Genomic DNA, 1,095,612 nt, shown 5'->3' with positions numbered 1-1,095,612 from the left:
TCCCTGTCCACCCAGAGACCCAGAGCACCGCCCCCCACAGAGGTCGCGACAGCCGCAGCCCTGCACTGACCCTCCACGCAGCGGCAGCCGGCCTGCAGCACCCAGGCGTACATGTCCACCCGCGACTGGGACATGAGCTGGTCGCCCATGAGGTAGGTGTTATGGGACGAGGTGATGAAGTAATGGCTAAGAGGCCGCGTCATGTCCTGGTTCACCCTGTGGTGCTCAGGGTTGAAGATGTCGCCCGCGGGGCTCCGTGTGTAGTTGGTGAAGCCTACAGGGGATGCGGCATGGGGAGGGGTCACCCCGGCGTGCTGGGCCACCTCAGGACCGCTGCCACCCCGTGCCATGCAAAGCAAGAAGCGACCTGCTCAGGCTGCCCCTCAATGCCCCCATCCCCCCACCCCCAGCCCATCGGCTGCCTAGGACAGTGGGAGGGAGGTGGCTGCCCACTCACCATCAATGCCCAGCACCCCCTTGCTCTTGTTGTCTGGGCAGGGCTCAAACTGTTCGATGATGTCCTGACAGCTTTCCAGTGTCACACTTGTCATCTGGCCAGAGGAGGGGTATGAGTCCAGGCCTGCTGTGACCGACCTGGGCCAGCCCTGGGCACCTCCCCGTCCTCCGCCACTGTGGCCCCTGCCTTCAGCCCCTGATGGCCATGTCAAGGCTGACCGCAGTGGGGGTGAGGCTCTGGCCCCTGTCGTGTGCTCCCCCCCCCTGCCTGGGGACTCACCGGTCACCTCCAATGCCACATGATTTGGGACTGTGGCCAAAAGGCTACAGGGGAGCCACATGACTTTGGAAGTGTCAGCTCTAGCTGAGATCCTCCCAGCAGAGGCTGGGCCGCCCCCCACTGCTGTGCAGGGGTCCTGAGAGCTGTGGACTGGGGAGGACTCAACAAGGCAGAAGGGTGCATGTGCCAGAACGTGCAGCAGAGCCCGGACCACATGCCACCTGGGAGGAGCCTCCTCGTCACCCGGCCCCCTCCTGCTGCCGGGACACTGCCCACCACAGCCAAACCCAAGATGGCCCCTCGTGTCCGAGGCTGCGTTAGCTCCCAGGGCCCTGGGGCACAGCCCAGGCCAGGAGTCCCCAGTTCCCAGTAGCAGGTCCACCAGCGGGGCTTCCAGGAAGTCCCTGGGAATGTGGGGGTGGGTACGGGGGGTGGGCATGGACAAAAGGGCTCAGAGCTATGGCTGCGGACCTTAGAGGCCTAGAGTCCAGAGCAAGGGGCATGCAGCCCCTACCCAGGCTTGGAACAGGGGATTCAAACCCTTGAAGCTCTGGACACTGGGACACTGGTCAGAAGGGCAGTGCCCAGGGAGCACTGAGCCCCTCAGGATGGACAGGCCTGCCTGGGGTCAAGGGAAAAGGATGGGCATGTCCCACCAGCACCTGGAGGCATCTGGGCATCTGATGGACAAATGAGCAAATGGAGGTGGTAACGGCCCAGAGCTCGGGGGTGCAAGCCAGCCAGACCCATGTGGCGGGAACAGGTGGGAAGGCTGGACAAGGATCTCTAGTCCTACGAGATGTTGCACACTGATGATGGTGCTGTGGTCAAGTGTGGACGCCCCTCTGGAAGCTTGGTGTCTGTGGTCAGGGGCCCCACCCTTCCCCGGTTCCCTCACCTTCTGCTCCACCTCCAGGAAGCGCTGGAGGTCGGCGGCGTCCAGGTGGTCCTTGTGGTTGCTGTAGGTCAGCATGAGCAGGTAGAGGTCCCGGCGGGTGGACATCATCTTGTAGAAGGCACAGAACTCCTCAAAGCCCAGTGTGCCCTGGTGGTCATCCGTGTCCGCTTCCTGCAATGCAAGGCCTGTGGGTCCCCTTGCAGCTCCCCCCTGAGCCACACCCACAAGGGGTCCTCCAGGCCCACCCCAAGTCCCCAGTCACCCCTGCAAGTCCACCTTCTCCCTTCCTCCCTGCCATGTCATGTCACACTGTGTCTTTACCAGGTTCCCTCTCTGACTCTCCCACCAAGACCACTGAGCGACCCTTTAACACAGACCTGACCCACCCCCCCCCAGTCCAAGCCTTTCAAGGTTAACCTGCAGCTGGACCCAGCACAGTGACCCCACACTGAGAGCCAACACTCTCGCTGGGAGCCAACAGCTCCTCCCACCCGAAGTCAATGCCCAACCTGGGCTGTGAACCTGTCATTGCAAAGGCTGCCCATCGATCAGAAGGGCACCAGGACCCCCGGTGGGCAGGGGTTTCCTGGCTCCAGTCTCCACAGGAGCAATGAGAGGACCCTGGTCTTGGGCAGGCATCCTTTTGGACAGAGTGGCTCACACAACACCAATGGGTACCCCAGGAGCAAAGTCACCACGGTCCCAGCAAGACCATAGTCCCCTTCATGAACTCACTGGCTCAGGGAGCATCTCTGAGGTGTCCAACCCTGGGGATGCCAAGGGCTCCCAGCGACTGGGGGCTGAGCCCCCCAGAAACATGAAGGGCCGTGAAGCTGGGAATCCCCGGGGGTGAGCAGGATTTAGAACCTTAGAAGATGCAGCTCAAGACTGAGTGCTGAAGATGGTTCTCTGGCCTGGCAGGGTGCAGTTGTGGCCAGGTGCGGACATGACCAGCTTGAAGGTGACTCCGGGCGAGGAGAGACAGCAGGTCAGCACCACGGAGAGCAGTGCTCAGCAGACCCACGGGCCATCCCACTCCCCACTTGAGTTTCCTTATGTGGCCACATCATCTGGGGTGGGTGCCAGCTCCATGGGGCCCCTCTGAATCAGGAGCAACACCAATGAGCCAGGTGGCCACAACCACCCCCGTGGCCCCATCCCCAACGAGAGCAGGACTCTCAGGAAAGCTAGGTCCTGACTTGTCCTCCTTAGCTGCTGCCTTCCCCTGGCACTGTGGTTTGGCACTGAGGTGGGCACCCAGCAGGGCTACATGTCTCGCTCCAGGACCTGAGTGCCCATTCTGGGTGCCCATGCCAAGTCTGGGAAAGGGCCAGTGTGGTCTGAGGACCCCAGCCCAGAGCCACATATGCTGGTGCCTAGCAGATGTCGGACAAAGGCCCTGGGGTGCCTGGCACTGGGTTTGTGGGCAGCCCTGTGCCCGAGAGCTGGCAGAACAGACCACGTCAGGTCAAAGGACTACTTTGGGACAGAGTGGGTCTGGCAGTCCTCCCAGGGAGCATGGCCGGAGCTGGGCACGGATGCCCATTGTTTCCGGCCCATAGAGTGGTCTGGTCTCTGCTGGGCTCTGCTTGGGCAGCAGAACCAGGAGTCCAGGGTGGGGCAGCTGCCTGCTGGCCACCCAGCTGCCATCCCTGGCAGTGAATAAAAATGTTCTGTGACACCTGAAAGGACAAAGCTGACCCCCCCAGCCCCAGAAACACCTCCCCGTGTGGTCGGGCTTCTGCCCTTCTTCCCACAAACGGACCAGCAGCAGAGTCACGCCAGGCGTTGTCTGGGAGCTGGCCCAGCGTGCTCATTAGGCTGTGAGGCCCGAAGGCCATGCTGGACCTCGCCCACATACCCCTGTCATCTCAGAGTCGATGACATTATGTTCAAGCTACGCTCACACACCGCAAAGACCTGCCCTCTGATCAGGCAATTTCAGGGAGAGAACATGGTATTGAGATCTCTCCAAAACCAGGCTGCTGCAGCTCATCAAAGCAACCCTGCCCGGCCAGAGGTCAGTCTCCCTCTCTGAGCTCCTTGCAGGAGGGGCAGGTGGGGGTGGGCTGCCCAGAGCCTGGGCTTTCTCACACCCCACTCTCCACAGTGATGTCCTCTCCTCCCGTATCCGGGGCCGGCCTGGACCCCAGCTAGTCTCTGATCTCTGACACAGCCTTCCTGTTGTAGGAGGGCCTGCTGACCCCAGAGCTGTTCCTGGCAGCGGGGCAGGCAGAGAACAGAAGGGGGCTGGTCTGCAGGCCTGAGCCATCCACCAGCTCCTCACTGCCCAGGCAGGCTCTGTCCCTTCTGGGGCCGCGAGGAGGGACCCAGTGAGCCCCCCCACCCCCCAGTCCTCAGCCAGCAGCAGTCTGACAGCACCCTGCTCACCACCCCCATCACGCACAGACTCAGGGTTGGCCAGAGCCCCGGGCTCCAGCCAAGCGCAACCACCTGTCTATCTTGAGCGCCCCAGCGGAACGCCAGGGGCTGCGCCTGGCAGAGCAGTCAGACTGCATGTGTGTGTGCCTGTGTGTGCACGTCTCTGTGTACACTGTGTGTGTGTCTGTATGAGTCATTTGTGTGTACACTGTGTGTCTGTGTGTACACTGTGTGTGTGTCTGTATGAGTCATTTGTGTGTACACTGTGTGTGACTGTGTCTGTATGTACACTGTGTGTGTGTCTGTATGCACGTCTGTGTGTACACTCTGTGAGTGCATTTGTGTGTACATTGTGTGTGTCTGTGTGAGCGCATCTATGTGTACACTGTGTGTCTGTGTGTACACTGTGTATGTGTCTGTATGAGTCATTTGTGTGTACACTGTGTGTGACTGTGTCTGTATGTACACTGTGTGTGTGTTTGTTGCACGTCTGTGTGTACACTGTGTGTCTGTGTGTACACTGTGTGTGTCTATGTGCGTCTGTGTGTACACTGTGTATGTGTCTGTATGAGTCATTTGTGTGTACACTGTGTGTGACTGTGTCTGTATGTACACTGTGTGTGTCTGTATGCACATCTGTGTGTACACTCTGTGAGTGCATTTGTGTGTACATTGTGTGTGTCTGTGTGAGCTCATCTATGTGTACACTGTGTGTCTGTGTGTACACTGTGAGTGCGTCTGTGTGTATACTATGTGTGTCTATGTGCGTCTGTGTGTACACTGTGTACGTGTGTCTGTGTGAGTGCATCTGTGTGTACACTGTGTGTGTCTGTGTGAGCACATCTGTGTGTGCACTGTGTGTGTGCCTGAGTGCATCTGAATGTGCGCATCTGTGTGTACACTATGTATGTGTGTCTATGTGTGCGTGAGTGCAGTTGCCTGGTTCAGGCTTCTGGAACCCTCTTTGCTGGCTGCAGCAAGACAATGAGGTCCTAATTACAGACAATAAAGGCCTCTGTTCAGCGGAAGGATGAATTTTCATAATGTCCCACATCAAGGCGGTTGGGGAACCTGCAGCCCCTGAAGTGGCATGTGGGCACCCGGGACCCCACCATGGACAAATGCGCCTGATTAGGGCAGCAGAGTTACGGGGAGGGGTGGGAAAGAGGGTGTGGCCTCCTTTGGGTGGTTTTTCCTCACTGACCAACACCTGCCCCCGGGTGCACAGTCTGCCATCCTGGGGGAAGGCCCAGCTCAGCTGCAAAGAGACAGCAACTGGTCCCGGACAGCTGGCCAGACGGCAACGAGTAGGACCCCTTGCAGCTCGAGAGGGGCGGGCCTGCTCCCAGGCAGCCCACGGCCCCTGTGGGGACCCCGCTCAGGGTGCCGCCTCTGCCAGCTCCAATCCCCCATCCCGGGGGCCCATCCCGCCTCACCTTGAACATCTGCTTCACCCTCTGCCGGGGCAGGTTCACGTTCAGCTTATGCAGCAGCTGCAGGACCTCGCCGATGCTCAGGCTGCCGTCCCCGTTCTTGTCGGCCTCGTCAAACGTCTGCTTCAGCCACTTTGGGGCCGAGTTAGGGGCCAATACCACTCTAGCATGGTGGGTTCAGCACACCCACCTCCCGTTCCAAGCCCCGGGCCCCCTCTTTCTCCCCCTCCCCAAATGTGTCCCTCCCCCCCCCCAGGTAGACAGCCAGGTCCCTGGGGTCTGCCCTGTGCCCGGATATTGGTCCCTGGTGCGCTGGCGGCGGGCCAGGCTATCTTCATCGCTGATGCCAGCCATGAGGTAGCGCAGGCCCGTGACCCAGGTGCGTGCCTCATTGCCATTGGACGAGACCAGGTCCAGCGACTGGCGCTGGCTGCCATGATAGATGCTGAAGCAGCAGTTGGGGTCGAAGCTGCCGTCTGGGTAGCGCTGGAAGATCTCTGACAGCTGGCCCTCGCTCACCTCCTGGATGGAGTCGATGGAGACTGCGGGGCGAGGGGGGGGCACTGGTCACAGCCTTCCTCAGGGCAGGCATCCTCTGCCCCAGCCCACAGTGCTGCTCCCAACAACAGCTGAGGGCCCTTTCCATCTGAGGCTGGGGGTTGGTGGGGAGGGGACATTTCAAGGGACCATAATGAGGAGAGAAGGAAAAGAACAAATATGTGGAGGCAGGCGAGCCTGCTCCTGCTCAGCTCGGACGCTGAGGTCTGCTCACTTGACCTTTGAGTGTGAAAGAGGCACCCTCATCTAAAGAGAGAGAGGGGCCGCCTCCCCCCACTCGGTGAGCCCGGCATCTGGCCTCGGCACTGCTGAGTGAGGCAGCCCAAGGAGCCCTTCCCCTCGGTCACACTCCACCAGGTCCCCTTTCCTGTGCGGATTGGACGCTACGGTCCTGTGGCCACCTCTGTAATGAGCCCTGGCAGCAGCAGGTGGGGGGACCAAGGGTGCATGGGGTCCTGCTCTGCAGGAACCGGCTCAGGGTCCATCAAGGACTTCATTACTGGGCATAGTGCCCAGGCTCCATGGGGCCCCCGTTCCAAAGCTGAATTATCACCAGTGTGTGAGCTCAGAGGATGACTTCAGGGTCCGTTCCCATGCTCGTGACAGGGGGCTTCTCCCAGACACACCTGTGCCCCAAGCTCTGCACAGCCGGCCCCCCACCACCACAGCCTCCAAGGGCACCCGCCACCTCTCAGCACCATCGCTGCCCGCCTCCTGCTGTCCCCACACAAGCCCCGGCCCTTCTGGGGTCGTCTTGTGCAGAGTAATACGAAGGGCTTCCCATTCGTGCAGTATGAGGTGACTTCACTCCTCCACTCTCTGCCCCTCCCTTCCTGGGAGCTCCCCCCCCCCCACTCCCCCAGGTGTGCAGAGCCCACCTGCCTTCCCCAGTTCCCTGTGTGCATGTGGGGTGGTGGGCAGGGTGGTTCTGGGCTTCCAGACAAGGGGCGCTGACAGGCAGGGAACAGCGGTCTCCTATTCCTCCCTTCCGGGAACCCTCTCTAAACAGTCATCCTGGTCCCCTCCTCTGAGCCCCCAGGTCTCTGCCCTGTCACCTCTTCCTCAGAGGGGCCTCCATGAGCCCCATTCACCCCTCCCTTCTATTCTCATCCCGTGTTCTTCTCGTCACTCAGCAGGACATGAGGCTGTCCTACACTCGAAGGCCACCCCACACTTGAAGGCCAGTAAGTTCCCAGGATGCCAGGGCCAGGAACAGTGCCTGGAACAGAGCAAGCGCTCTGGACTGACTGCAGGGGCTCTTCCTGCCTGGAGGAACCCCAGGTCCAGAGGGCAATGCCAGCCCTCCCAGGGAGCTCCACAGTATGTCTCCCTCCTGGGCCCCAAGGTGGAGGCAACTGCTGAGCTGAGGGAGGCCTGCCCTGGCACATCTGCGTTGGACCCACTGGCAAGGCCGAGGAAGGGCAGTCAGGTCCCTCTCCTGGCCCATGGGGACTCTTCTCCCTTCCTGACCCTGGACCCGCAGCCCAGTTCCCACCTGCCCTGCTCAGAAATGAACTCTGCCCTGCCCCCTGCACAAACTCCTCCTCAGGACCCCTCCTCACTCCAGGAGACCCACAGTCTCCATACCCCGTGCCAGCTGCTCACGCCCCGGGGCTGCCTGGGCCAACATTTGGCACCAAAGTCCTACCCTCGGTGTGCCCAGCCAGGGTCTCTGTTCATGGGAGATTGTATCTGCCCTGCTAGACTGAATGTCCTTGGCCTTTCAGTCCATCCTCACATCCGGCACGGGGCTGGGCACGGGGGACTCTCGGTCTCCCCTGTGTCACAGAGGGCATGGGGCCCCGACAACCTCCCAATCCTGTGTCTGGAAGTTGCCTCAGAATCGTAAGGCCCACTGAGCCCAGGTCCCAGGCTTGGAGTGAGCTGAGACATCCTGGGGTCTGGCTGCCCCTCCCCGGGCCACTCTTGGGGGGGTCCCCCACTCACTCTTGGCTTTCTCGTTCTTGCGCGAGGGCCGCCAGCGGATGCAGGAACGGTGCTCGTCCAGGAAGTAGAAGCGCGCCAGGCCCTTGGAGCCGCCGCGGAGCTTAACCATCTGCGTCCCCGCCTGCATGGCGCTCATACATCGCTCCACTGGATGCCGCCGCCAGCCAGCGCGAGAAGAACCATGGGTGGGAACAGACAGACGCCGTGCTCGTAAGCACTGTGGCCTCCCCTCCCCGCCCCCCCCAGCCACGAGCTAAGGTAGTGCGGAGACGCCTGTCCACTTGCCACTTGCCCACAGGGGCCGAGTTCAACCCCCAGAGCTACCTGTGGCCCCAGTGCTGGCCCTACTGCCCTCCCCCATGGTCCTGGGGCACAGGGGTCAGCTGATGCCCCAGACAGGACTGGCCACCTGCCTATCCCACTACTCAACACCTGGACCATCCCCAATGACCACCATTACCTGCTCCAAAGCTACTACACAGGAGAGGACACCGGAACACAGTGGCTGAGCCCACTCCCAGGAGCCTTGGTGCCAGGCACAGAGTGGCGGCTGTCCCCGACCCCACGACATACAGCCTGGCTCCCAATCACCTGCACCCCCTGCCTGGCACATTCAGGAAAGCCACCAACCTGCATCTATGTAGCATAGCACATGTGGAAGCCACCACCCCATCTGAGCATGCAGGTGTGAGAAGAGGCTGCACAGATCGGAACTCCAAACCGAAATCCTCCCCTGACCTGGGCCCACCTGCCTCACCCCTGACCCTCTCCTCCGTGCATCCAGCCTGTTGTCGGCAGCTTGTGTCTCCCAGTTCCCAGGGAAGGACTGCCGGCCAGGACAGAGGCTCCGTGGGGCTGGGGAGGCTGCAGGCAGCGAGGTGGCACTCTAAGGACCATCATGTTCGGCACCAACATGCTGGGATGAAGGCACTGCTGCCCCCAAAGTGCCAGGGACCCCTCAGCCAAAGCTTCGGAGCTTCCTGAACGCCGGACCAGCCTGTCCACCAGGGGCATACCCTCAGCTCCACCTTCCCGCTGTCTGCCCATGGTTTAGCCTACAGGTCCCAAGCGAGGTCAGCAGAAGGGGATACTGTTGGAGGCATCACCCCCAGGGGGAGACCCGAAGGCACAAGAGGTTATTAAGCTTTCCGGGGCTGGGGTGGGCAAGCCCAGGCCTGTCACACCATCCTGGCTCCGCTGGGCCATGAGCTGGGCGGGGCTCTGGCCAGGGAGGAACAGGCAGTCCCTGCCCCCTTACCTAGTGGACCAAGCTGCCACCATGGGGACACAGCCACGCTCCCGCTGACCCAAAGGAGGGCCTCCGCCAGGCAGGCTACCGTTCGCTTCATCCGGCTGGAGGTGGATGGCCAGGGGATGGACATCCCCGGAGGATGGCCAGGGTGGGCTCACAGAGGCCAGAGTGGGGGGGTGCACCCCCAGAGCACCTCAGCAGCCAGTGAGGCAGTGATGGGCGGCACAGGGGTTCCTCAAGGCCCCCTTCTCTCTTCTGCTTCTTCCTCCTCCCCGCCAGAGCCCCTCACAGCCCCCGCAGGGCTGGCCTCAGGCCCCTCTGGCATTGGCTCGACGGTCACCTGCTGTCCTAGACGGTGCCCAGGCCAGCCCACCCCCCACCAGGACTATAGACAGGTCCCCAAAGAAGCGGGCGCCACCCGGTCTATGGGAGGAGGAGCCTGACGCCTCTGCCCGCCCCGCCCACTCTCTGTCCAATCCCCTGCGCTAATCCAAGCCAGGATCCAGCCCAGCTGGCCAGAGGATTTAGGCCAAGGGAACTCCTCCCTGGGAACCAGGAGAGGACTGGACAGGCAGCAATGTCATTCGAGATCCCAGACCATGAGCCCCTATGTCCCGGCTAGGTGATGACCCGGAGGACAGACAGGTGGCTGTCCTGGAAACCCAAAGGACGTAGCCATAAGGCCTGAGGTGACAAGTCCTTGTGGTACCGCCCTCTGGGGCGCAGACCCAGGCCCTGCTGGGAGTGCTCCCCACCACCTGCCCAACGCTAGATACCTAAGGCTGCTACACACTCTCCACCCTATTCTGAGCCTCCCACTGCCCCCCAACTCTGCCCTGCCCGCGGGGAGCTCTGGGGGACCTGAGGGTGAGCGGGGGCACCTTGTCCACCTGGCGCCCAGCCCTGTGGACAGAAGGCTGGAGCCAAGGAGGGCGGGGCCGCTGGCCCCAGCCTGTCTGGGGGACTAACCTGGGGTGCACTAGGCCCCTTGCAGCTGAGACTTCAGTGCTGGCTGGAGGGTGCGGGTCCCCTGAGCCTGGGTCTGGAGCTCCCTGCCTCCCTGGCCCAACCCAGGCCCCGAGGAACAGCGCCCCAGCTACACTCCCAGTGCAAGCCACCCAGGGCCCAGGGCATGGTCATCCTTGCACTCTGCACCCCCTTGAGCCTGCTGCTCTCCTCATGACTAACCTGGCCTGGAGGGGGGGTGCTGGCCCAGGGAGGACTCCAGGCCCCACTAGCTAAGACCCAGACAAGGGTGGTCCTGGGGCCACCCTGAAGCCAAGCCCTGAAGGAGCCAACAGCACCCTGGGCAGCTTTGGGGCACGAGGTGGAGTGGCAGAGAGCAGCGCATGCTCACCGCTCGTGGCCTAGGAGCCTCCAGGCACCACAGGCTGCCCGGGCAGCCCAGTGCGGCAGACAGGCGGCAGGAGGCCCAAGGGGCAGCACTTGCCCCACAGTCACAGTGCCGGGCGGCAGAGAGTACGGGGGCCTGATCTTGAGGACCCCAGGGTCCGTCCCCCTGTCACTGGGACCACACATCCCCAGCCCACCTGTGCCCCTTGTCCAGGCTCTACAGGGACAGCAAGGACAAGTGCCCCACCCTCGATGCCATCAATCTGAGCGCTCCTGGGCTGTGCTCAGACAGGGACAGTCACCCTTCCCGCACCGGCACAGAGCGAAGGAGCTGGGGCCGGGCCATAGGGACAGGGACAGGAGCTGTTGGAGGCCAGCAGCCTGGTCCAGGATCTGAGATTGGGAGAGGGGAGGCAGCAGGAGTGGAGAGATATGGACGGGGCATCCTGATCTGGCCACGGAGCACCAGAGCCCATCCGCCTGACCGAGGTGACCTTCTCAGAGCCAGGGCAGAACCTAATTAAGAGCCTTCACCAGAGAGGAGCTGGCACGGCCCCTCGCGGGCCTTTCCTGGTGCAACTGGATTAGGAGATATTAACCTCCGGAACGGGGAGGCAGAATGAAGCCCAGATGTCCTCGGGAAGACGGGGGCTTCCAGGCCCCTGGCAGGCAGCTTCTCCACCCACACTGAGGGTGCCGGGGGAGAGGAACCAGAAACCCCAGAGAGCATCACGGCCAGAGCAGGCCATTCCCCCCCCCCAAAAAAAAAGCCAATGGCTCCTCAAACCCAGGTCACACATGGTCACACCAGCTCTCTCTTTCTCCAGTCTGGGGTGCTCTCATCTCTCACCCCTCCCCCAGAGCTCCCGAACCCCTGCATCGCCCCCCCCCACCCAAGTCATGCTGGGCTGTCAGCCAGCAGCTGGCCAATGACCTCCTGCCATCAGGATGGTGCTTTGCCCACCTGGGCAGGGTTCTGGGCGGGGCTCAGACGGAGCAGCCCAGTCCCTGCACCCCACACTCCCTGAGGCCCCCTCGGCTGTCTCAGGCCGTAATCCTCCACTAACCAGACAAATGAAGGTCCAGCTAATCCAGCCTGATGCAGGGCTTTGCCAGCGAGGAGGGCCCAGGTGACCCCCACCCCACCTCTGACAGTGCATGAGACAGGGTGTGAAGCCAGGGTGCCCAGGGCCCCGGGACACCGCCGCGTAGTGTCTGTCCCCTTCACGGTGCAGTTGTATGTGCTGGGTGTGGACACACTGACCTCTGGGATGGAATATGTGCAAAGGCCACGTCTCAGGGGACTGCCAAGCTGGGCTCAACCTCAGATGGCTCAGTCCCCAACCAGGAGGCAAAAGGCCTCTCCCTTCCCCCTCCCCCAGCTCTCACCCCCACTCTGTCTGGCACAGCTACTGACAGCCCTGAGCCTCAACAAGGGGACAGGGCAGAGCGCCTGCTAGAGCTAAGGGTGGGGCACCCCTGCCTCCCTCCCCTGACCACCTCTCCAAAGGCCAAGGTGGGCAATGCCAGCCAGGACCTCACGTCCACACGTGGTCACCAGAGCGAGCCCCACCTACCGCTCCATCAGTGTCACACCCAGGACCCAGGTCCCAGGATATGAGAAGACCCCCCTGTCTTCCTCCGTACCCAGGTGCTACCTGAGAGCTGACCATGCCAATACCTGGAGGGAGAAGGGCCCAGCCCCCACTCCATGCTCATAGCATTGCAGAGGGGCCCTTGGGGTGCCTTTTACACCAGGGCTGGGCTCCCCACCCCCACCTGGTGTCCTCCACCCACTGCCCGGGGCCCACCCCTCACCCAGCCTGCCTGGCCCTGCACCAGCTGACAGAGTGTGGGCTCTCTGTCTCTCACAAGGGGTCCCAACCACGGTCAGCGTGTCCACACCCAACACATACACCTTCTGTCAGGCACCCCTGCTCCTGCTCAACCTGGAGCCCGGATACCTGACGCAGCTGCCTGGCCAGCTGCACTGCAAGGGTCCTGCAGGCCCTCTCACTGTTCCATACCTGAGCTAGAGGCCACGTGGGAGGCTAGCCTGCACTGTGACCACCATGTCCCCAGGCCAGCACAGGTGGGGCCAGCAGCCCTGGTCAGGAGATATAGGAGGGTCCATGGGGATAGGGATGCCCTAGCCCCATCAGCTGCCCACTCCCTTCCTTCTCACACCCACTGCACCCACCAGAGACACCACCTGCCAATATCCCCTAACTCCCTGCTCCTGGTCCTTAGCCCGTGACCCGCCTGATACCTTCAGTGCATCTTGGGGGCAGCCTCTTGGCTGCCTAACAGACTCACCCACATCTGTGTTCTGTGTGACCCCTGGGCACCCCAGGGTAAGGACCTCCCAGTCCTGTCCAGCTCGGCCCCTGCACAGCTGGCCTGGCCTTGGCAGTGCCCAGGATGGGAGTTCTTGGGCAGTTCTCACTTCCATTCCCCCACCTGCAAGAAGGCACCCCAGACTCTCAGTCTCTTCCTCCTCCCCAAGCCCTGCAGAGGACGGCAGCAGCCTCAGGACTTTTTGGGGAGGAAGACACCCCACCACCACCCCACCACCCCGCTGTCAGGAGCCTGGAGCATTGGTTTACTTTTGTTTTTATAGTGGAGATTGATCTTGTCCTAACATAGCAGGCGACAAGAGGCCAGCGGCAGCCAGCATCTCTGCCTCTCCGCCCGGTGAGGCCGGCCGGAAAATAAATTGAATCTTCCAACAAAACCCACAAAGTACACCCACAGGCTTCCCAGCAGAGGGAGCGCATGCTCACACTCCCTCGTGGGGGTAGACCCTCCCGTCCAGGGCGGGGGTGGGGTGTGCAGGCACGTGCACACACCCTGAGTCACTTGTGCCTTCATTCAGCAAGCACACTCAATGTGGCGTGGGGAGGGCGGGCGCGTGCTCGGGGCTGTGTGGGGGTGCACATCCCCGCCTCCCTGACTCCCCGCTGGCCCTTGTGCCCTGTCCTGCTCATTCATTTCCTTCTTCAAACTTCTCTGCCTTTTAAAGGACCTTTCGGCAGGCACTGCCGTGCGTGGACTCTACTCAGGCTGGTCAGCAGCAGCGGAGCACGCAGGGCTGAGGCTCCTTGGCCCTGCCCCTGACCCCCACGAGGCCCGAAGCTCCCTGTGCCTCCCTGTCGGCCCTGGGGTCGCTCCGTTCACTCCCTGCTGCTGGCCCAGCTCAGCGCCCAGCAGATGCCCAGGCTGCCCTTGGGTGGACAAGGGGAAGGAGGAAGGGGCCGCATAGGGACCAGCCTAGCCCTGGCCAGATCCTCTCAGGAGTTTAGGAGCGGGCCCACACACAGATGGCCAAGATTATTTAAGTGTCTGAGAAGCAGCTCCACTCCCCCCCCCCAGTGTCTGGGTGCCTCCTCCCCAACTATTTTTATTTTATCAGAGAGTGTGAGCTGGTGGCTCTTCATACCCTCCCCCACCCTGCGGGACCCCAAGGTGGCTGTGCTCAGTGCCCAGGGTCACGGGAAGCAGGACTGGCCTCAGGAGTCCACACCAGGGCAGTGGAGCCTGGGGCTCACTTGGCAGGTCAGCAAAGCCTCGGCTGGCCCCAGAGAAGCCTGATGCCAGGGGTGGGGCAGGGCTGGGGATGGGCGTGGGAGCAGCGGGTAGGGAGGGCCGCACTGGCCACGGCACTGGATGGGGATGTGCCCCTTTTTCTCCCACAGAGCCCTCTCTGATGGGGCAGGCGGCTCAGGATTATTGCAGGAGAGATGAGCACTCCATGGGCAGGGGCCTGGCCCCACCTCGCAACCTCAGCTTCGAGGAGGCCAGAGGAGGCGGCCGGACTTCACTCTGCCCTCCTGGGCTGCTCCTGGACACTTGTCCTTGCCCAGCCTGAGCACTAGACCCAGGGACCAGGAAGGTCGCATGTGCTAGAGGGTGGGAACAGTCTCAGATGGCCAACCACCCTCTTCCCCCACACCAAACGACCAGCCCAGGATTGGGCTGTCCCTTGCGCCTCCCCACAGAGGCACCTGGGCAGTGATGGCAGCCTAGACCCTTCCTAGTACCATGGTCGGCGCCAGGGAGGGCCAGAGGGACCCTGCTGTCTTGTCACACAGAAGCAGAAAAGCATTGCTGATGGACACAGCCATCTCCAGCTGACCCGGGCTCCTGCGGCACTGGGCACAAGTGCACAGGGTGTTCTCTAAGGCTGAAGCACTCAGTGCCTGGGCCTCTCTCCCGGGGAAGCCCCTTCTAATGCAGTGGGCCACCACGTTCTCACCCAGCCTGCTCAGTGTCATGGGGACCTGGGGTCCAGCACAGCAGACTCCCAGCACCTGGCCTTCCCCTGCCATCCCAGCAGAGCCTGGGACCTCCTTGCACCCAGCCAGGGTCAGTGCAACCTCAGCGAGGGTCCCTCCCAAGGCAGCTCCCCATCCCCCTTGCTGCGGCCGGGGGGGGGGGGGAGACAGTCCCCACCTCAGCTACTTCAGTGGCATTAATCACATTCGACAGTCCTGTGGAGAGGGCTCTATTAATAGCCGTCCACAGCCTCCTGCCCTCACAGGTGCCCTAGTTCATGTGTTCTGGGGGCTCCTGACAAGTGTGGATGCTGGGAGGGGCCTGGGGGCAGGCCCACATGCCCCCACAGTGGCCCAAGCTTCCTGGAGGGAGGCGCCCAGCCTGTGCGGGGAAGGGGCCCCAGGGAGCCCCTGGTAAGCAGCGAGAAAGGAAGAGAGGCTCGCAGCAGTGACCAGGAGTGGGGGCACTTTCCTGAAAAGTCACCAGATGGAGCCGGGCCTGCCTGTTGGGAGGAGAGGAAACTCCAGCAGGGTGAGGGAGGGGCCGTAGCTCCCAGGGAGGGGTCCTCAAGGCTTTGGTGGAGCCAGTCCTGCTTCCCACCGCAGACTCACAGTTGGGAAGGGGGCCAGGCAGCAGCTGGCAGGGCTGGAGGGCCACAGGGCAGAGCAGGCAAAGAGCCATCGAGGAGACAGAAACAGAAGAAGGCTGTCCTCAGCCTCCACTCCTCCTGCCAGGGCAGCTGTGCCTCACCCCTCAGAGGCAGCTTCCTCGAGAGCCCTGGGGCCTCCGTGTGGAGCGGACATGGCCAGGCCAGGCCTCCAAGTTTGACTCTGCACCTCAGGCAAGACCCCCACTTTGCTCCCCTGCCTGGGGGCTGGGCCAGCTGTCTGTCCCTTCCTCCTGTCCTGAGGTAGAGCCTCCCTGGGTCTCACCTGACTCTTTTCTGTGCTGTCCCCTCATGCATGCTGACCACTGACCAGGAGTGGTCAAGCCCCAACAGTGGACAACTCTCTGCCGTAGGGCTTGCGCACCGCGGAGAATGTCCGAGCAAACAGCAGCACAGCTGACGTGGCCAGGCCTGAGGGCCAGGCCGGCTCCTGACCAACGTGGACCAACCACCCTGGGTCATGTGGAGGTGCGTCTGCAGGTCCCCGGTCTGAGCGGGCTGAGGGACCCCAGGAGAGTGTGGCCTACCATCCCCAAGTCGGGGAGCCCATCGTGGCTCCTAAGGACAGGGCTGATACCACAGCCTTCCTTGGACATGCCGCCTGGGTCCCCACACTTGGACATGGAGCTTGAGGGTCCTTGGTCTGTGGGGGCTGCTGGAGCAGGTAGGTGGACTGTCAGAGCAGCTTACTTCTCTCTTTGGCCTGCCATCCAGCATGGCACAAGGTCATCCTGGAGTTTTTCAAGGGGTGCTGCCCCCGGCAGGTAGAAGCCCTGGGCCAGAGCTGGCCAGGTCAGTGACTTCCTCTCCCCCCCAGCTTCCCAGGGCCTGAGAAAACTTCCTGTCCCTGTCCTGGGGGGTGTCCAATGCCCCACCGGAGGCCCACAGCCACGCCCACGCCCACAGTGTTCCCACAGGAAGCCGGTCCAGCCAGCAGGAGCCCACATGCATGCACCATGCTGAAATCGAGGTCCCAGGAAGAAACAGACACTTCTGATTCCTCAGCCCCCCCCCGTGAGGCCCCTCCCTGGCAGCCGATGTGAACGCAGGGCGCTGGCACTGAGACTGCCCACCCCCCTGCATCTCCCTGACACACAGCCCACCCCAGGAGAGGAGCACTGGTCCTCAGGCTGTCCGGAAAGAAGGTGCCAGGAGCAGGGAGACCATCGTCATCAGCTCATTAGCTGTGCAGATGGAGGGCCGGACGAGACTCCAGCCATCTGCTCAGCTCTATGCTGCACATTTGAGATCTTTCTCTCCCTGGGAATAGGGCACCCGCATGCCCCTCCCAGCATGCAATCACGCCGGGAGTGTGTGCACCGCCAGCCCCACCTACACCTGCCACACTGTCCTCCATTCACAAAGGGCATCTCAGATGGGGGGGGGGGTGCGGGAGCGGGAGTGGGAGGGGACGGCCACATGGGCCAGGCACACTCACTTTGAAGGCTCACATCCACCCCGTGAAGGCCACCCGCCCATGCTGTCCCTCTCTTCCACAAGAGGCTCAGAAAGGGCTGGTGCCTTGCCTGAAGTCACACAGCTCATCAGAGGCACCGTCAGGAACACATAGAAGGCATCCTCGGTATGCCCGGCACCCTACACATGCTCCCCGAGTCTCCCCAGACACTCCCCTGTGCCCACGCCAAGCAGAGGGCAGCAGACGTCGAGTCCAGGACAGCCAGGATCCACACAAATCCACCAGAAGGCCAGCTCCTCCTTGGATCCCAGCCCTTAATCAGGAAGTTCTGCTGCTCTCTGACCCAAGTCATTCCTGCTGCAACTTGTGATCCTGGCCCCCAGGCCCTCACTGCCTCTCCTCACTCCTTGCCCAGGTCACTCCTGCTGCACTGGAGGCAGACGGAAACCCTGCCTCACAGAAGTTCTGTCCCATCGGGTCCCTGAAGGATAAGCCTTGACACCATATACCGGTCCCTCCTTGTGCCCAAGCTCCGTGGTGCCAGGTATCCCTGGGCAGCCACAGTGGGCTCCTGCCACCCCTGACGATCTGTGCTGTCTTCCCAAGGCAGTGCCCAGACCCCCAGGTCTGGGCAAAGGCAGAGTTGAGCAAGAAACCTCTCTCCCAGGTGCGAAGACCAGAGCCTGGAGCTCAGCCAATACAGTCCCCTCAGGGAAGGCGGCCACTGCCCTGTCCATGGTGCTGACCAAAGTCGGCCACCACGCTCCACACGCCCTGGACAAGGGGGAAGGTGGGGTTGAATTAGGCGAGCCCCCAGGGTCCCACAGACCAGGACACCCCAGCTATGACCTAACTGAGGCTGGTGTCTGCCGGGAGCAGGCTGGAGGTCAGGGACCCTGTGGGTTGACCTTGGGGACACTTCCTCCTGCCACCCATCAGGATTGCCTCCACCCTGCACTGGGAGATGCCAGCACAGCAGGGAATCGGGTATTCCCAGAGACCCCCAGAGAAGGGATCAAGCCCTGCTTGTGTGGGGGTCAGTGGGTCACCAACTGGCAGCTCAGCAGCTGCACTGGGCTCCCTGCAGGGGTGGCCACAGCCCGGTTCTTTGAGCCCCTCCTATCGCTCTTACCTTGGTCCTGGCTGAGTCCGCCAGGGTCCCCCGGCTCTCCCATGGCCTGTGGGCAGCACCCTGGCCACAGCTCGCACTGCCTGAGGGGGCCAGGGCAGCAGGCTGGCCCTGCGCGTCCCTGCGCCCATGCCAGTCAACATCCACAGCGCTGCCTGAGCTGCTTGCCGGACCGCCCCTCCCTCGGGAGCCCCGCCCGCCTTAACCCTTCGCAGCCTGGGAGCGAGCAGCCAGGTCCCACAGTGAGTGGGGGTGGCATTCAGCGGCCAGCCTGGGGCAGAGGGCTGTGCCACATTCTCCGTCCTCACTGGGGATCCCGGGACAAACCTAGCCCCCTGCCCTCCTGGCCTCCAGGTCCTGCTACCGGCTTCTGCCTCCCCAGGAGCTGAATGTGCCCCAGCTGGCAGCCCTCCCCCCCACCCCGTTCAACCATAGGGTCCCTCTATCATTCCACACAGCCTCCCCTCAAGCCCCATGGGCTGGATCCAGGACAAGCCCCCACAGAGGCCCAGCACTTTGGGTAGTTAGGGTGACAGCCCCCTGGCTGCCCTTGTCAGGGGTCTGTGCACAGAGAGTGGAAACGGGGCCCAGGAGCCCCAGCTCTCTGAGAGCCACATGCCTCCTGTGCGCCTGCCCCGCCACCCCCACGGGCCCCTCAGTGAGGGTCCCGCAGAAGCCCCTGGTGTCTGGGGAATGGTGGGGGTTGCTGGAGTGCAGGAGAAGAGTCCCCGCTTCAGCTCACTGTCTGGCCAGGCTGAGTGGAGGGGTTGATGTGTGCTGAGCAGCCCCCCCAACCCCCAAGCCTGCCTTGTTCAGGTTTGACCTGCTGCTCTAGCATCTGAGGGAAGCAACGTTTCCCAGATCAACCAGAGAGATCGCCCTTGGGGCCTGTTTTGAAAACTGACTGCTCTGCCTGCAGCCCAGAGGGTGGCCTGGGGAGGTTTGTGGGGACACAAGAGTCCAAGTTTGAGACAAGCAGGCAGGTGGCATTACCCCAAAGTATGGCCACCTCCAGCCAGGCAAGGCCCCCAGGTGTGGAGGGGGAAGGAAGCCAGGTCAGCCATCACCACCACCACCTGGATCCTGCCCAGGGACTGCCCTAGGGCCCTCTGCCCAGCTCCCTTAAAGGGGCAGCTGTCCTCCATTCACTACCACTCGTGGAGCCCTGGTCCCTTGGTCAGAGTGTCCACTGCCTGGGGCTCTGAGAGCCTGCCCTGGTGAGCTGACGCTGACTGTCTCTTGTTCACTCTGGTCACATATTCACTCAGCAGTCAGGGTCCCTAGGCCTGTGTCCACCGGGCTAGCAGAGATATCTGAAAGGAGACGCACCTCATGGGACTGACTTCCCCACCGGTTCTGGCCCTTGGGGGTCCTACAGCCAAGTAGGAAGGCTGAGGTGGGGTCTGCAGGCCAAGAGGGGGCCTGTCCAAGCAACAGCACCATGTGCAAATGTGCACGAGGTGGCCAGAGGCTGGGGAGCAACGGTGGGAGGGGGCTCCAAAAATCCCCTCAGACATCCCCCTCTGGGAGAAAGCCAGCAGCCCCAGATTCTCAGGAGAGGAGAAACTGAGGCAAGGAGCAAGGAGGGAGAGGAGATGTGAGGGGAAACTGGACAGACCCAGGAGAGTGGAGGTGACAGAGAGGGACATGCAGGCCACAGGGTCGGGGGGGGGGGCAGAGTGGAGCTCAGGGCCCAGCCTAGTGTCCTCAGAGTGGACAGAAGGCCACTGACCACTCCTCTGCAGTGAAGCTGAGACTGAAGTTCAAGTTCTGATGAATAATCCATGGTGTCGCCAGCCCCGCCCACCACCCTGCTGGCCCAGCGAGATGATTTCCGTTACCACCGCCTGCAATTAAATGCGGTGAGTAAAAGCCGCCTGCTGCGCCCGTTAATTTGCTTAAGATTCTCATCTCCTAAATCTCCTCTCTGGGCATTTAAGCAAAAATTCTGTCTTGGAGAGCACTTGGCCTCGCAGGCTGTGGGCGGGGCAGCAAGTCCCCACTGGGCACCAGAGGTTCAATTCCTTTCTTGTTTGAAAAGGGGTTGGAATAAACAGTTCCTGCCAGGTGACTGGGCAGCGAGGCTAGGGCCCCTGTCTGAGCCCCTGGGGGCGAAAGGAGGGGTGCCTGACACCCTGGAGCCCCCTTTCTGCCATCCCAAGCCCTGCTGCGCCCGCCCCGCAGGCCACACTGCCCCTCTGCAGCGGCTACCTCTCTCCCTTGCCTCCCTCCCAGGGGGCTTCGCCCCTACACTGGCTGCACTGACCAGATCTGTTTCCTGTGTCCTGCCCTGTGGCTGCGGGGCAGAGGCCTGGTGTGGCAAGGGAGGGGTGTCCTCATCCCCTGGAGACAGAGCCCAGGCCTGGACACCCAGCGCCATCACCCCTGCTTACCCCCTGCTCCTGGGACTGAGTCCTCACCTTCCAAGTCTAAGTAAGCGTCTGTGTCTGGGCAGGGAGTCAGCCTGAGGCTGCCTCTGGCCCTGAGCTCCAGCTTCTTGTCCCAAGTGTTGCCAGAAGAAGGCTGGAGGAAGCTGAGCCTTAAGACTTGGGACCAGCCCAAACCTCGAGCCCACCGCAGCTCTGGGTTCCTGGCCAGGCCCGCAATGGGGCAACGCCTGTCCCCCTCCGTGCCTCAGTGTGTTTGCCTGCGCAGTGGGAACACCGCTCCCAACGACCACGTCCGCGCTGGGGCCTGCCGAGCCCGTCCCTCCTCGCCCAGGGCTTCCCCACCCAGAGCGGACTCCGGGGGTCCAGCCCCTCGAACCTCATGTCTTTCCAGACCCACAGCATCTCCTCTGGTTCTGTCTCAGGGGAGGAGGGCTTGAGATAGGACAGAGGTCCCCAAGGGCGGAGGCTGCTCGGGGTCTCAGCGAGAGCAGAACGTGGGCCCCTGACCTCCACAGCCACCAGCACCCCGCCACGCCCTGCAGCCTGCTTTCCGCGGGCAGTTTCACGCTTGGGCCGGGTCAGCGGGGAACCCCACAAGGTGTCTGTGTGTGTGCACCTGTGTGTGCCTCTGTGTGTGCACCTGTGTGTGCCTAGGGGTTGGAGGGAGCGCCACCCTCTACAGCCTGCGTCAGAATTAACAACAAACACACTTGAAAAGGAAAAACAGCCCCAAAGAGACCCAGGGACAGAAGACTCTGGCGAAGACCCAGAAATGGGGCCACTAGTGCCAGGTGACCTGGGAATACAGCAAAGGTGCCCCGCCATGTCCCTCCTCCTACTCCTCTGAGGCCGCCTCAGAACGCTGCCCCGGAGGCCACCGCTGCCACCCTCCTCACTTTTCAGGTAGGGAAACTGAGGCACAGGGGTCTTGCCCAGGGTTCACAGACAGGCAAACGCAGAGCCATGACCAGGACCCAGACCCTGACCGCTGGCCACCCACACCGCAGCTCCCCCTCCAGGTGGGCCCCCCAGTGGTCACATGGGGCCCCTGCTGCCCCTCCCCTCCACGTCAGGCCACGGCACGGCACGTCCTGACCCCTCACAAAAGTGGTGAGCACTTGTTTAAAGATGGAAGGGCAGCCCCTCAAGTGACAAGATGGTACCGAGAACTCTACCCCCGCCACCAGGAGAGACATGGCCCAGAAGGCGTGTCTCTGGGAGTTCTGTAAATTATTCAACATCAAAGCCAATTCTGTGCTGCTTTCTTGCCCGGTGTCAGGGCTCTGTGATAGGTGGCTCCTGATAAGGAATTAAGCTGCCCTGAAGGACGTGGTTCCACACCCGCCACACTTACTCAACCCACCAGCACGGTCTGAGCAACCTCCTGCTTCAGGAAGCAGCTGGGAAGGCGGAGGTAAGTGGCACATGGAGGGCAAGGGACATAGCCCCAGGCCCAGATTCCCACATGGAGTCCCCTCTCCCCTAGTGATGAGCTAAACCCAGGGCTGGGTCCTGGGCATGAGGTACCTGAGGAGCACATGGCCTGGCCAGGAAGTAGGATAAACCAGGGGGAACCAGATTGATCACAACTGCTCCAGATGACCACAGCTGTGAGGGTGAGCTGTAAGGCCAGGAAGGATGGCACTGAGGTCCTACCACAGTGCAGCCAGCGCAGGTCGAGCTGCAGAGAGGGGGCGTCTGGAAAGACCCCTGCGAAAGTGGGACCTACGCAAGCCCAAGAAACTGGACAGACATAAGGTGCAGGGCAAACAGCCAAGGGAACCCAGTGGCAGAGGCCCTGCGCTGCTCTGGGCCTGGCGTTCCTGCCTGTCCGAGACTGTACTCACTACCCGTGCTAGCCTCAGACAGCGTGTGAACCTCCCTCCTGGTCTCCCCACACCCCGCACGGCCAGCAGACAGCTCCAAAAAAAACCACGGCTAACTTCTCGGCAGAAGAACGGAATAAATAAAGACATGACAACAAGGAACGGTTGGATCTGAGGTCCACAGTGTTGGTGGGCAGCAGGGGAGTTAGGGTGGTCATCATCCCCACAGCATCCCTGAGGGTTGCCCAGGGCCAGAGGGAAGCGGAGATCCCACCACTGGTGACCGACTCCAATCCCAGAGCCCAGGGGCCGCAGCCGGACTGCTGGAAGGACGCTGGGACAACGGGTGCTTCAGGTGCACAATGGGATGAGAGGGCAGCCAGTGGAGGCCACAGCCAGCCAGAGGGATGAGGGCTTCAGGAAGGTTCATCCTGACTGGTCACAGCTACGCCCACATGTCCAACCCCCTCGTGCCCAGGGGCCAGATCCCCATGGGGACAGACCCACGTGCCCTTGCCAGCGGCACCTGCAACCACAACACCCATCCACTCACCTCCCTCCTCACTGCCCACAGTGCACAGCTCTGCAGCCCCTGCTCAGGCCAAAGGGGCCTCGCCAACGTCATCGAGTCAGGGCCCTGCCTGGTCTGCCGTAACCCCATTGCCGGGAGCCCTTGGGATCAGGCCCTGCCCTCGCCGCCCTGCACCAGCCTGACCTAGATTCTGTGCCTGCAGGCGGCGGCCGAGCAGAGCCGCAGCCAGCCTGGCACTGACACAGGCAGGCCAGGTTCCAGGGCAAAGGCCACCCCCAGCCACCAGCCCAGCCCACCCAGGGACACCCTCCCCACAATGCCCCCGGCAAAGTCTCTTAGGAGCAAGCTGCCCATGACCTGCACCTACCCCTGCCCACAGCCTGGGCCCCACGGCAGGCCGAGCTGGCTCCCCAGGACCCGGGCCACCCCTGCAGCCGAGCTGACCATTTGCTGTGCCCCCTGGGTGTGGGCACACTGGGCCACCTGCCCTGATTAAAGATACATAAATCCCTGAAATGAGAAGCATACACATGAAAATGTATACAAATCCACCCCTGCCTCTGGCTCTAGGGAGCCCTGGGCAGGGTCAGGCCGGGAACGGGGTCCCTGGAGGGTCACCGCACCTGCAAAGCCCAGGAAAGACCAGACCACCCCACTGGAGGGCAGGGCCTCTTGGGGCTTGGGGCCTGGGGGGCAGAGCGCTTCCTCCGAGCTGGGCCCAGAGCAGGAGTTGAGGGGCTGAGGGCACCAAGGGGCCTGAGCAAGGTCAGTGCGTGCCGCCTGGGGCCTGTCGACGGGATCAGGATGGAGCCAGGGGAGAGAAGAGCGAGGGCTGGGAGCTGCCCGCCGGACCCCTCCCTGGACGTCAGCACGTCCCCTCTCGTCCCCTCTCACTGTGCCAACGACGGAAGGCACTGTCCCGCGGTGCTCACCTGACACCATCCTTCCTCCAAATGCCGCCTGCCCTGGTCTCTCGTGATGACACAATTTTGGGTAAAAATTATGCCTAAATACACTACACTGAGATACCACGTGTTTGGTGGTGTTCCCTGGCAGCATGGGAACCGTTTTAAAATCCTGAGTGGGAGCATATGAGTCCCCAAAGACAAACCGAACAAACGGTCCGATGGGACTCGTGGTTCACGTAGAATGTGTCACCAGAACTCGCACGTGGGACAGTCAGGTGGCCCTGGGGCAGGGGGGAATGCAGGGTATGGCCCATGGTTAGTCCCAGCGGGGTGTCTGGGGCTTGAAGGAGGCTGCTCTAACCAGCTGGCACCTGCCAGGTTCTGAAACTGTGCACTCAGGTGGGACCAGGTGCCCAGGCGGTGGTGCAACAAGCAGCCCAGACCCTCAGAGTGTCGTGTTATCCTGAAGCACAACTAGATGCAGTTGGCCCGGAAGAGGGGAGAGGCCCCCATGTGTGCGGGAGGGGCTGGCACACGCTGCGTACTGCCACACCCCCAGATTTAATCACTTTGCGCCACAGGAGCACTGGTTGCGTAAGCACAGATATTAAAAGCTAGCAAGACTCGAGCACACAAGAGGCTGATGAGGAGAATTAAACTCGGTCTCAAGATGGTCCACGCGAAGACAGGTCTGCGAGGACAGGTCCACGGGGACAGGTCTGAGCTGGGCACCTCTTTGGGCACAGGGCTGTACCGCCCACTGCCACCCCGGTGCCCAGGCTCCCGCCCGGCACACAGCTTGCTCTGGTTAAGTGCTCATTGAGCAGTCCCCCCCCCCCCCAGGATGCATATCCAGATAGGTGGGAGGGGCACTGTCCTGGTGACACCCCCACCTAAGCCATCTTCCCTGAGATTTGGCTGCGAACCCGGTCGAAACCAGAGTGAGCCACCTTCCGAGGGCACAAGGTCTGCCCATGAGGCAGCCAGCCTCCGACTTGGGGTGCCTGTCTGTCCACTCTCAGGCGTTGTAGTCAGACCTGGGTTCTGGTCCTTCTGTGACTTGGGCAACCAGCAGTAGGAGGCCGCGTCGGGGAGGCCGGGGTGAGAGCAGGAGCTCAGGGCACCTGGGAGACACGATCTCTCTCCTTCACAACCAAAGACCCCGAGACACCACTGGACCAGAGTGCCTGCCCTCTAGGCAGAGGTCTTCACGGTCTGTTGGGAGGCAGAGGAGAGACCCCTCCAGCCCCAATGCAGCACACAGCACAGTAGGCTCAGCATTGAGCAGGGCAGTGGGCACTGCCCACAGGGTGGTCACTCCTGGGTATCTCATTTCCATCAGCCCTCTGCTCAGCTTCTCCGAGGCCCCAACCTGGCTGGTCACCTTCCTTTGTGTCAGGGTTCCCATGGACAACGGAACCAGGGGTGGTGACTGGTCACGCTCCACAACACATAGTGACTTCCTCACGTGTCCCCCTGACCCACACCTTCACCCTCAGCCTGGGGTGAGTCAGCCCGGGACGGAGAATGTGGGGAGCCCGGGCACCATGCCCTTGGCCTGCCTGACCCTCTCCTTGCCCTCTGTCCTCCCAGCCCCCGCCCATGGACCATGTGGGCCCAGCCGCCATCCACTGCTGCACACTCAAATGTTTATTTTTTCTTTAGCGCCAAAAAAAGGAAAAGAAGGAAGGGGGTGAGTCACTGAGGATAGTCAAGCAAAGAGCAGAGGGTGCAGCTGCCTCACCAGAGGCAGGACCCGAACTGCCTGCCCCAGCCTCACCCCAGGTGCCAGGTCAGCCTGGGCTCAGAGTGAGTGCTGATCAGCCACCAGGAACATGACTCTCCTCCAGCCAGACGCCCGGAGGAAAGCTGCCTCTCTCAGGGAGCTCTCCCCAACCACCTGCATGCCCCCCCCAGGCATGGAAGGAGGCTGTCCAAGGAGCTGGGCCCTCCACACACCCCTGGGAGGAGGGGCACCTTTCTATCTTGGTTCCCAGAGCATCTGAGCCCCCCATTCATTTGGGGTGAGACTCAGGCGCCCAGAGAGCAGGCATTGGGGGCAGAGGCCAAGGCCAAGAATACAGTGACCCTGTGTCACAGTCCACAAGCTGCTGAGGGTACAGGTCTCCCAAAACCCTGGTCCCCCACAGCCCCCACCCACCCTCAGGTCCCCAACCTCAGAGAGCACAGGTGCAGGTGAAAGTCCCAGCGAGTCGGGGGCAGCCTGGCCCAGATCGGCCACTCAGGGCCAGATCTCGTTCTTGTCCCACAGGGATGAAGCCACCAGCTGGTCACTCCGGGCTGGCTCCCCAAGCACCCCACATCGTGACCCACCCTGAGTGCCCCAACCCCAGGCCACCCTTGCTAAGAGCTGGCCGGAATGGTGACTGACAGGACAGGACCGAAAGCCACTGCAGCCACGTGTAGATGCCGAGCACTGGAGAGCCCAGCCCTGGACACAGCTCCCTGCTCCTTAGGAAAGGGGATGGCCAGGCTGGGGCCCAGGCTGGACAGAGAGGACCTGAACCAAAGGCCTGCCAGGGAAGATGCCAACGGCCTTCGTGGCGACCCCGTCACGGGAGGGAATCTCGGGTCCCTTCCTGCTAGAGCCACACTGGCTCAGAGACCGGCTCTCTGCCGGCCACACACAGGCCCCTCCCCAGACCTGGAACGCAGAGGGCTGGTCCTCCCAAGACAGGGTGGGCTACAGACCTTGGAGTCCTGCCGGAGGAGCAGGCCCCCTCACTCCTCCCACCAAGACCTTTGGACAAACCAAAGTCACAGGAAGTCCCAACTCCCTAGTTGACGAAGGGGAAATTGAGTCAAGGGTGGGGAAGCACTGAGCCCAGGTCCCCAGAGTGGACCAGGACCCCTCCTTTCCATCCCCCCCTGCCCTGCAGGGGCTGTGAGCACAGGAAGCTGCCTGGGTCCCCAACCTGGCCAAGCCACCCCAGTGACCTCATGTGTCTCCAGAGCAGCACCCCAAGGTGACAGACGAGTTACCACCTGGGGCTTTTTAAGGCACAGCTGAGTGCAAGGGGGCAATTTCAGTGTTTCTGATAAGACAGGAGAGCCCAAGACCAGAGTGAGCGGGGCTTCGCTGCCTCCCCCCCCCCCCGGCCCCGTGATGTCCCAGGCACCTGTGGGGAGACAGCCGCAGTGTGTAGGGGCAGGTGGGGCAGGACGGTGGCCTGGTAGGATGGGGGTGGGCCCTTTTTGCTGCACAACTAGGGGCTGTTCTGTTCTGGCAGCCCCGTCCCCCTCCTGTCCTGTCCCCAGCAGCAGCTGGGGGAGGCACCAATCGGACCACGGCCAGGAGAGGTGTCTCGTGCCGGGAGCCAGAGCTCAGGGGAAAGTGTTTGACCTGACAGGTGGTCTGGCGACTTGGTGACCCCAACCGGAGATGGCCACAGGGTGTGAGAGGGGGATCCCTATGCTCAATGTCCCCACGTGCGTGTGCCTGACTCTCCCCCTGAGCGTCCGTCGGTCCCCATCATCTGTCCATCTGTCCCTCCACTCTCCTGAGAAAGCCCCCAGTGGCTGTCCCTGCCCAGTTCCTCGGCCACCCATCCAGCTCAAGCCGCCAGGTCTCTGCAGTAAACCCCTGCAAGCAGAACCAGGCAGGATGGGGGCAGCCCAGGGACAGACAGCACCTGGCACCCCGTCACTCCAGGCCCTGCATGCTCACTATGTGACCTGCCCCCAACTCACCCTGTCGATCCCGGGGGCCGGACGCCCTTGCTCACAGGCGCAGAACACACCAAGCCCAAAATAGCCCCACACTGTATGTGTGCCGGCGCCCACCGGGGAGCGTAACAGAGGCAGACACAGCTGCAGAGGCGCTTTAAAAATATACCAAACACACAAACACAGTCCACCCGCCCACCGGAAGGCCAGCCCCCGCTCACAGCTGCTCATAGGTACAGGTGAAGGTGGGGGCATGGGGGGTGCAGCAGGGGTAGAGGGTGCCCTGAGAACACTCAGGCTGCTGCCCTTTCCATCCCGCACCTCTGCAGAGGACAGGACCTTCCACCCCCACTCCCCAGACTTTAGGGAGGAATGGTCTCCCAGCAGGCTGGCCACAGTCAGCGCACCTCGGCAGGAGCAGGATCGCGGAGCTAGCTATGCAGGCTCTAACCCCGCCCCCCAAGACCAAGGCCTCCTCCAGGGGCCCTGGGGCCCCACCTGCTCTCCTGTGCTCCCCCCCAACTCTGCAGACATCCTGCAAACCACTGAGGCACGGAGACCCCTCCCCAGGGAGGCAAGATGAGCCTATCAGGCTCTGTGGAGGGAGGGCGTAGTAGAAGCCCTTTCTTAACAGCTCTGGGCCTCTACCAGACCAGAGCGCATGTCCAGCCTGGGCAGGTAGATGGGGCACCTGCTGGGCCTCTGGCAGCTGCTCCTCCAGGGAAGCCAGCACCCAGTCCAGATCCCACTGGCCTTGGCTCCCACTCTAGTGATCCTGGGGTAGGGCGGCCCCCTGCCCCACTACAGCAGGGGAGCACCTGAGAAATGGGGCCCAGTGGTTCTTCTTCAGAGGTGGCCTCCTGCCTACTGACAGCCCAGCAGGGCCCAGACACCACAAAAGTCAACCCAGCCCCCTGAACAGGAAGAGAAGCTCACAGGTGCTCACCGCTTCCCCTCCCCAAATTCAGGGGCCTCATCCAATGGGGGGCCCCATCACACCCAGCACACCTCAGGAAGCCTGGGCTCTGCCATCAGACCACCCTTTCCCAGCAGAGTCTGGGCCCACGCAGGGCAACACTGGTCTGCCTGCTGAATGGGAGGTCTGCAGCCTCGGACCCCCAGAGCCTCCTCCATGAGTCAACGCTCAGCGGACCCTTCGATTGCAGCCCCTCCCAGAGTGCAGCCATGCCACACTATGCCGGGCAGAACAGGCGGCCCGGGGAGGGCTGGATGGGTAAGGACGACCCCCTGAGGGGGCACAGGCTGGCTTTGCTCTTGGGGAGCAAACCCTTGTCTGCCCCTTTTTACCCCCAAACCCACCAAGGCAAACAGAGACCCTGTGGTTGGCCCCAGGCTGCCCTGGGATTACATGGTGGCCAGTGCCACTGCGGCCTGACACTGCGGCCCCACAGCCTGGCCTGGAAACCGCTGCTCAGAAACTTGCTCTTGTGTCACGGCCCTGCCTCTGCAGCAGGCAGGGTGCTGCCAGCCCAGGGCCCCTTCTTCAAGGCAACCTGGGGCAGGACTCCCACCACACTCTGCCCACCCTGGCGAAGCTCAGGCCTGGAGCCAGGTGAGATGTCTCCAAGCCTCGGGCCCTCAGGGCTCTCCCCTGGTGCTGGGGCTCCCCTCGCTGCCCCCACCCCCTGCTCCAATGTTGGCCACAATCCTGGGGAGAACAGGAGCCACAGCAGCTCACCAGCTGGGGGGGGGGACACATGGGAAACACACAGTCAGGCAGGACCCATGACTGGAATCTACAGGGGTGAGGAGAGGGCATTGAGGGCTGCCAGGGGGTTCTTGTACCCATGGGTAATATGCATGGGCATGCAGACCCCCAAAGGAGCCAAGGGATGTGGACGCTTGGGCCCGAGGACAGAGGACAGTGCAAAGGGTGGAGGGTGGCCCTGGCCTACCTGGGCAGCGTGCTCCCATGACCCCTCCTCAAGGGAGGAGCAGCCAGTGAACACCTACTGCGTGCACCTACACCGAGGACATCTACTGTGTGCACCAACGCCAAGGGCCTCGCCTGCTCACTGCCTGCTGGCCCTGGGCCCCCCACTGGTCACCCCCAACCTCAATATCCTCATCTTTAAAATGAGATAAAAGGACTGGAAATAACAGGTGTTGGGGGTCTCCCAAGACCCAGGCTGCCCAGGTGGGAGGCCAGCGACTGCCTCTGGCTGAGGTCACCTGTCCCCACTGCCCAGGAATGAGTTAAGTGCCTCGCCACACCCAGCAGGGCTCTCCTGAGCAGCTGGGTAGGGGCTGAGGGACCTGGGGGAGAGCTCCCCCTGACCTCTGGAGGGGAGTGTGGACCCTGCCTCAGCCCCAGCCTCCCACTGGTCACCGTGCGGGCTCCTGAATCAAGACAGCAATGTTGGGGCAGGGGGACAAGGGCAGCGGGCAGGACCGGGGCAGACAGGCAGCATCCAGGGTTCTGAGTCCCTGCCCTGGGCAGTCCCTCTCCCCAGCTCCCTCTAGGCCAGCGGCTGCAGCCTCGGAGCTGAGATCAAACGCGTCCACAGGGCTGCTCTCCTGCAGGCCAGGCGGGTGGACGGGCCACTGGGGGACAGGGCCCCGGAAGGAACTTCCTCAGGAGCCTCTGGTCTTCTCCCTGAAGGTCCTCGAACATGGTTCAGCACCTCGGTGACAGTTAGTGGCCTGCAAGGGCCTCAGCAGCCAGGGGCCAGAAATAACTGTGGGGGTAGGGAGGCGCCACTGTGCACACCCAGCTCTGGGCTCCAGACCCCTCAGTTAGGACCCAGGGCCAGCCCAGCACCCCCCGGGCCCTCAATCGGTGGTGGACATGAGACCTGGGGAGTCTGTGGGCGGCGCCTGGGAGGTTGGTGTGCAGCCAACGAGAGGCCTCGTTCCTGGAATATGGGGACCCGTCTATTCTAAACTGTTCCCTGAGTCCAGCTTGCAGAGGGCCAAGCAACAGGCCCCCGAAGGCGCCCCTGCTGTAGCAATTTCCCCTCACAACGGGGCGGGCAAGGAAACTCAGCTTCTCTGAGTGTCACCCCCTTCCCACACGTGGCTCATCCCTGTGGCTAACTCACTCCCTCCACCACCACCACCATCCCCACCGTCAGCTCAGGAAGGCTGGTCTCCCTGGTCCAGGACCACCTTGCCCAGGAAGTAGCAGGTGGGGATTTGAACCCAGGCAGCTTTGGCCCACACTTGGCCTCCAGGGAACCCTGCCCAGATCCCGGGAAGCAGAGCACACGGCAGCAGGTCCTGAGCAGAGGGCTCGGGGTAGCAGCAGGCCCATGAATTAGCTCCTTTCATGTTTCCTGAAGGCCTCCCCCTGCGGAGGGAGTGGAGGTGGCAAGGGAGGCACCAGAGACTCCTGGAAAAGTGGGATGTCTCCTGATCAGCTAATGAGGCGCCCAGGGGCCACCACTACACACACACACACACACACACACACACACACACACACACACACACACACTAAGGAACCAGCAGATAAGAAGGGAGCATTAGCACTTGCAATGTCCCAAGAATGAAGGAGGCCTCTGATCAGCATTTTGCAAATGAAGCTCCTCATGATGGGAGGGACTCCAGACCTCTGCTGCTGCCTGGAAGCTAAGCCACAGGAGGGGACAACTACCTCTGCCCCCAGGCAGGCTGTCCCTGACAAGTCTGGGGCACATGGCCCAGCTGGGTGGCGTACTGGGCTCCCCACTGTATTTCAAAGACCTGGGTGGAGGCTGAGGCTCAGGGTGCAGGGAAGCAAACCCACTCATTCCCGTCCCGAGGAGGTTGGGGTCCATGGGTTGAGTGTGGGGAGACACTGAGGCCCACCGCGCTAGCAGCTTCCCCAGCCCAATACCAGCCTCCTGCCTGCACACCAAAGGTCCCTGCACCCCAGCTCAGCTTGGGACACTCAGCAGGAGAAGCTGAGCGCTCAATGGAGCAGGCCAGGAGAATGGGCCAGCAGTGGTGGTCAGCAAAGGCAGCTGGGAGTCTGTTTCACAGGTGAACACATGTGGAGGCCCAGTCCTCTGCCAGGACCACACAGGAGCTGGGGGCAGGACTGGGAGCCAAGGGGAGTCAGCCTCCTTCTGGGGCGGGATCCCCCACCCCTGGAGCTCAGGGTGCTCTGAGTAGATCTGGGAACAGATGTCACTGGGGGAGAAGTGAGGCCTCCTCCAAGGCCTGCCTGACCTTCCACATCCCCCAGGAGGCCAGGACCTCCAGGGCACCCTCCCCACCTCCACCCGGAAGCCTCAGAAGCCGGAGCCAGTGCCCCAGTGCCGGAACCAGGAGACAGGCCAGTCAGGGGCTACCCCTCTGGGCAGCTCTGCTTACAGCCAGGACATCCTCAGCCCATGGGGCCCAGAGGGGTGAGATTTGGGCCCCTGCCTCTGGTTTGCAAGTGTTTGGGAAGAGGATGAGGTGAGTGGGCAACATGACCATTGTAGGGGACTGAGTAGTACCCCCCCCCAAAAAAAAGATGCGTCCACACCTGGAACTTGCAAAAGCGACCTCGTTTGGAAACAGGTCTTTGCAGATGTCACCAAGGATTTGGAAATGAGCTCCTCCTGGATTACTCAGGTGGGCCCTCGATCTATGACCAATGTTCCCTGTAAGAAGAGGGGTAGAGGGGACACAGGGGACCACGCCAGGTAAAGAGGAAGGCAGGCTTTGAAGTGGAGCAGCTGAAGGCCAGGGACACCTGGGGCCACCAGGAGCTGGAAGACTCCAGCAGGCTCCTACCCCACAGGTTTGGGGGAGAGGGGTGCCGGCCCTGCCCACCCTTTGATCTCAGGCTTCTGGCCTCCAGACTATAGACAATAAAGATCTGTAGTTTTAAGTGACTTAGCCTGACGTCATTTGTGCCATCAGCCCCAGGACACTGAGGCAGGGCTGGATGGCAGGCTGTGTGGGTTCAAGAAGTACGCCTTCCAGTGAAAGTGGGTACCTGCGCCTGCCCGGGACATGCTGCCCAGGGAGGCCGACCAGGACAAGGACCACAGTGCAGGAGCCTCCCGAAACCACAGGGAGTGACATGCTCTACTCCAACGACCTGGTCAGAACCCGAAAGAGGTGGGGGTCGACAGTGGTTTAGGGGCCAGCCCATGGTCCCACTGCCGCTAAGGGGAACAGGGGAGGTAACGGAGAACTGGGAGCTGAGGTCAGACCGGAGGCCTCTCAGCAGGTCCGAGAAGAGGGACATTTCAGACACTGGCCCTGTAAGTTCTCCCTGCTTTTCTGTCTCCTACGGGCGGCGCTTCAGATCCTCATGGACCATAAATGGAGCCCGTCACAGTCCCTCCCCGAAGCCTCCTCACGATGTCCCAGCTGCTGGTCCCCTCAGCCCCTCTGAGCACCGCAGGATCTCAGGAAGGAGACCAGAGGCCCCAGCCACCAGCCAGCTGGCCCCTTTTCCCGGGCTGAGAGCAGATACGTGTGCACGTGCACCCTGTGTGCACCTGTGCGTGGTCAGGTGTGCCTGTGAGTGCCCAAGAGTGCCATGTGTGCATCAAGGTGCATGAGTGCTGGGTCTAGGGGGTGGGGGCGGCAATGGACTGGGAGCTGGTCTTGCCGATGGAGGTGAGTGAGAGCTTCAGGGCCTTCCCCCCCCAGATCCCAGGCTGAGCAGAAGGCCCTGCCTGGCCTCTCCTCCCGGCCTCCCTGGACCCAGTGTGCTGGCCACCAGCCCAGCCTCCTGGAGCCACCCCCCACCCCAGGGTCTGATGCACAGCAGGAGCTGAGAAACACAGGTGTGAGGAGCTGCTCTGATCTGTGGGGGTGGAGACCCCGAATCCATGCTGGAGGCTGCTGTGAGCACAGAGAGGGTGTAAAGAAGGCAGGAAGGAGAGCAGTGGGGGGTGGGCAGGACAGGGCCACTGTGCCCAGAGGAGGAGACACACACCCCACTGCAGGAGCCAGAGGAGGCCAGGGGAGCCCCCTGTGATACACAGCCCCTAGGAGCCAGTGCCAGGACCCCCACTGGCCCCGGGCCCCACTCCACAGCCTGGGCTGGGCAGCTCTCTGCTGGACGAGGTGAACAGGCAGCCGTCTTTGTCCCTTTGTGCTGGGCAGCGGAAGGGACAAGAGCTCCACACCCGGCTGGCAGGCTGCTGTGCTAGAGACGCCTCCCGGGAGCCCTTCCTCCCTGCGCGGAGATGCGGGGCTGTTACACAACAGACCTAAGAATAATCCGAAGGCGGGCAGTAGAGGGGAGACAGGCATCCTGCCTCCTGGGACCCCCCAAGCTGGGCCTGGGACCAGCTCAGGACCAGAGGGGCACCTGGAAGACTGTTCGGCAAAGTCTGAATTCCCGCCCCTCACCCTGGCTCTCAGGGGCTGGCCTGGCAGCTGGGAGTGGAAGGCAGAACCCCAGAACATCCCGGGCCATCAGTGCCCCTTGGCCCCGGGGGTCAGAGGTCCTGGCTGGGCCTTGAATGGCTGGAGAGCAGGCAGCCACCGGAGCTGGATTTGCAGTGAGCACGTGATGCTGGAGCCCCCCAGTGTCTGCCCTTTCCCAGTGGTCACTGGCACAGGGGCCCCCAGCACACAGGGCCAGGGGCTGCCCGGACAAGGATGTAGGCCAGGGGGAGGTGAGGCCGGCTAGGCAGTAACAGGAGTGCACGCGGGCAACCCCCCCCCCCCAGACCCTGCCCGCCACTGGAGCAGGTGGCAGGCAGCCTATGTCTCCAGGCCAGACCCCCCCTCCCTTCTCAGGAGCAGGCGCCGGGGCGGGTGTGATAGTTACCAGCTAATGAAGTAGCCCTGTTAGACGCAGAGTAACAGAATATATACAAATTGGCCTATAGCATTTTATCTATCGTGGACATTAAAAATTAAAATCCAATTACAACTCGTATTGTCAGACCCGGCTGCTACCGCTTACGATAGCAATCCATGAGTGGGGCGGGGATTATGTAACCTGAACTCTCAGCTGCGGGGCCTGAGGGCCTCCTGCCCCTCAAAGCCTCCCCCCGCCCCCACTGCAGGGTCTACACTGGAGTGTCTCTCCCACCTGCAAGTCTCTCTGGCCCATGAGGACCCTATTGACCGGCCCCAGCCAACCTCAAAGGGGGGAGTCACCCACAGGAGGGACCAAGGTCGGCCTGCTGGACATCCTCCCGATGTCCCGACCATCCCCAACAGCAACCACTCTGAAGGTGGCTGGGTGACAGGCATGACCCCCTCTTCCCACAGACTCTGCTCTAGCATTATGCTCACTGCACACCTGGGATGGGCCGGGGTCCGGGATGTCAAGGCCACAAGACCCATGCCCTGGGAAGTTCCCTGTGTAGGGTCAGCTCCTACCTCCTGGGGGCAGGGCTCAGACCAGGTCAGGGCCGCCAGAGTTTGGACTCCAGGGAAGGGTCAGTGGGGACCGGTCAGGTGTGGCCAATCACACACACCACAATTTCCACACGCCTGCCTCCCTACCCTCTCTAAAGTCCCCAGACCTTCCAGTAGGGTCACACGGAGGACTTGGCTACAGAAAAGTATGATCGGGTGGGGGAACATGGAGGGTCTTTAGAGTCTACTTCTTCTATCTCAGGCAAGAGCTAAGACCCAGAGACATACAAGCTGACTGTACCCCACCAACCAGGAAAGGTGACAATGACTTCTGACCTCTGACCTGCTCCTCCCCCACCCCCAGTCCCACAGTTCCTGAACTCCCCTCTGTGGCTACAGCTCCCTGATTAAGCTTGTGGGCTCAGAGGACCCTGTCAGGACCCTCCATGACAGAAGTACTTGGGTGCCGTGGCCTAGGCACCAGGGCAGCTGAGTGTCACCTCTCAGACACCAGGGCATAAAGGACTAGAGAAAACACAAACCAGGTCCATTTTCGTGGTGAAAGGTAAAGAAGGTCACAAGAGAAAGGCCAGCCTCAGTGGGGAGTCAGTGGTCATTCTGTCCACCCCTGAGAAGGGTGGAGGGACGGGGAGGGCAGGGAACGGGGTGCATCCTGTTTCCATGGTGCCCCCCCTCCACCAGCTCCAGAAGTGCCCATGTCTCCTAAAGGATGCCCCTCAGCTGTGCTCACAGGCCCCGAGTCCCAGGGAGCAGTGCCCCCCACCACCAGCACCCTACAGAACCTGGCTGGGTTCTGCCTGCCCAGCAGTGCCCACCGCACCCCTGCCTGTTAGCGCTGCAAGACGCTGGCCCATGGCCAGAAATGGCACCTGCTGCCCAAGCAGATGTGCCCAGCTAGTCGGCTGCAGCATGCCCACCCAACACCTCCTCGCAGACCCACACGTCAGTGCCCCTTATGCACCATCTGCACCTAGCCAGAGGGAATGGGCATCCTGTCCTGGGCTCAGCAAGGCTCAGTCTCAGCACAGTCACAGCCTCAGTGGGAGCTGGACCCTCCACCAGGAGAGAAGAGTTGGCAAAAGGGTGCCCTTCAGATTCCTCACCCGTACCTGCGGCCTCCAAGAGCACCCAGGACCCCTCACCTGCCCGCGACCCTACACCCACACCCATGCTTCTCCTTCGAGATCCCGGCCCTCCCCTTCGGGTCTAGACCTCGGAAGCAGCTCAGCCCACAGGGTGGCCCAGGTAGCCAGGCGCGAGGGGAGCGGCGCGCGCCCCCTCCCCGAACCGCCTCGACACGCCGCCCAGGGCAGCGGCGCCCCCGCGCGTCCACCAGCCCCGGCGCAGCAACAGGAGCGGCGCGGCACCTACTGTGCTTCCGCGGGGCGGCTCCTGCGTCCATTGTCTCCGCAGCGGTAGCGGCAGCGGCGGGGGGCGGAGGGCAGCAGGGGTGAGGTCGGGGCGTCGTCAGCGGCTGGCCTCGGGCTCCGGCTCCCGCTCCGGTTCGGGCGCCATCGCCCCGCCGGCTCGGGCGGCTCGCGGCGGGCTGTGCGCGGCGGGCTCAGGCGCGCTGACACTGCGCTCCGTGCAGGCGCCGCGCGCGGAGAGCGCTGTCACTCGTACCGGCCGCACCACACCCCCTGCCCGCCCCGCGCGAGGAGGGGGCCAGGGGTGCCGGCTCCGTGACGGGCACAGAGCCTGAACACAGAGCGCAGATCAGGGCGCGGAGCCGGGGGCGCGGGGCGCACAGTGGGGCCAGCAGGCCCACCCCGCGCCTGCTGCGAACAAAGTACTTTCCCTGCAAAGATGCACGCGCGGCTTGCCTGTAGCCCCCACTTCCCCTCGGCCCCCGTTCCCCGTGGCCCCAAGCCGCAGGATGGGAAGGGGGCGGGGCTGAGAACCGAGGAGCAGGTGCGCTCCCACCCACAGCTACCCTGGTCCGAGTCCTAGAGAGCACCCAAAGCAGCCATAGAGACAGACACTGGATTCTGCAGACCCTCATAGGTGGGAGCCCCCTCCCCCACCCCCTTCTGCAGCAGGCAGCAGTGGAGGAGAGCTAGCCACAGGTGTTTAGAGATGTGCAGACTCCCACTCTGGCCCTGGTCTAGTGATGTAACAGGAGACACAGTGCATGCTCATGTCCCAGCTCCCTGCAGACTCTGGTGGTCTCAGCTGAGCCCTTCCCCTCTCTGGGCCTCAGTTTCCCCAGGTATAAAACCTGCTGATTTCTAAGGTTCTTTCCAGATTGCTGCAGCCCAGAGAGGTCTCTGACTTTTCCCAAGCCACAGAGCGGATTCCTTGGCTGTGCCATAGACCCCAGCACAGGTCTCAGGACCCCTACCCAAGCAAAAGCTGATCACCTCTAGAGATAGCATCTTGGCACCTGCTAGGGTCAGCTGAGCTCCTGAGGCTTCCCGCTTTCCCTTTCCAGGCTCACCAGATAAGGGCCCCGCCCCAAATCCCCAAATCCCAGCTCTGTGCCCAGCTGTGCTTTCTGGGGGATGCTCTGTCCCGCTGAGACTGGGCCTAGCTCCGACAGCCTCCACTCAGAGTAGCATTGGGTTTCCACCGGGCTTCCAGCTGGTGGTGAAGACCCACCCTCATTACTGTGAGGGACTGTCAGAACCATGTGACAATTAGAGCAGTCCCCTCCCATCCACTCAGGGCACTCGGTGCTGTCAGTCAGGGAAGGCTTCCTGGCTCCCTCTGCAGGAATGCTGTCTACCCCAAGGGCCAGAGCAGGGCCACCCACTTCTCTCTCCTCCTCACCCCCACCCTGAGAGCATGCACTAGTCCAGGACTCCCCAGGTGACTGAGAAAGTGGACATACATCAGAAGGATAGAGGTGGAGACGCCTGGAAACATGCAGGGTGGCCTATGAGGCAAGTGGAGGGTGGATGAAGTGAAGAAGTTTCCAGAAGGTGCTCGGGGCCGGCAGGAGCCAAGCCTAAGCCGGGACAGGATTCCAGCTCAGAAGTCCCATGGCATTTAGTGGTCACACAGCTTTGGAGATGTCACAGCCGGTGTCTGGTCAGGTGGGGGCTTCCTCTGCACATCCCCAGGCTTTCTGAGGCTTTCCTCGGAGACACCCTGAGGACTCCCATCCCTGCCTGCCTGAAATCCTGGGCTGGTGGGGAAACCTCCTAGGCACCCAAGTGGGCAGCACCCCAACCTTGCCCACCTGTATACCTTTCCCAGGCAACATGGGGCTCAGCTGAGGTTGGGGTGGGGGTGGCTCTTCTCGCAGGGATAGAGATGCCAGTTCTGGGAGCAGGGAGTGACACATGCTAGCAGTCCTTGGAGATGTAGCTCCAGGAAAAAGGCTCCTCTATGCCCAGGGGACATGGCCAAGAGCCCAAGACCCAAAGATACAGACAGAGACGGAGAGACCTAGAGACAAAGAATGACAGAAACAAGGGCAACCCCGAGACAGAGAAACCTGGGCTTCCTCCTGCAGGAAGCTACAACTGAAATGCAAACTGGAAACCACGAAAGAAATCTCCTTTCTGAGCCAGAAATTCCAAGAATCCAGGAGGTGAGCGGGAACCTCTGGGCAGACTGGCCAGCAGTGGGGTAAGAGACACCTGCATTGGGTGTGTGCTGCATGTGTACACCCACCATGACCACTGGCAGGGGCAACTTCAGCAGCCAGGGCAGACAGCCCACCATCACCCCACTGAGAGCCACTCCGGGCCTTGCCCTCAGCCCACCTCTGGCCTCCGGTCTCCCTCCAATACACCGGCCTGTGATGCAGGAGCACAAAACCTGACCAGACTGTTCCCAGGTCCAAATTCTCAGGGACTCCACACACTCCCACCATGAGACACCAGACCACTCAGCCTGGCACCCAGGAGGCCCCACCCATTGGCACCTCCCCCTGCTCCCCCTGCCTCCCCCCCCCCTGGTTTCCAAGGCCTGGAGTGAGGTGCCTCCTCTAGGAAGCCTTCCCTGGTTCCCTCCTCTCTCACACTCACTTCCTCTGAAACTGCAGCATGCAGGGTCTGAGCCACAGAATTCCACTCGAGATGTTGCAGCGGCCTTGCCCTTGTTTCCAGTCTGTGCTACCCAGCAAGATCACGAGGTCCTTGCACACAGCATACCATGCCTATGGCTCCCCCAAACACACCATTCAGACTGGCGTCAGGTGGCCTCAGGAGCGTGTCTGTGGCTTTGGCACACAGGAGTCCAGTCAGATTGACCTGCTGACCTGTATACCCTGAGACTGTCCCCAGGGGGCAGCGTTGCTCTGGGCATATTAGGCAGCCCTGGTGAGAACCCGGCGCAGCCAAGGTCACCAGTGGGGACACGCAGGCCCAGAGATGGCACAGAGGCAGCGAGAGGCAGAGCAGGGACCACACGCAAGCACACGCGCACACCGAATCAATAAGCCTAACTGGGTAAATGTGCAATCTCAACTGGCTAAATTTAGGAAGTGTGTGTTTCATGTTTCACAAGCATCTGGTCTTAAGACTTCCCGTTCTCAATCAGAACTCAAGACAACGTGCAGGATTGGCTCACAGCTCTGGCTTCCCACACACAGAGCACAGAGCCTGGGGCACTGGGGGAAGAAGGCAGCCCGTGCTGGCATGGACGGTGGCCAGGCACCTCCTGGAGAAACAGCATGACCTGGCCCCCACCCAGGGCAGGGCTGACCCACTTGCCTGAGACCCCCAGGCACTTTGCTGCACTAAGAAGGTGATGACCGGAGAAGGGGAAGGGACATATTGGGAGGGCTACCTCCAAAGGGCCAAAGGTCTCCACAGGTGTTGCCAGCCCTTAGGAGTCATGGATTCCTGACACCATTTTTTCTTTGAGGGGAAACTGAGGCATTTCCATCCAGGAGGCCTGGCAGGACAGGGCGGGGGCCTCTGAGCTGGGTCACAAGGCTGAGAGGGCCTGGTCAAGGCAAGGCCAGGTCGAATACACCATCCACAAGGCCAGAGCCTCAGCTCCTCTGGGCCAGCCCGGGCCCCTGGGTGAGGTGGACATGCTTAATGCCCCTTGAGCATGTGAACTGCCCAGCCACCCGAGGCAGAACCACTCGAGTCAAGGGAGGTGCCTGTGAGACAGGGCTTCTCACAGCCTTGTCAACCTGAGGCCAATGGGGAGTAAACAGTCATCTGGGTCCTGCAGTCAGCAGCCAGGGAGCGGGTAGTACTTCACCTGCTGGACCCAGAGGTGGATGAAGTGCCCTCGTCCTGGGCCTGGGATGCAGGTAGGAGGGGAAGGAAAAGTATAGCCCCCTCCCTGTCCTCCCTGTGGACACCCCAATCCCACACCCAGCACACAGCATGCCAGCACTAGGGTCATGTCTACACCTGGCCTGGGGGGAGCTCGAAAGACCTGGGTGACAGGGAGGGAGAAGAGGGGGAGGGGACAAGTGGGAGGGAGTGACCAGGGCACAAGGCAGGGGACCCTAGTAGACAGACCCTCCCACTGACTCCAGGTGCCTCAGCCCAGAGCTGCTCCTAGGGGTGGGTGTGGGGGCTCTTTGGACCCAGGGACATTGGGCTTTGCCCCCACCTCACACCCCACATCCGAGCTCTGGGCCTATTCTGCACACCTCCATTATGAACCAGCTGTGGCCCTCGCTAGTGGCCAGCACTCATTTGCCCCTACATTCCTGGAACTATTCACAAACACTCTTTGTGGGTCCCCAGGGCACCTGGCTGGGTGGCTAGGAATTCCATGTGACCCATCCCAAGACCCCTGCCCTAGAGGACTCCACTCACTGACCAGCAGGAGACAACCAACTTGCTATGCCATTGGCAAGAACTTCACAGTGGACATTAGACCAGCCTAGATTGGGGGCAGAGCTCTCTGCTCAGTGGGTGGGGGCAGGAGAGGGATGCAGGGGCAGGGGCCAGATCACAGAAGGTCTCAGAGATGAAAATGAGGAGTTGTTCTTGGGTAAGATATCAGGAGATTACTGAGATGTGGGGAGAAATGGGGAGAGAAGTGGGGATCATCAGGAGGCAGGCAATCTGGCTGCAGGCCCCCGTTAGCCAGCTGGCCGGGACATGGGACATAAAGGTGGTTAGAACAGGTGGGGGATGCAGAGGTCAAGAAAAGTGTGGAAACCAGAGACACTGAGGGGCAGGGTTTGGGCTCCAGGACCATGGTGGGGGAGGTGCTGTTTGCTCAGACTGGGGAAGCTGGGTGGAGGGTCTGAAGTTGAATTTTCATAGCTGCTGAGTTTAAGATTTGGGCAGGGCAGTCCAGCAGGCCTGAGGAGGTCCTAGGGGAGCTTGGGCAGCAGTGGGGGCTAGGCACCCCAAGGGAGTTATCCAGGCCCAGGGCATCAGCCCCACGCTCCCCTGGCCTCACTGAGGAAATGCCCCAAGACGAGGTTCCCCCTGTAGGACACCAGACCCAGGTCCACACACACAGTGCCTCAGCCTGTGCACTGGCCCTCCAGATGACCTGCAGACCACCTCCCAGCTCCGTTCCCTCTAACGAGAGATTTGAACTGGCCGGCAGACCTCCGGGCCACCTGTTAGAACTGTGTCTAAACTGTGAGTCCACAGGCTGAGCGTGAGCGCTAGGACCTGGTAGCTTCTACATGGTCTGCTCAGAGCCAGGCTGGATTCTGGTAAGTGAGGACCAGGACCCTCTGCAGAAGGACAACCCATCTCTGCCCTGGACCCAGTGGTGCCCAGGGAAGGAAGAATCCCAAAGCTCCCACAGTCCAGGAAACAGGGCCTTTCCCCAAGATCGTCCCTGAGGGGAGTCCGTTTGTCCTGCAGACCCTGCACCAAGCCGGGCTGATCCGGAAAGCCCGGGTGAACCTGTGAACTGGGTCCCAGCGTTCCCACCACCCCGCTGAGCACAGAAAGCACAGGACAGGAGCTTCAAAGAGCTTGGTGCCTCCACGGAAACCAGCAAAGGCCCAGTCTTTCCTGCGACATTATTTATAACAGGAGTGCTTGGAAGTTGCCTAGCCGCTTGGCAATGGCTGTGTTGCCACATTCATTGGCGTGTGAGGCAGCCATGAAAAATCAGGCCCCAAAAAGAAAGGCAGAGGTTATAGAAGAAAACCCCAGGGCTGGGCTGGAGCAGGACAGCGGTGAGGTGGCAGCTGGGCCACCTGGAGCACACAGCTAGACACCCGGCACAGAGGCTGGGTGGGGACAGGGGGGCGCGATCTCACGTCTTCCTCACATTTTGCTGTATTTTCAAAGCGCTTCCTCTGAGCTGATTTTGCTTCATGGTAAGGAGAAAAGAAAAACAAGCCAGGTTGATATAGAGATCCCAGGGAGAGTGATCTGAACACACTTTGATGTGGGAAATGCCCCGGGGTCTGCACATCCTGCCCTGTGGACCCACGCCTGCCAACCACTCCATGCCCCTAGCCTCATGGCCCAGAGGTGGCAGCCACCGAGGCCCCTCCAGCCTCAGCTCAGTGAGGGAATGAACTCACGCTCCAGCCTGGCAGGGACAGGAAGGCACTGGCCAGGACACCTGAGCCAGCCCATGCCTTGGCTCCAAGTCCAGCTGTGTCTCAGCAGCCCCCAGCCAGGCAGTACCCTGGCTACAGGCCCTGTCCATCCAGACAGGTGCCCAGGGAGGACTTGTCGGCCCTCAGAGGCTGGGAGACCCAGGCGGGCAGCTGTCCTGCTTGGGGAGATCAGCAGCCCCAGGTGCACACGCTGGCCACCTCAGCACCTCAGCTCAGGCTGGGCAGGGCATAGCAGAAGGTGGACTGCGTCAGCATCACAGGCTCAGCAGCGTGGGTGGGGCCATGAGGCTTCCCTGCCCCGGCCCTTGTGGCCGCAGGGAGACAGAGATCCCCAAGGCCTCCTGCCTCAGTCCTGTCTGTGCATCGGGAGGAGGAAGGAAGCCACTGCTCAGAGCCCCAAAGAGGGGGGAGCTGCCTCTGCCACGTGGCTCAGCTCAGGCCCTTGCCATGCCCAGAGTGGGCCCCTGCTACCTCAGAACTGTGGACATGGCTGGCCAGTACCACACCCCAACACTGGAGGCCCATGTGCCAGGTCCCCCAGCACTTGGTGAGGGGCCAGACCTAGCCCCAGCCCCTCCCAGACACCCTCACCCCTGTGATAGCGGGAACAGCTCATTTGCACTCCCCGCCTCCCATCTTTGAGCCTGTGGAAGGAGATTAGGTGGCTCTGACATCCCCTTCGTTACCATGGATACCAAGAACTGGGGGTAAGCAAGCCGGCACTGTGGTGGTGGGGGCTGTTGATGGGGCCCAGACCCTCCTCCAATGCTGCTCCACTGTCCCAACCCTGAGTCCGTCCACACTGTCCACTCCCCCAACCCCAGCCAGCGCTGGCTTCTCTTGGGCCAAGGTGTTCCCCGTGAGGACTCGAGGCCATGCTCACTGCCCTGTCTGGAGAATGGGGCCGCACCCCATTGAGAGTGGTGCCCACAAGTCTTAGGAGTGTTGGCACAGAGCGGGCACTGGGTAATGTCACTGGGCTCCCCGTGAGCCGCCTGACCTGGCTCCCAAGGCCTGAGAGTGAAGGGCCCCAGAGCAAGATGCCAGGCTCAACCCCTGGGCCCGATGTACCGCCCCCCACCCCATGCACCCTCTGGAGTCTGCCACAGGGGACCGGAGCTGGCCTCAGGCAGGGCAGCTGCTGCAGCGCAAAGGAGCTCAGACATACTTCAGCCCCCAGCAGGGAGGAGCTGCCTGACCATCAGGGAGACAGGCCATCTCCAGGCAGTCCAGGACACACTGACCGGCTTCCCAGGCTTTGGGCCCACCCCTCTCTTGGTTGGGAAATCTCCCACTGGTCAGTGGTGCTGTCCCTCAGAGCCTTCCAGAAGGACCTCCAGGGCCAGACCGGGTGCCCCTATCCCTGCCCTCAGTCCAGCACTCAGCAAAGGATCCAGCCGGACAACAGCAAGAGCCAGCCATTTATGGAGGTAGGCAGGGAGTAGGGGAAGGGCAGGGAACAGGGAGGCGACAGCAGTCTGAAGGAGGAGGCTCCCCCTCTTTGGCACCATCACGTCTGGAAACTGTCGTCTCCCCACACCCAGGACTGTGGGCTTCCTCTGCTGGCTGCCTCCTCCCATGGCTTGGGGTCTCCTGTCCATTGGCTCCCCTGCCCTGCTCCAGCCATCCTGTTCTCTGGGTGTTCCTTCCTGAGTGGAGCAGCAGGGCCCCAGAGCCCGTGCAGGGAGCTGCATGCCTCTAAGCAGGCATCGCCCCTGGGGCCAAGGAGACCCATCCGGACACATCTGGGGAATGTGGGAGGAACAAGCCCGGGCTGGCTGTGTGGGCACAGGGAGGAGTGCAGAGAGCGTGCACACGCACGCTCACACACAGACCCTGCGGCACACATGTGTACGCAGGCAAATGCTCACTTCCCCCACCGCTGTCCCGGGGAGCTGTCGCCTGGCAAGCAACAGGAAGTGCAGGCACTGTGTGCACACGCAGGCACATACAAGCACACGCTCACTGAGAGGCAGGCCAGTCGTCACACCCACGGAGGCCCACACCAGCACGCACACTTCGCCCCAGCACCCTCCCTCTTTGATCTCCTCCCACACCTCCCAGGACAGCTGAGTCAGTGTCCCCTGAGCTGCTGTGCCCTCCTTCCTGGAAGGAAACCCCTGTCCCCCACCCGTCCATACACTCCAGCAGCCAGAGGCAGCCCGTGCTCGGCAGAGGGGGACCAGAAGTCCAGACTCCCTGGGCTCTCCCACACCAGCCAGCCTCCCAGGCTAGACCCTAGAACCCACCCGCAATTGGGAGACAGTGCCCAGGCACCAGACCCAACAACCCATCAGAGAGGAAATCTCTCCTGAGATGCCCCACCAACCCTGGGCACCACAGTGCGCACACCCTCCCAGGAGGCTGAGCACCCCCCCCTTATCCCAGAGTGTGGCCCCTCAGTTAGAGGCTGGCAGGCAGGGCCGGTGGACAGAACACACAGCACACACCAGTGGGCTTCCTGTCGGCCCACCATGCTGGACACTCTAGACAGAAAGCATCTAACTGTCCTGGGCAAGAAGTGGACACCCCCTCCCTGGACCGCCCAGCCCAGCCTGAGGCTGGTCCACAGGGTATGGAATTCTGTGTTTCTCCCACCTGGGCAGATTCTACCTGGCTAGACACGGAGTTAATTACACGGCAGGAGAGAGACCGGAGCTGTCCACGGGAGGAGCCCATGCTGCCCGGGGTGGGGGGGGAACCACTGGGCTCCCACTCTCCCCCTGGGCCAGGGGCTGTCACACCTGCTCGTATTCACCTGTACATCTGCACCCCTATGCGGTTCTAAATGCTAGAAGCAGAAAGGCAGCCAGTGACTATAAGGTGACAGAAGTCAGAATCACGGTGACTCCTGGGGCTCCAGGGGCAGTCCCCGGTAGGGGCAGGCTGGGATGTCCCGTTTCCTGTTCTGGGTGGTGGCTGCACAACCTTACTCAGCTGTACACCTGAGGCCTGTGCACGCAGCAGGCCGTGCCTTATAATCCCATCTTTTTAAAGTTGAGAGAAGAGAACGTCGTCTAAGCCAGCATCACCGACTTTTCAGAGGTCAAAGGACAGAGGAATGGCACATATAGGATCAGGCCCAGAGACACCAAGCAGCTCCCTAGGATACACAGTCAGCAGCATCAAGACCCGTTGAGAACCCCAGAGTTGACTGAGGGACCCCAGCGGTCTGGCCAAGCTCAATGGAGCAGGAGAGGAGCTGGCAGCCCCAAAAAGCTGTCTTCCTAACAAACCTCTCTGTTCCACCTTCCCTCGAGCTGGGGATGGACAGGTGCACAGGGAACGCTCTTGGCGTTGAGTTCCCCATGGCAGCCCACCTGTCCCGGAGGAGCTCGGTGGGGGAGCTGAGCAGCCCAGATCCCCACGGTTGTCTGCCCGGAGGCTTCACTCACCCACAGGCAGAACGTTGATGCTCAGGAATGTCCGGTGGCTCCACAAGTGGGGCCCTGGATCCTCGGGCGGGGGAGCCATGCTGGGTTATCCGGGTGGTGGAGCCAGCTGGTGAGAGGTGGGACTGGCCCGAATTACCCGCTGGGGCGCACTGTCAGCAGGAGGCAGGAAAAGGTTGCTCTGAGGTCCCTCTGTCCCCAGGGTCCCTGCATTCCCTGCTGGGATGGAGTCTGCAGCTCATGGCACCTAGAGAGAGGGGGAAGAGGGGCTGGTGGGTGAAGCCTGTCTGTATCAATGGTCTCTTCACCAGTGTTGACTGTTTCTCCGTGCTGGGACTTGTTCTTCGTAGAGAAGCCTCCAGCCCTTTTGCGGTGATGGGGCTGGAAGCGCCTGCCAGCCCCGAGCTCCTGCCAACCCCAAGCTCCACTGGAGACCCCACAGGCCTCACGAGGAGTCGCAGCCTGGTAGGTACCCCCAGCCCTTCTCCAGCCCTCAGGGCCCACTGCACAGTCACTCCCAGGTGCACGGGCTCGGCCTGGTAGCCACCATTTGGTATGTACAGTGAATTGAGGCCACTTTGGCCTCCCAGGCCACCGTCTGACCCCTTGGTCACTTTGACGGGTTCTTAGCCCTCGGCTCTTACCTCCACCCTCAAGTGGGCCACAGGCTCCGCGTGGCCTCCTCCTGGTCCCCCCAGGGGCTCTGTCCCACCCCAGCCTTTGATCAGGCTCCTGTCCTACTGGGACACCCCCCCCCCTTTCATCTTCTCACCATCCATCCAACTCCTCCTGCCTTCCAGGCCACCCCCTTCCAGAGAGCCCCCTGGTGCCGACCTGCTCCCCCCTCCGAGGCTCCTCCCTGGGGCCACAGAGAGCCTGCAGAGGCCGGGTAGAGGCCCTGGCCACTGAGCTTTGGAGCCCTGACAGGCGCAGGGCAGAGGTCCCGGGACCTGGCCTTCAGATGAGCAACGGGACCCCCAGGCCCTCTGGGCTCTGGGAGCCATGCTGTGCCCGTGCAGGAAGAACACGGGTGTGGGTGGGAAGGCCCTGGCTCCGCGTGGTACACACTCTCCCAGGGGGCCCTTGGAGCAGCCCTACCTCAGGCCCAGCCCTCTCAGGACCCTCGGCAGTCTGTCCCTCCCCCACCCTGGCCTGCTTCAGCCCCAGGCCAGCACCCGGTGACTGCACCAAGGTCAACAGTAGACCTCGACTGAGCTACCAGGGGCCCTCTGGGGTCCTGCGCCTCAGAAGAGCATAGGTAGTGGACACCCAGCAGCCCAGGGTGTGGCCACCAGGACCAGTGGCTCATCCTCCAGAGGCGAGGCCTCGCCCGCCCAGGCCCGGCTGCACCTGCCCCAGCCCTCCACACCCGCCCTCCTCTCCTGGATGCTCCTTGCTGACTGACCCTCCCTAGCCTCACCCACAGCTGTGGGGTCTTCCGGCCCAGGCTTTTTCCAGGGCCAATGCTGGCTCCACCACCCGCCGTCCCAGCCTGACACCGCCGGGTTCCCGGGCGGCACTGCGGCTTCCTGGTGCAGTGGGAGCCCCGGAGCCGTGTCCAGACATGTCTGCTGAGCGCAGCCCAGGCGTGGGGCTCTGGCTGGGCTGGCACAGGCGAACCTAATTAGGCAAGAGCAGCACACCACAAGCCAAGGCGAGGCCGCCAGGGACCATGAGGTCAGCCATTGGCCTGGGCTCAGCTACACTGTGCTGCAGGCATCCATGAGCCCCTCGCCGCTGTCCCTGCTCCTCAAGCCATACCGGGCCCTGCCCAGTGCCTCTCACTTCCAGCCACACCAGGCCCCTATAGCTTCTGGGGCGGTGGGCTGCAACAGGGTGGGTGACCACGTGGGGTGGGGCCGTAGCTGACCAGGCTGCAGGTCTGTTCCTAGCTAGGTTCGATCCTTCTCTCGCTGGCTGACCCCCCAGGAGCCCAAGCCTCCAGGCAAAGGAGGGGGCACCTGCTGTCTCCTGCCTCTGGCCTCTGCTCAGACCCCGTCCCAGATGCCAAAGTCAAGCCATGGGAACTAGCCACTGCCCACATGTGACCGCTCATGGATGGCATCATTCAGTGCCAGGCGGGGCCAGGCAGGTGGGGCAGGACAGAGAGGTCCACTTGACCCATTTGCCCAGCAGCCAGTCCCATCTCATCAGGACACATGACCAGAGAGGCCAGAGGGTGGCCCAGCCCATGAAAGCCAGCCCAGCAGATCTGCTTCCATAAAATGACCAGCTCTCCACCCTCAAAGCCCCCAGGATGAAGCATCTGCCATCTGGCAGCCCTGTTAGTCCATCCTATTCTGCCCTTCTTGCTGCCCTTGCCTGTGGGGAGAGCCCACTGTACCCTCAAGGCCCTTTTCCTGCCCTGGAGGACATACTAGCTGCTTCCAACACCTAGCCAAGTTCCACGGAGTGGCCGCTCGCTGCAAGAGCACCAGAGGAGCCCCCTCTGCTAGGCCCCTCTGCAGGCCTTGACCTGCTCCCGGACGTCCTCTCCTCTTGCCCCCACCTTCTCTGTGGGCGCCCAGGAAACGGGAGGCTGCCACACCCACCTCTGGCATCCCCGGGCTCTGGAATACCCAGGCTCCAGCCTCTGGAGGAGTGAATGTTGGGGTGGGGTGTCCTCTCCCTCCCAGCCCCCACGAGCCACCCAGACCATAAAAACCCTACTCTCCGAAGGGTGAAACAGGCCCAGAGTGGGTAAGACTGCCCCCACACACACACACACACATGCACACCAACCCAGGTGGTGCAGCTGTGCCAGAACATGGCCAGCTCTCGCCAAAACTCCGCCTGACTCTCCCTAGACCCACTGACCAGTATCCCCCTAGGGTCCACCTCGGGGTTGGAGGCCTGGCCGGAGACTCAGAGGGCTGACACTGCCTGTCTCTCAGCCTCTTTCCTGTGCTGGGGCCCAGCAGCCAGGATCCCTGGCCCCACACAACCCCTCCATCTTCCCCAGGGCTGCCTGAGGAATCTCCTCTCCAGGTGGCCCCGCACTACTGGAGCGTAGTCTGCAGGTGGGAGTGGGATCCAAGGTGGAGGGATCCTGGTGACAGGGAGGCAGGTCAGGGCAGCCCTGTGGCCAGTGGGTGAGTGGAGCTTTACCCTCTCCTGGGACCCGCCAGCTGCCCAGAGCTCCTGCCCCTTCTACCCCAGACCAGAGGTGGCTTAAGGTTGGTTGAGGCCCCAGGCACAGAAGAAAATATTGGGCCCCTTAAAAAAAATAAGAGAGAGCCTGACCTGTGGTGGTGCAGTGGATAAAGCATCGACCTGGAATGCTGAGGTTGCCGGTTCAAAACCCTGGGCTTGCCTGGTCAAGGCTCATATAGCTGTTGATGCTTCCTGCTCCTCCCCTTGTTCTAGCTTTCTTCTCTCTTTCTCTCTCTCTCTCCAATGAAAATGGATAAATAAAACATCTTTAAAAAAAAAATAGACCTATTCTTTAAAAAAAAAAAAGTGAGAGACAGGAAAAATAAAAATACACGTAAACCATAGTTTTAAATAAATAAAAAATATTATGTACTATTCATGTTAACATTGCCTAAATGAAACCAAACTTGGTGTCATTAGAAAAAAGTATAAAATTGGGGTTTTGTGGGGCCCTCCAGAAGTCAGAGCCCAAGGCATGAGCCCAGTACACCCGCCATTAAATCCGCCTCCGCCCCAGACTTAGTGGACGAGAAGGCAAAGAATAAAGGCTGGCCATGGGGCCACCACCCCACACTGGCCGATCTGGGCCTGACTGCCCACACTGGCCCCAGGCTGTGGCGGTGGGGGTGGGGAGGATGTGGGGCCGTGGCTGGGCTCACCAGGGGTAGATGGCAGTGACCAGGTGATGTGGCACACGTCTGGGTCCACAGGCTGGCCCCACAGAGCATAAACCACGTGCAGGGACAAGAGGGAAGGGCTTTTGTTGAGGGCAAGTCCCAGATAAGAGTGGGTCATTTAGCCAGGGCACACGTGTTTATGTGTGGCCTGGGACCCAGAGCACTGCTCTGGAGAGAAAGACCCTCCAGGCCCCAGGGAATGGGGCAGATGTCAGGGCCACTTTGTCAGGCAGGAGGTGCTGGAGGCCCCCGGGGTTAGGGGACACACGTGGCATGGTACTCAGCATTCGGAGCGTGAAGAGAAAGGGGCTCCCGTGGAAAAGAACACACTTGGACAGCATTGCGCCATGTGAGGAACTCAGAGACCAGCATGAGGTGCACAGCCCCTTTTCCCCTAGATTGTCACACTAAAAAATGACATAGCCATCGCAACAACCCTCCATCAGAATGCCCTGTCTTAAACTGTAAATATATAAGTCGCCTAACAGTTACACCTTAATTGGTCATGTCGCATAATGAGGTCACGTCTGACTGGTTCATTCTTGGTACCCATAATCCTTGCATACAAGTATATCATAGGCACCTGATTTTTCTTTTTTTAAAAGTCACCCTGAAGCAAAAAGGGTAGGTAATTACTTTTTTATTTTTTAATCAAGCACCATTATTTTTTGTCAGATCAGCAAAAACTCGATTTTTTGGTGTGCTGCAGAATTTCAGTCATTAGCATCTGTGTGTCACGAGATGAAAAAGGTTGAAAACTGCTGCCTTAAGCGTTTTCACCCCAGCCTTCCTCAGGAAGACTGCTGACCTGTTGGCAAGGTGACCCCTGTCCCACAGACCCCTGTCCCACCATCTCTGCGCTGCCTCTCAAGAGACTTCCTGCCGGGAACCTCACTTCTTCCTCAGTCCTCCAAAACCACCAGGTCTTATTTCTGAAACCTGCGACCCTGTTGTCCCTGCCCCTGACATACACACCTCTTTCTCCTTTGTCCAAAAATGTCTGTGTGTCCAACGCTGCCTCACTTGCTTTGGCATCTTCATGGTTATGTGAATTCCCCCTGCATACGTATTATAATTTTGATTTTCTCCTGTTAATCTGTCTCTGTCCGTCAGCTAGAACCCAGAAGGTGGGAGGAAAAGTGCTCATTTTTTTAGCTCTCACACAGGGTGAGCAGTCACAAGGGGCGTGCACCCCCACTGGCAAGAGCCCTCGTCTCCCCTCTCCCCACCCCCAGTCCATCCCAGAATCCTGGGACTTGAGAACACTGTAGCCCAGGGGTCCCCAAACTACGGCCCCACGGGGCCCCCCGCCGCACTTCCGGAAGGGGCACTTCTTTCATTGGTGGTCAGTGAGAGGAGCATAGTTCTCATTGAAATACTGGTCAGTTTGTTGATTTAAATTTACTTGTTCTTTATTTTAAATATTGGATTTGTTCCTGTTTTGTTTTTTTACTTTTAAAATAAGATATGTGCAGTGTGCATAGGGATTTGTTCATAGTTTTTTTTATAGTCCGGCCCTCCAACAGTCTGAGGGAGAGTTAACTGGCCCCCTTGTGTAAAAAGTTTGGGGACCCTTGCTGTAGCCCATGGGGCTTCGGTTCAGTTCGTAGCCCCCAGGGAACATGAGAGCTGATTTATTGACCAGAAAGGCTTCCTGTCTGTAACTCCCACCCGGACTTTTCTCTTTAAACACACTGTCAGTCACTCCCCTCAGCCGCGTCCCTCTACTTTTACACTGAGGCTCGGTGGGCGGTCACTCAGCTTCCTCATTGGTTCAGATTCAAGTTCCCACTTGGAGGTGTTAACTCACTCCCAGATCCCTTAAAATTCTACCTGCTGACCTGGTAAGAGCAGATGAGCCGATGGCGACACCTGCTGGCCGTTCTGGAGTCTGACCATCCAAACCCTGGAGCACCAGAGGCACCCCAGCAAAAGGCAGCTACAAAACACCAGTAAAAAAACTGAGGAGATCTGAACCGGGGTGGATCCGAGGGCCCACCTCCAAAGAACAAGGCACTCGGGACATTGATTCTGGCCTTGCCCTGAACTGGTGGGCCAACCAGCTAGTGAAGGATGGTGCCCAGGGCAGGTGCGGCCCTCTCAGCCGTGACCCTGAGGAAGGGAGCACAACCAACTCTAAGTCCTACTTGGTGCCAAAGAACACTGTGCCCGTCTGCGCAAACCCAAAGGCCTGGGTGCCACTGAATCCAAGGAGGAGCATTACATGGCAGTTGGTGAGAAAATTGTGACGTGGGTCATACCTTTTGCCCTGTGTACCCTCCCCACTACCACCAAGGATCTGCTTCAGGCTGCTAACCAACGCAGCAGGCAGCCTCCAGGAAATGGGGTATACAGGCAGGGGCTCAGCTCCCAAGGGGCACAGGGGTAGAAGTGACTTCAAGACCACCCAGGTCATGGCCCCTACCCTCTCATCAGGGCCTGCTTGGCCAGTGGGGCCCCCACCAGCTCTGAGCCAGTCTCCATGGCCTGGCTGCTGCCTGGTTCCATTTCAGGGCTGGGCCAGGCTGGAGACCTTCCCACAACTGAGCCTCCGGTTATTGGATATCAGAGCAGAGGTGAGGCCAAGAGCTGCTGGTCCTTCCCCATGTCCTCCTGGCCCAGGTCCATGGGGTCTTGTGGCTCCCTAGGCCCCCCTGGGCTAAGCCCCATCCACTTTGTTTCAAGCAAGTCTGGGTCTCTCCTGACTGCCAACAGGGCAGGGTGCTTCTCCACTGGCAGGCTGCGCTGGGGTCACATAAGTCTGTCTGGAGAGCCCCCCTGCCCTCCCTCCACCAGGCAGCTGGGGCACAGATGCAGATTTGATCTGCTCCGGGACTCAAACTGTCCCCCATACATCACCCCTTCTCTCACTTTCCATCCCCGGTGCCTCTCCCAACCAGTGGTTCAAGTCCAGCTGTGGCCTGAGGCTGAGCATTGGGCTCTCCCAGCTCTGTCTCCTTTGGTGTGTGGCCTTGACAAGTCCCCTAGGCCTAATGGGTCCCTCTTCTGTGACAAAGTTGCTGGGAGGGGTCATGGGTCTGTGCTTGCGGAACTGGTGCGGGCAGACTGGTGGGTGAGTGGAGGTGCCTGTCTTGTAACCATGGCCGTGGTTCACATGATTCTGAGCCCTGACCCCCATCCTAGGTCCCCAGACATCTCTGGTGAGGCCACTGGGAAGGAGAGCTCCAGCCCACAGGAGGCTCCCGGTGAAGTCCGTTTGGATCAGAACGCGAGGTGGGTGACAAGAGCCCCACTGAGAGCAACGCAGAGAGGAGCCTGGCCTGGAGGGGGTGGGTGCACCCACCTCAGTCCCCTGGGCTCCCAGCCGGCTCCGAGGGTCAGAGGGCGGGCCGTGAGGTGACCTTCCCTCACGGGGGGTCAGCACCACCTCTGGCTTTGATGCCCCGCTCGCAGAACCTGGGCCGGTCCCACGCTCCGCTCGCCAGGAAGCAGCCAGACCAGCTTTGGGAGCCAGAAACCCCACCTCTTAGTCCCGCCCCGCCCAATCCGAGCCCGCGGGTCGTGACGTATAAGGTGTGCGTCGCCCGCGCATCCATGACGTCATCAGACACCGCCAGTGTGGGCGGGGACATTGGTCCCTGCGGCCATGGCTCCCGCGGCTGCCAGCCCCCCAGAGGTGGTGCGCGCGGCTCAAAAGGACGACTACTACCGCGGCGGGCTGCGGAGCGCGGCGGGCAGCGCCCTGCACAGCCTGGCGGGTGAGGCTGCGCGCGGGGCCCGGTCGCGGTGAGGCCCAGGGTGGGCGCTCCGGCCTCGCCCGCGGATGAGCGCTGGAGGCCGCTGCTGGCAGTGCGGCCCGTGGGTAGTTCTGGGCACCGCGCCGCCGGGCGCACGGACGAGCCCCCTACACCCGCCCATCTCAGCTCTCTGCCGCAACTCGGCCAGGCCTTTTGCATCCACCGAGACCTGCGCTAAAGGGAGAAGCGAGTGCCGCGGGCGCCCCAGCTGCCGGGCCGGGCCGGGTATTGAGAGAGGGGTGACAGTGAGGAGCGTGGGGAAGCCTCCCTACGGCAGTCGAAGCAGCGCGGGGCCGGAACACGGTCAGAACAAGCAGTGTATCTATTTGTATGACAAAACACTTTTGACTTAGGGTCAGGCGTTTCTGTCCGTGCTTTAAGAAATAATAACTCATTGAATCCTCAAAACAGCCCTACAGGGTCGGACTTGTCATGCTCAGTCTCACAGATCGGGAAATTGGGGTTCTTGAGAGAATGGGGAACTTGCCCGAGGTCAGAGCCAGCAGGGTGGGGAGCTGGGTTGGGATGCTGCTGGTCAGTGGTCTCCCTTGTGCTCCCAGTCACTCTACCATAGTCCGTCCTTGTGGGCCCTTCTGGGCACTAGGACACTTACCCAAGTGAGTCTAGGAGGGGGAGATGGGCTACAGGTGGGCAGGTACTCAGGAAACTCAAGTGGCCTGGGTGCAGATAGAGCAGCAGAGTGGGCGGCATCAGAGGCCAGGGGAGAGAGGACAGTGCGTTTAGGACCGAGGGCTGGGGACTGGGCTGGGCTGGGCTTAGGCAGCAGGAGGACCCCACCCCCACAGTAATAAGGCTGGTTTTGCTCTCAGGCGCGAAAAAATGGCTGGAGTGGAGGAAGGAGCTCGAGCTGCTGTCGGATATAGCCTACTTTTGTCTCACCACACTTGCAGGTACCACCCCCCTCCCTGTGGGATCTTGGGACTGAGGGGCCCACAACACATGCCAACCCCAGAGGACAGGAGGGGAGCTGACAGCAAAATGAGAAGCTGCTGGAGGTGCTTCGCAGTGTCTCTGAAGCTGGCCTGGGTACAGCCTCAGGGAAGGAGAGGACCCCAAGACCCTCCCCTAGAGGCAAGGCGAGGCCCTTAACCCCAGCCAGGATCACAGGAAGCTCTGATCTTTGTTCACCTGTCATGTTTGTGTCCTCCTTTCGTCCTTCTAGTGTCCTCAGGGACCTTTGTCCTGGACCTTGCCCCCAGTGCCACTGAGACTGTTTCTCCATGGCTGAACCCTATAGTCCAAGAGGGACCCTGGCAGTGGGCCTTGGCCAAGCGTCATCTTTTAGAAGGCAGGGACTTAGTTGAGGACAAAGTCTGCCTCAGCCTCTCATGTGGGTATTCCCCCGCCCCTAGGCTACCAGACCCTCGGGGAGGAGTACGTCGGGGTCATCCAAGTGGACCCATCCCAGAGCCGAGTACCCTCGAGGCTGCGCCGTGGTGTGCTGGTTGCACTGCACACTGTCCTGCCCTACTTGCTGGATAAGGCCCTGCTCCACCTGGAGCATGAGCTGCAGGCTGATGGCAACAGTGCCCGGCCCTCGCAGGGCAACCTGGCACCCAGCATGCGAGGCCGGTCGAGAATCAGGCGCTGGGTGCGCCGGCAGGTGGCTGCACTCACGGAGCAGCAGAGGAAGGCACTGCTGCGGGCCACACTCCTGTTCAGACAGGGCCTGGGCTGCCTGCAGCGGCTCCACATCGCCTGGTTTTACATTCACGGCGCCTTCTACCACCTGGCCAAGAGGCTCACAGGAGTCACCTATGTAAGTGCAGGTGTCTCTCCATCCTGGTCCATCTGCATAGAGCTGGCTCGCCAGTGCCAAAGTCCTCAACTGGGTGTTGTCAGTTCACATCTTGCCAAAAGAAAAAACCCCAAAGAAGCTCAGTTTCCACAAACCCTGAAAGTAGGGTGAGTCTGTCTTCTGCAGCTAACATGTGCAAGCCACCATGGGACCACCCCTTCCAGACTGTCCTGACGGAAGGTCAAGTGTAGGGACATCTTTCTGACGGTGACTCCACAGAGACCACGTGAGCCCCACTGCTGCCAGCACACCCCGAGTCTTCTCTGGTCTGCACCCACCCGCTCTTGGGGACAAGCACTCACACCCTTCTGTCCTGGTTTGCTTGCTCCCAGTTACACAGAAAGCTGCCCTCCAGCCGGCCCACCCACCGGAGGGTCTCTAGGCTTGCTCTGCTCTCCTGGGTTGCTCTCAGATTCATGCTCCCTTTAAGAAAGCCCCCTCCCCCCTCTTCGCTTCTCTCAGCAGCGTGGTCCTGATGCCTATGCCCGCCCCGTCAGTCCACTTGGTCCTCAACCTGCTTGCTGTCCCTCAGTGTGTTGCTGAGCTGCTGTAACACAGGGAAGGACCAGGCTCAGCCCATAGGGTTTTTCCTTGTTCCGGGGTGTTCAGAGTGCCATTGGCTCTTCTTTGTACAAGCAGCCAGGTCTGGTTGGCCTGCTGACTTGGCCAAGGGAAGGGAGACAGGAAGTGGACATGGCCAGAAGTTGCTGCACCCGTCGCTAGCTGCAGGAGAGGCTGACACACAGTGCCGCCTAAAGGCAGGGAGCTTCTGTTCCTGTGACGGTTGGCAGGGTCTGCCCTCTCTGCCCCACTGAGTGCTCCCTCTCAGGCTTCTCTGCAGGTTCTTTTTCTCTCTGAGATGAGGGTCCCTGGAGGTCCCCCACTCCTGAATTCTCACCTGCAGCCAGAGAGATCTGCACACTTTCAGCTCCATGCTCAACTTCCTGGTTCAGTGCATCGCTCCTGTTGGGAGTGAGGTCTGAGCTGTCCAACAGCATCCCCCAACTGCCTGTCCACCCGGTGCTCTGACCCTGGAAGGCTTGCCTTCCCTCCTTAGCTGAGAGGTCCCATGGTCATTCTCTGTCTCCCCTGTGCACCGGGAGGGCAGGGCACAGGAGTCCTGGGGTAAGCTAGCCTCCAGGCTGTTCATTCTTTGTGCCCGCTGATCATGTGACTGTCCCTTGGTGGTCCTCAACAGCTCCGCATCCACCACCTGCCTGCAGAGGATCTGAGGGCTCGCGCAAGCTACAGGCTGCTAGGACTCATCTCCCTGCTGCACCTGGCCCTGTCCGTGGGCCTGCAGCTCTACAGCTTCCGGCAGAGGCAGCGTGCCCGGCGGGAGTGGAAGCTGCACCGCTGCCTGTCTCACCGCAGGTGCGTGGGGTTGGCACCAGGGCACAGGGTCTCCACACAGGCAGGCAGCCAGCCTGTGGGGGCTGAGCACACCTGCACTCAGCAAGGACTCTAAGGCTCCATCCTCTCCACCCCATAGGAGCCACGTGGAAGAGAGAGCGGTGTCCAGAAACGCCCTGTGCACCCTGTGCCTGGAGGAACGCAGGCACTCGACAGCCACGCCCTGCGGCCACCTGTTCTGCTGGGAGTGCATCACCCAGTGGTGTGACACCAAGGTCGGTCAGCAGCCGCGGTTTTGACGCACAGGCTCTGGGCAGGGGTGCAAGGACAGCCCAGGTGGTTGCCAGTCAGCAGCCTGCCTCCAAAACCTTTCGGTGGTGGTGGTGGGCAGGCATCTTTAAAAGCCCCCAGGTAAGCCAGGTACAGGGCCGAATCGGGAGTCAAGGCCCCACAGTTGCCATGTGGACGCTTTGCCGAAAGCCAACTAGAGCAGCCCCAGCATCTGTAAACATCATTCCTGTGAGGCCATGGTGGGCGAAGTCTGCCCCTGCGCCATGTGTGGGAAGCCAGCCCTGCCCACACGTGCTGGACCTTTTTCACACAGACAGGTACCCACTATGACTAGTCATGTGGGAGTCCCCAGGACAGAACCACCTGCCCTGCCCTGCCCTGGCCTTTTGAGACCTCAGGGCACAGGTGTGTACTGTGCCAGTGGTCAGCACTGAATGCCTCTCATCGCTCATTGGGACTCCAGGGAGGGTCCCGTTCCTGGAACCCCACACACCTTTACTAGCAAGCTCGGCTCAAATCCAGCTGCTCTGGGGCCAAGCGGAGAGCGGGAGGGCTACCCAGCTGAGGCAAGTAAACAAAGGAAATGACACTTACCTTGTTTATCTGTGCACAGGCTGCTCAGGGTGTGACCCCAGTGGGTACCTGGCAGACTAGCAGCCAACCTTCTAAGACTAGAGGGAACATGACCTGGTTTTAGGCCAAGTGGTCCTTAAGGGCAAAACCCCGGGCCCAAGAAAATGAGACGGGATTGGCACGTCTATCCCAGAACCTCCCAGGAGGCTCAGGCAGCCAGTCACCCACCAGCCGTGAGGCTCCGTGGGTATCTCAACACAGCTGTCAGTGGTGACTGAGCCCTCAGCCATCCCAAGTCACCCCATGGATGGGCTGGCCAGCCCCTCAGCCGAGTCCCTGCTCTACCCAGGGTTAAGGCCTTGCAATCAGGTTTGCAGCTCCTGAAAAAACAGACTCGTTTTCCATTGACCTGAGGACACCTCGTGTTACTGGAGGTGCCAGTGGGGGCAGGCTGCAGTGGTCTTACTGGGACACAGCCCATGTGACCTCTCTCTTCCCCCACAGACGGAGTGTCCCCTGTGCAGGGAGAAGTTCCCTCCCCAGAAGCTCGTCTACCTGCGGCATTTCCGATGACTGAGGACGGAGGAACCCAGGGGTTACCTAGCATCAGGAAAAAACTTTGATTCTTAAAGATTACTTGCACAGAAATCATAAAATCCTCTAATTTTCTATTCCGGTCACATTAGATACTGTGCCACCAGCTCAGAAGGAAGACCAGCTGGACAGCTGGTCCAAGGCCTCCAAGGCCAGGTTGGGGTGGTGGCTCCACCCAGTGCAGTTACCCCTGGGCCTGCGGCAGTGACAAGACATGGCCAGGGCCCAGTGGTGCCCCCTGCAGTACAACTCAGTCTCTTGTGCAGGAAGTTCTTTCACTCGCTGGGACCAAATTCTAGGTTCCCTCCCTTCCCCAAATCATCCATTTTGAGAACTGATTTCAGAAACAGTCTGGGACATACTGCGTTTCTATGATGAAAAAAGGAGCCAACATCTGGTGGACAATAAGGGTTTGCCCTGAAAGAGCAAATGTGGAGTGAGCAGAGGCTCACTGCTTTCGGGGTGTGGTCAGTCCTCCAGCCCACCACCCACAAACCTTGCCGGTCACCAGAACTGGCTGAGTGGCCAGGCACATCTATTCACAGTAGAAACTAAGACGCTCTACCCCTAAAGTGTCCAATTAATGCACAGTGTGCCTTTTAATGCACATCGAGTTTGCTTCCCATTTAGAAAGTGGAAGTCTGCGTCCTGGGCCTTACAGATGCTAGGGGGAGGGGTCTCCTCCCACTCAGGGCTCCTGGGGGGGCAGAACCAGCTTGGGTGACAAGTTGTTTTCCTGACACCTAAGCCACAAAGCACCTCTCAGAGGCTGACAGGTGGGACAGCTGTCACCTCTATACCCAGCCTACTTCCCTCTACTTTTTTGTCATTTTCAAGTTTTTAAAACTGTATTTCACATGTACCAGAGACAGGACTTTGCTGCAGGCCTCGTTAAGAGATGAATTCTACAGAAGTGCCGGTCTGTTGAGAACACCCTAAGGGTGAAGGGACAACCACGTCACAGGCTGAGGAAGCATGCTCTCGCCTCACCGGGACCTCGTCCCATGTAACATCCCTGCTGGGAAGAGGCCTGCGCTGGCCACTTCTCAGTGTGACGTAGCTGTCATCCAGCGACAGAGACACCACCGTGACAGTGGGCAAGACTGAGAAGCAGGCCCCCAGATGAGGAGGGGTCTAGACCTGGCCACCGGTCCCGAAAGCCTTTACGTGTGCTCTGACCCAGTGCACCCAACCTCCGGTCATGTCAGGCCTGAGCATTTACTAGGAAAGTATTATGAAGTGTGAAGAGCTGCTACAGCTTGAACACCTCGACTGCTGTAGTTTCATGAAGGCCGACTTGGAACGTCATCTGAATGGAAAGTAAATACACCTCCAGGTGGACAAAGGTCTAAATGGCCTCTTAGAAGCAAGAGGAGCTCAACTTCAGATATGTAAAAATTGGCAAGAGACTATCAACACCGTAACCACATTTGAGGTCTAAACCCTAATGGTGGGGAACAGTGCTCAGTCACGAGTCTGAATGCCCAGACCCGGAGGAAAGACGGACTCCTGCATCAGCCTCTGCCCCAGGGAAACCCATGGTCCCTTTCTGTCCTGCTGCTCTTGGTAGTGGTTCCCCCACTGGGGTGTTTCTGATAAAGACTACGTGAGAAAGGGGACACTGTCTTTAATAAAGTTTGAATTAAAAAGTCAGTAAAAGATTTATGAGTGTTTTTATCACATCAAAAAGTCAACATGCAGGTGGAGCTGTGTTCCCAGGGAAGTGGAGGGCCGAGCAGACCCACAGAACTGGGCGCTCGCCTGCCGCTGCTGGGGCAGGGCCGCTGCAGGAAACAAATTTAAATTAATCAGAACTCTTTACGTATGAAAGAACTTTGTCCAAATAATCTCAAACAATTAAAATATAATATATATTTATAATTCCAGGCCCCCAAAGCAATCACGGTAGTGAGAACAGAGTTTCCAGTCATGACAGAGGCCGACAGAGACACCTCCACTGAGGTGAAGAGGGGCGCGGGGACTGGCTTCACTGGGGAAAGCCTTCCAACGCCGAGTTCCTTCCAGCAGGGGACTCCGGGCGGCCTCATCCTCCAGCTGGGCGGCAGGACCACGGCGTCCTCCGGAAGGTCCTTCCGTGACCCCCCAGACCCCCTCGACCGTCCGCCCAGCCTATGACTTACTAATTCTGTCCTTTTAAACACCCGATGTCACTGAAAAATAAATCAATGCAATTCCGTTTAAATGCCAGTTTGTCGAGAACCTGGTACCAGTTACAATAATTGAAGCTCCTTTTTAAAAAGAAAATCCGACTCCCTCGTCATCAACTACTTTATGTGAGGAGAGAAGGCGCCGTTACAGTGGCTCAGACCCGCCTTGGGCTCCGAGGGGCGGAGGGGCGGCCCGTCTAACTCGCGAACGTCTTGCCCATGTCCTCCTTCCCCTTGTACGTCCTCTTGCCGTGCGTGAACGGGATGTACCGGTACTTGATCATGTGCTGGGGACAAACAGACACACACACATCGGCCGTGAGACTGTGGCTCCAGCAGCAGCTTCTAGACCCATGCCACACTGCCCACTGGGCAGGCTGAACCTGGGGAAACACCTCGAGTCTAGGCAAGGTCCCAGGAGCAGGACGGGCTGGAACACGGGGTGCTCTGACGAGCGGCAGGGTCAGGTCTGGCCAGGCCTGTTTTCGGGTAACGTGGGCATAACCCACTGTCACCTTTTGGCAGGTCCTGACTAACAGACCCACAGAACACCATGCTCAGGAGGAGGGAGCAGCCTAGGGCCTTTCTTAAGCAGCCCCCCAGAGCTGTCCCCCAGTCCCGCTCCCCACCCAGGCCCGCACAGAGTTTCCAGCCTCCCCAAGTGCAGGCGTGAAGGCCTGCGCCGCGGTACCAGGCACCACAGTGCTGCCGGGCTCACCTTGATCTGCCTCTTCATCGTGATGCAGAAGAGCATGATGAAGTACATGACCAGGATGGGCCAGAACACCGGCACGTTGAATGCCTCAAAGAAGGTGCAGACCATGGCCACCAGAATGCCCTTGGTGGCCGCATGCCTTGAAGGAAGGAGGGAAAGTGAGTGCGCCTCTCCTGAGTGGTGTGGCTCTGCATCCACGCCAAGGTGATGCGCCATGGAAACCAAAGTGCGGCTCAAAGTGTCCTTCCCAAACCACACGCAGCTAAGACAGCGGGTAACAGTGCTGACGCCACTCCACTGAGGGACGACCGAGAGCCAGGCAACGCCCAGGCTCCCAGCATGCAGGGTCCAGCCCCTCGGGTCACACCCCACTGAGGACCCTCCTCGGTGCACCCCTCCCTACAGAGAAAGGCCAGCTTCCTTGGGGCTCCCAGGCCCCACTCCCAGCACTTCATGCTGGGACACTGGGTGCCCAGACTTGCCAAGGGCCGGCCAAGTCCCACACATGTACCCAGAGTCGAGTCAAGACGTAGCAGCTCGTCCCTTTCCATTTTTTGATCCAAATACCAGACAAATGGGGTCACCTCTGCCCACCTGTCACACTTTCATCACAGCACAGAGGTCGCCTCCCCCCAGGGGCTCTGGGGACCAGCACCACACTTCCCACGACAGCAGCCGTCCCCAAGTGGCCCCACCCTGGACAGCCAGCCCTGCATCTGTCAGACACCCTGCACAGACAAGCTGGTCCCTGTGCCTCTGCCGGAAGGGGCGCCATGCGTGGAGCAGGGCAGAGACTAGACTGTCACAAAGCCTGTCCCTTGCGAGACAAGTCTGCAACGTGCACAGGAGACTCCACCTGAAAGCAACCTCTTCTTTGCCAGCTTCAGAGAGCCTTGGCACTAACTAGCAGCTAGGAGAAGCCACTGGCCAGGGCTTCTCAGAGGCCTGTGGCCCACCATGCCAGCGAACACAGAACTCATATTTTGGGCGAACAAATGTTCAAAACAAAGACAATAAAACTCACTTCTTTAAAAAGTCTGACTGGCAGCTAACTAGAACCAAACGGGACTACTGTCAGTCTTATTAACCACACTCAAGGGTAAGTCTTTAGGAATTAACTCACCAAAACTTAAACTCGGGAAGCCTTCGGATGAACGGCCGGAACTCCTCGTTCTGTTTGGTGGGTAGTGAGGGGCCGTCATCTGAAAGGCAGAACATCAATCAGAAAAAGTGCACGTCTCGCCTCTTCATTTCCATGACAACACTGATATGTTTCTCCCTGACGCTCCTGAAGACAAAGATGAAAGGGGACTTTTCGCTGACTTAGAAATCAAGTCACTACTTCAGAAAACTCGTATTAGAATTTTTTTAGTAAAATGTGTATTTTTTTTATTTTTTACAGAGACAGAGAGTCAGAGAGAGGGATAGATAGGGACAGACAGGAATGGAGAGAGATGAGAAGCATCAATCATCAGTTTTTCGTTGCGACACCTTAGTTGTTCATTGATTGCTTTCTCATATGTGCCTTGACCACGGGCCTTCAGCAGACCAAGTGACCCCTTGCTCGAGCCAGCGACCTTGGGTCCAAGCTGGTGAGCTTTGCTCAAACCAGATGAGCCCATGCTCAAGCTGGCAACCTCGGGGTCTTGAACCTGGGTCCTCCGCATCCCGGTCTGACGCTCTATCCACTGCGCCACCGTCTGGTCAGGCAAAAACGTGTATGATTTTTTTAATGATTGCGCTTTACTAATTTTATGATTGCTTACAAATCCAACTACACGAGTTACACTCAGGAGCACACCAACCGCACCACAAAGGAGCGGAAGGAAAAGAGAGGGTCAGTGCACGCGAGCGGAATGCCTGCGCAGCCTTAGTGTGCTCCTGGCCGTGGCCACCAGGACACGTGCCTCCCATTAGAGAAACTGAGGTTACAGAAAAGGCCTTGTAGTGACTTCCTAATTCCCCCAAATGGCAACATTTCATGCAAGGGTTGTACTTCCTTTAATGTTTTGAAAACCTCAGGCTGCTGGTCACCACTGGGACAGGGCAGGGAAAATGCCCAGCACTCAGAAAGTGTGTCTCACCCTCAGAGAGAGCCTTCTATGGGCAGGAGCTGCAATCGGGGTTTTCCAACAGGGCCACAGAGGTGCTGCCACCAGTGACATGTCTGTTCATGCACCTCCCACCCTGCCCCTGCCTGGGTGGCCTGTCAGACGTGGACTTAGACCCCCACCTGCCTAGGTATGGCCAGGAACAGTGTGAGCCGAGACCCTGTCAACCAGTCGCCCTGGGAAGTCAGAGCACCACCCTCCGTGAAGCCACCATCAGCGCCCAGGGTCCTCAGTGGCCTCCGTCAGTCCCAGCAAGCTGCCCACTGGCTACGTGAGAAGAGGACCTAACTGACGAGTGTGGAGACGACTCCAAGACAGGCTGGTGGTTCAGGAAGGGGCACATCAGGGGGAACCCAGGTCTACTCCACTGCTCCACCCACTCTGCATGTGACCTTGACAACTTCCAGTTTCCTCATCTGCACAGCAGGGATGACATAAGGAACACCCACCTCCCACGTTGTTCAGCGTTTAATAAGTTATTCTACACACAAATTTATCATAATCACTGACATTCTAGGTACATCTGAAACCCCAGGAGAACAGCCTCTCCCAGTCGGGATTTTAGATGTTCTAGAGAAAATGGACCAACCCTGTGAAGTACACAAAATCACAGCTCTCCCCAAACCAAAAACAAGTGGACAGTTGTTCCCCTACCTGAATCTTCCATTAAGGAAGGGTCCACTTTTGGAGAGAGGAAAGCTATGAAAAGGTTCAGGTGGTAGATTCCCAAGGCATAGGTCACGATGTACCAGCCCTGCAAGAGAGGGAAGCAAGGTCAGCAGCGCCTCGAATGCCCGGCACCAGACCAAGCCCTGTGCTGACCACAGAACCTGTCCAGCACGGGACCAAGCCCTGTGCTGACCATCAGAACCTGCCCGGCACGGAACCAAACCCTGTGACGACCATCAGAACCTGCAGGCGCATGTGCACTAAACGGAAGAGCAGACACACAGCAGAAAGTCACGACAAGGGACAGCATAGTGCAGTTGAGCACCCATGGGAGTTTTCTCAAACTGCTTTGTGGGTCTTCACAGTGGACAAGCCATGGGGGCAGGGGATCTAGTTAGATGCACAGACTACCTGAAGACACCAGCTCCCACCAGGACTACAGCAAAGAGGGGGGTGTTCCTCAAAGCTGCATGCCCAGGCCCGGGCCGGCTAAATTGGAACACACTGCCCAATATATTCTGGCTGACACCCGACTGAGCCTCAGACCTGAGACCACACATTCTGCAGGAGTTGCTGTCATTTCTTCCAGAAGAAACCCAGAACCGGAAAATCAGGAAATAAAGAATGAGGTTAAAAATGTTCTGGAGCCCAACCTTCTCAGGAGACGTGGAGGAGGAGGAGCCTGCACGCGTGAACTCACCTGCGCCTGAACTGCTTTTCAAAAGCCCTAACATTTCCAAGTCAGAACGCGAAAACTGCATGTGACAGTGAGTTTCCTGCTGCAGCTCCACTCCGCGGGGCAGGTCCAGCCTGCGGGTGCCACCTCAGGTGCAGGTGGAGCAGTCACAGTGCCCACCTGGTTCTCTAAGCTGAGCTTCCTGGCTCAGTTTTTCCATTAGAGAATGGACCAAGTTCCAACTTAAAAACAACAACTAAAACCAGTGACAGTAAACTCAACATGAACTGTGGACATGCTGCAGACCGAGTCCTGCCACCCTGACCCACCGCCCGACGGAGCCACATGAGGGTTACTAGGAGGGATGAGACATCTAGCAATAACATCCAAGGCATGTTTCTACATTCAGTTTAAGTGAGGACACAGTTGTGGACACATCGTGGTGTCCAGTAAGTAAATGTACCATTGATGGACCGTGTCCTCCTTGATCCTGAGCAATACGTGGGAGGTGTTTGCATGAATGAGCAAACACCTTCCCAGCTCCAGAGGAAAAACCCCAGACGGGGCCTGACCCTGGGCACAGGAAATGACCTCCTCTCACGAGAACCTGTTCCCAAGAATCAGGTGGTCGCTGGAGAGCAAGCACACACCGAGGGCCAGGTCAGAGGGGCGGCACCTGGGCCACTGGGCTGGAGAAGAGCCCCTCATCACAAGCCCCTCCAGCCACAGCCTCACATTCAGGGGAAGACCCACACTCTCCTCCTCAGCCTTGCACAGGTACGGCTCCCACTGCTAAGCCCTCAGGAGCCACCGCCCATGGCACCCAGGGGATGAGGTGGCTGGTCCAGAAGGTTACCGCCCTGCCCCGTCTCAGTTCGGACACCCCAAGGCCCAGGCCGTGTGGAGACTCCCCTGGGAACAGCACGGCAGGTTCAGGAGGAACTATAAACGATCCGACTTGAAAACATGCTCACAGACATTGTTCTTATGTTTGGTGCTTAACTGGACTTAAGAGACTATTTCCCTCACCACAAACCCACTAATCCAGAGACAGAAAAAAACTAACACATTCGAAGACCGTGGAGGCAGCTGCGCCTTGCCCCAGCTGCACCTACCTGCAGCAGGTAGACCCGGATCATGTAGATGAAGCTCAGGCCCAGCGTTACCACCCATCGCACAGCTGTGTACGGGGTCGACTTGTCCAGCCAGGACTGATAGAGCTACAAAGACAAGAGTTTGTGTGCATCACACAGACCCGCAACGCCACCCGCAAAGTGTACCTTCCCCCAGGAACCTGTTTCAGGCCGCGTATCACTGCGCAACGCAGTGACGACAGCCAACCCCAAATCTACCTGCAATAATTCCTGAGGTAGGTCCAATGCCTAGGAAAAAACACTATGAAGAATCTTTCACAGCAAACAGTCCTATCGCATCAACCTGAGCCAGCACCAGCGACCTGACTTCAGCCCAAGGACTGCCCCGAGGCAGGAGAATGCACACCTTGGAGTTGCCACCTACATGCAGGACTCAGCCCACTTCCTGGTGGAGCCTTCCTGATCCCCGCAGTGTGGAGAGTTACCAGGGGGCACCACAACAGCTGTGAAGTGTGCTGTGGGACTCCTGAGTTTTACACGTACCCACGCACGTGTGTACATGGGCACACACATAATCAGTTTATGTGTCATCCAACTTATTTTTGAAATTGTTTAACTTTTAACTATAAAAATTTTTAACCAGTCATAAAAGTAGAGAAAACATGAGCCCAGACATACTCATCACCCAGCTTTAATAATTAACAAGGTTTTTTTTACTTTAAAAATTGGTATAGTACTCTATGCAACTGTTCACTAAGCTAGACCCCTTCCCCTAAGACTGAAACTCACACTCAGTGTCTGACTACCGTTTGATTTGCTGTGGCCGCTGCAGGCCTTGCCACAGCCCACAGGCCAGGTCCAACCACCGTGTCTAGACCTGGGCAAGAGGGGCCACATGGATATGGACATGAGTGGCCAGGACAGGACAGCAAGATTAGAGTAGAAGCTGCCACCATGTCGGTGTTGCTTGGGAGTTAAGAACGGTTTCATATCATTAAAGGTTGTATACACCCAGAAAACAAAGTGTGGTGGAAGGAAAAGGCCCCAAGGCCTAACCCCTCTGTCCGACCCCTCGCAGAACACACCACATGCTCCCGGAAGGGAAAGCCGTTCCTGAAAGCGTGAACGTAAAGCTCCACGCCTTATAGGAACATGGGCACACGCAGGCCCTGCGGAAACGTCCTGGGTCAACAGTTTCTTGTCCAAACATTTGCACAGTGCATCTACTGAAAACCAACCTGTCCAAGTCGTGTGAAGAATCTGTACACAACAGAAGGCTTCCCATGGACGGAGTCTCCAACACTGTCACCTTCAGACATTCTGTAACTGAGACAAACACAAAATACTTCTGAGTTAGAAAGTAGTCAAGGATTTGACCCCTGTCCACCAATACTATCAATATCAAGCAGATTTTCTCAGCACTCAGCATTTCGCCCACACCATCTTCTTCCAAGTGACTTTACTGTAAGTTGTCCTGTAAAAGGAAACAGGCAGGCGACATGCTTTGGTGGACAGCCAGAAAGGCACGTGACATGCAAAGCAACACCAAGGGGACTTTCATTTCTGCTACATCACCTGGATCGCACCCCTCTCGCTGGTCCCCAGGAACTTCCTGCTGCCTCTGGAGTCCTGTGGACAGTTTTATGTCCACCTCCCTTGGGCCGGTCCACAGCATGGGTTGCCGTGCCCACACTTGCCCCAACTCCTTAGACTCGCCTCTCTAGCACCTCCTCCTGTCACTTCTCTAGCCCAGCCCTAGTCACTGCCCAGGCTGCTCTCCACGGCACCAGCGGCCAGCCAGGCAGCTCCTGGTCCTTGCAGGGCCACATCCTCCACTCCACCAAGGGGAAAACGTCACATCTGACTCCCAGGCAGTCAGCTGTCTGTGCCCCAGTTCCTTATCGTAAGTGGAGGTAATCCTATCTGTTCATGACTATTTCAACATGTTGTTGTGATTCCCCAAGGAATTAACCTGTGAGAACCCAGATAACCCAGTGAAGGGGGAATCATCACCCCCATTTTACTAGGGAGGATCGAATCTTAAATAGATCGAGCCACTTGTCCAAAGTCAGAGGGACCTCCCCCAACTAAGCAGGCCACTGCCTGGTCTGCAGAATGAGAAGGAGGCTGAGGACTGAGGTGCTTGCAGTCCCTAAACTGCTGCCATGGCTAGGGCTGTTTCCAAAGGCCCCGGGCCGTCCAGCCACAAGGCCCTGGCTTCCTCACCTAGAAAATGGTATTCAATGACAGCAGCCCTTCCCACTCAAACAGAAAAAGGGCTCACAGCATCTGGGGGGACCCTGTGCCCTCCTGTTCACGTGGGGCAGAATCTGCCCCACTCTGCCAGAGCCCACACTCCCAATCCCGTCTAAGCTGCAAGCCCTCAGGACGCCCTCTTTTTGAAATGGAGGTCAGCAGGCTGCTGGTATGGTCCTGGGTCTCAAGTGGAAATACTTCCCAATTACAACTTCAATACGAAAATAACCTGAGCAGTCCCATTATGCCACATCACCGAGTCTGCATGGCTCCATGACACCACTTCCTGAGGCTGCCGTGTGCACGGGCAGAGTTCTAGGAAGTGTCAAGGAGGAGACCGAGAATGCCCTTTGCTCCCATGGAGGTGTGTAAGACAAAGACGAAGGACTGGACAGAGCAGGATGTGGTTCCCGGTTCTCCCGTCTTTACATCCTACTGTGGAGAATTGTTTCAAAAAGAGCTAAGTTAGAACTCATGACCAAGCATGGCCAGCCACCCAATACAGGCAAAGCCCTGCCGGCAGAAGCTACTTGTTCATCTCACAGTTCCTTACAGATTTTCCCCCATTTTATGTTTTTATGACCAAGGTGTTAACCATTAAAACGTTCACCATTTACTTGAAGTGAGGCAATAAGAGCGATGCTAAGGAGAGACACATAACTGTCCCTTTAAAGCAGGGGCTCAGGTAGAAACAACCTCAGACAGTTTCTGTACACCAAACACCACCCTGCGTCTTGAGCAAGTGCACCGTCAACAAAAACATCCACATGTGGACTTTGGAGTCAAACAGGCAACTTTCAGCGTCTGGTTCTGTCACTTCCTTGCAGAGGTGACCATTCCAGCTGACAGTCTGCAAGCAGGCACCAGCACCTCAGGGCCTCCTCCAGGGCTGTGGGGAGCCGCCCGCTGCCAGGCATCCTCCCTCCCACCCGCAGACTGGTCCTGCCTGTCCTGTCCTCTGCCCTCTGCTCAGACTGTCCTGCACCCAGGCCCTCGGCTCACAGCACCCTGTTTCTACTCTGTGTAATCACCTTTTTCTCATTTCTTTCTGGCTCACTTCTCCGTTTCCTCCTCTGCACTGCAGGATGCTTGAGGTGGACCTAGTCGGGTCGGTCCACTGCTGGGCCAGTCGCCCAGGACACGCTGTGAGACCAAGCCAGTGGTGGGTGACATCAGCTAAACTTGATCACTTTACTTTTTAGTCACAAAGAAGAGAGATCAGCTACCACGGTGAAATCGTGCATAGCCTGTCAGTGCCCACTTTCTGGAGGTCACCTCTTCCCCAAAGAGAGCAACAAACACAGGGTCCGTCCTCCGCCAGCCTGGCTCCCACTACCTTTCTGCTCACCTCCCTGTTCTCTCTTCCTCCTAGGCCCTGCGTGTTCCTGCGACGCTGTCAGCCTCTGGTGCTGTTCCCTCCGCCGAAATGCCCTTTCAGACCTCATTGGCTCATCTGGCACGGCCGCATTCCGCCAGCTCCTCCCTCCTCCAGGCGTGACCATCCTGGAGGTGCTCACCTGGCCCGCACCACGCTGCACCTGAGCGCGGTCACCGCCTGCGCTCGGCGGGAACGAGCCCCAGCCCCTAAGCACCCTCTCCTCCACGAGGTCCCCCCAGGACACTTCTGCGCGGCGACACTTCTGCGGCCGAACAGAACGCGCTTGCTCCGGGAAAACTTCCAGGGCCCCGTCCTGCACACACACGGAGGCCGACCGGAGGCGCTGCAGCCGAAGGTCTCCTGGAGAACCGGCGGCTCTGTGGCCCAAGTGTGCGCTGTTTCCAACATGTCACCTCGAGCTACCAGACTGTACCCTACGGACAAGCCCCGGACGCCAGCGAGGAAACGGAGAGGGCAGCGGCCGTGCCCACACCACCCGGCCAGGGCAGACGGCCCCTCCCAGACAGGCGCGCAACGGGACAGGCGGGGCCGATCACACCGCCGACTCTGCGGGGCCCGACTCGGCCCCGCCTATCCCGGCCCGAGTCCGCCGCGCGTCCCGGAGCCCCAGACACCCGCCGGCCCCTTCCTGTCCCGGCCTCCGTTCTCCCGCCGCCCGCCGGTACCTCGCGGCTCTGCAACGGCCGAGCGCGGTCTCCGACGGCCGCGGGAAGGAAGACGCGGGCAGGGGCCGCGCCGACGCTTCTCTCGGTCCGGGAAGGGGCAGCCGAGCACTTCCGCTCCGTACTGCGCGGCGCCGCCTCCGGCCCTCCAAGATGGACGCCGGGGCGGAGCCGAAAGCCTCCAACCATTTCCGCTTCCGGGGCGGGCGCTCCCCCTCGGCGGAAATGACGTAAGCGACGGAAATGCGCCGGCCGCGCAGGCGCAGGCGCAGACTTGTCCTTTGGCTCCGGGCTCGGACGGCGCCGCTCCAGAACTTGTTATCGCCCAAGGACTGACCCCCGTGGCCACGCCCTCAGCGACCAACGAGCCAATGGAGGGGGGCTTTAGTGGTTGCCAAGGGAAAGCTCGAGCGGCAAGATGGCTGCCGCCAGTCAAGGAAGCCGGAGCTTGCAGCGCCTGAAGCGTCGTGACCCGCCGGGGCGGCCGCCACAGGACGGTAATGGCTGCAGGCCCGGGCCGGGCCACAGGGACTCTGTTCTGAGTAGGAGGGAGGCGGGCAGGGACCCCCGCCGCCGGAGCCCTCGTGTCCTCTGGCCCTGTAAGGGACCGCGCCTCCACGTGTGCTGGTGTCCCGCGGAGAGGGTGGGGGGTCCGGGCACTGGAGACCGAGCCGGGAGTAACCCAAGCCTGAACGCGCGGTTCAGAGGTTTGACAAGAGCGGTTCTTAAGACTTGCAGAGGCCGCACGATTTGGGTCAGATATGCCCCATGTCAGTCATGCGGCCGGCATATTAATAAATCTTTTAATTAAAAAAGAAAAGTTGCGGAAAAGGGGCTGGAGTGACCTCCCAGTCCATGCCACTCTCTCTGGGTGGAACTTGACCCTCGTTTCTGGCAGATGCAGGAGTCTAGGAACGCCCACACTTCCCCAGAACCGCCCCTCCCAACTTGTACATCGTAAATGAGGGTGCTGCTGGGGACCGTGCGCTTAGCAGCAGAGTGGCGAGGATTTGTCCGGAGCAGCCTGGAGGTCACCGGAGGGGCACCGCAGAGAAGCCGCAGGGCCAGCTCTTTCCCACACTGCCCTCACCTTCCTCTGGCTAATGAGACTCAGCTCAAAAGCCCTCTGGGGGAGGCTCCCGACCCTCCCACAAACCAGCGTACCGCTGCCGCACCAGGGTCCCTGAAGGCCCTCCCACTGGGCCTGCCTTTTTGCACGGAGTAGGTGCTCATGCTGTTTGCTGCATAAGCGAATGAAGTAGGTGGATGGACAGAAAACAGGAAAAGTCCTGACCCCCAGACTAAAGCTTCCGTCGCATTGTTGAGGGATTCACAGGAGGTGACGTGCCCAGACACCCTGAGAGCTCCCTTAGCGCCCCAGACTGTCCCCACCTGAGCGTTTGTTGTTGGTCATCAGCCAAGTAGCCTGTGTCATGTGCTCACCTGTGCGCCTTCTTTTCAATGTTCAGGTTACGGTGTCTACACATACCCGAATTCTTTCTTTCGATATGAAGGGGAATGGAAAGGAGGGAAGACTCATGGTAAGAAACATCTGTGTTCCTCCTTTTTGAAACGCGTCGTTTGGTGTCACTCTGTATTCACAGACTCTCTACTTCTGCCCTTGCACTGACGGGTGAGGTGACTGGAGTGTCCCCGCTGAGGAGGTGTAAGGGATGGGGCCTCCTCGGCACTTTTGATGGCTCTGCAGTTACTCTAGCCAAGACAGCAGAGTGCTCAGTCTTGTGTCAAAACGTTTTCCTTATCAGTGTGTATGCGTGTGAGTTTGCAGAGTGCACATGCTGGATGTGAGAAGGAGCTGTGCATGTGCGGGCACCAGTGGTCGCTCCTGACTACTGTCTGACAATGTTGCATCTCGGTTTCTCTCACCAGGCCGTGGTAAGCTGCTGTTCAAGGATGGAAGTTATTACGAAGGCGAGTTTGTGAACGGGGAGATCATGGGAGAAGGCTGCCGTCTCTGGGCCACAACAGGTTAGCTCTGGAGACCCGGGGTGACGTGCTGACTCCTTTCTTGTAAACCATCTCCCTTCTGGATGTGGAAGGCACTTCTCTCTGTAAAGTGGGGACCCTGGTTTCCCTGAGGGGTCTCGTAAGAGCACGTGCCAGCCTGTAGCAAGGTGATGGTGTGCTGCCCACAGCTTGGCCAGGGGCTGTCTCCAGACCCTCAGACCCTCACAGGCAAGCATAGTGGTCAGTTTTCAGTGGAGAGAAGGCTCACCCCGTAGATCTGGGCACATCAGTGCTCACCAAGAGTCAGTGTGTGATAGACTCTTCAGGAACTGGGAGGGCAGGTCCAGACCCACCTGGTCCTATGTTCCCTCAACAACCAGAGTCAGTAATAAAATAAAGAGATCCTCTTGTCTATTATAAAATGACCCTGCAGCCACCATTGCTCAGAGGATGATCGGGAGACACTGGAACAGCTCTGGCCCTAAACGCTCGTTCTCCCCCTCCTTAACCACCCCAGGGAACATCTATTCCGGCCAATTTGTTTGGGGAGAGCCTCAAGGTTATGGCGTCATGAAGTACAAAGCCGGGGGATTTTACGAAGGGGAGCTGTCCCACGGTGTGAGAGAAGGTCTGATGTCCACTGGAACTCAGGGAGTGTTCGCCATGTCCAAGCACCCCTACCCAGCTTTTGGATTCATTGGGCTGGGTGGGCTCCCAGGGTCCTGAGCTTGACCAGGGAGCCTGGTGTCCCCTGAGGTCCAGGAACCCAGCCCCAGCATGACAGTGGAGGTGGGAGGTGAGAGTCCAGTCCTCTTTGGCTCCAGCTGTGTCTCAACTGTGTGACAACTCACCCCACACCTAGTGGCTCCAAACAACCACCATTTTGTTATTTGCTCGCAGTCCCGGAGTCGGCAGCCTGGCCTAGGCTCAGCTGGATGGGTCTGGCCTTGCATGGGGCGATCATAAAGCTATATAGTCACAGTGGCTTGACCAGGCCTAGTGGTCCCCAGGGTCCTCACCATGGCCTTGGAACTGCCAGGGGCCAGCAGTGCAAGCACTGTTGAGGCCTCAGTTCAGTCACGTCCTCCTCATCCTGCTGGACAGAGCGATACTGGAGGCCACACTTGGGGGTGGTGGGCGGACTACGCTCCAGGAAGGCCAGCAGGCGACGGGCACAACCCAAAGGCCAAAGACTCACGGTTCCTGGAAGTCCCAGCCACCGCCAGAGGCAAGCAGGGTAGCCACAAACATCCTCGTGTCGACTCAAGTTAGGCGTAGGAATGACCTCGCACTCCCAACTGTCCTGAACTGAAAACCCCAAATACATTACCACAGCCACAGTCTCACGAGCGTCTCCTCGGCCATTAGACTGAGGTCCCTACGGTGGGCCATTCAGGCCCCACCACATGGGTGCAGATTCCCTGTAAACCCACCCATCTGCAAACAGGGCTGGACTGCGTAGCAGCGTTGCCCCCAGAGCCACCACCACTGGCCTCGTGGCCGCTTGTACCACCCCAAATCAAGTCTCCCATTCTCCGGAAAGGCCGCCGGGCTCTTGGGACCGGGCTGCTGAGTCCTGTGGGTCCTGCCTTGTCCTGAAGTCACCACCTTCCTGCTCCAGGGGAGGTCCACCTGCAGCTGGCAGGAGGTGACATGGGCCTCCCGGCTCCTCCCCAGGACACGGGTGTCTGATGGACCAGGACGGGCACGTGTACCAGGGTTCGTTTCACAACAACAGGCGACATGGCCGGGGACGCATGGACTTTCAGTGAGTATGTGGCCCAGGGACTGTCCCCTAGCCCTTGCCCAGTTGTCATAGAACGGCTGTTTGTGGTGCGATTCCGTACTTTCTCCCTCAGTTACTGAAATTGGTTGCTTGTGTGTTTAGTAAGAGAACATCAACCCCTCTCCTGTAGAATACCTTGTGGGAAGACAGGAGGGTGGGGTGTGGCCACAGCTGGACATCAGGCTTCTTAAACTCCTGGGCAGTCTCTCATCCAAATTCCTGCCATCAGCGTTTGTGGGTTCACCTCTCCCTCCTCTCCCCGGTTGTCTTCTCCAATCCTGCACACCTGGGGGGCCGGCGGCCATGTGTTCTTCGGACCGGCGCCTGTCGTGAGACCCTGCCAAGTGCCTGGCCTCCTGCTCCTTAGCGGCCCAGCCCTGGCACCACAGCCACTCAGCCATCTGCTCAGGACCTATTTCTGCCTGGGTCCTGGCAGCAAGTGCCGAGCCCTGGTCTCAGGGGCTGGCCCTTGGCCTGAGAGCGGCCCTGCGTCTGTCCCTCAGGAACGGCGACTCGTACGACGGCGACTGGGTCCAGGACCAGCGTCAGGGACACGGGGCACTGCGCTGCGCTGATGGCTCCACCTACGAGGTACCAGGGGTTTCTGCAGGGTCCCGCGGCCCAGCCCCCCTGCAGGGTGCAGCTCATGCGCAGCTACAAGGTTGGGGACAGCGGCTATCCCACTTTCCTGGTGATAGAACTGAGGATCAGAGAGCTTATGGGCCCAGCTAATGCCTTCATCATCCGGTCTGATTGCTGAACCGCCCATGACCCACCACCGTCGCCTGTGTGGTGCGCTGCTCCTTCTACTCCTTTGGGTCCTGGCCACCTTGGCCCAGGTGCCCCAGGACGGCCTGGGAGGCAATGTGGTGCCCATCTGCTCCATGGGCAGACTCTGCACCCCCTCACTGCACAGGCGCCCCTCCCAGCTTTAGGGGCTGCACGTTGGTGAAAAGGTCCAAGCATGTCGGGAGCCCTCAGGCCCCCCCCCACTTTTTTTTTCACTGGACACTGGCTAGCGTGCTGGCCAGGAGCCAAATGAGCAGGACCCAGGGTGGGTGTCTCAGTATGCTCACACCTGTGCCTCGTCAGCTCAGGAGCACACGGGTGTGGACGAGGAGCCCTGCTGGCCCTGCCAAGCGCAGCTGGTGGCTAGCAAGCACTGGAGCCCTCCTCTCTGGGCATCGCCATGTGAGCTGAGGCACTGCAGGCAGCAGGAAGGGCAAGCACAGGGCTCTGAGAGAGGGCAGGCCCGGTAGCCGGAGCTGGGGCAGGAGGGAAACACGCTGGAGGCCCCAGCAGAGTGGCCCGTGGGCCCTGGAAACCCCCACGGGCTGGAGTGACCCTAAGTGTCATGAGAAGCGCTGGAAGAAGCTGGTGGTCTGACCTTTGTGCTGAAAGGTCCCTCTGGTTATTCGGAGGGTCCTGCAGACAGCAGGAGAGGTGACAGTGGCCTGCACATGGCGTGCAGCACTTTTGGGTGGTTTAGAGATAAAGACACTGGGCTCGTTGACGGATGTGGGACTTAGAGAATGTCAGATGTCAAGTCGACATAAGAATTGAAGTGATCCCTGAGCTTGGTACCGGCAGCGTCTGAGTCTCCTGCTGTGAGACATGAGCCCGGTGGGGGAACCCCCACCAGCTACTCCTGGGATGGCAGGACCCGCCCTGCACACCTGGGCAGGTGTGCATGGTGGTTTGCACCTGAACTTGTTTGCAAGTGTTACTGTGATCCACAAAAGCTCCATTTCCACTGTCTGAGGTGATTTCATCAGCCTCGGGACCAGCCTTGGGGCTCGCCATGGGCGCCACAAACCCTGGAGCTGCAAGGGCGTCGCAGGGAGACCTGGGCAGGACCTCCCTGCATCCTCCTCCCATCCCCGACTGTCTTGGAGTCACCCTGCAAGTGTCCATACCACTCGGCGGGCTGGGCTGGCTTGTGGGTCAAGGGTTGAGGGTGCACCTCTAGAGTCGGTCACATGTGGTGTCAGGCTTCACATCCTCAGCTCTCCATGCTGTCCAGGCACAAATCTCCCAGCTGCCCTGAAGGGGGCCCATCCCCAGTCTATAGACAAGGTAACTGAGGCACAGAGGAGACCTTGTAAAACAGAGTGAGTGGCAGAGCTGCCTGGAGCCCTGGCTCCCACCCCACCTCCAGGCCTGGGGCCATGGGCACAGCTGGGATGCAGTCAGGGTGGGGGTGCAGACCGGCAGCTCCTCGGGGCTTTGTCCTCAGAAGCTGGTCTGTCCCTCAGCCCCCAGCCTGCCCCAGGGCCTCACATGGGTCATGGACACCCACTGGGCATCCATGGTCTGGGAACTATTGGCACCCACTCGGGTCTCCCCTGCGAACCATGGCTCAGCCAAGAGGGGCTGGGACGAGGGACAGGCTGCTCCTGCACATGCCAGGGTTGCGGGGTGCCCGCCAGCTGCCCACTTGCCACCAGGGGGCAGTCCAGCCCCACTAGCTGCTAGCAGCTCCAAGCTCTGCAGGGACTGCATGTGGGCTGCAGCTTTGTCAGGAGGGTGAAGAAGAGGTATCTGCTTGGACAGTGGCTCCCTCGATGTCATTGGCCATGCTGGCCCAGCCCACAGACCCGGGATCCCACAGGCCCTCAAGGAACGTGGTGGTGTCATTAGCGAGCACCTTTTGGATGAGCACATGTCCCTCCAGATGCAGAAACCGGTCACATTCCCCCAGGATGCACACTGCCTGCCTGCATTCCTCACTGCTCAGCGACATCCCTGCCACTCGGAGCCTCATGGGCAGCGGGACACGGGCAGCCTGGCTACCACCAGAGGCCTGGGTCGTGTTGGGGGCCCAGCCAGTGTCCTGTGTGGGCAGCCCCAGGCCTCAGTCACAGGCACGCGGGTCCCCGTCAGCAAGCCATGGCGGGGACTGAAGCAGCTGCTGTTACCAGCAGCACACACAGTGACCAGGAGCTCCGAGCCTGGCACACAGGTCCAAAGGGAGGGCCGGCGCTGGGTCAGTCACTGAATTCATCAGGCCCCCAGTGCCTTTTAAGAATGAACTTAGGGCCCTGGCCGGTTGGCTCAGTGGTAGAGCATCGGCCTGGCGTGCAGAAGCCCCGGGTTTGATTCCTGGCCAAGGCACACAGGAGAGGTGCCCATCTGCTTCTCCACCCTTCCCCCTCTCCTTCCTCTCTGTCTCTCTCTTCCCCTCCCGCAGCCAAGGCTCCATTGGAGCAAAAATGGCCCGGGCGCGCTGGGGATGGCTCCTTGGCCTCTGCCCCAGGCACTAGAGTGGCTCTGGTCGCAACAGAGCAACACCCCGGAGGGGCAGAGCGTCGCCCCTGGTGGGCGTGCCGGGTGGATCCTGGTCGGGCGCATGCGGGAGTCTGTCTGACTGTCTCTCCCCGTTTCCAGCTTCAGAAAAATACAAAAAAAAGAATGAACTCAGGTAGCCCGGCACTGAGGAGAGCTCCATGGCCTCCACCTCAGGCACTAGAATGGCTTGGGTTGCAATGGAGCAACACCCCTGGTGAGCATGCTGGGTGGATCCCGGTCGGGTGCATGTAGGAGTCTGTCTGCCTCCCCACTTCTCAGTTCAGAAAAAATACAAAAAAAAAAAAAAGAATTAACTCAAGGCGAGTCAAGAAAGGCCGGCCCGGGACCGCTCACACATGCCCTGCCAGGTCCATTCCCAGGACATCGCTGTGCAGGAAAGCAATCCCCCGTCTGTTGCAGCCTGGTTGTGTGGTGGATCTTGAGCTCAGCTCCATGGGCTCAGGCGACAGCAGTCCCAGCACCAGCATCTTTGTGCTGTGGGGACACCTCCTAGGCCCAACCCTGAACTCCGGGCACGAAGTGTCCCCCAAGCCTGGAGTCACCAGAGGGAGTCGGCTGTTACACCCGAAGTGTGTGTCCCCGAGGAGGCAGCTGTCCCCAGGGCTTTCCGTACACAAACAGCCCTGTCTTAAAACTTTTATTGTAAAACACACGTCACATAACAGTTGCCGTTTGCATCATTGGGTGCACAGCTCAGTAGCCTTAAACCCTCAAGTTGTCGTACAGCCGTCACCTCTGCCATCTCTGCGACTTTCCATCTTCCTCAACTGACGCTAAGTTCCCAATAACTCCCCTCCCCCAACAACCCCTCTGCCAGCCCCACACCACTGTCTACTTCCTCTCTGTGAATCTGACCCCTCCAGGGATCCCTATGAGTGGGTCACACAGCACTCGTCCTTCTGTGTCTGGTTTATGTCACAGAGCATAATGTCCTCCAGGTCCATCCACGTAGCAGGTGTCAGAGCTTCTTTCCTTTTAAAGGATTAATAATATTCCTCTGTGTGTGTGTGTGTGACGTGTTTGTCCACCATCCACCCATGAACACTGGGTTGTTTTACCTCTGGGTGAGTGCAAGGTGCTGTGAACGTGGGTGAGCGGTTGTCCCTTTGAGACCCTGCTTCCAGTGCCTCTGGGGCGTGTGCTGTGTGGAGCCGCTGGACCCCGGGTCGCTCTGTGATTAAGTTCTGAGGCACCGCCGTGCAGTTCCTCCGGCAGCCGCACCATCCATCTCACCGTGCACACTGCTGGTGTCCCATGTGCTCACCGTGGTCAGCAGCGGGACCCTCCTGCGGGGCCCCCTGTGCTCCTTTGACATCTCCCTTGGCTGGGCCACCAGCACGCCTGCTGCTGTCCTCGGGTGCACGTGCTCATAGCGCATCACGGCCAGGCCATGTGGGATTCTTGCACCAGAGGGATGCGCTCCAAAGCGGGCTGGCAGCCTCCACCCGCACCCTCCTGCCCCACGAGTGCGCATACCACAGACACACCAGCGCTCTGCGTGTTCTTTACTGTCCAGATCATTTCACTTTGAAAAGTCCAAAGAACCGTCAGTGCGTGATGCTCCCTCAGCCACCACTGATGTGAGCACAGCCTGTAATAAGCCATTCCCGGAAAATGCTCAGGACACATGGAGCTGGGTGGCCCATTCTCCCAGCGACGGGCGGGCTGTTCCCAAACCACCTCTGCTGCCAGGTCGGTCACCAGGATTCCTCGACACAGAGCTTTTTAACGAACCTTCAGAAAACGAGTCCTCGAAAAGACTTATTTCTGAAAATAAACGTCGTATCATCTTCCGTCAGAAAATAAATCCAGCCTGACCGGGCACTGGCGCGGTGGATAGAACGTTGGACTGGGATGCGGAGGACCCAGGTTCGAGACCCCGAGGTTGCCAGCTTGAGTGCAGGTTTATCTGGTTTGAGCAAAAAGCTCACCAGCTTGGACCCAAGGTTGCTGGCTCGAGCAAGGGGTTACTCGGTTTGCTGAAGGCCCACGGTTAAGGCACATATAAGAAAGCAATCAATGAACAACTAAGGTGTCGCCACAAAAAACTGATGATTGATGCTTCTCATCTCTCTCCATTCCTGTCTGTCTATCCCTCTTTCTGACTCTCTCTTTGTCTCTGAAAAAAAAGAAAATCCAACGTGCTCCAAGTTGAGCGTCTCCCCTCCTCAACTGATAGGAACCACAGGGTCTGGCATGACGGCCCATGGCCTGGCCGTAACCCGTTTGTCTTGGGGCCCAAGAGTGCCCCCTGCCTCTGGCCCCCTGTGATGGTTAATGTACAAGTCAACCCCAGTTTGCTGGTGCACAGCACATGGGACCTCCCACCCTGCCTTCACCTCTGAGGGGCCAGGATGTGCATGCCTGGTGTTGCCCGTGGCAGCGAGCTCACCAGCTCCTCCTGAAGACATGGCTATAACTCAGTGACTCCCCCAGACACAGGGCAGCCTCTTGGCACAGTGGAGCTGGGAACTGATGTGTGCCTGCGGGGCCCACAGCCACCCGGTAGGGGAGGCAGGCTGAGGTGGGGAGAACCAGGAGCTGGTGTGGCTGCACTAGGGTCCCCGCTGGCAGCTGCTGGCTCCGTGTGCATGTACGTTGGCCACGTTTCCGCTTTGGCTTTTCTTAGAGGTAGGCCTGCTGGGTGGTGCACCTGCTCAGCGCTCCAAGCAGGTGGTGGCCTTCTGCGCGTCTTCACCTGCCCGGCCTCCCAGCCTCCTGCTCCTCACCTGCTTGGCCGCAGAAATGCCAGGGGCTTCTGTGTCCCCATGTCACCATCCTCGGGCCAGGAGGCCCCAGTCTAGGAATGTGGGGCCTTGTCCCAGGGGCACATTGAGCACAGGACTGAGAAGCATCTGGGCCAGTTTAAGCGTCCCTAGGAAGAGGGGTCTGGGCTGTACGGTCACCGTGGGACCAGTGCCCGACCCTGTTTTTCCTGTGGGGTTTGCCGTCAGTAAGGCCATGCCAGACGCATCACAGCAGCTTGTTTGCAACAAACAGCAAAACTCATCCGTTCGCACTCTGAAATCTAAGGGATGTAGAGCCAGGATCACGGACACACCACAGACACTGCTGATATCTGGGACATGCCTGTGGAAGTGGACGGGTAAGGGCCCCCACCTGTGCCACCAGCATGCTGCTCTGAAGCTGGAGACCCCAGCCCCTGGACAGTTGCAGGGCCTAGGCAGGTGACCAGGCCATGTCTTCACATGTGACCTGGCCTCAGGCCAGCCAACCTGCGAGCCCATGGCCTCAGAGAAAGTCCTCATCATCTCAGGCCAGGGAGTCGGGTGAGGCTGTGCGGTGGCCCTTGGGCCCAGGCCAAGGACTGAGCCACTGTGCTTTCTGCGTCCCAAGTCCCAGCACGAAACCCAAAGTCTCAGGAAAGAGCATGAACTTCTAGTGAAAGTTGGGGTGATGAGCTCACTTTGACTCACACGGGGCTGCATGTGACGGGCCGTGAGTCAAAGCTGACAACTTATCAGGTGCAGGATGGTGTCCGGAGGGCGTCCAGGATTCAGGAAAGTGTCCAGCAGCTTCTGCAGCAGTGAGAGTCACCCTCTCCTCCCAGCACACAAACAGGAACTTGGTGCCATGCCCGCCGAAGCCTGTCCCCACCCCAACTCAGGGACAGCCCCTGCCGCACCCACACACAGATGGGCACACATGGCCCCAGCGGGCACAGCACCCCGTCCTGGTTGTCCTGAGGACCCACAGATACTGCTGGAAGCTATGCTGGCACCAGGGACAGCAACTGGTGGTCCTGGGCCATCCTCCTGTGCCTGCTGGGTGGGTTCCCCTCCCCCTGCCGGCCATGAAGGGTAGCCCAGGACCCAGGGGGTTGGCTGCAGGTCTCGGGGTCTGAGTGACATACCACGGAGCCCCTCCTCCACCTTGGTCTGGCCTGTGGCCTACAGACATGAGCCTCGTCTTAGTGGACGTAGATGAACGCCCTGCGATGCCAGCGCATGTGGCACTGAGCATCCCAGACACAGCAGTGTGCGGGCTCAGGAGGTGCCAGGGCTGACCCTGCTCCCTGCCCCTCCAGGGCAGCCAGGCCTGCCGTGGGGGCAGCCATACCTCTGCCCATCTGGCACCCAAAACCGGCAGCCTGGACTCCACAGAAGCCATGAGCATGACCAGCAGGCTGCCAGCTGTCCGTGCCCAGCTTGGGGCCTGGGCTGGAGCTGGAGGTGCCTGTTCCCGTCTTCTCTTGACATGGTCTAGCTGCCCAGCCCCTCGTGTGCAGTAACAGCCTGTTTCAAACAGCCGTGGGAAGCACTTTTCCCAGGTTTGGGGGTGTCTGAGCTTCCCAGGGCTGCAACCTGCAGGGACCAGTCCCGCAGGCCCATTTGCACTAGCCCCTCCCAGACCGTGAGAGGAGTCGGGGTGCCAGGAGCCAGAGCCCAAGCTCAGCTGCACTCCCTCCCTTCATTTCCAACCGAGCCTGTGGCTCCCATGGAGACCTAGGGTGCCCTGTGGGCAGCGCCCCCAACTGGGTCTCTGACTGCCACCCTCCTCCCCAGGCTCAGCTGCCGGGTGTCCTGGGGCCCCCTTGAAGAGCAGGGTTGGAATCGGGGTGCAGTTAGCTTCTGCAGAAGAGTGAATAGAACCAAACATGCTGTTGGCTACATTTTCTCCTAATAGGAGTAATTCACAGTCAAATAAATACACCATTGTGATCTTGAAATTTTCCACAGAGATCATTTCCCCGCTATTCCACATGATTTCCTGCCTGGTTGTGTGTGCGGTCGAGAAAGAGGGGCTTATCACGGGGTGGGGGAGGCAGCAGCTCAGGGGGCGCCGCGAGCCAGTGTCTCGGGGCACCGGGCTCTGTCAGTTCACACTGTTTCTAATTGGCCTTTTCATTATTATCCGGGAACAAATGCTCTCAAGGCCGCAGCCCCACGCAGCTGCGTGGAGACGCAGTCTGCTTTGCTACGTTCGGCACGAGCGAGCGCAGCATCTTTTATTAAAAGGACTTTTGTGCTGAGAAGTGTGCCCTCCTGAGCCAGTGTTGTGCTTGCGCTTTCTGTGCACGCCATTGTTCCCAAACTTCCTGCCTCCGTAAAACTCAAAAGCAGCACGTCTTGCACAGCACACTGGACCGTGTGTTCAAACGCAGGGTAACTCCTCACCCTTGGGACAGCTTGTTTCCAGCGGCCTTTGGTCCCCTGGGGCCCCTGGGAACCCTGTGGAGAAAGGGACAGAGGCTGCCCCCTGGTGTCACCCACCCCAGACTGCTCGCAGAGCCTGCCCGAGCCTGAGCCGTTGCTCTCTCTGCAGGGACAGTGGCACAGCGATGTCTTCAGTGGCCTGGGCACTATGGCCCACTGCTCTGGGGTCGTCTACCGCGGGATGTGGATCAATGGCCACCCAATGGGTAGGTGTGCACCCCCCCGCCGCCTTTCCCTGGGCCTTGCAGGGTCACGTCTGGGCTTCCTGCGTTTTCTCAGGTAGCCCTGGGCCATCACACAGGAGGTGCTGGGCCAAGAGGTGCCGGGGGAGGGGCGGGGGGGCTAGGAAGACATGGAATCTAAAGGGCTTGTGACCTGCAGGAGCCCCAGTCAGACCTTGGACCCAAGGGGCCTGCTGTGGATGGGGCCTCCCAACATCAGCCTTTCCCAATCACGGGGGCTGCCATCCCTGGGGCCTGTGCATCTGCATCCCCTCACAGCCTCTGTCGGCCCCTGACCTGAGCTCGCCCATCCAAGTACTAACCAGGCCTGACCCTGCTTAGCTTCCGAGATTAGACGAGATTGGACATGTTCAGGGTGGTATGGCCGTAGACTGACCTGAGCTCTCTGCACTGTGACGTTAGCACAGGCAGCCAGAGGCCTTCAGGGGCTTTGTTTGGGGGGCTGGCTCCCCCTCCCATGTTGCTGCCTGAGCATTGAAGTGCCCCCCCTACCTTGTTAGACTCCAGGATGAGGGTGCCACCCTGAACCTTGGGGGTCCTGGAACCCTGGGCGGGGAGAGGCCAAAGGGTGCCAATGACAACTGTCTCAGCCCATGTGGGCGCCTGCTGAGCCAGGTGGGCTCCATAGCAAGGGCCACGGTCCTGGTACCCAGGGTACATCTCTGGGGCTGCAGGACCACCCCACAGCCAGGGTCAGGGGCTGAGCCCAGCACTCCTGCCTTAGGTGGAGCCTCCCAGAGGAGGTCCTGGATTCTTCCCAGCCCCCAGTCTCAGGCAGGGCCCTGGGTCCACCAGGAGCCTCTTAGTAACATCACCTTGAGAAGGAATCCAGGTCCCACCCACCCCAGATTTGGGGTCTTGTTGGAAGCCCTGGGTGTGGTGTGGCCTCACTTCTCCCTGAGGGTCTCAGGCTGGCCAGCCGCCGGCATTCCCAAGCCAGGGTGAGCTCTGGCATTATCTGACTGGGCGTGCCTGGAATCCCTCCAGAACAGAGCAGGGCTGCCCCACTGTCCAGGGAGGCCCAGCAGCCCCTGCGACCCTGTTCTGGCTCCGGCGGGGCCTCCTCCCGGCCAGCCTGGCGCTCACAGAGCTCTGCCAACTCTCAGCTGTACTCTGCCAGCTCTTGTCAGGAAAGCCCCACTGTGCTGTGAGTGAGGCCATCACTCTCTGGGGGCCTAGTGCAGGGGGCCGGCCCAGGCCGCTGACTCAGACTCAGGGGATGCAGGCCTGAATCTGACAGCAGGAGGGGGACATGCGGGACAGTCCAGCATGGGTGATCCTGACCGTGCAGCTGGCTAGCTCCTCCCCATTCCCCATCTCCCACTCAACCGTTGGCAGACACTCTGTGCCCCATGTAATGCATTCAGGTCAGTTCTGGAACCATCTTCCAACCCTCAGAACAGCATCACAGTCTTAGTCCTTGGTGGCTGCCTGGGTCACTTCTCAGGGAGGTGGCTGGTTGGGGGACGTTCAGCCGTTGCAACCCTGTGCCCCCTCCCAGGGGTGTCCCACTCACTAGGGAGAGGGCTTGTCCGGCTGCAGGACCCCCAGCTGTGGCTCTAGCCTTGGCGCAGGTGGGTGGGAAGCACCCAGTCCCAACACGGCGCCTCCACTCTCTCCCAGAACAAGCCGTAAAGACCGTGATTTTGGGCCCGGAGGTGATGGACGTGACCCATGGCTCTGCCTTCACGCTGAGCATTCAGCTGCAGCAGGACAACGGGGCAGTGGCCGAAAGTAAGTGTCCCCAGGTGACCTTTCCGGAAAGATGAACAGGTATCAGGTTCTCAAGCAAGAAGCCACGTGTGTGCAAGCATGTCTTGCGTGAGCGTACTGTGAGCACGTGTGCTCTGCAGGCCCCCATGCACACAAGTGCGCGTTTGTGTGCCCGTGGTCATCACACACCTCACAGACGAGGGGATGATGACTGCAGTGTTTTGTGGTCTGCAAAGGCCAGGCTCAGCCTGGCCAGGGGAGAGGTCCTCGTCCTCTGGGGTAATCAAACAAGGACAGAGCTCCATCTGTCTAGGCTGCTCTTGTAAAGGACCCAGTCAGCCTCAGTGACGCAGAGGAAGGACATCCCGACTTCCCACAGCCCTTCCCACCTGGAAGAGCCAGTGCCTCGCAGGGAGACCCCACCCATCACCAGAGACACCACTAGGGGCAGGACTGCCCATTCATAAACGCTCGCAATCCCTAAGTACATGGACTTGCTCAGCTCAACAAGTTCTAATTAGGACGCCACAATGCGTAGCACACCTCATATATATTTAGTCGCAATGGGTGTATTGTAACAACTTGATTCTGGTATCATTTACAGAACGTGAAATCTGCCTGTGTTAGTGAGTCCATGATTTTTAGTAAATTTGCAGTCGGACAGCCGTCGCCACACCAGTGCTGACTTAGGGCATTCCCTTCACCCAGAGAGACCCCTCCCATAGCTTGCAGCCCAGCCACCCTCAGTCCACGCATCCAGGAACCCATCCCCCTCTCTCCATGGATTTGCCCCTCTGGGCATTTCCTGTGAGTTGTGCGGGGTGTCTTCTGCTCTGCTGAGCTCAGGGGATCACCACATTGCCCGGCAGTCTTCACTGTGCCCGGTCACATTCACACAGCACACTGGCTACCCACCCCTCCCCTGTGATGGACCGCTGACTTACCCACACTATTTGGTGGCTGTGAGTGCTTCTGTCCAAGCCTGTGTGTGCATGTGTGCTTTCATTCACACACCTGTGGTAAGGGTCGCTGGAGTGCACAGTAGATTCTGGTTTAAACTTTGGAGAAACTGCCCAAGTGTTTTTCCTGAGTGGCCCAGGGTTTCCCGTCCCACAGACAGCACAAAGCTGACTCCGCGCCCCGCCTTGCTGTGTTCTCCAAAGGCGCTGTCCAGAGGATGTCGAGTGGCAGGCATCGCACGTGGTCTGTGACATTCAGGGCCATTCCGGTCATCTCTTTCTTCTTGAGTATTGTCCATTTCATCTAAGTTGCCAGACTTATTGCATAAGCCTGTTTATGCCCATTCTGCTTTTAACGCCATGATGTCATCTCTCTTGTTCCCAACGTGGATTACTGTGTCTTCTTTCTCCTTGTCCCAACTAGTTGGGCTAGAGAGGATAAGTTGCACTGATAAACAACCGACTCTGTGTTTTCTGTTGTCTACTTTATTAATTCCTATTTTGCTCTTATTAATTCTTTGCTTTTCCTTATTTTTGGTGTAATTGAATGTACTTTTCTAATTCTTAACGTAGAAAGAAACTAAAGACATTTCAGAGCTTTTCTCGTATAGGGGCTTGTTGCTATAAATTTCCCTCTGGGCACTGCTTTAGCTGCATCCTACAAGTTTCCTATTTTGTGCTTTCATTTTCATTCAATTCAAAATACTTTCTGATTTCTTTTTTTTCTTTTTTAATAGGAACAGAGAGAGAGTCAGAGAGGGGGATAGATAGGGACAGACAGACAGGAACAGAGAGAGATGAGAAGCATCAATCATCAGTTTTTTGTTGTGACACCTTAGTTGTTAATTGATTGCTTTCTCATATGTGCCTTGACCGCAGGCCTTCAGCAGACCGAGTAACCCCTTGCTCGAGCCAGCGACCTTGAGTCCAAGCTGGTGAGCTTTTTTTTTTTTATTACAGAGGCAGAGATAGACAGGGACAGACAGACAGGAACGGAGAGAGATGAGAAGCATCAATCATCAGTTTCTCGTTGCGCGTTGCGACTTCTTAGTTGTTCATTGATTGCTTTCTCACATGTGCCTTGACCGTGGGCCTTCAGCAGACTGAGTAACCCCCTGCTGGAGCCAGCGACCTTGGGTCCAAGCTGGTGAGCTCTTTGCTCAAGCCAGATGAGCCCGCGCTCAAGCTGGCGACCTCGGAGTCTCGAACCTGGGTCCTTCTGCATCCCAGTCCGACGCTCTATCCACTGCGCCACCACCTGGTCAGGCGCTGGTGAGCTTTTTGCTCAAGCCAGGTGAGCCAGTGCTCAAGCTGGCAACCTCCGGGTCTCAAACCTGGGTGCTCCGCATCCCAGTCCGACACTCTATTCACTGTGCCACCACCTAGTCAGGCTTACTTTCTGATTTCTTATTGGACCCAGTAGTCAGTTAGATTTTTATAGAATAAGTGTGTTGTGTCTAACCTGTGGTGGCACAGTGGATAAAGCATCGACCTGGGACACTGAGGTCACTAGTTCAAAAGCCTGGGCTTTCCCAGTCATGGGACATATGGGGGTTGATGCTTCCTGCTCCTCCCCCTCTTCTCTCTCTCTCGCTCTTTCTCCTCTCTCTCTCTCCTCTCTAAAAATAAATAAAATCTATAAATAAATAAATAAATAAATAAATAAAGTGTGCCACTTATAGGTGGCAAAGAGTTGGGTTTTGCTTTTTTTTTTTTTATCCAATCTAGCCATCTCTGTCTTTCACTGGATGTGTTTATACTGTTCGCATGTAATATAATTATTGGTAGGACAGATTCAAGCTTTTACCATTTTACTATTTGTTTTCCATCTCCCTCAGTGGTTTTTTCCCCTTTATACTTGATTCCTATCTTTTTTTTTATTGAGTACTTTTTATGATTTCATTTTATCTCCCCTGTAGTATCTTTCAGTATCGGCTAGTATCTTTCAGCCTTGGTTCTGTTCTTCTGGGGGCTTAGGTCTATAATACACGTCTTTAACCTACAGTCCCCTTCCAGGCAGTACCGCACTTCCTTGGCCGGGGAGCTACAACAGGACATTCCTTCCTGTTCACTCTCAGTCTCCATCCACACTGTTGTCTTCATACACTTGACGTTTGTGTATCTAATAAACTTCTTGACGCCATTGCTGTTATTCCTATTCAAACCGCTGTTCACCTTTTCAAGAGTGTTTAACTAGCAGAGAGGGAACTCTCACCTGTGTAGCCATGTCACTGCCCTTTCTGGTTCTGCCCGTCCCTTCCAGACTCCTGGTATGACAAGGACACTCCTTCTGCCTGAGGGGCTCAGCCTGTGACGTTTCTGGTCACACAGGTTTTCTGTGACAGATCCTTCCAGCTTTCGTTTGTTGGGAAATGTCTTGGGTTTACACATTCGCTTTCACTGTGTCCTCACCCGAGGGCGTCCTCACCCACGTGCCCCCTCAGCACCCACGTCCTCCGAGACAGTGGCCGGGCAGCACAAGCTGCGCAGTGCGCACCACACACTGCATGAGTTGCTGGCACCTCTCAGGGCCCGTGGCCCTGGCTGCTGCCCAGGACCTTGAGGCCGCCTCTCACTGTATTCCATCGGCTTTCTGGGCTGCTCGAAGCAGGAGGGCAAATGGGGTCCAGTGACCCCATCTGGACCCAAAACAGACACCAATGGAACCACAGCTGGCTTTACACCATGTGTGGCTCCACTTCTTTCCAAGTCAAAATCCATCCCGTGTTCACCTGGCTACGTCCCTTCCAGATCTTAGAGTCACAGGAGATTGGACAACAGGCCTTGCTGGCATTGGTCGGCAGCTGCCATGGTCTCTCCTCCATCAGAGCCTGAGCTCTCGAGTCCACGGGCCCTGTGCTGAGTGTCTTGGAGTGTGGACGCGTGGGACAGGCCACCCCAGGTCAGGGTGGGAGGTGGGTAACAAGGGGCGCATCCAGGCCATGTGTCTGCTCACACCCAGAACTGAGGTGGAGTGGGGGATAGTGTCGATGGCTCAGGAGAGGGCCATGAGGAGCAAAGACCAGGAGGTGAGCAGAGAGCTCAGGTCACACGTGGTGGTGGCCGTGGCCCGGGCTGTCCTGTGAATGCTCCTCCCCGGCGCCCATATCCTGAGCCCCAAGAGAGGAGATCAGCTCCCCGGGACTGCCCCTCCTGGGCCTGGCACAGCGTGCTTCTCTCTCCCTCCGGAAGGCGAGGATGGCCGGGTTTTGAAGATCTCAGCGGGCGTCAGGTACGTGCAGCTCCCAGCCTACTCAGAGGTCAGCTTCTTCAAGGTGGATGAGGACAGAAGGGAGGCGCCCATTCAGACCCCGTTGTGAGTAAGGATGATGACCATGGGCAACACCCATGGGGCAGAGGAGGGGTCCTTCCTCAGCTTCGAGGAGGAATGCCCTGAACTGCCTCAGTGGGGCCTCCACACATCACTCCCCCCCCCCCCCCCGCTCTCAGCGCTGGGGACATAGCAGTGACTGGCAGACACGATGGGCTTCGTCTAGTCTAGTGGGAGGGGAGTAGGCACATCCAGACACCCAGTGGGCACTGAGCTAGCAAGGAGGAAGGGGGGACCGGGGCTGCATGAACCCTCCGGGGGTCCCAGAGTGAAACCCCCTCCCTCCCCGCTCCTCCCACCACCTTGTCTCAGAGGGCAGCCGCGACCCCTCCTCCTCCCTGGGGTGGCTCCTGGACCTCGTTCCCCCGCAGACAGGTGTCACCCCACCCCCACCCCGGTGTCAGGCTGAGCCTGGCCTGCCGTTCCCTCCGCAGCGGGTTTGAGTGCATCACCTACCCATTGTCGATCCCCATCTCTGGGGGCCTGGAGCCCACAGCTGCCCTGCACAGTTCTGGAGCCACCTCGCTGCTCCCCACGGGAGACCTGAAGGCGATGCTGACATCAGATGCATTTCACGGCCAGGGCGACACCTCCAGCAGCCTGCCCGGTGAGTGGAGTTCACTAGGTGGTCAGTGGTGGGCAGTGCATTGGTGACAGCAGTGGACCTGGGAGATAGGACGTCCCAGGAGGACTGTGTCCAGGCCCAGCAGGCCTCAGCCGGAAAGCAGGCAGGACCCCGTCCACGGGCCAGTTGCCATGCAGTGGTGAGAAGGCAGCTGGGAACTGCCTACCCTGGGTATCTGGGCTCTGTGGTCAGCCCCTCACGGCTACAGCCCCAGTTCTGCGCTCCCCGCGGGTGGACCAGGCCATCACTGTGAATGCAGCGTGAGATCGTTTTGCTCATTTCCCATGAGCCTAGCAGGGAATGGAGCCCGTGGGCTGGCAGGCTCGGGGCTGCTCCCAGTCTGTCAGGAGGGGACCAGCTTGGAGGAGGCCTGTGGTCCGCCTGGCCAGGACACCATCACTCCTGCTGGTGGGCGCCCGCCTGAGGCCACGCCCAGGTCTCTGGTTTGCTGATACTCTCCTGCCTGGCCAGCATCTCATCTCCATGTGGGTGTGGCTCCCAGTTCCCCAGGAGATGCAGCTCAGCTGAGCAGAGCCCCTTACACCTCCCAGCCCAGCAGGGAAAAGTAGCTTCCCACGGATTGTTCCTGAATTAATCCCAAATGCCGGGTGCTGGAGCTGGGAGGTAAGGTGTGGTGGCCGTATTGTTGCACTGGGAATACTGAGCCCTCCATCGCCCCACGCACGCACACACAGCCCGTGTCTTAGTAGGAAGCATTTGAGTTGACGGAGGCATCCCAGCCAACATCGTTGTGGGGGTCCCGCCTGGTCCCCTGTGCCCTCCCAACAGAAACACAGCTACACCCCATCCTTCTGCACCCTGATGAGAGCAGGATGGCTCTGGGAGTGGGTGTCGGGTCCCCGCTGGGCAGTTCCACACACACTCCAGGTTTGGGGACCTTCACTCTCTCCTCAGCCCTTTGAAAACCCCCCTATCCCCACAGTTAAGACCCCACCCCTGGATGCGGGGGCTGGGTGCACAGGGTGGAACTGAAGGGGTGTGAGAGCACAGATATCCAGATGACCCTAATGGGTGGGGCATGGGGCCTGGTCCCTCCCTAGAAGCGCGCTCCAAGGGGGGCAGCAAGTCCAGGAGAACCTGGGGGGCCTGACCCGCAACCCTGTCATCTGCTAAGTTTATAGAAGCAATTTCAGCTGCCTCCTGCAGCAGGTCTCATATTTCTATGTAAAAACAGGCTGGAGCCCTGCCTCGGCCTGGAGGGCTTCAGCCTAACAAGGTCGATGGAGACTGGGCCCCAGGCCCTGAGGTGCGCAGTGTTCCTGTGCTCAGGCACTCGGGGTGCGGGCACCTCCTGATGGGACGGGGCCCTGGTTTTGCCAGGATGTGGTCTCTGGCCACAGAAAAACACTTCTGGGCGACGGGACCATGCTTCTGGTTTTTTGTCTTTTTAAAGATTTTATTAATTTTAGGGGGTTAGGGAGGAGCAAGAAGCATCAACTTGTAGTTGCTTCCCATAGGTGCCTTGACCCAGCAAGTCCATTTTTCGAACCAGTGCCCTCAGCGTCTCAGGTATATACTCTATCCACTGCACCACCACAGGCCAGGCCCCTGTTTCTGTTTTTGTGACCTGCTCGGTCTGAGCTCCTCAGAACTCATCTGCCTGTTAAAACACAGCCACGTGGAGGTTGCCTGGGGGTGGGGGGGCTAGGTCCCTCCCCAGTGAGTCTGGGCCATGGGGAAGACAGACCGGGCTCCTGTTTCGCCACTGTCTTCTACTTGGACCTCCCTGTGCCTCGGTTTCCCCCTTCTGTATGGTGTACATGCAGCAGCGCCTGCCGCCAGGACTGCTGACCAGGCGTTCCACGGAGCTGTCCCTCTAGTCCCCATCACAGGGGATGGAGAAGGGCCCCTTGCCGCTTTTTCTTCTCATAAAACTGGCATTTCCCACGTGGGATAGTTCACCCCTGAACACTCTGCAGGACTGACCCCTCCCGCCAAAGTGTCCCCTCCACACTGCGGCCTCCAGAGTGTCCCCGCATGACACCTGGCCCCTCGCCTGCCCATACCCGAGTGCTTCAGAGATGGGGGTGGGGTTTGCATCAGCTCTGGGTCAGAGCTTGTGGCCGTCGGGCTGTCCTGGTGCATTCCACAGAGAAAATGAAGTCACTGAGCGTTTTGGTTCTGCTGCCGGTAGATCAGTGGCCGGCAGCCGTAAGAGAGAACCCGAAACAACAACGGCCGCAACAAGGGGGCCCCTCCACCGGCATTTACTTCTCACCTTCCCGCCCAGAGGCGGAGGGGAGGCAGGCCCCTGGTCACCAGGGTGTCCCTGTGGCCCCTGCAGGGCCTCACAAGCACCAGCCATCACCACCCTGTTCCAGCTAGCAGGAGGGAGAGTTTGGGGTGCTCAGGAACGTCTGGGCGCCACACCTCGCCGGACCACGGGAGACAGGAAACGTGGCGTGCCAGCTAAAGCCTGGTTTTGTCCCTGAGGAGTAGGTTTGCCGTGTCAGGTGGCCATCTTTGCCAAATGGGAAGTTCAAATGGGAAACCCATCGTCGTCAACCCACAGGGGGCCGCGTGGGCAGGACGAACCCGGGTGGCTCCCTCTGCATCTCCTCTGACCCGTACCCGCCTGAGGAAGCCTGCCCTGCTTGTGACCCCACATGCCGCCACCCCTCTTTGGCCCCACTGTGGGGCCTCAGGCGGCGAGTGCTGTGAAACCCGGCTGGTGGTGAAGAAGTTCGTCTACCAGCTCAGCAAGTCCTGCTGATGGGGGCTCCAGCTCATGAGGTCCCACCAAACAGGCAGGCTGCCGTGCCAGGTGCTGCCGGTCAGGGGTTGGCGCCCCACACCCTGTCCCAGGCCCGCTCACAGACAACAGGGCCCTGCAGCAGAGGCACCCTGGTCCTGGATGGGTGAATCCAGGCTCTCACGCATCGGGTCCCCAGCAGGCGCCCTGATGGGCGGGGCAGAGCCACGGGTCTGTCCCCTGAGTAGCTGTCACAGCATCCCAGCTGGACTGCAGCGGTCAGCGGTGGGGGCACGGGCAGGGACCCCCGACTAGTGGTGATGTGTAGCCCACTGCTGTGAGCGCCACCCGGAAGGACGCCTCCATTCAACAGTGCTCTGGCTGACCTCTGACCTCTGGACTCAGCCTTTGAGCAGTCAGGGGTCCCCTCGTCTGCAGCCCAGCCCGGAAGAGAGGGGACAGGGAGGAGGCTCCGAGCCACCTGGAGCCGGCAGGGCCGGCACACCTCACAGCCGCATGTTTGAAATGATTACCCCTGTACCTACGTGTTCTCGACCTCACCTGCTGACAGCTGGGGATATAGGTGCTCAGGGTAGGAGGCCGGCGCAGCCCCAGGGTACCTGCCACACAGCACCCTGCCCCCCCATCTCTCCAGATGGAAGGAAGTGTGCTTCAGAACCTGGAACCCAACATCTTCATGCACAGAGGACAGGAACCCAGGGACCACCCACCTGCTGGGCAAGGCCACTGGGTCTCAGCCCCACCCCCACCATGCCAGGTCCACCCCACACCCACCCTGCAGCTGGCCCTCACCTCACGCCCACAGGGACCAGACTCTAGGCTCAAAGAAACTTTCTCCCCCATCCGACAGGCAATTAAGACAATAAACCCTCTAAAATCTCGGTTTCCAATTGTACAAGCGAGTATAAGGAAGAGAGGAAGCTCTTCCCAGAGGCCTGATGTCAGAAACATGTGACTGAAAACTGCATTTAATTATCTTGTTGATACAAACTAGTTCAGTTGTTTAATTGCTTCTAACTTTCGAGGAGAGGATTGCTTTTTGTCGAGAAGAAAAAGACAACGTCCTGGACGTGGACTATTGCCAGAAATTCTGAGCCTGGTGTTTGGTTTAATTCCAGCACCCGGATTTCAGTAACAAAGCACATTGATTTTACATTCAGAAAGGATTTTATATTTCGTCTCTTAACCTTTTGTAATTCCCACCCACGGCTCTGCACGGTGGAACCTTTTACGTTAATTGTTGTCAGTGGGGCATCCGCTGAGACCCCAGTAGTTTAGGCCCATTGAGTCCTAATGCAGGTGCCGATAATTGCTGGAGTGACCTGGCTGGCCAGCCGGGCCCCAGCGCTGACACACTCCTGTGGATTGGATGTGGGACACTGAGAGGCTGGGGCTGTGGAGAGACCTTCAGCTTGCTTTTCTTCTTCTCCTCTCCACGTGGGAGACCCTCCCAGGAAATGTTTCCAGTCGACCGATGATGCTGGAGGTTCTCTGTCATTTGTTGAAATGGTGTCGCATGTTTTATCCGATGGGACCTGAAAAGGATGCCCATAATTGCAAGACGGGTGTTTGAAATCAGGATGCCCTTTGCTGCCGCACCCGTCCTGCCAATAAAACTAACGATCTGTGTCGCAGAAACTCATGGGACTTCATGGCCTTGCGGGTGGCGCCATGTCTAGGTACTAATAGCCTATAGTTAATTATGGTAGAAGAGCATACAGGACCCATATTTTTTCAAGGAAAAGTTGTTCTTTAAATTCCTTGTCTTGGCCCTGGCCGGTTGGCTCAGCAGTAAAGCGTCGGCCTGGCATGTGGAAGTCTCAGGTTTGATTCCTAGCCAGGGCACACAGGAGAAGCACCCATCTGCTTCTTCACCCTTCCCCCGCTCTTTTCTCTGTCTCTCTCTTCCCCTCCCGCAGCCAAGGCTCCACTGGAGCAAAGTTGACCTGGGCACTGAGGATGGCTCCCTGGCTTCCACCTCAGGCGCTAGAATGGCTCTGGTTGCAATGGAGCAACTCCCCAGATTGGCAGAGCATCGCCCCCAGTGGGCATGCCGGGTGGATCCCAGTCAGGCACATGTGGGAGTCTGTCTCTCTGCCTCCCTGCTTCTCACTTCCGGGAAAAAAAAATTTACTCGTCTAAGAATTGGAGTGTACAGAGGGAATGTCCCAGAGAAGGACAGAAAGGACCACCTAGCTTCCAGGGCCAACAGGGCTGAGATGCAGGAAGTGAAGTCACAGGCTGAGGTGTTGGGTGCATTTGCCTGGAACCAGGCACCAGAGGAGGGGGCCGCAGAGACCTGAGACCACAGCACCTGGACTGCGTCCTTGCCCCCCCCCCTGGTCCAGGACACCAGGCTCCTTTCTGTGTGGCTGCATTCTGGGGGCTCTGGGAAGGTGGAGCCCATCCACAGGGCGGGCTGAGGAGCACTACCTGGGGTCTGATGGAGAACCTCGTTGTCTCCTCTCCCTGTTGCCCCTGGAGCCAGGCCGAAGACCAGAGCTGCCTCCCCATGTCCTGTGGCCATGTGGGTGCAGCCAGAGGGCAGGAACCTGGTGCCGCCCCGACGCCCCTGTGTTCAGCCCCAAACAGCACCTCTCTGGTGACCTTCGACCTTTGGGTAGGAAAGTTTCTGGATCCTGGGGAGAGATGAGGGAGTGGGCACACACTTGGAGCTCCATCTGGCTCTGCTGGTGGGAAGCCTTCAGGCGAGCCAGGGTCTTGGGTGGTAGTGATGGCGCCCATGTGAATGTGCCTTTCAGAAGGTCACTGCGCGCGTGCTGGGTACCAGTGCATCTCAAGAGGGACTGACACGGTGAGGACCCAGGTGTGCCTTCCAGCAGCACAGGGCCACCATGGTTTCTTCCTCCTGTTGGCCTGGTTGGGGGCCACGGAGGCCTGTGCTTGGTGGGGACATGGGGAAGCTCCCCAAGGTGGCCCAGAGCCTGGCCATCACACAGCACGAGGATGCCCTGCTTGGGGCCAGGTGGGCTCCCTCCCCTGTGTCCTTGGGGGTCTCAGCCATCTGCTGGACAGGCCTAGGCCACTTAGAACCACCAGACCAGCCAGGGATGGTGGCCTCATCTGTGTCCCAGTCTCCCTCAAGTCTAGACCCTGATGGTACGGCCATGACGGGGGCTGCTGGTAGCTTCCAGCGTCAGACAGTGCAGCTCCGGCCGGCCCTGTGCCTGAGGCCCCACGTTTACCCAGCAACTGCTTTCCTGGATGTTGCTGGGAGCTCCCTGCCTGCTGTGGCCTTGACCCAGGGTCAGTTTCTGCTTCCTGTGTCCATCACACGTCACAGCCGTGGTCCTCCTCTGTCAGCCACCTGCTGCCCGCGGGCCTGTCCCCTGGGAAGTGGACGCAGTGTTTGGGTTTGCCCCTGCTCTGGTGGAGAGGCTGCTGCTGGTCAGCGTGACCACGGCTGTCAGGCAGGTAAACGGATGGGGGTGGTACAGGTGATTCGGGGACCACTACAGGCTGGAGGGGAGGCACATCCCCATGGGGGGGGCAGAGTTGGGACAGGGGACAGAGTGACGTGGGTGTGGGGCTGGGTGGCGGAGGTGCCCAGGGCCAGCTGGACGCGAAGGTCTGGGGCTCAGCTGAGGAGAACGCGGTGTGTGCGCTGGGGTGGGGGTGAGTGTGACAGTGTGAGTGTATGCGGGCACTGCACAGGTGTTCCCTGTGTGCTGAGTTGTGTGCGAGTGAGAATGTGTGTGAGCCATGCGCAAACTCGTGTCAGTGTGACAATGGAGTGTGTATGCGTCACACTCACAGTCACGTCAGGGCACAGAGGTGACTGCTGGCCTCTGGTAGCAGTAGGGGGAGAGGGGAGACATGGAGACCCTCAGCCCATGGGCCCCCACGTGACATGGAGACCCCCTGCCTCTCCACGTCCCCATGTGACACGGAGACCCCACCCCGCGTGTCCCCACATGCAGACTGCTCTGTCGACTGCTTCCCTGAAGTCCCGGCGGGTTGAGTTCGCCCCAAAGACGTAGCTCGATGTCTGTCACCCCCACGGGAGACACTCTTGTCCCCCTCAGAGCCGATAACAGTGTTTTCTGACTCAAGTGAAGAAAACCCTTAGCCACCCACCCGGCAAGAACCCAGCCCTTCAAACCTTATTTATTCCGGTAGTTTCTCGGCCCGCTGCCTTCGTGTCCTACACAGGTGATTAGGGAGTCTAATCGAGTCAGCCATAAAAATATAATTAATAGACGTTTTCCTCCCGGAGAGGTCACGCTGCCCGATCCCCCTGGCCGGCTCGTCCTCCCGCCCAGAGCGCCCCCCCCCCCCGCCCCGCTGCTCCCAGAGGCAGCGCTGTGACCTTATCCTGCTGATATAGATGTAACTGTGTAATATGGACATCAGGGCTTCAGAAGTAGTTCCCAGGGTTGGAGTCAGCCGTTGGCCCCAGAAATGTACCGAAGCAGCTCAGGGCCCTGAGTCGAGGGGCGCATGGGACATCCCCTTCTCTCCAGCAGGCTGCTCGGGCCGCAGAGCCTCAGCACTGCGGAAACTGCGGCCGGCACAAGGGCAGGCCTGCCGCTTGGCCACCAGTGGGCAAGGGGTGCTCTGCACTGCCCGTGCCATCCTGTGTGCCCAAGGGCATCTCACAGCTCTGTCTTACTCCCTCAGGATGACACTGGCCGTCAGAACTCAGGCTTCTCTTTTCCATGGTTTGGCCCAATGGGACCAGGTTTGCCAACAGGTCAGACAGGGTGGGGAAGGGTGAGTGCTGAGGCCGGAGGGACCCAGTGTGACCAAGGAATGTGAGCAGGGTGGGGTGACTTGGTGCGGCCATGCTGGAGGCCTGCCCAAGGTGCAGGAGTGAGTCGGGGGCGGGGGTTGTGACTCCATGCTGGAGCGTGAAGTGCGGACACGCTGGAGCCAGGAGCCCAAGAGGCCTGGTGGTGGTTTGGACCCCAAGATGGTGCCTTGGAGAGAGCAGAGCAGGGGCAGAATGCAGGATGTCACCCCTGCTCCTGGCCGGGTAACCAGGGGAGGAGAGACAGAGCTGCAGGAGAGGTGGGAACAGGTCAGGGCACAGTGGCATCAGCAATGGGGGTGGGGGAGGGAGGCGGCGCCGCTGAGCCAGGGAGACGTGGGGGGCCCAGGGTGCTGACGTCAGGGGTGGGGCTCCAGGACATGGAACACAGGGACCTTCAGCAAATGCAGAAGCCTCGTGCTGACCATCCTCCTGCTCCCGGGCAGACAGTGCTCTGAGTGGACGCAGCTAGCCTCGACTGGGTTTTACACTGTGAGAGGCCCTGCTGCCACCCCCACTCCCGCTTCCCAAGAACTGTCACTTCCCTGGGGGACTGCAGGCTGTGCATGGGCCCCTCAGCCACTGTGCCATCCTCTTCAGGCCCCAGTGCCATGCCACCGTCCACACTCCTGCCAGCATCACACCTGCAGAGTGACCAATGGGACAGAGAAGCCAAGAAGTCCCAATCCAGCTGGACCAGGCGGCACCTGCAGGGGGCGTCCAAGTGGGGCAGTCAGAGTACAGGGCCTGAGGTGGCCTGAGCCTGGCGGTTGGTTGTGCCCTGGGGGCAGCAAGGGGTGGGCCTGACTCCAGGCGAGGGAGGACCCACCCGCCAAGGGCAGCACCTCATCAGGCAGAAGTGCTGCGGCAGCGAGGGTGCGGTGGGTGAGGGAGAGGGGCCACAGCCTCCCACTCGGGCCTGCGCGGCTGCAGCTGCAGAAACAGTGGGGGCGCCGGGAGAAGTGGTGAGAAGCAGGTGGGCCAACAGGACCTCAGGAAGGCGGCTAGGTGGGCAGGCCCCATGTGGGCAGTGTAGACACGTCTGTGAAAAATGTCTCCCAGGCCATTGAGAGCACGCCCGTGTTGGAAGAACCAAGCCCCAGGGAGGCGCCTGCTCCAGGGTAGTTTGGGGGGATAATGATTTGCACATCAGTGCCTTTTCTATCCCCCCAAACCCCTGGAAGTGATGTGTGACATATGTAGCTCTGAGGCTGCCGCAGTTGGGGGAGCTGGCAGCCTCAGCGCTCCATCCAGGGCCCACTTGTGCGGTTACCTTGGCCGAGGGGCCCTCGAACACAGAGCCAGGGTCTCTGTGCATCAGTGGAAGGCGGTCACAGCTAGCCCCTCTCAAGTCCCTGTGGAGGCTGGCGGAGCTCAGCTCCCCTCCTTGCCTAGGACGTAAACCGTGAGCGCACAGAAAAAGCTTGTGGATGGAGGACACTGAAGAGTGTCCTTGCAGAAGGAAAGACCTTCCTTTTACAATGCGCCATAATGACAAAATTAAGAGCTCTCCGAGAGAAGTAACTCCCCACCTGTAATCTGCAAACACTGCTGGGCCCTTCGCCACCTCTCCCTGCACAAGTGGGACTCCAGAGAAGGGACATTAATGCCTGTGGCCCGAGGGGCCCATCCGTGCATGGATGACAGGTGTCCGTCCACTCACCCAGAGCTCCCTGCAGACTGTTAGCTGGAGCGTCCAGCCCTGCATGACCCCATCCAGCCACCGCCCCAGGCCAGGCATGGCTGCTCCTGCTGGTGCCCCCCTCCCCCAGCAGTGCATGTGACCGGGACCCATGGAATAGAGGGGCAGGCAGCCCAGCCCCCATGGGGTGGTCCCTGCACCAACCTAACATCCCAGTTATCACCATCCAATCTAAGCCTCCGAGTCTCTGTGCAAAGAGCCGGAGCTGACGGTCACCTGTGGGGAGGTGCAGAAGTGGTTGGCACCAGGGATGGCACCAGAAGGAAAGGCCTTGGGACCCCCCAAGGGGGGTGCAGGGGTCACAGTGGGGTACCCACTACAGGGACAGCCAGGCCCAGCCCGGCCCTCCATGCTCTCGGGCACCTGAGGATGTCAGGGTCTCCTGGGGAGGCTGTTGCCTCTGTGGTTTCCGTGCTCCCACTTGCCATGGACCCTGCAGACCCCGGGGACCAGGCCCTGCTGGCGGCCCAGTGAGGGGCCCCAAACTACACCCACAGGGAGCCTGTCTGCACAGGGGACACCAGGAAACAGCAGGACCCAGGTGTACCCTTGTCTCGGCTCCGCCCCCTGGCCACTCACCTGGAGATGGCTCACGGCCTGTGCTCTGGGCTGCAGGGCCAGGGTCCACAGCCCCGGGCCCTGTGGCTGTCCACCCCAACCACCTGGGCCCCGGGAACGGTCCTCTCTGATCTGTGCTTTGTGATGATTGAAGGGCCTTTTCGTTCATTTTCCTGAAAAACCTCTTTCTCCTCAGCATGGGGACGTAAGCCCTGTTGTCCTGAGGACTATCGGCGGGTGGAGGGCGGCCGTGCCCAGTTCACAGACCTCCGCCTCGGGTCACCTCCGCCTGGGTACCACCCAGTCCTGTTCCTGGACAGCCAGCATGAGGTAGGAGCAGGGAGACCACAGGTGGCTGAGACCACACACTGTCTAGCATCCAGTGTGTCAGGGTGCTCAAAGGGGAGCTACTGGGGACCCCCCTGAATCCCTCTTTCTGCTTCCTGCAGAAGGGAAGTGGCAAGCCGAGAGGTGGCCTGGGTCCCAGTATGGAGACGCCCACCGTGCAGGGCCCACCTGGAGGCAGCAGGTAGGAGAGGCCGACCCACTCACGGGTGTTTAGGGGCTTGTCCTGTCGCCCCAGCAGCTGGGCCACAGGTGGGGCCACAGGAGGCCCTCCAGTATGCACATTCTCAGGCAGGGGCAGGGGCGCCCTTCTCCACACACCTGCCTCGGTTCCCCTTGCTGCCCCACCCTTTGACACTGCAGACACCATGGGCCTCAGTTGGCCCAGGGGTGCAAAGGCTCCTGTTGCCTGGAGAATAGGGATGCATGTTTGCTTCCTCTGCGGGAGCCCAGGGCTCCATCTAATCCCTGAGGGGACTTGCCAGGGGACAGGGACAGTGGAGGGTGGCCCCAGCTGTGTCTGCAGCTGTTGGTCCCTCCTCGGCGACTTACTCAGACAGGTCCAAGGAAGTCAAGCCACCAGCCTGCAGCCTTGCACCTAAGGGACACTCTGAGTGTAGGCGGGGCGGGGAGCGCCATGGCCTGGTGCTGTCACGGGGCATCCTCAGTCCTGCGGCGCCGCAGCTGCACACGCCAGGGGACGCACCAGCGCCTCCTGCAGGGGACAGGCTTGTCCAGCTTCAGTTTGGGCAAATTATGGGGCTGACGGTCACCTGTGGGGAGGTGCAGAGGCCCCTCTGTGCCTGTGGCCACTCCTCTGTGGTGCTCTCTGTCCCCGGGGAGGGGCCATCCTCAGAAACCTTTCCAGGCCTCCGTTTCCAGGAGCAGCTTGCCACCCCCATCCCTACCCACACGGGCTGGGAACTCTCAGGTGGGAATGGATCTGGCCTCCCGCCCCAGGGAATCCCAGCACCTGGGAGCCAGGGGAGCAAGATGCAGCTGCTACAGAGCACGGGCCAGTCCTGCAGGGCGGCCAGCACCCTCCACCTGCTGCCAGCAGCCTCCTCTGGGGGTGGGATTCTGTAAGGTGCGGCCCTGGGGCGCAGCTGGACACAGGGTGCCCCAGAAACACAGCCCCTAGGCCCCTGAGTGAAATCACTGCCTTATACGGACATGAATCCTCTGCCGGGTAACAGGACCCTAGGATGGCACAGAGGAGCCTTGGGGGCAGGCGGGGCGCCATACCTTCCAAGACACCAGCCCTGCAAAGTCAGCCTCTGACCCAGCGTGGGGGCTCGCCAGCCCATAGGAGCCAAAGTCAGCGTTCCAGACGCCAGCTGGGGGGGCACTGAGTCCCAAAGGAGCAGAAGCTTCGTGCACAGGCCCAGCACTCTGGGAATTGAGGAACCGGGCAGAAGTGGAACGCAGCCACAGTCCTCCGGTAGCTGCGCAGCTGCCAACGCTCCTGTAGTCGGAGGGATACCAGAGGCGTGGCCCACGCTGGGAACACATGGGCTGGGCGGTGTCACGAGCCACTGAGCCTCGAAGCCTGCACGCGGAGACATCAATGCTCTGAGTCATGGCGTGCGGGTTAACCACGGCGCTCGCTCCGCACAGTAACCGCAGAAGCACAGGGTGAAACAACAGCCCGGACCCTGCCACACAAAGGGGCCCCAGCGTACCTAGCGTCAGGGCTCTGGAGACACGTGAGCACCGGCAGGGGACACATGGAGTCCCAGGACCCGAGCTCGCAAGGCCTCTGCCTGAGGTTGTCACTATGGCAACTCGGACGCACACGGAAGGGGATGTGGAAACTTCTGGTTTCAGCAAAAACAAGGCTCTCACCATCTGATGGCCGGTGCAGAACGGAGGGAGGACAGCACACGCAACGGAGGGAGGACAGCTCATGCTCCGGCCCTGCCGGCGTCAGTCCGCTCGGGGCTGCCTCCAGCCCCAGCAGGTGCATGTGCGTTCTCGGACGCTCCCGTCTGTGAGAGGCAGCTTGTGGCCAGTGGCCACAACCCGTTTCTGCCCACATCTGTGCCACTCCCGGGGCCCGGGACTCGAGGGGCAGGGTGGTCAGCTGTGCGAGGCGGGCCTTTATCTAGGGGCAGCTGAGCTTACCATTTTCCACATACAAAAAACCTGGAGGCTTCACACCTGAGCTCCCCACTCAGGATCCCAGTGGTGGGGACAAGGGCCCACACAGAGCTCCCCACGGGGCACCCCAGCACCACTGGTCACGTGAACCTTGCCTGGCCACAGATCCCAAGCCCTTGCCCCCAGCTCAGGATGGTCCCTGGCCTCCCTCAGGTCCCACCACCCCACTGCCCAAACAGCTCCCTGCCCCATCCAGGTGTTATGTGGCCCCAGCCCCTATCCACACCCCCAGCGCCTCCCACCAGCTCTGCTGTGGGATGTCCCCCACCCACTGCCTCACTCTGGCTTGTGCACCAGCTCCCTGCACCAGCGTCCAAACCTGGTTCTTCTTGCCAAAAGCCTACTTCCTGCAACAGCAGGAACACCATCTTTTCTGGCCTCCATGCCCAGCTCTCAAAAATGAAAAGCACTCAGGCTTCCAGACGACTCGTCTGGTTCACATTAAGTCCTTGTGAGCCGAGGATGTGTGGCTCCCAGCTGGGACCCCCAGGGGGGCAGGGCGCTTGCAAGGGCTCACTCAGCCAGGCCGCACAAAGGGTAGAGGTGGGCTGGGGCCTGAGATGCGCCAGATGTTCTGCAGAGCCCCCCCACCTGGCAGCCAGGGCTCTGGTCTGTGAGTGACAAACCCACATGGGGGTGGAGAAGGGCACGTGGGCTCCTGCCTCCCGTGGGCCATTGGCACGTGCTGCCCGAATGTTCTCACCACCCCTCCCCCTCTTAGCACGTGGCCGCCTCCCTCCATCCCTCAGGGCCTTCTGGGCTCCGTGGGGAGGCCATCGCTGCAGACCCCTCTTCCTGTAATGGGGTGGGCCTGCTGGGCCTAACTGGGCCGCTGCAATGGGGTGTAGGGCTCCTTGAGGTCTCCCCAGCCCCCACCCCAGCCGGCTCAGGCAAACACGGAGACCACAGGGCCAGACCCCAGTCCAGCCAGGCCACCCCAAGTCACAACCACGATTCTTGGCTTCCTGGCAACCCTGGCCAGGCCTGGAGGGAGGGGCCGTGGGACTGGTCAGAGGAAGGTGACCGCCAGGCAAAGTCTTCAGGGGCCAGTATGGGAGCACCTGTAGGTCTCACCTGTGGCAACAAAGGGGCCGCATGCAGCATGGCCCCCAGGGATACAGACCAGTGGCCACTGGTCCCGCTGAAGACCAGTCTGACAACTACCACAGCCACACACACACCCCAGCTCTCAGCAGCCCCATGGTGCTCATGTCATAGGACACATGTGTCACCTCGCCCAGGATGCAGACACTGACATAGATAATTATAAACCGCTGCCGTGTCTTCCATGAACGCTGGATATTGGGCTAACTAGTGAGCACGCACTGCATCGACAGGGTTCCCGAGGTGTTAACAACTGTGGTCGGAGCCCCCACACTCGAACACCCGCCATGCCAGCGTCCCCCACCCCCACGCACTAACACCTGTCGGCAACGTGCAGCCATGTTGGAAACCCTTCCATCCCCTTATCCTCTCCCTGCGGCCTGGTCTGCGGGCGCCGGACATGGGGCAGTGCAGGGGCTGATGGAACATCAGGCACACGGACAGAGAGCTCCCACTGTGGGGCGATGGGGACCTCAGGCGGACACCAGTGTCCTGGCCATGGGCAGCTCTGGCCTCTAGGTGCTGGACCCCAAGGTCTGGGGAGGTGAGAGAAGCAGCTGACTGCAGATGACTGCCACCCCTCCAGGGAGAGGCGAGCACGGAACCAAGGCCAGAGCTGTCCCTCGCAGCTGCTGCTGCTGCCCCCCGCCGGCCACAGGCTGGGACACTGCCCTTCTCTCCCTCAACGCAGCAGCAGCTGGCAGCATCCTCCTGCCCCGAGTGACTGTGCCCTCTGCCTGGTGACCCCTCGAAGCCACAGCCAGCCTGGCACTGGGCTGTTCCCTCCTTCACTGGAATCAGTGTTGCTCCCGCCCCCATAGGGAAGCCCCGCCCCATGGGGGAAGCCGGCCAGCCAGGTCCCAGAGGCATGTGCCCATTTAATCCTGCCCCCTGGGAATGTAGGGCTCCACTTCTCCCTAAGGCAGGTCCCTATGTGGCCGCCTGACCACGGCCGGGAGAGCCTGCCCGGCCACCAGAGCCCCAGCGCCCGGCTAGCAAGCACGTGGGCCTGCTTCCCCGGGAGAGCCTGCTCCCATCGGCCCCGCGCATTCCTGCGGAGACATTCCTGGCCTGTGACGGAATTTCACAACATGACACAGACCCCGTCAGTTCCTGAGTGATGTGAAGTGCGTCAGCTGCAAAACATGGACTCGATTTCACAAATGTGGCCGAGAGCTGGCCAGCAGCGCGATGATTGTGTTGGAACAGGGTCGGGTGGGGGGGGAGGGCACACAGCCTGCCTGCCCCTTCCCTAATATGAGCTCCCCCCCCCAACCCTAAATGTGAGCTTTGGGACGGGAGCCCGGTGCCTGCAGCCCCCAGCTGAGCTCCCATGCCGCGTGGCGGGACCCACAGCACGACCTTGCCCATAATTGCTCACTGACAGATGAGCAAAGATGCCCGAGCCTGACACCCTGGCCACCGAGACCTCCTCCACTCTCTCGCTTGCAGAAAAATGGGTTTAATTAAGACTTCCATGATTAGTCATTTAATCAGTCATTAGGCCAACACAGATGGAGGCAATTAATTTTTGTGCTTGAATAGGTAGTTGGTGCTCACAGCCCCCACAGGTCTTAGTGACCGCTGAGCATCACGTCGAGGGCAGGCCTTTGTCCCCCTGCAGAGGCGCCCCTCCCAGTGGCTGAGCCAGCACCCTGGGCTCCTCACCCACCCCAGCCCAGCCGCAGGACACAGGATGACCTGTTGTCCCCTGGGGGCAGGGCAGAGCCCACCACTGCCTGGACCCGGAGAAGCTCTGGGCAAGAGCCACCAGGGTTACAGGGTCCTAGGGAACAAGCTTGGGTGGTGGCCTGTCCTTTCTCTGGTGCCAGCCCTGTGGTGCGTAAATGGCAGGTCCTGTGGCCACAGCCCAGGGGCTACCTGCCTCGCCCAAGGCCCCCAGGCACCCTGCCGCAGCTGTAGTCACCTCTGAGGACCAATTCTGGGCGTCTCTAGGTGTCCCACCACCTCCCGTTACTCTGTCCTGCACATGGCCCATCCCAGGGGACCGTGGACAAATGCTTTTAAATGGAATCTCAAAGGACTCCCAAGAAATCCCTCATGAGGTCCAGGATGAAGTCCAAGGTCCCTCTGCCTCCCAGCCTGCCTCCAGCTCCCCTGAGCCCCTGCCAGAGTTCTGTACATTGTGCCCCTTGGCTGGGAGGGCCACTACTGGGACTGTGCTCAGGGGACTCCTTTTATCTGTGGGCGGCCCTGCACCCGAGCCGTGTTCTGGCAAATTGTGGGGCTCAGAGGAGGCAGGCCTGGGAGTCAGGGGTCCCAGGACAACAGGAAGCCATGCAGAGGGCACAGAGGAGACAGGAGACAGCTGGGCCCTCATGTGGCTGGCCAAAGGGGCATGACATGGAGGAAGCCGCAGGGCGGCCAGGGCTGGGGGTCCGAGGGCCACATGGCCTCTGTCCCCTGGGCTCCCTCACCCAGCCAGGGGCCTGCACAGGGTGGCTCAGCCTCTGTCCTCTGGGTGGGCGTCCTGGGGAAACAGGAGAGAGGGGTGGTGGGTGCTTTACTTCTTCAGGAGCTTTTAAAGGTTAGGGAGTGAGCGGCGCGGCCGGGGCAGCAGTGAGCCGAGCAGGTGTGCGGCGGCCCGGGCAGCAGCTGGCCGCAACGCACAGGCTTTGGATGCCCTAATCCCGGCGCACAGTGGATGCCTTCCACCTGACGCAGGGCTGGAACAGGGACTGGGCAGATGGGGGTGGCAGGAGGGTGGGGCCGGTAAGCCGGCACACCCAGGCCAGAGAACACCCTGCAGGCTTTCCCAGGCTGGGGTCCACCGCCCACAGGGGACAGGGGCCCTAGACAGTTCCTCACCCCCAGGACAGGGTGGGTACGCAGAATGCCTCTCGCATGTCTGCACCTCCTGGCCCTGTGCAGGGGTGGGGTGGGGGGGGAGACCTCACTCGGAGGGCCATGTGGCAGTGTGACCCCTGAGATCCCTGAGACCCCTGGAGCCTGGGTAAGGAGAGGCTCCTATTCCTCAGGGATCCCAGGGAGGTGACAACAGTTTCCAGTGTGGTGGCCAGCCGTGCTCCTGTGCTAGCTGGGAGACTTAGCTGCAGGGCCTCCGTGAGGGCTGCAGAAGGCCCCGGTGCACATGGGCAGGTCGGGGGAGCCTGGGAAACTTCCCTGCAGCCTCCCACCCTCTGGGATGGTTCCCCTGTGTGTGTCCTCACTATGGCTTCCCGAGGCCAGCAAGTCCCGTCAGCACCCGAGGCTGCACGTGAGGACCACATGGCTGGGCAGAAGCTCCTGCCCCAGGATCCACGGCCTTGACCGACTCCCTGGGTGGGCCCCCTCCCCTGACCAGGCCGCAGGAGCAGGACCCCACACCCAGGTTGGTCTTGGAGGGTCGACTCCCCATGCTGAGCCTGTGTGCCCACTTCACAGACTAGGAAACTAATGACCAGGGCCAGAGCCAGGCCCTACTGCGCCCAGAGCCTGCAACCTCTGCCCCCTGTGTGGCCCCAGCAGCAGGTTTCTAAGTCTGGTCTGCAGCCACTGGACCTCTGTCTGACCACCGACAGGGCTGATGAGGTATGGACCGGGGATGGTCAGCACAGTGCTGAGACACACTGGTCCTGCCCTAGAAGAGGTGGTGTCAGGAGGGCCTGCTGAGGTCGTGTAGCTCTGCTGAGACACTGCCAGGGCCTTGGGGAAGGGGACAGCATAGCCATGGGGTCATGAGGACCCCAGGGCCACCCATGCTGAAGGGCAGCTGACTGGGCTGGTAGGTTACTCAGGCAGGCAGCTGAGCACCTGGTGGGACCGGTGGGGTGACCCTTGCCAGGGGGCTATCACGCTCCCCCACATAGAGGGCCCACCTCTCCCCTCACCGGCCTGGCCACATGTCCCACTGGCACTGTGGAAGGACAACCGCATGCTGTGGGCAGGGCAGGAGCAAGAGAATCCCTTCCACCAGGGAGCCTACCCCTCAGAACTGCTCACTGAAGGGTGAGTAGGTGCCATCTGGGCACCATGTCTCAGTTTGGTCTGTAAGATGGACTATAAGGGGCTGGATTTGCCCTCCCTCAGGTAAACAATAGAAAACTGGACAGCAGGTGACCAAGGATGGAGGGTTCCAAGAGACAGGAACAACTGTCGTGAGCCTTCTGACAGCCAAGCTCACTGCCTCAAGCGTTCCTGGTTGCGGCACGGGGAAGGCACCCAGATGGATTCAGGGTGTGCTCAGGGGGACAGGGAGTGGAGTCCCAGAAGCCAAGGTGGGTCGATTTCACAGATGGCACTCAAAGGGAGAGTCCTGGAGTCTGCACAGCATGGACCAGCATGTGTGTGCATGTGTGTGCACATGCGTGAGGAAAGAACCACCGAACAGACCAAGGGGGACCATGTCCAGAGCACACACGGGGCTGCAGAAACCAGCCCAGAGCCCACCAAGTTCAGACAGTGTCACTGGTAGAGCACGGCACGCCCCTCAGTCATGGGGAACATGTACCCTCTCTGAAGCCCACCTAACCACGCTGAACAGCAAGACCCAGAAGGACCAAACGATCTCTAAGTAACAGCACCAAGAATATAAGAACACAAAAATACCCAGCCCCAACAAGGTCAGATTCACAATGTTCGGCACCCAGTCACAGATTACCAGGCACATAAAACCCTCCAGAGCCCTGGCCGGATAGCTCGGTTGGCTGGAGCGTCATCCCAATACTCCAAGGTTGTGGGCTCCATCCCTAGTCAGGGCATGTACAGGAACAGGTGGACATTCCTGTCTCTCTCTCTCTCTCTCTCCCCCTTCCTCTCTCACTAAAATCAATAAGTAATTATTTTAAATGCCAGAAAGTATGAGCCATACAAGAAATAACAATCAACCAAAACCGACCCAGAAACAACGCAGCTGCAGGAATGAAGAGAAGGGGACGCTGACCAGTGACGAAGGGACTGCATGTGTCCGAGACATGGAAGGCGTGAGAAGAGGAACTGCCCGGTGACCACACACAGAAGGGTCAGCAGCAGAGCAGACATGCAGAGAGGGCGTGTGAACTTGAAGACAGACCACAGAGATGAAACTGAACATCGCCAGCTCAGCAGCTCCAGCCGTGAGGTGACTTCCGGCCGCCAGATGCCAAAGTGGGGGAGCGGAGGAGGAGAGACAAAGGATTCGAGGAAATAACCAAAATATTTTCAAATCTGACGAAAACCATACACCTGCCGACCCAAGGCACTTGGCAAACGCCAAGCACAGGGAACATGTGGCAAGAGCAGTGGGCCCAGATAGAGCGGAGGCCTCGGTTGCAGCCATGAAGGGTGGAGGGGCTAGCGCTCCCGTCATGTCTGCCCCACCCCTGCCTGTGGGTCCGTCCCCCGCCCAAGGATGATATGGGCTCAGTGTGGCTTCCAGAGGATGCCTGCCAGCCGGCCAGGCCCTGCTGCCCACCCGGTGGCTGGAGGGCCAGCCCGTGCTCAGTCAGGGACTCTGGGGTCACACCGCTGCCCAGGTCTCCACGGCTCCAGGCCGCCCCGTGGGTGTGTGGGAGCGTCAGCCGGCCGGGCGCCTCTGGCGTCTCCTTGCCCAGGGTCCCCAGCCCTGGCCTGGCTCCACCGTTTGCGCACAGCCCTGGGGGTTCTGTAAAAACGCTCCTGCTCCTCATAACCCCGTTTACGTCTCCTGAAGCTGGCAGCCCGGCCGGCTCTGGTTATTCTTAGCACTCAATTATTTATCTGCCTCCCTCCGCCCTGCACTCCAGAGTCCTTAACGTGGCTCTGGGGGCTGAGCCACAGCCCACTCCCCCCCACACACACACACTCGAAATGAAGTAATTTTAAAATCTTTTGTCTTTAAATTTTTATCACCCAAACCATGCATGTGGTATGTGAGCTTGGCAAGGGGTCGGAACCTGGCAGGTCGCCGAGCCCCAGCTAAGGAGCCCCTTGCTCCCGTTATGTAATAACAGGAAACCTCCAGCCATGGAGGGTGGGGGGCGGGGAACCCCGCTGCCCCCCCCCCAGTCCCTCTGGTTGCATAATTCAGTGCAAGCACAGCCCGTCACATCAGGGGCCTCTATGCCACCCAGAAAGACCTCCAGAGGCCAGAGGACTTGGGGCATCCACACCACGGTGGCTGCCTGGTCCCCCCCAAGGACGTGTGAAGGAGGCTGAGGGCTCGACACAGGGGCAGAGACCAAGCCAGGGGCTCCGGCACACGAGTCCTCATTGGGGACACAGCCAGGTTCTCCAGGGCAGGTGACCCTCCCTAGGGGCAGGAGGGTGGGCCCATCACTCTCTGTAGAGTGGAAACCCACATGGGTGGTGGCCTCCAGAACCCTCTGGTTGAGACAGAAATGCTGAGACTTGGGTCTGAAGCTTGCCCCCACCTCAGAAAGCCTGGGCTGCCGTGGCCTATGGTGAGAGTCTCCATCCCTAGGACGTGGGGCCTTGCTCCAGGACCCCACCCATTGTGTCTTCACCTGCTCCCTCTTCACCCCCGTCACGAGGTTAAAAGGACCTTTACTTCCCAGGAGGGGGACACAGTGTCCTGCGGCCCAGCCGCACTGAGTCCCATGCTCCCAGCCGCCTCCTGTCACTTCTTGCTGGAAAGTCACCATTGCTTCGTGTTCTGAACAAGCCCTGCTTCGCCTTGTGAGACCCAGCACCTTGACCCTGCTCGGACAGTACTGCTGGGGGCAGGAGTGGCTCTGCTCTAGACAGCAAGATGCAGGAGGGGGGCCGGGGGGGTCAGAGAGCGGGTCACGGCCTCACAGCCCTCCCCTCCAGGGCCAGGCTGACGGTCACACCCGTGTCCTCTGCTGTCCACCGGGCCCCAGTGCTGTGGGCCCAGGAGTGTGTGGGGGGGGAGGTTGTCGCACATGGAGGTGCCTGCAGGGCCATCTTTCTCTTCTCCCCGCAGGCCTGACAGGTCAGAGCCAGTGACGGTGGCCTTCCCAGGTAGGCAGCAGTGGGACGACACCACCAAGTGGGCCGTCTCAAGCTGTCGGATCCAAATAGATCATTTATGTCACCTTTGGAAGGCTGGCCTTGGGCTGGGGGCAGGCACCCTGCCCAATCTGGCCTGCCCCCAGCATAAACGCTCACACCGCCAGAGGCAGGACGGAGGGCCCTGGGCAGGTGCAGGGACGTCAGCTGGCCCAGGGTCCTCACCAGGGCTGTGGCCACCAGGTGGGGTACCCAGCGGAGGGGTGCACACCAGTGGGTACCTGTCTGTCCTCTCAGCCGAGGTGAATGTCCCTGGATCCTGGCTCCAGGGTTCTGATTGGAAGGCTTCCAGCTTCCAGGTCCGAGCCCCTCCCAACCCACCTGCTGCTGTTAGCAAAGCCCCGGAAGGTCCTTGAGCAGGGGGAGAACCAGGGTCTGGGTGGTACCCCATCCCCCTTTTGGGCTGACACTGCTGCCCCAACAGCAGCCACAACGCCTGCTGGCTGGCCAACAGGGCTGGCACCGTGGTCGTCCCCTCCCCTGACCCCTGTGTGAGTGAAGAGGAGTTGTTGTGGGTGGATGGAGGAGATGTGTCCCCTGCGCCAGTTGAAAGGGGCCAGTGGCCAGGTCCCCTAGACTGCACAGGGCTCTAAGGAGAAGCAAGTCCCATGCCATGAGAGGCGATGCCAGTGGGTAGCCAGGTCCCCGAGATGTGGGCTGGGCTCTGTGGGGACTCTGGGCACAAGGCCCCCGACGGGACCACGTGGCGGTTGGGACCAGGCCTTGGGTGGTTTCTGAGGCCAGCATGGTGGCCACCAGCCAGACTCCTTCCCATCCTCCTGGAGGCCACAGGACGAGGTCAGTCGAGGGCTGGCTGGGGCTGTGGCCGCTGCCCGCGGCAGAGCCCTCCCGGTCCCCGGCGGCGCCCTTGGCCATGGCTGGTGTGGCTGTGTTCTTGGGAACACCTAGAGACCAGCTGCTTGGAAACACGGGCGTTGCCATGTGTGGCTCCCCCCCACCCTGCCCCCAGCCGGCCAGGGAGGCCCAGTGCCCCAGGCTGCGGAATGTGGCCCCTCCCAGGTGCCCCAGCCCCCAAACCACGATTTTCTGAAGGCTCTGACTCAAGGCCCAGCCAGCCCAGTGCGACCCGTCCCCTCTGGTCCTGCCCCAGGAATGCAGCCCCTGGGCCGGGCGCTGAGGGTCAGCAAGTAGCCTGCCTTCCAGACCAGCGCTGGAATGTTCTCGCCGTGCAGCCGGCTCCCGCGCCCCCGTTCTGCTGCGGCTGCATTCCTGGTGTGAGCCTGGGCCAGCCCGCGAGCTTTTTCCACGCTCTGGTGCCAGCCCCAGCGGCTCCAGGGAGGGAGAGGGAGGTTTCTATGGCAACCTCACTTTCTGTTATTGCTTATTTTCTTCTTTTATGGTTGCTCCCAACTTTGAAGCTCTCCAGACAGTTTATAGACTGCGAAGAGGAAAGAAAGGGCTTTCCTCCCCACATGGGTCCCCAGCTGAGCAGCCCCCTGAAGCCCCCCACAATCCCCCACCCCTCTCACAGCAGGGCAGGCAGGGGCTTCAGAACAGGCAACCAGGTCTTCAGAGAAATGAATTATTTTTTCCCCTAAAAGATGAGGAAGTGTTTTCAAAAGGAGTCCCGCATCAGCCACAGGCACCTTAATTTGGGAAGGGGGTCTCTGCCTGGCTGGACGGACTCCTGAGGCCTTGCCCAGCCTACCCTACAGAGCTGGCTCCAACTCTGTCCCCAGGATCCCAGGAGGACTGTAGCTGGGTCCATGTCCTGAGTGTGAGATGGTTTACTCACCCAGAATCCAGGATTCACCTACATCGTGCCCCCGGCAGCTGGGGGAGAGGGGGGCCAGGGCCAGGGCAGGTAGGGGAGGGTGCCAGGTGGGGGTGGGCAGGAGTCCGGCAGGCAGAGGCCTCGGGAGGCGAGTCCAAGCATGCTCCCTCCCTTGCAGGGGAATACGTGATCATGATCCGAGACGTGACCACCCCTCCGTTCCTGGGCCGCACGCTGCCCACCGCCTTCAAACACCTTCGGGTGACTGCAAAGGGGACCAGCCAACAGCTCCAAATCCTTGGAGAAGGCCCCAAAGCCCAGAACTAGGAGGACCGCCAGCCCCTGGGGACAAGTGTCCCCTCGGGAGAACACCTCATTTTGAAAGGGACAGAAATGTTGCCTCTGCTTCCCGGGCTGCCACCTTCCGCCCTCTCTCCCCAGCCAGCCTGACTGGGGGCCAGGGGAGCCCCCCACGCACCCCAGAACTGCTGGTTTTAATAAAGTGCTCAGCTCTCACAACCGAGTCACGTCATAAACCCCCACCCTGCACGTAGCCCTTCCCCACACATCCAACACACATGGTGGCCCCTCCAGGTGCCCCCAGGTACCCTTCCGGGCTGGGGCGTGTCTGTACCACCCGTGTCCTTCTAAATCCAGCAGCAAAGCCATCCAGCTGACCCCTTGGACTCCTCCCAACAACCCCTACCCTGGCCGGGGGATGTGGGGCCCACAGGCAGCCTGGGAAGTCAGATCCCGTTCTCAATCGAGAAATCAAGGGGCAATGAGCCAGTGATAGGTTTTCCAAAGACGGGCTGTGTGTCTGCAGGAACAACTGCTCACCCTTGTGTATCTCACAGCGGCCTCTGAAATGCACCCAGGGCAACCGACGCCGGCGGGTTGGCCCATGGGCAGCCGGACACACGCTCAGCCCAGACAGGCTGGCCATGTGGCCACCCCTGGCCACTCCCACCTGCGGGCTCATACGTCCCAGAGACCCCAGATACAAGACCCCCACCTGGCCCCCTGGCTTCCCTGTGCCTTGAAGCCCGGACTCCTCCCCACCCCCTCAGCTGACCACCTGCTTCCTCCTGCACAGAGAAATGGGAATGGGGAGGGGCCACCCAGAGCCCCAGGCCCCTGGTCAGCACAGTCATCTCTGGGCCCAAGCGCGCCAGGCAAGCCCATCTACCGGAACACTCCTCCACGTGGCTCCAGAAACCACACACAGTGGTGGCCCCCCATCCCCCCTAACTGCCCAATGTTGGGGACCAGGGCTCAGTGCCCACCTCCCTGGGGTGCTCACCCATCTCCTGGTCCTTTCTGTGGCCCGGGCCTCTTCCCAGCTCCAGACCCAGACAGCCAACTGCGATGCACCAGGTACAGCAATGACGGTGCAGCCCCCCACAACCCTTGTCCCGGGGCATGAAGACACCTCAGACTAAACACACCCCAAAATAAGTTCCTGCTCGGCCCCCAGACCAGCTCAGGCCCGATGGCTGGCACCCGTCTGCCTTCTCACATGCTCTGTGGCTACCACGAGTCTGGTCCTGGCTTCACAGCTCATCCCCAGCCCCATGGCCTCTCACCGCACACACCCCTCCCCGGCCTACCCTGGCCCAGCAGGTCACACCCGTGTCATTACCAGGAGGACCTCAGGACCCCCAGAGCTGAGCCCTGCCCCTGCCGGGGTCTCTGCTGCTCCCCTTCTCTCCGAGGGAGCCACACGACCCCTGTGCTCCTGCCTCAGGCCTTCACGGTGCCTGTCTCTCTGCTGGAGCTGCCCGTCTCCCAGGGGTCTCCTTCTCAGGAGGCCTGCCTAGGCTGCCTCACCACCCCCAGCGACACTTTCTCCTCCCTCCCTGGTTCACCCTCCCTCTTGGGCACATGCCATGAGCTGGCATGCCACGCATTGCACCTACCCGTCCTGTTTGTTCGTGGTCTCTTGGAGGCGGGTGCCCGGCAGGCACGTCTGTGCTGGGTCTGCGTGCATCTGGAGCACCTGCCCCGCGTCGGGCAGGATGGGAGGCGCCAGGCCGAGGGTGGGGGCAGGAAGGTCTGATAGACGGGGAGCTGCAGGAGTGGTGGATGGGCCGGTGAACTGATGGAAGGATGGACAGACGGACAGATGGACGGTCAGGGGAGTGGGTGGGTGGATGTGATAACAGGTGGAGTAGAGGTCCGTCTGTCTCCAGAAGGTAGGTCCACAGGGAATGACTGTTCTCACTGGAAGGCCAGAGGCAGTGGAGAGGAAGGGCTCAACCCCAGAGCGTGCCTGATGCCCTCTGCCCCAACGAGCTCTCCCCAACGCACCCTGGCAGCCACCTGTCAACTTGCCCTTTGTGCTTTTCTGTTGGTCAGTTTCCCATCCCACTTTGTCCTCAATGCCAGTCGACAGCCAGTGGATGGGGCAGCTGGGATGCAGCCGATCCCCCAGCCCCTGCAGGGCTTGAGGAACTGAGCCCTGGGCACAGGGTTCCTCCACCAGCTCCACCTGGGGCCGTGAGGAGCTTTCATGAGAGCCAGAGAGGCAAAGGGGTCCGGAGCCTCCCTGACGGGAGATGGTGGGTTCTGAGCCTGAGGCGGGCTGGCAGCTGGGGCCACCTGGAGCAAGCCACGCCTGGCACCCACCCTTTGCTTCCACAAGCTCAAGTGGCCACAGACGCCACCGGCCTGGTTCCGCAGGACTTCTGCCTCTGACTCCATGAGGACAGGACAGGGCCAGTGTCCCCGCGTGTGTGAGAACCACTGACTCCTGGGTCAGAGTGCCTGGGCCCCGGGAGGCTCTCTGTTCTGCTGGAGGCAGAGAGGCCTGTGGGACCAAGCCCCCCTGCAAGGTGTGGCCGAGGAGTTTGGTGGCAGCTGTGTCTACACTGTGTCCACACCAGCTGCGGGCAGAGCCTGGGGCAGGAGCCCCGGGTGCATGGTCCACCGCATCTGCCCAGAGAGTCAGCACTGTGCTGTTTCCTCCAGACAAAACCACATTCTGTCGGAAAGAAAAACAATGGCAATGATGTTTCAATTTAGGAAGAAAAAAGTGCTGGGAACAGCAGCTGCTGCTGCATCTTCCAGTGTCAGGAGGGTCCTTGGGTATTGAATTCCAAATCCCAAAGCCCAGGGCAGGAAGCCCAGTGGTGGCCCCCATATGGGTGGCCACAGGGTGGGGGTCTGCCCATGGCAGGCTCCTATAGACATGGAACAAAGCTGGCTTCTTGGCAGTATAATCTCTGCAGACATGCGACGCAAAACTCCCTACTCTCCAGTCATCAAAGTGAACCAGTGGCTGGCCCTGGTGGCCATGGGGGCCCAATGAAGCCACAAGATGGGCCCCTGCAGCTGCCCTGGGGGCCGGGGCTGCTCAGTGAGGCCTGGGGTGGGGGACGGGTCTCAGCCCCCAGGGGGCTGTCAGGACCAGGTCCTGGGGTAAAGAAGGAGGCTGTCCCCTGCCCCACCCTCTGCCCAGCCACTGACAGGTTCCTGAGGGATGAATGGATGGGTGGGCAGATGAGCACATGGGAGGTTCCCCTGGCCAGTGCACCGCAGCTGATGGACAGCAGGGCTTTCCGGGGCCCCAGCCCCCGGACTCACCTGGACTTGTGCTGAAGGTATGGGGATTCAGACCTCAGAGGCAGCTGCTCCCACCCCCACTGGACCCCAGTCTTCACACTCTGTCTCATGGGCAAATCCGTACAAAAGCTTTTTTTTTTTTTTGCTGGAAACGGAGAGAGACAGTCAGACAGACTCCCGCATGCGCCCGACTGGGATCCACCCGGCACGCCCACCATGGGCGACGCTCTGCCCACCAGGGGGCGATGCTCTGCCCCTCCGGGGCGTCGCTCTGCCGCAACCAGAGCCACTCTAGCGCCTGGGGCAGAGGCCAAGGAGCCATCCCCAGCGCCCGGGCCATCTTTGCTCCAATGGAGCCTTGGCTGAGGGAGGGGAAGAGAGAGACAGAGAGGAAGAAGGGGGGGGGGTGGAGAAGCAAATGGGCACTTCTCCTATGTGCCCTGGCCGGGAATCGAACCCAGGTCCCCTGCACGCCAGGCCGACGCTCTACCGCTCAGCCAACCAGCCAGGGCCCGTACAAAAGCTTTTTGAGAATTGTTATGAGTTTATTTGAGCCAAAATGACAATATATGCCAGGCAGCAAGATCTCAAACATTACTCTGTACAAAATTTGAATTCTTAAATAAAGAAAAAAAAAAGGGAGATGGTCAGCAGAGGCCAAAGACCCTGTGCTGGCCATCAAGTCTGTCTGGCAGCATCCAGCTGTGAAAAGCCAGAGCAACAAGGTGGCTGCAGGCCAGGCCCCACACGCAAATAGTGCTCCCTAGGCTGCCCGTGGGACCACATGGTCCCCCGCAGTCCCCCATGTTCCCCTACCCTGGCTACTAGGTCCACTGCCACCACAGAGGCAGCAGGGCCCAGCCCCAGGCTAGCATATTCCCTATCTGCCAGTCCACAGAGCCAGCAGCCAGCCCAGAGTCCCAGGCAGGCACAGAGGGCAGTCCCACCTCTCTGAGGCACAACGGCGAGGCAGAGTGACCAGTCTGAGAGCCCCTCACTGTTGTGGGGTGGCATGGAGCCCTGGTGGTGGGCCAGGCAGGAGAGTGGAAGCCCAGGGCAGTTCTACAAATTCCCTCTGGGACTCTGAGCCCTTGTCCCCTCCACTCCCCTAACCCTCTGACCCCCCACCTCACCCCGAGAGAGTGACCTCGACTTTGTCACTGTTCCCAGAACCAGGGTGGGTCACCTCAATGCTGTCCCTCCTCCCAAGCTGGGCAGGGGGCCCAGCACGGCTGCCCTGGTGGGGGCTGCATCTTTCCCTGGCCTGGAGACCCCAAGGCCTTCTCCTCAGAGGAAGGTAAGTTTCCTGGAGTCTCCAGGGAACCAGCAGTCAGTAGTCCAGGTGGGGGTACAGGCCCCGGGTCCTGAGGCCCTAAAGCCACCCTTCCCCCTGCTGGGGTCAGGCCGGCAGGCAGGGGCTGGTAGAAGGGGTTGTATCAGTCTGCCCACACAAATCTTACACCCCAGAACGCTACACAGCCCCCAGGAGGCTCAGGAAGGGGCTTCAGGGTCTAGGCCCTGGCCAAAGCCAACCACAGCCCTTCTCCCCAGGCTGCAGTCTCCTGTGGGCCCTCCTCCTGCTCTCTGACCTCTGAAGGGGGAACACTGGCCCACATGGTCCACTGGACAGTCCACTCACTCAGCAGATATTTACTGAGTGGTATCCAAACGCAGAACACCTGGCAGGTACTGCCTTGAAGACAGACACCCTCATCTCTCATTTGGAGTCTGCATGCCAAAGACAGAGACAGAGAGAGAGAGACAGGGGGAGATAGAGACACAGACACAGAGAGACACAGCGGGAGACAGAGACAGGCAGAAAGACACAGAGAGACAAAGAGATGGAGCTGAGAGAGGTAGAGGCACCTGCCCCTCTCCGCCTGGCCCACCTCCCAGCAGGGCCTAGGCCTTAGCAAGCACAGCCTCTCAGACCACGGGGCCTGTAAGCAGCACAACACAGAGCCCTTCCTGTCTGTGCCCATCCTCCCTCCGGCCCACCTGGCCCAGGCAGCCCCTCCCGCCTCCTCCTGCTGGTTGGCGGGTCACCCAGGACACTCCCCAGGGTGGCCTCTCTTTCCTGCAGCCTGGGCAGGCTGCCTGGTCTCGGTGCCAGGTTGGGGGTAAGGCCAGCTGTGCGGAGCACCCCCCTCAGGCGGGACTTCCTAGAGGGTGCGCTGGTGCCAGTCCGCCAGACTGGTTCCTCTTTGACCTGGCCCCTGCCAGCTCACTGCTCGCCCCGGAGGCAGCCCTCAGCACCCTGGGAGCCCTCAGTCCTGGGGAAGTGTTAGCTAGAGTCACTGGGCCTGTCTTAGCAAGATCACCGCAGAGCTGACAGCTCTCAGCCCCAGTAACAAACACACACAGCCTGGGGCCCTCCCCTTCCAGCCCCTGTCCCCTCAGAGCAGGGGACAGTCACTGAGGGCCAGCCCAGGGCCTCTCTGATGGCAGAGATTGAGCCTGGGTAGGCTTAGGGGATCTTGGGAGCTAGATGGGGGCCCAGGCAGGTGCGAAGGGGCTGCCCTGAGTCCCCTGCCCATTGGCTCTGAATGTCCCTCAGCAAGTATGGGGGTGGCCAGGGGAGTGATCGGGCCAGGCAGTGACCCACACTGCAGCTCTTGGCTCGAGGCCCCAGGTCTCAAAGAGTGGGCAGGCCACCCCTCTGCCATAGACAAGGACATTTTCTGATGTAGACTATAAAGAGGGCTGTCATTGTCCAGCTGGGCAGCCTGACAGGACCCGCCAGATGTGTGGGGCTCAGCCACCAGGCCAGCCCCCCTACCCTTGTGACTCGGGACAGAAACATTCCCCAAAACTCTGGATACCTCTCCTCCCCGTAACTCCTCCCAGGGGTTCAGAAAACTCTCAGCCACTCCCACCCCACAACCAGGGATGGGAGGGGAGGGCCAGGACAAGTTGTCCCTACACATGCTGCTCCAGAACCCAGTGGGGTGGATTCCAGTCTGTGGGTCCCCCTTCTGGGCAGCCTGGTTCTCATCCTGGCTCCCAAACCTCAGTGAGACCCCTCTCAAGGACTCTACCAGGAAAGAGGGCAGAGGTAGGGCAGAGACGGGATGGGAGCCCCTGGGCGGGGCTGGGGATGCACCTAGTTGGCCACACAGGCCCTGACCAGGAAGACACTTGCTGGAGAGCCAGGGAGCAGAAGGGGGGCAGCCTAGGCAGCTGTAGGGTGGGGTGAGAGGAGCCAAAGCAGGGCCAGGCCTGAATGTGCGCTGGGGAGGGGCAGAAGATGGACAGCTAGCTAGTGAGGGTAAGGGGGCGGGGGTGTCAACACCCTGAAGACAGCCTGGAGGACAGGGGAGAGCATTTCTAAGGGAGGAGCAGTCACCACGTGGCATTCTGTGGTCCTGGGGTTTCCTTTGGTGGCATCCTGCAAAGCCCCTACCCCACCTCCCAACCAGGGCCCTGAGAGCATCCCCAAGACCCTGGCCAAGCCAGCCAGGGCAGAGGGGAATGGGGCTCAGAGGGGAGAGAGCAGCTGGGGCCCCATGAGACCACCTCAGAGGAGGTACCCCCCCCCCCCCCGCCCCGTGGCCTCGGTGACTAGGCTCAAGTCTGAGCCTGCTGGCCTGGAGGGGAGCACTAGGTACGGACTGACTGGGACCAGCGCCTCTATGGAACCAGGCAGGATCCCGTGCACAGGAGCACTGCTTGACACCTCCGGGAACATGCTTCTTAGAGCTGGGGGGGGGGGGGGGTGTCTCAAAGGAGGGGTCTTTTTTCCGGAAACGGCATAAAACCGGGGGCGGGACCCGAGAAAGGGCATCCAAGCAGGCCGAGTGGACCCACCCCCACCCCCACCCCATGCGCTTGGACTCCGAACACCTGGATACGTCAGCGTCCGCCCTACTCAAGGACAAAAAAGCACGTGAGGACCCCAGAACTCAGCCATAAGCGGGGGTGGGGACGGCGCCTCCAACTCAACTTGCCCCCAGACCTCTTCCCACCCCCAAGGGCCCCACTCCTCCAGCCTGCCCCACTTCCGCGCCGAGCTGCTGGGCTTCACAGAGCTCAGGCGCCCCCTCCCTGCCGAGTACCCTGGCTGGGCCCCCTCAGAGCCGCCCGGAGCCCCCCGCCGCGCGTACTAGCCCAGCCCAGCCCAGGCCCCGCCCCCAGGACCCCAGGCCCCGCCCCGCGCGCGGGAGGTGGAGAGCTGGGCCGCGCAGGCGTGGAGAGTACGGCCCGGCGGGGCGGGTGGGGCTGGCGCTCCCGAAGGGCCGCCCCCGGGTCCCCCCCAAAGGCCGCCCGGCCGGAATCCCCGGCCCCGGCCAACAGTCTGGGCGGCCGGGTGTTTGGAAGGAGCCCTGAGGGCGACACCGGGCGGGGGCGAGGAAGTGAAACCGGGCGGTGGGGGCGCGGAGCTGAGTCGTGATTTCGGAGGGGAGCGGACAGAACCCGAGGCCGCGGCAAGTCGGCAGCTGTGCGGCCCTCGCGCCCCCCCCTCCCCACCCCCTAGCGGGACCCTCCCCGCTCGCCCCGCGGACCCCGGCGGCCGCGTGGGAGGAGGGGCTGCCCTGCCCTTAGGGGGCGGGGCCTTCCTTAGAGGGCGGAGCCTCCGGTGACTCACGGTCCAGCTCTGCACCGCGACCGCGACCATGGGCACCTTTGCGGGCTCCGCGTGCTGGACGCCGCGGCCGGAGTGGGCGCCGTGTGGAAGGCGGCAGAGGGTTCAGGCTCCCCCGGGAAGCACTGCCAGGGGACCCCTCGGGCCTGGAGGGCTCGGAGAGGGACGAACGCACCCTCCCACCCCAGCCCACCGCTCCCAGCCCGGCTTCCGGCCAGGCCAGGCCAGAAAGAGCAGGAATTTGGAATGTTTTGAAATCAGCGTTGTAACTCCGGGGAGGTTCTCTGTCCCGCCCTTCCCCTAGGAATGGGGGGGGGGGGGTGAAGGGTGGAGCCTAGTCCGAATCGGGGGACTACTCCGGGTCTAACACGGGGTCTTATGTCCTAGGCACCCCTGCCTCCTGCCAACCCCAAGCATGGGGGTGCAGACTGGGGTGGGGGGACAGCCTGTCCTGACAAGGGTGCCTGGGGGGAGAGCACCACGCGGTCAAGGGGGAGACTGGACCCAGGGTCGCTTTGGTGGCCAAGGAGCCCTGACCCGCTGGGGCCCCCAGCACACACGCCTGTCCCAGCAAGCCACTGCCTTCCTGCCTGGGGAAGTAGATGTGGAGGGAAAATAGATAGTCCACCAATGAAGGGCTGGTGACATCAGCAGGCCACACCACCTGCAGCCCTCCTCTGGTCCCCTGTCCTCTCAATGCACCAACACCCCTCCCCAACCCACCTCAGCCCTCCTCAGGCCTGGGCAGGGAGTCTCCTCCCCAAACCACCAGATCCTTTTCTGCCACTGTTTTTACTTAGAAACAGGAAGTCAGGGTGTGGGCCACATGTCCACCAGGTCAAAGCCCCACCAAAGGCAGGGCAAGTGGGGGTTTAGACCCTTTAGCAACCCACCTCCCTACCTTGCCCCTGCAGCTTCCCCAGTAAGTACCAAAGCAGAGGGGAAGGGGGACACCCATCTGCCTCAGTGGGGCCAAGCCTGACCCGGCCTGGGCTGCCCAGGCTCTGCTGCCCACCTTGATGTCATCTCCAAGTCCAACACAGGAGCTCTGAGGAGCAGGTGCTATTGCTGTGGGTCTGAGCCTCCTACCAGTCCCCAGTCCTGCAGTCCAGGCATGCCTTTGCATGTGCACACACATACACACATGCACACATATGAGCATGTGTAGACACCAGCTTCCCAAGGCTGAGACTACTGCTGCCAAAGAGGTGCCCTTCCTGTTCCTGGGCTCCTCTGGCTCTGCCAGCCCCACCCCAGGACCTGGCCCCCCTCCCTGCTCCTTGTCACAGTCCCTTCCTCTTGTCCAGTGGAGCCCCTGGGCCCTGTGTCCACTTAACTGGGCAGGGAGGGGGTTTGTGACTCTTCTCAGCTCCTGCCCCTATCACACGCTTACAGGTTGGCAAGTGTCCTGTTGGTCCCTCTGAAGCCACTCTGGCTGGGTATCCCCTGGAGGGGCAGCATGGACACAGACTGGGATGTGAACTTGAGGCCCAGGAGCAGGGCCTGACCCAGCCCTCCAAGACCCCCCTGCCAGGCCCAGCGAGGGTGGTTCAACCACCCCACCTTACCTGCCTGGCCAGAACCTGAGAGGTTTGGCTTTGGAGGGTATGAGGTGCAGGTTTCCTTCTGGGGGTCTTCCGACAACTGCTCACCCCACTACCACCCCAACTGTGCACCTGGGGACCCTGTTGAGATGGAGAATGGAGCCCAGAGGACCTGTGGGGTAGGTCAGCCAGGGAGTTGGTGCCCACTGGAGTGGGCCTAGCCTGACACCATCTGCCTGAGGAGCCTGGCCAGGGCCCAAATAGGAAGCAGGGCCAGAGGGTTCTGAGTACGAGTAAGGGGGGCATGTAGGAGAGGGAAAGGGGACAGGAGGGGGACATAGTGGTGGGGAAACAGGAAGGCATCGGTAGGGGAGGAGGAGGGAAAGGGGGTGGGTATACCTATACTCCCAGGCTTGTGTGCAGACCAGCCTGGCTTTCCCATGCCCCGACATGTAGATGTTAGGGCCACCCCACAGCCCTCCAGGTGGACATGGAACCTGGACGCAGCCCCACCTCTCTGGGCCTATCCCTGGGGCTGCAGATCAGTGCCGAGCGGATGTTGCTGGGCAACAGGGCTGCCTCTCCTGTGTCCCCCTCTTTCTCAACCCTGCCTGGGCCTGGAGATGGACCTCAGGTGGCCCTGGACACATGTCTTCTGATGAGGGCCTTATGGGGACAGGAATTGAGCCCCAACCTCAAGCTGCCTCCTTTACAAGGTGGCCTGTCCCCGGAGGTTTCTGGAACAGGCCTCTGTGGCAGCAGGAGGGACCTGGGAGAGCTTGGGCCAAGCTTCCTGCCCATAAGGGCTGCCAGGCCAGGCACAGAGCGGGAAGGCCCCACCCCAGCCCAGCCGGACACCTGCCCAGAACAGGACGCTCCGAAGACAAGCCAGGCTGGCTCCACCTGCCTGTCCAGCCCCCTGCAGTGGGGCCACCTGCTCCAGAGCTGGGAGCCTCAGCTCCCGCAGCCCCAGCCCCTGGCACAGGCCTGGGCACAGATGGCTGTGTGTGTGGGCCTGTGGGGCATACGTCATCAATACGTGGGGGGCAGGGTTGGTGGGCATCCAGGCCCCAAAAGTTCTGTCCCCACCCCTTCCAGGGCCTGGTGGTGGGCGGGCAGACAGGAGGGTGCGGGCTGCTGCCCCCTGAGTGCAGTGGGCTTCTGTGGGGAAGTGTGGGGTCCCTTCCTGGTTTCACAGCCCCATCTTCATGAGGTCACAGACTGGAAGACAGGCTGGAGGGGTGGGCCAGCCTCCACTTTCCCTAATGGATCCCCACCTCTCTGCAGGTGGTGGTCACCCACGTCACCCACATGCAGCCAGGGCTGGGACCACCAGCCCCCTAAAGGCTTGGCGAGCAGTGTGGGTAGAGGGCCTGGGACTCTCTCACAACTGCTCTGATCTGCCTCAGGCCTGCCCGTGGGGCCCTCCTGCCTGGCTCTTCTTGGCCAGCAAGGAGGGGTGACCCAATGACAGGACAGGCAGATGCGAGGCAGAGGGGGTGTCTGGGTGTGGCTGGGGTAGAGGCTGAAGGCCGGCTTCAGGGGTGGGCTGTGCAGCTGCAGCTGAGTGGGCAGGGGGCTTCCTCTTTCCAGGAGGGTGCGCCTCCCCAGATAAGGGCCTGAGCTCAAGTTCTCAGCCTGTGGTTGGTCCCCTGACCACAGGGCAGGAGGTATGGTCCCAGGGGTGGAGGGGGAAAGACTGTGGCCTGGGGCAGACAGACAGACGTGCGGACGTGAGGGCGGAGCACGGAAGAGACAGGCAGGCACAGCTGAGAGCCAGGGGGAGGGCGGCCGCTGCTGGTGAAGGGCAGAAGTGAGAGCTTGGGGTGGGGGCAGGGGAGGATGAAGGACCCCAGTAGGCTCCCAAGACCAGCCCCTCCACACGAGGCTCACTTCACTCCCAGGCCTTGGGGGAAGGGGGAGGGGAGGCTGCCCCAGTGCCGCCGCCCACACAGGCAGCCTTGCTCAGGCCCAGGCTCCAGGCAGGCATGGCTAGGCTGCTGGATGTGCCAGTGGGTCCCCACAGAGGCCATAGCCCAGAATTAGGGGTGGGGGGCCATCTCTGTCTTCTCCAAACCTTTGCCTTCCTCCTGTCCTGGAGGCAGGAAGCTGCCAGAAACACAGAGAGGTTTCTCCTACGCCAACCTTCTCTCCCCTAAACCCACAGGGGGGCTCCCTGACCCCCTCAGAATGGCATTGGGAAGGGGTTTTTCCTGTCTCAGGAGCTGACACTGGGCAACCCCTTTCCTGTCTCCCTGGGTGGGGAGCATCAATCATCAGTTTTTCGTTGCAACACCTTAGTTGTTCATTGATTGCTTTCTCATATGTGCCTTGACCGTGGACCTTCAGCAGACCGAGTAACCCCTTGCTCGAGCCAGTGATCTTGGGTCCAAGCTGGTGAGCTTTTTGCTCAAACCAGATGAGCCCGCACTCAAGCTGGAGACCTCGAGGTCTCGAACCTGGGTCTTTTGCATCCCAGTCCAACGCTCTATCCACTGCGCCACCGCCTGGTCAGGCCAGAGCCTGCCTTTTTAATGCTGTAAGTTTACACCCAAAGTGAAGCCCTGGGCAGCCGGGACCCAGACAGCTGAGCCCGGAGCCAGGAAGCTGCCCTCAGCTCAGCTCCAACACCTGCACACTGGCCACAAGGACAGCACACACTGCCTGCCCACAATGTCCAGCAAGGCCAGTCTCCCCAGGGAAGCTTCTCTTCCAGAACCCAGAGGGCCACCTGTCCCAATCTCCCTTTCCATTCCCTGCTGTCCTGCCCTGTGGCCGGACCCGATTCTCCTGAAGGGGGAACCTTGTGGGCTGAGGGGGTGGAAACCAGGAGGGCTGAGGAGTCTGGGCGCTGGTGACAGGTACGCCGGGGAAGGATGAGCAAAGGCCCTCTCAGCAAGCCGCTCTGGCCACCCACCGGGCAGGCCCTGGGGTGCAAAGGGCAGCAGTGGGAACTGAGACCCGGCAACAACAGCAAGTCTGTACAAGCCCTGGAGATCGCCATGACTGTGCTGTGCTTCCTGGTGCACTCGAGCATGAGCAGGGCCGCCCTGCACACCCTGCAGCCCCTCTGCTCCCCTCAGGTCATACCTGTGGCTGTAGGGCGCCCAGGATCCCAGTGGGCTGCAGTGGACAACCGTCCACTCAGGAGACCCAGAAGACAGCAGTGAGGGCAGGAGCATGCTGGGCGGTGCCCCAGACACCCAGGCAAAAGCGCAGTCAGGCAGCAGAGCCCATGTGGCTCGGGTCCGGCTACGCGGCCTTTGTTCCCTCTCCGTCCTCTGCTGCGTGGGGTCTGTGCTTGCCCCACAGAGACGGCCAAGCCCAGGTGTACAGCCTTGCCCGGGCAGGGGGCTCTCAGATTGTGGCCCCACACCTCAGTGGGAAGCCACCCTGAGGACCAGGGAGCCAGGCCCAGGTGAGGTCTTGGCTGAGGGGCAGCTGATGTGGGCAGGTGAGTGTATCAGGGCCTCCACTGGGCCCCATGCAGGTAGGTTTGATGTCTGCACCTCGGGGCCCCAGGAGCCCGAGCAGAGCTCCCAGCTGAAGCACAGCAGAAAGGGGTCAGGCACCCATGCTCCATCCACCCAGCCTGCCTGTCTCCCAGCCTCAGGCCCTAGTTGGTACCCTACAGGGGCAGCTACTGAGAACCCAAGTTCTGGGCTTTGGCAAGGGCTGTAAATGGCCAAGGCCAGGTGAGTGGGAGCTTTCTCTCCTGGGCCCCACCGGCCACTCTCACTCGGCCTGGCCAGCCCTAAGGGGCATGGGCCTTTCCAGGCCACCTAGATGAGACCACCTGCACCTGGTGCCACTATTCAGGGGGTCCAGCAGCATTTCTGGGCCCATGTTTGGGGGTCTTCCCAAGGTTGCAGGTTGGTTGTCCTGGGCTAGGCTGTGCCTGAGTCCCCCTCGTCCCCTACCTGGTTCTCCAGATGACCAGCGATGGACTAGGGCCAGGTGGGGTTGGGCAGGGAGGCTGGATGTGGGCGGCCAAAGGAAGTCTAGGGCCCAGGGCCCAGCGCAGCGGCGTCTGGGGAAACCTGGGAAGTCATGCAGGTAGGTGTGTAAAGGGCTCTCTGCTTCTCCATCAGAATCACACTCAGGGGCAAGACATGGACTGGTTGTGCAGGGAACCAAGCCTCACAGACCCCATAGAGGCTACGCCAGGATGGGCACACCCAACCTGACTGGGCAGGGCCTCCACCGGACGTCCTCAGTGCCAGGAGGGGCCACAGCTCTGCTTGACCTAAGGGTCAGGTGGATTTGAGTGACAAGAGGCCGTCCTGTCCCTGGGCTCAGGCACAGCTGGCGGCTGAAGAAGGGGCAGGAGTGTGGGAGGGGGGGCTGTGGGGTGGCCCAAGCATGCCCGCCTTGTGTACTCTCAAAGTCCTTTATTATACAATGTCATGTTTGGGAGAGGGGCACCCAAAGACAGACGGGTACAGAGCGAAATAGATAAATATGCCAAGCTTTCTCTTTTTCTTTTTAAATCAGGCATTTATAAACAAGAGCGCATACATTAATTACATAAAAATAGTTTTCGAATAGTAGAGTAAGTCATCATATTGTCATTAGCAGCAGCAAAGGAGAAAACAGGGACGGCGATGCAGACGCTCCTGGCGGATACAAAGGTAGAGCTGTGTTTTTTTTTCCTTAGTTGAAAAAAAATGTCGTTTGTGACTCCTGACTTTAAGCAAGAACGAGCTTCCTCCGGAGCCCGTGAGCCTGGGGCCCTGGGCGAGCTTGGCGCCCACGGGGCAGGGGCTGCTGGGCAAGCCCTAGAAGGTGTCTCCGTCCCCCTCTGGCAGGGGAGCGTGTGTGGTTAAAACAACCCAGAAAACAAGACAACTACCAGGGAAGTAAAGGGTTTCTGGAAACCCCCCATGTACACGTATGATACAGCGTGAAGGGAGTATTTACAGGCGGCGTCTGTCACCGGCCGGTCTGGACGGGCGGTACCAGGTGGGTTAGCTGCCCCGTGGATGTGTTATTGCTGTTGTGTTTTCCCTTCAGGAAGTCTCTTCCAGCAAGAAAAATGAGTAATTCAACTGAAGACACAATCACCTGACAATAGGTGTCACACACGGGAGTCAACAGCCTACAAGACAGATTCCTCCTCTCCTCTGGAAGGACAGAGCCGTAGCTGCACCGCAGACGCAGGTTGGGGCCCGCACAGGAGCTGCACCCGAGGGCGGAACGGGTGGACACCCATTCCCGCCAGCCTCACCCAGGGATCTGCCCGGGAAGGTCAAGCTGCTGGTGAAGGGGAGCCCTCTCACCTCATCCGCCTCCCGCCCCGCGGGCCTGGGGGCGCAGGGCTCTCGGGGACAAGCTGCTGCTGCACATCTAGCTCTTCCCAACGTTTGAGAACAAAGCCAGCAGAGAGGCTCGGAGGGGACAGGTGGCACCCTCACCCTCACCTACAACTCAGAAAGTTCCTCTCCCTCCAGAGCCAGGAAACTCGGAAGCAACAGGAGTGCCCAGGGGGGCCCTGGGAGGGGCCCAAGGGCCTCAGTCTCCCGTGACTCCAACTGGGCGGCACAGCCACACAGAAGCACACCGACACATGTAAAGCTTTGCTCCAACTAAACCATTTAGTTTCCCTTGAAAAATGACCGGAAAAAACACAACTCTGGAAAAACAAGGCTGACACGGCATTCTGAGAGTTGCCTAACAACTGACCCTTTACACGACACGGTAATAATGCCCATTGAGGGGTATACGTATGGCAGAGGTTAAAATTCCATGCATACAGGTCTCATAACTGCAAAAGAAAACAAAGCAAAAAGAAAAACAAAACCCAAACACACACTGCGTATACATGATGTCCCTTTTGCATTGCACTTCAGAAGGGGGTCCAGCAGCACCTGGGCCCCCCAGTAAACCGAGGGCAAACCCTGTAGAGGATGTCGGCACCCACGTCTCCGCCCGGCCTGCACGCAGTTGCTGCGGTGTCAGAACGGAGTCAGGCGAAGAATTCCGGTAAGATCTTCCTCATGTAAATAAATACCATCATTTTCAGGTGGGTCGCGCCTCTTGTCTACTGGGAAATCATTTTCAAGCTTGGGTGTAAGAAACCTTATACAATTTGCATAAACAGTTGAGAGTAAACGAGATTATTTGGAATAAATGCAAGGAACTTATTTTGATAGTGGCAGATTTGCTCGCTACTGAAGACAGATAGCTGGGGGTAAGAAGACACGTCAGGACTCGCTGTACAAGATGCTGGAAGGCACAGAACTACCCCCCGAAGTTCAGTTTTTGCATTCGTTTTCTTGTGATTCCCTTGTTCAACCAAGCACCAGAGGGGTTTCTAAACGCTCGAGCACTTAGGATGTGACCTGCTCTAGAAATCGGTTTCAGTATTTGAAAAGTAAAAACCGTAGTTAACTGGGGAATAAAAAGAGAAGGAAGATGTTTGACAAAGTGCAGTTCTAAATACACGTTTAAATGAACAAACAAAAAGAAAAAGTGAAATAATGCTGTTTTGTTCCAATGCTGCAGCCTCAGTCCCAGGACGAAGGAGCGGTGCTTGCCCAGCTGAGAAGGGGTCACCGTGGTCATCTCCCGGCAAGTGACGGCCCTGGACGGTGTGGGAACACCTGCGGATGGCAACAGGGTGGCGGGCGGCGTAAGGCGGCAGTGTCAGCTCCGGCGCGGCACTCTCCTCCTCTTCCCGGCGGCAGCACAGGAGACCTGGGTCCTTGTCGCTGAAAAAATAGACTCTGGAGAAAAACCCTTCCTGTCCTCATGCAGCCGCGGGCACAGATGAGCTGTGATGGCTTTGCCAGGTGGGGCAGCTGCCACCCTGGCTCCCTTAGAAGGTCCTCAGATGGCGTCACGTGTTGGTGGGGCTTTTAAAAGTTAGTCATTAAAAAACGTGTTGATTTTTTCTGAATATCAAGTCTTATTGGTTTTAAATAGCTTATAACAAAAATGTAAATGTTAGAATGTTCCAGCAAGCAGAGGCCAGCGGCAGCCACGGAGCTGGCCTTGTTTTTGGCTGCAGGTGGGGACCCAGCTTGACTTGAACTTGGCCAGTAAAAAATTTTGCAGTGGATTCCAAAAGTATGTGGCTCCAAACACTCGCTTGGTTGTAGGCACAGTAAGACGTTGTGCTAGATGGGCTGGGAAGAGGGCAGGCCTGCCCACACGCAGTGCCCTATCCCTGTGGCATCCGGCCCAGGACAGCAGGCAGGAGGGTCCAGCTACGGCTCCAGCTCTGTTGCACTCTCGCTGCCCGCTGCCTCGGGTCGGGCCCGTGGCCACAGCTGCTCCTGCAGCTCCTTCACCACCTTCTCCAGGTGCTCCCGGGCCTCGCGCTCCCGCAGGAGGTCTGCCCGCAGCTGCTCGCGATCGGCCTCGGCGTGCTGCAGCTTCACCTGCAGGTCCTCGATCTGAAAGAGACCCCGAGTGTCAGCGGCACCCCCACCTCTCACCTCACGCTGCCCTGGCCCAAGCCCTGTCGCCAGGCCCGGAGAAAGCCTCGCCAGCCATGCCAGTCTAGACCCGCTCCTGCCAACAGCAGGCATGCAGAGTCTGAGATAGGGACTCCTCCAGTAGTGGCTTCGAGTTCCTGTTGCCTAGGACTGGCCTCTGGGGTATCAGATAGGCCAGAGGGACTGACCAGCTCACTGCCCGTCCCCAGACCTTGGGGGGCAACAGAGCCGAGCAGGACACGTGGAGACCTCCCGGACAGAGTTCAGCCCCACATGGGGTCCCTTGGCCTCGCTGCACGGGGTCCCACGCTTGTCTCCCACCTATGCCTGGCGTACCTGAGCGGAGTACTTGGCGCGCAGGCGGCCGGCCTCACAGCCCTTATCGCACACCCGCACCTGCCGCGCCTGCTCCAGCTCCCGCTTCAGGCGGAGGCGGGCCTCATTGGCCTCTTTCATCTTTTTCTCGTTCTCGGCGCGGAGGCGTTCGATCTCCTTCCGCAGGTTGCGCTTCGCCTCTGTGGCTTCTCGCAGCTTCTCCTTCTTGGCCACGCGCAAAAACTCAAGCTCCTGCAACAGCAAGATCAGGGTCACGGCCCTGCTTGGACATCACGGGCTCTGAGCTCTGCCCGCTGTGTCCCTCATAGGGGACAGTCCTGTGGCAAGTCAAGCTACACATACCTAACCCACCCTCTGGCCGCTCTGGCCGCTTCATGGCACGTGTGATCCTGGGAAGTAACCACTTCAGGATCCCTCTCCACCTCACAGCTTCCTGGCTTCTGGCACCCTGACCTGTCCACACAAGGTCCAGCGGCCTAGGCTCTCCCTCCACTCCACTTGCTAGGGCTCTGGCGCTCTCAGCAGCACCCACTCTGGGTCTGAGGTCTGGCAGGGAGGCTGCCACACTCATAAGCTGCTGCAGAACCTCCAACACCACCTCCCCGGAGTCCTCTCTGTGCCCACAGTGCCCAGCCCCCGGGACTTCCTTGCAGTCAGGGGGTTCACTCAGCTCTGTTGGCAGGTGGCATCGAGTCAGATGGAGACAACCCCCTTTGCTGCCTTCTCCAGCTGGTTATCAGTGACTCACCCCCTGCAAACATGCTTATAACTATGTGTGTGGGAAATCACACCTCCAACTAGAACCAGGACCTGGGAGGGGGGAGCGTTCTGAGCCTGATGCCTAAAATACACTGAAAAGAGGACGTTTGAAATCCTGGGGCTCTCAGGACCACAGGGTTGTGTTGTGCTAACAGCCCACGTGTGAAGCTGTCCCATGAGCTGCCAGACGCCAGCAGAGGTGTGAATTCAGCAAAGCTGGTGTGAAGGCCCCGCCCTCCCCCAGTGCTGGGAACTCTCAGCCTCCCCCATTTGTCAGAAAAGAAGCAAGCAAGCGTGGAAAGACAATGTTGGGGAGACTGGCTGAGCTCAATTAACTGCAAGTGGCCCCCCGTCTGCCCTGGTCCGGGGAGAGGAGGTGCAGGTGGGCCCAGGCGGCTTCCAGCCTCCAGCTCCATCTGCAAAGCAGTGACCTGTGTGGAGTCGTCTAGGACCTGGTATGCAGGGGGCAGAGGCAGTGTGTATAAGCATGTGTGTGTGTGCCTGCTACTGGAGGGCCGACGGCACCGCCACCTAGAACACCAAGCTTTAGGAAGAGACCCTCAGAGCTGTTCCCTACAGACAACGGGCACGGTGGCCATGGATGTCACCCCTGAGCACAGACCTGCCCTGGGCTCCTCACTGACAACAGCGTGGCCTCCATGGCCCGAGGCAGAGCCCCACACAGCAGCAGCTCACCTGGTGGAGGCTGCGCTTGGCCTGCAGGGCGGCACTCAGCTTCTCCTCCTGCTTCACTCGCATCTTTACCACCTCGTGCAAGAACTTCTCTTTGGCCTCCTTGGAGTCTAGGCCGCCCTCCAGCGCTTGCCGCAGGTGTTCCAACTCTGCCTCCAGCCCCCCGCTGAGGGTGTCGGCTGGGGCTGTGGTGTCCGGGGCAGCAGGTGGGGCGGGCGGGGCGTGTACACCCGGGGAGCTCAGGTCCTTGGCAGAGCTGGATGAGGTAAAGGACGGAGAAGAGAGCGAGGACAGGGAGGAGGTGACTGTAGAAACAGAGACAGAAGTGCCGGTCACAGGTGAGTCTGTGCACAGCCTCCCGGGAAGGGCCGCCCAGAGAACACAGCAAGGCCGGTACACACACGTACACTCCTCTCTGCTCTCCACCTCCACCTCGGCCTCCGAGTCCTTGTCGTCCTCCGGGGCGATGGCGGGTGCTTGTGCCTCTGTGGCCGCAGGTGTGTCCACCGTCAGCTTCCGCTTCCGCGGCTGGATGCAGGTGGCAAGGGGCTCGGGGGCCCGGGAGACGACGGTGGCACATGGCGGGCTACTTACAACCTTCTGCTGCGCTGGAGGGGCCAGGGCCACATTGGGGGCCACGCCAGTCTCGAAGCTCTTGTAGGAGTAGAAGCTGCAGGGCAGGCGGGTATTAGGTCTGCAGGCACTGGCCCGGTCCCATCCCCCACAGCCCCAGCCTGGCAGCCTACATATGGACGTTCACATGAAGGAGACACTAGCCGGGCCCCAGGAAGCCAAAACACAGAGGCTACAATACGTCCTCAGTGGGCTGCGGCCAACCCGACATCTCAGGAAGTTCTACGTGATCTCACCCTGATGTCCATCAACACGACCCACACTTGCAATGGCTAGGGAGATGGGCTCTGGACATGTAGCCTCTAAGCCACCAAACTACCCACATGCAGTGCACACAGAAGCCCGGGATAATTCAAACGTGAGGGTCCCACTGCCACATCGTCCACAGGGGTTCCAGTGGCAGCTGGGCTGCAGCAGCGTCTGTAACAGGCAATGACGCAGGCCATGCACACGCGTGGGAACATACCCGGCGTCTTGCCGTCCACACAGGCACTCAGGCTATCTGAGGAGAGCCTGGGTGCCCGCCCTCAGACTTGCACGGACGCTTACGAATTGCGTCAATTCTGTTTGAAAACACTGGTCTATTCAGTTCAGTAGGGAGCTGACCACCATGGAAACTGAGGCTGCAGAGTACAACCCCCACCCTGCTGTCCCTAAGACTGTGGTGACCACTGGCCACTGAGCACAGCAGGCCCTTACCTGTCTCGAATCAGGGCTGGGAGGTGTGGAGAGAGCTCTTTGTCACTCGTAGAAACGGCAGGGGACCAGGGTCGGAAGGCGGAGAGGCGCTGGCGAGGGTGAACACAGCCAAGGCTCTGTGGGCAAGAGGTGCCCGAGTCAGAGGCAGAGGGAGCGAGGGGCTGCCTGCCATGCCCACAAGACCCTCGGCCCCCTCAACCTGGCCCCATAAAGGCCCCGCCCATCGTCCTGCCCACAAGCCCCTGGCCCCAACCACCCGGCCTCATATAGGCCCCACCCCACCCTGCCTCCCCCGCAAACCTTGCTGGAGGAGCTGGCCAGGGTCCGCAACCAGCCGGACTGTTTGTCCTTCTCCGAAGAAGTGGGGTGCTGGGAGGGACCGTCGTCTGTTTTTCTAATGGAGACTGGGGGCTCAGAGGAGACCTGTGAGCGACACAAATGTTCTCACTGGCACCTCCGGTGATGTCCACACCCTGGGCAGGGTCTTCCTGCCAGCAGACTCAACTGTGCACAAGGCGGGTCCAGTGCTGCAGACTCTGACCTGCACATGGGGTCAGCCGGACACTGATGCTCATACATAGTCCTGGGAGAGCGCCAAAGACCCGACCAAGTCCTCAGCGGGACTGGCCCTCACTACAGCCGCGTGTGGCACAGGAACTTGTTGCTGAACAGCCAGCAGGAGCAAAGACCTTTTCAGTCTGTTCAGAATGGCCCCTGCCTCCCCGTGCCAGGTGGCCTGTCTAGCGTGCCCCCTGACTGACTGGGGGGCCCTCTGTTGGGCAGCCCGAAGCTTTCTAGGGGTATCACATGGGGTTTACAGAGTTAGATTTCACCAAATAGAACTAATTTCAAAAAGTGCTCCTGGGCCTGAGCAGCTACATAGTGGTGGTGGGAGGGCAAAGGCCTGCAGCAACAACTCCTCCAAGGAAACATTCTCAAAACAGGGGCACTGTTTACAACAGGTGAGCTGAGCCTGCACTGGCTCCCCGGCAGCATCTAAAGGAGAACCACCCCCCAGCCAGGGCGTGCAGGGCTTCTTTCTGGAAAACATGATGGTCTCTGGAAGAGGAACAGCGCCACCCCCAGCTGAGACCAAAGCAGAAAGCACAACGGGCTGGGCCGTGTCCAGGAGGCTCTTTGGGCACCTACGGCAGCTGTGCCAGGGTCCATGCCAGGGTCCACATCATGGACCAACACATAGCCACCCACTTAAGGCTAGGGGTACTGGGACAAGCCCTGACATGCTCCCAGACCTGACCTCAGGGGAGCGGAGGTCCTACCTCCAAAACACTTGAAGAAAATACTGCATCACAGAACTGGCCATGAGGAGGCATGGACTTGCAGGGGGTGGGAGGGAGACAAGTGGTCAGTCAGGGGGCCCTGCTCACCACCACTGTCACTATGAAGTAAGAGACTCGGGACAGACTGAACCCTGAGCAGGAGCCTGTGGACCAAGGGCTCCAGGGGACAGCCCTGCCCAGGCCCACAGAACGAATGAGCTAGCATCTGTGCACAGGGCCCACACTCCACCGCCACCCCCACCTCAGGGCAGCCAGGAGTCCTGCAGCCCCTCTCATGGGATAAGAGGGCAGGGCAGGAGGCCAGTCCAGAGCCACAGGGGCCTTTCCCTCACACAGAGGTAGCTGCCCTGATGGTCCGCTGCCCTGCAGCTGAGTCAGGTGCGTGCCCATCTCCTGGGAGACATTCCAGAGGTGAACCCACAGACCACCCTGCAAAAATCAGGAGACCCACTCAGTGTTGCTCTTTAGGGGAGACAAAGCCCAGTGACGGTGTCAGCTGCCTGGCCCGACCTCTGCCTGCACGTCTGGACGCCTCCCACCTGAGCACAGAGGGCGGGGGTCAGTTACATGGCAAGGGTGGGGCTTCCTGTCTGAGCAGATAGGACAGGGAAGAAACAAGCCGAGTTCTCACCAAGAGAAAAGCCACAGGCGCCGATTCTGAGAAACCTCAGGGAGACTTCCTAGGGTGTCAGACAACCGGGGCTGCAAGGCGGGCCACACCCACCTGCCTAGCACCCAGCACCCATCAGCCCAAGCCCTACCTACTAGGCAGGGTGCCGAGGGCACGTTTTCAGGTTGAGGGCAGCTTCCTATATAGGTCAGTGTGGACACTGAGTACTCAGACCTGCCCTGGAGAAAGGGCCCGAGGCCCCTCCAGCAAATGGGAACGTGTGCTGCCAAGTGCTACCCAGCGGGGCTGATGTCAACTGTCACCCAAGGATGCTTGGGCTCTCCTGCACCAGGTGCTCTGGCTGAGGACCAGGCGCTGGCCAAGGAACGGGGGAAGCCCACAGCCTCATTGCAGCTACCACGGGCCATGTGTCCGTGCCCAGAATGCCAGGTCCCCACTGACTACATCCCTATGGAAGAAACCACACTTGGTCCCTGAGCTCCCTGCGGAAGGGCCAGGCCCCAGATGCTGAAACAAGGCTGGCCCCACACCTGGGTGAGGGTCAAGCACAGCTCCTGGGGGGCTGACATGGCCAGGGACTGGGTCCCTCTCAGCGAGGAATCCCTCACAGAGCAAGCGACACCCACTGTCCAGCTGACAAACCCTGCTGTGAGACTATGCAAGGACATGAAGGCTGGACAGCAGGCCAAGTCTGGGTGGCAGCCAGGCCACAGTGCTGGTGTTCATGTTGACCAATGCTACAGAGCACCTGGGTGGGGAGGAGACGGTTAGGTGAGACCAGGGGAGGGGGGGAGGCCCCTGTGAGCTGATGGCAGAAGAACCTGGACCAAACTTCAGTCAGTTCCTCAGGGATTAGGAACAGGGACTTCAAAGTCACAGGTGGGACAGAGAGCAGAATCCCTCAGGACCCTGGCTCACCGTGAGCCAGACCCCCGGGGAATAAATAGGAAAAAATAACCAATGCCCCCGACGCAACACCCAGGAACGTGCCAACCCGTGAGAGACAGTGGGGCTGCCCTGGGGTGCCCGAGGGACCCATGGCAGGCTGGCCTGTCCACATGCCCTGTTGCCTCTGAGCCTTTGCCACCAGGTCCCTCACAGGTCAATTCAGAGATGCCAGGCAGGCGGGCACATGTAGACCCCAGGTGGTTCCCAGGCATGGACAGTCACTCCTTAAATGTCTAATTAATGACTGATTATTAATTAAAAGCTGAACAAAAAGCCCCAGACCACAGCTCTTTCCCTCTCGCTGCCTACCTGGTGCCGACGGTCCCTGCCTTGACCTTTCCAGACAAAGGTATCTGAGCCAACCTCTGTAGAGAGGGGTCGTGCATCCAAAGTCAGAACAAAATCCGCCACACAGAGCCCACACAAGTGCTGCGGCGGCCAGCAAAGGTGGCTCTGAGCAGGCAGTATGGTCCAGGCCTGCTTTGTTGACCAGGGGAAGTCAAGACTGGCTTCAGAGGAGTTCAGTTCCCTTGACAGTGGTGCTGCTGAGGGCGTGGGGCCCACATAGCTCTGGTAACCCCTACTCACACCTGAGGGAACAGGCAATTCCTACAAGCTCCGGGCGAGCTACCTGCTTCTGAACAGGAGTCTGGCCACCGGCCACATAGGGAGAAGCTGTCAGCGCTAAAGGAAAACAGGCCAGGGACCCCCAATCTGCTGCCCTGCAGAGAAGGGCCTCCAACTTAAAGGCAAGCACATACCTTCCCAGGAAGAGCAGGGACCACCCATGGGAAGCTCACAGAACTGGGTACCACTCGCATGCAGATGCTATGTAACACACCCACCCTGCACCCTCTCCATCACCCCTCCTGTCCCTGATCCAGCATACCCGCCCCTCAACCACCCCGCCAACACTATCTCCTACCAGATCTCAGCCGACAGGAGGGGGCATACCGTGGACAGCAGCCAGTCTCAGCTGTGACTGTGAGCAGCTGCTCACACGTAAGTCACCTGCATTGCACTGCAGGACACAAAATCAAACAATGGGAACAGAGTCCCCATCAAACGCATGGGCCGGCTGTGCTGGAAGCTGGCTGGGGAGAGTGTCCCAGGCCAGGTTGACATGGGAGGCAGCGCCCATGTGTCCTGCAGCCACATCCCTTCTAGATGGCACAACCCTGGAGACCAGCACGGCAAAAGTAGCAGGATCATCTACGTGCCCTGAGAACCTTCCCATGCTGACATCCCAAGAGCCACCAGTCACAGTCCTGCTCTGAGTGGACCCTTACTGATGGCACCTCCACTGTTATCACCTATTTCCAACTTGGCTGAAAGCAAATCCTTAAAAGGGGACACATCAAGCTTCATCTCTGGGTCTTGTTCACTGTGGGTGGTTTTGTGCAGCTTCTCTACGATGAATTGCTTCCCTAAACTCTCAGAGGAAACCCAGGGACCAAACTCTCTGCAGTCAAGGTTGCTGATGTGTGTGAAGGTTTCTGCTGAAAAAGCTATGCCCCCTATAAAACAGAATGGAGGTGGGTGTCAAAGTCAGAAACTCCTGCACTGCAAAGGATACCATCAAGACAATGGGAAGACAACCCAACCCCCTATTTGCAAATCAGATTATCCAATAAGGGCCCTTACTCAGAATACAAAGAAAAAAAGACAACTCAACAAGACACGCGTACAAAAATAATTAAAAGGCAAAGGATTTGAACAGACATTTCTTCAAACAAGACACACACATGTGGTCAACAAACACACGAAGAGCGGCTCAGCATCACTCATCACCAAGGAAACAAGAAATCAAACCACTGTGAGACCAACCCTCCCAGAAGCAGGGCCATCGGCGGAGATGCAACATGGTACACACGCTGCAGAAACCCTAGGCCACGTGACCCGAGACCCACTGCTCAGGAAACAGCCAGAGGACTGAGAAAAGGGACTAGAACCCTGGGAAGACTCTCGATGCAGCACATGGGGAACGTCTGTTATTTCTGATAACTGCACATGAAACTACGGTGACCGCAAAGAGCTGAACTGAAGAACACAATGAGGAGTCACAGACACTCACCAGATGGACAGTCCGAGTAGGGTGATGACATGGAGGAAGGAAACGTGCTATGGCCACTGTGAGACAGTGTGCTGGGTCCCCCCAAATCAAACAGAATCCCCATGTTATCTGGCAATGTCACTCCTGGGCAAGGACTCAAGGTTGTAGAAGACGCATGTCCACACAACACGTGTATGTGCGTGCTCAGAGCAGTACTGTTCACAACAGGCCACACATAGGGACCACCCAGCACCCACTAGGGCTGTCCATCCACACGAGCGTGACTCGGCCCGTGTCAGGAGTGGGTGCAGACACTAGCTACAACAGGAAGAACCCTGAAAATGATGCACAGTGAGAAGTCAGACCTGGGAGGCCACCATGCGTGATTCCATTCATGTGAAGGCCCGGAACAGGCATGTCCACAGACAGGAGGCAGGACCTGGGTGCCGAGGAGAGAGCCACTGGGCACTGGGTTTCTTTTTGGACTGATGAAAATGTTTTACAATTAGGTAACTGTGATGGCTGCTGAGACTAAAAACCACAGAACTGTCCTCTCAGAAAGGGTGAATTTTATGGTATTAAATTATCTCAATAAAGCTGTTATAAAAAAAAATCTATTTAAAAAAAGTGAAATTGTTGGTTGAAAACCAAAACCACTGAGGTAAGTGGTTTCCCCAACTTGCTGTCAAACCAGCAAAGGCCAGAGCAGCTGCCCAGAGGAGAAATGCTCACAGCAAAGCGGCCTGGGGACACCACGATGCCAAGCGCATTGACATGGCACGACATACTGTTCTCCAATACCAGCACCAAAGCACCTGTGGTGTCACCCCTATTGTCAGGATTCACAAAGCAAAACCACCAGGAAAGGAATGCCCCAGTCAGAGGGCAGGGAGTGCTCTAGTCCTCGTAATCAGGGGTAACCCATGTCTGTCAGGACATGTGGCATGTCCTTGCCTAAGCTGTGGTGGCGAGGACTCCACGGAGGGTGAGACCAGGCCTAGCACAGACCACAGCCTGCTCGCACTGTGCCAGGAGAATGGCTGATGGGTGAGGAACTGAGCCACCAGAGTGCAGGCAGCTCTCAGGAAGGGGACAAGCAGCTGGTCTAGGGGAGACATGGGCTCCTGAAAGCTGCTCACTGCCAGGTGGGCAACAGGAACCCTATGTTGTCCCTGAGTGAGACAAGGGGCGCCATCCACTCTGGATGACATGGCCTGGGCCAGGGTCTTGTAGGGGAAAGGTGGGCAGGACGCACAGGCAGGGGCTCAGGAGAAATGCCCGGCCGAGCCCAGCTGGCTCTCAAATCTAGCACCGGTTCACAGGTGGGCAGATGGCTAGAGACCACCCTCACACAGCTGGACCAGGAAAACTGTGCCTGGCCCCTTCACTGGACCAGAGACCCCTGTCCCGAGGCATAGGACTAGCATCCATGCACTGTCCCTTCCCGCTCTGTCCCCCTACCCTCAGTGCCTGAAGACCCAGGTCCCCTCGAAGTAACCTGGCCACATGCTTCCCCTAGCCCTGCATGTCCCAAGGGGCAGTGCATTCCCAAAATGTGACTCTGGCATCACCTGAGGTCCCATCAGCACTTGACGAGCTGCTCAGAAGACAGCAGCCCCAGCCCTAGCTCCAGGGACCCCACAGAGGTGAGCACCAGCCTGCACCTCAGACCCAGGCCTCAGAGCCAGCAGGTGACGAAACGTCCTTAATAAATTGGTCAAAATGCATCCACATATAACAGCACATTGCTAACATTACAGACGTCAGATGAAAACTCATCTAGGAATTTGCCGCCTGAATTAGAAGCAAAATTCGAAAGCAGTTCTTTCCCCAACAGGCAAATTTAACAAGGAGCTGGACTGTGAAGCGCGGTGTCCAGTCAGAAACGCACTGTGGATGGAGAAGGTCCACTAAACACTCGTGTAGCCCAGGCTCTCGGAGGAGGAGGAACACACTTGGGACTTTTCACATCAACCTATTGAGATGTCCCAGTCCGGGGACAGAAGCCCAGTGGGCCCAGGCAGGTGTGTGTAATGACCAGGACCCTGCAGGGAGAGCCAGGAGGCAGAGGTCTCTGTGAACACAGCCTGTCACTTTCCTGTCACTATGTGGTCAGCAGAAAAATAGCCAAGAGGACAAATGAAAACTTTTCATGGAAATTTCAGGCTGGACAGCATCAGGCCCTTGCTGCTGGCTCACCCTGGGGGTTGCTGTCACATGGGCCCAGTGCCATGCCCACCCCGACCCCTCTCACAGCACGTTCCAGCCATCGGGGACAATGACATGGCATCGCCCTACCAGGGTGCTAAACTCAGGAGCATATGCCCCAGTCCCAGGGGCCAGAATGAAGGAGAATGAAAACCATGCCCCGTGTCAGAGGGGAGGCCCCTGCCCGCTGGTGCCAGGAGGAACAGCACCCAGTGCCCACACCGCCTGGGAGAACCCGTCACTATGGCCTGCGGAGACCCAGGGAGGCAGGCACGCAGGCAGATGGTCCAGGCAGCGCTGTGCAGACAGCCGCTGGGACCAGCCCCGGCCCCTCCAAAGCGCAGCAGTGGGGACACTGACCCAGACATGGCTCAAAGCGCATCAACACCAAAGAAGAAAAGTGAGAAAGAACAAAAACATCGAACAGACCAGGCAGGCCCAAGAGGAGCAGAACTCTCTGGAACAGAAACAGTTCCAAGGCACCTGTGCAAACATGGTGAACAGTAAGGCGAAGCCTGGGAGCAGAAGGTGGATGGGCTCTGGGGCAGGGGGACCGTGATCTGGGGGGGGGGGTGTCGAGGGGTCCCTGCCACCCATGTGTCATAAGCCTCAGCTTCAGTCTGATGTGGTCCATTCCTACAAAGGTGCTGCCGTAATAAAGCACCCTGGGGCCCAGAGAAGGGAGTGTCTGGGGCAACAACTGCCCAGGACACACACCCCATCGTGGCAGCACAGCCCCTGGAAGTCCCTTCCTGCCACCGCGGGCAGGACCTACACACCTGGGAGCAGAGGCCACATGAGCACTAGACCACCTGCGAGCTTGAGGACAGGCAGCATGGGCACACCGTGACAGGGACACATCACCCAGGACCTGGGTGAGCACGGCCCATGGCCTACGGCCCCCACCAAGTACCCAAGGATGAGTCCCACAAGGCACTACCCTCTCTAAGGGGGTGCTGGATGCCCTGTGGCAAAGTGTCCTCTGTGGGTAAACTCCACCCAGTGCCCAGGATCTGCATGGTGGACCCTTCCTGCAGACCTCCCTGGTATAAAAACAGCAAAGCTATCTTTATAAGCACCAGCCATGCTGTCCACGTGATAATTGATGTTTCATATTATGCTTAGCTAAATTATCCTATTTTCTGATGACTGTGAATACAGAGAAAACATTAAATATGCAAGACAAGCCCAACTCTAAAATGCAATGGAAACAACAATTTTAAAGAGTCACTCTGATTTTCTTTAAAAATTTAAGTAGTGCATCTCTTCCGTTACTTCTCCACTTTTCTGAGGAAACCTCTTCTGACCTGCACAGGGCCACTCAGCACGTCCCCGTCCCAGGCTCCATGCAGGAGGGATGCCTCGGGCTGCAGCTCCCAGAAGTCCCCAGCCCCCCTCTGTCTGATAGGAAAGGAACCCCCAAATGTGGAGGGCAGGCGCCTGGGGCTGGAGGCACCATGCCACCCCACCCTGCAGACTCCTGAAGCAGGTGAAGTGCAAGCACACAATCTAGCAGCCTTGGGAGAAAAGGGGAGGCTCACCTGCTTGGGGTTGGAGCCCTGGGCTAGGTGGTCGCCAAGAGCCAAGACCAAGAATGGGTTTCCATGAAGAAAGTGGACATTTGGCCTGCCCTGTGGTGGCACAGTGGACAAAACAGTGATGTGCCCCCCTATCCACCTGTGGGGCTCGCCGATAGAAACCCTGGGCTTGCCGGGTCAAGGCACGTACTGGACAGTTGACACTTCCCGCTCCTTCCCCAACCCCAGCCCCCTTTTCCTTCTCTACTCCTCTAAAAATCAATTTAAAAAATTTTTTTAATGTGGATGGACTCGCCTGACCAGGTGGTGGCACGGTGGATAGAGTGTCGAACTGAGATGCGGAGGACACAGATTCAAGACCCCGAGGTCGCCAGCTTGAGTGCAGGCTCATCTGGTTTGAACAAAGCTCACCAGCTTGGACCCAAGGTTGTTGGCTTGAGCAAGGGGTTACTCAGTCTGCTGAAGGCCCACGGTCAAGGCACATGAACAACTAAGGTGTCGCGACGAAAAACTGATGATTGATGCTTCACATCTCTCTCTGTTCCTATCTGTCTGTCCCTATCTATCCCTCTCTCTCTCTGTCTCTGTAAAAAAAAAAAAAATGTGGATGGACTCTTGTCCTGACCCCCAGAGACCTCTGTGCTTCCACCCCCCTGACAGCAGAGCCACCCCCAATCCCTCACTTTTAGAAGCAGAGAACAGGTGGACAGGGGGTTGGTAGTGGTGGTATTCTTTTCCTTTGAGTCACTGGAAAGTAACTGCTACGAGGACTTTTAAAACAGACCTAGAACACCAGGACCAATCAAGCTGTTTTGAAAACCCAGAGTTCGTTCTGGGGGCTGGTGAGCAGGAGGATCTATTCCAGCACCAGGTCAGCGTGGCGAGTGGGGCTCATCCGGGACAAACGCCATCTCCACCCAGAGAGAGAGAGAAAGCTGTAGGTAGAGGGAGAGGGAGACAGCGATGCAGCGCAGGAGGCTGTGTCTGAGTTCCCCGGAAGGCTGTCTGACAGAATCGCCTTAACAAAGGAAGCTGCCCAGCCAGCAGGGACTGCGCCGGACACAGCCGTGCCGCCACGGCGCTCACCTGCCAAAGCCCAAAGGACGGCACCCTCTCGACAAGACCGACACAAAGGCCCACAGGCACCGGGGAAGGGGGCGCACGCTGGTCTCCAGAGAAAGGCCCCAAAAACACCAGGTGCACAGGCCAGGTCTGTGTGACAAGGAATTTTCCAGCAGATGCCGCCCATGGCTGACTGAGAGCCCCGGCCACAGAGGGTGGGGTGCTCTTACCTTGATGTCAGAAGCAGCAGAAACACGCATGGTCACCTGTGTCCCGCCCTACCTCCCACCGGGGCGCAGATCCTGGTCGTGTCCTGGGCCCTCCTCTCACACCCATGTCTGCTGCCAGCAGGTGCGTGAGCTCCCCCAGCACCGCCTTGCCCCTTCCACAGTGTCTCCCTGCCACCACGGGGACAGCCGCTGCCACATGACCCTCTAAGGGCCCACACCCAGGGCTCCTTCCTGCAAACTGGCCTTCTCCAAGTTGCCACACACTCTGCCTGAAGTGGGGACATGGGGGCACCCTCAGATGCTCTTCTCAACCTGACCCTGTGCCCAAAAGAAAAGGCCATGTTCCTGACTCACAGTGATATCCGCCACACTTGGGCACACAAAGATCTCTGTGCACGTCCATGTGTGCGCACACGTGAGGAGCATATGCACACATGTAATAGCACACACTGTGTTGTCTGTCAGAAGTTAAAGACCTCAGGAGAAACGCCAGGGAGGGCTGCTCCGGAACCAGCGTGAGGCGAGCACACAGTATGAACCGGATGTGGCCTAAAGAGGACCTCAAGGAGCGGGAGCTGTCAGCGCTGCCTCAACCTCGGGGTGCCTAACAAAGCCTTCCACAGACCTGACAGCAGAAAGGAACTTCTTTTGGCCTCAAATCTAGCCAGACTGGCAGGGTGGGCTCATGGGCAGTGCTGGGTCACATTGGCATGAGACATCAGCCAGGTGCAGGCCAAGGGGCTGAACCAAGGGCCTGCTGAACCCCAGATGTACCCAAGTGGATTTAAGTGGCCACAATTGGGGATCCTGGCACCCAATGGCTCCTGCCTCCTCCTCGCTCCTCCAAACACAGAATCAGATGCCAACCGAGAGTCCTAAGGCCAGGGACATCCCCAGGCCCTGGCTGAGAGTAGAATCATCAATGTTTCATTTCAGAGAGAGAAACTGGCAGGCAGACGGGGCCAGGTGAGCAGCCAGTGAGCCTGTGCTCAGTGTGCACCTGAGAACACCTGACCTGACCCAACACAGGCGCATCTCTGGCCATGGAGGCCCCGTGTGCTATCTCACCTACCACCCACGCCCGCAGGAGGAGCCCCGTTTGTCACCTCTTTCCCAGCACAAAGGCTCCGTTCACCCTGGGATGAATTATGTGCAACAGCTCACTTATAACAAGATACAGGGGCAGTGAGTGGGGAGCACAGGAGGGGTGAAGGAGGAGTCTGGTTGGTAGCTGGGGTCCTGGGAAGTGCTCCCACCCAGCAAGGAGGCCACTGCATGCCCAGCGTCTGACTGTGGGCAGGAAACAGACATATTCAGTTGGGTTGGGTGGTAGGTTTTTTGGAGGGGTCAAAGGACAAAGACCCACAAGCCTAGAATTAAGTCCCAAACTCCACCCACAAATCCTGCCCCAAGTCCCAGGGAACTGCCTGCCACACCCCCCAGCAGAGCCATTGCAGCCAACCTTCTGAGCCAGGCAAGCAGATTTCTAGCCTTCAGTTGGATGCACAGATCTGCCTCCATCAGAGAAACTCCACGAGAGGAGCTGCTGGGCCTGGGTAATGGCTGCCAAGGGTGCTGGAGTCCCCCGCTCCCCCTACTCTCAGAATCCAAGGGGAGGCACACAGGAAACAGGGACCCCAGCAGCTCCTCTCCCACTGGGCCTCCATTTCAGTGCCAACTTTGTAGGCAATTCACCAGGCAAAACCACGAGGGGGGCTTTGAAAAAGGCAGGAGGGAGGGAGGAGGCCCTAGTGCAGGAGTCAGGAACCTTTTTGGCTGAGAGCCATGAATGCCACATATTTTAAAGTGTAATTCCGTGAGAGCCATACAACGACCCGTGTACGTTATGCATTATCCAATAAAAACTTGGTGTTGTCCCAGAGGACAGCTGTGATTGGCTCCAGCCACCCGCAACTATGAACATGAACGGTAGGAAATGAATGGATTGTAATACAGGAGAACGTTTTATATTTTTAACGTTATTATTTTTTTATTATTAAAGATTTGTCTGCGAGCCAGATGCAGCCATCAAAAGAGCCACATCTGGCTCACGAGCCATAGGTTCCCAACCCCTGCCCTTACCAGATGCTGCCAGGATGCAGCCTGCAGCCCACACCTCGTCCCACTCAGGGAGACCTTGTGAGGGAAGGAGGACTCGAGTGGGAGCACTGCCGACTCCGAGCTCCACTCTCACTGGCTACTGCCCACCTGCCGTTTGAGTCCACCTGCCCACACTGGGTGGTCCCATTTCTCTCCAGCTCAGAACTTTTCCTGTGCATGTACAACACTTTCCCATCTTCAAATTCTAGATATAAATATCCCCAGTGGCACCTAGCTAGCAGAGGAAGGCGGCCCAGCCCACACAGCCCTAGACCCAGAAGGGGCCGAGTACCCCAGCGCTTATACCCTGTGGCCCCCAAAGGCAGGAGGGGGAAGGACCCCTGTACTGGGGGATCCAGGGTTCACTTTGGGGCAAGCAACCCACCCGTAGAGCTTAAGACACTGCTGCTGCAGCCCTGGGATCATTGACAACTTCAACTTCGTTTCTTTTTGAAAGACAGAGGCGAAGGGTGAGGGAGAAGGAGGGGGCGGGGAAGGGAGGGGGGGGGAGAGAGAGAGAGAGAGAGAGAGAGAGAGAGAGAGAGAAAGAGAAAGAAAGAGAGGCATCAACTCATTGTTCCACTTAGTTGTGCACCCATTGATTGCTTCTCCTATGTGCCCCAACTGGGGCTTGAGCAGGTGACTGCAGAATCGAGCCAGCGACCTCAGCACTCTGGGACAACACTCTATCCACTGCACCACAAATCAGGGCAATAAAGTCACCTTTGCTGAAATGATATTTTATAAAAGTCTGATGGGATAGCGGGGGGTGTGCAGAGCCAGCAAGACCTGAGACAGGTAAAGAGTGATGAGCCCCCAGCCCCAAGAGGCCAGAGCTGCCATCAGACAGAGCGAGGGGGGACATGGGGTAGGGGCAACCTGCCACAGCTGGCCTGTGCTGAAGACGAAGCTGAGGGAGGGAGGATGGACCCCCACCAGCCCTTCCTGTTCCTCAGTGAGGGCACATTGTCAGCACCAAGACATGAACAAGAAATGGTTGCGTGAATGAAACACAGACGTGAGTTCTGGGCAGAGTGGCCCGTGTGGTCTCAGGGAACTGGCACTGTTGTCAAATGCTCTCACACTTGCATTTTTAAAAGGGACTTTGTGCCTGACCAGGCGGTGGCGCAGTGGATAGAATGTCGGACTGGGATGCAGAGGACCCAGGTTCAAGAACCCGAGGTCGCCAGCTTGAGCGCGGGCTCATCTAGTTTGAGCAAAAGCTCACCAGCTTCAACCCAAGGTCGCTGGCTTGAGCAAGGGGTTACTTGGTCTGCTGAAGACCCGCGGTCAAGGCACATATGAGAAAGCAATCAATGAACAACTAAGGTGTTGCAATGCACAACGAAAAACTAATGATTGATGCTTCTCATCTCTCCTTTCCTGTCTGTCCCTGTCTGACTCTCTGTCTCTGTAAAAAAAAAAAAGATAAAAAGAAGGGCTTTGCACACCATGAAGGTAAACAGTGAGGCTTACTGCAGAAACTGAAACTTTTCATTTTCCTTTACTGGAAACAACCTTAAATAGCTACAAAACCCACACAAGTTGAGAGATGGCCGAAGAGAGGGAAAAGGTTTGCCCTTGAGTGAGGTGAGCACTGCTGTCCAGGACACCATGATGGCTGACACCCTTCCTCACACGGTCCATGGGGTCCTGCAGTAGGCACCTGTGAAGGCCCAGGGACGGGGGCAGACAGGGGTGAGGTGGGGAGAGACAGGGGGCGGGGTCAGAAGAGGGCTGGGAAGAGCCTAGGGCAAAGGGCTTCCCACACATGCCAAGCTCTGTCCACAGCAGTCCAGTATGCTGGCCACAGAGTCCACAGCACCTGTGAGCGTCAACTGGGTGGCCACACAGCCAGGCACCTCACACTGGAGACAGGAATGTGGAAACCACTCTCTAATGTGTTTACAAACAAAAGCTCCCAAAGGAAGTTTTAAGCCTACTCGTTAACCAATGCATGCACCATTCGGGCTGTGCAGGGCACAGACAAGCAAGAGACGTGGGCAGCTCTGGCACCAGGGAGCAGAAGCCAGGCCCAGCGCCAGCACCACGTGGCAAAGCCATGTTTCCGACCTATGGACCAGAGCTCCACCACACCACCTGCCACCACACTCAAGAATATTCTAGCAGGTCCAAAAACAAGAAAATAAAACTGTACTTCAGTGAAGGCAAAAAGTGTTTTCTGTGTTCTAACTCAAATTACAAAATAAAATATTTCTTTTTTATACCATCAAGGTCAAGCCTAGGGGTGCGTTTGTACAGCTGAGGAGACGTGTTGTCCCTAAACTGCTCCCTGCACCAGCCACAACGAGACGGCCTCCAGAGCCCCAGACTGGTGTGGCCTATGGGGTGAGGAGCAGAAGGGACAAGGAGGGGACACAACCAGGGGAGATCTCAGCAGCACAGGTTCCAGGGCACAGGAGCCCTGCTCAGCACTGGGCGACCTGGGGAACCTCCCCGAGGGCATGCTCTCTCAGGGCGCAGGTTCCCAGGAGGGACTTTCCAGAGGTTGTGCCCTCGGAGCTGGTGGCCAAGAGGAGGCAGCCTGCCCAAGCAGGGGGACGTGGCCTCAGCCCCTCACTTCTGCAGTGGCCACCACACCCACACCTGCAAATGGCCCTGAGAAAGCAGGGGCAGCCCGTGCCAAGCAAGGAGGCTGGAGCAAGGTGGGCATGGAGGTGGGCTCAGAGGGGGGCACGTGCAGAAAGGAAGGCCTGAACCCAGTCATCATGACAGCTGGCCTTCTGTGCCCAGCTGCCTACTCCCACAATCTGGATAGGGGCTCCCAAGTAGCTGTCCTCCACTCTGTGGCAGGTCTCCCCAGGGGCAGGCCCCACTCTTCCTGCAGGTCTGGTCCTGGCCTTCCAGGCAGCTCTAGTGTGGGACAGGACACTTTCACCAGTTCCCAGCCAGGAAGTGGAAACTGGTGGCCCGCCCCGCCCACACGTGCTCTGTTTTGCTTCCTGGCGCCTCCCCCTCCACTCCCCCCTCCCCCCTCCCAGCAGGGCAGACGCCCTGGTTGTTTTCTCTCCATAGAAACCGGCACAACACTGAGCGGAGCACTACAGCAGCCAGAGTGGAGGGGTGGCGCTGCCCAGCTGCAGGGCAGCTCAGAGCACAAGGCTGACAAGAGACAGAGAAGCCACCACTGCTGTGTCCCCAGGGCCTGGGCTAGAATATGGCTCACAGGTAAGGATGTGACTGGGAGACAGCTGCAGCCCAGAAACCACCGGCCTGTCACCAGCTCTAACCAGCACACAGGAAGGGAGCCACCAGAGTGGTTCCAGAATATTCCCCAGTAAACTTACAGAACATACTCCACAAAATGTCCGTCGCTTTCAAGCACTAACAAAGTGACAAACGAGACTGGCTAACCTCTCCTGTCTGAGGTTGTTACTGGCGCTGGGGTGTCTTGGGGGACAAAGGGCCCTGCCAGGCCCTGACCTGCGGCTGCAGAGGCAGAAGCCAGCCCTCAGAGACCCTGAGAAGAGCCAGGACTGAGTGCACAAGGGCCTGAGTGCGGATGGGGAAGAACTTGGGGCGCTTCACACCACACCTGATTTTCAGCTGGAGGGGGAATGACAGACATAGAAGAGCTGGGCCTGGGAGCAGCCCACAGCGGGGACCACGTGGTGCTCTTGGAATCGCTAACCCCAAACACAGCTGCCCTCCAACAGGAACCCTGTTGTTTAAAATAGGACATGTCTCCACGGTGCGGAACTCTTCACAACTAATGAAGTGGTCATCTGGCCCCACGGCCCCAGTGGTCCCGACGCTGGCAGGAGGCAAGTTGGAGGGTGAAGGCAGCCAGGGCTCAAGGCACTGAGGTTCTCACCAGGATTAAGGTTGGTTAAGCCCCTGAACCAACCTAGGACCTGACCCACCCCGTGCCTGTGCCAACACCAGCCCTGCACCGGTCCACTGGCTTTCACACACCCCACTGGGCCCCTTCCTTCACTGCCCAAAACCAAGGACCACGCGGGAAGGGTGGGGTCTTCCGGAGACGTCTTGGCAGAGCAGTAGCTCCCTTGGGGAGTGAGAACAGGCCCACTGCACCTTCTCTGAGCAGAGGAAGGGTGACTAGTAGCTTCTCCCCAGGCCCTGGGGGTGGACAGCTGGGGCTGGTGTTAGAGCAAGTGGGCTCGGAGACACGAGGGTTTCCATGGTTTTGGAAAGCCCCACCCACCACCGACAGCAACAGCGATGTGGCTGGCCCTGGCACTGGGTCTGGGCCTGCTCTGCTCACTAAGGATGAGATCACAGCAGGGATGGGCCCATATGTCCTCAACTTAGTTGCACATCAACTCTGACCCTCACTCTGAGACTGGGGTTCAGATAACCTAATCAGGATGGGTCCTCCTGTTCTATTTTTTAAATACCTGAACTATAGCTTGTCTCTCAGTTGTTTTCTAGACTGGGTTTATCTTTCTTAAAGGTGTAAATGTGAGGTGTCAGGTAACACGGACTCTCCAGAACAGTGGTCCCCAACTCCCAGGCCGTGGACTGGTACTGGTCTGTGGGCCATTTGGTACTGGTTCGCAGAGAAAGAATAAATAACTTACATTATTTCTGTTTTATTTATATTTAAGTCTGAATGATGTTTTATTTTTTTTAAATGACCAGATTCCCTCTGTTATATCCGTCTAAGACTCACTCTTGATGCTTGTCTCCGTCACGTGATACATTTATCCGTCCCACCCTAAAGGCCGGTCCATGAAAATATTTTCTGACATTAAACCGGTCCGTAGCCCAAAAATGGTTGGGGACCACTGCTCCAGAACACTTGTGGGAGAAGCCACCCAGGAGAAAGACCACGCCACTAGCAGGGCAAGGAGACAGGATGTACAGGCTCCTGCAATGCAGACGGACGCTGAGGGGGGCTTCCCGGCGAAGGGGCCGAGGTGAGCCCTTGTGGAGTGGTTCCTACGTGGCGAAGGGGGTCAGGGCACTACTTAGTCTGCTCTTGAAAACCCACTGCCTGAAAAGGCCCTCGACTTCCCCTCAGAGGACACTCACAATGGGCCAAACTTAGGGAGAAAGAGCCCTTCTGTCTGCAGGGCTGGGATGTGCGGGTTTGCCTTGGCGGGGGGACAACTTTCCGCAGGCCCGCCCCTCCCCCAACTCCCTCCACTTGCAGCTGGAGCTGTCCTTAGAGGGAAGGAGGCATTTCCTGTGTCCCCTCCCCCTAATTTCCCGGCATTCTTGGCAAGCCCAGAGAAGAGGCAGCAAGAACAGGGAGGGGGCTGGCTGCCAACCCCCTCACGGGTGCACAGCGCTTGGATGTGGGGGAAGGGAGCACACAGTGCCCAGAGAAGGCCACCAGGGAACAGGGGCTCTCCCTGTGGCTTTGCCCCCACTGGGGTATCTGCCAGGCCCACAGGCCACACAAAGGTGCCACAGGAAGAGACTGCCTCACAGGTATGCAGAGCGGGTGCCCTAAAGGCTGCACTCGCATCCTGATGAAGGGGTTTCAGGACCACAGCTGAAAAACATTATGGCCTGGCCTCGTGGCGGCCCCTCCAGGAAACAGAGGTGCCAGGTGGGCAGGAGTTCGGGTGACCGTCCAGTCATTGGCTACCAAGTTCCTGCGCAGATGTGACATGAGATGTGGGTGACAGCCCCGCACTGTTCAGGTGCAGCCCCAGGGCAGCCACTTGGCAGTCACCTGAGGAGCATCTGCAGTGCGTGAGGGTGGGAGGTGAGGTTGGGAAGGCTGGGCCACCAAGAGATGGGTGATAACTCCACAGCTGCTCTTCCCCTCACCTCCCAGGGGCTGTGGAAACACCTCCTCCAACAGGCCCTCCTGTCTGAACCTCACTGAGTCAGGGAAGACAGGACTTCCACCTGGCTCTGAACACTGTCGGGAACCAGCCTCGGGAGGGACCTGCCAATGTGGCCATGTCCCGGGGTACCGGGTCACTCGCAGGGGCACACACCCACGTAGCTCTGCAGGTGCAGCGAGGCCTGAGGGGAGTCCGTGGGTGTGCCCATTTGGCTGTCAGGAGGTCCTGGTCTTCTCAGGGATCTGGCACTCAGCCCCCAGGGCAAGTGCAAGACTCTAGCCAGACCTTCGCGATGGTGGAGGTGACGGCCACAACAGTGGTGACCATCTCCTAGCCCTGCACCCTTAGTTGCAGGGTGTTGGGAACACAACATGCCCAGGAAGCCTGGGGAGGCCTGGATGGTCTCCCTCCACCCACAAGAGTTGGGGCCACATCCAACCACAGTAACAGGAAGCCCAGTTCAGACTGGCTTAGACAAATGTGGGTGCCCACTCCGAGGCCAGGGCTGATCTCTACAGATAGCCTTGGGCTCAGCAGACCCCTCCCTGGACACACCCATGCCCTGTCAGCAGGCCCAGGAGAGGGGAACAGGAAAGGGCCATCCCACCCAACTCCCAGGTCAGCACGGGAACCAGCCCTGCACCCACCAACACCCAAATCCCACAGCAGCAGCCGACAGCCTGGACTTCTGGACAACATGGAAAACCTAGCTTGTCTCATGCTTGCTGACCTCCACGGCCCTCCCAGGACCCGGCCCCTACTCTAATCTGGAGTGGCCCAACAACCTTGGCGAGGCAAAGACCCCAGGACCCTCATCCTCAGAACAGGAAGGACAAAGCACAGGCTGGAGGGTCAGACAGGCAAGGGAAGAGGAACACATGGGCGACCTGTTTCGTCCTGGTGAATGCAGATGCGAACGTTTACCCACTAAGAGTTCTCTTCACTCAGGGTGAGGGACCTTTAGAGTGCATAGAGGGCCCCTAACCTAAAAGCCACTGGTCTGGCCCCATGGCCCGTCTCGAGGCTGAACTGCACAGCTTCTCAGCAAGGGCAGCCAAGGCCAGGCCTGGCTGGGCACTGAGTGGCGTGGCTGGACCTGCACTGGGCGCATCGCTGCTTACTTTAAAGGGCTTGCCTCCCAACCCTCCTGGCATCAGGTGCAGCCACGTGACTCCAGGCCTGTCCTGTGAGCTGAGAGCAGTACCCCACCCGCAACTGGTATGTTGGCTAGAACAGCCACTTGGGGCCATGAGGCAGGAAGCAAGAGTCACACGGAGACAGCAGGACAGCAGCATGTCAGCCTGCAAACGTCCCGCACAGGGGGAGACAGGAGGCCCCGCACACTGAAGCTGCTGGTGGGTGTGACATGTGTACGCATGTGCACATCACTGTCACGCGTTGCCACATCACATCCCAGCTGGAAGCACCGTGAAGCAGAGGGTGTGGTTGAGGACAGGAATGCAATCGAGGACAGGGACACACTGGCATGTGTGTCCTGAGTGACGAAACAATGGTCACACATTTAAAGAAGGTTCAAGCTTTGAGGGTTGAAAATAGTCTTTCTTTTATAAATTTTTTTTAAATTTCATTTATTTATTTATTTATTTATTTTTTATTTTAGAGAGGAGAAAGGGAGAAAGAGAGACAGAGAGGGCGAGAGAGAGGAGAGAGAGACAGAGAGAGAAGGTGGGGAGGAGCTAGAAGCATCAACTCCCATATGTGCCTTGACCAGGCAAGCCCAGGGTTTCGAACCGGCGACCTCAGCATTTCCAGGTCGACGCTTTATCCACTGCACCACCACAGGTCAGGCTATTTATTTATTTTTTATAGAGACAGAGAGAGAGAGTCAGAGAGAAGGATAGACAGGGACAGACAGACAGGAACGGAGAGAGATGAGAAGCATCAATCAGTTTTTCATTGCGCGTTGCAACACCTTAGTTGTTCATTGATTGCTTTCTTATATGTGCCTTGACCGCGGTCCTTCAACAGACCGAGTGACCCCTTGCTTGAGCCAGCCACCTTGGGTTCAAGCTGGGGGGCTTTTGCTCAAACCAGATGAGCCCGTGCTCAAACTGGTGACCTCGGGGTCTCGAACCTGGGTCCTCTGCATCCCAGTCCGACACTCTATCTACTGCGCCACCGCCTGGTAAGGCAAAAATAGTCTTTCTTTTAACCAAAATGATTTTCACCAGTCAGACCGAGACCCACCCTCCAAGCCTCTGAAGGAGAGAAACTGTGGCCCTGTGTTTGCGGTTGGGGTCTCCACTCTGGTCCCCTGGGGGGAGTCTCACTTTGTATAAACCATCCCAACAGCTGTCCCTGCTGGGGAGCAGCCAAAGGCAAAGGGCTCGAGCGCTCCTGGACACCATGACAGACACGTTAGGGGACATGGGCCCATGAATCCCCAAACGTCAGAACAAAAGAGAAAAACCCTCAAGGCCGGGGTCCTAAATATGTCAAGACCAAAGCTACACTAACAGGCTTTTCACCTTTCCCCATAAACTCAGCAGCACTAATGAGTCATTGAAAGAGAGTAACCAGGAATTCAAGTCACAGGCAGCTGACCCGCAGAGGACCTAGTGGGTCCCTGATCTGCTGCACCCCCCAGTGGGTTCCCTTTGGGCAGAGCTCCGGGAGGGAGGCAGGTGGGGTGCATCTCGCACCAGGACGACTGCGCAGAGCCGTCTCGCACACGTCTGCACCCCTGGGGGGGGGGGCAGGACGGCAGAGGCACAGAGTCCTGCCAGCCCTGGGGGCTACAGAAGTGGGAGAGCAGCAGGCACACAACCTGCCTGGTACTGCAACCTCGCCCTGGGGTCCCCCTCTTGGCCTAGAAATCCTCCTTTCTTCACCCCTGGTCTTAGTCCTTCCTTTGGGGATAAACACCAAGCACCAAGAAAATGACCATTGATTATCAGCAGCAGAGAAGGGGTACTGGTGTCCCTGGGGGTGCGTCCTGCGCCCAGCGCAGGGGCAGGTGGGTGGAGCAAGACCACGTACCCCTAGGATGCTCTGAAGGAACATGTAGACCCTTAGCCCGGGACCTGGTCTGTGGGCACAGTGCCTGAATGGCTCCATGGGGCAGACACCCCCTCCTGGAGCCAGGACAAGGGCTGCTTCCTCCCCACAGAGCCACCCCGCCCCCGCCCCACTCAGAAAGAGAGGAGAGCTGGGATGTGCAAGACACATCCCCTGAGTGCAGAGCTGCCCCAGCCCTCCCAGGCACACGGGGCCTGCAAGCCCCTGCCCAGGAGTCAGTGGGGGTGCCCTTGGGAGCCAGGGGTTGGGCCAGGGAGGCTGTGCGCAGGACTAGCCCGGAGCTGAGAGTGGAGAGTCTGGCTGTGGCTGCTCTGTCCCCATCCCCGCTGGGTCCCCTGCAACTTCCTTCTGGCAAACGTGTAAGATACAGTAGAATGTTTCTAAGCTTTTTTTCTTTAAATTGATTTTAGAGAGAGAAAAAGGGAGAGAGAGGACAGAAACATAAATCTGTTCCTGTATGTGCCCTGATCACAAATAAAACCTGCGAAGTTTGTGTCAGGATGACACTTAACCAACTGAGCTATCCAGCCAGGGCTTTAGTACGTTTCTAAAAAACAACACCTCCTACCTGCCTCCTGCCAGGAGGTGGGGGGAAAGGTTGAGACAAAAGGCAGAGCTACCCATGCGTCCTGGCCAGGCCCACCCAGCTCATGTCAGAGAAAACAGACACCCCCCATTTAAAAACACAAACTGAGACACCCCAGCCAAAATGCATGCCAAAGGGCTCCCGTGTCCTGACGGTAGCCCCCTGGCCCTGCCACCTCATCACAGCTCACCCCTCAGCTGCATCCACAAGATGCCAGAGGCATCCTCCTCAAGGGAAGACCAACCTGGAGCTGTGTGACTTCAGGAAACAACCTCACAAGTGAGGACTCACTGGAGCTGTCCACCTAAGGCCACGTCAGCAGCCTTCCCACTGTGTGCATACTGACTGGGTGGGGAGTCACCATCTCTCTCGGCCCTAGTCTCATAGGAGGGGCTTGAGAAGCCCTCAGTGCCCCACGTGGCTGCTCCTGCCCAAGAATGGGAGATACTGGGCCCAAGGGGGACCCTGAAAGATTGGAGAGCCAAGGGCAGCAAAGATGCCATGACCATGGTACCATGCCCCAGGAAGAGCAGGAGGCCAGGGAGCACTGTCATGTTCTAGCCAGAGGGAGAGGGCATCAAGGGCTGCGTCCCTGGCTCTCAGTCTTCGTCCCTCCTGTGATCCTGTCATTTCACCACTGTTGTCCTGGACCCCAACAATGCAGCCACTGCAAGTTTCACGGCCTGACTGCCACGGGGCCACAAGCTACATCTATCTCACCATCCATCACACTGTTGGGTCCTGAGCTGGAATCCCACTGCTAGGAACATATCATAGGGGGGTCCATGTGGCCAGGTGTGGCCTGGGCTGCTGCACTGGGGACAGGCTGGCTGCATGCCAAACACTTAACCATGGCGTGGACACGAAACTCAGGCTTTACTGAGAAAACTTTCTGGACATTCAAAAAAGGAGCCAGAACAGCTTTGGAGGTTTCCCCGAATACTACAGCACCCCAGCCTGTGAACACTGACCTGCTCCCAGCAAACAGGAGAGAAGGAGATGGCGGAAGCAGAGCTGTGAGAAGGATGGAGGGAGTGGAGAGCCATGTCCACCCTGCACTTTGAAAATACTCTTCTGACTCCACAAACCAGAGGGCTGCCTACCATCTCAGCCATGCCATCTCCATGGAGCGATGCCATGATGGTCCAAAGACAGAGGCCCCAGGGTGCAGCCATGCCCATCCCCAAGGTCACACGACAGCCTCATCCTTTGCCTCCTGCAGCCCTCATCTTCAGAGCCCAACCCACCCTGTACACCAGAACGGAGGTGCACACGAGGGTTTCATGGTCACAGTCACTCTGGGCTCCCCCAGCCAGAAACTGCCCCCCCCCCATCCTTATGCCATCCTCAGATGAGGAGCCTGAAACATCTCTTGGACTCCACACTCACGGGCACCCTGCTGGGCCCACTGGAAACAACACCCACTCCTCCAGGGCCCAGAGAGAGGTGCAGGCGGCCAGTGCTCTGACCCCTCCGGGGTTCCAGTCCCAGCACAGGCACAGAGCAAAGAGGAGCCGCACAGACTCCTCCTGCCTCCTGTCCAGGCACCTCGCATAAGAAGGGTCTGTGGGACGCCTTGGTAAGCCACAATCAGGCTCTGGGACACAGCACCACCGACCCTGCAGCCCAGCACACCCAGACTCTTCCTGGAGCCGGACTGGGCCTGAGTCCCAAGTGAGAGCCATGGGCCCCTCAATGGGTACAGGATAAAGGGCCAGATGGCCTCAGGGGTCATCTGGGAAGAGTGGGCCAGGGACAGACATCTGGCCCACAAGACGAATGTCTTCCTGGAGGTGGAGGCAGTGCCTGTGTTCGCAGGCAGTGTCAGGTCGCCCCGGCAGCCCCTCAAACAAAGACCAGGTGCTCCTGCCACCTGACCTACCCCCAGAAGCAGCTCAACAAAGGCTGGCTGAGCACCAGAGCCTGGGATAACACAAGTCACACAGGGCTGCTGGCTACGGGCATGCACTGTTTAAGAAGGGCCACCATCATCCTGTGAGCAGAAGACCTGACCTGCTGCAGGGTCAGAGACAACGGGCGACAACGGGGGATGAGGAGTGACACTCCAGCACGCAGACAAAATGCTGACCGGCATCAGGGAGTTCTGGTTTCGATACAATGTGTAGTTCCATCAGGGCAACGCTTATGAGACACAGCAGTATTTACTTTCAGGAATTTGGAGGCAATTTTGAGAGCAAAAACCCCTAATGCAATCTCCATTATTATAACGAAAGGCACCACGGCTCCCAACCTGTGCTGGTGAGCATGGTCCTGGCCCACCAGCCCGGGACCACAGACAGGGTGCCCTGCTCACGTGCGGACGGAGGGCCCAGGGAAAGCGCCGAGCCCCCAGCTTCAGGAGGGCGCCGCCTGCTTGCTCTGGTTTCTGTCCGCCCCAGAACTAGCTGTGTGTGCTTTCTCGTGATTTTTAACACCGTTTCTCAGCTATTGAAACATTTCACTTTGGTGACTTTCAATTCAGACCTCTCAGTGTGTTTTTCATCCCCTGAAAGGCCCTGTCAGAGAACCAGCCTGGCCAGTCTCTGTGGAGGGCGAGGGGTCGTGAGAACTCAAGGGAAGGCGATAAAAATCAGGGCAGTGACCTTTCGACCCCGCCTCCTAGCAGGGCCCGGGCCTGGGGCTCAGCAAGGGGCTGGGAGGCGGGCTGCCCCACTGGCCAGGCCAAGCCCCTTCCCAAGGCCCCTGGGTCCTGCTGGCCCTGCACCTGCTCATGAGGCCAGTGCCCCCTGCAGAAGAAGAAACAAGAAAACAGGACAAACACCGCCCTCCCCACAGCCCCCTTATTTCCCCACCCTCCCGTCTGGGGAACGCTGCCTGTTCCTGTTGTCTTAAGGACCAGGTCCTTTTTTAGGAAGGGCTTTCTAGAAATGTGGCCAGGTAGTCTTTGTCCCCTGCATCAACCTCTGCAGCTGGGGGAAAGGGAGCCCCAGGGTCCCCCAAGTCCCCATGGGTGGGGCAGATACCCAGGAGCCCCTCAGGGACAAGGGCTGAATCCCTGCCCCAGGGGCCTGTGGGGCCCACGAAGGCAAGGCACTGGCAGGATTGCTCAGCCCAGGGCAGGCAGCACCTAGCCAGGGCTTGTGTCCCCAGACCAGCTCTTCGTCCCCAAGGGAAACCAAGTGAAGGAACACTGAAGAAGTCCTCCTAAAGAAATGCCCCAAAGGGGCCTCAGGGCCCATGTGCAGCCCGGGTCCCACCCTGTGGGAAGGACACCATCTTCCTCCAGCTCCCCAAAGGCCACAGCAGATGGGGGGGGGGTTGCTGGGGGATGGGTGGGGTGGTGGCAGCCTTGGGCTGCTGACCACCAAGTGCAGGGAATGTCCCAGCAACCCTCCCGTCCCTCCTGTTTCCTGCCTTGATTACGGCGAGCCCACGATGCCCAGGCTGGGAGTGGGGGGCAGACATGAGGGGCTCCTGTGAACTTGTTAGTTCACCCAAGGCCCAGCCCCAGGCTGGCCCAACCGAGAGTCCTGCAAAGTGCACATTGGCCTTTTCTGTCCTCCGCGCTTGCTCGGGGATTTCTAACAATGAACCAGCCCTTCTCGGCCACCCCCAGAATCCAGGGACCCAAAGGAAAGAAAGAGTGTCTGCCCCACCCCCCAGCTCCCTCTGGAGAGGGGACAACCTGAACTTTTCACCTCAGCACAGACACCAGAGAAAAGGGCCACAGAGGTGTCTGCCTGGAGCAGAAGGGCATCCCCTGACGCGTCTGCACTTTGCTTCTCCACCATCCCCCTTCAAAATGTGTATTGCCCAGTTTTACAACCGCCAGATGGTGGCCCAGGGCCTGCAGGCCTCATCATCCACTGTGACCGCCTGACCTCTCGTAAATGGGGAGAGAGCCCTGGACCTGTGGCCACAACTCTGTCACAGGGCGGGGCCAGGGCAGGGAACCAGGCAGTATCCAGCATCTCCGAGGCCCACTCATGTGAGAACCAAAAAGAACCAAACCCGCTGGTGGGCACAAGGGCAACAGAGATGGCAACGACCCCAGCAGGTGCTGCCCGGCCTGCGACCCCAAGCCCAGCAGGCTCTTCTACAGTGAGAGTACGTTTGCCCCGCACTCTCAAGCAGTGACTGCAGGCCCAGCATGGGTCTGTGCAGAGACTGAGGACACCAATTCATAAACCCACCCAAAACACAGCTGCTCCCTCAGCCCAGCATGTGCCCAACAGGCCAGCAGCAAGGAGGCCTGGGACCACCAGGCTGCTCCCCCACCCCCATCCAACTATTCAATAGTTTCCATCAGCAAAGCAGTCACACTTTCCTGGCCTGCACCCCCACCCTATCCCTCGCCAGTGTCACAACAGAGGACTCTGCGGGAGCTCAGGGCCACCTAGGCTGCACAGAAAGGCCTCCAGCCTTCCTGACTCAGGTGCCTTCCGGCCAGTCCTCAGGACACACAAGTGTCTCCAGTCATCTGGGTAACCGCGCACAGCCGCACACAGCATCGTGGACCTGTGACCAAGAACCACTGAGAAGCACAAAGGCCACAACTCAACCTAGCATCTGAGTGCCCAGGCCCACTGTGTCTCTGAAATGTGCTCAGGAGCGCAGCTGAGCCGTCCAGAGCCCTGGGTACAGCCCTCATTGGAACAAGTCTTTCCTAGAGCTCTGGCCAGTGCTCGGCACCCACTTCTCAGGGCCAGCACCTCACAGATAGAAGAACGCAGTGCTGACCTGTATGGTCCCCAAAGCCCCTACACCAAGTGTCTGATGAGAACACAGCACTGCCCTCAGGCCTGGCCACATCCCAAAGCCATTGACCAGCCTTCCGCCTACAAGAGGCTCCAGACAAACAGGGTATTTGATGTTGCAATCCCCCACCGGAGAAGATGTGGCTGTGCTTGGACAGTGTCCCCAGTGTGCCTACCCCTCACTGTGAAGGGACCACACTGCCTGGGAATTCCAGCAAACCAAGGGCGTCAGCCCTGTCTCTGCTCAGGCCGAGTTCTCGGTGGCACTTGGTGACCCTTTCCCCAACCACTGGCTCCTCAGCTGTTCGCACTGCCCACACTTCCACACTTGCAGGCACCACCAGGAGCACTGGACCCGGGCCTGGGACGAAACCAGTTCAGTGCTGGCTCGGTGCAGCTGTTTGTGTGAATAGTCAAAATCACAGCACTTTGTTCATCATCAATTCTCACTCAAATTGAAAAGGCGGTAATGAAGATGTTAACAAAACGAATTTAACACAGCCAAATTTATTTCAAAAAGGAAAGCATATCCGCTCACAGGGACACTCCAGTCAGCACAATACACAGTTTCTGAAACCATCTACTTCAGGGCTGGGTTTGTTCACTGTCCATCCTAAAGCCACGACAACCCCCAACGACCTGTCACTCAAAGTCGGGAGTTATTTCTGCGTGGTGTGTGTGGTGCCCGGTCCCGGGACACGGAGCATGCTCACCCAGGGCCCCCGCCTCGCAGCTGTCTGTCAAGCAGCACGTCCTTGAGTTTCCATCTCATTTTCCAGGGTCGTGTCTGAGAAAGTGCCAGCTAGAGGAGCTCAAAGTGAGCACTGTGGGGGCCACAGCCACACTGCCACTGAGGACCCGCCTGAAGCATAGTGATGTACCAGGACCATGCAGCCCCACCTGGAGCAGCCCAAATCCACAGGAGGTACAGGAGGCAACTGAGGACAATGATCCTCAAGGAACAGAAACCATCAAAGCAAGCCCAACGGCTGTTGATAGTGCCAGGCTGTGGCCCAGGGAGGGAACCCAGGCGGGACCAAGTAGACCCCTGAGTAGGAAGGATGAAGCTGATGGTCCAGGGAGACCGTGGTGGCTGGAGTTCACAGGACACATAGCAGAAGGGAAGGCCAGGCCTGCAGAGCACTGGTCAGCGGCAGCATGAGAGGAAACTGCTTGAGGCAGAGAGTTAGAAGGAATGGACCTGGGGCTCACCCCACTGTTCCCACAGCACAAACTAGAAAACCCCTGAATTCATGGGGTGTGGGCTACTCGGAAAGATTTTGCCATCATAAGGGGGAATAATTAAGTCCCTGAAGGAGCACTGCTTTGGATCCATTTAAAAATCTCACGAGCAGCCCTGACCAGACAGCTCAGTTGGTTAGTTAGAGCACTGTCTTGATATGCAAAGGTTGTGGATTTGATTCCTGGTCCGGGCACATACAGGAACAGATTGTTGTTCTTGTCTCGGTCTTTGTCCCTTCTTCTCTAAAATCAGTAAATTTTTAAAAATTAAAAATAAAAAATCTCAAGAGCAAAACCTGAAAGGTTCAACTGTCTCCAGGTAACTCAAATGTTCCCAAAGCTTGAGAAGACTTATAGGAACACAGAAACATCCAGCACCTAAACAGGTAAATTTCAAAATGTCTCCAGCCAAAGAAGTGGGGAAATATGAACACAATGAGGAGAACCATCAGTCCACTGGAACTCACCAGAACTGACAGGCACGTGAGTTCGCAAAGGACATTAAAACATCACAAAGCTATACTCTACACCGGTGGTCCCCAACCTTTTTTGGGCCACGGACCAGTTTAATGTCAGAAAATATTTTCACGACCAGCCTTTAGGGTGGGACAGATAAATGCACAAAATAAATTATGCGACCGGCGTAAAAACTATGGTATTTTTAAATATAATTGTTGAACTTACGAGACAAGCGTCAAGAGTGAGTCTTAGATGGATGTAACAGAGGGAATCTGGTCATTTTTTAAAAATAAAACACCGTTCAGACTTAAATATAAATAAAACGGAAATAATGTAAGTTATTTATTCTTTCTCTGCAGACCGGTACCAAATGGCCCACAGACCGGTACTGGTCCGCAGCCCGGGGGTTGAGGACCACTGCTCTACACGGTCAGAAAGCTAAACAGAAATGCAGAAGACACGACAGAGTCCTGTCAAACCGCTGGAGGTGAAAACCAGGGCCAGGATAAAACTGCACTGGACGGACGGCAGCCTGGCGTGCAGTGGACAAGATGGTGAGCATGGACACGGTGGAACACAGACCAGCTGGATGGAGCAGAGAGAAAAAGAGTCCAAAGGACTGAGACATGCTCCTGTGCCAGGGCTGCTGACACTCTAGTGCATGGGTAACTGGAGGGACCACAGGAGGTGGGGGGGGGCGGGGCCAGGAAAAAGTCTCTAAAAAGAGTGGTCGAAATCTTCCAAACATAAAAGAAACCCACCAAACACATGTAATCTAAAGAAGACTACAGCAGAGTACACCGTAATCAAGGTGCTCAAAACCTGTGACAAAGCAACACTCTCAAAGACATCACATGCAGAGGAGCAGGAGGAACAGCCAACCAACACTTCTGAAGCAAACACCGTCACCCTGGCCAGGTAGCACAGTTGCTTAGCACATCATTCCAGTACACAAAGGCTGTGGGCTTGATCCCTGGGCAGGGCACATAAGGAACAGATAGATGTTTCTCTCTCTCTCAAATTAATAATGTTTTTAAAAAAATGAAGTTAAAAGAAAACATTAACCAGACTCCTATATCCATTGCAAATATCCTTCCCAAACAGGGAGAGACACCAACACTTCACACACAGAAAACACCTGGCAGGCCCACCCTGACAAGGAGTGCTACAAAAACCCTTCACGCAAATGAAAACACACGTCGAAAATTTCTATCTATACAAAAGAATAAACAGGACCAAAAATGATAACGACAAAAAAAGACAAAAATAACTACATCAAGTCTTTTCTTATTATTTAAGTGCCTTTAAAAAGCAAATGTTTAGTTATAAACAACAGATCTGTGGCTTATGATATGTGACAGTGTAGTGTACGATGACAAGCAGCTGAAGGGAAGACTCTTCCATGATGTTCTTACACCACAGCTGAAGCACTGGCCAATTACTGAAGGTAGACAGTGGGAAGAGAGTGGTGGGAAGTGAAAAGGTACACATCTAAAGCCCAGAGAAACCATTACAACAACGAGAATGAGTGTAGTGAATAAACCAACAAGAATATGATGGAATCATAAAAAGTATTTTGGTTAATCCAAAGAAAGCAGAAAACCACTAAAAAGGAAATTAAAAAAAAAAAAAAAACAGCAAAATGACTCAAACCTAATTTCGAGGATCACATTAAACGTTAATGGTGGCAGCATCCAATTAGAAGGCAGAGATTATCAGCCTGGTGAGATCACAAGAAGCCCACTGCAGATACAGACACAGCAGGTGAGAGGGAACAGACTGACAGACACATGTCACACAACAGCACAGAAAGCTGGAGCTTTAGTATCAGACATTAGTATCAGACATAGTGCATTTCAGAGCAAACATGAACCAGGAACTCATCAAATTGAAAGGGCCAAGTAATCAAAACAAAACAGAACAAAATTCACCCACAAAACCTATATATTTCATATCCCTAATAACAAAGCTACAAAGTATCTGAAGCAGAAACTGACATAACTGCACAGAGCCAAACCTGCAATTACAAAAGAATTTTAGTACTTCTGTTAGTGAGGGATGGAGGTGTGAACAGGTCAGCAAAGACACATATCTAACTTGCTGTGGCACATGACCTATGTTCACAGAAGACTCCACCCAACACAAGTTCTCAAGTACAGAGACATTTACCAAGATAGACTACATTCTGGACAGAAACAAGCCTCCATGCAATCAGAAAGTAATTGGAAAGTACAGCTGAACCTTGAGCAATGCAGGAGTGGGTGGGTGGGAGGGGCATAGGCAATGGGTACAATCCTGTGCACAGCCGAAAATCCATGTATAACTCTCACTCTCCCAATTCTGAACTCCTAATAGCCTACTGTTGACTAGAAGCCTTATCAATAACATGAACAGTGGGTTCACACACCCTGGACGTTGTTATATACTGTGTTCTTACAATAAAGTAAGCAAGAGAAAAGACAACATTAAGAAAATCATAACAAAAAAATACATTTACAGTAGTTACCGAAAAAAGCTGCGTATACATGAACCCAACATCTCAAAAATGTGTTGCTCAATGGTCAGCTATATTTTGGACTGAATGAAAATAAAAATACACGTTGGAATTTGTGGGGTGCCCCGAAAACAGCACTTAGGAGAAAATCAAATGTTTGTACTAGAAAAGAAGAACAATCTCAAATAAATAACTAGGCTTCTAACTGAAGAAACTAGAAAAAGGACAAAGCCAGCCTAACAGAAGCCAAATAAAGAAAAATATAAGATCAAAACAGGATTCTATGAAGTAGAAAACAAAAATAACAAGAAAAAAAAATCAGTGAAACCAAAACTGGTTCTTGAAGATCAGGAACATTGATGAACTCTTCCCAGACTGGTCAGGAAGAGGGAAACAGAAAGGGCTGAGAGCTGTCCTGCTGGCATCATCACAAGGACACTAGGGGAACAGGGTGAAGGGACGCATGCCAACCCATTGACAACGCAGGTGAATTAGGCAATCACTAGTGAAAACAAACAGTTCTCAATCAGCAACAGATAACCTGAACAGCCCAACGTAGTTAAAAATCATTCCCACAATAAAACCTCAAGACCTAGATGGGCTTCAACAGTAAGTGCTACCGAGTATTTTTTTTAAAAAATAATTCTTTCAGCAAATGTAAGAGGAGAGAATCCTCCCGAAATATTCTATGAAACCAACATTACTATGATACCAAAACCAGACACAGACATTATAAGAAAAAACAAAAAATAAAAACGAAAAAACCACAGACCAATACTCCTCACGAACATCAAAGCAAAAATTATAAACAAAATTTTAGTAAATCCAACTCGACAACATTCTAAAAGGATGAACACCATGACCGGAGGGGGTAGAGGGATTATTATTCCAGGAATGAAAGGGGAGTTGGCCTTCAAAGTCAGTAGATGTAACTCACCATATTAATAAACTAAAAAAGGAACGGTTCAATAAATGCAGAAGCATTTGACAATATATAACATGCACTCCTGATCAAAGCAAACTAGGTCTAGAACTGTCTGGGCTTCCTCAGTCCAACACACCATGCCTCCCCCAGGTCAGGGACAAGGGACGTCGGCTCTCACCACTCCTATTCAGTACAGACAGTCTAACCTCTTGCACTCAGGCAAGACAGAAAAAAGGCATCCAGACAGGACAGAAAGAAGTAAAACTGTCCCAATTCACAGATGACACCATCATCTATGTAGAAAATCTGTTCAAATCCACAAAAAAGCTACTAGAACTAATACCTGAATTGCAAGGTTACAGGGTGCAGAATCAATATAGTACACCAAAAATCAATAGTACTAGAAACTTTTCATCAGGGACTGAGAGTTTAAATATACTACCTGTAATGAACAGCAAAAGAGAAAAACCTTTTTTTTTTCTTTTTTCCTGAGAGAATCAGGGAGAAAAAGACAGGAACATGGAGCTGTTCCTGTGTGTGCACTGACTAGGGAATCGAACTGGCAACCTCCGTGCTCTGGGATGATGCTCCAACCATCAGAGCTATCCAGCCAGGGCTAATTATTTATTTTTTTGATCGAATGATTTTTAGAGAGACAGAGAGAGGAAGGAATAGAGAGGGCAGGAGGAAGGGAAGTATTCATTTGTTGTTCCACTCAGTCATGCATTCATTGCTTCCTATGAGTGCCCTGACCGGGGGTGGAAACCGCAATCTTGTCATTTTCAGTAGATGCTCCTAACCAAATGAGCTAACTGACCAGAATCAAGAAAACTTTTTTTTTAAAGATCAGTAAATCTGACAAAAGGCATCAAAGACCTGTGCACTGAAAACACTACAATGGAGAGATGTACAGGCACCAGCACAGGTGTACAGATGTACAGGAGACACTGGGTGTGGCTCCAGACCACAGCAAGTCCTGTCTTTGCTGGTAGAGGGTCTTGCCTCTAGGTTGTAAAAAACCACTATCTGGCCCTGGCCAGATAGCTCAGTTAGAGCATCGTCCCAAAGCACAGAGGTTGCTGGTTCAATCCCCAGTCAGGGAACATATAGGAGCATATCGATGTTCCTGTTTCTCTCTCTCCCTCTCTCTAAAATCAATAAAGAAAAATTAAAATAAGAAAAAAAGTCTGGGCCCTGGCCGGTTGGCTCAGCGGTAGAGCGTCGGCCTAGCGTGCGGAGGACCCGGGTTCGATTCCCGGCCAGGGCACATAGGAGAAGCGCCCATTTGCTTCTCCACCCCTCCGCCGCGCTTTCCTCTCTGTCTCTCTCTTCCCCTCCCGCAGCCAAGGCTCCATTGGAGCAAAGATGGCCCGGGCGCTGGGGATGGCTCTGTGGCCTCTGCCTCAGGCGCTAGAGTGGCTCTGGTCGCAATATGGCGACGCCCAGGATGGGCAGAGCATCGCCCCCTGGTGGGCAGAGCGTCGCCTCATGGTGGGCGTGCCGGGTGGATCCCGGTCGGGCGCATGCGGGAGTCTGTCTGACTGTCTCTCCCTGTTTCCAGCTTCAGAAAAATGAAAAAAAAAAAAAAAAAAAAAAAAAAAAAAAAAAAAAAAGAAAAAAAGTCTGACTGGTGATGGCACAATGGATAGAGCATCAACCTGGGATGCTGAAGTCCCAGGATTGAAACTCCGGGGTCGCCGCCTTGAGCGTGGGCTCACTGACATAATCCTATGGTCGCTGGTGTGAGCAAGGGGTCACTGGCTCAGCTGGAGCCCCCCAATCAAGGCACATATGAGAAGCAATCAGTGAACAACTAAAGTCACTCAACTACAAGTTTATGATCCTCATCTCTCTCCCTCTCGTTCACTCGCTAAAAAGAAATGTGTAAAATAATAATTGCAACTTAAAAAAAAAAACTCTTAAAACTCAACAGGACAATGACAATTTAATACAGGGGTCAGGAACCTATGGCTCGCGAGCCAGATGTAGCTCTTTTGATGGCTGCATCTGGCTCACAGACAAACCTTTAATAAAAAAAAAATAATAGCTTGACCTGTGGTGGCGCAGTGGATAAAGCGTTGACCTGGAATGCTGAGGTTGTTGGTTCAAAACCCTGGGCTTGCCCGGTCAAGGCACATATGGGAGTTGAAGCTTCCTGCTCCTCCCCCCTTCTCTCTCTCTCTCTCTCCTCTAAAATGAATAAATAAATAAAAATAATTTTAAAAAATGCCACTAGGTTTCTTTAAAAAAAATAATAATAATAATGTTAAAACAGGCATCCCCAAACTAAGGCCCGTGGGCCGCATGTGGCCCCCTGAGGCCATTTATCTGGCCCCACGCCGCACTTCCAGAAGGGGCACCTCTTTCATTGGTGGTCAGTGAGAGGAGCACTGTATGTGGCGGCCCTCCAACTGTCTGAGGGACAGTGAACTGGCCCCTTGTGTGAAAAGTTTGGGGTATAAAACATTCTCATGTATTACAATCCATTCATTTCCTACCACTCATGTTCATGGTTGCGGGTGGCTGGAGCCAATCACAGCTGTCCTCCGGGACACCACCAAATTTTTATTGGATAATGTGTAAGGTACACAGGTTGTTGTATGGCTCTCACGGAATTACATTTTAAAATATGTGGCGTTCATGGCTCTCTCAGCCAAAAAGGTTCCCGACTCCTGATTTAATTTAAAATAATGGGCAAAAATCTGAACAGGCACTGCACCACAGAAGATCTAGGGGTGACACAAAGGAACACCCACCTTGAGGAGTCAGAAGGGAAATGCACAGTGAGGGATCACCACTGCACAGCCATCAGAGGGCTAACACTAACATGACGCCCACACTAAGAGCCCCTGAGGACATGCAGGAACTGAAACTCTCGCACTGCGATGGAGATAAAAACACTGTAAGCACTTTGGAAGATACCTCGGCATCTCTAAAAGGTCAAACATACACATAAATACACAGTCAGGCCATTCTACAGCTAGGTATCTATCCAAGGCAATAAAACCTTTATGTCCCTACCAAAACTTGCAAATGAATGTTCAAAGCACTATTTCTGATAGCTAAGAACTGGAAATGATTCAAATCACCTCAACAGATGAATGAATAAACAGAATTGTGGGGAAAAGGGGGGAAAAAGGGGTGAAGTGGGGAATACACACAACCATGCGGAAGAATTTCAAAATATGTATGCTGAGTAGAAGAAACCAGAGCAGAAACAGACTTCACTTATACAAAGCTCTAGGGAAGGTAAAACGAGCTACGTTTGTGGTGACAGGAAGCTGATCAGTGGCAGCCTGAAGCTGGGGGTGGATAGGGGTCACTAGGGGACACCTGTGGGTGACAGACAGGCTCCTTATCTTGACTACAGTGACAGTTTCACATGTGTACACGTTTATCAAAGTTACCAACCCGCACACTTTAAGTGCGGCTTACTACGTCAATTATGCTTCTAAAAAGCTGTTTTTAAAATAACTATAAAGCCATGATCCTAACTGGACCCTTTATGTTCCAGGATTCATTTGTTCTACAGCTTTAAACAACACAAGCCCAATGACAAATGTCAACAAGCAGCATAAGGCCACCATTTCTTCAATGGTTGATCACAAATATATTCTTTTCCCTCCTAAAAAGATACACAGAGACTCAGCTGTGGTGGCGCAGTGAATGGTGTTGACCCGGAACGCTGGGCTCCCTGGTTCGAAACTCCAAGGTTGCTGTGAATGTGGGTTCATCAGCTTGAGCACCAGATCACATCATAAATCCATGGTCACTGGCTTGAGCCCAAGGTCACTGGCTTGAGCAAGGGGTCACTGGCTTGGCTGGAGCCCACCCAAGTCAAGGCACATATGAGAAGCAATCAATGAACAACTAAAGTGCTACAACTACAAGTTGATATTTATCTCTCTCCCTTCAACTCCCCACCTCTCACTAAAATAAATAAATAATAATCTGAAGCTCAAATTTAAGAACCAGTGGTCTAGAAAACTCAGCAAGAGTGATAGACTGACTCAGAGCCAAGAATGAACAAATCCAAAGCAAGCATTTAACAGAAAGCTGTGGACCACACTCCCTAGGAGGCACTGGACCTCTGGGTGTTCTTGGGTAAAATGTAAGTCTACTAAGAACCTCCACAGGAAACAGTTCAGAAGGAGAAAGGAAAATGATACTGCCCCTGATACACCTCTATCAGTAAAGGACTGGACTGGTTTCCTTCACTTCTGGACCAACAGCTTTCAACCCATTTTAAAAAACAATTCTAAAATGTTGCAGCTTCATTCTTCTTTGCCTCTGCATTTCACTCAACAGAATCTGGAACTCAGTCCTTCTTCAGGGATGATGAAGCCTTAGAATGAGGAGCCCGAGTCATTCCTCTCAACATCAATCAAGACCATGTTCTGCCATAGACACCACATGCTAAGACCTTCGATGACATGTACATGTATGATGCATGCACGTTAGCATGTATCATAAGACAGTCCAAGAAAATAAATCCTGTTTATCTGAGGGATACTTATGGTTAAAGTCACAAATAGCTGGCACTACCAGGGTTTCTTCTTTAAAGCAGCTCCTTATGCTCTTCCTTTTTCAATAAAATGTCATAAATTTTTGCAGATCCACAGAGAAATATCAGGAAGCTATAATAAAATGCATCACAAGAAAAGAAGAGCAGCCCTGGCCGGTTGGCTCAGAGGTAGAGCGTTGGCCTGGCGTGCGGGGGACCCGGGTTCGATTCCCGGCCAGGGCACATAGGAGAAGCGTCCATTTGCTTCTCCACCCCCCACCCCCTCCTTCCTCTCTGTCTCTCTCTTCCCCTCCCGCAGCCGGGGTTCCATTGGAGCAAGGATGGCCCGGGCGCTGGGGATGGCTCCTTGGCCCCTGCCCCAGGCGCTAGAGTGGCTCTGGTCGCGGCAGAGCGACGCCTCGGAGGGGCAGAGCATCGCCCTCTGGTGGGCAGAGCGTCCGTCCCTGGTGGGCGTGCCGGGTGGATCCCGGTCGGGCGCATGCGGGAGTCTGTCTGACTGTCTCTCCCTGTTTCCAGCTTCAGAAAAACACACACACACACACACAAAAAAAAAAACACACACACCAAAAAAAAAAAAGAAAAGAAAAAGAAAAAGAAGAGCAAAAATACTTCAACCCCATTCCTCTCTCAAAAATCGCCAAAACCCCTGCTACGCAACGAACAAGGAGCCATCAGCTTTTACACAAAAGCTGGGAGGTGGCTGGGGCCAAGCAGCTGCAGAGAAAGACCCCCAGGACCACGTGGAAAGGCTCAGGTGCGGGGTGCAGCCATGAAGGGGGGCAGAGGGGAGGTTTCGAAGGAGCGAGTCTGTATGAGGAACATGGTGCTGGACTTTCATGTGGTCCCGCTGCCCGCTGGTGCTTCCGCCTTGATGGGACCAGACAGTCAAGAATCAAAGTCCAAAACAAACCAAAGAACTTCAGGAAAACCAAAGAAACACTGTCAGCATCCCTGGGGACAGGGGACGAGGGACGAGACAAAAGCAGGTGCCTTTACAAAAGAAACAGGAGCAAAAGAGGAGGCCTTGAAATTAAAATTAAAACCACAGAAGCTAAAAGTAGACAGGTAAGAAGACAGTATTAGGTGCCAACGCTGAGGCAACCTAACCCAGGAACACTCGGAGACAGAGAGGAGGACCAAGGCAACGAGCGGCCCAGACATCCAAAAGGACCAGCCAGCCAGAAGGCCCTCCAGAGGGAAGGAGAACCAGACACCCCAGCATGCCCTACACAGGGAGCAGGAGCCTCATAGGACCAAGGCACTCAGGTGTCTAGCACAGGGCCAGTCACACACCTGTCCCACACCATGCCTTCATGGCTAAGGAGAGTACTGTGTGGGACCCAGGCCAGGAGTACAAAACCAAACCATGATCACGTCCGGGACACAGGTCAGAACTGCAGGACCCAGGACCAAACAGGCGGAAAGTGAGATCAGAACTTCAGGACCCACAGGGAACAGACAGGAAATGAGGTGAGAACTTCAGGACCCAAGGGGAACAGACAGGAAGTAAGGTCAGAACTGAGGGTCCCAGGGCAAGAGCAGACAGGAAGTGAGGACAGAACTGTGGGAAACAGGGCAAGAGCAGACAGATGGAGCAACAGGAAGTTGCCTGAGGAGCAGAGCCGTCAGTCCACATCTCCCACAGAATGACAGAGCATGTCTTGCTGGGTAGCACAGGGCTAAAGGCTGCCTGCACCCCACAGCTGGAAACAGGCATCTGGAGGAAGAGCCACCCCAGCTGTGCAGACCCAGAACATCCCAATCCTACCTGCAAATGCCAAAGTCACAGCCAGAATATCTTGGCCTGCACTGTGAGGACTTCGGAAGCAAAGAGAAGATTCCCTGAGCTCCTGTCCCTGGCCCCTTGAGCCCATCCCCCCCAAAGGGAGCAGTGACAGCCAGGCGTGCACAGGACAGTCCAACAGTGGGTGTGATTCCAACATGTCCAGACTGAGCATCAAGGAAATTAAAGTGAAAAACCATCAAATAAACATACACAGGGTCTGGAGCTTCCAGTGTGGCAATTCCTGGGATGCAGTGGCTTCACTGCAGGGCTGCTCAAAGGACAGAAAGGTATGAGATGACTGTGGTGGAGCAAGGGTCCCCCAAATACCAGGTAACAGGAGACACACAGGGAGGGGCAGTGCCGTGTGCTCCAGGGTGAGGCAGGAGGACCTGGGGCTGGCTCCTTCCATCAGCACCAACATGTGATGATTCTGTCATCAGGCTCACGGCCCAACAGCGCCTCAGCTAAGGGCAGAACAACCAATCGAGAGGGCAGGATCAGGGCACTCCAGCAGGCCCGCCCAGCCCCACTCCAAGCAAGTGCATCAGCTAGACCAGTGGTCCCCAACCCCCGGGCCGCGGACCGGTACTGGTCCATGGGCCATTTGGTACTGGTCTGTAGAGAAAGAATAAATAACTTACATTATTTCCGTTTTATTTATATTTAAGTCTGAACGATATTTTATTTTTAAAAAATGACCAGATCGTGCCCTGGCCAGTTGGCTCAGTGGTAGAGCATCGGCCTGGCGTGCAGGAGTCCCAGGTTCGATTCCCGGCCAGCGCACACAGGAGAAGCGCCCATCTGCTTCTCCACCCCTCCTTCTCCTCTCCTTCCTCTCTGTCTCTCTCTTCCCCTCCCACAGCCGAGGCTCCATTGGAGCAAAGATGGCCCGGGCGCTGAGGATGGCTCTGTGGCCTCTGCCTCAGGCACTAGAATGGCTCTGGATGCAACAGAGCGAGGCCCCAGAGGGGCAGAGCATCGCCCCCTGGTGGGCATGCCAGGTGGATCCCAGTCGGGCGCATGCAGGAGTCAGACTGCCTCCCCATTTCCAGCTTCGGAAAAATGCAAAAAAAAAAAAAAAAAAAGACCAGATTCCCTCTGTTACATCCGTCCAAGACTCACTCTTGACCAGGGGTCCCCAAACTACAGCCCGTGGGCCGCATGCAGCCCCCTGAGGCCATTTATCCAGCCCCTGCCGCACTTCCAGAAGGGTACCTTTTTCATTGGTGGTCAGTGAGAGGAGCATAGTTCCCATTGAAATACTGGTCAGTTTGTTGATTTAAATTTACTTGTTCTTTATTTTAAATATTGTTTTTGTTCTCGTTTTGTTTTTTTGCTTTAAAATAAGATATGTGCATAGACATTTGTTCATGTTTTTTTTTTTAATTTTATTTATTCATTTTTAGAGAGGAGAGACAGAGAGAGAGAGAGAGAGAGAGAGAGAAGGGGGAGGAGCTGGAAGCATCAACTCCCATATGTGCCTTGACTGGGTAAGCCCAGGGTTTCGAACCAGCGACCTCAGCATTTCCAGGTCGACGCTTTATCCACTGCGCCACCACAGGTCAGGCCTGTTCATAGTTTTTTTTTTATAGTCCGGCTCTTAAACGGTCTGAGGGACAGTGAACTGGCCCCCTGTGTAAAAAGTTTGGGGACTCCTGCTCTTGATGCTTGTCTCGGTCACATGATACATTTATCCGTCCCACCCTAAAGGCCAGTCCGTGAAAATATTTTCTGACATTAAACCGGTCTGTGGCCCAAAAAAGGTTGGGGACCACTGGGCTAGACTATGGCCTATCCATATGGTGAACCTTCTAGAATTTTTGCAATCTATAAGCAATCTCACATATATCAAAGTGGATCAGAGAAACAGAGCCACCCCCCCCTAGACCCACCCAGAGGCCACTTATGAATATGCCAGGGGCATCTGAAAAAGAAACACACAAGCACAGCCCAGGACAGCTCCAGGCCCAGGAAGGACCTCAAACACGAGGACCACAGCCCCAAAGGCTACACGGTGGCCTGCACCTCCTCCATCACAGCCGGGCCCTCCCAGCAGCCCTGAGAGGCTGGTATCCTCTGCTCTTGGCACCTCTGGGAGAGGACCTTCTTTCCCAACACTATGCTGACACCCCTGGGAGAGGAAAAGGCCAAGCCACTAAGGTGGCAGCCCATGGTTGGGCATATGTGGCGCCTGGGATGGCTTCTCAGCAAGAGTAAACCAGTCGGAGCTGACCACCAGGGCCGCTATGGCTCATGAGTGTAAGGTGTCCAGAAGAATGGAAGACCCTCCCATCTAGCAGTAAGCGCTGTCCACAACGTCCATGCTGCCCTACAACACACAGGGGCCACCAGTACTAAGCTGTCCAAGGCCTTTGCTGACCAGTCACCCCACCCCCCGGTGCCCCTCACTGAATCTGGCAGCTATGGGGCTCCTTCCCACATGGGCACAGGCTCCTGAGGCCAAATGCTCTCAAGAGTCCGAATGAAAGTGTCTGGTTCAACATGCACTACACAGAAACTGACCCTGAGTTAGGAGGGGGCAGCCAGTGACAGTATCAGGTCCTCAAGGTAGAAAGTACTGGTGGGCCAGGCTGACGCTCCATGTGCTCCCACTGCGCAGTCACCTACCATCCCTGGGCCCTGCAGACGGCCCATGAATGTGCACATGGCAGGCACACAGCAGCCACAGGAAAGCACCAGCCGTCTCATCTTCTCACCCTCCCTTTCTTTCTTTTTTTTCCCCCCTTAAGTGAGACGCAGGGAGGCAGAGAGACAGACTCCCGCATGCACCCTGACCAGGACCCACCCAGCAAGCCCCCTATGGGGTGATGCTCTGCCCATCTGAGGCTGTTGCTCTGTTGCTCAGCAACCGAGCTATTTTAGTGCCTGAAGCAAAGCCATGAAGCCATCCTCAACACCAGGGGCCAACTTGCTCCAACTGAGTCATGGCTATGGTAGGAGAATAGAGCGGGGGGGGGGGGGGGGGGGGGGGAGGAGAGAAGGGAGTGGGGGGAGCGGGGAGGGGAGGAGAAACAGACGATCACTTCTCCTGTGTTCCCTGACCGGGAACCGAATCCAGAATATCCATATGCTGGGCTGACGCTCTACCACTGAGCCAACTGGCCAGGGCCTTCTTATCCTTTCAAACAGCCTAGTCCTGCGTATCTCAGACCGCTGGACAGTGGAGCACATGGCTAGGTGATTAACAAATGCACACATGCTGGGGATGAGGCTGGTGTGTGCAGGATGGTTTGAGAGATTCTGGGTTCACATGTTGTTTCTTCAGTGTGTCGGTCCTAAGGACAGACCATGCTCACACAACCTCCCCCCACAGAAGGTCAGCCCAGGGATAAACGAACGAGGGGCATATCAAACCAAGCACAAACGCTGGGTGGCAGCTTCCTCCAGGGAGGACAAGTCCCCTGGCCCCATGGCATCCACTCTTGCTAAGCGTGGAGGCTAGGGTTGGAGACAATGGTCTCAGCCCATGTCCAAGTGCCATGGGCCCAGGTGGGTGAAGCTGTACGTGGTGCACTGAACCCAGCAGAGCAGCTGAAGCGACGCTAACCAAACCCTCACAAAACCTTCATTACTCTGTGGTCAGCAGCTCAAGCAGACAAAAGCCATCAGAAGGTACAAAGCATCATGACCCCAGGGAGCCAGCACAGTGCCAGGTGGGTCCAGGCCCCAGGCTGTTCCCTGGGATGCCGAGTGTGCCCAGCACAGGCCTTGGAACTGGGACAGCCACCTCCATGGCCACAGGGCACCTGTTGGGAGCCTCCCCACCCCTGCAGGGCCCAAAGGACCTTCAACAATCAGGCCATGCCAAGGGCACGCCCTCATCCTAAAACACCAGCCACTGCTCTCAAAACACTCCCATCTCTCCTGGGACAGCAACAGGCACAGACACAGGCTCTGAGCTCAGAGGCTGCAGTCCAGCCACTGTCAGGGACAGTGAAATGCCGATGGACACAACCGCGTGGGAGCCTCCAGAGACAGGAGCCAGAGGAAACCACGGACAGGAGGAAGAGGCTCAGTTTCTATAAATGGCCCATAACATTGAGACACTGAGCCAACTTCACGTGCAGAAAATACTTTGCCATCAGCTGCCTTCAGTGACTGCTGCCTGTTGCGCCCCAACCCCAGTCCCAGAAAGAAGGATGAGTCCATGTCTGGGGCTAGCAGATCAATCCGACAAAACCAACCTGGTGATCTGGTTCTCACACTGACCAGTTCAGGAACGAATGGGCCTCACATGCTGCCATGAGGTATGGGGGAGGGGAGGCTCCGGAATATTGCCACCACAATATCCGGAAAAAGATATCAGGAGGAATCAAGTCCTAGTAGGTGGCCAGAAGAAGGACTATTTAGGCATCAAAATGACAAGAACAAACTGTAACAATGTGGTGGACTGGGTTAGAAAACAATGGCATAAACTGCAGGACCAAGGAGGAAGGAGGAAAGTCAAGCACAGCAATGACTATCTAACTGGGTCAGGCAGGATCGTGAGGGACATTGAACCCACTGGGAGAAAGTTCATGGGGACAGGATGCTGACAGGGTCTAAAGTCTCCCCACAGATTTCTTATTAACCAGGAAGGAAAATGGCAGACCCCACCCATGACTGAGATCAAACTTACCAACTCCAAGGGGAGGCAATGACTTTGAGCCTCCTGCCCAGAGCTCTGGGGAGAATGTGGTGGCACTGTTGGGCTACCACCCAAAATGCCACCCGTGTCCTAGCAGGGGATGCGCCAGGCACCCCACCTGGAGGTCCAATCCACACGATGTCCCGCGCCCTCCAGATGCATCAGCGATGTGAAGGACCACAGGTGGTGAGGGACCCAGAAGAAAAGGGGCCCCAGAGCAAAGACAATCCAGCTGAGAGGCACATCTGCTGGGTCCTGGGCAGAAACACGGTGCTGTGAAAGGACTGAGTGGGACAATGGGCAAGCGGGCCTGGGCTGCCGAGGTCCCAGATGGTCCCCATATTGTAGCCACACACTGAGGCCCTCTATGGTGGCCACACACGCTGTCAGGTGTGGCCGGGCATCAGCAGCAGGACCTGGTGGACAGCACTCTCACAGCTGCACCGATGGTGTGAAGATGTTTCAGCATAACACCCTGAGCGGAGCAGAGGTGGCACCCGCCCTGGAGGAGCAGCAGTCGCCACCCCACACCATGGACACGTGGGATCGTACAAGAACATGTGCTAAGAATGCAGCCAGGTACTCGGAACAGCCCAGCAAGGGCCACAGCAAGCCCGGCTGTGTGGGAAAACAAGTCCCTCAGCGTGAGCCACACGCAGTGCCTTTGTAAAGCAGGCAGCCAGGTGCCACCACAATAAGCGAGCATGGCCCCACAACTAAAAATTCCAAACTTCCTCAACAGTAATTCACCATGGGCATCAAGACAGAGGTCAGATCCCACTTCCAATCTCTGGTACAGCGACCCAGGAACTCAAGATGTCTGCAGACCTGGACCAACGTGGGCAGGAGATGACAGGCCCCACCCTTGGTCTGGCCAGGGCTCGTGACAACCAGGAAAGCCAGGGTCATGAGCCTAGTGCACTGGCTCCTGTTCCTAAACTGCTTGCCTGTGCCCACCAACAGCAGGACAGAAACCAAGCCTCAACACTGGTTCTCCATGTGCTGGCTCTTTCTCCACTTCTGAAAAGCCTCCCTTTTCCTGGTAAGCACTGCCCCAGGCTGTTTCACCCCATTCAGGCTGTTGTTGAGGAGCCCCCCTCTGCTGGCTCATTTACCAAGATCACTGTTGTGAGGAATTATCAAAAGTTGTCCTACTTGAAAACATATCCCACCAGCCTTGCTCTGAAACAGAACACTGGCCATGTCTCTGGCCACAGCATTGTCTGAAGTTGGCAGAGAAGTGGCTCCCTAAGCCTGTCATGGGCACCGACTTACTGGCACAACCACTCACGTGCACTCACCCAGCCTGCACACAAGGCCAAGGAGCCTGTGACATCATCAGCCTGCACAGCAGGGTTGCGGGGACAGTGGTGGCTCTCAGAATCCCCAACGAGTGAGGCAGGGGCCATGTGGACCCACCCACAACAGGACCATATACAGAAGACCAGGTCAGACACACCATCATATACATTCCCCACTGTGGACGCTACCCAGGGAAAACTGACCAAGACCTTGGGGGGTTCCCATCAGGGGTGGCCAGTGTGGGGCACACCAACAGTGGACAGCACAGACCTCAGTTTGCTGACGTGCCTGCTGCTGGCACATCCTTTGTGTTCCACTCACAGCACCTGCTGGTGTCCATCCGACGGGCCTGGCAGGCTGTGGGGAGGGCTCCCGCATCAGCCTCCTATGCCCACACACGGCCCTGACGGGCTCCCGCTGGAAGATCCAGCTTTGCTGAGAGAGGGAGAGCTATGCACCAGGTACCTGCTACACTGCCATACCTCAACGCTACGCCTGCAGGGGTGGGCACTCTAATCACCCCCTTTTACAGGTGGGGAAACCAAGGCCAGATGCAACATGACCCATGACCCGAGAGGGAGGAAGTGGTAGAGCCAGGGCCCAGGCCCAGGGAGTCCACACACCTAATTACTAGGCTGTGGTGCCTCTCTCAAACTTCTATAAAATTCTCCTTGGCCAGAAATACCAAGAGTTACACCATCCACTTCGGTATCTGCACAGAGAAGATGGGGAAGGAAAGAGGAGGTCAAAACCAGAGCCTGAGCAGTGATTCCTCCGGAGGGCGGGGCGGCAAGTGGCTCTGAGCATGCGGTCTCTAACCCAAACACAGAGCCATCTCGGCCAGGCTCCCAGGGCTGGACCTTCCCTAGAGGACTAGCAGTGGAGACACCCCCACCCAGCAGGTGGGGCCCCAGCAGTTTTACAAAACAAAAATTGAGCCCCCCCCTGCAGGAGCCACTGGGAGGGAGGTGGGTAGTGCTGCCCTCACACTCTGGCCCCTCATTAATATTCAACAGCTAAAACAAAGCTGGACAAAAGAGCAGAGCTCACTGACCGGAGCCCACCCTCCTAGATCCAGGCCTGCACAAATGCAGGAGGCCAAGTTGGGGCGTTTGGAAACCAAGTAACGGAAATGGCTGCCATGGCTGAGTCATCAGCTCAATCAGTGCAGCCCGGGAAGGGGCCGCAGGCAGCATGGCCACCGCCTGTCCTGGCCAAGGCAACTGTTCAGGACCCAATACCCTGAGAGACAGCAGGCCATGCCCTTTAGGGCTCAGGGGAAGGGGCCACATGGCTACAGTCACTTGTGCAGGCTCGCCTCCTCATAAGGTACCAGGGCTCAACAGCACACAGCCCTCCTGGAAGGACCAGCACCAGCCAGGCCCCATTACCACTGCCTCCTGTAACCAACTCAGCCAAACTAGTACAAACTGTGGCCAAGAACAAGGCTGGACCTAAAACCCCACGTGAGCTGTGGTGTCCAGAGGCCAAGGAGAAAGAAAAACGGTGGGGGTCCCGGCACATGCTTCCCAAGCTCTCAGCTTCCCTAGAGCCATGCTGGGGTTGGGCTGCAGGACTGCCATGCACACCCCACACCAACCTTTGTCCTGCTGGCCAAAGGAGCAGTCCTGGGCTTCTCTCCTCCTACCCTCCAGGGAAAATCAGTTCCCCTTAGTCCGGGCCCAACACATTTGATGCTGAGATTGAAGAGAAAGGAATGTAGGCCTTGGCTGGGTAGCTCAATTGGTAGAGCATCTTCCTGACATGCTAAGGTTGTGGGGTGGGTCCCCGGTCAGGGCACATTCAAGAACCAACCAGTGACGGCATGAATAAGTAGAACAAATTAATGCTTCTTTCATTCTCTCTCTCTCCCTCTTCCTCTAAAAAAAAATCAGTAAGTATGCCTGACTTACTATGGTGGCGCAGTAGATAAAGCAACCTGGAATGCTGAAGTCACCAGTTCGAAACCCTGGGCTTGCCCAGTCAGGGCACACCCAACAATCAACCAATGAACAATTAAAGCGAAGCGACTAGGACTTGACACTTGTTGCTCCTCCCCTTCTCTTTGTAAAATCAATGCATAAAAGCTTCCAAAAAAAATAAAATAAGAAATATCAGTAAGTAAAAAACTTTAAAAAGGAACACAATCTCTACGGTGAGAAGCATCCCTCTCAGTGAGCCCACCCGTCTTTCCCTTTTAAAGAACTCTGGGACCCGGCAGGACAGAGAGAGGTGTGCACGGGAACTCACAAGCCGTCCCCCAGAGCCCGAGGCTGCTGCCCTGCCCCCTCCCCAGGTGGAGGCACACACGGACACGTACACACACACATGCACAACCACAACTCTTGCACAGACCTCTCCAGGAAGCAAAGGCAGCCTTCGGCCCACAAAGTGACCCTGCAGCCCTCCCCTGGTTCTCTCAGGGGGCCAGAGGCCAGGCACACAGAAGGGAGGGGTGCTCCATGGTCTGCCTGCTGCTGCATGCACGCACACCACTGCGACCCCACCACCCACCCAGATGGCCAGCAGCCCCTTGGCTCAGCAGGTCACTGCCACTTCTACAGGCAGAAGCCTGGGGTGCAGAGGTCTCTTGAAAAGATGAATGCCCAGCACAGAGATGCTCCTGTCTCCGACGTCCCGCAGCCTGATTTCTAGCAACAGACAGACGACTCAGCTGTGACATGCAATAGACAAAACATCAGACGGTCACTCACATGCGATGGGATTAATACCACAAAGCATAGAGAATTCCTGCAGCTGAACAAAAGAAAACAGCCCAACTCAAAAAGGGCAAAGGAAAAAAAAAAAAAAAAAGGGCAAAGGACTCGAACAGACACTTCTCCAAGAAAGACACACACGTGGCCAGGAAGCACAGGACAACACGCTCATCATCACTGATGACCAAGGAAATGCAACTCAGACCACAATGAGACAGTATCTCATGCCCACACCAGGGTGGCTACTATAAAAAAAAAAAAAACAACAACAACAAAACAGGTCTCAGTAAGAGGAAGAAATCAGAACCCTGTGCACTGCTGGTAGGGATGTATATTGGAGCAGACATGAGGAAAGATGGATGTGGTGACTCCTCGAAAAATTAAACACAGAAGCCTGACCAGGCGGTGGCACAGTGGATAGAGCATCGGACTGGGATGCTGAGGACCCAGGTTCGAGACCTCGAGGTCCCCAGCTTGAGCGCGGGCTCATCTGGTTTGAGCAGAGCTCACCAGCTTGGACCCAAGGTCGCTGGCTCGAGCAAGGGGTTACTCGGTCTGCTGAAGGCCCGCATCAAGGCACATATGAGAAAGCAATCAATGAACAACTAAGGTGTTGTAATGCGCAATGAGAAACTGATGATTGACTGCTTCTCATCTCTCCATTCCTGTCTGTCTGTCCCTGTCTATCCCTCTCTCTGTCTCTATAAAAATAAATAAACAAACAAACAAACAAACACAGAAGAATGACCGTAATCCCATTTCTGGGTACACCCCAATGTTCACAGTGGCACAACTCACAACAGCCAAACATGGAAGCAACCCAAGTGTCCACCAAGAATGAATGGACATAAAGTGTCTCTCACACCCACAGGAATATTATTCAGCCATTAACAGGAAAGAAGCTCTGACACCTGCTACAACACCGACGGACATAGAGGACACTGTGCTGAAAGAAATAAGCCAGACACAGAAGGACAAGTGCTGTGTGACCCACTCATAGGGGTCCCTGGAGGGGTCAGACTGACAGAGACAGAGAGTAGATGGTGGTGTGGGGGCTGGGGGGTGGGGTGGGTGTGCGTGTTTAATGGGGACAGAGTTTCAGATTGGGAAAATGGAAAGTTCTGGAGAGGACAGTGGTGACAGCTGCCCAACAATGTGAATGTGCTTTCAGAATGACAACAACCTAAGGTTGTGACGCAGCAGGAAAACAGGCAGCTTCTTAACCTTCTTGGTACTCTAGGCGTATAAACTGGACCAGCATTCAAAGAAAATATTGGTAACATAAAGTCAAGACACATTATGGGGATCAGAGTCTGCCAAGGAAATGGCCAGAAACGTGCGCAGTGGGTGTTGCAGGATCACATACTTGAATCTAATGTCAGTCACCAGTGTCCTCCCACTATAATAGAAGAAATGTGCACAGATTCTAGCAGTCACTCCACACGATTTAAGATGCAGAAGAAACACACACAGGCGCATAAATAAGAGGCAACAAGCTGACCTGCCCATCTTACACAAAAAACTCCCCCAAACAGGACATGTGTAGGAGACACCTTCGCAGCACCACCTAACCGAGCCAACGTGGGTCTCGGGCCCTGCCCTCCCTGCAGGCGAATGGCCAGCCAGCACAACCACTTCAAAACCAGTTCAGCGTGATCCCACCACCTCCCTCCTGTGGTCCAGACATGTACCCACACAAGAACAGGATGGGCCACAGCGTGAGGCCAGCACACTGAGGGCACAAAGATCCCAGGTGAGAGCCAGACACAGACAACTGCAGACCACGCCTCGACATCTGTGTTGGGACACAGGTCAAGACGTGAGGGGGACCTCTAGGAGGGCTCCCCTGGGGTGCAGTGAAAGGAGCAGGCGCATGGTATGCCTGACAGTCCCCATTATCAAGTGCTGCGCACTGGGGAGCCTGTGAAGCATCACTTGTAATAAAAAATGCAAATATCCTACATGTTAAATAAATCCCAGACCCTCAATACCACAGAACGCTCAGAAATGCTATATGCTGGACACATACACACAGACGTGAACATGCAAGTACACACATGTAAGCGCAGGCATGTGTGCACAGAAGGCCCCATACTCTGCAGAGTAACCACAGAAGAGCTGTTTCTAAGATGGTGGGGATCCGAACACGGGTCCAGCAGGCGCTAAGCAATCCCACTGGTTTTGTTGGGCACATTAATGGCACTGTGGTTATGGTTTTTCACAATTCCATACGTGTTAAACAGATATTGAAACACTCAAATATGAGGTAAGATGATGCCTGGGATTTGCTTTAAAAAAAAAAATCACAGATCCCTCACAAAAGAGAGGCAAGAGCTGGATGCAAACAAAATGAGCAGGACACTGTAATTGCTGAACTGGGCACAGGGCTCATTAACTAGACTGCTACAGTGCAAGCCTGCAGTGCCCATCACGGCCCCACACTGTACAGTTCACGGGCATGTCACAATGACACTAAGGAGCATGTGGCTCCTCAGGGGTGGGCGCAGGGGAACTCAGGCCATCAGTGCAGCTGTGACTGACAGGCAGGACCAGCCCTGCCCGCTGGCCCCCAGCTCCCTGGCTTTCTGCTACAGGACTCCCCCAGAGGGTAAGCCACCCGCCCACCCGGTAGAGGCCCAAACCTGCCGGCTCCACACCGGTGCCAGCCACCCTGCTGAGCCCCAGGCTGCTGTACCCCTGCCCCAATCCCCCAGACCCTGCTGCTTCCCTCCCACCCGCTTACAGAGCCAGCAGGGTCTCTGAAGCTGGGACCATGGGGACAGCAGACCATGTTGTGGGCCTGCCCCGCTGGCCCTGGCTGTCACCCTCAGCCTCCAGGGTTCCCAGAGGGAACCAAGACGGAAGCTTTGTCACGGAGAACACAGTGCAGCACAGTAATCACAATTCAGACATAAATGTTTAAATGAGAAAAACAGAACAGCACAGGCGGCCTCCAGCTCAGCCGGGCAATTACATCAGGGACTCTGAAACCAGGGATCCCAGACACGGGACCGCCCTGACAGGGCAGCGGTGACATTAAAGCACACTCTCCCCACACAAGAGATGGGAAAGCAGCACCCACCACCCCGGGCCCTGCACACACACTCACTTGCAGGAGGCAGCAGGGCCCCTCACGTCTGTGGCTGCTACTGCTTGATGGCCCACCCGTCAGCCCTTCCCGACCTCCATCCTGAGGCTCCTCTTGGCAACTTTCCAAGCCCAGCCAATGCCAGAGGCTGCCAGCCCCCAGCTAGAAGTCTCCTGTCCCCCACCCAGAGCCAACGGCCGCACCAGCCTCACTCTGGGAGACAGTGTGGCTTAATTCGCTGAGCCGCAGAGGCAGCCCACGGCTTACCTTGTTTTCACAGTTTAAAGACCTTTACAAATTGAGACAAAATCAACTAGGGTCAGGCAAGCTGGGCGACATTTACTGCATACAAGAATGTTAAAAAAAAATCACAGTTTTGATAGTTCTGCAAAAAAAAACTTAGCAAATTTACAACAAAACTGTCAAGTAATTAAGGCAAGGCACTTCACACATGAACTTAAACTGCTAATTAAAATCCCCTCGCTTAATTGACTACATTTGCATATCATTCAACTTGGGAGTATAATTTTTTTAATGGTTTGGGCAAATCAGTTGTAACCTCAGGAAGCGGGTGGCAGCAGGGAGAGCCAGGCAATTCTAGTGCGTCCCCGACCCCGGGGGGCACAGCTACTCCCCTCAGCCTGAAGATCCAGCCTTCGTGGCCCAGTACGACGACAGCTCCTCGCTGCTACCCAGCACACCTGCCTCGCCCTCTCCTGCAGAATCCATAACTGCATGGGGGACAGGCACAGGTGTCCTCCTCCAGGGAGGGCCCCCAGCTTCCCCAGCTCCCCTGTGGACTCCCCTAGCACCAGCCCTGCCACTGGAGAGACCCTCTCAACTCAACTGGTGGTGATGGGTCAGAGTGCAAACAACCTGGCTCCCCTTCTGCAGACCAGCTCTAGCCCCGACACATGGTCTTGCTCCCCAGGAAGGGGTCCAGCCAGCGGTCGGGCACAGGAGACAGAAGGTGCTCCTCAACACAGTAACCAGGGCTGCTCGGACCCGGCCTCGCCATTACCAACATTTCAGAGAGGGGCTTCTGCATTTCTCTCAGCGCAGTATCCACCGAGGGCTCCGCAACCCACTGCTCTCCGAATTGGTGTTTCCCCGTAGTGGACCTGTGCGCCCTGGTGTGAGGCACTCTCAGGCCTGCACAGGATGCTGCACGGCCACAGCCATGTCTTGTGCTCGTGGTCAAGTGCAGCAGTAAGCTGACATGGAGTCAGACGCTGGGCCGCCAGAAGCATGGCCTCAGGGATGGCAGACAGCTGTGGCTCTGTGGGCCCACCAGGACCACACAGAGGGCCTCGAGCAGAAGCACCAGTACTAGCAGGAGGGCCACATGTGCCACCACACGCTGCCATGCTCCCTCGGCCAACTCCAGCTCTGTGCAAGACAGAGAAACTGGGGTCTGAAAAGCGAGAACCCACAAGTGGGGGAGGAGATAGCCTGGCACTAGCCGCCATCGCTGCTGCTTCCACGTGGCTGCCTCACCGGCCCGCCAGGCCAGAGCCACAGAACAGTGCCACAGGGCTTGCACCTGTGGTGGCGCAGCGGATAAAGCGTCGACCTGGAACCCTGAGGTTGCCAGTTCAAAACCCTGGACTTGCTAGGTCAAGGCACATGTGGGAGTTGATGCTTCCTGCTCCTCCCCCTTCTCTCTCTCTCTCTCTCACTCACTCTTTCTTCTCTCTAAAATGAATAAATAAAAACTAAAAAAAAACAAAACAAAACAAAAACAGTGCATGGGGCTGGGACCACAGACAGAATGCTGAGGGGACAACAGGCAGACTGGGCCATGCCAAGAAAATTGGCACTGCTCCCCAGGGAAATGGAGTGCCAGACCCCCTCACAGGTCCTCGCAGCTCACTAGACACTGCTGGCCTCGCCTGGCACAGGGCCTTGCTGCCCGTCCATGCTTACCTGCAGGGATGTACGGGGTACTTTGGTACTGGGGTCGTTTCCCGAGCCAGGGCACTGCACACCAGGCCAGACAGACCCTTAGGCCTCTAGGAATGCGCTTCTAGGCCTAACAAGCTGCTCTCAGAGTGCAGGGGGCTGCAATGCCTGGGAGAGGCCTGGAGGAGCCCTACCTTGCTGGGAAGAGTGGGGGCAGAGGAGACCATGGCCCAGGCCACTCCCCAGATACCACATCACACCTGAGGACAGAGGGAGGCCAACGTGGGCACATAAGACAATCCAAAACCTGGTGGGTACCCCCAACATGCACCCATCACCCCCAGTCCCAATATGACTCCAACACATCAGCCCAGTTCCTTTATGCCACCCACACATGTGGGTTTGGACCCAGGGACTGGGGGTGCAGAGCTTGGATGTCACTGGTGATTGTCACTCCACTCACCACCTCACACGTGGGTTGAATTAGAAGGTAAAGGGCCACCCATGAGCTCTGTGGGCACCCGGGACCCTCAGACTACCTGTGCTCCAACAGCCTCTGGCTACACTAACCCTCAGGACAGAATGGACTCCTGACCAGGGTGCCGATTCTGTCACCTTCCCTGCCAGCAGCCCTGGAGCCAACCTCCCTGCCACTCCTGCCTGCCATCCTGTTTCTCTGCAATAAGCAAGAAACCCATTTTTGATGAAGGATGTGTCTTTCAAAGCAGCCAGCCAACATCCCAGTGGAAGCCAAGTCAAGGCAGGCACCATGGCAGGCTTGTCCAGATAGGGCCGCAGCGGGATGCCGTCACTAAGCAGGCAGCAGCCAAGAGGCAGCATGGACCCATTGGCATGGCCCCAGACCCAAAGTACCCCACACAGATCTGAGTGAGCCACCGTCTTCAAAACACAGAAGAAGGCAAGGACAAATGACACCTTTCCTTCTCTGGCCACCAGGAGCAAAGCTGACAACAAACCCTGACAACTAGGGATTCCACATCTCTGTGAGTCATTCATCAGGTATTTATTCGGGGCCCAGAATTAGGGACCCAGCTGTGACCAAACTCCCACCCTACAACCCCAGTGAGGCTCACAACACAACCACAAATACACCATCACTGGAGAACCCAGACCACCGTGGGCTGTGTGCCCAGAGTCACGCCGAGACTTCCTGAATTCTTATCAATAGCTACAAAATCAAGTCAGAGCTTTCTTTGAATCTAAGTCATATAAGTAAAATCAGAGAAGACACAAACACCAAACACCAATATAGAGTCGGGGCTCTCTTGGGCTCAGGCCAAGACCCCCATGCTCCAACACAAGTAACAGATACCACCTGCAGGCCCTGGACACCTAGTAGGCTCCCTCTGCCCAGCAAGTGCCCCATCCACTCTGGTCCCTGACATCTCATTTAAAATTCACGCTTGAGCCTGCTTCCTCCATTTCAGTCAATAAGCAGACACAAGTGGTGGTGGCTCCCAGAGCTGAGGGCCCCCTGGAATACCAACTCGGTCCCCCGCCAGGTGCTCTGGGAAGACAGGCAGCCGAGGTCCTGGCTGCTCTGAAAGCAGGGCCCTTGAAGAGCCACATCCTCTGTCCACAGAGAGTCAGTGTCAGAACTGCTGCTTACTCCAGCACCCGCCCTGGGGCTACACTGGGTGCTTCCTGTGTGGACTAAGTTGCCTTAAAAAGCCCCACCTTCTCTACCAGGGCCCAGCCTCCCAGAGGGCAGGCGGGTAGCGGACAGGAGACCTGGGCCCATTCTACTCCTATCAATGCCATTGGCGGCTCTAACCCAAGGCCCACCAAACCACTTCAGACCCTGTGTGGCCAAGGAAGAAGCCGCTGCCGGCCACAAGCCCCCCCACATACACACACACAAGCAATGACTTCCTGTTCCTTCCAAGACTCTGGCCCGCCCCCACGTCTGAGTCGATTCATAAATATAAGGCGGTTCATAAACACAAGGCGTGCCCAGCTCCACCATCTCATTGCCCAGCAGCCATCCCAATGTGCCCTGCCTGCCACCGCCCCATGACTGGCCAGGCGGGGGGCTGGCCCTCGGGAAGCAGGGAAGTAGGGAAGTGCCCTCCTCCTCCTGAAGCTCTCACAGACCTCATAGAATAATTCAGCCTCTGTATTTTGACTCAAAACAAAGGAACTTTTAAAAAACATTTCAGTTGAAACTTGCATAATTCTTTCAGTGGAGAAATCCTCCCCAACTTTCGCAATCCTTAGAAAGAGACACATTATTGCTGCTTGTGTAACAGTCTCCCAGCCACAGAGAGTCCGGCTGCCGGCCGCCGGCCGCCAGCCACGGACACCTCCCGCCAGATGGCCTGGAAGTGCCCGGTGGCCAGGGGTGTGAGGCAGGGCTGGGGTCACACTCCCCAGACTTCCTCACCTCCTGTCCTGTCTGCCCTCACCCGAGACCCCGCACAGACACGACAGCTGCTGCAGGTAGGCTGACAAACCCAGATGCCAAAGCAATGGCCCTACTCTCCTGTCCCACCCTAACTGCGGGACCCTGAGGGCCACTCAGAGACCCTGCTGCCCCCAAGCAAGACGCTCCCTTCAGGGAAACCCTGGAAAGCAAGGGGCCCAGCCCAGCTCCAAAGAACGATTCTGGAAATGGGCACAAAGACCATTCTTTGAGCAGCATCCAGACGTGGCTCTGCTCACTGCAGACAGAGGGCATCAAGCAGTCCACACCCTCCCTTGCTCGCATGGCTGACTACAGGGTGCAGGGCAGAAATCAGAGGCCTCTCTCCGGCTGCTGGTCCCCCATTTGAGAAGACACCCACCCCCAACCTTTGCTCTGGGCAAACAGAAGCACAGATTACATCCTTCTGTATGGGGTGGGGAGGAGCACCAAGGAGCCTCACCTTAGGGCATCACCCAAGATGGTACCTTATCTTCTCAGCCAAGCGTTTGGAACCAGGAAGTACCACAGAACCTCACCAAAACATACTGTGAGCTAAGTGGACAAAGAGATAGCTGACCTATAAATCTCTGCCCAGTCCTGATGGCCTTGGGTACACACAGCCATTAAAGAGGTAGCTTCCTGGAAGAAGCATGCTGGCCAGTCTATTCCAGCATGATGGAACGTTCCTCATGCCATTCCTTCCATGGGAATCTCAGTTTAAAAGAGCAGAACGCACCTCACTCAGAGAGAGTCCACGGCCAGGACCCCCCCACCCCACCTCGTCCTCTGCACCTAAAAGCCAGTCATTCCCCAGTAGGAATCATGACATTCAATGCTTCTCAATGTTAATGGCCTGCTCAGGCCTCTGCTTCAAGAAAACACTGCCCTCTGATCAGGGAAGAGTCTTCATCATGTGACACAGGGAAAACTATTTCAACATCAGGAATTCGGACAATCTAGTCATGGACACTCATGCTGCACACCATGGGCCATCGGGCCGCCTGCCCCTAACACTCATCAGCCACACGACAGAGCGCTGCTGCAGAAAAGAGCCTCCCAGAACTCCGATGTTGGAAGAACAGAGCAGGTTTTTCAGTCTAACAACCAGAACGCAGGACAACCAGCAGTACTTTCGAGGAGCCCGTTTCTTAAACACACAGAGCCAACCCTGCCTGGGCCCCAGGGAGGCGGAACATGGCGCTGTCATGCCCTGAAAGGGAAGCACCTGGTTACCCAGCAAGGCGAGACGAGCAGCCTTACCCTGGCAACACCCAAGCCTGCAGCGCCAGCATCTCCTGTGACTGACAGCAACCTGTGCTGCTAAATATCAGTCCAGCTCAGTCCAAACACCATTAGGCCCCCAAGAGGGAGGGGCAGAGCGCAGGCCTTCATCTTGCCATGCATTCCCAGCAGCAAACGACACATCTCCACCCACTTGTGACACCAACACCTAAACACCCGCAAGAAATAAAACGTCAATAGCCACTACTTACTACAGTCCCCATCTTACACACAAAGAAACTGAGGAACAGAGAAGTTATGCAGCATGCTCAAAGTCACACAGCCAGTAAGGGACAGAGTAAGGATATGGAAGCAACCCCATGTGGTTCCACACCCAGGCTACCCTCTGTGGATACCCACGGACAGCAGCCAGAGGGCCTATGAAGTGGCTCAAGATAGCCACAGCACTCACTCTGTGGCCCTATTCCATTAGTGGTGTCATCAAGGAAGGCCACATGAGACACATCACCTTCACATGGTTTCCAAGCTCAAAGCTGGCACCCACCCCACACTTGGTTCCACACTGGGGCAACCACAGTAACCACCAGCACACCGTGGCTGGGCCACCGGCTGGACCACAGGCGAAGCAGAGCAGCGAAGGTGATAGGGCATCAGGGACACCACGAAAATCAGCAACCCCTCCCACCATCAATGCTACAGAAGCGCTGACTCTCCCTCTGGTAGGAGACCTGGCAACACCTCGGCCACCAACACCAGGGACTCACTTCCATCTCCCAGAACCCTCTGCCCCAGGGGAGCCATGCCCCTTACAAAGAACAGTTCTAGCACATTCTTTGTTTCCACTTTCCTCATCCTCAATACATCAAAAATATTAAAATCAGCTATAAAGGAAATGAAGAAATCAGAACATATCCTATGAACACACTGTCAAGAGGCAAATGGGAGGAACAAACGGAGAAAGGCAGGGCACTGGGAGGGTCTTCCCAGGCAGCTCCTTCCACAACAAGCAGGGTCTGGGCAGCCGTGGGCACCCCCCAACCCAGAAGCTAAGACCCTCCTCCTCACATGGTACCTCTGGCAATGTAGACACACAAGCACACGGCTGCGCTGGTAAGATTAAAAGGGGACCATGCACCCCAAAACTCCCACCTGTGCCATCATAGCACAGGCAGCAGGACAAGGGAGTAGGGCTGGAAGGAAGAGCCTCAGAACCAGCAGAAGCGCAAACAGGAGCTTCCAGAGGTGCAGGCCCACAGACAGCTGGGGACAGAGGTCTGGGGACGCAAGAACAGAATTCAGACAGTGCTAAGGTTTGGCTATGCCAAACCACAGCCCCAGGCCACCACTGTGAGGACAGGACTGGGCTGCCACTTAGGCCTAGAGATCCTAGTCACTTGGGAAATTACTTTTAAATCAGTACATGAGGTATCTGAGCAGCTCTGAGAAGATCAATGAAGGAAAAGGGGCAGCACTGACCATCTGTTCAAATGACCAGAACAAAAATGTGCTCTGGCCAGTCACTTCTCTGTGACTGGCTTAGGGGACTGTCCTGCCCTAACCCCAGGCAGTGCCTGGGCCCGTGAGCTCAAGCCAGGCCTTCCCTGAGCCTAAAGATTCCTGTGCCCAGACCCACAGAGCCTGCTGAAAGGGAGCCTGAGCGGAGGTCTGCAGCTGTAACAGAAAGACAACCCCAGGAAGACAAGAGCCCACAAATACACACACGACCCAGATTTGGACACAAACACAGATGCAGACACACTCGGTCAGACAAGACCCTCTGCTGTCCACTCTGAAAACAAGTGACATGCCACGGCCTTGCCCAGCAGCTCCAGTCGGCCAGAACCCACCAGTCCTACACCCAGGGTTCCCTCAGGCCACGATGGCTGTCCAGAGTGCAGCCACACTAAACAGAAAGGACCCCAGTCCGCAGAGAGTGCCCATTGTGCCACCCAGAGTCAACTCCCTGTCTGAACTGAAGAGCCCAGCTCTTAACCTTCTCACCAGCATCCCCCTACCCCACCCTGCCCATCCACTCAATGGCAACCCCACAGTCAGCAGACAGCTGCCACCTGGGCACTGGCCTAGCCAAGGGCAGAAATGCCACCGAACACATGCACAGGCATGTACACGCACACAAGCGGTGGCCCCCTCCAAGCACAAGCGACAGGCCCTCATTTTCCCCAACCCCTCCTCCGCTCCTCGAGACTGACACTCCGCTGGAGGGGCGCCCAGAGAAAATCGGGCGGGAGCCACTATTCACAGATTCAGAAAAAGAAGTTTGATGCAATAGCTGAATTAATTAGGCCTCCCAAGAATAGCTGAGCCACTGCAGCATTCTGTGTGTGCAATTTAATAAGCCTGGATATTTAAAAGGAAAGTTGCAAATACTTGGGGAAGGAGCAGATGCTATGAGAAGTTGGTGAGGACCTCAGTGATTGGTTTCAGTGTCTACTGGCCTGGGAGCTGCCTGGATCACACACCTTCCCTGCCAGGCAAACAACAGAGCCTGGGCCAGGCCCTCCCTGCCCTCAGTGCCCTCCAGTGTTTCAAAGGGAGAAGGAAATGGGCACGTCCAAAACAAATCCAACTCAGGACCCTGGGTGCCCACTGATTAGGCCCGAGCACAGTGCCCAGTGGCCAGTGCCTTCAATATGGGAGGAGACTCTAAATTCACTCCCTCGAAGACTCAGGGAGAGGCACAGAGCTGGAGTTCCTAAGTCTCAGCCCCAAAGCCACCTCGCCCAGACACCTGGCTTTGTTTTTGAGTGTCTCTCAAGACTTCAAGGCACAAAAGACCGTGCCTGGCCAAGTACTGTCTGCTGGGAACCACAGGCAAGCACCCCTCTCTATGAGCTTGGGAGCTTCAGGGTGATGGCAGCGCCCTTTGCCCCCACCTGGTCTGGACACATCCATGAGGCTCTGACCTGGGCCCAGTTCAGATCTAACTTCCCAGGACACCAGACAGGAGTGTCTGAGGTCTGAGGCCTGCGTTTCCCAACCTATCTGGGCAATTGCTGTGGGCCTCAGGAAAGTATCTCCACTCACCAGGCCAGGCCCCACATCCCCCCAACCCTCCCAAGCCCAGCAAACTGGCTCATCTTAAGGATTGGGCAGGAGAAGAGCCTTCTTCCCAAGCTACAAAGCCATCGCTGGGGACTCTGAACTTATTCTGATTTTCCTTAAAACAAAGCAAAACCCTGAGACGCAGAGGGAGACAGAAGCACAAGTCCCAACCTGCAGAGACAGAGCCCCTGGTCGAAGATGGCCCCCACCCTCTCCCCAATCCCGCCCCTCCCACTCCCTCCTCCAAGACAGGTGGGGACACTCACCAGGGGCACCCGCCGCTTGTACTTGTTGCCGTAGTCAAACTTCTCCTTCACATCGTCCAGGCAGCGGCCGAGGCGCGCCTGCTCCTCCTTGCCCGTGTAGTCCTGGCTCAGCAGGATGTAGGCCCGCCAGTTGGCTGAGTCGAAGCCCCAGTGGCAGGTCCGGTTCTCAAGGGCCTTGTGCGAGTGCACCACGAACTTGTGCGGCGGGTACATGAGGCGGCAGTCGAGGCACTGGATGCAGGCGGCGCTCGGGCTGCTGTAGAGCTCCGGCACCAGCAGCCCCTTGCACTTGCCGAAGCACTCGTGGTACACGCGTACGCTGCGATCGCTGAGCTCCAGACCCAGCGCCAGGCTGGCGGCCAGCTCCTTTTTGCAGGGCGGCGGGTAGGCGCCTCCGTACAGCAGCGCGTTGCACAGGCGCTCCGCGTCCGTCTTGGTGATGAGCCCGCACGAGGGCGCCGAGAAGGGCAGGATGCCCATGACTTTGAGAATCTCCAGCTGGTCGGCCGTGCAACGCGAGCAGTAGATGTGCAGCTCGTCGCACACCGAGTTGATCTGCTGCAGCGAGAAGTCGCGCAGCACCGAGTTGAGGATCTGCGGCAGGCACAGGCGCTTCTCGCCACCCACCACGAAGCACGAGATGGTTTCGCCTTCCAGGACGGTCTCGCAGCGCTCCGTGGAGCGGTCGGACGGCATAAAGAAGGGCCCGGGCAAAACGGGCGGCGGCGGCTGGATGGCGGGCAGGTGCAGCACAGGCGGCGGCTCCGCAGCCGCGGGAACCGGCGCCGGCACCGCGGCCGCGCCCGCCTCCTTGACGCTCTCCTTCTTGTAGGCCTCCTGCGCCCAGCGCGCCGAGAAGGCGGCCGGGCCGCCCAGCGAGCTCATGGAGCTCAGGTGGAACTGCTCCAGCGTCTTCTGCAGCCCCGGATGCGGCTGGAAGCCGCCGCGACCGCCCGCCGCCGCCTCCATGGTGCGCTCCGACTCCCCGGACCGCTCCCGCTCCCGCGCGCCGGGGCCCCCGCGGCCCCCGCCGCCGCCCCGCGCGCCCCGGCGGCGGCCCCGGCCCCGACCCCGGCCGCCCCCCGCCGCCGCCGGCTCCCGGCCGATCACGGCCGCGGCCTCTGCCTCGCCCGGGGGCGCGAAGGGGAAGGCGGGCGGGGCGAAGGGGTCCCGCCGCTGGAGCCCGCCGCCGCCCGGGCCCGGCGCCACATCCACGCGCCCTGCGCCGCGCCCGCCGCCGCCCGGGCCCCCCGCGCGCCCCCCGCGCGTCCCCCGGGCCCTAGGCGCGGGGCATGCCCCGGCGCGCGCCGCCAACGCCAACGCCAACGCTCGCGGGCCCGGGGCTCGCGGGGGGCGCGCGGGCAGGTGCCGGCGCCGCGAGGCGCGAATCGCCGCGGTGGCCGAGGCCGAGGGGCCCGGGAGGAGCGGGGGCGCGGGCGCGGGGCCCGCCGGGCCGTCCTCGCGCGGCGCGCCGCCGCCGCCGCCCCGCTCCTCCCACCGCGCGGCGCCCGCCCGGCTCGTCCCGGTGGCGCTGGCCGGCCGCGTCGCGCCTGCCGCCGGCCGCCCCGGCCCGCGCCCACCCCGCCGCCCGCGTCGGCTCCGCGGCCCGCCTGTCCGCCCTTCGCGAGCGCGGCTTCCGGGGCAGCGGAGCGCCTATGCGGTGGCCCTCAGAGCGAAGCGGCGGCGGCAGCGGCGCGGGACTCGGCGTACATCCTCCCGGCGGCTCGCTCCGGCTCGGACTGAGCGCCGGGCGCTGAGCTCACGCCGCCGCCCCGCCCCACGCCCCGCCCCGCCCCGCGCCACTGCCCCGCCCCACGCGCCGTCTGGGCCGCGCGTCCGCCTCAGCCGAGCGCCGGCCAGGAATGCGACCGTCCCACCGCCGGCTCTTCCAGGAACGCGCGCTCCCCCCACCCGCCCTCGGGGCGCTCGGCCACGCTCGGCTTCGCTCGGGCCTCTCCGCCTGAGACTCGGCCCCGTCCGCTTGGGGTTCGGTTTCGCTCGGACCTGCCCGTCCTGGAACTCGGCTTCTCTCGGTTTCCTTTCGGCCCCGCTCGGCTCCGCTCGGCCTCCACCACCCCTCTGGTCTGGGACTCGGCCCCACTCGGCTCCACTCGGCCTCGCCCACCCGGGGCTCGGCCCTACTCGGCTTCTCTTGGCCCCGCCCGCCGGAAGGCCGCTCGGCGGGGGCGGCGGCGGCGGCGGCGGCGGCGGCGCCGCTGGGGGCCCCCTTTCCGGCCGAGGCCGCTTCCTGCGCGGCTGGGAGGGCTCTCCGTTCCGGCGCCGCCGCCGCCGCCGCCGCCGCCGCCGCCGGGGCCCAGAAACCCACACGCGGCCTCTCCACAACCGCAGACCAGCTGAGAAGCGGGCGAGACGCCTCCCGACCCCCTCAGTGACGGGGACGCTGCACATCGCGGGGCCCCACGCACGATGGCAATGTCACAGCACGACCCAGGTCCCCACACACGACGGGGACTCCGCGCAGTGTGGCCCCAGGACCCACATAGGACAAGGACGCCAGAATCACAATCAGGATTACTTACTAACACATTAGGGTAGAAACACCCCAAAGACACCCCCCACCACCACACACGCACACACACACGCACACACACACGCACACACGGGAGACAGATATGCAGCCTGGCCCCGGACCCCCACCTGATGCAGTGAGCGCGTGCACACACCCCAGGGACATTGGACAAGCAGCACCCCCCATCTCATGACCCTGCACCCTGGTCCCCACCTCACAGCCAGCAGGACCATTGGCCAGCGTCTTCAACTCCCAGCTGTCCAGGCGCAGGACTGCCGGCCGCAGGGGGCAGGGGCTGCGTGCCTGAGATGGATGGCCCTGCTTCCGGGGAACTGTGCCCCATCCCTGGCCAGGTCGCTGCCAGGCCCAGGCCCAAGGTGGGTCCTCAGGAACCTGGCCCCTGCCTGTCTGGAGAGGACTGGCATGACCCTTACCCTGCAACCTCCAGGGCCAGAGAGCCACATACTCATCTGCAAGACACCTGGGGTGTGGCCACAGAGAGACTCTGCCCGTCCTTCTGCCACACTGGCTGTGTCATGAGGGAGACACAGAAACTGCCTGCTAGGAAAAGAGCAGGGGACAGGCTTAGACAGGCGGGCTGGGTAGTCCCCACAGGAGGTAGAGTCTCTCAGAAACCTTAGGGTGGGGACTTGAAATCAGGGGAACATTCCTGGCTGTTTGCACCTAAGTGAGGACAGAAGGACAGGCCAGCCAAGCTAGGCAAGCAGTAATACCTTTTTCTCCAAAGAATAAGGGTACCCCACCTGGACACTGGGGGACACGGGGATGCCTACAGTGCTGGGCAGAGGCAATGGTACCACACCCACTCTAGCCTGGGTGACCTTCAGCTTGTCGCCTACTGCTGCTACCTCCCCAGTGGAGGCTGACCCCAAACCAGTGCTCCTGGTGGGCAGCGCCTGCCCAGGGAGCTGACCGGGCATCTCTGCTGGCCTTAGGTGCAGGCAAGTGTCCAGAGAGGCAGCTATGGTGGGCGGGTAACTGCACACCTCCAGGGCTGCGGACACGCAAGTACCCAGGGTGCGGTGGGGGTCTGAGATTAAGGGTGGAGTGGTCAGGGCACACCACCAAAGAATGTAAACCTTCCCCCTGCCCTCACCTGTGCCCTGGGTGTGGGCCATCCATCCTTGTCGCCCCTCCCATGCGAGGCTTCTCTGTGCATGAACATAAGAAGATTGGAAAAGGGTTATTTAAAAACCAAAGAAGAGAGACTTACTTGTTTTCAGAGATTGTTTCCGTGGCCCACACTTGGGCCAAAAATGTTTGTGTCGCATGGAGAGCGTCAGTTCCTTCCACGTGGATGTGAATCTCGTGCCGCCTAGACAACCTTGAATTAACAAAGGTGGTTGGCATTCAGAGGGCTGGCCAGGAAGGGTTTCCAGACAAGCCAGGAATCCTTCCTGCTCTTTCAGCCACTGGGTACTACCCACTCCTCAGTGGGCCATGCTGGTACCCCTGTTCCCTTTTCCTCTGCACCCCCTGGCTTTGCAGGGCTCAGGGAAGGGGTCACAGGAAGAGGCCCGCCGAGGACACTTTCACGCAGCCACAGAACCCAGAGTGAAGCTCCCATAGATGTGCAGGGGTGTGTGGTGGGAGACAGGCAAAGGAGGGACGAAGGTCCCTGAGATGCAGGAAGGGCAGTTGGATGGTCTCAAAAATGTACTTATTGATGGAAGTGGAGGCCTCCTCCTGGTGAGATGGTGGAGTTTCTGGGAACAGCCAAGCCCTTCCCACCCACCTAGATCCAGGGCAGCGTGTCTACATTGAGCCGGCCAGGCCCTGTCTTCCCAGCCTGGTGGGGGCACTCTGGCCAGTGACCCACTCCTTCCACTGTCCCACGAGCATGAGCCAGGCACCATGCTGGCAGGTAGAAGGTCCATCCTACAATCACAGCAACACTGAGGGTTGAGGCCAAGACCCGGCCCTGGCCCAGCTGTTGGGTGTCAGCAGCTGGTAACTCAGGTGTTTGGTCACTTGATAAGTACCTGTAGCTTACACTCTGCTGACATGAGCCAGGTTCTGGGACCAGTCAAGTTCCCTACACGTGGCTCCCATCTCCTACCGGGAGACTGGCCTAGGTTGGACAACACTGCAGGTGGTAAATGAGGTCCCAAGGAGACTTTGAGGGGCTGGGGGCTGGCCATAGAGCCAGCAGCACTGCAGGACCAAGGACATGAGGGTGGTGCTGGCAATGATGGAGGCTCCTTGCCTCGGGAGAATCTCAAAGTCCCAACTAGGGACTAGGCGGGGAGGCTCAAATCAGTAGGCCTCTTGGAGAGACCCCAACACTCAACTGGCCTTGGGTGGACAGCTCTGGCCTCCTGGCTCCCATCAGCCCCCACTCCCCACTCCTTGGGAAGCAGAAGGAAACACCTGGTTGCAGCCAAGCACAAACCACCATGATCAGGAAACGGCCACTAAGATAGTGTCTTAAAACTGTAAGATTCTCGAGTAACATGATCTTGATAAAAATTCAGAAGAGACTTTTGTCTTAATTTTGGTTCCACTAAAAGCAACCTCAACACAAAGATGGGTACCAACCTTCTACTTGGGAGGCAGTCCCAGGACACGCGGCCAGGGTCAGGGAGAGGGGAGGCCCTCAGGCTCCTCCTGGAGTTAGGTCCTGGGGGGTAGCAGGTAAGGAGACAGCCACTGGGGTGGGGAGACTGACTACAGACTGGGTTGGGCAAATAAGGGAGCACAGTACAGGTAAGGACAGTCGGGTTTCTCCGCGGCAGAGACAGGAATCCATAAACTGGTAGGGACAAGTGAACCATGTGGTCCCAGGGTAGGAATTCACGATTAAGGCGTTTCGATGTTTACCAGCACACAGAAAAGCTACAGGTTTGGATGTGTTCATACAAACCTCTGAAGCATCACCAGCTCAGTCCAGTGACAGGCCCCGGAGGGAGGTGATACCCCAGCATCGGTGAGCACACCGAGAACCCACGTCTTGGTTTCTAAATTTCTGTCCTCTGCGAAAAGGAACTAGAATTTTCTTCAGAGAGAATATGGCTGATCCCAGGGAGAGATCACGATGCTGTCTGGAACATCTCACTGGCCGGGAAGTATGGAAGGGCTCAAAGCAGGGACAGGTCAAAAGGACATGTAGCCACCCCTAGGGTTCCCCCTACCCCCTGCCGCCAGGAAATCAGAGATCACAGTGGTAGTCACTGATTATAACCATGGAATAAAATAGGAAACCACAAGTCCATGTGCATTTCATTATTTATTAAAATAAATGTATTTATTCTAAGTTGAAAGTTTGATGAGAAACGGACTATTTGCATAGTTTGACAGTTGTTCCCACAAGGTTCCCGTTAATCACAAAGGGAAGAAGAGCGAGCAGTCCTAGGGGAGACACTGGCTGGCACCATCATAACCGAGAGATCAAAGTGGACACCCTCGGTCACTGGATCAATCACAATCCTGTCCCACACGTCACTCCTGTGACTCTTCTGCCAAAGAGGCATAACCTGTGCTTTTATCTGACTGTGACGAAACCCCAGACACCCACAGGGAGGGACTTGGTCCAGGAAGGGCCCAGAACCCTCAAAAGTGTTAGGGAAAGGCTAGAAATGTTCTGGATCCATGGAGACTAAAGAGACAGGAAAGCTTTGTGCCCTGTGTGGTCCCAGGCTGGGTCTCGTTACTAAGAAGGTCGTTAATGGGACAACCCGAAAAAGCCTGAGCTGTGGTCTGAAGACCAGACAGCAGCAACCATGCCTGGGACGCGGTGCTGTGGTCATGTTGGAGAGAGTGTCCTTGGCTGGCAGTGTGGTAGGACACCATGTCAGCAATTACCTGTCAAATGCCTGGGGCGAAGGCAATTCCTGCACTCATCTTGCAACTTTTCTGAACGCTGGAGACTGTGAGAAAATACAAACTACGTCTTGAAGGATGTCCCGGGGAGGAGGCATGAAACATCTGTTTGACCTTGCTGAGATTGAGCAGCCCAGCAGAGGCCACGGGGAGGGGGGGGGGGGAGGAGGGGCCTAAGGGGACAGAGCAGGACACCTGGAGCATCTACTGCGGCTCCAGCCGCCACAGCGAGGAGCTGCTCCTCCCTGGCCCATCACAATGCCAGCCAGCAGAGAATACAGGTGCACTTTTTAAAATGTTCTGTGAAGATGCACCAGCAAAGGAAGCCCCACAGCACCGGAGACAGGATGGCACGTGAGCCCCAGGTGAGCAGAGGAGGAACAGGCATAGCCGTGGGTCTGGCCTCACACCTGCTGGGACGGAGTCCAGGTCACAAGCCCTCTCTGACACAGGGCTTCCGTCCAGACAAGACGCTCCGCTCCGAGAAGGGACTGTCCAGTCTACGAAGTGGGGGACGAAGGGGATATAGAGACTGCTCTCCGGCTTGGAGGTGCCCAGAGGGCAGCCAGCTGGTCCAGGACGGGAGGACAGAAGGTGCCAGGGGAAGACAAGGTATGTGCGTTCAACAAGGTAAAAAATGACATGAGAGCCTGTGGGACATGGGGGGTGGCGGGGAGCAAGCGGCAGGCACAGAGAAACACCAGCAGATGGAAAACTAAAGCAAGGCAGATAACTCCAGGAAAAACAAAGGGGAGATGGCAGCCGAGTTCACTGTTTGGCCTGGCGGCAAACAATATTTACATAGTTGGAATGACCTGTAAACAACCCAAATGATGAAATGCCTCATTTGGGAAGATGGATGAAGAGAGTAAGGGTGCGTGCTGGCCGAGGGTGCTGGGTGAGAGCCCCGGACGGCTCACTATGTCCAGAACTGGTCATCAGAGGGAATGTGACGAGAGAGCACATCCATCGTTCAGAAACACGGAGAAAAATCAGAGAACAAGCAGCTAGAAGAATCAATGGGGCTGTGGCCAGGATGCCGGGCCCATCGGGAGAGACGCGGGGACTGCTGCAGACTTGTCACAAGGATGCTCGCCCTCTAAGCTCTTTCTGTTTTTTGGTTGTTTTTTTTTTTTAAATCTGTGTATCTTTCTTTGGTAAGAACTAAAACAAACAAACCAGAACACTAAACTAAAAATAAATAACAAAGGGAAACAGGCCAATGTTCCCAGCACAACATGGCACAGTTTGGGATGTTCAAGAACATGCTCTGAACAAGTTCATCGATGAGAGGGAATTGAAATGGAACCGCAAAAGTGTTAGCATTGTATGATAACGAGAACACCTCCGATCAAAGCCCCGACACACTGTGCCACAGTGGTGCTTGAGTTTCTACAGCCCTGGCAGTTCCTGTGTCGGAAAACAAGAGAGCAGTTTTTGCCGAGTGAGGGAACTACAGATATTTTTAATTTCTCCTTTGTGCTGACCTGCATTTTCGACTTTTCTGAAAAAGCTGCTTTCGGTTTTGTTGTTGACCTTCACTGTGGTTTCTCATGGACCATTCTGGCCAAGAGAGACGCGCCCCCCCCCCCACCTCCTTCCCTCATGGAACCTTCTGTGGGGTCAGCTGTGGGGCCCATACAAGAGCTACTCGTCCGTCCCACGTGGCTGAGGGTGTGTGTGTGTGTGTCTGTCTCCCCGTTGGGTGGTCCAGGCTGGGGCCTCTGCAGGGTCACACGTGGGTCCCAGCCTACAGCACGCAGCCATGACCTGCCTCGTGGGGTCAAGAGAAGAAGCCAGTGATGCCTGGGGAGCTGGGCAGAGAGCCTGGCCCTGGGCATAGGAGTCCCACTGTTCTTACCCTTGGGAATGAGAGGGCAAGCCCAGCGTGCCACTGCGGGCACTAGTCCAAGAGGGGACAACTGCCTCCTAAACCCTCCCATAGCCCACTGCAGACAGCAGCCCACGGGCCTGTCCTCTGCCCAGGAGCTGCCCTTGTCTTCCTAGAGGTGAGAGGAGGGAGGAACAGGGGACCCCTTTCCCGTGCCATGCAGAGCTGTCCAAATGTCCACCCACGGCTCTGTGGCACTGTCCTCCAGACAAGCTTGGCATCAGCTGCCGGATGCAGTTGGGGCAACATCAGAGCCACCCAGCCTCTCGGGGCCTGGACAGGGCATTGACAGTCCTGCAAGCCAGATGATTGCTTGGCCAGCTTCTGGACCTGCACCTGGTGGGGGCTCAGCCCAGGTCCTGGGCCCCAGGCCCGGGAGGCAAGGCTGGCTCTGGAACCCCTTCTCCTGGTAAACCCCTGACTAGCCCCTGCTGGGCCAGCACAGGGCACTTTGTGGTTGAGGAGAAGCAGCAGGAACAAAGAGGAGGTGACACATGGGCTTCAACCTGTCTGGGGCTCTGAACCTAGGGGGGTCTGCTGGCCCGGCTCTGGGGACATGTTCTTTCCTCAGTTGGTGGGTCACAGCGCACAACAGAGAGCCTGCACCACGGTCCTGTGGCCCCGCCCCCACCCGCAGGCCCTGTCCTCTGAAGCGTCCTGTGCTGTTCTGAAACGTACACCGTGCTGGCCGTGGCCCGCCTGGGGCTCTGGCTGCACCCAGCCGATCAAAGGGTGGCCGCCTCATGCCTGTGCCCTATAGCCCTGGGCCTGCCGGGGCCCCAAGGCCAAATCTCTGGACCTACGTGTAAAGCACGAGTCAGGGGTGTGGGGACAGAGGAGGAGGAACTAGGCAACCTTCTGTCCCCTTGCCCCACAGACATTGCGGAATGCCACCAGGTGGACAAGGGTAGGTCCTCGCCTGCATGAAGTTTTCCACCTGCACCTTTCGAGGATGGCCTCCCAGGGCCTGAGCTATGGACACACACGAGCATCATGCTCTCAAGGCACTGCGGGGTGGGGGTACCATCTCCGGTTCCCTGTGGGGCACACCAAAGCTCGGGGTGGCCCCGACACCATGTGGCAAAGGGCCAGGAGCCTGGAAGAAGCCCAGCCACCGCTGCAGGGTGGGGATGGGTGGGCTCTGAAAATGGGCGGCGGTCAGAGGGTGCGCTGAGGACAGCTCTAGGAACCCCAGAGCCCCTTGCCTTCCAGGCACACACACTTGACCAGCCAGCAGCTGAGGGAAGCCCAAGGTCCACCTCCCAGTTAGATGGAGGGAGTCGCCTGGCCTAGCCCCCCAACCCTGCCATGGCTGTCCCCTCCCTCCCTCACATTTGTCCCTCTCCACAGCACTGGGACACGGCTGCGTTTCCCTGCGCATGGGCCCATGGCTCCTCCAGCTGCCTCCTCTCTGTCCATACGTCCTAGGAGCAAGGTCTGTGCCATTCTACTTTCCAGCACCATCCTTGGCCTTCCTGTGCCTCCTCCCCAGGCCCTGGTGTCATCGTCACTCAGCCCATCATCGCCCCTTCTCTGTCAGGGGTCTGAGCACTTCCCTGGCCCTCGAGTGAGTGGAAAGTGGTCTGACGGAGGTGAGGCCAGTGCCCCAAGCCCATCCCCTGCCGGTGGTCAGGTCCCCCCAGATGGCTACCATGTGGGTCGGGGGCACTGTCTTAAGGAGCCTCAGGCCTAAGGAGTCTCTTCTGGAGACGGGGTGGGCTAGGCTGGCCTTGGGGCTTGGGCTGGTCACAGAGGAAGTGAGGGGACACCACATCCCAGAAAGAAGGAGGCTTGCATGGGTGGGGGGCCGGTCTCTGGCAGGAAGGGAGAAAGGGGAGGCCTTTCTTAGAGCAGCATTCCCTCCCCACCCCCACTGAGTGGGTGGAGGTAGGGCGGGATGCAGGAGAGCAGAGGGCAGCTGGTCCCCACCCCTCCAAGGGTCCCTAAGCTGCACTTTGGAGGGTCTTGGGTGACTTAGAAGGGCCCCGGCTTTGACATTGTGGTCCTGCCAACGTTAGAGTAGCAGGGAGGGGAGAGGGGGGAAAAAGGGCCAGGCCCAGCAGCCCCCTCCAGCTCCATGAGCCCTGGGCCCCTCTCCCCTCCCCAGCAGGACCCCTCCCACCCTCCTGCCGTCATTCCTGGCAGGCAAGGCAGTGAGCTCACTCGTTACATAAGGCATGTGAGCTATTCCCCCTACACGGGGCTCCGTTTCCCCCTTTCCCTCTCTAAGCACCAACCACCACACACTCAGGGGGTCTGGGCCATGCTCAGAGAGCTCCCACCCAGCCCCCCATCCCATGTGTGTGTTGGGGGGGGAGGCTGCCTCCCCAGGTCCTAACCCCACTGCCCCTAGGAGAGGTGTCTGCAGAAATGATGTTCCTTCTAGGCGACAGAAGGGCCGTAGCCCCAGGGCCACACTGGTGTTTGTTGGTGACAGTCACTGTCTAGGATAGGGGTGATTTTCTTGTCTTGGGACTAAGCGGGGAGTCTCCCCCATTGGCAGCCCCCACCTGGTGCTCTGGCTCCTCTTCTGAGGGTGCCTGGTCCTCCGAGGGCCCCAAAGCTAGGACTGTCCTCTTGGTAGGAGCAGCAACCAGATATCACTTTGGTTGGAACAGAAGACCCTACTGAAGTGCCCCCTGGGGGAAGGAGAGGACAGCACTGTTTCTGGAGGTGGGCACCCCCTCCTGCAAGCTGCAAGGGGTGGAGGGGCCAGGACTGACTGCTCTGTCTGTCCTCAGCATCAGGGGAGAGGAGTTCAGGGACCTCCTGCCTCATTGCTATGGTCTGGGACCAAGGGTAACCTATGAGGACCCAGTAGACACCCAGAGGACGCAGCGGACAGGATGTGCAGGCAGCGTGTGCTGGCATTTCAAGGGGTCCTGGGAGGAGCAGGAAGGAAGGCCACCTCCTCGCCTGAAATGAAAGTCCCTGAGGGGCAGCAGGGAGGCCATCACTTCCAGCTTTTCTCATGAGCCAGGGGAAACAGGGTAGGGACCTATCGGAGGCTCAGAAGCCCTTCGACTGGCCTGGCCTGAGCCTTGCAGCCTTGCCTTCCTCTTTCTGCAGGAATTGGGGAGGAGAGTGGAGAATGCCTCCTGCGCTGACCTCTTCCAGCCCCGCCAAAGGAAGCCTGCGAGCTTGCTCGGGACTTCCAGACATCTACTGCCTGGAGCCTGTCACGCTAGCCACACCCTAGTTGGGGACAAAGCTCTCAGGCAGCAGGGGGACAGGGGAACCTCGTGCCAGCATGTGGCGGCAGAGCCAAGAAACCCTGAGGCTGCCCCGCTCCCCCCCCCCCCCCCCCCCCCCCCCGCGGTGGACTCGCTGCAGCCGCAGCCCCGGGGCCTCCAGCACTGCCAGAAACAAGCCCAAGCTTTCCTTTCTTTACAGAGACTTGCGTTCTTGGAACTTACACCCTCTTGGGTTTGCTATTTTTACCCACCCTGAGCCTTCCGGTCTCCATGGCGACGCCTCCAAACAGCAGATTCCAGGCAGCGATGACGTCACCTTTCCCTTTCCTGCCGCCCAGGCCTGGAGGCACTGCCATGGCCCCACTGCAGGCCGCCCTGGGCGCCTGCTCGTGCCTTTCAGCTCCCCGGGCCAGACCCAGGGTCTGCCGGCTGCCACCGGCCTCGCTGCCCTGTTGGCCCGGCGCTGCGGCATCCGTGGCAGCGCCCTCCTTTTCCATGCCCCTGAGAGCAGCTGTGCTGGATCCCCAGGCAGAGGGCACAGGCCCGGGAGCGGCCCCCTCCCGCTTGCTCTCTCGGAATCCCTGCCACCCAGCTGCCCTGTGGGAGCGGCCATGGGCCCCCGTGGTGCAGAGGCCGGAGCAGAAGGCACCAGGCCTTGCTGGGAAGCCCCTGCAGCGTCCACATCAGAAATGGTAGCAGTGGCAATGGCTTGAGGGGGCAGTGGTTGCACCAGGAAGGTCTGTGGCCTGATCTGTTCAGCTCCTGCCACGGTGCCCATGGCATCTGGTTGAGACTCTTGAACACCGAGACCAGGGCTGCTGCCCTCTTTCTGAGTGGTGGACACGTCCAGGCCTCCATCCCTCCCTCCTGATCAGGCAGCGGGATGAAAAGCCATAACCCCTCCTCCTGGGCCCAGGTCTCTTGCCGTGGTCACCAGGCTGTGTCTCTGGCTGGGCCACACTTGACTCAGCTGTCCTGGCAACACCCAGCCTGAGCTCTGCTCTCAGCCTCAACAGAGAACCGGGACACTCCAGGCTGGGGGGCCACCCCTGACCAAGATGGGAGGGTGGGCTACCTGCACCCTGGGTTCCCCCTCCTGGAGAAGCACCCCTAACCCTGGGTGCTTGCCCTGCTGTGGACTCATATTTGCTGAAATGGCTGAGAAGCCTTACAGAGCCCCACGGGGCAGGCGAGTACTGCTTGCAGAGCTGCATCCCCCGCCTGGTCAGAGAGCTTTCCCCTGTGGCCAAGGACCCCTGGGCTTGTGGGGGCCTGCCCCCACCTGTGGGGTGCTGGGGTCCCATCCCCAAGCAGGCCTACTCCTCCTATCACCCCATATGACTAAATAAACTCCAAACCCTCCCCCACCATCTTGGCCTGGAAGCAGACATGGTCTGGGGTCGAGGGAGGGGAGCCAGCCAGGCTGTCGGGTTTTTTTTTGGGGGGGGGGGCTAGAGCCCCTGGAACAGGCCAGGCTGAGGGGCAGGATCACGCTGTGTCCCGCTGGCATCCAGAAGGGCAAAGAAGACACCGAGCAGATGTCTCATTAGCAGCAGTCTCTGCTCCCAGAAGGTGGTTTTGAGCTCACATTCCTGCCTTTCTGATGGATTTCAGGTACGAAGTCCCAACTCGCCTCTGTCTGACAAGGGCGAGCACACTCGCAGGTCTGGGCACGAGGCCGGCAGGTGGGCGGCCCCATCTGCAGAACCCCACACAGACATGCTCACAGAGAGGTGTGCAGAGAACGTGGCAGGCTGGCACAGGTGGGCCTTTCGACCAGCCCTGCCTCCGGGAGCCTCCCTGTCCTAGGGCTGCGTCCCCCCTGCTGAGGGTGTGTGCAGGAAGGGGCTGTAGGAGAGAAGGCCCATGGCCGTGGTGGTGTAGACCAAAGCCTGCTCCCCGAGTGAAGGTGACTCTAGCAGGGAGGTAACCATGGCTTTTCCAATTAAACCCCTACTTCGACCAGCTTGGACATGGGGTCTGGCATCTCACTGTTACCCACGGGCAGCCCTGTCCGCCCTTTCTGGGCCTCTGTCCTCTCCAGCTTCTGTCCCTGTTCCTCCTCTAGACCCTTTGGGCCCCCTACAGGAGGCCCCTGGTCTGAGCTCAGGTTCCCCTGGGGACTCCGGCCTGAGGAGCAGTGTGAGTGGGACCAGTTGCCCGAGGGCTTCCCTGTGACCAGCAAGGGCCAGCAGAAAGGGTTCCTGCCCCAAGGGCTTGCAGACCCCAAGTTTTAGATTAGAGGGGAAATGCTTTAGGAAGAACAGGGCAGGCCAGGGCGAGACGGGTGGGGAGCCACGTCCAAGGGGGCATCTTGGGCAGCAGGGTCCATGCAGAGGGGTGGAGGACAGGGTTGTGAGAAGAGCCTGTTGTTCACGCCCAGGGGCTGGGGGCTTGAGAGCAGTGCTCTGAGCCCAGGAGGCCCGAGAGCTACGGCCATGCTGGCAGGCTGGGATGAAGCGCTGCCCTGGGGAGTCAGGGTTGGTGGAGGAGGCTACCCCGAGGTGGGGGGCACCCCGTGCCTCCACTTTCGTGCTGGGAAGACTGAGGCCAAATGAGGAATTGATTTGAAACAGATGAGGCTATTTTTCTGAACATTTTGTTCCCGGCCCTTCCCCCAGCCTGGCACGGGGTTGGAGTGATCAGCAGAGAGGATGGCCCCTTGCCCTGACCCAGCTCAAGCCCCTCTGTGGCCCTGAGGCGACCCCTCCCTGCCCGCTTCCCTGCCCACTCTGGCCGCAGTTGCAGGGGTTAAGTAAACAGGCAACTTCAAAGGCAGGACCAGAGGCTAGTGGGACCCGGGCACAGACAGGGCAAGGGCTGCCTGGCCTGCCACCCAGCCCCACACCCAGTGGCCCCACGGATGCCACAGGGAGGGTTCCTGAGGCTGAGGCCTGGCATTGGCCTCTACCCAGCATCTTCCACAGACCGGTCCACCTCCAGGCCGTGCGCTGCCCAGTGGGCGCTCGTCCCCATGAGTAATATTTAACTTGGAAGGGCTGACGGACAACTGCAGGGTGGAAGCTAACAACAGGTTTGGATTGCAGTGTGCCTGCCAGGAAGGGGGAGGGAGGGAGGGAGAGAGGAAGAAGGCAGGCAGGAGGCAAGCCTGGTGAACCAGCTGCTCCAGGGGACTGCTGGGGCCTGGACCCCAGCAAGGCCATGGAACCACCTACCCCTCTAGCCACAAGGTCCACACTGTGTGTGTGGCTGAGTCCTTGTAGCCTCAGTTACCCCTGTGGGAACCACCCTAGTCAGGAGGAGCCGTGGGCTCCAGCTCTGGGGCAGGGACCCAAGATACGCGCGTGCGTGTGCGCGCACACACACACACACACTGCATGAACATACACACATCCACCAACATGCCGATAAACCCCCATACACACATATCACGTGAACACACACATACACAAATGCACCCAGATGCATGTACACATACACACCCATGCACACACATAATGGAAACACACTCATGCACACACATGAATATACACACCTGCTCACAAAACACATAGTTGTGACCAGAAGGTCTGCTTGCAGCTCTGAGATGTCAACACGAGGACAGGAACACCTGGGAAGCAGGAGCAGAAGTGCAGCCCGAGCATTGGGGTAAGGGAGGGCAGGACGGCGGCCAGCGGCCAGGACAGGGCTGTCCCCAGATGAAGGTCTGAGCCCCCAGGGTTGACCACCAGTGGCCCTGGGGCAGGACACCTGCCAGCGTGCCCTCATTGGCTCTAGGGAGCTCGGGTGCCCTGTATCACCCATTCTCAAGGGCGCCATTCACCCATCAAGCCCAGGTTCATCCCCCACAATTTCCAAAAGCGTTGGGCAGCGCGGAGGGGCACAGGTGAAATTCACCCCCGTGGCCATGCTGCCTGCACCCACCAAGTCCTGGGCACGCTGGGCAGTTAGTGGGCCCTGGGGCAGTGGTCCTCAGAGAGGGAGATTGTGACAGGCACCTGGGGCCCCTCTTTATCGCCACAGGGTCCCTGTGGCTGCAGGGCCCTGCCTGAAGCCCTGGGAAGACCGAGACCTCAGCAGCATCCTTCCTGCACACCTGGTTGGTGGCTTTTCTCTGTGCCTGTGGCCAGAGGCTCTCATTCCATGGGGTAGACAAGCCACTGTTTGGGAGCCCTGGGCACCCCAGAGCTCGTCACAGTGGGGGGACAGCTCCCTCAAAGGAGGCTGCTGCCAAGGAGCTTCCCGGGCCGCTGATTAGTGCTACTCCTTTTCAGGGTCTTCCACAGTCAAAGATGCAGCAGGAGACAGGCACAGGCTAGTGACATGGGCAGGACGAGCCTCGAGGCCTGAGGACACCAGAGGGACGCAGCCCCAGTTGCCGGCAAGCCAGCGGAGCAGGTCAGTGGACCATGGGTGCTGCCCAGGGAGGCTGACCACAGTAGATGCAGAGAGGGCAGTTGGGCTGGGTGCGGTCAGCACGGGCAGTCCTCTCCCTCAGGCCTTGGGGGCAGCCAGTGGGGACACCTGGGCACCAGGGTTGGGAGGAGTCGGCCTCACCCTCTGCGCAGCACGTGGGAGAGGTGCCCTGGTGCTCGGTGTGCCCAGCACCTCCCTCACTCCCTGACCCTGACCTCTCAGATGCTCTAGGTCAGCAAGACCATTGGCTCGGGCAGCACAGCCCAGGAGACCTGGGTTCAAGTCCCAGCTTGCTGCGAACCGTCACATGGCCCATGACAAGAGCACGGAGGGCCCTGGGCCTCAGTAGGTCCATCTGCCCACAGGTGGGGGAGGAACACACCTCCATGGCAGGGCTGGATGCAGGTGAAGGGGCTGGTGCCCTGGAAGTGAGTGTGAGTGCAGAGTGTGGGCACCAGGGCTGCCCACAGGGCAGGGGTGTGGTGGAAATAGAGGGCAGGCCCAGCAGCTCACCTGCTCCGGCCTTCACATGGCCGCATGGTCTGGGTTCCAGTCTGGATCTGAGAAATGGGGGAGCTGCCCCCACCTACACCCCTGGCAGGGCCTTGTGGCGGGGGGTTTCCAGCCAGATTGATCTGGGCGTTAAGGGGCTGGTACACTCTCCCCTCCCTGAAGGGGCAAACAGTACCTGATCCAAGAGAGGAGGATGGCAGTAGGCTGACCCACAAGCGTGGTGGCTTCTAGGACTGCCTAGCTCAGCGGCATCCAGCCTGGGAGGTGTGGCCAGTGCAGGCCTGACCAGCACTGTGTGAGGGGCCTTGGGCCCCAGAGAAGCCTGGGTCTCCTGCAGAGACTGCAGAGAGGGAGGAGATGATGGCGGGGTGAGCATGGCGGGGCGAGCTGCTACTGGGATGTTCCAGCCCCCCCCCCGAGAGCCACTGTGGGGGCAGCTGGTTAGGGGAGTGCCACTGTCCTGGGAGGTGGCAGCCCAGGGAGGCGCCCACTGCCTGTGGTGGACTGTCCTCCAGAGGATGGCTCCACAATAAGTCATGTGTCCTCAACACCCAGCCGCCTCACCCTCCACTGCCCGAAGCCCAGCTCTTCCCACCCCCCATCTCCCTCACCTCTGGGGTTTCTCCAACTTCCTGTTACTCCTCCTCCCCAACCCTTCTCTGAGGGGCCAGATGGCCTGAAGGGGCCTCAGGGACTCTGAGAGGAGAGGCCAGCTCTGGTCCCAGGCTGCTGAACCAGCCGGGCCCTCCCTCCTTTCTGCCAAGTATCCCAGTGGGGCCGGCAGTGTGGCCAAGGGGTTGGAGGCCCCGGGGGGAGGAGGGAGACGGGAGGCAGTGAGCCCGCTCAGTGGCGGCTCAGTGGCCGGGGGGCTTCGAGCAGCTGGATAGGTGCCTGAGTGGGGGACATCATCCCCGCCCACCTCCTGCAGTCTGTCCTGGTTCCATCCCTGTCCTGGCCTCACCTTGGCGCCAAGTCACTGCTCTCACTGGCCAGACAGTCCCCTGCAGACCTCAAAGGGGACACTGGGGACTCTCCAGCCTGGAGGGTTGCCAGGCTGGGTAAGCAGGAGCAGCTCAGCACCCACCTCTGAGGCCCTGGCCCCAGGGTGGTAAGAGTGGGTGAGGTCTGGGGGTCCCGTCACTGCTTCTGCCTTCTGAATGGTCCCAGCTGTGAGGTCCATGGGCCTCTGGGCAGAGAGCTGTCTGCCCTCTCTTGCCACCCTGGACCAGACAATACAGTTAGGCCCTGACCAGCTGCCTACCTGGAACCTGGCAAGTGGAAGGGGAGACAGAGACCCTCTGCCAGGGGCTGGTGTCCCTCATTGTGTTATGGGCTAATGATCCCATGACCCCTGGTTGCTGCGGGGCCCTCGGGCCCAGTGAGACGCGGAGGCAGATGCTAAAGAGTTCTCGTCACAAGGAGAAAACTTCTTTTCTTTCCTTTTTTTTTTTTTTTTTTTTTGCATTTTCCTGAAGCTGGAAACAGGGAGAGACAGTCTGACAGACTCCCGCATGCGCCCAACCGGGATCCACCTGGCACGCCCACCATGGGGCGACGCTCTGCCCACCAGGGGGCGATGCTCTGCCCATCCTGGGCGTCGCCATGTTGCGACCAGAGCCACTCTAGCGCCTGAGGCAGAGGCCACAGAGCCATCCCCAGCGCCCGGGTCATCTTTGCTCCAATGGAGCCTTGGCTACGGGAGGGGAAGAGAGAGACAGAGAGGAAGGCGCGGCGGAGGGGTGGAGAAGCAAATGGGCGCTTCTCCTGTGTGCCCTGGCCGGGAATCGAACCCGGGTCCTCCGCACGCTAGGCCGACGCTCTACCGCTGAGCCAACCGGCCAGGGCTGCTTCTTTTCTTTTTATTGTATCCATAGGAGAACAAACAATAGCTAAAACCTATCCAATGCATGTGAACCAAAACATATGCCTTAGACAGCAATGGACGTCAATTATTTCTCAATAAATAATTGAGGTCGGCCCTGGCCGGTTTGCTCAGTGGTAGAGCGTCGGCCTGGCGTATGGGAGTCCCGAGTTCGATTCCCGGCCAGGGCACACAGGAGAAGCGCCCATCTGCTTCTCCACCCCTCCCCCTCTCCTTCCTCTCTGTCTCTCTCTTCCCCTCCCGTAGCCAAGGCTCCATTGGAGCAAAGATGGCCCGGGCGCTGGGGATGGTTCTGTGGCCTCTGCCTCAGGCACTGGAGTGGCTCTGGTTGCGGCAGAGCGATGCCCCAAGATGGGCGGAGTGTTGCCCCCTGGTGGGCGTGCCGGATGGATCCCGGTCAGGCGCATGTGGGAGTCTGTCTGACTGCCTCCCCGTTTCCAACTTCAGAGAAATACAAAAAAATAAAAATAAAAATAAAATAATTGAAGTGGGGTACAGGGGAATCACTCAGCAGAGATGCAGGTAAACTAACACCAGGAGCATGGCAGGGCCCCTGGGGGCGGTGAGGGTGGGTGGGAGGGAGGAGGCCCCTCTCCCTGCAGTACCCACTCACCCCTGCCCCACAGACCTTTAACCTTTACTGCCAGGGAGGTCAAATAGCCAACCGTCTGCTGACCCCTGCCCCAGCCTCTGTGTCTAGGCTGAGTGCTGGGGGGGGGGGGCCTCTGTGCCCTGGGGAGAGAGGAGGCCGGCAAAGTGGGAGGAGAAGAGGTAGAAGGTGTGGGGGGGGGGGGAGGAAGAAACCAGGGAGGACTGGAGGGACTGCCACAGCTGGGGCCCAGGGGCTCCTCCGCTGGACACCCCACAGGGTGGGTCACACCAGGAGCATGCCAGGCCAGCCCAGGGGATGAGGACAGCCCCTGCCGAAGCGCCCAGTGAAGGAGACAGAGCTTCCCATATCAAATCTCCCTCACGTAGAAGAAATGAAATGGGAGTGTCATGGAGGAGCTCAGAGCAGCCACGTGTTTGGGCTGACAAGGTGCACGGGACAGCGGTATCTCAGCCAGCACAGAGCTGGTGGATAAGGCAAGGCTGCTGCCCTGGGGCCGGGATGCGGGGCCCACTCTCTCTGCCCAGGAGGCACATGGGTGTGAAGCTGACTAGCCCTCTGTCTGCAGGGTCACCTCTCAGGTCCCCCTGCACTGGGGCATGGCTGACAGGACACAGAAACCAGAGAAGTGGGCTCAGGACCCCAAGCCATCCCTAACCTGACTATGCAGGGTTTTCAAGCAGCAGGTGGGGCAACGGCTTGGAGAGGCCCCCAAGAGCCTGTGCAAGTGTCCTGGGGCTGCTGCACATGTGGCCACCCACTGGGGCCATGAAAACAACAGTCCTGGCGCTAGAAGTCCAAACTCAAGGTGTTGGCAGGGCCAAGCTCCCTCTGGAAGGTCTACGCAACCTCCTCCCTGCCTCTCTCAGCTTCCAGTGATGGCCCCAGCCCTCCCTTGGCTGGTGGCCGCATCACCCTAATCTCTGCCTCTGTGTCCAGGCTTCCTTCTTCTGATACGGACCAGCCTTGGTAATACTGGATTGAGGACCCGCTCTTAGCCGGCATGGCCTCATCTTAAACTGGAGGTCCCATTCACAGGTTCCCAGTGGATGTGGATTGGGGGGAACACTGCTCAGTTTTCTTTTTTTTTTTCTTTTTGCATTTTTCTGAAGTTGGAAATGGGGAGTCAGTCAGACAGACTCCTGCATGCGCCCGACGGGGATCCACCTGGCACGCCCACCAGGGGGCAATGCTCTGCCCATCTGGGGCGTCGCTCTGTTGCAACCAGAGCCATTCTAGCGCCTGAGGCAGAGGCCACAGAGCCATCCTCAGCGCCCGGGCCAACTTTGCTCCAATAGAGCCTTGGCTGTGAGAGGGGAAGAGAGAGACAGAGAGGAAGGAGAGGGGGAGGGGTGAAGAAGCAGATGGGCGCTTCTCCTGTGTGCCCTGGCCGGGAATCAAGCCCGGGACTCCCACACGCCAGGCCGATGCCCTACCACTGAGCCAACCAGCCAGGGCTGCTCAGTTTTCTAACACTCTTAAAGCTCAATCTCTGCCAGACTCACATCCTCTAGAGGACGCTGCCTGCGATGGTCCCCTCCCACTCAGGATGTATGGACTGGTCCCCTGGCCAGGCACCCGCTGAGGTTCTGGGGACATGTAGGTGGGCAGAGTGTAGGCTTGTCCTCCTGGGAAGTCAGACAGCACCCCCAGCCCTACAATTCCCACTTGTGGGGCAGGAAAACCCAGGAGGGTGATGAGTGAGACAGTTGGGGGGGGGGGACAATGTGAACCTCATGGGAGTGACAAGGTTCACTATGAATGCTGGGAGAGGGTAGCTGTCCAGGAGACAGGTGGTGGCCAGGATAGGGGCTTGGAAATGACGCCACCGTCTTTCTTGCCAGCCCCTCAGCTGCCCCTTGACTTTCAGGCTCCTGGGGTAGGTGGGGGCTGGAGGCTATGACGGCCCTTGGCTTTAGCCTGCTGACCTCTGGCAGTCCTGGCCATCGATGCCCATGGCTCTGCAAAGTGAAGAGGTGTTTTGAGACCCTGTCCCTGTACCAGTGTGTATGTGTGGGGGCACCCTGCATTCTGGTTCTGCTGCCCTACGATCTGCCGATGTTTCCCAGGCAACTGATTCAATCCAGCCTGTCTGCCTGGCGCTCACACACCCACAAGTGCCACCGCCTGGCTCTAGGCAGGCTCGCCTGCTTGGCACACACAGGCTGGCAGGAAGGTGAGGCAGAAGGCCATCCTCGAGGCCATCCTCACCCAGCTATCAGGCATAGGCAGGGTGCCCTGGGTGGGTGCTGTGCCCTCCTGCTGTGGATAAGCTGACAGCACATGCCCGCTGGCTGCTGGTTTCATTTGAAAATTGGAAGGGGCTGATCCTATTGTTGCCTGAGCCATCTTAACCCCACCTGATGGCAGAAACGATTCCCAAATATCAAAGGAGGGTCTAGGGAAGTGACGTGTGGCTTGGATCACCCCAGCTGGCTCTGAGCTGGACCCCTGGGGTGTCAGGGGCAAGCCTGCCCCCTCCACCCCCATGAGAGCCAGGAGATCCTTCAAACCCTGGCTCTGAGGAAGCCAGGAGCTGAGACACCTGTTGGTAGCGGAAGGTGTCAGGAAGGGAAGGGTGCCTTGGAGGCGGTGAGGGGTGTAGTGGTCTTGTTTATCTCCCACCAACATGTCAGTGGTAGACGAGGCCAGAGGATACAGTGAGGGCCCAGCACTGGGCGGCTCCGTGTTGCAGGGTAGGCCCGACACCCCTGCCCCCTCCAGCACTTTCTATTTGGGGAGGAGGGCGTCTCCTGCGAAACGCTGAAGTATTCTCTGTAAACATGATTTTTAGCTCATAGAAACTTGTTTCCACAGCACCAGCCTCTGTCCCCAATCAGAAATTAGTTTCCAATAAGACTCCACTGCCTGTCCCCACAGAAAACGTGACTCTTTTCAACAAGTTCAACTTTTAAACTTCCTCCAGCCCCACCACGGCCATGGCATGCCCCCAGTGACACTGGAGTCATTGGGACAAGGTGGGGCTGTAGGGGTGCATGATACTCTTATTCCACCTCCCGAAGGTCTCCAGCGAGGCCCGGGGGGTAGAGGGGAGGTGGCAGCTGTCGGAAAGCAGTGGTAGGGGGTGGTGGTGGTGGGGCTTCCTGATGGGCTCCTGCACCTGCTGTGCCTGGCTCCGGGTGGCCCCAGCTCTGTTCTCCGAGGAAATGTGCCCGTCTGTCAGTCCCAGTGGTGATGGGGGCTGGAGGGTGCTAATCCTCAGCAGCCGGATGAAACCAGAGAGGAGAAGCCTCAGGATGACTTTTACACGTTGCTCTGGCTCTGCCTTCCCCAGAGCGCCAGGCCCCCAAGGTCCTCTGTCCCACCAGTGAGTGAAGGCCTGGCCTGGGGTCTGGGTCCCCTCCCCTTGTAGCCAAGGTAGAGGAGGCCCCTTGGCGTGGCTAAGGCCAAAGGAGACTGGGTGCCCTTCCCCTTTTTGTGCCAGACGCTGGAGCCAGGCTCATCCAGGCCCAGACAGCCCCTGGGGCCTGCACTGTATTGCACTGCCCGGGGCAGCTACCCCCTGGCCAGCCTAGCGTTTTGGGTCCATCTGAGGCCCCTCTCCACTCCTGTCTTGCTCTGCTTTTCAGGGATGGAGGCCATGTGAAGTCTGTAGAGGATGGGGCTGGAAGGGGCTGGAAGGGGCCGAGTGGCCAGGAGTGGCCGGGAGTGGCCTGGATGCTGAAGACAGCAGCACTCTTCAGGAACAGCAACTCCGCACCTAGCTGCTTCCTCGGCTTCCCAGCATGGCCTGAGAGCTGGGTACACATTGGCCATCTGAGGCCTGGCAAGGCCTTCCTTTGCCTCGGGGACGCCTGGCGCCACTCCTCTTGGACGTCCCTACGTCTGGTTTGCAGACGTATGGTGACACTTCCAGGAAAGGCTCTGAAGCTGGGCCAGCCAGGATCCGGTCAGGGAACCCCATACACAGCTGTTGGGGAGTCCTCAGTCAGCTGGCAGCTTGTATGTGCCAGGGCTGGGAGCCCCCACAATGGGAGCAGGCCCAGCCACGGGTCACCTCATCCAGGGGTCCTGAGAGCTCCTGCTACTGTAGTTCACTGGTCACTCACTAGAGGGCCTGCTTTTCAGCAGTTGGGAGGCTCTGGGGGGTGAGGACCCTGTCTCAATTTCCTGGGGTCTCCAGCATCCAGACCAGTCCCTGGTATGGGCAGGTACTCAGGGAACGCTTGGTTAGTGCCCTGCCTCCACTCTGAGGTCTGCATGAACAGCCGGATACAGGCCACCTGGGTGTCGTAGGAGGATGGCTGCTCACTAGAGTGGCCTGCACTCAGGGAAGTGGGTCCTGGCCTCGGGGTGTGTGTGCTCAAAACTTGGGGCTTGGAGGAGGTGGGACTGTGATGCAGAGAGGGGGTGAGTTGAGGAGGCTGGGTCAGCCCTGTGGGAGCCCATGCCCAAGCGGGTGCAGAGCAGAGCTCCCAAACTGGGCTGCGGAGAACAGAAACGGCTGAGTCCCAGCAACTCGAGTGACATCTGCTTGTGTCCACAGAGCAACTGCCCACCGCCCGCCACACTCCACACCCCAGCCTAGTTGAATCACACAGGGGCGCACCTCAGGGCAGGGGTTCTGCAAGGTCAAGAGTGACCCAGGGTCTGTGGGCCTCCGCTGCCACCAAGTGGCCAAGTGAGTGGTTGCTACGTAATTGTCCCGGGTTTGGGTAAACAGGGAAACCCCTCCAGGCCCCCGGCTGACAACTTGGGCTTTATCACTCACTTCTATTTTTCTTAATTAAGGAAACCAAGTTCCTCCCTTTTGTAAGGACACTGTGATGGTCCTGGGAAGGCCAGCTGGAGTCTACGTAGCCGGGAACCGAGGCTCAGGCTGTCTCAGCAGGGCAGTTGGAGGTGGCAGCTACGGATGGGCTCTAATCGGGGTGGGGTGGGGGACCCAGCGTGACTTCCTGCCCAGTTCCTCTTCCTCCTGCAAGGCCTCTGCAGACCCCAGGCCTGTGGGTGAAGGCAGAAGGAGGGTTCTCCCCCCGCCACGCCCTCCTCAGCTGGAAAATGGCTCCATGGGGCAAGTCGGCCTCCTCCGGAATCCAGCCTGTCTCCCCAAAGGTTGGAATCCACCTGCTCTGTTTGGACTGACACCTGCTCTGGTAAGTGTCACAAAGGGGAGGTCACCTCATGGCCTGAGAGCGGGCCGTGGGGTCCCCCGAGGGACGGGACCCAGCGCCCCGGTGTGGAAGGTCGGGTTAGGCTGAGGTGGGTGTCGAGGAACCCAGCGCCCCTCCGACGAGGGTCCGGGAGGGGGGCGACTCAGGTTCCCGGCGGGGGCGGAGCTCGAGGCCGCGACCTGCGCGGGTAGGGGCGGGGTCAGTAGCCGGGGCGGGGTCCCGGCGCCGCTCATTTCCGCCGGACGCGCGGGCTCAGGGCGGATGGAGCGGTCGCGGAGGCCTCGACTTCGGCTCAGTCGCCGGAGGCCGCCCGATGGGGGCGGGTGAGACCGGAGTCGGGGACCTCGGGGGCCGGGGAGTGGGGGACGGCCGGAGCGGGCGGCCCAGTGTCCCCTCGGCCGAGCTATGACTAGTGTCACTACCCCATGTGCTTTCCGGAGCGCGCCTCGGGCCCGCCCCTCCCGGGCCACACCCGCTGGGTCCCGCCCTCCCAGCCGGTGCCTCTGTGCTGCACCCTGTACCCCGAGCTGACCGCTCCCCGCTGGGTCGCTCACGCAGCTGATAGCTCACCCGCCGTCCCGGTGTCTCCCCAGGCCCCCGAGCCCCCGCCCTGTGCCCCTCCGCGACGGCGACGGCGAGAGTGCGCGGCTGTGGTCCGAGCTGCTGCGCACTGCGAGCGCGGACCTGAGTGTGGACGGCGAGCTGCCGCCGCTGCCCGCCTTTCCCGGCCAGGTGCTTGCCCCGGGGTTGGCAGAGGGAGGCCTGGGGCCTCCTGCCCAGGGTGCCGCTGATGCCGCCCGACCACTTCGTTTCGCAGGAGCCCACGTGCGACCCTGACCGCGCCGCGTCTCCCGAGGTCTTCACCGTGGGATCCAAGACCTTTACCTGGACGCCCTTGCCGCCGGCCCCGAGGGGAGGAGAGAGCCCAGGCCGCTTCTACTTGGGGTCCCCTACCCAGTCCCCGCAAGAATGCACCGCTCCAGAGCCCCGCGAGGTCCCCAGCACCCAAGAGCAGCCGGCGGTGGACGGGGTGCAGACTCTGCAGAGCTGCCCCATGTGCCAGGCCGACTTCGCCCCCGGGTGAGTGCACCTGCTCATCGCTTCTCCCCTCCGCTGCCACGCGAGACCCCAGACATTTTTAGAAGGCTAAGAAGTGCTTGCCTTTCAAAGTAACTTTTTCATGCATAGAAAGTTGGCAAAGGTAGTGACTATGGAGGTCAACAAGAGGGCACAGTGCTGTAGGTTTGGGGGTCCACCTGCTGATCTGCTGGCCTAGGGCCCTGAGGATAGGCTGCAGTCTGGCCACAATGGTTGCCCTGCCCTAAGGGACCTGGTGGGCTCTAAGCTTCCAGGGCAGGGCCAGGCTGCCGGTCCCTGAAAAGTTTTCAGTATAGCTCCATCATTACCCTCCTAGTGGTGGGTTGGAAGCTTTAAAAACAGACTGCCTTGTACCTATAAGGTGTTTTTTTTTTCTTTTTTTTTTTGTATTTTTCTGAAGCTGAAAACGGGGAGAGACAGTCAGACAGACTCCCGCATGCGCCCCACCGGGATCCACCCGGCACGCCCACCAGGGGGCGTTGCTCTGCCCCTCCGGGGCGTCGCTCTGTTGCGACCAGAGCCACGACCAGAGCCACTCTAGCGCCTGGGGCAGAGGCCAAGGAGCCATCCCCAGCACCCAGGCCATCTTTGCTCCAATGGAGCCTCGGCTGCGGGAGGGGAAGAGAGAGACAGAGAGGAAAGAGAGGGGGAGGGGTGGAGAAGCAGATGGGCGCTTCTCCTGTGTGCCCTGGCCGGGAATCGAACCCGGGACTTCTGCACGCCAGGCAGGTTTTTTTTTCTATTAAAAAAACCCCAATGTATATCTTTATGCCTTATTTTAAACTTTTTTTTTTCAATTTTAATTTATTTTTATTTATTCATTTTAGAGAGGAGAGAGAGAGGGAAATAGAGACAGAGAGAGAGAGAGAGAGAGAGAGAGAGAGAGAAGACAGAGAGAAGGGGGGGAGGAGCTGGAAGCATCAACTCCCATATGTGCCTTGACCAGGCAAGCCCAGGGTTTCGAACTGGCGACCTCAGCATTTCCAGGTCGACGCTTTATCCACTGCGCCACCACAGGTCAGGCTATGCCTTATCTTAAGTAAGGGGATAGAATCCACCTTGGCTAAGAAGTGAGACTCAAACTGCCCAGCATGTAGGCTGAGCATCACCCGGCCCAGGACACAGCTGTGGGAGTCCTGGGGTCCGGATGGTGGGGAGGAACTTGGCCAGGTGCCATGTGAATGGACAGCAGGTTTTGGAACTGGACCTGCTCTAGGTTTCTTGTGGCCAGGAGACCCTGTGTTTAGGAGCCATGCCCCTGGACTTCCGGGAAGCGAAAGCAGCCCTGGAGGCTGAAGAGAATGAGTTCCAGAATTAGCAGCTGATGAAAAAACAAACAAACAAAAAAACAACCTTCAAGCCAGTGACCCAAACACACAGAACAGAACCTGCACAGGGATCTTAGATGCATTTTCACACATGGTGTCAGCATCAAGGCTCCTTCATTGCGACTTTTTACCAGAACCAAGCCTTTGAGAGCCTGGTGTTGGGGGTGAGCCCAAATGGTACCCCTCTGGCACACCCTGCCCAGCCCCAGGCTTCATCCAGACAGCTTGGGGTATGGGAGATTAGAGAGGCTGTCCTCAGGTGGGGCCTGTGTGAAGCCACCTCCTGGTATCTGTCGGGCTTGGTGGAAGGGGTGATGAAGGGGCCCACGGGAGACGCCCTGGTAGCATCCACCGGAGAATGTGCAGGACAGTTCCAGACCCAGTGTCTCAGCATTCCTGCTCTCATCTATACTGGTGGTTCAGGATTGTTGTCAGCTGCAGTCCTGACTCACTCGCCGACTTGGGTGAAGTGGTGGACATGAAAGAGGGAAGTCTTCTTGGCTCAAACCCGTCGGGAGAATTGCAGGTGCAGAAGACACTCTTAGAAGGCCTGGAGGGGGATTCCTTTTCTTGGCCAAAGCCATCAAGATTGCCGGTGCCATCAGGGCACCAGCCTTTGTTCCTGCTGTGGAGCCCTTTGCCTTCTTTTCGGATCACTTGCATTTCTCCACAGTCTAAAACAAGGCCCCTGGACATCAGAGAGGGGAAAAGTCCCTGTGTTGAGCTTTAAAGCAGTTAGGTGAGGCTTGGCTTACATTTTTCCCAAGTGGGCATCTGTGCAGTTGGGTCGAGCTCTCAGCATGTTTGGAATACTTCTAGCACGTTCTTCAATGTAATTGTAAAGGAGAGAGAGGGAGGGAGAGCGAGGACTTGGGTCAGAGCACATTTTGAGCCTGCAGCCATGAGGGAGATGACCAGGAAATAAGGCCCCCTCCCCACCATGAGTGGATACTCAAGAGGCCTGGGACAAGGTGACAGGCTGGGCTGCAGGAGGGTCCAGTGTAGCCCTTGGACACAGGGACGGCACTGTCCTGCTGTCTCAGGACAAGTCCCAGAAAAACGCTGGTAGGGATTCCCAGAGCTGTGGACTCCCCTCTGGCTGAGGAAGGGATTGGGCACAGGAGGGTTTCCTCCAAGGCTCAGCGTTTTACAAACTGCTCAGAAAACTTGCATCCTCCAATGTGAGGGACTCAACAAACTGTGTGAAGTGCTGTCCCCTTGCTGCTGAACTGAGATACTTCATGGGTTTTCTGATGCCCGTTAAGTCATGTGGGTGGTTGTGAAGATTGGTTCCTGCAAACCAGGTAACGTGAAGAACCTGAATCGTGTTTGTGTCCCCACTTACAGGATCGGAGCAGCTCTAGGCCCCTCTGGCTGCAGGGCGCCCAGCTGCTCCGGCCCTGTTTGTGCTCAGAAGCTGCCTGGTGTCCCTCTACCCCACCCCTGCAAGCTGTGCCAGCCTTCCATGCCCATGCCCTGGGTGTCGGAGATGACTGCAAGGCAGGGCTGTTGTGACACAGGCCGAGGGTAGATCCAGCTGAGACAAAGCTCTGTCACTGCGGGAAGGTCTGAAGGAATCCCAGAGGCTGCCCTACCCCGAGAGACCCTGCCTGCAAACCTCTGGACAGGATGACGTAGGCCTGGTCCTGACAATGTTCTGTCAGCCTTGGAGACAGCATGTGGGGGGCCTGGTCCTGAGGACGGGCTGAGTGGCCCCAGGCACTTCAGAGCACATGGACAGGGGTCTGCAAATACTGAGAAGGCCGCTGAAGGCCATCGGAACTGGCTTTGGCCCCAGAAAGCAGCAGGGAGTTGGCTTGAGGGCCAGTCTGGTGAGAGGCCAGTGCCAACCTTCCTGGTGGTTTTGTGGCCCTCGGCCCATGCACTACAGCGAAAAGGGGTCATTTTGGGCTCAGCACTGTACCTCTATGGCTACAGGGATGGGCCTTTCTGTTCTGGGCCAGTGAACTTGGCCAGTTGATCAATAATGGCCCTAGCCCTGGCCGGCTGGCTCAGTGGTAGAGCATCGGCCTGGCGTGCAGGAGTCCCGGGTTCGATTCCCAGCCAGGGCACACAGGAGAAGCGCCCATTTGCTTCTCCACCCCTCCCCCTCTCCTTCCTCTCTGTCTCTCTCTTCCCCTCCCGCAGCCAAGGCTCCATTGGAGCAAAGTTGGCCCGGGCACTGAGGATGGCTCTGTGGCCTCTGCCTCAGGCGCTAGAATGGCTCTGGTTGCAACAGAGTGACGCCCCAGATGGGCAGAGCATCGCCCCCTGGTGGGCATGCTGAGTGGATCCCAGTCGGGCGCATGCGGGAGTCTGACTGCCTCCCCGTTTCCAACTTCAGAAAAATACAAAAAAGCCTGACCTGTGGTGGCGCAGTGGATAAAGCATCGACCTGGAAATGCTGAGGTCGCCGGTTTGAAACCCCGGGCTTGCCTGGTCAAGGCACATTATGGGAGTTGATGCCTCCAGCTCCTCCCCCTTTCTCTCTCTCCCTCTCTCTCTCCTCTCTAAAAATTAATAAATAAAATAAAAAAAAAAAAACCCTTAAAAAAATACAAAAAAACAAAACAAAACAAAAAAACGAAAAAAAAAATGGCCCTGGAAGTGCCTTGTCTGGGAGGTCCCTGCAGGCAGGGAGAAGGCGTTAGGGCTGGGCAGAAAACAACCTCCCCAGGCAAGGCCATACGGGGCATCTACAGGGACCCTATAGGGTTCCTGGTGTCTCACCAGCCCCTGGATGGTCCTGAGGTGCCTCTCCATGCAGCTGCTGGAAGAGACCCAGGTGCCTGATGGGAAAGCTATGGGGCCTCATTTCTGCCCGTTACCTTTGCTGATGGATTGGCCCTTTGGCGTGCCTTCGAGCAGTTCCCCGGGAGCCACGACACTTGTCAAGCTGAGCAGGCACCTGTCCCCCAGAGGCGCACTCAAACCAGGGTGCCCACATCCTTGGACACAGGAGCCTGAGAATGCATGTCCCCTACGGTCTCCCTGTGTCATGTGTCCAGGGTGCACTCAGAGCCTCTGACCCAAGAACAGGCTCCGGAAAAGCCGTTCCTGGTTGGTACGGTCCCTCCTCCCAGACCTCTGCTCGTTTCTGACCGGCCTCGGAGATCATCAGCATTTCCTCGACTGGTCCAGGGAAGGGCATGAGTGCCCAGCAGTGGCTCTGACCAGGCACTCTTCCATGCGGCAGCACGTCCCTCCCCGTGAGTGACCGTCTCTCCTCTTCCTCACAGGCTGGCCCAGCTGGACATCGACAGCCACCTTGCTCAGTGCCTGGCAGACAGCACGGAAGACATGGTGTGGTGAGCCTGCGCCATCCCAAGCCAGGGCCACTGCCCTGCACGCCACACATGAGAGAGCTGATGCTGCATATTAAACCGTGTCACCGTGACCTGCATGTGACTTAGCTCTTTCCATTGGGACCAGAACACCGGCTCCTCTTCCCTTGGCCTCTGCTCAGCGGTGGCCTGCTGCAGTCAGAACACTGTCCGGCCCCTTGGATGGGCCTGGGCTGGTGTGTGGACATTTTCACCAGCTGAACAGGGCACCTGTACCCAGGCGGCCCGCCTACACTCAGGTGACAGGCTGACTGCACGGTCACAGCCGCATCTCAACCCCCCAGAAGCACCCGTCCCTCCTGTGGCCGTGGTCACTCTCAGAGGGGAAGAAACGGTCACTGTTTGGTGCCCTGGGGCCCACCATTGACCATCAGGTGAGTCCGAGCAGCTTTCCCATGAACAGAATTTAAGGGAGGCCATTGGTCCGGTGCCGTGGGCAGTGGGCAGGCCAGCTGGCCACAACCTCAACCTCACTTAGGCTTTCAGTGTGGGGTTGGGACAAGGGGTTGGCCAGGTTTCGGAAAGCCAGGTGTTGACACCATCTCTGCCACAGCCACAGCGGCCGCTGAGCACTGCCAGCAGGTGGGCGTCCAATACAAAACCCCCAGACGAACTTGCAGAAGTCCTTGTTCTCTCACAAACAGCCTCACACCAGCCACAGAAACACACAGAAGACACATAAAAGCCCATTATCAAGTGAAAGATACCAGCCTAAAAGAGGCCAACTCCTGTGTTCCGATGGCACGAGGCTCTGGAAAAGGCAGAACTAGGGACACAGTAAAAAGGTCAGTGGCTGGGAGAGGGGAGACACCACAGATGTTTAGGGCAGGGACACTTCTCTGTGTCACCCATAACAGTGGACATGCGTCATCAAGTACCTTGTGCACCCCCATAGGATGTGCACCACCAAGGTGTCAACGGGGACCCTGGGTGATGGTGACGTGTCAGTTGGGACAAACGCACCCTCTGTGGGGACCGTGGGCAGCAAGCAGGGTAGGGTGGCTATATGTGGGTGGGGGACAGATGGGAGATCTCTGTACCTGCCCGTCAGTTTTTCTGTGAACCTAAAAGTGCTCAATCAATAAAACCTAATTTTAAAAAATGTTTTCCAACACCTGCTTCCTGGAAACACCTACTTTTAAAGAAAATAACGACAGTGTTTTCACGCAGGTCTTGAATAGACGTGCAGGAACAGAGGGGTCCTGTCTGGGCTGAGCGAGGGCTTTGCTAGTTGTACAAAATGGTGGGGGGACTCTTGATTCCAAACCTCCGTGCGGCATGTCCTTCCCTTCATCACTTCCTGAGACAGAAGGTAGCTGTCACCATGAGCCCAGTGTCACACACGTTCTGTATGCAAGCTACCAAACTGGTACTGGGGAGCTGCCCGGCAACAGCCACCACTAAAGTCAGTGCCTTCAGTGGACAAAGCCAGGGCCCTGTCCTGTTGAGGAAAGACGTCACCATGCCTGACCTGTGGTGGCGCAGTGGATAAAGCGTCGACCTGGAAATGCTGAGGTCGCCGGTTCGAAACCCTGGGCTTGCCTGGTCAAGCAAGGCACATATGGGAGTTGATGCTTCCAGCTCCTATGCCCCTTCTCTCTCTCTGTCTCTCCTCTCTCTTTCTCCCTTTCCTCTCTAAAAAATGAATAAATTTTAAAAAATGAAAAAAAAAAAAAAGAATAATGAAAGACGTCACCACACCCAGCGCAGTAGGCAACCCACCAGGTCAGAGGGCGCTCTCGAGGGCACTTCCTGCCACACAGGCTTCCTCCCTTCCCAGGCTATGTGGGGAGGTCACAGGGAGGGCCCTGCTTGCCAGTCACAGGTGACTCCCTCAGTTCAGGGCTCCGTGGCCAGATATCCCACCCAGACATCCCATTGGTGGGGGCACCCCAGGAGACCCAGCATCGGCTTAGACACTGCCCTGTGCTCCCTGGTCTTGGGCTTTGGAGACAAGTCTTCTCAATGACACGGGTCTGGTTAACATGAGTCTCCGTGATCCATAAAAGCTGGTGTGTAACCCAGGGTCCAGGGAGTGATGGTGGAGGGGAGGCAGAAGCCCCAGGGGCAGGGCCAGAGGGCCTTGGCATTCCTCTGCCAGCTCCCAAGTGTGCACCGCACTGAGTGTGTGGGCTGCCACCGACCCAGCGTGGCTGAATGGCTCTGTGGCAGAAGCTCCTTTGTTTTCACTGTTCTGACGATAACCTGCCCCAAACCGCCAGCCACATGGGGAGAAAGCAAGCCTTGCTGGCCACGGAGGCGCAGAGGGAACGTGGTGTTGCAGGCCATGGTTGCATGGCGGACATTCGGGACTCGGCCAAGGAGCGTTCCGCACGGGCTCACGCCTCAGCTAATGTGCTACTTAAAAACCCAGAAGACTCTCCTCTTTCTACGAAGCCTTCTGTTTGGCTTTTCAAGCTGTCCCTTCACCTGAGGAGGGTGACCGGGTGACGCATGCCCCCTGCTCAGGTTGTGCCGGGGACGCACAGTGTGTCTGCGGGTGTATAAGGCCAGGGCCCACTGGACACGCATCTTACACTTTCTAATTCTGAGCATCATTGTAACTGACATAAATACTCCCCCACCCAAGCTGACACATAATACAAGACATCATGTAGGCAACTGGTTAGTGTTTTCAGAAATATATTTGGAGCAGATTTAGTTTTCCATTTTCTTTTTTTTCTTCTTTTTTTTTTTTTTTTTTTGGTGTACTGGTGCTTTGGTAAGCAACACGTTAGAATCTCTACCATCCGATTTTCCTCATCCTGGTCCGGTGCATGGGCGGGGGCCATGGCACTCGTCGGGGGAAGGAGTGACATAAGCGTCAGACCACACGGCCACCAACATGCCCCGTATGAAAAATACTTGTTAAATGTTAACAACAGGAACTTACCGGGATTTAGAAAGTGTTCCGTATTTGTAAAAACTCTTCGTGGCAGGCACTTAGACTCCTGTCCCCAGCCCACTCTGCGCACACGCCATGCTCCTCTGCGCCGCCGCCGCCAGGTGCCCCGCAGAATAAAGGCAGCCAAGGGGAGCGTCTACACCATCGGCACATTTTATTCCTCGGGACATTACAGGTAAGTCTCCCGGTGGAGCGGGTCGGGTCTGTTTTCTGTGGAAAATGTGCACCTTCGAAATCGTGGGACTGTGTCTCCCTTGGACGTGTTCACCGCAGGACCTCCACGACACAGGCACAAGAAGCAAAGTCCTCCAGCATGAAGCCGCCGTGCGGGCGGAGGCGAGGCTGTTCAGCCCCAGCCGCGGTCTCGGTGGCAGGTCCCTCCCTGGCATGCATGCGCTGTGATGAAGGAGAGTGGGGGTCATTCAGACGTGTCCACGATACGGGATGCCTCACACGGACTCCTCGGTGGAGAGCAGTAGTGGGTTGATGTACTCGAACCCTTCGAACTCGGACTGGTCAATCCTCTTTATCACGTCCCTGCGGGCACAGGCAGAGGGCATGGCTGCAGGTGTGGCCCCTGACCTCCCATCACACCCGGCTGAGGACAGCATCCTCACACACCTTCCCCCCCCCCAGGGCTTACTCATCATCAGGGGTCAGCTGCACCGGCTCACTGGTGAACTGCGTGTCGAAGTTGTCCAGACCATAGTCGTCAGTGATCTGCGGCTGGAAGGGTGGCAGCGCCTGCTTCTTCTCCAGCTGGGGGACATGCGAGAGGTCACATCAGGGTCACACATCCTCTCCCTCATCTCCACAGACTGTGGCTGGGAGGCGTTTCTGTGTGCCTGAGACACAGGGGCCCCCGGACGCATCCGAGAAGGCACCAAGCCCGCAGATGCTCGCCCGCATGGGACCTCGATTTCCCGTCCGAGATGGAAGTGTCCCAAGGTCCCATGTGACGGGGATGGCAGCCACAGTCGGCATGAGACGACCCTGCTCGCAGCCCCTGTGCACTCTGGATACCAGAGTGCTCGGGAAGTACCAGTTCTAACAACAGAAACAAATGGGGCCGGGGGTGCTGAGGATGCCCGGGAAGCCACTGGGGCCTGTGAAGAATAAACACAGGTTCCACTATGAAGGTAGCAAAGGGCATAAGAACGCTGCAAAGACAGATGCGTCTCACACGTGGTGCCCGACAGGCATCGGGAATGTGGCCAGCATGGCAGCAGTGTCCATGACCAGGCCACGGACAGAGAGGCATGTCCATCTTCTGTCCCACAGAGGATGCCGGGAAAGTGAGTGCAGAGCCCAGGGGACAGGCTGTCCCTGCAGGCAGAGTGGGATCACCTCGCATTTGTGTATGTGTGTGTGAGTGCATGTCTGCACGTGTGTATGTGTGTGTGTGTGTGTGCGCGCGCGCTATGACCTGGCAGGGATGAACCGTTTTGCCTGCCTTGGGTCACAAGGTGCTTTAAAAAGATCTAAGTAGCAGAAGTCAGGACGGGGCAGGAAGCAGTGCAACTGGGTGCTCGCCGGTGTCCTGCGGGTCCCCTTTCCCCCCTCAGAGTGTCCCACATGCCCGTGTCTCTTCTTCCCTGCTCAGTCTAAAGCAGTGGACAGAGCCTTCCCTCCCAACCTGGGCCCGCAGAATGCCTCCCACATAGAATGATGTCAAGAGGAAGGGCTGTTCTCCCATCAGTGAGCTGGTGACCAGAGGCCACCATCGATGCTCACAAGTGTGTCTGTGGCATGGGCTTCAAGAAGTGTGCCTCTTGGACACTGAGAAAGATCCAATGATTTGCCAGGAAAGAGACGGGGATGCCGTATGTATGCGGTGACACCTGGCTCAGCAAAATCAGGACTTTCCCACACCGTGTCTGGGTGCAATTGTCCAGAACCCTCGGTGACAATGAGGAATCACCAAAGCAGCTCTATTGGACAGTCACCTACGCACCTGTCACCACTCTAACAGATCTACAACCAGTGAATGTGCTGTCGAATAAAGTTATAAAACGTTAAAATAAGAAAAGAAAAAAGCAGTGGATGGGAACAGTCACCCCTAGCGATGTTCCTGTGCTGGTCACGGTCAGCCAAGCTGGGGGGTCACCGGAAAGAGAATACTGGGAGGGGGGCTGGGGGGAGTCTGCTGTAGTGGCCGGGGCTCCAGCCACGCAGGGCCTGTTGGCAGAATGTGGCAGGTGTGCCGAGGCCCCGTGGGGGATGCAGGAGGGGTTGAGGGTGACTGCAGTGTCTCCAGCCAGAGCTGGGGGAAGGCCGGTGCTGCATGCTGGGGTGGGAGGGGCCATGGAGTCACAGTGTGACACAGAACACCCATGTCCAAAACCACCGCCCTGCCGAAGACAACTACAGAAATCTGGACAAAACAGGAAACTCCTTCCTGAAATCCCCCAAGCGCAGGCGGGCAGTAGGAACACAGTGGATGCGGAGCTAGAGGAGCTGGCAGTCGACTGGGGAAAAAATTCAGGCCATTGACCTGCTGGGGGACGGGGCCTCCCATGCCAGGGCTGGGCCCCTGGGGCGGCAGGGAGAGTACAAGGACGGGGACTGAGAACTGACAGGCCCTGCCCCTGGCCTTGGCGGGAGTGGAGCGGTTCTGGGTCTAGGACCGAGGTATGGGGACAAGACCATGGCCTCAAACGATTTAGACGCTGAGTTTTCAGGTGCAACACCGGGGACGGACCTGCATGGACCCGACACCCACGGGGAACCCACAGACAGCGGGAGCTGCCTGTCAGGTTATTCTCTGTGCTTGCCGAGAGAACACGGAGTATTCCAGCAAAGAGCCAGACACCGTGCACAACACCACTGCTGGTTGGCAAATGACCGACCACCTAGAAACCCTGAGCCTGAGGAGCGTGGTCCCTGGACCCCAGCCGGACAGCTCAGCATGGGGGCTCAGGCATGGGCAGGGGGCTGTGCGGCCCTTGGTGGTTCTGAGACAATAAGATGTGGACGCCAGGAAACCACACTGGTTTGGGGCTGCGTCAGGCACAAGGTGCTGCCCACACTCTGAGCAAGGGGCCCGGCCAGCGGGACGTCACCTCCCATGGGGACCCGTGAGGGCGGAGGGACTCCGGCTCCCTCTCTGTCAAAATACTCCTTCCCCTCCTCTGCCTCCATGCTGCTTACAGAAATCAATCCCTGTCAAGTCACCCTGGCACCATGCTCCAGCCTGCAACCCTCTTCACACACGCGCTCCCAGCCGACTGGCGCGGCTGCACCTGTGAACAGCGGCCCCCCAGCAGCCAGCTCGTGCGGCTCAGACACAAGCACTGCTCGTGGAAGAAGGTGCCCGTGTTCACGCCCAGGCCATCAGTTCTTACCCTGTGTTCCTGGAAGGCATTGGACAGGGATTGGGGACATGCTTGCAACCCGGCCACCCCAAGGACACAGTGGCCAGTGACCAGAGGATGCAGCGCTGCAGGCCAGCACAGCCCAAGACGATGGCAGCGCCAGAGCCACTTAGCAGAACCCTAAACCTGCTGGGTCAAGGGTCACAGGCCAGCATGGCCGCCAGGCTGAGGACCACCCTGGGGGCAGGGACATGGGCACTAAGCACAGCCTGGCCCTGACCACGTGTGCCTGAGCCGCTTGAATAAGGGTTAGCAACCAGCCAAGGTCCAGGTTCCTTCAGCCTTGTGCTTGCGGAACACAATTAAGTGAGGAAATTCAAAGTCAGTTTCTTAAAACGTGTCAGTGCTCTGAATACCCTGTCACGTTTGCACTAACTGCAGGGGGGGCTCAGATTCTGCTCAATCTAGCTGGGCCAGACAGTCACACAAGTCCCTCACTGGGCCGGGCAGCCTGCCCCGCCCTGCAAACAAGCCTGTGACAGGAGGGACACGCCCGCCCACCTTTAGAGCTGGCTTCCTGCCCATCTAGTTCAAGCAAACATTTGACACCAACTGCATTAGCTACGTAATCTTTTCTCCAAAATGGCATGTTTTCCATTTCCAAGGTTTTACTTCAGTAACTCGGCAACCATGTCTATATTGCAAACAAATAGGGTTCCGTTCTTCGTTAATACTGGGAACCATAGCGCTAAACTCGAACCTGCTTGGACACCGTGCTCCTTGGCTGCTTTGGGCGGGCAGAGAACACCAGGTTTTGGAAAACCAACCAACCAATAGGAAACCAAAGGAAATGCCTTTCTCTGAGTTGGCCCGCGCCGACCTGTGACCTGCACAGAATCACTAGGGTTATGGCTGCACACTAGGACGTCCCCCATGTGGCTCCGGGGGGCATGGCCAGGGTACACCAGGCAAGACTCCCCCAGGATCACCAAGAGGCTCCATCTCTGTTTTGTCATGTGAGTTTCCAGCCACCGCCCAACACCCCTAACAAGGCAGTGCTGACCAGTCACTGTGGGGGAGGGGACTGGGGTTCTGTGATGCTTTACCAGGTCCCAGTCTATGCTGCGGAAGAATGCGTGAGACTTGATGTCGGAAAATCCAGTCTGTAGCCGGCAGCCGAGCCTCTCTTTGGGGTCCTAGAGGTCAGAGTTCAAACAAGGGCATGTCAGCAAGGAGCAAAGAAGCCTGGATCGCAGCCTGTGCGTGGCAGGGGCTTGCCTGTTCCCCATTAGCCGGGAGGCTCAGCACTCCCTTGGGAAACAGTCCCTCCGGCACCCTCAGCCTCCTTACTCCATCTCTCTCTGGGGTTACTTCTCCTCATGCTGTCTTGTTGAGACTGAGTAAGAAGTGACAGCCCGCAGGACCCGCTGGAAAAGGAGGCAGAGTCCTGCTCACAGCGGGGCGTCCCCGAGCCACCACGGAGAGCAGCCAAGTGCGCCACGCATGCACAGACATCTGTCCCAGTGACCGCGCATGAACATACCTTGTTCAAGAATCCTTTCAGGACGTGGGAGGCCTTGACTGAGAGGAACCGGGGGATACGGATGGGCTTCTCCAGGATCACTGCAGAGGTGGGGGCCGTGGTGAGAAACCGCGCCCTTCGCTGTGCCCCTCCCCATGCCCGCTGTGCCCAGCAGCGAAGGAGCCCAGCACCCCTTCCTACAGCCCAATCTGGCACACGTGGTCATGTGCTCAGCATGCCCATGTACATGGCACAGCCGCACATGGCCACCAGAGGGTGCCATGGGGACAGACGCCCTGGATCCCAGGGCAGGTGCTACTACATGGTAGGGAGCCATGACAGAGCTGGAATGGGGCCACCAATGTCCTGCCTGAGCAAGTCCCCCTCCTCGCCCCCCAGGCCTCTGGGGTGTACCTGGCCGAGGCAGGAAGGAGTCTGAGCTAAGTCAAGACAGAAAAGAGCAGTGTCCCTCCCTAGCCTGTGGCAGGTCTCTGAAAACACGGGGGGGCCAGACCTAGTCCACAGGGGATGAGGATCCGCCTGGGGACCCTCCCAGCCACACTGTCACCTTGGAACAGATAGTCTTCGGTGTTCATGTCGGGGTTGTCGGTGATGATGTCGAAGGGGGAGCGCCCAGCCATCATCTCAAACATCAGGACCCCCAGCGCCCACCAGTCCACGCTGAACCCTGGAAGGAACACAGGCCCGTCACGCTGGGGTCCACCTCACGTGCTGGCTGCCCAACAAGCCTGTCACTGGGTTGTATGACACGTCCTCAACCTCTCTGGGTGTCCTGGCCTCCCCACCCACCATCTGCTGTCCTGGGGGCGCTGGTCTCTTCTAATTATTTGCAAAGCTCTTTCACTCTAGGGCAGTGCATCCCTGACCGGGTGGGCTCCCCACTGGTTTTCCAGGTGGTAACCTGGCCTTTTAATTCTGTGTGTGGCACCTTTGACCTCACAGACGCGTGAGACTGACCCCACCTGTGGGTCAACTGTCCTTCCTCGTTTCTGCTGTTACTTAGCCAAGCTTGGACATTCCCTTTCTCTAAGCCACTTTCCCGCATTTTTTTTCCTACATTCCTTGTTTCGGCCTCATGTGCAAGTGCAGCTGACCAGTCAGGAATGTGCTTTAAGCAAATGGAGGCGTGGGAGAGTCTGACTCAGTTTTGCTCATAGACAGCCCGCTTTCCCCAAGGCCTCGTCTCTTTGCGGTCCAGCAATCTGCTGTCTGCCCTCCTCCGGCTACTAAGTGACACCCATCATACTGACACCCTGGTGCCCGATTATCTGAGAGAGCAGGTCCTGCCCACCCTGCCTACCCCGCCCCCATTTTAACGGCAAAGAAGATGATGCTGAGAAGTAGTGGCTGGCACATCTGCAACAAGATTCACTGAAAACACCAGCACGTGCACATGCATTGGTCCCTTCTGTCTCACACCCTGAGGAAGAAGGGCACAGAGAGATCTGCAGGGTCCTCGGGGCGGTAGGGGATCTGCCATGGGGTACAGCGGTTTTTCCAGCAGCTGCTGGTGGCACTGCTAACCTGGGACAGCGAACCCTGGTTTGTCTTTGCTCTGTGAGTCTCCTCCTTCTCTCCTTGGGAAGAGGAATCCTGCCCAATGTCCTTTATCAGGACACCGGAGTAAACACACAGGATAAGAGAGGGGCTGCACGAGCTCAACTGAGCGTAGGGCCCAGATGGTGACACAGGCTGGGAACAGACTAAGGGCGTGCGTTCCAGGTGTAACCCCCTCATGGGTCAAGCCCCTCCCTCCCTCCCTCCTCTCTGCTCTGTGACCATATCGACCATATCCTCAGGAAGGGAAAACTTCCAGTGGTCAGGGGTCGCCTGCATCCATGCTGCCAGCCGCTGCCCCATGCTCACCGTACTCCTCTCCGCGCAGGATTTCTGGGGCAATGTAGTTCGGGGTTCCGCAGAAAGTGCTCGTGGTGTCACCGGGGCCCAGGCCTTCCTGTGGGGACAAGGTCTGTCACCAGGAGGAAGGGCAGCCCCCAGAGGCGCCCGTGCTGGGGGGATGCGGTCAGCATCTCTGCCCAGGACCACGTGGGGCATGCAGGTCAGGGCGTGGTGGGGACTGGGACCCGGGAGGCCGCTCGCCTTGCACATGCCGTAGTCCGTTAACTTGATGTGGCCGTCAGCATCGAGGAGGACGTTGTCCAGCTTCAGGTCCCGGTAGATGATCCCTCTCTCGTGTAAGAAGTTGAGAGCAATGCAGATCTCAGCAGCGTAGAACCTGGGGGTCCAGGGACAGCCTGGCATCAACGGAGGACCCCACGTGGAGCTGGGACAAGAGGCCTGGGCACAGAGCCGAGCTGGAGGGCCTGCTGGTGACCCTAACTTTTGCATCTGTGTCTCCGTGTCCCCAACTGCCGAGTGCATGGGCCAATGAGACCAAGAGAAACACTCAACCTCCCAGTCGTCAGAGAAACACAAATCAGAATCACAGTGAGACTCTACTTCACGGCCATCAGTGTTGAGGACGTTGAGAAACTGGACCCTGGGGTGCACCTTTCATGGGAATGTAAAATGGGGTGGCCACTGTGAACACAGTGGCATTGCCTCCAAAAATTAAGAAACTCAGTGTCCACTGATGGGTGATGGACAAACACAACATACCCCCCCCACACACACAGAGGAATATTATTCAGCCTTTAAAAAGAAAGAAGCTCTGACACCTGCTACGTTGGATGGACCTGGAGGACATTATGCTCCGTGACATAAACCAGACACAGAAGGACAAGTGCTGTGTGACCCACTCATAGGAGTCCCTGGAGGGGTCAGACTGACAGAGACAGAGAGTAGACAGTGGTGTGGGGGCTGGGGGGTGGGTTGGGTGTGCATGTTTAATGGGGACAAAGTTTCAGATTGGGAAGATGGAGAGTTCTGGAGAGGACAATGGTGGTGACAGCTACAGAACAATGATGCTTAATGCCAATTATGAGCTGCACAATGAACGATGGTTAACACGGTCCCTCTCGCGTTAATGTGTATTTTACCACAATTAGGAAAAGACAAAGTGAGTATGTGTGGGGGGTGCTGTCCTTGGTTTATTAACTGCCTTTGCCCAAAAGGGGATCGAAGGTGACTCTAAACTGCATGAAATGCCCTGGCCGGTTGGCTCAGTGGTAGAGCGTCGGCCTGGCGTGCGGGGGACCCGGGTTCGATTCCCGGCCAGGGCACACAGGAGAAGCGCCCATTTGCTTCTCCACCCTCCACCCCCTCTTTCCTCTCTGTCTCTCTCTTCCCCTCCCACAGCCAAGGATCCATTGGAGCAAAGATGGCCCAGGCGCTGGGGATGGCTCCTTGGCCTCTGCCCCAGGCACTAGAGTGGCTCTGGTCGTGGCAGAGCGACGCCCTTGGTGGGCGTGCCGGGTGGATCCCGGTTGGGCGCATGCGGGAGTCTGTCTGATTGTCTCTCCCTGTTTCCAGCTTCAGAAAGAAAAAAAAAAAAATCATAAACTGCATGAAATGTTTTCAAGTGAGGAAACGAGGAAAGAGAAAACTGGAAAACAGGAAAGAGTCAGGGTGTAGAAGCCACGCCCAGGGCTGTGGGGGTGGGGAGCCGATGACAGCTGAGGGGAGCAAGGAAGAGGTGGGTGTCCTTTAAAGCCATTTAAAAAGAGTGGTCAGCCCTGGCCGGGCAGCTCAGTTGGTTAGAGCATTGTTTGATATGCCAAGGTTGCGGATTTGATTTCCTGGTCAGGGCACAGTCGGGAAGCAACCAATGAGTACGTGAATAAGTGGAACACAAACCAATGCTTCCCTCACTCTATCTCCCCACCCTCTCTTCCTCTCTCTCTAAAATCAATCAATCAATAAAAAAAAAAAGAAAAAAAAAAGAAACAGTGACCATTTCTTCCTGATGCCCAGGAAACCCTGGCTCTGCATCCGTGTGACACAGGCCAGGAAGTGGGTGGCTATGTGGCTATGTCCACTTGGGACAGTTTAGTCAGAACCTGTCCCCTGATTTTGGCAATAATAAAGACAAAAGCCACGGCAGCGCCGTTTCACCAAACCCCCACTTCCCTGCCCCTGGAGGCAGGGTCGGGCTCTCCCAAGTTCATGGCTCCCGAGAGAGTGGCTCGGAAATTTGTCACTCACGGGAGAGAGCAGGACACACATTTTCCCCAAACCTGTTCTTAGTGCAGCTCACCACTGACCTCCCAGAAGGACCCTGTGCCCGTCCCTCCCCTGGGGCTAACCCACCTAGCCACCCCCTGGCTGGCACTCACCTGGCGTGCTCTTCCGGAAGCTTCCGCTGTCTCTGCATGTGGAACATGAGGTCCCCGCCGTTGACATACTCTATGACCAGGAACAACCTGTAAACAGGAGAAAGATGGCGATGGAGGCTGAGAGCAGTGGCGGCCAGCGTCACCTCATATTCGTTTAGCAGGAGGACACCCAGACTGAGAACCCTCCCAGGAGTTGTTCTTGCTGGTGACACAGACTCCTTATGCTGCCATGTCAACTCCCCTGACTGGCCAAAGAAAGAAGTGACCTGGGTTCCCGGGGTCAGCAGGGAAAGCAGCCCAGGCGGAAGACGCCCCAGGGGAGGCGGAGCCCTGTGCCCGTCTTGGAGGCATTGTCCTGGAGACACCTGGAGACCTGCTGTTGCCCAGCCTGAACCCCGATATAGTAATACTCAGAAACCCCAACTTGCACCCACTCACTCCTGTGATTCAACAGCCATTTGTTCTCTGAGTGGCACGAGGTCGGACCTCAGGGCAGAAAAGGTAAAAGTAAGGTGGGGCCCGGAGGTCCGTGGCGATGTCAGAGGAAAGGCCCTGAGAGCTAGGGGCCCAGTGGGGTTCCCGGGGTGGGATGACAGGCCTAGTGAGCGACAGCACTGACCACTGGGTCTGGATGGATCCTGGGAAGGGGAGAGCGGGCAGGTGGAGCAGGGAAGGAGGTGCCCTGTCGTTGGGGGGTGGTGGTGAGGAGGGGGCCGAGGCTGCTGGTAGGCAGGACGCAGGGAAGGGAGGAACCGGTGGGACGGAAGAAAAGGCCTCATTGATGATGGACACCGGAGAGGTAAGTACTCAGGACAAGAATTCACCCTTTGAGTAGTATGAACGTTCATGTTCATCCTCGTGCCCCTGACCATCCAGAGTACGATATATTTATTTTAAAAATGTGTAAGGCAACATTAAAAAAAGGCAAATGTATGTTCTTGTTTCCATAAATTGGTTATCAAACAAACAGGATTTTAAGTTAATAAACCTGGAACTGGAACTAATTTCATTTTTTGAAAAAACCACCTCACTCCCGAGGGGTCAGTGAGCATGAAAAAAACTCACTACTCGGCCCTGGCCGGTTGGCTCAGCAGTAGAGCGTCGGCCTGGCGTGCAGGGGACCCGGGTTCGATTCCCGACCAGGGCACATAGGAGAAGCACCCATTTCCTTCTCCACCACCCCCCCTCCTTCCTCTCTGTCTCTCTCTTCCCCTCCCGCAGCCAAGGCTCCATTGGAGCAAAGATGGCCCGGGCGCTGGGGATGGCTCCTTGGCCTCTGCCCCAGGCGCTAGAGTGGCTCTGGTCGCGGCAGAGCGACACCCCGGAGGGGCAGAGCATCGCCCCCTGGTGGGCAGAGCGTCGCCCCTGGTGGGCATGGCATGCGGGAGTCTGTCTGACTGTCTCTCCCCGTTTCCAGCTTCAGGAAAAAAAACCAAAAACAAAACCCACAAACAAACAAACAAACAAACAAAAAACAAACAAAACTCACTACTCAAAGGGTTAATTAAGCAAGGAAGTGAAAACACTGGATGAAGAAGACGGCTGACTGCCCCCTAGAGAGGATGTGAGCAGGTGAGAAGGTGGCTGCGTGCCCGGTGGGAGGGTGGCCCCATTACCACAGGGACGTCAGTGTTCCCTGGGGGTATCCATAAGCTCAATGCAACCCAATAATCATGCTGGCTTCTTTTTCTTTCTGAAACAAGACATACTGACTCTGAAGTTCAGATGAGGATATAAAAAACAAAAAAATAGACTCTGGCCGGTTGGCTCAGCAGTAGAGCGTTGGCCTGGTGTGTGGAAGTCCCGGGTTCGATTCCCAGCCAGGGCACACAGGAGAAGCAACCATCTGCTTCTCCACTCTTCCCCCTCTCCTTTCTCTGTCTCTCTTCCATTGGAGCGAAGTTGGCCCGGGCGCTGAGGATGGCTCCATGGCTTCTGCCTCAGGCACTAAATGGCTCCAGCTGCAACCAAGCAATGCCCCAGATGGGCAGAGCATCGTCCCCTGGTGGGCGTGCCTGGTGGATACAGGTCGGGTGCATGCGGGAGTCTCTATGCCTCCCTACTTCTCACTTCAGAAAAAAAAAAAAAACACCCCCAAACAAAAAAAACCCAAGCAGCACCAACATGGCCCAGACAGCACTGGTTAACTCAGGGAGCGGGTACCACAATGGTTTCCTGCTCTGCACTTTCCTGCATTTTAAATTGTGTAATGTTTTTAAAAGAAGCTATTATTTTATGTAGTTTCTGATGTTATTTAATAGTTGGTGAAAACACAGTTTCAGGTTTGGCTGTGACAAAAAGAGCCCTGACTCTGTCCTGTGGGTGGACACGGCTGGACAGGGCATATCCGGCTGGACAAGGAGGAGGTGGCACCAGGACCTCCACTGTATGCAGACGTCTGAGCTGGGCACCAAGGTCACCACATCTTTCTGTGGCTCACACTTGGGTTCTTCCGTTCCCAAGAACATGCCCCCAAAGCATCCTGTCCCAGAGCAGCCAGTTGCTGCTAAAAGCTACTATGAATCGCATTCCCTTGCATAGTGTGGGGTCCCCAATGGCAGGAGGAGGACTCAGTCGCCAGCCTCTGGGGCCAAGGCCGTGTGTCCGAGGGTCCCTGTCCAGGGCTTTGGGGGGACTCCCAATGGCCGCCAGTCTACCACAGTTAACACAGGAATAGAATAAACCCCGAAACTTCTCCCGGGGTCCTGTCTCCTGTGACGCTGTGCGGCTCGGCAGTCCACCAGCCTTGAGTGGTCCCTGCTCCAGAACCTGGACCACGTGGGCTGTGAGCTTTACCCATTTTAGGTGAAAAGTGAGCAAAATCACAGGGTTTTAAGCCGTGACTGTGTGTCAGGAGAACAAAGGCTGAGATGATGGTCCCCCACTCTCTCTGCCGTGTGTCACTCAACATCTGCTCTATTCTGGGTTTAAAGTGTGACAGTAGCAAACTTATCGCGTGTGGAAGGCGCAGTGACTCACGTTCCCGAGGAGGGTGGCACCCGCCTGTCAAGGTCTTGGGTGACTGCTGCCAAGGTCACGGCCCCTTCGCCCTGTCCCTGCTCCGCAGTTGTAACTTGTCCCGTCAGCACCTCCCGCCGTGGCCGGAGTGTGCTGGGGTTTGACGGGGCGGGCCCCACTTACCTGGCACATCTGCTTCCCTCCCTATCAACCTTCCCTGCCCACCGTGGCTGACCGCTCCCTGTCCACCCTCCTGGTTTCTCTACAGCACCTTCACAGCATCCCCCCCACCTTGGGCCGGAACACAGGCACACGGTCCTGCCCTGTCCTCACTAAAGGTGTGTCTCAGAGCCGGGTGTCAGCAGGTCACATAGAGTGGCGCTGGGCTGAGCATCCTGTGGGCACAGGGCCCACAAAGCTCTTCCATAAACACATAGGGTGTGGCAGGCACCTCTTTTTTAGAATTTTTCCATTGATCAGGGGAAGCGGGGGAGAGAGTGGGAGGCAGGGAGAGTGAAAGCATCAACTCACTGTTCCACTTCGTTGTTCCATCTAGCTGTGTGCTCACTGACTGTATCTCATAGGTTCCCTGACTGGGGACCAAACCCACAACCTCGGTGCACAGGGGCTGTTGCTCTATCCATGCAGCCAGCCAGCCACGGCCAGACACTTTTGTTTTTGTATTTTTTCTGAAGTAAGAAGCGGGGAGGCAGTCAGACTTCTGCATGCGCCTGAGGGAAATCCCGGCATGCCTACCAGGGGGCGATGCTCTGTCCATCTGGGCCGCTGCTCCGTTGCAACCGGAGCCATTCTAGCGTCTGAGGCGGAGGCCATGGAGCCATCCTCAGCGCCCGGGCCAACTTTGCTCCCATGGAGCTTTGGCTGCGGGAGGGGAAGAGAGAGAGACAAAGAGAAAGGAGAGGGGGAAGGATGGAGAAGCAGATGGTCGCTTCTCCTATGTGCCCTGGCTAGGAATTGAACCCGAGATTTCCATATGCCGGGCTGGCACTCTACCACTGAGCCAACTGGCCAGGGCCCAAACACCTTCATTTTTAGAGAACACATCCCATGTACGAAGTGAGTAGAGGTTCAACAGCCAATGTGAAGCAGCAACTGTGTGTCTCAGTGGTGGCCAGTCACCTGTGACCTGAGATGGTGCAGATGGGACAGAACTGTCCCCCAATGGCAATCTGATGTGGGAGTGGAGGGGCAGGCTAAGGTCGCTAAACACAGAGGTCCCAGCTACACCCTACACCCTTTGGGTAGCTCTCTTTCCTAAAACAGCTTAAACTGAAGCTCTTTCCCCTGTTTGGGTAATTCTGTAGTTAATTTCAACTTGGCAGCTATCTGGAGATGATGTGTCATTTTTCCTTAACACAGGTGTTTATTTTGTATTAAAAGCACCCTTGTGCTGTTGGTCCCATCTGTGTATACGTGGTGATATCAATGCTGACCTCACTCCACGTCACCCCAGGATTGGGGGAGATAATAAAGAAATGCCCATTTCTCCCCATTCAGAGACCCCAGTCTAACACCTAGGCTGTGCGCTAGCTTTCCTGTTTGTTACCACGTTTCTCCCGGATGGAGGCCACAGGAGCACCCGGCCCAGCTCCAGCTTTAATTGATGTCCTTTTGTGTCAACAGTGACACCCATGAGCGGAGGGAGAGCCCTCCCGACGCCTGCAGTGACCCCCAGCCACCCACCGCTGCCGTAGTCCCCACCGCTTCATCATATTCTATGACTTCACCCGCATGGGCATCCTGGTGGCTGTGCCCGCTAACAGCCACCCAGTGTCTGACCGAGTGAGCTGCTGGTTTTCATCACACAGGGGTTCAGACAAAGCTCCTGAAGACGGGTAACAACCAGAACAGGCCTCCCAGCAGCAAGTCTCTCCCCACTGACCACGCTGTAAACTTACACATCCCTGTCCCCAAAGGAGAGAGCTGAGGCACAGAGAGGTGACCCTGGGCAGGGCCGGCCGCACAGGTAGCAAGAGGAAGGGCTGAACGTGGAACCCGGAGCCTCCGCTGTACGGCCGTCAGGAAAGGCTGAGAAACAGACCAGCATGAGGCCTGGTGTCGGCAGGGGACGCAGGCACCGCCTGGCATGTGCTCTTCTGGGTTAGGTGCCTATGCCACCTCTCACCATCTGCAGCTACCTTCCAACTCCACCAGTCAGATACGCCAACAGACACACAAACGCAGCCTGTCCGGTAGAAGGGCCCCTACCCCACACCCGCCTCCCGGCGTGCACGCACCGCTTTGTAAACCCGCGTTTGTCCAGATGCATCCGGGACTTTGAACTCTACTTCGAGCTGGTTGTGATGTCGTACTGGTCCCTCATTAATTACTGAATCAGGAAATCTGACAAGTGTTCACTTTATATTTATACCAAGAACATGACTGTACCTTAAAAACAAAAATCATCCTCCAACACCAGGACTGCCTACGCAGTGTCAGGTATTAAAACATGCCGCGCAGCCCTGCCCGTGAGGAGCTCCCGGCTCCCGTGGTGCACGGGCCTGGACAGAAGTGAAAGTGGCCCAGAAAGACACCCTGTCCTGGCGTTTCCGGAGGTCACTGTCGGGCGTGGCACATGCACACTAATTATTCAGGACGCAGTCTCCCTGGTGTGACTGCTGTGTGTAGCCAACAAGTCTCTAGGACATCAGCTTGAAAAAGCAGTACAGGAACTGGGTATGTCAAACGGACCCCACAGAAACACCTGAAGGATGAAGTTCTTGGAGCTCTGACCCGACACACCAGGAACATGGGCTGCGGAGCAGAGAGGCGGCAGTGGGGGGGGGGGTGCAAGGCTGAAACACTCGCCCCTTTACGTGCACACCTCCAAGTTCACGCAGGAGAATCTAAGATGCGTTTCGGGAGTCCAGTGAGGAGGAAGGGGGCTGGGGTGGGCTGACGTCCCTGGGGGATGTGTCATCTTGGAGCTGTGGTCAGTGCTAAGCAGAGGCCCAGAGACAGCATGCTGAGCAAGACACAGGAATCCCTGAATGTTGAGCTCCGGGGCGGAGAGGCCACGAGCAAAGGACAGAGCCACCCCATCAGGCAGTGTGGCCGAGCCAGACTGACCAGGAACCAGGGGAACCCAGTCATCACAGCGTCCTGGACCACATGCCCAGGAGCCTGGATCGTAGCCCAGAAGCAATTCGGAAAGTAATCAGAGTAGCTCCGAAGCTGGAGAAAGATATCTCAGATCTGTGTTCTCAAATTGAGGCTTAGCGCCAACCGGGGGACTGACAGCCTGGGAGGCCCAGGACTGGGCACCCCAGGAGGCTGTGGTGGGGTTCAGGTGGGAGGAGAAGGGGGGAATCTGAAACACATTCAAAAGGTGCAAGGCAGTGAGATCCGGCATAGACAAAAGCGGATTTGGGGGGGAAGCCAGCCAGCACAGGTGGGAAACAGGGACTGATGGTCAGGGGCTGAAGAGGGTGTGAGCCGCTAGTCTGACACACAGCTGAGCACGGCAGAGGCGTTAAGATTGTGACAGGCCTGCTTGCGAGGTCCGTCCTTAGCCGGAGTCTGGGTCTTGAACGGTAAATGGTTTCCTGCGCTGACATAAAACCACTCGGAAAGAATCTTAGCCTTGAACACAACCAGGTGCTGAGTCCTGAGAGGTCCAGCAAACCATCGAAACTGGGGTGCTCTTGAGGACTCCCCAGCAGGATAGTTGGTAATTTTTCAAACAAACAAACTAGGTGAGTTCAGCTCAACTGGCCAAAACATTCTAAACAGAGGACAGATGAAATATCCTAGAGTCTCTCTAGACCAATACTTTCCCAACCTTTCCAAAGCAGTAGAATCCTGATTTATGTGAAGCTTATAGGCGAAGATGTTAATATTTATTGATTTACTTATTCCACGAATCAGCAGGAAACAGGAGCACAGACCCACCTCCTGTTCACAGGGGCACCCCGATACCTGAGCCAATGCATGCCCTCACGGGACAGTTTCAATAAATATTTTATCAATGAGGTTAAATCATTTACGTTCAGATGGATGAAGCTTACCAATTATATCATTGAGAACAACACTATCTGGACAAACCATAATGCTCCATACTTGCAACTAGGAGAAGCCTATGGTTTGTGCCAACTCGGCCTCCACATAGTTCAAACCAGAACCACCCTTTTTCTTACCGACTAGTCGTCTGGAAGCAGGAGTGTAAGCCGACCAGGAAGGGGTTGCTGGAGGCCTGCTCAAACACATGCTTCTCTGTCTGTACCCAGTCGATGTCCTGAAAAAGACCAGAGGGTGCTGACGAGGCTCCTGAGCACTCTTCCCGGGCATCCCGGAGAAGGGAGGATGCCTATAACCCCATTTGTGGAAGACAAAGCAGAGAAAAAAATAAAGCACCCATTTAGAAATATATCATCATCATCATCTCCACGACCATTATCTTTTATCATTCATCTGTCACCTTTACTGACCATCATCATCAACACCATCATCTAACCCATCACCATCATCATGATCATCATCACCATCATCTCCACCATCATCTAACCCAGTGGTAGTCAACCTGGTCCCTACCACCCACTAGTGGGCATTCTAGCTTTCATGGTGGGAGGTAGCAGAGCACTAAAGTATAAATAAAAAGATAGATTTAACTATAGTAAGTTGTTTTATAAAGATTTATTCTGCCAGACTTAGTGAAAATCTGACATAAAGTACTTGGTAAGTAATTATTATTATATGCTTTAACTTGCTGTAACTCTGCTTTATAAATTTTATAAAGTAAAGTTACTCCCCTACTTTATAAATCACCATTACTGTGGAACCGGTAGGTAGTTAGAAAATTTTACTACTAACAGAGATACAAAAGTGGGCAGTAGGTATAAAAAGGTTGACTACCCCTGGACTAACCCATCACCATCATCACCATTATCATCAATTATCACTATCATCATTGCCATCACCATCTTCACCACCATCATCATCATCACCATCATTACCACCATCATCATCATCATCATTGTAACCACCATCACTAACATCACCATCATCATCACCACCATCATTATCTCCATCACCTCCACCTCCACCATCACCATCACCACCATCACTCATCACTATCTCCACCATCATCATCATCATAATCCATCATCTATCACAATCATCACTTATCACCCTTTCTACCACTGTTGCCAGCACTGTGCTGGCCTCTAAGTTATGGACTCTCCATGCACTGCTATGTGCTCCCCAAGGCAGCCTGGGAAGGTTGGCACCGACCCCGCTGAAGACAAGAGGAAACAGAGGATGGAGTAGTTAAGCAGATTCTGCAGAGTCCCAGATCCATCTCCCCAGCACTGCTCCTCCCACAGGGCTATCCCCTTCCCAATCCATGCTGGAACTTAAAAAGCTCTTCTCTTCCCTCTGTCTGTCAGGAGACCCCTGGAGTGGAATGACTTCAACTCCATCTGTCCATGCAGAGTGCTCCTAGCTCCCCCCATCTCCGAGCTCCAGACTTGCTCAGGCAATGGCTGCTGGGCAATGCCACTTGGCATCTCACCCGGCAAGGCAGGTCTCCAACAGAGCTCCTGACCCGCCCCGCCATCTGTTCTCCAAAGGCAGCCAGCCACCCAGATGCTCAGGCAGAAACCCCTGCTGGTCACCAAGACTCCTCCTTCCCCTCAGGTGCAGATCAAGCCACCAGGTTCTTTCGCTTGACTGCAGCTGCCTCCTCCCAGCCTGCTACACTAGTCACAGGTTCCGGGGATTAGGATGTAAACATTTCTCTTGGTGGGGCCACCATCTGTAGTGGCCCCATAGCCTTATGTCCACGGCCCAGGCTCATGGCCGTGGGACACCTGTCTGTCTCTGTCTCTCTCTCTCTCTCTCTGTCTGTCTGTCTCTCTCTCTCTCTCTCTCTCTCTCTCTCTCTCTCTCACACACACACACACACACACACACACACACAAACACAAACTCAGCTCCCACCCACCAACTCTTAGACTCGCCTTACTCCCGCAAGATCGCCTAAGAGCCCCCACCTCCACACCTCAGCCACAGCAGACGGTGTGAAGATGCCCAAAGCAGCGACTCTTCCCAACGCCTTTTCTCTCAGGGTCCTATACCAGGGGTCCCCAAACTACGGCCCACGGGCCGCATGCGGCCCCCTGAGGCATTTATCCAGCCCCTGCCGCACTTCCAGAAGGGGCACCTCTTTCATTGGTGGTCAGTGAGAGGAGCATAGTTCCCATTGAAATACTGGTCAGTTTGTTGATTTAAATTTACTTGTTCTTTATTTTAAATATTGTATTTGTTTCCGTTTTGTTTTTTTTACTTTAAGATATGTGCAGTGTGCATAGGAATTTGTTCCTAGTTTTTTTTATAGTCCAGCCCTCCAACGGACTGAGGGACAGTGAACTGGTCCCCTGTGTAAAAAGTTTGGGGACCCCTGTCCTACACAGTCAACCTCACACATTCCATCAGTTTCCCAGCGGCCCACTGTGCTGAGAAAGGGTCTGGACCATCTAGTGGTGCAGATGACCAGCCACAAGGGCACTGGCAACACACCACACCTCCCAGGGCCTCAGTTTCCTCACCGGTAAGGCATGGACACCACCACTCACGTGTGAGCTCAGCGTTCAGGGCTGAGGGGCCAGCTGGACAGTGTGGCCTGGAAACACCCAGCCCAGCCCTAGCCCTGCCCTCTCACCCATGAGCCCAGGCCGGGGAGACCTACGAGCCAGCAGCAGCCTAACAACGACAGCATCAGTGCCCACTGAATGCCAGTCCCCCTCTCCTTCTAAGACACAGAACCTGCATCTGGATGCGAAAGACAAAGACCTAAATACACGAGGCGAGCAAGCCCCCCGGAAGGCGCTCAGTGTCACTAGTCACTATGGCCATGTAACCAAACCACAGTGAGATGCCACTTCATGCCCACCGGGCCAGCGCTAATCTAGACCCAGAAAACAGCAGGAACTGGGACCTCCACATGGGGTTGGCAGGACTTGGGGAAGGTAGTCTGGAAGCTTCTCAGACAGTTAAACATGAAGTTGCCCTAGAACCCAGCAATTCTGCTCCTGGGTAAAGACCCAAAATATCTAAAGACAGGGACTCCAACAGATACCTCTGCATATGTGTTCATGGCAGCTCTACTTACAACAGCCAAACATCTATCCACAGATGGCTGGATAAACTGGAAGTGGCCCACCTGCACACTGAAATATTACTCGGCCATGAAAAGGGGCGAGGCCCTGACACGGGTGTGGGGGAACCTTGAACACCTGATGCACCACGAGAGGAGCCAGCACACAAGGTCACAGTGTGATTCCGTGTATACGAGACACCCAGGACAGGTCACCCACAGAGACCGAAAGCACATTAGTGGTTGCCAGGAGCCCAGGGTGGGTGGTGGAGAGTGATGCTAATGGGGACAGGGCTCTCTGTTCAGGGGGATGAAAATGTCCTGGCACTGGGCAGCACAACACAGGGAATGTGCTCAGTGCCACTGGTGTACACACTTCACAATGGTCAATGTGGCAAATTTGGTGTGTATTTCACTCCAACAAAAGGACAAAGCCCATGGAGCCAGAACTAAGATCCACACAATACACTGTGATGTGTCCCCTGGTGGCAACCCCGTGGCATTCCCTCTTTGGATACTCATTTCTGTGGTGTCATCGTGGCACCTCCCTCCATGGTGCTCTGTGGCACCCCGAGGGGCTGGCTCACCTCATCGTCATGCACCAGCTCCTTCTTCACCACCTTCATGGCATAGATCTGGTCGTTCTTCTTGAGCCGCACCAGGAGGACCTTGGCGTAGCTCCCACGCCCAATGACCCTGATGAGGTCAAAGTCCTGCAGCCCCAGCCCCTGAGAAATTTTGATTCCGTCCATCCCGTCGATAACTGGCTTGAGGTCCTGAGGGAGGGCAGACAACAGAGAGTGGGAAGGGGGAAACATTTGAGACTCAGGATCCCTGTGTGCCCCAGACCTGAACCCCAACCTGCTCATGAGTCATGACCCCATACCCTATACAACCCCTGTGGTAGGCAGACAGACACGAGTAATGGCTACAGGCCAGGCACAGGAAGTCACTTGGGTGGAAAGCCCCGGGGACCTAGCAATAGGCAAAACCAGGAAGACAAGGATCTTGCCCACAGGGTACCCTTTCCTCCACATCATTGGTCATATGATTCAGACCCTCCCCTGACCTCTCCTCTCCTGGTGTGTTACTAGTCATACGAGTCAGACCCCTTAGCAGGGAAGTAAGCAAGGGGGCCAGAGAACAGCCCTTAAGCATTAACCCCTAGGAATGACATCTAGGCCTCAGTTGTGTCTCAGCTCCAGGCCCAGAAAAACAGCAAAACCAGACAAGTCATGACATGGGCTGACCTCAGGACCAGCTGCATTGACTAATGATCCCCGACCCTGGCACTGACCAATCATTGGAGACTACCACCCTAAAAGAACACATCTGGAGAGCTGATGAGTATTGATTGAGATGCTCCCCTGGGATCTCCCCTAAAATCTCCACCCTTAAAAGACCTTAGGACAGAGGACCCAGGGCACTGTCCCTCTGGGTACCCACCCACGCCTTTCCCTTCCCCCTTCCCCTCCTCCTCCCCCACAGGCATGGGTCTCCTAAACTCTGAGGTATCCCAGGAGACTTGTATCAGGGGAGCAGCGGGCAGCAGCAGCTTGTCCCAGACTAACCCCATGAACCTGTCTCCAAGGCCCCCTTTTCTCTGACTCCAGTGAGTTGACGGCAGCTCCACCCAGGCTCTCTTGCGGCTTCTTTTGTAGCCTAGGCCCTCCCTTGTGTCCCTGTCCCCAGCTTTAGTAAATGTATCCTCAAAATCACCTGGACTCGTGTTGTGAAGTTTTTCCAACACGATGTCAAGAACCCACAAAATACTACCGGTCCTAGGCGGACCCAAAGGGCCATGTCCTCTGATGATACCCCCACCCCACTGCTCAGGAAGTAAAGCCAAGAACAAGGACTGTGCAGCTTTTGCTGGAAGGAGCTTGAAACCCAAAAGCTATTCGTTTCCACAGAACACAGCCCCATCACCAGGCACCGGTGGCCCTGCCATGAGTGATGCAGAAGCTTGAGGACAGCATCATCGGATGAGCTGAAGAGGTGACCACAGGTTCCCATGCCCAGGGACATCAGGGCTGGGGCTCTGGAGCTGCCTGGACCTCCCAGGGCCTCACTGGCTCCTGTCTGCCAAAGCAAGTCTTACTGGAAATATATACATGATGAGTGAAAAAGGCAATCCGATTTAAGACATAATTTGCTTCCTGCCTGCGAATTATTTCTGGCGAGATTTGTGGTGGACAAAGGACGTCGGTAACTGAGTGGTCCTGACTTGTTGTGGACAGAACAGAACCAGCAGGGTGGCAAAATCAAGTGATGTTTGTCAGAGACTTTGAGAAAGGTATGGCTGCTCCCTGAGGTGCTGTGGACAGGGGAAGCTCTGCCGTGTGACCTCATTCATGAGTACAATGTGATTGTGCCTTCCTCCCATCACCTAGAGCTGCCACAGACAGAGGCCACACTGAGCCTCTCTTGCCCGAGGTAGGGAAGAACAGGACAGGGCACTGAGGTCTGCTGGCCAGAGGGACCACACTGTGACACTGATCTATGAGAACTCCACTGGGTCTCTAGCCAGGTCTTACTTAGAACGGAGCTCCCAGAACCCTTGGAATATCCTAAGTGCCAGGATGTGTCTTTTGTTATGCTAATAAGGCGACTTTTGGAAAGCCCCTAAATCACTTAAGATGGGGGCTAGTTGCCAGGGAAACCAACCACGTGATTGGAGGGTTGGCACTTTCAGCCCCACCCCCCGACCCCCAGGGAGGGCAGAAGGGCTGGGGATCGAGCTCCTTCTGTGGACTCCTTCTGTGGATGGCGACTGCATCAATCCCCGCCTGTGTTATGAAAGCCCCCACAAATTCCCAGAGAACAGCGTCCAGAGACCGTCCGGGTAGAAGAACACGAGAGATTTGGGGAGACTGACACCCAGAGAGGCTGTGGAATCTCCTCATTGAACCCCGCACACCTCGCCCCGTGCCCCTCTCCCACTAGGCTGGTCCTGAGTTCCGTCCTTCTAGAACAAACCAGTTGTCTATCTAGTAAGGGAACTGTTTCCCTGAGCTGTGTGAGCCGAGCTGCACTAGCAAACGAATCAAGCCCACGGAGGAAGGTCATGAGGTCGTCGCAACCTTCCACCTGCGGTTGACTGGGCAGAAGCGCCTGGACTTGTGACTGGCGGTGAAGGGTGGGGGGGTCTCCCGGGGCGGCGCCCTTCACCTGTGGGGCCTGACGCTGTCCCCAGGAAGACCGTGTTGGAACTGGGTTAGACTGTGGGGCACCTGGTCAGTGTCAGCTGAGCACTGGGGAATTACTTGGTAGTGTGGAAAATGAACAATGGAAAAAAAAAAGAATAATTTGACAAAATAAATGATTTGACAAATATTACAGCTTAAAACACAGCCCTCTGGGTGAGGCGGGTGCTGAGAGGCCTGCACCCACAGCGAACGACAGTGCCAGGGTCTGGAGCTGCTGGGATGGCAGCAGCTGGGGATTCGCAGAGGGTGTGCCCCACAGTGCCCGGCAGCAGTCCGTGGCGCTGGGTGCACCAGGTCCTGGGTGCCCCTCTCCTCCCAGCCCCTCACAGACTGAGCTTCACCACACTGTACATGGTCCCCAAAGACAGAGGGCCCCGTGCCCCATGTGAGAGGTGCCTGTGGATACCAAGGTTCCGGGCAGCGATCTTCCCTGCAATGGGGACACCTGTCCCAGGCTACAAAAGATGGTCATAGAAAATCTGAGAATTTGATCAGTGGGAGCGAGGAAACCAAACTACTTGTGAATGTGGTGACCATCTCAGTCTATCTAACCCTGTCTCTGGGCCCACAGACCATGCCAGTCCTGTAAGTGTGCCCAGAAGACACTAAGAAGTCCAGTGAGCCCAGCCCCCAGGAGCCAGCCTTCCCACCTTTCTCAAAGCATCTGAGCAGGGGTTTCCCGTGTGTGGGTCACCGGGAATGGCCACCAACGTCGTGCTGTGGAAGCTTCCCAGACACCAGGCACGGTGCTAAGTGTTTATCCTCATGGAAAGACGCCATCATTATCCAAATATATGACAGCGGAGAATCCTGAGGTCCGAGGGGTCCCCTAACCCAGGCTCAGCCTGGGCCTGGCCCCTGAGCCCCCGCAGATTCAGCCAACAACAGCTTGCCCCCATTCTGCGTGGCTGTGAGAAACACACACCAAGCACCATGTCCTCACCCTGAGATTAAGCGGCGGCTCACACTTTGCCACACTCACTCCCTCTCTGTGCATCTGGCCATTCAGAGATGACCATTGTGCTAAAACACTTGAAAGACTTCCTGGACTTCAGCCCTAAATGCTTCAGTGTGGACGCCTGGATGCCCACTGGACCACGCTCTCATTTTTTTTTAAAATATTTTATTTATTGATTTTTTAGAGAGAGAGGAGAGAGAGAGACAGAGAGAGAGAGAAGGGGGAGGAGCAGGAAGCATCAACTCCCATATGTGCCTTGACCAGGCAAGTCCAAGGTTTCGAACCGGCGACCTCAGTGTTCCAGGTCGACGCTTTAGCCCACTGCGCCACCACAGGTCAGGCCCCACGCTCTCATTTAAGTTGAGCAAAAATCCCCAAACACGTCTAGTTCATATTAAAATGCCCCAGAACTGCATCAATGAGCTTCTAAATAGGACCCTGGACACCCCAGAGAGCCCCTCTCAGTACACTCACCTCAGAATCATCTTTAATGCTGTCGTCTCGTTTCCGGGTTGAAGAAATATAAGGAACTGAGGAAGAGAAAGAAAGAAGGCTGTTGCAGGTGTTGTCGGGTCTATGTCCCTGGACACAAGGACTAAGCCAGCGGTGCTCAGGGCAAACACAGGCAGCAGCCACACCTCCGACTCAACAAGTCTTAAGAAAATGCAGCTTTCTGGGCTTCAACCAGACCTGCTGGCTCTGAACATCTGGAGACGGGGCTTGGGAACCTGCCATTGTGACAAGTTACTGGAGGGATTCACCTAGAAGAAATTAGTCATCGACGATTTCGGTGTCCACCCTTCCAGTCTTCTCAGTGGAGACAGATGGACAGGGAAGGGGGCGGTGGTGGATGAGTGGTTGGTGTTGGTGAATGGGTGGGTGAGTGGATGGACTTATGAATGGAGAGATAGATAGGTGGGTGGGTGGGTGGGTGGATGGATAAGTGGATAGATGGGTAAGTGGATGAATACATGTATAAATAGATGGATCAGGGTGGGTAGTGGTTGGTGGATAATAGATGGTGGATGGATGGGTGGGTAGATGGATGGTGTTTAGTAGATAAGTGGGTAAGTGGATAGATGGATAAGTGGATAAATACATGGATAGATGGATGGATCAGGGTGGGTGGTGGTTGGTGGATAATAGATGGTAGATGGGTGGGTGGCTGACAGATGGGTGACAGATGGGGGATGGATGGGTGTGGAGGTGGGAGGTGCTCTGGTCTCATTTCACCATTCGAGGGCTCCTGGGATGAAATCATATTTATCAAGTGAGGGCTAGAGCTCTCACACACCCTTGTGATAGTACACGGACTTTGGAAGTTCAGAGTTGGGCCATCACTCACAATGGTATTCAAAAATCTCTCCCCAAATGCTGCTCAGCATTAAAAAAAAAAAAAAAGATCTATCCCCACCAAAAAAAATCCTATAAAACCCCGGGAACCACGGCAGCATGCCATGTGCACAGTGGCTGCCCAGTGGGCCTTGCTCCTCACAGAGCTCAGCTCCGTGCTGCAGCTGATCTACAGGAGGGTCTGGCATGGCAGCTGCTACACTGGCTGCCTTCTAGAATGCCCCACGTAGGCACAGAGGGGAGACCTCGGGCCCGGACTCCGAAGGCAGCAAGTCATGGAGCCATGGGCCCCAGGGAAGGCCACCTGCTCTGCCCATCTTTGCTGGGGCTGAGAGGAGGCCCTGGAGAGCATGTCCCCAGTCCCACTTATGGCAGCCATGCTGGTTGACACCGACCCTCAGAGAGCAGACAGGGTTTAGAAAGGACTCGCGGTCAGAAAGGGGGAGGCCAGCAGGTGTGGCAGGGCGAGCAGAGCCTGGGCACCCCAGCAGGAAGGAAGAAACCCTTACTGCCATCGGTCTCCTCAGAGGGAAGGTCCACATCGCCGTCCTTGTCATCTGCTGCAGGTTCTTGGGAAGGCATGACAGAATCCTGCAGAGAGACAGGCCGTTACAAAGTGACTGGCCGGCATTACAGTGTAGCTTCTGGACACACTGCAGGACTTTTAAAAACCACCTATTAAGGCCCTAGCCAGTTAGCTCGGTGGCAGAGCATCGGCCTGGCGTGCAGGAGTCCCGGGTTCGATTCCTGGCCAGGGCACACAGGAGAAGCACCCATCTGCTTCTCCACCCCTCCCCCTCTCCTTCCTCTCTGTCTCTTCCCCTCCTGCAGCCGAGGCTCCATTGGAGCAAAAGTTTGCCCGGGTGCTGAGGGTGGCTCTGTGGCCTCTGCTTCAGGCGCTAGAATGGCTCTGATTGCGGCAGAGCAATGCCCCGATGGGCAGAGCATCGCCCCCTGGTGGGTGTGCTGGGTGGATCCCGGTCGGGCACATGCGGGAGTCTGTCTGACTGCCTCCCCATTTCCAACTTCAAAAAAATGCAAAAAAACCCACCTATTAAAATATATACATTGTTACACACGTTAAACATGTTTGATACAGACTGTTACCTTGTTGCCACAAAGTTACCTGGGATTCCACAGGGAGTAGTGCCCACTAAGGCACTAGCACCTAGGTGTTTTAATAAAACAGGGGTTTCCATATAATGCTCGGTCACCTCCCCACCCCGCAATGCCGCATCTGCACATGTGAGCAGCCAGGCAGGCACTGGGCTCCACTTCCTGGCACCCGGGGTTCCACAGTGTGGTGTCAGAATGGGGGCAGCTCCCTATTGGTGGTCGTCTAGGCACCAGCATGGGTGTTGCCCCCCCATGACTAGTCTTTGGGTTTGGCCTCATTTCTGAGGCTAATGTGGACCTAGGGGACCCCAGGGTATGTGCGCCTTGACAGTTTTCGGCAGCTACGAGTGAAATGGACCCCTACCTAGCACCAGTCTGTGCGGGGACCCCATGTCCCTGAGCTCAAGCAATATCAGGGTGAGACCTGGACTCAGGTATGTCCCATTCAGAGGGGTCTTTTGGTGAGGAAAAGTCTGTCAGCAGAGCCTTGAAGACTAGCCACCGTGCACAGTCCCAGGCTGGTGATGGGGGCACACAGCTCACGGGGCTGAGCCTCCGACTTGCTGAGCAGCAGGGGCTTTTGCCTTTGTAGCTCCCACGACTGGGTAGGATGAGCCACGGCTTATCCACCATGCCCAGCCCAGAGTAGTAAAGGGCACCGGGCCTCCAAGGGCATTGGGGGCCCTCAGGACTTGGGAAGAGAGGTCCCGTTCCAGATTGCTGGCCGGGGCCATCCCTCTGCCACCGACGGGTGCCCCCTTCTCTCGTCTCGTCAGTGGCACAGCGTCAGGACCCCACCAGACAGGACGACTCAGGGCCAGCAGGGAGTGTGGACACTCACCATATGCCTCCTGCAGGTCAGCGGGACGAGGACGTGGCAGCGTTTATGGACCAGCAGCTTGCAGTTGATGCACCTGTAGCCTTGCCTCGCGAGACCCCATATCCTTTCACTGCACTGACCGCAGTACGCTCTCTGCAGACAACAATGGTGGCTGTTACGCTGGGACCCCAGCGCTCTGCAGAGCCCACAGCCACAGGCACCTTCACTGATTTTCTCAAAAGATGACATGGAGCTGGGTTGTCACCTGGTCACATCCACGTACCAAGTCCTGCCTGGGCTCAGGTGCATCCCATGCTGGGGGAGGACCCTGCTTTGTGTGAGGGGCAGAGGGGAGGACCATTGGGCAAGGGCTCCCCTTGCCTGTAGGAAGGAGGGGTGGTTGTAGCTCCCGCTGGGCTGTGCATGGAACAGCGGTGGGGACCTGTCTGGGTGGAGGGACTCAGGCTGAGAAGAGCGTGGGGGAAGCCCCTCTCATCCAAACATCTCACCCCAATGGAGACGGAGAAACAGACTCTGCCAAGCATTCTGCTCTAGGGCAGCGGGCAGTCGCCGTGGTATTTTTTTTAGTGTATCTAGAGATTTTTAATGGTCCATCTTTGTTTTTCATGGTTCTAAACTACTTGAAACTGGTGGTGATCAACAGCTTGTCTACTGCTCCCGACTACATGTTTCATAGAGCGTGAGGATGAATGTTCAGCAGCCGTCAGGGCTGGCTTCTGCCACGTGGCACACGTGTGTGTCCGAGGTACCCAGGCTTACCACTTCCAGTTTTTTCCAACCATAACTCATTTACCTGTGTCAGTCCCTCTTGGTGGTCGTCTAGGCACCAGCATGGGTGTTGCCCCCCCATGACTAATCAGTCTTTGGGTTTGGCCCCATTTCTGAGGCTAACATGGACCTAGGGGGACCCCAGGGTATGTGCGCCTTGACAGTTTTCAGCAGCCACGAATGAAATGGAGAGACCCCGTATCCTTTCGCTGCACTGGCCGCAGTACGCTCTCTGCAGACGACAATGGTGGCTGTTACGCTGGGACCATTTCACCGTTTTAAATACATTTCTTTCTTTTGAGAGTGTCTCAAATTACTCCTAGAGATGAAGAACTAGTAGCTTAGCCTGAGTTCATTTTAGAAAACCGGTCAAATTCTACACCACGTGGTCCTGGGGGTCCCTGAGAAGCCCACTCCTCACCAGGGAGGGGACGGGCTGGAGCGGGTGCCCCTGCCAAGTCTCCAAGAAAATCTTTGCCCCACCGATTCTGGGGAGGGGGACAGAGGGGTAGACACAGGGGAAGGAGTCTGTAACCTGCAATCAGAGATAGGGACGACTTTTCTCCTCAAGCCTACAGAGTGGGAAAGGCCAGTCGTGCTGCTGGGCCCCGGCCGGCTTCCCTAGGTAGAAGAGCTTCATCGTGGGCCAGAGATGCAGGAAACTGAGCTTTGCTGAGAGCCAGTGTGTGTGGGGGGGTGGGGTTGGAGGGCCCTTGCTCCAACACCCTGAATGGATGGGAATTCAAGGGAGAGCCTGAGCTCTGAGCATGGGGGGGGGGGGGAGGGCAGGCCTGGCAGCAGAGTGCTGAGCACGTGTAAAGGCCCGCAGGTGAGCACCCAGATTGCTGTGCTGAGTTCAATGGTGTCCCCCAAATTCATGTCCGTCCAGAACGGCAGAATGCGGCCATATTTGGAGGAAGTATTCCTGTAGGTATAGTTAGCTAAAACGAGGTCAGACTGGATTGCGTGGGCCCTTAGTCGTGACTGGCGTCCTCATGGGAGCAGACACAGGCTAGAGAGAAACAGGGCAGGTAAGGAGAGGTAGAGATTGGGGCCCAGCTGTGGGCCTGGGAACACCAGGAGCACCAGCCGGCCACACCAGGAGGGAGAAAGTGGCAGGAAGGACCCTAGCATGGAGACGTCACGGGGAGCAGCCTTGCTCACAGCCTGGTTGGGACATCCAGCTTGTAGACCCTGAGAGAATGAGTCTCTGTTTTAAGTCCCCTGTTTGTGGAGCTTTCCCAGCAGCCCCAGGACATGAACCTTCCTTGGCTGCCAAGGTGCCTGTAGGCACCAGTCCCCCACCCCCGCTGAGAAATGGAACAGTCACAAGGCCACATGAGTCACTCGTTTCCAGAAAATATAAGACACACTGTAGACACTAGGCTGCAGGGCCCTTCAGGTGGGTGGGCGGGGGCTGCATGCGGCTTCCTGCCACAGGAATCCCTGGGCAGGACACCGAGCACCCTGGGGTCATTTGTCGACTCCACAGTCACTCCTGTGTGCATGCAGGCTGGGACTGCATGGCCACGTGCCCTGAGCAAGAACCATGTAACTGGGCAATCAGGGTGCCCGAGACACAGACTGCATTTATCACATAGCACCACCCAGAAAAACCTGAACTGGGACTTGCACGGGTTCAGGAAGCCTTGGAAAGGCTCGCTGACACAGAGAGTGTGTGCAACTGGATCTGGACGGTCTCTCCACTAGGAGCTGAACAGTACACCCAGTCCACTCACTTCCCCTCCCTGTCTTTGCTTTTAAAGCTGCACAGTGCATTCAGCACAGAGCACCCAGCACAGAGCCCTCAATATAGAGCACATAGCAGTGAGCACCCAGCACAGAGCACTCAGCACACAGCAGTGAGCACCCAGCACAGAGCACTCAGCACACAGCAGTGAGCACCCAGCACAGAGCACTCAGCACAGAGCACCCAGAAAAGCACTCAACCCTCAATACAGAACACTCAGCACAGAGCACTCATCCCTCAACACAGAGCACTCAGCACACAGCAGCCAGAACAGGGCACTCAGCACTCAGCACACAGCACAGAGCACTCAACCCTCAACACAGAGCACTTAGCACAAAGCATATCACTCAGCTTAGAGGACTCAGCCCTCAACACAGAGCACTTGACAGCCACAAGTCCACATCCCACAGGGCAGCACTCACCCTGTTAAAGCGCTTGGCTTGGAAGAGATGGCCGTTGGCGCGGTACAGCTTCCTCCATCTTCTGGCTCCGCGGCGGTAGATGGATTCTGGAACAGACATGAGAAAGGTGTAAAGAACCAGCACAGGGCCCGGGGCCCCACTCCACAAGCGAGGGGCCTTCGGGACAGGTTCCCCCGGAACGGGGCCTAAGGAGGCTGGCACTGAGGTGACAGCACCCACTGCTCTCTCTTTGCCTCTCCTCAGATGGTCCTCACGTCATGCCCCAGGTGGGGAGGATAGGGAAAGGCTCGCTGACACAGAGAGTATGTCAAGCAGCAGGGCCACTTGGACGGCCGCCCACCCACCGAGGGTTCAGCCTTGGGACCATCTGAGGACCATGTGTCCTGCCACTTGTCCTGTGTACCCTTCCCTCCAGGCATGGATGCCAAATGCCCCTGCACCCAGGGCCACGGTGCACATGAGCCACATGCTCAGATGATAGTAGTTATGCCTCAGTGTCTACCGAGGGCCACCGGCTGCTGCTTCAGTCCACATGTGACTGATCTGACCGCAGCTTCTGTCAGCCCTCCCCTTGGACATGAAAGCCCCTAAGGATCCCAGGCCCAGCAAATCTTGGGGCAGGAGAAAAGCCAACGAGCTGGACACTTATGCTGAATCCTGGTCACCCAATGCCGCTTTCACGACAGGTGTATAACAAATCGAGTCCCAGAAAGGTGACAAACCCTCTCCTGGAATCGCGGAGCTGAAGCCCAAGCCGGCACTGGCTGGTGTCAGTCTCAGAACGCCTCTAACTTCGTGCCTTTGAAACCCTCTGAAATGCGTATCTTCGGGACACAGGGCAGCTTTGTTGCTTTTACAAAGTCCCAGTGAAGGCGTCTCAGGAATCACGGAAGGGCCCAAAGACACTAATGTGGAAATTGTAACGAGATGTTTTTAAAACAAGCAAGGGACGGGCTTGGGCTGGAACTGGCCGAAATCAGGTCATGGCACTTAACAAAACCTGCTTCTCCCCCTTTCACAGGAGACCGAGTCAGGAACCGTGCTGTCTGGGCTCCTTGGCAGGAACCTCACAGCTGGCAGGTAGAGGCCGGTTGGCCTGGCGACCCCACGGGCAGGTTGCATGCCAGGCGAGAACAGGGCTAGGCTGGGGCCAGAGCCCACCACCTCCCTCCCCACCCACCTGGGGACTCACACCATGACCTCAGCCCTAGGGTCATGTGGGGCAAAGATCACTGATCTGTCCCTCAGCTCTAAGGAGTCCTAGTGACCCCCCAGGGCTTCTGCCCAGAGAACAGGGTGCAAGCCCTGGCTTGCTCTGGGGAAGCCTGGCCCACAGAGGGTCCCTGCTAATGTCCACAGGAGTGACTGTCCCCATGTGTAGCACGCATACCCCTCGACTGTCCCTACAGAGCAAGGGCGAAGGCATGGAGTGACAGAAAGACAGGGGACACAGAGACAGTGGTGACAGGGAGGGAACTGAGCTGTCACATGGGGACACACCAGCACCTATGCTCTGGCTCTCCCTTCAGCCCCAGAGCACGCAACATGTCAAACTCTAAAAATACCCCCACCGATACCGTTCAAATTTGATTACAGCTGCCGGGAACAGAAACCCAAAGCCATCCTGACAGAGGCTGAGGTGTGCCAGGGAGCCCACAGCAGGCTGGACAAAGCGAGAGGACAGGATAGCGAGCCCCGCGTGACCCCATGGGTGTAGAACACGAGTGACAGGACGGGCACCAAGGCGACACCCTAGCCTCCATGGCAAGGAAAAGTGATCCCTGCTATTAGGGCTGTATGTCCGTGTCCCCCAGGTTCACACAGGGAAGCCCTGAGCCCGAGTGCAGTCGAATGCAGAGACGGGGCCTCTAAGGAATAATAAGGGTTGAGTGAGGTCACGAGGACGGGGCCCATGACAGGGTAAGTGTCCCTGTAAGAATGGGAGGAGACACCGCATGCCCCAGCACCGAGGCAGAGCAGGAAGGTGGCGTCTGCATGTCAGAAGGGACCCGGACAGCATGCTGATCTCAGACATCACCTCCAGAACCGGGAGAAATACGTGCCTGCTGTTTTGCCAGGGAGTCCCGGCGTTGTTCTGGGGGCCCAAGATGCCTGGGATGCCGGCCTCACTCCATGAGCAGGTGTATCCCCTCCAAAAATTAGGGACTTAAACATGAGAAGCAAAATGAATACACGTTTTAGGAGGAAACATAGAAGATCTTCATCATCTGAGGGGGAGAGAAGTTCAGATGTTCTAACGTCTCCTACATTTTTGCTCCTGGAAACCTCAGTGAACAGATGGACAGTTACTGTATCTCGGGGTTCGTGGTCAGGGCCCCCTCGTTTTCCTCAGTAACAGCCCCACAGTACAGGAGTGTGGTGTTGGCCGTGCGGAGATGCCCAAGAGAAGCCAGCTGAAATCTACAGTGAGATTGAACCTTCTACCCATGAAATCGTGAGGAAGGAAAAAGAAATCCGTGCTGGTTGGCCGTCTCGCCTTGGACTGAGTGAGTTCCAGCCCCCGTGCGTGAGGAGTGCTCGGTTAGGACAGGAAAGGCGTTCATTTGTGGGTGGAAGACGGAGCGGGAAACGTGTTCCCATGGACAGCGACGTGTTTCCCAGAAAGCACAGAGCCTCTGCGGGGCCCTCAGCAGGGACCCCCGAGACAGTGACCACAGTCACGTCTCTATTACAGTATGTTGTCGTAGCCATTCTAGTTTATTACCAGTTGTTGTTAATCTCCTACTGGGCCTCACATGTAAGCTACACTCCATCACACGTGTGTGGGTACAGAAAAAACATAGCATTTGTGGGGTCCGGGTCTATCTGCAGTTCAGACATCCCAGAAGACCCTGAAACATGTCCCCTGTGGATAAAGGGGGAACGACTGTCCACAGTCCCCAAAGACCCCAGTTCCATCACCCCTACTGTTAGCTTCTAACAGGTGTCAAATATAGTTGTGATAAGTGAACTGATATTGACAGGTTATTGTCACCTAAGTCCAAGCTTTTTTCCCACATCCTTAGCTATCCCCTCATGTCCTCTCCCTGACCTATCTGCCACCCAGGATCTCAAATTGTTTAGTCGTCACATCTGCTTGGGCTCCTCTAGGCTGTGACTGTTTCTCAGAGGACCACGGCTCTGACAACCTCGGCAGTTTTCAGGATGTGGGTCAGCCGTGTGTCAGACATCCCATCCCTCTCCGGGTTTGCCTGGTGTTTTGCTCCGGACCGGACCCGGGTTACAGCCTCCCCATCTTCTGCATCAGCTGAGCACCATCCTGGAAAAACCCACATCCGCAAAGGCAGCTACCAAACCCCAAACCGGTCCGACTCTGGCATCTCTACTGGAAGATCTCCAAGGTGACCACCAAGTCCCCTCTCTTCAGCCAGTGCCATCAGCCTCCCGGGCTGTCGGCTCAATAACAGTCACATTTTTAGCATCTAGGTTTCTGCTCGGAAAGTCACATACCTAGTCTGGCTGGAAGGGACAGCCAGAGCAAAGAAGAAAGAAAAGGGCAGTGTCCCCAAAGAACATGTGTGTGGAGTGAGGGGCGGGTGCCCTGGGGACGACCTGCCGGGTGGCTGTGTCCACCTTCTCACTGGACTGATGTCTGTGGAGATGAGGTGGGAAATGGGCCAAAGACAAGCAGGCAAGCGGGAAAGACCTCTCGGGGACAGGGGACATGGGGACGGGCACAGGACACAGCCTGCTCAGCCTCAGCCCTGGGGGAAGCTCTGGCCACACCCTGCACACTTGTTCTGCTGGGACCATCTTGGCCCTGGGGGTCACTCTGGGGTGGAGCTGTTCATAGGCAGGCACCCACTGGCCCCTGGAGCTTACAAGGTCACCTAGCTGGCCCATGCTTTCTGCGAACAGGACCCACAGTGCATGGCAGAGAGGCCCGATGGCTGCCGCAGCCATCCGGCCTCCGGCTTCCCTCTCAGCCTCCACGCCTTCACCCTCAAAAGCGGCTCTTAGCTGGGCTGAAACTCTATAATTAGGACGCGGCAGGGAATTTTAACCAGCCGTTTCCATAGCAATCTGGCATTTTGACGGCTCCAACTAGGGGAAGAAAATACATTTTAAAAACTGAGCCGAGAGCAACAGGCTGAGAAGCCAACTGCGTGTCCCTCAGACGTGGGGATGCATGTGGCCGTGCCACTTCCCAGAGCAGGACAGGATGGCAGTCAAAGCCTCCCTTGTGCACTAGACACTGACCACTGCCGGGTGACCTGCCCAGCCCTGCAGGGCCTGGGCACAGTGCGCAGGAATAATGCCGAGCATGGCCATGAAGCCGGCCAGGAGCCTGGGACCATAGCGGCTGGAGCAGGTACAGCACACAGGGCCGGACATGCCTCCAGGCCAGCTTCCTCATGGGGAGCAGCAGCCACGAAGTCCGCAACCCAGGAGGGCACAGCCACCCGCCTTTGTCCCCCGGTGTCCCCTGGATGAGGTGCAATGCCAGTTCATCCTACGAGAATATTTGACCCAAAAAAACAATAATGAAGAAGGCCATGTTTCTGGGACCAAGATGTCCTTCCTGGTCACTGGGTCACTGAGACTGCCGGCGGGGATGTGGGTGGGAGGGGCAGAGGAGGACGGTGGCCGGCCTCCCAGGGGCTCCTCACCGATGTCCACTCGCCATCCAGTACCGTCAGGGACTGTTACAAAAAGCAATCCCACAAGATGTTTTCAGAGGGAGAACCTATCCATAATAGCCCGGCTTGTTCATGATGTTTATGGCCGAGAAACTAATTTGTCATGACGAGAGTTATGTACGTCCTAATGAAACGGTCGACCAATATTCTCACAAAGACTCCACGGAAAACGCAGTCCAACTCCCAAGTAATTCACCCTGAGCGCAACACATTCCCACATGGAGGCTTCCCTTCATGGACTCACACACATAGAAAGAAAAGCACCCTGAGCCGTGCACGGCCAGTACCACGTGCCCCCAACCATGAGCTGAAGAAACAGGCAGACCAGGACATCATGTGGGCACAGGCAGTCCAGTCTCACTGTGCTTCCAAGAACAATCACTGAACACTAGAAAGCCGCTGCAGAAAAAGCGTCTAGGCGTTACAGACCCGACAATAGCCAGCACAGGGAATGGACAAGGCAGGGAGGGACATGTCCCCAGGGCCCCCACATGGCCTTGGGTGTTTGCTGATTCCTTGGAGGCCAAACAGAAAAGAAGGCCCAGAATCTGTGGGGTCAGCACAGATAGAAACTGGGCTTCAGGGCAACTGAGACAGTCCAGAACTAAGGAACCATCTCAGCTCGGGCTGCTCCAGAGGGTCAATTACTTCCCACAGTTCACAGAGCTGGAGGCTGGAGGCCTGAGATCAGGGTGCTGAGACAGGCTGGGCTCCGTGAGCAGACGGGCACCATCTGTCACCACAGGGCAGAGAGCTGTCTGGGGTCTCTTTTTCTGAAGACACTAATCCCACCCTCACCACCTCATGACTTCCCAAAGGCCTCGCTTCCTAATACATCGCATTGGGGGTGACGGCTTCAACACAGGAACTTGGGGGACACAATCCGTGACCCTCAGCTCTGGTCCCCCCACTTCCGTGTCCGTCTCACATGCACAACACAGTCATTCGTCCCCACAGCCCCTGAAGTCCTCACTCTCAAAGTCCGTCAGCTATCGCGTCTCATCTAAACGTCACCCCAATGGAGAGGGAGAGACACAAGCTGTGTCCCTGAGGAGGCAAGTCCCACTCAAACCTGTGAAACCAGACAGGGGGTGTGCTTCCCAAACACGGTGCTGGGACAGACCTAGGTGCCACCCTGTCCCTTAAGGGAGAAATAGGGAAAAAACTGGAAAGGCCACACACCCACGGGCCCACAGCCCAGCTCCGAAACCGTGCTAGACCTGAAGGCCCAGGGACATCTGCCTGCTCTGATGCTCTGCCCCCATCCCCCCCCCCCCCCCCCCGTCCTTGGGCTCTCTCCAGATCCCAGAGGAAGGGAAACCGTGGAGGATGAACCAGAAATCAGATGTCTCTCCCTCTGAGGCACCTGCTGAGTCCTGGGCTTGCACGTGCTCAGGGCAAGAGGCCAGGAAACCCACTGGCGCAGCTGCTTGCTGGGCAGAGATGCCGTGGGATGCTCACGCTGGGAGACAAAAGCTGCAGATTGGCGGTCCCCGAGGACCCCCAGGTGCTTTTGCTCACGGAGAGGTTAAAACAAGATGAGAGACAGAACGGTGTTCGCGAATTGAGGTGATCTATCCATGCTCTGTCTGCCAGAATAAAATTAAGTCTCTTCATGAGGAAAATAACAGCACGCTGGCCCCAGCATTCAAAACACAGTCTCTGCTGTTCAATCAAAAACCACCAGGCACAGCCAAGAAACAGAAGCCAATGACTGGACAGGCCACAGAAACGGACTCCCAGGTGACTCAGATAGTTAATGTATTTTAAAAAGAGATAAACGAGAGAATGTTACCAGTGAACTGGATATATGAAATAAAAAAAAGAAATCGAATCCTAACATTCCTTAGGAGCTTATAAATCCTGAGTGTGAAAAAGTACAATAATTAAAATTAATAGGCCCTGGCCGGTTGGCTCAGTGGTAGAGTGTCGGCCTGGCGTGTGGACGTCCCAGATTCAATTACCAGTCAGGGCACACAGGAGAAGCAACCATCTGCTTCTCCCCCCTTCTCTCTCTTCCCTTCCCGCAGCCATGGCTCAAATGGTTCAAGCAAAGTTGGCCCCGGGGGCTGAGGATGGCTCCATGGCCTCGCCTCAGGCGCTAAAAAAAAAAAATGGCTCCCACCCAGACAGAGCATCGCCCCCTGGTGGACTTGCCGGGTGGTTCCTGGTCCAGGTGCACGCAGAAGTCTGTCTCTCTGCCTCCCCTCCTCTCACTTAATAAAAAAAAATTAATTAATGATTCAAGAGCAAGTTGGACAAAACAAGAGCAGGAAGGACCCAGGCTGAAGCACAGAGGGAAGAACCAAGGACCTGGGACATGTGGAGAAAGGACGGGGCCCTAGGCCTGGGAACAAAGGAGCACAAACGGGGCAATATTCAAAATGATCGCAGCTGATCTTTTGCAAAAGAGACAAGGATGTCACACCCCAGATCCCAAAGGCCCACAGACCCCAGTGAGGACAAACGCGGCACTTCCCTAGCTTCCACGGGGCTGCCCGAATGGATGGATAAAGACCATTGGTTTTTTTTTTTTGTACTTTTCTGAGGCTGGAAACGGGGAGAGACAGACAGACTCCCGCATGCACCCTACCGGGAACCACCCGGCACGCCCACCAAGGGGCGACGCTCTGCGCACCAGGGGGCGATGCTTTGCCCCTCCGGGGCGTCGCCTGGGGCAGAGGCCAAGGAGCCATCCCCAGCGCCCGGGCCATCTTTGCTCCAATGGAGCCTTGCTGCGGGAGGGGAAGAGAGAGACAGAGAGGAAGGAGAGGGGGAGGGGTGGAGAAGCAGATGGGCGCCTCTCCTGTGTGCCCTGGCCGGGAATCGAACCTGGGACCTCCGCACGCCAGGCTGACGCTCTACCACTGAGCCAACCGGCCAGGGCCTAAAGACCATTGTTAACGCAGCTAGAGGTCGCGCCCAATGTCCGAGGCCTCACGTGGACCACAGGCCCCGTCAGCTGCTCCTGCCTCTTCATGCCTCGGTACTGTCATATCACCGCCCTCAAAGAGTCAGGTCCCCCTCTCTGTCCTCAACATCCGTGACCCTGACCCTCCTCTTCGACCACATTGCTGACCTACTGTCCCTCGGAATCACCCCCCTAGCAAAGATTAGGCCACAACTACCTCCGTGTTTACACCCCACCCTTCCCTCAGTCCCTGATGCCAGCCCGCCTCGTGGGCATTTACAGAACACCCTTACTTTGTGCACCACTAAGAAAGGAGAAAACGCTGCCAATGAAACTGGGATGCAAAGGCGTACAGGGCACGCCGACCTCAGCGATATGAGAGTGAGTAGGAGGCCCGTCCAAAAATTGGTGGAATGAGGGCTCCCAGCTACACTGTGAGGAAGCCGTCCTGTCCTGAGCCCCACACATGTCTTTTCCACTTGGGTGGAAATCTGGGAACCTCCAGATAGACAGATGGCCAAACAGGGAGCTGGACACACACACGTGCCAAATGTTTGTAAATTCTGAGAATCAAATCCTAAGAAGCAAGGTTTGGGGAGAGGGTCTGGAAAGGGTGGGCTCTGCCCCGGGCAGGGCAGGGGCCAATGGTGAGTTCGGGGAGGGCAGGGCTAGAGGAGAGTATCCCAGAATCCAGGCCGGGGGCAGCCTGAGTGGCAGCACTGAGGGACAAGGAGGGAAGTCCTCTTGGATCAGCCGGTCCTTAGGAGGAGACCTGAACCCAGGTGACCAGTGGAGGGGCCCAGTAGCCTGGTCCTGCCTTGTCCAGCCCTGACTCAGGCGGTCATACCCCACCTCCCCTAAACCTCGTCATCACCCCCCCCCCTTTCCCCAAAACCCAGATCCTCCGCAAACCCCTGGTGGCACCAGCTCCCCGAGGCCCCCACGTCACATCCTGTGTCATCTGCCCAAGGCCTCGCGTCACACCCTGTGTGACTGCCTGACTGCCCGTGCTCCCCGGTTCTCGTCCCCACCCATGTTCTCAACTGTCCCCACCTCAGTGTGCTGGTGTTGGAGGGCGGCTTTGGGAGTGATAGGGTGTGATGAGGTCACTTGGGTGCCCCACCATGGGATCAGGGTCCTCATGAGAGAATACACAAGAACGTGGTGTCTGCACACTGAGCAGCCTCACCAGAACCCGAGGCCTTACCAGAACCCGGCCCTGCCAGCATCCTGATCTTGGACCCCTAGCCTCCAGGACCATGAGAAGAGACCCACTGTCTAAGCCGCCGGTCTGCGGGGTCTGCTACGATGGCCAAGCTCACAGCGATGGCCTCCTGGGACACAGCAACCTCAGCTGCTTCTTATCTGACAGCCAATACTTCCCCCATCCACCCATCCTGGCAGCTAGGCTCCAACAATGTAGGTGTTCCTGCCCACCCGACCTGGAGGCACGTGGATCCACCTCCCACTCTGACCATCAACCAGTACCCACAGATGCCAAGACCCTGCGGGTCACACCCTTGCTCCAACATCCCCATGCCGGCAAAGCTCCTCCCTCACGCACGTTTACAGCTGCCTGCTGCCCGCCCACCCAACCGATGAACCGGACTGTGATGACCGGCTCTGTCTGCACATAGCACTGGGACCCACCTGGGGTTGTCCGGAACCTTCCCGAATGTCCGCGCCATGCTGGTTCCCTCCCTCATCCACTCAGTGCCTGCCCACTGAAAACTACTTGTGCCCATACTGCCCTTGGGGAGTCCAGGGCTGGGGAAGTGGTCATCTCAAACCACGCTAGGATGACAGGCATGGCCCGCCCCACAGGGAAGACCCAGGAGGCCACATCTGCGCTTCTGAGACACCAGTCCAGTAGCCGCCAGGTCCTTCGTATCTCTCTCCATATAAGCCCCTACCCTCGGGGCGCTGCTGCTGGTGGTTTGAGAGTGGACAGTGACCAACAGCACTGAGGGGCAGATGGAACCCCAGTGCTAGGCCAGAGATGCTGCTGGCCCCACCCCTCAGGTGTGACCCAGCAGCAGTGGGACCACAAGGAGATGCCTGACTGAGAGTGGCCCTCCTCAAATAAGCCAGCGGGGCAGAGACAGAGATGGAGCCCAGGTGGGTGTATGGCAGGGGTCAGGGGGTGGGGTGGGGATAGGGGTGGGGGACCAAAAGGGAGGCCACAGGAGATGCTTGTTTGGATGGAACATGCCACACCTTAATTGGTTGCACATGTGACAAAATGATATGGAACCATTACACGCTCAATGGCTGCTCATGGGCTCAGATACTGTGCCCAGTTACACCAGTGGGGCCGCCGGGAGCCGGGCAAAGGGGGTGCCAGACTCTGCTATCCTGGCAACTGGCGACAGCAGGTATGTGACCTGTTTTAATCAATTCAAAAGCAAACCTTGCTTTAAAAACATTTTTTTTTTTTGAGACAGTTGGGGAAACCGGAATACTCGCTACCTATTTGGTGGTTTAACAAATGACAATAAATGTTTTCCTTCGTCTTGGTGAGATAGTGCTGTTATGAGATGCTTGTGTTTTAAAATCTCTGCTGCCTGACCAGGCGATGGCGCAGTGGATAGAGCGTCAGACTGGGATGTGGAGGACCCAGGTTCGAGACCCTGAGGTTGCTAGCTTGAGCGTGGGCTCATCTGGTTTGAGCAAAAAGCTCACCAGCTTGGACCCAAGGTCACTGGCTCAAGCAAGGGGTTACTTGGTCTGCTGAAGGCCCGCGGTCAAGGCACATATGAGAAAGCAATCAATGAACTAAGGTGTCGCAACGAAAAACTGATGATTGATGCTTCTCACGTCTCTCCATTCCTGTCTGTCTGTCCCTATCCTTCTCTCTGACTCTCTCTCTGTCCCTGTAAAAAAAAAAAAAAAAATCTCTGCTGAAATATGTACGGATGACACTCTGCCTGGGATTTGGGGTTGGGGTCAAGGGGTACAAGCTGACCAAAGATTAAGGTGAGAACAGGATGCGGCATGCGCAATTCTTTTCTGTTGTGGAGGCTCAGAATTGTCACAGGAAGAAATTTCTTTAAAATAGTAAGAACCTGATTTCTACTTGTTGGCTTTCCTGCCCCCCCTGAGCTAGGAAGCTAGCTAGCTCTGGAGGAGTGGGTAGCTCTGCCTTCATGAGCCCCTTAGATCCCTCGCCCAATGATACTGGAGAACCCACCTGGCCCTCTAACCTCAGATACAAGCCAAATGCAAATGAGACCAAGGAACCAGGTGATGTCTCCACGAGAGGTGACCGAAGAGATGACCAACGCAGGAATCTTTCCTCCTTTATTCTGCTACTATTCTGGGGCTGCGCTGCTGACCATGCAGAGTCCCCACCTCAGGATTCATCCTGGTAATCGGGGACAGCCAATATATACCCTCAAGGAAATCCTCCTGATGTCACTTGGTCATTGTCCCTGAAGCAGCACCCAGATGATCCAGGGGCCTGGCCAGCCCTGATCCTTGCAGCCCTCAGCCATGTGGCCACAAACCCCAAATCCATTCTGCTGGGACGTTCACGTAAAAAGACCTAACCAGACACTAGAACAACTGACCACCACACTTACTACACTCCTGGGAGGACCCGATGGACAAGCCCTGGGCACAGTCCTGACGCCTGCCCACATGCTCTGCGCCCTTGGGGTCCTGTCTGCATAGCCTGCAGGCTCTTTGTCTCTGGTCACCTGCCGGCTGAAGTGCCGTCCGCTTTTTCAGTATAGACCGGGCACCAGAGCCAGCTAGAAGGGCCATTCGCTCGCTACATACCTGGCCGTGCACGTTTGCTCCTGGGACCTTGAGTGAGGCGAAGGGGGGAGGGTGCAGTCTTAGACATTTTTTGTACAAAGTGAAAATAAAGAAAAAAGGATGTATAGGATGTTTCTAGGAATCTGTGGCTGCCTCAAACAAATAAAAACATAACAAAGAACTCAAAGCAAGGCCTCTAAAAGCCCATACCAGACCCCGAGGAAAAAATACAAATTGAAAAATAAAACCCAGGCAGACAAAGGGATGGGTGCAGGGAGGCCTGGAGTCAGGGTCACGGCGGGGGGAGTGGCGATGGGGCCCCCTGACGACAGAGCCCAGTACAGAATTTATGCTCCGCCACCCACGGGCAGGATAAAGTGCCTCTTCTGTGTGTGATCAAGAGGAAACAAGGGACAGAGGGAAAGGAAATCAGGCTGTTTTTCCAAATCCCCCATCCACAATCCTCCCTCGTGACAGAAGTCCCCACAGATAGTGACGTGATCCCAGGATACTGGTGATTGGTCACCAGCCAGTGTTGATCCTATTGTGTACCTACCATGTGTGTTGTATATTGGCTAAGTGTCCACTGTGTAACTATTACAGCTGCGTCTCCACCATGCATCTAGTCCACATCCACTATGTATCTCTGCTCTCTGTCATATCTATTTTTTTAATATTAGCTTCTTTTGTTTATTTATTTATTTATATTTTTCTTAAGTAAGAAGCAGGGAGGCAGAGAGACTCCCACATGTGTCCCGATTGTGATCCACCTGGGAAGTCCCCTATGGGGCGATGCTCTGCCCATCTGGGGCCGTTATTCTGCTGCTTGGCAACTAAGCTATTTTAGCTTCTGAGACGAGGCCATGGAGCCATGAGCAGCAGCTGGGGCCAACTTGCTCTAACCATTTGAGCCATGACTGCAAGAGGGAAAGAGAAAAAGAAAGAGAGAAAGAAAGAGGGAGAAGGGGAAGAGGTGGAGAAGCAAATGGTTGCTTGTCCTGTGTGCCCTGACCAGGAATCAAACCCAGGACATCAACACGCCAGGCTGATGCTCTACCACTGAACCAACCGGCCAGGGCCTATCATATCTGTCATTTGCTTTTCTGATGTTCTTGTTTAATTAAAAAAATTAATGATTCTTTTTTTATCGCTTCATATTCATTTTGAAATATCCCCTAATTTCTGTGAGCAGTACATTATTACACATCTATGTATCTATTCTCTTCCCACTGTGTACCTCTGTATCTGTGTATATTTCCACTGTCTGTTCCACATCTACTATGTGTGTTATGTGTACTATGTATCTATTCTATATCTACTATGTCTCTGCTATGTATGTAGTCCATATCTACAATGTATCTAGTCCACATCTACTATGTGTGTTACATGTCTACTATGCATCCATTCATATCTATTATGTGCCTGCTGTGTATCAGATGCTGTTCCAGACCAGGATACACTGAATCTTTTCATTCTCTAGGTCTCTTCAAGGAGGCAGCATGGCCACCTCCAGTTTACAGGCAGAGCTGCCCAGATGGTGAAATTGTGGCAATGTCTGGACTCTGGACTCCAGGACAATTCTGTCCTTCCAAAGCCTGCCTGATCCTTAACCTCCAAGTAACGGAGCTACAGTATGAGGGTAACAGTAGGTAGGACCACACACACACACACACACACACACACACACACACACACACAGTATGAGGGTAACAGTAGGTAGGAACACACACACACACACACACACACACACACACACACACACACACACACACACACACACACACCAAAAGTCCGATGGGCCTGGCTGAGGCTCAAGTTTGTGTCCCTGTGACAGTTTTCCCTTCCGTGGGCCACTGTTGTTGTGGGGCAAAGGACAAGCAGCTGTAGGGGCGCTGTGACCACTGCTGGGCAAAGAGTAGCCCAGAGCAGAGAAAGGGGCTCGCTCAGCCCACAAAGTAGGCACTGCTACAACCTTGTAGGGCTGGGGGCTGTCGCCATGGCCATGCAGGTTCACATCGCATTTGGGCAGATGGTGAAGGAATTGTGGGGCCAGAAAATGGTGGGCCATTTTGTTTATTAAAGTCTTGTAACGGCAGATGAGCAAACAGGCAGAGAAGGCTGATTCCCTCTCGCTCAGGGCTCCCAAAGCCCCAACTCATTCTCCAGACTCTTCTAGACTCACAGCCCCCACCCCCACCCGCTTCAGCAGGGCTCCTAAAGCCCCTCTGCACTGCCTCTCTCTCTCTCTCGGCACTCTCCCACAAACACAGGCTGGGGGAATAGAACCCTTCTCCAGCAAACAACAGCAAACAACCACTCCTCCCAAGCAGGAAGGTAATCTGCTACTTGCAATCTGCCATCCTGAGGACAAGCACCCACAGCCTTCCATAGACTGCACACACCTGGCGCTGTCCCAATACAAGTGAGCAAACCTAAAACACACTTGTTTACCCAATACACCTGGTTTCACAAGAAGGGGGAAACTGAGGCATGGGGAACCTTAAGTCTATTGTCCTGGGTCCCACAGCTGGTGACCCACACAGGCCAAAGCCAGCTGAAGCTGCTTGGCTCATGGTCTCAACAGCTGTGCTAGAATGAGTGAGTGATTGACATGTTTCACAACAAGTAAATCACTATCAGAGCCTCCCCACCAAGAGGCCATCCATCCCTGCGGTTTCAGGACAAGGTGCAAGGACGGTAGGGGGAGGGGCATCAGCATGTGCACAAGGACAGGGAGGGTGCCCACCAGCCACCCCCAGTCAGAGGACTCAGCTAAGTGTATGCTCTTCAGATTTCTCAAATCATGTTTCAGATCCAAAACAGCATTAGTAACTAAGCTTAAAAAAAGCAGCCTATTTCTCTTTGAAATTTAGCTTTTTTTTTTTAAAGTGAGAGGCAGGGAGATAGGAAGACAGACTCCTGCATGTGTCCCAACCAGGATCTACTCGACAACCCCCTTCTGGGGCCAATGCTCAAATCAAACAATGTATTTTCAGTGCCTGAGGCTGCCGCTCAGACCAACAAACTTTTCTCAGCACCCGGGGGCCACCGTTTGAATCAGTCGAGCCACTGGCTACGGGAGATGAAGAGAGAGAGAAGGGAGAGGGAGGAGGAGAGAAGCAGATGGTCACTTCTCCTGTGTGCCCTGACCCCAGGAATCAAATCTGAGACATCCATATACTGGAACAACACTCTATCCACTAAGCCAGCTAGCCAGGGCCTGAAATTAAAGCTTTTGGGAAGGTTTTAAGAATTCACTGGGGGAGGGGGGAAGCCCCTAGTTGTCACCACTAAATTCAGACTCAAGGGTTTACATGGTGGTAGAGCACATGTGGCCCCCTGAGGCCATTTATCCAGCCCCCCGCCGCACTTCTGGAAGGGGCACCTCTTTCATTGGTGGTCAGTGAGAGGAGCACTGTATGTGGCGGCCCTCCAACGATCTGAGGGACAGTGAACTGGCCCCCTGTGTAAAAAGTCTGGGGACCCCTGGTGGTAGAGACTTCAAGTCCAGGAAAGATGGTATTCTACCTGCGATGGAGCAGGGCAGGCCCCGGAGCGACTCAGGATGGCCCTAAAGAAGCACCGTTTTAATGTTCTTTACAAACAAAAGTGACATCCTCATTGTGACGCTCACCTTAGGAAGTCACACGTAAGGAAGAAAAGCACACTGTGGGAGCCCTTGGCCTCCAGGAGGCGGGATGGCACCTAGGGGAAGACATCTCTTGTCCCCTGCAAAGTGAGAGGAAGCCACGGGGAGCATGCCCCGACCATTCCCACGGTCAGCTAGTCCCTGGGGTCAGAGGAAAGGGAGATGCCGAGGGCAGAGTGCCTGTCCCTCCCCCTTCTCGACTTCTCTCCCTGGGATGCCCCACTTTTCACCCCCAGTGGTGTCCGGGCTCCAGAGCTGGGAGGACTGTCCACAGCATGTCCCCCCAGAGTGATGGCCTCGCTTTCTCTACTTAGTTTTCCGGAGGGAGCCTGGCTTACAAACCGCTGTGAGTCCCTGTCACCTACATCCTGGTCCACAGGGACTGACACGAGAAGCTGATGTCCGGACGAGGCTGTCCTCAGAGAGGACAGGATGTGGCATTTAAAGCTGGAGCAGAATGTGAACCTGCAGATCAGGGAAGCGGTCAGCAGGAGAGGGCAGCTGGTCGGGGCCCCAAGGGTAGGGACGGAGAGGACAGCTGGTGGCCGTCAGGTGAGCAGGCTGACGAAGCCACACGCCAGCACTGAGGCTGCTGCGGACAGTCCCCTGACATGCACATTCTCCATGTGGCACATTCTGCAATAATTTTAGCAAAACCACCTCTGCGACTGCAAAATAAAAGCTACACCAAGCAAAAGACAGCAAGCAGCCTCTGTTTGGGAGCAAAGTGTCAGCTGTGGGCCGAGGACATCTCCTCATCTGCCTTTGGGCCACAGTCAAGAACTATACTGCAGTGTTAGGGAGGCACCAGGGCGTTAATACCTGGCAGGGATTGGAGGCGCATTGAGAAGACAGTGGTTTTAACGAGCTGGATCAATCAGGGTGTCTGTGTCGTTCCCGGGGAGGAGAGGCAGCTCCTGTTGACCTGGGTGCAGGTGCCGAGTTGTGTCCTTTCCCACAACAGGGCATCTTAGCCCACATTCAGTGCTTTGAAAACATCCTCTAAGACACTGCTGCTCCTCATGTGAAAACCGACTGAACTAGACGTGGACAACTGACATTCAACTTAATGGGGACAGGAAACAGGTCACACCCAGGTTTAGTGTCACTGAGCTCAAAGACTCACAAAGTGCACACCTAATGGGTGATGGAGACTCCTGCACAGCCCCCCCCACAAGCCCCAACCTTGCCTCTGAAGGCTGTTCTGTCCGGTGAGGTCACCCTTGTTCCGCTAACCAGCCCCTGATCCTGCCCACCAGGGCCTTTGCCATCCTGGGCTCCACACCTAGAGACTCCCCCAGCCCGTGCCTCCCACGGGGCGGGTCACTGTCCTCTGAACTCCACCTCACAGGTCAGCCCTCTGGGGGACTGTAGGACCAGCCACACCTGCCCCAGCCAGTGTTTCAGTCTTGGCTCTGTTGTGACGGCCACTTAAGTTAATTACGACTTGGAACTTTAAATGACCTATCCGTGTGTATCTGCTAATGAACAAGGGGTCACTGCTCTCTCCGCTGCTGCCCAGCCCAGCCCAGCCCAGCATCCAGGGGCCGCCGGCCTTGTTCGTGGAACGAAGGAAAGGCGGGGCTCTAGGAAGGAGAACTTCTCAGAATGCCACACTGAGAAAAACCTCTTCCCCAGCTGCCTTATGCTGCAATGTTGCACCAGCTTCCTAATGTACTGTCCCAGCAACTTGTGTGTGTGTGTATGTGTGGGGGTAATCACTCCTTGTTCTGTGACGGGAGAGAAAGAAGTTTCCAGGTGGCCCCGAGCTGTGTGGCTCCAGAACTGGACCTCCTCCAACAGGGCCTCGCCCAGAGCCCCAATCACTACACAGATCAAGGTGGTATGTGATTAAGTTCAAAGCTGCAAACGTCTGTTATTTGGTCAATTAGGGAGCAGAGCTGTCTGAATCAGGAGTCTTTCTCGGAAGCCGGGGACGGGACATCTGCAGTTTCCATCACCGGCCTCAGCACTGGTTGTTTTGGTTTTGCTTGGATGGTTCAGGAGTTGAAAAACCTGATTTGGTAATAAACTGGCCAGAGGCTTGGGGGGGGGGGGGAGTTGGTTTCACAGGCTGAATCGCCAACCACCTCTCAGTCACGGCCCATCCCCCTTCTCCGAAAGGCTCAGAGGGCAGCACGGCTCCTACAGTCCTGACCACCACCGCTTGGAGCCTGTCCCACCGCACACACCTGTCCCGTGGTGCACACCCATCCCCTGCCGCGCACACAGAGCCAGGCCGGCACACTGCCCCCTCCCCACACAGACACAGTTCCAGAGGCTGCTCCAGTCTGAGGCAAGGGTGCTGCCCAAGCTGACCCTTAGCACACCTCACCTCACATTCATGTTTTCCCAGAACAGTTTTTCTTGAAATGAACCATCTCCCAAAAGATGGTTTCTTCTCAGTGGGACGTCCAGCTCCCCACCCCAGCGCAGAGAGCACCCCCCAGGTGGGACCAGCAGCCTCCCCTCCTTCCTGTAAGCTGGGGCTCCACCTGGTTCTACCACTGTTTGTTCTCAAGGGGATTTCCCCCCATAGGAAAACATAGGGTGGGGGTGTGACGCTAAAGTGACTGGGCAAACTGGGGGAGATTGGACACAGACAAGCGAGAAGTCACCAGGCGGCTGCTGCTAGGCAGAACTGCAGGACAGGTGCAGTTCTGGGGGTCGACATGACTGCAGCCAGTTCCTGCCGCTGACACTGCCAGGCGAGGAGGGGACCAACCAGCCTGCCTGCACAGAGTCGTCCTCGCCAAGTGCAAGTGCCGTCCAGGAAGCTGCTCCACACAAGTCCCTTCCTTCCCAGTGGGTTTTTGCAAATGACCCGACCACAGACTTGGACAACACTCACCGGAAATGGAAGAAGGAAAAGAACCGTCCCCACCCAACGCCCGACACCCATACCGACACCAGGATGACGCTCCTCACCCTCCGCCCCAGAGTCAACACCTCGGGCACCAGCTGCTTCCTCCCGCGGTCACCAGGGGTGCAGACGGAGCAGCTTAGAGCTTAGGTCAGTACACAGGGCACACAGCCTGTCACTAAAACCAGCCAGGACAACTCAACAACAGGACAGCCGGTGGCCAACCAGTTCTTCAGAGAAGACACCCACGTGGCCAGTGAGCACAGGACAAAACGCTCAGCATCACTGATCACCAGGGAAACATGGGCTCACATCCACCATGACAGTCACTGCTGAGACAACACTGCTGGCAGGAATGTAAAATGGTACAGACGGGATGGGAAACTGGTATTCCTCAAAAATCTGAGAACGGAACGACCACACAATCCAGCAACTCCACTTCTGGGCACATCCTCTCACGAGTTGAGAGCAGGGACTGAGGATGTGTGCCCCCCCATGTTCACAGCAGCACCAACCACAACAGCCAAGTATCCATTGATGGGTGGATGGATGGACACATACAGTGTGGTGTGTTTGCACATGGGAATATCACTCGGCCTTAAAAAGGAAGGAAATTCTGACAGATGTTGCCATGTGGATGGACCTGCAGGACATTGTGCTCTGTGACATGAGCCAGACACAGAGGACAAATGCTGCGGGACCCACTCACAGGGGTCTCTGGAGGGGTCAGGTCCATAGAGACAGAGATCAGACGGTGGTGCGGGGGCCAGGGGAGAAAGTCAAGGTTAGTATTTAACCAAGACAGTTCCAGTTTGGGAAGACAGAAAGTTCCAAACACTCAGCGCTCAGGCCACACCCCCTTTAAGTCGGTGAGGTCCTCTTTGGTCACACACCGTCCACTATGAATCCTAAGTTGAGAGGTGGGCTCAGGGGTTCGTGGGGTACCCTGTGTCCCAACAGACAAGTACCCCAGACCTACTGACGGGTCTCTCTATTTCAGATAGTTTTAAATGATAAAAAATGTATTTATTTCTTTGATCTGACAAAATTGTTCTTCTGGGAGTCTGCACCAAAAAAACAAAACAGGTCCAGGACTTCCTACTAGGGAAGGCTGTCCGCAGGATGTCGGCGAGGGGACACGCTGCCCCTGGGGGCGTGCGACAGGTCAGCCAGTTTAAGGACCCACCACCCAGGACAGAATCCTGAACCATTTGCTAGTACTCGGGAAGGATGTTCTATAACCCATGTTAGCATTTCTGTAGTGTTAACAAGCGCACAGGGCCAGCATTGATGTTAAACCGGGCCGCTCTCTAGGGAGCATCACAAAGGCCAATTAATATTTCTTTCCTAACGGTTTCCTGCTTGTCTCCAATTTCCCGTTGTCAACATGTGTTGCTTTTACAACCAGAAATGCTGCTTTAAATGCAAAATGCCAGGTCCTTTCTATCTGGTGCTGCCGTCACCTCCAGTCATCGTCACCCCTGTTCCTCCTGGGACCCTGAGCAACGATGCTTCTCGTGACACCCGGGGCTGGCCCGAGGCTCCGCAGCCCGACCCAGATAGCGGTGGCGGTGACTGACATCCACCCGGGCCTGCGCACGCTCGGCAAGGACCTCTAGAGGCATGCTGGTGTGAGGAGCCCTGCGCCACCACTTGTGACAAAGGGACACCTTCACTGAATGATGTCCAGGAAATGCCCAGCAAAAACACATCTGAGATCAAAGCAGATGGCCCCACCCTCACAGAGGCCCCTGTCGGGGTGGGGGTGGTCATACAGCCTGTGAGCTGGGGAGAGAATGAATGGGGGTGAGCCTTCATGTTAGGAGTGGCCCGTCCTGCAGAGGCTCCAGGGAAAGAGGGAGGAGGGAGAGGGAGGAAAGACATGGTGGGCAGTCCTCCTGGCCTGAGCTGTCCTGCAGAGGTAGGGTTCCAGCAGTGAGGGGCCTCCTGACCAGAGAGAAGCCAAGGGATGGGGGGGAGGGGCAGGAGCAGAGGTGATGGGAGGCACGGTGGGAGTCATGGCCCAGTGGGGCTGTTGACAGGCTCCTACAGCCTGCGGGGGGAGGGGGGGTCATCAGGTAAGGGAGGCGGAGCCTGGGCCAGGTGGCTGAAGAAGCTGCTAAGTGACCTTCCTGAGGTCACACGCCAGGGGAGCAACAGAAACGAAACTTGAACTCAGCTGCACCTAAGGCAGAGTCCCCCCCGTACCCCTCTACCTCCCCACCCCCGTCACCACCACAGTCACTGCAGTTGCCCCCGTGCAGAGTGGTTAGAGAAAGCCACTATTCACCATGGCCCGTAACTCTCAGAACAAAGGACTCCTTCACACCATGTGTCCAGGCAGCCAACACGTGCCAGTCACAACACAGCCTGTCCCTCAGGCCTGTGCTGGTGGCCCCCTCTAGGCCAGTCCTCCAGGCCACGGGTGCCTCAGCACCAAGGGGCCTGGGTGGAGTGGGGCTCCCCGCCCTGCTTCCAAGGGTCAGATGTGCTCCCTTACTAGGTCATTCCCAACCACCCTCTCCCATTGGTCAAAAGGCGGCAAAACCTCCCCCATCACCAAAATGCCCAGTTTCAGAAGAAAAACCACCTCAAAGTTATTCACATTCTTTTCACAATAAATCTTCTGGGTGACCTAATACACACTGCTCAGAGGATCTTGTTACACTGCTTTGGGGTATATGACACCTAAATGTCCTGGATGCTGGGATAAGACCAACATAACTTCCCCCAAATAAGGGCTTTGTTAGGGTCCCTCTGGGCAAAGGTGGCATGTGAGCAGCACAGAAGCTGCAGGAACCACCTGGCAGCTCAGGACACCGTCCTGGGTGCTGGGCTCTGCCCGCTGTTGACATGGGGGGCATGGGACAAAGCCATCACCCTGGAAGCCATGAGGTTGCACGGTCTGGTCTGTCTCCTGCACGCACAGAACTTTTCCGTCTATCACTCTGACTCCCCAGGGCCACGTCCAGTCCAGAGGCTCCACTCACGGAGTGTGCCCTGCACAGGTGAACCGTATTTTTTTATGCCGTATTTTCCCTGTAGCTCTCCTAGGCTCAGACACAGAAATACTCACCATTATGTTACAGCTGCTTACAGGATTCAGCACTGTGACTGGCCATGCTGGTCTGCAGCCCAGGTGTGCAGCGGCTGTAACATCTGGGTGATGTGTGTGCCTCTGTGAAGCTCGCATGATGCAATCACCCAACAGAGCGTTACCCTAGCTAAGTGTCGCTTAGGAAGGAGTCTTACTGGTCTGCTAAGATGCTCTGTATGACAATCACCGATGCCCTACCTCCCCCGGGCTGTAGGGCAGGAGTGGTTATTTGAATAAAAATTATAGCTAATAAAAAACAACAACTGTATGACTTAAAATACATAAGACAGCATCTGTGGGCACAAACCTGCCCCCGGGCTCCAGGTGGCTAGGACTTCTTGGTGACAAGTGGTGTTTTGCGCATTTGCACGAAAATACTGAGTCATCATACATTTCACGTATCTCTAAAAAACTACAACACAACACAAAATTCAGGTAGCACATACCGACAACAAGGACCTTGATGACAGACCAGTTTAAGTGTAACTATTGCCTCAAAGCACATTTAAAACCCTGGCTGGTTGGCTCAGTGATAGAGTGTCAGCCAGGCGTGTGGATGTCCTGGGTTCGATTCCCAGTCAGGGCACACAGAAGCGCCCATCTGCTTCTCCACCCTTCCCCCTCTCCTTTCTCTTTCTCTCTCTCTTCTTCTCCCTCAGCCATGGCTCCATTGGAGCAAGTTGGCTCCAGATGCTGAGAATGGCTCCATGGCCTCTGCTTCAAAGGCTAAGAAGAGCTTGTTTGAGCAATGGAGCAACGCCCCAGGTGGGCAGAGCATCACTCCTTAGTGGGCTTGCTGTGTGGATCCCAGTCAGGATGCATGCAGGAATCCGTCTCTGCCTCCCCTCCTCTCATTGAATTAAAAAAAAAAAAAAAGTATATTTAAGATTAGTCACTGCACGACAAAAAAACTCAAAATGTTCTGAAGTTCTGCAGGATTCAAATGAAAGAAACGGATGGAGATGCTTCCCCCAAATGTGAAAACCTATCTTAAAAATGTATGTGACATGACAACACTGATCTGTGAGCCTGGGGTTTAAAAATGATTTTCTAAACAGCCAAAAAAAAAAAAGTAAAACTTTGACAAGTCTATTGGAAGAAAACAGAGGTAATTATCTTTGAGGTTTCTCTACAGAAAATATTGCAACATTGTCACATGAGACAGCAGTGTGTTAGCAGCTAGAAAATACGGGGGAGAAAGTATCACAGGATCATCTAATGATGAGTTCCACTATGATGATTTTTCCCAGATTTTGTGATGCCTGTTGTTCCTTAAAATTTTACAATTCATCTTGGCTTGTATTCTCACTGTAAAGATATAACCACAGTCATGTCTTAGAAACAGTAGACGAGTATAAGAAAGTTAAAGGGGAACACCAGGCTACCTCACACCCCAACGTGAACCAGAGCAGGTGCACACGGGATCAAAGTTACAGGAACAGAAATCTTTTCTTGTTATTTTTCAATCATGTAAATACAGTGTGTCCGTAAAGTCATGGTGCACTTTTGACTGGTCACAGGAAAGCAACAAAAGATGTTAGAAATGTGAAATCTGCACCAAATAAAAGGAAAACCCTCCCAGTTTCTGTAGGATGAGGTGGCAGCATGTGTGCATGCGCAGATGATGATGTAACACTGTGTATACAGCAGAGCAGCCCACGACCATGCCAGTCAAGATGTGGATGGTACAGAGGAAAGTTCAGTGTGTTCTGTGGCTCGCTAAATTTGAATCCATGACCAAAGTGCAATGTGAATATCAGCACGTTTATAACGAAGCGCCACCACATAGGAATAACATTACTCGGTGGTATAAGCAGTTGAAGGAAACCAGCAGTTTGGTGGAGAAACCCTGTTCTGGTAGGCCATCAGTCAGTGACGAGTCTGTAGAGGATATACGGACTAGCTACCTAAGGAGCCCTAAAAAAATCTGTGCATGAGCCCACATCGAACTGCACTGAATAGGTATGAAACTGGGAGAGTTTTCCTTTTATTTGGTGATTTCACATTTCTATCGTCTTTTGTTGCTTTCCTGTGACCGGTCAAAAGTGCACCATGACTTTACAGACACACTGTATTTTACACAACCTATTTAAAAAAGGATGGGGAAAATACACTAAAACTGAACACAAACAGAAACCCCGGTTAACTGCTACATTGTAAGACAGCCACCATGACAATAAGCGCCCATGTTGACGCCCGGACCACCGACCCAGCGCACCTGCACAGACTACAGTCTTAGGACAAAGGAACCCAGAGAGACCCTGCTGTCCCTGCATGGCAGGCAGCTCTGAACCTGCTCTGTCCCTGTTAGAGTGACAGCTGTGAGCAGGCAGACAACGGGCCGGGGAACCCAGATGAGGAGGAAGGAGAAGGAGGAGAAGGAGGAGAAGGAGAAGGAGAAGGAGAAGGAGAAGGAGAAGGAGAAAGAGAAGGAGATGGGGGCGCAGGAAGGAGCTCAGGCAGCCAGGACCCTGATCTCCCAGGTCCCTTCTCCCCTGGAGGCACCAGCTCCTAGGAGGCGCCCACCAGGAAGCCAGCATGCACACGTGGCCATGGAGGATGTCACACGGGAAAATGAGTGACACTCGGAAAAGAACGGGAATGTCAGGCACACGTGGGATGCAGCCCACAGACGGTGCATGATGAACCTGCACACCTGAAGCCTGTGTAACGTCATTAACCAGTGTCCCCTGATAAGTTTAATATGTGTTTTTAAAAACTGCATGGGAGCAGCTTCAAGAGGCTCCGCTTTTCAAATATGGGAGAGTGTGAGACTCAGAATCAGCAACGACAGAAATGGGTTTTCATAAACTCAGTTCAAGAATCCTCAGTCTATACAGAATGCTGTGTTTCTAGACACGGGGGGAGAAGGGGTGGCCCTCCCCTACAGCACACACTAACTGGTAAAGGGGGGTGGTAGTAGAAATAGCCATGGCCACATTGGCACATTGGTGATCTGGGGTCTGGCACACTCACCAGGAAGTGCGGAACTGCAGTGGCCACTGACCTCAGCCTGGTTCTGCAGTTGAAGCAAAATCTCTTGCTGGCACTGGCTTTGAACATCTCCAGATAACAAAGTATTTTGAAAAAAATACAATAAACAAAAGCATGTTTAGCAAGGCGGGGGTGGGGTGGGGCAGGCACTGTGGCGAAAAGTTGGGGTTTTGGCTCTGTCGCTGGCCGGTGTGGGGACCACAGGTAGGAAGGACCCAATCACCTCCCTCTGAGCCAGGTTCTGACAGTCCGAGAACATGCTGTGCCAAGTGCCATCACAAATGTGCCTGGAGTCCCATCAGGTTGGGCTTTCTGCGTGAGCATCACCCACGTCAGCCCAGGCGTGGGCTACCCCTGCCCGGCGGCCGATAAAAACCTCAAAGGTGTGAGGCTACAGGGCAAGACTGTGTCCTCTTCTTCCCTGCACAGAGTTGCACAAAATGCTGAAATTCCACCAGGACGTTTCTGTTAAAACACTATCTGAGGAAGCTCAGTTTTATGACACAAAAAGAAAGGTAGGGCAGACCCCAGGGGCCTTTCCTGACACCCTCCCACCCCCATGTTGCTCTGGTGACTCTGAGCTCACCATTCCCTGTGTGTCTGTTCCTGCCTTCCTGCCACACTGTTCCCCACTGTGCCATAGTGCCCACCCTGAGCTGGTTCTGACACACGGAGAGGAACCCTCTGCACCCTCGCCCCTCGCCCTGCACAGCCACGCTGAGCTCCCCCACACCGGCTGCCTGGCATCTCTGTCCTCCCAGGGAGCCCAACTCGGATCCATGCTTTCAGGAGAGTGACAGGTGAAAGACAAACCCAGGTAAAAGGTTACTGAACCCAGTGTGACAACCTGAAATGGAACTTCACATGCAACCCATCAACAGAGGAGACAGGAACGTGAGAGCAGATGAATGGGGAAGGTGGGCTTTGCGGAAGACAAGGGGCTGCAGGGACAGCGCTGTCCGGGGAGTGACACTGTCCCTTCACCTATGTCTTCTGCCCAAAAGCTGCTCCTAATTTGGCTGAAGTGCATGGTATCAAACATCCCAGGTGCTACTCTGAAGGGGAAAGCCAGAGTCCTTTGGGAAGGGTGTCATTTTCTGAGCTGTGGTGACCCACTGAATAGAACTTGGTGTCCACATCACCTCCTTCTCCAATAAAGGAATCCATCTCCTGGGGACAGCTGGAGGAGTGCGTGCCAGCTCTCAAGACCCCTGTGAGCATCTGTCCCCAAGGCTGCCTTTGGGGACGTCATGCTGGCATTTGCCCAGGGCTTCTTTTCTTTCCCAGGCATTGGACATTCCCAGAATCCACTGTCCATATCACGGAACCCATCCCTCGGACGGCAGGTAACAGTTTCTGTGCACATCCACCTTCCTTCCTGGCCATGGGGATGGAGCAACATCAGTCACTCCCTTCAGTCGAAGGCAGTCAGGAGGCAGCTCGAAAACCTATTTTGCCCAGCACATCCTGACCCACTGCTCGGCGGCCCAAAGTTCCTGTGTGTGAGTGTGCCTCGTAACATGCTGCAAGGATCCCTCTTGCTCAGATACATCTATAGCGCAGGAGGAAGCATCTGGTCAGGGTGCAGCTGCCCACAGAGACCCTCCTGGCAGCCTGGACATCCACCCTAGGTAGCTGTGTGGAACCCTAACTAGAACCACCACACCAGGTCTCCTGTCTAAACATTACCACGAACAGAATCACGGACTCACAGGGGCAACTCCATGCACAGGCAGGCACCGACCAGGACAGAACTGCGGAAGGCTGACTGTCACCCTGCCCCTTGCCATCTCCTCAAACTAAGAACAGAAGCGTGGTGTGTCCCAGAAAGCACCAAGGCTGAGGGGACGGAGGGAAGGCCTTGTCTGGTGCGGAGACACGTAGCTCGGGCCCAAGGACTGGGCACGGCCGGCTCCCTCCCACCCCCAATGCCACTTGGATGGGACCCTGAGACATAAAGAGGATGCTGGGGGAACACTAAGGAAATCTGAACAGAGGACTTCAGCTGACAACAATGTATCCATGTTCACTCATTCATTAAAATAAACACACTAGCACAGTAATTGGCAAACCACTGGCTGAGAGCCACATGCAACCTAACAGCATGAGATGTTTTTAGCAAAGGCCAGCTTAGGAGTACCCTAATTAAGTTAATAACAATGTACCTACCTATTCAGTAGTTTAAGTTAAAAAAATTTGGCTCTCAAAAGAAATTTCAATTGTTGTACTGTTGATATTTGGCTCTGTTGACTAATGAATTTGCCGACCACCGCACAAGGCATTAACGACCGGACACTTGGATGCTCTAGTCTAGCTCTTCAGTTTTTCTGTAAACCCAAACAGTTCTAAAAAATAAAATCTATGAAAACACAGCAATACACCAGTGATGTCGAAGCACCCGTGGGCACACAGCCCCGCCCTCTCAGCACCCCTACACGCGGTGGGAGAACTGACCCCCATGCCCTATGGGCTGCCCACCATGTCCTTGTAAGCCTCTGCTCTTGTTTCAGACCCCACCATGACCAGGGCCCTCAGAACATGCTGGTTCATGACATCTAAACCTATCCACCTTCACCATGAAGACCTTTCCTGGGACCAGGTCTCCAAGTAATTGAGCCCCGGGAAGGTGTGATCTAGGTGTTGTCCAGGTGAGCAAAGCAGGGACACATCAGTCACCTACGCTGCCTCCACAGACCAGTCAGAGTTTTAGAAAAACACTGATAGCCACAACAGCGAAGACAATGGGGGGAGAGGGGAACAGTGCTACTTCAGATGCTGGACAGTGGGTGGCCGGCCAACAGTAGACTGAACAGGGCCAGACCCCAAACGCCCTCAGCTTGGAGGCTCTGAAGACCAGGAGTGGGATGCCCATGGTACAGCTCCCACACCTCTAAGGAGGAGACCCCTGTCCTCCCCCCAAGCAGTCAGTGAATGAGGGCTCAGCCTGGGGGGATACCCAGAACCTCCCCAGGAATGTGGACCAGCCACTACGGGGGCTCCTAGGGACAGGCTCAGCTGGGACTGACCATGACATCCACCAGCTTCCCGGTGCCCACATGTCAACGTGGACAGATGACTCAGGGTCACCGGGGCTGAAGAAAGCCTCCTAGTCCAGAACCAACCGAGAAGAGGAAGCTTGTTGGTAACAGCTGCGTAAGGACCAAAGAAAACATTAGAGGAAGGCCCTGGCCGGTTGACTCAGAGGTAGAGCATTTACCTGGCGTGCGGGGGACCCGGGTTCGATTCCCGGCCAGGGCACACAGGAGAAGTGCCCATTTGCTTCTCCACAGCCCCCTTCCTCTCTGTCTCTCTCTTTCCCTCCCGCAGCCGAGGTTCCATTGGAGCAAAGATGGCCCGGGCGCTGGGGATGGCTCCTTGGCCTCTGCCCCAGGCGCTAGAGTGGCTCTGGTCGCTGCAGAGCGACGCCCCGGAGGGGCAGAGCATCGCCCCCTGGTGGGCAGAGCGTCGCCCCTGGTGGGAGTGCCGGGTGGATCCCAGTCGGGCGCATGCGGGAGTCTGTCTGACTGTCTCTCCCCGTTTCCAGCTTCAGAAAAATACAAAAAAAAAAAAAAAAATTAGAGGAAGACCTGACTGTTCCATCAGGTTTCCTGGTGTGTGTCTGCGCCTGAGCCCTGGCAGTGTAGTGGTAGACGCCAGCACGTCACCCGCTTAGTCCTCCCTCATCCGTGAGGGTCAGTCTATTCACAGGGAAGACCGTGCTGTGAACACCAGGTCCCAGGCTGGCAAGTGGCAGAGCAGGGTCCCAACCCGGCCACGGGGACGAGAAGAGCTCCCCCATGCACAAGCTATAGGATTCAGGAAAATCACTCGACCTCTCTGTGCCCCAGGTGCCAATCTTGTTACAGAATGGAGACAACAGTATGCACACACACCTCACGGGACACTGATAGGGTTACACGCATTCACACAAGTGAAGGCTTAGGGCTGTAAATGTGCTCAACAACTAATACAATTACTTTATAGTTCGGGGCCTCACCGTAATTAATAACCTCAAATAAAAGGTGTGATCTTCCCTCTTTGGAACAGGAGCCGGATTCTGTTTTTAAAAGGAAGCTTGAGGGCACAAAGAGAACTCTCAGAAATTAAAAATAAAAATAACCACCTTAGTAGACAGTTTGGACAAAAAAATTGAAGATACCTCCTAGAAAATAAAATGGATAAAATGGGAAATAGGAAAATCAGATGCCAATCTGAGAGTCCCAGACCAACTGAATGAATGAAGCCTTGAGCCTAAACATGGGTCCCAGCTCCAGAGGCTACACCGCCCACAGCAAGGTGCAACATCCTCAAACTCGAAAACATGGAAGACCCAAGGATCTAAAAACTCTCAGGAAAAGAAAAGCCACAAAAATCAAAACATCTTCCGACGTATCCATCTGACTGGAAGCTGAGGGAAGATCATTTCTCATCTGGGGCTCCATTCCCAGATCAACAACCATTACACCTGTGGCTGGGCCAAAAGCATATTAAGACTGGGGCTCAGAAAATGTACCCCTTTCTCAGCCATCCTGGGGCTGTCTTAACCAGAGACTAAGCCGGGAAAGGGGCGCAGGAGCCAGGGATGGAGGGAGCATGCAGGAGAGCTGCGGAGGACCTCGAGGACAGCACAGGGGGGCTGGGTCACCAGGAAGGAGGTGTCGTGGGCATTGAGGGGGCTGCCCACCCACTAGAAAGATTACAGGCAAGTCTGAAATATGACTTCTAGAAAACGCTAAGAAAGAAATCCATGACAGCACAAACTCTCAGCGATTAAACAAAAAAAAGGTGACCTGACCCTGTGGCGGGGGGGGGGGGGGGGGGGCAGAGAAAGGGCTAGCTGAGCGCACTCATTCCAGAGACGAGGACCAAGTAACGCCCCCAACAGAAACATCTGGAAACAGCAGCATACATGTGTCATTCGGAAATCTGGAAATAAATGCCGAGAACCTGCTATGACCAGAAGTGAGCCCCCCCCCCGCCCCCTGCAGGTGTGAAGGGGGAAGCGGGCAGGGACACCTGTTCTCTTAAACCGCAGGGAACTATTCAACACCTTAAAAGACAAATGTACCAAACTCAAAACTGCATTCAAATATTAAAATAACGTACAATGCAAACTCTGCTCATGAGCACATCACAATAATAACATAGTTTCCCAATCAGGACGGCAGCCCGGCCTGTCCACCATCTCACAACCACATCTGACTTTCAACAGTCCCATTTCACAGATGAAAAAACAGAGGCGAGTGGCCAAGGCCCTTCGGGGCCACAGCCCAGGGCAGTGGGCGGACGCTGACCATCTGCTCTCCCGCGAGGCCTTCCCCATGCACACATGGGAAGGCTCCATCCAGCCGCAGATCAAAGCTTTTGAAACTTCCCACAGAAGAGACGTTACAAAAAGCAAACTTTAGACCTGACCAGGCGGTAGCGCAGTGGAAAGAGCATTGGACTGGGATGCGGAGGACCCAGGTTTGAGACCCCGAGGTCGCCGGCTTGAGTACGGGCTCATCTGGTGTGAGTAAAAAACTCACCAGCTTGGACCCAAGGTCCCTGACTCAAGCAAGGGATTATTCGGTCTGCTGTAGCCCCACGGTCAAGGCACATATGAAAGCAATCAATGAACAACTAAGGTGTTGCAACAAAAAACTGATGATTGATGCTTCTCATCTCTTTCCGTTCCTGTCTGTCCCTATCTATCCCTCTCTCTGACTCTCGCTCTGTCTCTGAAATAAATAAATAAAACTAAAAAAAAAAAAAAAAAAGCAAACTTTAGGAAGACCAGATCCATTCAAACCACCAGAGGTACAATCTGGGTCCCCTCCACCCACCCACCCTCTGGCATCATCGAGCACAACCTCTCACTCACCCGGTAAAGAAATAAGGAATGAAATGAAGTGGACCTGGCCTCCCTGTTGGTCAGACCCCAGTGACAGCACCTCTGACATGAGTACCAAGATGGGACTTGTTCTTAGCATGGCATTCCTGCGCCTCCAGGCTCTGAACATCCCTGTGGGGAAACAGTCAACCAGCCAGCCCCCAGGTCGGCTGCCCAGATGGGCTGGAATGGGGCCGGGTCAGCCTGGAAGCCTCAGAGATATGAAAGCGGAAAGAAGCCGGTCATGAATGAAGTGCCCTAACTCAACATGTTTAGGCTGATCCTAAAAATAAGTCGTCACGTCCAAATACAGCAGGGTGCTGCTGTAAACTCATCACCAAAAATTATGCTGGGTGAGCAACTGGTTCAGGTGGACTATTCTGGACAAAGTGCCACCCCTTCCATAAAACAGGAAACACTAAGGAAGACCTACCTCATCTGGGTCTAAGGGCGGGGGGGGGGGGGGGGATGGCGGGAAGAGCATGTGCAAAGGCCCAGCAGTGGCGAGGACTAAGCAGATGATTCAGACTCGCTGGCCAGGTCCCTCACACATCTCTCCCCATGAAGAACAAAAAGGAGAAAGGAGACACTCTTTCCTTTGATGTAAACACCAGAGACATCAGACCTGGGAAGGTTTCTCCTCAATGGGCCGGGTACAGCCCTGGCTCTGGAGAGAAGGTATTCAGAGGTGTCCCGCCACCCCAGACCAGCCCCCTGCTCAGCATGTCCTTGCGCTAAGTCAGCAAAGGAGATAATTACTGCCCAAGTCCTCAGAACTGAGCAAAGGTCAGGGCCTGACCCTCACCACTGCCTACCTGTGACTGGGGAATGGTCCTCCCGATGGTTAGGCCTCCCTGGGCTCTGCTCCGTCTGGGTGACCAATCGCCCAGCAGGCAAGATGCTGCTTCTCCTCTACCACATTACAGGAAGTTCACGAGAAGGGGAGTCTCCACTGGGCCACAAACAGTCCTGATGGAGTCCCCACCAGGTTGACAATGGATGGCAGGGTGGCCAAGGGTGGCATCCACCGGTGTGCCCAGTCAGGTCTGACCAGGTTTCTCAGCCACTCTGTGTGCCTGACTGATGGAGAGATGACCTAACACATGCGGAGGCAGCCCAGAGGCCCTGGGGGGCCATCTGGAAGGTTAGCCCGAGCTCAGAGTTGGGCAAACAGCACACACGACTCCTTATGTAACTGCCAGCAGCTCTAAACTTTGTGAAGGTGCCTGGTTGGCTAGTTGGTTGGTTGGTGGCTGACACCTGAGACAGGACTATGGTGAACCCACAGATTTGACCAGGACACAGGCACAGGTGACAGGCAGCCAGAGCCCCATCTGCCACCATCAACACAGAATGGGACTGTTTCTTTGGGGTGCAGGAAGTGCTTCTCCAACCTGTCCCCTGTTCACAGTTCTGATGTGACCCAGCTGAGGCCCCGCTCTGGGTCCCCCCGGGCAGCATATCTGTGCTCTGAGGGTTCCATCAGCTGCGCACAACCCGCGTGTGGTCCCCCGAAAGGAAGGAGGCCGAGATGTCCCAGTCGTCCCGAGGAAACCATGACACAGCTAATCTCTGCACACTGGCACACATGCATGTGAGCCACCACCCGCTCCCCTTCCCGATGGCCCCATGACACAGCCTACATTTCATGATTCAAGGATCCAAAACAAGCAAGCTGCAGAGCTGGCCCCTCTGCTGCTGGGGGTGGGGAGCGCCCTGCTCCTGGGGCACCCCTGTACCCGCTACACTCCAGCTACCCCCAGCACCCGGCACTGTGCACACAAGGGGACCCACTGCCCCAGCCCAACCGCCTGGCCCCTGCCAAACCGGGGGGGGGGGGTGCCTGCTGCTGTATATATATACATTTTTTTTTCTTTTACAGAAACACCTTGCAAAATGGAGGTCTGAAAAACACCCACACCCCACCTCCCCGCTCACGATGCAGCCCTGTGCGGCTCAGTCTACCTCCAACCATCTCAGAGCGGAGAAGCGGGCGCCACACTCATCGCCACCGAGGAGGACCCTGCGAGCCAGCCAGCGCACGTCAACACTGGCCGTGCTGTTGTCGTCAATGCAAACCGGAGCCAGGACCGGCTAGGGTGGTGGGAATGGGAGCCACAGGCAGACAGGCTGGGCCAGGCCGAGGAGCAGGTGCTGCCTCACCCTGCTCCACGCTGCCACCCGCTGGGACTGGCCACCCGGAGCTGGGCAGCTCCCAGCTCCGCAGGGCGAGGAGCCAGCCAGGAGCCAGCCACGCACATGCCCCGACCCCTCCCCCCCCCCCAGAGAGCAGGGACGCCACCCGGGCCCCCGTGGGGCTCAGATGTAGATGCGCTTATTCCCTGAGCCACGGCTGTGCTGACAGGCCTCCGCACAGACCCCTGCATCAGCCGCCTCTCTTGCCGGGCTCATCCGTCACCCTCAGAAACGGGGGCCTCCCCACTCTCCCCCGCACGCTGCCTGGCACTGCCGCCTCTGTGCTGGGAACATCTGTGCAGCTGGGAGGCCAGTCGCAGCTTTGACCGCGAGCATACGGCCTGCACGGTGGGGCCGCAGGGGCAGCGATGCGCAGTACTCACCCGTCCTCCGCCTCCTCCTCCCCGGCACAGGCGCCTTTATGTTCTACAAGGCGGTGGGCGTGAAGGCAGGCATTTTCCTGCCCTTTCATGCGCCGGGGCTGACCCCTGTCCCCTCGACCCCACAACAGGCAGGTGGGCTCCCAGGCTGGGGCAGTTATTTAAAGGCAGGCTGGCCGGCCATCCCCCGCCTCTCCCATCCCTGCCTCCTCATGTCTCCAGGCCCGGGTGGTACCCAGCTCCCCTGGGAAGCTGGAGCCGGCAGCTGAGGCACCAGCTAAAACACGGCCTGGATATCAAAGGAGCTGACGTCACATGAAAACAACCATCTCTGCATTGAGACGGTCCTGGGAGTGGGCAGCACCAACAGGAGGCAGCTCAGCCTCAGGGAGCTACCATTGCAGTGTCGGCGGGGGACAGAGAGCTCAGCTGGCTGGGACCCTCTGGCCAGGATACAGGGACAACCGCGGCCACCCAAGTGCAAGTGACCTCCAACCTGCATCCACAGAGGCCGAGAACAGACTCATCATGAACGCTCAAGGGGTCTGAGGCGGGTGCCATGGCCCAGGGGACGAGGGGAGGAGGAGGAACCGTGGGTGTGGTCAAAAGTTGGCCAAACACTGGGTCAGGTGGCCTTTCGAGGTTGTTGCTGCTCTGTGGGGTGGTGGGCACAGGGAAGGGCAGCAAGGAGGTCGCCCCATACGAGGAGGTGAAGATGGGGTGACACACCCGCCAGTCTAAGGTGAGAGGGGCCCCATGACGCTTCACAGGGCTCTCACTCCACCTGTGTCGTGCCTAGACGTGGCCAGAGCAGACCCCCAGCTGCAGTGGACAACTTGACCCTCCTACTCTGACGCCTCTGACGCTGTGTCCCCCCCAAACCTTGGCCCAAGACCCCAGGCGGCACCAGAGCCTAAGCCATGTCTCCCCAGATCCAAAACACACACAGGAAAGCCTGGGTAGCTCCACCAACCTCCCTGCAACCACTTGAATAGGTGCTAGCCCTGCGTGGCCAGGCTCCACCCTGGGGGCATGGGAAATGACGGGCGCTTCCCACCCCCACCCTCTTATAGACCCCTGCTGCCATTGAGGGGCAGAGGTCCAGGATGAGCTCCCCCCAGCTTAGACTCCCACTCCCCTCAGTGTGGAGCAGGTATCAGGCTGATGATATGGACCATTCGTGGTCACAGAACACTCTGGCCTGGGTGCAGACTCAGGCTCGCCGTGTGGCCTGCGGTCACTTTGGAGCGTCCATCATCAGGCAGCTGGACTTTCACAAACGTGGTACTGTAAACACAACACTCAGAGGCTCCCACTAAGGGAGGGGATGGTCCCCAAACCTCCTTTATGGGAAACGCAGTCAACAGGGCTCCCCAGCCAGTGGCCTGAGGCTGGCTGTTGTAGTGCTAATCAGCTGAATAAGATTAAAATAGTAACATTTCAAGACTTGTGGAAATCACCTGAAATCCAGATTTTGGTGTTGGTAACCTGCTCGTTGTGGACGCTCTCCATTCAGTGGCAGCCGAGTAGCTACACCAGGGACTGAACAGCCCGCGGAGCCGAAACATTTACTCCCCAGGCCAAGAGAAAAGCTTGGCGACCACCCCAACTAAGGCTGTAAAACCATCAGGTAAGAGGAGCTCCAGGTCTACATGGGGCTTCCCCAGGAAATGCAGAAGTAGCAAGCCCAGTGTGAATAGGCGTCCATAACAGGCTTCACACCACCACGACCGACCTCTTGCCCACTGGTTTTCTGATGCAGGTCTGCTGGAAATTTCATGCCGGTCCGCGAAAGAGTTGAAGCACTGGCTAATCAGCAGTTGAAAACCACTGTTTTAGCCCGTTGCCCCCAATCCACCCAAAACACACAGTTTTGCAGAATGCGAGAACACTCAGGCTGAACTGGCAGATGGCTAATTCTATCGGAAGCCTCTCGTAGGTAGAAAACTAGCTTTTCCAGTTTGTTGCAAATAATTTGAGACAAAGCTGAATGAAACCGGGTTTTTAATAAAACAATAGACGTCCCTATAAATGCCAGGGAACTGGAAGCATTAAGTTACTCTGGGAGGATTCGTGGTTACCCACCTACTGTGCCTGGAGGATGTTCCACCTGGCCTTGGCCCCCAGGGCCCAGACCATCAGCTTGACCAGCCGCTATCCTGAGCCCTCCACCCCCCAGCTTGGCTTATTCTTCTTGTTCCCAAAGACGGTGGGCCTGAACACACCTGATGGGGGCACCGTGCTTCCCACTTGCTCAACCAGCTGGGGTGTGGGCGGGGCTGGTGACAAGCTGGTCTTACTGAGCCCTTAGCAAGTTCCTGAAGCTCTTGTAAACTCTGTTAACACTGACACAGCCCATGAGGTAGCTATTACTATAGCCCGCTTTTACAGAGGGGGAAATTGAAGCACAGAGAGTCATGCCCACCTGCCCAGAGCCGCACAGGGCTCACCAGCAAACCGGAGTCTGAACTCAGCAGCATAGCGGTGTCCAACTGACTGGTACACACACCTACCACCTTCCATGGTCTCATAGACACACACATCCCTGGTGCTGCCGTGGCTGCAGGGAGCCAATACCTGGCTTCCCCATGAGGGTTGTGACCACCGGAAAAATGTGACCCTGGCCAAGGCCGCCCCCCCCCCCAGCTCTGCTCTGGGCTGTTGTCCAGCATGTGTCCAGAGAACACATGAGGTTTCAGAGCCAGAGAAAGGGCAGGACAGCAGCCCCAGGCCCTAAGGGTGGGGCGTGAGCAAGACGAAGGTGGCAGGTGGACAGGGGCTCTGGGGATCCTACTATAGCCCAATGTGAGCCCCTTGTCCTCCCACAACCCCTGGAGGGAGTCCCTTCCTCTCCAACCTGCTGTGACAACCCAAGGCTGTCCCTGACCAACCCCAACCCAACTCCCACTTCAGGGTCATGGTTCCTCCAAGCTTCTAAACATCCATGCCCAGGTGAGCCCAGCCTACACTCCCTCCCCTACAGAACACAGGTCAGTCCACGTTTTGTCACCACTATGCACAGACACCTGCCTAGACCTTCTCAGGCTATGAAACTCTCTCCCCAAACTCAGAGTCAAGGGTTTGGGGTCTGGCTTCAGGGGCAGAGCAGGGACAGCTGTGACCTCCCACCCAACCCTCCAGCAGCAGTGACTGCCCCCAAGGCCTGGGCTCCTGAGAGGTGAGGAAGCCCCGCCCACAGGCACAGGGACACAGCTACCATCAAAGGCAGTGGTCCAGTGGTCCAGTCATCTGCTGAGCAAGCCCAGGCTGAGGCTGGAGAGGGTCCCACTTCTCAAAGTCCTGACTCAAAAGCAATCTCCCCTCAAACCCTGCTCTGGGACCTGGCATCAGCCCCAGAACCCACCTCCAGGACCACCTAGTGACAAGAAGGGGCCACTGGAGTGTGGAGTGTGCTGCCTGCTCTTCGGGACATGGGATGCCCCTCCCCAGGAGGAGGCTGGAGCGGGGGCCAGTCCACAGCCTGCCTGTCCCCTGGCCAGTGCAGGGACCCTCTGTCACTCAGTCTGTGGACAGGCTGGGACCAATGACATAAAGCACACGGAGCTGCCATACCAGGTTCTGATGACCTCGCGGGATACCGTCAGCTTTTAGGGGGAGCCAGTTGCCACAGAAGTCCCAGATCTGTGTCCTCTCTGTACGGAGGACTAGAGGCCCAGCTGAGTCAGGACCACTCAGCTCTGCCCCTGCAATCTCAGTGTGAACACCCCAGCCCTCTTTCCAGCCCCTCCCAGGAGGTCACCAGAGTCTCCACCACAGACCACAGGGAGGCCACGGGCCTGACCTGGGTAGGGAAACGGCTGACAGGACTCCTCTGTCCCTTGGGTGCACCTACCCAGCCACATGCTGCCCAGGCCTGTGGCCACCCACCAATGGCCCCTGAGCAGTCTCTGGCCTGAAAGAGGGACAGCTTCTGGTTCCTGCACATCCACATCCAACCCCATGTGGCAGGCCCTGCCACCTAGCAAGCCTCCTGCTCCTCCTCCTCCTCCAGGAAGACACCCAGGAAGAGGGGCTGACATCAGAAGCCCCAGCCCTTAGTGCCTGGAGTGGCGGCCACTCACCTGCCGAGACAGCCCTGGTGACAGAAGAACTTTAATGCACCAACTGTCCTTCACAATATACCGAACAGCACTCGGGGGAGGTCTGATCCTCAATGTTTTTACAAACACTATTCTATTTCCAACCCAATTATTTCTACTTTATAAGGAAAGACCATCACTAAACAGTTATTCACTAAAGGTTGATGGAAATGTCATTCCTGTTGGCAGGACCATGACCACCGTCTAACACTAACCCAGCTTCCAGACAGACAGACAGACAGACAGACACACACACACACACACACACACACACACACGTGGCAGCCACACCGTCCCTAGGGAGAGTCCCTTTCCTCCCAGGCCATCCCACTGGGGGCTCACTCCATCTTTCAGTTACCCCTGCCCCACAGTCCTCTAAGCTGGAGGCTTGGCAGGTTTCCAGGAAGGACCCTATGGAGGGGGAGCCGGGAGGAGTGGCTGCCCCCAGCATAGCTGTAGCTGATGGAGGTTTGATCACTGGGATATGAAGGACAAGCAGCTGTCAGAGGGGCAGACAAGGTGCTGGGCAGGAAGCAGGCAGCAGTATCCTTGAGAAAAAGTGCTTGACCGGATCAGTTCCCCTTGTGGGGGGTCCACGGTGGGTAAAGGTGTCAGCTACACATAACTGTAGGGCCTGAGAACAAGGGAAGACCTACAGAGGGGCCACCAGACCCACCAGCTGGCCTACAAGCTGGCCCAGGGTTTGTTCCTGACCACCAGCACTAGCCACAGCCCCAATTTCACAGCCCCGGCCCCTAAAATTCTCGGGCAGCCCCATGTCGGAGGGGGCCTGCCCCGCAAGCCAGGCCTAGGGTAAACTCACCACCCACTGTGTGACCCAGGGCCCTTCCCCCTCAGAGCTCCACACAGGACCCCACCCCAGACACAGCTCTGGGAAAGCCCCAGGCCCACATAAACCCACAACAGCCTGAACCACAAAGCATCACACAAGAGGGCCAGGAAGACCCTGTGCAAAGAGCATTTTCCAGGAACAGACCCACCCACAGAGTTAAGCCAACAGCTCCCCCCCACCAACCCAACATAAGGAGACTGCTGGGCAACCAGTCCTGGATAGTGGCCCCCAAAGACATGCCCATGTCCTGACCCCAATACCCTGCAGATATGCCTTCCTTTGGAAAAACGTCTTTGCAGGTATGATTAAGTTAAGGGCCTCAAGGTCATCCTAGATTCCCAGGTGGCCCTAAATCCAATGACTGATGTCCCTGCAGGAGAGGAGACTCACAGACCCAGAGCACAGGTGCCACGTGAAAAAGAGGGCAGAGACCGGAGTGAAGCCTCTGCAAGCCACGGGTGCCCTCTGCCACGGAAGGCGGAGAAGGTAAGACACACTCTTCCGCTGAGCCTCCAGAGGGAGCAGAGCCTCCAGGCTCAGAGGTGAATGTCAGTCCCTCTGGCACCGGGAGGAAGGAAAACAGCATAGGTCAGAGCAGAGACAAGCAAAAAGAGAGACCAGAAAACCATGGAGAGAATCAATGAAAAGCTCACAAAACTGACAAACCTGAGTGAGATAGACTAAGAGAAAAAAAAAAGATGAATTAATAAATCAGTGGCCCTGGCTGGTTGGCTCAGTGGTAGAGCGTTGGCCTGGCGTGCAGGAGTCCCGGGTTCGATTCCCGGCCAGGGCACACAGGAGAAGCGCCCATCTGCTTCTGCACCCCTCCCCCTCTCCTTCCTCTCTGTCTCTCTCTTCCCCTCCCGCAGCCAAGGCTCCATTGGAGCAAAGTTGGCCCGGGCACTGAGGATGGCTCCATGGCCTCTGCCTCAGGCGCTAGAATAGCTCTGGTTGCAATAGAGCGACGCCCCAGATGGGCAGAGCATCTTCCCCTGGTGGGCGTGCTGGGTGGATCCCAGTCCGGCGCATGCAGGAGTCTGTCTGACTGCCTCCCCATTTCCAACGTCAGAAAAATACAAACAAAAATACAAAAAAAATAAAGATGAATTAATAAATCAGAAAGGAAAGCAGGAACGTTACTACTGATTCTACACAAGTAAAATGGATAATGAGAGAGAACTGTGAACAACTCTATGCCAACCATCTGCATAACCTAGATAAAATGAATAAATTCCTAGAAACACAAAATCTACAAGACCAGACCACAAAGAAATGGAGAACCCATGCAGGCCTGCAAGTGATAAGGAGAGTGAATCAGAAATCAAAGTCGCCTGGCCAGGCAGTGGCACAATGGATAGTGTCGAACTTGGACGTTGAGGACCCGGGTTGAAACTCCGAGGTTGCTGGCTTGAGTGTGGGTTCACCTAGCTTGAGCACATGGGTCGCTGACTTGAGCGTGGGATCATAGACATGACCCCAAAGTTGCCGGCTTGAGCAAGGAGTCACTGGCTCAGCTGGAGCCCCACAGTCAAGGCACATACAAAAAAGCAATCAATGAACAAGTAAAGTGCTGCAATGAAGAATTGATTCTTCTCATCTCTCTCTCTTCCTGTCTGTCCTTCTGGCTCAAAAAAGGAAAAAAAAAAATAAAGAAAAGAAATTCTTCCCACAAAGAAAAGTCCTGGACTGGACACCTTCACTAATGAATTCTACCCAACATTGGAAGAACTAGTACAAACCCTTCTCCAACTTTTCCAGAAACTGAAGAGAGAACACTTTCCCTAACTCACTCTTAGAGGCCAGCATTCTCCAAAACACCAAAGACAGGCAAAAACACCGCAAGAGAAAACTACAGTCCAACATCCCTCACAAAAACCGACACAAAAAAACCTCAACAAACAGCAGCCAGCAGCACAACTAAAAGGATGATACACAATAACCAAGCAGGATTTATTCCTGAAAGGGTGATCCCACATATGAGTAACAAATGTAACATTCCACATCCCCAGAGCAAAGGAAAATAAAACAACACACTATGGTTTCAACCCACAGAGAAAAGAAATCTAACAAAGTTGAAAATCCTTTCATGATAAAAACACTCAACAAACTAGAAACAAACGGTGGCATGTGTCCCCTCCCCCCCCCCATATTACCAAATAATTAACTCAATTCTGACATTGTACAACTGGAGATCATCACATCATATTCCACTTTAAGGGCTCAGTCCTACAAGGCTGCCCCCCCCCCCCCCCCACACACACACACCCTGGCCAATGTCAGGTACCAGTCTAGACTGTCACCTGTGCTTCTGAGCCACCAGCTACAGGTCAAAGATTCCCAAGACTCCCCCAGCACCCAGCACTCCCCCCCAAGGTTCCATTCATTTGCTAGAATGGCTCCCAGAACTCAGAGAGACATTCTGCTCATAGGATCACAGTCTATTATAAAAGGAAATACCTCTGGACCAGCTGGTTAGAAGAGATACAAAGGACCAGGAGTGGGGAAAGGGCGCAGGGTGTCCCCATCTCCACATCTCCGGTGCTCACCAACACAGAAGGACTGATTAAACACACTGCAGATGGATTCAACTTCCAGCCCCTCTCCTGTCCTCTGAGGTGGGAGGTTTGACTGAAAATTCCAACCTTCTAATCACCAGGTCTTTGTGGTGACCAACCCTTCCCTTGAGGCTTCCCAGGGGCCCTGCCCCAAGTCACCTTATCTAGTGAGGCTCAAAAGGGAATCCTAGCGAATGATAAAAGAGAACTCCTATCACCCAGGAAATTCCAAGGGCATTAGGAAGGAGCATTGAGTCAGGAAGTAGAGACACAGACCACATGTGTTTCTTATTGTACCACAGAAGGAAAGTACCTCAACACAATAAAAGCTACATATGAAAAATCCGGAGCGAACATACCAAGGATGAAAGACTTCAGCTTTTCCTCTGAGATGAGGAACAAGAGAAGGATGCTTACCCTGACCACATCTAGCCGACACAGCACTGGGAATCCTAGTCAAAGCAATTAGGCAAGAAAAAGAAATCAAAGGGATAGATCCAGATTGGAAAAAATAAATAAATAAAGTTATCTCTGTTCACAAACGATACAGAAAACTCTAATGATTTCACAGAAAAGTTATTAGAACTCATAAACAAATTCAGCAAGATAGCAGGACACAAAGTCAACAAAAATCAGTTGCATTTCTATAAACTAGCAATGAACCCAAAAAGGAAATGAAATGGTTCTACCTATCATACCATCAAACCTGACAAGTGGTGGAGCAGCAGATAAGAGTGTCACAACCCAGAATGCTGGGGTCACCAGCTCGAGCCCAGGGTCACCAGTTTGATCCCAAGGTCACCAGCTTGAGACCAAGGTCACCAGTTCAATCACCAGGTCAAAGCACATATGAGAAGCCATCAATGCACAGCTAAGTGGAGCAACAAGTTGATGTTTCCTTTTTTTTTTTTTTTGAAATAAAAAAAATTTTTTTTTTAATTTTAATGGAGTGACATCAATAAATCAAGGTACATATATTCAAAGAAAACATGTCCAGGTTATCTTGTCATTCAATTATGTTGCATACCCAGCACCCAAAGTCAGATTGTCCTCCGTCACCTTCTATCTAGTTTTCTTTGTGCCCCTCCCCCCCTCCCCCTTTCCTTCCTTCCCCCCCCTTAAGGTTGGTTTCTTATCTCTCTCCCCCCCTTCCTCTCTCTGTCTAAAGTCAGTAATTTTAAAAAATCTCCTACAAAGCTATAGTGATAAAAATCAGTGTGGTGCTGGCATACAGAAAAGACATAGAGGCCAGTAGGACAGAAGAGAGAACCCAGAATAAACCCTCACATCTGTGGTAAAGTGATTTCCAACAAGGGTGCCAAGACCATCAGTGTTTTTTCAATAAAAGGGAGCTGAGAGAACTGAATGTTCACACACTAAAGAATGAAGGTGGACCCCTACCTCATACCATATATAAAAATTAACTCAACAGCCTGGCCTGTGGTGGCACAGTGGATGGAGTGTCGACCTGGAACCCTGAGGTCACCGGTTTGAAACCCTGGGCTTGCCCGATCAAGACACATAAGGCACACACTATAAGCAACAAGCAAGCAGAGAACAACTAAAGTGAAGCAATTATGAGTTGATACTTCTTGCTCCTCCCTCTCTTTCTCCTCTTTCTGTAAAACCAATAAAATCTTAAAAAAAGAAATGAACTTGACATGCATCAAAGACCTAAAATCAAAACCAGTGAGGGCCCAGATGGGCAGAACATTGGCCCCAGACGGGGATTGCCAGGTGGAGTCTGGTTGGGGAGCGTGTGGGAGTCTCTCCATTCCCCTCCTCTCACCTGGAAAAGAATAAAACAAAACAAAAAACCAGAGAGACACCACCTCATACCCATTTGGATGGTTACTATAAAAAATAAAAAAATAGCCTGACCAGGCAGTGGCGCAGTGGATAGAGCGTCGGACTGGGATGCGGAGGACCCAGGTTCAAGACCCTGAGGTCGCCAGCTTGAGCACGGGCTCATCTGGTTTGAGCAAAGCTCACCAGCTTGGACCCAAGGTCTCTGGTTCGAGCAAGGGGTCACTCGGTCTGCTGTAGCCCTGCGGTCAAGGTACATATGAGAAAGCAATCAATGAACAACTAAGGTGTCGCAACGTGCAATGAAAAACTGATGATTGATGCTTGTCATCTCTCCGTTCCTGTCTGTCTGTCCCTGTCTATCCCTCTCTCTGACTCTCTCTCTCTGTAAAAAAATAAAAATAAAAGGAAGAAGAAAAGAAATAAAAATGAAGAAAGAAAGAAGCAGAAAATAAATGCTGACGAGGATGTAGAGAAATTGGAACCCCGTGCGCCACTGGTGGGCACATAAAATGGTACAGCTACTATGGAAGAAGCATGACGATTCCTCAAAAAATGAAAAATAAAATCACCATACACTCCAGCAATTCCACTTCTGGGTACATACTCAAAGACTTGAAAGCAGGGTCTCACAGAAATTCTTACCCACAATGACAGCAGTGTTACTCACAGCAGCGAAGAAGTGTCCACCAAGGGATGAATGGATGAACAAACAACATAGTCTGTCCATCCACACACAGTCTTAAAAAGAAGGAAATTCCGCTACAACATGGATGAACCTTGAGGATATTATGCCGAGTGAAAGAAGCAAGACACAAAAGACAAATTCAATACGATTCCACTGACACGAGAACAGTTGAATCCAGAGACAGAGAGCAGATGGTGGTGCCCGGGGCGGTGGAGGGGGTGAGAGGGAGCGAGTGTTTAAAGGGGACAGAGGTTCAGTTTTCCAAGATGAAGAGTTCAGAAGAGGATGGTGGTCATGGTTACACAACAACGTGAAGGTGGTTACTATCCATGAACTGCCATCTTACAACAGTTAAGATGGTAAATTGCATGCTGTGTGTATTTTTGCAGAATCAAAGGCTGGTGGAAAAAAGAAATGAGTTCTGACTCACTCTACAACATGGGTGAACTTCGAAAGAAATCACGCCAAGTGAAAGGAGGCAGTTAATTACAACAGACCACCCAGTGCGTGACTTGATTCATATGAAACGTCCAGATCAGGTACAGTCACATTCGCAGAGTGAAGACCAGTGGTGCTGGGTGGAGAACAGTGATGCTGACTGTACGAGGCTTTCTCTCTGAACACATTAAAAAGCAGGAGAGGCCCTGGCAGGTTGGCTCAGTGGTAGAGCGTCGGCCTGGCATGCAGGAGTCCCGGGTTCGATTCCCAGCCAGGGCACACAGGAGAGGCGCCCATCTGCTTCTCCACCCCTCCCCTTTCCTTCCTCTCTGTCTCTCTCTTCCCCTCCCGCAGCCGAGGCTCCATTGGAGCAAAGATGGCCCGGGCGCTGGGGATGGCTCTTTGGCCTCTGCCCCAGGCGCTAGAGTGGCTCTGGTCGCAACAGAGTGACGCCCCGGCCCCCTGGTGGGCAGAGTGTCGCCCCTGGTGGGCGTGCCAGGTGGATCCCGGTTGGGAGCATGCGGGAGTCTGTCTGACTGTCTCTCCCCGTTTCCAGCTTCAGAAAAATACAAAAAAAAAAAAAAAAAAGCCACACCCTTCTTTGCCTGACCTGTGGTGGCGCAGTGGATAAAGCATCAACCTGGAATGCTGAGGTTGCTGGTTCAAAACCCTGGGCTTGCCTGGTCAAGGCACATACAACAAGCAACCAATGAACAACTAAAGTGGAGCAACTATGAGTGATACTCACTCCCCCCATCCCTTATCTCTGTAAAATCAATAAATAAAATCTTAAAAAAAAAAAAAAAGCAGGAGAGGTGGGGGCTGCTCCACAACTCAAATGCACCAAACTGTTCACTTTATTTATTTTTTTTGTATTTTTTCCAAAGTTAGAAGCGGGGAGGCAGACTTCCGCATGTGCTGGACCGGGATCCACCTGGCATGCCCACCAGAGGGCGATGTTCTGCCCATCTGGGCCGTTGCTCCGTTGCAACCAGAGCCATTCTAGCGCCTGAGGTGGAGTCCATGGAGCCATCCTCAGTGCCCGGGGCCAACTTTGCTCCAATGGAGCCTTGGCTGTGGGACAGGGAGAGAGACAGAGAGAAAGGCGAGAGGGAAGGGTGGAGAAGTAGATGGTCGCTTCTCCTGTGTGCCCTGGCCAGGAATCAAACTCGGGACCTCCACATGCTGCGCTGTCACTCTACCACTGAGCCAACAGGCCAGGGCCTAAATTGTTCACTTTAAAAGTTTAAAATAGTAGCCTGACCGGTGGTGGCACAGTGAATAGAGCATCAACCTGGAATGCTGAGGTACCAGGTTCAAAACCCTGAGGTCTCCAGCTTGAGTGTGAGCTCACTGACGTGATCCCATGGGCACTGGCTTAAAGCCCAAGGTTGCTAGCTTGAGCAAGGGGTCATTGGCTCAGCTGGAACTCCCCAGTCAAGGCATGTATGAGAAAGCAATCAATGGACAACTATAAGTTGATGTTTCTCTTCTCTCTTCCTTCCTACTTGTTCTTCCTCTCTCTCTCTCTCACCGGAAATAAATAAACCTGTCAAGTCTGTAGAATTCATATTGACTACAATGTGTGGGAAGGTGTTTTGCTGAAAATGAAGACTGGCCAGGCTGGCACAATGTGGCCCTTCCAGCTGGACTAGCCCAGGTGCCACAGTGCAACCACACCCCTGCCACGTGTCCACCTCTGGCCACAGCACATCAGTCCATCCAGCTCTCCTGGCAAGGGCCTCACATGGCTCGGATATGTTTACATCCCACCCTCTGACCCCTCACACACACCCTTGGTGTTGTGCAGAGCTGCTTGAGGCCATGAAAACTGACCAAGAACTTGAGTGCTGTGGCCATTGGGTGACCAGAACAGGGTTGTCCTAACTATCTGAGATTAGCATTAAAATCAAGCCAAAAGAGTAAAATATTGCAGAGAACACCAACCCTCAAATAGCCCAGGACCCTGGAGGGCCCATGTGAAGAGGGGTTTCTGTCCACTCCTGACTAGCAAGACGAGGCCAAGCAGACGTCAACACCCAGAGAGGGGCTCTGTGTGCCCGGGTGGGGGGGATACAATGCTGTCTGTTGCCCTGGCTCCCCCAGCACCTACCACCTCCCGGGCACTGGAGGAATATCTCCCACAAAACCTGGTGCTCCTCAAGCCTCACAGCCACCAGGTATGCAACTCAAGGACCTGCTCTGGTCCTTAAAGCAGGGCTCAGGCAAAGCTCATCACAGTCTCCAAATTCCTCCATAGTGACATGGCCATCGCCCAGGAGTCACCCCCATGTCTACCTCGGCCAGAGACCTGACTCCTCAATGTTCTGGGATCACCACGCCCCCCAGCACAGCCGAGGCCGAGCCAACCCCAAAGACTCTTCCCTACACAAGGCTGGCATGAGTGTGACGCAGGACAGAGCAGCGTCTCCAGGGGAACAGCAAGGAAGGTGCCAGGGCTGCGGACAGAAGGACAGACCTGAGACGACAGGGCCAGTGCTACCAGGGCCTGGGACTGAGCTGATGGCCAGCTCCACTGTCCGGGATGCTAGGCAGCGCGGAGATCCCGTGCCCAGGGCCACACTGGCTGCTGGAGACGTCTCTGGGCAGACAAACAAAGACAGTCTGTCACCACCATCAGAAGCCATCTAGAGGGCAAATAACAAGACCCTCCTAGAGAACACAAGCAGAGGGACAACCCCTGCCTCCCAACCACAGCCAGCCAGGCTCATGGTATTTTTTCAGTGTTCAAAAAGATGCTTAAACTGTTGAGTGTGATGATGCCTTTCAGGATGCATTCCCCTTTGCATGAGACATGGCAACCCCCAAGGGAAAGCAGCCCCGTGAAGGGACTAGGACCCTAAAACTCCTGTGCTGGACTCCTGCCTCCAAGGCCCCCTGATGGGTACCCCTGCAGCCAACTGGGGCTCCTGCAGGTGGAATTCCGCATCACAGTGGTGCCCACCTAGCACCACCCTTCTCTCCAGAAACCCAGTGCATACCCACCTCACAAGTCTCCTGCCTTCACCTGAATCCCTCACAGAGAAGCGACAAGACACAGCACATATGTTATCTGCTGCTCCTGGGCCGGGTGTGCCCCCTGGACTAGCCTGGCTGGGCGCTGCCGGAAAGCGGCCCTCTCAGTGTGGCTTTCCAGCCTCTGAATCTCAAGCTGTAGCCCCGCCCACCCCATCTGCCACCTCTGCCTTCACTTACCAACCTCTGACATGGGTCTCTCACCTGTCACCTGCCACCCCCGTCCTGCCCAGCCAGTGTGCACCTCACTCTCCCTGTGTTCCTCACCTGGACCTTCCCTCCTGGGGATGGTCAGGGCGTTTCCAGGACTTCTGGCACCAACTGACCAAGCTGGTACCCGCCCTGATGGCCGCACTCATGCGCCAAAACTGACACACCAAAAAAGGCAGGGACGCCAGCCAGCGAAAAACCCCACAGGAGGTCCCATCATCTGTTCACTCCTGTTAGGGTCTTCATGGGGTAAATGGCCCTACTTTACAGGCTATCAGGAACGCCATCTTCTCCTTGTGCGCAAACACGTTGAAGCCCAACCCACAGCCTGTGACAGGGGTAAATGTAAGGAATGAGTGACAGGGGTCAGAGAGAAGAGCAGTACTCACTGTCTTCTCCTGGGCAGGGCATGCCGGGCTGCTCGGGGGTGCTCGGGAAAACTGCGGGAAGAGAGAGAACATCATTAGCACCGTGCGGCTGTCCCCCAGTGCCGCTCCAGCAGAAGGCAGCAGACTGGACTGACCACGCATGTGCAGAGCCTAAGTGGCCAACGACCACCCGCTTTCGGGTGGTGCTCAGGAAGGCAAAGACTTGGGAACCTCAGGACACGTGCGTCCATCCAGGACTTCCGAAGGCACAGGGATGTCAGGGGAAACATCAGAGGGGTGTCGACGGCAGAGCGCCTGAGGGGCCCTAACTTCATACGGAGAGGGAAGACCCACAGTCACTCTGAAAACCGGTGTCCGAAAGCACACTGGACTCTATGTCTCTGCACTCAAGGAGTTCATAATGAAATGTTGTCCAACACACCCAGGACTTTCTTGGTAAATTACTAAAATATATAGAAACTTAGGCAGTATAAAAAGCCAGAAACGATCTGTTTTTAGTCTGGAAAGCAGCTTGAGAGCACCACTGCTGTGAATGCACCAGACATGTGCTCACACCTCAATAGCAGAGTGGCCGAGGTGGGCATAGTGACAATACGGGTGGACAGTGAAATAAGTCGGTCAGAGAAAGACAAGCACCCTACGATCTCACTCACCTATGGGATCTAAAGGACAAGATGAACCAACACGTAAAACAGGAGACAGACTCACAGATAAAGAGTAGGCCGACAGCTGTTGGGGTGCGGGGCAGGGCTGGGTGGCGGGACTGAGCAAAAAAGAGTTAACAGAGAAAAAACTCACAGACAGGGACACAGGCAATGGTGTGCTGATTTCTGGGGAGAGGTAAATGAGAGGAGGTAGTGGATGGGAGAGGGGGCATACATGGTGATGGATGGAGACTCGGCTTGGGGAGGTGAACACACAGTACACTGTCCAAAAGACACATTGTAGAATTGTGCACCTGGACCCTGTACAAATTTGTTAACCAGTGTCACTCAAATCAATTCAATAAAAAGGGGGGAAATTTTTAAGAATAAATCTATACCACATCTATATAAAGAGCTACAAAAACAGGATACTTTAACCAGCTATTAGACCAGCATCAGAGAAAATGACCAGCTGACAGAAAGCAGTGACCAGCTTCATACTCTAGTCTACCACGTGGCTGGTTGGCCACCACTGCCGGAGCCACTCTTTTGGGCCCCACAGACACCCTGCGGAACCCTGAAAGTGTGGGAAGCACTGTGTGAAAACTCCCAATTTAAAGACTATACTGGAGCGATAACGAAATTTCAGTGTATACCCCAACTCTGAGCCTAACAGGCTGAGGACCGCTGTGAGCCTGGAAAGCCCCAGGGAGAGTCAGGTCTCCATCCCTGAGCAGTGCTGTGGGATGGGCCCCTGCTCTGTACACTCGGCCACGAGCCCAGACCGCAGAGTTCTGGGAGAGCTGGAGGGAGCTGAGTGTGCCAGGCTTCTGAGGCCCCAGGATGCCCGCCCCGGGACTCACAGTCAAGCCTAGGCTTCTGTGCCAGGGAGGGGACCCCTTCCTGAATCTACCAGTGAGGGCAAGTTTTGTTTGGGTTAATAATGTGTCAGAGAGGAAAAGATTGTGTTACATTCAACATCCTCAAATTCTCTGGCACCCTATGACTCTAAATTGTTATCCTCTGTGTGGCTTCCAGTCCCCCGGGGAGTGGGGGGGGGGTCATGGGTCCCTGGGCTCCCATGTCCCCAGACCGCAGAGGACAGCTATGGAGAGAGCCCTGCCACCCAACCCCTCCACTGTTGCTCCCGCCCTGCCGGGGGCACTGACCATGAATGATGAGCCCATCATCCCTGCGCTGACAGGACAGGCGGAATGCCTCCTCCAGTTCCATCTGGGAGGACACGGTGCAGGGGTCACCTAGGCGAGCAAGACACATCATTGAGGCCCCCGCAGGCCTAAGGGCAAAGGTCTCCACACAATACACACTCTTTCAGAGCAGAGACAGGTCCCAGAACAGCTGGCCCTGAGCCCCACCTCAGAACCAACCTATCCCTGGAGGGGAGGGGAGTTCACCCACAGCCCAAAATGGCCCCATGCAGAGCTAAGCCTTGCTAACTCTTGGGTTTTCCCAGACGTTCTTCTTAAGTCATTCCCAACCTAAAAGGGAAGGTTCCTGATCATCTACTGCTGGACAGGGAACACAGATATGCACAGAACCAGCGCCCATGTGGCCCTGTTCCCACAGGAAGGGGCTCCCCCGCATCCTCGGCTGCCAGTCACACTCATCCCAGAGAAGAGGGTCTCTCCTGGACTGTCTCTCAACCTCTTAGCATTGTGGGATGTGTGTCTGACTGTGAGAGAGAAGGGAGAGAGGGAGCCAGAGACAGGAGACAGACAGAGACAGAGAAGGATCGGAATGGAAGGGGCTCGCTACGCGCCCCCTCCACTTTCCCTGAGAAAATGAAGCTCGCCTGACCGGTGTTGGCGCAGTGGATAGTGTCGGACTGGGATGTGGAGGACCCAGGTTTGAGACCCTGAGGTCGCCAGCTTGAGCGCGGGTTCATCTGATTTGAGCAAGGCTCACCAGCTTGAGCCCAAGGTCGCTGGCTTGAGCAAGGGATTACTCGGTCTGCTGTAGCCCCCCCAGTCAAGACACATATGACAAAGCAATCAATGAACTGAAGTGCCACAACGAAAAACTGATGATTGATGCTTCTCATCTCTCTCCGTTCCTGTCTGTCTGTCCCTACCTATCCCTCTCTGTCTTTGAAAAAAGAAAAGAAAAAAAAAAAGAAAGAAAGAAAATGAAGAGCTCATCCTTCCAATGCACCCACAGGAAAAACCCCTAATATGAGAGGGGACAATCAGGTAAGGAGAGTAAGGACAAGCCCACAAGGGGGGAGGGGAGACCCCTGCAGTCCTCCCCGGGGTCACCTGCCCACCCCTACACCCAGTTTCTCTTCTGCAGGTAGCCAACCTCTTCCTGGACAGACTTCCTGCCCCCTACTGGGGAAGCTGCTGCAATGACTTTAGACCTCCCCACAGAGGGACAGACACACGGGTTTAGTGATTTGTGCTCCAACAACACGTGACCCCGGGCTACCTTCACTGTCCACCCACTTGAGGGTGAGCGGCTGCCCCTGGTGGAGGCTGCACATCTCCCTCACTTCTGCACAGAGCTCTTCAAAGGTGGTCGCCGCATCCAGGCTGGTGATCAGGATGTCCCTGGGGCAAAGAGGAGGCGGACAGGTCACCATGGCATGCACATAAATTAAATTAGATACAGATTACTGATCAACCAAATTATTTAACTATAATAAATAAAATTTTCCCAGAGCCACTGACCAATGTCTTGTGATATTAGCACCATGAAGACCCCTAGGCAGAAAGGAAAGATCTATTCTGGTGACTGGATAACCCTCTCCTGGGGCAGAAAGGACGTGGGAGCAGCAGAAGGTGCCTCCTAGTGGAAGCTGGGCAAATAGCAACTCCGGCACCAGGTTCCAGTTCTGACCAAAAGGCTACACCCACCTGCTTTATTAAACTGTCCCCCAAACCTGGACAGTGCTGAGGAGGGTGTCCAGGTCACTGAGAGGCAGAAGAGACTAGTATAATGGCTTAAGGGTGCCCTGGAAGACATTCAACTGCTTCCCTGCAAATTTTTTTTAGAGCAAGTCACAGAATACTACTGTCTTTCATGTCTTCATCCCAAAACAAGATGCTGACAATGGATGGCGGGAGATGGCTTAGGGATTCCAGGTCACCCTCTAAGGGCTGGCCTTCACAGGTAGGGCAGCTCCCCTCCAGGGAGCAGGAGGGAGGGGCATGGTCCTGCTCCCTCCATGGCTGGGGACAAGTGCCAGTCCTGCCCCCTCACCACAGAGGGAAGGGAAGGCATGAACTCAGATGGGACAAATTTGTATTGAAACAGGGAAGCACATCCTCAGAGCATAGGCTGAAGCCGCAAGGAAAACACCCACACGTGACATCACAAGAGTGCAGCCTGAAAAGAGATCTGACAGGCTCTGAAACATCTCAAACCACAGACATGCAGGGTCTGCTGGTGTCAGCCCTGCTGGCTTCTGAATCCCACCAAACAAGTGTTTATAAAGTCTCTGTCCACAAGACAATACATCCAGGGCCGCCAGGACCCAAGATTCGTCCGTCCACAGGCAACACCTTGGCTCAGCATAGCAGCCCAGCCCACAGGCCTTGCTCACTTTGATGGTCCCCAACTGCCCACCCCTTCCTGCTGGAACTGGCCATCTTCTCTGTTCAAAGACCCTGAAGCACAGGCCCCCAGTACCCCATGTGCTCCCCCAGGACTAACCCAGACTGTCATCAACAAAGCCTGTAGTGTCTCAGCAGATGGGGAAACAAAGGCATGGAACAGGTACATGGCTCATCAGTGAGGGCTCCAGAAATGAAGTTCCCATCCCAACCTACTCCATCATCCTGGGGTCACCCAGACCTGGTACCTACACTGACCAGCACACTCATCACCTAACCCAGTATCCACCAGTCCTCCTGCCCCCAGGAACTTTGGAAGTCAGGGCTGCCATCCTTTTACCTTTGACCTGTCCCTGCTCAGTTTTACCCCCCCCCCCCGTCCCCTGCATTCTGCCTCCAAATGGAAGCTAGTGTTTCCCCCAGGATGGCAACACTGTGGAAATGTCCACATCAGGATGGACCACCAAGGGCCCTCATCACCTGGCTGCAGAGAGGCATGACTCCAGTACACACAGGATGGGGCCATCCCATCCCCAATGCCAGACCCGTGACCACCACCACCAACTCGCCTCAATCCTAAATCAAGCAGCCACTCTGAGCAAGACAGTGCCCCAAGAATGGTGACCAAGTTGGCACCCAACAGCCTGGTCAACTGCCCTTCCCTGGACCCCCAGGTCTCCCAAGCCACAAGACCCACCCAGCCAGGGGCTTTGCACACAGCAGGTCCTGGATAACGGATTCTGCAACAGGAACTTGAGCTAGAGAAAGGAAAGGTCCAGCAGTCATCTCCATGACCTCACAAAAGCAGGCATCTGAGGCTCAGCCCGGCAGAGCAAGGTGAAAAACACAGGTGCTGCCAGACCCCATCAGATTCTGGTGACTGCACACCCTCCAAAGGCCCAGCTGGGTGGGAGGGAGACCCCTATCAAGCCTTTGGGGGAAGCCTGGAGGGATGGGCAAGAGTGATCAGGAGAAGCCATCACCAGGTGCCAGCCCCTCCTCCCCTTGCCCGGTTGCTGCACAAAAACAACCTTCCTCTGCGTGGGTGGTGCCACCAGCCTCTCATCTGGACCCGCCAGGTTTGGATAAGTGAGCGCTGATCTGGGTGGGTGCTTTCCGGACCAGTGTCCCTGTCACTGGCGTGGCTCTGAGGACTAGGACTCCCAACTCAGTCCCCTGGGAGAGGCAGGAGCAAGTCAGTCAGTAAAAGCAGGCAGGGAAGGGAGGGAGGAGTGGAGCCCAGGGCAGAGGTGGGGTGTGGGAGGAGGGGAAAGAGGGAGGGGAGAAGCCAGAGGAAAGAAGGGGATGGGGAAAGGGAGGAAGGAGCGGAGGTCCGGAAGGGAAGGAAGAGGAAAGAGTGTGGGGCGTGGCCTCATCCGCTGGGAAACCAGACTCAACAGGTCACATTACTCCTGGTAACCAAAGAGCTCTCCAGGGGCCAAAGCCAGGGAGTGGACCGGGTGGGCGGAGCACCTGGTCCATAACTCCCAGGGGGTCCACTGAACTTTCCCCACAATTTGTCTCCATCCCCAGACCTATGCTCCCTGTCTGGAGGTGCCTACTTGAATTTATCTTGGGGGCATGCTGGAGGGTGGAGTTCCCACCCCACCTACCCCAGGCCCCTCTGGGTGTAGATATCCTCTCATTAAGGATCATCTCTGATTTTTATAAAGTCCTTAGTTACTCAATTTGAAGATTCCACAGTTGTTCGGGTTTATCCATCAGCAAGACAAGATGCTCTGGTCCTAGAAGGAGCCAGAGCCCCAGGACCTGGCCAACCACCTCCCAGCTTTAGTGGCAGTCCACCCTTCCAGGCAGGAAGGCAAGAAAGACTCCAGACCAATTTAGGCGGGCTGGCCAGTGCTTCCACCAGAAATCCATCTTCCCTCGGGCTCGGCCACCAACACCCACCCATCGAGCAATCCCCTTCTGGTTGAGGATGGCACAGGGGGCAGGAAAAGCCTGGTCTGAGACCTCAAACAAGAAACACTCAGGAGGTCATGAGCCCGAAGCCCCTTCTCAGACATGAGGACGCACCCGGGCGGTGCCCCTAGAGCAGACCGCGGGGAATGCTACTGTAGCCCAAATCGCCAAGTTCACCCACAGGGTCGCCGTTCCACTCCCCCACCCCCCGGGCAGTGGCAACCCTGACAGCAGCCAGGCCGGATTTCGGGATTCCTGGAGACCAACCCCGGTGGAAGGAAGAAGCGGCAAAAGTTCCCAGTTCTTTCTCCAGCGCCGTCTCACCACGCTGTACATGAGGCGGCGGGATCCTGGCTTCTGGGCGCCGCCCCCTCCATTCCCCCCGAACCCTCACCCCCAGGGATTCCGTCCGCCAAGTGTCCAGCGCTGCCCGCCACTGGCGCCTGTGAGGCGGCCGCTCGCCCCATTTCACCGCGGGGCAGGTCGAGTCCAGGACGCCGAGGGCGGCCGCAGGGCTGACCAGTGGTGTCTGAATGGTCCAGCCCCAAGGAACCGCGCCCGGGCCCTCCCCGGCGCCCACCACTCAGGCAACCACGGGCGGTTCACCAGCTGGCCTTCGCCTGGGACATGAAACGTTCCTTAAGTTGAGACCGCTGGGCAAGAACATTGGGAAAACTTAGGAAACGCCGATTTTTTTTAAAAGTCTCCCCTCAGTGTTCACTATCCGGCAAAAAGTTTAGTTTTTACAGGTTTGCGCCCTTAAAAGTTCCAGCTAGCTTCCCAGGGAAACCGTCCACACTGTGGCCCGGAGGTGGAGGAGTGCGCCGCGGAGTGGCCCCCCGCACGTCCAGCGCAAGGAAACCCTTGCGGGGTGTGGAGTAACCGCAGGGCCGCCTCTCTCGCTGGTGCGTCAGGACCGCCCTGGGCGGCCCTGGACCCGAAGGGACCTTGCCGTCCTCGCCCTCCTGCGCCGCGGCAGGGACCCGGCCCTTGGGCGCCCGCAGCGGCGGCGGCACAGTCCCCGACGGTCCCCCGCCCCGGCCCGCTCACCCGCTGTAGTGCGCCTTGAGGCGGACGCGGCCGCCGCTCCCGTCCATCTTAGGGCCCGTCCTGCTGGGCATGGCGCGCTCCGGCCGCCGTCAGCGCCGCGCCCGGGGCGCTCGAGCCATGGCACTGGGCGCCCAGCAGCCAGACGCCAGGTGGAGCCAGCAGCGGAACGCGGAAAGGAGCGCGCGGGCGCGGGTCCGAGAGGCGCCGGCCCGGCCAACTCCGCGGAACTTGGGCGGCGCGCGGGACGGGGCGGGGGCGCGGCGGGCGCGTGGGCGGGCGGGAGCGCGGAGCCAGCGGTCAAGCCCGCGGGAGGGGGGCTCCGAACATGGCCGACCCAGCCGGCGGCCAATCGGCGGGGCGGGCGGTCCCGGGGCGGGGGCGGTGGCACCTGTGGCCAATGAGGGTGAGGCGGGGCCGCCACCTGGGCCAATCCCCGGGGGACCTTGCGGCCGCGACCCAATGGCGCGGCACGAGGACACTACCTGTCGGGCGGGGCGCGGCCCACCTGCGGCCAATGGCAGCGCGCGCGGCCCGGCTCTGCCCGGCAACGCCCGGCGGCGCCAGCGGCCGGAGACTTGAGGGACTGTCCTCCTGCGCGCGGCCCCTCGGGGCAATTCGCTCCGGGGCCTGCGGTCCCTAGGTGGGGCCCCCGCACTGTGTCGCTCCAGGGGACTTGAGAACGCCAGCTCTCGCGTCCAGATCCGCTGAGTCGGAGCTCCAGCCAGCCGTCTGTGCTACCGAAACTCGGGCGACTCCAGGGCGAGCAGTGACCTGGGGGAACTGCGGGAAGGATCGCTGCTGACCGGCTGAGGGATAGGGAGGGGTGTACACACAGAGGGAGCTAGCTCATCCGCCCTTGAGGACGAGCGCGGTCAAGCTCAGCCCTCCGGTCCCCAGCGCGCTCCGACGGAGAGTGCCCCGTCCCGCTAGTTGACAGATGCGGAGACTGCGGCTGGAGGGGCAGAGGCCCTGGCCAAGGTCCCAACGCACAGGATTCAAGCTCCGCTGGTTGTCCGGCCCCAGCCGCCCCCTCCTCCCCTGCGGAATCCATGACCCCATTACAAGGAAGGCTGGTCTACTACACTCGCTAGCCGGCTCCCTGTGCTCCTGGGACTAAGAGGCTGCATTTGTCCAGGTCGCCCACGACCTTCATTTCTGAATCCACAACGTCCTTCTTGGCATTTGATCTGGACAGTCGCCTTTGACCACTGTCCACAAAACCCACCCACCCCCGCCCCCGTTTCTCCTCCAGGAACCTGTATCCTGGGCCCCCTCCTCTTCCGTGTAGAATTGGGTTTTCCTTGAGAGACCCACGTCTGCTGTTAGCAAGACCTCACCTGGGCCCCAGGTTTGCAGCCCCCTCATCTCTGCCGCCCCTGCCAAACCCCCTCTACCCCTCCGCCATTCCCCTGCCGCCTCCCTCCCCTTCCCACCCCACCCAGTTGGCAACCTCTCCCCCTCCCCAGACTCCACCCCCTGCCAAGCCTTCACCACTCTTCACCTGGACACTCCTCGCCTGGACAATCCTAATGTAAGGACTTCTCACTCGCTCACGCTTTCATTCCACACATGCTTCCTGGCGCCTCCGCGGTGCCGGGCACTGGCGGGACCCCGGGGAACCAAATGGACAGTCCCTGTGGTCCTAGAACCCATGTTTTTCCTGGAGGTGGCTGTAGAGAAGCCTGTTGACAGCCCACCTCTCACCTACTTAAGGGGCTGGGAACTCTCCCTTCTAAAAAACAAAACAAAACAACAACAAAAAAACCACCTCTGTATCCTACACTCATCCACCCACCTGTCCATTTCTGGTTTGCCAGGAGCCGCCTGCATTCCTTACCTCCTTTATCTCTCCTGCTACTTTCTCTGAGCTCCTGCCCCCACCCACCAGGATGCCTGTGTTTTACAAACAATGGTCAATCCTCAGACTTTTTCTTCATTGATCCTTGTTGGGCCCCCTCAGAAACTCCCACCGTCCACCCCCACCCCTGCTGCTTCGGCTAATCAGGAGATGGCTCCAAGTGCCATCATCCCAGGCTCAGACTGCTCCCCTGAATCTGACCCCCCCCCACCGGACACCCCTCACCCTAACCTACCTCCACCATGCTTCTCTCCACCTCAGTTGTGCCAACCCCACCTGTCCAGGTGCGCTACTTGCAAACCTTGGAGGCCCCTTGGCCTCCTCCCTCGGACATCTCACTCCCCTCCAGCTGCAAATTGGGAACAAGCCACCCTCAGCATGCTTCCAGGTTCCAGCCGCATCCTGCCACTTCCGTGGTGACCACCTGGACCAGGCCCCACCCTCTGCACTGGCACTACAGCAGCAGCCTCCGGTTTCCTTAAATCATGAGTCAATATGCGACCATCTGTCTAGTAATCAAACCCCCCATTGTCCTCAGGTGAAGCTCCCAGGACCCCATTTCTTTCTGCCCTCATCTCCCACCATCTGCATTCTGGTCCACCAGCTGCCTCTCACCTTGGGACCTTTGCAGGTGCTGTTCTCTTTCCCAGAAGCACCTTCACCCAGAACACACTTCTTTAGGTCTTGCCTGACTGTCCCTGCATTAGTTGCTCACCCCCCCCCCCACCTGTGGTGGCTGCTCCAAGGCCCAGCATAGGTACACAGAGCTCCGTGGCTGTCAGTGTGGAAGGGAAACCAGATTTGAGGTTTGCCATGTGAAAGGAGCAGCATGGTACTCATGGGGATGAGCAGGAAACTGCCACGTCAGCAGAAACCCAGGACGCAAATGGATGGGATACAGTTCCCCCTGACAGGCCCATCAGCTGACCCTCATGGCTAGCCCTGTGCCCTTGTCCCCGCAGCCTTGGGCACATCCTGAGAGGCTGCACTTCGGTGAGCACAGGCCATCCTGGAGGGTAGTCCTCTGACATCCCAAAGCATCCCCCAGCATTCTGATTTTCTGGGTCAAACATTCTGATTTCCTTGGCCTGACAAGGAAGTAGCCCAATTCTTGATGCCACTGCGGGCAGGATGGACTGGTGAGCAGCCTACCTCTGGACACCATTTCTCGGACTGGACACCAGCCTGGCCTCAGCTGCCATGTGGGAACCTCCCGTCTGGAGGCCAGCACATGGGTCACTGCAGCTCCCTGTCCTCTCAAGGGAAGTCTGTAGGAGGGCAGCAACCGCCTGGCTTGGGGAGGGGCTCTGTTCTCTGGGGGAGTTGGGGAGAGGGAAAAACTGTTCCGGGATGGGGTGCTGGGAGTTTCCACCCCTGGGTCCAGGACCACATGCAGCCCCTAGAGGGGGTGAGGGCACAGGGGTCTCCTGCAGTGCTCAGAAAAGGCACCGTTCTACACAGCTTCCCAGTCTCTGCCAGGGAGGACAGAGGCCTGGGATTCTGCATTCTCCCCACCAACTAGCTGTGCAAACAAAGGTCCCAGTCCACCCAGGCCCTCAGACCACCTCTAGAGGGTGATGGCACGTTACTGTGAAGTTTCCTGGCAGCCGCCAGCCAATGAACCACCCCCATTGGGGCCTCAAGGGCAGAGGGCACAGACCTAAGAGACAAATAGGCATGCTGCTCAATGTTGCTGTGTCTACCACCTGTTCTGCACCCTGGTGACTGGGCGGGTGTTTGTTCCCAAATTTTCTGCTCACCTCCCCATCCAGACATGGTGGGGGTTGGGATTATCAATCAGCCTGGGTCACTGCTTGTTTCCCCACATCCCCAGGCACCTGGCAGACAGTAGAATGAATGAATGAGTGAATGAGTGCATAGGTAAAGCCCCCTCGGAAATGCTAGGACCAGGACGGCCTCCTAGGACCACTGGGCAAGGGCTACGCCTCTCCTCCTTCTGCTGTCAGCGGCATAAAGATGTCATGAGAGGATTCCCAAACACCTCTGATGGATGGAGTGGGGAGGTGATCCTTGGACCAAAGTGTGGGCCAGAGCAGACCCACAGCTGAGGGTAGGTCCTTGTCACCACTCAGCAGTTTCTATGTGCCCCAAATTTTCCACAAAGACCTCATGCACTCTCATAATTGTCAACACCTATTAGTTATAAATGAAAAAATACGAGGGCGTGTTGTGTTGTTTCTTTTTAAATGGATTGTAAAAGTGACACGGGCTTTTTGTAAAACCTCAACAATACAGAAGTGTGTAGGCGGAAGAGAAACCCTTTTGAGGTGACCTGCCTCCTCTCCCAACCTCAGGACTGGAGTGTGGAGATACAGGTTGGTCACCTGGCTGCACTTTCCTGCCAGGTGTGGGGCTGGGGACGAGGCGGCGGAGGAGGGTGGGCAAGCCAGCAGAGGGCAGAGTTGGGCCACATGGCCTCCAACCAAGCCCCCCCCCCCCCCCAGGTGGCACCTGTCTCAGCCTCTGGTTTTCTTTAAAAAGTGTTCTTTACTGTGATACTTTTAAACCAGTAGTCCCCAACCTTTTTTGGGCCACGGACCGGTTTAATGTCAGAAAATATTTTCACGGACCAGCCTTTAGGGTGGGACGGATAAATGCACAAAATAAAATTATGCGACCGGTGTAAAAACTGTGGTATTTTAATTTTTTTTTTCATTTTTTTTTTCTTACAGAGACAGAGAGAGTCAGAGAGAAGGATAAACAGGGACAGACAGACAGGAATGGAGAGATGAGAAGCATCAATCATCAGTTTTTCGTTGCGCATTGCGACACCTTAGTTGTTCATTGATTGCTTTCTCATATGTGCCCTGACCACGGGCCTTCAGCAGATCGAGTAACCCTTGCTCGAGCCAGCAACCTTCGGTCCAAGCTGGTGAGCTTTTTGCTCAAACCAGATGAGCCCGCACCCAAGCTGGCGACCTCGGGGTCTCAAACCTGGGTCCTCGGCATCCCAGTCAGATGCTCAATCCACTGTGCCACTGCCTAGTCAGGCGACTGTGGTATTTTTAAATATAATTGTCAAACTTACAAGACAGGTGTCAAGGGTGAGTCTTAGACGGATGTAACAGAGGGAATCTGGTCATTTTTAAAAAATAAAACATTGTTCAGATTTAAATATAAATAAAACGGAAATAATGTAAGTTATTTATTCTTTCTCTGCGGACCAGTACCAAATGGCCCACGGACCGGTACCCAGTCCGTGGCCCGGGGATAGGGAACCATTGTTTTAAATGACTGACATCCCTGGGGTGAAAGGTGAAAGCCAGGTGGAGTTTGTGCTCAATGAGACTCCTCAAACCAAAGCCTCCTGCAGGGTCACTGCCCCTCCCATGGGGTCCTTCCCACCCAAATGAGCCCCACCCAAATGACACCGTCCTTATGAATGCTCACAGACTGCATTTATACCCAGAAAGAGCTGACTGTAGGAGATGGCACCTCATGGAGCCCAGGAAGTCAGGGGTACTAGTCATCCTGGCAGGTGTGAGACTGACCCGCAGGGTGGTGAGGACTTGGCAGCTCACAGAAAGAGCCCAGGCCATCTGTTGACAGGTCCCTGGCTCACACAGCTGTGAGAGGGATGGGACAGCTAAAGTTTTCTTCCTTTTGTCACAGATTACGGGATTTGGAGAAACCAGTTCAAATGATAATGTACACTTTACTCGCTCGCTCATTCATTCAGTGGATGTTCACTGGGGGCCAGCTGAGGGCCCCATGTTGTGACAGGGTGCAGTGGGGAGTTGGCCAGCCACAAATGCTCCCTCCTAAGTCCTGCACACTAGTGGTAGGTGGAGGAACAAGCCATTGTCATTGGGTCACACAGACAGAGCCACTCAGCTAAAGGGATCAGGTCTGACCAGATTCTGGCAGAGGCAGCTGTGGGACCTGAGGAGGTGGGGAGAGAAGGGGAGGCAGAGGGCTGACCTGTGCAAAGGCCCTGTGGCTCCAGAGAGCAGAGTGGTCTGCAGATGTGGGACAGGCACGGCTGCGGGAGTGCTGGAGCAGCCCCCCCCCCCCAGGACCCGCTGAGCCTCAGGAAGGAGGGCGGGGGAGCCAGGGACATGACCCTGGAAGCTCCCAGAAAAGGTGGCTTCATCTTCCTCTCTCTGTACCCAGAGGGAGGTCCTACCCAGAGGGAGAGGGAGACGGATGTCTACATCTCTGTGGACTTCTGGGCCAGGGTGTGTATCTGTGCATTTTTATATGTGTCTGTGTGCATGAGTTTATATAGATGTTTCTGTGTGCATTCCTGTGCCTGTTGCTAATTATTGTCTCCCAGCTCCAAATTCACCATGTACTACCTGTGATTGCAGGTGGATTCGTCCATGGTGAGGGGCTGGCATCTGGGCTGGGTCATTCACAGTGGTGGGGCCCGCGGGTGCCCTGCGGGGTGTTGGGCAGCGCACCCGCTGCTGGTAGCAGAAGCGGCTCTCCTACTCAGGAGTGCAGTGCTGCGCATCCCCAGTAGAGGGCGCGGGAGGGATGCGACTGGAGGATGGGGCTCTGCTAGCTGGTTCCCAGAGCAGCGCGGTGGGTGGGGGGTGCTCAGGCTAGAGTTCACGACACAAGCATGAACGCCAACCTGGAAGGGGGGCCCTTCCAGCTTACCCACCATGGGGGCCTGCCTCCCTCCGCGCCTGGGACCACATTCGCATCTCCCAACCACCTCTTCAGAGTGTCACCCTTTACATCAACTGGTCCTGGTTCATAATCACTGGGGAGCTTCTATCTGCTGGTCGGATACAGCATGTATTCATGTCTGTGAGTGTGTGTGTGTGTGTGTGCGCACCAGGGGACAAGCTGGGAGGGTGTGGTGGCTGTGTCCAGAGACTGGAAAAGGGAAGGCAGGCTGGACTGGACAGGCTGGGAGGACACTGACCACAAAGTCTAACAGAGCTGGACGTGGCTTGTCTAGGCCTTGTCCTGTGGCTATTCTCACACACCTGCGCTAAGTCTTATAGAGGAGGCCAGCAGTGGTCATTGTCCCATTGTACCCTGAGGCACAGGACTCCCCCCCTCCATACCCTTCACTGAGCAGAATATGCCCCCACCCCCAACCCTGGGGAGGTCACCTTGGTGTTAGGTGTCACATCAAGGAACTTCAGCAGCTCTTGAGGATGTGGTATCCTGGCCCTGTTCTTTAATGAGGACACTGAGGGTCAGGTTGGCCTGGCGCTTTGTCCAGGGTCACAGGGCCAACAAAGCCCAGGCTGGGACACCACATGGCAGCCAATGTCCCCAACCCAGGCCAATGGGGGCGCACTGCTCCTCTCTCCTCGGGGCCTAAGAGGAGCCAGGTCAGAGCACCACAGAGGGCAAGGGGAGGAATAGATGCGGAGAGGTGGGGCCCGTTTCACTTTCCCATCCCCTGGTTTCCTGAGATTACATTTAAAACCCAAAGCGGCCTGAAGTGCCTGCGTCTGAGGAGGAGCACCCAAAACCTTGGTCACCATGGCAATGCCACAGCCGCTCAGCAGGGCGTCGAGTGCACGCTATTTTAACCACATGAAGACAGGCAGGATGATGGTTAATGTGAAGCATCACAGGGTGGTCACAGAGCCCTGACAGGTCTTCAGCTCTAGGGTGAGCCAGGTCTGTCCTAACATGGGAAGCTGAGCTTGCTGGATAGGGGCTGCTCTGTCACATGTGTCAGGGACCCAGCGGCACTGCCACCTCACTGAGCCTACCTTCCCAAGTTTCCTCTGCGTTCTGCTCGAAGACTGAGAAGGTGGTCCCAGGCGAGGGTCACCAAAGGCCCAGTATTGTTTGTAAACTGCTCCCAGGCAGAGGGGTGAGGAGCAGCCTGAGCCTCCAGAGGCCTCGAGACTGTGACCGTCCTGAGTAGGGTGTGGAGGAGACCCCACACCGCCCACCAGGAGGTGTGGCTCGGGCCGCCTTCTAGAAAGCAAGATGACAAAACACATCTAGAGCCGTAAAGATATTTAGGTCATTTGGTCTCATCATTCCACTTCTAGGACTCTATTTAAGGGAAGAACCCTCCTTCCACCAGTCCACCGGGTTAGGTACAGGGAGGGTTGCAAGTGGCAGGTGACGCTGTGGCTAGCTGTACAGCAGAGGCAAAGTCCACCGCAGGCTCCACATGACCTTTGAGAGCTCCCATTGCACACTCACACCTGCACACATGGATACACGTGCACACAGGCACATGCATACATATGCAAACATGCTATGGTCACCCAAGTGTGTGCACGGAGGCACATGTGTACACATGCACAAGACACACAAGCATTTGCACACATAGGTGCAAATTTGCACACACATGCACACAGGCACATAAGCACGTGCACACACATGCACAAGGCATACAAACGTGCACACACAGATATATACACACATTTGCAGAGGCACACACTTGGGCTCTCCCTAAGGCCAGGCGGGAGCATGTCTGCCAGGAAAGATGGCGGTAGGAGCCCTGCCAGGTGACCCCAACGAAGCAGCACATGGCTCAACTGGGCCCTGCCCTGCAGGAGACTCTAGACCTCACAGCCTCACAACCCAGCTACATCCAACATCTCTCTCTTGGGAAAACACCCCAGCTACCCCTGGGAGGGAAGATGACCCTTTGGGACATTGTCACCCAAGGTCAGAAGCCTCCAGTGGGCAGAGCTCAGGCTGCCACTCCCAAAGGACAGTCAGCCACATCTAGAGGCAGCACTCGGCCCTTGCTGGCCCCCAGAGACCCTTCCCCAGGCAGAGCAGCAGGAGCTGACAAACTGCTTTCAGAATGGGACCTTCCTTACTCTCTACAACTTCTGCCTGGGTGCAACCTTGACAGACACAGCACCTGCCAGGGCTCCGCGGCAGGTACCCAGGCACCTGGGAAGTGTGCTTGCTGCTGCGGTGACAGTAGCCACCTTGAAGAACCAATGGTGTCCGAGCAGATGTGACCATGGCCAGGTGACTCCCAGCTGTGCGGTGCCCTGGCCCCTGCGCTGTGCCTGCTGTACATGGCACCCAACCCCAGCGCTCTGCATGGTGTTGCAGGGGTCTCCACTCAGCTCGTATGTAACCAGCTCTGGGGCAGGGGAAGCTGGTGCTAAATGCCCCAGCCCTTCATTCTTTAAAGGGGCAGCTCAGGGGTGCCTTCTACGTGCTCTACAGGTGTCCCCAGTGGGGTTGGGGACCTCATCGGTTTTCCTCCTCCCTCCATTCTCCCTACACTGTGTTCTTGCTTCTGGCGTGTCACCCTTGGACTAGGTTGAATAGTGCCCCCCAAAATTCATGTTCAACCAAACCTTGGAATGGGGCCTTATTTGGAAATAGAGTCTTTGCAGCTGTCATTAGTTAAAATAAGGTCACAATGGATGACAAGTGGAGATGATACAAACAGAATAAGGCCACGTGACTCCAGACACAGAGACGGGGGATGCATCTACAAGCCAAAGAATGCCCGGGGGCACAAGCCAAGGAATGCCTGGGGACCCGGGAGTGCCGGCAGCAGCAACAGAGGTAGAGGATCCTGGGACTGCTCTCTCTCAGCAGAAACCACCCTGCCCACACCAGGAGATTAGACTCTGGCCTCTAGACCTGGGGAGAATAGATTTGTGTGGTGGTAAGCCCCTAGAGTGTGTCACTTTGTTATGGCAGCCTCAGGACACTAATGCGCCCCCTTCCAGTAAATTCCCTGCACCCAACTCCTTGTCTTCAGCCTCTGCTTAAGGAACCCAATCATGCACCCAGGTGTGGGTGAGTGCGCCGTCTGCCTCACTTGGACGGAGGGTCAGTACTTGGCCTGCCCCAGCTGCAGGTGAGAGAGGGGGGTTTGAGTGCTGTCCCCCTGACTCTCTGGCCCTTCCAGGTTGGGGGAGAGTGGTCCCAGTTCTCAAGGAAGCTTTCAGAGTCTACATTGACAGCATACATTCCAGCCCCCGCCAAGGACCTCAGACAAGGAAGCAAGCCACCAGTCCCCAAGGACGGACCTGCTGGAATGAAGCAAACGGGAAACCCGGCCACCTCTCTGCCCCTCGCCCTGGCCCGGACGCCCTGGTGCAGGAAACGCCGAAGTCCCTGTCCCAGGCCAGCTCTGGCTCAGCTGCAAGCCTTGCTCCGCCCCTGGCCTTCAATCTGCTCCTGTCATCACCACCAGAATAGAACTCGGTGTTTAAAAAGCAGTTTTTTCCGCCCCTTTTTCCTGCCCTGTAAATACATGGCAGAAATAGCAGCCTGCAGGCGGGAGGGAGTGATTGCTGGTGGTGGAATCAGTCAGTGGCTCCTGCCCGGGTGGGCCTCGCTGCGTGGGTGCCAGAGGCAGCGAAGCTGGCTTTAAATAGCTCCCCGTGGGCTCGCACAGCAGAAGGCGGGCAGCCCGCATGCCCAGGGCAGGTTGGAGGGGGGCGCTGGGATAGGCAGGGTCCCAGCAGCAGCTCGGGGTGGCTGCTGACCTCTGCACCCCAGTGAGCCCAGAAGCTCCATGGACTTTGAACACACCTATGTGAGTCTCAGCAGAAGGCTCAGCCTTAGGGTGGAACCCTGGGTGCTAGGTGGTGCCAGCAGTCTTGGCCCAGCCTGGTAGCTTCAGTGGACCCTCTGAGGCCTGGACACTTCACCCCTGGGAACTCTCAGGGAAGACGGGAGCAGCAACCCTGCCCAGGGTCACGCAGACCAGAGAGTACTGAGCTGGGGCAGTGTAGAAAGGGACCACTGCTCCTGGGCAGCATTGTCCTCATCTGTTTGTTTGTGGAGCAGGTTAGGCTGGGCCGGCCACCCCCTACTGTCCGGAGGTGGCCGGGAGCCCTGGCTGACCCAGATCCCGCTCTGCTGTTCCTCAGCCACCTGCTCTCTGATTGCTCCCAGCTCCTGTTCACACTGGGGGCCCTGAGATTGCTTCCTGGCCTGTCTTACCTGAGGGATGCTCTGCAGCCTAGTCCCATCTCTCAAGACTGGGACCCAGAGGGGCAGCAGGGTTCAAGGATGGGTCTTTAAGAGGCCAGAACTTTCGAACTAGCTCTGGGCTGGAGGTGAAGTCCGGTGGGGAGCCCCGGTCTGTGGTTTGGGCGTGGGGGGGTCTGATGCCTTCCTCTGCCCTCAGACAGGGGCTGGCCCTTTGGGAAGCAGCTGGGCCCTGGGCCCCTAGCTGGACTACCTGGACTTCAGTGGTCACTCTGAAGTGCTGAGCCCTGCCTGTGGGTGAGCGTCCTCCAGGACCCTACCCTCATGGCCTGGGGACATTTGAGGACCCCTGGGCAGGCTGTGCCAGCTGAGGGCAGATGGCCCAACAGGGCACCTTCCTGATTCACACCAAGTTCTTGTCTGTCACATGCCCCTTGAGGTGGCTTGAGGTGGACCCTGCGGGAGGGGCACCATAAGGCCAGCAGGGCTGTGGCCTGGCTGCCACCTTGGGCACAGCAGGGCACTGCCCTTGCCTGACCTTGCCCACAGGAGCTGGCATTCTGGCCCCTGCAGCAGACAGCAGCCAGCACAGCTGCTCCTCTCATTGGGCTCCTCCTTCCTCCACAGGCAGTGAGGGCAGCACTGGGAAATCGGACCCCCTCATTAAGAGCTGTCTGTCAGCTCTCCAGTGGCCAAGGGTGTTCGAGCTGTGACCTTGTCACCCTGCGTCCTCAGGGGTAGCAGAAATGGGAAGGGGCTGGGAGTGTTTGTGGGGACTTAATGGCCTCTGTTCTCTCGTTGCCACATCTGAGACAGCACCCTGGCCATGGGAGCAGGAGACTGAGAAACTGTTGTGAGTCCCAGAGGCTCCCCTCCTGCTGATGCCCCAGATGTATCCACATGGCTCAACCTCTGGGGTGCAGCCCTCATGTCCCTCTGTCCTCTAGTATCTGTCCTCAAGTCCCTCTACCTGAGCCCATAGAACCCACGGTTGGAGGAGAGCTCCTCAGACACTGGGAGAGGAGGCCACAGCCCAGCTGCTGTGACATAGAGTATCATGCCAGCCAAAGTCTCTTTATTTCATGCTGGGACCAAAGGCCCATGAATGCCCTCTCCACCATCTCACCCAGGCAATGAGTACCATCCACACCCAGCCTCCTCCCACTGCCTGGTTCAATCCCACAGAGCAAAGTCCTAGAGCCAGGTCATTTTCCAAGTCCCCCAAGTGTCTAATTCCTCAAGGGCCTGGCCTCCACCTGGCTCAGCCTCAGGGTCAGGCAGGCTCTGCTGTTGGGAAGGAAGGGCTGGGCTGAACTTCTGCAGGAGAGGCAAGTGGGAGGGCCCTAGGGTGGGATCTCGGCAAGGGAGAGGCAAAGCCAAAGGGTTCAGGGAAGCCTAGGTTCTCCTCTCGTTTAACGTGGCCCATTGTTTGTCCCCACTTTGAAACTCGCAGGGTGGGCAGATCCAACCACAGGGTCCTCTCTCCCAGGAGGTTTTGGGTCAGCAGGAGGGTCTGGCCTCACATGGCGTAGGCCGCCCAGTAGATGACATTGACGGCCGCGAAAGCCACGGGGAACACAGCGCGGGCATAGATGTCGATGGTATCCGCATCAATGGGCTTGAAAAGTGCACGGAGGCCACCCTGGTCCCCTGAGCGGGCTCCCCCCGGCTTCTCAGTCTCCCCTGTCTCTACCTCCACCGACCTGTAGGAGCCCATCAGGTTCCCAAGCCTGCGGCTCGGCCTGCGGGACACGGCCAGCTCCTGGGAGACGCCAGCAGCCGAGAGAGAGAAGAGCACGATTGCATTCTTCATGTCCATCTGCCCGGGGAGGAGCGGGAGGCACGGTTGAGCGTAACAGCCCAGCCTGCAAGAAGCCACACAGGAGCCTCCCCCTTCCACACCCCCGCTGCTGTGACCCACAGCGGGAGGGAGCTGGGGAGTCGAGGTGCAAGTGACACTCCCTGAGCAGTTGTCAGAGGGTGCCAAGACTTGGGCCCAGGAAAAGGTGGCTGCTTACCCCTGAGCCAAGCAAGGGGTGTGTGGGGATTGGGGGGCCGGAGCCGTTGGGGTTGCTGTCCCTGGTCCTGAACTCCAAAAAACCCAGCCTGTCTCCTCCTCACCTCTGCCCTCCGCTCTGTGACCTTGACCTTGGCCTTTTGCTTCTTCCTGTAGTCAGCATTGAAGTGAGCGAAGGCATATTCCACCAGCGCGGCAAACACAAACACATAGCAGATCCAGAAGTACACATCCAGCGCCTTGATGGCCGAGGCCCGCGGGAGGGAGGAGCGGGCGCTGACCATCAGTGTGGTCATGGTCAGCACCGTGGTTATGCCTGTGGGAGTCAGTGGTTGGGATCTCATCGTCCCGTTCGCCCCAGCCCTGGGCTGAGCCCCAGGACAGCTGGCTCAGGGGACTGGGAGGCAATGCCTGGGCTCATGGCTCATGGGGAGGCCAGCTCAGTACCTAGAGACACCCTGGCAGGCACAGCTGCCTGGCTGATCCAGAAGGAGACCCAGGACATGGCGACCAAGAGGATGGACGGCATGTAGGACTGGATGATGTAGACGCCGCGGTTCCTCCGCAGGTGGAAATACAGGCTGAGGCGAGGGAACTGACCAGCTGCAGAGGCCAACGGTCAGGGCCCCGCACCGTGTTTCCTCCCTCCTCCACCACCTGCCATGGCCCTTGGAACCACTGCAAGTCTCAGAAGGAAGGAGGACCCTAACACCCTGCCTGCCCCACCTCCCCCCCGCAGCTCGGTGGTCACGGTTCTCCCTAGCCCTGGGTCTGGCCTTTGGAGAAAGGCTGACCCTGCCACAGGGCCACCCAGAGAGAAGAGAGGAGGAAGATTCTGCCACCATTCCTGCCCCAGAGGGAACCTTCCTAACAGTGGGGTCGGCTCTTCTCTCCTTGTCATCTTCTACGCACAGCCAAGCTCAAGGAAAGAGCAAGGCTGGGCTCACAGGCCCTGATGGTCAGACAGGAGGAGCCAGGACACAAGGAAACCCCCAAGACTTGGTCCCTGAGCCCCTGCAGTCCTAGGGCTCAGGGAGTACTCCATCTGTTCAGGTTGCCCCTAAACCCAGCATGCTGCTAGCCCCTGAGAAGCAACAAAGGACCGAGGAATAAGACAGAGAGAAGCTGGTCTGCATCCACACTGTGCCCTTGCCCATCAGCGGTTTCCGGCCGCAACCTCAAGGCCCTTGGAGCTGGCTAGCGGTTCAGCTAACTGCCCAGGGAGACCAGAAGCTGGGCTCACAGGAGAGTCTGCGTTACCCGATTTGAAGTTCATCAGCTCCGTGGTGAAGCGGTAGCTGGTGATGGTGAACTGGGCCAGCTGCAGCTTGTCCAGCCCATGAATCTGCTCCTGGTTTTCAGACCAGTAGTAGACGATGTCCTCGGACGAGTAGCCATCTGCAGGAAAGCCCACATGGGCAGCAGGTCCCAGGGCCCTCAGCTCCAGGCAGCCCACTCGCCCTCCCACCCCTGTAAGATCACCCGGCCCATGCATGGAGGTCAAAGCAGCAGCGACACCAAGAGCAAGGAGGCCTTGGGGCAGGCAGATGGGGCCTGAAGAGCTAGCAAGAGTGCAGGTCACCATTGCCAGGTGACCTGCGGGGCTGCCATAGTGGCCCAGTGATATAGGTACATGCTTTGTCTGGGCTCCGCTCTCCTGGACAGGGCTCAGGACTCACTGCCCCTTCTGTTCCTACCCAGGCTTCTTGCTCCAGGGAAGCAGGAAGAACCTAACACATGGGGCCCCGAGCCTCTCAGTCCCCTGACCGCCCACAGCAAAGTGCCCAGAGAAAGAGTGGCTGCCAAGTGGAGCCTGTCCGGGCCTTAGGGGCACTCACAGCTCTCCAGGTGCAGGGTGCACTCCTGCTCATCCATGGGGTACTTGGCCAGGTCCATGTCACAGGCCACCGTGGAGGTGATTCTACACAGACAACACACTGGTGAGGTCCCCAGGGGAGAGGCCAGTCCTCAGAAGCTGTCAGCTCCTCTGCCCCAGGAGGTGGAGATGCTCCTTTGTCTGCCTAGAGGGGCCAGCTCACACCGAAACCCCAGCCTCACCAGCTTGCTCAGGGGCTTAGATGGCCAGGCGCCAGCTTCTGGGTGGAAACTGAGAACTGGTCACTTTACAGATAATCTATGGGTCTTCCTTCAGGAATGATAGACTGGATTCCATTCTATCTCCATCCTTCAAAACGCTGGGTTTCTGTGGCTGTGCCGGAACCCAGAAGGCAGGTCCAACCAGGCACCGGCCCAGCCCCCAAGGTTAGCCCTAGGCATTCCCACTGACCATGGGTGAAAGATGACCCGGCTGCCAGGTTGATTTTCCAAGAGAATTTAGATTCCTATGTAAACCTCCTGATTTTTAAAATGTTGGCAGTGAATTCCGTTTTTAAAAGGGAATGAAGTTCTGGTCAATGTTACAACATAGGTGATGCTCAAAGACGCTAGGCCAGGTGAAAGCAGGCAGACCCAAAAGGTCACACAGTGTATGACTCACTTTATACAAAGTGCAGAAGAGGCAAATCCACAGAGACAGATGGCACACTGGTGGATTTGGGGATGATGAGGGGACATGGGGAGCCAGCACTTAATAGGTGGTCCATTTGAGGGGTTGAAATATTCTGGACCTTGATAGAGGTGATGCTTGAGCAAAACATGACTATGTATGCTAAATGTCACTAAACTGTTCACTTTAAAAACTTTTTTATTGATTGCTTTTAGCACTGGCCTGTTAGCTCAGTTGGTTAGAGCATCATCCCAAAACACCAAGCATGTGTGTTGAATCCCCAGTCAGGGCACACATGGGAAGTAACTAGTGAATACACAACAAAGTGGGACATCAATGAATGTACGCTCTCTCTCTCTGTCTCTCTAAAAGCAACCAATAAAAAACAAGAAAAAAAATTTTAATGTTTGTCTCCATTCTTTTTAAAAATTTATTTATTTTAGAGAGAGAGAGAGTGAGAAAAGAGAGAGAGACACACACACACACAAGAACATCAATTTGTTCCTGTATGTGCCCTGACTGGGAATCGAACTGGCAACCTCTATGCTCCAGGACAATGCTCTAATGATCAACCAAGCTATCCGGCCGGGGCTTTATTTATTGAATTTAGAGAGAGTGAAAGAAAAAGTGATTTGTTATTCCACGTATTTACACGTTCATTCATTGATTCTTGCATGTGCCCTGACCTAGGATTGAACCCACAACCTTGGCATATTGAGACAACACTCTATCCAACTGAGCTACCCAGCCAGGGCTGAATTGTCTATGTAGAAATGGTTCATGTTACATTATGTGGACTTCATCATAATTAAAATAAAAAAGAAACTCTACTGACCAAGAGCTACACGGCCAGCATCCAGTCGGCAACCTCCTCAATCAACTTTTCCTGAGCATCGGCTAGCTGTCAGAGGATGTGAGTAGTCACCGTCCCCACAGCTGTGGGTCTTGAGTTTCCCCAGTGGGTGGAAGGGGGTAGGCAGGGCTCACCGGATGCTGTACAGGATCACCCCGTCAGGCTGCAGACGGATGAGTTTGTTCTCCACGGTCACGTCGTGGAACCAGGCGGACTTGGCGTTCACGATGAAGGTGTCCGGGAGCCAAAGCTTGTCCACAAAGCGGCTGTCTAGGCCCAGGGTCTCGTTAGTGTGGTTGTAGGATAGTCGGCTGTCCCGCCAGCTCTGGTGCAGGAACACTGTCATGGTATACTCCTGTGGGGCGGGAGGGGCCCCACAGTCAGCCACGCCAGACCTGGGGCGCTAGGCCACAGATGGGGTTGGGGCTGGTGGCACCTACCATGTTCACCTCGGAGATGTGGTCGATGCTGGCCACCTCGATGGCGAGTGCCACGTTCACAGGGGGGCCTGAGAGTGGGGAGCAGGGCTGAGGTCAGACCCAGCACTCCAGCTACTGGGCCAGGCCAGCGAAAGCCCCGACAGGCAGGGTGGGGCACAGCCAGGAGTTTTGTAGTAAGAGCCATCCTGATACAAGTCTGCAATGAGGCCCAATTGAGGTGGCGCAGTGGATAAAGCATCAGCTTGGAACGCTGAGGTCACCAGTTCAAGACCCCTAGGTTGTTGTTTGCTCTGAGCACAGGTTTGTCAGCGCAGGGTTGCTGGCTGGAGCCAGGGGGGTCATTCACATGATCCCAAAGCTCGCCAGCTTGAGCCCAAAGGTCGCTAGTTTGAAAAGCCTAAGCTTGCTGGCTTGAGCAAGGGGACACTGGCTTGGCCCCGGTCAGGGAATATACAAGAAGCAATCAATGCACAGCTAAAGTGAAAGCAACTGTGAGTTGGTGTTTCTCATTCTCCTTTCCTGTCTCTCTCTCTCTCTCTCTCTTACTCTTTCTTTAAAAAAAAAATCTCCTTTAAAAATAAAATGTCTGCAATGAGGTCTAGAGGGTCCACCTTCCTAGCTGTGCCCCTAGGGGCCGGCACTCAAAGTATGACACAACCCTCAGGGGAGTCAGCCCAAAACCAGGGGATCACACCCACGGCTGCCAGGGCCCCCACCGTCTGTCTGCCCTGCTCACCTCCGATGCCAGGCCGGAAGTTTCGGGCGTATCCCTCCATCAGGCCGTCCAGGTTGGGGAGCCAGGATATCTCCAGGTTGGAGCCCACGTAGTCCCCAATGTCATTCATTGCTCTGTAAATGCAAGGCCCACTGGTCACAGGCAGAGCATCAGGGATGGAGCTCAGGACCCGGACGGATAGGGAGGACCACTCTGAGAGCCCCTCCAGGCCAGGAGTCACACCAGAAACAGGGGGCCCAAGGAGGTGCAGGAACCAGGGCTGATCGATTCTTCCACCAATCTCTGCTCAGCTTCCACCCCACCACGTCAGCCGGCGGGGGGGGGGGTGCCAGGGTCTGGCAGAGCCCCTAGCCTGGGATTAGCCCCTAAGCTCCCTCCACAAATGATCCCCAGAGGACAGCCTGCCTCAGAGTCCCCACTTTCGAGTCTCTCATAAGGTAGGTCTCAGGGGACCCTAACAAGGGCACCAGCACCCTTGCAAGCTCTGCAGGAGGTGACTTGGGAGAAAAGACACATGACCAGGAGGTTGAAGGCCAGGTAGAGAGGCAGGTGAGGTCCCTAACTTGACCAAGGCCAGACCAACAGCCCATGGGGAGGCTGAAGCCAGTCTCCTGATCTCTCTCCCTTCCCAGGGAGGCCCAGGCCTGGTCCTAGAAGTCCCCAACTTGCCATGTTGTTGCTGGAGCTTAGCCTGACCCCAGAGAAGCTGAGGCCCATGCCTGTGGATTGCAGGACAATCCCACTGATATCCTGGCCGGGCCATAGTGTGTGTCCCCCACAGGGTAGGCACCCTGTGTCCCACACACAGTGGACAGCCGGAAATACTGAGCTCCCTAGCCCACCTTCCTTCTGTTCACCTGGCCTGGGGTGAGCACTGGCCCCCAAAGTTCTTGTTCCCCCAAAACCTCAGAGTGGACCTTATTTGGAAATAGGGTCTTTGAAGCTGTAATTAGTAAGATGAGGTCACACTGAATTAGGACACAAAGACTGGTGTCCTTGTCAGAAAAGAGAATAGACACACAGAGAGAGGAGGCCACCTGTATACGGGGGCAGAAGTTGCAGTAACTTAGCAACAAGCCCAGGAACTGGAGGCACCAGGGAGGAGATGGGAGAGGCTCGGAACGGATCTTCCTCACAGCCTCAGAAGTAAGCAACCTGCCCGCACTTTGACCTCAGCCTTCTGGCCTCCCGAACTGGGAGAGAATGAATGTCTGTGGTTCTAAGCCCCTCCGAGTTTCTGGTCATTTGTTACAGCAGCCCTGGGACATTCATACTCCCCTCCTCCAGCCCACAGGGGGGACCATACAGAGTGGGAGAGGCAAGGGCATGTTCCTTACATCACAGAGCCAGGAACAACGAGATGAGGGGCATTCAAAAATAACTCTCCTGTTACTATTTTCTGAATCACTTCTATCCTGACAAGGTCACCTTGGGCCCCAAGCCTGGCCTGAGTGTGTGGGGAAGACATGAGAAGTCAAGATCTGGATCTGGGGCGGGGGACTGCTGCAAACTCCGAGACTGTGGCTCCCTGTGCCTGGAGACAGACCTGCCTAAGTCAGCCATGACCACATGCCCAGGTGCCCTGCTCTGGTCTCTTCCTTCTGGCTGCTGTGAGAAGACCCATGTCATTTCTGGGTTCCCACTGTGCTACTGGCCACTCCTTTTCCACAAACAGTGGGAGCCACACCCTAGCCCCCCCCTCGCACCCCCAGCCTCCTGCTATCCTAGGGACTGTCTCCTCATTATTTGTGGCAGCCAAGCTGGGGCCCTTCATGCAGCTGCTGTGTCCAGCCTCTTCCCCAGTGCCCCACATGAGCCCACTGCAACCCACAACCCATCTCTCCAGCTCCGGCTCTATTTGCCCTCCCCCCACCTCCCACTTCTCCAGAGCCAACCAGCGCTTCCTGCAAGCCTCCATCTCCATCCCTCCATCCTCTTCCCTCCAGCCCACCATGAGGGCACCACTGTCTCTCCCAAGGTCAGCACAGCTCTGGGGCTCTGGACAAGGAGCTGTGTGATTAGAAGTGCCCTGGGGTGGGGAGGGGGAGTAAGTAAATGGAGTGATGCTGAGCTGGACACAGCTGAGACAGAAAGGAGCTTAGCCCAGACAGGGGTGGGGGGCACTGGGGACCTCGCATTTCTGGAGGAGTAGCCATGGGTGGGGGCTCAAGTTCCAGGGCTGAGTTTGCGGCCAAGCATCCAGATGCAATGCAGCCTGGAAGGGAGCCCCTAACTCACCCTGTATTCTTGGGGGGGCCCAAACCCCAAGGGCTGCCTATGGTTGAGAGGCCCCTTATTTGTTTCACACACAGCCTTTTGGGGAAAAAAAAGTTGACTTTGAACTAGGAGTTCCTTGGTTAATGACATGAACTGACCCCCGATCTATCCCGTAGGACCACCTTGGTCCTCCCAGGCAGTGGCCCTGTCTCCTGTGGAATGGGCTGGTGCTTTGCAGTAAAGTATAAAGAGAAATTAAGGAAGCCTTGGCCCCAAGTAAAGTGCAATTAAAAAAGGCAAATAGAGATCACCCTGAAGGTCCATGTAAAGGGATTCAAAATAGGCTTTATTTTTGGACTGGCCCAGCTGCCATCCAGCCGCAGCGGCAGCCTGGAACAAGGTCGTCAGGAGACACGTCCTTCCTGGGCCTCAGCGGGGTGGCGCAGGCAGGGACACTCCTTCCACCTCCTCTCATGCCCACTCAGGGGCAGGAAAGCAAGTCCTGGGATCAGCCTCTGCCATGAAGCTAGCCTGGAAATGACAGAATACCACTAGATTGCTTAGTCTCTGCCACGTTCCAAGGTGGGAAGGGGACAGGCTCCCTCCTCAGATGTCTCTTTTCATGTAGGACAGGGGCTGGTCAGCGTTTTCCAGCTGTGAAGAGATGTAGAAAGCCAGGAAGCCAGGGCAGATGGGTAGGCTACCTGCCAGTCAGGATTCTGAGGGGTAGATAAGGGGGTGGGTGCCACGTGTGGGGAGCTTAGCACAGAGTAAGAATGTGGTGACTCTGACCAGCAGCTCAGGAGAGAGCTTCTGGCCCATAACAACCTGGAACCCCAGCGGCAGCCTAAGGTTGAGGTTTCTTGTTGGAGAGATGAACAGAGGAAGCTCAGAGATGTGCTCCTGGCTCAAATTCCTGGGGGTGGAGCGGCCACCATGAAATGACAAGCAGCTCCGACCCTGTGCTCTGGGAGTCAGCAGACCTCTCTCCCTGTCTTGCTCCTGCTGAGACACAAACCCTCCTTTGTCACTTGTCTGTGCCCCTGGGGACAGAAGGGGAAGGTGGGTGTAGCTGAGTGAAACTCTGGGGTCCTTCTTCCTCCTTGAACCCTTGCACTGTGCACACTCAAGCTCACGGATCCCTGATGGCTCTGTTTTTAGAGCAGCACCAGCCACGCTGGCACCTCAGTTACCAAGGGAAAGAGGAACCCCGCCATGAGAGCACGGTAAGCTGGCGAGACCGGAGCTGCAGGCACAGCTCCTCCAGGGAGACGGAGGTGCCAGCAGCCGGAGAAGGCCACCCACTCAGCATGCAGCTGGTGAGCTCAGTGTCCTGGCGTGAGGGGACGGTCAGACTCAGGGCAGCTGTAGCTTTGACTCAGCCTGCAGACACTGCACAGGGCATTGCTTCCCGTCCCACCAAGCTTCTCCCATGGGACCCCTGGGCTACGGCCTGACAGCAGCAGCCAGGACAGGGACCTTGCGTTAGTCCCACCGTCCTCCTCCCTGCTGCAGGGGTGAGGACCTGGACACTGAGGGGCTGGGGGTGCTGTCTCTCTGCACTTTGGGACAGGGGGACACAGAAGCTGATGGAAGGGAGGCTGATGGAAGGTTGCCTGCCAAGGGCCACGAAGCACGAGGCCTGACAACCTTCCTGCACATCCCTCCCTGATACCCAGGAGCCAGATGGGGGTCAGAGTTCAGAATGTTTCAGACTTTAGAAAGGTGACATGAACACATGCAGACTTTGGGTTCTGGACAACTTTCTAGCAGGATATCTATAAATATGACCAAAATAAGATGAATAAGGACAAACGAACCCCGTGTCTGAGAGGGACAGGCTTTCCCATCAAATGCGTTTTGGGGTCCTTACTTAGGCTAAGGCGTTTGGGTTCAGATAGCATTGGGTTTCAGATCTCATTGCCATGGCCATGGGCCTGGGTCACTGGCTGATCATGGTGTCCAGCGCACAGGGCTGCAGCCCACTTCAACCTATCCCTTCCTGATTCTGGGAAGGAGGGAAGGAGAAGGCAGGAAGGGATGTGGGGTTTGATGAAAGAGCAAAGCTTTCCCGAGTATGGGGCACATCAGCACTGCCCCAGATCACAGGCACAGTGGGCATTCCCCTGCTGGGCCCAGGTCTTCCTGTCTGCTCCCACCCCACCAACAAGGAAGCTTTGACCACATCCCCCCAGCCCCCACCCCCATATAGGTGATGCTTGAGCCCTCACAGCCAAACACAAGCTCGCAGTCAGCCACCTCTGGTTAAGAAGTGTTTGGTTGACCATGACAACCCAGACATGGGGGCAGGGGGTCTGTTTTTGCTCTGGTTTCCCTGCAGATCTCTTGCACCAAGAGGCCCCTCACAACTTCCATGGAAGGTGGCCAAGCCCAGTGCTCAGGATGCTGGGTGACAGAGCCCATTTTCCACCCGGAGAGGAAACAAATCAGGCTGGGACTGTGTTGGTCCCTGGAAGCCAGAGGGAGGGAGCCTCAGCCTGGGGAAGGCTTGGTTCTTGCCTCCTCTTTCTTGGGGTCATGGGGCCCTAGTTATCCCCCACCCCTTCACACACACACACCCCCACACACTGTCAGGAAGAAATCCCAGTGTTTCCAGCTGCCAGGGGCACCTGGCTGGCTCCCACCTGCACACTCCAGAGCTCAATGTATGCCCTCTGAAATGGCCCCTGCAAGGACACCCCTCTGCATTCTGGCCCGCACTCTCTCACAAACCCACAGCAGCAGTGAGGACGCGCCTGCCTGTCTGCCCAGACCCGCTCCTGGGACTCGGACGCTTCCTGCAGCTCTGTTCCCACGGAGTGGGAGCAGCCTCCTCCTGTTCTCAGGATCTCTTCTTCCCTCCTGCCCGCAGCTGCTGCCTGCCGAGCGCGCAGCCCGCGCCTGGAAGGGCACCCGCCAGCTAGGGACCCGCCAAGTACGGTCGCGGTTCCCGCGGGATTGGGAGCTGCTCGACGCCCTCGTCCCGCCCTGCAGCGGCCGGTTCAGCACCGGGACGACGGACAGCACCAGGCGCGGGGGGCGGGGGGGGGTAACCAGGGTACGGAAAGGAGGGCGGGCGCTGGGAAACGGCGTGGGGGTGTCCTGGGGGGAGATGGGGACTGACACTGGGGAGTCAGGGGCGGAAATACGGGGCGATCTCGGGGTGGGGGACAGACACGGAGGGAACCGAAGGTGCGGATAGACACGGGAGAATGGGGGTGGGAGAGAGACTCGGGGAGATGGGGTTAGGACATGCGGGCCGACGCGGGGACAACCGAGAGGTCGGACGTAGGGGTGAAACTCAGGGTAGCTCGGAGCGCCCTCCCTGCAGCCCGGTCTCGGCCCCCGCGCAGCGCGGACCCGGCTCGCGCTCACCTGGTGCCGCGGTGCCGCTGTGCGCAGAGCAGGAGGAGCGGAGGCAGCAGCCAGGCCAGCGCGGACATGGCCTCGGGGCGCTCGGCGCCGGGGTCTGGCGGGTCACGGGCGCTCGTGAAGTTGCTTCCCCGGAGGCCGCTGCGGCGGCACAGGAGGGAGGGAGCGGGAGGGCGCGCGGCGCCGGCGCGAGGGCGGAGGAAAGCGGAGCCAGGAGCCGCCCCGCCCTGAATCCGGCCGCCACCCCACCTGCCGCCAATTCCTCCCGCCCCCCCCCCCAGCCACGAGAACCGTCCCCTCCAGCGCCGGCCGCACCACCTCGCTGAGCCCCCTCTCCCAGGGGGCTTGCTCCGGACTGAGGGGTCTGGTACTGCCCGTCCCACTTCTGCCGGTTTAGCCGGCGGCTAACGGGGTCCCCCCGCGCGCCTGCCCGCAAGGCGATAGGTTCACCACCCGCGGAGTTGCGACCTCCCGCTGTTGGGTTAGGCTTTTTGGGACTGAGGGGCACGCAGAACCTTGTTCCAGAGGCTGAGTTTGCTGGGGATTATTTGTGGGCTCACTGGCCAGAGGAGCTGGTTTGGAACACCGTGGACGGGGACTGGGACAGGTGCCAGCATCCCTGCCTTCTCTTGGGAGAGACCCCCGTCCTTCCCCAGCCAGCACCTCACACAAAGCAGGAGCAACAACCCCAGGAGCAGCTTTGCCCACCTGCAGCTGGACCAAGAGAGAAAAAGCGGGTGGGTGCTGTCGCTGCTCCACTGGCCTTGGTTCTGAGGTCACAACCCTGTTCTGGCCATGGGATGGGGTGACTTCTCTGCCAGGCAGTCAGGATCCTTCACACTTGTCCGCAGTCTCTCCAAGGGCAATGCAGACGGCTGGGCTCCAGCCACGTGGCATCCATCCTTCCCACCCCCCAAAATGTTGAAAAAATCAAGGCCAGGCACATTTCCTATTTTGGTTCTTTTGAACATAAAATTCTGTAGCAGTCCCCCCCCCAAAAAAATAAAGCTGATCACTAACTTGAGGCATTTATTCACTTCTGGACTCCACATCTAAGCTGTCAACAGAGAGTGAATTTCTCGTGGAAACACTGAAAATGGGCAGACTTGTCCTGAGGTGGGTTAAGTCCCCAGCCAGGGCAAGAACAGGTAGAGAGAAGTGTAGATAAGGTTATGCTGCTGGGAATTTGTACCCCAATCCTGAACTCCAAGGACTGAAGGAGGCTAGTCCAAACTCTTCTCCAAAGCCAGGAACGGGCTCCAAGGAAGCCGGTCAGGGCTCAGCAGAGTGCCTCCTTTGGGGAGTCCTCCCCAGCCCCAGCTGAAGTGGGTCCTTTCGGTTTGGGAGCACTGAGATCAAGGTGTCCAGATGCTGCACATCCCAGTGTGTGCCTGGATAAGCCTATGGCCTCATTTCTGTTTGTCTATTTGCATGGGCTTGCTGGGAGAGTTAAAGAGTTAATTCATGGGGGGGGGGCAGTGTCTACAGCATGGCCTGGCTCAGAGAGAGCTCTGTGAATATCCACAAGGATTATTTTTATTATCAACCCTCCCACACACACACACCCAGAACAGGGATCTTATCTGCCTGCTTTTCCATAGTGTTTGCCCATGTCTAAGCCTCTGGCATATCGTAGATGCTTAATAAATGTAGAAAAACACACAGGCTAGAGTCTCCAAAGCTTATATGGCAGTGCAGTTGGCCATCCCTTAACTGCTTGGGCCACAGAGTGCTCCTTCTCCTGCCTTTCAGTCCCAGGCTTTGGGACCACACAGGGAGGTTGGGTCTCTGCACTGGTCTAGGCATCTGCTCAGAAGCTATCAGCACTGGGACCTTCTCAGTATTGGGAGGAGTGTGACAGTGATCCCAGTGACAGTGCCAGGATGGGCACCTGGCATCAAACTGACTTTCCTTCCTTGAGCTCAGGAGGCAAACATGCTTCCACATCTTCCTCTCTCACTCTAAAAATCAATTTTAAAAAAAGAGCTGAGTAGAGAAAGAGGTAAGGAAGCCACCTGCAGACCCACAGTGTGCCCATCCGTCATGGGTTTCCCAGCAGCAGCCTTCTGTCTGCTCTTCGGAGCACCAGGGATGTTCACAAACCTCAAATCAAAGGCTTAAACTCTTCCCCGGAGTGTGCTGAGGTTTCATTCAAGTGCAGTATTGTCCCTAATTGGTGTCTGTCTGGCTCTAGAGAATGGGAATTCTCATCATTCCTTCTTCGAGATTTTTGAGAATTTGTTTGTGGCACTGCTGGACCTGATGCATTCCGTTGACATCAGCTCCAGCCAGACTAGGTCCAGAATGGGGAGAACCAATCGGGCAGCCCCACCGCAGGCCAGGAAAGCAGATAGACCCCTGATCTTGTGCTCCGCCCCCAGGTAAGCAAGCGCTCAGCATCCAGCAGGTCCACGCCTATGAAGGAAAAACGACTTACTTGGCTCCTGTCTTTAAGACTTTGGGAAAATGCTCCCAGGGCAGAGGGCGGTACAGGACCCAGCTCTGCTCCTAACTGGCTGTGTGGCCCCTGAAGTAATCTTTCCTGGCTTTGTGGATTCACTTACAAAGGGAGGACGAGAGAGGAGCGGCTGGTTTCCTAACAATCACAGATCCATGAGGCTGACCGTTACTCCAGAGAATACATTTCCTTATCAGTAATAACAGGTCGTTTTCTCTGAAAACAACAATCTAACTTGCAGGCGCTCCAGCCACCTCCCTTCTCTGGAAAATACCATAGGACATTCCCTATGTTTACTCCACTCCTGTTATTTTGTGGGGGCAGGAGAACCCCACCCTCCAAGTGCAACTTCAGTGAAACTTTCAAAATCAATAATAAGCAGGGTGTTTGTCGGCAGAAGGCTCTCTATTGCAGACCACGTCTGTGCTTGTCACCAGACTCCCAGACAACCCCACTTGGAACAGCAGAGGAGAGAGGCCCTGGTTCCTGACCACAGAACAGTGATGACAAAGCAGCTCTGGGGTCCTTGCCAGCAAATGAAGTGCCCCCAGGTAGACAACTCTTTCTGTACGGTCTCATGTTGTGGCCCCTTGATCGGGCACCCGCACCGCCACTGCCACAGCCAACCTGTGCCACACACATCTACGGCTCCTTTCCACAGACAGGCTCTTTCTCTCTGATCAGACCCAGCATGTATCTGACTAAGCGGCACTGCAACTTGTCCCGAATTACCAGCCGAAGGTGGCTTCACAGCCAGGAAGGACACATGCAGAGCCTGGGGCTCCGGGCTCAGGGCAGCCACTGCCACCTCAGACTTAACACAGGCAGGTGTCATAGGCAGGCGTCACGCTCCCCCATAGGGCACTGAGCAGGACAGTCATGCTGAGAGGTTGGGAGTCAGCTTTGGGAGGTATCGAAATTGCTCCTTAGTCACAAGACAGCCATGGACAGCAATGCCCTGGGTGGCATCTGGAAAGCCAAAGAAGTATCTGTCTGTTGGTCTTCTTGGTCCCCGAGACCATCAGCCTGCAGCTTCTGTGGGCATTCTCTCTTTGGGTACATGTTTTGCCGGATGCTCACAGTGCCTGGGAAGGGCTGGGCGGAGGGCTGGCCGCAGTCCATCCGGGCAGCAGGACGAGCCCCGGGGCAGCAGAGGTGAGTCATAGAGAACTGAGAGGGGACATTGGACTAGCTAAATTTAAAATCTCGGCCTCCTATATTTATGAGGATGCTTTATTATTTTCCCGGGGAAGTGTACCAAATAGAGACTATGGCAGTGACACAGAAAAGAATGTTCTTGAGCTTAAAGTGTAATTACTAATCCAACGGTTTTCAGACGGAATCCATTCATTTGGAGAGGCAGAGGAAAGTTGGCAGGAAGGACCAAATACGAAATACTTCCAGCAGCCTGAGATCGGCGGGCTCCATAAACAAAGGAGACAGTTCACCAGGAAACGAGCTTGGTTTTTGTTGCTGCTTTAAGTAATCAAAGCTCCCACATACACACAAGAACTCTTAAACTTAGCCACTTGGAGATTTTTTTCTGCACGAATTATCTAGACGTCCAAGGACAATTTGCTCACTGTTCATGCAGAGAAGTCAGAATTCTGCCCTCATATTTTATATTTTTTCATATAGCAATTTAAAGTGACAGAAAATGCTACACATAAATGAACAATTCCTGACAAAGGGGCTGTCAATCAAGTGAGAAAAACATTCCCTTTTAGATGCACACCAGACTGAATTGAGAACTCACCAGCTCCTACAGAGGGCTGCGTGCAGGAAGGGTCCTGCCACAGCACCCAGCGGTGGGGCTGCCCCCTCTGGGAAGGACACTGGGATCCCCTGGGCCTCTCTCTGGTCCTGGTGCAGGATTACTGACATGAAAAAATAAAGAGTTGCTGCCATCTTTGAATGATCTTTAAATAATTTCATTAAACCTCTTCAAACCTGACCAGGTGATGGTGCAATAGTACATAGATTGTCAGCCTAGGACGCAGAGGAGCCAGGTTCGAAACACCGAGGTTGCTGGCTTGAGTGCAGGCTCACCAGCTTGAGCGTGGGGTCTCTGGCTTGAGTGCGGGATCCTAGACATGATCCCATCTTACCATCTGCTTTACCAAACCATTCCCGCACTGTTTTCCATCTTTCTTCGTCCTTACTCCATTTAGTAGACAACACAGTAATCATTTATATGTTATAGTGCAGAGAAGCAAAGCTGTTAAGAAAGAAGCCCCATAATTCAGGTGGGCAGGGGGAAAAGAAATATTATTTCTCTCACAAAAACTGCTGTGGGTTAATATGGCAACTCAGTTCTGTTCCTCGAGTCCAGAATTCTGAGAATAGAAAAGACCTGGGTGCCACTGAAGGCCAGTGAGGACAGAGAAGACATGGTGTTGCTGGCTAACTTTCACCGTTCTCACAGCTGAGGCGGTTTTTACGCGGCCTAAATGGCTCTGATGGGTGACCATCTCAAGATGATACCAAGGGACTTCCCGTGCCTCATTGTGGCATCAGGAGCCTCTGGTCAAAGCCAATGCATGGCCAGGAGGGCCAGCGGGGTGCTGAGAGGCACCAGGCTTCGCGAGGGCAGGGGATACACCTGACTCACTCGTGTGCCAGTGCCGGGTACTGAGGTGAGAGGGAACTTACTTAACAATCCACTTGTCCGATGGCAAACACTGCCCCTTCAGGGCCCTGCAGGACACACAATGAGAAAAGAGCAGTATGTTACATTGGGGGCTGGAGAAGGCACCAGGGAAGCTCAGTTCTGCTCCAGACCAGTTTGCCATATTGGTTCTGTGGACTTTGAGAGAAAAGACACCTCCTAAGTTAAGACATCTACTAAGTTGTGCTTCTGATGGCTAACCAGACTCAATCCTTCCTTCCTTCCTTCCCTTCCTTCCTTCCCTAACTTCCTCCTTCCCTTCCTCCTTCCTGCCTCCAGCAGAGCCCAGCAGCTAAGGCTTAGAAGCAGGCACTGAACTGCCCACCTGCACTGCGCTCATGCCACCTGAGCTAGCCCTTTTAAAGGGGTTCCGGAATCCTATTCCAACCAATAGGACTGAGTCTTTCCCCATGCAATCAAAGCTGTGCGGTCATAACACACACACTTCTTCCCCTCCCACATCAACATCTTCATTAACCAATCAGAATAGTTCCATTCTGACCACTCAGGACGGTTTCTTTTGGACCAAACTTTGATGATTTGGAGTCCTCATTTGCGTGATGATGGACCAATCAGGGATTGGGGGCAGGGGCCTCTGTCTTTATGAGTCAGCCCCCCTAGGAGCTGTAAGAGCTCTTTCTTTTTATGTTGAGCGTAGGGTTTCTAAGCTGGACCTGAAATATTGATGATGTTCCACTGGAGCCCAGTATCTCAGGAGAGAGTGAGGGATACCGGATTGGAGCAGGTAGAGCACGCTAAAGCTGGAGAGGTGCTTAATTCTCTTCCTCACCACACCTCCAATTGGGGATTTCATTTAGTGTTGAATTGACACCGGCAATCATCGACCATAGGTTGATAAGGTAATCATCCATCTTAGAGAAGTGGGGGATTCTGATTTTATGTGAACTCTTCAATTTTTTTTATTTTTAGTGACAGAGACAGAGAGAGGGACAGATAGGGACAGACAGACCGAAAGGGAGAGAGATGAGAAGCATCAATTCTTTGTTGTGGCACTTTAGTTTCTCATTGATTGCTTTCTCATATGTGCCTTGGCCGAAGGGCTCCAGCAGAGCGAGTGACCCTTTGCTCAAGCCAGCGACCTTGGGTTCAAGCTGGTGAGCCTTGATCAAACCAGATGAGCCCTTGCTCAAGGGGGCGACCTCAGGTTTCGAACCTGGGTCCTTGGCGTCCCAGTCCGATACTCTATCCACTGCGCCACCGCCTGGTCAGACGTCTTAAACTTTTTTAAAGTTAGGAACTAATCCAAACTCTAGCCAAATGAGGCAGTTTGGCACGGAGTCCAGGCCACGGCATAGCACTGGGCGCCTCTGTGACACCTTGGTAGCCAGGGCGACCCAGATTCCACCTCCTGGCCTTGGCCTCTAGCGGAGGGCGCAGGGGCGCAGGCCCGGACCGCCACCAAACCGCGCCTCTCTCCGCCTCCCGCGCTCCCGGGCGCGCGCGGCGCCAGCTCGGCCACACTGCGCCTGGGTCGGGGCGCCCCGTGCTGGACAGAGCCACCGCCTTAGTGGGGGAGCTCGCCGGGCGAGCCCCGTCTCTGTCCCTTGGAGCTGTCCGTTGCCATGGAGCTGCCGCTCCAAACCGCGCGGCTCGCGGCGGGAAGAGCCGCGCGAAGGGTCGTTGGTGCAGCCGTAGGGTGTTTTTCCGCCCGGAGCCCACTACTCTAGGACCCCCGAGGCGGTCCGCTGAGAGGTAGGTCAGTGTGCCGGGAGCCTGGGGCTGGGCGCAGGGGCTTTAGCTGCCCACTCAGGCACAGACCGACGCCTTCGCTGGCTGGCTTGCGGAGGGGGGACCCCGGGCGCAGGTCGGTCCCACTTCCGACCTTCCGCGGTGTGTGTTGTGAACCGCGCACTTAACGGGAAGTTCCGAACAGAACTCAGCCCAGCTGCTGAGATGGGACCCTGATCGTCTGAGCGGGTGAAAAGAAGGGCGCTTTGATCATTCGAAAGTCACCCCAACTTGGTTTTCAATGCGTAGCCTACTTTGGGACCTATTTTGGAAAGGCCTTGATGATTTTATTCCCAAGAACGAACACTCTTTTTGACTGCTTGGGCTCAAGCCAGCAACCATGGAGTCATGTCTGTGATCCCACGCTCACGTTGGTGAGCCTGCACTCAAGCCAGCGACAGGGATTTGAACCTTGAGACCTCAGCAACCCAGGGCGATGCTCTATCTACTGCGCCACCACCAATATGATTTTTTATTTGCCTACAGGGTATTTAGACATAGGTGTCTTATTCTCCCAAAATGAAGTGAATTATAATCCTGTATTTGTTATTAATTTGGGATGATTACTTTTGGTCAGAGAACCAGTCTTGTGTGACTTTATTTTATATTAGATATATATTTTCTTAGCATCCCTTTCATTTCAAATTACAGCACATATTTGGAATTTACTGCTGCAGTCTAGACTGTGCTTATGACAGTGGCTAAAACTGGAAGGCATTAAAAAAACCCTGATGTCACCCATACTTGCTATTTATATAGTCTTCTTGTTGGGGACAAAAAGTAAAGAATTCACAAATACCGTCTAAGCACCTGTTTCATATTAAACATCACCTTTCAAGTTGCAAAATAATTTCCTTTTTAAAAAATATTTTATTGATTTTAGTGAGAGGAAGGAGGGAGAGAGAGAGAGATAGTGATGAACATAGCTAGCCATTGCTGTATGTGCCCTGACCAGGGATTGAACCAGCAACCTCTGTACTTTCAGAGGAAGCTCTAACCAACTGAGCGGTCTGGCCAGGGCAAAAAAATAATTTCTTTGCAATTAAGCAAGTGGCAGAAGAAACATGTCGGTTAGTTCTTCCTTTCTGGAGACATTGGCAGGATGACTACATCCTAGTGCCTTCTCTGTTAAAATTAAGAGGTACATAAAACCAAACAAAAAACAACAACAAAAACCTTTTCTAATCCAAAGTCGTGGAGGTCAGGAATTGAGAGGAGATATCCATATTTCAAGGGTAGGGAAAGTGCTTGGATAGAAGAAGCAGGACCAGCCACTCCAGGAGACAACATAGAAATACCACACATGAGCCAGCAAAGCACTGGACCTCCTGGAGCCCAAAGGCCAGCTCTCCACGAAGAGCCACAGTCCGCCATCTTTACTTCCAGCTTTGTGTGATCTTAGTCCTTTAAATTTATTGAGGCCTGCTTTGGGGACAGTAAATAGACTGATCACAAACATTAGGGGATATTATAGCTTCATGTTCATTTTGAAAATATCCCCTAATTTTTGTGAGCAGTATAGTTTTGGTAAATATTGTGTTTGCTTTAAGGGAGCACTCAGGATTCTATAGCAGTTTATGTTTTGTGTGTGACTGCCAGGGTCAGTTGTTCAGGATGCCATTTAAATCTATGTCATGACCCTGGCCAGATGGCTCAGTGGTAGAGCAACAGCCTGGTGTGTAGAAGTCCCGGAATCAATTCCTGGCCAGGCACACAGGATAAGCACCCATCTGCTTCTCCACCCTTCCCCTACTCCTTTCTCTTTATCTCTCTCTTCCCCTCCGCAAGCCAAGGTTCCATTGGAGCAAAGTTGGCCCAGGTGCTGAGGACAGCTCCATGGCTTCCACCTCAGGTGCTAGAATGGCTCCAGTTGCAACAGAGCAACGCCCTAGATGGGCAGAGCATTGCCCACTGGCGGGCATGCCGGGTGGATCCTGGTCAGGCATATGCGGGAGTCTATCTCTTTGCCTCCCAGCTTCTCACTTCAGAAAAATGCAAAAAATAATATAAAAAAATAAAAAATAAATAAAATGTATGTCACAAATGGCTATTTTATCTAGTTTTGTCAGTTCCTGAGAGGGTGTGTTAAAGTTTTCCATAAGAGATTTTGATACATTATTCCATTCTGTCACCTTTGTTTGATTTACCTTAGGGCTATTATTAAACACATCAGAATTGAGAAGGGTTGTCTCTTTCCGGTGAACCGGACATCTGGCTATGACATGACCCGCTTACTGCTCTGACTGCCTTTTGCCTAAAGCATTTTGTCTGTTTCTAGATGACTCCACTAGCTTCCTATTTACAATTTTTACCAAGTTAATCTTTTTCTGACTTTTGTTTTTAATATTTTTTTAATATTTATTGACTTTTGAGAGAGAGAGAGGAAGGGAGAGCGAGAGAGAGACAGAAACATCGATCTGTTCCTGCATGTGCCCCAACCGGGAATGGAACCGGCAACCTCTGTGCTTTGGGATGATGCTCCAACCAACTGAGCTACCTGCCCAGGGCTTTTCCTGACTTTTAAATGCAGTGCTTCTGTGAGCTTGTCTTTAGATGCCTCTTTTTTTAAGTACTAGAGTTAGATTTTTTTGTTGTTGTTGTCATTGGTTTTTAATCCAATTTGACAAAATGCTCCTCTTGAGCATAGTCATTTAACATATAGATATATATTCTAGCTTTCATTTCAACTTTGACCTAAACATTTCTTATCTTTCTCATCCATCCTTCAAGGTTCTCCAGATGATTCAAAAATACAAGCCTCTCCAGCATTTTCGGTTATTTTCAGTGCGGTGGCTGGCACCTTGCCAGCCCCATTACCAAAGAGAGAATTCCAGCTGCTTCTCTGAAATAGGTTCAGCAAATCTCTGTCTGACCTGACTTCACCCCCACGTTTCAGACACTTCCTGAGCTGGCACAGGTCATGCATCGTGTCCGGGTTTCGGGGGTTAAGTGGGTCCACCTGTGTCTGGGTCAGCACGACCTGCAGGGCGGTTCCCGCTTGTCCTCCCACTCCCCAGCCTCTGTTTTGTTAAAACTGCTTCTTCTCCCAGTTCCTGTCCTGTTGGTTCACATCTCAAAGTAATGGAGTCCTCCACTGCTGCCTAGTGAGGATGTAGAGGGATCAGAGGCTACCAGTCTGGAACTGCCGCCATCTTAACCGACATTCAGAGAGCCTGTGGTTTAGTGGAATCACTTTAAATGAGACTCTGTGTGCATGTGTCAGGTTCACCTGCGACCCACTTGTCATCTGCTGGGGCCCCAACCAAGCTACGTGTGATGGCCCCCTGGAATCACGAGCACAGAGCAGATCAGCTTTGACCACCTTGTAAAACCTCCAAAAGCCCTGCCCCTCACACACTCATAGGGAAACAGGCTGTTCCAGTGGAACATTATTGATATTTTGCAGGATTCCTTGAAATTCTGCCTCTCGGAGCCCTGGCCAGTTGGCTCAGTGGTAGAGAGCATCAGCCTGGCGTGTGGAAGTCCGAGGTTTGATTCCCAGTCAGGGCACACAGGAGAAGTGACCATCTGCTTCTCCACACCTCCCCCTCTCGCTTCTCTCTATCTTTCTCTTCTCCTCCTGTAGCTAAGGCCCCATTGGAGCGAGTTGGCCCTGGGCGCTGAGGACGGCTCCATGGCCTCTGCCTCAGGCACTAAGAGCTTGGTTGCTCACCCAGCAATGCCCTAGATGGGCAGAGCATCAGCCCCTTGTAGGCTTGCCAGGTGGATCCAGGTTGGGGCATATGTGGGAATCTGTCTCTCTGCCTCCTCTCCTCTCACTGAATTTAAAATATATATATATATGCCTCTCGAGCCCTTTAAAGCACATTTGTTTCTCTGTGGCTTCTTTTTTTTTTTTTTTCTGAAGCTGGAAACGGGGAGAGACAGTCAGACAGACTTCCGCATGCGCCCGACCGGGATCCACCTGGCACACCCACCAGGGGGCGACGCTCTGCCCACCAGGGGGCGATGGTCTGCCCCTCCGGGGCATCGCTCTGTTGCCACCAGAGCCACTCTAATGCCTGGGGCAGAGGCCAAGGAGCCATCCCCAGCGCCGGGCCATCTTTGCTCCAATGGAGCCTCGGCTGCGGGAGGGGAAGAGAGAGACAGAGAGGAAGGAGAGGGGGAGGAGTGGAGAAGCAGATGGGCGCTTCTCCTGTGTGCCCTGGCCGGGAATCGAACCCGGGACTTCTGCACACCAGGCCGACGCTCTACCACTGAGCCAACCGGCCAGGGCCTCTCTGTGGCTTCTTTTTGGAGGGGGCAGGACCCATTGACAGGGAGAGAGATAAGAAGCATCAACTCATAGTTGTGGCACCTTAGCTGTTCATTGATTGTTTTCTCATACGTGCCTTGATGGGGGGCTCCAGCTGAGCCAGTGACCCCTTGCTCAAGCCAGTGACCTTGGTCTTCAAGCCAGCAACCTTTGAGCTCAAGCCAGCAACCACGGGGTCATGTCTATGATTCCACGCTCAAGCCAGCAACCCTCGCTCAACCTGGTGAGCCAGAGCTCACACCGGGTGAGATGACCTCAAAGTTTTGAACCTGGTTACTCAGTGTCCCAGGCCAATGCTCTATCCGCTATGCCACCACCTGGTCAGGCTATATAGCGTTTTAAAAATTAATTACTAGCCTGACCAGGCAGTGGCGCAGTGGATGGAGCGTCGGACAGGGACACAGAAGACCCAGGTTCGAGACCCCGAAGTCACCAGCTTGAGTGCAGGCTCATCTGGTTTGAGCAAGGCTCACCAGCTTGAGCCCAAGGTCGCTGGCTTGAGCAAGGGGTTACTCGATCTGCTGAAGGCCCACGGTCAAAGCACATATGAGAAAGCAATCACTGAACAACTAAGGTGCTGCAACGAAGAATTGATGATTCTCATCTCTCTCCCTTCCTATCTGTTCCTATCTGTCCCTCTCTCTGTCACAAAAAAAAACCCACAAAAAAAATACATAAAAAAATTTAATTACTAGCATTGATTTACTAATGATTTATCCAGCTTATCTATTCATTTTCTTAATGTCTTTTTACAGGAGAAATTGTCCATTGTTATGAAATCTGATGTTTTAGGTTATTTTTTAAAATCTATGAATTTGTTCATCTATATTCTACAATAATATTTTATAGCTAATTAATTCCTGCCTCCCAAGATGGAAGAAGGTTTTGCTAGTCTGTTCCCCCAGGTGGAGCCTTTGGACAACGACCCATGTGTGGAGGACGGTAATGCACGTTTTTTCACAAATAACATGCGTTTCAGCAGCAGGGAGACCCAGGGCGTGCTTCATGTCCCTCCCCTCCTTTTCTTTCCAAAGAGACTACATCTCTTAAACACATACTTTTTCCAGAGAGGGAGTTTATATTACTCTGGTTTTAGTTGAAACAAAGACAAATTCGTCTGAGAATTTTGGAAGAGGCAGACCGTAGTTTTTAGCTTCCAACATATTTATTGAAAAATCTAATGTCGTTTTTATCCCAGCCCTTTGAGTATGACCTTTTTTTTTTTCCAGAGGCTTTCGGGGTTTTTTTTTATCTCTGGTGGTCTGAAGTTTTTCTCAGATAAGTGTCTTTGGGGCAACTGCTGGGCCCCGGGATGAACGTGGTTTCCTGATCCGCAATCTGCCCACCTGGCCTGCTCAGTGCTGTGCTGAGCTGTGCTCACCCACAGTCTCCCCTCTCCTGTGCTTGTGACTCTGTATCAGTGTTTTTCTGTGTTCCCTTTCCATCGTTTTCTGGAGATTTGTGAGGAATGGAGCGGTCTCCGCGGTAGCTGGCAGTCCACGGCGATTCTCTGAGACAGTGATTCAGACTGCTCTTGTCAGCGAACCCCTCCCCACGCTGAAAAGTTATCAGAGACCCAAAGGGCTTTTATGCTGGTTATAACGTCCAGTGTTTACTGTATTAAACATTAAAGCTGAAAATGTATTTGTTCACTTAAAAAAGCAATTGACAAACCTATTACATGTTATCCAGAGTCTGGTTTAATGGAAGACAGCTGGATTCTCCTACCTGCTGTGACGTCCATGTCATGCAGCCTCTGGAAAACTCCACTTGTGAAACAAGAGTAAAAAAAGAAATAACATTTTGTATTATAATAAAAATAGTTCTGACTTTGCAGATCCCCCCAAAAGAGTTTTAGGGAAACCCTCCCCAGGGGTCACGCTTTGAGAACCCTTGCTCTGGGAGGCCACCACCACGGTTGCCCCCATTTGAGTGTGTCGACATTTATTCTAGAACTTCAGTCTTGAATGTCTAGATCTGCGTTTTTGTTTTCATTTTTTAACTTTTCCCTCTATTTCTAGAAGAAGATGAGCTGGAAGACCCAGAGTTGAAGGTGGAATTTCCTCCTCAGGAAGCTGAGAACCTTGCTGACTCTGGAGGCAGCTGCAGGTAATTCATGGGGGGGAGCAGCTTTTCTACCCCAGCCTCAGGGGCCCACGGTGGAGCACAGCGGGGCAGCTAGCATGGGGACACATCCTATAGGGCGTGCTGGCTGTACAGTGGCAGCGGGTGTCTTTTCTGCATTCAGCCCGAAGAAAGAGCAGAAGACCAGCGCTGATAGATGGAAGAAAATAGCCAGCGTCCAGGACAGGATTCAGGCCGCACACCTGCAGATGGACATGCGCTATCTGGACAAGCTGCGCAAAGACAAAGATGTCTTTCTTCAGAAAACCAGGTAAGCTGTGGTCCAAGTGAGCGGTCCCCAGGGCTCGGCAGGCTGTTCGCATCTGCTCTCCTACAGGATGGGGGCTGGGGCCTCCACCGCTTGGCTGGACATGCCTCACCCAGCCTCTGGGTAGTAGCAGCCCATGCCTGCCCTCTGGGGTCCTGCTGGGCTCAGCCTCCCTGCGGCCCTGACCACCACCCCACTTGATCAGCAATGGTACCCTCTACGGGTTCCCTAGACTTCTGTGAAGAAACATCTCAGACATACAGAAACATTGGAAACAAATCACACAGCCATCACCCATGTACCACTCAGAATCTCTGTCTGCCTCTGGTCGTGTGTGTGTGTGTGTGTGTGTGTGTGTGTATGGTCACATGGCCGTCATCCATGTACGACTCAAACTCCCTGTCAACCTCTGATTATTTATCTCTGTAGGTGTGTGCTTGTGTCATATCTATGACTTTTTTGCTGCATTTATTTAAAATCAAACTGCAGACATTACGATACTTCTGAATGTTTCAGTGTCTCCTACACAACACATTCTTTTGCATGTCCTCAGTACCATGATTCACTGAAGAAAACCAAAATCTCCTGATAGTCTCATGTAGTCTATTCCCCCGTGTCCTCCAGATGCCTTTTAGAGGCAGGGCTTTGAGTTTTCTATTTTAAACTTAGGTGACAGGCGTGTCACAGAGTGGCATTTTGAGCCAGAATTCAACACAGGCCCCGTGTTGGTCTGGTGTCCTGTGGGTCTGTGCTCTGGACCCCTGGTGAAGCACAGCCTGTGTCCTTTGTGTCCCTTGGACACCCTGGAGAGCCCCTCACGTGCCTGAGCTTATTTGTGCTGGTTCGTGGTCACACCTCTTTGGGCACCAGTCACTGAAATAGGAGGCTCCCTGGCAGGGTTTTCAGAAGACAGGTGGACAAGACCCTGCACGAGGCTTGACTAGAAATCCCTGGAAAAGAAGACATGTCTGCAGCCCCGGTGCAGTCCCCTTCTGAGGCTGAGGGGCAGGCGGGCGACCCGGGGAGCAGGAGGCAGAGGGCCGAATTTCACACCATCTATCCACATCCTGGCTTTCATTCTCAGAGAGGAGCTGCGTGCTTGCCGCCAGCGGATGGCCCTCCTCACCACGCAGCAGGAGAGCGTGGCCGCTGAAGAGGCTGCAGAGAGAGAGGCCAACAACATGTAGGTCTCAGCTCTGCAGCCAGGCAGGGTGGACAGCTGGGTGGGCAAGCAGGTGGCCAGGGGGCGCAGACAGGCTCCCACAAGTGTGAGGAATGGACACAACCCAGAACGAACACCAAGTGTCAGGTGGTCACAAGACAGGAAGTTGGTTGCGTGAGGCCAAGAACGGGGTCACTTTGAAGCAGATAGCCAGGGGAGGGCAGGTGACCTCCAGCTGGGGCCCGAATGGCAGAAGCATGCTGCCGGGCAGTGACTGGGGAAGAACATTCTGAGTTGTGAGGATGTGTGAGGCCCAGGGGCCCCTGGGCCTGGAGAGGGGCAGCGGTGTCCTGAAGACAGTGCAGGGACAGGGACTTTGCTTTGGTGAGGAGGTCACATGGGGGTCTTGGGGGCCATATACCTCTCTGTGCTGCCCACCCCCCTCCCACCCTGCTCATCTCCGCATCCCCACGGAATGGCTCTGTCCGATACCGGAACTGGGTTCACATGACTGCACAGCGTCCAGGGAGCACGGCTCCGGGAGGGAACGGAGGGAGATAACTGATAGTCCACATGGTCCCTTGGGGGCTTTTGGGCCCCTCTGCTGCTTCTAAGTCATTCACTGGCTGTTCTGGGTCCTTCCTGGCCCCAAACCTGGATGGGCTTGCTGTAACAAGGGGCCAGCCACTGTGGGAACCAGCCCCCCATTCTGGAGAAGAAGCATGAGAGGCCCACGGAGAGTTGGGGTGACTGGGGTTCTCTAGTGGAAATGACAGGCCAGGTAAAGGCAGCACTGAGCTTCAGTGGGGGCTTGGGGAGGTGTGGGCCTCGAGGCCCCAGGAGCTTGCTCTCAGGGGCCCAAGCTCTGACACACCTTTCCCACGGTCCTTTCCTGCTGTCGCTGCGGCACTCAGGGCCGCCGTGGGCCGCCTCCGGGCCAAGTCCAGATGCCTGTGCACCGAGCTGGAGAACGAGAGAAGCCTGCTGTCAAAAATCAGGGCCGTGCTGAGGGAGAACGAGTGAGTTCAAGGGCCGCTTTTGTCCATCAGCAGCTTGGCAGCTTAAGGTGAAACATAACCCTGACCAGGCGGTGGCACAGTGGATAGAACATCAGCCTGGGACGCTGAAGACCCAGGTTCAAAACCCTAAAGTTGTCGGCTTGAGCGTGGGATCATAGACATGACCTCATGGTCTCTGGCTTGAGCCCAAAGTCGCTGGCTTCAGCAAAGGGTCACTTGCTCTGCTGTAGCCCCCCGGTCAGAGCACATATGAGAAAGCAATCAATGAACAACTAAGGAACCGCAAAGAAGAATTGATGTTTCTCATCTCTCTCCCTTCCTGTCTGTCTGTCCCTATCTGTTTCTCTGTGCCACAAAAAAAAAAAAAAAAAAATTCTTTCTAGCTCTAGCTCTCTAAAAAGAAAAAGAAAAAGACAAAACATATAATCTTGACTTTCAGGCTACCTAAAAATCAAATGGAAACTTAGGTGAAATACTTGGGAGACCACAGCTTCGCCTTTTGAGGCTTTTTCCTCTTTCTCACGTTTGTCTGCGTCCTTAAGAACTATGACATCCACTGCGTTTCCCTTTTCCTGTCTCTTGCTCTTTGTCCTTGCATAGAAGAGCCAGCTCCAACTTTAAGCTGGCTTCATGAGTTTTTGAGAAGGTCCCCCAGGAAGGAGAAGTGGTATTGTTCTGAGTGCTTGACTGGTCAGGGTTTGATTGTGAACATCCAAATTGCCTTTAGCTCACTGAAGTGAGAAAGGAATGTCTGAAGGTGTAAATAGCTCGCAGAGTGACTAAGGAGCTTGGGAAACCTATTGGCAGGTCCTGGGCCTGGCTTGGTGTGGAGGGCGGCGAGGGTGGGTGGTGCTGTGACAGGGGGAGCCTCAGTCTCTGGTGATGACAGGCCCAGAGGGCTCCAAGGAGGAGGAGCTGACCCATCAGAGATGTCCAGTGACCCCCCGGAGTATATATTAAAACTCAGTGCTCAGGCCCTGCCAGATCCTTGGGGTGGACACTCGGCCTCAGATTGCCAAAAATTAAGTGCCTCTCCTTTGCAAGGAGTGCCATGTGGCATGTCGCAATCCGAGAAGGCCAGCTGGAGGCCATGCAGAAGTCCATCAGAGAGGAGGAGGTGGAGGCCGCTGGGAGGCGCCTGCAGGTGCAAGGGGCCGAGCAGCTCCGCAAGGAGAAGGAGAAAGAGGCCTGGGGGAAGGCAGAGAGGAACCGGCTGCTGAGGGTCAGGTAGGTGGCCTGAGGGACACACAGGCCCCAGCTTTGCCATGTCCCTGTCCCTCCTTGCACAGGCTCAGCTTGTCTGTGGTCCCGCCCGCCGGAGCCATAACCCTCTTTTGTTGGCCTCACATCGCTTTTCCTCTGTGAACCCACCCCTCTCCCAACCGGTTCCCTATCCTCCAGAGGCTCAGTGCCTGCCTGTCCCCAGACCTAGGCTCCCGGGCATGCATGGCCGGCCTCCCTATGTCACATGTCACCAACCATGGCACTCAGCACCCCTCACCTGAACACTGTATGCCCTCCACTGGCACCTGTTGTGTGGGGGAGTCCTCTCTGCTCCCAGCCCCCTTCTCATAACAGCTCCATCTTCATCCTGGGGCCTCCTGAGTCCTCCCCACACCCACCTCATTCAATCCTAGGCCACACCTCCTGCTGCCTTTGTGGGATCTAAGTCCCCTAATTCCTCACCTACTTGGTCCTGGTTCCTGGGCTCCCCCAACCCAGCCCAGCCTGGATCAAAACTCCCCTCTGGGGCTGAGCTCCCTAGGCATTTACCAACCTGCTGCCTATGATGCCCACTTTGCCCTGCGTCCTTCCAGCCCTGGGTGCTGTGCCCTGTGGCTATGCCCTGCGGTGGGCGGGTAGGAGTTAGAGAGCCAATGCTGCTGGGACCAGCTTGGCAATGGGTATGCACGAGAGGAAGACATTGCAGGTCTGAGAAAAAACACGCAACATAGAAGAAAGATGGGTACAGGGGACTCCCCGCCTCCAGGACTGAGAGCCCAGATTTCTGGAGCCTCATCATATTTACTTGTTTCTTGAATCAGCAAGCATGTTAGCAGAGCATAGACTCAGGAACAGAGAAGGAAGATGAACTAAAACCTTGCAGGTTTGCAGGACATGGCTATAAGGTTCAGAAGCTTCCAGTAAACCATTTTGTCAGTGCTTGCCGGGGTAGTGTCCCACCACCGCGGTCTTGGCGTTCCAAAGTCTGCACTTAAGACTTGTTTCAGGGCAGCATTCCGATCACCGGCCATCTCCCTCTACTCCGCTCCACATGTTTCCGCAGGAAGACCATGCACCTCCAGAAAGAGCACGGGCTCCGGCACCAGAAGCTGGTGGAAGATGCCCGGAAGAACCACAGGGCTGCGGTGAAGTTCTTAAAGGCCTCCCTGGGAAGGTAGCACTTTCTCTCTCGATGGGGGGTTGCAGCATGCAGATCGCCTGCCTTTGTTTTTAATTCATCACACTATCATCAAAAAAGAATAAATCTGTGCTCTCAGTCAAGCTGTTTGCTCACCTGTGTGTGTCTAGAACAGGAAAGGACCACAGGGCACAGGAACCTCTCGTCCAGAAAAAAGCATGTCTCAGACCATGTTCCCCTTGTAATTCACCGTCTGCCACGGCCTAATCTCCGGGCACCTTGACTGCTATCGGGCTGTTTGCCAGGTGGGCGTGGCCCAGTTCACAGTGCTCCTTCCCCAGGGTTCGGGAGCAGGAGCAGGAACGGGAGCTGGAGGCCCGCAAACTCAGGAGAAGCCGTATGGATGCCGTGCTGGCCTTGAAGACCAGCATCACTGCCAACCGGGTAGGTGCCCGGGCCGCACCCACCACTGCCCTCCAGAACCCTTGCTCCTCGGGGCTGCTCCCTGGGGCTTACAGAGTATCCGTCTCAGGTTGCTCGCCAGGTGCAGGGGTCAGGCTGGAGGAAAGTACATGACCTGTCCCTGTGGGACCTTGTCTTGTGGGAGGAGCGATGACAGGGTTCCAGCGCTTGGGCCTTCCTGAAGGAGATGACACCGCCCTGAGCCTGCGGGTGTGCAGTTAGGCCAGGAGAGCAGAAAGGGAAAGGGGAACAGCTTCTGCAAAGACTGTGAGGCAAGAGAGAGCCTGCCTCTTGGGGGGAAGCCCATGGCCCAGAAAAGCGAGGGAGCACAGGGGAGCAGGCCAGTCACACCAAGCTGCATGGACAGCAGGCTCTGGCCACCCCGAGGACTCAGGAGGAGAAGGCAGCACATAATCGGGGCCAGAGAGAGCTCCAGTGTGTGTGTCTACACATGTGTGTGCCAGTGTGCACGCACACGCTAATGCTGTAACCCCCGGTGTTTTCTGTTCCCCAGGAGACACTTCGGAAATTTCAAGCCTGGGGCCAGGCCAAGGCAGAGCTGGCTGAGCGGAAAGCCCAGGCCGAGAAGCAGGCGATCCTGGCCCAAGGTGGGGACGCTTTCAAGCACCTTTTCCACCAGCGCCGGCGCCAAGAGCTGGAGGCCCAGAAACGGTAAGGCCCCAGGGGGAGCCTGTCTGTCGGTGGGAGGTGTGTCTGTCTCTTCCTGGGCCACCCTCGCCCAGGACAAGCCTGAGGGATGCAGTGATGGGACTCCAGCCCTCCCCCATTCCTGCCAAGCCCCTTCCTCCACACTTCCCCTGTCCAGAGCCCCAGCAGCAGGCAGGGCCTGTCCCAAGCCTCAGGGAATAGCTCCTCCTGCTCTCGGTCACCCCTAGCACTGACCCAGAGGTTCTTGGCCTGGGTTCTCGGGATCTTCTCCAAGGCTCCCAACTTGCTCACTCGCCCTGCTCCTGGGCCCTCCTGGGGGCTACAGGCTGCCTGGGCTCATCTTTAATGCTCAGCCCTCTAGGCATCACTTTCAGGTCCCAGCAAAGCAGAGCTCAGCACTGCCTTCTCAGCACAGCACACACCCCCGTTGTTCACTGAGACACCCCTTGGCCTTGCAAGGTCCCTATACACCACACCTCAAGCTGCACCCTCCCCTGAGAGATGAGGGTCCCTGTAGGCCTCCCACCCAGGGTGTCCCTGCAGGAGTGGCTTCCTAACAAACAGCCCAGGCCCAGGTTTCTGTCCTGTCATCCCCGATCTCCAGCCCCATTGGAAAGGTCTGTTCTTCCCTCACTTCCCCGGCATGCTCACTGTTAGTATCTGCTCACATGTGGCCTCCTGGTCCTCTCACTTGGGGACGCTTTCTCTTGTCTGGGAGTTATGATTCCCTGAGCGTCACTTCAGAACTTTGCCACCATCCAACAACCCCAGTGGGGGCTCCCAGAGCAGCTCTGCCACCTCCAAGAGCCTTAGTCTGGAGCGGGCCCAGCACATAAAGGCCCCAAGAGGAGCAGCTGGGGTGTATGGCCTCAATGGTGTGTCTCAGGGCACCTGGCCTCCAGCCTGGGAACCAGGAGCAGGGGCCACTCACAAGGAGTCAAGGTTTATTGTGGGGACTGGACCAGATGGAAGTTCACGTCCTGGGCACCCAGGAGTCGGGGAGGGGGAAGGCGTCCATACGAGGCCTTTTCTGCTCAGGGACGGGTTGGTGAGGGCCTGCCCAGCAAGCAGCTGCCCGCTCCAGGGTCTGGAGGTCACGCACTTTGCCCTCAGCCAATGGCATCTCCCCCAGAGCCTTTGAGGAGGAGCAGAAGCTCAGGAAGTGTGAGATTGTGAGTCGGATTTTGAAGGAGGAGGCCGAGGAGAGCGGGAGGAAGAGGCAGCCTTCTCCAGCCAAAGCCACGGCCGGGCCGACCCTGAGAGACAAGACCTGGGGCTACCTCGCCGACCTCAGCGAAGGGAAGACCCCCGCGACTCCTTGCTACCCAGTGGTGAGCAGGCAAGGTCCCTGCCCCTCCAGATGAGCAGAGGGACCCATGGGCACAGGTGTTCGGTTGTTGTGGGGACGTCACCTAGAGCTGCCCAACTAGAACCTGAACAAAGGAAACACCTGTTCCCTGTTCTTCATGCTCTTCACAAGGGTGGTTGTCATGGCGCACAACCTCTGGCTGATGCAGCCTGTGCCCCCGTCAGGTCAGGCAGCCCCAGCGGTGGGTGTATTCTGATGCCCCCACCACCACCACCACCACCATAGTTACCTCTGAGGGACTCAGGGTAGCATCAGGGCTTGTCTTCGCAGCAAGTGGGCCGCAGGCCACGTGGGTCCACCTGGGAGCTGGCTTGTCTTGGGTGGCGGCTCATGTGCAAGGGGACACGACCCAGGTCACTGTGCCTTCTCAGCCACATGAGCCACTGGCTCGGGCCACCTTACCTGTCCCCAGTTAACAGGCCAGGACCCAAGGTCAGTCACAGGCCAGGGGCAGGTTTGAGCACTGTTCACCGCATGTGCTGGTTACCACCTGGGGCCAAAGACTCTGAACCATCTTGGGAACGGGGCAGCTTTCCTTTGGGTCTTCCATTCATCTCATTTACATTCACCATTCATTCATTTCATGCCTTCCTACTGAGGGCCGGCTCTGTGCCAGCTGCCCCAGTAGACTGCCTATTGACCTGTCAGTGAGGGTGTGGGGCAGGGACAACAGGAGCCCTTCCTGAGCCTGGTTTCGCACTTCCACATCTGCATGTGACCATTGTGATCCTAGCACCTGAAGGTCAAGGGGTCAAGGTCACTGGCTCCAACCAACACGCTGCCAGCAGTGCCCCTCAGTCTTCTTACCCTCCGGTCCCGTGGGGCCTTCACTCCGCGCCACATGCTGTTTAAGTCTTCCCTGTGTCCCAGGCCTTATGCTCAGCTCACACACACCTGCCCCTGTGCCCTCCTGTCACCTCTGACCCACTGCCCCCAGGGAGCTGCCCCTGTCTTATCCCCCCCCCCCCCCGAGCCCTCCCATCTGTGTCCTGACTTTTTCTTTATTTGAGAGAAAGAGAGAAACATCAGTTTGTTCCCACCTATTCAGGTCCTCATTGATTGCTTCTTGTCTGTGTCCTGACTGGGAATCAAACCCGCAACCTTGGTGTATCGGGGTGATGTTCCAGGGCACAGAGTCCATGTGGTCTGTCCCGTTAGCCACGAGGACTTTTCTGGGTGTTGTTTTTTTTCAGGGAAAATCGGAAATGCTGAGCAGGTGAGGGTCAGGGAGGGTTACAGCGCAGCCGTGAGAGAGTGCCTTCGTGATCATTGGAGATTAGGCATACATAGGTCGTGTTTTAAAGGAGAAAACTTACTGGACAGCATGTGCTCCTGTCTCTAGGAAAGTGAAAGCAGCAGGGCTCCCCCACCAGGCCATCCCTGTCTTGCTTCGAGACACAGTCCCCACTTCTTGCCGTGAGCGCCTCTATTCCTCCCCCTGACCAGGAGAAGGACCATGCTTCACACTCCGAACATCCTCGGCTAGTGAAAGCCATGTCCAGCGAGTCCATCCGGGAGGACCCTGGGATCCTTAACCAAGAAGACGAAACGCTGGATGAGCCAGAAATCCCCGGGCTTTGGACTGAGGACTACAAGTCGCAGCAGGTGCCTGCTTTCCTACTTTCGATTGCTCACAGTGAGATGCCAGGCTGCCTTTTCCTCTGTCTCCATCTCCCTGTCCTTGTGGACCTGTCTGGTCCCGGCCCAGGGCCACTGCTGCTGGGGATCCTCCCTGCTGCCCAGCTTCCCCCCTCCCCGGGAACTGATGCCACAATCCCAGACTTCTCCCCATCCTCAGTGGGTGGCTACACATAGAGAGAGAGACATAGTCAAGGGACTCAAGGGTCGGGGCATTTCCTAATTGTTTCCTGCTTTATTCTTTAGGAAACATATCCTACTCACAAAAATTAGGGGCTATTTCAAAATTAATATGAAGGGATAAAATATCCTCTAATTTTTTGTGAGCAGTGTATTTCTAGAAAAAGACACAAGTTCAGAACTTACTTTGACGGCCTTTTTTCAAGGAATACGCTCCTGATGCCAAAGCAGCAGACACAGCTCAATGAGCCAAAAAATTAGCGAGTGTTTGGGGTGCACGCAGGACAGCCGCCCCTGGCTGAGGCTGCGTCTCCGCACCAGCCAGCGAAGGCCAGGCAACGCCCTGGGTGGGCATCACCCACCCTTCATTTCTATACACGTTGGTTCCCATTGCTTTGAGAGCAAATCCATGTTGGTTCTGCTGGTTCTGGGGAAGCCAGGCTGCCAGGGCCCAGGGCGAAGGCGGTGGGCACTAGAGAACAGGCCACCAGGCTGGGGACCCCCACCCAGGGCAGCAAGGGCAGCAGGACACCCAGTTTCTTGGCTGGCGTCGGCACCTGCAGACCTAACCAAGGGCCCTGAATGGACTCCCAGAACTTGCAGAAAGGCAAACCCAGAGCTGGCTTCAGTTATCACGTCGGCAACCCCTTGATCTGTGCTACTAGAGAAACTGTTGCTTCCTGTAGAATGTCTAGAAAACTGTTTCTCGGGCTGATTTGAAAACGTAAATTCCCACTCTGCCATTATTTCCTGGAAATCAGCTGGGACCCCATTGGTGTTTCCTCTTTCTCTGAAGGGGGGACCACTTGCTGTGCTCACACTTGCTCACGCCAGGCTGCTCCAGTGACCTGCCGCATGCATAGGCTGCATGTCCCTGCGCCCTGGCTGCCTGGGGCCTGGCTGCGTCGTTAACTACTGTCCCCAGCACCTCACTATGGCGGGGATCCTCGCCCGGCCGGCCTTGCTCACCAGCTCAGGCTGCTGTTCCCATGAACCCCCAGGTGCCTAGAGAGGATGTGGACCGGAAGCCTGTGGGAGGAACGAAGATGGAGAAGGACATCCTGGCCCGCACCATGGAGCAGCTGCGAAGCGGGGTGGTCCACAAGCAGGTGGTGTCTGGGCGTGAGTTCAAAGGTCGGCCCTTCAACAGCAAGCCCAAGCTCATCCACTTCAAGGTGAGCCCCCTGGGGACCCCAGGTCATGGCAGGGGGTGCGGTACACAACACCATTCTCCTCACCTGGTACTGGGGATGAGCGGGCTCCTCTTTGGGGAGGGTCAGACACCAGCCCCATGAGGCCTCAGGCCTCCTTCAAAGACAATGTGTCTTCTGAGTGAGTGGGCGAATGCCTAGAAGTCTCTGCAGGAGAGAGGGGGCTCCGGTATGTCACCCCAGCCCTGGACCCCACACAATCCAGCCCTCCACTCCCAGCTCTGAGCTCCCAGCTCTGGTCCCCAAGAAGCTGTTCCCTGCCCCTTGATCCCTGCAGTTGGCCTGCTCCCCACGCACCACAGAGGAGCAGCCTTAGGAAGTGCCAGGACCTTTACCACACTTGTCAACCTGTACAACCTTCCCTGGACATGGCTGTCTGCTGGACACCTTCTGGGCAGCCCAGCCCCCCCCCCCCCCCCCCCCCCCGCTGGCATGTGCTGATGCGGCCACCAAGGAGCTTTGAGTAATAATGTCTCTGTTTATTTCTAGGACTTCGATGTTGGCAAAGTGTATAAGAAAAAGATGACGCTGATAAATGCCACCTACACCATCAACTACTGCAAGCTGGAGGGCGTGGATGAGCATCTCAGGGACTTCATCCACGTCAAGTAAGAGGACAGCGTTGGGGTGCGGAGCAGCAGGCCAATCCTGCTGCTCAGAACCAAATGTCTGGTGACAAGCTACCATCCCCCCTCTGGGGCACCTGCTCCCCTGTCCTCAGTCTCTGCTGTGGCTCCCAGAGGTGCTCTTGGGGCTGCGGCCCCAGCCTCCTGTGCTGCTGTGCTCTGGGCCTGCTGTGCGGTTGTTTCCCTGTTTCTCCAGATACTGCTCTGTCCCCGAGTCACTGCATTGTCCTCATCCCTCGGGCGAGTAACCCCTGTCCCATCCTCCCACTTCCCAGGCTCCTGCCTCTGAGATGGGCCCCAGGTGTGTCCTCCGTTCTGTCACTACTCAGCCCACCTTTCCCCCTCAGCTGCATCGCTTACTAAATTTCTTACTTCAGTCGCCATGTTTCTCATTTCCAAAAGTTTCTGAGGTTTCCCAACTAGCCAGTATTTCTCGATGGCGTCTGGCTCTCTCCTGTGTCTGTAGCCCTGTCTGTGTTCAGTCATTTGAAACCATGTCACTTGGAACCTCCGTTAATCGCTCTGACCTGAAGTTCCAAGTCTGGTGACCTCCAGGGTGGGGCCCCGCCTCCGGGGAGTTGTTCCCTCCCAATCAGAGTTTGGAACAGTCGGCTGCCTGGTGCCTTGGGGACACAACCAGCCAGGCACACACTCCTGTCTTCGGTGCTAAGCTTGTCTGTTTCTAAATCCAGCCTGTCAGGTCAGACCCAGCCTTGAGACAATAGGCCTCTTGTCAGAACCTCTCCCGGTGGGTCTTCTTCCCTCAGCCAGGATCCGGGCCCAGGCACTGACTCCCTCCCCATCTCCCTGTGAAGCTGAGGCCCTTCTTCTGCATCTCTCCTTGAACTTAGGGCTCCCTCCCTGTTACCCACCCCTCACATTGGCAGTAAGACCCTAGTCAGTGGTCGGCAAACTCATTAGTCAACAGAGCCAAATATCAACTGTACAATGATTGAAATTTCTTTTGAGAGCCAAATTTTCTAAACTTAAACTGTATAAGTAGGTATATTTCTTATTGAGGTAGCACCCGCATGTGGTATTTTGTGGAAGAGCCACACTAAAGGGGTCAAAGAGCCGCATGTGGCTTGCGAGCCGCAGTTTGCCAACCAGAACCCTAGATCCTTGGCCACGGGCCGGGCACATGTCCCCAGGGCATCAGTGACCGCTGCTACCCACATGGCATCATTCCTTCTGGAGCTGGCCCCCGGTGACTTTTCTCAACAGCCCTTCCCTCCTTTCCTCCATCCATTTGCTCACTCAGTTGACGTTCAGATTTGCTGGAGTGCCCGCTGTGGGCCGCGGGGCGCAGCACCCAGCCCAGGCGGGAAGGGGGAGTCGGACAGTAGTAAGCTCAGGGTCAGCTTCAGGCAGGCCGCTCTGCAGTGTGTGTCACACTAGCTGGCCTGTCACGTGTGTGGAGCCCTGAGTGATGGTCACCATCCATGGAGATCTAACTGTGGACACGCCATGTGTCACTGTGTCTGCAGCTTTGACCCCCCTGGTCCCATGTCAGCCGGGATGTCCTGCGAAGTGCTTGTCACCTTCAAGCCCATGGTGAGTGTCTCAGGTCTGAAACCAGAAGATGCAAAAGGGGACAGTTCTCAGCCCATGGGGAGAGTGCGGGGGCGGCATCACTGCTGCTTCTCCGGCTCTGTGGACAGACGTCGTGATGGAGGGTGGACACGCAGCCTCTTGGTGGGGCCCGTTTTGCTGCTTTATTTCTAAAACCTACTTCACATCTCCCTAAATCCTGAACAGAATCACAGGTGGCTGTCCGGGTTCACTGGCCGACGTGAGTGCTTGCCCTTGCATCTGAATGTCTGTGTTAGGGTGTCCCTCAGGCCCTGACCAGTGTGCCAGCCCCTGGGGCCACCAGCACTTGGTGGGCAGCATGCAGGTCCAGGCCGTGCTTATCAGACATCACACGTGTCACCGGGAAAGTTGCAAACGTTCACACTGGTTGGATTTTATTTTTCAGATTGATAAAGATCTGGAAGGAAGTATCTCATTTCTGGCTCAAACGGGCAGGTTTTCTGTCCCATTGAAGTGCTCCACAAAGCAGTGTTCTGTAAGCTCCAGGGCGCCTGAGCCAGGGTTTTTTTGGGATGTCCTGGTTGGGAATGCCCTTGTGGGGAGTGTGTCCCAGAGGGAGGGTGGGCAGGGCCTCCCATGTCCCAGTGGTGCCCAGGTTGGGCTCCCACAGTTGATGTCAGCAGATGAGGAGGCCGCAGAGGGTCCTCTGAGAAGGCACACCTCACATCCATGACGGAAAACTCGGATATGCCCTGCACTGGGTGGAGCACAGTCTGTGGGATCCGAGCGTCAGAGGAGACCTCGGGCTTCTCCGAGAGTCTGGTCCTCTCTGCAGCTCTGTGGTGTCCCCTTTCGTTTTCCTAAACTGCAATCACCATGGTGTCCATCGCATCCCAGACTTATCTCCTGTAACTGGGACTTTGTCCTTTTCGACCCTTTTCACCCATTTTCCCCCACCCCCGCAACCACCCACTGGTTCCCCCATCTGTGAATTCTGTTTGTTTTAGATCCCACTTAAGTGAGATTCTACCGTGTTTGTCTCTCTCTGTCCGACTGACCGCTCAGCTTACTGCCTTCAAGGTCCATCCAGCCTGACCAGGTGGTGGCACAGTGGATAGAGCGTCAGACTGGGATGCAGAAAACCCCGGTTCGAAACCCTGAGGTCGCCAGCTTGAGCATGGGCTCATCTGGTTTGAACAAGGCTCACCGGCTTGAGCCCAAGGTTGCTGGCTTGAGTAAAGGGTCACTCACTCTGCTGTAGCCCCCCCGGTCAAGGCATATATGAGAAAGCAATCAATTAACAACTAAGGTGCTGCAATGAAGAATTGATGCTTCTCATATCTCTCCCTTCCTGTCTGTCTGTCCCTATCTGACCCTCTCTCTGTCTAAAAAAAAAAAGGTCCATCCAGGTTGCCAACAGCGGGATTTCCTTCTTCTTTTTAATGACTGAAAACTAGTCCACTGTACATATTCCACACTTTCTTTATCTGTTCATCTGCCAGTGGACGCTCAGATTGCTTTCATATCTTGTCTGTCATAAATAATACTGCAGTGAACATGGGGGGTGCTCATCCAGTCAAGATACTGATTTCACTTTCTTTAGATATAAACCCAGGAGTGGGATTTCTGAGTCATAAGGCAGTTCCATTTTATATTTTTGAGGACCCTCCACATGGTTGTCCACAATGGCTGCACCAGTCTGCATTCCCACCAGCAGTGCACGAGAGTTCCCTTTTCTCCACAGCCTCGCAAGCACTTGTCTATGGATTTATTGATGAGAGCCATTCTGACAGGTGTGAGGTGATAGCTCATTGTGCTTTTAATGTGCACTTCTCTGATGACCGGTGACATTGAGCCCCTTTTCATGTGTCTGCTGGCCATTTGTCCTCTTTGGAGAAGTGTCTGTTCAGGTCCGCTGCCCATCTTTTAACTGGGTTGCTTGGTTTCTTGCTGTTCAGTTGTATGAGTTCTTTATGTATCTTGGATATTGCCCCCTCATTAGACAGGATTTATTCATTTCTCCCGTTCTACAGGTGCCTTTGTGTTTTGTTGATGGTTTCCTTTGCTGTGCAGACTCGATTCTTTCTTCATTAAGAAATACTCCAAGCACCTGGCCTGTGGTGGCTCAGTGGATAGTGCGTTGACCTGGAATGCTGAGGTCGCTGGTTCAAAACCCTGGGCTTGCCCTTGTCAAGGCACCTAGGGCAGTTGATGCTTCCTGCTCCTCCTACCTGCTCTCTCTCTCTCTCTTCTCTAAAATGAATAAAGTCTTTAAAAAAAAAAAAAAGAAAGAAATACTCCAAGCACAGTGAGAAGCAGAAAGAACACTACCATGGATGCCCCTCCGTACACCCACCAGAACGCAGTCGCCCACATTGGCTTCACCTGCCAACCCACCCACTTCTGCTGACCCCCCTACGCAGTGAATGAGCAATTCGACAGTGCTCACACTTGTGACCCTGGACCACTGTGGCACTGCCCCTGAGTGACCTGCTCACTACTCAGCACATGACGCCGCATACCAAATGGCTCCTAAATTCACAGCTGGGATCAGCAACACACATGTGTCCCTTGGTCACAGGTGGGCAGGTCGGCTCGACTCCAGGCTGTGGATGAGCTGGGGGGCCCCAGCCTCTGGGACAGTGGCTTCCCTAGCATAAGCTGCTCACAGAGGCGACGGGATCCAACCACACACGAGCACGTCACAGGCAGACTTTCCCTCATGGTGCCTCTCCTGACAGCTCATCCGCTAATGCAGGTCACGTGACAACATCCTCCACCATGGGGGCTGAGAGGGTCCCCCCCCACAGGCCAGGGGGAGTGCAGAAGTGAGAACAGGGTCTGAGAGTCTATACTAATTAAACTAACACTGTTCCTAATTATCCCTCCCATGTGCCACGGTGTCCCCAACCCACCTCTCATTCCTGCTGTCTTTTGAGTTAGGACAGAGTCAAGATCACACATTGTGTTTCTTTATCACGTCTTCACATCTCTATCTTATTCCCTTCAGGCTTTTACTGTGGTAAAATACAATAGCATAGACTTTAGCCCTTAACCGTTTTTTAAGTGCACAGTCTGGTGGTAATACATTCATTCACAGTACTGCCGGCCATCACCATCCACTAGGCAGATTGGAAACCTCTTTTCATTTTGCAGAATGGGAACTCTGTCCCCAATAAACACTCACTGCTGCCCCCCCCCCCAGCCCCTGGCCCCACCATCTACTTTCTGCCTCTAGTACCTGACGCTCTGAGTACCTTATGTAAGTGGCATTATGCAGTGTCTTCTGTGACTGGTTTATCCCATTCAGCACCTTGCCTCAAGGCCCATCTGTGCTGTGGCAGATGACAGGGTGGCCTTCCTTTTTAAGGGCCAGGCTGCTGTCCCTGGGCCACTGTCCTCTGGGTCTCATGGCCTGTTTGTCTCTCCTTTCTCGCATGACTCACTTCTTTAATCATTGTTGTGATATGTTTACGTTCCTCTCTCGTTTCTTCTAATGTCATCTCTGTCCCTCTTCTTTTTGCGGTTTCTTTGAGGGTTGCACATAACGTTCTCAGGTGACAACTGCTGTTTGGCTGCCTGGCAGCTTAACCTTGGTGGCCGCAGAATGCCACTCCTCCTGTACAGCTGCATTCTACCTCTCGGTTTTTAGCATCACAAGTTACACCTTATAACTTGTGTGTCCAATAACAAACTAATTTTTTTTTTCTGAAGTGAGAAGTGGGGGGCAGCAAACAGACTCCCACATGCACCCGACCGGGATTCACCCAGCATGCCCACCAGGGGGAGATGCTCTGCCCATCTGGGGCGTCACTTCGTTGCAACCAGAGCTGTTCTAGCACCTGAGGTGGAGGCCATGGAGCCATCCTCAGCTCCCAGGCCAACTTTGCTCCAATAGAGCCTTGACTATGAGAGGGGAAGAGAGAGACAGAGAGGAAGGAGAGGAGGAAAGGTGGAGAAGCAGATGGTCGCTTCTCCTGTGTGCCCTGACCGGGAATCAAACCCAGGACTTCCACATGCTGGGTTGATGCTCTACCGCTGAGCCAACCTGCCAGGGCCAATAATTTTTTTTTAACTGCGAGGAGGGGAGATAGACCAACTCCCACATGTACCCTGACCGGGATCCACCCAGCAACCCCTTTCTGGGTTGATGCTCAAATCAACTGAGCCACTGGCAGCAAGAAGGGGAGAGAGAGAGGTGGAGAAGCAGATGGTCACTTCTGTGTGCCCTGACCAGGGATCAAACCTGGGACATCTGCATGCTGGGCTGACGCCCTATCCACTGAGCCAACTGGCCAGGACCTAATAATTTCTTTCTTTTTTTTTTCTACATAGACAGAGAGAGAGAGAGGGATAGACAGGGACAGACAGACAGGAACAGAGAGAGATGAGAAGCATCAATCATTAGTTTTTCGTTGCGCATTGCAACACCTTAATTGTTCATTGATTGCCTTCTCATACATGCCTTGACCACGGGCCTTCAGCAGACTGAGTAACCCCTTGCTTGAGCCAGTGACCTTGGGCTCAAGCTGGTGAGCTTTTGCTCAAACCAGATGAGCCCTCACTGAAGCTGGCAACCTCGGAGTCTTGAACCTGGGTCTTCCGCATCCCAGTCCGATGCTCTATCCACTGCGCCACCGCCCGGTCAGGGCTTAATAATTTCTTAAATGCATTAGTCTGTTAACGCAGAAAGCAAAATGTGGGGCTACAAACCATTGTCAGGCTAACACTGGCTTTTAGAGTCGCCTGTGTTGACCTCTCCTGATGCCTTCACGTCCCCCGTGTCCTTTCCTGTCACCTGGCATGCTCCCTGAGCATGTCTAGCAGGGGCGTCTCCTGGCCATGGACCCTCTGCCTTTGTTTACCTGGGAGTGTCTCGATTTCTCCCTCACTTCTGAAGGCTGAGAAGTCGTCTTTCCGGGACAGCACTGTGTCCCCTGAACCTCAGGGGCCTCTGTCCTGGAAGGGAAGAAGGGAACATGGCTGGAGGGGTGCACCAGAGTCCCTGCCACCATGAAGCCCTGCAGCCACCCAGACGTGCACATGTGCTCTTGTGTCCTTCCCACTCACAGAGCACGTCAGCCCCTTCCCGGGTGGCCACCAGGGCCACTGGGCACTGCCTCAGCTCAGCATCTCTGTCTCCATGTGGCTTCTCCACATCTGCGGCCTGTAGCAGGGGACAGGTCACCTACCCACCTACCCCGTGCACATGAATTCACTCCCATGCACAGATACACAGATGCGCTCACACATACCCCCACGCACCACCACATGCATGCACACTTTCATTTCTGATTCACTCTCCTTATCACTTACAGGCCTGCTAGGTTTTTTATTTCTTCATGGTCTGATCTTGTAGGTTTTGTGTTTCTGGGAGTTTGTCCGTTTCATCTATCTAGGTTATGAAGATGGTTGGCATAGGATTGTTCACAGTTCTCCCTCATTATTCGTTTTACTTGTGTAGCATCAGTAGTAACATCTCCGTTTTCCTTTCTGATTTTCGTAATTCATCTTTTTTTTTTCTCCTTAGTCCATCTCACTCAAGTTTGTCAGTTTTGTGAGCTTTTCGTTGATTTTCTCCATGGTTTTCTGGTCTTTATTTCGCTTGTCTCTGCGCTGACCTGTGCTGTTTCTTTCCTCCATGCAGCTCTGGGTTCGGTTTGCCCCTCCCCCTTGCCCAGCTCCTGAGTCGTAAGTCAGGTTGCTGACCAGAGGTCTCTCTTGCTCTCAGCACTTATAGCTGCATACGCCCCTTAGGGTCACCTTCTCCGCATCCTGTACATTTTGGTTTGTCATGTCTCTTAAATAGTTTCTAACTTCTCTTGAGATGTCTCCTTTGATCCATTTGTTGTTTGAGAAAGTGCTATGTGATTTCCACCGTTTTGTGAGTTTTCCAGTTTCCTTTTGGCTGTCGATTTCTAACTGCATCCTGCTGTGGTTGGAGGGGGCACTTTGTGTGATACCCATCATCTGAAGCCCATGAGACCTGGCCTGTGGCCTCCCACGTGGTCTGTCCTAAGGATGGTGCAGAGGGCCCCCGAGAGGGAGAGCAACGGCTGAGTAGGGGCTGTGTGTCCGTCTGCCAGGCCTCCCTGGTTTGTCTGGCTGTTCAGCTCCTCTGTTTCCTGCTTCCGGACTGGCCTTCTGCCTGGGAGTTCTGTCCGCTTGTGTGAGAGGACCGTTGTAGGACTGTCCCTTCCTCCCTTCACTTCCGTTAAGTTTTGCTTTGTGTATGTATTTTGATGGTCTCTTGTTAGGTGTGTAAATGTTTATAATTGTTATGTCTTCTTGCTCTACTGAACCTTTTATTGATATATAACTACTAATCCTTTTATTGTCTCCGTTTGCCTTCTCCAGAGAGTCCTGTAGCTGAACTCATACAGGACATAGACTCTTCAGATTGGCTTCTTTCACTGGATAATACACAGTGTACATGGTTTCTCCATGTCTGTTCATAAGAGCACATCTCGTTTTATCTGGCCTGAATTTTTAAAAATTGGACCCGGGCACTCCCGAAGGTCACAATCAATCCGTAATCTATGATGTCTAGTGGTAGATCTTGTCCCTGGGGTGTGCAGACCCTACCTTTCCTGCCTGGACCCAAACGCAGGCCTGGCCCCTTCATAGGAGGAAGGGCAGGGCGTCTGTCCCCTCAGGGCTGCCGAGTGACAGGGAGCAGAGGGACCCGGCCACGGTCGGGCACAGCTGCCCTGCTCACCCAGCGTCTGTTGGCAGCTGTCCCTCGACAAGGAGCTCATCGACTTCGGCAGCTACGTGGTGGGTGAGACTACATCTCGGACCATCACGCTGACCAACACCGGGGGCTTGGGCACCAGGTTCAAGTTCCTCCCGGCCTCAGATTTCTATGAAATGGACGTCTCCCCGTCAGTCATGAGAATCGTGAGTGTCACCCGGGGGGCTGCTAAGTGAGGGCATGCCCCACCTGGTGAGACGGACGGTGACGCATAGAAGTCTGTCTAAGGGGCCATGGGAGGGGCACGCGGACATCCTAGGCAGTCCAAGTAGAAAACATTGGTCTCCATAAGGAGGACAGCTGGGGTCACAAGGCTGCCAGGGCAGGGGCAGCAGGGTGCAGCCCCTCTCGGGCATCTATGGTGACAGACGGTGGTGGGATTCAAACAATTTAACAACTGGCTCTCTGCCCTTATGACCATTTTAAGTATAAAAAAAAACATACCGAAAGGCTGTTTATTATTTCATGCGTTGACTACTTAAATAAGAACAATAAAAGGGGCACACAAAACTAGGTTATAAGAGTTTTAAAATACTAATGAAAAAATATTAAATAATACCTGACCAAAAAAAATAAAACAATTATTCAAGATATTTCCAATGACAGCATGCCGCCCCCTGGTTATTTGGCAATTTTCTCTTGATGCGGTATGTTTGTTTACTGAAGTAACAAACGCGAGAGAATTGAAATGTAGTATTTCATCAGAGGTATAAGGAGTTTTATGAAATGAATAAATAAATATGGTGAGCGTGGTTCCATCAATTTTTTTCACCTGTGAACGGAATGAACATGACTATGGGTGCTTAGAATACACTGTTGCGCAGATGAATGTTAAAAAAGAGTAAGGAATGTCAGTGTGTGATTTCCACACTGGGAGGCTGCCCAGGAGTCCACCTTAGAGAAAACCCCGATGACAAGTGCCATTTTAACAACCGGTTCACCTAACTCAACAAAGAATTAGGTATCGGTTCTGCCGAACCGGTGAGAACTGGCTGAATCCCACCACTGGTTACAAAGCACTGACCAGGAGCACCAGGCCTGAAAGCCCCAGGGGCCCAGCCTCTCTTTGTGCACCTCTGAAGTTCAGCATGGGGGCGGGCAGCCCAGGTGGGTCTCTCGTTCCCCGAAGGCTATGCAGGTGTGCGGCTAAGTGGGTGCCACAGACTACTCCTGTCACACCCAGCGCACCCTGTAGGTCCTGGGGGTGAGGATGGGTGAGAGAAGCCTTGCCTTATAGAACATATGTCCCTCTAAGAAGCACTGAGCTCCCGCTTTGCAGTTCTGCTGCATTGAGGGGCCTGAGCCAAGCCCTGAATGGGCTTCCCCCAGGGAAGGACAGGGTGGGAGTCTCTAGGCAGAAAGATGGACCGGCTGCTGCAGCAGAAGTGGGAGGGGCCAGGGGTATGATTCTTAAGCAGGGCCCACGTGATGGTGGGTGATAAGGGGGCACAAGGCCGGGCCCGTTGGGTGGGGACAAGTTCCCAGCACACTCCTCAGCCCTGTGTCCTCATGGTGGTGTCTCTCAGCCTGGACAGCAGGTCCGCCTAGGCAGTGCCCTGTCTGTCCATTCACCTGTTGCATGTGGTGGTCACTGTCACTCTGTGGTAAGCACAGCAGCAGAGAGGACAGGGTGGCAATGATGTCTTGGCGAGGAGCGGAGGTGGGGCCAGCCCAGCCCCAGGCCTGCAGCTAGAAGAGATCGGAGCTGAAGCCCAGGGTGGCGCCTGTCCCTGGGAGGGAAATCTAGCCTCCCCAGGCTCCAGAGGACAGGAGGAGCACATAGTGGGCTCCAAGATCACATCAGTGCCTGTAGGGGGCCATGGGGAGCCCCTGGACAAGCCTGCTGTGGTCAGGAGGCTGGCACGGGCAGAGCCAGAGCCAGGGCCACCGGGTGGGGGTGCCGATTTTTAGGAGCCAGCAGCCCCCAGCCCAGATCAGGCCAGCCTCCCACGTGGCCCCCTGAGACAGGGCGTCCAGGCAGCTGAGTGGGAAAGGCAGGCGGAGAGTTCCAGTGAAGGGGTCGTGTTCTCTCTGCAGAGCAGCGTTTTCACCTATGAAGATAAAGCTTTCAGTGAGAGAATCGTCACCAGTGTCTCTGAGCAGCAGATGGATGGCAACGAGTCTTCCCTGGTGGACGTGCCCGGCCAGAGGGGGCAGGACGAGAGTCACGCCTCAGGTGAGCTGGTCAGGGCTAGAACCCCAGAGCAGGCATCGCCAGAGCCAGGAGCCGCCAGCAGCCGCCTCTTGCGAGGTTCTGAGGTGCAGCGTGGGGCCAGAGGGTGGGCGGGACAGAGCAGAATCTTTCAGGGCTTGGATTCTAAGTGATAGCAAATGAGAAAGTAGCTATATATTCAAAGAAATGGCAGTTATGGCGAGTGTTGGGATTTGCCAGCCATGTTTAAGCTGATAGAAGACTTAGAGTAGTGGTCCCCAACCTTTTTTGGGCCACAAACCGGTTTAATGTCAGAAAACATTTTCACAGACCGGCCTTTAGGGTGGGACGGATAAATGCACAAAATAAAATTATGCGACCGGCGTAAAAACTGTGGTATTTTTAAATATAATTGTTGAACTTAAGAGACAAGCATCAAGAGTAAGTCTTAGACAGATGTAACAGAGGGAATTTGGTCATTTTTTAAAAATAAAACATCATTCAGACTTAAATATAAATAAAACGGAAATAATGTAAGTTATTTATTCTTTCTCTGTGGACCGGTACCAAATGGCCCACGGACCGGTACCGGTCCACGGCCTGGGGGTTGGGGACCACTGACTTAGAGGAAATCCTCAGCTTTAGCTTTGGCCACAGGGATGTGCCCTCCTCAACTGCCCTTGAAGGTCTTTATTGAGACATGTGAGGAGCCTTGCCGTAGGGGTGCAGCAACCTGGGGTGGAGGAAAGGAGGGGCGGGTCAGGGAGGGGGCAGAGGCAGGAGGGGCAGAGGGTATGGAGGGTCCCCTGATAGGGTTGCTGGAGGCACCCGCTGTCTGGAGCAGCCCTGGGCTCTGTGCAGAGTACACAGAACGTGCTGGAGCAGTGGAGACAGGAGTCCTGGAATTGGCCCCAGGACCCTGCACTGAGCTGGGAAGGACGCAGGTCCCTGCCAGCCTGATGCATCCCCTCCTGCCCAGGGACAGGGACAATGTGTGGAATCAGCTCATTGCCTCCTTGCCTCCACTGGTGAAAATTTAGGCTATGAAATTTGATTATAAAAGTCTTTTGCCTGACCAGGCGGTGGCGCAGTGGATAGAGCATCGGACTGGGATGCGTAAGACCCAGGTTCGAGACCCCAAGGTTGCCAGTTGAGCACGGGCTCATCTGGTTTGAGCAAAACTCACCAGCTTGGACCCAAGGTCGCTGGCTCAAGCAAGGGGTTACTTGGTCTGCTGTAGCCCCACGATCAAGGCACATATGGGAAGCAATCAATGAACAACTAAGGTGTTGCCACGAAAAACTGATGATTGATGCTTCTCATCTCTCTCTGTACCTGTCTGTCTGTCCCTATCTATCTCTCTCTCTGTCTCTGTGAAAAAAAAAAAAAAAAGTCTTTTAAAGATGATAGCATTTAGCCCCGGCTGGTGGAACAGTGGATAGAGCATCCTCTTGGAGCACCAAGGTCACTGGCTCGGTCTTAGGGTCACCAGTTTGGTCCCAGGGTCACTGGCTCAATCCTAGGGTCGCTGGCTTGACCCCAAGGGCACTGTTCCGAGCCCTAGTCAGGGCACATATGACAAGCAATCAATGCGTGCACAACTAAATGGAACAATGGGCTGACCTTTCTCTCTCTTTCCCTCCCTCCATTCCTCCCTCTCAAAAAAAAAGGAAAATGACATCGTTTAAAATTTTAAAGGATTTGGCTGTTCCTCTGCTGCACCGGGGCACTAGAAAATGGCGGACATTGGTGGGAGCTCCCCCACAGAGGGAGGGGACCCACTGCCCCGCCACACTCCTGCAGCCTGTTCCCTCCCTGTACCGGCCATCCGCCTCTCTGTCCCACTGTGCTTGTCGATGTGCAGTCTGCTGTTCACTCATCTTAACACAAAACCCTGTTTGAGCCCATGTACCTTCTCCTCCTGCTTTGAAGTGACCCCCAAAGGCTGACTGGGGTGCTCTCTCTGCCTTTGTTTCTACCCTCAGGCCACTGCACCCCCCTTCCCCTCCCTGGGGCTTTGGGCAAATCCTCTCCTGACCCATCTTCCTGCTCTCAGGGGCAGGCCCCCCACATGCCCAGAGGAGCAGGAGGTCCAGGAGAGGGAGGGAGATCTCACCGTGACACCCCAGCTGCCTGTGGGCCCCACGGCTTCAGGAGGATGGGTATGGCACTGACAGTGACTCAGCTGGGTCTGGGCAGAGCTGTCCTCTCCCTGCCTGGCTGGTCCTCATATTTGAAGCTCCTTGTCTTCCAGGATCAGATGGTGGAGCGACGACCATCATGACAATATTACCCAATGAGGACCAGTCGGAGATCTGGCTGGGAGAGGTCAGTGAGACCCACCTTCCTCCGGCTATACTCTCCTTCTTGGTCTACTGACCCCTACCCAAGGTGGTCCTTTCACTGGACCAGAGCCGGACTAGACTCATCTGGCCACTGAACCTGATCTCTCTGGGCAGCTTGCTGCCTGAGCCCGCCTCCAGCCACCCCTGACCCAAGCTGGATTTGGCCAGTGGTGTCATGTGTTTGTGCACACTCGCACACGCATGTGTGTGTGTAAGCGTGTGCAAGGGCTGGAGATCATTGAGGAGAGCAGTGCATGGGCGGGGGAAAGCACGTGAGGGACGGGGGTTCAGCCCGCCCTTTTATCCTCAACCAAGATCAGGCAGGCAGTCTTGTGGGGCAGGGCCAGGCTTGGTACCAGTCTGTGTGGCCAAGAGAACGTCACAGGATCATGGGCCTGGCCACCAGTCACCCTCCCAGTGACACAGCCCGTGGTGAGGACAGTGGGGGGGGGGGTGGCGCCTGCATGGAAACGGGAAGCCTGACTGGCCCTGTGGCATCTGTCTTCCCACACAGACAACAGAGGGTGAGATTGGCCCCTTCAGCTCCTTCAAAATGCCTGTCATCTTCTCCCCGGTCACCCCAGGAGCCGTCCAGACCAGGTTCATGGTCACATTCAAGAACCTGCAGTGCCCCACAGTGAGTGTCCTGCAGCCTTTCTTGCCCATCACCCCCACAGCACAGCCCTCCCCAGGGCGCGGGCTCCCGCCCCACACAGCCACGAGGAGGCTGCTGTGTCACCCAGAGTTGGACAGCTGGTTGGTGACACCTGTAGCCAACAGTGACATGCATCCACACAAACACAACCACACATATGCCCACATGTGCATGCACATCCATGTGCATGTGCACACACGTCACACATCTCCACATAGATGCATGCATTTGTTTACATACTCATACACACATGTCCATAGTGCACACACATTCATGCACGCACATCCATGTGCACACACAGCCTTTGCTCTTTTTTTTTTTTTTTCCAAAGTTAGAAGCGGGGAGGCAATCAGACAGACTGTGCTGACCAGGATCTATCCGGCATGCCCACCAGGGGGCAATGCTCTGCCCATCTGGGCCGTTGCTCCGCTGCAACCGGAGTCATTCTAGCACCTGAAGCGGAGGCCATGGAGCCATCCTCAGTGCCTGGGCCAACTTTGCTCCAATTGAGCCTTGGCTGCAGGAGGGGAAGAGAGAGACAGAGAAAGGAGAGAGGGAAGGGTGGAGAAGCAGATGGGCACTTTTCCTGTGTGCCCAGACCAGGAATTGAACCCAGAATTTCCACACACCAGGCTGATGTTCTACTGCTGAGCCAACCGGCCAGGGCCAGTCTTTGCTCTTAATCACTGGAAATATCTTCCTTAATTTCCAAGTAATTAAAATTTTTTATTCATTACTTTTATTATTATTATTATTATTCAGTGAGAGGCAGGAGTCAGAGACAGACTCCTGTATGCGCCCTGACTGGGATCCACTCAGCAAGCCCACTAGGGAGTGGTGCTCTGCCCATCTGGGGTGTTGCTCCATTGCTCAGCAACCAAGCTCTTAGTGCCTGAGGCAGAGGCCATGGAGACATCCTCAGCGCTCTGGGTCAACTTGCTCCAATCAAGCCATGGCTGCAGGAGGGGAAGAGATAGAGAGAAAGGAGAGGAAGGGGGGAGTGGAGAAGCAGATGGGCGCCTCTCCTGTGTGCCTTGGCCAGGAACCGAACCCAGGACATCCACAGGCCGGGCCGACACTCTACCACTGAGCCAACCGGCCAGGGCCCAATTCATTACTTTTTATCAGTTATTTCTATAAGCCTATGAAAATATGTGCAGATAATGTAACCTGCAAACTCTTTTTCTTTAATTTGTTTAAGTTTTTTTTGTGACGAAAGGCGAGGTTGATTAACAGTGAGTGATGTGTGCAATGAGGACGGCTGTGAACAAGCCTGTCGCCTGGGTTACGCAGCTATCCACGCCTCTCCCTGTTCTTCCCACGCCTGCCCTCCGTGATGACTGTGCCTTTGACAGCTCTCCTCGCATGTCTGCAAGTGCACTTTGTGCACGGCTTTGTTGTTTGGCGCCCGAATGTTCGCATCGGCTCTCTCTCCTCCCCTCTCTGCCCTGCTGCCTACGCAGCTGACACCACAGCTCTGAAGGTGAGGACCGGGCCATGCCCGCTGATCTCCGATGGGCCTCTGCCTCCCACCCATTCTCTCTGTCCCCCCATCTCAGTCGCCATTTTCTTATCCCTTTGCATCTTGCAAAGAGCCAGGTTGTCCGTCGGCCCTGACAGGTGTTCTCTTGCTCTCAGGCTAATGTCTGGCGTGCATTTTTTGTTGTTTGATGACCTTCTTACCTCTCTGTCAGTCTCCTCATTCTTGTTGGTTGGATCAGGTTGCTGTGGATTGCGTTCTGTTCCAGGATTTGGGAATTTTTTCCCATTCCGTGGACAGTTCCATGTGACTTTCTCTTTCAGATGTGGAAGGGGGAAACCCCCCAAGGTGGGCTGTGTCCCCAGCGGGTCTCCCCCAGCACTTCTTAGGGCCAAAGCAAAATGCAACTTGAGGTCCCTTTTATTTACCCCCTCCGTGGCCTTCCCTTGACTGGGTCTCCCTCTGCTGTCACTGGCAGTACTAGACTCTCCTCTGACTGCAGCCCCCACACCTCAGCAGTTCCTGCCTGGTGGTCCTGGTCCCAGGCAGGTGCGTCTCCCCCCAGGCCTGACCACGTCGTGTCATGTGCGTGTGCCACATCCTTGCCTCTCCCTTCTTCTCCCATAGGGACCCCTGTTCTGGGTGCGGCCCCCACCCAAATGATGCCCTACCCCACAGGGGACCCCGGTACTAACAAGGTTCCCAATGTCCACACACAGGCAGCTTTCCAGGGTGAGACGGGTTCGGATCCCACGTCCTGCCTGCCTGTTTCCTCGAGATGGGTCCCAGGGACAGATCCTGGGTTCTGCCCACTTGCAGACCCCTTCCTTCCACGGTCTGAGGACACAGCCCACAGTATCCCAGCAAGAGCTGCCCAGTGCCGGCTGGCCCACCCTCTTGTGTCACAGGATATGCCCAGATCTGCCTCTCTTTCTGTCCTGGCTGGACTTCGGTGCAGATAGGCTTCCACTGCTGACGTCCCATCTGGTTCGAGGTACCCTCCAGAACTTCCTCATCTGTCCTCCCAAGTCTCGGACCTCTCTGTCGCTGGGCATGTCAAGTGTCACCTTGTCACCTGCTTGCCTGGGTGCTGACTCAGGCTTTCTAATCTTCATGTGACAGTGCAGTGAGGACGCTACCCCTGGGCCTCTCAGGCCCTCGAGGCGGCATCCCGGCCCTTGGCACAACCTTTAAGGTACGGGGACTCCCTGACTTTCCCTGCAACTCCACTGCACGAGCATGTTTTCCATTTATTCTGACCAGTCTTTTTGTCTCTGGCCCCGGAAAGGGTTGTAGGGTCTAAACCCCGGGGCCTAGACCAGGTGGCTGGCATGTTAGGAGGGTCACAAGTCTGCAAGTTGTACCGAGGGGAGCAGTTCCCCTTCTGTGCCCCCCCCCAGTCAGTCCAGTGGGCTGGTATCTGGAAGGGGCAGTCCCCCACTCAGCCTGAGGGGCTGCCTGTGTGTGCACAAGTCCTGCCCACAGGACACCCACTGACCCAGACTCCCCGAAACCCAGGCCCCAGGGGCTGAGAGAGGTGGCACCAGGGCCCGCAGTGAGGGAGAGATGCACCGCCCCCTCTTCCCTGGTCCCCTTGAGACTTCGCACTTCCATTCTGTCAATGCTGCGGAGGCTTCGTGGTGTGCCCACCTCTCTGGCGGCGCACGATTCTGCAGTGAACACGTGTCTCCAAGCACCTGGTGTTGTTCCTTACAAAGCTGCGTGGTGGGCATGTGACAATCACTAAATAAACTCTCTTCTGTCTGACAATTTTTATCACAAGAAAGATTTTCTTAATTATACTCTATGAAAAGTGCTGTGGAATTCTAAAACAACAGCTAGTTTCATCCCTAACCTCCCAATGTTTGGGAAAGTCACAAAAGCTGTCTTTTGGAGCTCTGTGTGAACACCGCTTTGCTGATGGAAATACGTGTTGTTGAATTGACACGTTCAAATTTAGTTACATTTCAGAGTCACCGGCATGGCTCTCGATGTGCCAGTCTGGGTGCCGAAGCCCAACGTGGACCTGAAGATATGCATGTACGACCGGCTGTACCAGGACTCCATCCTTGTCCACACACGGTGAGCAAGGGCCCTCCGTGTTCACATGCTTGTTTCTGAACCACCACAGACCCAGGGGGCTGTGGCAGAACAGAGGACCCGCCAGCCCTGGGTCAGTCACACAGCACCCTAGGGATCCCCCAGGGGACTCCGGACCGGGGCCCGCAGTTCCCAGGCAGACCGGGAAACAGCTCCCTCTCCACCTGGGCAGCCTCCTTCCTTCCTGTAGCTTAGAGAACAGTCCACCTGTGGGGCAAGCAGAGACTCAGCTGTGTGACAGAGGGTTGGCCTTGTGAGACTCAGGGTGGCAGGGGAGGAGGGGGTCTCCTGGGGAGAAGTGGGCTCCAGACATCATGGAGCATGGCGTCCCACGTGATGGGTTAGGGGCACCCTTGGTTCTCTCAGCTGGTCCCGAGTTGGGAGCAGGGATTAGCACGTACAGGAGCTATGGTCACTGATGAAAGCCTGGCCATCCAGGGGCCTCCGAGTGTCCTGCAGGTGGGCACGTGGGGCGTGTGCCTGAGTGGGAGGAGAAGCCTGTCAGCAAGGGTCCCACCCTGAACTCCATCCCCCAACTCCCCATGGAAGGGTCCCACCCTGAACTCCATCTCCCATCCCCCACCTCTCTCCCACCCCTCTAGGCCCCTGCCCTCAGCCTCTCTCTGACAGGGGGTCTTCCCAGAAAACACTCAGGTTTCTGAGAACTGACTAGGGTGTTGTCATTTAAGAATCCTCATCAGATTTAATTGCGGGAAAGCCAGCCCCCAAGAAGCTGGGCTTGGAAGACCCTTGCTCTGACCATTGATACAGCTTGGTGTGGTGTGCACCGAGCACCCAGGACGGCTGGGTGGTGAGACCTGGCACACACACCAACGAGTAAGCACTTGGTGTCCCTGTCTACGTGTCCCTTTCACGCTGCAGGTCCAAGGTAGCCCTGCGTCTCACGTTCGAGGTATGCAAGGAGCTCAGAGGCCACATAGAGCTCCTGCCCAAGACAGGCTACATCCAGGCCCTGTCGTCCTACTCCGTGCAGCTGAAGTTTCTGCCACGGTGAGCACCGCGGATGGGCAGGCGGGGGCACTGCAAGGTGGGCGTGGGTCCCTGACCATGCTTCCTGTGTCTCATGTGTTTCATGGCTCTTGCTGTGAAGTAAGCACCACTCAGGTCACTTTGACTGCTGACTTGCAAAATATAAACAAAAGAGCTTCCTGGCAGGTGACACGGTGGATAGGGCACTGACCTGGGATGCTGAGGTCCCAGGTTCGAATCCCTGAGGTCACTGGCTTGAGCAAGGGGTCGCTGGCTCAGCTGGAGCCCCCCCCCTCCAGTCAAGGCACATGTGAGAAGACAATTAATGGACAACTAAAGAAGTGACTCAACTATGAGTTGATGCTTCTTCTCCTCTCTCTCCTTTCCTGTTTCTCTCTGTCTCCCACTTTCTCTCTCCCTCTCTCCATCTCCCTCTCTCTCGTGTATGTATATATATATATATATATATATATACACACACACACACACACACACACACACACACACACACACAAGAAAAGTACATGGGAATGCATGCTCTCTTCCAGACACACCCTCGCAGAAGATGCTGGCAAGTATTTTGACAAGGAAAGCAGAGTTCTGGAGGCCCCGATGATCATACGAGTGGCTGACCAGGTCTGTGGGGACTTCCTGGCAATGCTAGCGCTCTTGAGGAATAGAGGGCACTCTGGGAGCTGGGCCCCAGCAAGGCCCCTGGAGGGTTTCCAGTCGCCTGCCCTACAAATTTGCCACCTACCCCATCAGTCCTGCACAGTGGAGACAAAGGGAGGGGGACTGTGGATCACAGAGGTTCTGAGCACCGTCCAAAGCCAGCAGCGCCATCCCAGGACCCAGACCCAGCATGCCAGGGGCTCACAGACACACCTGCTCACATGCGCACACACTGTCTACCCTCACGCTCAGAGCGCAGTGCACACATCCTCAGGACACAGGCACTCACATGCCCATGCCTCCCCTTTGGCACCTCTTTATGACATGTCCTTCCAAATCCAAGGATGACAGGAGACAAGAGAGTGAGTTCTTTGAAAGGGAGAATCATACCCATGAAAGGGTGTTTATGCCTTTTTTATTTTTGGAACTATTTGCAGAAACTGCCTAGCCCCTGGCAGGTTCACAAGGTCAGTTAAAAGCGTCGTCTTGAAATGACAGGTGTGGGTTTATCCCCCGTCAGGGCACACACGGAAAGCCACCAAGGAATGCATACCTGAGTGGAACAACAAATGAATGCTTCCCTTCCCCCTCCAATCTCTCTCCCTCCCTCTGTCTATAAATAAAAAAACAAAGCCCTGGCTGGATGACTCAGTGGGTTGGCACATCGTCTGAAAATGCAGAGGTTGCTAGTTCAATTCCCTGGTCAGAGCACATACAGGGGCAGCTCAATGTTCCTGTCTCTCTCTCTCCCTGCCTCTCTCAAAAAATAATAATAATAACTGACTGTACGTGACCAGAAACGCACTTGCCCTCTGCATTTCAGATCAGACCAGTGGGGTTCACTGTCCATGCCGTAGTCACCACCTCGGACTTGGAGCTCAGCCCCTCAGAAGTCAACTTTGGCTACTGTACCATCTACGAGGCCATCAGGACCCCACTCATACTCTACAACCACTCCCTCCTGCCCCAGGAATTTGGGTTCGTCGGGCTTCCCAAGGTGCCTTGCATGGGCAGGGCAGCTGAGTTAGAAAGCTCTGGGCCCAAGTCAACGTGGCTGCTGGCCCAGGGTCCAGGAAGCCTCACCCCTCCCCACACCCCATGCCCACCTTCAGACACCTCTGCCTGGCTCTCTCTGTGCTTGCCCCTGGCTTTGTCCCTGATGTGCCCTGTCACCGCCCCAACCTGCCTCTCTCTGGCCCATGGCTCCCACGGGACTCTAGACTCCTCTGCCCTCCATTCCTGCCAGAACTCTTGCCTGCCTGGTCCTGCAGGGCCTCTACCTGTCTGCCTGTCACCTCTCCTGGAGCTGGCCCATTGCAGTCCCCGCCCTCAACTCACATACATGCAGACACACACACACAGACACATTCACACATGCATGAACTCACATACAGACACGTGCAGACACGTGTTCACATGCATACAGACACACATGAACACACATACTCAGATACATGCAGACACACATGCAGACACAAACACATATCAACATACTCAAGACACATGTATGAGCTTACACACATAGACACATGACATGTTCGCATGCATACAGTCACATGCACGTATGCACTCAGGCATGCTGACACAAACACATGCCAACACACTTGAGACACATGTATGAGTTCACACACAGAGACATACATATGCAGACATGTGTTCACATGCATGCAGACACATACATAGACACTCATATGTACATATTTACTCAGATACATACAGGCATATACACACATGTATGCAGACATATACACACAGGCATGCTCACATACACAAACACTCACAGATGTGCCCACACGTATATGATACACGTGTAGACACATATATGCACACAGACATACTCACATATATATATGCGTCCACATACATGTAAACATACACATATACCTGCAGGCATAGTCACATATATGGATAAACACAGGCACAAACTTTCAAAGACACACGTGTTCACACACAGAGAAACATGCTCACACACAGCATATACACTTCCATGCACATTACAATCTGCCACACCCCAGCCACCCGTGTGTCCACACAGCCCCATGACACACCCCAGCAGATGACCATGTTTTCACTTTGGTGTCTGTGGTTCTCCATGTGCAGTTTGTGGACATCCAGCCCAACGATGGGTTTGGGACAATCCTGCCGCTGGAGTCTCTGGAGCTGGATCTGATCTTCCAGCCCACCAAAGCCCGAAAGTACAGTTTCGAGCTTGTCTGCAAGTCGGAGATCAACCGGTGAGCCTGGTGGGAGAGGGGTGCAAGGGAGGGATGTCTGCTACCCGGCACGGGGTGGCAGCCACTGGCCAGTGGGCTGACCACAAGCTAGGCTAGGCACTGTGCTGTGTGTAGGCTCCTCTGACCCTGGGGGCCTTGCAGGCAGGGCCAGCTTGACCTTGTGTGTGAGTGTGGTTGTCCATGTGTAAACATGTGCGTATGAGTACATGTGATGAGAGTATGTGTGAGTATATGCATGCATGTAAGCATGCACATGTAGATGTGTGTATAAGTTTGTGTGAATGTGCATATGTGCACATGTGTGCATTTCATTATGTACATGTTTGAGTGTGGTGTGTGCACACATGCGAATGTGCACATGTGGACACATGTGAATTGGTCTGTGTGTATAGCCATATGTGCGAGTTCATGTGAGCATGGGCCTGTGTGAGTCCATGTGAGTGTACATGTGGATGTGTGTGCATTCATGTGAACATGAGTGTGAGTGTGCATGTGTGTAGTGTGGTGTGTGCATGAGAGTTCATGTGAGCATGCACGTGTGGACATGTGTGTAAATCTGTGTGGGTGCATGTATCAGCATGTCATGTGCATGTGTAAGTGCACATGAGTGTGCACATGCAGGCAGGAGTGAGCATGAATGTAGTGTGCTGTGTGCCCTCTGCACCCGGAGGACCTGGGCATGAACCCTGCTGCTCGCAGGTGCTACGTGACTGGGCCCCTCTCAGGCGTCCCTGATCCCCACTCAGATGGGTGGAGAGAGGAAATGAAGCAGGATGGGGAGGGTTGTCTGGGGTCAGGGGCCAGCTCTGGTTCTGCCTGGGATTGTCTGCCTAGTGAGGACTGTCCTTGAGCGTCCCTGGGCTGGCTTCTAGCCCAGGGTCAGCACCTCGCCCCGCCAAGCCCTGCTGCCCACCGGCCAGCCCCTCTCCCTTTCCCCACCTGCAGCCTTTAGGCTTGAAAGTCTGTTTAACTGAATTCAAACCTTTTCTTTCCTTGAGGATCTTAAGCACCACACCAACATGTGAACTATCCACTGTCTTGTGGAATAAAACACGTTTTTGAAAGTCTGAGGGCAGTCAGAGTTTCTTTTTCTCTGGGTGCCTGAGGGATCTATTTATTTTTATTCAAAATCCAATCATTTTATAAGAACACAATTTGGTGTCAATTGTTCTGGATTGATTTTCCCAGGTGCACAATGTGCTTCAAATCTTTTTTTTTCCAAGGAGTATTTCTTTGAATTTTTGCCCCTAGTGTTTACTCTGGTTTTCTCCTTTGGGGCCTCCTGTTATAAATACAACGGGTCTTGTTTGCTTTTTCCCTGTTTGCCCCTTCTCTTCAATGCTTTTCATCACTTCTTCTAAGTGTTTCACCTTTACCTTCTCATCCTCCCAAAGAATTATCTGCTGTGTGCCTTTGTTCCTGGGTCCCTTCTAGTTGAGTCTTTAGTTCTTATTTTTTAAACATTTTACTTACTGATTTTATTTTTTTTATTTATTCATTTTAGAGAGGAGAGAGAGAGAGAGAGAGAGAGAAGAGAGAGACAGGGGGGAGGAGCTGGAAGCATCAACTCCCATATGTGCCTTGACCAGGCAAGCCCAGGGTTTCGAACCGGCGACCTCAGCATTTCCAGGTCGACGCTTTATCCACTGCGCCACCACAGGTCAGGCTACTTACTAATTTTAGAGAGAGGAGAGAGAGAGAGAAGGGGGGCAGGAGCAGGAAGTATCAACTCGTAGCAGTTCCTTCTCATATATGCCTTGACCAGGCAAGCCCGGGGTTTTTTGTTTTTTGTTTTTAAGCCCAGGGTTTTGAACCAGCAACCTCGCATTCCAGGTCAACACTCTGTGTACTGTGCCACTACAGGCCAGAAGAGTCTTCCTTTCTTTTCTTTTTTTTTTTTTAAATGAGAAGAGGGGAGATAGTAAGACGACTCCCACATGTCCCCCAACTAGGATCCACCCGGCAACCGCATCTGGTCTAAGGCCGATGCTCGAGTACTGAACTATTTTTCCCCCCCTCTGGCCAGAAAAAGGCCTGCGCGGTGGAACAGGCGGCACAGAGATTAAGGACAGGTGCGTAAATAATTAGAAGCCATGTATGTAAGAGATCTCCAATCAGTTCCCAGCTTTTTTTGGCGATAGTTAAATTGGTAAGGGTGTTAAAACCCAAAGTCCCTTCAGGAGGCTAATTGAGTGGGTTCTGTGGCCTGGCCACAACGGAAAAGAAGAACAGTTTCTTCTTCCTTAGGGAGGGAAATTCCTGTGCCCCAACAGCTGCCCTCAGTTCTCGGAGTGGTCAGACCCAAGCACCAGCGTCCCAAAAACTCAAGGTTCAGCCACGAATGAAAGTGGATGTGCTTGGGGACAAGCACACGCACTCGGACGGACGGAAAAATGGAAAAGACTTCCCTGACGTAGCTACGGTTTCGGACAGGGAGTCTCAGAGGAAAGAACTGAGAAGAATGCTGGAGGCAGGGGACTTACCACACCATGCCCCGAAGTGGACGGAAGTCGGAGATCCTGGTACTTTCTCCTGGTTCTTTCTCGGAGGGGAGGAGAAAGGAGCGGTCCTTGCGGACTTCTAACTCCTTCCGGGTTTTCAGCACCAAAATGTAAGGTATTTTTCCCCGCCAAGAAGGAAGGAAGAGGGCCGGAGCCGCAAAGTGTGGATGGAATAGCAGACGGCTTTATTCAGTACAGAGCGCATATCAGCCCGGCAAGGTTCCCTGGCCCAGAGGAAAGAAAGATGGAGGAGATGGAGGCTAGGGAAGTTGCCCTGAACTATTTTTAGTACCTGAGGTTGATGGGCTGGGACCAACCAAGCTATCCTCAGTCCCTGGGGCCATGCTGAACCAATAGAGCCACTGGCTGTGGGAGGGGAAGAGGGACAGAAGGGGAATGGGGGAGAAGCAGATGGTCGCTTCTCCTGTGTGTTCTGACTTGGAATTGAACCCAGGACTTCCATACACCAGGCCCACGCTCTATTCACTGAGCCAGCCAGCCAGGGCCCTACATCACTCTTATTTATAATGCTTTCTGGAGTTCTGACACCTCACTTCTGAGTTGGGGTTCTGCTGCCGTCATTCCACCTGCTCCTTTCTCAAGTTGTCTAAGCACAGACTTATCACAGCACAGCGCCCCCCCCACACACACACACACACTTCGCACAGCTGCTTGGGCAGGTCCATGTTGTCCAAATGAATTGGATGCTATTCCCTGTTTTCTTTTGTCGGATTTGTTGGATCTCGATGTCTTTCTGTGGCTCATCCTTAACGTGCAGTCCGTGCTGCACTCGTGGAGGGGGCGCCGGTTACCTCCTTGTTCTCACTCGGTGGCTCTAGCGCACCCTCTGCAGGGCGCAGGCCTGAAGTGCTGGAGAGCGCGATCCCCAGGCTGGCTCAGCTCTGGTCCTCTGTCCTCTGTCCTCTGCTCTTCAGTCCAGATGGCATCCCCCAGACTTGAGGGGATTCCAGGACGGCGAGCTTCAGCACTCACACAAGGCCACCTCCTGTGGGTGATGCCACACTCCACGACCTGACCTATATCTCGCTTTTACCTTCTTCCCCCAACTTTCTGTTTTTGCAATGGATCCATGTCGTGATCTCTAAATGGGCTCAGTTTGGACGGGTTCAGTTTGAAGGCCGGTGAGTCGTCAGAAGGAGTGCTTCGCGGGTAATCTCCTCCCAATGCATATAAAGAAGGGAGTTGGAGAGTTGGTCCTTGAGCCTTTCTTTCCAAGAGTTAGGAAAAAAGAGCAGAGCAAATGAAACCCCAAAGAAAGTGGAAGGCAAGACCTCATAATGGGTGGAAATTAGCGAAACAAAAATCAAATATGCAACAGTAAAATAACAAAACTAAAAGTCTTCCTCTGTTAAAAATCAGTAAATTTGTTACGGCTAGCAAGACCTATCAAGATGAAAAGAGAAAGCCTGGCCTGTGATGGCGGAGTGAATAAAGAGTGTTGACCTGGAACACTGAGGTCCAGTTTGAAACCTCGGGCTTGCCTGGTCAAGGCACATGCAGAAGTTGATGCTTCCCACTCCCCCACCCCTTTCTCGCTCCTCTCTCAAATGAATAAATGAAATCTTTTTTTAAAAAATTTTAAAAGATAAAAAGAGTAATCAGAAATCAGCCATCCTAGAAATGAAAGGGCATATCACTATGGATCCTACAGACATCAAAAAGATAATAAGGGAATGTTATGAACAATTTTACAAGAGTAAATGAGACAATTTGGATGAAATTGACCAATTTATCTAAAAACAGAAAAACAACTTTCCATCCTTGACACAGAAAGACAGGAAATCTGAAGAGCTGAACAACTTAGGAAATCAAATCCAAAGTTTGAAAGCTTTCTACAATGAGAACTGCAGATGGCTTCATTGGTGATGTCTTCTAGACATTTAAAGAAAAACATAATACCAATCTTGGACACATCTTCCAAAGGTCAGACATAGAGACTGGTCCGAAGGTAGTGAATTATCTCAACTAATTGTTCAAAGAACAGACAAGGAAGAAAAACCTCGCTGCCATCAGCACTGCGCCACCTGGGGTGAGGGACCCTGGGCACTGGAATTCACAAGTGTTCAGAGCAGGGTTCAGGGCCACACTCCCGGGCTGTGGCTGTGGGTCCTTGAGGCATCAGAGTCACAGTCATCAGCCCCCAGCTCCCTATGTGAACAGAAAGACGAGGCCGGAGGTGTGCTGACCAGGAGAGGTTAGTCAGGTACTCCAGACTTGCCTCTGAAGTTAGATAGAGATTATTATGACACTGAATGAGCAAGTCTTTATCTCATTGGTTTTTTGGGGAAAGGAACATTTTAAATACATGCTAAGATAAAAGCATTTTATCAGCAAACGTTCAGCATTGGCAATGTGTTCTGGTATCACAGTAAACAGTCAGCCCAGCCCTTTCTCAGGGTCCTGCATTAAACCCACTTTCCTCGTGGTTATTGAGAAGACAGCTGGGCCTGGCGATGTGACCCTGATGGGCGGGGGGCTTCAGTTCTTTCCCAGTGACAAAATCCAGAGGTGGATTATGCCAAATGATGTTGGGGGACGTGCAGCACGGGAATTCTTGGCATACAAAGAAGGGGAGTTCAGTGGCCTGACCTGTGGTGGCGCAGTGGATAAAGCGTCGACCTGGAAATGCTGAAGTCGCCGGTTCGAAACCCTGGGCTTGCCTGGTCAAGGCACATATGGGAGTTTTTGCTTCCAGCTCCTCCCCCCCTCTCTCTCTCTGTTTCTCTCTCTCCCTCTCTCTCTCCTCTCTGAAAATGAATAAATTTTAAAAAAATTTTTTTTTTAAAAAAGAACGGGAGTTCACAGAGCTGAGTGACGTTGGGAAGCATCCTCGTTCCCCTCCGGGGAATGAAGTCCTGGGTCAAGAGGGCACAGGTCAGTCACAGGGACCTGAACCAACCGGGAAACAGCAGCCCCCGGTCAGCACCCGTCCACCCACTGGAAGTGATGACTTGTCATGTGCAGTGACGACAGCATCTCATGTATGTTTTTCCGTTCAGGGCTAAGAAGAACCTCGGTGATAGATCTACTTTGACATATTTCAACATATGAACATGTTTCTGTTCCAGAAAAATGTGATAGGACAGCCATCATCCTTTAAAGCATTAAATACAGGGGTGGACCAAAGCAGGTATATAGTGACATTGTGACATTTTTTTGAGTTAACAAGCAATTGTAATCATCATAACCTACATGTATGTCTTTTTCCCATAGAAACAACTGTAATCCGACTTTGGTCCACCCTTGTCTATGCAATTAGGGTAAAATCTCCTGGGGAGAGAGCTATGGAAATAGGAGTTCAAAGGAAATGTGAAATGTAACTTTCTTGTGATTTAGACACCAAATAATATCTGTTACTCTTTGTAATAGATGACTGCAGGCATAAACCTGCTGTGGTAATACTTTTTTTACAGCAAGGGAGAGAGATGAGAAGCATCAACTCGTAGTTGTGGCATCTTAGTTGTTCATTGATTGCTTCTCATACATGCCTTGACTTCAGGGCTCCAGTGAGCCAGTGATGACCCCTTGCTCAAGTCAGTGACCTTGGGCTTCTAGCCAGCGACCCCTGGGCTCATGTCGATGATCCCACGCTCAAGCCAGATGATCCCACACTAAAGCCAGCAACCTCAGGGTTTTGAACCTGGGAACTCAGCATCCGAGGTCAATGCTTTATCCCCTGTGCCAGCACCGGTCAGGTCCTGTGCTTACTATACTTAAAGAGCAATTTATCAGTTTTATTTCATTAATGTTAATAAATAGTTAACAAAATAAGCCAGGAATTACCTCCTTAGCAACTGTTTGAACTTGCAATGAAAATTTTAACTATCCACTTAAAATGTACACAAAGATACACAGTAGTTTCAAAATTCATTAAAATCCATTAGCAGAGTAGTGAGCAACACCTGTGACCACTGCCGTCATCATCCTCAACACCCCTGTGCGTGAGGCACCCTGCCCTTGGGCGGCTGCCTTGTCCCCACCCAGAGGCCACCTCGGCAGGCCACAGAGGGGCCCAACGCCCGCAGCCGGGCTCTCTGGCTGAATCACCCGTGATGGTCACTTCCAGGTGCTTTACGCTGACATGCCGGGCCGTGGGTGTGCACCCACCCCTGGAGCTGTCCCACTACCAGATCAAGTTTGCAGCCACTGCCTTGTACGACACATCCGTGGCCACCCTGTACGTCATCAACTCTCACCTGAGCATGAACTCGCTGACGCACTGCGTGCCCCACATCGGCTCTGAGGACCCCTGTCCCGTGGGGCCCACATCTTTCGAGTTCCTGCTACCCCCGGACTCACCCATCACCATCTCGCCCTCAGTGGGGACCGTGTTGCCAGGAAAGGTGGGTGTGGGCCCCACAGGTGGGCTGGCACCACAGCCTGGTGCCTACCTAACCAAAGCAGATGTGAGGGTCAGCCCCTCATGAAACCCAGCAAGGTCAAGAAGGCCACTGTGGCCAGTGAGTAGGGGCACCACGCACTGTCCCTACCGGCACCTGGCTGGGCTCGGGCAGTTTATTTAGTTGATGAAGGCACAGGGCATCTGCCCACTGGACTGATCCAGGGTTCTCCCCAGTCTGCTTTACCCCATAAAACAGAAAAGCAGAAAGAGCTCTCCCCCGCCCCCTGGCCATCACAGCCTCTCTGAGCTTAAGTCCTGACCTTCAAAAGTTAGGGGTAACAGCCACCACGAGACCTGTTGACAGGACTGAGCGACAGGAACACCTTGAAGGTGCTGAGGATGAAGGGCCCGACCAGATTTCAATAAGTAGGATTATTTATTTAAAACCCCTTTTCATTAAATTTAGTAAAGACTTTTTAAGTCATGGTTTTCAAAGGAATTATTACACTTCTGCACTTCTGTGCTCCCCTCCTCTTCTCTCCCTCCCCCTTCCCTGTATCTTCCTCAGTTTTCCTCTCTCTGCCCATCCCTCCCCTCCCTCTCTCACATCCTCCACGCATCCCACCCACCCCACCTGACATTCACTGAGCACCCTTGCCAGACTGAGCACTGCAAACCTATGGTGAGAAGGGTTCTGTGGGACTCAGAACCTCCCCTTGGGACAGGCTGCTGTGCTGGTCACAGGGTAGGTCAGGGTGCAGAAACTCACCCCCAATCTCCAAGGCTAAACACAAAGTTTCCTACTCACGCGTGCCTCATGGGCAGTGGGTGGGGTCCTGGTCCATCCAGGCCTCCATCATGTCCCCCCACCCATGTGGGAAGAGCGGGCTTGGTGACCATGCAGTCAGCCTACCCCAACTTCCAGGAGTGGGAGTCAAGGAGACCTTCATGGAAGGAGCATGCTTAACTGACATCCCCAAGAAGAGATGGGACGTGCAGCAAGAGTGTCAGCAGGACCTTGGGGGGGGACCCAGGGGAGCTGAGGCAGTGGGTGCTGAGGTGAGCAGAGCACCAGCAGGTCCATCTCTGCCCTTGGGTCTCTCCCCGCAGAAGTGCCTGGTTCAGGTGGCCTTCCAGCCCATGCTGACCAGAAAGCTGATCCGCCAACACGCCTTCCAGACCCTGACCAAAGATGGGGAGTTCAAGCTGGTGCGTGGGGCCCTGGGAGGGGAGCATGGGGACCCGGGAGGGGCCAACTGTCTGCACACAGGCTCTAGAACAGGGGTCCCCAAACTACGGGCCGCATGTGGCCCCCTGAGGCCATTTATCCGGCCCGCCGCACTTCCAGAAGGGGCACCTCTTTCATTGGTGATCAGTGAGAGGAGCACAGGATGTGGATGCCGCAAAGTGCAGCATCGCTCACATACAGTATTACTTCCGGTGACGCGGGACAGACGCGTCACAGCTCCGGAAGCGCATCATATCACTTGTTCTGGCTAGCAGTGACAAATATGGAACCGGACATTGACCATCTCATTAGCCAAAAGCAGGCCCATAGTTCCCATTGAAATACTGGTCAGTTTGTTGATTTAGATTTACTTGTTCTTTATTTTTAATATTGTATTGTTCCCGTTTTGTTTTTTTTACTTTAAAATAAGATATGTGCAGTGTGCATAGGGGTTTGTTCATAGTTTTTTTTTATAGTCCAGCCCAACAACAGTCTGAGGGACAGTGAACTGGCCCCTTGTGTAAAAAATTTGGGGACCCCTGCTTTAGAACAACACCCCCTGCCCGTGAGGCTGCTGACCCTGGCCCACCTGCCAGGAGCCCTGGGCAGACGTTTGCTGTTTTCAAGAGGCTATAACTTTTTCTCAGGAGGCCCCTCTTTCCCCACCTTGAAAACATCACCAGGCGGGGTGGACCCCCAGAGTCGGTTTCAGGAGCAGGTGAGGCTTCCCCTTCATGAGTTTGACAACAGAAGAAGAACAGGCAAACCAGCAAAGGAGCTAGGAGTCCAGCTGCACAGCTTCTGACAGTCACTAAGAGAGCCACACACTGGCCTGAGAATGGGAACTGGAGAGAAGGGACCCGTCTCACCTAGGGTAAACCTGTCAAAGTTAGGCTGCCCCAAAGACCTGCAGAGAGAGGCTGCTGCAGGTGGCTGCAGGTGGACGACTGCCCAAGAGGGAGTCTGCAGGGATACACAGAGATGCCTAGGACATGGAGGGACCACGGGGCACATGCTAGTGCTCCAGGTGTTTATCTTGAGCACTCTTGCTCAGCCCCAGTTCTGGACAACTCTTCTTTCTTTGTGCCCTCTTTGTTTCATTGACCAAAGCAGACACAGGCTGGTGCACAGGCCACAGGGTCTCTGCTCTGGGGCCCCATCTCCCTTTGGACACAAATTGGTCTTCACTGCTCCAGCACCTGCCTCCTCCAGTCCTCCTGAGGGAGCCACTTGGGGTTTGGGTCCCTGTTCCCTGCACACTCATGCCCCCCCCAGGTGTTCAGGCACTGGGCAGCCATGGGTACCGGCCTGGCCAAGCAGAGCTCCTGGGGCAGCCCCACAGCTATCCTCTGACCTCACAGTTCCGCAAGGGCATGGCCACCCCAAGGAGGGACCAGCAGAGACAATCCCTAGCTGTCACGCGGCTGCAGAACCGAGACCGACAGTTCCGGGCCTCCACGTCCCAAACTCTGGAGCTGCAGATGCAGGATTTCAAGCTCAGGTGGGCCTGAGAGAAGGCTACCCTACCGCTTCCCTCCACGCCCCTCCAGTGGGACCCCCTGGCCCCCTAGTGGAGGCTTTCCCCCACAGACTGCCTACACAGAGATATTTTGAGCCGTGTGACTGGAAGGCTAGGACTGATTCTTCTTCAGATACAGCTAGATCCAGGTACTGCCTTGCGGCCCCTCAGGTTTTCCCTGCCTGGGCATATGCCCACCCCATTCCACTGGGGCCAGTGTCCCTGAGAACAGCCTCATGCACTGGGGAAGATGCTGGTGCCCTGGCTCCCACATTCCCAGCTCAGCATCCCCTGCCTGCCCCAGAGAGCTCAGATGGCCTGGAGTCACCTGGCAGCCCTGTACTCTTGCCTGTGACGGCAGGAACATGCCTCTGTGGTTAGGTGCCTGTCCAGGACCCTGGAATGTGGGGAGGTCCCCACAGGAGTCAAGGAAGGGTGGGAGAGTTAGCTGGTCAGACAACACAGAGACAGCCCTCATGGAGGGGGGCATGTGGCCCTAGGTCCTGGAGAGCAGGTGTGGCCTTGTGGACCTATCTGTGGAGGGTGAGGCAGGACCTCCGGACTGCAGGGGGCAGTGTAGGCACAGGACCAGCGTGCCATCTACATTTCAGTGCCAGCGAGTACCAGGCTGCCCAGGCCTCCCTGACCAGGTCTTTCCCGGGAAAGTTTGACCAGTTTGTGGTCCCCTGTGTCGTTGCCAGTGGTGACATTCAAGACAGGAAGGGAACAGAACCCCTGAGCTTCAGGTACAGTGCTCTGGCCCCTGTGGGGCGTGGTCAGCCAAAAAGTCACTGTCCCTTTTCTGATACCAACCCAGATCCAAGGCCTGAGGGTGGTGAGCTGGGATGGTGGCTGGGATAGGTGGGGGCCGGGGCCATGTGCCAGGCTGGGGGAACAGGGGCACATGCCGTCAGCATGCCCTGCCCACCCCCAGTCCACACAACACCCTGTACCTGGAGCTGTGGTGTCCCGCAGTGGCACCGGCCATCGTAGTGACATCTGACAAAGGCAAGACCATCTCCAACTTTGGTGACGTTGCCGTAGGTGAGTACTGACTGGGCCCAGCACCCCTATATACCACTAACCACAAGAACCCAGACCACCCCCTGTACCAACTGGGCTCCCATACCCACTCAGGCTGGGGCTGTGACCTGTGTCCCCAACCCATTTTAGGACACCGAAGCATAAAGAAAGTCTCCATCCAGAACATCTCCTCCGAGGATCTGACCGTATCCTTCCACACCCAGCCCAGGGGGCTTGCTGGGGTGGGTGGGGGCCCAGGTAAGGGGCTGCAGCCCAGCCCTGTTCACCTCTCCTTGACACTGGGCCCTCAGTTGGATTTCTCTGTGCTAAACCCCAATGGCCCCTTTGTCCTGCTGAACCCCATCAGTCAGCTGACTGCGGGTGAGACTCAGGTGCTGGTGCTGTCCTTCTCTCCCCGTGAGAGCGTTCTGGTGAGTCCCAGGCCCACCCTGTGTCCCACTCGCCACCCTGCACGCCCACTTGCCTGCCCGCCTGCCCTGTGCTGAGGCCTGCAGTGAACCCGCTGTGCCCAGGAGCCAGCCAGTCCTCCCGGGCCCTGGCTCTCGAGGGCAAGGTCAGTGCAGTCTCAGCTCCAGCCTATCATGCCCTAGCCGCTCCCAAGACAGAGCTTCCACACGTGCCTCTGGCAGATATCTGCTAAGGCAGTGGTCCCCAACCTTTGTTGAGCCACGGGCCGGTTTAATGTCAGAAAATATTTTCACAGACTGGCCTTTAGGGTGGGTTAGATAAATATATCACGTGACCAAGACAAGCGTCAAGAGTGAGTCTTAGACGGATGTAACAGAGGGAATCTGGTCATTTTTTAAAAATAAAACATCGTTCAGACTTAAATATAAATAAAACTGAAATAATGTAAGTTATTTATTCTTTCTCTACGGACTAGCACTGGTCCGTGGCCCGGGGGTTGGGGACTACTGTGCTAAGGGACGTGGTGTGTGCAGGCCCAGGAAACGCTGGACATCATCACCAAGAGAGGCACTCTCTCCCTGACCCTTGTGGGCACTGGCGTGGCGTCTGAGATCACGTGCTCCATCGAAGGGAACGTCCTCAACATGGGCTATGTGATTGCCAGAGAGTCTGTCTCCTCCAGCTTCAAGGTAAAGCACATTGCAGGAGCCCTGGTGTCTGCCTGGCCTTCTGGGAGGGGGTTCCACCCTTCAGGGATCAGGCCTGCCTCCCCCGCCACCCCCCCAGCCACCACCTCTATGGCCCTCTCCAGCAGGAGGAAGGCTGAGAAGGTCATCCCTGCACCCTTAGCGGCCCTGGCCTCCTCAGAGTGCCCTCCTGCCTCGGGGTCTTTGCACGGCAATCTCATCTAGGCTGAGAAGGAGCTCAGCGCAGGACCTGCTAGGGAGGGGGGCTGTTAGTGTGTTGACTGTAGGAGGTCAGGCTTGGCTCCCAGCACCCCCTCCTGCAGCCAAGGGCACACAGGTGATGGGGTCAAGCCTTCTGTAGGACACCTGCTTCCTCACCTGGCTCAGGAGGCCCTGGCAGCAAAGCCCAGAAGGAAGAGGATCCCAGGGAAGTAGTTGAGTGAGGAGAGGGCACCCTCAGGAGAAGAGGGTGGAGGTGGTCAGGGAAGAAACTGGATGAGGGTGTTCGTTCAGCAGAGGGCTGGCCTAGCTGCGGAGGAGCTCGGGGGGACAGAGGCCACCAAGAGCGGCCGGCCACCCTTGAGGCACAGCTGCTCAGGCTGGTTTCACCAGCCTGGAAGAAGGGAGCAGAGCCCAGCAGCAGCCCCCCAGCCACAATGGGCAGCTGGCTGACGGGTGGGTCCCTGCAGCTGCAGAACAACTCCTCGCTGCCCATCAAGTTCTCCATGCAGCTACACAGCCTCTCCAGCGCCAGGCGTGAGGAGCAGCAGCAGCTGCCACAGTTCCTCTCCTCCCCGGCCCAGAGGACAGATGTCGTGGGTGAGCTAGTGGGCAGGGGGAGGAGAGAGGATGCGGGCGGAGGGGGCCTGGAGACGCAGAGACCGCCAGGCCTCCCCTATTCCTACCCCCATCCCCTGCACAGGCACACAGAACCACAGTGGCCAGAGCGTTTTCAGTGTGGTCCCAGTGGAGGGCGTCATGGACCCCGGCGCGGTGCAGGACTTCACCGTGACCTTCAGCCCAGACCACGAGAGCCTGTACTTCTCTGACCAGCTGCAAGTCCTGCTCTTTGAGAAGGTATGCCAACCGAGCCCAGCCCTGCCCCTCCTCCCCTGCACCTGTCCAGGCCCCCTGCCCTGCCCTGCCCTGCACTGTGCTGCCCTACTTAGGAGGCCCAGGGCCTACGCTCAGGGGCTCCTGACCCCACAGCTGCACCCCAGCTCTGCAGCTTGCGGATCCCCAGCATAGGGTCACAGAATGTCCCTTTGTCGCAGAAAATCTCCCAGCAGATCCTCCTAAAGGGCGCAGCCCGCGAGCACATGATGTTTGTGGAGGGCGGAGATCCGCTGGACGTGCCTGTGGAGTCCCTGACTGTGATCCCTGCCGGGGACCTGGAGCGCAGAGAGGGTGAGCCCCCTGAGGGCGGGCGGCGGTCTGAGGCCCCCCGCCACGCTCCTGCCAGAGGGGCACCCACTCTGTCCCCGACTCCCTCACCAGCTGCATCCCCCCAACAGCCTCTAACCAGGCATCCCCAAACTATGGCCAGTGGGCCGCATGTGGCCCCCTGAGGCCATTTATCCGGCCCCCCACCACACTTCCGGAAGGGGCACCTCTTTCATTGGTGGTCAGTAAGAGGAGCACTGTATGTGGCGGCCCTCCAACGGTCTGAGGGACAGTGAATTGGCCCCCTGTGTAAAAAGTTTGGGGACCCCTGAACTACACCCTCCATCACCAGAAGCTGAGGAGCTGAAGCCCATTCTGGTGACCTTGGACTATGTTCAGTTGGACGCTGACATTCCATCCCCACCTGCCACCCGGGAGCTGCAAGTGGGCTGCATCCGGACCACCCAGCTGTCCCCAAAGAAGGTGACCCCAGCACTGCCACAGCCCACCCCGCACCTCTGCAGTCACCCCTGCCTGGGCAGCCCCAGCCCACCTGGCCTTGCCCCTGGTAGATGTGGGGTGGGCACCCTCACCCCAGTCCCTAACCCTCTGCCTCCTGGGAGCTGTGTCTGGCCCGACCGCCAGCAGCTCTGATGCCTGCAGACTGTTGAGTTCAGCATGGACAGCATCGCGTCCTTGCAGCACAAGGGCTTCACCATCGAGCCCCCCAGGGGCTCCGTGGAGCGTGGCCAGACCAAGACCATCAGCATCTCCTGGACACCACCCGCTGACTTTGATGTAGGTGCTTTGTTCTGTGGCTGGAGAGCCCTGAGAAAGCCACAGACTGGGCAGGATGATACCCTGCCCAGCCAGGGAGGGAGGGGGATCAGGGGTGGACCCTGGGCAGGTGCGGCGAGAAGTGCAGCAGTAAGACAACAGATCTGCCTGCTGTCATGCCAGCTGGCTGAGTGACCCCTCCCCCCTTCTCCTGTCATTCCAGCCGGACCACCCACTCATGGTGTCAGCCCTGCTGCAGCTCAAGGGGGATGTGAAGGAGACCTACAAAGTCTTCTTTGTATCCCAGGTGTTGACTAGCCCATAAAGTCACAGGAATCTCTCTACGGAGCTCCCCCTCAGACCCTGTTGCCCACCCTCAAAGCCCTCCCGTCTATGGGCCAGGCCAAAGCATCCATGGGCCTGGGACCTGGACATCTGGTGCTGGGCAGGTCTGATCAGGCAGCCCTCTGCAGGACCCCATGGCCAGAGCCCCCAGCTCCACAGCCCGTCTGCTTCTTGCAGCCCTGGACCTAATGAGCCCAGGGGTCAAGAGCTCCCCTTCCCTGAAACCCACACCCAGAACCAGCAATTGGGCCAGTCCTGCCCACAACCTGCTCCTACCTGAACCCTTCGGAGCCCTCAGTCCCACCAGCACCTGCCCATTGGGGGGGGGGGGAGAGCTGCCCTCACAGGTCTGTCAATAAATCTTCTGTGAGCGTCTGCATGCAGGCATTGGTGTGGGCGTCAGTGGGTCATTCATGGGCGAGCACAGAATGAGAGGTGGGGATGGAGCCCTGAGAGGCTACCCCCTGCCCCCCTCCCCCCTCGTAGACAGATCAGTCTATAAAACAGTGAGCTCTGTCTAGAAGACTTGGAGGGGCCTCCAGGAGGGTGGTAGATTGTACCTTGAGCATTGAGGAGAAAATTGGCAGAGGGCAGGGGAGGAGACAGGGCTGGAGGTCAAACTGGTCTAGACCAGGAGAGTCCCAGCAGGAGGGAGAAGGGAGCAGGAGACTCCGAACCCCAGAGGGGGGCATAGCTCTCCCTTCTCCTCGCCAGTTCCAGGACCCTTGATGACCCCAAGCACGGAGTGAGCAAATGTCCAGGGACACACCCAGCCAAGGCCCAGGGTGAGACCAACACAAGTTTCATTCTCCTCTTCTGAAATGAGTCTAGGCTTAGCCTTCAGGCACAACTGGCCCTGTAAAGCAGAAGCCTCTGCACCTCCTGGGCCCATGAGATGCTGCTGGGCACTTAGGATAATGCCCCACACCCCGGCCTCTGCCTTCTGAGCAGTGGCCAGTGGGACACTGTCTCTGCAGAGCCTGCCCACCCTAGCCGCTGTGTCAGCCACAGGAAAGCATGGCAGCCTGCCCTGGGCACAAGCTTCAGAGCACTAGCCTGGAGCCCTTCGAACCTGGAAGCCAGCCAGCTCCTTAACCTTGAGCCTGTGACAGTGACTCTAGAGCAACATTTTGCAGGACTTCTGCCTGGTGGGCAGACCTAGCTTCCTTCCTACCCTTCAACTGGCAGAGAGAGAAGTCAGGGTCCTGCAGGCCCAGCCTGGCCCAGGAGGACATTCTCCCTGTAGGAGTATTCCTGCTCCTCAGCAAACAGTGGGAGGGCCTGCCACACTCTTCTAAAGCCTCAATGGCCAGTGGTCCTCAATGGCCAAGGCCCTGCCTGAACTCCCTGCTAGACTTCTGCCCATCTGCCTCCCTCCCACCCCCAAGGAAATACCTGTAGAGCATGTCCTGAGTGCAGTGAAGGGAGATAGGACAGGGGTAGCTGCTCCCCCACCCAACCTGGACAAGGCACCTTTCAACACTGACCATCTCCCTTAGCCTGATGACCAAATGGCGGGGCAGAAGGCAGAGTGAGCCTAAGAGGGCGCATAGCCTGGCGAAAAGAGGGGTGAGAATGAACGAGGGGATCGCCTGAAAGAAATCACCCCCAACCCAGCCTTCCTCAGCAGAATCGACAGTGGTCACCCCAGCCACAGAGGCCACATTCCCGAGGATGAGCATGGCTTTCCACACCAAATGCTCCTGGAAAGTGGTCTGCACCCCTGAACGCAGCGGGGGCCCAGAGCTGAGCTCGGATTCCAGGTGGGCCTGCCCCAGGCCAGTCTGCAGAATAAATGTCGTTTGAACAAGGCTTGCTTGGTTCGCACCAGGTCCTCAACTGTGACAGACCTTTACCTTTAGCACCGGGGTATGTGCCAGTTTGGCTACATTTGTCCTGACTACCACTCTCCCTGGCCACAACTTCCCAGCCTGATGGCTCTATGTCTGAGCCGAGAGTGAGACCGCCCCCCCCCCCCAATCCTGAGACTGTAGGCTCGGAGGGAACGGGACTTCCAGTGGGCAGCACGTTAGGGCTGGGAGCCCGGGGCGTGGCCATGGGACAGGGCCTCCGACAGGCCAGGCGGAGCCTGCGTTAGGGGAGCCTCTGCAGGACGCGGCTCTCACTGGGTGGAAGCTTGGAGGCAGGGTGTCGGGGCGGGGTTACCGGTCCGGGGACGGGGTTTGCGCTGGGCGGGGCCTCCATAACGCGGCGGGACAGGCGGGCTAGCGCTCCGGGTCTGCGCCGGGTATGTTTGCGGGGGCGTCGGCAGCCCGCGGGCTCCTGCACCTGCTGTTGCCCCTCCTGACGCTGTCGCAGGTGGGTCACCGGGTGCTCGGCTTGGGTTCCGCGGGGTGGATCTGCACTCGGCGCGCCCCAGCCCGAGCTCACCCCTGTCCCCACAGGTGGCGCTGGGCTTCTCGGACAGCAGTTGCGACCCCTCGGACCAGTAAGTCGCGGGAGGGGGGGGGCCGGGGGCAGGCGGGGAGCGGGGACTGGGCCCCGCCCTTTGGGGTGGCTGGGGCGGAGCAGTCGGCTGGACCTGTGTCCGGCTTGCTCCAAGTACCGCCTTCGTCGCAGGTGCCCGCCCCAGGCCCGCTGGAGCAGCCTGTGGCACGTGGGGTAAGTGGAGGTCGCTGGTGCAGAGCCCGGGCCAACGGTTCTCCTTGGGGCCAAGCCCACCAGATTCCCACACAGCCTGGCTCCACAGCTGAGGAGCAGCCGGCACTGCCCCCATACCGGGCGCTGGCGGTAAGGCTCCAAAGCCCCCACGCAGCCTGGAAGGCCGACCCCAGCCTCCGGCCCCCAACAACAGGAGCCTTCTCCCTCCTGGGTCCTGCCCCAGCACCACGCAGCTCTGAGAACCTCTAGCTTTAGGCCGGCTTCCCCTTCATCGCCTGCTTGCACACCTCCCACTCTCTCCCTATGTCCTCTCCTGCGGGAGGCCCCTGTGAACATGGTTATTGGTCTGGGAATAGGACTGTGCCAATGGCCCAGGACAGTGTGTCCTAGGAGTAAGCCCAAGGCCATTTGTGGCCAGTCCTGGAGAGACAGCCAGGACCCACACCAGGAGGCCAGGGCTGGCCAGCTCCTCAGGCCCAATTCTGGCCAGGAAGGAGGTAGCTATCTTGCCTGGAGACACATTCTCCAGGACTGGGTGTTTGTGTTTTTTGTTTTTTTTTTTATCCTGTCCACTTTTTTGTCTTGCATGGTTGGGCCGCCCGGGAAGCAGGTCCATAGTGGCTGGGGGTTCGTCCAGCGGTAGAGTCTCTTACTCCTCCTTGCTCAGGCTTATCCTGCTCGCTGTCCTCCTCCTGCTGCTGTGTGGGGTGACGGCCAGCTGTGTCCGGTTCTGCTGCCTCCGGAAGCGAGCACACGCCCAGCCATCAGCACCACAGCCTTGCGACCTGACACTCATCCCTGTGGATAGCGACAGCCCCGTGCACAGCACTGTGACCTGTGAGTACCTGCCTACCTCCCCGGGTGGCCCACTTGCTTGCATGGAGGGGTGTTGGGGGCGGGGGCGGGCCAGACCCAACCCCACAAACACACTCTGGTTCCCTGCAGCCTACAGCTCTGTACAGCACACCCTGTACATGCGGCTGCCTCTACCCTTTGGGGAGCTGGACCTCGACTCCATGACCCCTCCCGCCTACAGCCTGTATTCCCTCGAGCTGCCGCCGTCCTACGATGAGGCCGTCAAGATGGCCAAACCCAGACAGGATGAGCTGCCTCCCTCAGTAGACTAGCCCCCTCCCCGGGCTCTCAGGCCCAGAGAACCGTCCAAGGCCCCAGGAGCTGAGCCTTAAAGCCCAGCACCACCAGCTGTAGCCCTGGTGCCCCCCCAAGGAGGTGGGAGAGCTCTCCTGAGCTCCTAGTGCCACCAGCCCACCTCATGCTCACAGGAGAACCCCTGCCCAGCCTCACCATCCTTCCCCTTCAGAGGGCCAGGCATCCAGCACATTGCTGCAGCCCTGGCCTCGTTGCTGTGCAACACCAGGTGTATGGGTACATGCACACACACAGGTTGCTACATCCAGCCCCAACCCCTGGCCCGGTTTCAGCGGGCCCTCTGCCTAGGGCAGTGGTCAGCAAACTCATTAGTCAACAGAGCCAAGTATCAATGGTACAACGATTGAAATTTCTTTTGAGAGCCAAATTTTTTAAACTTAAACTATATAGGTAGGTACATTGTTATTAACTTAATTAGGGTACTCCTAAGCTGGCCTTTGCTAAAAATGTCCTCAATCTGATTGAGCTGCATGTGACTCGCAAGCCGTGGTTTGCCGACCACTGGCCTAGGGGAAGCCCCGGAGGTCTAAGCCTCCACAGCTTTTCGGAGAGAATAAAATTTGTATCTAAGTGGTGTCTGCCTATGGGTAAGGGCTCCGGGAGGGGCCCTGGTATAGCCGCCCCTAGTGCAGACAGACAGGGTGAGAGTGCTTGGGTTCAACCTGTGCCCAAGGCTCCCCTTCAGCTGCTGTTGTGAGTGGCAGCAGGTGTCACAGCAGAAGTGACAGGCTCTGTGCTACGGGTGACTGGAAAACCCTCTCCCTTCTCCAGACCCACGTATTTGACAGGCCAGGACAATGAAGCACACACAAATCTGGCAGGAGTGTTTATTGGACACATTGCTGGGCTGGGGTGGGGTGGGGTCGGGCAGGCAGCAGCTCCTTGGTTGGGCAGGCCTCCCACAGCCAAAACAGCTGCTCCTACTGGACCAGCTTGAAGGACTCTCCGGTCATCATGGCCACGAACTCTAAGAACAGAGGGACAGGTCAGCAGCCCAGCCTGGACTGACTGTGGGCTTCTGGGCCCCATCCCTCACTCACCCTCGTAGTCAATGGTCCCGTCCCCATCCTTGTCTGCCTCCTTCATCATCTGTTCAGCCTCCACCTCATTGAGGGGCTCACCCGCATTCATAAGCACATACCTGTGGGACCCCCCACCCCGCGTACTGAGTGGCAGCCCGTAGGGCACCTCCTGCCCTCGCCTACCCACGGGCCCTGGCCCTACTTGAGTGTGTCCCAGTCGATGTAGCCCTTGCCCTCCTTGTCAAAGACTTGGAAAGCCGCCCTCAGTTCACCCTCCTGGTTCTGGGATTTCTCCCAGTAAATCCCCATCAGGGCCAGGAAGCTGTCACAGTTGAAGAAGCCTTTGTCTGCAGGGAGCAAGAGGCAAGATGGGCCCATATAAGGGGCAGGGCACGACCCCTCCCTCTCACACAGTCAATCCCCCAAGTCCCCGCACGGCCTCACTGTCTCGGTCCACGTCCTTGGCCATGGAAGTCAGCTCGCTCTTGGTGGGGTTGATGCCCAGCAGGCTCATGAGCCGCTCCAGCTCACCCGTCTTCACCTCCCCATTGCCTTCCTCGTCAAACATCTCAAAGATCCCCTTGTACTCCTTGATCTGCTCAGCTGTCAGGCGCTCTGTCTGTGGGGACACGGGGCGATGTCAGCCAGCTCCACCCGGGCCCTCTGCTTCTAAGTCCTGGGGAAGTGGGAGGCCCCAGGACATGTGGCACAAGGCACCCTTCAGGATCTGTGGTTTCAGAAAGAGGTCCCCAATCCGGAGCCAGCTCCCGGACAAGAGGGAACAAGGGGAGGGTCTCGAGGAATGAGCAGGACTCTGCCAGGCAGCTTTAAAGGGGAAGGGCACTGGAGGCAGGGCCAGGTGTGGGGTGCCAGGTGCACAGGAGCCTGACACGGGCCAGCCATGTGAAGGGGCAGTCGGGGCTGCAGGGCAGAGGAGCCACGCAGTGAACACAAGGTGAGACCTGGTGGAGGACACCCTTGACCGATGTGGGGAGGCCAGGGTGAAGGCTCCAGGGCAAGAGGCTTCCAGACCTGCACACATTCAGGGCCTGGGGGGACAACCTGTTCCAACATCCCCGGGGGATAGTCCCTCCCCTGGCCTCATCTGCCTGCCACCACCATGGCAGCTTTCAGAAAGGGCTGCTCCATTCCAGCCCTGCTCCCTGCCCTCTCTGTCCAGCCTTGCTGAACTTCTTCAGGTTCTCAGAGAGACCCTTGTGGCTTCAGGCCCCAGCCATCCTTCTGCTTGGAGGCCCTACCCGTCTTCTGTGCCCTGGGCGTTGCTCTCAGCCCTGTTCCACCACCCAGCAGTCCATAGTTGAGAACAGCCTTACCATGTCTGTGGCCGGCGAGAGGATTCACACAGTGTCACTAGAGCTGCTGTGGGCAAAGCACAAGGAGCAGAGGTGGCAGCCACGTTTTAGCTGGGCCCAGCTGCCTGGGGTCCCCGGAGTCTAGATTCCAAGAGCCTTTTATGGCCAGAAGATCCTGCCGGCCCTCTTTCAGGGACAGGCTTGGCCTTTCCCCACACGGTCCTTTCCTGGCCCTCATGAGCCTGGGTATCCCCTCACCCAGGAACACCCCTCAGACCTGGGTCCCAGCCAAGGTCCCCACCAGCCTCAGCCCTCCTGGGGCCACAGCAAGGATGGACACTTTGGGCTGAGGGCAGGAGAGGGGCTGTACCCTCTTCACCATAGCAAACCTCCTCCCCATCTGCAGCAGGACCCTCACGGTGGACATCATCACTTATTTGTGAGGGTTCTTGTTGGGTGCCCACCCCAGTCAGGTATCATCCTCATGTCCACGTGTGCCCAGCGCCCGGCCATTGCCAACACCTTGCAGACTCTCTAAAGACAGGTGAGGGTGTGCATGTTTCTCCTGCCCCTGGTGAGTACAGCAGGGGCAAGAGTGCGGGTGGCACAGTCCAAGAGGAGACAGTTTCATATGGCTAGGGGTAAGGGGACAGAACAGATAGGACCAGGGGGCTAGACTGGCCACCAGGAGGCCAGGCCAGGTTTCCTCTGGGCAGTCAGGCGCTATTCTGGGGTTTCTCAGGGAAACCTGACCTCCCTTCCACTAAGAACAGCAAAGCTGGCTCCCAAGGGAGCTGGATGCCAGGCTGCTTAGTGACAAGATGCCACAGCTACACACACACCTGCTTATGTATGCTCAGCCCTCAGACATAGGCACTCACCTCTCCCCAACCTGGGGCTCCTGCTTCCCCCAGGCACTGAGCACAAGACCTGCTGAGGGGGGCTGCTCCCACCCTTCTTCAGTTCTTGTCACCAGGGATAGTCACAGATGGGGGGGCACCTAATTCCCATCAGACCCCCACCACCACTGTGTGTGGTCCCCAGAGTCCCATCTGCGCGGCGCGCACGCGCACACACACACACACCTGTCCCGGCCTGTGGCCACCTGATGAATCAGAGCAGTGAACCATGCCCTGTCCCTCCAACCCCCACCCCGCCCCTGCCCCACACTGGCTCCAGCCTCCAGAATAGCTAAAGCCACAGGGACGCTGCCCACTGAGGCCTAGGCCAGCTGCTGAAGCTGCAAGATTTGTGCTGACAGGGACAGGATGGCTCCAGCAGGCACCAGGCCATCAGGCAGCTAGCTGGGGGCTGGAGGAGAAGTCTGCTCTTGGTCCCCTCCCTTCCGACAGTGAGAAGACTTTCCCACTCCTCTCCCTTGAACATGGCAAATGACAAGAATCAGAAGCAAAACACCATTTCAGTGAAACTCATCACATCCAAACGTCCCAACCACAGTATGTGGAGAAAACAGTCAAGGGGATGCCAGCCCAGTGGAGGGAGGAAGCCCAAGGGCCTGAGGAGACTTGGGGGTGGGAGGGGGGGGGGATAAGTAACTTCATGTCACTCTAACTAGGCTCTGGTGCCCAGATGTTTGTTTGGACCCTAATCTACAGCTAGTTGTGAAGATTTTTTTCACATTTATTGATTACAGTGGTGAGATTTGCATAAAGTGTTACTCTAAGAAAGGAAGTAGCCCTGGCCGGTTGGCTCAGCGGTTGAGCGTCGGCCTGGCGTGCAGGAGTCCCAGGTTCGATTCCCAGCCAGGGCACACAGGAGAAGCGCCCATCTGCTTCTCCACCCCTCCCCCTCTCCTTCCTCTCTGTCTCTCTCTTCCTCTCCCGCAGCCGAGGCTCCATTGGAGCAAAGATGGCCCGGGCGCTGGGGATGGCTCTGTGGCCTCTGCCTCAGGCGCTAGAATGGCTCTGGATGCAACAGAGCAACACCCCAGAGGGGCAGATCATCGCCCCCTGGTGGGCATGCCAGGTGGATCCCGGTCGGGCGCATGCGGGAGTCTGTCTGACTGCTTCCCCGTTTCCAGCTTCTGAAAAATGAAAAAAAAAAAGAAAAGAAAGAAAGGAAGTAAAATTTATTGCATATCAATTACATACCACAAACTTTTTGCTAGTTTTTTATTATTTGTGATAAAAAACACATTACATAAAATTTCTTTTTATTTTATTGATTTGAGAGAGAAAGAGGAGACAGAAACATCAATCTGTTTCTGACCAGGAATCAAACCAGCAACCTCTGCACATTGGTACAATGCTTCAACCGAGCTACCGTCCGGACCATTTCTGCATGCACTTCTCGGGGACATTAAGAACACTCACGATGTTGTACAGCCATCACTACCATCCTCTCCAGAACTTTCCATCTTCTCAATCTGAAACTGTCCCCATTAAACACTCACACCCACCCCCTCCCCCAGCCTCCACACCACCATCTACTCCAGGGGTCCCCAAACTATGGCCCGCAGGCCACATGCGGCCCCCTGAGTCCATTTATCTGGCCCCCACCGCACTTCCAGAAGGGGCACCTCTTTCATTGGTGGTCAGTGAGAGGAGCACAGGATGCATCCTGTGCTCCTGGAGTACTGTATATGGCGGCACCACAAAGCGCGGCGTCGCTCATGTACAGTACTACTTCTGGTGACGCGGGACGTACGCGTCACAGCTCCAGAAGCACGTCATATCACTTGTTACGGCTAGCAGTGACAAATATGCAACCGACATTGACCATGTCATTAGCCAAAAGTAGGCCCATAGTTCCCATTGAAATACTAGTCAGTTTGTCGATTTAAATTTACTTGTTCTTTATTTTAAATATTGTATTTGTTCCCATTTTGTTTTTTTTACTTTAAAATAAGATATGTGCAGTGTGCATAGGGATTTGTTCATAGTTTTTTTATAGTCTGGCCCTCCAACGGTCTGAGGAACAGTGAACTGGCCCCCTGTGTAAAAAGTTTGGGGACCCCTGATCTACTCTCTGTATCTATGGACCTGACCCCTCCAGGGACCTCCTATGGATGAAATCACGCAGCATTTGTCCTTCTGTGTCTGGCTTATTTCACGGAACACAATGTCGTCAAGGTCCATCCACGCAGCAGGTGTCAAATCTCTTTTTTTAAGGCTGCTTAATAACTAACTACACTGTATGTTGTATTAGGGCCTCTCCACAGAAAGACAACCCATTATATATAGATTTTATTATCTTAGGGAATTAGCTCACGTGATTACGGGGGCCAAGAAGCCTCAGGAGGTGCCAGCTACGAGCAAGAGGCCCAGGAGAGCAGGTGGTGTCCAGTGTGAAGCCGCAGAGCAAGGAGCGCAGAGGTCCGAGGGCAGGAGAAGACGGACGTCCCAGCTCAGGCAGAGAGCAAGCCGGACCTTCCTGTTCCATTTGGGCCCTCCAGATCTGGATGATGTCCATCCTGTTCATTCTCAGCCTGCAGATTCAAAAGACATCACAGACATGCCATTCCCTCTGGGGTCAATCGGTGCCGCCTTTTGGCCGGCATCCGCCCCCGCCCCTTTTCTCGCCCCGCCTCTGGCCCATCACTCAGCCCCGCCCCGTCACCCAGCCACTCCCCTGGCTCATCACTTGGCCCCGCCCCATCGAGCAGCCCCGCCCCGTATTTAGCCACACCCCCGGCCCACCACTCGGCCCCGCCCCGTCACTCGGCCCTGCCTCTGGCCCCTCTCGTGATCCCACCAACTGCACAACATTCGGCCCATCTCGTCACTCGTCCGACCCCGTCCCCGTCGCCTGGCCTCGCCCCAAAACCACTCGACTCCACCCCTATTGGTCCCGCCTCACCCCTCAACCCCAGCCCGGAAGCGGCCACTCCGCGTGTCTGCACCAGGTGGCGCTCGCGGGCCGCGCGAGGCCGGGCGGGGCGGGGCGTCGGGGCCGGGCGGCAGCAGTTCCGGGTCCGCGGGGTTTGAGGTCCGCCTTATTGGTGGAGTTGGGCGGGGTCTCCGTCCGGGCTCGCCTTCCCGGGCCGCCTTCGGTCACTCGTTTCAGAAACCCGTCATCCATTTGGCTCCATGGGGGAGCGTCTGGGCGGGGCGTGAATATGTCCCGGGTTCGATCCCGGTCAGGGCAAACGTGAGATGTGGCCATCTGCTTCTCTTCCCCTCCCTCTTCCCCTTCTCTCTCTCTCTCTCCCCCTCTCGCAGTGGCTCCATTGGTTCGAGAGTCCACCCAGGCGCTGAGGATAGCGCGGTGGTCCAAGCGTCCACCCAAGATGGGGGTTGCCGGGTGGATCCCAGTCCCGGTGCATGCAACAGTCTGTCTGTCTCCCCTCCTCTCAGTTAGAAAAGATATCTGCCCTCCAAGCCTCGCTTTTGGGTTCCCACAGTTGCTAGGACAAAAATAGGTATAAATGTCCCTTTCATTATCCTGTAAAGCAGATGACAGCTCTACCTGCCAATCACATAAAGCCAGATAGTGGAGGCAGAGGGAGTCCACTGCACAAATGTGGAGCTCTTCCCTAACTGTCCCACCTGCAGGGAAGCCCCGAGGCAGACACCACTTTGTGCCAGGCAGACCCCGTGCACAGCAGGGCACAGACAAGCACTGCGCTGGAGATGGCTCTGCCACAGGGGCCTGTCCCATCGCCCTGACGGCCTGTGCGTGACCGGGTGCTTCCTCTGCTCAGTCCAGGCCCCAGGACCTCACAACTGACTCCCGGCAGCCCTGTGCCCTACCCCCTTGCTCCTCCATGGAGCTCGGGAACTTTCATATATTCATGGCTCTCCTTTTCCTTAGTCTTGTTTAAACCTGACAACAAGGTCATTTTGTCCAAATGCTAAAAGAGGTTTTAGCCCCTGGCCGGTTGGCTCAGAGGTAGAGCATCAGCCCTGTGTGTGGAAGTCCCGGGTTTGATTCCCAGTCAGAGCACACAGGAAAAGCACCCATCTGCTTCTCCACCCCTCCCCCTCTCACTTCTCTCTCTCTCTCTCTCTCTCTCTCTCTTTCCCCCTCCTGCAGCCATAGCTCAAACCCAGGTGCTGAAGATGGCTCCATGGACCTCCATCTCAGGCACTAGGAAGAGCTTGTTTGCTGAGCAATGAAGCAATGCCCCAGATGAGCAGAGCATTGCCCCCTAATGGACTTGCTGGGTGGATCCCAGTTGAGGCACATGCAGGAGTCTGTCTCTGTGCTTCCCCTCTGCTCACTGAATTTTTTTTTAATACAAAAAACAAAAGTTAGAAGAAGTTTTAAATGCATAAAGAACCTCAGACCTCTCTGCAACCCCCGTGGGCCCATGGTCAGTAGCACCAGGCATAAGTAAGGGGACATGCGTGGCCCTGGCCTCAGCAGTGTGCCAGGTGGCACATTGACAGGGTAAACCCACAGCCTCTGGTCTTCTGTTGGGGCTTCCTCCCATGGTCTCTCTCAGAGGTCTTCACATCTTAGTACCCACCCAAGATTTGACACACGTCCCCAACCCCAGCCATCAGGGACTTTTGGAAGGGCAATGGGTCAAGACAGACAGGCCCTTAGAAGTCTAGTCTTGCTGGCTGAGCCACCCCTGGGGGACCCCAGAGCAGGCCTGTGGATGAGCAGATGCACAAGGGAACATAGCAGGCACAGTCCCAGATTGACGTCACAGGGAGAGCTCCAGGGCCCCTGGCCCCAGGCAGCACTCCTGTGGGCCCCAATAGCTGGCTTCCAAAACACCCACAGCCTGCTGGCCCAGACACCCAGAAGGGGTCAGGGCTGCTTCAGGCTCCACCCAGCACCCCTGATGCTTGGGGTCCCAGCCCACCACTTCCTCCTTCACCTCTGGGCCTCAGTCCCACGGGGCCTCTTAGACCACCACCCTCTGACTCTACCCTCTCTAAGACCCCTGGGCTGGGCCCTGCCTTGCCTCTTGTTGCTCTTTCCTGGCACACCTTGCATCACCCCCCAGGTGGCAGGTGGGCTGGGCCTCAGGGCCAGGATTCCTGACAAACAGCTCTCAAGCCCTGGGGCACACCTGGAGATGAAGCCAACTGCACTTCCAGATCGAGGTCTCCTGTGGAGGACCTGCAGTACTGAATGCCCGGGGGCTGGGGTTTGGGGACACTGCAGGAGACTCTGGGGCCTGGATGGCCCTGAAGGAGGGCAGCTGCTGTCCCCTTAACTCTGCCTGCCCCAGGGCACTTGCTGTGATGCCCCTACCAACTTGGAGCAGAGCCTGGTGGCTGAGGGGGGGGGGCAGGTAACACAGGGACCCAGTAACACCACCCCCCTGCTGTCCCTCCTGACAGACATCCCTACCCAGCTACCCGGCACCCATCTCTGCTTCAGAAGGTGGCTGAAGGTGCTAGGCTGCCCCTAGGTCTTGACAGGCTGTAGTCAGTCACACATGGGGCAAATGGAAGACCGAAGAGCAGGCAGGAGGGTCCAGGTTAGGGGAAGGAGGACACCCAGGGTGAGGAGCCAGATCCTCCCCTTCAGGCTGAACAGTGTCCCCAGGTGCTGAACAGAAGTAAGGGGGCCCAGTGAGATCGAATGGAGGGAGCCCTTCAGGAGAAAGACCCACACACACACACCTATGCCACCAACAGCCAACGGTGGTCACCTCTATTCAGAATCTGCTCCAGGTTCCGCCCACCCTGGGTGAGGAGAGGGTCTCTGCTCTGCGAACAGCCTAAACCAGGGGACCACTAAATATAAAGGCACTGCCCAGACGTGAAAGAGGGTAGCTGCGTGGGAGTGAGGCAGGTACTCTGTTGGAGGCCCCAGCGGGGAGGAGCACTAGGGTGGAGGTGGGTGACAGGAAGGGCCCCCCTCCTTTCTTCTGAGGTGCCCCCAGGCCCAGTATTCAAGGCCCCGGCCCTGTCCTGCCTCCTGGCGCGTTTATACACAAGCAACCACCATCTCAGGCTGGCTCTGACCCCCTGCAGCTGGTGGTGCCTGATGTCCTGGCCACGTGACCCTGTGGGGGTTCAGAACCAGCCACCCCAAGATACGCCTTAGTGATGGGGACATAACAAAAATGCCCAAACCTGTAGAGAATTTTTATGAGTTTATCTGAACCACACTGAAAATAATTGCTAGGAAGCAAAATCTCAAGGGATTGAGAAAATGCTCCAGAGAATGACATCTTTGCAGTTGTTTTATACTTGAGACTCAAAGGACAAGATGTAAAGGGGGGGCAGTTTAGATGAAATCTACTTGTAGTAGATTAAGGGTGCTAGAGAAAGCAAAGTGAGGGAGAGCTCTGGTACTGGATAAAGGGTGAAACAAAGACACATACTTCTTTTACATTGGTGGCATCAGGACGGTTAACGTTTACAGCAGTGGTCCCCAACCTTTTTTGGGCCATGGACCAGTTTAATGTCTGAAAATATTTTCACGGACTGGCCTTTATTTAGGGTGGGATGGATAAATGTATCACGTGACTGAGACAAGCGTCAAGAGTGAGTCTTAGATGAATGTAACAGAGGGAATCTGGTCATTTTTTAAAAATAAAACATCATTCAGACTTAAATATAAATAAAACGAAAATAATGTAAGTTATTTATTCTTTCTCTAAGGACCGGTACCAAATGGCCTACGGACCGCTACCGGTCCGTGGCCCAGGGGTTGGGGACCACTGATTTACAGCACGGAGAAGGTGCACAGGGGACAAGATAACAGTGAGGGGTCTGTGTCTCATACTCTGGTGCATGGGTGTGCCCTGAGGGGTTTGGAAATATTACTCTGACATTTCAAAGTTATGTTATCTTAGATACAAAAAGACCTTAGGCTCACTTAACTATGTTAAAGACTGACCTTTGTCAAGGAACCTATAGGCCAAGGATGTGACACCTGCCATGACTGCATTTTGTTAGGAAAAGACACTTTTTTAAGTAAGAGGAGGGGAGAGAGACAGATCCACCTGGCAACCCCTATCTGAGGCTGATGCTCAGATGCTCGAATCAACGCTGTGAGAGAGGAAGAGAGAGAGAAGCTGGAGAGGGTGGGGGAGAGAAGCAAATGATCACTTCTCGTGTGTGCCCTGAACCAGGATCAAACCTGGGACACTCATATGCCGGGTTGACGCTCTATCCACTGAGCGAAATGGCCAGGGCCAGAACTTTTTAAAAATTGATTTTAGAGAAAGAGAGGAAGGGGGAGAGAGAAAGAGAAACATGATTTGTTGTTCCACCCCTCTATCCATTCACTGGTTGATTCTTGTATGTTCCCTAACTGGGGATTGAACCTCTAACCTTGACGTATCGGGAGGACAGTCTAACCAAATGAGCTGCCTGGCCAGGGCCCATATGTGTGTCTTAAATTTGGTTATTTTCTTTTTTTTTTTTTTTACAGTTTTTTTTTTAAAGATTTTATTTATTCATTTTAGAGAGAGGAGAGAGACAGAGAGACAGAGAGAGAAGGAAGGGAGGAGCAAAAAGCATCAACTCCCATATGTGCCTTGACCAGGGAAGCCCAGGGTTTCAAACCCACGACCTCAGTGTTCCAGGTCGATGCTTTTACCCACTGCGCCACCGCAGGTCAGACAAATTTGGTTATTTTCTGTTGCGACTCTGTCTCATGTCTGTTTCATTATTAGACCAGCCTAAAGAACCTTGAAGGTAGAGGAAAGTTTCTTCCTCCCCCGCAGTCCTTTGTCTGCAAAGTCCCCACCTCTCTCTGGGGCTGCTTTCCTACTCATCCCTGACCGCTCTCCCCTGTGGGGGACACTGGCAGCTCTGGGACATCCCAGGCTACACACGCTCCCCTGGGGCCCCTTCACTGGCCTGTAGTTCTCCAGGCCTGCTACCACCAGCTTGTCCACCAGACAGCTGTGAGCATCTTGAGCTAGAAAGGTTCAGGACACAGCACGTTCATCCTCTGACCCACCAGCTGCCCCTCCCCATTGTCCAGACTCACGGCCAGCTGCTCAGACAGACGCCCTGATGTCACCCCTGCTGCCTCTGTGCTCCGGTCCCCAGATACATGGTTCTGTCCAGCCTGCCCAGCACATTGTGCTGCCCTTCATATGGTTCTCCCTGCCATGAGGGGGCCATGCCCCTGCTCAGACCCTCAGTAGTTCACATCACTGTTCAGAGGGACCTGCCCTCCCACACGGCCACAGCCCTAAGGGAGCCGACTGTCAGCAACCAGCAAAAGGACTAACACGTCACCTGTGGCCCCTTCCTCTCCAGTTTACCTTTTATCTTCTTTTTTTTTTTTTTTTTTTTTTTAAGAACTGATGGCCTTGGCTGGGTAGCTCAGTTCGTTAGAGAGTACACCAAGGTTGCGGGTTCTGTCTCGGATCAGGGCACATACAAGAATCAACCAATGAACATACATAGAACTGGAACAACAAATCAATGTTTCTCTCACTCTATCTCTCCTCCCTCTCTCAGTTTTTAAAAAAGTAACTGATCAATGTCAGTTGATTGGGTTTTTAGTTTTTTTGTTTGTTTGTTTGTTTTCATTTTTCTGAAGCTGGAAACGGGAGGCAGTCAGACAGACTCCCGCATGTGCCCGACCGGGATCCACCCGGCATGCCCACCAGGGGGCAATGCTTTGCCCCTCTGGGGCGTCGCTCTGTTGCATCCAGAGCCACTCTAGCGCCTGAGGCAGAGGCCACAGAGCCATCCCCAGCGCCCGGGCCATCTTTGCTCCAATGGAGCCTCGCTGCGGGAGGGGAAGAGAGAGACAGAGAGGAAGGAGAGGGGGAGGGGTGGAGAAGCAGATGGGCGCTTCTCCTGTGTGCCCTGGCCGGAATCAAACCCGGGACTCATGCACGTCAGGCCGATGCTCTACCACTGAGCCAACTGGCCAGGGCCTGATTTTTAGTTTTTGCACAGAAAGAAAAGTCATTTCTAAAATTCATATGGAATCTCAAGGGACCCTGAGTAGCTGAAGCAATCTTGGAAAAAGAATAGCAGAGATGGAAGGCTCCCACTTCCTGATTTAAAACCTACCACCAAGCCACGGTGATCAAATCAGTGTGGTGCTGGCATAGGCAGTGGTGCAGTGGATAGAGCGTTGGACTGGGATGTGGAGGACCCAGGTTCGAGACCCCAAGGTCGCCAGCTTGCGTGCTGGCTCTTCTGATTTGAGCAAAGCTCACCAGCTTGGACCCAAGGTTGCTGGCTCGAGCAAGGGGTTACTCGCTCTGCTGACAGCCCATGGTCAAGGCACATATGAGAAAGCAATCAATGAACAACTAAGGTGTTGAACGCACAATGACAAACTAATGATTGATGCTTCTCATTTCTCCATTCCTGTCTGTCTGTTCCTATCTATCCCTTTCTCTGTCTCTGTTAAAAAAACAAAACAAAACAAAAAAACAGAAGAAGCCTAGAAAGAAACCTTCACATCTATGATGAAATGATTTCCAACAAGGGTGCCGCCAAGATAATTCCGTGGCACAAGGACAGTGTTTTCAAAAAAGGGAACTGGGAGAACCAGATGTCCACACGCAAAAGAATGAACTTCAGCCCCGACCTCTCACCACCTACAAAACTAACTGAAAATGGATCAGAGACCCAAACTTAAGATTTAAAATTATAAAACACTTCAAAGGAAACAAGGGAGTAAATCTTCATAAACTTAGATTTGGCAATGGTTCTTTGACTACAATAGAAAAATGACAAGCGGGAGAGGAAGAAAAAAGGAAAATGAGGTGATAAATTGGGCTTCATCAAAATTAAAAGTCTTTGTGCATCAAGGACACTATCAACAGAGTGAGAAAAAAAACAACTGACAGAACAAGAGAAAAATATTTGCAAATCATATATCTGACATGGGTCTAGTGTCCAGAATATACAAAGAACTCTTACAGCTCTACACAACCAGAACAAAAACAAGTTCAAAAATTGGCAAAAGCCTGGTGCAATAAACAGAGCATTGACCTGGGACGCTGAGGACCCAGGTTAAAAACTCCAAGGTCACAGGCTTGAGCCTGGGCTCACCAGCTAAGTGTGGGGTCACTGGCTTGAGCCCAGAAGTCACTGGCTTGAAGCCCAAGATCACTGGCTTGAATCCAAAGGTCGCTGGCTTGAGCAAAGGGTCACTGGCTCAGGCTCAGCTGGAGCCACTCGCTCCCCCTCCCCCCATCAAGGCATGTATGAGAAAGCAATCAATGAACAATTAAAGTGCTACAAAATCAAAGTTGATGATTCTCATCTCTCTCCCTTCCTGTCAGTCTGTCCCTCTCTCTCTTACTCTCTCTCTCTAAAAAAAAAGAAAAGAAGCCCTGGCCGGTTGGCTCAGTGGTAGAGCGTCGGCCTGGTGTGCAGAAGTCCCGGGTTCGATTCCCGGCCAGGGCACACAGGAGAAGCGCCCATCTGCTTCTCCACCCCTCCCCCTCTCCTTCCTCTCTGTCTCTCTCTTCCCCTCCCGCAGCAAGTCTCCATTGGAGCAAAGATGTCCCAGGCGCTGGGGATGGCTCCTTGGCCTCTGCCCCAGGCGCTAGAGTGGCTCTGGTCGCAACAGAGTGACGCCCCGGAGGGGCAGAGCATCGCCCCCTGGTGGACAGAGCATCGCCCCCTGGTGGGCGTGCTGGGTGGATCCCGGTCGGGCGCATGCGGGAGTCTGTCTGACTGTCTCTCCCCATTTCCAGCTTCAGAAAAATACAAAAAAAAAAAAAGGAAAGAAAAGAGGCCCTGGCCAGTTGGCTCAGCGGTTAGAGCGTCAGCCCGGCAGGTTCAATTCCTGGCCAGGGCACACAGGAGAAGTGCCCATCTGCTTCTCCACCCTTCCCCCTCTCCTTCCTCTCTGTCTCTGTCTTCCCCTCCCACAGCCAAGGCTCCATTGGAGCAAAGTTGGCCCTGGCACTGAGGATGGCTCCATGGCTTCTGCCTCAGGTGCTAGAATGGCTCCAGCTGCAATGGAGCAATAGCCCAGATGGGCAGAGCATCGACCCCTAGTGGGCATGCCAGGTGGATCCCGGTTGGGCGCATGCAGGAGTATGTCTGCCTCCTTGTTTCTTACTTTTGAAAAAATATGAAAAAAAAAAACAGGCTAAAGACCTGAACAATATGTTTCTTGATCCCTGGCTGGGTAGTTCAGTTGGTTGGAATGTCATCCCGATGAGCTGAGGTTGCAGGTTTGATTTCTGGTCAGGACACATTCAAGGGTCGGTCAATGAATGAGTCAATAGGTGGAACAACAAGTCATTTTCTCTCCCTCTCTATCTCTCTCCCCATTCCTCTTTCTCTCTAAAAATCAATCAATAAATTTTTGAGACTTCATAAAAGATACTCCTCATATGACCTGTGGTGGCGCAGTGGATAAAGCATCAACCTGGAACACTGAGGTCGCTGGTTCGAAACCCTGGGCTTGCCTGGTCAAGGCACATATGAAAGTTAATGCTTCCTGCTCCTCCGCCCCTTCTCTCTCTCTCTCTCTCCTCTCTCTAAAATGAGTAAATAAAAAAAAGATATTCCTCTGAAGAAGATATGCAAATGACCCATAATCCCGTGAACAGATGCTCAGCATCACTCATCACTAGGGAAATGCAAATAAACTACAGTGAGACACCAGTTCACACATTAGCAATGGCTATAATCTAAAGGACAGACAGTAACAAGTGTTGCAGAGAACATGGAGCCACTGGACCCCTTGTGCATGGCTGCTGGGAATTTAAACCAGTGCGACTGCTGTGGAAGACAGTGTGGAGGTTCTTTAGGTCAAACGTCAAGTTACCCTGTGACCTCGCATTTCCTCCCCAAGTAAATACCCAAAGGAATTGAAAATAGATGTTCCAACAAAAACTAATGTCCCCAGCAGCTCTAATGACAGTAGCCAAAAGGTGGAAACAGCCCAAATATCCATTGATAGATGACAGAAAAATAAAGTTGTAGTCCATACCTATGGTGGAATATTATTCAGTCTTTTTAAAGTTTTTAGTTATTGATTTGAGAGAGAGAGAAACATTGATTTGTTGTTCTACTTATTTATGCATTCATTGGTTGATTCTTCTATGTCCCCTCATGGGGGGGATGGAACCCAAAACCTAGGTGTTATCAGGATGGTGCTGTAACCACTTGAGCCACCGGCCATTAAGAAGATTGTTATATTGAGGAATTATTATATTAGATAATACTTTATTATAATACAGTGTGTCTATAAAGTCATGGTGCACTTTTGACCGGTCACAGGAAAGCAACAAAAGACGATAGAAATGTGAAATCTGCACCAAATAAAAGGAAAACCCTCCCAGTTTCTGTAGGATGAGGTGGCAGCATGTGCGCATGTGCAGATGATGACGTAACACCATGTATACAGCAGAGCAGCCCATGGCCATGCCAGTCGAGATGTGGACGGTACAGAGGAAAGTTCAGTGTGTTCTGTGGCACGCTAAATTCGAATCTGTGACCAAAGTGCAACGTGAATATCAGCGCATTTATAACGAAGCGCCACCACATAGGAATAACATTACTCGGTGGGATAAGCAGTTGAAGGAAACGGGCAGTTTAGTGGAGAAACCCCGTTCTGGTAGGCCATCAGTCAGTGATGAGTCTGTAGAGGCTATATGGGATAGCTACCTAAGGAGCCCTAAAAAACTCTGTATGTGAGCCCACATCAAACTGCACTGAATAGGTATGAAACTGGGAGAGTTTTCCTTTTATTTGGTGCAGATTTCACATTTCTATCATCTTTTGTTGCTTTCCTGTGACCAGTCAAAAGTGCACCATGGGCCCTGGCTGGTTGGCTCAGTGGTAGAGCATCGGCCTGGCGTGCAGGAGTCCAGGGTTCAATTCCCGGCCAGGGCACACAGGAGAAGCGCCCATCTGCTTCTCCACCCCTCCCCCTTTCCTTCCTCTCTGTCTCTCTCTTCCCCTCTGGCAGCCAAGGCTCCACTGGAGCAAAGTTGGCCCGGGAGCTGAAGATGGCTCCATGGCCTCTGCCTCAGGCGCTAGAATGGCTCTGGTCACAACAGAGCGATGCCCCAGATGGGCAGAGCATCGCCCCCTGGTGGGCGTGCCGGGTGGATCCTGGTCGGGCACATGCGGGAGTCTGTCTGACTGCCTCCCCATTTCCAACTTTAGAAAAATACAAATAAGGAAAAAAAAGAAAAAGAAAAAAAAAGTGCACCATGACTTTACGAACACACTGTATTAAAACTATTGTTACTCTTGATGAGGAGTGAAGCTCCGACAATCGCTACAATGTGAATGGACCTTGAGATCATGATGCTGAGCAGGAAAGATGGACATATAGAAGGTCACATGTGGCATGAGTTGCCCATGTGCCGTACCCAGAACCAGCAGACTCATGGATACAGAAGGCAGATCAGTGGTTGCTGGGGCTGGAGGGGGGAATGGCCAGGGACTCTCCTGGGTGTGGGGTAACGAAAATGTCTTGGACTTGTAAGGAGATAACAGTTGCACAATCAAGTGAATGTGTAAATGTCACTAGACTCTAAACTTCAAAAGGGTTTAAATGGTACATTTGACCACAGTGTAAAACAAGAAGTAGCTAATGGCGTAGAACAGCACATAGGGAACCAGTGAGTCCCTGGGAGGGCTTGAGAGGCCCCCTCCTGGTTAGGGGGAATACAGGGTACCCTGTGGGGAAGAAGTGTCTCGTGGAAACCCCATGTCCTAGGCTGAAGAGAGGGTAGGGAAGGCCATGGGGCTGAGTCCCTGCCTCTTCATGGGGAGGGGCAATATGGAGGGGTCTTTCTGTTGGAGAGGACAGTCCTTCCAGGTCTGTGAACTGAAAAGAGACCAAGGAGCAGTCAGGACAGTGACCAGGATGCAAGCCCAGAGGAAAAGGCCGTTCCTGCCAGGCACCCTGGGGGACAGGGGGCATCGTGTATCAACACCCAGGTGGCATGGTATGGTGTGACAGATGTGACATGGGGTGGCACCCTGTAATGACTGTGGAGTGGAAGGGGCAGCTCTGGGCCCAAGTGGCTTTGAGAATCCATGTCCCCTCCCTTCCATGCGACACATGTCCTGGCTGTGTCCCATTCCCCCTGCTCCCAGGGAATTCTCCCTGCTGCTCTGCTCTGTGGCTGTGGCTGTTCCTGCTGGATGTGACCTCTCATTGCATCTTTGCATGAGATGACCTTGAACCAGCTTCTTGGGGCAAGAGGGCAGTTCCAGGGTAATTCTGGGTCCATCTTTGGGCTGTTGGGTGGGGCCGGACAGGATATCAGGCTCAGGAAGCCTTTGCTGGCCACGCCCTTTTGTGGCCCCTTAGCAGGCACCCCCAGAAGCTGTACCACCCACCTTCCTCCTGCCTCTGGTGCCACCGGTGTGAGCTGTTTAATTGGCAGGTGCTGGCAGAGCTGAGACCTAGGGCATCCCTCCCCCAGGTAGGGCCCTGGCAGTGGGAGACAAGGAGACCTGGAGGCAGGGTGGGTCCAGTGGCTCTGAGGGCAAGTTACTATGATCCCCACAGCCACCACACCATGTGTCCCTTCTCACATCTGCAATAGGAACTAAGGGAAAGGCAGTATGTAGGGCCCTACCATACATGGGTCTGGGGCCTACCCACCCAGAGTGGCTCACCTCAGTTTGTGTGCTCCGTGGCTCAAAGGAGCCTCCCTGAGTTGGCCCAGGCCTGTGGGTGGCACCTGAGGATAGGAGTCTTGGGAACAGCAGGGCGTCTCCAGGGATCAGAGCCCCAAGGCCTGGCAGGAGCAGTGGCTGCCTCTGAACTAGCCCTCCTCATTTGTCCCCCAGCCTCCCTGACCCATATCTCTCTGGTGTGGCCTGGACTCCCCTCTCTAGACCATGAGCGGTGCAGGGTCTGCATGTGCCCCTCCTTGACCCTCGGTCTCTCGCACGGTCTCTGAGCGTCTGCATCATGTTTCCAGCGTTCATGCCCAGGATGTGCTGAGGGCGTTGCCGCTCACTCCAGGCCAGGCGGGTGACTGCTGGCCTTCTGCAGGCAGCTGTGGGAAGCGCCAGAGAACAATTGTGGCCTCCCTGCCAAGGATCCGCCCAGCCCAGACAGGAAATGGGGCTGGGGGCTGGGGTGAGTGGGAGCACCCACTGCCCCTTACACAACTCACTGCCCCTTGTTGAACCTTTGATGTCCCCATCCCAGAACACCCCCCACACACACACACCCAGGCTGCTATAAGGGTTGGGGGCAGAACACAGGGGGAGGCTGGAGCCTGCTCATCCCTGTCCCTCTTGTCTCTAACCCCAGCATCCAGTTTTAGGACCCAGCAGGCCAAAGGCAGGGCCATCTGGCCAGCCAGGAGGAGCCAGGAGCTTGGGCCTGTGTGGGCCTTGAACCCAAGAGCCAACAGAGGCTTCCTTTATAAGCAGTTTAGCTACTGCCCAGGTTCTGCTTTTAGCCCAGAAGTGTTCTTCCTTCTGGTGACAGTACTTGACTCTAAGTGCCACGTAGTGTCCCAGACAGGCCACTCACTGTGGCTCCTCCATTCCCTGCCTCCAGGGCCACATAAAATCTGAGTGAGGGCTTTCAGAACCTTTATGGGTCAACAAGACACTGCAGTCTTTGGAGTACTTGGATACTAAGCTGGAGGTGACAAGAAGGCAAGCTCAGTAGCCATTCCCCCATTAGGCAAAGAGGAAGAAGAGGAAGTACAACTAGGGAAAAAAAAGAGCCAAGTGGGGAGCCTTGACAGCCTCAGTGAAGTCCTGGATCCAGCCGTGTCTATGCCCAAACATTTGCATATAGGTGCTCATTCCCTGAGCCAGTCAATGGCCTCTTCTCACATAAGCTGGTTTAAGCTTCTGCCACTCACTACCTCGAGTTCTGACTGATGCTCCCAGCTTACGGTTGCATTCTTCTCTGTTAGAGAGGTTTGTGTTTTCAACCAAAGATGTCTCACTCCATGAATGATGACATTAAACAGCCCTTTATTTACACCTCTGTGGCTACCAAATCCACTAATGATGGAACCAGACTTCCCTTCTCCACAGGACAGCCCCAGGCAGGGCAGCCCACAGAGCAGCAGCGAGAGCAGATGTAGCCACCTCAAGGAGCCCCGCAGTGGAGAGTGGGCTCTCCTGGGAGGCATCTCTAGAAAGACAGCATGAGACTCTGCTGGAGCTGATGGCCCAGCTGAGTGCTGCCTCCCCTGTCTCAGCCCATCTGGGACAGCTCTCTCCGGGAGGGGCAAGAAGGCCGCGTGGGCCTTCCTTAGGGTGTCTGCTCCAAATCTGGGGCAAGGAAGATGTGCCCCCTGAAATGCAGCTACTTACTCACCTCCCGTGTTTGCCCTCTTCTACCTTTTACTCTCAGTGCTTTCTGATTCCCACTGTCCCTCAAACTTTAATGCCCCTCATCAAAACCAGGAGGGTGATGGGCTCAGAGGTCAGGTAAGGAGAGGCATGATTGGAGGCGTGGGGACAAAGAAGCCATGCCTTGGGGTGGGGGCTGCTTCCACTGTAAAGGGGAAGGGGTTCAGGGATCCTTTAGGCTGTCCTGGCCTAAGGACAGGCACAGCCAGCACTCTCCTCAAGACTGGGAGACCCAGTTTGCCTGCCACACCAGCCTCCTGGGCCATGATGCCCATGACCTCACTGGCCATGCCCACCTTGGGGCCTTGCCTTGACCCTTCTCTGGGCACTGAGGCCACCAGCTCCCTCCCTCCTCAGCACCCACATGCTCTGATTGCTTCCTTACTGCCTGCCACACCAGTGCTGAGGAGAGCAGAGTGATCAGCAGGTTGGGGGTGGTGGGAACTGCTAGTGGTTTTAAGCAGAGGAGGGTATCTGTTCAGTTCCTTGCTCAGCTGATGAAGGGGAACCTACCTCTCCCTGCTGGAGGAGGGGCCCCTTGTGGCCCACCTAAAGCTGCCCACTGGCTCTTCCCACACCCTTCCTAGCAGACCTGCCCCTTGTCCAGACACATGTACAACCCCTGGTGCTCGGTCTCTGTTGAGAGAAGGGATAAAGAGCCACAGCCTCACTATTCTGACCCCATTTGTCACCAAACCCAGCCTCTGGAAGCCTGCGGGAATTAATTAACGCTTCTTCTGGATTACCTACATTCTGCTTCCTCTACCTCCACCCCCATCCTCTGTCCTCTGGGGCTCAGAGGCAGGGTCAGGCTCCCGTCTCACTTACTGGAAGCGGGGACAGGTTGATCATGTGATGGAGCAACAGACAGTGCTGACAGAGAGCAGACAGACCCTGCGGGGAGCACCCCCCCCACAGCTCTGAGACCCTTCAAAGCCAGGCTTGAAGCGCGGCCCGGGTGGGCACGGTCCTGCTTGTGTGCACAGATTGCTTGAATAATTCATGTTTAAAAAGACCTCTCTCTCCATCAGACCAATTCCTGCTAAAGAACAGATGGGGTGGGGGGGAGCATCTAAATTATGCATTTGCGCCCCCCCCCCGGGGTTTTTAGCAAAGGTCTAGCATCCGGCCACCCTGGTTGCCCAGGGTGTGTGGACCTGGGCAACCTCCTTCACTCATAGACTCTGTTCTGCCTGGCTGACCTGGCTCTGGGCTGGTTCCAGTTGGCCAGGTGCAGCTGTGGACTCGGGACCACAGGCTGGTCTTTAAGCCACTTGTCTCTAGAGCGACAGTATGTAGCTGGGAAATCAGAAGCTGGGTTCCTGGCTAGCTGGGCACGAGCTCTCCCCTAATCCACCATGGACACCTGATTTATACCACACGGAGGCGGGGGCCGGGCAGAAGCTGGGGGCCAGAAACTGCACAGGCCTGGGCAGGAGGGGAGTGGGGTCAGGGAGAGCAGGGTTCCCACAGTGTCCTTCAGACCCCGGAGGTCCAAATGGCCCTGGTTGAAAAGCTGGAAGCTCCTATGGGTTCATTCCTAAAAGCTGGTTGGGGGAGGGGGTGATGGTAACTGCCAGTGGTTTTAAGCAGTGGAGGAAATCAGTTCAGTTCTTTGCTCAGCTGATGAAGATGAACCTTCAAGGCATGTGTCCCCAAGGCCAGAGGGACCTACTGCATGGGAACTGGCCCGGGCGTGGGGAGGGGATGCCTGGGACCCTTCAGTGCACATCAGAGAAGGATGAGGCCTCTGGCTGCACAGGAGACCTGGAAATAAGGAGTTGGGTCCCCACTCCTTCCCTCCTGCTTTCCCCTCAACTTTGCCCCTCACACCCCATCCATAAACACATAAATGAAGATTTCAGGTTGGGGCCACAGGGCAAGTTCCAGGGAAGGCCCCGTCACACCCTGCAGACCTACAGATTAGCTGGGGCGCCAGGGCTGCACCTGATATCCCAGGATGCCTGGGGTGGATAGTGATCCAGCCTGCTGTCATTGTGGAGGAGCCTAACTGGGATGATAGTGGGGGCAGGGGAGCCCTGGGCCAGGCCTGTGAGTGTCCCTGCTGCCTGGTGCCCACCATGGCCCTTGGGTGGGGGTTCCAAGGGTCCCCCAGGCTTCCTGCGATCCCCACAGCACAGAGGACTCCACAAGACCCCTCATCACCTCCCTCCACCTCCTCCTGCTCTGCCTCCATCCACATCCCCATTTGCCCCCTCCTCCTTTACCCTCCTTTCTCCTTCCCCTCCTTTTCCACCCCTTTCTCCTGAAAGTTGTGACTTCTGCTTAAGGAGCACAGAAGAGCCACAGTGCTGAGAAGGGCAGAGTGACTTGCAGGTTGGGGGAGGGGGTGATGGGAACTGCCAGTGGTTTTAAGCAGTGGAGGAAATCAGTTCAGTTCTTTGCTCAGCTGATGAAGATGAACCTTCCTCTCTGCTGGGGTGGGGACCCTTGTGGCTCAGTTGAGGTCAGAGTCCCTGTGGGGTGAGGGGTGTGTGGTGTCAGCAATCATGGGGAAGTTGGTTACCTGGGGGGTAGTTTGTGTGTGTACAATCATATGTTCTGTTCCCTCTCTTTTTCCATTGACAGGGACTACAGGCGATGACATCCCAGTAGCAGAAAGCACACCCAGAGCCTGGCTCCTGGCTCCTAAATACCATTCTTCACTATAAGGAACCACGGTGGTTCCTCGGAGAAATGGCTGAGAGTTCAGGTTTGGGGCAGGGAGGGCCTGAGGTGAGCCTGGAGCACCCTGTGCCAGGACTTGATAAAGGGCTGCAAGAATGATGGGGACATACATGTTGGTGTGCTGAAAGGAAGACCACGATAATGGGAGGGAGCAGTGACAGGGGCATAGACCTGAAATGGCTGGGGAGGTATAGGTTCCATGCGGGATTGGGAGGGCCACCCTAGGCATACACAAAAAAAGGAAAGGGCTGAGGAGAGAGATGACAGGCCCCTTGTGGGCGTGGCCCTGTGTAAGGGGGACAGCTGGGTTGCTTCTGTGTCTCCAGTCTCCTTTAGCCTGGTGGGGGCGGGGCAGGGGGCTGAGGCGCGGTGAGAGTCCGTTGTTAGGGTCGGACTGCAGGCTGGGGCAGTGAAGAGGTAGGCGGGTGGGGTGCTGTGGGAACTGGGCGCCAGAAGTTGGCTGAAAAGACGGGAGGTGGTGGAGGAGGTGGGCCCGCTCCACTGAAACCTGCACAGGAAACTACAAGCTGCAGACCTCTCACCCATCCCCGCCTTTTCCCCCTTTCCCACCTGGGGGTGAGTTGGGGGGGGGCTTCCATCCTCAGCTGCCCCGCTGACTTCTCAGCTAGGTCTGCCGGAATGACCATCTCTCTTCCTGGCGCTTTCCCCCGTGGTCTGACATCCCGCCCAGGTGGCCAGTCCCTACAGGACCACCAGACGCCACACTGCCCACACCTGCCCGAGCTGCACGAGCCTCACGGGCACCTCTGAGGGCCGTTGTCCACCGCGGCGGGGCGTCCTGGAGGCCGAGCTCGTCCTGCGCGCGCCCCGCTGGCCGCCTCCTTAGACGGAGGAACCTGCAGGCCTCAGGGTCGGCCGGGAAGGCGACGCGTGTAAGGTGTGCGGAGAAGGGTGCCCGGTGCCTGTGCGGAACGAGAGTGCAGGGTGCGATGCGTGTGTGCGGGGCGCGGGTTCGGGGTGCCCGGGCGAGGCGAGGCGGGACCCGGCTCCGCCTTGTGGCCTCCACCCACGCCTGCGTGGTCGGAAACCGAGCTGGTCGGCAGTGGGCAGCCCCACGTTAGCGAGAAACCAAGGCCGGTTCCTAGGGCGCAGAGCCCGGCGCGGGACACCAGGGGCTGGGTGCTCACGAAACCGGTCCACGAGGGCGCTGCACGTCGCCTTGAATGGCTCGCACGCGCGCGGACTCAGCGCTGGGAGGAAGCGCGCGTGCGTGCGCGCCGCCCGGGCCGTGCGTGGTGACGCGGCCGTGGGGTTTCCCGAGGCTGCGGACAGGGGCCGCCGCGCCCATCGATGGCTGGAGGCGTCTGAGGGCGGACGGAGGCGGAGGCGGCGGCGGCGGGCGCGGGCGCGGAGTGGAGCAGCCGCCTCGGGACCGGACCGAGCCTCGCCGCGCATCTGCCGCAGCGCCCGTGGAGCGGCCCGAGCGCGACCACCTCCCGGAGCGGCGGCCGAGGCGGCGGGGTGCGGGCGCGGCAGGCGGGACGAGCGCCGAGGTGAGCGCAGCGGCCCCGGCCCGGTCCGGTCCCGCGGCCCCGGCCCTGGTGCTCCTTCCCGGCGGCCGGACCCAGGCTTCTCCCCAGGTTCCCCCGCCGTCACCGCCCGGGCTGCCCCGCCCCCACCCCCACTCGACGCGGGGCCGCGTCTTCCTGCCCCGCCCGGGTGGGGTCCGCGGGGCGGGGGCGGCCGAGGACCCTGCGGGCGTCGACCGGGGTCGGGGCGGAGGTCCGCGGCCCGTTGTCTCAGGTCCAGGCTTCGCTTCAGGGGCCCTGGGTCCGGGGCTGTCCAGGGGGATCCGGGTCCGGGCTTGCGGTCCGAGTTCGGGGTCCTGGACCCTGGCTTCTAGATCTGGGGTTCGCGGTCCCGGTTCTGGGGGCTGGGGGCGTCGGGGTCCTGGGTGTGCGCGCGAGGACCCCGGCCCGGCCCCCCGGGCTGCCGCCGCCCTCCACCCCCACGCCGCCGGGCCGGCCGGGCCGCGAGAACAAAGACGGCGCGGGCTCCGCAGTGGCTGCGGGTGGCCGTCCTTCGCTCGGGGGGCCGTCGTGTTTTGCATGCCCCCCTTTCCTGGCGACTTTGAAGTTGGGGTTTGGTGAACAACACGGTGAAGGGGGGGTGTGATGAGAAGATGAAATGAGGAAGCGGGGACCTGGCCGCGCGGCCGCGGGGGCCCCGTTCGGGGGATCTGAGGCCGGAGCGGAGGAGCCGTGCTGGGCAAGAGGAAAACAAGGGCGGTTTTTGGGCTGTCTTCGTTTTTTTACCGAAAAGTGAGAGGCGAAGCCAGTCGCACGGCCAGCCTTGCCCCGTTGTGTCCTTTCTTTCTCGCGCCGCGCGGAGCCCGCGTGCGGGGCAGGTGGGCGCGAGGTGGACGCGGGGCAGGCCCCTAGGGCCGGGCCGGGGTGGGCCGGGGTCCCCGCGCCCCCTCCCTTGCGCGCCCCAATGAATGGCCGGGAGTCCAGGCCCCGCGACAAGATGGCGCGGCCGCCGCCGCCTTTGTCAGCGCCGCGCGCTCCCGGACCCTCTCCTGCCTCGACGGTGTTTGGGGGCTCGCTGTGCGTTATTTCGGAGGATCCGGCTGGGGCAGAGGGAGGAAACGACCCGAGGGGGTGGTGTCCGCCTCGGGCCAGGGCCCGTGCGGGCTCCTCCGTGGCCGCGGGGTGAGGGGCGGAGGGTGGAGCTGGGCTGAGACTTCCACCCGGGCGGAGGCTGAGTCCTCGGACTGGAAGAGCCTCCCGTGTTTTTCCTTGCGAATGGATAGTGGGTATCCGAAAGGTAGTCAGCATTTCTGATGTTCGCTTTATCCGCTCAGTTCCTCTTTATGGCAGCTCTTGGGAGATTCCGTGTACTGCAGGAAGAGAGGGATGTATGTGAATTTTTATCTTGGCGGGGGGGGGGAGTTGGGCACTTATAGTTCAAGTGTACATTTCTGAGTGTATACGTACACATGCAGACAGCTTAACCCATCGTTTCGATTTGGGGGAGATGGTGGGGTTTCTTTTATATTCATGTTGTTATCTGATAACACTGGTCTCAAATGTTTGATCATTGAGTCCCTTTGAGATTGATTATTAAGGAAATAGATTAGTTTTCACGATTAGCAAATAAATGGAAGTATAAGCTTTGTGAGACAATTCCTTTTAGATAGTGGATAAGGTCTGTATAGCGTTATCGTAGATAAGATTTCTGCATGACTTCTTGTTTTCTAATTTGAAGTTGTCCTTTTTTTGAAGGGTGGAGGGTTCTTTATTCAAAAGTAAGAATTTAGTTTGCTTTCTAGTAAGATGGATGAGGTCTATTCTGGATTCTTCTGGAAGGTACATATTGCAAAAAGAAAGCAAACAGGCAGTTCCTTTTTTGCTTCCTCACTAATACTGGCTTTGTGGCTGGTGACAAAGCTGGTGCCACTACCATGAAAATAGGTGTGAGCGCTTTCACAGGGCAGAACTGGGTGGTAGCTTTTGGCTGAATTTCCCTTTGTAACAATTAGAGCTGTCCAGAAGTGGGTGTAACTGTAAGGGGTGAGAAGCTGATCCTGCCAGGATCTTGTGGGGGACATTTCCCGTTGCTGTGGGAGGCTGGACAGCCAGGCCTCTGTCTTCCTGAGACACCCACCGTTAGTGTTTGGTTTCACAGGCGATTCAAGTGCCACACGTTTTTCTTAGAAGGTGAGAGTTTAGGAAAGCGAAGTTAAGTTTTATAATGGAGCCTGTAGCTCACTCCCAGTTCTCCCTGCTCAGGGCCCCTGTTAGGGCTACATGTCATCTGCTGGGATGGTTCGAGAGAGTGCTTACAGAGGAAATTGTTCAATCTGCAGTTTTGACTCAAGAGTTCACATTTTCTTACATGAATGCACACACCAGACAAAAACCATACTTCTTGTATGATACCTGAGTTCACAGCGTACAAATACTACACAGAATGCCCTTTAACAACAATTCCTTAATAAAGATTTCTTTTTGTTTGGTATCTTAAAATCCTTATTTTGAGGGAAGTGAATTTCCTCAGATTTAATTTTAATTTCAAAAGAGATTTAAAAGGCTGCTAAAAGTTTCAGAATAATTTTTTTAAAGTAAAACCTTTTTTCAAGAAAATTTTTTTCATACTTAGTTAAGACTTTGATTTGTCTTCTGTCCACTGGTTTGATTGGAAAAGTTGTATTTCTTCAAATATCTTTGAGAAAGGTCTTCAGGGTATCTGTACACTTACCTACCACAGGTGGCTTTTTAGCTAATACTTTCATGGGTGATGTTAATTTTATTTCAGATAAGCAGATTTGGCAACATTTATTATAGTTTCATTATTGGATTGGTTTTTTTCTCTGCCCAAAAGATTTGGCTCCTGTTGCTCTGTAAATTGGATTAAATTCTTACTGTGTGCAGACTTGGCTTTCAGCATTAGTGGATTGGTAATAGATAGTCTCAATTTTATTATCTAGGCTTGACCATATGGCATGCGGTGTTATTTTGAAACCTATTTAGCGTAAGTCAAGTAAGGCATTGAACTACAGGGTTTAGAATTTTTTTAACCTTGGTATAAATTCTGACTTTAGGTTTGCCTTCGGTGATCAGAGTAGAGAAATTAAGAAGTAGACAGTTAAGTGTTTGGTTTAGTGAAGGTGTAGGATGAGGGGATAAAAACAAACTAAATTGAGGACCTGGCCGGTTGGCTCAGTGGTAGAGCGTGGGCCTGGCGTGCGGGAGTCCCGGGTTCAATTCCCGGCCAGGGCACACAGGAGAAGCGCCCATCTGCTTCTCCACCCCTCCCCCTCTCCTTCCTCTCTGTCTCTCTATTCTCCTCCCGAAGCGAGGCTCCATCGGAGCAAAGTTGGCCCAGGCGCTGAGGATGGCTCTGTGGCCTCTGTCTCAGGCACTAGAATGGCTCTGGTTGCAGCAGAGCGATGCCCCAGATGAGCAGAGCATTGCCCCATGGTGGGCATGCCGGGTGGATCCTGGTCGGGCGCATACGGGAGTCTGTCTGACTGCCTCCCCGTTTCCAACTTCAGAAAAATACAAAAAAATAAAAAAATAAAAAACCCCACTAAATTGAAATGGATCAGAGACATAATTTACAAAACTGAATGTATGACAGTCTTGGAAGAAAGAAACAGTCCAAATATTTGTGGAGAATGTGTAGATACTGAGTAAAGGAACATCACATGGGCTGTTCTGCAAAAGGAACAGAGTAGCACTCTTTTTTAAAGCTATGAGTTTGGCCTCAGACCTCTTGTCAAGAACTCTAGGCAAGCTATAGACCAGAGGTAGTCAACCTTTTTATACCTACTGCCCACTTTTGTATCTCTGTTAGTAGTAATATTTTCTAACCGCCCACTGGTTCCACAGTAATGGTGATTTATAAATTAGGGAAGTAACTTTACTTTATAAAATGTATAAAGCAGAGTTGCAGCAAGTTAAAGCATATAATAATAATTACTTACCAAGTACTTTCTGTTGGATTTTCGCTAAGTTTGGCAGAACAAATCTTTATAAAACAACTTAATATAGTTAAATCTATCTTTTTATTTATACTTGGGTTGCTCTGCTACCGCCCACCATGAAAGCTGGAACGCCCACTAGTGGGCTGTAGGGACCAGGTTGACTACCACTGCTTTAGATGATTGACTTGGTGAGGGGATCATGGAGTGCCTGTTTTAAACCTTTCAGCCTGTTCTCCTGGCAGTGCCTACAGTCAGATTCACAGGAATTGATGGAAATTGCTGCTGGCTTCCAATGGTAGGAAAGCTGCCCCTGAGTATTTCCTTATTTGACTTACTAAATTACAATTCTGGGGGAAAGCCATTTCCAAAAACTAAAAGATTTAAAAGACAAAGTCAAGCCCTGCCCAGGTAGCTCTGTTGGTTAGAGCATCGTCCTGATGCACAGAGGTTGCAGGTTTGATCCCGAGTCAGAGCATAGAAACAAAAACAGATCAATGTTCCTTCCTTTTTCTCTTTCTGTCTTTCTGTCTCTTTCCATTTCTCCCTCTCAAAGCAATAGAAAGAAAAACAATAAGAAAATAAAAGACCAAGTCAAGGTTATCAAAGGTAATTCTTAAGAGATTATTCACTTAAATCTGTATTGCTTTTGACAAAAGATAATTGTAATTTTTTTTTAAAGACTTTATTTATTGATTTGACAGAGAGAGGAGGGGGGGAGAGAGAAGTAACAACTTATAGTTGCTTCACTTTAGTTGTTCATGCATTGCTTGTAGTATGTGCCTTGATTGGGAAAGCCCAGAGTTTCAAACCAGCAACTTCAGCGTTCCAGGTTGACACTTTATCCACTGTGCCACCACAGGCCAGTTGGTTATTTAAAAAATGAATAAATACAATTTTTTAAAATTGATTTTTAGGGGGAGAGAGAGAGAAACATTGATCTGTTGTTCCACTTAACTGTACATTTATTGGTTGATTTTTTTTTTTTTTTTTTAGAGGTGGGGTCAGACAGACAGACAGGGAGAGAGATGAGAAGCATCAGCTTGTAGTTGTGGCACCTTAGTTGTTCATTGATGGCTTTCTCATATGTGCCTTGACTGGGGGGTCTAGCTGAGCCAGTGACTGACCCCTTTCTCAAGCCAATGACCTTGGGCTTCAAGCCAGCAACCATGGGGTCATGTCTATGGTCCCACACTCAAGCTGGTGGCCTGGCGCTCTAGTTGGTGAGCCTGTGCTCAAAGTGATGACCTCAGGATTTTGAACCTGGGTCCTCAGCGTCCCAGGTTGATCCTCTATCCACTGCGCCACCACCTGGTCGGGCTCATTTGTTGATTCTTCTATGTGCTTTGACCAGTGATCAAACCTTGGTATATCGGGACAATGCTCTAACCAATGGAGCTACCTGGCCAAAGATTATTATGATTTAATAATTAGTTGCTCCAAGCTTAGTAACACATTTTATCAAGGGGGAAATACTGTGTATTTTAGTGTATTTTAAAAAAATCTATCAGCACTGGAACACTGAGGGCATTGGTTGAACATATTCTTGCTTACTTGTGGGTAAATGTGTGTTTATGTTTGTCTGTGTGTCTCCTGACTCAGTCCTGTGGCAATGACAAAATATATTCCCAGGATTATAGATTTGTGTAAGAGTTCTAATTAATAAAGCTTAAAAAAATCCTAGACTCTTGACTAACTAGACAAGAGAGTGTTAAAACCTCTACAGTAGGTTACTAAAAAATTGTCATAGGAACTTAAAATTTATTGAATTCCAGGGAGGGAGAGAAATTTACTTGTTAGTGCAAGTATCTGTGTTAGAACCCATTTCTGTAACTTAACTTGCTGGTTTGGATGTGTTTTGACTTCTTGTCCTCATCTGTAAGACAGGCATGCTAGCCCCTCTTTCCTGGGGTGGTTGCAGTATGTGAGCACTTTTGAGCAGCACCCGGTCTGTGGCACCCTTGTGTAAGTAGTGGCCTTGCTTTCACTATGATAATGTTAGCTAATGTCATAAGAAGCAGTTTCCTGAGAGATTTGTTTTCTTCTTGATGCTTCCAGAGGAATATTCAGGGTGTGGATGTGTACCATAGCTGTCTTTGCAAATCCCTGTTGTTTATTTGACCTTACTTTCTCCCCAGTCTTCGCTTGCATGTTCTCTTAAAAGGCTTTCTTTACCCTTTGAGGGTAATTTTGATTCTATAATTCATTTTGAAAATGGTAAAAATTGTTTATTTTTTTAGAGATTTCACTTACCACGTTAAGATGCTGAATTTTTTGAATGTCACAAAACTTTTTTTTTTTTTAGCATTTCTTGATTCATCAGCCAGTGACAGGATAATGAAGTGTTTTTCATATAGTCTCATAAATACCGTACTGGAAATTTGTTTAACAAATGCTCATTCTGGCACTTTCTCTGCTGGGTGCTAAGGCTATTAGTTGTCACAGCAGGGGCGTTGCCCAGGGCCCAACTGAATTTATAGATTAATGGGGAGCCTGACAAGCAGACACAAGGAAATGCAAGGCCAGTGGGTCGTGGGGGCCGCTCACCTATTCTAGAGCGATAGCTTCCTAGGGAAAGAGTTGAGTTGAGACTTGGTGAGCCTTGCAGTGGGAGCCCGCCTAGCAGGCAGGTGGAGGCTGGGGGGAAGGAAGGAGTGTTTCAGGCTGAGGACATGGTCTGAGTGTTTATATGCAGCAGCCAGTTGGGTCCTTTCACTCTGTCTCTCCAGCACTCTGAACAGTGTCTGGTGCGGGATGGGTGCTCATGAACCTATATCAGGTGAAGGAGAGCATGTCTGCTTGTTGGGGATGGACGTTCTGTAGGGCTGGAGGGTGGTGAGACGTGGAAACTGAGAGGGCAGAAGCCTTGGGAAATACTCTGCCCTTTCACCCGAGGGTTCTGGGAAGCCTTAAAGGGCTTGTAGAGAGGTGATTGGCGTGCTCAGAAGAGGGAGATTGTGGGCAGACTCCAGATGGGTTGTTTGTGTGGAGAGGAAGGGTTCTGGGCAGGATGGTAAAACTGGTGGCCAAGGCGACCTGTTGGCTGAATGGAAGATAAGGAAGGAGTAGGGACCACAGGTTTCTGTCCTGGGCATTTGGGTGGCTGGTTTGCATTCGATGGCGAGATGATTATTTATGCATATTAGGTTTCAGGACTTGAGGATGTGTTTCCACCTCCAGGGTGCATCCATCCCTGCACTTCTACTTCCTTCCCCTGCAGAGTTCTTTAGAGGATCAGAATGGATAGCCCCTCCCCAGAGCATTCTCAGATCTCATTAATCTCCATTATCCACCTTGCTGTCTTCCTAGACCTTAGTGTGATCTCCCGACTAGTTCTCAGCTTCACGAGGATAGAGGTGCTTGCTTCACTGTGGTATTACCAGCCCCGACAGGGTGCCCAGCAGAGAGTTGTATTACTGCCTGCCCACTGGAACGTGGTGCTGTGGAGGAGCAGTCTGGATAGAGGCAGACATTTTGGAGTTGTCAGTACTTAAATAGTGATTGGAGTCTTGGGAGTGACCACTACTTAGAGCAAGAAGTCCCAAAGTATGACCTGTGCACTCTGGGGTGTCACTGAGATCCCCCACCCCAGTTTCATGAGGGGTCAGCGCTCCTCTCAGTCATGTTAAGATGGTGTTTGCTTCTGTGGAATGAATGCTGTGGTGGGTAAGACTGCTGGTTCTTTAAGCTGTGGTCAAGCCACTTACAGTGTTATTGTAGTCACAGTATTCTTCACCCCTATGAACTTGTGAAAAAGTGCAGTTTAACCCAATGTCCTGATAGAGCAATCAAAACTAATGGTGTGCATGTCAGCTCTGAGTCCCTGTCTTTTTTCTTGTCTGTGTGACAACGTGGGAAGTGGGCACAGCACTGATGCAGTGGCAGTCTCGGGCCGTGGCCCTGTTGCTCGGTGTTGAGAGGACAGCTGACAGAATGATGCTAATGTAGGCAGGGGTATTGGCAAGTATTTTCTTGAAAATGAACGAAGCGAACCAAATACTTCAAGGAAAATGACTGACAGTGTTAGCAGTGTTAAAATTTGAGCTTTCAAATGGAAATTAAAACTTTGGAAAACTTGGCTCTGCTACCATGAGCTTGACAGCTTTCTGAGACTTCCAGACTCTTTAGGAGATAGGTGGTAATGCTAACAAAATGTTTCTTTTTAATATTATTTAATGAAGTGTGTCAGCATGTTAGAAGATCTGCTTAATTTAGTGAACTGATACTTTCCAAATGGCCATGTGATGCTACTAATTCATAAGTTGGTAAAATTGTCCAAAGGCGAGAATGAAGTAGGCCATATAGTTTACTGTAACAGTACCAAAAATTGACATGGTGTTATAATATCAAAGACTGGCCACACTTATTTGAAAAGGCTGTTAAAATACTCCTGCCTTTTCCAACTTCATGTCTATGTGAAGCTGAATTTCCCTCATGTACTTCCACCAAAACAAGATATTGTGACTGGCTGTATGCAGGAGCAGATGTGAGATCCTGCTCTCCTACTGAGGCTAACAGAGGATGCTAACCTGTAAAATGTTGCTGCTCTTCTCACCAAATTATTTTTCTCCTTATTTTGTAAAAATGTTATCTATGGTAACATGTAATAGGGTTATTAGACAATTTTTGAACATCTCTTTCAATTTCTGATGCACTGGATATTCATGGATATAACCTTGTAAACAGAAGTGCTGGGATCCTCAGTCATTAAGGATGTAAAGGCTCGAGCCTGGCCAGGTGGTGACGCAGTGGATAGAGCGTCAGACTGGGACGCGGAGGACCCAGGTTTGAGACCCCGAGGTCGCCAGCTTGAGCCCAAGGTTGCTGGCTTGAGCAGCGGGTCACTTGGTCTACTGTGGCCCTCTGGTCAAGGCACATATGAGAAAGCAATCAATGAACAACTAAGGTGCCACAATAAAGAATTGATGCTTCTCATCTCTCTCCCTTCCTGCCTGTTTGTCCCTCTCTCTGTCTGTCTCTCTGTCTCTCTCTGTCACACCCACACACACAAAAAAAGAATGTAAAGGCCCGAGACCAAGCACTGATTTGGAAAGCAGTGTGGTGGTTAAACCCACTAGGTTGTGTCAAGACCTTGGCCCAGGGTCCCTGCAGGTTCTCAGCTGGAGTGCACTGATCTGGTGTGTTGTTACTCCTCCCCCGTGTGCAACTGGATAGTTGCAGAAAGTTACTTTTCCTGGGGAGAAGAACCCAGAGATTCTCTAAAGATTGAAGAAGCTTGAGAGGAGGCCTTGGGACAGCCCAAGGGGCAGCACTGAAGGCTGGGCGGAGGGAGAGTAGCTCATGAAGATGAGATCAGAAGTTGGATGAGCACTGGAGCTTAGGAGAGGTGACTACAAGCTCCAGAGCCTACAGAGAGGTTTCTGAGAGGAGAGGGAGCAGTCAGTGTGGCAGGTGCAACTGAGTCAGAGACACAGAGGAGTCAGTGGTCGAGGTTGCCCAGGGCTGTTGATCCAGTGAGGGGCGGGGAAGCTGTGAAAGAAAGGGGTGCATTGCAGGGCATGTGTGACTGAGGGAGGCTCTATTCTGTCCTGCTCTCATTGGACAGCTTGAGCTTTGTCAGGTGCTTAGGGGAAGGAGCCTGTGAAGGGGAAGAAGTTCTGTCAATAAAATGCTTATTCAAGGCCGGAGCAGTGCCAGGGAGAGGCTGGTGACAGGCAGTGAGGAGACACCAGCCCTGCCCTGCTGGGAGGAGCATCATCTCTCAGATGGTGGGATGGGCCGGCCTGAAAGCAAGGCTGGTGGGGCCAGGGAGATGGCTGGGGTTTCTTTAGAAAGGGTGGTGGAGACGTTTGAGCTGAGAGCAGGAGGAGGTGAGAGGATGAGCAGGCAGACAGTTACCTGGGCAGAGGGAGAAGCCCCAATGCAGAACTGTGCCTGAGTTGAAATAAGTGGTCCCTGAGAGTGGATGCTACTCTCCTTGGCCTAGGCTTTCTATACAGAATTGTTGGCAGAGGACTTCAAGGTTTGCCTGTTGGAATAAGTTCATTCAAACTTGGCCACTCCTCAAACCTGACCTGTGATGGTGTAGTAGATGGAACACACCTGAAATGCTGAGGTCACCAGTTCAAAACCCCAGGCGCAATTGCCTGGTCTAGACACATATGAGAAGCAACTACGAGTTGATGCTTCCCGCTCCTTCCTCTGTCTTTCTCTCTCCTCTCTCTAAAATCAATAAGTAAAATCTTTAAAAAATAGAAAAATAAAAAATTGTGGGCCCTCCACCCAGCATTCCCTTGGTATTAGACAACTTGCACTTTGGCCTGTTGATCCCAATGGTATTAGTTTGTGTTTGCTGGGTACCTGCTATACCAGGCACCAGGGTAGAACATGTGATGACTGTGCTACCCGCATATCAACTCTGAGGCAGGTGCCAGGGCTAGCCCCATATCACAGATGGCTAAACTGACAGAGTAAGGTAACTAGACAGGTCATGGTCAGGAGTCAATGAAACCCATGTTTGAACTAGAGTTGTTTCCCTCTAAGGCCTGTGCTTTAAGTTATCACACCATGGGCCTCCGCGTGAGCTCCTCTCCTTTCCCCTTTCGTCTCTGCATCTGCCTCTTCCTTATTGAAGGAGGCCTCTATCACACAGGAGTGTACTTACCAAGCATTCCGTCTACATTCTTCTCGGGGGCATCTCTTCTGCCTCCAAACAGGCCCAAGTCTTATTAAACTTACCTCCTCAAATCTTGGTTTCTTTTTCAGCCTCCATTCTTGTTTTTCTCTTTAAAACTGAACTTCCTGGACAGGCGATCTCCTACTCTCAGTTCTCCCTCTGTCCCTTTTGTCGTCATCCTTGGAGGACCTTGTTTTTCTTCCTCCTGAGCCACCAGTGTTATTCTACAAAGGTGTTCTCTTCAATAAATCTGTTTTATTGTCTCAGTTTTTATCTCTAACTTTTGCATTTAGGTAATAAAAATGTTTAATATGTTGCAGAAAATTAGGAATATAAAAGTAAGGGGGGAATGTGTAATTTCCCTTTTAGGAAACAACCACGTAAGATTGTGCTTTGTTTTTCTTTAGTCTTTTGTATTCCTTAGGCATATGTGCATAAAGCATTTCCCCACCTTGGGGATCACACTGTATTTACATTGTTCTCACTTCCTATTTTCTGCTTTGTTCTATGTTGTGTGTATTTCTGAGTGTCACCCATCATCAGTAAGTACGTTGGTCACAGGTGAGTGTTGCTGCTTTGCCCAGTGCTGATTTCCTGATTCTGCCAATGCGCAGCTTTGAGGTTTTGAGCAAGTGATCTAATTAATACCTGTAGCCCAGGTTTTTTCATCTCAGGATAGTTATAGGATCACAGCCTCATTCTAAGCATGGCGTGAGAACTGAAAAGTTAGGTCCAGCCTGACCAGGCAGTGGTGCAGTGGATAGAGCGTCAGACTGGGATGCGGAAGGACCCAGGTTCGAGACCCCGAGGTCGCCAGCTTGAGCGCGTGCTCATCTGGCTTAAGCAAAAAGCTCACCAGCTTGGACCCAGGGTCGCTGGCTCGAGCAAGGAGTCGCTCGGTCTGCTGAAGGCCTGCGGTCATGGCGCATATGAGAAAGCAATCAATGAACAACTAAGTTGTCGCCACGAAGAACTGATGATTGATGCTTTTCATCTTTCTCCGTTCCTGTCTGTCTGTCCCTAGCTATCCCTCTCTTTGACTCTCTCTCTCTCTCTCTCTGTCCCTGGAAAAAAAATAAATAAATAAAAAAGTTAGGTCCAACATTACAATCCAGGCTCCTGGCTTCCCCTCTCAGCTCTCAGCCACACCCCACACCCCCTGCCACCCCCCAGGCTCATGGTACTGTTGTAGGTTCTTGGTACTGCTTCTGGTTGGCTCTGAAATGTTACTCTGTTGGTTTCCTGTGGATGCTATAACAGGTGACCACAAACAGTGGCTTACAACAGCAGAAACGTCCTGGGGCCTGGACGTCGAAGTCCCTGTGTTGTCAGGGCAGTTCCTTCCTAGGCCTCTTTCTGCCTTCTGGCGGTGGCTGGCAGTCCAGGTTTTCCCTCTGTTGTCACATGGATTTCCCCTCTCTGTTCTTACAAGGACACCAGTTATACCTGCGAAGACCCTTTTTCCAAAGAAAGTCATGTTTACACGTTTCAGATGGACAAGAATTTTGGGGGGACACTTTTCAACTTACAGCAGTTACCTGGAGCTGCATTGTTGGCCTTGTTCTTGTGTTCCTGGCTGTCTCCCATGTCTTTCCTTCCCCTTCACATCCAAGCTTATAAAAAGAATGCCTCGGCCTGACCTGTGGTGGCGCAGTGGATCAAACGTCGACCTGGAATGCTGAGGTCACTGGTTCAAAACCCTGGGCTTGCCTGGTCAAGGCACATATGGGAGTTGATGCTTTCTGCTCCTCCCCCAGTCCCCCCTCTCTAAAAATGAATAAATGAAATCTTAAAAAAAAAAAAAAAAAAGAATGCCTCACAGCAGGTGGAAGGAGCCGCTCAGAGAACTTACACAGAAAAGGTAAGTGTCCTGTGAGGATTTTGATGTCTCACAGAACCAAAGTTTAGGATTAGAGCTGAGCTTCTCCGGTCATTGTAGAGTTGGGGATGGAAGTCCATCTGAGAGTCTCTGTCTGTCTCATTTCCATTGTCCTTGTCTGTGAGTGCCTCTACTTCTGATTGTGAGGTGAGAGAACTCTCTGAAATGTTTTTGTTTTGTTTTGAGCATATTCTGCCTCTTGACATTGAATTCAGTTGACCAGCTCACCCTCTTGAAACAATCTTCCCTTAGTTGTTGGTGCTCCTGCACTGCTGTCTGTCCTCGATTTTCTTGCAGGTTTCTCTTTCCTGCCTTACATTTCTGCCTCGCATTCTGTGTGGGTCTTGGGCTCCTGTTAGGTGGTCGTATACGTATTCTTGTCCGTGCTACATGCGGTTACTGGAAGTTTTGGTAATTCTCAAATTTATGTCTGTGCCCCAGCCTTTCTGATCTCCAGACTCATCTCCATCAGCCCACCTGACATCTCCATTCCTCTTGCTGTTTACACCATTGAGCCCCTCATGCTTTCGGTCTCAGCTTGAGTGTCTTCTCCCCTTTTTTTCACCTCACAATTTGACCGAAACTGAACCCCAGGGTCTTGTCAGGTGCAATCCTGATTTCACCTTTCCTAACAAGTCCCGAGCGAGGGAGGAGAGAGCCACACACACACACAAATTTGTTGGTTGTTTGTTCCACTTATTTATGCATTCTTTGGTCAATTCATGTAAGTGGCCTGACTGGGGATTGAACCCACAGTGGCGTATTGAGAAGATGTTCTAACAAACTGAGCTATCTAGCCAGGGCCTGTGTCATCTTTAAAGAGAGTCTTTTCTAGTCACCCCTGCTGCTCTTGACCGTGTTGATTGACCCCACTTACTGACTTTATGGCATTCACCTTAAGTTATAGTTTCCCAGTTGTGAGACCCGTCTCTGGTTCTCCCTGACTAGCACAAGCTGGAGTCAGAGAGCACACCAGGGAAGCTGTTTATATGGGCAGGATTAGTTCTCTAACCTGAGTCAGATGCCTGAAAGTGTCCATCAGTCCATTAGGAAGCTCAGGACTGGAGTGGGGAAGGGGGAAGTGCCACCAAACGGGGAACCAAGCTTCTGGGCAGTTTTCCTGAGAATAGGCAGGAGGTTGTTGGTTGAACTCACTCAACCACTGATGGGATGTGGGTTTGGGGATGGCTGCTATAGACCCAGAGATGAGAAGGGAAAGGAGGAGCTTTTCCTGGGAATTAGTGGAATTGTGGTGCCTAACACTGAAGGGCAAGGCATGTAAAATGTGCTTGTAAACCAGTGGTGCCCCAACATACCCTCTTTACATTTTCTTCAAATATATGTTGGAAGTGACCACTTGCGTTCCCTGTCACAGCCAGCACTGAAGAAGGGTGCTGAGCTGCCAGTCGCTGCACCAAGTCTCCTGCTTCAGGATCTATTCACGCACCTGGAGAACGCTGGCTTTTATTTATTTATTTATTTATTTATTTATTTATTTATTTATTTATATTTTTCCGAAGCTGGAAACAGGGAGGCAGTCAGACAGACTCCCGCATGTGCCCGACCGGGAACCACCCGGCACGCCCACTAGGGGGCGTCGCTCTGCCGCAATCAGCCATTCTAGCACCTGAGGCAGAGGCCACAGAGCCATCCTCAGCACCCGGGCAAACTTTGCTCCAATGGAGCCTTGGCTGCAGGAGGGGAAGAGAGAGACAGAGAGGAAGGAGAGGGGGAGGGGTGGAGAAGCAGATAGATGCTTCTCCTGTATACCCTGGCCGGGAATCGAACCCGAGACTCCTGCACGCTAGGACGACTGAACGCTGGCTTTTTAACATAATTTACGGGCTTCCAGGATTGTTGAGATGAACAAGTCAGTGGATAAATAATTCTTTTTTTTAACAGCAGAGCACCCTTTTAGGGACTTACCTTCTATTGTTGGTATATTGATTCTAAAAACTGAGAAATGTGTATTATTTATATAACAAATACGTCTTTTGACTGTTGATGTATTTATTTATTTATTTATTTTGTTTGTTTGTTTGTTTTTTATGTGCCTTGACCGCGGGCCTTCAGCAGACCAAGTAACCCCTTGCTTGAGCCAGTGATGTTGGACTCAACTAGGTGAGCCCTTGCTCAAGCTGGCGACCTCGGGGTCTCGAACCTGGGTCTTCCGCATCCCAGTCCGACACTCTATCCACTGCGCCACCGCCTGGTCAGGCGGTGTATTTATTTTTTTAAAAAAGATTTTATCTATTCATTTTACAGAGAGGAGGGGGAGAAGCAAGAAATACCAACTCATAGTTGCTTCACTTGAGTTCATTGCTTGCTTGTTGTATGTTCCTTGACTGGGCAAGCCCAGGGTTTTAAACCTGCAACCTCAGCTTCCCAGGCTAATGCTCTACCCACTGTATGTACCACCACAGGTCAGGCTCTATAGATTTTTTTTTTCTATTGATTTTTTAAATGCTGTTGTATGCATTGAAGTGTAGCAGTGGGTACTCTGTGGGGATAGAAGAGAGAAGGTTTCATTTCTGGAAATGGTAAATTTCCCTATCTCAAGTAAAAAGCTTTTCTACTTATAATTTCTGGGGTTTTTTATTTTGATTTTTTTACATTAAGGAATTTATTTAGAAAGAGAAACGATTTGTCCCGCTTATTTATACATTAATTGGTTGATTCCTGTATGTGCCCTGACTGGGGATCGAACCTGCAACTTTAGCCTATCTGGATGGTGCCCTAACCAACTGAGCTACCTGGCCAGGGCTTAATTTCTGTATTTTAGATCAGCCTTGTATAATAAAATTAAAAAAAATATTTAAAAAGTATTTATTGATTTTAGAGAGAGAGAAAGGATGGGGTGGAGTGGAAAGCATCAACTAGTAGTAGTCGTTTCTTGTGTGTGCCTTAACCTGGCAAGCCTGGGGGTTCAAACCGGCAACCCCAGCATTCGAGGTTGATGCTCCATTTACTGTACTACCACAGATCAGAAAGAATTAAATTTTTTATTTTTTATTATTTTTCTGAAGCTGGAAACGGGGAGGCAGTCAGACAGACTCCCACATGCGCCCAATCAGGATCCGCCCGGCACACCCACCAGGGGGCGATGCTCTGCCCATCCGGGGCATTGCTCTGTTGCGACCAGAGCCACTCTAGCGCCTGAGGCAGAGGCCATGGAGCCATCCCCAGCACCCGGGCCATCTTTGCTCCAATGGAGCCTTAGCTGCGGGAGGGGAAGAGAGAGACAGAGAGGAAGGAGAGGGGGAGGGGTGGAGAAGCAGATAGGCACTTCTCCTGTGTGCCCTGGCCGGGAATCGAACCCAGGACTTCCGCACGTCAGGCTGACGCTCTACCACTTAGCCAACCAGCCAGGGCCAATAATTAATTTTGTGATGAAAACGTTTTATTTATTTGTTTATTTAATGAGAGGAGGGGAGATAGACTCTTGCATGCACCCTGACTGGGATCCACCTGGCAACCCCCATCTGGGACTGATGCTGGAATTAGCCGAGCTGTCCTCAGTATCTGAGGCCAATGCTCAGACCAATTGAGCCACTGTCTGCGAGAGGGGAAGAGAGAGAGAAGGGGGAGAGGGGGAGAGAGAGAAGCAGATGGTCACTTCTTATGTGTGCCCTGACCGGGAATTGAACCTAGGGCCAACGTTCTATCCACTGAGCCAATGGGCCAGAGCCTGGAAATGTTTTATGAACTTTTAGTTATCCAATATGGTAGCCACTAGCCCTTTGTGCTATTGAGCACTGGAAATGTGGCTCATGTGACTGAGAGACTGACTTTTTAGTTTTATAAAGTTTTTAATACAATTAACTTAAAATGTACATGTGGCTGATACCTACCATGTTGGATAGCAGAGTCCTGGACCAAGCATCTGGATTGTCAATGGTAGAAATTTGGGGGCATGAGAAGTCTCCATGAAAGGATGATGAGAATTTGGGAAATTAAAGTCTATTCAGAACTTCTATTTAGCAGTCGTTGCCTTTCTGACGTTAGGAATCTGCATTGTGTAAATCTTGGGGTGTTTATCAAACATGATAAATGTATACTTTAAAAGAATGATTTATATTATATATAGAATTGGAATTTTGCTAGTCACATTTATTTTTAACTATTTTACCTTTCTTTTTTTTTTTTTTTTTTTTTTTTGTATTTTCCTGAAGTTGGAAATGGGGAGGCAGTCAGACAGACTCCCGCATGCGCCCGACCGGGATCCACTTAGCACGCCCACCAGGGGGCGATGCTTTGCCCATCTGGGGCGTCGCTCTGTTGCAACCAGAGCCATTCTAGCACCTGGGGCAGAGGCCACGGAGCCATCCTCAGCGCCCGGGCCAACTTTGCTCCAGTGGAGCCTTGGCTGCAGGAGGGGAAGAGAGAGACAGAGAGGAAGGAGAGGGGGAGGGGTGGAGAAGCAGATGGGCGCTTCTCCTGTGTGCCCTGGCCGGGAATCGATCCTGGGGCTCCTGCACGCCAGGCCAACGCTCTACCACTGAGCCAATCGGCCAGGGCCACCTTTCTTCTGTTTTATTAAAATTATTTATTTATTTATTTATTTATTTTTTACAGAGACAGAGTGAGTCAGAGAGAGGGATAGACAGGGACAAACAGGAACGGAGAGAGATGAGAAGCATCAATCATTAGTTTTTCATTGCGCGTTGCAACACCTTAGTTGTTCATTGATTGCTCTCTCACATGTGCCTTGACCGCGGGCCTTCAGCAGACCGAGTAACCCCTTGCTGGAGCCAGCGACCCTGGGTTCAAGCTGGTGGGTTTTTTCCTCAAACCAGATGAGCCCGCACTCAAGCTGGCGACCTCGGGGTCCCGAACCCGGGTCCTCTGCATCGCAGTCCAATGCTCTATCCACTGCGCCACCACCTGGTCAGGCCTTTCTTCTGTTTTAATATGAATGTTTCTTAGACTTGCTGGACTTAAAGCATTTGGGTGCTGGCCAGTTTTAGCCAACTCTGTGTTGCTGCTGTTGTCTTTGGCACCCACGCAGGGTCCGGGGTTTGAGTGTCTGGGCAGGAGGCAGGTACTTTCTGTTCTTTACATGTGTCTTGTTTTGTTTGTGGGGAAAGACGAGTGACGTGTCCCTATGGGTAATTTTCACAGGAATAGGTAGAGGCTGCTGCCAATACCCATTCCACTAACTGTCCTTTGGGAACTAATGAGGAGGAAAGGAGCGTACAGACCAATCCAGATGCGCAGTTAATGAGGAGAGGCACAGAGGATGTCCCAGGGCAGAGAAGCCTTTCTTCCCTGGGGAAGTGCCCCGAAGCCTTCCGCTCCTGTGTCTTGTCACCACTGTTGCCTGTCTGGAGACATTTGTAGTTGTCCCAACTTGGGGTGTGCTCCAGGGATGCTGCTGGGTAACAGAAGCTGGCCAGCCCAAGGTGTCAGCAGTACCAAGGTGAAGAACCCTGAAATTAGCGTGCATCCTGCAGTTTAAAAAATACCGTCCTGGCCTATGTCAGTTTGTCAGTTATCTACTGCTGCATAACAAGCTCCAGCCCCCCACCCCCACCCCAGATGAATAACTCAGAACAGTAACCATATGTTCACGATGGTCAGCTGGGCAGGGCTCAGCTCAGAGGACCCTCTGGTCTGTGTGGTGGTGGCTACGCTTGCACTCGCACTTGGCTGCAGTCGGTTGGCAGATAGGCTGGTTCTGTGCTTCCTGGCTGGACTCACCTGCATGTTCGTTCCCCTCCATGGGACCTCCCCACCAGGCTCGCTCAGGCCGCTGGTGGTGGCTGAGTTTCAAGGTGGCCGAGCAGAAGTTGCTAGGCTTCTTAAGGTTGTGCTTAGGAAGGCTTAGGATGGCACAACATCCCCTTTGCTGTGTTTGCTCAAAGCAAATTTTAGGGCTCAGCCAGGCTGGATGTATAAGGAAATACGCTCTGGCTGTTGATGGGAGGAAGCGCAAAGAATTTGCATTTTTTTTCTCCATTGCATGCCATTTAGAATTGCCTGCTTTAGGATGTCCTGTGAATATCAAGGTTACTGTGGAGCAGATGCCAGAAATGAACTCCTTGAAGGCATCAGTTTATTTCATTTTATTCAACAGGTATTTGCAGATACTTACTTTGAGCAAGGCATTATGCTTGATGGTGTGTAAGTACGGGAAATGGCTTATCTTTTATTCTCTTGGGAAGACACTGACCTAGGGAATAAGCAGACTTCAGACCTTGTGGTGAGTGCTGTGGCACTGGGTGAAGGAGCACACAGTTGGTCGCTGGGGAGGCCTGTCTAAGCAGATGCCTCCTGAAGGAGGAGAAGGACCAGGTAGGTGAAGAGCCTGGCACTTCAGGTGGAGAACAGCGGTAGCCAAAGAGGGAAGTGGGTGGCTGAAGCCTGGTGCCTGGGAGAAGGCCTTGGTCACCCAGCCCGGTTTGCCTGGACAGTGTCACCTTATGCCTGGTGAGCAGGGTTCTAGCTGGTCAGAGCCTTCTTTAATTTTCAGACCTGCCCTGATGTGGAAGTGCGTTTTGTAGATAACATACTGAAAAAAAGTTTGGGCTATTTATTTATGTATTTTGGTGCGTTGGGAATTCATTGAATGATTTTAAGTAGGAAGTGACAAGATGTGAATTTTAAAAGATTGTTTAGATTACCAAATGAAGAACAGATTGTTAAGGGGGAATAGAGACAGCCATTTGAAGGAGACTAGAGAGAAGAAATGGGTGGCCTGGCTAAAGATGGGCCTGAGGGAGTGGGAGAGACGGGCAGATGGCCTGTGCCTTGGAAGTCAGCCCAGCAGATGCTGACGGGCAGGACATGGGATGTGGGAGAGGAAGGGAGCTGGGTGGCTCCTCAGTGTTTGCTTTGTAGACTCTGCAGTGGTGATGTTGTGCACCAAGGTGAGGTCAGATGGGGCAGACTTGTTGGCTGTTCAGTAGAAATTGAGAGCTGTGCTTGGAACGTTGGAAGTTCAAAGAGGACATAAGACAGCCAGGTGCACAAGTGTTGGCTTTTAAGTGTGTTGGCCTGGAGTCCAGTCTGAAGTCATAAATAGCATTTAAATTCTTGTGGGTGCTGTGGGCTGTGCATGGATGGGGGGACACTGCGCCGAGAGGTAAGGGTGGCAGGTAGGGTGTCAATTGCCGAGAGCGCTGTGGAGGACTCAGGTGAGAGGGATGAGAAGGCTTCTTGTAAAAAAAATTTTTTTTTTGTATTTTTCTGAAGCTGGAAACGGGGAGAGACAGTCAGACAGACTCCCGCATGTGCCCGACCAGGATCCACCTGGCACGCCCACCAGGGGGCGATGCTCTGCCCCTCCGGGGTGTCGCTCTGTTGCGACCAGAGCCACTCTAGTGCCTGGGGCAGAGGCCAAGGAGCCATCCCCAGTGCCCGGGCCATCTTTGCTCCAGTGGAGCCTCGGCTGCGGGAGGGGAAGAGAGAGACAGAGAGGAAGGAGAGGGGGAGGGGTGGAGAAGCAGATGGGCGCTTCTCCTGTGTGCCCTGGCCGGGAATCGAACCCGGGACTTCTGCACGCCAGGCCGACGCTCTACCACTGATCCAAACGGCCAGGGCGCCTTCTCGTAAATTTAAGGGCTGCATGTCCCAGGTGGCATTGTGGAGAGTGAAAGCCAGATTGGAGTAGAGGAGGAGGAGGAGGAGACCCCCTGTGTAGATGTGGCTTCAGGAAGTTTTCCTATGGAGGGCTCAGAAGGTAGAGGGTGGTGTTGGAACAGTGCAGTGAGTTGAATGGTCTCAGAACTTGACCAAGACTGAACCCCAGGGTCTCGGTTTTACTGGCAAGTCCCCAGGCATCTCTGCTGTTGCTGGTCCTGGGACTACACACTGGACACGGTAGTAATAGAAGGCTAAGCCTTAGGAAGCTGAGGGTTCTCTGCCTTCTCACCCATAGGCCTGTCTCATCATGGCCTGCTCTGCAGATGGGCCTTTCATTTTGGCTGGCCTCATGGCCTCAAAATTGGTCCTCATAAGTATATCCCTTTCCATTTAAGCCAGTTAGCTGGGACATGGGACATGAGATAGACCCTTCTTCATTAACTCTTGTAAGGTTAAAGAGCAATTTGAATTAATATAAAACTTAATTTGTTTCATATCTGAGAAATGGGTTGAACCAGTTAGCTTTCAGCAAACAGTACCTTATTGTAATTTCAACAACTTTCCTATGTATAGCAGTCTCCATAAAGTGCCCACTAAACTCAGAATTTTAAGATTTGGAAGGTGAGATTAAGAAAGATGGCTTTGAGCCTGGCCTGTGGTGGCACAGTGGATCAAGTGTTGACCTGGAATGCTGAGGTCGCTAGATTGAAACCCTGGGCTTGCCTTTTCAAGGCACATTAAACAAACAATGAACAACTAAAATGAAGCAACTATGACTTGATATATCTCATTCCTCCCCTTCCTCTCTCTGTAAAATAAACAAATAAAATCTTTAAAGCCTGGGCCCTGGCCGGTTGGCTCAGTGGTAGAGCGTCGGCCTGGCGTGCAGGAGTCCCGGGTTCAATTCCTGGCCGGGGCACACAGGAGAAGCGCCCATCTGCTTCTCCACCCCTGCCCCTCTCCTTCCTCTCTGTCTCTCTTCCCCTCCCGCAGCCAGGGCTCCATTGGAGCAAAGTTTGCCCAGGCGCTGAGGATGGCTCTGTGGCCTCTGCCTCAGGCGCTAGAATGGTTCTGGTTGCAACAGAGCGACGCCCCCCCCCCCGCCCCGTGGGCATGCCAGGTGGATCCCGGTCGGACGCATGCTGGAGTCTGTCTGACTGCCTCCCCGTTTCCAGCTTCGGAAAAATACAAAAAAAAAAAAAAAAATCTTTAAAGCCTGACCAGCTGGTGGTTCAGTGGATAGAGTATTGACCTGGGATGCTGAGGACCCAGGTTCAAAACCCTGAAGTCACTGACTTGAGCGCAGGATCACCAGTTTGATTGTGGGATTATAGACATGACCCCATGGTCTCTGGCTTGAGCCCAAAGGTCACTGGCTTGAAGCCTAAACCTGCTGGCTTGAGCAAGGGGTCACTGCATTGACTGAGGCCCCGACCCTATCAAGGCACATACGAGAAAGCAATCTGAACAATTAAAGTGCTGCAACTTTAGAAGAAAAGAAAAAAGAAAGACGGCTCAGTTGGTTAGAGCATCATCCAATACACCAAGGTTGTGGGTTTGATTTCCAGTCAGAGCATATATAGGAGTCTACTAGTGAACCTGACGTTTGGTGGCGCAGTGGATAAAGTGTCAACTTGGAACGCTGAGGTCACCAGTTCAAAACCCTGGGCTTGCCCAGTCAAGGCACATATGAGAAGCAACTACTATGTGTTGTTGCTTCCCACTCCTCCCCGCTTTCTGTCTCTCCTCTCTAAAATTGATAAATCTTAAAAAAAAAAAAAAGCCAAGAAAACCAGCCTGACCAGGCAGTGGCGCAGTCGATAGAGTGTCAGACTGGGATGAGGAGGACTCAGATTCAAAACCCCGAGGTCGTCAGCTTAAGTGCAGGCTCATATGGTTTAAGCAAGGCTCACCAGCTTGAGCCCAAGGTCACTGGCTTGAGCAAAGGGTCACTTGCTCTGTTGTAGTCCCCCTGTCAAGGTACATATGAGAAAACAATCAATGAACAACTAAGGTACTACAATGAAGAGTTGATGCTTCTAAATCTATCTCCCTGTCTGTCTGTCCCTATCTGTCCCTCTCTCTCTGACACACACACACACACACTGAATACATAAATAAGTGCAACTACAAGTTGATGTTTTTCTCTTTTCCTCTCTCTATAAGGTCAATAAATAAAATTTAAAAATTAGCTATAAAAATAAGTTATCAAAAACCTCTGTTAGAATTTCGGTATAAAAGAAAAAAAAAATGTAGACTTGACCAGGTAGCTCAATTGGTTAGAGCAGTGGTAGTCAACCTGGTCCCTACTGCCCACTAGTGGGCATTCTAGCTTTCATGGTGGGTGGTAGCGGAGCAACCAAAGTATAAATAAAAAGATAGATTTAACTATAGTAAGTTGTTTTATAAAGATTTATTCTGCCAAACTTGGCGAAAATTCAACATAAAGTATTTGGTAAGTAATTATTATATGCTTTAACTTGCTGTAACTCTGCTTTATAAATTTTATTTTATTTTATTTTAATATATTTTATTTTTATTTATTTTTTTATTCATTTTCGAGAGGAGAGAGAAAGGGAGAGAGAGGAGAGAGAGACAGAGAGAGAAGGTGGGGAGGAGCTGGAAGCATCAACTCCCATATGTGCCTTGACCAAGCAAGCCCAGGGTTTCGAACTGGCGACCTCAGCATTTCCAGGTCGACACTTTATCCACTGCACCACCACAGGTCAGGCCTGCTTTATAAATTTTATTAAGTTACTTCCCTACTTTATAAATCACCATTACTGTGGAACCAGTGGGTGGTTAGAAAATTTTACTACTAACGAGATACAAAAGTGGGCGGTAGGTATAAAAAGATTGACTACCTAGGTTAGAGCATCATCCCAAAGCACAGAGGTTTCCAGTTTGATCCCTGGTCGGGGCCCATACAGGAACAGATTGATGTTCTAGTGTCTCTCTCTTTGTCTTCCTTTCTCTCACATCAATAAAATAAATGTTTAAAAAAATTGTCCGTAGTCACTAGAATATAAGCTCCGTGAGGCAGTATCTTTTGTCTTTTTTATTTCCTCTTAACGGTGCCCACAATGGTATGTCTCAGTACATGTGTGTGGAATGAATGAATGGACCCATCTGAATGACCATTGGTAGAGTTTGTTAAATTTAGGTACTCACGGGATATTGTATAGCTGGTAGAACAGTTGAAGGTGGCTCTGTTGTCATGAGGAGCTGACCACATGTGGTACTGGTGGGGGACAGGAATTTGAAAATATGTGTAACTTTGAGGAAGATGTTATCATTTAACTTGTGAAAAAATATGCACCTATGTATCAAATAAAGTCTGGGAGAAATACACTGCTCACAGAAATTAGGGGATATTTCAAAATGAATATGAAGTGATAAAATATCCCCTAATTTTTGTGAGCAGTGTAAATACCCGTTTAACGTGAAACATGTTCTCTTGGGGTTGACAGGGCAAGCAGCATGTAGTTAGATACTATTAAGATACCGTTTTCTCTATTTTTTGTGGAAAATTGGCCAAGATCATGAGAAATAAGGAAAAAATTTTATTTTGTAAGGAATATAAAAGCACATTATATTTGAAAGTATTAGACACTCAAAGTTAGCATGGGTGAAATGAGCATATTCTAGAAATTTCATGGTTTTAGTTCATTTGCCTTTTTTATTTATGTGTAATTGACTAAATTTACCCTTTGAGGTAAATGATTTCTGTTGGTGCTGTTTCACAGCATCTTATATTATCTTTTGTAGATAAAGATTGGATGCCCTGCCTGACCCATGGTGGCACAGGAATGCTGGAGGTCGCTGGTTCGAAACCCTGGGCTTGCCTGGTCAGGGCACATATGGGAGTTGATGCTTCCTGCACCTCTCCCCTGTCTCTCTCACTCTCTCGCATTTTCTCTCTCTCCTCCCCCACCTCTCTTAAATGAGTAAATAAAAAGAAAAGATTGGATGCCATACATGTTATTACTGACATAACTACAGTGTGGTAGCTTTTTAAAATCACAGTCCTTTTCAGTAATGTCAGATAGTAACACTTCAGTAACTCTGTACAGGCAACCTGGCAAAACTGAAGACTAAGTGAATTTGAGCTGGTCCAGCCAGTCATAGCTGGTGGAGACTTCAGGTCCCATCCAAGCGCCTAAAGTGTAAATTCATGGGGAAATCTTTCATATAATGGAGTTTTCAAAATTGGCCTGACCAGGTGGTGGCACAGTGGATAGAACATCAGCCTGGGATGCTGAGGACCCAGGTTCGAAACCCCAAGGTCACCAGCTTGAAGTCCAGGGTCTCTGGCTTGAGCCCAAGGTTGCTGGCTGGAGCAAGGGGTCACTTGCTCTGCTGGAGCTCCCCAGTCAAGGCACATATGAGAAAGCAAACAATGAACAACTAAGGAGCCGCAACAAAGAATTGATACTTCTCATCTGTCTCCCTATCTGTCCCTGTCTCTCTCTCTCTCTCTCTCTCTCTCTCTCTCTTTAAAAAAAGCCTTCATTCCCTGGAGGGCAGGTATGCTGGTGTGTGTGCTCTAAGTGTCCTCTTCAGGCCCACAGAAGCCACTGCAAGACCAAGAGGTTAGGGACAGAACTGGCAGGCAGGAGGAGACACGTGGTCCTGAGGAGGTCAGCTGTGTTCCCATACAGACTGCTGAGATGTGCAGGACAGAGCTGCTGTAGCTGCGGAGCTTTTGGGAGAATCATTGCAGCTGTGTATTAACTACCTACTGTGTGCCAGGCCCTGCACTGACTGTCACGTTGGGCAGGCTGCAGCCTGTCATCTTTTGTGCAGCCCACGAGCTAAGAATAGTTTTTACATTTTAAAATGTCTGAAAAACATCAAAAGAAAGGACATATTTGGTGATGTGGGAAAGTTACATCAAATTCCGGTTTTGGTCCGTGGGTATTCTGTTGGAGCACGGCTTCATTGCTTTGCACTTCACCTGTGGCCACTTGGTAACAGCATTGTTGGTAGCAGAATTTGTAGTTGCTGCAAACCTAAAACATTTGCCGTCTGTGCCTTTGCAGAAAAATACTGCCACACCTGCTCTGAGCTCTTCAGCAGACAAGCCGTTTGCCTCAGGTCACAGGGCTGGGACCCAGACTCTGGTGGTCTTAGTCACTGTACAGCACGGCCTCCTCAAAAAACAGGCTCTGTGTCTTGTATTCCTTGACCATTTTTCTGTTATCAATTATGTGCTAGCATATTCTAAGCTAATGGAGTGTTCTTTCTTTTTTTTTTAATTTTTCCATTGATTTTGAGAGAGAGGGAGAAGAGCATCAACTTGCTGTTTCACTTAGTTGTTCCACTTAGTTGTGTGCTCATTGGTTGCTTCTCATGTGCCCTGATGAGATCAAACTTGCAACCTCAGTGCACCAGGACGATGCTCTATCCATCTGGCCAAGGCATAATGGAGTATTTTCAGTGGTGAGATTCAAATAATTTAACATCCAGTTCTCTGTCCTAATGACCGTTTTAAGTATAAAAACAGATATCTCTAAAGGTAGTTTATTATTTCATACATTTTTTTTTTTTTTTTTTTGTATTTTTCTGAAGCTGGAAACGGGGAGAGACAGTCAGACAGACTCCCGCATGCGCTCGACCGAGATCCACCCCGGCACGCCCACCAGGGGGCGATGCTCTGCCCCTCCGGGGCGTCGCTCTGTTGCAACCAGAGCCACTCTAGTGCCTGGGGCAGTGGCCAAGGAGCCATCCCCAGCGCCCGGGCCATCTTTGCTCCAATGGAGCCTCAGCTGCGGGAGGGGAAGAGAGACAGAGAGGAAGGAGAGGGGGAGGGGTGGAGAAGCAGATGGGCGCTTCTCCTGTGTGCCCTGGCCGGAAATCGAACCCGGGACCTCTGCACGCCAGGCCGACGCTCTACCACTGAGCCAACCGGCCAGGGTCTATTTCATGCATTTAATGCTTAAATAAGAACAATAAAAGAAGTACACAAAACTAGGTTATGTTAGAAGAGTTTTAAACTATTAATTTTCATATTATTGATTGATGCTCTCAGTTGCAGTTTTCTGTGCTTTTATCCAAGCTTCATTGGCTGTGTGATTTATCCTTAACCATCTTTTCACTGTAGGAGTAGGATCCCATTGCTTTAGAACCGGGGCCCCCAAACTTTTTACACAGGGGGCCAGTTCACTGTCCCTCAGACCACTGGAGGGCCAGACTATAAAAAAAAATTATGAACAAATCCCTATGCACACTTCACATATCTTATTTTAAAGTAAAAAAACAAAACAGGAACAAATACAATATTTAAAATAAAGAACAAGTAAATCTAAATCAACAAACTGACCAGTATTTCAATGGGAACTATGGGCCTGCTTTTGGCTAATGAGATGGTCAATGTCCGGTTCCATATTTTTCACTGCTAGCCGTAACAATGCACTTCCGGAGCCGTGGTCCCATCACCGGAAGTAGTCCTGTACGTGAGCGACGTGCGCTTTGCGGCGCCGCCACATGCAGTATTCCAGGAGAGTACTCCACATACAGTACTCTCACTGACCACCAATGAAAGAGGTGCCCCTTCCAGAAGTGCGGCGGGGGCCGGATAATGGCCTCAGGGGGCCGCAGTTTGGGGACCCCTGCTTTAGAATGTCAATTTGTGATTTCCACACTGGGTGACTTCCCAGGCACTCACCTTAGAACCCTGATGACAAGTGCCATTTTAACAGCTAGTGCGCTGAACTCAGGAAAAAATTAGTTAAGGGTTCTGCCAAACCAGTGCAAACCGGCTGAATCCCACCACTGGGGCATTCTATATGCAAGAAGTATTGGTAGGTTTTATAAAATTTTCCTGTTTAAATTTTCTTTGAAGTCCATGGTGATGTTTGAAACTTGGAGGTTCATGGGATAGTTGTGCTGTGGACAAGGTACAAATGAGCTCATTGAGGACAAGGAGTGAGTCCTTTGGGTTTGTTTTTTAATTCTCTTGTAGTTAACAGGTTAGTGATGTGTGAGAAATGTTGGGTCTTAATCATGGTAGGTTTAGCCATTAAAAAGGCATTTAGGTCTCATCAGTAGGCACCTCAGTGGAGATTTTAGTTAAATCATTACATATCTGTAGTTTGCTCCCGGTGGCCAGTGTCCCCATCTCCTATTGGAGTGGCACTTGAGTGGCACTGCTCATGTGAAGTTGCCAGTGTGCTTCTGCTGGTGTGAGGCTCTCATGTCAGTGAATTCACCTGGAATATTACTTAACTCTGTTGTTATGTTAATTGCACAATATATGTGGCTGGGCATTTGTCACTCTTTGTTTTGTGTCTAGGTGGCATTACTTCCTTTCCGTCTAAGGCACCACTCCTCAGCCTGCCTGTCTGAACAGCTCACTCTGACTGGTGGGAAAAAACCCATAGCCCATTCCTGGGCTCTGCTGATAGACTGCAGAGATAGTGACGGAGTTCTCAAGGGCATGTGGCAGTGTCTGCAGACATTCAGAGTTGTCACAATGTAGGTGCATCTAGTGGGTAGAGGCCAGGGGTGCTGTCCAGCACTCTTCTGTGCAAAGTGAGCACTGGACTGCGCCAATGAGCAGTGCCTCGGGCAGACCCGTGCGGGACTGGCCCCACTCTGGGGGTTTAAGGGAAGTGTAAGGGGAAACTCCTCTTTGGTGTGGAGGAGGTATGTGTGGACTTGGCACCCCACAGCACAGCTTCTGCCACACTCCCTCCCCTCCCCGTGGTATTTCCACGTTCTCCAAGGAGTGCTGTCCACACACTCCACTGGACTCCCTCAGTTTTTTTGGTTTTCTGCTGGGCCAATTTGTTTAACTTTTGTAAGAATGAAGTGCTTTACATTATTGAGTAGTACAGTTAGGAGACTGAGAAGGCTGCTCTCAGTGAGAGAGGTCAGTGGGCGAGCCACATCCTACTCAGATTGCTGTTATGGTCTAACTGCCTCCTTTCCCCTCAGACCTCTCTGGAGACTCATACAGGGGACATCTCCCTCATCAAAGAGCTGGCCCTGGCCGGTTGACTCAGTGGTAGAGCGTCGGCCTGGCGTGCAGAAGTCCCGGGTTCGATTCCCGGCCAGGGCACACAGGAGAGGCGCCCATCTGCTTCTCCACCCCTCCCCCTCTCCTTCCTCTCTGTCTCTTCCCCTCCCGCAGCGAGGCTTCATTGGAGCAAAGATGTCCTAAGCACTGGGGATAGCTCCTTGGCCTCTGCCCTAGGTGCTAGAGTGGCTCTGGTTGCGACAGAGCGACGCCCCCTGGGGGGCAGAGCGTCGCCCCCTGGTGGGTGTGCCGGGTGGATCCAGGTCGGGCACATGCGGGAGTCTGTCAGACTGTCTATCCCCGTTTCCAGCTTCAGAAAAATACAAAAAAAAAAAAAAAAAAGCTGGTCCCTCTGGCTGAGGTCATTCTCCATGCCTGGAAGGCCAGCTCTGGAAGTGCTTCCAGGACTGAGGGGATGGGGGGTGTTCCCAGCGTCACTGAGTGGCAAAGAAGGTGCTCCTCGTCCTATTCATCCTACATGTGATTGCCAGGTTGCTGTAATAATGCCCATGCCACTTTTGTTTTAAAACAAAGGTGACTGTATATTTTGAAGTAGAATGCAAAATTCACATCAGTTTTCCCCTTTACCACTGTACCCCTCAGTGTGTACTTTTTGAGAGCACGGGCATGTTTTTCTAACCACAGTTAACAAAATCAGGGCATTTAACATTGATGCAGAGCTATTTTCTATTCCACATTTCGTTGCTTGTCCCCACAGTGTCTCATGGCTGTTCCTCCCATCCGGACCCAGTCGGTCCAAGAGCATGTGTTGCACTTAGCAGTCATGTTTGTTCTTTAATTAAACAGCTGCTGGTTGTGCTTCAGATTGTGAAGGTGAGGCCTGTTGTCCCAAAGATGACCATCACTTTGGGTCTGTTGGCTTCTTCATGGTTAGAGTCTAGCTCTGCACTTTGGGCAGAAGACCACAGAAATGTGTCTTGGGCCTTCTCTGCACTACTTTGAGGGTCCCATCGGAATCCCTCTAGGTTTGAGCCTGTCTCCTGTGTCCTCTGCAACAAACAGCTCTTGGCTTCAGCTTTGTTGCTCATGCGGGGCCCTTTGGGAGGCTAACTTCATTCACCTCTGTGAAGCCTGCCCTTGCCCTTGGCCCCACCACCTCAAGGACCTAAGGTTTCTCAGAGGCACCTGTCCTCAAGGCCACACTGCAAAGCTGTATCCTGGGAAAGTAAGTGCCTTAGAATAAGCAGTTCCTCAGTTCCTCTTGTGTTTTGTTCTGGAAAAGGAGGAAGTCAGTTCCTATTCTTGGTGAATGTATAGTTTATATATCCAGTTTTTCAGGCCACACCTAAAATAGGGGGTGCAGTGGGGTGGGGAGGTCCTATCTCCCTGCTCCTTGGGCCTCGGCTCCCTCTGGCCCCTTCCAGTTTCAGGCTTCATGCAGAGATCCCAGTTCGTGGCATCTTCAGTGTCCCTAGGATTTTCACAGTGCTTTAGGTCAAAATAAACACTTAGGCCCTGGCCAGTTGGCTCAGTGGTAGAGCGTCGGCCTGGCGTGCAAGGGGTCCGGGGTTCGCTTCCCGGCCAGGGCACACAGGAGAAGCGCCCATCTGCTTCTCCACCCCTCCCCCTCTCCTTCCTCTCTGTCACTCTCTTCCCCTCCCACAGCCGAGGCTCCATTGGAGCAAAGATGGCCCGGGCGCTGGGGATGGCTCCTTGGTCTCTGCCCCAGGCACTAGAGTGGCTCTGGTCGCAACAGAGCAACGCCCCGGAGGGGCAGAGCATCGCCCCCTGGTGGGCGTGCCAGGTGGATCCCGGTCGGGTGCATGCGGGAGTCTGTCTGACTGTCTCTCCGTTTCCAGCTTCGGAAAAATACCAAAATAAATAAATAAATAAATAAATAAATAAACACCTAGTTTCCTTTAGTGAGTTTTTAAGTCCAAACAACTTCAGTATTTATGTCCTAAGAACTCAGTAGCCATTTGAAAGTAATACACATAAATTGAGAGAAACTATTCTTAAATGAGCTGCTGTTGTTAACTAACAGGCTGTACAGCTTCTCCTACTACAGAATCAGACTGGCACCACCACCCTCATTTCCTGTTCTGTGTTGATTTTCATGCAGGGCTTTTTTTTTTTCCAAACCAAAGCAACCAGTGCAAACCCGGCTTTCTAATGGTGTGATGTCATGAGAGGATGTAGCACCATCTGCTGTTGAGATGGGGAACCACCCTGAGCTAGCCGTTCCCTGGCCTCCATCATCCTCTCTGGTTTCATCATGTTTGCGTTGACTTTAAATATCTGTGGTTTTGTGAGTCTGCTGCAGTGTGCCAGGCCTGTCACTGTGCAGTGTCGGAGCTGGAGTTCTAGTGGCTCGCAGTCCGCCCGAACTCATCACTGCAGCCTGGTGGATGCCAGTTCCCACGAGAAGGCTAACCGCTGGCAGTACCCGGGCGAGGGGGGGGGCTCTTTTGTTTCCAGGCAGGGAAGCTAAGGCACCTTGGTGCCATCTGTCACCAGAGTGGAATTGAGGAACATGCAGGGAAAACCAATGGATGGTGACCCAGGGGGTCTTACTAGCATTTATAATGTGGTTTCTGTGGAGAAATGAACATTTTCATCCAAGAAACTTTACTTAAAAACAGAATTTTGGAGGGTGGCTTATAAGTTTTTCTTGAAAGCTGTGACTAGTATACTGAGAACATAAATGATTTGTTTAGAATAACCAGTGACTCCCTGTGTTAGGTGCTCTGATTGTGGCCCAGCCTCTCTTCTGCTTTTGACACTCTAAGTGGATAAGACAGTGCAGATAGTCTTGAATTTTTAGTGAGAGAGAAAGGGAGACAGGAAGGGAGAGAGATGAGAGGCAGCAGCTCATTGTTGCAGCACTTTAGTTGTTCATTGATTGCTTCTCACATGTGCCTTGACTGAGAAGGCTTCAGCTGAGTCAGTGGCCCCTTGCTCAAGCCAGCGGCCTCGGGGTTTTAATCCTGGGATCTCGGCATCCCAGGTCGATGGTCTATCCATTGCACCACTATTGGTCAGACTTTTAAAATAAAACACTAAAAGTAATATTGTAGCTGACTTTTTTGTTCTTTAAGGTCACATGTACCTGTTGACCATAAGTTTTATTTGATTTACAGTTGACCCTTGAACAATGAGGGGCTTGTTAGGGCCAACCTCCTGCGCAGTAGAAAATCTGCATGTAACTACTGTCAGCCCTGCACATCCGCAAATTCCCAATCGCTAAGCTGACCCTTGAACACGGATTTGAGCTTCATAGGTCAATTGGGGGAAATCCGTATATATAAGTGGACCCATGCAGTTCAAACCTGTGTTGTTCAAGGGTCTGTCGTGTATATATAAATATTTAGATTTGTATACGAAACTTTATGACTCATCCTTTTCTGATGGTTAGATGTTGCCAGAGTGAAGAGATAAGTGCTTATGTAACTTGGAGCAGTGTTACTCTGTTAGGGTGCTAATCGTTGCTTGGCCTAGCCTTCCTTTCTAGGGACTCTTCCCACAGTCCCTGTGGCAAGACCCACCTGCAGTCCTCTCCTCTGCCACAGTTGATGGGCCAGCTGGCCCAAGGACAATGAGCCAGTGAGCTGGTGTAGAGAACTCTTTCTAGAAACACTGGAGTCACAGCTAGCATTGGATGGCATTAGGATGTAGAGTTATAGGTGGTTTGGGACCATGCACATGATGGTTGGTTAAGAGGGAGGATGGTAGGAGAGAGAAAGTGAACCCGGGAAAACAGCCAGCTGGTTCTGTTGCCTGTTTCTCCTTTACTTTTCTCACTTACAGTCGCACGTCCCCTAGGACCTATGTGCTTCTTGTCCTTGGACCCGTCAGATCTCTACTGCCCAGGGAGTTTGTCTTTTTGGCCAACAGAAGAGCCTTGACTAGACCAGTTAAACTTTTTTGGGTGGGTGGTTTGGAGGAATCAGGAGTCATTTTAATTTTTTATTTCTCGAATTAATTGTTTCCCAAAAGATGCAGTCATTAATACCAAATTTCTTTTTTTCTTTAAGGTTTTTTATTGGCAAATAGGACTTTGAGACAGATAGACAATGAATTTATCCAGTGAAAATACATGAAATAATTAAAAATTAGAATACGTTGTCCATGTAACCTGACCTTCTTGAATCTTGACTGTGTCATTGTTTTCTGGGACAGTTCCCTCAGAAAGGTCAATAGTATGTGAGTCTCTTCCCTGTTCTTTCTGAATTAGTGCTATTTTGGGCTTTAAAAGAAAAACCAGCTGTTTTCAGAATTTATGTTCTTGACTGTCCAACACATCACCAAATTGTTAATTACTATATTAGGTAGAATTGGGAAGAGGAAAAACCATTCATTAGAGAAGTAAATAAACAAGTATCTAACACATTTGGGAGTCTGTTTTACCGAAGACCGTGATACTGACAGGAAGAAGAGGGTTGTAATGTGGTCCCTGTCCTGAGCTCCGTGACCTAGAAGTAACATGGATGGAATTTTGGCTGTTATAGCCTGATTTTCTTTTCTTTTTTCCATTGACTCTGTCCAGTTCCCATTATAAATCACACATCTTTTAAAAAAAGGAGTTTTAGAAGCACTTCTATTTCAGAGTGCCTTCTGTGTTTTAAGTTTTTACAGGAAATATAATATTCCTGTCTTTAGCTGGTAAGTTTTTTTTCTTGACTGTGGGAGAATATTTTTAAAGTTGTCTTTAATTCAAGGCAAAAAATTCATGTTTCTAAGATTTCTGTCTAGGAGGCCAGTCGTCGGTATCCTGGTCCAAATCTGGCAGAGAGCACCCATGTCCTGTGGAGTGTTGTGTGTGGCCCTCCTCAGACTAGATGAGTCAGAGTCCTGGCACTGTGGTGGGAAAGGCAGAGAGGGGCTCTAAATTAGGCCAGTTTGGTTTTCCGCTGCAGGAGAAGTATTTCAAGATTAGCACGGAGGCGTCAGATGTCAGAGCTGTCCTTCAGAAAGATAAATGAGGTAGTGGTGTATGAGGTGGGCGAGGGGGTGATGGCTGGGGGAGGCAGGCGGTAAGTGAGGCAGAGGTGGGGGCTAGGAGGGAGCGGTGGGCAGGGGGTGGGGGTAGGGGTGAGGGTGGGGTGCGGTGCATAGGACCAAGAGGACAACATGGTGTTGAGGGTGGCAGAACAGCCCTCAGTGGGTTTGGAGAGGCAGGGCCTGTGAACACAGGGTATGAGCCCTCAGGGCTCTGCCATGTTAGGAATTGGGGTTGGAGTCAGGGAAAGGGATTAACAAGGATATGGGAGAACTACAAAGGAATGGGGTCCCCTACCCAGTGAAGCCAAGTTGAGGAGGAAGTAATGGGGTCTGTCAGCTGTTGCAAATGACATGGGTCAAGTCAGAAGAGGGCTGGGGTTTGTTGTTGCAGTCATCCAGGTGGGAGATGTCAGACACGTGTTAGAGTCAGAGGGCTCAAGCTTGGAAGATAAGACTTGGGGTGGGATGGGGAGGGGCATTTGAGAGTCCTCTGGCAGAGACCAGTGGTAAAGCCTTCAGTGAGGAGTCAAGTGCTTACTTGCAGGCACCTCGGAATGGGTGCTTGCTGCTGGTGTAGGTATGAATACAGATAATTTCTTTCTTATAAAATTTTTTTTATTGGCCTGGCCTGTGGTGTACAGTGGATAAAGCATCAACTTGAGCCTGACCAGGCGGTGGCACAGTGGATAGAATGTCAGACTGGGATGCAGAAGGACCCAGGTTCGAGACCCCGGGATTGCCAGCTTAAGCGCAGGCTCATCTGGCTTGAGCAGAAAGCTCACTAGCATGGACCCAAGGTTACTGGCTCGAGCAGGGGGTTGCTCAGTCTGCTGAAGGCCCGCAGTCATGGCACATATGAGAAAGCAATCAATAAACAACTACGGTGTCGCAACGAAAAACTGATGATTGATGCTTCTCATCTCTCTCCATTTCTGTCTGTCTGTTCCTATCTATCCCTCTCTCTGACTCTCTCTCTGTCTCTGTAAAATAAAAAGAAAAATAAAAAGAAAAAAGAAACACTCCACCTGAAACTGTAGAGCAAGTGTCCCTAACTACGTCTGGGCCCATGGGCTGCATGCAGCCCCCTGAGGCCATTTATCCGGCCCCCTGCCGCACTTCCGGAAGGGGCACCTCTTTCATTAGTGGTAAGTGAGAGGAGCACTGTATGTGGTGGCCCTCCAACTGTCTGAGGGACAGTGAACTGGCCCCCTGTGTAAAATGTTTGGGGACCCTAGCTCTAGAGTAAGAAAAAACAAGAACTAATTATGAGGACTGGAATGTGGAGGAAAGGGAAGGGGCAAGAGCAGGGACAGAAAGGAGGGGGCGCCCTTCATGCATCTGTGGGGCTCCTCTTCCTTGTTCCGTCCAGTTGTGCAGGGCTTTCAAGTTCATGTCATCCTTCTAGACTTGGAGAGCCTGCCCCCTCACAGTGTCCTTTCCACATTACTGGGGGTAGGTCTGTTTGGTTTGACTTGAGCTGGGTACTTGCCCCTGGTCTGGTCAGCTGTGACTGACCAGAAAATGATGGGAGGCAGGGTTGTGTGCTGTGAACATGCTGCCTGGGTTGTGGACCGTCCCAAGATGGGCTTTGGAGGAGGAACAATGGGGCAGCTCTTAGAAAAGCCGGTCTAGAAGATAAACAGATCTCTCCATGCCCCCTGTCCCCTCCCACCTGTCCTGTACCCTGTGTCCCCCACCACAAGAAATGTGTCTGAAAGCAGCAATGAAAGCAAAGCATAGTGCCTGCTTACAGCCTAGTAGGATAGAAAAATGGAAATGGAAATAGAGCCAGAGAGCAGGAACGAGCGTGGTAGCTGAGAGAGGGCCGGCAGGGTGAGATTTCCTGGCAGAGGGGAGGAGTGGGGAAGAAGTATGAGTAAAGGGACAAATTCTACTTTTTGTATCTGATTTTCTTTCTTAAAAAGTTTGTGCAGTGTGTGCTCCCTCCTGGGTGCACACCCACACCTCTCTTCCACTCCTCCTTCTCCCCCACAGGCGTGCATCTCCTAAACTCTGAGGTATCCTAGGAGACTTGTATCAGGGGAGCAGCGAGCAGCAGCAGTTTGTCCCAGACTAACCCCCTGAACCTGTCTCCAAGGCCCCCTTTTCTCTGACTCCAGTGAGCTGACGGGCAGCCCCACCTAGGCTCTCTTGCGGCTGCTTCTGTAGCCTAGGCCCTCCCTTGTGTCCCTGTCCCCAGCTTAAGTAAATGTACTCTCAAAAAAAATTGTGGTTTTTTTTTTTTTTTTTTTTTTTTTTTTTTTTACACAGACTCATTGATTTAAAGTGAGAGAGTCTCCCACCATTGATTCTTGGTCCTTGGTATAGCACCAGTTTCTTCCATCTGGAAACTTTTGGGATCTTACTTTGTCTCTGGTGTTCTGTGTTCCAGAATATGGTATGTCTTGATACCAGTCTCTGCTGGTTATACTGGGCACTTGGTGCATGTTCCCAGTTTGGAAACTCAGGTAGTTCTAGGAGGGAATTAAGTTGTAAAGAGGGCTTGTGTTTTGGTTTTGAACATCTTGCTGTTTTCATACACTTCTCCATGGTAGTATATTTCTCTGGCTGTATTTCCTTAGTTTTTTCTCCAAAAACGTGTTTGGTGCTTGATGGCAAAGTTACTGCAGAATTTGAGCTATTCACCTGGCAGATTCTGCGTTGAGAGGAAGTTGGAGATATCTTTCCAGGACCTATTGTGTAGTAGTGTTTTTCTACAAAAAGTAAAAAATTATTTTATTTTTAGAGAGAAACATTGATTTGTTCCACTTATTTATGCATTGATTGGTTGATTCTTGTATGTGCCCTGACCAGGGATCAAACCTGCCACCTTGGGGTGTAAGGACAATGCTCTAACCAACTAAGCTACCCGGCCAGGGCCAAAGAATTTCTAACTTAACTTTTCCTCAAAAGATTCGCTGTGTCCTTTATGTAAACCACATAACAAACACAAGATACAGGATATTAAAGGAACTGAGCACATTTAGAAATTATTAGCAATTAGGGTTAGCCAAAACTATTTTCTGTAGGAGCCAAAACATATGTTGGAATGTGCCCCTCGTGTTCCTGGTGCACCCGCTTGTGGAGCTGGGCTTGTCCTGGCTGGAGGCAAGTGCTGCAGATACCCGGCTTAGTGTCTCTGGAAACCTGCGGACAGTGTCCTACAGGTAGGGCCACTGTGGCTGCGTCTGAAGATGGTTGGTGGGAACCTGCTGGGAGATGAGCTTCCCAGGGACTTTCTGAAGCCATGGCCCATGTCTTCTCAGCCTGGAGGGAGAGCTGAAGACCTGTATGCCCAGAATGGCACAGAACACTGACTTGTGCAGAATCCTTGATGTGGTCTGTCATTGCCCCTTGGACAAACATTCCCCCTCTGCCAAAAAATAAAGTGGAGGCGTGTCCTGCAAAGTTGTGTTCATCCTCATGGGGATGTAAATTTTGAGCAGAAGGCAGATGGTTTGCCTCTTTTCTTTTTAAGATTTTATTGACTTTTACAGAGAGAGGAGGTCGGGGGAACAAGAAGTATCTACTCATAGTTGCTTCACTTTTCGTTGTTCATTGATTTCCTATATTCCTTGACCGGGCAGACCTAGGGTTTTGAACCAGTGACCTTTGTGTTCTGGGTTGACACCCTATCCTCTGTGCCACCACAGGCCAGGCCTCAGATGGTTTGCTCTTTTGCCTGGCTTCTAGCTTGTGACAGGTGTGAGAAGTCCATTTCTTCTTTGGCTAGCAACTTTGAGAAAAATACTCTGGCCTTTTGAAGGCTAAGGCGACTTCCCATTGGAGAATTTGGAGCCTGGAGTGTCTTGAGGGTTAAACACCCAACACGACTCAGCTGAAGACTAGATTGACTAAGCCCTCCACACCAGTGCCCCATGGAGAATGTATTGTTCCTGGGCGTCTGAGCTGTCTCCTCTGGCTTCTGTCACTGCTCTGGCACTCCACAGAAAATCATGAGAGACACAGAAAGTGTCCCATGTCAAGAACAGACAGAGCAGGCTGGGAGATGGCTGTTCATTGGAGCTGCTGGGCAGCTGTGCAGTAACCGTGACTGCCGTGGGCTTCACTTTGAAATCATAACAGAAATCTAGTGGGAGATCACCCAGTATTTGGTTGGAAATTAAGTCGAAGATGACATGAGAAGGGAAATTTGAAAATATTTTAATTTGAATGAAAGTGAAGACAATACCATTTGTGGGACATAGAGAAAGCAGTCCTCTCAAATTTACAGAAGTAAACAATCACTACAGAAAACAAAAGGTATCACCAATCTAAGCTTTTGCCTTTAGAAACTGAAAGAACTGCACGCTGAATTCAAAGCAGGCAGAAGCAAGAAAATAATGATCAGAAATTGGTGAGATTGAAAACACAGTATAGAAAACCCTGGGACTGTAAGCTGGTCCTTTGGAAAGACCAGGCTGATAACTCTAGCAGCCTGAGAAAGAACACGTAAACATGGCACAGTGAGGGACACTGAATAAGTATGGAAACTGAACATGAGAGACTCATTTATTTCTAAAAGGACACCCTTATAAATCAGAACACATGGATGGTATCATCTAATCATGAGCTCGTTGTTGTACCAACTTTTTCAGCTACTTAAGAAGCCTTTTATTACTGTCTTGGTCAATGGAAAAATAAAGAATTAGAAAATACAGTCATTTTCTCTGGCTTTAACTTCAAGTTATCTCATCTTTTGTTGATAACTTTAAAGGCATATTTAAAATTTCATATTTGCTCTTTATTGACTCTAGTATTCCCTTCCACCCTACTTTCAATTTGGAGTGCTCTGAAGCTACAGAAAGCTGAAACAGGAGGCCAGTGGACATTCTGTACCTTCACCAAGATTCAGTCATTTGTAACGCGGAACCACACTTTCCTGTTTTTCTGTCTCTGTGCTTTCTGCTGAACCGTTACAATGCCAGCTTCATGTCTCCATAACAGGGATATTCATTTTCATATTCACAGTGGTATCATTATACCCCAAAACTTTAACATTGACTTAGCAGTGCCCAGTCCAAGTTCACATTTAAATTTTCTTCAGTTTTCCTTCGAATGTCTTCACACCCTTTTTTCAGATTTGGCCTTGAATCAAGTTTATGGGGGGTCCTGGCTGAGAAGGTCTAACAGACTTGCCCCATGAGCAGCCCACTAGGGCGGGAGGGAGGGAGCAGAGGACCGGCTGTGTGTCTGGAGCCACAAGGCCATCCAGGCATTCGAATTGAGTTAGCAAAATGATGGTACAGTTTTCTTTCTGTTTTCCTTTTCCTCCCTCCCTCCCCTCTTCATGTGGGAAAACCAGAAGGATTTGTAAATGGTGACCATCACTTTAAATGAGTAGCGCTCACCCGGGGCCCCCCAGTGACATTGAGTGGTGCCTGGAGACACTTGTGGTTGGCACAGCTGGGAAGTAGGTGCTGCTGGGTATCTGTGGCACCAGGCAGCGCAGTCTAAGTGTCTGCTCTCTGAGGGCGAGAGGCCCTGCATGTAACCTTGATCACCCAGTGAAACCCTGTGTGCACTGCAGAGTGTACCCTTGGAGGGCTCAGAGGCGAGCCTTGATTAGTTTCTGTGGCTTATAACTTCCACTTCTCCCTGGCCGGCTTGGTTTGGTTTGGTTTTTAACCACCTTTAATGCCACTTTTACCTGTTCCTTTTTCTCTTTTGATATACATAACAACACTAGCCATCTTATTTATATATATATTTAAATTTTTTTCCATTGATTTGAGTGGGGAAGGAAGGGAGAGAGAGGGAGAGAAACAGCAACACATTCCACTTAGTTGTGCACTCTGTTTGCTTCTCACATGTGCCCTGACTGGTAGTCACTGAGCCACCCGCCAGGACAACACTGACCATTTTAAAGAGGACAGTTGCGTGGCACATTTACAGTGTCATGCAGCCGCCACCTCTGCCTGCTTCCAGAATATTTTGTCACCTCAGAAGGCTCTGAACTACTGCCTTCAGTGTGGCTTTGTCTTTCCTGGGTGTTCCGTACAGATGCGTTCCTACAGCACGTGACCAGCTTTCCCACGTCGCACCCTCCATGTTGTGGTGTGTCAGCGATGCTCCACTGTGGGCGTGCCACATTGTGTTTATTCGTCCGTGTGCCAGTGAGTGTTTGGGCTGTTGCCCCTTTGGCTGCCTTGAACATAACGTGTACATATCCAGCACCTGTTTTCCATTCTGTTGAACATACACCTAGGAGTGGGATGGCTGGGTCATAGAATTCTGGTTTAATGTTTCGAGGAACTACCAACCTATTTTCCTTCCACACCCACTTTCACTGCCAGAAAAAAAACATAAGCAGCATAATTCCAAAATAAAATTTTTATTAAGTAAATGCCTTAGAATTCAGTTCACCTGGGGGTCATTTCAGTGTCTCTATACCTCTCCTCCTGACCCCAGAACAGGTGGTGCATGTGAGTTTATAGACTCACAAAATTAATCTACAGGTGGCAATACCTTGTGAACACCCAAAAGTGTTCTTTTTACACAGTTTGATTTGGAAAGGTAACAAAAACCTATTTAAAGTGTTTTGAAACTTAGTTTCTGGGAAAGAAAAAAGCAGATATCTCAGCAGAAACCTGTAGTTAACATACTTCATTCTGGCTGTGTGCCCCAGACTCTGTCCTGGACCCCAGGCCAGGCTGAGTGCTCTGCGGCAGAGGAGGCACTGGGAACGCTCCCAGGTAGACTAGCCCACACGGAGGCCATGCTCGGCCAGGGGCTTCTTTGAGCTTTGGAGGAGATCCTCTCCGTGCTGGACAGAAGTCTGGGTGTGATTGCTCTGAGAAGCTTCTGGGTTGCAGTGGTTTTTCCTTCTGTTGCTACTGTGATTTTTCTCGTAGTGTATTCAGAACACCCTTTCCCTTCTGCAGTGTTTAGTGGAACTCACGGTCATTTCCCTGAGGCAGGCCTAAGGATTTTTTTAAAAAAGAAATTGAGATTAGATTTCTTTTTTCCCCACACTGAAGAAATGTTAATAGCAGGTACTAAGGAAAGTGATTCTGGGCAAGAAATGGTGATGGGGAAGGGGTGGATTTTTGTGCTCCTTAATGTGCGGAGTATTGTTTCAGCCTGAATGCAGTGCAAACGTAGCCTTTTCTTTGTCTGTTTCAGACAATTTTACATGAATTGGAGACCAGACCAGAAGCACTTCTGAAGTAAGGTAATTTTGATATAATGAAGCTATATCAGTTTTTAAGGTACAATACTGAAGTTTCTTCAGGATTTCTTTGTTTTTGTTTCTTAATAACCTGGTTTTGCTCATCTCTTTTTTAAGCCCAAAGTTGGTTTTAAGAACAAATTGATCCGGGGAAGGGTTAGGGCCCCAGAGATTGTGGTTTGCATCCTAGAAGAGAATGGTCTTTCTCAAAATTCTTTCACGAGAAAATAGCAGAGCCGTTTGTCCAAATCACATTTTAGTTGGACAGCCAGCAGATGACACAGATGAAGGTCAGGCCACTCGATTCAAGGACAATCCCTTGTCTGTAGAGCAGGGGAGGGGAAGTCTGTGTCATAGTGTCCGGTGGAGAGTCTGGTAAGCATATTCAGTTCTGTGTGTTACTTTGCAATTAATTGTTAGTTGAAATAAATTTAAAAACAAAGTAAATTGAGGTCCTTAAACAATGAGTTATTGTATGCAAAAGGTAAAACTTGATACCATGGATAAAACTGACTCAGTGAATCATAGACCTAAATATAAAATTCACACTAGAAAACCTCTATAAAAGGCCCTGGCCAGTTAGTTCAGTGGGTTACAGTATTGTGCCAATACACAGACGTTGCTGGTTCAATCCCTAGTTGGGTAGCATACAGAAACAGATTGATGTTTCCCTCTCTCTCCCTTCCTTTCTCTCTAAAATCAATAAATAAAAAAATTGAAAGAAAAAAAAGAAAACGTGGAAATCAAGACTCTGCATTTAGGCAGTGATTTCTTAGTCCTGACGTCACAGACACAACCCATAATAGACTACAGTGTGTCCGTAAAGTCATGGTGCACTTTTGACTGGTCACAGGAAAGCAACAAAAGATGATACAAATGTGAAATCACCAAATAAAAGGAAAACCCTCCCAGTTTCTGTAGGATGAGGTGACAGCATGTGCGCATGCGCAGATGATGACGTAACACCATGTATACAGCGGAGCAGCCCACGGCCATGCCAGTCGAGATGTGGACGATACAGAGGAAAGTTCAGTGTGTTCTGTGGCTCGCTAAATTCGAATCCATGACCAAAGTGCAACGTGAATATTGGCGCGTTTATAACGAAGTGCCACCACATAGGAATTACATTACTCATGGGATAAGCAGTTGAAGGAAACCGGCAGTTTGGTTGGAGAAACCCCGTTCTGGTAGGCCATCAGTCAGTGACGAGTCTGTAGAGGCTATACGGGATAGCTACCCAAGGAGCCCTAAAAAATCTGTGCGTGAGCCCACATTGAACTGCACTGAATAGGTATGAAACTGGGAGAGTTTTCCTTTTATTTGGTGCAGATTTCACATTTCTATCATCTTTTGTTGCTTTCCTGTGACCGGTCAAAAGTGCACCATGACTTTATGGACACACTGTATTTATGGCTATGACTTCATCAAAATTAAGCACTTATGCTCCTTCATGACACTGTTAAGAGAATGGAAAGCCCCAGGCGGTAGAAAAGACAGGCAGATCACGTCTTTAAGATGACTTTTGTCCAGAATGCATGAAGAACTCAGAATTCAATATTAAGACATGAACAACCTGTAAAAAAAAGCAAGCAACTTGATCAGACACTTCAGAGGAGTAAGCACGAGAAGATGGCCACGCTGTTAGCCTCAGGGGTGTGCAGATTCACCCAGGCCCGCCCTGTGCATCTGTCAGAAGGACCAGCGTAAAGACGGCACACCAAATGCCTGAGGAGGAGTGTGGACTCTCCTGCCCTTTGGGGATGTGGAGGTACCACCAGGCTCAGAAAGTGAGGCGGTTTCTTACAGTGCTGATCCCGTGCTGCCCTGGGTGCTCTGGCTGCCTGGATGCTGACTGGGAGAACAAAGCTGGTGTCCATGTAAGGATGGTACACACAGCTGCAAGATGAGCTGCAGTAAATCGTGCAGCTGTGTTGGTGACATTTTGGAAAACACCAATCGTGCTTCCTGGGTCAGGAGTGGCAAAACACCTTGTTTATGATTATTTTATATTGATTACATGTTGAAATAACATTTTTGATATATTGAGTTAAATACATATGTTAATACAGTTACTGTCAACTTTTTGTATTTTTCTGAAGTTGGAAACGGGGAGGCAGTCAGACAGACTCCCACATGCGCCCGACCGGGATCCACCCAGCACACCCACCAGGAGGCGATGCTCTGCCCATCTGGGGCGTCGCTCTGTTGCAATCAGAGCCATTCTATAGCCTGAGGCAGAGGCCACAGAGCCATCCTCAGCGCCCGGGCCAACTTTGCTCCAATGGAGCCCTGGTTGCGGGAGGGGAAGAGAGAGACAGAGAGGAAGGAGAGGGGGAGGGGTGGAGAAGCAGATGGGTGCTTCTCCTGTGTGCCCTGGCCGGGAATTGAACCCTGGACTCCTGCACGCCAGGCTGACGCTCTACCACTGAGCCAACCGGTCAGGGAGTTACTGTCAACTTTTTAAGTTTTTAGTCTTGTTATTGGAGAATTAAAACTTCCACATGTGGCTTGTATTGCACAGTATTAACTGGACGGGTGATCAAGGAAGCTGAGATGAATTGGGCAACGGGCCTGTGAGCGTGGGGCTGAAGGTGGTCTCCAGAAATTCTTAGCCTGGTTTGCAGCTCCGCTGACCTGGTTCAGCTGGGATGTAATCTAGTGCTTCCTCTAGAACAGGAGACGCTCTGACCTCCTCTGCTGGAGTCCTTGCAGGTAGGAGGGCGGTCTCCACTCTGCAGGTCAGGCTGTGCTGAGGCAGTGACTTGCATTGCATCACTGTTAGCCCTTCTTGGTGGAATGACACTGGAAGAGGTGACCCAAGAAAGTGAGATTGCTTTCTGTTGCTTTGGGGGCCTGGCCTCCTTAACTCTGGAGGGAACCAGTCAGAATCGTGACCTTGGGCAGGTTGTGACCTCATTTCCTCTAGTTACCATGTGGACAGTTGGTAGTACCTGCTCCGAAGTTGGTGATGACACAGGGATGTCACGTAGCAAGTGCACCTGAGTTGCCGCGTGACCTGGGAGAAACCTGTGAATCAGTCACATTCTTCTCATGTGGTCAGGAACCCTGGTGGTGAGCTCATAGATACTTTCTGAGCCACCTCCCCAGCTGGGCATTGTCTGTTCTCTCAGGCTCAGTCCCTACAGACGGGGCGAGTCTTTCTCACTAGTGTCCTCTGGGCCCCGGTGGTAGGTGCAGTGAAATTAGAATCAAGGGTACTGCTGATTTACAAAAAAATTTTAATTGATTTTTAGAGAGGGAGGAAGGGATGGAGAGAAACATTGTTTTGTTCCACTCATTCGTGAACTCATTGGTTGATTTCTTTTTAAAAAATTTTATTTACTGATTTTATAGAGGGGGATGCAGCGAGAAATAACAACTCATAGTTAATTCACTTTAGCTGTACATTGATTCCTTATCATTTGTGCCTTGACCAGGCAAGCCCAGGGTTTCAAACTGGCGACCTCAGCGTTCCAGGTCAACGCTTTATTCACTGCACCACCACAGGCCAGGCCATTGGTTGATTCTTGTATGTGCCCAGACTAGGGATCGAACCCGCTACCTTGGGATATCAGGACAAGATTCTAACCAACTGGGCTACCTGGCCAGGGCAGTCCTGCCGATTTTTATCAAAAAAGAATTTGTTCTTTGGCCTCAAACCAGTCATGGCCTGACGAGAAAGCTGTCGCAGAGCTGCTCGGTCGAGGAGAGCGATGTTGAGGAACCACAGGGCTGTTGGGGGAAACCAGCGTGTTCAGAAGAAATTGGTATATTTTGATGAGTGTGAGTCATGATTTTAGTTTCTGTGTACTTAGGGTGGATGCAGGCTGTCTGAAGTTACAGTCAGTTTTGAGAGGAACACTTGGGACAGCTCTGTTCCCCTCTCCTCAGACTAAGACCCTGGTTCCCTGGAGATGAGTATCCCCTTGCCACTGTCAGCCTGTCTGCAGGGCTCTGCTGTCACAGCCCACTTTGTTGCCCTCTGGGTGGAGAGGAAGCAGAAAGGAGGCCTGAGGACAGGTGGAGTCTCCCCCTGGAAGAAGCTGTCAGGGTGAGCTGCACCCTGGGGGCTGAGGACTAGGGGGATGTGTTAGCCATGAGGGTGAGAGACTGGAGGGAACTTCCTGACCCCCTGCGCTGTCGGGAGGAGGCCCGCACCATGGAGTGGGTGCTGTTGGGCCTGTGGGAGGAGCTGGTAGAGGCTGGGCGGCCTCTTGGAGCTCTCACTGGAGGTCTGCTTTGGGGCTTTGGTAGCTGGAAATAGGGGGCGGCCTGAGCTTCAAGCCCCTTCTCATTTGAGAAGTTTTCTGAACAGAAAGAATAGTACTCGTAAAAAAAAAAAGAAGAAGAATAGTACTCTGTAGTTTAAAGTCTGAACTTTAAATTATTTAGTACAGTAACAGTATACTTAGGATTTTTTTAAGCTTTGAGTAATATAACTTCCTTATCAGGTTTAGTTTTAATATGTTTTAAAATGTAAATTAGTCATTTAAAAAAGTTTTCCCATCAGTTCTAGGAGGGAGAGGGAGAAAGAGAGAAGCATCAATTTGCTGTTCCACTTAACAGTTCCGTTTAGTTGTGCAATCATTGATTGCTCTAATTGGGGATTGAACTGTGACCTTCAAGCACCGGGACACTTGATCTTCTGAGCACCGGACCAGGGCCTCTTTAGTAATATTTAAACGTGACATTGCATAGCAGTCGGTAAATGACTTAATGACTTTTCGTGAGGCTAGAACTGCGTAGTGCCTCAGGGCAATGGGCGTGAGGAGGTGAGCCGTGGGGTATGCAGGTGCTGGTTCTGCTGCCGCCTGGTGGGGGTGTCTTATGAAAACAATTTGTTCTGCTTTTTGTCATAAGACAAGCTGTGTGTTCTGCCACTCGTCCATGGAGGGGGAACCGCTGTCCTGCTGTTCATAGGTGTGCGGCTGGTTTCTGTCCAGCAACTGATGCCTTTGGGTGCACATGGCCGCACTATGCCTCCTCTATAACTAGAGGACCAGGCAGCAGGTGCCTGCATAGTGCCGTCCCAGGGGCTTTCCCCTGCAGTGACGCTTGGGTTTAGCATGGGCTTCCCAGAATGACACATTAGGGCCCCACAAGTTCAGTTTGAGTGTACGTGGTATTTTACCATCAGTGACTTTATTATCTGTGTAGATTTTGTTCTGACTTGAAAAGTATAGGAAACTTTGTTTAAAAGTTAGTAAACTAGCCCTGGCTGGTTGGCTCAGCGGTAGAGCGTCGGCCTGGCGTGTGGGGGACCCAGGTTCGATTCCCGGCCAGGGCACATAGGAGAAGCACCCATTTGCTTCTCCACCCCCCCCCCCTTCCTTTCTGTCTCTCTCTTCCCCTCCCGCAGCCAAGGCTCCATTGGAGCAAAGATGGCCCAGGCGCTGGGGATGGCTCCTTGGCCTCTGCCCCAGGCGCTGAAGTGGCTCTGGTCGCGGCAGAGCGACGCCCCCTGGTGGGCAGAGCGTCGCCCCTGGTGGGCGTGCCGGGTGGATCCCGGTTGGGCGCATGCGGGAGTCTGTCTGACTGTCTCTCCCCGTTTCCAGCTTCAGAAAAATACAAAAAAAAAAAAAAAAAAAAGTTAGTAAACTGAGGTAAGTGAGGCTCCTCCCTCCTGTGGAAGGTCAGCTGGGGGCCTCAGAGGTCAGACCTTTTGTGGGACTAAGAGGTATGTCCACTTTACGTGCAGGTGCAGAGCTAATAGATGGTTGTTGTGTAGTGTACTTCACCTGAGGATGATTCCAGTCTCTGGTCCTAGTGCTTTATGGGTGCACTGTGATTGGGGTTCAGGACCAACGTAAGATTATACTCCTTGTCCACAAATGTAAAATTTGAAAAGTGGAAGTCCTGTGTGTGTTCTCTAATAGCAAACCCCTATGTGAGCCACAATGAGTTCTATTAAAATTTGTACCGGAAAGTTGAGAAACAGGGAAATGTGAGAACTCAGGTGTTGTGGGCAGATTGCTCATACTCGGTGTGTGCCAGTATGCAGACAGCACGGGGAATTGCTGGTGCCCAGGTGTGTGCCAAGGATTTCCATCTTAGTTTACTGTCCAGCCTCCCCGCGCAGGACCTGGTTACTGTGTACTTTTCATTTCACTGACTATCCTAATGTCTGCAACTTCTGATCTGCCAGAAGCCAACATGGTGGTCCTGTGTCATCAAAACTTAATACCAGTTTCTATCACTTTTGAAACATGACATAATCCTCCAGGTCAGTTGTTCATTTGTTCAGACAAATTGGGAATTACTGGGATTGCATCCTCAAACAACTGGCTAAATGACAGGGTGACCTTCTCATCACAGAAAAAATGTCACCACACGACGTGGCCTGCTCATGGGGTACCTGTGCGCCCACACTTTTAAACCAAAAGAGCTATAGCAAATTTAATACTTGCTTATAATGTAGCTAGGCAATACCAAGAAATACTGATTTTTTTAATGTATTGAGAATGTTCAAATATAGGTAAAAATTTTAAGTAATCATCCAGCTCCAACATTTACCGAACTTTGTCAAGTTTGCATAATCTCCTTCCTTCTTTCCTCCTTCCTTTCTGTCTTGAAGCATCTTAAAGCAAATCCCAAAATCTTATTTTACTCTAAGTAAGAAGTATTCCTAAATTAAGCACTTTAATCCCATTATGACACAAGAGCAGCAACTTCTTTCTGTTCTCAAGTTCCCAGAATGTTTCCAGGGTTTCCTGCTTTTCTTCAGAAAGTCTGTACATCTGTATTCTGAGTTAAGATACTCAGTCTCATAACACTTTTAAAAACTATTTTCATGGAAAGTTGAAATATATATAAGTTAGCCAGTCATGTAAGGAGCTCCATCCCCAACTAAGGCAGCCCCCTTCAGACTTGTGTTGTGTGTGTGCCCTCACCTCTTACCCTCTTGGTTGTTTCCAACCGAATTTCAGTCCCATCGTTCTATTCAACATGAGAGGCTGTGGGTCACCCATGCTGGACGGAGGGTCCACATGGTGTGTGCCCACACCCTTGGCAGGAACCCCTGGTGGAAGGGTACCTCTCTGCTGCACTGTGGTCTCAGAGTTGCTGACATGATGTGAAACTCAGCGGGAGCTGCCTGTTGCCCTTTGGTTTGGCACTCTTAATTTTGGAGATTAATTTGGATTCGGAAATGAAAGAAAAATAGAAAAGCTAATGAAATTATTTCAATTCCTCCTGCAAACTCCTATATCAAAGTGTTGTTTTGTCTTGGAGGTGAGTTGTGGTCCTTGTGTGGCCAAGCCTGTCAGTGAGGCTGTCACTTCTGCAGGGTGATGCTGGAGGCCCCATGGGCTGGCTCTGGCTTCAGAAGTTTCAGAGGCGACTGCTGCAGACTTGGTGCAGCAATGGGGCCAAGGGCAGCAGCCAGGGCAGTGGTGTCCCCAGGCTGCCCTCCCGTTGACACCACGTGTATGCTGTGCGCTGCCCTTTTGAGAGGGTCACTTCATCAGGTAATCCCGGAAAGGCTGATGGGGCACTTTCCAGTTGTCTCATTTAATTTTCATCTCCTCCTGGGATGTGGAGAACACCGTCCTGGGTTTGCAGTGAACTCCAGAGTGCAAATGGGTGAAAGGCACACTCCTTGTATGTGGCAGAACCAGAACTGGAAATTCTGTTTTGAAGCGTTATCGAACTTGCAGCCCATGTCATTATGAGTGAGTGTACAGCACCTGTCGGGTGTTGGCAGTGCCACTGGCATGAACTTCCCAGACTTGGCAGGGGTTTGGTGAGACGGAGATGGCGCTACACTATCACCAAGGGATGGGGAGCTCCTGACACTGAATTTACAGAGATGCTGCCTGTAACCTAGGGCTGGGGTAGATCACTTCACCTGCTTGCTTTTCGGTTACTTAAATTGCTTCAAAAAGTATTTCCGAAACAGAAGTTCTAAGTCAAAGACGGTGGCAGATGTTCATAAGGAACAGACGGGAATTTCTCAGCAGGTTCTGTCTTAGTGGATTAGACATTCAGTGTGCTGAATCAGCGCGGCTAGAGCTTAGCAGTGACTTTGACCCAGGAAAGCAGAAGGAAGGAGCCACCAGGCCTTGGGACCTGATGGTGGGGTTTCCAGAAGGCCTTGGGGGACGACGGATAGTGAAGAGAAAAGCAAAAGCAAGCAAATGTAAGTAAGGCTTTTAACTGCACTGCCTGCACTGGAAAACAAAAGAAAATATGACCATGAATTCTCACAAAAACATTAGTCTTTAAACATTTTTTTAAAAATGAAGTGTATTTTGTTCTTTTAAAATAACTGTAGTTATTACAGATTTGTTTCCATGTAACATATAATAAGTATTTCTCCAGATTTCTGTCCCATCTCTAGTATTCTCAGTGATTTATAGTAGTTCACCTGGCAGAATGGTCACATTAAGGAACCTTTTTTAGCTGACAAGTATGGAGAAGGAAATGTGAATGCTTCTTGGTCTGGGGCCCAGATGACCTATTAACTTTTTTGAAGGAAAAGTATATATGTAAGAAATTATGTGAAAATAAAAGCTGCCCACTCTTCCTGGGTCTTTCTCTAGAAATAACCACAGGTAACATGTTCTCGTGTCTGTAGAAAAAGGTTGCTTCATTAGCATATTGTGCACCCTTTCCATAGACACAGGAAGAAAGGCCTCGCCCTTTATGTACTGTTCTGTGCCTTATTTCATTTACTGTGTCTTCACAGAAGAGCGCTGGGGGAGTGTTCATTGTCTGTGGGAATGAGAATGGTTCCGTGGGATGTGGTGTCTCTGGGGAATGGTGACTGCCCTTGTCCTGTGATGGTCATGGTGCTCCATCTCCCCACACTCTGGGGCCAGTTCAGTGTCCTAGTTAGCTCATGGCCAAGGGGCTGTCCTATGGATGTGTGTGCACAGCACGGTGGTCCTAGGTAGTGCCGCCCCCCCCCCCCACCGTGACGTGGCCAGTGTGCTAGAGACCCCAGGTGTCCCTTCACCAGTGAAAGTCCATCTACAAAAAACTTCTTTTCCAGATTTGATATTCAGAAATACATCTTTGACATGGAGAATAGAGAATGTAATTTAAATGTCTAATAATAGATCTTTCTTTCTTATCATACTGTATAAATTAAATAGGTTCTTACAGGACACTTAGGAGTAGAAATAGGAGTACTCCTTTTCTTAAAAATTAACTCGTGGATTTTGAATCTCTTAATTGAGACTCAAATGGGAACACTGATTATAGAGGGAGTTGTAATCATAAGGCAATATTAATAATTTTTGCTGTTTACTGATGAAAGAGAAATAGTTTGGTTTGTCCTCTTGCTTGTGACTGAATATTAAAGTCAGCAGTATTGGCATTACTGCTTCTGAAATTTTGTGAGGTAACTGAGTTAAATGAAGCTTCTCAATTTAGATACTTAGGTTTTCAGTAAATTTATTTCTGTAGCTTAAAGCTATATATCTGGGTAGTTATTATGTTTAGAGTCTGCTGTGCCGTGTATAAAACAACATCCACTTAAAGGAGCCAATTAAAATCTCAAGAGGTATCCCACCTAATGTTGAAAGTTGGGTCTTTACCTAAGGAGTTTGTCATTTTGAGTCCTTAATTTAAAAATGTTTTAGTGTTTCAATTAAGATCACGAGTTATGCCTGACCAGGCGGTGGCGCAGTGGATAGAGCGTTGGACTGGGATGCAGAGGACCCAGGTTCGAGACCCCGAGGTCGCCAGATTGAGCGAGGGTTCATCTGGTTTGAGCAAAAAAAAAAAAAAAAAAAGCCCACCAGCTTGAACCCAAGGTTGCTGGCTCCAGCAAGGGGTTACTCGGTCTGCTGAAGGCCCGTGGTCAAGGCACGTATGAGAAAGCAATCAATGAACAATTAAGGTGTTGCAATGTGCAATGAAAAACTGATGATTGATGCTTCTCATCTCTCTCCGTTCCTGTCTGTCTGTCCCTGTCTATCCCTCTCTCTCTCTCTCTCTCTGAAAAAAAAAAAAAAAGATCAGGAGTTAATGTTTGTTGACTAAAACTGACATTTTAAGTCCAGGTGCGTCATGACACTACTGGCAGTTATTTTTCTTCATACCACTTGGGAAGGATTGAGTAAGGAACCTTCGTTTTAACTGAGAACGGTTGTGTGACGGGACGCTGGGGTGGAGTGCCCGCTCTGCAGAACTGTCTGCACAGAGTTGGCCCCGTGTCTCAGCTGGTGAATGCTGGGAGGTGCCTGGGCTGGAGGAGGATGCGGGCAGTTCCAGAGCCCAAGAGGACAGCACGGCCCTTTGTTTTAAAATTATTTCATCTTCTCTTGGCACTATTATTGTTTCATATGTTAACATTCACAAATTGCCATCCTATACGTGCAGACGGGAGAGGGCATTCCCCCGTGTCACAAAGGTAAATGTCTTCGTGTGGTGCCCACAGCTAACGGCTCTGCTCCAGGGTGGGAGCTGCAGGTGTCCTGCGTCGGCCAAGCCTCCTTGTGACACCCACTGCATATTGCCTTTTGAATCAGCTGTTTTGATCAGAAATAGTTGTAAGACTGTGTTAGCGTGTGTCGCCATCCTAGAGAGCTGTGCAGTGGGCCCCACCCTTTGCCTTGTCCTGCTCATGGCACCCAGCCTGCCAGGCCATTGAAGCAGGGCTGCTGGTAGTCGGCCTGAATTGGCCTGACCTGTAGGGGCTGCGGTGTGGTTTCTCAGTTGGCTGGAATCCCAGGGCCCATTTTGGTGGGAGTGCACACTGTCCCTGAACCAGAGGCCTCCTGGACACCACACCCAATCCTTAAGAATTTCTCTGCGAGCATGCTGACATCATGGTAGTCATGGGTTCAAGGTCACTGATGTGACTTGGAGGTACTAGGTTGCCAGATGGCCACTGCACTCTGCTTCCTGACCTGGCTATTCATGCAAAAGCTCTTCTGAATGTCATCTCAGCTGCTTGTGATGACAAGTGAGACCCAGACCCTTCGTGAAAATGCTTCACAACAGAATTTTTCTTTTTCAACCCATCACTGTGTTTTGAGTAATTTGTAGACATTGTCAGTGTACAAAACTAATGAATAGTAGAAACTGTATTTTATCAACCCAGCCCTTGATGTAGGCATTTTGAGTTTTAATGAATGTTAAGGTCTCTGATTTATAATGAGACCATAGCTCTCAAAATTTCAATCTCCTTTTCTTACCTGCTTCATTTATTAGTGAGTGATTGTTAACTTCTGTGTGTTTCTGTTTCAGATCTGATTCTCTGAGGTGGCGTTGGTGGGTGCTGAGATCAGAAGATGAGTGAACTTGACCAGCTACGGCAGGAGGCCGAGCAGCTGAAAAACCAGATCAGAGTACGTGGCCCGTGTGCCCTTGTATTCATCATTTGCATTTTGGGTCAGATGTTATCTGACTTAGGAAGGATGGGTTACAGAATGACTCTTCAGTGTTTGGGACTGAGCCTGAATCTTCATTGGCCCAGGATGTACTCATAATTACAGATCTTGTTATTTGGCCTAGTGCGTTATTTTTAGGATTTAGTTTTCTAGTCTGCCATAATTTGCATATGTAAAATGTTTCCATTAAATTCATAAATATCCCTCTGTACATTTTCCCTTAATCTCAGGGAGTAACTTTGTGGCATGCTTTAGGTCACTGTATGGAGTGATGCCCCCCCCCCCCCCCTTGTGCCGGTACTAGTATAACAAGAAGGTATTTAGGTGCCTGCCTTGTTGGTTTTGAAAAGAGTGTTCCCTCGGGAAGGCTATTGGAGCCAACGCTTTCATAGGCTGTTAGAGCAGATGCATCTAATTGAAGATTGAAATAGCCACTTGCAATTCAGCAGCCTGTACAAAGAACAGCATTCACAGAGTTCTGAAACAGCTCTGTCCCTGATGGATAACATTACATTGCAGAGCCCGAGAAGTTTTGAGAAGCGAGGAGCAGTGGGTTTAAAAGGAGCGAGTCCTCTCCTCCAGATTTGTGAGACAGGCCTCTAACCGGATGTTTTTTAGAGGCACGTTTAGTACAAGTGGATGTTTCTGTTCTCAGACTGTTGATAGGAAGAGTGAGAGAAAAATGGGTGGACTTAGCAGCAAAAACTTACCCTCAACATACATAGATAGCTTTTGTCCACTTGGTGAGGAGCTTTCTCTCGGACGCCTTGGTCAGAGCATCGCTTTCCACAGGTGTCTCAACCATGTTCTGAGTTCACGGTAATGATGGCGCCTAGCTGTTTCTCTTTAAATGACCATTTATGTTCAGGAAGCCTGGTGGTAACCGGAGAAAGAGGCGTCAACATTTTAGCCAACTTTTCCATGAACTTGAGAATAGATAATGGGATTATCTGAGACTGCAGCCACAGAGGAAACAGAAAGTGTCCTTTTGCTGTAAGAATTTCAAATCTTTTAACATCTGAAAGACCTATGACAGCTTGATAGAAATAAGGAAGGTAGAGTATTTTTTAATTCTGTCCACACCCCAAAATATAGACATCAGAATTCTGTTGTCCTAACAACTGTAAAGGAAGTTTGCATGGCTTAGCTCTTCTGAATGTCGTCTCAGCTGCTTGTGATGACAAGTGAGACCCAGACCCTTCGTGAAAATGCTTCACAACAGAATTTTCCTTTTTCAACCCATCACTATCTTTAGCACCTCCATCTTTAGAAAAGACAAAGGCTGAAAGTTGCATCTCTCCTCTTTTTGAGACCCCAGTACACTGCAGAATCAGGCAGTCCTCCTCGGGGACAGGACTTTCAGCCGCATGTGACATGTAAAAATGTGAAAAGGAACAGGTGGAACTAATTTTTAACAAACTAAACCAACAGACCTAAAATATCATTTCAACATATCCTTAATGTTTTCATTATCTTACATTCTCTTTGCTCTAAGTCTTGAGAATGCAGTGTGTCTTAGACGGCAATACTTCCATTTGCACGCACCATGGCACCTGGGGCTCCTGGCTCCCGTGTGGGACCTTCCAAAGGGAGCACTGAGCCGCCACCTTCACTGTCTGTTGGCTTTGTCTCTGAAGCTGCTGCCGTGCGAGTGTCTGCTCAGCGCAGGGTCAGCGGAGCTGTGTGCGTTTGGTACACGAAGGAAGGGAAGACTTCCTTTTCAGTTGGAAAAAACACTTGTTTTTCCTGATTGCCCAAGGAATACGTGCTTCTTAAAGAAAACAGAGCAAGCCTGACCAGGCAGTGGCACAGTGGATAGAGTGTTGGAGTGGGATGCAGAGGACCCAGGTTCAAAACCCCAAGCTCAGTGGCTTGAGCATGGGCTTATCCAGCCTTAGTGCAGGGTCACTGGCTTGAGTATGGGATCATAGAAACGACCCCATGGTCGCTGGCTTGAGCCCAAGGTCGTTGGCTTGAGCAAAGGGTCACTGGCTCTGCTGTAGCCCCCCAGTGAAGGCACATATGAGAAAGCAGTCAATGAAAACTAAGATGCTGCAATAAAGAATTGATGCGCCCTGGCCAGTTGGCTCAGCGGTAGAGCGTCCGCCTGGCATGTGGGGGACCCGGGTTTGATTCCCGGCCAGGGCACATAGGAGAAGCGCCCATTTGCTTCTCCACCCCCCACCCCCTCCTTCCTCTCTGTCTCTCTCTTCCCCTCTCGCAGCCAAGGCTCCATTGGAGCAAAGATGGCCCGGGCGCTGGGGATGGCTCCTTGGCCTCTGCCCCAGGCGCTAGAGTGGCTCTGGTCGCGGCAGAGCAACGCCCCGGAGGGGCAGAGCGTCGCCCCTGGTGGGCGTGCCGGGCGCATGCGGGAGTCTGTCTGACTGTCTCTCCCTGTTTCCAGCTTCAGAAAAAACAAAACAAAACAAAACAAAAAAAAGAATTGATGCTTCTCATCTCTCTCCCTTCCTGTCTGTCCCTATCTGTCCCTCTCTAAGTCTCTCTCTCTCTCTCTCTCTCTCTCTGTTTCTGTCAAAAAAAAAAAAAAAGGCAGAGCACAGTGAACAAGAAATGGTAACTGAAGATGAGAGGCTGAAAGACACCAGAGAACTGTTTCATCCTCTTCTGACTGTATTTGTGAGGAGGCTTGCAGTCCCGTAGGAATGCATGTCTTCAGCTACAGGTGCTCAGTGATGATAAAGAGAACGCCACAAAGTATGCAGGCGCAGACATGTTAGGCAGTGACTCCAGCCCTGTGTAGGTGAGCAGCTCGCTGAGGGCCGGTCTCTAGGGTTGCCCAGCAGTGGCTGAGCAGAGTGGGATGTGGTCGGACGAGTTGATAGCTTGGACAGATTCCAGGAAAGGTGAACGGTCTCCTGCAGTGACATTTCTCCCCACACACAGCGTGGGCCAAGCACCGCATACCACACGGTGGTACACGTCTTCTCCAGCCCGTTCAGAGCCAGGAGTGAGGGGACACAGAAGGTACAAAGGTCTCCGGCTGTCGCAGTTGCAGAGACTCTCCTTCACATGTCTCCTGCCCCGTGAGGAGTTGCTGTGCAGGTTCTGAGAAATGTGCACGTTTGCACGAGCCTTGTTGGCGAATGTGACTGGGTGAACGTTATCACCTTTTAAAATGTTTTTTCAGTATATCAAAAGTGTCAGCGTAGTCTGTTATGTGGTACATTATGAAATGTTTTCTAATTTTGTACATATTAGCCAGGGTGAAGTTGCTTAAGTTCTATGATTTGTTTTTTCCATTTAAAATTTTTTGTTGTTTATATCTTAAAATTAAAAGCTATAGGTACATCAGCAAGAACGGAATTGAGAAGTAAATGTCCAGCTCAGTCCTTGACAGGTAGACGTTACTGAGGAAAGACCTACTATTCTGGATCTTCCCCCACAACCCCTTTAACCCCAGACCGGGGGTGGGGGGGAGGGCATGGAGTGCTTGATGACACAGGACTTGGTATTTTAATTATATAATTAACGAACCAGTGTTCATTAAGTGGAATGTCATGTAACCACGTAACTTAAGTTTGGACTTAGATCTTTGGGGCATTTATGATAACAGTCTCCATGAATGTATTTTCACGTTCTTGGTTGGTACTCCCACCAGCTTTCTGGAATGAAGACGATTAGCAGGGAGGGCAAGAAACAACAAAACAAACAAATAAAACAATTAGCAGGGAGGCACCTGCCCTAGAGGAGGGTCTTCCGGGACCCCACACCAGCACTGGGATGTGTCAGAGCCATCATGTCGCCAGTTGCCACTGTGAAAGCAGCTTGTCAGGTGACTCCATAACAAACACTTTTTCTTACGAGATGTTATAATTTTGGGGGGAATTATTTCTGCACTCAAACTTTGAGTTATTGTCTCTTTTTCCTTCCTGCTGTATGGCTGTTTCAAAAATATATACACTAATTTGAGATCTCAAGGTTTTATTTTCTAGTAACTTTGATCACTTAGGGACAGTGAAGCGTTTTCTTAGCTTTAGTATATCCATTCTTAGATTTTTCCTTCCTCACTAGGTCATTTCCTAGATAAGATAATAGGTAACGAGAGGGACTAGCCAGGAAGTCACACCAGATCCTCCGCTCTTTTCCATAGACAGCATTAGCTATTACTTGGCTTGAAAACAGAGTTCATGGCTCACACAGCCCAGAAGAACAGTGCTCTGGGGTAGGCACCCAGTGCTTCTCAGACACTTTTCTCTGGGGTCACAGCTCCTGCTGGGCTGTTAAAAAGACAGAGAGGGACATGCATGTGCAGGTCTATTGAGATATGGGGCCTTGGCAGGCAGGACCAGAGGAAGCTCCCCGTTCTGGGGTTCTCCAGTGCCACCCTGCTTCCAGTATGGCCCATGCCTAAGGAGTCACAGGTGTGATGATTTGCAGGCCTGGAACATACTTGAGATTCTAGTTCTCTGTGTTGAGTGTGGTCTGGGGCACAGACTGGTTTGCCTGGACAGCCCACAAGTGGCCCTGCACTGTGGGGCATTGGAGGACAGAGTAGGAGAGATCTCCACCTGCTTCCTGTTTCTGTCAGCGCGTAGCAGCTCTCTGCAGCTCTTGGTGTGAGCACCTGAGTTGAATGTACCCAAAACTTGACTGATTCCTCTTATTGTTGTTGTTTCTAGGATGCCAGGAAAGCATGTGCAGATGCAACTCTCTCTCAGGTAAGAACCAGTTCACACAGCTGCCTGCCAGGCACAGACGCGGGGCCTGCGGATCTCTGGGCGAGCTCTGCTCCGACGCTGCGCAACGAGGATGGGAGCCACGCTGGGAGCGTGTTCACTTAGATGGCACTCTCGCTCAGCCTAGAAAGCAGTGTTTTTAGGATGAAAAATAAGTCTCTCAAGCCTTAAATAAGGACTAACTAATGTAGAGGCCAGAGTTGTAAAATAGTGCTATTTTAATAAGGTATTCTGGAGGTTCCTGCCTTTAAAGAAATCTGCCTTAGAACTTTTACTTCTGAAAGTTAATTTGGCAAATTCTCCAAGTTAACCCTAACTTATGGCCCAGCGGCTCCGCTCCTAGACACACACCAGAGGAGCTGAGACCCGGCACCGAGACCAGTCCGCACACACACAGTTCTCAGCAGCCCCTCTCAGTCGCCGGGGGGTGGGGACAACCCGAATGTCTGTACTCGGGGGCTGGGTAGACAGTGTGGTAAATGCGCAAAGTGGAGGGTTCCTCAGCCCCAGAAAGGAGCGCAGTGCGGTGCTCGCCTGGCACAAATGGCCTCAGAGGCATGGTTCCGGTTGCGGGAAGCCAGACACGAAAGTCACGTAGGACTCCACTGATGAGGAATGCTCAAAATAATTCGATCCAGGGAGACTGGAAATAGATGAGTGGTTGCCAGGGGTTAGGGAGGGGACAGTTGGGAGTGACTGCTTAGTGGACATGGGAGGTGAGAATGTTCTGGAACCAGGAGAGGTGGCATCGCACAACATTGTCAGCGTGCTGAGTACCACTGGTCATAATATGCTAAAGTGGTGAATTTTGCCTCATTAAAAAAATTACGATTTTTGTCCACAGACGGAAACATGTGGAAGTAGAGTCATGTTTCTAGTGAGGATGGTTAAAATATGTCACAGTGTCCTAGTGCTTTAAGGGGTGCACACTAATTGGGGTTAAGCAATAAGTTAAAGAAAAATTGTGCTGCGCAGAATTGCCTAAATTTGAATTCTGAGGTCCCTGACCCACCTGCTTCATTGTGCACCCCGAGTCATCAACCTTGGGGCTCTTCATGTTGGAATGAGTCAGCAGGTCTGCGTGTGCAGCTTGTCACGAGCAGCAGTGACATAGTAGAGGGTAGCTGTTGTCCAGGTCAGGACACAGCCTGATGGCCGTGAGCAGCACGCAAGTGGGGCTGGCTGTGGACCTGGGCAGTGGGCCATTAGGCTTGGGGGGATGGAGCTGGGCTGGTCCACAGTTGGTGAGATGGAGGAGGGAGGAGAGAGGCCTCCCTGTGGCCAGCACTGTGCGTGGCCTGTTGTAGGGAGTGAGGCGAGGAAGGACCAGATAGAGCAGTGAGTCTCCTGAGAACCATGAAGGACGGTTAGGCACCCTGGAAACGGTACAAGTCCCAGTAGAGACCTGTTGGCTGGTGGCAGGACTGGGGTGGGCGCCGCGGTGGGAGTGGCAGAGAGAACCCTTGGGGAGGTGAGTCCGTCACAGAATGGTGACTGCAGGGACATTTGTTTTCAGATCACAAATAACATCGACCCTGTGGGAAGAATCCAGATGCGCACCAGGAGGACGCTGCGGGGGCACCTGGCCAAGATCTACGCCATGCACTGGGGCACAGACTCCAGGTGTGTGCCAGCTCGAGCAAGAAACCGTGCCTGAGACATGCGAGAACTGTCCTGCTCTCTAGGGGAAATCATCTGAGTGCATGTGCTGTTGTTTGTACAGAAAACAATGCAGGAGTTGCATCAGATGTCTGGGCAGGCCAGGTGCAGGTGTAGATTCCCAGGCACACACTCTCCGTCCACAGTTCCACCTGCCTACGCCTATTTCTGCACCACTCTAGTCAGTTCCCATCAGCTCTAATCTGTTTTCCTTCACCTTTGTTCTCCCAGCTCCACAGCCCAGTGCCTGTGTGACCTGGGAGGTTTCCTGACCTCTCTGTGCCATGGCTCCTCTTCGTTCCAGCCCGTTCCTTGTGGCATCTTGGCCAGTACTCCCATGGTTTCGGACCCTGGCACAGTTTGGGAAGGTTAAGTGTGTTGAACCCTAGAACAGTGGCTTGTGCGTCCCAAGTGCTCTACATAGGTTTGCGGCTGGCTTTGTTCCTGGAGCTCATATCCGGCAGCAAGAATGTGAGTTTCAGCTGCCCCGTCCACCCCACCTTCTTCTCCTCCCTTTATGCACCATCCCAGGGAGAAAACTGTTACCATGGGCTCCTTGTTTCTCCTTTAAATTCTGCCCCTTGGTCCTGGCCAATTGGCTCAGTGGTAGAGCATTGACCTGGTGTGCAGGAGTCCCAGGTTCGATTCCCGGCCAGGGCACACAGGAGAAGTGCCCATCTGCTTCTCCGTCCTTCCCCCCCTCCTTCTTCTGTGTCTCTCTCTTCCCCTCCCACAGCCAAGGTTCCATTGGAGCAAAGTTGGCCCGGGCACTGAGGATGGCTCTGTGGCCTCTGCCTCAGGCGCTAGGATGGCTCTGTCGCAACAGAGCGATGCCCCAGATGGGCAGAGCATCGCCCCCTGGTGGGCATGCCGGGTGGATCCTGGTCGGGCGCATGTGGGAGTCTGACTGCCTTCCCGTTTCCAACTTCAGAAAAATCCAAAAAATAAATAAAATAAAAATAAATTCTGCCCCTTATTCATACTTTTCCATCTCTGGCCTTGTCACCCATGCCTTGTCTCCCCTGCGCTCTGGGTCTGCCTGTTCCCCCTCCCACCTGCTGTCACAGTCACCTGCAGCATCGCTGATGTGAAGTCTTTCAGCCTACTTCATTTAGAGACTGCCTTTCCCCCCAACAACTAAATCAAATGCTGGGTGACTGACTGTAACACAGCCTAATGTGTCATTCAGACACCTAATGTGAGTTTTCAAATGCTTTTCTTTGAGTAGCTTTTTTTTTTTATGTGTAATTGTCAGAAATTTTCACCTTGGTTTTCTCTTTGTTTGTGAAATTGTTTGCTTTAGAGTATAAATAGCTTCAGAACAGAAGATCCTATCTTTAGTGTGTTCTATGCAATATCCCATACAGTTCCAAATGCAAGTGAGAGCTGAGACCATTTTAATGATGGCAGTAGTCAGAAAGAATAAAAAAGGAAAAAGGAAGGAAAATGCCCTTACTAATCAATCCACCCTAGAATTGTTATCAAAAGTAGACAGTGACAGCCTGACCAGGTGATGGCGTAGTAGATAGAGCATCAGACTGGGACGCGGAGGACCCAGGTTTGAATCCCTGAGGTCACCAGCTTAAGCCCAAGGTCACTGGCTTGAGCAAGGAGTCACTCGCTCTGCTGTAGCCCCCAGTTAAGGCACATATGAGAAAGCAATCAATGAGCAACTAAGGATGAGAAAGCAATCAGCAACTAAGGTGCTGCAATGAAGAATTGATGCTTCTCATCTCTCTCCCTTCCTGTCTGTGTGTCCCTATTTGTCCCTTTCTCTGTCACAAAAAAATAAAAAGTAGACGGTGCACAAACAGTACCTGACCTCTGGGGCTTTCCCTCCATCTGTGAGAGCATCCATGTCCCAATCAGGACATTTGTTGCAGGCCGTACTTGGAGCCAGTCCTGGGGAGCCTGGTCCTCCGGTCTCATCTCTAAGCCATGTGCCCCCCTGCAGCAGCCAGGTGCTACCTGGGGCCAGGAGGCCTCTCAGGGCCACACATCACTTGTGCCCTGGACGGCAGTAGGAACTGCAGGCAGCTGTGTTCAGGCAGGACGTTAGGTGTGTGGCCAGAGCAGGGGACATGAGGTGAGGGGCTTAGGTGAAGCAGGAGAGGGCAGGTGGCCTGATCACCGAGGCTCCTGATATATGCAAGGCCTTATATTCCACCTGGCGATTTAGACGTATGCTCTAGAAGCCTGGCACTGGGAGGAGGAGGAGGAGCACCCGTGGGATAGTGGGTGTAGGGTTGGGCTTGTTCTCTTTCTTGGGCAGGGCATTTATTTTGCAGCTGCTGTTTAAACTGAATAAAGCTCTTAATACCCTTACTTATAGGGGCCCTATTTTACAATCACAAATAAAAGAAAACAGGAAAATGATACTGAGAATGACCTCTGCTCTCCCAGAGCCTTGTACAGATTATTTTTCTAGAAAGTCTAAAGTGGTTTTAAAAAATTTTTACATTTGCGCCTGACCAGGCGGTGGTACAGTGGGTAGAGTGTCGGACTGGTATGTGGAGGACCCAGGTTTGAGACCCCGAGGTCACCAACTTGAGTGTGGGCTCATCTGGTTTGAGCAAGGGGTCACATGGTTAGCTGTAGGCCCACGGTTAAGGCACAATGAGAAATCAATCAATGAACAACTAAGGAACCGCAACGAAGAATTGATATTTTTCATCTCTCTCCCTTCCTGTCTGTCTGTCCCTATCTGTCCCTCTCTCTGACTCACTCTGTCTCTGCCACACACAAAAAAAGTACATCTGCTTATATTATCTTCATATTTTCTGCCTTCATAAACAAAGGTTATGGCACAAGATTTATTTCCTGACTGAGGCTGTAATTTATGAGCCAGTTAGTTTATCATGTCTGTGTAATTCACTGTCACTTGGACTGCTGGGCTGGTAGCAGTTTGGCCTTCACGGCTGCTGGAGAGACTAGACTCAGCGATGGCTTGTGTAAGCATATGTCGGTGGATATTACTCTACATTAATGGTTTTATCAATGTAGTAAAATATATATTTACTTAAGTTCTACTTTTTATAACATTTCAGAGTCTCACTCAGTCACCTGAATTAACATTAAACTGTTTCTGTGCTCTCTTAAGTCTGTTGAAGTTCTGTTACAATTGAGAGTGAAACCCCACTAACCCAACAAGGCTCAGGAGCCTCTGTCCTTTGACGCACTGGGATGTGGGTCTCCCGTGACCTGTGTTCAGGGTCAGGGCCATTGCTTCCTTTCTGGTTTGGAGGTGGACTGTTGCTTGGCCAAGGGCTCTGGGAGATGCGTGAACCCAGGTCTCTAGTGGTTAAAACCCTGGGATTACAGGTGTGTCTTCTCTCACCTTCTGGAGGATCAGTGGGCATTAGCACTCCACTAACCCCGTGCGAGTCAGCAGATCCTAAGCTCCCTGACAAGCAGCAGACTTTCCTGAAGGTGACCCTCCCAGAGAGTGAGCTGCTCTACACTGGCCCCCTGAGTCCGGTCCACACCTGTGCTGGAAGGGCCAGACAGGCAGACAGCGGAACAGGCCCTACTCCATTACTGGGAAATCGTTTTGTGCCCAATATGTGTGTGACTGAACAGAGATGCAGGGAGTTCCTTGAAGAAAATGTGTCTGAAAAATACTGGAACACAGTGCTGAAATAGCTTTCATTCCTTGCCAAGCTCACCGTTGACTCCTTGTGAAGGAAGTTTGTGCTAGCTGCATCATAACATACTTTTTTTTTTTTTTTAAGAGATCAAGAGAGAAGAGAGACAGGAAAGGAGAGAGATGAGAAGTTGTATCAACTCATAGTTGTTGCACTTCAGTTGTTTATTGATTGCTTTCTCATATTGCCTTGACCAGGGGGCTTTAAGCCAGCAATTTTTAGGTTCAAGCCAGCAACAACAATGGAATCATGTTGATGATTCCATGCTCAAGTTGGCAACCTTGAGGTTTGAAGCCTGAGACCTTAGTGTCTCAGCTCGACGCTCTTATCTACTGCACCACCACCCATCAGGCAGAACATACATTTTGATAAAAAGTGCTCAGATTATCAGAGTGACTTGAATTTTACCTCCTGGTTTTGATTAGTTCAAGAAGCCAAATATGCTTGTGGTTGAAATGGTTAAAATTTGTGTGTTTTGGAAAAATCTTTTAGATTAAAACTATCATTAGTTACCGTAGTGATGCATGTCTGCTTGGGAGTGGACCATGTCATCCCTTGACAGTGGCAGTCCTGCAGCAGAGCTCAAGGATGACTTACGGGTTGCTGTGGGCCCTGGTTCTCTTTCCCGTGAAATTTCTTTGTCCTTAGTCATGCTTTCCAGCACTGTCCTGTCTTCGTTCTGCAAAGATGGACAGAGCACGTTTTCAGAGATGTGTGCTCTAAAAGCCTGGGGTCGTATGTTTTCAACACACATATCCCAACGTTAGCATACTTGCCCAGAGCAAAAATAAAGGAAGAAATTCATGATAGTAGCCTCTCCTACTGGACCAGGCACAGTGCCACTGTGGTCTGTCACCGCTACAAAATAGGTGGATGTGAGCACCTCTTTCCTGTCTCTAGGAGACCTGGGTTTCAGTGTTAGCTCAGCATCAGAAATTGTGTGTGTGAGAAATGTCTCATAAATGTGAAGTATCTAAAAGCTTATTATTCCCTTATGTCTAGGCTTTCCATGTATTAGAACAAAAAATTTACACTACATGTTTTCTACTACCTTTGGCTCTTGAAAGGTCTGAGTGTCTAGTTTGATGTATAATGAACAGAAACCAAACAGAAGCAGTTATAAGCGGTCATCCTGTCTTAGCTGACTAAGGACGTGGCTTTGGCCATCTAGTCTGCCTGAGAAGCCGAGTGCTCTTGAATTTGAATGATTGTTTGTGGGAAGATCTCTTTCATGCTTTCTAAGTTGATCTAATAATTAGAACTTTTTCTTTTGCTTTTATAATTGTGCCCTGCCTTGAGCAGATGCAATACTGAAGCACATGCTAGTCATCACTGAGGTTGCGCTGTGGGTTATTGCCTGTGGATGTTGCATTGTGGTGGTGCTGACAGTTGTGCCTTTGTCTTCCCTGCAGGCTTCTTGTCAGTGCCTCTCAGGATGGTAAACTTATCATCTGGGACAGCTACACCACAAATAAGGTAGGGCTGCTAAACCCCTCGCAGAAGCACTGGGACTCACTCACACACAACGTACAAAGCAGGATGGGCGAGCTGCAGGGAGTTGGGGCTGACGAACTCTGCTTGGAGCCGAGCTGCATGGCTGGCACATGTCACTAGTCTCTGCTACAGTGTCATTGTGTCGTGGCGCAGCTTGGACATAGTGACTCCTTAATGTGTCCAGGACACCTGGATTCCAGTTTGAGATCAGTTTGGGAAATTTCATGTTTTATTTAAAACTTCAGATATGTGGCTTTTCATTTAGTTATTAGTTTCTCAAGAAATAATCTTAATTTCATTATACTGTACTTTGAAATATCAATTAGCCTGACCTGCGGTGGCACAGTGGATCAAGCGTTGACCTGGTACGCTGAGGTCACAGGTTCAAAACCCTGGGCTTGCCCAGTCCAAGCACATATGGGAGTTGATGCTCCCTGCTCCTCTCCCCCTTCCCTCTCTCTCTTCTCTGTCTCTCTTCTCTAAAATGAATAAGTAAAAATAATTTAAAATTATTTTTATTTATTTTAAGCTTTATTATGTAAGCTTTATTTTTTCTTTTTTTTTTACAGAGACAGAGGGGGAGTCAGAGAGAGGGATAAATAGGAAGAAACAGACAGGAACGGAGAGAGATGAGAAGTATCAATCATCAGTTTTTCGTTGTGGCACTTTAGTTGTTCTTTGATTGCTTTCTCATATGTGCCTTGACCAGGGGGCTACAGCAGACCAAGTGACCCCTTGCTCAAGCCCGCGACCTTGGGTCCAAGCTGGTGAGCTTTTTGCTCAAACCAGATGAGGCCGCGCTCAAGCTGGCGACCTCAGGGTCTTGAGGTCCTCTGCATCCCAGTCTGACGCTCTGCATCCCAGTCTGACGCTCTATCCACTGCACCACCACCTGGTCAGGCAATAAAAATAATTTTAAGAAAAGAAATATAAATTAAATTCTTTTCGAAGTGTAGTCCAGTGTTGTATCATGAAATGAAATGGTATTATCATTGGTCCTAACATGTTTAAAAGGTCAGATTCACTTGTTTTACTGGAGAAACTAAATGAAAATAAAATATTACAGTACTTAAATCTAACTGAAGCATGGTGGGGAATGTGATAGGATTAGCTACACTAATGTTTGTTTGGTCACTTCAGTAAAAGGTGTTTTTTTTAATAATACACTTTATAACTATTTTGACAGGCCAATGACATGCTTTCCTTTTTTTTTTTTAAGACTAAGTGAATTTCTTGTTAGCACAGATACGCCTTAAAATAGTATAGTAAAGGTACATGCTTTTCTTTTAGTATGTAATTTTGATTAGGACTCTGTTCTGTTACCTCAGTGCCTATCTGATTGTCAGTTACGACTTTAATAAAACCAGATTGCTGCAGTGCAGTGTTGGATTTTTAGTTAAATTACTACTTTGGCCACATCTAGATTGTTTTCAGGATAATTTCAGCAGCAAATGTTTTTGAACTCAAGCATGGTTGTGTCTTCTGTGTTCTGTCGTCCAGGTCCATGCCATTCCTCTGCGTTCCTCGTGGGTCATGACCTGTGCGTATGCTCCTTCGGGGAACTACGTGGCCTGTGGCGGCCTGGATAACATTTGCTCCATTTACAATCTGAAAACTCGCGAAGGGAATGTACGTGTGAGCCGTGAACTGGCTGGACACACAGGTACGTGTTCTCACCAGCAGTTCAGGGTTGTGCTGGCTGTCTTCCTGGGTGTGCTCTGCACTCCCACCTGTTCACAGTGGTGATTGAGTGACATGGGTTGCAGTAGTGGGAGGAATAGTCTGAAAATGAAGTCAAAGATGGGCCTTGAGGCCCTGGCCGGTTGGCTCAGTGGTAGAGCGTCGGCCTGGCGTGCAGAAGTCCCGGGTTCGATTCCTGGCCAGGGCACAAAAGAGAAGCGCCCATCTGCTTCTCCACCCCTTCCCCTCTCCTTCCTCTCTGTCTCTCTCTTCCCCTTCCGCAGCGAGGCTCCATTGGAGCAAAGATGGCCCGGGCGCTGGGGATGGCTCCTTGGCCTCTGCCCCAGGCGCTGGAGTGGCTCTGGTCGCAACAGAGCGATGCCCCGAGGGGCAGAGCATCGCCCCCTGGTGGGCGTGCCAGGTGGATCTAGGTCGGGCGCATGCGGGAGTCTGTCTTGACTGTCCCTCCCCATTTCCAGCTTCAGGAAAAAAAAAAAAAAAAAAGATGGGCCTTGATGTATTTCCCCAGTAAGAAGCCTTTGGATTTACGTCACCATAACATCCACTTCTCCAGGTTCTCAAATACTCATTAGGCCACTCCCTTCACTCCTGGCAGCTGTTTTTTTGTTAACACAGTTTGGTTTGTGTCTCCTTATAATCCATCTTCCTTCTTGTGTACCTTTCCATAAGGGTTTGCAGTCTGAACATGTATGTGTACGTGCACTATATGTGTGCACATGTGTGTGCATGCGCTGGTCTATAGTACTGAGTGTGCTCACATACTTCACGCCTCTGCACACCAGCACTCTTCATGCAGAGGAAACTGTCCTGTGGGCTGTGGAAGTTCGTTGGAACAGAGCCAGTTTAAAGTGTTGGGTGGAATAACCTGTGACAGTTATTTTTTTTTTCAAATATTTTATTTATTGATTTTTTAGAGAGAGAGGAGTGAGAGAGAGAGACAGAGAGAGAAGGGGGAGGAGCAGGAAGCATCAACTCCCATATGTGCCCTGACCAGGCAAGCCCAAGGTTTCGAACCAGCGACCTCAGTGTTCCAGGTCGACGCTTTATCCCACTGCGCCACCACAGGTCAGGCCTACCTGTGACAGTTATAACAAAAGGCGATGTTTCTGAAAAAGGTTTCGTCCTAATATTTTACTTCGATGGCTGTAGTCTCAGTTCTGAAAATTACATCTCACTAGGCTGACCTGCTTCAAGTCTAACTGAAGAATGATCATAATTTATGGGGTAAATACTGGAGTACTTCTGACTTCAGTCAAGCAGTCTGTTAAATGAACTTTGGCCAGTTGAAAGCATATCCTTTGTCCTTTTATGTTTCAGTATAAAATGTTTCAAGACTTACTTTTAACCCTTTGAGTAGTGAGTTTTTTTCATGCTTGCTAATCCCCCAGGAGTGAGTTTTTTTCAAAAAATGAACTTAGTTCCAGTTGCAGTTTAATTAACTAAAGTCATGTTTGTTTGACAACCAATTAATGGAAACAAGAGGCCCTGGCCAGTTGGCTCAGTGGTGGAGCGTCGGCCTGGCGTGCGGGAGTCCCGGGTTCGATTCCCGGCCAGGGCACACAGGAGAAGCGCAAGAAAAAAAAAAGAAACAAGAAGAACATACATTTGCCTTTTTTTAATGTTGCCTTATACATATTTAAAATAAAAATTTTGTACTGTCGTACTCTGGATGGTCAGGAGGCATGAGGATGTACATGAACGTTTGTATTACTCAAAGGATTAATGGAGCGGACAGTCTGTCACAATGACCACACATATGTACTTGGAAATCTAATCTGTTCTGCATGTGGGGCAGTGTTCTTGGTGTTGTTAATTAGGGCAAGACTTGATACTGTGCAGAGCTGAGGGAAGGATATTAAAACCTCTGATGATGGGTTTATCTGTTCCTTTCTTTAATTCTATCAGTTTGGGTTTTTTTGTTTGTTTGGTTGGTTTTTTTTTTTTTTTTCCTACAGGGACAGAGAGAGAGTCAAGAGAGAGGGATAGATAGGAACAGACAGACAGGAACAGAGAGAGATGAGAAGCATCAATCATCAGTTTTCCTGCTACGACACCTTAGTTGTTCATTGATTGCTTTCTCATATATGCCTTGACCGTGGGGCTACAGCAGAGCGAGTGACCCCTTGCTTGAGCCAGAGACCTTGGGTCCAAGCTGGTGAGTGAGCTTTATGCTCAAGCCAAATGAGCCTGCGGTCTCGAACCTGAGTCCCCCGCATCCCAGTCCGACGCTCTATCCACTGCGCCACTGCCTGGTCAGGCTAATTCTATCAGTTTTTGCTTTATCTATTTGAGCTGTTAGTGAAGTGTTTTCATTTATGGGTGTCATGTCTTCCTGGTGGACCGACTCTCTGATCACGATGATGTCCTTGTTGTCCTGAAGTCGATTTTGTCTGATACCAGCACAGCACCGAGCCTTCTTGTCCTTATGGTTTGATGCTGTATTTTTCCCATCCATTTTCTTTCAACTTGACTGTATTGTTATAGAGTCCCTTATAGGCAGCATGTCGCTGACTGTTGCTTTCTCTTGGTTCTCCTGGTTTCTGCCTTTTACATCCTGTTGCGTTCCTTCCGTTTCCCATGATGTTGGTGCAGTTGGACTCGGCTCCATCACTTCACTACCCGCCTTGCCCATTTAGGGGTGACTTGATTTTTTAGAATTCTGTTTTACTTAATCTGTTGGCTTTTTTACCTACCACTTTGCATTATTTTTCAGTGATTTGTCTAGGGATTATATATATATATATGTATGTATATAAATTTTTTTACAATATATAATTTATTGGCCTGACCTGTGGTGGCGCAGTAGATAAAGTGTTGACCTGGAACGCTGAGGTTGCTAGTTTAAAACCTTGGGCTTGCCTGATCAAGGCACATATAGGAATTGATGCTTCCTGCTCCTCCCCTCTTCTCTCTTTGTCCTTTATTTCTCTCCCTTCTGTAAAATGAATAAGTAAATAAATAATTTATTAATTGATTTATTAATTGAGGGAATAGAAAGAGAGAAAGGCGTGTGGGGGGAGTGGGAAGCATCAGCTTATATGATAGTTGCTTCTTGTGTGTGCCTTGATTGGGCAAGCCTGGGGTTTTGAATCAGCGACCTTGGCATTCCAGGTCAATGCTTTATCCACTGCGCCAGCACAGGTCAGGCGGTGTATTTATAATTTTTCATGGTCTCTACTCAGGGTTACTATGGTGTCAATTCATATTTATATAAAATTCAAGACCCTTGCAGTCTTAAAGGCCTGTTTTCTGCTCTTGAAGTTTTCGTAGGCGTTGGATCTGCATGTGTTACAAACCCCCACCATGCAGTTATAATTCCTTTAAACATTTTTAGTCACTTGAAGAAATTTAAATAGTCTCTTAAATTTACTCAGATACTGACCCTTTTTAGTGCTCTTCATTCCTTCCTAAAGATGAATTTTCTTCACATTCTGTCTTCCTTAAGGAGCTTGCTTCAGCATCTCTGAGAGCCACGTGGATCTGCTGGCGGCACGCCCTCCTCAGGTTCCTGTGGCCCTGTTCTGTTTCCTTTCGTCTCCCTGTGTCCTCAGATTTGGTCCCTTCACGTCTGTCCTCGGGTTCATGTGCCTTCTTTCCCCTCCAGTATACTGTCCAGAGTGCCCAGCAAGCAGACCGCTTATGTCAGATGTTCTAGTATTAATTCTGGAATTTGTTTGCTTTCTAAATAGTAGTTTGTTTTTTTTTTAATTAATTAATTAATTAATTAATTTATTCATTTTAGAGAGGAGAGGGAGAGACAGAGAGAGAGAGAGACAGAGAGAGAGCAGGGGGAGGAGCTGGAAGCATCAACTCCCATATGTGCCTTGACCAGGCAAGCCCAGGGTTTCGAACCGGCGACCTCAGCATTTCCAGGTCGACGCTTTATCCACTGCGCCACCATAGGTCAGGCTAAATAGTAGTTATTTTTATGTTGCGATTTCTTATTTTTATTTATTATGAGCATAGTTATAAAAGCTACCTTTAAAATTCTTTTTGCTACCTGTCCCTGTAAAAAGAAAAAAAAAAAAAGAAAAACTAATGATTGATGCTTCTCATCTCTCTTCGTTCCTGTCTGTCCCTATCTGACTCTCTGTCTCTGAAAAAAAAAATCTTTTTGCCAGTTCCAGCAGCTGATCCTTTTGAGAATGGTCTTGTGGCTCTTTTCTCTTGAATGTAGGTGACATTTTCCTATTTCTTAGTCCATCTAGTAATTTGGAATTTTGTTCTGGACACTTGAGGGCATTGTGTTATAGACTGAGTTCTGTGTGTCCCCTGAAATAGTGCTGTTTGTTTCGTGAGGTGGCAGCAGAACCTGTTCCATCCTGTTCACTAGCATCGGTGCAGGCTCGCTGCCTGTGGCTCAGATGGGAGCCCGAAGTTTGGGCAGTTAAGGCAGGTGTTAGGTCCCCTCCTGTGGCCTTTCTCCTTTCACTTTCCTGCTGTAGTTGTCCCGAATTCTGTTCACTGGCTTCTCAGGGTTAGGGCACAGTTCTGAGGTGCACAGCCACATGGTTTCTGCGGATGGAGGCCTGCCCTCAGGCATAGCCCATGAAACAAGCTCCCCAGGTGCCTTTTCTTCCAGGTGCAGGCTCCCCTCAGGTGTCTATCTTGTTTCCATGCCTTCAAGTATACTGCTCACAAAAATTAGGGGATATTTTACAATGAAGATGAAGCGATAAAAGAAGCATTTGATATTTTTTTTTATTAAACAAGAACATCAGAAAAGCAAATGACAAGTCAAAGAAACTTGTTTTGATTAAGCAAATGAGATGTAAAACCAACTTTTATTTCATTGGTGAAAATGCACTGTACAAAAGGCTGAAAGTACAGGAGTATCTGCACGTTCCCTGATAACCTAGTTTTTGTGAGCAGAGTACTTTCCAGAGCTTGTAGGTGTTTGTGGGGGCAGATTGCCCCTGTGGAGAGCGCCCACTGCCCTCTTCCCGGGAGCCTGCCTCAACTCCCGGCCTGTCCTTAACTCTCGGATTCTGACGTGCACACTTTGTGACCCACTCTGTTTATAGCAGTGATGGGCTTGAAAAGACGCGTTTTGGTGTTCATCAGGCTCATTGTCAGATTCACTATATTGACTTCCATTATTAATTAAAGGCTTTTGGATTTTTTAACACTTTTTTGAAATAGAAGTGGTTATTAGAGGGAATAGTTTAGCAATTTGTTTTCACATATCATGAAATTTTACTTCTTGAGAGTTGAATGTTATTTTTTTAAACATTTGGCTTCATAAGAGTGTTTGTGACTTTCTTCAGATATGTTACATAATTTTTAGCTTCTTATCAATAAAGGATAACATTTTATAAAATAATCTCACTTTAGTCAGGGGATAAAGAAAGGTGTGAACAGTTAGTGTAGGTTCAGCAGATTTCCTTTTAGACATCTGTTTGGTTAGTTTTCATTACTTGTGCTGTTTTCCCTTCAGCAGTCAGAGTGGGAAGTTTACTATTCTTTGTTAAGCCATGGTTGGGAAACTTCCTTGCACAATCTTAGAAACTTAGTTGCACAGAAAAGTCGTCTGAGCTCAAATTCTCAACAGGCCTCTGCATCCTGTGTCCATCCAGTAGTAGAGAGGTGGGGGTCATCTGCAGTCAGCTTCAGAAACAGCCTCCTGATTATCAGCTGTATGTTGCTGTTTACATGAAATAGGCCCGTATGGAACAAATAGAAGCTTCTTCTCTAGGGTCAACTACTTGGGCTTTAGAAACTCTTCAATAGGACAGGCAGAGCTCAGCGATACTGCAGTTTCTATTTCAGACCACTACAGTCAAGGGAGCTGGAATCTTGCTGGTAGAGGGTCTTGCCTTCAATTTGTTGAAAACAAACAAACAAAATGCAACATCTGTAAAACACAGTGAAGCCAAGCCCCATAAATCGAGGTCTGCCTGTATGCAGAGAGAACATCAGATGTTCCCTGTTTTGCTGTTTTGCCTTTAAGAGTCTATCTTACAGAATAAAGGATACCCTCTGGAAATGATTAATGAAATAAATTCACAGTGAATGAGATGGGACATTTATTATTATTACTATTATTATAAATGTATTACATTTGTAATAAAACTGTCTGAGTGTTTTGGTGAAAATAATAATTCAAAGGCATTAGATTTTTGAGAAATTAGTAATTCCCCCAAAACTCATTTCTGACAAGATTATTGACAAGGCCCATCCTCAGAGATTATTTTCAAAGCAGATCCCTGTGGGTTAATGAAGAGAACTGACATTTGTTCCTAGAGGTTCCTTTTCTTTTTTAAAAAATTTACTGATTTAAAAGAGAGAAACATGGATTTGTTGTTCCACTTATTTATGCATTCCTTGGCTGATTCTTTTTTTTTTTTTGTATTTTTCTGAAGCTAGAAACGGGGAGAGACAGACAGACTCCCGCATGCGCCCGACCGGGATACACCTGGTACACCCACCAGGGAGCAACGCTCTGCCCCTCTGGGGCGTCGCTTTGTTGCGACCATAGCCACTCTAGCGCCTGGGGCAGCGGCCAAGGAGCCATCCCCAGCGCCCGTGCCATCTTTGCTCCAATGGAGCCTCGGCTGCGGGAGGGGAAGAGAGAGACAGAGAGGAAGGAGAGGGGGAAGGGTGGAGAAGCAGATGAGCACTTCTCCTGTGTGCCCTGGCTGGGAATCGAACCCCGGACTTCTGCACGCCAGGCAGACGCTCTACCACTGAGTCAACCGGCCAGGGCTGCTGATTCTTTTTTTGCAACATTAGCATATCAGGACGATTCTCTAGCCAACTGAGCTACCTGGCCAGGACTTGGGGGATTCTTCTTTCCTAAACCTCATGTCCCATTGGAGACACACTTATCTTCTCTGAGACCATTCTGATCAGGATGGTCCAGACACATAAACAGTTAGATCAAGAGTCTAGCCAGAGCTGGGAGGTGAACACACAATGCAGCATACAGATGATGCATTATAGAAGTATACACATGAAACCTATATAATTTTTTTTTTTCCAAAGCTGGAAACGGGGAGGCAGTCAGACAGACTCCCGCATGTGCCCGACCAGGATCCACCCTGCATGCCCACCAGGGGGCGATGCTCTGCCCATCTGGGGCGTTGCTCTGCTGCAACCAGAGCCATTCTAGTGCCTGAGGCAGAGGCCACGGAGCTATCCCCAGCGCCTGGGCCAACCCTGCTCCAATGGAGCCTTGGCTGCGGGAGGGGAAGAGAGAGACAGAGAGGAAAGAGGGGGGAGGGGTGGAGAAGCAGATGGGTGCCTCTCCTGTGTGCCCTGGCCGGGAATCGAACCCGGGACTCCTGCATGCCAGGCCGACGCTCTACCTCTGAGCCAACTGGCCAGGGCCGAAACCTATATAATTTTATCACCTTAATAAATTCAATTGAAAAAAGAAAAAGAGCCTGACTAGGCGGTGGCGCAGTGGATAGAACATCGGACTGGGATGCGAAAGGACCCAGGTTTGGGACCCCGAGGTCGCCAGCTTGAGCGTGGGCTCATCTGGTTTGAGCAAAAGCTCACCAGCTTGGACCCAAGGTCGCTGGCTCAAGCAAGAGGTTACTTGGTCTGGTGAAGGCCTGCGGTCAAGGCACATATGAGAAAGCAATCAATGAACAACTAAGGTGTTGCAATCAAAAACTGATGATTGATGCTTCTCATCTCTCTTTGTTCCTGTCTGTCCCTATCTATCCCTCTCTCTGACTCTCTGTCTCTGTAAAAAAAAAAAAAGATTTAGCTCGAGGTTGCCCAGTACAGTAAGGTATAGTTGCTCAGTGATGGCCTTTCAGTCCTGCTGTGAGGGTCCAGCCTCATCCTCAAGGGTAGTTTATTCATATATTGAGAGGCTGAATATTTTTATATGCATCTAAAAAAAACCCACAGTGGCTCAGACCCAATGCCTATTAATTGCCTTTTTTTCTGGGTGTGAACAGGAAGATGTCTCCCTGTAATTCTGTTCCAGGAGTTAAAACGGGGCTGCTCTTGGCACCCTGTTCTTTGGCAGTTGGTTAAATGTGACATCTCAGTTAGGCTTTTTATGATCACAGTCTGGGAAGCTCAGATCTTACTGCTCACCTCATAATCTCACAGTAGGGTTGCCTACACCTGGCTGAGCACAGGCCCACGACTCACACACACACACCTGGTGGGTGTGCATGCTTGCCCTTGACTTCCCCCAGGGAGCTCCCTGAACTGTCTTTCCATCTTGCCAGCTTACTAGCTTAGCAGCCCCAGTGGAGAAAGAACCCCTTTCCTAGGGTTGCCATGAATCTTGCCTGTGCCTGCTCTTGGCCACAGTGGGTTTTATACCTGCCCAGCCAGCTGCCTGGCTTGTGATTGTCCCACTTGGGACTGTAGACCAGGGGTCCCCAAACTACAGCCCACGGGCCGCATGCAGCCCCCTGAGGCCATTTATCCGGCCCCCACTGCACTTCCGGAAGGGACACCTCTTTCATTGGTGGTCAGTGGTATGCGGCGGCACTGCAAAGTGTGGCGCCGCTCACGTATAGTACTACTTCCGGTGACGCAGGATGGACGCATCACAGCTCGGGAACGCTGTCATATCACTTGGTACGGCTAGCAGTGACAAATATGGAACCGGACATTGACCATCTCATTAGACAAAAGCAGGTCCATAGTTCCCATTGAAATACTTGTCAGTTTGTTGATTTAAATTTACTTGTTCTTGGCCCTGGCTGGTTGGCTCAGTGGTAGAGCGTTGGCCTGGTGTGCAGGAGTCCCAGGTTCAATTCCTGGCCAGGGCACACAGGAGAAGTGCCCATCTGCTTCTCCACCCCTCCCCCTCTCCTTTCTCTCTGTCTCTCTCTTCCCCTCCCACAGCCAAGGCTCCACTGGAGCAGGGTTGGCCTGGCGCTGAGGATGGCTCTGTGGCCTCTGCCTCAGGTGCTAGAATGGCTCTAGTTGCAGCAGAGCAACGCCCCAGATGGGCAGAGCATCGCCCCCTGGTGGGCGTGCCGGGTGGATCCTGGTCGGGCACATGCGGGAGTCTGTCTGACTGCCTCCCCGTTTCCAGCTTCAGAAAAAATACGAAAAAAGAAAAAAAAAAGGAAAGACATTTACTTGTTCTTTATTTTAAATATTGTATTTGTTCTCGTTTTTTTTTTTTACTTTAAGATATGTGCAGTGTGCATAGGGATTTGTTCATAGTTTTTTTTATAGTCCGGCCCTCCAACGGTCTGAGGACAGTGAACTGGCCCCCTGTGTAAAAGGTTTGGGGACCTCTGCTGTAGACCCTCCTGGAGGGCAATGGCAAGCTCTGCTGAGTCCTGAGATGTGATTCTCTTCCCAGCGGAGTCCAGCTTTGGTTATAACAATTGTCAGTTTGTCTCTCTTTGGGTGTTGTAGGTCTCCTTTCTCCTAAGAAAACTCTTGGCATTGCCTCACTTGCAGAAGAAGATTGTGCTCTCGGGAGATTGTGCTCTCAGGAGCTGTGCTCTCAGGAGGTATCTGACCTCTGGCTCTGTGCACCTTCGTGTAGTCAGGTGCCTCTCCAGCTCCAGGCTGAACCTGTGCTTCTTCCCCCTGGGAGGGGAGCTCAGCAGTGTCTGCATGTCCCACCATGGCCGAGCCTGTGTCTCGCAGGGGCTGCACGGACCCTGCTGAGGGCATAGCCCTGGCAAAAAAGCAGCATGTGTGTGTGCTGTAGCACTTCAGGAAAACAACTTGAAACTGTGTTCTTTTGTGTTTTTAACCTGTGTCTCACCCAGAGCTGCAATGTTATTTTTATGGAGTTAGACAGAGTTTTGTCATTTGGAGTGCTAATCTGTCCCTGTTGTGGGACATTTAGGCAGTTTCTGGTTAATTACTAGCATAAGCATTAGTCTTTTGGATAAGTGATTTCTCCAGCCGTAACCATTTTCTGGGGATATGTTACCTAGCTGTGGTGATGATCCTTGGGCTGCACGTGGTCACGCTTCTGTTCACACGGGTCGTCTGGGTTGCGCTCCCTGGGTCACAGCGAGGCCACGTGAAGAAGTGCATCTGCTTCTTGGCACCAGACTCCCACCTGGCGACGTGCTGTGTCAGAGGCCACCCCTCAGTCAGGCATCTCAGTTGACAGCACACCTCGACCTCCCGTGTGGTTCTTGACCCCAGCCTGCTTTCTTCCCTTGTCTCACCTCCAGCCACCTCCTCTTTCTCTGGACAGTTGTAGCCTCATCGGGGCGCTCGGCTCTCCCCCAACGCACCCCTCCCCTCCACCATGGTGTCTGTAAGGCAGGCAGCCATGCAGTCATGCCCAGCACCTCCAGGCCTCTGTCAGCGTGTCTCCTGTCCCTCTTCAGGTTCCTGAAAGGCAGCAGCACTGCTAGGCCAGCCACTGGGTAGCACAGGCCCTGGGGAGGGGCTGCCTCCACTTGAGATCACGTCACACACGTACACACCATGCCTCACCCCTCTCCTCAGAACATATTTATTCTTCAGTAATCACAAAGGTGCTACCTGCCACCATTTATTGAAAACTTGGTGAGCACATAGACAGCTGTTTCTCCAACAGTGTTTTGGAGCTATTTCCAGTTCACATGGCCAACCGGAGGCCTCAGAGAACCAACAGCAATGTCACTGCTGGGGGGTCTCCACACTGAGAACTCAGCCTTTAATTTTTACTCCACAGCTTGCTGCCACTCGAAGGTCCTGTGCAGCTCCACAGAGCTGAGCACGGAGCGCCTGGCCTCACGTGGGACACTGGGGGCCTCAGCAGGACTTGCTGGGCTCCTATCACAGTGCTCTTCAACATGATGTTCAGTACTGGTTTGGTCACCTAGTTAAAAAGTTGGTTTCTACTTTTTCTTTCTCTTTTTTTTTCCTTTTCCTTTTCCTGTAGCAGAGACAGAGTCAGAGCAAGGGACAGATAGGGACAGACAGACAGGAGGGGAGAGAGATGAGAAACACCAACTCTCCATTGCGGTTCCCCAGCTGTTCATTGATTGATTTCTCATATGTGCCCTACCAAGGGGTGACAGCAGACCGAGTGACCCCTTGCTCAAGCCAGCAACCTTGGGCTCAAGCTGGTGAGCCCACACTCAAGCTGGCGATCTCGGGGTCTTGAACCTGGGTCCTCCACATCCCAGTCCGACGCTCTATCCACTGCGCTACCACCTGGTCAGGCTCTTTCCCTTTTCTAATTGATTTTCGAGAGAAGGAAGAGAAAGAAAAGAGAGTGCGAAACATTGCTTCATTAGTTATGCATTCATTAGTCGCTTCCCATTTTTGTACCCTGACTAGGGATTGAACCTGCTACCTTAGTGTCTCAGGACAACTAAGCTCTGACTGAGCTAACCAGGCATGGCCTCTCTTTTTCTTTCTAGGGGATAAAATACTTTTGTGAAAAATATAATAACTGCCTGGTTGTTTTTCTCCCCCCCCTCCTTAATGTACAGAATACAAAAAGGATCCAAGATGTGTTAGAACATTTGAGCCAGCAACCCTGACCCTGTTTAATTAAAATAAATGTATTTGTGTGTTTATTTTGAAAGCTCAAACTACAGAAAGTTAGTGCTGAAGGCCACCATCCTCCACCCTCCCTTTCCCTTGAGGACAGCCCTGTTGGTACAATTATCAGTCTCTTAGGGTCCTTGCCAGGCAAGGGGCTGTGGCGCCCAGGCCCCACTCTGCAGCATGCCTGCTGCATGGCTCCCTTCACCTTCATAGGACTTGAAGTTGGAGCATTTGTAATTTCCAGATCCAGCCAGCATTTGGAAATTTGGTCATTGTCCACAGCCTTCCCAATTGCACCAGTCGGCTGCTGGCACGTGCTGGTGTCTGAGGCCCTAAAGAGCCCAGATCATTTCCCAGTATTTGAGCCGTGCTTGTACCACTGGGTCCCTGGTTTGTGGGCTCTGCCTGGCTGGCCCGTGACCTGCACAAGCTGGGACAGAGGTGATCTTTGTGGTCTGATTGCTGCGTGCAATTAACCCAGGAGCCCTGAGGCGCTGTGTGGGCGTCCCCACAGGTCTGCGGCCTCTCCTGTGCTCACAGGGCACACAGGCCACATGCTGATGATGATGGAGGGTGAGGTCATTGACCTGACGGGCACCTGACAGGATGGGGCTGGGCTCCCAGGGCTGGTTCCAGAGATAGGCATGGGTAAACTGCCGTGAGCAGGGGTCAGAATGCCAGGAGGTGATGCTGTCCTTGGAGATGAGCTCACTGGTGGCACATGGGGTACAGAGCAGGTGGGGTGAATGGTGGCAGTTACAAGGGCCACTTCCCACGAGAACTGCAGCTCTCCGTCTCTGCTGCTGAGACAGGGCAGCCACAAGCGCAGACTGCTGGGCTAGGCTTGCTCACCTTGCACCCCTGGTTCTCAGGACCACGTATGTGAGCACACAGCAGAGACCCTGGTCACAGCTAATTGAATGGAAATCATAAAGCAAAATTGGTCTTCATTACCTTTCTTGGTTCCAAAATCTGGTCAAAGAGGGGAGTCTCAGTAGACGCCACATGTCCCAGCCTCTGTGGCAGCTTTGCTTGCCCTTCTACACTCAGGTGACACAACCATTTGCACACCAGCTTTTCTACTGTAGAAAAACAGTAGAATGCCGTCCATAGAAAACAGATCTGGTCCTGCTGGGGCTGTGCCTTCCTGTGGGGCTGGGGCCTCGGCAGACCACTGCTCCCTGCTCTGCCCAACCCCTGCATCCCTCCCATGTGTTCTGTTCATCCACGCTTCCCCAGGGAGCGGGGCTTCAGGGAGGCAGAAGTGAGCCTTTGTCCATGGACGTGTTTCAGGGGTGCTGTGGACCAGGCACTCCGTGGCTCTTGCGCGCCAAGTGGGTGAGCGAGTGAATGAGGGTGTGGACTCTGTCCTGGCTCCTGTCAGGAGAAGACCAGAGGGGGAGTGTATGCCCTGTGGGCCTTCTTGGTCCTGGGTTGCAAGGCTGGCCAAGCCCCACTCAGGCCCTGCTAAGCAGTGCAGGTGACACGCTGCTTTATGTCTCTTCTGCGCACAGGGCCGGGGATGGAGGTGGACAGGGCAGGGTCTTCCCTGAGACCTTCAACTGTGGGAATCTCATTATGCCCACAGGGCTTCTGTTTACAAGACCATAGATTCACAGGGCTTGCAGATTTGGGTCATTGTGTGGATTTTTCTTTCCAGGTTACTTGTCCTGCTGCCGCTTCCTGGATGACAATCAGATTGTTACCAGCTCTGGAGACACGACCTGGTGAGTACCTGAGCTCCATGCCCTTCTCACACTGCTCAGTCACACCCACAGCTCTAGGCACAGAGGAAATGACTCTGCCGTTTAGGATGTCTGTACTGTGAAATTAATTAGGATGTCTGTAATGTGAAATGGCCACGAGACTTTAGTCTAAGAGGCAGCGAGAGATGAGTGAGGTCGAGTGTGTACTTCGCAGACACTGACCTTGCAATTGTGTGGGAGGGGCCTGTGCTCCTTTCCCTATGGGCAGTCCTTTGGGGCAGCAGGAGCTTTTGTCCCCCCTTAGGGGAGCTCTGTCTCATGTGGATGCGAAGCACAGCCCCAAAATAGCAGGTGTCATGACTTCAAGTGGATTACACCAAATTTTTGAATGTTTAGAATTTATACCTTCCTTATAGATAGAAGCCCACTTAAACTCTAGAATGTTTCGTTTGTGGCACCAAACCATATAATTTAAATGATTAGATATTATTTCATAAGAGTCATTTTAGATTTTATGTGTCCTCGTGGGTTTTCTTGTCCCTTTGAGGCACAGACACCCAGTCCCGTGGGGAATGGGGACACCCTGTGTGGTCCTTCCTCCCTTAGCCACCATGTCCTGTTTAGCAAGGTGTACTTTTTGTATAAATGTCATAGGTTCACAAAAACATTAACGTCTAGACCAGGGGTTGGGAACAATTTTGGCTGAGAGAGCCAGGAATGCCACATATTTTTTTTTATAAATAAATTTTTATTTTAATGGGGTGACATCAATAAATCAGGGTACATATATTCAAAGAAAACATTTCCAGGTTATCTTGTCATTTAGTTCTGTTGCATACCCATCACCCAAAAAGAGATCATCCTCTGTCACCCTCTATCCAGTCTTCTCTGTACCCCTCCCCTTCCCCCTTCCACCTCCCCTCCCCCCACCCCCCGTAACCGCCCCACTCCTGTCCATGTCTCTTAGTCTCGTTTTTATGTCCCACCAATGTGTGGAATCCTGCAGTTCTTGTTTTTTTCTGATTCGCTTATTTCACTCCGCATAATGTTATCAAGATTCCACCATTCTGCTGTAAGTAATCCGATGTCATCATTTCTTCTAGCTGAATAGTATACCATGGTGTATATGTGCCCCATCTTCTTTATCCAGTCTTCTGTTTTTTTTTTACAGTGATTAAAAGCCTTTAAGCAAACTCTTGGCCAATACAGCAAGAATCCATAAAAGAGTAGTGTCCTTAACATGTTCACCAAGTCCAAGTTGGCCCCATCACCATGCCAAATTCCTGAAAAATGCAACCCAACCACAGTTCAGTCTGTTAGGAGCTGTCACAGGGAGCAGGAGTCCAGGAAAAGTCCACACAGGAAAAGTCTGCATGGCACTGGAATTGTTGTCACCATTCTATACTTTGCAGCTCATGTCCAAGTCCCAATGACCGCTGCTTCTAGCTGGTAATGATTCAGGTAGACTGGAAAAGCCATTTGCAGCATGCGTGGATATGGAGCTTCTGTTCTCCTCTGCCTGGAGAGATGAGACCAGGTTGCTTTTCCCTGGAGCTCTGCGACTGTGGCTTGGTAAAGAGAACCTTGGGATACACTAAGCTGGGTGGCAAAGGTAGATTCATAATAGAAGTTGGCAAAAGGGGGAAAGAGAGCTCTAAATTAGGAGTAGGTCCCAGCCTGAAATATGAGTGGGGCATTGAAGTAGGAGGGATAAAGGAAACACTATATATTAAGCAAAGCAGCAGAAAATAGGACTATCAACACCCACAACAGAGATCTTTGAGGGAAGAATAAAAAACCTGACTATTCAGGCAAAACATAGTTAAGTGGCCCTTGTGCAAATGAGATCAGTTTACCTGTTTCTTGGAAGAAATACCCTAGGCTCATCCACAGTGTCGTAGATGGGGCCGACGGCCCTGGGCACCTTCAGCCTTCAGTGGCAAACCCCAGCATTCTGGGCAAGGTTAGGTCATAGGTGGCTGGAGCAGGGCTGGAAGAGACTGAACCCTCCCTTAGAGGCACGAGGGGGAAGCCTACCTTCCAGTGTCCCTGTTTCCTCACAGCAGAGGCATGTAAGCCTGGCAGGCTTTAGCTCAATGACCTTCCTTTCCACTATTGAAGCAGGACCCAGATGGCATCCTATGAGACCCCTTTGGGGCGTTGGAGCCTTTAAGGGTGTATCCTAAAAGCTGGTAGTTCCCCTGATCTCTATTGGGCTTTTTCTGCCTCTAGGTATCTTAAAAGCCATGCTCAGAAGGTCTCGCTGAGGGGTTTGAGGATCCCCATCCGCCTATATAAATCTTTTCCATATATCTGGAGCTATTTGGAAAAAGACAAAACAGTGTTACTAGAATGCCACATATTTTAAAATGTAATTCCGTGAGAGCCATACAACATCTCATGTACGTTACACATTATCCAATAAAAATTATCCAGTAAAAATCCTGGAGGATAGCTGTGATTGGCTCCAGCCACCCGCAACCCTGAACATGAGCGGTAGGAAATGAATGGATTATAATACATGAGAATGTTTTTATAATATATATATATATATATATATTTTTTTTTTTTTTAAGCTGGAAACAGGGAGAGACAGTCAGACAGACTCCCGCATGCGCCCGACCGGGATCCACCCGGCACGCCCACCAGGGGCGAAGCCCTGCCCACCAGGGGGCGATGCTCTGCCCATCCTGGGCGTCGCCATGTTGCGACCAGAGCCACTCTAGCGCCTGAGGCAGAGGCCACAGAGCCATCCCCAGCGCCCGGGCCATCTTTTGCTCCAATGGAGCCTTGGCTGCGGGAGGGGAAGAGAGAGACAGAGAGGAAAGCGCGGCGGAGGGGTGGAGAAGCAAATGGGCGCTTCTCCTGTGTGCCCTGGCCGGGAATCGAACCCGGGTCCTCCGCACGCTAGGCCGACGCTCTACCACTGAGCCAACCGGCCAGGGCTGTGAGAATGTTTTATATTTTTAACGCTATTTTTTTTATTAAAGATTTGTCTGCGAGCCAGATGCAGCCATCAAAAGAGCCACAATCTGGCTCGCGAGCTATCGGTTCCCGACCACTGATCTAGACTCAACATTGGGGAAGAATTTATTAGAATAATTTTTTAAAGCTTCTTCATTTCCGAGCAGTTTTCTTTCAGACTCCGGGAACTGTCTTGCTTCCTTTCTGTAGTCCCTCAGGCCCCCGTTGGGGAGCTTTCCTGTGGTGGGCTTGCAGGGTTGAAATAGTCTGATTGGGTTTGTGTTGCCAGAAGGAGCCAGGGTTCCATGAGGCTGGAACAAAGTGAGCAATTCTGCGCGATTGCTGTCTGGGTCGAGGCTCAGGAGGGGTACATGTCCACATCTTGCCTTTGATATTGATACCCCTTACTTGGCCACTTGAGCCAACAGCCATGGGCACTGAGCTCCAGTCTGCTGCATCGCTCTGAGCCATTGGTTTGCCTAGCATTACTCCACACCGTGGCCTGCAGGACCCTCGAGGGCATAGAGCTGGCAGTACCATACAGGGCATGTCCTGCAACCCCTTGAGACCCCTCTTGGAGCCTGAGTGTATGGCAAAGCATCTGACTTGCCCTGCTTTAAAGGGACAATTGGCTTCCCTTGTTTTTTTGTTTTGTTTTTGTTTATTTCTTAATTTTTTAAGAGAGGGAAACATTGATTAGTTTTTCCACTTATTTATGCACTCATAGGCTGATTCTTGTATGTACCCTGACCAGGAATTGAACCCACCACTTTGGCATATTGGGACAACGATCCAACTAACGGAGCTCTTAGTTGATATGGAGATTGGTTACTCAAACCTGCAGCAGGATTTTTTTTTAAACTTTTTTTTTTACAGGGACAGAGAGAGTCAGAAGGATAGATAGGGACAGACAGACAAGAACGGAGAGAGATGAGAAGCATCAATCATCAGTTTTTCGTTGCGACACCTTAGTGTTCATTGATTGTGATCTCATATGTGCCATGACCACGGGCCTTCAGCAGACTGAGTAACCCCCCGCTCGAGCCAGTGACCTTGGGTCCATGCTAGTGAGCTTTTTTGCTCAAGCTGGCTATCTTGGGGTCTCGAACCTGGGTCCTTCAACATCCCAGTCCGACGCTCTATCTACTGCGCCACTGCCTGGTCAGGCTGCAGCAGGATTTTTGTTGGTTTTGATTCCCCTTCAAAGTCATTTGAAGAGTTCAGAATTCTTTTGAGGAAAAGCACACAGGTTTACTGCGGTCCTGGGTGGTGTAGGATACTCTGTCACTGGTCATCTGAGAAGGAGAGGTGACTCTGCTTATCTTGTCTTCTGCTCCAGTGCTCTATGGGACATCGAGACGGGCCAGCAGACGACCACGTTTACTGGACACACTGGGGATGTTATGAGCCTTTCTCTCGCCCCTGACACCAGACTGTTTGTCTCTGGTGCTTGTGATGCTTCAGCCAAACTCTGGGATGTGCGAGAAGGGGTGTGCCGGCAAACGTTCACTGGCCACGAGTCTGACATCAATGCCATCTGTGTGAGTCGGGGTTAACCTATGGTCAGCGTCCTCACCAGCTGTTCACAATGAGATGAGTTACTGTAAACCAAAGAATATCTCGTTTAATTTTGAAATATTTTCAGGATTATTCTGTATTTCCACTGCAGATACAACCTAATTTACAAAAACCTCCCTGTAAAAAACTTAGATGTGGTGTGGGCTGTCCTTGGGAAGCCAGCCAAGTCTGTGCTGGGCGTGCTTCTCAGGATCGCTGCGGTGTCTGCTGTGTGCTGGCTGGCTCCCAGCCCTGGCGTGCTGAGGGCTTCCCTCTGGGTGGGGGACAGCGCAATTCTTCACTCAGCATGCTGCCTATGCAGGGTGGGGGCTTTCCGTCTCCACTTCACCTGGACTTGAGGGGGGCTGTGCAGGCACATCTGTTAAGTTGAGGGTCCCTTCCCCACCTTCCTGCTCAGGGCCAGCCTTCTGCTGCTGCCCATGAAGAAACACAGGCCCATCAGTGACGGCCATACCCTTGGGAAAGGTGTAGAAGACAGCCCTCATGTCTGAGGGCACTTGTGTGGCTCACACAGTGCAGAGCCTTCACATCCTGTTCCCTGGTTTGCTTCCTAGACCCCTATGGTATGGTCCCCCGGGTTCTGCCTAAGTCCAGCCCTGCTGGCTTTTTGTACCTTGCCAGCTGTAGCTCTGCTCCTGGGCAGCCTGTATTACCAATGTTTATTTTTGTGTGTCTTTGCTTTCTCTTTCCAGTTCTTTCCAAATGGCAATGCATTTGCCACTGGCTCGGATGATGCTACCTGCAGGCTGTTTGACCTTCGTGCGGATCAGGAGCTCATGACTTACTCCCACGACAACATAATATGTGGGATCACCTCTGTCTCCTTCTCCAAGAGCGGGCGCCTCCTCCTCGCAGGGTACGACGACTTCAATTGCAACGTCTGGGACGCACTCAAAGCCGACAGGGCCGGTAGGTGATGGTTGGGTCTTCCTGTGTGTCCTGGACACTGACTCTTTCTAGGTGGATGTGACTCCTCACGTAAATCAAGGCTTTCAGGTTTCCATCTGTCAGGTTGGCAAGAAACGTGGTCTGGGGCTGCCTGAAAGCACCAGCCCAGCCCCATGGCATGGCCTGGCAGGGGCGTGGGCAACAAGCCAAAGGGTGTGGCTCTCCAGGCATGGTGACCCGCGTGTTCCAGAAGCTCTTCCCACACACTTATGAGGGCCAGGCGGTGGCCCCACTAGGCAGAAAAGGGGTACACAGTTTAGCCTTCAAGGCCCCGTCTTGCTTTCCCTGCCCTCTGGTTTTACGTGTTGGAACTCAATCATTTAAGAGTAGAGCACAAGTCCAGGCAGGTATAACGTAATCTGAAGTTCACACATCAAAGGCCGGTGTGTGGGCCTGACCGGGCAGTGCGGGTAGAGCGTCGGACTGGGATGCCGAGGACCCAGGTTCAAGACCCCAAGGTTGCCAGCTTGAGCGCGGGCTCATCTGGTTTGAACAAAGTTCACCAGCTTGGACCCAAGGTCGCTGGCTCGAGCAAGGGGTTACTTGGTCTGCTGTAACCCCCCAGCCAAGGCAAATATAAGAAAGCAATCAATGAACAACTAAGGTATCACAATGCGCAACGAAAAACTAATGATTGATGCTTCTCATCTCTCTGTTCCTGTCTGTCTGTCCTTGTCTATCCTTCTCTCTGACTCTTTAAAAAAAAACAACAAAAAAAAACCTGGTGTGTGGTCATCAGGTGCATCAAAACAGGTTGTGCCGAAGGTAAGAACTTGCAGTACTGAACAACGTGGCTGGAGTACACGAACTCTGATTTCAGAGTCGCCCAGCTGTCGATCCCAGTGCTTGGGGGTGGAAGAAGCGCCCGGACCTAGGTCTGCTTCTGGGGGGCCTACTTCCTGCCCTGGCTGAACCACCTCTTATTCTCCCTACTTAGCCCCTCGTACCCCAACTCCCCCACCCATCGGTTGACCCTGAGCCTAGGAGAGCACTGGTCCTCCTTGACACAGCTAGGACATTGATAAGTGCAGGAGTGGACTAGGGGTTTTTGTTTTTGTTTTCATTTATTGATTGATTTTAAAGAAAGAAGAGGAGAGAGACAGAGACAAACATTGATTTGTTGTTCCACATATCTGTGCACTCATTGGTCATCTTCTCTATGTGCCCTGACTGGGGATCAAACCTGCAACCTTGGTGCATCAGAACAACACTCAAACCAGATAAACCATCTGGTATGGGCCATGGCTTTCTGGAATGAGCCCTCAGATTCTTCCTCTGGAAGAAAGTGGCACACTGCCTGATGAATATCAAAGCACGGACTGCTGCATGTGACCCTTACTGTGGTGTCTGACACCAGCCCCGTGTTCTGTGGTCCATGCCTTGTGCTAGGCCCCAGGGGAGGTCACAGTCTTATGCTGTCATGTTATAATTGCTGCCAGTCAATTATATGTAAAAAAAAATAGTGATTTTTGTTCTTTTTTTTTTTTTAATTGATTTTAGAGAGAGAGAAACATGAATTTGTTCCATTTATTCATGCATTCATTGCTTGATTATTACAACTACCCTGCATAGGAATCAAACCCACAGCCTTGTTGCATCAGGACAGCGCTCTTAAGTTCCTGAGCTATCAGGTCATGGCTTTGTCCCCCTTTTTTTTTTTTTTTGAAGATTTTTAAAATTTATTTATTGATTTTAGAGAAGGGAAAGAGAGAGCGAAAGGGGGGCAGGGAGGAGCAGGAAGCATCAATCATATGTGTGCCTTGATCGAGCAAGCCCAGGATTGTGAACTGGCAACCTCAGCGTTCCAAGTCGATGCTCTGTGCACTGCGCCATCACAGGTCAGGCTTTGTTCTGTTTTGTTTTGTTTTTTGTTCTGTTTTTTATTAGGGCTTCTTACCTTTGTGAGTGCATAGGAGTTGGTGGAAGAGGCCCTGGGTTATCTGTTGTTGTGCTGTTCTTGTCATTGTGCTGTGTCTATAACAGGTTAATCATGGGTTCTCTAATATGTTTCTGTTTGGTTTGGACACTTATTGCAGGCTGTAGGTGTGCCCATGCTGTTAAAAGAGGAGTGCATTGATCCTCCCTCCCCTTGGTGGAGAGAGACCACGTGCTTCAGTTTAACTTCCACCTGGACCAGACCTTCCCTCCTGGAGTTCTTTCCTTTATGAACCCCTGAGGCATTGCAAGGACAGCCTGCAGGGGTTCTGGGTCCCCTTAAGCAAGTTCATATGTCACCCTACCTTGCACAGTGTCACCACATCACTGCAAGGTGGAACACTTCTGGGCTTTGGAGTGACTGTGCTCTCATTTGCTCCCAGGTGTCTTGGCCGGGCATGACAACCGTGTCAGCTGCCTGGGGGTGACTGACGATGGGATGGCTGTGGCGACAGGGTCCTGGGATAGCTTCCTCAAGATCTGGAACTAACACCGACAGGTAACAGCAGCCCAAGTGCCCCTAACGCATGTGAGGTTATGGTTCCTGGCTGGTTAATCATGATGTTAAGTTGATGGGAGTTGTGGTTAAGGTGAGCCTTTATATGAAGCTGAGAAGTGTGCCTCGGCCCCACACCCAGATGGCGCCGTATTCCAATGGTGGGTCTGAGTTTATACACGTGGTCTCTTGACATTTCTTCACACTCTGTTTTAAACAGCAGGTGGACGCCATGGTGACTGGAAGACCATTCCACCCTGACGTGTTACAGTGATAGCATTTCCAATCCACCCCTACTAACGTGGGCGCCCTCCCCCTCCGAACTTCAAAAGGGCAAGATCTTTCCTTCACTTACTGCTGAAACCAAGAGCACAATCCACGAAGAGAAGAGTCCGCTGTAACTCGACGAGCCGTGCATTCCTCCCGGGACCATTGTCTTCGTTTGCTTTTTGTCTTGAAGTTAAAAAAGGAAATACTATAATAAAAAGTTAACCAGAGAGTAAACTTGAGTGCACTGTGAGACAGACATCTGGTCACTAGTTTATTTGAATTTTAGATCAGTGATCCTGTTTTGTGATGTTCATGCAAATCAAGTAAAGGACTTTATATAGTAATTGGTTCTAAATTTCAGGATTCTAAATGTAACAGGATTTTCAAAACACTCATGTTTCCTTTTTAAAGTATCTTTATGTTCAGTAAAACAGAGAGAGGATTTAATGCAGTCTCTCTGAAATTGTTAATGATGTAAATTTAGTCCCTGGTTTTTTTATTTTTGTCTAGTGTCACATAATTGTTGTGCACAGACATGGCACAGAAAACAGAATGGAACCGAGCACATGCTATTGGTGGTCTTGAGTGCGTGGTGACCAGCAGAGTCCAATCAGGCACCTTTTCTTCCTGCCCCGTCCCCTCTGCCTTTTCAGTTCAGTTTTTAATCTCACCTTGGGTTTCCTTGTGAAGTTGGGGGGAAGTTCATAATAATAGCCTAACACTACCCTGTGCCCCACCCCAACCATCAGAACCTCTGTTTTCAAGAGAGGTGCCCGTCCTGTGCTTGGATAGTCAGTCAATTATTTGTGTATGAAACAATGTACAAATCAATGTTTTGAAAATAATGATCTCAAACTTTCTAAGTTAAATTTTAAAAAATTTGATCGTTTGCCATATTGGGTGGGTTAACTCTTAGACTCGCATGCTGTAGAAATGCTCAAATGTGCATATAGGACTCCTTCCTTCGATGTTCTTTTTCTTTTAAGAAATAACCTCTTTAAAGTTGTAACCATTGCAGCTCTGTCCACTGTCGTTGCTACTCTGCACGCACCGGAAGCAGTACAGTCAGCAGCTCAACACGCTTGAGTAGCAGGATAAGTCACTATTTCCTTTATTTCTTTAAAAAAAAAAAAAAAAGTCCTGTTCCAAATGATTGCTGTTGGATTCGGGAGGGGGGGGCAGGGAGCGGAGACCCCAGCCTTCCCCTGTTGGCTCCTCATAGCCCGTCTCCCGTGGAACCAGCCTTTTGCATCTGAGGCCAATCACTTTTCTAACACACAGACTTCCATGGTTTCCTCTGGGCCAGTGTCCAGCAGCAGTGTTTGGACAGGAGTGCTGTGGCTCCCACTACCCGAGCACTCCCCATGGCAGCAGTAGAGGCTTCTCATCCCAGTTTGTCTGCAACCTCCCATAAAAACTGCTGTGAGGCGCGGTAGCCCGGACCTGGCAGGGAATCGAAGGGAAACCCTCCCGTCGACACCTCCATCGAGCTGTCTGTACCTGCCCTTTCTTTTTCCTTTTGTATTTAATTTTCAGTCAGTGTACTGCAAGGAAGCTGGATGCAAGATAGACCCTGTATTAAACTGTACTGTTATTTAAGATGTAATAAAGCAGTTTGACATGAGGGACTTGGGTGTGGCTGCTTATTCACCAGCCGCCGTGCCCTGTGCACTTCGGTCTGACCAGCTGTTGGTGGGCATTGCCTCAGCCAGCCCTAAGCTACCCACCCCATCTTTCATCCGCATCACAGAGAATCCATGAAAGGAGTGCTGGGTCCTCTTCAGACAACATGCGCCTCGTAGCCCTGTCCACCTGTCACTCACTGCCCACACAGTCCTGTTCCCTCCGGAAGTGGCTGTCCTCCAGCACCCCAGCTGCTGGCCCTTCCTCTTCTCCACCCAGAAGATCTCTGAGGACATTACTCCACAGACAAGGTCCCCTCTGAAAGCACTCTTCATCTGAATAAAGAGAGCTGCATCTTGTGAGAAAAAGGAAGCCTCTGCCACCAAAGCAGAAAAAGCTGCCATAGCAGGTGTGAGTCAAGGAGAGGTTCCCCCTCCTCTGGCAGACTGTCCCCTGCTGGGTGAGGTTAAAGGTCACTGGTGCCTGAGTGTGGAGGCTGGCACTTCCTCCTAAGTAAGTGAAGGCTGCCTGGGTGGGAGGTGTGCTGTTTGAGGAGGCAGCAGCAGCAGGGCCCTGGATTTGCCACTTACAGAAATGGGGGGGGCAACTCCCCCTCTTCCCAACCGGTGCACAGTCCAGGGTGCCCCAACATCCTCCCTGAAGTAAGACTTCCGTGCAAATTTTAACAGCACTGCCTTCTGAAATGTCACTGCACCAGAGCTGCTGGCCAGCGAGGCCTGATGCTTCCTTGGGAGCCCTGCCTCCAGTGCCCCTGCAGTGCCCCGACGCAGCCTCTGATCACACTGCAGGGGGCAGCGCGGCGTCTGCGTGCCTTGCTCGTGGTCAGCAACCTCGACACCAGGTGCTTGTCTGCTCTCCGTGTCCACTGCGCGGGGAGCATGCTTCCCTTCTGCCCAGCACCTGCGCAGAGCCCACGACGCGGTGTGCCCAAGCAGCCGCTACCAGTGGCTCCTGGGGGCGCCCCCCCACACCCGGGCCCGCCTCCTTGACCAATCCAGGGCTGCCAACGGTCAGAGGGCCTGTGCTCAGGTTGAGCCCCTCCCCCTCCCCCCAACATGTGGGACAGGCAAAGGCACTCCTGCTCTGACCCCTTTGCCCCCCACCTTCTCGTCTTCATTCACCCCCCTCTGGCAACCCTGGTACACACGCAATTCTCTGCGCAGGGCGTGTCCCTTCCCCAGCACCCTGGTAAGAAGGGCACCACCCAGTGAAGGTGTTTTTTTTTGTTTGTTTGTTTGTTTTACAGAGACAGAGTCAGAGTGAGGGATAGACAGGGACAGACAGACAGGAACGGAGAGATGAGAAGCATCAATCATTAGTTTTTCGTTGTGCATTGCGACACCTTGGTTGTTCATTGATTGCTTTCTCATATGTGCCTTGACCATGGGCCTTCAGCAGACCGAGTAACCCCTTGCTTGAGCCAGCGACCTTGGGTCTAAGCTCGTGAATTTTTTTGCTCAAACCAGATGAGCCGGCCCTGGCCGGTTGGCTCAGTGGTAGAACGTCAGCCTGGCGTGCAGAAGTCCCGGGTTCGATTCCCGGCCAGGGCACACAGGAGAAGCGCCCATCTGCTTCTCCACTCCTCCCCCTCTCCTTCCTCTCTGTCTCTCTCTTCCCCTCCTGCAGCCGAGGCTCCATTGGAGCAGAGATGGCCCGGGCGCTGGGGATGGCTCCTTGGCCTCTGCCCCAGGCGCTAGAGTGACTCTGGTCGCGACAGAGCGACGCCCCGGAGGGGCAGAGCATCACCCCCTTGTGGGCAGAGCATCGCCCCCTGGTGGGCGTGCAGGGTGGATTCCGGTCGGGCTCATGCGGGAGTCTGTCTGACTGTCTCTCCCCGTTTCCAGCTTCAGAAAAAAATACAAAAAACAAACAAACAAAAAAAAAAACAGATGAGCCCATGCTCAAGCTGGCGACTCAGGGTCTCGAACCTGGGTCTTCCGCATCCCAGTCCAACACTCTATCCACTGTGCCACCGCCTGGTTAGGCCCATTGGAGGTTTTGTTCCTGTCTGAATTGTGCCTGACACTTAGTGGGTCTGCAGGAAGAAGCCCTGCCCCCACATCCCTGTGTCCTAAAACCAGGCCAAACTGAGACTAACTGCCAGTGGACTCTTCTAAAACAGCAATATCAACTAGGGTGCTGCAAGAATTTTTTTTTTTTTATTTATTCATTTTAGAGGGGGGGGGGGGAGAGAGAGAAAGAAGGGGAGGAGCAGGAAGCATCAACTCCCATATGTGCCTTGACCAGGCAAGCCTGGGTTTTGAACCAGCAACCTCAGTGTTTCCAGGTTGACGCTTTATCTACTGTGCCACCACAGGTCAGGCCACCGCAAGAATTTTTAACACGCAACACCTAACTAGTTAAGGGGCACTGACTGACCTCTTTTCCCTTAGATCAGCGGTTCTCAACCTGTGGGTTGCGACTCCGGCGGGGGTCGCGACCCACAGGTTGAGAACCGCTGCCTTAGATTGTCAAATTTAAAAATGACCACTAACACAATAGCCTTCTGGTGTGAATGGATCAAAACTATACCTTTTTTTTTTTTTTTTTTGTCAGTTTGGCAAAAAATACATTGTTTGGTCTGCCACAGACTTTTAGCAATTAGTTTATGTATGCAATGATTTGGAAAAGGTAGAAATCGCTGTTTTAGACACCCTGGGGAGGGCTAGGTAAAGCCAGACTTGTCCTAGGACTGGACTTGTCCTAGGACCTGACTTGTCCTGGGTCAGCTGTCTGGAGGCCAGAGGCTGGGGGAAGAAACAAGATGATATCTGGCTACTATCCAGAGACCCCTCCACAGGGAGCCTCTGTCCCTCCCTGCCAACCCTGCCATCCAGGCTCCTGGCCATTTTCTCTTGGTGCTGGGCAGCCTCTGGTCACCACATTCACTCCAGACAGGCACCGCTGAGGCCAGTTTCCCAGAACTGAGAGCAGGACCCCAAAGAGAAGCACCCTTTCTACTCCCTGTATCTTGAGAGCCTGGGGCGCCCCTTGCCTGCACCCTAGAGCCAGGGTGCCCCTGCCCTTGCTGTGAGTTCAGCGTTAGACCACGGCCCCACTCCATACCTCCATGGCCCAGACTCCCTGCTTCTCCCACCAGCCACCCCATTTACCCTACTATCCCCCATCTTTCAACTTTTATTCAGAGGAGAGTTGGTTCAGGTTTGGGGGGTGAAGCTTAGACACTATGGAACCATGTTTAAGAAAAAGAATTTTGGTCCTGTTCTGGTAGCTCATTTGGTTAGTGTTGTCCCGACATACTGAGGTTGTGGGTTTGGTCACTGATCAGGCATGTACAAGAATCAGCCAATGGCCCTGGCCGGTTGGCTCAGCGGTAGAGCGTCGGCCTGGCATGTGGGGGACCCGGGTTCAATTCCCGGCCAGGGCACATAGGAGAAGCGCCCATTTGCTTCTCCACCCCTCCCCCTCTCCTTCCTCTCTGTCTCTCTCTTCCCCTCCCGCAGCCGAGGCTCCATTGGAGCAAAGATGGCCTGGGCGCTGGGGATGGCTCCTTGGCCTCTGCCCCAGGCGCTAGAGTGGCTCTGGTCTCGGCAGAGCGACGCCCCGGAGGGGCAGAGCATCGCCCCCTGGTGGGCAGAGCATTGCCCCTGTTGGGCGTGCTGGGTGGATCCTGGTTGGGCGCATGCGGGAGTCTGTCTGACTGTCTCTCTCCCTTTCCAGCTTCAGAAAAATACAAAAAAACAAAAACAAAAACAAAAAACAAGAATCAGCCAATGAGCTTGACCGGTGATGATGTAGTGGATAGAATGTTCACCTTGGATTCTGAGGTCCCAGGTGCCAAACCCCAAGGTCGCTGGCTTGAGCGCAGGTTCATTGAGCTTGAGCGTGGGGTGCTAGCTTGAACAAGGTGTTGCTAGCTCCGCTGGAGCCCCCTGTTTAAGGCACGTGTGAGAAGCAATCACTGAGCAACTCAAGTGCAGTAACTATTGAGTTGATACTTCTCATCTTTTCCCCTCTCCCCTCCCACTCTCTAAAAAAAAAAAAAGTCAAACGATGTCAAGAATGACTAGATCAACAAATCGATGTTTCTCTACCTCTGTCTCCCTTCCTTTCTCTAAGAATCAAATTAAATTGTTTTTTAAAAGATAAAAGAGCCCTGGCCGGATAGCTCAGTTGGTTAAAGCAGCAGCATCCCAACATGCAAAGGTTGCCATTTTGATCCTTAGGGCACATACAGAAACATCTGTTTCTGTCTCTCACCTTTCCTCTCTCTCTAAAATCAATTTAAAAAAAAAAGAAAGAAAGAAAAGGTAAAAGAAGCCCTTCAGTTAAGAGCTTCATCCCAAAGCTCAGATGTTGTCAGTTCGATCCCTAGTCAGGGCACATACAGGGACAAATTACTGTTCCTCTCCCTCTAAACTAAAAAAAAAAAAAAAAAAAAAGCTTAAAGAATACCAAGAAAGAAATTTGAAATTATGTTAAAGTAGTCTGCAGCTCTGGCTACTGGAAAAGGTTACTGCCTGGCCAGAAAGGAGGAAGACTTTCTTCTGCCTTTCCAGACCCCTGAGCCCCTCTGAGGCAGAATGCCACCCCCACATCCTATATGCAGCCCAAACTGGCCTGTCTAGCGTCCATCTCCACCCTGACTTTGGACTCTCTCCTGCTGCTGGCCCTTCCCTCTCCTCAGCACAGCCTAGACTCAGCCTTTGGATTCTGCCCAAGTGACAACTCCTAGAGGAACCTCCCAGAGGCCCTAAGACACCCCTCCCAGCATGGGCCTTGTTATTGTGTTTGGCGCTGGGTGTGAGCTCCAGGCCTCTGGATCCCCAGGGTGGTCCTGGGGCCTGAAGTTCCCATTTTCTCATGTGTGAAATGAAGAAGTGCTCCTGCCTGATGTCTCAAGATCAGGGTGGACAGAGGCTTATTGTGATTACAGATATGTACCTGCACAAGTTCCCTTTAGAAAAGGGTACACAGGAAGGGTGACTGGTATGTCACCTTAGCTAGTAGCAGCGCCCAAACGCATGCCTGCCATGGTGCCTTCTCTGCAGACTGTCCTGCTCTAGAAGTTTTTCAGGAGGTAGCGAGTGCTAGGTCAAGCATTAGTATCAACACGTTAATAATGTTTTTGGTCCAAAAATGCAACTCAAAAGGCATCTCCTTCTGTAGATGTGGCTGGCGATCACTTTAGGGAAGTGGTAGGGTTTACAAAACAATCAGAAGGAAGTTACAGAACTTGAGAAATCCCCTCAAATTCCCGTCATCCTTGAGCCCCTCTTCCATTCACCCTTGGTGACCCCACTGTCCAATTGTCTCAAGACAGCAATGAGACATGTCTTTTTCTGTGACTAGCAGTGTTCCAGGTCAATGGACACAGGGCCAGGAGTCCCAGCCAGAGAAGACTGACAACAGCTGGTATGGGGGACTGGGGAAACCTGAGGATATGGGTGCTGCAGAGAGGTGGGGTGGCCCGTGTTGGGGGACCCCAGGGTAGAGAAGGAATGGTGGCTGGCGTTTGGGAAACCAGGCAGGTTACAAAGTACACAGCAGTGAATTGCCTAGGTTCAACCTGTAGTGACCCTGCAGCTATTCACAGAGGTGTTCCTGGCACACTGTTGGAACATGACTCCGGGATGCGTTTGTGGGTGACCCTCAGCTCAGGAAGCCTTGGGAGAATCCTCCCGTGCTCCCAGAGGCAAGAAGAGGCAGCTCCACCAGAAGCTACAAGGTAGTCACTGTGACCTTGGCCCCTTCCTCCTCTCTGGGTACTCCAGTCCTGGAGGGGAGGATAGTTTTGGGAGGTCACCCGCAAGGGCCTCCTTTAGACCTCCGGCCCAGAGGCCCTGAGGTCCTGTTGTGTGTAAGGGCGGACCAGGCTGCTTAGGGTGGGCAAGGCCAGCTCCCTCCAGCCGTACTGACAGCCTAGGGGCGTGGTTCTATCGCAGGTGCTCTCTCTCACTTAGTTTTGTTTTCCCGAAACATGTTCCTTCTAAGCAGAGTCACATCTAGTAGTCATAGAATCCTCAGTGGGTGATGTCACCACTCCTGGGGGCCTGCAGTGAGCTTGCCCGGGCTTCGGTAGAGGGGAGCGGGGTGGGATAGGGGTCAGCATCAGGGTAAGGGGGCTCGGAGGGCGGGCACACATGCTTCTGACGCGGCAAGGTAAGGAACAGGGATAGTCTTCCCGGGATAGCCACAGTCCCTCCGCTCGCCCCTGGGGCCACCGCCCCTTGCAGCCAAGGGTCAGGCGCGCCCCACCGCGTGTGCGGTGTGGGCGGATACGAATATGCGGGGGGCGGGGCTGGTCTGCTCTACGTCAGCGGGGCGCGGCTATCTAAGAACGACGAGGCGCATGCGCGGGACAGAGTCGCGCGAGCGCACTGGCGGCGCGGTGGCATTGCTGCTCGGCGGGCCGGCGCCGCGGTCAGGGCGGCCATGGGGCTGGGGTCGGCCGCGGCGCCGGGGGCCGGCTAGCCACGACGAGCGGCGGCGGGGCGGCAGAGTGCGCAGACGCAGCCCAGCGAGCGGACGGCCCCGCATGCTACCACAGCAGCGAACGGTGAGTGCGCGCTGCCCCTCGGCCCGGCCCCGCCGTCTGGGGTCGCGGGGCCGGGGGTGTGTGGACGCCCGGAGGCCCGGGCCGCTGCTCCGGTCCCCGGAATGCAGCGTCTCCCGGACGTGGGCTGACCCCCCACCCGGCCCCGGAGACGCTGCTGGGCAAGCTGCTCAGGGGTTCGGCAGCGGCCAGTCGGCGTCCATTTGCCAGGGCCTCTGCACTGGGCGCCGGCCGGGCTTGGTCTGGAATAAGCAGTCCTCGTCGCCCCGTCGCCTGTGGCCCCGGGCCACTCCGTCTGACCTGCAGGCTCTGGCATCCGTGCGGGGTGCGGTTCTCGTCGCTCGCGTCTCTGCTTGGACGACGCCCTTCAGGGTCCCTCCCTGGAGTCCCGCCCCCACCCCCATCCGTGGTCCTTCCTGACCTCTGTCCCAACTTGCTCGCCGAGCCCTTTCCTCGTTATCACCTTTGCTCTCGCCACCAAGGGACGGAGCAAGTGAAACCCAGGGGTTGCGCTTGGAGATGGGCTCTCGGATGGTTCTGTGTTTTCCTCTTTGAACTTACAGGTGGGCTTCTGTTCGTAGCACGAGTTGCGTGCGATTCATAGACAGTGACAAGGGTCCCCACCCCAGCCAGCTAGGGAGCATTCTTGGGGAGCACAGGTGGCTGACAAGTAGGAGGAGCTGACCTGCACCCCTGTTAAGTGAAACGAAAGAGTCGATGTCACTGAGTGTAGCGTTTGAGAAAAGGTAGGTGAATTTTTTGTGGGAGTTGGTATCAAGCCTATGTCTTTTTTTTCTTCTTCTTTTTTTTTTTTTTTTTTTTTTTTTTTTTACAGAGACAGAGAGTCAGAGAGAAGGATAGATAGGGACAGACAGACAGGAACGGAGAGAGATGAAAACCATCAGTTCTTCCTTGTGGCACTTTAGTTGTTCATTGATTGCTTTCTCATATGTGCCTTGACCGTGGGGATACAGCAAACCGAGTAACCCCAGCCAGCGACCTTGGGTCCAAGCTGGTGAGCTTTGCTCAAACCAGTTGAGCCCGTGCTCAAGCTGGCGACCTTGGGTTCTCAAACCTGGGTCCTCCACATCCCAGTCTGACGCTCTATCCACTGCGCCACCGGCTTAGGTCAGGCCTATGTCTTTTTTTTTTTTTTTTTTTTTTTTTTTTACAGGGACAGAGAGAGAGTCAGAGGGAGGGGATAGATAGGGACAGACAGACAAGAATAGGAACAGAGAGAGATGAGAAACATCAATTATCAGTTTTTCGTTGCAACACCTTAGTTGTTCATTGATTGCTTTCTCATATGTGCCTTGACCGTGGGCCTTCAGCAGGCCGAGTAACCCCTTGCTTGAGCCAGCAACTTTGGGCCCAGGCTGGTGAGCTTTTTGCTCAAACCAGATGAGCCCGCGCTCAAGCTGGCGACCTCAGGGTCTTGAACCTGGGTCCTTCCGCATCCCAGTCCGACACTCTATCCATTGCGCCACGCCTGGTCAGGTCAGGCCTATGTCTTGATTACCTGAAATCACGGCTTCTCTGCAGGCCCTGCTGTTCCAGTGGTTAGTGGGATCTGCAAGGGGAGGGTGCATGCCACCCTGTAGGGCCTTCACTTCCATCCCACCTACACCTGTTGACACACTGCGGCTTGGCTCGAGTCCTGCACCGGTGCACTGTCAGCTTGTCTCTTGCTGGTAGCTTTCCATTTGCACTGTCGCCCTGACCCCCCTTGCTGTCCTCTGAGTTGAATGCATGGGAACAGATAGATACGAGTATTCAGCGCAGAGAGGGTGAAGGTGGCCTGGGAAATCTGCAAGGGGGCCGGCTCACTGTGGGGCACAGTGAGCAGGGCAAGGTGGGTGAGGGCCGGCTGCACAGATCCATGTGTCCTTACCTGTACGTGGAGGGGTGCCGCCACCTCTCCACAAAGCCCCCTTCAGGTCTCTGATCCTGGAAGGTGTGGGTTGCAGGTCAGGCTCTTGCTTCACATGGCCATAGAATTTTCCTAAAGTTCTGTGAGTGCCCAGTCTCACCACATTCTTGCAATAATTGCGCTTTATCTATTGTTATTAGGGGCAGACGAGAAGGCGAGGTAAGAGAGACTTTTTTTTCCAACTCGGTGCTAACTAGTGAGGTTGAACGATTTCCCGTTTCTGTTACCAAATAAACTTTCATTCAATTTCAACAAATATGTATTGATAGCTCTTGCTGGACATCACGATTTAGGTGTATGTGTGTGCCTGTGACTTTTGTAAAATCCTTCATACATTTACTTACTGGCCCTTCAGAGTGTCTCCTCACCCCTTGACCTCTGAATACTTTGTAACTGTGCTTCAGATCCATCTTTCTTTCTTTCTTTCTTCCTTTCTTTCTTTCTTTCTTTCTTTCTTTCTTTCTTTCTTTCTTTCTTTCTTTCTTAATTTTGTTTTTTCTTTCTCTCTCTCTCTCTCTCTCTCTCTCTCTCTCTCTTTCTCTTTCTATTTTTTTTTAAGTGAGAGGAAGGGAGATAGTGAGACAGATTCTCGCATGTGCCGGGACCAGGATCCACCCAGCAAACCCTATCTGGGGCTGATGCTCGAATTAACTTAGCTATCCTCAGCTCCCAAGGCTGATGCTTGGACCAGCCAAGACGCTGGTTGTGAAAGGGGAAGAGAGAGAGAAGGGGGATAGAGAGGGTAAGAGAAGCAAATACTCGTTTCTCATGTGTGCCCTGACTGGGGATTGAGCCCGGGACATCTACACGCCAGGCCGTTGCTCTATCCACTGAGCCATGGGGCACTTTTTCTAATTAAATTCCCCCACACAGAAGTTGTTGCCTAAAATTAGGTTCTTACTGTCAGGAACTTCAATGAACTTGGATAGAATTAGAATTTTGTATGTTTAGAACAGTTAACACACCAAACAGACCTTAATTAAATGTGAGTCTTGTTCACCTTTGTCAAAAAATATGCTGTGGAGCCTGACTAGGCGATGGCGCAGTGGATAGAGCATTGGATTGGGATGTGGAGGACCTGGGTTCAAAGTGCCAAGGTTGCTAAGCACAGGCTCATCCATCTTGAGCACAGGCTTATCAGAGCGTGGGGTCACTGGCTTGACCGTGGGATCACAGACATGACCCCATGGTCCCTGGCTTGAGCCCATGGTCCCTGGCTTGAGCAAGGGGTCATTGGCTCTGCTATAGCACACCCCCCTCAAGGCACATATGAGAAAGCAATCAATGAACAACTAAGGTGCCACAACAAAGAACTGATACTTCTCATCTCCTTTCCTGTCTGTCCCTCAATGTCTCTCTCTGTCTCTCTGGCTTAAAAAAAAAAAATTATACTGGAGATAAATTTTAAAAGCTGATTTTCATATTCAGTATAATTATTTCATAAAGTAGTTTGCTGCCTGGTCATTAAGTTAGGCTTTGCAAGTAAATGTTATTAGCTTCTAGATAATGTCTAAAGGGTATAGACAGTTTTTAAGTATATTTGCATTTTGTGGTTGTGATTGGTTTACCCTTTTTCAAAAACTTTTTCCATTGATTTGAGAGAGAGAGAAGGGAGAGAGAGGAGGGAAAGGAGAAAGAGAGAAGCATCAACTTGTTGTTCTACTTAGTTGTGCATTCACTGCTTGCTTCTCATTTGTACCCTGACCAGGAATCAAACCTGTGACCGCAATGCCAGGACTACATACTACTCACTGAGCCACCCAACCAGGGCTGGTTTAGTTTTTTGTTACTGTTTTTTAAGATTTTATTTATTGATTTGAGAGAGAGAAAGGCAAGGGGGAGGAGCAGGAAACATTAACTGGTAGTTTGCTTCTTGTACGTGCCCTGACTGGGCAAGCTTGGGACTTTGAACTGGCAACCTCAGCATTCTAGGTCGATGCCTTATCCATTGCGCTACCACAGGTCAGGCCACCCTTTTTTATTAACTGTTTTGAAATACTGATAGGCTTCCAGGAACGTGTAAAAATGGTACAGAGAGGTCTTATGCGGTCCCCTAGCTTCCCTGTGTTGTCTCACATATCATTAGCACAGTAATGTGAACACCAGGAAGTTGGTGTGGGAAAAATGCGTGAACTACACCCTTGATAGATGTCACCAGTTTCACCTGAGCATGACTCTGCAGTGTTACCTGTGTTTACATTTGTGCGACTGCTCGTCACACAGGGGTGCCCCTGATGCCGCCCTTTACAGCCCACGCCGGGCCCCGTTCATACTCCCCAGTAGCCGCTCATCAGTTCCCTCTGCAGTGTGTCATTCCAAGAATGTTGTGCAGTAGGGTCCTTCAGTCTGTGGCCCTCTGACAGTGGCTTTTTCACTCAGTGTGATGCTGTGAGGTCCATCCGAGCAGTCGCAGGTTGCTGTATTGTTGGACGCGGCACTGTGTGTGCAGCCCTTTGCCCACGGGAAGACCCTTGGTAAAGCTGCTGTGCGCATTCATGTGCGGGTTTCCCTGTGTACATAGGCCTCCCCTGGGACAGCTGCCCAGGTACAGCTGCAAGGTTGTATGTTTGGTTTTTATGAGAAACTGTCAGACTGTTTTCCAGATGACTGTACCTCTCCTTGGCAAGGTTGGCTCTTCCCACCCTCTCCAGCTTTTCATGATTTTGGCACTTCTGGTAGATGTGTGGTGACATCCTTGTGGTGTCAGTTTTCATTTCCTCACAGCCAGGTTGTCCTTTCATGGGCTTACTCACTGTTCAGACATCCTTTTGGTCTGTTCACTCTCCTGCCCATTTTCTAGTTGGATTGTGTGTATTTTTATTGTTGCATTTTCAGAGTTCTTTATATATTCTAGATGCCAATTCTTTTTTCTTTTTTTTTCAGAGATGGAGAGAGAGTCAGAGAGAGGGATAGATAGGAACAGACAGACAGGAATGGAGAGATGAGAAGCATCAATCATTAGTTTGTCATTATGACACCTTAGTTGTTCATTGATTGCTTTCTCATATATGCCTTGACCGTGGGCCTTCAGCAGACCGAGTAACCCCTTGCTCGAGCCAGCGACCTTGGGTCCAAGCTGGTGAGCTTTGTTCAAACCAGATGAGCCTGCGCTCAAGCTGGTGACCTTGGGGTCTCAAACCTGGGTCCTCCGCATCCCAGTCCGACGCTCTATCCACTGCGCCACTGCCTGGTCAGGTAGATACCAATTCTTTGATGGCTCTCCAGTTTGAGAATATTTTCTCCTGGTCTGTAGCTTATTTTTTGTTTTGTTTTTAATACAATTTTTTTTTTTTTTTGAAGACTGCTTGCTTTATTGAGAGATGGCAACAAAAATGAAATGTTGAAAGACCATTAGGAGGCCAGGCAGAGACAAGGAAGAGGCAGAAACATCTCTCTTCTCAGGTGACAATCACGGACTCTTAAGAGAGTTGACACTGTTGTCCTCAGTGACACTCAGGACAATATGGGATGTACTCCAACTCCATCCCTCTGAGCAAGGGGAAGGAGGCGGGGATAGGGTGGGCTGTGTCCCCACTGACAGGCCCTGGCTGTGAAGATCTCCAGCTCTTCCCTCTAGTCCCGCCCACCCGCATCTGCACATGCTGCAGCCACACCTTCACCTTCCTCAGGCCACTGATGTTGCAGCATTGAAAGGTGGAGGTGACGTGTCTTGTGTTGACAGCCAGTGCCCACCAGCAGAGTACCGGGAAGGGAAGGTCCTGGACTTGCCTAGTGGCCCAGAAAAGCCTGGCAGGTGCCTTGGTGGTACTTCACACTGTCTCATTGAAGGGGGTGCAGTTGGCAGCCTGGGATGGCTGCGGGCCGACCCCAGCCTCCAGTGATTGCCAGGGACTCCAGGCAGAAGAGGAGCAGGGTGTGGGCAGCACCCTGGGCAGCACTTCCAACGCCCAGGAACTGAGTGGCTCCTGGTGCCTACTGCTAATCTTTGTAGCTTGCTTTAGGGAGTTTTTAGAAAGAGGTAGGGAGAGAGGGACAGAAACAGGAACATAAATCTATTCCTATATGTGCCCTGACCTAGGATCGAACTGGCAACTTCTGTGCTTCAGGATGATGTTCTAACCAACCGAGCTATCCTGTTTCTTAAGCCTTGTTAACAGGGCAAGTTTCTAATTTGAAGAAAGTCCAGTTTATCTGTTTTTTTACCTTTAATGGACTGTGCTTTTTATATCGTGTAAACAGTTCTCTTTAGCCCTAAGTCCCAAGGAAATTTCTCCTGTATTTTCTTACATAAGAGTTTTATAGTTTATGACTTATGCTAAATATAATTCATTTTGATCCATTTTGAGTTGGTTTTGTTTAAGGTGTGACGGAGCAATCTAGCCAGAGATGAGGTTTGCTTTTTTGCCTGTGGATGTCTGATTGCTCCAGGGCCATTTGCGGAAAAGATCTTTCCTCACTAGTTGCTTGTGCGCCTTTGGCAAAAGTCAGCTGAGTGCATTTGTGGGTTTTTTTTGTTTGTTTGTTTGTTTTTGTATTTTTCCGAAGTTGGAAACGGGGAGGCAGTCAGACAGACTCCTGCATGTGCCTGACCGGGATCCACCCGGCATGCCCACCAGGGGGCGATGCTCTACCCATCCGGGGTGTCACTCTGTTGCAACCAGAGCCATTCTAGCGCCTAAGGCAGAGGCCATGGAACCATCCTCAGTGCCTGGGCCAACTTTGCTCCAATGGAGCCTTGGCTAAGGGAGGGGAAAAGAGAGACAGGGGGAGGGGTGGAGAAGCAGATGGGCGCTTCTCCTGTGTGCCCTGGCCGGGAATCGAACCTGGGACTCCTGCACGCCAGGCCGACACTCTACCACTGAGCCAACCGACCAGGGCCACATTTGTTTTTATTTATTTATTTTTATTTTATTTGTTTTACAGAGACAGAGTCAGAGAGAGGAATAGACAGGGACAGACAGACAGGAACAGAGAGATGAGAAGCATCAATCATTAGTTTTTCGTTGCGCATTGCTACACCTTAGTTGTTCATTGATTGCTTTCTCATATGTGCCTTGACCATGGGCCTTCAGACCCCTTGCTGGAGCCAGCGACCTTGGGTCCAAGCTCATGAGTGTTTGCTCAAACCAGATGAGCCTGCGCTCAAGCTGGTGACCTTGGGGTCTCGAGCCTGGGTCCTCCACATCCCAGTCCGACGCTCCATCCACTGCGCCACCACCTGGTCAGGCGGCTGAGCACATTTGTGTGGGTCTGTCCCTGGACTCTGTTCTGTGCCATGGATCTGGGTTCTGCCTTCCACCAAATATGTAGCATGGTCTTGATTGTTACAGTTAGAGAGCTAGCCTCTCCCTTGTTCTTTTTATAGTGGTGTTAGCTATTCTAGTGCCTTTACTTTCCATGTACAGGGGTCCCCAAACTTTTTACACAGAGGGCCAGTTCACTGTCCCTCAGACCATTGGAGGGCCACCACATACAGTGCTCCTCTCACTGACCACCAATGAAAGAGGTGGCCCTTCCAGAAGTGCGGTGGGGGGCTGGATAAATGGCCTCAGGGGGCTGCATGCGGCTCACGGGCCGTAGTTTGGGGACGCCTGTTTTAGAAGAAGCTTGTCTATCTCTACAAAACAGTCTTGTCTGAATTTTATAGTATTTGAGTTAAATCACAGATTAATTTGAGGGAAGTGACATGCTGACTGTGTTGACCCGTCCAACCCAGGAGCAGGTACATCTCTCCTGGTTGATATCTTTAATTTCTCACCAGTGTTGGATGGTTTTCAGCATCCCAACCCTCCACACATTTTTTTTGTTTGTTTGTTTTGTTTTTTACATTTCTATGTCATTATTTTTAACGTGATGGTAAATGACACTTTCATTTCCGTTTCCATCGGCTTTGCCTCTTGGCTGGCTAGGACTTCGTGTTGTAGTCTTTCCAGCGGAGTGGTAAGAACAGATATCCGGTCTTGCTCCCAGTGTTGGGAAGACATTTATTTTTTTACTGTTAAGTAGGATGTTAACTGTAGGTTTTGTGTAGATATTCTTTATCAAGTTCAGGATGTTCCTTTTTATTCCTAGCTGCTGAGAATTTTTATCATAAATGGATATTGAGTTTTGTCAAATACATTTTTTTGCACCGATTCATGTAACCAGATGATTTTTTCTTTTTCTGTTAAGTTGCATTTCGTTGATTGAGCCAGCCTTGCACTCCCCAAAACAAACCCTGTTGGCAATTGATTTATTCTCTCTCTCTCTTTTTTATTTTTTTTTTATTTTTCTGAAGTGAAAGTAGGAGGCAGAAAGACAAATTGCCGCATGCGCCTGACCGGGATCCACCCGGCATGCCCATCAGGAGGTGATGCTCTGCCCATCTAGAGCATTGCTTCGTTGCTCAGCAACCAAGCTCTTAGCACCTGAGGTGGAGACCATGGAGCCATCCTCAGTGCCTGGGCAAACTTTGCTCCAGTGGAGCCTTGGCTGCGGGAGTGGAAGAGAAAGGAGAAGGGGAAGGGTAGAGAAGCAGATGGACGCTTCTGTGTGCCCTGGCTGGGAATTGAACCCGGACCTCCATACGCCAGGCCAATGCTGTACCACTGAGCCAACCTGCAAGGGCCCAGTTGATTTATTCTCTTTAAACATATATTGTGTTCCAATTAAGGCTACTTTGAATAGCACAAAATGTTACACTAAGACAGTGGTTCTCAAAGTGTGCGCCAGGGTGCATTGGTGCACCCTAGATCTCCAAGTGTGCCTGTGGTATTCCAGAGAAATATGTGCCTGTTGGGGACCAGAAAACCAACAGGGTTTTTGGAGTTTAGATTTTTGGGGGACAGAGGTATGGGGGATTGGCTGTAAGCTGACAGTCTGCCCAACCCCCCCACCTCACTTGCCTGATTAGGTTGCAAAAGACTGTTAAGCTGTGGTGCTGGATTGTTTACACTACCTGCCTTGTTCCCGGGAAAGACTGGAGTCAAGTTTCTTCTATCCTTTGTTTGGTGTAAAGTTAAGATGATATATATGGTGGAGTTTTTTTGCATTTGTTAAAATGCTTGGGTTGCCTTGGAAACATGATCAAAGATCTCATTGATTTGTTAATGGCCTCACTTTGCCCTATAAATAAAGCAAGATGCTGTTTTTGGGCTATTTTCTTAATTCTGCACTGTCCCCACTCGGGACCTGGAATTACTAGCTGCACTGGTTCATGGCATGTGCCCAGATATAAAAATAAATATAGTTACTCTAATATACCATTTCATTACAGAAATACCACTCTTTTTGTTAACACATCATTATTATATAATATCTATTATTAATACATCATTATATTATTTTTAGATAAATACACCCAAATAAAATGGATAGATTTCTCAAAAAGAAGCATGATATTGAAGAATCTGATTCTGGAAGTGAGCAAAAGTTAAGTGTAGGCCCTGGCCTGTTGGCTCAGTAGTAGAGTGTCGGCCTGGCGTGCAGGAGTCCCGGGTTCGATTCCCGGCCAGGGTACACAGGAGAAGCGCCCATCTGCTTCTCCATCCCTCCCCCTCTCCTTCCTCTCTCTCTCTTCCCCTCCCGCAGCCAGGGCTCCATTGGAGCAAAGTTGGCCCGGGCGCTGATGATGGTTCCATGGCCTCTGCTTCAGGCACTAGAATGGCTCTGGTTACATCAGAGCAATGCCCCAGGTGGGCAGGGCATCGCCCCCTGGTGGGCATGCCGCGTGGATCCCGGTCGGGAGCATGCGGGAGTCTGTCTAACTGCCTCCCCGTTTCCAACTTCAGAAAAATACAAAAAAAATTCCAAAAAAAAAAAAAAATTAAATGTAAATAAAATAGGACTTGAAGGCTGATGGGCAGGATTTAATTTATAGCATTTACCATCACTTAACACTGAACAATACGCTTGGATTAGAAACCCATTCCTGGAAGCTTCAAGTGATTTTGGTTTAACATTAACAGAAGAAGAAGAACTGGCAGCTGTATCCACCAATTGTGGATTGATGATTAAACATAAGGAATTGTCTCTTGAAGTCTTTTGGATTTCTATAAAAGAAGAATATGTGGCAATATCTAAAAAGCTTAGAACATTTTCCTACAATTTTCAACATCCTATTTATGTGAATTAGGATTTTCTACCCTCAACACAATTAAGAGTAAAAAGAGAAATTCTTCAATGTATTGATGAGGAAATGAGAGTTTGCCTTTCAAATATATGCCCAAACATTGAAGAAATCACTAGGACACATCAGGCTCATGTTTCTCATAAACACAAGCATGAAAAAACAACACATTTGCTCCAGGACCTGCCGAATTTACTAAATTGTACTAAGTATGTATCTATATATATATAAAAAGATAACTTTTGTCATTTTTTTTATTTTTTAATCCCTCCTTTTTACAAATTCTAAGAAGCGTAACTCAAAAAATGTAACATAAAAATGTTTTTTTAATGTCAGAATAAATTTAATTTTGTTGTATTTATTTCATTTAATTACCATAAAAGCACGTTTGGACTTTATATATTTTTTCTTTAACATTTGACTTAATTATTATAACATTTTTCTCAGAAATTTGTATAAAGTGCGCCTACAATTATTTGTAGGATTTTAAATGCGCCCCGACTTCAAAAAGTTTGAGAATCACTTTACTAAGACTAGGCAGAATATACTTATTTCTTGAACCTGGGCTCTAGTCTCCTAGACACTGCCCTCACAGCCCCTGGAGAGGGTGAGTCAGATGATAAGAGCCAGGCACCACAGGCCCTGGCGCTGTGGGCTGGGGGCCCAGCGGGATGGGGGCTGCTTCTGCTGGATGTATTTCTGTTCTTCTGTGTCCTGGTCCGGGACAGGGTTGCCTGTTTCTAGGCCCTGGTCTGCTGTTCTTACTTGTGCGGAAAGAGAAGTACATAGAGAACAAACAGCAACAGGGGCTCTGGAGTGTCCGCCTGCAGGGTGGGAAGTAAACATCTGTCGTAGTGTTTGCCGTCTCTGTCACAGCTGTTTATATGGTTGGTTGGCTTTTCCCTCGTGGGCTCTCTTTCCTCAGAAACACTTTGTGCCAGTATTTGTGGTTGTTTCCTTGTTAGAGCTTGCCCCCTCACAACTTGGCTGACAGGGACCCTTTCAGTGTCTTGCGGGCCGTTGCCTAGCACCGGACTGCTGGAACTCAGGCTGTCAAGTCCAAGATGCCAGCATCACTCCCTGGGCAAGGCCTTGCCCTTCCTGATACGCAGATCAGAGGAGACTCGTGTGCTGTTTCACTTGTGCTGTTGTGTGAGCAGGGTGGGGCCTCCTCAAGGCCTCTTGGTGACAGCTCATAACTCATTTTTAAGTCTGTCTCCTGTTTGTTGTAAGCCCACGTGGGACAGCTCGCCCCCAGCTGGGTGCTTGACTTGGTTTATGAGCTCCAGAGCAGTCAGGGCTGACGCCCATAGGTGGCTGCTGTTTGTCTGGGACAGTCTTTGTTATAAGTAAGTAAATGGGTCTATCTATGGTACATCAAGCCAGAACCGGCCTTCTTGTATCTCTTACCAGTTTTTCCCAGTGCCTTTCAGACACTGGCCATTCCTTCGGCCCCTCACTGGCCAGTGGTCTGTGCCCAACCCCCCCAGCTTCTTTCCAGACCCTTTCTTTTGGCTCCAAACGGAATCATGTGCCAGGTCAGTCCTTGGGTCTTTGCACCCCCACCCCAGGTTGCCCGTCTGGTACCTGGTTGTGAGAGCTCACCCCATGCAAACCAAGCAGATTTCTATGTCTAGACCAGCCAGTGCCTTGAGTTCCAGCCTTGAGTATGAGGCTGCCTGTGTGCCATCTCCCCTTGGCCAGGAACACTCAGGGGCACAGTGAGGACATTCCAGACACTGAAAGCCCCAAACAAAACAATTTCTGTAGCTTCAGTTCTAGGACAGGTAAGGAGACAGACCCCACTCGGGTTAGCCTAAGGGCGTGTAGCTCCAAGTGCTATGAAGAGAAGGGACTGAGAGGGAGAGGTGGGAGTGTTTTGTTTAAGATTTTATTTATTGGTTTTTAGAGAGAGGAGAGAGGAGAGAGATAGAGAAGGGGGGAAGAGTGGGAGCATCAAGTCATAATTGCTTCTCAGAGTGCCTTGACTGAACAAGCCCAGGGTTTTGAACCGGCAATCTCAGCATTCCAGGTCAACGCTTTATCCACTGCGCCACCACAGGCCAGGCTACTTGTTTGTTTTGATTGGGGGGAGGGTGTGAGGAGCATCAACTCGTAGTTGCTTCACTTTTAGCTGTTCATTGACAGCTTCTCATATGTGTCTTGATGGGGTTGGGGGGGGGTCACCCCAAGCCAGTGACCTTGGGATCATGTCAGTGATCCTGTACTCCAGTCGGCAGCCTTGGGGTTTTGAACTGGGAAATCTCGTTGTTCCAGGTTGACACTCGATCCACGGGTTGACACTGTGCCACCACTGGTCAGACAAATGGTAGAAGATTTTAATTGTAATGAAGTTCGGTTTCTTCCATAGTCTGTGCTTTTCATGCCCTACTATTTTAAAAACCTTTGCCAGACCCAAGGCCACTCCATCCCTTTCCTCTAAAAGTTTTGTAATTTGCCTGACCAGGCGGTGGCACAGTGGATAGAACGTCAAACTGGGATGCAGAGGACCCAGATTCGAGACCCTGAGATCACCGGCTTGAGCGCAGGCTCATCTGGTTTTAGCAAAGCTCACCAGCTTGGACCCAAGATCTCTGGCTAGAGCAAGGGGTTACTCGGTCTGCTGTAGCCCCACAGTCTAGGCACATATGAGAAAACAATCAATGAACAACTAAGGTCTCGCAACGAAAAACTGATGATTGATGCTTCTCATCTCTCTTTGTTCCTGTCTGTCTCTATCTATCCCTCTATCTGACTCTCACTGTCTCTGTAAAAAAAAAAAAAAAAAAAAAAAAGTTTTGTAATTTTTTTTTTATAAATAAATTTTTATTTTAATGGGGTGACATCAATAAATCAGGGTACATATATTCAAAGAAAACATTTCCAGGTTATCTTGTCATTTAGTTCTGTTGCATACCCATCACCAAAAGAGAGATCGTCCTCCGTCACCCTCTATCCAGTTTTCTTTGTACCCATCCCCCCCTCCCTCCTTCCCTCCCCCCACCCCCCATAACCACCACACTCCTGTCCATGTCTCTTAGTCTCGCTTTTATGTCCCACCAATGTATGGAATCCTGCAGTTCTTGTTTTTTTCTGATTCGCTTATTTCACTCTGCATAATGTTATCAAGATTCCACCATTCTGCTGTAAGTAATCCGATGTCATCATTTCTTCTAGCTGAATAGTATACCATGGTGTATATGTGCCCCATCTTCTTTATCCAGTCTTTATTTTTTATTTATTTTTTTTTCTTTTGTATTTTTCTGAAGCTGGAAACGGGGAGAGACAGTCAGACAGACTCCCACATGCGCCCGACTGGGATCCACCCGGCACGCCCACCAGGGGCGATGCTCTGCCCACCAGGGGGCGATGCTCTGCCCCTCCGGGGCATCGCTCTGCCGTGACCAGAGCCACTCTGGCGCCTGGGGCAGAGGCCAAGGAGCCATCCCCAGTGCCCGGGCCATCTTTGCTCCAATGAAGCCTTGGCTGCGGGCGGGGAAGAGAGAGACAGAGAGGAAGGGGGGGGTGGAGAAGCAAATGGGTGCTTCTCCTATGTGCCCTGGCCGGAAATCGAACCCAGGTCCCCTGCACGCCAGGCTGACGCTCTACCGCTGAGCCAACTGGCCAGGGCCCAGTCTTTATTTTTTTTACAGTGATTAAAAGCCTTTAAGCAAACTCTTGGCCAATACAGCAAGAATCCATAAAAGAGTAGTGTCCTTAACATGTTCACCAAGTCCAAGTTGGCCCCATCACCATGCCAAATCCCTGAAAAATGCAACCCAACCACAGTTCAGTCTGTTAGGAGCTGTCACAGGGAGCAGGAGTCCAGGAAAAGTCCACACAGGAAAAGTCCGCATGGCACTGGAATTGTTGTCACCATTCTATACTTTGCAGCTCATGTCCAAGTCCCAATGACCGCTGCTTCTAGCTGGTAATGATTCAGGTAGACTGGAAAAGCCATTTGCAGCATGCGTGGATATGGAGCTTCTGTTCTCCTCTGCCTGGAGAGATGAGACCAGGTTGCTTTTCCCTGGAGCTCTGCGACTGTGGCTTGGTAAAGAGAACCTTGGGATACACTAAGCAGTCTCGGTGTGACTTCTTCGGTGTTCCTTGGTTGAAGAGAAGTTTTGTAATTTTTGAGTCCACATTCACCTGGGGTGCGAGGAGAGCTTAGCCTCCTCCTTTCAGAAGTGGCTGTCAGGTTGTCCAGCTGTCCGAGAAAGGGTGGTCCTTCCCCTGTTGAAAATCCATTGGCTGCCCCTGCGCAGGCGTGCCTTCTGTCCCCTGGGCCTGTGTGTCTGTCTCAGCGTCAGTGCCACACTGTCTGCTCACTGCAGCTTCACAACACATGGTGACAATCGTGGTGGAGTCCTTCAGCCTTGTTTTCTCCGTCTCTGCTAGAATCAGCTTATCGTTACAGAAAAGTCTGCTGAGGTGTTGTTTGTTGGATTTGGGGAGAACTGAGATGTTGACCGTGTCTTGTCCTTCCATCCATGAACACCAACCAACCAGTGTCTTTCCCTTTCCTTGTTTTCTCTCTTCTCTGTCAGCAACATTTTGTCATTTTGAGTACTGATTATACACCCTTTTTTATTGAGGTGTAAGTGACATGTAACATTATATCGGTTTCAGGAGTACCACACTTTTAGATCATTTGTGTGTGGTGCCCAATGAGCTTCACCTCACTTAGTCATAGATTTTTTTTTTCCTTTGGGTGAGAATTTTTAAAACCTACTCTGAGCAGCTTTCAAATATGTGACAGTTGTTATTAACAACAGTCATCCAAGCTGCATGCTGACTGGCACAGCCCAGGACTTATGACCTTGTAACTGGAGGCAGTTCTCACGCTTTCAGCTGCATCTCTGCATGCTTTGTATTTTAATGCTGCTGGCACTGGTGCTTTTAAATTTCAGCTTCTTGTTGTTCATCGCTGGTAACAAATATCGCTGATTTTTGTATTGATTTGTCTCCTGCAGCCTTGCTAATAAAGTCACCTGTTGGATGTAGTCAGGTTTCTGTAGATCCCTTCTGATTCTCTGCACACAAGATCATGTCATCTGCCCCTGCACTTACCTGTTCCTCTTGTGGTCTGTTTCATTTTCTCGCCTCATTGCCTCAGACAGCCTCCAGCTGTAGTGATTGTATCAGACATGCTTTTATAAGTTCTGGTTTTCATTGACTTTTTCATCCATTTGGATAAAGATCCATGTTTCTCCAGCTGAGGAGGATAGTGACCCACGAGGGCAGTGTTGATCTCTGGGGGCTTTAAGGGCCCCTTGGGTGGACTGTGATGTGCAGGCGGTGGGGGGCTGCATTCAGGGACCCAGTCACTTTTGACCTCACCGCGGAGGCCCAGGTTTTTTTGGAGTCCTACACTTCCCCCCACTCTCCCTCCTCTCCCAACACCCTGCATCACTCTCCCAGGGCCACCTCCCTGGGGGCTAGGAGGTTTGTGCAAGAAAGAACACATGTGCTGTGACTGTCCTTCTTGTGTTCCTTTGTACGGAGGGAGTTGTGTGGGAGATTACCCTGCCGAGTTCTACCTGGGGGGCCTCATGGGGTCTTCCTTAGTGAGGGTCCTGTCCTTCTCTGCACCCCTTTGGCTTCCTGAGAAGGACACTATCAGGGTCACTGCCCTAGGCCATGGCACTGTGGGAGATTGTTGTGTCCCCCCCCCCCCTCGCTTTCTCTGTATTAGTTGGAAATTTTCTTAGAAAATTACTTTCTGATCCAAGAATCCCTCAATCAAAACTGGTTTACTTATTAGTTTTTCTCCAAATTCTGCCCTTTTTTCATTTTCCCGTGTATTGATTTCTGCCTCTATTTTTATCATCCCTCTTCCCTTCTTAGGCTTATTTTATTCTCTTCTTCCTTTAGTGAGTAAATCTTAGCTCGTTACTCTTTTTTTTTTCCGACAGAGTCAGAGAGAGGGACAGGTAGGGACAGACAGGAAGGGAGAGAGATGAGAAACATCAATTCCTCGTTGTGGCACCTTAGTTGTTCATTGATTGCTTTCTCATATGTGCCTTGACTGGGGGGCTACAGCAGAGCGAGTGATCCCTTGCTCAAGCCGGTGACCTTGGGCTTCAAGCCAGCGACCATGGGGCCATGTCTATGATCCCATGCTCAAGCCAGTGACCCAGTGTTCAAGCTAGTGACCCAGTGCTCAAGCTAGTAAGCCTACCCTGAAGCTGGATGAGCCCACGTTCAAGCTGGCAACCTTGGGGTTTCGAACCTGGGTACTCCATGTCCCAGTTCAACACTCCATCCACTATGCCACCGCATGGTCAAGCTCATTATTCTTCTTAAGAATTTCACCATAGGCCCTGGCTGAGTAACTCAATTGATATAGCATTGTCCCAATACACCAAAGTTGTAGGTTCAATCTCTGGTCAGGGCACATGTAAGAACAAAACAGTAAATGCATAAATAGGTGGAACAGCAAATTGATGTTTCTCTTTCTCTTTTTCCTCTCTTTCTACAATCAGTAAATTAAAAAAAAAAAGTCCCTGGCTGGGCAGTTCAGTGGATAGAGTGTCATCCTAGTACACCAAGGTTATGGGTTTGGTCCTGATCGGGGCATGTACAAGAAACAAAATGGAAGGAACAGCTAAGTGAAGTAGCAAGTTGATGCTCCTCTCTGTCTCCCTTTCTCTCCTTCTTTCTCCCTCTTTCTTTCTCCCTTGCTCTCTTTGTCCCCTGCCCCTGCTTTATTTCTCTCTCCTTGTTCCTTTCCTTTTGTCTCTCTCTCGTCCTTTCTTTCAAATCAATGGGAAACTTAAAAAAAAAAAAATTTCAGCACGGCCAACTGGGCGGCACAGTCTTTGGTTTCCTGTTGACACTGTTTCTTTCTTTTTCTGTAACTTTGGTGTTCACGTCCATGTTGAGCTCCAAGTGGGTTAAAAGAGAGTCCCAACATTCCCAGGGTTGGAGGATTGTTTTTGTTTCTGCTTTTGTTGCTGGTTTTATTGTGTTGCACTTGGAAGATAAGTTTCTGCCTTCACTCATTTTCAGAAGTTGAAGCTGTCTTTGAGGCTTAAGTAGGTCAGTTTGTGTGACTATTTTATTGGCACTGGACAAAAAGTGCAGGCTATGTTTGCAGGGCGTGGAGTCCATTGTGTACCTGCTGGTCGCTCTCATTAGTCACATTTACTCAGCTTTTCTGGACGAGAGGCGTCTGAGTCTCCATGAACTGTCTTCCCCGCCTGGTCCATGTGAGAAATGCCACCCCTCTAGCATGGTGGGTTTTATCATTTGACTTTTAGCTCCTGTAGGTTCTTTAAAAACCACAGATTCTTTTTTTATTTTTAATTTATTGATTTTAGAGAGAGAAGAAGGGAAAGAGCGAGCGTGAGACAGAAACATTTCTCTATTTCTGTATGTGCCTGACTGGGGATAGAACTGGCAACCTCTGTGCTTCGGGATGATGCTCTAACCACCTGAGCTATCCGGCCCAGGCTATAAAAACCAAAAATAGATTCTTGAGTTCATAAATATCTTTGGGTGGAAACAGGCTGTTTTCAAAGTCCTTTGGTAAGCGTACTTTAGCCATTCCCTTGACGGAGCAGGTGCGTTTGTGAATATAGACATGATTCTGTGTGTGTTCACTTACTTGCTTTATTTTGTTAAATTAAGGGATCAGCGTTCTTGTGACCGAAGTCCTCGTTTATCACTGATGGAGATGGAGCCAGAGAAGGTCAACGTGAGGAAGGGGCTAAGTGCAGACCCGTCCTACCGCTGCACTGCGTGCCATGGGGATGAGGATGTGGTGCCGGGCCACCCCATTCGGGGTCGAGCCAAGTCCCGCAGCCTGTCTGCCTCTCCCGGCCTGGCCAGCACCAAAGAGTTCAGGTATGGAGGCCCCCATGGCCCGCCACTTGCTTGGCCGCTGGGTTCCGTGCTGGGCTCACAAAGACTGTGACGAGGTCCCTGTCAGGGCTGTGTTGGTGCCTGTGGGCTGGACTGTGCAGGTCCCTGCAGGAGGTTGTGGGTGGGTGGGCACGTCTTCCCAGCCACATATGCATGGTGCTGCTCCGGCTCTGTCCTCAGTGGTGCCCACTCACTGTGGATGTGGAGGCGTGTGGCCACAGCTCAGCACCTGGCTGGCGGAGGGCCAAAGGCAGCCTCAGGGTTGGGCAAGTGTCTCCTCCTCCGTCGCCTAGGCTGGCGGTGCTGCTCTTGCACAAGACCTTGAGTAACAGTGCTAAGAGCCAGCGTGCGACCTGCCAGGCAGAGCTCGGTGATGGTGTCTGCGGACACTGCTCTGGTTCCCGGAAGGGTAAATGCCCAGGGCTCCAGTGGAGGCTGCCACAGCGAGCCTTGCCTCTGAGTAAGGGTCCCATCTGAAATGCAAGGGGAGTCCCAGGTAAAGCATGCAGTGTGTCAGATGACGAGGAGGAGCCCTCGGCCCTCCATTGTGTGCAGCGAGGCTTTCTGGGTAGAGGCTCTAGCCTGTGTGTGCGGGAGGCCAGCTGCAGCTTCTCCCAGCGGTGGTTCTCCCGAGTTTCGTTGACCCTCCCGATCCAGGCCACATGGTGCAGTGGTGGCTTCTGGCAGCAGGAATGGGTTTGGTTCTGTGGGTTTGCCTAACACACCCTTTTTGTTACAGAGGACAGGAGACCTGGCATGCGGTGCCTGGTCAAAGGTGCCTCTGCTTGTGGGTATTAGCAGGGGTGGAGAGAGAATATGTACAGTCACAGCCAAATACTGATTTAGACAAATCCACTGCAAACCCGTCTTCAAGATCTTTTGTCCCAAAAGCCCAGGTGTGGCTCCATGCATGTACTGGAGGACAGTGGGGGTCATCCTTTACCAGATACCAGGGCCCCTCGGGGCTTGCTGCACAAGGAGGATGCAAAGTCTGTTTTGTCTTCGTGGAACCCTGAGGTGGGCACTTAGAGACAAAAACCGTCTGCAGCTCTGTCTGGCTGTCCTTGTGGCAGGTTTTTATGGTGCATAGAAGGACCTTGAGGCTATTAGAGGTTGGTGTTGTGTGCAGGGGTGAACGCCTCCCTCCACCCTGCCACGTGGAGTGTCCTTACTTCCTGGGCCCCTAGCTGGGGCTGGTGCTAGACCTCCAAGGACAGGAGTGGGAGAGCAGCTGAGCGGCGTCTCAGGACGCACTGTCCACAGTGCCCTTTGTTTAGTGATCTGACTGTGGCTGAGTCACTTTAGTTACTGGGAAGTTGGGCCACTCAGGTAGCATCTTCTTTATTGACAACACAACTCAGTGAGTGTCTTCATTAGAATTTAATCTAGGGGTGGTTTCTAAGATCCTGATTGCCACATGTGGACCGGAGCACTGGTCCTGAGTCGGACACCATGAAATTCAGATTTCAGGCCTGTCCCCAACGCTGTGTTTTTCTGTTTTGGGGTGGGCCTTCATCTAAGGATTGTTCTAGGTGTGCCTGAGTGTCTCTAATTGCTGTTGCTACCAGGACAGCGTGTGGCACTCAAATCAGCTCTGCAGACTAGGGCAGAATCTTGCAGGACCACACTGAACAAATGACAGCATTGTTTGGATGAAAACATTCGTGAGAGTCTAATGTAGTCTGTACTGTGTCTTCACATGTGCATCTTGGCTGACTGATGACTTATCCTTGTATTCTCTCACAGGAGGACCCGCTCTCTGCACGGGCCGTGCCCCGTGACCACTTTTGGACCAAAGGCCTGCGTGCTGCAGAACCCCCAGACCATCATGTGAGTGTGTGGGAGGCTCCCTGCCCTGGGAGTGTGCCTTGTGGGATCACTGTTCTGTGGAAGGGGCTCGGAGTGAGAAGTCCCTTGAGTGTAGGTCTTCCGGTGCCTTTGAGAACGTGGGCGTGGGGACAGGGTGTGCCCAGACATTTTTTTTCCTCCCAGTAAAAATTTCAGGAGGAAAAATGAGATATTTTATTCTCACACATTCAGTGGGTCAAATAAAATGTAAAACCAGCTTTTTTAAAAATATGAGTTTACTTGTTTGAGACAGACTTGGCCTCATAGGTGCTGCTTGTACGCCATCTGCATGTGGCGGCAGCCTGAGGGAGTGCACCTGGGGCAGGCGTGCACCTGGGGTGGCTCGTGGTGCCCCAGGAGACACTGTTAGGGCGATGTCACTGAACTTGAATTGACTCACCATCCGCCCAGCTTCTCCCTGTGGTTTGGTGGCCCTGGAGGGAGGGAGCTGCATTAGCATGGGTGGCCTGGCTGTGTTGGTGTCTTATGGCATAACTAACATGACTTTTCTGATGTTGGTGCTTTACATTAAAAAAAAAATTAGTCTGACCAGGTGGTGGTGCAGTGGATAGAGCGTCGGACTAGGATGCGGAAGGACCCAGGTTCGAGACCCTGAGGTCGCCAGCTTGAGCGCAGGCTCATCTGGTTTGAGCAAAAAGCTCACCAGCTTGGACCCAAGGTCGCTGGCTCCAGCAAGGGGTTACTCGGTCTGCTGAAGGCCCGCGGTCAAGGCACATATGAGACATATGAGAAAGCAATCAATGAACAACTAAGAAGTCGCAACGCGCAATGAAAAACTAATGATTGATGCTTCTCATCTTTCTCCGTTCCTGTCTGTCTGTCCCTGTCTATCTCTGCCTCTGTAAAAAACAACAACAACAACAACAAAAAACCCAGAATTCTGACCCTGGCTGATTAGCTCAGTCATTAAGAGTGTCCTGAAACAGCAAGGTTGCAGGTTTGATCTTTATCAGGGCACGTACAGGAAGCAACCAATGGATGCATAACTCAGTGCAACAACAAATGAATGCTTCTCTCTTTCTCTGTCTCCGTTCTTCTGTCTCTCTACAGTCAATCAATAAATGTTTTTAAAAATCAGAATTTATTTCAAGGCCTCGGGGCAGGGGTGCCAGCTCTCCTAATGCCACTAACTCACCAGTGGGTCTTTGTGCCCCCACCTGTCCCCACCCCCTCAGCATGGGGTGTGGTGACTGCCTGTGCTGCCACCTCCAGGCCACCTATGGAACTGCTGTGCAAAGTGTGAAGGGCGGTGCTGCATCATCCCAGGGAGGGGACTGCCCTGCTCCCTGCAGAAGCTGAGGGCTGGTCAGCACAGAGCAGCTCTAATGGTAGTGCCTCTGCCCATCCAGGTGCTGTCTGGTTACTGGGTTCTGATCCCGCCTTTGCCGCCGCCCCTCCTACTGTTTTGTCCATTGTGGACTCCTCATGTTCCCTCTGGCGCTCCCACAGTCCACAGTAGACACATGGGTAACCTGGCCCACCCTGGTGTCTCCAAACCCAAAGCCCCCTGGCCGCTGCTGCTCCTAGCCCTGCCTGGTGGTTAGCTCCCGCCTTGCCTCTTCCCACACCTTTCTGCTTTTGGCTCCAGACTGACGCCGCTGTAGCCTTTCACCAGCTGCCTGAGGGTCCTTTCTACATTTTCTGGTCTAGGCAGAGCTATCTTTCCTGTCACTCACATTCTGGTTTAAATCCTGGTTTAAGTGCCATCCAGCCTTAATTAGCCATCGCTCATTCCCAGCCAAGCCCCCAAGCACCATCCATGTGTTCTAGCCTCATGAACCTCAGTTGGAGGCTCAGGTGGCATCTGAGCTGCACCCTGAGGTCAAGGGAGGTTGTTCCGGGCGGAGTGCCCTGGCCAGAGGCTGTGGGCTACCCAGCCCAGGTTCCAGAGCCGCTGGAATAGATCAAGATGCCTGGGGCACCTGACGGGCTCGTCCTGTCCACCAACGGCAGCCAAGCTCAGCTGGCCAGCTTACCTGGGCATCTCGGGTCCAGCCTCTACTGTTAAAAGTGATCCTGAGGACTGCTTAAGTAGGTGATTAGGCAAGAGAACCCTGTAAACAAAGATTAGGTGTGATTTTGGTTTAAGTTTTCACTTCAGGAAACCCTCCTGACTCAGTCATCCCATGCAGCCTTCAGCGTGTCACTCCAGGTTATGCTGTGCTTTCAGTTTGGGGATTAGAAGTTAGGTTCATAATGCAAATGCACAGTTGGGAGAGTTGGGGCACCCAGGTGTGCTATATGCCTATCATTCGAGCAGTTTTAGGTTCACAACAAATTTGAGGGGAAGGTACAGAGATTTCGCATCTGCCCCCACTCACGCACAGCCTGTCCCCCACTGTGGACATTCCCACAGAGGGTGCATGTGTCACAACTAAGAACCTGCATTGACATGGCATCCTCACATTAGGGTGATTTGGTGCTGTGCACTCTGTGGTTTGCACAGATGTGAAATGACAAGTGTTCACCAGGACAATCACAGAGGAGTTTCACTGCCCCCAAATCCTGACACTGATTTTTTTTTTTTTTTTTTTTTTTACAGAGACAGAGTCAGAGAGAAGGATAGACAGGGACAGACAGACAGGAATGGAGAGAGATGAGAAGCATCAATCATCAGTTTTTCCTTGCGACACCTTAGTTATTCATTGATTGCTTTCTCATATGTGCCTTGACCATGGGCCTTCAGCAGACTGAGGAACCCCTTGCTCGAACCAGCGACCTTGGGTCTAAGCTGGTGAGCTTTGCTCAAACCAGATGAGCCTGCGCTCAAGCTGGCGACTTAGGGGTCTCGAACCTTGGTCCTCTGCATCCCAGTCCGATGCTCTATCCACTGTGCCACCGCCTGGTCAGGCGCTACTGACTTTTAAGCTAGGTGGTTTTTAATTGTAAAAGTTTAGAGTCAACTGTGGGGGAGGTAAGGGTGTTATATTCAGTGGGACACTTGAATCCATGTAAATACAATAAATTAAAATTTAAAAAAGTATTAGGAAAAATTTTTTAAAAAGTGTCAACTGAGTTATTCACGCAGTGGTATAGACGTGGACTTCACCCCATGTACAAGTCAGCAGGAAGCCTGGGTCCTGAGAGTCTACAGTGGTCTTTGGGCACAGTGCCCTGTAGGTGGTTTGGGTATCTGTGGGAAGCCTGGCATCCTCTGCCTTGTGCAGGGAGGTGTTAGGGTTAGAGTTCGAGTATTAGGCAAAGGGCACTGGCCTGGGGTTTCTGCTGGAGCAGTTCTGAGTAATGTTTGTTCCAGGACCTGTCAGAGAGTGTTTTTAGGGGCTAAAGAACAGCGTGTGTGAGATCAGGAACCACGGAGGTGAATCGTGCGGGCGTCAGGCAGCCAGTGCCTGGGAGATGTGGCTTCTGAGGGCCTTCCAGGTGGGATGAAGACCTCCCACCTGGAGGGAGGGAGGCCAGCCATTGTGGACTTGGCTGACCCAGCTGTGGGGCCTGTGCAGGACCCGACACAACTGTTGAGGAGGCATGTGCTATGCCTGTTCTCATGTAAACACCCCTTTCTCGTAAAAGGCACATCCAGGACCCAGCCAGCCAGCGACTGACGTGGAACAAGGCCCCAAAGAGTGTTCTCGTCATCAAGAAGATCCGGGACGCCAGCCTGCTACAGCCCTTCAAGGAGCTCTGCATGTACTTGATGGAGGTGAGCAGGTGGGGGGCGACTCCGGAAGTTCCCTCTGTCATCTCCCTGCTTCCCTCTGTGCCAGCAGGATCTCACCTTGAGTGTTGGGTGTCATAGAGTGGGGCACAGGGCAGGCCTCCTGCCCGGGTTTCCAGGGGTCTGAGTCCAGGGCTAGTGAAGTCAGAGGCTCACTCCATAGTCTCAGGCCACTGTCTGTGCAGTGAAGGCGGTCTGCAGCCAAGACACTGGAAGTGGTTTTCCCCAATCGCAAAGGGCTGGAGATGGCCAGGCCTTGTTTGTGGTGGGGCTGATGCGCCCATCTGCCCCCAGGAGAACAGCATGCTTGTGTATGTGGAGAAGAAGGTACTAGAAGACCCCGCCATCGTGGGTGACGACAGCTTCGGGCCAGTGAAGAAGAAGTTCTGCACCTTCAGAGAAGGCAAGCTGCCTGGTCCTGTGCCTGCGGGAGTGCCCAGCATCCTGCCCCATCCTGGGCAGTGCGAATGCTTTTCTTGTTCTGCTTTCTAGACTATGATGACATTTCCAACCAGATTGATTTCATCATCTGCCTGGGGGGTGACGGGACCCTGTTGTACGCCTCCTCGCTGTTTCAGGTGAGGTCTCATGCCACTTCATGCTGCAGGGCTGAGCAGTTAGCTGTCCAGTGCTCTCAATCTAATGCAGATGCAGATTTGCAAACAGGCCAGGTGGTGTGCCTGCTCTGTCTGGGGTTTTAAGCTGGGGGAGAGTGGGGCTGTGGTGGGGTCTGGGGCACAAGGGCAGCATTGTAGGCTGACCTTCCAGGGCATGGAGGGGACTCTGAGCTGTGCCAGAAGGTGAGGGTTTGCACAGAAGCCTAGTGAGGTCATCCTGAGTTTTGAGCTGACCGTCACTTCTGGCCAGGCTCCAGCCAGGAATATCAGACGTCAGGCATGGAGGCTGCTGATCAGGGCCTGGACACGAGCTTCTCCTGGCCTTGTTGACCTCAGTGGTTACTTCACGTCAGCCACGTCCCACCATCCCTGCCAGGCACCAACCCTGGGGCACTTGTGGTTGTGTGACATGGATGATTTTTGGGTAGACTGGCCCGAGACTGAGTGACCATCCCCATTGACTCAACAGGGCAGCGTGCCTCCGGTTATGGCATTCCACTTGGGCTCCCTGGGCTTCTTGACTCCCTTCAACTTTGAGAACTTTCAGACCCAAGTTACTCAGGTGATACAGGGTGAGTCAGAATGTTCTGGAACTGGCTCTGTCTTCTCTCTTGGTTTTGGGTTTGATGTGCATAGTAACATTTGAGTTTTTAGAGATTCACAGACTTCTAAATTTTGACTGGTTCAGACATTTGTTCCTTATATTGAGAGGTCTGAGCAGATCATAGGTTTAAGGCACTGTATGTGTTGAGTAGCAGTGACTTGATTTTCAGAAAAGACAAGAATATTACTCTCGCTTTGGGAGAAGAAAGGGGGGTGCTCCCTGCTTCTTCCTCTGAGGTATGACCCATCTGGGCCCCCAGGCAATGCAGCTGTTATTCTTCGGAGCCGGCTGAATGTCAAGGTCGTGAAGGAGCTCAGAGGGAAGAAGACTGCCATCCCCAATGGGGTCAGTGAGAATGGGGTTCTGGCCTCAGAGCGGGACACAGAGGTCGGAAAGCAGGTCATGCAGTACCAGGTTTGTGGACATGTCCTTTGGCTTGTCTCCGGCTGTCTGTGGCCTTGGGAAGGAGCACAGGGTGAGGGGACTTTGGATGGACCCAAGGGGAGCCCTAGCCCATCCTCAGGACCTTTCAGACAACCCAGGAGCAACACAGGTGCTGGTGGGGCAGACTCACCGGGAGGCGCTGCCTGGCCCCTCTGTGCAGTGGCCTCACCATCCCTTCCCCCACTCCTACCCCCAGGTTTTGAACGAGGTGGTGATCGACAGAGGCCCCTCCTCCTACCTGTCCAATGTAGACGTCTACCTGGACGGGCACCTCATCACCACGGTGCAGGGCGATGGTACGTGGGCATTGGGTCTCTTGTGGGCACCCTGGGAATTCCGCACCGGGTGGAGGGCCATGGAGAGTGACCCAGGGACCTGTTCCTCAGGTGTGATTGTCTCCACCCCGACGGGCAGCACGGCATATGCGGCGGCAGCTGGGGCCTCCATGATCCACCCCAACGTGCCAGCCATGATGATCACGCCCATCTGCCCCCACTCACTGTCATTCCGGCCCATTGTGGTCCCCGCAGGGGTCGAGCTCAAGGTCAGAACCCATGCTCTCCACTTTTTCTGGTTTGAGTCCTTGCCTGGGACCTGTAGTACTGACCACCGGTTCTGGGCCAAGGTGGCCCTGTTCCTCCATGCCTCTAGGCTGTGGGCCCCACCGTGCTGAGTGCCAGAAAAGGCCTTCCTCCCGTCTTTATCTCTGCCCACTGGGCTCATGCCACTAAGGTTGTAGTGGGAGAGTGCAGTCGTGCTCTCTGTCCTTATGGAGTAGGGCCTGTTCCTGTTGATTGGGGACTGGGTGAGCGGCCCCAGGTGAGGAATGAACTCTGGTGGGTGGGCCCGCCTCTGCACAAAGCTCAGTGAGCTAGACCAGACACCTGGACAGCCATCTGTCTTCTGTCCCCCAGAGCTGATGTCAGCAAGACATATAATGCTTTCATGTCCTGGAACTGGCCTTGGCCTGTAGTGGGTGCTGTGGACACCTCCAGTGCTCCCCCTGGTCTGTGCCACCCTGTCAGGGTGGGGGTCTAGGTGCCAGCTGTGCCCATGCAAGCTCATACCTTTCCTGCTTAATCCTTTTAGATCATGCTGTCACCAGAAGCAAGGAACACCGTGTGGGTGTCCTTTGATGGACGGAAGAGGCAGGAGATCCGCCACGGAGACAGGTGGGTGGACCGCTGGTCTAGAGGCGGATGTGAAGAATTAGGTGTGTGCTGGTCTGCTGCCCTCAGTCCCTGCCAGGGGTGACATGTGCAACCTGGAAGCACAACTTATCACCAAGAGTCCTTGTCTCATATTGTCATATCGGGGGAATCCACGCCTTTCGTACAGCCTGTCACACACATAGGTTGCTGTGCATGGCCGTGTTGATGGTGACTTGTTTAGCTCCCTTCTGGCTGCACCTGTCAGCTCTGTCCCCTCATCGTCCCTGTCCCTCCCGGGGTCTTCTCCAAGGACTAGGGTGGGCTAAGCATGTCCATGGCTCTGTCCCAGGACATACAACAGTACCACTGGGGCCCGTGGGCAGGCTGGGGAGCCATGGTGAGGGTGGGTGCTGCCTTGGGGAGGGTCCTGACTGGACTGGGTGGCAGGTGCCATGTGACTGGCAGGTGCCTGGGCTCAGCGTGCTGTGTTGTGTCCCTAGCATCAGCATCACTACCTCGTGCTACCCGCTCCCCTCCATCTGCGTCCGAGACCCTGTGAGCGACTGGTTTGAGAGCCTGGCCCAGTGTCTGCACTGGAACGTGCGCAAGCGGCAGGCACACTTCACAGACGAGGAGGGTGAGGAGGAGGGCTAGCCACGCGCCTGCTGCTTGTGGGCGCTGTCCACAGTCGTGCCTGTGCGGGCGGGCATCAGATGTCACGTCACTTCTGTCTGGAGCCAGAGAAAGAGCCTGGAATCTGCCTTTTGTCGACCTGATCAGCCGTTTTTAACATTTTAAATGAGACTTTTTTTTTTTTTTTGCATTTCTAAATAAGCCCAGTAAGCAACAGCCAGAGGTCTGAAAGCAACATTGCACTCTGCTTTTGTCAGAGCCTATCTCCGGGCAGGGGTCTGAGCTGCATGGGTTCTTTGTAATTCCTTGTTAGGAAACTTCACAAATCAGTCTATTACATTGAGGGGATCAGAATGGATGGATCTATCCTTTGGTGTTGAAATAAATGTCTCACAGCCAAAAGTCTTCCTTTAGCCACACGCTTTCCCTAATCTTGCACCTTCCCCTAAATCTCGAGGGGAACATGTGTGAAGAGCACTTGGGAAGTGACTGCTGGCTGGTAAGCGATGGTTCTCCTCCCTTACTTTTGCCTGCGCAGTCCCCAGGCCCTGACTTCTACCCCTGCTTTGGTGTGACAGGTACCACAGAGTGTCACAGTGGCCTGTGAACCTGGTAGTGGCCAGGTGAAAGATCAACCCACACACATTCCTCACGGTCAGGGTCAGCACCCTCCACACCTGGAAGGCATTTTAAATTCTATAATTTTTAGAGTCTCCTAAAACTCTAGAGTGCTTTTGTGCAGGTTCTGTTAGGCACAGTTGGAAGATTTCAGAGGGAAAGGTTTGTACTTTGGTGAAATGGAGCCTTAGTCCTTGTTTGTGTGTGTTCTCTGACATGTGTGGGACCATCTGTTCAGTCCGGCGTGGCCACCATGGGGTGACTATTAGAAAACCATGGGCCTTTGCAGTCATCACAAAAAGCCTGGGACAAATAGGTTAGTGCAGAGGGGGGAGTGGTGACATTTCCTGTGGGTTCTGTGGTACAAAGACACCCCATCATTCCAGCAGTCACCTCTCCCTTGGCCAGCTGGCTGGGGTGTGTGCAAGCATGTGCACGTGTGTTTGCCACACAGGACCCAGAGCCTGTGTGGAGTCCATAGTAGGAGCCGACGCTCTCTGTGCATGTGGCTTTGGCCCCCTTGCCCAACAGTTGTCCTAAATCTGGGCCTGTTTCAAATGCTGATTTCTCTTTGGCATTTCATCTAATAGATTGTGAGGAAGGGAAGGGCTGAACACCAACCCTGGGCATCAAATCTGGAGTGATGGGCAGGGCTGTGCCATGCCCATTGGAGAGACATGTGCCCCAATTTTGTGCTAATTAGGTGTCCAGGGTCACATGTGCACCACCCTCTGTGGGGTCTCTAGAGAGCTGGATCTGCAGCCTGAGCACTGTCTCTGCTGTCGTGTGTGTGTTAAGAGTCCCCTACTCTTATCCCTGGGAGGGCGCTTAAGCATCTGGACCTCAGTGGTGCTTGCCAGTTGGCCTGGTTTTGAGCATGCAGGTGGACTCTCACTGCTACCTGTCTGCCCATCTGGCAGAACAGCCTCATGCAGGCTGAGAGGGAGCTGAATGCAAATCCCCAGCTTTAGGTCCAAAAGAGGGACGTTTGGAATTTGGATCACCTGTTTGGCCAAAAAAAAAAAATTAACCCAGCCCTGAAGTAGCATGAATGTTGGGATAATCTAGAAAGCTTTGGATTTTTTGAAGTAAATTCTTAATGTTTCATATTGTTAATATCCTGGAAATTTATTAAATGTTGCTGAAAGCTTTATTACTATTTTCAGATCCTTTCAATAAACAGACTTGTTTTAAAAATGGTGTTGAGTGACTTTATTAGTTGGTTCTTTGTAACCAACTCAGAACACTGAAATAGGTGGGCTGGGTCCTCCAGAGTCCATGGATACCCAGCACGTGCCCTCAGCATACATGGGAGATGGCGCTCTGTTCTGGCAGCCCCGAGAATCCTGTCCCAACTGCTCCCTCAGCCAATCTGTAAGTACTGGCAGGCCTCAGGATTTGGCAGGTGTCCTCCCCAAGGGGCTCGGGACTAGGTGTCCTTGGGCAGGGGCTGTGGGTGTGGACACCTGTCCTGCAGGGAGGAGCAGAAGGGGTGAGAGACTACAGAAAGGATGGGGACCAAATTTAGAGGGGGGGTGCTCTGAGTCCCCAGAGGTCCTCACCCTGCTCCATCCTGGCCTGTTGGGGCAGTGGAGCAGCTGCCACCCTCCCCTGCTCCTTCCCTGGTTCCTCTTGGTCGTGGGCAAGGCTGGCCCGAGTCTTGACCCAGAGGGGCTGGCTCACTGGTTGGCGTGGACAGTGCACACAGGCCACCCTTCTCCACAAAGGCTTCTGACCTCTGGGCCTTCCCCTTCCATACTGTACCCCTCACTCTGTCGCCGAGGAGAGCACTGACGGCCCTTGGCATACCCCAAGTGCCCGCATCGCTAAGGGAAATAAGGGCGGACACAATCCCTGCGGAACTGGGGCGGCCCATCCGAGACCACCAGCGGCTCAGAAACAGCCCGCAATTTAAATGATGAACTGTTTATTTCTGCAACTTTACGCTTAACATTTTGTGGCCCTGGGTGACCTCGGGTAACCGATGCCATGGGAAGTGAAGCCGCGGATAAAGCACAACCGTCGGTCTCCTTTGACTGGACTTGCCGTCCCCAAACACGAGAAACAAAAGCTGGACGGGCGAAAGCCAGCCACAAGGTGGGGAGCAGTCCCGCAGGCCGGAAGAGGCTCCGATTTTTCCGCTACGTCACTTCCGAACAGAGTACTTCCGCTGTGGCGGGCCCTGCCCCCGGGCTGCGCTGGGGCGCCGGCCGCTCCAAGGAGAGGCGCTACGCGCCGGGTCCCGCTGCCCGCCCTCCCGAGGGAGCGGCCGCACGAGGTTCTGCTCACCCGGCGAGCTTGCTCGGGGCCCTCTCGGCGTCCGCGAGAAGCCCTCCCGCCCCGCAGCCTCGCGGACCCATGTCCCAGGCGCGCCTCCCTGGCTCGGCGGCCGCGCTCGTTCTCGGCGTTCGCCCATTCAGTGCCGCGCGCCCTTAAGACACCGACGCGGGGGGGGGGCGGGGGGAGCCGGCCACCCGAGTCAGGGAGGCTCCGTCACGTGACCAGCTCCTCGCGGCCCGCCTCCTAGCCCGGCTGCGGGGACGCGGAGGGTCCAGGAATCCGGGCGGGCTCCCCAGTGCGTGGCTCCCCCGTGCGTGACGGTGAGCCGCGGGGCAGCCGGGGGCATCCGCAGGCTGAGGCCGGTGGTCTTGATGCGCACTGAGACCCCGCGCTGGCTGTCATTCCGCGGCCCATCCGGCCGGTGGGTGACGGGGCCCCGGAGTCCCGCGGCGAAACCTCCCTTATTACGCGCGCTCGGGGTGGGGACGTCTTCCCGCTAGAGGGCGGGCCGCGCGCGGGGAGGCCTCTCGGGCTCCCGGAGGGTCCCCCTGCCCAGTGGCTCCCGGGCCCCCTCGTTGGGAGCCGATGAGTGATGCTTCCTAAGGTCGGGTAGCCAGTGGACGCGGGAAACGCTGAATAAAACCAACGACAACGGTTGCCCTCGGGACCAAAGCCCTGCACCCTGGCGCGTTCGCAGCCACCGCGCCAAGGACCCCGTCCTTTCCCCGGCGCACCAGTCGGCCCACGCCCTGGAGCTGCTGCCCTCGTAGTGCCCCTGTCGTCCCGAGGCTGTCCCTTCCTCCCAGCGCCCCTAACCCTGAGGCCGCCTAGGGCCGTCCTTGGCTCTCCATCACGCCCCCGTCCGCTCTCTTTCAAGCGCCTTCACCTCATGGCGAAGCCACCCCACCTATAGCCCCCGCCTTGCGGGCCCCACCCGAGGCCACGGCCCGACCCCAGGGCGCTCGTCCGCTTCACGTGAGGCCTGGACTCCGGTTGCGGAGGACGCGCCGCGGGTTTAGGGGGTGCTACCCTCCCGCGCTGCGCTTGGTTCCCGCAGGGGTTGCCGGCAGGTTACACAGGTGCGGCCTGACGGCGCCGAGGGGCAGTCGGGTCACGGCCTCAGGGGGTTATTGCATTTTAAAACCAGGCACCGAAGCGCCCCCGGGATGGACATGGCTCTGGGACAGGTGCAGCCGCTTGCTCCGTTCCGGAGCCGAAGGGCATGATCGCCCACAAATTCATTGCATTTGGTGATTTTTCTGCCCAGGATTTTAGAAAACTGAAAATTAAATAATGGCTGATATCCTGCCGAGTGCTGATTCTGGCGACTGTGGTCTCGTAAGTCGGGTTGGGAAACTCCCGGGCAGGCCCAGAGTTAGTACCCTGGAGGCTTTGGACACATTGCTCACCGCAGCTCTAGAAAATAAAAATCCTTTTATTTAGAGGCGGAGTCCTTGTTCAGCGGCTTTTTAAAGGTTTGTTTTTTTAATAGCGTGCATGTACTTTACTGAAAATATTTAAAATTGCAAGTAACATCTTACAGCAAAATGAAACAGTATCAGCACAAAAAGGGACGTTAGGAGGAATAAAAAGGCTTTTACTTTAAAGAAATCCATTTTGTAGACACTACAAAATGGAGAGAAGGGGGGGTGCAAAAAAATTAACATCTTCAATGCCACACACCCCCAACCATATATAGTTGATGACTTGTGCATGTTATGAACCATTTGTACTTTTTAAATCAGGGCATATTGTACAAAGTTCTTGTAACTTTCCTCCCAATCTATGACAAATCTATTTTTGTCAAAACTTGTAGGGCTACAGTGTGTCACAACAACTGCCAAAGTTTATAACAAATTTCTTCCTGGATACTTGGGTAGTGTCCAGTTTCTGAGCCTTAAAAACAAAGCTGTTTGAATAGCCTTATATGTACAAGCATGGACTTTGTTGGGTCTGTTTCTTTAGGATAAATTCCCAGAGGTGAACTTTCTGAATTACAGCGCATGAAGTCTGTAGACTTTTGGTACACACAGTTTACCTAAAATGCCCCGTTGATAGTTTGAACCAATCTAGATTCCTTGCCGAGCATTTGAGGACATTTTTAAAAATTAAATTTATTGGGATGATATTGGTTAATAAGATTATATAGATTTCAGGAATACAATTCTATAATATATCATCTGTATTGAGGACATCTTCAATTATTTGTTGTAGAACAGGAATTCTTAACCTCGGGCCATTGGGCATTGAAAAATTGGATGGGGAAAAATTGGCGTCTTTATTTTCGCTGTGTTCACTCCAGCTCAACTTTCCTTCAGTGATGGGTGTACCATGATGGGACAGGTAGCTTCATGGCTTGGTCTTGCGTTAGAGCCCAGACACCTTTCCAGCTGGTCCTGAGCCCCTCCCTGCAAGGCTTGGAGGCTGGACCCTGTTTAGGCCGTGTCATGCAGTGCAGCACTTAAATGTAGTAAGAATGTCACAGATTTGTTTCTTGTAATGTCCCATTTCAGCAGAACTGGTTTCCTTTTCGTCTTACATGTGCACATTCTTCTGAGGGTGGGTCCAGACAGGAGAAAGGTTAAGAGCCAAGCCCTGGCCTAGCAAAGGCAGCTCATTAGTTACCTACTCCATGCTGGGTGGGGAAAGCTTACTGTTAGTTCTTGTTATTTGTGCTATCACCTGCAAGGAAGGGAATTCAGACCTTTGTCACTTAGGACCTTGGGTGCTCGAGTGCCAGTGCCCCATGTCCAGCCCGCTCTGCCCAGGCAGACTCAGGTAAGAGTGGCTGCTGGGTATTACAGTCAATTTTTCCTTGTCAGAATAGGGCCGCTGACCTTCGATCTTTTTTGGGACAGGACTTCTCACTGGAAGAAACTTGAATCACGTGGGCTAAGGAAGAGCTGCCCCTGGGAACACATGAGCTGGAGTCTGTGAAGGCATCTGTGATTCTGACCACGACCTGGGTGAGTAGAACCATTTGAGCTCAGGACCACCTGACCCCCATCTCTTTCCAGTTTTTGTGTGTGATGCCCAGCACAGCCTCTAAGGGTCTTTACTGCATCCCAGAGTGCCCACTGCTTAATTCTTTTCAAGATCCAAACCAAGCTAATTACCAATGATAAACATTGGTTTCATTTGATCAACCGCTAGCCATGTTGGGAAGACCTGTGTGTCCCTCAGCTCTGTTTATGTATTTCTGTACGTTACTTATGCTCACTGCTGTTCAGTATCACGTGTAACAACTGTGCCATTTATATGCTCACGCTCCTGTGAGCAGACAGCTGGTTTCCCCAGGTGTAGTAGTGATGAGCAGGTCCCTGGACATTCCAGCAACTGTCTGTGGTGCACACACTCAGGACTTTCTCCAGGGGAAATTCTCTAGATGGAACTGCTGGTGTGTAAGGGTATGCAGGTGTTTACCTTTTGTCCACCTTGGATATAAAATAGCTAGTTATTTTACTAGCAAAATTACTTTATTTGGGAACAATTGTAGAATTGTAATTCTGGATATGCAATGTGGTGAACCCAAGGCCAGTCTGGAAAACAACTGGAATGCAGTATTTTTGATAGAGGAAAGGAGAAAGTTGGAAGTTTCATTGGAGGAACATAAGAGAGTTTGAGTATTATGGTGACTTCTCAGGCTGGGCAGCTGTGGCTTCTCATTGGCTGCATTGTTGCTGAGTAAGGAGAAAACTTTCCTCTTGCTGGGGTGTCAAATAAAGTGGGAGGTATGGTGCGTGTGCTCCCCCTTCAGGGCTTTCTAAGGCTATTTGAGACTTTGATTCTTGTTCCCATTTTCAGGGTAATGCTAAATTATTTCCCAAGGTGCTGGTACTACCTGTCTACATGTCCACTAACGATATGTGAATTCTTCTTGACCCAGATCTGACTACTCTAGGTGTTGTCAGACATTGTGCTTGCCACCATGAACCGTGGAAAGTGTCATCTTGTGTGTTTATTTTTAAAATAGATTTTGCTGAGAGGGAGGAAGGAGAGAGAGAGAGAGAGAAAGAGACATCAATTTGTTGTCCCACTTACTTATACATACATTGGTTGATTTCTTCTTGTATGTGCCTTGACTGGGCATCGAACCCATAACTTTGGAGTATCGGGACAATGCTCTAATGATTAGAGTCTAATCAACTGAGCAACCCGGCCAGGGATGCGTGTTTGCTTTCCGTTTCCCCAATCATTAATGAAGTCCCACCTTCTGGTTTTCACGCCCTCTGTGATCCTCTCCCCTTGAGGGTGGACTGGACTCTAGCACTGGCTTCTAAGGGATATCTATACAGCAAACCTGCAGGGAGGCCATCTCTGAGTTGAGGCTACCAAAAGACTTGGCTTCCCCCCTGGGTGCTCCTGATGCCAGGTTGTGAGCTGCCCTTTGGAGAGGCTATGTCAGGCAAGGGATTGGGGTAGGCCTTCCACAAGCAGCCAACAAGGAACTGGGTCACGAACACCAACAACCATGCGAGTGTGCTCAGCACCAAATCCTCCAGCCCCCTCCAGCCTTCAGATGAGACCCCAGCCCTTGCCACCTTTGTGACCCTGAGCCACAGCCCCCCAGAAGAGCTGCTCCCCAACTCCTGAGGCCCAGAAACTGAGATCGTAGCGTTTTTCTCTTTTAAGCTGCCAAGTACAGTGTTTGTTATCTACACAACTGTTAATTGGCCTATTTAGAAAGCCTCCTCTGTGACATGTGTTTTTGCTGGTATTTCCTATTGAGCTATGGGAATTGTTTATATATTGTGAATATTAATCCTTTGTCACTTTGTAACTATCTTCTCCAAGGTTGTCACTTGTCATTTGACTTTGTAATATATTTTGATGAAACAAAAAGTCTTCATTTAGGCAACACATACTCTATTTTGTTCATGTTTTCTTATTATGGGTAATACTTTTTGGTTTTGGTTAAGAAATTCCTTTCCTACCCTAGGACCAGAACGACATTCTCTTATATTTTCCCTTCATCATAAAGTTTTACACTTTCTAGAAAATGTTTGTTTTATTGAATTTAGAAAGAGAGGAAGGGAAAGAGAGAGAGACAGGAATATCGTTCCATTTCTATTTATACTCTGACCTGGGATCAAACTGGCAACCTCTGCGTTTTGGGCTAACATTCTAACCCAGTGGTCCCCAACCTTTTTTGGGCCATGGACCGGTTTAATGTCAGAAAATATTTTCATGGGCCAGCCTTTAGGGTGGGACGGATAAATGTATCGTGTGACTGAGGCAAGCGTCAAGAGTGAGTCTTAGACAGATATAACAGAGGGAATCTGGTCATTTTTTAAAAATAAAACATCGTTCAGACTTAAATATGATATAAATAAAACAGAAATAATGTAAGTTATTTATTCTTTCTCTGCGGACCGGTACCAAATGGCCCACGGGCCGGTACTGGTCCGTGGCCCGGGGGTTGGGGACCACTGCTATAACCAAGCAAGTTATGCGGCCAGGCAGTATTTTTGTTTTGTAAGTATGTGGAACATTGACATGGTTCCAGGAGTCATCACTGTTTAAAAAGCTGCATCTGGGCCCTGGCTGGTTGGCTCAGTGGTAGAGCATCAGCCAGCATGTAGATGTCCTGGATTTGATTCCTGGTCAGGGCACACAGGAGAAGTGACCGTCTGCTTCTCCACCCCGCCCCCTTTTCTCTCTTTCTCTGTATCTTCTCCTCTCACAGCCATGGCTCAATTGATTCGAGCAGTAGACCCCAGGCAATGAGGAAGGCTCCATGGAGCCTCCACCTTAGGTGCTAAAAAAAAAAAAAAAAAAAAAAAAAAAAAAAAAAAGATAGCTCGGTTGTGAGTGGCCCCAGATGGGCAGAGCATCGGCCCCAGATGGGGGTTTCTGGATGGTTCCTGGTTGGGGAGCATGTGGAAGTCTGTCTCTGTATCTCTCCTCCTCTCACTTAAAAAAAACAAAAGTTACGCCTGACCAGGCAGTGGCCCAGTGGATAGAGCATCGGACTGGGATGCGGAGGTCCCAGGTTCGAGACCCTGAGGTCACCAGCTTGAGCGTGGGCTCATCTGGTTTGAGCAAAGCTCACCAGCTTGGACCCAAGGTCGCTGGCTCCAGCAAGGGGTTACTCAATCTGCTGAAGGCCCACGGTCAAGACACATGAGAAAGCAATCAATGAACAACTAAGGTGTCGCAATGAAAAACTGATGATTGATGCTTCTCATCTCTCTCTGTTCCTGTCTGTCTGTCCCTATCTATCCCTCTCGCTGACTCTTTCTCTGTCTCTGTAAAAAAAAAACACCAAAAAACAAAAGTTGCATCTGAGAGCTGTCCCCTCCCCCGCTCCTGCTCTCTTTGCTAAACTTCCTCATGGGTCCACCAGTACCCTTTGCCCTATGCACCTCTGATAACTGAGGGCGAGACTGTGGGAGACCTCAGTTCTGCCTGGATGCGTCAGTAGCTTCCCTTTGATGTTTTGTGATTTCAGCACAGGGTGTCTCCATGTGGGTTCCCTTTCATTTATTCTACTCACGATACATTGTGATTCCTAAACTCATGTTATCCATCCTTTGTCCAAATGTTGCCTTTTTTTCACCCTTTTAAATAGCCCACCTTCCCTCTCTTTCCTTGCTGGAACTTTTACTCCGTATTTCCTCCATACTTTGGTTTAAGTCTCTTTAATTTTTTTAATTCCTATTTTAATTCCATTTGTGCTGTGTTCCAGATAATTCCCTCAGATATTTTTTTTCCAAACGTAAAAAGTATTTATTAAGTTGTCTTTTCTATTTAACTTACCAGTTGAGGTTTGTTTTTTGTTTTATTTTTAAATTTATTTACTGATTTTAAGAGCAAGAAGAGAGAAAAAGCCAGGGAGTGGGGAGGGGGGGTGAGCAGAAAGCATTAATGCAAAGGTAGTTGCTTCTTACATGTGCCTTGACCAGGCAAGCCTGGAGTTTCGAACCTGTGACCTCAGCATTCCAGGTCAGTGCTCTATCCAGTGCACCATCACAGGTCTGACGGTCCCCTTTAGCTCTTGACTTTAGCAACCAGCAAACCATTGGATCTGTCTGACATTTTCTCACGATGACATCAGATCTGGGAGAGCCGAGGCCTCTGTCTCATTTCTGCTAATTTATTTTTCTTTTCGTGTGTGTGTGTGTGTGTGTGTGTGTGTGTGTGTGTGTATGACAGACAGAGAGAGGGAGAGATAGGGACAGACAGGAAGGGAGAGATGAGAAGCATCAGTTCTTCATTGCAGCACCTTAGTTGTTCATTGATTGCTTTCTCATATGTGCCTTGACTGGGGGGCTACAGCAGAGTGAGTAACCCCTTGCTTAAGCCAGTGACATTGGGCTCAAGCTGGTGAGACTTGCTCAAAGCAGATGAGCCTGCACGCAAGCCGATGACCTCGGGGTTTCAAACCTGGGTCCTCCGTGTCCCAATCCGACACTCTATCCACTGGGTCACCACCTGGCCAAGATCTGCTGATTCCTAGTTGGCTCTTTGGGTCAGGGGGTGTCTGCCAGTTTCTTGTGGGTAAAGCTACATTTTCCCCTTTGTAGCGAGGCAGCATCTGGTGGGCAGATGGTGTGTGCCTTTGTCTCCCTGGTTTATCTCAGCGGTTGTGTATTTCATCTCTTGACACCCCACTTTTCATCCCTGACGGTTCTGTGGCTCCTTTGTCTGCCCTACTCCTGTCCATCTCCGAGCTTTAGGACTTGACCTCCTTGGCTCCGTTGTCCTCCCCCTCACCCCCAGCTGTCCTGGGGAGTCCCACCCTGCTGGCCCCATCTCAGTGGAGTGACCTGTGACCTTTGATCCTCATCATTGATCTTCATCTACAAAGGCCCTCAGGCCAGAACAGTGCCAGCTCTTCTGCAGAGCTGGATGGGACTGTGGGTGGCTGGCCCGGGCGGGGCCTCTGCTAGTCCACATCAGCCTCCCCAACCTCTGTCCCTGTCTGCCTGCCCTCAGGGTGAAGCCGGAGGCCTCTGGTGAAGGTGAGCATCTGGCTTCTGCTCCCCTGTGATTGATTTGGGGGGCCCTTTCCGGTGACTGTTCCCAGTAGCATCTCCTGGGGGCTGCACCTGCAGACTCCTGCCCCCACCCCTTGCTTCCTTGTCTGGTTTCCTGCCTTTCTCCCTCTCCCATGGGCACGGAAGGTTGACTTGAAGCCTCCAGGCTGCTGGCTGACTCAGCAACCTCTTTTCAGGCCCTGAATTCCCTTCTCAAGTCTGTCCTTTGCCTGTTCAGTCCCCCAGAGAAGATTCTTTGGTGTCCTGCCCAGGAGGCCACAGCCTGGCCAACTCCCTGGTCTCTGTCAGTCTCAGCCTGGTCACAGCCCCGGGTGGGTCGCCAGCTGCCTCTCCAGAGCGTTTCCTCCTGATTTAAGCCCCTGAGAGTCAGATGGTGTCCTCCACTGCCCAGCTTCTCCCACCTCTGTCTCCCACCTGGCGGGTTTACATTGAAGAGAAAACTACCGGCCGTGGAGGCCTGGCAGTGGTTCAGTGTCTTGTCAGGAAGGAGCAAGACACAGAAAATGTTACTTTCATTTTTAAAATCGTTTTGAGCCCTCGCTGTGACCCTAGAAGCACTTGCATGCAAAACGGTAACCGTGCAGACTTGGGGGCCCCATCCCCTCGGCTGGTCGTGCAAGCCAGGTGAGGTCAACGTCCCTGCACCGGCCACTCTCTCAGTCGTCACAGCGGTTCGTCTCTGGGCTGGTGGGCTGTTTGTGGAGGTTCGAGTGTCATGAAAAGATTGTGTCTGAAGAGTGAGCATCTGTCCTGGGCTTTCTGGGCCCTGCTCTGGACGTGGGGGTTGGAAGCATCGGTCCCCATGTGACTGGGCCCGGGGTCCCTGCAGCTGTTGTGGTCCACTCGGGAAGCCCGATGGCTGCCCTGCGTGTGGGTCAGTGGAACCGCGGCTCCACTGCTGCTGAGCCCTTGTTGGAGAGGCGCTCCTGGTGAAGTTGGCTCCGGACACGCATAGTTTCGGGACGTGGGGCACACGGACTGGTCAGATCTGCACAGAAATGCGGCCACCCCACCCTCCCTTGGTCTCTCCTCCTTCCCTCATTGCAAGTTGATCAGTTTGAAACTGGAATCAGTAATAAAGACGGAGGTTTGGCTCTAACCCGCGGGCTCTGGCCTGGACAAGCTGTCGTGTCTCGGATGCCAGGGCCCCCTGCGGCTCGCGGACACCCTGGCGCCGTGTTTCTGATGATGGGTTTCTGCCGGCTAGTCAGGGTGCTTTTCCCAGTATGAACCTTGACCCTGCAGAGCAGGGTGGACAATAGCGCACGCAGTGCCTGTCCATGTGCGCTGTGTGCTTTATACCACGCCCTTGCCACATCAGTGCTGTGACCCCTCCCCTGCGATGCAGAATCACAGGCTCAGGCTTCCTCTTTTTTCCAAGACATTTGATACTTTCGTTTCTAGACAGTATGTGGTGCTCTGGCCGGTTTACCAGCACCTGGGGAGCTGTGTTTGTGTGTTTCCTTCTGTGACGTGTGTTGTCATGCCGGGCCCTGCAGCTCTGGTGCGGGTACAGTGGCAGCAGTCCACGCACACCCCGCTGTTCATTTCCCTGTTGGCAGACATGTAGGCTGTGTTTCGCTCTTGTTTGGCTCCCAACAGAATGTGCTATGTGCAGCTCCATCTGAGAGCAGATTTTGTGAGTGTCTGAAGGGCCCCCAACCCCGGCCGGCCTGGCTGGCCTGGGCCACGTATTCGGTTTCCTCTTTATTCCTTGTTCCCTGTCACTTGCAGTGACTCCTTTTTTTTTTTTTTTTTCATTTTTCCGAAGCTGGAAACGGGGAGACAGTCAGACAGACTCCTGCATGCGCCCGACCGGGATCCACCCGGCATGCCCACCAGGAGGCGATGCTCTGCCCCTCTGGGGTGTCACTGTTGCATCCAGAGCCACTCTAGCACCTGAGGCAGAGGCCACAGAGCCATCCTCAGCGCCCGGGCCATCCTTGCTCCAATGGAGCCTCGGCTGCGGGAGGGGAAGAGAGAGACAGAGAGGAAGGAGAGGGGGAGGGGTGGAGAAGCAAATGGGCGCTTCTCCTGTGTGCCCTGGCCAGGAATCGAACCCGGGACTCCTGCACGCCAGGCCGACGCTCTACCACTGAGCCAACCGGCCAGGGCCTCGCAGTGACTCTTGATGGTCACTTTGTGACCATTTGGATCTGGGGTGGGTGTTTTCAGCCTGGAGCCCGTTGGTGACATTGGCAGCACTGTGGAGGTCTCGGCAGTGTGGGGGGCCTCAGCAGGATGGCCCAGAGCAGTGGCTCTCCTCTGGGCCACACTTGAGAACCAGCAGAGGAGCCAAAAATACCCTCATGATCGTGCTGCCCTGTGAGTCCCCAACCTCAGCGTCTCTCCTGCTGGTTTGCACCTGGTGTGTTAGCCGCACACACCACAGCACCAGGACCACACACACCTGTGTCAGGAGGGAGGCCATTAGACCCTGCTTGATGTAGACAGCAGCACAGCCTGAGGGTCTGCAGAGCGGACCCTGACCGTGGGGGTTTATGCAGGAAATGCTGTACAGCAGTGTTGTGGGCCTGTGTCTGTTTATAAAACAAGGAGAACCTGTCAGCCAGTCAGGTGGCAATTGCCTATCCCTTAAATCTGTGACCGGAGCAAACATGATCAAGGTGTGTTGGGCCCCTGGGCTTCTCAGTGGGGCAGCATCAGTGGGACTGACAAGGGTCAGGGACCTGCTGCTATGGTGAAAGTACACACATGTGAACTCGTGCTCCATTCTGTGACATGAGAGGGAGAGCCATGGATTGTCCTCGGGCCCGAGACATGGCTCCCTTCTGTGCTGGTTGTCGACCCCAAGAGTGCTGCCTGAGCACTTGCTCCTTACCCTTTGGTTTGGAAACTCAGCAACAGCCATAGGGCACAGTGACACTTGCCATGCCAGATGCTATTGGGGCCCGATGCTGTTGGGGCCCGATGAGAGGCTTTCTTTTTTTTTTTTTTTTTCTGAAGCTGGAAACGGGGAGAGACAGTCAGACAGACTCCCGCATGCGCCTGACCGGGATCCACCTGGCACGCCCACCAGGGGCGAGGCTCTGCCCATCAGGGGGCGATGCTCTGCCCCTCCGGGGCGTCGCTCTGCCGCGACCAGAGCCACTCTAGCTAGCGCCTGGGGCAGAGGCCAAGGAGCCATCCCCAGCGCCCGGACCATTTTTGCTCCAATGGAGCCTTGGCTGCGGGAGGGGAAGAGAGAGACAAAGAGGAAGGAGGGGGGGGGTAGAGAAGCAAATGGGCGCTTCTCCTATGTGCCCTGGCCGGGAATCTAACCCGGGTCCCCCGCATGCCAGGCCGACGCTCTACCGCTGAGCCAACCGGCCAGGGCGAGAGGCTTTCTTGAGGGGCCAAACCTGGCAGAGCCAGGCCACTCCAGGAGGAGCAGCCTTGTGGGGTCTCCAGGGCCAGGGGTCCGAGAGCCACAAGATGGGGAGACGGGCCTGTGGGTCCTGCCTGAGCAGCCAGGATGAGACCTTGGGGACCCGGGAAGGGGTGTATGTGTGAAGGTTTTGGTTTTGTCAACTTTGGGGAGGAGGAACCCCCCTATTGTCCGTGCTGCTGTTTCAGGGCAGTGGGCTGACACATCAGTCTGGAAATAAGGTGAATTCAGTATTCATGTTTTTAAAGTTATTTTAAATTGGTGATGAAGAGTTTTAGGGGTGTTAAATGTCACGTGAGTAACACGTTCGCTTTCCTTACATGTCAGCGCACTCCTGCTCTTTGCCGGTAGCATGCCGACAGGGTGCACTGTCCACCGTTCTCTGTCATTGTGGCTGAGATAAGGACGCACCCACTGAGACATCATGTCAGAGTCCACAAAGCCCCCAGCCCCGGCAGAGCTGGCCCCAGGCCCCGAAGAGACACCCCGGGGAATGCTGCCCTTCAGCTGGAGCTCTCTGTTTGGCCACCGAAATGAGAAGATCGTTTTCACCAAGAGCGACAGTGCCCCCGAGGAGAGCGTGCTGACTGTCACCATCACTGAGTCCACTGTCATCGAATCAGACCTGGGGGTGTGGAGCTCACGGGCCCTGCTCTACCTCACGCTCTGGTTCTTTCTCAGTTTCTGCACCCTCTTCCTCAACAAGTACATCCTGTCCCTGCTGGAGGGCGAGCCCAGCATGCTAGGTGAGCAGCTGCGCGGCCTGGGGGTTAGGAGTCTGCGGCCAATGTCTGCCCGGGCCGAGGCCACAACCAGGGTGGTGGTGTGGATCTTGGTGCCGCATATGTTTGAGCATGGTCTCTTGCTCCTGTCTCCTCTGGCTGACAGGTGCTGTGCAGATGCTGTCCACCACGTGTATCGGGTGCTTGAAGATATTTGTTCCTTGCTGTCTGTATCAGCACAAGGCCCGTCTCTCGTACCCACCCAACTTCATCATGACCATGCTGTTCGTGGGCCTCATGAGGTAAGGAGGCTTACCATTGGTCGCGGGTCTGAGCTCTTCATACACGTTATTTAAAATACCTTTGTTTATGAGTTACGTCCGTCACCAAACTTAACTGACATTATTGTTAGGTGATTGTAGGTGAGTTTGCAATGCAAACTCTCTAAATTCTACATTTTAGGACAACAAATATACCCGGGTTTATGGATCTTTTTTTTTTTTTTTTTAAATTAAGCTGCACAACCCTGGCCAGTTAGTTTAGCTGGTTAAGAACGTCTTCCGAAAACTACAACGTTGTGGGTTCGATCCCCGTTCAGGGCACACATGGGAAGCAACCAATAAATGCACGACTGAGTAAAACAAATGAATGCTTCCCTTTCCACATCTCCTCTCTCTCTTCCTTTCTCTGTCTCAATCAATAAATAAATTTTTAAAAAATTAAGCCCTGGCTGGATAGCTTAGTTGGTTGGAACATTGTCCCAGAGTGTGAAGGTTACCAGTTCAGTTCCCATATCAGGGCACATACAGGAGCAACTTTATGTTTCTGTCTCTCTCTCTCAAAAGAAGTAAAAATAAAGTAAAGCTGCACATGTAATGCCAACTGACTTTTAATTTTAAAAATAACTTTTATTTATTAATTTTCAAGAGCGAAGAAGGGAGAGAGAGAGACAGGAACATCGATCTGTTCCTGTATGTGCCCTGACTGCGGATTGAACCAGCAACCTCTGTGCTTCAGGACAAAGCTCTAACCAACCACGCTATCTGGCCAGGGCTGATTTTTTTTTTTGTATTTTTCTGAAGCTGGAAACGGGGAGAGACAGTCAGACAGACTCCCACATGCGCCTGACCGGGATCCACCCGGCATGCCCACCAGGGGCGCCGCTCTGCCCACCAGGGGTCGATGCTCTGTCCCTCTGGGGCGTCGCTCTGCCGCAACCAGAGCCACTGTAGCGCCTGGGGCAGAGGCCAAGGAGTCATCCCCAGCGCCCGGGCCATCTTTGCTCCAATGGAGCCTTGGCTGCGGGAGGGGAAGAGAGAGACAGAGAGGAAGGGGGGGGGGGTGGAGAAGCAAATGGGCGCTTCTCCTATGTGCCCTGGCTGGGAATCGAACCCGGGTCCCTCGCACGCCAGGCTGACGCTCTACCGCTGAGCCAACTGGCCAGGGCCCAGGGCTGATTTTTAATTTTTTTAAATTGATTTTAGGGAGAAGGAAAAGGAGAGAAAGACATCGATTTGTTGTTCCACTTATTCATGCCATCATTGGTCGATTCCTCTATGTGCCCTGACCAGGGGAGATCAAACCCACAACCTTGGCTATTGGGAGGATGGTCTAACCAACTGAGCTTCATGGCCAGGGTGGTGGTGTGGATCTCAGTGCTGCATACGTTTGAGCAGATTCTTTCTGGAGTGGTCACGGAAGTAATGTCATAATGGTTTGAGAGTAACCATGCCTCCTTCTGGGGCTGATGGTCTGGTCATACCAGAACCCCAGACCTCCTTACAAGGGGTGGTGGTGGGGACTGTTTCCTGAAGGGTGGGGCCCAACATGGCACTGGAGGGGGTGGAGGGTGGTCAGGAGTACGGCCTGCCTGGGCTGACTCCTGGGAGAGTCTGGTGGAGAGCTACAAATGTACTGATGCATCCTGACAATACTTTCGGCTTATTTTTAGGTTTGCAACAGTGGTTTTGGGTTTGGTCAGCCTAAAAAACGTGGCGGTTTCATTTGCTGAGACGGTGAAGAGCTCCGCCCCCATTTTCACTGTGATTATGTCCCGGATGATCCTGGGGGAGTACACGGGTGAGCGGTCCTCCCTGGGTCCCTAGCTCGTCCCCAGCCAGCCACCCTCCCTGTGCCCCCTCTGTGCCCGGCTGGAGGGCACTGGGGCTCCCTCCTACTTCAGTGGGGTGTCTTCCCCTCTGTCCTGGGGCTGCTGGCATGTGCAGAGGTCAAGGGGGGTTGAGTAGGGGGAGAATGACAAGCAGGTGACCTTGGTGCCATCACTCATTCCAGGAAGGTTGACTGCCTTCCGCCCTGCAAGGTGGTGCAGCCCTGGAGCTCACTTCACCCGTGGAGCCCCCGCCTCCTGAGTCCTTCCCCACCCACCAGGTGCTCTCTACTGCTTTTCACTGCCCGCCGTTCTCCTCAAGGCCAAGGAGCTCAGACTGAAGTCCGTATCTCCAGACCTTAATGACAGGCAGTTTGCTGCCACCTGCATGTTACACACATGCCCATTTTCTAGCCAGCACCCTCTGTGGTTCCAGGTGCGGGAGGTGCAGTACAGTGCCACAGCTTTCATCTGAGAGGGACTGACACAGGGACAGGTTTGCTTTCATTCAGAAGGAGCGAGATCTAAAGATAAGACTAGGACCTGCCTCAAGGCCAGAGGAGCCACTGAGGGGTCAAGGACACAACTGGGCTTTTCCTGATGATAAAACCAGTCAAACTGAAGTGTGAGCCTGACTGCTCAGCCCCAGAAAAATGCTCGTTTCCAGTGACTTTTTTTTTTTTTTGACAGAGAGAGGGACAGATAGGGACAGACAGAAAGGCAGAGAGATGAGAAACATCAATTCTTTGTTGCGGCACCTTAGTTGTTCATTGATTATTTTCTTTTTTTTTTTTTTTTTTTATTATTTTCTCATATGTGCCTTGATGGGGGTAGGGGGGCTACAGCAGAGCAAGTGACCCCTTGCTCAAGCCAGCGACCATGGGGTCATATCTGTGATCCCACACTCAAGCTAGCAACCCTGTGCTCAAGTTGGTGAGCCTGCACTCAAACCAGCAACCTCAGGGTTTCGAACCTGGGACCTCCACGTCCCAGTCTGATGCTCTATCCACTGCACCACCACCTGGTCAGGCTCATTTCCAGTGACTTTAAAACAGCAAGATCTGGCCTGACCTGTGGTGGCGCAGTGGATAAAGCGTCGACCTGGAAATGCTGAGGTCGCCGGTTCGAAACCCTGGGCTTGCCTGGTCAAGGCACACATGGGAGTTGATGCTTCCAGCTCCTCCCCCCTGTCTCTCTCCCTCTCTTTCTCTCCCTCTCTCTAAAATAAATAAATAAAATAAAAATTAAAAAAAAACAAAAAACAAAAAAACCCAGCAAGATCTGGCTTCCAGTTGGGGGGACAAGCTTGTCACAAACCACAAACCAGCTGTCTTGTTGAGAACAAAGAGAAAGTTTTGATGGGATTTAGGCAAGAGGGGTCCGTCGGGAGGCGCTGGAGAATAACCGAGGTTGCAGCACCGAAGACGGCTACAGAAGTGACTGGATGAGAGGCACCTCCCCACAAAGCCCTTAGCCATTCTTGAGTGGCACCTGGCATCTGGCAGAGCAATTTCACGGATGGCCTTGGGGTGAAGTTGTCTGCCGCCCCGGCCTGCACCCCACACCCAGAACAGGTCCTCCTGGAGAATGGGGCACATACACAGGTTCCTGTGCTCTCGTGTTTTCGTACATGCTGTCCGTCATGCAGCAGAGCTCCCAGGCAGAGCAGAGGCGGAGACAGGTCCCTGACACCGGGCTCCCTCCGTAAGCTCTCGGCCTGGTGACCATGTGGGGCCTGTGTGCCATTTGACTGCTCCCTGAAGAACTTGAATCTCACTCCAGGCAGCACTGCCATAGGACGAGGAGAGGACATGACCATGGCCATGTGAGGTTGATGTGGGTCGTTTGAGGGCTGTGCTTCACTTCCTTCTTGCTAACTATGCAGGGCTTGTACCCTGGTCCACGCTGAATCTCAGAACAAACTGGATGCTGCCTCTGAAACCGAAGTCCAGGCACCCTTCCCAGGGAATGTGGTCTTCCCTGCATCGAGTGGATTGTTTGACCCTTCACGTGAAGGTGTTTTGTTAGATTTCAGAATGAATTGGGAACAAACTCTGTGTGGTTACTCGTGGAGGTCTCCACACACAGGCATTGAAATGCACCCCTCACCCCAACTTTCCCCTTTTTAATACAGGGAGCCCCTCACTCCCTGTCCTCATTGGGCAGTGAGGACTCTGGAGCCCCAGGTGTTGCCCTAGGCCTAGCAGAGACCACCATGGGGGCAGGGGTGTTCTGGTTTTGAGAGGAGTGGGCTCTTATTCCTCTGCCTCCCTCCTGCACAAAGAATCCGGTGGGCATTGCTTCTGAATTGAGGTGAAAGCCTACCGCTCTCCTAAGAAGGGAGAAAGCAGCCGTGGCTCTGAGAACAGCGTCCGCGCTGGACGGACTAGTCACAGCCAGGCTCCTCCTGTCCGTTCCGTCCTTTTCAGGGCTATTGGTCAACCTATCCCTTGTCCCTGTTATGGGAGGCCTGGCGCTGTGCACGGCCACTGAGATGAGCTTCAACATCCTGGGGTTTTCGGCTGCGCTGTCCACCAACATCATGGACTGGTGAGTCCCGGGCGAGGTGCGGACACGCTGTGAGCTCAAGAAGCTCTGCCTGCTTCTCCTCATCTGGGTGCTGGCTGTTTAAATCCAGAGCAACTTGGACTTCCTTCCCGCGGTTCAAAACAACGTGCACCTGGTGCTGCCTTTTCCTAAATAGCAAAAACAGTTGGTGCCCCAGTGAGGTCACTTTTTCTGAAAAAAACATGCTAGAGTGCTGGCCGGATAGCTTGGTTGGTTAGAGCTATTGGAGTGATGCTTTAACCAACTGAGTTATCCCACCAGGGCTCGCCTGGACTTTTGCATTAAAGCAAAACAATCTGCTGCTTCTGGAGTGCAGAGAGCAGTGTCATTAGCCGAGTGCCAGCCCTGTGGGTCTTGGGGACGGGGCCACTACCTAGCTTTCTCTTTGGCTGTGTGTTTCCCAGATCATCTGTCTTGTTTGGGAGTTTATCCTTAATCTTCCGGGGTCTTCGTGGGCTTAGACTGCTGTTGTGTTCACAGGCTCTTATGCTGGGTGCCCCGCAGTGGCAGATGCAGATTTCAGGGAGCTCTTGGTTCAGAGTGGGATTTTGTGCAGTGCTTACAGCAGGGACTTTGGATCCTCTAACACCTGTGAGCACATCTCTCAGCCTGAGTGCCTCGGTGTACCCATCTGTAAAAGGGGGACAGGCATAGTGCTCTCTCGCAGCGAAGCGATCCCCAGGGAACACCCACATGCGCCTGGCTCACAGAGACAGCAGTGGCTGCCCCCAAGGTGCTGCTACCATCATCACTCTTCAGGAGGGACATTTAGGAACGTTGATTTGAGGTTCCATACTAACTTCCTGGATGGACAGGAACCTCTTCTTTTCTCTATTCCAGTTTGCAAAACGTGTTTTCAAAAAAGCTCCTCAGCGGGGACAAGTACCGGTTCTCGTAAGTATCACCACCACCTAGGCCAAGAGGATGCGGTATGCCCGGAGACCTGGTGCCTCCCACTCTGGTGTAGGCCTTTAAAACTGCCCTGCTGACACTTGGGAGGAAAACCCCCCTTTGCCCATGGAGCCAGCTGAAGGACTGCTTTTCGCTCCTGTGGCGTGCAGAGGTCAGCTTGGGTGCACGCAACCTTCCTTGTCATTCTAGGGGAGTCATCCCTTCCTTGTTGGTCTGCTCGGGGGTTTTGGTGGTTCTCACCATGAGTCCAGGCGGAGGCTCAGGCACCCACACTGTCCCCACAGGGCCGCTGAGCTGCAGTTCTACACCAGTGCCTCAGCCGTGGTCATGCTGGTTCCCGCCTGGATCTTCTTCATGGTGAGTTTCAGCAGCGGGTGCTCCCTGGCACTTAAGCTGCATTTGTCTCTAGTGATCTGGGTGTGGAGTGCGTTACCATTGCAGGTCATGTGGGTGTCTCGGTGTCCTGCTTTGCTGAAATGGGCCCAGTGTCAGTGATGTGCCTCTGAGAAGGGACAGAAAGTAGAACCCAGGCCTGTGTGGGTCTCTAAGATGGGTTTGTGCCCACTGAGGCCATTCCGCAGCTGTGGAAGTTTCCTGAATTTCTCATGTGATTTTGCTTTTTTTTTTTTTTTTTTTGCATTTTTCTGAAGCTGGAAACAGGGAGAGACAGTCAGACAGACTCCCGCATGCGCCTGACCGGGATCCACCCGGCACGCCCACCAGAGGCGAAGCTCTGCCCACCAGAGGGCGATGCTCTGCCCATCCTGGGCGTCGCCATGTTGCGACCAGAGCCACTCTAGCGCCTGAGGCAGAGGCCACAGAGCCATCCCCAGCGCCCGGGCCATCTTTTGCTCCAATGGAGCCTTGGCTGCGGGAGGGGAAGAGAGAGACAGAGAGGAAGGCGCGGCGGAGGGGTGGAGAAGCAAATGGGCGCTTCTCCTGTGTGCCCTGGCCGGGAATCGAACCTGGGTCCTCCACACGCTAGGCCGACGCTCTACCGCTGAGCCAACCGGCCAGGGCGATTTTGCTTTTTAGGCTTATTTATTTATTTATTTTTAAGAGGGAGGGAGAGAGATGAGAAGCATCAACTTGTAGTTGCTTCGTTTTAGTTGTTCATTGATTACTTCTCATACATGCCTTGACCTGGGGGCTCCCAGTGACCGAGCCCTTGCTCAAGCCAGCGACCATATGGACCATGTTGATGAGTCTGTGCTCAAGCTGGTGACCTTGGGGTTTTGAACCTGGGACCTCAGTGTCCCAGGTGAATGCTCTAACTACTGCACCACTGCCAATCAGGCTTTCTTTCTTTTTTTTATTTTTATAGTAGCCATCCTGGTGGGCATGATGTGTCTCACTGTGGTTTGAGTTGCATTTCCTTGGTGATCAGTGATGCTGAGCTTCCTGTTGAGTGCACACTGGCCGGCCCTGTGTGTGTGTGTGTGTGTGTGTGTGTGTGTGTGTGCGCGTTTAAGATCTTGGTTGGAGCTGTTCAGCTGCCACCCTACAAGGCTGTTTTCAGAGGGCCCCTCAGTGCCAGCTCATTGGCCCAGATCCCGGGAAACATGTGGCACCATCTTTCTGGGGGACCGTATGAGGAAGATGGGCATGTAGGACGCGTTTCTGTTCTGGCCCGCAGGACTTGCCAGTGATCGGGAGGAGCGGGAAGAGCTTCAGTTACACCCAGGACGTCGTGCTGCTGCTGCTGATGGACGGCGTGCTGTTCCACCTGCAGAGCGTCACAGCGTACGCCCTCATGGGCAGAATTTCCCCTGTGACTTTCAGGTAAGACAAGTGCATCCCCAGAGACAAAGTGCGTCTAGGTTGTTTGTAGAGAAGACCCAAAATTTTGTGTTTCTGAAAAAGATGTTTGTGATTGCCAAGTGACTGTGGTCACATGTCACGAACCTGAAACCTTTGCATATCAGGGTGACACTCTTACCTACCAAGCTATCTGTCCAGGGCCAGTTCGTTCTATTTATTTATTTATTTATTTATTTATTTATTTATGTATGTATGTATGTATGTATGTATGTATGTATGTATGTATGTATGTATGTATTTTTCTGAAGCTGGAAATGGGGAGAGACAGTCAGACAGACTCCCGCATGCGCCCGACCGGGATCCACCCGGCACGCCCACCAGGGGCGACACTCTGCCCACCAGGGGGCGATGCTCTGCCCATCCTGGGCGTCGCTCTGCCACGACCAGAGCCACTCTAGCGCCTGGGGCAGAGGCCAAGGAGCCATCCCCAGCACTCGGGCCATCTTTGCTCCAATGGAGCCTTGGCTGCGGGAGGGGAAGAGAGAGACAGAGAGGAAGGGGGGGGGGTGGAGAAGCAAATGGGCGCTTTTCCTATGTGCCCTGGCCGGGAATCGAACCCGGGTCCCCCACACGCCAGGCCGACGCTCTACCGCTGAGCCAACCGGCCAGGGCCCAGGGCCAGTTCTTTTTAAAGAAAAGTTTTTGTTCGTTTGTCTTGCTTTATTCGTATTATAAAATCAATTGTTACTTTTACAGAAAGTTTGGAAGAGGCATAAAAGTATAACATAAAGTTCAAGTTCTCTGTAACCCCAAGAGACAAGCCCTGTTGACATTTCGTGTGTGTGACGTTCACTTTACTTCCCGCTGTGTCTCAGCGCTGTTTGCACTGAAGCAGCGGTCCCCCAGGTGAACTGCTGCTTCTCAGGTGCCACAAAGGGACTGCAGGTGTGTGAGACCTTGTCTCCTTTTTTAGAGAGCAAGCTGAAGTAATTAGGTGTAAAATGTCATAATGTCTATAATTTACTTAAAATTATTTCAGTCAACAGAGGGAGCACCTGAGGCTAAGCGTAATCACGAGTCTAGGGGATGGGAATGCGGCTGCTCAGTGCTGTGCTCCCTCCTTCTCGGTTTGACACCTTTCCCAGTAAAACTGTGCCACCACCCGAGAGAGAGAGAGAGAGAGAGAGAGAGAGAGAGAGAGAGAGAGAGAAGGGAGTTAGTGAAGGGAGTTAGTGAGTGACTATTAGAGCTTCCGCCGCCCCATCCTGTGCTCACCTGCCACTGGCTGTGGATGTGCCGGCCATGGGGCTGGACATGGGCTGGAGTCCCAGCAGTCACCCTGCCTCTGTCTTGCAGTGTTGCCAGCACCGTGAAGCACGCCCTGTCTATTTGGCTCAGTATTATAATTTTCGGCAACAAAGTCACCAGTCTGTCAGCCGTGGGCACTGTCCTGGTGACAGCTGGCGTCCTGCTCTACAACAAGGCCAAGCAGCACCAGCGGGACACCATGCAGAGCCTGGCCTTAGCTGCCAGCCGGATACCAGAGGACAGCACAGAGCCGCTGATCCCCAAGGACCCCAGGGCGCACCACTGAGCTCTGGAGCCTCAGCAGGTGCCAGGGCCCCAAGGTGCCGTGTGCAGCGCTGTACCTCTGGCTGACGCAGTCCCCTGTACCCTGCACACCCATCCCCATGGGTCAGCTAGGGTGGGATAGTGGCATGTGCAGCACTTCTGCCCCTTTCTGGGTTTTTCAGTCAAAACCAGTGGGAACTTGAATGGGGACCCCTGACATCGGCCTCCTGGGGGAGACAAGAGCCTGCTGCTGCTGAGCCATTGCTACGTAATGTGAAAACTGCCTCCTGCTGCCCCATGCTAGGCGCAGGAGGGGTTGGGACCACAGGCCTCTGCATGGCCCTTGCTGGGCACACAGGTCCCAGTGTAGTTAGGCCCAACCCTGATTCCTCTGTGGTTGACAACAACGGGGTCAACTGTGAAGCCAGAGCTGCGTTCAGGTGCCAATATGACCTGCTCCCTGCTTCCTGCTGATAGAGAGAACTCATCTGCCTCACGCCAGCCGTCAGAGGCCACTGAGGACGCATCCTGCTCCTTGGCTATCTGTGCACAGAAGGCTAGGGTCCCCAGAGCCTGGGCACAGAGGCCACAGTAGCCTGAGACCATGGGGCCCTGCAGAAAGTGGAGAGAACACACCCAGGGCAGAAACAAGCATCCCTGCTACTGAGGCTGGATGCTGGGCCCTACCCTCTTGCCCTGTGTCCAAGGTGTCCTCTCCATCTTGGAGCTACAAGCATCTGGTGCACTTAGGGAAAGGTCACTGAAAGAAGGGAAAGACTCCACTCCCTTCAGAGTCTGCTGCAATGGCCCCCTCCCCCTTGCTGAGGGCCCCTCACCTGTGCTGACTTCCGGCCCTGGAGGTTGAGGGTGGACATCTGCAGTGTGGAACTTGGGGCAGGAAGATGCTGGTATTTCCTGTACTGGATGCGGCTGCTTTGCAGAGTCCCTGTGGGTGCAGGTGTCTTCACACAGCTGGTCTCTCCTGAATGGATGAACAGGGGGAGGGATGTGAAGAATGTTTGGGGTACTTACCATTTTCATTGCACTGCGTTTAAAGTGACAGTATAGTTTAAAAAAACGAAAAGAAATACAGGCACAGATGGCTTCAGGAATGCATCGTGCACGTCAGGTGACCACACTCTGAATGGTTGCCTGGCTTGGCCTGGCTGCCCCCCCCCCCCTCAGCAGACGATTGACCACGTGGGTATTTGGGCCCTGAGTTAAGCTGAGACTCCCAAAATGGAGGGATTTCTGATGGGGACACTGTCCCTCGCCAGCCAGTCTTCAGGCCCTCTCCTTCGCGCCGTTGACCAGCATTTTACTAAGCCCTGGGGCTTGTCAGAAGCAGCCCTGCTTGGTGAGCAAGCCAGACCCCCTGGGCCCCTGGAGCCCAGCTTTGGGGACTGAGAAATTCACAGGAGAGGAAATTAAGGACTCATTGTTCACTTTCCTTCCTGCCGCTCAGTCCTTGGCTCCCACAACCGGCTCACTGGTGTCTCTGCTGGCTTGTCAACTGGAAAATATGAAAACAGCTTCTTCACGAGGTCAGACCTCTTGGAAACAGAGCAATAATTATGTCTCATTAAGATCTGCCTACTTGAAACAGTTTGCTATGATGATGAATTAAAATGAGAACTTTTCAACGACAAACAACTTTTTTAGGAAGCGGACCTGCAGCCAGAGGACAGGCAGGTATGCGATTGCCTGCTTGACAAGCTCACCTTCCCTGTGAGGCTGTTTCTCACGTGACTTCCCCAGCTTTCCTTTCTATCCCCTTTCCTCCTTGCCTGCTTCCCCCCCCCCCCAACTAAGGAGGATTCATCGTAGGTGGCCCAGGAGGTGGGGTGTCGCATTGATCTCTGAGGACCAGAGGAAGAGCACTGCTTCTGTGGGGCCCCTGCCTTTGCCCTCACCAACACGGCTCTACGCCAGCTGCTGATCATAAGAAGTAAACAGAAAAGGGGCCCATCTGTGGCCGCCCTGTGGCAGGACTTTCACATTGGCCTTCTTGCAGACTGTCATGTGAGCGTCATCAGAGATACGGCCGCCTGTTTCCGAGTATTATCAGGAATGCCCAGGTCCTGCACCCCATGATGTGCCCCACCCTCCACTCTCAACCAGTGACTCTCAGCTGGTTTGTTTTTTTTTTGCATTTTTCCGAAGCTGGAAACAGGGAGGCAGTCAGACTCCCGCATGCGCCCGACCGGGATCCACCTGGCATGCCCACCAGGGACAATGCTCTGCCCCTCTGGGGCCTCACTCTGTTGCATCCAGAGCCATTCTAGTGCCTGAGGCAGAGGCCACAGAGCCATCCTCAGCACTCGGGCCATCTTTGCTCCAATGGAGCCTCGGCTGCGGGAGGGGAAGAGAGAGACAGAGAGGAAGGAGAGGGGGAGGGATGGAGAAGCAGATGGGCACTTCTCCTGTGTGCCCTGGCCTGGAATTGAACCGGGACTCCTGTACGCCAGGCTGACGCTCTACCACTGAGCCAACCGGCCAGGGCCTCAGCTGGTTTTGATTTTCTAAAGTTTTGGACCAGAAACAAAAGATTTTTCTAAATTATTAGTAAATAAGGCAAATTTCCTGCAAAGCTGCTTTTGAGACTTTACTTGTCCTGGGATGTGGCCTGGCACTGCCCTTGCTCGGGGCTCACATTCCTTCCATTAGGCTTGTCTCCACCCCTGAGTCTCCCACTTCTCGGGCATTTCTAGGACAGCCCTGTGCCGAGAGTCCCAATGCACAGCCTTGCTTGGCTTTTTGTTTAATGACTGTACAGACATAACTTTTTTTTTTTTTATGAACTTTGCCTAGTTTTTCTAGTATGTTCTTACTGAACTGTCCCGGATATGCATGCACCGGCATCGATGCTGGGTGTCATTACCAACATTGGGTCACTCCTGTGTCTGTGGTTGTCTGTGCCTTTGTAAACAAACACTTGAACCAGGCTCAAGGCAGGTCATCTGTTCACATCCATCAATTCTTAAACATGCACAGGTCTCTGGCCTTCAAAACTTCCACTACCGAATGGCATAAAAAGCTTGTGTTTGAATTCCAGTAGTCATCATTTCTGCATATCAGCATTCAAGTCATCTGCCTTAGAAAACTGAGAACAGCCTTGCACAACCCACAGTGTGTCTTTAATTTGAGGGGAAAAAAACATAGTGACCAGGAAACAGAGAAAATGGGCTGCATTCGGATATTAGCGGTGTGGAGCTGTCCTTGTGGACTGCACTCAAAATACTTTTCCCAAAACCAGTGGTTTTGCTTCCTGCTGTGGCACTCTCCTGTGGATGGTCACTTAGACCAGTGGGGGTGACAAACATACAATATGGCTTTTTACATCTGCCCAGGTGATGTGCTTCCATGGGCCTGAAAGTATTGTCACTGTTTTCCTGGGCTGGAAAAATTAAACAAGGACATCATTACAGATAGAAATCCTCTTCTCTGCTTTTGCTTTTGATCAACGTCATACTAAGGGCTTTATTTTTTCCCAAAATACGTACATGTTCTGGTGATTTTCTTTGTTTATAAATAAGAGAGTCCCGGCGTCCCTGATGAATCTGCCAGTTTTTCTGTCCTGGCTGAAAAGCCAAGAGCAGAGTGGGGGTCAGCTGCTCATGAGGCAGCCAGAGCATAAAACCTTCAACCTTACTGGCTCTGATTCTGAGTGATGGATCCATGCCCAGATGTCCAAATTGGGTTAGAAACTGTTCTAACTGGCAAAGTCATTTGTTTGTCTGGGTTTTTTAAAAAAGAGAGAAAGGAAGGGAGAGAGATGAGAAGGATCAACTCATAGTCACTTCACTTTAGTTGTTCAATGATTGCTTCTTATTCGTGCCTTGACTGGGGGGCTCAAGCCAAGCCAGTGACCCCTTGCTCAAGCCAGTGACCTTGGGCATCAAGCCAATGAACTTTGGGGTCCTGTTGCTGATCCCACACTCAAGTCCATGACTCCTATGCTCAAGCCAGCAACCTTGGGGTTTCGAAGCTAAGACCTCAGCATCCCAGGTCACTGTTCTATCCACTGTGCCACCACTGGTCAGGATTTTTTTCTCTCTCCCATTTTCATTAGAAGAAAGCTGGCATTAGCAGATTTGCTATTTCCAGACTGTTCACTGCTGTCTGAACCAGCCCAGGGTATTGTGGGCCCCACAGTGGGAGGGCCAGGCAGGGATTTTCCCACACTGGGAAACGAGAATTATATCAAGTAATCATCTACATCAGAGCCAAATAATCTTTGCTTCCTTCCAAATAAAACTGGGAGATGTCCAAGTTTGGAATGTACACAGTGTTTTGTATTTTGCCTATTTCAGTATTTATGTGACTAGATCAGTACTTTATTAGAAATAGTCTGTTAAATAACTGTCACTGTTCAGTTGGCTGTGGTAATGAGTCTATCCTGTGGGTATATTCCTGTCCTTTTGTCTACATGAAGCCACGATGGCAGCCACTATCTGAACTCTTGTTCTGAAAAAAGTAAAATAAAGGTTCAGTGTGTACGTGTTGTTCTCTGCATTGGTGAGTGTGCGTGTGTACCCTCCCTGAACGGGCCTGGGGGGTTTCTCGCTGCGGGCACCCGTTTTCAGTAAGCGGGAGTGAAAAAGTGGCTTCCTGTTAGCAAGAATTCGGGAAGCAAACTAACAGCTAGTCACAAGAAAGTAAACATTTCCTTCTGCAAGGGGAGGAAAGAAACCATTGAGGCCTTTCAAAGGCCCGCAGGCGAAGTCAGGACCTGGACACAGCAGCTCTGCTGCTTTGCTTTCCAGTAGCAGCGCCGAGCGCCCGCGCCGGCCCGAGGGGGGGGGGAGGGGGAGCCTTACGACAGAGACCTGATCGGCCCGGCGACAACGGCCCAGCCGTCGGCGACCGAGATGTCCGGGCTGCGAGGGTGTGGGGGACACACGCCCATCTGGGACTTGCTTTACCACCGGGCTCGCCATCAGTCGGCGCCGCAGCCGGAAGTGACGCACAAAGCAGGTGCTGACACCGAGTTCTTTTGGGAGCCGGAACCGGCGGCTTCTGCAACCGTCTTACGTCATCACCCCGCGCCGACGCAGGAAGAGACGACGCTCCTGGCGCGCGCCGGGCGCAAGTTCTTCCTCAGGCTTCGGGACCGGCGGCGGCGGTGGTGAGTAGCGGCCAGCTTCCCAAGCTCTCGAGCTGGGCGGGCGACACGCCCCGCTCTATTGTCCCGACTCGCCCGGCGTGAAAGTCGGGGTGGAGGAGACAGCGGATCCTGACACTATCTGAGGCAACCCCCGCCGGCCTGGGCTCCCGGGCGCCCCCGGGCTCCACCGCCCCGCCGCCCGCCGCCCTCACACGGCTCCCCGTCCGTCTTGGTTCCGTTGGCAGCCCCTTCACGCCAATGGGTGATGAAAAGGACTCCTGGAAAGTGAAAACCTTAGATGAGATTCTCCAGGAGAAGAAGCGCCGGAAGGAACAGGAGGAGAAAGCAGAGATAAAACGCTTAAAAAATGTAAGCCCGGTGGTGTCCAGCGAGGGGTTCTTTCCAAGGGAGATTTCATTTCTTTGCCCTCGTTTTTCCATTAGCACAACGCTTCGGCGGTGAAGTTCTTTTGTCCTTCCAAATGTCGCAGGTGAGCCCGCCTCCCCCGTTCTAAACATTAACCAAAAAAAAAAAAAAAAAAAAAAAACCACCCCAAAAAACCGGTCCGCATCCCGAGCTTGCGTGGACAGCAGATCGATAACGTACTAAAGCCTGCGTGCGGGTGGCCACGCCAACGTGCAGGATCCCGCGTGCGTGTGCGGGGCCTCGAGTCGTTAGTGCGTTTCCGTTATGAGTTGATTCTTGATCCCGTTCCCGGGTGTTATTTTTAGCGTAGTGGGAGTTGACGTGAACGTTTCGCGCTTTTCTGGGTTTTTGCTTAAGAATTAACTCAGAAAAAAAAGCTTGGTGGGGGTTTGATGGAAGGGGGGGGGGTTTGGGCAGGCAGGAGTCGCAGGCCCCTACCTGCAGGCGTCCCGAGCTGTCACAAAGCTCTACGAGTAGGAAATAGGCTTGGGAGGCACCGTGTTGGCTCGTGCACAACTAACATACGGCTCATAGGGGCTAATACCATATACATCCCTGCTAGTTGATAGTCGTCATGGTTACAGAGAGAGGGGGGTCGTTTCTTCTTCATGGGATCGGAATGAAAATGGTGTCTGTATTTTAATGATAAAAATTATAAATAGAATGTTTTAAGTCACGTTCTGTCCAGAGCGTACATGGAGGTGTCATGTGGGGTGTTGGCAAGGTTTGGCGGTTGTGACACACACCCTGGGTCCCTCAGGGAAATGACTCTTTCCTTGCTTCTCAGTCTGATGACCGGGACTCCAAGCGGGATTCCCTTGAGGAGGGAGAGCTGAGGGACCACCGCATGGAGATCACCATCAGGAACTCGCCCTACAGGAGGGAAGACTCCATGGAGGACAGGTGAGAAAAGGCACACCGCAAGGAAGAGCGCCCCGAGCCATAGGTGCGACTCACTGGGGAAACAGCTGGGTGCGGTGCACAGCCCTGACCTGGGTTGCCATTCTATGGGTGCTTCGAGAAAAGTTTATAGTCAAAAGTTTATAGTTGGGACTTTAGGTTTACCATTGAAATGGGCTCCTGTGGTGTGTCCGTTGTCACCTCACCCCTCTTGGGAGAAGACTGAATGAGCATGCAACTCCTTTCTTTGTGATAATTCTTCAGTCTGGGCAGCACCGTTTACATAGTACGTTCAAGTAACTGTGCTGTGTGTTGGTGACAATTCTTAGAGTCACGGTTTAAGGTTTTGTACAAGTGAGAGAGTCTCGAGCCTAACCTTTGAGCAGAAATGGTCCTACCGAGTTCAGTGTGTTCTCATACTTCTCCCTCTGCCGTCGTCTCTCTTTACTTGTTTCCTTCTCTCATTCTCAAATAATTAGGCAACATGACCAGAAATTAAGATTGAAAGGCTTAGGTTGTGAATTCTCCCAAGATTTTGGTCATATATTCAGTTGAAGATGTTGTTAAATGACGTTTTGAGATCATTTGGTTTGACTAAAATTGTGGGACCCTCGTTTTAAACAGTTTTATTGAGGTTATATGTGACAAACTGCATATATTTAAAGCGCGCAATTTGATACTGCTTTACAAATGAAACTGTTGCCACGGTCAAGTTAATGAACATGTCTGTCGCCACCTAAAGTTTCCTCGTTTACCATGTACCACATTGATTTCTCACTTGTACTTTTCAGAGGAGTCTATATTTAATTTACAGTCTTGGCTTAAGTTTCATAATTGACCATCTATCAGAGGATGTTTCAGATTCCACTTTATTTGTAATCTGAAGCCTGCATTCTTCGCTGGAGAAGCTCCGTCACCCCAATGCTCTCTCAGGCGTGACATGGTGCTGCTGTGTCTCATTTCAGAGGAGAGGAAGATGATTCTTTGGCTATCAAACCACCACAGCAAGTGTCTCGGAAGGAAAAAGCTCATCACAGGAAAGATGAAAAGAGAAAAGAGAAACGTAGGCATCGTAGTCATTCAGCAGAAGGGGGTACAGAAGCATTTGTTTTCTTTTGTATCATACTCAAGTGTGGTCTGTTTCCTAGTTCAAAATCTCTTGTCTTCTCCAGAAAACAGTTGAAAGAGGAGAAAGTAAAAAAGTTTTTTTATCTTTTCTGTTGTTTTAGTTTTTCCATTGATTTGAGAGAGAAAGGGAGCGAGGGAGAGAGGGAAAGAGAGAAGCATCAACTCACTTAGCTGTTCCATTTAGTTGTGTGCTCATTGTTCACTTCTTGTATGTGCCCTGATTGGGGATTGAACCCGTGACCTCCGCGTACCAGGATGATGCTCTATCCACTGAGTCACCTGGCCAGGCCTGTTCTTTTTGAGAAAGTAAAATTTTAGCTAAAAACATCAATTTAATGTAAATTATACTGAATAGCTATTTCATTTTCTTTTGTTTGTTTTTTTTCTTCTCATGATTTTGTTTTGGGATATTTTATTTACATATAAATTGTCATAATTCACAAGTATAGAAGGAAAACATACTGTTCCATGCTAAATTGCTTTAACTAGAAATTGGGTATGGCCCTGGTTGTTTAGCTCATTTGTTTAAGTTGTCCCAAAACAGCAAGGTTGTGAGTTTGATCCTCAGTTGGAGCATACACCAGAAGCAACCAAAAAATGTGCGACTGAGTGGAACAACAAATGCTTCCCTTCACCCTCCCCTTTCTCTCCCTCTTTCTGAAAATCAGTAAAAACTGCTTTGGCTAGATGGCTCAGTAATAATTGTCATCCCTAAGTGCAGAGGTTGCTGGTTCATTCTCTGGTCAGGGCACATACAGGCACAGATCTGTGTTCCTCTCTCTTTCTAAAATCAATCCATAAAAAAATTTTTTTAAATAAGAAATCAATAAGAATTACGCCCTAGCCAGATAGGTTGGTTGGTTGGAGCATTGTTCCAGAGCACAGAGGTTGCCAGTTTGAGTCCCTGGTCAGGTCACATATGGGAGCAGCTCGATATTCCTGTTTCTCCTTGCCTTTAAAAAAAAGGAAAGAAAAAAAAACAACTGTTGGGTACTTGAAAAGTTGAAATACTGGGTCTGCTGTAATACCAACAGCTAGAGCTGCTGAGGGATTTGGGAAAACTGGACCTGGGGTCTGATTTAAATTTCGTTAATGTAAATGCAGTTGATCAACATGGTTTTTTAACATGATAAAGAAACCCGCTAGGCCCTGGCCCTTTGGCTCAGTGGTAGAGCGTCGGCCTGGCTGCAGAAGTCCCGGCTTCAATTCCCGGCCAGGGCACACAGGAGAAGCGCCCATCTGCTTCTCTACCCCTCCCCCTCTCCTTCCTCTCTGTCTCTCTCTTCCCCTCCCGCAGCCGAGGCTCCACTGGAGCAAAGATGGCCCGGGTGCTGGGGATGGCTCCTTGGCCTCTGCCCCAGGTGCTAGAGTGGCTCTGGTCGCAACAGAGCGACGCCCCGGATGGGCAGAGCATCGCCCCCTGGTGGGCGTGTCGGGTGGATCCCGGTCGGGCGCATGCGGGAGTCTGTCTGACTGTCTCTCCCCATTTCCAGTGTCAGAAAAATACAAAAAAAAAAAAAAAAAAAAGAAACCCGCTAGAAGGCACAGCAGACTTTTGTTCTCTTTCTTTATGAATAGTGGTTTTTAATTACAAATGTATATAGTATAGTCCAATTACAGTTTATCCAAGATAGGAAATTTTAAAAACAAGATGAAAACCACAATTCTATTTAGTGATAACCACATTATTTTTGTTGTTTTCTCAATGGAAGATTTACTGCCTAGAGTTTTATTACTTTGTCTTTTTTTTTTTTTTTTTTTTTTTTGTATTTTTCTGAAGCTGGAAACAGGGAGAGACAGTCAGACAGACTCCTGCATACACCCGACCGGGATCCACCTGGCACGCCCACCAGGGGGTGACGCTCTTTCCCACCAGGGGGCGATGCTCTGCGCCTCCGGGGCGTCGCTCTGTTCCGACCAGAGCCACTCCAGCGCCTGGGGCAGAGGCCAAGGAGCCATCCCCAGCGCCCAGGCCATCTTTGCTCCATTGTAGTCTTGGCTGCAGGAGGGGAAGAGAGAGACAGAGAGGAAGGAGAGGGGAGGGGTGGAGAAGCAGATGGGCTCTTCTCCTGTGTGCTCTGGCCGGGAATCGAACCGGGACTCCCGCACGCCAGGCCGACCCTCTACCACTGAGCCAACCGGCCAGGGCTGTCTTTTTTTTTTTTTTTAACGTTAAGTCCATGATTGTTTCTTCAAATCACGAAATATTTTTGCTTCACTGGATGTTTTAACGTTGAGTGTTTCATGTTGAGGGTTTGCATGTGACACTTCTCCTTTCCAACCAGGCAAGCACGCGCGAGTGAAAGAGAAAGAACGAGAACACGAGCGCAGGAAGCGGCATCGGGAGGAGCAGGACAAAGCCCGCCGGGAGTGGGAGAGGCAGAAGAGGCGGGAGATGGCGAGAGAGCATTCCAGGAGAGAGAGGTGACAGGGCTGCTTGTTACGGGACCCTGAATGCTGTATACGGTCAGCATTCCATCCAGGCGGTGACAGACTTGGCATATAGAACGGATTTGGTGCAGATGTGGTGTGCCTGAACATAGTCACGGCACTGTAAAGGTTGGGTGGCGTTTACCAAGAGAATTATCCGGAAGAAAGGGAGTTTTTACTGCATTCAGAAGCCGGAAATGGGTGTGAACTGGTTGAGAGGTGATAGTGAAGGGAATGGAAGTCTGTGTGTGTGCTTCTTCCCAATGGAGGCTGGTGGGGAACTCGCCATCAGGAGCCAGGCTGAGCAGGGTCCCCACAGAAGTTTATGCAAGGGGCCTGGCGGAAAGGACATTGCTGGAGGGAGCTGGAGCTCTGGGTCGGAATGCAGACATGAGGGGTGAAGGTTTGGGCTGGATGTGTAACAGTGGAGAGGGAACGGGAGACAGAAAAGGGAGAAATGATCTTCCCAGACCTGTTAGCTGTGGGAGGAAGGTGAACGCTTCGCCCATTTTTAGTAGCGTGCTGTTTTCAAGTCATGGTGGAAAGGGGAGCATCTCGGGGACAGTCGACCTGATCCATGCATGCAAATGCTGGTGCAGTCAGGGCTCAGGAGAAGTCTGGTACAGGAGGGTTCATCATCTTTCATGCAGCAAGTACTGAGCGCCAGCTTGGTACCAAACTTTGTTCTAGGTGGTCGAGGCCAGGAAGACTAACAGTATGTATTGATGAGGGTTCTCTGGGTCACAGCAGCAGTAGCCTGGCTCTTTCAAACAAAAAAGGAAAAGTAACAGAGGAAATTCCAGAGGCCTCAGAGACAGTCTAGAAGCTGGGATGGCACTCTCCTGGGTATTAATTTATAGCTGCCTTTCTATGGGCCCCAATTCCTAGGAGGGAGCATCTGGAAATCCCTGGATCCGTCCTCCATGGCCCAGATAAAGGGTTCATGGACACACATGAATACTAGCGCCACCTCTGAATACAGAGGTCATTTTCAGAGAAAGCTAGGGAGTTGAAGGGGAGATGGTGCTTATCTTCCAGCAGCCAGGGTTAAAGGGCACAGGCATTAAAGGAAGGTGTGTGAGAAGAACCGTGGTTCCTGTGACGCAGAATGTGTGGGGGAAGCTGGGACCAGGGGTAACGGTCTAAGAACACCGTGAGGCGAGCATAGTTTTTGCAGCGTCCACATGTGCAGCTGGCATGTGAAACATCCATGTTTGCCACGCCTTGTGCTGACTGTTCACTGTGGGCTGATCGCACAGCTGTGCAGACCCCAAGGGAGCCAGGCTTGAAAATAAAGGGAACATGGGAAAAAAAACAACAGCAGGGGTGACAAAGTTCACAGATTTAGCCCAGTGGTTATTAAATAAACAGCAACAACTGAGAGGAAAATTAGAATCCAGAATTGCTATAACATATTATCAGTCCAGTTTTCAACAAAAAGTTTTGGGACATACAAAGAAGTAAGGAAATATTACTCTTGTGAAGGAAGAAAAGCATCAGTAGAGACTGAGTGTCCAGATTTAGCAAAGGTGTGGCTTGAGGAAACACTTGAAAGCAGGGACTTGAAGATGGAGCAGTAGAAATTAGTATTCTGAACAGAGCCTTTAAAGACCTTTAGCCTGACATGTGGTGGTGCAGTGGAGATACTGACCTGGAATGCTGAGGTCACTGGTTTGAAACCTTGGGCTTGCCTGGTCAAGGCACATATGATAAGCAATCAGTGAACAATTAAAGTGAAGCACTATGAGTTGATACTTATCATTTCCCCTTCCCTTCTGTAAAATCAATAGATAAAATTTTTTTAAAAAGATCTGTAGGACAACATTCATGTGATGGCAGTCCCCGAAGAGAAGAGAGAAGGGATGCAAAGATGTTTTCTAAAATAATAGCTGAAAACTTCCCAAATTTGATGAAAACACCTACATTTCCAAAAAGATCAGTGAACCCTGAGTATGAAAAGGTGGCGTCATATCGTAGTCGATCTGGTGAAAGCCAAAGAGAAAATCTTGAAAGGCAGCAAGGGGACAACCACCTCCCTAAAAGAGGAGCTTCGGTGCTTGGCAGCTGAGTCCTTGCTGGTAGAGGCCAAAAGGCCTGGAACAGCATAATCACACTGAGAAAACCTGTCTACCAGGAATCGTCTGTCCTGCAAATCTGTTCTTCAGAAGTAAACGGGGCCCTGGCCGGTTGGCTCAGCGGTAGAGCGTCGGCCTGGTGTGCGGGGGACCTGGGTGCGATTCCCGGCCAGGGCACATAGGAGAAGCGCCCATTTGCTTCTCCACCCCCACCCCCTCCTTCCTCTCTGTCTCTCTCTTCCCCTCCCGCAGCCAAGGCTCCATTGGAGCAGAGATGGCCCGGGCGCTGGGGATAGCTCCTTGGCCTCTGCCCCAGGCACTAGAGTGGCTCTGGTCGTGGCAGAGCGACGCCCTGAAGGGGCAGAGCATCACCCCCTGGTGGGCAGAGCTTCGCCCCTGGTGGGCGTGCCGGGTGGATCCTGGTTGGGCGCATGCGGGAGTCTGACTGTCTTTCCCCGTTTCCAGCTTCAGAAAAATAAAAAATAAAAAATAAAAAATAAAAAAAAATAAAAAAAAAGAAGTAAACAGGAAGACAGTCCCTGATGAACATGGACCAATGGACCCACTGTTAGCAAGTCCTGCCTTATAAGAAATATTTAAGACCTTCAGCTGAAAGAAGGGAAACCAGTGGTATCAAAGCCACAGGAAAGACAAGCCCTAGAAATGGTAAAAGTGGGTGAACATGAAAGAACCTGTAAATAGTTTTCTTCTCACGTCTTGTCTTTTGCAGAGGACACGGGACTGTAGGAAACAGTAGTTTTGCAGACACTGTTGTTTTGTAGTCCATGTGGCCCATGTAGTCTACACAGAGGAGCAAGGAGGGGCTGCACTGGAACTGTTCCTCTATTTTGTGGGCATGAGGTGTTAATCTGCTGAGATGTATATCATGACCGCTACGGGAGAGCAGTAGAATTAAAGTGGTACACTAATGGTACACTTAAACCCGAAACGGGGACAAAAAAGACGGACGTAGAGAAAGGAGGAGTTCAACCATAGCCAAATATAGTTCAACCATAGTTAGTTCAAATATATTAACAATGAAATGCTCTCTGTACCCTAAACAAGGGCGAGCCTTTCAGAAAAGTAAGAGCCAACTATATGTTTTCTGTAAGAACATGTTAGAGACAAAAATAGGTTGAACATAAAAGGTTAGGAAAAATGTAAACCATGCAAATAGCAACCACAGAGAGCTTGGGTGGCTATAGTCATGTTAGACAAAATAGAGGTTAAGATCAGTACTAAATAAACATCGAGGACTTCATAACAAAAGGTGAATATATCAGGAAGGATAGAACAGTGATAAATCCATGCAAACATGTAAGAGTCCAAGATGCATAAGGCATAAAAACAGTTGATAATCATTGGAAATGTCTCTAGTTGTCAATAGAACAATGAAAGAAAATCAACAAGGTTATAGAAAATTTGGAATACCATCAACCAATTCAATCTAATTTGCTAAAAGTCCCACCCACCGCTGCAGAAGAAACTTATTTAAGAGTTTATGGGGCATTTTCTAATAAAAATCATGTGCTAGGCTATATAACAAAGCTCAAGTTTAAGATTGAAACCATACATAATAGAATATGCCTTCTTACCACCAAAGAATAGAGTTGAAAATCCAACAACTATATTTGAATAAATCATGACCCAAATAAGAAATTATGAAAAAATAGAAACTGTTCTGAACTAAGTGAAAAACAATGTCAAAACTTAGGGATGCAGCTATAGTAGTGCTTAGAGTGAAATGTTCTGGCTTTAAGTACTAATAACAGAAAAAGGAGGGTGCCCAGTCAGTAACCTAAGCTTCTACTGCAAGATACTAGAATAAAGCAAACAACTCAAAGCAGTGACCTAAGTGTCCAGGAAATCCAAAGCAGACAGACAGCAGATTTGTGAGGGTGGGACTGACTGCAGGAAGGTGTGTGCAAGGCTCATGCTGGTGATGGGAAGGTTTTAAAACCACCTGTGGTGATGGTGGCACAATTTCATAAATTTATGGAAAATTGAATCTAGTGATTGAATTTTATACGTAAATTATACCTTGGTTGTATTCTGAACTAGTTTGGACGCATAGGTGTTAATAGTAGCACCTAGAATCTCAGCCCCCTGCGTCCAGCCACTTGGGTGTGACAGCTGGTATAGGCCAGGTTGGTACAGGATGGTGACGCCACCAGGCCTTGGTTTGTTCTTGCATGTATGCTTGTGCTCATTTCTGTGGGTGTTGGGTGGTACTTTTTAAAGGCGTGTAAGCTTTTTTTTTGTTGTTTGTATTTTTCTGAAGTTGGAAACGGGGAGGCAGACAGACTCCCGCATGTGCCCAACCGGGATCCACCCGGCATGCCCACCAGGGGGCGATGCTCTGCCCACCAGGGGCGATGCTCTGTTGCAACCAGGGCCATTCTAGTGCCTGAGGCAGAGGCCACAGAGCCATCCTTAACCCCCCGGGCCAACTTTGCTCCAGTGGAGCCTTGGCTGAGGGAGGGGAAGAGAGAGACCGAGAGGAAGGAGAGGGGGAGGAGTGGAGAAGCAGATGGGCGCTTCTCCTGTGTGTCCTGGTCAGGAATCGAACCCGGGACTCCTGCACGCCAGGCTGACGTTCTACCACTGAGCCAACCAACCAAGGCAAGGCGTGTTAGCTTTTTAGGTTTTATGTAGACCTAACAATATATAAGGCTGTAGAAGTTACTTACCTACGCTCAGGTCTCACAGTTTGGCCACCTTACACTGTAGCCACCCACACATTTTGGCCACTAGTGTTTCCTGTACTCAAATGACACTGCCTGAAAGCTGCTCTCCCCACTGCCCCAACGTGTCACACTAACCTTGGAGACGGACCTGTGTGCAGGTGGATTTAGACTGTGTTGTGATGTGTGCTTGGGTGACTCTTAGGGAGTCTTAGAACTGGTAGGTGGGATATTCCGGAACCAGTGGGTTTATCGTTTCTGATAGCCATCTCCTGGTCCCAGCTCTCCATTCCCCATGCTCTTGGGGACGGCGCGCTGAGGTTGCACTCACTGGTACAGTCTGTTTTAGCACGCTCCCTGGGGGTGGGGCAGCCTAAAGAGAAATGTACTGATCCGAGGAAAGCACTGGGGGTAAAGAACCACCTTCCTATTGGGGAAGAAGCTGGCGTGCACTGTTGCAGGGACCGCCTGGAGCAGCTGGAACGGAAGCGGGAGCGGGAGCGGAAACTGCGGGAGCAGCAGAAAGAGCAGCGTGAGCAGAAGGAGCGGGAGCGGCGTGCGGAGGAGCGGCGCAAGGAGCGCGAGGCCCGGCGGGAAGGTGCGTCTGCTGGCAGGGCAGCAGGGGAGCTTTAGCCGGAGCTGCCCCCTCTCGCAGGGGACGGTCTCCACAGGAGCATAGATGGGCCAGTTGGTGGCAATAGGCGTGTCTGATGTGCAGGGGAGTGGCACCCAAGGGGCCATCCCAGGCCTGGTGCTTGACTGCTGTCAGTGTTTTGTGGGCCTGCTGCCCGCAGGTGGTGGGGCACAGGCTGGAGGTATTGCTGGCTCTTTCTGACCTATAGAGATGGGTATAGTAGGTTTACCTGGGTCCTTGGGGTTGGCTCACGGCTTCCAGGTTGAAGCTTTCTTTCCTCGGCTTCCTGGCCTCTGCCCCAGGTGCTGTTAGCAAGTTTGTGTGCTGTGGTCGCATCTGCCCTGTGCACATGTGGGCCGTTGCCCTCAGCAAGGGTGCGGGTGAGAGGTAACCTGTTGGGAAGAGGGTGCTGCCAGCGCCGTCTCCTGTTCTGTTCTGGGCACCAGTTTCTGCACATCACCGAACAATGAGAGAGGACTACAGTGACAAAGTGAAGGCCAGCCACTGGAGCCGCAGCCCACCGCGGCCGCCTCGAGAGCGGTTTGAGCTCGGAGACAGCCGAAAGCCAGGTGAGCCCAGCAACACCTGCTTGGGCCACTGGTGTGGGTCTTTGCTGGGGAATTTTTAAAACATGTCCTTGAATTCACCCCTGGTGGTTTGCTTCGTAAGTAAAAGAAGAGAAAGTGGAAGAGAGAGACTTGCTGTCGGACTTACAAGACATCAGCGACAACGAGAGGAAAACCAGCTCGGCCGAGTCCTCCTCAGGTAACTGCACTCAGCGGGCCAGGCCTCCCTGTGCGGCTTGCAGGGACGGCCCGCGAGTTTACTTCCTGCTCTTTGCTTCCTAAAGCGGAATCAGGGTCTGGTTCTGAGGAGGAAGAGGAGGAGGAAGAAGAGGAGGAGGAGGAGGGGAGCAGCAGTGAAGAATCAGAGGAGGAAGAAGAGGAGGAGGAGGAGGAGGAGGAGGAAGAAGAAGAGGAGACTGGGAGCAACTCTGAGGAAGCCTCCGGACAGTCGGCTGGTGAGAGCATGGGGTGTGACGGTGCACTTGGGTGGGGTTTGGGGAAGTACAGAAAGATAGTTAGAAGTCTGATTTTTAAAAATTCCCAAATTGAAAATGCCTTGCTGTGTGGGACTCACACAAGACCTCCTGGAAGGGAGCAGACCCCAGAGCCCTCTGGGTGGCACGCTCCATGGCCTGGGCGACACAGGTAGACACCTGCTCTCTCTTGCAGAGGAGGTGAGCGAGGAAGAAATGAGTGAAGACGAAGAACGAGAGACTGAGAACCACATCCTTGTTGGTAAGAGGCTTCTCTAATTGTCTCTCTTCTCATCTGTTCCCAAATGCTGTAACACTTTTTAGACGTTGTGAGCGTAACTGTGACCATCTATTGAAATGAACTGTTCTCCAAGGCTTGTCATGCCTCAGAAGCCACAGGTAGTTCCTGTCCACGTTTGCCCCAGGACTGAGCTGACCTGGCTGAGAGACCTGGGTGCCACACCGAGCACCACATTGTGCCCCTAGGGGACCGGCCTTCCTCAGAGAGGACAGTGCTGACTGAGGGCCCTCCTGAGTGCCGCTAGGGCCTGGACAGAGGTGGCAGGGATCCCCTGTCCTGGTCTAACCTCAGTGCAGGGGGAAGGTGAACAACAGCTCAGGTCTGACTGCAGTCCAGGGAAGCTGCTCACGTGGCACCCTGTGGTCACTGCTCTCTGGCTTTTTCATACACTTGGTGTCCCCACCCCCCAGAGCAGGAAGGGGTCATTCCTGGTTCCATAATCAGATTCAAATTTTGAAGTTCCAGAGTCACGATTTGACCGAGATTCCGGGGAGAGTGAAGAAGGGGAGGAAGAAGTGGGCGAGGGCACCCCACAGAGCAGCGCCCTGACTGAAGGAGAGTTTGTACCTGACTCCCCGGCCCTGTCGCCCATCGAGCTCAAGCAGGAGCTGCCCAAGTACCTGCCTGCCCTGCAGGTCAGGCACCCTCCCGTCTCAGGCTGGCTCCGCCTCCCTGGTCATGACTGGGCCAGTGGTGGAGAGCAGAAGCCCAGTGCCTGGGGTGGGGAGATCTGTCAGTACAGTGAATTTAATGTCCATGGTGATGGCCTAGCCTCTTGCCCAGCAGCAGTATTGGGAGCACTTCCCTGAGACTTCAGCCATGAAGTCAGTGGGGGTCCCATGTATGGAAGGCAGGCATCCTGGTGAGTGGCCAGCTTGGTGGTCATTTCTGCCATGGCCTTGCCTGTCACTGTGCAAGGGTCGCCATGGTGGGAGTCAGCACGCATTTTTTTGTCTAGGAAAACATCAGTAGTGAGGGACATCGCGGGAAGGGACTTGGGAAGGAGCATGTTCCTAGAGGGGCAAGTGGCCTCAGGTGCTCTGGCTCCCATGGCCAGTGGCCCTCCCTGGAGCTCCCCTGAAGCCTCCTGGCCTTGCTCTGGGTGCCCGGGGCAGTAGGGTTCTCTCTGGTCATGACAGTGCACCGCAGCCGTCCCCGGCTTCCTTAGTCACATGCCCCAGGCCATGTGCCACATGGACAGGATGGCAGCCCAGCCCTGAGCGCTGCCCCTGAGCCCAAGGGTGGACTTCTCCAACCCAGCAGGGCAGGTGTGGCAGTAAGACGGGGCTTGGTGTGGAGAGTGCTCCCGTCCCTGGTCTTCTCTCGGGCACGCAGGGCAGGCTCCAAGGACGTGCCTGGGACTGGCTTTTGTCCACGTCAGTTTTATTTCCCAGTGGGGGGGTGCTCACTAAAGTAAACAGACCAGAGCAGAGTTGCTCCTGCCCCACCACCAAACACATTTGAGCTTCTCCTGAGGTTGGGGTGGGGGGTTGCGCCCATGGCTACCACGCCTCACTTGTGCTTCCCCCAGGGCTGTCGGAGTGTAGAGGAGTTCCAGTGCCTGAACAGGATTGAAGAGGGCACTTACGGGGTGGTGTACAGAGCAAAGGACAAGAAAACAGGTGGGTAGGGTGGGTGGGTAGGGTCTAGGTGGCCCCCAAAAGTCGGAGGAGACTGGGTCAGGGAGTGAGTGACCTGAGGAGTGTTGTCCTTGGGCTATTTCTCAGAACAGCTCCTTGGGGCTGCCACCCCAGCTCTAGAAGGGAGGTTGGGTTTCCTGCCAGCATCCTGGCCACATTCAGGGCTGGGATTTCAGTGAGCTCCAGCTGTCCTGGCCCTGGCACCTTCAGCCTCCGGGTCTTGGAACACACAGTCCTGCCATCTGGGAGTCACCCCTCTCTGGCATTGGGCAGTGGCCTTGCCTTAGCACCAAGTAATGCCTTGTGGGTGACACACATCAGAGCAGTTGAACCTTTGGAATATCTAGAGGTCAGAGGTCAGCCTAACCAAGAGACTATACTATTTGGTTGTGAAGCCTTGGCCTCACAGGTGAGGGTAGAGTCAGCCAGGCCAGGGCCCAGGAGCTACTGAGGCATCGTCCTTCAGTGATGACCCCTGGACAGGTGTGGGAGTCACAGCTCCGTCAGTGCGTGTGGAAGGCCAGTGGTTGTCTGAGCCCAAGTACCTGGGGGATATTTTGTTGGGGTGTCAAGGTTTATTACGTCTGCCGGGATCACAGCAGGGTTAGAGCAGGGAGTGGGGAGCAGTTTTGTACAAATGCCACATGTTCCTGATGGACACAGTTTGGGCTTTTTGGTGCGTACGTCTGTAAACTCACAATCTTATGCTGTGAGACAAAACGCTTTGCAGTTTCTGGCTAACCGTGCTCATTGGAGGAGGTCTCAGCTCCGTCTTGACCGATTTCAGATGAGATTGTGGCTCTGAAGCGACTGAAGATGGAGAAGGAGAAGGAGGGCTTTCCGATCACGTCGCTGAGGGAGATCAACACCATCCTCAAGGCACAGCACCCCAACATCGTGACCGTCAGGGTAGGTAGCTCGCCCACACCTGTGCGCCCCAGGGGGTCGTGCGACATGTGAACACTAGGCTCAGCTCTTCACAGACAGAAGTGAAGTCTAGTCTCAGTCAATATCAGGCACTTCTTAGTCACACTTAGCAGGTCCCTGCTGTCGCCGAGTGTCTTCCCAGGATTTTGGGCTTCCTTGAAGAGCTAGCAGTCCCAGAGGTGGGACCAGGGGCACCGGGTGCCAAGGGACCTGCTATTGTTTCTTAGGAAATCGTTGTGGGCAGCAACATGGACAAGATTTACATCGTGATGAACTATGTGGAGCACGACCTGAAGAGCCTGATGGAGACCATGAAGCAGCCGTTCCTGCCAGGTGGGCCTGCCCCCCTCAGACAGCCCCCCCGCCTGAACGTGTCCTTGAAACAGCCCCTTCCCCCTCCCCCCGTCTGCATGTGTCCCCAAGACGGGGCCCCTGGCATGTATGCATACCCACGAGGACCAGCATGCCCTCGGGGAGCCCAGGCCGAACACATTGTTCCTGGGGTTATGTGGGCACACTGACCCTGACACACTGTGTGAGTGCGTACATGTCCATGTGGGCTGGGCTAGAGGTGTTCCCAGGGTGAGTGCACTGCGCTGCTCGTTCCCCAGGGGAGGTGAAGACCCTGATGATCCAGCTGCTGTGCGGCGTGAAGCACCTGCATGACAACTGGATCCTGCACCGCGACCTCAAGACGTCCAACCTGCTGCTGAGCCATGCCGGCATCCTCAAGGTGGGGGACTTCGGGCTGGCACGGGAGTATGGGTCCCCCCTGAAGGCCTATACTCCGATTGTGGTGACCCTGTGGTACCGTGCCCCAGAGCTGCTCCTGGGTGCCAAGGTGAGTGCTGGGTTGCGTGAGGCCTGCCCTGCACACTTGGCCCCTCCGCCCCCCTGAACGTGTCCCTGGTCCCCAGGAGTACTCCACAGCTGTGGACATGTGGTCTGTGGGCTGCATATTTGGGGAGCTGCTGACTCAGAAGCCATTGTTCCCTGGAAAGTCAGAGATTGATCAGATCAACAAAGTATTTAAGGTGGGTCAGGGTATCTTGCCAAGAGGGGGGGGGGTGCAGGAGGGGGTCTCTGCTGGGCATAGCCATTGTGAGACCTCTCTCTTTCAGGACCTGGGGACCCCCAGTGAGAAGATCTGGCCTGGCTACAATGAGCTTCCTGCGGTGAAAAAGATGACCTTCACTGAGTACCCCTACAACAACCTGCGCAAGCGCTTCGGGGCCCTGCTCTCAGACCAGGGCTTTGATCTCATGAACAAGTGAGCCAGTACTGACAGCCCCCCTTCCACCAGCACCCTCTGAACTCCTCCCCCTGCAGAGGGCTCCAAGTGCCTTGTTCTCCCAGGTTCCTGACCTACTTCCCTGGGCGGAGGGTCAGTGCAGAGGACGGTCTGAAGCATGAGTATTTCCGTGAGACACCCCTCCCCATCGACCCATCGATGTTCCCCACGTGGCCCGCCAAGAGCGAGCAGCAAAGGGTGAAGCGTGGCACCAGCCCTCGGCCCCCAGAGGGGGGCCTGGGCTACAGCCAACTGGTGAGGGGCAGGCTGACAGGGAGGGGAGGAGGTGTGGGCGGTGTCCCTGAGGCAGGGTTTGTCCAGCTGGGGCCCCATAGTGCCGCTTGCTTCCCAGGGTGACGACGACCTGAAGGAAACTGGCTTCCACCTCACCACCACAAACCAGGGGGCTTCTGCTGCGGGTCCTGGCTTCAGCCTCAAGTTCTGAGGTTCAGAATGAATCCCAGACCAACTGGGGGACTCGAGGCTCAGCCAGGAGCAGGGGCTGGAGTTGCTGCAGCGCCTGGGTCCAGACCCAGGTCTTGCCCCAACTGAATGCAGCTGCTATAGCCTGGGCTTTGAGAATAGTGACCTCAAGCCCTAGACTGTCGGTCTTTGATTTTCCACGTTCATTTGTTATTTTGGTTTGTAAATTTGTAGAATTAAATTTTATTTCTTTGTGGAAGGAAAGGCTGGATCTTTTTCAAATGTATCAGACTTGCCCCAAGAGGAGGGGTGGGGGGTGTCAACCAGTGGCCAGTGTGGACAGTACAACACACACACACACGGGGGGTGTCAACCATTGGCCAGTGTGGACAGTACAACGCACACACACACACCACAGAGTCGTGGTGACCGTGCTGCTCAGATACTGGCCGTGATTGAAAGAGTCATGAGGGGATTTTTCTACTTTTTAATCGTGAGCCTCCTGCTTGGGCACCTTCCTGGCCTTGCTGGGGGGCCCCCAGAGCTGGCCATGCAAGCTCAGCTACAGTAGATTTTTACTAGGTTGTTAACCCTTTTAAGATAAGATGTAAAATGTTCTTGAAGGAAAGTTAAGGTATGTTGACGCAGCCTGCAGCTGGGTCCCTGCAGGTGCTGCCTACAGGGGGTCCTTAGTCCCACAGGCAGGAACCAAGTGTGGACTCTGACCTCAGGTGGGTGGGCCAGACCTCCAGCTCCTGTTCTGATTGAACAGGGTTTCCCTCAGGCCAAAGCAAGCTTAATCCCTTTTCTTGGTACCACCTCCCACCCCTCAGTTCTGCTGACCTGCTGCAACCCTCAAGTTTCCTGCCTCCCTCCTCCCCAAGCAAACCCCAGAGAGCCGGGGCCCTCCACCAGCTCGCCAGGTGTCACTGGGGCACATTTACCCCATTTCCAGGACCAACCTGGAGAAGCCCTCCTGGGCTTCCTAGTCTCCGCAGATGTCGGCCTCACCCCACGGGATCTGCACGGGAGTTGGGACGTCCTGGCCCCAGGGTCTTCACACCAAGTGGGGCTCGGGCTAGGTCGCCCCACCCTGCGGGATCCAAGACTGGTTACCAACCTCCCAAGAAAGGGCGCGGAGACATCACAGAGAAAGCATTTTATCGGCGGCCCCTCAGCCTGCACGGCAGAGGCCCTCAGCTGCGCACGCGGACCCTCCAGGAGTAAGTGCTGAGCACGCGCCGCCGCCGCCGCACCACACACGTGTACGTGCCCTCGTTGATGGCGTTGGCGATGATGCTCAGGTGTGCCTCGCCCAGTGCCAGGTAGCCAGGGTAGGAGAACTCCAGGGGCTCCTGGTCCTTGTACCAGCTGCGGGGCGGCGGGAGGGAGGCAGAGGGAGGACCTGGCAGGGTTCTGGGCCTTGCCGCCATCCTCGCCACCACCCTCGCTGTCGGGGGCGAGGCACTCACTGCACTTTGCCTTTCTTGTGGAGGATCTTATGGCCGCAGCGGAAGGTCACGTTCCTGCCCTCCGGCACCAGTTTGGTTTTGGTCCTGGGGGGCGGCGCGGTGGCCGCCACCGTAGGAAAAGGGAATTCTGCTCGGGTAAGGAATAGCCACATGAGTGCCCTGGCCAGCCCGGCCCGCCCGCCCGGCCCGGCCCAGGGCCCCAGCCGCACCATAGCAGAAGTCGCAGCTGCTGGGGCACAGCCTTTTCATGAGCCTTCGGCGCGTGTCGCAGAAACCCTTCCGCGCCCACGAGGCGCACACGAACAGCCGGTCCAGGCAGCCTGCGGGAGGGCGGCGTGGCCTCAGGGCCTGCCGGGCACCCCTGCCCGCCCGCCTGCCCGCCGCAGGCACCCACCGTAGAGCCGGTGCAGTCCCCACAATTCGTCCTGCGACAGAGCCTTCCAGCCGCGCAGCGTAGCGTTGAGGTGCATGAGCGCCCGGCCGTGCTGCGAGTGCATCAGGCCCAGCGCGTGGCCGATCTCGTGGGCCGCTACGTGCACCAGGTCGGTGAGCCACACGCCTGCAGGCCCCGCTGGTCAGCGCCTGGGACCCGGCCCTCCCGCCGCCCGGGGCCTCGCTTCCCGCGGCCGCACATCTGCAGTGCAGCAGCCGCCGGCAGTCAAGAATGTTCCAGGTCGGCCGCGGCGGGTGAGCTCGGCCCCCAGGAATGCAGCTCTGCTCATCTCCGAGGGCGTGGGGGTTGGGGGCTTCAGAGCTCCTAGCACCCAGGCCTGTGGCCTCCTCACAGCCTCCCCCTTCCTACCTGCTTGACTCCAAATCGCAGCCCCCTCCCGCCCTCAGCCCAACGCTGGGACCACCATGGTGCGGAGGGCCCTAAAGGAGCCAAGTCTGCCGTCACCTTTCTTCCAGCTGTAGCGCGTGGGGCCCAGAACCCAGTACTCGCTGTCGTCAAAGTGGATGCCGCCGTGTGGGGGGAAGAAGGCGTGGGCCAGCTCGCCCGTGGGGCCATCGAAGCAGTGGTGCAGCGCGGACACCAGGCAGTCCGTGTGGTTGATCGGGTAGAAGCCTGAGGGAGCACACGGCTGAGAGGAGGCCTCTGGGTGGGTCGGGGGTGGGGGCACGGCGCCCACCTATTCGGAGGTCGCTGGGCTGCTCGGGGGCCACCTCACGGAAACTGAAGGGGGATACATCACTCCACATGCGGAAGGCGGCGGCCAGGCCCCGCCGGGTCTCACTGGGGGTCAGCAGGTTCCGCGGGAAGGAGAGAATCCTGGGGTGGGGTGGGGGGGTCAAGTTCAGGGTTGGCGGCCGGGCTGCTGCTGCGCTCCCCTCAGTGCCCGGGTCGTACCTGTATGTGAGGTTGAAGTGGTCCCAGCGCAGCCTGGCCGGGGTCAGCGTGTAGCGGCGTTGACGGGGCGCCTGCGGGTGCAGCGGCCAGGGCCCCGGGGAGGTGAGGACACCGGCGGGACGGGGCGTGGCGTCTCCCTTCAAGGAAAGCAAGTGCTCTAGGGGGACAGCTGGGGCTGCCCATGTCCGCAGCACAAGGAAGGGAGACTGGAAGTTAACGGGAATGCCCTGACTTCCCCCTTTCTGTCCTGTTTTCTGGTTTTCTACCCTACGCGGGCGAGGGTCACTTGTACAGCCGGAGAGAAAAACGTTACTAAAGGCAAACCCGGTCGGAGTGGGCGGAGCTGTTGGCCAGATGCTATCTCCCACCCCCCACCCCCCCAGAAAACGGACTCCGGCGCCGGTCTATGGAGCCGGGACAGACTCACCTGCGCTGCGCTCGCGGCTGGTCCTGCGTCCGGGGCCCCCAGCCAGGCCAGCCGCACAAGAGCAGGCAGCAGGCACAAGGCGCCCAGGACGGCCCCCAGGCTGCCGGCCTGAGCGCGGGGCCCCGACGACGGCCAGGGGACGAAGGCCCTGAGGGCCATGGCGCCTGCGGACTCGCTGTCGGGGCTCAGCGAGCGTGGGCTGCGGAACCTGCTGGAGTGCAAGGAACCGGGGGAGGCGCTGCGGCGGCTCGGGTTACAGCCCTGGGGTGGGGGTTGGGGGGTGGGAGGCGGGGGCGGCCACCCTTGAAGGGAACCAGCTGGTCATCCCGCTGTTGGCGCGGGGACCCCGGGCCTGCGGGTCGGTGGCAGTGGCCTGGGCGGGGCCACTTGGAGCGGGGGAGGGGGGATGGACGAGGAGATACCTGGAAGGGATAGATGCCAGGGGTTCAGAATTAGGCAAGGATGGTCAGTTGGGGCTTAAACTGACTGGGACTGAAAAACCCGGTGGCTTTTTCCACAATGGAATCCTCCCAATTCCCTCGACACTGAATGAGACCCGGGAGTGGAACCTCAATCCAGACCAGCCCAGGACATGTTCCCCGCTGGCGCTGGCCCGGCAGGGTCCCCGCGAGAGGGGCGGGGACGCAGCAGGAGGGGACGTGGCAAGTGAGTACAGGCGGCTGAGGGGGAAGAGAGGCGGGGTAGGCGGCTTGGGGATGGCGCCGGGAGGGAGGGGGATCTGCAGGGGTCCCACCAAGAGCTGGAGGAGGCCAGCGGAGGGACCCCGTGGGGGACGTGAGGAAAGGGCACAGAAGCAAGTGCTGTAGCGAGCCAGAATCCCCGCCTTGGCTCTCCCCAGCGGAGCCAGGCGCAGGGCCCAAGTCTGGAGTGGTCCTGGGTGGAAGGTGGGGGACCGTTGTCCTGAGGCCAGAAGACTCGACGGGACGGCCTACAGGCTGTGGTGGGATGAGGAGTCCGGCCAGGCGGGGATACTGGGGAGGGCGCCTCTGGGTTAGGGGAATCCAGAGGCGGAGTGGACTGGGGGGAGGGGAGAGAGGTGGGTGCTGGAGGGGTGTCAGCCGAGTGGCGGGAGGCACCAGGTGAAGAAAGGCTGAGGGCCCTGGCCCTCCCCATTCTCCATCCAGGCCTTGAGCCCAGAGGGACAGGGGGCGCGCCAGGCCAGCGGGGTCAGCGCCAAGTGCCTGGCGAGCGGCCACGGGGCTCCGGGAGAGCATTTCTGGTGGTTCTTGGAAAGCGCCGCCGCTGAGTCCAGCCGGGGCAGCGCCCCGCCTCTTCGTAGCTAAATATTTGCCCAACAAAGCTGCCCCCAACCCTGGCCCTGTCTTCTCCCTAGGTCCTGATACCTGCCCCTGGCCTAAAACAGACGCTGCACCACCCCTTCGCCCTACTTAACCAGGACCCCAGAGCCCAGAGCAAGAACAGGATCCTGCTTTGGCCCGAGCCTGTCCCCACAGCCCGCCCAGGAAAAAAGAGGACGGGTGGGGGAGGGAGCGTTGCCGACGGTCATGGGAGGCGGCTTGTGTCAGGAGGATGTTTCTGGCTTCGAGGCGGCGGACTGAGGAGTCTGGACCCATGAGCCCTAGGAACGGCAGGACGCACGCTTCTGGAGAAGGCGGGGCGTCTGTCCGCAGCGCAGGGGGCCCGCGGCGGTGGAGAGGCCAGTCAAAGCTGCCTGGGTGTGGGAACGTCGCGGTGGGGCAGTACTCCGGGTGGAGAAAGCCACGAGACTCGTCTGTCCTCGGGGAGAGGGCCTGAGACCCGCCCGCCCTCCTCCCCAAGCAGGCACCAGGCGGCAAAGTCCGTGAATCTTTTTATAAAACACGGGGCGGGGGAAGACTCGCGAGGGTGATGGTGGGACGTGGCTCTGGAGCTAGAGGGGCGCGGCTACACGAATATCTGGATGCGGTCGCGGATGGGCTGGCGGCAGATGGGGCAGGCGCTGAGTGCGGCGCCGCAGGGCGCGCAGGCGCCATGGCCACACTGGAACACGAGGCGGATGTGGCTGTCGATGCAGATGGGGCAGGTGATGCGCTCCTCCATCTGCCGGTAACGGCTCTGTAGCTCCTCCACCAGCTGCCGCGGTGGACCGGGGGCGGGGGCCGCGCTGGCCACCTCTGTGCCGTCTGCCGGCAGGGATCCGGTCAGGTGCGGGCCACGGTAGAAGCGAGCGGGATATTCGGGGCAGGGGTGGGAGGCCGGCGCCGAACCCACCCCTCGCGCCCAACCCACCTGGCCGCAACTTCCTGCTGATGACTACCTGGCACCTGATGCACTTCTTCATCCGGCGCGCGCACTCTGCGGGGGGTAGCGCGTGGTTGGGCGGGGCCGCCCATCTCCTCCCCTCCCCTCAGGACCCGGGGACCTCACACTCACCCTCGCACACGGTGCGGTGCTGGCACGGCGAGAACAGCACCAGCAGCGCCAGCTCAGAGCACACCAGGCATTCGGCAGCCTCGGGCCCCGATGGCGTGGCCACGTGCAGGTTCGTCAAGGTGTTGGGGGTGCTAAGCACCAGCCTGGGCCCGGGGGCCGCACCCCCGCCCACCTGCCGCTCCCTGCAGTTGGAGGAAGAAGGGTCTTAAAAGGGCCCGGGGTCAGGGGGCCACCCCCAACCACGCTGGGCTCACCTGAAGCGCTGGGCACAGCCCTGCAGGGTTTTGAGCACACGGCCCTCAGCAACCAAATCCAGCGGGCTCCGGCCTCGGTGGTTGGCGTAGCTCACGTCAGCGCCCTCCAATGCCAGGAAACAGGCGACTGCCGCGCCCACCGTAAGCTCCACGCTGGCCGGGAGGCCCGAGGCCTGCAGCTGGGCAGCAGACAGAGACCAGTGAGGGCTAGCAGGACTCACAAAGGTGCGCTGGCCTGAGCGAGCCACTGGCACTGACTGCCTTAAGTCTAAGGCAGAGAGGCATGGGCACCCCTTTTTCTGAGGCCACTGGAATGGAGGCAGGCAGGGAAAGTGCCTGAGTTCTGAGACACGCCCCCATCTCCTTTTCCAGGCGGGTTAGGAGCACAGAACTACAAGGCTGCTGGCCATGCTGGGGTGGTGGAAGATACCCTGCAAACTGCAGTCCCAGGGCTTCCCCATCCCCCAGAGGGCCTGGCTCCTAGGGGTCACCCTCAGTGTTGGTGGGTAGTCACTCAGGTCCTGCCTGGAGCCTGCAGCCAGCTGCCACAGCCCACCTCTCCAGCACCCAGATCCACACTTCCTCACCCTGGACAGGAGCTGCAAAGGCCCCGGGTCCCCCCCGGCCCCATCAGCAGCCAGGGGCAGCAGCTGATGGCGCTGCAGTGCCACGTGCAGGGCCGTGTCCCCCTCCTCGTCTTCAGCATTAACACTGCAGCCAGCATCCACCAGCAGCGGCACCAGCCCTACATGGGCCTGCTGCACAGCCAGGTGCAGTGCGGACTGGAGCTTACGGTTTCGGACATTCACGTCACAGCGGCCCTGGGGAAGGGGTGGGCACAGGATCAGCCCAGGGAACCCAGGGTCTCTGACTCCCAGTCCCAGGGTCAGTGAGAGACCCTGTGTCCACACCTCTCGGATGAGAATCTGAGCCACCTCCCGGTGGTTGTTGAGGGTGGCGAGGTGCAGTGCTGTGAAGCCATCCTCCTTCTTGGCATCCACCAGCTGCCGTGCCCAAGCCAGAATCCTCCTGACAGCTCTGCGGGAGCAGGGAGATGTGTCTAGTGTTGGGAGTGTCCCCCAGACTGATCCAGCAGCATGGCAGGAGTCCAGCTCCTGGCTACCTAACCACCTCAAACTTACAGTGTGTGGCCTTTGAGGGACGCATGATGCAGCAAGGTGAAGCCTTGACTGTTGGTAGCAGTGACGTCAATGCCAGGCACTTCGGTGAGAACCTCCACGATGCCGCTGGCGCCAGCACCCACAGAAATGGCACAGTGCAGGGGCGTGTTAGCATGGGCATCCTGTCAGTGGTGAGTCAGTGGTCATTCGGCGGCAGGTCTCCTGCACCCCAGGGATAGGGCCAGGGGACCCAGCACTCACTGGCAGGTTGACATCACAACCCAGCTCACACAGGACCTTCACCAGCTCCAGGAAGCCCCTCTGCACAGCCACATGCAGTGCTGCGCTCTGGGCACTATTAAGGACGTTGGCCCGGCACCCCGCACTCAGGAGCATGCGAGCAGCCTCAGGCTGGTTCCTGATGGGAGAAGAAGTGGAAGGGTGCTGTGCCCACTGGCTAAACTGCAGGCCCAGCCCCCACCGAGCCCACTCGGGCCTCACCCTAGGGCTGCATAGTGCAGAGGGGTGTTGCCCTCGTCATCTACCAGGTCCACGTCCGCCCGGGCCTGCAGCAGCACACGTACCACCTCCATCTGGCCTAAGTAGGCAGCCACCTGCAGGGCAGTCCTGCCCTGGTTCTTGGTATCCACCTGCCGAGACCACCAGCAGGTTAGTTCTCAGCCCTCTGCCCGCTTCTTGGGGCTGGGCAGGTGCGGGGACAAGGGCTGGGATCTCAGGAGCGTGCCTGCTCAGGGTGTCTCCGCAGCAGGTCCAGAGCCCGGCTTGTGTTGCCCAGGGCCACCTCCACCACCAGCCTCCCTGGGTGTTCCAGGTCACTCTTCTGGGCTCGAAGTTTGTCTAGGACAACGCTCAGGGAGCCTGGGGTGGGGGACTGAGGTTAAGCACTGGCCAGGGACAGTCCCACCTCCCACAGGCCGCTGTTGCCGGGTGCCCGCACTTTTGTTTTCCCTGGCACGCTCAGCCACGTCCAGGTTGGCATCCTCCTCAGGCCGATAGGCCACCAGGCAGGATGGGCTGAAGGTCCACAGCTGACCGCCGACTGCCACACGCAGGTTCCCATCTCCAAAAACCTTCACCACTTTCCCAACTTGGCCCAGGGCCTGAGGAGAGGAGGGGGGGGTCACAGGCCAGTCTCCCTGAGCATGAGGAAGGTGGGGGTGGAGGTAGGGGTGGGGGTCTCACAGGCGCCATGTCATCTGTCCACTCGCCGTGCCCAGCCTGCAGCCGCTTCACCATGTCAAGGTCGTCGATGACCCGCACCACATCGCCCACCCAGAAGGAGTTGTGCTGAATGAGAGAGGGGCCTATAAGGGAGCACCCAGGCCAGTGTGGCTGCCATGGTCATGGAGCAGGAGGCACCCCCATCAAGTTCTACAGGACAGGCAGGTCTGAACTTGACCCTAGCCCCTGAACAAAAGCACAACCAGAGGGTCTGGCTGGATGAGGGCTGCAGGTGACCAGGGTAGCCCTGGGTCGCTCAGCTCCAGTCACAGGGGTGACAGTTACAGAGGCAGAGGCAACCGACCCACAAGATGGAAGCCAGCTCTGGGCTAGTGTGAAGCCCGAGCACACAGGTGGGGGAGCAGGCAGCATGGCTGAGGCCAAACTAGAAGGGCCTGGGGGTGTTGCCCCAGCAGGAACAAAACATCATGGTTGTGGGTATCAAGGGCCCTTTCCCCTCCCCTCCCCCCAAACCTTTCCTGGTAACTTCCCCCATACCTGTGCCCTAACCTGCACAGGACTTGCTCTACAAACCACCTGTCTTATGACCCCATGTACATACACCCTTCTTTAGACCCCCAGGAGTCCTGGACTTAAGGTCCTGAGCTGAGTGATGGCACATCCCATCACAAGAGCCCTCCCCTTCCCACCTCCTCCATTTCCCACCTGTGACATCCTGCTTTCCAAATGCCTCTGCCCAACCCATGGCCCTGAGCTGTCTTCCCTGGTCTGTCCCACAACCCATCACCACTCCCATGTGCTTCCCACGCAGCACCCACAGGGAGCATTTTAGAAAGTAAGCCAACTGTGTGGCCTCCTGCCCATAAAGCTGTGGTGGCTTCCATTTGCCCTCAGGAGAGATGCTAGTGCCCGATCTGCCTGGCCAGCCAGTCACGGCTCACAGGGCCTCAACCTCCTGGATCCCTTCACACCCGGAACGCCCCCCACCCCGGGACCCTGCCAGGTCCTGCCCTCCTGCAGAGCTGAGACGGTCCATGGAGGGGGTGCAGAAGCCAGTGGATGGGGCTCAGCCCAGCCCCCCATGCACCTTGGTGAGAGCCCCAGGGTGGAAGGTCCAGCGGGTCTCGTGGCTGAACTGCACGCGCACGTCCCCACGGTCTGTGATGCGGTGCACGGTGCCCGTCTGTCCAATACACTGTGGCGGGTCGTGGAGGCTGTGGCTGGGGAGTCCACAGGATGTGGGGAGGGGAGGGCACAGGGCTAATGGGCAGGGCAGCTCACCTCCGCCATCCTGGGGTTCCACCCGCCATGGCCTTCCTGCATCTCCCTCAGGACGTCTGTGTCCAGCAGACACTTAACTTTGTCCCCGTGCTGGAAGGGCTGGCCATCAGCACTCACCCTGCGCTGCAGCTCTGCTGGCTTGCCTGGAGGTGGGTGGCAGGCCAAGCTCAGGCGGCATCCTTCCTTAACCTCCCTGCCCTCCCCTCAGAGACCTCACAGGCCAGCCCGGCCCCAGCCCAGCACCACCCCGGGTTCCGCCAGGGCAGGATGGCAGCTGGGCGGCCCTTACCAAGCCTTGGGAGGTGCTCCTTGTAGTAGAAGCCACCAGCCGCCTCACCCACACACTTGAGATCCACCTTGCCCTTGTGACCCACACGGTACACGTTGGTGGTGCCATCGGCCCATGTTACACTGGCCACACTCCGGCCTGTCTCCACGTCCCATCCACGAATGTCCACTACACGGCCCAGCTTCCCTTCCCCTCCTGGAGAGACAGTGGCCCCATCAGCAGGCTGAGCGTGGGCCAGGAGGTAAAGCCACCACCAGCGCCAGCCCAGCCTCCACCTGCCCACCCTGGCCCTCCACTCACCGTCCTGCGAGCCCCACTCCCAGTCGGGGCCCCGCACCACCTTTGCCCCCTGGAAGATGCCCCTCAATGGGATCCTTGGGAGGCCCTGGCGGGGACTCAGCGTGACCCTGCAAGAGAGTGGGTCCTGGGCCATGCAGAATGGCAGTCCCTTTGCCCTGCCCAGCCTTGTTCCTCCACATCCAGGGCCCAGGACAGCTGACCCAGCAGGTCAGTGCTCTCTACACTCTAAGTCTGGAGTCTGCTGACTGTGTTCTTCCAGGGGACCCTCCCTGATGCCGGGCTGGGAGGGTACACTGGGCAGGCCCTCACAGTGTCGCCTGTGTGTGCGGCCATTCCACACCTCCTTTCCAAAGAGCTGGACACCCTCTCTAAGGGCTGTCCCCTAAGTTCAGCACACCACACATGCTGGCTGAATGGCCATCCAGGCCACATGCCACCCTTAGTGCCCCACTGGGAAGTCAAACGTGGCTCTGGGGGCGGTACAAGAACAAAGGAGACTCCACAGTGCTGCCCCCTGCAGGCCTGCTCAGTGGACATGGCTGCTTTCCACAGAGGGTGGGGGCAGGTGTCAAAACCCAGGCCCCTGCAGTGACCCTGACCATGGCCACTCACTCTTCAAGGAAATGGCTCAGGCAGGCCTTAACCTGCCCCTGGGGAATAGTAGGGAGGCAACTCCAGTCCTCCAGAGCCAACGCCTGGTTAGGTGTCCGAGGTACTTGTCAGGTCCCTGTGGGTCACTCCCACACTGTGTCAGCCATAGCTGCAGGGGCAGCGGGACTTACGGGCGCGAGTGGGCCGTCTCGTAGCGTTCGAAGGCGTGAGTGAGATCGTGTTTGTTGTTCAGGTAACACTGCGTGCACAGGTCATAATCCACACAGACGTGGCACTTCCAGCGCATGCCTCGGAGCCCATGCTTCTTGCAGCAATCACAAATGATGTTGGGGTGCCGCACGCCTGGGGGCGGGGCAGGGTCAGGGGGGGTGGACGCGCCACACACACACACACACACACACACACCCCCGGCCTGCCCCAAGCACGCACCAATCTGGGCGTTGTCATAGAGCAGCAAGTCGTGTGCGCCCTGGTAGCCCGCGCGATAGTTGGTGCAGGTGCCGTGATCCCACTGCACAACCACCGTCCGGTCAGGGGTCGAGGGGCTGCCGTGGCGGCCAAGCTCCACCACCGTGCCCACGCCGCCCTCGCCGCCGTCCTGCTGGCCCCACTTCCAGTCCACGCCACGCACCACACGCATGCCCACCTGTACGCCTGCCTGAGGGTCCGGGTCCATGGTAGGCAGCGCTGCTCAGGGACCTGCAGGCAGAAGGCAACCTCAGGCCACAGCAGGGCTGCCAGAGCGAATGGAATGGACACCCACCCGGGAGAGCTGGGCGGGGACAAGCGTGGTGAGCATGCGCACTAGAGACCACAGAAGCCCACGTGGCCTCCAGGCAGCAGCATGGGAGCACAGCCTTGAGGCAGAGATGCATGTCCTTCAGTCCTTAAGGTGAGTAGACACCTCTGGAAAGGCCCCTCCAGCTGCTCTGAAACTCAGCCCCGCGGTGAGCTGGAGGAGTGAGAGGCAGGCCCCATGAGAGGAAAGTGGATCCCAGGAACCCAGGGGACAAACCTGGCAGGGAATGTCCCCTCGGCAAGTGCCCACTAGTAGGTCCAGTTCTGGGTGTGTGTTTAAGAATGAGTGGACTTGGCTCCCGGGCAGCAAAGGTCAGACAGCAAAGCTGACAGAAGGAGAGACGGTGCGGCTGATTGAAATGTGAGCAGTGCTGGAGCTCAGGATGGCTGCTCACCCAGACACCACTGAGACTGAAAAGGTGGGGACACCCGACAGGACCTGTGTGCAGTCCACACATCCCGCAAGGGACTGCTACCTGCTATGTGTAAAGGGCATGGAATGCAGTGGACAGAGCCAACACCCCACAGAAAACAGGCAGAACACTGGACTAGGGCCCTCCAACTACACCACACAGTGTCGGTCACCGAGACGCTGCTCGCCTGTGTGATACAACCCACAGCCCCGGAGGGCGGTGGACAGTGCCACCAGGTCACTGGTCCCACTGCTGGGGCCTTCTCTGGAGAACCACTGCCCGGCACCCCAGCTGTGTATACAGCACCCTCCCCCATGTCCTCCAGGAGGAACTGGGTGGTTTAGCCCCTAAGGGAGCAGGAACCAGCCCCACTCCCACAGCAGCAATTGGGAGGTGAACCTCAACACACGTTGAAGGGAAGCAGCCACGTGCCCAAAACCGATTCCATTTAATGGAAAGGTCACAAATGGGACAAGCAAATCCCAGGTGTTGGGAATCAGGGAGACAGTGGCAGAGGTGGCCATGGCCACTCCGGGACCAGGGAACTATTATTTCCTGGCTCAGAAACATATACCTGTTCATGCAGCAAATGGGGATCACGTATGACCTGTGTCTCCCTCATTAAGTGATTCTTCAATAAAGCTTCCTTAGATTGCCTGACCTAGGGTGGCAGAGCGGATAAAACGTCGACCTAGAATGCTGAGGTCGCCAGTTCAAAACCCCTGTCAAGGCACATATGAGAAGCAACTGTGAGTTGATGCTTCCCGCTCCTACCCCTTGCCTTTCTCTCTAAAATCAATAAATAAAATCTTAAAAAATATGTAACAGAAAGTCCTTTAGAAACACGAATGGGCCCTGGCTGGTTGGCTCGGTAGAGTGTCGGCCTGGCGTGGAGTCCTGGGTTCGATTCCTGGCCAGGGCACACAGGAGAAGTGCCCATCTGCTTCTCCACCCCTCCCTCTCTCCTTCCTCTCTGTCTCTCTCTTCCCCTCCCACAGCCAAGGCTCCATTGGAGCAAAGTTGGCCCGGGCGCACTGAGGATGGCTCTATGGCCTCTGCCTCAGGCGCTAGAATGGCTCTGGTCGCAACAGAGCGACACCCCAGATGGGCAGAGCATCGCCCTCTGGTGGGCATGCCGGGTGGATCCCAGTTGGGCGCATGCGGGAGTCTGTCTGACTGCCTCTCCGTTTCCAACTTCAGAAAAAATACAAAAAAAAAAAAAAAAAAAGAAACACAAATGGACTTGAGAGACAGTTAAGAGGGAAAATCAGCAGGACTTGAAGTAGAGAGCTGAGGGACCCCTAGAAGGTAAGGCGGCAGTCCCCACTCCATTTTTGGAGATTGTGCCTGTGGAACGGAGCAGGACCTCTTGTAGCCATCAGGACTCTGCCATGGGGAAGACATGCTGGGCACTGCCCAAGGCAGGGCTGGGTGTGACCCCAGCAGTCTGGCTGCACAGCTTGTGGGAGGCCAGAGGGAGACCCTGAGGCTGGGTGACATGCAGCCTAGAGGCAGTCAGTTGGGCTGCTGCCAGCTCCTATCAGGACCTGTGGCCCTGTATATAGCCACTGGGCACTAAGGCCAGCCCAGACAGGAAAGCCACATGACCCCTCAACCTGGGCCCTATGCCAGGGTCCTGGGCCTTGCCACACCCCAAGCCCTAACACTCGGCATCCCAGGCCTTGGCCAGCTCAGGAAACACCTTGGCCAGCTGAGGCTGCAGATGAGCAGCAAGGAGAAACAGACCCAGGCTTTGGCCCTTGGCTCCTGCTCTACACAGTGGCAGGAGCCTGAGTCCCAAGGTTATCTGATACCCACCCTCTGTCCCATCCACCTCTGAGGCCTACATCCAGCACATGGTAGACAGGGTTCTCAGTCCGTACCCAGCCTGAAGGGCCAAGCGAATGACCCCACATAATCTCAGAGATGCAAGCCGCTTAGCCAACGTGTTCTACAAATTCACCTTCCTCCCAGGTAGGGTCCCTGTGATGGTTCCTTCCTCCCCCTGACCAGACTTCTGGGGCTTCTACAAACAGGTAGACATTTTGAAAACGATGGACCTTTCACCCAATGGCTAATTAATTAGGAGCCTTTCTTCAGAAAAACTATTCTGCGGATTGACCTGGACAGCCTCACCTCTGGGGCCATACCACCCCCTCTACTGCAGTCTGTTCTGCCCTCCCCTCTGTAGTCTGTGCAAGGGTGAGCGCTGAGGCCTAAGGCCCAGCAGTCTCCAGCAACAGGGGCTTCTAGGTCCTTCCACAGAGCACAACCATGCCCAGCCTGCCATAGCAAAAGTGCCCACGTCAAGAATGACCATGTAAGAATGCCTTGACTGTGCCAACAAGCCCCAGACGAGGGGAGAGGTCCTGTGGGCTGCCACCTGGGCACTCAGATATGGCAGAGCCACTCGCGATGTGGCCTCAGCATCCTGTCTGGTGCCTCCCCATCAGCAGCTGCTACATTCATCGGACTCAGGCTGAGCAGCACAGCCTGGGGGTGGCCTGCTGCCATCTCAGGGCACAGGTCCCATCCCACACCTCAACAGGCTACAGACCTCTGCCAGCCCCGCACACACTCACCTCCATGCCCACACACACCTGTTGATCTGCAGTTGGCCAGAGCGACCTCCTTCCTGGCAGCCACAGACAAGTATGAACACACGGCCCAGACTGAAGATCCCTGCTAGCAAGGAAACCTCAACTGCAGAGCCCAGAAACTGTCCCCACACCGAAAGAGAGAACTCAGGCAGCTGGCCAGTTGGCTCGGTGGGTACAGCGTCAGCCCAGTGGAAGGACATCCCTGGTTTGATTCCCCGTCAGGAAAAGAGATCATCTGCTTCTCTTCCTCTTTCTCTTAGACCCCTTCTCTCTCTCTCTCTTCCCCTCCCACAGCCAATGGCTCAATTGGTTCAAGCATGGCCCCAGGCACTGATAGCTTGGTTGGTCAGAGCATTGGCCTTAGGCACTAAAAATAGCTCAGCAGATAGGGTTGCCAGGTGGATCCTGGTTAGGGCGCATGTGGAAGTCTGCCTCACTATCTCCCCTCCTCTCACCCCCAAAATAAATAAGTAAATAAGTAAATAAATAACTCAGGCAGAAAAGGGCCCAAGTACCATTAGTTAGTGCCATGGTCACAAAAAGAGTGACATGGCTCTGTGAGCTTGGCCAGCCACCATACCTGTCCAGCTACTGGCCTATGGCTCCACTGGCCATGTCCTGCAGGGCCATTTCCAAAAAGATATGGGGCAGGGGAGACACCCCAAGCAGGAGAGCAAGTATGGCCCCGTACTCAGGTGGGCAGAGTATGGAGAGTGAGGTTGCGGTGCCTGGCAGTGTCTGTGGGAAATCAGGACCAGGCCTCAGTCAGTGATGTCTGCATGTGGGGCAGCAGGGTAGGGTCATCAGAGCACCTCTGGCTAGTACCTGTTGTCTTCACACTTAGTGTTTCTAGCACAAGACAGGCAGCTCTCCTCCAGCCCTAGCCAGCAAACCATCATCCTCCCAGGAGCCCACCAGCTGACATGGGACACACCCCATGTGGGGCACACTGAACCTTGAACCCCCTCCCACCCATCACTTCTCTCACACAGACCAACACCCCTTGAGAAAGATAGTGGAGAACAGAGGACTGTCCCTCTCTGGGGCCACTCCCAGTCTGGGAGCCTCCCTGTCACCTCTCCTCCATACCCCATCCCTGAAGGTTCTGGGGTCTGCCCTCTCTGCTTCTGCACCTCTGTCCAACATGGCATCATCTGGAGCCTGGGCAAAGCCTCCAGCGACGCCTGCCTGCTGCCCCCTCCTCCGTATTTGCCACAGTGATGAGGCACCCGGCTCCCAGGCCTCAGAAGCACCTTGGCACAACATCCTAGGATCCTCATGAGGCAAGCCAGGTCGGTTTCCAGGCCTCTCCACTTCCCTCTACCCACCTCCTCGCCTTGTCTCTGTTGCTGTCATTCCTAAGGCCTAGCACATGACTGGTTGGGCTCCAAGTAACATCAGGTCATGGTTTCAAAGCTCAGTGCCTCGCCTGAGGGGGTCCCACAAGGGCGTGGGCAGAGGGGGTGGCAAGTGAGGAATGGCCCATAATGAGGACCAGGAAGGGGCTAGGAAGGGAACCGCCATTCCAGTGGGAAATTCACCCAAAGAGTTCTTTGCATTCCTTTGCCAGAAGCACTGTACTCTTCCGGGGTCCCCAGGCCAGGCCCCTAACTAGCACCGAAACCTCCTCGCTCCAAGGCTGCCAGGGCGTCAGCACTTTGTGCAACAGACGTGCTTTAGCAAAGTCAGAACTTACCTTAGAACACACACCAGCCTCACACCAGCATCCCAGACATTTAGGTTCTATTTCCTGGGTCACAAATTTGCTCGGCCACCAAGATTTCCTGTTGGAAACCAGCAGCCATTGCCGACACAGACCACACAGCAAACCAAACAGATAGCCAGTCAGCAAGTCTGGGGAAAAATGGTTTAAAAAGGCAGTTTCACACTTCCAGCATTTACCTCAACCAAAGAAGTGGCCGTGGGTCTGTTCTGTCGGCTGCACTGTTTCCCGCCTCCCATGCAGCTGCCAGCCTTGGGGGCCGGGATGGGGTGGGGGTAGGGGGACAGAGCTCTTTACAAACCACACACTAGAACTGTATATGTAAGGCTGTTCCGCTATTTGTGAATATTTTATTGGAAGAACTTAAAAGCCATCAAGATTAAATCACATTTGGCTAGGAAGTTGGCAAAATGCCTTTATTCAGAAGAATAAAGTTGTGTGAAACAGACTGGGGGAGACAGAGGCAGCCACTGCTCCCCCTGCACTCTGAGTGCCTGCTGTTGCGGCGGCTGCTGCTGGAATCAACACCGGGTGTGGACAATCCACAGGCTCCTGTCATGTGGCAGCTCTGGCTAGGACATGGGTGGGGGTGGAGGGGTGACAGGTGAAGCCCTGAGACAGCTGAAGAAACCGGACTTGGCCCAGTACAGAGCTGATGGGGGACGGCCCAAAGGAAGTGCAGGATGATCACCACCCAGATATAAGCCCTCAGGCGCCTGCACCGGGCTGATAGTAGCTGGCATCAGGACATTCGAGCCACAGGGGAATGGAGAGAGGGGACCTGCCAGGAAGGACCAGGTTTGCCAGGGCTTCCACACGCTTACACTGCCTGGTCCCCAGCCCCGCTGGTGCCCACCAGAAGTCTGGCACCTCTGCTTAGTTCTTCAATTGGTTCTGAACTCAGAGAGGGAGAAGCAGAATTATTTGTCAACACACACACACACTCACACACACACACAAAATGAACCCACAGGGCGGGAGCGCAGAATCTAACCTACCACGCGCAAGCCCATCAAGAGCTCACCTGTCTGGCCGTCCAGTCCCCCCGCTGCCCGCTTGGAGCCAGCTGGGCTGCAGCCCTGAGTGATGCCTGGAGACCTGGGCACCGGCACTGAGTGAGCTTCAGCGCAAGCCCGACCCTGTGGCTGCGAGGAGACGCACAGTTAGCACCCCCGACTGGACCGCGCGGGCAGGGCTCGCCTGTCTGCTCTTGGGGCTGCCCGCTGTCTACATGCCCATTCCCAGGCCAGCGCCAACAAAATCCATGGCTGCCCCACGAGTCCGCCTCCGGCTCGAGCCCTGCAGACGTCAGGGCCCCGCGCTGCGACCCGGCCACGAGCGCCGGTCGCGGGGAGCGCAGGGGCGCCGGGCCGGACGGGATGGACAAGACAGGGCCGGGCGTCCACCCCAAAGCTGACCCTCACCTCCCTCTCCGGGGCCGCCCGGCCGCCCCGTCCCGTGTCATTCCATCCCCCTCCCTGGGGAAGCCGCCTAGGTCCCCGGCAGGTGCCAGACCCTTGCCCCGGCCGCGGTGCCACGGTCGACCCCTACACCTGCCCAGGAGTTTGCGTCCCGCCCGCTTGGCGCGGGGATTTCGGGGGCCTGAGGAGCGCCGGGCCGGTGAGCCAGCCAACCAGACGGCCCCTCGGCTGCTCGGCACCGGCCAGTTGGGCGGCACCAGCCGCCGCGCGGGAACCCACCGGCGGAGGCTGCGAAGCCCCCAGCGCTCGGGCTCCTGGGGCCGCCTCAGGGCCAGCCGGGAGTTGTAGTCCGCAGCCTAGACGCCGGGAGCGGGGGGCGGGCCTGAAGCACAACTCCCAGGAGGCCCCACGGCGGCGCTGACGCAGGCGGCTGCAGGGGGAGCCGCCGCGGGGTGGGCGCGTGTGATGGAAGGCACTTCGGCCCCGCAACGATGGGGAAGACCTGTCTCCCCGGGGAGAGCGGGGGCTCGAACTTGGCTCTGCGCTGCTGCCGATGCAGGGCGCGTGCACGTCGTCAGAGGGCTGCGGGCGGCGGCGCAGCGGCCTCACGGGCCTGTACCCACACCGGAGGCAAGGGCTGAGCAGCGTGTGCCCGGAAGGAAGGGGCCGGGTCCTTCTCGGGTGCGCGCGGAGACACTGACGCCCTCGGATCAAGGAGGGCCAAGCACGCGCGGCGACCCCCGCCCCGGCACGGAGCGGCCAGAGCCTGAATATCCGTCCAATCCAGACAGCACGTAGGACCGGGAGCCATACCCCTCCTCTCTGGGGCGGGGCCTGAGCCGGACGTGCGTGCGTGCATACGTGGGCGGGGCACGTTGCTGTGGCCTTACCCTACGTGGCGCTCTCGGGTTCGAGATGCGTCGCCGAGGAGACGGACGCTGCGGGACCTGGGCTTCAGTCCGCAGCGTCATTGGCGAGGCCTTTGCGACGCAGAGATGAACCGTGGTCACAGCCAACTCTTTTGACGTCATGTGTTTTAAAATCCAAGTTTACGCCAGTACGCAGTTTTAATTCACGCAGAACGGGGGAACCTAGTGAAATCGCCGTCCCTTGTGTTCTCCGCAGAGGCAGATACTTTTAACTCTGGTAGCTTTTCCTGTGACAGGAATCTGCATGTTTCTAAATCAGAGGCTGCCAATTGTTTCTGTATTTCGACATTTCTGTGGATTTCCAGATAAGGTCAATGAGAACTTGGTCTGCAAACAACTCCGCCCCTCCCTGCCCCAATGGCCGCGTGACCCGCTAGGCTTATGACGACTTTCTGGATTTGTTTTCATGACTGCTCGCTGCTCCCGGTTTTTGCATAAAACCTTGCCTCCATTCTTGTACAGTATTTTCTTTTTTCTCTGGAGTTAATACTAGTATTTTTTTTATATTTTATTTATTCATTTTAGAAAGGAGAGAGAGAGAGAAAGGAGAGGGGAGGAGCAGGAAGCATCAACTCCCCTTTGTGCCTTGACTGGGCAAGCCCAGGGTTTCAAACCGGCGACCTTAGTATTCCAGGTTGACGCTTTATCCACTGTGCCACCGCAGGTCAGACCCTTAATAGTATTTTTTCTTTTCTTAGTATTTTTCTTATGCCTACAGTTTTATTAACCCATAGGTAATTTTTCCTAAGGTTCTAACATCTTTGCTACATGCCTATTGATAACATTTTCCAAAGGCTCATTCTATTTAATCCTGGAAACCTCTCTGCCAGAACAGTCTGTTTTCTTGTTCTAATCCAGACTGACTACTTATTTTATTTTTATTTAGTGAGAGGAGGGGAGGCAGAGAGACAGGCTCCCGCATGCGCCCCCACGGGGATACACCCAGCAACCAACTAGGGGGCGATGCTCTGCCCATCTGGGGCCCTTGCCCGGTTGCAACCGGAGCCATTTTTAGTGCCTGAGGTGGAGACCCTGGAACCATCCTCAATGCCCAGGGCCAACTCCTCCAATCAAACCATGGCTGCAGGAGGGAAGAAGAGAGAAGTGAGTGGAGGAGGGGTGGAAGAGCAGATGGGCACCTCCTGTGTGCCCTGACTGGGAATAGAACCCGGGACATCCAGATGCTGGGTCAACACTCTACCTCTGAGCCAAGTGGTCAGGGCCCAGAGGCCCAGGCACAGCTGTCATTTTGAGCTTTTCTCTGTGCTCATCCTTGTGACTCTTTGCTTTTCTTCTGTGTTGGAGTCCCTGTTTCCTGGGATCTGTGCTGTATCCCTTCTTGGTTTACTCATTTTGCCGAAGTAAGCCCTCAAGTAGCTTCCTGGGAAGTGTCCATGTCTGAAATGTGTTTATTCTACTCTCTGATTGATAGTTTGGTAGGGAATTCAATTCCAGGTTGGAAATATTTTTCCTTCAAAATTTTTGAAGCCGTAGGTTTTTTTAATGTCTGTTTTTGCTTTAAGCTCCTAAGGCTGCACAAGAGCTCCAAAAACTCTTGAATTTCTCAAATGAAAAGAGTCTTAAAGGTTATTTGGATATTCATAACAAGCCACTTTTAATCACAATTTGTGTTAATAAGGTGGCTTTTAAAAAAAATTGTTTTTTCAGCCTGACCAGGAGGTGGCGCGGTGGATGGAGCACGAGACTGGGATGTGGAGGAGCCAGGTTCAAAACCCTGAGGTCGCCAGCTTGAGTGCAGGGTTGCTGGCTTGAGCAAGGGGTCACTCACTCTGCTGTAGCCCCCCAGTCAAGGCACATATGAGAAAGCGATCAATGAACAACTAAGGTGCTGCAACAAAGAATTGATGCTTCTCATCTCTCTTCCTGTCTGTCTGTCCCTATCTGTCCCTCTCTCTGACTCTCTGTCTCTGTCAAAAAAAAAAGAAAGAAAAAACACATTTTATCATTGCTTTGGGGTGCCAGAGGGAGAGAGAAAGACAAGCATCAACTCCTTGTTTCACTTTAGTTGTGTACTATGTGCCCTGACCAGGGGTTGAACCAGCAACCTCTGGCATGCTGGGTCAACACTTTATCCACTGACCTACCCGGACTGAGAATAAAAAGGTGGTTTTTTTTGTTTTGTATTTTTTCTGAAGTTGGAAACGGGGAGGCAGTCAGACAGACTCCCGCATGCGCCCGACTGGGATCCACCCAGCATGCCCACGAGGGGGCGATGCTCTGTTGCAACCAGAGCCATTCTAACGCCTGAGGCAGAGGCCATAGAGCCATCCTCAGCGCCCGGGGCAACTTTGCTCCAGTGGAGCCTTGGCTGCCCGAGGGGAAGAGAGAGACAGAGAGGGAGGGGTAGAGAAGCAGATGGGCGCTTCTGTGTGCCCTGGCCGGGAATCAAACCCGGGACTCCTGCACACCAGGCCAACGCTCTACCACTGAGCCAACCGGCCAGGGCAAGAAGGGTTTTTTTTAAAGCTTTTAAGGATTGGGCTGGTTGTCAGGGGAACTAACTGTATAATTAGAGGGTTGGAACTCTCAGCTTCATCTGACCTGCATGGAGGGGAGAAGAGCTAGAGATTTAGTTCAATCACCAATGGCCAATAATTTAATCAATCATGCCTATATAATGAAGTTTCCATAAAATAAACAAAAAAGATGGGGTATGGAGACCTGTTGGGTTGGTGAGCATGTGGAAACATGGAGAGTGCTGTGTCCCTTTCCTATACCTACCCCTGTGCATCTCTTCCATATGACTGTTCCTAAGTTATGTCCTAGTATAATAAACTGGTAATCTACTAAGTAAAATTTTTTTCTGAGCTCTGTGAGCCACTCTAGCAAATCAACCAGACCTAAGGAGGGAGTTATAGGAACCTCCAATTGACAGAAACACAGGTGACAATTAGACTTGCAGTGGAATCTAAAATGTGTATGTGTGTGAGCACGGGGTGGGGTGTCAGTCTTAAATAGAACTCTAGCCCTTAAGCTGTGGGATCTGACACTATATCTCCAGGTAGACAGTATCAGGACTGACTTAAATTGGATCTTGTTTGTGAAGATGTGGAAGCATTTAAGTGTTTGGAGAGATTTAACGGGACAGGCGGAGGCTGTGGGGTTCTGGAACCAGAGTGGGATATAAGTAACCTTGCTGCTATGATTCCAAGTTGTAGTCTGCATTAGCATAAATGTTAAGCAGAAGGTGAACCTCTGAGATAGAAAGTCAGGATGCAGGATCAGCGGGACAGTGGCCCCTGAACCAGCAACAATGGATGCAAGTTGTTTGAGTGCCAGTAGGATCCAGGTTGACTCAAACTTTTATTGACCAGAGAGAAGCTTCAGGATAGCAAAGGATGGAACTACAATGCTCACATTGTCCAACAAAGAAAAGAAGGCTGCAGAAGATGCTGAAGCAGGAGAAGTAAACCTGACAAAATGAGGAAGATCACCCGAGAATGTGGGACTGTGATGACTAAGGACTCCTGGTGGTTAACTGTCACTTCAGGGAGAAGCCTCTGCACTAACCTGCCTGCTTCTGAGCCATCTCCTTAGAAAGAAGTTCCTGGAGTCCTATTTCATTTTTAAATTGATTTTAGAGAAAGAGGAAGGGAGGGAGACACATACACATTGATCTGTTCCTGTATGTGTCCTGACTGGGGATCAAACTGGCAACTCCTGTGCTTTGGCAGGATGCTCTAACCCAGTGGTAGTCAACCTGGTCCCTACCGCCCACTAGCAGGCATTCCAGCTTTCATGGTGGGTGGTAGTGGAGCAACCAAAGTATAAATAAAAAGATAGATTTTTAACTATAGTAAGTTTTATAAAGATTTATTCTGCCAAACTTAGTGAAAATCCAACATAAAGTACTTGGTAAGTAATTATTATTATGTGCTTTAACTTGCTGTAACTCTGATTTATAAATTTTATAAAGTTAAGTTACTTCCCTACTTTATAAATCACCATTACTGTGGAACCGGTGGGCGGTTAGAAAATTTTACTACTAACAGAGGTACAAAAGTGGGCGGTAGGTATAAAAAGGTTGACTACCCCTGCTCTAACCAACTGCTCTATCCAGCTAGAGTCCTATTTCAACCAATAATACTGAAGCTTTCCATCCAGTTGGAGCAGCTCTGACCAATCAAGAGTGGCTCTATTCTGACGAATGAGGAACCAGGGGCAGGGACTTCTGTCTATAAGCCAGCGACCCTCAGGCTCTGGGAACACACTTGACACTGAAGACTACTTACCTTTCCCCTGCTGAAGCTGCAAATGCCCCTCCTGAGCAGGCAGAGCGGAACAGTCCCACATAGACCGTGGTGGAGCAGAGCTGCCTAGCTAAAGAGGGACTTGGCCCAGGGGCAGCCTCATGTCTGTGCTGTTCTCACAGCACCCACCCTGGGAAACTGTGGAGCTGTTCCCCAGCACTGCTGTTCTCACTGCCAAGCTGTATTACCATCAAGCTGTTTGCACTAAATCAGGGGTCTCAAACTTGCGGGCCGTGGGCCGCATGCGGCCCGCCGAACAATTTTGTGCGGCCCGCAGACTAATCCACGAAGTTCAAAATATTTTGGATAAAATTAAGTAAGCCTAGGGGCCTACTTGTATTTTTCATTTCTCTAGCATCCCAGCTAGATATTAGCTTAGTTAACAGCAGTTGTGATGCGAACTACAGTTTCTGGTCGTTTTGTGACACTGAGTAAACTGCATGTACGATTGTGCTTGTTGTACTGATTTTTTTTTGTTTTCAACTGCAGTGAGAAAAGTGTTGTGTAACAGTTGCCTTTTGTAGACCTAGTGCTGCCCGCCGAACGGCTGTGATCTTGCTCTGCGGCCCACATGCTGAGTTGAGTTTGAGACCCCTGCACTAAATCAAGTTCTCTTCTTCACCGCAAGTTGGGGATTCCTGTTGGTGTTGAATGGGTGCCAAAGACCATGGGTTGACAACTGCAAGCAGTGGGAAGGTCACCCGAAGGCTATCTCTGGTTCCTCAGCTAAAGCAAACCGAGCCCGAGATGGCTGAAGAAGAGAAACAGAATCAAAGGGTGTTGTTGACAAAATGCTTGTGACTGAAATTCTACTGGCGGTCACAAATGAAGACGTTTATTAGTAACCAAAGATGCACTGTCCTGGCACTGGTGGCCTTCACAGCACTCAGAACTGGGTGGTTATGAACCAGGAAGCTGTGAAGGTGGCAGGAGAGATGGGCACGGGGTCCTCTGACACCAATGAGGAGTGATCACAGCACCAACAAAAAGAACAGCAGCTGTTACGTGACAAACCTATGGGGAAAAAGCAACCAACAGATGGGGTCACAAACAAATGAACTGATTTGTAAAGAGCAAAACCAGTCGTCATGATCAGAAACAAGAAAAGCAGCCAGTGATTTGGTTAATGAAAAGGACAGAGCTGCCTGACCAGGTAGTGGTGCAGTGGATAGAGCATCGGACTGGGATGCAGAAGGACTCAGGTTCGAGACCCCAGGATAGCCAGCTTGAACGTGGGCTCATCTGGCTTGAGCAAAAAAGCTCACTAGCATGGACCCAAGGTTACTGGCTCGAGCGGGGGGTTACTTAGTCTGCTGAAGGCCCACGGTCAAGGCACATATGAGAAAGCAATCAATGAACAACTAAGGTGTCGAAACGAAAAACTGATGATTGATGCTTCTCATCTCTCTCCATTCCTGTCTGTCTGTCCCTGTCTATCCCTCTATCTGACTCTCTCTCTCTCTCTCTCTCTCCCTGTAAAAAAAAAAAAAAAAGACGTTTATTAGTAACCAAAGATGCACTGTCCTGGCACTGGTGGCCTTCACAGCACTCAGAACTGGGTGGTTATGGACCAGGAAGCTGCGAAGGTGGCAGGAGAGATGGGCATGGGGTCCTCTGACACCAATGAGGAGTGATCACAGCACCAACAAAAAGAACAGCAGCTGTTACGTGACAAACCTATGGGGAAAAAGCAACCAACAGATGGGGTCACAAACAAATGAACTGATTTGTAAAGAGCAAAACCAGGCCGGTTGGCTCAGCAGTAGAGCGTCGGCCTAGCGTGCGGAGGACCCGGGTTCGATTCCCGGCCAGGGCACACAGGAGAAGCGCCCATTTGCTTCTCCACCCCTCCGCCGCGCTTTCCTCTCTGTCTCTCTCTTCCCCTCCCGCAGCCAAGGCTCCATTGGAGCAAAGATGGCCCGGGCGCTGGGGATGGCTCCTCGGCCTCTGCCCCAGGCGCTAGAGTGGCTCTGGTCGCAATATGGCGACGCCCAGGATGGGCAGAGCATCGCCCCCTGGTGGGCAGAGCGCCGCCCCATGGTGGGCGTGCCGGGTGGATCCCGGTCGGGCGCATGCGGGAGTCTGTCTGACTGTCTCTCCCTGTTTCCAGCTTCAGAAAAATGAAAAAAAAAAAAAAAAAAAAAGAAAAAAAAAAAAAAAAAAAAAAAAAAAAAAAAAAAGAGCAAAACCAGTCATTACGATCAGAAGCAAGAAAAGCAGCCGGTGATTTGGTTAATGAAAAGGACAGAGCTGCCTGACCAGGCAGTGGCACAGTGGATAGAGCGTTGGACTGGGATGCAGAGGACCCAGGTTCGAGACCCCAAGTTCGCCAGCTTGAGCGCAGGCTCATCTGGTTTGAGCAAAAGCTCACCAGCTTGTACCCAAGGTCGCTGGCTCGAGCAAGGGGTTACTCGGTCTGCAGAAGGCCCACGGTCAAGGCACATATGAGAAAGCAATCAATGAACAACTAAGGTCTCACAACAAAAAACTGATGATTGATGCTTCTCATGTCTCTCCATTCCTGTCTGTCTGTTCCTGTCTATCTCCCTCTCTGACTCTCTCTCTCTCCCTGTAAAAAAAAAAAAAAAAGGACAGAGCTAAAAAAAAAAAAAAAAAAAAAAAATTACACTAGTTTCAGAGCCAGAAAAAGAAAAAAAAAGCATTGAGAAGGCAGCAGAACAGGAAAGCCCAGCAGGGCCTGCAGGCCCCAGTTGCAGCTCTTAGAGCAGCTGTAGCTCAGGTCCTGATTCACTGCCCCACCTCCTTATCCTAAGAGGAAAAAGAGGCCGGCAGGAGCAGATCTCCAGCTACCAGGATCTAGCTAGCTGGGCAGGGTGCACTGGCAGTCACTGTGGCAGAATTGCATACAATAGGGAGCAGCGGGGATAGAGTGAATTCAGCAATAAGAGGAACTCTGGTAGAAAGAGCAAAGCTCTGTTCAGGCTTGAGGCTCACCCACTCCTCCTGGAATGTGTCTCTGGGACCGGAACAATAAAGGGGATGAAGGGGGGGCAGAGACACTGTATGCCATGTCTTTGGGGTTCAGGCCGCCTTACATATCCTCGAGGAGACGGGGAACTGTTTAGTAATGAATTTGAGGCTCTGGCCAGGTAGGTCAGTTGGTTAGAGCGTCATCCGGACACACCGAGGTTGCAGGTTTAATCCCTGGTCAGGGCACATAAAAGAATCAACCAATGGATGCCTAAATAAGTGGAACAGCAAATCAATGTTTCTCTCTCTCTCTCTCTCTCTCTCCCTTCCTTCCTCTAATAATAACAATGATAATAATTAATAATAATAATGTTGAGTCCCGAATTTGTGTCTTAAAACAAAGCACTTCCCTAGGTGACCAAAATTAGATGCAGTATAAATAAAACCCCCAAAGTACTGAGGACCCAAAGGACAATCCCATTTTAGCCTCAAAACTGGGAAGATTTACTAAACACGACCCAAAATCCAGGAGGGAAAAGTACAAAGGAAAGCGTTTTTGCCAGGCTGAACTATTATTACAGGCAATGCCAGAGGCCAGAAGCTGGGAGAGAGTATCTGCAACGAACAAACAAAAGGCTGAAGCAACACAGGTTGGCAAGGTAAAGAGAAAATGAGCCATGAAAAGGACAGGAAAAAAAGTTTAAAAATGGGAAGCTTTTTAAAAATAAAAAGATATTTATGTACATATATTTTTATTATTATTATTTTAGAGAGAGGAAAGAGAGCGGGAAGCATCAACTTGTAAGTTGCATCTTCTATGTGCCTTCACTGGGCAATCCTGGAGTTTTCAACCAGCGACATCAGCATTCAAGGTCAATGCTTTATACACTGGGCTATGTGTATTGTTTTAAAAGCAAGAACCCTCAGAGACATTTCTGAAAGGGAGAAGGATCAAAGGGAACTGACCCAGGGACTGAAGATGCCGGCGCCCAAGTTGTAGCCTGGGTGGCAGTACCCCAGGTGGCCGGCAGGTGGTGATCGTCACCTACCGCAGCTGCGCGCCCCCTTCCGGAGGTGACCTTAATGCCCAGAATGTTGATCCCCGTGACCCGGACAAGGCACCTCTGTGTATGTGCAGAGGCAATGTTGACATTAATTTCTGTGATATCAAAATGTGGAAAGCAATGCTTGTCCGCCCACAGGGTGCTGCCACATAACTCCCACATGCATCTCATAGACCCCCCACCTCCACCCCTCCTCACTGTTACTGCCCACCACAGCGCCCGTACCTCTCAGGTAGAGCATCAGCAGTTGCCTCAGATTTCCTTTGGAACCGATGTGAGCAAGCTGGCCTATGCTCCAGGGAGTTCAGGGTGGGGACACCATCACTTTCTGCTCCCTGGAGGAGATCCTGAGTCCCCCAGGAAGCTGAGGCCGGAATGGAGGAGCCAGAGGCAGGGCCAGAAAGGGTCCCTTTCCAAACCTTCACCTCCAAGCTAGATGCGGCGGCCCAAAGACTCTGCTCAGGGTCCCAACAAGATGCAGAGGCCTGACCTGACCAGGGTGGTGCAGGGGATAGAGTGTTGACCCACAACACTGGGATGGCTAGCCAGATCAGAGTGTGGGCTCGTCAGGGCAGAGTCACTGGTCAGGGCACAGAGAAGAAGCAATCAGTGCACAACAAAAATGGTGGCAACTGTGAGTTGATGTTTCTCATCCTCTCTCTCCCTTCCTGTGTTTCACTCTCTCTCAAAAAGGAGGAAGAAGGAAAGAAGGGAGGGAGGGAAGAAAAGAAAAAAAAAGATGCAGAGGTCTGGTGTTGGGATCTGGGCCCTTCCAGGCCAGATAAAGAAGTGTGCTGGGCTTGGGTGGTGTGTGTCTGACCTTGGCTTCAGTCTCTAGTAGAGGCCTTGAGATCTGGTGCTGACCAGGAATTTTGGGGGTTGACTAGGAACTAGTGAGGTTGGGGGTGGGGTGGGGTCCTGTATGGGTGGGTGGTACTCCCTGGCTGTCCAGAGCTGGGAATCAATAACTCAGTGAGCACTGCAGCCAGTCGAGTCGCTCCATTCCCAAGGTGAGACAGCACTTAAGGAAGCCCAGGGTCCACAGCACAGATGTCAACAACCCTTCCTCACCTCCCTGCCCAGGACACAGAGCGAACCCTCAGCCAGACGCATGCTCCCTGAATATAAGGTGCTACCGCTTCATGTCAGGCAGGCCTGGTCAGGTGTCCTCTGACCCCAGAGGGCTGTCTTGAGCACTCAGAGGTCTAGGCAGGTAGGGGATTGAGCGACAAGGGTCTTGGGCCCATCCTGAAGACAAGAGTGGGAGAAAGTGGGCTTGCAAGGGGGGGATTCCCTTTGTCTAGCCCTGACCGTTCTGGGGTCCTCAGTAGGGCTACCCCAGGGATTCATCAGAGTAAACAGTGGTCTGCCCTGTAGCTGCTCTTTCTCTCTCTCTCTCTCTTTCTCTCTCTCTCTCTCTCTCTCTCTCTCTCTCCCTCTCTCTTTCTTATAGTTTTGTAGCTGCTTCTTTTGTGTAAAGAGTGAGAAAAATTTTCACCAGGCACTGGCCAGATAGCTCAGTTGGTTAGAGCGTTGTCCCTACATGCTGAGGTAGCGGTTTGATCCCTGTCAGAGCACATACAGGAAGTGCCCAATGAGTGCACAACTAAGTGGCACAACAAATGATGCTCTCTCTTTCTCTCTTTCGTTCTCTCGTTCTCCCGTTCTCCCCCTTTCCCGCCTTCCTCTCTTCCTCTCTCTAAAAATCAATGTTAAAATTTTTTTAGAAAGAAAAGTTTTTTTTTCACCAAAGTAAACCTCATCGTTGGCTCCTCTTCATAGTCAGCGCCGTCCAACTCTAGACGGTCAGAAGCCCTGGGGCGAAGCAGGAAAGTTTCTGTTCTTGCCCTCTCCCCGTCAGAGCAGGCTGGGAGGGAGCAGCGTGACCTGGGGCCTCCCCTCCTCATCCAGGGGCACCGCCTCCAGGACTGGCTTAAAGCAGTCGCGGAGCTGCCTTTGGGGCTACGACCCAGGACCACAGCCCGCCACAGCCCACGGGAAAGCCTCGGAAAGCCTGGAGGAAGCAAGCAGAGGACAGTGATCCGAATGCGCTCATAAGGCGAGAAACCGAAGGGCAGGTGGATCTGCACGGAGCCCGCCCCACCAGTGCGACCGAGGGCGGGGGTCGAGCGAGGCCGGGGTGGCTTCCCCTAAGGGCTCATATCCATCGTCCCGTGCCTCCTTTCCCTTGAGACCCATCCTCCAGGGGCCGACGGACCGCGGCCCAGCGAGGGTTAAGGGGGGCGGGGCGTGGGGCGGCCCCGCCTCCGCCGCCGCGCGGGGTCCGAGCGCGCACGGGGTGCGGAGGCGGGTCGGAGCGGGCGGCAGTGGAGGGCGCGGTGCGCTGGGCGAGCGCGGGGAGCGGCGGCGGCGGCGCGGCCCGCGTGACCTTCCGCCCGCGCCCGTGCGCCCACGAGCCCCCGCCGCGCCCGGCCTAGCCGCATGATGCGCGCCCCGCCGCCGCTGCTGCTGCTGCAGCTGATGCTGATGCTGCTAGCCATCTGTTTGCTGCCGCCCTGCACTGCGGTCTCCCCGACGCCCCCGGGCTGGGAGCCGGCGGCCGATGCGCCCTGGTGCCCTTACAAGGTGCTGCCCGAGGGCCCCGAGGCGGGCGGCGGGCGCTTGTGCTTCCGCAGTCCCGCGCGCGGCTTCCGCTGCCAGGCGCCGGGCTGTGCGGTGCACGCCTCGGCCGGCCACTTGCTGCGCGCCAGCGTCCTGCGCAACCGCAGCGTGCTGCTGCAGTGGCGCCTGCCGCCCGCCGAGGCGCGCCGCGTGCGCGCATTCGCGCTCAACTGCTCGTGGCGCGGTGCCTACACGCGCTTCCCGTGCGAGCGCGTGCTGCTTGGCGCCTCCTGCCGCGACTACCTGCTGCCCGACGTGCACGACGGCGTGCGCTACCGTCTGTGCCTGCAGCTGTTGCCGCTGCGCGCCGAGCACTCCGCCGCCGCCACCCCGGAGTCCTCCGAGCCCACCGAATGCGTGGAGTTCGCCGCCGAGCCGGCCGGCATGCGAGAGATCGTTGTGGCCATGACAGCGGTGGGTGGCTCCATCTGCGTCATGCTCGTGGTCATCTGCCTGCTCGTGGCCTACATCACCGAGAACCTCATGCACCCGGCCTTCGGGCGCCCAGGCCTACGCAGGCAGCCCTGAAGCTGGAGATGGCCACCCACCGGGGCTCTGTCTACCGACAAGTGCGCAGAAGACCCCAGGCCCGCTATCCTTCCCTAGTTCCTGCTCCCTCCTTAGGATCTCTGCGCAGGACCTGCTGGAGATGGATAGGGTACCAGCCCGCCCCAGGGCCTTGGAGTCATCGCAGGACTTTACAAGCCCAACGTCCACTTCCAAGATACCAGTTCGGGACTGGCCCTTGGGTGTGGGCAGGGGTGCCAGCCTCATCTGGGCCTCTTCCCGCTCTCCATAGGCCTTTATAGGGGCCACCAGTACATAGGGCCCCTTCTAGCAAGAGCCATTGGCATCCCCAGGTCGTTGCCCTGCACCTCCAGCCCGTGCCAAGTTGGAAATCCAGGCCGTCATCATTGCTTGGTCACTCACTGTGCGCTTTGCCGGCTCGAGGTCCCTTTGGAGCCTGCCCTCTCTCCATCCCACCCTAGTGGGCTTAGGTTAGCTTTGTGCCTTAGTATCTCAGGCCCACTGCTGGAGCCAACCACTCATCCTGTGCTGTCCAAGGCGGTCTGTGGCCCCGAGATTGGCTGCCTGTGTGTGCTTCTGGCCAGAGTCCCCCTGGGGACTTCCCTCAAGCTTTGCAGGAGCCTCGGTAAACAGCGTCTCATGATGTGTCCCTATGTGGGTGTCTGACAAGCTGGGAGCCAGGACGTATGTAGTTCAGCAGGTGGGGCTTGGCATCCAGCTGCTCCAGGGTGAGTGTCCTCTGACCTTGGGGGAAGCTGACAGTTCTCCAGGGCTGGGTGTCCCCCCTTTTATTTTGCAGTGCTCTCTCTAATGAGAACTTTCTGTAATGAGTGGGAGCAGGTGGCTGGGAAGAGAGGGCCTGGTTTGAAAGGGTAGTGTTGGGTCCAGAGGGCAAAATAGATGCCAGCCTTGACCAACTGGTCCTTGCACTGTGATTGGCTGCCAAGTCTCAACCACAGCATGATGGATAGCACCACCCCACCTCCTTATGTGCTGGGCACCAGGAGCCCAGGGTCAGTCGCGATACTGCTGCCCAGACACCCACTATGGACGGAAGGCTGGCCTTGCCCCTCTCTGGGCACCTGAGCACCCTTGCCAAAGCTGCTTCCTGCACCAACCACCTGGTGATGTCTAGTGCCTGGAGGGGTTGGGCATGCCCGCTCTCCGTGAGCCCCTGACTGCAATCACCTTGGACCTGGCACTTCTGGAGTCACTGTGGCTAAACCCTCTCACCCTCACCCCAGTGGCTACCAGCAACCCCAGGCCTTGGCTGGTGCCCCTGCAGTGCCCACTCCCTACCTCTGTCTGCTCTGCCCACCCCTGGCATGGCACTGGTCAGGTGTGAGCCTGGTGCCAGTGTCTAAATGTCCATCGTTCTTAGACTGAAACCATTGTCTTGTGTGCTTATTTGGGAGGTGGGGGGAAGGGCTGGGCCCCTTTCTCCTCAGCTCCTTCAAGCTCCTGGAGCAGCAGTCCAGTGACTGGCCCTGGACCCTTTGCCTGGTCAGGTGTGGCCAGCACCAGACTGGATGCCCAGCCCTCTGCCTTTGTAGTTTCTGGCAGAGGGATAGGTGGGTTGCCTTACTGCAGGCCTGCTAGGCCTCAGACTTGGAAAAGCATCTCCTGGGCCTGCAGTGTTGGGTGGTGGTGGAAGTGGGAGTGGGGTTGCACCTGCTGCAGTTCGAAATAGCCTGGTCTCAGGGTGACCCACTTGAGCTGTGACAAGCAGCAATTAGGTGGCTCCAGGAAGGGCCCCCTCCCCACCTTGGGCTCCCCATGCAGTGCTAGAGCTGAGGAGGGACAGAAGGTAACCCTGGGGTTCCTGTGTGTAACATGCACTAACTCACCACCCACCGTCCCCATGGGCCCTCCCCCACTTAGTCTGTCCTTGAGATTCTGGAGATGCTGTGACCCTGAGGAGCAAAAGCAGCTGGGAAGGGAGGAGGGATAGACTTTGGAGTGACTCATCCTCTGGGGAGAGGGGGAGGGGTGGTTCCTCTTCCAACAGCCAGATGGAGAGCCTTTGTCCTAGAACACCTGTGGAGGACGCACAAATGTCTTCCCACCGCAGGGTGCAGGTGTGGGCCCCAGGCAGCCCCCATCTGAGGCTCCCTGGTGTCCATCCTCTAGCTCCTGGGTGCAGTAAGCTTCTAGAGCTGGGGCCGTGTGGTTCCTTGAGGCCAGCTCTCCTGCTATCCTTCCCCCTTTCCTGACCCTCCACCTAATTTGGGACCCTGGTTATGGGTTCAGGTTCACACCAGCTAGACCCACAGACTTGTCCCATCAACTGATGGAGAGGCTGGTCACCCTGGCCCACAGCCTTCTCCAGAGATGCGATCGCAGGGCTCAGTTCCAGGGGCTTCTCAGAGGCCCAGAGGCTCCCTGGGACTGGCTGGGGGTGAGCAAGGGACACCCAGGTTCCTCCGCCCCAGCTCCTCTGGTGCACCTGAAAGACAAGTGCACCTTGTCCAGACTCCCTTTCCAGCCCCCTTCTCCCTTTCTGATCATGGCCTGTGTGCTTTTCTGTGGCCACGCCCACTTCCCTACTTTGGACTGTGCTGGTAGTGACCTGCTGCTTTCCTATGAAACTCAGAGCTTCCCTGTGTCCTGGAGGTGGGTCCAGATGCTTTGTTTCTGGTGGAGGCTTTGCCTGTCCCACGGGTTCCTGAAGATACTGAAGCTTATTTTCTGACACGGATAGAAATAACTGCGTGGATTCAAAACACTGAAGGGCCATGCTGCCTTTCAGTGCCTCTGTTTCCTTATCTGTGAAGTGGAGACAAGAATAGGAACTAGTTCACAGGCCTGCTACAAGGCTTCCACAAGACAGCCAGGAAGGTGAGGCATCCTCGGTGCTGTCCATGTCATGACTTGTGCCCTCCAGGCCAATACCCCCAGGTTATATCCCCAGCCATACCCGCTTGAGCTCTAGACCACACCTCTCTTGGGGACTGGGCTCATGCCCTCAGTGAGTGCTGACCAAGGGGGGCAGAGAAGAGGTCACCCCACTCCAGGGAGGGAGGGGACCAGGCTTCATCTTCTAAAGACAGGATTATTTTCCAGTTCTATGCCAAAATCAAACAATCGGGAAATTCTTCAGGGTTTTTTTACGTGTTATGCCTGAGAATGAACCTGTAACTCTAGGTTATCGGGAATTAAATCTTGTTTATACAGGGCCTTGTGAATTACTCAAAGGCTCTACTCCAAGGACCCACAAATTGTCGGTTTTGATCAAGTTACTGAATATCTATGTTTCTTCCCTAATCAGCCTTGTGTTTTTATTTTTTTAAGTTTTAGAAAGAGGAAAGAGAGAGAAAGGGAGGGGGAGAGCGGGAAGCATCAACTCCTAGTAGTTGCTTCCCGTATGTGCCTTGCCTGGGCAAGCCCGGGGTTTTGAACCAGTGACCTCAGCATTCCAGGTCAAATGCTTTACCCACTGCACCACCACAGGTCAAGCCAGTCAACCTTGTTTTTGAATGTTGGTATCTTTCATCATGGTTGCAAAGTGATTTTTTATTTTTTGTATTTTTCTGAAGTTGGAAACGGTGAGGCAGTCAGACAGACTCTCGCATGCGCCCGACCGGGATCCACCCGGCATGCCCACCAGGGGGCGATGCTCTGCCCATCTAGGGTGTCCCTCTGCTGCAATCAGAGCCATTCTAGCGCCTGAGGCAGAGGCCACAGAGCCATCCCCAGAGCCCCGGCAAACTTTGCTCCAGTGGAGCTCTGGTTGCGGGAAGGGAAGAGAGAGACAGAGAGGAAGGAGAGGGGGAGGGGTGGAGAAGCAGATGGGCGCTTCTCCTGTGTGCCCTGGCCGGGAATTGAATCCGGGACTCCTGCACACCAGGCCAACACTCTACCACTGAGCCAACCGGCCAGGGCCGCAAAGTGATTTTAATCTTGCTTACGTGTTTTATTTTCCCTTGTTTTTTTTTTATTTTTTATTTTTTTATTTATTCATTTTAGAGAGGAGAGGGACAGAGAGAGAGAGAGAGAGAGAGAGAGATAGAGGAGAGACAGAGAGAGAGAAGGGGGGGAGGAGCTGGAAGCATCAACTCCCATATGTGCCTTGACCAGGCAAGCCCAGGGTTTCGAACCGGCGACCGCAGCATTTCCAGGTCGACGCTTTATCTACTGCGCCACCACAGGTCAGGCTCCCTTGGTTTTTTTGAAGACAGGATATAAGAGCCATCTACTTCCTCCATCACTCCAGCATCTCATCCCCAGCTTTATTTATTTATTTTTAATTTTTCCATTGACTTGATAGAGAAAGAGAAGCATCAACTCATTGGTACACTTAGTTGTTCCATTTAGTTGTGCACTTACTGATTGCTTTTTATACATGCCCTGACTGGGGATGGAACGTGTGACCTTGACATGCCCAGATAATGCTCTATCCGCTAAGCACCCCAGCCAAGTCTCCTCCTTAGAAATTTTTCTTTTTTCTAAGTTGTATCAGAAATCTGTGTGTGTGTGTGTGTGTGTGTGTGTGTGTGTGTGTGTGTAACAGAGACAGAGGAGGACAGATAGGGACAGACAGGCAAAAAGGGAGAGAGATGAGAAGCATCAATTCTTCATTGTGGCACCTTAGTTGTTCATTGCTTTCTCATATGTGCCTTGACCAGGGGGCTACAGCAGAGTGAGTGACCCCTTGCTCAAGTCAGCGACCTTGGGCTCAAGCCAGAGAACTTTGGGCTCAAGCCAGTGACCACGGGGTCATGTCTATGATCCCACGCTCAAGCCGGTGACCTCGGGGTTTCGAACCTGAGCCCTTTGCGTCCCAGTCCAATCAATGCTCTATCCACTGCTCCACGGCCTGGTCAGGCATCAGCAGTCTTTTTTTTTTTTTTTTTTTTTTAATATTCTATTCATTTTAGAGAGAAGAGAGGGGTAAGAGCAGGAAGCATCAACTCCTATACATGCCTTGACCAGGCAAGCCCAGGGTTTCAAACCAGCGACCTCAGCACTCCAGGTCAACGCTTTATCCACTGAGCCACCACAGGTGAGGCCCTCAGCAGTCTTTTTAAATCTTCATTTTCTCCAGTGATCTCAGTAAAAAAAAAAATTTCCCCATTTCTGATGCAGGGTGTTTTTTTGTAACTTTATCATATTTCTAACTCTGCTTAGCTCATGATGAAATATCCGGCTCAAATTTTTGTCTGTTTTCTGGGTCTCTTTCTGGCGTGCCTTCCTTATCTGTAGGGATGCATCTTATTCTGTCTTTTTCTGGTGCTAAGTCTGAGGGATTTGATTGCTACTCTGTCCTGTCCTATCCAACACAGAGCATTTCCCTGGGCTCCTGGGTGGGGTGTGAGTGGGCGGCCATAGCAACCAACCTTGCTAGCTCTGCTGTTGCAAAGGGTTAAAATAGAGGGATTTCGTGTCTGGGAGCCCTCCGCCCTCCCACCCTACACTGTCTCCGTCCTTCGCCCAGCGTGTGTCCTGCTCACTTGGATTCTAGTCTGACATTCTGCTGTTCCCAGTCTCTTCTCCCTCGTAGGCAACCACTCTGATGCACACTTACATTCACGTTTTATCATTTACCTCAACGCTGTGTTGTTGATCTCGTCTGTTATTTTTCCTCGACACCATGTGTTTGAGACATCCACATCGCAGTGTGCACAAATATTTCCTGGTTGTGGGGCGTGGCACAGGATTGCCAGTGTGTGCTTCTCCTCCACGTGTACTTGTCCTCACCCAGGAAGGACACAGGCAGCTGCACTATTATCATGATGATGTTTCCAGGAAGACCCTCTCAATTATCTTCCTTAGGGACCATCGTGAAAATTTCTCTAGGTGGGGGATGATGGGTCTCAAGGGGTTTGCAAATGTAATTCTGCCGATATTGGCAGTTCATTCTTGGTGGCTAAGGCAGTGGGCACGCCCCCATTTCTCATGAACACAGGGTAGCATTCAGTTCTCCAGCTCTCGCCATCTGTTGGCTGTTTAACAGTAACCTGATTTTGTTTGAACTTGCTTTTTCCTGATTATGGAGACGTTGAGCATCGCTTAATATTCTCATTAGCCACTTTCATGTCCCCTCGTGCTAACTGCTGACTCATGTCCTCTCTACATTTTTTTTATGAGAGTTTTTTTTTAATTTTTATTTATTTATTCATTTTTAGAGAGGAGAGGGGGAGAGAGAGAGAGAAAGAGAGAGAGAGGAGAGACAGAGAGAGAGAAGGGAGGAGGAGCTGGAAGCATCAACTCCCATATGTGCCTTGACCAGGCAAGCCCAGGGTTTCGAACCGGGGACCTCAGCATTTCCAGGTCGACGCTTTATCCACTGCGCCACCACAGGTCAGGCCTCTACATTTTTTTTGTTATTATTTATTTATTTATTTATTTATTTATTTATTTTTTACAGAGACAGAGAGTGAGTCAGAGAGAGGGATAGACAGGGACAGACAGACAGGACCGGAGAGAGATGAGAAGCATCAATCATTAGGTTTTTATTGCGTGTTGCAACACCTTAGCTGTTCATTGATTGCTTTCTCATATGTGCCTTGACTACAGGCCTTCAGCAGACTGAGTGACCCCTTGCTCAAGCCAGCGACCTTGGGTTCAAGCTGGTGGGATTTTGCTCAAACCAGATGAGCCCGCGCTCAAGCTGGCGACCTCGGCGTCTTGAACCTGGGTACTCCGCATCTCAGTCCGATGCTCTATCCACTGCGCCACCGCCTGGTCAGGCTACATTTTTTCCTTTGCTGTCACTTTTTCCTCTTGATTATCAAGAGTTCCATGACTATTCAGTGCTATCCTACAGGATTTTCTAGAATTGTGGAAATGTTCCTATCTATGCTGGATTCATTTCTGAGGGCGGTTGTAATGAATTACCACAAACTACAGGGCTTAAAACAACAGGGATGTGTTGTCACAGTTGGCAGCGTTGGGTCTTGCTGAAGCCCAGGCAGCAGGAAAAGCTGTTTCAGCCTCTCTCCAGCTTCTGGAGCTGCCTTTGGGTCCTTGGCTTGTGGACCTATCACTCCAGTGTCCTAGGATGCTTCTGTCACATGGCCTTCTCCTCTGAGTGCCTCTTCTGAATGCCTTCCTTTTCTTTTAGCAAGACACCACACTGGATTAGTGCCTACTTTAATGAATTACAACCTTACAAATTTTAATTTGACTCCATCTGTAATGACCCCTATTTCCAAATAAGGTCCCATTCGCCAGTACCAGGTTTTAACATTGATCTTATCTTTTGGCAAACACAATGCAATCCACAGTAGACGCTGGTCATTGTGGGCATTGAGGACTTGAAATGTGGCTGGTCTGACGGAGAGACTGTATTTTAAATTGTAATTGTTTCACTTAGGTAGCCACGTACAACTTAGGTAGCCATGTATGCTTAGTGGGCACTGTGTTGGACACAGTTCTAGACACGTACCTCTGACTGCTTTAGATGTTTCACTTGTGCTGTTAACAACGGACCTTTTATTTTTTTGCAGAGGCGTAAACGACACCAGGTTCTAGACCAGTGCTTGATCCAGCAACCTCAGTACTTGAGTTCTGGCTAAGAAAGAATTCAGAGCCAGGACTCAAACTATAAGAGAAAGAATGAGCTCAGGAAACAAGTTACAGAGGCAAAAGAAGGTCCTTTGGAGATTAGGAGCAAGGTACACTGAGGAGGGGCATGGGAAAGGTGAGGGTGTGCTCCTGAGAGAGGAGAGGGGGAGTAGGCTGGGTTCTCCAGCCTAACGCTTTTTTTTTTATTATTCATTATAGAGAGGAGAGAGAGAGAGAGAGAGAGAGAGAGAGAGAGAGAAGGGGGGAGGAGCAGGAAGCATCAACTCCCATATGTGCCTTGACCAGGCAAGCCCAGGGTTTTGAACCGGCAACCTCAGCGTTTCCAGGTTGACGCTTTATCCACTGCACCACCACAGGTCAGCCTAACGCTTTTTTTTTTCAAGTGAGAGGAGGGGAGATAGACTCCCCCATGCACCCCAACTGGGATTCAGCCAGCAACCCCCATCTGGGGCTGATGCTCAAATCAACCAAGTTATCCTCAGCACCCGGGCCGATGCTCAAGCCAGTTAAGCCACTGACTGCAAGAGGGGAAGAGAGAGGGGAAGAGAAGCTGATGGTCGTTCCTCATGTGTGCCCTGACCAAGGATCGAACCTGGGACTTCAACACACCATGCCAATACTCTATCCACTGAGCCAACTGGCCAGGGCCCTAACACTTTTAAGAGTGGAAATCTTAGGGGAGGTCCTGGGGAGGATCTCAATAGGATATTCATCAGCTTTCCAGGTCTTGGGGCCAGCGCTGATGTCACTTGTCTGGTTTTGTTGCTTTTCTGGGCCTGGAGCCAAAACACTGGATCTAGATATATTTTGATGCAGGTCAGAACCTCATTGGGGCTTCATGCTTATGGGCTATTCTGCAACCCCCTGTTTGTCCCCCCTTCTAGAGAAGTCTAACCCACATGAGCAATTATATGAAAGGTCAGGGGGGCTCTAAACTGCACAACCAGTGCTATGCTAGGGGAGGAAAGGTCACCCTGGGGCTGAGGGCCTTGTCTTCCCAGTTTTGCCCATTGCTAGGTACCCGGGGCTTTCTACCTTGGTGACCTCCTGTATCCGGTCCATCGTCCTGTTCTACCTACCACAGATCCTCAGGGGGGTTAACTTGAAAGGGTCAAGTACTGATAGGTTCAGAGGAGAGAGTGAGAGAAGGTCCAGAGGGGGACTGCACCAAAGGTGAAGCGGGAGTGGAAGCCAAATGGCTCCAAAGGTGGAGCCTGAGAAAAAGCAGTCCCGGGAGAAGGCAAGCGGATACCAGAGACAGGTCACAGGAGGCTTCCTATGCCGTCTTCTCTTTCTTCAAAGGTTCATTGGCCTCAGTTAATTCTAAAACTTCATTTTGCAAAGAGGCAACTTCAGATTCCTTAGTAACATTGGGAAGCCTCAAAATGCCACTCAAAATAGGTGTGTTCCATTTACTTTTGGCCATTTCAGAACTATGATTGTCCAATTCGGTTTTCAGAAAAGTTGGGAAATTTCAAACATTCCTCATGACAGATACTGATAGTCTAACACTGTCCATTTAGTTATAAAAGTGCACGAGGAGGGACCATAGTTGTTTGGTGTTTGTTTTTTTACTGTATTTATTGATTTTGGATAGAGGAGACAGAGAGAGAAAGGATGGGGTGGGGGAGGAATGGAAAGCATCAACTTGTTTCTCGTATGTGCCTTGACTAGGCAAGCCCAGGGTCTCAGACTGGCAACCTCAGCATTCCAGGTCGATGCTCTATCCACTGTGCCACCACAGGCCAGGTAGGACTGTACTTTATCTTTTTTTTTTTCCGAATTAAAAAAAAAAAATGTTTTACTTAATGATTTTAGTGAGAGAGGAATGGAGGGAGAGAGAGAGAGAGAGACAGGAACATCAATCTGTTCCTGCATGTGCCCTGATTGGGGATCTAACTGGCAACCTTTGCAGTTCGGGATGACACTCTAACCAACCAAGCTATCTAGCCAGGGCAGGACTGTAGTTTTTAAACTTCAATTCAGTCAGGGTCCATGTAGAAAGGGCACCTTGAAAGTATTCAGATAACTCAGATCCCATTATTTAGGGACTTTTCTCCCAAACAGTCTAAAACAGCTCAAGTAAATTGTAGGCTGTGTACTGACCAGTCATCCTTTAGGACAGCCTGGTCACAAAATGGTCAGCTGAGAGCTGAACAGCCAGTTCTGTAGAGAAAGCCTGCTCCTGAAAGAGCCTGGTGTCAGTGTGTGGAAACCCAGGGAAAAGCATCAAGACTGAAAAGCTACCTCAGCAGAGAGGTCAGGGAGAGACCAAAGGAAGAGGCTGCCACTCCAGTCTGGTAACTGGTAAAATTTATTAAAGGAAACTCACACACACTGTGTGCCTTGGGTAGCTGCAAGATAAACATCCTGGCACAACTTAGCAGGCGCCAGACAATTATATAGGGTAAGACGGAGTCATCACACTACTACTACTACGTGACTATTCTCAGGTGCAGATAACATTCCAGAACCCGGCACATAGCAGGAGGCAGGGCAGGGGTGCTGGCTTGTTTCAGAACAAACATCGATGAGGTTCAGACAGTCTCCAGAGGGGTTTGAAGTGAACAATCTCCCTCCCCAGGGGTCTGGCATCAGAGGTCACATCTTGGAGCAGTAGATGAATTACAGTACAATTACAGTGGGACAGTCTGGTTCCAGATAGAATCAGATTGTTCACGGGGACACAAATAAACCAGTCCCAAGAAACAGTCTGGGGGGGTTAAGCCAGTGTCAAACGAGAGCTCAAAGAAAGCCTTTTAACAGAAAAAAAAGACAAAACCCCCCAAAACTCGAAATAGATCCCTAGTTAAACCTGGAGAGCTTCAGAACGCAACAAGCACAAGCTCGGATCCAGGAGAAAATTTACCCTTTAGCTCCCGGGCCGCGGCAAAAAAACAAGGAGCTGAGATGGCTCTGTGGGCGCCACACCTGTTTGCTCACCAGCGCTGGAGCTATGCGGGGGAGGGGGGGGGATTCCTCTGGATCCCGGATGAGCCCCAAATATGCCAGACATAAGTAAAAAGACGGCCAGGTGTTCATTCAGCAAAAATGATTTATTCGGGAGGAGAAAAGACTGCCATCCGGAATGTGCAGCCAAGGCCAGCCAAGTGGAAGTTTCTGCCCGGAGAAAAATGGAAGTACTTTTCGAGAGCGGAAAGAGGAAGTTAAGGACAGGGGCAGTTACTGTTGTAGAGCTCCATCCTGGCTCTAGAGCTGTCCCTGCAGGTTCTCCCGGTGACACAGGTGTAAGAGCACCTCCCACACGCCCTTGTCTTGGTCAAGGTCTCCGTCATAAATGTTGACTCCTAGCATCATCTAGGCTTCCTCTCTCTCTCTCTCTCTCTCTCTCTCCACATACATCCATAACTTCATTTAATGTTACACTTTGCAGGGTTTCCGCGGGAGGGAATGGCAGACGCCTGCGCGAGCCTGGGGACGGGAGGTGACAGAGGGCAATGGCGTTGTCCCAGGAGAGGCGCGGGGCAGGGAGAGGACGTGGAGGCTCTCCTGGACCGGCCGACGGAGATGCGCAGAGCGGGTCTAAGCAGGCGCGACAGTTCCCGCACTGGAGTTAGAACGCCGGACCCAAATGGGGGACTCGGGGCGCGCAGAGCCGGCGACAGATGCCCGCTAGCACCCAGCCAGCTCCCACGCCTGTCTGGGCTGGCATGGCGTCACTCCCGTCGACGACAGTGGGACGTTCGTGACGCCTCTTGCGTCATTCTCGGCGACGGCGGCGGGGCCTTGTGACGTCAGGACGCCGGCGCGGGTCGGCCGGCCTCTTCTGGGAGGAACACTCGCCTCGGTGCTGCGCACTCCCAGAGCAGAGGCACGCCTGCCAATCCGGCCCCCTTTCGGTGGGTTTCCCTCCGCTCACTGCCGGGGCTCTGAGACCGCGCCGGGAGGCCTCTGGACGCCGTGTAGCCGCTCGCATCGCCCGTCCCGACGCGATACGTCGCCGGCGGCGCCGCTTGGCGTCATGACTTCCGGGTGCCGTGGCCGCCATCTTCCTCGCGTGGAGGAACCGCGCCTGGGTGGGAGTCCGGAGCCCGAGAGCGCGGAGGGCGAGGCCGCCGCCATGCCGTCGTCGCCGCTGCGGGTGGCGGTGGTCTGCTCGAGCAACCAAAACCGGAGCATGGAGGCGCACAACATCCTCAGGTAGGTGGGGCCTCTCCCTGGCACTACGCGACTCCTGGGCCCCCGGCTGACCGGCCGTGTCTCTGGCCCCGGCCCGTTTGGGGCGAGCCGGCCCCCCGAAGGAAACCTGAGGGGCTGCCTTGTCCGGGCTCGTTGGCTCCGGGAGGCCGAGCGCTGCGAGGAGTGGACAAGATTCGGTCGGCTGCGCGGTGCCCCCCACGTGGGTTTAGCTTCGCGGGAAAATTCAGATTCTACATCTAAACGTCCCCACGTTTCGGGGACCTCCGAGCGCCCCGTGAAGTCTCAGGGCCGGTGTGCTGGGTGCGCCCGCTTCGCGCACGTCGGCATCAGGGAGCCGTGGGGCCGGTGGACAGAGCTGAGTGAGACCGTAAGCCCAAGACCACGGTGAGGGTCCAGTAGGCGGTAGTGCCTGACGACTGTCCCCAAGGCGTGTCATGGATAAAAACTTTACTGGAAAAGTGGCACGACAGAACCTCAGGAAAGGAGGAGGCTTTAAAAAAAGGGAGTTTTGGACTATTCTGTTAACTTGATGAATTTGTGTATTGGCTCCTACCTCCATTGTCAGGTCTCATGTCAACCCCTCCTCCCCTGTCCTCGACTTGGTTTGAAGTTGATATTTTCAGTATTAACTACTCTTCTGGGACCATGCTGTTACATGTTAAGTAAACGTTGATTCCCATTCGATCTAGTTTTTTTCTTTGGCCACTTGCCATTACTATTCAAGTTGGGGGTACACGTCAACTTTGATAAGTAAAACGAAGTGGAGCATGATCTGTGGTGGCACAGTGAGCGGATCAAGCCTCGACCTGAAATGCTTAGGTCGCCGGTTCAAAACCCTGGGCTTTCCCGGTCAAGGCCCATATGGGAGTTGATGCTTCCTGCTCCTCCCCCTCTTCTCTTTTTTCTTCTCTCTCAAATGAATAAATAAAAAGCAAACAAAAAAGACAAAGTTGAAACTGCCTTTTCTTCCTAAGTTTTTATATGTGGACGTAAAGAGCAGGACTTTTCTTTTACAGTCAGCTTTGACTCTTGAGTAACTTGGGGAAAAGTAGAGTTCTCTCACGTTCTGAATTTTTGTTGAAACCAGAAGTGTCAAGCAACCAGACTGCTAAATATAACTTTGGTTCTTCCCAACCTCTACTGCACTGTCCACACTGTTGGCTTAATGTCACCTCTGGTAGAATGGGATATGCTTTGAACCTAAGAAATCGATGTGAAGGTTGATTTTAAACTAAAACTTTTAAACTGTCAGGTTATTTTAAAACAGTAAAGTTTTAGTATCTTTTTTGACTAGAGTATCAGTTGATGTGGAGACCGCCTCATTCTGCTGGTTCTGGGTGGGGGTCCTTTGTTTAAGTCCTGCTATAGCTGCATAACAAAGTTGGGATGAAATCTTAGGAAAGGAAAACTTAAAAAAAAAATTACCTGTGGTAACTTGGGTAGTGAAGTCTGTTTCAAAGGCATGGATATCCATTGCCTGGGACAGTTCACTACAAGATGACAAGTCCTTTCTAGGTCAGAATGGCAGGAGCTGGCACAACATCCTAGTAAAGAGAGGTGAGAGAAGAGCCAGGTTAGGAACTCTGGCGTGCTCGTGCTTTTACCTGGTTTATCGTCTTTCCAATTTACTCATCAAAGGAACAGGCTCAGAATGAGGACAAAGGAGGTAAGTTTAGGGTATTGTTATGGTGAATGTGAAGTTATTTTAGACGTGAGTCTTTAAGTTTTGTAACTTCTACTTTGGAGGGGGTTATTTTCCTTTGTTAAAATAGTATTTGTTGCCTGACCTGTGGTGATGCCACTGCATCGGCCTGGAATGCTGAGGTCGCCGGTTCAAAATCCTGGGATTACCTGGTCAAGGCACATATGGGAGTTGATGCTTCCTGCTCCTCCCTTCTTCTTCTCTCTCTCTCTCTCTCTCTCTCTCTCTCTCTCTCTCTCCTCCTTCTCTCCTCTCTAAAATGAATAAAGTCTTAAAAAAAAAAAGAAGCTTCAACTCTTAGTTGCAGCATAAAAAAAAAATAGTATTTGTTGCAAAATTTTCACTGTAGGAAATATGGAAAATGAAGATAAAGATCACTTAGAATACCATTTTTCTGTGTCTAATGCCTGTAACCTGTCTACACCTAATGTTGTGAACATAGATTGACTTCAGTATTCATTTCCGATTTCATTTTTTCCCCCTCGGTTTCATTTTGATGTATTGAATTTGAACACTCCGGTTCCTGTGGAGCGGCGAAAAGTGGTTGCGAACCTGCGGCCCAGGAATCCAGAGGGATCCAGAGGAATCTTGGGGTGACTTGGAATAGACATTGGGTTTTCTGTTTTCCCTTCTTAAAAATGTCGACATTCTTATGCCATATAAATATCTGCACATTTTTTTAGTTCTTTGGCATAAATTCCTAGAGGTGAATTGGTGAGTCAGAGGTAGACGTTTTATATTTTTATATATTTTTGCCAGACTGTCTTCAAGAAAATATTTATTTATAAAATTCCTATTTCCTCCCAATCTTTTTATGCTACCAGGCAATAAAAAAAAGAAGTATCTCGCCTTCTTTTAGTTTTAAAGTTGCTTTGAGATTTGAATAACTCTTCATGTAATTTTTACTTTTTTTAATTTTTACTTTTTTTTGTTCTTATTGATTGATTTTAGAGAGGGAGAGGGAAGTATTCATTTGTTGTTCCACTTACTTCTGCATTCATTGGTCACTTTCTCTTTGTGCCCCGACTGGGGATTGAACCTACAACTTTGGTGTTTCAGGGCAATACTCGATAACCAACTGACTTAACTGGCCAGAAGCTCATTTTCACTTTTAACAAGCTACTTATGGCTTTATATATTTGGATTTTTATACAGGGCTTAAAACCATCTTTAAGAAATTTATATGAAGGTTTTCTGTTGCAAGTAGGAAAGCTTATGAAAGTCAGATTTGGGGATTTCAGTCTTAAAGGTGATGTTGTGGAAAGCATAGAAAAATGGTATGACAAGTGAAAAAAAGCAGGGAAATTGTGTTCAGCTTGGTTATAATACAAAGGAAGACTTCTAAATGAAATATCCAAAGGAATGCAGTTAACTGAACACTGGTGGTAGGTAGTTTATCAGTGAAACCCTGTTTTATTTTATTTTACTTTTGCCCTGTTGAAAATCAGCTTGGACTATGTTTTTCTGATGAGTGGAATACAAGTGATTAAAAATGTTGGCATTTTCTAGAGCTAGTCAGAATGTTCCCTTGGGTGACCGTTTTTGGTCTTTTGAGACTAAATTGTTTCGAATACTATTCTGGGGGCCTTTTAAGTTTTTAAGGGTGTTGGAAGACTTGTATTTTTCCACAGACTGCTGTTCTTTGTACCCAATGAATTAAGGTTTACCTTTGGAGCTGATTTTTTTGTTGTTGTTCCAAACTGCCTTCTGGATGTTAAGAGGCATGTTGATTTTTGAAAGTGACTTTTTTTTTTTTTCCAGGTCTGACCTCTTTTTTTAGAAAATTAAATTTAATGGGGTGACATTGATCAATAAGCTACATTTTTAATTGTCACAATTCAAAACAAATTGTGTGTGTGTGTGTGTGTGTATGATAGAGACAGAGAGAGGGACAGATAGGGACAGACAGACAGTAAGGGAGAGAGATAAGAAGCATCAATTCTTCGTTGTGGCACCTTAGTTCATTGATTGTTTTCTCATATGTGCCTTGACTGGGGGGGGGTTAGCACGCCAAGTGACCCCTTGCTCACACCAGATGAGCCTGCACTCAGGCTGATGACCTCGGGGTTTCAAATCTCAGTTGTCCGCGTCCCAGTCTAACGCTTTATTCACTGTGCCACCGCCTGGTCAGGCTCAAAACAAATTTTAAAGACGCGTTTCTATAAATTGCTAGATGGAGTCCTCAGTGTTTTCAGTCATTACTTCCCAGTGTGGTTTGGGGAAGATGAGCAGAGGCTGCAAGTATGGAAGAAACAGTTTAGTCAATCTCTTAAGCTCCTCTGTCCCAGGTGCTCTTTCAACCCCATCTGATATTCGACTAGACAGCTCTTAGATGTCCACATTTTCACAGTTGAGGAAATACTACCCAGAGCAAGGAGCCCAGCTTGTGCGTGACAACAGCAGAGTTTTAGATACAAGGTGCTCTGGTCCTGATAGACGAGTAAGAGAATTGAGACTCCAGATGGGAGAAAATGTGGGCTGAACGAGGGGTCCAGGGTGTGAGGGTTGCCACAATCAGCTGAGGTCCTGTGGTTCTGTGATTTGGGGTAGGGTTCTCAAATTTTAACTTCACGACTAGAGCTTGTGGGCCACCAGGCACACTGGGAGTGAGGCACTCAAACCTCCTTTCACAGGGGGCCATGTCTCAGGGCTGCCTAGGGTTGTAGGGTCACACAACCTGGCATGTCCCAGACACAGGATGCCCCCAGTCATGGTGCTAAATACTTAAGGTCAGCTGGACCCTGTGGCCTCTGTGGCTGCATCTTTGACATCTCTGTCCTGGGAACACTTGAAAGTCAACTGGAAATCACGTGGGAGAGGAAAAGGGTCTGAAACTAAGTCCTGAAAATGGCAGAGGATGCGAAGAAGGTGCCTTGCATGGGACCCCATTCGTCCTCATCGGTTCTGAGGGACTGCGTGGTTTTTGTCTTCAGAAGCAGGACTAAGAGTGGAGAGTCATGTTTGAAGGTGAACGTGAGACAAAACTGGGCAGACCAAGCATGGGAACAGCTCCAACAGCTGCAACATTCTCCCTTGCATTGGGGTCTTGTCCAGCCTCTGTTACAGATGAGGACAGGCAGGTGCAGCAGGTTAGTAGTATGTCCTTGCTGAGGACACCTTGTGTTGGTGCTGGAAGGAAACACATTAGTGCTGTGTGAAGAGGGGCCAACAGTGGCCAGCAGAGGAATGTGGCCTGGAGGAGGGACATCTAAGCAGGGCACCAACAGGGCGACCCCAATGTTGCATTTGTCGCAAGCTTGAGGCACAGACCTTTAGTAGGCACACAGTTCTCATTCTTGTGGAGGATAAGAATAAAATCCCAGAAAACACTTACTGAAATGTGTTTAGGGCCCACAGTTGCTAATGAGAACATAGATTTTATTGGCAATGTTTACATTTTAGAAGCTTGTCTTCCCAGTCTTGACCATTTCACAATGAAATTACAGGCAGGCATTTCGGTGTCATAACTTGGGAGCAGCTGATTTGTGTTCTGTGGGCATGAAGGCACAATAGAGAGCGGGCTGAAGAGCAGTGATGAAGGTGACATGGGCGTGTCCTCACAGGTATGCTCTCGGAAAGTTGGCTGTGGGTCTGGGACTTTTCAGTCTTAGCAGAACTAATGTTTTAAATTAGATTAGTAATCACACTGGAAAATAGAAAAAAAAATTTTTTTCTTATGATTCTTTTGGTGTTCATTTTAACGTTAGTATCTTGCAATTCTGTGCTCCTACATTTAACATTTTCTTTGATATCTTCTTTATGAAAGATTTTTTTACAGTTGGGAAGACATTTGATAGTTACTTATCTGGAAGGTTAGTTTAATGTAGAAGCCTATAGTTGTCAGGAGTGTTTTTCTAGCATGCATTTCTTTTGAGTAAGAAACAAATTGTGATCCTGGCTGGTTAGCTCAGAAGGTTAGTGCGTCATCCCAAAACACCACGGTTATGGGTTCAATCCCTGGTCAGGGCACATAGGGGAAGCGACCAGTGGATGCACAATATGTGGGACAACAAATGAATGCTTCCTCCAACCCGTCTCTCTAAAATCTAGTAATTTTAAAAAATTGTCACACTCTACTGTTGTCACCACACAAGATGGGCTGTGATGTCGATTTTACCAGCTTAGAAGAAACAGCACTTCTGTTGCTAATTAGCCTTTTTGCCACTTGTGAACATTTTGTTGGGGGAGGAACAAACTGCATTTTATCTTATTTTTAAACATGCTTGGTGAAGATTTCAGAGAGTCGGGAGGGGGATGAGGACAGGCACCAGGCAGTTCCCTTCAGACAGAGCCAGCCAGTGAGGAGCCTTGTCTGGGGTCCGCTGGGTGGAAGTTGGGGCCAGGTTACCTTGAGGGTGATTTATTTTCCTGGGATATGGGCAGACTGAATAACATGTTCCATCTGGACACCAGTGCAAACCTCAGACCCAGTGTGCTGCCAAATGAGTACAGGAGGTGGGCCCTGCCAGGTGGTGTCCTCCAGGCAGGTCAGACTGCAGACTGCAGCAGCTAGAGGGGAAGACCCTGCATGGGGGTCTCTACCTGGAGCCTCCTGAGAGCCCTGTGGCCACTTCTAGGTGGTACACCTGCTGTCTCCCATCTGGAAACAATTGGTCCTGCCCAAGGTCTCTGTGCCCATCATCTCCACTCCCGCTCCATGGCTTGCTCCATGCTGTGCTGTTCTTTGCCCTGTGTGCTGGATATTTTAGTTATTTTTCTCACCCCAAGGATCTGAGTAGAGGGATTTGTGTCTGTTTGATCACTGCTGTGTCCCCAGTATAGAGTTATCTCCAGGAAATACTGTCGAGTCTAAATGGAATGGTAACCTGACCAGGCGGTGGCACAGTGGATAGAGCGTCAGACTGGGACATGGAGGACCCAGGTTCGAAACCTCAAGGTTGCCGGCTTGAGCAGTTGAGCAAGGGCTCACTTGCTCTGCTGTAGCCCTCCGGTCAAGGCACATATGAGAACACAATCAATGAACAACTAAGGTGCCACAACGAAGTTTTCTCATGTTGAAATGTCAACTATTAAAGGCTTCATGACTTCCTTGCTGTGGTTGGCTGGATGAAACGTACTCACTGGCCATTTCATTCGAGATTTCAAAAGTAGTTAAGCCTAGGCTCCTTTTAATATATATATATATATTTTGGTGGCAGAGACAGAGCCAGAGAGAGGAACAAATAGGGACAGACAGACAGGAAGAGAGAGAGATGAGAAATATCAATTCTTCATTGCAGCTCCTTAGTTGTTCATTGATTGCTTTCTCATATGTGCCTTGACCGGGGGCTACAGCAGACCGAGTGACTCCTTGCTCGAGCCAGCGACCTTGGGCTCAAGCTGGTGAGCCTTGCTCAAACCAGATGAGCCTGCGCTCAAGCTGGCGACCTTGGGGTCTTGAACCTGGGTCCTCCTCATCCCAGTCCGATGCTCTATCCACTGCTACATCGCCTGGTCAGGCTTAAGTTCTTTTATTCTGGCTAAGTATCTCAAAGAAATGACCAAGAGGAAATAACTGAGTTATATAAAATGTTTACATTTATATAAAAGTGTTTATTTTTTAAAAGAGTGGAATGTGAACTCTAAGTAGACCTTTTACACGTCTTTGTTGGAAAGCTTGTTGCTTTTCCCATTGTTGCTCACAACAGGCTTCTTGGGTGGTTGATGGATCACAGAAGAGTTTCTTACTCTGCCCCAAAAGAGTTTCTCTCTTGACCGTCCAGTTTGCTCGTTGCAGGCCCACCTGAGATATAGTGTGGGGTGCATTCCAGACCACCACAGATACTGTGAGTTCCTTTGTTTTTTGGTTTCACAGTGCATATAAGTCATGTGTACACTCTACTGTACTCTTGTTAAGTGTGCAGTAGTATGTCTACAACAACAGTTTACGTACCTTATGTGAAAATATTTTCTTGCTAAAAAATGCTAACCATCATCTTAGCTTGTTGGGGGAGATGGCGCCTGTGGGCTTCCTTGAAGCAGGGTTGCCACAAACCTTCAGTTTGTAATGTCTGAAAAGCGCAGTGAAGCCAGTGTGCCTCTGTGGCTCCACATGACTTGTTTGAGAACCTCAGAACTCCCGTCAGAGGTGGGTCTGTCACATCAGAGCCCGGGATAGACCTGCAGGCTCTGGAGGCAGAGTTGTTCCAGGTACGTGTTGAGCAGCTGCTTTCCAACTTCAGGTCACTCCTTGTTAACTGACACCTTCAGCCCACATGTTTTCAGCTCTTGGTAGGATACCCAGTCCACCTTGCTTTCTGTGGGTCTGTTTTTTCATAGCATACTTCTGTCCTCCCTTGGCTAGAGAGGCAGCTCCTGGTCTTGTTAGCTCTGACCCTGGTGCCCTCAGGGTAAACCCTCCTGGACACAGGGGAAGTGGATGGTGGAGTCAGTGCTGTGTGGTGCTTCTGGGCACCCTGCTTTTCCACTAGTCCCTCCTGCCCTCTGCAGAAGACTTGAGGGTTGATGGATTTTTTACTCCCTGCTGATGTAGGGTTGATCTGAGGAATAAATCACACTTTTCCTCGATGACGGGCATTCGACAGGCCCTTAAGCTGCTGGAGCATTGGCAGGGCCTTTAGGGCACTTGCAGGGTAAGCAGCTTGGGGTCACAAGGAAAGTGCTTGTTGGGGGTGTTTTTGTTGGGCAGCGGTCAGTGGTGAGGCCAGCGTGGTCCCCACTGTCTTCCCTTATTACCACCCTATGGGAACAAGACTTCCCCAGAAGCAGGTGCCAGCCAACCTTGCGTGATCACAGCCACATTGCGTGGAATTAATAAGCAGGTGCCTGCACAACAACAGGTTCCCACCACCACAATCGTGATAGCCTTCATCAGGCTTATTGGTGCTCTGACAGAAAATACCACTTTTCTTGTATGTTACTGAATTGATGAGGAACAGGTTCAGTTTGGGATGAGGTGGTTGGTGTGTCCAAGTTTGGTGGCTGGGCCTATTGACTTCTCTCTGGTCACAGCACACATTTGCGAATGTCTTTGTTAGCTGGACTCCCTTTGCATCAGAATCTGCGATGGCAGCCAGACAACAGAAATGTCACAGTGAGGCGGCTGTCCCTTGGTTTGTTGGTCATTCATCTCTCATTTCCCTGTGTTCTTGACTAATTCTGGGTTTCAGTGCATGTGCTGCCCCTCCCTGTGTCTCCATGGCAGGAAGTGCCCTACTGGGCAGTGGCCGCAGGTTCCACCTTGCGTGGCTACAGCACGGCTGCCCACTGTCCTGGGGACTGGTGGCTGGTGCGTGTGAGTGGGGTGGGGGCTCCCAGAAGTGAGGGTTCAGGTGGAAGTTACAGCGGCTTTCCCACCTGGTTGCGTGGGATGTCTGCGCCTTATCCAGCGGCTTCCTGGTCCCTCTAGCAGCTCCGTCTGAGCCAGGCTCGTCTCCCTTGCGAAGCTTCCCCATTGCCATGCAGCAGCTGCTTATGTGCCTGCTGCACATGGGCCTCTAGAGGCACTGACTCTGCAGTGCGAGAGAGCCCCGCGGACAGTCTTCGTCTCAGCCATTTCAGGTTTCATCTAGCATTTGTGTGACGTGCTACAGGACTTGTTAAATTTTGAATAAAGTATTTAATGTTGAGGTTTTCATGCAGTGTTCTTACATGTCAACAAAGGTACTCATTTTGTCCATTTCCTATCTTATGTCCCTTATTTGTAGGGTTTTGTGTCTTATTTAATCCAACTGTGATCTTTGTCTCCTTTTGTGTCTTTCAGCAAACGGGGATTCAGTGTCCGGTCCTTTGGAACAGGGACTCACGTGAAGCTTCCAGGGCCAGCGCCCGACAAGCCCAATGTTTACGATTTCAAAACCACATATGATCAGATGTACAATGATCTTCTTAGGAAAGACAAAGAACTGTATCCCAGCTGGTTACCTTTTTTAAAGACCCCAGTGTGGCTGTTCGTGGCAGGCGTGACCTGTGGATCACACTGACCCACACATCAGAGGCATCTGGGAGGTGGGTGGGTTGTGGCTGTCACTGCGTGCTGCACTGCGCTAGACAAGTGCAATGCAGACACCCTCCTTTTGTTTCAGAGAATTGAGTTTATTCCTGGCACTACTCGGATAGTATGAGGGTTGGCACTGTGCAGGCTGTGGGCATGTGGGGCACACTGTTGTACACGCGAAGTCCGTGGTGACGAAGGCCTGACACCACACACAGCATAGGTGGGGGAGGCAGAATCCTTTCCACACTGCAGGGCCACCCGCTCTCCTTTGTAAGTACGTGTATACCTGTGAGTATGTAGGTATAGTGTGTACTGACACACGGGCTGGCTGCTGCACACACCACGGGTAATGTCTCTTGAGGGTCACATTGGTTAAAAGGCCTTGTTTGTGAGCAAAGGAAGCAAGTTTGCAATTTTTTTTCTTTTGCGAGCAAGAGAGAGACAGGAAGGGAGAGATGAGAAGCATCAACTCCTAGTTGCATTGCTTTAGTTGTTCATTGATTGCTTCTCATATGTGCCTTGACCAGTCCTCCAGCTGAGTCAGTGCCCTTTTCTCAAGCCAGCGACCATAGGATCATTTCGATAATCCCACATTCAAGCCAGATGAGCCTGTGCTCAAGTGGGCGACCTCAGGTTTCAAACCTGGGACGTCAGCGTCCCAGGTTGATGCTCTATCCACTGTGCCACCACCTAGTCAGGCTGTTAGCAGATAATTTGATAGAACTTTGCTTCCCTTCAGGCACACAGAACAGGCTGGATCTGTTACTTAAGACTCATGAAGGAAAAGGTATTTAGGTAGATTTCTGTGAAAGGGATACAGGCTGTGTTTGGTTGTGACCCTCAGGATCTGGTCTGATCAGCACGTGATCCCATGCTCCCTGAGACCCCGGGCCACCGTTGCAGTCAGGGAAAGTTATTTCTCAGGGTTGAACCTGAACACATTGCAGCCAAAAGGGTCATAACACCAAATGGAAACTTGGTCTTCATGTTGGCACGCTCCAACTTTTTATAAATTTCATACGTTTTCTGTACCTCTGTAGATCAGTTAGCTGGGAGTGGCCCTAAAAGTCCTAGCTGATGTGAGCTGGGTCCCCCTGCTCTCTTCCTGGCTGCAGGTAAGGTGGTCAGTAGAGGCCTTGGGGCAGAAACAGGCATTTCTTGTTAGTGCCATAGCCGGGCAGGTGGGAGTCTGGGTGGTGGTGGGTGTAGTGTCCTGAAAGGCACCTGGAGCCAGCCTTCCAGGGGGCAGGCCCACTCACACAGATGGGAGGAGCACATTCTCAGCCCCCCCCCCCCCCCTTCTCAGAGACCCCAGGACGCACTTTGGAAGAAATTTCGCAGGTGTCTCCCTTGAGTCGTCACCTATGTCCTGTCTCCATATTGGAGTGACCGCTCTGCTCACATCCCTGGGCCAAGAACAGAGGTTGCGCTCTATTGCCAAGGAGCAGCCCCTGGAGAGGCTCCCCTGGGGTTCCCCTTGGAGCTGAGGCTGCCCTTAGTCTTTTAGGAAGCACTGGCCACAGGTCTTTCCCTGGAGAGAGCTGGGATCTTAATTCCAGGGTCTTTCACTTATCTGGAGACCCTGGCTGATTCTGACGATGATTCTTCAGTCAGCACCATTCATTTTTGAGCTTACACCAAGCAGGAGAAACAGAAACAGCATCTGCGCGCTCCCTCAGTTATCCCAGACAGGCCCTTGTGCGCAGGCTCCAGCAGCTTGACACAGTTTAAAAGAACAGATCCAGAGGGACTCAGCAGGGGTGTGTGCATGGCCCTAATAATTAACACAAAGGAGCAGAAACCCACTTCTTGGATCTCGGGTGTCCTCCTTTATGGGGTCACTTTGTGCAGGTCCATAGTGTCCCCACCAACTGTCCGTCCTGAAGATGGCTGCACACTTGTGTGTCCATGCACTTCCCTGCTTTCTTGTGTGTGGGGAGGATGGAAGCTTTGTGCCCAGTGCCACTAACAGTACTTGCTTCCTGTGGACCCTGTGTAGGAACGTCCCCTTCCTGTTTGATTGCCCTTCACAAAGCTCTGGGAGGAATACCTTTGTGTTTATTGACTTCACTTGAGTGGGATTTCTGTCTCCTGGGGGCGTGGGGGAGAGACAGGACAGCTTTGTGCTTGGTGCTTAGCTCCACACAGATACAACAACCCTTAGCCAGTAATGAAGGGATATCTGCTCCAAGGGTGGGGTCACTACCCTGGCAAACACCACAGGTGAGGGAGGGGAAAAGCATCAGTGGAGAGGTGCCCTGGTAATACTGCAGTGGACACTTGATTAGTGATGGGACAAGTATCCAGTTGCAGAGGGCCTGGTGATTAGCTTGTTTCCTCATTTGCTCATGGTTCATGCAGCTAAGTGCTAATAACCCAGGTCCGGGACAGAATACCTGATGGGCTCTTGCAGAAGTGGCAGTTCCTGTAACCTGCAGTGGAAAGCTAGAGAAACATTTTAAGATTTAACCTGAAGGCCCTGGCTGGTTGGTTCAGCAGTAGAGCGTCAGCCTGGCATGTAGAAGTCCTGGGTTCTATTCCTGGTCAGGGCACACACAAGTGCCCATCTGCTCCACCCCCACCTCTCCCTGCAGCCATGGCCCCAGGTACTAAGGATGGCTTCCATGGTCTTCCCTCGGGCACTAAAATAGCTATTGTATTTCCCCATGTATAAGACATACCTTAATTTGGGGGCCCAAAATTTGAAAAAAAAAAAGTATTACATGAAGTTACTGAACTCAAGTTTTATTCATCATAAACTCATAAAACTCATCACTGTCAAAACTCCTATCCATTAGCTTGTCCTCATCTGTGTCTGATGACGAATCACTGTCTTCATATAGTGTCTCAGCCTCAGTTCCATCTATGGCATTTGAAATGCCACAACCACTATAAGAAGCACCCAGTTTTTAGACCCTCCAAAATTAAAAAAGTAATAAAGTGTGTCTTATATGTGGGGAAATACAGTAGGCTGAGATCATCTCCCCAGTAGGGGGGCTTGCTGGGTGGATCTCGGTTGGGGTGCATGTGGGAGTCTGTCTCTGCCTCCCCACCTCTCAAAAAAAAAAAACCCCATAGGTAAACAACATTCAGTAAATGAATTTTCCAGAGAGAATGACAGGGCTCCGTGTGTGTCCACCTCACTGTTCTGAGAACAGGCCCTCAGTACAGTTTGGCTAGTGGTCCCGTCAGGATCAAAGGACCAGATGAAATATACTGCTCACAAAAATTAGGGGATATTTTCAAAATGAATATGAAATGATTAAAAAAGCACTTGACTTTTTTTTAAATGGTGAATTTTATGTGCTGTTCATTTCACTCAATTTTATTTTTTTTACAGGGACAGAGAGAGGGACAGATAGGGACAGACAGACAGGAGGGGAGAGAGATAAGAAGCATCAATTCTTCGTTGTGGCACCTTAGTTGTTCCTTGATTGCTTTCTCATATGTGCCTTGACTGGGGCTACAGCAGACCGAGTGACCCCTTGCTCAAACTAAATGAGCCCATGCTCAAGCGGGCAACCTCGGTGTTTGGTTTTTTTTTGTATTTTTCTGAAGCTGGAAACGGGGAGAGACAGACAGACTCCCGCATGCGCCCGACCGGGATCCACCCGGCACGCCCACCAGGGGCGATGCTCTGCCCCTCCAGGACGTCGCTCTGCCGCTACCAGAGCCACTCTAGCGCCTGGGGCAGAGGCCAAGGAGCCATCCCCAGCGCCTGGGCCATATTTGCTCCAATGGAGCCTTGGCTGCGGGAGGGGAAGAGAGAGACAGAGAGGAAGGAGGGGGGGTGGAGAAGCAAATGGGCGCTTCTCCTATGTGCCCTGCTGGGAATCGAACCCGGGTCCCCCGCACGCCAGGCCGACGCTCTACCGCTAAGCCAACCGGCCAGGGCCAACCTCGGGTTTTGAACCTGGGTCCTCTGCATCCTAGTCTGACGCTCTAGCCTCTGCGCCACCGCCTGGTCAAGCAAAAGCACTTGACTTTTTAATTAACATCAGAAAAGCAAATGACAAGTTAAGGAAAGTTGTTCAATTATATAAAGTGAGATGCAAAACCAACTTTTATTTCATTGATGAAAATGCACTAGACACTTCATATAGTGTCTCAGCCTCAGTTCCATCTATGGCATTTGAAATGCCACAACCACTGTATAAGAAGCACCCAGTTTTTAGACCCCCCAAAATTAAAAAAAGTAAAGTGTGTCTTATATGTGGGAAAATACAGTAGGAATAATGGAGTCTGCACGTTCCCTGATCCCCTAATTTGCGAGCAGTGTGGTTGGCTGTAAATAGCTGGCTTTGATGTTGGATTTACGAGACTATGGCTTCTCAGGCTTCCCACTCGGGATCAACATTCGTGGGGCTGAAGTGTTGGGCTCTCGTCCTTGGAGACCCTGCCTCTGGTAACTAGGGTAGTGGGCGTGGAAATCTTTTTAAACCAGAACTGAACTTGTTCTCCCAGCTCTAGTAAAGCCAGGTTACATTGGTAACACTTTGTTGTTTTGTTTCATTGCTTGATTTTTAGAGAGAAAGGGAGGGAGACAGAAATGGTCTTTTTCTGTACGTTCCTTGACCAGGGATCAAACCTGCAACCTTGGTGCACTGGGATGATGGAACCAACTGAGCTCCCCAGTCAGGGCAGGTTGGTAACAGTTTTGTTACCATTTTCTTTTTGCAGATTGTCTACTAATAGTCTTTTTTTTTTTTTTTTTTTTAATTTTATTACAGAGACAGAGTCAGAGAGAGAGAGAGAGATAGGGACAGACAGACAGGAACAGAGGGAGATGAGAAGCATCAATCATCAGTTTTTTGTTGCAACACCTTAGTTGTTCATTGATTGCTTTCTCACATGTGCCTTGACCGTGGGCCTTCAGCAGACCGAGTAACCCCTTGCTCAAGCCAGCGATCTTGGATCCAGGCTGGTGAGCTTTTGCTCAAACCAGATGAGCCCGCGCTCAAACTGACTTCGGGGTCTTGAACCTGGGTCTTTCCACATCCCAGTCTGATGCTCTATCCACCTGCGCCACTGCCTGGTCAGGCATCTACTAATAGTCTTTAGGTAGTCTGAGTTCAACTGACCTGCCACAGACAAGAAATATCTTCTAATTTCTCTTTTAATGAGAGGACTCAAAAAGAGGAGTTCTGTGGTGTGGTGCAGCTCATCCATTTAAAGTGCAGTTCCATGGTTTGTGTGTTTCATAAGGCACAGCAGTCAGGCAGCTTTCAGAATGTTTTCATCTCCCCCAAGAACTAGCAATTGCTGCTTATGTCCCCAACTCTCCCAGCCGTGTCCCGTCCACCTCTGGATTCTTCCCATTTGGGCATGGCCACAGCTGGAGTCCAGCAGCGTGTGGTCTGCTGCCGCTTCCACACAGCTTGTCTTCAGATTTGTCCACGTTGTAGTTGTAGTGTATGTCAGACAGACTGTCTTTGTTTTGTTTTTAGAAACAAAAGCCAGGTTTATTTGTTCTGTTTCTTGTAATTGAAGTGTTCCTCGATGACGTCCTTGGCCTCAAACTGTCCATTTTTAAGTGTACATTGTTTCCCTTGACCTTAATTTTTTTCTTCCCTTTGTCACAAAGTCCCTGTGAACACAGAATAGTGTAAACTTTGCATGTTTCCTGCCAGCGTTAGTGTAGCTTTCGAGCCAAGGCTTCTAGGATTTACTTTTTTGTTTTTTCATTTTCCACACTTGACCTTCCCAGGGTTTTCCAGCTTCCACAGAGAGGAGTCTACGGCTGAATCCCGAGTTTACTTGGAGAGCCCTTGGTGAAGAGATTATTTTCTTCTAATGTAAGAATGACCAAGCCTGCAGCGCCATGCAGTCCGTAGTCCGTGGGGCAAGGAAGGAGGGGCTGGCCTGTCTTCAGGAGATGCTGAGCCCCCCTTGGAAACCTTTCAGTAGATACTTTGTAACTTAACCTAACCATTTGCCTTGAAAAGCAAGTAAAGCCTACCTCTGAATATGGTGCAATCTTAAGTGCCAGCAGTTGTCCCTAAAGGGGGATTTGAAATGCAAATGTAACACTTTTCCTGGATCCTTACTTCATTCCCCTGATTGAACACTGAGCCTAGGAGCCTGTATCCAGCATAGTTTTTTTTTTCTTGTGGATCTTTTATAATTAATTCTCTTTGGAGTATTTTTAAAAACTATTTATTTGTTCTTTTCCATCTCAATTTTATTGTCTTTTAGGTCTTAATTTATGTGTATGCCCACTTCACTGTGTACCCTTTTTCTTGTTTTGGGATAAAAGGTAAAAATAAAATGTTTTTCACACTAGAGATCCCCACAGCCTCCTGACCTCCATCCTGGGTGTGTGGTCAGTGGATACAGCAGCGCGAGAGGGCAGCCAGCCCTCTGAGGCCCCTGCTCCTTCACTTGAATTGCTTTCCAGAAACTTGTTCTTAGGGTCTCATCAGACTAGTGTCAGGCTAGCCAGTTTTCTTGTGCTGTGCTTGGTGGGTGGAAATAGCGGCCACTGCCTGGTCTTGCCCTTCAAATCCCATGCTCCCCTCCCTGGTGGTCCCTGGCACCCTATCCTAGGGGCACTTGGGCTGGCCCCCCCCCCCTTCTGCTGTGTTCCAACCCGTGTCCTGTTTCCCTGGGTCAGCAGCTACATTTCTTAAATAATTTTTAGACACAGTGTCTATTTAACAAATGAATCTGTTCCCAAGCTAAGTAATGATTACCAGAGAAAGTGCATTCTAATTTTGCTGATATTTAAGCTGTCTGGTTTTAGAGAAGACTTGTCCTTTAAATATAACTTGTGGCCTTAAGATGTTTCAGATAATACAGAATAGTAGCTGTCATGTCTGAGATGCTTGCCTGCCCTTCTCATCTGGTTCGATGACACAAGCAGAGTTGACTGGCCAAGGTAGTTGCCGGGGGTCACTCATGGGTCTGGACATAATGGAGGTGCCCTGGCTGTGACCACTGCTTTGCATATTCGCCCACACCCGCGGGACGGACCAGGTTCCCCACCTGAAATGCTGATACCAGGTGTGTTGAAAGTGGATCACTTTGCCTGAAGTCGGGGAGGGGGGTGAGGTCATTGTAGACCCAGCCAAAGATGGCCCCCAAGCATCAGGTCAGGGCAGTAGTTAGGACAGTGCCCAGTAGCTTTTTTTTTTTTTTTTTTTTTTTTTGTATTTTTTGTATTTTTCTGAAGCTGGAAACGGGGAGAGACTGTCAGACAGACTCCCGCATGCGCCCGACCGGGATCCACCCGGCACGCCCACCAGGGGCGAAGCTCTGCCCACCAGGGGGCGATGCTCTGCCCCTCCGGGGCGTCGCTCTGCCACGACCAGAGCCACTCTAGCTCCCGGGGCAGAGGCCAAGGAGCCATCCCCAGCGCCCAGGCCATCCTTTGCTCCATTGGAGCCTTGGCTGCGGGAGGGGAAGAGAGAGACAGAGAGGAAGGAGGGGAGGGGGTGGAGAAGCAAATGGGCGCCTCTCCTATGTGCCCTGGCCAGGAATCGAACCCGGGTCCCCGCACGCCAGGCTGACGCTCTACTGCTGAGCCAAACTGCCAGGGCCCCAGTAGCTCTTGGAGCTGGTATCAGGGGTCCCCTGTTCTTGTTTGTGCCACCTACGGGCTTTGTCAGAACTGCTCTGATTACTGGAAAGGATTTGAGTTTATTTTCACATACAGCAGGGCTGTCTCGAAAGCTTCCATTGTAGCAGTTCTGACTGTGGCTCAAGGGTCTCAGCTGTCCCTGCAGCCCGTTAGAGGGCCCCCCGCTTAAAACTGTTTGCTCCTGGCCTTGCTCGCTCTCCCCAGGTGTGCCTGGGGCCCGCTCACAGGCTCCTGCTGTGAGTGCCAGTCCTCCCCAGGGTACAAGGGCTGTGTTGTGTCCTTATGACCGCAGCACAGCTCCAGGATGGGCCTCCCAAACCATCTACCAGTCCTCATAGCCGTCGGCTCCTCCTCCCAGGACAGGGAGGGAGGGGTCCAGCTGGTGGCTGCTGGGCAAGGCCTGTGCTCATGGGAAGCATCTTTATTTTTTCTTGATTGATTGATTTTAGACAGAGGAAGGGAGAGCGAAGCATTCACTTGTTCCACCTGGGAAGCATCTTGTATTTGTGCCAATTCTTTTTTCAGGAAAATGTGGGCTAGCCTTGGCCCTTTGGGGGTGTCACCTATGTCCATGACGGGAGAAGGGTGGGCAGGTTCCCCAAGTGGCTTTCCTCGGCATGGGAGAATCTGGCAAATGAGAAGATGGCAGGCTCCTCTTTTGGTGGGGCCAGCAGGACACCCCCTGGTCCTTGCTGGGTGTGCTTTGCAATGATCCCCCATGTGACATCTGAAGCGAGGTGGTCATGGCCTATGGTGCATAAGCAGCGTTGGCCAACTGGACAGTGGCAGCAAGGAGGGTGCCAGGGGTGAGAGTGAGGACTGAGGAGGATACCAGGCTCAGGCCAGGGCTGCCAACCTAACTGGTCTTTGAATCCCAGAAGTCACCAGGCCACAGGCCCCGTTCAGTTTATGCTGATCAAAAACAAAGGCAAGATTATATAGGATTATGCTACGTAACATTCCTAAAATTTGACCAAAACACTCAAACTGTTCCCAAAATGGGCTCAGGGGCAGCTTCCCTGTTGAGGAACCATCATCCATGGGGTACCTGGGAGGCTCCAGTTGCAAGGAAGGGGCTCCCTGGACAGGCATGCCAGGCAGGCAGGGGTCTGAGGGTACCCTCGACACCAGAGAAGAGAGGAGGGCGCTGACCAGGAGTCTGATGTCTTGGGCTGGGGCTGCCCCTAATGGTGACTGCGAGATTGAGACATTGCCCTGGTCTTCCCCGGGTATGTGGCCCTGCTGACCTCAAAGGAGAGCCATGGGGGCAGCCCATGACCATTCCAGGAAACGTGTGCATGAGTGGGGCAGGCCACAGCCCTGTCCTCAGCATTGCCCCCAGGCCAGCGCATCTGGACCCACTGTGACCACCTGCAGTGGCCCCAGCACCCTGATTGAGCCTGTGGGAGGTGCTGGCTTGGATATTTCTAAGCCATGGTGCCTTTTGAGAATCTCTCCTCGGGTAACTTGAGTCCCTTTTGAGAGTTCATGACTTATCTGACATTTGTTTGATCAAGTTTAAGATAGGAAGTAAGATTGAGTGACAGGATCTCAGTGCTGAGCCGGCCCCCTGGCCGGGCCCACCCTCAAGGAATGTCAACTGATGGATTTGGGGTCACCTCCAGGGCCGAAGCACAAAGTGGGGGCACCTGGATTAGGTGTGGCGGCGTCTGGGAACTGAGGAGATGGTGCCGACTAGGATGTTCTTGGGTCTGTTCGGTGAGCGTCTGCAAAGCAGCCAAGAGGCGTCCTTCAGCGCAGCACTGATGATGACAGTCCAGCCAGGACCTGAGCAGGTGACTGAAGGCGTGTGAGGGGAGCCTGGGTGGGGGTGGTGCGGTGAAGACTCTGATCCCACTGGTTGCAAGATGAACACATGGGGTCTGTGTTGGGGGCTGGGCCTCTGCCCTGTCCAGGGTATGCCTGGCTGCTGGCCCTGAAGCCTCTTTGTGACCAGGTGCCACGTGGTTGGGGACTGGGGCTGGCCCTGCTTCTGTCCTGAGAGTTCTGAGTGTGTCTTTTCCTACCCCATTGCCTTGCTCATTTCCCGTGGGTGATATTTGGAGTTGAATGAGGCTGGATCTGTGCTCCCCTCTGCCACCCTTGGGGAGCATTCTGTCAACTCAGGACTGGAGCTTGCAGGGTGGGAGCAGGGAGGCAGGTAGAAGGCCCTGTGGCCATTCAACTATCATTGGGGGACTTGTTGAGGATGTGGAGTACATGGGCTCCGCTGCTGAACCCACGGCCTTTGTGAATGAGCGTTGGGGCCCTTTTCAGGTTCCTGCCAGCACTTCCCTTGCCTGAAAATTCTCGTGCATCTCCCCACACCTCCGTGGGACCGCTGCCTTGAGCTGAGTGCCCACAGAGGTCTCCAGCCCACACTTTGTTCTGCACCAGTCCCCAACTCCCACTGCCCAACTGCCTGCACCCTCCTCCCACGGGAGCCAGTGGTTCTTCACACCTCACCAGCCAGACTGAGTCCCCCTGCATAGCTGGCCCCAAGTGCTCCTGCACAGCCCATGGAGAGGCAAGTGCAATGTGCCCATGTCGTAGAAACAGTCTCTAGGTACCGTAATAGGTGTCCAAGGAGGAATGCTGAATTCCACCAGAGCCAGTGGCTTAACTGGCTTTATCCTGTCTCCTTTGCCTTCAGAAGCATCATGGGGTCCCTGGGAGCCTGAGGCCAGACTCCTTTGGGGACCAGCTGCTGAGCACAGAGCTTGGTGATTGGAAGGTGCACAGGCGATTGGCAGCCTGCGCCCACACCTTCGAGTGGGGCTCCAGAACCAGCAGTTCGTGTCTCAAAACTGTGTCAGCTGCAGGGGAGCTTCAATCAGGCCCATTGTGTCTGGGCCTGTGGTCACTGTCAGCCACCGGAACACCTGTGTGTCAGTGTGTGTGTGTGGGGGGGGGGGGGCAGGGTATGGTTCTAGAAACAAATCCTTGCCTGCTTGGGCCCCGGGGTGGGCAGCTCTGTCCTTGCCCTGCTCCCAGTGTAGCTTTGGGCTTCCAGCTTCCTGTATCCACTGGTACCCCCAGGCTGTGTCCTCTGGTTCAGGGGCAAGTGATAGGCGCTGCCCTGCTGGCCCTGCTGCTGCTTAAAGGCCTCCTCCAGCAGGGAAGTATTTTTGTGAAATGCTTAATACCCTGACAATGCCTCTGAGGTCTGCTGGCTTTCAGCAGTCCACATCCGGCTCCCATGCATGGGTCTTTATTCAGAAGCTGGCCCTCAGAGCTCCTCACTCTGACCCCAGCGTGACTCTAGTAAGGGCTTTGTCCTGGTGGCTTGACTCATCTTGGCCTCACTGCCTGCTCATCATCCTCGTCCCCACTCCTGTCCCTTGTGGTTTGAAGCCAGATTTTAAGTGGCTCTGGGTCCCTGGGATTTGAAACAGTGGGTGAGTTGTGGTTTCTTTCTCAAGGGCTCCTGGCTCAGGCACCTCCTGTCCTTGGTCCTGCTTGGCTTAGCCCAGGCTGCGCGTCCCTGAAGTTGCCATAACATAGTCTAGAAAGGCCACTGATCTATTTCCCTGTTGCTTGGGTGAGAGACTGGGGGGTCTAATCCCCTACCTTGGTCTTTCAGCTCCATTTGTGACATCTGGGTAAGTCGTTGAGGGTGAAGTGAAGGAGGAAGGCGCTTGGCAAGTTCACAGGGCTGTTGCAGCCCTGACTTGAGCACCTGGTAGTCATCTCATTTTTTTTTTAAGCAAGAGAACGAGAAAGATGGACTGACTGGAAGGGAGAGAGATGAGAACCATCAGTTCTTCCTTGCAGTGCCTTAGTTGTTCACTGATTGCTCTCTCATATGTGTCTTGACCAGGGGACTTCAGCAGAGTAAGTGACCCCTTGCTGAAGCCAATGTCCTTGGGCTTCAAGCCACCAGCCATGGGGTCATGTCTGATCCTACACTCAAGCCTGGGACCTCGGGGTTTTGAACTTGGGTCCTCAGCATCCCAGGCCAACGCTTGGTCCACTGTGCCACCACCCGGTCAGGCTCTTTTTTTTTTTTTTTACAGAGACAGAGAGAGGGATAGACAGGGACAGACAGACAGGAACAGAGAGAGATGAGAAGCATCAATCATTAGTTTTTCATTGCGCATTGCAACACCTTAGTTGTTCATTGATTGCTTTCTCATATGTGCCTTGACCGCAGGCCTTCAGCAGACCCGAGTAACCCCTTGCTCGAGCCAGCGACCTTGGGTCCAAGCTGGTGGGATTTTGCTCAAACCAGATGAGCCCGCGCTCAAGCTGGCGACCTCGGGTTCTCGAACCTGAGTCCTCTGCATCCCAGTCTGACACTCTATCCACTGCGCCACTGCCTGGTCAGGCGTCAGGCTCATTCTTGAGGGCCATACTTGTCAGTGTGGGAGGTCTCAGAGGAGTGCAGGGAACCTGACCCCAGGCTTACACTGGATGCCCGAGTCTTAGCTACCAACCCTGCAGGCAGGTGGGCCTCCCCTCAGCCCAGATCTCTTCGCTGGGCTTCGATCTTTGATGCCAAGCATTTGATGGACCTCGTTATAGAAAGGTGGACTCCACGTGGCAACAGGGCTCTTGTGGGTACCAGCGTGGATGGGCAGCAGTTTTATGAACTTAGCTGGAAAGTGTCAACCAAAACCACCATAGCTAACAGTCCAGCGTTTTTAAGCTAAAACTCTTAGCTAAACCACTTAAATATATTCTAAAACCTGTCCTCAGTCTCTTGGAAGGTAGGAAATGTCTACCACAACTTAAAAAGGCTGGGAGACATCAATGTCTCATCTCAGGATTCTTGAATCATCCAGTCTGTCTGTAAAACAGAATTAACAAGGTACTTCTCCCCAACTGTCCAGAACATGTCTGCATCTTTGGGCTCTGTCTCTGTCAAGGTGAACCCTCTCCCGGGGCCCTCAGGACAGAGGTGACCGCTGTTGGTGGGAGTGTGTTCTCGTCTGGAGTGCCCCTGAGAAAGTGCATCCAGCTTGGCTTGCCTACTTGGCACAGACCTCACTTGCAGGACCTGTGTGTCCCCTCTGAGCTCTAAGGGACACACCCTTTGGGGCTCCCGGCCTGGGGCCCCTACACTCTGTTCTTTTTCATTTTTTTCTTTTTTTTACAGAGACAGAGAGTCAGAGGGATAGACAGGGACAGACAGACAGGAAGGGAGAGATGAGAAGCATCAATCATTAGTTTTTCATTGCGCATTGCGACACCTTAGTTGTTCATTGATTGCTTTCTCATATGTGCCTTGACCGCGGGCCTTCAGCAGACCGAGTAACCCCTTGCTCGAGCCAGAGACCTTGGGTCCAAGCTGGTGACCTCGGGGTCTTGAACCTGGGTCCTCGGCATCCCAGTCCGACGCTCTATCCACTGCGCCACTGCCTGGACAGGCTATACTCTGTTCTTACTGACTCTTGTGTCCCCCTCCTGGGCCCCTTTTGCTGCTGTGTTTGTGGAGTTTCTTTGCTTTGGCCGAGCCTGGCTGGGGTGGGTTTTAAGATGAGTGTTGTCCTTGCTGAAGGGTCAGAGTCAGGCTCAGTATGAGCAAAGGCACTACAGGACAGGGCTTAAAGGCAGCTGGCGGGTTGAGGAAACAGACAAGGGAAGGTTGCAGGCATTAGGCCTTTGCTTTCTGGAATGCGTTGGTCCAAAAGCTGTGGCCTGGCTGGCTGAAGTGGGCACGTCCAGACGCTGACCAGGGTTGGTCTGCCTACTCGCCTGTCTTCTGCAGCCCCCAGGGCTGTGGTAGCTCTGCCTGTGCAGACACCTAGGCTCTTAGCTGAGTGACACATCTCCTCTGAAGTTCCTTAACTCCAGCGCCCAGCTACACACAGAATGGCATTTTGCACATGTTGGACAGGAATAAGCGAATCAAGCCCCGACCAGAAAGGTTCCAGAACTGCAAAGACCTGTTCGACCTGATCCTCACTTGTGAAGAGAGAGTGTACGATCAGGTGGTAGAAGGTAAGCTCGCAGACCTGGTGCCTCCGCGCGTGCTGGGGACCCACAGTGCCCTCTTCCCCGGCCTGCGGGGGGGCCAGGTGGCAGCCTGGGAAGATCCCTGGCAGGGCCCTTGGCTAATCGTGTTCATCAGGGCGAGGCCGCCTGTGCTGCTGGTCGCATCTTGTGGGTGTGAGGGTCTGGTCTGTGAAAAGTATTGTGAGTGGGGAGCTGGGACCTGGTGCTGACAGTGACCGTGCTGCTGAATGCTTTATCCTGGGACAGGTTGTGTGATTGAGGGTGAGGCAGGGGCCTGGTGCTAAGGGTGAATCAGAGCCATTTTGGGGGAGGAGGCGGTCTGATGCTCAGCCAGGGCAGGTGGAGCAGGGCCTCTGACATCTGTGTCTTATGATCCTGTTAGATCTGAATTCCAGAGAGCAGGAGACCTGCCAGCCAGTGCATGTGATCAATGTGGACATCCAGGACAACCACGAAGAGGCCACCCTGGGGGCGTTCCTCATCTGTGAGCTCTGCCAGTGTGTGAGTGTCCACTTCCCCTACCCAGTTCCTACTCTGGGCTCCACCAGGCACATGACAACCAGGTCCTCCTGTACATGAGGGCTCTGCAGTGGAAACGACTGTCACACAAATTCACATTCAAGTTATTTTCAAATATTAAAACCATACAATGCTCCTGACCAGGCAGTGGCACAGTGGATAGAGCATCAGACTGGGATACAGAGGACCCAGGTTCGAGACCCCAAGGTCGCTAGATTGAGCGCGGGCTCATCTGGTTTGAGCAAAGCTCACCAGCTTGGACCCAAGGTCGCTGGCTTGAGCAAGGGGTCACTCGGTCTGCTGAAGGCCCGCGGACAGGACACATGTGGGAGGGCAGTCGATGAACAACTAAGGTGTTGCAACTGATGATTGATGCTTCTCATCTCTTTTCGTTCCTGTCTGTCTGTCCCTATCTATCTCTCTCTCTCTATGTCTCTGTAAAAAAAAACAAACAACAAATAAAACCACACAATGCAAAGGTGCCCACAGGTTTGAGAATTGACCAGCTGGCTCTGGTTAATTTACTTGATGGGACGAGTTGATAGAAGGCAGTGACAGCTGGTGTCTCTCCTCCAGGAAGATGCCATGTGTCAGGGTGTTGAAGGGCTCTGAGGGTGCTTGTGTCCACAGGGGTCACCTGGGCCCCTGCGACTCTGGGAAGTCTCCCTTGTGTGGAAAACCCCAGGGCTTTTCCAGGCACTGTGCAGCTGTGCTCAGAGCAAAACATTTCCTCTTGGATGTGACAAAAGCACCAGCAAGGGGGAACCCATATGGCTCTTCTGCTGCCCATGGTACTTGCGTTTAGGTCAGCCGGCTCTGAGTGACGGAAACAGGTGGTTTAACCAGGAAGTCTAGAGATGGGCAGGCTCTCCCAGTGTTCTCTGAGGAACCCAGCACAGCTTTCATTCCCAGGTTGCCTCGTGGTCCAGTGTGGCTGCTGAAACTCCAGCAGTTGTGCCCATAATCCAGCTATCATGCAAGAGAAAGGGCTGCGGGGGGGGGGGGGGGGATATGTCCCAGAAGTTGCACACATGACTTGGGTCATGCTGGCGAGAGCTGAGTTATTGGGGTGGGAGGCAAAGGGCTTTTCCTCAGAGACCCTGCTTACAGGCTGAGACCAGGGACAGCAAGTGGCCTTGGCTGCAGTCCAGCCTGGACCACCCTGCAGCTGTTGCCTGGTAGCACCTACTCCTTTTAGGGCAGCAGTTGTCCACCAGTGACTTCTGGCCATATCTGCACACTTGGGTCTCACACCTGGGAGGGATGTTGGTGGCAGGTAGAGCTCACAGATTCTGCTTAGATCCCTGCAAAGGGTGATGCCTTCTCACCCCGCCTCCCAAGCGTGGGCTGGCTTTCCTCCTTGGGTGACTTTGGGCAAGGGACTGTACCTTCTGTGCCCAGATATGCTCATCTGTAGAGTGAGGGTCCCATATAGGTGAAGTCATGTGACCCTTGAAGGCAAACCCTGGTTTCAGAGCTCAGCCCACTTCCGTTCTGGCTCCTCAGTGCAGGACCCTGGGCCCCCTGGCCATGCAGAGTGGAAAGCACTGGTCAGCACCAGCAGCTCCAGGCCTGGTGTCCTGGTCCCAGGTGCTGCTCCTGCTCAGGCGGCTTTCTCCCCACAGATACAGCACACGGAGGACATGGAGAACGAGATCGATGAGCTGCTGCAGGAGTTCGAGGAGAAGAGTGGCCGCACCTTCCTGCACACCGTCTGCTTCTACTGAGTCCGCGCCCGGCACCTCCAAGCTGCCTTCTTGCGCTTCCTGTTGTTAATACTTGTTCTTTCCCTACCCTTGTTTTGACTCTTGACGGCTGCTGCCGGTGACAGCTGCCCTGCACTGTACATATGAGTTGAGAGGTTAGACACATGTGCGGATCCACACGATCAAGTTTGGTGTCCCACTCTTAGTGACGAGTGTGATATTAAAGGGTTTTTTTCTTTTAGCAATCGAAAAACATGGCTCCCAGTTTCTTTTCCTCAATACATCGCTTTCTTTTTTCTTTTTTTTTTTTTTTGTATTTTTCTGAAGCTAGAAACCGGGAGAGACAGTCAGACCGACCCCCGCATGCGCCGGACTGGGATCTACCCGGCACGCCCACCAGGGGGCGATGCTCTGCCCCGACCAGAGCCACTCCAGCACCTGGGGCAGAGGCCAAGGAGCCATCCCCAGCGCCCAGGCCATCAGGCCATCCCTGCTCCAATGGAGCCTCGGCTGCGGGACAGGAAGAGAGAGACAGAGAGGAAGGAGAGGGGGAGGGGTGGAGAAGCAAATGGGCGCCTCTCCTGTGTGCCCTGGCCCGGAATCGTACCCGGGACTTCTACACGCCAGGCGGACGCTCCACCACTGAGCCAACCGGCCAGGGCCAATACATCGCTTTCATTGTGCATTCCTCCACTCCCCCTACCTGGCTGGAATGTACAAACACTTCTTGGGAGAGAAACTTCAATTGTCCAATAAACATGCTGCTGGTCCTCTGCTTTGTCCTGAGCTCCACACATGGCCCATCCCTGCTGGCCCCATGCAAGTCCCCCTCTGGAGGAGGCAGAGCAGGCCCCTGACATGCTCCCGCAGAGTGTCAATTAGAAGGCCTCCATGGTTGCCATCCAAGGGGTGTGGGTCTAGCCTACCTTCCCAGAGGTTCTGCACCCACAAGGGCTGCTAGCAGAATGAGGCCCTACTCCCTATGGCACCTGCTCCATATCACTGACTGTCCCCCAAGTAGTCTTACTTCCCAGTGACCCCTCCTGATTTGTGCAGCCATGGAAAACCTCAGGTCACCTGTGGGGAGAGTGGGGTGCTTTGGTGTTGCCCTGGACTGTGGATGTGGGGTTGACTTGCGTGCCTCCCCAGTCCCCAGCCTCATGGCACCACCAGAGCACAGACATGACCCTGATCTTCAGGCTTCTAGGCTGCCCAGCCCAGGTGCCTGGAGCTGACCAGTGATGGAAGCCCAGGTTGAAGCTGGTCCTGCCCCCACAGCAGGACATTCTTTGGTTTTTGCTCAGGTGCCATCATGCCATGTGGCCACGGCTTTGGCATGACATCCCTGGCCGCTCCCCAGTGACCCTGTAGGTCTTTCCACTAAAGGCAGTTGGAGGGGGCCCACTGTTGTCGAATCTGCCCAAAACCCCTCACCGTGACCCCAGAGACCCAGGAGTAGGAACCTCAGCTGACAAGTAGCACGAAGGGGAGGGAGAGGGACCCCAGAGCCCTCTCCAAGATCGCCATTCAGGTCGGGACCTGGGCTGCGCTCCAGGGCCACTGGTCCAGCGACCAGTGCCCATACTGACCAGATGCCCCGGGGAGGGGTCGGGCAAGCCTCCGGGGGCGGGGCGGCCGCGTGGTCCCTCCCGGAGGCGGGCACGCAGGGAGTGGGGGACGGAGTGCGCGCAGGGAGGAAGGGAGGGAGGCAGGGCCGAGGGCGGAGCGGAGTGCGGCGAGCGCGGTGGCCGAGCGGCCGTACGACCCCGAAGCGGCCGCATCCCCTGCCCTGCACCCCCGGCCCGCGCCTCTTACCAGGCCAGCGGAGGTGGGTGCGCGGCGCGCTGACCTCTGCGGAGGCGCCGGGGGCTCAGCATCGGGCCGGGGCCGGGGGGGCGCCGGGGCCGGGGGGCGGCGCTCCGGCCCGGCCCGGCCCCGCCCGATGTCCATGAGCGCGAACACCATGATCTTCATGATTCTGGGGGCGTCGATCGTGATGGTGAGCGGAGGGGCTTCTCGCGCGTCCGCTCCCCCACCCGCTCCCGCCTCCCGCGCCCGCGCGCCGCCTGCCGCCTCCCCCTCCCGCGCCTTGTTTACTGGCCCGCGCGGCCTGCGCTCCCCCTGCCCGGCCTGCGCTCCCCAACCCGGACTGCCCTGAGGAACCCCATCCCCCAGCCTGCGCTCCTCCACTCCTCGGCCTCCTCCGCTTCCCCATTCCTCCATCTGAGCTTCCCCATCACCAGCGCCCCCGCCCTCAACTGGACACCCGGGCCCGGCAGCTCCTGGGCTCTGACCGGTCATGGGCTCTTCCAGGCCATCGCGTGCTTGATGGACATGAACGCGCTGCTGGACCGATTCCACAACTACATCCTCCCGCACCTGCGGGGCGAGGACCGCGTCTGCCACTGCAACTGTGGCCGGTGAGTCTGTGCCCGGCGGGGCACACGCGTGATCGCACATGTGTGAGGCTCAGGGCCCACTGGGGTGTGGGGAGCCCCGGGAAGGCCTGCGAAGGGCCGCGCTAGGCCTGAGGGGCTGCCGAGTCCCGCATCAGGCCCGGTGGGGGAAGCACTGTCCAGCCTCCTGCGGGCACCTGGGGATTGGCCAGTTGGGTTCGGGAGGGGGGAGCATGCCTGAGTTTGTTAGGACCCTCTCCCAAAATGCCTTCAGAGAGAAAGTGATGGGCAGAACAGGCCCCAGGCCTCCTGGTCCAGGGCCTGGAGACCAGGAAATAGCAGCCCAGCCTGGTGTCCGGGAGGGATCCTGCACAGGGCTGTGCCCACGGAGCACACCAGCCTCTGCCCTGGACCACTGCACTGTGTTCATGAACTTTCCTGGGAGCCAGGTACAGGGAACTGCAGCCGATCAAGGTGGGCAGGGCCCAACCCCCTGATTGTACAAAGGAGGAACTGAGGCAAGGGGGTGGAGCTTGCTCAAGGTCACTCAGAGAGCTGGGAGAGCCCAGGGCCCTCTGCCCACTATGACCCCCATCCTGTGCACATGTGATGACGGCGTCCTCCTGGCCATGCATGTTTGTACGTCCATGTATGAAATAAACATCTCATGAGACGCGAGTGTGTGTACCGTCTGTGCATATACATGTGGGTACACAGTACACGCGCATGTCCGCATGCACACCCTCAGCCCTGCAGGACACCATCGTGCTGGGCTCATTGAGAAAGCGGACAGAGGCTTGAGCGGATAGAGACTTGCCCAAGGTCACACCGCTAGTAAGGGATCGAGGCACAAACCCAAAACCTAATGTTCTTCATCCTTGACCTGGATTCCTGCTCAGACATGTGCACACATGGCAAGCAAAGGGGTGGGGGTGAGAGTCTAGACAGCTTTGTGCCTCACTCAGCATGCTCCATGCCTGTGGGTGCTGACCAGTGTGTTGAAGCAGAACCAGGCATTGGGACAGAGTGACAGCACTGCACGCAGCCCTCACCTGGGCTGCTGGAGAACCATTGAGAACATTCCCCAAGTGGCCATACTTTCCCAGAGATCCCTGTGTTTCTGCCTGGGGCACATGGCCCCACAGTAAGAAAGGCACAGAGTCAGCTCACTGCCTCCTGGGGTGGCCATGACTGTGAGTGGGTGCTGGCTGGTGTGACCTGCAGACCCTCCCGGGACTGGTGGCGTGCATAGCACAGTGCCCAACTCTGAGCTCTGGAAGCATTCGTAACACATTTTACAGGTGTGCGGGCTGTTGTATTATGACCAGCATCTCTGTGCCTGTGATCTCATACTGAGGGCAGGCAGGATGCGTTTTCAGAGTGCATTTGCACAGGGTGTGTGTGTGTCACATGCAGTGTCCGGAGTACATGTGGACTCTTGTAAACAAATGTTTATGGGGTACATGCTGAGCTGGACCTGTGTGCACAGGTTAGCGTGTCTGTAGACACAGAGAACATGGAAAGCTACGCCTGCTGTAGACATAGTGTTTCTGCGTGTATTTGTCCACATGTGTGTGCTTTGTACACTTCACTACATACAGGGTATGTAAACTCAGTGTACAAAATATTCTTGTTTATTGACAACATACATGTGCATGCCTAGTACATGTATATGTAATGCAATATACAGTGGCCAATGTGCTCTATTTGGGTCCAGCGACTCTGCAGAGTAGTTTTGCACATGGAGTATCCATGTATAAACCATGTACACGCATTGCCACAATGGACTCTACCCATGTGTGTATACACCGTGTACAGAGTAAGCATGCAAACACATGTATGCCTTCTATATACCTATAGAGAAAACTTTATGGAGATGACATGTGTGTAAATTAATGCTTCAAAGTGTGCATGCCAGCAGGTTGTGTCTGTGCACACAAATTCTTACATGTGCCACGGTGCCCACAGAGGATGGCTGTGTGCAAAGCCATGTGCATGTGCATCTCCATGTGATACACACCATGCTCATGCCTGGGCTAGCATGCACATACACACATGTGGACCTCATGGGTTGAGTCCATAGTATACACGCCATGTCCTGTGCATGTGGCCGGTGTGTATACATGACATGCGTTGGACCTCAGATGAACATATGCAGCATGTGTGTTCTGGGCAGGACACATGTATGTACACATTATGGAAATACGTGTGCACATATTTCCTGAGTTCACGTCCCCAGGAGGAAGGAAAAGGGCAAGGGGCAGGGGAGGAGAGGCAGGTGCTAGGCCAGTGATGATGGCATAGGTTGTGTCCTCCAACCCCTGGGGGTCCTGAGCTACCTGGATTGGTTGGGCCTCATCCTTTTTACAGAGCACCAGGGGCATTTCTTGCTCCCTTGGTGACCCAGTCTTTGAAGTGTCCTGCCCTGACCAACTCTGTGTCCAAGGGTAAGAAGCAGTTGCCCTAAGGAGGACCTCACCTGAGGTTCTAGGCCCAGAAGGCTGGGAAGCCAGGGAAGGTGGTGATGTCCAGTATTATCAGTCCCTGTGAGGCCCAGGGTGCCCTGGGTGATGGGGACTGCTAATGGGTCACAAAGGGCATGTTCTCCTAGGGGCCCGCAGCTGCTGTACATTCTAGGTGGTGATCAATAATTTCCCATCACTTACTGATTATTCATAATCACTATTGACAAACTGATCAGATGAGCGATGCTTGCCAGGTGTCAGGCAGTCCTTGCTAAATGACCCAGGACCAGTGGTCCCTGCTCTGTGGGGCTCTGGTGGCCAAAGCCCAGCCCCTGGGACTGATCTCACTCAACATGCTGGACGCAATGGCCTCCAGGGGTCCACAGGAGGGCCAGGAAGGGGTGCGAGGAGAGGCCTGCCTGCTGTCATTCCTTGGTCTGGGTTTGGGGCTCCAGAACTATCCTGACCCCACAAGAAGGAAGTCACTGTATGGCCAATGTTGTTGAAGCAGGGGCCTGGGGTCAGGGAGAACTAGCAAGTTTTCCATTTTGGAGGGGAGGGGAGCAAGGGAGGGGGGAGAAAGGGATCTAGCTCCATGGAAAACCAGGCGGAGGTGTCAACATCTAACTGAAGGGAAGACGGGGGAAGCAGGTTTGGGGAGGGAGAAACTATTTTTAGATGTGAGTTTGAGGTGTCTGAAGATCCCACGTGGAGACGCTAGGCAGGCAGCTGGAGCTTGGAGCATAAGTGTAGGGTGGCAGGGACTTGAATGCGTGGGGATGCAGAGCTGGAAAAGCCAGCAGAGGGGCTCAGAGAGGAGAGGGAACCAGGAGAGGTGGCCTCCTGAGCAGGAGGACTTCAGGGAGGCCCCTGCACTGCTGGACAAGAGAAGGGACTATAAAGGGTACATGGACCCCCCACTGTACCTGGCTTCCAGGCTATCTTGACAGAGGGGAAAGGGGAGCGAACCCAGAGTCTGTCATCCTGAGTGTGGTCTCCTGGGCGGGGCCACTCCACCTGGGATCATGGGCCCAGAAGACTTCCTGGAAGAGGAGGGTATCCAGGCAGGTCTGAGGCCTCATGGGGAAGGTTTGATGTGGCCCTCACTTGCCTCTGGAGGGTTCAGTAGCCTGAGTCTGGGCAGTGGAGGGAGGAGAGGATGAGCAGCATGCATGGCACAGGCCTTGGTGGGTGCCAAACGAAGGGGAGGGGCCACGGCCCAGGAAACCCTGGACAACTGAAATCTCGGCATCTCATCATCCTGCTGGAGTGCAGAGCAGCTGGAGGACATGCAGATTCATGCAGGGCATCGGCCAGGGGGCACCCCCAGGAGAGAGGATGGAAGAACGGGGTGCTGGGCAGAGAATCGGGGACAGAGGAGAAGAAAAACCAGAGGCCCAGGGCAGACTGATAGCATTTAGCTTTGCCTAGAATGGAAGCTGAGGAAGGGCTAGTGATGAATGGAGAGGGCAGAGGGGTGGTCCCAGAGGAGCCGCATCAGCCCAGTGTCCAGCAGGTGGGCTGTGACACTGCCACCAGATAGGGACACCCTGCCCTGGGCCCTCACCCTGGAACGACTGGTCCACCTGCACTGTTCCTATGACCCAGTCAGGGTCAACAATGAGCCCCAGGCCCAGCGGAGGAGGGAGGGGTGATGTGTGGGCAGAGGCAACCCTGGCCAGCTCCCGGACTTCACTCTGACCACTGATCTCGCACACTCCCACCCTTCTGGGCAGCCTCCGCCTGGGGAACCGGGGCCCTGGGCGAGTCTGCTGGCCCCTTCGGACCTCAGCTCCCACCAGGGCTGCTTCAAAGACCCCAGCAGGGATCCCCGCGCGCCCCGCGGGAGAGGTGCCAGCACGCCCTGCCGCCCCCAGGCACCACATCCACTACGTGATCCCGTACGACGGGGACCAGTCGGTGGTGGACGCCTCCGAGAACTACTTCGTGACAGACAACGTCACCAAGCAGGAGATCGACCTCATGTTGGGGCTGCTGCTCGGTTTCTGCATCAGCTGGTTCCTGGTGTGGATGGACGGGGTCCTGCACTGCGCTGTGCGCGCCTGGAGGGCCGGCCGGCGCTACGGTGAGTGCCTCCAGGGCGCGCTGCCGCGCTCACGCCGCGCCCACGGAGCCCCTCGACCACACCCAGCCCGATCACGTCCCAAATCAAAGCCACACCCTCGGGCCATGCTTGCCCTCGGCCACGCCCATCTCCGGTACGCGCCCCGATACTGACCACGCCCCCCACGCCCCTGCAGATGGCTCTTGGACCTGGCTGCCCAAGTTGTGCAACCTGCGGGAATTCGGCCGGCGGCCACACAGGCCCTTTGAGGAGGCGGCCGGGAACATGGTGCACGTGAAGCAGAAACTCTACCACAACGGCCACCCGAGCCCGCGGCACCTTTGAGCCGCGCGCAGGACTCGCGGGGCCACCGGCCACTGCGCCCACGTACACGGGACTGGACGGCCGCTTGGGCCAGGGCGCCCTGGCCGCCGGGCGTATCCAGCGGAAGGTGCTGTCTCCTCTTCTTTTTATAAAGGGGTCGGGGTGGGGCCGGTCTGGGGGCAGGACCCCGGTCTCCAGGGCCGGGCTGGGTGCGGGGGCTTGGGGCGGCGGGGGCCCCACATCCTGCAGTCCTGCCTGCGCCTGGCCTGGGACAATGTCTGTTACTTAAAACCGGCTGTTTCCTGTACGCCTGTGTCCCTCTCTCCATTCTGGCGGAGGGAGGCCGGGAGATAGTCTGGGCAGGGAAGGGGGCCGGACCCCGGCCGCACCCACGTCTGCACACGGGAGCATGTGCATGGGGCGTGTGCGCCCGCGGGCCGCAGTGGGGTGGGGGGGTGGGGGCAGGGGTCTGGGGGAGGCCCCGGCCCAGCAGCAATAAGGCCCCTGAGCCCCGCTGTGGCAAGTGCGGCCACTCTGCCCAGGGCATCCCCGGTCAGCGCCTCACTGTGACCCCTACCCCTGCTGGTCAGTAAATTCTCCAGAAAGCTCCAGCCTCTGCCTCTTCTTTCACCTCTGACACCTCAAGCCCCGCCCCTCACACCAGCCATGAGACAAGACACTGAGGTATGGTGTCAAGAGTTTTTATTAGATGCTGGACAAAAAGACTCCAGCTCCTATAGAGAGAGGGCAGCAGGTCGTCTGGGCCAGGGCAGTTCTCGAGCACTGGGTGACCCTACCCAGCAGGTCCAAGGCCTCCAGTCTCAGGTGCAGACCCTGCCAGGTACCCAAGGACACAAACTTGTGAAGGGCACCACAGGACAGGCCTGCTCTGTTTGGCTTGGCCCTCAGTGGGTTCTGGTCCCAGATGGGACTGGGCCAGATCAGGCTCCTCCCTACTGCTGGTCACCGGGCAGGGTCACCTTGGCCACTTTCACTGGGCATGGGGGCTGTGTCTTCTTGCTCTGGGCCTGGCTTGGAGACATATCTCCAAAGTGTCCTGAGGGTGGCCCTAGCCTGACCTCCCGAGCCAAAACCACAGCTTGGAGGGGGCAGCTGCAGCTGGTCCTCATCAGAGCCTTTAATGCCACGCTTGCCCTGACTGGAGGAATATTAAAAAACGCTGAGGAGCGGGCGGCTGTGTGACTCCTCTGCTGGACGCCATGAGACACGGGCGCCTCACTGCTTCCTCTTGGTGATTCTACCCAGCCAGTGTGCCGCAGGGCCCCCGGGTGTCGAGGCCTGGCTCACGCAGTCCGCGCACTTGGGGGTAGGGGCTGGCTGCCCCCAGGCCCAGCTCCCTCAGCCTTCAGCCACTGCATCTTCTGCTGGTGTTGCTGGATGGCGTCCTGGACCCGGGTGTCCATCATGGCCTCGGTGAGGACCCCGTCCTCGGAGGCATATGCCATGGCCTAGCAAGGAAATAGAATGCTGAGCAGGGTACCTGAGGTAGCTGCGTGCATGGGGAAAGGGCCTCCCAGCCTCAGGCCTTTGAAGACCACCAGGCACCAGGGGCCGGTAGGCCAGGGCCAGACCCAGGGATGAGACAGCTTGGCTGTCACCTCCCCCTCCATGAGCACATTTCTTAGAGACGCCCTCCTTTGGGGTAGGGGCAGGTGGGATCAAAGCCAGGGATGCTGGGTCTACCAGGGGATGCCTGGTCAACACCCTCCTACCTGCTGATGGCACACACATGTGTGCCCACACATGCCTGCTCGCAGGTGGTGTGCAGCCCAGAGCTGGCGCCATCCCTGCACCACCCCCAAACCCTGTCATGGTCCACAGTTTGTCAATGACTTTCTGAAGTTTGAAAGCCCAGGCTATTTGCTCAGGAAGCAGCCCAGCCCCCCACTGCAGACCTGGAGCACCCCTGCTTCTCAGACAGCAGAGCTGCTCTCAATACCAGGGCACAGAAGCCAGAACCACCACAGGCCATTCAGGGGACAGGTCTACTCTGACACAGAGGGGAGAGCAGGGTCCCCAGGCAGAGAGCTTCCCAGGAGCCCCCAGCAATTGGGATTGGATCAGAGTAGCCCTACCAGGCCCAACTGCCCCTGAATATTGAGCAGTGGTGGTCCAGCAGGACCTGCTTCTCACAGGATCTCCACTGTCTACAAACAGTCCTCTCAGATCCATGGACCACTGAGAGCCCAGCAGCTCTGTACTCCTAATACCCAGGATTTCCTGCCCCAAACTTGGCCAATCACCTGGGGAGGGCACCAAAGTTTTATAATCAGGCCCCAGTGTGGTCCACAACACCTCAGTTGTCAAACAGGTTACCTCTGGGTGTCCATTGGCCAATGCCCCTTCCCAGATGACCCAGTACCCCTCCTGCTTCCTGTCACCCGGCCTGTTGCTCTGACCAAGGCTGCTGTGAAGATGGTACTCAGTGTCTATCAGGCCGATGGCCTGAGCTACTCCAGACAGATGTCTCCAGCTATCTGAGCAGCCTCAGTCCACATGGGGCATTGTGAGCAAGCTCCCATCATCTGAGATGACCAGTCATTTTGCTCACTTTGCTCAGTACCCAGCCTGGGCTGTGCAGAGAGGGGGCTGCCCATGCAGCCTCCTATGAGGAGCATACACGCCCTGCAAAGCAGAGAGAAAGGGGGGCAAAGTCCCCAGGGGGAGTGCTCCATCCCAGGGGCCCATGTGTGTCGGGGTCTGGAAGCTGTCAGAGGCCCCTCTGGCAGGAAGGGGCAGGAAGAGAGAGAGCAGCTGCTGCTTCCGGAATTCCAGAGCATCTGTGCAGCCATGTGCCCCCAACAGGGACTGGACCCTGTGGAGGGAGGGCTGCGCTTAGTGATGCTCTTCCAAATAAATGAGGAAAAGGGGAAACACAGTGGCCACTACCTTAACCAGTTGATCATAGGGGTGACCCAGGCTACCATCCCTGTGATGTCCTGCGGAGATCAGGTGATCCAGATATGATGTGACCAGAGGGGTGCCTCACCTCTGCAGTCTCCTCCCCAAAACCCACAATCCCAATCTAATCATAAGAAAAACATCAAACAAACCCAACGAGTGACATTCTACACAAAAGCTGACCAACACCCTCAGAACTGCCAGGGTCATCACAAATGAGGGACATCTGAGGAGCCGTCACAGCCCAGAGGAACCCAAGAGGGAGACGTGACGACTAGATGCAACGGGGCATCCTGGGCGGGGTCTTGGGGAAGACGAGTCCAGGTGAAACTGCTCGTGATGTGGCACACGTGCCTCGTAGAGACATGCACAGCACACGGGAGCCCTCTGTGTCATCCTGGCCACTTTTCTGTGAACTCGAAATGATTGAAAACTAATACCAGTCCTCATCAAGCTCTTCCAAACACTGAAGATGAAGGAAAGGTTTCCTAACTCTAGGAGGCCCTAACCCTGACACCAAAGCCAGACAAACACACTACAAGGAAAAGCATGCCTTATAAACACACAAAGATGCTCAACAAAACACCAGCAAACTGAATGCAGCAGCAGCACAGGGAAAGGATTACACACCATACCACGTGGGATTATTCCAGGGTTCAGCATAGCAAAACCAATGAACGTGAGACACCACCATTAAGAAAGAGAAGGACAGCCTGACCAGGCGGTGGCACAGTGGATAGAGCGTTGCACTGGGATGCGGAAAGACCCAGGTTCGAGACCCCGAGCTCTCCAGCTTGAGCACAGGCTCATCTGGCTTGAGCAAAAAGCTCACCAGCTTGGACCCAAGGTCGCTGGCTCGAGCAAGGGGTTACTCGATCTGCTGAAGGCCCGCAGTCAAGGCACATGTGAGAAAGCAATCAATGAAAAACTAAGGTGTCGCAACAAAAAATTGATGATTGATGCTTCTCATCTCTCTCCGTTTCTCTGTTTCTGTCCCTCTCTCTATCTGTTAAAAAAAAAAAAAAAGGGCCCTGGCCAGTTGGCTCAGCGGTAGAGCATTGGCCTGGCGTGTGGGGGACCCGGGTTCGATTCCTGGCCAGGGCACATAGGAGAAGCGCCCATTTGCTTCTCCACCCCGCCCCTTCCTTCCTCTGTCTCTCTCTTCCCCTCCCGCAGCCAAGGCTCCATTGGAGCAAAGATGGCCCGGGCGCTGGGGATGGCTCCTTGGCCTCTGCCCCAGGCGCTAGAGTGGCTCTGGTCGCAGCAGAGCGACACCCCCTGGTGGGCAGAGCTTCGCCCCTGGTGGGCGTGCCGGGTGGATCCCGGTCGGGTGCATGTGGGAGTCTGTCTGACTGTCTCTCCCTGTTTCCAGCTTCAGGAAAAAAAAAAAAAAAAAAAAAAAAAAAAAAAAAAAAAAAAAAAAGGGGCCCTGGCCGGTTTGCTCAGTAGTAGAGCATCGGCCTGGAGTGCATAAGTCCCAGGTTCGATTCCAGGCCAGGGCACATAGGAGAAGCGCCCATGTGCTTCTCCACCCCTCCCCCTCTCCTTCCTCTCTGGTCTTGCTCTTCCCCTCCCACAGCAAGGCTCCATTGGAGCAAAGATGGCCCGGGCGCTGGGGATGGCTCCTTGGCCTCTGCCCCAGGCGCTAGAGTGTCTCTGGTCACAACAGAGCGACGACCTGGAGGGGCAGAGCGTCGCCCCCTGGTGGGCAGAGCGTCGCCCCCTGGTGGGCGTGCCGGGTGGATCCTGGTTGGGTGCATGCGGGAGTCTGTCTGACTGTCTCTCCCCATTTCCGGCTTCAGAAAAAAAAAAAAAAAAAAAAAAAGTGGACAAAGAGCACATAATCATCTCAGTTGATACAGAAAAAGCATTTGGCAAAATCCAACAACCTTTCTTGATGAAAAATGCTCAATAAACTAGAAATAGAAGGAGATTCCTTGATATGATAAAAGACACAAATAGAAAACCCACCAGAAACATTTCAGTGGTGAAAGACAGAAAGCTTTTCTTCCATGATCAGGAACCAGACAAGGATGCCCACTCTCACTTCTATTCAACATAGCACTGGAAATCCTGCCAGGGCAGTTAGGTAAGAAAAGGAAACTGGCCCTGGCAGGTAGGTCAGGTGGTTAGAGCATCGTCCTGATACACCAAGGTTGCAGGTTCAATCCCTAGTCAGAGCACATACAAGAAGCAACCAATGATTGAACAACTAAATGGAACAACAAATTGATGTTTCTGTCTCTCTAAAATCAGTCAGTTAGCCTGACCAGGCGGTGGCACAGTGGATAGAACGTTGGACTGGGATGTGGAGGACATGGTTCGAGACCCCGAGGTCACCAGCTTGAGCGCGGGCTCATCTGGTTTGAACAAGGCTCACCAGCTTGAGCCCAAGGTCGCTGACTCGAGCAAGGGGTCACTCAATCTGCTGTAGCCCCCCCCCCCATCAAATCACATATGAGAAATCAATCAATGTACTAAGGAGCTGCAATGAAGATTGATGTTTCTCTCCCCTCCTATCTGTCCCTATCTGTCCCTCTCTCTGACTCTCTGTTTCTGCCACAAAAAATAAATAAATAAAATCAATAAAAAATTCCCCCAAAAAACTGTTAAAATAAATTCAGCCAAGTTGCTGGTTACAAAATTAACACACAAAAAATGTTTCTATACAGTACCAATGATCTATCGGGAAAAAGAAGTTAAGAAAATAACTTCGCCCTGGCCGGTTGGCTCAGCGGTAGAGCGTCGGCCTGGCGTGCAGGAGTCCCCGGTTCGATTCCCGGCCAGGGAGAGGCGCCCATTTGCTTCTCCACCCTTCCCCCTCTCCTTCCTCTCTGTCTCTCTCTTCCCCTCCCGCAGCCAACGCTCCACTGGAGCAAAGATGGCCCGGGCGCTGGGGATGGCTCTGTGACCTCTGCCTGAGGCGCTAGAATGGCTCTGGACGCAACAGAGCGACGCCCCAGAGGGGCAGAGCATCGCCCCCTGGTGGGCATGCCGGGTGGATCCGGGTCGGGTGCATGCGGGAGTCTGTCTGACTGCCTCCCCGTTTCCAGCTTCGGAAAAAAGAAAAAAAAATTTCATTTACAATAGCATCAGAAAGAAAATAGGAATTATCTAAGGAGGTAAAAGACTTGGACACTGAAAACTACAAAATGTTGCTGAAAGAAATTAAGGCACTAAAATATAGAAAGATGTCTGTCTGTGTTCATGCACCAGGAAACTTAGTATTGTTACAATGTCAAACTTAGTATTGTTACAATGTCAATGGCAACTAACTATAGGTACAGAAACTTAAAAAAAACAAAAAACTCATCCTACAATTCATATGGAATCCGAAGAGACCCCAAACAGCCAAAAAACCTTGAATAAGGACAACAAAGCTAGAGGACCCACACTTCCTGATGTTAAAACCCACTGCAGCCTGACCTGTGGTGGCACAGTGGATTAAGCATTGACCCGGAACACTGAGGTCGCCGGTTCAAAACCCTGGGCTTGCCTGGTCAAGGCACATACGGGAGTTGATGCTTCCTGCTCCTCCCTCCTTCTCTCTCTCTATGTCTCTCGTCGTCTCTCTTCTCTAAAATGAATAAATAAAAATAATTAAAAAAAAACCCACTACAAAGCTACAGTGATCAAATCAGCATGGTGTTGGCATCAAGACAAAAAGAACAGTGAGACAGAACAGAAGCCCAGAATAAACCCTTTACATCTGTGGTGGAGTGATTTCCAACAAGGGTTCCAAGACCATCAATGGAGAAAGGACAGTCTTTTCAACAAATGGAGCTGGGAGAACCAGATGTCCACACACCAAAGGATGAGGTTGGACCCTTACCTCACACCATGTATAAAAATTAACTCAAGCCTGACCTGCTACATGGAGGGACCTGGAGGACATTATGCTCCGTGAAATAAGCCCGACACAGAAGGACAAATGCTGTGTCACTGATCCACTCATAGGGATCCCTGGAGGGGTCAGGTCCATAGAGACAGAGAGTAGATGGTGGTGCGGAGGCTGCAGGAGGGGGTGGCAGGGGTTAGTATTTAATGGAAACAGAGTGCTAGTTTGGGAAAATGGGAAAGTTCTGGACAGGATGGTGGTGACGGCTATACAACAATGTGAATGTGCTTAATGTCCTCGAGCTGTGCACACAGAAGTGATTAGTATACAGTGAGTCCCCACAAGTGGCTCCAGTGATAAGAGGGATAAACTTGCATTGACAAGACTATTGCTGTGGGTCCACGTGATGCCACAAGGGTGAACTTCAGAGCACAAGCACGAGTGGCCGGGCTCCCAGCCTGGTGGACAGGGCAACTGCAGCCACCCAGCAACTCAGGCCGCACGGAGGGAGACTGACCACACTCCTTCCCAGATGGTGCAGCGCATGCATTTACTGCCTCCCTCCCACGAGGATTGGGACTAACAGGCCTTGGGTCGAGCTGACCAGTCCATGACCGGATACACCCTAGTGTGAGGACCAGCCCCTCGGGCTCCAGGAACCCACTCACACTTCCTCCCACACTCGTGTGGGGTCTGCTGATCCCCAACTCTTACTTGCCAGGCACTTGGAGGGCTTTGTCACCTGGCGTGGCCAATGAGATGTGAAGAGAAGGGAGGTTTATGGGTCTTGATGCAAAAGTCGAGACCCAGGGCATGACCCACTGTTAGGAACCAAATGCCTACGCCCACCCCCAATCCAGACGGCAAAACCCTGACCCCCCAGTGTGGCTGTATTGGAGATGGGGCCTCTAAGAAACTAATTTAGGTAAAATTTAGACTGGTGTCCTTATTAGGAGACACCAGACAGCCCTGTCTGCTGTGAGAACACAGCAAGACAGCCCCACCAGGATGGCCCCCTGATTTGACACTGACCCCTCCAGAACCATGAGAAATAAATGTGTGATTAAATCCCCTGGCCTGTGGTGCTTGTATAGCATCTGTTCTCCACTGTGTGGGCTGTGGGAACAGCCACTGTCATAGGCCTGGGTCCTATGTGAGGACATCCTGGAGCAGAGCTCCCCTCTGACCCACAGGGGACAAGTCTGCCATTTGGGGCTATTACAGCAGCACAGCCCCATTCATGCTGCTACAAACCCCTGCATGTCTGAGCTATGATCTACTAACTGAGGTAGGTGTGTCCTTTGTTAATTAAACACACATTCACTTTAAAGTACTTCTAAATCCAAGGTGCTCGGGCTGTTGCATAGCCTGAGACACACCTAAGAGCGACGCTGTGGAGGCCCCGGACAGAAGCCCTGCGGTACCCTCCACCCAACCAGGCTTTCCTTGTCCACAGCCAAGGAGCAAACACCTCCAGGAAGGCTGCAGCTGAGGCTCCCGGGGGTCAGGGGCTGCCTGTGGAACGGCTGCTGAGACAGCTCAGAGGAGAACAGAGTGGGGGAGTGAGGAGAGCCCCTGGCCTGTGTGCCCCGAGCCACAACACGTGGATGAACTAAGCTGCGTGGTCAAGGCAGCCAGCGAGATAACAGGCAGCCTGTCCTGCCCTGCAGGAGCAGGGATCCTGAATACCAGTGGTCGGCACCGCCCGGGACTTGACCCGGTCAGATGGACTTCCTGGTTCCTCACCTCCTCTGCCCTCTGACAAGCCCACAGACAGCTCATGGGACGTGTCTGAGCCTGGTGGTGTCCGCTAGGACGCCCACCTGGCATCAGAGCTGCCTGTGCCAACTGCCCTGGGCACCGTCTGGGACAGTCCAGTGGTTCCCGAGACACTCAGCCCAGGGCACCCCAATGCCCCACTGAATTGGATGAAAATGGAGAGCACTGCATGAAAGCCAATGACAGCCCTGACCCCTCCCCGCCAGGGTGGCGCAGGCAGGTAGGGTAGCTTGTCTCATCTGTGCTGGAAATCCTTCCACAGAAAACATTCCAGGGGAAGGCAGGGGAGGCATGCGCCTTCACGTGACTCTGAGGGTCTCTCCATTTGTCCCACCTGTGCCCACAGGGCACACGTCTCCAGCTCACCTGCCACGCCACAGCCAGCTGGGAGATCTCCCGGCCCGACATGCCCACTGTCAGATGCGCTATCTCCGAGCACTTCTTCCCGTAGTCAAACTGGGCCAGCTTCAAGCGCCTGGTGAGGAGGAGTTCCCCAGTGATGCCCAGGGCGCCCCAGGACCCACAGAGGCAGGGCGGGGATGACTGTGCGGGGCAGGAGCCTGTGCAGGGAACCCCCAGGCACAGCTTATCTGCTCTTCCCACCCTGGTGGGCACTTCCTTTCCCCCTGGAGCCCAGGCGGGGGGGCAGGTGGTAAGGATGGTGGGGTAGGACGTGCTGCAGGAGCAGCTGTGGCGCTGATCAGGATGTATGGGAACAAGGGGTAGAGACCATGTCCTGTCATTGCCAAACGGCAAGGCAGCTAAAACTGCGTGAGGGGTGAGCTGCTGAACAAGCACGTGGGAAATCAAAGCAGGGGCACAGGGCTTCGCATCACAGTGAAGTTCACACTGGATCTCCACGTGTGAGCTGATCCTTCCCCAGGTGGGTCTGGTTGAAGGCTGAAGGCTGAAGGCCAGTTAAGGAGGGCCTCAAACTGACACCGCACATTGTGTGGGCTGCAGTCTGGCTGGGATGGGCCCGTGGGCAATGGGGGGGGGGGCAGCCAGGGGCAAAGGGTGGAGGAAGCCCAGAAGGAGCCAGAGAGGACAGGCAGCACAGGGCAGCGGGCGGGCAAAGTCCGCCTGGAACGGAAGCCACACTCACTGCTGACAGCGACAGGAGGGATTCAGGTCAGTGCTGCTGAGCTCTGTCCCCTGGAGATGGTTAAAATAGTCCAGCCTTTGCCTATCTGGAGCACTCCAGCAAACCAGGGAGAGCATGGCCCAGACGGACGGCGTGGAGGGCACCACCCTGCCGTGGGCTCCGCAGAAGGGGGGCCTTGCTGTGTGCTGGCACGGGGCCCCCGGCTCCTGGGAGTCAGGACTAACAGGGGACAGTCTCAGAGCGAAGCTCCCCACGTATCTGCAAATGGCCACAATGGCCTCTAACTACCAGGCCTGACCCCAGCGAGGCGTCTGTTTCCTTAAGGTGCTCTGTGTCACAAGAGGATGGAGAGACTAGTCATACAGGGTGATGGGTTGTCAACTAGAAGACCTAGCAAAGAGTTGGACAGGGGCCCGGGGCCTGAACAGGTGGAAAGGATGGGACAGGAGGACAGGGAGCAGTGGGTAGAGAACAGCAGGTGGCAACTGCACAGGACAGGGCAGGTGGACAGGGCACGGCAGGGTCTCGAGTGACGGAGCCGCATGACCCCACCTTGAGCCCCTCATGAAGTCACAGGGTTAGGACTAGGGTACGGCACGTGGACCAGGACCTGGTGGGGCCAAGGCGCTGTTGGGAGTGAGACAGGGTGGGAGCAGCAGCAGGCTGCCCAGGACACTTACTGCTTTCCTTCTGTGGCTGGTTTAAGAACATACTTGTCAAAATACATCCTCACCAGGCGCTCCCGCTCCTCCAGCTGCGGCAGGTCGAAGCTGACCATCTCGTCGATGCGGTCATTGATGGCCCAGTCAAACTGCTCGGGCTGGTTGCTGGCCAGGACCAGCATGAACCTGCAGCCGACAGACAGCAGGAGCTGAGGGGCTCCAGAGCCAAGCGCTACCCAGGGTACAGGCCTCAAACCCACCCAGGGCAGCATTCTAGATTTCACTGGGCAGCTTTTTAAAAAAGCATTACCCTCTGCCGCCCACCTTCCCTCCAACAGTTCTGTTCTTGCCCCCATTTCACGCTTCTCTGGCCAACAGCCCCACCTGGAAAAGCCTCATTGTGCACAAGAGGGACAGGCACCCCCGGGTCTGAGACAGACCTCTACATTCCCCAAACAGGAAACCAAGGTTTCAGGGCCTGGGGTTCAGCTGAGCAGAGGAGCCAACTCAACAGGCACAGACACACCTCTCCAGGGGTCTCAGCCACAGCAGGCGGCAGACTGAGGGCATCTCGCCACCGCGCAAGAGTGTGATCAGGGGATGGGAAAAGACCAGCCCACTCGCAGGGCATCTGTGCCCCAGGGTACCCAGCTGTGGGCCACCACCGCACAGCCCCTCTCTGGGGGGCAGCCAGAGGTGCCAGGGGCAGTGACCTAGCCACCCAGCCCTGCCTGAGACACTGAGCAAATCTCAGTGGTTCCTACACGTTGCTCGGATGACTGATGTGGGGACGTCCCAGATCCGGGACGCTGCCTCGGCTCCACTGTTCCTGCCCTGCAGCAGCAGTGTGAGCAGAGGCAACACCTTGGTTTTCCTCTGTGGGAGGCAGTGTGAGGACCACATGGGCCGACACAGGAGAGCGTGCACACAGAGCCTCATGCCGGCAGGCGGCCCTCACTTGCTGCTGTGCTGGCCCGTCCGGTGCAGGAAGGCGTTCAGGGTGGCCCTGAGATCCTCACTTATCTTCTCCTGCAGAGAGAAGCGGGTGTCAGGCACGAGCTGCTGCTGGCCTGGGCCGCGGAGCTTTGGGGGCAGGCCACGGAAAGGGCTGTCCTCTCTTCCTGGAGGCACAACGGCATCTAGGAATCTAAACTTGAAAACCAAAACTTGCCCTGGCTGGTTGGCTCAGCGGTAGAGCGTCGGCCTAGCGTGCGGAGGACCCGGGTTCGATTCCCGGCCAGGGCACACAGGAGAAGCGCTCATTTGCTTCTCCACCCCTCCGCCGCGCTTTCCTGTCTGTCTCTCCCTTCCCCTCCCGCAGCCAAGGCTCCATTGGAGCAAAGATGGCCCGGGCACTGGGGATGGCTCTGTGGCCTCTGCCTCAGGCGCTAGAGTGGCTCTGGTCGCAACATGGCGACGCCCAGATTGGGCAGAGCATCGCCCCCTGGTGGGCAGAGCATCGCCCCTGGTGGGCGTGCCGGGTGGATCCCGGTCGGGCGCATGCGGGAGTCTGTCTGACTGTCTCTCCCTGTTTCCAGCTTCAGAAAAATGAAAAAAAAAAAAAAAAAGAAAACCAAAACTTCCAAGAAGATTCTAAAAAATGCCACAGCTACAACGTCTGCTTTAAAACCAAATTTAGAAAGAAAGCACAGCTCCTCAGCTGAGGCGCAGGCCAGTCACGACCCTCCCAGAGAGCACAGACATAGCTGGATGCGTAGGCTGGCTTAAGACGCTGGACACAACACCCATGCCCACCACTGGACAGAAGCTTCCAGAATACTCACAGTGGCTCGCTTCCTGAGGAAGGCGTCTGCTTCGTCCACGAAGAGGAGGAGGCTGTGAAGGGGAGGAGCTACATGAGGGGCGGGAGGGGTCCAGTACAAGCACTGACCCTCTAGGACAGCCAGGTGCTCAGGAACCCCAACTACACGCCACCCTCAGCGACTTGAAGACCCCAGACCTCAACCTGGGGTAGGGCAAGTGCAGTGTCAGAGTCAGGAAAAAGTGGGGGGACACGCAGCTCAGCCTAAATGACATTCTCGCCCGTACTCAGAGGCTCCTATGCTGTTCACAGGTCACCAGGGACTGCATTGCGTGAGTTTCCCACCCCGCTGTGGTGCTGCAGGACCACCAGGATCACCAGGACCACCAGAGCAGTCTGCAGGCAAGTCACTGACCCCTGCCCAGCAACAGCTGGGTGGCCGTCAGGAACCAGGCCTGGGAGCGTGCACTGGGGGCCTGTGGAAAGGCGCCGCCCGCTCACCCTCGCCGGCTTGTGTTGGCCCAGTCGAAGACCTTGTGCACAGCAGTCACGCCGTCCCGCCCCATGGGGGCCACATCCCCACCTGTCATGATGGCGTAGTCCATACCCGAGTGCAGAGCGAGTTTCTAGAGGGGAAGACGGGAGGTGGGGGTGGGGAGGGCAGGGTGAGCCCAGCAGTCTTCCTCTGGTACAACAGGCGAGGTCTACACTCCGCCCACATCTCTGAAAAGAGACGGCCCTCACAGGGAAGGGCCACACCACCCCCAAGGCACTGCCCACGGCATCTGGATCCCAGGCCGGTGCAAACCCTGGCAATGGCACATCTCACCTTGGCAAACAGTGTCTTGCCGGTCCCAGGCGGCCCGTACATCAGGATGTTCCGGTACAGACTGTGGTTCTTCTTGGTGTTCCTCGTGGCAATGGCGATGTCCCGCACACGCGCCTCCAGGCTGGGCTACCAGGGGACAGGGCGGCTCGGTTTGGGGCACACTCCACCAAGTCCGTCCATCCTAAGCACCTGCCACCTGGGCCAGCGCAAGAGGCCGCTCATCCCCAGCTGGGCTCACAAGGGCTGGCCCACATGCCCCGCCTCCACCCAGCCAGCAGCCCTACTTACGCTGAGGACCACACCCTCCAGAGCGTCCTGAGGCTTACTGAGCAACCGCCTGCTGACCTGTGGAGGAAGGAGGGTCAGGGTCACTACCAGCCCACGGCGTGGCCACCAAGCTTTGGAACAGCCTGTCACATGGAACAGATCCTCCCTGGGGCCCACAGCCCAGGACACGTGGGACAGGCCACTTTGGGAAGCCACCAGGACCGTTGCTGATCTCTTTTTTCCTCAATCTCCCACATCACAAAACAGACATTGCAGCCTATGGGAGACATGCGTTGGGATCAGTGCTGGGCCTGGAGCTGGCTTCCCTGGCAGGGGGGCTGCCAACACTAATACTTCCAGCAACTTCTTATAAGAAAAGGGCAGACAGGAGCCCCAGCTGTTTGTAAGCACTCTGGAGTCGACCCAGAGATGCAGTCACGTCCACAGTCCCAGGGGTGACTGAGCAGACCGGGATGAAGTTCCTCCTTCCTAGTGCTGATGGACAGACCCCCAGGGACGCCATCGAAGAGCACAAAGCCAAAGCAAACCCAACATGCAGGAAGGAGAGGGCAGACTTTGGATAAAATAGGAGGGAAGGAGGACAAAGAATGCTTGGCTGTCACGTCAGAAGTGGGCGAGACATAGCTCCACCGAGGACTGGGTCAGCCCCACAGCCAGGCCCACTCATTACCTGCAAGGGGTGCCGCAGCGCCTCTAGCACAGTGATACGAGAGGTCTCCCTCACCAGGGATGGCTTTCCCAGCCGGGCCTCGATGTACCGCCCAGCCACTGATGTGGCGTTCTTAGCAGAATAGACCCCGACAGCCAGGAGTGTCAGCCCAGCCACCTGCAGCAGGACAGAAAGGAGCTGAGTGATGCCCACCTCACCATGTCACTCTACAGTGGGTGCCCTCACCACCTCATCTCTCCTATGCCAAGTGCCAGCAGGGGTCACGTGGGAGAGTCTCCAGATCCCAGTGGTGCACCATCACACATGACTGCAGAAAGTAAGACACCAAAAAGCTCATCCCAAACGCCCTTTCTCAGAAAGCTACTGGAGGATGTATTCCAGCAGGACTAGGGAAGCTTTCAGCCCAGCTGAGCTCTAATAAGCTGCTGGGGGACAAACCCAACACCAGGGTGGGAGCTTGGGCACTTGACCAGGAGTTACAGTGAGAGGCTCCCGGAACCTATGCCAACATCTGAAAATGGAACTAAAACTATTCCCCACAAAGTAAATGGCTGGGCCTCTGCAGGAGGATGATGACCCATAGGCTCTTGACCCGTAGGCTATATGAACTAGTTCTAGTTGTGACGGTGAGAAGAGAGTATCAAATTCCAGTGACCCCACGTGTCATCCTGCTTCCTGCCCGTGTCCATCCGGCTTGGAAGGTAAACAGCTCAGACAGCTCTTCAAACAGGACAGACAGCCAAGGGCTGGCAGGGACTCTGAAATGAGGACGGCCTGAGACTTAACCAGCATACGTGCCTCTGGATCCTCCCGTGAATAAGCTGCTGAGGAGTTTCTAGGAACAGCCAGCAAAGTCTGGAGCCCGCAGCACGGAGACCACAGAGGGAGAGCCAGGGCACCCTGACACATGTCAGAATACGCCAGGGGCAGTGACCACTGAAACGGACGGAATGCCGGTCCCCACTGGGAGCAGGGGATGCATGCAGGACTCCAGGACACGAGACCCCTGTACTGCGGAGCTAGCCTCCCTCTGGAACCCTGCTCAGGCAGCTCTGCCTCATTGGGCCTTCTCTTCTCCACTCAGTGTCCCTGTGACCCTTCCTGCTGTCTGAGCAAGGGCACGTGGCCAGGACCTGCCCCAGCGTGTAGGGGCCAGTGTCTCAGCAGACAGCACCTGGGAGGAGGGGGCCGATGGTCCAGGCACCAGGAGCCTCCTCCCAGTCAGAACAGTGGGGACCAGCGGGAAGCCCGGCTACACTTGTTCCTCGCTCAGGGTCTCAGCTCAAATGGAACCTCAGGGCTCTCTGACCTCCTAAAGACAAGGTCGTGACAAGAGCAGGACTGCGTGGAACCCACCAGTGGACAGTGAAAAGCCATTACTGACTGAAGTTAGCTAAGCTCCAGGACTGTGACCTTGACTTTTCTTGTAGGTTTATTAACCTCTTTTTTTTTTTGTACTGTTCCAAAGTTAGAAGTGGAGAGGCAGTCGACTCCCACATGCACCTGACGGGGTTCCACTTGGTATGCCCACCAGGGGGCGATGCTCTGCCCATCTGGGGCGTTGCTCCGTTGCAACAGGAGCCATTCTAGTGCCTGAGGCAGAGGCTATGGAGACATCCTCAGCGCCTGGGCCAACTTTGCTCCAATGGAGCCCTGGCTGTGAGAGGGAAAGAGAGATAGGAGAAGAAGGAGGGTGGAAGCAAATGGGCACTTCTCCTGTGTGCCCTGACTAGGAATCAAACCCGGGACTTCCACATGCCGGGCTGACGCTCTATCACTGAACCAACCGGCCAAGGCTTATTAACCTCTTTTAAGTCCTGCCCTTCACTTCCTGTGACGATCACAACCAAGCTGGTGAGAGTCCTGAGGGTCTAACCACCAGTCACAACTGTCTCCTCTGAGGCTTTCTGTGCAAACACTCGGCAGCCGAGGCCACAGCAGGACCTGAGCATCTCCCGCGTGCTGGGCAAGGACACTGAGGACATGGAGCCAAACCTGCAGCCTCTGCAGAGCAGACCCCAACACCAGGTCTCCCTCCTATGAACGACACTCTGCGCAGAGACATGAGGGGAGGCAGGACAGAGTCAATTTGGAAGAGGCTGCCACCCAAGCAGCTGGCTGTGTGAAGCAGGGAACGGAAAGAGGGAAGAGAAGGAGGTGGCCGGCACTTAGAACCGGCACTCAACTCGAGGCAGCCCTGCTCAGAAGCCTGAGAACCTGCCAAACTCACTCGGTCCAACTGGGCGACAGACTGGACTCTCAGAACCTGGACCCGCGTTATTCAGGGCCCCCATGCTAAGGGCTAGGGTCCCCAGCACATTACTCACAACACATTTAGAGTAGAGTATGACAGGAGCCCATGTCCACCCACATCGCTGGCCTGAGGAGGACGACTCTAGGGCCAATGTAAGAACCACCAGTCTGACTGACCAGCTGCAAGGTCCCTCAATGGGAGGTCCAATTGTCTTACCAGGACAGTCCAGTCCCTGCTTCCTTGAGGTATAGCCTGACCTCACGCCCCTCCATTCCCAGAGTGAGGCTGGAACCGTGTGCAGAACAGGACATTGTGGAAGGGCTCCAGGAACACAGGTGCTTTGGGATAAACCGCTGACGCTGCCAGGCAGGTTTTTAGCGACACTTTCCAAAGGGTGATGGAGAACTAGACCCTAGCACACGCTTCCCATGCTACCCTTGTAGCCGAAGGTTGGTAACCCAATGCCCTTTACTCAATGCTGCTGGTATCAACGTGGAATTGTTCCAAGTGCCCAAACCTGGAGACTCCGTCATGTGCAGTATGCATGGGGGCAGCGGGAGACCCAGCAACCACCTTCCCGTGGGACAGGGATGAGGCTCAGCAAAGGCACCAGACCCCATGGTAGCAGTGGTGCTTACCGTGGCTGTCACTTTGTCCCAGTCTGTCACAAAGGCACGGAATCCTTCACCAAACAGGGTGCCAGCCGTCCTGTAGGGGGAGCACTGATGTGACCAGGAGGGAACTGGGCCTGTGCACCTGGCTGGAGAGAGGGCAAGGGCCCCAGCAGGAAGTTTTCCCGTCAGCATGCGGATCACGGGATCCACGGGGACCTCGGCATGGCCTCACCTGATTGACTCCAGAATGGTCTGGCGGCGCTCGGCAGCCTGCAGACGGATCTGCTCCCGGATGATGTCGGCATTCTCGCGCTCGGCCTTGGCCCGGGCGCGTGCCTCAGCCTCCACCCGCATCATCTCATGCTTGTGCCGCAGCTCCATCTCCCGCTCTACGGTGGCTGCCGCAGGAATGCAGGGTGCAGCTCTCAGCCCCAGGCCCAAGGTACCCGGCCGCCACCACTCTGCTCACTGGGGCTACACCGGTCCTCAACAGAGCCGTGAATATGGACCTGAGGCCCAAGCACCCTTCTCAAAGGGGAGTAATTCATGGAGACCTGGGGTACCCGGGGCAGAAGAGTGAGTCCCAGAATGCCCAGTCCCCCAGTTTCTGCTTTGAAGCCCCAGCTCAGAAGGCAAAGCCCCCACTGTGGGTCTCAGGAAGCCTGGCCAGGGCTCGAAGGGCCTGAAGCAGCATCTACCCACCCACGAGCCTGCAAGCCTTATTTTGAGTGGCAGCCTCCTAGGCTGGCTCTGAGGACACGACCCCCAGCACCCTGGGCAAACTGGCAACTCTACCTCGCTTCATGGCCTCCTGCTTCTGCACGGACTCCTCCTGCTTCCGTAAATTCTCCTCATTGAGAAGTTGCTGAGAAGCCACAAGAGAGAGGGAACACTTTCAGAGTCAGGAAACAGCATCCAATTAAGAGGGCAGCTGCTCCAGCTGTGGAAGGGTCCACCACTCCAGACACTCAGACCTCCTCTGGACCAAGCGACCAGACATCTGCGTAATCCATAGTCCGTGGCAGGCAGGTCTGAACATGGCTGGGGACATGCATGTCCTGAGAGGCCAGGCTCAGGAGCCCTTACCACCAGCACAGCTCTACTGTGGTTTTGACTGACTGTTAAGTTTTAAAGCTATAATGCCTGTGTCAGGCACGAATATATATTTTTTAAGATTTATTCATTTAAGGGGAGAGAGAGAGAAAAGAGAGAGAGAGAGAGAGAAGGGAGACACAAGGGGGAAGGAGCAGGAAGCATGAACTCCCGTAAGTACCTTGACTGGGCAAGCCCAGGATTTTGAACCTGTGACCTCAGCTTTCCAGGTCAACACTTTATCCACTGTGCCACCACAGGTCAGGCAGGCACGAACATTTAAAACCTCCCATGACCCTGTCACAGCCAGGTTTCTGGTCTCATCCCACCTGGAGAACCCTGAGAGTGGTGCCTCTGCCATGGAGGGGACACAGCACGCTGTGTGGCAGGAGCCGGGAGATGTGTTTCTCCCGTGTGCATGCACCTGTGTACACATGTGGGTGTCTGACAAAAGATCCTCCAGGAGCCAGCATGACCCACACGTCCACAGCCCTGGCCTGGGGCCCATCACCTGCCCCAGAAGACACCATGCTCTCAGGGAGGACGAGGCACCCTCCCGTGCAGGTGTGCCGCCTCACCTGCTGCCTCAGCTGGTCATCGTAGCGCTGCCGGGCCAGCTTGTCCTGGTACTGGGCCCTCTAGGGAGGGAGAGAGCAGCGTGAACACAGCTCATCTGGAGAAGCTGGTGGATCATCCAAAACCAACACGTGGACTCAGACTCGACTGGCGCTGGGGCCTCAGAGAAGCCCTCCAGCCCTGCCTGCATTGTCAGCGAGCACACACGTGCAGATACACAGGCTTCCGGAATACCCAACACTGAGGGATCCGTGGGTCTCCGGTGTGTGTGCAAGGCCACCCTAGGTACTTGATGGGTCAACAGGTGACCCTGACTGCATGTGGGACATGGTGCACCCCCGGATCCCCTCCTGGTCGCCCAGGCCCCCTGCTGCCTGAGTGGAGTGGCCCCGTGGCCCTTACGGCCTGGTGCTGCCGCGTCTCCTCACTCAGTGTCTTCCTGCGCTCCTCGGCCTGCACGCGGACCTGCTCGTTCTTCAGCTGCTCCACGGCGGCTTCATACTCCTGTGGACACAAACCCGCTGAGGCTCAGGACTCCCAACGCAGGCTTGGGCGGCCCAACAGCCCCTCCCATTCCGCGTGTACGTGGGGGTGGACAGGTCTGTGAAGTGCCTGGGCCCAGGCTCTGCTGCAGGAACCCACCGTGCACCGAGCGCCAATCTCTGGCCGCTCCCTGCTCCCAGCCTACACACTGCGGAAGGAGGTGCCCACCACTCAAGGTCACCCCCTCTCCTCCGCCGGGGCTACCCTGCAGCCCCACGCCACTACTCACTTTGAGCTTGGACTGCTGCTCCAGCTGCAGCGTCTGCTCCTGCATCTGCGCCAGCTTCAGTGCCTCCTTCGCATGTCCTGCGGGGGAGCACGGGAGATATGGGCCTTAGGACTCACGGGCGCCGGGGGTGCGTTCATGCTGCCAGGGAGACCACAGCTCACCCCAACCTCAAAGGACATGTGCCCCACCTCATCCTGGTCAGACCTTGCCCAGTGACCATCACTCATGTCTGATCTGCCCCAAAGAGAATGACCCCCACGCCTGTGCCAGGGCCTGTCCCCCAGAGGGTCATCACATTCCAGAGGGCTCCATCAGAAAGGCTGACCCATGGGCACTGAGAAGGTCAACACGGCAATCCTTTCCCAATTAAACAAACAGCAAGCCCGTGGCAAATGTCCCTTGTTCCTCATGGTCCGTACATTTCTCTTAAACCTCCGACACGTTATCGACCTACTAGCACAGGCAAGTGAGAAGACGAATGAAAAGCAAATGAGAAGTAACTCGGAAACAAGCTGTGTGCACCAGGAGGCAGCTCTTCACATGTATTGTAATGCCTTCCACAGGCACTTCGTTCATAATGTAGAATTCACATCTATGTTTGGGTACTTTGGAAAAGAAACCGACTTCTGGTCCCTTCTTGGCTGAGAAAGACCAGGTCACTCAAGCACCACTGTTGTGACCCAGTTCTCCCGAGCACAGCGTAGCTGACTCTTGAACACGAGCTCCACAGGTCCACTCATACACGGGACTTTTTCCAATCAACACACTGTTGGCCCTCGGTATCCCTGGATTTCATCTTCGTGGATTCAGCCAACTGTGGGCTGAAAACAGTATTTTCTATCTGAGGTTGTGAAACCGCATATATGGAAGCCCGACCCAAGTTGTACAAACTGGGTGGATGGAGGTGGGTGGCCCTGACCCCTGCGTTGTCCACGAGTCAGCTGGAAGTCTTCTGCCAGGCAAAAGCCTGGAAAGAAGGCAGGGGCTCCGTGAACCCAGATCCCTGATACTACCACATTCGTAGTTGGCTCCCTTAGCTTGTCCATCCTTCTATCCGCCATGATTTGTCTTACGTTTCGAAGCCTTCAAAGGAAGCTGTGGGCCTCAGTTTCCATCACTCCCTGCAGCAAACATGTCATTAACTAAAGCATAACACCTGTTTACAGTTCTGGGGCTTTTGGGTGGGGAGTCAAATTGCCACTGTGAGTATACCCCACACATTAGATGTGGAGGAAGCCCCCGTGTTTGCACGGTCTGCTGGGGTATACAGTGTGATATGGATCTAGTGTCAAATCTGGGGAAGGACCTCCTAGAGCCCCACTGCCAAGCCTCCCCAGGGTCTCTGGTGACAGGAGGCTGATTATATTATATCAGGACCCTTCTGAGAGGAGGCATGAGGGCAAAAGAGCCCCAGCCCACTGCACTGGTGAGCGTGGGAACCCAGAGCTGAGAACTGAACAGACCAGAGGAGGCCTTTCAACAAATGATGCAGAGGGTGCAGAGAGCACAAGACAGAACATCAGAACATGGGTGTCAGAGGCCCACCACACTGAGACCAAATCCCAGCTGCCAGTTTCCTCATGTGACCCCTGGCTAGCCAGGTTAACCTTTGAGCACCTCGCCTGACAAGGGAGCAAGCAGAGTCCCCCCACACACACCCAAGATCCAACCCCGACTCTTGGAGTGAAATGAGGAAGCAGGTGAACTGCTCGCCACAGACCTGACACCCAGCTTCCCAGATGGCCACAGGCTGCAATATTGGCACTAACAGTAACAGTTCATCACCTTGAAATCATTCTGCACCAGGAGACACATACCCCACAGCATCAAGCAGCAGCCACCATGGGCAGGGTGCTCTTTTAGGCACCTGCCTTCCTGGAATGTACAGGCAGGTAGACTGGAGCTCACAGGCTGCTCAAGACCAAATGTGTTCTGGCCTCCAAGGGCCAGAGACCTGGGACACAGGGTGCACCAGGGGCCCAAGGGACCGCAATGGCAGCCCCCCTGCAAGGAACAGCTAAGGACAGCTCCAGTTGGCTTCAAGAGAGCAGGCTGAGGCCAAGCACTTCAGGTGCTGCTGGTTGAGAACCAGGTGTCTAGAAAGGACGGGCTTGCAGAGGGGATGAGACACAGGGGCATGAGGCACCCTGGGAAGACCGGCTTGGGACAGGAAGGGGCGGGGCACCATGGTGAATCCTCTCCCACTGGGCAGTGATGAGATCAGGAAGGACAGCAGGAACAAAAATGAGGTAGAGACCACATCTGGAATAGTCACTGGATGAGGAGACCGATGGGAATATAAGTGTAGGTGGTAGCAGCACCTGAGAACTCTACAGGACGTGCTTCTTGGTGGGAGAGTGAGGGCTTGGTGCTAGGAGAGCAGAGAGAGGTCCTGGGGACCACGTGGAAAACATTCTGGAACGTTCTGGGGCAGGAGACATGGGAGCATCTTGGGGCATGAGCAGGCAGGAGCTGTCCCCTCATACACACAAGGCTGCTAGCCCAGCCTGTATGCCTGCGTGGAGTGGGGGAGCCAACAGTCAGGGCTCAGCTTCTAAAAGTGGGAAAACTTTGGCATTCTGGATGTGGTAAGTGGGCAAAACCCACAGGATCTGGGATAGAAAGGTGTCCCCCAACTAAGCCTTTAACAAAAACTCAGGTCACATGTCAGAAGTCTGTCATCATCTGAGGTGCTCTATTGTTCCCGTACCCAACCTGATGATTAAAATTGTCTAGAAAGCTTAATACACCTAGTCTGGGTTCAGTGTGTCCCAGCTAGACATAAAACTGTTCTGGGCCTGGACCAGATGTCTAGATGTTTTGAATGTCCCTCTAGGACAGGGGTTGGGAAACATTTTGGCTGAGAGAGCCATGAACGCCACATATTTTAAAATGTAATTCCATGAGAGCCATACAATGACCTATGTACATGTTATGCATTATCCAATAAAAATTTGGTGTTGTCCCATGAACATGAGCGGTAGGAAATGAATGGATGGTAATACATGAGAATGTTTTATATTTTTAACGTTATTATTATTTTTTATTAAAGATTTGTCTGCGAGCCAGATGCAGCCATCAAAGGAGCCACATCTGGCTCGCAAGTCATAGGTTCCCGACCCCTGCTCTAGGATCTGAGAGCCAGACAGGCCCAGAGACCTTTGCCCAGGATGTTTGTATAGCCTCCGGAGAAGGGTGGGGACTGAACCACAAAGTGACAGGGATGTTAAGCTCATACCAGCTTACAAGGCTTCTCTACAAGGTATCCTTTGGAAAAAAGGGCACCTCTGCTTAGACAAAAGTTTGAGAGCCGTTGTATTCTTTCAATTAATGTTTATTCAATGTCTTCTACATTCCAGGCTCTTAACTTTATACTACATCTTGAAACAAATGGTTAAAGCCACAGGAGAAAGGAAAGTTGGAGAAAAGATGTGGGCTTAGTGAAGCTCCAGTCGCTGCTGATACCCTGAAGGCCCTGGGTCAGGAAGGTAGGTCATCAGGCTGTGCCAGGGCTGTCTGACTCGTTGCTTTACAGACCTCGCCTGCCTGAAAGCTAAGGTGTCCTAATCTTGCTATATTCTTCTTAAAACCAATGACCCTCGACCATGCTTCTTCAGTGGAAAACTACTAGCGACCGCTACAATAGGACCCTGGATCTGGCCACGCCTTGGCCGTTCCACGTGGAAGCAGCAAGAGGGGGACAGGAACTGCCGCACACAGCAGGAACTGAAGACCAAGGCCCAGCCCTGGAACCTGCTACTTGTTATCTCTGAAAGTCCTCTCTGCACTGGTTTCCTCACCTGAAGGGCAAGTGTCAGCTGGGAAGGTGCCAAGGGCGATAGGATCCCGAACCTCCCTCCAGGCAAGGTAGCTCGGTCAGATTCACTTCCGAAGGTCAGTATCCTCATCTGACAAGTAGGGCTGTTGACAGCCACGTGCCACTCTATTGCTCAGACGACTAAGGGGCTAAAGACCCCCAGATGCCGGCATGGCCGGGCGCTCGGTGAACTGGCCCCCGCCCGGGCCCGCCACACCCTCGCCCACGCCCACGCCGCCGCACTCACGCGAGTGCTCCAGCTCGCGCGCCGCCTTGGCCGCGCGCTCCAGGCCCGTCGGATCGAAGTTGCTCCATTTGTCCTTGGGTCCCGGCCGGTCTCCCGCGCCGCGGTCCCCGCCGCCCGCGGCCCCAGGCGGCGCTGGCGGCAGGGACAGCGGTGGACCCTCGCCTTCGCCCTTGGGGCTCTTGATTCCGAAGAGCCACGACATAGCCCGCGAGCGCTGCGCGCCGCCGCAGCAGCCTGGACCCGAAGCCGAGCTGACACGAGCGAATCGGAGCAGCCTCCACGCGCTGTGAGCCGGCGGTCAGAGCCACTGCGCAGGCGCGACACACGCCTCTTCCTCCGGGGCGACGGAAGCGCGTGTAGACCCCGTCCCGCGCGCGGCCTTTGGATTGACCGAGGTGACCATGACGTCATTAGAGTCGGCGCCGTGATTGCCGAACGTGCTCTGGGGCTGGCCGCCTAGGGTGGGGCGGGGCTCCGTTACGGGATCAGGTCGGGGACAGAATTCATGGGCTGGAAGCGTATGCGTCCTGGGATACCAGTTCTGCATAGCAACGGCGTGTCCCGTTGCCCTGGGCGCCCGCAGAGTTCCAGACGCCGCGGCCGCGGAGAGGTTTCTTGATGTGCAGCGAAAACCGGAGAGGCTGCGAGAGGAGGAGCCTGCGGAAGCGGCTAAACCGCGGGGGAAAACCCCACCTGCGGTGCGAGGCTTGGCATTGACACCCCGTGCGGCACTTTCGACCGCCTCCCGCAGCGGCCGGTGTCCGCGGCCACGTGGCGCCTGCCAGGGGCCGAAGAGGTGGAGCCTGTGCCGGGCGGGCGAGCGCGGAGCGAGCCGGGCCCTGGAGCGTGAGGCTGCGCTCAGTACGGCGATGGAAGGGTAGAAGCGTGGTTCCAGGCCAGTCTCCCGCAACCTCCCCTGGATGAAGTGCCGGACTGGAGTGAGGCCCTGCCGATCCTCCTCTCGCTGTCTCATGGAGTTACAGTGGTCTGTGGTTGTGTGATCTTTTTTTTTTTTTTTAAAGACAGAGTGAGTCAGAGAGAGGGATAGACAGGGACAGACAGACAGGAACGGAGAGAGATGAGAAGCATCAATCATTAGTTTTTCATTGCGCGTTGCAGCACCTTAGTTGTTCATTGATTGCTTTCTCATATGTGCCTTGACCGCGAGCCTTCAGCGGACTGAGTAACCCCTTGCTGGAGCCAGCGACCTTGGGTTCAAGCTGGTGGGATTTTTGCTCAAACCAGATGAGCCGGCGCTCAAGCTGGCGACCTTGGGGTCTCGAACCTAGGTCCTCTGCATCCCAGTCCGACGCTCTATCCATTGCGCCACCGCCTGGTCAGGCATGGTTGTGTGATCTTTTGTGTCACTCAGAAGTGGCTCACAAGGGACGGGGACAGATCTCCGACCTGCAAAGGCAGAGCAGGCCACCAAAGCCCCACAGAGGGTGCCCTCGCTGGAGAAGAACTTAGGTTCCTGGCTTCTAGTCTCTGGTGAGGACTTCTTGGGAACTTACAAAGGCCACATGCCTGCTGCGTGGACAAAGGGGCAGACAAGACCCTCCTGGGACAGAGGGAAACAAGGGTGGGCACAGGCCAGGGTTGCTCTAGGAACCACAGTGTAGTGTCCAAAATTAGCAAAAGTCCAACTAGCCCCTTCGTTCTTTCCTTATAGAATTAGTTGAGTCCTTGGAATTATAGAGAGTAAGTTTCCCCACGAGAATGAAAACAAGTGTAAGCCTGAATAAAAATAGAGAAAAAAATTTCAAGAATGATTTTGTGATTCCCGCCCCCAATGAAGAGTAAAACCAAATGCGTTTTCCAGCCAGAGGCCCCCCCAGTGGCCATATTCAAGGTTTTCATGGACTAGTCACAAACCGTTCCTCCCTCAGCAGCCCTGCCAGCGCTTGGCTGGATCAAGAGAAAATAGGTAAAAGGCCCAAGCTCTTGCTCACACACTTGGCCACAGGCCCCTCTCTAGGTCTGTCTGCAGGCCTGCACTTGGCAAGCTCATGTAGTGTTGTGTTGTGTTGGGTTTTTTTAAAGATTTTATTTATTCGGAGTTTTTTGTTTTGTTTTGTTTTTTATAGAGAGAAGAGAGATGGAGAGAGAGAAGTGTGTGTGTGTGTGGGGAGGAGCAGGAAGCATCAACTCCCATATGTGCCTTGACCTGGGTTTCAAACTGGTGACCTCAGCATTCCAGGTCAACGCTTGATCCTCTGGGCCACCACAGGTCAGGCAAGCTGGCTTACTTTTATATAAAAAGGAATAACTGAGAATATAGCTCTGCATTTAAAGTTAGTTTAAAGAGAAAACACATCAGCCTGACCTGTGGTGGTACAGTGGATAAAGCATTGACCTGGAACACTGAGGTCACCAGTTCAAAACCCTGGGCTTGCCTGGTCAAGGCATATATGGGAGTTGATGCTTCCTGCTCCTCCCCCCTTTCTCTCTCTCTCTCTCTCTCTCTCTCTCTCTCATTCTAACTCTCTCTAAAATGAATAAATAAAAATTTTAAAAAAAGAAAAACACATCAGATTCATTAAAGTTGGTTTAGTTTAAAAACAATGTAATAGCTATGGTGTCAGATGGGTTGTAGGAGTGATCACTTCATAAGTTATATGTGTGTTAAAGAGTCTCATGTTGTACCATCTGAGCTAGGCAGTAGGTAATCATGTTGTACACCTGAAATAGACATAGTACTATATGTCAACTGTACTTGAAATTTTTTAAAAATCAAAAGAAAGTGTTAAAATGTTGATTGCTGGGCCCTGGCTGGTTGGCTCAGTGGTAGAGCATCGGCCTGGCGTGTAGGAGTCCCGGGTTCAATTCCCGGCCAGGGCACACAGGAGAAGCGCCCAGCTGCTTCTCCACCCCTCCCCCTCTCCTTCCTCTCTGTCTCTCTCTTCCCCTCCTGCAGCCAAGGCTCCACTGGAGCAAAGTTTGCCCGGGCGCTGAGGATGGCTCTGTGGCCTCTGCCTCAGGTGCTAGAATGGCTCTGATTATGGCAGAGCGACTCCCCAAGATGGGCAGAGCATCGCCCCCTGGTGGGCATGCCGGGTGGATCCTGGTCGGGCGCATGCGGGAGTCTGGCTGACTGCCTCCCCATTTCCAGCTTTGGAAAAATACAAAAAAAAAAAAAAAAGTGTTGATTGCTGTCTGAAGATTTAGGTAATTGATCGAGGTGTTCCCTCCAGTTTCCCTCATGTGAGCACTGTAACTCCATACTTTCCGATTTCCAATGGACCCTGCAAAATATCCAGTCCACTTGTGTTTGTCACTTAAAAGTCTCAGACAGGAAGCCATTGGGGAGGACAGACACACCTTGCCTAAAGACACTAAGTTAATAAAAGGGACTAGGATGGTGCTTTCTACGTGATGCAGTCACATTTGCTTGGCAAATAGGGTGTTCACCTCTGCTCATGCTCAGCCTTTTTTGCTGGCGGGATTCCCCCAACACCCCCCCTCCCCACAGCACGGCTTTCTTCTAAAAGAGCCCTCCAACCTTGAAGACCTGGATGGGAGATTGCACAGGTTAAAGATGTAGGTGGAAGCTTGGCCTTCAGCCTGACCTTGAGCCCAGAGAGGGAAGACACAGTTGCACAGGCCAATAGGAGCAGAGTAGGCCCCACTCAGGCTAAATGCAGAGCACTCTGCCCTCAGACTCCTGGCAGCAGGCATGGCTTCTGAGTCCCCTGATCCGAACTAGACCTCTGGGGATCTGCACAGCATACCAGAGCTGTGGCCTTCCACTCAGTGCAAGGGCCCCTGTAAGCCTGGACTTCTCATCACCAGGGCTGCAGACACCAACCTGTCTGGTGTCTCCCCTGCATGGCACTTGTGCAGAAGCCTGTCCAAATTTGATTGGTCTGAAGAGCATGTGCCTGATTTGACGAGATGATGAATGCCAATATTAAATCTAGAGTGTCGTGCTCCAGATGAGTCATACATCCAAAATTAGTTGAGAGATGATTTCCTTATATGTGGCTTAAGAAGGAGATACACATAAAACTCTACCTTGAAAACAGATGCCTGACCAGTGGTAGTGCAGTGGATAGAGTGTCAACCTGAGATGCTGAGAAGCCAGGTTCAAAACCTTGAGGTCATTGGCTTGAGCATGGGATCATAGACATGACCCCATGGTTGTGGGCTTGAGCCCAAAGGTCGGTGGCTTGAGCAAGGGGGTCTCTGGCTTGACTGGAGTTCCTGGTCAAGGCATATACGAAAAGCAACTGGTGAACAACTAAATCGACACAACTACAAGCTGTTGCTTCTCTGTCTAGACATAAAGGATGGAATATGGAATAGAGGTTGTTTTCATTTGGTTCATTCGAGCTGTAAAGCCATAAAAGTTACATAACGTAGAAATCTTCTAAGATTGTATTTATGCGCACATTAGAAGGAATTCCCGGGGTTCCTGTGCTGCTTCATAGCTCTGATTTAATGCCCATGCAACTCTATACAAAGTTTTACATTGCTACACTATCACTGTTCTCTTGGAAACTGAACTCTCCTCTGAGGCATTGCATTTGACACTTTATATGATAATTGACATCCTTTTGGCAAAGTGGATGAGAATCTACTCCAGACCCAAGCATAATGAGTAAAGCTTGCTTATATATACTTACCACCTGTTCCTACTCAACAAGAGAACCTGATTTGTCTCCTTACACTAATTCCACAGAGTAGGGAAGTACACAGACCTCAACTAATGTCAAAATGCCTTTTACTTCTGCACATGTTGAGTACGTTTTGCAGTAAAAAGAGATTTTTTTTTTGTTTTTTTTATAGAGACAGAGAGAGAGAGGGATAAATAGGGACAGACAGACAGGAACAAAGAGATGAGAAGCATCCATCATTAGTTTTTCATTGCGCATTGCGACACCTTAGTTGTTCATTGATTGCTTTCTCATATGTGCCTTGACCGCAGGCCTTCAGCAGACTGAGTAACCCCTTGCTCTAGCCAGAGACTTTGGGTCCAAGCTGGTGAGCTTTTGCTCAAACCAGATGAGCCCACGCTCAAGCTGGCGACCTCGGGGTCTCAAACCTGGGTCCTCCTTATCCCAGTCTGATGCTCTATCCACTGCGCCACCGCCTGGTCAGGCAAAAGAGATCTATTTTTTGTGTGTGTGTGTATTTTGCTGAAGTTGGAAACGGGGTGGTAGACAGACCCGCATGCGCCCAACCGGGATCCACCCGGTATGCCCACCAGGGGGCAATGCTCTGCCCATCGGGGCATTGCTCTGTTGCGACCAGAGCCATTCTAGTGCCTGAGGCAGAGGCCATGGAGCCATCCTCAGTGCCCGGGCCAACTTTGCTCCAATGGAGCCTCGGCTGCGGGAGGGGAAGAGAGAGACAGAGAGGAAGGAGAGGGGGAGGGGTGGAGAAGCAGCTGGGCGCTTCTCCTGTGTGCCCTGGCCGGGAATCGAACCCTGGACTCCTGCACGCCAGGCCGATGCTCTACCACTGAGCCAACTGGCCAGGGCCAAAAGAGATCTATTTTAAAGGTAAAATTGACGAAGCTTAAGATTGGAATTACAACTATGTGAAGGAGCCAAAATAGTAAATCAGGTAACCAAAGTCCTTTTTCTCAGGTTTGGAAACCGCCACAAGAACACAATGTCTGACAGATCTCAAGCTACCCTGTGAAGGACACTGATTTTTGTCTCATACATGAGTGCTGTGCATCTGTTGTGGGTTATATATTGTGTTTGTGTATTTATGCTTTGATTCATAGTAACTTCTCCTGTTATGGAATTGATTTGCATTGAACACAAAGTGTAAACAAAAAAAATGGCTGAAAGAAAAAACATGCAGGCTCCCAGCTCTCCGCAAGGACCCTGCAACTGCTTCCCATGGCCCCGGGGTTAAGTGTGGGGAATGGCCACGCTGAACCCTTGGACACATGCTGCCTTGAGCTCAGCACCGGAGAGGGACTGAGGACCAACCCAAAGCTCGCTGCCCCTCCAGGCTTGTCCTCCTGCAAGATGTTTGCATTTAGGTAAACAGTTGCCTACTTGGGTGCCTCAGCCCACTGCTCTGTCCCCTACGGAGGCTCCTCCCACTCACCAGCTGGACCCAAAGAGAAGAGCTATCCAGCAGAAGGTTGGCATGGCTAGGCCATCCCCAGAGGCACTTGGCGTGGGGCGATCTGAATGCAGGCACTGGGTTGCTCACTTGCCCTGATGACAAGATACGTGCTTTGAGCACTTGCTGGCCCTTTACAGGGCTGAGCCAGACCTCTGCCTTCTTAGGAGAATATCAGGTCAGTTACACAGTCTGGAAAGACCTCAGAAGCAACAGTCCTTCAAACCCTATGGCCACTCAGGGAGCTTTGGTGTCCTCTGGGAGGGGCTGTAAGTGGGCGCCTGGGAAAGGGGCCCCTGGAGGAGACTCCAGCCCGTCCTGGGGCACTTTCATGCCCAGTAAAGGCTGGCCCCGGAGCAGAGGAGGCAGCAGGAGCAGGAACTAGCCGGGCCCAGCCGCGTGGTGAGTTGAGAAGTTCATGGCTTACACCCTCTCCCTGGCAGCACTGTGCACCCAGGTGGGCCTTGGCCTCTGCCCCTGCGGAAGGTGTAGGCAGGGGCTCTCTTCTATTTCTTCCAGCAAAGCTCTCACATTGTTGGCTAAGATGCTATCATTTGTCATGGGTGCCTTCACCTGTATTTCTGAAATGTGGGCAATTAGTGGCAGGTGTTGTATTTTAATTTAATTTTTAATTTGAAGTTAATTTGTAAAGATTTTATTTATTGATTTTAGAGGAGAATAAGAGAGAAGCGGAGGAGGAACAGGAAGCATCAACTCATAGTAGTTGCTTCTTGTATGTGCCTTGACCAGGCAAGCTTGGTGTTTGGAACTGGAGACCTCAGCATTCCAGGTCGATGTGTTATCCACAGCGCCACCACAGCTCAGGTGGTGGCAGGTGTTTTAAGGAGAACATAGTAAATAGGTATCATTCCCATCAAATCCCGCCTCTGCCCAGGAGACCTCAACTCTTCTGGAGAATGGCAACAGAGTTAGGAGCCCCCCTGCCTGGGGCTGGGTCCCAGGGGCAAGGTCTCCCTGTGCCCCCGCCTCAGCATACTCGCTTCTAGGAGGAGATCTGACTTCCACTGGCCTTTTGTTTTAAAGGTTGGAATAAAACTTTGCATCCCAGACACACAGTTGTGCCCTTGAGTTCTCATTTTCCTTAACGGTCCCCTTTCTCCAGCTGGAGGCTGAGGACTAGCAGCCAGCCTGTCCCTCAAGTGGGACTGTTGCCATGGAAACAGCTTCTGCCTGAGGGAATTGTGAACTGGCTGCACCCCACCCTGGTGGACATTTCACTAACTGAGACCTGGGGCTCCAGACCCCAGCCGCCATCTGTCCTCCTCACTGACAGCTTTGGTCCAAGAGCACATAAAGCTGAAAAGCCATCCCCCGGCCACGCAGTTGGCAGCGGCAAAGGCCCCGTGAGGATGAGTGAACACGCGGCTCTCTCATCAAATGGAGGACGTCAGCAGAACCAGCACAGCTGTGAAAACAGCTCTCACATGTGTGTCCCCATGCACTGGAAGAGCATCCCCTTGGGGTCACCTCCCAGTGTCCAGGACCCTCCCTGCCATGCGGACACCAGCCTGCTGCATGGATCTCAACCTCCTCAACCAGAAGCAACCCCAGCACAGTTCTTTCTGGTTTCCAGGGAGGGATGGGGGAGTCCATAGTTAGTTGCCTTATGTGTGAAGGGTGTCAGTCCTGGTAGGCGTCGGTCAGGGCCCTGGATTCAGAAGGGACTGAGGGGTCAGCGCCTGTGTGTCAGGGGAGGGGAGGAGGCGTGGACAAAATTGTTTTCCTCCAGAATGTTCCCAGCTGTGGCCCAGACTCAAAGACCTTTAAGAACCGCCTGGGACGATGCAAAAGGCAGTGCTTCCAAGATAAGGGCCGCCAGGAGAGGCATTCTTTGGGAGGGAGATGTGAATGGGGCCCCTCTCCCTGGGCCTTGGCATCCATCAGACATGAGGATGGATGCCAAGGCCTCTTGGAACCTCTTCCAGAGGGTGTGGGCGTTTGTTCAGCCACTCTGTCCTCTCTTGGGGTTGCAGGCATGTTTTGGGGGAAGGAGCTCATCACTCAGCTCGTCTTGAGTGGGTGACTGAGCCATTTGGAAAGGACTAGCCAGCAGGCAGGGGCTCAGTGTGGAAGGGGGACCTCTCCAAGTGGCCAGTGGTCTTGGACCTATAAGCACCAGGAGACATGAGCTTGCATGAGGGAAATTCTGACCCTCATCCACAAATCAGGCCCAAGGCCCAGACCCAGGCCCAGGAAGCATTCCTCTTGTTGCCTAGGGTCCTGGAACTCTGCTGTTCACATCCACCAGCCACAGGACAAGGCAGCTTCTGAAGTCACAGGAGTCATGATCCTCGGCTATCTGCTGACCACCAGTCAGGGTGTAAGCAGAAACCCACAGAGCATACATAGGCAACAGTCCCACTCTGGCTCCTGAGTCTTACTCAAGAGCATTGAGGGAAATGGAGGAAAAACCCAACACCCACCTGACAGAGCCCCCCACCCCACCAATTCTGGCCTGGCCGGGCACTGTCATCTGTCCCCATGGCCCAGGACCCACCACCTTAGCCCCACTTCCCAATCTCCTCCCTCTGCTCACACTGTCAGGGTGGCAGAGGGTTTTGTCTCTCATGCCACCATCACACAAGCAACCCCTGTGCTGCCACACAGCAGGCCCCCCACCAACACGTAGCACACTGAACTAGTCTGTGGTGCAGGTCTCAGCACCTGGGCAGGGGCCATGTGATGCTCAAAGGCGCGCGCGCACACACACACACACACACACACACACACACCACCACCACCACCACCAGCCCAAGAAAACTTGTCAGGGCCAGGAGACCATCTCTCAACCCTGCAGTTGCTCAGTTGGCACAGAAAGTCAGAAACTTGCACTGCAGTTGAGGGCATCATCCTGCCAGCTGAGGATGGAATCCAGGCCTACAGAAATGGCCAGGGCTCTCTGAATAGGAGGTGTACAGAGGGGTCACAGAAGGCGCCCCCCCCTTCCCCAGCCCCATCCTGTGCTCCACAGGTCCACTCCCTGAGGCCTTTTATGGGGCTGTTTGACAAGGAGTAAAGTATTCTAAGGAGACTGCAGGACTCAGTTTACATTTGTTTTACTGTATTTTAAAGTATGGATGTTAGTAGGGAAGAGGCAGAGGATGTGCCTGGTGGGGCTGAGGGGTCAGCAGTACCGACTGCCCTTGGGACTGGACTGGTCTGGTGGCCCCAGATAGTAAGTAGTGACAGAAGAGTGGGTATCAGAAGATGCAGAGGATCACTGGGGTGAATCTACCCAGGGGAACCTTGTTTGTCCCCATCACAGCACGGAAGGCCCCCATCCAGAAGCAAGAGGAGGCTTCCTGCCAGTGCTGTCCCCAGGATCCTGAATGCCAGGCTCTGGTCCTCCCAGAAGGAGCCTGTAGCTGGAAGACAGGGCCACTGTCCCTGGCAGGCACAGCCCCCACACCGCCAGCTGAGCGTCCTGCTTAAGACTACCTTTCCTCCCACCAGCTACTGACCACAGCGTCCACCTTCCAACACTCCTCCCAACCCTTTCTGCAGATCCTGTCTTCTCCAAGGAAGCCTTTGGGACCTGGCCAGAGCCAGCTCCTCCTCTGCCCCCATTCTCCTTTCTATCAATATCCTAGACCTGAGTGGCCAGTTGGACCAAGCTCCCGATGCCAGCTCTCACCCCAGAGGGACTGGCCCTTCACATAAATGGGAGGTCCGGCTCTGCTCAGCCGCCCTCCTGTCCTGGGCGGGGGTGCCTGTCCTGGGTCTGATGTTCTCAACCCTCACCCAGACTCCCTATCCATCTCCCTGCGAAATTCTACCCAAAGGACACCACCGGGTGCCCAGCTCTGGGCCAGGTAAGGGAGGGGTCACGATGGCCAGTACTGCAGCCAGAGCTGCAGCGGAGAGTCATCAGGCCGTTGAGTCAGGCTCCGGCCGCGGGGAGAGGACTTAGGGGTCACGTAGAGTCGCCGCGCGGCAAAGGCCCGGCCCGCACCCCCAACCCCCAGGACAAGACCCTGGTTTCAGCGGCGGGCGCCTCCCCCACTGGGATCGGGAGAAGGGGCCCTCGATGGCGCGGGGAGGTCGGCTCACGGCCCTCGGCCCCCGGCCCCCGGCGGCGGCGGGGGGCGCGGAGCGCGGCTGCGCTCGCTGTCCGGCGTGCAGGCCTTGGCCGACAGTGCCCTCTCGCGGCCCGAGCGGAAGGCTGCAGTCACGGTCACCAGGTATGCGGTGCCAGGCGCCAGGCCCTGCAGCGTGGTGCTGTTGTGGCCCGCGGGTACGTCCACACGCTGCGCCGCCACGCCCCGCAGGGGCCCGAACTGCACGTGGTAGCCAAGCGCCGCGTCGGGGCCCAGCACTGGATCCCAGCTCACGCGCAGGCTGCGCGGTCTGACATGCGAGATGACGATGCGCTCCGGTCCTGCCTCTTCTGGAGGGAGGGGAAACGCCTGTGAGGGCGGCCCCCACCCCCTCGCCCATCACTGAGCGCGCCCCCCACCCCCGCTCCTCCGCCCGCGACCCCGCGACCCGCATCCGCGCCTCACCTGGTAGCGTGCGCACCCGCAAGTGCTGCGGTCTCACGGGCTGTACGTTGGACTCTGGTACCAGTGCCACGTCGTAGTCCGTGTCGGGGTGTAGGTCAACCCAAGTCCAGCCGGTGGCGTTCCCCGGCAGCTGCTGGCGACGCACGGTTTTTGGCTCCGCGCTAGGTGCCAGCTCCAACACGTAATAGCCGGAGTCGGCTGTCAGCAGGGCTGGCCAGGCCAGACGGAAGCCGCTGGACGTGACCTCAGAGACACGCAGCTGCTGCGGCTGCACAGTGTCTGCAGGTGGTGGAGGAGATCAGGGAACCAATGTCACCTACTCACGCCTAGTCCGGGGGCCCTAACTGCTGACTTAGGGAAGACACCCCCCCCCCACAAGATCGACATCTAATTCAGGGGTAGGGGCCACCCATCAGGGAGACCCACAGAATAGGAACGCTGGGAGCTAGCCCAGCAGATGCTAATAATACGCAGACCAGTGACAGGCCTGGGGAAAGTTCAGGAATGCAGTCCCCCAACTTCTGGCCCCATCAGGAACTTCCCTGCTGCCTCAGTCCCAGCCCCAGATCGCTGGGAAGCTCTCTCAGCCACCTCCCACTCAGTCCAGTGGCCTGAACAAGCACAAGGTCCCCTTAAAAGTGGCAGGGCCCCAGGTAGTGTCTGAGAACAGGGGACTAACCCCCAACCCAGCCAGAGTGGCACAGAGTCTGGGGTCAGCTCTGGACCCCTTAGCTCTGGATTGTCAAGGCAAATGGGCGGATGGTGTGGACAGGAAATGGGAGGCCACTAGGGGACGCCCTGAAGGGTAGTGGACATGTGATAACCCCAAGGAGCTGCTGGACCTGGGGTCGGGCATGCTCTCCGCCTCAGGTCCCCAGGAGAGTATGACCCACAAAGTGGGATTCCCCAAAATGTGTATTACTCCTGAGCCATCTGTGCCATGTTGGCGGTATGGCTAATACATGTCTGGGCAAGGTTAAGCCCATTGTGATCCTGTTGCTTCCTTCTCTAATGCTGGGGGCCCCAACTGCCAGCCTGGCACTCACTCTCCTGCCCAGCCCCCCCACCTCACAGACCTACTCCCTATCCCAAGAGCCCCCACACTGCCTGTCTTGCAGCCTTCGTTTTTTTCCTGTCCAGCTGCTTGCTCTTTCTCCTGCTGTCCTCCAGGCCCAGCCACAGTGGTTGACCTGGAGTAATCAGGAGCCAGGTATCCCTGGAGGAGACAGATCTTCAGAAGCACCCTGTACCCCTCTACAACCCACAATCCAACCCCTTCCGGTTTGGGATGGATGATTAACCCACAGGCGGAGACTTGGGAAGAACCCTGGGGTTTAGTGGCATCTTTCAGTGGCTATAACAGGCCAAGCCAGTGACCAGACCCTTCATTTCCAGCCCCGCCCCCTGTGGGTTTGGCTGGATCAGGGGTCCAGAAGAAAGTCTGCAGAGAGCTACTAGCAAATCTGCTTAAAGCCTTCTAGCTGTCCTCACCCAGGGGGGGCAATGGAGGGAAGGAGAGCCCTAGGGAGCTCCAAGCGCCAGGCATGTTGGACCCTGGCACATATACAGGAGCACCTGCTGCCCTCCTGCAGAGTCCTCAAGCTTGGAACCTCCTTCTTCTTCCTCTTCACTTAGCTACATTCCACCAGGACAGCCCTCGGTCCCTGGGTCCACAACAGGTGCCCCACATCGTGGGGCCTTCAGCAATGGGCTGGGCCCCTCAGAAAGAACCCCACCTGGAGTTGTTTCCATAGGCCTGCCCTGTCCCTTCACAGCCCAGGTAGTGGGGCATCTCCCTGATGAACCCCTGGGAATCACCCCTATGTTGCAGCCCTGGTCCCTGCTCCAGATACACAAGTTCCTCCTAAAAGTCTCACCCCAGCTCTCTTCCTGGATTCTAGCTGGGGTCCCCACCCCAGGCCCTTTCTCTTCCCACCTACCGAGAATGGAGCCCCTCAGCTCCTGGGCGATGATGTGCAGGTCATCCACATCCACAAAGTGCAGGTGCTTCTCAGCAGGGGCTGAGGCGGCTGCCGACAGCTCCAGGAGGTTGCCTCGGCCAGTACTGATGATGAAGACGGTGACACCCAGATCCTTCAGCTCCTGCATGGGGGGTCCCACGGGGTCGCTGGAGCCACCATCTGTCACCCACACCAACACCTTGGGGACTCCTGGCCGGGCCCCTGCCGCTTCAGCAAACAGCTGCTCCTTGGCATATGCCAGCGCCAGGCCAGTGTTGGTGTTGCCCATGAGCTGGGTTGCAGCACGTATGGCATCCTGGACATCCGCCCCTGAACTGTGTTGGTTGAAGGGGAACTCAGTGTGTGGCTGGCTGCTGACATGCACCAGGCTGGCACGGAGGGCCCCAGGGCCCAGGGGCAGTGGGGCTGCCAGCTGTCCCAGAAACTCCCGAACTCGGGAAAACTCATAATGAGACACACTGGCTGAGCTGTCCAACAGAAAAAGCAGGTCGCCTTGGGGGGCTGGTGCTGGGGGTCCTGGGGGAGAAAGGGAGGGTTCAGCCCCAGGTTGCGGCTCCCAGACAGCCCCACACCCATGGTAGAACCCCCAGGGTTTGGGCTTTCCCTAAGCTGGCACTTGCCTTCACCCAAGTAGGGCCTGAAAGCCTGCTAAGTCTCACCCCAAAGGTCCTGGAGGTGACATCCAGGGAGCAGAGGGTCCTGAGCCAACAGAGGTCTACATTCTCAGTGGGTCCCATCTCTGAACCCTGGCCATGAATCTGGGGCATTCTCTGGGCTCATATCTCATCTGTAAAGGAAAGCTGACTCCTCCAAGCCCCTACACACTCCATTTCCTCAGCAGATGGCAAGCAGGCTGGAGTCAAGGGTCCTGGCCCAGTGCTCAGGAGTGGCAGGTGGACCCGCTTGGGCAGTGAGGGGCTGCTCCCTCAGGTTTGTCCTCCAAAGAAGCACCCCCAGGCTGGAGTTCAGCCATACGGCTCAGCCTTCAAGTAAGGCACCAGGTGGGACACGGGGCACTGGGGCACAAAGCAGCCGGGAACACTGGAGGCGGAGATGGAGAGATGGGGGAGACAGAACACTGATCACAGCCCCTCCCACAACCCAGATGGCCAGACTGGAGCTCTAACCCCACTTACAGATGATGTCACCCCTCCCCTGGCCCCCATCTTCGGCTCCATCTGAACCCAGAAAGCAAATTACCTGATGCAGAAGCCTTAGGGTTCCACCAGCACCTCCCGGGCCTCCCTCTTCCTCCCCGCACCCCGAGAGAGGAGATGGGCCCCTCCACCACTGGGCCATGGGCAGACAGGAGCTGGCGTGTCTCCATTCTGGTCTGGGCCTTGGGGGCCTCAGTTTTCCTTAATTCGGTGGGGCGACTCCAACCTTCTTGTCATCCCTCTTCTAAGGGTCATTCCAAGGAAAGGGAAACTGAGGCAGGGACAGTCTCCTTGACAGACACCTCCCCCTCCTGTCCAGGCCCCACCATCCGGCGTTGTTGCCGACGGGGCAGACGGCGGCCTCCACGTCCTGGCACTCGGTCGAGCCGCCTGGGGCATCTGGGTCCGCCCGCCACAGGTGGGTGGGGTGCCCTGCCGGCCACCCCCGCCCCGCGGCCGCGAGAGGAGAGCGATGGCCCTGAGCGAGCAGCGGGGTGTGAAGGGGGGCACCGGAGCCCGGCCCCGCCGTCCGCCGCACTTACCGCGCTCCGCGCCGCTCCGCGCCAGCGCCAGGCTCAGGGCCAGGACGAGCGCCGTCCAGGGTAGCATCGCGCGCGACGGAACCGGGCGCGCTTGGACTCGGCTCGCCCCTCGCTGGCTAGCTCCTGGGCGGCAATGCGCGCCGCCGCAAGGGCTGGACCCGGGCCCCGCCCCCCAGAAGCCCCGCCCCGGTGCGCGCACTCAGCCGCGTGCTGAGACGCACAGACTGGGGCGGGGTGGGGTGGGGGAGGCGCGTGCCCAAAGGTACCGGGCGCGCGCGCACAGACTGACGTCTTCATTTTGGGCTATCAGAACTTGGAGTCCGCTCTGCCCGGACTCCAAGCCAGGAAGACATAGGGGTCCACCAAGCTGGGTCATCCCCAGGCCCACTGCCCATGTCTTAGCAGTACTGGGAGTCCCTGAAGCCAGGCCCAAGAGGAGCCAGAGGGTGTGAGAGTTTGGGGTGTGACACCAACAACAGCGTGCCCATAACAAGGTTCAGCTCTGGCCTCCACCGGGTCACAGGGCTGGGGGAGCGGGAGTTGTCTGGGGGCTGGGACATGTGTTCCCAAGGACTGACCAACAGGAATCAGAAGGGCCTAACTTAGAGAAGATGCAGGGCATTGGGCATAGCACAGAAGCCTGAGACACTTGAAGCCTCTAACTTGAAGGCTGACTTTTTGGGGGATGCAAAATCTCCAACCCACCAAGCTCCTTGGTGGAAAAGGCATGGGATCTGGGAATGGCTGGTTCAAGCCCCATCCAGTGTGACCATACTAGACTTATTGCTGTCCCTCTACACCTTGCCCCTTGAGGGGCCCAGATCCTGGGCTGAGGTCAAACTCCTCACCTGAGGACAGACCCCCAGCAAGCCATTGGAGGGACACGCTGGTGAGCCTTGCACGCTTTGCTAGGCCAGACCAGAGGTGGCCAGCTGCAGGGGGCATCCTGAGAGGCACTTAGCCCCCCAGGGCAGATTTCCTGCCTTTAGGTGGGGTGGGGCAGTGTCCCCAGGAGATCCTGAACCCTTCACTGTTAAGACTCCTCCCTGTGGGATAACCACTGCCCTATCTCCCAGCCACTCCCTTCTGCTGATGGGGGCACAGGTCCCCGTGGGCAATTCTGCCAGGATGTTCCCTCCCTTCCCACCCTCCCAGGGGATGCTCTGCGAGGAAGATGAGACTCAATGGTTTTCCTTCCTCCCTTTCTGGCAGGTGAGAAGCCGGCAGACACGCTGAGCTCCACTTTGCCTAAAAAAGGAAGCAGCTCCGTGGAGCCTGAGGAGCTGGGGCAGGAACAAAACGAGAACTGTGTCCCCGCCGCCCCCACCCCCCACCCCTCCCCGGGAATCTTGGCAGTGACCATGCTGGCTTAGCTCCACAGACCTCAGCCCTCAGCGGGGACCAGAAGCTGCCTGGTGCTTCCGCCTGGGCCCTGTGGGGGGAACATTCGGCTTGAGCCCCCAAAGCCCAGGGTGTGCTACCCAGAGGGGCCCCACTTGGCCTCTGGCTCCCCGGCACACAAGTCTAACAAGGGCTGCTGGGGAGACGGAGTTCATGAGCAGAGGCCAAGGTCAGGCAGGAGCAACAGCTGGAGGAAGCCTAGGGGGCCCTGGGGCTGGCACACCCTTGTAGACACATATAAACACTTCTTGGTTCCTCCTCTATCTCCCTGGGTACCCACCTGCCGAGACAGCGAGCTGGGCCATGGTTGGGTCCTCCCTGTGGCAAGGCAGTGGCTTTCCCACTTGTGCTCCACTCCTACCCAGCGGACGGGCCCACAGTCACAGCAAGGCTTGTGCTGCAGGGCTGATGGGGAAGTTTCCGTCCCTTTTGGAAAAACTGAGCGGGTCTCCTTGGCTGGGACTCAAGCCCTCGAGGAAGCAGCCGCCCTCCTGCCTCCAGCCTCTGCATCAGAGAGAGACGGGATGGGAGGCCTAAGTTGTCAGCCAGGGCCTCTGCTCAGCCTTCCCCTGAGCTCGGCCACCTGCCCTGGCCGAGAACTCATCCTCAGCTCTTCCCAGAGTCACTTCTGCTGCTCACGCTGAGCTCCGGCCCAACCCCAGGAGACTCCCCCTGCCTGGTCGTAGGCTTTGCTCCCAGAGATTCCAAGTCTCATTTCTATGTCCTGCAGCCCCTCCCCCCCCCCAACACACACACTGCTCTGGAGAGACATGGGCAGACAGAGTCCCTATGGAGCTAGGGGTCAGCCAGGGGTGTAATGGTCAGGGCCAGGGCTGAGCTCGTGGCAGACGCCAGAGGAAGCACAAATATAATGGTCCGGAAAGCTCTTCTCTGAAAAAGGCAGACTGGGAGCAAGTGGGGTGGGGTTAGACAGAGAAGAACAGGGGCACTGGAACACAGCAGGCCCTGGCCCACAGGCCTTTCCCTTCCCTGGCCTACTTAGTCCTGGTGTCCTGGCCTTGGCCCATTTGGGAGCCCCCATGCATCACTTCCCAGAGCAGGCCAACCCCGCCTGTCTGTTCACAGGCAGGTGGAGAGGGTTCCGGGAAACCGGGAAGCTGCTCTGCAGGCACCGCCCCTGCCCCCACCGGATCCTAGAATGCTCCCTCCTCCGCACAATCCAGGCCTCAGCGAAGAAGGGCCTTTTGTCCCCAGCTCACTGTGGTCATGTTGATCCCAAGAAAAAGGGCAGCTCCCCAGGGCCTCTGACCTCACCCCTGACCCCTGCCTAGGACTCTCTGCTGGGTCTGAGGGGCAGATGGGCCTGGGCTCTGGTCCCCCCTATGCGGGGGTGTGCCCTTCAGCTGTTTTTTATGGTTTCATATCTACCCACCCACGCATGGGACGTGGGGTGGGGAAGAAACAGGAAAGGGGGATGGATGGCTGCCCTAGGCCTGGGGCTGGGGTGTGAGACAAGCTAAGGCCCCCTGACTCCACCCCACAATAGTAAGTGGGACACAGAGAGTAGCAGCCAAGAGCAGCAAGCAGGGCACAGAGGCCCTTTCCGCAGCCCACCCAGCTGCCCCACTCGAATATTCTTCTAGACTCAACCTGCCTGTTTGTGGTCAGGGGTGTGCCAGAGCCTGAGGACCTGTCTGGGGGTCTGCAGGTCCCAGCCTCTCCCTCCCCAGGAGCCCAGGTCTGCACCCTGTGGTGCCAGAGCCGAGCTCTACCCATTCCCCCTGCCAGGGTGGTGGGGTGGGTAGCCTGGGTGTGGGGTGGGTGCCACCCCATCTGCATTCAGCCATCCTCTGTGCTGAGCCTGGCCATAGGCAGATTCTACAGTGGGCACATGCAGGTTCTGGACATAGCCCTCATCCTCTGAATCTGTCAGGTTAGAAGGGGAATGAATAGTGGTGTGCTTTGCAAAGATTCTTGTCTACTGATTTTCCCCAGAGAGGGTGGGGCCATGTCAGACCAGGAGCTACATACAGGAAGTGCTAAGACCCTGGGGTGGGCGCAGGAAGGTGTGTATGAAAGTAGTAAGGAGGCACTGAGCGGTGTAGAGAGGGTGGACGTGGGCTGTAGGGCCTTCTTGGGGCAGCTCAAGAATCATGGGTAGGGTGGGGCTGATGCCTCAGAGAGGACACCTGGGTAGCCGCTGTCAGAGGAGATAGAGAGAAAGACAAGCATTCAGACAAGCTGAAACTCTTGGGTTTTCAGCCTGTGAAGGGACTAACAGTAGTGTCCTCCAGAGGTGGGACCCCTAACTTTGGTTCCCTCTGCTGGAACCTTCTGTTACAAGGAGGTGACCACGGTACCCTGCCCTGGTCCCAGGCAAGGTACAGACAAGTTTGCATGGGGAAGGAGAGAGCAGGAAGGTACAGACCTGTGTTAACACCTTGGGGAGGGGGACTTCCCAGAGGTGGGAGTACAGTCCAGGGCCGGGCGGGGGAGCTCTGTGCTGGGCAAAGGTTAAGAGGCAGAGATCTGTGGGGTCCCAATGGGAATGGTCCTGCCCAGGCAGGGGAATAGAAGGGCCAAGATAGTCTGTCTGAATGATAGGCCTTGAGGAGGAGGAGTCTTGTGGCTGGAGGGCCAGGGCCCTGCTCCTCTCTTAGCCCAGACACCCCACCCCCTTACAGGAACCTGTCCAAATGGTGGCAGATGAGGAAGAGCACCTAGGACACTAAAAAGAGTGGAAGGTTCTCCTGAGCTTTCCCAGACCCTGGGGCCTGTTTCCGGTTCTCTCTGCTGGGTGAGTCCCTGATCCCAGCATGCAGTGTTCCAATTTACCTGACAGCTGGCCCTCTAAAAGCAGATCCCAAGGCCCCTCTGTGAACCTCCCACAGCCCCCCACAGGTGTCCTTCTGCAAGTGGGTGGGGCAGAGCCCGGGCTGAGACAGGACTTCCCCCGAGGCTCCAGGCTCAGGGGTGGCCTGTGACACTGGGACACACCTTAGGAATCCTGCAGGCTCAGGCAGTTGAGCTCTCTACCTCGCTCCCCACCCCCACCAGGCCCAGCTGTTTGATGACTCCAGGGCCAGCGGATCCTCAGGAGAGTCCTCATTCTAGACGCCGGCCAGAGCTGGCCCAATCCTGGGCAGGAGGGGAAGGAAGGTGGCCTTGGACCAGGGGAAGTTAGCCTTGGCAGCTGGGCGGCTGGCCAGGCTCCTGTCTGACTAGGAACAGCATCAGGGCTGAGCTCAGACAATTGGAAAACCCCGAGAACTCCTGCTGGACCTGAGCCAGCCACACAGTGGGCTCTGCTCAAGGCCATGGAACGAGCCCTGACCCTGGTCAGACCCAGAACCGTGAGCTGCCATCTTTGGGCACGCCTGAGATCTGACTCTGCTGACCACAGGCAGAGTCCAGTTGGCCACATGGTGTGCTAGATACTTTAAAAGGCTCTTCAGCTACCACAAGGCTCGGGACAGATTACAACAAGCATACATTTTTAATACACTGCTGGGCTTACAAGGAAGTAAATATCTTCAAGTTCCCTCCAAAATTAAACACTGAAAATAAACAGTGGAATAGTGAGCAGAAACCCAGGAAGATGGAGGAAAGTGGACAGGGAGGCAGTGGATTCTCTGGACACAGGGTGGGGAGCCACCCTGCAGTCAGGGAGCCAGTGTGGCACTGCACAGGTGCCACCAAACCAGGGCCAAACGGGCCCCAGGCTGCTGGTGCCTCCAAAGAGAATCCTCTGGAGAGAAGTGACCTCAGAGTTTTCACAGGTATGGGCTGAGGAAGAAACACTAACCAACTTTCAGAGAAACAATGTTATTAGTGAGAATCAGAAGAAATAACACATAACACAGACCCTCAAAGACTGACACACTGCAATGGTTAGGTAGAGAATATAAAATAACTGTGAAATGTTCAAGAAGTCCAAGCTGGAATCCAAACATCAAGCCCGCCACCAAGAGACCATCAAAAAATTACCTGATTGGAAAAGGAAGCGAGCATAACTTTTAGTTATCGTAATTTAAAATTAAGTGGGTGAGTTAATTGGCAGATTAGACTCAGCGATTAGATCTGAAAGAATTGCCCGGAAGGCAGCAGAGAGAGACAATGAGATGGAAAATATGAGAGAGATGAATTGACATAGAGGTCAAAGGAGAGGGTGAAGCTTTTCCCAAAATGAACATGGGATCAGAGGCAGAATTCAAGGGATATTGGTTGAGAACTCTCCAGAACTGATGAAATATATAAATCCCTAGGAACGGGAAACACTGTGTATACCAAATGGATGATTAAGAACACATTCCATGACTAGAAACAAGCTTAAAGCATAGAACAGAATGCAGAAGACAAAGAAGATCTTAAAATTATCCAGAGAGAACAGACTGAGCCTTTACTTTGGTGCCTATTTAAGCGCTAACACTTGGGCACTAGCTGATCCTTAACTCCTGCCTCAGACTAACCTCTGACCCCGGTCTCAGGTCTCAGGCTGAGCTCTGACCTTGGTCACATGGTGAGTCCTAACCCCGGTCGCAGGCTGAGCCCTGACTCTGGTCACACACTGAACCCTGGCCCGAGTCGCAGGCTGAACCTTGTACACCCTGGTGCAGCTGGCCATTGCTGAGCTTCTGGAAACATGTTCCCTGGTGGAATGTGGAACTCTCACCACCTCTAAAACTTGCTGGAAGCTCCCTGGGGCCCGCAGGGGCTGTCCTTTGTGAGGGAGCAGGAGCCCAGGGCAGCCACAGTGGCAGAAGCCGGAAAGGCTACCTTTCTCTGAGCCTGGCCACTGCGACCCTTCTCCGAGAGCCATCCCGCCTCCCTGCGGGCTTCTCAGCCTCTGGGGGAGTCCAGTGCCACCTCGCGGCCATCAGGAGCACTGCGCACGAGCCCGAGGCACGCACGCGATTTCCTTGGCCAGACCTGGGAACAGACCGCGAACTCGCCGGCCTTGAGCCATCTTATGGGAGTCACGGGGAAAGAGAGGAGTTCGGGGTCCTCCAGGGACCTGGATGTCTCAGGTCCTTTGGAGGGTTTCCGGGGTCACACCCAAGCGCAGAGCTGCTTCTCCTCGTTGAGGTGGCGTTCCGAACGCCCCCGGTCGCTGGACCCTGGGTGGCGGCGGGGTCCGGGGGTCCAAGTAGGGGGCGGCAGCAGCGAGCTGAGGCGCCGGGCCAGGTGGGCGCGGGCGGCCGAGGCGAGCACCAGCAGCGGAGGCAGCAGGAGGAAGCCCAACACGATGAGCGTCGCGGAGCTGCGATCCGAGAAGAGCGCGCGGCACGTGGGGCTGGGCGCCGGGTGGACCTGGAAGCGGTGCGGGCGGTCAGCAGGGGCGGGGCCAGGAGGGGCAGGACCCGGAGGGGCGGGCGGGGGAGCAGGTGGACCCGGGCAGGGCGGGGGAGCGCACTGCCAACCGCTAAGCCAGGGGCGGGGCCTGAGGTATGGTGGAGACCCCGGCTGGAGCCAGTTGTGGGCCTGTCATTTCTGAGGGGAGGATGGGAGATGTGGAACCCAAGCGATGGGTTCCACATGACCAGGGTAGGAATCCCTTGAAGGGAGGCTCAGAAGAATTCCCTTCCTTCCTCGCGGTTGCCAGGCGCCCTGTTTCCCTCCCTCGCAACCACTGCTCTTCCGTGGCCTTTCTCCATGGTGGCATCTGACCAGAAGCCCCGAACCCGTGGGTGTCACCAGCTGGCATCACCTGCTCTTCAGTGGCCCGTGTTCAGTCCCACGCCCCTGCCTATGCCTCTAGAAAGGGGATATGGGAGCACATGGGCTTACACCCGCCCTGCCCAGGACCAAAACACAGCCCGCACGTGGGGACATTTAGCCCAGGGCAGGAGGGGTCTACCATGAGCTGTGTGTCAGGGGTGAGGGGTGGGGGAGGGCTGTGGATTGGTGACATCTGACATCTCCTCCCACCCTACCCAGCTGTCCAGGCCCTGGTGGCCCCTGGTACAAAGCTGGGAGGGAGGCCTTAGGGGAGGGGAGAGATTTGCCACCACCCCCCAGTGGGGAACAAAGCCCTTCTTCTGCTGTGGGGGAGGGTTTGGCAGAAGAACTGCTCTCCAGGCATGGCACACATGTCTCTGAAAACAAGGAGTCCATGCCAGAAGGGGGAAGATTCACCTTCAGGCCCAGAGCCCTGAACTTCCATAGGACCCCACTCCCCAGTGGTCCCAGCCAGTGCCCCAACCATGGAAGGGCCAGCTCACCCTGGAGTGGCACAGGAATCCCAGGAAGATGATGGCGGCTGCTGGCATCAACACCAGCAAGAACACGGTCACAGGCAGCAGCAGGTGGAGCAGGAGGCAGGCCAGAATCCGGCTGGGCAGCAGCAGGGTGTTGAGGTCTCGGGCAGCCAGGTCTGCCCACCCTGAAGATATCAGGGCTGATGCTTGACGGTCAGGACGCCTTCGGGGCAGCATGGGTGCTGTGTCTGAAGTGCCCCCTCCCTCATCCTCCTCTGTCTCCCTCTCCTGCTCACTCATGCTCTCTCAGACAATGGGCCTGGTGGCCTACAGCAGTAGTCAGACAGTGACTGAGACCTCCGAGCTCAGCTCTAGGGTTGCCAGGTCAGACCCCTTCTCAGATCCCAGCTGCCAGATAATGGACCTTGCTGGAGGGCAGGACCCCAGGCCAGGTAGGTCCAGCCCTGTTCGTCAAGTCTCCATGGTCACACCCCTACCTCAGTTTCCCCACTGCTGGGTTAGATTTCTCTTTGCCAGGCAACTACAGCTCTGGTCGTGGCCAGCCTCTGTAGTCAGTTCCTCTGTGCTCTGGTCAGGGCTTGCCCAGCTGTCCCTACGACCTAGTACTGGGGCTGTCCTCCTTCCTTGTCCCGCCTTCTCCCCCTCCCAACTTCCCCCCACAATGATGTCATCTCATAGGTCTTGACTCTGACAACAGCCCCATCAGGAGCTGTCATGTAGAGATTATCATCCATCCATCCCACTTCCCAGCCCTAGCCCTTGCTGATCCCCTCATCTCTGAACCTGGCCCCTCTCAGCCTCCACAAAACAGGGAAGAGGCTGGGTGCCTACATCCTCGGGCTGTTGAGAGGGCACGTGGGACCCAGCACAGAGTTGGTGCGCAGTAACAGCAAGCACCATGACAGGCATCCTTGTTGGGGTCCAATCCATCCTGGAAACTGAGAGCACAGATTCTGTTATCTCAAGTGGGGAAAAAGCATTCCCTGACCCTCTGAAAACCCCAACAAATGTCCCCTAATATCGCTAAAATACTCTTACCACTTCCCAGATCCCCAGGTTTTCCTTGCATAATGAATTGACTCAAGCTAATGAACAGATTGCCTATGAGCTGAATAGGAGGCCATGGGCATCAGGTACTGATTTCCCTTTCACTCCTTGGCAGTTACCTTTTTTTTTCTAACGGGTTCCAGCTCCCTTCAGACACCTTTGAGTGGAGGAGATGACAGCAATAGTGGAGGCATGGTCAAGGAGCCAAGGCTGTGAAAGACCCCGTCAGGACAACAGAGGCTCCTCTGCAACTCGTGCTATGTTCTGTCGCTAGACACACAGCTCACACATACCAAGATCTTATAGTAGCTGTTTATTTAACCAGACAGTGAATGTAGGGTAAAAAATGCTGTGGATGGTAATATTTGGATAGAGAGTACAGAAGGCGAAGATACTTGTCTCATCTTTCTAGCCCCACCCTCTCTTCAGATTGGTCATCAACAAACACTCATTGAGCTCCCACTGGGTGCCTGGCAGGCATGACTCTAGGCCATGTGGATTCAGTGGTGAGTGAAGTTGACAGAGGGGATGGCTCTGTGCAGGTGTCCTGATGGCCTTGCACAAACCTACAGAGGTCCCCTAGGCCATGGCAGAAGGTGGGAAGACTGCTTGACCTGTGGTGGTGCAGTGGATAGAGCATCAGCCCAGAACACTGAGGTCCCAGTTTGAAGCACCAAGGTTGGAGCATGGGCTAGTCAGCTTGAGCGTGGGCTTATTTACATGATCCCAAGGTCACTGACTTAAAGCTCAAGGTCACTGGCTTAAACCCAAGATCACTGGCATGAGCAAGGGGCCACTGGCTCAGCTTTGCCCCCCCCCCCAGTCAAGGCACATATGAGAAGCAATCAATAAGTAACTAAAAAGTAAAGCTTTCTCCCTTCCTCTCTCTCTCTCTCTCTCTCTCAAATCAATAACATTAAAAAATAAAATAAAATAAAGCATACTTTTGTGGAGTGATAAAACCCAATTGGGGACAGGGTTGCCACAGATTGGTGGTCAGGCTGGAGGGCTCTTCTGGGGAGGTGACATCTGAGCAGAGTGACTGAGGCTTATGGGATGGGGTCCGTGTGGCTTGGTGTTGAGATAGGGTCCGTCAGTCTCTTGCCTGGAGATCCCATCCTGTGGACCTGGCACCTGGAAGTGCTGCTTTCTAGGGAGGTGGAGGAGGGGCCAAGGCTCTGTTGCTCCTCTTGAGGGGGGGGGGGGCGGGGGGGTGAGGGGGGGGGGGACACAGGGCAGGGCCCACATGACAGACACATCCCTGGGAGCCCAAGGGTGGTAGCTGGGATGGAGCAACAGCCCCAAAGCTGTGCTGCCTCCCGGTGGACAGTCATAAGAGGCCATTGGACCACTTCTTTTTCCTGTCAGGGCTGTGGATAGGTGGCTTTCTCCAGGGATTGGGGTATGGGAAGGTAGGGCCAGCTCCCACCTGACCCACCCTGCCCCTGCCCCGGGCCCCGGAAATCAAGCTGACCCACCCTGCAGGCCTTACTCCGGCCCCTTCCTTCAGCACCATTTCCAGGTGCTTCTAGTCTCCTGTCCTAAAAATGCTGCCTTTGCCTAGCTCCCTCCTCCTACTGCCCAGCACTCTGCCCATCACCAGCTCCACTGACTTGCCTCAACATCACAAGGGGCTTCCTACCCCAGACTCCTTTATCCAGATTGCCTGGTTTAGGGAGGGAAGGGTCCCACCTCACCCTGTCTACCTCCCCAGCCTGGAATCCAACTATAGGCCAGGCTGTAGCTAGGAGGTGGTCTTAATCAGCAGGGACAGGAGTAGAGGTGACAGGCAGGGCCTGAGGGAAGAACCCATAAGAAGGCACGTGGGTGAGGGGAAGGCAGACAAGTCCTGGCACATCAAAGGCTGTGTTCTTGAAGGAGCAGCGGTCAGGTCTGTGGGCGTGCTCCTGCTTGCCTGGCCTTTGTCTCCCTGGAGCTCTGGCAGTTGGCCGTGGAGGATGGGTGTTGGGGCAGGGGCTGTGGCCACCAGGCAGGGCCTCTGCTTAGGTTGCTGGGTAAACAGTGTGGAGAAGTGTCACTTATCCAGGCTTAGGAATCAGCTCTACTCCCCCATTCACCCACCACAGACACAGGCAACCGCAGCTCTAGCCTTCTGGGAGCAGACACCCCCACCTCCACACCTTCAAGGAGTTTCTTGAGAGGGCCACCACGTTGTGGCTGGACCAGGATCAGCATGGAGAGGTCCCCCGGCCAGCAGACAGAGTCCCTAGGCAGTCTCCCTCTGGGGGTAACTAAGAGCCAAGCCTAACTGGTTGCCTCCTGGGTGGGGAGGGGAGAGGATAGGGGGTTTCCACGTGGGCCTGGGGACAGGTGGGCTGGGGCTGGCCCCCAGCCTCCAGCATTTATGCAGAATTCCTGTTCTTCCCAGATGAACTCTGGTTACTCAGAGCCCAGGAAGCAGGACCTAACAGAGGCAGAAGCAACGCAGGAATTCAGGTGGATAGAGCTGGGTTCCCAGGAGGTCCTGGGAGCAGAGGCAGAGGAGCCCAGTGCCCCACAGGCCTGGGGGCGCCTGCTGCAGGCTGCGTGGAGCGGTCACCTGGGCCTCACAACACAGCTTCTGAGGCAAGGAGCCAGTGTGGAGGAGAGGTGAGCCTCAGGGCAGGACAGGGTCTCTTCACTGGAAGGGGGTGGAGAGCAGAGGTTCCTTCTCTGAGCAGGAAAGGAGGGGGTTCCCTCATGGGTAAAGTAGCTGGTCCCTTCCCTAAACTGGGGAAGGAGGTCAGGGCCCCCCTTGCTAGTTGTGGCAGGTCAGGGTTTTATACCTGGGCACCCGCTGCCCTCGCCCATGCAGCTGTCATGCCTCACAGGGACAACGCGGGAAGGACCCCGCTCCATCTGGCCGTCCTGCGGGGCCATGTGCCCCTGGTGCGGCTCCTGCTGCAGCGTGGGGCGCCAGTAGGAGCCGCCGACCGCGCGGGGCGCACGCCGCTACACGAGACCTCCTGGCTGGGTCACTCGCATGTGGCGGAGCTGCTGCTGCGGCGCGGAGCCCCGACGGCGGCGCGCTCCGGGGCCGGCCTCACGCCGCTGCACTGGGCGGCCGCGCTGGGCCGAACGCTGCTGGTCGGGCTCCTGCTGGGCGCGCCGGGCGTGGGCTACGTGGACGCGGATGCGCGGGGCTGGACTGCGGCGCACTGGGCGGCCGCGGGCGGCCGGTTGCCGGTGCTGGAGCTGCTGGCTGCGGGCGGCGGCGCGGACTTGGACGGCGCCCTGCTTGTGGCGGCCGCTGCCGGGCGCGCGGCGGCGCTGCGCCTCCTACTGGCGAGCGGCGCGCGGGTTGACGCCCGGGACGGTACGGGGGCCACTGCTCTGGGCGTCGCCGCCGGTTTGGGCCACCGGCAGGTACGTTCCAGCCAGATCCCCAAGTAACTGGGCGGGTGTTGAAGAGAAGCCTTAGTGCCAGGGGCTGAACCATCCACCCGAGGTGCCGGGAGGGCGCAGATCTCTTGGGCAGACGGAGGAGTTGGGGAGTAACCGCTCAAGGCTGCAGGGCTGGAGGATGGGGGGAAGGAGTTGGCTGCCGGAGGCCTGAGCGCCGTCTTGACTATGTTCCGGGTTTGTAACTGTCTCAAGGAAGGCAGAGGAGGACGCTTGACCGGTCATTTGGACTTTATTCCAGTGACCGGCAGCAACAAATATTTATTGATCAGGCACGTGCTCAAATTTAGCCAGCCCCTAGACGGTGAGGGGGGCAGCAGGTGGTTGCAAGTCTTGGGTTTGATCTAAGGACGATTAGGGAGACAAGTGGAAATCTATAAGCAGGGCCTCTCCAGGGTGCTTATAGGTGCTGCCTCATTTACTAACTGGGAAAACACCGTAGAGAATGAGGTGGTTAGGCGATAGGCCAGATGAGATCTGGGTCTGGCAAATGGAAGCATGGCCCCAGGCCCTCACCTGTCTGGAGGCTGACCTCTGTCTTGTCTCCCCCCCTTCCAGGTTATGGAGGTGCTGCTTGACCACGGGGCAGACCCAAGCCTCAAGGACATACACAGACGCTCTGCACTCCATAGGGCTGCCACTAGTGGACATCTGACTGCTGTCCAGCTACTGGCAGCCTGGAGAGCTCAGGTGGACACTCAAGACTCATTGGGCCTCACACCCCTGCACTATGCCACTCGAGGGGGCCACATGGAAGTTGCCAGCAACCTCCTGCACAACGGTGCAAAGGTCAACGCTACTGGCTGGCTCCACAAGACACCCCTGCACCTCGCTATGGAGCGTGGCCACGGCCCCACCATAGAACTTTTACTGAGTCAAGGGGCCAGCCCCACACTGAGAACACAGTGGGGTGAGATGGCCCAGGACCTGGTGTCTGAGGGTGGTCTGCCCCAGGCATCAACCCTGGGGCAGAGAACAGAATGACTGCTAGGGGCACACAGCCATGGAGGTCTGAGCCTGCATGGCCAGTGCAGGGCAGAAGACTCCTGGCTCTCACAGCCTTGGGAGTGTGCCAGGCTACTCTTTTCTAGGCTGAGGCCACCTGCCTGGGTGGAGGGGAGGACAGCTGAAACATTCCTGGAGGACAAGGAGACAGTGGCTTAAACTCCAGCAATGGGCCTAGGGCCTGACCTGAGACTGCCCCATGACTCCCGGGGGTGCATCACCTCTGTAGCTCCAGCCTTCTTCACCATCTTTGGTACAGAGACTGAGTCATGGCCATAGATTTAACAAAAACATAATTTTCTCTCTCTCTCTCTTTTTTTATGACAGAGACAGAGAGAGAGGTACAGAGAAAGGGATAGATAGATAGGAAGGGAGAGAAATGAGAAGCATCAATTCTTCATTGTAGCACCTTAGTTGTTCATCGATTGCTTCTTATATGTCCCTTGACCAGGGAGCTGCAGCAGAGTGAGTGACCTCTTGCTTAAGGCAGCGACCTTGGGCTCAAGCCAGTGACCTTGGGCTTCAAGTTAGTGACCTTTGGGCTCAAGCCAGCAACCATGAGATCTTGTCTATGATCCCATGCTGAAGCCAGCAACCCCGTGCTCAAGCTGGATGAGCCCAGCTTAAGCCGGTGATTTTGGGGTTTTGAACCTGGGTTCTCTGCATCTCAGTCTGACACTCTATCCACTGAACCAGCACCTGGTCAGGCTGATGGTCTCCTCTTCGTCCACCATGATGGTGTCACCTTCAGCTGCTCTCTCTGTACATGGAGGTGTTCTTACTGTGTGTTTTTTTAAAAAATTTTATTTATTGATTTTAGTGAGGGAGGAAGGGGGAGAGAGAGAGAGACAGGAACATCAATCTGTTTCCTCATGTGCCTTGATGGAGAATCAAACTGGCAACTTCTGTGCTTCAAGACAATGCTCTAACCCAGTGGTCCCCAACCTTTTTGGGCCACGAACTGGTTTAATGTCAGAAAATATTTTCATGCACTGGCCTTTAGGGTGGGACGGATAAATGCACAAAATAAAATTATGTGACCGGTGTAAAAACTGTGGTATTTTTAAATACAATTGTCGAACTTACGAGACAAGCGTCAAGAGTGAGTCTTAGACGGATGTAACAGAGGGAATCTGGTCATTTTTTAAAAATAAAACATCGTTCAGACTTAAATATAAATAAAACGGAAATAATGTAAGTTATTTATTCTTTCTCTGCGGACCGGTACCAAATGGCCCACAGACCGGTACCGGTCCGCGTCCCCGGGGTTGGGGACCACTGCTCTAACCAACAGAGCTATCCAGTCAAGGCCTTACTGTGTTTTCTTAGATTTAGCATTTGTCTATTTGCACCCATTAATTACAGGGACAATCCCACAGCCAAAGTTGTTTACAGTTCTGTGATCCTGAGCCCACACACCCAGCTGATACTCCCTGCGCAAATCACCAGGGCCAGGTACTAGACAGCTAGAGACAGCCCCTCTACAGCAAGGTCCACTGGGATTTTCAAATAAAACAGTTCTAAAAGATTCTCCTGCCCTGCCTTGCCTTTCCTGCTGGAAACCCAGTAAAGGTTCTGCTAAATTTTCTCTCCCTCTTGCCTCCTCACTGATACTGGTCTCCCTGTGTCCCTGGAGTGTCCTCTCCTGTTGGGAAAGGTAAGTAATAAAAATCTTTCTATGGCATCCATCCCTCCATATTGCCACTCAGCCATCTCCATAAATGAAAATACCCTGGTACAGTTGAAACATAGTTTTCTCTGACTGCCCACTTCAGTACCCTCATAGAAAATCATTGCCTTTACTCAATTTATTTATTTATTTATTTATTTTTTTTATTTATTTATTCATTTTTAGAGAGGAGAGACAGAGAGAGAGAAGGGGGGAGGAGCTGGAAGCATCAACTCCCATATGTGCCTTGACCAGGCAAGCCCAGGGCTTTGAACCGGCAACCTCAGCGTTTCCAGGTTGACGCTTTACCCATTGCGCCACCACAGGTCAGGCGCCTTTACTCAATTTAAAAGTATACTTTGGGCCTGGCCTGTGGTGGCGCAGTGGATAAAGTTGACCTAGAATGCTGAGGTCACCAGTTCAAAACCCTGGGCTTGCCTGGTCAAGGCACATATGGGAGTTGATGCTTCTTGCTCCTCCTCCTTTCTCTCTCTCACTCTCACTCTCTCCTCTCTAAAATGAATAAATAAAATTTTTTTTAAAAAAGTATACTTTGGCCCTGGCCAGTTGGCTTAGTGGATAGATAGAGTGTCGGTGCGGTGTGTGGATGTCCACAGTTCAATCCTTGGTCAGGGCATACATGAGAAGCGACCATCTGCTTCACTTCCCCTCCCTATCCCCCTTCTCTCTCTGTTCCCCTCTCTCAGCCCATGGCTCAGTTGGTTTGAATGTAGGCCCTAGGTGCCCAGGATTGGGGTCCGAGCATCAGGCTCAGGCACTAAGGATACATTGGTTGATTTGAGCACCAACCCCAGGTGGGGGTTGCTGGGTGGATCCTGGTCAGGGTGCATGTGGGAGTTGTCTATCTCCCCTCCTCTCACTTAAAAAAAAAAAAAAAAAGTATACTTTTTCTGAAAGAATAGCTTTTACAGGACAGAGTTCACCCTTAAAGAGTGAAAAATTTCATACCCTGTGAGCACCTCAGCTTAGGGCCATGGAAGGGCTTGGATTTTACTCCCAATGCAATGGGAAGCCTTTAGGGCAGGGGTCCCCAAACTTTTTACACAGGGGGCCAGTTCACTGTCCTTCAGACCGTTGGAGGGCCGGACTATAAAAAAAACTATGCCTGACCTGTGGTGGCGCAGTGGATAAAGCATCGACCTGGAAATGCTGAGGTCGCCGGTTCGAAACCCTGGGCTTGCCTGGTCAAGGCACATATGGGAGTTGATGCTTCCAGCTCCTCCCCCCAGTCTCTCTCTCTCCTCTCTCTCTTCTCTCTAAAAATGAATAAACTAAAAAAAAAAACAAAAAAAAAATTAAAAAAAACAAACAATGAACAAATCCCTATGCACACTGCACATATCTTATTTTAAAGTAAAAAAACAAAATGGGAACAAATACAATATTTAAAATAAAGAACAAGTAAATTTAAAGATTTTATTTATTCATTATACAGAGGGGAGAGAGAGAGAGAGAGAAGGGGGAGGAGCAAGAAGCATCAACTCCCATATGTGCCTTGACCAGGCAAGCCCAGGGTTTTGAACCGGCAACCTCAGCGTTTCCAGGTTGACGCTTTATCCACTGCGCCACCACAGGTCAGGCAGAACAAGTAAATTTAAATCAACAAACTGACCAGTATTTCAATGGGAACTATGCTCCTCTCACTGACCACCAATGAAAGAGGTGCCTCTTCCGGAAGTGCAGTGGGGGCCGGATAAATGGCCTCAGGGGGCCGCATGCGGCCCTGCGGGGCCGTAGTTTGGGGACCCCTGCTTTAGGGGATTTGTGCATGTGTTACATGACCTACTCAGCTTACTCCACCTGCCAAGTGCAGAGTGGGCTGTACCTGGGCATGAGGAGACCAGTGAGATGGTGGTTGTGGCAGTGGAGGTGGGAGAAATGAGCAGAATTGAATGATTCTGTGGGCAGAGTCCTCTGGACTTACTTTTGGGTTGGACGTGGGGGCTAGGGAAAGGGAGAAATAACAGTGACTCCTAGAGAGGCTTGGGCCTGAGGTGGAGGGGTAGGTGGTAGACCTTTTATCAGATGGGGAGAGCAGATACACAGCCTGTGAGTTCTACCTTCAGAGCTCACCCAGAGCCTACTGTGTTTCACTTCCTCCCCTGCATGTACTATGGTCCAAGCCACCATCAGTCCTGCCTGGGGTGTTGCCACAGCCAGGCCAGCTCCAGTCTAACTGGTCTTCCTGCTTGAGCACTTGCCTCTGCAGTCCTTTCTCAAAGCAGCAGCTACCATCTTTTTGCTTAAGAGTACCTTTATTAAAGCTGTGGTTAGTGAAACAAGGAAGCGCTTAGGATGAAAGAAGCAACAGGAGAGAGCCTAGGTGGGGCGGCTGTCAGCTCACTGGAGTTAGAGAAAAGGGGGCCTTGGAGACAGGTTCAGGGGGTTAGCCTGGGATAAGCTGCTGCTGCCCATTGCTCCTCTGGTTGCAAGTCTTGTGGGGGTCCTTTTAAGATTTTATTTATTGATTTTTAGAGAGAGAGAAAGGGAGGTGGAGGAGTGGGAAACATCAATTCCTAGTAGTAAGTTCCCATATGTGCCTTGACCAGGAAAGCCTAGGGCCTGGAACCAGCAACCTCAGCATTCCAGATTGATGGTTTATCCACTGGGTCACCACAGCTCAGGCACAATTTATTATTATTATTAGTCATTATTATTATTATTTTATACAAGAGGTGAAAAGTGATCAGATCCTGCACACAGGTAAAGATTGTCAGATTTAAATTTCATTTATTTATTTTTAGGGAGAAAGGGGGTAGGGAGGAGAGAGAATCATCCATTTGTTGAATCACTTAGTTATGCATTCATTGTTGCTTGTTATATGTGCGCTAACTAGGGATCAGCCCCCAACCCTGGCGTGTAGAAAAGATGCTTTAACTGAGCTACTCTGCTGGGGCCTCCTCACTATTTTTTTATTGTGGTAAAATACACATACTGTAAAATTTACCAGTTTAAGCACTTTAAAGGGTCCAATTAAGTGGCGTTTAGGACTTTCACAGTGTTATGCAACCGCCACCACTATTCAACTGCACAACCTGTCATCACCAGAAAGGAAACCCAGTCCCCTGGCAGCCACCCCCCAGCTCCCAGCCCGTCCCCGTGGGCTCGGTGTCGGTGGATCCGCCTATTCCAGGCATTCCGTAGGACGGAACCGCATAACACGTAGCCTTTGAGCCCTGCCGTTTTCCGCCAGGTTCACCCAGCGGCGCGTGCGTGGGTCCTTCAATCTCCGCACGGCACACGGACAGGTCACAACTTAGGCAGGGGGTAACTCTTTTCTTTCCCACGTCTTCTTCCCGGATTCCCAGGAGGCGGAGCACGCACTGGAAACCACAGTGGGGTTGGGGCGCATGAGCGATGCCCCGGAAGTTCCCGGAGTGGGGTGGGGGTAGGGCGCTAACCCGGAAGCGCTCGGCTGGCGCGGCGCGTGTGTCTTTGAGCAGAGGACCCCCAAACCCGGGGTGCTATGGTCTTCATCACTGCGCAGCTCTGGCTGCGGAACCGCGTCACCGACCGTTACTGGCGGGTCCAGGAAGTGCTGAAACACGCGCGGGTGAGTTGGCCGCCGACGCCCCGCGTCCCCTGCACATCCCGGGAGCCTGCCGGCTCCACCGCCAACCCTCTTCCGTTTCTTGACCCAGCATTTCCGGGGAAGGAAGAACCGCTGCTACCGGTTGGCAGTCCGGGCTGTAACGAGAGCGTTTGTGAAATGCACGAAAGCCCGGAGAATGAAGAGGAGGATATTGAGGACGGTGAGCCTAGCCCCGGGGGTCCCGTCATCCCACCCCGCGTCGTGGCCCTGGAGCCGTGTCTCTGCAGGTGGAGGAGGAGCCTGGCCCGCCGCCCTCCCTCCCGCTGGGACCGCCGGCGTGCCTGAAGCCAGACCCGCATCTCAGGGGATGACTTCCCTATCCTCATGCTGCCGAGGCAGAAACCTCAGCACCTCCCTCAGTGCTTTTGTGTGTCTTGTTCTCACCCCCACCCTCAAACCCGGGCAGGATTCCGGTGCCCAGGGTACCGCTCCCTCATCGCCACCTCCCGCCTGCGCCACCAGAGCAGCCCCCTCGCCAGTGTCCCTGCTCCCCCAACCACTCTGCTGTGTCTGCTGCTCTCACGCCCCTCTGCCTGAGACCTTGTGTGTGTGGCTATCCATCCCACTCGTAAGGAAAGTCGAATGCAGGGGACTTGGTTACTCTGGCTTTGTCCCGGAGCACCTCCACGCCCCTGCTCACCTGCTCCCTCCCAAGCAGTTTGCACTTGGGTTTCCACGGAGTGCCACCTTCTCAGGTCAGCGCAGCTTAGCACCTTTGTGAATTCAGCATTCAGGACGTCATATTTTTACTTGAGCAGTTGTTTATTGATCCTCTGCCACTGCCACTAGAATGTAGATTTCACAAGGGATCTTTATGCTGCTGAATGCTGTGACCCCAGGGTCCAGATTAGTAACACTCTGCAAATATGGGCTGAATGAATAAGGAACATTCATTGTGTGTGTGTGTGTGTGTGGGGTAATTCTGAGCCTTTAAAATCAATCATAGGTGCTTCATTAACCGTAGATTAGACCCCACGCATGTGGGTCTGTACAGAGCGCCTTTTGCGGACCAGCACTGTTGTTTGGGCCTGTGGGTTTTCTCAGCATGGGATAGAGGTGGTGCATGCCCCAGGGGCCCCCAGGAATCCAACGGTGCATCTGTCCGAAAGTGGTATGAAGGGTTGTGAGCAGTGGCTGGTGGCACATGCATGTGGACTGCCACAGAGGGAGCAGAGGTTCCCAGAGTGGAGTCCCTGCACAGCTGCAGTCTTGTGAGAACGTGTTAGAAATGCAGACTCTCAGGCCACACCTGTACCTACTGAAGCAGAAACCCAGAAGTGGAGCCCAACAATATTTTATCAAATCTATGGGTAATTCTGATGCACGATTAAACTTGAGAACCACTGAAGGAGGGGAAGAAAGTGGACTGGAGTCTTCACATTAAGTCAAGAGAATCTTTATGTAACAGAAAAGATCCCAGCCCTGGCTGGTTGGCTCAGAGGTAGAGCATCGGCCTGGCGTGCAGGAGTCCCGGGTTTGATTCCCGGCCAGGGCACACAGGAGAGGCGCCCATCTGCTTCTCCACCCCTCCTCCTCTCCTTCCTCTCTGTCTCTCTCTTCCCCTCCCGCAGCCAGGGCTCCATTGGAGCAGAGATGGCCCGGGCGCTGAGGATGGCTCTGATTGCACAGAGCAACGCCCCAGATGGGCAGAGCATCACCCCCTGGTGGGCATGCCGGGTGGATCCCAGTCGGGCGCATGCGGGAGTCTGTCTGACTGCCTCCCTGTTTCCAACTTCAGAAAAATACAAAAAAAAAAAAAAAAAATTAGAAAAGATCCCATTCAGAAGCATGTGCATCACTGGCTCATCCTTCCAGATCTCTCCTGGTCCTGCCCTAGCCTCGACTCCCCTGCCCTGGAATACCCGGCCGCTCCTTGCCAGCCAGGTCCCCCCTCCGCCCAGCCCTGCTCTTCCCTCAAGCTGTTCTTTAAGTTTCCCCCCAAGTGTTTCATCCCACATGGCAGCACTCATCTCAGAGGCTGCTGCAATTCACCACATGGATCCGATCCTTTCCATACTCAGAGCCGGAGCTGTGTCTGCTACGGTTTCTAGCCCTTCTTTGTGTTCTCAGTGCCTAACTGGGTTTTGAATTCAGTTTCATGACCCACCACTTCCCTACTTGCTGAGAAAGAAGCTGAGGTGTGCACGAACAGCACCAGCCTTTGCTCGCTACTCGAATAGAAAACACGGACTTTTCCATTTACTTTTACAAAAAACCTAGTTCAGTCAGAACCTTTGCTGGCAGATGTGGAGATAATATAGAGTTAGTTCTTAAGTATCTCAATGTTTTCTTATTTCAGCTCTGGATTAATCGAATTACAGCTGCCTCCCAGGAACATGGCCTGAAGTACTCAGCGTTCATTGCCAATTTAGTTAAGGTATGGTTGAGGATGTGGTTCTAATGAGACGCTGAATGTCTACAGAAACCAGCCCAAGCTGGCCTGGCCCCACAGCAGGGCAGCACAGTGTTAGCACCTGAACACTGCTTTTGTCTTCTGGGTGGAGCTCTGGCTAGTTCAGGGACTCCCCATTTCCATGTTGCCCTTGACTTCCTGGTGGCAGAATTGGAAATAAGTGTGGGGTAGCAAGACATGATCCCTGGTGTTTCCCCATCAAGGGAAAAACTTGGCTCTAACTTTAAAGTTTAATTTCAGAGTTTTTACCTTGATTGAGTTCTGACGAGGCAGCAGATAAAGTTGAAATTCATGCGATTAGAAAGGAGGAAAACGTTTTGGAGGAGGAAAGTAAATATGTGTCACCAAATCTTGGTTATTGTTTTTTTTTGTTGTTGTTTTTTTTTTGGTAATTGTTTCATCTGGTGATTATACTGTTCCCTAAGGAGGGTGGGTGTTGAGCTTCTACCTTGAACCAGTTCCTGTCTTTGGTACTGTACAAAGATCTTTGGGGTCTTGCTGGGGAACTGAGGTTTAGAAAGGAGAAGGACTTTGCCTAGGGCATACAGGTCCCAGCTGGTGGAACAGGCTCCCCTCCTCCTGCATGTAATGCCTGGACACTATCCCACCTCTTCTCTGGTTTTCTGAAGTCACCTGTAGTTTTACATGGCAGATGATTTTGTGGGACTTGGGAATGTCCCGTTTTGGTCCCTGCTTCCTCTGCTCATCTTGTTTCATTGTTTGTAAATGGGAATTGTCATTTTTCTGAACTGACTTCAAGGATGACCCCTAGCCCTGCAGGGGTAGTTCTGTCTGGGTGATGACTGTTCACCATAAACAGGTTCCTTGGTTTCCTGGCATCAGGACTGGATGCCAGCCTCCTCTCCAGTCACTTCCTGCAGGAATGCCCTCCCCTCCTTGTCCACATTCATCTTCCAACATTCCGCTTGGATGGAATTCACCACTCTCTCCCTCCCCCTCTTCTCACCTTCCTCCTCCCCCCCCTCCCTAAACAGACACTGTGTCTTATGAGGGCAGGGTCTGCCCTGGAACAGTGCAGAAGGTGCTCCTTTGAGATGCCCAAGCTTATGTGCTTAGCGGTGCTCAGTGGCATTCTCTTTTCCTGCTTCAGGAAAAGGCATTTTGGATGCTGACACAGTCTCTTAATTCTCTTTCCAGTGCCAAGTGGAGCTCAACAGGAAAGTACTGGCTGATCTAGCCATCTATGAACCAAAGACTTTTAAATCCTTGGCTGCTTTGGCCAAAAGGAGGCGAGAGGAAGGATTTGCTGCTGCCTTGGGGGACGGGAAGGAGCCTGAAGGCATCTTTTCCAGAGTGGTACAGTACCACTGAGGGGGACGCTGACACCACCTGCCATCTGCAGCCGAGTGTCTTAGAAAAAGGCTTCCACCCCAATGATCATAACTGGAAAGGGGTAAGAATCATTTGCCAAGACTGTGTTCATTTTGATTTGTAATTGTGTTAATTTACATTTCAGGAACAGGTATGAGAGAAAGGCCTGTTTGTCCTTGGGACAGACCAGAAACATTTCACGTAGATTGTGCAAATAAAGCTTGTGTGGTGGTCAGTGTCTTAAGTTGTGTCCTCTGGCATCAAGCAAACACACCTGGTGTGCTCTGCCTCCAGTGCCTGTCACCTGCTTCTTTGTGGGGGGAGGGGTCACCTGAGCATTTGCCTTCCTCTCAGAACCTTAGATCCTCTCCTGCAAGTGCGGTGTTTACACTGGGACTCTGACCCTGGCTCCCCTTGGGGTTGTGGGTGCCCGTCTAGCGCCCAAGGCCCCCAGCCCCACTCTGGCCCTACCTGTGCTTGACGTTACCCTCTACCCTTCTCACCTTTCCAGCAGGGACCCGTGGCTCAGCTCTTCAGCCATGCTGTGGGCTAGCCTTTCCCTGCCATCTCCCTCACTCCCCAGCCCAGAAGGAACAGCAGGCAGAGTTGCTCTTCTGGTCCATTTCACCATAACTCCCACAAGTTGGGTAACCATTGGATCACCTGGGGAGGTCCTTCCCCAGATAACTACTTTACGGAGTCCAGAGTCAAGCCCAGGAATGAGTTCTTATTAGTACCCTAACTCCACTGATAGGATCCAGAGCAGCTCTGCCAGCTCTGTACCTCCCTTATATACCCCTCACATGTCCTCTGACCATTACCACCCAGAGATACAGGATGTGCCCCCTCCTGCTCAGGGCCAGGGCCTCCCATCCATATTGTAAGCCCCTTCCACCTCGAGTATGCTTTCCTTCCTCTCAACCCTGCTCTGGTCTCTACCTCTAGCCTTCTGTCTCCGAGTCTGCAGTTGGCCTCAGTGGCACTCAACAGAGCCATCTTCTAGAACCAAGTTCAGTGAAAACTGTCAGCCTGTGGCTTCTAAGGACCACGCGCTTCCTTCTCTCCTCACTCCCCCCAGGGCCCTGCCCTAGGGAAGCTCTGCAGGCCCAAGGTAGCATTCACTGCCTGTTGATGACTCCTATATTTATCTGGTAATGCACACCTACGTTGCCCTATTCTTAATGCTCCCACACTGGGTTCTGTGGGTTATACCGTCCCTCATCCTTTGCCAGCAGTCCCCTTGGAGGTCCTTCCGGGTTTATTCCTTGGACTCAACACCCACCTTCAATGCCATCCAGAGCCAATCAAGTCTAGGTCATCTACTGCCTAGTGATCTGAGTCTGTCCACTTTTCTCCATCCTCATTGTAGGCCAGCTTCTCTTCCGGCTCCAATCACTGCACTGGCCTCCTAAAAAACCCCTCCTGGTCCTTTCACCGTGTGTATTGATGGCCACTAGACCAAAAACATTTGGAGGCCTGGGGATGAGTCACTTTTTAGTTGCACCTCATACAGTGCCCAGCTATGTGCACAAGGTCTTCAATGCACATGCTCATTGGTAAATGGCTATTGCTTGGGTAAAGGGGTGGAACACAAAATACAGCACTGGAGAAGCTGCCTTTATCTCATAAAGGATGATGGGCGTGTGGCAGACAACTGGGAGGCTCCCAGTACTTCCTCCTCCTCCCAACTACTGGACCCCTTTCCGTCCCACGGCCTGATCCTGACTGGCTACAGCCATCAGCTTTTCCCTCTCCTCTAGCCAGTCTTTGTTCTGGGGATGGACAAGTAGTCAGGGCAGGGCCAATGATAAGCTGTTTGCTTGTCTGGGTTTACAGACAAGAAATTCCTCCTTTCCCACCATTTGGGGTAACTGTAGCAACAGATATCTAATACTGCATCTGCTCCTCTGTTACAGATGTCATAGCAGCACACAGTCAGGTGATTTAAATACCAGCAGAGGTTGGCAGTCACTAACCCAGAGAATACCTGGTATAACCAGTGAGGAAGTGGAGGGTCAGTAGTCAAGAGGGGTTCATAAATGTGTAAATATGTTAAGGGCTCCCACTGTAGGGGGAAGTCCAAGCCCCCTTACCATGGCTCCGGGGGCATTCCAGGCTGGCGATGCCAACTCACAACTCCTGCAGGAACTTAAGCCTTTCCTCATGATCCCATGGGCTTTGTAGAAACAGCAAATTCAGTGTACTCCTCTTCCCTGTGTACTCAACTGATTTTTTTCCTTGTTTAATTTTTCTTTTGGACTATTCTAAAGGCAGTAACTGTGATGCTCTGGTGTTAATATTTGTACCTCAAAACCTGGATTCACTAAGATCTGGAGTAGAATGACCACGCCAGCGGCCACGTATTAATTTAGGCAAACAAGAATGCCCTCTAAATAGATCCTGAGTCTAGAGAGCCCAGAAAACGTCCGAACATAAAAGCAGAAATTCGGATCCAGGACTTACCCTTAAGGTCCCAAGGAGAAAAGCGGAGCTTAGATGGCTCTGTGGTCGCCACACCTGTTTGCTCACCAGCCCTGGAGCTATGGGGGGTCCTCTGGATCCCGAATGAGCCCCAGATATGCCGGACATAAATAAAACATCGTCCAGGTGTTCATTCAGCAAAAATAATTTACTCAGGGGGATAAAGACCAATCCAGAATGTGCAGCGAAGGCCAACCCGGTGGAGGTTTCCGCCCGGAGGAAAATGGGGGAAGTACTTTCGAGAGCGGAAAGAGGAAGTTATGGACAGGGGCAGTCACTGTCGTGGATGTCGGTCCTAGCTCTAAAGCTGTCCCTGCAGGGTTTTCCCGATGACAGAGTGTAAGAGCTCCTCCCACACGCCCTGACTTAGTTAACGTTTATCATAAATGTTGACATCCTCAGACACCTCCAGGAGGCCTCCTCCCAAGTCCTGGTTCCCACTGGTTCGTGAGACCCAATCCAGCAGCGGAAGGACAGCCGCCGATCTCTAAACGCACCCTTCTGGGAGGGGTCGTCCCGCCTAGTCGCACCGCCCGCGGCCCGAACCCTCAGTGCCTGCGGACTTTCCGAAAACCCCTTCGGGAATAGCGAGACCCCCGGTAAGGAGACTTCGGGCTGCAGCGCAGGACTAAAGAGTTCCCAACTCGACGTGAGAAATGTGCACACGCGCCAGGATGGCCCAGGACAGCACCTGCAGGTAATGCTTCCGGGTCGAGGCTCAGACCGCGCCTACCCCGGGCCCCGCGGGGTCCTCTGGGTAACGAGCGCACCCCCGCCCGCACCGAGTTCCGGCGTCGGCTGCCACTTTTACGGGCAGGTCATTTAGCCAATAGTGGCAAGGTGGCGCCTGGCTACCCGCCGTTCGGACCAATGACACGCGGCTGGGCGGGGCGGTCGCAGCAGCAGAAGTTCGCCAGGAGCCGCCCTGCCGGGAAGGAGCCCGAAGAAGAGTCGGCGGCACAAAATGGCGGCGGCGGCAGCGGCTGCTACGGCCGTGGCCGGGGCTCCGGGGTCAGCGGCCCCCGCAGCAGGGGCCGGGACCACGGGCTCGGGGAGCACAGCCCTCGGGTCGCAGGGGGTGCTGATTGGGGACCGGCTGTACTCCGGGGTGCTCATCACCTTGGAGAACTGTCTCCTGCCTGACGACAAGCTCCGCTTCACCCCGTCCATGTCGAGTGGTCTCGACACCGACACGGAGACCGACCTCCGCGTGGTGGGCTGCGAGCTCATCCAGGCGGCCGGCATCCTGCTCCGCCTGCCGCAGGTGAGAGCGCAGCCGCGAACCTCGGGCCGAGGTAACCGCCGCGCCGGGGGAAGTGGCCAGGCCCTTTGTTGGTGGGGTGCCCGCCCGCCCAGCGCCGACCCCCGATCTTGTCCCCGCCCGGGACCTGGGGCCGGGGCCTAGCGCCCACCCCTACCCCGGTTCTTGTCCCAACCCGGGACGCGGGCCTAGCGCCCACCCCGATCCAGGCCTGTCCCCGCCCGGGACCGGGCCCAACGCTTCTCCGCCATCGGTCCGCCACAGGTAGTGAGGGCGGCGAGGCAACGGACGCGAAGACCCCGGAGGACGTGGAAAACGTGTATTTTGACTGTGTTGAGAACCCCAAAATTCCGAACTGTGCGCACTTAAAACAATGGCAACCTTTGTTTTTGTGTTTTACAGGTGGCTATGGCTACTGGGCAGGTGTTGTTCCAGCGGTTCTTTTATACCAAGTCCTTTGTGAAGCATTCCATGGAGGTAAGGGGGTTCTGCCAGCGTTTCTTACCCGCAGGAACGTGTTGGGAGGAAACTTGGGTTTGTTGTTTTGCCGGGTTACTCATAAGAGAGTCCCTGCCTTTTTTCCATTCAGAGCGCTGCACTGGAGGGGTTGGGAAGCCCCTACTTGTGACCCAGGTGACCTCTTCCTCCGGTGCACCTGCTCTTTGCTCTTTATCGCCCTTAAGCTGTTGGAGGCCATCAACACGGAAACATCTGTGTGTTGCAATGCTTACATTTCAGCACGTGTCAATGGCCTGTGTTCACCTGGCCTCCAAAATTGAAGAGGCTCCAAGACGGATACGGGATGTCATGAACGTGTTTCATCGCCTTCGACATCTGAGAGAGAAAAAGTGAGTTTATATCAGATTTGTTAAGAACATCTGTGTTGTTTCTATGGTTATTAAATGACACTCATGTTTTTGAAGCAAAATTCAGGGTGTGCCCAGCATGTCCCCAAAGTCCTGTTGAATGTGGGCAGGGACCATGGTAGGGAGGGCATCCCACAGTGGCTACAGTTTGCTGGCATTGGCTTCCTGGTTTTCCCATGTCAGTCTCTGAAAGCTCCAGAGCTGGGTTCTCCACCTTTGCACTGCTGACATTTCAGGATGGTGGATTCTGTGTTGTGCAGTCTGTCCTGCTCATTGTTGGGTGTTCAGCAAACTCCTTGGCCCTTGCACACTAGATGCAAACAGCTGCTCCTTAGGTTTCAATGGCCAAAACATCTCCAGATGTGGCCCCGTGGCCCCAGGACAGCACAAGTGCCCCGAATTGGGAACTACTCCTCAGACCTTACTCTCCAGACTTTACACTTCTAAAGCTGATGGAGCCAGACCTGTGGTGGCGCAGTGAATAAAGCATCGACTTGCAACACTTAGGGTGTGGTTGGATACCCTGGGCTTGCCTGGTGAAGGCACATGTGGGAGTTGATACTTCTGTGGCATACCCCCTCACTCTCCTCTCTAAGATGAAGAAACAAAAAAAAATTTTTTTTAAGTAAAAATGAAACTGATGGAAGTCCTGTGGAGAATACAGCCTGGCTGTTCGATGGTTGTGCTTCCTTTGGTTCTTTGGATTTTCATTCATCCGTACCCTTGTGCCTTTAGCCAGAGTGCAGTTGGTACATGTGCAGTGAGGTCCAGTTAGTGTTGGGGTTGGATGAAGATTTGGAAGGAAATGAACTTGTTTGCCACATCTGTTTTGTGGTGTTTACAGTAGATTTTCGTTGTTTTAGGGTAATTGGGATTTGAAAGTTTGTTTTATTTGATCTGCCATGCTATGTCTTTGTAGGAAACCTGTGCCTCTAGTGTTGGATCAAGATTATGTTAATTTAAAGAACCAAATTATAAAAGCGGAAAGACGAGTTCTCAAAGAGCTGGGTTTCTGTGTCCATGTGAAGCACCCTCACAAGGTGGGTATGAGGCCCCATTGCCCCGTGAGCCCACCAAGTCACTTGTTCCATTCACAACAAGATATAAAACTCTGAAGAGGATTAAATATGTCCCCAACTTGGTTTTCCAGTTTATATCTATAGCCTGAAAATACTCTTTACTCATTAGGTTTGTTGTGTTATGTTAATTTTAGTAATGTGTTCTTAAGAGTTTTGGTAGTGGAATCTTATAAGTTTGAGCTTTCAAAGATAGTGATGAACTTAAAAAAAAAATGTATGCCAGTTTACATTTTTCTCTGTCAAGAGTTTACTTCTAAAGTTGCTTTAGTTACGGCCTCATTTCCTCTTATGGGGGATTTGGAAGAATTCGGAATCCTTTTATTTGGAAAAGAAGCAGTTTTGCAGCTAGTGTTAGTTGAGGAGTGTGGCTACTGTACAATGCCCTGTGTTCCTTCTGTATTATACTCACACACAAATCTTGTTTCAAAAACAGATTGATGTTTGTGTCTTTGCTTTTATCCCCTTTTTATTGATGGGTTTCTTGATATTCTCTCTTTTGCTTATATGACTTTCTGGCATTAACCCAGAGTCTCAGTAAATTACTCGTAGGTGTGAGAACTTTTCTTCATTTGCGGCAGTGTTTTCACACTGTTTGTGTAAGTTGGAGACTGGGTACAGAGTTGTGTAGGGCGGGTTGATTTCACGGGTGAACACATGTGATAAACAAGACCTTCTCCATGGGTGCAGCGTGGGCCTCGTGCTTTCCTGCGGCCCGGCTGTGAAGGCAGGGTGCAGGCACATCAGCACAAACCCTCCACCTGAGCTGTGCACCGGGCGTGTGACCAGGAGCCACGCTGGAATCCAGCATGAGGCTCTTATTTGCTGCATGGATGCCCTCAAGATCTGAGTTCTGGGTTCCCAGGGTTCTTGGTAATAACTGCCTGACCCGTATCTTCCAGATAATCGTTATGTACCTTCAGGTGTTAGAGTGTGAGCGTAACCAACACCTGGTCCAGACTTCATGGTGAGTTGACCTTCCTTGTTTTATGAGACCAGCAAGGGCAGTGCAGGAATATGTTTATTTGAGGCACTTGGGCAGTGGGTAGTCGGTCCCATGACTTGGCTGTGGGCTGGATTTGTCTATGCCCAGTGTTCCTGCAGTGTAAATTCCAACCAGCCTCCCAAATAACAGGCACTAGTGTAACGGTAAGGTGGCCCACATTCCTTCTCGTCCCTGGAGCAGTCAGTGGGCTTACTGTGGGGGCGTTGACTGAGCACCCCGGGATCTTTCCCATGGATGCCAGCATGGACTTAGTGGTCCTGTATATCCTGTGAAGTTGCTCCTAGTTGTGTCTGCTAAAGAGAATCCTGTGGGAGAAAGGGGGAGGGTTGTAAAGTTTGTCTACAATTCTGGGGAGTGGTTTTAATGCATATGTTAGAAATGAAGCCTGAAGTAACAGTTCAGTGCTGGGTGCTTTGTAGAATTTTCCCACAAAGTAAAGTCTATATGGGTCATATTTTTGCTGCCTGAATTGTCTGGTGCTATGCTATGTCTAATAGAGAACCTATTTTGACTTTTCTTTTCTGTACTCTTTCAATCAAAGGGTAGCCTCTGAGGGTAAGTGACTAAGACTTCTCCTCTACTGTCCAAGCGCTTCGGTGCAGGGACAGCGGCCGTCTGCAGCCACTCCCGTGCAGGCTCTCCACCGAAGGCTGGCTCTAGATGGTGGTATGCTCACGATAGTCTAGTGCTGGCCGACTGCTGCTGTGGTGCTCACGGTTGTGCTTCTTGTTAACCTCTGTCGTGCGTTGGTAACTGTATTGATTAGACTTGATAACTGTCTTGACTTGAATTTTGCCTTTTAAAATTGCTGTACCTACCTGTGCAATAAAGATGCAATACCTTTCTTTGAAAAATATTCTATGGAAAGCTGTAAGAATTGGCTGATGGGAGTTGAAATTTCAGTATGAGATTATGGCATTGTTTCTGGAAGTTCTAAAGTTGCTCCTTTCAGCAGCTAAGTTTTGACACACATTAGTAAAAAAGGTTTGCATCTTTAAATTATTCCATGGACACTTTATATTGTAATATTTCAAATATAGCAGTAAGTTTAAATATATGTTTTGAGGACTTTGTTTTGTTTTTAGAACTTAAAAGTTAATGTATTAATGTTTTTATCACTATTTGAGTACTTAACATTTTTTATTAGAACCAAAGTTCTTGATGGTTATGTTTATAAAATGTTTGAACTGTTCACTTACAATGCTCTGGTCTGTGTGGCCGTGGTGCCAACACACAGGCTTCTCTTGATCACCCCTCGATGGCCTGGAGCAAGAGCTTCCAGAGCTGGGTGCTGCTAGTCAGCACGGGTAGCTTTATCATTGAAAAATTTCGGAGTGGGTTTGTATGTCACCTTCTCCAGGGTTTAGGAGCAAGGATACCAGGATGGGGGTGTGTGTATGTGGGGTGGGGTGTGTATCAGTCAGAGCACAGAATGATTTGGTTTACTGTGGATGCAGCCTGACTAAGGCTTGCCATACTGGACTATGTTGGGAGCAGTGAATCTATCCCCTGTTCAGTTTTCTCATGGGATCAATTCTTGTATGCAATATTGATAATGTTTAACAACATGAGGTCTGAATTTGGTCTGTTAAATCTTAGAGCAATATATATGAGAGGAAATGTTACATGTAGCCATTTTAAAACCTTTTAAATTAAAAATGCAAATGTTTTGTATTTTTCTGTTTTTTAAATTATGGTAAAGTTTATAAATGTATTGATTGTGGTGAAGCCTGTAGTGTTTCTTTGCTTTTGTCTGATTTTATGAATGTTCATTTTAAGACTCCTTGTTGAAATGGGACAATTTGGAAACAGGTCTTTGATAAGCCTGAGAAGAGGACTGCCCTCTGGGCACTGAGCCCTCCTCAGCGTGATGTTCCCATGCTCCCAGGCGTTTCCCCCTTTCCGAGCGGACTTCTTTGAGGATGAAGAGCGGCCGGGCTGTGGACACTTGAAGGAAGAGGAATGCAAGAGGATGGCTTGTCTCAGAAAAGCCTCACGGCTTCGTGCTCAGCAGTCCATTGAGTTTGCATGTTTCTCTGCACTATGGATTCCGAGCGTTTAGATTTCTTTAATCAAGTACTTTCTCACCCCTACAGTAGCCGTTTTCTTTCTGAGGCATTGTGCTTTGCATGAGAGCAGGCCAAAGTTGAGAGGGAAAAGTAAAGTTAAAGTTGGTTCTCTTTCATAGCAACACGGATTGTCTGACATTCAGCCAGCCTAAAAAAATTTTGCCAACAATATCCCCATTTTTCTGTCCTGTCCAGAAAAAGTAGTTAGAACTTTTTTCCCTGAACTCAGGAGTCACAGGACTGTGTAGCTCCAGTCCTAGCAGTAGATTCCTTAGAGGAGCAATGACCTCTGTAGATAACGCAGACGGGTGTCCTGGGTTGCCATGGTGTTGCAGTTCTTCCTGTTTTTGGTTTCAGGAATTACATGAATGACAGCCTCCGCACGGACGTGTTTGTGAGGTTCCAGCCTGAGAGCATCGCCTGTGCCTGCATTTATCTCGCCGCCCGGACACTGGAGGTCAGTGCTGCTCCACGGCGGATTCCAGTCCGACCCTTTCTCCAGCCTCCAGTACATGTTCACGTAGTGTTCTTCGAACTATGCTCACTGGTGCCAATAAGAAGCCTATTTCTTAGTGACCAGCAGCCATGTTTTTATTGTACTAAGAACCTTTTTGGCCATGAGGAAAGGCTCACTAGTGGCATTTGTGTTTGCAGATTCCATTGCCCAATCGTCCCCATTGGTTTCTTTTGTTTGGAGCAACTGAAGAAGAAATTCAAGAAATCTGTTTAAAAATCCTGCAGCTTTATACTCGGAAAAAGGTTCTCCTGTGTTTTTGTTTTGTGTGTGTGTGTAACATATAATTTGTGTTTGACTAGAAGCCTTTGGTTCTGAACAGATGGATTTTGATTTTTATAGGTCGATCTGACACAACTGGAAAATGAGGTGGAAAAGAGAAAGCACGCCATTGAAGAGGCAAAGGCGCAAGCCAAGGGCTTGCTGCCAGGGGGTACCCAGGCCCTGGATGGCACTGCGGGATTCTCACCTGCTCCCAAGCCCAGTAAGTCGTTCTGCTCTCTGCAGGACAACCCTCCTTCCTCCAAACTTGTCTGGGTACCACAGGCACCAGAGCCTACAGCAAACTCTTGGTGCTCTTTGAAATGGAATGGGACTCCTAAAGGAGTTAGCTTTCATCATTGTTTAATTTTTATTAGCAAGGGCTATGGACAGGCTTTTCAAATGCTTTTGTTTGCCCAGCCTACCCAGTTGTATAGATCTAGAGCAGTAGATCTGTGTTGTCGGACCCTAGAGTTAGCGTGACACTTTTTCCCAGCTCCTGAGGGAAGTTGCGCCAGACAGGTGGCCCTCTGCATCTCTCTGGTGCATGTTTAGATGCCAGGTCCCAGGCTGGGAGCAGGAAGTTAGGATTGGCATGTGTCTCCATAAGTCCTATGGAAGTGCTGTTTTGCTCTGTTTAACCTCTTTGTAAGCTTTCTGATGGTTGAGTATTAACTTCTTGTATGTGGTTCTAGCGGAATCTCCCAAAGAAGGTAAAGGGAACAAGGCTTCCCCACTCTCTGTGAAGAACACCAAGAGGAAAGCAGAGGGCGTGAAGAAAGCCAAGGCTGACAGCCCTGTGAATGGGTGAGTGCCTGAGTGCCCAGAGGCCGTGGGGGTCGGTGGAGCTCGGGTTTGTAACTGCTACCGCTTGTTCTCAGCTTGCCAAAGGGACGAGGCAGTCGAAGTCGAAGTGGGAGCCGTGAGCAGAGCTACTCAAGGTCCCCATCGAGATCCGCTTCTCCTAAGAGGAGGTGTGTGCCCTGGGGGCCTGTGCCTCGTGGGAGGGCATTTTCCCCAGGGTGCAGAGGTGATGTGGCCACCCCTCGGGTGTTGGGGCCGTTGGTCACCCGCTTGGTGGTGTTTCATAGGAAAAGTGACAGTGGCTCAACGTCTGGTGGGTCCAAGTCCCAGAGCCGCTCACGGAGCCGGAGTGACTCACCACCAAGACAGGCACACCGCGGCGCTCCCTACAAGGGCTCCAAGGTGAGGAGCTACCGGAAGTCCAAGGACTGCAAGTATTCCGCCCAGAAGCCACACAAGTCTCGGAGCCGGAGCTCCTCCCGCTCTCGAAGCCGTTCACGGGAACGAGCAGATCATTCTGGAAAGTACAAGAAAAAAAGTCATTACTATAGAGATCAGCGACGGGAGCGTTCGCGGTCTTATGAACGAACAGGCCATCGCTATGAGCGGGACCACCCTGGGCACAGCAGGCATCGGAGGTGAGGTGCGGGGGTCCCGGAGGGCTGCCCTTACCCTGCACACCTCTGGCCTGTGACGCAACTCTTTATAAGTGGTTGTTGGCTCTGGACCTTGTGATGAATTTGGAGATGGAATCGAGAGGCTGGCAAGGTGCCCTTCAGGCTGGCCTGGGCATGGTGCACACTGGTCCTGGCACAGGGCCCACCCTGGCTGTAGCTCTGCGGTAGTGAGCTGCAGAAGTAGATAAGACACATCCTGGTGGTGTGGATTGGTGCTAACGACAGGCTGTCTTCATTATACTGATACTCAATTACGTTCAACCAAGAAAATGACTAAGAACCTTTGCCTATATTAGGTTGTACTTATGTACATATTTTTCAGTGTTTCACAATGAGAAAATGGCCTTAATAGCCCTGTATTCTCTATCCACATTATAAATAAACGTGTTTAAAACAAGTTAAAGCTATATATGAGAACTCAGAATTTGAATTCTGTCAGCTTAACACTTGTGTAGAGAATTCTGATTTTTAAAATGTGAAGGTATTGATATCTGTGTTGAAAGTCGTATATTTTTATCTGCGATGCTGAGTGCAGGTCACCAGCTCCTAAATAGAGGTTTCCTATATATGCATTTTATGTGGTTAAATAAACACAATTCTCTCTACTCAGGATATTTGGAACATTAAAGAATTTGTAGTTTGTCCTTCTGCTTGCTTGTTACTGCACACAGCCCGCAGCACCCGTTCTAGTGGTGTGTTCGCGCTGCCGTCTCTGATCTCATTAAAGTTGTGTTTTGTATTGAGCTGCTGTGCGCCTTCTCTTCTGTCAAAGGCTTATAGGGGCCTCAGCTGTCTGCATGTTTGAAAAGCTGCTTTCTGTGGACAAAGTAGGGAAGGTTTGAAAAGTACAAATAGGCCTGAGCAGGCAGTGGTACAGTGGATAGAGCATCAGACTGGGGTGTATAGGACCCAGGTTCGAAACCCCGAGGTTGCCAGCTTGAGTGCGGGCTCTTCCAGCTTGAGCGTTAGGTCTCTGAGTTTGGGATCATAGACATGACCCCATTGTTGCTGGCTTGAGCCCAAAGTCACTGACTTGAGCAAGGGGTCACTCTGCTGTGCTCCCCCCCTCCAGTAGAGGCACATATGAGAAAGCAATTAATGAACAACTAAGGTGCCGCAATAAAGAATTGATGCTTCTCATCTCTTTCCCTTCCTGTCTGTCCATCCCTATCTGTCCATATCTTTCTCTCTCTCAAAAAAAGAAAAAGTACAAATAGGCTAACCAGGCACTGGCGAGGTGAATAGAGCATAGGCCTGATGCTACGGACCTAGGTTCGAAACTGAAGGCCCTGGCTTCAGCCTAGAGGTCACTGGCTTGAGCAAGAGGTCACTAGATAAGCTGGACCCCCCCCCCCCCCACATCAAGGCACACATAAGAAGGCAATCAATGGACAACTAAGATGCTGCCACCTATGAATTGGTGCTTCTCATCTCTCCTTTCCTCTGTCCCTGTCTCGCACTTAAAAAAAACAAAAAGCAAATAGCTTGCACCTGAGGGACACTGGTTTGTAACCCGTGGTGTGTTGGGAACAAGGCACTGGGAGCATCACCCCTGCCACTGTTCCCCTCAGGGTTAGTGGCCAAGTGAATGGGACAGGTAGCGGTGCAGGTCAGAAGGGTAGGTCTGGTGCTGTTTTCCAGTCCTGAGTGGGCTGTGAGGAGTGAGGGCTGTTAGGGCCTGTCATATGCCCTGTGTTGGCTTTCCCCAGACTAGCACTTCTGTGCAGGTCTGGATATGACTTTCCTGATGCCAGGGGGCCTGGAGAAAGGCATATGGAAGTCATACAGCCAAGGAGGACTATGGAAGTGACACGGTCAGCACCAGGTGGTGTGCTCTTTATGACCAAATCATAAAAGCTTGGGATGCCCTGCGGTTGGCGAGGGGGCTGACAGGCATGTTCACAGACCTTCCTACTTGAGCAGTCCTCTGGAAGGGAGCATGCAGCGTCATCCTGTGACCTCATTTGGATATCGCGGCCTGAAGCCTGGGGTGTCTGCCCTCCGCATGGGCGTGTACAGCTCATGGCTTAGCTATATTGGGGCCTGGGGATGACCAGGCTTGGCACATACTGTTAAGACTCGCTGACAGAGCCACCAACGGGACTCCACAGAGTACCGGCATCGCCAAGCAAAAGGGCGGCGCCCCTGGTGCCCGAGCTGCGGGAGCGGAGCCCAGGCTGGGCCGCCCTCGCCTTTCCACCACCTTCACGTCCTGAATGCGGGGAAGAGTCGCGGGAGGCCGCACCCTGCAAGTCCAGTAGCTCTGGGTCTTTCGCCTCCAGCCTCAGGGGGCGCAGCATTCCAGCCACTTCCGGCGCCGTGCGAACACTTCCGTCGCTAGGATCACGTTTCTTTCGCAGTCACGAAACGCTACTTCCGCCTGCCTTTCTGGACTACCTTTCCCGCTGCGAACTCGAACAGCGCAGGCGCAGAAGGTGTCCCTTGGGATTGTGGGAGACGTAGTCTTCTCCGTAAGGGCCGGGGAGAGCTGGGGGCGTGGCGGAAGTGGGGGCGGGTCCTCTGGGCGGAAACCGTGGCTTTCTGGGCCCGGTGGGGCCTGAGCCAACGCGGAGTCGGGTTTCGTAGGGACGCCAGGGGGCGTTTCACGTCGGAATTTGCCGGGAGGCCACGTTCGGGGCTGGAGACTGGTTTAGGAAGGGACCGGAAGTGTCCGAGAGCGGCGGTGGAATGGTCAGTTTTAGTCCCTGGGTCCAGCCTGGAGAGAGAGGGTGGTTGGGCGCCCGCGGCGTGCGGGCTCCAGGGACCAGAGCCCAGCCGCGGCCTTGGGGCGCTCCTCCTCGCCTTCCGGGCGTTCGAGCGTCGACTCCGACCCGCGTGGAGGTTGCCTCGGGGTGAAGTTGGGGCCCAGGCAGGGTCGGTGACCTGCCCACGTTCACGCATGGATTGGCAGGGGCGGGGTTTATCCCCGCATCTGGTCGTTGGAGGGAGGAAGCGGTGTTTGAAGTAACGTCCTCGGGGCGGGAGAGGGCGAGACGGTGACGGGATGCACGGTCGGGGCGGGACTGCAGTACCCAGTCCTGCCTGCCTGGCCGCTCCTGCGTGACCTCCGCGTGCACCTGTGTTCCAGCTCCGTCAACGCCCGGGCCCTCCGCCACCCACGGACTATGTTCCTGCTGCGCCTGACCTCTCAGCTGCTCAAGGCTGCTCCCAGGCCAGGTAAGAAGTCCCGTGGGGTGGATGGGCGGGATACACAACGGGGTTAGGAATGGGTGCCTCACCAGCTGGAGGCCAGAGCCTGCCCACACCAACTGCCCTGTTCACATCCAAGCATCTCAAGCAAGAAGTCTGCCCCCCCCCCCCAACATCAACGAGTGTGCAGGTCCTCCCAGTCTGCGATGGAGATCTTGTGTGTGTGTGTGTGTGTGTGTGACAGAGACAGAAAGAGGGACAGATAGACAGGAAGGAAGAGAGATGAGAAGCATCAATTTTTCGTTGTGACACCTTAATTGTTCATTGATTGCTTTCTCATATGTGCCTTGAATGGGGGTGGCTATAGTAGACTGAGTGACCCCTTGCTCAAGCCAGCAACCTTGGGCTCAAGCTGGTGAGCCTTGCTCAAACCAGATGAGCCCGCGCTCAACTGGTGACCTCAGGGTTTCGAACCTGGGTCCTCCACATCTCAGTCCGACGCTCTATCCAGTGCACCACTGCCTAGTTAGGCTGCAATGGAGGTCTTGCCCATCAGCTCCACGTGACCATGCTTAGGTCTATGGTAGCCCTATGGATGGTAACTACCCCCGTGTTTCCTGCAGGACTCTGGCGGCCCTGGTCTATCTCAGGAGTGCTGGGCAGCCATGTTTACAGGCCTGGCTACAGCACACAGCCAACAGGCTCCAGTGGGGTTGCCATCCTCCCGGGCAAGGGGGTCCAGCTGGAGCTTGAGGAGATACTGGTCCCCAGGAAGATGTCCATCAGCCCCCTGGAGAGCTGGCTGGCCGCCCAGTACCTCCTGCCCAGACGGGATGCTGGGACCCCAGAGACTATGGCTCCAGCCCAGCTCTATGAGTGTCCCCCTAGCCAGGTGGGGGAAGGTGCTGAGCAGGGGGACAAGGGGGTCCAGGATATACCCCAGATGCAGTGCAAAAATGTGCTGAAGATCCGCCGGCGGAAGATGAACCATCATAAGTACCGCAAACTGGTCAAGAGGACCCGGTTCCTGCGGAGGAAGGTCCGGGAAGGACGCCTGAAACGGAAGCAGGTACATGCGGGCTCTGGACCCAGGGTGGAGTAAGGTGGCCAAGAGTGCATGACCGTGCCACAGACCAGTCAGCAGTCCCTCCCTCTGCCCTCACAGATCAAGTTCGAGAGAGACCTGCGGCGCATCTGGCTGAAGGCAGGCCTGAAGGAAGCCCCTGTGGGCTGGCAGACCCCGAAGATCTATCTGAAAGCCAAATGAGTATAGACTGCTGCCAACCCCCATTGTAATAAATGTTCACAGAGCTCAGATGTTCCCATGGGCCTGGACCTTCTTCTGCCTGGCATGAGCTGCCTTGGGATTGAGACTGACACCAACTTCTGGTGTCAGACAAGTCACAAAGGCTCTGGGTAGCAGACTGGCGGTCCTTTACCCCAAGCTAGCTCTTGTCCTGGTGCCAAGCCTGCAGGAACGACAGTCTATGAGTGTATGCCGTGGGAATAGCTGTGAACAGAAGCCCAGCCCTGCCTTTAGTGTGGTTACAGTCTACCAGGGGAAGCAGTCTCAATTGTCACACAGATGGCAGGGGCTACAGATAACCCTAGGGGTCAGAGAACACCCATGCTTAGATATGTGAGTGTGTGTGTGGGGGGGAGGGTTCAGGGAGGGCCTCACGGGAGAATGGGGAGGGAGGCAGGTAAGGCCCTGGTGCCCCGGAGATAACGGACGGTGCCCTGCAGATCCTAATGACCTGAACCTTATGTGAGCGTCTGAGCCACTCTGCTCAGCTAGGGCTGGGCTGTGGGCACCTCTGGCTGGCTATGGGCTCCTTGTCCTTTACCACTCCCTGCGGCCTGAATGGGGGTAGCCTAGAGGGTGTGCTCTGGCAGGTTCAGGGTTGGGGTGGGCCGAGGAAGTTGCCATGTGTGGAACTGTAAAAGTTCTGGATCCTTGGCGTGAGCCTGTGGCCCCTGGTAACTCCAGATTCCTTCTGGGTAGGGAGGAGGAATGCATTATCCCTAATAGTGGGGTCCTGGAGGGGCCTTGTGCTTCTGTGTGGGCCTGGGGGCAGGGGCTGGGCTGAGGTAGGGAAGGCTGGTTCCCACCCTCAGCACTGGCTCTGCTCCCTGACATCGTGAGTGAAAGGGAAGGAGCCAGTGCATCCTTCCCGAGCTGTCCCGTGTTCCCCCACCCTTGAAGGGCCATGCCACTTCCCGTGGGGCTGTTGGGCCTTCTATAGCCCTGTCACAGGAGTGTGTGCAGAGCCTGGGTTTGAGTTCCCTGTGGAGAAGGCAGATCTTGGGGAGGCTTGAGCACAGGTTTCCCCGTGGTTTGCCTGGAACAGAGCAGATCATGCCGTGGCAACTAACGTAACTTCACGGGGTCAGGCAGGCCCCTGCCTGTGTGTGCTAGGTGGGCAGGCAGGCTTCTGACCGTTGGGCCCGTCAGGGGACAGAGGCGCTGGTAGGGCCTGCACTCACCAGCTGTGTCTGCTGGACAGGGAAAAAGATGCAGCTGGCCATACACGACCTGGAGAGGTCTTGGGGCCATTCAGGGCGCAAGCCTGCTTCTGCTGGTGGCCGCCAGGGGGCAGCAGTCAGGCTCCTGGGGTCTGGGCTGAGGATGGAGTTCCCTGCTGGCTCCGTTGCCTAAGGGGACCCAGGGCACCTCTGGAAGGCCCCCAGTTCTGGAAGGGGTCAAGGACATCCTCCCTACGACTTGGTTTCTTTAATTGTGGGTGGCATGGGGGTTCCAGGGCCAGGGCCTCAGTGGCGGAGCCACCCTGGGGTGGAGTGGACCATTCCCTGCTGTTGCCAAGTCTGGTCTCAGCTCTGCAACAGGGCTTCTGCAGTGTAGCCGCCCCTTGGCTCACCCCACCCTTCCTGGGGTAGTGGGAGGAGAAATGTGGTCCTTGGTTAGAGCATTGGAGACAAGGCTTCCGTCAGGATCTGGGCTGTGCAGCTGGCAAGCCTGCACAGAACCAGGACCTGGGGGCTGGCAGAGCACCACAGGGCCCGTCTACTCTAGCCTCCTTCATCCTGGGCTGGGCACCAGCTGGGGGGCCTGCTGGAGGTGGGTGGCCTGTGGCCTCCAGGGCACCTGGCAACATCTAGAGACATCTTGGTTGTCACAGTGGGGGTTGTGCTGACAACAGTGGTTGGAGGTCAGGGATGTGCTAAATGTCCTACTGTCTGCAGGGCAGCCCCTCAGCTCTCTTAGAATAATTAGCCCCAAGCATCATAGTCAAGACCCCTGGTCCAGATTCCACTGATCCTGTCAAGGTAGCTCCAGGGTCTTCCCAGCCCCCTCTTCCTCTGCAGGGCCTGGACTGTGGCAGCCCTCTCTCCCTGCCCCTACTGGGTGGCGTGTACACAGCTTGTGCTGCCTGTGGCTTGGATGCCTTTGGGCCTGGACCACAAACACAGGAGGGAATTCTGGGTTTTATTTTTATCTGCAGCTCCTCCCAGGCTGCAAGAGGCTGCCCCTCTTCTCTTCCCTGTGAAGCCTCCAAGCTGTGGAAAGTGCAGCGCCTTCTCCCTGTTGTCTCCTCTGCCCTGGCCCTGGGCACCCCCTGAATCAGAGTACAGAGGTGGGTGGGGTGAGTCAGTGGGCTATAGTTGCTTCACTTTATTGTTCACTGATTGCTTCTCACATGTGCCTTGACTGGGGGCATCAACCTGAGCCAGTGACTCTGCTCAAGCCAGCAACCTTGGGATCATGTTGATGATCTTGCTCTCAAGCCAGGGACCCTATGCTCAAATTGGCAGCCTCAGGGTTTCAAACCTGGGACCTCAGTGTTTCAGGTTGATGCCCTATCGGCCTATCCCCTGAGCCACCATCGGTTAGGCTCAGTTGATATATATTCTTTAATATTTTAAGACTTTTATTCATTTTAGAGAGAGAAGAAGAGAAAGGGTGAGGATCAGGAAGCATCAACTCCCATAGGTGCTTTGATCAGGCAAGCCCAGGGTTTTGAACCAGCAACCTCAGCATTCCAGGTTGAGACTTTATCCACTGTGCCACTGCAGGTCAGGCCTCAGGTGATATTTTTAATCAAGATGAATCTTTGGCCTGACCAGGCGGTGGTGCAGTGGATGGAGCATCGGACTGGGATACTGAGGACCCAGGTTCAAGACCCCAAGCTCACCAGCTTGAGCGCGGGCTCATCTGGTTTGAGCAAAAAGCTCACCAGCTTGTACCCAAGGTTGCTGGCTTGAGCAGGGGGTTACTCAGTCTGCTGTAGCCCCACGGTCAAGGCACATATGAGAAAGGAATCAATGAACAACTAAAGTGCCACAACAAAAAACTGATGATTGATGCTTCTCATCTCTGCGTTTCTGTCTGTCTGTCCCTGTTTATCCCTCTCTCTGACTGTCGCTCTGTATCTGTAAAAAAAAAAAAAAAAAAAAAAAAAAAAAAGATGAATCCTTGGACAAATCAGATTGGTTTCATACTTGTGATTTAAAACAGCTGTGTATCTTTTCCAGACTTCAGACTTTATGAAGGTGTGAAAGATAATGTGACTTGATATTATAGCTTCTGGAAGAATTAGGCATTTTCTTATTCAACGCTTAAACTTTCCTAAATTTTCTAACCTCGTTTTTATGAGTCAGGTAAGTTATTTTTCTTCCAGAAAAATATTTTCAGGTCTTTTCAATGTTAAGATATATGTTTAACTATATTAGATTAAAAAACAGCTTTCATAAAGGATGTGTTCTTGTAAACCTCAGACAATTCTCTGAGTTATCTGCCTTTCATTATTTTGTTTGTCTCTAGCCTCCTGTGTGTCATCAGTAAAAATGTCACCATTTCCCCTTTACTGTACACAAGCCCCTTGGCTATGTGGTTTTGCTGTTCCTCCATCGAAAGCCAGGGTCTGTGTCCCCTCCCTTGATCTGAGTTGTGACCTGCTCTGACCAATAGCATGTGGTGCAATGCTGCTGACCTCAGGCCTTGTAGGGCTGGCAGTGTCCACCCGTGGCAGGAGGAAGCCTGGCCCAGATCGCTGAGCGAGGAGCTCATGCAGAGGGTTAGGGCCATGTGGGCAGAGTGAGGGCCCCATGGACTGAGCAGACCCAGCTGATGACCACGCTGAGGCCCAGCTGCCAGGGTAAAGCTGTCTGGACCCAGCCACCCCTGCCATTCCCAGGTGGAGCACGGACAAGCTGGCCTGTCAAGCCCTAGCTGGACCTCTGTCTGACCCACAAGGTGAAAGGTGACCTGACCGGTGCTCTGCTGTGCATGAGGGGCTGGAATGCTGCATGCCACATTCCTGCTGCAACTGCTGAAGTAATATGGAACTCTGCAAGGAAGAATTCTGTGTATTTACTCAATCGTTTCTGTTAGGATGGACTCCTGGGTAGCTAGCTACTGCTTCATTTGATACATCATAGCCCCTGGAAGCTCTGTCAAGTGGCTCCTGTGCCCATTGGACACATCCCGTCTTTATTTATTTTTTTCCTGAAGTGAGAAGTGGGGAGGCAGAGAGACAGACTCCCGCATGCGCCCGACCAGGATCCACCTGGCATGCCCACCAGGGGACGATGCTCTTCCCATCTGGGGCATTGCTCCATTGCAACTGGAGCCATTTTAGTGTCTGAGGCAGAGGCCATGGAGCCATCCTCAGCACCCAGGCCAACTTTACTCCAATGGAGCCTTGGCTGTGGGAGGGGAAGAGAGAGACAGAGAGAAAGGAGAGGGCGAAGGGTAGAGAAGCAGATGGGCGCTTCTCCTGTGTAACCTAACTGGGAATTGAACCTGGGACTTCCATACGCCTGGCCAACACTTGACTGCTGAGCCAACCGGCCAGGGCATGCCCCATCATTTTGTTAGCACTTCCTTCCATGTTGGGTCAGCAGGTTCTGCGGCTTGACCTTGTATATCCTCCTTCTCCCCACCCCAAGTCCCAAACAAGCCATCTCCCCATCTGGGTGCGGAGTGTGATCGTTGCCTCTGCATCTTCTCAGACAACAAAGCTAGAAAGTAATTTTGGTTACCCACGTGCACACACGTGTCTGTAACCATTTCCACAAGTAGCCATTTGTATTTATGCTTTAACTCTTGGTCTGGCAAGAGGGCTGCACAGGCCACAGGAAGGTTCTGTGAACAGTGTCTCTTTTCAACTGACCCACTGAATTCAAGAGCAAGTAGTGAAGCACCTTATATCCCTGAAAAGCCAATAAGTCCCAGGAAAACCCAGAATTCTCTAGGAAGCAATGCAAGATATTCACTGGGCCTATCCCGAGAAGCACTGGGACGGCGGGATCGGTGCACCATTGCACCCAGGGCCTCCTGTCCCGTCTGCTGCAGGAGAGACATCACAGGCTCCGAGGGTTGCTTAGCACCCTCCCCAGGAAGCCCTTGGTTGGCACCAGCTGGGGTTGGTCTGCAGGTGCCGGAAAAGCACTGGGCAGCCCCCGGGGGCCAGTGCAGGGGTTGTTTTCCATGTTGACAGGGCTGCGGGAAGATTACTGTGGCCAGGCCAAGGCACGGGAATGGCGAGGGACTGTGCCATGGGCATGATACCTCTGACACAGCAGCCACAGGTGAACCCCTTCTTCCTGCCCCACCACCCACCCTCAGCTGGCAGAGCTAACCCTGATGCTCACTCTGAAGCCAAGATGCCGAATGAATTAACAGGAACCTCGGCGCTTGCAGAGGAGGGTGTCTGTTGCGGAGGCAGGATCAGGGCAAGCCTGTCCCTTTCCTGTCAGGGTCTATTCACATAAACCGACCACCTGGATGTCACATTTAAAGGCAAATAACCCAGGTTAGGGTCGGAAGCCACCGCTACAGAACCTGGATATACGTCACGTGTGGACGCAGAAAGCTGGTCCAAGGGCTGCTCTATACTTGTGGACCCCAGCTTTCCAGAAGAAAGATCATCCCTTCCTGACTCCCTCCCGGGAATGTGGTCGAACATCAGTCCCACAGTTAAGAGGCACAACCGGTGAAATCTGATACAAGCAGATTTCAAAACAGATAGGTCAGTGGGTAGGGACAACAGGAACTATTGATATTACTGGCACAAGAGGAGAGATTAAAAGTAGAGAGGCACCCAGGTGACGGTTCTCATCTGCAAACCCAAAAAGCAGCTTTCTGCATATCGACCAACTGGCCTCCCCAACCTGCACATGGATTAAGCCAAATACGAGCAATCACCCGCATTTGACCTTGGTTTCTTGACATTTTTTCAGGATAAAAGGTCGGCTGCCTATGAAATATTGTTCAGATATTTCCAAGTCTTCTTATCTATATTTTCACATCACAATGTGCATCGATGGTCCCCCAGCCATTGGGACAGGTGATTCTCCCCCAGGAGAAGATGAGAGCCCTGCCTTCCATGAGACATACCCAAGTCTCAGACCCAGGGTCTGCAGAGTCCCCTGCCTTGTGGCAAACCATCGGGACTCCAGAGGCAGGACAAACACATGTGCAAGTGACCGCTGCCAGGAAGATGGGTCGAAACCAGTAGAAAGAGCCTGACCGGGTGGTGGCGCAGTGGATAGAGCGTTGGACCGGGATGTGGAGGACCCAGATTCAAGACCCCGAGGTTGCCAGCTTGAGCGCAGGCTCATCTGGTTTGAGCAAAGCTCACCAGCTTGGACCCAAGGTCGCTGGCTCGAGCAAGGGATTACTCGGTCTGCTGAACGCCCACGGTCAAGGCACATATGAGAAAGCAATCAATGAACAACTAAGGTGTTGCAACGAAAAACTGATAATTGATTCTTCTCTCTCCGTTCCTGTCTGTCTGTTCCTATTTATCCCTCTCTCTGACTCTCTGTCTCTGTAAAAAACAACAACAACAAAAAAACAGTAGAAAGAGCGTGAGTGTGACCTTGCTATGTCTATGCTGCATTCTGCCCTCTGACCTCAACCGTAGGCTGATGGTGTATCAACACACGTCCGAAGAAATGCCAGGACACCTTGTGGCTCCACTGTCCACCCACACCATGCTCCATGGCCCCCAGCCCATCCTGAACAGAGACTCCAATCACTTCCCCTTGTGCAACTGGTGGCTCTTGCCTTCTTAAGTCCTGGCTTTGCTCCGGGACACAGCTGTATTTGTCTTCAGTGGCTGCATCACAAACCACCACAAACTGTACCTGGCCTGGTGGCTCGGTGGATAGAGCGTCGTGCTGACATGCTGAGGTCAAGGGTTCAGTCCTCAATCAGGGCACGTACGAGAACCCACCAATGAGCGCACAACTAGATGGGACAACTCAGTGGAACAGTGAGTTGATGCTTCTCTCTCTCCCTCCCTCCCTCTCTCTCTCTCCCTCTCAAATCCATGGAAAAATTAAAGAATTTAAAAATTGCCACAAACTGAGCAGCTTAATACAGCATATTTGTCACCATACAGCTTCCATGGATCAGGCTGAGGGTATCGCCAGGTGAAACCTGCTTCAGTGGGGCCTGCGTCCTCACCGGTGGTGCCAGTAGCTTCCTGATTTTCCAGCTTTTTGCGGTTGGGTTGTATGATGGAGGTCTACGTTCTCATTGGCTCACAGCCAGAGCTGCCATGTGGTCCCCTCCATGAGCTTTTTCACTGTGCAGCAGCCGGCAGGGGAAGCTGACTCCAGTGAGCTGTGATGGGGATTCTGAATCAGGGAGTGACATCTTAGCACCTTGTCATGTGGGTGTGAAGCACTATTCCCCTGTAATCACCACTCCTGCCCACTCGAGGGCAGGACACATGGTGTGGACATGGCAGCCAGAGCTCTGGGAGTCTCTTAGAACCTGGCCCGCAGACAGCTGTCTTCCTTGTATGTGCATGGGACTCCTGACAGCTCTAAACTAACTGTCTTGGCATTTCCTGTATCACCAGACCACATCCCTCCGGCACTTAATTTCTTCCAGGCCCAGGCTTTCTCCTTTCAGTGGCGGTGGTGTGGAAGCCAGACCACGCCAGCACCACTGGTCCTCACCTGGGAGGCAGCTTCCCTGGGCCATGGACTTGGTGGGTGTAGCTCTCTCAGAGGCCATTGCGGTCAGTCGGGAAGTAGCCCTGTCTTATTCTCCTGACAGTACTTCTCACAGTGCATAAAATGAACTTATTGATCATCCAGCATGGCTCCCGTTCCTCCAAGGGCTTCAACTGGGCGGGAGCCTGGCTTCTGCTCCACACTGATTCCCCTGCCTGGCACACAGTAGGTGCTCAACAGCAGATCCATGTGAACCATATGTGTGAGTGTCTGGTTGAGTCTCTGAGTGCCTCTGTGTCTTTTTCTCTCTTTCTTTCTTTTTTTCTTACAGAGACAGAGAGAGAGTCAGAGAGAGGGATAGATAGGAACAGACAGGCCAGAATGGAGAGAGATGAGAAGCATCAATCATCAGTTTTTCATTGTGACACCTTAGTTGTTCATTGATTGCTTTCTCATATGTGCCTTGACCGTGGGCCTTCAGCAGACCAAGTAACCCCTTGCTCAAGCCAGCGACCTTGGGTCCAAGCTGGTGAGCTTTTGCTCAAACCAGATGAGCCTGCGCTCAAACTGGCGACCTCAGGGTTTCGAACCTGGGTCCTCGGCATCCCAGTCCGACGCTCTATCCACTGCGCCACCACCTGGTCAGGCTTTCTTTCTTTCTTTCTTTCTTTCTTTCTTTCTTTCTTTCTTTCTTTCTTTCTTTCTTTCATTCTTTCTTTCTTTCAAGGCTTTATTTATTGATTTTAGAGGGAGGAGAGAGAGAGAGAGAGGAAAAAAAGGGAGGGGGGAAAGGCACAGGAAACTTCAACTGTGCAGTAGTTGCTTCTTGTTCCTTGATCAGGCAAGCTGGGGGTTTTGAACCGGCGACCTCAGCGTTCCAGGTTGAGGCTTTATTCACACTGTGCCACCACAGGCCAGGCAGGTCAGGCTGAGTGCCTGTGGTTTTTCTTCCCAATGAGCTAGGCTGCCTGGAATGTCCAAGTCCTCAGCGGGGCTGCTGGCTGAGCCCCCGGTTCGGTCACGCCTCCTAGGAGAGGAGCGGTGGCTCCAGGGCTCTGGTATGGCTGGGGACTCAGCCAGAGCTCTCGAGGTGGAACTGTGGTGAAATCACTGTCATTGTCTGTCCTGTTCTGTCCTCTTCTCAGGTGGAGGTGCCAGGCAGAGCTAGGGGGTCAGCAGCCCACAGGCATTCCAGGAGCTGGGGGACTCAGGCTCTGGCTGCTGTCCTCTGTGGCCATTTCCTGCCATGGATCCAAGGATCGGCAGGGTGGGGGTGCAGCAGTGTCATTTGTGCCTTCTGGGGGAGGGGGGGTGGTGACTCCCATACCCTCTCTTTTCTCTTCTCTCCCTCTCCACTGCATGGGTGAGGTGCTCCCTGGAGCACTCTCACTGGGTCTGGCTGGGGTGGTCCTAGGAGCAGTGTAACCCGGGTTTGGTTTCAGGGACACCAGACTCCGCCTTGATGGTGGGGAAAAGGTTTGGCAGGGCAGGCCAGAGGGGTGGGTGTTGCTCACCCACGGGCCTCCTCAGGGCTCAGGGTCCCCACAACTCATCTCCCTCGCTAATATGGAGGGTAAAGATGATTGGTAGACAGCAGGGCCTTCATGTTCTCCCCAGGCTTCCCCCCCTAATCAGAGCAGAGAGAACAGGATGGGGCAGGGAAGAGGGGGTTGCAGCTCTCCACTAAATCTGTCCATCCTTGCCCAGTGGGGCAAGGGGCTCCACTTGCCCTCAGTGACACTCCCCTCAGACTTCTTTCTGCATTTGGGTTGAGGTGAGGTCTGGGCCTGCAGCAGGAAGGCCCCACCAGACCTCAGCACAGCAGGCCTGATGCCAGGGACCTGCTGGGAGAGGGAGGGCTGTGCAGGGACTTTAGAGGCTAACCAGGCACCCCCAGGCTCCTAGTTCAGGGCTGGGAGCTGATAGGGTCCAAGCCATCTGCCCTGGGCCATCCCTGCCTCTCTCCAGCACTGCTTAGACATCTTCCCTCTGTGGAGGAAAAGAGGACAGAGATGGCGAGGCAGACACGGGCAGGCGGGGCACAGAGTGTGGAGAGCGGGGAGGGCGGCCACCAGCACTAATATAAACCAGTTAGAAAAACAGGAGGGCAGGCCAGGCCTCAAGGCTGGCCAGGCGGGCTTGTTTTTCCAGAATGAAAGGCCCAGGGAGGAGCTGGGGATGGAGCTCTGATTCCAGTTTGGAAAATGGGCTCCACCCCTCAGGCTCTGGATACTGCTAAGGAACGTCTGTCTGTTATGTGGGTGGGTGTGGGCCTCCCTGTTGTCACCCCTGTCCCCTCTGCAGCAACTTTGGCCTCCTCCCCTGCCTGGAGCTGGGCTAGGCTCCTGGCTTGTCTGAGGACTTGGGACCAGGGCAGGGTTCAAGGATGAGACCCCAGCCCGCCGGGGACTGGGGCTTGTGACTCTAATTCAATCCAAATGGACTGTCTAAAAATGCGCTATGGGTTTTTGTGGTTGTTTGGATTTTTTTTTTTTTCCCCCTGAGGTTTGCTTAACTAGAAGGAGTGGGTTTGGTACACAGTGTATGCTCTGTTATTTCGCATTTGTTTATGTGACTTTGTAGGTTTTCCCAAAGTTTCAAATTTGTGCCTTCTGGGGGAGGGGGGGTGGCGACTCCCATACCCTCTCTTTTCTCTTCTCTCCCTCTCCACTGCATGGGTGAGGTGCTCCCTGGAGCACTCTCACTGGGTCTGGCTGGGGTGGTCCTAGGAGCAGTGTAACCCAGGTTTGGTTTCAGGGACACCAGACTCCGCCTTGATGGTGGGGAAAGGTTTGGCAGGGCAGGCCAGAGGGGTGGGTGTTGCTCACCCACGGGCCTCCTCAGGGCTCAGGGTCCCCACCACTCATCTCCCTCGCTAATATGGAGGGTAAAGATGATTGGTAGACGGCAGGGCCTTCATGTTCTCCCCAGGCTTCCCCCCCTAATCCCGCCAGGGCTGGTGCTATCCTGATCCCCATTTCGCAGATGAAGAAATGCAGCCCCAAAGAAGAAGGGCATGGGCATGGCAGGCTAACAGGAAGAGCCCATGGTCTGGCAGCCTGGGTCCTTGGGGGTCCCTGCCCCGGGATGCCTTTCTGCTAGCCTTCAGCTCCACAGCAAGCAGAAGGGAGGACCCCACCCAGCGCTCTGGCAAGGCTGCCCATGTAGGGGAATGCCTTGTGGCAGTGTCCCCCTACAGAGGTGGGGTGAGGGGATGCTCACCCCAGAACTCCAGCCCTGCAGCAAGCCCAGAAGGGCCCCATGTGTCACATGGCATCTGAGACTGTGCCCTCAGGCCCTCCTGCCTTCCAAGGGCTGGGCTGTTGCCCCCTCTCCGGGACCCAAGCCAGATAGGGGGTCAGGTCTGCCTGGACTGCCCCCACTGTCTGGGACATAGTAGCCACAGCGTCCCCCTCCCCACCAGGCCAGGAGAGGAGGCGGGGAGGCCAAGGGGCCGGGCAGGAGCTAGGGGGCGGTCTGCAGACTGCCGACCAGCCCAGGGCTCCGTGATGTCATGGCGGGTGCTAAGGAGGGGGAGGGGGCTGGCTGTTTTTCTGGAGAGTTAGAGCTGGAGGAAGTGAGACAAAGCGAGGCCGGCAGGGCCGGGCTGGCGGCAGGAGCCATGGAGCTACAGTCCGGAGTCTTACTCTGGAAACTTCTGCTTCTGCAGAGTGAGTTTGGGCTGTGGGGGTCAGGAGGTGCAGACTGCCAGTGGGTCTGAGTGAGCTTGGGGCTTTAGGTAAATCCGCCTGTCTGAACTTGACCCCAGAGAGGTAGGATGTCCCCACTGGGGCTCGGAAAGGGACAGGTCTGGGGTGCCTCAGAGGGAGCAGCTCATGATGATAAGGGTCTCCAGGACCCAGGAGATTGTGAATCTTTAGACATCCTCCAGAACTTCCTGTCACACAGAAGCAAAGCAGAGCCAGAGGCCAAGAAAGGCGGGGAGGTTGAGGCAGGAGACTATTTCCCTCGTGCACCCCACTGCTGGGGGAAGCCCCCCAGGCCTGTACTCCCGTTGTCAGGAGGGGAGCCGGCTGGGGATTGTGGGGGCATGGGAACTGTGGGGCTTGCAGGGTCTGTTCTAGCTTCCTTCCTAGGCTCCCAGACCCCTGAGCCCGCCCCAAGCCTGGCCTGCTGACCCGGCACATTCCTCTGTCCTGGGCACTCAGCCACTTCTCTGGAGCAGGAACTTGGCCGTGAGGTGGCAGATGGTGGGGTCCCTCTCCACATCCAGCCTTTTTGTGCTTCAGATCTCTGCCCTTCAGAAAGGCCAGTGGGGCTCTGGCCCTGAGCACTGGGGTTAGGAGGTGGCTCCCAGTGGACAGAGGACCTCCACAGGCTCATGTGGTATGGCCCTTAGCAGGTGCAGTGCCTGCCACACCGGATACCAGCTTCCCCCCATGCATCAGGGTCTGGTGGCCGTGCTGCAGTGATGGGGATGGCAGCCACGGGTCCTGACCAGCATGCACTCCAGAGCCAGCCAGTGAGGGGGTGGTATAACCCTAGCCCCACCACTCACCCCCAAAAGGGCTAGTGCTGTCCCCTGCAGTCCAGCTGCAGTGGCTGTGAGGATTAAGTGGGGGCCCATGGGAGAGGTGCCTGTGCCATGTGGGGCTAGAGGAGACCCCACCCTGCACCCATGTTTCCTCCTGGCTCCTTTGGCTTTATCATCATCCATTAATGGTGTTACTAGCACCCACCTAAGACTATAAAAGGGACCAGGGGCCAAGTGCTCCTCCCACTGTGTTGGTGACTTGGATATAAACACTCAAATTGCCCTCCCCCCATGTGACACTCACTCTTCCTCTCCTTCCAGGCTCTGCAGTCATTCTGTCCTCAGGTAAATGATACCCTCCCCTGTCCACCACAAATGTCCCCTTCCTGTGTGGCCAGACCCACCTAGTACCTGTCCCCTTAGGTCCCACCCATCCTCCAGTGACTCCCCTTCCCACCAGGGCCATCTGGGTCCATGACAGGAGGCAGCTCCGTGGTGTCTGAGTCTGCAGTGAGCTGGGCAGCCGGTGCTCGGGCTGTGCTGCTTTGTCAGAGCCCGCGCATGGTATGGACCCAAGACCGGTTGCACGACCGCCAGCGCGTGGTCCACTGGGACCTCAGCGGTGGCCCAGCCGGGCCCGCGCGCCGACTAGTGGACATGTACTCCGCGGGCGAGCAGCGCGTGTATGAGCCGCGCGACCGCGACCGCCTCCTGCTGTCGCCCTCCGCCTTCCACGATGGCAACTTCTCGCTGCTTATCCGCGGTATGAGGACCTTGAACCGCAGCACGGGCAGGGGCCTGGGAGTTCATGGCTGGTTTCGGGGCCTGGAAGTTCATGAGTGGTTTCCTTCTGTGTGCGTAGCGGTGGAAGAGACAGACGAGGGGTTGTACACCTGTAACCTGCACCATCATTACTGCCACCTCTACGAGAACCTGCCCATCCGCCTGGAGGTCACAGACAACCGTGAGTGCGCCGCCCCGGCGGACCCCTCTCTCCCTGTTCCCTCCCTCTTCCCTCCCCTGCCCCCGGTGCTGACAGACCTGCGCCCTACAGCCCACGCCGCCGGCGCGCACTGGGATGGCGAGAAAGAGGTGCTGGTGGTGGAGCGCGGTGCGCCCGCGCTTCTGACTTGCGTGAACCGCGCTCATGTGTGGACCGACCATCACCTGGAGGAGGCGCAGCAGGTGGTGCACTGGGACCGGCAGCCACCTGGGGTCCCGCACGACCGCGCCGACCGCCTGCTTGACCTGTATGCGTCAGGCGAGCGCCGTGCCTACGGGCCGTCCTTCCTTCGCGACCGCGTGGCGGTGGAAGCAGACGCCTTTGAGCGCGGCGACTTTTCGCTGCGCATTGACCCGCTGGAGCCGGCCGACGAGGGCACCTACTCCTGCCACCTGCACCACCACTACTGCGGCCTGCATGAGCGTCGCGTCTTCCACCTGAAAGTCACCGAGCCCGCCGCCCCCGAGCCGCCCCAGCGGGACTCGCCGGGCAACGGTTCCATCCACAGCAGCGCCCCGGCCCCAGGTGCAGGAGGCCGCCCTGGGCTCCAGGGGATGTCTAAGGGCTGAGAATGGCCAGGACCATCTAGTGGGAGCCAACCGGGCCCCTCCCTGTCCCACATAAGGGAACTCGGTGTCAGCGAGGGGAGGCCCCTACGGGCTGCGGGACTGCCTGTCCCTTCCCGAGATGTACGTTGCACAGCAGGGGCAGCTTGGGTCGGGTGCACCGTGTGGTCAGCCACGTGGTGAATTCCCTGACCTGCCCCCACACGGCCCCTGCAGACCCCACGCTGGTGCGCGGCCGCAGCAGCGTTATCAACGTCATCGTCCCGGAGGGCCGGGCCCACTTCTTCCAGCAGCTGGGCTATGTACTGGCCACCCTGCTGCTCTTTATCCTGCTGCTCATCACAGTCATTCTGGCCACTCGTCAGCGCCGCTGCGGAGGTGAGCCCTGCTTTGGAGAGCAGGAGTGAGGCCAAAACAAGGAACCCTCTCCCTGCTGGCCAAAGGGGGATCTTGGGGTGCAGTGTCTGAGCAGAGGACAAGCAGGGGGCCCGGTGAATCTCCTTGATGGGGTGGAAGGATTCCTCTGGGCTGTTTGTGCAGGTGAGGAGACCAGACTGCTCTGAACATGAGTCTCCCTTCCCAGGTTATGAATACTCGGACAAGAGGTCAAGGAAGTCAAAGGGGTGAGTGCCCCTCCCTCTGTCCTGGGTTGCCAGGCCTTGCCCCACCTGCTGCTCTAACCTCCCATCACCCTCTCCCCTCCAGGAAGGATGTGAACATGGCAGAGTTTGCTGTGGCCACAGGGGACCAAGCTTTTTACAGGAGTGAGGACATCCAACTAGGTGAGGCCTCCCTGCCCCCCCATCCCATCCCCACACACAAAGGCAGGGAGTGAGGGAGGCTCCCATGCCCTGGCTGGAGAGGCTCACCCTGCTCTCTCCCTGCACCAGATTACAAAAACAACATCCTGAAGGAGAGGGCTGAGCTGGCTCACTGCCCTCTGCCTGCCAAGCATATCGACTTGAACAAAGGTGAGTGGCTTGGAGGGAGACCTCTGCCCATCAGAGCCAGGCCAAGTCCCACTCCACTCCCTCTCAGAAGGCACAGCCAGCCCCCTGGGGAGGAGTCCATGGCCATCTCTGTGCTCCAGAATCCTTGGGCGGTCTTGCCGGGTGGAGGGGCAGAGGGCAGCCACCCACCCACCTGTCCCCTCGGTTTCCAGAGTTCAGGAAGGAGTACTGCAAATAAGGCGATTGGGGCTCCTGGCTGGCCAGCAGCTCTGCCAACTCCTGTCTGTACGGAGCATGTCTTCCTGACTGACCCCCATGCGACTCACCTGGCCCCCCTCCAGCGGCTGGTCCCGCTGTGCTGGAACTTGGCTTGAACTGGTGCAGGGTGGGCTGCCTCTGGAGCCCCCTCCTGAGAGCCGCCCTCATCCTCAAAAGCAACAGCGGCCTCCTTGGAACCCTGCCTGCTGCTGCTGCAGCCTCCCGCTCGGCAGCCCTCTGCAGGCGCTCACTGCTGGTCCTGTCCCCTTCTGGTACAGCTAAGCCCTCACTGATGTTCACCAAGCCCTCAGGCTTCCCAGGCCTCTGCCCGAGTAGGGCTGCAAGACACCCTGGCAGGGAAGCTCAGCAGGGACTCTTGGAGCTGGGGTCAACCTCAGGGCTGGCACTGCCCCCTTCTTCATGCTTTCCGGGGGGGAGCTGCCTGCTGACTCCCAGACTGCACTGTATTTGTTATCCAGCCAGGTTGCCATAGGCTCTGCACGGGGACCTGAGGATGGCACACCCCTGGTCCTGGGCTCATGCCCTTCTATGCTGCCTCCAGCCACCTGGGGCTATCCTGGGCCCTTTCTCTGCTTTCCACCCTGCTCCAGCCTCCTTTCCAAAAAGCTGCCTTGACAGTCGATGGGCTCCAGCTGACTTTTGGCCCCTCCCTGGGCTGAGTCTGAGGCTGGGTCATCATTTGGCATCTGTTTTGTCTGAGGACCGGGAAGGGGGTGAAGATGGTTCTGGAGTGGCCTGTGTGGCCACTCCCGACACCCATATTTGCTCCTCTTGGGAAATTGCCACCATCGCAATAAAGACCCTGTCTGATTTTTAGACTTGGCCCTAGGTATGCCTCTGCTGGCCCCCTCCAGCTCCCCGAGTCTGGGCCTGGGAACCCCCAAATATTTTCTTTCATCTAAAGTCCCACCATCAGCACCCATTGGAGTGGAAGGTCTGGGTGGGTGCCCTGGGAAGAGCGACCTCAGAATTCTGCAGCACTTGTGCATAGTTGGAACGGAGTTTGAGATCAGCTCCTGAGCTGAAGGTTTATTTGGATATGGGGAAGGGGGGGGGTATACTGGTGGATGTGAGGACAGAGGGGGTGGTGTTGGTCCAGTCCTCTGAGAGGCAGATGGGACTGGATATGTGAAGATACAGGTGGAGGTGGCAGGAGGAGGTACCACTGGGTGCGGGTGTGACACTCCTGTGGAAGGGAGGGGCTGCGGTTGGAAGGAGCCCGTTGTTTCCCCAACCCTGACCCCATACTCCAAAGCCCTCCTGTGACAGCAGGGAGCAGGAAAGCTTGACTTTCACCCCCGAGTTGGTGTGCTTAAGAATATGACCTGCTGAGTGAGGAGGCAGAAGCCACCAACACAGGTGGGAATCAGAGTTCCCACTGAGGAAATGAAAACTCCGGGGCTGTTTTCATGAAGACACAGTGTCAATAAATGCACACAAAGGAAATAAAGTCACAAGATTTATTACTTTGCGGATCCCAGAAACAGGGGCAGTGGGAAGGCAGCCCTCTGTCCCAGGTCACAAGCCAGCAGGAAACAGAGCAGGGTGAAAGGAAGCACCTGTAACTTATAAGGCAGTTGGGGTAGAGGTTACTAATTTTTCACAACCTCAACTTTGAGTGGTTATTTATTTTTTAAGTGAGAGGAAGGGGGATAGAAAGATGGACTCCCTCATGTGCCCTGACCAGGATCCATCTGGCAACCTCCATCTGGGGCTGACACTCTAACCAATTCAAACACTGGCTGTGAGAGGAGAAAAGAGAGAGAAGGGGGAGCAGATGGTTGCTTCTCATGTGTGCCCTGACTGGGGATTGAACTCAGGACATCTGCACACTAGGCTGATACTCTAGCCACTGAGAACTGGCCAAGGCTGAGTGGTTATTCTAAAAGGTGCCCAGGAAAAGCAAGGTGGGAACTTGGGTGGGAATCCTAAGCTCGGGTGCTTATCTGAGTCCAGATGCTGGTGTGAGCAGTGTTGTCACACTGTAAAATGCCCAGGTGATGACTCAGACAGCTGTCTCCACTCCCCTCCCCCCTCCAAGAGCCCATAGTGGGAAAGGCAGGGAGGGAGGCTGGCCTGGGAGCTGTGGCTTGCTTGAGAATGTGCCTCCCTTCCAGCCCAGTGACCCATGGGCCCACAGTGGCCACCAGGCCCCACCTGTAAGGGCTTAGGCTCTGGCCACAAACTCACCCACCCCCTTGGGGCCTGAGCCTGACCACAGTGGCATCAGCTGGTGTTGGCAGTGAGCTTCTTTCCTATGACGTGGGCTGTCAAGTGAGATAGATAATCTTGGGACTGGAGTTCTACTGGGGCATGAGACCCCCTGCATGTGTGTGCCAGCAGCCATTTGGAGGATGCTGGTCACTCTGTGAGCTCTCAGGGCAGGCACTATCTTTCTCCTTCCCTGGACAGCCAGCAGAGAGCTGTGATGGACATGGACCTTCCCTCCAAACCCATCCTGCCTGGCTTCCTCAGATTTACCTCAGGGGAAATTGAGACCCGAGGCAAGAAAGCTCAGGCTTTGCCAAATGGATGGCAACCTCACAGGGCCTAGGGGAATGGAGGTCAGGACTCCTGAGCTCAGGGACGTACACACTCTGGCTCTTCCAGTCAGTGGTGGACTGGTGGGGTCTTTTCCTGTGCTGGCTCACTGCCTGAAAATGGCCACAACCAGGCAGATGGGTGAGTCCCCAGCTCCAGCTAGCTTTAAGGGCGTCCTGAGGTCTCCTCACAGGGATCGTCACACAACCCTACCCCATCATCATTCTTGAGTCCCATTCTAGGGCCGCCCCTCTTCTTGTTACTCTCGCCAGTGTGGAACACCCTCTAGTGGACGCTAGACTTCCTCCTGAGGGTGAGGGGAGGGAGATTCCCTCACTCCAGTGGAAGCAGCATGTGGCTGGACACGTCACAGCCCAAGGGGCGCTGCTCAGGGTCGTCCTTGACGGAGGACCTCAGTTCGACTGACAGCGGCCGGGGTAAAAAATTCCTTCACCTGCAGCCAGAAACACCATTCCTGAGCATTTCTGTGCATACGTGCGCGCGCACAGCGGCCGTGCTGCCCGCTCGCTGTCACCTTCTCATCACATACTTGTGCTCACACCTACACTCCCTAGTCCACCCCGCATTCACTTGACCCGTGTTTCTCAAAATCCCTCATGGGTCCCGGCAGAGGGTATATGGGGTCGTAGCTGGCGCAGAGGCGCAAAGTGTCCGGGTGTCCTCCGCTCCTGGAGGTGGTGACAGTCCTCAGTTTCCTGCGAAGTCCCCAGAAACCTGCTGATGTGACCAGGAAGCCTTCGGACTCTGGGCATCCACGGAACCAGGAGCCCGCGCGAGGGGGCGGAGGACCGGAACCCCGTCGAGCGACACTTAGGGGGGCTCCCGGTGGGGCGTGGCCCGGGGCGAGGGTCTCCCTTCTGACAGCTGGGGGCGCGACGTGCAGGTGGGTCCGCACCCACCTCCTGCCCCGCGAGCTCGCCCCTGTCTGCCCACCCGCGGACAGCCCGGGACCAGAGCATGTTCCGACGCCTCCGCGCGAGTGGGCAAGGGGTGGGGTCCCCGGGAGAGCAAGTTAGAGGCCGCGCGCGTGCGCGCACACGCTAGTTCCACCACCTCCGCGCGCACATGAGGCCCCATCCCACGCGCGCACCACGTCCTCCCGCGCGTGCGCAGCCACGCCCCGCGCCGCAGGCGGCCGGGTGACGTCAGGCCCCGCCGCGCTCTCGGGCGCCCCCAGCGGGCGGCGCGCTCAGCCGGGTGCCGGGCGGTCCCTGGAACTGCGCGGCCGGAGGGGGCGGCGGGGCGCACGGAAGCGGCCGGGCCTCGCGCGCTCCCTGCCTGCGTCTCCGGGACGGTGGGCGGATGGGCGGCCGCGGGCCGCGGGGCAGCAGCCAGGGCGAGCGCGGAGCCGCGGGCGGCGGGGCGGGCGAGGCCGGGGTGGTGGCCGGTCCGGGAGCGGCGGGCGGGTGGGGAGCAGGCCGGCGGCGGGGAGGCGCCCGCGCCCGAGCCCCGGGCCGGGCCTGAGCACCGCTCGGGCTCCGCGCCCTCCGCCGCTGTCTCCACGCCATGGCGGAAACCAAGATCATCTATCATATGGACGAAGAGGAGACGCCGTACCTGGTCAAGCTGCCGGTGGCGCCCGAGCGCGTCACGCTGGCCGACTTCAAGAGCGTGCTCAGCAACCGGCCGGTGCACGCCTACAAATTCTTCTTCAAGTCCATGGACCAGGACTTCGGGTCAGTGGGCTTGGGCGCGGCGCGCTTGTTGGCACCTGTCTGCGCACGGGGAGGGCCGCCTTTGGGATCTTGGGGCTGTGATCCGAGCCGTGCCACCACGCTCCGGGGTGGTTTATGTCCACCTGTCTGTGTCCTAAGCTGGGGAGCCTTGGGGCTCTCTGTCAGCCCAGGAGCCTGAAAACTCTGGACGGTGGGCAGGCTTCTTTGCCTATCCTGGGCCTGTTCTTGTGTACCTGAGTGTGTGCGATCTGCGTGCGGGTCAGAGTCTGTGGCCCAGGGCGACCCTGCAGTCCTACTTTGGGACCCTTCATACTCAGGGCCCGCTACCCTCTTCTGCGGTGGGGCAGGTGCTTAGGGCTGGCCTGGAGAGTTTGTGATTTATGGGGCGTGGAGTCAGAGGAGTGTCTGTTGGAGTGTGTGTGTGTGGGGGGGAAGGGTCAAAGTAGGGGCAGAGAGTCCCAGCCACCCAGTGGGTCCCCTAAATAGCATGGGAGGAAATAAGGAGATCTGGGACAAGGGTACTGATCTGTTTGCTGGCGTCTGTAAAAATTTCCAGAGGCTCAAGACTGCCTACCTCTGATCCCCTCCTCCAGGATCCTGAGGGCAGGGCAGAGGTTAAGGGTCACTCTGCACACCTCTGCCCTGGGATTGCTTGCCATTGGGCCTCTGTCTCTGCTGAGCCACACAGCACTTGGAGTCCTGGGAGCAGTCTCTAGGTCAGCCTCCCAGCGTCTGGTCTTATGGTGGCTTCCTCCCCTGGGAGAACTTCCCACTTGCACTGGCTGGGTCTCTGGGACAGTGAGCAGGAGGCTGTCTGCTCAAGGCCTGACCCAGCACAACCACCGTAACCTGAGTCCCCAGCTCAGCAGTGCTGAGGAGGGGGAGCCAGAGGCTCTGTGGGCTGAGCAGGTGTGCCTGGCTGCCCTCAGGCAGCCCATGTCCTTGTGCGTGGCTGTGTCTGGGGACTTTGACATTGAAGCCATTTCCTGGATTCTGTGATTTGCCTGGGCCTTGGGCAGCCCCAGGTCAGGTCAAGCTGGGGCTACTCTGTAGCTTTTAGGGACCTGAAGATTTTTTGGACAACTGGACTTTATTGCCCCCACCACCACCACCAGGGAGAGGCAGAGAGAAGTGGGTGTGTCCCTGGAAGCCTTGGAACAGTGGTCCCCAACCTTTTATGGGCCACGGACCGGTTTAATGTCAGAAAATATTTTCACAGACCGGCCTTTAGGGTGGGACGGATAAATGTATCATGTGACCGAGACAAGTGTCAAGGGTGAGTCTTAGACGGATGTAACAGAGGGAATCTGGTCATTTTTAAAAAATAAAACATCATTCAGACTTAAATATAAATAAAACGGAGGTAATGTAAGTTATTTATTCTTTCTCTGTGGACCGGTACCAAATGGCCCACGGACCGGTACCAGTCCGCGGCCCGGGGGTTGGGGACCACTGCCTTGGAAGGCTGGATGCTCCAGGCCCTGCCTAGCTGGCCTTCTTGCTGCTTCCGGTTAGGAGCCCACATGGGGCCAGGCTCCATGGGTGCAGCATCCCATGCCTCTCTGCCCTCACTGGGAAAACTCATGAAATTTGCTTCTCTGGGTTTGGGCTTCTTTGGCAATGACCATCGGCAATGTGAAAGAGCACTTTTGTTTTTAACTTAGTTTATTTTAACAAAAATTACTGAAGTCACTTATGCTCTCTGTCATTAATGGAAGTCAGCAGAGAGCGTGTGGTATGGCAAGGCATGTGCCCAGACCATTTGCTGTCCTCGGACCATGCTCTGGACTGTGTCCTGAGGGTGTGCTGCTTCTCAGGTATCCAAGAGCCACTGCGGGCCACCCACAAGCTGCAGAGACACCCCCCCATCCCACATGCATTCTCAGCAGAGGCCAGCCTGCTGGGGTATTTGCAGGACCCATGGGTGCCCTAGTGAAGGAGGCAGGTGGGCTGACCATCGGGGTCTTGGAGCAGGACTGGATGGAGTTCTTTAGCTTATCTAGGCAGGTCTGGAAATGGGTGAGATGTGAGGAAGGGAACAGGACCTGGCTGGGAGGAAGGGGCAGCTGTGAGGTCGAGGTGGGTGGGGACAGGGGGAGGGGTTGGCAGGCACAGTGGGCAGTCAGAATGGGGGATGCTCACCTCATTTCCTCCCTGGATCTCTGGCTGGTAACCTGGTGGCCGAGGACCCCCACCAGCTACCTCTTTTCTCCCCTCCCCTGAGTCTTATCTGCAGAGCCCTAAGGTCTGTGTTTCCTATAGAGTCATTTATTCAGTGGGATAAACTCTCTCTGGGAGGGGCAATCAGTTACATTTTAGTGTGAATGAGACCTGGATGCCTAGAGGACATGGCTGGAGGCGAGGGGAGTGCCGGCAGGTCCTGTGGGGCTGGGGCAGCTCCCCCTCATGACAGGGTAGAGTGGCCTCAGATGGGGGGCTGTGAAGAGTGCCCTGGTGAGCCTGGGCTCTTGCTCCCACCCCTATCCCACTGTGGTCTGGGTCCTGCGTTCCCTGAGTCTCTGTTCCTGGTCGTGGCTGGCCACCTAGGAGGGAAGGGGGAGTATAACGTGGGGCCAGGTCTCACTTTCCAGGGGTGTCTTTGGCAAAGTGAGAAGAGAGTCCTGATCCCACGCCTCACTTTTCCTGTGCATGTCACAGCTGTTCTTACCCAGCAAAGCTGGGGGAGGTCTCGGCCTGTGGTGAGCAGTGGTGCAGGGCAGGGAGTGTCTGGACCCAGTTCTCCGGTTCCGTGAAGTGGAGATTGAGAGGACTGGGCTCATGGCCCCTCTATCAGGGCTGCTGGGCTGATCCTTAGCCTGGCTGAACTAGGCACTTAGCTCATCTGGTGTGGCCTAGGCCCCAGTATTTCTGGGCCAGGACCTCTTGTCTCTGGGGCCACCTGCCTATGGGCCCAGGGTGCTGGGTCTGGGCTAGAGGGCAGGGAGTGCTCACTTAGCCTGGGTGAGTCCCACTTTGCTCTCCACAGCTGTGCCATTTGGGGTCACTGGCTCCTAGAAGTGTTGGTCACCCCCTAGAGCTTATGGCAGGGTGTGGAGGACTGAGCCCCCCTTGCCCTGGAGCCTGCAGAGTCTGAGTCTGGTGGGGGGAACTCCTTGGGGGCTTGGGGAATGACCTTTGCTTCCTTGTCTATGCCAGCTTTCTCTGCCAACTTCCTGCTTTGTGGCGGGAAGGGAGAATGGGCGGAACCTGGGCCTCCGGAGACGCACTTAGGGCTGTCCCATTGGGAAGGGCTGGCCATGGTGTGCTGTGGCCTTGGGAGCCCCTTGGGTCCTCCTGGGCCCTTGGCCATGCTCAGCTCCCAGGGCCCTGCACTGAACAGATTCCTCAGTGGGGAGGTGTCTGCGGGGGTGGCGGGTGGGGTTGGGCGGCCACAAGTCGAAGGTTAACTGGGATCTGGGGCAAGATGCCATAGGTGCCTGGGTGGCCACCTCTGAGGGTCAGGGAAGACTGCTCCAGGGCTCTGCTGTCCCACCTAGTGAGGCCTGTCGAGGAGGGGCCTCAGAATTATTGGGAGGTGTTTCCCCTGACCCTCACCCCTTGGCTCCCAGCCAGCAGTGGGGCACATTTTGAGGAGAGCCCTGTGCCCTTTGTCCTGCGGTCTCTGGCCTCTATGTCCTCCCTCCCTGCTGACCTGGCCTAGCTGGGCTGGGGCCTGTAGAGCCCCCATTGCCCCAGCCCAGATGGAAGGAAGGATGTCTGTTGTGGGTGCAGGATGGGGGTTCTTCAGGCTGGGGAGAGCTTGGGAAGCCGGACCTCTTGTACCTGGGAGGGGTGTCTCTGCCTGGGTAGGGGGCTCAGAGGCCTTGGGTAGCCCTGGGTGATGGGTCATCTACAGGCCCTGGCTGAGTGGGCAGTAGGGGCTTGGGATGCCCCGGGGCCTCTGGGGAAGCCAGGGAGGCCCTGTGGTATGGGGGCTGGGGGTACTCACTTGCCTTCCTGTGGGCGAGTCGGAAAGGTCAGGAGCTTGGGTGTGGCAGGGGGGATACCGGGGGAGCCACCTGAGCTGGGTGGGGACCAGGTCCCACCCAGGTCTCCATTGCTGCTGTCCCTCATAGACAGTGCTCTCGGCCTGCTGCCCCCCCCCCAATCTGATAACTGCAGTTGGCAGGGTCCCAGATATCTCTGTGCCACCCCAGGTCCTCCAATTGTGACAGCCTCTTGAGTGTCCTTGTCCAGGTCTGGGCCAGGTCCTGGCCTCCCTAGCTCAGCTCTGCAGGGCTGTGGTGCGTGAATGGGTGTGGCAGACATGGGGTTGGGCCCTTACTGGGGAGTGAGGACACTGAGAAATGACGTTTTCTGCAGGTTGGGCTGTTCTCCTTATTGGCACAGGTGGGGCTGGCCCCGGGGCCCTGGTGGGTGCTCCTTCCTCCCCCCCCCCCGGGTTGACCCTGTCCTCCATCCACTCTGCCCTCCCAGGGGGCAGGGTGAACGGAGGCCTTGCTCCCTGGGTGGGAGTATGGGGTGCTAGCTCTGGGAACCTCCTGCCACTTGCTGCTGCCCAGGACTAGTCAAGTTGAGGCTTCTTCCTGCCCAGTCTCCTGGCTCCCGTTTCTCAACTGGGCCCAAGTCATGGGCAAGGAAATCCTGCTGTACTGGGCAGGGATGAGCTCCAGGGAGGCAGGGCGTCTGTACCTCCTTCTGCTTCAGGCCCCTACCCTGCCTAGAGTACTCCTTGGGCGTCCAGGGGCCACAGCCCATGTCTGCCCCGTGTCCCCAGCCCCTTGCCAGCTGTGTTGGCTACTGTATTCCTCACCTCTTTGAACTTGGAACCTGGACTCTGTTTTCTGACCCTGGGGTCATGGGCTTCCTTTCTAGTTAGTGTTGTCCTGGTCTGCTGCATCCTGCCTTTCCCAACCCTCAAGCCCAGGCTGATCTGGGCAGCATTAAGAAATAGGCTTGACTGGTGGCTGTGCAGTGGTGTGGCCAATAGGGCTTGCTGACCTCTGGGGTTGACTTGTGAGCGGGCACAGCTGTCCTCTCAGGTCTTGAGTTGTTAGGCTTGTGTAGCAAGTGGGGTCTGCTTGTTTCCCTGGCCGGGCAGGTGGCCTGCCCTTGGAGTCTGTGTTTGTGTGTGCATGCACGGGGGGTGGCGGTGGTGCATGTGCTGCGCCACCTCATGTCTGTATCTGTGCTGAGACCTGCTCTGAACCAGGTTCTGTACTGGGCTGTAGATGGGGGTGTGTCTGTAGGTACGAAAGAAGCCAGATAGAGCCCTCCCTCATGGATCTATCCCATGGCGCGCACAGATACAGAGCAGGGCAGAACTTGCATTATAGGGAGCTGCAGGCAGTCGCAGCCTGGTGTCAGAGGGTCGGCAGTCTGGATTCCTTGGGCTGGAAGTGACCCTCATGAGGAGGATGAGAGTCCCCTCAGGAAGAGAATGTGGTGGGTGGGGCATCCACACAGACTGACAGCTGGGCTTGTAGCAGGCATCCTGGTGGGCTGGGGGGGGTCTCATCTCCAGAGCCCACTGGTGGAAGCAGCCCCTGTACAGTGGTCTCACTGAAGTGTTTGCCCACAGGGTGGTGAAGGAGGAAATCTCTGCTGATAATGCCAGGCTGCCCTGCTTCAATGGCCGCGTGGTCTCCTGGGTGAGGCTGTGGGACATTGGCAGAGGCTGGGGTGGGGCTGGTTCCGGAGTGGCAGGGGGCTGGGCCCAGGCAAGTTGAGTGTATGAGTGGGAGGCTGGTCTTCCAGGGCACAGGTGGTGTGACCTATGGGGGGTGGTGGTGGCTAGATACCTGCAGCATCTCTGAACCTTGCTGTCCTTCGCAGCTGGTCCTGGCTGAGGGTGCACACTCGGACACAGGCTCTCAGGCCACCGACGGCCATGCTGATCTGCCTCCACCTCTGGAGCGGATGGGTGGCATCGGGGACTCCCGGCCCCCCTCTTTCCAGTAAGAATTCTGGGCGGTGCGTCTGAGCCTAGTGGTCCTGCAGGACCTCTACCAAGTCTGTCGGGGTGGGAAGCTGAGCAGGGACTCATGGCCAGTAGGAGCTGGTCAGCAGAGGAGGGGTTGTCAGAGAGGCTCAGATTGGGCAGGTGGGTGGACGAGGGTCCCTGTGGAGTCAGGGCCTCACCAGGCAAGGGGAGGCAAGGGACGGAGCGGGGTCTGACGTTGGGAGTTTAACTTGCCCAACACTCTTGTTGGCACAGCCCGAATGTGGCCAGCAGCCGTGATGGGATGGACAACGAGACTGGCATGGAGTCCATGGTCAGCCACCGGCGTGAGAGAACACGACGCCGGAACCGGGAAGAGGGTAATAGGCTGCACCCTGGATCCCATACCCCACAGCACACCCCTGATCCCTGCTGACATGAGTTACTGCTCTAGGAAATGGGGGTCTCTGGGGAAAGGTCCCAGGCCCAGCCACCCAAGGACCTCACTGACCCCTCAGCAGCCCTGTAGTCACATTGCCCACTCTCAGGTCAACAGGGGCTTGAGATGCACAAGCCACCCATGACCTCCAGCGATCCCCATGATTAGCTCCTTCCCTTCTGTCCCCACAGCCACTCGGGCCAATGGGCACCCGAGGGGGGACCGGCGGCGGGACCTAGGTCTGCCCCCTGACAGCGCATCCACAGTGCTGAGCAGTGAACTCGAGTCCAGCAGTTTCATTGACTCTGATGAGGACGACAATACTAGCCGGTGTGTGGGCGTATACTTGTGTTCAGGTGTGTGCGTGCAGGTGTGCATGCATGACTGCATGAGTGTGTGGGTGTATGTGCAGCATGTGCCGTGCGTTTTGGTATATGTGTGCAAGCATGTGCGTGTGTGAGCGTGTGCATACAGTGGTTGTGAGTGTATATGGGTGTGCGTTGTGGCTGTGGGTGTATGCATGAGCCATGTGTGTGCATGTGAGTGTGCGCATAGGTGGATATATGTCATGGGTGTGTGTGCATGCATGATGTTTTACAGTGGTCTGTTTATGTTGTATACATGCGTATATGTGCACAGGTGTGTGTCCATGTGCACTTTCTACACACACAAGTATGTGCCAGTGTGGGTGGCCATGCTAGCTTTTCTGGTGTTTGCCAGAGGGAAACAATCCCCGTAGGTGTGGGGTTTGTGTGTGTCACGCGTGCAGGGTGGGGTGTATGCAGCCAGGAACTGAGCCCCACCTGCCACCTTTGGTTCCCTCCACTTGCCTCTGTGGAGAAGGTGAGGTGTCTGCTCTTGGCCACCTCCTCCCTGTTGCACCTCTTCCTTAGCCTGACCCCTGACCTCTGCACTTCTGACCTTCATGCCCTCTGACCTCCACGCCCCCCTGCTTCCCTGCCAGGCTAAGCAGCTCCACTCAGCAGAGCACCTCGTCACGGCTCATTCGCAAGCACAAACGGCGGCGGCGAAAGCAGCGCCTGCGGCAGGCGGACCGCGTAGGTGGTGGTGGTCCGGGGGTGGGGTCTGCACTGCTGCCCACAGCCCCTCACCCAGCCCCCTTTGCAGGCCTCGTCCTTCAGCAGCATCACAGACTCCACCATGTCTCTGAACATCATCACTGTCACGCTCAACATGGGTGAGGCTTCCGTGGCATCCCGAGCAGGTGTGGGGTCCTAAGATGGGAACAGGGGTCCCTGGACTGGGCTGCTAACTGGACCCCACACCCCACAGAGAGGCACCACTTCCTGGGAATCAGCATCGTGGGTCAGAGCAATGACCGGGGGGACGGCGGCATCTACATCGGCTCCATCATGAAGGGCGGAGCTGTGGCGGCAGATGGCCGCATCGAGCCCGGTGACATGCTGCTGCAGGTGGGGGCTTGAGGAACTGCCGAGGGGCCAAGAGGTCGGCACCCCCACCCTGGGCACTGATCCCTTGTGCCCCCAGGTGAATGATGTCAACTTTGAGAACATGAGCAACGACGACGCTGTGCGGGTGCTGCGGGAGATCGTGTCCCAGACAGGGTGAGGTGTGGGGACAGGCAGGGGGTGGCCCCAGGGTTCACAGGGTGTGAGGTCATGTGGGGCCTCGCCCGTTCTTGCCCTGCAGGCCCATCAGCCTCACGGTGGCCAAGTGCTGGGACCCGACCCCCCGGAGCTACTTCACGGTCCCGAGGGGTGAGTGCGCCCACGGGGCTGGTGGGCAGGGGGTGGGGTGCCCAGCCCAGCCTGAGGGCCTCTCTCCTCTGTGCCCCTGTGCTCCACTTTCTCCCCTATGTCTGTCCATCCATTTGTCTGTTGCCACACGGTGGCCACCCAGCTGACCCTGTTCGGCCCATCGACCCGGCCGCCTGGCTGTCCCACACGGCGGCGCTGACTGGAGCCCTGCCCCGCTACGGTACGAGCCCCTGCTCCAGTGCCGTCACGCGCACCAGCTCCTCCTCACTAACCAGCTCTGTGCCCGGCGCCCCACGTAAGTGGCAGCTCTTAGTTCAGGGAACTGAGGCACCGGGGCCAAGGACCAGGCCGAGGTACCACTGGGCGTGGTCACGCCCGAGGGCCATGCCAGCCTCAGTGTCCATGCTGCTGTGAGGCCCCTGTGGGCGGATGCAGGGCCCACACGCGCCTCAGCCTCACACTCCTCCCAGTGCATGCATGTCTCGTGTGGTGGGAGTGGAGGTGCCTTGAGCCAGGCCAGCCTGGGTCTCTGTCCAGGGGTGGGCAGGTGTGTGCATGCATGCATGGAACCCCTCCTGCTTTCTGTGGCTAACACGACTAATGGCATTGAGAAGGGGGTGGGCAGGAAGAGGCCAATATCCCTTTGTGGCTCTGGGCTGTGGTGGGGACGGTCTTGCCCTGGTTTAGGCCCAAATCCTGTTGAATATATGCAGGAGTAGGAGACCAGTCCCCCAACCCCCCACCAGCCCTGGGGGCCCCACAGCCTAGCCACCAGCCTCTGAGGGGTGGCAGTGGGCGGGCGCTGGTCCATCCTGAGGGGCCAGGGCTGCGCACTGAGGAGGGGCCGTGCCTTGCAGAGCTGGAGGAGGCGCCGCTGACAGTGAAGAGCGACATGAGTGCTGTGGTCCGGGTCATGCAGCTGCCAGACTCCGGACTCGAGATTCGTGACCGCATGTGGCTCAAGATCACCATCGCCAACGCCGTCATCGGTGAGTGGTCTGTTGGGTGCTGCTGCAGGCCAGGTGGTGGCTGGGCTCCTGCTTGACGTGATCCTTGGTAGGGGCGGACGTGGTGGACTGGCTGTACACGCACGTGGAGGGCTTCAAGGAGCGGCGGGAGGCCCGCAAGTATGCCAGCAGCATGCTGAAGCGTGGCTTCCTGCGGCATACGGTGAACAAGGTCACCTTCTCCGAGCAGTGCTACTACGTCTTTGGGGACCTGTGCAGCAGTGAGTGTGGAGGTGCGGGTCCAGGCGCCCGGAGCGGGGGAGCCCACGCCACCCTCACCTGCCCTCCCCTCCCCTCCCCTCCTGCCAGATCTCGAAGCCCTGAACCTGAACAGCGGCTCCAGTGGGGCCTCGGATCAGGATACACTGGCCCCGCTACCCCACCCGGCTCCCTGGCCCCTGGGTCAGGGCTACCCCTACCAGTACCCGGGGCCTCCGCCCTGCTTTCCGCCCGCATACCAGGACCCTGGCTTCAGCTATGGCAGCGGCAGTGCCGGGAGTCAGCAGAGTGAAGGTGAGAGCATGCTGGTGCCCGGTTCCCTGCACCTGCTGCCTGGCTCTGCCCCATGCACTCTGCCTGCTGTTGCTTAGGTTCTGGGTGGGCTCCTTTGTGAGGGGGTGAATGGTTGAGGGAGGTGGGAGGTGGAAGCTGGAGGCTTTGGGGGTTGTGGGGCAGAGGCAGGAGGCCAGGAGTGGGAAGGGCCGTGTGGTGGCCTGGCATGGGGGGGTGGATACAGAGGGGCCCCAGGACACAGTGGAGGACAGGCAGCTTCTCTGGACACCTGTAGCCTGGCATGGAGCCAGAGGTGGCCAACCTCACAGATAACCTCCTCCCCACACTGGGATGTGTGGGAAGCTGAGGCAAGAGGTTGGAGGTATCCCTGAGAAGGAACGGTGGCCTGAGGATGAGTCTGAGTGGTACCAGCAAGTTTTCGGCAGGCAAGGCCTGCGGGGTCTGGGGAGAGGTCAGACAGTGGGCCCAGAGGACCCAGACAGAGTGGGTTGGAGGGCTGCGGTGCCAGAGGGAAAGCTGGTAGCGGGCACGCTCTGGTAGGCGCGCGGGTGCCTGGGCTGGGCCTGGTGTGTAACTCGTGCTATCCCTTGCTTTGTGCTGAGCAAGCCTTAGACTGAAGGACTAGCGGAATGGACCCTCGGGGCCGGTAAGCCAGGGTCCTGCCCGGCGTCCCTCTCGGCATGTCCCTGTCCAGCTGTCGTCCTCGGGTTCCCAACGCTTCCTGAGAACCCAGGACAACGCTGCGCCGAGCAGTTGGCCAGGGCCCTGGGGTCCAATGGAAGGTGGGTCTCTGGGTGGGGACCCAGGATGGCCAGTGGGAGCCAGCACACAGGGCTTTCACTGGTGTCTCAGTTTCTCAGCTGCAAGACCAGGCCCTTGGTGCAGGTACTGAGGTGAGGTGTGGGGGCACTGAGCTGGCCCCAGCGTGTCCCCACCTGCCTGCCACTGTCTCCTTTCTCCCTGCCTGCTGCAGTTGCCCCTGTGTCTCTGAGCAGGGCCATTCCTGCCCTTTTGTCTGCATGGCTGCCCCTCCTACCCCACTGTGGCTTGGGACCACCAGGCTCTGCCCTTGGCTTCCCAGCAGTGGTCAGTTGTCCTGGAAGAGGTGAGGCCTGGCACTGACCATCCGGACATTCCTCCTTCTCCTCCCCAGGAAGCAAAAGCAGTGGGTCCACCCGGAGCGCGGGCGGGAGCAGCCGTCGGGCCCCAGGCCGAGAACAGGAGCGCCGGGGACCTGGAGCTGGGGGCAGTGGCAGCGAGTCAGACCCCACAGCACCGAGTGGAGCGGGCAGTGGCGGTTGGCGAGAGCGTCCCTCCAGCCAGCTCAGCCGTGGCAGCAGCCCACAAAGCCAGGCTTCAGCCACCGCCCCGGGGCTCCCCCCGCTGCACCCCCTGACAAAGGCATACTCGGTGGTGGGCGGGCCACCTGGGGGGCCCCCCGTCCGGGAGCTAGCCGCTGTCCCCCCAGAGCTGACGGGCAGCCGCCAGTCCTTCCAGAAGGCCATGGGGAACCCCTGCGAGTTCTTTGTTGACATCATGTGACTGAGGACAGTGTGCCTTCTGCAGGCCTTGCAATGGGGTTGTCAGGGGTCCTGCTGCTCCCGCAGGAGGGCACTGCATCTGGAGCTTGTGTGGCCTTGCCTTAGCGGTGGTTGTCCTAGGTCAGGACAGCTCTCCATGTGCACGGGGGCCATGCTGCAGGGTCAGCCTGGAGTGCAGCCCGAGCTCCACGATCTGCACTCAGCAGCCGTCCGTTCCTGGTCAGAGCAGCTGTGTTCAAGCGGACCCTGCGGGGGCGCCTCTGTTCCCAGGCAGAGCTGACCTGCTTCCTTGGTGTGTGCCCCAGTGCTGCGTACAGTGCCCCAGGCCAAGATGAGAGGTGGCTGCTGGGCTTGGGCCCCACTGGCCACCCTGTGTGCAGGCCCTGCCCATCTTGTTCAGGCTGGGGGGGCCATGTCAGGAGTGGAATCGGACCCCCCGGACCTCTCTGGCTGCCTAGGGTAGGGATATAATTTATTTATTTATTGCTTGGCCTGTGTTCCTCTGGGGAAGGTGGTGGCCCAGACGGCCCCCACACCCAGCTGGAGCAGTTTGCATGCCCCCCCCACTGGGTCTCAGAGTGAATACAGGGATACAGGTTGTGTCTGAAAATGTGGTGGGGGGGTGGTGAGGGGGACCCAGGAGAGGGGCGCATCTTAGCAGCCAGAGAAGTGGCACATGCCCCACAGGTGCTCAGCTGTATTGGGCAGGTCTGGGGGAGAGGGGCAGCCAGCCCGCCCTTCCCTGTTGTCCTCAGGTGACCACCCACCGTGCACACTGCTACCCAGCGACTCTGGCCTGCACAAGTCTGCGCTGTAGATAACTGTATCAAGTCAGAGCACCATTGGATAGAGTTGATAGAGCTGCTTCTGTGTAAATGCTATTTTAAACACTAAAAAGCATTTAATTTTATGGGGCTGACGTGTGGCCTGTCTCTTGTCTTGCCCAGCTGCCGTAGATGATTGGGGTATAGAGGTTAGTCCAGTCTCTCCAGGGTCTGGCCAGAGCTGACCCAGGACCGGCCAGGTGCTGTCCTCTGGATCCAGCTCAGTGACAAGGCTCTCTCACTTGGTGCTGGCAGCGGAAAAGTCCACAGTGGGAAATTTTCTGCCTGTGGTGCTGGCTCCTGCATCCAGCTGTCCTGGCGGCTGGCTCTGGCCTTGGTGCTTAACCCCCCCCCCCCAACTCTGTATGCAGCGCTAGGGATGAGTTGACCCTATTTTACCTGCACATGCCAGGCCAGGGAGAGAGAAGGAAGCTGGTGTCCCCCTTCTCCTTGAGTGGGTCTCTGTTCTGCACTGGGGTTCATGGTCAGTGTAGCTCTAGACCATACCTGACCCTGAGGCCCCGGGTAGTGAGATCTCACAGGGCTAAGACCCCTCATGCCCAGTGGAGGCCTGGGGTTATGGAGTCAACAGTCAGCCTGGGGTTAGAATCTGGAGATGAGGGTGTCTCAGCAGAGTCCAGCATAGTCTGCAGGTTGCTGTATCATTTCTAGGTCTGGGTTCACTGGGGTGAGGTCACTGGGTCATGGGTCACTTGTTTTTGCTGAGTCTCCTCTCCACCCCCGCTGCTGTGCTGCCCCCTGGCATTGCCAGGACCCCCTCCCAGGAAGAACTCGGGAGTGTTTCTCTCTGGCTGCCACAGCAGCAGGTAGCACTTGGGCAGGTGGAAGGTGGCCAGGATGCCCAGAGCACAGAGGAGGCTGGCACCCATCTGCACAGTCGGCTGGTAGGCCACATGCACGTTGGCAAAGAGGGGCACGAAGGAGACCCAGGTGATGAAGTAGGCCAGCATGGCAAAGGTCAGGCTGTAGGCGCTGTTGTAGCGGCCAGGCTGGCTGGGCACCAGGAAGGTGCCCAGGAAGCACAGACAGGCCAGCCCGGCGTTGGCGGCATGCACCAGGCCAAAGCTGACCCAGGAGCGCACACGGCAGTGCACCAGCACCTCCGTGGGCAGCACCCGCCAGTCCATCACCACCTCCGGTGGGAAGGCCACCAGGTACCAGGTGCACAGTGCCCCCTCTGCCAGCAAGGCGAGCAGCACCACCAGCCAGGCCCGGGGCCCCCGCAGGTGGCCACGCAGGTGGTCTGCCCAGCTCTGTGGCAGCTCTGACTCCACGAATATCTCGGCCGCCTGCAGAAAGAGGGTGCTCAGGCAGCCGGTGAGCGGGAGGTGCAGCAGCGGCTGCTGGGCCAGGCAGCTGGCGGGGCTGGGCTGGCCAGGGAACAGGAGGACACTGAGACAGACGAGGCCCAGGCAGGCCAGGCCAAAGCAGGCCTGTGGCCCGCCCGAGGCCCGAACCAGGGGGCTGTCCTGGTGCCAGACGAATAGTCCCAGGGTGGCCAGCACCAGACCCAGCACCAGACCCAGCAGCACCAGCAGCACCAGCACAGCAGGCTCCCCCCACGTCAGGAACTTGGGCCTGCGGGGGAAGCAGTGCAGACTCCTGTCTGGGGACCACTGGTCCTGGTCACACGGGGTACAGAGGAAGTCGTCTGGAGTACGGGAAGAGAGAGGGTGTTGGGAGCACAACCTCCCCTGGGCTTTCCCCCACCACAGGCTCTGGCCCAGGAGACAGCTTCTGAGCCAGGATGTACCAGGACCCTGCAGGTCCCTTCCCCACCTTCCCTGCCTCAGCTGTGTAGACCAGCAGCGAAGGGAATGGCCTGGGCCCTATAGGAAATGTGGCTGACCCGAGAAAGGGCTGACCGGGGGAGGGATCTCACCTGAGCCCGCAGGGCAGATGGCTGATCTGGGAAAGGACTCACCTGGGTTGCGCCGGTAGCTGCCTGCTTTGCAGTCCACACAGTCGTAGCAGCAGGAATGGAAACCCTTCATACGGCGCACCTGGCCCACCTTGCACTGCTTCGAGCACTGGGACACGGGCTTCTGGTGCGGACCTCAGAACTCAGGCAGGCTCCATTGGGCTGGGTGTACCCACCCGGGACCTGGGGATGCCCCCCTACTGCCGCCCTCACCCCCCTCAGGTGGGGCAGACCTTTATCTGGAGCTGCTGTGCAGCAAGGGACAGCCCAGTGCTCACCATGTTCTTTGGGGTGTGCCAGCACATCTGGGATAGCTGCAGCTGTAGGTGGCCATTAAAGCCGCCCACGTTGCGCAGCTCGGGCATCGGGCCCTGCCACACCCATAACTTCAGGTCGTAGTCCATGTTTATGTTCCCGCTGGTGTCAAACCTCAGCGCCAGACCGCGTGCCCGGAAGCTCATGTTGTACATGTTCTCCAGGAGCTGGTGGGCATGTTGAGCAGTGGGTGGGACCAGGCCAGCTGCCTGCAGCCTTGACTGCCTCCCCACTGTCCTTTTCCCTTGGGCGCATGCTGGCCGGCACAGCTCCCACGTTCTCACCTGCCAGGGCTGCACGGACACTTGTGTGGGGCAGCCCGAGGCATTGCAGAGCAGCGTGTTGTGCAGGGCCTGGGCCACACCGTAGACCGCTGCATAGGCCGCGAAGGTCTGTTGGTGCAGCAGGCCGGCAGACACGTTCTCCAGTGATATGTGGTTGCACTGGGGGCAGCGTGGCCCTACCACATGCTCCTCTAGGTCTGGCTGTTCCGCCTCCAGTGAGGCGCAGAAGGCAGGGTCAGCAGCCAGGGCCAGGCGGGTCTGCACGTAGGATGAGAAGTCAGGCAGCGGGGCGCCCCGCTGCAGGAAGCCCAGCACAGTGCCCATCTGGGCCATGCCGGGTAGTGTCATGACCAGGTCCGAGGTCAGCCAGGCCTCACTGGCCACCCACACCTTGGGCAAGAGCCTGTAGTGGATGCTATAGTGGAAGAAAACACGGGCAGCCTGGACGGAGGAGAAGAGGACCACCACCTGCACGCTGCTCTGGTTCACCTGGCGCAGCAGCCCCAGCAGGCTGCGCTGCCAGAGGCTGCGGGCACCAGGTAGCGGCACCAGGCCCTCGTGTGCGATGCAAATGCCCCATGAGTTGGCTCGGCTGGAGAAGAGGCTCAGGCCCTGGCGGCCATACTCGTCGTCACTACCCACGGCAGCGACCCAGTTCCACCTGAGCGTGTGTAGCAGCTCCACCATGGCTGCCACCTGCACTCGGTCACTGGGCACTGTGCGGAAGAAGGATGGGAAGGCCTCTCGGTCACTCAGCCGGTCTGTGCTGGCACCGTAGCTGACCTGCAGTGGCCAGGAGATGTGTTCCAATGGTGGGGCAGGGGTGATCTGTGGGCAGGGCTGGCAAGGGTAGGTGATGGGGGAGAGATGGGGCGCACCTGGGGCATGAGGAAGAAACCGAAGAGCTTGGCAGTGACGAGGGCGAGCTCGGAGGAGTGGGGGCCGATGACGGCCAGCACACGGGGCTGGTACTGCCTGTAGTCACAGTAGGTGGCAATGTTGCGGCTGCCGGCCTTGGCCATGAACACAAGGCTAGGCTTCATGGCAACCGCAGGCTCTGAGCATGTGTCGAAGAGGTCGTAGCCCAGGTGCAGCCCAGGCAGCAGGGTGGACCCTCTGTTGATCTCCTCCACGGCCATCTTCACAGCGAGTGCCCAGAGCAGGCCAAGTGACGAGAACCTGGGACCACACAGGATTGTAGGCAGCAACACCTCATTCCTGCTCTGGAGACCCCCCCCCCAGGGCCATCCCCCCCACCTCCTACCTGGTGCACACGGTGGTGTTGGGCTGTGTCCTGTCACGGAGACCTCTGTCTTCTGCTGAGCCCAGAGGGAATAGCCCACCCAGCACATAGTCCCCCTGCATCCTAAGCTGCCGGGACAGGCACAATGGGGCCCCCACTTCAAAGCCCAGCAGAGCGGAGAGGCCCAGGAAAGCCAGGACTGACATGCTGGGTGGCATCTTCTGGCAGGGACCGCAAGTGCATGAGCTGGGTAGGGGCCCAGATATGGTGAGTTGAGGCTTAGGAGGGGTTGGAGGATTTGTTTAGCAAAACCCTCACCCATTCTCACCTGCCATGCCCAGGGGCCCCTGGAGATGGCCTTCCTTTCCTGGGCCCAAGATTTCCATACATCATTTGCTGTTATCCTGATGCTACCCGGCCCTCTGGCTGACAGTGACCCAGGCAGGCAGGCTTTGAGCAGCCACTGAGCATGACCATTACCTGCTTGTACCCAAGCCCCTTGGCACCCACCCCATTCCTGGAGAGCGAAAGAGACACCCAGGATTTCTCTGTCAGAGGGTCCTAGGCTCTCCAGCTCCCTGTGGGAGGGGTGTGGAGGTCTTTGTACCCTGGGAAGTGGGCACAGAAGCACCTCTCTCCAGCCCTAGGGAGGCACCATCAGCGGTCAGGAGGAGACTGCAGCGGCAACTCTATCTGCAAGCCCAGGGACAGCCTGAGGGGGGTGTCCCACAGGCCTGCACACTAGCCAGGAGGACAGTGGCCAGCTGGCCAGCCTGGCCTCCACCCTGTGGCTGGGGTGGAGACAGTCCTGCTGTGGGGGCCCTGGCTTCTCAGCTTGCCTGGGAACAATGCATCTTGGGGGCTTGGGTGATTCCTCCAGCAGTGGCCTGGGGCTTGGAAGCTTCAGGAGCTCTGTGGCTGGCTGTGCTTCCCAGGTCTGTGCACCTGACACAGCAAGTTCCTCCCTATGGGGACAGGGTTCCCAGCTGGACCTGCAGGGTAGTTGCATGCAAAGGAGGGAGGAAAAACTGTAACCAAATGGGCCACCGCAGTTGAGTCAGCACCAGGTGTGCAGCAGTTCCTAGGAACCCGTCTCCCCCTACCTGGGCACCTCACTGATACCAGGCTTGGGGGCGGAAGTGTACCCAGAGGAGCTGGGGGAGGCTGGTGATTCCCCTGGGGTAGGAGCTCTGGGTGTCTCAACCCTGGCTGTGCCTGCAGACATTTACAGATGGTCTGGGGACCAATGTTTGTCCACCTGCACTGGCCTGTGGGCAGGGTTCACATTGTTCAGCACACTCAGGACACGCACATGCATGTATACAACACGTTGTAGGACACCTGCATGTGCACAATACAGACACACAGAGTGCTCTGCACCTGAACATGATAAATACACCAGTGCACTGTATGATACATACACACAAGGCACACAGCGCGTTGCACCTGCACACCCATGATACACACATGCTATTGCACTGCACCTGCATGACACACACAATACATGCACACACTGCACCCACACACATATGTGGATATACATGTGCAGCCTTTGCTCATTGGCCTGTGTAGACCCCAGGTTGTTCTCCCAAGCAAGTTCTTCATTGTCATTGGCCTTAGCTGGCACCACACAGGGCTGTGGTCTCTGCTTGGTGTGGGGCAGAATTGGACAGGGTGCAGCAGCAGAGCCTGGCATTGGCTGACACTGAATGTCCAAGAGGACCCTTCTTTTTTTTTTTTTTTACAGAGACAGAGAGAGGGATAGATAGGGACAGACAGGGACAGAGAGAGATGAGAAGCATCAATCATCAGTTTTTCGTTGCAACACCTTAGTTGTTCACTGATTGCTTTCTCATATGTGCCTTGACCGTGGGCCTTCAGCAGACCAAGTAACCCCTTGCTCAAGCCAGCGACCTTGGGTCCAAGCTGGTGAGCCTTGCTCAAACCAGATGAGCACGAACTCAAGCTGGCGACCTCGGGGTCTCGAACCTGGGTCCTCCACATCTCAGTCCGACGCTCTATCCACTGCACCACCGCCTGGTCAGGCGAGGACCCTTCTTGATACGTGTCCTTTCTGTCTGGACCACAGCCGTGGCCCAGAGCAGTCTCTGCTCCACTGGCTGCAGCTGGGCAGGTCTTTCTTTCTGCAGGGTGTGCAGCTGGCCCAGGCCTCCCCTTCTAATCCAGCACCTTGGGTGATTCCACATCTGACTTACCAATAAAATGATAGTCCTGTGGACCTCAACAAGGGTCAGGGTGGGGGGACCAAGCTAAACCCTGCACAGGGACAGCTAGGCAGCAGCCCTGCTTAATTTCCCGTGGTTGACAGTCCAGCCATATAGGCGGTGGGGCCGTGGACCCCTCCCCGTTGGTAAACAGAGGCCTGGCACACTCCACAACCCCGTCCTGGAACGCAGAATCTGCTTCTTTAATTGTAACTTAAAAAAAAAAAAGTTTATTTATTGATTTTAGCGAGGGAGACAGGGACATTGATTTGTTCCTGTATGTGCCCTGACTGGGGGTCGAACCAGCAACCTCTGTGCTTTGGGACAATGCTCCAACCAACTGAGCTATCTGGCCAGAGCTGTAATTGTAATTTATTTATGTTGGAAAAACCATCACCTGTATTACAGTTTCCAAAGGTCCCCACAAGCTCACACTCATGCACAGCTGCTGCATGGTGGATCCTTGACACCCAAGATCTCGAGATCAGTGAGGAGCCAGTGGAATAGTCCAGGCTCCCAGGGTGTGGCTGTCTGCCAGCCTGTTAGGCAAAGGGGTCCATGCCCTGCCCTCTGCCATTTATTGTGGGTCAGCTGAGCTCCACGGGGACAGGTAGCAAGGGGTAGAGGAGAGGGAATACAGCATGTCACTGCTGCCAAGGAGGGGGAGGCCAGCTGGCCCAGCAGTCAGGGGTTCTTGGGGGCTCTGGCAGAGCACCCAGCAACAGTGTGGCTGCAGGAGACAGCTGATATGTGCAGGCCTACAGAGCCCATGCTCAAGGCTCCAGCTCCTGGCTGTGACCGCTGAGGACAGGTGGGCCCCTGGATAACAAAAAGGTGAGGGGCAGGGAACAAGATGCAGTGCCAATGGCTGCCCAGATTCCCTCTATGTCCTGGAGACAGCCAGCCTGGTACGGAGGGGCCACAGGCATCACACCTGGCCACAGATACTCGGTCCTGGGCCTGGGCCCCAATGGACCTGGAGACCTGCACCAGCAGAGTGCATTGGCTGAAGAGTCTACACTCTAGGGACTCAGTCATTTCACAGACTTGACCCCCAGGTAAGGACAGCCTCCAGGGCTTTTGGATGAAAACTGATCCTGCCCCCACCCTCCCTGTGTACTGCACTGTATCCATCGCTAGCACCTTCTCTGTCTGTAGCCCAAGTGGTCACACTGGGTATGTGGCTCCCCACAAGCTCAGCTTGCAGAGGAGACAGTGGTTTTCCTGCTCCTGGGGCACTCGGAAAGCTCCATGGTGGGACTGACAGGCCCTGGCTGCCCCAGCCCAGCTCCAAAGGGGATGCCCTCCCAGCCAGGGCCCTCCAGCCCCTAGGGCAGGTCCAGCAGAGCATGCTCGGCATAGAGCTTCTGGGAGATATTGTACACGTGCTCGATGAACGGCAGGGCCTCGCCCAGCATCTCCACAGCCTGCTCAGGGGATCCCACATTCATGGCCTCCAGGAAGACCTTGCGCGTGGGCAGAGTGCAGAAGGCCACGGTGACAGCCCGGCGGATGATCCAAGGGTGGTAGGCAGCCAGCGAGGCATTGTAGGAGTCGGTGCAGAGCACGGCAGTGCGCGCATCCTCAGGGCTGGTGCGCAGGCCCTCCAGGAAGAGTTGTAGCCAGCGCAGTGCCCGGTGCAGCCGAAGCACCGTCCGGCAGCCAGAGTCCGGGTGGCGGGAGCGGCGCTCCAGGTCCACCAGCTGGTTGCCTACCTCATAGGCTACCATGGACTGTAGGCTGCTGTAGTGGTCCCGCTGGGGGCCGCTGCACAGGTGCTCCATGATCTGCAGCTTTGTTATCACATCCTTGGAGATGAAAGAAAAGATGGCACCCAGGCTGTTCAGGAACCTGAAAAGGGAGGCAGGGGCTGAGCCTGGGGTACAGGGCCTGGGGTGCAGCAGTGCCCACCATCCAGGGGGTGTGGCTGGGGGAGCTCCGCCTGGGCAGTGGCCCCTCCACGCACCTGACCAACCCCTTCCAGCCGGCGAGGTAGTGCTCCAGCAGAACCTCTTCCTTCTCGTTGAGACTCTGCTTGAAACTGACCAGGACGACTTTCAGATTGAAGTTCGACTCCAAGTCGTCCATTTTCAATAGGGCTGTGGGTTGTCTCACTGAGAAGTCAGCTTACTCCTTTGGGAAGGGGGGCAGGAGCAGTAGGAAAGAAACAGCTGGGGTCTCATTGCTCCCCAGGAGCCCACCTCATTCTGCTTGGGCAGCACTCTCTCTGACACCCACCTGACACCACTGTGCCCTTTCCCAGGACAGGTGCCCACAGGCCTTCGTCCCGCCCCTCCCTGTCACTCGGGCTTCGTCAAACCACTCTTTTTTTTTTTTTTCCTGTATTTTTCTGAAGCCGGAAAGGGGGAGAGACAGTCAGACAGACTCCCGCATGCGCACGACCAGGATCTGCCCGGCACGCCCACCAGGGGGCGACGCTCTGCCCCTCTGGGGCGTTGCTCTGTTGCAACCAGAGCCACTCTAGCGCCTGGGGCAGAGGCCGAGGAGCAATCCCCAGCGCCCGGGCCATCTTTGCTCCAGTGGAGCCTCGGCTGCGGGAGGGGAAGAGAGAGACAGAGAGGAAGAACAGAGGGAGAGGTGAAGAAGCAGCTGGGCGTTTCTCCTGTGTGCCCTGGCCGGGAATCGAACCCGGGACTTCTGCACGCCAGGCCGACGCTCTGCCACTGAGCCAACCGGCCAGGGCCTCAAACTACTCTTGCCACATCTTACCTGCAGCAGATGTCTCTGCTCGCATTATTTGTCTACTGCTAGAATATCTGTCTTTACTCCTTAGAGAAATATGTGCTGAGTCCCCACCCAGGGCCAGGTACACTTCTAAGCACTCGGGGACAGAGACAAACAGCCCAGCTTGGTCAGGGCAACATTATCATGGAGCAAGGGGTCACACAATAACAAAGACGGGAAATTGCAACAGGGTAGCTAAAAGAGAGTCAGTACTATGTAAAAAGACAGTGGACTGAGGTGGGATGGCCAGGGAGGGGGTTGGGCAGCCTTGTCCCTCCTCGCTTACAGCTACATCCATCCTGAAAGCCAGTGCAGAGGCTGTGAGTCAGCACATGATAGACAGATGGATAGACACCAGTCTTTTCCTGCTCTGGATTCTGCTTGCACTCATACAGTCACTCCACAAACATCCAAGCACCCACACATCAAATGGGTGCTACTGAGCACCCTAGCCCCTGCTTCCCTGGGTGCCCAGGGCCAGCACCAAAGTGTGGCTCTTATGGGCCCTGAGGACTCAGCAGCATCTCATCTCATGTCCAGGATAAGCTCTGATCGCACTGGGCCTGGGGGTTCCTGTGCTTTTGTTGCTTGGTGCCCTGTGGGGACCTGGCAATGGAGGGACCTGGCAGCTAGGAACTGGACACCTGGGAGCCTGTGCATGCTCTGCCTCCCACTTTGTGGGCAGGTCACTCACCATCCTAAGACTTGTTCCTTCACCTCTGAGGAAAATGGGCCAGCACACCCTGCTCTGTCCACTGCCCAGGCTGTGGGAGTGATTGACGGGGCCCAGTGGGTGTAGAGGCCCTGAAGGCCCCAAGGGTTGGGCCTAATGCCTGGCATCAGGTGGAGGACACAGAGGTGAGCTCATCCTGTCTTCAGGTGGAGAGAGGCAGCCATTCCAGGCCTCAGGAAGATGGCTCTCTGGAGACTTCCAGCATCCCCACCTCCCAGGGCCTCAGTTTTCTGTATACTGAGCAGATGGTCTCCAGGCACTCAGGGTTACCTTCCTGGCCACCAGATATCCTGTGGGCCAGCCTTCCTGACCAGAACCCAAGCCAGCAGCCAAGAGGAGCTGCCAGGAGCTTTTCAGAGCCTGGAAACAGGAAGGGCAGTGGCTGTGCAGCTGGGGGTGGGCCGCCTGCCAGCTCTAGGAAGGTGATGCAAGGCACCGCCAAGGCTCCCCCTTGGCCTCAAGGTCAGGGCTCAGCCGGAGGGCGACCTAAGCACCAGAGTCCTACTGCTGACAGCAGGCTTAAGTCCCCCAGGAGAAGGGGCACCCACCCTGGCACCCAGGCCCAGAGGGTGGGAGCGGCGGCCGGCCCAATAAGTCCTGCAAGTCGGGCTCGCCTGGAAAGGGGCACCAGGTAGCGCTGGATCGGGTGGGGGGCCGAGTCTTGAGCGGGTCCGGGTCCAGGCCCAGGGATGGAGCAGGGGTCCAGGGTCCGGGGTCCTAGCAGGCGTGAAAGCTGAGTCCTCGGCCGCCCCCTTCAGCGCCCGGCTCCTCGGCGATGCCCAGGCCAGCCCGGCTGGCTCGTTTGAGTCCCCCCGGCGCTCACCTGAACCTGCTGCTCCGCGCTCACCTGCGACGCCGCCGCTGCAGCCGCCACCTGACCCACCTTCGACCCACTGCCCCGCCCCCGGCGTCCCCGGCCTCTCAGGATTGGTTGCTGGCCGCCCAATGAGCAGACGGAGCGCGGCCTGCGTTTCCGGCGCGCTCACCGGAAGCTGGCGCCGTTGGGGATGCTCTTGCGTTGTACGTCCCCGCGAGTCAGGTCTCTTGTGTTGTTTTGGCTGCGGCTTTCCGGGTCTTGTCCCGTGAGGTGGGCGCGCGGCTAAGGGAGCACCGAAGCGACGGGGCTTGGGAGCGCGTCTGGGCAGGATGCCCGAGATCAGGGTCACCCCCCTGGGTGAGTAAGGGGCGCTGTGACGGCGTCGGTGGTCCCCGGAGGCCGCAGTCCCGCCCGGCTCAGGCCGGGCGTGGAGGGACGTTGGGGGGATGGCCTTGGGCTTGCTTCTTGGCCTGCTGCTATGCAGGGTCCTCGTTTTTTCCTAAAAACGAGGTGAGGACGAGATCGCCTAAAGCGGGCCCTGGGCGACGCCGCGGCCGCATTGCCCCTTCCTTTGCACGTGGACTGATGCTCAGGCCGCCCTTGCTTCCCCCCTCCCGCCTCCCCTTCCTCACCGTTCTTTTTCTCCCACCTTCTCCGTCTGTCTCGCGCCTGGGCTGCCTGCAGCCTCCCATCTACCCAGCTTGCCCGTCTACCATTATTAGTTCAGCCCTTGGTTTACTTCTGTAAATTAAAAAAAAATACACGTGCACTTTTTAAAAAAATATATTTATTGATTTTTAGAGAGAGGAGAGAGAAAGGGGTGGAGGAGGAGCAGGAAGCACCAATTAGTATAGTAGCTTCTCATATGTGCCTTGACTGGGCAAGCCCAGGGTTTTGAACTGGCAACCTAAGCATTCTAGGTCGATGCTTTATACACTGCGCCACCAAATGTCAGGCACACGTGCACTTTTAAAAGCCTGAACAGTGTGAAGCAAGAAAGATCACTCAGCATCTAGGGTCCCAGAAACAACTGGGGTTGTCATTTTGGTGGCCACCCTCCAGATTTCTCTGGATGTTTTTCCTGTACACATGACATGCGCTGTTCCAACACCTGCCTTCTTCACTGGGCTGTGTGTCCGCAGCGTCTTCCTTTTCAGATGCCCCACGCACCTCTCATGTCCTTCCTCATGGTGTGAGCTCTTCCTCAGACTCAGTAGTGACTCTGAGCTGTTAACAGAGCTACATTGACAGCGAACTCCCCTGCCTTTGCCAGCTACCCTCCATATGCCCTGCCTCACCCATGGTCTCTTTTTTTTTAATGTTTTCTAATTTTTGTGAGCAGTATATTACCCCCATTTTACTTTATTTATTTATTATTATTATTATTATTTTATTTTTATTTTTTACAGAGACTCAGAGTCAGAGAGAGGGATAGCTAGGGACAAACAGACAGAAACGGAGAGAGATGAGAAGCATCAATCATCAGTTTTTCGTTGCAACACCTTAGTTCATTGATTGCTTTCTCATATGTGCTTGACCGTGGGCCTTCAGCAGACCGAGTAACCCCTTGCTTGAGCCAGCGACCTTGGGTCCAAGCTAGTGAGCTTTGCTCAAACCAGATGAGCCCACGCTCAAGCTGGCGACCTCGGGGTCTCGAACCTGGGTCCTCCGCATCCCAATCCGATGCTCTATCCACTGCGCCACCGCCTGGTCAGGCCCCATGGTCTCTTGTAGCTGTTGGCACAGGGTACCCTTGGGCTGCTGTGGCCCCACACCTGCTCCTGCCCCTGGCTCCTCTCCAAGGGCCTCTGTAGGACCCTCCTTCCAACCCCTTTTCCATTTCGCTCCTTTCTCAATGCCTACTACCTTTAATCAGTCCTTATCTTTTGTGAACCCAGTCTATACCTGGGTGTGCCCCCAAGGTCACTCAGCCTCAGCATCACCAAAGCTAACTGTTTCTCCGCTGTCTCCCTTTGTCAGTTTCTGCCTTGTGGGCTCCCTCCTCACCTGGGCCAGATATGGAGAGTCTCCTAAGTGACCTAGGCCACAGGGCCTTTGCACATGTCCCCCCCCTTGGTGTGTCTGTCCCCTTGCTTGGAGGTCATAAGCCTGTATGGTTCTGGAAGTTTGTGTTCTCTTCTCTGCCTAACTTACCTCCCTGGTGCTCATCTCCACCTGATGCACTCCGTGTGTCTTGTCTGCGTGCTCATCATCTGTCACCTTGCCCTGGAACATGAGCTCCCTGCAGACAGGGTGTCTCCTTTGTTTTCTCCTGAGTCTTGTCCACTCCTGTGTGCCCTGGACTGTTTCCCATATCTCCTGCCCAGTTCAGGCCACTGTCTTTGCTCCCTAAGATTGTTGTGTTTCCTTTTGGGGGCACATGGCCAGTGCCTCGAGCTGGGATCTGAAATCTGGAAGGCCATCCTGGCCCCGGTGCTTTAAAGTCATGTGCATGGAGGAGGGGGTTGATCTCATGACCTCTGTGGCTTCACACCTCATCTGTAAAGGGGGGTCCTTCCCTCACCCACAAATGTCGGGAGGGCATATGAGCTGGCATGGCTCCAGGACTGGGGGGCCCAGCAGGGAACAGACAGCTCCAACCTTGCCCTTAAAAAAGCATATCCTTGTGGGAACAGGAGTAGGCCTATAAGAGACATCCAGGCCACCACCTGTGGCTGGGCTGCCTGAGGCGTGCAGGCCAAGCTCTTGGCTGGTGTCCCTTGCTGTTGCCGTGGTGACAGGCTTCTTGAAGCCAGCCCTCATCCCACTCTGGGTGTGGCGAAGTTACCCTGGTGTCTGTAGTGCCAACAGAAGGTCAGGTGGCTGGCGGAGGCTTGTAGGGTTCAAGATGGGAAGCAGGCTATTTGCAGTCACCAGGGCCTGGAAGGTTGTAGTCCTTTCCTTCTGGGCCCCCGGGTCCCAGAGGAGGCTACAGGTGGTCATAGGCGGTGGCCAGGATGTGTCTTGCTGTGTGACTGGAGCAGTGGGGCAGCGCTTGGAGGTCAGGAACATGGATCGGACTCAGGTTCAGGCCTGGTCACGGTAGTTGATCATTGCTGGACATCTGGGGCCTTGTTTCCCCATGGCTAGGCCAAAGCCACAGGGGAACCTCTGCGGTGGTACCACCAGAAAGTACCTGACACCTCTTGGGGGGCAGGTCCTGGGGGAGGGGTCCCACAGCCCAGATGTGACCCCTCACCCAGGTTTCAGGAGGTGTGGTGAGGTCCTTCAGAGCACCCACTTGCCTCTGTTGGTGCTGGGACCAGTCCGGCACTTGTTACTCAGCTCTTGGCCTTTGAGGGTACAGGTGGGTCACAGCTAGTGGCTGCAACCTTCTTCCATCTCAGCCTGGGCAACACAGGGAAGGCCTGAGGCTGGAGTCATATTGGGGGAGGATACTTGGGCCAGAACTCACATGGGGTACTTGGTGCTTTATTTCTTCCATCTTCTTCCTGTATGCTTTTAGGGGTGGCAGTGTTCTCACCTCACATGTCCACACAGCAGGCATGGGGTTGTTTCCCAGTGCACTTAGGGGTCTTCAGGGCCAGGGACCCAGAGTGTCCATGGAGGCCTGGGGCAGGCAGTTGGGCCTTAGCCTTGAGGTTGGGGCTGTTGCTTGCGGTGTGGGGGAGGGGCAGAGGGCTCTGGGGGGAAGGAGGAAGGGTGTGGCAGCACCTCACCTGTCCCTGCAGGGGCTGGCCAGGATGTGGGCCGAAGCTGCATCCTGGTCTCCATTGGGGGCAAGAACGTCATGTTGGACTGCGGGATGCACATGGGCTTCAATGATGACGTGAGTCCAGTGTACGGGCTGCCTGAAGGCCACCCCGGGGGCTGGGGAGAGTCTGTCACCCAGCCTGCTCCTTTTTGAGGACCGTGGGACTCAGAGCCTCAGGCTCCGACCTATGAAATGGGGACAGTCTGGACAAGTGGGTAGTGTCGGAGGCAGTGGGTCTGGGGTTACTGTATTTCTGGGCAGCCCCCCACCATCACATGACAGATGGGGTGCCCTGCATAGGGATTGGTCTGTATAGAGAGGGGGCTTGTGGGCTTCTGCAGAGTAGTGTGGGGTGGGCTTGGCTTGGTTATTGGTTCCAGCCTTTGACTCCCCCTGTGCTCAGGGGCTGTGAGCAGTCAGCAGTCCTGGTGCAGCCTTCTGGACTGGGATGTTGGTGTCCAGCTACTCCCTGGAGCACTGACTGCCCTCCTGTCACCGGGAGACCTGGGCAGCCGCTGTGTTCTGATGCTTGCTTTTGACTTTTCAGAGGCGCTTCCCCGACTTTTCCTACATCACTCGCAATGGCCGGCTGACCGACTTCCTGGACTGTGTGATAATTAGGTGGGCCCCCATCACAGGGCTGCTGATGACAGTGCTGTACTGTGCTGGCTCGAGTCTTCCCTACCTCCAGGACCCTCAGGAGCTTAGGAGAGCTGCTCTGGGCCTGTGGAGGCTGCAGGCCATGGGGTGTCGCTGGCCTGGGTCCTGTCCCAGGTTGCCTTTGTGGCTCGCCTCTAGGTCTGACTCTGCCCACCTGTGGATGCTGGCTCTAGTGGTGGTGTCTGTTTGTGTGGTCGTAGTGTTCATGGCTGCTGCTTGGTAGGCTCTAACCAGCCCTGTGAGGGTCAGGGTTGGACAGTGCTGTGCCCCTCAACTGTTGTGGACGAGAGCCTAGGTGCCCCAGGAAGATGAGGTCGTGTCAGGCCTCCAGATGGTGGGCTTTAATGAGCCCATCTACAGCAGTGACTGTCCCGCCCCCGCCCCACCAGTCCTCAGTTCTCGACGAGCTTCCCAGATGATCTTGTCTGTCCTGCCCCTGACCTTCAGGTTTCCCTGCCTGGCTGAATGGGGCCCTGCCTTCCCTCCTCTCCCTCATGCTCCACCTAGATAGTCACAAACCTTTCTGGGATCTAGCCTCTCACAACCCCGACCTTCACGCGGCCTGGATGACTACAGCAGCCTCCTGCTGGTTCCTCACCACTACAGCCAGAGGTGCCCTGTGTCATGCCCCATGCTCAGCTGCTCTGAGAATCCCTTCTAGACAAGGACTTGCGCTTCTGCATCTGCCTCAGCTGTGGGCTGGCTTGGCACTGCTGTTCCCACTGCCCCAGTGCCCTTCCAGGCCTCGTATCTCACATCCTTTTTGCTTTGGTACATGTGCCATGGGGGCCTTGGCCACCCACCAAAGATGGCAGCTCTGGTACACTGTCCCTTTAGTTGCTTCCCATTTCTTCAGGGAACATGTCACCCTCTGGTACACATTTTAGCTTCTTACTTGCTTATTGCTAAACTAGATGTTTAGACTATAAGGTCCAGGAGGACGGGAGTTTCTGTTTGCTCATTCCACACTCACTGGTGCTCAGGACAGTTCCTGATGCACAGCAAGCACTCAGCGAGGGAGCGAATGAGTGAGCAGGCAGGCTGATCCTGGTGTGGAGGGTCTGTGGAGGGGTGGGGTGCAGTGGCCTGCTAACCATGCTGCGCCCCCAGCCACTTCCACCTGGATCACTGCGGGGCACTGCCCTACTTCAGCGAGATGGTGGGCTACGACGGGCCCATCTACATGACCCACCCCACCCAGGCCATCTGCCCCATCCTGCTGGAGGACTACCGCAAGATCGCTGTGGACAAGAAGGGCGAGGCCAACTTCTTCACCTCCCAGATGATCAAAGACTGTATGAAGAAGGTGGTGGCTGTCCACCTCCACCAGACGGTTCAGGTCAGGTCTGGCCAACCCCGTGTCTCTGTCAGTCACTTGGGGCCACCTGGAGGCAGCAGAGGGCCCAGCCCAGATTCAGCATTTGGTGGGAGTGGAACAGGCTTGTGGGACACTTGCCACCTGAGCATAATGGAGCTCTGATGTGCTGACCCGGGGTAGGGAGTGGGGCAGCACTGCATGGTGCTGGGCTCTGGGCTTTGGGATCCCTCTCAATAACTGCTGTGTGTGGGTTCCGGGGGAGGTAGAGGGCTGAGAGCATGTGAGACATTGATCAGAGGTGTTGGATCTGTTCATTTCTCCTTGGAGTTTTGCTTGTTAGTAGGTGTCATCTTGGGTCATTTTATCCTGGTTGAACCTTCTGTAAATGTGGAGTGTTTATGTTGCCTATCTTAAGTAATGCTTTTCATCTTAAAGTCTGTTTTTCTGGTAGTATGCTGACACCATTCTCACTTCCCCCCACCTTCGGTTAATGTTTGCATAAGTATACATTTTTCTATCTTTTTACTTTCAGCTTTTCTGTATCATATTTTAAATGTGGTTCTTTAGTATGTGGTTAGAGTGTTATGTTCTGTTTTTAATTTGACACTTTTCTTTTAAGGTTTTATTTATTGATTTTACAGAGCGGGGAGGTGGGTGGAGCGAGAAGTAGCAACTCAAACTTGCTTCACTTTAGTTGTTGATTGCTTGTTGCTTGTGTGTGCTCTGACTGGGCAAGCCCAGGGTTTTGAACTAGTGACCTCAGCATTCCAGGTCGTCTGTATACTGTGCCACCAAAGGCCAGGCTGTGGTTAGGATTTTTTAAAATTCAGCCTGCTACCTGTTCTTTAGATGAGCATTTATTTTTTTATTTTTTATTTTTCTGAAGTTGGAAACGGAATGGCAGTCAGACAGACTCCTGCATGCGCCTGACCAGGATCCACCCGGCATGCCCACCAGGGGGCGATGTTCTGCCCATCTGGGGTGCTGCTCTGTTGCATCCAGAGCCATTCTAGTGCCTGAGGCAGAGGCCACAGAGCCATCCTCAGCACCCGGGCCAACTTTGCTCCAATGGAGCCTTGGCTGCGGGAGGGGAAGAGAGAGACAGAGAAGAAGAAGAGGGGGAGGGGTGGAGAAGCAGATGGGTGCTTCTCCTGTGTGCCCTGGCCGGGAATCGAACCCGGGACTCCTGCATGCCAGGCTGACGCTCTACCACTCAGCCAACCAGCCAGGGCCTAGATGAGCATTTAGATTCTACTTTTCGTAAGGGAACTTGGGCTTGGCTGTGCTGTCATCAATCATTCACTTCCTATATCTTGTCTACTCCACGATTTTTCTTTTTCTTTTTTTTTCTTTACAGGAAGAGAGAAGAGAGAGTCAGAGAGAGGAATAGACAGGGACAGACAGACAGGAATGGAGAGATATGAGAAGCATCAATCATCAGTTTTTCATTGCGACATCTTAGTTGTTCATTGATTGCTTTCTCATATGTGCCTTGACTGCGGGCCTTCAGCAGACCGAGTAACCCCTTGCTCGAGCCAGCGACTTTGGGTCCAAGCTGGTGAGCTTTTTGCTCAAAGCAGATGAGCCTGTGCTCAAGCTGGCAACCTCCGGGTCTCGAACCTGGGTCTTCTGCATCCCAGTCCGACGCTATATCCACTGCGCCACCGCCTGGTCAGGCGATTTTTCTAATCTTTGCTGCCTTTTTTGGATTGGTTTTTGATTTTTTTTTTTTTGAGAAAGAGGAAAGGAGAGAGATGGGAAGCATCAACTCGTAGTTGTATCACTTTAGTTATTCATTGATTGCTTCCCATGTGGGCCTTGTTGGGGACAGTCCAGCTGAGCCAGTGACCCCTTGCTCAAGACAATAACCATGTGAACATGTCAGTAATCCTATGCTCAAGCCGGTGACCCTGCGTTCAAGGTGGTGACCTCAGGGTTTCGAACCTGGGACCTCAGCGCACCAAGTTGACACTCTATCCATTGCGCCACTACTGGTCAGGCTGGATGGGTTAAAAAAATATTCTAGTTCTCACCCTGGCCAGATAGCTCGATTGGTTAGCGCATCATCCTGATAAGAAAAGGTTGGGGGTTCGATTCCCTGGTCAGGGCACATTACAGGAATAGATCTATGTTTCTGTCTCTCTCTCTCTCTCTCTTTCTCCCTCCCTCCCTCCCTCCTTCCCTACCCTCTCCCTTCCTTCTTCTTTTTCTAAAATCAGTCAATAAATTTTTTTTAAAAGATTTTATTTGAAAAAAAAACTATTTCTTGTTTTATTTGGTTAGTAATTATATATTCTAATTATTTTAGGGGTAGACATAACTAAATGTATCCACAACAACAAACGTCTAAGGTACTTGATCTTTCCTGGATAGTACAGGGGTCTTAACATTTTCAGCTTGTTTAGCCCCCCCACCCCTGACGCATAGGCTCTTGTTTCTGTGTTTTAACTCCCTCAGTTGATATTAGCCTGTCAGAGTGTTGGTGTGCTGGCTGTCTCTTCACACTTCTTGCTGTTCTTATCTATCTGTGGTCCTTAACAGCTTCTTTTTTCAAGTGAGAGGAGCGGAGATAGACGTCCGCATATGCCCCGACTGGTTTCCATCCGGCAATCCCCATCTGGGGCTGATGATCAGACCAACTGAGCTGTCTTCAGTGCCCCGGGCCAACGCTTGAACCAGTCGAGCCACTGGCTATGAGAGGGAAAGAGGGGGAGAGAAACGGTCACTTCTCATGTGCGCCCTGATGGGAGATTGAACTCAGGATATCGCATACTGGGCCGACGTTCTATCCACTGAGCCAACCAGCCAGGGCCAGTCCTTCTTATTTGGGATACTTTACCTTTTGCCTGAAGAACACCAGCATGGATCTGCTGGTGATGAATCTCAACTATTATTTGCCTGAAATGGACTTACTTAACCCTCACTGTGGGAGGACTTTTTCATTAGGTACAGAATTCTAGGTTGGAAACTACTTCCTCTCAGTTCTCTGAATACGTCTTCCCAGCTGCTGCTTGGAAGAGAATCCTTTTCTTGGGCTCTGTACAGGGCTCTTGGATCTGTGGCATGATGTCTTTTTTTATTTTTATTCTTAAAATTTAAAAACAATTTTATTTATTGATTTTAGGGAGAGAGGAAGGGTGGGGGAGAGACAGGAACATTCCATCTGTTCCTGAATGTGCCCTGACCTGGGGATTGAACCTGCAACCTCTGTGCCTTGGGATGGCGCTCCAACCAAACAAGCTATCTGGTCAGGGCTTTAATTTTTACTTTTAATTTATTGTGTTACCATGGTTTCAAGTGTCCTACTCAATACAATACCCTCGACACCCCGCGTTGTGCCCCCCATGCCCCATGCCAAGTCTCTTTCTATCCCGTTTCCCCCCTTTGCCCTCCCCCACCTCCAACCCTCTTTTCCTCTGGCTATTGCTGTAATGTACCTGTGATTTTGGCTATTTCCTTCACCTTCTTTGTGCTGCGTGCTGCTCCGCCTGTTGCCCTGCAGCCTGGGGCTCCCTCTGTGAATGTCAGATATCTGCTAGTCCTCTGCCTGCCTTCTGTCTGTGCCTCTTGCTGGGTGCTGCCTTCTGTGTACCTCAGTTCATAATTGTTTTTAGTTATATTTAATGGGCTGCTAAGTTTCTCCACTGAATTCTAGTTTGGGTTATTATAGTTTCTGGTCTTAGAATTTCCATTTTAAAAAAAATAGTTTCTGCCCTGGCCGGTTGGCTCAGCGGTAGAGCGTCGGCCTAGCGTGCGGAGGACCCGGGTTCGATTCCCGGCCAGGGCACACAGGAGAAGTGCCCATTTGCTTCTCCACCCCTCCTCCGCGCTTTCCCTCTCTGTCTCTCTCTTCCCCTCCCGCAGCCAAGGCTCCATTGGAGCAAAGATGGCCTGGGCGCTGGGGATGGCTCTGTGGCCTCTGCCCCAGGCGCTAGAGTGGCTCTGGTCGCAACATGGCGACGCCCAGGATGGGCAGAGCATCGCCCCCTGGTGGGCAGAGCGTCGCCCCTGGTGGGTGTGCCGGGTGCATCCCGGTCGGGCGCATGCGGGAGTCTGTCTGACTGTCTCTCCCTGTTTCCAGCTTCAGAAAAATGAATAAAAAAAAAAAAAATAGTTTCTGGTTTTATTGCCAACGTTCTGAATCCTATCTTTTATCTCTGGATATACTAATTACCTCCTTTTGAAGTCTCCATCTGAAAACTGAGAGCCCTTGAGTCTGCCCCTCCGGGCTGCTGTTTCTCTTATTTCCAGCCCTGTTGTCTCATCTCTTGTGTTGAGTTGCTTTTGGTTGAAAATGACATCTTCTGTGAAAAGCAGGAAACGAAAGGCTTAGAACAACATCATCCACTTGCACGCACTGCCTCCCCAGTCTTCCTTTTCTAGTCCCTCTGCTGTCCTTGCTTGACTGACTCCACCCAGCACCACCACCGCCCTGACTCAGCCCTCTCCTCCCAGGTGGATGAGGAGCTGCAGATCAAGGCCTACTATGCGGGCCATGTGCTGGGGGCAGCCATGTTCCAGATCAGAGTGGGCTCGGAGTCTGTGGTCTACACGGTCAGTGGAAGCGTTCAGGGCACGGGAAGGCTATCTGGGCGGGGGGTGGGGGAGGCGCCTACCTTAATGCTGCTCTTCTGCAGGGCGATTACAACATGACACCGGACCGGCACCTGGGGTGAGTCGGGTGGTGTGTTGGTTTCATCTTGTGAAGTCCCCGTGGCCCAGGAGTGCATTGACCTTCAAGGGTGTACTAGGTGCCTGAGCAGCGTCAGTGTTTCCCACGTGTCCCCGTGTAAGGCAGAGTCTCTTCTCCTGTCTTCCCTCGAGTGCTGCTCATAACATTCTGTGGCCTGGGCCTGTGCAGGGGAGGCTGCCAGCCAGCAGTCCTAGAAGGCCTTGGCTGTGAACAGGGCTGGGATCCAGTTTGTTGCTCCCAACATTGTGGCCATGTGGACTGTCCACCTTGGGCCTCACCCACTCTGTTCCAGAGCTGCCTGGATTGACAAGTGCCGCCCCAACCTGCTCATCACAGAATCCACGTATGCCACGACCATCCGTGACTCTAAGCGCTGTCGGGAACGAGACTTCCTCAAGAAGGTCCATGAGACGGTGGAGCGTGGTGGGAAGGTAGCCATTTCCATCAGGAACATTAGGCAGTGCTCTGGACTTTGTGGCCAGGGGCCAGGTGCTGTGGTTCTGGGCTTGCTGAGCATTGGGAAGAGCTCCACAGTGACCTCTGTGGGGCACTGGTTTTCTCTCACGGCTCAGGTCCCATCACAGGACTGACCAGAGCATCCACCAGGGACCCCTGTGGAGGCAGGAATCGGGGCAGAATGTGGCTGGGGCCTCCAGCTCTCAGGGATGGCTGGCCATGACCTCTCAGTGGATGTGGCCTCTGGCTATAAGAGCTGCCAGTAGGGCCCATCTTCATAGCAAGCTGCTTCCTGACAAGGTGGCTACAGGGAGCAACTGTCCACCCACTGTGCTCAGATGTTGGCTTGACCTGGGTGGGCAGTGTGGCCAGGGGCTTCCACCCATGCCAGTCTTGGCCCCTGCTCCACAGGTGCTGATCCCTGTGTTTGCACTGGGCCGTGCTCAGGAGCTGTGCATCCTGCTGGAGACCTTCTGGTAGGTGCTGCCACGATGGCGGCCGGGCTCCTGGCTGGAGGGGACGGTAGAGAGCAGGACACCCGATGGCTATGGGGGCGCTGCCTTACTTAGGCCTGTTAGTGGTACACGGGCACCACCCTCTTGCACTGAGCCTCCATACACGTCAGCTCCAACACTTTATAGAAGGACACCTGGCTCAACCCAGGCTGCAGGTCTGGGGCTGACACAGCCAGTCCCGCCCTGCATCTCCTCCTGGGTGGCTCCCTCACTGTCCACAGGGAGCGCATGAACCTGAAGGCCCCCATCTACTTCTCCACGGGCCTGACGGAGAAGGCCAACCACTACTACAAGCTCTTTATCACCTGGACCAACCAGAAGATCCGGAAGACCTTCGTTCAGAGAAACATGTTTGAGTTCAAGCACATCAAGGCCTTCGACCGAGCTTTTGCTGACAACCCGGGTCCGATGGTGAGGCCCTAGTCAGGATGGGTGGACGTGGCCATCTGTGTCTGCTATAGTCAAGGTTTGCCACCAGGCTGGAGCATGGGCTGGCACTGGGTGTCCACATGTGCATTCCTCCTACATGTCTGGTGCCTGTCAGGGATCCCTGCCTGTGGTCACCTGGGGGGTGGGCTGCACCTATGATTGGAGAGAGGTGAAGGTTGGGGGTGAGAGGGGCTATGGTGGGTGCAGCAGAAGGCTTTGAGGGTGGGGGAGGGACCAGGCTTGCTGTGGAGCCTGGTCCTTGGGCAGTCATGGTGTGGGCTGCCCTGACTGTCCCTGTGGCCACCCCCCAGGTCGTGTTTGCTACACCGGGAATGCTGCATGCTGGCCAGTCCCTGCAGATATTCCGAAAGTGGGCAGGAAACGAGAAGAACATGGTGAGAGGTCTGGCCCCAGGACAGGGTTTGGATGGCCACTGAGGTTGAATAGCGGTGGGGGGCAGGGGCTCCCCTGGCTTGGGGATACTGCTGTTGTCAGAAGGGGCTCAGTACCCTGGGACCTAGGCAGCTCAGACTGCCACTTTGTCTGTACTGGTCAGGATTCCCCCCGTCCTGAGTAGAGGTCATGGTGGTCAGGCCTGGACAGACTTGAGCCCAAGACCTCTAAGGCCACCTGAATCTGCAGTGGGGCCAGCAAGGGGAAGGGGCTTCCACCCATGGTTCAGAAGAGCAGAAAAGTGGGGTGGGAGTGTCCAGAGAGGAAGTCCTGAGGTAAGAGGCCCTGAGGCAGGTGTGTGAAGTCCGTGAAGGTGGACACCAGCTCTGTCCTTTTTTTCCCTGCAGGTCATCATGCCTGGCTACTGTGTCCAGGGCACTGTGGGCCACAAGATCCTCAGTGGACAGCGCAAGCTGGAGATGGAAGGGCGGCAGGTGGTGAGTGCCACCCTCCCCCAGCTCCTAGGGTTCCTCAGGTAAGTGGTGACGTCCTGTGCATTGTGCCACTGCAGCTAGAAGTGCGGATGCAGGTGGAGTACATGTCCTTCAGCGCCCACGCAGATGCCAAGGGCATCATGCAGCTGGTGGGCCAGGCAGAGCCCGAGAGTGTGCTGTTGGTGCACGGCGAGGCCAAGAAGATGGAGTTCCTGAAGCAGAAGATTGAGCAGGAGTTCCGTAGGCAGCCTGGGAAGGGGGTGGGGGGTGGGCTCGCCAGGGCAGGGGGATGTGGGCAGGGGCCACTCACAGGGTCAGCGAGGCAGAGCCAGCCAGCCCGCCCTACTGACACTCTCTTTGCCCCTCATCCTAGGAGTCAGTTGCTACATGCCGGCCAATGGAGAGACGGTGACGCTGCCCACGAGCCCCAGCATCCCTGTGGGCATCTCACTAGGGCTACTGAAGAGGGAGATGGCACAGGGTACACAGGGCAGGCATGCTTGGGGCAGGGTGGGGCCAGGCAAGGGGGCCTGCTGACCACTCTGATCCTTGTCCTTCTATCAAGGGCTGCTCTCTGACTCCAAAAAGCCCCGGCTCCTGCATGGCACCCTGATCATGAAGGACAGTGTGAGTGCGCAAGCAATCGTGGGGGTGGGGGTGGGTTACGGGGCTCCCACACTGCCTGACCTGCCTCTGCCCCTCAGAACTTCCGGCTGGTGTCCTCAGAGCAGGCCCTCAAGGAGCTGGGCCTGGCCGAGCACCAGCTGCGCTTCACCTGCCGTGTGCACCTGCACGATACACGGAAAGAGCAGGAGACAGCCATGCGTGTCTACAGCCACCTGAAGAGGTGAGCGCCAGCTGGCCTCTTCTGGCTCTGAGGGGCAGGGTGCAATTGGCCTGGAGGTGGGGGTCTCACCATGCCTCCCTGCAGCCTCCTCAAGGACCACTGTGTACAGCACCTTCCTGATGGCTCTGTGACTGTGGAGTCCATCCTCATCCAGGCTGCCGCCCATTCAGAAGACCCAGGCACCAAGGTGCTGCTGGTCTCGTGGACCTACCAGGTATGTAGCAGGACCTAGGAGGGCTTACACCTGGCAGTGGGTCAGGACAGGCGGGGCCATCCCATCGTCCTTAGCTGCCTGGGTGGGGTGGGGTGGGGTGGTGAGGAGGGGACAACAGCCCCTGGTATCCTGTTGTAGGATGAAGAGCTGGGGAGCTACCTCACATCCCTGCTCAAGAAGGGTCTGCCCCAGGCCCCCAGTGGAGGCAGCTGACCACCAGCAGGCCACACTCCTCTTTCCTCAATCAGAGGAACCTGGGCTTTGGCTCTAGGATGGTGTGTGTGTCCTGGTCTTCCTTCTATGGATGTGCAGCCCACACCTGGCCACAGACTTCATCTTTGGAGATAACACCAATGTCACGCTTCTGCCTAATGATCATTTTTGGTGGAAGAAATAAATAGCCCTTGAGGCCTCTTCACATTTTATTTCTACTTCTGGGCAACTTCAAGTAAAAATAGAAGGAAAGGCTGTTTGTGTTCCCGTCTTGATGCTCACACCTGGCTCTTGTGCCTACCGTGTGGCAGCCCACTTGAGGCAGAAGGGTACCCAGGGCAGTGGAGACTTGGGGAGGTAGTAGGCCTGTTGTAGCCCCAGGGAGCCGAGTGCTCGACAACATAGGGCATGTGGTATGCAGAGCTGGGCAGGGTCCAGTGGCCTGCCTTAGGGAGTGGAGCCAGGGCTGCCTTGACCTTGACTGGGGATCATCTGTGACTTCAGTGCTGTAGACCCTGCAGACCACATGAAACTGGAAGCTTTGGGGCTGCTGGAGGCAGGACTTGTGGACAGATCTTAGGTCAGCTTGGAGACAGGGAGTTCTCTGCAGGGGCTGGGGAGCCCCTGCTCAGTTCTAGGAGCCTCCCCTCTTAGCCTGCCTCCAACCCTTGGGAACTTGTGGGCTATGGGCTGAGGGGTCTGTGGCCCTGAGAGAACTGGGCACCTCACTCAAGGCCACCTGCCTTTAGGTCACTGGTCTCCAGCTGGAAGTCTTCTGGCCAACCTGGGGCCTCTACTGCCCCCGGGGCCCTGGCTTTATTGCTCAACACAGGCTGGACTCCCAGCTGCGAGAATGACAGATGAGGACTGACTGCACTGCCACCAAGGACCCAGCCTGGAGAGGGGGTCAATCAGTGGGGTACAAGCAGGGACCTTGGGCTACCACCTCTTACCGAGGCATGCATATAGCACTGACTTCAGGAACAAGCCTTGGGCTGGAGCCACACGTGTCTGGTGCTTGCCCAGGGGGTCGCAGCTCTCGAGAATCCTCTTCACCTGAGCAGGTGTCAAAGCCCCCAACCCCACAGCCACCAGAATTGCTGTCATCCTCCGCACCTGCGAACCAAGGCCAAGATTGCCACTGTGGTCGGAGCTGCCCCCTCCCTAGGAGGACCCCAGAACAGAGCCCACCTGCCTGTACAGGAAGGATTGGCTCTCAAATTCCAGGTTCCAGAACCGCAACCTCCTGGGAACACAGGCACCCTGTGATGTTCGGGTCATAGGGGAGCCCCAGCCCAGTTTGGCCCCAGACAAGGGAAGTGGGCCGGGCAGGGCAAGGGACCTGGAAAGACTGGTGCCCACCCTCTTTCACCTTAGGGGCCTCCCCTGACCACCCTACCCCTAAGGGAAACCAGTAGGAGGGAGATTTAAAACCTCCCTCCTAGCATTTGTGAGAGGGAGGGACAGTAGACTTCTGGGAGCCTTGCTGTGGGGGCAGGGCCCTCAGAGGAGCTAAGGTCCTAGTATTATAGTCTCTGGGGCAGCTCACTTGCGAGAGCTGACTGTAGAGAAGTCCCTCTTCCCTTCAGTGCTGACTCAAAGTAGGAAGATTCTAGAAGTCAGCAGCTGCCATGTGGCCAGAGACCCTTGGGGCAGTGCAGTTAGCAGTGGAACCAATCCCATCAGGCTGTGCTGGAACCACTGGCCTGGTGCTTCTTCCCCAGTGGGACCTTTTCAGCAGCTGGCAAGATCCATCCACTAGGCAGTGAGCTTTGGGCAAAGCTGGGAGTCCTCAGAGAAAGGCAGCATTCTGTTCTGTTCCCTAGCTTGGGGGGTGGGGCACAGCTGCAGGTTCCTGGGCACCCAGTGTGCTCTCAACAGGTGCCCAGGACATCCTGCTTCTGCACTGCCCTCACCAGGAAAGGTGCTAGAGTTAAATCCAGCCCCCACAGCCTCCATACCAGCATGCAGGCTGCTTCTCACCTGCCTTCCTCAGGGAGGATAAAGGGGCTGGCTGAGTCGGGAGACACAGAGGCTCTGCGCAGTGTGCGTACTGAGCTAATGGATGGGCTGCCAGCTGACTGGAAGGCACTGAAGTCATGTGTCCCCAGGAGGTGTTGGGCAGCCTCTTGCATGGCAGCCAAGTCCAAGCCGCTATAGGAAACCAGGTGAGAGTGATCAGGAGAAAGTGGCCAGCCAGAGGGGCCTGGTAAACCCACCCCCACCCCCAAGTCACCGTCACACAACTCCACACTCACTCTGCCCGCAGCGCCCAGCATCGGTTTCGTTCAAACACAGATAGTTGGTCAGGCCTGGGGCAGCCAGTGGCCAGGCGGTACAGGTATGTCCTGGATGTGGCGGAGTGGCGGGCATGGAAGTCACTGGGCACACGGAAGGCCTGCAGGACCCTGTGGGAGTAAAGTTAGGCACATCAGAGGAATGACTCCCAACCCCCACCCCCACTGCGCACGCGCGCACACAAGTGATCCCTTGCTGTCAACCCTATTACTCCCAAAAAGTTCTGTCCAGACACACTTCCTCCTGACCACCACCTCTACCCACAGTGGACAAGTGGGTTAGAGCAGAGACTGCTCACCGGATAGCGGGGTGCCTCAGGTGGGTGTTGAGGGCCTCTGTCAGGACCTCAGGGGAGAAGGGCGGCTGGCCTGAGCGGCGCTGGACGTCCAGGTGCGCCGCGTTGCTCAGGGCGTGAACCCCAGCATCCGTTCGGCTGGAAATGATGAACTTGACCGGCAGGACCGATTTCAGCTTCTCTGCGGCCTCCTACGGAGACAAAGCCGCAGGCGGCGGGGCGGGCAGCTGCAGAGAGCAGACCCCGTGCTTTCACAGGCGTGGGGCTCCCACAGGTCGCCCCCAGAAGTCGCCCTCCTCCATCCTAGGCGACACGCCGGCGGAGCTCACCTCTAAGTAGTTCTGGACCCCGACAGCGCGCTGGGCGCCCCTGACAGCTGCGACTCCGCTGTGGGGAGAGACGGGCGTAGGTCAGTGGAAGGAGGTCGTCCCGCCCGGGCCCCACCCTATGCCGCAACTCAGCCATTCCTCGGCGTCGGGGCCAGAGACCAGACTTGCGGATCCTAAATATAGCTCCCGCCGTTGCCTCGCGCGCCAGCTGCCCTCAGGGATTAGCTCCGCGCGGCGCTGGGCTGCACGTGGGGGTCACGGGCACGGGGTGGGGGAAGGTCCGGGGTACGTACTTAAAGTCGGTGCCCACGTACTGGAAGTACACGAGGTAGCGCGCCCGCACCGAGCCCGCGGCCGGGACCGAGCTCATGGCCGTGCAGAACCGGACTGAGAGGTACCAAGAAGAGCGGGAGCTGCACGTGAACCCCGTGCGCGCTCACGCAGCCTGACTCGTCCTCCCGAACACGCTCCCGCGCCTGCGTCTTTGCGTTCGCCTGGCCCCGGCAGCTTTGCACACCCGCCCCAAGGCCGCCAGGGGCGGGGGGAGGGGGAGCGGAGGCGGGGTCAGGCTTAGGGAGTGGGTGCAAAGTGCCGGCGCACTGCGGAGCGCGTGGGCCCGATTCGGGCAGCGGCGTCCTGGGAGACGCTCTCACAACCACGCGCAGACCTGCACGCCCCCTCGTGCGTGCACTCATCCACCCACCTACCCACACACCCACTCGCGCCCCATCCTCGTGGAGCTTGTCCTTCTGCCTCATTCCGGCCTAGCGGGTTTTGCAAACGCCCCTAGTTGCGCAACTACCGGATCGCTGGAGAGGGCGGTGCCCGGACCCTCCCAGCATCCGGCGGCCGGGCAGACAGCTCCCGACGCCCTACTGTTGCTGAACCCACCTACCTACCTACGCGACCTGGAGTGGCCCCGGAACGAAGAGGGGCGGAATGTCGGGGCGTCCGGGCCGGAGCCGGGCGTGCCTGTGGCCTCAGGGAGGGGCGTTTGGCGACGCTCCCCGGCAGTGACAGCGGGCGGCGCCCGTGGGCGGCGGACTTTGGCGACGCTCCCCGGCGGTGACAGCGGGAGGCGCGCGCACGCTGCGGACTTTGGCGACGCTCCCCGGCGGTGACAGGCGGGGCGGAGCGGCGGCTCAGCGGCCTCGTTCCGGGGCGGGCAGGCGCCGAGCGCGGCGCGGGCGGGTGGACGAGCGGGCCGGGCTGGCCGAGGATGCTGCTCGGGGCGCCGTGGTCCTCGTGCCAGTGAGCGCCGCGCGCGGCCGCAGCCATGACGGTGGAGTTCGAGGAGTGCATCAAGGACTCGCCGCGTTTCAGGTGTGTACGCGGGGCGCGCCCTTTGTGGTCACTGGGGTCGCCGCCCCCTGGGGGACCCGGGGTGGACGCGGGATGGGCGCGGGGTGGGGGTGTCGGTGCCCGTTTTGTGCCGGGAGGCTGAAGCTGGTGACAGGAGCTGGAGGACCCCGCCTCGGACAAAGCCCGCAGCGCCCCAGGACGAAGGGACAGAACAAAAGATGCCCCTTGTGCTGGTCACCTCGCGCGGAGGGCGCGCGCGTGGAGGCGGGGCTGCCGCCGGCAAGCCACCTCTCCGTGGGAGTGTCCACTCCTGCTTTGTGTCTGCACCTTCGTGCTGGTCACCTGCACAAGACTGAGACCCTCCCGGGCCCTGCATTGCTACTCTGACCAGGGTTGTCTGGGCACGTGGGGCGTATGTCTCTGGATTCTGCATTGGCTCATGTGCCCAGAGCAGTGCATGGGGGACAGTTGGCAGGAGCCACGTGTGGGGCCTGGGGCTGGCTGCTTGGCAGGGGGTGACCTCGTGACCTCGAAGCCTGGAATGGTGGGGGCTGGGATGAGCAGACTGGTTTGGAGGTTCTGGTGGGAGGTTTTGGGCTGTGGTCTGCTCTGGGTTTGTGTTTTTAGTGCTTTCTGGGAGTGCAGGTGTGTTCTCCTGTGTGCATTACACATTCACTATGTGTGCATATCTGCCAGGTGTACACATGGGAGCTATGTCCGTCTACATCCTGCCTGAGGTGGCAGACCCTGGATGTGAATGTGTAAATGAGCTGTATACTCTGTGCTGGCATGCTTGATACATGTGTGTAGACTAGTGATAGGTCCATGAACATGTGTCGCGTGTCATTTCTTGGTATGGACTCATACACATAGTGTGTTTATCTTGCTGGTATGAGTGTTGTTACTAAACACCCATGTTAGTTTGCTCATGCATATTCCAGCACTAGGACACACGTCTCTGCACGTGTGTGTGTGTGTACTGTGCCACTGCATGCATGCACATGGGATAGCACAGGAGCATATCTACCGTGTCTCTATGAATGTGTGCACTTGGTCATGTGTGGTGTGCGTGCTGGGTCTCTGGGGTTTGCCAGTAAGAGGGCCTGTGTGTGCTTCCACCAATGGGGCTAGGCATCAGTACTCTTACCCCTGGGCCCCTGGAGCCAGCTTCTTGCACAATCACCTCACAAGGGAGGCTATGGATAAGGGTTTTGTCAGCCAGAGGGTGGCCCAGGCCCTGGGCAGAGAGGTGGGGGATGACCATCTGTTTGCCCATCCTCTGTTGATGACTGATGAAGGGAGGGGGTGTGAGTAACCCCCACCTCTGCTCACTGTTCTCCAGGACCCAAGCTGTGGGGGGAGGTGTGCAGCCAGGGACTAGTCTGGGGGCTTGGACTTTGCTGAGGCATACTGGCCTTGTTCTGGCACCTCCTGCAGAGACTCATGCTCCTCCTTCCCTTGCATAGAAGGGTCCAGGTCCACCTTGCCTGGTCAGATGGGGGCATAGGCATCCCATTTACCTCCTGGTCTTCCTTCCTACACTAGCCTGTTCTGCCGGTGGCGCCCGCAGTGATTACGGTGGCTTTGCCATGCTCCCTCTGGTAGGGAGGAGTTGCCCCAGTGAAAGTGCCCAGCCTGGCCTGGGGGAGGGGCTCAGTGGAGTCACTGGAACCCTGGGCCACAGAAGCCTTGCTCTAGGTTTCAGGGTTGGGTTGAGGTTTAATAAGGGTTTGAGGCCACCCTGAAGTCCCTCTGTCTGCTCAGCCTTAGGTGCAGCTGAAGATGAAACTTGGGCTTCCTGGAGGTTGGCCTAGGGTGGGGATGGGGGGGCAGGCCAGGAGGATGTGGTCAGTGATGTGAGACCATGTGGCCCTAGCCCTGGGAAGGGGGACCCTGCCTGTACACTTTTGGCCTGGAGAGAGCATGTGGCTCAGGGGTCCAGACTCTCCCAGACAGGCGTGGGGCCTCCTCCCACCCCTTGTTCTTGGTGCCCCCTCCCCTGGGTGGGGCTTCAGGCACTGAGTCATGGCTTTGGGGGGGGACTGGCCTCTCCCTCAATCTCATCCTCCAAGCTGCTGAGGAAAGCCTGGAGGGAGGGCAGGAGAGGAGGCCTCTGGTCCTCAGGGGCTAGGGAAGGAGAGCTGGCACACTGTCTCCTGGTGCAACCCCACCCATGCCTTGCTCCAAGCACCAGGTGCCCAGGCCCAAGGGTGGCAGCTCTCTGTACAGCTGCCCAGGATATTTGGGATGGCTGGAGCACCAAGGCTGTGTCTCCCTCTGCGGCATCCTCTTCTGGGTGGGGTGCTCCTTCCCTGCCCTGGGATCCTCTGAGAGGGACAGGAGAGGCTACAGCAGAGGTCAGGGTCCCTGGGGTCCCAGCCTCCTGCAGTCAGCCTCACATATTTCAGGTCACACCACCAAGTGGTTCAGAGGGGCAGTCCTAGGTGGGCTGCAGGGCACCCCATTGGGGCCTGGGCCACCTCCAGTCCAAGCAGACAACCTTTCTGACCCTCTCTGCTCCAGAATAGAGTCCCCTGAGCCCCTCCAGAAGGGATGGGCGGTGCTCAGAAGGAGTCCTGCCAGGTGGGGGGGGGGGACCTTACAAAATCCCTGGGTGCTCTTCCCCACCCCAGCTCCTAATGGAGATCATTCTGAGCTACACCCCAAGTGAGGGGACTAGGTCCTACCATCCAGGCCTGGGAAACCCTGGGATATGTCCCTCCCCCTGCCCCCTCCCCTTTGCCTGACCCCACCCAAGGCCTGTCCCTGGAGGCCTGCCTCCCGCCCCTGGTCTGAGCCCCATTCCCGTTGTCCCTCATCCCCAGGAGGCCAGATGGGCCCAGCTCACCAGCTGAGGGGGTTGGGGGCACCGGGATCCTGGCCTGATTTTCCTATTTCCTGTTCTGGGAGCATGGGGTTGGGGGGGGGGTGTCACGTGCCTGATCCATCTGCCTCTGCCTTCCGGGGATTCTCCTGTCCACGGCTTCTCTGGTGATGTCATGTGTTAACTCTCCCCTCCCCGAGATAGCCCATTGTCAAGCTGCCCAGGGGAGTGGGCTCCTCCAAAGCCTACCCCTTTCTCCAAGCTGACAGTGCCATTCTGTGTTTTGAGGTTCGGAGACTTGGGGATCTCATGGTGCTGAGGGAATGAGAGAGAGCGGCCGCCTCATGTTCTTGGCTGGCTCCGGCTGAGACAAATTTGCCACAGGGGCCACCAGGCTTGGGGGGGGGGGCGGTTCCAGGTGGAGTCTGGGATCAACCCTGGGTCTTGGCATTAGGCAGGAGAATAGCTGACTTGCCTTGTCTACACACACCTGCCCTGGGGTTCCAGCCCCTCCCTCTGTCCTCAGACTTGTCTGACCTCTCTATCCCAGGCCCCAGCAGCTTGACCCCAGATGGGGACATCACATCCAACTGGGCCTTTTCCTGCATGGGGTTGTGGTGGGCACTGGGCAGCTCTAGAGTCAGCTAGGCCTGGGTCCCTGTCCTGACTCCTCTTCCTGGGTGGCAGCAACCTCTCTCAACTTCCATTTTCTGGCCTGTCTGAGACCCATGGGGCCATGTGGCTGTAGGTTGGCTGACAGGAGCAAGCAGCCACTGTCTCAGCAGCCCCCTTGGGGAGATGCACGTGGAGGTGAAGACCCAGTCTGCCATGTGGTCAGGGAAGCGGGCTGTAGGCTGATCACCAGCTGCTGTTCCCATTGCAGGGCGACTATCGATGAGGTGGAGACAGATGTGGTCGAGATCGAGGCCAAACTGGACAAGGTGAGGGGACCAAGGTGCACAGGGGTCCAGTGCTGCTCTCTGTCCCCCACGGCTAGCCACCTGTTTGTGTGCATGTGTGTGTGAGCACAACTGTGTTGCACATGGGGCATGCAGCCTACGTGTTGTCCCGACCACCCCAGCTATGCCTACCATGACTGTCCTAGGTACATACACAGCACACACGTATGTCTGCCCCTGGGTCTCCCATTAGGTGGTGGTGGGCCTTCAGGTGTTCTCTCCAGTGTACCTTTAGGGCTGGAGACAGCTGCTGGTTGGCCAGGGTGACATGCCAACCCCAGCCCTAAGCTCCCTGCTCAGGCTTCCCTGTCCTGCTCCAACTCCTGCTCTGTAGCCAAAGCCCAGGTGGCACCATGCTGTCCTGGTGCCCGGTGGGCTTGCGATGGAAGGCAGGCAGTGGTGGTACTTTCCCAGCCTCAGGCTGCTTAGAGCAGCTGTGTTCTGGGCACTACTGGGCCCTGAGTGGCCTTCTTCTGGCCCAGCCTCTTGGCAGTGGCGGGGGCTGGTGAAGGCAGGTGCCTTGAGTGTCATTCCTCCACCCTGTCCACAGCTGGTCAAGCTGTGCAGCGGCATGATCGAGGCTGGCAAGGCCTACGTCACAACCAACAGGCTCTTCGTGAGCGGTGTCCGAGACCTGTCTCAGCAATGCCAGGGTGACACCGTCATCTCGGTGAGGGGGGCAGCTGACCTCTGACTGTTAGTTAGGGGTGGGCATGGGCAGGCAACCCCTCGAGGGTGCCCAGGCCTGGGAGCAGGTGGGCATCTGTGCTGGGTGGCAGGGATGGTTCCATAGGCTTTGGCTGGGGAGGTGCTGGCCACTCAGGGGCATGGCTGTTCCATCTGAGTGAGGGGTCTCCTCACCCTGCTCCTCTAGGAATGTCTGCAGAGGTTTGGAGACAGCCTGCAGGAGATGGTCAACTACCACATGGTAAGCGCTGCCAGGGTGGGGGTGATGTGTGTGAGGGCCTGTCCAAGGGCCCATCAGGAAGTTGAGCTGGCTGGCGGGGTCGTCTTTGGGAGAGGCCACATTTTGGGTCTTCTAGTCTGTGCGGTGAGGGATGTCATGAGGCTCTCTGCTGTGTCCCAGGTGAGGGCCAGACAGTGGGGAGGGTGAGGGAGGCACTGGGGACAGTGGGGTCTCAGGGAGGGAGAGGTCTTGGAGGTTCATCCAGGGTCCCCTAACCACACAGGGGTATCCAGCCATTGTAGCAGAAGCATCTCCCAGGCTGACCTCATGGCCCCTGGACGAGTCCAACCTCACTGCTACCCGGGCTGGGGCTGGGTGACCTTGAGCCCTCAGGGCCCCCAGCACAGATATATGGAGAAGGGCTTGAGGCACACGTGGGTGGTTGTACAGTAGCCTGGGAACTAGAGCCCCAGACTAAACAAGGGGCCCCACCCCCCGTAGGGGAAGTTCAGAAATAAACCATCTCAGAACAGCTTGTCCTGCCATGTCTATCTGTCTGTCTGCTTCCTGAGAGAGTCCCTCATGTGGGAGGCTCTGATTTTGGGTCCCATAAGTGCTGTGGGGAGCCCTCCAGTTCCTGACAACCACCTACTCTGCTCATTAGGCCAGGTCCTTTGGGAGCTCCGGCTCCAACCCAATCCTTCCTATTGCAGGGCTGGTCATCCTCAATGTGGCCTCCCAGGGACAGGAGGCTGTGGGTATCACCAGGTGCTCTGTGTGGGCCTCCCCCATTGGGCCAGTGTGGGGTGGGGCCATGGGAAGGGCCCATCAGGGATAGCTTTGGCCTCTAGTCTGGCCTAGAATCAGGAGGAGAGATGGGCAGGTGGCCACAGCTGCCACCTCTGGGCACCAACCCACGCCTAGGCGGCCACATCCACTCCCCTGGGCCCTGAGGCTGGCTTTGTGGGGATGACCAGTGGAGGCCCAGGCTGGCTGACTGGGGCTTCCCCTGGTTCTCACCTGGGAGGGACAGGGGCCTGGCCCCTGGGGTCATATGGAGACTGAATTCTCACCCCACACACACTATCTCTTGGTCCCCAGATCCTGTTTGACCAGGCCCAGAGGTCCGTGCGGCAACAGCTCCACAACTTTATTAAAGAGTGAGTGGCTCAATGCCCCCAGACCTGAAGGGAGGCCTGGCCTTCCCTAGCCTGGGACAGGTCAGTGGTGATCTCTTTGCTGGAGTCAGGGAGCAGACAGACGCAGCTGTGCTTGACCTGGGAGGGTCCTGGAGCTTGCTTATGAGGGGCCTTGGCCCGAGGCCTCAGGGCTCTGGGTCAGGGCGCTCAGCCAGAGCAAAGTGTTGGAAGGGGGACAGGGCTGGAGGGTAGGATGAGGGCCTCCGGCGACAGGTAAGGGCATGACCATGGAAAGAATCAGGGTGGTGGTGGGAAGAGGTGAGGGCTGGGTGGGGGTCTGAGCTCAGCACCTGTGTGTGCAGTTGGGGTACCTATGGGACCCCCGAATGATGTCATGTTGAAGCTGGGTATATGATCCTGGAGTCTGGGTTGAAGCTGGGGGTCATCCTAGGTTGGACCTGGGAGTAAGGTGGTGAAGGGCCAGGGTGGGCCCTAGATCAGGAAAAAGGGGCCTGGAGGTGGAGAGGAAGGGGAAGGGGAGGGGGACACCTAGTGCAATGGCTGCAGGGGGTTAGGGCTGCAGTGTGGTGTGGGCAGGGAGGTGAGGAAGGGAGGCAGGCCCTTCCCAGGAGCCATGAGTGTGGCTGGGAGCATTGCGAGGGCGTTTCATGAAGGTGGGGTCTCTACATTCGCCCCTCCTGGGAGCCCCTGACCTCACACTCCTGCCTCCAGGGATGTGCGGAAGTTCAAAGAGACCAAGAAGCAGTTTGACAAAGTACGGGAGGACCTGGAGCTGTCCCTGGTGAGGAACGCCCAGGCCCCAAGGCACCGGCCCCATGAGGTGGAGGAGGCTACAAGTGCCCTGACCCTAACCCGCAAGTGCTTCCGCCACCTGGCACTAGACTATGTGCTCCAGGTCAGTGCAGGGCATAGAAGGGTTGGGTCCTAGGGTGGGGTGGGAGGTGTCTCTGTGTTCCTGCGGATAGACAGAGCTGGCATCCACAGAGGCTTCTCTATCTTGAGAAAGCCTTCAATATCATATCTTGGGAAGGAACATGGTGGGGGGGGCTGGCAAAGGTCCAGAGGTGGGGATGGGCTGGGAAAAGCCAGGGACTGCAGGCTGAAGGGGTGGAGGCCTGGGAGACCTCACTGAGGGTGGGCTTAGAGGGCCTTGAGCAGAAGTGAGAATTTCTGGCTTTGATTCTGGAAGGGATCCATTGTTGACATGGGAAGGAATATAGGCAGTAGGAAGATAGGGCTGGTGCTAGTGCAGGGATATGAAGATGAGCTGGGGGTCTCAGGGAACCACAAGCAGCCAGAGTGGACTTTGTGTAGCAAGGTGCAGGCCATGGCTATCTCAGCCCCGACACCCTTCCCCTATTCATTTCTCCCCTGGCAGATCAATGTCCTTCAGGCCAAGAAGAAGTTTGAGATTTTGGATTCTGTGAGTGCCTGGTGAGGGGCAGGTGGGCGGGCAGCTGCCCTTGAATACAGGCATGTGCAGCAAGTGTGCCAGGTGTGGGTGGCCTCACCAGTGCCTCCTACCTGCAGATGCTGTCCTTCATGCACGCCCAGTACAGCTTCTTCCAGCAAGGCTACAGCCTGCTGCACCAGCTAGACCCCTACATGAAGAAGCTGGCGGCCGAGGTGAGCCTGTGGGGAGGGGGAAACCCCAGTCCGGGTCTCAGGCTCCTTTCCCTCCTGACGCCTGTCCCCACAGCTGGACCAGCTGGTGATTGACTCAGCAGTGGAGAAGCGGGAGATGGAGCACAGACATGCTGCCATCCAGCAACGGGTGAGGTCCCAACCCCCCTGCACATGATAGGGGGACCCCAAGAGGCCACCACCTCCATCCCTCTCCATACCGCTGACCTGGGAGGTCCATTGGCACATATACACTCTCTGACCCTTCCCTCAGACCTACCCTCTCTTCTGGGGTCCCCATCTTTAGGGGCCTCAACAGCAGGAGGGTCTGGGCAGCCCTCTGGCCACTTAGAGGCCAGGGTAAGGGTGGGCAAATGGCCAGCTTCCTCAGCGCACAAATGCTGGGGCCTTCCTTCAAGGTCAATGGTAGCTTTTGCGTCCTCAGTCGATGGCTCCTCCTGGAGCTTCTTTGGTTACTTGCCAGTCAGTCGCCCCCACACTGCCCAGGACAGGGGGAGCTGCAGGGGAACCTGCCATTTAAGAGTCATGGAGAACTTGGACAGGTAGGGGGCTGGGGGTGGAGCTGTCACTCACGGGCATTCTCTTCTTCCTCTCATCCACCCCTCCTGCTCTGCCACAGACGCTGCTGCAGGTGAGTGGGTGTCCACCCTAGGGAGAGGGAGTAAAGGGGGGACCAGATAGGCGGGGCCTCTGCCCTCCCTGCCCCCCCCCCGGCACTTCAGCACCAAGGACACCTCCCACGGGCCTCAGAGCTCCCCAGGCACCTGTGGGCGCTTCGCTGTAAGCAGTGGCTGGCACCAGCAAGGACTCGAGCCGAGGCGGGATGCATCCCCCTTCCCCCCCATGGGAGCGGCAGCAGCTGTCCCTTCCTGCCCCCCGCTTAGCCAGGGAAGCAGGTGGCTGGGCCTCCTCTCCCACTGCTGGACACACAGGACAAGACTCAGTGTCTCCCAGCCTGGTGAATGGCGCTCTGTCAGGAGGGGAGCGGGCCCAGCTGGCGACATGAATGGGGGACCCAGGATGGGGGAGGCAGCTTCCTTCCTGATCCCAGAGCCTGCTGTTCCTACAAGGCTAGGGTGCGGGGTGTGAGGGCCTGGGCTCTGGGGCCCCAGCCGTGACGTGAGGCCACTGCCCCCAGGGGCTTTTGGGCAGGGGCCTTGCTTCAGTTCAGGGCGAGCATTCACTGGGAACCCGGCTCTGACTGCCCCCCCAGGACTTCTCCTATGATGAGCCCAAAGCAGAGTTCGATGTAGATGCGCCCAGCGGTGTGGTGATGGAGGGCTACCTCTTCAAAAGGGCCAGCAATGCCTTTAAGACATGGAACCGGTGAGGGAACCTTCCTGGGGGCCGGGGCAGTGGGGTCATAAGGCTGGCCCTGCCTGACCCCTCCTGGCCCATTCACCTGCCCAGGCGCTGGTTCTCCATCCAGAACAGCCAGCTAGTCTACCAGAAGAGGCTGAAGGTATGCACAGGGCCCCTCTCCACCGGGCTGCTCAGGTGGGCTGAGAACAGTGACGGGCATCACAGTCTGAGTGGTCAGGCGGACAGAGAGCCCTTGGGTCTCAGACAGTCTGTGTCTGTAAGGCAGAGCGATCAGTGGGTGGTCAGGGCTGCGTGTTGAGTGGGAGGGGCCACCGTGTGCTGCCCACAGGACGTGCTGACGGTGGTGGTGGACGACCTCCGCCTGTGCTCCGTGAAGCCATGTGAGGACATCGAGCGGAGGTTCTGCTTTGAGGTCGTGTCACCCACCAAGTGAGGAGCCCCAGCCTGGCAGGGTTGGGGAGGGGGCCCCTGCCTGCCCGGCCTGACGACCCCTCCCCCCCAGGAGCTGCATGCTGCAGGCTGATTCTGAGAAGTTGCGGCAGGCCTGGGTCCAAGCCGTGCAAGCAAGCATCGCCTCCGCCTACCGGGAGAGCCCGGACAGCTGCTACAGCGAGGTGTGGCCCGGCCAGCACCCTGCACATGTGTTCACACGGCCCCTGCAGGTCGCATGCAAGTGTGTATGGGCAGTGCAAGTGTGCATGTACATGTGTGTGCATTGTGGGTATGTGTGAGTGTGCCTGCACACATGTAAGCATGGGCTTTGGTTGGGGGCCCTAGCCTGAGCTGGCACCTCTGGCTGGGGGCGGGAGTGGGGGTGGGGCCCTGCTGGGGAAACTGAGACTGCAGCTCCTGAAGGGCTGAACGGCCCCTCACACCGTCCCCAGAGGCTGGACCGCACGGCGTCCCCATCCACAAGCAGCATCGACTCTGCCACAGACTCCCGGGAACGTGGTGTCAAGGGCGAGAGCGTGCTTCAGCGCATGCAGGGCGTGTCCGGCAATAGCCAGTGTGGTGACTGCGGCCAGCTCGACCCTCGCTGGGCTAGCATCAACCTGGGTGTGCTGCTGTGCATCGAGTGCTCAGGCATCCACAGGTAGGCCCACCAGGTGGGTGGGCAGGGGCGCTAGTCCGAGCCACCTCTGACTCACCTCTGCCTCCCCACCGCCTAGGAGCCTGGGTGTCCACTGCTCCAAGGTGCGGTCCCTGACTCTGGACTCGTGGGAGCCGGAGCTGCTAAAGGTATGTGTGGGACCATCGCAGGCTGACAGCCCCTGGTGGAGGTGTGGGGAGGGCTGGGTCTGTAGCCTGAGGGTGTCTGTGAGCTGGGCTGAGGCCTGCACACCCTGTCTCCTGCCAGCTGATGTGTGAGCTTGGAAACAGCACCATGAACCAGATCTACGAGGCCCAGTGTGAGGGGCCGGGCAGCAGGAAGCCCACGGCCAGCAGCCCCAGGTGAGGTGGGCGCAGCAGGGATGGGGCAGCGAGCCCCAGCCTTGAGTGCGGCCTCATGTCCACCCTGGTCCAGGCAGGACAAGGAGGCCTGGATCAAGGACAAGTACGTAGAAAAGAAGTTCCTCCGGAAGCCGCCCTCCACATCAGCCCGGGAGGCCCCACGGCGCTGGCGGGCCCTTAAGTGCCCGGGCCACCACAACTCCCCCCGTGTCCCCACCGCCCGCCGCAAGGTCCGGATGGAGCCTGTCCTGCCCTCCGTGGCTGCTCTGTCCTCAGGTGGGAGGGCTGTCAGCTCACTTGGATGGCGGGTGGGAGAGGGCTCCAGCCGGGTGAGCCACTAAGCCCAGACCCCAGGGAGGTTGGGGCAGGGCAGGGCAGGGCAGGAGACAGGGCTCACAGGGGCACACAGCATGACGGCCTTGGGTCTCCCACTCCTGTGCAGGTGCTGTGGAGCGCAGGTTCCGCCGGGATTCCCTCTTCTGCCCTGATGAGCTGGACTCCCTCTTCTCCTATTTTGACGCAGGGGCTGCTGCGGCTGGTCCACGCAGTAAGTGCTGCAAGCTCCCCAGCCCCTGCTGCCTACCCCTCAGCCCAGCCAGGGCAGCAGGGCAGGACCAGGCATGACTCACCAATAGGGTGGATCACTGTGGCCACTCATTTGGGGACTGGCAGGACAGGTGTTACTTGCAGAAGCGACAAGGTTCGGAGGTGGTACCATAGAGGCTGGTCTTGGAGTGGGGAAGACGGGGTCAAGCAGGGCTAAGACTGGGATTATACCTTGAGGGGCTGGGGATAACTTGAGCACTGACTTGAAAGCTGGGGCCATGACCCTTGAGTGATATGTGTGAGTGTGCATGTGCTGTGTGCACACAAGAGAGATGTGTGTGTCAGAGTACACACAGGTGTCCAGATGGGTGAGTGTATGCGCACCGGTGTGCTGGGGGTCCAGAAAGCTCGTTGCACAATGATGCACATTTTTCTTGCTTCTGTTGGAGTTGGGGACAACTGCTACATGTCGAGCCCTCCCTGAAGGCTGCCTGCTAATGGTTGGTCAGCACCCACCAGTCTGGGCAGTGTGGGCAGAAGGCACGGCCCTCACTAAGAAAGAAAGCGCAGGGCTGATGGGGTGACAGGGAGTGACCATGGGCAGCAGAGGGCGCTGCCTCACCATCCTGAGCCCAGTGCTCTTCTGCAAGGGTTGCCCCTAGGGTGAGCTGGGCTGACAGCTTGCTCAGTGCTGCCTGGGGCCCATCTCCAGGGCTTGGCCAAGACTCCATCACTGGACAGTGACCTCCCGGCATGCACTGGCCACAAACAGGGCTAAACACCCGCAGCCTGCACATGCTCACCCGTCCTGCTGGGACTGACCTGCCTGAGGGTGGGTGTCCATGTGTAGCTGCCCATTATTTGTTTTCTCCCCTTTCCTCTTATCCTGGGCCATGCTCCCCCGTGTTCCCTAGTGGGAGCTGGTCCTGCCCCTGGGGGCATCCCCTGGAGGATGGTTGGGGTTTGGGGGAGGAGTCAGGGATGCTCAGTACCCCGTCTGCCCACGGACCCCGCAGGTCTGAGCAGCGACAGTGGCTTAGGTGGTAGCTCCGATGGCAGCTCGGATGTTCTGGCCTTTGGTGCAGGTTCCATGGTGGACAGTGTCACTGAGGAAGGTGGGTGCACACCTGCCCACCTCTCTGCTGCAGTCCCTCCCCAGCTCTTCCGCCCCTCTGCAGTAGGCTAGATCACTGTCCCTGACTACCCCCCCCCCCCGCCATCCTCGCAGAGGGTGCAGAGTCTGAAGAGTCCAGTGGCGAGGCAGATGGAGAGGCAGAGACCTGGGGCCTGGCGGACGTGCGGGAGCTGCACCCTGGTCTGCTGGCCCACCGTGCAGCACGTACCCGCGACCTTCCTGCACTGGCTGCCGCACTGGCCCACGGGGCCGAGGTCAACTGGGCAGACACAGAGGACGAGGGCAAGACGCCATTGGTGCAGGCCGTGCTAGGGGTGAGCAGGCCTGGGGCCGGGGGCCGGACACAGGTGCATGCTGACACATTGGCATCTTCAGGCCTGCCGCTTCAGGGGCTTGTACACAGGGCCCTCCAAGGGGCCATCTCCTGGGTTCAGTCTGACCTGCCCCCTGGCTCCCCAGGGCTCCTTGATCATCTGTGAGTACCTCCTGCAAAATGGAGCGGATGTGAACCAAAGAGACAGCCGAGGCCGGGCGCCCCTGCACCATGCCACGCTCCTGGGCCACACTGGGTGAGTCACAGGTGCCCTTCCTGCTTGCCTTTGGGCCGTGTTTCCTGCGTGCGGCGCCCCAACTCGGCTCCTCTGCCCCTCAGCCAGGTGTGCTTGTTCTTGAAGCGGGGTGCCGACCAGCACGCTTTGGATCAGGAGCAGCAGGACCCGCTGAGCATCGCGATACAGGAGGCTAATGCCGATATTGTCACACTGTGAGTGTCAGGCAGCTTGGGGGTGCTGGAGCGGAGGGCAGGGCGCCATGGGGGGTGGGGCGCTGTGGCACCTGGGTGGCACCCTCATGCTGGGCTTCCATCAGGCTACGTCTGGCGCGCATGGCTGAGGAGATGCGGGAAGCTGAGGCGCCCCCAGGCCAGCCAGGCCCCCTGGCCAGCAGCAGCCCCACGGAGCTCCAGTACCGCAGGTGCATCCAGGAGTTCATCAGCCTCCACCTGGAGGAGAGCTAGGGCGGGCAGACTGGGAAGCAGCCAAGCCCTGCTGCCTGGCCCATTTCCTGAGAGTCCTGGTGCCTGGGCACTCCTGGGGCCCCAGCAGCCTGCTCTGCCCTCCTCAGCGCTGCCTGGAGCCCCAGATCAGGGGGAGGGACCCCCGCACTGAGTCTTCTGAAAGCCCTACGTTTCCCTAGAGGTGCTGCGTCATCTGGTGCCCCTCAACCTGTGTGGGACCCTATGTCTTCAGGTGACTCCTTCCTCCGGGGCTTGGGTTGCTCATGTCACAAACCACTCTGAAGGCTCTTGCCACCTCATGTCCCCCTGTCCTCGGGGCCTATGTCACCTCATGTCCCTCTGTCCCCAGGAACTATGTCACCTTATGTCCCTTTGTCCAGGGGCCCATGTCACCTCTGTCCCTCAGCCCCAGGGGCCTGTGTCACCTCTGTCCCTCTGTCCCAGGGGCCTATTTTACCGTGTGCCCCAACTTTTATTGCTCCAGACACTGACCTGCTAGTTGGGTCCCTCCTACACACCCCAGAGCCCCTCCACTATGCCCTGAGGCTGGTGGCTGGCCACCAGCCCCTAAGAGGGCAGAAGGGGCAGCCCATCCAGGGAATCAACCCGTGTACCTCACTTAGTGACCCCAGTGTCCAGGCTGGGCTTCTCGGGTGCTGGGGCAGATCTGTCATGGAGCCTCAGCCCTGGCTGGACGCAGGCGTCCCGAGGCCACGTGGCTGGCCACGCAGGCCCCATACCGTGTGGCCCTAGACTGGTCCCTGCCTCCTCCAGAAGTACTTGGCCCAGAGCAGGTGCATAAAAGACTTTGGCACTTTGCACCCTTGCATCCGATGTTTTGTCATGGACTGAGTGGATTTTCTACAGCCACCTACTTCTCACTTTGTCTTGCCTCTTTTCTCTGTTGACTCTGGAGGACCGCCTGGACCCCAGCTCTGTCTGCAGCTGGGGGGATGCCCCTGCAGCTCTGTCCTGCACTTGCCAGCTCACTGCTTGAGCTGGGCCCTCGGATGGGTCCAGAGGTCCCTCAACTCACTACCCAGGGCCCACAATGCCTTCTGCATTCCCTGTTTCCAGAGCCCTGGGGCAGCCGCTGGGTCTCTCCCCAACCTGGGTCATTGGTCAGGCCATGGCCAGTTGGCTGGTCACTATGCAAAGACTGCCCAAGGAGGCTCCATGGGTGGCAAGGTGGGCACTGACCAGGCCCCTCAAATCCTTCACTTGCTGGCTGTGACCCCTAAAGAACAGAATTAACTCCTTTTTCTCTTCCTGCTTGAGCTCTGCCCCCACCTCCCACCCCACTGCCTGTCAAGGCCTCATGCCTGGGTCTCAGGCTGGAGGGACTGCCCACTCCAGATCACTCAGTAATAAACTGCCGCTTGCACCACTGCCTGTCATTGGCTCGCCCGCCTCACTCCACTGTCTTAGCTGGGGAGGGGGTGTATCTGGGTCCCCTGCCTTTCCTGGGGAGCGGCCCTGAGTAGGGTAGCACCGGGGCCTCAAAAGGTTATAGTAAGCCAGAACCAGGGGTCTGATGTAGGGCCTGGGGCTTCTTTGATGAAAACTGACCCCTGATACCTCAGCCCCCATTCCTTGGACCCTCTGCCCTTCTCTCACCTGGACTGTGGTTCCTAGTGGGAGTCAGGGTAGATACCAACTGGCAAGGATACCTGGGCCTGGTCTTGACTCCTGGGCAAGCCTTAGCCCTGCAAGGTGGCCCCATGCCCAGTGTCCTTCTGTCCCCCAACCTCCAAAGTGTCTGTGGCTCTAAAGAATGTGGAGGTGCAACCTGAGGTTTTCAGCTCACTCCTGTTTGGGGATGCACATAAATGTTCTAACCACCAGGTGGAATTGTCAGTTTTATTACAAAGCAGCCTAAAGTTTATCAAGTGCCTGGGCCTGGCCCTCCCTTTCCTCTCCCACATGCCCTGAGCTGATACCTGCACATACCTACACACAGGTATAGGTGGATGTGTTGACAGAGGTAAACATGATAGCAAACACAGACACGCTCCTGTGTGGAGGCACCCCACACACATGCACATGCACATGCACATGCGCATGCATGCACAGATGCGTACTGGTTCCTGTGCACCGCCCCCCCCCCCCGCATGCACAGATGCTCGTTCATGCCTGGAAAATGGAAATCCAGAGTGCTGGGGACACCCCTCCCTGCCCCCAGGCTCCTTGAGAACTGTGAGGCCACCACTCAGCAGGAAGGCTGTACCAATGAGGCCCTCATGTGCTGGGCACTCTAGTGCCTACCTGCCAGCCTTTGGGCTCTGGTGCTGCTGATCCCTGGGCTGTAGGCTTTGCTTGGTTGGCCAGGGAGGCCCTGTGGTGTGGGTCTGACCCACTCTGGGCAGCTTAGAGGGCCCACTACTGGTCACAGCCCCCAGGATCAGACAAAGTTCAGATTAGTTCAAGTGTTTGGAGTCTTGGGGGACCCACACATGACCTAACTTTTAATCTGAGACTCTGGGTCCAGAGCCCTGGGAAACATTGCCAGCTGGGCTTCTGGGCGTTTGACATCATGCCTGCAGTCACTGGGCAGCTGATTAGCCTCTGGCTTGGTGTGGGCTGCCCCTGGATGGGACATCTGCATGCAGTGGAGCCGGCGGCAGCCCAGCAGCAGGGTGAGGGCTATGGCATCAAGCAGCAGCTCCAGCAGCTCCAGAACGGAGAGAACAGATGAGCCGAACCACAGGCTCCAGAGGCTGCCCATGGCTGACAGCAGCTGCGGCACCTGTTGGCATCAGTGAACAGTGAGCACAGGAGCCTCATGTACTTGCGCACGTCAGTGTACAGAGCTATGCTGGAACGGCACCCCTCTGTGCCTGACCAGATGCTGCCCCTGCCCCCAGCCCTTGGTCCCTGGCCCGCTCACAGAGTAGACAGGGGTCTCGTCCACTGTGCGGTAGTTGAGCTCCTGGTAGAATATGTTCACCTTGGCCACATTGCTCCTAGGGTGGGGCAGAGATGGGAAGGTTTGGGCCCTGGACCTGCATGCTCAGGCCCTGAAGGGTGAGGTTGGCAGGAGGAGGGGCCAGGACACAACCTCTGAAGGAGGAGGAGGAGTACACCCACCTGGGGTGCAGGCTCTGGCTAGGGCTCCAGTGACTCTGCTTGCCCAGTACGGCCAGGATCCAGTCCTGCACACAGAAGGCTCCTTGTGGCCGCTGCTCCTCCCAGCCTTCGAGGCACTGCAGGCCCGTGCAAGGGCAGGGACCACAGGGGCAGAGGCTAGTCTAGGGTTGGCACTGTGGAACCCATGAGGCTGGTCTGCTTGTCTATCCTTCACCCCACCCCTTCAGGGACTCACCTCTGACTTGGAGGAAGGCCACCTGGAGGTCCCAGCAGAGAGCTTGTATGAAGACTCCCTAGGAGAGACAGATCCCTATAACACCTCTACTGTGGTGCCCAGGGTTATGACCCCCGATTCCAGGATTCCCCACTTACCTGCAGGGCCTGGGGCAGCGTGAGAAGCAGGGAAGCTTGTGGGTCTCCAGTTGTCTGTAGAGGCGGTAGAAGCAGTGGCCTGGGGAGGGGGATTGCCACAGGTGAACTCTTTAGGAGAGACCCAGTGGTGGCAGGGAAGTTTTCGTGTTGACAGGCCTGCCTGAGTACGATAGGGCCCCAGCGGCCCCGCGCAGGTGGGCGGGGCGGGGTTGTGGGCGGGGCTCACCCCAGGCCCGGTGCCGCGCAGAGCTGCAGTACTCAGCCCCCGCCGGCAGGGGGTAGAAGTAGTAGCCGCAGGAGCAGGTGTCCACCATCAGCTGCTGGAAGCAGGAGACCAGGCAGGCCTGCGGGAACAGCAGGGGACTGGAAGGGGGTTCCCGGGGACAGCTAGGGCCTGCCTACCTGCTGGCCCGGTTCAATGTCCTCTCAACGGCCCACCTGTCCTCCCCCGGCCTTCTGCATTTTCCAACTCCCCGCCCTATCCCGGGCCACCCCCACCCCACCCCCACCGTCTCCTCCACCCCCCCCCACCCCCGGCCACTGCCCCAGACTCACCTGCATGGTGTATGAGGCGTTGTACAGTAGCTGTACGTCCAGGCCCTCTGCGCCGTCAGTGCAGCGGCTGTAGGGGCTCCCGAGCCGGTGCACTTCGTCCTGCGGGGAGGAGGCCCCTTCAGTTCTACAAGACCAACCTGGCCCTCAGGCACCAGAGCTGGGCAGGGAGGTCCAGAGCGAGGGTTGGGGCCCCTCCTCTGCCCGCCCCTGGGGGCCATCACACCTCTCGGATACCGATGGTGGTCTCAGTCCCTGGCCGGATGCTGAAGCCGCGGTGCTCCAGGAAAGGTATGTGGTCACGCTTGTGAACCATGACCTTGATGCCAGCCTCCGTGGATAGCAACGGGAGATGGTCCTGCTGCTCAGCCCTGAGGACCAGGCTGATCCCTGCGGAAGGCTGGGGGTGAGGCCAGGTTGGTGGGAGCACCCAGCCCACACCCAGCCCCAGGCTGGTATTCACCGTGGGTGATGCCTGGGCGCTGCGCGGCCCACATGCCATTGAAGGTATAGCAGCTGCCGTAGGTGGGGTGGTAGAACGTCTGGAAGTGCCTGGAACCAAGGGCCACGCTCAGACCAGCACATACCTTTGACTCATCACCCATTGCGTGTGGCCTGAGGGAGCACAGCCTGCCTTATCTTCATAGAGAGCTGTTTGCAGCTGGCGGGACCCCATGAGTGGCACCTATGCCCTCTGGGTGGGGCCGAGGGGAGTGGCCACTGCCCTGCCCCCACTCACCGGGCCTGGCAGTCCTGACCATTGTAGCGACAAGAGAAGACAAAGTGGCCACCGTGGCCTAGGTGGTTGTCCTCATGGTCTGGGGGCAGCGTAGCCAAGATGTTCATATAGTGGAAACGGTACCATGCTTGCACGGCTGTCACGCCTGATGAGTAGGCGCGGTAGAAGCAGTCTCCGCCTGTGCTGTTACACTGGGGTGCAGGTGTCAGCTCAGCACAGACCCCCACCCACCTGACCTGCCCACACCCAATGCTGTGCCCTGCAGGGGACACTCACCAGTCTGAAACCCACTTCGTTCTGGCCGCCCGTGCCGCTCAGCCTCTGCAGGCGGATTCTGCGATCCAGCTGGAAGGTGGGCTCTGGGCCTGGGTCCTCTGCAAAGGGGGTGTCCCCACTCTCAGTGAAGTTGAACTTATAGAGGGCATAGATGTTCTCGTGGGCAAACTCATCCAAGGCCTGCAGGTGTCTGCGCACCAGTCTGGGTCTGTGAGGGAGGGATGAGCTGGGTCAGAGGCAGCCCCCAAGGTCCCCTACATTGGTCACAGGACATTGCTGGGGCCAGCCTCTCAGCCCCAAATCAGTGCACAGAAGCCCCTTCCCCACCTTGGGATACCCAGAAGAAGGTTCTGAAGTCAGGCCCCCCAGTCTGGTCTAGCCCCTTATGGATTTCACAGCCTCTCTGTCTTTGTTCCTGCTGTCTGCCCACCTGAAATGCTGCTCTCTTCCCTTCTCCTGAGGGACTCCCACCACTAAAGCCCCTTCCCAGCTCTCCTCACCCTCCCCAGCTCCTTGGCACCTGGGTGTCCGCCAGGTTGCACTGACACACCAACCTTCACCTGGATCTTCCTTCTCTTTTAACACCCACCCCCAGGACACAGAGGTCTCAGAGATCCTGACTGTGCACAGGGCTGGGGTTAGGTGGAGTCATCAATAACCCAGGCACATCTGAAGCCATGCCACAGGCTGCAGAGGTAAGGAGTCAGGAACCCTCATCCGGACCCCTAGCCCCAGCCTGGCCTTCCACCCCCCCAACCCCAACCCTCACCTGTGCGGGTTCATGTCACACAGAGTGATGGATGGGAAGAGCTTTCGATCTGAGTGTAGGGACACGGTCATGATGACGGGGTAGCTCCAGTATTGCTCAAAAAGGAGCCCAAACTGCCAGTAGAGCGCGCCTAGGGCACCCAGGAACAATAGCCCCCAGAATGCCGTCTTGAGGCGGTTCTGGCTGGAGCAGACGAGACGGATGGCACCGTGTATGGTGGCGTTGGCACAGAAGAAGGTGAACAGCTCCCTGAAGGAGGTGTGGAGCTCCACCAGCCTCTCCCCATGCCCTTCCTCAGTCGGTGGTGGCGGTGGCGACTGGGCCTGGGGGGACTTCCTGGGACCCACACCAGCAGCTTGAGCCACTGCTCCAGCCTGTGTCTGAGAAGCGAGCCTCAGCAGGGCCTGAGCCAGCCTGATGCCCACCCAGGTGTCTCCACCCCCAACCAGTTGGACTTCCATTTTCTGTCCCTGTGAACTCCCAGGACAGCCATGTCCCTCGGCCACCAATGGTACGGCCCAGCCTGCTGAAGCTTGAAAGAGACAACATCAGAGGCTTGTCCATGCTGGAGACTGACCCTGCAGCCAACCCCATGATGCCTGGCAGGGCACTACTCAGCCTGGGCAGTCATGTCTTATCAGGGCAGAGCCCAGCCTGGGCAGTGGGGGCAGTGATAGCAGGGGACCAGTGTCCGGGCCCTGCCCGGCACTGCAGATAAGGTTGGGTGGGTCTCTGCTGCCATTCCCCAGAACCCAATATTGGGGGAACCTGGGAAGGCTTGATTCTGGGCCATGATGTTCTCCTCCAACGCCCAATAGCCAGAGTGAGCACATTTGATTGCAAGTGACGGAGCCAGGCCGGCTGGCCATGTCTGGGCCAAGGGTCAGGCCTGAGTGTTGTTCAGTGTTGTGGGCCCAGGGCGCGGCATGGTCCACTGAGCTGAGTCTCTGGGCAAGCCCCGTTTGTGAACCTTGGGCTTCAGGAAAAGTGGGCAGGGGGCCAGTGGGCCAGCCAGTGGTGGTGACCCAGGGAGTGGTGACCCAGGGAGTAGGGCCATGGCCTGCCTGGCCCCAGGCATGCCCTGGACGTTCCAGTGTCCCAAGATCTAGGGCTTCTAGACCCCTAGTTCCTGCAGCACACAGGGACATGGGGCCCTGACCAGGCCAGTCTAGCTGGCTCTGGACACACACTGAGTCACTGCATGGGCTTGCTGTGGACTTTCCACACTGTCCCCATCTTGGTCTGAGTGAATCATTAGGTCTCCTTGCAACTGGGTGCAGCCTCCTGGGCGCTGGCCCCTCCCACTGACTGGGCCTGGGGGCACCTGGGGAGGGGGCTGAGCTGGGGAAGGAGGCAGATGCCAGCCAGGTACGTCCAGGCAGGCTGCTCCATGTATTCTGGAAACATGAGTGTCCCAGCAAGCCAGTCAGCTTTGTAGGACCCTTGGTATGGGGTGGGGGTGGGTCTCCCCGGGTGGGTCTCCCCACCCTGTGGCTTCAGGTTTGTGGGCCCCCTGCTTGCCTCGCAGTCAGGAGCACGTGCCACCACAAGGTTCTGATGGTGGCTTCCACACGGCACAGAGTTCTGTACACATCTGTGTTCCCCTCCCCATGATCACTCTGAGCTCTCACAGGGAACGTAGGACCCTCAACTGTTTATTGCAGGTGAGGCAAAGGAGGCTCTGGAAGATGCTTTCTGACTCCAGGAACCATCGTGTCTCTTTCCCCCCAGACATGCATCCCAGACCAGCCCACCCCACCCCAGCTGGGGCTACGGGGGCAGAAGGGGAGCTCTGGAGATGGTGGAGATAGGCCTCTACTATTAGAGGCCTCCAGAGCTTCCTAAGATGGGGCCCCAGACACACTGGGGCAAATGGGGGCCCTCAAAGTCCGAGACACCTCAGACACAGCAGGAACAGGGTGCTTGCCCCATCATACATGCACACATATGCACACTCACAAGCCCTCAGGAAGCCTTCATGCCTCTCCTGCCCTTGTCCTGTGTGTGTGTACAAACATGCAGACTTGAGGTGACATGTGAGACACACACCCTCCACTCCAGGCTAGGGAAACCCCGGGACATGGCTGCCCAATTGCCCACCTCAGGTACCTGTGCAGGTGCCTCCATCCTCCTAGGGTAGGTGGCCCAACGGTGGCAGATCCAGCAGGTAACAAAGAGAGATGTGGCCCAACACTGGCTGGGCAGCCTCCTATTTATAACAGGCTGGCGTGGGGCGAGGTGTTGGGGAGGGGCCAGCCACTGGGGGCAGCCACGCCTGCTCTGGACACGGAAGGGGAAGCCTTTGGGGACAGAGATGGGGGTCCCTCCCCTGAATAAGCCTTTCTTGCCCAGAGCCCTGGAAACAAGGCCTGGGACCCAGATGCTGGCTGGAGATGAACAGGTTCAGGTTTCTGGAGGGAGAGTAGGGTCCTGTGTTGGGCTGGGACCCCTTTGGATGCCTGATCTGCACCTCCCTGAGCTGACGCTTCTGGCCCCTGAAGCTCGGATCTCCCTCAGGTGGGACATCTGCTCTTCCTGTTCCCAGCAGATCCTGTGTGTCCTGGTCCCTCACTTCCCTGCCTGTTCACCACTGCCTGCCCAGCTCACTCTGCCAGCTCTGAGCACAGGTGTTTGTGGCCAAGAGACGCTGGGTGGGGGCCTCTGCTTCAAGAACCCAGGTGTCCCCCAGGGCCAGCCACCCAGCCACTGGGATGGGAACTAATTGTGGGAACCACCTGGGGCCTGGGTGTGGAGATGGCACTTTGATGTCCCAAGGCTCAACCTCCCCATCTGACATTAAGGCCACCACTGAACATACCACACACTAAGATAACACACCAGACGCCAGGACTATTCCCCACATCCTGAGACCATACCCCATGCACACTCAGATGACATATCATTCATGAAGATAACACACCCCATGTCATGGCCACACACATACTAAGACCACACACCACATGTTAACAACACACATGGCATCCATAGTCCAAACCACACTGTCTCTGAGGCTGGAATCCTCGGCCTAAGTGTGGTTGTGGGAGGCCAAACGGTTTGTTGAAGGGAGGATGATCCAATACTCAGCCCACAGAATAACCCACCATCTCTGGTCCCACTGGGGAGCCCAACATTTCCCCAGGCTGACCCAGAAGCCTCACCATATCAGATGACCAAAACCTCAGACCGGTCCCAGGTTTGAGAGGTCAGCTCAGGCCCTACTGCTCCCTCTCAAGACAGGCTGTGGGTCCCTGACACCCCAACCCATATCAGTACTGAGGACCCGGGCTAAGATGAGAAAAGGATCCCTAGACCCAACATGCTATGCTGGTAGCCATGGCTCTGAAGAGGGGTGAGGTCACCAGCCTTGTGACTTTGGAAGGAGGTAGATGGCTCCTGGTAATAACTGGGAATGGAAGTCATGTTGAGGGAAGAATTGGTCTTGGACTAACCAGGGTGTGGGTGCGAATCATGACTCTCCACTCGCTTGCTGTGACCTTTCCTGAATTACTCAACCTCTCTGAGCCCATTTCCTTAAGTTCAAGAGGCTGAGGTGCTGCTCCATGCTCAGGCTCAGAGGTAGGACCAGCTGATGTCTCTGGTGTGTAGACATCACTCCTCGGGCCTGTGTGAGAGCCCACAGACTCAGCAAAGGCCTGAACAACTTTCCTTTAGGGGGTAGGCCATGTTATCGAGGTGACTAAAGGGTCACACTGCCCTGGGGGAGGCCTCTCGGCAGAAGAGGAAGCCCCTGAACCCTCTGGGTAATTCGAACCAGTATCATGAAGTTGCAGAGTGAGCTGTCTGGAAAGGGGGACTGCAGAGGCCTGCTTCAGAGAACTCTGGCCATCTAAAGGCAGCTTGCAGGCAGGAACCTTGGCCTTCCTGGGGGAGAGGGAGCCCTGGCGAGGGGTTAGAGCTTGCCTTCAATTACCCAAACACTGTGGGACTGGAGTCAGAGCTTTTCTAGTCAGAAGACACAAACCATCCTTACCTCTTCCTTGGGGAATGTCGTGAGAACAGCCAAGATTCCAACAGAAGGTCCTGGGGGCTGAGGGTCTATGACTGGGTCCACACCTATATCTGGGCCACTGGGGAGGGGAGAATGCCTTAGAGAAGGCCTGGGCCTAGGGGTATCAAGATGAACCCTTCTAGGCCAGAGTGCCCTGGATACTGAGTGGTACTTGACATTTTATGAGCCCCTCCCCAGGCTCGGTTTCCTCCCCTGTGGGCATCCTCACCCTCAGAGGCAGGTCAGAGTTGGCCTGTGGTGGTGGTGGTGGTGGTGGTGGGGTTCTGATGCAACACGGAGTCTGAGCCCATGGGCTCTGCAGGCACATTGACTTCCTGTGGGTGGAGCATGGGGGCTGACCCCTCTGGAGTCCCTGCCCCAGGAGGTTATGGACCTCCTTGGTGCCATGGTCCATAACCGGAAGTTATGGACCTCCTCCCCAACCACTGACTGCAGTGCCAAACAGTGCCTTTGGCCACCACAGAGGGGGCTCCCAGAGGCTCCTCCCTGCCGGCTGAGGGTGTAGAGTGTGTGACACGCCTCTGTGGGACTGAGGGTCTGTCCATGTGTCTCCGGGTGGAAGGGGTAGGGTGTGTGCACACTTCCTCCTCGTCCCCTCCAGGCTGGCTCTTCTGTGCTCTGACCAGACAGTTCTTACTGGCCAGATGTGACTGAGGCCTTCAGGTCTTGCTCTGGGAAGGGGCGGCAGCCATAGGTGGAGGCATGTTTTCCTGGTTCTAACCCTTTTTGGTTTCTTGGAAGCTCTTATGACACAGAGGGTGGGCCTTTCATTCAAGGTGCTCAGGGGTAGATGCCCCTGTCCTCTTCCTGCAGCTTGGCCATCTTTAGTACTAGCTGTCAGGAAGTTCCCCCCAAAGCCTAACCCCAGCCTCTCTTGCTCCAGAGGGCAGCTTTGGGGTTGAGAAGATCTTAGTTACCACCTGCCACCATCCTAATTGCCCGTTTCTATCCCAATTGCTGAGGCCACCAGCTGTATGGCCAGAGAGCTGGGCAGCCTGGGTCTTGCTGAGAAGGCAGCATATGTGGATTTGGTGAGGGGAGGTTGTGGGGTCTTGGCAGTTTGCTGGCCACACCTATCTAAGGCACCTTCTCCCTCACGGTGCAACTTGGGTGCGTGGTGAGCAGGTTGGCAGCTGATGCTGCGGCTTCAGAGTTGAGCCTCCCTCTGTCACCTTCCCATTGAGACAAAGTGAGGCCCCAGCCCCACACTGTTCTCTGCATGTGTGAGTGGGCATGTACTAGACACACTGTACTTGAACCCCCAGGTGTCTTGGGGTGACCTCCCTTATGTAATTTCCCACAAGCTAAAAACAGCTGGGCCAGCCCTGCTTGGGGATGGTGAGCTCTGAGGAAGAGGAGGAGGAGAAGGAGAAGGAGGAGGAGGAGGAGGAGGAGTAAAGGTGAGAGGCAGCAGGAGGTGCAATCAGGTGGAGTCAGCCTTCCCAGAAGGAATGAGGTGCAGAAAGAGGAAGCAGGCTGGATTCCCATGGCTGACTTGTGGCGGTCAACTGAGGGATGATGCGCAGTCCTCGGTTCTGTGTAGGACCTGGGACCAGCCCTGAAGCAGTCGCACAGATCCTGTCCCAGGTGCCCTGGATGCACCAAAACTGGTGAGCCTGGCTGCCCTCCCACCCTATGCCAATGGTTATGGCTGGGGCTCTTATTGCTTGGCGTCCAGCGTCAATTGTGTGGTCGGTAAACCTATTCAGAGAGGCAGCCGGGGTTGCAGCGGAGGATGAGGAGTTAGGGTTTGAATCCCAGCCCAGCTGCACAGAGCCATGTGGCCCTGTACAGTGATGGCCCCTCTGGATCTGTACAGGCTGATGACCACTGTCTGCCTCACAGTCAATATGCAGCACACTCCAGTTCCTGACATGGTCCTATCATGGGCTGCCTCTTGAGGGAGTGTGGTGGGAAATGTTCTAGCCTACCCAGCAACCCAACCCTTCCCTGGTTCAGATACCAGCCATCCCACCTGCACCTGTCTGCCATCCTCCTGTCCTTCCAAACATTCCTCCATGGCACATGTGAGGTGGAGAGTACCAGCTCCAGGCCCATGCATTCAGGGATCCAAATGCTGTCTGGAAACAACAGTACCCTCCTCCCAGACCCCCACCCTGGTCCTGGCCCTGGCCCCCCACTTGCTTGCTTCAGCTCCACTCACATGATGGGGTGGCCAGGCTCTACGCCCCCCCCCCAGGGCCAGGGAGGGGACCGTGGGAGCGGAAAGCAAGCCTCAATGCCGTGTCCACTGATGCATAATAACCCTATTCACAGGCTGGGTGGAAACTTCGGTCGGGAAACAGTGGAACTATTTTTACGAGAACGGCTCTCCCCATGGGCAGGGGCTGGGCAAGCTTGCCCACGGCGGACCCCACCTGGCACAGATTCTGGCAGAGACCAGACACGGGGCGCCCAGGACTTGACTTTCAGGGGCCCTGAGCCGGTTGGGTCACTGATAGGCCGGAGATCTCGGCTGCCTGGCTCTCTTCTATTAAGTGCTCAGAAGAACTGGGCCCAGCCGGACTGGGCCAATCCTCTGGAAGGTGGCTAGTGGGAGAATCAGTATCAGTGACTCAGGGCTGGGCTCACACCAGCACCGCCGGGGTCACCCTTTATCTGGGCGCGCCCCGCTCTGGGTTGGAAACCCTCTGGCCCGAGGTATAGGGTGAAGAGGTATAGTCTCAGAGAAGGACTGCCTCCAGGGCTTCCCGCCGGAAGGAGATATTTCCGAGGGATGTCAGGGAGGGCGATGACAGCCTGACCAAACCAGCCAAGGGGTTCAGGGTACCAACCCGCGGAACTGCCCGCCAGTGCGCACGCGCCGACTGTCCCCATTTTGGGCCCCGCCCTGCGGAGCTGCCCGCCAGTGCGCACGCGCCGACTGTCCCATCTTGGGCTCCGCCCCGCGGAGCTGCCCGCCAGTGCGCATGCGCTAAGTCCCTACTTCGGGGATCCGGAGGCAGCAGCGAGATTCGGGCTACGTCCTCCCGGTCGCCTAGAGCGGCCGTCCCGGCGAGCCGCGCACCGGAATCGGAAGCGAGGATGGCCCCGACCCACGAGAGCGTCCATCTTGGAAGCTGAGGCGGCGGCGGCGGCGGCGCTGCGGCGGTGCGGTGGGCTCGGTCCCGGGGCGGTGCGGCTCTCCGGCGCGGGCCCCACTCTCCGCTCCCTGCTCCGGCCTCGACCACGGCGAGCCTGAGCGCGGCGGCGGCCTACGCGCGGCGACGGGGAGAGGTGAGTGTGCGCCTGCGCCGGGGACTCGGCCGCTGGTCCCACCCGCCGGTGCCGGCCCGAGCGGGGGCAGGAGACTCGGGGCCTCGGGGCCACTGGACTGCCCGTCCCCGTCCGATCCGTCGCTCGCGGGGCTCCGGCCTGGAGCTCCCGTGCGCGGAACCCGAAGTCGGTTACAGCGGGGCGCCCGTGGCTCCGGCCGCGGTGGTCCTGCGGCCAGCTCGGGCATTTGGTTGCCCGGCCACACGGTGGGTCTCCTGCGGAAAGGCCCCTGTTAGTGGCACACTTGCGGGCACCTCCAGGATGAGCTGACATAGATCTTGGTTTGTAAATGTATCTTGGGAATCCGTTGGGGTGGATGGAGGTGGTACCGTTCAGCCTGCTGCTGCTTCACCTGAACAGTTAGAACCCTAAACAGCTTCCCCAGTCCCCGAGGAGTGAGGGTGCCCGGGGTTGTGCCCCTTGGGGTGGTAGCTGAGGGGGCATTCAGGCGGCATGACTCCATCGCTGGCAGCTGGAGTGGGATTTGGGGCCTGGACAGTGTTGGTAGAGCACTGTCCCGAAGCACAGAGGTTGCCGGTTCAATCCCTGGATGGAGCACGTACAGGAAGCCCCGTCTGCGTGGGCTTCACTCTCCTTATCTGCTAGTTACCTGCAGTAATAGAGTTATACTCTCAGAGTCTGGCCAGGTGTAAACTTCTAGTTTCTTTTTCAATTAACGCCACACGTAACTGACCTTAATTCAGTTCTGTTTCCCAACCATTGCTGGGGGCTCAGGCACAAAACAGCTCAAGTAGAGCTAAAAGTGGGTAAGAGGTACACCTCGCAGTGGGGCGGGGTTCCGTTCATTCCAGGCAGAGGAAGCCAGGGGATCCAGCTTCAAGAGAAAGGAACTTTAGGGTCTCACTTCACTGAAAAGCCTAGTGTGCAAACTTCAGGCACAGTTGGATCTCAGTGCCCAAAACCTGCAGTTAATAATCTAGTGCCTTGGTAGGGCTTATCTCTGTGGCAGCTCTGTCCTTGGGCAGGTGTGTGAGTGGTGGGGCTACTTCCATCAGCCCGGGCTTCTGTCCAGCCTGTGAAGCAATCCTGGTGGAGATCTGAGAGACTTCTCTCAAAGTTCTGGGCGGGGGTGTGTCACGTGCCCATCTGGTCGGTCAGGCCAAGGTCTCATGCCACACCATCACCTGAGCTACACGTACATAGAGCAGGAGAGATGTCCCAAGAGAAGAGGAGCTGGGTGAACAGATGCTGGGCAGACACTCTGTCTCAATATGAGCCTGAAGGGACTCGGGTCCTGTAAGTGGGTTGGTTGCTTTCCTTCAGCCTTTGGGTGTACTTTCTCTTTTTAACCCATACCACGTCTTTTTCTTCATTCTAATACACCTTATGTGTTCTGCCTGTGGGGACTTGGTGTGAAGGGAGCCCTGAGACACGTCATGGTCTGTGTAGGTGCTATACATTCTGTTCTGATGGGGAAAATTGGGAGAAACCGCCTCACCTGAAATCACCTAGAGCACTGTTCTATGTGAGGCAAAGGAGGGAGCCCTTTCCTTTGTGTGAACTCAGTAGTTGAACGTAAACATATTACAGCTTTGGAAGCAAGAATGAGCCAGAAGTTTGTTCCTGACCGGCATATGATCAATTTTGTTTTGTGTGGCTGCCCATTAACCTGCTACTAAGCGTCTAGCCTGGCCACTTATCTCAGTCATATTTGAATTGTCTGGTGAATTGTTTTGTGGATGGTAGAGTGTTAACTTCAGCATGAACATTGAAAAGAAATGACAAGCCCTGTGGTGGTTTGTTTTTGAATTGTTGCTGTGTTTGTTATTAGGTGTTGGCCCAAGGTGAGCTACCTGGCCCATTGGGCGTCTCCAGCCAGGAGCTTGGGAGCAGTGCTGTGTGGGGAACCTGCCTTCCTAGGCTGGTCTGGGGCCTGCTTCAGGCACACCAGTTGTCTCTCCTGGGCACCTGGGTTAATGGAGCTGGGCCACTGGGAGGCTAGTGAAGGACAGAATGTGGTGTCATTTGACTAGGAAATCAAGGAAGGCTTTTTAAATTTTATTTTTTATATATTGATTTTAGCTAGAGAGGAAGGGAGAGAGAGAGAGAGACGGGAACATAGATCTGTTCCTGTATGTGCTCCATCCAGGGATTGAACTGGCAACCTCTGTGCTTCAGGACAGTGCTCTACCAACAGAGCTATCTGGCTAGGGCAGGGAAATCAGGGAGGCTTTTGAGAGACTTGGCTTTTGAGCTAGACTGGGAAGGGAGTAGGTGGGTTTTCTGCCAGTGGACTGGGTGGGGAAGCAGCCAAGTTCTTTAGCATGAGAAGGGGATTTGGACCTCAGACCATTCAGTAGCCTTGGGAGTTGGGAACTGGGTGGACTGTCTGGTGTTGCTTCCAAGAGGGGCTGGCAAGCAGGGGAGGTGTTGGCGTTTATCTGTTTGGGCAGATCTTAAAGGGCTGTGATCAGAACTGTGGTGACAAAGTTAATCTGACTTAAGTGTTCAAGATGGACTAAAATGGGGAGAGACAGAAGCCAAGAGGCCAGTTGGGAGGCTGCTGGGGTCATGATGGGAAAACTAACGACCCCCTGCATTAGAGTGGGTTGGGGGTAAGGGGAAGCAGGATTCTGAGGGTGACGGACTCCAGAGCCAATAGCAGGGGTGCATGATGGTGCACCTGTGGGTACCCTGGCTGAGCCCCAGGCTGTAGGTCCTGGGGGTGCGGAGTGAGCACACTAAGTTGGTCGTGGTTGGGGGTGGTGCTCTGAGGAGCGATCAGATAGGCACAGGGCAGGAGTCCGCAGACCTCTCTGACAGGGGATGCAGAAGCTGAAGCTGAAGCTGAAGGGAGGGAAGGAGTGGTCCTGTGGCTGTCCCTAGGGAACCAAACGTGCAATGGCCTGAGGCTGAGAAGGGGCAGGCACAGCGAGGGGATGAGTGACTTCAGGTTTGTACAGATAAGGAAGTCAGGGTGGAAAGTGAGCCTGGCTATCGGTGTCCAGTGCTGCGGGAAGATGAGTTGGGCACACTTGAGTGGCAGAGTGTCGGTAGCACTGGGCTGAGTGGGGTGAGTGTGGCCCCTCCTCCCCTGCCCACCTCTACTCTGCCACCCCTGTGGCCTGGACTCACCTCCTTCTCCCACTTCTGCACACCCTGCATGTCCTCTCTCTCTCATGTTCTGGGCCCTTGGCTTTCACACTTCATTTTTAGCAGCACAATGTTTTTGTCTTAACATCTTACATTATGAGAAACTCCGGTGTTTAGAGCAGTTGGGTGGAGCTGCTCTGGTGCCTGTGAGAGTGGGGTGACTGGCATCCCCTCCACCTCTGGAGCAGAGCTGAAGTGTCCCAGGGTTCCCTAGGCCATGTCTGGGATGAATGATGGCCACTGCTTCACTCCTGGTCTGTCACCATCGCTGTCCTGCACCATCCTGTCTGTTCCACATCATCCTGTTTGTCCCATGCTGTCCCATCCATCCTACACTGAACCACCAAAGTGACCTTTCTAAAAGAAGGTCAGATATACCTTAAGTCGTGGACCTAAGACCCTTCTGGAGCACTGCTTGGCCACCTGGCCTGGCCTCCCTGGCTGGACTTGTTAGCCAGAATCCATTCTGCTTTGGCTCCTGACCCAGTGACCCAGTGCTGTTTCTGGGCACAGTCTTCTCTTAGGCCTTCTGCCTTGGAAGGTTTTCCTTCCCACTCTGCCTAGCAATTGTGTACAAGTCTTTCAGGGGTCCCATGTTTCTCTCCAGTCTCAGAGAGGCTCTGTGTTCCCCTGTTGCTCCCACACACTTGACAGTGGTGAACGTGCAGGGAGTGGGCTTTTACAGGAGGCTGGTGTGGGTGTGTCCTGACGCCATGGTGCCACCGAGCCCAGAGCTGGATCAGTGTGCGCCATTGCCCGGGGTCTGGTCCAGGCTTTAGACACCTCCACCAATGGTTTGAAATTAGATCAAGTTTTAAAAAAATCTTTACATCTGACATTGCATACATGAAGGTTATGGCAGGCAGATGAAAACAAAGAATCTGCACAGCCTGTGGTGTCTGAGTGGGTGGGCGAATCAGGACAGCCAGTGAGGCCCTGGGTTCATGAGATGTGCACAAGTGTGGACTGTTGGGGCTCCGAGCAGGGATGTGGTGGCTCCATGTCCTTGTCTCTTGTGAATTCCAGTGTTTACTTTCAATAGATGAGCAGCAACAGCAATAAGAGAGCTCCAACCACAGCCACCCAGCGACTGAAACAGGACTACCTTCGAATTAAGAAAGACCCAGTGCCTTACATCTGTGCTGAGCCCCTCCCTTCCAATATTCTTGAATGGTAAGGCTCTGCGTCCTCGTTCACCCGCACTGACTCACCCAGGTTCCCTGTGGTCTGGGCTGGTGGGCTCGGTGCTCCCGTCATGGAGCTCAGAAAGAGGTGCCTGCACCCGTCTGAGGTGTCGATAGATATTGTGAACTTGCAGGCTCATAGTAGATGGCAGCCAGGACAGTTGTCCTTGATTCCTGCACGCTGGGGTTGAAGAGGGTCCTTCCTGGGAGAGGACTGGATCTGGGGGGCCCAAAGGGGAGGTTTTGATACAGGCCTCACAGCTGTTGGAGGAGAAGCTGCATTTCTAGATTCTTCTCTGCTCTTTGCCTCTGGGCTCTGTGAAGTAGCCTGTTCTGCTCTGGAGAGTGCGTGACAGAGGGAACAGATGCTGCAGCCCCTGTCACTGGCCCAGGCAGGTGATATGAGGGGCTCTGTGACTTTTGGACATTGACTCTGTCGTAGCTCTTTGCTGTGTTAAAAGTGTGGGGTTAGGAGGCTACACGCCTCTGTGGAAGTGCTGCCCTTAATAGGTTTGCTGGTGGCTTTGTGAGAAATAAGGTGTAGAGCCAAAATATTAAGAAGCATTTTCTCTTGTTTGAAGAGTGTTTTACATTTTTATTTTAAAAAGTACTTAAAACTGTTTTTAAATCCAGAAAAAAGAGGTTGAACTGAGTTAAGAAGTATTTCCCAGATGGGACCAGGTGTTCAAGGATTCTAGGTCCACCTTCCTTGGCCTACCAGGGGTCCCCAAACTTTTTACACAGGGGGTCAGTTCACTGTCCCTCAGACCGTTTTGAGGGCCGCCACATACAGTGCTCCTCTCACTGACCACCAATGAGAGAGTTGCCCCTTCTGGAAGTGTGGCGGGAGCTGGATAAATGGCCTCAGGGGGCCGCAGTTTGGGGACGCCTGGACTAGGCCAAGGCCAGCTCTAGCCAGGTGGGTTGGAGTGCTCGCAGGGCGATGCGGGCCCCAGTGTCTGAATGGGATCACAGTGTCACAGTGTCACAGCAGAGCTCACCCTACCTCAAGTGATAAAGTCCATCGTTGGCAGATAGAGGGGCTGGTTTCACCACAGGCACAGAGACCCCTCCCTACATGGTGTCAAGGCCCCCAGATTCAGTCATTTGCTAGGAAGACTCACTGCCAAGGTTTATTACAGTCAAAAGACACAACACTCGCCTGACCTGTGGTGGCCCAGTGGATAAAGCGTCAACCTGGAATGCTGAGGTTGCCGGTTCAAAACCTGGGCTTGCCTGGTCAAGGCACATATGGGAGTTAATGCTCCCTGTTCCTCCCCACTTCTCTCTTTCTTTCTCTCCTCTTTCTCTAAAAATGAATAAATAAAAAATCTAAAAAGGAAAAAAGACACAACACTCAGCAAAGGGGAAAGGCGCAGGGGGTAGAGCCCATGGGAGACCAGGCACCACTTCCTGTCCCACAGGGACAGCGTGTGTGAGGTGCTTTTCACTCAGGAAGCCTGTTAGAGGCCCAGTGCCCAGCCATTCCAATGGCGGAGGCTCTCATAGGTACCTCTGCCTGGCATCCAGCAGAATTCTAGGCTCCCCACAGGAAAGCAGGCTTCCTGTCAGCACATCCAACCCAGACGTGGCGAGGACCACTTTGTCGGCCCTCTGCAGAGAGCGGGGAAGCCCTCTTCCGGAGGCCTGTCCTCTGAGCCCTGTGCTGCCTGGCCTCACTCTCAGCCTCCCCTACCCCCCACCCCATGTACCTCCTTCCCTGGTATGCCCAGGTTGGCACGGGAACTGGAGCAGTGACCAATTAAGGCCATGTTCCTGGGTGTGTTATGTGCTCTGAAGGCTGGTCCTGGTCGGCTGATGTAGACGCACAGCTTTTTTTTTTTTTTTAATTATTTATTTATTTTTTACAGAGACAGAGAGAGAGTCAGAGAGAGGAATAGATAGGGACAGACAGGAACGGAGAGAGATGAGAAGCATCAATCATCAGTTTTTCGTTGCGACACCTTAGTTATTCATTGATTACTTTCTCATATGTGCCTTGACCGCGGGCCTTCAGCAGACTGAGTAACCCCTTGCTTGAGCCAGTGACCTTGGGTCCAAGCTGGTGAGCTTTGCTCAAACCAGATGAGCCCGTGCTCAAGCTGGCGACCTCGGGGTCTCGAACCTGGGTCCTCTGTATCCCAGTTCGACGCTCTATCCTCTGCGCCACCGCCTGGTCAAGCGTTTTTTGTTTTTGTTTTTTAAATAAAACGTATCAGCCAGCAGATAGCAGGTGTCTGATGGATGGGTGGTGCTACCACAGCCTGCCATGTATGCCCTGGGGTTGGGAGGCACAGTGTGGGTGTGCAGCTGTGTCTGGTCTGACATTTCTGCTTAACTTCCTTCAGCTTTCTCCTTTGTGCTTTTTTGTTGTGTTTGAAAACCTGAAAGTCCAAACACCTCTTGACATAGAGCTGAAGCCTGTGTTATCGATGTGGGGAGTGGGGGTACACGCACCCCTCGGGCTCCGTGTGTGGACTGTGGTGACCGTCATGGCTGTCCCCATTGCTCCTGCCTGAGGACAGCCACTCAGGTGGAGTCTGGGGGACACAGTCATCTCTGCTCACCAGCTGCCCCTTGTTTCATCTTCTGCATGATACTTGGGCACACAGAAAAATACAGAATTTCAAGTTCTCAAGAATGGTGTGAAATTAAGTTTTTAAAAATTTACAGTTGATGTTCATGGTTAGGATTAGCTTTTATATTGTATTGTGGAGACAAAGTACTTTGTGGAAAAGTTAGAAGATACAACATCTGTTAAAAAGCGACTAAAACGTTGGCTGCCAGAGAGCCTGAAGGGCTGTGAATGGCCTTGCTGGTTGGGCCTTGACCTTCAGTGTCATGAACTGTTTGTGAGTGTCTGGTTTTGGTGGCCCGGCAAACCCCTGGCCTTGGCGTGACTCAGATTTGGGGAGTGTGCCATCCCGAAAGCCAGCTAACTTTTCTCTCTCCCTCAGGCACTATGTGGTCCGAGGCCCTGAGATGACTCCTTATGAAGGTAAGTCATTGCCCTGAATTAGAACAAGAGGTAGTGGTGTACTCTGAGTAGATCTTGACTGGTAAATGCCCTGTACTTGTAAATAACAGTCTTTCCATGTTGGACTCCTTTGGAATTCATCCTAGTATTTCTCCGTCCTGGAGGTGTTTGCTCAGAGTTTGGTTTTGCTCGTGGGTTTCAGTGACTATCTGTAAGTACTGTAGTCACGCCGCGTCTCCAGTGTGTCTGAGGTCAGAGCTCAGTGAATAATAAAACACGCCAGGTTCTCCTAGTGTTCCAGGTTCTCCTAGTGAAGGGTGGGTGTTGTCAAGAAGAAGACAGGTCTGTGACTGTTCTCTCTGGGCGAGTCCTGGGGCCTCAGTGGTGGGCACCTTGTATGGACAGGGCACTGAGGCTTAGGGAGGCTGCGGGACCTGCCCTGCGTCAACTGAGCACCTCTGCTCTCCTAACTGGTGCTCATGCTGCTCTGCTGATGCCACCTAGGGTCCTGGTGTTGTTTACAAAGTAGACCTTACAGCTGTCAGTCAGGAGGTCTCTGTGCACTAGCCTTGGTGGAGACCTGAGCTGTGGCCGAACAAGCCCAGGGCACAGCTATGCCCTGGTGGGCAGTGCCTTCAGCTTTCTAGCTGCTGGTTCCTGTCCTGCAGTGACTGGAGCAACATGTGAGGGTTTGCGTAGGAGTTCACTAGAGAGTAGTTATGTAGCAGAGAAGAAAGTGTGAGAGCCACTCCTGGTGTCAAAGCTGTGGGCAGCTGAGGAGGCCCAGCTGTCTCAAGGTGGTTTGGCACATATATCACTAGTTTCACATAATGCTTCTGTGGCCCAGGGCCCTGGTTCTGGGAGGATCTGCCCCAGGAAATGCGTGTACAGAAGCAGATCTGTAGGGTGGGAGTGTTGCTAGAAGATGACGTTGGGGATTGTGACAGCATCCAGCAGCTGGGTGTGGGCTTGATGACAGCCTTGTCCAGGTGGAGTTCCTAGATATACAGCAAAGATGGGCCTCAGGTCAGTGCACAGGCCGTATTAAGGTGCTTGTAAATGCGTATGTGTTTTTTAACAAACTTGGATGGAACAAGCTGCCAGTCCCCCTCGGCTCAGCTCAGCTCAGCTCAGGGCTGCCCTCTGCTGACTGCTCCCGGCAAGGTCTTCAAGGGACCAGTCTGAGCTGCTCTGTTGTCGTCTGTCCCCCCCCCTCGTGTGTGTGTGTGTGGGGGTGGTGGTGGGTGTGGTAGGGACAGCTGTCTGGGCCCTAAGAGTATGACTATCCTCCTTGCTCCTCCTCTGGCTCCTGGGTGTTCTCACCCACCCTTCCTGGTCTCCCTGCTTCTCTCTCACATCCATGCCCATTGCTGTTCACACTCACATTGTCCAGCTCTCTCTGGGCACAACCAGTCCCTACAGTTCACAGCTGCTTCCCATCACCCAGCGCTGCCACAGGGTCCTCCGAGGCTGATCTACAGACTTCACCCAATCCCTTCAGATCCTGGCAAGCTTTTTCATAGACACGCAGAAGCTTATTCTAAAGTTCTTACTCTGAAATTTACATGGGAAGGCAAAGGGCCTAGAATAGCTCACATTTTTAAAAAGAATAAAGTGGGAAGAGTCCCTCTGCCTGATGACTTGTGTCTGGAAGGAGAGGATGGGGACAGGACAGGGTGGGGGTGCAGGACAGCTTGCACTGCAGTGGCCCACATGTATTGCTGACCGAGTTACGAAGACAGTCCAGTGGAGAGGAGGCGCCGTGCTGCCCACAGGGGTCTCCCTTCCCCAGGCTCAGTCCCCCTGCACACTTGCGCCCTCTTGGGGTGCAGGCTGCTGGGATGGAGGGGATCGCTCTCCGGGTGCCCCTGCCTTGCCTCTTGCCATCCTCAGGGACACCCCCGAGGCTCCCTTCAAGCATAGGTTCTCCCAGAGTTCCCTCTCTGAGATGTGGGGTGCACATCTTTATAGGTTCCGGGTTTAATGTGTGTGGCTCACAGTGTGCTGTCTTCTCCCTGAGCTGTGCAGCCTGCAGTCTGCTCCTCCACGGACTGGACAGCCCCGGAGCTGGGCCTGGAGCCCTGACCTCTGAGGACAAGTGGGTGTTCGCTGGCTTTGGCCCGTAGTGGTTCTTATGCCCTGGGCTGCCTTTATTTCTCAGGTGGGTGGTGGGAGGAGGAGCGCGGTGCTCCTCAGTGAGGCGGGGCTGCCCCCCACACTGCCCTCCACGGCGCTCACAGTGGCACGATACTTGCTGTTCATTCGGGTCACTTCCTGGTTAGCACTGAGCCAGACAGGGTTCCCGTGTGTACAGGCTGTTGTCCTTCCTTTTGGGGACACTACCTGAGTGTGTGTCGGGTTTGTCTCAGTGTGAGTGAGTGTACTCTGAGTGTGGGTGAGGGTGCTCTGAGTGAGTGTGGATGAGGGTGTGTGTGGGTGCTCTGAGTGCCACATTGAGCACTCATCTTGCACTGGGGCTTGTCTGCCTGTGGAGCTGGCCCCATAGCTGATCCTTGGAGTGGAAGGGGCAGCAGTTGTGGGAGGCAGCTGGGGCATTCAGCCATATAGGGTGGTAGCAGGCTGTACCCAAGAGTGGCCTTGGGGCAGAGCCCTGTGCCCATTTGGAACTGCGTGTGCCAGTCCTTGAGATGGGAACACACCTGGTGAGGACAGGGCAGCGCTCCTCAAGCCTCACTGCATGTGCACATGCACACATGCACATGCATGCACACTTAGATATAGCACTGGTCTGGGTGGGCTTGAGGCTCTGCACTTCCAACACTCCTGGGGGCTGCCCAGGAGCAAGCTTGTGAGGTCTTGGTTGAGGATGGGCAGGTGCGACCTTGAGCTGACCGGCAGGGGTCGGGGCGGTGAGGCTGGCGAGAAGGGCTCTGGATCAATTGGCAGGTGGGACCAGTAGGATTTGTGGATGAATCGGTGTGATGGGGATGGGGATCACAGATTTTAGTCTGAACAACAGAGAGGATGGAGTTGCTGTATGGGGGAAGTAGCAGGAATATGTCTTGGACCTTTCTGGGGCACTGTTGGCCTGGACAGTCAGATTGGGACATGGGTCTGGAGTTTGGAGAGGGCTCCAGAGGTCCAGGTGGAGATGCCAGTTAGAGAGTCATCACCATCCCTCCCTGTCACATGAGTCCAGGTGAGACCCCAGGAGTGTGATTCTGGAGCGAGAGCACCACAGGAGCTGGGCAGCCCGCACCTGGGGGTGGTGAGCACAGGAGGGGCGGGCCAAGCCCGGTGGGGCCCAAGGAGGCAGGGTCAGGAGTGGTCGTGAAGCCAGAAATGTGGTCACCCCCCAGTGGGGATGTCTGGTGACCTTGAGGTGAAGTCTGGAGGGCCATGATGGAAGGTGAACTGGAGAGATAGCAGCCCTGGATGTGCTCCCAGGGATTGTACAGAAGAGGGGCACAGGTGGCAGAAATCTTACAGGGTGGAGGTCGGAGATTTGTTTTGTTTTTTAAGGTGGGAGAAGTGGCAGGTTTGCCTGCTGCTGGGTATGGTTTGATGGAGGAGGAACAGGTCATGTGTCAGAGAGGACCTAGGGTAGGGTGACCTCAGCCAGTGCACCTGTGTGTGAATGAGGGGGCGGTGAGGAGAGCACATGTGTGCTCATCTGAGGCTCTGTGCTAGGTGTGGGGCATGTGGGAGCCTTGGAGCTGATCTCGCAGTGTGTTCAGGGACAGTTGGCAGGTGGGCACGAGGTTGGGCCTGTGAGCCGGGATGGAGTGGGTGCAGGGGTAAGGCCTAGAGTGGCTTTGTGGACCGTGACAGGGCTCTTTCTCTGTTTTGTTACAGGTGGCTATTACCATGGAAAACTAATTTTTCCCAGAGAATTTCCCTTTAAACCTCCTAGTATTTATATGATAACCCCCAATGGAAGATTTAAGTGCAATACAAGGTAAGGCATTTCCGCCCTGCACCTGGATCATGACTGTGGTCCTGGCGAGCGTGTGCTCTATTGAGTGGGTCCCTTTTTTGCAGACTGTGTCTTTCCATCACGGATTTCCACCCAGACACGTGGAACCCGGCCTGGTCTGTCTCCACCATCTTGACTGGACTCCTGAGCTTCATGGTGGAGAAAGGCCCCACCCTGGGCAGCATAGAGACATCGGACTTCACGGTGAGGGGTAGAGAGCAGGTTGGTGTGTTGGGGACTCCTGCCTGTGTCCCTGCTCCCCAGGCATCATGGAGACTGGCCCTGGGGTCCCTCGTTCTTAGCCGAGCTTCCTGGGCAGCTCCACAGAACTGATGGTGTTGCCTGCGCACCCGACGCTACTCCATCTTTTGGCTGGTTCTGTTGTTTAAGTGAGAAGCAAGTTTATCATCGTTAATTGATGATAATGGAGACATAGCTAAGCCTTTATGACTGTGAATTAGCTTGCTGTGGAGAGCAAGCTTGCTGAGTGTGTCCAGCAACATGAAGATAGCAGCCCTTGGCTGTTTAAAATCATCTGCTTTTAGAACTTTGAAGAATTGAAGTTAGCCTTTGGGCTGACATTTCCCTTTTCTTTATTCCTAGAAAAGACAACTGGCAGCGCAGAGTTTAGTGTTTAATTTAAAAGACAAAGTCTTCTGTGAACTGTTTCCTGAAGTCGTGGAGGTAAGAGTGAAAGCTGGCCTCTGCTTTGCTTCCTTCGGTCAGAAACACTGAGGTTCAGTTCTTTCCAGAGCACGTGTGCTTCTGTGTGTCCTGTGCTGTAGACAGAGCATGAAAGAGCACTTGTCACCATATCGCTTTAGGTGCAGGTGCAGCAGACCTATCCCCCTAAGGTTCCCGGGTACTGTGGAGATGGGGTTGTCAGATCTGGGAAAGGTCAGGGGGCGTAGGGACTGGGTCTGTCCTCACCAAGGACGTGGAGCTGGCCAGCTGAACATGGGCTGCCAAGGTCCTGGGTGGGCGAGGAGTGGGGGAGGGCCCTACTGTGGTGGATTGGATGCTCCCTGGTTCTGGTGGCCATGAGCGGGGTAGGCTGCGCTGTGTGCAATTCAAGGTCATAGTGATTGTGTCATTCATATCTGGCTCAGTCCGGGGCCCACTAGATAACAATTGGTGATTTGGCAAGTCACTTGGCCCTTATATCTGTGAAATGGCAGTGACCACTGACAGCTCAGGGTCTTTGTGGGTATCACAGGACCCTTCCTGGTCTCAGGGAGCGGGTTTGTTCAGACCCACCTCTGTCTCTGTTTTTCTCTTAGGAAATTAAACAGAAACAGAAAGCACAAGAGGAGCTCAGTAACAGACCCCAGGCACTCCCCCTACCAGACGTGGTCCCAGATGGGGACACGCACCACGGCCAGAACGGGCTTCAGCTCCTCAATGGGCGTGCGCCGGGCGCTGGGCCACACCTTGCAGGGCTCCAGCAGGCCAACCGGCACCACGGACTCCTGGGCGGCGCCCTGGCGAACTTGTTTGTTATAGTTGGATTTGCAGCCTTTGCCTACACAGTCAAGTACGTGCTGAGAAGCATAGCGCAGGAGTGAGCCACACGCCACAGCCACCGAGGTGGTTGAAAACAAGGGACACTGGGCCCACGCTTACGCTGGCTGGACATGTCGTCAAGCACAGGGTGGACCCGCCTGACTCCTGGGGTTAGCTTTTTAAAAACCATTAAGAGGAAAACAAAAACCAAAGCGTGTGGTTTGGATTTGGAGCATACAGACACGAGTTCCCAGCCCTGTTCTCACCCTGGGTCTTGGGCTGTGGAGCTCTGGGGTTGGAAGGAGGGGCCTCACGCTTTGGTTTTATAGCTTATCTCCTGTATTGTCTTTTGGACCTGTTTTAGTAAAACTGTTTTTCATTTTATAGATTTGGTCACTTAAAAATATAAAACTCGATGCCTATCAAATACTCTGCGTGTGTTCTTAGTCCAGTGGAGCTCTGACCCTCCAGGCAGCGGCTGGTCCCACACTGCGGTTGGCCACATGGGTGGGGGCCTAGTGGGGGGCCCAGGGCTGCCACAGGCTTGGACCGGTTCCAGGAGAAGGGGCTTTGTCTTCACTTTCGAGGGAAGCAGTTACTTCCCTGGAAAGCCTGCTCTTCGGCTAAAGTTAAGAGTCTGCTCACTGTGACCACAAGGTGTCACCCTTTACTTAAAGAGATGGCTGGGAGTGGAGAGGCAGAGCTGCCGCGTCTTGCTGGACCTCGGCCTCTACGCTTCTGGTGCCCCCAGAAGCTATGAATTTCTTGGGTTTGGGTGGCCCAGGCGCCCCTTCCTGTGCCTGGAGACCCCTACAGCCCCAGAGGGTCCCCACCCAGCAGGCAGGCTCTGTGCACTTTGGAACTTACCTCACTCTTGGTCCAAACCTTGGGTTGTTGACCTGAAAGGTAGGCTCTCGTCCCTCTTCATAGTGGATCCACATCAGGTACTGGCCCTTCCTAGAAGGCCACACAGGGCACTGGGCATCACAGAAGGGAAAGGCCGCCCTGGAAGGACACAGCCAAGTTCAGGGGCAGAGCCCATGGCCCCTGGACATCCTCCTGTTCTCCGTCTGTGTTTACTGATTTCACCTGGGAGCTACTGGATGACACGCTGTGACCTCGCTGCAGAGGCCAGCAGGAACACGGAAATTGCAGCCATGCGTTTTTACATCTTTGACTTTGTTTTTTGATCGATTTATTTAAAACTGCCCTATACCACTTGTATGTGTTTAATCCACTCTTGTGAAAAAAGTCTTTCATTACATCTTTGTTCCTAAATTTTGTGCTGTTGGAATCTGTTGGCGGAAGTGCGTCGAGTGGCCTGTGGGAGGGCTGCAGGCTTGGCCTGAGGGGCCGCAGCAGAGGCAGTGCCCTGGGGCCGACAGTGGACCCTGGTGGCAATGCCATGCTGCTGGGCCTTTCCCTCTGTCCTCAGCCAGCTGGCAGGCATGTCTGGGGAGTGGTCAGTGCTCCACACACTCATGTTTCCTGCGGCTCACAGGGGCAGAATGTCTAGCAGTAGAATTACATCCTTTCTGTGTGTGAGATCTCAGTGGTGGAGGTAGGATGTCATTGTGCAGAGCCTTCATTGGTGTCCCCAGAGTCAGCTATATGACCCACAAGTGCAGGACAGTTGTATGTCCTTAGACCACCCCTTGGGCATGTGTGTCCTGCCAGTCCGTATAGCTGAACCCTTCATCGTGCAGGCTATGTTGTGAAATCTGCCTACATCAGGGAGCAGAACCCAACAAAATCCTGTTTCACGGATACCTGCAAAGCCAGCTTTGGTGTGGAGAGTGCCCCTGGAGAAGAGTACTTCCTGCGTCTCTTCCCCAAAGTTAAGGCTTTCACACTGAGAGGTCTCAGTCTGAGAGGCTGGAGTTACTCCTGCTCAGAGGACCTGATGGGTGGCCTGCGGTGGGAGCTATGACAAGTTCCGTGGTCCTGTCCTCCCCCAGGGGGTCAGGGTGGCCAGGACTGGGCTGTGAGCTGGCTGGGTGAGGACACCAGCACTGGTCCGAGTCTCCCCTCTGGGGCAGCTGGTAACTAGCAGGAAGGCTTGATGACTCCGCAGGGTCTGGTCCTTTACCAGGTGTCTGGTCCAGAGCTGGTCCCTGGAAGGAGCCACAGGATGTGGGGGAGGGGCACTGGAAAGCCAGGAGGCAGTTTCCAGTCACACAAGCCACTCCCAGCCCTGAGCTGAGGATGCAGTGTCCCCACTGCAGAGCATGGCCTAGCCCATGCACACAGACTGGTAGACCAGAGCACTGCTTCCTGCTTCCTGCTTCCTGCTTGTGAAGGTTCCTGGAGCTGAGAGCTGAGCCCAGAGTTTCGGGTCGGGTCAGAACTGTTTGTGACCCAGCCTCTCTTATCTCTGCTGTATGGCTCCCTGTCCAGTGGCAGAGCCATCAGCCATGGGGCTGCTAGGGGCTGGCACAGCAGCCTGTCAAAAACACTGCCAGCCACACTCACTGGTATATGCTCCGGCTTTGGATGACTGGGCCACCAGGACCCAGGTGAAAAGCAGGTGCCCGGCTTCTGAAGAGAGGTCTGGCAGCTTGGCAGTCTCCTGGGCCACCTTTCCTAACCCGGTACAGGGTGGAGGTCATATCTAGGGGTCTAGCTGGGTGGGGTGAGAAGGGAATATTCTGCCATGTGGCCCTCAAGACCCAGGTGCCTGGATCTGGACACATGAGGGAGCTGAGGCTTCAAGTGAGCTCAAGGTCACCAGAACCGGCACTGTTGTCCTTGATGTGACCACCTCTGCCTGAGCCAGGAGGGAGGATGGGTGTTCCTGGGTGGACACACCTCACATCTTCCCACCAGCTTGTCTCTGGGCTGGCTCTGCCTGTAGCCGACCATGGGTATAGCTTGAGCTAGGGTCTTCTGCTTGGCTGCCTCTGTCATTCCTGGCAGATGTCTAGAAATAAAAGAGGGTCTGGAGGGCTCTAATGTGCTGTCCACCGGGACCAGTGTGCCCCACCTTCCTTGAGGCTGCACTATAAGCAGCGGCTCCTTTGGGGACCAGCTATGGCTCTGACATCGTTAGCCTTGATCTATACCACCCAATGGGCAGCTGGGGTCTGGGCTCAGGCTTTGAGCTCCACCTGGGACCCCATGCAGCGACAGTCCACAGGGCTTGTGGACTTGAACTGGCGCCAGCTGTCCTGCTTGAAAATCTGGAAGTCTAGAGGTGGTTAGTAAAGGACCCCAAGTCTCTCTGGGGACTCCCCATACACTGTTGCTCAGGTCCAGCTGGAGGGACATGCTCGCTCTCCTGGGGCAGGATGGCTGTGGAGGGAATGGGCTCTTCTTGAAGGGGACAGTCAGTTGGGGCTCACGCTTGTACTGACCTCTGAGGGGACTGGCCTGGGGACTAGTCTCCCTTTCCCTGCTGGCTCAGGAAGCCAAGAGTCCTAGCTGGCTGAGGGCAGTAAGGACTGGCCCTGTGCCCCAAGATGAGGAGGGGCCACCTGTCACGGCTTTGAGGTCAAACAGTCCGTCCCTCCCCTGCTGGCACACCAGGCACAGTGGAAAAGCAGCACCCAGGGTTGTCAAGGCCAAAGAAGGCTGGTAACCTTGTGGGTCTGCTCCATTTCCATGGTTCCTTTTCCAGGGGCAGGGCTTGGGCCAGGCTTTCAGTGTTTCCAGGACCCCTGGGCAGGGGAACCTGGCTGGGCCAGAAGGATCCAGGAAAGCCTGAAGGAGGTGGGTCACAGGAGGGGGTTGATGTGTGTCTCCACCCTGGGGTTTCTGGGGCACCATCCTGAAGGGGCGAGTATGAAAAGCCAGGAGCCTAGCTTGGATAGGGGGAAGGACAAATCCTTGTTAACGGTTCTCAGGGTGAGTCCGTCTCCTGGGAAGGAGTGGGGGCTCTTTCCAAAGCACGTGGGAAAGGCTGAGGAGGAGAGCTCCTCCACAAACGCTGGCTTCTTAGTACAAGTGCGGAGGCGCGTGGTCAGTGGGGGCGCCCGACCCCGTCCACGCCCCCAGCCATCCCGGGAGCTCGCTGACGGATCATCCCTGTAAGCCCTCCCCCTTGGAGCCCGGGAGCTTTGGGGCGGAGAGGAGGGTTTATTTGGCGGCGGCGCGGGCAAGCGAGGGCAGTGTGCGCCCGAGGGAAAGCCGGTGCTGGCCGAACCCACGGGGATAGGAGCGCAATCCGCCGCGTCCCTCGGGCCATCTGCCCGTCGGGTTGCCCGCCGTGCCGCCGCGCCTGGCTCGTCCCGCACAGACATGCACTGGCGGCGGCCAGGCGTTCCCCGGGGCAGCGCCTCCGCGTGGGGGCTCTGAGCCATGAACGCGTCCGGGCGCCCCTACATGCAGCGCTGAGCCGCCACCGAGGTCCGGAGCTGCGGGCTGCCGCCATGCGCTGGGCCTGGGCCGCGGCTGTGGTCCTCCTCTGGCCGCAGCTCGCGCTCCTCCGGGGCGTCGGGGCCTGGCGGGAGCAAAAGAGGCCGCGGCACCCGGGCCAGCACACTGAGCTCCCCAACGCCACCGTAGCCAACAGCGAGGGGCTGCTTGGCTCCCCCAAGGTACGCGCAGACCAGCACACGTGGGCGCGGGCTTGCAGCACACTTGTGGTCGCCTCTTGTTTCAGGGGGCTTTGACCGTGCTCTCACCTGCAGGTTTTGACCACCGGGCTGTCCAGGTTTTCTCCCCATCTTGGTGGGGTGGGGCTTTGGGCAGGATCTGCTGCAGAGGGATTTGGGGCCAGCCTCTGACCTGCGATGAGTCTGGGAGGGTAGGGGTAGAGGAGAGGCTTCCTAGTAGGGCTGCACCCAATGCTTTGAAGCCCTAGGCTGTCCTGCCCTAGCAACCTACTGCCTTTAAGTGTAATGCTAGTTCAGGAGGGGTTGGGGAGGCACTTGGGGTAGCCTGCTCCTCGGCTGTCCAGTAGACCCTCTGTTGAGAACAGGCCCCCAACATTGCCAGGATCGGAGAGGCCAAGGCTAGCCTGAACCTGTGCTTCCTGGAGGTCCTCACCCTCACCTCTGTTATGTAGCCAGCACTCTCCCACCCCATGGCCTCTGGCTTGGGAGTGCCCCTGTCCTTAGGGTTCTTCTGGCCCCAGCCTGCCCCGGGTCCCCTCTGAGATCTGAGACCCCCACACCTGCCTCAGCCCTGGGTCTCACCATCGTTGGCTGAGGATCTCCTGAGAGGTCTTGGAACTGACCCCATGGGCCGCAGGATTGGGAGGGGAGCGGCAGTTGCCAGGACAGGCCCCCCGCCAGCCCTTGTGCCTTTGATCCCAGTCTCCCTCCACCCAAGGGCGTCTTTGTGGCGGCCAGCCCGGCTGCTCTCAGCCCACGCGGCCCCATTGAGCCGGAGGCACCATTTTCCAGATGGGCAGGTGAGGAGAGTGCGTCCCTGGGCCCTGCCAGCCAGAGAAGAGTGGTTGCTGACCTAGCAAGTGCACAGGGCCATCTGGGGACAGACAGGTGGACCTCTATCCAGGGCAGGGCCTCCATGGGGGTACCCACGGGCCATGTAACACATGCCCCAGGGCGACCCTCCCTGCATGGCAGGACCCCTGTTCTTCCTCCATCCGCCCCCGCCTGGCCTTTTACGATGCCTGCGTACCTCAGGTACAGCCAGGGGCACAGGCAGAACTCAGGGGACATATGAATGTTCTTGGCTTCTCTCTCTTCCCTGGTAGGGTCCAGGTCAGGGATGGGAGTTCTCTCTACCCTGCCTGCCTCTCCCAACCCCTCAGGACAGAGGCCTGTCTGGTCCACTGGGAAAGAACCCAGTCTTCCCTGGTCAGGAGGCTGCTCTATCTGTGCCTTGGGCTGAGGGTTGACTGGGACTAGACCTGGGGCCAGGACCCCTGGGCTTGCCCAGCCTGGGACAGCTCTCCGGGGGCTGTCAAGATTCTGCTGGCTTCTAGGCAGTGGCTATCAAGCCAGGCTAGCATTTGCTTTGCTCCTACCCATTTTTATGGGCTTTCTGTCTGAGTCCTGCACAGACTTCCTCAGAGATGGCCGTCTCTGCAGCCACACTCTCTTACTGAGCACAGATCTCCTTCTCTGACACAGGCAGGGCTGTTTCTTCTCTATCCCCTGTGTGGAGCTCAGGAGAGTGGTTGGAGGGTTGAGAGCACTGTCTCAGGGAGCTCTGGCCAGTGGCTGGGGCCCGGGTTCAAGCTTGAGAAGCAGGGCCAGCCAGAGCTCCAGGCTGCTTGCTTGCATGTTTAATGCCCAGCATGGAGCAGGTCCCATTTGGCCCCTCCCCGGCTTAGTGGGGTGCTCTGGGACTCTCAGAAAGGCCTTTGGAAAACTTACTCCTGTCCTCCACTGGGACAAGCCTCTGTGGAGGCACAGGTGTGCCTGTCTGCTTGGGAACAGGGTGCAGTGGGAGGGGACAGGTAACTCCAACACACAGCCAGAGCCTGGATGTCAGGCTTGGCTTCCAGCAAGGCCCTAAGCCATCACCCTGCCTGAGGTCTGGTCTGAGTCCCCAGGAGTGGCCTTCTGTGCCTTTGCACCATCTTTCTGTGTCTGCCCCAAGTACTGCCCGAGGTGGCCTGTGTCCTGAGGGTCCCCACTCTTCCCTGAGGCAGCAGAGAGGACCCAGTGGGGACCAGGTCAGAACACTAGCTCTGCCCCTTGGCCTATTAGCTGCCTGAGGCCTCGGGGCCTGAGTTCTCAGATGCCCACATGACATGGCTGAACTTTGTCCGTCGGCCGGATGATGGGGCCTCGAAGAAACGGTGCAGAGGCCGGGACAAGAAGTCGGTGAGCCTGGAGTCTGAGCCTGGGGTCTGAGCCCAGGGTTGGGGTGGCGGTGGCTCCTGCTGGGATCCTCAAGTCCTCCTACCTTCCCCAGCGAGGCCTCTCTGGCCCCCCAGGACCCCCAGGGCCGCCGGGCCCCCCTGGGCCCGCCGGTGCAGAAGTCACACAGGAGGCTCTGCTGCAGGAGTTTCAGGAGATGCTGAGAGGTGAGGTGCTTCTGCCCTGACTCCTCCCAGACTCAGGAGAGCCCCCCAGGCCCTAGGGTGCCTCAACCTGCTGTCCCTGCTCTTGTCCCACAGAGGCCACTGAGCGTCGATTCTCGGGGTTTTGGGGTTCGTTGCTGCCTAAGGAGATGGGTGGGCAGCTAGTGGCTGAAGCCTTCCACTGCCGGCTGAAGGGTCCCGTGATAGTGGACAAGAAGACGCTGGTGGAGCTGCAGGGCTTCCAGGCTGTGAGTGAGCTAGAGGGACACCCGCAGGGACCCCGCAAAGCCTGGTTGTCTCTGGGAGCACTGCTGGGGGCAGGATGTTGAGGGGTCCCCCACAGTGAGCGGGCCCACAGCACATGCATGCAGTGGGCTCCTGGGGAAGTGGCCACCATGGTCAGGGCTAGGTCCCATGTGCCCAGACCCCCACCTTGCACCAAGCCTTTGCGTGGGGTTCAAGGTGGCCAGGCAGCAGGGTTACCTCTCTGTGGGGGCTCTTGGGGCCTATCTGCCCAGGGGCCTGAAGCCTGTGGCCAGAGGCCCAGGTAGGTGCAGACGCACAGGTCATACTCTGTTCTGTCCACCTGGGATGTACTCGGGGCAGGGGCTGTTGGTCTCAGGTGCCTCCTCCAGGCTGGGTGTCTGGGTTCTGCAGACTATACTTACCTGCTGTCCCTGCAGCCCACTGCCCAGGGCGCCTTCCTGCGGGGATCAGGCCTAAGCCTGGCGTCTGGCCGATTCACAGCCCCGGTGACCGCCATTTTCCAGTTCTCCGCCAGCCTGCATGTGGGTGAGCGGGGCCGGGCCAGGGTGGGGTGGGGGCTGGCCCTCCCAGGTAGGCCCTGACATCGCAGGTCCCAGGCCTGGGTCCCACGGCAGAGCTGCCTCCTGCTCCAAACCTGGCTCCCACGGGGGGCTTGGACGGGGCCCAACGCCCACATCCTCAACCAGCAGCCACTCCTGGGCCTGTCTTGGACAGTGTGCCTCGAAGCCCCCAGCCCCAGCCCCCGCCTCTCTGCTCCGTCCTCCCCGAGGGCCACTGCAGCTGGTTGTCTCCGCAGACCGCAGGGGGATGCAGGGCAGAACCCGGGCCCGGGACACAGTGCGGGTGCTCATCTGCATCGAGTCCCTGTGCCATCGCCACACGTGAGCGGGCTCTCCTGGGGGCCTCCCTTGACACTGGGGGATTATAGGGAGCTGGGTGTAGGTGCCTGGTGTGGACTGCCCTGCCCATGGAGAATAGAGGGGCTGTCCCCACACAGGACTTCACTGACTCTCACCCTGGGCACTGTGTCCAGGTCACTGGAGGCCATCTCAGGCCTGGATGGCAGTGGCAGGATCTTCACAGTTCTGGTTCAGGGGCTGCTTCAGCTGCAGGTGAGGCTGAAGGGGCTGGGCAGGGAAGGAGGGGTCCTGTGCCTCTGAGCCTCAGAGGGGCTTCCCCAGCCCAGCACGTGGACAAACATCGGCCATTTGGCCACTCAGGACCGTGGGGCCCCACAAACCTGGGGTGAGTGCTCCATGTGCTCCTTGTGGGCATGTGGGTGCTGTGGGTGGTGATATTCACTGTGGGGGGTCTGCAGGCTGGACAGTATGCGTCAATCTTCGTGGACAATGGCTCTGGGGCAGCCCTCACCATCCAGAGTGGCTCCAGCTTCTCCGGCCTGCTCCTGGGCACGTGAGGGCACCAACGGGTCCCAGAGGAACTGCATCAAGAGGACTCTCAGGGCCATGGGACACTACCTGGTCACCCACCCCCACTGCCCTCTGTTAAACATGTGGTCACAGCAATAAAGTATCCCTAGCCCTCGCTGCTGTCGTCTGGTCACTGTCTTGCTGTGGGGGGTGGGAGTGTAGGTATGGAGGAACACATGGTCTTGGGACACAGTCCTCAGCTGGGGGTGGTGTGGGGAGGCGAGGCTCCAGCTGAGCATCCTTCAGCTGTAGCCCCCACAGGCCCTGTGCCTGCTAAGGTACTTGTTTACCCTGAGGACAAGAACTGATGTCCAGCCAGGTCCCTGCGTAGTCCTGCCCACCACCTGACACCACTCCTCTGCTTGCCCAGGGCTGGTTCAGCCTTGCAGGACAGCAGCCTGTAGACCCCCGCAGAGCCAGGGGTACAGATGCGTTCAGCCTGGGGTGCTCGAAGCCCCAGAACTTGGTGAGCAGGACGATGTGCCATGTGCTGTGTGTGTCTGGGGAGCAGAGAGGGGCTTGGAAGCCTTATCCTGTGGGGGCAGGCACGGGCAGCACATGGGGTGTGGGCAATGCACAGGACTGCATATGCATGTGCAGGCCACAGGCACCAAGTGTGAATCTGAAGGGTGACCCTGCCCGCCCAGGTGTGCTGACTGCACGTTTGTGTGTGCGCGTGCGGGGGGGTGCTGAGCAAAGGTTGTCCAGGCCCAGACCAGCAGGGCACTTAGCTTCTGGCCACCTCTCCCTTGGTGGCTGCCACACCTTACCCCAGTGATGGGGTCTGTAGGTCCTTTGGATTTGGGGTCCCTGCCCCCACCCCATTTCGGCTCCAGCAAACCCAGACCAAAGAATGTAAATTGGTCCCGGGATGTCCAGGCCTCCGAGGAACTGTCGAGATACCATCTCTGGTTGGCACCTGGGCTCTGGGCAGGCAGCCGCCTGGAGCATGAGGCTGGCCCTTGACCCCTGGCAGACGCCCCGGGGGGTGTGGGGCGACTCTGCTCCACAGCAGGAGAGCCTGGAGACCCCAGTTCAAGGCTGAGCAGACAAGAGGAGAGAGTCCTTATCCTGTAGATGGGGGTGGGGGCTGGAGGAGTTGCAGGGGTTGGGGGTCGGTCTGCAGGCTCAGAGGGCAGGAGTAGGAGGTGGGGCAGGTGGAGCCTGGAGCCTGAGGGCCATTACCCAGCCCCTCCCCCCAGGGACCCTGGCCGGTCTGGCTGGGTAATGAGGCAGCAGAGCCTCGGTGCCTGTCGGGCGCTGGTCTGTGCAGCACTGGGCTTGGCCACTGACCCGTCCCCACCTCTCCCTCTAGTCCCCCCCGGGGTGGCGTCAGAAGCTGGGGGAGTCTGGGGGTGTCTCTGCTTCACAGCGACTGTAGGCGCCAGCCTGGCCCGAGTGGGGATGTCCGGGCAGCCCATGAGGCGGGGGTGCGGGCTGCAGTCCCTGTGAGGAGGTGGGGAGAAGAAGGGTAGCCAGGGAGGCGCAGGAATGAGTCCCTGCCCCCACCTCTCATCCTGGGGGCCTGTACGGGGCTGCTGCCCGGAGCCAGAGCGCCAGCCTGCTTGGCTATAGGTACCTGTTAAGTGCTGACTGCCGGTTTACAGAGGCGACCGCCCTGGGCTATCAGTGGGAATGCTGAGGGACCACAGCCAGGATCCAGCCAGACCCCATCAGCCATTCCTGGGTCCTCAAAAGCAGGAGGCTCTCCTGACTGTCCATCAACACCAGCCAGTCCCCTGACCTGTCTGGCCCAAGAGGGGGGCAGGTCTCACCTCCCCATCCAGACCTGCTGCAGGGAGTTGTGATGACAGAGATGGAGACCTAGACCCAGAGACGGGGCCCAGGGCTCTGCAAAGTGCAGCAAACAGACAAGAGACGAGAGACGAGGAGACGAGAGATGGGGAGAGGGAAGGCCGGGCCAGCCCCGAGGAGCTCGCCGTGGGCAGGTGGCCAGGGCTGGGGAAGCGGCGTCCTGGCGCCCAGCTCCACCTGCCCCCCCTGTCTCTGACCCCTAATCTCAGGTCATTGCCACTTAGCTGTGACTCCCCTGGAATGTGCTGTCTCCATCCCCCAAAGCTGGGGTGCAGGAGCAAGGGGTGGGGGGCGGAGAGTGGTTACTGGTGTAAGGAGGTCCAGGGACATGAATTGGGGGGCGGTGCTCAGGGCTCAGGGTTTAGGCCCCAAGCTCACAACAGCCCTGAAGGACACAGGCTGTCCCGCCCAGGGCATACAAAGGGTCAACACAAGGTGAGCCCCCAAAGACCCCCTACCCTGGATCAGCTGTCCCGCCCATCTCAGTCGCACCGTCTCCTAGGCCTGGCCCAAACTGCGGTGTTGACAAGCTGCTCAGGAGCCTCGGGAGAGGTCTAGAGTCCCCCTAAAGGGCCTTGGGTTCTTGTGGTCATGCTCACCCAGCCTGAGCAGGGGTCCTATGGATAATATGCAGACTGAGCCAGACCTGCTGCTGCTGAAGGCAGGGGGCTTGCTGGGGATCCCAGGGGTAGAGGAGCCTGGGAGTTTGGGCTCTTTCCCTGGACTGGTCTCCGGTTGTAGAGCTGGGCTTTAGGGTGGCCTGAGCGTCTGGCTATGGCCAGAGCCAAGTGGCCAGTACACTGCTAGTTGGCCTCAGATTGACCCCTGACTGGAGCCCCACCCGGAGCAGCGGGAGGTGCTGGGCTGACCTTGCTGACCCCTCCTAGGGCTCACTTCCCAGAACCTCTGTCTGACCTGCTGCCTGCCGGACGGGGCTGAGGGGAGGACCTTGGCTGAGTGCTTCACAAACTCTGGTCTTGGGGATATAGCCAGGCCCAGGGCTGATTGGCCTTTCCTGGCCCCTATGTGGCCCTGGAGTGCTAGGGACAGATAGATCTCTGTGTTGGGTCAGAGCCAACTTCCCAAGCGCCTTCAGCTTCTGTCCGGTTTGAGTGCAGACAGGAATGTAGATGTTTGGCTCAGGATAGCTGGAAAGTCCTCTCAGGAGCCAGGAGCAGCTCTGGACTGGACAGCCGGGCCCCATCCCGGGCTATGGCAGGAGCAGGGAGAGGTGGGGTAGGCAGGGTTGGGGGCTCCCAACTGTGAGCAAGAGGCTGCCTGGCCCCCCTCCCATGATCCCTTCTGGGGTGGTGAGATGGCACAGGTAGGGACAGGTTGGAGTGAGGCTTTCAGGAGAGACTGTTCACCTGGCCTGGGCTGTAGAGTACTCGTATAAAACTTAAGGTACAGCTAAGATAGGCTAGCCCTTTGTGTCCAGAGTCGAGCTTTAGGGCTAACTTTGCCCCCATCAGGTTGGTTCTGAGCCTGGGAGGGAGGTCTACTCAGTGGTGGGATTCAAATAATTTAACAACTCGTTCTCTGCCCTAATGACCGTTTTAAGTATAAAAAAATATATACCGGCCTGACCTGTGGTGGTGCAGTGGATAAAGTGTCAACCTGGAAACGCTGAGGTTGCCGGTTCAAAACCCTGGGCTTGCCTGGTCAAGGCACATATGGGAGTTGATGCTTCCAGCTCCTCCCCCCTTCTCTCTCTCTCTCTCTCTCTCTTCCCTCCCTATAATGAATAAATAAAATCTTTAAAAAAACCCAAAAAAGCCTAACCAGGCGGTGGCGCAGTGGATAGAGCATCAGACTGAGATGCAGAGGACCCAGGTTGGAGACCCCGAAGTCACCAGCTTGAGCACGGGCTCATCTGGGTTGAGCAAAAGCTCACCAGCTTGAACCAAAGGTTGCTGGCTCCAGCAACGGGTTACTCGGTCTGCCGAAGGCCCACGGTCAAGGCACATATGAGAAAGCAATCAATGAACAACTAAGGTGTTGCAATGCGCAATGAAAAACTAATAATTGATGCTTCTCATCTCTCTCCGTTCCTGTCTGTCTGTCCCTGTCTATCCCTCTCTCTGTCTCTATAAAAAACAACAAAAAACCAAAAAACAATATACCAAAAGGTAGTTTATTATTTTATACATTTAATACTTAAACAAGAATAATAAAAGAGGTGCACAAACTAGATTATGTGATAAGAAAGAGTTTTAAAATATTAATGAAAAAATATTAAATGATACCTGACAAAAAACAATAAAATTTATTTCCATATTGCTTTTCTGGTTTTTTAAATTTATTTTTTATTTTTTTATTTTTTTTTATTAAATGAGAGGCAGGGAGGCAGAGACATACTCCTCCTGCATGCACTCGACCGGGATTCACTTGGCAAGCCCAATAGGGGGTGATGCTCTGCCCATCTGGGGCCGTTGCTCTGTTGCAACCAGAGTCATTTTAGTGTCTGAGGGGGAGGCTATGGAGCCATCCTCAGCGTCCAGGCCAACTTTTGCTTGAACCATTTGAACACTGGCTGCCGGAGGAGAAGAGAGAGAGAGATAGAGGGGGGAGGTGGAAAAGCAGATGGTTGCTTCTCCTGTGTGCTTTGGTTGGAACTCGAACTCGGGACTTCCACATACTGGGTTGACACTCTACTGCTGAGCCAACCAGCCAGGGCCCCATATTGCTTCTTGATTCATGTCTTCATTTGCAATTTTTTCCCCCTATGGACAAAATGAACATGACTACAAGCACTTAGAATACGCTGTTGTGGGCCCTGGCTGGTTGGCTCAGTGGTAGAGCATCAGCCTGGTGTGCCGGAGTCCCAGGTTCGATTCCTGGCCAGGGCACACAGGGAAGGCGCCCATCTGCTTCTCCACCCCTCCTCCTCTCCTTCCTCTCTTTCTCTTTCTTCCCCTCCCACAGCTGAGGCTCCATTGGAGTAAGGTTGGCCCAGGTGCTGAGGATGGCTCCATGGCCTCTGCCTCAGGCACTAGAATGGCTCTGGTCTCAACAGAGCGATGCCCCAGATGGGCAGAGCATCGCCCCCTGGTGGGCATACCAGGTGGATCCTGGTCGGGCGCATGTGGAAGTCTGTCTCTCTGCCTCCCCATTTCCAACTTCAGAAAAAAAAAAGAAAGAATACGCTGTTGTGCTGACGAATGTTAAAAAAGAGTAGGGAATATAAATTTGTGATTTCCACATTGGGTGGCTGCCCAGGTACCCACCTTAGAGAGAACCCTGATGACAAGCGCCATTTTTACAACCGGTTTGCCAATATCAACAAAAAAGTTAGGTATCAGTTCCGCCAAACTGGTGCGAACGGTGCGAACTAGCTGAATCCCACCACTGGGTCTACTCCAAGGATCCCTTGGGCTGTCTGTCCCCAGGCAGGCCCTTCCCTGCAGACCTGGGAGGTTCTCACACCCAGACAAGACATCCTGAACTCCTGTAGCCTGGGCCAAGGACTGAGAGTGGCCTGGGCGCATAAGGGGGATGGGGGCATGTGTAGGGGGTAGAGAGGCATGTGGGGGATATGGGGGGCGTGGGGACCTAGGTGGATATGTTCATGCTCCTCTCTCTGGGTCTGTGTACTCAGGCTCTTCGTGCTGACCCCATGCATCCTTGGTGGCTGTGATACTGTCTCTGCTCAAAGGGAACTGTGTCTGTGTGACGTGTGTGGAGCGGGGTCTCTCTGTCCGTTCTGTCTCCTCCTTGGGACCTGGCCTCTCTTGGCAGAGCTAAAGTCACCAAAACCCTTGGGAGCAGACACAGGGCCGGTGTCTGGGACATGGTGGCTGGAGCCCTGGCCGGCCAGTAACTGCTCCGGCTTGGCTGTGGTTGTGGTCTTTGGTGTCGGGGATACCTGATGGCATTGGTCTAGCCAAGGAGCCCATCATGCTGGGTGGTCAGGCTGGCGGCCACACAACTGCTGGACCCTGAGTGGGGATGGACCCCAGGCAGTGGGATGAGGGAAGAGTGTCCTCCTTCAAGGACAGCTTTCCAGCAATGGGTAGTGGGGCAGGAGCTCCCTGAGGGCAGCAGGGAGCCCCATGGTGTCTGAGGCCTCTGTCCTGCACAGATTGCTGACTGGGGGCAGCGCTGTGGTCAGGGAGCAGAAGGTGCTGTGTCTTGAGGCCTTTGTTCACTGACTGGGTTTATCCAGTGTGCCCTCTGGGCTCTGACCTCTGCATGACCTCAGTGCCCTGCCCAGGGTCAACGAGATGCTGGATCTCCAGCCCCTGCAACCTGAGTGGAACAAGGAGCTGAGGCCTTCAAAGCCCAGGGTCTCCTGTGGCCCCGCGTCTCCCGTGGCCTGCCCCCTGCAGCTGGGTGAAGGCGGCTGAGGATCTCATCCTGCCCACGCCTGTGCCTGGCGCTATCGGCCCATCTGGCCGCCCGCGTGTCTGACGGTATGCCCAGGCGGCCTGGTGAGGAACGGGGTGCTTGGGGACAAAGGGCCTTTGTTTGGGAGAGTTTGGGGTGCAGCCCTGCTCTCACGCAATGATTCACAGCTTCCTCTGGCTGATAACATCAGTTTTGCAACAGCCGCCGTGTCACATACACCGGGGCGGCGGCGGCAAGAGCAGGAGGGACCCTCGCTGGTGCCCGCGGCCCCTCCAAGCTGTCCTGTCAGAGACTGGGTGTGAGGGGGTGGAGAACAGCAGGAAACAGGGAGGGTCAGCAGAAGGCTGAGAAACCTCCATTTCTTTCTTAAAATAATAAAAAAGATTCTATTGATTTTACGGAGCAGTGGTGAGAGAGGATTGACTCACAGCTGCTTCACTTGAGTTGTCCATTGCTTGCTGCATGTGTCTTGACTGGGCAAGCCCCAGGTTTCGAACTGGCAACCGCAGAGTTCTAGGTTGATGTGCTATCCACTGCGCCACCACAGGCCAGGCAAGACAGCTCCGTTTCTGAAGTAAAGTGTCTCTCAGCCTCTCATTTCCCTGCCGACTGCAGGAGGCCCCCTACAGCCCCATGCCCCAAGGCCAGACTCCAGGAGACATCTGATGTCTCCCCTGTGGAGGCTGACCAATCCCTTCTCTGAGGAGACATGTCTAGGGGCTTGCTCCTGGTTATGGCCATCTGTCCCTCACTTCCTGTTGGGATCAGGTGGGCAGCTGTGGCTGGTGGGGTGTGAGGGCCCCTTGGAGGCTGGGCTGCTGAGACCCTCAGACGCCACTGGTGGGAGGGGCTGGGGCTTGGATTTCTTTTCTTCGGGTCATGGGGTGGGTCAAGCCCTGGGTTAAGAGGAGGTGGGAGCTGGACAAGTGCCTTCTCCCTGGGCTCCTGTCCTTCAGGAAGGTCATAGAGGTTTGGCTGCTGCCTGCGGTGTTTACTCTAGCAGGCGTCCCCAAACTACGGCCCGCGGGCTGCAATGCGGCCCCCTGAGGCCATTTATCCAGCCCCCACTGCACTTCTGGAAGGGGCACCTCTTTCATTGGTGGTCAGTGAGAGGACCACTGTATTTGGCAGCCCTCCAATGGTCTGAGGGACAGTGAACTGGCCTGGCCCCCTGTGTAAAAAGTTTGGAGACCCCTGCTAGGGCAATGGCAGTCAACCGGGTCCTTACTGCCCACTAGTGGGCATTCTAGCTTTCATGGTGGGTGGTAGCAGAGCAACCAAAGTATAAATAAAAAGATAGATTTAACTATAGTAAGTTGTTTTATAAAGATTTATTCTGCCAAACTTAGCAAAAATCCAACATAAAGTACTTGGTAAGTAATTATTATTATATGCTTTAACTTGCTGTAACTCTGTTTTATAAATTTTATAAAGTAAAGTTACTTCCCTACTTTATAAATCACCATTCCTGTGGAACTGGTGGGCGGTTAGAAAATTTTACTACTAACAGAAATACAAAAGTGGGCGGTAGGTATAAAAAGGTTGCCTACCCCTGCTCTAGAGGATGGAGCTGAACAATGTCCAGGTTCCCAGGGCCACATGCTACAGCCCCTGGTTTCTCCCAGCCTTGAGCTCACCCAGCTCCATGGCCAGCTGAGCCTTGCCCGGTGGATCCTGCTGGCCAGGATCAGGGGCCCTGGGACTGTGTGCAGGAGAAGTATAGGGACCTGGGGGCAGAGGCCACACGGGGCACCAGCTGTGTGTGTGGGTACAGGTGTCCGTGGGACTGTCCTGCTGAGTAGCTAGGCCAGCAGCTGCCCCTTGTGGACCCCCTTGCTCCTCACTACTGGGCCTCCCTGGGGCTCCAGGTCTGGCTGCCCACCCAGCAACAGAGTCCCCTTTCTGAGCAGGGGTGGCTTTCATTTCTTTTCTTTTTTTTTTTTTTTTTTTTTTTTTTACAGAGACAGAGAGTGACTCAGAGAGAGGGATAGACAGGGACAGACAGACAGGAACGGAAAGAGATGAGAAGCATCAGTCATTAGTTTTTCATTGCGGGTTGCAACACCTTAGTTGTTCATTGATTGCTTTCTCATATGTGCCTTGACCGCGGGCCTTCAGCAGACCGATTAGCCCCTTATTGGAGCCAGCGACCTTGGGTCCCAGCTGGTGGGCTTTTGCTCAAACCAGATAAGTAGGTGCTCAAGCTGGCGACCTTGGGGTCTCGAACCTGGGTCCTCTGCATCCCAGTCCGATGCTCTTTCCACTGTGCCACCGCCTGGTCAGGCTTCTTTTTATCTTTTTTTTTTTTTGGCTTTCATTTCTAGACTCGGGGAGAGACTCCTTGGTAGAGACCCTTGATCCTCACCACTGCCTGAGGGGCCCCCACGCCCACTCTGGGATGGCTCAGCTGCAGCCCCTTAGTGTGTCCGGGGCAAGGACAGGAGCCTTCTTACTCTCACACTCAGCTTCTGCCAAGGCTGGTTCTCTGGGACCAGCTTGGGCAGACCTTGTCCCTCTCTGAGCCTCCATCTCTACAGGGCCTACTAGTCCAGTGGGGCTGGTAGACCCCCAGGTGCCTGTTGGTGCCGGGACTGGGGACAGCACCTCAGTCTAGACTTCTGACCTGGGCAACTGTGGTTGGCTTCCAGAGTAGGGTCCCTCTGGCTCTGGTCTGAAGGTCCCCAGGTACCTGGCCCCTGCCTCCCAGGGGTTGCTAATCTTTCTCGAGTCTCTTGTTTCCCTTGTGGGTCAAGGGCACAGCCAGTGAGAAGGGCTTCAAGGCACCTATGGAGAGTATAGCCCCCCAGCCCCACCCACTGTGGCCACGAGCTTCCTCTGAACTCCTGCCAGCCTTGGCCCGGGGCAGAGCGGGGAGCTCCTGCCGCAGGCATGGGACGTCTGCCGAGGCCACGCTGCAGGTCTCATGGGTCACTGCTGCAGGAGCAGAGGCTTGAGGCTGGCCAGCAGGAAGGTAGGAGAGGCCAGCTTGCATGGGTCTTCTGCAGGAGGGCCAGAAGCAGGGTGGGTGGGGGGAGCCAGCAGCACTCACTCACTGCGTGGGGACAGAAAGGGCTGAGAACAAGAAGGGCACTGGAGACAAGTGGAGAGGGATGTTGGGGGGAAGGGAGAGAGGAGCTGGTGGGGGCACAGTAGAGAGGGTGGGATTGTGATGAGCACTTTCTGTGGGGAGTAGAACTGAGGGTGTGAGCTCATACTGGTCCCAAAGAAAGGGGAATGGGTGGTCATAGGGGCCAGGTGAAGGGATCTGTTCCAGCTCCCAACGCTGTGGGGAGGGTCCTTTGTGCAGGAGCTGGGAGGTGACCTCTAGGGAGACCCAGACCTCATGGTCTCAGAACAAGGAGACCCACAGGGGTTGGAAAGAGACCTCTCAAGATCCCATGTTTGCTCTGAAGCTAGGTGCTGGCTTAGCAGGGCTGCACTCTCCCAGGACTCTGGGTATAACCCTTCCTGGCCTCTCCCAGCCTCTGGAGGGTGGCAATTGTGGCATCTGGCTCATAGCTGCATCACTCTGTTGCTGCCTGATGTGACATGCTGTCTCCTCCGTGGCCCTCTGCCTCCTTTTATTTGTTGATTTCCATGAGAGGAGAAAAGAGAAAGAGATAGGAACATCAATTTGTTTCTGTATGTACCCTGACCAGGGATCAAACTGGCAACCGCCAGGCTTTGAAATGATACTCTAACCAGCTGAGCTGTCCAGCCAGGGCTGTCTCCTCATAGGGACACCAGGTGTACTGCAGTGGCCCCCCCTTAATGACCCCATCTTAACCTTAAGTACATCTGCAAATAAGGCTACATGCACAGGAACTGGGGGTAACACTTGAACATACTTTTGGAGAAACACAATTCCATCCAGAGCACATCTCTGAGAACTGTCACCACAGCCAAACAAAGGCCCCACTCAGGGGTGTGGATGGATGAAGATCTCAGTGAAGGTCTGAGAGGACCCAGGCATAACCAGCATTTTGCATCCTGAGGCTGCAATCAGGGAGACTAGGTAGCCACCTGTCCTGTCTAGAGGGACCCAGGTAGACAGGTGAGGGGCTCCTGAGCCAGTCTCACCCCTGGGGCCTTACAGTTGGTGGGTGGTCTGAATAGGCCTCCCCCAGGAGGTAACATTCCAGTGAACCAGGGATGGTGGAGGCTGGAGCAGGGGATGTGTGAGATGGTGGGCAGGAGCTTCAGGGTGAAGAGGTAAAGGGATAGGCCTTAGGGCCAAGGGTATACTTTGAGTACAGCCCACATTGAGACGGCTCAGGTGGCTGGGGCAGTGGCTGCAGACCCCTGGTGCCCTGCTCACCCTCCTGCTCCAAGTGCCAGGCTGGGCTGGAGGTGGCTGGGGGGGGACGGGACAGCATCTATGGCCCCCACCCTGACGATGTAGGCATCTTGGGGCCTGCCTGATTATCTTTCCCTGGGCCTCCTCCCTAAATCTGTGAGCACAACTCAGTGCTCAGAGAACCAGACCCCTGGCTGCAGCTTGGAGACTGGACAGGTCTTTGCATCTGAATGTTTCTATTTTTAACATGGGCTTATGGAAACTAGGGACCTTCCTGCAGCCAGAAGTTACCAGCTAAACCTAGTATACACAGCAACACTGGGGGGCCGGGTCCTGCCACTCATGGGTGACCAGGAGCCAGCATGTGCACAGGGTCCAGAGGGTGGCCAGGAGGGCGCAGGGCCTACAAAGTGCCCCCAGCGCTGAGGGGTGCTTATCTTCTCTGTGCTCCCGCCAGGCTCTGAGACTTTACCCCAGCCTTCAGCCCTTCCTGAACCAGCTGTCCTCTGGCAGATGTGTCCGGGACAAACCTGACAGCATGGCCCCTCCCCTCCCCCAGCCCCAAGTCCCTGGCCGTTCCTGGGTTTCGCCAACTCCATATCTGGTGGACTCAGGCTTTGGGGGCCTGGAAGGGGAGGGAGAGGTCTTCACCCAGACCTCAGAGATGGGTCGATGTTTCACCTATCCTATGGGCCCAGCTGTGGGAGCTCTGGTCCACTATGAGCCTCATGCCACCCCCAGAACCACCTCAGGACTCTGTGTGGTGACCCCAGCAGTACACACCATGAGGCCACCCCTCTCTGCCTCCCCCTCCCCTTGAGTGATTCCCTGCCCGACTCTCCGATCTCCTGGGGGCCTGTTCTCTCCTGGGCCCCGGGCTGGCGCTAGGTTCAGACAGCCTGAGCTTGGCCCCAGTCCACAGGACACACAGGTCTCCTGACGGCACAGACCCCATGCTGCATACTTTGGAGGGCTGTCTGGGGGCGTGGGTCACCGAGGCCACTCCACAGTTAAGAGGAGCCATGGGGCAGGGGGAAGGTGCTAGGGAGCGTGCGGGGCCAGCACCGTGGCTGAGAGAATCCGCCAGAGAGCAGCTGAGAGGCAGAGACCTGAGAAGGGCAGACTCCACCCAGGGCTGGAGGTTCTCAAGTCCATGGCAGGCTCCAGGACCACAGATACCAGGATGGTGTGGGTCACTCTAGGGAGAGATCCCTTGTCTTTAGCTTCAACTGAATCCTGAAATCACATCAACTGCAGTGTGGTTGTAGTGCGGTCAACATAGGGTTTGTTTTGTTTCAAAATGCAATGTTTCAGGTTGAATATGAGAGTTCCACTTTTGTAGGTCAAATCTGGTTGCACGTGTGGTTCGGCTGAATGCGAAAGTTCAGGTTTCCCCGAGGACATGTGCCTGGACTTGCAGACGTTCTACTGGGGAGTCTTGGGCACTGCTGCCATGCTTTCTGTGGGGTCCACTCTCTGGAGAAACCTGGAAGCTATGGCAGGACTGGGTGGTGAGGGGCAGGAATCAGGGGTCCAGACCTTGACCAGAATACCAGCTGTGCCACTGGTCGTACTGGCCTCAGCAAGTGCTCCAGCCTCTTCAAGCACTTACTCCTTGTCTGAAAGCTGAGAGGCTGTACACACCAACCACTCTGATGAAACATCCCAGGTAACAAGAGCTAGCAGGAATTGGGTCCTGATGCCGTCAGTATCCCCCTGGGGGAGGCAGGGCCCTCTTATACTCACCCTGGTGCCCCCAAACCTGATATGGACCCTTGTCCTGTGAACAAGGTGTACACAACAGCTGTCAGTCCTGGCTCAAAGCAGCTAATCAGAGAGCTCACATTCACCTTGTAATCAGACAGTGTGGAATCTTGGGATCTCTGAGGTTCAATCTCCACCTTCTGAAGGCAGCTGAATTGCATTCAGGTTACCCCCACTCTTCCCATTTTCTGAGCCAAGATCCTGAGTTCCACATATTCTTTCTTTTCCTCCCTCCCTCCTTCCAAGAGAAAGACAGGAACAAAGGGAGATGAGAAGCATCAACTCATAGCTGTGGCACTTTATAGTAAAGTTGATAGCTTCTCATACGTGCCTTGACTGGGGTAATCCAGTCAAGCCAGTGACCTTACGCTTCAAGCCAGCAAACACGGGATCATGTCTATGATCCCACGCTCAAGCCAGTGCCCTTGTTTCAAACCTGGGTCCTCAGCATCCTAGGTGGATGCTTTATCCACTGTGCCACCACTGGTCAGGTCACATGTTCTATCTTCAAACAAACATAACCCAAACATGCTGCTATAGACTGTGTCCCCCAAATTCAGGTTGAAGCCCTAACCCCTCAGTGTGAGGGTGTTAGGTGGGACCTCACGGAGGTGACTCGGGTGACATAAAGTCATGAGGGTGCCCCCCACTGGCGGGATTAGTGTCCTTAGAAGAGAGGACACAAGAAGGGAGCATCTGTACACCAAGAAGAGGTCTCACCATATCCCGACCCTGTGGGCACCCTGACCTCGGACCTCCAGCCTATAGAGCCGCAAGCAGTAACTGTCTGCTGTCTAAGCCGCACGTCTGTGGGATCTTTTATGGTGACTGAGCTGATAAAGACACCTGAAATGTAAAAGAACGGCAATGAAGAGGCAAATCAGAAGTCTGTACCCCCATTCACCTGGCCCCAGTGTGGACCCGAGAGGCCAGGCAGCACAGCCTGGTCACCCAGACAGAGTACAGTGTGCGCATGTGTCGGCCTGAGGAGGGCTCGTGGATGTCCTGCAGATACTTTATTTCACTTTTGCCATGACCACAGCACCCACTTTTCACATTTAATGGGGGATAGAAGGGAAGCTCGGTCTCCTGAGGATGGGAGGGTATGCGAAGCGACTGCCCGGCGCACATCCTGGCGTTCTTCTCCAAGAGGACACGTCGGCCAGCTAGCCTGTTATTCTTAAGACAGAATGTGGGAAACTTCATCACGCTTCCCAGGGTTCAGATTCCTGGAACTGGGGCACAATAACAGACGCCGAAGTGAGAAACACTTGCCCCTGTGTGGCCGTGAGGAGGCCTTAAAAGGAAAGTCTTTTCAGAAAGAGACAATAGGATTGACTTCTGTGTAAACTGAAAAGAGAAATGGACAGTTTTAAAATTCTTCCCTGTTTAAACACACATGCAGCACCGGGTCTACAGCTCACTCTGTAAAAACAGATTAATCCACAAATTCCAAGTTCTGATAGAAAAGTCTTCTCAAATAATTTTAAAAATACCAAGACCCATAACGCTCCCAACTGAAAACTCTTATCTACAGAAATTTACAATATTCGTAAATAAATCACAGACAAGCACGGAATAGCACTGACCACAAATTCACTCTAGGGAAACACAAAGACCAAAACTAATTAACATGAAATCAAGTTCGATTTCAGACTTACACATAAATGACACCAACAGGAAACATAAGGGAGGTAACCTGACCGAACAGAACAGAGGCGGTTGCAACTGGCCAGGGCCTGCGGTCAGTTTATAGCAGTAGAAGCTCTTGGTGCAGAGTGAGACTTCCTAGTTGGAGGGTCAATACACTGGATGCAGGACATGACATAGTCCCCAACCAGAACAAGTAAGGTATGTGTTTGGGGTCAGGTTCCGCAGTGTTGGTCAGCTCCAGCCTTAAGCTTCCTGTCACTGCCTTTGGGCAGGACAGCAGGGGACAGGCGGTGGGGTGGGGAGACAAGTCTGTAAGCCCCTGCAAACCCAGGAGGTTCTTCCTGACTCATACACAAAGCCGAGCATCTTCTCAGTCCAGACAAACGCTGGCTGAAATTCAGGGGCAGGACACTTCTACCCGGACATGATGCATTGCCCTGGCAAGCTCCGGTGTCTCCCAGACTCCAAAACAAGATACTCTTGAGCTAGGCTGTAGGTATGGCCACTGACGTATGCACTCCTGGGTGCAGACTGGAGCTAGGGCTTAGAAGTTGTCCGCTGTTGCATGGCATCTGCCTGAAACCCTACCAGTCACCAGATAAACTAGGTCCCTCTTGAGTACTGGACTTAACCCAGACAACCAGCCAGACCTGCCAGCTTCTGCTCCAGTGTAAGGCGGAGGGGTGGGGGGTGGAGGTGGTGGTTCCCAAAGGACTTGGAGCAGCCACCGTCTCCTGAGGTGTCTCATTCTGGCCACCGCTCTGCAACAGAGGCGTCAGGACTCAGGGGATGCCCTCCTTCCTCTGACAACACTGCGAGGGCGGTGCAGACCAGTCATAGACGTAGGAGAGGCGCAGCTGCACCTCCTGCTTGCACAGGCGGCCATCGCGTGTCAGCGTCTGGTGCTTCTCCAGCATGTCCTCCAGGGTCTGCTTGTGCGTCACCAGGTACTGGTTGTTGCAGCCCCGGGACTTGTACTCGGTGTCGAAGCGTGGGTCGTGTTCGCGCTGCACGTCCACGGGCGCCAGCCACGCGCCCATGGACACGTCCTCGCTCTGCCAGGCGCGCAGGTACTCCCGGCTGCGGTGCAGGTAGTGCACCAGGTCGGCAGAAAGCACGTAGCCGCCCCCCAGCGCGTAGGGCAGGTAGTAGTCGCAGAGCTGCCAGGCCGCCTCACGCCAGCGGCCCCCAGGCTTGACGCGGCCACGACCCGAGAAGAAGCCCCAGTATAGGCGGCGGCGGCGCGCGGGGTCGCGGGCGCGCAGCTCGGCCAGCAGCGCGTCCAGCCGCGCGAACGAGTCGTCGTCCGCCTTGAGCACGAACTCGAAGGCCACGTGCTCGTCGAGCCAGGCCAACATGGCCAGCACCTTGGCGGTGAGGTTCTCGTAGGCGTCGCGCAGCGCGGGCAGCAGCAGCAGGTCGCCGTGCCGCGCCTGCTCGCGCTCCAGGGCGCGCCGCTCCTCGGCGCCCAGGCCGCCCGTGCCCACCGCGAAGCGCGCCCACACATCTCCGGGGCCGCCGCGCCGCGCCGCCCCCAGCCACGTGCCGCGGACCACGCTGCGCCGCTCGGCCGCCCGCGGCGCGCTGGCCACCAGCACGGCCAGGAAAGCGGCGGCGCGCGCGGGCTCGGCGAGCGGGGGCCCGGGGCCGCGGCCGGGAGGCGGGCGAGGGCCCTCAGCCGTGCAGCGCGCCAGGTAGAGCAGTGCGGCGCCGCACAGCGCCAGGCCGCCCAGGCCCAGCGCCGTCCGGTGCCGCCACGCGCGCCGCGGCAGCTTCATGGCCCGACGGCCGGCCAGCGGACGCGCGGAGGTCCCGGGGGTCCGCGGGTCGCAAGGCAGCTAGCCGGTTCTCGGCCGCCCGTCACGTGGCCCCGCGCGCCCTTTTCATTGGTCACCCCCGGGAGAACTTCGCGGCCGCTTCCGCCCGGAGACAAGATGGCAGCCCGGCGTCTTCGCGCGCAGGCCGCGCCCACCTTCTCCGCCCGGAGGTCCGCCTCTTCCCGGAAGAAAGATGGCCGCAGCCTAGCCGAGTACCGTCACGGCGCTCGGCCGCGCTCGGCGGATCTTGGGTGGTGAGTGAGTGAGTGAGGCCCCGGACGGGGCGTGGGGGCAGGGGCGCGGAGGCTGGACGGGGTTCCTGGGCGGCCCGGCCCGTGGGTGTCGGTGACACAGGCCGAGGGACGCTGTCACGGGAGGTTATGGACCCCGCGTTCAGCACGGGGCGACCTCATTGCTGTCCTCGTTGCGAAACGGGGGCCGTGACGCCAGCGGCTTAGGACTCGGTGAAGACCCGGAGTCCGCCTGCGACTCCGGAGCCTGGAGCAGCTTTTAAGGATAAACGTTCGGGTTTTGGGGAAACAAGAAATGAGTTGCCCCAGGACGGGCACCTGGAGGCGGCTATGGAGGGGCGCGTCCCGGGAGCGGTCGCCTCCAGGACGTCAGCAGGGGGTGCAGATAAACGCTGTGGACCGAGGCCGGGGGGCGCCCGGCCCGTCTCCCGTCCGTGCAGCTTGGGGCCTCGGTGGGTGCGAAGCGCTGTGCGCAGGTCCCCCCCGCGCCCTACGGCCGGGAGGAGTAAGGTCGAGACTGGACTCTCGGTCAAGGAGCCAAGTGCAGCCGTTGGGAGGCGTGTTTTATGGCCGCTGCGAATGCCAGGAGCTGGCTGTCTTTCTTGGCTTGCGCAAGGCCTTCCTGGGCAGGAGAGCTGGGACGTCGCAGGAGCACACATCCCAGCAGGCAGAAGACTGCACCCTGCGGGGGGGGGGGGGGGGGGGGGGCTTAACCACAACCACCTGGCATTGCCTCTCGCCTGCATCCAGGGTGTCCACTTTTCATACCCCCCCCCAGCTGGGCAATCGGGTCATCCCACTCGAGTTACAGTTTGGAGTCACCAGTACTGCGGCCTTCGGTGTGCCCTTTTTTAAAGAATTGCTTGTCGAGTGAGACGAAGAAGGAGAGATAGAGAAACATCGATGTGTTGTTCTACTTTATTTACGTATTCATTGATTGCTTCTTGTATGTGCCCTGACTGGGTGTATTTGGACAGCGTGCTATAACCGACTGAGCTACCTGGCCAGGGCTGTTCAGTGTTGACTTTTGCAGGATGCTGGCATCTTCCGAAACCCCCACGTGGTGATGTAGCAGAAACGCCTGCATTTATTCACTCACTTTTGTTGCCTGTGTGCTGTGTGTGGATAGTGTGACAGGTGCTGGGACGCCGAATCTGAGGAAGACAGGGTCCTGTGTCCTTGACAGGCACCAAACGGGGGTTCCTGTAAATGTGGCTCAGGTCAGTTATAGCACAGAGAGCCCAGGGCAGCAGCTCGTGGACTCCAGTGGGTGTGGGGAGGACAAGGGTCACCCCCGTCCTGGAAGGAGGGATGTCAGGCTGCCCTCTGAGAGTTATTCCCTCAAAGGAATGAGACCAGAAGATAAGACCTCGTTGAAGGGCCCAAGTGGCACTTGGGTTCAGAGGCTTACATGCAAAGGCATTAGCTCATCACGGTGTCAGTCAGAAATAGGTGGGGTAGAAAGGAGGCATCAGAGAAGCAAGTGGTGGCATCTGTCAGCGCTGCCAGGCCAGCTGGGATAGCTGCTGGCCATCCCATCCCTATGCGCCCTCAGGGTGTGGGTCGGGGCCAGGCCCTGGTTCCTGAACCCCCCCATGCCCCAGCTTGGCTGCCGATAGCACCCAGGCCTGGGGAGAGTATGCGCAGGGTTACCATCCCTGGGCCCCAGGTGCCAGTGAGCTTTCCTCTGCTGCTCCTTCCTGTAAAAACTGCCAGAGGAGGTGGGGCCTCACTGTACTTGGAAGGACAGCAGGTGTTTACTAGGTAGACAGACTACAAGAGGAAGAGATAAGGGGCAGGGAGGAGCTAGAGTTCCATTTGGGAGAGGTGAAGCGTGAAGGTCCAAGCGGGGAGCTGGGGAGGCAGCTAGGCCCTGTTCCCAGCTCAGAGGGACACTGGAAAAGGAGCCCAGGGTATGAGGGACAGGTGTGGGTGAAGGCTGTGGCCATGGGATGCCTCGCACGGCCACTTGGACAGAAGGGTGGCCTTGTTCCTTTGCTACCAGGCCCAGGTACATGCAGGATGACAGACTTCCTGGGTGCTCCTGCCTGAACATGAACAAGGACATGTATATGTGGCTGTGTATGCATGTGTGTCTGGTTATACACAAGCAGGTGTGTATGTGTGTGCGCGTGTGCTTGTGCTACGTGTGTAGTGTATGTGCCTGGGCACATGCATGTATGTGTACATATGTATGTGAGCATGCACAGGGGTCATTGAGATGGAAGGGGGCTGGTGCCCTACTGGGTTTGTGTGTTTGCTGCACCAGGCCCACTCCTCATAAAGCCTTGGGGTAGAGAAGGGGGCTTCCTGTTTCATAGAGGGAAACAGGCTGGGGAGGTCAAGTGGCTTAACCAAGGTCACAGAGCTCTCAAGTGCTGAATTGGAATCTAGAGAGTGAGTTACCATGACTCTGGGGTCAGCCTGGATGCCGGGAGGGGTGGAGACAATGCTGGGAGCAGCTGCTGTGGGCACTGAGGAGGGGCTGCTTCCCCTGAGTGGGAGACATGTGAACATGCATGGGGTCATCGAGATGGGAAGGTGGGAAGGAGCTGGAAACCCAGTGTCTTTGAAGAAGGAGTAACACTGTTCCTCGTGTGGGTCCTAGAAACCGAGGACTTTTATTTTGCATTACAAAGAAACCGTCTTTTTCAGTCAAGTATTTTCTGGGGCCCTGTCCAGCAATGGCTCTGCATCCTTTCTGTAGAACATTAACCACTTGTTGGGGTCTAGTGGCTATGGGCTGTGGCCTCACTTCCTCACCTGTCTCTCCTTGCTCCCCAGCTCCTGGCCACCCTTGAAGGCCATCCTGTGGTCTGGACCCAAAGGGCCATGGCGTCCAGGCAGGCTCTCTGCTGTGGCCTGGCTTCTTTCTGCCTCTGGCTCCTGGGTGTCACCCTTCTGATGGACGTGTCCGCCCGGCCTGCCAACCACTCTTCTGCCCGAGACAGAGCAGGCCACAGGGAGGACAATGAGATCCTGCCCCCAGACCACCTGAATGGAGTGAAGCTGGAGATGGATGGGCACCTCAACAAGGACTTCCACCAGGAGGTCTTCCTGGGGAAGGACACGGATGGGTTCGAGGAAGATGCGGAGCCTCGGAAGAGCCGGAGGAAGCTGATGGTCATTTTCTCCAAGTAGGTGCCCGGGCGGGGGGCTGTGGGGAGTATGTGGGGGGGGGGTGGCTGGCATTGGCTACCCTGTTGGACCAGTCCTGGCTTTGCACGGTGCGGGAAGTGACGTGGGGCCCACTCTCCGACATGCTTTGGAGGAAGGTGCTGTGACCTTTGCCCTTGGTTGACAACACTCGGAGAGTGTTTGCAAGGGTCAGGCTGAGGAACGTGCAGCCCTGAGCAGCATGCAGGTCAGGAGGGGCTCAGAGGGGCAGCCGTGTCAGGACCTTACAGCCGGGAGGGATGCAGGATGGCCTAGAATGGGGCCTGCTTCGCGTGTGGTGGCCACATGCCAGCATCTGCTGTGCTGAAAGACCGTCGGTCATGGCAGTGGTCACAGCAGGTCACACTACCAGTTAGATGAAGCCTAGCAGCGAGACACCAGGGGCCTGTCATCAAGTGCGCCACTGATGACATCGAGGGTGATGTTTGGGCACTGGGTGAAATGTTGGAGAGAGGGCCATGGCCAGACCAGCGCCTTTGAGGTTCAGCGCTCAGGAGAAGGGAGGGGCCAGAAAAGGAGCCGCCAGGGGGCGGGCAGCAGTCAGCTCGTTGAGCCTGGCCGGCATCACCCTCTTGGATGGCTCCTCACCAGGTGTGCAGAACTGAGTTGGAAGCACCAGAGCCTGGTCCATCACATACACCTCGCTGGTCTTTGAAGTTTGATGTGTCAGGTGAGCAGAGGAAGGAATCTGAACTATGCCAGCAGGTGGCAGGTGGTTTCTTAGCGATCAGGTGGAGCCAGGGCCACAAAAGGAGGTGGATCTGGTGCCCTTGTCCCTTCCTCTCCGTGGTGCCCCAAAGGGCTTCCCCAGGAAGGGTGTTGGGAGGAGAGGCGGATGGTGTGAGGCAGTGTGTGTTTCTCTTAACGTGACCCCTTAATCTGATACTGATTGGCCAGCTAATCTCCCAGCTGCTGGGCTCTCCCGGACTCTCTGAGAGTCACCTTCTCAGGCGGCCTGCGGAGGGTGGTCTACACCAGTGTTTTTCAAATGCCAGTTCATGGAAGAGTCAACCACCCTGATGTTGTATGAAAATTATAGATCCAACTATCTTAGTCAAATTTGCTTATGTTCAGGGTGACTGCCACTCATCAGCATGCATCACTGATGAAAATACTATTGAGGTTGTCTTAGATATCTTTGAAATTTGTAGCTTTGTTTGAACAATCTTTTGCACGTGCAGAGCATTTACAAATCATGTGCAACAGACAAAAAATTCATACAAATTTACGTTGCATTCAACGCATCGTACATGCGGAGTTAGAAAATTAAGCACCAGCTTGTATCGTGTTGCACTGTTATTGCCATTAAGATAAAACTTTATTGCTTGACCTGTGGTGGCACAGTGGATAAAGTGTTGACCTGGAAACACTGAGGTTGCCGGTTCAAAAACCCTGGGCTTGCCTGGTCAAGGCACATATGGGAGTTGACGCTTCCTGCTCCTCCTTTCTGTCTGTCTGTCTCTCTCTCCTCTCTAAAATGAATAAATAAAAAATATTTTAAAAAAAAGATAAAACTTTATTAAAGCAGGTTGCAATTACAGTGCTTCATTGTGTGGAAGTAACTGCCATTTATCCTGCTGAAAGAAAACCGTGTGTGTTTTTGATTTTGCTTTAATGCAGGTAAAATCATGACAGACTAACATGGACAATTAGGTAAAAAAAAAAAAAAGTAAAAAAAGTAAAAAAAATAATAAAAAAGAAAAAAAAAGATAAAACTTTATTTGTTGCGTATTTCAATTTCCAGCTGGTAGGTCACCGGTCCCCAAGTATAAAAAGGTTTAAAATCACTGGTCTGCATCACTTGGGTGGGCTGGGTAAGGCACAGAGCTGAAGACACCAGGGGAGCTGGGCTACTTGGACCCGCCCTGGCGAACTAGGTTGGGAGGGGGCTGCCCTGTGTCTCTGGGATGTGCTGCGTCTGCTGGTTTTGGAGCACTCCTTTCTGGTGCCACCAGATGCTCCAGGTTCATCTCCTGTCCCTCTCTCAGCCCCGGAAGTGGCCATGTCTCTGGGAGCCTGGTCTCTTCTGCTGGAGAGTGATACTTGCAGCCCCAGACCCAGGACTGGGTGTGCGTCTGCTGTCCGGGTGTCACTGCCTGTGGGAACACGTGCGTGCACTGCCCGGTGTGTGTATGCATGCGTGTGTGCCAGCCGTGTACACGTGTGCACCTGTTTCTGCACCTTGCTCTGGCATTTCACTGTTAATCCAATTCCCAAGGACTTGCTGGTCTGTCTGTGTGTCTGGGTCTATAGGTGTGGGTGGTAGTTCTGCCATTGAGCAGCCAGGTAGGGAGAGTCCCTTCACCTGCCTGTGGGCCTGAAACTGCTGGGTGGTGACGCAGAGCTGTAGAGCGAACTGCCCATGGTTCCCAATGTCCCCCGGTGTCCTCCCTGTCCCTGACGTTCCCAGTGGGTACAGAGTGTTGCTGTTCGTGGCAGTTTCACAGCTGCCCTGGCCATCCTGTGTCCTTCTGTCCTGCCAATCAGGGTCCCAGGCCTTGTCTGATCTGGCCTGTCCACTTGCAGGGTGGATGTGAATGCCGACAGGAGAATCAGTGCCAAGGAGATGCAGCGCTGGATTGTGGAGAAGACGGCTGAGCACTTCCAGGAGGCCGTGGATGAGAGCAGGGCGCACTTCCGTGCAGTGGACCCTGATGGCGACGGTACAGCCTTGACCCTGACCCTGACGGGCCTGGGGACTGGAACAGACAACGTGAAAGCCAGATGGCCCTTCATGGGTGCCACTTCCCAGGGTGCTCTGTGGGCCGGCATGGGGGCTGAGCACACGGTCAGAGCCGGTGTCTGGGTGCATCTGCCTCCACAGCTGCTCTCGCATACGGGTTTTTAACAGACACCTTAGCGTGATCAGATGTCATTAAGCATACTCATTGTCAGCCTGCTGGCTGCTCTTTCAGGCCACGTGTCGTGGGATGAGTACAAGGTGAAGTTCTTGGCGAGCAAAGGCCACGACGAGAGGGAAGTTGCTGAGAAGATCAAGAACAACCAGGAGCTGAAAGTGGACGAGGAGAGTGAGTGCCGGGCCCAGGGTTGCAGCACCAGCAGGGTGGGTGCTGTGTGGGGGCCTCGTGTTGGGCAGAACCCAGCGAGCTGGCCAGTGGGTGCTGGGACAGTTCCTTCCCTCCCCGTTCTCAGAGATGTCCCTTTAAAAGCTAATGTCACTAGAATAAACTTGATGCACAAGGGTCTTAGCCCTTTCCACCACGTCACCAAGAAGACTCGAGCCCTTCACTGGGCACTGCCTCCAGCTTGCCACCCACCCTGCCCTGGGGAGCTGTCCGCAGCCCTGTGTTGGTTGGGCTTGTTGGGGCCTCATGGACGTGCCGTGTGGTGCCTCTTGGTCCTGCCTTTGTGCTCTGGGGTATGCCGTGGTCCCAGAGCCTACGGTTGTCATTTTCTCTTGGACGTGCGGGAGTTCCTAGGAGGCATCTCTGCTGATGTTGATGCCATGTGTGTCGTGTCCACTGGCTGTTGGGTGAACTGTGTTACAGCCTCAGTGGTGTCCCCAGTGCCCTCTGTCCTCTGCTTTGTGAAGGCACCATGGCCACCATGTTCTTTTGCTGTGTCTTCACGTGGGCTGGGTGCTACTGTTTCTGCAACCCTGTCTGCCTCAGCCCTGCAATCCTGCCTTCTTGCAGCTTGCATTTCCCTTTGGTTTTTAATCGCAAACCTCATGTATTCTACTCTGGTGCACAAGAAAGTGACTGGTGCATTTGTGTCAGCCTGCTGCGGCTGTCATCATCCCAGAGGGCTGTACGAGTGATGTGATGTCTGCTAACAAGCAGCTCATGTCCTTCTCAACCCTGCCTCTCTTTCCTCATCTTGTCTTCTCGTGTGGGCGGGGGCTTCCAGGACAATGCTGAGGAGGGTGGCCAGAGGGGTGTCCTGTCTCTCTTGACCTTGGTGGGTGAGCTTTGTGTATCTTGCCAATGAGCATGGCGTAGCTGTATGTGTGGTAGGAGCTCTCTGTCAGTTTGCCGAGATTGTGAACGGTGTTGGGCTTCGTCAGATGCTTTCTGTGCGTCTAGTGACATGACCGTGGCTTTTTCTTTAGCCTGTTCACACGATGGGCTGATTTTCAGATACAGACCAGCCTTACACACCTGAGATAAGTCCCACCTGCTCATGGAGGTAACTTTTTATACCCTGTTGCATTCAATTTGCTGATTTTTTTTTTTTCCTTTTGATGATTTTGCATCTAGGTTCACGGGAGATGCAGGTCTGCAGTTTTTTTTCCTCACATTTGTCTGGTCTGGGGGATGGGGTGAAGCCACCTCACAGATCAGTCAGAAAGTATTATTTTCCCCCAACCCCTCATTTCTGACTCCCAGCTGAGGCCGCAGGGTGGGTGGACTCTCCTCTTGGCCACCTGTTGGCTCATCAGGGAGCCTTCACTCTCATTTTTCCTAAAGCGTTTGTTTTTGTTTTGTGAGCTATGCTAACAGGTGAGTTAAGCCCATTTACTTTTTTTTTTTTTTTAAGATTTTCTGAAGCTGGAAACGGGGAGAGACAGTCAGACAGACTCCCGCATGCGCCCGACTGGGATCCACCTGGCACGCCCACCAGGGGCCACGCTCTGCCCACCAGGAGGCGATGCTCTCTGCCCCTCCGGGACGTCGCTCTGCCGCGACCAGAGCCACTCTAGCGCCTGGGGCAGAGGCCAAGGAGCCATCCCCAGCGCCCGGGCCATCTTTGCTTCAATGGAGCCTTGGCTGCGGGAGGGGAAGAGAGAGACAGAGAGGAAGGAGGGGGGGGGGTGGAGAAGCAAATGGGCGCTTCTCCTATGTGCCCTGGCCGGGAATCGAACCCGGGTCCCCCGCACGCCAGGCCGACGCTCTACAGCTGAGCCAACCGGCCAGGGCCGTCATTTACATTTTTGTTTATTTTTTCTTCCTTCTATTTTTCCCCTCAGCTGATGTGAGATTTAGAGACTGACATTCCCTTCTGTCGGTGGTGCCCTGACTTGGCCACTTCTGCATCCCCTGGGGCTGCCTGGTCTGCCCCATGTCTGCCTCATGCCGGCATTGTTGCTGCTCAGCCTATGTAACTGTCCCGCAGTGGCTCTCCTCCTAAACAGCAGGCGGCTCCCTCCTTGCGGGGCTGGGCACCCCTGGGTCCTCTCTGGGACGGAGTTTGCCTCTTCCAAGTGCTTGTTTCAGTTTGTGTTTCCTCTGTGGGTCCTGTGGGGCTCAGGCTGTCCTCTGAGGGCCTCTGGGGTCCTGGCCCTTGTCCTCCTCCTGCCAGAGTTGGCAACTTGGCGCTGGCTTCTGGATGGCTGTTAGAAAGTGACTGGCGGACGCCTGCCCCGCCCCTCCTGCTTTAAGGAGCTGGTGTGTCTGGGCGCTGGGACATGTCCTCCCTTTGGGGCTTGGAGGAGGCAATGTAGAGATCCACTCTGTGATCTCTCAGCCTGTCCCTCACTCTTATCCCTGCACTCCTGCACGTTGAACAAGTCCTTGTTTCCCTTTCAGTCTTGGGGAGCAGACAGAGGGCGGGCGCTGCTTGGGGCCTGGGTCTGTCCCAAGTGTCCCTCCAGCTGGTGCTGCTGGTGTCCTTGCATGTGGCCATGTTACTCCAGTCTGTCTTGTGTGTCCCCTCACAAAGAGCACCTGCCACTGGGTGTAGGGCTCACCCTAAATCCCGGCTGACCTCATCTTGGATCTGTAACTCAGTGCAGCTGCGAAGACCTTTTCTCCAAGTCAGGTCAGTTTATAGGCTCCAGGGAGACACAAGTCTGTGTTCCCTACTCTTGTCCCTGCAGTGGGGCAGGTGCAGAACCACCAGCTGCTCCCTGTTTGACACTTAACAGTCGGCCAGCAGGGACCTCTGTCCATCAGAAGGCAGTAAATGTGTGGGGTGACCCTGCTGTGACCGGATTAGGCCCAGGAATCCCTGTTTCCTCATGAAACCTGGTGGGATCAGGGGCAGTGGACAGTGGAAAGACCTCTGCCTCCAGCCTCTCCCTGCTCTGTTGGAGCCCAGATGGTCACTGACCTCCTGTGGTCCTTGGAGGCAGTCCTCGCTCTCTCCCCCATGCAGCCTTCCCACACAGGGAGGGCGTGGAGGATGTGAGTTGGAGCGGAAAGCGCCCTCTCTCTGCATTCAGCACTCGTGGAAGATGCAGCGGGCAACGTTCTGCTTCAGTCTGAGTTCGGGCGTACGGGCGTACTTCCCTGACGTGGCAGCAAGCTGGGGGGCTGCACCTTTGGGTGGGTCTGTGCCTGAGACTCCAGTTGGCTGTGGTGTCTGGGGGGCTTCTTTTGGGGAGGGTTGTGTCTGGAGGGGTGGTTCTGCACTGCTGCCGGGGCTGAGCTCTTCTCTGGGGCAGGGCTAGTGGCCTCGCATGGTCGTGTTCTGAGCTGGCCTCTGCATTCAGGCAGCACGTCTCGGAACTTTCTGAACATGTGCAGGTGTTCCGAGTGCCAGGATGCTCACAGGTGCACCTCTCTCAGCACAGGAAGTTCTGGAGAACCTCAAAGACCGCTGGTACCAGGCGGACAACCCCCCCTCGGACCTGCTGCTGACCGAAGACGAGTTCCTGTCCTTCCTGCACCCTGAGCACAGCCGCGGCATGCTCAAGTTCATGGTCAAGGAGATCGTCCGGGATCTGGGTGAGGCCCGTCCCGGGGCCCTGTTGAGGGTGTCAGATCCTCACTGCTGGTGGCCAGACTGGGACAGTGGAGCTTGCTGTCCTAAGTCCCGCCTATTCCCCTGGTGGGCAGTCACTGTGGGTGGATGTGTGGCTGGGGTGGCTGTGGGCTTGGCTCTAAAGAGAAACCCAGCCATGAGGGCACCGCCGGGCCTCAGCCAGGCTTCCAGCAGACTCAGTGAGGTGTAGCTCTTTAGCTTTAGTCTAAAACGTCACAAACTGAAAATTCAGCAGCAAAACTCACTTAGCTGACTCTTGTCAGTGGCCAGGGGGTCCCGTGCTCATGAGTTCTGAGATCCTGAGTGCCATCCCCTCGCCCCACAGACCAAGACGGTGACAAGCTGCTCTCTCTGCATGAGTTTATCTCTCTGCCTGTGGGCACTGTGGAGAATCAACGAGGCCAGGACATCGACGACAGCTGGGTGAGAGACAGGAAGAAGGAGTTTGAGGAGCTGATCGACGTCAACCACGACGGGATCGTGACCATGGCGGAGCTGGAGGTGAGCGTGGGGTGCCCTGGGGGTGTGCCCTGGCCGGGAGAGCCGCTGGCAAGGTGGTCCTGAGCTGGACGGCAGAATTGGTTTGGCTTCTTGTGACTGGCCACTTGGTCACTTTGTGGGGCCTGGACCTGGGCTGAGCCCATGTAATTGCATCTGATGGCCTCGTCGCCTTTCATGGCCAAGGAAGGGGCTGTGCCTGTCCACTGGGTCTGAAAGCCACTGTCGGGCAGTTGGGCCACTGCTCGTGTGCCGGAGCAAGGGTGTGGGCTGAACCAGCGCCTTCCTGTGTGACGTTTACACCTTCGTGTGTAGGTGCCTGTGGAGCTTGTTTTTCCCGTTCTAAATGAGTCATTTCATTCTACGCGAGAATTTTCTGATCCCTGGGACAGCTGGGGGCAGCTCTGGGTCAGGGGTTTCTGTTGGCACCACTGTTCTGGTGGCTGAGTCTGTCTGTGTTTGTGTCCATGTGACCCACCGGCTCCCCGTTCCACACTGGGCAGGGACTCCCCTCCCTGCCCCCCCCCGGGGAACCACAGAGGCAGCACCCACATGCCCCTGAGCCACTGCCAGCCTGGCATCCACCTTCTACAACTTTCCAGAACATTCCAGAACATACCTGCCCCACGTCTTGCAGCCCCCAGCTGACGGGGTGTTGTAGGGAAGGTGGAGCTCACTGTGGCGGGAAAGCCCAGCTGCTTCCCCAGCTGAGGGTGCTGAGCCCTTGCCACTCATCTGGGCAGGCAGGGTGCGTCCCAGGGGTCTCACGGCCAAGCTGCCGCTGAGGGGTGTGGCGCCCTTGCAGGAGTACATGGACCCCATGAACGAGTACAATGCCCTCAACGAGGCCAAGCAGATGATCGCCATCGCGGATGAGAACCAGAACCAGCACCTGGAGCCCGAGGAGGTGCTCAAGTACAGTGAGTTCTTCACGGGCAGCAAGCTCATGGACTATGCCCGCAACGTGCACGAGGAGTTCTGAGCCCGCCTGCGCCCATCTGCGTCATGTGCCCATAGGGCGTGTTCGGCATGCACAGGAGTCCCGCGTAGTCGCTGCATCGTTCTTCTGAGAACTGGGCGCCGCCCAGGGTCACTGACCACATCAGGGCCTCTGGCTCCTCATGTCGTGGGAAATAATGCAGCTCCCTGGTTTCCTTGATGATGAGAGGTTGAGGCTGTGGTGACCCTCCTGCTGGAAACCAGTGTGGCGACGGGCGGGCGGCCTCAGAGCTGCTGTCAGTGTTCAGTCTCCGAGAAATATACACACACTTGTGGCAAGAATCACATCAACTTGCTCTAAAATATAGTTGCCTTTTTCTCTCAGGTGTATTTTTTCGGTGGACTGAAGCAAAAATGACACTCTGGAATGTTTGTAGCTAGGTGGCTTCCCCTTGGTGCTTTTGGCGTGGGCAGTTTGGTTAGAACACCAGGTCTGAGTGTGGTGTCCTGTGCCGGGACAGCAGTGGGATGGGGCCACTCTGGGGTCCAGGCGGGGGCTGCCCTCACGGGGCCAAGAGAGAATGCAAGCTGCAGGCATAGCGGACATCTGAGAATGAGCCCTGGGCCGCTGCTTTAGGGTTGGGGCAGGGGTTGAGGACAGGAGAGGCATGAAGGGGCCAAGAACTTGGGGACACAAGGGGTAATGTAGGCTGCTGTGGGGCCGGTTGTCCTCACGCTTGCTGTCCAGAGCCTTCCTGGAGGGTCAGCTGTGACTATTGCTTTGGTTGGTGTGTGGGGACGGAGCGGATTGTGCTTTGAAGGGTTAAATGACTTAAGGTCCCTGGCAAGCTCCCCACCTCCTAGCACCCCATGCACTTGCTGGTCTCCTCCTAGCCCAGAGCTGTGGCTTGTGGTGACTCTGTACAGCTTATCCACTGGCCAGCAGGTTGGCTCAGGCCTCTGAAGGTCCCACTGTGATGGGGGGCTCTGGCTGGGTGGGCAGAGGGGCCGCCCTGAGCTGCCCATATGACCAGCCCTTACTGCAGGGACCCACTTCTGAGCAGCATGGGGTGGGGCCATCACAGAGGAACGGGCGAGATGACACCTGGGTTTCCAGACAAACAAAGCAAAGATTGTTTTCAGAACTGACAGGAACAGGGAGGTTGTGGTGGGCCTGGCTGTGGTGAGCAAGTATGAGCTCAGACAAAGATGTGGACCAAGCCCCGGTCCAGCTGGGTCCACAGGATGGAGGACCTGCGGTGACGTGCAGTTCTCAGTGCCCACGGGTCACCTGTGAGCGGACACCTCATAGGTGGGCCAGGCCTGTGGGACCTCAGGCAACAGAGACCCACACTACTAGAGGGCAGGTGGCCCCACGCAGGCCCCAGGGAAGAAGGGTGCTGCCCACCGTCAGTGGGAGATGGGGCACACGTGCTCACACATGCACACACACGCACGCCAGGCTGCTTGGATGCCCTGCCCCCTCCCTGTGTGGACCCTCTCACTCTTGAGGCTCAGGGAGAACTGATCCACGGTGTTAAGGTGGAATTTCCCGCAGGTGGGCTGGGAATGAGCTTTTACCTGAGCTCAGGAGGAGGGGACTTTCCAGGCCCTGTGGGAGGCTTCTCAGCCTGAAACTTAAATTAGCTGTCACATAGGCAATCCTGTTCCATGGGCAAGACAAAAGATACAAAAACACAAATGGTTCCTCCCTTGTCTCAAGCACGCGATGATACCAGACGTGTGTTCACATGTGTGTCTAGTGTATGAATATGTGCATGTGTGTGCATGTGCTCTTCCCCCTTCACACACCATGTGGCCACCTGTCCTGGGACTGCCCAGGTGTACGTTTGAGGACACCATGTGCTCCCAGGGTGGTCGGCTGGGTCATTCCAGCCTTCCCTGTTCCAGCGGAGCACGGGAAGACCCTGAACCTTGATGGTTTGTCCCCTTGGGATCTCCACAGACAGGCCCAGGTGCTCAGGGAGCAGCAATACACACAAACCCCAGCACGCAAGGCCAGTGACACATGCCATGCATACACGGACACAGGCCACGTCACACCCAGGAGTGGACAGACACCTCAGTTGAGTGCACTCTGCTTGGGCTCTCCTGACAGTACCAAGGATGGGTGGCTTAGATGACAGATGCTTTTGTTCCCAGCCCTGGGCCTGGACCTCCGACCCCAGGTGTCAGCCAGCCAACAGCCACCTGTCCGTGTCCTCACATGGACTTCTGTGTGGCTCTCCTGGGGTCACTCCCTCTTCTTGCAAGGACGCCAGTCCTAGCCCCACCCTCATGACCTCATCTGACCTTAATCACATCAAATGCAGTCACCTTGGGGGTCAGATCTTTACCATGTGAATTTGGGGACACAGTGTAGTCCCTCAGGTGCTCAGCGGCTCAGGCACCTGCTCACATGCCTGCACGCACTCACCCCACGGCTGCTGGCCACCCTGTTGGTCTGAGCTGGCTTTGGGCACAGGCTGGTGATCATGCTCTGGAGTCCAGGGCGCCCCTACCCCCTGCAGCTGATGAGGAGCCCATCTCCTGACCCAGTGTACTCTGCCTTTTGCTAAGGGGTGAGGATTGACATGCACTGTTGTCTCCCCATTGCTCCCAAGGGGTCTGCCCTGTGCAGGGACAGTGTGTTCCCAGAAGGAGCAAGCATGTGAGGGGTCCTGAGATCACCCTGTCCAGGCATTTTGGCCAGGCTGGGCAGGGGTCAGCCAGGCACCCAGCCAAAGGGTCTCCATTTCCTTGTGAAAATGGCATGGGAGGGCTGGTGTGGGGTGGGTGTAGACCAGATGGCTGGGTACACGGCCTGCCCAGTGGGAGTCAAGCTGCAGCTCCTCGCTTTGGTCCTGGGTCTGCACACAGCAGGAGGGCTGAAGCCAGGGGTCAGTGGACATAATCGTTGAGGGGTGTCCTTCTGGTCCCCTCCTCCCTCCTGCCCTCCCCGCCCCTCCTCTGCAGCTTTTATAGCCACATCCTGCAAGGAAAAACCCCAGACTCCTGTATCACTGGTGAGACGAGGATGTGTGTGGGTGCTCAGCGGCCCAGAGCGCCCTGTTCAGCCCTCCTGTTCCTGGCGCTGGTGCTGGGTGCCGCGGCCCAGCGCAAGTGCCTCGGGCACACTTACCCTAGGGGCAGCGAGTGCTGTCAGGAGTGTGAGCCAGGTGAGTGGCCTGGCCGTGGAGTTAGGGGAGGGGTGCCTGCAGGGACACAGGGATGGGGGACATGGAAACACGGGGTTAGAAGACGTGAGAACGAAGAGATGGGGTCATGGGATGTGATGAAGTGATGGGGACACAGGGACATGGGAACGAAGACAGGGACATGCAGGGAGAGGGAGGGAGGGATGCAAGTATTATGGGACAAACGGACTCAGGTGACGGTGCATGAGGCTTCAGGGTGGCGGGGGGCCTGGGGCAGAGAGGGCCAGGCCTTGAGGAGCCCCAATAACCCCATAGGTCATGGGATGGAGAGCCGCTGCACTAAGGACCATGGCACTGTGTGCCACCCGTGTGACCAAGGCTTCTACAACGAGGACATGAATTACGAGCCCTGCAAGCCCTGCACTCAGTGCAACCAGAGTGAGCGCCAGCCGCCCACCCCAGCTCCCCCCCCCGCCCGCCCAGACCACATTCACAGGAGGTGCCTGGGGCCCCCACAGCCACAGAAACAAACCCCAAACCACAGTGGGGCTTGCTCTGCCTGGGGGTCCCCAGGGGGCCGAGACCACGTGGGATCAGGATGGAGCACTCGGCGGCCACGTGGCCTGTCGGCCATGCAGGGTCCTGCTGCAGGCTGGAGGGAGGGTGGGAAGAGAGGCCAGATTGGGACAGGGCCATTCCTGGACCATGTGGTCAGGAGGGATGCAGCATCTAGGGATCAGAGGGGAGGAGGAGCTGCCAGCCTCCAAGGCGGCTGGTGGCCTGGGGGAGAGGCTTTGGGCCCTTCGCCTGGTCCTCCAGCCCCCCAACTGTGCCCCCAGGAAGTGGGAGCAAAATCAAGCAGCCATGCACACGGGAGAAAGATACCGTCTGCAGCTGCCAGCCTGGCACCCAGCCCCAGGGCGGCTTCAAGCGAGGAGTTGGTGAGCCCGCCCAGGGTCGGGTCCATCTCCCCCCCTCCCCCCGGGTTCACGTCACCACCTCCCCAGCACCCCTAACCCTGGCCAGGCCTGGGGCTCCTCCCCTATCAGGTCATGCCAAGATATGGACGTGGGGTAGGGTTGGGGGCTCTGGGTCAGTGCCAGTGGGTGGAATGTGGGCAGGGAGGGGCTTCCAGAGGCCTCGGGATATGAGTGCCCAGTCGCACAGGCCTTGCCTCTGCAGTGACTGACGGGGACTGAGCCTGCCCTGCTGTCTTTGCTGCAGACTGTGCCCCGTGCCCACCAGGACACTTCTCTCCTGGCAACAATGAGGCCTGCAAACCCTGGACCAAGTGAGTGTCCCAGGGGCTGAAAGGCACAGGTGGCCTGGAAGCAGGAAGCCACCATCTGGGGGAGCCCCTGGCCCCGTCCCCCTGCCCAGCCTCGTCCTGCCGGGCTTGCTGCTGGGCTGCAGTGGGGCACCCGTGAGACCCAGCCCAGGACCCAGGAGTGTGTGTGAGGCTCCCGCTCAGCACGGCTGGGAGGCCCAGCCTTCAGGGCTCTGTGGTTGGGCAGGGGTTTGCGGGAAAGGGTCAGGAGGAACCCATGGGGAGCAGAGTGAGGGGATGAGGGGACATGAGAGGTGGCCGTGGAGACCCTGCAGGATGCAACTGAGGTTTCTGGGGGGAGGGTGGCAGGGTCCTGGCCCCTCTCGCCAACCGCCTTCTATCTGGAGTCTAATGCTGCCTGAAGGGAACCAGTGTGGACTCCCTCAGTCCCTGTGCTGCCACAGTCCTGCCCCTGTCCTGGGCCATCAGATCCATCGGATCCATCGGGAGGAGTGGGGGTGGGGGGCCTGGCCTGACAACACCCCTCCCCCTCAGCTGCACCCTGGCGGGAAAGCGCACCCTGCGGGCAGCCAGCAACAGCTCCGATGCCATTTGCGAGGACAGGACCGTGCCTGCCACCCGGCCCTGGGAGACCCAGAGTCCCTCAGCCTGGCCCTCTACCAACCAGCCCACAACCACCTGGGCTAGGACCTCACAAGCGCCTGCGACACCCCCCACAGAGTCCCTCAGGGGTGAGGGTGCCTGGTTTCACCCAGCAGAGCCCCCAACCCAAAGGAGACCTGGGAGTGGAGAGGGAAGGGTGGGGTAGGACTGTGCTGGCCCCACAGGGCCTTCTCTGGCGGACCTCACTCCAGTAGCGTCCTCCCCACAGGCTCCATGCTGGCTGCTGTCCTGGGCCTGGGGCTGGGCCTGGGCCTGCTGGCCCCAATGGCTGCTGTGCTGGTTCTGCTCCTGCACTCCAGGGCTTGGAGGCCGCTGACCGATGCCATCAAGCCCCCTGGTGAGTGCCGCTGCAGCCCAGCCAGACTGCCTGAAGGCCGAGGCCACGGCTCAGGCTCACCTCTACCTCTCCCCGCACCTCCCCAGGAGGAAACAGCTTCCGGACCCCCATCCAAGAGGAGCACTCAGATGTCCACTCCACCCTGGCCAAGATCTGAGCAGGCTGGGGGACGGGGGGTGCCCCCAAGGCACCGGCCGCCACACCCTGGCACCCCAGTGCCTTATCGGCTTGTTGTCTGCTCCTGTTGTCCTCTCACCTTGTCACCCTGTCACCCCCTCGGCTCGTCACCCTATCACTCCCCTCCCTGTGCCCTGTCACCTGCACCGTTCTAGGTGCTTCTGGGCTGGCACCTGGGCTCAGCTATGTATGCTATGCATACTCCCCGCCCAGGGTGGCATCCTCCAATAAAAGACGTTGGCAAATGGGGGTCTCTGTCTGGGCATCCGTGGGCTGGGGCTGCACGTTCACGGGGGCTGGGACCTTGTCCATCTGGCTGGGAGTGTCTGAGGCAGGGGTGTGGGGTAGGGGCCTCACAGGGCACTGTCAGGCCCTGGGGCACTGTCCTCCCTATTCTCTGGGCACATCCCAGCACATGTGGGGCGACGTGGAGGCCAAAACAAAGGTCCTGGGCAATTGGACAGTGAGATTCTAAACGTGGGCAAGTGGAGCTGAGGTCCCCACAGTGAGGCCCATGGCCCGGAGCAGAGGGGGTTGGGCTGTTGCTAATGGAACAAGAGGGAAACCAAGGCCCTGTTCCCAAAGGGGCATTGAGGACAACCCCGTCTCTGTGCTCCTCCAAGAGCCTAACTGTTGTCTCCTGCTCCTCCCACCCATCCACCTGCACCGGCCAGCCCTGAGCATGTGGTGACCCGGACCCCCACCCGTGCCTGCAGGCCCACCAGTCTGTCAGGCTGCCTGGTGCCCTCTGGGTGCCTAGGGCTGAGCACCACCTGAGGTCCTCATAGGTGGCCATACTCCCAAGTCCTGCAGGTGGGGCATCAAATACCACTTTGGAAAAGTGGACGCAAACAAAAAGGTCCCAAAGAAGTGGAAACCGCCTGACCTGTGGTGGTGCAGTGGATAAAGCGTCGACCTGGAAATGCTGAGGTCGCCAGTTCAAAACCCTGGGCTTGCCTGGTTAAGGCACATATGGGAGTTGATGCTTCCTGCTCCTCCCTCCTTCTCTCTCTCTGTCTCTCTCTTTTCTCTCTCTCTGTCTCTTTCTCTCCCTCTCTCTCTCATCTCTAAAAATGAATTAAAAAAAAAAAAAAAAAAAAGGAAGTGGAAACCCAAATGTCCTTTGGCTGCAGGGTAGGCAGAGAAATCACAGTGTGTTCAGATGAGCTGCTGGCCAGCACTCCGGAACACCACTCCTCTGTGCACAGCATAGATGGGCCATATGTGGTGCTTTGGGAAGGAGACCAGCTGTGCCCACCTGTGACGGCCTCCCCAGGCAGTGTCCAGGGAGCACAGGTGGTCTGCCCCTCAGCAAATCTGCACACATCCGCCTCAACTGAGCTGAAGTGCACAGGAAGCCCGTATCCAGCCGTGGAAATGCTGACGTGTACCTGTGTGAGACCAGCCAATGTGAGCAGAAACCACAAGCCGTGACGTTCGCTAGGGTCTGCCCACAGCGTCTGCACCACATCTAGGAGCTGCCGCGAGAATCAGAAACAAAACATTCCACTCGTGAATAAGACTTCATGGTGCACTGGGCAAAGACTGGCTCTGAGACTACCTCTGGGCACCTGGCCTGCTCTGTCTCCTGCTCCCTGACCCCTCCAGTCCCACTGACCGGGACATGCTGTCTACTGGGTGACCTGCCAGTGCCAGTGCCCGTGACAGTTCTTGGGTGCCCTGTGGCCACAGGCACCATTACCGACATGCGCGCAGCTGGGAAGACTCTGGGCTCTGGCTTTGGCAGAGCCTCAGTGCACCCCCTTCCTCGGGCCAGCTTTCTCTCTAAAGTCGCCCCAGAGGCCTCCAATCTTTCCTTCCTCAGACCTCTGACCCCTGTCCCTGGGCCCTCTGGCTGCAATGGAAGGAAGCCATCCTTCTCCAGTCAGCAGGTTCTCACTGAGCTCCCACAGTGAGAAACAATGCCATCACCTCTGATGTGGGGACACTGGTCCCCAAGTGGGGTCTGTGGGAGGGGACAGAACTTGGGGCTTAGAAGGTTGGAATCTTGGGGAAAAGCTTCCTCCACAAACCCAGCCCCAGTCTGGCTGCTCCATGTCCCCTGTTGGACGGATGTATGGATAATCGATGGTCACCTTGTTGCTTCTACACGGCCCGTGTTCATGCTCTGTCCATGGCTCTGCTGGCAGCCCCCGGACTTTCTCCTCTCCGGGCTCTGCCTGAGTCCAAGGCCTGGGTGTTGAGCTGTACCCCCCCCACTCCCACCCCAGGGCCCACGAGCACCCACCCAGCATGTCCCCACCTGGCTCTGTGGAGTGCCAGCTCTCTGTCTCTCCACACTGCAGTCTAGTTAATGCCAGCTTTCCCTGTGGGATGCTCGCTGCACGAACATGGGTTACTTCTGTAAGCTGAAGTAAATGATGCAAAAATATAAGAGCCCATGAGATACTGGAAAATGGAGACAAGGAGATCATCACCTTGCGTGTCTCACTGCCCCTCACGGAAACCATGCTAGCTCAAAGGGCCTTCCCCGGTGGCTGGGACAGGAAGGCAGCCACGGACACAAATGCTTCCTGACGTCACCCTTGCCTTTTAAAGGCTTTGTTCACCACCCTGGCTGGGTAGCTGAGTGGGTTAGAACATCGTCATGATAGGCCAAGGTTGCAGGTTTGATCCCCGGTCAGGGCACATAGGACAACCAGTGAATGCACAAATAAGTGGTATGACAAATCGATCTCTCTCTCTCTTCCTCTCTCTCTAAAAATCAATCAATCAATAACAAATAAATAAAGGCTTCACTCACTTTTTTTTTTTTTTTTTTTTTTTTTATTTTTCTGAAGCTGGAAACGGGGAGAGACAGACAGACTCCCGCATGCGCTCGACCGGGATCCACCCGGCACGCCCACCAGGGGCGATGCTCTGCCCACCAGGGGGCGATGCTCTGCCGCGACCAGAGCCACTCCAGCGCCTGGGGCAGAGGCCAAGGAGCCATCCCCAGCGCCTGGGCCATTTTTACTCCAATGGAGCCTCGGCTGCGGGAGGGGAAGAGAGAGACAGAGAGGAAGGAGGGGGGGAATGGAGAAGCAAATGAGCGCTTCTCCTATGTGCCCTGGCCAGGAATCAAACCCGGGTCCCCCGCACGCCAGGCCGACGCTCTACCGCTGAGCCAACCGGCCAGGGCCTTCACTCACTTTCTGTGTGGCCGTGTAACCTGGCCCTTCCATGTCTATAGTCCTGCAGGTGAGGGCAGCTGGCTTGGGCCCCAACCCCCCTCTCCAGTGGACTTTTCTCTTTTCTGCAGATCCCTGCCCAGCTCAGCTGCCTCCCTGCCATCTTCACCCCATGAACCAATCCCAGAAGGTTCTAACTGTTGGCACTGCCCAAAGGGCCACATGATGCAGCACACGGGCAGACAAACATCACTGTAGGGTATTCATGGTATTTCTGGGGCCACATAGATTGAGTGTTTACCAAAATTGAGTGACGCATACTAGCACAGACCTGACCTCTCACGCTTTTCGAGCAGCAGCAGAGGTTCAGAGCCTGATTCTCTACGCAGAGCACCTTTACCCTAGCATTCAAATACAGCCAGAAGGCCTCCCTTTCGGTCCCAGCTCTCAGACCCATCTCCACATGAGGAGCTGAACAGAGATATCAGGGCTCCCCGACCCCACCCATCCACCTTACCCTCTGAATCTCTGGCAGCTGAAAGCCACAACCATCCTGGAGTCCCCTCCCTGAGGATGAGCTGGTGCATCTTAGGACTTAAGAACAAGACTTGAGTCACAAGCTGCTAACTCCTATCATTTCCCTCAGAAAAGGAATGGCTGCCGCCCTGGCCAAGTAGCTCAGTTGGTTAGAGCATCGATCGTCCTGATATGCTAACCTTGCAGGTTGATCCCCAGTCAGGACACATACAAGGAGTAACCAATGAATGCATGGATAGCTGGAACAACAAATTCATGTTTCTCTCTCTCTCTCTTCTCCCCACCTTCTCTCTCTCTCTCTCTCAAAACAAAACAAACTACTCAATTAAAAAAAGAAAAAAAGAAAAGGAGCTGCCCAGGTCTCAGAGGGGCTTGAACCAGGTCTGCTGGGTCTGCCTGTGTCACAGACGGTACAACTCCAGCCCGTGAGCAGACGCTGGTCACATTCCCAAGACGCCACTGCCCATTCCCCGGCATTACCAGCGATCTTCACCAGCTTTCATGTGCTGAGTGAGCCTCAACTGCAAGGCTGGGAAATAAAGGCTGAACAATCCAGGTAAGCTTCACGGAGGAGGTAGGCCCCATAACTCATCAGTGCCATATGGGGAAACAGGCTCAGAGGGACAAGGGATCATTTCAAGTTGAGAATGTTCTTCAGTCCAGGCTTCAGGTGCCTCAAGCTTTAGCCAATGCCCTGGCCTTTCCTCACCAGCCCTACCTACACATTCCCATGTCCAGAGGAGCTCCCTGGGTTGGGAGGGGTGAGAAGCTCCCCTGGGAGCCATGTGCAGGGTGTCTGCAGGCTGCAGCCCATAGGTGTGTGTTTGTGTGTGTGGGGCATCTCAAGCTGCTAGAGCCCCGCCAGGACTGATTGGCTAAGTCGGGGGGAGAAGGCTCATCCTGATCCCTGGGTTGGTCCCCAGGCTGCTGGGTGCTGAGCTTAGAGTTGAGGTCTGGTGGGTGTGGACTCTGGAGGTCTAGAGGCTTCATGGAGCCACAGAGAGGGACAGTCTTGACAGAGTCCCACCTGCATTGGGGGTGTCCCTGCACGAGCCCTCTTGTGGACACTGCTCACCCATGATGACTCAGAGCCCAATCTGTCACTCACATCCAGAACCCACTCCCACTGCCCTCCCACCCACACCATGTCTCTCTAGACCTGGCTGCCACAGGTTTTGCATAGATATCTGGATAGGAGGTCTTGGGCTAAAGGGCACCAACACATAGGAAACCCCCAAGGTCACCCCCACATGTGTCTGGAGCTTCAATCAATGGACTCCTGGTGGTCAGGTGCTGGGCTCCACTAATTTTTTTTTTTTTTTTTTTTTTTGTATTTTTCCGAAGCTGGAAACGGGGAGAGACAGTCAGACAGACTCCCGCATGCGCCTGACCGGGATCCACCCGGCACGCCCACCAGGGGCGACGCTCTGCTCACCAGGGGGCGATGCTCTGCCCCTCCGGGGCGTCGCTCTGCCGCGACCAGAGCCACTCTAGCGCCTGGGGCAGAGGCCAAGGAGCCATCCCCAGCGCCCGGGCCATCTTTGCTCCAATGGAGCCTTGGCTGCGGGAGGGAAAGAGAGAGACAGAGAGGAAGGAGGGGGGGGGGGTGGAGAAGCAAATGGGCGCTTCTCCTATGTGCCCTGGCCGGGAATCGAACCCGGGTCCCCCGCACGCCAGGTCGACGCTCTACCGCTGAACCAACTGGCCAGGTCCTCCACTAATTTTTTTTTAAATTGAATCTATTGGGATGACATTGGTTCGCAAAACCATGTGGGTTTCAGCCCTGGCTGGTTAACTTAGTTGGTTCGAGCTTCCTCCTGAAATGCCAAGGTTGTGGGTTCAATCACTGGTCAAGGCATATACAGGAGGCAAACAATGAATGCACAACTAAGCAGGACAACAAATGGATGCTTCTCTCTCTCTCTCTCCATCTCTCTAAAATCAATTAATAAAGAACAAATTTAAACAAAACAACCATGCAAGTTTCAAGTGTACAACTCAACACAGCACCTTGCCTGACCTGCAGTGGTGCAGTGAATAGAGCATCGACCTGGAATGCTGAGGTCACTGGTTCAAAACCCTCGGCTTGCCCAGTTAAGGCTCATATGAAAAGCAATCAGTGAACAACTAACGTGAAGCAACTATGAGTTGATACTTTTTGCTCTACCTCCTCCTCTCTCTGTACAGTCAATAAATAAAATCTTTAAAAACAAGCAAACATTGCTTGACCAGGCGGTGGCGCAGTGAATAGAGCTTCGGACTGGGATGCGGAAGGACCCAGGTTCAAGACCTCGAGGTCGCCAGCTTGAGCGCGGGCTCATCTGGTTTGAGCAAAGCTCACCAGCTTGGACCCAAGGTCCCTGGCTCAAGCAAGGGGTTACTTGGTCTGCTGAAGGCCCATGGTCAAGGCACATATGAGAGGGCAATCAATGAACAACTAGGGTGTCGCAATGTGCAACAAAAAACTGATGATCGATGCTTCTCATCTCTCCGTTCCTGTCTGTCTGTCCCTGTCTATCCCTCTCTCTGAAAAAAAAAAATAGAAAAAAAAAAAGTAAAAAAAACAAAACAAAAAAAACCCAAAAAACAAGCAAACACCATCTGCGCACTGCATCATGCACCCCAACCAAAGTCTCTTCCTGGATCCATTTTCCCCCTCTGTGCCCACCCCACCTTACCCCACCTTCCTTTCCCTCTGGCGACTGCCACCCTATTGTCTGCGTCTATGTGTTATGTGTATATATGTCTTTTGGATGAAAGAAGGTGAAGGTATCATCCACTTTTTTTTTTTTCATTTTTTTTTTTTTTCATTTTTCTGAAGCTGGAAACAGGGAGAGACAGTCAGACAGACTCCCGCATGCGCCCGACCGGGATCCACCCGGCACGCCCACCAGGGGCGATGCTCTGCCCATCCTGGGCGTCGCCATGTTGCGACCAGAGCCACTCTAGCGCCTGAGGCAGAGGCCACAGAGCCATCCCCAGCGCCCGGGCCATCTTTGCTCCAATGGAGCCTTGGCTGCGGGAGGGGAAGAGAGAGACAGAGAGGAAAGCGCGGCAGAGGGGTGGAGAAGCAAATGGGTGCTTCTCCTGTGTGCCCTGGCCAGGAATCGAACCCGGGTCCTCCGCACGCTAGGCCGACGCTCTACTGCTGAGCCAACCGGCCAGGGCCCACTTTTTTTTTTTAAATAGACTTTATTTTTCAGAGTAACTTTAGGTTCACAGGCAAACTGAGGGTCAAGTACAGATACTTCCCTCACTACCAATATCCCCACAGAAGGTGCATGTATGGCAAGTGAGAACCTGTACTTGCTGGTGTGCATTTTTTTTTTTTTTTTTTTTAGAAAGAGAGACAGGGACAGGAAGGGAGAGAGATGAGAAGCACCAACTGGTAGTTGGGGCACTTTAGTTGTTCATTGATTGCTTTTTCATGTGTGCCTTGCCCTGGGGGCTCAAGCCCAGCCAGTGATCCCTAGTTCAAGCTAACTCAGCCAACCTGGGATCATGATGTGAGCCCGCGCTCAAGCCGGCGACCTCCGGGTTTAGAACCTTGGAACTCAACGTCCTAGGTGTCCTCTGCGCCACCACCACTGGGGCGTGGCAGAGACCTGATGGCTTGCGCGGGGAGGCGGGCGGGGCCTGCGCTTGGGGGCGTGGCGGGGGGCGTGGCGGCCTTCAAAGTCCGGGAGCCTGCGGGAGTGATGGGTGCCATGCGAGCGAGGGGTGCGCCGGCGGTCCTGTGGGGCATCGCGCTGCTCTGCGCACTTGGCGTGGGCCAGAGCTCCCCCGGGGGCCAGAGCTGCGGCCCCGGGCGCCTTCTGCGTGGCACCGGGACGAACGCGCGCTGCTGCGGCTCCTGTGACTCGGGTAAGGCGCGCGGTGGTAGTACGGCTCAGGGCGCAGCGCGCGGCGCCTTCTGGAGGCGCAGACCCGGTGGAGGCGCGGCGATGGGCAAACTTTTCAGGTCCAGAGCCGTGGGTCCCAGCGCAGACCCGGGAAAGAGGAAGTGCTCCCAGCTCACGCCAGTGGCCTGAGGCTCAGGCCAGGGGCGAAGGCTGTGGAAACCTTTTCCAAGACGGTTCTGGGATCCTGATTCCTATTGAGTGGGTAATAAGCCCTTGGTCATCAGCCAAGCTGCTTCCTGCATAGTTTGGGGTCCCAGCTGCTTCTTCTGCAGCGCTCCCTGTCTCTGGCTTGAGGCTGTGAGTGAGGCGCAGGGGAAAAGTGTCTATCTGGACACAAATATCAAAGGGAAAAAACACCCCAGGGTGTCACCCTGAAGGGTCCTAGGGTTAGGGCTAGGAGAGGTACAGTCAGGCTGCCTCAAAGGGAATGACAGGCGTGGGCAGTGCAGGGAGGAGAGGTCCCCCAGACTACTTCCCTTATCCAGCAAGGACACATGCTGAGCCACAGCCACACTGGGTGAGAGCAGTTTCAGGACTAGGGAGGGGGCGCAGCCAGGCCATGTAAGTGGAGGAGTCGGGTGGCCAGGAGGGAGGGACACGGATGGACCAAGCAAGGGTCCTGGCTCCTAGACAGGTGTCCTCTGCCCCTGGTGGTGTCTAACGGTGGGGGTGTGGGCTGCCCTGCCCTGACACCCTCTTTGCCCTGGAGGGCTGGAGGGGGGAGCAATGGGGAGGGGAGCTTGGCCCAGCTGCTGAAAGGGCTGGCTTGTTTTCTGCCCAGCTGAGGCCTGTCCTGAGGGGATCTGCACGTGTGTTCAGCCCGAGTTTCACTGTGGAGACCCACAGTGTGAGACCTGCAAACACCACCCCTGCCCGCCTGGCCAGGAGGTGAGGGCTCATGGTAAGTCCCTGGTGGCTTCAGCCAGAGCAGGCCAGAGCTCATGGGAGCAGCTGTGACCATGGGTGGCCTGTGGGTGTGGAAGGAGGCTCACTTATGTGGAGGGTGCAGACATGTCCTCAGGGCAGGTGGCACCAGGGTCTCAGCCCACTGTGTGTGCACTTGGGCGAGTCCTTCCCTCTCCTAGCTGGTCTCTTGGTCCAGAAGGAGGGTACTTGTGCCCCTCAGGGCTGGCTGTGGGGAATTGTTGGGGTGTGTAGGGATGTCCAGGGGCTGTTGGTCTTTAGGCCCCAGCTCTGACCACATAAAGGTCCTGCTCCCACCCTGACCACAGAAATAGCCCTGCTCCTGAGCCCCATTTGGGGGGGGTCAACCCCTTTTCTGGAAGCAGCTCAAATCCTTTTAGGGCCTGTTTACCTGATGGGAGGGGCTGGGGGGAGTGCAGACATGAGGGGAGTTGTGTGAAGTTGGACAGTGGTAGAGACTCTACAGGGTCAATTGGGACGCCAGCCTCAGCTTCTCTCCACAACCCTCGCTGGCCTCCTGTCCACCAACCTACTAGACAAAGAATAAGGCCCACCTAGCGTGGCTCTAGCCTGGCCTCTGCTTCCACACTGCCCCTCTTCCTTCTGGCCCACCTCACACAGCTCTCATTCCTCCCCATGTTCCCCCAGGGAGCCTCCACTCGGCCCAGGGTCATGGCGTCTGGGTCCTTCCCAAGGGTGCCTCCCCTACAGATGCTTGCTCTGGACTGAGTACAAACGGGTACTGGCTTTATCCAAGGCCCTGGTCCTGTGAGCATTGGAGACCTCTGTCGCAGGGATGCGTGTGGGAGTCCACACACCCTCCCAGCAGCCCTGCAGCCTGTCCCTTTCTGTCCATCTGTCTGCTCCAGGGAAAATCAAATATGGCTTCGAGTGTGTCGACTGTGCCGCAGGGACCTTCTCTGGGGGCAGCGAGGGCCGCTGTAAACCTTGGGCAGAGTGAGTCTTGGGAAGGGCCTTCAGGTGGCTTCCAGGGTGGGGGCCTCGCCTGTCTTTCCGAGTGCGGTGACCCAAACAGCTCAGAGGGCAGCAGTCATTCAGAGGGGACTGCTGGGTGATTGAGGCTCTGTGTCCCTGTGTCTCAGCTGCTCCCAGCCTGGGTTTCTCACCATGTTCCCTGGGAACAAGACGCACGACGCCGTATGCGGCCAGGTGCTGCCACCTGTTGAACTGCACTGCCCGCTGACGGTCATCCTCATCGTGGTTGCCTGCATCCTGGTCCTGATTGTGGCCCAGCTTGGACTGCACATCTGGCAGCTGAGGAGGCAGCGAGTGTGGCCCCCAGGTCGGTTGGGCCCTGGGGTGGGGGAGGTGGGTCCCCCAGCCTACCCACTAACCACAGCCCCCCTCTGCAGAGACCCAGCTGTTCCTGGAGGCGCCTCCGCCGCTGCCACGACAGCAGCCACAGCCGCCGCCACTGCCACCGTCGGCCGATGATGCCTGCAGCTGCCAGTTTCCTGAGGAAGAGTGGGGGGAGCAGCTGTCGGAGGACAAGGGCCAGCTGGGGAAACTGTGGGTGTGAGGCTTGGCTGCCCTCCCGCACAGTGGACCTTGAGCCAGACCCCCCCAGGAGCTGGCCCAGAGCTGAAACTTGGGAGCAAGGGCTCTGTGCCCTGATGAGGGGCCCTGATCTGGCCCGGCCCTGCTCCCCTCAGTGGTGGAAGTAGGTGGGGAGGGTGACAGTGACGAGTCCCCAGACTATGTGGAAGAGGAAGTGGCTGTGGCTGGACCACGGGAGACCCAGACACGGCTGTGGCTGCCTCCCTCCCTTGCTGGACCTGCTGGGGGTGGGCACCTGGTTCCTGGGACAGGAGGCTGTACCCAGCACAAGACCTGGCTGCAGGCGGCGCTCAATAAACACTTGTGCAGTGACCTGCGTGGACTTGTGCTAGAGGGAGGCAAGGACAGGGACACAAGGCATGGGCTCCAGGACCTCCCAGACTAGATGGAGTTAGGGTTAGGGTTGGGGAGCAGAAGTCAGGGACGTTCTGGAGCAGGGAACATGAGGCTTGGTAGGCTTACTGGAGGAGGGGTGTTGGGCTGGACAGCTATTCTCTGCCTCTTTGCTGCCCTATCTAATCCTCCTTCCTTGGCAGCCTGCCTGACATGTGCTAGGATAGCTGGGTCCTGGGGCTGTGTCCGATCTCAGAGCCACCACTGCTCCGGACTCTGGGTCAGGCTGGCCACACAGCCTGACCCCTGGGGGTGCTGCCCTTGTGTCATGTGGGCCCAAAGTTTAGGGGAAGGTCAGTTTCTGCGCTCAATACTAGCTGGTGGGTGGTGGGCAGTCTCGGAGTGGCCTGCCTTTAGCCTCAGCCCTCTCTCCAAGCCCTGTTGCTGACCCCCACTGACTCATAGGACCCCTATCCCTCACAGCATGATTCTGGGGTACCCCCCAACAGAGGTGAGCAGCACCTTCCAGTTTCCGGGCAGGGCTGACATCTGGGGAGGTCTGATAAGGACTCGTTGGCACACTTGTCCAGGACGTGGCAGACAGGCCAGTGGAGACCTGTCTCAGCAGCAGCCTCCAGGTGTTAGCATACCTGGCCACCTGCCTGCAGCCCAGATGCTCCAGCCCCCACTGCCCTCCCCTCCCGCCTGCATGCTGTCCAGTAGGGCCCTCTTGACTTATTGGTCTTACCCCCACCCAGTCCCAGTGGGCAGTGGGCCAAGTGGGCACTGCTCACAGCAGGTAGATGGAGGAGAGAGGGGCTCTGAGTGTGTCTCACCCAGGGGCATTGCCCCACCTTGATAGAGAACAGCTCATTTTTTATCCCTGGGAGGAGGGCGGGAACAACTACATGACTTAACTTGGAAAATACTTATATCCTTGGGCGCCTTCTCTGTGCCTGCTGGGTCCCAGGCTCTGGGCACTCCCACGGAATGCAAGTTCCTGGTGAGTACCCAGGCAGACTTGCCAATAAATAAAAAAATGTGGGTGGGCTGGCTGGACACTGGGAGACAGTAGTGGACCCATTCTGGGAGACCTCTCAGAGCAGACGGCTTCTCTGGGACCTGCCTGCCACAGTCACCCACCAGGCTAGGTCTCCTGTCCAGCCAACCCTTCACCCACCCTCCTTTGGAAGCCAGCTCTCCCTGGGGCTTGCTCCTGTCACCTGGGTCACTTGACTGCTCCACCCCCATTGACAGGCACCTCTGTGTTCACAGCCTTCCTGGACCCTCCTCAGGTGTCTGCTCAGGTTGCCCTGAGGGAAAGGGGTCCCCAGCCAGGCTCAGCTGTCCTGGGAGGGGCCAGGAGTCAGGTCATCAGAAGACCTTCCCCAGAAACCACCCTTGGCTGCCCACGCCCAGGTCCCGAGGGGCCTGGCAGGTGGGTAAGGAAGGGCTGACTCAGCTCGGAAATTCCTCTTAGGTGGCTCGCGTGGGAACAGGACATCCAGACGTCAGCACTAGGTGGCAGGGTTGACGCAGAGTGCTGGGGGATTCCAGGCTTGGAGGGGGTGGGACGTGAGCATCCGGATGGTGGGGTCTGGCCACAGGAAGCCCAGGGCCTTGCAGAGACTCTGGAGAGGTTCCCTCAACATGCTCCACCCCCAGCAGAGATGCCCCCTCCCACCGTCACCTCACCTCAATCTGCCCCCGCCCACCCTCACAAACACCCCCTGAAGTCTGCTCAGGCAGCCTCCTCAGAGTCCCCAGGACCCTACAATTTGCAAGCTTGGCCTAGCTCTGCCGTGCCCCAAATCCCTTTGCTGTGAAAGGGGCCTGGGCAAGGTATAGGAGCTGCAGGTGGAGGTCAGGTGTAGTCGGAGGCAGCCCAGGGTTTTAGGTGGCAGAGGCCTGGGTGGCTCCAAGTTCACAAGTGGGTTATGGGCAGGCAATGGGTGGCAGTGCCCAGGGCAGGGGGCACTGAGGAGACTCAGGGGTGCTGACTGTGGGGGAAGGGGGTGGGGGCTGGTGCAGAGATGAGGTGCTGTGTGTGGAGAGACTCCCTTCCTCCTCCCACTCAGCCCAACTTCCTAGCAGGGGCTGATACCACCTGCAATAGGCTGGTAACCTGGCCTGACCTCCTAGGCCACCAAGCCCAAGAAAGACTCTGCCCACCCTGAGAACCTGAACCCGCAGGAGCAGCTCTCCAAGTGCTCCGGAAAACCACAGCCCCTCCCCTGGGGTTGGAGTTCAGACTCAGATAAGGGCCCAGAGGCGCCACCATGTGTTCTCAGAAGTGCTTCCTCCCGCAGTGGCTCTCCACCCAGCACCCACCCTTCCACCTGCCAGATAAGGCCCCTGCCCTTCCTGTTACTGAGGTTGAGGCTCAGCCAGGGAGGGAAGCCCAGCTGGACAAAGACCCGCGGTGGGAGCAGGAAGGAGAGCCATCCTAGACAGAGCTGAACACCAACCCCACCCAGCCCCAGTCCCGGGGCGCTGCAGGGTGCTGTCCAGGGTCAGGGATCTCTGGTTGCCCCCAGGTGCTGTACTGAGTGACCATTGATCAGATGGGCCCACCAGACCAGGCCTGGCCATCACTCCTGTCCCCCACCCTCACCCTCACCCTCACCCCCAGGGTGTCCTGAACATTCAGGAGTGCACCCCCCTCCTCCCCAAGCGGGGCAGAGTTCTGAGGTCAGGAAAGGATCTGTTCCTGGAGGGGCTGCTGGCTCCTGTGGTGGTTTTCAGGACCGTGGACCAATCCCCCCCCCCCCAAGAAGTGGCCGTGCCTGTGGTGGAACAAAGAGGCAGGTGCTTCCACCCCCATGTGCCTCCTCTTCCCAGGAAGCTTCAGGAGTTGAGGTGTTTTCCAAAGACCATGACTCAAGCCAGGGCTGCTACAGACTTGTTTCTCAAAGACACATTCCAGGGGCGAGGGGTTGGGGATGTCCTCTGAGTCTTTGAGTTTCCATGCCCTGACTGGCTGCAACAGACCCCTGGCTACCAGAAGGTGCTCAGCACACCTGGGACCTGTCTTCCAGGGGCTGAGGGGAGCCCCAGCAGGTGCCAGGGTGATGGGCAGCCCTCAAGACAGAGGCTACAGGGTTGGTGGGGTTCCTGGGTGGTGCTTGGGTCGTCAGAGCTGAGGGCATTATGACTCCCCAAACTTTCTGCAGAAAGAAGGTACTGCTTGAGTTCCCCATCCACCAGCAAGACCCCTGGAGGGGAGAGGGAGAGAAAGGAGAAGGAAAGACAAGGAGTGTGAAGGGAGGTAGCATGTGAGAGGGAGGAGGGGGGAGTAGGGGCAGACAGACACCCAGCTTTCCCTTGGATCGCACACTCGGCTGGGCAGTGCTGGGCAGTCCTGTCCCGGGCACCAGGACACCGCTCCTCCTCCCTGCCGCCTCTGCTGTCATTGCCACCTACCGTGTTGTTTGGATATTGAGGGGGCACCTTCTACCAGCAGATGCCCAGGTGCCCCATGGCTCACACCGCACCAGACTCCATCTCCTGCTGGTCTCACTCCTTGTCTTGAAGGTCCTGAATGTGGGCTGGGTGTGTCCAGGGGTGTGGCCATCCCTTCTGGGGGTGAACAAACAGTAGTGGCTCTGGAAACCTCATTTGACAAATTTAAGCCCTCAGGGGGCACCAGCGACCTAAGAGCAGCAGATGGTCCAAGTCTTTGGGGGAGGGCAGGCCACTCTGCCAACATGCACTTTTTGTCATATCACGGGTCCCCGTGGGTCACTCACTGCACCCACTCAGGGTCCAGAGATAGCCCAGGATTCAGGCCACTCCCATGAGCCGCTCAGCCACAGGTTGGTTCCACAAGGGGGAGCTGGAATGTTCTGGGACAGCACTGATGCCATCACAGGCCACATCGCCAACCGTGAGACAGCAGATGGGCAGAGGACCCAAAGTCAGGGACTCGCAGGATGAATGGGATGTGAGGGAGGGGTGGAGAGGCCTGTGAGCTGAGACAAAGGGACAGAGACCCTGAGGGACAATCTGGAAGTAGCCCTGAGGTGGCATGGCTGCACAACGGCCTGGATGCCAGCAGGGAACACCCTCGGTGTGGGTTTTACAAAGACCTGGGTGCACTCAGCCCACCCAGGAGGCCCCCTCTCCCTGCTGGAGGGTGGTCTTCACCCCATACCCGCCTCGGGCACAGAGCAGGAAGTAGCTGAGTGTGGTCTCTCAGAGAGATACTACCAGACATGCTGGAGGGGACTCAGGGCTCCTGGGTCCTAGTCACACAGTGACAAACCTGCTTATGTCTTGCGTGGCGTCCCACATCCCAAGCCACACAGCAGGAGGATGAGCGGTGGCTTGGGGGGCTATGAGTGACTGGACAGGTCAAACTCTGGCGCCTCGCCCTGATCCTGGGCACCTGTCTGGCTCTGTGATGCTGGGATACTCAATGACCTCTCTGAGCCCCCAGTTCCCTCTGTCCTCTCTGGTCGCATCCTCCAAGGGGCGGTGGAGGCACAGTGGTACGCAGCGCCCTCTGGAGGTGCCTGGGTGGTCATCCCTTGGAATGCATCTGCCTTCTCCCAGTGGCAGAGTGGCCAGTGGTCAGGACTGTCACCAGAGCTCAGAAAGAGGCCCAGCAGCTCCTCCCACCTGAGTTGGAGACCACTGATGTCTAGGATGGATTGGAGTTTTCAGCAGCGTGCGTGGGTCAGGAGTGTTTGTGACTTGGCACGACCACTTGAGGAGGTGAGCAGGGCAGGAGGATGGGCAAGGTGGCTGGGTTTAGGGCCGGCTCTCTGTGAAGGGAAAATTCCTTGACAGGTGGAATAAGGGAAACTGAGACAAAATAATTAAACAGGGCTAAACGATTTGAGCAATTTACATCCAGCTAATGAATCATAAGGTTTTTATCTTCCCTAACCAACGAGTCTTAGGAGCAAATGTTTACATATTACAGACCATCCTGGGGCTGACTAGCCTTGGTCCAAGTTCCCCTTTGATGAGGGTCTTTCTTTCTTTTTTTTTTTTTTTTTGTATTTTTCTGAAGCTGGAAACGGGGAGAGACAGTCAGACAGACTCCCGCATGCGCCCCACCAGGATCCACCCAGCACGCCCACCAGGGGCGATGCTCTGCCCCTCCGGGGCGTCACTCTGCGGCGACCAGAGCCACTCTAGCGCCTGGGGCAGAGGCCAAGGAGCCATCCTCAGCGCCCAGGCCATCTCTGCTCCAGTGGAGCCTCGGCTGCGGGAGGGGAAGAGAGAGACAGAGAGGAAGGAGAGGGGGAGGGGTGGAGAAGCAGATGGGCGCTTCTCCTGTGTGCCCTGGTCGGGAATCGAACCCGGGACCTCTGCACGCCAGGCCGACATTCTACCACTGAGCCAACCGGCCAGGGCCGAGGGTCTTTAAAAATAAAACTGACCAAAAAATAACCCTGATCTCTCTTTTTTAAAATTAATTAATTAATTTATTTTTATTTATTTTTTTTTACAGAGACACAGATAGAGTTAGAGAGAGAGATAGACAGGGACAGACAGACAGGAACGGAGAGAGATGAGAAGCATCATCAGTTTTTCATTGTGAAACCTTAGTTGTTCATTGATTGCTTTCTCATATGTGCCTTGACCGTGGGCTTTCAGCAGACTGAGTAACCCCTTGCACAAGCAAGCAACCTTGGATCCAAGCTGGTGAGCTTTTTTTTTTTTCTCTCAAACCAGATGAGCCCGCGCTCAAGCTGGAGACCTTGGGGTCTCGAACCTGGGTCCTCCACATCCCAGTCAGATGCTCTATCCACTGCGCCACCGCCTGGTCAAGCAAGCCTGCTCCCTCTTTACACAGATTTTGATGAATCAACATACTGAAGGACACACCTGGAAAACTAATGACTATTCTGTTAAGATTTCCCCTAGGATTCTAAGAAAAGATATAAAGGCTCAAGACAAAGGACCCACAGTACACACACCCACGATTTTCTCCCTTAGGCATGTAATTGTCTTTTTCCTAAACTCTAAGGGTCCCAATGAGACTTGCAACCAGGGAAGCAGCGGGTAACAGCAGCTTATCCCAGGCTCACCCCCTGAACTTGCCTCCAAGGCCCCCTTTTCCTCTTTCCAATGAGCTGATGGCAGCCCTGCCTTGGGTTACTTCTGTCACTGTGACTTTGATTTCTCGGTGAGTTCCTGGAGCCCAGCGTGGCTCATTTCCTTCCTACAACATTTCTAGAGAAGCCAAAGAAGCCCCACCTAGACTCTCCTGTTACTTCTTCTAAGTTGCATTGTCCCTAACTGTAATAAATGTACTCTCAAAATCACAAGGACCCGTGCTATGAAATGTTGCCTGCATGAAGTTAATAACCTACACTGTACAGGGCGGGAGGCAGATCTGTCCCCATCTGGTAACATCTGGACCTTGGGGTTTGGACTGGCGATGGGTGCTGAGTTGCCAGGGTGGGGGGCAGGGGTGAAGAGGGGATTCTGGCTGGCTCCGGATACTTAGTGGTAGACGCTTGGATACATCACAGGCCCTGAATCACCCTGAAACCTTGGGGCTGGGCCCATGGGGAACACTGAGGCCACCCAGGGAATGGCGAGGGAAGGGCCATTGCTAGCTCCACATGTCCTTCAGAGGGTATTGTCCTGCTTTGACCATGTGCCCCTCATTTATGCCATAGGTCCTCCTGCCCCTGCCTTCTGGGAAGTGACGGGCTGCTGGACGGTGGTCTGCAGGCCCAGGAAGGAGCTTTGCCTGGGGTGGAGGTTGAGGGGGTAGAGGGCTCTAAGAAACAATCTTAGGTTAAGAAAGCCCTCCTTTGGGGATCTAGTGGGACAGCAGACTCCTTTCCTGGATGCCACCGAGCCAGCCAAAGGGGCCATACGGGTTTTGCAGCTGCAAGAGGGCACGTGGATGAGGGACAAGGGGTCTTGAAAAGGAGCCCAGGAACGTGTGGCTTCTCCACATGGAGGCAGCCCCCAGAATAAGCAGAGTAGGGGCTGAGGGAGCACATTTCTGCTTCCTGCAGGGCAGACGACCCCCAGCCCTGGACCCTAGGATGCCTCCCAAGAATAGGTCCCATCAGTAGAGGAAGGGCAGGTAGGGCAGAAGAAAGGACTTCATGGGCAAGCCCCCAGGGGAGCATCCCAGGAAGCGGGTCCACTTGATCCGCTTTGGAGGCCGCGTTTGTAACAAAGTAGCCTTTATAGGTCCAGAGGGCGCTGGTGGCCCGCGTTAGGAGCCGCGGTGGTACTCGCTTCTGCGCTCCTCGCGGTTCCCCTCGGCCGGTCCTGAGGAGGGCTCCCGCGCCGGGTCCCTGCCGTCCGCTCGCTGCCGCTGGGTGCCTCGGGCCTCGGGCTCGCCTCCCTGGGCGCCGTCGGGGCCGGGTGTGGGGGGCCGGGGACGTTCCTGCGCGGAGTCGGGCTGCCCGGGCGTGCGCGCGCCTGGCTTCTCCGCTGCGCGAGTCGGGGGCGTGGAGGACCGGGCCTCGCCTGAGAAAACAACAGCGGGCGGGGAACTTTGCAGGAGCTGGGCAGGCGAGGCCACACGTCGGTCTCGCCGTTGTACAAAAGCACGAAGCGGTGCTGCGATAGCAGCGGCAGCATCTTTTGGCCACGCAAGCTCTTCTGGAAGGTCTCCAGCGCCAAGTCTGAGGGAGGATGGGAGGCAGGAGTGATAGGCATTGGCGGGCGGGGCTTGGGGGCACCCAGCCTCTCCAGCATCACGCTTGTGGGACTGGGGTGCAGGTTCTGGGGGCAGAGGAGGAGATGAGAGGGTGGTGAGCGGTGGGACCCAGGTGGGGCGAGGTATGGATGGGCACTGACTTGAGGGGGAGGTTGGGGCAGGGATGCCTTTTTTCTGCAGGGCCTGAGTTGACACACAGGCACTTGGGATGTTGGAGAGCTAGGTTTGTGGGCACCTGAATTCGGGAGAAGGTGGGATGGCTCATACAAGACGGGCAGGCAGTGGAGGGGGGTGGTTTGAAGATTTTAGGGGGGCTGTGCAAGGGTCTTACCCAGGGTCTCCATGACCACGCCGGGAATCACCTCCTTCAGGACTTCACAGTTGGTGTGCAGGGCAGGGTTGGAGTTCATCTCTAGCAGCCACACCTGGGCCCAACACTGGTTAGCATCCTCCCCTACCCACCACTTGGGCAGCAGGAAGGAGGTTGAGGCCCTGGTCCCTGTTAAGCCAAGTGACCCTGGGCAGGTCCCTTCTTTCTTATGGCCTCACTCCACAAATTTGCCAAGAGGCTGAGACTCTAAGGGTCTGTGGGCCTGGCCTTGGAGCCTGCCCAGCTGTAGGATGAGTGAAGCTTTATGGACTCCCCCCACCCAGGGCTTAGGGAGGCTTGCCTGGGTGGTCAGACTGTGCGCAGATGACCTGCCTCCTAGCACCTGCCTACCAGACCCCACTGCCTTGGGACACCTCCACGGCACCTTGAAATTGTCATCGATCAAGAAATCACAGCCGATGAGGTCAAAGTAGCCCAGCTTGCACTCGAGCTTGGACTTGACAGCCAGGAAGCAGTGGGTCATGATCTGCTGCATTCGCTTCTGTGGGTGGGGCAGGGCCGGGGTGACTGGATGTCACCTGTAGGTCCTGACTGTGCCTCCTTGTCACAGCTGTGCCCCTCACTTGCAACATCATCTAAAGTCCTACCTGTGCCCTCATTTGCACGCCCGCCTTTGCCTTCGCCTGAGCTACCACCTATGTCCTCACCAGCATCGCCACACCTGCCCACATTTTCACTCTGGGGGTGTGACAGGGTTACAGCCAGAAACTCAGTCACTCTCATTTTGTTCACGCACACACACACGTGCAGCTCTGGCTGCATGGCAGGTGCCGGGGTATGAGAGTGAAGAGACCTTGCAGGGAAGGTCTGCCCTGGAGCAGCTCATCACGCGGAGCAGGAGAGACAGACAACACGGGATCCGGAGATTATGATCCACTTTGCACAGCGCGTTCAGGAAGACATGCTGATGCAGGAAATGAAGTAAGGTGTGGGGATGGGAGTTCTGGGGTGGCTTTTGCCATGTAAAATGGGGTCTGGTTTGGGTGGGCCTCATTGAGGAGCTAGTGAGCAAGGACTGGAGACTGGAAGGAGGTGCTGTGGGGTGGGCACGGGACACCTGAGCATGCCTGAGGTGTTGCAGGAGCAGAGGGAGGCTGCTGCGATGGCTGGAGGAGACAGGGAGAGGGGAGACCAAGGTGGCATCAGTCACACTGTGGCAGCCCCTTTCACCCTGAGGTCAAAGCTGGTGGAGGGTGGAGTGTCAGAGGAGCATAGGTGACCTGTACCCTAACAGGGTCCTCTGCCTGCTATGCGAAGACAGACTGGAGAGGCTGGGAAGCTGTTGCAACAATCCAGGTGAGGAATGGCGGTGGTTTGGTAAGCTAAAGTGTTGGGATGGGTTCTGAATATATTTGGAGGTAGGGCCAGCCAAAGGGGCTAATGAAAGAATGGTGAGCTGTGAAAAGAAGAAGGAATGAAGGGTTATCCCTAGGTGTTTGGTCCGGAAGGATGGAGCCCCCATCAGCTGAGAGGGGGCAGGAGAACCAGGGAGCTTGAGACATCTCCGAAATGGGGGCAGATCAAGAGTAGATCATCTGCTGGGCCCAGGGCCTCCCGAGAGCAGAGGTTGGGAGATGAGGGCCAGCACAGCAGCCAAGAGGGAGGGGACAGTGTCCTGGAAGCCATGGAAAAGAGTCCAGGGAGTGAGCAGCACTATCTAAAGTGGCTGGCAGGTCAGGGATGAAGAACGCTGGGAACTGGGGACCCTGATGGATGTTTCAGTGGCACAACAGGGGTAAGAAGCCTCACTGGAGTGGGATCAAGAGAGACAAGAACACCAGTGAAAATATCAGAGGAGGGACATCTGAAAACAGGCCACTCCATAAATGCAACAACAACAAAAAAACCCACAAAAAACCCAAAAACTGGCAAAAATGGTCAGAATAAACTTTTTCAGAACTCTGAAAATTAACTAAAGGCTTACAGTAACCTGAAGCATGCTTATTCAACAAAAATCTGTGTGTGTGTGAGAGAGAGAGAGAGAAGAAGAGAGAGATGAGAAGTATCAACTCGTAGTTGCAGCACTTTAGTTGTTCATTGATTCCTTTCTCACATGTGCCTTGACTGTGGGGCTCAAGCCCAGCCAGTGACCCCTTGCTCAAGCCAGCGGCCTTTGGGCTCAAGCCAGAGACCCCACACTCAAGCTGGTGAGCCTGTGCTCAAGCTGGTGACCATATAGTTACCTCCGTTTCCAAGGTTGATACTCTATCCACTGAGCCACCACCAGTCAGGCCAAAACTTTAAAGAATTAACACAAAATTTTCACAAACTCTGCAAAAAATTGAAGAGGAGGAAACAAACCACATCCCAAACCACAGAAACACACATGAAGAGAATGCTCCCAACCAATACTGCTAATGAGTGTAGACACAAAAGTACTCAGAGAAAGACCAAACCAAATCCAGAAGCATGTTTATTTATTTTTTTTATTTTTATTTTTTTGTATTTTTCTGAAGCTGGAAACGGGGGAGAGACAGTCAGACAGACTCCCGCATGCACCCGACCGGGATCCACCCGGCACGCCCACCAGGGGGCGACGCTCTGCCCACCAGGGGGCGATGCTCTGCCCCTCCGGGGCGACGCTCTGCTGCGACCAGAGCCACTCTAGCGCCTGGGGCAGAAGCCAAGGAGCCATCCCCAGCGCCCGGGCCATCTTTGCTCCAATGGAGCCTTGGCTGCGGGAGGGGAAGAGAGAGACAGAGAGGAAGGGGAGGCGGGGGTGGAGAAGCAAATGGGCGCTTCTCCTATGTGCCCTGGCCGGGAATCGAACCCGGGTCCCCCGCACGCCAGGCCGACACTCTACCGCTGAGCCAACCGGCCAGGGCCCAGAAGCATATTTAAAGGGCCATACCCTACATCTGATGGGATTTATCCGAGAAAAGCAAGACCAATTCCACATGTGAAAATAAAGCAATGTCGATGCAACCCATGAACAGAATGAAGCCACAGCACCAACCATGTGGACGTGGCTCAAGCACCGGAACAGGATTGAGAGTGTAGAAATAAACCCAACAACACGTCCAGAGCATTCTCTTTGACAAATGGTGCTGGGACATGGGTAGTCTGCATGCTGAGAGAATAAAGTTGGATCCCTGCCTCATACCCTAGACAAACAAAACAAAACAAAACAAACAAAAACTCAAAATGGGTCAATGAATATAAGAGCCAAGGTGAAAAACTTTTAGAAGAAAATGTTGTGTATATCTTTCCAACCTTGGATTTGACAATGGGATCTCAGGTGTGACCTCAAAAGTAGGAATCTCCAAAGAAAAGCTGGACAAATGGGTCTTCATCAAAATCTAAAACTTTTGTTCAAAGAAGGACATAATTAAGAGAGTGAAGATGCCTGACCAGGCGGTGGCGCAGTGGATAGAGCATCAGACTGGAATGCAGAGGACCCAGGTTTGAAATCCCGAAGTTGCCAGCTTGAGCTCTGGCTCATCTGGTTTGAGCAAGCTCACCAGCTTGAGCCCAAGGTCACAGGTCTGAGCAAGGGGTCACTCGGTCTGCTGTAGCCCCCCCGGCCAAGGCACATATGAGAAAGCAATCAATGAACAACTAAGGAGCTGCAATGAAGAATTGATGCTTCTCATCTCTCTCCCTTCCTGTCTGTCCCTATCTGTTCCTCATCTGTCTCTGTCACAAAAAAAAAAAAAAAAAAGAAAAGAAAGAACTCACAGATCAGGAGGAAGTGTTTGCAGATCATATATCTGATAGGGTTTAGCATCCCGAGCTATCAAGGGCTCTAACAAGGAAGAAGGACAAAAGACCCAACTAGAAAATTTTCTAAAGCAGACATGCAGACAGCCAATAAACACATGAAAAGACACTCAACATCATTAGCATTAGCAGAACGCAAATCAAACCCACCCACGAGGGGATAGCACTTCATACCCACTGGGTGAGTATTTAAATAAAGGAAAAGTGTTGGCAAGGATGTGGAGAAACTGGGACCCTCCTACACTGCTGGTGGGAATATGAAATGATGTAAGGTGGGAGACAGAGTTGGAGACACCTCAGAGTGGTCAGGTTCTACTACTCAGTTACATGCGGAGAGACACACACTTTATGGCAGACGCCCCACCACCACCACCCCCAGATGGTCCATGTCCTTTGTGCCTAGTCCAGTACTGAGGGAAACACTGCCTCCACCCCACATCCCCTAAGGGGTCTTGACTCTTGGCCCGTCCCCCATATGGGGGTGGGTGAGGCCTGCACATACCGTGAAGGTGGTGTAGACCCAATCTCTGGGAAGGCCTTTGGTCTTCCTGAATTTGTCGTTGATGTAGCAGTTGAGCTGCTCCATGCTCCATACTGTATCTTCCTTCAGGAGCATGTACAGGGGGTTCTTCTTCTGCATGTACTGGGGGGATGTGGTGTGGCACCTGGAGACCATCACCCCAGAGGACCCAGAGGCCCTGTCCCCTAGGACACCTTGCAGCAACCCTGCCACCGGGACCCTCTCATAGCACCTTCTTTTCCTGAGACCTCCTCAGCCACCAAGTCCCTCACCAATCCTTATGGAGGGCTCCCCACCCCCACCTAGATGTTTCCCATTACGAACCTTCCACAGAGACCTCTGGCCTACAGGCTTTCTCTGTGAGTCCTCACAGAGACCCCCACCCCCAGCCCCTACCCATACCCACGCCTCCTTCGCGCCCAGAGGGGACCAAGCTTCAGGGGCTGGGAGCAGGGCTCTTGGTCACTTGGCCAGGATGCCCTGCAGTGGCTGAAGGTGAGAAGTAATGATGACTGCAGGCAGGGGCAGCCCTGGCCACCTCAGGGCCTGGATAAGGCCACTGGGTCTGAGCCTTATCTACAGCTGGACTCGTCTGTGTTCCTGAGCCATGATCTTGTCCCCAGGCTGCAGAGAGGCCCTTACCTGGTTGGTCAAGTGGCCACTGAGATTTTCAGAATGGGGATCGTAAAGGCCAAGGGTGAGGCGAGCATAGCCATGGCCAAAGAAGACCATGTACGGCATGGCACAGGCAATGAGCAGGTAGGACCGCACGTCAAACTTCTTCCCGTCCAGCAGCAGCGGGTTCTGAATGTACCTGGGTGGACACATGAGGGCTGAGCGCATGACCAGCCTGGTCTGCCCATGTCCCTATGCCCTAACCTGGGCCTGAGCCAGTTCCTCAGGACCCCCACCACCTGTTCCAAGTGTGACCTGTGCTCTCCCTCCCCTGGCTGAGTGTATAGTGTATGTCTGTTGGTAGGGGGACATTTCTGAGCCTGAACAGTTCAGAGAATCCCTGGGTCTCAGCCCCCTGTGATGTCTGGGGTGCCCCAGGCTGCGGCTTTCACTAGGAGCCTGGCAGGTGGAAGCAGACTAGATCCCTGGGCAGGGAGGATTGCCTGGAGGAGGAGGGAGGGCTAAAACTGGAGGGGCAGGGAGGGAATGCTCCAGGGGGAGGGAGCTGCAGTACTCAAGACCCAGAAGTTGGGAGCAGCAGCTTGGGGCAACCATTGGGAGAGGCGGGTGGTGGACAGCAGCTGACACAGGACTATGCTCTGTGTTGGCAGATGGGGAGTTCCAGAGGGACCTTTCTGAGGCGAGACTGTGCCTCCTGGTGTGAGACTGGGTTATGGAACCAGTCCAGAGGCAGGGACAGTCAACTCGGGCTGCAAGACTGAAAGCTGCTGCTGCCTGGGTGGGCTTCCTATAGGATAAGGGGCCGTGTCCCGCCAGGGGACAAACTGACCAGGCCCTTCCCATCCCACCTCCAATGTCCAGGAGCCTCTGTCCAGGGGGATCACCTCTGCGACCCTGACTGAATATGACACCTCTACCTCTGCTGGGTACTCAGGGGCCCTGCTGGGGGCACTGCAACCTTCACCAGACAAGGACTCCTCTGTGGGCCCTGGGACCCTGATGAGCCTCAGGCACCAGCAGAGCCCAGGGTTAGCCCCACACCCGTGGACGCCCATCGAGGTATCCACGCCCAACACCTCTGCACAACCCGAGCCTGGGGCGTCCGGCATGGCATTTTGCTGTAGTTCGGGTCGTCCTCCATGCTCTGGATCTTGGTCTGGAGGGCAGAGACTTCATCCTGGCTCTGGAGCAGAAAGATGCCTTTGCCCTGGTTGGAAGCGGTGGGCTTACAGATCCACGTCTGGGTTTCTGCGGAGAGAGCCGCCTGAGCACCTCCCCTCCTTGCCCTGGGCCCGCCCATGCTCACCAGCCCCACCCACCAAGCTGTGGCTCTGACCACCTCTTTCCAAACCTGATCATGCCCCGCCCAGCCCAGCCCAGAGCACACCCTACCAGGACCGAACCATGCCCCTCTCAGCTCTGACACCCTCTGCCCTGTCCACAGGCAGCCATGGCTCTACTCTTCCCAGGCTCTGTCTCCACTAAGGCCCGGCCAGGACCTCCACCCATCTGGCTCCATGCTTCCCCTCCCTGGTCACACACCCACCTGGACCTATCCCAAGCCTTGCCAGCTCACTCACGCCACAACCTTGGTCTGTCCTGAACCTGTCTCCTCAGAGCAGGCCTGGCAGCCAGCAGCCTCTCACCATCAAAGAGGGTGAAGAATGCCTCTCTCTCCTCCCTGACATCCAGACGGTAGGTCTCTGGGAAAAATTCTTCCATTTTCAGTATCCTGGTGGAGCAGAGAGGTGGGCGGGGACACAGCGTGGGCTGTCTCCCTCCCCCAGAGGCTCAGCTGGTCATTCTAGGGGTCAGAGCTAGGGGCAGGCTGGAGGAACACGAGTTTTTCCCTACATCCTGCCCCCTGCCCCGCTGTTCCCTCTGCTCCCTCTGCACCCCCTGCCAGAGCACTCTTGCCTAACTGGCTTCCCTGCAGGCTGCAGACCCCCTCACCTACCCCAGCCCTCGCCCACTTCCCAGCTCTTCTTCCTGGCTGCCCTGCCGCCTGCGTGGTTCAGGCATGCGTGAGCGCTCAGTTCAGAGCTGTGTCCCCAGGCGGGGACCGTGCCCGGCATGCAGCGAACACAGATGCCTGAGTGCTCTGGGCTGGTCGGAACCTCTTACACTGGCCTGGGATGCCCTTTAACCCCTTGTCATCTATCACCAGGCTATCCTGCAATTCAGGGCAGAGCGGCGCCTCCAAGATGGGCTAAGTGCATCTACCTCTGTGGCCTGAGACCTCTTGGGTTGGCCCATGTGAGCTCCTCAAGGATGGGTGTTGGGTCCTTTCCAGATCTGTACCCCCCGGGGACAAAGGGCCTGGCTTGAGTGTCCACCAGGCAGTGTGTGGAGGGTGCAGATCTGGAGAGGTGGGGGATGGGCAGGGGCTTTGGGTCGGTAGGTAGCTCTGTGGACAGGTGATGTTTGGGTGAGCGGATCTGGGATAGAAGTAGGTGGATGGATGGGCAAGTGGCCCAGCGGGTAATGTGCTTGAAGAATAGGTGACTGATGTGGAGAGGACAGAGCCGGACACGTAGATGCAAAGATGGTGTCGTGGTGACCCGGTGGGGTGGGCTGCCTGCCTAGTGGGGGGTGGACAGGTATATGAATGGTTGGGCAAGGAGTGGGTGAGTGAATGGACAGGCAGACACCAGACAGACGAACACACTGAGCTGTTCAGGCAGGACTGCGTGCTGGGGAGCGGAGCAGACAGACAGTGACAGGGGGACGTGCATGGGGAGGGAGGCAGTAGGTGTGGTGAGCAGCGAATGACCAAATGAGGAATAGCAGCAGGGGCTCCGCAGTGGGCGTGTACGGACTCTGAGGGGCAGTCATGGGTGGCAGGGGTTGGAGGTGGAGACAGGGTGGAGAGTGCGTGGATGGGTCTGTGGGAAGATGGGTGGGTGGACAGAATGGAGGGTGGTCGGGACCAGCGATTGACCCGTCAGATGGGTGGGTGTGCCGCTGAGTGGAGGAGGGGCGGGTGGGTTGGTAGGATGAGGTGGGTGAACGGTGGGTGCTCAGCGGGTGGTGGGTGAGCAGGGTTGGGCGTACTCAGCCTGGGCGCACTGCAGTGTCCTGCTGGTCTTGTTGATGACCCTTGCGTACTCCCTGAGAGCGCTGAGCAGCCCGATCTTGGTGGTGAGCAGTTTGTTGTTAGGGAGCTGGTATAGCAGCTGCTCACCTGGAGCAACAAAGCCGTGGGCAGCATGCGGGTGACCGTCGCAGGGCCTCGCAGCGCAGGCCACCACAGGCTCCCATCAGGGAGAGGTGGAGCCGCTCCTCTGTGCTTTGACCCAGAAGGCCCTTGCAGAGGGTAGGCCACTAGCCCCCAGCCCCGCCACCCCTGGCTACCTTCCCGGAAGTGGCTGTAACTGTCCCGACACTTGACTTCGCACCACTTGAGCCTGTAATCCCCTCGCTGGCTGTCCTGGATGCGCTGCCAGCCCTTGCTCTTGCAGTAGGAGCTGATTCTATGGGGCGGAGGGGCAGCCATGACCCTGGAGGCCTTAGGGCTTAGGGAAAGGATGCCAGGGGAAGGGATGCAGGGACCTCAGGGGGCAGAGCCAAGGCAGGGCTGGGCCCTGGGGGCAGTGGGGCTGGGCCCAGCCTGAAGCCCTTACTCACATTGAGGCCCCATTGGTGCCACCAATGTAGAAGAAGGGGCCACATCCCGTGCTGGGCAGTTGCTTTTCCTCTCCCAGCCGGTGCCTTTCCAGGAGGGTGGTCTGGGTCATGGTAGTGACAGCACCCCCCAGGAGGTCTGTGAACATGCAGGTGGTCAGGCTCCAGCCCAGCTGGAGACTTTCCCACCCCATCCCAGGCTCTGCCTGAGCTAATCTGCATCCTAGTCCAGCTGGCTTAGCTGATGCAAGAGCCCATCTGCTTGGCTGGTCCCCATTGGTCTCTCATGGGCCCAGACTGTGAACAGGGTCATGGCCACTCAGAATCTGGCTCAAGTTCAGTCCCAGTTGGGCTCCAGACCAGCCGACCCTCTCCCATCCATTTCTTGCAAAACCCCGGGGAGTCCCCCCAATCCGTCTGGGCACATCTCATCCCAGGAGCAGGCCTGACCGGTGGGCCTGGTCCCACTACACTTCCTAGGAGAGAGGCAATGGTCACCACCCTTCTGGGTCAGCCCTGAAAGGGGCAGGGTCCCTCCTCACCAACAGGACAGGGCTGGGTACAGGTAGGGGCGAGGGTGTGAGACTAGAGTGGGAGGCAGACATGGCACAGGGACATGCTCAGGAGGGCAAGGGTCACAATGTCTATCATGACATCATAGGTGACCCATGTCAGGCCGGGGAGATGGGCTGCCCTGCCCCAGGCGCACAGGCTCGGTGCTGGGCAGGCAGAATACCTGCCAGACTGTGGAGAGCTTTCACTCCCTGTGCCCATTCTGACGCTGGCTCTGCTGGGCTTTTGCTGGGGCATGGCTATGTGGTCCCCCATTAGAACACCTATCTCGGAATGGGGCCCTGGGCCCCAGGGAGGCCATCCCAGGGTTGTATTTATTGATTTTTTAGAGAGAGAGGAGTGAGAGAGAGAGACAGAGAGAGAGAGAGAAGGGGGAGGAGCAGGAAGCATCAACTCCCATATGTGCCTTGACCAGGCAAGCCCAAGGTTTCGAACCGGCGACCTCAGTATTCCAGGTCGACGCTTTATCCCACTGCGCCACCACAGGTCAGGCCCCAGGGTTGTATTTACCTGGCCGCCGGGGGTGGCTCCGCCAGACCCCTGTGGTCCTTGACCGCTTGCCTCTCTTGGTGCCAACCGGGGCCCAGGGGTGCAGTTCCTGCTGGTTGTGGATGAAGCAGGTGTGGCCATAGGCCACAGCAGTGGGGACACTGAGGTGGGGGCACCGCTGGGAAGATGCTGCCCCTACCCCTCTCCGGGACCTTCTTGCAGCCCGTGGTCTTAAACCCCGGATCTGGCGTGGGGTCCGGCCCCTCCTGCTGGGGGAAGGACGCCTCCTGGGGTCTCGGATTTGGGTTTCTGCTTGTGGCTGGCTCCTGTCTCCATGGCGATTGTGGAATCTGGTACCCCTCAGGAGCAGGGCAGTCTCTGCATTCTGTCTGTCCTGGGTGAGGCCGCCCCTGCAGGGACTGTCTGTCTGGCCGTGGTGCCGCCTGTAAAGAGGGCGGCCATCAGGCCCGGAGATAGAGGCACCTTGTGTCTGAGAGGGCTGGGCAGTGAGGTGTCGGCAGCATCCTCATGGCTGCCCTGGGCCTGCCCCCAGGAGGGGCCCTTGCTTTGAGCACCTTCCCCCTGTGACCAACTTGGGAACATTTCAGGAAAGTTTCAACCCTTCCTTAACGGGTCCTTCCCAATTTGGGGCTGCTTGGGAGGCAAGGACTTTCCGAAGGGTTAGAAACATGAGCCGTGCAGAGGCAAGCACACCGGGGAGTGGGCAGGACTGAGGGCCTTGGGCTGTCCAGGGCAGAGTCACTCTGTAAGCATCCAGCTGGTCATGCTGCCCGAGGCCTCAGTCCCCACTTGGGACAGAAGTGTGCACAGTTCTGGGGGCTGAGCACGGGCAGGAGGGAGAGAGCCTTACACCTCTGCCCCTGGCCCAGCCTGGCCCCACCCAGAATGGAGGGCTCCTTGGAGGAGGCTGAGTGTCTGGGCTGGACCCGGGCAGGAGGGCCTCTACATGCACACTCAGCTCTCCACGTGGCTAGGACACCCAGCCCCTTTGCACTTAGTTCCCAGCACCTGGCAGCAGGTCCAAGGAGTCCTGCTGAGGCTAGAAGACCACCCTCAAGACACTGACATTCAGTACCTTCCCACAGCATTCTTGAGTGAGTGGCCACAGGGCCAGCAGGCATCTGAGGGAAGCCCCCAGGTGTGAGCAAGAAGTCAACATACAGATACTCAGATACACACTTCACAGACACACAGATGTACACACAGACACATGCAGACACATACACAAGACACATAGATGCAGTCATGCACACGCACAGAGGAAGAGGAGGGAGAGGTGGTGGCACAGATACCGAAGGAAACATTCCCTGGTGCACGTTGCGGTGGGCGTGAGAGGAGCCCTAGGAGGGCTGGCCGCTGACCCAGAGTGTGTGAGAATTATAAATGCAGCACACGGGGCCAGGACATTGCCCACAGAGAAGGACAGGAAGGTGGCAGCAGGAAGCAGGTGGAGCTGAAGCCCAGTGCGGAGACACCAGTGAGCGGAAGCTGGGCTCCGGGGGCCCTCAAGGTGTTTCCAGAGAAAGACCCAGAGCTGGAGGCACCTCAAGGCTGCACCTCAACTCTCCACTAGTCAAGTGGGCAGGGGTCACTGCAGTTTCTACACAAGGTGGGGTGGGCTAGGGGGACGAGGGCGAGGACCCAGTGTGGAAACAGGAGAGGTTCCCTCAGGCTGGCTGGCAGGGGATGCTTGGTTTATGATGTGAGCGTGTGGTGGCGAGGGGCCAGGTGAGCCGTGGGCAGCCTCAGAAAAGCCCGTGTTGGAGGGCAAGGGGTAGGAGCAGCTTGAGGAGCTGGCCAGTGGCGTTTGCGTCGGGAGGTGGAGGCATGGCAGAGACACCACCACCTGCCTCTACTTGGCTTTTCTAACCATGGATGTATTATTTTCACAAAGAATAAGGCCATGAGTTGTCATTTGCTGTCATTAAAATCAACAGAGAGAAATAAAAGCCACGGGCGAACCTGTGTGCAGTGTCTGCGTGGTTGGTGAGAGCTTGGGGTGGCAGTGGCCGCCGTGTGGGCTCCGCTCTGGCCCTGAGCTCTGGCCGGCACTCTCAGCCCCTGAAGGACCGAGTCTAAACACAGACAAAGCTTTCCGCTTGGGGGGGGGGTCACGGGGAAACTCCACTTTGTAATAAACTTTGAAGTAAACGTTTTACCTGGTCAGGTATAAAGACCAGCAGGAAACAGCACCTTGGTGTGGTGAACGGACGGCCCTCGTGAACCTGAAGAAAACGTCCAAGAAAACGAGAAGACGTCAGTGTCCCTCCGTGCATCTTCCTCAGAAACACGTTTGACAACGTGGGTGCCAGGGAAGTGCTCACATTGTCTGACGGGGTGGTGCCTCCTGGGCAGGGGCAGGCTGTCCACGGGGATATGGGTCCCCACAGATGTTAAGAGGTTGCCTTCTGGGCATCAGCTCTTGGAGACAGACCCGGTCCTGAGCAAAAGAGCTCGTCCTGAAGAGCTGAGACACCCAGGAGGCACACCCTTCTTAGTCTGGCCCCTGGGTTTCTGCCTCTCAAGCTTTCACCCTGGGGGGCATGGGCCCTCCACAGGGGGGCACCCTTGCCCTTGCCTTCCCCTTCCTTGTCTCTTTCTGCTCCTGGGCACAATCCCCAGAGGCTCAACAATGTCCTTAGTGCTGGGCCCGGGGAACAAGACGGCAGATCCCAGTCCTCACGCCCAGTCAGGACCTCTGGTGTTGGTTCACCTGTCTCTCTTACCTGCCCTACAAGCTGGTATGAGCCTTCTGCCCGGGAAACAGTGGTGACCTGGCAACCATCTCCCAGCAACCTCAACCCAGGGCCCAGAGGTGAGCAGGTGGATGAGCAGAGGCAGAGCCAGGGACCCTGGGGAGCTGGGCCCTCTCTCTAGAATCTTCCCCGAGCCTTTTCAAGACCCTCAAATCCATGCCCAGACATCAAACCTGACCCTATAACATTATTTGTATTTAGTAGGCTTTATTGTTGTATTATACCGCCCACATCACAGCCCCAGCACATGTGGTTCCCATTTTACACAGCAGTGAGTGGGGGCTCAGCGAGGCAGTGCCACCCCCGAGGGGGGGGCTTACCCCTGGGGCTGTGCCTCTGCCCCCCCCAGCCTTGCATTCTCTGCTTTGAGTGCCTTTGCTTCTCATAGGGCTGGATAGTGTCATCTCCGATCTGTCCACATTCTAAGCCCCGGCACCTGCAGATGTGACATTACTTGGGAAAAGGATCTTTGCAGATGTGATTAAATTAAGAATTGTGAGGTGATATCCTCCTGCATTCTCTGGGGGACCCTAAATCCAGCGACCAGAGTCCTCACAAGAGGAACTTATGTCCCCAGATGAGGAGACACAGGGGAGGAGCCATGTGGAGATGGGGACAGAGGCTGGAAGGATGTGACCACAAGCCCAGGGACAGCTGGAGCCATGGAGGCCGGGAGAGGCAGGAAGACCCTCCCTTAGGGCCTCTGGAGGGGGCGCCCCACCCCACCCCACCTGGACTGTGGGAGAATTCACTTCTGTGGGTTCAGCCTGCCCAGTGTGTGGCCAGTTGCTGTGGTGGCCTTAGAAGACACATGTACCCCTTAAACTCCTCACTTTCGAGGGTCCTAGGCTTCACCCTGACTGAAGGAGGGCCTCTGTGGCCCTATAGAAGCAGCCATACCCACAAGCTCCACGCCTACCTGTGCCAGGTCCTGGGGACCTTCAGGGTCCAGTCCTGCTGGGCTGTAGTCTGATACCTCTCTGACCTGCAGGCAGTGGGGGCCCTGGCCAAGCCCATGACTGAGCAGTTAGGACATTCTGCCCTTAGGAACGGTGGCCCCCGGCTTGGGGCTTCTTCGGGGAGGCAGTGTGGCCCTTGGTCACCCTTAGGCCGCTCCTCTTCCCCTCTGCCTGAGCACAGAACCTTGGAACACCAGAACTGTCCTCTTCCGGGAGCCTGTGCCCCCTCCCCACTTCTCAGGGATGGACTCCTTTGATGCTGCTAGATTCCTGGGCCAGCTGACCACCTGGTCCCCCGGATCCTCATGGGTTCTAGGGTGGTGGCCCCTTGCTTGCTGTGACACCAAGAGCTCATACTTGAAAACTTGACATCAGAACCCGAAAAACTGCTGGCATGTGCTGCCCCAGACACAGCCTTTTAACAACGCGCCGCTGGGGGCCCTCCTGGCATGGGTGTGCTGGAGTCAGGAGGGGACCATGGGGGCCAGGGAGAGGCCCAGCACCCTTCTGCAGCAGTGGTGGGCCTCCCTGGGAAGTTGGCACCTCTTCTGGGGCTGGGCCAGGCCTCCTGGACTTGACCAGGAAGCCTCCTCACTGGTGCCAGGCAGTCTCTTGCCTCTGAGTCTCTGCTTGGCTCCTTCTGGTGTCTGCATGGTCACCCCCTTGATCACCTGCTCAGGGAGGCCTTCTGGGGCCGGCCTCACCTCCCTGCTTGCTGCTCTAGAACTTGGCCATGCAGATGGTGTTCAGGGAAGATTCAGGGAGAGAGTGGGGAATGAGGTGGAGGAGTAGGAGCCTCTCCTAGTACCTGGGGAGCCCTCCTCCCCCACGCCAGCAGCTGGGTCCTTGGGCTGACATAGGGTCTGAGGCTCTGTCCTCAGTGGGTCTTTTGCAAGGTTATGGGACCCTGGGACCTGCTGGGAACTGTCAAGGGGAAGGAAAGGGATTTGAGGAGACAGCATTGAGGCTGGGGATAAGGTTCGCATCAGAATTTGGTTGGGAGACAGCTTTAGATGGGACGTTTCTATGAGCCACAATGGGAGGAGCAGAGGGAGCCTGGCAGGTGGGATGGGGGTGGGGAGGCTGCCCAGCACCAGGACAGCAGGACAGTGTGCCTCCTGACAGCTCAGGCCCCAGGACAGACGTGAGGACCTGGGCGGAGGCCTTGAGCTGAGACCTGAGGAAGGAAGGAGGTGGCTGCCCCCGCCCCTCCCAGCCTTCCCTCTGCCTCTTCCCCAGCTTCCCGCTCTAGTCTGATGGTGGGGTCTCTACTCCCAGGACCCTCCAGCTGCCTGACACTGTCTGGAGTGGGGAGGGGGCAGCCTAGAGTCCCTGGGGGCACTGCGTGCTGTGGGCGCTCTTCCTTGCCCTGGATTGTGGGGGGTGAGGTTGCTTCTGTGCTGTCCTCCTGAGGCCCCCTGCCCAGTGCAAGTCAGGGGAGGGCACAAAGGATGAGGTGACCTCCCTGGAGAGGGCTCCAGGCTGGCCTGCAGCGGTGGGGCTGACTGTACTCCCATCTTCTCTGGCACAGTGACAGGGCCTTCAGCCTGGTGGCTACACGAGTGGGCTTCTGGGGGTTGGGCTGTGCCCTGAGATGAGAAGCCAGCCCCTCACACCCTCTATTATTTCAACAATTCATTATGGCTGCGATAGAAAGCCCAGCCTGGGGTCTGAGTGCTCCCCCGTCAGAGTCATGGGGGATAGGGACATCCCAGTGTGGTCTGTGCCCTGAGGGGGACACGAGGGCCCCAGACTGGGGCTGATGTGCACCACCCGATCAGAGCCACTGCTGGGCCCGATGGCCAGTGTGCCTCCACCTCCACCTGGCGTCTGGCGAGAGGACCCTCCTCTGGCGGTGACCAGGCCGTGGATGGACGGCATTACCAGACAGTATTAGACAGAAGGACCCAGGTCTAACCGTGTCTGGTAAGACACCCATCACAGGCTGCCTGTCTTGTGGTGTTCAGCTGGGTGGCAAGACCCCTGGGCTTTATTGAGTCTGAAAAGCGAGATGGTCCTTCCCACGCCCTGTGGCCTGATGTCTGGCTGGAGCCTCCCAGGGCCTGCCTTGCCCTTGGGCTGCTGTGAAGAGGGCCTCCTGCAGACCCCATCCCAACATGCTGTCCCCCAGGTGTGTGCATGTGCATGCGTGTGTGTGTGTGTGTGTGTGTGTGTGTGTGTAGCTGGGGCATCTGGTTACCCTGCACTTGACCCTAAGCCAGTGCTCAGTTAATGAGTAACAGGAAGCCAGGGGCAGACCCTCCTTCCCTGAGAGACTGGCTGGGGCCCAGGGCAGGGTGGGGTTCCTGGGCCAGAAGGGGCTGCCCTTGTGCATGTCAGCCAGGGAGGTCTGGGGGCTTGAGTCCTGGCTCCAGATCAGAAAGATAAAACGGAGGGCCTACTGGACTTCAATTTCAGATGCTGTTCCCATTCTTGCCTGTGACCATGCGGAGGCTGGTGTGTGTGTGTGGGGGGAGAGACTGTTTTTGTCAGGGAATAGCATAGAATGGCCACTGCCCCCAGCCATGGTTTGGGGCAGGGCACCTGGACGCACCCTGTCTTTCCTGTGTTCTGGGTGGCCCTCAGGAGCACGCTCCCGTCAGAGCAAGACCCTGTGAGAGAAGCCAGTGCCCACAGTGGACCTCACCTGATGGGGGCCTCTCAGGAGGGCCAGCCCCTGATGGCCAGTGTGGCTGGGTCACCCTCGGACAGCCACAATGGACATAGCACCCTGTGTGGTGGTTGGGAGGGGCTGGAAGGGAGGCAGAGCTGCCTGCTGTGGGCCAGCCAGGAAGTGCATTCCTGTGTGGCCGCTGAGTGGCTGGCTGGCAGATGCTGCAGAGCCTTCAGAGCCGGCAGCGCCGAGTCACCGGAGCAACACGGTGGGCAGCGGGGCAGGCTGGGTGCAGGCCAGGTCCTCAGACATGCAGGACAGGGCTGGTGCCCTTCTCCAGTCCCAGCGTGATGGCCCTGATGGTCTCTCCTGGGGGTCAGATCATCCACCTGTGTCCCAGCCAGCCCTGGGCCTCAGCCCAACTCTGGAGTTCCAGGGACTCAGGACAGCACGTCCTCGGGCCGCTTCCAGGCAGCGAGCAGTGGGTCACCTTTGAACATCGTTACCAGACAGTGTTAGAGTCAAGCCGAAAAATCCAGCACTGTCCGGTAAGATGCCCACAGAGGCCCAGGTGTGCCTCGGCCCGAGGACGCAGGACAGATACGAAGTGCCCACCCCAGGCGGCCGACCACCCATGCTGCCTTTTGCCCTGAGAGCCTTGGCTGCAGTTCTGCTCAGTCTGCACCTGCCGGGGTGCAGTACGGCATCTGCTAGGGCCACGGGCAGGGCCTGGAGACCTGAGCGTCCTAATCCCGGATGCTGTCTTGGGGCACTCAGTACAACTGCAGGAAGCCTTTCATTCTGGGGGTACTGGGAAGGGGTTCTCAGACCTGCCTGACTCTGGGGAGGGGCCTGCCCAAGGTCAACTTTCTGCCCCCCAGCCCCACCCAGATGCCAACATGCAGGACGGGGGGGGGGGGACCCGTGTGGGGAGAGAGAGGGGTCTGGGGAGCTCAGGCACGGGAGGGTGGCGGCCCCGTCGTTGCGTGCAGGGCCCCGCCGTCATCATTACCAGGCAGTATTAGAGACCTGACACCATCCAATGCTGCCCAGTAAGATGGCGATGGCCACCCCGTGTTGGGTCTGGGGGCCGCCCAGGCTGAGGTCAAGAGGGGACTCAATGTAGGGGCACTCAGCAGCCTGAGGTAGATCCACGTTCTCTTAGGACACTGAGGTGAAGAAGAGCCCAGGCAGGATAGGGGTCACGAGAGGTCCCCATGTGCCCGAGCCCACAGTCCCCTGCAGGCCCCATGGGGGAGGTTTGGCCCAGGGAAGGCTAGTAGCCTGTGGGGGACCGGACGACAGCTGCCAACTCTGGTGTGAAGTGGGCATCTGAGGAGGGGCCAGGTGTCCTTCCCACAAGGATCTGGCAGCCCTAGGGGTCAGGGGCAGAGTGGTACTCTCCCTTTTGGTAGTCCAAAGGACATCAGGCTAAGCCCCTTGGGGTCCTGGGTGAATGTGAGTGTGTCTGAGGCCAGTGGGGCTGCTGTGGCTGGACAATGGGCCTCTGTCCCCGGACTCCTCTCCAGCAGCTGTCTGCAACCCAGCCCCCTCCAGTCATTGTCAAGGGTGAGGAAGGGTATCAGGATGAGGATGGAAGGTGGCTGTGTCCCCCAAAGCAGGACAGTCCCTGGGGACCTCCTCTCACCCACCAAACGGGGCAAGCTTCCCCCGGAACCCAGGGTCCCCGCACCTCATGCACTGCTGTCTCTCACCAGCAAGGTCACAGACGGGGCTGTCTGCCTGCCCCACCGCTCTAGGGCCCTGAGGCTCTGGCCATTGCGGTCTGTGAAGTCCAAGGGCGAGATGGCACTGGCCCTAGAGGGGGGTGAGAGGGGTAGCCCTGCTTAGCCTGTGCCTGGTGGTCATTTTGGCTTGTGTGCTTACTGGTATGGAGTCAAACCTGAGAGCAGATGAAACAGCAGCCCCCAAATACAGAATGCCAGAGGACAATCCCCAGGTGCCTGCTGCAGACAAGCCTGTGTTCAGTGGCAACCCCCCAGGACAGGGGTTTTCCGAGTGTGTGTGTGTGTGTGGGGGGGGGGGTCAAGGCAGTGGGCATATCCGCAGCCCCCGCCCTGTTCAGAGCCCATACCTGGGGCTCTTGCATGGGGCTAAGAGACCCTGGTACCCTACTCTGGGGAGATTGAGGAGTCTGTCCTCCCTCCTATCCTTCCTCTGTCCCCTGCACAAGTGGCACCTGGGCCTAGAGAGCTGGCCAGGGCAGCTTCTCAAGTTTTCCGGCACCTTCCACCCACAGAGACTGCTGGGAAGAGGTGGGGGAACTGCACTGACTCCCCCCAGGCTGCCAGGCTGACCACAACAAAGGCTGCATCCACCCACCCCGGGCCCAGCCAGGTCCACCTGTTCTCCAGTTCAGTGCTCGGGCATGGCCGACATTTCTCAGAGGACCTGACACTAATAAGGCCCAGCATTGGGGGCCAGGAGGGATGCCCAAGCTCCTGCCCTATGCCCCCATCCCCACTGCTGGTCCTTTCTGGCTGGACACCTGGTTGGTCAAGCTCTGTCCCATGAACCCCGTAAAATCAGTGTGCTTCAGGAATGCAGTCCTGCTGTTTTCTGAGCTAAGTGAAACCAGTGAGGCTTCGCTTTCAGAACTGAATTAAATTTCAGCCTCACTCCCGGCTGCCAGGCCACAGGGGGAAGACAGGGGCTGAGTGAGGGGATGCGGTTGGTGCCCAGCGTCCCCCCCTTACAGCCAGCCTGCGGTGCCCAGGCCAGCCTCCCACCCCACAGCCCCCCAGAGCCAGAGCCTGGCTTCTCCAGAGCCCGTGAGTGCTCAGGGCCAGCCTTCCTTGGAGAGAATGGAGGTTCTGAGGGACCCCACAGGCACACAGCTGGCCCGGCCACCAGCCAGGCACCCTGTACTTAGGAGGTGGAAAGCTGTGCGACAGATAGCCTCAGGGACAGGCCCGGGTGGGTGGGCCGTGGATAGCTCTCTCTGTGGACTTCCAGGACCAACCCACTCTCTCTCTTCCAGAACTCAGAACCCACAAGCCTGCCGGCAAAGACCAACGCCTAGCTGGTTCCTTGGGCGCCCGCTCAGCACGCAGCCAGGGGCCTGAACGCCTGGCGATGATGTGGGGGCCTGACTGGCTGAAATGAAAAGTGAAAATGAAGGTCCCCCGTGTCTGCGTGCCCCGACTGGTACTGCCGTGGTTGGTCGCTGGCAGGGCGTGAAGCCAGCGTCATGGTGCCCGGATGCGGGTCTCGTTCATCATTGCCATGACAACTGGGCTCAGCTTGGGAGACTGGAGGAAGGAGTCTTTGCAAAGCAAACACCCCACCTGAGGGCACCGGCCTGCCTGTGGGGCCCTGGGCAGGCGGGAACCCGATCCCGGCGTGAAAAACTCACTCTCTGCTGGTTAACCTGCCCGACGGGCCTTAATCAATGGTGAGGGCCCACAGAGAACAAAGCCGCTGAAACCCAACCCTGAGCGGGAGAGGCGGGGGCGTCCTCACGAGGGCCTGTCTTCAGCCTGCCTGCTGCAGCCGCCATTTCCCTCCCAGCATCGCTTCTCCGCCCTTCTGGGGGTGCCGCATGCTCCCCACACCAGCTAGCAGACCTGCTCCTCGGGGCGGGGGTGGGGGGCCTCCTTAGACCTTTGACCTTCTCTTAAATGCACACAAAACATGCCTACAAACTGATTTTGCAAATGAGGTATTTGCAAATAACCGGAACGTCTGAAATGGACAGCAGGCTGCGTCCATATCTTACGGTTGCTTTGCGTTTTCATAAATGCAAACTTAATTTTGCTAATTCCACATCCCGTCAATCACTTTAACTTTCAAGCATTTTATCTGGGTTACCAGAAAAAAAATCAAAACAAAACAAAACCGACCCATTTATCTAGATGCTCAAGTCAAAAAGGGCTGACATGCTCCCAGTGGATTAATTTAAATGTCATACACTTATCCCTAAAAGTCGTGTTCAAGAACAACGAGCTGCACATTATACCCTCAAAAAAATTAGCCTATGTCCCAGTGATGTGATTGCCTCCTCCACTCGGAACCAGCCCAGGAAACAGCAGGTTCACCAGGAGCGGTGCCCGGGCGGCTGCATAGCCATTTTGCATTTCAGTCAAGAATTGGTAGCACAGACTTTGGTCCTGACCCTGAGTAATCGCATCGGCCGAGGGCCAGCCCACTCCTTCTTCAAGTCAGTTCCGGCTTTGTGGGCGCCTCCAACTTGGGCGGGTGATCAAGAGCCACAGTCTGGGCCAGACCGGCTCTGCCCAAGCCCCGACCGTCCCAGTGTGGTCCTGGCGAAGCCAAGCCCATCCCACGAGCCAGCTCCAGGGCCCAGCACCAGAGTGGGTGCCCGAGGTCTCCCCGACCTGGTGCCCAGGAAGCAAGGTGCCTCTGGAGCCAGCACAACCGAGGCTCATTTAGAAAAGGGCTTCCATGTGATGCTGTGTCCAGGCAGGTGGAAGCCCTCACGGCCATCGACCCCCAGCTGCCCTCTGTGGGGGGCTGATACCCACCGCCCCATGCCCATGTCTGCCAGGCCCCAGAGTTGCGGCCGGTGGACCCAGGCAGTCAGGCCCAAGATGGCTCCGCACTGACACCCAGGGTACCCAACCCGAGGGGCTCACCTCCTCAGAGAAGAAGGACCACCCTTTCCTGAGTTCTGACCGCAAGATGAACAGGCAGGCACATCACCATGGTTGTGGCGTCCTGTCTGGGTCAGCCGTGCAGGGGACTGCGGCGTCCACCTGGAGGCTCTCCCCACAGCGCGGCCTCCCCAGGCTCCTCCGCCTCCTGCTTACCTGCCCCGACAGGTTCTGCACCTGGAGGAGGAGGGTGGGAGGCCACTCCCTGCCCCCAGCCTGGCGGCTGGGCTAGTGTGTCCAGCACTGTCCCTGTGTCCAGGACTTACCGGGCCTCAGAATGGACACTGGAGAAGCTTTGGCACCAGTGACCCTGTCAGCCCAGGACACAGGTTTGGCTTCAGCCCAACCTGCCCCACCAGCTTCATTGCAGGCGGACCAGGAGGGCGGCCAACCCCCAGGGAAGACCGGCTCCCTGCCTCCCTCAGCTGACGCTCCACACAAAGGAAAAGCTGAAGTCCACACTCGCTGGTGGGCAGCTGGCCTGGGATCCAGGAGGTCCTGCGTGTGACGGGACAATGGAGGCAGTGGTGGCCGGCCCCTCTGCAGCAGAGAAGGGCAGGGCAGGGCAGGGCAGGGAAGAGACGGCGTGGCCGCGGGCTCGCCTTACATGTAGGGCCTCACTCCGCCCCATGCAGGTGCCTGCTCACGGCCAACCAATCTCCGCTCCTGGCCACCGACAGGTGTGTCCCCTGGGCTCCCATAGGCCAGCAGGGAGGCAGTTACGTGACGTGGGCGGCAGGGCGGGCGGCAGGCCCCACACACATTCCTGCCCCCACCTCGCCCGCGGCCCAGGTTGAACAAAAACCAGGGCAGAGAGCTTCTGCAGGAGCTGCCTTGGGTGCGAGGGCCAGCAGGAAGGGGGGCAGGCGGGCACTCCTCCCTGGACGAGGAAGGGGCAGAGAGGGGTCACACCCTGTACCCACTCTTTCCCAGGGCGGTGCCACAAAGGCCCTCTGCCACTTGGGCCGGCAGCCTCCCATTAACAAAGCACAGAGCTCTGCTTGCCCCTCACTTCAGGCCCTTGGCCACAGCAGTGGGGGCCCTGCTCTGCGTGGATCCCTGGGAAGCCTGCTCCCATGGACCCCAGCTGGCATGTCTCACACGGGCCCACACGCTGGGGAGTGAGGCTGCCAGGAGGGGGCCACCTTGGTAGCAGAGTCTGCGGCAGCCCCTGAAGTGCCCCCGTTTGTGCCCCCATTTAGAACCCCTGGACTAAGGGCTCAAGGTGTCCTGTTGGGGTTTGGAAGGGCCTGGGAGTCTGGGGAGGCACAGGGCCCTGTCCAGTGTGGGGAGGTGACCCTCTTGATTTGGTGGAAGGGCCTATATTGAAATGACAAGCAGCCCAGTAATTAGCCCAAACAGCAGAGTGGTCCCCGAGGGCCCAAACCACCTTCTGTAACGAACTCTGGCAGCTCTGCTGGAAACTCTTAATGACAAGGACCTGTCCCCTGATTGCTGGCTCTCTGGTTTGCTCACCCCTGGATCAGGGCTTTGTGGGGCTTGTCTTTCCATTCAGGGAAGGACCTGGACAGAGGGGTGAGTCGCCACCATGGAAGGCTTCTGAGGGTGGCACAACTCCAGGGGACTGCCCCTTGGTTGGCCTTTGTACCTCCTATGTAGGGGGACCCAGAGGACAGTATAGCACCCCCCAAAAGCTCCCATGAGCCTGGACCACTGGGGTCACATGGGGGGAACATGAAAACTCCCACTGTCCCCTCAGAGCAGGGTTCTGAATCCACTGCCCCCTGGACATTTCCAAGCTGGTCTACTCCCCAGCTAAACTCAGCCTGGCCTCATGCCCCAAAGGGCTGTGCTGGGGTTGGGGGTGCCATAACCAGCGGGCTCCTTCCCAGCCTCTAGGACCACCTAGGAGCTGGTCTGGTGCTCCTGGCCCTAAAATAAAGCTTCTGGAAGCTGGTCCTAGAGACCTCTGACCTTCTACCCCTCTGACCTCCATGACACTAGCATTGTAGATGGTACACACGCCTTTGTTAAGACACCTACCCACCCCGATACCCACTCAGGGTGTGTGTGTGGGTGGGGTTGGGCGGCCCCCCCCCAGCTGGCAGGCACCCGTGATTTGGGGAAATTGAAGCATTGCTCACTAACCTTAAACCTGGAGGTGTTTGAAGTTGGATGGGAGTGGGAGGAGGGGCTGCTCGCCATGGACCCTTCTCAGGCTGACCTCTGACCTCTGACCTCTGACCTCTGACCCCTATCTCATTCACTCCATCACTGAGCATCCTGGTGCTGCCACTGGTCAGGACCTCCTGGCTCAGCCCAGATGTGTTGGGTTGGGGCTGACGGGCAAGGTGTTGCCGGACTTCAGAAGCTCCCAGGAGGACAAAGGAGTGGCCAGAGGGAGCACAGCCAGTGTCCACTGAGCCCCTGAGTGCTGGGATATGGTAGGATTGAAGGGGGGACAGTCCCATGTGAAGCAGTGGCCCTCCACCCCGACTCATGGAGGAGGAAGTGCCAGAAGGCAGTCCCCGCTGAGTCTGGGGACCAGGTGGGGGTTTCTTTGGCTGTCTTGTTACCATAGCGGCAGCTGGCCTGTCCTGACCACTCTGTTCCACTGTCAGCCAGATTAGGACACGCTGCTCTTTTCCCACCAATGGTCAGCTCCACCCACAGACTCAGAAACACCAGGTCACAGTCAGCCTGTCTGACTTGGAGGCGAAAGACCAGGCTGTTCTCTGCAGGAGGTTTAGTAAGGCGGCTGCACCAGGGAGCTGGTAGAGCAGCAGGCCGATGCTCTGAGTGGCCCTGGGACACGGAAGACCCCGCCTTGTGCTCCTCTCCCACTCTGGGCATTGATCACAAACTCGCTGTCCCTGTGAGGGGCTACCCCAGCTGCCCAAAGCTGGGTCTCGGAGGCATGCTCCTAGCCCAGGAGTGAAAAGGCCAAGAAGCAGCTGAGGTTTGGACTGAGTGTCAGCTAGCCCTCAACTCGAGCTGCTGGCAGGGAGTCAAGGTGCTGTGCCACGTGGTCAGGTGGCTAGGTGTGAGTGCCCCTGGCTGGTCACTTTGAAGAGAAAGACTCTGGTCTGGCTGACCAGCTGCTCCCTGACCTTGCAGTGACCCCCTTCACCATTCTCCTTGCACTGTTTTGCCTAAGCCCCAAGTAGAGTAAAAATGACCCAGTCATCTGTGGCACTCGACGTCGGCCACCTTGTGGGGTGTGAGGGCAAAGGCGGGGCTAGCAGGAGCCAAATGCCTCTCATCTCTTGGTTTCAAACCAGAGGCTGGTCGAAACACTTCCTTTGTCCCGTGTTCACAGGCAGCCCCAGCCAGACCCAGCGGGGTCCCTGGACCCTCTGGTGTCTCTGAGCTCGGCTGATAGCCAGCTTCCAGGCCCTGAGCTAGGTGCAGTCACTCCTAACTGAGAAGCCGAGGGCTGTCACCAGCTGTCAGCTGCAGCCGGATCCCAGCTTCTGCCCTGTGCAGAGGCCCTGGGAGGGTGGGTCCTGGGCCCTTGCCAGCACAGGTCTCTCTGGAGGCAGCACTCCCACCCCTCAAGGAGCTGTGTGGACAGGGCGTGGTGGGGCTGAGTCATGGTGAGTTCCACATCCCGGATGGTCTGCATGGGCCACTCCACAGCACACCAGGCCCACGTCATCCTGCCGGGAAGGCGGCGTGTGTACTAAGTGTCAGGATTGCTGGAGAAACCGTCACCAGACAGAGGTCCCAGCCAGCCCACCTGGGGGGTGTGCATGTTTCCATGATGGCGGGAGGGAGAGGCAGCAAGCAAAATGGGCTCTCCAGAGGTGGCAGGGGTGAGGGCGGGCTGGCTGGGGGAGGGGGACAGTGGCAAAAGCCAACCCCGAACTTGGAGACACAGTGGGCTGGTAGAAGATCTGGCCTGGCTGGGGCTGAGGCCTACCTGGGCGGGGCAGGTGGGACAAAGGGCCATTGTGCTATGGCTGGACACTGCTTCCTGCATGGCTGCCAGCCACAGACAGCCCCAGGGTCCCCCACCCTCGGCTCAGCCTTGGCCTGGAGGCCAGGCTGATGAGGGACTCGCCTTCTGCTAGGACAGTTTTGGAACAGTGGGGCGGCCCGGAGCCTTTGGGGCTTGACCTCAGGCCTGCGTCCTCGCCTAGCACTCCAAGCCAGCTCTGGGCTCTGAGGGGCACGGGCTCAGAGACGCCTACGCTGGTTTCCCTACTTCTGGTTTGTGTCTCCTGTAGTCTTGGGCTCCTCTGACTCACCTCACAGACTGGGCAGGACAAACACCTGGGGCAGGTATGGGTGGATGCTGGGGCCACCCACCAGCCCCATGTGGGCTGACTTGGGCAGCTGTCCCTGGGGTCAGTGCTCCCCATGGGGGTGGCAAACGCTGTCACTCACCCTACTTGGCCCTCTTCCAGGTTAGGGCTGCTGACCTAAGTTGGGGAAGGACCTGTGACTCCCCCGCCTGCTAATTTTGCCTTTGGCTACCCAATCAGCACTTTCCTAGAACACGGACATGCTTGATTCAACAACATCAGGAGGGAGATCCAGTCACAGGCTCAGCAGAACCAGATCCTAGTGTTTGGGGTTCAGACTTGGAGGTTCCTCTCAGGATGGGGCTCCCCTCATGGGCACCAGCTCTGTCTGCTCAGGGCCTCCCAGTGGTGTTTCTCAGGGTCCCTCTCTGCCCACGTCCACTTTGAGTTGCAGGATGCAGCAGAGACCCCTGCCCACTCCAACAGAAAGGCCATTTTAGGGTCACTGTGTTCCGGAGTGGGCGTGGGGCTGCAGTGGCTGAGTCCCTGGGCCAGCCCACTCTGCCAGCCTCACTTTCTGCCCTTGATCTGCAGGGACAAGTGCTTCCCTTCCTGGGCTGCTTCTTCCCGCTGTGCTGGCCGGTGAGCAGGACCCAGCACAGCAGGTGGGCTGGGCTGTAAGGAAAGGCTACACAGAGAGGGGCCTCTACTGCATCCCCTGCCAGCCCTGGCTCCTCCAACCAGACCCAAAGGCCCAGGGACTAATGGCTGCCCCAAGCTCAGGGCAAGAGAGTGCTCATCCAAGACCCCTCCCCAAAGCCAGCACGCTGGCCTGGAGGCCTAGTCATCACATAATGCCTTGGGAATGCCCATAGACAGGATTAAGATTATCCCATCACTTGGGGTCCCTTCAGCCCTCCTAGATAAATTCTAGCCATCCCTTCCCCCACCTGTCTGCTCTAGACCACAGTTCCAAGCTTCTTAACCCATTAGAATGCTCTTGCAGCCCAACGTGGACTTGACACTGACGGCTTCTACCTGAGACCCAGCAGCACCTGTGTCTTTCCCGGGCCCATCTCCCTGAGGGTCATACATGGTCACTGCATTTAGAAAACACTGAGCCAGACAGCCGAAACTCTGTGAACATCATTCTTAGACAAGGTCTTCTGCCAGGCATCTGTCTTCCTGATCCAGACTGTCCATTATTTCTTTTGGAGTGTCCACCCCAATCCTCCACGGCTACCACGACTGAGGTCCCTAGCTGTCTCCAGGGTACCAAATCCAGCGGTCAGCTCTCAGGCCTCTTTGGCCCGATCTGTCAGAAGCTATTCATTGTGTCCTCTCAGAGCTTCTGCTCCGTTTTTCCACCAGAGCCTAAGGCACCCTGGGTCCACCCTGGGATAGAGGGAGTGGATATAGACAGCTCTGGGCACTCCGACATCTAGAGGTTAGGGAGGACCCAGGACATTCTTTCCCGGTGTCCTGTGGTCTCAGCTCAGACTTCCTGCTGGTTCCAATTGGGCCAGTGGAGTTTATGTGGGACGTTTTCAGGTGGGGATTCCAAGCTGGTTGTCATAGGTCAGCAGACACCCTGGGCAGAAAACACATCTTGTGACTCTTGCTGATGGTGGGAACAGAGGCCACATTCAGGGACTACTGTACTGAGGGAATCCCAGGATTCCTGGTTGGCAAGCAGGCGATGGGTTCCCGGTAGAGACAGGAGTGAGCAGGAGAATGAGGTGTCCCAAAAGCTGAAGGGAGTGCTCCAGGGAGAAGGTGGCCCACACTGGGCTGCCTCTCGGCATTAGTAGTGGGCAGAGGCCCTCAGGTCAACCTGCTCGCCGAGACAGCTAAAACGCAAGCCATCCTGCTTAGCGTTGATGAGCCAAGGAACTGGCATGGATAAACCAAGCTAAAACTGAAGGAGCATGTGAACACTAAAGCTACTGTCCCAGGGATCAAATGTGAGCATTTGCTCTGAGGAGCTGGGGATGTAAATGAAAGCTCAGGGTCCCCACTAAGAGAGGGTGTGTGTCTAACCAGACATCCTCACCCTAGAAAGCTAGGAGCCCCAGGGGTTCCACCCCCACAGTTAGGACAGAGTAAAAGTGAACCCTTTCTCTAGAGGCTTTCCAGCCTAAATTCAAGCCACCTTGATCTTCACCTCAGTCAAGGTGTTCCCAGACCAGGTAAGGCCCAGGTACCATACAGAAGAAAATCAAATTGGGAGGGTACCTTCACACTCTAGCAATTCAATTATTCCTACAGACAATTTTTCAAGTATAATGACTAGCACATAACCAAAGATAAGCAGGCATGCAAGGATGTAAGAGAACATGAGTAACAACAGAAATCAGCAAGACTTGCAAGGACCTCAGATATTGGAAGGCTCAGATACAGACTGAAAAAAAATGAAACTTACTACCTGTATGTCAAAAAGTAAAAAAGAAGACAAGTTTAATATCTTCAGGAAACAGGAGTTTAAAATTTTTGATGTAGTAGATTTTGAAAAAGAATCCAAAGGAACATTTAAGAGTGAAAACATATAAGACCCATCATTTAAAACTCAATGGATAAGTTTAATATCAGATTAAAAGTAGGCAAAAAGAAAATTGGGTTGGCCCTGGCCAGGTAGTTCAGTTAGGCATGCCAAGGTTGTGGGTTTAATCCCTGGTCAGGGCATATACAACAATCAACTCATAAATGCATGAATAAGTGGAACAAAAAAATCGATGTTTCTCTCTTTCTCCCTTCTTCTCTCTCTCTCTTTCTCTCTCTCTCTCTCTCAAAAAAAATCAATAAAAATCAACCAAAAATATTTTTAAAAGAAAACTAGGGAACTGGAATGAATACAGGGAAGAAGAATTTATCCAGAATGAAGGCTAGAGATAAAAAAGGAGACATTGGCCCTGGCCGGTTGGCTCAGTGGTAGAGCGTCGGCCTGGCATGCAGAAGTCCGGGGTTTGATTCCTGGCCAGGGCACACAGGAGAAGCGCCCATCTGCTTCTCCACCCCTCCCCCTCTCCTTCCTCTCTGTCTCTCTCTTCCCCTCCCGCAGCCAAGGCTCCATTGGAGCAAAGATGGCCCGGGCACTGGGGATGGTTCCTTGGCCTCTGCCCCAGGTGCTAGAATGGCTCTGATCGCGACAGAGCGACGCCCTGGAGGGGCAGAGCATCGCCCCCTGGTGGGCAGAGTGTTGCCCCCTGGTGGGCATGCCGGGTGGATCCCGGTCGGGTGCATGCGGGAGTCTGTCTGACTGTCTATCCCTGTTTCCAGCTTCAGAAAAATACAAAAAAAAAAAAAAAAAAAAAAAAAGGAGACATTATGGAAAATACAGAAGGGAGGGAAAGATATAGATGCTAGATATATAATATATATATATAATATATATATACAATATATATATATTATATATATATATATAATGTGTTAGAGAATTGGAAGAGGAGAGAATGGGAGAAATTAATTTTTGAAAGAACACCCTGTGAGATTTTTCCATAACTGTTGAAAGATATCAAAGGATACACTCAAGAAGTCCAAGGAACCCACACAGGATAAATGAACAGAAATTACACCTTGTTATCAGAGTGAAATCTCCAGAAAGCCAAGGAAAAAACTTAAAAGCAGCCGGAGAGGAAAATGCGGAGGAACAGTGAGCCTGACTCCTGGCGTCCCGGCAGGGACAGTGGGAACAGAAGACAGTGGAACGACCACTCCAAACAACCGCTGGCCAGTCTTTCCTCAGAGTGAGGTGACACAGGCACTCGCCTATAAAAACCAAAGCAACACGAACAGAACCAGGAGAGAACAGGGAGGGTCCGGTCTCACCCGCCGGCCTTCAGTCAAGGAAACCATGTGACACCTAGCAGGCGGAAGGTTCAAGGTGCAGAAGGTGCTGAATCTAAATGAATTCTGACTTCACACAAAATGAATAAATAACCAGAGCTGTGGCCTTCCAAAAATTTTGAAATGAAAATACAAGACAGTAAAATGCATCCCGCCAGTGGGAAAACCCCCCGTTGAGTAATCAAGGCTACGTTAGTGACGGATAGTGCTGGCCACAGGCGCCCTGGTAGACGCGGTGGGGAGAGCACCTCTGGGTTACCCCCAAACCCAAAGTCCCAGTCCACCAGGAGGAAATCCCCACAAGTCCAACATCAAGGGTTGTTCCACACGACACCTGACCAGGCTCATCAACACTGTCAGAGTACACAGATGCAAGGGACATCTGAGGAACTGTCACCGCCCAGAGAAGCCTAAGGAGACAGGATGACTAAATGCCGTGTGACAGAAACACTGGGGAGAAATGAAGGGGATCTGTCAAGCGTGGACCAGAGCTCACAGTGACCCCTGACACGGAGGTTAACTGTGAGAACAGGGCTCTCAGGAGCCTAGCACCTGCTGCAACCTCTGGACGCCTGAAACTATTGGAAATAAGAATGTATTTTGAAGATCCCTGCTGGTGACCTTGGCAGATGTCCCCTCGGTGGCAGGGGACAGAAGCAGGTTGCTGAGGGCAGAGTGGTCATGGAACTGAGGAAATAAAGGGGCACGAGTGGCTGTCAACCATGAGCCCAGGCCGAGGTGGGACAGAGCTTGGGAAGGGGCTGGGGGCTTGGGTCTCACTCCATCTCTGACTCTTGGCTGAAGCTAGGAGAGAGGGCTGTGGCCTCAGCCCCTCCCCACCCATGGACCTGCTTCTCTGGCCAGGCTGGACTTGGTGCTTGGAGCTCTGAGGTCCCTGAGGCCCCTGAACGTTCCTGGGACTCTAACCTGGCACTTAGCACTGCCACAGTCACCTCCATGTCTTGTCTGTTGGGGCCCCTGCAGAACGGCCTTGACATCTGGAGCCTGCTTGCGGCCAGGTGGGGAAGGGTGACTGGGCTCCAGGGGATGGACTGCCCTTGGACAGCCCAGGTCGGCTATGCAAGTGGGCAAGCCCCAGGAGTGGGCCCTGGAGGGGACAGATGTGGGAGTCAGGAGGCCAGTCAGCCTTCCCAGAGACTCTGAGCAAAGACTGGCCCAGGGTCTGAGTGACCAGCGGCCAGCCTCTTTCACCCTGGAGGGGGCAGCGAAGAGAGCTGACCACAGAGCTTTGGTGTGGACTCTCTTAGAGGGGTGGAAGAGCTGTCTGCACGCCGTCTCCCTGAACCCCTCAGCTTGGGAGGCAGAGAAAGTGGGCTCAGATACCCTGACTAGGGAGGCCGCTGAGCTCTGCCCATACCCTACCTCAGCCAACCTGCCCTGTGCCCTGGTGACCCTTGGCCTCTTGACCATCAATCAGCCTTCCCAGCCTTGTTCCATGTCTGGCCTTTGTTTCTAACTGTCCACTGGCTCAGGTGGCCAGATGGAAATTTAGCCCCTGGCTGGGGGGGGGGGGGTCTCACCGGTGATGCCCGTGCTCCAGGGCCACAGGCTGTGTCCAGCAGGCCCAGCATGGAGGGTCTGGGTGGAGCCAAACTGAGCGGCTGGTGGACCCTCTGTGAGCTTCTGTCCAGTTTTCCTGGTCCTAACATTGAGGCCTGGGTTCTGGGGTGCTGGGGGGTACAGTGAGCAGGTGGGGGATGCTGGGCCCGGCTCCCCAGGTCCTGGACACTGTCAGTCCCTGAGTCATGGCCCTGAGTCCTGTTGGCCAGCTCTGAGCAGCTCCAGACAGATGCCAGGGCTCCCAGACTTTACCTGCTAGGAGTCTGATCTCTTCTGGCCTCTCCTGCCCTGCAGGGCCCCCACCTGTCCAGCCTCTTAGGTGGGGGCAGTCCCAGTGACTCAGGAAGAAACAAAGAGTCCAGGGGCATTGGGGTGGTGGAGTTCCGGCAGATGCTGGGGCAGCCACCTGAGCATCTTTGTTCACCACACAAATGGGTGTAGCTAGGGGCCCAAAGCCATGCACATGCCCCACCTGCCTATCTCGCAGCCAAAACTGGGTTTGCAAGTGTGACTGTGGCTCCTGGGAGCCCCACTTCCCTGGGTGTCACCTCAAACACAGCACTCAAGAAAGGTTGGGTTTCCCTGGCCTCCCATCTTCCCCAGAGGCTTAACCTGAAGGGAAGGGGCTCCACATGTTTATGGTGTAGAGGGAAGGCAGGGAGTTCCAGGCAGAAGAGGTCCTGGGGGGCTGGCAGTCAGGGTTTCATGCTAAGGAGGTTAGTTTTGGGGATGCAATGGTCCTGAACCTGTGCAGGTGAGGGTGGGGTTGTCTAGGGCTCCCCCTGGATAAGGTAGAGGCCTGGAGGGCTGCTCTGAGACCCCTTCAGAGGGACATGATGGAGTTGTGGCTGCCAGAGCCCACCCCTGGCTTCTCCAGGCTCAGCTGAGTGGCGAGAAATGGGGTATCTCGACAGACTGCCCTGAGCACGAGGGTTACAGGCCTGGCAGGTTGTGACAGGGACACATCAGTAGCAGCTTGGGGCTCCCAGCCAGGCCGGCTCCTGGGTCTGTTCTCCAGTGAGTTGAAAGTGAGTTGCTGGCTGGATGCCTCTCACCCTTGACGCCCGCGTGCTTATCTTAGGAACAAGGACAGCCCCCCCAACCCCACCCCACAAAGTAACACACAGTCTGGGGATTCCTGTTACCCACCTCCATGACTTCCTGTCTGGTCTCAGACCCCATTGACCAGTCGTCTCAATGGCATTCTTTACCACAAAGGATCCAGCCAGGACCATGTGTTGCCCTGGACTCTGTGTCCCTCAGGACACGCCTCGGCCTTGCTCAGACCCCCGAGACCCTGACACCCCCCCCCCCCCCGCGGGTTCCAGGCTCCTCCATGTGGGCCTGATTTCCCTCCTGTATTCAGGTTGTACTGCTCTGGCTGCAAAGTCACAGAGTCGGTGCCAGTTCTGCAGGCTGGTGATGGTCAAACGGTGGGTTCCTAGTCCACAGTTCCTTCTGTGTTAGTCAGGAAAAGCCGTTTCCTCTCCCTACGTGTTTGCCTTGTGCATTCCTGTTCCATTCACAGTTACAGCCTGTTAACAGCTCTAGCCAGTGGGGCCTCCAGGCCGGTCCTGTGGCTCCCACATGTCCCGGCCTTCTCCGAGAGTGGGCACACGTTCCTAAGGTCCTTTCTTCCCAGCAGCCCTGGCTCCTTTCAGTAAAGAGTGAATTTAGAAACCATAATTTGAGAGCTGGGTGTGCTCACCGCCCTGGGGTGTCACTGGTGGGCAGAGTGCCACCGCTGCACAACCACCTCTCTCCCACTAGCTCACACTGACACTGGGTTCCAGACCTGCTCCTGGAACCCTCGTCCCTGCCCGGATCAGGTGTCCCTGTCTCCACAATGAACAGCTGGCTCTCAAGACATCAAGATTCTCTCAGATCCTGGTCAGCCATGCCATTGCCCCTCCCTGGCATGGACCCATCAGCCTGCCAGGTCGTGCTTTCAATTAATAAATACGTGGTGCCTGACCAGGCGGTGGCGCAGTGGATAGAACGTTGGACTGGGACATGGAGGACCCAGGTTCAAAACCCCAAGGTCACCGGCTTAAGTGTGGGCTCATCTGGTTTGAGCAAGGCTCACCAGCCTGAGCCCAAGGTTGCTGGCTTGAGCAAGGGGTCACTCGGTCTGCTGTACCTCCCCCACCCGGTCAAGGCACATATGAGAAACAATCAATGAACAATTAAAGTGCCACAACAAAGAAGTGATTCTTCTCATCTCTCTCCTTTTCTGTCTGTCTGTCCTTCTCTGTTTCTCTCTGTCTCTGTCACACACAAAAAATAAATAAATAAAAATTATAAAAAAAAAAAGAAAAGAAAAAGAATACAGGTTTTTCTTTGTCTATATTTTGGGATGTTTCTGGCATTTGTCAGCTCCCAAACATTAGCCATTTGTTTTTATTTGTTTTTAGATTCTAAATAAAAATCATAGTTCAGCCCAGTTTTGCATGTCTTTTTTTGTGTGTTATTTTTTTTTAAACAGGGTGTTAAACTGCAGGAACTTCATGCCTCACCAAGCGAGATCGGGGCCTGTCTTCTCCTCCACTCACCAATCGATCCCAGTCCTGGGGTCTGGACTTGCACCCATCCTCCCATCGTTCCTCAGACCCCTCAGTAAATCTCAGCCTGGGTCACATCCACACGGGGCCTGAGAGAGCCTGCCCTCTGCCCCAGTACAGACCTGCCCAGAGCCCCAGAGCCCGCCTCCTCACCCCAGAACTCCCAGGGCTCCCTGCACAACAGCTCCAGGCCAGAGCTTCGGGCAGGGTCAGAGGGCAGGGGGAGGGTCAGCAGGTTTGGGACCTAATGGCATGAGTACTGGCGCCAGTGAGGCCGCGGAGCATTTTGCCCACGTGGACACGAAGCGACACAAAACGTCCCAGAGGACTTTTCACCAGTGCTGCTCTTGTTTCCACGTGGCCTCAGAGCCCACCCTCCTGTGGGTGGAGGTGCCTGGGCTCCAGCATTGTCCTCATAGGGTGGGTGGTCGGCACGTGGGACGTGCCCTCAGAATGGCACACAGACATTCGGTCAATCCCAGTGCCTCACTCCAATGGCACCGCCAGTGGGGGTGACTTTGGCCCCGGGGGAACCTGAGCCCACAGACCCCACCTGGCTGCCCAGCAGCACGTGCAGGCTTATCAGATTTGCTTTCCAAATTAGCTGCTGCAGCACATCTTCATCTAATTTGAGTGAAAATTCTCAGATTCAGGGCAGAGGGTGGGGCTCCTAGGGATGGGCAATGTACCCGGGTGACGAGCCCCTGGGGGACACCTGCTCCCTCCCAGGGCTCTGAGGCAGGTTGGCACTGCCCAGCTGTGCCCCGAGGCCCTGCAGCTTCTGCCCTCCCAGACTCTGCACTCTCCTTCATGTCTGGCTCAGCTGCAGTGGTCACACTGCTCTGTGGACTCTCCCCTCTGGTTCCTGCCCACCTTGTCCAGCCACAGCTGCAGTCATGAGTGGGGAGGACCCACCATCTGCAGCCCGAGATCCCTCTTGGCCCCCCTGAGCCTCAGTGGCAATGTGGGTAGGTGTGGCCCCAGCACAGGCTCAGTGCTTCCACATGCCATTAGTCCAATAGAACCAACCGGCCCCACCTTTGCCCAACATCCTTGGTGGCTCCCAGTGCTGAGAGGGCAAAGGCCACAGAGGCCGTTTGGCCCCCCGACCCCTCCATCTGGCTCTACCTGACCCTCGCCCCTGGCCTTGCCCCCCCCAGCATGCCTTCTAGGGGCTTCCCTGATAGATGGACAGATTACCCATCTTCTGGAAGGTTCCCCTTTATTAACCTCTGACCTCCTGGTGCCCCCACCCCATCAGGCTACAGGCCCAGGAGCCCCCCAGAGCCCCCAGTGCTGGCAGAGGTGAGGGATCAGGAAATCCTCACTGGAGAAGGAGAAGGAGGAGGTCAGATGGGGTCAACAAGAGGGTCAGGTAAAGTCAGTGAGGTCAGACAAGATGATCAAAGTCAAGTGCGGTCAGTGAGGTCAGGTGGCGGTCAGAGAGGAAGTCAGGTAAGGTCAGCGAGAGGGTCTGCGAAAAGGTCAGTTGAGGAAAAGTGAGGAGGTCAGATAAGGTCAACAAGAAGGTCAAGTGAGGTCAGGTGGGGTCATCAAAGAGGTCACTGGATTGTGTGGCCTCCATCCCTTTCCTGGGGTCCCACCTGAGGACACCCCTCCTGGTCCTGGGTGGCCCCTTGGCTGTTTCTGCTCTGTTGTCCCTGCGGGGCCTGTCCTACGAGGTCTCTCCATGGGGGTCCCACTGGGGGAGAGACTGGGCAGATGGACCCTCATCCTGTGCCCAGAGTTAGGTTTGAACGTAACTGTTGGAGCAGACTGAGGCCAGTCTAGAAAGGGTGCAGGGTCGAAGTGGGGGTGACTTCCAGGGAGGAGGGAGGGTGCTGTGGGGCGGGGCCCTTCCTGGCTTTGACTTTCTGGGTGCCCTATGGGGAACAGCTGCTGTGAGCAGGGGTGTGTGTGTGTGTTTGTGTGTGTGTGTGTGTGTGTGTGTATGTCTTGAAGCCATGCCGTGCTCTGCCCATGGATTCCTGTGGCTGACTCAGAGCAGGACAGTGTGGCCTTGAATTCTCTGTCTGGGGACCAGCAGGCAGCCTCAGGGTTACAGGGAGGGAGGGGCAGAGGCTCTGGGCTCTCTGCTTCCATGGAGGTGGGCAAGGTGTCAAGAAGAGCCGTGGACCCTGGCTTCTGCCACTGGAACTTTGAGAGGCCTCTAGTTTGTCCTCCTGCCCCGTTCAGTCTGAGTGGACTTACAAAGGACGGAGGTAGAACTGTCCAGAACCCCACATTGATCTGGCAGGGAAAGAGAGGCCGCTGAGGGGACTCTGAGGGAGGCAGCTCTGGCCTGGGGCTGGGAGCCGGCATGTGGGGCAGGCACACGTGGGCCTCAGGTGCTGTAGGAACCCCCACGGGACCTTGTCTGATGCAACCCCGGCACCAGGACGGCAGGTATCAGCTGGGCTGTTGCCTTGCAGGGAAGAAACTCTGCAGCTCTGTATGCCGGCAGCCTCGCCTGGGAGAGGCTGAGCCCACCTGGGGCCTTGGGCCTGGCCAGGCTCCTTCTGCCCCACCAGGCCCTGGACCAGCCTCCCTCCTCCCATTGAGGCAGAGGCAGCGAGTTAACAAGGCCGCTGGGCCCTGCCTGTCCCCGCCACCTGGGTAATTGGTCTCCAAAGGCAGGAAAGAGTTACCAAAATGCCTGGGGCCGCCACCTGGGAAGGGGCGGGAGAAAATTACCACCTCCTTTTTCCACTCGCTGGAGTATAATTGTGCTATGGGGCCTCCCACCCGGCACTGAGCGTTTGTTTTTCAGAGGCAGTGCACACGAGGGAGGGGGGAGGGACGCAGGGAGGGGACCAGGAAGGGCCCAGCGGCCCCCAGCACCTGGATCCTGGTCTGCCTGCCAGGGGGTTTGGGAGGAGCTCACTTTTCAGGGCGTTTTTTTTGTAATTGAGGTGAAATTTACATAACACAAAGTTAACCATTTTATTATTATTATTAACTTCATTTAATTTTTTATTTATTTCAGAGAGAGAGAGAGAGAGAGAGAGAGAGAGAGAGAGAGAGAGAGGAAGGGAGAGAGACAGAAACATCAATCTGTTCCTGTATGTGCCCTGACCGGAGATCGAACCCACAACCTCTGTGTTCAAGATGATGTTCTAACCCAGTGGTCCCCAACCTTTTTTGGGCCACGGACTGGTTTAATGTCAGAAAATATTTTCACGGACTGGCCTTTAGGGTGGGACGGATAAATGTATCACGTGACCGAGACAAGCGTCAAGAGTGAGTCTTAGACGGATGTAACAGAGGGAATCTGGTCATTTTTTTAAAAATAAAACATCGTTCAGACTTAAATATAAATAAAACGGAAATAATGTAAGTTATTTATTCTTTCTCTGCGGACCGCTACCAGTCCGTGGCCTGGGGGTTGGGGACCACTGTTCTAACCAACCAAACTCTCTGGCCAGGGCAAAGTTAACCATTTTAAAAAGAACAATTGAGGGAGATTTAGTGTATTCACAGTGTTGTACAACAGTCACCTGTGTCTGGCTCCAGAACACGTCCTCCCTTTACCCCTCAAAGAACATCCACCATGACCCCCACCCTACCTGGGAACCACCCACCTGCCTTTGTCTCCAAGGTTACTTCCTGTCAATACACTCTGGTCCCCACCCCTATGCGACTGAGCTCCTGTAGGAACTCTGGCCCTTGGGGTGAGAGGACAGGCAACTTGGAATCCCTTCACCTCCATCTGCTCATGGTTTAGGCCAGGACACCCGCAGTGAGCAGCAGAGGGCCGAGCGAGGGGAGGGGGTAAGAAGCCAGCCAGGGCCAAGGGCGAGGGCTGCAGGGAGATGGGAGATGGAGGCAGAGATTGAGGATTGCAGGGCGTGCTGAGAGCAAGGGGTTTGCTGCAGACAGGCCATTTCCCAAGTGGATATGTCTGTCAGGGGCTGGGGCTCCTGAAGGGGATGACATGGATTGGGCTGTGGCAGGGTGTAAATGAATGCTGAGGCAGCCAGGTATGGGAGGGAAAACCGAGGTAGAAGCTTTGGGCAAAAATATGTCAGCTGCTGGTTAGACACTTCAGCGGGCGCATGGCCCCCAGCCCAACCCCAAGAGTGTCAGTGATTGACCAGAGGACCAGCACCCATGAGAGTCACAGGTATCAGAACTGATTGAAAACAGCCTGAGCCCCTCAACACTTGTGCCTGGTCATCCTCTCTGGGCTCATGTGAGGGGCACCAAAAGCTGGGTCCCCCAAATGTGGCTACAACAGTTAGAAACAATCGGTCAGTTGGTGTTTTTATAATGTGGGTGAGAGGTCTGATGAAAAGGGTCAATACTTTGCTTAAAACTATGGCTAGCCTGACCTGCGGTGGCGCAGTGGATAGAACGTTGACTTAGAACACTGAGGTCGCCATTTCAAAACCCTGGGCTTGCCCAGTCAAGGCACATACAACAAGCAATCAACAAACAACTAAAGTGAAGCTACTATGAGTTGCTATTTCTCATTCCCTCTCTCCTTTCTCTGTAAAAATCAATAAATAAAATTTTTAAAAAAGAAATAAACTGTAGCTAGGGCCTTGCAGGGGGTTGGCCTGGGAGTTTGGGAGGCTGGGGGACTGGGGAGCCAGGGGCCCATGCTGTCACACACCTGTGACCAGGTAGATCTACATCTGAGCTGACCAGACACGTTCCCGCTCCAGACCTGTAGGAGCTCCACCCTAGGGTCCAGTACCGCTGGGTGGGGCTGGGGTCTGGATGTAGAAGCTGTGTCTTGGGAAGCAGAGATGTCTCAGGTGGATAGGGGTTGGGGAGCAGGAAGAGGGAGGTGACACGGAGGCCAGGCCATAGGACGCCAGGATGGATGGAGCAGGGAGGTCACTGTGACCTTGACCAGGCAGGCAGCAGGAGGGAGGAGCCAGACTGTGGGTTCTAGAGGGAGGAGGGAAGCAGTGAGCAACTTTGCTGACCCGGAGACAGAGAAGGGCAGTGGCTGGAGGGGTCGCTGGGGTTAAGGAGGGTTTTGTTCAGAGGTGGGGCGGCATGCTTGGGTATAGCAGGGCTAGCACAGGGGGTGAAGACAGACACTGTGGGGGCCCCACGCTCCCCTAAGCCAGGAACATGGCATCTACCCCAGGGATGGCTCGGGGCCTGACCAGTTTGAGAGGAGGCACCAGGCTGCACCATTCCTGCAGCCAGGGGTGGGAGCTGAGGAGGTGGAGAAGATCAGGCTGCCCTGGGGACCAGGGACAAGCTTGACAAGGAAGGGGGGTGAAGTCCACAAAATAAGGAGTGTCTCACTGGGTCTGTCCAAGGGGCGGTGAGGGGCCTTCAGAGACTGACCTTGGAAGCTGCAGGCTGCAGCTCAGGAGGCAAGGCCTGGACATGTTCATGGGGGCCTGGGCCCCCTGGAGGGTCCCCTGTGGGGATAGTGAGGGTGAGAGGATGTGGGAAGGCCCGGCAAGAACAGAGGGTGAACTCTTGGCCCAGGGCCACGGGCTGGGGAGAGCTGTTAGGGAAGCAGGATTCTGAGGATGGGGGTTGGAGGAGGCAGGAGATGGGGGTCAAAGAGGAGGGACATCCACAGGCTTCGAGAAGGGGCAGGTCCCTTTGAGGGGACCAGCGCACAGCTCTGGACCTGAAGTCTCAAACCCCAGGGGACTTCAGAGAGGGGTATAAGGACAGTCAGAGGAGGAGTCCCAGGGCTGCTTTGCTGATGGTCTGGGCGGATGTCCTGCCCAGCCAGATGGAGCAGGTGGGCTGGGTGGTTCCCCAAGTCTGGGGATAGCGCAGGGCCTTCCTGGAGTCCACTCCAGTACCATGGGGACAGAGGGGGGACTGCCTATCCTCTTCCTAGAGGTAGGCCTCTGGTCTACTAAAACTCAGAATGTGACGCCAGGTGGCACCTCAGGACCCCTGTATCTCATTGGGGTTCAGGAGCCTTCATACCCCAAACTAGAGGTTCCTTACGTCCTCCGTGATGTCCCACCCATTTGATCATGTACTGGCACCATCAATAGGCATCCGGCTACTGGAGGCTGACCAGGGAGCCAGGGCCTGGGCTGCTGCCTGGCGGGGGGTGGGGGGGGCGAGGCTGGTTGCTAGACTGACAGTCATCAGGGGCCAGCGTTGCAGAGAACAAAGCAGGGCCCATCTGTGCCAGTGGAGGTGTGTGGCCACATCGACTTCTGGAACTTTCTGAGCAAAGCACAGAGGAGTCTCACTGTTGACCGGGTACAATGCTATGGCAAGAATAACCATCTGTGAAAACGTCAGCCAGGAGCGGCTCCTGAGTGGTCAGCCAGGAAGGGGCTGTGGTCAAATGCCATTATAGGCTTGTGGGCAATAAACACCTAAAAAATCTAAATAATAACCCAAGGCAGGATGACAGAAGCCATCCGAGTCCTGATCATTCACCGTTCGCTGGGCAACATGACATCCCATGGGAGGATGGTCAAGCACCATCCTGGACATCTTATAAACCCATATGGTTGAGAACATCGTAAGTCGAAAATGCACTTGATCCACCTAACCTATGAACGTCCCAGCTGAGCCCAGACTGCCTTGAATGTGCTCAGAAGACTTCCATTAGCCACAGTGGTGATGTTTGAGTTCCATCTCAAGTCATGCCTTCCTCTCATCACCAGAAGCAAGAGACATGGGTTGGGGTGGGGTGGCAATTTGTAGATGCGATAGGATGGGAAAATACAAGACATGGCATCCAAAAAGCACCCAGTGCTGACCCTCGCAATCGTGTGTCTGGCGGGAGTCCCAGCCCGCTGCCCTGCCCAGCGTCCCAGAGAGAATCGTGGCACCTTGCTAGCCCAGGGAAAGGCTGAAATCCAAAGTATGGCTTCCACCAAACACGTATCATTTTCACACCATTGTCAAGTAGAAAAATCCCGAGGAACTATTGTAAGTTGGAGACGGTCTATATTTGATGTTCAGCTAACAGATTCTATCTGGGCTTTGAGTCTTTCAAGGAAAAAGTCTGTCTGGGGATTTTCCATACCTTGTCCCACAGCAGCCGCCAGAGGAGGCCAGAGGTGCCCATGGCAACCAGGTCCAGCTGCCTGGGAGCTCCCGGTGGAACAGAAGGCGCTGGGGGCAGCAGGGGTAGGGGTGGGCTCTGCAGCCAGGAACTGAAATGCCCACCAAGGTCTTTATGCTCATTCTGCCTGAAGCCTGAGCTCAGTGTGGGATGTTGGGGCGTGAGTTGGAGGGTGCCCCATGCACACAGCCCAGCTGCCTTTTGCTGGCTCTGCCTGAGCCTCTGTCGCTGAGAAGCAGACCTGCCCCATGAAGGTGGCTCAGAACCTGACACAGGGGACCCTGACCCATTTTCACTTTAACATCCACACTCTACTTACTGGTTTACCTCCCCGGAAGCGCCCCAGGGAGGCAGCACACCTCTCTTCCAAGCAGACCTACAGGCCTGTCCAAGAAGTGAGACTGTGGGGTTCACACATCACTCAGGACATGACCGCGCCTCAACTCCTCCCCCTACGGCGTGGGGTCAGGGGCTGCTGCTCTCAGATTCACCCTGCAGACTCACTCCCAGGACACAGGAGGACAAAGCAGCACCACAGTTTATACCAGGACCCAGGAGTGCTGAGGCCAAGGACACCAGCCCACCCCTCTCCCACTTGACCTTTCCTGTTGAAGCTCCTCCCCTGCTCCTCCCCCTTCCTCTGCCTTTTGTCTTTTGTTTGTTTGTTTGTTTGTATTTTTCTGAAGTTGGAAACGTGGGAGGCAGTCAAACAGACTTCCACATGCGCCTGACCAGGATCCACCCGGCATGCCCACCAGGGGGCGTCGCTCTGTTGCGACCAGAGCCATTCTAGCGCCTGAGGCAGAGGCCATGGAGCCATCCTCAGTGCCTGGGCCAACTTTGCTCCAATGGAGCCTTGGCTGTGGGAGGGGAAGAGAGAGACAGAGAGGAAGGAGAGAGGGAGGGGTGGAGAAGCAGATGGGCGCTTCTCCTGTGTGCCCTGGCCGGGAATTGAACCCGGGACTCCCGCACGCCAGGCCGATGCTCTACCACTGAGCCAACCGGCCAGGGCCTGCCTTTTGTCTTTTCCATAACAAGGTAGCAAGTACCCAGGGGGAGTGAGAAGTTTGAGCTGCCCCTGAGCCGCCCCTGAGCAGGGCTGCTTCCCTTTCTGGTGAACACTGGAGAGGCACACCTCTATTTGAGCACAAAGCACCTGGGTTCCAATGCAGTTCCTACCATCTCAGACCCCACAGCTCCCTCAGAGCATGCCCAAGGGCTGCTCCCAACTGCACATGACCTCATGCCAGCGGCCACCCCACAGGGTGTCCTGCTACGTCCAAGATTCCGAGATTAGAAGCCAGAACCGGCCTTTGGGTGTCGACCACCTCTCCAAGACCACCCTCCTTGATGGCCAACCATACTCAGGACAGCGCTAATCAAAACCCAAAGATCCATGTGAGACCAGGGGGCAGTGAGTGGTTTCCCGGTCAGCAGGGTTGCCCCTCAACCCTGGGGGGCCCGGAGGCCCAGGAGCCCAGCTTTTGGCCACTGTTCTGCTCTACTCTCCAAAAACACAGATACAGCTTGACCTGTGGTGGCGCAGCGAATAACACATTGACCTGGAATGCTCAGGTCACCGGTTCGAAACACCAGGCTTGCCTGGTCAAGGCTCATACAAGAAGCAACTACTATGAGTTGATGCTTCCCGCTCCTCCTCCCCTTCTCTCTCTAAAATCAATAAATAAAATCTTTTAAAACAAACAAACAAACAAAAACTCAGATACAGCCCTACCGTCTCCAAATTTGGGGACAAGCACATGCTTATCTGACAGAAAAGGATGTTCAAAATGCCCCCTTCTCCCAGCTACCACTTACAAAGCAAACTGTGGTTCAACACCAGTCAGTGGGGAGGACACAGCCCCGGATAAAGGATGCTTTCTTTGAATTGTGTAAGTTCAAACCCAGCTTTCTGGAAAATTCACTTCATTCCTCAGACCAGTAAGCCCTGGGCTGGCCCACAGGTGGGGAGGGAGCCATCTCTTGGAGAGGGGCTTCCAGTACACACCTGTGACCAAAGCACCTGCAAACCTGCAGGGCCCTCCCTCTCCCCCTTCTTCTCCCTACCCCCTTCCTTTCTTCCACTGCTTCCTCTACTCTGTCCTGCTGCCTGCCTATGAGTCCAGAGTGTGAGGGAAGCTCAGGGAAGCAGTCAGCGAGGGCTTCCTGCAGGAGTCATCAGGGGTGGAGTAGAGCAAGGGCCACGCCTGTTCCTGGAGAAGGAAGGCTGGAAGGAGCAGGCAGCTTGCAGTCAGTCAGGTGGAGCCGAGGGTGACGGCCGGTCAAGATAGCCCCAGTCCTGATGAAACCCAAGAAAGTGAGGTCATCTGGTTGTCTTTGCTCCAGGGCTGCCTGCCCCATTTCCCTCCCAGAGCCCATGGAAGGCAGGAAGGCCAGAGGCGCCCACAGTCTGGGAATGGGGCCCAAGGCTGGAATTGGAACCCAGGACTGGGGAGAGCCCTGCTGGCCGTCACATGGCCACCAGCTCCAGGCACACAGCTCTGAGTGTGTGCACGCAGCTGTGCATGGGGCACGTGGGGCTGTGGTGTGTGACTGAGCGTCTGTGTGCCTGCGGAGCATGAGGAGCCCAGAGCAGGAAGAGCCACAGGGAGGGGCTGGCGGAAGGCCCAGAAAAGCAGGGAGTGGAGTGGTCCCTGCCCGGCCCCAGAAGCCCTGAGAGAGTGGGGAGACCTCAGGAAAACTCCCCACCCCCAGCTCCATCCCGCCAATGTCCATGGCTGCCTGCCCCAAAGGCCTTCCCTTGGCAGTGACAGGAGACTTGAACCCTTTCCCAGGGTCACAGGGCTTTGAACCCAACCCAGAGGCTGTGCCACACTCCAGGTAGGGGTGAGGGGTCCTCTCTGCAAGAAGCCCTTGCTCCGTGTATCCCCAGCCCCCAGGGGGTGCCCATGTGCACCCGGGATACTGCAGGTGGCAGAGACCCCTGCCCTGGACATGAGAGGGCTGTGGTGCCCAGGACTGCAGTCCAGGTCTGTGAGTGAATAAAGACAGGGAAAATGGCGAGGGGGGGCGGGGGGCTGCAAAGCCACTTTCATTTAAAGCCTCTGCCCTTTCCAGGGAAACCCTCTCTGAGGACTGATTTGGTCACAGAACTAAAAGATGGCCCCCAGGACAAGCCTGCCCTGCTCCAGGCGCCCCTTCAGCCCACAGGTACAGGGGAGGGGTGGGCAGAGGAGGTGGGCAGGGGTATGTGGAACCTCTGCCTTGGGCTGCCTGCTCACCTCCTCTCCCTTCCAGTCCTCCCATCCCCCTCCCAAGCACAACAGAGGCCCTACCCTTCCAAGCCGCCCCACTGCCTTTGTCTTCTGTGCACCTGGTGGGGGCTCGGGTTTCCTTATGCAAAGCTGGGCTCCCCACCCACCGCACCCGCCCCACCCTTCCTAACAGGCAGTCCCCAGAGTGAGGCCACCACAAAGCCCCCACCCGCATTGTTAGCTGGAAAACTAAGGAAGGGGCGGGGCTGGGGCTGGGGACAGGTGCTGGGGCTCTGTGCCCAGGTGTATGCTCGTGGAAGAAGCAGGTAGGGGCTGCCTCTCTCCCTTCGCAGTCCTGACCCCACCCTGTCAACCTGCAGGGCTGCCATCAAAGGCATGTGGCCAAGTGCCCAGGGTAAATTGACAGCCTGGTCCAGGTTCCAGTCTCCAGCCCCACACTGGTCGGCCCCCCTGCCTGGAGCTCTCACAGTGCCTAGAGGGTTAAGCCGGCTGGCGCCCCACCTTTGTTTGCATATCTGCACCTGCACTTGAATTAACCCGGGCAAATGAAGGGAGGTTGCGTGAGTCCCACCAGGAAGATCCGCCCTGCTGTTCACCCCACTGGCTTTGCATCTTTAGGGCCCCCCGGGGAACCAGATCTCCCCACCAACCTTCAGCAAAAGGCTGTGTTTGCTCACGGCAGAGAAGCTTCAAGTTCTGTATCTGGATTCTACTTGCGGGCAGGTTTTAGGGTGTTTGCCCAGAGAGCATGTGGCCTCCACTCTGTGCTCTCCCAGCTGCTGCCCACGCCAGCCTCAGCCCCACAGGCCCAGGCAGCTCCTCTCCCAGGCTGCCTTCCCAGGGAGGACACCTCTGACCTCACCTGTTCTGCTACTGGTGGCCACACCTGCCTTCCACCTGCCAGCCCAGCCCACCCACAGGGTATGGACCCCAGGGCCTCCTTCTCAGGACAAGGAGTCCCCATAGACCTCCACTCATAGCCCTCCAAATACTCATGCTTTGCCACACCTCTGCTGAGCCCAGAGCCCTCCAGGGCCACCTTGTCCACCATGCAGTCCCCAGCTTCCACCCCGTGTTTTTCAGAGCTCTGCCTGCCCCTCATCAGCTGCCCCCCACTCCCGCTGGGCCTCCTCAGGGCACCCAGGTGGCTGGCGAGGGTGGTGTGGATCTGGGGCTGCAGGTGTGGACACCCTGTGGCTCCCCTGTGGGCTCCCACCCCCATTCTGCCTGAGCTCAAAGGGGTATAGCAGGCCCCTTGCCCAAGTTTGGGTGCCCATCACCACCCTTGGAGCCATGGGCCACAAGGACACCCACCCAAGGTCCACACTTTCTGACCAGAGACAGACCTGCTTCTGCTGATGGTTCACAGTCTACGCAGGAGCCGTAAGGACGTAGAAATCTCTGGACTCCTCACATGGGGATGACCATAGCCAGGCACGTGGGAGACCTTCCCTCCCTTGAGGCCACCTCACCTGCTGGGTACCACAGGGTGACATCCTGGGAGGCATTGATGTTGACAGGATGTGCAGAATGGTTTTATGGAGAGAAGGCACCAATCTGTTCAGGTGTTTACAGTGGGAGAGGGAGGGGGTGGGAGACCTGGGGCTCCTGTGGGGGGTACAGGCGCACTGGGGCCCTAAAAGGTAAGGGTGTGGAGGGCGATGGGATTTTGCAATAAGGTAATGTCCACCGTGCTATTCATGTTGGGCCTGTTTCTTAGGAGGAAGAGAAACTTTCCAAGTTTTCCTGACCACTGACTTCTCACACATACCATCAAAGACGTGCACAGTAATCAGGAAAACAAAATTCAGGATCCATATTCTGGGACACTTACCCTCCCCAGACCCACCATCCATGGGGTTGAGTTCCAGTAAGCTCTGCATTTATCCAAACAGACCTGGGAACCTGGCTCTGGCCTGTCCATCTCATGGACAGGCAGACAGACACCACAGGTGTCCACAAAGTTCCTGTACTGACCCAACACACACTGGATGGGTTGGGAGGGAGAGGTCACTGCTCTGTCCCTGGGCAGGCACTGGAGGTGGATTTCTGCAGGAGGGAAGGGCTATCCAGGGTTAATCATACAGGGGAGGAAGTGAAACATTAAACACGGGAACTGTTGTCTCGCTGGCCGCCTCCTCCACTGCCTGGGAACGGACACTCTGGGTCTAAAGCAGAACCCCCCCCCCGGGGGCCTCCTGGCACTGGGGTGGCAGGTGGGGTGGGGTGGCCACTGAGACCTGGTGGGTGGGGAGCCCACTGTGTGCCCTGCTCCCAGCCTCACCCACAGGCCTCCGTCCACAGGGCAGCATCACCCTTACGGTGAACCCCGTCTGAGAAGGACACACTAGAGGCTGAAGAAGGAGACCCAGGCCGCCCACTGTGTGCATTGGGGATTCCACTTCAGTCCCTGTCTGACTGGGTGCATCTTCCCCATGCTTTTTCTATAAGAGGCATTTCTGTTCGTTTCTCCTTCACACAAATGTGTGTGTACAGATTCTTCTGAGGGACTGTGCAACATGGCCACCCTGCAATGCCGCTTCCTCTCCCTCCCTGGGCAGAGTCCCCGTGTCCATGTCCCCGGGCACCAGCGCGTCTCCCTCCACAATTTAACCAACGGAGGATCAGAAAACAATATTTTCTTATGCCCAACCCCGATTCCCAGCTGTAGACCCAAAATACTACGTCTGATACACAGTGGTTTGCATCGCGATGTGAAACCCGCGGTTATGCAGGGCCAGCTGTATTTATTGAAGGGAATGCATGTATAAGTGGACCCCACAGCTCGACTACAGATTCTTACTGGTGGTTTTGCAAGAAAGGTGCATCAGGTGGACTTTCCACTTCTCACCTAGGTCTGCCCCCCACCCGAGTCACCTGGACCCCTTCCCTCATGGAGGGGCTGCACCTAACACCCTGTGATGGCTGAACTCTGTCCCCAATACTCGTAAGTGAAGCCCTGACCCAGTGCCTCAGAATGTGACTGTATTTCGAGACAGGGCCTGAAACAGGTGACTAAGGTAAAACGAGGCACGAAAGTGGGCCCTCGTCCAGTCTGACTCTGTCCCTGAAAGAACAGGAGAGCGGGGCACAGACAGAGGAAAGGCCACGTGAGGCCACAGGGAGGGAGGCCTCTGGTGAAACCAGCCCTGCCGATGCCTGGACCTTGGACTTCCAGCCTTCAGGACCCTGAGGAAACAAATGCCTATTGTTCAAGCCCCCGGCCTGGCCCTTCCTGAAGGCTGCAGTAGCTGACTACGGGCCAACTAGCCCCTGCTGCGCTGGTCTACTGCGTTCTGCACTGCGAGATGTCCGTCCGTCCATCTGGGAATGAGGGGCGCAGGGAGTCTGGCTTCAAAAGCTTCTGATTTTGGCAGCATGAGCAGCCCACCTTCCCCAAGGGCCTCCAACATCCATGCTTCTGCTGCTTCCTGTCACCTGTGTGACTTCCCACATGCCCTTTCCCCTCTGGTGAAGCCAGGGGCCGCCCAGGCCCCTCTGGCAGGCCCACAGCCCCAGCTGTCCAGGGTTTTCAGCTCCCTCTGGGTGCGGTCACCCTGGTTGTGCTGACCGACGCTGAGGCAGGGCAACCCGCTTGCTCTTCCTGCCCCGCCCAGCACCCGCGCTGTCGGGGCTGTCTCCGGAGAGGCCCAGCCTCGGTGCACCTGGCACAGGGCACCCTTCCCCAGGACCGTCCCCGTGTCAGTCACTGTTGCTCCCGGGACAGCTAGTGAATCTGCCTACTCATAGCCCTCGCTCATCTTAGCAGGGTGTTGCTTGTCTTTTTCTTGACAAGTTATAGGAGCTCTTAGCACAAATTGGCTTTAACCACTTGTTATCTGCATTAAAATATTTTCTTTTTTTTTTTTTTTTTTTTCATTTTTCTGAAGCTGGAAACAGGGAGAGACAGTCAGACAGACTCCCGCATGCGCCCGACCGGGATCCACCCGGCACGCCCACCAGGGGCGACGCTCTGCCCCCCAGGGGGCGATGCTCTGCCCATCCTGGGCGTCGCCATATTGCGACCAGAGCCACTCTAGCGCCTGAGGCAGAGGCCACAGAGCCATCCCCAGCGCCCGGGCCATCTTTGCTCCAATGGAGCCTTGGCTGCGGGAGAGGAAGAGAGAGACAGAGAGGAAAGCGCGGCGGAGGGGTGGAGAAGCAAATGGGCGCTTCTCCTATGTGCCCTGGCCGGGAATCGAACCCGGGTCCTCCGCACGCTAGGCCGACGCTCTACCGCTGAGCCAACCGGCCAGGGCCTAAAATATTTTCTTACATCAATGATTTTTCTGCTGACTTTGCTTGTGGAATGTTTTTCTATATTGAATTCTTAACTTTGATACAGTCAGCGTGACTGTAACAAAATACAGAAATATATATATACAGGCCTTCCCTGGGGCTACGCACAAGATAGGTTCCATAGGTTTGTTCTTAAGGTGAGTTAGTACACAAGTTGCAACAGGCGCATTTACCTATTAAATGCAACTTAGACAGACATTTGTCTTAACGTGGTATTTATTTTCACTTTTCTGCATATATGAATATCTAAACGTTTTCAAACCCACAGAACCCATATCTATATATAAATGATTACTATATAAATATGTATGTATACAGTATATGTATATATATACACAAACATTTTATATATATATATATAAACAATTATATATATATAAAATCTCTCACAAAAATTAGGGTATCTGGGAATGTGCAGATAGATACTTTAGTACTTTCAGCCTTCTGTATAGTACATTTCCACCAATGAAATAAAATTTGGTTTTGCATCTCATTTGCATAACCAAACAACTTTCTTTGACTTGTTGTTTGCTTCTCTGATGTTCTTGTTTAATAAAATAAAAAAACCCAAATGCTTCTTTTTTTATCGCTTCATATTTGTTTTGAAATATTCTCTAATTTTTGTGAGCAGTGTATATATATATATATATATATATATATATATATATATATACTATAAACAGTTAACTGTGTTTCCCTGGAGTCAGTGCAAAGAGAAACATTTTTTTGTTGTTTTGTTTTTGTTTTTTGTATTTTTCCGAAGTTAGAAGTTGGGAGGCAGTCAGACAGATTCCTGTATGCGCCTGACCGGGATCCACCAGACATGCCCACCAGGGGGTGATGCTCTGCCCATCTAGGGCGTTGTTCTGTTGCAACCGGAGCCATTCTAGTGCCTGAGGTGGAGATCATAGAGCCATCCTCAGCGACCAGGCCAACTTTGCTCCAATGGAGCCTTGGCTGCAGGAGGGGAAGAGAGACAGAGAGAAAGGAGAGGGGGAAGGGTGGGGAAGCAGATGGGCGCTTCTCCTGTGTGCCCTGGCCAGGAATCGAACTTGGGACTTCCACACACTGGGCTGACCCTCCTCGCTGAGCCAATGGGCCAGGGCCAAGAGAAACATTTTTTAAAAATCTTATTATATATTAATATCCTCAGAGAGGTAAGAGAAAATAGTGTGACCCCAGAAAGAAAATCAGGCTGCTGTAGAAATAGATACTTAGAGAGCAAAGGTGACTTGGAAATGAACGTGACAGCAGAAGTGGAAAGCTCAGTGGAAGAACATGGAACCAGAGTCCAAGCATCTCCACGAAAGCAAATGGAAAGACCAGGGGAAGAGAAAGGAGGGGTTGTTGGATGCTAGTCCGATGTCCAAGATCCTCACGACATTGACAGCAGGTGGAGAGAACAGGGAGGACAGAGGGAGGATATAAAAAATTAATAATCAACATTTCCTGGAATTTCCAGATTGAAAGAGCCACTGGGGACCTAGCAAAGGGGATGCGAATGACCCACACAAGGGTCATTGTTGTGACCTGTCAGAACATGGGACAGAAAGGAGCCCCTGAAAACTTCCAGAAGAAAAGCGAACGTGCCAGAGATTGTGTTAGAGTGCTGCCACATTTACCCACAGCATCGGGGAAAGAGGTTCACGGCTCGAGGTAGGATGGTGACGGCTGGTGTTCTGCACCTGCCACCCTGTCCCCTAAGAGACAGGGGACTGAAGGTATTTTAAAGCCACATGTCTGCCACATGGACAGAAAACGAGCTCCACCAAACAAGGAGGAAACCAAGAAGAGGAAGACGGGTCCTTGGAAACCCACTCAGGGGAGAAGCAAGGCATCTTCAAGATGAAGGCCAGGGCAGTCTGGGTCCCACTCTGTGCACACCCAGGGTCTGTCCACAGCTGGGGCAGAGCTCAGTTCCCGCAGGGGCCCTGTGTCTTTCAATCTAAGCTGCTGGCCAGAGCCTGAGGATGAATCAGTCAAAAGTTCAGAGGAAACTCAGCGAACAGGAAAACGGGAAGGTGATCATTAACTCCAGGGAAAACCACACGTGTGCGGGCTGGGACAATGACCACGGCACACCGCCTGCCGGGTGTGAGCACGAATATAGAGCCAACTAAATTAGCGTGTAACTGTGGAAATGCGGGGGAACCCAAGTGTGTGTGTGTGTGGGGGAGCGGTGAAGAAGCAAAAGCCAGCAGCTTCCTTAGGGCGAATTCCACAGATGACACCCAACGTGTTAACAAACACTCCGAAGCTGCTAGTCAGTAACGTTGGTCCATAAATTCAATGAACAGCAGAGAGTTATCTGGAATAGAAGCCGGATGTGGAGGCCGGCTGGAGCGGCAGGGCTGCGTGGGTGGGAGGCTGCTTGTCCAGCCTCCAAGGGGTGTCTGACTCGGAAACGACATACAAGTGTAACTGATGAAACATGAAATTAAAAATTCAGTTGGTGCCGTCTTCATTCTCCGAGGCCTGGGAGTCATTCCAGTGATATCGGAATGACCTATTATCAAAAGTTAGCTCAAGCCTGACCTGTGGTGGCGCAGTGAATAAAAGCGTCAACCTGGAAATGCTGAGGTCACTGGTTCAAAACCCTGGCCTTGCCTGGTCAAGGCACATATGGGAGTTGATGCTTCCAGCTCCTCCCCCCTGTCTCTCTCTCCTCTCTCTCTCTTCCTCTCTCTCCTCTCTAAAATGAATAAATAAAATTAAAAAAAAAAAAAAAGTTAGCTCAAACTTTTCAGACAGCCTGACCTGTGGTGGCACAGTGGATAAAGTGTTGACCTGGAAATGCTGAGGTCGCTGGTTCAAAACCCTGGGCTTGCCTGGTCAAGGCACATATGGGAGTTGATGCTTCCAGCTCCTCCCCACCTTCTCTCTCTCTCTCCCTATCTGTCTCTCTCTCCCTTTCTCTCTCCTCTCTAAAATGAATAAATAAAATTAAAATAAAATAAAAAAAGGACTTCATTTAAAAAAAAAACAAAAACTTTTCAGACACATTTTTAATCGCCTCTCCTAACTCTGCGGCAGTTCCTGCCCTCGTTACGGTCTCCCTCTCCTCTTTCCTGCTGGGACATAGCAATTTTCCTGGAATTTCTCATCACTGGACCACACCCCCACTCATGTCCACCTTCCTGGTCAGGCAGGTCTCCACAGCGACCTGCCCGTTTTGCCATGCGACCCCTGGAGATCACGGGCCCTGTGGAGACGTTCATGTCTTAGGCCCTCATCTCGTTTCTTTTGTGGCCCCACATTCACTGTGATACCCTGGGCTCCCAAATCACAGCAGGATTGAATTTCAGCCTTGGCGAAGGGAGTTGGTCCTACGCTAGCCAATGAGGAATGCCACACGTACAAGGTATTCACAGTACACCTGTGTCTTATTATGTGGAATAAATATGGTTTCTTGGCAGGAGCTTTCTGGCCTTGCCATGTCCGGGAAATGTAAACCGAGGCATCCCAGGCCCATTCCCTTCCTCCCGAGCCCAGGACTGCCTGTGTTCTCAGAGCTGGCTGGCTCGTAATTAGGTCCTACAAGCAGTTTAGGGACCTAGCAATCATCTTTTCCCAAAAACACCCACACGTGTCACAGAGGGCCAAATGCCCAGCTTCCCCTAGGGGAGCTATGGGTCCCTTGGGGCCTCTCATGCAGACACATGGGGCTGCATTTCCAGCGGCCATGGCACTGTGGGGCCACAGGTGGCCGGCTGGCCTGCACGGGCCTGGTGGCCAGCCTTAGCTTTTCCAGCTGTTTGAAATGTCCCCAAATGTGTGCTGAGGGCACGATCATCATCTCACCCCAAACAAAGAACAAAAACGCAGCTTACTGTGAGTGTCCCCAATGACCCCAGACCCTGCTAAGGACCCGAGCCTCTGCGCTCACTGCTGGGACCTCCCGTGGCCCCTAATGCCCAAGTGCCACTGGCGGCACCCCACCATCCCAGAGATGACCACAGGCTGGACCACAGCTCAGAAAGAAAAGCTTCAGAATGGAGGGGGAGGGGGTAGAAGCGACCGCAGACCCCACAAGACAAACTTCTCCCAGGGGCTGCCGTCAGCCTCAGTCCTACCTGGCCCCAAGAGGACGGAGTCTGGCCACTGCGATGAGGCTCCCCAGCAGCGTTATCGGCCTGGCCGGCCGCGGAAGGCGGTGGAAACCTTTGCCTGGTACAACCGGCCTCCGCAGCACAGCCCAGGAATTCCGTGTTGAATAATTTTTAACTTCTGCTCTGAGAGAGAACCAGGCTTGTGTATCGCGTCTGTCTACACAGGAATGCCAAGGGCTTTCAGTCAAAAGTAAATACGTCAGAAATAACAAGGAAAGCTGCCTTTAGGGGGGTGGGGGAGAAGAGAAAAAGAACAGAGGAAGAAAGTGGTCACAGGGGCAGCAGAGTGGGTCTTACCTCCCCCGCTGGACAGAAGCCAGCAGCCTCACCTCTCAGGTGGGCACTGACTCCCGACCATGGCCCACATAGGGGACCTGCCCACCTGCCCCACACTCCTCCGCCGTCCTGTCCTCACTTGGGCTCCGGCTAAACGTAACCGAAGTCTCACGGAGATCCTGTGGGCCCTGTGGCCACGCTGGGGGAGGCCCACAGCCAGCCCAGCCCTGCCCTGAGTGACCGTCACACAGTGTGCTGGGAAAGGAAAATCCCAAAATCAGTTTTCCTTTAAAAAGACCTCAAGTTTCTTGAGCTTTGGAATGGGCATGACCTGCGCTCATGGTATCCCAGGCAAGACCTCCAGACCCCATGTGAGAGGATGCTGGGCCTCCATGGGACATGGCATCACCACCGACCTCAGAGGATGGTGTCCAGGCAGCCACGTGGCTTGCAGTGGCCAGTGTCGGTCCAGCTCTGTCTACACATGGGCCACCAGCTCAGTGCCATGGAGGGACATGTGTTGGAGGGGCTCTCGTCCAGGCCACAGTCAGACTAAAACCTCGGGACCACGCATTGGCTGCAGGGATCCACTTGAGGCCAGCCATCTCACATGGTGTTGCAGAAAGGTAACAGAAAAGAGACCACAAGGTCAGGACCCCTGACAGTTGAGACGCGGCCTGTTGAGGTGTAGGCACCTGCAGCCCCATGCACAGCTTTGTGGGGGCACCCCTGCCCACACCAGCCCATCCTCAGCTGGCCACCCCAGCCACACTAGCACCGCACAAGCTGGGTTCACACACACCACTGCTCTGATGCCGAAAGGGCCGCTCTTGTGACTGCTAATGGGCTTAGAGTGTCCCCACAAGGCCCAGGGTCCCCTCTTCTCTTCTGAGACATTCTCATTCATAGCTTTTGCTTGCTTCTTCACCTGTGGGAACGTGGGCACCACACACTGAACACCAGGCTTTCAACCACAGTGGACGGTCTCACCCCACCCCACCCTGGTCCGTGTTCCCTGTGCCAGGTACAGCGGTGAACACCATGCACCCGTCCCTTCTCTGACACCTGGGGCATCACAAGTTCCCCTTGGAACTCGAGGGACCATCGGTGAATTCCTCGTCGTGACTGCAGGTGGTCAGCCTGTAAGATGTCAGTTCTAACAGCATTTAAATGCCTACACCGTTCTCAGGAAGGAGGATCCAGGTGAGGGGAACACAGACAGCATTTCAGAACAAACCTCCACAGGCGAGAACAGGAACAGGTGACAAAAAAAGAGCTTACTGCCTAACAAGTTCAATTCCCCAGGCTCTTGAGAAAACTTCTCACAAGGGAGGCATCTCGGGAAGCTGGGCTCAGGAAAGTGTCCGACACCCAGAACCAGAGACACAAGCTGAAGCAGAACGAGGTGAAGTTTATTCAGATGATCGCAGGGCTCTGGGTGCCTGCACCCCACTGTTAGAAACTGATGAGAAGCACAGACCAAACGGGTGCATCTCGGGGTGCACGCTCACTGCTGTCACAAACCAGCAGCCTTTTAGGGGATGCTGCCAACGCCACATCAGGGGACAAGACGGCCAAGGGACAGAGGATCAGAGGGACCCTCTGAGACGGTGTTCGTGAGTTCCAATTAGGAGCAAGGTGATATCAGGCACTGAGGCTGCAAAAGCAAAGGGCACAAACCAAGGCTCAGGAGATGGGGGCTTTAGTCTGGGGGGGCATGCGCACAAAGAAAAGGAGGTGGGGTGGGGTTCTTGGGTAAATGCCCCCAGCAACGGCAACAGCCTTGGGAGAAGTGGATAGAGTGGACAGGAGTGAAAGCCAGGGCAGGTGCAGAGGGGGCAGGTATGGTGGGGGGCACTTGCGGCAATGGGGGACAGTATTTGGGGGGGACAGGGCCAGTGACAGTGGGACAGGGCCAGAGCATGTGGGATCTTGCCTGTAGTCAGAGCAAAGGATCGAACCGTGGGGAAACCACAAATGTACAGGAATTTGCAAGGACCAGATGCCTCATCCCTGGCAGGAGTGGGCAGCAACCTTAAGCCAGAAGATATACTGCCTAGTGGTAGGTCTGAGGATGGGGGAACCAGCAGGTCCAGGCCCACAGGCTCAGAGGGAGGCCACAGTGCTGGAACCACACCATGGCTTCAGACAATCAAGAGGTCAGAGGTACTGTCTGTCCCCTGGAGCAACTTCCAGGTCAGAGGCCAACGATATGACCTCTGGGCGGGGCACCAGACCTGAGAGCAGAGCGAGTGTCGCAGAGCTGTGCCCCTCAGCTGCTGACCACCTGCGCACACCCAGCTGTCCATCCTGCACCTCTGGGACCTACGCTCTGCCTGCAGGTACGTATCATGTCCAGAGTGGAAAAGGCAGCATGACCGTGAGCTCTTTCAACCCATGGGGAAGCTCAGGGACACCAGAGGATGGGTGATGTCAGGGACACTGCTGGGCAGCTGGGAGGATGGCCTCAGAGCAGGTCTGCTGTGTTTGCATGTATCACATGAGCATGTGCATGTGTGTATATGCATGAGTTACGTGTGTGTGCACACACATGTTCATATGTGCGTTAGACTATGTGCATGTGTGTGAGTGCATGTGTTTGACACATACACCTGTGTGTGCATGTGTATGCACATGTGTGCATGCTTGTGTAAGTATCTTCCACATGCATGCCTCCAGGGAGGTGACTGAAGACCTGGTTCAGCACTGGTCCCTTAGCTACTGAAGACACAGTCCAGCCTTTGGCTATGAAGACGGTGCCTGGAGAAGCCTGCCCAGAGCCCAGGCTGTCACAGTTCAGGGAGCCTGGGACAGCCACAGGGTACCATCCAGCCAGGCCGATGCCCCTTCCAGCAGGCACCAGCCCCCCTCACATCCCGGAGCCCAGGCATGGGGGTCAGGAGGTCCCAGCAGAGCCGCTGCTGTCTTGAGAGATGGAAACGGCCCTTCCTAAGATACAAACTCAGGTGTGCAAAGTTCCTTTTGCCTCGAAAGGCTGAGCTCACAGCTGACTGCTATCCTTTCTCCCCAGAAGGGGAGGGGTGCCCGCAGTGCAGCATCAGGTCAGCACAAGGAGCTGACAAAGGGGCTTTCCTTCTGAAATGAAATGTGGCTGCGAGGAGCCCGTGGGCTGGGATCTGGGACAGTCCCCAGCTCCATCTGGCCAACAGGAAGGCTCCCAGGCTGGCAGTCAGGCTGTGGGGAGGCAGGAAGGGAACAAGACACTCCCAGCCTTTGGCCACCTCCAAAAGGACAAGTAGCACAACACATAATGTCCAGCGTGGGCTGTCCTGAGAGAACCTCGGGGGAGGGGCTTTGCAGGCTGGGCCGGGAGCACCGGCTCTCGAAGGGGGTCATTTGGCCGCGAGCCAGGTGGTATAAGCCAGGTGGTCACCCACTGGTCACTCGCAGGTCACCCACTGTAAGGCAGGTAAGAAGGACGACCTCAGCCCTGACCCACTTCTAATAACACCGCTGACACTTGGTGTGTTTCCTTAGGGAGTCTTTGCTGTGCGTGGATATGGTAAAGATAACAAAAATAAATAAATATTGGTTAAAACCAACAAGGCTTTTTCTATTCGAGACAACATTGCATTTCCCCCTTTGCTGTTATTACTTCTCATGGACACGGCCGTGTAGCTGCGTGTCACGGCATCATCTGACTCTGTAGCTGTGTGTCGGGTTATTATCTGTCCACAATGGGATGTCGGGTGACCACTTGCCTCCTGTGTCTGAATAGAATTCCAAGGACAAAGTCAGAAAGCCAGCACCCCAGGCAAGTGACAACCATACCTATGTCCCCTGATTACACTGACTTCACAGACAAGCCACAGGGAAGTGGGTGGCTTCCCTGTGGAGCAGGACTCAGGAGCAGGAACTGAGGGCCAGCGCCCCAAGCTCTGCAGGCAGCCACAGCCTCGGCGCCTTGGTGCTGCCCCAGGGGACGCTGGAATGCCCGTGGGCCAACACCCCAGCGTGGCTGAGGGGGCTCTGCTCAGAGCTGTGGGGCCTCCCTTGGTTTCTCCTGAGCTGTGTCTGCACCTCCCTCCCACCTGTCTGCTTTTCAGAAACTGGCAGCAGCTTGGTGGGTGCCCCCTGGTGGGACAGTTCTAGGGTCTGCAATGGGCTTTTGTTGACTCGGAGGCTGCTGTGTGCTTTATATTTGTACCAGGGAACTTGGGGATTATCTTTCAGAGGAAGAGTGACCCTTGCTGAGACCATGCGTGTCACTCCTTGGACAGCCAGCTTTCTGGAGGAGTGTGGGTCTGGCTCCATGGTTCCACGGTGCCTCTAAGCACCCTGACCACAAGCCCAGTATCAGAGAGCAGAGGGAATGTGGTCACAACCAGGTGGGCCCTGGGTCTCAGAACCTGCGCCTGCCCAGGAGAGGGCTGGACCCACAGCACAACCCCTGCCAGGCCTCCTTGCCCTGGGGCAGCCTGAGGACTGGGAAGGAGGTGTCCTCGTTTGGAATCCAGGCATGAGTCCTAGATAAGCACTGAGCAGCCTGGGGCCAGCTCCGGGGGCTCATCCCAGCTCAGCCAGCAGCCACCTGCTGCTGTGGCCCGGGGCAGGCCCCTTCCTGGGCTCTGAGTCTGTGTGGCTGGGGTCCCCACAGGACACCTCTCAGCACCCACAGCCTCTCCAAGATGAGCAAGGCCTGGGGCTGGTGCCACCAGGAGAGGCCTGCAGGGTCCTCAGAGGTTCCAGGTGGACACTCTACTCCCATCCCCACATTGCTCTGGGACAGGATGCCCACACTGCGCCCCAAGGCTGGGTGAGCCCAGGGTCTGGAGCCATGCATGGCCAGGAGGTCTGTTCAGTCTGTCCAAGAGACCATGCACTGTCTTGGCCTCAGTGAGCGCTGCCCTCCGGCTTCTTTCCATGCCACAAGCCTGGGACCGGGAAGGTGCTCCAGGGCCTCGCATCCCTTTAATCCCCTTGCCTCTGTTATCATACCATCAGCACACAGAGACCTGGCATCAGGACGCGTCCCCAGTCACGGGCCAAGCTCCCATCTCCCCACGGCTCGCCATGCCCTCTGCACAGGGGACAGAAGTCCAAAGGACCCCTTACCGTGGTCTCCTGCCAGATGGGATATCTTTGCTTTGCGTCTCCAGGAGACCTGAAGTCCTCCAGCACATCGGTCAGGGGCCTGGGCCACCACCCTCCCTTGCCCCACACCAAACCCCTTTCCTGGGCCAGTTGGCCCGATGGTGTGCTTATATGCCACCCCGGCTGTAACAAGCCTTTCATGGCCTTCGTCCTGGTGAGCCCTTAATGGCTAAATACATATTTGCCTAGGGAAGGGCTTGGTGTCCAGGATTTAGTATTAAATGGGCCTAAAGTCGGAGGATCCTTTGACAGGCCTTCAGGAGCCTGGGCAGCTGTGGGGGGCATGATGGGTGCTGGACCTGGGACTGGAAGGCAGAACTGACCCCTCAGGGGACACGGCGTGGGCGGAGGTCAGCGCAGGGACACTGAGCTCTCCTGCATGCTGTGTTAGTTACCTATTGCTGCATGAGAAATGTCCCCGGTGTGGAGCCTGTGAACAGGGGCGGTTGTCAACCTCTGTGACTGATGGAGCATGAGACCACCATCACTGTGGTGAACGGCTGTGTCACCTCACCAGGAAGGTCCTCCTGGGCCTTTCATAAGCAACCTTGAAAGTGCCGTCCCATCACCTTTGTCACAGGGGGAGGGGACCACACAAGGCAGTGATTCCTGAGAGCAAGGACCCCGCCATTGGTGCCTGGGTTACAGTGGCCAGGCCAGGGTCAACATTCCCTGGGTTTTGTTATGCTTTTTTTCCTTGGAAGATATTCATCCCGTTTAGGGGTTTGATCTTTTTAGCTGGTGGGCCGGCACTTGGTTGGTTAAGAGTATCAAGTCGGAAAAGATGCACTTTGTTTTTATTTAACTCGTACAAGTGTGAGGCCACCACAACCCTGAATCTGATGGCCCGTGGCGCCTCCCACGTGGCTTCTCACAAGGCCTTGTCCTACAGGCTGTCCTCAGCCCGTCTTTTCAACGTAGCTTTCATAGGAGGAGTGCGGTGTTGGCGCTCATTCTGTCCGTTTACATCGTATTTCCTTGGCTTACTCCTCGCAGCCCCTCTGCCTTGGTCCCTAGTCCCTGCAGTGAAGCCAGACTCTGGGCTGATGGTGTGTCAGCTTGGCTGGGCCTCAGGTGGCTGTACTTGGCCAAACATGAGTCCAGGTGTTGCTGAGAAGGTGTTTTTGGATGAGATTAACATTTAAATTGGTAAACTGAGTCAAGCAGATGGCCCTCCCTGGGGTCAGCCCCATCCAATCTGCTGGATCCCTCCTGCCTGGCGGCCATCAAACTGGGGCGAAGGTCTTCTGCCTTTGGACTCGGGCAGGAAGGATTCCCATTGGCTCTCCTGGGTCCCCAGCTTGCTGACTGCAGGTCTCAGGTTGTCTTAGCCCCCATAGTCGCGTGAGCAATCCTAATAATAAATCTCCTCCTAGGCTCATACACCCATTTGTCTTTTTTTTTTTTTTTTTTACAGAGACAGAGAGAGAGTTAGAGAGAGGAACAAACAGGGACAGACAGACAGAAACGGAGAGAGATAAGAAGCATCAATCATCAGTTTTTCGTTGCGACACCTTAGTTGTTCATTGATTGCTTTCTCATATGTGCCTTGACCGTGGGCCTTCAGCAGATCGAGTAACCCCTTGCTCAAGCCAGCGACCTTGGGTCCAAGCTGGTGAGCTTTGCTCAAACCAGCTGAGCCCACGCTCAAGCTGGTGACCTCGGGGTCTCGAACCTGGTCCTCTGCATCCCAGTCCGACACTCTATCCACTGCGCCACCGCCTGGTCAGGCTATCCATTTGTTTTGTGTCTGGAGCGCCCCAACCAGGAGCCACAGTTTTGAGTGAATGACTTGGTGTGTCTGGCTCCTCCTAGTGGAGCAGAGGGGGTGTGGGTGGGCCCTGCACCATGGGGCGAGATCACAGCGTCCATTTACCCACTCTGCCCCAGGGTCAGTCAGAGGAGCTGGGTCAGCCACCTTGGACTGGGAAGTAGACCAAAGACTGTCCTGGGTGTGGGGTGTCTGCCGTGTGAGTCAGAGGGACTCTGAGACAGAGGATGTCTTGGTAACAGAGGACAGGAGGATCCCAGCTGCTTGCGTGGCCAGAAGGTGTCGTGAGGATTTGGGGGACCCCAGGAAGCCATGATTTGGGGCTTTTAGGCCCCTGGAACATGGAGGCACGGGTCTAAGATGGGGTCTCTTCCCCCTCAACCCCCCAGGGAAGGGGTTACCTCAGTGCTGACCCCAGGAGCACTCCCCATTCCTCTACGTGGAGGGGCCACGGTTTAGGTCTTGGGGCCTCCATTTCAGCGCCTCTGCCTCAGGGAGAAAGGGTCTAGGCCCACACTTCTTCCCCCTGCGGTCAGAATGGCCTGGGGCAGAGGGGGCAAGGGCTGCAGACCAGCTGCCTGCTGGACAAGTGCGCCACCTGCAGGCCTCCTTGAGAATCACCACCCTGAGGGACTGCCCCGCCCAGCGACTCTGTGGGGAGGGCTGGGTCCCATGTCCACCCCATAGTAGGCAGCCGTGCCAGGCCCCTGCCAGGCACTGGCCCAGCCCCAAAGGTAGCCGTTACCTGGTCACTCAGCCCACCACGGAGGCAGGGTTGTTAGAGGTTTGCTGACCACAGAGACTGACTTCCCCACAAAGCTAGGTTCCTGGAGAAAGTTCTGGAAGGCCAACATGCACTTGGAGCCCAGGGGCTTGGCTTGGCAGGCACCCTCCAGGCCTGCATCTGACTAGGGGCCTCTTCTCACAGTTCACCAGGTGACCCTTGGCGCCTGGGAGCTCAGGGTGCCTCCAGCCCACCCCACAGACGGGCACACTGCTGTGCCCTTGGGTCCTGCTGGTGGCACTGGTGAGTGCACATGATCTCTGGTGAGCACCCCACCTGTTCCCCTCCTCCTCAGCCCTAAGGCTCGGATCAGGTGGACAGGCTGAGGCCCCCAGCCTGGCTTCCTCGGAGTCTGATGGCTTTTTCCTCATTAGAAAGGGAGATTCAGCCCAGCCGGGAAATGGGCTTGGTCTGCTTAAGTAAACACAGCAATTAAGGCTGCCCTCTAATCTAGGCGATGAATTAGCTGACAATTGAGCCTCCCCCAGCATCTGCCAGTTGGGAAGAGCTAACAACCTTCACCTGCTCCTCCCTGGGCTGAGTCCCTGCAGGTAGGGCGGGTGGGGTGCGGCTCAGGGGGTTGGCTTACAAAGCCTGGCCCTCTGCATCCTGGAGGGGAACCAAGGTCCTGAGCCTGCCCACGTTCCCCAGACGTGCGCGAACTCTGGGGTCAGCTGTGTGGACAGTGAAGCACCTTCCCAGTAACATGCGGAAAGGCAGGCCCTGGGAACAAAGTGCAGATAATTGCTGCCTGGGTCCCACCCCTGAAGAGCAGGAAGCAAAGAGCCTGAGCCAGACCCTGCTCGCCTCCTGCCTCCTTCCCCGGGGACGCCTTCCTTAAGTGTCGCCCTGGAGCTGGGGAAAGGGGAGCTGTTTTTCGAGGCTCAGGCTCCTCTGGGGCAGTCCTGGCACAGCAGCTGGTCCTGGGTTCTTCCAGCAGCTCCCACGACTTCCCCTCTTTCTAAAGCTGTGGTCATCCTGGGGCTGCGATCCCTTTGTACAAATAGCCATGCTATAGGAACAAGCTGAGCATGAGGAATGTCCCTGGGTTTCAGGAGACCAGACAGAAACCAAAGACCCAGAGGCTGTCAAGTCCAGGTGGAGGCGGACAAGCCACCAGGAAGCTGGAGAGAGCAGACCTCAGTGTCCTCCGTCAGTGACATCTCCGTAAAACCGTGGCATCAGCACAGTTTGGTTGTTGTTGTTATCTCATGTGTGATTCCCATGGGCACCCCAATCAAGACACGGAGTCCCACCCATAGGACCCCTGCTGCGACCCCTCTAGTGCCCCCCGAAACCCAACACACGCTGTCTGTCCTCCGTCTCTGTGAGTTTGTCACTTCAGGAACATGAGACCAATGAGTTCATCCAGCATGTGATCTTTTCAAATTGGATTTTTCCCCAGTGCATGCCTGAAGATCCCCGTGAGCGACCGCCTGTTAGCTGTCCCCGGTGTGGCCTTGCCTGCTGAGGAACACTGTGGTTGTTTCCAGTTTGGAGCTTTTTAAAGAAAGCTGCTATGAACAGTTGTATACAGGTTTCTGTGTGGGATAAACACCCAGGGGTGTGACTGCTGTGAGTGGGGTGTTCAGTATTTTAAGAAACCGTCACACGGCTTGTGGATGCACCATTTCATGGTCCCACCAACAACACACAAAGGTCTAGTAGCCCGTTCTCTGCAGCCTTGCCAGCATTTGATATTGTCACCTTTCGGACGGCGTGTGGTGTCTTCACTGGGGTTCTAGTTACAATTCCCTGGTGGCATCTGCCATCTGCCTGTCTTCTTCAGTACAATGTCTCTTGGTGTCTTTTTCCCACCTTCAAATATTGTAAACTATATTTGCAAATATAGTACATTCTTTTTCCTTCCCAACTTTGTCTGAATTTTTTAAATCTTAAGCTAAATAACAAATAGACACCTAGATTAAACTTACACATAGGTTTCCCAAAAAATTCTCTTAAATTTTCTAACACTGTACGTAACTTGGGTAGGATTTCACCTTAAAATACCAAGTCTAAATAATTTCTGTTAGAAGGATGATTTGGCGGCAAGCCAGCCCTCTTCATGGGACAAGTTCTCGGGCATCCCAAACATAAACATGCACTGACACCATCTCAACACAAGACCCTGGTCACGATGCTTCACACTCCTATCCTCCCACACTGAGGATGTCTCCCTGGGCCACAAGGTGCCCACTCAGGGTCACGGTTGCACAGGCCGAATGTTTCAGGCCAGATCTGCCCAGGCAGGTGTCACTGAGCACCAGCCCATGTCTCACGCTGCCCCCATGGCCTTCAGGGATTGTCCCCGTGTGACTGCTGTGTGGGTGCCTGCATCTCTGTATCCTTGAGACTGTGAACATGTTTTCCATCCCAGTCCAGACATTTTTCTTAAACATGATGAGCTCCCGAAAGGCGTCTTTATCCTCTCCACCTGACCTAATGGGATCGCATTCTCTCATGTCCCTGGGACCCTGTAGCTCACAGGGCTACTTGGAATGTTCCAAGAACATCACTCTTGGTCTTGTCTGGGCCACAAGGGGTCACTGCCCATCACAGTTACCTGACAAAGACTTTCCCTCACTTTATGACCTGCTCTCTTGCCTGCAACAGCTTCACAGGTCTTTTTTTTTTTTTTTTGGGGGGGGTAGGTAACCTCTGCCTGCCTTACAGCAAAGGGACTGGTGCCAGACTTGCACAGGCCAGGCAGGTGCTCTGCTCCCTGGAGACCAGCTTGGGCCAGCCAGAGGGACCCTGGCCCCGGAGGGTGGGTGTCCAGGTAGGCCCGCTCTGGCCTGAGCCCATACCCCACGGAGGAGGATCAGACTGACCTGTGTGCTTGAACTCAGTGTGTGTGGGGAAATGGGGGATGCTTATGCAGCAAGTCTAGGCCACAGCAGACACATGGAGGATCACAGAGCCATCATAGAGGACCCCAGCCAGAGGGCGGGTGATGGGGAAGGGCACAGATGTGAGGCACGGGCTGAGAGGGCGGGTGTCCGGCAGGGCTGGACTTAGGAGGGGAGCTGAGGGGAGTTCAGGCAAAGAGATGGTCAGAGCCCTGAGCTCCATCCTGCTGCTCCTGAGAACATGTGCACAAACGGCCCTCTTGTGGGGACCAGCCACAATGGGGCAGGGTGGCTGGGGGACAGGGGCTCCTGGGTACAGGACCCACCTGATTGCTTAGGAGTCGCCTGGCTCATGGTCCAGCCCCCACCAGGGTCCATAGGGGCCATTCTACCCTCCCCAAGACCCTGCAGCCTTAGGGTTGGGGTCTTGAGCCCTGAGCTACGGACACAGACACCTAATGTTGTCCCTTCCCTAGCCCTTCACCAGTCTCCTGGAGCCCTGTGTCCAGAAGGTCCAGGAACTGATGCCTTCCACATATGTAGGGGAGGGGTCTTCAATTCTCCTTGGGCCTGACCTGGCCCTGACTTGGAACCAATCAGAAGAGAGAACAGAAAAGTCAGAGCACCTCCCCATGGCCGGCTTCCCCATCCATCTCTGTAGGCCCTGGGGGCTCTCGGGGCACCTTGTGACCCCCAGGTTCCCTGGTCACTGACTCGCCCGCCTGACACCAGGCATGAGACATACTAGACATCCCAGGTATCTGGCGGGGGAAAACTGCCCATGAACACCTGACCTATGAGCTCTACAGGACAGACAGGTCCTGACACCACTGCTGCAGCCAAAACACTGACCACCAGGTGGCGCTGCTCACCCCAGACCGCCAGCCCCAGTGCTAAAACTAACCCTCGCCCTCACCACCCAATGCCAACCTTCACCTGCATGGGGAAAATGCAATGATGAGAGGAGCAGCAACCTGCCCCGGCCACCACTCTCTGGGAAATGGTGTGGTGTAGTGGTGCCCAGACACAACTTCTGACCAGTCACTTCTGCTGGCCCCTGGCCCCAGTGACCCATACTGAAGAAAAGAGCTTGCAGGAGGCAGGTGTCCACTTAGCATAACTTGTAGGAGAACGAGAAGCAATCAGAGAGGGAATGCAAAATACACAACTCAAAGATGGCACCCAAGCCACTTGCATTTCTCAAGTTTGTGAGTGCTCTGTCTCATGGGGGGGGGGGGGGGCAGAGAGTGGCTGACAAAGCGCAGGAAGACAAAATAAAAGTTTTAAAAAGTGAGGACAGGAAAGTGTGCTTCCCTCCGGTCCCGGGGATTCTGTGGGACCTTCTCCCCGGACCCAGCATTGTGAGCTGGCCGGCAGTGACCCTGTGTGGGCCCCTGGGGTCATCAGTCTCCTTTTCTGCACAGCGATGCCTCTTGAGAATTTACTGAGAAACTATGTGAAAAGTGCCTCGCAGGGGTACTGGGAGATAGTGAACATTTCTTTAGAAAACATAAAGTTCTTTTTTTTTTTTTTTCTGAGAGAGAGAACATCAACTTATTCCACTTAGTTGTGCCACTGATTGCTTCTCATATTTGCTCTGACTGGGGCTTGAACTGGTGACCTTGGTGCTCCAGGATTAGTGCTCTATCCACTGCACCACCAGCCAGGGCAACAATATGAATTCTTTTTTGTGTGTGTATGACAGTGTGACAGAGACAGACAGAGAGAGTCAGATAGGGAGAGAGAGGAAGGGAGATGAGAAGCATCAATTCTACGTTCTGGCTCCTTAGTTGTTCATTGATTGTTTTCTCATATGTGCCTTAACCTGAGAGCTACAGCAGAGTGAGTGACCCCTTGCTCAAGCCAGCGACCTCAAGGTTTCAAATCTGGGTCCTCTGCATCCCAGTCTGATGCTCTAACCACTGCACCTCTGGCCAGGGCAACAACATGAATTCTTAAAATCTAAATCATGAAAGCAGAAATGTTGCAAATTAAGTGTAATAATTGGAAGATAGAAGAAAAAGAGGAAATAAATACAGAAAAACATTACGTCATCCCACAAGGCCCAACATCTAAACTGTGGAGAGAGGGACCAGAGGAAAAGAACCATCATGAAATGACATCAGATACCTCCCAGCCTGACCAGGTGATGGCGCGGTGGATAGAGTGTTGGCTTGGGATGCAGAAGATCCAGGTTTGAAACCCTGAGGTTGCCAGTTTGAGTGCAGGCTCATCTGGCTTGAGCATGGATGGACTCACAGCTTGAGCATGAGATCATAGACACAACCCAATAGTTGCCGGCTTGAGCCCAAGGTCGCTGGCTTGAGCAAGGGGTCACAAGCTCTGCTGTAGCCCTCTGGTCAAGGCACATATGAGAAAGCAATCAACGAACAACTAAGGTGCTGCAACGAAGAATTGATGTTTCTCATTTTCCTCCCTTCCTGTCTGTCTGACCCTATCTGTCCCTCACTCTGTCTCTCTCACTAAAAAAAAAAAAAGAAAAGAAAAAGAAATCTCCCAACATAGATGGACAGACCTCTCCAGAGTGAAAGGGCCCTGTGAGTACCAGCAATAGAGAGAAAAGACCCACCCCAAGATGCATAGTCACAGCGACCCTTTTTTCACAGGGAAAATGAAAAGTTATCAATAGTATCAAGAGAGAGAAGCCACGTACAAAGTCTGGAGATGGCCGACTGTGACACCGAAGCCTAGAAAGTCCACTTTCAGACATGCTGAGGCCCCAAATTCCTCAGTACACCTGTGTCGGGGCTCCTGGGGTGCTCCGGCCACAGTGGGAAGGAAGATGAGGATGGCTCCTGGCACGGGGGTCCAGCATGGGAGACCCAAAGGCGTCTCCAGGGTGATGATCAAGCAAGGACCTCACAGATTGAGAGCCGAGTGAAGGTGCCCATCGTGATGGCGGCACAAGACAGAGCACATGGCAGGGCTCCGGGGACAAAGTGGCCAAGGCGCCAGCACGTCCTGAAGGGTGGGTGCTGCTGCTAGATCGGGGCATGGACACTGGGCACTCAGCCAAGGTGTGCACTAGTCTTTATTTCCTGTAGGAGCCAAAGTGTGGCCTGAGCCACCTGCTGGGCAGCTCTATGCCCTGCTCAGCTGTGACATTTCACATTCCTGATCAGGTGACTCCAGACACCACTACCGTGCACACCAGTCTCAGCTGTGCTGAGAGCAGCTGGGATCAAGAGGCCAACACTGTTTTACCCAGCAGTGAGCCAGCACTTAGTAGCTAGTGGGAGATGGGAAAGCCAGGAAATCCATATTGTTTAAGGAAATGAATGTAACTGCTACTCACAGTCAGTGGGCTTTCTCCCCTGAGGAGCCAGGATTGGGAATCTGGAAGGGTGGGGTGGGAGATAAAAAGAAAACTAGAAATAGACTTCTGCTTTTGGCCAAGACGGAGTCACATCTATAACCCCCTCCCCAACTAAAACCCAGACAAGATCCACAGACAACAGTTTCCAAGGCATAGGACATCAGGCAACAAAGCATGATCATCCCAAGAAATGGGATCTGGTTTCCCCACTCACTGTCTCAAGTGTCCAGGCCATGGATGGACAGCACAGACCAGCGCAGCAGAGGGGAGAGTGCCTGGCCTGCAGAGCACAGGTCGGTGGCCCATGTGCCCTCTGAACTCCCAGCACTCTGGCAGGGAAGCCACAGGGCCTTGCTGACTAGTGGGGACCAATGAGCCCCAGAATGAGCACTTGCAAAACTTAAAAAGAAAGGCCCCAGAGGATCAGATCATCTCCAAGTCACTTTGTACATCCCACAACAAAACTCAGGAATATCCTCAGAATTTAAAACTGTCCTGCACCAGTCATGCAAAATCAACAGCTGGCAACCGATCAAAGATTGCCAGTGCTCACCCAAGAGTAGACATACAACTTCACTAAAGAAATTTGGTGTAGCCTGACCAGGCGGTGGCGCAGTGAATGGAGCATCGGACTGGGATGCGGAGGACCCAGGTTCGAAGCCCCGAGGTGGCCAGCTTGAGTGCGGGCTCGAAAGCAATCAATGAACAACTAAGGTGTCGCAACAAAAAACTAAGGATTGATGCTTCTCATCTCTCTCTCCGTTCCTGTCTGTCCCTATCTATCCCTCTCTCTGACTCTCTCTCTGTCTCTGAAAAAAAAAATAAGTAAATAAATAAAATTTTAAAAATTAAAAAAAAAGAAATTTGGTATAAAGTTAGGAACCTTTTTACAAAGAAAATTCCAGCTCCAGATAGCTTCACAGGTGAATTCCAGCAAACCCCAAGGGAGACAGTGTTCCCTGCTTGTCCAGGGCACCGGGGAGCAGGGCACAGCCCTGATGATAGAACAAAGGCTTACCAGGAAACCATGGGCCTGTGTTCCTCACAACACAGACACAGACATTCTTAGCAAATTAATTCTTAACTCGGAAAGTTTTAGCAAATTGTATACAGCAATCCATTAACAGGTACCAGATGGGGTTTCCCCCAGGAATGGAAGGTTGGCTTAACATTAGAAAAACAATACATGAACAATAATTCGCCACATGAACAACTAAAAAAGAAAAACCATATGATCGTCTCAATAGATTTTTTTTTAAATGTGGCAATCAACATCCGTTCCTAATTAAAAACAAAAACATATAAAAGCTCTCTCAGCCATGTAGGAGTGGAGGAACCTTCCTCAGCTTAGGAAGGTCAGGATTCCCTGTGGACCATGGACGGTGGTATGGACGGGGCTTCTCTCTCTTTTTTTCTTTTTCTGAAGCTGGAAACGGGTAGGCAGTCAGACTCCCGCATGTGCCCTACCGGGACCCACCCGGCACGCCCACCAGGGGGCGATGCTCTACCCATCCGGGGCGTCGTGCTGTTGTAACCAGAGCCACTCTAGCACCTGAGGCAGAGGCCATGGAGCCATCCCCAGCGCCCGGGCCATCTTTGCTCCAATGGAGCCTTGGCTGCGGGAGGGGAAGAGAGAGACAGAGAGGAAGGAGAGGGGGAGGGGTGGAGAAGCAGATGGGCGCCTCTTCTGTGTGCCCTGGCCAGGAATCGAACCCGGGACTTCCACACGCCAGGCTGACGCTCTACCACTGAGCCAACCGGCCAGGGCCAGGATGGGGCTTCTCAGCAGAGGTGTCCATGGGCAGGGAGTTATGTGAGACTTCAAGAAACTTCAACAACAGTCTGGCCGGGTGGTGGCGTAGTGGATAGAGCGTCAGACTGGGATGCAGAGGACCCAGGTTCGAGACCCCCCAGGTCGCCGGGTTGAGCACAGGCTCATCTGGTTTGAGCAAAGCTCACCGACTGGGACCCAAGGTCTCTGGCTTGAGCAACGGGTTACTCAGTCTGCTGAAGGCCCGTGGTCAAGGCACATATGAGAAAGCAATCAATGAACAACTAAGGTGTCGCAACGAAAAACTGATGATTGATGCTTCTCATCTCTCTGCGTTCCTGTCTGTCTGTCCCTCTCTCTGACTCTCGCTCTGTCTCTGTAAAAAAGAAAGAAAGAAAAAAAAAAGAAACTTCAACAACAAAAGATAAAAGTTACAGATAACTTTATTGTTCATTTCAGAAACTTGACAGAAAATTTTTTTAAACACCAAGCTTTTAATAGATCTCATGAAAAGACTCCTTAGAACCTTTGCCTTGCTGTGTCCATCAACCCTAAACTACCACCAGGACTCTTACCCACCCAATCCTAACCAAGCTCACTGAACACCCCGACCCAGCCCAGGACTCGGCAAAGACTCAATCCAGAATGCACTCAACCTGGCCCATGGAAGGCATTGACCTAAAATGGTGAGGTTGTTGGTTCAAAGCCCTGGGCTTATGCGGTCAAGGCACCTACGAGAAGCAATCAATGAAAAACTAAAGTGAAGCAACTATGAGTTGATACTTCTTGCTCCCCCAACCCTTCTCTCTGTAAAATCAATCAATAAAATATATATATATTTAAAAATGCATTCAGGCCTGACCAGGCGGTGGTGCAGTGGATAGAGCGTTGTACTGGGATGCAGAGGACCCAGGTTTGAAATCTGGAGATCGCTGGCTTGAGCGCGGGCTCATTCGGCTTGGATGCGGGGTCACTGGGTTGAGCGTAGGATCATAGACATGACCCCATGGTTGCTAGCTTGAGCCCAAAGGTTGCTGGCTTGAAGCCCAAGGTCGCTGGCTTGAGCAAGGGGTCCCTCGCTCTGCTGGAGCCCCCTAATCAAGGCACATATGAGAAAGCAATCAATGAACAACTAAGGTACCTCAATGAAGAATTTAAGTTTCTCATCTCCCTTCCTGTCTGTCTGTCCCTATCTGTCCCTCTGTCTCTGTAAAAAAAAAAAAAAAAAAAAATGCACTCAGCACCCTCTTGCCAGCAGATTTAATTAATGGCATTTTCAGGGAGCCCATGTTCGAAATTTCTGAGAAGCACTGGAGTGAAAACATCACCCTGTAATATTCAGTTATTTGTTGTGAATGGATGGATGACACTGGGGAGGTTTGGGGCTGAAGCAGACAGCCTTGGCGATAAATCACACAACGCCAGGAACCACTGTGTCCACTGCTCTTCAGGAAACACACAAGGAAGTGGAAACAGCTCGGCTCCTAGACATGCAAAGTAATTTCGTGCCCCATAGCAGGCGCAGGGCAAGAGGAGCCCTACGCAGATGGCAAAGCAAGTGCTGTCACACAGATGGGAATCAGAACTCTCAGACAACTGATGTTCCTCCTTTTTTTTTTTTTTTTTAAGATTTTATTTATTCATTTTAGAGAAGGGGGGAGAGAGAGGAGGGGGAGGAGCAGGAAGCATCAACTCCCATATGTGCCTTGACTGGGCAAGCCCAGGGTTTCGAACCGGCGACCTCAGCATTCCAGGTCAACGCTTTATCCACTGTGCCACCACAAAATCAGGCTGATGTTCCTCCTGATGATGCTGGCCCACGTACACTGTCACATGCTCAGGCACAACTTAGTTCTTAAACGTTCTTGTGGTCACAGTCAGAGTCCCACAATTTTGAAAACCTGCTAGCATCAGTGACCAACTCATCCTGGACACTTATACCCAAAGTTCTTTTATTTATTTATTTTTATTATTATTATTATTATTTGAGAGAGAGAGAGAGGCAGGAAGGGAGAAAGATGAGCAGCATTGACTTATAGTTGCAGCACTTTAGTTGTTCATTGATTGCTTCTCATATATGCCTTGACCAGAAAGCTCCAGCAGAGCCAGTGACCCCTTGCTCAAGCCAGTGACCGTGGGATCATGTTGATGATCTCACACTCAAGCCGGTGAGCCCACGCTCGTGCTGGTGAGCCCACGCTCAAACAGGATGAGCCTGAACTCAAGCTGGCAACCTCAGGGCTTCAAATCTGAGACTTCAGCACCCCAGGTCGACTCTCCATCCACTACATCACCACCAGTCAGGCAACGCTCAAATTTCTGAGGGACAGAAACATAGTGTCATTCTAAGGCCAGACCTGGAGACATAAACTCCTGCCTAAGGGCTGAGGGGCATCCTGGACTCGACCTCCTGCTTCCAATGAGAGAAACAGCAAATGCTGTTCTCCAGAAAATACACACAAGACTCTCCCTCTTGACCTGACACCCTGGCTTGGGGGATATTCTTTTTTTTTTTTTTTTAATTTTATTTATTCATTTTAGAGAGGAGAGAGAAAGGGAGAGACAGAGAGGGAGAGAGAAAGAGAGAAGGTGGGGAGGAGCTGGAAGCATCAACTCCCATATGTGCCTTGGCCAGGCAAGCCCAGGGTTTCGAACCAGCGACCTCAGCATTTCCAGGTCAATGCTTTATCCACTGTGCCACCACAGGTCAGGCGTTGGGGGATATTCTTGTGGCACAAGACTGGCACTCTTCAACTGCTGAAAACTCTGGACATTCAAACTTGGGATAGATGTCTTGAGACAGAATCAAAAGGGAAAGAGAACTCCTAGGACTCAGCTGGATGGGTATCCCAGAGCCAGGGAGCCTGGTAGCTGGGGATGGGCAGGTGACAGCTGTTCTGTGGCACCTATGGCCCAGCATACCTGCAGCTTAGTCCTGACCAGCACCTGACTCTCACCAAGACAACCTCAAGGATGCTGACAGGGTCCAAACCCTTTCATGAACACATACATGACTATTCACTGAGAAGTTGTGACTTCTCCGGGACAAATATTCAGTGGTGAGATTTTTTTTCCTTTTTTTTTTTTTTTTTTTTTTTTTGTCTAGGGTGGCTCAGATGTAGAGCCTGAGACCACTCATGTGGAAATTCTACCTGCCTTAGTGTCACCCTATTTGGACAGGGTGCCAGTCCTGACAGCTAGACCCCTGGTCTTTGGGACTGACTGGGGAGCACTTTCAGCCCCCTCCCTACCAGGAGTCCTCAGGGTGCAGGCACCAAGAGTTCATGGGGTGGAGCTTTAGCAAGAAGAAGAACCAGTCCGACCAGCTTCACCAGCTCAGAGGAACCGGGGTCACACCTGTCAGCTCACATTCACATGGAAGTGTACGTGCTGAAGTGAGGAGAACTGTAGAACCTGTGTAAGAGTCCCTACACTGTTGTGCGTGCCCTTCCTGGTCCAGGCCTAGGCCACAGATCTCTCTGTTTAGATTCACTGGCCCTGCCCTAGCCGGAGAGCTCGGTTGGTTAGAGCATCATCCTGACGCACAGAGGTAGCTGGTTTGATTTCCTGGTTGGGGCACATCCAGGAACAGATCGATGTTTCTCTCTCTCTCTCTCTCTCTCTCTCAAATCAATAAAAACAAATATTAAAAAAAAAAAAAAAAGATTCATCAGCCCAGACATGGCCCTTCAGGAAAATTGACTCCTCACAATGACAGAGAGCATCCCCTGTCTTAGATGACATCCCCTTAGGCACACTCAGTGACCTTTCTTGTCTGCTTTGCTCTGTGGGTCAACCCCATCATCAGGAAAAGTATAACTATGCTGGACAGAAAAGGGCAATGGTCAGGCTCACTGTCTTTTCTCCCAGAAGCTGGGGGAGGGGGGCAGCTCCAACTTTCCCAAGGACGGTTTCACCAGGCCCTGTGATATCCTATTTAATCTTCACCCCAGAAAGGCTCTGCATCACCCCAAAGTGGCAGTGCTGGGCTGCAAGATAGCCTGAGAACAAAGATTCCATCAGGAACCCCACGCATCCCTGCCCGGCCTTGGCTAAGCGCTGGCCTTCTCAGCCAGGCCTCTGAAAGGTCTCAGCTAGATGTCTGGATTTTGCAGAAGGCATAATTAGGAGACATGCAACGACACCGAGGCGTTCCGTTGCGACATGGGTTAGGCTGCGTGCTCTCCAGTCCACTCAGACAACGGCATCCTCTTCAGATCTCCTGCCACGTGATCCTTCACAGCGAGTCACACCTGCTGTCACTTTCTCTAGTGAAATCGAGAGGCAGTCAGGAGTTTTCTATTCCCGCCTAAAACTAAAACCAGCAGACAGGCACGACACGTCGTCGCCTCGGCGGGCAGACCTGCTTGCTGTCTTCATTTCGTGGGAAATGGGCCGACCCCATTGACCCGGGGCTTCCTCTCGGGAGAAGCGCCACGCGGGAACCAACACCCGGGCTTGCCAGGACCCACGACGCGCTGTCGCCAAAGCGGCATTCCGGCACCTCCTCGAGCTGGCCCACCGCCTCCAAGCTTTCCGGTCTCCTAGCAACACCGAAGCTGGCCCACACGTGAGGATTCCTGGGCAGTGTAGTACCTTCCCTCCCTCCTTAGCCCGATCAAGGATAAGACTAAGGGAGCTAGGACCGAGGCGCCCGGCCTAGACTATCCTTCCCAAGTTGCTCCGCGCGCACCTCCAACGGCCTCGCGAGAACTCTCTGTCGGAGCCCACCCGGCGAAAGTGAGCTCTCGCGAGGACCGCCGGGAGGTGTAGTTTTTGCCTGGAAGTCTCGCACCCCAGCAACCCGGATGCGGCAGCAGAGAGACTACAAGGCCCAGGAGGCACGGCGCGACCGCCTGGAGGGCGGGGGGTACGAAAGAGGAACCCAAAGGGCGCGGGGGTAGGTGAGGGGCTGGGGGCGGGCTGGGGGCGGGCGAGGGGCAGGGCCGTGGGGCAGACGGAGGCGGGAGCTGGAGCGGCCCTAGGGGCGCAGACGCCGGGGCGGGGCCGCCGCGGTGAGGGAGCGGGGTCGCGGAGGCCGGACAAAGGACCTCCCTGGGCGTCGTGGCCGAGAGCCCCCGTACCGGACCTGGCTCCCCGAGCCCCGCGGGGCTCTATGGCGTCCGGCCGCGCTGGACCGTCCGGAAGCTGATGGGCCAGTACCCGGAGGTTTCCGCGTGGATCGCCCTCACAGAGCCCTGCTTTAGCCGCATCGCAGGTTCCCTCGCGGTTGAGCGTTGTCAGCGTCACGCTCTGGTAGACGTTTCAGTTCCGGGGGTGGTTGGGGACCAGGTGGTCGGAACGGTTTTTGCAGCATTTCAAAGAACAAATGCAACTTCTGCCCCACAATCTGCTTTGTGACGGAACTGTTCGCCGCCTTGTCCTATTGAACGCGTGCTGGCCTTGCTCTGTGTCGCTCCTGCGTCAGGAGAAGACAGCCTTGGTCCGTCGTCGCCCCCAGTCCCCGCGCCGGCTCTCTTGGGGTCCAGTCAAGGGTCTGCATGGCCAGGGGTTTTCAGGAGCGCGGACAGAAGCAGAGTCTGTATTGTGCAGACAGAGTATAACTGTGATCACCACCTTGCAAGTTGACATCAGTTTGCTAAAACCTGTCTAACGATTTATTTCAGGGTTGTGCAGGCCTGATTAGTTAGAAATGAACATCTCAGGCTCCAAATCACATGGGCGGTCAAGTCCTAGTGTTTCAGTGTTAGGAGCTTTGTTTGCAGTGGTCTCACTCTGTATCCGTTGTCCCCTCAGAAGTTTATCTGTTTTATTATGGTCCTGCGTCACGGTTTTAGAAACTGACCTTAGTCACCCCAGTTATGCCTCTCACTTTTCTGTGAAGAAAGTGGGGTGAGCAGCAAGACCTGTGAGACTGAGGGTCCCTAACTGGCTGGGGTCCACCCCAGAGACCCCCTTGCCACCTAACAGGTCAGTGTCGGGATGGAGACGCTCGAGACTGGAATTAGGGTTTTACTAGGACAGAACAAGGCGACAGATGGCCAAGTTCCGACTGAGCTCATGTACAGGTTTAGGGATGGTTCATCCTGACCCGCTTCTGCTCAGTCCTTCCTCTGGCAAGCTATTAGGGGGAGGGAGCCATCCAGAGCCCAGACCAAATGGGTTCACCATAACCCCTACATCCCCCCTGCTGATGGGGGGGCTCCCTATGGGAAGTTTAGTCGGACCGAGCACCAGAGGCTGAAGCCCTCGCCTGTTTTGGCTGCACAGTTGACCGGTAGTGGGCCTTACTTGGCACCTTAATTTGCAGGTCTTGGACCGGTGGAACTCAGGCCTGAGTGCTGAGTTGTGAGGAGCTGGATGTCTGCAGCTTGTGTCCTGGAGGGCCAGGTCAGGGTCCTCCGCCCCTGCCTGGTGGCCGCACAGCGCCCCTCTCTGTTGCAGACCCTGTGCTCTGGGACATGGCGCTCCAGCGCGCTGTCCTCCTGGCCGGCCTTCTGGTGGAAGTTGCCAGCAAATCTTCAGAAAGTGTGGTAGGTGCCCTGTTGCGCGACCTGGGTGCCTTACTGGTCCTACTTCATGGAAGTGGGAGCCCTTCAGTCAGAGCGTCTCACCCTTCAACCTCTAGAGGTCCTGCATAAGCTGCCCGCTGCAGGGTCTGGAAACTGACTGTTGTTTCCTCTCTAGGGCCAGCAGTCTGAGTGTTGTGTGGACGTGGTAGACATCAACACCACCTGCCCAGGCACAAGCCTGTGTGGCCCAGGTGAGCACTGTGGTATGAGCTGACTGAGGCCAACCTTGGTGGCCAGCACTGTTGAGCTCACCCTGCCCGGTGAGGACACGACACACACGGACCTCTCGGGGAGGACACTGGAGGGGGTCCAGGAGGGGTGGGGCCACATGCAAGTCTCTGTCTCTGCCGGGCTGCCACTTCCTGGTTTGTGTAGACAGAACCCTGTGAGGGGACTGACTCTGAGCAGTGGGAGGTATAGGGAAGCAAGGTGCTAGCTCTGCTCCCAAGGAGTCCCAGCTGGGCCTGAAGACTAGACTGACATGAGAGATTAACAGGAGAAGCACGCAGACACGTGTGTACAGGTGTGCTTGACCCAGAGCCCTTGTGAGGAAATAGAGGGATCAGAACTCCCTTCTTGCCCCAGCTGTGTTTTTAAGTGTCTTGAGCTAACGATTTTTATAATAAAGAGGCACGTTTTAGGGTGACATATTCTGGCTTCCTTCCATCCCTCTTTTTTTTTTTTTTTTTTAACAAACAGAGGGGGGGGGTATAGATAGGGACAGACAGGAACGAAGAGAGATGAGAAGCATCAATCATCAGGGTTTTTTTGTTTTTTTTAATCATCAGTTTTTTATTGCAACACCTTAGTTGTTCATTATTGCTTTCTCATATGTGCCTTGACTGTGGGCCTTCAGTAGACCAAGTAACCTCTTGTTCGAGCCAGTGACAAGCCAGATGAGCCCACACTCAAGCTGGCGACCTCGGGGTCTTGAACCTGGGTCCTCCGCATCCCAGTCCGACGCTCTATCCACTGCCACCGCCTGGTCAGGCTCCATCCCTCCTTTGTTTTGTTTTGTTGTATTTTTCGAAGCTGGAAACAGGGAGGCAGTCAGACAGACTCCTGCATGTGCCTGACTGGGATTCCCCCCCCCCCCGGCATGCCCACCAGGGGGCGATGCTCTGCCCATCTTGGGGCGACACTCTGCCTCAATCAGAGCCATTCTAGTGCCTGAGGCAGAGGCCACAGAGCCATCCTCAGCACCCGGGCAAACTTTGCTCCAGTGGAGCCTTGGCTGCGGGAGGGGAAGAGAGAGACAGAGAGGAAGGAGAGGGGGAGGGGTAGAGAAGCAGATGGGCGCTTCTCCTGTGTGCCCTGGCCGGGAATCGAACCCGGGACTCCTGCACGCCAGGCTGACGCTCTACCATTGAGCCAACTGGCCAGGGCCCATCCGTCCTTTGAAACTACCTTCACAACTCTACCTCAGTAGCCGTAGAGGCACAAGCAGACAGGAGCCAACCTGAGTGCACTGTCCCACACACTGAGTCACCTTGATCAGTGGACAGCGGTGTCTTGTGTGGGGAGGCAGTGTTGCAGGTGGGCTCCCATCACAGTTAGGCCTCTGCATGGAGGAGCAATTAGGTAGTGACACTTCTTTGGAAATAAAAAACCCGAAGGTTGAGGGTTGAAACCATTACAAACCCAGTGTTTGAGTCCAGAGAGCAATCAGCTGAGAAAATTTCTAGATGTTGGGCTTAAAGCACCTTTAGATGGAGTGAGGACAGCAGTGGCAATCTTTGATGACTTTCCTGGTTAGCAGCTTGAATGTCTGGTGGTGGCACTGAGGGTCCTTGTGACCTGAGTGGCGCACGTGGCAGCAGGCACAAAGGTTGTCCACACATGACCTGTTGAGGTGATTTCAGTTTGTAGAGCTTCAGGCAAAGGGCAGCCTTTTAGTTCATAGTGATCCCTAGTCAGTGGGTAGGAGAGAATGGGAAACATCATTGTGGAGGGTTGTAGGCAGATATCGGGTAGACTAGAAGAGATCTATCCAGGTACAGTTCACAGGCAGATGAACCTATGCTGTGAGCCGACCAGAAGCCCACATCCACAGGAGTGCATTATAGTTTTCTACTGAAGCGTAATTTTTCTCTCTGTGGTCACCTATCCGCTACCAAAGATAATCACAGTAAGACTAATTTGCTCTTAAAATAAGCCTAGTCTCACTGGGCCAATTATTTACGTAAGCTCAACCAGAGTTGTGATGACACGTAGTCTCCTTACGTCTGTTTGGCTGGACCTTTTCACAGAGAATCTCAGATTGGACTTTTAAAAGCCCGACTTTGCCAGCAATATCCGTAGATCTGGGTGAATTATCTGTCCTCAGGTCCCCAAATATCTGGAGGTTCCTGACCCTGCTAGGAAGTGACCATCTTTACCTAGCGTAGAAGGTGCCAGGTGGTTTTCAAAGGGCTTGATGGGCTCCAGAGTCCATCCTAGCTCCTTAAATGTTTCTGGTTACGGGTCCTGGCTCTCCCTCTGGCCATGCCTTCTCTCTGCACATAGCGCAGCTGGGGCTTCTTGAGAGAGTATTGGTTCCTAGGCCTCCTGGAGCCAACCTTGGAGTAGATACCGTGTGCCTCCTTGCAGCCCGCCCCTCCCAAGAAACACCAAGGAAAGGACCAAACCTCCATACTTTAGAAGAGAAACCCTGTTTCACAAGAAACAAAAACCAGGTTCCAGGTCGGATCCTACCTGGCCCAGCTGGTCACAGCTATGCCCATATCATTCTTTGGGCCTTGTCACTGCTTGGTATCACAGCAGAAAGGCCTCCCTCTCACACTGACCAGTCTGTGTAAATTAAACATCTGTGAAGTTCACTGTGAGGGGCCTGCAGCCTGTGGCTTATCTCCGGACATGGCCCATGGCCAGTGCTGGCATTCACTACTTGTCATTGGTATCAGATGAGCCTCTCATCTGCTCAGCCTCTGCGCTAAATGTTGTGAATGTTAAGAAATAATAATGGTGCATGACTAACTTCCTGCCCTTAAAGAGTGCAGATGGCAAGATGGACTGCCCATCAGCCACTGGCTGAGGTGCAGCTTCATTGTGGGAGGGAAATGTGGTTTGAGTGGTCTGGGACCTCAGGCAAGGGTTAGGAGCTCCAGAGCAAAGGTCACACCTGGCTGAGTGAGGGGTACAGCCATCCAGGCCCTGGTGGAGTTGGCAGGAGGCCCCAGAAGTCAAGGCTGTGGTGGCAGGGGGCCCTGTTCAGAGTGCTAGGCCACACAGCCCCCGTCCGCTTCAGATCGCTGTCCTGGCCTCTTTGAGGCCATCCCAACTTCCAGAACGGGTTCATGAGTGTTCTGGAGCAAACACTGCTTTATAAACTGAACGTATAGATGGCCTGTCAGCAGCTAGCGAGCTGACTGTCGACCTCTCGCTGCCTCCGCCGGCACAGGCTGCATCAGGCACTGGAATGAGGACGGGAGCGTCATCTGCATCCAGTGCAGGAATGGAACCTACAACAGCTCCGAGTGCAGAAGCCGTAGGTCATCTGTCCACCCATACCCCCATCCCATGCCCACCAAGCCCGCTTCTCACTGAGACCACATCCCCAGGTTCTGGATGAATGGGTGGGAGTCACCTTTCTTGTCCCCAGAGCAGCGGGGGGGGGGGGCACCTCACCCCGAACCTCCCTCTCTCCCTGAGTCTCTTTTCTGGTCAGGACAGCTGTGGGCTGAGAGCTGCTTTGCCTCCACGGTCATCCCCTCTCGTTTCCTGCCCGTGACTCCTCTGTGGGCTGTGTCTCTGGCTTCCTGGGGGTCCTTGCGGGGTCCCCATGCGAGGTCCAGCACTGACAGGTGTGCTCCCCACAGTCGCTGGCCAGGGCGTGCAGTCCCCTGTGAACAGGAGCACAGGGACACCTGGGCGGCCAAATCTCGGTAAGTGTCCTGGTGCATCAAACCAGAGCAGGGCCTCTGTGCAGGTCTTAGGGGAGGGGGCATCCTCGGGGCTGTCCCAGTGTGGACAAAACCATGGTGCTGGCCGCAGCAGGGCTGTGTCCACTTCAGAATCAGACCATCCCAGCCATGAGCTTGCATGGGGAGCAGGACCCCTGTGGCTGTGGGCAGTTAGCAGGGGCCCTGCCATGTGCCTCCAGGTGGTCGCAGTAGGTGAGAGCCCTCATGGCTGTGAGTCGTAACAATCACCTCATTCCTAGCCCAGCAAGCCCCTCAGTCCATGGGGACTCAGGACATAGGGTTTTCCAGAGAGCCCCGTCCCCCGTGGCTCTTCTAGGATATGAGTCTCGGAGGCGACTGCAGACACTGCAACCAGACCAGTGCCCCTCACTTCCTGGTCCCCAGGCACAGACACAGGACCCACTTCCTGGACACTCCATCCCTAGCCTGCTCCCGCTGCCAGGCATCTGTGCTTCCTGAAATGCCCACTGGGGCCACTGCAGCCAGGGAGTGATGGTGGCTGGGTTATGCTGGGGTCCCTGAGACGCTGCTCTTGAGGTACCTGGGCTGAGGGCTCAGGCTTTCCACATGCATCTCAAGACCAGAAGTGGCCCTGTGCTGACCTGGACCATGGTGGCCAATGACATGGAGCAGCCGCATTAGGGCGGGGTCAGCTCACACAGCCTGCCTTCCCGTCACTGGGGCCGGGCAGGCAGCAGGGGTGGAGAGCATGCAGGAAGAAGGCCCATGAGTCTGGTCCACTGCTGCAGATTGGGGCAGATGCACTGCCAACAGCTGGGACTCGTCCCTCCTCCAGTTTGTCTTGGGGTCAGAAAGTCACCCCCACAGCTGGCCTTCGCTGCTCAGCCTGTGGCCACTGCCTGGGGCCCAGGTGTGTGCAGGAAGGGCTGAAGCACTGTCCTTGCCCACAGGGGGCCCTCGAGTGGCAGCCTCCCTCTTCCTGGGGACCTTCTTCATCAGCTCCGGCCTCATCCTCGCTGTGGCCAGTTTCTTCTACCTCAAGCGTGCCAGTAAATTGCCCAGGCTCTGCTACGGAAGAAACAAAGGTATTTCCTCCTGCCACCACGGTGAGACCCTACCCAGCCAGAGGTTCCTGACCAGCAGCGCCCACATGAGACCGTGGGTGCTGCCTGGGGACACAGAAGTGGGGGCTGTGCTGGTGTCCAGCCATGAAGCCTTGAGAACAGCAGAGGGCACTGGGATGAGAGGGGCTGTCACTTGCTAGGGGTGCTCAACACAGATGTTGTGGGGTCTCAGTGGAAAGAACATTGGTATGACTCCACACCCTGGGCCATCAGTCCTGGTCTCGGAGCCACCTGCTGGCCACTCCCCCTCTGGCCACGTCCTCTCCCCAACCTGCTGGAGTTGGGAGCGGCCAGGCTGGTGTGAAGGCGGTGGGCCTCTGGGCCACCCAGCTTACCCTGGGCCTGGATGCTGGCCCAGCCTCCTCCTGAGGACATGAGTGTCATTCCTGCTGTGCCCTTCAGAGTGCCAGGCAGGTGGGCCGCCCAGGCTGAGGTGGCTGCATGGCCTCCGGGTGATACCTGTTCTTCCCCGCAGCCCCGGCCCTGCAGCCTGGCGAAGCTGTAAGTAACCCTGTGGGCTGAGTGCCTTCGTGCCCTGTGCCCTGTGTCCGCGCCTCTGTGAGGCATCCGTGGTCTCACTGTCCCTCTCTCCTTTTCAAGGCCGCGATGATTCCACCGCCGCAGTCCTCAGGTATGTCAGCTCTTAGTGTCCTTTGTCTCTCAGGGCCCCTTGTCTCTGGGCAAGAATTTCAGAATGCCAGAACTGTCTGCAGGATCAGGGGGCCACAGCAGGGATGGCCGAGGACTCGGCTTGGTGGCTGGCATCTGGCCCCACATCCCCCACCCCTGGCTGCTTGGGGCACCGGCCAAGACCTCCTTATCAGCCACAGCCTTCATGCTATTTCCAATTCATTTGTGAAATGCTGAGTCTGTCGGAAGAGGAGGAGGATCCCCAGTATGGGGTCTCAGGTCAACCTGGCCACCCTCGCTTGGCCCTTTGCCAAGTCCCTGCTCTACCTGAGCAGTAGGCGCCAGAGCAGGTCAGCTGAGAATGGACCTTCCATGGCCCCTATTGAGGGCTGGTGCTTTAATTTCACTGGGTCAGGCGCATCCTGCCTCAGCCGGCTCTGGGTGTGCCAAGAGCACACAGGTCATCCAGCTGTAGGCCACCTGCATTATCTGACCACCCAGCCCCTGTTCTCACCGCTGTGCAGGGGACTAAAGTGGGGGCAGGAGAGGATGTCCCTCTTCTTTGCGGGACAGAGAAGTCACTTTGTCAAGGCGAGATCGGCCTTGTTACCTGAAACACTTGAGTGCAATTTCTCTAAAGCAGCCTGCTAGAGCCTCTTGTGTGTCCCGTCTCCTCTGTGTGTCTTCTAAGGCTGCCACAGCAAACGGCCATATGCTGGGCAGGCTGAACCCACAGAAATGCATTCTCCCACAGTCCAGAGGGCGTGGGGTGGGGTGGGGTGGGGCACCCCCTCCAGAGGCCCTAAGGGAGGGTCTTCCTGCCTCTCCCGGCCTCCATGGCTCCAGCTGTCCCTGGGCTTGTGGCCACATCCTTCCAGCCTCTGTCCCCATCTCCACACGGCTCCTACCCTCTGTGTCTCCTCATCTGAGGACATAAGTTCCTCTTATGAGGACACTGGTCACTGGATTTAGGGTCCCCCAGAGAACGCAGGAGGATATCACGTCACAATTTTTAATTTAATCACATCTGCAAAGATCCTTTTCCCAAGTAAAGTCACATCCGCAGGTGCCAGGGTTTAGAATGTGGACACATTGGGGGCCACCATCCGGCCCAACAATGCATCATGTGCCTGTGGTTCTGTGTTACAGGTGTGGCAGGCCCTGCCCAGGCCAAGGTGCTCAGGGCACAGGGCTCAGCTTCTGTTGACAACAGAAGCTCTCTGCTGCAGTGACCCTGTTCACTGCGGGTGGGGGCCGGAGGGGGCCTGAGTGGGGTCTGCCCCCCATGGCTGCTCCACAGCCAGTCACTGCCATCTGAGGCCCTGCACTGACCCCACTTGTCTCCCACCCTGTTTTAGTGCGGAAGCCACGCTATGTCAGGCGGGAGAGGCCCTTGGACAGGGACACGGGCCCCACTGCTGTCTCAGTGGAGGCCCGGGTTAGCAACGTCTGATCCAGAGGCTCACCTGCAACTCTGCACACCGCCTTGGACGGAGCCCCGCACACAAGGGCAGGTTCTGCCCAGTGAGGCCATTGGACAGGCCTGGACTCGCCCTGGCTCAGCCCTTCGCCTCCCAGCAGCAGGTGCTGAGTGGGAACTGGCTGGCTTCCTGGAGGTGCTGCGTCCCTGCCCACAGCTGCTCAGCATAACTGACCAGAAGCAGGTGTCGCTGAGACGGGCTGGAGCGAGGCTGTGAGGGTCTGGACCCCTCGGGAGAAACAGTGAGGGACCGCTGGGCTGCTCCATGCCCACAGCGCCGGCCCGGCTGCTTGCCCTCGGGAGCCCAGCAGGCAGAAACCCTGCTAAGCGCAGTGAGGCCGAGGCCTTTGGGTGTTCCAGCTGTTGTCCAGACGGGGAGGGGGACAGGGACATGGAACCTACCCTTGAGGCCACAGCACCTGCAGGGCTGTTCTGCTGTGGCCAAGACCCCTGAGCCATGACCACTCCAGGAGCTGCAGAAATGAGTTCCTGGTTTCCTATTGACTTTTGTCTGTAGAAGTTCATTTTGTAGAAGTCTGAGAGACACTGTTGTCCTCCCCTGCACCCCACAGCCTGGGCCCCACACACTGTGGGCTCTGTCTACCCAGGACGTACACTGCCTGCAGCTGCTGGACGTGGAGGCTGGTCCCCGCAGGGATGCTTCCAGCCAGGGTCCTGTTACCTGGGTGCGGCCTGGACGGTCTGGTCCCGCCTGACCTGCGCGAGGACAGGCTCCTGTGGAGACAGCAGCTCGTGCCCACCTCCTCACACCGGGCTCAGCGCTGGCTGGCCTTCCCAGACCCTCAGCTGGAACCCACACTTCTCCTTCAGTGTCGGGTCCACGTCTGCGGGGCCAGAGGTGGGGCCTTCATGGCCAGCCTCCTGTGCCCTTTGGGATGGCAGTGCCGTCTCAGGGTTCCAGTTCATAGAGTCGAGCTCATCATCCCTCCGGCAGCTGCAAGTGGGAAGCCAGCTCACAACCAGTGTCCAATAAACCATTCAGGGCTTTCTCTCCTCGTCCTCACCGCGCCAGGCTTTGTCTGGTCCAAAGTAAGGGTGAAGCCCCGCCGTCCAGAGCCACTGCCCCTCTCTGGGGAGGGAGGGTGGAGAGGCCTCAGTGAGGACCAGGCCCCCGCCTGAGAGTCCGAGCCTTGGCCAGAGCAGGTTCCCACAATGTTACTCCTGGGACAAGGGGGCTTGTCTGCAGCTGCCTCACGCAAGGAGGACAACGTGCTTCACAGCCTGTCGAAGCCTGAGATGGAAAAAGTGTGGCTGCTTCCTAGAAGGGCTTTTCTGTAAAATGAGCAGGCCCAGGGTGGAGCATGGCGGTCACAGTGACCACAGGCCCCTGCACAGACGGACCCCCAGGAGGAAGTGACAAAGGGGCACACTTCCAGCTAAGGGTCTGGCGATCATGGGGATATTTGTGGACTTGTAATGGGTAGATTAGCCAAAGTGGGCTCAGGGCTTCCTCCCGGTAGCAGGACCGCCTGCCCTGGCAGCAGGGAGCCTCTCCCAGTCCTGGCTGTGGCTGCTGTTGCCTTGAGGGTGTATCCTTAGACACCTGTGCAACTTTCCCTGGGAATGCCAGGTCTGAGGTTTATGGCCATCGGGCACCTGGGGGAGAGTCTGCTCTGCCCTGGGCCTGGGGCCCTGCTGGGCTGGGGAGGGCAGGGAACTGCACAGCCAGGAGGCTGCAGGAAGCTCCCTGGGGCTCAGCCCTTTGTTCCGGGAACAGCAGCATGGGGAACTACCTGCCCTGCCTGTGGCTAACAGCTTCCTCAGGGCTAGGCCCTGGCAGGGAGGGTGGCTGCCCACCCTGAATTGGTGTCTGTGGCAGGAGGGGTGCCTGGCCAGACTGAATCAGTGATGGGGTGGGACCCTAGTGCGAATCTTGGTGGAGATAGGAAGGGAGGGGCATTGGCTGGAGATCCTGGGGTGCTGAGGAGAGGAGCAGCTGCCCACTTGTGCCCCACAGTGGGTCCGATCTGGGCTTTTCCACTTCATGGGTCCTGGAGGCATGGGCTGTGCCCCTGTGGGCACGGCTAGTCTCTCCTCAGATCCCTTTGCATGAGGAAAAGGGACATGGATAGAAGTGGGGAGACCAGGGTCAGGTCCCCAGTGGCTTCAGGGACCACAGGGAAGGGAAAGGACACCTCACAGCCAGCTTGTGCATGGCCCCTGAAGTCAGGGGAGCCTTCCAGCCTCTAAGGTAAGGGGGACACATCAGGTTTACGTCCTCTCCCATGCTGGCACCAAGCCAGGATTCTAACTTGGGGGACAAAACAGGAAGCAGCCGTGTTTGACCAGGGCAGCAGGTCTGGCCAGTCAGGCACAGAATGGGGTCCCTCCCCAGTTGTCCCCACCTCTGAGGGCTCCCACCCTCTCCATCTCCTCCCATCATGAAATCCAGGGTCACTTCAGCCAGCTCACCCTCCCCCAGCCCCACACTCTGGGCACCCTTCCCTGATCTTTGAGGCCTGTGTGGCCTGGCCCTGTGGACCCTCAGCCACGCTGGCCTCTCTGCTGCTGGGCACCCCTGGGCCTAGATGCTATGTTTCAGGTCCCCAGATTGTAGGGCTAGGATTGCTGAACTCACCAGCTCTGTGACCCTGGGCATCCAGGCCAGAAAGCAGGTGGTAGGAATGCCCAAGATGCAGGTAGGGCCTCTGGCAGGGGCTGGTGATCTGCAGTAAGAGCCCTGCACAGCCCCCTCCCCAGTTTTCTCCATCCCTAGCCCCTCACCAAGCCCTTACCTGGACTCCAGGCCCTCACATAAGAGGCCAATGTGTAGGGTCATCAGTTTAGGCCAAAGCAGGTAGGGAACCATGTCAACTACTACACAGGTCTGTGGGGGCTGGTGAGCATGGTTTTTTGGGGGTGCAGCCCTGGGGTCACAGCTGTAGTTCATTCATTCCTTCATCCACTCAGCACTAGGAGAAGCCCTGAGAGCCTACAAAGCAGAGGTCGGAGGTAGGACAAACCTACAGCAGCGTTGGGAGGTGGATGCACAGGGCAGGACAGAGCAGGTCCTGAGGAGGTGATGGAAGGGCAGATGCCCTGGCCGGCGGCCTGGACATGGCCCCAGAAAGAGCCAGCCCATAGCAAGGTGAGGGACGGGCGTCCAGCCTGAGCTTCAGGGACCTAGCTCACTGCTGAGTCCACCTTACGTGCCAGCAGAGTCACCTTGTCGGGAGCCCAGCACAGGCGGTGGGGTGGAGGCTGAACCCAGCTGTATGGACCACCCTGCTTCTGGCACTGGCCTGGGGGGAAAACCAGTTTCTGTCATGTTGGAACACCGGGATCTCGCATACCTGGTTTCATGGGAAGAACTGCAGCCCCACCGTGTCCCAGAGCCTCAGGGTCAGTGTCCCTGGCTGGTGGCGATGGGACAGCAGAGCCGTCTGCAAGTCAGCCAGCACTGGGCAAGAGCGGGGTCCACCCACCCTTGGACCCAGGCATTGGGCCCCAGATGAGCCCTTCAGGGCCTCTCCCCCCCTGGCCATTTCCTGTGCTGGGCAGCACTCAGGGAGTCATAGCCAGTTCTGTCCCAGTCCTGGGGGTGGGGAACCATGCCAGGGTGGGCCTTGGGGCACATCTGTGTCAGCCCAGGTTCCCAGGCATCCTGAGGGCTCAGGGCCCAAACATCTAAGAGCCACGACTGGACAGGGGTGTCACTGAGAGCCTTGTCCTCGCCTCAGTCCAGTGAGTCCCAGGGCTATGGGGCTGCACGCCGGCAGCCACGCTCCCCTCACATACGTGCACGCAGCTGCATACACAGGGATGTGTGCTGTCACACTCTCAGCCAAGTTAACTGCTGGTGCACACATGCCCACACACCCTCACGGAGGACACATGCAGCCCACACACTTACAGGCACAACTGCTCTTTTGCTGGCTGGAGAGTGAACAAGTGTGGGGACCAGCTGAGCTGACTGGGCCCCAGCACCAGGGTCTGGTCCTGCTCCCTGTACAGTGAGGCTTAGTCACGCCCCAGATAGCACATTCCTCAGTTCTTCCCGTCCCTTTGCCTCTGGGCACTGACTGTCCCGGAGGAGCTCAAGTGACCTCAGAGCTAGGATATTCCTAGGAGCCTTCAGGAGAGTCTTCTCAGAGCAGAGGGGTTGTGGACACTTCCTAGAGGCAGCATGTGACCCCGAGTCATAATCCCCACGGAAACTCAAGTCCCACAATGCAGAGACTCCCTACATGGAACCCCACCCTCTGAATTCCCACCACCTTTCAGGGCCCCCGCCCTCCTCTCGAAGTCCCTAACCCCCTCTCTGGGCCACATACTTCTCTCTGGGTCCCCAACCCATCTCATAGTCCCTACCCTCCTCTTTGGGTCCCCATCCACCTTTCTGGGCCCCCACCCCACTCTCAGAGCTCCCAACCCCCTCTCTTGGTCTCATTTCTTTCTTTGGAACCCCACCTCCCTCTCTGGGCCTCCACCCCACTTTCTGGGACCCCAGCCCTTGGGGGTGCTCCCAGCCCTGACCTCTCACCCTACTCCCTGGACCCAGAGCAGGCAATTCCTTCCCCATCCCCAAAGACTGGTGAGTGGAAGCCAAGGCAGTGGAATCACAGATTTGGGAGGGCCATGCATGTGAACATTGGGGTGGTACACGTGTCGACACGCATCAGTGGTCCATGCGTACCAGGTGAGGGGAGGGGCAGGAAAGAAGAAGAGGGGAGGGCATCTGTGAGATCACAGGGTATGATAATCTGGGCTGAGATTGTTAGTGGGGTCTGGGAGGCCCCCAGAAGCTCAAGTGCCACCAGAGCCCTGAATAGGGCCCGTGAGCTGGTCTATTTCTGGAGGGGCTATTCTAGCATTCCAGGGGCGACAGGGGGAGGTTTGACCCAGGCATCCACCCCTGAGACCTGTACAGGTTGTGAAGGCCTACACTGACCACTCCACCACCAGCCCATCCCAGGCTCTGACCTCTCACCTCTGACTCCCCCGCCCTTTGCGCCCAGCTTGCCAGGGAGAGGACAGGAAGCTAGCCAATCCCGAGGCCGAGGCCACGCCCCTGGCTAGCATGACCTGAGCCTATAAATACACCTGCCAGGACCCACAGCCAGAGAACTCACACCTGCCTCAGCATTCCACAGCTGGAAGAGCACACGTAACCCCTGTGCCCCACCTGCCAGAAACATAGTAGAAGGCGCACCTGCCAGACCAGGGCCACTGAGACAGCTGCTGGCGACCAGCCCGTGAAGGGACACCTGCCAGGTGGAGCACAGGCTGGGCCTAGCCTCAGGAGAGAGTGAGTGTTGCTGGAGCAGAAGAGCTTGGAGCCTCAGCGCCTGGCCGTGGCTGACCAGGAGGACCATGCCCTGGCCACGCTGACCCCCGGCCACCAGGTAAGACCCGCTCAGCTGGCACTCACCTCTCACCTGTACAGGCTCAAGGTGGGGCAGCTCCTGGTGGGGTGGGGCCTTAGAGCCAAGGAACCGGTTATGTGGGGCACACCGGCCTAGGGAAGAACTGCCCACAGTCCACCAGGCTCACCTAACCTGCAGCCGCAGCTGTCACCAGGATATGGTGACATTTCATGTAGTGATGTGGGGGGCACTCATGACATCACAGTGATGTCACCATGACTCACGACAGGCAGTCATGATGTAGCAACGCCCGAGCCTTCATGGCGTGTCACCATGAAGTTATCCCACTGGCCCACCTGGACTGACAAGGAAGTCAAGGTCAGGGTCACCTCTGGGGGGGAGCTCCTGGGTCTCCTCACTCCACCATGTGGCTGCCTGTTGTGGAGACCTGGGCCTGGTGGAGGGCAGGGGGCAGGGCTGCACAGTATCCTGGTCAGGGTCAGCACGCTAGTCACCTAAGCCTGGTTAGGGAGACAGAGATAGGGTCTCCCATGGAAATGGGCGTGGGTCAGGTGGATGCAGTTGTGTGCTCAGCTGAGAGAGGACAGAAGGACCCATCTACCTCCTGTTTCCCTCAGTGGGCTGCCATGCCAGACAAGCTGGCCCTTCAGGTTCTGGGCACGGCTGGAAGACAAAGCTTCCTTGGGCCACCAGCCCTACCCCTACTCAGGCCTCTCTGTGTCCTATAGACTGACTGGTTTGGCCTAGCCCCCAGACCCAGTGTCCTGACCTCCCAACCAGTCCTCACACAGCTACCTGAAAATTGGGCACCTGCCAACCCAACTAGGTGCCTATATTGGAATCCATGTTCAAACCCACTTTACCTGACGCAGAGCCATACCCTTCTATGAGAGCCCAGGGCCCACTGGCCAGGTGACCTGGCTGAGTCACCCCACCCTCCAAGCTGCCTTTTCTACTCTGTAGCTGTTGTGTCACATGATCTGGCTCAGTCTGGCAAAACCCAGATGGAAACAGTAACTATTGTGGGCCATTGTCATCAGTCATCACCTTTATTTTTGCCAGGGGGCACAGCCAGGTAGGGCAGGGTCAGCAAGAGATGTCCACTAGGCAGTCACCACAACACGCCTGCGCACACAGCGTCTGTTCTAGGCTAGTCAGGCCTGAACGCTCAGGATGCTACCTTTGTCTCAGTGTGAGGAAATGGAGGAGTTGGGACAGAGGTACAGGTGGGGCTCTCTGGACATGTCCACAGGTGGGCAGTGTCCTCCCTGGGATCTTTGGGACTGGTGCTGGGCAAAGGAGAGAATGACAGGCTGACCCCACAGGAAAGGGGCCATCTGTGGTCACTCACAGTTATCTCTGTTTGTCTCACAGCTCAGAGCCATGTCCGTAGGCCAGCAGGTGTGGCACACGGCCATGCCGTCCCCCAGCCGGAGCAGCCCCACGGCCACAGTGCCCAGTTCCCCCAGCCCAGCCAGCAGCCCCAGGTCCCCCAGCACCCCTGGCTCGGAGAAGGTGGCCTCCCCACTGGAGTGCTCCATCTGCTTCTCGGGTTATGACAACATCTTCAAAACGCCCAAGGAGCTGTCCTGCACTCACGTTTTTTGCCTGGAATGCCTGGCACGGCTGGCAGCTTCCCAGCCAACAGGCCGACCTGGCAGCGAAGCTGTGCCCTGCCCGTTCTGCCGGCAGCCTACGGCTGTGCCCGCTGCCGGGGCCCCCGCACTGCGCACCAGCCGTCAGCTGCTAGCCAGGATGCCAGCGCACCTTCGGAGGGAGGAACCCGTGTGGCTGGAGGGCACCAAACTGTGCTGCTGCCCCCCACCCTCTGCACCCGGCCTCTCAACACCTGGCCTGGTGTGCGTGGATGTGGGCCTGAGCAAGCCCACTGAGCCCGCTGTGCCCACGCCCACCCCAGCCCCTGCCCACCGCTGGGGCCGCCTGGCGCGCTGCTGGGCACGCTGCAGGGACTGGAGGCGCATGGCACTCATCACGGCTCTGCTGCTGGTGCTCTTTGGCGTGGTGCTCTGGCCTGTGCAGTGTGCGCTCAAGACCGGGAGCCTGCACTGCCTGACCCAGCCACCTGCCAGCACTGCCCCGGCCACCGTCACCTATGCAGCCACCTTCTCTCTCGGGCCCCTGGCCGACAACTAGGGTTGTCCCATGCTCCACGTGTGGGTCCCCAGCCCACAGCTGGAGTCACGGGTGCAGCAGTTGCTGGGAGTCAGTCCCCCAGAACCCCAGAGGAGCCCCAACATCTTTGAGAACCCCATTTGGCTGCCCCCACACTTATGGGACTGGGTCCTGTGGAGTAGGCCAAAGGCTCCCCACAGCCTCCAAGAATAACTGGCTCCTATGAGCCTCAGAGACCAGCCCCCTAACCCCCATCACACACTTGGGGAAACTGAGGCCCAGGGGAGACAGCCTGGCTAGGACCCCTCCCTGTACACACTGTGAATCGCCTATAGGGGCAGCCCCTTGCTGAGAAGAAACCTTATTTTCACATTTCACCCACAGCTCCTTCTCCAGACCCTCCCCAGGCAGGGCTGGCCCCTTCCATTGGGTGGGGGTGCTGACCCTACTCTCGGGACAGGGGGACAGAGGGGAGCTGCAGAGAGCCCAGTCCCCCCAGTGACCCCCAGCCCTCCTGAATTGTACATTTTTAAATAAATTATTTTATATCCACATTTCATAAGGAGTCTTCACTCTGTTCACCCTCCTCCCTGCACCACTGACTCCCTCCCTCGAGAAAAGCCCACAGTCCACCCCTGCCTCAGAGAGCCTCAATTCAAAGGACACCCCTACTGGATCTGACTTCCAGCAGCCCTTAGGGCAGGTGAACCCCAGGTTCCAGGGGGTCCATCTCCTGTCCCCTCCAGGCTATGGATGGGCTAGAGCAGTTTTGGGGTTTTTTTGCTTGTTAGTTTGTTTTTGCGAGAGAGAGAGAGAGAGAGAGAGAAAGAGAGAGACAGGGAGAGAGATGAGAAGCATCAATTCATAGTTGTGACAATTTAGTTGTTCATTGATTGCTTCTCATACATGCCTTGACCAGGAGTCTCCAGCCAAGCCAGCGACCATGGGGTCATGTGGACAATCCCATGCTTAAGCTGGTGAGCCTGCCCTCACGTCAGCGACCTTGGGGTTTCACACCTGGGACCTCAGCATCCCAGGTCGATGCTCTATTTACTGCACCACCACTGGTCAGGCTGGGTTGGAGCAGTTTAAAATGTGGCTGTCTCCCAGGACTGTGAGGCTTCACCAGGAAGGTAGGAATGGCCCATAGCATCTGGGACAGGGGAGGCTTTGGCCTGGTCCAGAACCCACCCCCATTCTCAACTATGGTCACACTAGACCATACCCCCAAGAAGCTTCACTGCCCTACAGTCCTTCTGGAAGCCCTGACTGGAGAGCCACAGAACCCCATGGCCCCACAGGAACCGAAGGCTAATGGTGCACAGAAGCAGAGGTTGTGACAACCAGTGTGTCCTGACAATACACAGACCACAGACTCCAGCAGACCCTCCCTGGGCCTGGCTTGTGAAGTGGCCAAGTCCAGCCAGCCTCCATCCTGCCCAGACCCCACCCCCATGCCGTTTGTGCTGTTAACCCCAGGAACCCTGCGCCACGAGGTTCACATGGCAAACAAAGGCAAGGCTAGTTCTGGCTGTTGTCCTCCTCACCTCTCACCCCAGAACCCTGAACTTCCTGCTCCACCTAGCTGGGCTGTCGTAAGGACCAAAACACACCCTTTCCCCATGCCCCAAAAACACAGAACTGGGAACAGGGCATTTTACTGAGGACACTACAAAGGTACAGGACCATTGGGGATGGGACAGTGCATGACACCATGGACCACATGACAGTGACATTGCACCTGTCATATACCAGTAATGCACATACGTAGCCTCTCCCTCATCACGGGCAGGGCCAGGCATGTTGTACGTGCAGTCACATGAGCATTTCACACACTCCCTCATTCAACAAGCATTTATCCATCTGTGACCACAGTGTGATGGACTGGGGTATGCCTAGACACAGCAGGGACATAGCCACTGCCCAGGCCACATCCCAGACCACCGCTGTGGGAAGAGTGGAAGGGTGGCTCTGTTGGTGGGGGTGGTACCCGGCAGCCGGACAGAAGCCACACTGGCCACCAGCTCGCTTCCTTACTCATGACACACATTCAGGCTGACACTCAAACATATGGTACTCAGGGTCACACGTGGTCGCTGTGTTGTGCAGGTGGTCACTGGGGGCCACTGGGGGCATCCTACACTGGGAGACAAACCACAGCCCTAAAGCCCTGCCCCCTCCACCCTCTCCAAGGAGCCCCAGAAGGGACAGGGACACCAGGATCTCCCAACTGCCCTTCCCCATTTCTAGGCGTCCAGGCCTTGTGTGGAGGGTCTGAGGGGGAGGCCCCAGAACAAACTCCAGTTTACTGTCCTAAACACAGTCTTTCTGAAGAACGCAGAGGCAGCCTTCCCAGGCTCGAGGCCTCCTCGCGCGGCTCCCGGCTCAGGTTCGCGGAGCCCCTCATCTCCTGAGGCTCAGCAGGTCCTGGTACACGCCGCCGGTGGTCTCTGGGGTCCTGCAGATGGAGACCCGGCTTTGTTGGTTCGCGCACCTACGCTCCGGCCACGCCTCCGCGGCCTCCTGCCCCAACCTCGCGGGGACATCACCCGACCCCCACGCGGGCCCGCGGCCTGGTTCCGCTCCTCGACGCCCCCACTCGCGCCACAGGCACTCGGAGGGCACGAGTCCACCGGCGCGGCGCCCACGTTCTGGTAGACACGGTCCTCCGAGGGTTCGCTCAGGGGGCGGGGTCCCCGGTCACCAGGCGGACGCCCGCGCGGACCCCGCCCCCAACTGCTCGCGCAGGCGCAGCTGCTCTCCCTGGATGTACGGCTGCGGCGCCAAGTGCACGAACTTGTCCTGCGCTCGGGTCTGCACGGTCCCGTGGCGAATTCGCAAGACGAAGCCATGGCCTTGCCCCGGGTTTCACCTGCAGTGCACCCCCGCAGGCCTGCCGTCCGGCCCCTGGCGTTCTTCTCTGGGTCCGGTCCGCCTCTCCCAGGAAGCGAGGACGCCCGCGGGCTCCGCGAGGAGTGGTCGGGCGGGCCAGCTGAAATGCTGGTAATGCTTCACTGCGCGTGGAGGCTCTTCCCGGGCAGGGCGGGCTGGTGAGCTCCCTGGGCCATCTGGGCAGTTCTCAGGAAGGGCCGACTGCAGGGTCAGAGCCGGTGCTGCAATGACCCCGGGGGTGGGAGAGGCACAGGAAGTAAACTGGGAGGCGGCAAGCCGTGGCCAGGAGTGATCATCAGGGCAAAGACCGAGCAGGAGAGGTTGGGAGGAAAAAATGGGACTCAGGGCTGGCGGAAAGGGGGCACAGGTGGTCCAGGTGCCTGGGGAAGGGAAAAAGGGTCAGGTTTGGGGGACAGAGAGTTTTATTTGGGAAGGGCCAAATGTGAAGGGTCTACACTGTAGACTCTACAGCAGTGGTCCCCAACCTTTTTTGGGCCACGGACCGGTTTAATGTCAGAAAATATTTTCACGGACTGGCCTTTAGGGTGGGATGGATAAATGTATCACGTGAACAAGACAAGGGTCAAGAGTGAGTCTTAAACGGATGTAACAGAGGGAATCTGGTCATTTAAAAAAATAAAACATTGTTCAGACTTAAATATAAATAAAATGGAAATAATGTAAGTTATTTATTCTTTCTCTGCGGACGGGTACCAAATGGCCCACAGACCAGTACCGGACAGAAATAGGCACCACTGGTATACAGAGGAGACTGAAGCTACTGAGATGGCAGGAAGAAACTGTAGAGGCCATGAGTGTGTGAGACCACCTGGAGTCAAGCATCTGGGACCTGGGGCCGGGGGTTGAGAATGTGGCCCACCTGTACACACTGCCCAAAAGAGCCCAGGCCAGGATTGTGCCCACTGGGTTGATGGACATGGAAGCCAGCAAGATCAGTGGGATTGGCTGGAGCCAGTAGGACCCTGTTCACCCTCATCGCAGACCTGAGGACTTCCTGACCACTCTAACTTGGCCCTGCATGTCCCATTGTCCTCAAGGCTCACCTGGTCTGGCTGCCACACCTGCAGCTCCTGCACACAGTAGTCCTGGGCCTGGCACTCAGCCACACTGCACGTGTGCACACAGCCATACAGCTGCGATGCAGCTCTGACCAGCACCAAAAACACTTGTTCTGGGGTTGGGGCCGGGCATTGCATCAGTGGTGTTGGAAGACCACCAGCACCCTTGCCCCTGTACCCTGAAGGGACTCACAGACACTCATGTATACACAGAGCTTCCTGAAGACTGAAGAGGCAAGGTTGGGCCAGCCACAGGCACAAGTCCAGATAAGCACATGGGAACAAGCCTATACTCCTACCTGGCCTTGCAGTACTTCCCTGGACAATGACACATGTATTCTCCTGGGTGGCAATGTACAACTTGCCCAGTCCTCGACATGGCTTCTCCTCTGTGTCACTCTGAAAGAGGATGGGGGACAGACAGCTGCCTGCCGTTTCTAGGAAGAGAGGACAAATGTAAGCCTATGCAAATTATATACAAAGTAGTCCCTGGTGACTCACACACAGTCCCTTCTACTGTAGGCTAGGGAGGGGCTTAGAACCAATGTTTAGTCCAACCCTCTCTGAGGACCCCTTGGGGACTGCCACACCCTCTCCCCCCAAATATTTACTGTCTTGCCAAGTTCCATTGCCTGAAGCCTTGGCTTTCCCTAGGACATGCAGCAGGCCTGGCACACTTGCTTTGTGCACACCCACACTGATGTAGTTGGCATTGATGTAGTCAGTGCCAGCCATGCAGTCGTCCACCCCTTACAGGACAACATGGATGCTATCACTCGGAAGGGGAGATGCCACTCAGGTCTCCAGGAGGGAGCCTCACACCTGTGGTGGGAAGTGGTCCCTACCCCCACCCCAAGGCTCCTCAAAGGGAAGGATGTTCTTGTGCCAATTCTTGGGTTTATTGTCTGGCCACTGCCCCTCCTTCCTGGGATATGAGAGTCGGCATTCCTTCTGCTGTAGCACCTGGCAGGAGGAGGGGATTTCAGCCACAGCCAACCCTTCCCCAGAGCCCACAACACCCCCAACACCACCTATGACCTGTTCCCCCAGTCTACAACACCCCGCAACACTCCCCCACTCTGCACCTCGTACCTTGAACTCCTCCCAGAAGCCCTGCTTGGCCTTCTTACCACCGGTGTCTGTGACCTTGTTGAGCTCCTGCTTGTGTGGCTGTTGATGGTTATAGTGCTGATCCTCACGGCTTTGAGGGATTGGCAGGGAGAGGCCCATGCCCAAGCTTAACAGGGTCCCATGGTGCCCATCCAGGAGCAGCAGCCCGGGCCCACACCCTGCCCCTTGGCTATCCTGCACCTGTTTTTCCTGCGTGGTGCTGTGTTGGCATCCCTTGGGCCCTGCAGGGGAGCAGTCCACTCTGGACCCCAGGGTCCATATGCGGGATGTGGGGCATACCTGCAGAAAGGGTATGCCCCACATTCACAGCCCCTGAATTCACTATGGGTTTTTTTTTCTATTTTAGAGAATTTTTATGAGTTTATTTGAACCCAAACTAGTGACAGAAAAAATCTCAAATTCTCTCCCATGGGATTCTTAGAGCTCTCAACCAGTTTGCTGAGGGAGTGAAAACTCTCCCTGCCTTCCCACCTTCAACACCATGCTTCCCATCTGGCTGTGGGGGCAGCAGTGAGGGGCCTGGCCATAACTGCTTCCCAGAAGTCACACCCCACCATGGCTGCAGCCCCCTAACCTGGAAGCAGATCATCATATGGTTGACAGGTGGCTGGCAGGCCACCTTGTCCAGCTGCTATGTCACAGACAGCATGAAGTCCCCAGGCTTGTCTGACTCTCCCTGACATCCCTTCTCCATCAGTAGCTTCTCAGCATCCTTGCCAGGTGGGTGTGCCTGGTACCACCTGACCCAGGGTAGGGGTGGGAGCACAGGTGAGATGGGGGGGGGGGGGTTGGCACAACCTGGCCAGGTGAAGGGGCACAGATTCACATGCAGCCAGAAGGCTCACAGACAGAGACAAACAGGCCCACCCAGATTTTGGGGCCCAGGCAGCAGTCCACCCTGGCTAGCAAGCATCTACCTTGCCCATCTCTGACCCTCCCCTACTCAGGAGCCAGCAGGAAGCAGGGCAGGTAGGCTCTGCAGGGCCTGAGGTAGCCACCAGGTGGCAGCCTAGTCCTCAGCAAGGAAGGAAAGAGCTTCCCCAGACCAGCCCCACCCCCATGACCCCCACAGATGCACCTTTGGGCCTCATCAGTGCAGATGGGGAAACCAAGGCTGGAAGACCCTGCTAACCCCGTGTCAGCAGCCAGGAGGTAGGGGTGAAGCTGAATGTCAGACCACTGTGCACACTCCCCCTTGCATCTTGTGTCTGGGTCTCAGAGAGGGCAGACAGGACAGTCCCTCAGCTTTGCTGCAGCCATGAGGAGTGGACGATGTCTGTGCCATGCCAAGCATACCCTGTCTGGGGATGCTCACATGCATACATGTGCAGGTACAGGCGGATACTGCTGCTCACTGCTCAGGCATCAGGTCCTGGCAGTCCAGCAGGTGCTGCAGCCCCACGGTGCCCCACTGTGCTCATGGAGCTGACCCCTGCATTGGCCAATGTAGTGCTGCACCAGCCTGGCCAGCATCCATTCAGGTCATAATAGTCACCTGTGTTCTGGATCTTGATGTGGGTCACCTCCGTGTGGTGCCTGGAAAGGCCATCACCATTGGAGGGCCAATTCTGCTGTTACTACCCTCAGCTTCCAGGACAGACTCTGTGCTCTTTCTGCCCTTAGATCTTGGTCTCTGACAGTAATGGCAAAAGCCAGGACCCTGTCCAGCAAGTGTGCACTCTAGGTGGTGAGCACCCTCCCCTAATGTTCCCCAACCCAGCCCTCCTTGACAGGCTTGGCTTCACCCTAGAAAGAAGCTCCCCACCAGCCACCAGTCAATAGCAGTCACTCTGCTGAACCACATCCTGTGCCCAGATGCCCCCTCCCCCTGGCCCAGCAGCCTTAGACTCCAGGCCAAGATGGGCAATGCCCAGAGTGTGGAGGCAGGGGTGCAGAGTGGAGGCGCACCCCTGTTTGTCCTTTTGGAGACTATCCTAATCATGCTTTCCATCCCCTCCCTCTCCACTAGCTGCCGCTGGGTCTCTCCAGTGGAAATCTCCAGGAGTGGGGCATTCTGAGAGGTTGCAACAGCTCACACCACCACCTCCCACTATCGCAGACCAAGGCAGGCCTCATGTCCCCCCACCAAGCTGGAGGTGCACCTGCTGCTGAGGAGGTGGGAAGAGACAGAAGGGTTATGGGTCCCTGTCCCCAGGGCTCAAGGTCCCTCTGTGCTGAAGGGCTCACTGCTCTGTGGTGGGTCAGTGACTCATCACGTGGTAACATGGTCAGACAGGCTTTGAATGGGGACAGGTAGGGTGGGCTGGGCATATTGTGTCCCCAACAGATCTAACAGCCTGGGCCCCTCGAGACCTCCCTGAGCCCAGTCAGTGCTCAGGAGCCCAGGACAGCACAGGCCAACCTAAGAAACCAGCTTGGACCCAGACTGGCCACTGGCTGGTCCAGCTTCCTGTGTGGCCTTGGTGTCCCATCTGTAGATGGCAATTCCAACCCTGAGACCCTGGGAGACACGTGAACAGCCTGTCAGCATTCCTATACACATAGTATAGGAGCTGGACATGCCTGCAGGCAGGCACTTATGACAGTGGGAGACACATGGCAGTAGAGAAGGGTCCGGGCTGGAATTTCAGGGCTGAGGATCTGGGAGCACAGGCTATGCCCTTCCCTGTTTCCCTGCCCTGGACCCCCAGGTTCCACCCAAGCCCTGGCCCCTCCTGTTCCCACAGGAACCTCAACCAAGTTCTATCCTGTCTGCACAGAACTATGTCAGCCAGGCACATGCTTCCTCTCCAACCTCTGGAACAAAGGGGTGTGTGAGGAGGGACTCAGTAGCTCGCCCCCAGGGGTCCCAGCCCTCCGCCAGGCACAAGAGCCACACGTCTCAGAGCTAGGCCTGTGCCCGGCCCTCAATGGGAGCCCTGGGGGAGGTGGTACCGATGGTGCTGCCAACTGACCCACAAACCATAGGGCTATGGCAAGGGGACGTGGGACACGGTCAGCTCTAGAAGGGTAGGCTTGACTTTGGATTTGGTCCAGCCTGCCCAGGCTTGATGAAGGCGTGGGCAGGGGCCCAGGGGCCAGAGGACTGACAGTCCAGATAGACGGTCATCAAAGGGTGGAATGGGGAGGGGTTGGGGAGGGTGGATTGAGCCTCACTTGTGGTTTTCCCAGGCTGGCCAGGGTCACACACACGACATGGACAGAGACTTCTTGGAAAACCAGAACTTGCCCAGGGGACAAATAAGATAAGGTTAACTGGAGCACGTGGGGTCATTCCAACCAGCCCTGAAACCCTTTCCTCCCTGACCTTAAACTTAGAATCACAAGGCTTTAGGGCTGACAAGTTCTTAGGGACCTGACTCATTTCCACTATTCCTGAGCCTAAGAGGGCCCATGACCTTGCCAGAGGCCACTGTGCCAGGCAGCCTCCTCACAATACCCCTCATAGGGATCCTGGGACCCTCACCACTGAGGCACTGCTGGTGGAGGATGGGAAGAGGCAGAGGTCTACTGTGGCCTAAGGACCTTGCTCAGGCACAGAGAAGCCCTGTGGGCCCCACAGACCAGACTTTGTCCAGCCCCTTGTTGCTCTGGGGAGTCACTCAGGGTCATAGGGCAACCCCTCCTGTGACCTCTACCCTCACCAAGCCGAAGAGGGGGTGTGCTCTGGGTGTGCCAAGTGCCAGAAAGCAGTGACGTCTGTCTTACACCTGAGTGGCTTCCCATGACAGGCACATGACACTAGAATCTGAGCTTACACGTATGTGTGCACACACCCAGGGAGCAGGGATTCGGCAGAAAGGTCAGGGAGTGCCTAGTTCCTGTCACACTCTCCATGGAGGCAGGAAGCTGGAGACCCGGGGCCTGTCCTGACATGCACTGCCCACTGCAGGCTTCAGACACTGTCACCCACCACCTGCAGCATAGTCCGTTCCCTGTGGTCAGAGCACCTTTGACCTCCGCCCAGGCCCAGCCCCATCAGAAAATCCTGTCCCACTGGCCTTCCTGAGCCAGGACCCAGGTGTCTGGCCTTGGCTGTGGAAGGGGGCGGTGTCACAACGTTAGGCCTGGGGACTACAGGCCCAAAGTGGGTGCTCACCTGGGCGAGGTTATATCTGCCCTGCCCACACAAAAGCCACGCCCCTGATGAATGCCCCCACAGAGACAACCCCCCACTGGCTTCCTTAAAGGTGCTGCGCCCCATTGCGGAAGTTAAGATAAAAACAGGTTTTCAAGGGGTCCACAAGAGCATTGGGGCTCGGAGGACGAAGGGCCAGGCGGCCCGTGTCCGTGCCGTCCCCACCCACTGACGCCTTCAAATTATCAGAACAGATCGGTTGGGCCTGGTCCTGCTTTCCCGGGCTAGGGAGCCTCCAGGCCCCTCGGGGCACCGCTTCAGAGCAGAGGGCGCAGGTGGGAGGGTGTCACGTGCTCCCCACACCTTCACTCTCAGCCCTCAACCTCTGCGGCCCCCTGCCCGCCGCCGCTGGCCTCACCTCGCCAGTGATGCTCGCGCTCCTCTGACCTCAGGGCTGCTGCTTCTGCCCGACTGCCCCTCCATGAGTCAAAGCACTTTTCATGAACCTGTCCCTGGGGGGTCACCACGCTTCCCCACCTGGGCTCTCAGCCTTGAGATTCATCCCTTGGGAGTGAGGAACTCCGAGGCCTCTCCTGCCCAGACCCCTTCACCCTCTTTTCAGGAGTGGTACCTTCCGCTGCAGCTTCCAAGCCCTGATCCCAACCCCCACCCTGAACGCTGACCTGAAGGTCCTGCCCTGAGAGCCTCTCCTCTTGGAAGCACTGGCTGTCCAGAGCACCCTCTCCTGAACTCCCAGTGTGGGGGCTCCTCTCACTCAGTGCTGCAGGAGCCCCCTGATCCCTCACCCTCCCAGCCTCCCCGCCAACCAATGCTGCCTCCTGGAGACCACTGGGCAGGCTCTTAGTGCTTTGAGCCCAGCTCCTCCAGATGCACCAGGGTGGTCCAGCCCAGCACAGGGCTGTCCGTTCTACCCCAAACCCCTTCTCTCCATTTGTGTCTGGGCCCCAGCATTGTCCTCACACTGCAGGCCCATTCTCATAAAGTCTGAAAGCGCAGGACCCAGCTGCTCCCTCCACCCTGACTGTCCATCCTGCACCCAGGCCCACAGCTGCTCCTTCTCTTGTTGCTGAGCACGCTCCTGCCCACCTTGGCCTTCACACCCTCACTCCAGCACCTTACTCACCCTTCGGATCTGTGCTGGAGCTGCAGCTTTTCCCGGAGCCCTGGGCTAGTCCTGCACCTGACAGCTGCCCTGCACCGACTGCCACAGGCCACACCCACACTTGTCCTCTGAACAAGCAAACGAATGAAAGCCCACTGGCTGATGGGTCACCTGGGTGCTGAGCTTATGAGTGTTACTTTCCTTTTCTTTTCTATTGACATACACACACACACACAGAACAGTTTTGTTTTGTTTTGTTTTGTGTAAGAGAGAAAGGAAGAGAGAGAAACACTATTCATGCCGTCATCGGTTGCTCCTTGTATGTGCCCTGATCAGGGATAGAACCCACAACCTTTGTATGTTGGGATGATGCTCTAGGTAGGTGAGCTCTTTAGCCAGGGCCAAGAACATAATTATCTTCAATAAAAGTCAGGAGTTCCAAGGAGGAAGACACACAACACTCCTTTCTTTCCTGCTCCTGGTTTGAGGTTCACATCCCCTCAATGCTGCTTGCTGAGGGTCTCCCATCAGGGCTTAAGGTAGGCCACCCTGGGCCAGTGCGAAGGTCCCCTGCCACTCCCAGCCCTCTACTCCCTACACACCCTGGCTCCTCTCCAGGCCCTCTTACCCCGAGTGGAAGCCCACTCTCCTCAGACAGACCCCTCCTCACCCTGTGCTCACAGACACACGCACACACTTGTACACAAGGGGTAGTGTGTCAGGATGCTGCCTGAAAGACCACCCCCAACAAGGCGACCCGGAGTGCGGCCTCCACAGACCCTGTCCCACCAGCTCCATGCACAAGTGTGCGTTCACTGCACGGGGTCTCCTCGCCAAAAGCAGCCTCCATCCCAGTGCAGGGCCCCCTCCTCAATCCAGAGCCATATGATGGAGCTTGAAGCCTGCGCCCCCATCATGAAGCTTAAAAAGCCACAGGGAGACTGGCAGGACAGACATAAGCATCTTTTAATGTGTTCAAACTTTATTTCACGGTGATTGACAGACACAGACTGGAGTTAGTAATGTGACATATGGGGCTCCCTTCAGCCCTTGGACTTGACAGCCCAGCCCCAACCACGGGAGTCAGGACTGCCACCCCGACCAGTACCAGAGCACGTGGAGGGGGTGGGATGGGTCAGAATGAGACACAATGTTGCGGTTTAAGGCATTTCTGGCTTTTCAGCCATTTCTGCCATCCCTGCACCCAACCCTTGGCCTTGATCAGACACCCGGCCGACCCCTAGGGATTCCTGAACAAGGACAACCAATCCTCACACCAAAATTGGACTGAGGATTTTCTGTGCAGTGTCCTCAGCTGCTCTTGGGCCAAGATGACAGCCCCACTATCCCAGATATCAAATAAAATCAATACATTAAGAATTCTGTGGTTGGTGTCAGGCCTGGACATCTGTCCTCAAGAGGGGAATGCTGGCTCCCCCAGGAGCAGGCCGCCTCCTTCTCAGGCTCAGGGTTCCTCACAGGGCCTGAGGTGCTGGGGAGGGGCACAGCCATGTCCAAGGTTCCTGGGTGGGTGGGCAGGGCCAGCTGAGGTGTAGGGCCTCCGGAAGAGGCCTGAGTCTGGCCTCTGCTCTCCAGCATCCTGGGACTGATGGGCAGAGCCGAAACGGGAGGCGCCATGTGGCCCCAACAGTAATATCATTTCTAAGTCACAGTACTGGTGCAGGAGGCCCAGGAGGGGCCGGCCTGGCTCCAGGCAAGTCCTGGTGAGGCCCTCATCGCGCCAGCTCAGTGGAAGCCAAGGAAAGTCCTCTCCAACCCTCGCTGCAGCTTCCCACTCTGGGGACACGAGCCGTGCCAGACGGAGCACGATGCGTGTGTGGAGTCTGCCAACAGGTGGTGAAACACAGCAGAAGGGGATGGGACATGGTGACCCGGGGTGAGGGGTGTGTCCTGAGGCTGCTGTCTGAGCCAAGCCCTCCATGCTGCCACATCAGTCCCATGAGTCCCTTGGCACTGAGACTATCTCTGCAGCTTGCCTGGCTGGACAGCAGGGAGGCCAGGCCAGGAGTCTCTCCAGCCAAAACACAGGCAAGAAAATCATATCAAAAAAGCAACGAGTTTACAAAAATATAAAATAATTACAGCAGGGCGGGCAGTGGGCTGTGGTGCAGCTCACGGGGAAGGACAGGGCCGAAGCTCCGGCTTGGTGACCGCGTCCTCCAGCAGGTGCAGTGGTCGCCGCCCCACCACCACGTCCCGCAGGCAGCCCACAAAGCCCGTGCCATAGGCTTTGGGCAGGGCCAGGCCCACGGGCAGTTTCTCCAAGCCCCCTGCAGGACAAACACAGAAAGGCCAGCTGGCTATGACTTAGTGATGGGCAGGCCAGGATACTGGTGGGCAGAGGAACCCACTAGCACCTGCATGACAAGGTGAGTTACCTGAGACCTATCTGTGTCTGGGGGCACCAGGTGGCCAGCAAATATGCTCTAGTCTCCTGGACCCACACCACCCTGGCCACTGCAGGGGCTAAGAACAGGAGGATCAGGGCCCTAACCCTGGCTGTCCTGTGTACTGCTGAGTGGGGCTGACTCAGGTGCCACTCAAGTATTGGCCTCAGGGGATGGGGTCTGTTTTGCAGAGATTCTGAGACCCTCCCCTGGCATCCCCCCAAACACTCACCCAGCCACAGGGCTCCGTCTGTGTCCAGCTGCGTGGTGCCCAGTGGAGAGGAGCCAGTCACGGGGGCCTCATTGCCCACCTGAAGGGAACCTTCCCTCTGTTCCCTAGGGATGTGGGTGGGGTGAAGCAATCAGGTGACTCCAGAAGGTCCACCCTGCTGCCTCCAGGTCCTGAGCCCCATCAGGTGTCACCCCTGGGGGCCAATAATGGTGGCACTAACCCCTAGGAGAGTGCCTGGTAGCCAGGGCAGGGGGCTGTCACATGGGTCAAACTTCGTTGGAAGGGATGACCAGGTTCAGACCAGAGGGATATGTCTCCAGCTTGCAAGGAACCCCTTTTTCAGATCTGAGGTTCCCTAACCATAACCGCTATATCCTCTTGTCCCTCCCCCTTACTAGCTGTGACCTTGGGTCAGGCAGCTGGCCCTGCCACCTCTCCCCCACCAGCTACCAGTGACCCAGCACACCGTGCCGCTATTCTTGATGCACCCTGTGCTCCCAGCTGACCTGTGTGCCCTGACCCGCAACCAGCGGTTGGTGTTGACCGGCACGGTAGAGCGCAGCACCACGGGCTGGGAGCCCAGGTCGTAGGTCAGCTGCAGGCGCCCATCCACAATGGCCAGTGCGATATAGTCAGCCCGCTCTGTGGCCTTCCCACTCCACAGCACCAGCCCCTGCGTGGCCTCAGTGCGCAGGCTCAGCTCAAAGTGATCACTCTGCAGCGCCTTCTCACTGGAGGACAGAGGGTTGGTCAGGGCTTCCGGGAGGGTGGCAGGGGACAGGGTGGACAAGGCAGGAGGGCAGACACCAACAGTTGGGCAGATGACTGAGTGATGGACAGTGGGAGGTAGGGCCAGACTGGCAGACACGAGAGAGGTGGACTGAGGGACAGCTCGGCAGAAACAATCAGAGAGATGGGAAGACAGTGGGCAGACAGCAGGGGCCGGACGCCGCGTGCTTACCTATGGAAGGCCCCGGAATCTGGAGCTTCGGGGCTTAGAAGCAGGGAGAGAGGGAGGCAGGTGAGCAGGGGACAGACAGCTGTGGTGCAGGGTAGGAATCCGCAGCAGCCCTCCCCACGTCCCCTTTCCAACAGTGGAAGGCAGGAGGAGCAAGCATCCTCGGAAGACACAGAGGACCCCGGGCCGTCTACTCCACACACCAGAGCCCCGGCAACAACACACGTGCAACACACATGTGCAGACACAGAGCTGGTGGGCATGGTCCAGGTTGGGTGCAGAGTTTAAGTGCTGAGGCATGGGGTAGTAAGAATGGAGCCTGAGGGCTCCCTGCTGGAAGAGGCCCTCTGATGTCCTGACACACATGTGTAAGCAAACACACATGCATATGGATGCTCATGTGGCAAGGGCCGTGGCTGAGGGGGTGGATGCACGACTCCCCTTCAGTATACATCTGGGGATGGGGTAGCTCCCCACTTCCAAGCTGGGAAACTGAGTATCGTGCAGCACAAGCAGTCCCGACCCCATCCTCCTCCACTGGGAAGGGAAGCTCCACCTCCGCTTCAGGTTGTTGAAGAACAGAGAATGGGTGAGTGAGAATGCGGGTGGCAGGGGGCCCAGGTGCTACTTACGCAGGGATCTCATTGGTCAGTTTGCTTGGAAACAAAGAGACAGAGCTGGTGAGAGGAAGGAGGGTGGAGGAGGGCAGTGGGCAGGCGGCGCGGGGCCTGCCCTTCCTGGCCATGGAGCCGAGGCAGATGTGGCACGGCCAGCATCTCACCCTGCACGGAGTACGGACAGGACTGGCTGGACAGCAGAGGGCAAAGGGGGCGATTACCTCTCCATCACGGCGTTGAGGTACTCGATGTAGGTTCGTCCATCAAAGGCCAGTGCATCCAGGTCCCCCGCCGACTTCTCAACCAGCCCTGAGAGACAGTCAGGGTGAGCACAGGCCTTGCGGGTCCACCACGCAGACTTAGCCCGGCTGGCAGTGCTCACCCTTCTCGCAGTGCAGCCCTAAAAAGCCCACAGGACACAGGCACTCGTAGGAGGCCTCCTGGGGGAGACAGGAGCCCCCATTGAGGCAAGGGTGGCCCGAGGACTGAGTACAAGGGTGGTCTGCAAAGGACGAGACGTGCACTGCCTGCACCACGTGCTCCTGGGTCAGCAGCTGGTGGCCTTTCAGGGAGACCTGGGGGGATGTGGGAAAGAGAGCCATGGTCCTGCCTGCCATGCTCCCTCCATGGTAACCCCCCACAGGACACCTCCCCCCCGCCATGTACCAGCTGGATGGCGCCATCGAAGCCAGAGGACACTGCAGCAGCCCGGGCCAGCTTGCTGAAGTCAGGAGCCCCCCCCAGGTAAAGCGGTTCTTTCAGGTTGAGGACGGTGTGTGGCACCTGGGGGGAGGGGATGGGTGAGAGGCCGTGGCATTGCCCCCTGGGAAGGGACAGGACAGTGAGCCCTGCCAGGGTCCCCCCTCACCCTCCGGCCTATCTAAGAGGCATAGTTAATCAAACAGAAGTGGCCGATGTGGCTTAGTGGGCGGGGGGGGGGGGCTACTCTAGGGATGGAGGCAGCAGAAGATGATGAGCAGGATGAGCAGGGAGACTGGTACCTTTCGGGATTTCTGACATCCGAAGAACGGGGTAGGGGTTGCAGAGCAAGGCCAGAGAGCAGAGAGCAGACAGACAGAGGCACAGGACAGACAGGAGAGAAAACAGTTCAGTGAGAGTCACACGGGTGGAGGCTGCCACGTCGCCCAGGAGGAGGAGGGAGGCCCACAGCCCAGGGATGCTCACCGGGGACTCCCCCAGTACACGGGGCCCATCGCCAACACGCATGACGCCCTTACGGCCATTCCGCTCCAGAGAGACCCTGGTCCAGGTGCCGAGGGCCACGGGCTCTTTGCTCCTGGTGAGGAGGGGGCACCGTAAGCTGTACCATCTGCCTAGACAGGCATGAGTGACCCTGCCTTGTGTCCCCAGCCTTGTCCCCTCCCACATATGCACACCTGATAACTGCTGCCCCCTTGCCCAGGTCATAGCGGAACTCCAGATGGCCATCACGCAGCGCCAGTGACACAAAGTCCCCCCGGCCATCCGTCTTCTGCCCGTTGTAGAGGAGCAGGCCACTGGGGCCACGGGCCAGGAACACCACTTCCAGCGCCATCTTCTCCCTGGGTCACATGGGCAACATCTCAATGCCCATGGGCTAGATAAGGCCTGGGGGGCTGCTGAACCTCGTCCACCCCTCCTGCCCTACTGACCCCAAGTCCCGCTCAAAAGTATGCAGGCCTTTCAGCTCCAAGTAGGAGAAGCCGTTGAAGTCAGCGAGGAAGGGCCTGGGATCGTTTTGTTCTGAGACTGTGGAGGATTAGAAAGGGGTCACATGGGGTGCTGGGCGCTGACCTGGGGGTCGCCTGCATCCCCACAGCTCTGCGAGCCCCCAGCCTGAACTCCAACCCTAATTCCAAGCAGAACCCAAACCCAAATGCTTGACCTAACCCTCCTCCCTGCCCTGAGGCCCACTGCCCCCACCTGTTTGGCAGAGAGCGCCCCCTCGTCCCAGGGGGCACTCGCACTTGGCCTCACCCCCAGGCAGCACACGGCAGGGGGCTGCTCCATGGCAGGGGTTTGGCTCACAAGGATTCTTCTCTTCGGCACAGGTTGGGCCTGGACAGAGACAGGATGAGGTCCCAGGAGGCTTGAGCCCCTGCCTGCTGACACACAGGTGTCCCCCCAGAATCCGGCCCAGGCCCTGCCCTCACCGAAGCGGCCCGGGGGGCACTGACAGTGGAACATGCCAGCCTCCAGAGCCTTGCATGGGGCGCCCCCGAAGCATGGACTGGGCAGGCAGGGGTGGGCCCCGCACTCGCCCACACGGGAGCTTCTGGTAGCCCCTTGCCAGTTGCTGAGCTCCAAGCGCTGGTTGTTGACGTCCAACAGGCGGATGCAGCCCCTGAGGCCAACGCTGACAGAGGTCCGCTCGAGTACCCTGCCACCAGGATGAGGGTCAGGGGTCAGGGCTGCTCCCCGCCCCCTCTTTTGGAACTCACAGACAGCCAATCCCCAAAACAGAGCAGATCAGGCATGGGCTGAACATCAACCCAGTTTCTCCTTGGTGGTCACACTGGTCGTCAGGGATGCCACCCATAGAAGAGGCAGAGTCAGAATCAGGATTAAGGGCTGGGATTGAGGTCAGGGTCACAGCCATGGTCCACACCTGCCCCCACCCCCTTGCTATTCAGATAGCTTGGGCTTCCAGGATGTAGCCAACAAGTAAGAGATCAGGACCAAGGTCAGAGATAGAGTTTGGGGACACGGCCACTCCAACCCTCCCCAATGCTCACACAGAGGCCTGGTCCTCCGGGACACCACCCACAAACAGGTCTGTGTCCAGGTTGAGGCCATCAGTGCCACTGGGGCTCTGGCCCAGGACAAGGGGCTCGCCGTCCACTGAGAGAGTCCCTTGGCGCCAGTGCCGAGACAGTTCCAGGCGATGCCAGCGGCCTGGCTCCACGGGCACTGTGCTGGTCAGCACCGCAGGCCCTGAACCTGTGTCAAATCTGAGGCAGGGAAAGGGAAGAGGTGCTCAAGACAGCTAAAGGGAGCCAGGACCACTGCCAGGGCCACCTGAGTAGCACGTGCCCCACCCCTACTGGCCCCACCCCACCCAAGCTGCAGGACACCCTGTCCATCTTGCCCCGCTCCCAGCCCGAGAGGCACTAGGCCCACTCACCTGAGCTGCACACGGCCCCCCGACAGCGCCAGGGCCAGGAAGTCCTTGCCCCTAGCGTTGCCATTGTAGAGCAGCAGTCCCTGCGGCTCCAGCGCTCGGAACTCCAAGGCCAGGCGCAGGGTGTGGTAGGCTCGAAGGGTGGGGAAGGCCAGGAAGGAGTGGCCCCCAAAGGACGGCACCGAGGGGTGCAGGGCTGCGAGACAGACACCAGCTGGAGGGGACAGAGGACCAGGGCCCCAACAGCCCTGTCCTCCAGCCTGAAACACCCCTTCTGTATCCCAAGCTTGGGGGTGAGTTCAACCTGCACTCCCCACCCCAACTTAGCCCCCTCTGTCTAGCCCCCCACTCCCTATGGTAGCTTGACCCAGCACCAAAACCTGACCCTCTGCAGCAAGGATGACCCTTACCCTTCTCACAGACAGTGCCCCCCCTGCCAGCTGGGCAGCTGCAGGTGAAGGTTCCACCTGAGTCCTGGTCCTGGCAGGTCCCCCCATGGAGGCAGGGATGGGAGTCACAGGGCCTTGGGGGCTGCTGGGTGCCTGGGGGCAGGGGCCGGCGTCCAGGCACACGACTTGGGGCAGTGGTGGGGGGCCGGCGTGTGGTGAGGGGGGCTGTGGTCCTGCTGATGGGCCGGCTTGTGTGACTGGGGTAGAGGGCCCGAAGGGTCACAGCGGAAGAGGCTGCCGTGGTGGCCCTGGCCATGGCCGCAACAGGGGTGGCTCCTGTGGTGGCTCCCGTGAAGAATGCAGGAAACCAGTCTGAGGGCAGGGGGAGTTGTCAGGGTCCCCAGGGAGAAGGGCACAGGGAGGGCCAGCAAAGGCGGGGTGCTGGGGGTAGCAGGGGAGGGGACAGGCAAGCTGTGACACAGGCCAGACCAGAGCTCACCAAAGTCCATGAAGCGCACGTGCTCCTGCAGTGGCCGCCTCACCCCCAGGGACCGGCGCTTGGATGCCTGGATCTGCCGGAGCAGGGCCCGGCCCACATCAGGTGCCCTGAAGTTTGTGGCTGGGGAGGAGAGACACTGAGCATGGTGGGGGTCTGTACAGCCCCACCACCACCTTCCAGGAGGGTTTGGGTGGGGGGACTCACTGGGGTCAAAGTGCACATCCACAATTGCCCGGACTGAGTTGCCAGGCCCCAAGTCCCGCAGGCGGACACTCCAGAAGTCCTTCTTAACGTCCGAGTTCCGGAAGAGGTCATCCAGCTGTGGTTGAGGAGTGGGTGTGGGCTCTGGGGGCTGCCCAGACCAAGCCGTTGGGCCCTCCTACCCCAGCAATTCTCTGGGTGGGCCCAGGGAAGGAAGACAGGGCAGTGCCCCAACTCCTTGAGCCTTGAACTTACTGCACTCTCAATGCTCCTGGCTGTCTCCCCAAATAGCTCTGACTTGGGGTCGGCCATCTCTGGTGTGTAGAACAGCTCCTGCCCCTCGACCCCCTCGAGCTCCAGCACACCCTGGAACGCCTTGGTGGCTGTGGGGGAGGGGGCAGTGAGGTTCCGCAGAGCACCAGCCCAGCCTCTGGGCCGGCCATTGGGCACAGGCTCCAGCAGCAAGCCACATGGGTGCAGGGCAGGTGGCAGTTAGTCAGATGGTCATGAGGTTAGTGGGGAGCCAGGGGCAGGGCTGGCATCAGTTACCAGGCAGACTCCTTGGAGCAGTGCCCCAGGCCAGCTTGCAATGGGAAAGACAGGTTAGCCACCCGGGGGGTCCTAGGCACCCACATATGTGCGGAGGCCAAGACCTCACGTGTGTGTGTGCATATGCTGAATTCCCAAGACCATGCACATGTGTGTACTAAGGTCAGAACACCAGAAGTCCTGGGTGCCCACCTACTGGGCAGACTTGCTTCCTGGGAGGAGAGACAGCATCCCTGGCCAGATCCAGGCTACTCCTCACGCTGCAACCTAGCCCCGGCTACCCACTCACCAGGACAGTTGGAGCCCTCTGCATCCAGTGAGGGCGTCTTGCCATCTGAGCAGCAGCCCAAAGCTGAGTTGTAGCAGGAAGCCCTCTCAATGGGTGGCCCAGGGGTCACAGTGCTGCCGTCCTCAGGGAGCTCAAGTCCTGGGGAGGTACAGTCTGAGCCCAGCTGCAGGTACAGCCTTCCTGAGCTCTGTCCCCCTCCATGTCCCTGATCCCGTGCTCACCCCCTGAGCCGGCCCCACTGGCCTCCAGGTCCCCACTGAACTCCTCATCGCCACTCCCGTCAGCGCTGCCAGATTCGCTGAAGGCAGATGTGGCGAGGCTGGCTGCCATGGGGGGCGCTGTGGGTGGCATGGTCAGCACAGGCCTCCTGGTGGTCCTAGGGATGCTGGCAGTGGTCCGAGGTTGTGATGAGGGTCGAACTGTGGGCCGGCTGTGGGGGGTACTGCTGGGAGCCAGGGGAAGGGCGCTGGGTGGGGGCGCCTCGCTCAAGTAGTGCACTGAGGTGGCCACAGACACAGATGTTGGGCGAGCACCGGGAACAATAGCCTCTGTGAGGATAGGAGCATTGGGTGGGGGTTGAGTCAGTAAGGGCAGGGTCAGGCCTTCCTGGTCAGTTCTGAGGCAGCAGATCAGGCCTCACCTTGGCAGGGGCCGAGGTTCTGGATAGAGATGTCTAGGCCCTGGCGGCAGGCGATGGTCCTGAGCTGACACTCATTACCATAGGTGACTCCATCCGACCCACAGACCTGGGGCACAGGGCAAGGATGCTATGCGGGAGCCTCTCCCTACCCCCGCCACCCTCCACACGCGCCATCCCTCACCTTGGTAGCATTTGCCCCCGGACAGGTGGGTGTTGGGCACACACAGTGGGCAGAGCCAGCCTCCTCTACACAGGTCGCCCCAAACTCACAGTGTATCTCAGCACAGGTCTTGGGCGCCGAGGAGTCTGGGACACAGATGCAGGAGACCCCACTGGCTCAAAGGGCTGGCCCTCATCATGGCCACACCCCCAGCACAGGGAGCCCCCATCAGCACCAGGTCTGGTCCTCACCTGTTTCACAACCAGCAGGGCCCAGGGCACGGCCATCTGGACACTGCCCACACTTGGGTCCAGCCACCCCAGGCTTACAGGAGCACAGCCCGGTCATTTGCTCACAGTCATCCCGCACAGCACCCTGGGGGTCACAGCTGCAGGCTGAGGGGATAGAGGGTGGGGGACCTGAGGTCTGTGCCTAGTTTACCCACTGGCCCAAGTAGGGGACACAGAGGCATAGCAGTGGTGTGAACAGGAGAGAAAGCTTGGCTGAGGACCAGCTGTGGGTCCTGTCACTCACGGGTGCAGCCACTTCGGCCATCAGTGACGATGCCACGGAAGTTCCAGAAGCCGGGCTCACAGCGGTCACACTTGAGGCCCCCCACACCCGGACGGCAGGAGCACTGGCCCGTGCCTGGGTCACAGGTGCCACTGTAGGAGCCGTGTGGGTTACAATGGCACAAGCCTGAAAGGCCAGGGCAGGACAGGGTCACTACAGCTGCATGGCTTTGCCTGGCTACAGATCAAGGCCAGCTCAGGTACTCACTGGGGCAGCCAGCCAGGCCCACACCACGCGCAGCAGTGATGTTATCGTGACAGCAACCGAAAGGGGTCTGGGAGCAGTGCAGGGGGACTGCAGGTGGCATCGGAGCCACCGTAGGACCTGCAGAGGAGGGGCAGAAGGTTCAGACACCATACAGTGGTGGGCACCCATCTAGGCCTGGCCACTCCACCTCAGCCTCCCTTGGTCATCGCCGTCACCCTCCTGATGCCAACTGCCACTGGAGCTAAAATGTGGGACTCAGGTCACAGGTGAGGGTCTTATATCACATACAAGAACACATCTATACACAAGACCAGGGACACATGGGACACCCAAAGATCCAGGACATGCAGCCCTGGGCACACCATAGAACCAGAGCCACGCATGCTCATTTAGTGTGTCTCTGCAACCTGACACGCATGCATGTGCATGCACACACACATTCACACGTCTGTGCAGACATGCATGAGCACACAATCATGGGCACTTGTGCACTGTGACATGTACTTGATTACCACCAGTCTCTCCCATAAGAGAGAAAGTGCCCAGATGGTGGGTGGGCCTCTCTGACTCCCTGCTCTAAGGCACAGCCTGGTGCACAGTAGGTGCTTAGGATACCCTTGTTGACTAACAGTGACACACCAGTCCACACACTGCAGCTACAGATATAAATATGTACCAACACTGCATACTTACCAGCACATGTGTTCACATGTGTCTGCCACAGCACATACACAACACCCATGGACAAGCTGCACACCACGCACCTCACACCTGTGCACACACACTTTTCAACATGCACACATAGGGAACACAGCAAATATGCGCAAGAACCCATACACCCGCGTGTACCCGCACATGCCCATGTGCCCACACACCTCGGCAGGCTCCTTGAGCCACGACGTACAGCTCTCGCTGGGACTCACACCGTGCCTTCTTCAGCTCACACTCCGTGCCATAGGTGATGCTGTCAGAGCCACACACCTGGAGGGGTGGTGTCATTGTGGCCAAGGGTGGTCATGGTCCCTTCCTTGCTGCCTGCCCAGAGCCAGAGAGGGTAGGGGCCTCACCGGGCTCCTGAGAACGCCCTGGCAGCTGAAGCCACAGACGCAAGGCCCGTCCTCTGAGTCCTCGTCCCAGACACCACCATACTGCCGGCACAGCTCCTGTTCACACTCACTGTCTTCTCCAGAGCCAGAGCCTCCTGAGCCACACTCGGCTGTGGGAAGGGGGCCAGGTAACCCACACAGTGCTGGTCAGAGCCAGCGCCCAGCAGACAATACCAGTCACCCTGAGCCTACCCTGTTCACAGGGCCCTGCCCGGGCCTCCTCGATCTGGGTCTGCTGCTGGCAGGCGGCCTCTCGGAGCTCACAGGCACTGCGGTAGGTGATGCCATCGCTGCCACACACAGGGCCGGGTGGGGGGCGCTCACACCGGGGACACACACACTGCCCTGCCAAGCACACTGCCCCGAAGGCGCACACCGAGTCTCCACAAGTCTCTACAGAGGGCAGAGCCAGGCTGGGTCAGCAGACCCCAGCTGGGACATGTGGGGACTACAGCCCCCCAGCTCCACCCCCACTCACGGCAGTGTCCAGCCGAGGCCACATGCAGGCTGATCTGGTGCGTGCAGGCATGGACGTGAAGCTCACACTCGCTGGCATATGTGTGCCCATCAGAACCGCACACAGGCTGGGCTAGGGCCACGCACTCAGAGGGGCACACGCAGCGCCCAGTCTCGGCCTCGCACAGGGCTCCAAAGCGGCACTGCCCACAGCGGTCTGGGGAGAAGGCTCCATCACCATGGCGACCAGGACCCCCTCCCCCAGCAAGAACTCCTTGCCCACCACTGACCACAGGGTCCTCTGCGAGCCACACGGATCTCCCGCCCAAGGGTGCAGGCTGTGGCCTTCAGCTCGCAAGTGCTGCCATACGTGACACCATCACTGCCACATACAGGGTCGTAGATGCCTGGACATGCCTGCTGGCACACACACTCAGCTTCTCCGTTCTTCACGGCACAAACTGCCCCAAATAGGCACTGCATTCCGAGGCATGGGGACCGGGGTTGGTCTGGGGAAAACATGGGCACTCAGTAGGCCCCACCTCCCCCAGGCAACTGCATAAGCCCCCAGCTCCACGCAGCAGACCCTCTCCCGGGGTGGGGATGGCACAGGAAGACTGGACCAGGAAAAGGGCCGGAGGCATAGGACACAGCAGAGAAAGGAACAGACACATGACAGACGTGGACAGGGAAACAGACCCAGCTGGTCCCAACCTCCTGCACGGGTATAGTATGGGCTGCCCTCAAAACAGGAGATTCCTGACTGCCCATCATGCGTTGTGTGAGGGCCAGGCTTTCCCAGCCCACCCAGGCCACTGACCCCTGACCACCAGCAGCCCTGGGACACATGTGCACGTATCAGGGGCTCTCTCTCTCTTTCTCTGTGGATAGGAGACTGTGCAACCCAGAGTCAGACCCAGGGCTGCACAGGGGAGGAGGTGTCTGTCCACTTGCTCTGAGGACCACAAGGCCAGGCAGCAGCGAGCCACCCCACCCCCGCCGCACTGGGCGCAGACCTCGGGCTGTGGGCTCCTGGCGGCAGGCGCGGCACCTCATCCTGCCCGTAGGTCAGGCTGGAAGACACAAGAGGCGCAGCCGAGAGGGAAGAAAGGACAGAAGAGAAGAGAGAGACGCAAAGAGACCAGAGAGATGCACAGACCCATGGGCAGAGCTGGAGGTGGGTGGGGCTCCTGTGCTCCTCAAAGCCCGACTGAGACTCTGCCTCTAAAGACCCAGAGGGATGCAGGAGCCGCATAGGCCCCACCTCTGCCTCTCTGTCCCCACGTGCTACAGGCATCCTCCTGAAAGGTGCCACCACCCCAGAGTGACCCACTCTCACCCATGACCCCAGGAATGTGACTCAGAATGGAGATGGTGTGTGATGATGGTGGCAGGGACCAATGCAGGCCCAGCCTGCTCCAGGCACTGACCCCACCCATGGTGCTCACCACACGGGCCTTGGTGCTTGGGGGGGATGGCACGCTGCTGCTGACACTCGGCCTGCTGGCGCCAGCAGTCACTGTCATACGTGTGCCCGTCATGGGCGCACACGGGTCTATAGGCCCCATCACAGATGATGCGGTCACAGGAGCAGCGGGGGCGGCCACGGCGGGACAGGCACACAGCATTGAACCTGCAGGTGTCTGGACACTGATCTAGGGGGCGAGGGAAGGAGGTCAGAGAGGCCAGAGTGCCATGCCATCCCCAATCTTGGGACATGCAGGGGTCCATGGGCACATGAGGCAGTGTGTGGGAATCTAAGGCATGCAGGGGACAGCGGCCATAGGCAGGATTGGGTCCACCCCCCCTCCCCTGGGAGCATCCCACCCACCTTGAGGCTGGCACTGTCCAGAGCGCACTTTCTGGAGGAGGATGCCGCGGGCAGCCCCCGTGCGGCCCATGACACAGTCATTGTCATAGGTGACTCCATCATCACCACACACAGGCGCATGCCGGACAGGGCAGCTCTCTGGCATTAGGAGCATCTCAGGGCGCCGTGTTCGAGGGTTCACGCGGCAGATGCGGCTTGGGTCGCTGAGGGCACCCTGGCAGGGGTCTGGGGGCAGGAGGGCAGAGGTCAGTCACGTCCGTGGGCACTCACACAAAGGTCATGCTACATGCACCCAGGCAGCTCACCACAAGGGCCATCAAACTTCTTAAAGACGTTTTCTTGGCGGGCACAGGCACGGCGAAGGAGCTGGCACTCTCCGGGATAGTCGGTGCCATCACTGCCGCACACGGGGCCCTCAGGAGCCCCCTGGCAGGTGGCAGGACATAGGCACGTGGCTGTCTGTCCATCAGCGGAGCGTGCACAGGTGCTGCCGAAGCTGCAGGTCACGTTGGAGCAGGGGTCGCGGGGCCCTGTGTGCAGGGCAGGGTGGGGTTACGCTGGCCTCCCACCCACCTGTGTTCCCCCGCTGCCAGCACTCACCGCAGGGCCCTCGGAAGAGCAGGCGGATGCGTCGCTGTTGGCTGCACTGCGCCCGCTGCAGCTCGCACTCGTTGCTATAGGTGGACGCATCGGAGCCGCACACTGGAGCCACCATGCTGGGGCAGGCACGCTTTTTGCACACACAGGAGGCTCTGCCCGGACCCTCTGCACTGGGCTCGCAAACAGCACCAAAGCCACATAGCATTCCTCGGCACGCTGGTGTGGGATGGGACCGGGAATGAAGAGTCAGAGCCCACCCCTGCCAGCACCCCACACACACAATCATTTGCGCACATAGTCCAGCGTCCACACTGTTCATTCGTTAAACTCCATGGACACATTCACACGTGCACATGAGTGTCACGTTCATGCTCACACTCACAGAACACTTGTGCACACACCCATGGGCACACTCACAGAGCCTCGCCCTCCCCTTCTCAACCCCTGCCCACCGCAAGGCTTCCCCACCAGCCTTAGCCTCTCCTCATGGCTGATCCTTTCCTGCCCTGGCCCCCATGCCTCCGCCGATGGACAGAGGGAACATCTCTCGACCTGCCTCAGCAGATGGCCAGCCCCAGGCCAACTCTATCAAAGGGCATCGGTGCCTGGTTCTGCTCAGGAGCTCTCCCCCGCATCAGAGCAAAGACCCTCATCTGATGGGAGACCTACCCCTCACAGCCCTGGCCCTGCAGTGTCCCCCAGCACACCTGACCAGTGCCACTTTCCCATGGACCAGCTCTGCTGCCTTTCCTGGACTCCTGGGGACACACAGCTGAGGGGGTGCAGTGTCAGGAGATCTGAGGTGAGGTCACATGCTCCATCCTCTGGTTCAGGCCAGGAACCCAGTGCCCAGCTTCCCAGCTGCCTGGCCCCCATTTTCCCACATCTTACCTTCCTGCTTCTCTGGAGGCCACCAGCCCCTTAGTTCTGTCCCCATATGAGCCCTGCCTCTCCAGCCTCCCCCAGGCCCACTCTCTGTGAAGGTAGCTCTCCTGCCCTTCTGCCTCCTCTGGCCTCCTCAGCCTTGTGGGCATCTCTCCCTGGGGTCCCTTGGGCACTCAATGCCTCATCCTCCCCCCCCGTCCCCCTGATCCCCACCTCAGTAACGTCCTCACCCCTCACACTCAGAGTGGCTCAGCACAGGGATTCTGCAGACTTGTCACTTTTTTCCTTCTGTAATTGGGAGCTGTGTATGCCCGGCACAAGTCCTATCAGGGACCCTCTGCGGCAGACCAAGGAAGTGGCCACTGGGGAGGGACCACTGTCCTAAGTGCAGGGGACAGGGGTCAAGCTGACTCATCAAGACCCCTGCTCAGGACTGCACACCCACAGGTGGCGGGGCTGGGGGCATTATAGATCACAGCTGTTGTATCTAATAAATGTATAATTGGGCTTAATTAGCATTAGGTGGGGAGGCTCCCCCATCACCTCCCAGCAAACTCAAAAGGTAGGGTGGGAGGAAGCACCCTCAATTCCATGGAGGGTGGGAGCACAGGGAGCTGGAACTAGCTCTTGCCATGGCAACGGCCCACCCCAGGCTCCTGTGTGTCTGATGGGTGTCCCCACCCCCACCCCACACAAGCAAACTAAACCAGACAGAGCCTGGGGCCAATGTGGACACCCTAGAGGACACCCTATCCTGAAGTCCTTACCACTCACCTATCCTCCCTCCCCACCCCCAACGTCAGATCCCAGACTCTCTCCAACTCTGCATTCACTCACCATGCCTCAGCATCTCCTTCTGTCAAAGGGGCCAATGGGATCTGCCTCCTGGGGTTATTGTGAGGTTAACTGGGCCAGTACATGCAAAGGCTCACAGGGTACCCAGAGCACAGCTCTGTGTGGAACACCAGCTACCACAATGACTGCGGTAACAAGAGGTGTTGTTACCTCAGCCTCCCCTGTGTCCTGCTCAAGCCAAACTAACCATGTCCACCCATGACCCCTCTTCACACTTCCCATCTTCCCCGGTCCCCCTGTAGCACTTCTCTCTCTCATCCAAGGCCCCTTGGATCCCCAGGTCAAAGCCACTGGCACTTGCTAATAGCCAGTTGGCTGTTCTCTTTGGTCTCAACTGAACCTGCTGATCAAAGCACCCACGGCCAAGGACCTGGTCACCTCACTGTACCTTAGGCCCCTTGGCCAGCTGCTGTGTCAGTGCCCTTGGGCTCAGGCCTCTCTCTCCTTCTAGTCACCTTGGTCCAGCCAGACCTCTGCCTCATCCCTTTGGCCACCTACTTCTGGGTGACCAGCATGCTCCTCATCCATCAAGACCTGCACCTTCCTCCATAGCCCAGGGATCTGCTCTGTACCTCAAGACAGAGACCTGGGGTGGAAGGTGATGAGCAAAGCTGGGGCACTGGGCACACACCAAGAATGAATGGGAAGACAGGGGCTAGGGGCAGAGACCAGAGACCTCAGAGACAGGTGCCTTGGGACTAGCTACTGGACTGGAGGTGGCTGAGGGCAGAGGAGGGGCCAGGGTGTCTCTGGGGGGCCATCAAGCTGAGGCCCCAGCACTGACTCTCGGGTCCTGGTCTTTCCACCTCCCACCAGAGAGACAGCTCCTGAGGGGTGGTCTCCTATATGTGAACTGGAGGTGGATCTCCTGGCTCCCAGGGCAGCCGAAGCATTCGGTAATTCGATTCAGGCAAAGCTGAGATTTGGAGCATAATGGACTTGTCCCTTGTCCAGGCTGAAATATCTCCTACCCAGGCCACGCTCAGGCCATTAGTGGGGTGAGGGCCACTCCTGTACACCCCCAGATGCCCACTTCACAACTGCCCATTTGTGTGCCTATACCTCACAGGACTAGAGGATCATAAAGTCTCAAGACGAGTTTTTTCAATGGACGTAAAAGGTGCACAAGTGCAGACAGATGCAATCACAAACATACCTGTGCACACATATGCAAACAGCTCGCTGTAACAGTCACACCGGGTGTGTCAGGCACCGCTCGTGCACACTAGTATTAGCTCTTATCATCCTAGCAACTGCCTCCCATAAGTGCAGGGGGAGCACCCAGGCATCTGTGGGCCATGTGCTCCTGATAGATTCCCTCAGGGCCCCGGATGCCTGCCCCAGCCCAGGACCCTCTCTGTGGCCACTCCACTTCCTTCACAGTCTTGCTCCCTGCAGGCTCCATCCCCATGCCCCACAATGTGCTATGCTGGAGACAGCAGGGGCGTTTTATAGCCACCCACTGGAGCAGGGATCTTAAACTCCCCTCCAGGTCTCAGGTGGACTGAGAATGGAGAGGACACTCTGAGCCCTGCCTGTGACCATCAGTGTGTGGTGTGTGTACCCGGGAGGGATGACGATGGTCATGATGTGTGGCTGTCCCTGAGTGTGCAATGAGATCAGAGTGTGGGTGGGGGGCCCCTGTGTGCAGCCGTGGGAAGGGCCAGGGGGTCTAAAGAGCAGGAGACACACCAACCCTTCAGACTTCAGGAGAGGAAGCAAGAAAGTTGGGGGAGGGAAGGGTCTCCTCCCACCGAGCCTAATCTTTAAATCTAGGAGGCCCTAGGTTCCTGTCCACAGCCTCTGGGAGATACTCCTGGGCCCCTGCCCCCAGCCAAGCATAGACCTGCCTCATTTCATGGCCTATCCCGCATATAGACAGGCCCTTATATGTGACTTCCATGAATCTGTGCAGGACCAGCCCAGTAGAAGGTCCAAACACTGGGAGCCCCCCGCCTCCCCAGAATGAACATCAGGCCACCCCTGCTGCACTAACAGCTTCCTCTCTCCTCCTCTCACACCTGCAGGCCCAGGGACAGGCCCTCTAATTCTTCCTCAGACAGCTGTCATTGGTCCTGCCAAGGCCCCCAGCCCAGCCCATTCCTCCGTGCTTTGCACATGTCTAAACCATCTCACACCTGTGGTCTCCAGGGCTTACTCCCAGAGAAGTTAGAGTGATGCTTGTGTGCAATGGCTGGCACCAAGATGCTGCTAGGCCCAGGAACTCCAGACCTATGATCCCCCACAGCTTATCACTGTGGACTCCCTGGAAAGGAACCCAGGCTCCCCTACCCAGCCTCCTTCCTGCTCTAGACACATCCCAAGAATAACTCCAGCCCCTCAAAAGTGCCACTGCCCCTCCAGGCACAGACTCTCAAGCTCAGCCTGTTACCAACTGATGCCTCCACTCACCATCCGGAGGTGTCGGGGGCACTGGTGTGAAGTGGGTCCCAGGTTTGTCTGGAAAAAAACAAATCTCCAAGTTAGGCCCCTCTGAGCAGGCCCTTCCATTCCATAGCCTGTCCCTTTGCCCAGCCTAGATGGGGTCACTTCTGCCTGCCTATATCCCTCCCCTGACCCACCCCCCCAATCCCTGAGGACTGGCTGAGGCCTGGGGGAGGACAAAGGCAGAGGCCCTTGCTTGTCTCTGGTCCTCAGCTGTATGATCATGGCCTGACACCAGCCAAGTGGGGTCTCAGTTGCAGCTGAGCCCAGCGTAGACCTGGCCAAAGCCCCACTCTCAGTGTAGCCAGCTGCCCCCTTGCTCCCCAGCTCCCAAGGAAAAGTTGTTTCTGAAGCTCAAGATGACAGTAAACTCCCACTCCGTAAGCCCAAGCACAGGCTTCCAGGAGCCCAGGGATCTACAGAATGGCCCATCCTGTCTCCAGAAGAGGCAGGTAGCACATTTGATCTGCATCGCAGCTGGTGGCCTCTCTGTGACCCTGCCTGTCCCCCAATCTTTGGCAGATGAGGCAGGGTAGCTCAGCCAGCAGAGGCAGGGCCATTTGGACCTGGCCCAGGGTGGCCACGCCCGCAGCCACGTACAGTTGTTGAGGAAGAGCAGCACCGCGAAGCCAAGCGTAGCGGTGGCCAGCAGGATCAGGCAAACGTTGCAGGGGATCATAAAATATCGCACCAGCAGGGAGACCCCACGCTGCTGCCGGGGGTCCCGCTCCAGCGGCAAGGGAGGCATGGCCTGGGGCTCCTCAGTCTCCACTCTTAAGGTGTGGGAGTCCTCACGGGGTGCCCTTGGGCCTCTTCGGGGCTACTCCCCCCATTCTGGAAACCCTGGGACAGTTGACAATAGCTATATTCTCAAAGTTCAGCTCCAGTCATACCCGGAGGGCACCAGGCCCCCTCCACACCCTCCAGGCTCATGATGGGAGGTGTGCAGAATTCTCCGGAGTAGAAATCCTAAATCTGGGCTCAGAGGGAGGCGGAGGATGCTGGTCAGCAGCCACCCATGCTGTCCACAACCTCTCCGGCTGGCCGAAGTCGCCAGCAGCTCTCCGCAGGGTGCTGACGAGCTGTCCTCTCAGAGCCCCTGGGAGCCCCACAGCCTGGATCGATTCTGCCGGCGGGATACCCTGGAGAGGCCTGGTCGGAGGGGACTGATGGCCGGCCGCCCCTGGGTGGGGACGCAGGACGCTGAGGGTCCCGGCTGCTCCAGTGCCTGGCAGAGGCAGGCGGGGGCGGCGATGGCAGCGAGCTGGAGGAGCGCGCGTCAGCAGGCAGAGAATAAAGAGCGGGCGCCGAGGGCCGGGCCGCGCCTTGGCTCCCGCCTCCAGGCAAACAGCGCCAGCTCCCCTAGCCCTCTCCGGGGCTGAGGCGGTGAGTGAAGGGCGAGGGGCGCCGCTGAGGGAGGGCTGAGAGCAGACAAAGGAAGATGCCTCTAGGGACCCCGGCGTCCGCGGGGATCGCGGCTCGCGGTGCAAAGAGAGATCTAGCGGAAAGGGACGGAGGGCAGCGGCACAAAAGGCGATGCGGGGGCAGGCGGGTAGGGGCTGTGGGACAGGGGCTGGGGAGCGGGCGGGAGGTGGAGGCTAGGGAGGAGGTGGGTGGGGTGTGTTGGGGCAGGAAAGGGGACAGGGGTGGGAGCAGGGGCTGGGAAGTAAAAGCAGGGGCAGGGGCAGGTGAAGGAAGAGGAGGCAGGTGCTGGGGAGTAGGGGTGCATGAAGGCGTGAGAGTGGGGCGGGGTCAAGGATTGGGAGGGGTCTGGAGCTCGGGCTAGGGCTGCGGCTGGGTCAGGGGTGGGTCCCCTCCTTTTCCCACCCCGAAGGGCTGGGCTGGCTGGGCTGGGCTGGGCGAGAGGTCCGAGTCCCCGCAGGAGGGTTCCAGCCTGCAAGAGACCTCATTCTAGGCTGCTATGTGCCTGTCACTGTGTGTGCCTGCGCGTGCGTCTCTGCTCCAGCTGGCCCCACCCTGGCTGTGTGTGTGTGTGGGGGGGGGGGGGGTCCCCAGGGACAACACATAAATGGAAAGAGGGCTGAGTCCAACACAGAGGGTGTAGGAGGCATGATGGGCACAGCTCTCCCTAGGAATGGCCAGCAACACCTCAGACCACCCGGGCACCTCCCAACTCTCTTCTGGGCGGTGAGATGAACATGCAAACGAGGTACATGTAAATAAGCGTCATGCAATTATTCTCAGGACTCCTGGTTCCATGAGCCTGGAGTGCCCCCCAGAGGCCTCCTCAGTAACTTTGGGGCCATGACATCACAGTGAGGCCAGGCATAGTCAGAAGTCTCCACATCTGCCCCCTGAGGACACCCTTCCCCAGACCCTGCCTGCTTGGTGGTGGTGGTAGGGCATGGGTCACATGCCCTGTCCCCTCCATCCACACCACTCACACTTCCCATTCTCCCCCCGCCCAAGGACCCCATAGGTGACCATCTCCATGACCAACACCTTGTACCCCACCCCTCCACTTCCCACAGTCCTTTAGGAGGGGCCTCTATGCACCCAGTGCTACACCCACTGACGTTGGCCCCTTCCATTGTGGACCTGGTCATAGGCCCTTCACCCCTGCAATGATCTCTACCACCTGCCCCTCCTAGAGTCCACCAGCCCTTTATGGGGAGGGAGAAGAAGCTGTGGATGAAAAAACGGGCCACATATTAAATCTGACAAGCTCAAGGAAGGCCTGCATGGTAGTCCTGCCAAACTCGGATCCAGAAAGGAAGCACACAGCACAGTCAGAACATACAAATTCCTTACTAAATGCAGGTCATGGCAGATGCCACATCCTAGGCCTGTAGCTTCTTTGACAAAGGTCAGTCTTTGGTTCTGGCCAGTTGGCTCAGGGGCTAGAGCATCAGCCTGGTATGCTGATGTCCCCAGTTCAATCCCTGGTCAGGGCACACATGAGAAGTGATCACCTGCTTCTCTTCCCTTCCCTCTACCCCTTCTCTCTCTCTTCCCCTCACGCAGCCAGTGGCTCAATTGGTTTGAGTACTGGCCCTGGGTACTAAGGATAGGTAGGTAGCTTGACTGATTTTCACATTGGCTCCAGATGGGGGTTGCCAGGTGGATTCTGGCCTCCTGAATCGCATATGGGAGTCTATCTCCCCTCCTCTCACTTCAAAAACAATCAATCTTTGCCATAAGTGAGGCTGTCTATGGTCTCTCTGCATCTAAGATAACATACCTTTGAAATGTCAGAGTGATCTTTCCAGACCCCTCAGGGCACACCCATGCACCAGAGCATGAGACACAGACCCCGCACTGTTATCTTGTCCCCTGTGCACCTTCTCCGTGCTGTAAACGTTAACCGTCCTGATCCCACCAATGTAAAAGTATGTGTCTTTCCATGTCCCCCTTTATCCAGTACCAGAGATCTCCCCCACTTTGCTTTCTCTCACTCCCTTAATCTACCACAGTAGATTCCATGTACCCTCCTCTACGTCTCCTCCCTTAATTCTAATGTATAAAGTAAGCTGTAAAACTACTACTTTCCAGAGCACTTTCTTAGTCTGTTGATTTTGCTTCCTGGTAATTATTTTCAGTTTGGCTCAAATAAACTCATAAAAATTCTTACAGGTTTGGACGTTTCTTACATTGACAAACCATAGTCTCAAGCAGAAGTTCCTTCTTCTTGGGGTCAGGTTGTACCCCCGCGCCATCCCAGTACCCTTCCAGACCAGTTCCCTCCAATGGCCACTGACCAACTCCCCACCCTAGCTGAAAAAACATTAACTGCACCCCTGCCCATCCCCCCAACTCAGTCACAGCCATCCTATCACACTCAGAGTCACACTCACATGCTCACAGACACTGCACTCAGCCCTTGGGAGGGGTATCTGCATTTTCTGTCCACAGGTATCTTATCAGCCAAATTGCTGTTGCCACGGCCACCAGTGCCACCTGGTCTCTCTTAGACCTCATCGCAGTCCATCTTGAGAAAGAGCACTGACTCAAGCTTGCACAGGCAATAGTGTCACCTGCGTGCATGCACACCGGGCACTTCACACACATATTCACCTCCATGCAACATAAGAGAGTAACCCAGCTCCCTGGAGTTCCTCTCCCAAAATCTGGGGGCTCCTCTGCCCTGGCCCTGGAGCAGACCCTTTAGGAGCCACCCCCGTCCCACTCTCTGCCCTCTGCAATGGCAGCACCACAGGGTACCAACAGCCTCCAGCTGGACCACCTCCCCAAGGTCATTCTACCCTACCAGGTATCCAGCTGCCTACAAACAGGCCCTGGAGTCCTACCCTGGTCACTCCGTCCTGGTCAGGTGGGCTCTTCCACATACACAGCCAAACTTCCTCAGCCAGGCAGCCACCTGGCAGCCAGCACCCTGTCTGCCAGGTCCAGCTCGCCTGACAACCCTCCATCCCTCAGCAGGCACACTAGTCCCACATCCCCCACGGGGCCAGCTCTCCCGTCAGGGTCCTCCAGCACCCACAGCAGAGGTCTTCAAACCTTTTGGAGCCCAGAACCTGAGGTTCTAATAAAACCTTGCAGGAGCCTGACCTGTGGTGGCGCAGTGGATAAAGCGTCAACCTGGAAACGCTGAGGTTGCTGGTTCAAAACCCTGGGCTTGCCTGGTCAAGGCACATATGTTAGTTGATGCTTCCTGCTCCTCCCCCCTTCTCTCTCTCTCTCTTTCTCCTCTCTCTATAATGAATAAATAAAATCTTTAAAAAAAAAAAAAAAAACCTTGCAGGAAAAGCCAATGACCAAAGTGGTTCCACCACCCCATGCCATGATGGACCCAGAGCAACAACCCATCAAGCCACCTGGAGACCCTGGCCAGTGGCTGCCTCACTCATCTCAGAGGGACCTCCCATGCCTGCTCACCTCACGTGACCTGGCACAGCCCACACCACATTGATAGTGCCTGTGGCTCCCTGAGCACCACCCTGGACTTGGACTACCCAGGACAGAGTCTGACTTTTAATCTCAGGGCACAGCTTGGCCCACAGCCCAGGCAGTCACACACTTTCCCATTTGCTTCTCACTGCAACCCACCCCTCCTCAGGACTGGGTCCACATCTCAAACTGCAGGTGATGCCCAGAGCCCACCAGGCAAATGTGCACAGGGGCCCGTCTGCTGCTGCCACTGCAACTGGGGACATCATGGGGGACTTTGCTGGGAGGCAGGGGAAGGAACCACAGCGTGAGAGGGGTAGGCCTAGGGATCCGTGAGAGCCCAGGTTGGGGCTGGCAGGGGAGGCGTCCCCCAGGCAGAGACCCTAAGATCTGCCCTCGATGGGCTGGCCAACCAGCCAACACTGGGGTGGAGCTTAGGGCCTATGTGCCTGGCCTGGGGAAAAGGGAACAGGCAGGCAGCCTGGTCCCTCCCAGCCCCAGTCCCAGTCTGAGCCCCCCACAGGGGCTGGCGTCCTTTAGAGACAAAGGGCCATTGAGGCCCCAGACCCAGCTGGGGGAAGGGAACTCAGGCTACCAGAGCTATTTTGGGATCTTTAGACTCAAAATCATTTAGCCCTGACCAGCCCAGGCAGGCTTATGCCCCAAGAAGGAACAGAAGACACTCTGAGCCAAGAATTAGCCCCCAGATCACTGGGCCCACACACAGCAACGTGAAACTACACACGTGTACACACTCAGTGTCCCAGGTGTCACACAGGCACGCACATACACATGCACGCACTCAAGCTTGCACAGGCAACAGTGTCACCTGCGTGCATACACACTAGGTACCTCACACACATATTCACCTCCATGCAACATAAAGCTTGTTCCTCATCCACACAACACATGTACAGTACATGCACGTACACACACGGAAGCTCTGATTGGGTACAATCAGGTACTACTTTGGCCCAGAAAGGGAAGGTGGGGGATAGGGTCTGGAGAGGAAGAGTCCAGCCTACTAGCAATCTGCTGGCCCCTTTCTCATGCAGATGACCCTTGGCTCAATCCGGATAGACTGGGGCCCAGCAACTTCCGAAAGGGTAGGGTGGGGGCGGGGCAGAGCCGCTCTACCCGCACTCCGCACATGCACATGCGCACTGCTAATAGAACACCAGTCACAGGTGTCTGGCTGCCTTAGTGGGGGAGGGGAACAAGCCAGAGCAGAACAGCCCCTCCCTAACCCCGCCCCATCCTGGTGTCCGGTCTCAGGCTGTGGCAGTCCCCTCCCCCAGATTTAGCAGACAATTGGCGTCTCATAGCAGGACGTCCCTGCTGGACCCAGGCCAGCTTCTGGTAAGGAGGTGGCCTCCAGCCCAGGCCCCAGATCACAGCCACAGGTGAGGCCAGGAAGTACCCACCTACCTGGGCACCAGGTAGGACCCGCACTTCTGCCTTAGCTTGCACTGCAGGGTCTTGGGATTAAATGAGTTTGGAGAAGGGGCTCAGCAGGGCTGGCTCATAGGGCTGGATGCTAGGAAGGCAGATGCTGACCCAGTGGCCTCATCACCCCTCCCTTCCTCATTACTCAGCACAGTTTATTCCTCATCTGTGCACAGGATCCCTCCCAACCCAGATTGTTTGAGCTCCTCCCCTGCGGGAGGTGTGTCTGGAGTCCGATCAGCTTTCTGCGCTCTGGAGGTTACACTGTGGCACCGAGGGTCAGAGGGGTGAAATCTGCAGAGACCAGAAATGATAGGGATAGGGGTTTGCACACATCTAGAGGAAGAGCCCTTGGACAGACAACAACAAAGGCCCAGGTGAGAACAAGCTCAGGAGGCTGCAGGAGGCCAGGAGGAACCAGTGTGGTGAAGACCCAGGGTGACAGCAAGGAGTCAGTAGGCAGGCCCTCAGGCCTGGGGAGCACAGGGGAAGGGAGTCTGGACACTTGCCAGGACACAGAGCACAACCACTAGGGGGCACCTGTGGAACAAAGGTGGGGGAGAGTAGGCAGAAGGAGAAAAGGAAGGGGTGAGGTAAGCTGATCTACGCCTCTGTTCCTGTCTCCAGGACAGCCAGGAGCCCACCAGGTCCTACATGTCTCCAGGAAGGAAAGAGAAAGCTAGGGGAGCCAGGGAGGTGCCCAGGTGTGGTCAGTGAGTCAGTGGTGAGTCAGGAGGCCCTGTGGTCCTGCTAAGGACCCAGCTGTGTTGAGCTGGGCACCACAAGAGGCAAAGGGGGATACACAACCCAGGACCAAGGTGTGAGTGGAAGGCCATGGGAGTGCTTCATCGCACTGGGTGGGTGTCAGGATGAAGAGGCATGGCAAGCCCTGACTGGTTGGCTCAGGGGTAGAGCATTGGCCTGGCGTGTGGAAGTCCCAGGTTCGATTCCCGGCCAGAGCACACAGAAGTGTCCATTTGCTTCTCCACCCTTCCCCCTCTCCTTTCTCTGTTTCTCTCTTCCCCTCCCGCAGCCAAGGCTCCACTGGAGCTAAGTTGGCCTGGGCGCTGAGGACAGCTCCATGGCCCATGGCTCCATGGCCTCTGCCTCAGGCACTAGAATGGCTCCAACTGCAATGGAGCAACGGCCCAGATGGGCAGAGCATGGACCCCTAGTGGGCATTCTGGGTGGATCCTGGTTGGGCACATGCGGGAGCCTGTCTCTCTGCCTCCTTGCTTCTCACTTCAGAAAAAAAAAAAAAAAGAGGCATGGCAGACAGATACAGGGAACAAAGGAGCAGGAAGACAGAAACCCAGAGAAGACAGAGCTGGAGAGATGATAAGACAGATGGCCTGACCTGTGGTGGCACAGTGCATAGCGTGTTGACCTGGAAGTTCAAAGCCCTGGTCTTGCTGGGTCAGGGCACATATGAGATGCAACTATGAGTTGATGCTTCCCACCCCTCCCCCACTCCCTGCCTTTTTCTCTCTCTCTCTCCTCTCTCTAAAATCAATATATAAAAATCTAAAAAAAGAAAAGAAAAAGAAAGAAAAGAAAAGACAGGTGCAGGACAGGGAGATTCTGAAGGCCTCCAGGGTACAGATGGGAAGTGCTCATGAGACCAGCAGTGAAGGTGACAGGTGCCAGTTGGCAGGTGGAAGGCTGTGGCTCAGAGGGGTGATTGGCTCGGTTCCTATCTAGGGGTTATGGCAGTGGACTGTGGGTTTCTAGCCATTTCCCCTACACCAGGCCCTCAATAGCTTTCTCCCGCCCTATACCCTTCATCCAAGCTACCGTGATCACCTACTGCTCACCTCATCCCACTATCTTTCTGCCCAGAAAGCTTCTCGCCCTGCACCTTCGTGCCTGCCCACACACCTGGCCTCCTTGGGAGGCACATCAGTGGCCCTTTGAGGATCTGCTGAGGGTGGTGGATGGACATGTGGATGAGGAAGGAAGCAATAAATGAATAAATGAACTAACATGCTGAGCCTCTCCCCTCCCGTGCAGGAAAAGAAGTAGGCCCACATCTCCTCCCCACTGGTGGTCAGGTAGGGCCACAGTCAGGCCCCCGTGTGCACCGAGGCCTCGCATCTGTGGACAGAGGGACAGGTGTTACACAGCCACGCCAGGCTGCCTGCTTCTCCCAGGGCCCAAAGTGGGGTGACTGGAAGGGGCTACTGAGGGGAGGAGCAGGGAAGGCTCAGGCGACACAATCCCTAGGGGCCTGTGTCAAACTCAGGGTCTGGCAGGCACATGAGGGGACGCTGAACCCAAATGGCCCCCAGCGACTCTCTCATGTCTTCACGACAGCCCTTCGTCTCCAGCATTGAGAGGTACAGGAGGAGGTGCCCGGCCCTTTGTCAGGCAAGGGACAGGGTTGAGGGCACAGTGAACGCTGGGGCAGCATGCAGGAGACGGGACAACTTACAGCAAGCAGAGGCTGGGACCCACAGAGGACAGAAACTAGAGCCCTGTGCCCAAGGGCTAGCACACAAGCAAAGGTCACCCCTTACCAGCCTGTTGTCAGAGCATCTGCAAGGACCCCTGACCCTCAACAGTAACCAGGGAAACCAAGGAAACCACCATGGCAGGGACCACAGGCCACCCGCTGGGGCTCCAACCAGAATTCTCATGAGCACAGATCACTGCATCTGAGGCTGGGGATATATATGCAGACAAACAAACAGACACGTGCACACACACATGTGCAAGCCACATAGCTGGACAGAGAGCTCTCCCTCTCCTTGCCTCTCTCCATGGGGGGGCAGTGGGGGAGTGGCTAGGAGGGGCCTCTTCCCCTTCCCAGGTCCAGCTGTCAGGAGCCCCTGGCAGGGGGCCTTCCTCAGAGGAAGTTCTCAGGATCTGCTGGAGGGGGGAGGCCCCTTGGAGGGGAGCTTCCTGCCCTATTGCAGACCTAGATCACCTCTTCCTAGATCCCAGCCACAGCCTGGGCTCTAACATGAGGTCCAGTGCAGATCACAGGGGGGCATGGTTCTCCCCTCAGCTGAGCTGCGTCACTGGGTAATTGTCACTGGGGTGCCGTCTCATTTCTCTGAGTAAGAGGTGGGCACTTCTAATGTCAAGTGCCACTACAGCACTGTGGTGATTGTGCCTACAGCCCCAGTGGCTTGTGTGGGGAGCCTTCCTCTATCCCAATGGTGAGGGAGTGCTAGGGCCAGGAGGGCAGGGCAGAAGGAAAATCCACCCCCCTCCCCCAGGCCTCTGGGCAAGGTTGAACTTGGAGGGCGCAGCAGGCCTGGGCTCCACAGGTGAAAGCAAAAGACTGGGGAGGGTGGAACCTGTTTCTGCAGCTGTTTGCCACCCCCCTGAGGGGATAGGGGGACTATCCCTCCAGGAAGGAAACAAAGCAGACAGGCTGGAGGAGGCTGGGCCGGCCTGACAGCCGTAGGGGATGGTAGATGACTCTGGCTAGACTCATGGCCCTGGGTCTGGGCTGGCTGCCCTCAGCACCTTCCCTGGGGCAGTCCCTGCACTTCCTGCCCCCAGGCCTTTGAGAACTGTCAGGGCATGTATCCCCAGACCTAGGCGAGCTAGTAGACTTGCCACTTCCTTACCTGGGCAGCCTGGGTCCCAGCACCCAGAGACTAAAAGGGCACAGGCAGGCCCCACCAGAATTGATCTGTCCAGCACCCATGTGACAGAGGGAGGGAGAGAGGAGGGCAGTTTCAAAACAAATTTTTTCCCATTTCCAGTCTGCAGGAAGAAGGGAGGCTGGGCTCTTCCCTGGGTGGGGTGCGAGGGGTGAGGTGGGGGTATGGAAAAAGCCCAGAGCTGTTCCACCAGCTCAGCCCAAAGGGAAGCAATGAGATCGCAAGGCCCTGCTGTCCCCGTGAACACATGCATGCCACCTGCCAGCACAAGGACCCAGGTGGAGTCTAAGCCCACACAAGTCCAGTCCTGCGCCCTGGAAGCACCCATCTCTGACTTCCTATGAGGGACCCCAGGTGGGCGAGTACATCTCACCTGGGCACACTCCTCCGCCAGCCTTCCCCAGTCGCTGGAGGGAAGGAGCTAGGCGGGCAGGCAGCCTCCAGCCTGGACCTGCCACCTCCAGGCCCGGCCTGGGGGAGGGGCCAGAAAGGGCGCTGGGTGGGGTCTGGAGGGGGCAGGGTGAGAACCTACAGGACCGAGGGGGCAGGAGAGGGGCAGTAGAGGGAACCGTGGACAGGAAGAAGCCACCTTCCACGTCAGCAAGGAGGAATGTGGAGGGGGTGGGACAGGCCAAGGAATTGTGAGGGGTGCAGAGGCTAAGTGCCAGACAGCAGAGGGAGCCAGCCTGAGCCTCAGCCCCAAGGGAGGCAGCCCAGAAACCTCCCCTGGCCATCTACCTGCCCCCGCACGATGGAGAGCCAGCTCCCAGGCCTGTAGGGCTCACACTTCTGCAGCCTGAGACATAGCACTGGCTCCTGAAGACCCTGGACAGCTGGCCCGGCCTGGGGGAGGGAAGGTATACTCAACATCAGGCTGGCCAGACTGGGCCAGCGAGTGTGGCTGCCAGGACCCTGGCTTCAGGGCTGGGCAGGGCCAGGCTGGGCCAGCGCCAGACTAACTTCGACCCTGTTCCTGTGCCAGACCCGGCGGGGGCAAACAACACTTCCTTTCTCTGCTCCTGCCTCCTACTGGGGAGGGGAGGGCCCCAAGCTGCCCTGCCTGCCTTCAGCCAGCCTGTGTCCTCCGGGGGGCTGCAGGGGAGGCCCAGGACTAGCCCTCATGCGGTAGGAGTAGGCAGTGTGGTAGGAGTAAGTGAGCAGTGCCTAGACCAGGACAAGGTGGCCAAGAGCTGGAGGAGATGTCCACTCGGCTGCCAGCCTGGGCAGGCTCACGGTGCATGAGTGGCTGTCACTGGAAGAGGCTGGGCCACATCCCTAACAAAGTAGGGGGAAGTGGGTGTCTCCTTCCGGAAGAGGCCGTCCCAGAGCAGCAGGCCTCCCTCACCCAAAGGTGGCGCAGAGGGAGGGACACATACCTGTCTCAGTTATGCCAGGAATGTGGCTTCCCAGGTCAGGACTGGAGGAGGTGCCCTTCTAGGGGCTGGAGGCTGGGGAAGGGGCCCAACTAACAGAGCCAGGAAGACCCTCTAGGTCCTAAGAAACTGAGGAAGGCAGGTCCTCGCAGGGACCTGGTGTGCTGACAGCAGCAGGTGCCCCTTTAGTGCCTAAGCAAGGATGAGGAAGCAGTGGGCCAAGGACAGCACCCCAGCAGGTAGGCCAGGGAGGATGCATCCCCCACCTTGGCTGCTCTGGGTCTTGCAGGGAGTGAGGTATGCTAGAGACAAGATGCGACCTGGTGGTCTTGGGGTGACCTTCACAGACTTCAACCTGGGCCCTGAAGAGCCCCTGGGAGCACAATGAGGTCAGAGTCAGACAGGAAAGGGTCAGCTTATATCAAGCCCTGTTCCCCTCACTATGGTGAGGCCTGAGTTCCTGGAGAGCCTGGGGTGAAGTCCTGGGTGGGATCTGAGGTCCTCAATCTCCTACAGAACAGGAAGTGACCCATGGCCCCTCCTTCCACCCACCCAGCCTGAGGAACACAGGCACAAAGTTGTCCCTTCCCAAGCCTGACCCCAGCTCCCGGGGAACTTGTCCCTCAGGCTTTGGGGCACTCAGGGGGTCACCCACATCTTACCCCAGGCTCTGTTATGCCCCTGTGATGTATCAACCCTGTCCAAGCGCCCAGCTCACCCACCTCAGCACCCTGGTCTGCTTCCAAAGCAGAGATCCATGTGGCCTAGTTCAAAACTCCAGCACCTTCCAGTGGGGCCCTAGATCAAGCTTGTCATTCTGGGCTCCTCCCCTCCCTGGCCCCTCCCAAGCCTTTTCCTTTCTCTTCATCTTCACAAACTCCCCCCCCCCAAGACCCTCCTCCCTGGACCTACCTCAGGAGGGTCTGGTGGCCTCAGCCCCTCCTGGACGCTCACCCCATTGCTGCACACTGGCCTCTGGGTCCCAGCATCCACCCCGAGCTAGAGCTTGGGTCCTAGGCAGGCCCAAGGGTTGGCTGCCGGAGCAGTCAGCACTGTCGGTCAGTCTTGGCCGGGGGGCTCTCCCTGTGTACTCTCTTGTACAGCTGTCCCTCTGCCCAGCCTGGTGTGTTCAGAGATGGGGCTGGCGTGGCAATCTTGTTCTGCCCATGGTGGCCCTCTTGCCACATGCTTCTGACCCAATAGAAGGCCTCAGTTACCGAGTCACGGACCCTCAGGTGGGACCTACCCATAGCGCACTTAATAGCTTGCCCTCTCAATCTCCTCCAGGGACGAGGACTTTCTGTCCTGACCCTTCTTCTCCAGCCTTTCTTTAGCCCCCACTCATCTCTGAAACAGCATCACCATCACACAGCTGCTCTCTCCATGTCTCCCTCCCATCTTTCCCTAGACCATAAGCTCCAGGGCCAGGGCCTCAAGTCCTTTTCTGGTGGAAAGGCCAGGCTGAGACCCCTCGGCTGAGCCAGTGTTGGGATGGGACGAGGGACACACACTATTGCCTGGCTTCCTTGTGTAATGCTGTGGCCAGGGACCCTGAGGCAGCCCCAGAAGCAGCTGACCAGTCAGGACAAGATGCGATGGGACTCCCACCCCACTCCAGCCTGCCCTCCACCCCACACAGTCCTCCCCAGGCCAGATGAGTCCACCACCCAGGACCCCACAAAAACCAAGCAGCATCACAGCACTAAGCTAGATAGAAGGTGGGACTTCACTACAGACCAACAGAGCAAATCAGAGGAACAGGGTCACCCTTCCCAGGACAGGAAGTCACAGACCCCTCCTACTCCCCTGGGGAGGAAGCATTCTCTCATAGTCCCCCCCCTCCCTGGGCATATATTCCAAGGCAGCCATGAGGGGATGGACAGGATGTGGGGACAGCGGCAACTCTTAAATTCTCCCTGACACGTTCCCTAGCCAAGGATCTCAAACCCCAGCTGGGACTATCCTGGGGACAGCAGACAAGAACAAGTTCTTCACTTTGATAATGGAGTACCACACACCCTCAAACCCACAGAAATAACAGGCCTTGGAATACACAAGGGGGCAGCCCCCAACCCATACTTCCCACCCACTGGGGTTTGCTCAACATCTGGGCCGCGTCTAGACAGATGTTTGGGCCTCTGTAGGAACATGAACAGCTGGTGTTCATTCACCTGGTCCCAGCCTTTCCCCTAGAAAAGGACCCTCCAGGAGATGCAGTGCCAGGGTGGGGGAGGGGAGGATAAGAGGAGGAGGCCCTGTGCAGGGCTGGGGACTTGCTTGGCTCTAAGACAAACGATGGTGGCATTGTGGGGGCTTGGGGGGAGAGAGCACTGCAAATGGCAGAGACTGGAGTTGACCTTGAGATGGCAGGCACAGCCAGGGAGCTAGGAAGGAGGTCAGACCATGAGACACAGAGTGCTCCAGCTACAACACACTCCCTCTGCCTTTACACACCTTCCACACAGTGCTCCACCTCCTCCAGGTTCCGCAGGGTGATACGCATGAGGCTGGAGTTGAGCATCAGCTCGTTCTTGTGCGCTGGCCACAGGTATGGGGGCGCAGGGTTCACAAAGAAGATCCTCGTGTCCCCTGTGGACACCTGGTTGTCACAAATGAGGGGGTCTCCGAAGCCACCAATCACCACCTTGTTGCTGCCGTCCAGCAGGCTCTCCTGAATCACCACATCTTTGCCCTTCAAGTACCGCCAGACCCGAACCTGGAGTGGATGGGGGGCAGGAGTGATAGGTATCAGTGATCCTCTTTCCACTGGGAAGAGGGGACCACAGAGTCCAGAGGCAAACACCATCCTGGATGCCTGGACCTTTTCCTCCCTTTCCACCTCTGCTGCTCAGGCCAGATGTTCAGGGCAGACCTGGGAAGAGATATAAGGAGACCTTGGGTCAGCCCCCCAGGAGGATGCAGGGAAGCACACACAGGATGGATGCCACTGCCCACACGCGCATTGTACAGGAAGCTACAAGGTCTGTGAATATACTCCCTCTCCCAGGAAACAGCTCCCCACCCCAAGGTCTAACTGACCTCAACCACCCTGATTCCAATAATGTCTATGTCAGCTCAAGTTGCACATAGGAAGGGGACCCACCGGGCCTGGGTTGCTTGCCTTCCATGCCCAACTCTCCCCATCCGCCCTCCCACTACTCCAGGCCATCCTGAGTAGAGCCAGGAGCAACTAACATGGACTGTAGAATTTCAGGGCGACAGGCTCTGAGCTTAGGGCTCTGAGCCAACTGGGTTCCTTGCAGCCCTGTGGGTGGGCTAAAACACCCCCCCCCCCAGGAGGTAAAAGACCACTCCTCCTGCCAGGCTCCTACAGTGAGTGCAGTCAAGGGAGCCTATGAACCACAAAATCAAGTTTGGGCAGCACAAGGCGGCCCCACCCTCCACAAGCTGCTCTTGGGGCCCTGAGGGCACCTGCTCTAACAAACTATGCCCTGGGATGCCCAGAGCCTGGGGAGCGGGGAGGGTCTCAGGAGCTGCAGCTGAACAACGTTGCCATCAAAGAAACAGGTCCACAGGATATGCACCCAGGGGACTTGGGCCCAGCACTCCCTGAGAAGAGGCCCCTTTCTTCAGGAGCTCTGGGGGGCCGGGGCTTCTGGAATGGGGGAATGAAAGACAATGGTGGCCAGTCCACCTGCCTACCTCCCCCTTGCTGGGAGCCTGGGGTCCGCAGCATCTGCAAGGAACCCCTCCATCCTCCAGTGGCCTGGGTGGATCCTTGTCCAGCAGCCCTCTCCCTCCGACCTCCAGACACACAGTAGGCTCCAGAAGGACGGTAACCAGCAGGGGGAGGGCTGGGCAGCTTACATCGCCTCCCCCCACCCCAGCCACACCCAAGAGCAGCAGGGAGGAAGTCGGGAAAATCCTGCAGGGACCTGGCAAAGTGCCCCGAGGTGAAGGGGAGGGGGCCCAGCGGGGGATCCCAGCTGTAGCCCTCACAGGCCTATATGAAAGAAGCTGCCGCCCCTCCCCATCTCCAAGGAAGAGGAATGATCTGATTTCTGGCCGGGGAGATAGTTTTAGGGGTAGATGAGGGGGACAGGCCTGGATGCCCTGAGCTCACCCTAGGAACGGATTGTGGATTAAAACCCGTCTTACCTATCCCAGGGGGCTGCCGGGTCACACTGAAGGAAAACCGGCAAGCGCCCCCACCCCTTCCCCAGGCAGAGGAAAATGCAGTTCTCCCAGGAGCGGATGGGGTACCTGCCCCTGCCCGCCCCCTCCCTTACACGCACTCTTGAGGCTCAGCAACGGTCCCGCCCACTTCTGCTCCTGCCCCCACAACCAGGCACTGCAGCACCCCCCCATCAGGATCCCTGGGGTTGGGAAATTAGATGTGAACCCTCCTCTCCTGACCACCCCTCTCGCCCGGAAAAAGGCCTCTGGGAGGGGGCGACAGCACTGGCCACAGGCGAAACCCCCACCTCCATTCCAGGCAGAAAGCGTCACCTCCCCTCGTCCCTTTTTCCTTTTTGGCTGGTGGGCAGGGTGTGTGGTAGCCATACACTCTCCCTGGGGGGCAGCGCAGTTGTTTCTAATAGGGATTGGGCTTGGGGCGGAGAAGCAGATGTGATCGGGTCCCCCAGGCCTGGGGACCGCCAGGTGGGACTGCAGCGGCACCGCAGGAACTTTCCCTCCGGCGCTCGCGAGTTTTCCGGGACCCGGCGCCCCACCCGGGGGCTCGGCGGTCGCCAAGGGAGCGGGAGCAGGAGCTGCGGAGTGTCTGGGGCTCGTTCCCACGGTCTGGGGCGGGGGTCTCTGCGGGGCGGCGGGCATCGCGAAGGGAGGGCCTACAGGTTAGGGGCCAGGATTGCGGGGGAAGGGGCCCCCAGCAAGGATTCCAGGAGGGTTCGCAGGGGGCCTCAAGGCTCTGAGGGTCCCGGCGGGGGCCCACCTTGCACGAGTACGTGTGCTGCACTGGGTCCACGTTGAGGATCTCCTCCACTGTGCCCGTGAGCACCACGTTCGCCTCCTCCTCCCGCCGCTCCAGCGCGCGCTCCGGGCACGTCCCGTCTGCGCCGGGCAGGGCTCGCGCGGCCACCACAAGGACCAGCAGTAGTGGCTGCAGCGGGACCGGGCTGGACAGCCGCAGACTGGCCATGGCGCGGGCCGAAGACTGCAGAAGGCGGCCGGAGCAAGCGCGTGGGCCGGGCCGCGCCAGGGACCGGACTGGACAGGACGGGACGCAGCTCCCTGGAGGCAGTGGGAGAGCTGGCGGCGCGGAGGCGGGGCGGGGGCGGCACCTGGGGCAGCACCGCCCCCTTTCCGACACCGCCCCCCCCGCCGGTACCGCCCTCGGCCCGCCCGGCTCCCGGCGACCCGCGCCGGCCCCGCGAACAAAGCGCCGGGACAGCGGCGCCGGGCGGAGGCCAGGCTGGAGGGAGGGGGCCGGACGGGTCGGGTCGAGATGGGTGGTGGCACTGGCCAGGGCGGAGGGCGGCCCGGCCTAGGGGGCGGGGCGGCCTGGGTGCTCTCTTTGCTGCGGAGGCCCCCACGGACGCCCCTCCCCCGCCGGCATAGACGTCTCCGCCCCCAGGAAATGCGGCTGAAATCGGGTTAATGCATAATCTGGAGGCGACGTGACGGGACTTCCAAGGGGCTGCAGGCTACACCGGGGTCGAAGCGGCGAGCGCTCCCCGGCCGCGGGAAGGGGCTGCCTGATCCCGGGACTCCGCCGCCTCTCGAGCGCTACAGAACTGCACTCCTCCCTCTGCGGGAGGAACGTGATTGGGGACCCCAGCCTCTAGCTCGAACTGGGGACGGAAGCTCCGCGGGACCGGGATGCCCAGCGGGTCCCTAAAAAGAGGCAGCTCCTGCAGGCCGCGCCCCCAGCTAGCTAGAACCAATGCGGACAAGGGGCTGCGGCGATTGGTCAGAACAGAGCGCAGGCCCGCCCACCTCCGGTTCCCCGGGCAGCTCGGGCCTCACTGCAGGGTGGAGGGCTCCCCCTGCCGTCTAACTGCGGCAATCTTGGGTCAGCCAGGGGGTGGCGGACGCTCAGCCACGCCCCCTTCCAGCACCCAGAAGCGCGCCTGGACAGCCTGGCTAAGTACAGGTATATATATGGATAAACAGCAATTCAGCGCAAACAAATTAAGAGACTGGCCTAGCTGAAGATAGAGGGGAAAGGGAGGGGACTCCTTCTGGTCCTTCAGAGCTGGGTCTGAGGTGCACCCTAAACCAGTCACAGAGCTCGGAGCCAGAAGCTATTAATGTGGAGCTATATAGAGGCCTCTCTGGAGGACCCTACTTCTCCCAGACTGGTGAGGGGGTTCCGGAAAGGAGGGTGGCATCAAGGGTGTATGCTTACACTTGCTGAGTTGCAGTAAGATAAAGGGGTGAGAGTGAGGTCCAGGAAATGAGGCTGGAACCACGTATCTGTCACAGGCAAGGCAGACCCAGGACACCCACCCTCAGCCCAAATACAGACTCCCACAGACCAGAAAGGAGGCTTCTGGGTTTCTATCCAAATAAATCCCCATGAAGAGTCTGCAAGCTGCGGTCTGAGTGTCCCCAGAATCATGCACTTTTGGCCCAGAGAGATGTCTGTTCTGTCCACCCCCATCTCGCCTGTGTCCAAGGCTGACTCAGCCTGGCTCGCGTGGGCTCATTTGGGAAGCGGGGACAGGCGGAAGCATCTGGTGTGGAAGCACAGTAGCTTGTGCCAAGCTAGGTGCTCCCCACAAGTTCTTCCACACAGACAGCAGGAACCCCTCATTCCAGTGCCCCTCCCCTCATGGCCATGGTCTCTCCATTAAGTGAAACCCTGAAGGCAAATGTGTTTGTTTTGGACAGTCACCACTCAGCAGCTCACCGGTAGTGATGATGTGTGTGTTCAGGCCTTGTTCTGACCCCTCCCCAGACCAAAGCAGGCTGGTGGGTCCTGAAGATCAGAGAGTCCCTCAGCCCCCAACCCCAACCCACTCAGGAAGATCCTAGGACTCCCTCCCTCACCACTTTCAGGGAGACATCATCTTGTAGCCTTTGGGACCTGACCTGGCCTTCCTTCCCCTGTGCTGTCTGCTGATCCAGATGTTGGGTGAAGGCCAACTGTGCAGGGGCTGATTATGCTCAACCTAGAGGCAGAGATGGGCTCCAGCAATGCCTCTTTTTCTTTCTCTAGAAATTAATTTCCCAGGGGCGTGGGGACACATCTTCAATTTCTGCGCGGGGGTGTTGTGTCACGATTTTGATCCCACTAACTTGGCAACCCCAGCCTGCTACTACCTAGGGACCTGGGTCCCTTGCCCTACTTCCTCCTTCAATCCTCCCCCAAGTTTTTCAGCAGGGGTGCTAGGGGAGGCTGAAGGAGGCAAGGGTGCTGGGGAAGGGGGAAGGGCAGAAGCAGAGGCAGCCAGTTAGCTTTGCATCAACTTTTATTATGGGGCCTCAGTCAGGGACTCCCAGCCCTGTCTCACCCTCCCCCCCGAAGGCGCAAATTCATCTGCACGGTGCACTGGGGCACGAGGTTGTACTCTCCCAGATACTGCTGGTCCTCCATGGGCCTCCCCTCGAAACTCAGCCAGAACAGGTCAGCCTGTATGCCCTCCTGCTGGGAAACCTGCATCTTGAGTTTCTCTACCTTCTGTATGAGCTGGACCTGGTAGGCCCTGGTGCGACCCTTGTCGTTCCTCACTAGGATGCTCAGGGGGTCGTCGCAGCTCTGCACCAGCAGCAGAACTGTGCTGCCGGCGTGCAGGCCCTGGTTTTGGAGAGAAACCCCTTCCTGCAGCAACATGCCATCTGCAAGGTTGACCAGGCGCTGCTGGAAGGCAGGCACGTTGATCTTCTGGGCGATCAGCTGCTTCAGGTCTGATACCAGCATGGAGTCCCTCAGAGGCACTTGGAACTCTTCACCCGCCAGCATCTTCACCTTCAGTTCTCCACCCTGTGGGCATCACACAGAGCTCAGACACCCCAGCACCAGTCCTAGGGCTACTACATACATGGCATTGGCCACAGAGCAAGCTCCTAGAGTTCCAGATGCTGCTTCTTCTTCTGGGTCCTCTCCATCAGGAGAGGGACCCAAGTGCAGGAGACTCACAAGGTGGCATTTCTAAAGAAATGGCCAACCACCCACTCCCATCACTTGGCCTCCCTTCACCAGCTAAGTGTTTCCCAAGGGATCTCAGAATCAGCCACTGCGTAGAACCTGCATTCTAATACCTAGACCCTGGTGTTAGGAGTCCAGTTCCTTCTAAAAGGCAGGAGAGGGAGATAAAAATGAGCCTAGACCACCTGTCCCACTTGTCAACCCGCCTCACCATGGCTGTGGGTTCTGATGCCAGGTCCTCCACAGGCTGTGACGACGAGCTTGCTGCCTCTCAGCTCCAGCTTCTTGGGCACCCTGGTGGCTCAGCCCTTTTCAGAGTCTGAGCTGCACACGTCAGGGGGCGTGTCTGGGAGCCAGCCTTACCAGCCTCAGAATTCAGCTTCAGTTTCAGTTTTCATTTCCCAAAGGCTAGGCTCCAAGCCAGTGGGAGAAACAAAACAGAATGTCAATAAGGCTAGACTCAGGGACACAGGACAGCATTTCCCCTCCCTAGGAATGTGCATTCAGAAACTCCCTAAATGACCAGGTCCTTTACAGGATACACAAAAGTCATAGTAATGTGAAGTAATGATTGGAAAGTTTCACTTTTCATTTACCGACTTGTAAAATTAGAAAACTTGGAAGATCTAGTCACGGTCAATTGAGAAATAACGCAGTAAGGTACATTTGACACATAGCAGTCTGTAGCTATGTGATGTGCCCCCACGTACATGCCTCTGTGACGCTGCCCACAAACCACATGGGCTTGTTGGCTTCTTCTTCCCTCTGTCTGACTCTAAGTTTGGAGAATCACTTAAAGCTTCTTGCCTGTTCAAGAAGCAGTGCTAGGTCCAGGCCAGTGGGCTCGGCTGTAGAGCATCTTCCCGGCGTGTGGATGTCTCGGGTTCGATTGCTGATCAGGGCACACTGGAGAAGCGACCATCTGATTCTCCACCCGTCCCTCTCTCACTTCTCTCTCTTCCCCTCCTGCAGCCATGGCTCAGTTGGAGTGAGTTAGCCCTGGGTGCTGAGGATGGCTCGATGGCCTCCACCGCAGGTGTTTAGAAGAGCTCAGCTGCTGAGCAATGGAGCAATAATGCCCCAGATGGGCAGAGCACCATCCCCTAGTGGGCTTGCTGGGTAGATCCCAGTAGGGGCTCATGTGGGAATCTGTCTCTGCCTCCCCTCCTCTCACTAAATTAAAAAAATAAATAAAAATGAAAGAAGCAATGCTACCTTTGAGGTCCTGGGCAATCCTCAGCAGGGTTGGACCACACCCAGGCCTGCCCTGTCCACCTGGACCTCTTCTTCATGATGGCTGTTCAGGGACCCCACCTCACAGAGACATGGGTCTCAGCCCAGATTCTCTCACCAGAACAAGACTCAGCTTATCTCTGCTCCCATTCAAATCTTAATCCTTCCCCCACCTTTCCAACTGGCCATCTCTGCTACCAAGTCCACCATCCTGGACCACATCCATCTAACTAAAAGCTTTTGGTCACAACTGGATGGTCATCCTGGTGACCGGACTGGGGCTGCTCTGGAAGAGCTCCAGGGGCCCCATGGCCGGCTGAGAAAGCGGCCTGTGAGTGACCCGCAGACCCAGTGGGCCCCTCAGACAGCATGGTGTCTGGTTCCCACCAAAACACCCTGAATGGGTAGCCCTCAGGGAAGGCAGGGGTGGTCTACAAATGAGGAGGATACGTTTCCCTGCATCGGGGGTAGCCTGTAAGGAGGGTGAGACATGGAAGGAAGACCTGAGACAAGACAGGGCTGTTCTAGTCTGGGGAGGAAGGGAGCCGCAGCTGGGGTGCAGCAGGAGCTGAGCATGGGGGCCCTGGATTAGTTCAGCCCCACAGGACCTGGTGTGGGCAAGTGACGGAAGAGCTGGGGGAGAACCTTGCAGGCTCCACTGCCAGCTGGACGCAGCTGAATACTGACCCATGTGGCCCTGTGCTGGGGCTGTCGGTGGTACCTCAGAATCCTGTGCAGTCATCTGGGTGTTAGGGGAAGGTTGACTCAAAGCCTGTCTTCTCTGAGTTCAGACCCACATGAGACCAAGACCCCTGAGTTTGCAGCAAGGAGACCCAAGGCCAGCTGTACTGGTACTTCCAGCTTCCTAATGTCCCTTGCCATTAAATGACTTCCATACCCCCCTCCAGACCCAGCAGGGCAGCAACAGGCACTGACAGACCCAAGAAGGACACAGAACAGAAAAAGCCAGTGGGAGGCACCTGCAGGACCTGCCCCCTTTCCAGGGTTAAGGAAGAGGTGGGGAGGAGGGTTCAGCTACTGCTCTCAGACTCATCCCCCAAAGACAAGTGGCCGTTGATGGCTCCTAAAAAAAGCACCTCATCAGATGGAAAGCCATGTCTCAAAGCCACCGAGCATCTGTAAATGCTGGAGACAGAAAGGAGTAAAGGACAAGGAGAATGGATAGTGGGAGGGAGAGACCCCTCTCTCTGGGTCCAGAGCTTGGTTCACCCAGCTATCCAGTTACTACTGCTGTGTAACAAAGAGGCCCAAAATGTCACAGTAAAAACTGTCCTATTCTATGAATTAAAGTTGGAACTGAGCACACAGGGGCAGCAGTGAAGGTATGAAGTGGGTGGCTTGGCAGCTATACATTGGGATCATCTGGGGGTGTCTCACTCATGTGTCTGACAGCTGAGACCTCCACTCAGATACAGCTGCAGCAGCTGTGGCCTCTCCTTGGGGGCCAGTTTGAGTTTTCTCACAGTGTACCTACCATCCAGGTTCTGAGAGTGGGAGTCCCAAAAGGACAAAGTGGACATGTGTGACATTTTTAATATCCAGCCTTCAAAGCACATCTTGCTACTTTTCCTGTCTTTGCTGGTCAATGTCATCACAATCTCATCAAGGACACTCCATTGGACCAGTGGGAGGGGAGATATTGTTGTCTCTATCCTTGGAAAATGCAGGTTGACACACCAATTTTCAGAACCATTTTCCCAGTGCAGCCCAGAATGCTCCTACTCAGAGCAAGGGAGTCCCTTGGGCCCCTCCTGAGATCCAGTCCGTATGAGAAAGACAGGGAGGGTCCAGTCGGAGGGATAACGATAAGGGCCCAGACAGACACGACCATATAGGCAGTGGGGGGTGCAGCACTGTGGGAAAGATACTGGCGGTTGCAGATGAAAACCCTGGGCAAACTCACCTGGCTTTAGCCTAGAGAGAGCTCCTTGCTGGGGTGAGGGCTGCTGGGAAGACCAAGACATGGGCCCAAGAAGACCCTGGGTATGAAGATCTTCTCCTTCCCTCTCTAGAAGGGGAGAGACTCGCAGCACATCCCTGCCTCAGTCTCTCCCTCTGTTCTTTCCTCTCCTGCCTGCCTCCTGGGGCAGTAACAACTGTAGCTGACATGTATCCAGTTCTGTGTGCTGGGTGCTTCTTAAGTAGGACTTCATTCATCTTTCCAATAACCCTGAGATAAATAAAAAGATTAACCTATAGTACAGATGAAGAAATAGGTACAGGAAGTAAGTGAGCCCATCGGACAACTATAAGGGAATGGTCAGCAAGTGGCTCCTCAGGCCTGTCATTCCAGTCTGAACCTCCTTCCTGCCTATCTGGCCTCCTGGGGAGGAGAGGGGAGGCTCAGAGCCCACCCAGACTGGGTCCCAGCACTCCCCCTATCTGCCAAGAAGCTCAGGCGAGCAGTTTCCCTCCAGGACACTTAGCAGGAGGAGGAGGAGGCCCCAGTGTCCGCTGCGGGGCAGAGTGGGGGCTCCACCATCCTGAGACCTCCTAGATAGCAGGACCGGTCCCAGCAGACACCATACCAATCAGCGCTCCCAGGACTTTCTGTGCTGGCAGGGTCTCCTCAGAGAATCCTGCCCACCCCCTGTCCACCACTGTCTTTCCAGGGCCTTCCCTCCCATAATCCCCCTTCCCTTCCCAATTTCACAAGCTCCTCTGGGGTCAGAGAGGGAAGGGAACTAGGAGGCTGCACCTCAGTGAGAGGCAGCCAGGCCTTGAGGCCAGTCAGGAAGCCGGTGCAGAAGTGTGCAGACACCGGTGTCTGGCGAGGAGGATCTGAGTGGACTCCTGCCCCACCCAATGTCCCTGGGGGACATCGGAGGGATCGGTTTAGTGCTGAGGACTTCACGGAGGTAAGAGGCAGAACTTTGCTTTGCACAAGGACCGGATTGGGACCCCGGAACTGGTGTTGGGACAGAGCCAACCCTTGAAGCCACCACTAAGTAGACTCCCAGCAGACTACATGACCCTTCGGAGCTGCCAATCGGCTCTCTCCTTTGGTCCGAAAAGCCCCCCAAGGCTCTTCTGGACCCCCTGGTCCACGCACCCTTGAGGCCCTTTCCCTCTTCCTTTGGCCCCTATGGCTCCTTGGACCCTGCAGTGGTGCCGCACTCTCCGTCTGGGGCCTGACACAGCTGCCTTCTTCCCTAAAGACCCCATAGCAAGCAAGACTACCCGACCACCCAGTGGAAAGAAAGGTTTCTGTTCCCCTAGCAACCCCACCCATTTCTGTCTGTCTCTTACAAGGGAGTTATTGTTTTGTTTGTTTGCACGCTTCCCGCTCAGAGTGAGAAACCCCAAGAGAGGCTTCCTCGGCCCCAGGGCCAGGCGGGGGCCACACGGGCCTCAGAATATGTTGGTCTGGAGACCCTGAAGACTCAAGACTATAGAGCTCCTGCAACATAATTTAAAATGAAAACAATATCAAACACGAAAATAAACATAGCCCTGTTTTCTCCAGAAAAGTTTAACAATTGCCCCTCATTTTTTAAAGCCCAACTTTGTTGGTGCTGACCCCGATATTGGGTAATCTGGAAGAGTGAAGAGGGTGACATCACCAGCCCCATGATGTCACCCCATCTGCTTTGTGTCATCACCTCCCTTCACCCTGAGACATCACCTCTGATTATCTGGTGACATTGCCAGCCTAACCAGTGACATGTTTGCATGCTGTACTATGATGTCATCTTGTCTGGTGACATCACTCTACCTGCCCTGCGGTATCACCCTCATTTGTCCTGCACCATCATTTGACTGTGTTGTGATGCCATCCTGACTTTGGCCAGCCGAACTCTCTCCTGCCCAGTGGCTGGCATTCCACATCCACTTTGTCACAAGTCTTTTGTAGGTGCTGCAGTCCCCAGAGGCTGAGCGCGTGGCAGGTAAGATTCCCAGGCCTTAGGCCCAGGCTGGCACCGGGAACTGCGGAGGAAGGAGGCGTGTTGGCCTAAGCTTGCCTACACCTCGGGAGGTACCGGACGTGGTTCCCTTCGCAAATATTCCTTTCAGATTTCCCGCGCCTCCTGCGGTGAGCTCTGCGGCCCACCGTGCTAGGCCCCAGCTCGGGTGAAGGTTAGCCTCTCAACTCCGCCCAGGACCGGGGCCCGCAGTCCCAGCCCACCCGGAGAAGCGTCCTCCTGGTTCGCCGCACAGAAGGCGGTGGTGGAGGAAACGGCGCGGCGATTTTCCCGCCTGGTCCCCGCGGTGCCAGAGGCAGGCGGGCGCAGGCGGGGTGTTCCAGCTTCCTTTTGTCGCCCGCGGGGTTGGTGGGCTGGGAGCAGACGCCTGAGTGACAGTTGTCGGGGGCGGTGGCAGGGGGCGGGCTGTCCTGAGACCGGGTGGAGAGGGGGCAGTGAGGGAGGAGCGCAGCCGCTCATTGGCTGGCGCGAGTGTGGGAAAGAACGCGGAGCCGGGTTCACACACCCAGCTGAGCCTCTTGCTTAAATAGCCGGGCGCTGGCTGCCCGCGCGCGGGCCTGGAGCTTGCTAGAGAGGAACTGGGACGCCGTGCGCTCTCGGCCCTTGGCGGCACCCTCCGCCTGGCACCGGGAGGCGCAGGAACACAACATGCCTGCGGACACACCAGGGAAGCCAAGAGCCTCGCCGCTGGCAGGAGCGCCAGCAAGCGCCAGCCGAACCCCAAATAAGCCCCGGAGCGCGGCCGAGCACAGAAAGGTGGGACCTGGTAGGGCTTGGTTTGGGAGGTGTGGGGTAGGGACGGACGGACGCGGGACTTAGCCACTGCCGACCCGCAGTCCTCCAAGCCGGTCATGGAGAAGCGGCGCAGAGCACGCATCAACGAGAGCCTCGCTCAGCTCAAAACCCTCATCCTGGACGCTCTCAGGAAAGATGTAAGTTGGGGGCAGGGGGTGAGATCGAGGGGTCAAGCGCGGAGCCTGGAGTCGGGGGCACTACTGGACTGCAAGCCGCCCACACCAGCCCTGCCCCCAGAGCTCCCGCCACTCGAAGCTGGAGAAGGCGGACATCCTGGAAATGACCGTGAGGCACCTGCAGAGCTTGCGGCGCGTGCAAGTGACAGGTGAGACGCAGAGGCGGCGGCGAGAAGGGGGGGGGAGGCGCGCGGGACCACCGCCGCAGGCACCGACCACGTGTCCCCTGTTGCCTACGCAGCCGCGCTCAGCTCTGATCCCACCGTCCTGGGCAAGTACCGCGCCGGCTTCAACGAGTGTCTGGCTGAGGTGAATCGATTCCTGGCCGGTTGCGAGGGCATCCCGGCCGACGTGCGTTCTCGCTTGCTCGGACACCTGGCAGCGTGCCTGGGCCAGCTGGGGCCCTCCCGCCTCTCGGTCCCACCGCTATCCGCTGCCAAGGTTCCCACGCCCGAGGTCTACGCGGGCAGCCAGCCGCCGCCGGCGTTCGACGGCCCCTTACCCCTGCTGCTCCCCGGGGCGGCTTTCGCGCTGCCACTCCTGCCGGGACTGACCGGGGCGCCCCCTGCCACCCCCTTGGCGGGGCGGCAGGGCCAGGGTGCGCCCTGGAGGCCTTGGATGCGGTGAGGCGGCCCCGTTGCGAGGCCGCAGCCTTTGCTGAAACTGTACCAGGGAACATTTATTTCCAGAGGCTGCGGCGAGACTTTTGTGTTTGTTTTTGTCTTTTTTTTTTTTTCTGAAGCTGGAAACGGGGAGAGACAGTCAGACACTCTCCCGCATGCGCCCGACCGGGATCCACCCGGCACGCTCACCAGGGGGCGATGCTCTGCCCCTCCGGGGTGTCTCTCTGTTGCGACCAGAGCCACTCTAGCGCCTGGGGCAGAGGCCAAGGAGCCATCCCCAGCGCCCAGGCCATCTTTGCTCCAGTGGAGCCTCGGCTGCGGGAGGGGAAGAGAGAGACAGAGAGGAAGGAGAGGGGGAGGGGTGGAGAAGCAGATGGGCGCTTCTCCTGTGTGCCCTGGCCGGGAATCGAACCCGGGACTTCTGCACGCCAGGCCGACGCTCCACCTCTGAGCCAACCGGCCAGGGCCTGTTTTTGTCTTTTCTGTGAAGAGTCTAGTCCGGTAGTTTCTACAGCTGAGGCCCTCAGCTGTGCAGGGGTGACCTGAGCTTCGTGTGACCCCGCCCCTTATCCAGGTCTGGCCCTTCCCTCTGGTCCTGTGCGCCCCCACTTGAGTCAGGCCCGCGTTGCGTTTGCCGGGCCCAAGAAATGTGTGTGTGTGTGAGAGGGCGGTGAGGTCCCTCAGGAGGCTCACAGTAACCACGTTTTCCAGAACGCATCCCAGTGTTAAGAAGCACTAGTCCAGCATCACTGAGCTAGAATTTATTTTTTAAAGACACTTTTCCCTGCTCCCACTCCTGGGGACCCTGAAAAGTGGAGACGTGTATTTTCGCACTTTTGTCCCAGGCTGCTGAGGTGTGCTGAGGGATGACCGTGTCTCCAACTTCAGTTCTGGCCTGGTCCACATCCTGATTTGTTCTCACAGTTCTGCACCAAGCCGTCTGCCCTGCCCCCACTCCCGCCACCCCCATGGATTGAGCCTGCCCCAGGCCAATGTCTCTCCAGAAGAGGGTTGCCAACAGGAGAAGGCAAAGAACTGGGGTGAGGCTGGCACAAGGCACTTAGTGCAGGGGCTCAGGGGGTGCTTTCCCACCAACCTAGTCCTGCTTGTTGCCTGGCCTTGCCTGGTGAGGGGAGGGACCTTATCTGCCCCCCTCCCCATGAGAAGGGACTAGGTTCATCCTGCCCTTGCTTCTGTCCTGAGCACCTGCTGTGTGTCAGTCCTGGAATACCAGGCTGCGATGCTAGGCAGCGTTGGACATTGGCCATGGAGTCACTGTCCTGCTGTCCCAGGTTTTCCCCAGCTGCTGCTGGGGGCTGTGCTCCAGGTGTGATGACGAGGTGGTCCAAGTCACACAAGCCAAGGCTGGAGTGTTATCATTTTGAGCCTGCCTGAGGCTGAGCCAAGATTCATTTCCCAACCATAGTCCAGACGGTTACCTGCCTGCCTGCTGCCTGCCTGGCCATGGCCCATAGTGGAGGAAGAAGGTGAGTCACCGCCTGAGGCTGGCCTGCCCCTCCTTCAAGGCTCCCGTGTCTCTGCCGTGGGCAGGGTTTGCCGGGCCCTCCTGAACAGGGCCATACTCACCTGGCAGGGACCTCAAGTCCCCACCAAGCCAGTCAACCCTCTTCTCTCTGGCTGCCTTTCGCATGTATCTCCCTGAGCATCCAGGGCCTGGGTCAGTGGTTCTGGATGATGGCAGCAGTGTGGGCCAGGTGCTGCACCCTTGGACACACACACTGGGAGGGAGGAGCTGTTAGTTAGGCCTGGGAGGCCCTCCGGGGTCAGGAGGGTTGCAGAGGCTATGTACTGGGGGGAGCTGGAAGCTTGGTTGGGGAAGGGGAGTTCAGGGAGGTTCTCAGTGCAGAAGGGAAAGCCTGGGAGTAGTGAATGTGGAGTCTTGGGTGGGTGGGGGGATAGTCAGGGCCTGCTCAGAGCTGGGCCCCACACTTGGAACAGTTCAATCCACACTGGTGCAATCGATTAGTTTGCATGAAAACCAGAGCCAGGATTTGGGAAGGGGCATCATCCTTGGTTAGGTTAGGGAGGTCTGAGGAAGCCCAACAGCTGAGGCTGAGCCCCATGATGAGGGCTGTGCAGAGGGTAGCACCTCTGCCTTCCCCAGTCCGTCCTTCTCAGCAGCTGAGGACAGCTGGGTCTCAGGAAAAGCATCCTAGTCTCCAGCTGTGGAAGGAAGCACACCCTTCCTCAAGCCAGCCTGGACATCTATCTGCCCAGGCCAGTGGAGAGCAGGGGCTGACTCTGGTGGTGGGAGCTATGATTCAACTATGCAATGCTCTCCCCGTAAGGGGTTTCTTCCTCCTTCCCACCCACCCTCACTTCCTGCCCCTCTCCCTGTCCCCTTACCCCTCACCCCAGCTATTTCTGTTTTGGCTTTTGTCTTGCAGACACTTCCTGCTAAATAGTGGATGAAGCACCTTCTCCAAGGCAGGCATGTGGAGGGGACAGGGCAGAACAGGACTTCCTCCTGGGGGAGGGGAGGCCCTCTTGGTCACTTTCCTTCCATGGCAGGCAGCATCTTGTTTATCTCTGACCTCTGTCCAGCCCGGTTCCTGCAAGGACCAAGGGTCAATAAATGTTTGCTGAGTTCATATGCACTGTCAGCTAATCTTCCTACCTCTGGGTGTTGGAGTCCTTTCTATCTGGGTCAGTCTGTTTGCCTATGTCTGTATGCCTGTAGGGCCAGGGCTTGGGGACTGGACCATGACAGCAAATGATAGGTGTGAAGTCTGGAGAAAGAATCAGCCTAAGAAACTCCAGGAAATTCGTGGTAGGGGAGGTGCTGAGACAGCTCCCACCAAAGCTCCTATAGTTGCCTGATTCTCTCCAGGTGCCAGCAGCTTCCTGCTCTTTGCTGTCACCCCATGGCCCGCAACCTGTGCCAGGCTGCTCCATCTCTGCTCTCTAGAGCCCTGGGGCTGCATCCCCTCCTGGGACGCACCCTCAGGCAGCAAAACAAGCCCTGGCCTTGACAGCCTCCCAGAAGGCCCCCAGTGACCCTCCTCCTGGTATTCAGCCAGTGAATGTACCAACGTAGAGGCTCTCGCAGAAATGATGGGCTGTCTCTTCAAGATTAGTTGCAGGTGCTGCCTGCTGTCTGTCTGACATCGTTCACTCTGGGGAGACCAGCTGTGTTTTGCTATGGAGAGACCAAAAGAGAGTGGACCTGAGGCCTGCTGTCAACTATGACAGTGAGCTTCACAGCAGATGCTCTGGCACCGTCCAGCTTTCAGAAAAGCCCCAGCCACAGCTGACATTGTCAGGAAAGCCTCCTGGGCGTTCCTGAGCAAGAACCACCCTGGGGAGCAGCTCCTGGATTCCTGTCCCTCAGACAAATGAATGTTGATTGTTTTAAGCTGATGAATTTAAGTTAATTTGGTATGCAGCAATAAATAATAAATTTATAAGATAAATATAAATAGCAGTAAATAGCTATGCCCATGACCACCCAGGGATCACCACCGTTTGTCCTCATGATGATGGGGTTGTGGAGGAGGTTGGGTGAGGACTCGGAACGGGGCTGGGAGGAAGCAGAAATGAACCCATAAACAAACCCCTGTCTGTGGCTGAGGTGATGAGCAGAGAGGCTTGGCCTGACTTTGATCTAGAAATAGTTTCCCAGTGAGCCCCATTGGTGGCTGCAACCTTTGCCATGTGGGTGCTGAGCAGCCGCAGTCCATGCCCACCCCTGTGGCATCTGGGCAGGGCTGGGGTCATTTCTGTGGCAGTAACTGGTGGGAAACCCTGGATTGGAGCAGGGGTTGAGGGTGCACAGGCTCCAGGCTTCAAACAAGGACAGGTATGGGAGACGCTCATACGAAGGTAATTCCCTGGGAATGAAGAATGTTTTCCAGACCAGAAACAACTGGACATCCATATGCAGATAACCTGAAACCATGCTTCCCACCATATTCTCAGATTAACTCAAAATCGATCATAGATCTAAATGCAGAACCTGAAACTATAAAACTTTCTGGAGAAAACTTAGAACAGTTTTGTGACCGTTAGTTAAGCAAAGATTTCTTAGATACAACACCAAAAAAATAAATCCATGAAAGAAAAATGAGTAAATTGTTAAGTTCTGTTCTTCAAGAGACATTAAGAAAACTGAAAGATGACCCCGACATATACCTGACCAGGCGGTGGTGCAGTGCATAGAGCATTGGACTGGGACGGCAGAGGACTCAGGTTTGAAACCCCAAGGTCTTCATCTGACTTGAGCACAGGCTCACCAGCTTGAGCCCAAGGTCGCTGGCTTGCGCAAGGGGTCACTCACTCTGCGGTAGCCCCTCCTCCATCAAGGCACTTATGAGAAAGCAACCAATGAACAACTAAGGTGCCACAATGAAGAATTGATGCTTCTCATCTCTCCCTTCCTGTCTGCCTTCCTGCCTATCTGTCCCTATCCATCCCTCTCTCTGTCTCTGTCACACACACACACACACACACACACACACACACACACACAAGATGAGCCTGACATAGACTAGCAGAAAATATTTGCAAATCACATATCTAATGAAGGACCTATATGCAGAATATATGAAGATCTCTTAAGACTCAACAATAAGAAAAGAACTAACCCATTTAAGAAAATGTGCAAAAGATTTGATTATTTCACAGAAGATTATGGATAGCAAAAGAACAAACAAAAAACACACAAAGAACAAAAAGATGCTCAGCATCATTAGTCATTAAGGAAATTCAGGTTAAAAACTTCAATGAGATACCACCATACATGCATTAGAATGACTAAAGTCAAGAGGAATGGCCACAACTAGTGTTGGCGAGAATGAGGATGTGACTCACATACTATTTGGTTGGAGTAGAAATCTAACCATATTGGAAAACAGTTTAACAGTTTCTTAGAAAGTTAAACATATACCTGTCTTGTGATCCAGCTGTCCCACCCTAAGTACAGTAGTTACCCAAGAAAAATGAAAGCACATATCTACACAAAGACCCAAACACAAGCGTTCATAGCAGCTTCATATAGAATAGCTCCAAACCAGAAATAACCTACAGGTCCATCAGCAAGTGAATGGAAAAACCAACTGTATCCAACAGTGGAACACCCTATATTAAAAATAATAATCAAAGAACTACTGATATACACAATGGTGTGGATGACTCTCAAAATAATTATGCTGAGTGAGACACCAGACATACTGCCCTCTGGCACCTGTACAAATGGGTGCAAACTGTATGACCTATTTATATAAAATTCTAAGCAATGCTGCCTAACTACCGTGTCACAAAGCACATTCACGGCTACATTGGGAGCAGGGGAGGGAGGCATTTCCAAGGGAAGAAGAACCTTTAGAGGGGACGGGCACGTTCACTCTCCAAATTATGGTGATGTTTTTCTGGTGTACACTTGCAGAAACTTAGCAAATTTTACACGTTAAGTATGTGCCGTGTGTTGTGTATACATTATACCTCATTAAAACTATTCAAAATTTTAAAGTAAAAAGACCACAATCTGTGGGAAGTATTTTAGACTGCCTGGCATGTCATAGCTGCTCGCTGAAAGTTGGCACATGTTTTTGAGTGCTGTGGCAAGGTCCAGGGCTCAAAGGAGTTGCAAGGCTTCAGAAAAAGGCCTGGCACTCCAAGTGTCCAGAGGGCCCGGGCTCTGTTGGTTTCCAGTGGGGTTGATGCCCTCTAGTGGCTCCCAAGGGTACAGCAACCTGCGTGCCGGCTCACCCTCTACTACTAGGCCTCTGCTGCCCAAGGCTGAATCCTGAATCGAGCACCCGCCTGCCCCCGCGTCCATCAACCTATTCGCTTCCTCTGACCAAGGTGCTGGTCTTCCCAAAGACTTAACGCCGCCACCATGGAGCTGGATGAGTATCCCCATGACGTGTGGAGCCCTGCCTGGTTTCTTCACCCTACAACAGACATCCCTCGCTGCTCAGGAGGTCCATGATTGGCATGGGAATTAACTCCAGTAACAGCTGATCTTCAAAAGGCCTTCTCTGTCCTTGCATGGCTCCCACCCTCATCCACCCCACTCCCCACAGCCTCGGAGCTAGCCTCCCTGCCTTCCTGTGACCCTGTATTCTCTTTTTCCAAGGCCACCAAGGCAATTGCCAATGAGCCCCTGCTGCAAATCCTCTGAACCTTCTCCTCTTGCGAAAGCCCACATTTTCTAGACAGGCAGATCTGCTCACGCATGCGCCACCTGAACTGTGATGAGGTCCTGGGTGTCCACATGGAAACAAAAAGTGACAGGAACGCCTGACCGGTGGTGTCGTAGCAGACTGAGCATTGGCCCCGGATGCTGAGGGCCCTGGTTCAAAACCCCAAGGTTGCCAGCTAGAGCATGGCATCAACATAATCCCAAGGTCGCTGGCTTGAAGCCCAAGGGCCCTGGCTTGAGCACAGGGTCACTGACTTGGCTTAACTGCGGCCCCCCCCCCATCACCCTCCCTCTAGTCAAGGCACGTATTGAGAAGCAATTAATAAACAACTAAAGTGAAGACTACGTGTTGATGCTTCCCATTCCTCTCCTCTCCCCCCCTTTTCTCCCTTCCCGTCTCTCTCTAAAAAATATAAAATGTGAGAGGGCCTCATCCACAGAAGTCAATACCAGCTGGGTCACAGGCCCGATGTGAAAGGTAGAACTGTGAGGCTTTGCAGAATAAGCAAGCATGGCCATCTTCGCGACCTCTTCAAGACGTTTGAGCAGACAAGGAGTTCAAGAGAACACAGAAGGTGGTAACCATAAAGGAAATTGTTGATAACAGTGGACTATCATCCAATTTAGATTTTATCAGTTCAAATTTCTGTTCTTCCAAAGGCATGGTGAGGAAGGTAAAAAAAAAGACAGACAGGGAAAAGACAGTCAAAGTCCAAGTATGCAATGATATTTGTATCCAGAGTGTGCAAAACATCCCACAAATCTATAAGAAAAAGGCCTAGAAAAGTGGCAAGAGCCCCGAGGAGAAGGTGTGAACGGCCTCGCTGTCACTAAGGCTGTGGGACCTGAAGCGCAATGAGCACAAAAGGCCATCGCAGGGTGAGGGGCACACAGACACCTGAGTGTCTGGCCACTGGAGCGAACACAGAACCATTCAGCACAACGTCTGGGCAGGACAACTCGGTGCCCTCTGACCTAACCACTCCAAAACCACAGAAGCACGCTTGCCGAAAGGCTGTTCCAGAGTGCTCACAGCATCACTGCTCATTAATAGCTGCACATGGAAACTGACCCCAGCCCCAGGAGACACTGCCCTGTGGCTCTTGCACCCAGATGCCCTCTGGCCTCTGTCACATCCTTTTAGCCAATTGGCAAACGTAGGTCAGTGTTTCTCTGAGATCTGAGAGACTCTCCAGCAAATGCAGCCAATCCAAGGGGCAGCGGGTGTGGGACCCTCCAATTTGTGTCAAATTAGACAGATGTCCTGGGACCTGGTGTCAAAGGAGGGGGTCAGTCTTGTGCGCCTGAGCCAGCCCCTTGCGTCCAGATCAGGAAGGTGCAAGCACTGCCCCCAGGTCTCCAGCAATCCACCTCCAAAGGACCTCGAGGAACATTCTGGCATTTCCCAGGTCATCACTCTCACTCTCTCCATTCCCCACAAGTGTCAGGGTAAAGCTCAAAGACCCAGAGGGCCTGGCTTGGCCTTGGAGGGCTGCTGGCAGCAAGGGGACTGGTGGTGGTGGGGTTCTGAGGTCTCAGCAGTGGGGCCCCTTTAAGAGGAAAGAGCAGTCTTCAGCCAGGAAAAGGGAGGCCGCAGGTGCTGATTGCTGGTCAGCACTCTTTGGCCAGTGTCTGACCTGACCAGGAAGGCGTCCCTCATGTAGTTGGAGGCCCCTTAAATGCCATCTATTTGTAGCCTGGACCCTGATGGCTGGCAGGAGACATGTGACCCTGGGATGAGTATTTTTGGCTGTGAGGGTGGAGCCTGCATGGTGAGCCCAGCACCAAGCCGCTCTGGGACGGACAGCTCGGACACCCGGCTCTCCTGCCCCGGCTGGCTGCTGGGCCCCAGGTACGACAGCAGCAAGTCCTTCTTCCTGGAGGACAGCTCCCATGGAACCTTCCCTAGAGCTAGAGAGGAGGGTGAGGTTCAGCGGGTCAGGAAGCCACGGTGGTCTGGTATTGAGGCTTCTCCATCTCAGGACTGGACTGGCGGGAGCTGAGACGGCCCGAAGGGCAGCCCCCCACAGTGGGCGGAGAGGTTAGAGGCTTTTCAGCTAGGGTCGGCTTGGGTCACTGAGACAGGGCAGACAGAGGGGCCTTTGCTAGCTTGGCAGGTCCATGTCAGGAGCACAGACCCTGAGGATGACTTAGAGACGTGCTGGCTCACTTCTGTTCTGTGACCTCCTGATTAGGTTCTTCCTGATGACCCGAATGCGCTCCAGCCAGCACCAGCGTGACCTTGGTGAGCTCAGAGGAAGCAGAGCAGCCTATCACAGCCAAGGCTCGTGGAAGGTCATTACCAAAGGCTGGTCACTTGCTGGACACTGTGATTCCTCTCCTATGGCCAGCTGCCACCTGGGGCATGCTGGGACAGGCCAGGGTTTACCCTCGCCAGGTGGGCTCTGCTGTGTACAGTTGGCCTGTCTGGAGGAAAGTCGGAGAGTAAAGCTGACCCAGCTAAGCAGAAGGGGCTTCAAGATGTGAAGGAAAACCACTTCTGTAGTTGAAAATCCAAAAACGAGGATCCTATTTTTTAGTGCACCTCACTGACGTACAGCTGTATTTAGTGGAAGGAATGTGACATGTCATAAAGCTGTCATCTGGGGTCAGTTTGGAAACAGGGACAGTGGGCTGTGGATATTTTGACTTGAAGGAAGCAGTCAGCTTCTCCTGCCTCCCGCTCAGCTTTTGTTCAGGACAGAGATGCTGGCCCAGCCCCGAGCCTGTGTGGAAGGGGCACCCAGCAGGCAGGCAGGTGGTGGCAGTGTGTGAAGACCCTGCGCTCCGAGGCTCACCTGCCCCTGCTAACCCGAGATGGAGAACTTCCAGTACAGCGTCCAGCTGAGTGACCAGGACTGGGCTGAGTTCTCGGCCGCCACTGAGGAGTGTGGCCTCCTGCAGGCTGGCCTGGCCTCTGGGGATGAGCTCCTGTCCAGTGACATTGACCAAGGGGACAGCAGTGGCAGCAGTCCCCCCGGGCCCTGGCCCCCTCACAGGGGGAGTGGCTGGCCTGGCTTTGAAGAGGAGGACAAGGCAGCCACGCAGCAGCTGGTCAGCAGGTCTTGGCAAGAGCCTGTCCTGGCCCTGGAGGTCAGTCAGCAGATGCCCAGCACGTCAGCACGGTCAGAAGCCTGGCCATCCCTCAGCTGTGGTGCCACCCCTCCCGACCAGAGCACGTCCTTCGAAGGGCCAGTATCTTCCAGAGGCAAGATGCAGAGGCTTCTGCAGGGGCCGGCCCCCCGGGACCCTGCCCCCAAGCCCCCTGGTGAGGCTCCTCCGAGCCCTAAGTCCTCAGAACACAGCGCTGCGCCCCAGAGGTCCCCTGGAAGCCCTGGAGCCCTGCCCCGCAGCCCCAGCCGAAAGAAGAGGCGTGCTGTGGGTGCCAAGGGGGGCGGGCGCGTGGGCGCCGCAGGCTCTACTTCCACCGGGCTGGGCTCCCCGCTGCTCACTGAGGCCAGGCCCAAGGAGAGCCGTGGTCCTGCTGGGTCCAGGGGGAAGGGCCTCTCAGATGGGACAGCAGAGCAGACGGCAGGAGCCCGGCAGGACGAGCTGGGGCCGAAGTCTGCAGGAGCCCCTGAGCTGGTGGCCAGACCGGAGCCAGGATTGGACCTATCTACACCTATCCCCACTACTGAGCAAGGTACAGACCTACTCAGAATGACCCCCCAAGCTGAGCTACACACTGTGTCCACACCTGCTCAGGAGCCTTGTCCAGACTTCTCAACAGCTAAGTCCGACATGGCTCCATCTGCACCTGCCTCCAAGCTTCATCCTGACACGACTCTGTCTACACCCACCTGCAAGCCTAAACTGGATGTGGACCTGTCCATACTGGGCCCAGAGGTCAAGCCAGAGGTTGATGCATCTATATCCATCTCAAGAGCTCAGTCTGATGTGGGTGTGTCGATACCTGCCCCCGTGCCCCAGGCTGGGCCTGACGTGGTGGAGGCAGGGATCACCCCACCAGCCAAGCTGGATTTGAGCTCGGTTGTGTCCTCACGGGGGGAGCAAGAGAAGCCCAGAGAGGAGCCCTCAGCAGGTGTCCCTGGACACCTCTTGGGGGAGCCCCCCCCAGGTCCCGTCCAAGCCGCCAAGAAGAAGAAAGTGCGGTTCTCTATGGCTGTGCCAAGCCCTGAGGAGCCAGGGTCCGGAGAGACTTCACATCCCCTCTCACCAGTCACAGCCTGGCCCTCGGCCCCCAGGACAGCAGCAGGGAGCCGCGGGGGGCCTGGAGCTTGGGACGCAGTGGCGGTTGGGCCCGGGCTCCCCCAGCCTCGGATTCTGAAGCACCTTCCCCCTCCTGCCCCCTCTGCCTCTGGGGGGTCTGGGTATAGAAGCTGCTTCGCAGTGACCGTCCCAGAAGCCTATGAGTTCTTTTTTTGTGACACCATCGAGGAGGAAGATGAAGACGCTGAGGAGGCAGCAGAGGCCAGTGAGGCCCCGACCCAAGTCCAGTGGCCAGAAGTGTGTGAGTTTTTCTTCCGGGACTGCAGAACCCAGAGATCTGGGCACCAGGGAGGTCACTCTCCAGCCCTACTCCCACAAGCCAAGCCTGTGCCAGCTCCTCTGCCTGGAGAACCCGTGCCCATCTCCTTCCCTGAGGCCTATGAACACTTCCTTGGGGAGGACAGGCAGGGAAGCGTGCTCGGGCCGGCTGCCCTTCTCCAGCTGCAGGCCACAGAGGCCTCCACGGCGGTCCCCCAGGGAGTGGAGCCTGGCCTCCCACTGGAGCCCAGCCCCGCTGCAGCAGAGCAGCTCGACCTGGTGCTCAGACAAGCAGGTACGTGTCGTGTGGGCCCCATGGCCAATCCAGGTCCTGGGAACACTCTGTCCAGGGATTTCAGCCAGGAGGGCCACTGGGGAGGGGCAGGCCAGAACCCTGGTCGTGAGCCAGAGGGGAGGCCTTGGGAATGATCTGCGAAGGAAGAACCGGTCCCGGCCATCCCAGGACACAGTCCAGGTGGGACAGCCCAGGCCAGGTCACTCAAGGGTTTGGCTGGGCACAGACAGTCACCCTGAGTTCAGGCCCAGATGACACTAGAGCCCTGCCCTAAGCCTCCAGCAGGGCAGACATTGGGGTGGCAGGCGCTCAATGGACGTGGTCTCACATTCCTCCTGGAAGATATTTTAGAAACCAGGAGGTGGTGCCCTAGAGGCATCTCACCCAAGTTGATCTGACTCAACCATGCCACATACTGCCCTGTCTTGGGACAGAGGTATTCCGGGGAAGATGTGACTCAGAAAGTATGTTCCCAGGCCCTGGCCAGTTGGCTTAGTGGTACAGCATCGGCCCAGCATGTGGAAGACCCGGGTTCGATTCCTGGCCAGGGCACACAGGAGAAGCGCCCATCTGCTTCTCCACCCCTCCCCCTCTCCTTTCTATCTATCTTCCTCTCCCACAGCCAAGGCTCCATGGGAGCAAAGTTGGCTTGGGTGCTGAGGATGGCTCCATGGCCTCTGCCTCAGGCGCTAGAATGGTTCCAATTGCAACGGAGCAATGCCCCAGATGGGCAGAGCGTTGCCCCCTAGTGAGCATGCTGGGTGGATCCCAGTCGGGCGCATGTGGGAGTCTGTCTCTCTGTCTCCCTGCTTCTCATTTCAGAAAAATAGAAGGAAAGAAAGAGAGAGAGAGAGAGAGAGAGAGAGAGAGAGAGAGAGAGAGAGAAAGAAAGAAAAAGAAAGAAAGAAAGAAAGAAAGAAAGAAAGAAAGAAAGAAAGAAAGAAAGAAAGAAAGAAAGAGAAAGGGTATTCCCAGACAGCTATGTCCCTGGGCATACGTGTCTAGGACAGATATGTCCCAGGACACACATGTCCACATGTTGGAGTGGAGCAGCTGGAGCTCAGAATATGCTTTTCTTTCCTAGGGGAGCCTTGGGGTCCCCTCACTTCTTTTACCTTCAACCAGAACGACATGTGCCTGGTGTTTGTAGCCTTTGCCACCTGGGCTGTGAGAACCTCAGATCTACATACCCCAGATGCCTGGAAAACAGGTTTGCGGGCCCTGGGGGAAGGTGGGGGGCTGGTGCTCAAAAGTCAAATGGAAGGGCAGGGGTGTCATCTCACCTGCTGGGCCTGCAGGGATGCGGGGTGCTCAAGAGGCCCAGGTTTCTCCTCTGACCTTGCTCCTTCTGTTGCTGACCCATTGCTGGCCCCACTGGCCTCCTTCCACCCTCTGCGGGCTGCCAGGTCATGTAGGCAGAAGGGTGTGACTGGGCTAGGGAGCTGGCACTCAGCAGCCTCCTGCTTCCCTTGCAGTCTTGCTGGCCAACATTGGCACCATCTCCGCCATCCGCTACTTCCGCCGGCAGGTGAGGCGTGGGCGCCACAGCCCCAGCTCCAGCCCCAGCCCCAGCCCCAGCTCCTAGGACCCAGGCTTGGCCCAGGAAGACGCAGGACAAGGAAATGGCCACAGGTGCTCAGGATGAAGTGCTGCCCTCTGGCCTTGCCCTTTGACCCTCGTGTTCCATGGCAGCATCTAGGAAGGAGACAGTGTCCTCAGTCCTGGCTTCCCTGGACTCCCCCTGAAGCCCAGGCTGTGCTCCACACCTGGGAGGGGAGATTTGGGAGGTTGGGTGGCTGGGGCCGAGCAGGGAGCTGGTTAGGAAGGATAGATTAGCAAATGAAAACAGGGCATCCAGCAAGACTGTGATTTCAGATGGGCAATATTTAAGATGGACTTATTCAAAGAAATGATTTGTGGTTTATCTGAAATCAAATTTAACTGGGCGTCTGTATTTTGTCTGGTTACCTAGTTAGAGGGTGAGTGGCAGGACAGAGCGTTGGAAATTAGAAGTGTCAGAGCAGCAGCAAGGCCCCACCTGGAGATCTGGACAGGGGCCAGGAGCAAGGGTCTGGGGGAGAGAAGGGCTCTCTGCTCTGTTCTCAAGTGGGCTGGGCGGGCAGGGCCTCTGAGGCCCCTTTGAGCCCTGAACTCTAGGGCCTGTGACCAAGGCCTCCTTGGCTCCTGCCTGAGACAGCAAGCAGGTACCTATAGGGGTTATAGAAAGATGACCCCCTGTGGGCTGGGGGTCTGCAGGGCAGAGCCTGGAGCCCCTCCTTAGGGGACCCTTGGATGAGGTGTGCCACAGAGTTCATTAGTATCAGGTGGGGGGGCGGGCACCTGGGATTGTCCCAGGGCTGAGAGGAGCCAGCGAGGGGCAGAAAGGTGGGCAGGGACTCAGCTGGGCGCTGGAAGGGCATCGGCTGGAGGCAGCAAGCACAGGTCCCCAGTGTGGTAGGGGCCTCCTGGCTGCCGAGTAAAGAACGTGTGGACAGACAAATAAAATCTTTTTCTCTTATTTCTTGTTTAGTCTCTCCCGAGCAACGCCACCCCACTCACATGTGCCCAGGCAACCCTCCTACCTCTGACCTTGCTGACCTCTGACACTCGTGACCTCTGACTTCACATACTCTGACCCTCATTAACCTAACTTTCTCAGTCCTCTGACCTACACCTCTGTTCCATTCTCCCACTCCCAGGTGAAGCCTCCATCAAGCCCCCTCCCTCACCTCTTTCCCCGGGGGCAGGCCAAGGTCTGGCCCCTCTGGGCATTGCGCCGTGATCTGTGGTCCAGCTGTGCTGGTTTGGCCGTCTTCCTGGCCTCTCCAGAACCCAGAAAACTCAGGGTTCTGGAGACCCCCTCCTCTCCCTGGGGTCAGCCCCTGACTGGGTATTGGGTGGGGGGTAGTTGGCCAATGGCCCCAAAAAGAAAGACCCAGGCCTTGCTGGATAACCCCCCAGGGCTGATGCTGGCAGGTGGTCCTGAGAAGCAGCCTGCCCAGGCCCGTCAGATCCACTGGGTGAGCCCCCCGTCAGCTTCGGTTGCTCCACGGGGCCACTGCTGGCAGGAGGGAGATGGAGCCTTGTCCCAGACGTTGTCATAGTTCCTGGGGGGTTCACCGTCTGGTGGGGGGGCAGACTCTTTGTGCCTTCAGGAAGCAACACCCAGAGCTCCCCCCAGAGAGAGGCAGGGTTTCCCACTCACCTGGGGGAGGCAGCAGTGGGTCGGGTGAAACTTCCCTGGAAGGGGAGACCTGGAGACCCCAAATACAGTGTGAGAGCCAAGCCCTGGGGAAGGAGGCTCGGAGACCAGCCCATGAACTGCCATGTCTCTCTGTCCTTGGTCTCCACTGCCCCCATCATCCCTCGGGGTCCTGGGAGGCCCCACAGAAACCCCTCCCCAGGATGGGGGCTGCTACTCACAAGCTGAGGGGAGTCTGGGGGCCGGGGCCCGCGGCCCTTGATGGAGCCCCGGTGCCGCTGAGAGGCTCGGGACTGAAGGGCTCCCTTCCTGAAGAGGAAGTGGGAGCCGGAGACTCCAGAGCTGGGATCGGAGATGGGCACGGACACAGGGACGGAGGGGAACGGGCTCGAGGGCTCAGGTTCCTGCGCGCTCTTCATTGCAGTGAGGAACTGCCAGGAAAGTGCTGGTGACTTGAGGCCCTGGGCTGGGCCCCTGTGCAGCTGACGGACCCCTGCCCGCAGACCCCCTCTGCTTCTCATGGCTTGAGCAGACCTCAGGCTTCCTCTTAACCTCAAGCTGTGGCAACTCCAGACCCCAGAGGAAGAAACATAGTCTAGATCTGACTCCAAACATCAGGCTGTGGGAACATCCAGCCCTTTCTGTCACCAGCGGGGCACTGACCTCATCCAGGCCCCGGACGTCTTTGACTTTGTGGTGGGAGGTAGCAGGTGGTGTGTAGGGGTCAGCGTACAAGGGGGAGTGAGGTGTCTCCAGTGAGTGGTCTGGGGCCTCTGGGCCACCCTCCAGGCTCAGCCTGGTCAGCTGCAAGCAAGAGGCGGAAGAAATGGGTTTCCTGGAACCAGACACACCCAAGTTCTCCTTCCTCCTCGCAAGAAGCTTCTGGGTGGCTCTGAGGCCACCTGGGCCTGAAAGACAGAGGCCAGGGTGGTGGATGGCAAAGGGAGAGCCGGGCCCGGGGCTGGGGTCGGTGTCTGGGCCTACCTTGGTCAGGTCCAGCTGCAGCAGGGTAGTTGGGCCAGGCCCCTCGCCTGGGCCCTTGCTCCTGGGTGACCGACTGCTGCCACCACGTCTCAGCGTTGTCTTCTGCCCTCTGGTGCTGGTACAACTAGGGTCGGCCTGGTGCTGTGGGGAGTAGGACCTTCCAGAAGGTTTCCAGGGCCCTCTCCCACACTACCCTCTGAGTCCCCGCCCCTGAGCTAATGTCTCCTGAGGGATGGGGTGTCATGGAGACCCAGGCTCTGCAACACAAAATTGCCTCATGGCCCCTGCGTCTTTCCCTGCCCACACCCAGATACTCACAGGCACTGGGTGGGCAGGGCAGCTAGCTGTGGAGGACACGGGGCACTCCGGGAGGGAGTGGCTGGTACGAGTAGAGGGGCTGGTCTGTCCATCTGAAGAGAGCGAGCCTCGGCCACTGCCCAGGACCTGTCAGCAGGCAGGGAACGGTGAGCGGCGTGGCACCCTCTCCCTACTGACCTACATCCAGCCCTCCTGTTTCTGTTACCACCCGGGGCCTGATGACCCCTCACCTGGATGGGCATCCGCAGCCCCGGGAGGCTCTCAGGGCCAGGCAGTGGGGGGACCCCCTCCCTGCAGGAGACGGTCTGCAGGCAGAGCAGCCAGTGACTGTAGTCCTCGTAACTGGCACACAGCACTCGGATGGTATTGATGAGGCGGCCTGGCACACAGATACCATAAGGTGTCCCCCAACCCCACTGAAGAGCTGGCACCCACTGGGCTCAGCCTCCCAGGCCCAGCGGCAGCCCACCTTCGATCAGGAAAGAGCGAATCTGCTTCTCCTTCTCCTCCAAGTTGATGTGGATGGCACTGAGCGGAAGCTCCCCCTGTGGGGGCAGCAATGGAGCACGGAGCCTTTGTCTGCAGGCAACCCTGGACCTCTGCCCGGGCCTATCACTCCTCTGCCCTCCAGAGCTGGGGCAAGGCTGACAGTCCTGAGGAAGCCAGGTGCTCCCATCTGACCTGGGGACAGGTTCACACCCCTCCCCTCCCCTGGCCTCTGTGTGGGGCCTTCATCAACCAATGGCAGGTGCAGACGGACACTTATGAGACGGACATTCCCCCATCACCGCTAAGACTAGGAGGGGATGTTGGGGGCACTGAAGCCCCCATGTGTGTTTCTCAGCAACTAAAAGCCATGACCACCTCCAGGTCATGATAGCTGAGGACCCTCCAGGTGATACAGGTGCCCAGGCAGGGCCCCTCTTGCGCACATCAGAGCTGAGACCAGACTGACCAGGGCAGCAGGCTGGGAGGGTGGGGCCAGTATGCTCTGTCCCAACTGGCCCCGAAATACAGGTTTCTCCTGAGCTGCTGCCCCCTCCCACCCCTACGCACAGGGCACCTCCCTGGGGCGTGTCACAGTGGGGAAGACCCACCTTAAAGCGAAGTCCGTCAGCTTCCTCTGAAAAAATGGCCAGGGAAGTTGGGTACAGGACCAGGATCCGGTCCCATTGCTCCTGCCAGGTGGTTCAAGGTTAGAGTGGGGTCTCCAGTGGTGTGCAGCAAGGGCCTGCCTCCCACTTGCTGCTTCCACACCACCTCCACCTCTCCCCCACCCCATGTCCCCCTGCCCACCTCTGACGGCAGATGCTGCAGCTTGACCCTCGAGGCACAGATGGCACTGCCTACCACTTGGCGCCCCCATGCCGACCGCAGCTGGGTCACCCTGTGCTGCAGACTCCAGGGGAGCTCGTCCTCAGGGGGGCCCTGGGAAAGGGGAGTCAGGGTAGGCGGGCAGGTGGGGAGAGAGACTTGGAAAGGGGTGTGGGTTTCCCAGCACTGACCTGAGGGGGCACTGAATGCCTGCGCTGCAGCCCTCCCAGGAGGGCCATCTGCTTTTCCAGGTGGTAGAGCCAGCGGCCTAGCTCTGCATGGCTGGGGCAGAGCACCAGCAATGGGGCGGGCAGTGGGCCTGTGAGTGGAGGAGCAGGGTGGGCTGGGCTAGCAGTCCATAGAAGAGGCCTCTCCCAGAGCTGCGTGCAGACTCCAGGAGCCTGTGGCACCATCCAGGACCGGTTCCCCTCCACCCCAGCCTCCACGTGGCCGTGTGCCCATTGGATGAAAAGTCAGGACCCCTCAATATGCTCAGGTTCCTGCCAGTGTCCAGAGCAGCCCTAGCTCCTCATCCTTCTGGGGCCGGGACCACTCATTCCCCCTACACACCTGTGATCTGGAAGGCGTGTTCTCTGGACCCCTCCAGTGGACAGATGCTCAGTTCCATCAGTGGTAACAGCCCCTGGCAGAGCACAGCAGGAGGGGGTGGCTGGGGGACCCTTAGGGACAGGGACCACCATCTCCCAAGGGGCTTTACCCTTGTCCCCCTAGCCTCCTTCCTCTGTCCACTTCCCTCACCTGGAAAGTGAGTCCCTCAGAACCGTGGGCTTGGAAGTAGAGGTGGGAAGGGAATAGCTCCAGGTAGCAGTCGCTGACATCCTGGGGGGAGCAGGGCCGCCATCTGAGTGCTGGGGGGCAGGTCACTGGATAGGCCCCAAGCACCCACCCGACATGGCCCCCACCTGGCTGTGCTGGAATCTCAACTGGACCTTGGCGTAGTGTACAACCTTGCCCAGGTTCCTCACAGGCACCCTGCGTCGCCCCTTCTTGAAAACACTCAGGAACGGCTGATCCAGGTGTTCTCGCTGACTTTCCAGGCCCGGGAGGTCCTGTAGGGAGCAGAGCTCAGGGGAAGGGGCCTGAACCCCAGGACACACACACGCACATGCAGAGCCTCACTGCCCGGCATGGAATCACGCAGTCCGTGGTGGAGACAGTGATGTTTGGACTCGAAGGAGATTCCTAAGCTATGTACTCTTGTTTTGGTTACTCAGCACCCCAAGACTTCTCAGTCACAGGGTTTTGGATGTCTGAGTGAGATGATGCTTAAAACTCTCCTGCATCTCCAGTGTTGGCCGGTTAATTCTTGATTCTAACAAAAAAGGGAGGGGAGCCCTGATTTACATTTGCCAGTCCCTCCATGGCCCATTTCGAGCTGCCAATGTGACATCTGTGAACTTGGAGCTGGGAAGAGAGTGCATGCCCTGAATGTCACTTAGTGGAGGCCAGGCAATGGCTGAGGGGTCCTCTGCCCCCCCCCAGACCTCCCCATCTTCTTCCCACAAACACTTAGCCAATTCTGGGACAGAGAGGCCTCTACAAATGGGCACTTCATTATCAGACTGGGAGTCAGACAGGGATGGGTGCTGGCCTAGCTGGAGGCGTGAGCTGTGGAGGAGGCCATGCTCCCTCTGGGAACTGGCAGGGGCTGCCTCACCAGCTGCTGTGCCCTAGCCAAGCTGAGCCACCCCTGAGACAAGCCCAAGAATGTGCACAGACAGACACACAGCTTCCCAGCCTCCCTGCCTCTGGGTGGGGCCTCCTGCACCCACACCCAGTTCGGGGAATGACGCCAGGATGGGACCATGAAAACTAGGCCACGGAGCAGGAAAGGTTGTACAGCTGGCCCTGTGGCCCAGGCTCAGTCTTAGGGTCTAGAGAGGAGTTAGCTCAGAGCCACCATGGGCAAGACCCAAGAAGAGCTGGCTTCTCCTGGGCCCCGTCTGCTGAGGTACAACATGCCTGGTTCTCTCTTCAGCTGCCAGTCCTGGCAAGAGAGGACCACCACACCTCTCAGGACTTCACCAGGGTCTTATGATGTGTTCTGGCCTGGGCAGCAGGAGCTGAGGTCTGAGATGTGGCCACACAGAAGGACCCCATTCCTTTGAAGGAGCACAATTTCTGAAGCCAGTGTTTGCCCACAGGGAGCCCCAGGACCTTAGAGGGTATGAGAGGGGACAGGCTGGGGCTTCCCAGCCTGACAGAAACACATTGGAAAGGTGGGCTGTGACCTGATCAGGTGGTGGGTGCAGCATCCCGACCTGGGATGCTGAGGACCCAGGTTCAGAACCTCAAGGTCACTGGCTTGAGTAAGGGGTCACTGGCTCAGCTGGAGCTCCCCAGTCAAGGTGCGTATGGGAAGCAATCAATGAACAACTAAAGTGCTGCAACTACGAGTTGATGCTTCTCATCTCTTTGCCTTCCTGTCTGTCTGTTTGTCTCTGTCTGTCTCTTGGTCTCTGTTGCTCTTGCATGGAAAAAAAAAAAAAGAGAATGGAAGGAAGGAAGAAAGAGAAAGAAGAAAAAAGGAAAGAAAGAACGAAAGAAAGAAAGAAAGAAAGAAGACAGGCTGTCTGTGGAAGCCCGTACTAGCACAAGGACCGAGGTGCACAGGGTAGAGTCCTGGCCCAAGCCTCTGGCACAGGCACAAGTGTCCTTAGATGCTCCTCGAATTAGAACTTGGGGGTCATTTCCCTCACATGTTGGGGCCTCGGCACATAGCGGGGCCTCACCCCAGCCCAATGCCAGCCTTCTGGGGGAGCTGGGTGTCTCTCCTTCTCAGCTAACTCTTAGCCCTACAAGAGCTAGGCAGGGGGAGGAGATGGCTTTCAGTTCAGTAGTGCTTGGCAGCCAGTCCTTGCTGTGCATGGTGAGGGGTTGGGGAGGAGGGGGGAAGACACAGGGTGTTGCTATGGGAGAAGGCAGTGGTGGATGCTGGAGACACCTTGGAAAGAAACTGAGGCCTAGAATAGGTGAGAGTCTGGCTCACTGTTCACCGAAGCCCCTTACTAAGTAAAGAGGGGGTAGGAAGTGGGATTCACATCCACACTATGAACACAACATCCAAGCCCACCTAGTAACAACTCAAAGATACGCGTGTTTGGTCCAACCGGAATGTGCCTGGCCAGGCTGTCCACTTCTGGACCAGGCAGGCAGACCCCAGGACTTTCCTCCTGGCCACAGTGCCCTCTCCGAGGCGGCAGACTCTGGAGGCCCCGCCCACCGCCGCTGTCTGGCGCTCGCTCACCCATTGACTCAGACTCGGTCCCGGTTTCGCTCTCAGCCAGATGAGCTCCTAGGGCGGGGCTGTTCCTACTTCCTCACCTTGTTCTGGATTTGACGACCCCTCCGCCCGCCCCGGCTGACCCAGGAGACCCTGAGCTGAGCAGATACAGAGCACGCACACTCAGCCACACACAGACCACCGCCGCCGCAGCCCTGGGAGGCCGGCCGGAGCTGGGACACGCCCGCCGCCGCTCACCGTCCCAGGGATGTAGTAGAAGATCTTGTCGGCCGTGGTGTCCCCGTCAGGACCGGCCTCCGTGCCAAACAAGCCAGCCAGCTTTCTCATACTGTCCTCTCTGGGGACAAAGGAAAGGGGCACACAGGCTAGCCCCCGAGGCAGGTTGAGGGTGACCCTGTGACCCAGCATCGAGGCCATGCCCACTTCTCACCTATTTCCCTTCAGCGAGGGCTTTCTGGAGAAGGAGGCCCGAAGCCTCCTAGGGGCCTGAGGGACGCAGTGGCTGTTCCCCATGGGCAGTGGTGGCGTCTGGCCCCAGCGAGCAGGTCGATGGATCTGGGTCCCTCGGTCCTAAACCTCCTGCCCCCACCTCCCAGGGGCGGAGCTATGGGACATTTCTCACCCCGTACCCAAGGGCGGGGCAAGGGTGGAGCCTCTCTAGGAAGAACCAGCCCCTACCTGAAACGAGCCTTTCAGTCCTCTGCCCTGGGTCCTTCACACCAGCAGGTCAGCCTAGAAAGTGGGTTGGGGAAGCTCTGCTGGCCCAGGCAAGAGCCCCTATCTCAGCCTCTGGTCTGTACAGGAGGGGCCTCAAAGGCCTGGCCCCTGAGGGTGTGGCCTGCCTGAACTTAGGCTGGGGTGTCTGGGGCTAGAGCTTGGAGAGCCCAGGGACCCCCTTTGAGGCACCCCATGTGAGCATACATCCTGTTTCCACCTCAATGCCAATCTGAGTCACCAGTGACTGTAAGGGGGTGTGTACAACATGGGAGAGAGGGAAGCCAGGACCCTATCCAGCCACATCTCTCGCCTTGGCTCATATGTCACTCCAGGTCAAGGGGCCAAGGTCAGGGTCCCACAGGCTTAACCAGAATCCAGGAAGGAAGCTACAACCATACCAGGCGGGTCTGGTACAGTCATGATGAGCCTGGGGCGAGACAGGGGCAATTGAGGGACTCTCAGGAGCAGGCTGACAAGGTCATGGTCAAGTATTCATCCAGGACATCACAGGCCTGACCTGTGGTGGCGCAATGGATAAAGTGTTGACCTGGAAATGCTGAGGTCGCCGGTTCGAAACCCTGGGCTTGCCTGGTCAAGGCACATATGGGAGTTGATGCTTCCAGCTCCTCCCCCCTTCTCTCTCTCTCTCCCTCTCCTCTCCAAAAATGAATAAATAAATAAATAAATAAATAAAACAACATCCAGGACATCACAGCTCTGCACCCACTGGGTGTGACTGTGCTGCCTCCAAGGCCCAGCAGCCAACACAGTACCTCAGCCCCAGCTGTATGCTTGCCCCCAGACCTTCCCCATCAGGAAGGAGCCCAAAAGGCAGAGATGCACACTTGGACTCAGGCCCAGAGCCCAAGAAACATGTTTATTGTTCAAGTTGGCTCATATTGCTGTGAGGGATCTGTGGCACATGTGTGCCCAGCTCAGTGCAGGATCCAGAAGAGATACCACGCCCACAGTAGGAAGCCCCCTTCACGCCCTCCATGGGAGTGTACCTTGCCTCCAGAGGCAAGGGTGGTGTGCAAAGCAAAGGCTGGGGAGTCTGCACCTGCTCAGAAGGCTGCCCCCACCCAGCCTGGCAGGCTGCTCTGCCTCTACCCCTTGGTCCCTCCAGGTCTGCAAAGTCCGAGTTGGCCCTGACCCACAGACAATGAGAGTGTCTACTCTCATCACTCCCTGGAGGCCCCCGTGGGGCAGAAGGTACCCAGGACGGCAGTTTGGTCCCAGAGACACAGGATACTTCCAGAGTAAACGTATGAACTGGTAGCTGCAGCACTGTTCATCGATCAATAAATACTGAATAAATAAACGCGTAAATAAATGGTACACATATAAACGAACACCAAGGAATGAAGACAGAAATGGGTGGCCTCGACGCATAGAAATGTGGACAGACGGTGCAGGATGACCCTGGTGGGGGCCAAAGAACCCAACCCCGACACATGGTCGAGGGGTGGGAAGCGCTGGGGCCCTGTGTGGGGCTTAAGGCATGTGGGAAGCTGCGAGGCCCAGCCTCTCTGCAGTCAGGCCCTGGGTCAGAGGCTGGTGGAGGACACCGACAACGTGGGCGAGGACGGAGGAGGGAAGTTGAGCAACTCGAGCACTGCCACGCCCACACTGCTGCGCCGCGTGAACATGCAGGACGCAGCCACCCACTTGTTGGTCCTAGGGTTGTATTTCTCGATGGAGTTGAGGCTGGAGCTGCCGTCATTGCCCCCCACGGCATACAGCCAGCCGTCCATGGCCACCAGGTCGTGGGTGCTCCTGGGGATGGGGGAGGCAGGTGTGAGCCATGAGGGTGGGGCCAGAGGCCCGTGTAGAAGCCTCTGGGGGTGGGGCCATGGGAGGAGCCTCTGCGGCAGGGCCTCCTGGAGCTGGGGTCAGGGAAGTGTTCCAGGGGGCATGGGAGGGAGGCAGGCATACCATGCAGGGATGAGACACACGTCAGTCAGTCTCAGGGGAGCAAACCCGCTGTGGTGGTGACAGGGGCCCACTGCCAGCCTGTGGGGGGTGGCACAGCGCACCTCCGGATGTTCATGGGTGCCACACTCTCCCAGGCCCCGGCTTTGGGGCTGTATCTCTCCACAGAGTTGAGGCAGCTGGTGCCATCATTGCCGCCGGCCACATAGAGAGCCCCTTCCAGCACCGCCACACCAGCTGAGCTGCGCCGGCTCAGCATGGAGGCTACCGGCGTCCACGTGTTCACCTGTGGTGAGGGCCCTCTGAGGATAGACCCACCACCAGCCTCCCTCCACCTCCACAGAGAAGACCCCATTCTGGGGTGGGTGTGAGCGGGGTGTGCAGAGCGAGAGACAGGTCTAAGGGGCTGATGCTTTGGCAGATGTGGGTGGGCGGAGTGAGGACCCCAGGCAGCCCTCAGGAAGGGGAACTACATCTGTGGTTGGGGTGTTTCATACCTGGGGCTCATACTTCTCCACAGTAGCCAGGTGTGATGAGCTGTCATAACCACCCACGGCGTACAGGTTGCCATCTGCAGGGAATCAACATGTCCATGGTGTGCCTGCTCTATGTGGGGTCTCCAAGGTGGGGAGACCCCACACACAGGGGAGGGCACTACAGCAAGCAAGCCCTGTCACCCACCAAGCATGGCCACACGAACGTATCGCCTTCGGGTGCTCATGGCAGCGATGGACGTCCATGTTCCCGTCAGGGGGTCATAGCGCTCAGCACTGGGGACAACAGGGCCGCTGCTGACCTTGAGCAATAGCAGGCCAGGACCTGCCCTTCCCTGTAGAATGACTGAAATATGTGCTGGGATGTCAGTGAGACTGACCCAAGAGTCACACTGGAGGAGGAAGCAGGCCTGCTGGGTGTGCACGGGCCCCTGCCTGCCTGGGGGGTCCTGTGAAAGTGTCCACCCGGACCCAGCCCACAGCCTGGTGGGAAGGAGCCAAGAGGAACAGAAGGGGCATGTGGGCTGGCACAGATGAAACAGCCTCAGGGACTTGAGTCAGGCAGGGTCCCTCTCTGCTCCCCTCAAGGTATGACCTCTGTAGTCCTGATGCAACCACACCTGCTGCGGAGCCCCTCCTGAAAGGCCACCCTGCTCTCTGACCCCCACCACTACCTGTTGAGGCAGGAGGCCCCATCGTAGCCACCGGCTGCATACAGGAGCCCATGCAAGGCAGCCACACCCAGGCAGCTGCGCCTCGTGCCCATGGACACCTCAGGCTGCCAGGTGTTGGTCACAGGGTCGTACGACTCTACGGTGGCCAGGTCTGAAGTTCCGTCGTAACTAGGAGAGGGGTCCACTGCCGGTCAGGGCTGGCCCCATGGGCACACACCGACCCCTGACCCGAGAGCAGCTTTCATGCTTACCCGCCCACTGCATACAACCGGTTCCCAACTGCCGCCACACCCACCCGGGCTCGGCGTGTGGACATGGAGGCCACCACGTGCCAGCGGTCAGTGCGTGTGTCATAGGCTTCACAGTCTCCATGGATGGCAAACAGGCTCCCGCCACCTAGGGGTGGGGAGGTGATGGGGCAGGATGAAGGGCCCAGGGAGGCAATGGGATGGGGGCTCTGGCACAGAGGGAGGCCGAAGGGATGGGCTCCAAGGGTGGAGATGGGGATTTGTGAGTGAGTCACACCACACAGGGTCTTCCATAGGCAGACAAGAAGCAGGCATTAGGCGGTTGCAGGATGTGACCAAGACAGGAAGGTGGGTTGGTGCTAGGCTCATGGATAGAAGACACAGGACAGAGATGTGAGGGGAGAGGAAGGGAAGGTGGGGAAACCAGTCATGGGGGACAGGACAGGTGGGCATACCCACAGCGAAGAGCACAGGGCCAGCACCCTCACAGCGTCGGGGCCGTGTGCGACTAGTGCCCAGGACTCCTCTCTGCTCTGGCAGCAGGTGGAACTTGAGGGCCTCGATAAGCAAGTCCTTGCAGTCAGGGTGGTGCCTCACCAGGCTTTCAGCATCCACATGGCCAAGCAGGAAGTCCCGGCTCAGCAGAGGCAGACGCACACACTTCATCAGCTGGGGTGCAGGGTGACAGAGTCAGGCAGCAGGTAGAACACATGGGCACACTTTATCCTAGCAGTGAGACACCCCCAGTACCTGTCCACCTGTGCATCGGACACGTCTTGAAACGTGTGCCTACGTCACCCCTGTGATATCCCTGGACCCAGGGTAGCCCAGGCACACCCCAGGCCCTCAGACACTGCATTCCCTTCTAGACAGAGGGGATAGCTAAGGGGCTGGCCTCACCCGTGGGACATGCTGCCTCCGAGCATCCACGTCGTGCTTGACCCAGCTCAGGACGGCACGATAGACGTCCTCCTCTGAAGGCACGTTCAGGCTGTCACTAGAGACCAGTTCCAGCACCTGGGGGTGGGGACCCTCAGACCTGAGATCTGGGTAGGATCTTGGGGGCCCATGGAGTCCTGAAAGTGCCTGGGAGGAAGAGTCCAACGGGGGCCCAGTGCTCCTATTAGGGGGGCCAAGCAGGGTCAGGAGCCACAGATCTGGTTCCTGGGGGCCCAGGCCCAGAGCAATCCTGGGACGTGGAACCAGGGACTAGGGTTTTAGGCAGAGATGTGGTTAGAAGCCAAAGGAGAAGGCTTGGGTGGGGTCAGAAGATGAGGATAAGGAAGGGGCAACGGATGACTGGTGGGGCTGCAACATGGGTCAGAGGCTATGAATAAGGGTTGAGGGGCAGAAGCCCAGGTTTTAAGGGCCCAAATGATGGGGGCCAGAGGTCCAAGGGCTGGGTGCTATTCTGGGGTCCAGGGACTGGGTCACAGCCCAGGCTGTGCCCCAGCTGACATGTTACCTGCTTCAGTGGCAACAGCATGAACTCCTCGGTCTTGGCCACGTCCACGAAGTGCTGCAGCACGTACCTGTGCGCCGCCTTGAGTAGGTCGCTGCACGAGTGTGTGTCGGCGAAGCCCCGGATGCCCAGACAGTTGGAGGGGTCGAGCTGACTCAGCAGGAACTTGCAGCAGGCGTCACGGACGCCGTTCAGCTGCAGAAGGCTGGCGGCTGGGAGCAGAGTCTGTGGGTGAGGTGGGAGAGAAGGCCAGGGGAGCAGGGACAATGAAACAGGTGCAAGGAGGACTGAGGCAGGAGACCAGTCAGAGGACAGGACGGGAGGAGTGAGGCAGTCTCACCTGCACGTTGCCTTCACCCACGACTATCTCAGCTGTGTACGCAAACTGCACCAGCTGGTCCAAGGCCTGAGGGTCGATGTCATGCAACGTCACGTGCGTCTGGCGGCTCTCACTCATCTCATCTGTGGGGACAGTAGGTCAGACCAGTTCCACCAGAGAGACCCACAGAGCCCCCCAGTGCTCACAGGGTGGGGTGGTACTTGCTTGTGAACATAGCGTGGAAGTAGGGACTGCAGGAAGCCAGCACCACCTTATGAGCTCGGATCTCCTTGGCGGCCACGTGCAGAACAATGTCACACAGGAGGCCTCGCTGTCGCATGCGGCTCATGGCCACGAAGGCATCATGGTAGTGCCGCTTGGAGTTGTGGGACACTGTATGGCCCTCACGGCTCAGCAGCTGCATGGCACCCTCCATGGGAGCTGTGGGCCGAGCCTGTCGGATCCGTGCACGCTCTGCCTCAGGGCTGCCAATGGGCAATGTCAGGTTAGGGTCTGTCTGGGCAGGGCCAGGGCACCCAGGAGGCCACTCCTTCCCCCAGGGCCCATACCTGCGCCCATCAAAAACTTCCTCTGCGGCCTGGGCTTACCCCACTCTGTTCCCCCACTTCCAGGAGCCTCCCACCTTCTCTTATGAGGTCGCAGTATTGAACCTGTACTGCTTCCTCTACCCACCCCTTCTCAGGCACCATATTCCACACTGCCTAGGTGACCCCCATCAGAACCAGGTTTTCCTCTGTCCATCGCTGGCCACCCTTCCCGGGCCCCTACTGGAGATCGGTGTCCTCAGCCTGGGCTGGTACACAGGAAGTGCAGAGGTGAAACTGGTCAGTGGTGTCAGACAGCTCTGAAGAGGACCCCTACAGCCCACCAGCAGGTGTGACCTCACTTGACCCTCAAGAGCGGCTCCGCCAGCCCTCCTGACCCCTGCCCACCCTCCACTCAGCAGACAAGCGGCCAGAGTCTGTGATCTGTGCAGCCATGATTCAAGGGCTGCATGAGGGGACAGTCTCCGGGAGCAGCCACCTCTGGACGGCCTACCCTGAGTCCTCCGTGTGCGCGGATAAACGGATGGGGGGGAGCAGAATGAACCTACCACTTGCTGGGCGCCGAGGCCGCCCCCTCCGGGCAGCCTGCCAGAGTCAGCGCGCGCCTCTCCCTCCCTCCTTCCAAGACCCACTCAGTCCCTGGCCCGGCTCACGATTCCCAACCCTCTGGCCCACTCACGCCGGCGGCTGTGGCGGCGGTGGCGGCGGCGGAGCCTCGGGCGCGGGCCCCGGGCTGCCGTGCTCCGGGCTTTGCGTCCTGCCGGCCGGGCGCTCGCTACGCGGCTGCATGGGTTTGTCCACGGGACCCACCGCCGATCCGCGGAGGACACACAGACTAACGGATGCACAGACCGCTGGAGGGCTGCTCGGCGGTGGCGGCCAGCTCAGCTTCCCTTGCGTCGCCGCTTGCCCTCAACCGCTGTTTCTCGGCGCCGCCCGCCCCGCCTTCCGCGCTCCCCGGTGGCTCCCGGCACGCAGCGTAGGACGCGCATTCTCGCAAACTCCCAGCGCCACGCCCACCTCCTCCTTCAGGGAGACCCCGGGCCCCTGCCACTTCTGTCCAGCAAGGTTCCCGGGCCTACCCCGCCGCCCTCGCCAGTAACTCATTCAAGAAGCCCCCCCCCCCACCCCCCGCCCTCCTACAAGTACCAGGCCTTGGGCTGGGCTCTGGCTGCGGAGGTCGGGGAGGGTGGAGCAGGATGCAGGGCCTGAGGGATCTGATCAGAGTCTCATCCGCGCCCCGAAGCTGTGAGATCCACTCTAGTTGGATCTTGCCATCCACACCCGCATACCCTCACGCTTAAGCGGATGGAACTGTGAAAGAGGACACAGGCTGGCCACTTCACCTCCTTCTTTCCCCAAGGCAACCTTCTAGCCTCTGGGCTTTTGCACCTGCGGTCTGTTCCCATAGACAGCACAAAAAAAGTGGCTGTCCATGCCGAGCCCGACGTTGTGAGTTTATGCAGATGTGTTCAGAGGTGAATTCCCAGCAGAGGGAGGAGTCGCTGGATTGAAGTATCAAACATAATACTTTTAGGTAGATTTGGCCAAACTGGCTTTAATGACAGCGCCTGCCCCCACCACAAGGATTATGGGATTGTCCAGTGAAATGGAAACGTAGTCCTGGCTCGGATCCTCCTTTGATAAAAGGGCAAGGCTGGCCTGGCCATCAAAGTGTCATTTATCTTTTGGTAAACGACCCAACTATAGCATCTCTGTTCTTACTTTGGCTTGTTTTTCCTACCACAGTGTTGGCTTTCTAGAATTGATTTGAGTTCTCCGTATAGGAGTTCTCTGTTGACGCGTTTTATTCGTTGTCCATGCATTGACATCCTCAGAGGCACGCGTTTACGACGCCCTAGGGAGGCTGTGGCCAGGCTTGGCCCCGCCCCCAGTGGGCCCCAGATCTCCCCCCCCCCCTTCCCGCCCTTCCCCGTCAATAGTTTTATCACTGCCTCTTACGGAGGGCACAGATTGTGAGCAGCACGTCCTGCCCAGTGCTCGAGCGACTGCGTGCGGGAGCCGTGACCGAACCAGGCCTGCGCCAGGAGCCCGCATGTCCCATGTCACCCTAGACTCGGGGCGCGCCCACAGCACAGGGGACATGAGCGCGCCCGCCCGCTCGCCGGCCGCCAGAGCCACGGCTGGAGAACCGCAGACGCAGCGGGGCGGGGCGGGGCCGGGGCGGGGCGGCCAGAGGAAGTGCTGCTGGCGCTCAGCATTCTGGGACCGGAAGTGGGGCTCACGCTGCAGCCTGGCGGTCATGGCGACAGCGCGGGGCCGCAAGCGGTGAGTTGCGAGTTTGGGGACCTGTTCGGTTTCTCTGTGGTGCTTGTATCCTAAGGGGCTCCTTTTGCGCTTCTCCATGTTCATGGGCGGCGGGACTGGAGCACCGCGGGCTGGCAGGGAGCCGTGACTCCGATGTCGTGACCCCCAGGCGCCTGGCGGAGCTGACGGTGGATGAGTTCCTTGCCTCCGGCTTTGATTCCGAGTCTGAGTCCGAGCCCGAAGGAGCCGCAGAAGCTGAGGCGCGGGCGGCGCGCGGAGCGTCCCGGAGCCCGGATGAGGAAGGCGGGATCCCCTCGGCCAAAGATCCCCGCAGTTGTGTGTAAGCAAAACCCTCTTCGTCTCCAAGGCCCACCCGCCGCAGGGATGATGACCACTCCTGCGGCCTCAGGACCGAGGCTTAGGGACCTTTGACCACTCCCCCAGACCCCTGGGCTTATTCATTTTCCATCCTGAAAATTGCTGATTGGGGGCTCTGTGCCAAGTCTGCTTTTAAGAGGTTGATAAATAATATCAAGGTCCGTTTTTGGCCTGGGGAGCTCGCTCAGTCTTGGGTAAGTCAGGAAGTGCGGCGTGCTGTGCGATAATTGCTGGTGACAGGAGCACCAGCAGCGTGGCTGGGAGCATCTGTTGCTGTGTCGAGTGGGGAAGGTCATTCGAGGTGACAGTTGAGCAAAGACCTGCAGACAGTAAGGGAAGAGTGTTCTAATGTTTCAGCAGGGACAGCAAAGATTCTGAGTTGGAAGCAGAAGCCTTATGGGCACAGGTGAGTGTGGCTGGGCGGACCTGGAGGGGTGGTGATGGGAGCATTTATAAGATATCCCAGCAAACTGGGAAGTCATCTCAGGCAGTGAAGTAATGACACGTGACAGATAACACCAAGGGTGGCTTGGGATGTGCTGTGTTATGAGTAGGTTGTAGGCGGCAGGGATGGGAACAGAGAGAGACCATTATGGCAATTGAGAGATGGTGCTGGTTCGAGAGGGGGCATGAGAGGTTTCAAAGATAGAGGTATGAGAGACAGAAGAGGGGTTTGTTTGCCTTTTCACCTGAGTGCCTGGGAAGGGATAGTTACCAACCACAGATGTAGAGCAGGGTGTGGACAGAGCAAACTTGGGGTAACTCCAAGGTCAGTGTTGTACATGTGGGGTTTGAAATGTATGTGCTGAAACATGTATAGAGAAGCTGTGGGATATGTGAGTCTGGAGCTTAGGGGAGAGAGGGATCTGCTGAGAACCTGCCTCTGGGAATCTCCTGCCTTAGTGCTCAGTAGCTGTTGTAGAGAGAGTAGATTAAGTCTTCTGTTTTCCCAGAGGAGGCCAGTAAACTGATAGTGTGGGCAGGAAGCTTTACTTCCCCTCCACCCCTATTGGCTCTGCCTGTCCATCCCACTTGATGACTGACCCCCACCTTCACAGCCAGCGTAAAGGCCGTGCCTCTGAGCACAAGGATCAGCTTTCTCGGCTGAAGGACAAAGACCCCGAGTTCTACAAGTTCCTGCAGGAAAACGACCAGAGCCTGCTGAACTTTAGTGATTCGGACAGCTCTGAGGATGAAGAGGAACAGCTCCATTCTCTGCCAGACATGCTGGAAGTGAGGGCCTGGACAGAGCTGGGCAGGGGCAGGGGGCACACTTGTGGCCTCTACGTCCTGCTCTAGCCTGGCCCTCTGTCTTTTGCAGGAAGCAAGTGAGGAGGAAGGTGAGGAAGAGAAAGATGGGATCTCCAGAGGACTGAAGGGGAAGAAGAAGGATTCTATCCCTGTGACCCTTGCCATGGTTGAGAGATGGAAGCAGGCAGCGAAAGTGAGATGTGGCCTGGAATGAGCAGCTGGACACACCGACTCCTTTAGCCCTTTACTCGTCAGTTCCCTGGGCCTATGCAGATGGGAGGACCCCTCCTCTGAGCAACTGTACTTGGAGTCCTGTTCAATACAAGAGAAGCTCACATAGTTCTTCCTTATGCTAAGAGACTCCAGGACTGTGTTCTGTCCTTCAGTCAGAGATTCTAGGGGCTCTGCCTGCTCCTTTGTTCTTAGTTTCTCTCTTCAGCTCCTTACTTCCCAGAGTTTCTCATGCCTTTGCTAATTGGTCAAGCGAGGCCTCTTTTTCCAAGGGTCTTGCCATGATTTCTGTAGGGAAAGGAAGGGACACAAAGGGAGAACTCCAAGTGTTCCGCAGAGCTGGCTGTTGCACAGATCTGGGACCCTCAGCCCCTCCCCCTGGTCGCTGAACTGGGCTCCCTGCCCACCCAGGAGGAATTTTACTCTGTGTTTTTATCCCAAGCACAAGGCTCAGTAACACTGCCCCCACCTCTGCCTTGTGTCTGAGAATGAAGATAAGGGGTGCCTTTCTTTCTTAGGGCAGGTTCTGGGAGCCCCGGCTGCCTCTCCCTCTGTCCAGCACAGCTGCCACTTCCCACAATGTTCTGGGTTCTCTGCCTCTTTAGCAGCACCTGACTCCAAAGCTGTTCCATGAAGTTGTGCAGGCATTCCGAGCAGCTGTGGCCATCACCCAAGGAGACCAGGAGGGTGCTGAGGCCAACAAATTCCAGGTCACAGACAGTGCTGGTGAGCTGAGGTCAGGGGACCTGGGATACAGGCTCCCTGTTCCATCTTCTGTCCTGTGAGTGGCATCTGTGGTCCCCTCATTTCAGTGTTCAATGCTCTGGTTACCTTCTGCATCAGAGACCTCTTTGGCTGCCTCCAGAAGCTATTATTTGGAAAAGCCTCAAAGGACAGCAGCAGGTGAGAGGGTGGGGTGGGGTGGGGTGTTTGGGGCCCTGCAATGGGGAAGCTAGAGGCCTTGTGACCTAGCAGTTTCCTCTAGACCCACCTGGCACAGAGGGATGTTTGGGGACAGAGCCAGGCTCTTTCCAGTGCTCTTGGGCGAGGCGAGGCGAGGCTCTCAGGGCCACATTGGCCTTTTTCTTTTTGAGAAGGGAAATTCTTTGGCCAGAATTTCTCAGGGGCTGCAGACTGTGTGTTTGACTGTGTTCCCCCATTTTCTTAAGTCAGGATATTCGATATTTTCTCTCTTTCTCCCTCTCCCCTTCTCCTCCCCTTCTCTCTCCCTCTGCTTCTCTCTCCCCTTCTTTGGATGAATAAGTCTCATCCACTCTCCTGCCCTTTGCTCTGTGGCTGCTGCTAGGTGTGTCTCCAGGAGGGGGCCAGGTTGATACTGGGTTTTGAGAACCTTACCTTAGAGGTTAGAGGTAGATCAAGCAGAGAAGCTGTGGAATGTCTTCAGATGGGGAGGAGATCAGCAGACAGTGGTAGAACAGGGGTTACATTGGGGCTAGAAGGGCCAACTGCCACGTGACCTGGAGGCAGTAAGGATCTTGGAGGGTCAGACTCACCTCAAGTGCCTTCTGAAAGAAGAAAAAAGTGTTCAGGGAGGGGCCCTGCTGTCATCACCTGAAGGGGAGGTGGGGGTACCTGGACCCGGTGGTATTAGTCAGGCGGAGAGTGTGGCCATGTGGAGATGGCCTTGGCTGACTGGGGCAGGATGGAGGGGACAGGCAGTGAGTACGAGGGCATTGAACACGGTTGGTGGCATTCTTCCTGGGAAGGAGACCGCCGTGCTGCAGCCACCATGAAAGACAGAGTGCTGCCTCCTGGGTCAGGGTGAGCTTTTGTCCTCTTAGGCGTTTCATCTTTCTTTCTTTTTCTTTCCTTTTTTTTTTTTTTTCTTTCATTAATTTGAGAGAGAAAGGGGGAGAGGAGCGGGAAGCATCAACTCATAGTAGTCGCTTCTCATGTGCTTTGTCTGGGCAAGCCGCGGGGTTTCGAGCTCGTGCCCTCAGCATTCTACCTTGATACTCTGTCCACTGCGCCACCACAGGTCAGGGGCATTTCAGCAGTTTTTAGTGAGCGCCTACTGTGTGCTGAGGTGCTGAGTTCCGTGAATGCTGAGGGGCAGTGCCTGTGAGAAAATCCCAGGAACGGCAGTCACTATTGCCAGGTCTTTTCAATTTTTCAAAGGATCAGAGTCTGGGTTCCTTGGTGAAACTGAGTTGTGCACACAGAGGTTTTGAGTTTTTACAAAATTTTATGGACCACAGAAAACCTGGTTGCAGTGGTAGTTAGTGATGCCTGGGTTAGAGCTCAGGGACCTCCAGGTCTGCTGCGGGTGTGGGTGTCTTCTGGAGACCCTCGGGGGAAGTGGCAGCCCTGGGCTCAGATATGGCGTATAGTGGCTCTCAGCCCTCTGTCCAGCTGGGGAAGCCTGTCCCTTCTCAGGCATTGGCCAGGACCACTCTTGGGAGGGTCTCCCAACAGGGCCCATGTGTCCTGTGCATGGTTACATGTAGCTCAGGATACTTGGTGTAAGCCAAGACTTGTCTAGACTTTAGGTCTCACACGGGTGGGGTGGGTGGGGGTCTCCGCAGGTTGCTGCAGCCATCCAGTAGCCCGCTGTGGGGGAAGCTCCGGATGGACGTCAAAGCTTACCTGAGCTCAGTCATACAGGTGTGGTCCTGGTGGGGAAGGGCCTGCTGTGTCCCTGGGTCCTGGCCGTGTGCAGTGTCTGGTCTTTCTCTGTTTTGATGTGAGTAGGGTTGGCCATGCTGACTCTCCTGCTTTCTAGCTGGTGGCCTGCGTGGCAGAGACGACAGTGGCCACAGCCCTCCTCCAGCACGTCGGCAGCTCCGTGCCCTACTTCCTGACTTTCCCCAAGCAGTGCCGCATGCTGCTCAAGGTGGGCAGGCTGCCCTGTTGGTGCGGTTGGGTGCCTGTGTCTACCCTCAAACATGCCACACTCCCACCAAGGTCTTCCTTGGGCAGAGCAGCCCAGGCATGTGAGAACAGGCTCTAGTTTCGGGCTGTGTCCCAGTAGTGACCACAGGAGCCTCTGGCTGGACTTGGGAAGGCTGAGGCTGGCCGTGGTATCTTGTTCTTTGCAGAGGATGGTGGTCCTGTGGAGCACAGGTGAAGAGACACTTCGAGTGTTGGCCTTCCTAGTCCTCATTAGAGTCTGCCGGCACAAGAAAGACACCTTCCTGAGCCCCGTCCTAAAGGTAGTATGGGCCACAGGCTCCTGCCAGTGCAGCCCCAGTCTGTGCTGCCTTTTTGGTCAGTGCCCCTCACCAGGACTGTGGTTCCTGGCAGACCCAGGTCCTTGTCCCTTTATCCTCCCTGAGAAGTGGGGGACTGACAGTGACGGGAGCTCTTGCTCCCCCCCACCACCACCACCCTGGGCCCTGGGCTCTACGTGGACTGCAGCATGCACCGGTTCCCTCAGTGGATAAGGACATCAGGTTTGGTGAGGGACAGGGACCCTGGTGCCCAGCTTCAAACAGGGATGGCCTGTCCTGCATGGGGACCTTCCGGAACCCCCTGCATAGGCGTGGAATGCAGCAGGGGCTCTTCCCTCCTAGTCCCGCCATGGTCCCCTTGCTGGTTCCCAAACTTGTTCGTGCTGGAGCTCTCCCTCCCTTGGTACTGGGTTCTCCCTGTAAGAGCCCTCGCTCTGACTACAGATGCCTCAGGGAGATGGCTGTATCTTGTGGAGGAAGAGCAGCAGTGGGGCCCTGGGGTGGGGAGGGGTCTGCAGCAGACACGGCCGGACTGTGGTTCTGAGAGGCAGCAGCTTCAGGTGTCTGGTGGTGGCACTCCGGGACCCCGTGAGCTCAGATGGCTGTGACTGGTCTCCCTGCAGCAAATGTACATCACATATGTGAGGAACTGCAAATTCACCTCCCCCAGCACCCTGCCACTCATCAGCTTTATGCAGCGGACGCTGACCGAACTGCTGGCCTTGGACACAAGTGTCGCCTACCAGCACGCCTTCCTCTACATCCGCCAGCTTGCCATCCACCTGCGCAGTGCCATGACCACACACAAGAAGGTGTGCAGCTGGGCTGGGTGATGAGCAGCCCAAGGGCCCGACCCAACCAAGGGCCTGGGGCCTCCTTAAGGAGAAAAACCAGCATCTAGATGGGGTTAAGATTGTTGCTGGGGGGGTGGGCATTATAGTGCTACTGCCTGCTGCGACCCTGTGTGCGTGGTGGGGCCCTGAGCTGACCCAGGTGGGACTCTTTCTACCCAGGAGACACACCAGTCCGTGTACAACTGGCAGTTCGTGCACTGCCTGCAGCTGTGGTGCCACGTCCTCAGCACCATCTGCCCCAGCGACGCCCTCCAGCCCCTGATCTACCCCCTTGCCCAGGTGGTCCTTGGTTGCATCAAGTGAGTCAGGGCGGGTGGATGGCCCTGAGGGCTAGAGGTCATCCAGGGACAGGTTGCAGGGAGCTGTTCTGGAGGGCCGAGAGGCGGTCCTTTTCCAGGTGACCAGGGCCAACAGGGAGGGTCTAGGGTCTGACTTGGTGCCTGTGTAGAAGGGGTTGATGGGGCTGTCTGTGGCTTCAAGCCCCATGTGGGAGACACCCAGGCTCAGGCTGCAGGGCTGCTGGGTTGTCTGTGGTGTGAGCACCTGCCCAGCACTTTCGTCCCAGGCTGCAGCACATGTGCAGTTTCAAGGGAATTTGGGTTTATTTGCATGGGGTTCTTGGACAGAGCAGGTCGGGTCTGGTGTGTGGAATCCTGGGTGTGAACGGAAAAGGTGCACGTGGCTTGGTGGCTTTTGGCCAGGAGGGCCAGGAGGGGGCAGCCCTGTCTTCCTAAAGGGGGAGCCTTTAGAGCTGGGAACAAAGGCTTGAATAAATGACTCCTCTCAACACACACATGCACACAAAGATGAAACAAAATTAAAGCTGGTTGGGTGTCCCTGCAGCCTTATAATTGGGCAAGGGAGCAGGTCCTGAAGACTTTGTGTCCTGCCCTGTTCTGTCAGAAATGTGATGAGCAGGTGTGGCTTCTGATCTTGAGAGAGGTGCACGGAGTGCCACTGTTGAGCTTGGGGCTCCATAGGAAGGATCAGGGCAACAGTCAGGAGGGTCAGGTGAGGTCCCTGAGGCTGGGCCTCATGTCAATCCTGTCCTCCCATTCCCAGGTTGGTGCCCACTGCGCGCTTCTACCCACTGCGCATGCACTGTGTGCGCGCCCTGACGCTGCTCTCCGAGGGCACCGCCACCTTTATCCCGGTGCTGCCCTTCATCCTCGAGGTGAGTGAGGAGATGAGTGGGTGGGTCCTCACCTGCAGAGCACAGGTGCTGTGAGGACTTTGTTGTTCCTGTGCTGCCTTTTGTGCAGGCTGGTGGTGCGTGTTGGTTGGCAAGAGCAGCAGTGAGGACAGGAAGGTGCCTCGTGGTGGGGGCCTGAGGGTGCTGGTTTTAGGGCACAGGCCTAGGTTTATCTGGGTATTTGCCCAAGATGAGAGTGAGTGAGAAATCCAGGCCAGAAGCCCAGGTCTGATTCCAGGGCTGCACCTGCCCTCTGTAAGTCTCCGTGTGGGCCACATGCGTATGCATCTGCGTGTTTGCATGCTCGCAGAGCTCAGGTGGAGAAAGCCTAGAAATGTACTGGTGGTAGACCCCAACACAGGAAGTCCTCAAGAATTCACACCTCACCAGAGAGGCCCTCACACCTCCTACCAGATAGCTCCGAGTGTCTCCGGCCGGGGCTGTGGTCCCCCTGTACTGTGTGTGGGGTGGGGCAGGGACCTTCTTACTCCATGCCCTGAGGCAGGGATAGTGCAGATTCGTGCTCATAGAATGACTCCCACCCAGCCCTTGGGTCCATGCTTGAAGCTCTCCTCACCCCGTCAGCCAGTTGTAGGCATCTGTCTCTCTTTGTCTCCTCTGTGCTTCTTTCTTCCTTCCTTTTTGCACTGACCCCAGCCCTGGCTTGCTGCAGCTGTACCCCATACATTCCTCTCACTCAGGGATGCATACTTCTCCCCAGAGAAGACAGACCACAAAGGCGGAAGCTGAGCTCTCTGCCTCCAGGGAGCCCCAGCCTTCCCTCCCTGTGTGGGCGGTAGGTCAGACACCCTGTCCCCCTCAGGCTAGAAAAAGGGCCATGCCCTCCCAGGGACCCACTTTGTCCTCACCAGCATCACGGCTGCTTTTAATCCAGAGTGGACCTGAGCTCAACTCTGGAATCTCCTGTTGGAGGAGGGCGGGGGTCTTTCCCAGTTAGACTCCCCTAGCCTTGGCCATCCATCCCCCTCAGGGACTCACCCTGGATCACTCCCTTCAAGGGTCATGGGTAGAGGTGCCAAGCTGAGAGGCCAAACACCCACTGTTCCCTGGGCAACCTTTAGTCTCCAGACCAGGAGGAGGACCTCTCCCAGAGGCCAGTGCTGGCACTGATGTGCACAGCCGGCTGTCTCTGTAGAGGACATAGGTGGTGGAGCCGCCTAGCTCCTCATCTGAGGCCTGTGTGCCTTGGTGTGTTCTCGTGAGTCCGCAGACCTGGGGCCAGGGCCGGGCCCAGGCCTCAAGGGGGTAACTATGGGTGAGGGTGTGTGGTGGGCAGTAGTCTTGCGCAGGAGGGACTCTTCTTTGTCTCCTGACACTGTCCTTGTGGCCCTCTGACCTAGTGTTTAGGAGGGCTCACTAGCAGTGTGTTTGTGCTCCTGGTCCTGCCCATTGGCCAGGGTCCCAGTCTGGGATGAAGGGGCTCCCCTGGGGGCCCTAGAGCTCTGGAAGGCATGTTTCTGTAGGGCTGCAGGTCTGGTGCTGCATTGGGCTCCTTGTCCCTGCTTTCATGATGTGTCTTCAAGGACCCAGGGTGCAGGCTGAGGTGAGGGGTGGGGCCAGTGCCGCAGTCTGGGCTGATGCTATTGGTCAATGCAGGTTTTCCAGCAGGTTGACTTCAACAGGAAGCCGGGACGCATGAGCTCCAAGCCCATCAATTTTGCTGTGATCCTAAAGCTGTCCAAGGTCAACCTGCAGGAGAAGGCTTATCGGGTGAGGCTGGCTTCTAGGCCTTCAGGGAGGGTCCTCGGGAATGCCTTGGGTCAGGTCATGGTGGGATGTCAGAGGGCACCGGGGTCAGCGTTTAGAGTGACCATGGATGCAAGGTGTGGATAGGAAGGGCTCACGGACCGTAAAGTTTAGGCATGGACACTTGCTGGCTCCAGCCCCAGTGAGGCTTCCAGGGAAGCTGTGGTGGAAGTGGTCTGTGCTCTCGTCCCCCTGCCACGCCCTGATGCCCTCCTCTCCGCTGCTGCCTCAGGATGGCTTGGTGGAGCAGCTGTACGACCTCACCCTTGAGTACCTGCACAGTCAGGCCCACAGCATCGCGTTCCCTGAACTGGCACTGCCCGCCATTCTGCAGGTATGTGCTTGCTGTCTGGCTCCCCTGCCCCTGCCCAGATCCCTCCACGGCCTCCTGTAGATCAGGCTGGACTATGTTTTAACGGACTCGGCTCCCTGTTTACACAGCGCCGGCAGAAGGCAGCCTGTCTCAGCTGTGGAGCCAGTGGAGGAACCTGGCGCCTTGCAGTGCCCTTCCACCCTGGGGCTCTGGTGTGGGGTCCATGTTTGGGGGGTGCAGCTGGCCTAGGTTATTACACAGGCAGCCCAGCCCCTCCCCAAGCTTGCTATAGCCCAGGAACCAGTTGGCCATGTGGTCTTCCCTGGGGGCACGGGGTTAGGATCATAGTCAGCTGGTCTCGTGACTGCACGTTTCCCTGGGTAGTCCTGCGTGTGGTGCAAAGGTAGGGCAGTCTCGGGCTGTCTCAGCACTTCAGGTGATACTGGGGCTGGAGGGAACCTCCTCCCTCTGTGAAGCCCCTGCTGGATCCCCCATGGGGGTTCATTTGCTTTCAGCCTAGATATTTAACATCTCAGGGAGGCCTGTGCCTCATGGGAGGGGTACTGCCTATCTGCATGTCCCTGGGACTTGGGCTGCTTACCCCCAGCTGCACCTGACTCAAAGGCCCATCCAGACACAAGTATTCGTGTGCAAGAATTTATTTCTGGGCTTGGAATCCCAGGGATCAGAAAATTTTTCTTTTTGGTAAAGAGCCAGATAGTATTTTAGGCTTTGCAGTCCTGTGGTTTCCACAACTGCTTAGTTCTCCCATTGAAGTAAAAACCCACAGAAATGTGTAAACAAACGAATGGCTGTGGCAGTGCAGCTTCGGAGACCTGGCCCTGGTTCTCAGGCAGGCACACTCCCACAGGCATTTGCCCCAGGGCTCCGCCCCCACCCCTCCACTCCCACCTTCCTGGCTAGTTTGTGTGGGATGTGGACACATAGCTGCCTAGAGAGCAGCCCTCTGTGGAGCTGGCTGAACCCTTTTCCCTTCTGCAGCTAAAGTCCTTCCTCCGAGAGTGCAAGGTGGCCAATTACTGCCGGCAGGTGCGCCAGCTGCTGGAGAAGGTGCAGGAGAACACAGACCACATCTGCAGCCTCCGCCAGAGGGCCTCCTTCAGCGTGGCCAACAGTCAGGCTGTGGTCAGTGGGGAGGGCACCATTCGATGAGTGGCTGGAGTTTGGGGTTTTGCCCAGGGTGGGAGGTGACCTCAAACCTCTCCCCACAGGATGCCTGGGAGAAGCAGACCCGAAAGGAGGGGACTCCGCTTACTAAGTACTACAGCCAGTGGCGGAAACTGAGGGACCGTGAGATCCAGCTGGAGATCAGTGGCAAAGAGCGGGTACGGGCTGGGACGATATCAGAGGCCTGGGCACACCCAGCCGGATGGTTCTGAGACAAGGACCTAGCTCTCTGCCTGTGACTTTGAGATGGGATGGGGCTGGGTGCTGTCTGTTGGGGATGACATACACAAAGGTGGTTGGGGTGCCCTGGTGCTACCTGTCCTGGTGCTGTAGCTGTGACTCTGATGGCACTTAAAGGCCAGCGTATGGCGAGAGCCTCCTTACCTGCCTGGCAGGGTGGCTGTCCAGGAATCCTTCCCAGGGATGCTGACTATGTAGAAAAAGGGGCCCAGCATGTCCTTGTATGGAGGAAGAAGGGCATGGAAGGGAAGTGGGGGGGGCACTGGGTTCGGGTGGAGCCTGTCTTTGGAAATGAGGGTTCTTACTGGGGGCACTGCAGTGGCCATGGGTCTGGGGTGGGCACTCAGGGCTCCCTGCACACCCTCACCTGCTGCTCCTGTTTTGGGGCCTTACAGCTGGAAGATCTGGACTTCCCTGAGGTAAAGCGGCAGAAGCTGGGGGACAGAAAGGATGAGGACAGGGTCGAATTCAAGGACCTCTTTGACCTGGACAGTGATGAAGACGAAGTCACGGACTTCTCAGAGAAAGGTGGGCACCTGCATGCCTCATCTCCCATTTGCAGGGCCCTCTCTGCCCCTTCTCCGCCACTTTGCTTGGGTAGAAGTTGGGCCTCCTAGAACTGGAACACGTCACCAGGCCTTGTTCCTCCCCCACTCTCCAGGGCAGTTCTGAATCCTCTCCATTGTGCAGAGGACCACGGGGAGGGTGGGTGCAGAGCTGTGACCCCAGCTGTTCCCTCTGCATTTGCTGGTGGGCCTACTGCCATGAGCTCTTCACCTTGGTCCCCAGGAGCACAGCAGAGGGTAGAGGACGAGGAGGAGGACGAGGACAACAGTAGCAGTAGTGCCAAAGAAGGCAGTGACTCAGATGGTGAGTGTTCCTGGGTGAGGGTTTGCGCACCTAAGGCTCCCTGGGGACGCCAGGCCAGCTGCTGCGATCCTGCTGGTCTGGCAGCAAGCAGGAGCGGCTCCGATAAATTAATTAGTGCTGTGATTAATTAGTGATGAGTAACCCCTAAAGCTGGCTTCTTCCTGATAAAGCAGAATTTATGTAGCCTCGGTGTCTCCCTGCAGATGGAGGCCCAGATGCAGAGGCGGGGCTGGCTCCCCGGGAGCTGTGGCAGCTGCTGGCCCAGGGGCCAGAGGACGAGCTGCAGGACCTACAGCTCTCCGAAGAGGACTGAGGGCCACCGCCTGGGGCTGCAGGGCCTGTGGGCGGCTGCCTGCAGTGTCCCCCTCTCACTGGCAGTCAGCCTTGGACCTGCAGCTGTCCAGAAGCCCTGGGGTCAGCGCCCATGCAGGGGGAAGAACAGTAAATGGTGGACAGGGCTTTATTTGTACAACATAGAAGAAAAAAAGTACAAAGCACTGTGCTAATCCCTGGAGTGGCGGCCTTGGGGACTGAAACCTACACTGAAGCCTGCCCACTGCTGCACCCCAGGGTGGCAGGTCCCCATGGGGGAAGCGGACCTCTTGCCTGATGCCAGGATACTTAAAATCTCACAGCAGTCCCAGTTCCAGAGGGGCACAGCCAGGGCCAACAGAGCCACTTGTCTTTGGTTTGTCTGAAGTGCCCTGGTTTGGAGCCCCAGGCCAGCTGTGCCAGGCTCTATTGTTACCCCCAAAAAGTCTTTGGAAACATGTTCCTTTTCTTTTAAGTCACATGTTTTCCTTTTAAAAGTTGTGTTTTTGCTTCCAAAACCAGAGGACAATAAACTGTGGGGAGGGGCCTTTGCATTGCACCTGCTGGCACTGAAGGGCTGGGCATCTGTGCAGCCCACCCCCAACTCAGCACAAAGGCTGGGAGGGGTCTGCAGGCCCTGGGTGCAGAGCCAGGGTCCCGTTCTCTTGCTTGGGTGAGGCTCGGCCAGCAGTGGGGTGTCCCCCACCATAAGGTGAGGGGGCCAGTGCTGGGGACAGGGGCTGATCCTCTGAGGTGAGCTCCCGCTCAGATGGCCGCAGCATTGGTGGCTGCAGAGGCAAAGCCACGGGGAAGCTGGCCATGTAGTAGACTCGGCCCAGGCGCTTGGCCACCTGCAGAGAGACGGGCCTGGGTGGGGGTTCTACAGCCAGGAAAGTCTCAGACCACCACCCCAGCTGGCACTCACCTGTGCCCGAATCTTGAGAGCAGGCCCTAGTTTCAGCCCCATAGTGGTCAGGAGGTGCTCCTCGGTCAGCAGGGGCAGGGTCTCCCCATCGATGCCCTGTTCTCTGAAGACCTGGTGTGGGGTGGGGAGCTTGTCAGGGCCTGGGTGTGGCAACAGTGCCTGCCCACCCTGCAGCCCAGCCAGGGCTACAGCTGGTGGCTTGAGACTTTCCAGAGAGAGCAGAACCAAGAGGAGCTATCTGCAGTTTGGGGGGGAAATATTCAAGGGGTAGAAAACTGCATTGGGCACGTGCCCGTGTTGCAGGCAGATGTGGTGGGGGTTGGGGTGCATGCCCATGTCCCTCCCCGCATACCCTTTGAAGGGAAGCCCCAATGGGTGGGGAGCTCAGAACCATCTTGGGCAGCTGGCCCCTCACCGGTGCATATTCTCCACAGCCAGACAGGCCCCCCACAAAGCTGCAGACATCATCCACTGTCCATTTGCTGACATCCTCAGGGGCTGTGGCCTCCTCTCCATCCGTGAAGAGTCCCCCCACGGCGCCTGGTTAGGAGGGGTTGTTACTAGGACTTTGGAGGGCTCTTCCCTAGGCTCCCACCCATGTGCTGATCTTTGCCTTTTTCAGAGATGTTGGATTCATGACTAAAAGGAATTATACCCTCCTTAAGGTGGAAATGATGGGGGGATGGGTCTCCTTCCACCCCATGCAGGGATCTAAAGCATTGGGGGTGCCCACCTGTGTGGAAGTAGGGGCTGACGTAGGGCAATCCCAGGGGCAGTGGAGGGGGCAGCATGGACCCTGAGAGAAGCCCCTTCCCCTCTGAACTGGCCCCTCCAGTTGGGGCTTGACTGGGGGTGGGGCCTTGGCCCCCACCAGCCACCGTCTCGGGTTCCTCTCCGTCTGAGTCCTTGGGGGGCTCATCTTCAGAGCCATCTTGTACCCAGAGCCCAGCCCCAGTAGTCTCCTTGGGCTCACTGGGCCGGGCTGAGGCAGGGCTGGAGCTTCCCTTCCGAGAGGCTCGGCGGGCAGGCTCCCGGGGCGGGGTGGGAGGGCCGGGGCCTGGGGGTCCCTGCTGGGGTAGGGCCAGCATCGGCGTGGAGCTGTGTCTCAGCACTAGCATGGCCCCGCGCCGCTGCAGCTCCTCCACGCCCTCGGGCGGGCGCAGAGCAGCTTCAGGCGCCAGCAGCTGCGGCCGGTGCACGCTCTCCAGCTCCTTCTGACGCAGCAGCTCTGCCGACATCTCCAGCCTGGACCAGGGAGAGCAGAGAGTCAGCCAGCTCGGCAGTGCCAGCTCCTCCCGCACCAGTCACTGTCACCTACCGTGCCAGGTTCTGCTTCCGCAGGAGCTCCTGCTGCCGGGCAAGCATCTCTGCCTGGGCAGGGGGCAGGAAGCCAAAACCTGGTGGGAAGGGGACAGACCACAAAGCCAGATGGCCGAGTGGTCCAGTGCTACCCAAGCGCTCCCCACTCCCGTCTTTGACAGTGGTGAGTCCTACTGGAACACTCGTGGACGCCTGGTCAGGCACAGGCAAACCCGATCGCCCCACTCGCACGGGGGCCCCCAGGACACAAAGGGCTCGAAAACCCGTCTACTCACCTGGGGTCTGGCACAGAGCCGAGGGCACCCCCAAAAAGGGAGGCCTGAGGTGGGGGCCCAGGGCGATGTGCGGGGCATTCTGGGACGACAGCAAGGGGGCCGGCTGTGACAGCTCCCTGTGGAGGGCAGGCGGGTGAGCGCCTTGCGCCACCTCCATTCCCGGAACTGCCCGCCCCCACCCTCACGGCTCCACACTCCGGCCGCCGCTGCTAATTGCCGGCCCCGCGGGCAGTCCGCTAGTTTCAGCTTCAGGTCCTCGCGCCGCCCCCACGTCCGCCCCCGCCCCCGCTGGCGGCGCCAATTAATCTCGGCGGCGGCGCGGAGGCGCTGACCCGGCGGGCCGCGGTGACTGCAGCGGTAATTACCGCCGGGCGCGCGGGGGCCTCCGCCTCCCAGTCCCCCGGACCCCGTGCGGCCGGGGGGAGGGGTGCAATTAGCTGCAATCCGGGAGGCGGCTGCAGACAGCGCTCTGGGGCGGGGGTCGCAGTGTCGCGGGGGGGGGGGGGGGGGGGGGCGCAGGGCGGGAGGCGTGCAGTGGCCGCCTGACAGCAGAGGCGCAGAGCCCCTGCAGCTCTTCCAGTCCCCTAGCTCGTTCACCCCTCGGCTTTTGCAGGTCTACCAGCCTCTGTCCTGTCCTGGGCTCTCCCGGCTGCGACAGACCCGGGAGGCCTCGTCTGAGCCAGCAAAGGCTCCAGAGTCTGAATCTGTGCAGTTGGGGGCGCAGGGGGGAGGGGCCCCTGACTTTCGGGTTTCCAGACCTCTCGCTATTCTCCTTTCTTCTACCTTGTGCTCCATCTATACCACCCTCTCCATGGATTCCCCCCATCTGCATCAAGCACCCTCACCTACCTGCTGGGGGATCAAAGTGCTCAGCTGTCTCAGGGGCACCTGGATTCAGTGGGTACCACAGTTGCTCAGTAAAAAAGGAATCGCCCTTACCACTCCAACCAGAGAGCCATATTCTACTCCAGAACATTTTCCTGGGCCTTTGCCCAGCTCAGGGAGCATCAGGTCCCTTCTGGACAGCAGGCCATGAACCTAGGGTCAGCACAGTGCCTGGCACGTTGGGTGCCCACAGGGCTGTGTGGGTGGGATGGGAGAGGGGAGTGTGCATGAGTCAAAGTGGCTGACAAGTATGGAGGTGCTGTGGACCTGACCTGCAGAAACCAGGTGGAAAGTCTATCCACTCCAGCAACAAGCACAGTCAATATGGGGGCCTTGGAGATGCAGTCACCTCAGTACCTCTCTGAGAAGGATGGGGCACCAGCTGGAGTGGTACCCTCTCGGTGCTGAGCCAGGCCCTGCTTCCGACGTTGGCCTGTTGTGGATGAGGGCAGGTGGACTTCCAGGCCACTGGGGCTCCTCACAGCTGCTGCTGCCACCTCCTGCCGGACCCTCAGGAGATCTGGGGGTGGGGGAACAACAGCAGTGACCCAGAGGCCAGGTTCCCCCTAGGCTCTCACTGGTCAAGGACACCAAGAGGACCAAGACCAGTGAGAGCACATCCTCACATCGCACTTACCCTGCTGGTTGGTTGCTGAGACAGACAGATAACAGAAGGCCATAGGGCAGAGGAGACAGACCTTTATGGTACAACAAGCTAGAGGATGCTAGAGTTGTAGGTGGGAGGCACCCACCAGTCTTGGAAGGTAAGCATTTGAGAGGGATATGGGGATGTTATAATCAGAATGCAGTGGGAGGGAGGGAAAAACACAGCAGGCAGGGGATGCTAGTGGTGCATGAACGTTGATATTGACAGCCCAGAAGGCATGGAGACCAAGCTGCAGGAGCCTGGGGGTTGGGGGGTATGAGTGTGCAAAGGCCCAAGGGTGAGGGAGCAGGTTTGTTCCTTGAGGGCAATGTCACCAGGAGTCCAGTTGGGTCTCCAACCCTGGACAGAGGCTGCCCAGGTAACCCCCTCCTAGGTAACACACGGTGCAACACTCTATCCATGCGTCTGATACACTCTGTTACCCATCCGAATCCCTCCAGCCTGCTCAGGGCCGGGCCTCCGAGTCCCCCTGCAGTCCCCCATTTGTGCAGGTTCCTGCCGCCGCCTGTTTATAAATTAATTACCCGAAAAGCGGAGGTGGGTCCTGCCCGGGCCGGGTGCCAGCCCGCAGAGCCCAGCCGGCGCGGCCGCCTGCATCGATCCCTGCGGGGCCTCCGCGCCCCCGCGCGCGCCGGCGGCCTAGGTTATTTACAGTCGGCTACACAGCGGGGGCGGCGGCGCAGGCCGTGATTGACAGCCCAGCTCCCGGCGCTGCTCCCCCGCGGCCGGCGCCCCCTCCCCCGCGCAGGCCAGCGGAGCCGGCCCCAGGCAGGGCAGGGAAAGCAATTAAAAAGGAAGATTTTTAAATTATTAACATTTGGTGAATAATTCAGGCTCTCGGTGCCTGACTGCCCTGGGGGACAGTGCCTTGTGTAAGGAGGAGAAATCCTGCCCGCTTCCCCAGCACCCCCTCACCCACCTCCAGCCAGAAAACCCAAACTCCCCCAGACTGGGGACTGAAGTCTGCGAGGTCAGGGTGCCGCTGGGCAGGGTGCCAGAGTGTGACCCTGCGATGGTGGGTGGGATTTCCAAGGGTCCCTGAGAGGTGGTATGGTCAGATGGCCAGAGCCAGAGCACACTGTGGGAAGCAGAGTGGGGCAGGCGCGGCGCCTCCCGCTGCGCTTCTGAGTACCAGTGAGGTCCTGTTGGCCAAATCCCAACTGCTGCCCACCCTGTCTTCTAGTCTCCACCAGTGGAAGTTCTAGGGCAGACTGCATCCCTCCTCTGAGGCCTCCCACAGGGAGACCCAGAGGCTCCCTGGAGGAAGTGCTTGACACTGTGCCACACCCTTGAGTTGGAGTGGGAGAGACTGCAATGTACAGTAGGGTGCAGGACAGCCTGCATGGATGGGCGGGAGCATCAAAACCCCCTCCCTTCCCGCTCAGGCTCACAAGAGACTCTCTCGGGTTCTTCATACTCAGTTTCCTTATCGGTGAAATGACAATGCCTGCCCATGACAACAGGGAGGTGGCCCATCAGGGTGGGAGATGATGGGGGTGGAGTCACAGGGGACTTGATGGGGACCTGCTTTGGGCTAAGGGAGGAAGAGAGGGAGCTTGCTAATGGGGGCTCAGGGGTCGATGGCCCTGCACCCAATTGTCCTCAGGGGCAGGGAGAGCCCAGCACAGGTGGTAAAGGGCACACACCGTGGCTGGGGAGGCCCAGGTGGTAGAGACGCTGTGGATCGTCAAAGGTGCCAGCCTCACTCAGCGCAGACACAAGCCGGCGGTAGTGATCCTCCGGGGCCATGCTGGGTCCCAGCTCTGACAACAACAGAGTCTCTGCTTGGGAGGAGCACATGGGGAGGACTCTTCTTCAGATTCTGTCAATCAGAGAGCCAGGGCCTCTCCTCTTTCAACTGGCTGTTGGGCTGACCCCACCCTTTAGAGAGTCTAAGTTATACCCTGGCCCTCCAGGGACCTGTCCCACCAACCCCACAAAGGGCTCCCACCTTGGGGAGACTTGCTTCGAGCCTTCTTCTCCAAAGGGCAGTCAGTGCTGATGTGGGGGGAGCGGCCCAGCCTCTTGCCCAGCAGATCACCTGGGGAAGGGTAGAGTGAGTCCCAGGCCTTCAGCCAGAGGACAGTCCTAACTCTAGTCTCTGGGGTGTGTGTGTGTGTGTGTGTGTGTGTGTGGATGTGATGGCAGATTTCTGGTAACAGCAGCTTAGGTGGCAACTCAGGACCCCATAGGCACCCCTATTGTCCCCACCCAGCCACACAGCTATCCAGTGCACATTAATGTAGGCCTTCTCAGCACCCTGCCCAAGAGAAGAAAAGGCTCCTGATGTGACTCCCAGGGCAGAACTGAGGACAGACGGTGGAGGGTCCTATGCCAGGGTTTCTCACACTTCCTGCTCAGGGAGGTCTCCGGGCTGTGGGCCCCAGAGCCCCCACTTCAAGGCCCCTGAGGTTGGATGCACTGCCACATTCACTAGTCCTCTGCCCTCCACCCAGGCCACACCCCTTGCTGACCCCAGAAGGCCTGAGCCAACACCCTGACTTGGCCTATCACTCCTTCCTGCCCACCTGCCTGCCAAGCATGCTCTGAGCTCCTGAGGAGGCCCTGAGCAGCCTCACCCTCTGTGCTTAGCACCCCCCCATATACATACACTGGCCAGTTCCACCTTACCCCTCCCCAAAGTTTTTTCTCAGGTTCCACATCCAAACCACACTCATCCATCTCCCTGAGCCAGCCCTCTCCATCCAAGCCCATGGCACCTGGATACCAGGTTCCCTCCTGAGCCTAGGCTGGGGCCCTCTCCATCTCACAAGGCTGTCTGAGAGGTGGGTTGCAAGAGCCATCCCCTCTGTGACCCAGAGCCACCATGACACCTCAGCAAGGGGGCACTGCCACCAGCTTCAGAGCTTAATTCCTTTTCCTTATTCCCTTAATCTGTCATTTTTATCAGCCCAGGAAGTGCAGAACGATCAATCTCCACTTTACAGCTGACAGAATGGTGCTAATAACTTATTGATCTTAGCCACCTTGCTGCCACGGGCCTGGGCCCCTTGGCTCAGCCCAGGCCCTATCCCATCCTTACCTTGGGCTCGGCAGGATGGGGGACAAAACCAGCATGAGGCCCCGAGGAAGTCCAAGTAGTCAGCCTGGTGGCCTCGGGGTCTCAGGCAGAGAGCCGGGCATCCTGCTGTGCCAGGCCTAGGCTGGGTCAACACCCCAACCCACGCACACACACACACCCTTTAAGGTTTAGCAAATAACCCAAGGATATCACCTCCCTGAGATCTGTTTCCCGTTTTTCATAGTGGGAATCCCTCTCCCCCTCCCCATTCCGTAGGGAAGTGTGTGTGTATGTGGGGGGAGATGGCAGTGAAACCCAACGCAGTAGCTGCAGTAAAGTCCTGCCAGGGGGTCTGGGTGACTAGTCCTCAATGAGGGCCACATTCACTCAGGGACACAGCTGGGTAGCCAAAAGCAGACACGTGATCACAAGATGCCGCTCGGACCCCCCTGAACCTCTCACAGTCCGCCCCAACCTTCCTGCTCAAGGGCCAGGGAGGAGCTGGGGCTGTGGGGACAGGATTAACATGTGGCTCCTGGGGAAGAGTAGGTGAAGACAGAGAGATGACCCCATGCCGGGGCCACCAGAACTGAGAGGCAAAGGAGGGCTACAGCCCTGAGGAGGTGGAGACCTTGATGAAACCTGGACCCAGTACACAGGTGGCAAGTGAGACCTGAGCCAAAGGGAGTGAGGGCACCCTGACCCGGCCACGCTGAGGCCCGAGCACAGCCTGTGTGCAGGCAGCTGGGGGAGGGCCTGCTGGCTCAGAATATCTCAATCATTGCGGGGCTCCCGAGGCTGGAGGCTCCACCCGATCGATGGTGCAATTAGATTTTATCAGCCGCCTGCTCGGCTGCCTCCAACAAGGCTCCAGAAGCAGCCTCCCACCCTCACCCACAAGGGCCTTCTTAGGCACGTGCATGCCTAGGGGCACTAATGGGATGCTTAGGAGGCCTAGGATGATGACCATGCCTGCCCAGCCTTACCGCAGCCACTGCCAAAAACTTCCCTGCCCAGGGCTCATAGGACAGCAAAGGGCCGCTGCTGTCACCTACCCCTCCAAGGTGACCCCAGAGCTCCTGGGCCAGCACCTTCCTGCACACCCATTTGAAGGTCCAGGCCCTAGATGCCTTTCTCTCAGCAATTGACCCCTTCCCTCTTGGGACCCCATTCCTCCGTGCGGTTGGTGGGTGCTCCGTGCATGTCACTCTCAGCCTCTGTGAGCCCTGCACCTCCCTGACGGTCCTGCCTCTGCATGCCCCCGTGAGCAGAGAGTGACAGTGGCCTCGGCCACTCCAAGCCCACCCCAGCAGCAGCCACTGTGGAGCCACTGCCTCCGCCCCCTGTCTGCCCTGCTGGCTGGGATTAACACAATTACCATCACATGGAGCCCCGGGGGACAGCCGGCCTTGCCACCTCCCGCCTCCTCCTCTGGCCTCCCTGGCTGCCTGCCAAGGCTGCTGGGGTGGCGGTATCCAGAGCCACTGAGCAGAGACACTGGGAGGGCGTGGGCCTGGGCTGCCCCCAGTCTGAGTTGCTGCGACCCTGGCACCCCGGGGTTCCTCACCTGAGCCTCCCAGGCCTATCTCCACGCTGCCTCTCTGGAATTCACAGCGGCTCTGATGCTCGGGCATAACGAGGTGGCTGCTGCGATGCAGGCTGGAGATGAGGGTGGGCAGGTCGCTGTCCTGGCTGCAGCAAGGCAAGATGGGAGGTGGGACCCCGTGAGGCTAGGTGCACAGGGAATGCCAGACCGAGCTTGAGTGTGGGCATGTATGGCACCAGGGGGACAGCATCAGAGTGTGGCCCTCCCTTGTGCACACTGCCAAGTATGGCTGTGACATCACTTGTGTGAGCTTCACCATAGCAGGCCCCACCCAGGACAGCTAGCCCCCGTCTGGTCTGCTGGACATGGAGACTTGCCCTCAGACCCCACTGCAGCTCGTGGGAGGGTCTGTGCGGAGCTGGACCAGCCCAGCCTTGCTAAGCTCTCTCCTGAGTGACCAGCGACTGTGTCCCTGGCCCCAGCTGGGAGGGCAGCGGGGCACCCACCAGGCGCTGTGCTTGCCCCTGAGGAGCTCAGAGAGGACACACTGTCACACGTGTGCAGCACTTGCTGCTACGCCGGCTGCTTCAGTGAGCATGTGGCCCACACTATTTCAGCTAAAACTACAATGGGCCATGGAACCCCTGTTTCTTCAAATAAGGAAACCAAAAGTCAGACCAAAGTCCAGCAGCCAAGGAGACTCATGTTCATGACACACACGGGCACATGCACTCACAGGGGCTGCTGTCCTGCAGACACACAGACAGACATGGACACTATGGAAGCCCAATCACATCAAGGCTCCCAGGAGGACCTTGGCCAGGCCTGGGGGTGGGGGGCTTGGGGTAAAATGTGTTAACTCTTTCGTTCCCTCATTTTTGTTCTTGCTCTACTAAATCAGTTCAACCCTACATCACAGAACCCCAGAGAAAAAGGGAGTGAGAAAATCCCAGTGCAATACCCAGTCAGTCAGCACAGAGAAAGGTCACCTGTCACCTCGCAGACGCAGCCTGAAACTGGAGGAAGTCAGGACAGGACAGAGAAGTGGGGGTGGGGGTGCAGGCGGAACCCTCTCCCCACTAGCACCCTTGCTCCCTGGCCCACCTGTAACAGAGCAGCCTCCCAGCTGGGCAACTGCAGGGGGACCTCCACGGAGTGACCTGGAACCGACCCTAAACCTCATTAAATAGCCCCCACCCCCTGGCCTGGGCAGCTGGAGCAGGCTAATCCAGGGCTGGCCCCTAAGCAGATCAGTTTCAGCACCAAAGACGCCAGGACCCGGCCACCCTCCCCTCCCTACCCTACCCCTCCCTAGGACAAGGTGCCCCCCCATGCAGTCAGGAGGGCAGGTGGGGTGGGAGCAGGTACTTTAGGGACTAATTGGCAAGCAATCCACCCTGTCTCTCGTCCTTATCAACTTGGGGGGGGGGGTTGGTGGACAGAGAGACAGCTGCTGTCTGAGCACTAGGGAGGGGCTGGGACCTCGAGTTGGGCCAACACTGCTCAGAGCTCTCCCTTGGGGGGTTCCCTTCTGGGTCTAGAGGGCTCCTGCAGGTGACTGAGCTGGTGAGGACAGGCACCATCCATTTTCATCAGCTCTTTCATGCAGTGGACGGTCATTGGGCACTCAGGGGTGCTGTGGCCCATTGGGGATGACTCCCAGTGGGAACCAGGACACCCCGTTCTCTGCCTTTGGGGCTTGTCCCAAAATAGCCTGTCCTTGCCCTAAAAAACCTGTTCTGGTCAATCACTGAGCAAATTATGCCCTGTAAAAACCACAAAGAAACTGCACACACGAGACTGACAGGCATGAACTCTGCACGTGGCATCCCAGCACAGGGTTCTTGAAGCATGAACACTCTCCCGCACTGGGAAGGCGGCTCTGTGGGCGGGGCCAAGTGCAGGAGGTATGCCGGAAGGCTAGAGGAAGGAGGACCTCTCAGACCACAAGCCTCCCTTAGGGGCCCCGGGCCCCTCCAGGCTCCCTCAGCACCATCACGTTGTCCAGTCCTTTCCCATCAGCTCAGGGACTTCGACAGGGCAGGGACTATGATTGCCAGCTGCCAGTGCCACCAGCCCACTACAGGGTCAGACAAACAGGGATGAACAGACAGAAAATGGACAGACAAGTAAAGATGGATGATGGAGTCAGTCAAACAGACAAATGAAGGACAGACAGATGGAGAGAGGGCGATGATGGCAGACAGACAGGCATGACTAGACAGATGGACAGACCCTGAAGAACAGACAGGAGACTAGAGAGAGAAGCACAGATGGACAGGGCCAAAAATGAGCCACGGAGACAAAGACAGAACAGGTGAGGCAGCTGGGCTGGGTGCCTCCTCTGGCCAGAGGCTGGGCCTGCATGGGGGGGGGGGGCAGATGGATCCCCCATCTCCCCTCTGGTAAAATCCAGGAAATCATCATAACTGCCTCTAGGGCCTGGGTCTGGACTCCCAAGACCCTCTCCCATATCCCAAAGCCAAGTGAGAGGAAGGAGGCTGCAGGCAGAGTCGGTCCCAGAGAGGAGGACCAGCCCCTGGGTTCCTTTGCTGACAGTTATCCTGTCGCTTCCCAAGTACAAGCTTCATAAAATATCACCAATGTTCCTGATGGTTCATAAAAACGATCAGTTAAGCGGACAACTTTAAAATGAGGTTAGAAATAAGTTTGAAGATGTTTTCATTGTAATTGAGCTCCAGGATCAGACCTTCTCAGAGACATACACAGTCACACATCTGGTACAGAGCCAGGCTGGGATTGAGGAGGACCAGCTCCCACCTGGGCTCAAGCCAGAGCCGGATGTCCACTGCCCGCTGGCCCTTCCTACAGCCTCTGCAGGAGCCTGGGGTAAGACCTGATCCTGCTGACCAGAAACCATTGACCCTCTGGAACTGGAAACCTGGGTCTCCCCAATGCCCCCAGCCTCCTCTCAGGTACCCTCATTGTTATCTCTCTCCATCCTGTTTCTACAGTTTCTAAATTACCATGGACTCAGCAAAGCTCCAACCTGCTGGTCACTCCTGCTCCAGAACTTTTGGTGGGTCCACGCTACCCGGAGGACAATACCCCAAGAGGCCCATTATCCAAAGTCCTTTAGTGTCCAACTGAACCGGACGTGTGGGCTTCCCCCTTCCCCTCCCATCCCATATCATCTCTCTGTATCTTTCAGGTATCTGTCCCCTTTCTCTAGTGAACTGTTATGCACCCCCCAACATCCCACTCACCCAGCCCCGTTCTTACCTCCTGGTGGGTCTCTGGGATGGTGGGAGGGGGAGGTCATGGCCTCATCTTTGGACAGATGGGGTCAAATGGCCAGTCCCTTGTGGGAGGGGTAGTGTACTCTGGCTTCAGGGTTGAGCTGCCCAGAATGCACACCTGCGCTGCTGCCAAGGCCCAGGGACAAGTTGACAGACAGACAGATGGACCACAGATGAAGGAGGGGAGGAAGGGCAGGAGGCCAGAGATATTTAGAAGCAGATGTGCAATGTGGGGGGGGGGGAGATTGGCTCAGGACCGGACCCCACCTGCAGGACGTCTCGCGGAAAGAGATGTTCACATCCCAGTGCGTGTGGACTCTGAAGGAAATAAGCAGAGAGTCAGCATGGCCTCCAGGACGAGGCACCTGGGCAGCAGGGCGTGTGTGTGGCATGCCCCTCATCTGCCCCAGAGCACTGGCCAGGAAGAAACCGGGCTGGCTCAGACCTGTCTCCGGTGCCATCTGGTACCAGTTCAACTGCCAGTGCAGCCATCAGGACAGGCCCTCAGGCCTGCAGCCAGCTCCTGGCCTCACCAGACAAAAGAATTGGGAAGCATCAAGCTAAGGTCACCATTTCTCTGCTGAAGGCTTGGAGAAGTCCCCATGTTTTTCTGGGGAGAAGGCTGCAGCTTCCTCTGCCTGCCACTCACGTGACCAAACCCAAATTCCTAGTGCCTAGAGTTGTCCCAGCTGGGCTGGAACCAGGCCAAGGAGTGAGCCCTGCGACTGCCTCTGGTACCAGTGGGTGGGTGTCAGCCCAGGTATAGTGTCTCCTGCTCCCAGCTGTTGCCAGCTGGCCTCCCAAAGTGACCACTGCACAGCAGAGGTAGGAATGCCAGGACAAGAAGTCAGGCATGGCAATAGCTCTGCCCGATGCCCATGCCCTCCACCATGGCAGCAGGGAACGTGGGCTCAAGTGTGGGCTCTGCCTGAGCTCTATCTCCCTGCTCGCTGCCTCTGGTTAGTTGTGGCTTCTGCCGACCCTGGAGCCTGTCCTAGGAGCTGGAGGCCTCTCCACTCTTGGCAAGAGCAGGGGGGAACATGGGCTGGTGACCGGGCCCTGGTTCTCGGGAGAAGTACCTTCTCTTCATGATACGGATGTGTGGGTCGTCCTCCTGCTTCAAGACCGGCTGCTGCCCACAGGCCGGTCCACTCCCATCACTGTCGCCATCACTGGCTGAGAAGTTGGGGGTTAGTTCTTTCTTCAGCACTCGAGCAGGGGGCAGAGCAACTGTCCTCTTGTCTGCCAGTCGCCCCCGGTTCTGCGCAGAGCGAGAGAAGAACAAGATTTTAGGTACCTCAGTTTCTGGGTGGCTTACACCCCAGGTTCGACCCCCAAGCAGGCCCAGGTGACAGAAGCCTTGCTGAGGTCAAATAGGTAGTCACCAGCCTGCTTTTTGCTGCTCTTGCCAAGAGTAGAGGCTCCAGCGTTGGCAGAAGCCACAACTAACCAGAGGCAAAGAGCAGGGAGGCAGGCCCCAGGCAGAGCCCCTCCACAGACTGGCCTTCCACTCTGGACAGAGCTGAGGCTCAGGGTGTGGGCCATGGCCAGACTGCTCTGGGCACTGCTTTGTCCAGACTCCACACTCCGGCCCAGCCATCCACAGCCATCAGCCTGAATGAATGTGGGGATACCACCTGGTAGCAGGCCCAACTTCCTCAGCTCCTCGGAGCCCAGCAGGGCCGTCTGTCTGTACCACATAGTCCATCTGTGTCCTCTCATTCCTTCAACATGCAGTGCTCTCCATTGCCCATGTCTGCCTGGCAACCTTACTCGGACTCTGTGAACTCCCTACTGAGACCAAGCCATGCAGAACCCAGGTCCCTGGGGGTCTGAAGCCTAAGGCCTGAGGCCTGAGCCTGTTGGTCCCTTGCAAATTGCAGGCCTGGGGTTGACAGGTCACATGGCCAGGAACCCTGACCAGCCCAGGAGCCCTGAGAGATCCAGTTTCCAACAAGGCCCACTTCCCTGACCTCTGCTCCCACCATGACGGGACAGGGGTCATGGGCATGGAGCTGCAGAAGCAAAGGACACTTCACACAGACTCGTGCATACTCAGAGCTCTCTCTCTCTCTCTCTCTCTCTCACACACACACACACACACACACACACACACACACAGAGGTAAATTTCCTACACACCATGGCATCATCCAATGTGACCCCCCCCCCCCGGGGGAAGAAGAAAAATTAAGTGATTTTTTTCTGGTGCACAAGGAGCTTTTCCTTATTTAATAACAGGTTACTGGCTCTGGGAGGTGGCAGGGGCCTTGAGATTATCTAATACTCTTTCATCTTTTTAGTCCCCAGGGCCTCCTTTGACCCCCCCCCCTTCCTTCTGTTGCCAGGACGAGTCCCCCTGCCCCAGCTTGAGAAGCGAAGTGTCAAGGAGGGCTTTAGACCTTCTTGGATAAATGTCATCCTGGACCTAAAGGGCAGCTATGCAGCCATCATAGTCCTGTCCTCTAGAGTAAAGGCTCTGTTCAGACCCAGACCACTGTCACCTCCAGACACAAAGCCCCCCCCCCACTCCTGAAGCCCTGGTCTCCTCTATGCCTGCCCTCGGGAGTCTACCCCGTACACCCGGCTGCAAGTGACCACCGTCTGTTCCCACACCTCTTCATGCCAGCTCGTGGGCTCGGGAGAGTGTTTGGAACAGCCTTTGTCCTATCTGGAATGCATTCTGCTGGGAAGTCCCACTCAACTCTGCCCTTTTCTAGCCTGCTGTAGCCCAGGTACCAGGACCACCTCTTTTGCTTTTCTGCTCAAGTTAAACTCACTTAAGAAGGAAAGGAAATGCATTGCTCTCTGCTTCTCAATCCATAATACAGAGAGGAGGAGAGGGAAGTGGTGGCAATTAAGACTGTTGCTTGAGAGGGTGCAGAAGTGGAGGGACGTGAGCACATGGCTGAGTCCCCCTTCCATACTCAGCTTGTGTGTCTGACCTTGTGTCTGTCTTCACAGGTGTGTGTGGCTTCCCAGTTTGCCCAGGTTACCTGTCACCAGGGCCCAAGAGGAATCCAGGACACCCCCTCCCAGCCCTACTGCTGCTCCAAAGAAAAGAAGCCTAAAGTGAAGGCCAGGGACTCTGGGCCCTTTCAGGCAGATGTATCCACCTTTGCTTCTCCCACCCCTTCCTGTGAGAGGGGGCTGCTGAGTGGTGCCACTTAAAGCAGCACAATCCACCCAACATGCAATCATGGCTCTGTCTCTCCCCAGGGGGCTCAAAATCAGTCCCTCTCAAGATGCAGTTTCCTTTTCAGATCAATCCTCCATCCATTGCCGCCTGGAGGACTTGTGCTGGGGCAGGCAGTGCTTGGAGGAAGGCACAGCACCCATTATTTCTGCTCCCCTAGGACGCGAGAATCTCAGTGGATATCTACACTGCGCAAGGAACCTCACACCAGCCTCCAACCAGCCTCAGCAGGTGAGCCACGCAGTCAGGAACTGGGACTGCGTCTGGATACCAAAGGCCCACACAGCACAGATGCTGCCCCAGATAGTCCTTCACATCCAGGGTCTTGTTTGGCAGGGCTCCAGCCTAGGGGTACCAGTGAGGGCACGTCACTCACATCTAAGCCTAAATCCACTAGGGAAGACACATTGGGGTCAGCCAACACTGTCAATGAGTACTACACTAGGTACCATTGGCCCCTCTCAAGCTGGGCCAGATGACATGGTGACTCCCCCAGATTGGTGACAGGCAGAGTCCCTAGGCCAGTTGGAAGACACTCTCCAGGGAGGAAACTTCACACTCTGGGTTACTCCCAGAACTTCAGGAGATGCAGCTCCCAAGCTCCCAAGGAAAAGCTTCAGGATAGGCAAAATTCAGAGGGGTAGGGGCTCCAGGTGCCAAAGGATTCCCACCCGAAACAAAGTTGCCCCTATTCGCTCTTGGGGCCCCTCCTGCACACTTGCAGAGTTGAGGTTAGGATTCTGGATCCCAGAAAATATGTACACGCTTCACAGGGGAGAAAGAAGACCCCAAAGCCCAGCTTTTCCCCACATCTCACCACCGGGGAGGATATTCGACAGCCCGGACAGTCGCAGATCGGAGGGTGCACCTGTAGAATCCCCTTGGACATAAGCGTCTTCAGACTTTTCCCTGCGAGGAGAGCGAGGCCGGACCGGTGAAGGAGTGGGCGGCACTGGGGCACACTTCCGGGGGGGCAGTCAGCACCAAGGCCGGGACCCCTCCTGGCGCGAGAATGAACACCCACCCCAGTCCAACTTCCGAACCTGCCACCCAGTCCTGCTTCCCACCCCACCCTCGCGGACCCCGCGGGGATCTGCAGAGCTCAGAAACTGACGATCACGGCAAGCGCCATCCCCTGACCAAGGGCGGCCTCCTCCTCCTTCGTGTGCCCTCCTCCCATGCTCCACCCTCTCCAAGCCGGTCCGCGGAAACCCCGAGAAGGGCCGAGGAAGGTCGAGTCCGGGGGCAGGTGAGCCACGCAGTCAGGAACTGGGACTGCATTTGACCCCGCAGCAGAAAGAGGGCGTCCAGTGCGGAGCCGCGAACCCCGAGGTCGAACGCTACTGGGTCCCTAACTTTTTAACTCCTCACAACCCCGCTCACCGCGCTTCTCCCGCTTGCCAGCTCCGGCTCCCGCCCGTCGCGCCCTTGGAGCCAGACTCCTGCAGGAGCCCAACAGACTGCTCCCAGCTCTGCCGCCGCTCCTCCTCCGCGCGCGCCGCCGCCCTAGCGCGCGGCCCCGCGGCCCCCACCTGCCTGCACCACCCCTACCTTTTGCCTTTCTATCCAGCAGCGCGCACCCGCACCCTGGCCGCACTTATGTCCCTGCACTCCCACCAGAACCCGTGGCTCCGTGTCCCGGGGTCCGGGTGAGGGAGAGTGTCCAGCCCAGCCGGCCTCCCGCCTGCTCTCCCGAGTTCCCGTAAACTTCCCCTGCTCCTCGAGGCCAAGGAATCCAGCAAAGACCTTCGGAGCGGAGGGAGCGGGTGGCTAGTGCGCAGCAGGGAGCCCAGGGCAGCGCAGCCGGAGCTGGGAGAATGGTGGAGGCCGAGGGCGCTCCGCCCGAGTCCACTAAGGATACTGCTGCGCTGGGGAGCGGGGGGTAGTGTCCCTGAGGCAGCCCCGGAGTCACAGCGCCCTCTCTGGGCGGTGATGGAGTTTCCCAGATGGCTGAATGAGTGGGGTCGGGACCCACGGGTCCTCGGGGAGCGGAGGGGAGGGACCGTAGCGGCCCGCGCCCCCAACGCGGGCGCACCTTTGTGGCGGATGCTGCGCTTCCAGTCCTTGGCGGTCTCGCGGCCGCTGACGAACTGGAACTCGTTGGGTGTGAGCCACTCGCCGCGGTGGCGGATGGACGGACCCTTGCTGCCCTGGCAGAGTTTGCGCACGTAGAGCAGCGCGCGGTTGGCGCCGCACTCCACCTCGATGCAAGGCTCGCCGTTGTCCAGCAGCGGCTGGAAATCCGGTGCCGCGGCCGCAGTGGCCGAGAAGCGCTCGAGGGCCAGAGGGTCCCGGGGCAGGTGGAGGTGTGGGGCCTCGTGCAGGCTCAGGTAGGCACGCGGGGCGCGGAGCGGCGGAGCCAACAGCGCCTCGTAGCCGGCGGTAGCGGCGGGTAGTGAGGCAGCCGGGGGTAGGGCGGCCACGGCAGGCAGTGGCGCCAGATAGCCGGGCAGCGGCGGCAGTGGCAGTGCCGCCAGGGTCGGATGGAAGGTGGCCAGAGCCAGGGCCAGGTCTTCGCGGCCAGGGAGTTCCTTCTTGATCGCCGGCATGGCGGGCCAGTGGTTCTGCAGGCCGGCTCCTAGCCGGAGGCTCAACTTGTTCCCGGGCTGGAGTTGGATCTTGAAGGCAGGGGGCCCGGGAGGCGCCTGACCGCGTGCCTGCTCTACTCGCTACTGCGCCCCGGCGCCGAGCTGACCGCCGGGCCACCTCGGACCGCTGCCCGGCGGGCTAGTAGGGCCTCGGCTGCCCGAGACATGGTGCTGCTGGAGATGTTATCGATCCCGGGCAGACGTCCCGAGCACCGTAGCTCCAGATTCTTGGGGCTCCACGGGGCGCTGGGCCACCTGCGCCCGGACCCCCTTGGGCGACCCCGCCCCCCCCGTTCGGTAGTCTGCGGACCAGTGAGGAGTCGTGAAGTCTCCGGCCCAGCGCCCCACCCCGCCCCGCCCGGGGGTCCCAAGCCCCCGCCCCGCCCTGCCCCGCCCTGTCTCCCTGGCCGCGCACCCGCGTACACTGGCGCGCGCCCGCCCGCCCGGCGGGGACTTGGGAGACTCCCGCCGCCACCGCCGTCACCACAACTTGGCCCATTTAAACGGCCCCGGCGCGGCGGGCGGGCGGACGCGGGCTCCAACAGGGGGTGCGTGACGGCCGACGCGGCTCACACAGAAGCGGCAGGAGCGGCGGAACCGCTGTACTCCCTGCCCTATTCCAGAGTGGTCGAGGATAGGAGAAAAGGACAAGGGTTGGGATTAAGGGTTAGGGGTTGGGCTAGCGAGGGACGCGGCGCGCTCTGAAAGCGCCATTGTTGAGGGAATTACTGTTTGGTACCCGCTGCTGGAGTCTGGGACTCCACGTGGGTCAGTGGCGGGCCCCAGATTCGGAGTGGGCTCCTGGCAGAGGAGAGGATCCGGGATTGGGCTTGGCCCGCTTCCCTGGCAGGTGTGTGGGTGTGAGCCTGCAGCTCTGCGTAGGAGTGCTTGCACAGCGTCAGTGGGTGGTGGGCATCAGTGTGTGGGGGCGGGAGTTCTCTGTAAATACAGGGTGTGGGGCCGTGGCTTTGCCATCTGCCTTGCAAACGTGCCCGGGAGGGTTTTGTAAATAATAACAATTCTGTCGATTATCACTGCCTTACTATGAACTTTACACACCTTAGTTCATTTGATCATCTGAATATGATTTCCTATTATCTCCATTTTATAGATGAGGAAAATGAGACACAGGAAAGTCAAGTAATGCTCCTGATGTCATACAGCTGTTTCAAAGGCAGGCTGCCTGACTTTAGGGCAAACAGTATCTGAGACATGGTGTGGGGCAAGAAAGTGGGCTGGACCCAATCTGGGTGAAGAATGGGGGATGTGCAGAGGAGAAGGGGCAGCTGAACGTGGGACTGTGCACTTGAGCACATTTGTTCCCCATGAGCAGCAAATCTGGGGAAGAAGTATATGCTTGCTATATCCACGTCCACCTCAGTGCCTTGGGAGATAAGGAATGAGGGGATGGCTTGTGCCAGGTGATCAACCCACACCGCCCTGTACATCATCAACAACCTTGCATGGAGAGAATTAGAAAGAAACACCGAGAAACGGGGTGTCTTTGATAATAATAGCTGGTGAGACAGGCTTGTCTTTCTCTGGTGTGTCACCTTGGGCAAGCTAGAAAGTAACCTCAGATCCCAACCCAGTGGCCAGACCCCAGCCCCTGTCCTCTGAGATGCAACTTAGCAGGGCATCTGTGTGGGCATATCCCCAACCAGACTCTGTGTGGCAAGCTAGATCATAGCTTGCATGAGCACCTTCTGCAAGGGAGGGGCTGGGAGTGGGACACGCTGCCGCCACCTACCTCCTACCAGACAGCAGCACCAACTGGGCATGCGGCTGATCTTTAGTGACCATGTCACTCTCCCTCACTGACACACACTGCCCACCTCGTTCTCAGCTGAGGCATCAAGACCAGCCTGGGGATCGAGGTCTGGGCTCAGACCAGCAACTAACTGGTCAGTGCTTCCGAACCTCTGCATCCCCTTCTGCTTCCTCCACTCCTGGCACATCTGTCTGCTAGTGGGAAGGTGAGAATATATGTGAATGGCCCTTTCCTGCTTCACCACTCGTAGCCCCTTTGCCCCAACTGCAGCCTCACCCCTTGCATAAACCTAATCCAAGGTGTGATAGCTACGGAACTCCCTCCATGGCCAAACCTGGGGCCTGTATCTTGCTGTCAGGTGAGATACCTCCTTGTCTAATGGATGCAGGAGGCTGTCCTTGCCCTACAAACAAGGCCTAAGAAGGAGCCATCATGTCAATGCAAAAGCTGTCAGGGCTCGTCTGGAGGCCAAGTGGGAGGCCAGTGTGCCCACTGTCTGGCCATAGCCCTGACCCTGCTGCCAAAAGACAGTCCCCTCTGGCCCAGGCTGGTTGGCTCAGTAGTAGAGCGTCAGACTGGCATTTGGAAGTCCTGGGTTCGATTCCTGGTCAGGGCACATAGAAGCAACCATCTGCTTCTCCACCCCTCCCCCTCTTCCTTCTCTCTTTCTCTCTTCCCCTGCTGCAGCCATGGCTCAAATAGTTTGAGCATGTTGTTCCAGGGCACTGAGGATGCCTCCATGGCCTTGCCTCAGGAGCTAAAATAGCCTGTTTGCCCAAGCAATGGAGCAGTGGCCCCAGATGGGCAGAGCATCACCCTTTACAGGGCTTGCCAGGTGGATCCTGGTCGGGGCACATGTGGGAGTCTGTCTGTCTTCCTTCCTGGCTCTCACTGAATACAAGTAAACATAAAGTTATGAAAATATTAAAAAAGACAGTCCCCTCCACTCAGCTCTTCTCTGTTTGCCTACACCTGCCCTGAGCCTCACACTGCTCTTTGGGGAAGGAAGGCTGGTCAGGCTCCTCTAGACCTGAGATACCGCATGGTACCATATCTCTTCTCCAACTTGAGCCTGTGGAGGGGACCTCCCTTCCCATCTGCGGGATCACCCTTCACACTTGCATCATGGCACAGGCTCACAGTGGCAAAGGCGTGGGGGTCATGGGATCCTCAACTCTGGCTTTCAGGTGAAGGGTTCATCTGACAAAGTGTGGGGCTAACCTAGCTCATCCAATCTAACCTTCATGCCATCATCTGGCTCCACATCTCTCTAGAGGACCAGAGTCCCTTTCTGAAAAGACGGACTGAGTGCAAAGCTCCTTGCTGAACCTTCTTTCCAACAAGGGCCACTTCCTGACTACTAAGAGACCTCCTTCCAGGGCCTTGGCTAACCAAGGCAGTTCAACCCGATCTCTTTCCTTCATGGGAAATAGATTCCTCTGCTTTCCATGGTCAGAGCCACTGTCTCACAGGGACCAGGCATTCTTACCGCTGGACATCATACCCTCCTGCAAGGATCTGCTCACTTCCTGCCACCTGTTCACCTGTGTCCTGGTCTAGCATCTGGGCCCACAACTTCCTCTGCACTTCTCAGCCTGGAGCCAGAGGCTAAAGGGACAAAACTTTGGCGCCAGAATTACCCCCTGCCTGGCGGCCCAGTGTCTGTTTGTGTATGGGTGGAGAGTTAAGCGGGTGAGGTCTACGGCCGCAGCCCCACCTCCAACCGGTAGAGGCCACGCCCCCGGCCTCTGCAACGCTGTCGCTGCTCTCGGTTCCCCCCGATCGGGGCCCTCCGCCGCTGCGCTGAGGCCGGAGCCGCTGCCGCCGCCAGAGAGGGGGAGGGGGTCATAAATAACCCGCAGGGCGGCGCGGCCGGCGGTGCAGACTGTGACCCGAGACGTCCCCCGGGGGCGCGGGGGCGGCCTGCCGACCCTGCTGCCCCCAACCGAGGCTCAGCCAGGCTTGACCGCCTGCTCAGGCGCTGCGCGACCCGGTCCCCAACTGGTGCTTCTGCCAGAACCCTCCCTCACATCCTGGAGTGCCTGCCAAGGCCCCTCTCCAGACTGCACTCCGTAGAGCCGGCTTTCCATCCATCCCTTCATCAATCAATCATTTATTGAGCACCAGATGTGGTAGAACCCTATGAAGAGTGATCCAGAGGGGAAGCTGGAGGAAAGCAGTGTGTCCCTGAGACCCCAGGTAAATGAGGCCTGCCCCCTGGCCTGTGCTTATTCTGGGTAACTGAGGGGGTTAACAGCAGGCCAAGGCCGGCCCAAGCACAGAGAGGCATGCAGGGACAGGTCACACTGGCCCCACAGGTGTGGGCATATCTGACACTGAGCTGTGAGTTACACACACACTTGTGCCCACACAGCACCCCAGCCACCCACAGACGCATGCCTTCTGGAAGCACACACAGTAGTCCCCACACACTGCTCACGAACATTAGGGGATATTTTAAAATGAATATTAAGCTATAAAATATCCCCTAATGCAGTGGTCCCCAACCTTTTTTGGGCCACGGACCGATTTAATGTCAGAAAATACTTTCACGGACTGACCTTTAGGGTGGGATGGATAAATGTATCACATGACCTAGACAAGCGTCAAGAGTGAGTCTTAGACGGATGTAACAGAGAGAATCTGGTCATTTTTTAAAAATAAAACATCGTTCAGACTTAAATATAAATAAAACGGAAATAATGTAAGTTATTTATTCTTTCTCTGTGGACCGGTACCAAATGGCCCATGGACCGATACCGGTCCGCGGCCCGGGGGTTGGGGACCACTTCCCTAATGTTTGTGAGCAGTATGTGTGCTCACACCCATATGCATGTACAGCAGCTCCAAGAGTGTATGCTCAAGACGGGTGTGCACAGATATTGATATCTTCACCACAAACTTACTCAGCATCCTACATGCTCCTCCATGAATGGGCTCAGAGTGCAGGAGCTGAGGGGGTCCCCAAGGGTGGGGCCAAGCAAAAGGAAAGAACAGAGTCCTCCAGGAACCTGGGAGCAGGAGAATCTCCCATGAATGGGCATGAGGCTTGTTCTACCCTTTCCCTTCCCTGCAGACACTGGCAGCCTGGACCTGGCCTGGGGTGTGGAGTGTGGAAGGAGGACCCCTGGATGTGACTGCAGCCTTGCGGGGTAGATGTGGGCACCAAGGGCCCATGCAGTCTTCACCCCTTGTGACATAAGCCATTGCACAACAATCACT

General features: G+C 55.7%; 52 protein-coding genes, 1 long non-coding RNA gene and 1 other non-coding gene across 131 annotated transcripts in view; 31 read left to right on the top strand and 23 right to left on the bottom strand.

Annotated features, from left to right (window-relative positions):
* Positions 1-47,051, bottom strand: part of PLCH2 (phospholipase C eta 2) — a 63,879-nt gene extending 16,828 nt beyond the window's left edge. For 3 of the 12 annotated variants that reach the window (XM_066374836.1, XM_066374845.1, XM_066374848.1), the window contains exons 1-7: positions 9,213-9,570; positions 7,955-8,101; positions 5,749-5,991; positions 5,453-5,583; positions 1,635-1,805; positions 458-551; positions 71-274 (exon numbers count right to left, since the gene is read on the bottom strand). In XM_066374836.1, coding sequence (XP_066230933.1) covers positions 71-274; positions 458-551; positions 1,635-1,805; positions 5,453-5,583; positions 5,749-5,991; positions 7,955-8,101; positions 9,213-9,336 — 1,114 coding nt within the window. In that variant the 5' untranslated portion in view covers positions 9,337-9,570. Of the gene's footprint in view, positions 1-70; positions 275-457; positions 552-1,634; positions 1,806-5,452; positions 5,584-5,748; positions 5,992-7,954; positions 8,102-9,212; positions 9,571-18,050; positions 18,186-27,414; positions 27,423-36,048; positions 36,235-44,894; positions 45,039-45,531; positions 45,776-46,933 lie in introns of those variants that run through there. The other 9 variants (XM_066374840.1, XM_066374846.1, XM_066374837.1 and 6 more) reach the window with 8 other exon arrangements.
* A 5,892-nt stretch (positions 47,052-52,943) lies between these two features.
* PEX10 (peroxisomal biogenesis factor 10) lies at positions 52,944-59,409 on the top strand. Of its 2 annotated transcripts, none has more exons than XM_066374833.1 (6): positions 52,944-53,077; positions 53,947-54,027; positions 54,490-54,896; positions 56,134-56,309; positions 56,428-56,563; positions 57,657-59,409. In XM_066374833.1, exons 1-6 carry the CDS (start codon positions 52,966-52,968, stop codon positions 57,723-57,725), a joined length of 981 nt encoding a protein of 326 aa, XP_066230930.1. In that variant the 5' UTR covers positions 52,944-52,965; the 3' UTR covers positions 57,726-59,409. The 2 variants fall into 2 exon arrangements, with proteins under 2 accessions (XP_066230930.1, XP_066230928.1); XM_066374831.1 differs by lacking the exon at positions 52,944-53,077 and adding an exon at positions 53,084-53,419.
* Positions 59,410-59,598: 189 nt separating this feature from the next.
* Positions 59,599-69,648, bottom strand: RER1 (retention in endoplasmic reticulum sorting receptor 1). 2 transcript variants are annotated; one of them, XM_066374834.1, is made up of 7 exons: positions 69,500-69,648; positions 66,418-66,505; positions 65,201-65,305; positions 63,395-63,494; positions 61,753-61,831; positions 60,633-60,768; positions 59,599-60,201 (listed from the first exon to the last, which is right to left on the bottom strand). In XM_066374834.1, exons 2-7 carry the CDS (start codon positions 66,496-66,498, stop codon positions 60,112-60,114), a joined length of 591 nt encoding a protein of 196 aa, XP_066230931.1. In that variant the 5' UTR covers positions 66,499-66,505; positions 69,500-69,648; the 3' UTR covers positions 59,599-60,111. The 2 variants fall into 2 exon arrangements, with proteins under 2 accessions (XP_066230931.1, XP_066230932.1); XM_066374835.1 differs by lacking the exon at positions 69,500-69,648 and adding an exon at positions 68,784-68,922.
* Positions 69,649-69,741: 93 nt separating this feature from the next.
* On the top strand, positions 69,742-111,077 carry MORN1 (MORN repeat containing 1). 3 transcript variants are annotated; one of them, XM_066374828.1, is made up of 14 exons: positions 69,742-69,993; positions 70,966-71,037; positions 71,387-71,485; positions 71,982-72,092; positions 73,142-73,232; positions 73,754-73,841; positions 81,846-81,942; positions 83,602-83,712; positions 87,843-87,966; positions 88,416-88,588; positions 98,568-98,701; positions 98,821-98,900; positions 108,864-108,901; positions 110,863-111,077. In XM_066374828.1, exons 1-14 carry the CDS (start codon positions 69,915-69,917, stop codon positions 111,009-111,011), a joined length of 1,446 nt encoding a protein of 481 aa, XP_066230925.1. In that variant the 5' UTR covers positions 69,742-69,914; the 3' UTR covers positions 111,012-111,077. The 3 variants fall into 3 exon arrangements, with proteins under 3 accessions (XP_066230925.1, XP_066230927.1, XP_066230926.1); XM_066374830.1 differs by lacking the exons at positions 98,568-98,701; positions 98,821-98,900; positions 108,864-108,901; positions 110,863-111,077 and adding an exon at positions 91,067-92,099 and having other exon boundaries at positions 69,742-70,095; XM_066374829.1 differs by lacking the exons at positions 98,568-98,701; positions 98,821-98,900; positions 108,864-108,901; positions 110,863-111,077 and adding an exon at positions 90,786-91,200 and having other exon boundaries at positions 69,742-70,095; positions 88,416-88,609.
* A 13,773-nt stretch (positions 111,078-124,850) lies between these two features.
* Positions 124,851-190,183, bottom strand: SKI (SKI proto-oncogene). 2 transcript variants are annotated; one of them, XM_066374826.1, is made up of 7 exons: positions 189,215-190,183; positions 131,234-131,356; positions 130,934-131,049; positions 130,003-130,271; positions 129,605-129,906; positions 128,150-128,380; positions 124,851-127,771 (listed from the first exon to the last, which is right to left on the bottom strand). In XM_066374826.1, the coding sequence occupies exons 1-7, from the start codon at positions 190,181-190,183 to the stop codon at positions 127,583-127,585; spliced, it is 2,199 nt and encodes a 732-aa protein (XP_066230923.1). In that variant the 3' UTR covers positions 124,851-127,582. The 2 variants fall into 2 exon arrangements, with proteins under 2 accessions (XP_066230923.1, XP_066230924.1); XM_066374827.1 differs by having other exon boundaries at positions 130,009-130,271.
* Positions 190,184-213,405: 23,222 nt separating this feature from the next.
* On the top strand, positions 213,406-219,009 carry FAAP20 (FA core complex associated protein 20). The gene is made up of 4 exons (XM_066374825.1): positions 213,406-213,509; positions 213,780-213,918; positions 214,004-214,266; positions 218,852-219,009. Exons 1-4 carry the CDS (start codon positions 213,448-213,450, stop codon positions 218,922-218,924), a joined length of 537 nt encoding a protein of 178 aa, XP_066230922.1. The 5' UTR covers positions 213,406-213,447; the 3' UTR covers positions 218,925-219,009.
* Positions 219,010-222,005: 2,996 nt separating this feature from the next.
* PRKCZ (protein kinase C zeta) lies at positions 222,006-305,427 on the bottom strand. Of its 2 annotated transcripts, XM_066374823.1 has the most exons (19): positions 305,089-305,427; positions 300,989-301,110; positions 299,713-299,802; positions 297,900-297,950; positions 275,359-275,445; positions 251,443-251,528; positions 248,503-248,634; positions 247,055-247,136; positions 245,667-245,722; positions 241,613-241,801; positions 238,069-238,166; positions 230,954-231,040; positions 228,819-228,954; positions 228,585-228,672; positions 227,266-227,385; positions 226,719-226,798; positions 226,282-226,371; positions 222,505-222,620; positions 222,006-222,398 (listed from the first exon to the last, which is right to left on the bottom strand). In XM_066374823.1, exons 1-19 carry the CDS (start codon positions 305,157-305,159, stop codon positions 222,311-222,313), a joined length of 1,869 nt encoding a protein of 622 aa, XP_066230920.1. In that variant the 5' UTR covers positions 305,160-305,427; the 3' UTR covers positions 222,006-222,310. The 2 variants fall into 2 exon arrangements, with proteins under 2 accessions (XP_066230920.1, XP_066230921.1); XM_066374824.1 differs by lacking the exon at positions 275,359-275,445.
* Positions 305,428-316,880: 11,453 nt separating this feature from the next.
* GABRD (gamma-aminobutyric acid type A receptor subunit delta) lies at positions 316,881-328,151 on the bottom strand. 2 transcript variants are annotated; one of them, XM_066371993.1, is made up of 9 exons: positions 327,959-328,151; positions 322,367-322,479; positions 321,631-321,698; positions 321,325-321,545; positions 319,670-319,752; positions 319,092-319,229; positions 318,279-318,434; positions 317,936-318,147; positions 316,881-317,633 (listed from the first exon to the last, which is right to left on the bottom strand). In XM_066371993.1, exons 1-9 carry the CDS (start codon positions 328,024-328,026, stop codon positions 317,334-317,336), a joined length of 1,359 nt encoding a protein of 452 aa, XP_066228090.1. In that variant the 5' UTR covers positions 328,027-328,151; the 3' UTR covers positions 316,881-317,333. The 2 variants fall into 2 exon arrangements, with proteins under 2 accessions (XP_066228090.1, XP_066228091.1); XM_066371994.1 differs by lacking the exons at positions 321,631-321,698; positions 327,959-328,151 and having other exon boundaries at positions 322,367-322,454.
* A 6,591-nt stretch (positions 328,152-334,742) lies between these two features.
* CFAP74 (cilia and flagella associated protein 74) lies at positions 334,743-387,690 on the top strand. 5 transcript variants are annotated; one of them, XM_066371990.1, is made up of 39 exons: positions 334,743-334,794; positions 339,956-340,048; positions 341,128-341,215; positions 341,355-341,501; positions 342,583-342,681; positions 343,575-343,679; positions 344,727-344,906; positions 345,967-346,077; positions 346,383-346,485; positions 347,018-347,175; positions 348,305-348,503; positions 349,988-350,146; positions 351,361-351,534; positions 352,060-352,178; positions 353,684-353,750; positions 354,175-354,264; positions 360,465-360,629; positions 362,521-362,659; positions 364,890-364,963; positions 365,495-365,617; positions 369,076-369,197; positions 370,098-370,226; positions 370,754-370,841; positions 371,701-371,874; positions 372,978-373,111; positions 379,700-379,976; positions 381,086-381,184; positions 382,565-382,704; positions 383,334-383,468; positions 383,657-383,766; positions 383,896-383,951; positions 384,057-384,176; positions 384,708-384,863; positions 385,550-385,679; positions 385,783-385,937; positions 386,135-386,267; positions 386,596-386,726; positions 386,907-387,041; positions 387,244-387,690. In XM_066371990.1, exons 2-39 carry the CDS (start codon positions 339,979-339,981, stop codon positions 387,343-387,345), a joined length of 4,896 nt encoding a protein of 1,631 aa, XP_066228087.1. In that variant the 5' UTR covers positions 334,743-334,794; positions 339,956-339,978; the 3' UTR covers positions 387,346-387,690. The 5 variants fall into 5 exon arrangements, with proteins under 5 accessions (XP_066228087.1, XP_066228086.1, XP_066228085.1 ...); XM_066371989.1 differs by having other exon boundaries at positions 344,724-344,906; positions 386,599-386,726; XM_066371988.1 differs by having other exon boundaries at positions 344,724-344,906.
* Positions 387,691-389,536: 1,846 nt separating this feature from the next.
* Positions 389,537-391,722, top strand: TMEM52 (transmembrane protein 52). The gene is made up of 5 exons (XM_066371987.1): positions 389,537-389,684; positions 389,771-389,814; positions 389,946-389,987; positions 390,655-390,824; positions 390,933-391,722. Exons 1-5 carry the CDS (start codon positions 389,616-389,618, stop codon positions 391,112-391,114), a joined length of 507 nt encoding a protein of 168 aa, XP_066228084.1. The 5' UTR covers positions 389,537-389,615; the 3' UTR covers positions 391,115-391,722.
* Positions 391,723-391,970: 248 nt separating this feature from the next.
* CALML6 (calmodulin like 6) lies at positions 391,971-393,973 on the bottom strand. Its single transcript, XM_066371985.1, has 6 exons — positions 393,957-393,973; positions 393,514-393,556; positions 392,624-392,798; positions 392,382-392,526; positions 392,198-392,298; positions 391,971-392,124 (listed from the first exon to the last, which is right to left on the bottom strand). The coding sequence occupies exons 2-6, from the start codon at positions 393,514-393,516 to the stop codon at positions 392,078-392,080; spliced, it is 471 nt and encodes a 156-aa protein (XP_066228082.1). The 5' UTR covers positions 393,517-393,556; positions 393,957-393,973; the 3' UTR covers positions 391,971-392,077.
* Positions 393,974-412,690: 18,717 nt separating this feature from the next.
* On the top strand, positions 412,691-502,538 carry GNB1 (G protein subunit beta 1). 6 transcript variants are annotated; one of them, XM_066374817.1, is made up of 12 exons: positions 412,691-412,712; positions 455,002-455,050; positions 466,244-466,344; positions 471,027-471,065; positions 472,600-472,706; positions 477,799-477,862; positions 479,381-479,543; positions 492,678-492,744; positions 497,027-497,228; positions 497,958-498,174; positions 500,532-500,647; positions 500,865-502,538. In XM_066374817.1, the coding sequence occupies exons 3-11, from the start codon at positions 466,288-466,290 to the stop codon at positions 500,636-500,638; spliced, it is 1,023 nt and encodes a 340-aa protein (XP_066230914.1). In that variant the 5' UTR covers positions 412,691-412,712; positions 455,002-455,050; positions 466,244-466,287; the 3' UTR covers positions 500,639-500,647; positions 500,865-502,538. The 6 variants fall into 6 exon arrangements, with proteins under 6 accessions (XP_066230914.1, XP_066230919.1, XP_066230918.1 ...); XM_066374821.1 differs by lacking the exon at positions 412,691-412,712 and adding an exon at positions 414,640-414,862 and having other exon boundaries at positions 455,002-455,045; XM_066374816.1 differs by lacking the exon at positions 412,691-412,712 and adding an exon at positions 414,640-414,862.
* Positions 502,539-508,870: 6,332 nt separating this feature from the next.
* On the top strand, positions 508,871-537,751 carry NADK (NAD kinase). Of its 2 annotated transcripts, none has more exons than XM_066374815.1 (12): positions 508,871-509,078; positions 526,709-526,924; positions 528,689-528,772; positions 532,343-532,472; positions 532,782-532,890; positions 532,980-533,065; positions 533,574-533,676; positions 533,968-534,122; positions 534,349-534,448; positions 534,539-534,696; positions 535,242-535,324; positions 535,804-537,751. In XM_066374815.1, the coding sequence occupies exons 2-12, from the start codon at positions 526,749-526,751 to the stop codon at positions 535,955-535,957; spliced, it is 1,338 nt and encodes a 445-aa protein (XP_066230912.1). In that variant the 5' UTR covers positions 508,871-509,078; positions 526,709-526,748; the 3' UTR covers positions 535,958-537,751. The 2 variants fall into 2 exon arrangements, with proteins under 2 accessions (XP_066230912.1, XP_066230911.1); XM_066374814.1 differs by having other exon boundaries at positions 508,919-509,078; positions 533,968-534,053.
* A 742-nt stretch (positions 537,752-538,493) lies between these two features.
* On the top strand, positions 538,494-564,363 carry SLC35E2B (solute carrier family 35 member E2B). Of its 8 annotated transcripts, XM_066374812.1 has the most exons (12): positions 538,848-539,154; positions 540,102-540,172; positions 541,552-541,612; positions 541,693-541,800; positions 550,550-550,968; positions 551,111-551,246; positions 552,896-553,023; positions 555,481-555,601; positions 556,460-556,513; positions 556,816-556,888; positions 558,168-558,313; positions 559,649-564,363. In XM_066374812.1, exons 5-12 carry the CDS (start codon positions 550,647-550,649, stop codon positions 559,884-559,886), a joined length of 1,218 nt encoding a protein of 405 aa, XP_066230909.1. In that variant the 5' UTR covers positions 538,848-539,154; positions 540,102-540,172; positions 541,552-541,612; positions 541,693-541,800; positions 550,550-550,646; the 3' UTR covers positions 559,887-564,363. The 8 variants fall into 8 exon arrangements, with proteins under 8 accessions (XP_066230908.1, XP_066230909.1, XP_066230907.1 ...); XM_066374811.1 differs by lacking the exons at positions 538,848-539,154; positions 541,552-541,612 and adding an exon at positions 538,494-538,832; XM_066374810.1 differs by lacking the exon at positions 541,552-541,612 and having other exon boundaries at positions 538,848-539,129.
* A 579-nt stretch (positions 564,364-564,942) lies between these two features.
* Positions 564,943-581,133, top strand: LOC136399552 (cyclin-dependent kinase 11B). 6 transcript variants are annotated; one of them, XM_066374799.1, is made up of 19 exons: positions 564,943-564,992; positions 565,217-565,340; positions 566,185-566,300; positions 567,263-567,390; positions 569,711-569,849; positions 575,076-575,212; positions 575,695-575,817; positions 575,918-576,013; positions 576,099-576,269; positions 576,484-576,549; positions 577,048-577,223; positions 578,120-578,210; positions 579,016-579,137; positions 579,383-579,488; positions 579,767-579,996; positions 580,073-580,189; positions 580,277-580,425; positions 580,512-580,701; positions 580,799-581,133. In XM_066374799.1, the coding sequence occupies exons 2-19, from the start codon at positions 565,230-565,232 to the stop codon at positions 580,889-580,891; spliced, it is 2,361 nt and encodes a 786-aa protein (XP_066230896.1). In that variant the 5' UTR covers positions 564,943-564,992; positions 565,217-565,229; the 3' UTR covers positions 580,892-581,133. The 6 variants fall into 6 exon arrangements, with proteins under 6 accessions (XP_066230896.1, XP_066230899.1, XP_066230897.1 ...); XM_066374805.1 differs by lacking the exon at positions 564,943-564,992 and adding an exon at positions 565,415-565,461 and having other exon boundaries at positions 565,216-565,340; XM_066374802.1 differs by lacking the exon at positions 564,943-564,992 and having other exon boundaries at positions 564,999-565,340; positions 567,263-567,360.
* Positions 581,134-582,065: 932 nt separating this feature from the next.
* MMP23B (matrix metallopeptidase 23B) lies at positions 582,066-584,441 on the bottom strand. The gene is given in 9 exon segments (XM_066374798.1): positions 582,066-582,240; positions 582,342-582,468; positions 582,551-582,661; positions 582,736-582,900; positions 583,240-583,407; positions 583,472-583,611; positions 583,690-583,826; positions 584,117-584,398; positions 584,400-584,441. Coding segments are annotated over 9 exon segments (1,347 nt in total).
* A 1,493-nt stretch (positions 584,442-585,934) lies between these two features.
* MIB2 (MIB E3 ubiquitin protein ligase 2) lies at positions 585,935-599,909 on the bottom strand. Its single transcript, XM_066374797.1, has 21 exons — positions 598,662-599,909; positions 598,129-598,249; positions 597,078-597,235; positions 592,000-592,269; positions 591,741-591,912; positions 590,959-591,065; positions 590,659-590,853; positions 590,370-590,512; positions 590,176-590,283; positions 589,089-589,193; positions 588,844-589,006; positions 588,631-588,764; positions 588,387-588,535; positions 588,147-588,303; positions 587,907-588,067; positions 587,676-587,802; positions 587,352-587,585; positions 586,765-586,943; positions 586,511-586,692; positions 586,367-586,432; positions 585,935-586,260 (listed from the first exon to the last, which is right to left on the bottom strand). The coding sequence occupies exons 4-21, from the start codon at positions 592,244-592,246 to the stop codon at positions 586,022-586,024; spliced, it is 2,868 nt and encodes a 955-aa protein (XP_066230894.1). The 5' UTR covers positions 592,247-592,269; positions 597,078-597,235; positions 598,129-598,249; positions 598,662-599,909; the 3' UTR covers positions 585,935-586,021.
* Positions 599,910-610,023: 10,114 nt separating this feature from the next.
* On the top strand, positions 610,024-612,241 carry FNDC10 (fibronectin type III domain containing 10). Its single transcript, XM_066374796.1, has one exon. It carries the CDS (start codon positions 610,163-610,165, stop codon positions 610,868-610,870), a length of 708 nt encoding a protein of 235 aa, XP_066230893.1. The 5' UTR covers positions 610,024-610,162; the 3' UTR covers positions 610,871-612,241.
* Positions 612,242-622,104: 9,863 nt separating this feature from the next.
* SSU72 (SSU72 homolog, RNA polymerase II CTD phosphatase) lies at positions 622,105-648,236 on the top strand. Its single transcript, XM_066374795.1, has 5 exons — positions 622,105-622,558; positions 631,984-632,127; positions 645,600-645,739; positions 646,137-646,255; positions 647,899-648,236. The coding sequence occupies exons 1-5, from the start codon at positions 622,380-622,382 to the stop codon at positions 647,998-648,000; spliced, it is 684 nt and encodes a 227-aa protein (XP_066230892.1). The 5' UTR covers positions 622,105-622,379; the 3' UTR covers positions 648,001-648,236.
* A 1,493-nt stretch (positions 648,237-649,729) lies between these two features.
* Positions 649,730-655,390, top strand: TMEM240 (transmembrane protein 240). Of its 2 annotated transcripts, none has more exons than XM_066371983.1 (4): positions 649,730-649,978; positions 650,293-650,399; positions 654,718-654,926; positions 655,102-655,390. In XM_066371983.1, the coding sequence occupies exons 1-4, from the start codon at positions 649,922-649,924 to the stop codon at positions 655,248-655,250; spliced, it is 522 nt and encodes a 173-aa protein (XP_066228080.1). In that variant the 5' UTR covers positions 649,730-649,921; the 3' UTR covers positions 655,251-655,390. The 2 variants fall into 2 exon arrangements, with proteins under 2 accessions (XP_066228080.1, XP_066228081.1); XM_066371984.1 differs by having other exon boundaries at positions 649,892-649,978; positions 650,223-650,399.
* Positions 655,391-655,914: 524 nt separating this feature from the next.
* On the bottom strand, positions 655,915-680,213 carry LOC136399546 (ATPase family AAA domain-containing protein 3). The gene is made up of 16 exons (XM_066374794.1): positions 678,457-680,213; positions 674,393-674,469; positions 674,023-674,124; positions 673,623-673,682; positions 672,748-672,817; positions 672,185-672,350; positions 671,977-672,046; positions 669,085-669,240; positions 668,415-668,471; positions 668,127-668,252; positions 667,799-667,923; positions 667,320-667,371; positions 666,494-666,564; positions 665,554-665,721; positions 664,135-664,243; positions 655,915-656,698 (listed from the first exon to the last, which is right to left on the bottom strand). The coding sequence occupies exons 1-16, from the start codon at positions 678,656-678,658 to the stop codon at positions 656,534-656,536; spliced, it is 1,776 nt and encodes a 591-aa protein (XP_066230891.1). The 5' UTR covers positions 678,659-680,213; the 3' UTR covers positions 655,915-656,533.
* A 7,388-nt stretch (positions 680,214-687,601) lies between these two features.
* Positions 687,602-692,901, bottom strand: VWA1 (von Willebrand factor A domain containing 1). The gene is made up of 4 exons (XM_066374793.1): positions 692,745-692,901; positions 691,004-691,561; positions 689,064-689,342; positions 687,602-688,948 (listed from the first exon to the last, which is right to left on the bottom strand). Exons 1-4 carry the CDS (start codon positions 692,809-692,811, stop codon positions 688,608-688,610), a joined length of 1,245 nt encoding a protein of 414 aa, XP_066230890.1. The 5' UTR covers positions 692,812-692,901; the 3' UTR covers positions 687,602-688,607.
* A 4,717-nt stretch (positions 692,902-697,618) lies between these two features.
* Positions 697,619-700,960, bottom strand: TMEM88B (transmembrane protein 88B). Its single transcript, XM_066371981.1, has 2 exons — positions 700,328-700,960; positions 697,619-699,416 (listed from the first exon to the last, which is right to left on the bottom strand). Exons 1-2 carry the CDS (start codon positions 700,601-700,603, stop codon positions 699,156-699,158), a joined length of 537 nt encoding a protein of 178 aa, XP_066228078.1. The 5' UTR covers positions 700,604-700,960; the 3' UTR covers positions 697,619-699,155.
* Positions 700,961-703,259: 2,299 nt separating this feature from the next.
* Positions 703,260-707,127, top strand: ANKRD65 (ankyrin repeat domain 65). Its single transcript, XM_066371980.1, has 4 exons — positions 703,260-703,619; positions 703,761-703,981; positions 704,203-704,737; positions 705,332-707,127. Exons 1-4 carry the CDS (start codon positions 703,566-703,568, stop codon positions 705,755-705,757), a joined length of 1,236 nt encoding a protein of 411 aa, XP_066228077.1. The 5' UTR covers positions 703,260-703,565; the 3' UTR covers positions 705,758-707,127.
* A 3,722-nt stretch (positions 707,128-710,849) lies between these two features.
* MRPL20 (mitochondrial ribosomal protein L20) lies at positions 710,850-715,049 on the top strand. Its single transcript, XM_066374792.1, has 4 exons — positions 710,850-711,021; positions 711,110-711,220; positions 713,360-713,437; positions 714,632-715,049. The coding sequence occupies exons 1-4, from the start codon at positions 710,935-710,937 to the stop codon at positions 714,803-714,805; spliced, it is 450 nt and encodes a 149-aa protein (XP_066230889.1). The 5' UTR covers positions 710,850-710,934; the 3' UTR covers positions 714,806-715,049.
* Positions 715,050-718,129: 3,080 nt separating this feature from the next.
* CCNL2 (cyclin L2) lies at positions 718,130-726,563 on the top strand. 2 transcript variants are annotated; one of them, XM_066374788.1, is made up of 11 exons: positions 718,156-718,550; positions 718,950-719,024; positions 719,286-719,395; positions 720,333-720,453; positions 721,392-721,456; positions 723,922-724,021; positions 724,219-724,323; positions 724,421-724,562; positions 725,035-725,146; positions 725,221-725,313; positions 725,431-726,563. In XM_066374788.1, the coding sequence occupies exons 1-11, from the start codon at positions 718,251-718,253 to the stop codon at positions 725,783-725,785; spliced, it is 1,578 nt and encodes a 525-aa protein (XP_066230885.1). In that variant the 5' UTR covers positions 718,156-718,250; the 3' UTR covers positions 725,786-726,563. The 2 variants fall into 2 exon arrangements, with proteins under 2 accessions (XP_066230886.1, XP_066230885.1); XM_066374789.1 differs by lacking the exons at positions 723,922-724,021; positions 724,219-724,323; positions 724,421-724,562; ... (1 more) ...; positions 725,221-725,313; positions 725,431-726,563 and adding an exon at positions 722,037-722,351 and having other exon boundaries at positions 718,130-718,550.
* Positions 726,564-728,354: 1,791 nt separating this feature from the next.
* Positions 728,355-730,285, top strand: AURKAIP1 (aurora kinase A interacting protein 1). Its single transcript, XM_066371979.1, has 4 exons — positions 728,355-728,511; positions 728,909-728,997; positions 729,594-730,039; positions 730,136-730,285. Exons 2-4 carry the CDS (start codon positions 728,946-728,948, stop codon positions 730,235-730,237), a joined length of 600 nt encoding a protein of 199 aa, XP_066228076.1. The 5' UTR covers positions 728,355-728,511; positions 728,909-728,945; the 3' UTR covers positions 730,238-730,285.
* An 11,170-nt stretch (positions 730,286-741,455) lies between these two features.
* On the top strand, positions 741,456-746,010 carry MXRA8 (matrix remodeling associated 8). Its single transcript, XM_066374787.1, has 10 exons — positions 741,456-741,572; positions 742,718-742,741; positions 742,857-743,159; positions 743,259-743,360; positions 743,451-743,924; positions 744,182-744,343; positions 744,549-744,588; positions 744,671-744,747; positions 744,856-744,936; positions 745,128-746,010. The coding sequence occupies exons 1-10, from the start codon at positions 741,524-741,526 to the stop codon at positions 745,151-745,153; spliced, it is 1,338 nt and encodes a 445-aa protein (XP_066230884.1). The 5' UTR covers positions 741,456-741,523; the 3' UTR covers positions 745,154-746,010.
* A 2,921-nt stretch (positions 746,011-748,931) lies between these two features.
* DVL1 (dishevelled segment polarity protein 1) lies at positions 748,932-761,483 on the top strand. Of its 3 annotated transcripts, XM_066374786.1 has the most exons (16): positions 748,932-749,432; positions 754,975-755,044; positions 755,229-755,350; positions 755,611-755,714; positions 755,965-756,103; positions 756,738-756,831; positions 756,902-756,971; positions 757,067-757,206; positions 757,283-757,359; positions 757,445-757,512; positions 757,655-757,807; positions 758,370-758,501; positions 758,573-758,740; positions 758,829-759,032; positions 759,639-759,678; positions 760,186-760,313. In XM_066374786.1, exons 1-15 carry the CDS (start codon positions 749,263-749,265, stop codon positions 759,647-759,649), a joined length of 1,722 nt encoding a protein of 573 aa, XP_066230883.1. In that variant the 5' UTR covers positions 748,932-749,262; the 3' UTR covers positions 759,650-759,678; positions 760,186-760,313. The 3 variants fall into 3 exon arrangements, with proteins under 3 accessions (XP_066230883.1, XP_066230882.1, XP_066230881.1); XM_066374785.1 differs by lacking the exon at positions 759,639-759,678 and having other exon boundaries at positions 757,655-757,732; positions 760,186-761,483; XM_066374784.1 differs by lacking the exon at positions 759,639-759,678 and having other exon boundaries at positions 760,186-761,483.
* A 594-nt stretch (positions 761,484-762,077) lies between these two features.
* Positions 762,078-765,387, bottom strand: TAS1R3 (taste 1 receptor member 3). The gene is made up of 6 exons (XM_066371978.1): positions 765,203-765,387; positions 764,817-765,117; positions 763,939-764,721; positions 763,618-763,821; positions 763,343-763,463; positions 762,078-763,069 (listed from the first exon to the last, which is right to left on the bottom strand). The coding sequence occupies exons 1-6, from the start codon at positions 765,385-765,387 to the stop codon at positions 762,078-762,080; spliced, it is 2,586 nt and encodes an 861-aa protein (XP_066228075.1).
* Positions 765,388-767,629: 2,242 nt separating this feature from the next.
* CPTP (ceramide-1-phosphate transfer protein) lies at positions 767,630-771,799 on the bottom strand. 3 transcript variants are annotated; one of them, XM_066374781.1, is made up of 3 exons: positions 771,708-771,799; positions 769,373-769,539; positions 767,630-769,257 (listed from the first exon to the last, which is right to left on the bottom strand). In XM_066374781.1, exons 2-3 carry the CDS (start codon positions 769,492-769,494, stop codon positions 768,735-768,737), a joined length of 645 nt encoding a protein of 214 aa, XP_066230878.1. In that variant the 5' UTR covers positions 769,495-769,539; positions 771,708-771,799; the 3' UTR covers positions 767,630-768,734. The 3 variants fall into 3 exon arrangements, with proteins under 3 accessions (XP_066230878.1, XP_066230880.1, XP_066230879.1); XM_066374783.1 differs by lacking the exon at positions 771,708-771,799 and adding an exon at positions 771,433-771,700; XM_066374782.1 differs by lacking the exon at positions 771,708-771,799 and adding an exon at positions 770,846-771,411.
* A 95-nt stretch (positions 771,800-771,894) lies between these two features.
* On the top strand, positions 771,895-785,860 carry INTS11 (integrator complex subunit 11). 2 transcript variants are annotated; one of them, XM_066374775.1, is made up of 17 exons: positions 771,895-772,058; positions 775,394-775,491; positions 775,964-776,037; positions 777,187-777,415; positions 781,850-781,948; positions 782,032-782,066; positions 782,380-782,518; positions 782,955-783,019; positions 783,280-783,469; positions 783,799-783,882; positions 784,288-784,377; positions 784,452-784,614; positions 784,748-784,855; positions 784,940-785,001; positions 785,079-785,221; positions 785,306-785,435; positions 785,574-785,860. In XM_066374775.1, the coding sequence occupies exons 1-17, from the start codon at positions 772,031-772,033 to the stop codon at positions 785,646-785,648; spliced, it is 1,812 nt and encodes a 603-aa protein (XP_066230872.1). In that variant the 5' UTR covers positions 771,895-772,030; the 3' UTR covers positions 785,649-785,860. The 2 variants fall into 2 exon arrangements, with proteins under 2 accessions (XP_066230872.1, XP_066230873.1); XM_066374776.1 differs by lacking the exon at positions 771,895-772,058 and adding an exon at positions 774,596-774,702.
* On the bottom strand, positions 779,957-782,373 carry LOC136399538 (uncharacterized). Its single transcript, XR_010750171.1, has 3 exons — positions 782,011-782,373; positions 781,569-781,698; positions 779,957-780,085 (listed from the first exon to the last, which is right to left on the bottom strand). It is a non-coding gene; the product is annotated as an uncharacterized lncRNA (long non-coding RNA).
* Positions 785,450-789,086, bottom strand: PUSL1 (pseudouridine synthase like 1). Of its 6 annotated transcripts, none has more exons than XM_066374778.1 (8): positions 788,864-789,086; positions 788,571-788,628; positions 788,245-788,432; positions 787,907-788,056; positions 787,632-787,802; positions 786,840-786,894; positions 786,602-786,764; positions 785,450-785,513 (listed from the first exon to the last, which is right to left on the bottom strand). In XM_066374778.1, exons 1-8 carry the CDS (start codon positions 788,938-788,940, stop codon positions 785,506-785,508), a joined length of 870 nt encoding a protein of 289 aa, XP_066230875.1. In that variant the 5' UTR covers positions 788,941-789,086; the 3' UTR covers positions 785,450-785,505. The 6 variants fall into 6 exon arrangements, 3 of the variants coding, with proteins under 3 accessions (XP_066230875.1, XP_066230874.1, XP_066230877.1); XM_066374777.1 differs by lacking the exon at positions 785,450-785,513 and adding an exon at positions 785,995-786,163; XR_010750169.1 differs by lacking the exon at positions 785,450-785,513 and adding an exon at positions 787,245-787,470 and having other exon boundaries at positions 786,694-786,764.
* Positions 789,087-789,715: 629 nt separating this feature from the next.
* ACAP3 (ArfGAP with coiled-coil, ankyrin repeat and PH domains 3) lies at positions 789,716-804,492 on the top strand. 2 transcript variants are annotated; one of them, XM_066374774.1, is made up of 24 exons: positions 789,716-789,893; positions 793,580-793,637; positions 794,206-794,325; positions 794,530-794,583; positions 795,664-795,722; positions 796,434-796,617; positions 797,101-797,145; positions 797,253-797,348; positions 797,422-797,496; positions 797,986-797,997; positions 798,580-798,692; positions 798,777-798,828; positions 799,018-799,118; positions 799,192-799,303; positions 799,574-799,782; positions 799,859-799,928; positions 800,047-800,141; positions 800,215-800,417; positions 800,584-800,688; positions 801,704-801,802; positions 801,916-802,136; positions 802,282-802,391; positions 802,475-802,585; positions 802,690-804,492. In XM_066374774.1, exons 1-24 carry the CDS (start codon positions 789,847-789,849, stop codon positions 802,835-802,837), a joined length of 2,499 nt encoding a protein of 832 aa, XP_066230871.1. In that variant the 5' UTR covers positions 789,716-789,846; the 3' UTR covers positions 802,838-804,492. The 2 variants fall into 2 exon arrangements, with proteins under 2 accessions (XP_066230871.1, XP_066230870.1); XM_066374773.1 differs by having other exon boundaries at positions 801,695-801,802.
* Positions 804,493-804,690: 198 nt separating this feature from the next.
* On the bottom strand, positions 804,691-810,810 carry SCNN1D (sodium channel epithelial 1 subunit delta). 2 transcript variants are annotated; one of them, XM_066374765.1, is made up of 13 exons: positions 810,742-810,810; positions 808,633-808,762; positions 807,864-808,071; positions 807,588-807,778; positions 807,312-807,400; positions 807,075-807,238; positions 806,852-806,950; positions 806,523-806,640; positions 806,297-806,375; positions 806,160-806,217; positions 805,925-805,989; positions 805,725-805,800; positions 804,691-805,583 (listed from the first exon to the last, which is right to left on the bottom strand). In XM_066374765.1, the coding sequence occupies exons 2-13, from the start codon at positions 808,701-808,703 to the stop codon at positions 805,296-805,298; spliced, it is 1,506 nt and encodes a 501-aa protein (XP_066230862.1). In that variant the 5' UTR covers positions 808,704-808,762; positions 810,742-810,810; the 3' UTR covers positions 804,691-805,295. The 2 variants fall into 2 exon arrangements, with proteins under 2 accessions (XP_066230862.1, XP_066230861.1); XM_066374764.1 differs by having other exon boundaries at positions 808,633-809,012; positions 810,742-810,804.
* Positions 810,811-815,615: 4,805 nt separating this feature from the next.
* On the top strand, positions 815,616-829,080 carry UBE2J2 (ubiquitin conjugating enzyme E2 J2). Of its 2 annotated transcripts, none has more exons than XM_066374762.1 (7): positions 815,616-815,899; positions 820,095-820,225; positions 823,194-823,234; positions 827,030-827,132; positions 827,216-827,354; positions 827,754-827,834; positions 828,431-829,080. In XM_066374762.1, exons 2-7 carry the CDS (start codon positions 820,095-820,097, stop codon positions 828,713-828,715), a joined length of 780 nt encoding a protein of 259 aa, XP_066230859.1. In that variant the 5' UTR covers positions 815,616-815,899; the 3' UTR covers positions 828,716-829,080. The 2 variants fall into 2 exon arrangements, with proteins under 2 accessions (XP_066230859.1, XP_066230860.1); XM_066374763.1 differs by lacking the exon at positions 815,616-815,899 and adding an exon at positions 815,961-816,219.
* Positions 829,081-832,278: 3,198 nt separating this feature from the next.
* Positions 832,279-837,402, top strand: C1QTNF12 (C1q and TNF related 12). 3 transcript variants are annotated; one of them, XM_066371975.1, is made up of 8 exons: positions 832,279-833,188; positions 835,274-835,390; positions 835,482-835,593; positions 835,687-835,838; positions 836,274-836,378; positions 836,544-836,738; positions 836,891-836,969; positions 837,176-837,402. In XM_066371975.1, the coding sequence occupies exons 1-8, from the start codon at positions 833,021-833,023 to the stop codon at positions 837,364-837,366; spliced, it is 1,119 nt and encodes a 372-aa protein (XP_066228072.1). In that variant the 5' UTR covers positions 832,279-833,020; the 3' UTR covers positions 837,367-837,402. The 3 variants fall into 3 exon arrangements, with proteins under 3 accessions (XP_066228072.1, XP_066228073.1, XP_066228074.1); XM_066371976.1 differs by having other exon boundaries at positions 832,281-833,188; positions 836,654-836,738; XM_066371977.1 differs by having other exon boundaries at positions 832,285-833,188; positions 836,274-836,382; positions 836,654-836,738.
* Positions 837,403-850,511: 13,109 nt separating this feature from the next.
* On the bottom strand, positions 850,512-853,082 carry B3GALT6 (beta-1,3-galactosyltransferase 6). Its single transcript, XM_066374772.1, has one exon. It carries the CDS (start codon positions 852,939-852,941, stop codon positions 851,946-851,948), a length of 996 nt encoding a protein of 331 aa, XP_066230869.1. The 5' UTR covers positions 852,942-853,082; the 3' UTR covers positions 850,512-851,945.
* Positions 853,083-853,162: 80 nt separating this feature from the next.
* On the top strand, positions 853,163-864,895 carry SDF4 (stromal cell derived factor 4). 2 transcript variants are annotated; one of them, XM_066374768.1, is made up of 7 exons: positions 853,163-853,234; positions 856,016-856,368; positions 858,935-859,071; positions 859,324-859,437; positions 862,879-863,037; positions 863,400-863,575; positions 864,378-864,895. In XM_066374768.1, exons 2-7 carry the CDS (start codon positions 856,064-856,066, stop codon positions 864,552-864,554), a joined length of 1,068 nt encoding a protein of 355 aa, XP_066230865.1. In that variant the 5' UTR covers positions 853,163-853,234; positions 856,016-856,063; the 3' UTR covers positions 864,555-864,895. The 2 variants fall into 2 exon arrangements, with proteins under 2 accessions (XP_066230865.1, XP_066230864.1); XM_066374767.1 differs by lacking the exon at positions 853,163-853,234 and adding an exon at positions 855,271-855,345.
* On the top strand, positions 857,930-858,059 carry LOC136401530 (small nucleolar RNA SNORA69). The gene has a single exon (XR_010750561.1). It is a non-coding gene; the product is annotated as a small nucleolar RNA SNORA69 (small nucleolar RNA).
* A 131-nt stretch (positions 864,896-865,026) lies between the features above and the next one.
* Positions 865,027-870,362, top strand: TNFRSF4 (TNF receptor superfamily member 4). 3 transcript variants are annotated; one of them, XM_066374769.1, is made up of 8 exons: positions 865,027-866,597; positions 867,488-867,690; positions 867,985-868,107; positions 868,509-868,610; positions 868,894-868,960; positions 869,492-869,688; positions 869,829-869,957; positions 870,044-870,362. In XM_066374769.1, exons 1-8 carry the CDS (start codon positions 866,278-866,280, stop codon positions 870,112-870,114), a joined length of 1,212 nt encoding a protein of 403 aa, XP_066230866.1. In that variant the 5' UTR covers positions 865,027-866,277; the 3' UTR covers positions 870,115-870,362. The 3 variants fall into 3 exon arrangements, with proteins under 3 accessions (XP_066230866.1, XP_066230868.1, XP_066230867.1); XM_066374771.1 differs by having other exon boundaries at positions 865,027-867,093; XM_066374770.1 differs by having other exon boundaries at positions 865,027-867,690.
* A 7,127-nt stretch (positions 870,363-877,489) lies between these two features.
* TNFRSF18 (TNF receptor superfamily member 18) lies at positions 877,490-880,509 on the top strand. The gene is made up of 5 exons (XM_066371973.1): positions 877,490-877,666; positions 878,486-878,605; positions 879,498-879,585; positions 879,732-879,931; positions 880,002-880,509. The coding sequence occupies exons 1-5, from the start codon at positions 877,501-877,503 to the stop codon at positions 880,166-880,168; spliced, it is 741 nt and encodes a 246-aa protein (XP_066228070.1). The 5' UTR covers positions 877,490-877,500; the 3' UTR covers positions 880,169-880,509.
* Positions 880,510-886,005: 5,496 nt separating this feature from the next.
* Positions 886,006-940,083, bottom strand: TTLL10 (tubulin tyrosine ligase like 10). Its single transcript, XM_066374761.1, has 15 exons — positions 939,938-940,083; positions 906,178-906,302; positions 900,315-900,380; positions 898,156-898,577; positions 897,076-897,211; positions 896,803-896,921; positions 896,503-896,632; positions 895,672-895,743; positions 895,095-895,180; positions 894,525-894,696; positions 893,455-893,626; positions 892,795-892,935; positions 888,937-889,053; positions 888,513-888,606; positions 886,006-888,146 (listed from the first exon to the last, which is right to left on the bottom strand). The coding sequence occupies exons 2-15, from the start codon at positions 906,180-906,182 to the stop codon at positions 887,701-887,703; spliced, it is 2,178 nt and encodes a 725-aa protein (XP_066230858.1). The 5' UTR covers positions 906,183-906,302; positions 939,938-940,083; the 3' UTR covers positions 886,006-887,700.
* Positions 940,084-960,668: 20,585 nt separating this feature from the next.
* Positions 960,669-970,539, top strand: C3H1orf159 (chromosome 3 C1orf159 homolog). 5 transcript variants are annotated; one of them, XM_066374757.1, is made up of 9 exons: positions 960,669-960,776; positions 962,148-962,370; positions 962,525-962,600; positions 965,810-965,896; positions 966,228-966,293; positions 967,244-967,378; positions 967,893-967,918; positions 968,018-968,048; positions 969,406-970,539. In XM_066374757.1, exons 2-9 carry the CDS (start codon positions 962,299-962,301, stop codon positions 969,498-969,500), a joined length of 588 nt encoding a protein of 195 aa, XP_066230854.1. In that variant the 5' UTR covers positions 960,669-960,776; positions 962,148-962,298; the 3' UTR covers positions 969,501-970,539. The 5 variants fall into 5 exon arrangements, with proteins under 5 accessions (XP_066230854.1, XP_066230853.1, XP_066230855.1 ...); XM_066374756.1 differs by lacking the exon at positions 960,669-960,776 and adding an exon at positions 960,822-961,132; XM_066374758.1 differs by lacking the exons at positions 960,669-960,776; positions 969,406-970,539 and adding exons at positions 960,822-961,132; positions 969,197-969,395.
* A 3,677-nt stretch (positions 970,540-974,216) lies between these two features.
* Positions 974,217-977,556, top strand: RNF223 (ring finger protein 223). Its single transcript, XM_066374755.1, has 2 exons — positions 974,217-974,893; positions 976,250-977,556. Exon 2 carries the CDS (start codon positions 976,259-976,261, stop codon positions 977,027-977,029), a length of 771 nt encoding a protein of 256 aa, XP_066230852.1. The 5' UTR covers positions 974,217-974,893; positions 976,250-976,258; the 3' UTR covers positions 977,030-977,556.
* An 11,156-nt stretch (positions 977,557-988,712) lies between these two features.
* Positions 988,713-1,023,380, bottom strand: AGRN (agrin). 4 transcript variants are annotated; one of them, XM_066374750.1, is made up of 37 exons: positions 1,022,511-1,023,380; positions 1,020,050-1,020,311; positions 1,006,261-1,006,308; positions 1,002,109-1,002,324; positions 1,001,814-1,002,038; positions 1,001,509-1,001,733; positions 1,001,126-1,001,332; positions 999,968-1,000,186; positions 999,700-999,894; positions 999,414-999,614; positions 999,183-999,331; positions 998,991-999,096; positions 998,116-998,232; positions 997,870-998,034; positions 997,587-997,730; positions 997,357-997,481; positions 997,176-997,281; positions 996,757-997,083; positions 996,536-996,673; positions 995,953-996,080; positions 995,701-995,815; positions 995,497-995,616; positions 995,019-995,369; positions 994,612-994,804; positions 994,223-994,438; positions 993,641-993,867; positions 993,411-993,545; positions 993,140-993,236; positions 992,885-993,049; positions 992,673-992,784; positions 992,154-992,270; positions 991,870-992,062; positions 991,709-991,796; positions 990,874-990,906; positions 990,419-990,643; positions 989,913-990,016; positions 988,713-989,563 (listed from the first exon to the last, which is right to left on the bottom strand). In XM_066374750.1, the coding sequence occupies exons 1-37, from the start codon at positions 1,022,715-1,022,717 to the stop codon at positions 989,406-989,408; spliced, it is 6,159 nt and encodes a 2,052-aa protein (XP_066230847.1). In that variant the 5' UTR covers positions 1,022,718-1,023,380; the 3' UTR covers positions 988,713-989,405. The 4 variants fall into 4 exon arrangements, with proteins under 4 accessions (XP_066230847.1, XP_066230848.1, XP_066230849.1 ...); XM_066374751.1 differs by lacking the exon at positions 990,874-990,906 and having other exon boundaries at positions 1,022,511-1,023,378; XM_066374752.1 differs by lacking the exons at positions 1,020,050-1,020,311; positions 1,022,511-1,023,380 and adding an exon at positions 1,006,894-1,007,041.
* Positions 1,023,381-1,024,984: 1,604 nt separating this feature from the next.
* On the bottom strand, positions 1,024,985-1,025,981 carry ISG15 (ISG15 ubiquitin like modifier). Its single transcript, XM_066371972.1, has 2 exons — positions 1,025,881-1,025,981; positions 1,024,985-1,025,504 (listed from the first exon to the last, which is right to left on the bottom strand). The coding sequence occupies exons 1-2, from the start codon at positions 1,025,881-1,025,883 to the stop codon at positions 1,025,031-1,025,033; spliced, it is 477 nt and encodes a 158-aa protein (XP_066228069.1). The 5' UTR covers positions 1,025,884-1,025,981; the 3' UTR covers positions 1,024,985-1,025,030.
* A 5,386-nt stretch (positions 1,025,982-1,031,367) lies between these two features.
* HES4 (hes family bHLH transcription factor 4) lies at positions 1,031,368-1,035,052 on the top strand. Of its 3 annotated transcripts, XR_010750167.1 has the most exons (7): positions 1,031,368-1,031,602; positions 1,031,683-1,031,778; positions 1,031,879-1,031,966; positions 1,032,059-1,032,126; positions 1,033,365-1,033,480; positions 1,033,733-1,033,927; positions 1,034,849-1,035,052. XR_010750167.1 is itself a non-coding variant. In XM_066374749.1 (6 exons), exons 1-6 carry the CDS (start codon positions 1,031,495-1,031,497, stop codon positions 1,033,833-1,033,835), a joined length of 579 nt encoding a protein of 192 aa, XP_066230846.1. In that variant the 5' UTR covers positions 1,031,368-1,031,494; the 3' UTR covers positions 1,033,836-1,035,052. The 3 variants fall into 3 exon arrangements, 2 of the variants coding, with proteins under 2 accessions (XP_066230846.1, XP_066230845.1); XM_066374749.1 differs by having other exon boundaries at positions 1,033,733-1,035,052; XM_066374748.1 differs by having other exon boundaries at positions 1,031,369-1,031,602; positions 1,032,059-1,035,052.
* Positions 1,035,053-1,040,355: 5,303 nt separating this feature from the next.
* On the top strand, positions 1,040,356-1,045,904 carry PERM1 (PPARGC1 and ESRR induced regulator, muscle 1). Of its 2 annotated transcripts, none has more exons than XM_066374744.1 (4): positions 1,040,356-1,040,455; positions 1,040,799-1,043,386; positions 1,044,512-1,044,596; positions 1,044,862-1,045,904. In XM_066374744.1, exons 2-4 carry the CDS (start codon positions 1,041,421-1,041,423, stop codon positions 1,045,220-1,045,222), a joined length of 2,412 nt encoding a protein of 803 aa, XP_066230841.1. In that variant the 5' UTR covers positions 1,040,356-1,040,455; positions 1,040,799-1,041,420; the 3' UTR covers positions 1,045,223-1,045,904. The 2 variants fall into 2 exon arrangements, with proteins under 2 accessions (XP_066230841.1, XP_066230842.1); XM_066374745.1 differs by having other exon boundaries at positions 1,044,471-1,044,596; positions 1,044,862-1,045,113.
* Positions 1,045,892-1,053,056, bottom strand: PLEKHN1 (pleckstrin homology domain containing N1). 2 transcript variants are annotated; one of them, XM_066374746.1, is made up of 16 exons: positions 1,052,900-1,053,056; positions 1,052,707-1,052,806; positions 1,050,128-1,050,274; positions 1,049,964-1,050,044; positions 1,049,775-1,049,847; positions 1,049,396-1,049,523; positions 1,049,187-1,049,318; positions 1,048,988-1,049,068; positions 1,048,360-1,048,435; positions 1,048,121-1,048,269; positions 1,047,891-1,048,016; positions 1,047,573-1,047,713; positions 1,047,252-1,047,392; positions 1,046,810-1,047,019; positions 1,046,592-1,046,640; positions 1,045,892-1,046,509 (listed from the first exon to the last, which is right to left on the bottom strand). In XM_066374746.1, the coding sequence occupies exons 1-16, from the start codon at positions 1,052,980-1,052,982 to the stop codon at positions 1,046,394-1,046,396; spliced, it is 1,833 nt and encodes a 610-aa protein (XP_066230843.1). In that variant the 5' UTR covers positions 1,052,983-1,053,056; the 3' UTR covers positions 1,045,892-1,046,393. The 2 variants fall into 2 exon arrangements, with proteins under 2 accessions (XP_066230843.1, XP_066230844.1); XM_066374747.1 differs by having other exon boundaries at positions 1,050,173-1,050,274.
* Positions 1,053,057-1,054,037: 981 nt separating this feature from the next.
* KLHL17 (kelch like family member 17) lies at positions 1,054,038-1,059,820 on the bottom strand. Of its 3 annotated transcripts, none has more exons than XM_066374741.1 (12): positions 1,059,561-1,059,820; positions 1,058,541-1,058,800; positions 1,058,337-1,058,458; positions 1,058,000-1,058,221; positions 1,057,435-1,057,620; positions 1,056,990-1,057,203; positions 1,056,538-1,056,682; positions 1,056,287-1,056,454; positions 1,055,800-1,055,888; positions 1,055,616-1,055,689; positions 1,055,223-1,055,404; positions 1,054,038-1,054,962 (listed from the first exon to the last, which is right to left on the bottom strand). In XM_066374741.1, exons 1-12 carry the CDS (start codon positions 1,059,668-1,059,670, stop codon positions 1,054,734-1,054,736), a joined length of 2,001 nt encoding a protein of 666 aa, XP_066230838.1. In that variant the 5' UTR covers positions 1,059,671-1,059,820; the 3' UTR covers positions 1,054,038-1,054,733. The 3 variants fall into 3 exon arrangements, with proteins under 3 accessions (XP_066230838.1, XP_066230839.1, XP_066230840.1); XM_066374742.1 differs by having other exon boundaries at positions 1,057,435-1,057,551; XM_066374743.1 differs by having other exon boundaries at positions 1,054,833-1,054,962; positions 1,055,122-1,055,404.
* A 1,102-nt stretch (positions 1,059,821-1,060,922) lies between these two features.
* Positions 1,060,923-1,073,415, top strand: NOC2L (NOC2 like nucleolar associated transcriptional repressor). Of its 2 annotated transcripts, none has more exons than XM_066374739.1 (19): positions 1,060,923-1,061,170; positions 1,061,319-1,061,489; positions 1,062,586-1,062,760; positions 1,062,849-1,062,971; positions 1,063,618-1,063,735; positions 1,063,822-1,063,912; positions 1,065,556-1,065,634; positions 1,065,753-1,065,863; positions 1,066,069-1,066,182; positions 1,066,824-1,067,012; positions 1,067,214-1,067,353; positions 1,068,117-1,068,228; positions 1,069,864-1,069,977; positions 1,070,246-1,070,347; positions 1,071,329-1,071,472; positions 1,071,559-1,071,672; positions 1,072,150-1,072,282; positions 1,072,544-1,072,624; positions 1,072,828-1,073,415. In XM_066374739.1, the coding sequence occupies exons 1-19, from the start codon at positions 1,060,938-1,060,940 to the stop codon at positions 1,072,935-1,072,937; spliced, it is 2,454 nt and encodes an 817-aa protein (XP_066230836.1). In that variant the 5' UTR covers positions 1,060,923-1,060,937; the 3' UTR covers positions 1,072,938-1,073,415. The 2 variants fall into 2 exon arrangements, with proteins under 2 accessions (XP_066230836.1, XP_066230835.1); XM_066374738.1 differs by having other exon boundaries at positions 1,063,615-1,063,735.
* Positions 1,073,067-1,090,929, bottom strand: SAMD11 (sterile alpha motif domain containing 11). Of its 4 annotated transcripts, none has more exons than XM_066374735.1 (14): positions 1,090,067-1,090,929; positions 1,088,849-1,088,940; positions 1,085,916-1,086,097; positions 1,085,104-1,085,154; positions 1,081,598-1,081,722; positions 1,078,960-1,079,049; positions 1,078,655-1,078,789; positions 1,076,699-1,076,861; positions 1,075,457-1,075,572; positions 1,075,180-1,075,258; positions 1,074,733-1,075,106; positions 1,074,277-1,074,401; positions 1,073,862-1,073,972; positions 1,073,067-1,073,787 (listed from the first exon to the last, which is right to left on the bottom strand). In XM_066374735.1, exons 1-14 carry the CDS (start codon positions 1,090,578-1,090,580, stop codon positions 1,073,542-1,073,544), a joined length of 2,403 nt encoding a protein of 800 aa, XP_066230832.1. In that variant the 5' UTR covers positions 1,090,581-1,090,929; the 3' UTR covers positions 1,073,067-1,073,541. The 4 variants fall into 4 exon arrangements, with proteins under 4 accessions (XP_066230832.1, XP_066230831.1, XP_066230834.1 ...); XM_066374734.1 differs by having other exon boundaries at positions 1,074,595-1,075,106; positions 1,090,067-1,090,928; XM_066374737.1 differs by having other exon boundaries at positions 1,074,835-1,075,106; positions 1,090,067-1,090,928.
* Between the last annotated feature and the right edge of the window lie 4,683 nt (positions 1,090,930-1,095,612).

This window comes from Saccopteryx leptura, chromosome 3 (assembly GCF_036850995.1).
Source record: "Saccopteryx leptura isolate mSacLep1 chromosome 3, mSacLep1_pri_phased_curated, whole genome shotgun sequence".
NCBI lineage: Eukaryota > Metazoa > Chordata > Mammalia > Chiroptera > Emballonuridae > Saccopteryx > Saccopteryx leptura.
The sequence above is the reverse complement of the archived record's forward strand: the minus strand, read 5'-3'. Positions and strand labels throughout refer to the sequence as shown.

Bases quoted from the DNA above. Each gene is read 5' to 3' on its own strand.
- PEX10 (XM_066374831.1), top strand. From the start codon at position 53,143: ATGAGCGCTGGAGGCCGCTGCTGGCAGTGCGGCCCGTGGGTAGTTCTG. The intron at 54,897-56,133 runs GTAAGTGCAGGT...GGTCCTCAACAG, and splicing joins GGCTCACAGGAGTCACCTAT to CTCCGCATCCACCACCTGCC. The intron at 56,310-56,427 runs GTGCGTGGGGTT...TCCACCCCATAG, and splicing joins CGCTGCCTGTCTCACCGCAG to GAGCCACGTGGAAGAGAGAG.
- RER1 (XM_066374834.1), bottom strand. From the start codon at position 66,498: ATGTCTGAAGGTGACAGTGTTGGAGACTCCGTCCATGGGAAGCCTTCT. The intron at 61,832-63,394 runs GTAGGGGAACAA...TCTGCCTTTCAG, and splicing joins TTCCTTAATGGAAGATTCAG to ATGACGGCCCCTCACTACCC. The intron at 60,202-60,632 runs GTGAGCCCGGCA...GTTTGTCCCCAG, and splicing joins CGATGAAGAGGCAGATCAAG to CACATGATCAAGTACCGGTA.
- MORN1 (XM_066374828.1), top strand. From the start codon at position 69,915: ATGGCTGCCGCCAGTCAAGGAAGCCGGAGCTTGCAGCGCCTGAAGCGT. The intron at 71,038-71,386 runs GTAAGAAACATC...TTCTCTCACCAG, and splicing joins GAAAGGAGGGAAGACTCATG to GCCGTGGTAAGCTGCTGTTC. The intron at 98,702-98,820 runs GTAGGAGCAGGG...TGCTTCCTGCAG, and splicing joins TCCTGGACAGCCAGCATGAG to AAGGGAAGTGGCAAGCCGAG.
- SKI (XM_066374826.1), bottom strand. From the start codon at position 190,183: ATGGAGGCGGCGGCGGGCGGTCGCGGCGGCTTCCAGCCGCATCCGGGG. The intron at 131,357-189,214 runs GTGAGTGTCCCC...TGTCGCTCACAG, and splicing joins ACAAGCGGCGGGTGCCCCTG to GTCTCCTCTGAGCCCCCAGT. The intron at 131,050-131,233 runs GTTTGCGGGGGA...TCTTGCCCACAG, and splicing joins TGGCCAGCTCCTCCAGCAAG to AGCCTTGGCTGTGTTCACCC.
- FAAP20 (XM_066374825.1), top strand. From the start codon at position 213,448: ATGGAGCGGTCGCGGAGGCCTCGACTTCGGCTCAGTCGCCGGAGGCCG. The intron at 213,919-214,003 runs GTGCTTGCCCCG...TTCGTTTCGCAG, and splicing joins TGCCCGCCTTTCCCGGCCAG to GAGCCCACGTGCGACCCTGA. The intron at 214,267-218,851 runs GTGAGTGCACCT...TCTTCCTCACAG, and splicing joins CAGGCCGACTTCGCCCCCGG to GCTGGCCCAGCTGGACATCG.
- PRKCZ (XM_066374823.1), bottom strand. From the start codon at position 305,159: ATGCCCAGCAGGACGGGCCCTAAGATGGACGGGAGCGGCGGCCGCGTC. The intron at 245,723-247,054 runs GTAAGGGTTTCT...TCTCTTCCTCAG, and splicing joins CTCTGAGGAGACCGATGGCA to TTCCTTATATTTCTTCAACC. The intron at 228,955-230,953 runs GTGAGTGCCAGC...CTGGACCCCCAG, and splicing joins CTTCCGGAAGAGCACGCCAG to GTTCTACGCTGCTGAGATCT.
- GABRD (XM_066371993.1), bottom strand. From the start codon at position 328,026: ATGTCCGCGCTGGCCTGGCTGCTGCCTCCGCTCCTCCTGCTCTGCGCA. The intron at 319,230-319,669 runs GTGAGTGCCCCT...GCTTTCCTGCAG, and splicing joins CACCCTGCACCTGGAGAGCT to ATGGCTACTCGTCCGAGGAC. The intron at 317,634-317,935 runs GTGAGGAGGAGA...CTCCCCGGGCAG, and splicing joins TCACAGAGCGGAGGGCAGAG to ATGGACATGAAGAATGCAAT.
- CFAP74 (XM_066371988.1), top strand. From the start codon at position 339,979: ATGGAAGAAGGTTTTGCTAGTCTGTTCCCCCAGGTGGAGCCTTTGGAC. The intron at 351,535-352,059 runs GTGAGCCCCCTG...GTTTATTTCTAG, and splicing joins CCAAGCTCATCCACTTCAAG to GACTTCGATGTTGGCAAAGT. The intron at 370,842-371,700 runs GTCTGTGGGGAC...TCTGCATTTCAG, and splicing joins TCATACGAGTGGCTGACCAG to ATCAGACCAGTGGGGTTCAC.
- TMEM52 (XM_066371987.1), top strand. From the start codon at position 389,616: ATGTTTGCGGGGGCGTCGGCAGCCCGCGGGCTCCTGCACCTGCTGTTG. The intron at 389,685-389,770 runs GTGGGTCACCGG...CTGTCCCCACAG, and splicing joins CCCTCCTGACGCTGTCGCAG to GTGGCGCTGGGCTTCTCGGA. The intron at 389,815-389,945 runs GTAAGTCGCGGG...CCTTCGTCGCAG, and splicing joins AGTTGCGACCCCTCGGACCA to GTGCCCGCCCCAGGCCCGCT.
- CALML6 (XM_066371985.1), bottom strand. The intron at 392,527-392,623 runs GTGAGGCCGTGC...TGCTCCCTGCAG, and splicing joins CAAGGACGTGGACCGAGACA to ACAAAGGCTTCTTCAACTGT. The intron at 392,125-392,197 runs GTGAGTGAGGGA...CTCTGTTCTTAG, and splicing joins CGGGACCATTGACTACGAGG to AGTTCGTGGCCATGATGACC.
- GNB1 (XM_066374817.1), top strand. From the start codon at position 466,288: ATGAGTGAACTTGACCAGCTACGGCAGGAGGCCGAGCAGCTGAAAAAC. The intron at 466,345-471,026 runs GTACGTGGCCCG...TGTTGTTTCTAG, and splicing joins AGCTGAAAAACCAGATCAGA to GATGCCAGGAAAGCATGTGC. The intron at 477,863-479,380 runs GTAGGGCTGCTA...TCTGTCGTCCAG, and splicing joins ACAGCTACACCACAAATAAG to GTCCATGCCATTCCTCTGCG.
- NADK (XM_066374815.1), top strand. From the start codon at position 526,749: ATGGAGATGGAGCCAGAGAAGGTCAACGTGAGGAAGGGGCTAAGTGCA. The intron at 534,697-535,241 runs GTCAGAACCCAT...TAATCCTTTTAG, and splicing joins CCGCAGGGGTCGAGCTCAAG to ATCATGCTGTCACCAGAAGC. The intron at 535,325-535,803 runs GTGGGTGGACCG...TTGTGTCCCTAG, and splicing joins GAGATCCGCCACGGAGACAG to CATCAGCATCACTACCTCGT.
- SLC35E2B (XM_066374811.1), top strand. From the start codon at position 550,647: ATGTCAGAGTCCACAAAGCCCCCAGCCCCGGCAGAGCTGGCCCCAGGC. The intron at 555,602-556,459 runs GTGAGTCCCGGG...TCTCTATTCCAG, and splicing joins TCCACCAACATCATGGACTG to TTTGCAAAACGTGTTTTCAA. The intron at 556,889-558,167 runs GTGAGTTTCAGC...TCTGGCCCGCAG, and splicing joins CCGCCTGGATCTTCTTCATG to GACTTGCCAGTGATCGGGAG.
- LOC136399552 (XM_066374799.1), top strand. From the start codon at position 565,230: ATGGGTGATGAAAAGGACTCCTGGAAAGTGAAAACCTTAGATGAGATT. The intron at 576,014-576,098 runs GTAACTGCACTC...TGCTTCCTAAAG, and splicing joins CTCGGCCGAGTCCTCCTCAG to CGGAATCAGGGTCTGGTTCT. The intron at 580,190-580,276 runs GTGGGTCAGGGT...TCTCTCTTTCAG, and splicing joins AGATCAACAAAGTATTTAAG to GACCTGGGGACCCCCAGTGA.
- MIB2 (XM_066374797.1), bottom strand. From the start codon at position 592,246: ATGGACCCGGACCCTCAGGCAGGCGTACAGGTGGGCATGCGTGTGGTG. The intron at 590,854-590,958 runs GTGAGTGGAGGG...CTGTCTCTCCAG, and splicing joins GGAGTGGGGCTCGCAGGACG to GAGGGGAAGGGAAGCTGGGC. The intron at 588,765-588,843 runs GTGCGGGCACCC...CCCCCACCCCAG, and splicing joins GCGTGCCAGGGAAAACAAAA to GCTCCCTGAGCGTTGTCCTA.
- FNDC10 (XM_066374796.1), top strand. From the start codon at position 610,163: ATGATGCGCGCCCCGCCGCCGCTGCTGCTGCTGCAGCTGATGCTGATG.
- SSU72 (XM_066374795.1), top strand. From the start codon at position 622,380: ATGACTTCCGGGTGCCGTGGCCGCCATCTTCCTCGCGTGGAGGAACCG. The intron at 632,128-645,599 runs GTATCCCAGCTG...TCCAGCGCCCAG, and splicing joins CTTAGGAAAGACAAAGAACT to CTACACACAGAATGGCATTT. The intron at 646,256-647,898 runs GTGAGTGTCCAC...TTCTCCCCACAG, and splicing joins TCTGTGAGCTCTGCCAGTGT to ATACAGCACACGGAGGACAT.
- TMEM240 (XM_066371983.1), top strand. From the start codon at position 649,922: ATGTCCATGAGCGCGAACACCATGATCTTCATGATTCTGGGGGCGTCG. The intron at 650,400-654,717 runs GTGAGTCTGTGC...TGCCGCCCCCAG, and splicing joins TGCCACTGCAACTGTGGCCG to GCACCACATCCACTACGTGA. The intron at 654,927-655,101 runs GTGAGTGCCTCC...ACGCCCCTGCAG, and splicing joins GAGGGCCGGCCGGCGCTACG to ATGGCTCTTGGACCTGGCTG.
- LOC136399546 (XM_066374794.1), bottom strand. From the start codon at position 678,658: ATGTCGTGGCTCTTCGGAATCAAGAGCCCCAAGGGCGAAGGCGAGGGT. The intron at 673,683-674,022 runs GTAAGGGCCACG...CTCCCTCCCTAG, and splicing joins AGACGCGGCAGCACCAGGCC to AGGGCCCAGTACCAGGACAA. The intron at 668,253-668,414 runs GTAAGTAGGGCT...GTCCCCTGGTAG, and splicing joins TGGAGGGTGTGGTCCTCAGC to CCCAGCCTGGAGGCGCGTGT.
- VWA1 (XM_066374793.1), bottom strand. From the start codon at position 692,811: ATGCTACCCTGGACGGCGCTCGTCCTGGCCCTGAGCCTGGCGCTGGCG. The intron at 691,562-692,744 runs GTAAGTGCGGCG...TTTCTCCCCCAG, and splicing joins GCGGAGCGGCGCGGAGCGCG to GACCCCCAGCACCAGCCCCC. The intron at 689,343-691,003 runs GTAGGTGGGAAG...CACCACCTGCAG, and splicing joins GCTGAGGGGCTCCATTCTCG to ACACTGTGCAGCCGCAGCAG.
- TMEM88B (XM_066371981.1), bottom strand. From the start codon at position 700,603: ATGAGTGAGCAGGAGAGGGAGACAGAGGAGGATGAGGGAGGGGGCACT. The intron at 699,417-700,327 runs GTGAGCTGGCCC...CACCGCTTCCAG, and splicing joins GATTCCTGTGCCACTCCAGG to GTCCACCCGGCGCCCAGCCC.
- ANKRD65 (XM_066371980.1), top strand. From the start codon at position 703,566: ATGGAGAGGTCCCCCGGCCAGCAGACAGAGTCCCTAGGCAGTCTCCCT. The intron at 703,620-703,760 runs GTAACTAAGAGC...TGTTCTTCCCAG, and splicing joins TAGGCAGTCTCCCTCTGGGG to ATGAACTCTGGTTACTCAGA. The intron at 704,738-705,331 runs GTACGTTCCAGC...CCCCCCTTCCAG, and splicing joins CCGGTTTGGGCCACCGGCAG to GTTATGGAGGTGCTGCTTGA.
- MRPL20 (XM_066374792.1), top strand. From the start codon at position 710,935: ATGGTCTTCATCACTGCGCAGCTCTGGCTGCGGAACCGCGTCACCGAC. The intron at 711,221-713,359 runs GTGAGCCTAGCC...TTCTTATTTCAG, and splicing joins AGAGGAGGATATTGAGGACG to CTCTGGATTAATCGAATTAC. The intron at 713,438-714,631 runs GTATGGTTGAGG...TTCTCTTTCCAG, and splicing joins TCATTGCCAATTTAGTTAAG to TGCCAAGTGGAGCTCAACAG.
- CCNL2 (XM_066374788.1), top strand. From the start codon at position 718,251: ATGGCGGCGGCGGCAGCGGCTGCTACGGCCGTGGCCGGGGCTCCGGGG. The intron at 719,025-719,285 runs GTAAGGGGGTTC...CTTACATTTCAG, and splicing joins TTGTGAAGCATTCCATGGAG to CACGTGTCAATGGCCTGTGT. The intron at 720,454-721,391 runs GTGGGTATGAGG...CGTATCTTCCAG, and splicing joins ATGTGAAGCACCCTCACAAG to ATAATCGTTATGTACCTTCA.
- AURKAIP1 (XM_066371979.1), top strand. From the start codon at position 728,946: ATGTTCCTGCTGCGCCTGACCTCTCAGCTGCTCAAGGCTGCTCCCAGG. The intron at 728,998-729,593 runs GTAAGAAGTCCC...TGTTTCCTGCAG, and splicing joins CAAGGCTGCTCCCAGGCCAG to GACTCTGGCGGCCCTGGTCT. The intron at 730,040-730,135 runs GTACATGCGGGC...CTGCCCTCACAG, and splicing joins GACGCCTGAAACGGAAGCAG to ATCAAGTTCGAGAGAGACCT.
- MXRA8 (XM_066374787.1), top strand. From the start codon at position 741,524: ATGGAGCTACAGTCCGGAGTCTTACTCTGGAAACTTCTGCTTCTGCAG. The intron at 743,361-743,450 runs GTGAGTGCGCCG...TGCGCCCTACAG, and splicing joins CCTGGAGGTCACAGACAACC to CCCACGCCGCCGGCGCGCAC. The intron at 744,589-744,670 runs GTGAGTGCCCCT...TCTCCCCTCCAG, and splicing joins AGGTCAAGGAAGTCAAAGGG to GAAGGATGTGAACATGGCAG.
- DVL1 (XM_066374784.1), top strand. From the start codon at position 749,263: ATGGCGGAAACCAAGATCATCTATCATATGGACGAAGAGGAGACGCCG. The intron at 756,104-756,737 runs GTGTGTGGGCGT...CTTCCCTGCCAG, and splicing joins GAGGACGACAATACTAGCCG to GCTAAGCAGCTCCACTCAGC. The intron at 756,832-756,901 runs GTAGGTGGTGGT...CCCCCTTTGCAG, and splicing joins GCCTGCGGCAGGCGGACCGC to GCCTCGTCCTTCAGCAGCAT.
- TAS1R3 (XM_066371978.1), bottom strand. From the start codon at position 765,387: ATGTCAGTCCTGGCTTTCCTGGGCCTCTCCGCTCTGCTGGGCTTTGAA. The intron at 763,822-763,938 runs GTGAGAACGTGG...CATGCCCACCAG, and splicing joins TGTCCGTGCAGCCCTGGCAG to CTCCTGGAGAACATGTACAA. The intron at 763,070-763,342 runs GTGAGTCCTTTC...CCCGTACTCCAG, and splicing joins CAGCTACCGGCGCAACCCAG to ACGACTTCCTCTGTACCCCG.
- CPTP (XM_066374781.1), bottom strand. From the start codon at position 769,494: ATGGACGACTTGGAGTCGAACTTCAATCTGAAAGTCGTCCTGGTCAGT. The intron at 769,258-769,372 runs GTGCGTGGAGGG...CTCCCTTTTCAG, and splicing joins GGCTGGAAGGGGTTGGTCAG to GTTCCTGAACAGCCTGGGTG.
- INTS11 (XM_066374775.1), top strand. From the start codon at position 772,031: ATGCCCGAGATCAGGGTCACCCCCCTGG. The intron at 776,038-777,186 runs GTGGGCCCCCAT...CTGCGCCCCCAG, and splicing joins CTGGACTGTGTGATAATTAG to CCACTTCCACCTGGATCACT. The intron at 785,222-785,305 runs GTGAGCGCCAGC...GCCTCCCTGCAG, and splicing joins GTCTACAGCCACCTGAAGAG to CCTCCTCAAGGACCACTGTG.
- PUSL1 (XM_066374777.1), bottom strand. From the start codon at position 788,940: ATGAGCTCGGTCCCGGCCGCGGGCTCGGTGCGGGCGCGCTACCTCGTG. The intron at 788,057-788,244 runs GTGAGCAGTCTC...TTACTCCCACAG, and splicing joins CTGAGGCACCCCGCTATCCG to GGTCCTGCAGGCCTTCCGTG. The intron at 786,765-786,839 runs GTGGGCTCTGTT...CTTGGTTCGCAG, and splicing joins AATCCTTCCTGTACAGGCAG to GTGCGGAGGATGACAGCAAT.
- ACAP3 (XM_066374773.1), top strand. From the start codon at position 789,847: ATGACGGTGGAGTTCGAGGAGTGCATCAAGGACTCGCCGCGTTTCAG. The intron at 794,326-794,529 runs GTGAGGGGGGCA...CTGCTCCTCTAG, and splicing joins AGGGTGACACCGTCATCTCG to GAATGTCTGCAGAGGTTTGG. The intron at 796,618-797,100 runs GTCAGTGCAGGG...CTCCCCTGGCAG, and splicing joins CACTAGACTATGTGCTCCAG to ATCAATGTCCTTCAGGCCAA.
- SCNN1D (XM_066374764.1), bottom strand. The intron at 806,641-806,851 runs GTGAGTCTGGGG...CTGTTCCCGCAG, and splicing joins ACGCCTCATACACCATGCAG to GCCTGCCTGGTCTCCTGCTT. The intron at 805,584-805,724 runs GTGAGCGGGCCA...TGATGCCAACAG, and splicing joins ACGAGACCCCTGTCTACTCT to GTGCCGCAGCTGCTGTCAGC.
- UBE2J2 (XM_066374762.1), top strand. From the start codon at position 820,095: ATGAGCAGCAACAGCAATAAGAGAGCTCCAACCACAGCCACCCAGCGA. The intron at 827,133-827,215 runs GTAAGGCATTTC...CCTTTTTTGCAG, and splicing joins AGATTTAAGTGCAATACAAG to ACTGTGTCTTTCCATCACGG. The intron at 827,355-827,753 runs GTGAGGGGTAGA...CTTTATTCCTAG, and splicing joins TAGAGACATCGGACTTCACG to AAAAGACAACTGGCAGCGCA.
- C1QTNF12 (XM_066371975.1), top strand. From the start codon at position 833,021: ATGCGCTGGGCCTGGGCCGCGGCTGTGGTCCTCCTCTGGCCGCAGCTC. The intron at 833,189-835,273 runs GTACGCGCAGAC...TTGGCCTATTAG, and splicing joins GGCTGCTTGGCTCCCCCAAG to CTGCCTGAGGCCTCGGGGCC. The intron at 835,594-835,686 runs GTGAGGTGCTTC...CTTGTCCCACAG, and splicing joins GTTTCAGGAGATGCTGAGAG to AGGCCACTGAGCGTCGATTC.
- B3GALT6 (XM_066374772.1), bottom strand. From the start codon at position 852,941: ATGAAGCTGCCGCGGCGCGCGTGGCGGCACCGGACGGCGCTGGGCCTG.
- SDF4 (XM_066374767.1), top strand. From the start codon at position 855,286: ATGAACAAGGACATGTATATGTGGCTGTGTATGCATGTGTGTCTGGTT. The intron at 863,038-863,399 runs GTGAGGCCCGTC...CTCGCCCCACAG, and splicing joins GGAGATCGTCCGGGATCTGG to ACCAAGACGGTGACAAGCTG. The intron at 863,576-864,377 runs GTGAGCGTGGGG...GCGCCCTTGCAG, and splicing joins TGACCATGGCGGAGCTGGAG to GAGTACATGGACCCCATGAA.
- TNFRSF4 (XM_066374769.1), top strand. From the start codon at position 866,278: ATGAATATGTGCATGTGTGTGCATGTGCTCTTCCCCCTTCACACACCA. The intron at 866,598-867,487 runs GTTGAGTGCACT...CCTCCTCTGCAG, and splicing joins AGGAGTGGACAGACACCTCA to CTTTTATAGCCACATCCTGC. The intron at 869,958-870,043 runs GTGAGTGCCGCT...GCACCTCCCCAG, and splicing joins CGATGCCATCAAGCCCCCTG to GAGGAAACAGCTTCCGGACC.
- TNFRSF18 (XM_066371973.1), top strand. From the start codon at position 877,501: ATGGGTGCCATGCGAGCGAGGGGTGCGCCGGCGGTCCTGTGGGGCATC. The intron at 877,667-878,485 runs GTAAGGCGCGCG...TTTTCTGCCCAG, and splicing joins CTGCGGCTCCTGTGACTCGG to CTGAGGCCTGTCCTGAGGGG. The intron at 878,606-879,497 runs GTAAGTCCCTGG...TGTCTGCTCCAG, and splicing joins CCAGGAGGTGAGGGCTCATG to GGAAAATCAAATATGGCTTC.
- TTLL10 (XM_066374761.1), bottom strand. The intron at 898,578-900,314 runs GTAAAACGTTTA...CCCTCTTTACAG, and splicing joins TGGTCTTTATACCTGACCAG to GCGGCACCACGGCCAGACAG. The intron at 888,607-888,936 runs GTGCCGTGGAGG...TGTTGGGCCCAG, and splicing joins TGATCGATGACAATTTCAAG to GTGTGGCTGCTAGAGATGAA.
- C3H1orf159 (XM_066374757.1), top strand. From the start codon at position 962,299: ATGGCGCTCCAGCGCGCTGTCCTCCTGGCCGGCCTTCTGGTGGAAGTT. The intron at 967,379-967,892 runs GTATTTCCTCCT...TCTTCCCCGCAG, and splicing joins CTGCTACGGAAGAAACAAAG to CCCCGGCCCTGCAGCCTGGC. The intron at 967,919-968,017 runs GTAAGTAACCCT...CTCCTTTTCAAG, and splicing joins CCCTGCAGCCTGGCGAAGCT to GCCGCGATGATTCCACCGCC.
- RNF223 (XM_066374755.1), top strand. From the start codon at position 976,259: ATGTCCGTAGGCCAGCAGGTGTGGCACACGGCCATGCCGTCCCCCAGC.
- AGRN (XM_066374750.1), bottom strand. From the start codon at position 1,022,717: ATGGCCAGTCTGCGGCTGTCCAGCCCGGTCCCGCTGCAGCCACTACTG. The intron at 997,282-997,356 runs GTGAGGGATGGC...CCTGTGCCCCAG, and splicing joins CGGGGGCAAATGCTACCAAG to GTCTGTGGGTCGGATGGAGT. The intron at 993,546-993,640 runs GTGAGGGCAGGG...GTCTCTGTCCAG, and splicing joins GTGCCCCCCGGGCCGCTTCG to GCCCAACCTGTGCCGAAGAG.
- HES4 (XM_066374748.1), top strand. From the start codon at position 1,031,495: ATGCCTGCGGACACACCAGGGAAGCCAAGAGCCTCGCCGCTGGCAGGA. The intron at 1,031,603-1,031,682 runs GTGGGACCTGGT...GCCGACCCGCAG, and splicing joins GCGCGGCCGAGCACAGAAAG to TCCTCCAAGCCGGTCATGGA. The intron at 1,031,967-1,032,058 runs GTGAGACGCAGA...TTGCCTACGCAG, and splicing joins GCGGCGCGTGCAAGTGACAG to CCGCGCTCAGCTCTGATCCC.
- PERM1 (XM_066374744.1), top strand. From the start codon at position 1,041,421: ATGGAGAACTTCCAGTACAGCGTCCAGCTGAGTGACCAGGACTGGGCT. The intron at 1,043,387-1,044,511 runs GTACGTGTCGTG...ACCTTCAACCAG, and splicing joins CCTGGTGCTCAGACAAGCAG to AACGACATGTGCCTGGTGTT. The intron at 1,044,597-1,044,861 runs GTTTGCGGGCCC...CTTCCCTTGCAG, and splicing joins CCCAGATGCCTGGAAAACAG to TCTTGCTGGCCAACATTGGC.
- PLEKHN1 (XM_066374746.1), bottom strand. From the start codon at position 1,052,982: ATGGGGAACAGCCACTGCGTCCCTCAGGCCCCTAGGAGGCTTCGGGCC. The intron at 1,049,319-1,049,395 runs GTCAGTGCTGGG...CCCCTTTCCCAG, and splicing joins GGCATTCAGTGCCCCCTCAG to GGCCCCCCTGAGGACGAGCT. The intron at 1,047,020-1,047,251 runs GTCAGTGCCCCG...CTTTCCTGGCAG, and splicing joins ACGTCCGGGGCCTGGATGAG to TTCCTCACTGCAATGAAGAG.
- KLHL17 (XM_066374741.1), bottom strand. From the start codon at position 1,059,670: ATGCAGCCGCGTAGCGAGCGCCCGGCCGGCAGGACGCAAAGCCCGGAG. The intron at 1,056,683-1,056,989 runs GTATGCCCACCT...CCCCACCCCTAG, and splicing joins CCCTGTGCTCTTCGCTGTGG to GTGGCGGGAGCCTGTTTGCC. The intron at 1,056,455-1,056,537 runs GTAAGCATGAAA...CCCCTCTCCTAG, and splicing joins CGGTTGTATGCAGTGGGCGG to TTACGACGGAACTTCAGACC.
- NOC2L (XM_066374738.1), top strand. From the start codon at position 1,060,938: ATGTCCCATGTCACCCTAGACTCGGGGCGCGCCCACAGCACAGGGGAC. The intron at 1,063,913-1,065,555 runs GTGAGAGGGTGG...GGGTCTCCGCAG, and splicing joins GCCTCAAAGGACAGCAGCAG to GTTGCTGCAGCCATCCAGTA. The intron at 1,068,229-1,069,863 runs GTGAGTGAGGAG...TGGTCAATGCAG, and splicing joins TGCTGCCCTTCATCCTCGAG to GTTTTCCAGCAGGTTGACTT.
- SAMD11 (XM_066374734.1), bottom strand. From the start codon at position 1,090,580: ATGCCGGCGATCAAGAAGGAACTCCCTGGCCGCGAAGACCTGGCCCTG. The intron at 1,074,402-1,074,594 runs GTGGGCACCCCC...CCTCCTAACCAG, and splicing joins CAGCCCCTACTTCCACACAG to GCGCCGTGGGGGGACTCTTC. The intron at 1,073,973-1,074,276 runs GTGAGGGGCCAG...ACCCCACACCAG, and splicing joins GCTGTGGAGAATATGCACCG to GTCTTCAGAGAACAGGGCAT.